Source organism: Dromiciops gliroides, chromosome 2, assembly GCF_019393635.1.
Source record: "Dromiciops gliroides isolate mDroGli1 chromosome 2, mDroGli1.pri, whole genome shotgun sequence".
NCBI lineage: Eukaryota > Metazoa > Chordata > Mammalia > Microbiotheria > Microbiotheriidae > Dromiciops > Dromiciops gliroides.
This window is the reverse complement of record NC_057862.1, coordinates 181,754,136-182,907,568: the sequence shown is the minus strand read 5'-3', so window position 1 is coordinate 182,907,568 and position 1,153,433 is coordinate 181,754,136. Positions and strand designations below refer to the sequence as shown.

At 37.4% G+C, this 1,153,433-nt stretch overlaps 6 protein-coding genes, 1 non-coding gene and 1 pseudogene across 7 annotated transcripts; 3 read left to right on the top strand and 5 right to left on the bottom strand.

Annotated features, from left to right (window-relative positions):
* Nucleotides 1-122,604: 122,604 nt before the first annotated feature.
* Nucleotides 122,605-134,704, bottom strand: LOC122744231 (transmembrane and coiled-coil domain-containing protein 5B-like). The gene is made up of 11 exons (XM_043989667.1): nt 134,670-134,704; nt 133,713-133,862; nt 133,084-133,201; nt 132,579-132,629; nt 131,292-131,366; nt 129,725-129,781; nt 128,342-128,401; nt 127,349-127,413; nt 125,550-125,592; nt 124,319-124,362; nt 122,605-122,803 (listed from the first exon to the last, which is right to left on the bottom strand). The coding sequence occupies exons 1-11, from the start codon at nt 134,702-134,704 to the stop codon at nt 122,605-122,607; spliced, it is 897 nt and encodes a 298-aa protein (XP_043845602.1).
* A 35,977-nt stretch (nt 134,705-170,681) lies between these two features.
* On the bottom strand, nt 170,682-186,832 carry LOC122738531 (annotated as a pseudogene).
* A 28,402-nt stretch (nt 186,833-215,234) lies between these two features.
* On the top strand, nt 215,235-896,407 carry RYR3 (ryanodine receptor 3). The gene is made up of 105 exons (XM_043982013.1): nt 215,235-215,532; nt 431,592-431,711; nt 475,695-475,802; nt 498,152-498,226; nt 500,319-500,397; nt 510,652-510,764; nt 511,706-511,805; nt 514,281-514,374; nt 535,791-535,865; nt 538,851-539,007; nt 546,204-546,377; nt 551,360-551,481; nt 557,654-557,822; nt 558,816-558,951; nt 560,971-561,066; nt 566,889-567,007; nt 581,706-581,839; nt 583,708-583,949; nt 598,339-598,531; nt 619,669-619,885; nt 622,962-623,066; nt 628,150-628,253; nt 633,050-633,133; nt 634,748-634,907; nt 637,969-638,116; nt 638,945-639,150; nt 639,764-639,938; nt 645,774-645,982; nt 647,404-647,579; nt 648,311-648,347; nt 650,114-650,277; nt 651,686-651,851; nt 669,449-669,535; nt 670,134-670,360; nt 671,602-672,400; nt 674,160-674,360; nt 685,965-686,067; nt 686,874-687,011; nt 699,314-699,587; nt 701,531-701,645; nt 703,974-704,103; nt 705,412-705,515; nt 707,300-707,435; nt 709,388-709,568; nt 711,698-711,809; nt 715,040-715,160; nt 717,464-717,633; nt 726,677-726,897; nt 727,757-727,847; nt 729,781-729,921; nt 731,452-731,615; nt 734,636-734,714; nt 747,307-747,396; nt 749,361-749,507; nt 750,525-750,587; nt 752,747-752,822; nt 752,938-753,061; nt 762,713-762,828; nt 763,449-763,516; nt 769,091-769,212; nt 774,535-774,584; nt 775,005-775,065; nt 775,971-776,209; nt 777,681-777,762; nt 793,708-793,838; nt 803,621-803,941; nt 805,459-805,699; nt 815,794-815,881; nt 815,989-816,081; nt 820,075-820,095; nt 822,341-822,355; nt 824,941-825,111; nt 825,567-825,626; nt 831,610-831,741; nt 834,210-834,322; nt 836,367-836,466; nt 839,166-839,272; nt 839,771-839,822; nt 848,786-848,839; nt 850,036-850,135; nt 850,360-850,439; nt 850,926-851,002; nt 852,845-852,918; nt 853,183-853,200; nt 853,624-853,704; nt 854,323-854,411; nt 855,197-855,325; nt 856,715-856,819; nt 859,349-859,430; nt 860,190-861,514; nt 862,138-862,196; nt 863,218-863,389; nt 864,689-864,775; nt 868,756-868,956; nt 870,341-870,471; nt 874,322-874,364; nt 874,900-875,027; nt 875,556-875,616; nt 876,083-876,229; nt 878,140-878,274; nt 879,424-879,580; nt 880,255-880,319; nt 882,310-882,410; nt 893,618-893,669; nt 895,454-896,407. Exons 1-105 carry the CDS (start codon nt 215,482-215,484, stop codon nt 895,547-895,549), a joined length of 14,634 nt encoding a protein of 4,877 aa, XP_043837948.1. The 5' UTR covers nt 215,235-215,481; the 3' UTR covers nt 895,550-896,407.
* LOC122740156 (small glutamine-rich tetratricopeptide repeat-containing protein alpha-like) lies at nt 371,045-372,001 on the bottom strand. The gene has a single exon (XM_043982016.1). The coding sequence runs from the start codon at nt 371,984-371,986 to the stop codon at nt 371,045-371,047; it is 942 nt and encodes a 313-aa protein (XP_043837951.1). The 5' UTR covers nt 371,987-372,001.
* A 124-nt stretch (nt 896,408-896,531) lies between the features above and the next one.
* AVEN (apoptosis and caspase activation inhibitor) lies at nt 896,532-1,062,834 on the bottom strand. Its single transcript, XM_043982015.1, has 6 exons — nt 1,062,419-1,062,834; nt 1,039,406-1,039,577; nt 905,664-905,734; nt 900,233-900,328; nt 897,922-898,267; nt 896,532-897,092 (listed from the first exon to the last, which is right to left on the bottom strand). Exons 1-6 carry the CDS (start codon nt 1,062,704-1,062,706, stop codon nt 896,974-896,976), a joined length of 1,092 nt encoding a protein of 363 aa, XP_043837950.1. The 5' UTR covers nt 1,062,707-1,062,834; the 3' UTR covers nt 896,532-896,973.
* LOC122744886 lies at nt 907,447-907,553 on the top strand. The gene has a single exon (XR_006355223.1). It is a non-coding gene; the product is annotated as a U6 spliceosomal RNA (small nuclear RNA).
* Nucleotides 1,011,419-1,085,457, top strand: CHRM5 (cholinergic receptor muscarinic 5). The gene is made up of 2 exons (XM_043982014.1): nt 1,011,419-1,011,564; nt 1,083,716-1,085,457. Exon 2 carries the CDS (start codon nt 1,083,799-1,083,801, stop codon nt 1,085,395-1,085,397), a length of 1,599 nt encoding a protein of 532 aa, XP_043837949.1. The 5' UTR covers nt 1,011,419-1,011,564; nt 1,083,716-1,083,798; the 3' UTR covers nt 1,085,398-1,085,457.
* Nucleotides 1,085,458-1,109,360: 23,903 nt separating this feature from the next.
* EMC7 (ER membrane protein complex subunit 7) lies at nt 1,109,361-1,129,218 on the bottom strand. Its single transcript, XM_043990324.1, has 5 exons — nt 1,128,871-1,129,218; nt 1,125,527-1,125,646; nt 1,120,904-1,121,042; nt 1,113,604-1,113,684; nt 1,109,361-1,109,845 (listed from the first exon to the last, which is right to left on the bottom strand). The coding sequence occupies exons 1-5, from the start codon at nt 1,129,101-1,129,103 to the stop codon at nt 1,109,693-1,109,695; spliced, it is 726 nt and encodes a 241-aa protein (XP_043846259.1). The 5' UTR covers nt 1,129,104-1,129,218; the 3' UTR covers nt 1,109,361-1,109,692.
* Nucleotides 1,129,219-1,153,433: the final 24,215 nt, after the last annotated feature.

Below are 1,153,433 nucleotides of genomic sequence, written 5' to 3'. Positions count from 1 at the left end.
TGACTTGCCCAGGGTCAAACAGCTAGTAAGTGTTTGAGGCCAGATTTGAACTTAGGTCCTCCTGAATCCAGGGCCTGTCCTTTATCCATTGTACTGCCTAGCTGCCCTCTCAAGTCTAGGATTTCAAGAACAGAGACAAAGTTATGCATTCAGCTGATCTAAGGGGTGTGTTGATAGTACAAAATTAGTTGAGTGGTTATACCGAATAATACAAAAATGATGCAAGGCCCCATGTCTTCTGCTCCACTTCCACCCACTGGGTGGAATATTATTACAAGATTCAATATTTAACTCAGAGAAATGAAGTCACATATGAAACATGTAAGTGCTCCTAGGGAGTCAGTTCTATCCAGATGACCCATGGCTGTTAAGGGCTATGTAGTTTTATATGAAGATAGACAAAGGGAGGAAGAGCTTTTTATAAATATGCCAATCTTGAGTAGATCAGAAAAAGCTAAATACCAGAGTTGGTTCAATTCATTTGGAGTCAGGGTTTGTACTCACAGTGATGCAACAGTCACCCTAGTTATCCTCCCTTTCTTCCTTGAGGGAAAGGAACCTAGATTAATCAGTCTGAATCAGGTAGTAATGACAACTTTGACTGCTGGCTATTTATACAAAGAGAGAATAGATTTAATTCCTTTCTTGGTATTGCTACTTATCTATAGTCCAAAAGATTCCTCCAGATCGGAAGAAATCTGATTATTTCTGGCAGCTTTAATCCCTTCCTTTTACTGTTAATGAGGGCTTTTGATAATCTTTGTCACACTGTTTCAATAAAATACCTAGAAATTATTTCCACAGGAAATATAGTTTCACTGACCGTAAACTCAACCTGGTTAATACCTAACACCAGAGGAGGCTTCAGAGAATGGGTTGGTGCATTGTGGGAGTCTAAGTGGATAATGTGCCTTTCCATATCTACTGGAGATCTGGACTATGAAATATTTGAACTACAGTTTCCTCTGGGATTAAGTAGAAGACAAGGATAGCCATAGATGGTTACAGTTAAATTTTCTCAGATCCATCAAATAGAGTAGGTCACCCAAGATATGAAGATCTAGAATAGTAGGGGTAGATGGCAGCACCTTGGAGATACTCTGCCCAATTGCATAATTTTACCTATAAGGAATATAAGGCAAGGGAAGGAAAGTATCTTGGTAGAATCCTTGCCCATAATAGAGCTCTTACCCATAATAGCACATCCACATCCCAATCCCCAAGTCCATTACATAACTGGCTACGGAAAAGATGAGTTGAGGCAGAGGAAGGGGGAATCCTTCATCTGAGGTCAAACTAGAAAAAAAGAAAGAATCTTATCAAGTATGTACATGGAGAATTCCTCCTTCCATCCTTTTTTGAGTTTTGAAACTATTCCTGAACTTCTGAACAAAACGATTCTGGCTCAGAGAGAAGTTGTTTCACTTGCTTCATTCCCTTGCTCTCTTTCTCTTCTTCTTGTCTCTAAAAAATCTGAAAGCACAAGAACCTATAAAGGAATTCTTATGAGTTCAGTGACTGATTTGTTACAAATGTACTATTGTACACTCACACCATTACTCAGAGTAATGATGAATGAATAATCCAGAGTATAGGTCACAGAACATGCAAGATAATAATAATCCAATGAAATGACATCTCAGTAGATCCATTTGTTAGGTTCACACAGCTAGAAAATATATGAGGTAGAATTTGAATTCAGGTCCACTTTCCCTTTACAATATAAATTGGTTGCAAAAATGGAGAGAATAGAAAAGGGAACTACTAAATTAAAAAGTAAATATTGATTTAATATTTATTACATGAAAAGCACTGTGCTAGAATAAAGTGGCACAACCATTCTGAAACTATGAGTAACCTGGAAAAAGTACTTGTCCAGAGGCTAACTAGCTGAATTTCCTGTATCCAGAAAGATCTGAACATAATCAACCACAGCTGACCTGTGGAAGTCTATTTAATTCTTCAATATCTACAGGGAGTAACACTTTATGTCCTCCCTGTGTAGTCAATTTAGTAAAGGAAAATGGTTTTACCAAATCAAGTTAACATCTTACAAAAGGAACCAAGAAAGCAATTACTATAGGGTATTTTTTTTAATAAATGTGGTCTAGGTTTCTAAATTTGCAGGAAATTGAAAATTTTTCCAAACACCATAAATTGTAAAGTCAACAAAAGCATGCCGCATTTTAGATTGCTTTTTTCTTTCTTTTTTTTTTTTTTTGGTGAGGCAATTGGAGTTAAGTGACTTGCCCAAGGTCACACAGCTAGTACATGTTAAGTGTCTGAATCCAGATTTGAACTCAGGTCCTCCTGATTCCAGGGCCAGTGCTCTATCCATTGCACCACCTAGCCGCCCCTTTAGATTGCTTTTAAATAAGAGAATATTTGCATCATTAAGTAGCAGAGTGTATAGGTATTAGGAAGACCTGAGTTAAAATTTGACCTTAGACACATGCTAGCTGTGTGATTCTGGGCAAGTCTTTTAACCTTTGTGTGCTTCAACTTCCTCATCTATAAAATGGGGTTAAGAAAAGCACCTACAGAGGGCAGCTAGGTGGCACAGTGGATAAAGCACTGGCCCTGGATTCAGGAGGACTTGAGTTCAAACCCAGCCTCAGACACTTGACACTTACTAGCTGTCTGACCCTGGGCAAGTCACTTAACCCTCATTGACCTCCCCCCCCCAAAAAAAAGAAAAGAAAAGCACCTACCTTTCAGGGTTGTTATGAGGATCAAATGAAATAATATTTGTGAAATGTTTTACAAACCTGAAAGCTCTATAAAAATGCTATTACTATCACAAAAATTAGGATGATCCCCACCCCAATTTGTGAGGGACATAGAGCCAATGCAGTAACAGACCACAATATAAAACATTATTTAGACATAGCCATTGGCCATGTGTCACAAAGGGAAGCCTGAAAGAGAAAACACTGAAGATACACCCTAAGATAGGGATGGTGAATGTTTTATCACATTAGCCTAATTAGACATTAACAGATTAGAATGACTGATGTGAGCACTATAGAAGTGACACTTTTTATACAAAACCTTATTTGGTTCTCACAGTACTTACAGCATTAGCAGAGAAGACTTGAAAGAGCCTAAGTATAACTGTCTCTTCAAATGGTGTCACCCATACTAATTATGGCCAAAATCCAATACATAATCCAAGTCAGTCATGTAAAAGGTTATGATGTTGAATCAGTAACCACAGTAACCCAAGTCAGGGTGAACAAGCTGTGCTTCTATGCCCATCACAACCAAGAGAATGACAATGGAGAAAACAACCTGAGTTAGCCTGAGCTGACTAGGTTAGCATCATATAGCAGAGCCATAAATTAACAGAATAACTGAAGACTTTTTAAAAAAAAACATTTTTAACAAATATCAAGTCAGAGAAGTAGTATAACATAGACAGAAAGCTGGCCTCAGTTGGGAAGACCTGGAGTCTCTGCCATATACTGAATGTGTGACCCTAGGCAAGTAATTTAACCTTTCAGTGCCCCCAGACAACTCTCTAAGACTTGGCTGAAGATTCCCATGTGCACTGTTGGAGGAAATCCCTCACTGAAGGCTCCCTGTACCAATTAAATCATAAATCTAGTTTAAAATACACACACACACATGCACACACACGCATACACGCATACACATTGATATACAATCAACAAGGGTGTAAGATTTTGGGTTCCCCAAGTAAACACAAAAACTATTCCATCTGTGTGGTATGCATGTGTATGCATGTATATGTATATATATTTATGTACATACATATGTGTGTATAGATACACATATGTATATATGTGTATATATATACATATATATATAAAATATGTGTGTATTTCATGCTGATTCTGGGATCAAGAGGTCAATTCTCCAATGATTAAAAGCAAAAACAAGAGGTTGCCATCCCTCTCTGACTATCTCCTCTCCGAGTCCTCCTGAAGCCAGGGCTGGGGGACAGATCCAGAGATCATAGAAAAAAGCATCTGAAAAGAATAGCTCCTAGAGTCAACTCTCTCAGGTTGACCCATCCCTTGCCCCATTCCCTGCCCTCCAACCAAGTCCCATGCTTCAGACAGGCCACATGGCTAATCCCTCAGGAGATCCTTTGGATCTCACTCCTAGCCAGGCTCTGAATGTAGAATGGGGCTTCTAGGAGAAGCACAGGAGCAGATTTAGGACATCTTAAATCAGGACTAACCTGGAGGCAGCTGGTGCGGGGGCAAAGCAGCAGCCTTCCCTCGCCCTGGCCCCTTTTCCAAATGCTCCTCAGGCACGAAGCAAGGCAGGCCTGCTCGGAGGGAAGCCAGCCCGGCTCCTTCAGTCTCTGTAACCCTGGTAGAAGGCTGCGGCACGGAGGGGTCAGCCAAGGAGAGCCCAGAGGAGAGACCTGGCTTCCTGCTGGGGCTGTCATGGAGGGTAGCTTCCCTCTCACTTGGCTGAGGAGGGAGCCTGAGGATACGGTGATGCAGCTGGGGGCTGGGAAGCCTTGAAGATAAAAGAGATGGAACAGGTGACATTTGTCTAGGCGGGTTGGATGGTGGGGATGAATTATTAAACAGAGTGGTGACAGGTGCCGGCGATGGTGGGGAAGGCCTCTTCTCCTTTGCCCTCGGCAGGGGAGAGCCAGGGTCCACTTTGTGGGACCCACTAGAAGACAAGCCTTGTGTGACTTGATGATGGCTACTTAGGGGCAGCCCGGCTTTCCTCCCGATCCTGGCCTCTGAGAGGGGGCAGACAGTTTTTCTGGTGTCGGGGAAACCCAGTCTTTTCCACTCATTGACTTCATCTAGACTCTCACTCTGCATTACCTTCAGGAGGGCTTTGTTCACAGCTCCCACCAGGCTGGATGATTCATTGGGAAGAGGGGCTTGTTCTCTGGCTAGAGGCCCGGCCCTGTCCCCTTGTGGCCTCTTCCCCTGTCTCTTGGCTGGCTGAGCTGGGACCTCTTCTCCAGCGAATGTGAGCAGATCTGCTTTGGGAAAATACTCGGACTGAATGGCAGAGGGAAGGGGCATGCCCTCCCCTATGTCTTGGCCATGGAGAGCAGTGTTCCTTTCCTCCGAATCAGGGAGGGTTTTAACAACTCTCTGCACCTGAGCAGACAGATCCTGAACTTTGGTCACCACCCTGGTGACCGGTCTCTTCTTTCGAGTCTTCTTGGTCGGTTTCTCCCCCCACCTCTCTGCTTCTAGACCTTTCTCAGGCTTCTCCCCGCTCTCTGACAAACCAGCTTGCTGACTGTCTGCCCTCCGGGGCCTGCCCTGTGGCACCTGAACACCGTGAACCGCAGACCTTGGGGAATCCCCCATGGAGTTATAGCCTGCAGGCAGCATCTCCCTTCCCACAGTAGCATTCTCATAGCCAGACACAGAGGCCCTGAGATCTGGCTCTAACTCTAGTGTCCTGGAGATTTCTGGAGAATAGCTTTCTCTCTTCTGTCGTGGGGAGGAAAATTTCCTATTCAGGGGCAAGTTTCCCCGGTCCTCCAGATGCCGATGAGGCCTCGCCCAAGAGTGAGAGGGGCAGCTGCCGGAAGAAACCCTGTCCCTCCCTGCCCCAGAAGTTGCTTCTTGGCCCCCTTGCTCTTTCCTTCTCAGCCTCTTCTGCAGGAGTTCCTCAAAGCTTTCCCTTCGCTTGCCAAACCTCTTGTTTTTTTTGTTCTTCAGAGTTGTCCTCTTGTCCAAAGAGCCTGCCAGCGGCTCCTCCTCCAAGCCCCCAGAACTCTGGAAATAGTCATCCTCAAACTCCAGGCCCCCAGACAGCTCAGGAAGCTTCCCCTCCTGGTTCCCCATCTTAATCCCCAGGATGTGGTGTGAGCTCAGCAGATTGGCCAGTAGCCGCTCCTTCTCCGCAGTGAGCTTGTAGAGCTCAATGAGAATGTCTTTTGTAGTGGTTTGTTTGAAAAAAATGTCCCCCGGATTCTCATAGGGCTGCTGCATGAGGCTGATGGTATCCGACCCCTCCCTGACTTGATAGCAGTTATGAAACCCTTTATTGGATTTGTCTAGAGTTACAGTGCCCTTATATGAAAATCCTCTGACTTTCCCCTTTGGAAGATAGAAGCTGATGTAGCAGAGTTCAGTAATGGGTTTGTGCAATTGCAGGGTGGAGTGAGTGCCTTCCATTATGCTCACCTAATTATTCATGCATCAGAGTGGTCTGTCTGTGGTTGAGATTCTCAGGCTCTAGTGGTGGACCATGTGATGGTGGGAATGCACAGAAGGCAGCTGACAGTCATCTCCGTAATAAGGGTGCCTGTAAGAAGGAATGAGGGGGAGAAAAGTAGCTTGTCTAACAGTTTGTACGAATGAGACACAGAACTCAAACAAAGCAAAATGATCTTGGGATCGAGGGCTGAGTGGGACCTTGGGAATCACCTCGAATGACCTCTTCATTTTTACCAATGAGTTACACTATTCAAACCATCTGCATCACCCAAAGTAGTAGGTAGACTTACCTTCTGGCCTATCCATGACTAGTCCCATCTTTTCTCTAGGCTGGAAGTTTGGATATTGCTACATATAGGACCTTGAGATTTTTTTTTTAAGTGGAGGGAAGGGATATGTTCTTAAAGCTAGGTGGTATAGTGGATAGAGCACAGGAATAAAATCAGTAGGACTTAAATTTGAATCCTACCTCAGACATTTATTAATTATATAACTGGGGGCAAACCACTTAACCTTTCTCAGCCTCAGTTTCTTCATCTGTAAAATGGGGGTATAAGCGCACACTTCACAGGGTTGTTGTGAGGACCAAATGAGGTAATGTACACAAAGCACTTTGAAAACCTTATGGAGGTACCTGGGCAGCAAACTGTATCTTGTGCTAGACATGGAGCCACCAAGACCTGAGTTCAGATCCTTCCTCATACAACTGCTAGTTGTGTGACTCCAGACAAATCACTTGACTTTTCTTTGGCTTTGGTTCCCTAAATACAAAGTTAAATGTGGATAATAATAGCACCTACCTTACAGAATTGTTGGATGGATAAAATGAAATAATAATAATAATGATAATATTTACATAGCACTGGTGCAGCTGGTGGTACAGTGGATAGAGTGCTGAGCTTCAAGTCAGCAAGATCTGAATTTAAATCAGGCCTCAGGCACTTACTAATTGCGGGGCCCTTGGCAAGTCTCTTCAGCTCTGTTCCTCTCAGTTTTCTCAAGTATAAAGTGAGGATAATATATAGCATCTACTTGAAGGGCTATTATAAGGCTCAAATAATATCTATGAAAAGCACGTAGCATGATGCCTAGCACCTACCTGGCACTATATATTTATTCCCTTCTCTTATTTTGTTATAGTTGTTGTTCAGTCGTGTCTGACTCTCTGTGACCCCATGGACATTGTCCATGATGTTTTATTGGCAAAGATATTAGAGTGATTTGCCATTTCCTTCTCCCGTATATCCCCATTTTACAGATGAGAAACTGACGCAAATAGAGGTTAAGTGACTTGCCCAGGGACACACAGCTAGTAAGTATCTGAGGTCAAATTTGAACTCAGATCTTCCTGACTGTAGGCCCAGTGCTCTACCCATTGCACCACCTAGCTGCCTACCTACATAGTGCTCTATAAGTTCCCTTGTCTTATAATATTATATAAATGCTAACTAGTTTTACAATTGGCCATGCCAGAAATTCAGTGGGACTACATGCAAGATTCTTATGCCTTTCATGCCTTGGTGCCTTAGTCCCCTTTCATCTTCGATACAGGGTATCCCCAAAATCTTAGTGCAGTTTTAGGTAATTAAAGCTGCATGTAATCATCAAATATCGTGTATCCTCTCTCAGAGATTTTGAGGTTAAGAAGAATAAGTGCTTTAAGATCTTGGGATAGGGGTGGAAGCTGTGGAAAAGCATTGTAAAGTATCACTGTGTTTAGTATTACTTTACAAGGATGAACCAAATCCTTTCTTCTCTAAACAGCAACTTCTGTAGTTTGAAAGCTGTTTATTTATTTATTCCATTAAAATACTGCCATGATACTTCGATGTGACATCAGCAGTGACATTGGCTTTGCCAGTGGGTTTTACTGAGCTTGAAAGGCTTCAAGCGAAGGCCAAGTGACAGGCAGTATGTCTAAGACAAGGCTAGCTGCATTTAGAGAGGCTCATCATCAGAACATCAGTCACCAGCTGATGACATTTTTTTATCACACCAATTCATAAAAATTGTTTACTAGGGTATATGGAGATTGAGATTTTTACTGGGGGAGGAAACACACATCTAGACATGCTGCCCCCAGGCCCCCCCTCCCATTTCTGATGAACCAGCTAATCAGCTAACTCCTAAATGTTTCTAATCTGGTTAACTTCCCTGTTTCTTCAAGGCTGAAGCTCCATATATTTTTATTTGCTACATGGCAGGCCTTTACACTCCAGGGGCTGCCTACTACTTCCAGAATCAAATATAAAAATTCTGTCTGGCTTTTAAAATCCATCATAATCTGACCCTTCCTACCTTTCAAATCTTTTTATACCTTCCTCCCACCACATCCCTTACACACTCTGCAGTCCAATGATATTGCCCGCCTCGCTAGAACTCCCATGGGACACTCCAACACCAGACAGCAGTTTCACTGGCTGTTCACCATGTATGCAACATCTCTCCCTCTATATCTCTGCCTCCTGGTTTACTCCAAGTCTCACCTAAAATTCCACTTTCTGCAAGAAGACTTTCCCTTGTACTCTTTAATCCTAATGCCTTCCTTCCTCTGTTTTATCTTGTATTGATCTTGTTTGCAAATAGTTGTTTGCATGTTGTCTCTCCCATTAGGTTGTGAGCTCCTTGAGAGCAAAGCCTGTTTTCTGTTTTTGTTTTTGTTTTCGATCTGTATCCCCAGAGCTTAACCCCAGGCATGCCTCAGCTATCAAGGCATGTTAATAACTTTTATTGGGGTGTGGGGGCAGGTTATGGAGAGATGGTAGTGATGGTGATTTCCTTTTTTAAATTTATGGAATAACACAAACAAACCTATTATGTACAACTTGCTATTCCCTTTAAATATATAATAAAGTACGATAGTGATTTCGAACCAGAAAAGAAGAAAAGAGAATCACTGAAACACTTAAAAATACAGAGAAGACCATTGAAGAAGTTTACAAGGGGATACAGATGACCAAGGTAGTGTTGGGATCCAATCTATCCTTTTTTTTTTAAATAAGTTACATATAAAAAAACACTCACAGCATTATACACAACCCTCTTCCATTCTTTGTATTGTTAAGGAACTGCTAATGTTTGTCAATGTGTATCAAGTTAGTAATAATATGAAATAAAAAAGAAATAAAATAATATTAACACAAATTATATATTGATAAATATAATTATAAAATTCAATAAAACAAATTAATAAAAAGAAAATAATATAAAAGAAGCACCATCATAAAGACGTTAAAAACCAAGCCAGGATATAAGTTTAAAGCAGCAGTCTAAGGCAAAGAGTGGGATTTGAGGTGACAGAACCTTGGTTGGACACACAGTTTTGCTATTTATTACCTGTATGATCTTAGGTATCTGGTCCTGGGGTCCTGGGGTCCTGATCTTTAAAATTCAGGGCCTGGACTGGATAACCTATAAGATCCCTTCTAGCTCTGAATCTATATAATCCTATAACAATCCCTTGTGATTTGAAGAGTATCAGGAAGGGCCAGACTATCTTGGTTCCTGAAATTCTACCACTAGCAATTTATTTCTCTGGATTAAGTTATTTCCAGGTCTAATAAAATTAAACCACTCCATGGAAGAGGTGATGCAATAAAACCAGTTATCAGGAATTATCACATGATTATGATTACCTTTTAAACTGAGGGCTAATATTGACTTCTCACATTTATATACAATCAATAAGGTGCTAATTTACAACAACCTATAAGGCAGGTAGTACACATATAATTATTTCCATTTGACAAATAAATTGAAATCCAGAAAAGTGAAGTGCTTTTCCAAGGTCATACGGCTTATGTGTCAGACCTAGGAGTCAAACCTAGGTCTCTTTGACTTCAAATCCAGTACTCTTTCAACTATGTGAATGTTTGACAAACAGTTGTGGGATAGTGTCTGAAACACCTAAAAATACATAGAAGATAAATGAGGGAAGTTCAGGAGGGGCAGAATATGTGCATGACCCATGTCTAAGTTTAATCTTCATTATTAACACTTTCTTCATCACTTTCTAAAGTCTAGACAATCAAGAAAATCAGGAGCTGATTTGTAGAATTTGCCAATTTCTGAAGTGTAAATGCTCATAATGCAAACTTAACAATAAGCTGGCCCCAGAACACAAACCTGGGACCCCACAAATAAAATTTTATTAGGGAAGGAATGAAAAGCAATAATTAATGGGAAGTCTTGGAGGTTGGAGTGGGGAGTTAATCAGCTGAGAAATGGCACAAAGAACCCTGGAACCTGTAGAAGAGAGTGGAAGGCTATAAAAATGAAACAGGAGGACATTAAAGATAAACCTTGCCCACGGCATAATTTTCCCTAAAGCAGAATCTGCTTAAGCAGGTTCACATTTATAAAACCGTGCTTGGCCTTTCCTAAGGATCGATACCTATACAGACTCCTAAAAACAGATGTAAAAGTACCTCTTATACAACGTAAACTTCGATCTTCTTTTCTGTTTTGACTTTCTCTGAATTGAATAAACAATAGAATAATACTACAGGCCCAACCCTTCACCAAATAAAATTATGAATGAGTTTAAGCTGTTAATACAGGATGAGTAAGAAGGAAGATCTGAGCCTTCTCAGCTGCTCTTTCTTGTTTTGTTCACCTTTTTTCCACAGGGGCAGCTTTCCTCTCTTAAGTTCTCTTGTCTTTCCAGCTTTTCTGGGCCCTAAGCAATCAGGACCAGAGAAATGCTTCATATTCAATTCTGAGGACTTCTACAAAGTTCTTCTCATGGGTTGAAATGAGACCACTAATGTGCCTCCCTTTTAAAAATCCTTCAGCAACAGTTCTAATAATCTAATTAATTCTTTATAGGCAAAAGGCATTAGTCTTAGTCTGATGGCTTCTACTGATTAACTTTACTTCCCTAAGAATTACTGAGTAATTTTATTAGGAAAAAAAGGAAACAGAGAGCAAAAAGTCAGGATGATCTAGGTTTGAATCCTGCTTCTGTGACTTGCTAGAAATCTAACCATGGGAGAAATGATTTCATCTAACCTCTCTGGGCCTCAGTTTCTTCCTCTGTAAAATGAGAATAATAATATTTTTAGTACCTAACTCACAGATTTGCTTGTGAGCCTCAAAGGACAATAAGCATCCATTCCTTTCCCCTGCAAAAATGCCTTGCAACTTTGTTGTTAAGGTTTTTTTTCAGTCATGTCTGACTTTTTGTGACCCCATTTGGGGTTTTCTTGGCAAAGATACTGGAGAGGTTTGCCATTTCCTTCTCCAGCTTATTTTACAGATAAGGAAACTGAGGCAAACCGGGTTAAGTAATTTGCTTAGGGTCATACAGCTAGTATCTGAGGCCAGATTTGAATTCAGAAAGATGAGTATTTATGATTCCAGGTCTGGCATTTTACCTACTGTGCCTAGCTGTCCAGTAAATTATCATGCCCAATTATGTTACTTCCCAATAAAGATCTAGGACTGGACCTTGAGTCAAAAGACCTGGACTTCAGTCCTGCCTCTGTGTCTGTTTGACTATGAACAAGTCACTTCATCTCACTGGGCTTCAGGGTTGGGTTGGATGATATTCCAAATTCCTTCCAAGCCTGAAGGTCTGTGATGGAGAGGTATGGCAGAATACAATAGGAGAAATAATGCCAGGTTTGGAGTGGGAGGACCAAGGTTCAAATTCTGGTCCTATAACTTTGGACAAGTCACTTGGCTTTTCTGGGCCTCAGTTCCTTCATCTGTGAAAATGAAAGCCCTGGACTCACCTAGTCCAGTGTAAGGTTCCTTCCAGCTTTAAGTCTATGATACCATAATCCTGAGATTTTATAAACCTACAGCTTCCTCTGCTTCACATACTTTACTCCCAAAAAGAGGGTTCACAGGGGCAGCTAGGTGGCGCAGTGGATAAAGCACCAGCCCTGAATTCAGGAGTTCCTGAGTTCAAATCTGGCCTCAAACACTTGACACTTACTAGCTGTGTGACCCTGGGCAAGTCACTTAACCCTCATTGCCCTGCAAAAAAAAAAAGAAGAAAAAAAAAAGAGGGTTCATAGAAAGTCAGAGAAGGAAAGTATCTTGGAAATCAATCCAATTCCCTCATATTATACATGAGGTAACTGAGGCCTAGAAAAATAAAGTGACTTCATTTCTTGTCACCTTTACCTACTCATTTGATACTTTTTTTTGCTGCTACCTGAATAAGTGAAGGTAAGATCATAGGCATACTCAGTACACACCTAGTCAGATCTTGTGTTAAGGTCTTTCAGACTGCATTGTGGGACTGGCTGTATACAGTTATTAATTAGCTGTCATTTTTAATATTTGAGCTGCTAAAGTGAGCACTTAAATTGCTGTCATGCTTCATGCCCCCAAATGGCTAAAATTTAGGACTGTTTCAACTGATTTCACTTCAAAAGTTTCAGGGGTAATGGAAACAGGATGGGATGCTGCTTTTCTGTCACTATGAAGGATTAAATATTTTCTTTCCAGTCTTTACATCCTCAGTTCCATAAATGGGCAAAGTGTAATGGTGAGAATTAGGATTATTATCATGGCCAGAGAATGATTACTGTTGAGGCTTAAGGGTTTGGGATAGTGGCCTTATGAAGACAAAGTCACAGTGCATGAAATGAAGCTCTTTTGGAAAAACAGGCCCCCCCATACTGTTAGCTCCCCAATCCAGGTGACTGAGCATCATGCACTGACTGAACTCAGCTAGTGGTAGTAGATAGAATATTACAGAAAGAAACCTTCCCACAGAAATAAGGAAGGAAGGCTGTCCTCCTTAAACATAAATGCTTCAACTCTAAAAAAATACTTCTTTCCTCCCTGTGAGTGAGTGAGAGGATCTGGGTTCTAATCCTCGCCCTGTTATTTACTAGCCATGTGGTCTAGGATTAGTCACAACCTCTCTGAGCCTCAGTTTCCTTATATGCAAAATGGAGATAATAGTATTCCACTAGTAACTTCACCAAGTTGTTGTGAGGATCAACACAGAGCTCTGTAACTATAAGGCTATATGGGGGGAAGGGGGTACCTGGAGGCAGGTCATATTGGCTCAAGAAAACCAACTATTACATTTTCATTGTGAGCATTTAAATCTCAGAAATTGTCAAATGCTATAAATAAGGGCTTGATTAATAATAACAATAATAACTATTTATATTGCCCTTACTATGTGCCAGGTACTGTGCTAAGTGTTTTGCAATTATTATTTCATTTAATCCTTGCAACAACCCTGGGAGGTAGGTGCTATTATTTTCTTCATTTTATTTTTACATATGAAGAAACTGAGACAAACAGAAGTTAAGTGATTTGCCAAGGGTCACATACCTAGTTAGTCTGAGGTCAGATCTGATTGTTTTGTTGATTGTCTAGACTTAAAATGGTGATGGAGAAAAAGTGAGTATTTGGGAAGAGAGAAGGGGAGGAGAGCCAGTTATTGGGCATTTGCCAGCTTGCTATATAGAATGGGAAATTGCTCTACTATTAGTAACTGAATTCATAGAATCTTAGAGTTGGAAGGTCCTTCAAAGGTGAACAGTTCTCCAACTATTCCTGAACAAGAATCTTATCTTACACAAATGGTCATCTGGGGGAACTCCTTTGCTCCCAAGGTAACCCGTTCCACTTTTGGGGTGTTCTTATTGTAAAACTCCCAACCAGGATAATACATTCTACTTTGCACCATTTGGTTGGTCAGAAATATTTCCTTATATTGATCCAAAATCTGTCTTTCTGAAACGTCTACACCATGTTGTTCATACTGCCATTTTGGTTCAAACAGAACCTTTCTTTTGTGACAATCCTTTGAGTACATAAAGACATTGAACATATGACTTCCTAGCAGGTCTTCCTTCTTTCTGGTTACCATTCCCAAATTCTGTCCACCTATCTTTGCTTGGCATGGCTCTGAGATCCCTCACCATTCTGGATACAATAAGAGGACTTATAACTTACCCAAGGTGACAGAAAGGCAATGTTAGTACTAGGACCAGAACCTGGATTTCTTGATTTCAAGTTCACAGGTCTGCAATGGTATGGGATAACCAAAAGAGCACTGGCTCTGGAGTCAGAGGATCTGAATTCAAATCCTGATTTATCATATACTAACTGTGTGACCTTGAGAAAAAATCTGACCTTTCTGGGCCTCTGTTTCCTCATCTGTAAAAATGATATTAGACTTTGTTTTTGTTGTTCTATCATTTCAGTCATATCCAATTCTTCATGATTCCATTTGGGGTTTTCTTGGCAAAGATACTGGAGTGGTTTGCCATTTCCTTCTCCAGCTTATTTTACAGATGAGGAAAGTGAGGCGAACAGGGTTAAGTGACTTGCCTAGGGTCACACAACTAGTAAGTGTCTGAGACTGGGTTTGAGCATAGGTCCTCCTGACTGACTAAATGGCCTAAAAGTTTCCTTCCAGCTCTAAGTCCGTGATCAATCCTATGATCCATGCTGAATTTATAAATACCCTGAGTTCTTTTCTCTCTCCTCCCTAACAATAACTGGAGATAGCCCTTGGTAACCTGTGCTATTATTTGTTGCCATCTCTAGCTTCTTAGTGTAACGATTGGAATAACGCCACCTGCTGGATACTTACTGTAGAGGAGTTCTGCCCATGAAGGGAAGGTCTTTGAGGGCAAGACCAGGAGTCAGGAAGTGACGCGGGCTAGTGGGAGGAGAAAGAGCGCGAGACTCAGCGCCAGTCTCTTCCTTCCTCCTCCCACTAGCCCGCGTCACTTCCTGACTCCTGGTCTTGCCCTCAAAGACCTTCCCTTCATGGGCAGAACTCCTCTACAGTAAGTATCCAGCAGGTGGCGTTATTCCAATCGTGACACCTGTTACCAATTATATTAGATTTTTTAATTTCTCATAATGGCATGAGGATAATTAGGCAGATGATGCAAAAAGTGATGAAACAAAGATAAAAATTATTTTAAAAAATTAATATCACAGCAATTGTCTTCTCAATTACCCTCCATAAGGGGGGACTATAGTAATATTATAATTTTAAAGAATGTTTCAATTTTTGTTTTATTATATGTTTCATGTGTAACAACTAAGATTCTGAATTCCCTTAGACATGTTTTTGAGAAATTTCATTGTTTGATTTGATTATTGACAAAGCTATTTTAAAGTTGTGTTAAGCTCAATTTTGTAGGAAATTTTCCTGGCTGATTACCAGCATCCACACATCAACCCCTGAAAAGACTTCGATTCTATGACTACACCTAGAGGACATCTGAGAAAAGACTTTCAGAGCCCTCTGAACAAAACTTTCCTCTCTTCCTTTTCTATATTGTTGTTCACATATTATTAGTTAGCAATAGTTATCATATTGTTTTTACTGTTCCGTCAAGGAAACATTTTGTTTCTTGAGGAACAACAGGGGGGACTGTAACGATTGGAATAACGCCACCTGCTGGATACTTACTGTAGAGGAGTTCTGCCCATGAAGGGAAGGTCTTTGAGGGCAAGACCAGGAGTCAGGAAGTGACGCGGGCTAGTGGGAGGAGGAAGGAAGAGACTGGCGCTGAGTCTCGCGCTCTTTCCTCTGGACTCTGGCTCTTGCTAAAGCTTATAATTTATTGGCGACCACTCATTAGATATTTTAGACAGTTTAGCTAGAATTTTAACCCTTAACATTAGTTACTGCCTTTCCTAAAATGCAGGAGAAACTAACTCCTAGGGACTGATGACATCGTCTTCTTTGTGCTTTTATTTGAGAGATTTTCCCTATCTGTGGGCTCTACAAATAGTACAATCTATGAGTACTCTATCTGTAAGAAAAGGTGAAAAGTCCACAAAACAGGGACCAAACTAAGTGTTAGTAAATGAGATCAGCAGACACAAGCTATGTATTTGGAGTGTTGCTTGCCTTAACAACAGTTTCAGAGGTTGGCAGGACATGCAGCCAATATTAGAAAACATATATTACAGAAAAAGATGAAAGCTTGAATCAGAGTTCTGACATGAATAGCCTACTTGAAGTTTGGAAGCCCAAATTCTAATCACCAAATAGAACCCAGACTCATGACATTAAGTCCTTATCTTCTGAGTTTCTTATGGCATTGTAAGAAGATAAAGAATAGCTTAACAACATTTTCTAGGTATTTTTATTTCAAGAAGACCTTCTAAGGAGAAGCCATTATTCCACGTTCTAAATGAAGGCCTAAAAGAATAAAAGTCCATCATATGACAAAAGTGAATTTGAACCAATTTATAGCCCCATTTACATGAGAGCAGAGAATGTAAAACAATGTAGTATAAACAATATTTGATCATTTGAGTTTATATGATTTTTGCCTACATTTAGAAACAATGAGAGAATCTCTGAGGGAGGCTGGGAAGGAAAATAAAAGTGTTTGTCTTGTGATCTTAAAATAGTTTTTAGAATTGGCTATGTGTGGTCCTAAGCATCTAGGATACAAACAATTTAAGTTGTGTTAACCCAGAATTCTCTGCTCAAAATGCCTTTTTTTTAAGTGCACCTACTTCCTCTCCCCCATTCCAAGCTTTAAAATGCCCACACTGTGGTGGCACTCCTTCCACCATCGTTAATGAATATGTATTGAATCCCCACTGGGTACATGGCAGTGTACCCAATGCTTTAATCCCAGTCCACAGCTTTCCCCCAGACGGCTCTCAACCAAAGAAAAGGCAATGAGGATTTGCTCAGCAGTCCAGCGTCTCTGCCAGATTTTGAGCTTGGCCAAACACAACACTTGTGTCATCAATTTTCAAATCCCTCATGAACTGAAGAAGAAAACTAAGTCATAAGTTTCCAACCTGCTAACTCAGAATAATATTTGGTCACATCTCTTGGATAGCCAAGAAACCTTACAAAGCTCTCTCTCACAAAAGCAAAAAGGCTATCTCTGTCCTAAGCAAGTGGTCTCCAACCCTTTGCCAAGGTCCTGCTGGAAGTCACATTTTTAAAAAAAAAAAGATGCTTTTAAACTGGGACCAACCCCTCTCTCTGACAACCCATTAGAAAGTCAGAGTTCTTAACTGAGTCACCACACATATTTTCCACATGGGAAACCAAAAAGGAGAAAGAAATCACAGTCCTAAGAGAAAAAGGAAAAACACAAAGAAAAGCAACTCAGAGGACAAAAAATACACAGTGGCTACAATTCCATGCTAAGCTCTTCCAACTAATTCAAGCCGCATTGCTTCACCATATTTCTACCGCAATCCAACAGCTCCATGGGAGCCACACACTAAATTATACATCTTAATTTGGTCTTCTAGGTGACCTTCTCTAGCTATGTTTAGCTTTGAAGTCCTCTGTTTTCTCTGTAGTCTCCATGCTTTCCACTCCTTTCCCTTCCACTAGCAAATCCCAGGCTGACATTTTCCCATTTTCTCACAAAACCACAATGCTGTGGTGACTTTCTTCCCTGATTCTTTTTCCAGTGAGCTAGCAAATTCTCTCATTCTACTCAAACTAGAAAATGTCTGCCAGAGTTTTGTCATTAGAGAAAATATTTTTAAGATGATGTTTCATACTCATAATCAAATCCTCAAAGAAATCTATCATATGATCTCAAGAGTTAGAAGGGACCTCAGAGGTCATGGAATCCAACATGGAATCTACCATAACCTTCACAAGTGGGCATTCAACCTTAACTTAAAAGTCTTCAGGGATAGGGTATTCACTGCCTCTGAAATTAACCCATTCTACTTTGGGACAGTTCCAATTATTCAGAAGTGTATATACACACACACACATACACATACATATATAGATACCACGTATTTATATTTATAAATTCTGTAAATAATATATAACATACATTAACTATCTTTCTTTCTTTCTATCTATCTACCTATCTACCTATCTATCTAATGCTGGACTGTGTCTTTCTGTAATTTTTATCCCCTACTCCTACAACTAAGCTTCAATTCATGTTCCATTTCCACTTGCCTAAATATAATATACAAGAACCAGCTGTATGTAATATGTCTAGGGACAACAGGTTTCTTAAGTGATTCTGGCCAGAAAACAAAAGCCTAGTTCAAATATTTCTCTACTTAATACTCAACAATGTCATGCCCTCTAGTGCCATCTAAACACTAAATCTAAGATATGTCAGTTTACAACATCCATTTAATTCTTGTGTAGGATGGTACTAGAATAGGAATTATAAGGTACTGTGTTCAAGCATTTATTTCCTCACACTTTCCCCCAGTGTGCCAATCCTTTATCTTTATGGAAGGGGGGAAAAAAAACAAGAAATCTGCTTTCCCAGAGAGTTTTCTCCTGTCTTTTTTGTACTAATTTATCAGAAAAGGCTGCTATTAGCTGACACTGCTCTAATTCCCTTATCTTTCTTTGAGGGGATAGGGAGGGGCTAGCCCTGTGATCTTATTGGTATTGGGAGCTCCAGGTAAAAACAAAACAAAACAAAACAAAATAAAAACAAAAACAAGAACAAGAACAAAAACAAAACTTCCTCTACCAAGATCAATCAATTAAAAAATATTTATTAAGCACCTACTATGTTCCAGGCACTGTGCTAAACTCTGGGGATAGAAAAAGAGGCAAAAGACAATCCTTGCCCTCAAAGGGCTTCAAATCTAATGAAGGAGACAACATGCAATTAAATATATACAAAACAAGCTATATAGAGGAAATACTTAACAGAGAGAAGAGACAAGAATTAAGAAGGGTTAGGTAAGACTTCCAGGAGAAGATGGGATTTTAGCTGGGATCTCAAGGAAGTTAGGGGGGTCAGCAGTTAGAGCAGAGGAGTTTATTGAGTATAGCTCTGCCAACAGATTTTCCCATGACTTCTCTGAAATTTATAGTCTCAGAGAGTTGTCTCTAAAAAGCTGAAAGGTCAGGTGACTTGCTCATTGTTACACAGTGTCAGCATGGAGATTTGAACTTGGGTCTTTCTTGCTATAAGGCCAGCTGTCTACCCACTACAACACTCTGCATTTCTTCTCTTTCAAAGGAAGATAAAAAGTTTAAATTAACTGAGTAGCCAAGTGTTTACTATGGGCTGAAACAAAGGGAATGAGAGTTAAACATTTGATCCTCTGAGCTAACTGCTTCTCATCCTTTTTCCTTATGCCCTCTGACATCTTCCTGTCTCTCTTTCAATAAGACTATTCATATTACCAAGCACCTCTAATCTTTTGGGAAGATATGAACAAGGAACATGGAGTTTAAAAGTTACCTTGTCCTTCTTCTGGAAACAAAATTGATTAATCCAAAAATATGAAACTTAGAAAAGGTGATAAATGTAAAAAACTATCTTGAAAATGGCATTCAAATTATGTACCTTCTTATGAAAATCACTCCCCTTTCTATGTATCTGGATAAGTGATAGCCATTTTAAATGATAATGTTGATACTTCCTTTACACATTTATGTCCACAACCATTTTTGTTTCTATGCATTAAACAACTTTAGCTGGTTGGGGGTTTTTGTTTCTGTTGTTTTTGTCTGCGCATATTTTTTTTTTATTCTGAACTTGAGAAAAGCCAAATAAAACAAACACTTCCATATACATTATAGAATAGGAAGGGCTTATGCACAAAAATGACCATCTCTATTATGTAGACTTGATTTTCTTTTTAAGTATGTTATAAATTCAAAATATAACTTTCAAAGTCATCCTGATTGAGATTCCTTGTGGCCTTTCTTCTCCTCTCTTAATTTTTCTTTTGAATATGATTCCTTTCCCACACCAGCTCTCCCCAAATCAATTTTAAATAAACAAAAGAAAACCACAATAAATATGCATAAACAAACAAAACAAATTCCTACATTGGTCATGTCCAAATACGTTTATTTCATTCTGCATCTTGAATCCATCACTACTCTGCCAGGATGTAGATAGCATGTTTCATTATTGGTCCTCTGGAATCATGGTTGGTTTTTACAAAACTTTAATTCTTTCAAAGTTGTTTTTCTTTGCATTGTTGTTATTGTATAAATTGTTATTGTATAAATAATTCTCCGGGTTATATTCACCTTCTTTTGCATCATTCCATACAAGTATTCCCTGAAACCATCCCTTTTGTCACTTTTTAACAGCACAATAATATTACATTATATTCGTATATCATAATTTATTCAGCTATTCTCTAATTAATAAGTACCATCTTATCTTTCAGTTCTTGACCACCATAAAAATAATTATTATACATATTTCTGTGTATATGTGTCCTTTCTTTTTTTGGATCTATATATATATATATATATATATATACATACCTACATATACCTACATATAGATAGATAGATAGATTTCAGGGATTAGGGGCTGAGGTGGAAAATCAGGTAAGACTTGAATGAATATAAGTATATATATATATATATATATGAATGTATGTATGTGCATGTACATACATACATTTACATATATGTGTATGTATAGTTGTACAGATGATAGAGACAGACAGACGACAGGTAGATTGATCAATCGATTGATAGATAATGCAGATAGATAGATGATATTCCCTTCTCATTTCTACCTATCAAAATCCTTCTCTTCTTTTAAGGCTTGGCTCAGATGAAAACTATTCCATGAAAACTTCCCAAATTCTCTAAGTTTATAGTGTTCTCTCCTTCAGTCTTTCCTAGGGAACTCTGTCCAAATCTCTCTTTTATCCCTATCATAGTCAATCTTGTACTATATTTAGCAGCATACATGTTTCTTCCTTTGTAAACTTTTTGTTGTTCAGTCATTTACAGTCATATATGACTCCTGGTGACCCTATTTGGGGTTTTCTTGGCAAAGATACTGGAGTGGTTTGCCATTTCCTTCTTCAGCTCATTTTACATATGAGGAAACTGAGGCAAAGAAGATTAAGTGACTTGCCCAGGATCACAGAACTAGTAAGTAAATATCTGAGGCCAGATTTGAACTCAAGAAGATGAGTCATCCTGATTCCAGGCCCAGTGTGTTATCCACTGAACCACCTACTTTGTAGACTATAAACTACTAAAGGACAGGAATATTTTTCATCTTTGCATCTCTGACACATAAGACACTTGGTCCATAGTAGGTAGCCAGTATTTTTATGAATTAGATTTGTTGTTTGCCACTGGTCCCATATTCAAAATCAACTAGATGTACCATAGTTTTGTCCTACCCTTACAGCATTAAGAAGCTTGGGTCACTTCTGCACTTGCATTTTCTATTTGGTTGGGATAGAACTTGTGATTTCATCATGTAGGGAATACCCTGAAAGCAAACTCCTTCGAACAATGCAGGTGGGCACCTGCTCTGCAAATTGAAGTCCTAACCCTAGAGACACTGAGAAGAGAGGGCAGATGGGGAGGGAAAAACACTGGGATAGCCCTCCTAAGGAGGGTCAAATTTGAGCTGAGGTTTGAAGGAAAACAGGAGGAAGAGTTGGGGAGAAAAGGCCTTCTAGGGATGGGGAGGATGCTAGCAAAAGACTTGACTCTCTTAAATTGTACAAATGTCCATTTATATTACTATTTACAGATTTTAGAATTAGTTCATTCTTTTCTCCCACATCTCCTCCTGGTATGTTTCTCTCTATATCTCACTAATCCATTTATCCTTTGATATGCTCCCATAGTCAGGAACCAGATTAAATATTCATTATAGATCTGCAAGTGATAAGTAGCTAACTGACTCTAAAAAGTATCAGAGTAAAACCTAAGCTGCCATCCTTTACTCGGTCCCTGACTTTCTAAAATGGGAGAATATTGGTATCAAAATTGGGTTTCTAGCCAACAGCCCTCCCAAGTTACTATCTCCCCTTTTTACACAGAAAAGACAGAGGCAAACAAGATGATCAGAAGCTGGACATAGAGAACAGCTTCAAAGAAATGCAGGAGTTAAGAGCCCAAGAGGAAAACAAAATAAAAAAAAAACAAAAAACTCCTTTTCTCCTCTTTCTGTTCTTACTGTTGTTTTTGTTTGTAACAGAATTCAAAGCAACAAGATGCCATACTCTCAGGATGAGGCAAATAATCTGAAAGCCTTTCTTTTATATCCCTCTCTAACCACAATATCCTCTCTCTTGGCAATCATCACTGTATTTTATTTTACAATTCAGTGTATAGTGGTGGTGGTGAAGAAATGGGTAATGGTCTCCTCTCAATAAGGATATAATAGTCACCATTCAAATTACACTTCTCCTGACCTGTTTGAGGACAAAGGTCTCAGTCCCCCTCCTTCCCCTCCAGCAAACAAGATCAAGGAGCCCTGAGCTGGTCTCAATTAGGTCCTCTCCTGGCCTCTGTCCATATAAGGGGAGATTGAAGAAGTGTCCTTGTGTCACCTCCGTCATTGGCCAAGAACCCAAAGAATAATTATGGAAATTAGAGTTAGGAATACTGCATTCTGGTTAGCTAGTTTTTGCGTGTAGATTGTAACTCTTGAGTAATCGACTGGTGATGAAAAAGGGGAGGGTCCATTCATGTTAGGGACTAGGGGTCAAAACGGGGCCTGTGAGCCTCCATTCTTTGCATCCACCAGCTGCACACTGGGTGACCATTCTTGCGAGAATGACAATAAATGAGCTTTTGACACATCACCACTGCTGAGTTCCAGAGAATTATTGAGCAGGAGTCATTTTCCTCTCAGGGTGATGTCATTACTTGCAGTGAATTGGATTTAAGTGAGGGAGATCTGTGCAAAGTCACCAACCTCACTCTGTCCTCCAGAGCCATCTGGGTGCAGTGACAAGATGTACATCAGGACTACTGAAGATGCCCCTGGAATTTTAAGGCAATTGAGGTTGTGACTTGCTCAGGGTCACACAGCTAGTAAGTGTCTGAAAGGAGATTTGAACTCAGGTCCTCTTAACTCCAGGGCCAGTGCTCTATCCATTGCAGTGGTGGTGGAGAGAATATCAGATTTTTCCTTAGAGAACCTGGGTTCAAATCATGACTCTACTGTGACCTTCAGCAAGATACTTTTCCTCACCTCACTTTCCCAGTTTGTAAAATGAGGATGTTCAATTAGATTATCTCTAAGATTCCATCTAACTCTAAGTCATATGGCCATAAATATTATTAATATTTATTCTTAATACAGTAGTTTTATTAAAGGGAAGCTGGGGGGCAGCTAGGTGACACAGTGGATAAAGCACTGTCCCTGGATTCAGGAGGACCTGAGTTCAAATCTGACTTCAGACACTTGACACTTGCTAGCTGCGTGACCCTGGTCACTTAACCCCCATAGCCCCACAAAAACAAAACAAAACAAAACAAAACCAAACAACCCACAAACAAAAAAGAAAAAAAGGGAAGCTGGGTGGCATAGTAGATAGAGTTACCTTGAATCAGGAAGACTCAACTCCTGAGTTCAAATCTGGCCTCAGACATTTACTAGCTGTGTGACCCTGGGCAAGTCACTTAAGCCTGTTTGCCTCAGTTTCCTCATCTGCAAAATGAGTTGGAGAAGAAAATGGCAAACCACTCTAGTATCTTTGCCCAGAAAATCCCAAATGGGGTCAAATAAAGAGTCAAAAATGAGTATGACTGAATAACAAGTTTATTTAAACAGGTAATTAAAAAAATTTTTAAAAAGCTTTGATCAATTCTTCAGCACGTTTGCATTATATCTTGAAGCCCAAACTTTTTCAGTAGGGAATCATATCTAACTTAATATCAGAAATAAAGAAAAAGAATTAGACTTAATTGAACAAATCTGCTTTACAAACAACTTCTATGCAGAAGTGCAATGCTTTAGTTATGTGAGTTACATGAATCTGTCCCTCAATATTTGTGAGTGTAGCATCACAGAACTAGAGGATTTCAAAATTTGAAGGAGCCTTAGGAATCATCTAGTCTACCATGTGCCTGAAAAAGAACCACTTCTACAAAATTTCTAAAACTTAGTCATCCTCTATTGCTTGAAGACCACATCGTTAGGAAACTCACTACCTCCTAAGTAATGAGTTTCACTTTTAGATAGTTCTAATTGTTAAAAAGTTCTTACTTAAGGGGGCAGCTAGGTGGCGCAGTGGATAAAGCACCAGCCCTGGATTCAGGAGGACCTGAGTTCAAATATGACTCAGACACTTGACACTTATTAGCTGTGTGACCCTGGGAAAGTCACTTAACCCTTGTTGCCCTCCCCCCACCCAAAAAAAGTTCTTACTTAAATCAAGCCTAAATTTCTCTCCCTGCAATATCGACCATTCTTCCTAATTCTGTGCTCTGGAGCCAAACAAAATGAATGCAATACCTATACCAAGAATCAGCCATTCAAATATGTGATGATTGCTACAATGCCCTCCCAAGATTTCTTTTTCCCTAGTTCCTTCAGCTGGTTCTCAGGTTCCTTCAGCATTCTCCTTACTCCCTTCTCAGTGTTCTCCAGTTTATCTAACATATGCTGAATACAATACCTTAGGTGTGGTCAGACAATGGAAGAACACAGCAGGGCTATCCATCTCCTTATTCTTGGTGCTATGTCTCTTTCAATAAACCTTAAAATTATTTTCGCTTTCTTTTTTTTTGCCATAACACACAACTGACTCATTTTGCACTTGGAGTTCAACAAAACCCCAAAAGCTTTTTTGGGGGGGAGAACTTCTGTCCAATCATGCCTTTCCCATCTTGTACTTGTGAAGTTTTGTCTTTTTTTTTTTTAATCCAAATGTAATGATTCACATTTATCCCTATTCAATTTCATCTGATTGGATTCAGCCCAGTGTTCTAGCCTGTCAAGGTCATTTTCATTACTCTGTCATTCATTGTGTTTGGCTACCTTTTTCATCTTTTTATTATTTGAAAAGTAAGCAGGCCACCTATGCTTTTATTTAAGTCACTGACAAAAATGATAAACAACAAAGGACCAAGCATAGATCCCCAGAGCACTCCATAGGAAACCTCCTGCTGAGCTGACATCCAGCTAGTAATGACTTTTGTTATAATTCATTCAATTCTGGTTCTACCTAAAGGTACTACTGCCTGGTATTGATTTTCCCATCTTTTCCTTAAGAATCATGAGATGCTTACCAAATGTTTTGCTAAAACATAGGTAAGCTTTATCTAGCATTTTCCCTTATCTACCAGTTTAGTAACCCTGCACTTTGAAAAAAAAAATAATAAGACAAGGTTAGTAGTGGCTTCATGGAGTTCCCAGTTCTTGTGTTCATTCAGTTGAGGTGTCCAACACTCTTAGAGAAAGACCTTTGAGGGGCAGCTAGATGGCACAGTGGATAAAGCACTGGCCTTGGATTCAGGAGGACCTGAGTTCAAATCCAGCATCAGACACTTTACACTTAACTAGCTGTGTGACCCTGGGCGAGTCACTTAACCCTCATTGCCCTGCAAAAAAAAAAAAAAAAAAGAGAGAGAGAGAGAGAGAGAGACCTTTGTTATCTCAATCTATTTTGTGGTCAGAAAATTCACTGTGTTTGATTGCTTATTTTAAAACATAGTTTGTAAAATATTAAGAGTGCTGTAGGGGTGCTAGCCAAACAATGGGTCTCACAAGGAAAGGATAGGATAAACTGATGAGAACAGTATTGGATTCCATTATTGGCACAACAGAATAACCTTGGGCTCATCAATCCCCCATCCCAAGAGTCAGTTTCCTTATTTGTTGTTGTTTCTTAAACAAGCAAAGGGAGCAGAAAACTGGAGGTGTTGCAGTATCCATCATTTCTAATAAAATGTTTAAATCCAGTTAAGAACTAGAATAAGATAGTGAAAGGGTAGATAAGCTATAGCTGCTCTCAATGTCTCATTTAATAATGATGATAATAATAACTTTTATATAATGCTTAAAGAATAAAATAATTTTACATATATTATCACATTTGATCCTCACAACCACCCTGTGAGGTAGGTCCTATTGTTATCCTAATTTTTCAGATGAGTAAACTGAGACAATGGTGAAGAGATTTGTCTAGAGTCACATAGCTATTTGTTTTTCTTTTGGGGGGCGGGGCAATGAGGGTTAAGTGACTTGCCCAGGGTCACACAGCTAGTAAGTGTCAAGTGTCTAAGGCTGGATTTGAACTCAGGTCCCCCTGAACCCAGGGCCAATGCTTTATCCACTGTGCCACCTAGCTGCCCCCGGTCACAAAGCAATTAAGTGTCTGGTGCCAAACTTGAACTCAGGTCTTCTTGAATCCACGTCCTGGGGCTATATCCACTGTGCCTTCTAGTTGTCCTGTTTCCATTTTACTTTAATTCAAGAAAATCCAATTCAATAAAAAGTAAGTATCTACTATATATAAGGCACTATCTTGGGTGCTAGAAATATAAAGCCATAAATGAAATAGCCCCTCCCCCCTCCCGCCAAAAAGGTTATATACTCTGCTGCTGCAAGCTAGCATTTTTATGGTGGTTTAAAGTTTGCAAAGTGTTTACGAATATTATCTCATTTAATCCCAATTGGATACAAGGCTAGTACAAGGATAAAGGGAGAAAATCCTAACAGCTAGAGAGGATCAGGGAAGGGTTCATGGAGAAGGCAGCAAATGAACAGAAGCTTGAAGGAAGACCAGGATTCTGAATGGGAGAGATGAGAAAGGAATGCTGTATAGGTTTGGGAGATAGTTTATATGAATGTAAAATAGCTGGGAGATGTAATATCAAAGAACAGCTAGTAATCTATTTGACTGGGATATAGAGTACTTTAAATGGAGTGTTATTAAACAAGTTTGGAAGGGTATGTGGGAGCCACACAACAGAGAGCCTTAATTGCCAGGTTAAGGAATTTTTATCCTATAGACTATTTGGAGGACTTCTAAAAGTTTTTGAGCAAAGGAATATTGTGATAAAAACATGTGCCTTAGGAAGATTATTTTGGACGGTCTATTAGATTAGAGATGGGAAAGAATGGAAGCAGAGAGACCAATTAGGAAACTTATTTGTGTAGTTCAGACCTGAGATGATATGAAGTAAAAATAGAAAGAAAGGGAAAAAAACTAAGAGATTACTGTGGGGATTGAAGCAACAACTCTTGGCAACCAATTAGACAGGAGATGTAAAACAGAGAAAGTCGGGAATGAGCTTGAAGTTAAAAACCTAGGTGCCTGTGAAGTCAAAAAAAGCAAGGTAATGAGTTCTCACAATAGAAGTCAGAAAGCATCAGTATTAACTGTTTTTCATTTATACAGCACTTTGAAGTTTACAAGGCACTTTGCTTGCAACAGTACAGATAGCACAGTATAGTTATTATTATCCACATTTCAGAGTTGACCAAACTAAACCTAGGAAATGAAATTTCTTTCTCACACTCACATACCTAGGAAGTATTCAATATGAAACCCCAAGCATTCAAATCTTCTGTTTCCAGATCTATAATGGTCTTTTTGCTCCATACTTTTTATTAATATACCACACTGTCTTTCATAGCACAGAGAAGCTGTAAGCATCTCATTACATTAATGAAAGCAAAAAGATTTGCAGCTGGATGGTGCAGTGGAAAGAGTGCCAGGCCTGGAGTCAGGAATACTCATCTTGCTGAGTTTAAATCTGACCACACTAGCTGTGTGACCCTGGGCAAGTCACTTAACCATGTTTGCCTCAGTTTCCTCATCTGCAAAATGAGCTGGATATGGAAGTGGCAAACCACTCCAGTATCTTTGCCAAGCAAACCCCAAATGGGGTTACAAAGAGACAGATATGACTGAAATGAATGAACAACAACAAAGCACAAATTTAGCAGAATAAACTGTCCCTTTTGAACTTACTACTTACTTGATTAAGTTTCCTAGGAATCTCCATTTTTTAGTAATAAACATTTTTATGTATAGTTTTGAGATTCAACTTTTATCCCTCCTTCCTCTCCCCACTCCTTGAGGAAGTAAGCAGTTAGATATAGATTATACATTATATAAAACATTACCATATTAGTCATTTTGTACAAGAAAACTTGAATAAAAGAAGAAATGAAAAAAATGAAAAAAGCATGTTTCAGTTTGTTCCATCAATATCAGTTCTTTCTCTGGAGGTGGATAGTATGTTTCATCAATAGTCCTTTGGAATTGTCTTGGATCATTGTATTGCTGAGAATAGTTAAGTCATTCACAGTTCTTCATCAAACAATATTGTTGTCTCTGTGCACAATGTTCTCTTGGTTCTGCTCACTTCACCATACATCAGTTCACATGTCTTTCCAGGCCTATCTGAAATCATCCTGCTTGTCATTTGTGCGCACTAATATTCCATCACCACCATATACCACAGCTTGTTTAGCCATTCCCCAATTGATGGGCATTCCTTTGATTTCCAATTCTTAGCCACCACAAAAAGAACTGCTAGAAATATTTTTTGTACAAATAGGTATTTTTACCTTTTTGAGTATGTCTTTAGGATATAAACCTAGCAGTGGTATTGCTGGATCAAAGGGTATACACAGTTCTATAGCCCTTTGGGCATAGTTCCAAATTGTTCTCCAGAATTGTTGGATCTTTTTACAACTCCACCAACAGTGAATTACCATCCCAGCTTTCCCACATCCCCTCCAACATCCAATATTTTCCATTATTGTTATATTTGCCACTCTGATAGGTATGAAGTGATACCTCAGAGTTGTTTTAATTTGCATTTCTCTGATCAATAGTGATGTAGAGCATTTGTTCATGATTATAGATAGCTTTGATTTCTTTGTCTGAGAACTGCCTGTTCATATCCTTTGGCCATTTATCAACTGGGGAATGACTTGTATGACTCGGTTCTCTATATAATTAAGAAATGAGGACTTTATTAGAGATATTTGTTTCAAAAATTCTTTCCCAGTTTTCTGCATCCCTTGTAATCTTGGTTACATTAGTTTTGTTTGTACAAAACTTTTTTGTTTTTATATAATCAAAATGATCTATTTTATTTTGTTTTACTCTCTATATCTTCTTTGGTCCTAAATTCTTCTTCTGCCCATAAATCTGACAAATAAACAATTTCATGCTATCTTATTTTGTTGCTAGTATGTAAGAATCTCCATAAGAAGATGTTACTTCACACTTCCATCATTTTTCTAAAGAGTATCACCATCAATTAAGCATTTCTGTGTATAAAACACAAGGCCATAAAGACACACAAGGTAGGTGCAAGTATACTTCAACATGTAATGAATTCAATGAGGAATTTTGAAGAACATGAGCAAATGATGTCATCAAGAAAATGTATGAGGAAGGTAGTCAATAGAGTATTGGACTTGAAGTTAGGAAAACCAGAGTTCAAATTTGGTCTCAGACACTCTCTCTGTGTGGCCCTGAGCAAGTCACTTAACCTGTTTGCCTCAGGTTCCTCATCCATTTAAATGGAGATAATAATAGCACCTGCCTCTTAGGGTTGTCATAAGGATAAAATGAAATATTTGTAAAAAATTTTGCAAACCTTAAAGTGTTGCATAAGTACTAGCTTCATCATGATGATGATGATGACGAAAATGATGACAGTGATGTAATGAAGGTAAATGATGTCAAGAGGGCAGAGTGTACCACTAATAATCCTAAGACATCAGAAGAAACAGAGGAAGGCACCCTGTTCATTAGATAGGCTCTATGCTAAACTTATGGGAAGACAAAGACAAGAGTCACACAGGATGGGAAGGCATGAATGGTTGGGAGTTACTTTATTGGGGGAAAACATCCAAAGCCATGAGATCATAAAGCCATTTGAGTATTCGAGTGGCTGGAAAGGATATGAGAAAAGTGTTTTGCAATTCATTCTCACAATTCACAAAATGTTTCAGAAGTATTACCAAATGATTCTGCAAGCTGTTAGTTGCTTCTATTAGAAAAGGGGGGGTACTTATAAAAGGATATTCCTTCCTTAAAAAAACCAAAGTGTACAGAAGAATGCAACAGTAGATTGAGAAAAATAGGGGGAAAATAAAGTGAATATATTGTGGAATTGTTGGGGAATAAGGGGTTTGAATTAAATGCTGGGCTTCCAGTTACCTTGTTCTTATTTTTGTTTTTTAGTTGTTTCAGTCACATCCGACTCTTTGTGACTCCATTTGGGGTTTTCTTGTCAGAGATACTGAAGTGGTTTGCTATTTCCTTCTCCAACTCATTTTACAGATGAAGAAATTGACTCAAACAGGGTTAAGTGACTTGCCCAAGGTCACACAGCTAGTAAGTGTCTGAGGCCAGATTTGAATTAAGGTCTTCCTGACTCCAGGTCCAGCACTCTATCCACTAAGCCACTTAACTGCCCTTTAGTTACTTAAATTTAGTAATTTCTCATTCTACCAAGAACCTATTGTGTTCTAATAATTTTAGAGGATACATGAAATCATAAGGAAGCACATTGGGCTACTTCTAGGGGGCTTCTCTGAAAAATGGAAAAGCTTTTAAAGCCAATTAAAAATAGCGAACACCCATTGCCCTGCCAAAAAAAAAAATAGCAAATGGCCACATTTAATATCATAGCATCTTTGAGACCAGTAATTACCAACCTGTGTGCTACATACAGTTTAGTGAAAGGAATTTGGGAATCTGTGTGGCTTCATAAGTAAGCAAACATAGCATCTGCACACTTGAATAAATAATATTTCACATAAATATAATTACCACTTTTCAAATGTATGAGGATGACATCGTGATTAATAAAAATATCATTTTGTGCAAAAGTGTTATTTTTGCACAACATAACAGCTATTGGTCATTACAAGTATTATCATGTGGAAGAGGCCAAGAAAGTTTTGTATGCTAAAAAAGGAGACATACTGGGGGGACAAAACAGGAAAGCAGAGGTTTAGACAAATTACATGAGAACATTTGCAAACCATGTACAAGATATCAAAACTGGACTCAGAGGCAAATGGTTTGCTGTTTCCCGAAAGTTGTAGGAACAGATTCATGACCCTCACTAACAAAACAACAAAGGATAACTTCATGCACAAGAAGGCAGGTCAAAAAAAGGGAAAGCCAAAATGATTTTGTATGGTCTGTTGCATATTTCATAGGCAATTTGAAATTTCATTACTTCTAAAATAGGTAAAACAGAAAACAGCAAAATAATTAATGGGTTTAACTAAGCAAAACAGAAGATGGGTTTGAAACTATGGTTAGATTACAGGATCACAATGGAACTAGGCCTAGACACCCATCCCACCCCCTCACTCACACACTGGTTCCTTCCTTTTATTAAAGTTGTAATTGTCACAAATCTCTCTCCAGAGGATTGCAGAGTAAGCCCTTGCAAAAGATGAAACCATCAGGGAAGAAGTCATGATGTCTTGGGTTTTGTTTTTTTATCATCAGATTAAGATAATAAAAGCTCAAAGCCAGAATGTTACTAGTGTAACAAATTGATTTTCCAGTTAATAGTGGTTCTGTTAAAAAAAAATCAGGACTGTGACATGGAAATATTACTTAGAGTGCCTTTAAGAGGGGCAGCAACTTTGGCTGGAGCTCAGGTATCAATTTTGGAGAAATTGTGAAGCTATTTGATCCAAGTCAGTCTTAGAGTATTAAAGAAAAAAAAAATTTAAATAGGCTCTTGAACACTAAAGTCTTAGATCCTAAATGAAGTATAAATAACCCCAGGGAACAGAAATTGAATTTTCCTTAAGGGCACCTAAATTCAAGTATTACTGGAAGAAAATTATATGTATACAGTATAGGAGATTTTCTGAGATATTAAAGTTAGGAGGCTAAATTCAAGCAGCATTTGTCTATTTCTGTTCTTTAGAATTAACTGTTTGATGGATTAAAACTGTAATTACTGCAAAAATCCTTATGGACCTCTCAAACTCATCTATAAAGAGTTTTCATAAATACACAGCTTGAATATCAATAAGCCATTTTCCAATCCAGATGGAAAAGTAATAACATAATATTTAAACAAGACTTCTTGGCTGGCATTCGTGATATGACATATGACTCCATTTACTGAAATATAGGGAAAAACAAATTCAAAAATAACAGATTCATGCCTGACATTTAAGTAATATAATTAAGACCAAAGAATCCTGGAATTAGAGGAAACCTCAGAGATCAACTATCTAGTTCCTGTTAATGATATTGCATATAGTGTTGGAGCAAAATATGGACTTCTGGGGATTAAGAAAACAGAGTAGGTATAGAGAATCATTGGATGTAGATAGCTTTGGTGGAGGGATATTAAGAAGAAAGGGGATATGCAGGATGGGACAACTAAACGATTTAGGTCAAAGGAAAGTTATTTCTGTTTTTTTAAAGGACCGAGAATAACTGGGAATGTTTCTAGATAGGTAGTAGTAACTAATCACTACTTACAGTATGAACCTTCTGGTGTGTTCATACCCAGCATGACAGTCATTTTCTTCCTACTTTTTTTTTTCAAGGCAATGAGGGTTAAGTGACTTGCCCAGGGTCACACAGCTAGTAAATGTCAAGTGTCTGAGGTCACATTTGAACTCAGGTCCTCCTGAATCTAGCTCTGGTGCTTTATCCACTGTGCCACCTAGCTGCCCATATTCCTAGTTTTCTAAGAAGAATGAAGCCATCATCTCATGTTAGCTTCTTATTCTCATTTCTCAAAACTTCTCAGTGTTATCACCCAGTCTTTCTTCCTTCTTCCACAGAAGAGAAAATATTCCTATTTCTAAAATTAATCCCTGTACAACAGAATTTCTTAACTTGGGTTCAGTAAACTCTCCCAAAAGGACCCACAATAGATTTCAGGAGGTCTGTAAACTTGAATGGGGGAAAAAATGCATCTTTATTTTCACTACTCAATATTGAAATTTAGCATTTCTCCCTATTATGTAGAAACATTATTCTGAGAAGGGGTCCATAGGCTTTCTCAGACTGCCATAGGGGTCTATGACACACAAAAAGGTCAAGAACCCTGATCTACACGAACCCTTGTATCAACAATTGCATACCACCCCGACTTGACTCCTTAAAGACATGACTCCTGCAGTCATTCCTTCTCTCTGAGGGTACCATCAACCTTTTCCACTGCTTCCTTTCCATATGCCTACAGACATTCTCAAGCTTCCTCGGTCCAAAATAAGAAAGAAAGAAAAAGGAGGGGGGGGGGAGTCTCCCTTTGACCTTTCTAAGTTATTCAGCTGTCTCATCCTGCTTATCCTTTTTCCTGTCAAACTTTTCCCAAAAGTTGTCCACATACAATGCCTCAATTTTCTCATTCCCTAAACTCTCCTTCAGTCCCCATCAGTTCATATTCTGTTTCAAACCTCTCCACAACTTCATTCACAAGAAACTAGTAGAGAATAGTGTGTTTTTTTCCCTTAAGAAGGTCTTTCAAATGGAAATTTTTATTTCTCACTACTTGTCCATTTTTTTTGAGCTCCACCTTATTGAATAGTCCTTGTAACCTACCCTACTCCTGCCAGGGAGGCCAGTACCAACCTACCTGCCCTCCCAGCCCCTGTGGACAAAGGACAAGAGGGGAAAGGTGCCTGGATGACTCAGCTAGAGCCAAGAAAACAAAAGAAAGGTCTTTGATCTGGGCATGCTCAAGGCAGATCCTGCCAAGGGTGACTAGGACATGGAGGAGAAAGGGGTAAAAGCTTCATAGTCCACTTTCAAACAGTGTGCCAAACTCCCTCAATCAGGAATGGATGGTCATTGACTTCAGACATTGATGAGGGTCTTATTGCACAAATGGCAGCCTAGGGATCCATGATTATAGTGCTATAAGGTCCACTCATACTAAGTAAGAGTTAAAAGGCCTTATCTCAGGCAGGGAGTTGCCCCTAAGGAAACTGAGGAATACATAGCCTAGTTCCAACCTGCCTTTCTAAGCATTATTATACATTATTTCTTCATGGTCCAGGTCAAATGGCATTCTAATTTTTCCTCACACATGATACTTCATATCCCATCTCTGCCTTTCTACATACAGCTTGTCCTCCTTGCTTCCTTACTTCTGCTTCTTAGAATCCTAGATTCCCTAGAGTCCTACAAGGCTCAGACCAAGCCTCTTCTTACATGAGGCCTCTCTAGAATCCCTCAGCTGCTAGAGTGACCCTCCCCCAAAACAATTACCTTGAAATTTACTTTGTATAGGTATAGCATATTCACATGTGTATATATGTTGTATAGCCTTGAGGTCAGGGACTGTTTCGTTTCTGTTTTTGTATCCTCCAGCACCTAGCACAATACCAGGCATTTAATAGTCACTTATTAAATGCTTGTTGTTTGATATTGATAGAGAAGATAAAACACATTCAGAGACATGAAGCAGCTTGCCCAAGAATTATGGTAGGCAGGGTTAGCTACTCAGGTGTGGTTGAAGTCTGGATAAGAACGAAGCTGAGGCTCAAACCACTATACACATATACATATAACTATATACAAACAACTATACACACACAACTAACTATATACAAACAAAATGTATACAGGACAAATTAGAAATAATCTCAGAGAGAAGGTGCTAAGATTAAGAAGGACCAAGAAAGGGTTCTTGTCCAAGGGAGGGTTTTAACTGAAATTTGAAAGAAGCAAGGGAAGCTAAGAGGTGCAAACAATAAGGGAGAGAGTTCTAGGCATGGGTTGAATAAGTGAGTAAAAATGGTGAAACCAATGGATATATCCAAAGCAGGATCATCAGAACATGCCAGATAGCAATTATTCATAGAGACTAAAGTGAGAGTCATGCCATAATAGGCTGGAAGTGTCAGTAACCAGAGAAAATGTGGACTGTGACACCAGCCTCTTAATACGGCTATTGTTTGCCATGATCATCATGGTGTTATGGAAGGTTGATATGCTTGCCAAATCCCTGGCTGCTTCTTAAAAAAGCAAGACATCAGGACCTAAGCATCCTGTTCCCAATTCACTGACATCCCTTACAAATTGCTTAGATTCAATTCAATTCACAAGATCTTTGAGTCAGGAGACTCAGACATAATCCAATGCAACCCATCCCTATATGAGACGTTTTTCTAGAGCATACCAGACAAGAGGTCATCCAGTCTGCTTCAAGACATCCAGTGTGGGCAAAGCCATTATTACCTAACAATGCAACCCATTCCACTTTTGGATGACTCTAATTATATGAGTTTTTACTTATAACAAAATTTAATTTACCTCTCTGCCTTTTCCACCTACTGCTCACATCTACCAGTTATTCTTGTCTCCATACTGGGGACAAGCAGAGTATGTCTAAACACTCTCCAAAATGACAATCTTTCAAATACTTACAGGCAAATGAGTACATAACTCAAACAGAAAGAGTGATATCATAAACAAATTAGGAGAGCATAGAAAATTTTACCTGTTAGATCTATGCATAAGAAAATAATTCATGGCCAAAGAAGAGGTAGAAAGGATCATGGAAAATAAAATGGATAGGTTTGATTACATTGAATTTAAAATTTTTTTCACAAACAAAACCAATGCAGCCAAGATTAGAAGAAAAGCAGGAAACTTAGGGGTGAGGGGGAATCATAGCAAGTTTCTCTGATAAAGGCCTTATTTCTCAAATAGAAAAGTGAGTCAAATTTATAAAAACATGAGTCATTCCCTAATCAATAAATGGTCAAAGGATAAGAACAGGCAGTTTTCAGATGAAGAAATCAAAGCTGTCTTTAGGCATATGAAAAAATTATCTAAATCATTATTCATTAGAGAAATGCAAATTAAAATAACTAAGGCACTACCTCACAGCTATCAAATTGGCTAATATGACAGAAAAAGAAAATGACAAATGTTGGAGGGAATGTGGAAAAATTGAAACACTAATGCACTATTGGTGGAGTTATAAACTAATTCAACCATTATGGAGAACAATTTTGAATTATACCCAAATGGCTCTAATATTATACATACCCTTTGACCCAGCAGTACCACTACTGGGTCTGGATCCCAAGGAGATCAAAGAAAAAGGAAAAGGTCCTGTATGCACAAAAATATTTATAGCAGCTCTTTTAGCAAATAATTGGAAATTGAGAGAATGACTATCACTTGGAGAATGGCTAAACAAGTTGTGGTACATGATTGTGATGGAATACTACTGTGCTATGAGAAAGAATAAGCAGGGGGCAGCTAGGTGGTGCAGTGGATAAAGTACTGGCTCTGGATTCAGGAGGACCTGAGTTCAAATTTGACCTCAGATACTTGACATTTAATAGCTGTGTGACCCTGGGAAAGTCACTTAACCCTCATTGCCCCGCAAAAAAAAAGATTAAAAAAAGAAAAGAAAAATTATTATCATTTGGGGCAGCTAGGAGGCGCAGTGGATAAAGCACCGGCTCTGGATTCAGGAGGACCCAAGTTCAAATCTGGCCTCAGACATTTGACATTTTCTAGCTGTGTGACCCTGGGAAAGTCACTTAACCCTCATTGCCCCACAAAAAGAAAGACAGAAAGAAAGATAGATAGAAAGATAGAAAAGAAAGAATAAGCAGAATGGTTTCAGAAAAATCTGAGAAGACTTACATGAACTGATAAAAAGAGAAATGAGCAAAACCAGGAGAATATTGTACATGGCAACAGCAATATTGTACAATGATCAACTGTGAATGACTTAGCTATTCTCAGCAATACAATAATCCAAGACAATTCAAAAGGACTTATGATGAAAAATGTTATCCCCTTCCAGAGAAAGAGCTGATGGAGTCTGAATGCAGATTGAAGCACAATTTTTTCACTTTATTTTTCTTGCTTTTTTTTTTGCAACATGACTAATATAGAAATATGTTTTGCATGAATAATTGATATCACACTTCTTGCCTTCTTAATGGATGGGGGAGGGAGTGAATTCAGAACTCAAAATTTAAAAAAAATGAATAAATAACAAATTTTAAAAAAACAAATAAAACCTTTTCCCTTCCACCCACCCATTCACAACCACCAAAGTCTTCCCTTCTTCAAGCTAAACATTTCTAGTTCTTTTAATGTGTGTAAATATCTTAATGCCTTTCACTATCCGTCTTGTTCCCTTAAAGATGTTCATAGATTTAGAGGTAGAAGGAACCTTTGAGGACATTAAGTTTAACCTCCTCATTTTCAGGAACTGAGGCTGCTAAGAGTGGTTGTGACTTCCCCAGAATCACACAGCTATTAAATATCTGAGGCAGGATTTAAATTTAAATTCTTCCTGCCTCTACATCTAGGGTTCTATTCTCTACCCAACCTCCCTTTCATAGCTGTTCTCCAGCTTATCAAAGTCCTTCCCAAAATGTGGCATCCAGAACTGAACCCAGTGCTCCATATAGGGTCTGATCACAAAGGAGTTCAGAGGGACTCACCTCCCTGTCTCTCAGTGTAAGCTAAGATTACATTGATTTTCCCTTCCAGAATAGATGAGACAATTAGATGGCTTCTCATATCCCATAGTCTAGAATTTAAGAAAAAAAAAAGACAACCTGTGGATTACATCACAGCCCCCATTTCAAAATCTGGATGCTAACCATGGGGCTGGAGAGGATGCCTAGGGCATTGAGAATGCCATTCAGATAGCTATATTTTTTTTTCTTTCTTTCTAGTTGTTCACTTTAATTAGTGCAAGTACACTGCTCCCAGAAGAAAGAATCATTGTTCTGGGGATGTGGTATCAATAGAAGAAAATGTTCTGAGCCATTCCTATGGAAGACAAGCAATGTCCTAGGAGAAGACCTCCCCTGCCCCCTTAGTTCCAGCTATCATCAGCTTCTACCGTTGGCTTGAAGGCCATCACTTCTCTTTCCCTCAAAAAAGAGTAAAAGAAGAAAGGTCTCCACCTCTCTCCAGAAATCGCCACCCCTTTTCTCTGCTTTGAAATTATGAAGTTGGTACTCCAAAGTCCTCAACCACCTCCCACTGTGCTGGCTATACAGCAGCTGGCCTGGAGACTAAATACTAGGGCTGACAAACTGGATGGGTCCCCAATGAAAGCTCAGTTTTTAGCTTTGTGTTGTCAATGGCATCAAAGCAAAGCAAGTCTGACAAGAGGTTCTCACATGCAGTGCCAACATGGATGTCAAAGGGACCCCTCTCCCCCCAAAAAGATCTTATAAGCTTGAATAAACTTTCATACTTGTGACTTTCAAAGTCATTGGTTGCTCTGTTCCATCAGGAATGGCGTTGTTGCTGTAATTTACTAATTATTTTATTAACTAAAAAAAATAGTAGACAGCATTCAGAGGGGAGGCCTTCTGTCATGAAGAATTGGGTTCAAGTCTTACTTTTAACATATACTAGCTATATGATTCTGAACATGGCACTTAGGCTGATGCCCTAGGGACCTCTTCAAGTAATACATGAGTTGACAATTTGCATTAGAGCAAGTTTTCATACCTGGAGTTCCCTGACCTTGATCAAAAATCCAGCTAGGTGGAAAACTGGATATAGTGTTTAACTTGAAGTCAGGAAGACCTGGGTTCAAATCCCATCTCTGAAACTTATGTGCTGTGGGCAAGTCAGCTACTCTCTCTCAGCCTCTGTTTGATCATCAACAAAATGGGGGCACTTCACTCCCAAGACTATTATGAGGATCCTATGTGATAATATACCTGAACAGATGTTACTTTCCCAGGGGTATTTGCATATTAAAGTCTATCTCTATGAAATTAGTTTGTTCTCTGTTGGACAAATAGTCTTCCCAGAATCCCAAAGCACATAAAATGGTCTTTGACATCTAAAGCTCTTCATACATTCTTCCACATCTCCTACAACACCCCCCCACCCCCCAAACACTGTAAGACCGACAGAGACAGAGACACACATACACATTGCAGGGAGGAGGTGGGGAGGGAGGGAGAGATCAGTGAAGTGCCTAGTGCAGATAAGTGGCACAAAGATTGTATATGGTAACAGAAAAGCATACAAAACTGATCTGAGGCTAACAGTGTCACAGTAACTCTGAGACCCTATATTTATTACTTTTTTTTTGAAACAGCTAATTGACATAGGAGATAAAGCACTGGAAGCAGTGGAAGGAACATCTGAATTCAAGTCCTACCTTAAAGACTTAGCAGTTATGCAATCCTGGGTAAGTTACTTAAGGTCTCTCAGCCTCTGTTTCCTCTTCTGTAAAATGAAGATAACAATCATACCTACTTCACAAGGTTGATGTGAGGATGAGATGAGATGATATATATAAAATGTTTTATAATCCTTAAATATATATATATATATATACACACACATTTAAGTGTATATATGTGTGTATATATTTGCATAAATGTACATACATATTTGGTATTATTACTTATCCTTATCATGAGATTAAGAGTACTTGTTCTATATCAAATCTTGCTGCAGTTGTAATTTGAACTGCTTTCATATAACACAATTTCCATTTAAATATCTATTCAATTTAAAATACCATAATTCCTCCCTACACCTACACAGCGGTGCTCAAAGACTAAATTACTTCTAGGCAGAGCAACTAAGTGGCTAGCCTGGGATTATGGATCCCCTTGGCTCTAGCAGTTGAAATGTAGCAGTACAGAAAAATAATTGGAAAAAAATATATAGAGAAAATACAGGGTGAAAATGTGAAACCATGGACTGAAGTCAAACAAAGATCTCTAATGCAAGTAATAGAGGAAGAACAAGTAGAGTATCGAGGAAATGTCAAAGACTGGCTGGAAGCTATGATCAGCAAGGATTAATTCAAGAAAGCATCATCCTGTTGCCATTTTTAACCATGAAGCCAGAAGATATAGGGTATACATTACTGGACTTAGAAAAACAACACCTGGGCTTGAGTTCTAGCTCTGTGACCATGAACAAGTGAAACCCTCTCTGAGCCCCTCTCCTCACCTTTGAAATGTAGATAATAATACGTGCACTACCTACTTCATAAGGTTGTCATAAAGGGAGTAACTGGAGTAGAGTCTCCTGGGTTTTCTCTTGAGGCAGAATATTTAGAGGTTTTCAGCAGATGCATTAGTGACAGACAGTGATTAATGAAGATCCAAATTAATGGAGACTTAAATTAAAACAAATGAAAGGTCTGAGCTTTCTTGGAACACAGCTGCAGCATATTAAAAGGAAAGAGAGGAAGCATGACCATGTACCCCCATAACAAATGAATGCTATAGCTAAGACTGAAGGTAAATTGAATTAAACCATCAGTTCTAGGGGGTAAGAGTCCATGAATCACCTATACTTATTCCTGATTGCCCAAACTAGTTAAGCTATCTTTGAATTCATATTTTTGCTAAATGGAAGACCAGGAAGACCTAAAAGTAGCTGAAAATGGTATTGTCTCTACCCCAAGATGATAAAATGGCTTTGTAGTAAAGGGGAAAGGAACAGTCAGAAGAGCAGGTTCCTGTAAAAGGTCTTTCTGGATCCACAAGGATACCCTGTCTCCCTTTAAGACCTCTCCTCTGAGATTACCCCTCATTTACACTTTATCTATTCTATATCCACATAGCTGCCCACCTTAGACTGTGAGTTCCTTGAGGGCAGGGCCTGCTTTTGCCTTTGTTCATATCTCCAGATCTTAGCACAATGCCTGGCACACAAAAAGCACTTAAGAAATTCTTGTTACTGTTGCTGATAAGGTAGAAGGCAAGTTAGGTAGACACCACCATTTCAGATAATAAATGAATGAATGGAATAATTTAAGAGTTTACTATGTGCAAAGTACTGTGCTAGGCACTGGGGATACAAATAGAAAATTAAGATACTTCCTCCTCTCATAGAGCTCATACTCTAATCAGGGAAACAACACATAAGGAAAGGTTCAGTTGTAAGTCATTTGGAAAAGCCATTCCATGGTTCTCAGGGAACAGCTGCAAAGCAGATCTTAATGTCTCTTCTTTAATGCATTTCCATGGATAAAACCACATCTATTTCTGATGTTGAACCATTTGACAGAGCCTAGTATTTTGGTGACAAGAACTTTCTTTTGGGAATCCTCAAAAGACTTGACTAACACCTGCAGGAGCACTTGCCAAAGTACATCTCCACAAGGATTATTTTCCAACTTGAAGGGTGTAGACAGTGAAAGCATTGCTATTCCAAGGTTTTGAGGTCAGAGTCCTGGAATGTCTGTCTAAGGGGAGATGGTGGTCAAGATGGTGCTGTGGTTTGACTTGCTTGACACATGCTATGCCTCTGTCTCTCTCTCTCTGTGTCTGTCTCTTTCTGTCTCTCTCTCTCTTTCTTTGTCTCTGTCTGTCTCTCTCTTGTCTCTCTCTGTCTCTGTCTCTCTGTCTCTCTCTCCCATGCTATTTTGCTGTTTCAATTAAGTTGGCTTGCCTACCCTGTGAATGACTGGTGGATGCCATTTGGTGGGGACGGCTGGCCACTTCTCGACAGGAGGCACTTTCCTAAACCAATGGCTTTAAGGGCTGGGTTGGAAGCAAGACTGGTATTCTATGGGGTGCTGCCACTTCCTGGGCTCCTGTGTTTATCTGCCTATTGGTGATGGTTGGTCAGCAGTTGGTGGTGGTGATGCAGAAGGTGGGTCCCTTCTCCACAGTGGTTTCTTCCCTCAGTGGTGGCTGCAGGCTCCAGGCCAGGCTAGAAGTAGGTCTAGTGCTGTGGGGGATACTGTTATCTCCAAGGCAATGATATAGTTTTTAAAACCAGGAGACAGGATTCTACTTTGCAGGAATCAGACCCCAAGGAGCTGAAAGTCAAGTCAAATCACAAGTGAAGATCAAGATAAGTCAGCAGTCTCTTTCCTTGTGAAGAAAGCATCAGAAACAGCCCAGGTGGTTCAACAGATCTAGAGTCAGCTACCAGTATCAGTGGTTTGACAGATTTATCTCTCACTGGGCTAATGCATCAACTTGCAGTGGGTGCCTCACTAAGACCCACTACCTTCTTTTTCTGTTTGATATGATTCTGCATCTGCTTTATGAGCCTCTTCTAGCAAAAAATAATTTAAATTGATGAAAGAACTGGAAGCAAAGCCAGAGGCAGCTACTCTGACAGATGCATCAATAGAGTGATAGGGAAGAGAGATTAGAATAAGAGAAGTACAAGAAGCCAGACTGAAAAATTAAGAGACCTAGAGGATAAATAGGTTTTTCTTTAGAAGGCAAAAACTCACTCCCAAGGGTCCCCATCAAGAGATGATAGAACTGTATGCACAATCCTATCAAAATCATATTCCAGTTAGTGTTTGCCTAGACAGAAATCCAAAAGGTTGCACTGAAAGGTCACATAAATAGTCTTCAGGATATTATGCCTTTGCCCCAGAGGAAGCCCAAGACTAGTATTTATAGTCTATATTAAAAGGACATGGTGGAGCGTGAATAGAAGAGATGAAAATAACGTTCACAGATTTTGAAAGGACTGAAAAAGATGGATTGAGGCAGTCCTGATCAAACACTGAGGAAAATGAGAAGGAAGATGATGACTACAAGGTTCCAATGCATTATTTTCTCCACCTACTCTGAACACGAATGTGGACCTCAATATTTCACTTTTAGATCCTCAATTCATGTTGCTTTTTTCCCAATAAAAGCTTTCTGTCTGCCTGTAAGTCAAATTCACATTTCCCTCTCTTTATCTCCAGAAACCTCTCTAGTTTCAACAAAACACAAAAAAGGATTTGGGTCTATTACGAGAATAATATAAAGTAGTCAATTTTAAGTTTTTTTTTTATAAAATTATTGCTAAAACTGTATTTTATAAATTAATTGCTATTACTGTGTTTTATAAATTAATTAATTGCTATTTACCAATTTGAGCAGTAAGCATTTATTATTAATTAACATTATATATCTGTAAAGTATTGACCATGTGTCTCCCTAACTTCTCATGGTCTCAGGCCTTCAGACCTACATTGTCCTAAAAGGAAGAACTCACACCAAGAGTATCCAGAGTAAAGAGATCAAGGCAAAAGAAAGGGATCCTGGCAAGGCCAAGGGTTTTATCCTCTTTTGATAGAGCCTGGTCATTATACATGGATCAAAGCTAATTGGTAATTGATTGACAGGACTTGAGGATGGTCTAAATTAAAAGGAACTCTACAGATGACCTCAGGGAAGAGTATGCAAAAGCCGGCTAAATCCAGTATCTAGGTGTGGTGCTTCATTGAGCTGGACAAAAGAGTCTATCTCCATTTCTTTTGTTCCCTTGGGCTTGCCCCAGACAAGAACTGAACTTTCTGGAGCAGGGAAAGGAGAAAACTGAAACTGATCTCTAGGCCTCCCCTAGAAATCCATTGTTAATAATTATTTTCTCACAATTTATGTATTTATAAATATACATGTTTATATGTACACTATATATGAAAATATGGACTAAAGTTTGGAGACCAAACATTGGAAGGATTTGAAGTGGGATATAATTTTGTTTTAAAAAAGGGGGGGGGAAGAAGGAAAAGGAGCAGGAGGAGGAGAAGGAGAAGGAGCAGGAGGAGGAGGAAGAAGAGGAGGAAGATTCAGGTGGATTTTTTTCAGTAGCACAAAATGCCTCAGTAATCAAAGATGATAACCTGGAATAGATAGAACCCATTTGTTGCTTATTATAGCACCTGCCATCAGATAAAAGGGCAGGTACTCCTCTATTAAAGTGAGCTTTATATGATTATCAATTCTATTGAAAAATTAATGTTTACAGAGATTGCATATCAGGTCTGTATAAGGATCCTAGTTTTGCTGCTATGGGTCAGCTACATCATCTTCTGTGGTTATATGAATTTCATGAGTTTTGGCCACTGATTCTAGATAGGGTATTGTTTGTGTTCCTTAAGAGAGTGGGATCCTATTACAAAGTCGGCTTGCATATATGTTTTCTCAGGGGCAGTCTTTTTTCTCTTAGCAAAACCTCTGGCTGTAGTATATGATGAGGCTTACAGACTGGACAAGCCTATGAACTTCATGGTGGCCTGGGGAAAAAGGAATGTGATTCAGGCTATTAGAGAGGAGTGAAGAAAGGGAGGTTAAAGACGGACATAAAATGACCAAAAGCAAACTTGGTCTACTTTGAAATTCAGCCTAGGGCACAGATGCCCTTGTGCCACTAAAATCACATCCAGGATTCACTGTAGGTTTCTGATGCCTGTCATAATTCATATCTGAACACCTGCAAGTCTATTTAAAGTCTCAAGTCAAACATGCACAATTGAAACAGTTACATTTTCTTACACATTAGTCCCTTTTATTCATTGAGACCTTGGGAAGATTCCTAAACAGAGAAATAAGTGGGAAGTGTATGCCTCTTTGGGACTGATTTAGCTCATCATATACCCCCAGTTTAGAATAAGTAATGTCTGGTTATTGCACATGATGAAGTCTTGTTGAGTGTAAGAATATTTTTAGAGAACAGGTAACACACAATGGGAAGACTTCATCAGACTTAGCAATGAAAGGGAACTTATTTTTGGTCAAAGTGAAACAGCTTTTAGCCTGTGGGAAGGGAGACTTTATTTAGAAAAGCCACTGCTAAATGCTTAAGCCTCCTGCTGGAGCTTGGCTGCATTCAGACAGCAATGACTTAAACAGCTATATATTTCCACCTCTACCCTATTCCCTCTGTCTCTCTTTTCCCTTTTTCCCTCACTTACTCTCATCTTCCTTCAATCCCAGTCCTCTCCTTCTGTCTGTTTCTCTCTCTTTTTTTCTTTAGTCTTTTGTTTCCAATCCCAGAGCACCTGCTGACAACAAAACCAAGTCTAAAAAAAAGATTTTTAAAAGAGTATGGAAGTTTTAAAAATGAGAGCTGGGGGGAGGGGGAGTAAACTAAAACCAAAAGAGAAAATGACACAAGTCCAAATGGAAGGACCTCTGTGACCCCCCCCCCCAAAAAAAAAGTTGAAACCAAGCCCTTGGTTGGCTTGGGAATCTGAATTTGTTATTCTACAATTTGTACCCAGAAAGAGCATCAATTAAATAGTTATTGAATATCTACTGTGTGCAGGACATTGTTCTAGGAACCAAGGATAGAAAGACCAAAAAAGATTTCTCCCTTCCCATTTTTAGGAAGCAAAGAGTTGTCCATATGGAAATGTCCAAGGAAGAGTAGTGAGATATCAGAGTTCATAAGAGGGCCTCACACTTGGACATAGAGATTGGGTAAACCATGTGCATATAGGCAATAATCAAACCCACAGGAGTTGTAGAGATCATGGATAGAAAAGAGAAAAAGGAAGAAGTCCAAGATAGAATCTTGAGAGATGCCCACACTTAGTGTTCCAAATGTTCTCTCCTCTCCTCAAGCCACCCACAGCACTTCCTTTCCCACTCTTACAGTTGATGCCCTTACCCCATACTGGACTGAAAAAATAGTTATCCACTGCAACCTCCCTCTTCTCCCTTTCTCCTTATCTCACATTCCCCAACTGAACCCCCCATCTCTTTCTTCAATCCAGTCTCTGATGCAGGGGTCCCTTCTCATTGCCCAGCAAAATTCTCTTTACATGTACCCTTGATACCATCTGCTCTATCTTCTTTAGCAGATTGCACCCACTATTATGCTTCCTCTCTTTCTAATCTTCCATCTCTCCCTACTTACTTGTTCCTTCCCAGATGCCCATAAATACACCCAAGTCTCCCCAGTTCTTAAAAATGCCTCACAAGATCCTACCATACTTGTTAGCTCTCATCTCCATTCCTCCTCCCCTCCTAAACTTGAAAAACCTGATCACACTCAGAACTTCCACTTTTCTCATTCACTGTCTTCTAAAGCCTCTGCAATTTAGTTTCCCATCTCCTCATTTGATAAAAATGTTCTCTCTAAAGTTTCTAATCACCTCTTAGTTGCTAAATTGAATGACCTTTTCTCAACCTGCATCCTTCTTGGCCTCTCCGAAGCATATGACTCTCTCCTCCTAAAACCTCAATCTTACCTGGGTTTTTGTGGAACTACTACTCGTCTGAACTTTCCTTATTCTCTTTTGCTTAATCATCATCAGGGTCTCATATATGAATTGTGACCATAACTGATGGCTTTATCCTGAGCCCTATTGTCTTTCTCTTTTTTTCCCCTGTACTCTCATTTGGAGACCTTGTCAACTCCAATGGGTTTGATTATTGTGAGAAAATGGGTAGTTGTCTCCTCTCAATGTGAATATAGCAGTCAGTCATACTTCTCCTGACCTGTTTGTAGGACAAAGGTCTCAGATCACCTTCTCCCCTTCAGGCTAGCAAGGTCACATGGTTCAAGGAGCCCTGGTCTCAATAAAGTCCGCTCCAGAGTTGTGTCCATATAAGGAAGTATAAGGTCCACTCTTGAGTTATGCCCATAGAAGGAAGAGGGGTGGGAATACTGCATTCCGATTAGTTAGTTTTTGCACATAATCGGACCAGTGATGAAAAAGGGGAGGGTCCATTCGTGTTAGGGACTAGGGTATAAAACAGGGCCTTCGAGCCCCTTTTCTGGGCACCCTCCTTCTCATGAGAAGAAAATAAAGAGCTTTTGCCACATTCCTGTTGAGTTCCTGAGAATTATTGAGAAGAGGATGTTCTTTTCCCTCACAATTATCATCTCCATACATATGACCCCAAATCTATATATCTAGTCTTAGTTCCTCTCCTGCAATACAGACCCACATCTATTCAGTCATTTTTTTCCAGTCATGTCTTACTCTTTGTGATCCCATTTGGGGTTTTCTTAGCAAAGATACTGGAGTGGTTTGTCATTTCATTCTCCACCTTTTTACAGATGAGGAAACTGAGGAAAACAGGGTTAAATGACTTGCCCAGGATCACAAAACTAGTAAGCATCTGAAGCCAGATTTGAATTTAGGAAGATGAGTCTTTCTGACTCTGGAACTGACACTCTATCTGTTGAGTCACCACAACACCAACTGCCAATTGGACATTTTAAACCAAATGAATGCCCCATATACACGTCCTTGACCTGTCCAAAATATAATTCATTACCATTTTCCCCAATCAAACTGCTCTTCTAAACTTACCCATTATTACTATCTTAATATTGAGGACATTGCCTTCTTTCCAGTTACCAAGGTTCACAATCTTGGTATTATCTTTGACTGCTCACTCTCTATTGGCTTCCAAATCTCATACAAATATAACTCATACATGTGTTTCCTTTTCACTCCCACTATCACCATGGTGGAGAGGAAATATAGATGCCTTGAATCACCTCTCACCTGGGAAGCAATGGCCTCCCTCTACCTTAATTGCCTCCCTATTCCAATCTATCTTCTACCTAGCTGCCAAAGTGATTTTGCTAAAATCAGATCTGATCATATTACTCTTCTACTGAATAAGCTCCAGTGGCTATTACTTTTGGGGTCAAATACAAAGTCTGTTTGGCTTTTACATCTTGGTCTCTTCATTTCTTTTCAGTATTTCACATTACCCCATTCCACACATTTTCCACTTTGGCCATAACGATCTTACTGTCCCTCACATGCAACACTACATCTCTCCTCTTGCTATACCTTTGCAATGGTTGTCATCCATTCCTGGAATGCTTCCCCTCTTCACTTCTCCCCTGGCTCCCTTTGACACTGAGCACAAATGCCATCTCCTACAAGAAGCCTTCCCCAGTTTCCCCCAGCCCTCCTTTCCATGGCTATCTTGTACTATTCTGTCTGCATCTTGATTTTCAGATGAGAAAAGTAAGAACAGAGTAAGTCCCTTGTTCTAAGACATACATATCAAGGGGCAGGATTTGAACTCAGGCCTTTCTGACTCCACATTCCATGGTCTATCCACTACATCATACTGTCTTAGATGTATATGTGTTATCTACCTCGAGAGGGTCATCAGGACAAATCACAAGCCTCTCATACATTCTTTTCTTTCTTTTTTTTTTTTTAAGTGAGGCAATTGGGGTTAAGTGACTTGCCTAGGGTCACACAGCTAGTAAGTGTTAAGTGTCTGAGGTCGGATTTGAACTCAGGTACTCCTGAATCCAGGACCGGTGCTCTATCCACTGTGCCACCTAGCTGCCCCCATACATTCTTATCAGGTATAATTCTCATCCCTTTCTTTCTACAACTCCTCAGTAGATCTAGCCTTTCACTGAAGAAGGCCTTCCTCTGGTTCTTTTCATTTTTTCAGGGGTACCAATGTAGAACTAGAGAAGCCCATCTTTTTTGTGGGGGAGGGGGAAGGTAATCAGGGTTAAGTGACTTGCCCAGGGTCACATGGCTAGTATGTATCTGAGGCCATATTTGAACTCAGATCCTCCTAACTCCAGGGCCGGTGTTCTATCCACTGCGCCACCTAGCTGCCCCCAATGCTCATCTTTTGTCTCTCATTCCTGCTCCATAACCAGTGCATGTCCTTTTCCAGACTTGTTTTTGCTTACACTGAGAGTATCAATATGAATAGTTCACATTAACATAGTATTTCAAGGTTTACAAAGCACTTTTTTCATCACCATCCTTAGAGGTGGGTAACATAGATAAAAAGCTCAGATTGAGGGAAATTAAATTATTTGCTCGTGGTCACAGAAATAGTAATGGTTTGAGGCTGATTTGAACCAACATCTCAATTCTAAGCTCGGTAGTCTTTGTAATACACCATAATGTGATTCAATTCTTCCAGTATGATGTCAACTTATTGATCATTGGACCAGGATGATACATTAACAGTCTCAAAAGTCATTATTTGAATGTGGACATGTATAATATATATATGCACACATATATATTGAAATATAATTAATCATTATGTAAGTCTCTTCCCCCTTTCTACCATTCGCCACCAACATTATTAATATGGAGTTAGAAGGGTGCTGCATAGGATTTAGGGTTTGAGCTTTTTAAAATAATTGTGACCATTTCATGTTCATAATAAGGTAGCTAGGTGGCACAGCAGATAAAAGGTTGAGCCTGGAGTCAAGAAGACCTGAGTTCAAATCAACCTCAGATGCTTGTTATCTGTGTAACCCTGGGCAAGTCACTTGACCTTTGTTTTCCTCAATTTCCTCAGCTGTTAAATGGGGATGATAACAGCAGCTACCTCACAGGGCTTCTGTGAGGATGAAAAGAATATTTCTAAAGAACTTAACATGGTACCTGGCACATAATAGACATACTATAAATGTTTATTACTTTCCTTTCCCTCTCCCTTCATCAATTGCCTAGAACCAGCCTAAGTAATTATGGAGAATTTCATCATCAGAAGGCTGACTACAATGTGATGAAATTTTATGGCAGTGGTAACCCATGAAACAAATATACTCATATTTAGTATGTGTGTGTGGAAGGGAATCAAATGTTTTCCTTATTTGTATTAGGGAATCTGTGTTCTGTTATTTATGAATATTCATTCATAGCATAATACGCATTAACTTATTCTTCTATAGGAGTCTAAATATACATTAAGCACAAAGGAAGAAACAAAAATCTAAACCTCAAGTTTGGGTCTTAAGCTTTATTCTTTTTTTTTTTTTTTTGGTGAGGCAATTGGGGTTAAGTGACTTACCCAGGGTCACACAGCTAGTAAGTGTCAAGTGTCTGAGGCCAGATTTGAACTCAGGTCCTCCTGAATCCAGGGCCGGTGCTCTATCCACTGCACCACCTAGCTGCCCCTTAAGTTTTATTCTTAATTGTCTTTACTCAAATTAGATAGGGTCTCTGATATGGTGCAAAGCATTGCCATAGTACATCAAAGAATATTATGGGACAAGATTCTGAAGGTACAGAGAACTATGTGAGAAAATTGGGTTAAAAAGCATACAGCCTCAGGGAGCTAGGTGGTACTGTGGATAGAGCACCAGCCCTGGAGTCAGGAGGACCTGAGTTCAAATCCGGCCTCAGACACTTAACACTTACTAGCTGTGTGACCCTGGGCGAGTCACTTAACCCCAATTGCCTCCCTCTCTCTCTCTCTCTCTCTCTCTCTCTCTCTCTCTCTCTCACACACACACACACACACACACACACAAAAGCATACAAAAGGTATACAAAGATGGAAAGGAAAAACAAGCAAAGGGTTGAAGGGTGGCAATCAATGCCTAGTCGAGTGGACTAACTGGGCAGTTAGGAGGTACGGTGAATAAAATACTAATTCTGGTATCAGGAAAACCTGAGTTTAAATGCTGCCTCTGATACTTATTAGCAGTGTGACTTTAGGAAAGTCAATTAAACTTTCTTTTCCTCAGTTTCCTCATCTGTATAATGGGGATAATAACAGCATGTACCTCCTAAAGTTGTAGTGATCAAATGAGATAATTGCAAAGTGCCTATACAGTGCCTGACACATAGTAGTAATTATTGTTTAGTCATATGTAACTCTTCATGACCCCATTTGAGGTTTTCTTGGCAAAGATACTAAAGTGGTTTGCCATTTCCTTCTCCAGTGGATTAAGGCAAAAAAAGGTTAAATGACTTGCCCAGAGTCACGCAGCTGCCTCTCAATTCATTCCCATGTTCTCAATGGAGTCAAAATTACAATTGCTTAGTAGCCATTTGAATAAAACAAGTACTATGTGCTAGACTCAGCTCTGACACAACTACCCTCCCCCATCAAGATATATTTAGTAAAACAGCAGAGTTGCCCTCCATGATGTCATTTGGAAACGTTTGTTGAGAGAAGTGAAGATTTAGCAGAAATGTATAATACAAGACATTGGAGGGGTAATTCAGATCTACAACTTTACTAGGATTCAAGGAAATTTCTGTGACTTCCTTCTCTTATGCACAAAGGGACTCTGGAGCATAGCCCTGGAGACTTTACAGTATTGGTATCCATCCCTGAGTTTAAATGGGCTGTTTAAAATTCAAGATCTTGTCTTACTGGGCCATCTTCCCATTGAAAAGATGAGTTGGAAATGAGAAGTGTCAAGACTATGTCTATTTAGTCCAAGAAAGCAGGGGCCATCCCAGGCCAACTGAAAAGCACCTGAAATCCTTAAGAAGCAACTCCCAATCTATTAGATCTACTGTACTAGCTGTCCTCAAGTGTTTGACTGATATGAGCTTTCTGTGATGTTTCCCAGAATAATTGTCATCAAGAGAGTGACGCACCCTCCCCCTCCCATCTCATAGGGGCAGTAAGATAGTGTACTAATCCTGACTCAAGCTAAACTTAAAAGTTTTGGTCTCTGTAATAAAAAGAAAATAAATATTGTCTGCTATACTTCCAGAATATATGAAGTGATGCTAATTTTTTCTGAATAATATAAAAAATATGTTTTCTTACATGTTCATTTCAAAGATGTTGGACAACATAATCAATGAGTATAAATATAGATGCTCCTATTAAATCTAAGAACATACAACTGAAGGAAATTATTGAGAAGAGTTTAGTACAGCCAAGCTCTAAGACAGTAAGCATGATGACTTTACCAGGACCCTATTACTTTACAGGATTTTAATCCTTAATTCTTTTTCTTTTCTCTTTTTTTTAAGGGGCAATGAGGGTTAAGTGTCTTGCCCAGGGTCACACAGCTAGTAAGTGTCAAGTATCTGAGGCCGGATTTGAACTCAGGTCCTCCTGAATCCAGGGCCAGTGCTTTATCCACTATGCCACCTAGCTGCCCCCTAATCTTTAATTTTTTGAGATATTTGATAAAGAATGATTTTCCCAGTTCACTTAAATCTTTCAGATAAAGTTGTCTGTTCATTTTTTTTCAAAGTGTTGGTTGGTATCAATAGCCCAGCACCTAGCCAATTTTGATGGATTGTAAAGCAATAAAATTTAATGAGCAAGAAGGTTCATGTTAAGTCAACTTCCCGGCTAATTCAGGAATCACTACTATCTTATCCATAAAAGGAGATCACCATGCTTCAGGGGCCTCTTCACTAGGCTTCTTCAGTCACTTTCTCCCATTGGTAAGTTCTTCTCAAAACTTCAGTTTGGGGACAGGGTCCAGAAGAACCATCCCTGATATTCTGACTGTGGCCACCATTCCATAGGAAGCCCATTACCTCTCATTTTTAGAAAGCCCTTATTATGAAAAAGTTCTTATCTATATGTAACTGAAATTTTCCTTTGACTAATATTAATTTCAATCATTCATTTAGCAAAATATTTAATGAACTCCAACTCTGAGTAAGACACAGGCCCTATAATGAAAACAAAAATAGTTATTTTATGGGCATATACTAAGTGTTTATTACATCTGAAGTTCTGCATATTTTTATCCTTAGTTACTATTATCTCTGTAATGTAATACAATTCAACAAGCATTAGTTAAACCCCTATGAACAAAGTTCTATGCTAGAAGTGGGAGATTGAAAAGACAGAAATGAAAACCAGTTCCTGCCTGAAAGCTTTTTATTGTGTGTGACAATACAGTGAGATGAATTTAGAATCCCTCCTTCCCCTGACCAAGCAGAACCAACCAATCAGAACTGTCTGGTCAATCAAAACCATTTGATCAATCCATTCACCAATCATGAATGGATTCTGAAAGTCACACAGTAGGTCTGAAACCAAGATGAAGTAAAGTAATTGCTCACCACTAAGAACCCCGAGTCCTATCTGCATATTATTCTCTAATAGAATAACAGGGCTTTATTCTTGGCCTAACTCTGTTATATATTTTGATTAGAAGCTTGCAGAAAAAGATAGAGATGAGATGCTCACCAGATTAGTGGTGGACCCAAAGGTAGAAGGGATAGTTGATATGATGCACAACAGAACTGTGAACCAAAAAGTTTCTAGTACATTGAGAAAATGGTCTAAAGCTAAGTGAAATTCCATACTTGGGTTAAAAAGTTGTGTAAGAGCAGAATGTGGGAGATATGAATAGAAAGAAGTTTTCTGTGATCTTACTTCCATTAAGGAAAAGGAATAGCAACGAAAAAAGACAAACTCACTAACCTCAGGGTATTTTTGTCAGGTGAACTAAATATGTCAACACTATCATACAACAGAGGAAAAAAGTTTGCTGAATTTTGTGCTACATTTTCAAATGTATAGAGTCCAGAACAAAGGAGATATTTCACATCTATAATACTGTGTCCAGACTTGGGTACTAGAGTTTAGAAGGTTCTTTGAAAAACTGGAATACCAGAAGAGGAAAGTGTAAGAATAGAGATGATTTCTTATACATTACTCCCCTGTATCCGCTCTACCATAACAACTTTGGCCAGATCAACTTACTAGCTATTTCTCACACACACATCACTCCATCTTCCATCTCCATGCTTTTGCACTGGTCATCTCTCTTGCCTAAAATGTACTCCTTCCGGGGCAGCTAGGTGGCACAGTGGATAAAGCACCGGCCCTGGATTCAGGAGTACCTGAGTTCAAATCCAGCTTCAGACACTTGACACGTACTAGCTGTGTGACCCTGGGCAAGTCACTTAACTCCCATTGCCCTGCAAAAAAAAAAAAATGTACTCCTTCCTCACCTCCATCTCTTGGAAACCAATTAAGTGCCACTTGTTACATGAAGCCTATCTAGATTGTCCCAAAGGCTTGTGCTTTCTATACCAAGATTACCTCATATTTATCCTTATACATATATGTTGTCTCAAAAACAATGACAATAACAACAACAATAATTATATAATGCTGTGTGACAGCACTGTGCTAAATGATTTCACATTTATTTAATTTGATTCTCATACTAGAAGGCAGTGCTCTTATTAGTTACATTTTATAGATTTCTTGAGTTAGAATGTAAACTTCTTGAGAAGAGGAACTATTTCACTTTTGTATGCACAGTACTTAGAACAAATAGGTAAGTGTGATTGTTGACAGATTAATTGAACACAAGAAACCATGCAATGCAAAAATTAGTAGAAGAAATTAGGGATATTTGGCCTAGAATAGAGAAGATGGGGGATGTGTTAGTCAGCTTCAAATATTTTAAAGAGCTGACACAAAGAAAAGGGATTAAACTTTTTTTTCTGCTTGATTCCATTCGACGAAAAACTAGAATCAGCAGTGGAAATGTATAGGGAGGCAGAATTTCATTTATTATGAAGAAAAATTTTCTCATAATTTGTGTTCTCAAAAAAGGGGAATGGACCAACTCAACAGATAGTGAGTTCCTCACCACTGGAAATATTGACATATAGGCTGGCACTTAATGAATGCCTCTTGATTTGATTTTTAGACATAGATACATAAAATCATTTAAATTGGCTGATAGTTTTCTTACTCTTTCTTGACTTATCCCAACTGCCTCTACTTCTTAGTTTATTTTATCTTTTAGTTCAAAGATCTTTTTCTTTGAGAGAGAAGACAGATGCAAAATAGCAACTGAATAGTTTTACTTTGTTTCTGTTAACTGTTAACATTATCTCATCTGCCCCAGTGGCTCTACACCTTCATTCATCTTCTTTTTCTGAACCTTTTTCCAAGTTCCATTCTCACAGGATCATGGTACTAATTTGTATGTGCTCACACTTCCATTACTTACATTTTAAACATGACCTCATCAGAGAGCTTCCTGTGTAACCACATTGGTTTATTTGCATGTCTTTGCCTTTTCCCAATCAATGAGATCATTTGCAATTATTTTAATTTTGGCCCATTGGCTCATTCCAGGTAAATGATGTTTTATTACTGCTAAATTTGGAAACTACTAACTGTCCTGATTCAAAATAGTAATATGCACAAAAATGCACAATGCACAAAAATTAATCTGATCAGTGACTATATCATGTTAATTTTTAGAGTCAATAATGTCATTGTTTCCTGAAGAGAATAAGTATGAGGTAATGGAGAGAGGAGTAGGAAAGGAGTCAGGTGACCTGGGTTCTATTCTTAGCTGTGCCACTGACCAAGTATGACCTTGATCTTACTCTCTCCTTTCTCAACTTTCTCCTCTAGGTAACTGGGACAACAGCTTGTGGCCTTACCTAGTGAATTATTTGTATACAAAGATTAGAAGACAATGAATAGGAAGCTGATGTTCAACAAAGGCTTCACATTCCACTCTCCTTTCTACTTGTGACTTGGTTTCCCTTAGCCTACCTGGCCCATCTGGATGCAATCAAACACCATGAAAATAAGAACTAACCCCTAGATCCAAAGCCTGAAAGAAATCAGGGCAGGACTAATGAAAACTCAAGCAGCGGACTTATAATACAGATACCCTTCCATCTATGTTTGTTTGTATCGTGGCAGGATGTAAGGAAATAGGAAGATAGTATATTTATCCTTTGGCAAAGATTTGTGTCCTTAGCCTAATGCTACAAGGAATAGAAATGGAAAGAGGGCCAAGGAGGAAGAAGGTCACTGATCCTGCTCATTTTTCTGACACCAACAAAAAATGAGGAGATAAATTTCCATTTCTACAGACTTAGAGATTTGCAACGCTTAAGAATTATAAACTATAGAGAGATTTTTCAAAAGGGTTTTATCCTTTTAACATAAACATATTTTATACTAAAAATGAAACTGTGAATGTGCCATTGTGTTCACATTCAGCATATTGGATCATACTTACAGTTCATCTTGTAAGTACTGTAGCATTCAAAAAAAAGGGGGGAGAGGGGATTCAGAAATTTAATAATATGGCTTAATATGACACAGATAGAAGACAGAATAGAAGCTCAGCAAATACAGTAAATACCACCAAGACAATATTCAGAGCTGTACCCTTGAGCCAATTATTCCAACCTTTCTTTGCCCTGGTTTTTCTCCTCTATAAAATAGAGATAATGTTATTTACCTACTTCAAACGTGTCCTGTGCAGATTAACAAACTGCAGGAAGGGTTGTAAACCCCCTTTTTTGTATTAAATCTAGGACTTAGCTGAATAGCTACAGACAATTCAGGCTCCCTAACTGCTCCTGGAATAAACACCAGGGAAACTTCTAGCCAGGACAGGCCATTTATAGTCAAGTCACCAGGAGCTGTGTAACACAGGTACTGACTTTGCTGAAGGGTGGCACAAAATCAGCTTTATTAGTTCTTGCTGTGGTAATACCATTGACACTTCCAGAAAAGCTGTGGAACATCAGCCAACAGATTGAAGCTACAAATACACTGCCTGAAAACAGTGTCAAGTAAACAGGTTATTTATTACTTCCTGTGGACTATGAATACACTGCAATTTGTAACTGACCCTGTGATAATTCTCAACATAATTCTATACAGGAGGAAGATCTTCCCAAGTAATATAACTTTTCACCTAAAAACCTCAAAGCATTTTAAACCTGGGAGTAATCATTGCAACTCAACAATATTCATGGAACCCTACAAAGGGTGCACAATTAGAGTAGGAAGATTGCTTACTTAAGGCTAGTATTAGAAGAAAGAATTATGTTAAAGAAGCAGCAGAAAGAGGGGATGAATAAGCATTTATATAGCACATAGTATGTACCAGTACTGTATTAAGTGCTATCCAGTTATCTCATTTGATCCTCACAACAATTCTGGGGGATAGGTTCTGATATTGTCTCCATTTTTCAGCTTAAGAAACTAAGGCAAACTCAGGTTAAGTGACTTTCTCAGAGTCACAAACCTAGTTGTGTCTGAAGCTGGGTTTGAACTCAGGTCTTCCTGCCTAGCACTCTATCCACTGTGCCAGCTAGATGGCCCTGTCACTGCACTTCATGCTTCACTTAGTGTATTTCATGACATGAAATAGATACCCTTCATTCATTCTTTCTTCCAGCCAACTTCATTTGAACACACTAGAGTCAATTTTCAAATATAGAGGCAGCAGCAGCCCATGGTTTCCCAAGGGATCCAAGTTTAATATTATATTGGAATTCATGTTTTCTGTTAAGCCACTGGCCAAGTGACTTAACTATCCTTCCTAGAATATAGGTCCTCCACAGAGACCTTCAACAGGATATAACAAACTGAAAGTGGCTGGGGCTACAGAGGTAGTAACAATCTTACTATCTTTAAAGGATAATTTAAATACATACATACACACATATAAAATATAATTGGATTTCATTATCGAGAACTGCATATCATATATTGCCTCTACTGTAAAGCATACATATATTAAATTTATTTATATAAATATGAATTCATCATCATCATTCCTTATTTCCTTACATTGGCTATTAGGATTCTACTATTCCTAAGTATATTCCTCATTTCTATTTCTAGCTTTTTATATACTTCAAAGATCAGGCATCAGATCTATGGCTCTTACTCTATCTCTCCATTACCTACTATCTCATTATGCATGCTGCCAGGAGGTTCTGCCTACCCTCAAGTATTCCTCACCTCCCCCCTACACATATACTCTCACAGAACTGGCCAATTGGCCTGCCATTCTTTGGAGTTAAAGCAATACTTCAAGAAGGATGCTATTAGAAGAAGTTACCCAAGAGACTTGATTAGGGAAAGCTATCCCTTCTATGACATATTAATATGGATTAACTTTTAAAAATTAAATCCATTAAATGACACTTCACAGAATCATAGGATTTCAGTATTGGAAAAGATCTTACATGTAAACTAGTCTAACTTGTAACTGACCAAGAATCTCTTCGACAAGCTCTCAGAACGCATGACCATTCAACCTTTGCTTGAAAACTACAAGTGAGAGGGAACCCATGACCTGAGGGAATCAGCTCCATTTCTGAATAGCCCTAGTTGTAAGGAAGTTTTTCTTTACATCAAATCCAAATTTGTCTCTTTGAAACTTTTTGCTTTGCTCTTAGTTCTGCCCTCAGGGGCCCAAGAAGATGAATCTATTTCTTCTTCCATAGGACAATCCTTTACTTTAATCATGCTCCCTATTGAGTTTTATAAGTTATATAAAAGGTTCATTTTCTGTTTAAAGGTTGGACTGCATTGAATTTCTATGAATATCTCTTTTATTTGCCCAAGAAGAGACCCCTTTGGGAAGTTCTCCATGATGTATAGTGGATCCTGGAATATCTTAACCATGGTTGAGGTAGATAGATCTAATTGGCAAGATCCTTGGGTATTACTGGAACTACTACCTAGATTTTATAACCTTCTATAATGCTTTTTCATGTCAATTATTTTAGAGTTCTTTACAGGATATGATTAAATAGTACTTTCTGGTTACAAAGTACTTTCCCATACATTTTCTACTCTGATCCTCAAAACAACCTCACAAATTACTCTTAGATTCTACTTATTTTTTTTTTTTTATTTTTTTTTATTTTTTTTTTTTAGATTCTACTTATTTTAAAGATGAAAGACAGTGTGGTTAATGGTTAGTAGTTAGAAAGACACTATCAAAACCAGGGAGAACTGTTTCCAAGTTCTTCTTGTGATACATACTAGTTGCATGACTCTTCACATCTCAGTGTTTCAGGTAACTCTTGAGGACTATATGTTTCAGAGAAAGTGTTGACCTGTATTGACAGAGGGAGTTTTCTTTTCTAGAACTTTTCTATACTATAGAAATATACTATAGATCCAGTTCATTTCTTTTAAAGATGAGTAAACTAAATAAAGCCTAGAGAAGTTAAATGACCTGAGAGTCATATAGTGAGTGTCTGAGCCAGGACTAGAATTCAGGTCTTCTGAGTCCTTAATGCTACTCTCCTGTCCCCAATTTACCATACACCATCTTTGTTAAATTATTTTTTATATATAAGACACAACTCAGAAAGAACTGGGTTCAAATCCCACCTCTGACAACGTACTATGATGCTGAGCAAATCACCTTAGGATTCAGTGCCCCAGACAACTCTCAGACTATATAAGTCAAGTGCCTATCTGCATTGATAGAAACAGTACTATCCCAAAAGAAATGTGTGTATGTTCCTGATCTTATGATCATTGTTATTAACCCTAACACCTAGCTCACACATGGAAAATCTATGATCATATAGGTATTATTCCAGTATGTCAACAATGTATATATGCATGCATGTATATCTATGTATGTAGCTACATATAATGTATGTTTATACATGCATAAGTACACATATCTCTTTATATGTGAATATGTTTGTATGTATATGCAGCTGGACCTGTGATTTTGTTGGCATAAGGACTCATTGTAAGGATAGTCCCTTTACCATTGTAGATGGGCATCTAGTTTATCACTTATAGAGTAGTTATTTGCCCAAGTTCACATATATGGTATGAGTGAGGGGAGATTCTTAAGAGTCTTTCTGACTGAGACCAGCTCTCTACACACCATAGCATACTGCCTATTACCCAGCACAAATATGACTATAAATGCTTTGTCAGCCCTTCATCACACAAGCCTAAACACAGAGAAGCTTAAATTCCCTTACAAAGCTAGTCTGTTGATGCAAGCTCATATTAGGTTCACAAGGATTCAGTTCCCATAGTGTAGCAATAGTGAAAGATCAAGCAAATCAGATTAATGACTGAAACTTTGTCAGCAGACAGGCCAGGACCTGCTGAGTATCTTATTTTTAATACTGATGTATATAACCAAGAAATAATGGATACCCTTCAGGACAAAGTACTGTGAAAGCATAGAGTAACACCAAAAAACAAATAACTTATGCTGGTCTGTTACTTCTGATCTGTGACCTTGGGCTAGACATTTTTCCCTTGCTGGGCCTCTGTTTCCTCTTCTGAAGAATGAAAATATTGGAACAGATTACCCTTAAGGTCATTTTCACATCTAATTCTATGATTTTATGATCATTATATTTTTTGTTGTTTTTTTGTGGGGCAATGGGGGTTAAGTGACTTGCCCAGGGTCACACAGCCAGTAAGTGTCAAGTGTCTGAGGCCGGATTTGAACTCAGGTACTCCTGAATCCAGGGCCGGTGCTTTATCCACTTGTAACGATTGGAATGACGCCACCTGCTGGATACTTACTGTAGAAGAGTTCTGCCCATGAAGCGAAGGTCTTTGAGGGCAAGACCAGGAGTCTTTTCTTTGGCGAGGAGGAAGTGACGCAGACTAGTGGGAGGAGGAAGGAAGAGACTGGCGCTCGGTCTGGCTCTCTTTCCTCTGGACTCTGGTGGAGAAGGGAGCTAGAAATGTGCTCTCCCTTTAATAGATAGGAATCTAGGCCTTTCTCTCTCTCTTTACCAAATTCTTATTCTCCTTAATAAATGCTTAAAAGTCTAACTCTTGCTAAAGCTTGTAATTGATTGGCGACCACTCATTAGATATTTTAGACAGACTAGCTAGAATTTTAACCCTTAACACACTGCACCACCTAGCCACCCCCATGATCATTATTATTAAACCTAACACCCAGCTCATACATGGAAGATTTATGATCCTGTGATCATAGCCCCACATGTCAACAATCTGGGTTGCTATCAGTATCATTAATGAAATTTCACAAGTTGGACAAAAAGAAAAATTAGTGAAACAATTTCTAAAGGCAAGGATGTCTAAAATTCAGTCCTGCCTGGAATAAATTTCAAGAGCCCCAAAGCTTTCAAACTGACCCCTAGGTCCAAGACTTTAGGTAAGGCCCTACAATGCATAAGAGAAATAAGTTTATAAATTCTGCTTTCCATTATGGAAAAAAACGAAGAAGTTAAATTTCTCAAGGGCAGGATTGATGATCCTCAAATTAAGTCTTTACAGACCACTTCATATTGACAATATGATTTTAGCTTTCTAGCCCTGCAGTGAAAGAGGGTACAAGTAATAGTCTCACTTCCCTAAATGAAGAAATTAAAGTATACAGACAAGAATGACTCGTGAATCTTTTATATGGTGCAAAGTATTTTCTGTGGAACAGTGTACTGTAAATATAATATCACATAAGCTTGGCATTTTTTTCTTCACTATCCCCATATACTGTCCTCTAATATATCTATCATAGCAATTTATCTTTCTCATAAGGCATTTCTTCTATTCAATTTTGTATCATGGTGTATGTATACATTTATAGTTCCCCATCAGATTATAAACTCCTTGAAGGCAGTAACTTGTCTTTAGACTCTTCAAATTGAAAGGAATTTTACAGGTGACCTAGTCCTACCTATACCTGGGCCAGCCTCCACTTGAAGATGGTCAATGATAGGAAACTCACTTTCTACTTTAGCTGCCCACTCCCATTTCTGATAGCTATAACTGTTAGTTTTTCCTTCTACTGAGATGAAATAAGCTGATCTACAACTTCCTTCCATTGTTCCTTGTTGTGTCATCTAGGTCCAGGAAGAACAAATTTAATACTTCCTTCACATAACAGCTCCTAAAATATTTGAAGGTAGCTATTAGGACCAATTAAATCTTCTCTTCTCCAGTTAACATATTCCCAGTACTTGCATCAACAGACTGGTTTTGTAAAGGAATTTAAGCTTCTCTGTATTTAGACATGTGTGATGAGTGCTGACAAAGCAGTCATAGCCATATTTATGCTTGGTAATAGGCAAAATGTCATATGGCCTTATAGTTAGAAAGACCTGAGTTTAAGAATCACTCCAGGGGCAGCTAGGTGGTGCAGTGGATAAAGCACCAGCCCTGTATTCAGGAGGACCTGAGTTCAAAACCGGCCTCAGACACTTGACAATTATTGGCTGTGTGACCCTGGGCAAGTCACTTAACCTTATTTGCCCTGAGGAAAAAAAAAGAATCACTACTGACAAATACCTATATATTTTACCTTGGGAAAATAACTGTTCAGTGACAGGCAATTCTCTAAGACTATGAGTGACAAACCAGGTACCTGTTTGCACTGATAGAAGGAGTATTCTTACTAGATATTACCAATAAAGTCAAAAGTGCAGCTGTATATGCACATCATACAACCAATCCTCAAATGAAATGGTTTTTGTATCCCCAAACCTGGCACAATGCTTTTTATATTGTGAATATTTTTTAAAAACACACAAACTTGTTGAACCAATATCCTATGACCTTTGAAGAAGGAAAAAACCAAACTTTTGATCTGCTCATATAGAAAAAAGCCATTGTATTCACCAATGTTTCTGTAAAGAACACGCTTTAATGTGGCCATGCAGAAACAGCCAGTGGGAAAGGAATAGGACAGACCCTGAGGCCCAGGACACCCTAGTTAATCTTTCCTTTAAAAAGTATCTTCAATTCACAGGCGCTGAGAATTCACTAGGTACCTAGGCATTTCTGTCACTTCCCTTAATTAATTAATACTTAATATTCAACTAATTAATTAATGAATACTAGGAGGCTAGTAAGAGAAATGACATTCCAAAAAGAGGTGATGCCCCACCCATAAGGAGACTCTAAAGTTGGTCCTGTAAATGAAACAGCTGTTCCCACCCAGTACCATCTCTAGGATCTGAAAGGACTGATTAAAGAAAAGGAGGGAGAATGTATGAATTTTTACTCTCAGTACTATGTCAGAGTACTGCCTTGTACTCATATTTCCTCAATCCTCTCAAGTATGGCAATCGTTGATTGCTTCTGTTTTCTGTCACAGATGGGCCAGAGTAATCAATGACAATTATATGGTACCTTAAGGATTGTGAACCATCTTCCTCACAACCACAATTCAAGATAGGTCATTCAAGCATTTATTATTCCTATTTTAGAGAAGAGGAAACTGGGCCCCAGAGAGGTTTACATGACTTGACTGGAGGTCAAATAATTAGTAAATGTAGGAGCTGGGATTTTAGGCCAGGCTTCTCATGACTCCTAAATCCAGTGCCCTTTCCATTCTGGTGAGGTTATCAGCTTCCCTAACAAATCAGGAAATAATTGCTTCAAACTGAGAGGAGTAAAGGATTGTCCCAGAAGCCTTAACTAGTAGGTATTAGTTTCCTAAAATGGGGGACACTGTTCCAATAGAACCCCATTTCCCACTTCCCATCCCACCAGGTACATACATGCTTTCCTCACACGTGCCCACACATATGCACCTAACTTCCTGTCATTAAGAGGAGGAGTTAGATCTCAGTTTCAGGAAAGAAGAGACACAGATACTATTTTTGAGGCCGATCTTTATGTGTCTGAACAGAGCCTTCCTCTGAGAGTTTTGCTGTGTGGGCTGAGGGAAAAGATATGATGGTCATCACCATCAAAGCATCATAGATTTACAGCTCTGAAGGAACCTTAAGAGATTTTCAGATCTAATACCCTGATTTTAGAGATAAAATACCTGAGACTCAGAGATTAAGTGACTTGCCCAAGGTCACCCAGGTAGTGAGTAACTTGATTCCATCAGGATAATAATGTTTTTGAGGAAGAATATAAAAAGAAACACAGTTTTCTAGCCTACGGCCTATATGTAATCCCTGTGCAGCTGACAGTCCCCAGATTCCTCAGCCAGCCCCACTGCAGTGCTCCTAATTGAACTGGGTAATAGCCTCAAAATAAGGCTTTGCAGCCATTCCCTCCCATCTTACTTATGCCTGCCTTGTACTAAGCAGAGCAAAAGGCATGGGACTATGGTGTGTAAGGTGGAAGGGGCTGGGAGCACTACTCTTAGGGATTTAGGGGCAGAACAAGGACAACAGCTTGGCCCAGCAGTGAGGAACCTCACTGGCAGGGTTGCCAAAGGAAGGATGCTAATAGACTTTAGGAGCTAGTAAGGGTGGACAGGAAAGGTAGAGAGAAGAGGCAGGGTGTGGGAGGGTGAAGAGGACAGTTATGGGTGGTTGAAGTAATAGGGCAAGACAGGTTTTAAAGCAAAGCTCCTTCTGGAGAGAGCAGTTGGTGGCCAAAGGCAGTGGGGTAGTGGGGGAGGGGAGGCAGGGCCAACTACAGGGCAGAACCTAGGGAGGAGTGAATAGGCAGGGCTTTCCTTTACCTGGCCAGGTGTGGCGGCCGCGGTGGCTGCAGCGAAGATGCTGCGGCAGGGTCCCGAGCTGGAGCCAGAAGCTGCCGGGACTGTTGCTGCCACCGCTGCTACCGCGGGCCCGCCCCTGGCCCTCCTCCGCCACACCCCCATCTGATAGATCCGCCCCGATTCCCGGGCCAGGACTCACATGCCCTCGGCGTTTGTTTAGGAGAGGAAGGGAGGAGGGACCCAAGGAACTGCTGACCAATCCGCACTTGTCACAGAGACGCAGAGGCTGAGGCTGGGGAAGCAAGGAGAGACTGATGGCCAAGAAAGTAGGCAAGCTACGGGTCAGTGGTCTGGTCAGGTAGGGGTACTGTAAAGGCCAGCTCCGTGGTTGTTGCCCAGACTCCTTCATTCTGGAAGACTTGGACTTGTATCTACCTGCTTCTACCTCTGAGTGAAGAAGAGTCATCTTGGCATCAAAGGGGAGCAGACATGTTACTAGCGCTCCTGCGCAGCTGAAATCAAAGGCCCAGGACTGGCTGACTTTTTGCAGGAGAGTAACGAGAAGAATAGTTGCCGCGCACACAACAAAACTATGCGAACTTGGAACACCGGCGATGTTCCAGGGGTGTCCTCAAATCGCTTAGCCCATAGACCCGCACGCATGCATATCTGTCCAGCCAGCTCTCTATTATAAGGGGTGTCTCAAAAGTCTTACTGCACTAAGACTTTTGGTACGGTTCCTGTGTATGGGGGTGGGGGGTGGGGAATAACCCAAGCAATGTAATCAAGAGCAAATCCAAAAACCTTAGACAGTAGGCGTTCAATCTCCCCTCCATTCCCCACCCCCAACACGTGGAGGCACACACACATACTCTCTCTCTCCCTCTCTCTCTCATTCTCTGTCTCTCTCCCCACTCCCACTCCCACTCCTGCTTTTACCAACGCAGTTAACAAGAAAATTACTTTTGGTTTCACCTGCCCTTTGTAGTCAATTGAAAATAGACCAAAAGTATACGCAGAACATTTGCTTACTATACATGGCTACGATAAGGACCCATTCTTCCTTTCCTGTATTATCAAAGTCCTTTGCTTCTCCTTCATCCCCTTAGATACTTGAACCCTGACCTTCCTGCCTCCAGGTCTAGTGTTCTTTAGATTTCCTTAATAGCACTTTACACAGAGTCTTTTTTTTTCTTTTATCACATTCTACCTGTTATATGTGAGAATAATTTTAATACCCTTACTCAATTTGATCAATATTTACTCAGTTTCTTTTCATTTATGGGTTTCAGTGATTGTCTAATAGGCTAAAAACTTAGCTCAGTTCCTACATAGCTTTGTTCCCACCAATGCACATACAATCAACTTCAAGGACAAAGGTGATATTGCTGTCAGATAAGTCCTTTCCCTGGGCTAGGGTTCAAAGGTCACTCCCAAATATGATTTTCTTGTTCCTCTGAACATTGATGCTGGGCTGGCTACAATCTCTTTAGTGTTCTAATTAAAGTTGAGGCAATATGTAACAGTGGAAAACATACAAGACTGGGAGTCAAGTCACCTATATATTTTAATTCTTTCATTAACTAGCTGTATGACTTTGGTCAATCACATATCCTCTCAGGGTCTCATCTATTGGATAAGAAGTTTGGACTAGATTAATTCTAAGATCTCTTATTGTTCTAGCACACTGTGGAATTAGTATGCATTTGTACAGTAGATGAAACTCCCTTAAGTGCTTTCCCGTAGAAAGGCATAGATTTATAATGGAAAGAAAAATGGATCAGAAATAAGAAGTTTGCTGGCTTTTAAAGTGATGTCTACCTTATTCAACCTCTCCTAATCGTATTTTGTTGTTATTTAGTTGTTTTCCAGTTGTGTTTGACTCTTTCTGACCTCATTTGAGGTTTTCTTAGAAAAGATACCAGCTCATTTTATGGATGAAGAAACAAAGTTAAGTGACTTTCCCCAGAGTCACATAGCTAGTGTCTGAGGCACAATTTGAACTCAGATCTTGCTGACCCCCCAGCTCAGTGCTCTATCCACTGCGCCAACTAGCTAGTTTATTCAGGTCTAAAACAATAATAACAATAACTTCCTTATCTATCTCATAGGGTTAATATGATCAGACACAATTAAATTCAACAAATATATTAAGCATTTATTATATGAAAGTCACTATGGATATAAAGATGAAAAACAAGGCAAGTCCTTGAGCTGAAGAAGCTTACAATTGAATATTATGATAAGGCAAGTACACAAATAAGTGTAGGTCAGTTTGTCTGGATCCTTGAGTGCTTGATGGGAACATAAATCTGGAGAGGTGATCTGGAGTCAAATTATAAAAGGCTTTAAATGCCAAAGAGAGGAGTTTATATTGTATTCTAGAGGCATTAGAGTTACTATAGCTTCTTAAATAGAACTTTGACATGGTGAGACATACTTCAGAAATGAAAATTTGGCACCTGTGTGGAAGATGTATTAAACAAGGGGAATAGTGGATGAGGCAGATCAATTGAGAAATTTCTATAATGTTTTAGGTTAGAAGTAACAACGGCCTACACTAGATTTGTGGGGTGTTTGTTGAGCCAGGGGATAGGTGTGGGAAATGTTAACAGGTTAGATGGATGGATGGATGGATGGGTGGATGGATAGATGGAAAACCAAATAAATACATGGAAAAGCATTTATTAGATTTTACTATATGCCAGCTACTATGCTTATCACAAGGGAGGCAAATCCAAAATTGAGTCAATCCTTATTTTTGAGGAGTTTACATTTTAGTAGGAAGAAATAAACCACTGACACCTTTCCAGAATCAAGTCAGGCTGATTCGAGTACAGAATTGAGAGAGACACAGAGACAGAGACAGAGACAAACAGACAGAGCAGAAGTCTGGTTTGGAGAGTTGAACAATAGTAGCAACAACAGGAGAGGGGATGAGGGAAAGGGAAGCATGAGATTAAATAAGATTTAGCAACTGATTGGGGGGGGCATGAAAGGAAAGGGGGAGAGCCAAGGATTTTGTTTGATTCAAGGGTATTTTAAAATATACTGACAGCAACAAGAATTATGCTTGGGAGTGCACAGTATTAATTCTGGGAAAGAAGAAAGATTTAACCCAGAGTTGCTTGGCATTGCCTCCAGAGATTTCTAAACCCTGCCTGCTTTTAATCAAATCAAATCAAATCAAATCAACAGATATGTATTGAGCTCTATGCTAGCTGTGGAGGAGAAAGAAAAGTGTATCATGAAGTCTCTGCCTCTAAAGCAATCTAGCGAACAACCAGACCCATAAAAAGTGAAGTCTATGGACCCCTTCTCAGAATAATGTTTTATTCTGTTTTAATTCTGTTTTATTCTTTATTTTTTATTTCTGTGCTTTATTCTGCTTTCATAATTGAAGGAAATGCTAAATTTCCATTAGAAGACAGGAATTTTTTTTTCTCAATACAAGTACAAGGACCCTCTGGACCTAGGTTAAAAAGTTTTTGAAGATACTCTTCGAATATACTCTTTGAGCCTCTGGTGGTACAGAAAAGAAAATTCACTTCTTACTCATACACTGATTACTGAGACAGGAGACTTCCCAGACTATCTGCTCTGTATCCTCACTGTGGATACTGGGACATTGGCAAGCATTCAGTATTACAGTGGCTTACTGCCCAATAATCTTTGGTTTCTCAGAAGTTCCAAACCAGGAGCCTGTCTTTGTCAGTATCATGCTTTTAGGTGACAGAGCCCTTTTTTGCACTCTCATAATAATCATGAGTATGAATAACACACCTCTATAGTACTTTGAGATTTCTCAAGCATCCTCATTTGATGTTCATGGATGTCTCAGAGCAATTTGAGCCAGGCTCAGGATTCCAAAGTACAGGACAAGGAAGCCCACAGCACAACAAACAAGAACACAGAATCGGCAGAGAGAAAATAAAGCAAGCCAGCTTGATTGAGGGGAAGTTGTGTGTCCTTTGTTCTCAAAGAGGACCATGACTTCAGGAGGTGATGTCATGACTTGCAGTCAATTATATTTAAGTGAGAGAGCATTGTGCAAGGTCACCAACCTCACTCTCTCCTCCAGAGCCATCTGGGTCCAGTGGCAAGATATACATCAGGATGAGTGAAAATGGCCCCAGATATTTAAGGAAATTGGGATTAAGTGACTTGCCCAAGGTCATACAGCCAGTAAGTGTCTGAGGTGAGACTTGAAGTCAGGTTCTACCAATTTAAGGGCCCCTGATCTATCCACTATACTACCTAGCTGTCTTTTGGGGAAGTATAATAAGAAAGGCAACTAGAAACAATAGAAACAGATCCATCAGAGGACCTGATGAAAGGTGGAACCACAATAGGTAAAATCAAGTGAATTTTTTTGTGGGGTTCTTATCTGGGTAAAATAGGAGCAGGCATTGGGAGGAGGGAGTGAAAAGCCTGGACCTGGTGTACAGGTCAAGGTTTGGGGATTGGTACTGATTTATGCTGGAGGTGGGGGAAAGAGATTCCCTGGTTCCTGGAGAATTTGTTGGCTAGTTGAAATGCACTTTTGGCTTTCTCAAAGAATTTGAGTCTCCCTGGTGGCTTCTTCATTTAGCAGAGTGGGGAAGCTACTGAGGTCCTTACAATGACATGCCTGAGAAATAGGTACTAAAAGTATCATTCTCACATACATTTTATAGATGAAGAACCTACAACTCAAAGAGGCTGAGTTTCCTAAGATTACACAGACTGCAAATATCCTACAAAGGGCACTACATTTGGGTTCAAAATACCTGGGTTTGGATTCAGGCTTTTCATCTTACTACTTCTCCTACCTCAGGCAAGTCCTTTTAACTCTCCAGATTTCAGTTTTATCATTTATAAAATGAGGAGGAGACGGGTGGGAGGATTGGGCTAGAATAATCTCAAAGGGCCCTCCCATCTTGAAATCTGTAATACTAAGTATCAGATGGGAATTAAAACCCATGTCTTGTAACTCTTAGTCTTAATGAATGTTCTTTCCACCTAACCCATACTGACCTCAATAATTTGCAATGTTAACAAGATGGACTGAAGTTATCACCTATCATCCTTAGGAAAAGATGATCTGCCTAATGAGACCTTTCCATTTAACTTTCAGCTGAAACCTTTTATGTGTGCTGTCTCCCTCATTAGAATGTGAGCACCTTGGCAAAATATTGGAAATTGAGAGAATGTCCATCAATAGGGGAATGACTAAACAAGTTGTGGTATATGAATGTAATGGAATACTATTGTGCTGTAAGAAATGATGAGCAGGATGAGTTCAGAGAAACCTAGAAGGACCTACATGAATTGATGCTGACTGAGAGGAGCCAGAACCAGGAGAACATTGTACACAGTAACAGCAACATTATGTGATGAACAATGGTGATAGACTTGCCTCTTCTCAGCAATGCAACAATCCAAAACAGTTTCAAAGAACTCATGATAGAAAATGTTCTCAACATACAGAAAAAAAGAACTTTGAATTATAAATGCAGATTGAACCATACTGTTTCTACTTTTGTACGGTTTTCTTTTTCCTTCTTTTTTGAGGTTTTCCCCTTGTGCTCTGATTCTTCTTTCACAAGATAACTAATGTAGAAATATGTTTAAGGTGATTGTACATATACAACCTATATCAGACTGCTTTCCATCTTGGGGAGGAGGGAGGGGAGGGAAGGTGGGAGAAAAGAAATTTGGAACTAAAAATCCTGTGAAAACAAATATTGAAAACCATCCTTATATGTAACTGGAAAATAATAAAATGCTTTAAAAAAAAAGAATGTGAGCGCCTTGAGAGCAGGGGTTGCCTTACTTTTCTACTTGTTACATCTCCAATGCACAGTGATTTTCACAAAGTGAGTTCTTAATAAATGTCTTTTCTTTCTTTCTTTTTTCTTTCTTTCTTTTTCTTTCTTTCTTTCTTTCTTTCTTTCTTTCTTTCTTTCTTTCTTTCTTTCTTTCTTTCTTTCTTTCTTTCTTTCTTTCTTTCTTTCTTTCTTTCTTTCTTCCTTCCTTCCTTCCTTCCTTCCTTTCTTTTTCTTTCTTTCCATTCCATTTCATTTCATTTCATTCATTCACTCACTCACTCACTCACTCACTCACTCACTCACTCACTCACTCACTCATTCATTCATTCATTCAGACATCCTAAAACTTTATTTCTCTCTAAAGCTCAGCATATACTGACCACAATAAGACAACACAGACAGGGAAAGGGGGAAGATTCTTCACCAATATATAAGGTATATTCATACTCCTTCAAAGATTGGTCTTAGATATTTTTGGTCCCAGTCTAGGATGAAGATCATGTATCATTAGCTTTCTCAGCCTACTTAGCAACAACTCCTCCCCTTTCTCCATCCACAAATTAACCACTGGCCAAAGAGTCATTCATAGCCAGTCCCAGTTAAAGAATCATTCTCAGGCAGTTTTTCTAGGAAGAGAAATAGCTGGAGTCCTTCTTTTAAGAAAAATACCTAATCGTGGTCTCCCAACTTTTCAGCAAAAAAGGAGAGGATAGAGGTTGGGGATCCATCTCTAAGAGTTAAGCTGAGTTATTCCTTGTGCACGGATTCTGGATAATTCAAAAAGAGTTTTATGGAAGAGGCCATAGGTCAAAGAAGAGGAGACAGTTGAGATTTTACAGTAACCATAACCCTTGAGATGGTTCTCATATTGGATCAAGGAAGAGGATGGAGTATGGACAAGGTTGTCTCCCAGAAACTTTCAAATGATTAAGCTCACTATTAATTGACCTTGAATTAAGTGTTTCTTTTGCATTGTAGCTGGAACTCTATGTGGGGTAAAGAGAATATTTGGGGAAGTGAATGGATATTAGATTCTCTTTTTTTTTTTTTTTGGTGAGGCAATTGGGGCTAAGTGACTTGCCCAGGGTAACACAGCTAGTAAGTGTCAAGTGTCTGAGGCCAGATTTGAACTCAGGTCCTTCTGAATCCAGGGCCTAGCTGCACCACCTAGCTGCCTCCTGGATATTACATTCTAAGAGGACTTGTATTAGGGAATTGGAAGGGAATATGGAAAGTATCACAAAAACGATCACTCCTGGGCACCATGAAATTATCCTTCCTGTGCAGCTCTCAACTTCAGTAAAACTGAGTAATATCCTCTCACTAGAAATGGAATGGAGCCAGACAGGATTTGAAGTCATAGTCTCTAACTCTAAATCAAGTTCATGTGTAGGCTCTGCTACTAACTGTTACATCTTAGTTAAATCAATGTGACTAATTTACCTGTTTCTATTTAGAACACAAACATTCTTTGAGTCACACAGAATCACAACGGAGGAGTCATCTTTAACTCTTCACTCTTTTTCTCATTCCTTCAGATCTCATCAATTGCCAAGTCTCATCACTTCTACTCCTCAACACTTCTTATTTCTACTGCCTTCCCTCTTTTAATTATTTCTGATTTTCCTATATGTAGATTGTTTGTAAATATTTGTTTGCTTGTTGTCTCCCCCACTGTATTATGAGCTCTTAAGAGCAGGGCCTGCCTTTTGCATCTTATTGTACCTCTAGGCTTGGTATAGGAGCAGTGAGATGGCAACAGATAGAGTGCTAGGTCAAGAGTCTAGAAGACCCGAGTTCAAATTCTGCCTTAGATACTTACTAGCCATATGACCCTGGGCAAGTCACTTAAACTCTATTTGCCTTAATCCATTGGACAAGGAAATGGCAAACCGAATGATATCTTTGCCAAGAAAACCCCATGGACAGTATTGGTGTGCTATGGTCCATAGGGTCATGAAGGCACTTAATTAATGCTTGTTGATTTATTCACCTTCCCAAGTCTCAGTTTGCTCATCTGAGGACTAACTCCTATGGATTTAACCTAAACCAGCCAAACTGGCCTTCTCTATGTTTCTCACAGAATATACCTCTCCATTTCCCTTTTCTATATCTCCTCTCTTGCACTGGTTGTCACCCATGCCTAGAATGCATTCCCTTTTCACCTCTAAATGGTAGAGTCTCAATCTTCTTTCCAAAGGGAGCTCAAGCACCACCTTCTGCATGAAGCCTGTCCTGATCCCCCCCCCCCAACTACCAAGACTTTCCCTCCTAAAACACTTTGTATTGATTTTTATTTAACTGCTAGGTATTCTGTATATACTAATATGTGTATATGTGTATGCACACATGTGTACATGCATACATATATGCATTGTACATTACAGATATGCACAGGTATACAAACATAAGTATATTTATATACATACATGCTGTGTTTCTCATTAGAATATAAACTCCTTGAGGTCAGGAATTATTTCACTCTTAGTATTTGTATCCCCAGAATGTATCATTGAGCCTGAAACATGTAGTAGGAACTTAATCAATGCTTCTTGATTGATTGGATGGATGGATGGATGGATGGATGGATGGATGGATGGATGGATGGATGGATGGATGGATGGAGAGAGCATTAAACTTGGTGCTCTCTAAGGTTTTGTGATTCTGAATGCCCAAGCAACTGGATCATGGGTGTTAATTCTCCTCATAGTCTCTCTGTTCCTGGAGACATCAAATGGATTCATTAACATCTTCCAGGACAGATTATCTGTTTCATCCTAGAGACTGACATTTTATGTGAAGGAAAGGACATCTGTGGGAGTTATTAAACAGAGACAAATGATAAAGTCCATTTGCAATGCAGGATCCGGAGAACAAACCTAATCTCTAAGATGTTTCCACCTCATTTGCACTCAGCTGCATAATCAGCTTTTCATCTCTGCTCAGGATAAATGCAAACTGCCTGCTGCTCCATTCACTCTAGTATATATAGTCTCTACTGAAAGAGGAAGGAAGCACATCCATAGACAGCCATTTGTTGCCCTAAATTCTCTGTAAGTACTTAAAGAGATATTAAAATACTGATCCCTGTAACATACTAAATTATTTAGGATACAGTTTTCAATTCAATTCAATAAATATTTATTAAGACTTACTATGCAACTAGTATTAAATTAGACAATGCCTCCAATCTGGGAGTTTATATTCCACTGGGAAGATATAGTATGTACCCAGAAAAGTATGTCTGTGTATATGTATATGAATGTGTATGTGTATGTGTATATGCATGTATGTACATATACATAAATATATATGTGTGTTTGCTTATCTTTATATCTCCTCTCTGAGCCTTTGCATTGACTATTTCCCATGCCTAGGATGCATTTCCTCTTCACCTCCAAATGGTAGAGTCCCAATCTTCCTTCCAGAGAGAGTTCAAGTACCACCTTCTGCATGAAGCCTGTCCTGATTCTTTCCAACTACCAAGACATTCCCTCCCAAAATACTTCATATTGTTTTTTATTTACCTGCTAGGTATTTTGTATATACTAATATATGCATATATGCACACTTATGTACAAGTATATATATATGTAGGCATGTACATGTGCATCACAACCATGCACAGATACATATGCACACATGTGTGTATATAAACTTATATATGTATAGATACATATATACTTATATATATCTATATCTATACATATATAAATTCTACTGAAAATAAATATAAAATAATGGGGGAGGGAAGGAAAGGAAGAGAGTCCTAACAACCAAAGGAATAGAAAATTAGAAAATTGGACCTAAGCTGAGCTCTGAGAGGTGGAGATGTGAGGAAGAAGTATATTTCAGACATGAGGGATCAACTGTACACAGAGGTAGGACATGGAATATTTTATGGGAGGAATCTCCCATAAAACAGAATATTTTATGGGAGGAATCTCCAAAACTAGGCCATTTTGATTAGAATAAAGGGTACACAAAGGAGAGTAATGTGAAATCACACTGGATAAACAGAGGGAAACCAACTGGTTGGAAACTTTAAATGCCAGGTTGAGAATGTTGTATTTTATCCCAGAGGCTATAGGGAGCCAGTAAAGATGTGAAGGGATGACATAGTCAGAGCTCTTTTAGAACTATCAGTTCAGGAACTATGGGTTGGAGAAGACAGAAACCAGAGTCCTGTTAGAGAGAGTTCAATTAGAAGACTATAGCACTAGTTGATTTAAAAAGTGATAAAGGCCTGGACTAGGGGGAAGAGGTTCTATGAGTGGAAAAAATATGAAAGACAAGAGACATAGGGTTGAAATAGAAGTAGTAGTATGATGGAGTCAGGTGAACCTGCTGCTCTTGAGAGACAATTGTTAAATTTTCAGTGTAATTATTTATACCTGGTAAATTGACAAAGGCTGTAAGTAAGTTCTCGATTTGTTTTGTTGCTTGTCTATTTTATATTTGAGAAAGTGATGGAGAAAATGTTAATAATACAAATTAAATTTAAATTTAGAGAGCTGGTTCTTAAACATTTGTCAGCACACTTCTGGGTAGAAGCCACAAGACTGATCAACTAATAAGTTATGGGGTGATGAGTTAAGGGAGGGATAATAATAAAAAATTACTCTAAGGTTGTGAACTTAGGTGACTTGGTAGAAGTGTTATAACCTCAACAAAAATAGAGAAGTCCAAAGGGAAGTTGGGCTTGAGAAAAATTGTAATGAGTTCCATTTCTGAAAGTCCTATTACGCCATAATTATCTCAGCTGGCCTCAACACTTGGCCTTATGATAATTCCTAAGTGAAAGCAGGCAGTAGACAAATAACAAATTTTATATTCATTTATTTATTCAATAAACATTTATTAAGTGCCTTTTCAGAGTGCTGTACTAGATGCTGAGGGAAAGAAAAAAAATGACATTTTTCTTGTCTTTATGGGGTTTCCATTTCAGGAGAGGGGTAAACTACAAATACTGTAATACAAAATACTATACAGTAAGTGCTTTAGAGAGATACTAGGCAAAGTATCACAGGAAGTCTAAGGGGCAATTAATTAATCAACAAACATTAAGTGGCTACTATGTGCCAGACATTGTGCTGAATACTGGTGAGACAAAAAGAAGCAAAAAAAATCAATGCAGCCTAGATTCATGTAAAATAAAACAGTTCATTTTTCAGTCATGTCTGACCCATTTGGGGATTTCTTAGCAGAGATACTATAGTGGTTTGCCATTTCCTTCTCTAACTCATTTTACAGATGAGGAAACTGAAACAAATTGGGGTAAGTAACTTGTTCAGGATCACAAAGCTAATAAGTGTCTAGGGTCAAATTTGAATCCAGGCCTAGCACTCTATCCACTTTACTACATAGCTGCCCAAAAATATAATAGAAATTACTATAGTTCTCCTACTGTTGATAAAAAAGAGTTTAGCACATTGCCTGGTACATAGTAGGTGCTTAATCAATGTTTATTGATTGAGTAAATGAAGACTAGCTCTTACCAGATACATTATAATGTTATACAGCATTGGTGATTTTGTGGGGGCTGTTAAAATGCTCACAGACACAAGATTTTAAAAAAACTTATCTATGATAATAGATAAATTATTAAGTCATCTCAGATGTCACCTGAAGCATCACATGAAAAAATTCCTTTCACTTGTCTATATGCCTTGTCCACAGATAGCAAGAACTAGAAGCTCAAAAACAGAACATAGAAGCACCCAAATGAATTCCCTGAAAACATCAATTTCAACTTAACAGCAATAGACATAGTGACTACAGTCATCATGTGCCTAACTGGAGTTGAGTGTGGGAGTTTGACTCCACTGGAAATACTCTCAGATACTGACAAATTTCTTGCACTTGAAGAAATATTACTGACTCCTAATTAAGGGCTAAAATATAAAAGGACTTGAATATGCCTGCTGAGACACAAGTTAGTGGATCCAAAATGTGTGAACAGAAGCAGTGTGGTATAGTGGATTGGCAATGAATGCTACTCTCCACTCTGCCACTAACCAGCACTGTGACCTTGAGCAAATAAATTTCTTAACCTTTCATCTTCTTTAAACTGAGGGGGTTAGACTAGATGACAGATAAGGTTCCTGTCAGCTCTCATAATCTGAATAAATGGTATTCCTAACCACCCCCTCTCTGTTAAAATGAAGTAGAATAACCAGCAAGAGGGTAGAGAGAAGAAACTGCAAGGACAGTTGGACATATTTCAAACCTGAGTCAGATTAAGAACTGGAGGGGTCCTGCAGCAACACATTCACAAAGGGCACCCTCATAAGACAAGTAAGTCATTCAGTTTGTCATAAAAATCAAATCTTTGCAGCTTCTTGAACCTGGGGAGTCTGCAGCAATGACACATTTTGACATCATATTAATCTGTTTCTGTCTGAAAGGATGCAATGATAAATTGAAGAAGCAAGAGTGACAGATGGACCTAACAAATCCAGATTGTGAGTAGCAAACTCAGTTATGGGTCGGTAGGGGGAGTTCTTTTTGAGATGCTCCCCTGACTCCAGGCATTCTCTCCATTGCCACAGAAATATTTTAAATGAAATAAATGGCTCTCCATGCTTTAAATGTTTGGCAGTGGGAGCTAATGAGTCTGTGTTTTTAAGCATTTCTTGTATAGTAGAGGAAATAAATAAATGACTGTTCTATCTGCTTTTAATATGGAATACCTTTCTAAAAGCAAAGAGAACTGAGAAGAGATGCTAGAAATAAGCTAGAGGGGCAGCTAGGTGGCACAATGGATAGAGCACTGGCCCTGGAGTCAGGAGGACCTGAGTTCAAATCTGGCCTCAGACACTTAACACTTACTAGCTGTGTGACCCCGGGCAAGTCACTTAACCCCAATTGCCTCACTAAAAAAAAAAAGAAAGAAAGAAAGAAAGAAGCTAGAACTAAGCTTTGCTCAAGAAATTGTCCCCAGAAGGAAGAAGAAAATTTGGAGCTCAAAACTTTAATTAAAAATATTTATTATTATTTAAAAAAAGAAATTGTCCTCAGAGTTTCTAGGATAGCACATAATAAACCCAAGACATTGAGAAAAAGCCCAATCCCTTTCTGTAGAGGGGTGTGTGTGTGTGTGTGTGTGTGTGTGTGTGTGTGTGTGTGTGTGTGTGTGTAGGGGGTCAGGGTTTGCAGATAAATGATTAATAATTAGCTCTCCAGAAAAAAAAATATACCTACAACACACTTTTGGGGGGGTAGGACAATGAAGGTTAAGTGACTTACCCAGGGTCACACAGCTATTAAGTGTCAAGTGTCTGAGGCCAGATTTGATATCAGATCCTCCTGAATTCAGGGCCGGTGCTGTACCTACTGTGCCACCTAGCTGCCCCTACAACACACTTTTAAATTTAATCTGCATTATTAACATTTTCTCCATCACTTTCTTACATCTAGTCAATTTAAAAACTACAATAAGTCAAGCCCTGATTTGTAGTATTTGCTGATTTCCCAGGTATAAATGCTCATATTCACACTGAAAATTTTACCAATCAGATCTCAAGGGTCTATTTAATATGGCTCTAGCCCATTCCTTGATCAGGCTCTTCCAGCACTGAACCCAGTCTGCAAGAGCCAAGGGCTATTGGAGACCCTTGAGCAAAGGGTCTTTGCCCATAGGGGAATAATACAATGAAATTTAATCATTGAAATGTAAAGTTTTGGGGCAGTTAGGTGGCACAGTAGATAAAGCCTTGGATTCAGGAGGACCTGAGTTCAAATCCGGTCTCAGACACTCAACAATTACTAGCTGCGTGACCCTAGGCAAGTCGCTTAACCCCAATTGTCTCACCAAAAAAAAAAAATGTGAAGCTTTATTTTACTTGTGTTTTTAAAAATCATATTCATAAATACAAGATAGGAGAGGCATAACTAGATCCCAGCTATGTTGAAAAATAGCTGGAATTTTCAATGGAAGAAACTTGGGTAGGTTTAGCATGGAGAAGAGGACTTGGAAAAGGGAAACATAATAGTCATTTCCAAATATTTGAAAGACTATCTGGTAGGAGAAGGGTTAAACTGAGCTCCCTGGTCTCAGAGGGTACAAGTAGGAGTGCAGGATGGATTTTGCAGAGAAAACGATTTCCCATGGATGTAAGGAAAACATAAGAAATGAGTCAGGATGTTGGAAGGGCTCAATGATTGCTTGTCAGGAACATTATAAAGGTTTGAGGGGGTTGTTCTGGTTGTTCAGGTATGGGTTGGACTCGATGATTTTGCAACTCCCTTCTAACTCTGGGCCTGTAAGTCTATGACCCTAAGAAAATTAAAATTTATAAAATTCATTTATAAAAAGAATCCCATAGGTAAGAATTCCAACAGGCAAAAAGATTAATGTATATATATATATATATATATGTGTGTGTGTGTGTGTGTGTGTGTGTGTGTGTGTGTGTGTATACATTATTAAAGTTATTTGCTTTATAAAGAGGTTCTTACATTCTAAGTATATTTTAAATATCTAATTTTGTGGTACAATCTTGAAGGGAGTCCCTTGGTAGTTATAATATCTCTTGAAGCATTGGAGAGGCAGAAGTGAAAAGCAGTGAGGCATAGCCAATTGCTGGGAGACAGAGCCATGAAAGGTGTTACAGCTATGAAACATGAAGTCATTCCTGACCTAAGAGTGTAAATATTCTGGGGAGTTTTCCATTCCTAATTGGCATGGGAGTAAGTGGGAGATTATTCCCCTTCATGTATAGGTTCAGAGAAAGTTTCAACTACTTGGTTTTCCTGTTATTATTTACTTTGTTGGGCAGCTAGGTGTCTCAGTGGATAGAGTGTAGGACTTGGAGTCAGGAAGACTCCTCTTTGTGAGTTCAAATCTGGCTTCAGACAGACACTAGCTGTGTGAACTTGGGTTAGTCACTTAACCATGTTTGCCTCAGTCTTCTCATCTGTGAAAATGAGCTGGAGAAGGAAATGGTAAACCACTTCAGTATCTTTGCCAAGAAAACCTCAAATAAGGTCAAAAAGAGTTGTACACAACTGAATAACAAATTCACTTTGTTATTGTATCCTAATTAAATGCTTTGCTACTTGATTTGTGGTTCCTGCTGGGTGTGTTCCAGCATGCAAAGGATAGGCATTGAAATAGTATTTATATACTTGGGTGATTATCCAAAACCCCTTTACAGTGAAACTAGGGTAGGAAGGGATTCCTGAGTGAGATCAGATCTACGTTGCAGTTTTAAACACAGTGCTTCAGGAAACACATCCAATGTACACATAATGAAAGTGGAAAGAAGGGAGTTTCCTTCCACCAACTAATACAGTGTTACAGGGCCCAGAATATAGTTATATAAATGATTCCTTACCACAATTTTACTCTTCAGTTTGAACTCACTCTTTCCATGGATAATACTGTATATTTATCCATTGTGCTCCAAACTTTTTTTGGTGGGGAGGGGAGGGAAAGAGGATGTTTTGTCCCAACTCTTTTTATTATACCACCTTAATAAAGGCATATGCCAAAAGCTAATTACATCAGCTTGATGACTTTTTTTTGTGGGGCAATGAGGGTTAAGTGACTTGCCCAGGGTCACACAGGTAGTAAGTGTTAAGTGTCTGAGGCTGGATTTGAACTCAGGTCCTCCTGAATCCAGGGCCAGTGCTTTATCCACTGTGCCACCTAGCTGTCTCCTACTTGATGACTTTTAATGGGACGCACACAAGTGAGAGTTATGAGTGCTAGGAACAGACATCAGCAGGGTTACCCATAAAAACTGAGGCAGCAGCCTCCCTCTGGGAACCCAACCAGAGAGTACAAGCTCACAAGTATGCAGAAGGGAGTGTCACACAAAGCAAATTTTAAGTTTCTTGAGAGCAGGGACTGCTTTTTACTTTTCTTTACATTTCCAGTACTTTGAACAGTGTCTGCTACATAATGGGCCCTTAATATATTTAATAATAATGCTTAATGGTTGACTAAACAATGTGCCTACACATGTCCTGAGACAATGTTAATCAAAGAACCAGACCTATATCTCTGACCTTAGGATTAAACATTTTTTATTCACTTTATTATAGAAAGTTGAAATTCAACAAAAATAAATAATCAAACAAAAATAAGGTATAAATTCTTATGTAAAACCTTTAGTATTTCACAAATCTTGACCTTTGCTTTGCCACTGTACTCTGACGACTCTGGAGGAATCTGCCTCACTCAAATCCAATTCATGTGCAAGTCAAGATATCACCCTTGTGATGTCATTGGTCTTTGAGAACAAAGGACCAACAGCAATGGCATTCCAAAAAATAGAAACAAATTAATAAATAGGAAAATATTTTTGTTTTATGACATTTCTAAAGTTCTTTGTTCTTTCTCCCTCCTTCCTTCGTCCCTCTCTCTATTCATCCCTCCTCTCTCTCCCTTCCTTCCTCCTTGCCTCCCTCCCTTCCTACTTTCCTTCTATCCCCCCTCTTTCCTTTCCTCATTTTCTTCCTTCCTGCCTTGTCCCTCTCGCTATTCCTCCCTCACTTCCTTCTTTCCTTCCCTTCTTTCATTCCTCCCTTCTTTTCTGTCTCTCCTTTCCTCCCTCTTTCCTTTCCTCATTTTCTTCCTTCCTTCCTTTCTTCCTTCCTGCCTCCCTCCCTCCCTCCTTTCTCCCCCCACCCTTTCCTCTATTCCTTCTTTCCTTTTTCACAGTAGTCTTAGGGTTATGGGATCACAGATTTAGAATTACAAGGAAACTTGGACAGCACCCTGCTCATTTCAGAGATAAGAAAACTGAAGCCTAGAGAATTTAAGAGACTTGCCCAAGATACCATATATAATATGTGACAGAGGTGGGATGACAGTTCTGCTTCTGATGAATTGGTTCATTAGCATGTCATGATGGAGGTGAACCTATACAATTAACCCCAACTTACTTGAAAGAAGTAACAAAATGCTGATACATTTATCAGGAGAGAATGCAACTTGAGTTTTCAGTACCTAAGAATAAGACCTAGATATCTCTCTAGGTATAACAATATCATCACCATCAACAACAACAACAACAACAACAAACATTTATATAATGTTTGTTATGTGCCTGGAACTGTTCTGAGCAGTTTAAAATTATTATCTCATTTGATCCTTAAAATAGAATAGAAAGGGGCAGCTAGGTGGCGCAGTAGATAGAGCACCAGCCCTGGATTCAGGAGTATCTGAGTTCAGGTCCGGCCTCAGACACTTAACACTTACTAGCTGTGTGACCCTGGGCAAGTCACTTAACCCCAATTGCCTTACCAAAAAACCAAAACAAAACAAACAAAAAAAAATAGAATAGAAAGTCTTTTTGGATTAGCTGAGGAACTTGGTCACTCCTTCTGAGACCTGTATAAAACTATCCAGCAATTTGAAGCCATGGAATTTAAGTGTCTAGCTGGAGAGAGCAGAGAGAACTACCCCTGTAGAGAAATCTCTTGGGAGGTACTAGGGGGAAGAGATTTCCTTAGCCTTTACCTAGGTCTCCACTCCCCTCCACCTCCAACACCTTAGATGGAGAGGCCCTTGAGAACTTTGAATGATCTGAAGGGTTTTGAATTTACCATCTTCCCAATGGTATCCTAGTAGCATCCCTCAGATAGTTAATGACAATATCTACATCAGGACCAAAGGACAGACTGGACAAGATGAGGAGAGCAGATTCAAGGATTTTTTTTTAAATCCCAGAAGAAAAACTGCATTTTATCTAAGGAGAACAGTATACTTGCAGCAACTAGGTACTTTGAGTTACCCCTTTACCACATGTACTTTCTAAGCTTGAGCTCGCTTTCCCATGTACTCTCTATATACTTGTATGAAAGTGTTACAGCCTTTTTGTTTAACCTATGCTGCCATAGAAAAATACCCCTTTTATTCTGAGTTAGGCCTCAATTCTGGACCTGACTCAGATCAATCTGTTGGGAGCAATTGTTTGGTATTGGAACTAAAGCAGATACTCATAAGTCATTCAACTGCTAAAAGAGATTTACTTAGCCATAGCATAAGAAGGATATTCAACAAGGTTATGTAACTGCAAGTTGATTGAGCTGAGCTAAACTCCTCTGGTAATGATTTGTCAGTGCTATTCTGCCAGCCAAGCATATAATAGTTCCTCATGTTTATTTTTTATTTAGGCAATGAGGAAGTGACATTAATAGTCTAAGCCTTTGATTTCCTAAGGCAATTATATTTTTTGTCTTTTTAAATTTTAGACTTTTATTTTCCAAATTACATGTAAAAGCAAATTTTGACATAATTTTTTAAACTTTGTGTTCCAACTTCTCTTCCTTCCTCCCCTCCCACCCCCACCCTAAGAACTCAAACAATTCAACATAAATTATACATGAGTAGTCATGGCAAACAATTCTACCTTATCTAGGTTGTGAGAGAAAACAGATAAAAACAAAACTTCTGATGAAGAAGTTGTCAAAAAAAATGTGTTTTAGTCTGTTTTCAGATACCAACAGTTCTTTCTCTGTAGATGTACTGCAATTTTCCTAAGTTCTTCAGAGTTATATTGGATCATTGCCTTGCTAAAAAATAACCACATGCTAGCCAATTATATATTGAAGATAGTTGCAATACCTTTTAAAGAAAAAATAGCCTAACTTGCATGGAGGGGCCCAGATCCTATCCTATCCCACCCCTTGGTGGCAAGGTCTTTAAGGTCTTCTAGAGGACCATTAACCATTTTAATGATTTAAAGACTATTATTGATCAATTCTAACAGGGGTTCAATAAACTTGATGTAATCAGCATTAAAGCAAGAAAGACAAGTCTAAAACAGAAATAATGCAAAAGCCAAAATAAAACAAACAATGTAGCAACCCCTGGAGGAAAAACTCAAGATGGGAGAAGGAAGACCCAGTATGCTAAACTTCACTTCTCAGATTTTCCTAGCTCCAGGCTTAACAGTCTATCCACTTTCATCTAAGTGTCTCCAACCAGCACACTATTGGAATAATATAGGCATGAGATAATGAAGACCTGCATCAACATGGTGACAAAGTTAGAGAGAAGGGGGGATACATAAGAGATATTGTGAAGGTAGAATTGACAGGATTTAGTAGCAGATTGGACATGGGAGGTAAGAGAGAATAAGGAGTCAAGAATGATATCTAGGTTATGAGCTAGGTGATGGGGATTATGGTGATACCTTCAACAACAATAAGGAAATTCAAGAGGTGAAAGTTTGGAGAGAAAGATGATGAGTTCAGTTTTTGACATGTTGTATATAAAATGTCTATAGGACTTCAAATTCAAGATGTATAATAGTCAGGTAGAGTTGCAAGAATAGAGGTGAGCAGAAAATTTAGGGCTGGATAAATAGTTCTGGGAGTCATCAGCATAAAGATGATAATTGAATATACGGGGGGTGATGAGTCACTAAGCCAAATAGTATATTGAGAGAAGAGAAAGGGACCCAGGACAGAGCCTTAGTAGACACCCATGGTTAGTGGGCCAGACCTGGAAAAAAATCTAGCAAAGGAGGTTCAGAAGGAGTGGTCAGATAGGTAAGAGGAAGACAAGTAGAGAGGAAGGTTATGAAAACCTAGAGAGAAGTATCAAGGAGAAGAGGTTGGCCAACAGTGTTAAAGGCAACAGAGAAGTCAAGAAGCTAGATGATTGAGAAAAGGCCTTGAAATTTGGTAAGTAAAAGAGGTCTTTGGTAAACTTGGATAAAGTAACTTCAGTTGAATGATAAGGTCATAAGCTAGAATGTAGTAAATTAAGAAGGGAGGGAGGGGAGAGGAAACAGGCATATATTACTTAGAAGTTTCAAGACTGAAAGAGAGGTGGAATGACAACACATTGCAATCAGATAAGGAAATTTCAGAGTTCCTGATTATGGAAATGACACACTTGTGTGTGATGGTAAGATCAAGGTCATGGCCATCTCTGCGGGTAGCTGAAGTGGGGTAGAATAGAAATAAATTACAAAACTGGGTTGTTAAGAGTATTTGAGGGGCAGCTAGGTGACACAGTGGATAAAGAGCCAGCCCTGGATTCAGGAGGACCTGAGTTCAAATCTGGCCTCAGACACTGGACACTTACTATCTGTGTGACCCTGGGTAAGTCACTTAACCCTCATTGCCCTGCCAAAAAAAAAAAAAAGAGTGAGGAAGTATCAGTATGTATGATGAAATCCCTGGAGCTGGAAAAGACAGAATCAGCTACTGAACTTATTGAAGAAAGAAGGAGAGTGTCCTGGGGTTTAATAGATAATAGCAAATCCATTGTGATGCAATTGGAGCATTTGTCCACATCCTGAATTCTAGAAAAGTCTCTGTGTTGCTGGGGAGAATCAAGCAATTTCAATTCAAGTGCCTCTCAAAAAATTCCACATGACACAGCTCTCAAGAGCCTCCCAAATGTCACATAAAAATACCAAGCAGTTCCTTCAGCACAGGTTTTCAAACTGTCCTTGTCTGGAGGCTGGGGGAGATGGGCTGTGGCACAGAATCAAACCTAGGCCTACCAGCTGGTGGTAGAGGAATTATACCAATTTGATTGCCAACAGTTTGTGGTGCTTTTCTTCAGGGTACAATTCTTAGTGACACAGAGAATAGTCACACCACTCTCTCCTTGCTGAATGGCCACAGACAGTTTTTCCTCTAATCTCCCAGGTGTTGAAGTCACAGTGAACAACCACCACCTCAAAAAGCATCACAGAAGGCATGCTGCGAAGCTTGGAGGACAATCCAGGATCACCTTCCTCTCCTGCTCATCTTTCACCTCAAAAATATCATTCCATCCCAATCCTTTTTGACTCTAGCAGTTGTTCTGAGCTAGGTCTCACTCAGGCCAGGCCCCTAGTATTTTGTATTATATATTAGACCAAAATGAATTACACATAGATCCCTTTCTAAAAGCTAATTAAGTCTGGCCAATGAACCCAGCAAGAGAGTGAGGGGGTGGTGGTGGTACTTTTGGGGTAGAGAGCAGATTTTACTCTGGTAGAGCTATGGGAAGGTTTGGAATAGGGTAAATTAAAGACACAAAGATCTAAGAAAGAGAAGACTGATCTTGAGAATCATTAAATCCAGACTCATTTTATAGAAGATGGAAAACCTGAGGCTAGAGAAGTAAAGAGGCTTGGCCAAGACGATATAACCAGTTAGCTCCCTGGGTTTTCTATTCACTGCTTACCTACTGTTTTGAGGGGCAAGTAGCTAGAAAGGACAAATGATGATGGTTTTCATTTGTGTTTGTTTTTGTTTTTGGTGGGGCAATGAGGGTTGAGTGATTTGCCCAAGGTCACACAGCTAGTAAGTGTCAAGTGTCTGAGGCCGGATTTGAACTCAGGTCCTCCTGAATCCAGGGCCAGTGCTTTATCCACTGTGCCACATAGCTGCCCCAATGCCTTTCATTTGTGAAGAAAAAAGAAACACATATTCTCACAACCATCTTGTGGAGTAGATAGTAAAAAACAAGACTCCCCTCATTTTACATATGCAGAATAGATCTCAGAGAAGTGAAATTACTTTCTCAGGGTCACACAACTAGGTAGAAAACTCAAGCTTTCTGAGGTATGAATTAAATAACCTTTCAACCTCCCTTTATGAAGGGTCCTCTCATCTTCCTATGTTGCAATAATATCATACACAGACCTTCAGGAAAAAGAGATTAGCAATTGGATTTTTAACTGATAATGGCCATGTTTAAGTGTGGTTTATGGAAACTCTTGTCAGTAACTTATGTTCCCCATACTATCATTTCTCTCTCACACCCCCATTAGGCTCCATTAGAACTGCCCTACTTTCTATGCCAGGTACATGAAGGTCCATTATTTTTGCTACCCTGCCTTCACATAGAATATCCCATATATGCAATTAGCTTCTTCCTCCCTCTGAATTGTAGAACCCAACCATCCTTATAAACTCAGTTCAATATCCACCTCCTTTAAGAGGCCCTTCCTAATTCTTCTAGTTCTTAGTGCTTCCCCCTATATCACTGTGTATTTATTTAATGGGGGTCTGGCCAATAAGCGCCCAGTCTTCATAGCATACATGAAATACTCCAAGTGCTGGCCAAGAGCAAGACAAAGGTCTTGTGAACCTGCTTCAGTAAATATCCAACTTACTTTATAATGATGAAAAGCCTTTTAACTGACTGATAAACCAGATTTGAGTGGCATGGGGAAGAAAGAATGTTCTCTTCTTTATGTACTTTATGGTGAGAGGGAAGTACTATGGGCCTCCCAGTGGGTAGATAGTCTTTGAACCTTTTGTATGCACACCTGATTCCGACTCAGGAGCTAGTTAGAAGGCTTTTCATCACCACACAGTAAGTTGGCAGGAATAGCTAGAGGATACCTAGCAATGCTCTGAATCCAGAGGGGATAGCCCCTTTGTTACACATTTCTAGAAGCAGACTCACCAAATCTTTACATAGATTGCCAGCAATCAGAGTATAATCCAGCATACTCTAAAGTCCAGGCCCTCATTGGCCAGTCCCCCCATTTATTTATTTTGTATATCACTTGTACTTATAGGTATCCCTCTGAGATACTGGGGGTTTGGTTCTAGACTACCACAATAAGGCAAATATCACAATAAAGCATGTCACACAAATTTTTTGGTTTCCCAGTACATATAAAAGTTATGTTTACACTAGACTGTTCTATTAAGTGTGCAATAGTATCATGTCTAAAAATGTATATACCTTAATTAAAAAATACTTTGTTGCTAAAAAGTACTAGCCACCATCTGATCCTTTAGTGAGTTGTAATATTTTTGCCTGTGGAGGGTTGATAGCTGCTGACTGATCACAGTGGTGATTGCAAAAGGCTGGAGTGGTTGTGGCAATTTCTTAAACTAAAACAGTGATGTTTGTTGCAATGATTAACTCTTCTTTACCCTTGAACACTTAGAAGTTATCATAGGGTTATGAATTGGCCTAATTTCAATATTGTCACGTCTTAGGGACTAAAGACTGAAAAAAGGGAAATAGAGGGTGGAGCAGTCAGAACACACATACATTTATTGATGAAATTTGCTGCCTTATATGTACATGGTTTGTGGTGCCCTAAAGCAATTACAATAGTAACATCAAAGATCATTGATCACAGATCACCAAAACAGATAATAATAATAATAATAATAATAATAATAATAATAATAAATTTGAAATATTGTGAGAATTACCAAAATATGACACAAAGAAACAATGTGAATACATGTTAATGGGAAAATGGTGCCAATAGACTTGCAGAATGCAGGATTACCACAAACCTATAATTTATATTAAAAAAAACCAATATGCAAAGTACAATATACAATCTGTAAAATACAGTAAGGTGAAATGCAATAAAGCAAGGTATGCCTGTATTTACCAGTAAACATTATTACCTTACTTAGTTTAATACTATGCTTCTTTAAAAAAAAACAAAGTATGTGGAATGTAGGGTCATAGTTTCATGTCTAAACCCCTTTCTTGTTCTTTGTAAACTGAAATGTTTGTTTTTTTATGACTCAGTCCATAATAAGGCAAAATATGTATTTCCCTAACCCCACCCCATTCCCCTATAAAGCTCCTTGAAGACAGGGACTGTCTTGCTTTTATTTTTGTGTCCCAGTGCTTCATGCAATTTCCTCACTATTTCTCCTCAGAATATGACTCTTCGGGGGGCAGCTAGGTAGCGCAGTGGATAAAGCACCAGCCCTGGATTCAGGAGGACCTGAGTTTAGATCTGGCCATAGACACTTGACACTCACTAGCTGTGTGGCCCTGGGCAAGTCACTTAACCCCCATTGCCCTGAAAAACAAACAAACAAACAAACAAAAAGAATATGACTTCCCTAAAGTAGAATTGTCAAGAGGCTCATTACATGGTAAACTGTTCAATCCCATTTCTTCTCATGGAATCATAGAATTCAAGGGTTGCAAGAAACCTCAAGTGGTTATCTAGTCCAATCCATACCAGGAAAGGAATTCCCTCTATGACATACCTGATACGGAATTTCTCAGCCTTTACTTCAAGATCAATGGGTTGGATGTGGAGGAATCCACTGACTATTAAGACAGTCAATTACATTTTTTCATAGCCCAAATTGTTAGGAAGATTTTGTTTTGTTTTGTTTTGTTTATATTACTATCAAGCCCCAAGGCAACTTCCACACATTACTCCCTTCTGGTTCTGCCTTCTAAGGCCAAGCAAAATAGATCTACTCTTTATCCTTGGTAATAGCTCCTGAAGTATCGTAATGCAGCTATCATGTTTGCACCACTTCCCTTTCCCCCAAGCTAGCTATTCTTCAGAATAAATATACCTAGTTCCTTCACTACTCTTCATATGGCACGAACTCAACTAAGTATGGATATTCTCTAGCTATCGCAACTAGCTTTAAACACTCCTTTACCTATTCAATATCCTTCCTAAAACGAGGAGTCCAGAGCTAAAAATGATAGTTGAGATGTGGTCTAACCAAGGCAGAATGTGGTGGAATTTCCACTTGAGCTTTCTTGATTCACCAAAAACCCATCATGATCTCATGTAATTCAGATTAATGAATCTCATGATAGAAGCTGAGACACAGACTTCAAAGGGTGAGAGGTTACATGTGAACATTCCTAGCTAACAAGAGGACAGGGACTGGGCTCGTAATTTCATGACATAAGGGACTCCTGGTAAAGAAACTCCATTTACTGAAGTGAGTTGACATCTCTTCCATAACATATAGTCTTAGTGTTATTTATGACACTGAGAGGTTAAGGGACTTGTGAAGGGTAATGCAGTCAGTATGTGTCAAAGGGGAGACTCGAACCCAGGTCTCAGGCTTCAAGACTGATTCTTTATCCTCTACTACCCTGGCTCTCCCTAACCAGCTATGGACAATAGAAAAGAGAGGCAAGACATGGAATATGTGATTAGATCTCATTCTCTTTTCCTTTTCATATTTGCTGCAGATGCCCTTGGTTCCTGTCACAAAATATCCTCCAGCTACAGCAGGAGAAAAGTGTTTTGTTCCTAGAATATTGAAAAGCCAGCTGTTTTGCTAAGTATGATCATTAACAAAAAATGCATTGGGTATGTGACAGCATCCTTCCCAACAGTGTGGTCAGGATAGGTGGGGGTGGGGAGTAGGTCTACACCTGGTGTGGAGCTAAAACTAAGGTGAACAGATGTCCCTATCAATCACTGGAGTTCACCTTATTTCCTTTGTCTGGCCATCTGGATTCCATCCTGAATCAGATGCGATGGCTCCAGCCAGACTCAACTCAACCAGTACAAAAAGGCATAGAAGATCCCAGATGATCAGGAGGTTCAAAATCAAAAGAAGAAGAAAGTGATTTTTTTTTTAGAGTGAAAGGTGGTTTTACAGTGGTAACTTCATTTTTTCAAGATTCAGTTATAAGTTTACAGCATCTTTTTTTGTGTGTGGGGGGGGCAATGAGGGTTAGGTAACTTGCCCAGGGTCACACAGCTAGTGTCAAGTGTCTGAGGCCATATTTGAACTCAGGTTCTTCTGAATCCAGGGCTGGTGCTTTATCCACTGCACCACCTAGCTGTCCCCCTAAAGCATCATTTAGTACAGGGCACCATCAGTTCAGTCTGATGCTTTGATGTCTTGACAAAATAGAATGATTTAAGGTACTACATATAAAGCCTATTTGGTAAATATTTGCACCTCATAAGGGGGGAATGAAGCTATTATTCTTTAATACTTGTTCTGTTGGACCCAAAACAAACTGTAAAATTGTTCTTCAATAAGTTAGAATTTATAAACTGTTTCCGAAAAGGATATAACCAATTTTGGCTCCAATGAAGCTCACCTACCTCCCTTCCTTGCAAAGGTTGGGAAGTATGGGTGTGGAATACTACATTTAATATTGAATTTAGTTGTGTTGTTTGGTTTTACAGAATTAAAAAAATTCCTTCTTTCTTTGTTATAAGGAATGGCTCTGGGGCAGGGAATGGTATATCAAGAAATGCAAGTGATACAATAACAAAAGTTATGGGGAAACAAAAAATAAAAAAGAACTAAGACTTCTTAAAAAGCAAAAAATGTAAATGAAGAAGTCTTAGTTCTTTTTTTAAAAGGCCTAGAAATAATTATGCAAAATTAAGTACTACCAAAATAACTTTATATAAAGTTAATAGAATTATCTAAGCTTTAAAAGCATTGTTTACAAAAGATACTTCAGTTAAATGCTAACCAAAAAGCCCTTCCAGAAGGACTTTCTTTATCCATCCTGCCTAAAGCATCCAGGAATTTAACCTAGGTTGAATTTGTTCTTCTAATCTTAGTGAATATTCCTTCTCCTTTTGTTCTCCACAATTTTTAACAAGTTTTTGTCAATTTCTATCTCCTAGCTCCTCAGTATCCTCACATATAAAGTGAAGGGGGTAGAACTAGGTGGCATCTATGATTCTATATCTCCAGTGATGGGGATATATTGGGGAATCATCAAAACAAACACCCCAGGAACTCCCTAATACAACTACTGGTCAACCCAAACACTGAGAAAACAAAATCAGTTACTCTGAATTAAATTATTATAAATAATTTCCAAATATAATCCTTGTCTTAGTTCAAATTGCCCCTCTGCTAGAGTCATCACCATGGCTATTTGATGGACTGGAGATGAATGCCTGAGGTTGGGTAGGCTATAATATCTAATATTCTCGCAGTTCTCAAAGCTTTTGACCTTGATAATACTTCTACAGAAAAACTTGTGGCTACTCAAAGAAAGGGGAAGGGATTGATGTAGGAGGCAAAAAGGGGTTAACAGAAAAACTTAAGTCCCAAACTCTAATTTAGATATGTGCTCCAAAAGGGATTCAGACCCCAGTTAATGGATAACTTAAGACTTGAGTCTTCATTAATACAAGTCAAGGCCTAGGCTCTTGTTACCCACATTAATCAGCATCCATAACAAGAACATACAGAGGCAGGTCATAGAGACCTTAACTATAACAATGATACACTGACAGGGTATAGAAATTCAAACTGATAAATGAAAATATTTTGAAACTAAACATGGGAATCAAAAGGTGACATGCACAGAAAATGCCAAATTTGTCCCCAGATTCACCTTATGACATGTAAACTCCCAAAACACACCTCCACGGAAACAGGTACCCACCTCAGGGGTTGGCTTAGGAGCCCAGGAACTCCAAATTAGAATAGGTCCTCCCCTGTACCTCCCTAAGGTGGAGATTATTATAATGAGACTGATAATCAATTTATCCATACTATAAATATAACTATCTTTTTTCCCTATTTGAGAGATACCTTTTCATTTCTTTCTGGTTCTCTCCCTGTGTTCACTCATAGTATTGCAATAAAACTTGGGAAACTGAGTCACTGAGTCTTATAACTCTTTTGGGACAACTCACGATCAATTTGACCCTAAATCCATTTCCACATCAGAATGATGTTTAGCATCCATGTTGGCTTGGACACTTCCTTACTTGCTAGGGTGCAAGGGCAGGAAGGAATTGAGGAAGTTGGACTGCATCTGAGGTGCCAGTTACTACCAGTCAAGACAGTGGAACAAGGTCATTGTAGCTCTTCTCTGTCCCTTTCTCCCAGAACCAAGTTGCTAAATTTCCCTCTTAGGGCTCCAATAGGTAATCTAGTGGGATTGTGGTCAACTGGAGCCCTCACCAGCTGTATTCCTTCTATTGTTAGAGGGGTAGTGACAAGTATCACAGATCCATTTAATCACCTAACATTGTATAACTGCTTCTACCAAGGAATATTTACTTCAAGGTAGAACTAGAACGAGAACAAATGTCCAAACATTTCTTTATACATATACCTTGCAGAACAAAATCTCTCCTATATCATCTTAGTCTCTGGAGGAGCATTCAAAACTCAAATCAGTTCCTACATATCACTGGTCCCACCAAGTTCACTGCCACATTAGTCCTTCCCTCAGCTTCCATGGCCTTGGATCCAGGAGGTTCTCCAGAAAGTTGCTCCTCAATCCTTTATACTGGCTGCAACCTCTGACCCAGACTCTGACTCTCAGATTCCTGTGGTTCACTATCTCAATCTTTTGAAACTCTCAAGATCAGAGGCTCAACTCCTTTAACATAATATGGAAAAGAACCAATGAAAAAGCCAAGGACTAAAGCCTATTTCTCTTGATCCCATGGCCTCAAAAAAGGAGAAGACCCTAAGGTCTTTCCCTTTACCACATAGTTTTCCATTTGAACACCATGAAAAGAAGAGTCTGAGATCTCACAAGATCAACTTGAGGCAAAAAAAAAAAAAAGTGCTGGTGGATGCTGACAGGTCATTTTGGATGTCTCCAAACTGAAATGGAGAGCCTCCTTTTCACCATGTGTTTAGCCAACCAGAAAGAGTTATAGAATGTCTGTCTATACATTTTCTACAGTATCCCTAAGTCATTGCTCTTCTCCTGAAAGCAAAGTCCCTAGTGTCTTCCACCTGGATAAGTTGCATCAGACAAGCAAAGTGATGGGGTCTGTGCATGTGCCAGATCCCCATTACACAGTAACCAGAAAAGGAAGTAATCAAGAGCAGATGGAAACCCCCAAACCATGAAGTCTAGTGAGACTAACAAAACTGACATAACATCTTCCTTCCCTCTCTATCCCTAGAGCACAGAAGCCAATCTTTGTTTATCTGCCCAACCCTTGACTTCCAATTTCTCTGGGAGAAAATAGAGTTTGAAGGGGAGAAAGCATTTGGTGCCCTCTCTATATATCACAAAAGCAACTGGTATTTAGAAGCTTTACTTCTTTAATATTTATTTTCATTCTTTTGCTATTTAAAGCTATTGTTGTTTTTATTAGATAACAATAGCTAACTGCTGTATAATCCTTTGGGGTAGGTAGATAATACAGTGGATAGAGTATGAGGCTGGCAGTCAGGAAAACCATAATTCAAATCTGGGCTCAGACACTTATTAGCTGTATGGCCCTAGGCAAGTCACTTAGACCTGTTTGCCTCAGTTTCCTCATCTGTAAATGAGCTGGAGAAGGAAATGGCAAACCATTCCAGTATTTCTGACAAGAAAACTCCAAAAGGGGTCATGAAGAGTCAGGCATGACCAAAAATTACTAAACAAAAACAGTATTTTAAGGTTTTGTAAAACACTACATAGATGTAAATATATAAATATATAATAGAGTATACATATGTACAGTATATATGTATATTTGTGTGTATATGTATGTATTATATATGTATATATGTGTAAATGTGTGTGTATATGCGTGTGTATATATTTCAATTCCCTTTTCATCCTTGAAATAGTCCTTTAAAGTAGGTACTCACATTAATCTCATTTTACATATGAATTAATGGAAGCTAAGAGAAGTTAGGTGACTTGCCCAGGGTCACACAGCTAGTAAATGTCTGAGACCATCTAACATAAGTTTATCTGACTATGAATGCACAGAACTTTACCAAGAAGGAAAAGGCAAAACACAAATGAGGAGATATTTTGATTTGCTTTTTTCCCCAATGCAGGCTAGATATGGATATAGCCAAGAAAGAACCTTTGTTATTCAAAATTTTTGTAGAATGTATACATATGTATTCAGAGAATACTTCTTTACTTTTTCCTTCTCAATTCAGAGAGTGAGATTGATAAGGAAAGAGCACCAAAATCAGGAGATATGGAAGTTGGTATCATTTGCTTGAGGATACCTTAGTGCCAAAGCTGTCAAGGTTGCTGTAAACACCCAAAGGTGTGGAGATTCCTTGGCAAACACATATCTTACAGGATCCCATTCTCATATACTCCACCTCACTCAAGACTCCCCATCATGGGACCTTAGAGAACAGGAGGACTTTTTCTTTCCTACCCTCTTATTCTTTCTTTGTTTTGTTTTGTTTTTAACCTTGGCCTCTATATCATTTTACCTCTTATATCCTTAGCTCTGGAAAGGTCCAGAGGCAAAGTTGTTAAGTATTTCTTTGGTGCCTTATGTACCTACTTCCCATTTCAATTCAACAATCTCCTCTCTTTCTCACCCAGTACAGGCATGGAGGGCCTGCACAGGACCAACTGTCCCTCTCCTAAGCTTTTGGATTTAGTGAAAATTAATTATACTAGAGTTTGGAAATAGATACAGGAGCATCTAGTTACTCAAAAGCCCAAGCATGTGAAGACTTTCCCTGGTAGAATGGACAGATGACTCTGGAAGAGAGAGTGAGGCTTTGCATAGCTCTACCTTACTTAAATCCAATTCACTCACAAGTCAAGACATTGCCCTGCCATGTCATTGGTCATCTTTGAAAAATGAAGGACGAACAATGGAGAGCACTGTCTCCCATGTATCCCACTTCACTTTTTTATTGCTTACTTATTTTATTTTTAAATTCTGGAATAAAACAAGCATCGCCATAACATAGCATAAGAAAAAAGATGATTGCACTTGAAACTACAAATCTATTATTTGCAACTTGCTGCTCCTTTTATTTTATTTTTTTGTTTGTTTGTTTTTTGGGGTTTTTTTGCAGGCAATGGGGGTTAAGTGACTTGCCCAGGGTCACACAGCTAGTAAGTGTCAAGTGTCTGAGGCCGGATTTGAGCTCAGGTACTCCTGAATCCAGGGCTGGTGCTTTAACCACTGTACCATCTAGCTTCCCCATTGCTGTTCCTTTTAAATAGATAATAAAGCTATCAAGTAAATTTCTTTTTTTTTTCTTCCCTCTTCCACCTCTGCCCTGGAGATGGCTACCATTAGACACAAGTAGGTGTGTGCGTATACATACACATACACATATACACACACACACACACATATATATATATATATATATAATTATTCTATACATACTTCTATTTATCATTTCTCTCAATGTAAAGTCTTCATAAGTACTTTATAGTTCATTTGGGTATTGATAAGTCAAAGTGGCTTATTCACTCAAAGTCATTCTTAAAACAATATTGCCATTACTGTATACAATATTCCATATATAATCATAACAGAGTTGATCTTTAGATCAAGCCAAAACATACCTTTCTGCAATGTAAAATTATAGCTCTCAGGGGCAGATAGGTGGCACAGTGGATAAAGGACCGACCCTGGGTTCAGGAGGACCTGAGTTCAAATTTGGTCTCAGAAACTTGATAGTTACTAGCTGTGTGACCCTGGGAAAGTCACTTAACCCTTATTATCCCACCAAAAAAAAAATTCTAGGTCTCAGATCTGTCCTCTGGGGCCAAGTATAAGATGGAATGATCACAGATCTAGAGCCAGAAGGGATCTTTATAGATAAGGAAAGAGACCAAGAGAGGTTAAATTAGAACAAAGATAACACTTTTACCAATCAAACCACCAGAATTTATTATGTTCCTACCCTGTTCCAGACACTGTTCTAGGCTGAGGATATATATGCAGACATGAGATAGTTCCTGTTGTCCAGGAACTTTCATTTTACTAGGAAGATACAACACATCCACAAATGAGTAAATATAGACTAGGAACAAAATATGCCCACTGTGATAGGAGACACAAGTAAAAAGTGGGGGAATCAAGAAATGAGGAGTCTTATTGGAGAAATATTTCCTCTCTAAGTTCATGTGATGAGTAACTAACTGATTCAGATATATATTTACCACAATGCAGAAATTGTGGAGGTAAAAATCTAGGTTTTGTTATTATGCTCAAGCATAGGTTCTGGCCTCAGAGAAACCTGATCGTGAGAATTCTTTTTAGGATCCTAATAGGAAAAATTATTTCAGAGTGATAGAGAAATAGTTCTTTTACATATTGCAATTTCAGACATTCCTCTTGGGTCATAAAAGTTCTAAAAAAGATAGATCTATAATCCCATATTACATTCAGTGTCATGAAAGTTGAACAACTAATTAAACAATCATACTTAATGCTTCCCCAAAGGAAAGAAACCTTGTCAAACAGACTCTATGGGTAAAATAAGTCAGGTTCAGATTAAACTACATTTAGAGGGCTTACTGAGGAAGAGGATTTACATGTCACCTAAGAGCCAGGGACAGTGGAGATTCTCCCTCTGGCTTCTTATCTAAGAAATGTTTCAAGTCTTAAGTAAATTTTTACATCTCATGGGACTGACTTTGATCAGGTAAGGTTAATATTAAGCACAAAATGCTGGAGGAATAGAAGGAAATTAAAAATTCCCATAAGGAGCAGTTAAACTAAATAGCTCCACTTTAGCTAAAACCTACTGGTTATGTTGATAACCTTGAAGAGCGCTCAACTGCTATCTGTTACCTTACTGGAGAGGGTATTGGCTTAGTTCTGGTTTTTCTGGGAGAAAAATAGGTATCTTTGATGATTTAAACCAAGAAGGGAAGCTTTAACTATATTTTCTTTCAGAAATGGAAATTTCACAAAGGCTAGCAGTTAGGAGGCTCCAGTGCTAGTAATTTTTTTAGCAAAGTGGGATGGTGACAAGAGTACTGTGTCTGGAATGAGAAGATTTGAGTTCAAACTCCAGCACTCTTGCTTACCACCATGTGACCTTGGAGCAGTCATTTCATCTTTGTACCATTTTCTTGACTCTAAAATAGAAAGATGAACTAGACAATGTGTAAGGTCCCTTCCAATGCTAGATCTTTGACTCTGTGACTTTGACCAGACAATTTTGCTACTTCGTGTCTCTTTTACAGCATCATTATTGGGCATGATCTAGGGAAGAATTGAGACATACATACATTAGGTCCCCAGCTACTCAGAAGCTAATTCATTTCCTTTTTTTAAAAGCTTTCTGCTTTTGTTGTTGTTATTGTTTGGTTGTTTTCAATCATATACAACTCTTTGTGACCTCATTTGGGATTTTCTTGGCAAAGATACTGGAATGGTTTGCCATTTTCTTCTCCAGCTCACTTTACAGATGAGGAAACTGAGGGTTAAGTGACTTGCTCAGGGTGATACAGGGATTAAGTATCTGAAACCAGATTTGGCCTCAGAAAGATGAGCCTTCCTGGTATCAGGCCTGGCACTCTATCCACAGCACCACCTACATCATAGTTATTTCTTGAGATTCTCCCCACTTATTCACTCTATGAGCTATGTGCATGACAAAGATAAATAGTTAAGCAAAACTGACTTATGTAGAGACTACTTTTTTTTTTTTTTTTGGTGAGGCAATTGGGGTTAAGTGACTTGCCCAGCGTCACACAGCTAGTAATTGTCTGTTAAGTGTCTGAGGCCGGATTTGAACTCAGGTCCTTCTGAATCCAGGGCCAGTGCTCTATCCACTGCATCACCTAGCTGCTCCGAGACCACTTCTGATGTGCATATACAACAATTTGCAATTAGAACATCCTGCCTTTAGAAGGAAAAGATAACATCTTTCTTCATCTCTTCTTGAGGCCAGAATTGGACCTTACAGTTGCATAATACTTAGATTCTTTTTGTTGTTTTAAAATTCACTTTATTATACTCGTGTAAATTGTTTTAATGATTATTCTTATTATATGTATATACATATGTACACATGTGTTTAAATTACATATATCCATATATAGAGACATGCACAAAGTTCTGCTATAAAACTTATTTTGAAAATCTGTACTTGTTTCAATGCAATTCCTATATGAATGAATGGTTTAAGCATAATTCAAATTGCACGTTTGCTTACCCAAGATTTCTTCTGCAAGAAAAATTGAGAATGCAGAAAACTGTACCTTTTCCCAATAACTCACAAGCTACAACCCTTTCCACACCCATTTCCATAAGCTGACTTTAGGACATTGTCATTATTGTACATTTTCTGGTGCAGCAAGAGTTCCACCCGCACCTTCACCATCACCCAGACTGCTCCTTTTGTTGCAACCACCAGATTTTGCTCTCAAGTCAGTAGTCAGCCACTTTGCCAGTCTTGCTGGCAGGAGTTAAAGACCAGGTCCAGCAGCAGCCCAAGTGTGGGGACACTATTTACAGTAGTATTTACATATTTCTTAAACTGTGATACCATTTTAATTAGATTCCTATCTTTTTTTTTTTTTAGTGAGGCAATTGGGGTTAAGTGACTTGCCCAGGGTCACACAGCTAGTAAGTGTGTGTTAAGTGTCTGAGGCTGGATTTGAACTCAGGTACTCCTGACTCCAGGGCCGGTGCTCTATCCACTGCGCCCACGTAGCTGCCCCGATTCCTATCTTTTTAAAAAAATTGTCACTGACAAAGGTTTTGAGCATTGACTTCCTAACCTACCCTGTTTTCCCATAACTTGTGGTATTTATTGCAGGATTTTGCATAGCATGGTGATTTTTAGGAAAGCTTGTGTCAGCAGAGCCGACAGAAGAAGACAGGAAGTGAGAGAAATAGATGGAAAGCAATCTCATCGGGGAAGGCACCAGCAGTGGAAGAACCAAGGAAAGCTTCCTGCAGAAGGGGAAGTTGGAGCCAAGTCTTGAAAAAACCTAGGAAACTAAAGAGGTGGTGAGGAGAGAGAGCATTCCGGGTGGGTACAGAGGATAGATAGTGATAGCAAGAGCTTGAAGATAAGATAAGAGGTGTCCTTTGTGAGGAGTCCAGTATAGTTGTATAATCCAGTGTATGGAGGGGAGTAAAATGTAAGAAACTCAAAAGGTAGGAGCAAGCCTATGTAAAGATTTAAATTTCAAAAAGGACTTTATATTTGATCATGGAAGTAATAGGGAGCCATCAGAGTTTACTGAGTAGGAGTATAGTGTGAGTGGTTGGATCTATATGCTTTAGAAAAATCATTTCAGCAAATGAGTGCTAGAACTTTGCTAGAAAAAAAGGGAAAATTTTTGACAAGTTGGTTAACTTTCATTCCAAGGAGAAAAAAGGATGGTTTCACTATAATTCTGAGTAGAAAATTATTAACTGTCCTTTGAGGGGAGAAGTAGTTAATTGATATTTCTGAGGAGAATTCTGTTGACTAAAATTCTGAGGAACCTTAAACTATTTATTGTTATTCTTAGGCGAACTGGACTATTGTTGTTTAGTCTTGTCTTACTCTTCATGACCCCATTTTAGGGGGGTTTCTTCTTTTTTTTTGCAGGACAGTGAGGGTTAAGTGACTTGCCCAGGGTCACACAGCTAGTAAGTGTCAAGTGTCTGAGTTGCATTTGAACTCAGGTCTTCCTGAATCCAGGGCCAGTTGCTTTATCCACTGTACCACCTAGCTGCCCCCTTGGGGGTTTTCTTAAGAAAGAAATTGGAGTGGTTTGCCATTTCCTTTTCAATCTCATTTTATAGATGAGGAAACTGAGACAAACAGGGTTAAGTGACTTGCCTAGGGTCACACAGCTAGTGAGTATCTGATGCTGGATTTGAATTCAGGTCTCCCTGACTCTAGGCCTGGCACACTGTGCTACCTAGCTTCCCCATGGACTATTAGTGGTTAGTGACAATTGGGGGAAACAATTACAGCAGCACCTTCTTTTTCTTTTCACAGAGGTGAGTCTGGCTATAAATCACACTATAATACATACAGTGATTAAATATTCATCTGTTTCTGTATTAATTGATATTGTTAATAAAACTCATGGAAAGTAATGGTGATCTTTGTTTAAGCTTGTAATTTCAAAATTTGAGGCTGAGAGAGAAAAGGTAACATAGAAAATAAGATTTTTTCTGATTTTATAAATATCATTGTGGGGGCTCAGGCTAATTGATTCAAGAGAGAATTTTGTAGTTTTATTAATTTCTGATAATAATCTAGGTCATACTTGCTAGCCTGGCTCCAAATCTGGAGAAATAATTATTAAGATGATAAGTTGATAGTACTGAGTGGGATATGATTTGTTGTGTAACTGAATCATATCCACACTTCCACACGTCTATATACCTCCTATACAAGTTACTGTATGTTATATATATATATAAAAGTTCAAAGTAAGTGATATGAAAGGTTGTTTTTTGGTTTGGGTTTGGGTTTGGGTTTTTAATGGAAAGATTATTATATAGCACAGATTTCACAGAGAAGGTGACTTAGGAGCTAGACCTTGAAGGAAGGGAAGAATTTCAATAAGCAAAAATGTATAAATATCATGATGTTTCCTAGAACCTCTATTCCTTTTATTTTGGAAGGGGGTTCACAAACATGGTTTTCAACCATGGCCTACTCAATGGAATAATAATATTACTTCAACAGAAAACACAGTTATCATTTTTCTTTTCATTCAATGAAAAGTAAAGCCTACCAAACTTAAATCCAGCATCAAATCCCTTATCTTTTTTAAACTTTTCATTTCTCTTGTGTAACATCATGAATGTTACTAGAGGGGGAAGCTAAGTGGTGCAGTGGATAAGGCACCAGTCATGGATTCAGGAAGACCTGAGTTCAAATCCTGCCTCAAACGCTTGACACTTACTAGCTGTGTGACCCTGAGCAAGTCACTTAACCCACATTGCCCTACAAAAAGAAAGAGAAAGGAAGGAAAGAAAGGAAGGAAGGAAGGGAAGGAAGGAAGGAAGGAAGGAAGGAAGGAAGGAAGGAAGGAAGGAAGGAAGGAAGGAAGGAAGGAAGGAAGGAAGGAAGGAAGGAAGGAAGGGAAGGAAGGAAGGAAGGAAGGAAGGAAGGAAGGAAGGAAGGAAGGAAGGAAGGAAGGAAGGAAGGAAGGAAGGAAGGAAGGAAGGAAGAATGGTACTAGAATAGTCTATGGCTTGCCTTTCTAAGTGGAACCCAGCTCTGCTTGCTGGGGTAAACCACATCATAATGGCATCTTTTGGCTTGAAGCCTCATCTCTGAGCCCCACTTATCAAGCACTACTAATCACTTCTTTCTTTTTTTGATGGAAATAAGAATGATGTAAAGTGTGGCTGACAAGCAGGTGACATCCAGTAGAACAGAAGAATGAACTGGTTTATCTCTTTATTAACACGAATGAAAAGTGAATATAAGTTTTATAGGTAGTTTGAAACCATAGAACTGCAATATTATTTTTTCTTAAGTCTAAAGTGAATGGCTATTTTGTCTAGGACTGAATGTGACCTTTTGATTTCTCTCTCTTTAATTTTATATTTAGTCATTTGACCCCTTCCTATGCCACAGACTTTTGGACGCATTGACTTGAAAATGAGGAGGCGGAAGAAGGTAGAAACAGAAGAAATTTCCCTATGGAATCTTGTCCAATTGCAAAGATAGGTGTGGGGTGTAAACTAACCTAAAATCATAGAATTATAGAATGTTAGAAATGGAATAAACCCTTCTCACCAATGCAATGGTACAGAAGAGTTCCAGGGAACTCATGATAGAAGAGGATCTCTAAATCCAGGAAAAAAATAAAAAAGAACTGTGGAGTATAGATGCTGAATGAACCATACTATTTCTTTTGCTTTTGGTGCTGATGTTTTTCTATTTTAAGGTTTTTCTTTATTGCTCTGATTTTTCTCTTATAACATGACTAATGCAGAAATAGGATTAATGTTATTATGTGTATATGTATAATATGTGTGTATATATATATGCATATGTGTATATATATATATATATATATATATATATATATAAAACCTATGTCAGATTACCTGCTGTCTAGGGGAGGGGGAAGGGAGGGAGAAAAATCTGAAATTGGAAAGCTTGTATAAACAAAAGTTGAGAACTATCTTTACATGTAACGGGAAAAAACTTTATTAATTAAAAAAAAACAAATATAGGCAAACAAACAAACAAAAAAAGAAATGGAATAAACCTAGAGAGTATGTAATGCAACGCCTTCATTTTGTAGATGAAGAAACCAAAGCCTAGAGACGTAAAGTATCTTGGCCAAAGTCACATGATATTGATGGAAGAACCAACCATTGAACTTCCTTTCTTTTCCCTATGTAGAAATAAAGAATAGAAAACCCAGAGACCTACATCTCTAGTCCTAGCTCTCCCTCTTGTGACTATGTGACTTTATTTAAATTACCTAAAGCTCTCTTTTGCTCAATTTCCTCCCACGCTCTTTTCTAGCTCTGGCATTCTAAGGTCTATAAGATTTGTCTTAAAAGGGTGAGTTGTTTACGTGCTTTAGGCAAGGGTATAGAACAAATAATCATCCAGCTAGGATGTAAGAGAGCTATAAGGAACTATATTAATGTGCAAGGAATGAAAGATCATTTATTTATGGAAGGGATGTACACAATGATGTATATATCTACATGAGTTATCTAAATCTATAGACAGGAAGCATAAAGAGAAGCAATGACAGCTATTTCAGGAATTTTGTCCACTTCTTTCCAAAACAGACTGTGATTCCTCCTTTGTGGGGAATAGGAGAAGGGGTCATGAGGCTGGCCGCTTTGTTCTGCTGAGAGAGGTATACTGGCCAAGAAATATACTAATCTTGTCCCCTCTATCTTTCGGTGTCAATAAAACAAAGGTTCAGAACAAAACTACTAGTTTCCTGGATTGCTATTCCTTAATGAGAGAGGGTAGCCCTCAGCTTACACTTGCCTGTTTGAATAAATGCTGGTTATACAAAAGACCATCACAAATACTGAGTAAACCCATTTAGCCAAGCAAATAACAAAACAAAATTGGGGGGAATTATACAGATATGCCAAAAAATGTACCAAGTGAATGAGCTGACCTGCTGGAAATCAGGTATCTCAGCTTAAACCATGTGAGAGGCCCCAGTCTGACTCAAAGGGAAATTCCCCAAAGTCTCTAGGGAAATAAACTGGAAATAAGGGATGTGTTGAGGAGCCAGCTTCTGCTAAATTCCTATAGCTCCCGAAGCCTTTTTCTCAGTTCCCAACTGTCTGAAATTGATCCTAGAGAGACTGTGGAACTACCTATGTCCTTTCTCTAAGAAAAATGCCTCCTCTCCAAAAACTTGGCTCGAGGTTCTATTCTCATGCATTCATGCTGCATTACATCAGCATTCTCTCTAATCTGTTAGAAGAGATTCATGCAAAATGCTCCAGTCTTTGTCAGAAACACTAGTTACATTCTCAACTGAGGAAAACTGGGGGAAGTGACACTAAGAAGGGAGGAGGTGGTATTTGAGCTGGGGCTTCTGGGATGAGTAGGATTTCTACTACAAACTCTTTCATTATGCTATTGCTGTCTCTAGAGTGCTTGATACCCTATTTTAAAAACCCATCTCAGTTCCAACATCTAGAAACAATACTGAAAGCCCGCAGTACAATAGCTAGTTAAGTAAATTGCTCCTCAGATATGATTCCCTTTATGCCACATTTTCTGTGCTATGAGATTTTTCTTTCAATGTTCTAGGTCAGAGGATCAGAGTCTGGTGCTGGAATTACCTCATGCAGTTTAGGTTGATCTGTTTAAAAGCCTGAGACATTTGGGCTTCTGTTATCCTTCTTTGTTCTAGGTCAAGCTGGTTAGTTATAAGAATCCTGACTAGTAGGAAGAAAAAGTCTGGAAGCCCCAGAGGAAGTCACTGGCTGACTCACTCTTGAGACTCCATCTGACAGTGAATATCCTAGACCAAAGACACTCCACTCATGGAGTTCTTTCTAAATCGGTTTTTGTTTTTGTTTTTGCAGGGCAATGAGGGTTAAGTGACTTGCCCAGGGTTACACAGCTAGTAAGTGTCGTGTGTCTGAGGTCGCATTTGAACTCAGGTCCTCCTAAATCCAGGGTTGGTGCTTTATCCACTGTGCCACCTAGCTGCCCTTTAAAAAAAATTTAATATGATTTTAAAATATATATATTTTAAATATCACCAACAAACGCAAACATTTTGATATACAGAAAAAGTACAAAAAAGGAAGATTATATATAAATTTCTGTTATGTATAACGTGAAGAAAAACAACCTTGTTATCAGACTGTGCCATTTGACTGAATTACCCTCATTCTCAAGGAGCAGCCAGGTAGTACAGAGAATAAAGTGCTGGACCTGAAGTCAAGAAGACCTGTATTCAAATCCAGCCTCAGACACTTAGTAACGGTATGACCCTAGCAAGTCACTTAACTCTGTTTGCCTCAGTTTCCTCATCCATAAAATAAGCTGGAAGAGGAAATGACAACCCACTCCAGTATCTTTGCCATGAAAAACCCAAAATGAGGTCACAAAGAATCAGATGCAACTGAACCAACTGAACAACAGCCTCGTTCTACTGCAGACAATACACAAAACTTAAACTACTTAGGATGAATACACAAAGTTTTGCTGCACATTTTAGCAGTACATGACCTTACAAATGTACCAAACACAAAATTAGTTACTTTCCAAACCTCCTTCCTTGAGCTGCTGCTCATTGGTTCATTCAGAATGCTTCTGATTGGCTGTAATCTAAGTGGCCCCCAGAAAGCTATAAAAGCCAAAATGTGTACACTGGGGAGTTAAAGCTTCCTTGACACTAATAAATTTCTTTTGCTTTTAGTTTAGCTATTCACTTGATTTGGCTTGCTGGTGGGAATGTTTCTAACTATTCTCTAGGAAACCAAGCTGAGAAATTCCCCCAACAGCTGTGTGTATTCATAGGTGACCCTTTCCACAATCCTTCAAGAAAACCTCTTTATGTTTTGCTTGATTTCACATGCATGATTGATATCATATTGCTTGTCTTCTCAATGGGTCAGGGAGGGGAGGAAGGGAGGGAGAGAACTGGGAACTCAATAAATTTTTTAAATAAATATTATAAATAGATAAAAATTTGAAAATAAAAAAGAACTCCAGTCTTGGCATTAAAATATTTTATTATGCTACCAGCAATGCAATGAAAATTACATTGAAGTTTTAATCTGAAGACCTGGATTTGAATCCTATAACTATATTTCCTTAGAAAAGTCACTTTTCTCTGAATTTCAAGTTTTCTCATGTGTACAGTGAGGGGACTTCACAGTTGGAAGGGACCTCAGAAGTCATCTAGTTCTTTTTTTTTTTCTTGCATTTTCCTTTTCTTGTTTTCCAAAATATATGTAAAAACAAATTTTTACATAAATTTTTTTAAAACTTTGTTTTCTGACTTCTGTTTTTCCCTCCCTTCCCACACCCCACCCACAAGAACTCAAGCAATTCAAAATAAGTTATACATGAGTAGTCATGGAAAACATTACCACATTAGATAGGTTGTGAGAGAAAACAGTTAAAAAACAAAACTTCAGATTAAGGAATTGTCAAAGAAAAAAATTTAATGTGTTTCCATCTGTTTTCAGATACCATCAGTTCTTTCTCTGTAGATGGGTTGCAATTTTTATAAGTTCTTCAGGGTTATATTGAATCATTGCCTTGCTGAAAATACCCACATGCTTCTCAGCAGATTATTTTACACTATTGCTGTAATTTTGTATACAGTACATTTCACTCTGCTTCAGTTCATGTAGGTCTTTCCAGGTTTTTTATGATAGTATCCTGTTCATCATAACCTGTATATAGTACCTTAAACTTGACAAAGAATTTTCTTCATAATAGCCCAGCAAAGTAGGTACCATACGTTTTACGATTATAATCAATCATCATAACTATTCCCCTCCATCCTTTTCCCTTCCCATGATGTTTACTCTATTTTCTATCTTCTTTTATCCTATTCTTCCTCAAAAGTGTTTTACTTCTGACTATTCCCTCCCCCGCTCTACACTTTCCTTTTTCACCCTTCCCTCCTTATCCTCTCCGCCCCCCCACACACTTTCCTGTAGGGTCAAATAGATTACTCTTCTCAATTGGGTATGAATGTTATTCCCTCCTTGAGCCCAGTCTGATGAGATTAAGGTCTTTGAGCTAATTCTGTGTTTTAAATTTTTCTTCCTTCCTCCCTCCTCAACCCTCCCTATTAAATCAAGCAATTCAATATGTCATACTTGTGCAGTTATGCAGAACATCTTCACCTTCCCCCAAAGTGTTTTGCTTTTTACTGCTCTCTCTCCCAATCTGCCCTTCCCTCCTTCCCCTCTTCCCCACCCCTTATTTTCCTCCCCTCCCACTTTCCCTCAGGGCAAAAATATATTACTATACCCACTTGAGTATGTATGTTATTCCCTCTTTGAGCCAATTCTGATGATATTAAGGTTCATTCACTCCCCCACTCCTTCCCCCTCTTCCCCTCCCCTCCATAAGCTTTTTTCTTGTTCCCTTCATGTGAACTGCCTCTCCCCAAACCATCTCTCCCCTTCCCCCTCCCCCAGTTTATTCCTCCTACCCCTCAACCCTATTTTAAAGATGTCATCATGGGTTAGTTAGGTGGCACAGTGGACAAAGAACCAGCCCTGGACCCAGGAGGCCCTGATTCCAAGTCCAGCCCCAGACATAAGGTACCCCACCCTGTTTGCCCCATAAAGAACAAAACATAAATGCTTTCCAGATATCATCCTTTCATGTTCAGTTCAGACCTGTGTCTTCTATGAATTCCTTACTGAGAACATTCTTATGAGTTCAAAGTATGATCATCCCATGTAGGAATGTATACAGTTTGATCTTTTAATATGCCTCATAAAGTCTTTTTCCTGTTTACTTTTTTATGCTTCTCCAGGGTCTTGTATTTGAAAGTCAAATTTTCTATTCAGTTCAGGTCTTTTCATCATAAATGCCTGAAAGTCCTCTTTTTCATTGAAATCCCATTTTTTCCTCTGAAAGATTACACGAAGTTTTGCTGAGTACATGATTCTTGGCTGTACTCGCAGTTCCTTTGCCCTCTGGAATACCATATCCCATGCCCTCCTGTCCTTTAATGTGGATGCTGCTAGATCTTGTTTTAGCCTTATTGGAGTTCTACAGAATTTGAATTCCTTTTTTTTTCTAGCTGCTTGCAATATTTTCTCCTTGACCTGGGGGCTTTGGAATTTGGCTATAATATTCCTGGAGGTTTTCCTTTTGGGATCTCTTTCAGGAGGTGATCGGTGGATTCTTAAAATTTCTATTTTGCCTTCTGCTTCTAGAATATCAGGGCAATTTTCCCTGACAATTTCTTGGAAGATGCTGTCTAAACTCTTATTTTGGTCATGATTTTCAGGTAGTCCAATGATTTTCAAATTCTCTCTCCTGGATCTATTTTCTAGGTCAGTTTTTTTTCATATTGCCCTCTATTTTTTTTTTTTTTTTACGGGGCAATGGGGTTAAGTGACTTGCCCAGGGTCACACAGCTAGTAAGTGTCAAGTGTCTGAGGCCGGATTTGAACTCAGGAACTCCTGAATCCAGGGCCGGTGCTTTATCCACTGTGCCACCTAGCCACCCCTGCCCTCTATTTTTTATTCATTTGGGTTTGATTTACTGTGTCCTGGTTTCTCATAAAGTCAGTAGCTTCTTAGGCAATAATTTTCATCAGACACTTTTTTATCTCCTTTTCCATTTGACTTTTTAAGCTGTTGACTTTTTTTTCATAGCTCTCCTTCATTGCTCTCATTTCTCTTTCCATTCTTTCCTCCACCTCTTATAAATCTTCCTTCTATCTCTCCTACTTTATCTTCAAAGTCCCTTTTGAGTGTTTCCATGGCCTGAGACAAATTCATATTTTTCTTGGAAGCTTTGGATGTAGGGGCCCCGAGTTTGCTATCCTCTTCTGAGGGTACATCTTGATCTTCCTTGTTGATAAAGAAACTTTCAATAGTTTGCAACTTTCTTTGCTTGCTCATCTTGCAGTTTTTCTTTTCTTTTTTCTTTTTACTTTTTGGTGAGGCAATTGGGGTTAAGGGACTTGCCCAGGATCACACAGCTAGTAAGTGTTAAGTGTCTGAGACCAGATTTGAATTCAGGTCCTCCTGTCTCCAAGGCTGGTGCTCTATCTACTGCGCCACCTAGCTGCCCCAATCTTGCAGTTTTTTACTTGACCTTTAGCTCCCTTTTATGGTGGGGCCCTGACTTGCAAGCTATACTTGCAAGCTTTAGAGGGTCCCAGGTGTTTCAGTTTGAGGGAGGGCAGGTTTTTTTCTCTCACCTGGCCTGTTCTCTGGTCAGAAGATAACCTCAAGCCAACTTGCTAGTTAAGCACCCAGCAGAGTGCTGTGGTGGTTTTCAGCTTTGATGAGACTGCACCCCTCCCCAACCTGGGCCTACCACTGCTCAAGATCTCTTCCTGGTTCCCTGCTGGGATGGGATATCTGAACTCCTCCTCAGGTCCCACAGATACCCCTGTGTTTCCCCCACCTCCTCTGCCTCCTCCCCCACCAGCCATTCAGCCCTCTCACCTGACGGTAAGCATAGTTAGAAGATGCTGGTACTGCAGCTGATTTGGAACCTGGGGATAAATTCCTCTTGTGCAGTGTGTTTGGGATCTGTGTTGGCCCAATCAGTCGGGGACAGGGAGGGTATTGGATTCTGTTAGCAGCCCAGTATGGCCCCCTATAATCTGGAAAACCTCAGTGTCTTTCTGTGGGTTTTTCTGCTCCAGGGCTTGTTTTATTGCTGTTTTAGGGGTAATTGTGTCAGAAGTTCTGTGTGTTTATTGTCTTTCCTCTGCCATCTTTGCTCTGTCCCCCCAGCCATCTAGTTTTGTACCTGACCAAATATGCCCCCTCTTACATCCTGAAGAAATGGTCAACTATTCTATCCTTGAAAACCTCAAGTCAGAAGAAACTCATACCCTTTCAAGGCATCCCATTCTACTTTTGGAGAGCACAAAATTATTAGTAAGTTTTGCCTTACATGAAGCCTAATGGTATGTAAGATTCGTTCCAGTTCTGTAATTTACCCTAACCAAGTCTCCACTGGGCACCTAATAGCTATAAGCTTCTTTTGATTAATAGTACTGGTTAATGTGACTTAAAACAAATAGCTATGAGTCATATTGGCCTAGAGAATTTAAAATCTCCCAGCTATACAAATGTATAAAGGAGAAATTGCAACAAAAGGAAGAATAAGTACCCAGGAAATATTTACTCCCTTCTTTCTCCTATCCCTGCTGCACAATTTAATTCCCACTGTTATTTAAATGACTGGTGTATTCTGAGACTCAAAGTCCAATTGCGTTTGATTTTCTTCACTGGTAGGGATCAATTAGTCAATGATCCACACCTGAGTGAGGGGCTGAGTTGTTGAAGGATGAGATGGTCTTTTAGCTTCTGGCTTCAATAGAGAGGACACGCAATTCTAGATTTTCTTCAAGTCCTTTAAGGGAGAGAAAGACTCTGGGGAGAAGCACACAATGAAAAGGAGTTGGCATCTTGATCATGTCCTTATTCACAGCTTATTAGACTAGAGATTTGGTGAAATTTACTTTTTCTCAGTTTACTACACTAGAGTCTTCTTGCATGAGATCTGGGGCTCTTTCTCTCACTTGAGTAAACTGAGATATCTCACTTATTTGCTACTTACTAGTTTTGTTCATTGTGGAACTGGAATTTGGTGAGAAGGGAGTTAATACTTAGAAATTTAGCTTGGAATACTACTTCCTCATTAAAGGATAGTGATTATGAACCCAGAAATTATTTACCCTAGACTAACAATATTTAGGTAGAGCATATAGATATAATTCTAGCCTAGTGCCCTTTCTCTAAGGAAAGCAAAGTGTCCAGCCTCTGGTACCAATCTTCTGTTTTTCTCTTGGTAGAACTAAGTTTCCCTTGGGTATGGGTAGGTGGAAGAGATGCTAAGGATCTATTTATTCTTCCCTGGGAGCCACTTCTAGACAAATCCATGTAGATAAACATAATGTACATGGGCATGTAATGATTGGAATGATGCCACCTACTGGAGACTTACTATAGGAAAGCTCCACCATAAGCAGAATGCCTCAGAGGGCAAGGCCATGTGGCTTTTCCTTGGCGTCAGGAAGTAACATTTGCGCATGGGTACTGTCTATCAAGGCTACCAGCCAGTCACCTTGAGGAGCCTCCCATTTTCTGGGAGGGGACAGGAAGGAGGAAGGAAGGCCTGCTCAAAGAGGTCTGTCTCTTTTTGGGTTCCTTACTTCATGGTGGTGGTGGTGGTGGCGGCAGAGGACTTCACAGGAAAATTGAGGAAAGATAGGATTGCCATGCTGTTGGAATTTTGTTCTCAATCTTTCTCTTTCTATCTTTCAAAAAACCCTTAAAAACCTAAACTCGTTTTATCAGTGATTTTAGTCAGTTTCCCCCAAAATTGGGGGAACAGATTAGAACCCACATTTAGAATCTTAAATTACACAATTTGACTGACCATGAAGAGGAAAACCAAACGTTCATCTTCTGCTCTGTCTTCTGATGGGGTAAGATTTCCCCTCCTGTCCCCTTAAATTGGAAAGTAATGCCAAGTATCAGGTGTTTTAAATTTCAAATGGATCTTTTAAACATCCTAAGTACCCCTTTTCTAGCTTTACCTTCACTAATCAGAGATGTTGGCCAGTTTGAATTTGATGAATATTTTTTTAATTTTTATTCCTCTTTTTGGTTTTGTGGGGCTTTGTCGTGTGGTATGGAGAATTTGGCATGCCCTGGATAATATTAGGATAAAGATGATTCCCTGGGATTCCCCATTAGGAAAGCTACTTATGGATTGGAATGAGGGAAAACTTAGACTAGATACAACCATGACCAGAGGAGGGCTTATCAGACTGTGTTTTATGTGGCATGAGGAATTACAGGAAGAATGGCCCAAATATGGGTCATTTGATCCCCAAACATTGAGACATTTGCAGAGAACCCTAAGTAGATGTCCACCTGAACATTCACTTTATTGGGAAATCTGGGCCAGGGCAAGCGAAAATTATCATACTAAAAATATAAGATGGGGCAGCTAGGTGGCACAGTGAATAGAGCACCGGCCCTGGAGTCAGGAGTATCTGATTTCAAATCCAGCCTCAGACACTTAACACTTAACTAGCTGTGTGACCCTGGGCAAGTCACTTAACCCTAATTGCCTCACTAAAACAAACAAACAAACAAAAACAACAATAAAAATATAAGAGGAAGAAAATCCAGCCCCCAGCTTACATCTGAGTCTGCCTCCCAACTGAAATAATAAATGATCTGACTCAATCCAGACCCCAAATTGAAAACAAGGACTCTCAAACTGAAACAATAAACTGGCAGAAATTTCTAAGTCTACTTCAGGAGACTAATGAAAGACCAAATAGATTTTATGATAGACTTTGCGAGGCCATGAGACAGTACACCAGATTGGATCCAGTAGACTTAAGAGATTCTCATATTGTTCTCAACACATTTGTTTATAATTCACTGCCAGAAATCCGTAGATACTTTTTACAATGCCCAGACTGGAGGACTCTCACAATAGACAGGATTAAAGAACTTGTGAATTATGTCTGACTCATGTGAGGAAAGTTCAGATGGCCCTAAACAAACTATCCTGGCGCCTGCACTTCCTGGTCATTATTTCAATCATTCCAAATCTAAGCTTGAAGACATGGCCTCCCAAACCAAAACGCCCAATAATACAACTCAATCCAAATCTGAGATTGAATGCAAGGTCGTTCATACTGAAATTCCAAATGACTCAACTCTTATTCCCTCTCCCTCTACTTCCTCTATGCCAAACAAACAAATAAAGAAATAAATGTAAATAAATAAATAAATGTAGATAGATAGATAGATAGATAGATAGATAGATAGAGGAGACAGAGAAAGTAAAAATTTTTCCCCTTCAAGAGATCCTCACCCATGGTCAAAAAGGTACTATACATAAGCTCAGACAATACACACCTTTTACACCCAAGGATTTGGTTTTATGGGGACAAAGTACTCCTAAATTTGATGAGGATCCCACAGCAGTTATCAGGCAGTTTAGGGCAATTTTTAGAGCATATCAGCCCACTTGGAATGATGTTACTGACCTTATGGAAACAATATTGTCCCCAGGGGAAAGAGCAGATATAGTAGCTGCAGTAAACAGCCTGGAAGCCATGGGAAAGGTTGATATTGGGTGGCCTATTCAAGACCCTGACTGGGACCCCAATAACCCTAGGCATTTTGATATGTTGAAAGATGCAAGAGAAACATTGCTGAAGGCAATGGAATCCTGTATTAGAAAGACTGATAACTGGCAAAAAATTTATAGATACAGTTCAGGGACCTGATGAGAGACCTAATAGATTCTATGACAGGCTGCATAAGCATGCCAGGCAATATGCTGGACTAGACCCATTAGATGGTAGAGATGCCCATATTATCTGCTCTCATTTTGTAAACCAGTCCTTACCAGAAATTCGGAAATATTTTTAAAAGCAATGTCCTGGCTGGAATAGTTTGAGTCCTGACAGACTTAAAGAAATAGCAATATATATTTACGAAGGAAATGAGAGAGAAGAAAGGAACAGACAGGACATTTTAGCGCCAGTACAGGAAACAACAAGGCAGTGAAACTGGACAATGGAAAATGGCTATCAACCCCCTAAACTCTGCGAGTACTGCAAAAAACAAGGACACTTCTTGAGAGAATGTAGGACTAGAAAACAAAAACTTAAGAGGGCAATGACCGAGAGCCTTGAGGAATTCTTTGGCGGAAATCTAAATAATTTTGGAAACTTTTATCAGAAAGGAAATAACCGGGGTAATTATAGGCCTTATTATCGGCAGAATCAAAATGGATATAAATCTTTTCAGGGGGATACAGAGAGACAGTATCAGAATAACCGTAGACCCTATCAGGGAGGTACAGAAGGACAGAACTAGAATCAGTGTAACCATGGACTCCCTCAAAGGGGGGCACAGGATTGACGAGATGAAGGGGAGGGATGGAAAATAGATACTGAAAGCTACATATTCCCAGATACAGATTTTTTGAATGCCCTTGTGCCAGTCCATTAACCTCCCCAGAGTAATGAACCACATGTGACCTTCAAAGTGGGAGACACTTATTATGATTGTCTGCTAGACACAGGAGCTTCTAGATCAGTATTAGTAAGCAAACCAGACCCTGGATGTAAAGCTGTAGGATCTTTGAATGTGGTAGGAATCTCGGGAAAAGCCCAAAGATTGGCAAAATTAACCCCTCGAATGATATCTATGGGGCCCTTAACAGTGGAACATTCATTCTTACTTATGCCTGATGCCCCTGTAAATTTATTAGGTCGCGATCTCCTTTGCAAGCTTAGAGCAACCATATCTTGTGCTCCAGATGGGGCTGTCTCCCTGCAATTGCCAGAGGATACTGTAAATTTACTGCCGCTTTTGATTACAGAAGCTCAAGGAATAGTAGGGGATATATCCGAAATCCCCTCTGATATTCCTGAGTCATTATGGGCGTCATCCCCCACTGAGGTGGGGCTCCTTAAATCTGCAATGCCTGTTACCTTTAAGGTTAAAGGGGGACCACTCCCCTCCATTCCACAGTATCCATTGTCTAGGGAAGCAATAGAAGGGATCACCCCTATAATTGAGGCTTTGAAAAGCCAGGGTATTAGCAACTCAGATAAACTCTCCAAATAATTTTAAAATAATATCTCAAATCAAGTGACAGAGCCAACAAAAAGTCAGGGTAAAATGGTTTTTTACATCCCAGGACAACTAAGGAGGTTGGCAGGAAAGGTCTGTGACAGTGGGGTGGGGAGTCATCCCAGAATGTGCTGCAGAAACACCAGCAGCAGTCCTTTGAGGCAGAAGCTTCAAAAGTTCAATGTCTAGAGATGATAAGGGGGTCAGACAACTGGTCAGAAAGAGATTAAAGGGGACCCTTTGCTGACGCTGGGTACAGACCATTGTTGCATTGACTTGGACCTTTTTATACTTCTCTTGAGTCTTGTATTTGAGGAGAGAATTTATAGTTCAAAAATATTTTGAATGACTGTTAAAACAAATGAATAAATCAATGAAAGAAACAAAGAGATCATACATAGTGGCTATTAGAGTAAATATAAGTTTCTGGACCTAGATAAAATTGTGAAGTAAATGAAATTTATGTAAGAATTCTCATCTCTCTTGATCAACTGTGATGGACTTAACTCTTCTCAGCATTACAATGATCCAAGACAACTCCAAAGGACTCATGATGGAAAATGTTTTCCACATCCAGAAAAAAAGAACTGTGGATTCTCAATGCAGATTGAACCATACTGTTTCTACTTTTATTTTTTGTTGGTTTTTTTGAGGTTTTCCCCTTTTGTTCTGATTCTTCTTTCACAACATGACTAATGCAGAAATATGTTTAATATGATTGTACATATATAATATATATCAGATTGCTTTCTGTCTTGGAGAGGGGGAAGGGAAGGAAGGGAGGGAGAAAAATTTGGAACTAAAAATCTTATGAAAACAAATGTCAAAAACTATCTTTACATTTAACTGGAAAATAATTAAATACTTTTATGATAAAAAAAGAATTCTCATCTCTCCATTTGACATCTCCTTTCACTCTTACCCTACCCCATGACCCCCAAGGAAGGCTTCTTTCCTTCTTTCATGTGCTCAGTGGCATCAAGCCATACCTTGATTGCCAAAGATACTCCTCTTCCTCTCACTCCCATTTGGACTCCTCCCAAGGTAGGGCCTTATGCCCCACAAATGCCCATCTTTCTCTTCCATCAAAACTTTCTATCCTGTGTTTAATTGATACTAATAGAACCTTGATTGATAACTAACTAATCTGATAAACTAATTTATATGTTTCTTTATGTTTACAAAGAACTTAACTTGTTGAATTACCTTCATTTTATGGATGAAGATCCTGAGGTTCAGAAAGATGATGTTTTCTTATTCAAAATCTAGTGCTCTTTTTACTGTGCCCATTGGCTAAAAGGTTCTAATGGGTTACTTTTTATTGGCCATTGACTTTGATAATTAGCATATGAATTTCTACCTATAGAAGTAAGAATAAATCATGGACCTAGTGTGAATTGGGTTTATTATTTTGAAATAAGCAATTGCAGCTCCTGTTTGGGGACATCCCCTTTCTTAATCTAAATGTAGTGTACTATAATACTTTTTTCTTACAAGTTATGGGCCAGTAATTTTCATCAGTAGTTTCTAACATCTTAGTTGGCCTAATAAAAATTAGAAAATTCTTTCCTCATTTGTAACTTTTTTTTTCAAAAGTCCCGCTGTAAGATAACAATAGTTGCTTCCTGGGTCAATGAGTCAATCAACAAGCATTAAGTGCTTAATCATTCTCAGGAAAATTGCAAGCATGTTCTTTAAGCAAGCTCCCTAACCTGAGTATACAACCAAAGTCCCAAGGTTATTGAATATGTATTATCCTTAGGTGAATTATAAGAAACTGAACAGCATAGCAACATACTTCCCACCCTTTCCAGATATCTTTCACCTGTATTTAAGACACTGAGAATGTTGAATATGTGCCAAAATCAAGTTGTCCAAAAGACCAATCATGAGTTCAGGAAAGACTATCAGCTACATGTACCCAGGCTAATTATCAAACAAAAAACTATCAAGGTTTTGAAGATTCTTTTCTTTTTTTTCAAAAACCCTGTAAGGTATGGCTTTGCTGATAAGTGACAGGAGAAATAAGAATTTTATCTCTTCATATAAGCAAGAGCAACTCAGCTTCATAGACTCTGATAATTATGCTTTTATGCTAAAAAGCACTCTGTTGGAGGATGTACTATTATCATGGAACCTTATTGCCAAACATTCACTACTGCCTGCCTTCTACCAACATGGAAGCTAATAAGACATCAGAGTCAATCATATTCCAGCACCCTTCTCTATTATCTTGGGATTCAGCTAGCTATGTATTATTATTATTATTATTATTATTATTATTATTGTAGGACAATGAGGGCTAAGCAACTTGCCCAAGGTAACACAGCTAGTAAGTGTCAAGTGTCTGAGGCTGGATTTGAACTCATGTCCTCCTGAATCCAGGGCCGGTGCTTTATCCACTGCACCATCTAGCTGCCCCCTATGCCATATCTTTTAATACATTTCACTTAAATATTTAGGTTATGTATTGGGCTTTGCTTTCATTTTTTGTTGTTGTGGTGGTGCAACAGTAATTCTTATCATACTATCATCTTATTTAGAGAGTATTTGTTGCTAAATTATTGGTGAAAGAATAGGGAAGACTGCTTACTTCTCCAAATTCTCAAATTGTCCTCTCTGATCTAGAACAGTTACGACTCCCCACAGAGGTTGTTTCTGGGTGGTTGTTTGTTTGTTTTTTCATTAGGCACTTTCTTAGCCTCAAATAGTGACAACCTATATTTTAAATACCACAGGAGTCTAGTGAGAGCACTTTTGTTGCTGGTGGTATTGTTGTTGATCCACAAATCATACCATTTAGCAATTATCCACTTTGTCTATATCAGTAGGATACTGAAAGGACTCTAATTTGTCAGATTGGTATAGTCTTGGGAATGAAAGGGTAGAAACTCTCATTGTGATTCTATGAGCAAAGACTTCTCAAGATGTCCTTACTGACAAGACTCTCCTCTTTGCCAACGGGCAATAGTACCTAGTGAGATAGTTGAGAAGTGACACCTCAGTACACCTGAGGAAAGTTCATTTGAGAAAAGAAAATATTAATTCTGAGTTAGAAAACCTCTCCAAATGTTTGCCATGTCAGGATACTGGCAAGCTTTGTGAAGGGAACATTCTTGTAAAAATAGTTTTCTATACATAACCAGTGAGAAAAATTTTTTCACCCAGAATAACAAGCATTTTTTTCCAATGCTGTGTGCTTTCTTCTACTCACCTTGATGCCCTCCTACTATTACTCCCTGTCATTAGGTTTAAAGAACTCAAGCATATACTTTGCAAACGCCCTCAGAGTTCTCTCACCATGAATATCAGGAATACAAAAGAATAGAATCGATTTCTTTGAAATTTGAATTTCACTAAACCTTCTACCTATATTTCTTTCATTTAACCTGCATTTAACACTTTGAAGGCTGGGTCTGGGTATATGAGTCAGAGTTGATTTTTATGATCAGACTCAGAGCCCAGATTAGGGATAACAAGAGGCAGTCAGCTACAACTCAAAATATAGGGAGTGAATGATTAAGAAGGTACCCTTTGATCTTTTGAAACATATTTAAATTTTTAAATAATATTTTCCCACAATTACAAGTTGACAATTTTTATAAGATTCTGAACTCAAAATCCCTCTTTCCCTTCCCTCCCCTCTTCCAAAAATGGTATGCAATTTGATATAGGTTGTACATGTCCTATCATGTAAAACATATTTCCATATTAGTCACAGTCATGAAAGAAGAAAGATAAAAAAGAAAAAAAACCCACACACAAAAAGAATAAAGTAGTGAAAAAAGGTTTCAATCTGCATTCAGAGTCCATCACTTCTTTATCTAAATGTGCATAGTATTTTCATTTGTGCGTCCTTTGTACTTGTCTTGAATCATTGTGTTGCTGAGAAGAGATAAGTCATTCATAGTTAATCTTTACACAGTTTTACTGTTATTGTGTACAATGTTTTATTTGTTCTGCTCATTTCACTTTGCATCAGTTCATACAAGCCTTTCCAGGTTTTTCTGAAATCTGCCTGTTCATCATTTCTTATTGTACAATAGTATTCCATTAGATTCATATGCCATGGCTTGTTCAGCCATTCCACAATTGATAGGCATGCCCTCAATTTCCAATTTTTCACCACTGTGAAAAAGGTTGCTATAAATATTTTTGCACATCTAGGTCTTTTCCTCTTTTCATAATCTCTTTGAGATACAGACCTAGTAGTGGTATTGCTAGATCAAAGGGTATGCAGAGTTTGGTTGCCCTTTGGGCATAGTTCAAAATTACTCTCCAGAATGGATTAATTCACAACTCCACCAACAGTGTATTAGTGCTCTACTTTTCCCTCATCCTCTCCAACATTTATCAGTTTCCTTTTTTGTCATATTAGCCAATCTGATAGATGCGAGGTAATATCTCAGAGTTGTTTTAATTTGAATTTCTTTAATCAAAGTGATTTAGAGAACTTCTTCATATGTCCATAGATAACTTTGATTTCTTCACCCGAAAACTACCTGCTCATATCCTTTGACTATTTATCAATTGTGGAATGGCTTGTATTCTTATTCATTTTACTTATCTATTTATATATTTGAGATATGGGGCCTTTATAAGAGACACTTCCTGTAAAAATTGTTTCCCAGCTTTGTTTTCCTTCTAATGTTGCAACTGCATTGATTTGATTGTTCAAAAGCTCTTTATTTTAATATAATCAAAATTATCTATGTTACATTTCACAATGTTCTCTGTCTCTTGCTTGGTCATGAATTCTTCCCTTCCCCATAACTTTGACAAGTGGACTATTCCTTTTTTCTAAGTTGCTAGCGGTGTCACCCTTTATGTCTAAATCATGCACCCATTTTGACTTTATCTTGGCATACAGTGCGAGATGTTAGTCTATACCTAATTTGTGTTCTATTGTTTTCCCAGTTTTCATAGCAGTTTTTGCCAAATAGTGAGTTTTTATCCCTAAGGAATGGGTAATTTTTAACATATGTTAATATACACTTTTATAAATGTATGTATTCACAATGTCCGGGAAATGGCATTAACAACTAAGAAGCATGCATTTATTTTTTGATGAAAATCCAGTGTTACTAATTTGATGGATATTACACATAGTGGTTCATAAGAACACTCTTTCCCAGCTTGTCTACGGAAATAAACCCACAAATTAATGAATACAGAGAGAAATCAAATTGGCAGAACCTCAGAGGATCTCTGATGTCAAATGGTAAGTTGGCATTTTTACAGTGTTCCAAGTGTCTTAGGGTGGTTTTAAACCTGTAGCTTAAAGATGAGAATGTCACATCACTGACTCAAATTCACTAAAACTCCCTAGTCAAATTGCCCTTTAGCTTACACACACCACAAATATGCTCACACCACACAAAACATTCACATATACCACACACATTCACATATATACCACACCCACTTAAAGTACTATATAGTCAATTAATAACAAAAAATGAGTTGTTCTTAATGATGTCTCTTTGTGTTGTATTCATTGACTACCAAAGAACTATAGTTAGAAAAGTGTATAGAACTCTGGAGTTTAAAAAGTTTACAAGTCATAATGTCTGGGTAATTTAATCATTTCATTGATAAAACCAGCATGTTGAGTAACAAAAGGATGGTCATTTGGCCATCTCTCTCTTAGAACAAAGACCCGTCATGGTGATGGGCTCACAGCTTATACACCCTTGGTGAGCAGGCGTTCCAAAGGGTGGCAATCAACATTGATTAGATTAACAATTAATGAGAGAATGAATATTATGAGAGGGTGACCTATATTACAGTGAAGGTCTTGAGGTACCCAAATCTTGGGCAAAAATATTTATCAATTTCCATATCACCTATCTGACAAAAAGGAGGATCTGAAATTTTCCAGCCCAGTCTGAACAAACACAAAGAGCAGGAATGCACCCATTAGCTTAAATTTAGAATTTCTTTTGCTGTCTAATTAAATCTTGGCTTGGATAAATCTTTAAGAGATTTCCCACACTGGTTGGTTTTGGGATGAGGAAGTAGAAAATGGGAAAAACCTTGGTTCTAATACAGTAAATACTTATTAAATACAAGGGAGAAATAATCATTTCTCATAGAACAATGGCTATTCCTTTATGTGGAGGAAAAACAACCTTATTATTGGAATGTACTGTTTGAATTATTACCACCACCATCTCCTGACCCCCATCCCCACCCCCATTCTGCCAAAGACTGACTGCACAAAGCTTAACTACCTCTATCCTACTTAGGCTGAATGTATAAATCCCTGCTGCATACAGCACTCTAGCTAGGGACTTTTCCTAGGGATCTTTCAGACTGACTTCTTTATAGAGACAGACTGTAATTGGCTCATTCAAACGCCATGGAATGCTCTGCTGATTGGATGTAGACACTAATCAGGCCTGAAAAGGTGTTAAAAGCCAAAATATGTAGCCTAGGAATCTGAAGCTGCTACCAGTAAGCAAGTTCCCTTAACAGTCTAATAATTGTTTTTTTCCCTTTTGGTGTGGCTACACATTTTATTTGAGCTCCCATTTTTGTGGACTTTCTGGTTGTCAAAATTTATGCTGGACTCCCAAGAACCACAGGCTGACAATTTTCCCTATTGTTATCTTTAGAGGGAGACTTGGATTAATCTGACACTGGGTCCTTTAGCTGAAAAGTAAGCATATGCCATTGTGTCCATAACCGAGGCATTGCTCCAGTGGAAAACATGCTGGATTTTGGAGTCAGAGGACCAGGTTCAAATTCTGGTTCTACTACTTAACTTGGGCAAGTTGTTTAAAATCTGTGGATTTCTGTTTTCTCAACTACAAAACTAGGCGGCTGGACTAGATATCCTTCTTCTTGTTACTAAGGCAACAAAGATTCTTCCATTGCAAATCAGTTCTTAATGAGCCAGGAAAATTCTTCTGAGAATAAGGCTCTAAGGGCACAGAAAGAATACCCCAGGCATAACAGGTGCTTGTGGGGGCAGCTATGTGGTGCAGTGGCTAAAGCACTGGCCCTGGATTCAGGAGGACCTGAGTTCAAATTCGGCCTCAGACACTTGACACTTACTAGTTGTGTGACCCTGGGCAAGTCACTTAACCCTCATTGCCCCCAAAAAACAAACAAAACAGGTGCTTGCATGAAGGATCATGTTCTCTCTCCCCACACAGGTAACCAGGATTCTGCTCCCTTGGTCCTCCCACTCTGATAACGGAATTTTTGTTTTATTCTGGCTTATTGACTTGCTGACTTGCCAGGGTAAAAGTCTCATGTCATGCCACCCCAGGTAGACCTTTCAAATATCCCTTTTCCCCCCATAATCCAAGAATCTTTTTATTATGTTTTTCTAGTCATTTATGCCATGAATTCATAGGGGATTAGTTCCAACAGCTCATGTTCCTTGCCATTGGTCCTCACAAAGTGTACTTCTCTGGGTTGAGCAGGCTGATGTTTCAGTTGAACCCAAGTGCCTTTTTCTTTGGCTTCCTTTTTCTTCTGGTCATTTTCTTTGACCCTCTCCAGCCAGCTGTCTCTGCTCTCAAAATGCTTAATATGCTCAATACGCACATTAATTCTCTTGACTAGAATCTTGCCCTTAAACCTGTTTGTTTACAACAATGCCTACAGCATGTTGAGTAACATTATAGACCCATCCAGTCTTGCCATGGTAACATTTGTGGGATATTCCTTGCTGAACTGTGCCCATACCCTTGAAATCTACAATATCACCTTTCTTGTACATTTGCATATACATAGCCAAAGGGACAACACCATGTTTTCTAAAGGGCCTAGAAAACATGTATTGTGTCCCTCTCCTTTTTCCTTTTGTGTTCATCATTTTGGCAACTCACTGGAATATGGCGGAGCTTGCAGAAAAACTCAAATATCCCTTTTATGTGGTGTCTTCCTCTATTTAAATGTAAGCTTCTTGAAAGCAGGGATTATCTGTTTTATTTAAGATGGTTTGTTGTTGTTGTTGTTGTTGTTGTTGTTGCTGCTGCTGCTGCAGGGTAATGAGGGTTAAATGACTTGCCAAGGGTCACACAGCTAGTAAGTGTCAAGTGTCTGAGGCCAAATTTGAACTCATGTCCTCCTGAATCCAGGGCCAGTGCTCTATCCATTGTGCCACCTAGCTGCCCCATCATTTAAGATTTATGTATTTGTATTCCCTGTTCTTGTTGTTCAGTTGTGTTCAACTCTTCATGACCCATTTTGGGGTTTTCTTGGCAAAGATACTTGAATGTTTTTTTTTTTGTTTTGTTTTGGTTTTTTTACGGGGCAATGGGGTTAAGTGACTTGCCCAGGGTCACACAGCTAGTAAGTGTCAAGTGTCTGAGGCCGGATTTGAACTCAGGAACTCCTGAATCCAGGGCCGGTGCTTTATCCACTGCGCCAACTAGCCGCCCCCTTGAATGGTTTTTCATTTCCTTCTCCAGCTCATTTGACAGATGAGGAACTGAGGCAAATAGGGTCAAGTGACTTGCCTAGGGTTACACAGCTAGTAAGTGTCTGAGGCAAGATTTGAACTCAAGAAGATCTTTTCCTGACTCCAAGCCCAGCCCCCTATATCAACTGTATCATCTGGCTGCTCCTAATTCCTTGTTCTTAGTTTTTAATAAAAATTTTACTGTCTCTGTTTCACTCTCACTCTCACTCTCACTCTCACTCTCTCTTGCTTGCTCTCACTCTCACTATCTCTTGCCCTCTCTCTTGTTCTCTCTCTCTCTCTCTCTCTCTCTCTCTCTCTCTCTCTCACTCTTGTTGTGTCTCTATCTCTCTGTCTCTGTTTCTATCTTTCTGCCTCTGATGCTGTTTTTCTTTGTCTCTGTCTTTTTCTCTCTTATGATCAGGTTCAGACTTACTGCCTTTTCCATAGCTGAATGTCTTGCTGCAATTTGAGGGAGACCAGGAAGGCACTTCATTACCTAAACATATCTCCACTGAAATCCGACCAATAGGGAACTTAGACTAAGGGACTCTTCTCTTTTAAAAGTCAAAATACTCTTGGAATATTATGATAGTCCCCACAGTATCACTTATTTTGGGCCTAGTCTTTCTCATGTAGACTATATTTGTTTTAGCACCTCTCCCCTATTATATGTCATCTCCAAGCCTCCCTTTTTCTGAAGTCCTCCATGCTAGAAATGTCTTTACCCAATGTTCCTAAGACATGATGCTTCACAGACCAATTTTTAGGACCCTTCTTCTTTGGACACATCAGATATGGAAAGCCAATCCAACACACCTGAGCAAAAACCTTACTTCTATAATAAAACCATGACTCTTTTGCATGTAGACTCAAGCTCTTTGGACTCAGAAATCTCCATATGCAACTAGATGAACTTGTTGACAAAAGTCAGGAGCAATCCCTTGCAAGCCCATCCTCTACCCTTTTCCTTCTCTTGTTGTACCTTGACTATCATCACACTCAAAATCTCTGTGATCACCCTAGCTGTGTCCCTTGCGCTCTTCCAGTTATCTAGTGTCAGACTATGTGCCTTCCCATGTGTGAGTCAAAGTGCATCTATCATAAAGCTTGTTACTTTTAGCATCCCAAGCCAGTCTGATTCAAAAGTCTCCTAGGTCCCAATTCAGTTGGAATGGCTCGTGACAGACAGTACATTGTGACAGCTATTCACACTTTGTTGCAAATTAATTTAGCTGGCAACCCTTCAAAAACCTATTAGCAGAGAACATTGGCTATTTACTTTCTTAACGAACAGATGTGGAAAGAGAAAGGGGGAGGAAAGTAAGCAATTTACTAAGGTGGGATTGTAAGCTAGGGCCTATACTCTTTGTTGAATTGAATTGAATTGGGAACACCAAGATGAAATACAAACATATATGTGGGGAGTCAGATCCAATCAATCATGGGAGGAAATACAATGTCCCTGCATTTTTACACAGGATAATATCTGTAACAACATTCAAGCCTTATACTGAAGGAAACCAAATTCCCTTATCTCATCCCTGTCCCAGGTATATGGGCCTTGGGCAATACTAAATGATAAAGCAAATACTTGACCAAAGGGCTTTTACGTGATCGTGTTCTTTATTAGAAGAGAGAAATCATAAAGGGAATCGAGAGAAAATGATGAATACAGATGACAGAGGACCAGGACACCATGAACAACTCTGACCAAGAGAACTCTTGATGTCCACCCTTGTGGCCCTTCCATTCTCACCCAAAAGCTGGGTGACTGCTTGTCACTTCCCTTTTGCATATTTGGGAGAGACTTGGGACCTTCTAGAGGGAAGGGCCTGATCTTGGACTAGTGTGGCAAAAAGTCATCGGCCTGGAGATTGAGAGATGGAAGTAGAAAGTCCCTCACCCTCCACAAGGTGTCTCTGTCCACAATCTTGGGCAGATTGTCCAGGACAAAATCTGGATTGATAAAATGAAGATACAAAAACCCGAAGCTCAGCATCCTGGTGAGGAACAGGATCATCAAGAAGACAAACTGGACAATCCTGCAAAAAGAGTGGGAAAAGTTATTATCAGCCCAGGTTAAAGAGATTCATCCTAGTGGATATAATCAAAGGCCAGCCTGGGAGGTAGTAAGACCTGGATTCAAGCCCTACCTCTGACACATGTCTGACATATGACACATGGTCTGAGTGACCATGAAAAAGTCATTTGGCCTCTCAATGACCCAGTTAATTCTCTGAGATTATATGTTATTGATAAGGCACTGATTTTCAGTGTTATAGGACAGTGATGCTTGAAATAGCATCTGGGCACTTCTAGGAGTCTCTAAGATGCAGAGAGAGTTGGCAAGGTCAAAACTATTTTAATAATAATGATAATTTTTAATTTTAATATATTATATAGCAACTGATATAGCCCACATAAACAAAAGCTTGTCCTCAATAATTTTTAAGAGTACAAAAAGGGGGCAGCTAGGTGGCGCAGTGGTAAAGCACTGGCCTTGGATTCAGGAGGACCTGAGTTCAAATCCAGCCTCAGACACTTGACACTAGCTGTGTGGCCCTGGGCAAATCACTTAACCCTCATTGCCCTGAAAAAAAAGAAAGAAAGAAAGGAAAGATCATTTACAACAACAAAAAAAGAGTACAAAAGGGTCCTGAGACCAAAAAGTTTGAGAACCATGAGTGTAGGGTATTTCCACATCGTGCTTGCCCTAGATTGATAAAAGGGTATGTCATGACACTTTAAAAAAAGTGACTGTAAGAAAACCCTCTAGACCAAGAATTGGTCCTAGTTCGTTTACCATGCAAGGTTTATAGCTAAATCACTTAAATGAATCTTTTCCTTAAAGGACCAAGACTGTGCAGTTCCTACATACAAAGCATTGTAGAATTAATGCTATTACAAACAGGAGCAGGGAGAGTTTGAGAAGTATTGCTAAAACTATCTAGTGTTTGGGCTAAAAAATAATTGTTTTGCTTCCTCTCCCAGTCATATAGATTAACACAGATACACAGACTCAGGGTCTGAACCAACGTAATGGACCTTAAAAGAAATAAGACTTAGGGAAGACCTGTGAAGTACAGTTGTGGCCTGCAACACTCCTGAGTGCCCTGGGAACCTGAATAAAATGTAACAAAATAAATATACAATAGAACATAGATAATGTAAATATGTGGTTTTCTAGGTCAGTATGTAATTCTCAGAGATGCTTATTTATGGTTTAGTGGCCCCATCTATTTGAGTTTAACACCACTGATTTAGGGCAAATAGTATAAAACTAGAACTATAATTTCATTCTGTATATATTAATTCTTTTGCAACTTCTGGCAATGATATAAATCACAACTTTACTCTGGCATTAACTCTGAGTACACAGGGCCAAGAAGAATTCCATGGATTTGACTAATGCTTTGTGACTAATGGATTACTATGTCTATGCCAAGTATTCCTCCTGATCTTCTCCATAAGAACATCATATATCTGGAGTCACTGTCTGCCTAGCACATCAAGGTGCGTGTATTCTGGGCTAGTTAAATCAAGCTCTTTCCAATTACCTGAACCAAAAATGTCTTTGCCATTTTCTAAACAAGTTGTCTTCCTGTGAAAGCAATAAATACAACAAATGAGAAGATGATCTTAGAATTCTTTTCCTTCCTTCATTCCTCCCTCCCTCCCTCCTTCCCTCTCTTTTTTCTTTTCCTTTCTTTCTTTTTTCCTTCCTCTCTCTTTCCCTTTCCCTCCCCCTTCTTCCTTCTTTTTCTTTTCCTTTTTTTCTTCCCTCCTTCCTTTTCTCCTTTCTTTCTTCCCTTCTTCCTTCCATCCCTTCTTTCTTTATTTATTCCTTTGTTTCCACAGTGCCTAGAACAGTAACCAATACAGTAGGCACTTAATAAATGCTTATTCATTGACTGATAACTATGTTCATAAGATATTGTCAGCACTATAGGAAGAAGGGAGAACTTAAGGTCACCCGGAGACTGCAAATGTCCAGTCACTTCAGGGAACAGCTTACAAAGAGTAGAAGTGAATAGCCCCAGTACTTCTGCTAGAATACTTTCAACCCTACAGATTTGGGACTACTACTGGTATACTACAGGTCAGGACTAGCAGAGTATAAAGTACAAGTGAGGTCCATGAGTCAGGCAGAGGCTGTTTAAAGCTGGTACCAACAACTGTTGTAGGGCCTGAATTTCCTCATTTAATTTTGGTTGAGGGGGGAAGGTTGGGGTGGTGATGAGGGAGGGATTGGGGTGTTACAAATGTCTGTTAGCCCAGAAGTAAGGATTGACAGTCTTTTAGGATTAGAGGAGTGATAAAAAGAGGTATGTTTCAATTGTAGCCTAAACTACTATTTGAATTGTGCTAATTTTATATCCCTTTTTAATAATTGGACAACCAACTTTAAACTCCCACTCCTGGAATTCACTCCTTCCTCATTTCAACTTTTCAGTAACTTTTAGTTCCTTTAAGGTTCTGTTGTTGTTCTATTATTCCTCAAATTACCTTGCATTTACTTCCCTGTGCAAGGGGTCTCACATTCTTCCAAGTAGAATATAGGTTCCCTGAAGGCAGGGATTTGTTCATTTGCTTGTTTTTTGTCTTTGGCACTTAATAACTGTTTGTTTAATTTAGTTGTTTAAGAAGTCACCTAGAGTTTTGTAATATTTGCTGATGATTCAGTTCAAATAACCTCTATTCTTTGCTTTCTATTTACACACTAAGAAAATATAGATAAATGAAGGGAGTAGAGCAGAGAGTGCAAAACTAAGGCAAAGGGACACTCACCAGATTCAGACCGGACTGACTGTATATGCTCTGGACTTTGATTCTAGAAGGAAAAAAAAAATAACGATATACCTAGAGATTTCTAAAAGACTTTCAGGTATTTACATTGATGCAAGTCACTGCTATAAAAATGGTTTCTAGTCTAGTCAAATATCTGTTTTCCTTTCAGATTATTAAAAGCTATGCCAAAGCCTGATTTAAGTAGAAATTCAAGGAAATATAAACAAAAATAACCTGAAATTTCATTGGCATAGGGAAATCTCAGATAAGGAAACTCCCTTTAACAATTTAGGTTAGGGACAGCTAGGTGGTGCAGTGACTAAAGCACCAACCCTGGATTCAGGAGGACCTGAGTTCAAATATGACCTCAGACACTTGACACTTCCTAGCTGTGTGAACCTGGACAAGTCACTTCACCTTCATTGCCCTGCAAAACCAAGCAAACAAGTGGATAGAGCACTGGCCCTGGAGTCAGGAGTACCTGAGTTCAAATCCGGCCTCAGACACTTGACACTTACTAGCTGTGCAACCCTGGGCAAGCCACTTAACCCCAATTGCCTCACTAAAAACAAAAACAAAAACAAAAACAAAAACAAAAACAAAAACAAAAACAAAAACAAAAACAAAAACAAAAACAAAAACAAAACAAGCAAACAAACAAACAAACAAAAAACCAATGTAGGTTAGCACCTTATAGTGTTATGATGTCCTACAGCCAGTTAGAGACAAAATTTGAACATAGGTCTTCCTGGCTTCAAGGCTAGCTTTATTCACTAAACCGTGCTATATAACAACAACAACAAACATTTCTATAATGCTTTCAGGTTTGCAAAGTATTTTACATGCATAATACTTTTTTTTTTCACACAGCAGCATTTCTATGTGAGAGGAAGTTAATGGGTGATACAAAAAAAAGAAAAAAGTGTCACTGAAATGTTAGAAATTACACAGAGAATAGAAGAGGGAAGTTCAGAAAGGGACACAGACAAACAGGGCAGTTTTGTTACTATGATATTAAATTTAATATAGAAATTTAATTTAATTTAGAAAGATTAGCCACCTTTTTTAAAGAAAAGTAACACCTTAGTTTCAAGTATGATCTTCTTTTTGTTCTTTGAATATTATAATGTTTGCGTTTGTTGATGCTCACCAAATTTGTAATTAAAAAATAGAAAATGTAAATAGGTCTATTAGAGATAGCCCATGCAATTTCCATATACTAGTCATGATAATAATAATAGATAACAAGTATATAGTAGTTTAAGTTTTATAAAACACTTTACATGGTATATCTCATTTGATTTCATCTATTTTGTAGGCATAGAGCTAGACCTCAAGAAGGCAATCTAGTCTAATGCCCCTTATCTTACAGATTAGGAAAAAGGGGTCCTGTGGCTTGTCTACTGTCACAGATGTCATAAGCATTAAAGGCAGAATTTGAACTCAGGTTGTCTGACTCCACAGCCCAGTATTCTTTCTACTATACCATCACTTATGATGTGTCATGCATTTAGTCTCATGGAGCTTCTTCTTTTCTCTTACTTAGTTCATTCCTCAAAGTAGAAAATATAATTGCCTCCTCTCCAGTGGTCAACATCATACCTAACTAAATTATCTTTAAATGCAGAAGAAGTAGACTGATGGTGCATTGGAAATTCAGTTCTGTTTGACAAATACTAAGTGCCTCCTTTGTATAAGGGCTCAGTTTAGTATTAAGATTCTTTGATGTATGAACTTTTTCTTTCATAGGCTCTTATGAGCTTCACTCTTAGAAGGCACGATCCATTGACAAAACTTACACTTCTGTTTCAAGGAGCAGCATCTCCCTATCTTCCTCCATCAACCTCAGGATTTCCTGGTATTTCTGTTCATGGAAATTTTAAAAATACACACAGAGGAAAATAGAAAAGTTTTCACAATTATTCAGTTGCAATGAAAATGAACAAATCGATAATACTCCCAAATCCTTTTCTTAGTACCCACCCCCAAGAGTTACGCTTTGCAGAAGGCTGCAGTGGGTATTTACTTGTTAAGTACCAATTAGGCAATAGAATAAAGGGGGATGTTGGTGAGAAAGTTGAAGAGCAGGAAGACAAACATCTTAAAAAATTTTTACATAGTGAGACCAATGGGAGATCAAAGATTTGACTGTTCAACCAAGAACCATTAAGAGAAATGGGGCTTTATTTAACTCTGCAGCCATATGAAATGTTTTATATTTTGACTCTCTCAGGGAAATTGTTAGGATCAATGAATATGAGAATTAGAAAAGAACTCAGAGGTCATCCAATCTAATATTCCATGAATAGGAACAAAACAATTAAGCAGCATCCATTTGAAAATTTCCATCTAGTAAAAGGGAATTCTCTACTTCCCAAGACAGCCAGTTCTACTTTCAACAGCTCCAGGTGTTAGGAAGTTTTTCTAAACTGAAAATTTGTCTCTCAACAACTTCTATCCATTGTTCCTTTATCATATTCCCTCTATAAGTCTTCTCTTTCAAAAGATAAATACTCTTCAGTATCTTCAACTGACTTTTCTATTATAAAGTCTGATTTATTTACTATCCTGCTCATCATTATATAGACATGCTCCAATTGGTCAGTATCTTTCATAAATATGGTGCCAAGGAAAAAACATAGTGTGGTCTGAGTCTAGCCTGACCAGGGTCGGAGGCACTATCATTTCTCTAGTTCAAGACATTCTTCCCCTCCATGATTTTTTGGTTGTCATGTCTAATTATTGACTCACAGTGAGTTTCCAAAGTCCACTAAAATCCCCAGATTTGATACCTTTATGTAGTAAGCCTGATCTTTACAGAGTTGGTCCATAGATTGCCATTCAGATGTTACCTAGAAAACCAGATGTTTTTTAAACAAATTAAGCTCTGAGTTAATTCAGAAATAAGAATGACATGCAATTGTTATTCAGAATGACCATTATGATTTTCTCACTGTTCTCTACACAGCTTTTAAAAAATCAATTGCATCCCAGGTGAGATTATTTCATTCACTTTTATGATTCATTCTGAGCAAACTAAGCAGTAGTAAAAAGAGCTATACTTTCATAAGAAATTAAGTGAAAACTTTAGGAACTGAGTCTGGCCAGTTGACCTATGGATACTGTGTATTGCATCAATATACTTCCCACCCCCTTTGCCCCCCCCCCCAAGGTTTTTTTGTTTGTTCGTTTTTGTTTTTAATGAGGCAATTGGGGGTTAAGTGACTTGCCCAGGGTCATACAGCTAGTAAGTGTCAAGTGTCTGAGGCCGGATTTGAACTCAGGTACTCCTGACTCCAGGGCCGGTGCTCTATCCACTGTGCCACCTAGCTGCCCCTGCCCACCCCCCTCCCCCCCAGATTTTAAAGAGAGAAAGCCAGAGCATTTGATAAAGCACCTTTCTTTTTTCATCTTAAGCATTTGATTCAGGAAGCTGGAAAGGTACCTATTAAGTATTCATTTGTTTTCCTTCAAGCCTGTGATTTCATCACAGTGGGGAAACTCCTCATATGGAAACTACTTCCACAAATTCTTTGTAACATATAGTCTAATAGAGAATTGCATGAAGGCACAGAAATTGAAGGCATACCCAGCTATTATTTCTCAGAGTTATGAACTGACCTCAGGTCTTCCTGTTTTAAGTCTGGTATAAGCCATGCTACTTTTTCATCTCCTCATTTATTTAGCAGTTAATGATTAATTGCTTATATTTATAGAGCAATTTAAGATTTACAAATGTACTTTACTCATCCTGAGAGATTGGTGTTATTTTCTTTTTTACATACATATGAAGATTGTTCTTATTTTCTCTATAGCCAAGGAAGTTGAGTCTCAAATTGGTTAAGTGATTTGCTCATGGTCATGTACTGCTTAACTCAGTTCTCTTCTCCTAATTGCAATTTCAGTTTTATTTCTACCTAGAGCTGGGAGCTACTTTTAGCAGCAGTTCCAGCTGCTGCTAGGGATTTAAAGAGATAAAGAAGGCATAGTCCCTGTCTTTTAGGAGTTTCCAATTGTGTAGTATACACTGGTCAGAGTTTCTCCCTCCACCAACCCAGGTCTTTTCTGTGGTCTTGGCTGTGAGTATCTTTTGGATCCTATCCAAATTTGTATCCCAAGCCAGAAAGTCATGAGAAGGGGGTGATTTGAAATGTCATTAAGGCCATTGCCACTACCTTAGCTAGTTCCTTTTCCTGTTCTTCACAGAAGGCAGTGGCCTTTTGTAATTTCGCCTATGGAAGAAGAAGAAGAAAAAAAGAAATAACCAAGTATTGGTGACAGAGATCAGGAGGAAAAATGGACAGTTGTAAAAATTCTCTTATTTTCATCTCAAAGAAACTGAGAGCATGTTTTGTCCTTCCCAATACCACAATGCCCTATTATTCGAATTCTACAGGGTACACCATTACATACCCTGTAGAGAACATTATTTCTCTTCTTTTGAGGTGAGATAAAGAAAATCAGAACAGTTGTACCTGATGAGTTACTTTTTCAAACTACCCTCCTAATAAAGGGGAATAACAAATTGTCCTATTTCCTGACTTTTTGGCATAGGCCTATGAGTTGTGTTATTCTAGAATTACCTCTTCAAGACTGTATATGGTTATATTTCTTTTGTGTTTATATGCCATAAGGTCATAGGTTTAGAGTTGGAAAGGACCTTAGAATTCATTTAGTTTTTACATTTTATAGTCATATGAGAAAATGCTCTATATCATTATTGATTACAGAAATGTAAATTAAAATAGCCCTGAGATATCATTTTATGCCTACCAGATTAGCTTAAATGATTTAAAGGAAAAGCAACAAAAGTTGGAGGGGATGTGGGAAAAATGGGGCACTAATTAATTGCTGGTAGAATTGTGAACTGATCCATTTTGAAGAGCAATCTGGAATTATGCTCAAAAAGTCATTAAACTGCCTATACCCTTTGACCCAGCAATAACACTACTAGGTCTATTTCCAGAGATGATCAGGGGAAAGGGAAAAGAAACTGTATGTTCTAAAATGTTTATAGCAGCTCTCTTTGTGGCAGCAAGGAATTGAAAATTGCAGGGATGGCCATCAATTGGGGAGTGGCTAAATAAGTTGTGGTATGTGATTGTGATGGAATACCACTGTGCTATAAGAAATGATGAGCTCAATGATCTTAGAAAAACATAGAAAGACTTTCATGAAATAATGAAGAGTACAATGAGCAGAATCAAGAGAACATTACATACAGTAACAGTGATATTGTCTTTAACCTCATTTTATAGATGAAAAAACTGAGGCTCTGAGTGACTTGCTCAGTGACAAAAAAGGTAATTCATATCTAATTCATGTCTCCTCCATTAGATGGAAACCTTCTTAAGGACAGGGCCTGCATCATCTTCTACCTTGATAACTTCCTATAGCATTCTTTAAAGTGTTTTTTCTCACAGTGGACATTTAGTGTTGTTGATTGATTTTGAGGACTTTAAGAAGATTTATGTCCACTGCTTTGGACATAGTTGTAGAAAGAACTGACCAGTGAAATATTGAGTATGTACTTCTGAAGCCCATGGAGATGTAGGAATATGGACATTGGTTTCAGATGAAGTGTCTCTAAATGACGGTAGGGATTAACTAGGACCCAATAGTTCAGCTGTAAAGGCACTGAAAACAACATGGCCTCAGGAGCCCAGAGAAATTGTCACTTGGGGAACTTAAAGATGTCAAAACATTTATCAGAGAATCCTTTGGTTTGTTCTTTGTAATCACCTTTGATTCCTCCAACATCTGTTTTAGGTGTTCTTTTTCATCTTCTTTCAGGTTCTCTGGTGGTTTCCTGGAAAGCTGAAATTCCAATTCAGAAACACACTGAGGCATGGGCTAACTTCACACAAGCATAAAATTCAGAAACTGACTAATTCGTTGAATTTTTAGTCAGGGACACTGGGTTTCCAGCTGATGTTGGTTAGTGTTTTCAGGTCCCCAGTAGGAGAGACAGAAGAAGATAGCTCCTTCCTAATGAAAACATCTGGCTCCCTGTAACCGTTTTTTGTTGTTGTTGTTGTTGTTGTTGTTGTTGTTGTTGTTGTTGTTGTTGTTGTTGTTGTTGTTGTTGTTGTTTTGACAGGGCAATGAGGGTTAAGTGATTTGCCCAGGATCACACAGCTAGTAAGTGTCAAGTGTCTGAGGCCGTCCCTGTAACCATTTGAAGCAATTTATTTATCTACTCTTGCTCTTGCTAGAACCTGATCCTGAGGCTTAGTTAGGGACAGTCTTGACCTTCACTATGTGTAACTGTGCTGTGCTATACATAACTCTGACCACAAGGCCTGTATTTCTCAGAGACCACAACCTGGACCCTTGAAGCCCAAGCCAGAAAGATTTCCACAAACTCTTACCTCCCATTTATATGGTTGATATGTACATAAATCTTTAAGATTTGCAAAGCACTTAACAGATAATATGTCCTTTGACCCAAAGTGCTCTGCATATGACATCCTATTATAAGTTGCTTGGATCATGGGTCACAGACCTGACTTTGCCCTCCCGTATTCATCAAAGGGAGAGAGAAGCAAGGATTAGAACTATCTGGGTGAGGAAATGGGGATCGATCATTCCTGGGGAAACTGAACAAAGCTGGTTGTCTAGTTGCCTTCTGCCACAAAACTCCCATGAACTGCTATGTCCAACACAGAAGAATGCTGAGACCTGAAATATATGAGGAGACACGCCTCTTCCTCCATTTAAAAACATTCTTTAGGGCTTCTTCCTTTTTTTCCCTTAGCCCTTCCTAATACAATCATAGGAAAATACTGGGCTTATTTTATATTCATTGATAATAAGCCTAAGGTTGGGCATAGATCACCTAAATTGTCCATCATATATTCTAAACATGCTGATGAGCAGTGTGTATTATGGTATGGGAAACAGACATGTCATCAGAATGTCATTCCATTCTGAATGGAATAACCCTTCCCACTATTCATTTCTGTCTGCATAAGGATATCTATATGGGGGACTTTGGGAAACTTAAGAGAACTCAGGGATGGGCCTTACCTTCATCCGCAGCTCATTCACATTCTTAGCCAGTATCTCATTACTCTTTTCCTACCAAAATAAAGAAACAAAAAGCATGGCAGTCCATATCTTACCATCTGTTCTTGGTCCCCTTTCCTGCCAAATTTTTTGTCAGATGACAAAACTGTGCTCTGACCTCACATAACATGAGAGTAGATCTGGGAACAGAGCCCAAACATTAGAGTTTCTAGTGCCAATAATAATAATAATAACAATAACAGTAATAAAAATGACTGATTTTTATATAGTACTTTAATCTAGTATGACTCAAAGTGCTTTCATATATATTATCTCAGTGATGCCAAGCACTCCATTTCCAGAGCCCTCCCTTCCTTCTCCCTCCATAGCTAAAAACAATTGTGATTTCATTTCTGTTAAATTGCTCTAGAAACTATGGAAGCAGGAAAGATCCCATGGAGAGGAAAGAATAGAATAGTAACAAATTAAATCCATCAGACTGTTCTTTCCCCTATTGCTTCCTTACCAATTTTGCGGTCTCAAGTTCCAGGTTTTTCAGTGCTTCCTCCCTCTCATATACTGTGTAGTTAAATTCATCTCTTTCCCCGGCTAGGTCTATTGACTTGGTGATCTCTTTTTCTAGACTGAATAACAAAATATCACACAGGTAAGTAAAACTACTCAGGATTAAGCTGCAATTAGAGGGTTCCATCCTGGGGAAAGCATGGGTCATACCTAAAGAAGCTTTGGTAATTACAAAATATGAACCTCAAATTGGAAGTAGATCAATGAAATCTGAGTTTCTGAAAGGGGAGAATAGTAAGAACCTAGCTAGTTCCCCAAATCCAACATTCATATATTCTTTGAATATGTATATGAATGGCTACTTACATCAAAAAATTATCTGTGTGTTGAGGAGGGGGGTGTTAAAATATCTTAGATCCTCTCAGAATTCTCTGAATTTTGAGGTTTCATTTATAAAGATAATTAAATTAGGGTTTGAGTTGTTAAGATAATTCATTTGAAAAGTGACCATTGATAAAGAGGAATGTCTTTTCTCTTCCTTCTATCCATTCCTCCCCATCCCCAGAAGCTCTGTCCCTAGGAACAGGCTCCTCCAGAGGAATCCTTCCCCATACCAAATCTAACTCTAACCTTTGAATCTGTAGTTCTTTCTCTCGGATTTGCACAAGAAGGGCTTGATTTGCCTCATCTAAGTTCAGCATATCCTTTTCAAGATCAAAGTTCAGGTTGTCAAGATTCTTTTTGGCCTGCTCCAATCTCAGAATTTCCTTAGTTTGGGATCTACCAGGATATATCATTATTACAATCCAAGTTAATTCAGTTAAAAGAAAGAAAAAAAACAAATAATATTTCTTAAGTGTCTACTGAAGGTAAAATGTTTTAATGGCAAGAAAATAATTGATTAAACTCAGCTATCCCAATATGAAGAATATAGTTCCAGAAAGGATCCCCGTCCAATGTCACATATACCAAAATTATCCCAGATTCTCTATTTTGCCAATACCTCCATTTATGTAATAAATAGGTTCTGAAATGTTACATGTAAACCAAATTTTTATTAGTCAAAAACTATTACAAATATGGAATCTTATAAACCTAATTCACTAGGAAATGTAGATTTTAAAAGGATTGTCTTGTTAATTGAAAAAAACAAAAAACTAAATAAAGGGACCCTGTAGAGAATCCTTTTGAGATGTGAATCATATGTTTTATAAATTCATGTTTTTGTACATTGTGATTTTTTTTAATTATATGGAATATGAAGGTGGGCAGGAAGGAGATTTCCAGAACCCTCTCTGTAAATTGTTCTAACTTTTCTGACCCAGTCAGTAAAGGATGACTTTCTCCCCAGTGTAGACTGATAGAGTACTATATTAAGAACCATCACAGACCTTCCCCTACCACTGGTTTGAAGAAGTAAGAACTGAAACCAGAGGTATTTCTGTCTAAAATCCTTTGCCCAACCTTGTGTGGAATAATCTCTTTGGTCAGCTTAAAGTACCTTCCCAGAAAGGCTTCAAAATAATTTCAAAATTCTCTCATTGAATATTTCCTTACTGAATCCTCTTTACTGCTTTCATTACTTACCTGTCATCCAGTGAGCCTTGTCCAATTTCTTCCATCATAGGTTTTCTGAAAAGAAAGAAAGAAAAGAAGCAAGGAAGAAAGAAAAAGAAAAAAAGAAAAGAAAAGAATACAAACATTTACTAATGGACAGGGGACAAAACTTGGTCATTCAGTTCCATGTTCTCCACCCAAGATAAAACCCAGGCCTAATGATTCTTGGCCCATACTACGGCCAATATAGTTTTCTGCTTTACTCTTTTCATGTCTCACTTTGTTCAAGAGTAACTAACCCTTGGAAAAACTGAAGCATCTGTCTATTAACAGACCCATTCAGAGTCTCTTACTAATATAAATCCCCATGGACTGTTACAAAAGATAATGAAGGAGATGGAAGTTATTTTTAAAAATATCAGTTGCCTAATTTATTCCTATTTAACCTGCCTTCTTTAAGGCCCTGGACAGGTAGAAATGGAAATGGTGAGCATGGCTGCCTGGAGGAAATTAACACTGTGGTTGCTGTTGCCTGAGTTGACCTGCCCTGTCTCCGTTGTCCTGGGTAACCTCAGTCACACATCATGCTTAGAGTGAAGCCACGTATCATCAGTCCTAACTTTAATGTTCCCTCTTCACTTATTTCCATTGGTTATTGCCTTTTTCTCTATTTCTATTCCTCTCTTCCTACATCTTCCATCCCCTTTCATTCTGCCCTTCTACTTCCTCATTTTCTTTTTCTTTTTTTTCCCATTCCTTTTCCTTCTCTTTCCTCTCTATCTTCCTTCCTTCCCCTTTCTGACACACCTGTGTTTTTACAGATGCTCCCCAACACACACACACACTCTCTCTCTCTCTCTCTCTCTCTCTCTCTCTCTCTCTCTCTCTCTCTCTCTCTCTCTCTCTCTCTCTCCCTCTCTCCCTCTCTCCCTCTCTCCCTCTCTCTCCCTCTCTCTCTCCTCACCTCCCTCCCTCCCTCTCCTACTCAAAGCTTGGACCATAAAACAATCAGAGCTCTCAAAAATCCTCAGAGCCTTCACAGGCATTCAGCCATCTGAAGCTTTAGGGCCCATGGAAACCTTCAGAGAATCCTCGAGAAATGTTTAGAATTTTCAGAAGCCCTCAGAGACTTTAGAGCCTTCAAAAGCTTTCTATGACTTAGGAGACTAGAGGCTTTTTCAAGTCTTTAGAGCCTAAGAAAGTCATGAGAGAACTCAGAAGTCTATGGAGCCTCTAACAGACTGGAGAGGCTTTAGAACCCTTTCAGTCCTTGGATGGTTCACAATCTTTGAAAGGAGCTGCTCAATACAGATTTATTGGCTCTGTCAGGGGCAAATGGGCCTATGAGTCATCCAAGACAAGGTGGGGCAACGTGTCATAATGGTGGCAGCTCATGCTTATCATTGTAGAAACAGTAGGGAGTGGAGTACACAGCCTCAAGATAAAGGTGCCCTGGATCACAGATGCTGAGTCTGTCCTGTAACAATGGTCACTTAGATGGGGCTGATTTCTTAGCTGTTCTGAGTACTGGTGAACAAACTGCCATGCCCAAGTCCATGAGTTTTTGTGGTCAATTAATGAATCCAAGAGTTTTCAGTGGTGGGGGAAGGGAAGTTATGGAGAGGCTATGTGTGAATGCTTGAGTCAAGGCAAATAGCCCAGGAAGGTTTCTCATAATAGTACCTGGCATATAACAGGCATTCACTAAATGATTATTGAATTGAGTTGTATGAAACAAGTAAGTCCTTTTCTAGAGTTGGCTTTCTACAGACAGTGGTTGTATCAGCACATTTATGGATGCTCCCATTCTCATTTTGCAGGCATAGCCAAGCCTCAGGAGGGTGATATCAGCACAAAAAAAAATGGGAGACAGAACAAAGGGAATGGGAATGAAACAAAAGAGTCTAAATTATATACCCAGCTTTATTGATCATCCCCCTAGAATGGCCATGTGATTTCCCCATGCCTCTTCTCAGTAGAATGATAGACCATATTCCATGGTGACCTTCCTTCTTCCCTCCCTCCTTTCCTTCCTTCCTTCCTTTACTTTCCTTTCATCCATTTATCTTTTTTCTTTCTCTTTTTATACTTATTAAATAATTACTATCTGCAAGACACCATGCTAGACACTAGTCATCTGAATAGCATAGTTCCTTCTTTTTCTGCACCACAAATGAAGAGGCCAGTAGGCATGCCTGGAGATAGATATTAATAATAGTGGATACCATGAATAATTTTTAAGAGTTGCAAAACACTTTCCATGCAAGATCTCATTTGAACTGCATAACCTTGTGAGGTAGTTAACTAGAGAGTCTATCTCCATTGTAACAATGAGAAAACAGGCTCAGAGAGGTTGCCTGACTTGCTGATGGTCACTCAGTTAATGCCTGAAGGGGGTTAAAAGTTGTGCAAAGGCAAGTATTTTAGTTTCTCAAACTCAGCTCACTCTATATCTATCTATGCTAGTGCTATTCCTCCTGACTCAGATCACTTTCCCATTTCTTACCAGCAGGCTACATAGGTCCTATTCTCTTCGAAATTTTATGCAAATTTTCTTTCTTTTTCTTTTTTTCTTTTTTTTTCTTTTTTTTTTTTTTTTTGCGGGGCAATGAGGATTAAATGACTTGCCCAGGATCACACAGCTAGTAAGTGTCCAGTGTCTAAGGCCAGATTTGAACTCATGTCCACTTGAATCCAGGGCCAGTGCTTTATCCTCTGTGCCACCTAGCTGTACCACCCCCCCCCCAATTTACTTTCTACATCCTGATCATACAGATAGCAAGGATGTAGTTCATATCAACTTAGCTACCTGTCAAAATGTGTACCCTAAGCAGTACCAAATTATAGTAAGTTTCCAAGTGTGAAGTTTTTAAGTTGGTCCAAAAAAGATCTACAAGATATAGTAGATATAGTGAAAAGAACACTGAATTTGGGAATTGGAAATCTTGTGTTCAAATTCTACCTTTTCTGTGTGAAAATCTTTCTGAGCCTCAATTTCCCTATCTGTAAAATGAAGATAATAATACTTGCACTAACTACTTTACAAGATTATTGTGAGGAAAGTGTCTTGTAAGCTAGAATTTAGTGCTTCAATGTGTCTACAATACAATTGATGTAGGACTCATTTTCCTGAGTTCAAATCTGGTCTTAGACACTTACTAAGCTCTGTGACCCTGGGCAAGTGACAACCCTGTTTGCCTCAGTTTCCCCATCTGAAAAATGAGCTGGAGAAGGAAATGTCAAACAGCTCCAGTATCTTTGCCAATAAAACCCCAAATGGGGTCACAAAGATTTGAACATAAGTGAAACATAACTGAAACAACAACAATCTCTTCACTGGTTCAGTTTAAAACCTTGATATTGCCTATGCATCTGTTATGACTTTAATCCATATCTTCCCATAAATCTTCCATTGGAGATCTACCAGGCATACTTGATAAAGGTCTTTCTCTGGTTCTTTTAATGTTTCATAGATATCAGAGCTAGACTAAGGTCTTCCATCTGTTATCATTCACTCTTGTTACATGCCTGGACCATGATCTTTTCTGGTCCCATATGGACTTCCTGCCTTAGATGCCTCTTCTCACACAAAAAATAATTGTTGGTCAATTTTTGACCAAATAAGAGATAGAGAATATTATGAAATGCAAAATGGATGATTTTGATTACATTAAATTAAAAAGGTTTTGTACAAACAGAAGCAATGCAGCCAAAATTAGTAGAGAAGCAGAAAGCTGTGGAACAATTTTTAGTGTTTCTGATAAAGGCCTCATTTCTAAAATATATAGGGAACTAAATCAAATTTATAAGAATTCAAGTCATTCCCCAATTGAAAAACAGTCAAAGGATATGAACAGGAAGTTTTCAGATGAAGAAATCAAAGCTATCTATTGACATATGAAAAATGCTCTAAATCACTATTGATTAGAGAAATGCAAATTAAAACAACTGTGAGGTACCACCTCATACCTATCAGATTGGCTAATATGGCAAAAAAGGACAATAATAAATGTTGGAGAAGCTGTGGAAAAATTGGAACAGTAATGCATTGTTGGTGGAGTTGTGAACTGATCCAACCATTCTGAAGAGCAATATGGGACTATGTCCAAAGGACTATGTCCTTTGACCCAGTGGTACCACTGCTAGGTATGTATCCTAAAGAGATCATAAAAGAGGGGAAAGGACCCACATGTACAAAAATGTTTATAGCAGTTCTCTTTGTGGTGGCAAAGAATTGGAAATCAAGGGAATGCCCATCAATTGGGGAATGGCTGAACAAGCTGTGGTATATGAATGTAATGGAATACTATTGTGCTGTAGCTAGGTGGTGCAGTGGATAAAGTACCGGCTCTGGATTCAGGAGGACCTGACTTCAAATCCGGCCTCAGAAACTTGACACTTACTAGCTGTATGACCCTGGGCAAATCACTTAACCCTCATTGCCCAGCAAAAACAAACAAACAAACAAGAAATTATGAGTAGGCAGATTTCAGAAAATCCTGGAAAGACTTAAGTGGACTGATGCTGAGTGAAACCAGCAGAAGCAGGAGAACATTGTACACAGTAACAGCAATATTGTGTGATGATTAACTGTAATAGACTTAGCTCTTCTCAGCAATGGGATGACCCAAGACAATTCCAAAGAACTCATTATGGAAAATGTTCTCCACATCCAGAAAAAAAGAACAGTGAATTCTGAATGCAGATTGAACCATACTGTTTGTACTTTGTTGTTGTTTTTTTGTTCTCTTTTTCAAGGTTTTTCAATTTTGTTCTGATTCTGCTTCACAACATGACTAATGCAGAGATGTGTTTAATGTGATTGTACATATATAGCTTAAATCAGATTGCTTTCTGTCTTGGGGAGTGGGGAGGGAAGGGAGGGTGGGAGAAAAATTTGGAACTAAAACTCTATGAAAACAAATGTTGAAAACTATTTTTACATGTAACTGGAAAATAATAAATTACTTTTATGATTAAACTAGCTAACTAACTAACTAAATCACACACACACACACAAATCATTATTGGTAATATGTTGCAGCATACCTTTACCATTGTCCTTTTGTGTTGTAATTCAGTCATTTCAGTTGTATCCGACTCTTCATGTTCCCTGGGTAGGGGGAGAAGAAGGGTTTTTCAGCAAAGATACTGGAGTGGTTTGCCATTTCCTTCTCCAGCTTATTTTACAATGTCAAAAGAAATTTGCTAAAATAAAGTCACAGAATTGGACAATTTGTAATGAAAGTTATATACACATAATGAAAGGTTTTTTTTACCACAGAGAGTGAAAAAGCTCTTTAAAGCCCCTGTGATGAAAAACTACTATTTTTAATATATTCTTAATAATTAGAATGAAACTACAGTATGAAGAACTGAGAGACTGAGAATCTGCTCCTGGTGCCAATGCTGAAAAGCAATAAGAATTTGAAAAAGAAACTTCATTTCTTTTGGTGGCTTGGTGAAATCATTACTCGTTTTATATTTAACTCATAAATATTCTATTATCATATCTGGTCAAAGGTGACTATTAGGAATAATGGGAGTAATCAAAACAAGAAATACTAACTAAAAAGGAAGCTCCAATGTACAAATGGATCTGGTATGAATATTCCCACCAATGATGCAGATAACAGTGTATCCATGCTTGTCCAGCCTGTGTCAGTCCTATCCATGGCTTCCCATAAGTTCCCTGTAGGGAAGTCATTCAACATGCCAGGATCCTGCTTTGCTTTCTTTTGACAGTGCAGTCTATAGGCTCTCAGTAATCCCTCACTCTTACCTTCTAGTCCATCATTCTTTTCTTTCATACATCTCTTTGATTACATCCTTTATTGCAATTTTTCATTATAGAACTTTAATTATAATATACTGAAACTTGCTCATACCTAACGTGTACATCATCCTCTGAGTTATTTAAGTCTTCACAAACTCTAGAGTTCCACAACTTGTAGCCATATGAGAACACTGGTAGAATATTGGCATTAGGAAAGTGGGGCCTTTATTTCAAAGAGAAAACTTATTAAATTTTATTTTTTTAATCAGAAAAATATTGCATTCTCTCCCTCCAACCCCAACCCCATTGAGGAATAAAGAAAACAAAATTTCTGATATATATAGTCAAGTAAAGCAATTAATAATTAATTGACAATAATAATAGTTAACAATAATAGTTAACTATAATAATAGTTGACAATTAATAGCCAAGTCAAACAATTTTATAAATTGTTCTCCTGGGTTTTGCTAATTGTACTCTTTATCATTTCATATAATTCTTCACAGGTTTTTTTCTGAAACCATCTCCATAATTTTTTACAGCACAATAGCAATCCATCAATTTATATACAATAACTTGTTCAGTCATCTCCTAATCTATGGGTGCCCTTTTAGTTTCCAATTCTTTGTCACTGAAAAAAAAATCTATAATTTTTTTTTTGTACAGCCTTAGTTACAATTTGTTTTGCTTAGGACTAATTTCTCCTTTTATCTATGCTCCCTCTAATTCCCCATTCTCCCTCTTTCCCTTTCCTTCCTATTTTTTCTGTTGACTGAAATATATTTTCATATCTGACTTGCTTTCTTTGCTTGATCATTCAGACTTAAATGAGGTTCAAGTGTTGCCTCTTCTCCCCACTCCTTTCTACTTGTTTGTATGGATTTCTACTTGTGTACCTTGATTATATAAGATAATATTCAATTATTATTCTCCCTTTTATCCCCTAATGTATTCCTCTTCCCCAATCCTTTCCATTCTTCTTTTTATATCATCATCATAACAAAACCACTTCTAAACCTTCTTCCTAATTAGACTTCCTCCATGACTCCTGGAGATAACAGGGTTCAGAAGGGATACATATATTATCTCCCAATATTAGAATATAAATAATTGATAGCTTGTTTAATCCCTTATGATGATTCATTCATGTTCACCTTTTTATATTTCTCTTGACTCCTGTGTTTGAAATTGTTTCTACATACTCTGGTCTTTTCATGAGGAATGCTTGGAAGTCTTCTCTTTCATTAAAGGCCTTTTTCTCCCCATAGGAATATATTCAGGTTTCCTGGGAAAGTTATTCTTGGTTGTAAACCCATATCCTTTGTCTTCTGGACATTATCTTCCAAACTGTCTGCTCCTTTACAGCAGTGACTGCGGTGGCTGCATACAATGTATGTAGGTATATGTATGTATATATACATATATGTATGTACATATGTACACACATATTTCAAGCAGGCAGAAAAATATACACACACATATATCTATACACATTTACTAGAAGCTCTGGATTTTTGTTATAATATTTCTGGGAGTTTTCATTTGGGGTTTCTTTCAGTGGATCAATGGATTCTTTCTATTTCTACTTTGTCATCTGGTTCTAAGAAATCTAGGCAGTTTTCTTTTACAATTTCTTAAAATATGACATCTAGGCCCTTTATTTGGTCATGGCTTTCAAATAGTCTGATGATCCTTAAATCTTCCCTCCTCAATCTGTTTTCCAGGTTAATTGTTTTTACTGAGAAATTTTAAATTTTCTTTTATTTTAAAACACTTGCTTCATATCCTCTAGGAATTCTAGTTGAATTTGGACCCAAGCTGTGTTTTTCTCTAAGACTCTGCTTTTGGATAGATGATTTAGAGTAATTTTCTTTTTTTGAGTTTATGTTTTGATTAGCTTTTTTGGTAGTATTCTTTTGGTTTGCTTGCTTGCTCATTCTTCTAGCCTACTTCCCAACTTCAGGATTTATGTTAGGGTCAATTTCTGCACACTTCTGGAGGGAATGTCTGGGCTGAAATTGTGATCTCTAAAGTCCTGTTTTTGGTTTTGGTTTTTCAACAAACATTTATTTTATTTTCCATTTACATGTAAGGGTAGTTTTCAACATTCATTTCAACATTCATTTCCATAAAATTTAGAGTTCCAAATTTTTCTCCCTCCCTCCCTTTCCTCCCCCCTCCACAAGATCACAATCAGGGTATATATGTGCAATCCACAAGTGTTCTTTTTATCAGTTCTTTCTATAGCAGTGCATAGTATACTTCCTCATTAGTTCCTTGGGATTGTCCTGGATCATCATACTGCTGAGAGTAGCTAAGTCATTCACAATTACTCATTGAACAATACTGCTGTCACTACACACAATGTCCTCCCAGCTCTGCTCACTTCACCATACATCAATATTCATTAGTCTTTCAAGGTTTTTCGGGGATCATCCCGTTTGTCATTTCCTGTAGCACAAGACCATTCCACTACAATCATATAACACAGCTTTTTCCATCATTCCTCAATTGATGGACATTCCCTTGATTCTCAATTCTTAGCTTCCACCAAGAGTTGCTATAAATATTTTTGTACAGTTTTCCCCCTTTTCTCTTTTTCATGATTACTATTGTTAACTGTTTCCCTTCCATCCTATTCCCTTCCCCATGATATTTATTCTATTATCTATCTTCTTTCATCCTATCAGTCTTCAAAAGGGATTTTCTTCTGTCTGTCCCCTCCCCAACTCTGCCCTTCCTTCTTTTGCCCCTCTCTCTTTATCTCCTTCCCCTCCTATTTTCCTGAGGGGTTATAGAGATTACTCCACACAATTGAGTGTGTACATTAGTCCCTCCTTGAGCCAATTCTAATGAGATTGAGGTCTTTGAGCCAATTTTAATGAGTGTTAGGCTCATTTACTGCCCAGATTAAATAGATTACTCCACCCAGTTGGGTGTGTCTATTAGTCCCTCCTTGAGGCAGCTTTGATGAGTTTAAGATCTTTGAGCCTTTTCTGATGAGTGTAAAATTCATTTACTGCCCTGCTCCTCTCCCATCACTTCCCCCACTCCATAAGCCTTTTCCTATTGCTTTCATGTAGGATTTCGTTTCTGTTCTTCCCCCTCCCCCAATGAATTCCCTTCACCCCTCAATTTAACCCTAAAGATCTTATGATCTAGCTAAGTGACACAGTGGACAAATCATCACCCCTGGACCCAGGGGGATCCCAGCCAAAACCTGGCCTCAGACACAAGACTGTACACCCACTGTATGAATCCAGGTATGTCCCCCAGCTCCAATTTTTTTTTTATGGTTCTCTAGGGTCTTGTATTTGAAAGTCAAATTTGCCATTTAATTCAGGTCTTTTCATCACAAATATTTGAAAGTCTTCTTCTTCATTGACATCACATTTTTTCCTCTGAAAGATAATGATGAGTTTTGCTGGGTAGGTGATTCTTGGTTGTAATCCCATTTCCTTTGCCCTTTGGAATATCATATTCCATGCCCTCTGGTCCTTTAATGTAGAAGCTGCTAGATCTTGGGCTATCCTGACTGCAGTTGGCAATATTTCCTCCTTGACCTGAAAGCTCTGGAATTTGGCTATAATATTCCTAGGAGTTTTCTTTTTGGGATCTCTTTCTAGAGGTGATCAGTGGATTCTTTCAATTTCTATTTTAGCTTCTTCTTCTAGAATTTCATGGCAATTTTCCCTGAGAATATCTTGGAAGATGGTGTCTAAGTTCTTTCCTTGATCATGGTTTTCAGGTAGACCAATAATTTTCAAATTGTCTCTCCTGGACCTATTTTCCAGGTCAGCAGTTTTTCCCAGAAGATATTTCACATTGCCCTCTATTTTTTTTATTCATTTGGATTTGCTTTATTGTGTGTTGGTTTCTCATAAAGTCACTGGCTTCCATTTGTTCAATCCTAATTCTTAGGCAATTATTTTCATTAGAGGTTTTGTACCTCCTTTTTCATTTGGCCAATTTGGCTTTTCAAGCTGTTGAATTTTTTCTCATGTCTTTCCTGCATCACCCTCATTTCTCTTTCCATTTTTTCCTCTACCTCTCTAATTTTATCTTCAAAGTCCTTTTTGAGTACCTCTATGGCCTGAGACCAATTCATATTTTTCTTGGAAGCTTTAGATATAGGGGCCCTGATGTTGACATCTTCCTCTGAGGGTGCCCCTTGGTCTTCCTTGTTACTGAAGAAACTTTCTATGGTCTTCACCTTTCTCTGTCAGCTCATCTTGCCTTTCTTTTACTAGATTATTAGCTCCTTAAAGTGGGGCACTGTTTCCAGGCTGCAGTATCCCAAGCTTAAGAAGTCCCAGGTGGTATGATTTAAGGAGAATCAGGTTCTTCCCTGGCCCAGCCTGTTTCCTGGTCCTAGATGACCCCAGACCAACTTGCCAATCAACTAGCTTTGTGTGTTGTGGTTGTTAGCTCCCACGAGCCTGTGCCCCTCCCCCACCTGGGCCAGTGCTACTCAAGCCTACCACCTGGTTCTCAGTAGGGGTGTAAAATCCAAGTTCTGCCTTAGCACCAGCATAGACCCCTGTAGTCTCTCCCCTGCCCAGGGCTCAGCTCTCTCACCAGACTGTGAGCTTAGTTCCAGACAACACTGGTGCTTCAGCTGATTCAGAGGCTCTTGGGGGTCTGCTTTTCTGGTGAGACCTTCCTAGGACTGGATCTGTGTCAGGGTGACTGTGGGGTTGGGCCCAACTCCTGTATCAGCACAGCAGCTCCCTCCTTCTGACCTTCCAAGCCGTTCTTGGTTAGAAGATGATTTCAGCACATTCTTCTGTGAGTTTTGCTGCTCCGGGCATTTTCCTATGACCTTATTTGGATGTTTTTTGGAGAGATCATGTCATGAGTTCGGGAGCTCACTCTAAAGTCCTGTTACTGATTTCTTGGATGTATTTAGTGTTGTGTTATTCAGGACAGGTCAGGCTGGAGACCTGAAATCTTTCAGTGTTTCCCTAAGTGTTCTGATCCTCAGCATAGACTGATCATTGTCCCTCTGGTCTGAGCTCAGTAAGTTCCTCACCTGGGTTCATGTCTCAGCAACAGACTTATTGGCTTGTCCTGTTTCAAGTTTCAATAGACTCCTGCAAGTCTAAGGCCCTATCAGTTAGCTGGAAAGCTCTGCTGGTTCAGAGTGACAGAACTATAGCCTTCCTTTTGGTCTGGGATGCTTGCCCTGGTTATTCTTCTGCAGGCTTCAGACTGCTAGAAATTGGAATTGAAGCCCTTCTCTGCTCCCGGGCTCAGAGTCACACAGTTACACCTTGCTTCTGGACTTGCTTTTAGCTCAGTATTCAGTCCAGGACCTATAACTCTCTTTACCCTGGAATGTCACATCAAAATGCCTGTTCCCTCTTCATTCCGTGCTGAATCTATTACTTGTCACTGGGTTGTGAGTGACAGAGTTACCCATTGGCATCTGTTCTTGCATTCTTCACAAATTTAGACCCTTCTATGCCTGGAATCTCTTCTTAGCCTGATGCATAACCCCTCTTGGCCCTGAAATATGTCAGTGTGCTCCAGACCAGAACCCATCCCCAAGGTCCACAAATCTCTCTGGCTGACTTCCTGTGCTGATCTGGGCTAGAAAAATATCTCACTGTGATTTTTTTTCTTGTATTTCCCAATCAGGATTCTGTCTGCATTTTCTCAATTCAGAGAGAGGGAAGAGGAGCACGCTCTATTTCTTTTTACTACTTTACCACTTGGTTCCACCTGTCCATCACCTTTCCAAAATAAGGTACAAGACTCTAGGTTGGGTTTTTTTTTGGGGGGGGGGGTGTTTGGTATCTTCCTTTCATTCAGATACCTTATGTATAGGAGAAATAATTATTAATAATGGATATCTTGGGGACAGCTAGGTAGCACAGTGGATAAAGCATGGGTCCTGGATTCAGGAGGACCTGAGTTCAAATCCAGCCTCAGACACTTGACCCATACTAGCTATGTGACCCTGGGCAAGTCACTTAACCCTCATTGACCTGCAAAAAAAAAAAGACCAAAAACAAAATAAAAAATAATTGATATCTTGGAGAGATTCAGACCCCTCCCCCCCCCACCTTCTAAGTCCTTCAGGGTTTGTTTGGGTTTTTTTTTTTTTTCTGATAAAATTTGGACTTTCTTGCACCAGACCACAAACAAGTGGCTATTGTGCTCAACTCAGCTTTAGTGGTGTCTGCATTCTTTGAATTGATGACCTTATATAGACATACTTTCCCATCCAAGTGACACCCAGTCCTTCATTCTAATACCCCCCCATCATGTCAAACAACTAGATCTGATTATTGTTTGATAGACCACCTACAATTAGAAGGGTATATAAAGCTGTGAGTCCACCACCATTTTGGTCTTTGGTCTGAGAGAGAAGGCCAATCTACTTGAAAGATGAACATCCTTTTATTAATAACCTACTGGCCTTATTAATAAAATGATTAAATTACCCAGAAACTATGTCTCTCATAATTTTAACCATCACATATATTTATCCCTTAAAGCCCTCATAATTATGGCATCTCATCCCCAACACAGATGTCTTCTATGTACATTTGGTCTAGTCCAGATGCTTTTCCCATCTCTTATTCTCTTTAGAGCTGTTTCTACCTCTTCTATGAGCACATCTGGGACTCTGATGTTAGAAAGCTCCACCAATACTGATGATGAAAAGAATGTGCTATAAAAATCTTGGCACATCTTTCCCATATTTATTTATTTCTGTTGTACTCTTTTCAGGAAACATCTGATTAATAACCCAGGTTGAGACAGACAATTCCAGTGAGATCAACTGAGTCAGTGATGACAGGGCCTTTACTAGGTCTAGGTAGGCAAGCAAATTTAACTGATAGAATCTCAAAGAATCAGAAAAATGGCATTAATAAGCAGGTCTGATGCTAGAAACCTTGTATTTGGCCTATTTTGTATAGCTTGATAGGCATGGATAATATTGGAGCAACAAGTGTTATTTATAGTATAAAAAAGGATATCAGATACATGCACAACATTTCTCATATTTATTCCCTTTTTTTTTCCTCATATGGTCACTATCCTAGTTTATGATCACATTACCTCTCACCTGGATTATTGCAATAGTCTCCTACCTCATCTCCCTATCTCCATATGGCTGTCAAATTAATATTCAAGCTGGATCTTGAAGAATTAGTAGGATTTGATAGTAGACCCAAAAAGTAAAGCATTCAGTTCATTGAGGAGCTGAGATTAGGAACCAGGTCTCAATTTCCAGTTCAGTATTCTAGAAGTACTAGACAAGCAGGCTAGTCAAGTAGAAAAGAGCTTGTTTGACTGAATAGGTTGGTGTCAAATCAACCTCCAGCTGGTGCTGATTTACTTCAGGTCTTCCAAGGACTCCCTTGGATATTCAGACTCCATTATGACCTTTTATCTTTCCCTTGTACCTGACTTTTTGACAACCTTATTCCTCCCTTTCCTTGATGCTTAATCTCTGGTGAAAAAGTCTGCTGTCTTTGATACTATAGAACCTTGAGCATTTAACCCTGAATAATCTCAAAACAACAGAGAGAAGTCATTCCAAGCCAACAAGTTAGTGATTCAACAAACCCTGAAGGATACTTATTGTAATTTTTTGTTGGAAAAAAAAAAAGCATGATATGACTCTGTCTCAGGAGATTAAATGTTAGCAAATTATCCTTGCTTTCCAAATGACTATTTAGGGCTCTTTTAAAGACTCTTTGGAGGCCCCTTGACTGTCATTGAAAAAAGTTTTTAATCCTTTAAAATGTTTATTAGCAACTTTTTTTTCCTTTTCCCAGATACAACTAGGGAATAGTTTGAAGAATTAATTGCAATTGATAATCTGTAATTGGGGACTTATGGTTTCCCTAGAGCTCTGTGGTAATAGCTGCAGAATCTTATTAGAGAATTTAATTAATGCATCTCTACCACATTTTCATTTGCTGGAGAAAAAAAATAACAAAGAGGAATAGTGATGAAAGGCTTTTCATAGAGATAAGAAAAGCTGGGTAAATTATCAGGTTTTTTTTTGTGCTTTTATTGCTAGGGACACCCCCACCCCCCACCCCCATGCAACATTGCTTGACTAAATGAAGTAAAAAAGCTCCTCTGGGAGTTAAAAAAAAAGTCTGATATTCAGCTTTCTAGAGGCAGCATGGTGTAGTGAACAGTGATGAGTTTGGAGACAAGAAGACTGGCATTAAAATACCATCTCTGAGACTAGTTACATGACCTGGGGCTAATCATTTAATCTCAATGTGCCTCAAGCTATTCCTTAGATTAACATACTAAACAATAGGTGTCTTAACTCTGTATTGGTGGAGGAAATTTTCACTTTAGGACTTCCCCACATTGTGTTAATCTCAAATCATTCCCCTGCCTAATTTTAGTGTACATAATAACACTGAAGGGAGCACTCTTTCTTAGGATCTGTTACAAAAGGTTCATGAGAATATCATTTCAGTAATCCTAGGTAAACAAAATATAGAAAACTTGAAAAAAATGGTACATACTGTATACAGTTATTGATTACATTTGAGAGGGACAGAATTAACCATAAATATGTCTACATTGTATCATTTTCCAGGTTTATTGCACATTATCCCCTTTGTACATATTCCAGGCAAATTGGCCTCTTTGCTAAGCCCTGAATTTAGTATTTCATCTCCCAACTCAATGCCTTTGCAAAGGTTGTCCTCCATACCTAAATGTCCTCCGTCTCCTTCCTTACCTCCACCTCTTACAAGCCCTGATTTCTTCTAAGCATCAAAAAAATAGGTCACTTTGTATAGAAAATCTTTCATAGTCTCCCTAGTTTTTTGTGGGTTTTTTTTTTTTTGGTGGGGCAATGAAGGTTAAATGACTTGCCCGGGGTCACACAGCTAGTGAGTGTCAAATGCCTAAATACGAATTTGAACTCAGGTCCTCCTGAATCCAGGGCTGGTGCTTTATTCACTGCATCACCTCACTGCCCTTCTCTAGTTGTTAATGTCCTTTTTCTCCTCAAATCATCCTTCACCTATTTACTTGTGTCACCAAAAGAATTCTCCTTTTCTCCTTTGTTTCTTTAGTGCCTTGCGCATGTAAGAGTTTAAAAAAAAAAGAAGCATGTTGGATTGAATTGGGAACTCTACAGCAGTGAAAGATGAGGAAAAGACAGCTTTCATTTATATAGTGGACTTTTACTAATCTGAGCACAGAGCATCTCACCAACCACTTTTCTACAGAGAAAGTGATGAGCAATTTGTACTACTCAGAGGCATTGGTCTGCCTAGATAGTCTCACTGTGTTGGTAAGATATTCATAGAATTAGATGATCATGAATGTAGATTTGGAAAGGACCTTAGGGATAATTTCATACACCCCTCCTCCTTTTATAGATAGGGGAAACTGGGTCCTCAAGAGATTAAATGAATTATACAAGGTCAAGCAGACAGTAAAAGTTAGAGACAGGATTTGAACTCCTAATTGTGTTGTATAACTGACTTCTAGTCTTCAAGATATCCATTTACAGGCATAAGTTTTACTGAACATCTGTCAAATATGTGGATTTTACACAATATCAAGAGGGTACTGATCCTAAAGAAGCTAGGGATACATATTACCTGGCCATATACAAAGAATTATCATGTACTGAAGAGGCTTCTGGGATTTGATTGACATTGTTCAAAATTTATGAAGAATTCTGCTATTGTGACAGAGTCCCTCAAAAACTACACCAGGTATAGTGTGTTGGACAGACTCAAAAGCCAATGAGTGAAAGAGAAATTCAGAAATGATGTTCATGTCAAAGGGAACAATAGAGATTTCATCTTATGGCATGCTTTGGGTCTCCATCCCTGAATTAAGAGTGAGAACAAATTCAAAGACCAGACTTCAAGCACAAGAATGGTCCTTGGTACAGAGGCAGAATGGTGCAGAGTCAAGAGCACTGTTCTAACGTCAAAGAAAATGGACTCAAACCCCAGTTCTGATCTTTATTCCCTGTATGACCTTAGGCAAGTCATGTTCCCTGGGCCTCAGTTTCCTTATCCATAAACACACACACACACACACACACACACACACACACACACACCATGGTTTTCTTCTGTCAATGCAAAGTTCTTTGTATTGGATGCAAATGACAGCCTGGTTGGCCTGGGTTTTGTTTTGTACTAGATGAGGAGTTCCTGTTACATTGTCTAGATGGAGAATCAATGGCAGTAGGACTTTCCTTATTCACAAACTAGAGTTTGGAATCTTAAAATGGACTTCTACTAGAATGTTTTGAAATTATAAAGGAGCATGATTCCATCTCTTGACAGAAAATGTTCTATTGGCTTATATCTTAAAGACTGCCAAGCTGTTTGCTTTCAGGCCAATTAGTGGTTCAGGTCAGGAAGAAGCAAAGTGGGCCCAGATGTCCTGTCCCATCCTCATTCCTCAGAGGCCATGGTGATTTCTGCAGATGGGACAACGTTGATCTATGACTCAGTGGAAGCAGTGATTCTGGCACAGGCAAATATAGCAGAGAGAATGAGATTTCTACAAAGTGTATAATCAGTGGAAGCAAATTCATTCCATAGCTCCTTGGCAACTCTTCAAATCCAGTTGCAATTGAGACAGCTCAGTTGCAGAATGTCATAAAAGTTATGCGGGCCAATGATGAGGATGATGACAACGATGATGATGATGATCAACATTTATAATGCTTTAAGGTTTTTACAAAGCACTTTATGTTAACTCATTCATCCTCACAAGAACCCTACAAGATATGTACTATTTTCATCTGCATTTTTATAGGCAACTGAGGTTGAGAGAGGTTGTCACTTGAGGAGGGTTATACAGTTAGTATGTATCTGAAGGGAGATTTGAACCCAACTCTCCTTGACTCCAAGTTCAACACCCTATTACCTTCTCCATGCTGCCTCCATAAAAATGAAGAGACTTGATCAACAGAGAATTAGGGGTAACTTGCCTGAAGTCAAATTACTCTTATAGGGGTAGCATAAGTTGGCACTTATTGATGAAGAATTCTATTCAGAAGTGAGACCTCTATGTAAAGAGTATAAAGGTAATGTTTTCTGAAATTAATCAGTAAGTAGTGATGAAATGCTCTTACCCCCTCACCATGATGATTATTTTTGATGCACAAATTGGGAAAGAAAGTGAGAGAGAGCGAGAGAGAGCTAGTAAAGAACACATTCGGGTGGTTTTAAATGGTAGCTAATAGTCATAAAAAGTCAGAGATATACTGGTTGACAATTACATAGAGAATTACATAGAGTTAGGGTTTAAGTGGGGTCCACAGATCCCCCAGGTCAATGTCTAGATTTCCAAGGCTCCACAAGCTTGGATAGGAAAAATTATGTCTTAATTTTCATTGATTTCTAACTGACTTAGCTTTTTCAATTGAAAAACATTATTCTGAGAAGGGGTCCATCAGCTTCACCAGACTGCCAAAGAAGTCTAAGAGACATGAACCCCTGGCATAAAGTATAGAATTAAATAGGAACTAGTGTGGGTCAAGCCGGGCTTTATCCAAGGAGTTGGTATTTATAGAGATACCACTTCATCTTCTAGCAGTGATATATAACAGATCACTTTTGGGGGTGCATGGAGTGTTAAAGGAGGATTAGCACCTTTGGTGTTGGGTTTGCCAAGCCCTTTTCAGGGTTGCTCATCCATCTTTGATGTCCACCTGACACCCATGTGCTGCAGCATGTGCAGTGGCCACACTGTGGTAAAACTGTTATCAACAGACAGGTTTTTAAACCAGGTTGAGGCTAACCAACAGGCCTCAAACCTATTAGTGAGTTAGGAAGATGTTTACCCTAAGCATGTGAAGACTTCCCCTGGCAGAATGGCCAGATGAGAACTATTTGTTCCAATACCCATGAAGACAGCTGAAGTAGACACTGTGGAGGGCTCAGAGCTTAGTCAGACATTGAAGATGCCAAGGTCACCCACTACATCCCAGGGCATCACTAGTCATCCTGACTTTTGTCTTGCCATTGGACTCAAAGACTTTGAAAGAGAGTGAGATTGACGAATGTGCAAATCTGCCTCAATTAAATCCAATTCACTTGCAAGTCAAGACATCATCCCATGTCACTGGTCCTCTTCAAAATGAAGGATGAATAACTATAACAGATCACTTAGCTACAATTTATAATTATATACAATTTACTTTATAAAGTCCTCTGCTTGGCATTGTAAATCCCTCACAAACTGATACCAACCTGTCTTCCAAGATTATTATACATTACTCCTCTTCACAATCCATTCTCCAGACAAATTGTCCTACATGCTGTTCCTTCAACACAAAATTCTATGACAATTTGTCCAGGCTGTCTCCTATGCACGACATGTACTGCCATCCTCTAAAAATTCCTAACTTCTTTTAAAGCTCAGCTTGTGTTATTTGCTACATGACACCTTTCCTAATTCCCCATATCCTAGTACCACCTAAAATTATTCTGAATTTACCATGAATATGCTATTTATTTATATCATTTCCCTTGATAGAAAGTAAGCTCCTTGAGAGTATGGATTTTAAAATTTTCCTTTGTATCCCTAGCAGGTTGAATAATTCCTGGTGTGCAGAAGGAGCATGACACATATTGACTATTTGATTAGCTAATAGAATTAGATGATAGTGGCCAGAGAACTGGCTGTATAGAAAGTAAGAAGGAATGGGTTCAAATCTACCTCTGACATATATTGTCTGTGTGACACTGCAAAGTCATATAACCTACCCCACCCAACAGTCTAAGGGTGTAAATTGCTAAAGAGTTGGTTATCTGCACTGGTAGACAGTTTCCTTGCTCAGAGTTGTTCATACCAATAAAATCACAGTCCAGAACAAAAGAAAATCACATGGAAAAAGCATCCAGGCCATCAAAAACATTTCCTTTATGTTTCCCAAACCACTTGTCTAAAAATAAGTGGGGGCTTCCTCCTGCTTGTCCCAATTTCTTCTGCTCTGAATACTCTTGACTATTTTCTCTCCTCTGCTCTAGCAGCACCTCTCAAACCACATCACCATCTATACCAAAATCTCATAGCAAAGATTATTGGGAAAACATCAGTAAACAAATTAAGAAGGCCGATTTAGTTAGCTACCCAAAGAAAATTTAATCTTTCACATCACGATTTGAAAAGCATTCCCATCCCTTCTCAGACAAACACTTTTCCTAATTCAAAGCTGCTTCCTTCTGATTAGGAATTCTTTACTCCTCCATCCCTTCCTGGATCATAGGAGTGTCTCTGCCAACAAAGTAGAAACACCTGTGGCCATCCTAAACACTCAGGGAACAGACACATAGCTGGATCAGACCAAGAACAATAGGCACAAAATGTGCCCCATATTGACTCATTTGAATTCTACTTCTTTACCCTTCCTATTCCTGTCTTTGATGGAGGTGCTAATTAACAGAGAAATGAAGCCATTATGCCTGAATAATTCATAATCAGTTACTGAATAATGAAGAGTTGGTTATATTTTTCTCCAGTTTTGGTAAAGATAAATATTAAAAGCATGTTACTGCTAAACACTGAATAAGCAGTTATTTCAAGGAAGAAAAGCATGAATTTGCACTTGGAATCTCAAGGCTAATCATTTTTTAAAAATAAAGTAAATGATTCTCTCTTTACTATAGGCATTGGTGATGACGAGCAAAGAAAAGCATGCTTGATTTTCCATGTGTGTTTTTGCAAACTGTCCCCTGTGGATGGAATGCACTATTTTTTTTATCTCCATCTCTTGGAATCCCTATCTTTAGCAAGGCTCAGTTCACCTGCCACCTTCCACAGGAATCCTTTAAGATATACTTAATTATTAATGTTTCTTTGTTAATATAAATCTAATCTGTACAATAGAATGTAAACCGCTGAAGACAGGATCTACTTTTTTGGGGGGGGTTTGGTTTGCATTTTCTCTTCATACATCCCCCAGACTTAGCATAGTGCTAGTATCATTTTGTTATTAAATTGTTTTTTAGTTGTATCTGAATCTAAAATTGTTTATTGTTATTCTTAGGTGAGCTACGTTATTGTTGTTGTTGTTGAATCATGTCTGACTTGTGTTGTTCAGTCATATCTGACTCTTTGTGACCCCATTTGGGATTTTATTGAGAAAAATAGTGGAGTGCTTTGCCATTTCCTTCTCCAGCTCATTTTACAGATGAGTAAACTGAGGCAAACAGGGTTAAGTGACTTGCCCAGGGACACAAAGCTAGTAAGCATCTGAGGTCTGATTTGAAATCATCTTCCTGACTCTAGGCCCCACACTCTATCCACTGCATACCACCTTGCCATCTGCTGTGAACAAAGAAGTTAAATAAAAGTTAAATAAAGAAATAAGGTTAAATAAAGATATTAATAAATGCAGGTTGGAATGGAATGGATCAACACCTCAGCCAATATTATCATGAAGTACCACCTAAAACTAAGCCATGCAGTTTTATCTAGAACAAATGACTATTCATCAATGTAGAAGTGCAAATACAATCTTTCTTTATGATTTTTTAAATTGTTCTCCCCTGGAAAAGTCATTAACTATGCTTGAGTCTTAGTTTAATAGAGTGCTTAATGATTATATGCTATAGATTAATATCATACATTACAGGAACTTAGAACTAGAAGGGATCTTAGAGGCTAAATTGTCAGAGCTGGGAAGCAAGTCACCTCCAGTGGGAATAAGGCTGTGATCTTGATTTCAAATTGAAAGGGGGCCTCAAATTCAGCAGGTAAGAAAGTATCATTATATGATTTCATTGTTCACCTGGGAGATGAGTATGGAGGTAACTTCACTATGATCAATATGAAATTTGAAGCCAGCTTTTTCTCAGTGTAGTTACATAGGAAAAAAAGGTCAGAAAATCATTTACTAAATAAAAATTGAAATGAAATCATATTTATTTTGCTTCCCTAATTTTGTCATGCATCTTTTTTTTCAAGTTAGAGACTTAAAAATTAAAAATAGCTGGGTTTCAAGACCTGAGACTGACTACCTCCAAACGTTCAGGTTTCCTATATCCTAAAAATATCCTCTTTAATGCTTCTAGTTCACTTAAATTCTTAAGGCTTTAACTCCTTAACCCTCTCCTCTCTTCTCCCCATATCCTTCCCACCATTAGACTGAAACTGCCACATCAGATGTCACCTCTTAATTTCTGTGACATATAAAAAGTTCAAGAGACATAGTTTCTGGGTAATAAATCATTTTATTTTTCATTGCTAGTGGATAATTAATAAAAGGGGTCAGTGGAACTCTCACATGACAAATAATGGCAGCCTCTCTATGCTTATATGCTTTTGGATAAGTGGGTGTTATCCACAGACAGCAGTAGGCTCTGATTGGTTAACAATTAATGGGAGAAAGAACATTACAATGAGAAGTGGGCTGCTCCAATGCGGGGCTGGGAGAGTGACATCATGTCACTCTTGGACAAAGAAACTATCTCTACACCAGACCACTACCCACTCCCTGCCTGAGCAATCTAGACAAAGGATTTACCTCCACCCAAGCCTGCCTGAGCTGAATACAATGGGCCACAATTCACTTTAGATTAGATTTTTTTTTAGGGTTTCCTAGTTGGGTGGGGTAACAATTCCAAGATTATATTTCATCATCTACCCTGCCCTTTAGAGAACTACTTTTTTACCTAATCTCTAAATGAGAAGGAAAAAATCCTGGATATCCCCAATATTAACAATTGGTCATTAAATAATAATTTCTCTTATTTCCAAATTCAATGACTACCAAATCACAGTATTTCCTAGTTGGAAAGGGACCTGGGAGCTCACCTAGATCTTCTGTTGCAAGCATATACCTGAACAAGAATTCTCTTGACAAAATATCTGAGATCAGCCTTGGTTTAAAGACCTCTAAAGAACCTACTACATCTCAAGTCAGCCCAATATACTTTTACATAGCTCTAATAATTAATAATGGGAAGCTAGGTGTCACAGTGGACAGAATCCTGGGTTTATAATCAGGAAGACTCATCTTCATGAGTTCAAACATAGCCTCAGACTCATAGTTAGTGCGACCTTGAGCAAATCACCTACCCTGTTTTCTTCAGTTCCTTATCTGTAAAAATGAGCTAGAAAAGGAAATGACAAACCACTCTAGGATCTTTGCCAAGAAAATCCCAAATAGAGTCATAAAGAATTGGATACAACTAAAATACAAAATTGTTAATAAGTTTTTCTTGATATCAAAGTTAAATTCTCCTCTTTGCAACTTCTATTCATTGCCACTTGTTCTGCCAAATAGACTAAATATAACCCCTCTTTCATTTGGTAGCCTATTGAAATTTTTTTGTAAAATGCACTGGAAAGCTTAACCCACTTAGCTTTAGAACTGCCACACTGAGTCTGGGGTATCTGGATCAGTGAATGTATAAGCACAAACTCACATGGTCCTACAATATTTATCTCTACTTCCACCTCTCACTTAACATTCATCTTTATAAAACATCATCTTATTAGATTTATGCTAATGTTCTAGCCTAGCTTTTTGGATCTTGACTGTCATCTGTTGTATTATGTAGCTCCCTGATTTGTGTTTACTGTGAATTTCACAAGCCTGCCATTTTTATCTTTAAGTCATTAATAAAAATGTTAAATAGTATAGGGCAGAGCAAAGGTCCAATTGGAGATATCCTTTCAAATCTACAGAAAATTATTCATGATTATTCTTTAGGTATGACCCTTCCATTAAGTGTGAGTCCATCTAATATATTGTTGTCCATTCAACTCTCTTCATTTGGAGGATAAATCTATAGCATTCTCCTAACATGTTGGTTTAATTACACTGTTTAAAAAAGAAAATAAGGTCACTCTGGCATGACTTGTTCTTGATAAAACTAAGTGATCTATGTGATAACCACTTCTATTTTCAGATGTTATTAACTATCACTTTAATGCTATGTTTTTATGAATTGTTGTCAAGCAGGATGATTTCAGAAAGGCATGGAAAGACTTGTATGAACTGATATATAGTGAAGTGAGCAGAACTGTGCACAGTGATAGCAATATTGTTCCATGAGGAACTGTGAATGACTTAACTATTCTTGGCAATACAATGATCCAAGACAATCCCAAAGGACTAATGATGAAGCATATTATCCACCTCCAAAGAAAGAACTGATATTGACTGAGCAAAGACTGAAGCATGCTATTTTCACTTTCTTTCATTTTTTTCCTTTATTCAAGTTTTCTTATAAAAAATGACTAATATGACAATGTTTTACATAATCGCACATGTAAAACCTACATCTGTTTGCTTACTGCCTCAGGGAGGAGGTAAGGGGAGGGAAGGAAAAAGAGATAAAATTTGGAACTCAAAACTTTAAATAAAGAGGTATTTACTGAGAGAAAAATAAAAAGAATTGATGTCAAGTTCACTGGCCAATAGCTCACGAACTCTAATCTCTTCCTTTTTTCATGAAAATTAGTATATATGTTCTTTTCCTATTAGGTTGCATCTTTTCCCCATTAGATTGTGAGCTCCTTAAGAGGTGGGACTATGTTTTGCCTTTGTTAGTATCACAATGCTTAGCACAATGCCTAGTGCATAATAGATGTTTAATAAATGTTTATCAATTGGCTGAGTTTTCCAAATCCTGTGGTATGCCTCCTGTTTTTTACAACCTTTGAAATATCATTGACTGTAACAATCACATCTATGCATTCTTTCAGTATTTAGGGCATAGTTCATCCACGTCAGGTGATAAAAGCATTAAAGACAACCTTGTACTCTCTTTTTTACATTGGATATCAATATCTTCTTATTTATATTCCATATCAATTTCATATTAGCCATCTTTGTTTTGACCTTTCCAGTCCAGAGTGTTTTCTCTTTGGCAGAGAAAACAGGAACAAAATAAGAATTAAGCTGCCCTTTCTTTGAAAGAATATTTAATCAAACAGAAACCTATATTAAGTACTTACCATGTACTATATACACTGTGCTAAGCACTGAGTATACAAGTAAAGGTACATTATCTCCTGCCCTCAAGCAGCTCATAGTTTAATGGGAAAGACAACACATAAATAATTGGCAGATACAAAATATGTACTGGGGAAATAGGAGGTAATCTCAGAGGAGAAGGCATTTGCTGGCAGCTGAGGACTGAGAAAGTCTCCAACTGAAGGTGGACTGAGTTGCAATATGAAATTAGTATGTAAGTGAGTGAGTGAGTGAGTGAGTGAATGAGTGTGTGTGTGTGTTTGTTTGTTTTAGAGACACCTTATTTGAGAATGGCCTTAAAAACTGAACCCTGTTCTATGGAGTCAAAGGCATTTTGTGTGTTTGTGATTAAAAAACTGAAGCAGATTAGGATCTTACATACTCTCTATTCCTCTCAGTCATTAAATAACTGTCAATAGGTGGTTGGCTAAAGAAAATTGCCTATGAAAGCTTATCTATTCCATTCTCACATTTTCATCATGGATATTCTAAATACTTACATCAACCCATCTCATAAATGTTTTAGAGAAATAAGAAATTAAGTATAAGGGTTGGTCGTTTCTGAGTTCTTTTCAGATTTAAAAAGAAAAATAAAGTCCATCTTTTGGGAATCTTCTGTCTCTGAGATATCTTGAAAATTGATTGTGTTGTGGCTTGAAATATCTCTTTCAGTGGAGATATCTTCAGAATATATTTGGTCATTCCAAATGCTTTTATAATATCTTCTCCAGTGATATCATCACACTTAAAATAGTACATTCAGTTAATAAAGTTCAAATGAAGGTTCTTCTATTCCTGATAAGAATAGATTTTAGATTTCAACTTGATTCAATTAAACAAATACCCTGTGCTGGGTGCTAGGTCCTGGAGATTCAAAAACAAAAACACCTCATCCCAACCTTCAAAGGGTTTATATTTTGCCTTAATTTCACATATATTTGTTATCTTTCTATTTGCTATTTAAACTGCAAATACTTTGGGGGTGATATGACATAGCTAGGTCTTGAGCCAACCTCTCTTCTCATTTAATTTGTGGGATTTTAGGATCTCTATGTAGAACTAAGTAAGAAAAGCACTCTCAAGACCGTAGTCAGACTGATATGGATTTCCCATCTGAAAACTTGTATTTATTGTTTTTTATTTGTTCAGTCACATTTGACTCATTGTGACTCCATGGACCATAGCACACCAGGCCCCTCTATCCTTCACTGTCTGTTTGAAGTCAGTCCAAGCTCATGTTCTTTGTTTCCATGATACCATCTATCCATCTTGCCTTCTGCCATCCCCTTTTACAAAATTTGTAGACTCATGGAATTTTCAGTTTATCAAAATTTTAGTTTGCTGGCTTTTCCCATAGTAGTTCATGGGACAATATCTTTTATTTTCTGTTTCTAAGAAAATGTTATGAACACTACTCCAGGGAGGGATCCCTTCTCCATTCAGCAATAATCAAAAACATGAAGCAAAAAGTGAGTGGAGCAGTATAGTACACTGAATCTTGCTTTTTAAAAACAGACACAAATAATTTCTTTGTTATATGAAATGGTTCTCTGCAATGTGTTATGGGTAGGGATACAGGGGGAAATGTAGGTGATATAAAAAACAAATGCTATACATAAGATTTATTTTTAAAAAAACATACAAAACTGCCCTCTGAATAAAGATGGCTACTGAGAACTTAAAAGCTCAATTGACTTTCAGAAAAATTTCTACTTTTTAAAAAAATATTAATCCATCAAAATTGCTTCTAAATTATTTTAACACTGATAATAATAATAGCTGACATAAGATATATTAAGGTTTACAAGGCATCTTACATGTATCATTCATCTGAGCCTAAAGGTAGACACACACATATACTGTCATATTTAAACCCTAAAATACAGAACCTTGAATTCTTATAAAAGTGATTGATTTTGCTACAAATTGATATCTTTTTTAATGGCACTAACATTGTAGATACTTGATACAAGGTCATATAGTTCAACAGCACTAAAATCCGAAGCATGAGGAAGAAAAAAGTTGGGGAGTGGCCAGGTGACTAGTAGACTCAGGAATTTTCAGAATGGCGTCACTGCAGTGAGCGAGATTTTGGAAGGCCTCCCTGAGATCTTTGGGTGATTTTCCTGAAATGATAGGGATTCCTAAAACTATACTTTTTGCAGAGGCTCAGCAGTGTTCAGTGGTTCCATTAACATGGTAAATGATAATCAGCTAGTTGAATGACTGACCATGAGTAAGGTATTTAATTTATCTCAGCCACAGTTTCTTCATCTATAAAATGAGAACAATACTGGTACCTGCTTTACAGGGTTCTAAGGACCAAATAAAATAACGTGCATATAAATGTATAAATGCTAGCTATTATTTATTTATTTATTTATTTGTATGGGATACATACTATGTGTAAGATACTTTGTTAGCTACTTCAAGGGATATACTTTTTTATATGCTTTTTAAAAAAAGATATAAACAGACATATTTACTGCTCTCAAGGAACTTACATTCTTTTAAAGGATAAGAGAGATACAAAAACTAAACATTCACACCATGATACAAGTCAACATATGGTAATTATTATATAAAAGACTTTTAATCAAATCAACAAGTATTTATTAATCAGTTACAGTACATCAGGCATTGGGTAAAGTGTTGGGGATAAAAAAAAAATTTCAAGGGCAGCTAGGTGGCACAGTGGATAAAACACCGGCCCTGGATTCAGGAAGACCTGAGTTCAAATCCGGCCTCAGACACTTGACACTTACTAGCTATGTGACCCTGGGCAAGTCACTTAACCCTCATTGTCCCACAAAAAAAAATTTCAAAAATAGTCCCTGCCCTGAAGGAGCTAACAGTCCAATGGGGGAGACAACATGCCAAAAATGATAAATATAAGATATATACAGAGTAGATAAAGGGCAATCTGAAAAGGGAAGTCATTTGTAGCCAGGGTTGACTTGAGAAAGTCCTGAAGCATAAATAAAATGGCATAAGGATTGGAAGAACAGAGTGATGAAACTCTGGTGGTGTCATCTGGCGGTGTCATGGTATGGTGGTAAAGGTTATCAGGTCCTAGAATACAATTATCCTGTAATTAATCCCTGTTATTTATAAAATCAGGGTAAAATTTTTTGGCTTTCCCTTTATACCAGAAAAGTCTGAATTATTATGGTATTAAAAGATAAAATATGTTCATATTATATATTATACATATATATTTAATGCATTTTTTAGTCTCTAAACTTTTTCTCTGTCATCTGCTGGCCTTCATATGTCATCTGTGGCTTCTACAAGACTCCCCCAAAATTCCCATCTAATTTCTTATGCTAACTGTGGTACATTGAAACCACAATGGGGAAAATCGTGATGGGGAAAGCCAGGGCGGGGAAAGGAAGTCAGGATGGGGAGAGTGGTGATATGGAAGAGATAATTGTAGTAAGTCGCCAGATCTTTAGAGGAATGAGAGGGAAAGCTTTCATTTTTACACATCCATGTAACCAGCACCAGAAAAGTGCTTTGGACTTGTAGTTCTCCTGTGCCAGTTCCTATAAATTCCATTTATCCCAGACTTTTGCCTTAGGTCACCACCATAGGACATCAGACAAGGCTTCTTGATAGACAACATTTGAGGCAGAATTTTAAGAAATGGAAGAGGGTGGCCAGAGGGAAGGAGACTGATTCTAGACAGAAGAGATGGCATAATCAAAGGCTAGGAAGTAGAAAACATATGGTTTGTTTGGAATATATCATATAGTCCAGTTTGGACAGAACATGTGTAGAGAATTTAACTAAATGACCCCCGCCCCCATTACCACTCCTATTAGAGGAGATACTCAAATCAAGATTTTAAAAGTGTGAAGGAAACATAAAAATATTGAATGAATGAACAGTACTATCATGATGAAATGGAACCCACTATTATTGCCAGTCACTCCTGCCTGAAATTCTTTTATTAAATACAACTTTTTTTCTAGTTATTGAATTTTATGTCAGGCATTTAAGCTCCAGTGGTGTTTTTATCTGTTGAATTAATTTTTGTTTTACTATGCTATATTCCTTATGAGAAATCTTTATAGTGTCATAAAACCTTTCAGTGGCATGGGGTAGACCATATTAATTACAAAAAATGGCTTCCATTATACTACCTTGAATTGAAAATGATAAATATAAGATATCTAACCTTCCCTTCCAGTCATCATCACTGTTACTAAATCGCATACTTTAAGGGTTTAAATGTGTCATTGTACAATCATTTAGATTTCCTGTGGTCTTTGATCACTAAGAGATTGCAAGCTATCACAACAAAAGGAATAAGTATTTTGAAAGTTAAAAGATATCCTCATGCTTGACTTCCCAGCCATCCCACAGATAGAGGAATTGGGTATGTGGCATAATAACCCTGTTTCTCATTTTGGCCCTTCCAAAGGTAAGGATTGGAAGACTCCTTTGAGAGAGATCATCTACTCCAATTCTTCTGCTTTACAGATAAAGAAACGGAAACTCAAGGAAGATATTAAATTTGCTCAAGGTCATACAGGACCAAGGGTTTTTTGCTTGTTTGTTTGTTTTGTTTTGGTGGGGCAATGAGGGTTAAGTGACTTGCCCAGGGTCACACAGCTAGTGTGTCAAGTGTCTGAGGCCAGATTTGAACTCAGGTCCTCCTGAATCCATGGCCAGTGCTTTATTTACTGCGCTACCTAGCTGCCCCAAGGACTAGGTTTTGAAGGAAAGTTCATAAGCTCCATTTGGTATACTCTGGTTCCTGAGGAAAAGATTGGGACTAGAAATGTAGATTTGGGGATTAAACTGTAGGATTAAATAATAACATTGCCAAGGGAGAGAATCAAGAGCAGACATGCTCAACCTTTTGTGAGTCATAGACCCCTTCTCAAAATGATGTTGTTGTTTTTAAATTCATAATTGAAGGAAAGACTAAATTTCAGCTAGAAGTTACTGAAAGTAAAGATGTTATTTTTTTCTCATCCAAGTTCACAAAGATTCTGAAATCTATCCATGGATACCTTTGGGGAGTCTGTGTATGCTAGGTTAAGAACCCCTGACATGTAGAAAGTTCTAGAGAGAACAAGGGATTTGAGATAGATATTAGGAAGCCCTCCACTTAAGTGGCTCTAAAAAATAATCTCTTCCATGTACTCCCTTCTCTCAAGAGTCACAGCCACCAACCTAGGTTAGGTCTTTATCATGTCTGGACTCAACTATTGCAATAGTCTCCTAATTTATTTTTTTCTATCCTCAAGTCTCTCCCCTCTCCAATCCATCCTTTACACAGCTGCCAAAATTATTTTCCTAAAGCATAGGTCAAACCTGATTACTCTTCTATTCTATAAATACCAATGTCTCCTTATTATTTCCAAGATCAAATATCAATTCTGTTTGTATTTAAAGCCCTTCACAGCCTGTTCCAACTTATCCTTCCACCTTTATTGCACATTGCTCCATTCCATATAGACAGTGGTCTAGCCAAACTGGCTATTCTTCACACATGGCATTCCATCTCTTGATTCCATCCCTTTACCCTAAATGCCCCCCTAATCCTGGAATGCCACTTCTCCTCACCTTCATCTCTCAAAAATCCTAGTTTCCTTTCAAGTTTTGTTTAAAGTGACACTACATGAAGCCTTTACTGATTTGCAGTGACTCATGCTTTCCCTGCAAATCACCTTTTGTCCATTTTGTATTCACCCATATAGGTATTGATTATCTGTCCTGGCTAGATTGCAAGCTCTTTGTGAGCAGGACTTATTTTATTTTATTTTATTTAGAACCTACCACATTGTCATATTGTAGGTATCTGTGGATTGATTGACCTAGAAAAGAAGACAAAGGTATAAACAAAATGAGAAGAATGTGGTATTTCTGAAGCCAAGGTGAAGAGACAATATCCAGGAGAGAAGATGGTCACCAATGTCAAGTGTTGCAATGCTGAAAGGAGGATGAGAACAAAGGAAAGCCATTTTGTCTCTGATCCTTAGGAGATGCGGTGACCTTTGAGAGAGCATTCAGCAGAATGGGGGTGTGGGCAGATATAGAAAGAAGCCAGATCACAAAGGATTGAGGAAAGAATGAGTGGGAAGGAAGTGTAGGCATTGAGTGAAGATAAATCTTGAACACATTGTTAATCAGGGTACTTATTCACCAGAACATCCCATTCCCTGAAAGTGAGAGTTGTTTACTCTATCATTTAACACCAGACTATTTTTCCCTTTACACCACCAGAGGGCGATATGACCTAATCTTTGAAGAAATTTGTCTCATGAAAGATAAATGTGAGCACCGAGTGTAAATTGGGAGTAGGAAGGGCTAGGAATCATAGGAGATACAACTGCAGTTGGAAAAAATATAAGCCCTCAGAGTCCCCCTTCCTCCCTCCCCCTGACACACATAACTGCCTCCAAATTCACCCTTGCTCTTGTATTAATGATCCAGGCTTATTCCGTGAGAGTAGATAAACAAAGCTTTACTTTTCTTATTAAGAAAAGCTGTTTTTTAATGACAACTCTTGAATCTCTGCTTTCTGAAGTAAGAACTGAAAAGTCTCTGTAGGTTTCCAGGTTACACACAAATTCAACATTGGGGATCATAGATTTAGAGATGAAGGGACCTCCAGAGATATTCTAGTCCACCTACCTCCTTTTACAGATTAGGAACAGAAGGCCCTGAGAAGTGATGACACAAGAATGAGGTTACACAGAGGTGGAATTTGAACCCAGAGTCTCTGACTCCAAGTCTAGCACATCGTTTCTCTAACAACTTTGTCTTTCTTCTCATTCCTCCCCCAACCTCAATACACACACACACATACACACACACACACGCACACGCACACGCACACGCACACACACACGCACACTTTGTCAAAATGTGGAGACAAGGTTTTCAAAAGGGAAAGGGAAATAAAGTAATTAATAGGCGAGGAAGATTTCAGAGGGAGAGAAGATGTCGTGTTGATACAGTGGAAAGTGAAACACTACCTAGAAAGGAGTATTATTTGTGACCCTTGGAAACATGAACAAAGCACATAGAGGTCTTTCATTATTCTGTTGCAAAATCCAATTCTGGGTTCTGTCCTCTGCTCCTCGAATTAGTTCTTTTCCAATGTTTTACTATCCTTCCTTGCAGACTTACTAAATGAGAAAGGACTCCTTCCTTAAAAAGGATATTTAAATCATCCCTGACAAATAAGTGTTCTATTTTTAAATGTAGCACCAGGGGCACTCCATTCCTTAATGGGACACACAGTAAGCTTACCCCAAGTACTCTGCTGGAGCTTCAGGGGAACTACATTCCCTCCCCCCAAAACCATGACTCATGATTCTCTACTGATATACTCATTTGCATTAGTTAGCCAGAGGACACTGTGTCAAACCTGAGCATTTCACAGCATAGTGTATAATAAAGTAGGGATGGAGCATCCTTTCTTCCCTCCCCTACACCCAAATCTGGAGCACAGTAACAGCATAAGCAAATATCATCAGATAAAAGAATAGACTTACACAGGAATCATGTATGGGAATCACATACATAGGGAAGATGTGGTTAACACACACATGAAAGTATATACACATGGGAATATAAGAAGCAAAAATTGTAGATGTGTGGAGGAGCAACTCATGCTTCCAAAGTGATCAGAATATTGATGTCTTCTGGTGATATCATCTCACAATTCTGCAGGACTTCTCTCCTCCTCCTCCTTCTCCTCCTCCTCCTCCTCCTCCTCCTCCTTCTCTTCTCCTTCTCCTCCTCTTCCCTCCTCCTTATTTTCTTCTATTTCCTCCCCCTTCCTCCTTCTCTTCATCCATTTCTCTTTTCCTCTTCCTTCCCTTCTCTCTTCCTCTCTCCTTCTCTATCTACCCCACCTGACCTTGGGGTGTTCTGTTTCTATCCCTTGCCGCGGTCTTCATCTGAGGAGTTACCAAAGGGGTTGACTGTCATCTCTTTATTTAGCTTATAAGCCAGAGACTAAAATTCAGCTCTTTTATGTGAGAAAGGCAGGCCCTCAGAAATCTAGTCACCAGAATAGGGGGTAAAAATTTAAGCAATGTGTAGCTTTCTGTTCATAAAGTCCTAGAATCTCCTTTTAAACTTTTTTATTTAATTTTAAATTTATGGAATAAAACAAATATTTCCATAAGAGTACAATAATAAAAGAGATGATTGCACATGAAACTGCAAATCTATTGTATACAACTTGCTATTCCTTTTAAATATATAATAAAGTTATCTTGTAAATTTCTTTTTTTTCTTTCCTCCCCCCAACTCTAGAGGTAGCCACCATTGGACACAAATATATATGTGTATGTGTGTGTGTGTGTGTATATGTATACATACATACATATATAATTCTATACATAATTCCATTTATCACTTCTTTCGATGAATGCAGATGGCATCTTTTATCATACGTGCTTTGTACTTAATTTGTGTATTTACAATAGTCAAAATAACTTATTCGGGGCAGCTAGGTGGTGCAGTGGATAGAGCACCGGCCCTGGAGTCAGGAGTACCTGAGTTCAAATCCAGCCTCAGACACTTAACACTTACTAGCTGTGTGACCCTGGGCAAGTCACTTAACCCCAATTGCCTCACTAAACAAACAAACAAAAACAAAAACAAAATAACTTATTCCCTTAAAGTTGTTCTTAAAACAAAATTGGTATTACTGTATATATTGTTCCCTTGGTTTGGCTCATTTCAATCTTTATTGTTTTGTGTATCTGTACATGCTTTTCTAAGATCATTGAGCTCATCATTTCTTATAGCACAGTAGTATTCTATCAAGATCATATACTACAACTTGTCCAGTCATTCCCCAACTGATGGGCATCCCTATAATTTCCAGTTCTTTGCCACCACAAAGAGAGCTGCTATAAATATTAGAATTTTACTACTAGAGCCAAGTTCTTTTGAAATACAGACTACTCAGTCAGATAATTAGTGTTGTGCTGATATTTAGTCTGTCTTTTTAACCAACTTCCTCCTTATTGTAGTTCTAAGTCTTACTCTAATTTAGTTAGAAAGTCCCCTCTAGTTACAGTTAACTCCTTCTTTTCCCATTTTTAAGAATTCAGAAATTAACAAACATCAACTAAAATGAGTATTTTCCATATGCATAGCAGGACAGAGAGGACTTGCATGATGCTGAATCTCATATGTACTGCTTACTTTTGTTTTTAAGTATCTAATAAATTCAGAATGTTGCTTTCAAAGTTGTTCTCCTTATCTAGATTCCTTCTTATTCCTTCTGCTCTCATTGGTGCACCTCAAAAACATGCTCAATGACCCTCTTTTCTTTGTTTTTCTTTCTTTGTTTTAGGAAACCCTGCCATTAGATCCCCTCTCCCTTCTCACTCTACCCCAAAACATAAAAAAGTAATACCAAAACTTTAAAAAAAATATGGATAATAGGGCAAAGCAAATTTCTACAATGACTATGTAGAAATATGTAGATCTCATTTTGAAACTTGAGTCCTTTGTCTCTCTATGTTAGGAAGTGGTTGGCTGCTTTATCGTAGGCCTTTATAACTGTAGCTGTTCAGTGCATCATGCAGAATTCTTGAGTCTTTCAAAGTTGTTCATCTTTACAAAATTGCATTATTGTATTGTATTGTTCTGATTCTGGTCACTTCATTATGCACAAGTTCATACAAGTCTTCCCAGGTTTCTCTTTGGTCATTTCTTAAAGTATAATAGTATTCCACTGTAATCTTATGCAATTATATGTTCAACTATTCCCCAGTTGATGCTATTCCCCAATTGATAGATACTCCTTTAGCTTATCATTCTTTCTTATGAAGCAGAGAGCTGCTATGAATATTTTTTTCTTGTTCAGTATTTTATTATTTTCCAGTTACATATAAGGATAGTTTTCAACATTTGTTTTCATAAGATTTTCAGTTCCAAATTTTTCTCCCACCCTCCCTTCTTTCCCTCCTCCCCAAGACAGAAAGCAATCTAATATAGGTTATATATGTGCAATCACATTAAACATATTTCTGCATTAGTCATATTGTGACAGAAGAGTCAGAGCACAAGGGAAAAACCTCAAAAAAGAAGGAAAATAAAATAGCCCAAAAGTAGAAACAGTATCGTTCAATCTGCATTCATAAACCACAGGTTTTTTCTGGATGTTGAGAATATTTTCTATTATGAAGTTTTTTGAAATTGTTTTGGATCTTTGCATTGCTGAGAAGAGGCAAGTCTATCACCATTGTTCATCACACAATGTCGCTGTTACTGTATACAATGTTTTCCTGGTTCTGCTCCACTCAGTCAGCATCACTTCATGTAAGTACTTTCAGGTTTCTCTGAACTCCTCCTGCTCATTATTATTTTTCACATTGATTTTTTAAAACTTTGAGTTCTAAATTTTCTTCTTCCCTTCCTCCTTATCCCTCCCTATGAAATTCAGCAATTCAATATAAGTCATACATGTGCAGTTATGCAAAACATCTTCTCATTAGTTAGGTTGTGAAAGAAAATATACAAAATACCTTTAGAAAGAGGAGCTGACAAATAAAATTATACTTCAATCTGTATTCAGATACCATCAGTTCTGTCTCTGTTGATGCTTTGCATTTTTCATACATCCTTCTGATAGCATCCTGCTCATTTCTTTCACAGTTACTATTGTTAACTGTATTAACCTCCATCTTAATCCCTCCCCTTGATATTTACTCTATTATCTATTTTTCTTAACCCTATCCCTCCTCAAAAGTATTTTGCTTTTTATTGCTCCCTCCCCCAATCTGCTCTTCCTTCCATTGCTCCCCCTCCCCTCCCTTTATCCCCTTACCCTCCTACTTTCCCACAGGGCAAGATATATTACTATGCCCTCTTGAGTGTGGATGTTATTCTCTCTTTGAGCCAATTCTGATGAGAGTTAGGCTCACTCCCCCCCTGCTCCTTCCCCATCTTCCCCTCTACTCCATAAGCTTTTATTTTTTATTTTTTGAGAACTACGTTTCCCCAATCTACCTCTCCCTTTCCCTTTCTTCCAGTGCATTACTCTTACCCCTTAACTTTATTTTGAAGATGTCATCATGGGTCAGGTAGGTGACACAGTGGACAAAGCACCAGCCCTGGACCCAGGAAGCCCCGAGTCCATATCCAACCCCAGAAATAAGCCATTCCACCCTGCCTGCTCCACAAAAAATAAGGATAAACTAAAAATTAAATGCTTTACAGATATTATCCCTTCATATTCAATTCATACCTGTGCCCTCTAAGTATATTCCTTTCAACTGCCCTAATACTGAGAAAGATCTTATGAGTTAGGAGTATTATCTTCCCATGTAGGAATATAAACAGTTTAATCTTTTAATATTCCTCATGATTTCTTTTTCCTGTTTATCTTTTTATGCTTCACTAGGCTCTTGTGTTTTATAGTCAATTTTTCTATTCAGTTCAGGTCTTTTCATCACAAATGTCTGAAAGTGCTCTTTTTCATTGAAGTCCCATTTTTCCCCCTGAAAGATTATACACAGTTTTCCTGGGTACGTGATTCTTGGCTATAGTCCCAGTTCCTTTGCCCTCTGGAATATCATATTCCTTGCCCTTTGATCCTTTAATGTAGATGCTACTAGATCTTGTTTTAGCCTTGCTGTAGCTCCATAGTATTTTGAATTCCTTTTTTCGAGCTGCTTGCAATATTTTCTCCTTGAACTGGAGGCTTTGGACTTTGGCTATAATATTCCTGGAAATTTTCCTTTTGGGATCCCTTTGAGGAGGTGATGGGTGTATTCTTTCAATTTCTATTTTATCTTCTGCTTCTAGAATATCAGGGCAATTTTCCCTGACAATCTCTTGGAGGATGGTGTCTAAGTTCTTATTTTGGTCATGGCTTTCAGGTAGTACACTGATTTTCAAATTATCTTTCCTGGATCTATTTTCCAGGTCAGCTGTTTTTCCAAGGAAATATTGCATATTGCCCTCTATTTTTTATTCAGTTGGATTTGCTTTACTGTGTCTTGGTTTCTCATAAAGTCACTAGCTTCCATTTGTTCAATCCTAATTCTTACGCAGTTCTTTTCTTTTTTTTTCTTTCATAAACTATACCTGTGGTTTATTTAGCCATGAGTGCTCCTAGAATAAAGACAATGACTTAGAACCCACAATCCCAAATCTTCAAATAGAGGAAAAAAAGATAGTTTTTAATGTAAATACAAGTGTCACATTAAGATTTCTCAATTAAGAAGTCATAAGAGAAAAAAAAAAAAAGAAGTCATAAGAGGTGTTTCACAGCATGATGTATAGAAATCTTTAAATTTCTTGTACAAGAAAGGTTGACTCTTTATCCTTGGGCAAGTCATTCTATTGTGCTCCTGTAGTCTGAAACAAGTTGCTGGAAGCATGCTTGTCTATTTGGTTCATCTGGTTTGTCAGCTATTCAGGCCTGAGACATCTTCTCATCTTGGCAAGATCTCTCTGCTTTTTCTTATATGGACCAGTTAATCTTCTTTTTATGTCCAGTCTATAGCCTCTCGATTGTTCAGCATCACCCATGTCAGTCACACATAATTGGAGAATTTCATAAACTTGCCTAACTTGTTGCTTGTTTATTTTGAGCTTCTGTTGTGCCTCCATCACCATATCTTGACCAAATCCTTACATTAATTTGTCTGCAGAAAAGCAAGGCAGATCTTGGCAAAGCTTCACAAGTACAAAATCTCTTAGTTTCACATAGTTTTCAGATGGATCTTCAGCTGTAATATCAAGAATTATAGGAGAAGAAATGTAATATCTATGAACTATTTCAAAAAGCTGGGCACCATGGCCTTCGCCTTGAAATGGAAGCAATATCAACATCTGGCTTACATGTGGCCAGGCTTTATCTGGGTACACATAGTAATTATAGACTGTCATGGTCACAAAGAGTGTAGGTAGCTCCATCCTTATTATATGTCTCAAATACTAGAAAGTAGTTCCATATTTCATCATCCATGTCAATAAAGCTAGCAGTTTCAATAAACCACATCAAAAAGGTCTGAAGCCTTTCATGATATTATTGAAAGCCTGTACAGGTCATGTCAGCCTTGTATATTTCATAGATAATGTTTTCTCCTGCTTCCTTATTGTGAACTGAGTATGTATGGAGTAATGTGCCAAAGGGTTTAAAGTCAACTTCCTTTTCCAACAATGAAATAAAATCATATGTTTGTACAAAATCCTGGAGGAATGATTTCTCTAATTTTGCTCTCAACATCATCTGCCTCTACACAATCAAAATTCTCACTAACTTTAGATGCATACTCATTTTGGGAGTGTTGACAGGTTACCAGCATCATAGTACAAAATGATCTTATGGCCCTTGTAACCAAAGACAGTTTCATCATATTTGATGGCTGTACTCAGGATTAAAAGTTGTGTTGTCATTGTCAAGATCTTCAGTAAAGTGAACTAATTTAAGTTGAATTGCTTCATTGATGTTACACTTGTACTCTGCCAGCTTCTTTTCCATAGCACTCTTGTATTCCACTAAAAATTTTTCCACTGCACCAAATCCCACAATTTCTGTGCAGCAGGCTGAAGCGGCTGAGGAGAACAAATCAACCTGCACACTCCCTGCCCAGCAATTATTTTCTTGAGAGAGCTTTTCTATCACCTTTCTCATTTGGCTTTTCACACTGTTGACTTTTTTTCTCATGACTTTCCTGCATTGCTCTCATTTCTCTTTCCATTCTTTCCTCCATCTCTCTAAATCTTCCTTCTATCTCTCCTACTTTCTCTTCAAAATTCCTTTTGAGTGCTTCCATGGCCTGAGACCAATTCATATTTTTCTTAGAAACTTTGGATGTTGGAGTTTTGACTTTGTTATTATCTTCTTCTGAGGATGTATTCTGGTCTACCTTTCCCCCAAAGAAGTTTTTGATGGTCTGCTGCTTTCTCTGCCTGCTCATCTTGGCTGCCTATTTCTTGGCTTTTAAGTCCTTCTTAAAGTGTAGTGCTGCTTCCAGGACACACTGTTCCAAGCTACAACATAACCCAGGGGGTGATTGGGCTTCTTCTCAGCCTACCGGGCCTGTGAGTAACCACAGCTACTTTCTCTTTGACCCAGAAACAGAAGTCTAATTGAAATCTCATTCTCTATGATTGGAAGCTTTTGCCCCTCCCCTACTGGGCCACCACCACTTGATGCAGCCCACTGGTTCAGAACCAGGGCATTTCACCTCAACTTCAGCAGAGACTGCAGCTACTTCACCTTGGCCTACTGCCAAACTCCTCACCAGTCCTCGATCCAAGCCTCAGAAGAAGCTGCTAGCACTGAAGCCTCTAAGGCGCTGGAAGCACTGTCTGTTGCTGGCTGGATCCGGACCGCCCAATCAGCAGGTGATTGCAATTGCCATCTTTTGCTGAAAAATAGTCTCACTCTGTTCTCATGTGCATTAGGCTGCTCTGGGTTTTTTTTATGGCATTATTTGGGAGTGATTGGACAGGTTTATCTGGAGCTTTCAGGAGTTACAGCCTCTCCTCCACCATCTTGGCTCTGCCCCCGCCCCATGAATATTTTTGTAAATATAGGTCTTCCCTTTCTTTAATCTCTTTTAGGTCTAAGGTAAGTAATAGAGTCACTGCATCATGGTTTAGTAACTTTGGGGGCATGGTACCAAATTTCTTTTTAGAATGTCTGGACCAATACACAACCCTAATAACAATTTATTAGTATGCTTGTGTTCTCACAGTCCCTCTATCAAATTGTCATTTTCTCTATCTATCCCCTTGATAATCTGATACGCATGAGACAAAATTTTAGAGATGCTTTAATTTACATTTTTCAAATTGGTAGTGATTTGGAGCAATTTTTCATATGGTATCAAGAGCTTAAATTTCTTCCTTTGATAATTTCCTTTTCATGTTCTTTGACCGTTTATTATTGGAGAATGGCTTTTAATCTTATAGATTTGTACCAATTCCTCAAATATCATACATAATGAGACATTTATCAGAGAAACATGCCTCAAACATTTTTCCCCAGTTACTTGTTTTCCCTTCTAATGTTTACTGGATGAGTTTTCTTTTTGCAAAATACTTTGAATTTTATGTATTCAACACTAAGCATTTTTTCCTTTGTGATCCTATTTCTTATAAGCTTATAAACGCTTTCCTTGTCCATTTTTATGAAAGTTATTTTTGTGTTGTTCCTCTAATTTATCATGTGACATTTTGTATCTAAGTCACCTATAGCATGGGCTTTGAAGTGACTGCATTGACTTCCACTCCCTCTTATGAACCAGGTCTCCAGAGTCTGGCAATTATGTCTCTTCAGGGACCTATGGATAACCCTAAGGGGATGGGGGTGAGGTTGTCATTCTAGTACTATAGCTTACCAGCCCCTATTGCTGTTCTTCCTTTAGTTCAATAGGCATAATTTTTAAAAGGAGTAATATATCCCCCGAAAGTCTATGACATACTCTCTAACCATTACAGATAGGTGCAAGGTAAAGTGGGGTCAGGATTAGAGAGCATGTGTGACAAAAGAGGTAACACAAGTGCCAGAACTTTTTTGATTTCTAGAGTACTCAAGATGTCCCACCTAATTATAGTAAAAATTTCTGCTATGTCCTCTACTATGTAGAGATGTGAGACTACTACATCCAGTCTGTCCTTGGCTTCCAAATGCAGACACATTGATAAGATGGTGATGACCTTCAGATCTTCAAAGTTCAAAAAGTTCTCCTCTATTTGGGATGGGGATGGGGCAGATACAAAGGAGACAAAGGCAGGAGTCAAATGGTTCTTCTTTCCACCAAGAGTACCTTTCTCAGAAGTTTAAAATGAAATACTCACTCCTCATTCTCTGCTTACTGGAATTTCCATCTCAGCTTTGCATTGCTATTTTATAGAGGATCTAAAAGACATGATCACGTTTCCTTAGGATATTAAAAATTCTGCCTGTTCAATATCACTCAAGTTCATCTAATGACTCATGTGAGACACCTAAACTGATCAAAGTCTTTTCACATTTATCTGTAATGCCTTGAATAAATGTGATTCAGTTGAGACATAATTAAGGTATCAGGTCATAGAATTGTATAATTCACTTTAGCTTAATTTGACTGACTTATTCAATTGACTCCAATCTTACATATGTATCCATTTGAAGCTTACCTTTGTATATGGTGTGAGATGTTGGTCTATATCTAAATTCTGCCATATTGCTTTCCTGTTTTCCCATAAGTTTTTTTTAAATACTGAGTCCTTGCCTAAGAATGTAGGAACTTTGAATTTATCAAATTTATGCTACTAGGTTTGTTTGCTTTTATATGTTGTATATTTATTCTATTCCACTGATTAACTTCTCTAGTTTTTTTTAATCAATTACAAATGGGGTGGTGTTTTTTTTGAGGCAACTGGGGTTAAATGACTTGCTCAGGGTCACACAGCCAATAAGTGTCAAGTATTTGAGGCCAGATTTGAACTCAGGTTCTCCTGACTCCAGGGCCAATGCTCTATCCACTGTGCCACCTAGCTGCCCAATATAGTTTAAGACCTGATACTCTTAGCCCCGCTTGTTTCCTAGTTTTTTCGTCATTCCTCAGGAGATACTTGACTTCTACTGGTAATTCAATTGATACATCAAATAAGAAAATTCATTTAGCCCTACTATATTTTATTATGTCATAGCAATGAGCAAATAATACCCATGAACAATTGGTATTTCTCCATTTACTATGTCTATCTTTATTTCTGTAAAATTTCTTGTAGTTGTATTCATATAGTTTCTGTATATATTTTAGTACGTAAACTCTCAAATATTTTATACATTATTAGTTATTTTATTTTTCCCAAACAATAGTATTTTCCAGTTACATATAAAGATAGTTTTCAACATTTGTTTTTATAAGATTTTGAGTCCCAAATTTTTCTCCCTTCCTTCCTTCACCCCCCCTCCCCAAGACAGAAAACAATCCAATATAGGTTATATATGTACAATCACATTAAATAAATTTCTGCATTAGTTATGAAATATGAAAGAAGAATCAGAACAAAAGGGGAAAACCTCAGAAAACAAAAACAGCAGCAAAAGTAGAAATAGTATGGCCCAATTTGCATTCAGATTCCATGGTTCTTTTTTCTGGATATGAAGAGCATTTTCCATAATGAGTCCTTTGGAATTGTTTTAGATCATTGTATTGCTGAGAAAACCTGTCTTTCACAGTTGATCAATGCATAAAATTGCTGTTTCTATGCATAATGTTCTCTTAGTTCTGCTCACTTCATTCAACATCAGTCTACTTAAGTCTTTCTAGGTTTTTCTGAAATCTGCCTACTCATCATTTCTTATAGTACAATAGTATTCCATTACATTAATATACCACAACTTGTTCAGCCATTCCCCAACTGATGGGCATTCCCTTGATTTCCAATTCTTTGACACAACAAAAGAGAGCTGCTATAAATATTTTTGTACAAGTGGGTCCTTTTCCTTTTTCTTTGGTCTTTTTGGGATACAGACCTAGTAGTGATGCTTAGTCAAAGGGTATGCACAGCCCCATAGCCCTTTGGCCATAGTTCCAAATTGCTCTCCAGAATGGTTGGATCAGTTCACAGCTCCACCAACAATTCATTAGTGTTCCAATTTTTCCACTCTTCTCCAACATTTATTATTATCCTTTTTTGTCATATTAGCCAATCTGATAGGTGTGAGGTGGTACCTCAGAGTTCTTTTAATTTGCTTTTCTCTAATCAATAGTGATTTAGAGCATTTTTCATATATCAATAAATAGCTTTGATTTCTTCATTTGAAAATTTTCTGTCCTTATCCTTTGAGCATTTCTCAATTGGGTAGTGACTTGTATTCTTATGAAATTCTTTATATCACATTATTCTGGGTTTTGGTGGTAATATGCAGAAATTTTTATTATTTCTGTATGCTATTTTTATGCCCTATAACTTAGATGAAATTATGCATTGTTTTGTTAACTTTTAATTGTCTCTTCTGGGTTCCCTAGATGTAGTATCATGACATCAGCAAAAAGTGATGGTTTTGTTTCCCTTTCTTTATGCTTATTTCCTCAGTTTCTTTTTCTTGTTATATTTCTATAGCTAGCATCACTAGAATTATATTAATAATAGTGATTATAAAGGACATCCTTACTTTACCCCTCATCTTATTGGAAAAGTCTCTAGCCTTTTTCCATTAAATATAATGTTGCCTCAGGTTTAGATAGATATTATTATTTTCTATTAAGGAAAAATTCATTTGAATACAAAAAATGTAGTTATTCTACTACCCTACTTGGTCAACCAAGACAATCCCTTAAGCTAAACCCTTGCACATGTGCCTGCCTGTTGACACCAAGAGAAGTAACAAGTAACAGAAGTAACTTGATCTAGTATGGGGAGTACATACTATACATACATACATACATACACACACATGCTTTTATAGGTATGTATATACATATACATGGATATATCATGTATATACATATAATCACCACTCCCAATTCCCCACACATAGCCACAAAGCAATTCATGAATTCTAAATCCATGTTGCTTTATGTTCACTCAATAAATGAGTGCCATGAAAATAGCATCTTTTCATCTGTCTCTATGCCAAACAAACCATTTCCTTCCATCAGCACATGGGTCCAATTTTCTTCTCAAATTTACCATTAAAGAGAGGAGTACTATTCCTGAACATTCCTTTGAGATTAATAATCTAGAAAAACTCATCCCCTCTTCCCTGCCTTTCCACCCCTGGATCCTGGAAGAAGGCACTTGAAGACAGATGCATTCCATACTCACAACAGTGTACACACCAGACAACATTCATCCTCTAATAATATCCCATGAAGACAATCTTTCCTCAGAGATAAATGAGGCATCCATGGTGATCTGTGTGACAAATCTCCAAAAACATGTGTCATACTGGGAATATGTGGGCATTAAGAAGTATGTTTTCCTGGATACCAGCCTGAAAACCAAGTCTGTCCCTGAGCCATGATCATTGGCACCATGACCCATAGCAAATAAACACACCACCAGGCTAGAGTGACGACCTTCATACGATAGCACAGGTTACTATTTAAGAACAAGCAGGGCTACATTACATTGAAAAGAAATTTATTTCAAGTTCACTTCAGAGTAGAACAAGGGAGCAACGCTTTGATTTCTACTCAGTTTGAGCATCTTTCTTTTCTCCACCCTGTCAATTAACAAACATTTTTTGCAGACTTGCATCAGTCACTATGCTGACACTGGGGATACAAAGACAAAAGCTAAAGAGCTCTCGCTCTCAGGGAGTTTACATTCTATAGAGGAAAGCAATATTTGCATATAAAATGCAATTTTGTGCAGAATAAAAAGAAATTCATTTAGGGAGGGAAGGCACTAGCAGTTCAGAGGATAAAGAAAGGCTTCATGTAGAAGATGAGGCTTGAGTTGAATCTCCAAGGAAGTAAAGGATTCTGAGGCATTCTACCCCCTTACTTCAATCCTTGTATCTTGAAGTTCTGATGAGAAGATAAAGAAATTAGAGACTGAATCTATTTATCTTTTCTAACATTCTTGGCAAGAGACTATGTAATTTTATAGTATAAATTAAATTTTATTGTTATAAATCAGTTAAAACCTGCCTTTTCTCCCTACCACACCCACCCAATTAAGAACACCACTCTGTTAAAAAACATGTAGAGTCAAGTAAAACATATTTCTTCATTAACCATATCTAAAAGAATGTATCTATATATGTATACATAACATATATACATACATGTATATATATGTTTACAAGTATATATCTCTTTATGAAATCAAGTCTCACCTTTCTACCAGCAGAAAAGTAGAATTTTTCATCATTAGTTAATCCTCTGTGGTTGGTCATTAACCTGGTCAGAGTTCCTAAGTCTTTCCAATTCACTTAGCTTTACAATACTGTTAATTTTATTTAAATTGTTCTCCTGGTTCTCTTCACTTCATCCTGCATTGGTTCATACAAGTCTTCCCAGGTTTCTCTGAAAACATTCCCTTCATTTATTATAGCACAATAGAATTTCATAACATTTGTATGCCATAACTTATTCAACCATTCCTTAGTTTGTGGACTCTTCCTCAAGTTCCCATTCTTTGCCACCTTGATAAGACCTATAAATATTTTTGCACTTTTAAAGTTAGAATTTATTTTTCTTATGCCAAGTCCTCCCTTAATCTACCCTCCCTCTAATCCCCGCTTCTCCCTTTAGTTTAATAGTTTATCCCCTTTCTCTCCTATTTCTGTGTTGAATGAAATGTATTTCCGTACCAAACTCTCTATGTATGTCTTCTTCCTTCTTTTGACAAATTCATATGAGAGTGAGGTTCAAGTGTCAGCCACTCCCTAACCAGGTTCTCCTTCTTTGTAGAGATGTCTACTTGTAAACCTGCATTATTTGAAATAATTTTGCCTAATATTCTTTTTACTTCTCCCCACTTCCCATAGTGTATCCCTCTTTTCCTCTCTTTCCATTTTCTTAAGATCATCAAGACATAACAGAACAAATTCAGACCTTGTCTAATGGAACTCCCTCTATGAATTCAAATTGTGATAGTATTTAGAAAGGGCGTATGTATCACCTCCCCATACTTAAATGTAAGTAGTTTTTCCTTATTCAGTTCTTTAAAATTGTTCATTCATGTTGACCTTTTAATGCTTCTCTTCAATCCTGTGTTTCTTTGTAGCTCTAGTAATTTCATTATGAATGCCTGGAAGTCTTCTATTTCACTAAATACCTATTTTCCATGTAATATAATAATCAGTTTTGCTAAATGAATTATTCTTCACTGTAAGTCCATAGTTTTTGCCTTCTGGAATATCATATTCCAAAATTTTCTTTCCTATAAAAATTATGACTTTTAAGTTGAATGTGATCTTGATTGTGGCTCCTCAATATTTGAGTTCTTTCTTTCTGGCTGCTTGTGGTATTTTTTATTGACTCAGAAGCTCAAAATTTTGGCTATTTTGTTCTTGGAAGTTTTTGTTTCAGGTTTCTTTTAGGATGTGAATGGTGGCTTCTATTTCCACTCTGCCCTCTAGTTCTAAGAGAATCTTAGAATTGATTAGGGTAGTTTTGTCTTAAAATTTCTTGAAACATGGTATGTAGGCTCTTTTTTTTTTTTTTGGCCTGACATACAGATGGTATAGGTCTTAATTTTTTTCTCTATAAGCTATATTACAGGTCAGCTTTTAGCTTACATTTTCTCATATTTTTTCAACCTTTTGACTTTAATTTAATATGCCTTGATTCCTCATGAAGTCACTAGCTTCTATTTGTCCATTCAAATTCTAAAGGGGTTTGTTATTTGGACAAGGTTTTGCTACATTTATGTCAAACTTCATTCATTCATTCTTTTTCTTAATTTTCCTTCCATAACTCTCATTTCTTTTCTATTTTTTCCCTCAAACACTCTTATTCTATTTATTTTTTAAATAACTTTTGTTTTATGTCTTCCAGAAATTTTAATTGAGTTTGTGCCCAACTGTGTTTTTCTGAGGCAGTTTTTGTAGATATTTTTGATTCATTCTTTTCTGCAATTGTGTCTTGAGTGTCTCTGCCACCATTCGTTATGGTGTGGTTATTTTTTTGTTTGTCCATTTGTCAAGCCTTCTTCCTGACTTTGGACTTGATGTTACTTCTTGAGAGAAGGTCTGCACTAGTCCTGTTGCTGAATTATTAGAGTTTTGAGTGTTTGCTGTGTTATTCCAGGATCTCAGGAACATGCTAGGGTCTTGCAAGTTTTCAGTACTCCCAAAGTGGTCTGATATGGGGAAAAACCTGATTGCTACTCCCTCAGTCTCAGTTTTAAAATTCTTGACCTGGGTTGGGGTCTGAGCAAGAGTCGACTACTGCTGGACTCCACCTCTATCAGCCAACTGGAAATCTCTGTTGGCTCAGTGGCAGAATTATGTGATCCCTTTTGGTCTAGGATTCTTGCCCTAGTTATTCCTCTGTGGGCTAGGCTAGGAATTGGAAGTGAGGCCCTACTTTTACCTGAATTCTAAGACACTGCTGCTGCTTCTGAACTTTATATGGTGTTATTCTTTCTTTGTTTACTCATTCTTTTAGCTTACTTCCTGAATTTTGACAGAGGGCCAGGTTCTGCACAGTTCTGGAAGGAATTTCTGGGCTCATACTTCTGTTTTCTTGGGGTATTGAGTAACATTTATTCTAAGCTTTCAGAAAAAGCTCAGACTGGGAACCTGCAAACTATCAGTGCTCCCTAAGTAATCTGATACAAGGCAAAGTCTGATCACCGGCACCCTAGTCTGAAGTATGAAAGTTCCTAACCTGAGTTTAGCTCCATGCTAAACTTAGCCACTATCAGCCAGCTGGGAAGCTCTTGGTTCATTAATAGAACTTCAAGTGTCTCTTTTATCCAAGATTCCTGCCCTGGTTATTTGTCTTCAAGTTTCAAACTGGGTTAGATATTGGAACTGAGACCCTGCTCTGCTCCTCAGGTCCCAGCCAAGAAGCTTCTGTTTGCCTCTGACTTTGCTCCTTTCTGGATACACAACCTAGGGTCCGTGACTACTCTAGGTGCAGCTCACCTCTGTCCACCCTGGATCTGGCCTGGAACTGACTAGTGAGTGAGATAAAAAGCTGATAGTTGGCACACAGATATTCCTTTTTCTTTCATGTGGGTTCATGCTCCAGCATGGTTTTTGGACCTCCTCTCTCCCTGAAGCATAACCTCTCCTTGTACTAGAGTATGCCACGTGATCCTGGCCAGACCTCATCCCAATGTCCTTAGAGAGCTCTATCTCCTTGTGCTGACCTGGGCTGGAAAAATGTCTCACTGATTTTTTTCTTAGATTTCCACCACAAGATTCAACCAGGTATATTTTCTAGACATTTGGAGGAGTTGGGTAGAGGAACTTGTCACACTTCTTCCTGCTACCCTGTTGTCTTGGCTTTCTGGGCCTCTTTTTTCTGTTTAATCTTCCTTATCAATGAGAGCTGTCCCAAACCATAATTGTATTCCTTGGGATATAGTTAGCATCCCATATTACCAGACTTCATCAAGCAGAGGTTTAATAACTGAACATTAATTGGGAATACATGTGGTGAGGGGATAAATGTTTACTTATAGGTTGGATTAGGTAGCCTCTGGAATCCCTTAGGACTCAAGGTTCTCTGATTCCATGATCCTATGCCATTGAACATTACTGGTTCCAAAATCAAGGTCTCTGGTTCATCAGCACAATGATCCCTCCACTTATACAATCTCTCTAACTCTCTCTTATATGGTCTTTGAGAGTTGAAACGGCCAAAAAAATGTCATCACCTTGGAGTCAAGCTGATGATGAGCTTCTCTGAACTTAGCTCTTTGGACATCAGGTATACAGTGAGTCCATCACTGAGCCAGTATTCAAAGACTTTCCAGCATAGTGGGCCCTGACAAAGGTCTCATTCTGCTGGCATAGCCTTCAAGGATCAAGAATCACCTCCATAATATAATGAAGCAAAGGAATATGACTTTTACGAAGCCTTGGCATTAATAGCAACACAATAAAAACTGTATATGCTATCCAGCCTCTAAACCTAATCATCAAGAAAAGGTATTGGATCTATCAGTAACATGGATGCTCATCCTGGGACAATCTTGTCCATGTCCTCCTGGAAATCATTAGGTAACCAACCAGCCTTTTTATTTTGTTATACATTTCTCTGGTGATGCCTTTTATGCTGTTTCTTAATAAATTTTCCTTTGTACTGTATTGCATCCTTTTCTCACAAGTGAAGCAAAGAATTCCACTAATTTTACGTAATAGAATACTTCTAGTTTCCTGAATCTTCTAAAGTAATGTAAGGCTGATGGTTTCTATTTCTCAAGGCACCCAGGATATTGGAGGAAGTTGGTTTTTGTGTTTATTCTTTTCTGGGCATGTATCTTTAGTTTCACAATGGAGGTCTATTCCCACATCATAGGAACTTTCTTAGAGGAAATGCATCTATTCTGTAAAGTGAGAGATACCTGTACCTGGAAGTGATCCAGATCCTGGCAAGAGCATGGAGAATAGGACCTCAGGGATTTAATTAATTGTTCTCAGTCCTGTGGTCAGTCAAGCACACTCTGAGAGTACATCTTGTTATATGTTTCTAGGGGGGAAAACAGATGCCTAGTGGGGTTTGGACATAAACAGGCTTGCTTAATTTAATTAATGTTATATTATGGCTAAATACTAGTGCCAATACAGAAGTATAACAGGTAAACCTGTATAGAAAAGGTTCATTGGGTAGGGTAATTGGGCAAATGCCTGTATGGTGGGATTTAAACCGCATCAAAAATTATCCTGTGCCACCAATACCTTTATTTTACATACCTGCCATGGGCTTAAAATTCCCATCATGGAGCTATTTTTCTGATGAAGACAGCAAAGGTCCTCTTCAAAAGCTAAATATATTATCTGGGAGGAAGTAAAACATTAACCTATTGACTACTTGTTGTGAATTAAGGGGCATCTTGCCAGATGACATCTACTATGGGGGAAGTGGTACAGATGAGATGAAATGCAGCCATGCTTGTTCAGTTATTTCACAAACTGTTTTATGTTCTGATGAGATTTAAGTACTAATCTCCTGGGGAGGGGTAAGTATAACTGGAGCTACATAAAACTTATCAAATCCTGTTTTAAGTCTTTGTGTTAATGTGTGCTTATGTTTTATTTTCACATTTCTTTTGAGTATAGAAAATAAATAACTGTCCCATACCTGATTCATATCACATACTGAATACCTTTCTACTTTCGCACTTTTTTGTATTCTTTAGAAATTATCCAAAACTTAAATTGTAAGTAAATTGTCCTTGAAGTTGTAGGATAGAGATGTAATTATCTGAAGAATGTAAGAAAAGGGAACTTATCCTCTCATTAGAGGTCAAGCTCCAGCAAGACTAAACTTTGACCCTGCTGACCAGAATTTTAGCTATTCCTCTAAGCTTCATTCATCTGTAAATTTCAAAAGCATGCCATCTGTACTTTCATCCAAGTCACTGAAAGAAGTGTAGAAGAGAACAGGGTCAAGGACAGAGTCCCATGACACTCCACTGAAGATTCCCATTAGAAAGTCACTATTTTTTAGTCTAGTCATTCAACCATTTCTGAATCTAACTGTACCATCAACTAATTCACGTCTTTACATTTTGTCCACCAGGATATAATAAGAAATCTTGTCAAATATCTTTCTAAAATCTAGATGTTTATGTTTATGGCATAGAACTGAACTACCAGCCCAGTATGCCTATCAAAAAAGGAAATTAAATTAGCATAGCATGAGCCCTTCTTGATGAATACTTAATGATCATTACTTTTCTTTCTAAATGCTTGTAAGCATATACTGTGAAGTTCACCATCTTACCTTTGACATGATAAGTAGCTATTTGATTGATGTTCACAAGCTTATGAGATATTGTAATCCCAATCCTTTTTTTGTGGGGCAGTGAGGGTTAAGTGACTTGCCCAGGGTTACACAGCTAGTAAGTGTCATGTGATCCCAATTCTTGATGAAATACAGTGATCACTGCAACACAAAAACTATAGTCTAATAATATCTGACCTATGGGTTGCATATTCCTACTCCTATTCTGTCTCTTTCTTGTGAAAGGTTTTTTAATTCTTTAGGGTGTGATCACAAGGAAAACTCAAAACTACTTTTCTCTCATTTAAATTTTAGGAAAGTGATTTTTCAACTGTAGGAAAGGACTGGGACATTCAAGACCAAGAAACCCCAGCCAAACACAGTCTTTGCCTAAGGCAGTGAATGAATTTTCATTTTTATTTCCCCTGGCCTCAACCCACTTTAGCCCTTCTAAACTCAGACTGCCTTGGCTGCTTAGTTAGGTGTCCCAAGGGATCCCTATGTATCATTAATCCCAGAATACACACAAAGACTTCTGAGATATCTATTAGACATACTAAGCATATATCCTTTCATGTTTGGTCCCATTTGTCATTCTGTGTCTTTACCCAAGGATTTTCAGCACATAAATCATGGGCTCAGCAACTGCAGAAATGGCTAGGGCTTCTGTCCACAGAGGCTAGATGAGCCAGCACTAAAATAAAATCTTTGGAAATGGGATGACCTTTTCCCTTTCCCTGGCAGAACTGAACTGTGTCTTTCAGTTACCCTGGGTTAGCTCTAAGGGAGCTGCAAAATGGAAGCACCACATTGAAGATGGAGTGAAAAAGAATGAAGCTAATAGCCATTTCCCCACCCCTCCTTGACTATAAATCACTGCCATCATCTCACCTTCCCATTTTCATAAGCAGTCCTTATCAGGAAGGGATGAATGGTATCTTTGTCATATCCATTAGGGTAGAGGGAAGCACCAGGTAATGAGTGGCCTTGATTAAAAAAAGGGAAAAAATAAACTGTCAAAAGGTAACAGATGGCATTTTAAGCACTAGCTAGATAGGGCATTGTAGCTTCACAGAGATGGAGCTCCACTCAGATCTCAAGCAATTAATCCACTCATAGAGGTACAAGGATGCTTTGAATGCACCATCTGTTGGCAGTACTGCAACAGTCTGTGAAGGCTGTCACCTAAGCAAATCTGAATCCAGATTATTTTCTCCAGTCTCTTTTCCCCTTCCTATTCCATCCCTCCAGTGCATTAACTACTTGTGTAGTTATATCCTTAGAAGTCATCTCTATAATGGTTGCCAAAGTAACTTAATTATCTATAGAATTTGAATCCAAACCATCTGCTTTGGTGAGATCCATTTTGATTGTCCCAAATGCAGGGTAATAATGGTGCAACATATTATTTCTCTTTTTCAGAGCTTCTGAAGTCAGTGAAAACATTTTGGATGGAGAACAATATAGAAATAGAAGGACAGAGGAGCTGAAGGCCAGGGTGATGCTCCAAAACTATGATTTTAGGACTGTAGGGCAGTGGCGGCTCAAAATCTATGGGGTTTGTTCCCTCAATACTCGCATGAGAAAGATAGAAATTTGGAACAAAGTATTGAGGTACTGGGTTATAACTTCAAATTAGCCTCTTACTATAAGGATAATAGCAATATCTAGTGATAGCATCATTTTGCTTTCCATTGGACCTGCCCCACTCTAGCATCTCAATGAATGTCTGCTTCTTGCTGCCTCCCTCTGCTGCTCTGTTGGACTCATATTATTTCCAGGCTGGGCCTGACTCAGGCCAGACCCCTGGCAATTTGGGTTTGATCCTGGAACAAAATGAGGCACTCATACATCATTCCATAGTTAACAAAAGATTTACTTAGCCCTAGTAGGAGATTATTCAACAAGGATAAGCATTGAGATCCTCTTGAATTGATTGGTCTGGACGAAGCACCCATCACAATTGACCAGCTAAGCTTCTGAGAGACCCTCTAGTTCCCTGTGGTTGCTTATATTCAGGTGATGAGGAAATGACTTCAACAGTCTGAATCCTTAGTCCACTGAGCCAACCAAGTCTTGAGGATCATCTCAAAACTTTTTTAAGGAAAAAAATTAACCTAACCTGCAGTGAATGGAAAAGTTATCTAGTTCCTACCACAGTCCACCTGTTGGTAGAAGGGGCTTAAGGTTATCTAGAGAACTTTCTACCACCTAAATGAACTTTAAGGCTATTAATAGTGAACCTTGATCTCTGATACTTGAGAAGTCTGACACAAGCAATACTAAAGGAAGAACAGAAAAACTAAAGCAGAAATACAATCAAAACCAAAACAGGGCAAGTTTTCTGAAGGATAGAATAAATATGGAGGAGTCCCAAGAAGGATCAAGTTCTATGTCTAAATGATCGGGTCCATGTAGTGCATGAAGCCAAATCTTTGCAGTTCACAGTGGGTCTCTCAATGTAAAATGGTGACCATAAACAGGAGTAGGACCAGGAACATTGGGACTGTGGCGAAAATGTTGACACTTCATGCCTAATCACTGATCCACTTAGGGCAGAGGGGATTGCCTTCTGCTGTCATTCACTGGCCCTTCAGCCACATCCACTCCCTCTCTGGCAGGCCTATGGGCATAGGGTAAGGGGTTAGGAGGTAAGAGCCTTTTGAAAAGCCTCTAGCAAACTGCTCCTTTTCTTTTGTAGGGGCTGGTTAGACACTTTGACCTTCTTGTTGACATAAAGCAAGCTCCTTCCCAACAACACAAACCCTTCTTTCTCTAAACTCTTCCTGAGCAAGAATTGTACAATGATCACTGGGTGTTATTTTAGCAGCAATGTAGAGAGGCCAATCAATTTTACATTACAATAAGGAGTGGGACTGAATGGTCTGCCTTTTGCCATTGCATATGCCAGTGCCCACTCTTTTGCCACTGGGCTAAGACTGCTGATGGAAGCTGATCTGCTGTCCATTGCCATTGGGCACTTCTCACTACTCAATATTATCTGCTCCTGCTGTTGCTGCTGAGATCTCTCTCTGCTTTTGCTGGGGCCCAGATCTCTACTAACTTGCCACTGCCTGCTACAATCTGATGCCTCTGAGCCCCACATCTGTGCCCCCCTGTCATTAGGTCATTGTCATTAGGACCCTGTATCTGTGTTTGCTGACTGCCTTACCAGTGTCTGGAAATTGCTACTTCTGGGGCCTGAGTTCTTGTGCTCTATACTGGACAGATTTTGGTGTAGACTTGAGCACTATTACAATGAAAGTTGTAGGGTCTGACTGTCCCACTATGGTGGTTTGGTATGCTACTAAAAAAAGTAAACTAATTTAGGTATTATTGTCATTTTTTTGTAATATTAAAACAGTCCAACCATGAACAATTAATACCCTTCCAGGTCTGTCTTTATGTCTGTAAAGAATGTTTTGTAGTTTTCATTCATATAATTTCTATGTATGTCTTGATAGGTAGAGTCCCAAATATTTGATACATACATTAACAGTTTTTTGTTTTTTTTGTTTTTTTTGTTTTTTTTAGGGAGGCAATTAGGGTTAAGTGACTTGCCCAGGGTCACACAGCTAGTAAGTGTTAAGTGTCTGAGGCCGGATTTGAACTCAGGTACTCCTGAATCCAGGGCCAGTGCTCTATCCCCTGCGCCACCTAGCTGCCCCTACATTACAGTTTTAAATGGAATTTCTCTTTTTCTCTCTTCCTACAGGTTTGGTTGGATTTTGGTTTTGTTTGTTTGTTTTGGGTCCTGATCTGTTATTTCTTTAGAATAGGGAATTCTTGAGAAGGAGAATGCTTCAATTAATACAATCGTGAACCCATCTCCAACTTAGGGTATTACAGAATTGTTTTGGCACTAAAAAGTTGAATAATATGTCCAGAGCATATAGACAGTATGTGTCAGGTAAGATTTGAACCCAGATCTTCCAACTCCAAGACTTCCCTTTATTCACTCTCCCCAAACTGTCTCTCCTGCTGAGTTTTGTTACTAGTATATAAAAAAGTTGATTATGTGTATGCTACTGTGTTGATTATTAAATGTTTTGATTTTTTTAGTCTCTAGGGTTCACTAAATAGACTATCATTTCATCTACAAAAAATACTTTTGTTTGATTTTCACCTATGACATCAGAAGGGGGAAGAACCTTCCAAGAAGGCAGAGAAGTAGTAGTCTGAGGTGAGAAAATTGGAAGAGAACTTGTGAAGGAAAGAAGGCAGGTGGCAGACGAGGTTTTCAAATGTTGCAGAAAGGCCAAAAAAAGGAGAAAAAAGGAAAAGAGGAAATATAATTGGATTTCACAAAATCTCTTATATCCATTCCCTTCTTTCTATTTACACTATAATCAACCTCATTTAGGCTCTTATTATCTCTTTCCAGACTATTTTAGTAGCCTTCTGCCTTGTTTCCTGACCATCAATCTATTCCATTCCCAATCTCGTATTGTACACAGATAGGTGGCACAGTAGATAGAACATTGGCCCTGAAATTTGGGAGGAACTGAGGTCAAATCTCACCACTTACTAGCTGTGTGACCCTGAGCAAGTCACTTAACCCCAATTGCCTTAAAACATCCAGGGCCATTTCCAGGCATCCTGATATATTTCTTGCCACTGAACACAGATGGCTTTTGAATAAAAGTGAGGCTGGTAACTTTGCACAACCCTTCCTTACTTAAATCCAATTCATTGTAAGTCTAAACATCAACTCCCAATGTCATGGTCCTCTTCAAGAATGAAGGACAAACAATTGCTGCCTGACACTGCTTTGATCATAAAGCTCTTAACCAAAAAACCTTCAATATCTCCCTATTGCCTACCAAATAAAGTACAAATTCCTGATCTTGACATTTAAGGCTGTGCATGATTTGATTCTCATTTATTTTTGTGGGCTTTATCTCATATCATTTCCCTTCATGAACTCTACAGTCTACCTCACTATGCCTTTCTTTATGATGCCTACATACCCCCAAATTCTTCTATTAAAATCTTTTCCTGAAAGCCCAACACAGCTATCATCTCTTTCATGAACTCTTTCCTCATACCACAGCTGTCAAACACAAAGCCTGACCAAATTGCAGCCCATTAAAATGTAATTGGTGGGGCAGCTAAGTGGTGCAGGGGATAGAGCACCGGCCCTGGAGTCAGCAGGACCTGAGTTCAAATCCAGCCTCAGACACTTAATACTTACTAGATGGGTGACCCTGGGCCAGTCATTTAACCCCAATTGCCTCACCAAAAAAAAATGTAATTGGAAAATATTGGGGGAAAAATGAAAATACAATAATTGTAATATGTGTTTTTAAGTCAATGTGCAGCTGCAAGGATCCTTATATATAGTTTTGAATACCCTCCCCCACCTTTTCCACTTAAGGTTGATACCACTGACACACTACTCTGCTCCCACCCCAACCCTCACTCCGTAGCTGAAAAGGATAGCTTCTTCCTCAAATTTCCCAGGGCAATTTGCCTCTACCTAGCCTTGGTAGTTAATCACACTCTAACTTACATCACTATCTCTTGTTTTTCTTCCCCCAAAGCTCCTAAAAGCTCAGTCTGTGTTGTATCTGTCTCAGTATCCCAAATATATTGCACATCACATTCATGTTGTTGAATTTGAACTTGGAGATCATTGGTGACCCTGAAGAGGACAGGTTCAGTAGCCTAGTTGCCAGTATCTGAGTTTCCTGTCTACCTCAAGGCTACACATTGCTGAATGGATTGAAATATAGAGGATCACCTGGGATCAAAGTTATGATTTGCTTCCTCCTAACCGCTTTGGGAGATAATTGCTATGCCTATGAACCCCTAGACCTTCTCTGCCTTCAAGAAGGACTAAAATAAAGCACATCCATTCCCAATGGAATTTTATCCTGGGACTACTAAGAAATGGAAGATTAAACCCCAGCTGGATCTTGGGCTTGAAGGATGGGGATAGGGACTGCACCTGTGATTTCTTTGGTGTGTAGAGAACTGGCATTTTGGAAAATCCCTCTACCAATACAGATCTGAAACTGCTCAGCAATTTATAGTCTTGGAAAGGTCTCTAGGGAATCCTGAGAGGTTAAATGACTTGCCCAGAGTCTCAGCTAATAATTGTCAAAGGCATTACTTGAGTAGAGGAACATAAGTGGCACAGAGGATAGAACACTGAGCAGGGAACCTGGAAGATCTGAGTTCAAATTTGGTCTTGGACACTAGCCTGTGTGACCTTGGATAAGTCACTTAATCCCTATCTACCTCAGTTTCCTCAACTATAAAATGGGGGTAATAATAAAACCTACCTCATAAGGTTGTTGTGAGAATCAGCTGATATATTTGTAAAGCACATGGTGAAGTGCCTTGAACAAAGTAAGCACTTAAAACATACTTGTTCCTTTCCCCCTCTTTTTGTCATGATCCTAGCTCTTATCTCCTATATATGTTTTAAAAGATGGTGTATGTAATCCATACCCATAATTCCTGCTATTGGGGAGGGTAAGGCAAGACAGATCCTCTGAGTTCTTAACTGTAGTATACTAAGTCTGGTACCAGTACGGTGAACCCCTGGGAGTAGCTAAGGAAGGGTGAACCTGCCCTTTCAGCCTTGGGGGTGGGATGGAGCAGGGAGAGGGATGGAAGAGGAGGACAGAGAGAGAAGGGGAAAAAACCCTAAACATAATCTTCCCTTGAGGATTCAGAAGCCACTTCAGAATTTTGTATTGCTTCAGTTTATTTACCATAGGATCAGAGGATGGAAATAAATGATCCATGTACATAGGAGGTACATAAAGAAATAGAAAAGGCATTGCATTAGGAGATAGGAGGGCTGGGTTCTTCTTTCTCTGCCACCAACTTTCTGCATGACCTTGGATATCATTTACCATCCCTGAACCTCCATTTCCTCACCTGTAAATACTAATTTAAATGTTTTTTCTCAATTATATGGCTCTGGGTATGCCCTCCAAAGGTGGACAAGAATTACACACTCACTTTTTGCACACTTGAAACTTTTGTTCATGTCCTCTCATAATTCTTCCTGAAAGAATTGACCCAGCAGACTTCTGGGGTTTTAACTATTTTGTGGATATAACTATGACAAATAAGCTGTGCATCTGTTCCTCTTGTTCTTGCTACACAACCAGGCCATGCACATCGTGTTTCTTGGATGACATATGTTATGGCATACAAGTCATCACTGAAAATATGCATCAGTTTACTTTGGTCCACATGCTGTCTCTCTCTTGTCCTTTTTGACTGCCTGTAATGATAATATTTTGAGCCGATTGTGGTAGTCTCTGATTTGAAACCTTATAGCATCACTATATGATGTAGCTTGGTCAGACTAGACCCCTTTCCCCAAATCAAGGAGAGGGGTGAGGTGAGAAAATGGAAGACTCATGGAAAGAAATAGCCAGAATAACCAAGACTAAGTCAGAGTGATATAGTGGAATAACTGATGGATTTGTAATCAGAAAGCCTGGGTTCAAATCTGACCTCTGTGTCTCATACAATACATTTTGTGTAATCTTGAGCAAATTATTTACCTTCTCTGGTTCTCAGTTTCCTCACCTGAAAATAAACAAGTTGAATTAGGCAATCTTATATAGTGCTTTAAGGTTTGCAAAGCACTTTAAATACTTTAAAAATACTATTACATTTGATCCTCATAACAATCCTAGGAAGTAGATGCTATTCTTTTTTTTTGGTGAGGCAATTGGGGTTAAGTGACTTGCCCAGGGTCACACAGCTAGTGTCAAGTATCTGAGGCCAGATTTGAACTCAGGTCCTCCTGACTCCAGGGCCGGTGCTCTATCAACTGAGCCACCTAGCTGCCCCAGTAGATGCTATTATTATCCCCATTTTACAGATGAGGAAATTGAGATTAAATTATTGCCCATGGTCAACATAGCTAGAAAGTGTCTGAGGCAAGATTAGAATTGAGATCTCCCTGACTAGAGGTCTAGTGTCCTATACACTGCACCACCTAGCTACTTCTTTTTTTTTTCTCTTATTAAATAGAATTTTATTTTCCAAAATATATGTAAAAACAAATTTTAACATCAATTTTTTAAAAAATTGCATTCCAATTTCTCTTCCTCCTCCATTCCCACCCCCCACCCACTAGAACTCAAGCATTTCAAAATAAGTTATACATGAGTAGTCATGGAAAACATTCCCACATTAGCTAGGTTGTGAGAGAAAATAGTCAAAAATCCCCCAAAACTTCTGATTGAGGAATTGTCAAAGAGAAAAAAAAATTTTTTTTAATGTGTTTCCAGGGGCAGCTAGGTGGCACAGTGGACAGAGTACTGGCCCTGGAATCAGGAGCACCCGAGCCCAAATCCGACCCCAGACACCCAACACCCACGAGTTGTGTGACCCTGGGCAAGCCACCCAACCCCAATTGCCTCACAAAAAAAAAAAAGAAAGAAAAAAAAAAAGAAAAAATGTGTTTCCCTCTATTTTCAGATACTATCACTTCTTTCTCTGTAGATGGGTTGCCATTTTCATAAGTCCTTCAGGGTTATATTGGATCATTGCCTTGCTGAAAATAACCACATGCTTCCTAGCAAATCATTCCCCACTATTGTTGTTATTTTGTATACAGTACATTTCACTCTGCTTCAGTTCATGTAGGTCTTTCCAGGTTTTTCTGATAGTATCCTGTTCATCATAACCTAAATAAAGTACCTTAAACTTGACAAAGAATTTTCTTCATATTAGCCAGCAAAGTAGGTACCATACATTTTGCCATTATATTTAATCATCATAGCTATTTCCTTCCATCCTATTCCTTTCCATGATATGTATTCTATTTTCTATCTTCTTTTAAACTATTCCTCCTCAAAAGTGTTTTACTACTGACTGTCCCCTCCCTTACTCTGCACTCCCTTTTTTTTCACCCTTCCTTCCTTATCCTCTTCCCCTCCTACTTTCCTATAGGGTTAAATAGATTACTCCTCCCAAATGGGTGTGAATGTTATTCCCTCCTTGAGCCAACTCTGATGAGTTTAAGGTCTTTGAGCTAATTCTATGTTCCAAATTTTCTTCCTCCCTCTCTCCTCAACCCTCCCTATGAAATCAAGCCATTCAATATGTCATACTTGTGCAGTTATGCAGGACATCTTTATCTTCCTTGAAAGTATTTTGCTTTTTTACTACTCTCTCCCCCAATCTGCCCTTCCCTCCCTCCCCTCCCTCAGGGCAAAAATATATTGCTATACCCACTTGAGTATGTATGCTAGTCCTTCTTTGAGTCAATTCTGATGATATTAAGGTTCACTCACTCCCCAATTCCTTCCCCATCTTCCCCTCCCCTCCCCTCCATAAGCTTTTTTGTTTCCTTCATGTGAACAACCTCTCCCCAGACCATCTCTCCCCTTCCCCCCTCCCCCAGTCTATTTCTCCTACACCTCAACCCTATTTTAAAGATGTCATTATGGGTTAGTTAGGTGAGACAGTGGAAAATGCACCAGCCCTGGACCCAGGAGGCCCCAAGCCCAAATCCGGCCCCAGACATAAGACACTCCACAAAGAACAAAACATAAATGCTTTACAGATTTCATCCCTTTGTATTCAGTTCAGACCTGTGTCTTCTGTTAATTCATTATTGAGATAGTTCTTATGAGTTTGAAGTATTATCTTCCCATGTAGGAATATAAACAGTTTGATCTTTTAATATCCCTCATGAAGTCTTTTTCCTGTTCATCTTTTTATGCTTCTCCAGGGTCTGGTATTTGAAAGTCAAATTTTCTATTCAGTTCAGGTCTTTTCATAACAAATGCCTGAAAGTCTTCTTTCTCATTGAAATTCCATGTTTTCCTCTGAAAGATGATGCTTAGTTTTGCTGGGTACATGATTTTTGGCTGTAGTCCCAGTTCCTTTGCCCTCTGGAATATCATATTCCATGCCCTCTGGTCCTTTAATGTAGAAGCTGCTAGATCTTGCTTTATCCTTATTGGAGCTCCACAGTATTTAAATTCCTTTTTTCTAGCTGCTTGCAATATTTTCTCCTTGACCTGGGAGTTCTGGAATTTGGCTATAATATTCCTGGAGGTTTTCCTTTTGGGATCTCTTTCAGGAGGTGATTGGTAGATTCTTTCTATTTTAGATTCTGCTTCTAGAATATCAGGGCAATTTTCCCTCACAATCTCTTGGAGGATGGTGTCTAAGCTCTTGTTTTGGTCATGGTTTTCAGGTAATCCAATGATTTTCAAATTATCTCTCCTAGATTTATTTTCCAGGTCAGCTGTTTTTCCAAGGAGATATTTCACATTGCCCTCTATTTTTTCATTCAATTGGATTTGCTTTACTGTGTCTTGGTTTCTCATAAGGTCACTAGCTTCCATTTGTTCAATCCTAATTCTTAGGAAATTATTTTCAGCAGACAGTTTTTTAATCTCCTTTTCCATTTGGCTTTTCAAACTGTTGACTTTTTTCTCATGACTCTCCTGCATTGCTCTCATTTCTCTTTCCATTCCTTCCCCTCTTTCTCTACATCTTCATTCTATCTCTCCTACTTTCTCTTCAAAGTCTCTTTTGAGAGCTTCCATGGCCTGAGACCAGTTCTTATTTTTCTTGGAAGCTTTGGATGTTGGAGCTTTGACCCTGTTATTATCTTCTTCTTCTTCTTCTTCTTCTTCTTCTTCTTCTTCTTCTTCTTCTTCTTCTTCTTCTTCTTCTTCTTCTTCTTCTTCTTCTTCTTCTTCTTCTTCTTCTTCTTCTTCTTCTTCTTCTTCTTCTTCTTCTTCTTCTTCTTCTTCTTCTTCTTCTTCTTCTGTATTGTGGTCTACCTTTCCCCCAAAGAAGTTTTTGATGGTCTTCTGCTTTCTCTGCCTACTCATCCTGGCTTACTATTTCTTGGCTTTTTACTCCTTCTTAAAGTGTAGCGCTGTTTCCAGGACACACTGTTCGTGCTACAGCGTGGCCCAGTGGGTGATTGGGCTTCTTCTCAGCCTGCCTGGCTTGTGAGTAATCACAGCCACTTTCTCTTTGACCTGGAAATAGAAGTCTGATTGAACTCTGATTCTCTATGGTTGGAAGCTTGGCGTGCTTTTGCTCCTCCCCCACTGGGCCACCACCACTTGATTCAGCCCACTGGTTCAGACCCAGGGCGCTTTGCCCCAACTCCAGTAGATACTGCCTCCACTTCACCCCAGTCTACCGCCGAACCCCCTCACCAGCCTGTGATCGGAGCCTCAGAAGCTGCTGGTGCTGACGACTCTGACAAGCGCTGGAAGCAGTGTCCCTGGCTGGGTCCGGACTGTGCACTGAGCTGTTCAGCCGGATCAGTAGGTGATCAGAATTGCCCTCTTTTGCAGAGAAATAGTCTCATTCTATTCTTATGTGCATTAGGCTGTTCTGGGTTTTGATTTTTTACCGCATTATTTGGGCGTGAATGGACGGGTTTATCTGGCGCTTATGGGAGTCACAGCCTCTCCTCTGCCATCATGGCTCCACCTCATCCACCTAGCTACTTCTAAAGACCTCTTTTAATTGTATTGAGTAACAAAGTAATTTTTACCAACTTAGGTTCTCATCCTATCTCCCTTTCTTATGATTTGTATATTCAAAAATGCCAGTGCTCTGCTAACCCTAGACTGATACATTTATGAAGACCTCTAGTTCCCTTTGTCTTCCTGGGTATAAAACAGTTGAAACCCCAACATTAAAAAGATGATCAGGTCATTCTGAAGGTAAGTCTTGGTAGGGATGACTAACTGTTATGTTTTGTTTTTTTCATTTTTTTTATTTAGAATTTTTTCCCTGAGTTACATGTGAAAAACAAATTTTAACATCTATTTTTAATGTGTTCCAAATTCTCTTCCTGCCTCTCTCACCACCCTCCTTAAGAACTCAATCAATTCAATATAAGTTATCCATGCACAGGGGATGACTATCTGTTGTATGAACTTCACATATGCTGTGGTACATCTCAGATAAGGATAAAAGTAATACAGACAATACATGTCACAGACTGGTACATGTCCTACTATATCCTTTATTTTCAATGAATTATAACTTAACCTCTGTTTTGGGTAAGTTACCTATAAGTCCGAGCTGTGCCTCTCTTCCTCAGATCTAAACTGAATGTTATTCCATAATAATTTTGGTGTTAAAAAGATGGAAATTTGGGGGGCAGCTAGGTGGCACAGTGGATAGAGCACTAGCCCTGGAGTCAGGAGGACCTGAGTTCAAATCTGGCCTCAGACACTTAACACTTACTAGCTGTGTGACCCTGGGCAAGTCACCTAACCCCAACTGCCTCACCAAAAAAAATTTAAATAAAATTTTTTAAAAATTAAAAAAAAAAGATGGAAATTTTTGTATCATGGACCAATTTTAGATTATTGAAAGAGATGGGCAGTTTCATACATGCAACCCAGCTAGATATCTATTTGTAGTGACTGTTCACATTACATGTACTGATGGATTCAATGAGCCTCCTACCCAACTATCTCATTGTCTAAATAATAGGCATTTTCATTTGTTTTCTCCTATGTGCATTGCTAGGCCAATCTCTTTTGATGAGCTGTAAATCTCATTGTCAAATCCTTGTAGCATTCTGGGACTTGGTGCAATTGGCACCACGGCACTTAAAAACAGGAGCACCTTGAAGACCACACTGTTTATAGGAAATTCCTCTCCTATTTGGAGTCAATGAACACTTTTGGTCATACATATCTCTATGACATACTTTAGGTTATTTGGACAATTGGAGAATTATTGAGCAATGTTAGCTCTGTGGTTGCATCTATCAAGGAATTTATGTATAAATTATGCTAAATGTAGATAATACCTGTGCTGTATACATCACTAAGCACAGAAAAGTTATTAATAAATATTTTAGAATGCTGAATAAATATGAATAATTTATTTTATTATGTGGATAGCACTATGGTAGGTGCTGGGTAGGCTATAAATGCTTACTATAGGTTCCTTCTACTTAATATGTGCTTGATAATGTTGAATAAGACCCAATCCCTTCCTTCAAGAGGCATATAGTTTTATAGGCGATTGGGATATTACACATACATAAGTCTTAGGGATTCATTTCACAGAAGCCATCAAATTCTACTTCTTCAGTTCACTACAATTCACTAATATCCACTCTAGGCCTTATATCTATAAAATGAAGGAGTTGGACTACGTAGAGTCTAAAGTCCCTTCCAGCTCTAAATCTTAAAGAAAGGCATGTTGGTACAAAATATTTAGATGGTGTATTGTATAATATTACACCTAATACAAAGTAATACATAAATTCATATGAGAGGTACAAACTTAATAGAAGGAAATGTTATTACTGAATGAGGAGTGGGAAGCAGGAAGGATCAAATAATATTTCTTGGAAGAGATGACATTTGAGTTGGGCTCTAAGAGATGGGTAGAGGAGAAAGAATGGTTAGAAATTCAACAGGAAGAGGTAAGAGAAGCATATTTCAGGCATAGGGAATAATGTGAGCAAAAGCACCAAAGCAAGAAAGTGTGGGGGCAGGTACCAGGTTTTAAGTAATACATTCAGGCTTTGGATTTTATGAATAATCATGGAAATAGCATATAATAGAGGCTTGGCTGTACTTTACTTTTATTCTGTCCTCCATTGAGATTAAGAAGGGCATTCCAGCAGCTCTACATAGCCACTCTTTTCCAAGATTAAAAAGAGTCAATGATAGCAAGTCTGAAAAAATGCTGATTTAAAAGTTGGCAGCAGAAGTGGCTGGACATATTATGAGTCTATATAAAAACTGCAGCATTGGGCATTGGAATCTCTAAGGCCGGTGAGATATGTGTGTTCCATGGTGTGTATAGAAAGGATTTCTTTGTTAAATCCTGTGAATTCTTCCATGAATCCTTTTATAAGCACTTTTTCTTCAGTGCAGGTATATTGGCAGTTAGATCTTTTCAGAAGACACAGTAGGGATGGGTCTAATAGGAGTATTTGCTCCAGCAATGGCTGCAATAGAACTGGCACATTTGGAGCTTTATTAAAGAAATTCCTTGCCTGAGTTTTTGCTTGCTGAAATTCGAGAATTACCATGGCACCTGAAATAAACGGCAGCATGGCTCCATCTATCTCCTCCCAGCTGTGCACTTGGCCATTTCAGAAGGAACTATTAAAACTGCAGCAAGTCAGAGCAAATTGTCCCTAGTAACAGCTTCAATAAATCTGCACAGCTGAGTTGGAGGAAGAATTAAAATGCAGAAATTAGAAATCAAAGGCATTGTGTTTAGTGTGAGTGGGACTTATCTGATAAAGTATAGCTTCATAAACTCCTAGATCTCAATCTCATAAAACCCAGGGGAAAACCTGAAGAAGGGGGCAGGGAAGGCAAAAAACAAAAACAAAAAAGAGCCTGACAGTTCTGCCTTCCAGAGGAAACTATAAATTTCATTATGCCTAGGCATAATGTAGACATCATACCAAGCACAAGAAAACTCCCCAGGATACCAACTCTGAGAAGTGGTATTAGTGGGTTCCCATCAAGTTTCAAAACATGAGATTTGACCAAAATGTTTTGCTTACTGAAGCAGGAAATTGTTTCCCGAAATTAGATGTGCTTGTACGTTTTGGTGTACTGGCTTCATGTAAAGTCAAATGAGCATGGAACTTTTGACCAGACAGAAACAAAGACGGAAATGAAAATCTGGTATTGAAAACCATCACAAAGCCAGAGCTGGACTGGAAAAGACATATGGGTGGGGAGATGGAGATAAGATCCATTTGGCAGCTCTCAAGCATTAATATGACAATAATTTAACATGAAGTATATCTTGAAGGTGAAGGATTTCTAAGAGTAAATCTGATATAAAAGTCGGAGATTTTTCCATTCTGCCAATATATGATATACAAAGGTATAATCTTTAGTGCTACACTAGTGTTCCTATCTTAGTTTTACTTATCTTCACAAAATATTCTAGCTAGCCTAAAAGAATAGTAGTTATGAGATTGTTACTAGACTATAAGGTGTATATGGGCAGAAAGTTCTATCTAAAGATAGCAATAAAGACTTCACCCATAATTATACTGGTATAGGGAAATCTTGGGGGCAAAAACTACTTCTACCAATGTAGGATACCACTGTCTCTGCAACTTACAGTATTAGCTGAAGAGAAGATTGAAAGATTAAAGGACTTGCCCAGGGTCAGACAATCAGTATGTATGACACCTGAACCCAGGTCTTCTTAGCTTTAAGGCCACCATTATATCCACTCTGCTATGCTTTCTCTTTCTGAAACATATCTTACCTCTTTTTTCTTCTCCAGATTCATCATATTGTATTGCATATAGTATGCATAGCTAAAAAGAATGACTAAATGGTTGGTTAGATGAATAGATAGATGGACAAGTGGATGGATAGATGAATGGATTAGGTAATTTTCTAAAACTACCTAAAAGTGAATGGTACACATTCATTGAATAATTTTCTTTCAGGAGTCTCTTACCAGAGACCTAGTGTTAATTCTGACCCAATCTTCCCTGTCTTTGAGGAGGTGGGGTGGTTAGGTAAGTGAAAGGGAGTTGGAAGATAAGGGGTGAAGAAGACATGTTCCTTTTGCATTCAGCTACATGAGGTAAAGTCACTATGTCCTTGACTATTATGTAGTTATTAAACATCTGTAATGTTTGTAGATTTAATGTGGTATAGTAGAACTAGCATGGGATTGGAGTAAGAAGATATGGGTTTGCATCTGGATTTAATTATTATCATCTGTATAGCTTTGGACAAGTTGCCTAACTTCTCTGGTTAGCTATCTCCTTCTCTACAAAATAAGGAGGTTGTGTAGACAATCTCTAAGTTCCTTCCAATTCTAAATACAAGAACTTTAACTGGGCAAATGTATTCTTTTTTTTGGTGAGGCAATTGGAGTTAAGTGACTTGCCCAGGGTCACACAGCTAGTAAGTGTCAAGTATCTGAAGCCGGATTTGAACTCAGGTACTCCTGAATCCAGGGCCAGTGCTCTATCCACTGCGCCACCTAGCTGCCCCTGGGCAAATGTATTCTTAAACAATTATATCTGGAAAAAAACCCATGACCTATACTTATCACCTCCCTGATTGAAGCAAAATTAAAAGGCTCATTTAGCTATGTTGGGGGTAAGAGGAAGACTAAAGAAGGGATAGGAGCAATGCTCAAGTATATGAAAGCATTTTATCTGCAAATAACTCATTTGGCTTTTGTTTTCTCTGCCAAAAAGAATCATTTCACACTGGCAAAACTAGATCAAAACAGTTGACAAGGAGATGAAATCCAAAGTAAATAAGGAGATTATTAGATTAAAAGACAAATGAATGACATTCAAGAATACTGAAAGAATATGCGGCTGGTATTACTGAATTGCTGTCTTTCATCCCCAAAAAGAGAAAAAGACCTATTTATACAAAAATATTTATAGCAGCTCTTTTTGTGCTGGCTAAGAATTGGAAATCAAAGGAATGCCCACAAGCTGTGGTATATGATGGTAATAGAATATTATTGTGTTATAAGAAATGACAAGCAGGATGATTTCAGAAAGGCCTGGAAAGACTTGTATGAACTGATGTATAGTGAAGTGAGCAGAACCAAGAGAACATTGTGCACAGAGACAGCCATGTTGTTTGATGATGTATTATGAATGACTTAACTATTCTCAACAATACAACGATCCAAGACAATACCAAAGGACTATTGATGAAATATACTATCTACTTCCAAAGAAAGAACTGATCATTGATGGAACACAGACTGAAGCATGCTAGTTTTCACTTTCTTCCATTTTTTTGTTTTATTCAAGTTTTCTTGTACAAAATGACTAAGATGGTAATGTTTTATATAACCATACATGTATAACCCATATCTGATTGCCTACAGCCTCAAGGAGAGGGAAGGAGAGGGAAGGAAGGAGGGATAGGAATTGGAACTCAAAACTATAAATAAAAATATTTATTACTGAATTGCTCTCTTTAATATTTGAAAAATCATGCAGAATGGGAGAAGTGCTATAGGGCCACAGATGTGGAAAGTATTATTCCATTTTTCAAGAAGAATCGATTCTATGAACTATAAGCCAGTAAGCTTGACATTGATTCCTGGAAAAATTGCATTATTAACGGGTTGAGTTGTGAGCATTTAAAATGGACTTACTGAAACCTAAGTGCTAGAATGGCTTATAATGACAGAAGTATTTTGTTTCCTTTTTTAAAGTGTTATTAAACTTGTAGATCAAGGAATGACACAGATACAGCATATCTGGAATTCAGGAAGGCATTTGAAAGTCTTTCATAATCTTCTAGTGGATGAAATGAAGAAATATGGGCTTGATGATAACACAGTTAGGTGGATTTGGAACAAGCTGAATGAGCAGACTCAAGGAATAGATGCTAATGTACATATGTCAAACTTTAGGGAGGTGTCTAGTGACATGATTAGAGAGTGCGGGGTCAGAAGATACCTGAATATGAATCCCACCTCACACTTCCTAGTTATTTAACCACAGGCAAATCATTTCATCTCCAAGCCTTATTGTCATCTGTAAAATCAAGATAGAAATGTGCAACTCATGGTCCAAAACCTTTCTCTCCTCCATCCACCAAGTTCTGAACATTCAAATCAAGTTCAGTCTCAAAACCGATCAAAAAGCATCATTTTCTTTTTGGCTCATTTCCCCACCCAGATTTTACTTTTGGAAAATACACAGATACAGTTTCTGTCTAGGTTTCCACAAAATATAGGTAACAGCTCCCATATTCAAGGTGACTAATACATATTGGGGAGTAGCCTTTATTTTATCCCATGAGAAAATGAAGAAGATGCAAAGGATTCACTGGATCCCATATATAGTTATAGAAAACAAAGCACTCATGGTATCCTATAAGTCTCACTCAGAAGAGTACAGAATTTCAGGTTTGGTTGTGAGTACAGACTCATTTAACCCACTATGTCTAGGTTGCCTCAGACCATGCTTCACACCCTTAGGAACCAGGAGGCCAATTTTCCAGAGATTGTTCCCTCCTCCCTGGAGGAATCAATCCATTAAGCTCTGAAAGTTTGCTTGGAAGCTGATTTTTCCTGATTGATGAATGAGTATAAATTGACCTAACCCACTACACCTGGCTGGCACCAGAGGATGGTTCATGAGTCCATTCACCAGGGACATCTCACCATCTCTTCTGCCGTTGTACACATACCTTCTTCTGTCTCTCACTTTCCAGCTCTTATTCTGGACCAGTAATCAAATACTACTGATCATATACTAGCATGTGGTTTCACTCACCATTCTTGTGACTTCCTAGAGTATTGTATTCCCATTTTAGAATGTAAAATCTTTGAGAGTAGGAACTGTCTCACTTTTGTCTTTGTATCCCTACCACCTAACACAGTGTCTAGCACATAGTAAGTTCTTACTAGATGTTTTTCATCTATTCAAGACCTTGGTGAAGTGATTTAATATCTCCAAATCTTACTTTCCTCATGTGTAAACTAAGGATGATGGCAATTGCAATACCTATCTTAGGGTTCTTGTGAAGAAAGTATTTCAAATACCTTAAAGCACTGTGTAAACGTGAGTTATTCTGGTTTCATTTACTGTGAAAATATTCATATCAATGTGGTTCTAATAATATGTAAATCCATTGGATAAAGAATGAAAATTTAAGACATATATAAGACAAATTATATTTATAGACAATCTGCAAATGCCACTCTATTACTGTCATAAAGGATGCAAAAGAGTAGAGCTCAGAATTGAGGCAATTAAAAAAAATTTTGTTCTCATATATTTGTTATGTTCTTTTATTTTTATAACTTTGTTTCCCAAATAATTCACCTTTATTAACATAGGTCTTTAATATAGGCTTTCTTCATAACAAAGTGCAGTTAAGTAAAACAAATTAACATATTGACATAATGATATATTCCCAATGGATGTTTCATTCTGGACTTATAATAATCTGCCACCTCTCTTTGGAGAAGAATGAAATATGTTTCTTTATCCATCCTCTGGAGTAAAAATGGGTAATTGCATTAATTTGAATTTTAATATCCTTTAGTTCTGTTTTCTTACTATTGGGTATACTGTTCACTTTTTCTGCTTACTTGGATCAGTTCATTAAGTCTTTCTAAATTTCTCTGAATTTCTTATATTTCTTGTTCCTTACAAACAATATTTTATTACATTCACATTGCATCTTGTTTTGCAATTCTGAGTTTTATTTTCTGTCATAAAAAGTGTTACTTGAATATCATGTTTCATGCTCTTTCCCTTTGTCATTGATCTCCTTGGGGCATTAGTGTGCCCACTGAAGGTATGCTTGGAGGGAAAAGATATAAACAATTTAGTCACTTTTCTACCATATTTCCAAACTGCTTTACATTATGGTTGAAGTAATTCACAGTTCAACCATGGTGTCTTAGAGTGACTACCTTCAGATAGCTCCTTCAACATTGACTATTTACCTCTTTCATTATCCTTTCCATTTTATTGGGTGAAAGCCCTTTTCATTTGAGTTTCTTTCTTTATTAGTGATTTAAAGCATTTTTTAAAACAGTTGTTGGTAGTTTCATATCTTTTAAAAACTTTATTTATATATTCTGTTTATTTTGTATCCTACTACTTTAAAGAAACATTGTTATTTATTTTGCTGAATCTTGGAGAATCTCTGAGTAAACCATACTATCAATTACCAATAGAGATAATTTTGCCTCCTCTTAGTTTATGCATATTCACCAAGGAACATTTTTATTTTTTCTTTGTTTCATGAACTGACATCAACAAAGGACTTGTTGACTACTGGAAATGATCCTTTCTCTACATAGATAGATTAGTCCTCAAACAGCCATTTTAGTCTACTGCCAGATCTGTACTTGATACTTTTCCACCATGGTGGAACATGCCAAAGTTTATACTCTGTCAAAACAGACTTTGACTGTTTTCTCTCACAACCTAGCTAATGTGGGAATGTTTTCCATGACTACTTATGTATAACTTATTTTGAAATACTTGAGTTCTAGTGGGGGGGAGGATGGAGGAGGAAGAGAAAGTTGGAACACAAAATTTTTAAAAATTGATGTTAAAATTTGTTTTTACATATATTTTGGAAAATAAAATTCTATTCAATAAAAAAAGAAATGCAAAAAACCCCCAGACTTTGAGAACCCAAAATCATCTCTATGTCATAATGTTACATTGGAATAGGATTTTTTTAGAGTGAGATGAAATGTGATAGGGATGTCTATGTATGTATATATACATATACACACATATATATGCATGTGTGGGTGTGTATATGTGTGTACAGCTCTATACATGGGCTCAGAAAATCAATTATATAAGTACAAGATGAGAGAAAGAGGGTTAGACATCAGTCTATGTGAATGAAAAACTACCACAGCAAAAGCAACATGAAAGTTTTCATAGAACACAAACTCAGTATGAGTCAACAGTTTCATACAGAAGCCAAGAAAGACTAATGTGAACTTAGTTTTATTAATAGGATCATGGTATCCATAATGAAAGTGATAATGCCACTATACTTTGCCCTGATCAAATAATATCCTGAATATTCAGTTTGAGATACCACATTTTAGAAAACTGATCAAACAATAAATATTTATTAAATACAGGCAGCTAGGTGATACAGTTGTTAGAATGTTGAGCCTGCAGTCAGGAAGAGCAGAATTCAAATCCAGCTTCACATACTGACTAGCTGTGTGACCCTGGACAAGTCACTTAATTTCTGACTACCTCAGTTTCCTCATATGCAAATGGGGATAATAATAGCACCTAACCGCCACACCCCTCCCCCCACCATTGCTATGATGATCAATTGAGATAATAATTGTAAAGCGTTTAGCACAGTACCATCATGTTAGCTGTTGCTGCTGCTGCTTCTGCAACTTTACTTCTTTCTGTTTAGTTTCCTCAACTATAAAGTATGGGTAATAATAGTGCCCCTCCTAGTGTTGTTGTAAGGACCAAAGGAGGTAATATTTGTAAAGCATTTAACACAGTGCCTAGCACAAAGTATGTACTTAATAAATGCTTGTTTCTTTCCTCCCTTCTTATGTAATATGTGCCAGGCACTGTGGTAAGTGGAGCAACTAGGTGGCACAGTGGATAGCACACTGGGCCTGGTGTCCAGAGGACTCCTTTTCCTGAGTTCAAATCTGACCTCAGACACTTACTAGCTATAGGACCCTGGGCAAGTCACTTCACCCTGATCCAGGATCTTTGCAAGAAAACCCCAAATGGGGTCACAGAGAGTTGGAGAGGACTGAAATGACTGAACAACAACACTGTGCCAGGTACTAGGGATACAAAGACAAAAGTGAGATAGTCCTCTCAAAGAGCTTACATTCAACTGGAGAATACACCAATATGGAGGAGCTATTGCGAGGGGAGGTGAGCTTTGGTTTGGGCAGTCACAGGGCAACCCCTGGTTTAACCAAAGGGCAATAGTCAAGTCCTTTCCAATAATAATGGCAATGATCATTTGATTTTTGTTTATCATTGAGGGAGGGTATGCACATGGTGGCAAGGCAGATAGACAGATATCTGCCTTAGTGAGGTCTGATGTCCTAATGGATGGCTGGATGGGACACAGACATTGGCAGCCTAGAGCATGTCCAGAGGGGGGATGAATAGGATCATGAGGGGCCTTCATTTCATTCCATATGAGGATCAGTTAAAGAAACTAGATATGATAGCTGTCTTGAAGCATTAGAAGCACTGTCATACGGAAGGGGCATTAAACTTATTTTAATTGACACCAGAAGACAGAACCAAGTGAAAAGAGGACAAATTTAGCTCAATGTAGGGAGAATCTTCTAGAGTTAGAGCTTTTGAAAGTTCAGTGAGCAGTGGTGAGTTCTCCATCACTGGAAGTCTTTGAGCAGAGGCTGAATGACTGTTTGTTGGTGATATTTTAGTTGGTCAGGTATGAAGACTAAAAGAAGTTCCTTCCAACTGTATGTATTCGAGAAAGACGGGAAAAAAGAAACACAGAGAGACACACAAAGAAAGAGACAGAGAGATTAAACAGATACACAAAGAGACAGAAACAGAGAAACAATCAAAGACAGAAGCCAAAACAGAGACAAGAGACAGAGAGAAACAGAATGACAGAGACAAAGACATTATTTTTTTTTCAGGACAATGAGGGTTAAGTGACTTGCCCAGGGTCACACAGCTAGTAAGTGTCAAGTGTCTGAGGCCGGAATTGAACTCAGGTACTCCTGAATCCAGGGCCAGTGCTTTACCACTGCGCCATCTAGCTGCCCCCGAGACAAAGACATTATTGACAGACAGAAGGACAGAGACACAGAGAAAGAGACAGAAACAGAGACAGAGACAAAGAGATGACAGGCACAGAGGCGAAAACAGATATAGAAAAACAGAGACAGAGAGACAAAGACAGAGACTCATGCTCTGGGAATTTGTGGACAGAAAGCATTGAATAAACCCAGTATATTATTTACAACATCTGGGAAAAAATATTTTTCTCTTAAATGGAAAATACAAAAGAGAACAATTTAGTACGTTTTTTTTTTTTGGCCTTCATAAAAGTGATACCACCAATGATTTTTAGTAGTAGGTATGCATGGATTTGATCTTTGTGTCTAAACTGTAGTATCCTGTTACTTCACATAATGATTGGCATACAGGAAGTGCTTAATAAGTGCTATAACTGATTATTATTATTATTATTATTCACATAGCTTCAACTTCTCCACTAAAGTTCTACTTGTGGTGTGAAGGTGATCCTAGATTCTTGAAGGCTAATATAAGTACAGTTAACCCCCAAGCAGCCAGAATGAAACCTAAAACTATAAACTAACCTATTAGCTACAATAGAAGTATCCTTCTGACTCTACTTCAATCAAGGGATATTTATGGTTATCAGATATATGTATGGTATGTGTGTGTGTATATACATACTATACATGTCTATATATATTATATGTATTTATTATACATACATGACAGAGTAACAGAAACAAAGACAGACTGAAACAGAAAGACACAAATATGTTCTGGAAATCTATAGACAGAAAACACTGAATAAACACAGTATATTGTTTATGACATCTGGAAAAAATATTTTAATTAAGTGGGAGAGACAAATATATGTATATACACACATGCCATGCATATGCACACACACATACATGTGTATATATAAAACATTAAATGACATGACATTTTTACACAATGCTTATTTCAGCTGTCTTCTAAGCACGAGTTACCTCTTTACAGAAGACTCTTTAATTATTCATATGAGTCTAGCTATGTTTACACCCATGACTTGTGCCATGCTTTTCTGAGGCTATTTGTTAGGATGAAAGGTACAGTCTGTGGCCCAGCAACTAGTCTTCCTGGACCTGAATCCACTCCCTTGACCTTACTGACACCTTTCATTAAGCAACTGACCACCAGGAATGATGGAGTGTATGTGAGAATTACTGAACTTTAATGGCTGAGTCCATTTTTCACTGGGATTTTAAAGATGCATCAATATTGCTTGTAAACTATACATAAGAAACCCTGTTATCAGAGAAAACAGTCAGATCCATCACTGATACAGCTTCACTCACAAAACTTTCAGAACAGGTAAATGGGTGTATGCCTTTGCACCAAGAGGCACTAAGATTTCAATAAGGCTTTAAAAATATACATGATTTAAAAATTTTATTTAAAGAGTCATTTACAATATTTAGCAGAGAGTAAAGGGGGATAAAACCTTGAAATTTCTTTTCATTGCTAAATCAAGTATAGAAGTTTCATGAGTGTTGCTAAAGACTTTTCAGTTGGTTACTGATGATGGCTACATGTGTCATTTGTATTCTGTGGGTGTCTTCAGGGGCTAGCTTTCAACTGTACTTGCACCTGAATCAGGTTTCACCAAGATATGGGGCCCTTGGCTGATGTTCTAATACTGACTGGTTGTTTTTCCCAGAAATTTGAGCACGGGGACAATCTTTTCAGGATTCAATAGCAGTTATATACTCCACTAGTCTTCAAACTCATCTCGGTTTGGGGTAGGGTCTCTCTGCAGCTGGGGAGAATGTAACAATAAAGCCATAACTAGACATGTTGAACCTGGGATAAGTAAGGAGCAGATTTGTCAGTAGTGTGGTGGGCCAGTATTCTTACTAGGCGAAGGACAAGTATAGAGAAGGAAGTATCCAGGCCATTGAGATTGCTGCCACAAGAGTAAGCAGAGGAGAAAACCTCTCTAGGATAAGCCTATCTGTACCTTTTACATTTGTCACCTTGGGGCAAAGCCCCATTCATCCCATTGGAGTCATGGCTTTGCCAAACAGATGAGTCTAGCAAATATCCTTCTTTTTATTTTAAACTATTATTGATATGTTTTGTTTTTACATTGCCTTCATTTCCAAATATATTCCTCCTTTCTTTCCTACCACATGACTCATCCCCATAACAAAAAATAAAAAAGAAAGAGAAAAAAAAGCACTTCAGAAAAATTAACCAATAAATCAACTGATTCAAACAGTATATGCAATGTTCAACACCCATGGTTCCCTACCTCTGCAAAGTGAAAGAGGTGCGTCTTTTTTTTCTCTCCTTCCAATCCAGCCATGGTCATTATAGGTATGTAGTATTTCTTCTTTTTTTTTTCATTCTATTTACATCATTATAATAATTTTTTTTTTTAGTGAGGCAATTGGGGTTAAGTGACTTGCCCAGGGTCACACAGCTAGTAAGTGTTAAGTGTCTGAGGCCAGATTTGAACTCAGGTACTCCTGACTCCAGGGCCGGTGCTCTATCCACTGCGCCACCTAGCTGCCCCACATCATTATAATCATTGTGAATATTAGGATCATAAATATGGATCTGGAAGGACCTCAGAAGTGATTTAATACAACCATTTCCTGTTTCAGAACAGAAAACTATGGCAACATATCATGAAGAGGGTACTGAACTTGGAGCCAGAGAGACCTGGGTTCAAATCCTACCTCAAATATCAGATGGGTGATCATAAACAAGTCAGTTAACCTCTTTGAACCTCAGTTTCCTCAAATGAAGGGATCGAACTATATGGGCTCCAAGCTCCCTTTCAGTTCTAAATCTAGATCTTGTAATGATCCTAAGAGGCCTCCTCTGAATCAGTTCTTATAACTCTTCCCCTGCTTCTCTAAATTCCTTATTTTAATTTTTTAACAGCCTAGTGATATTCCTTTTCTATTCTTCCATCACAACTTGTTCTGCCATTTTCCAATTGAAGGGCATCTCCTTTGCTTCTAGCTCTTTGTTATCACAAAATATCTAAATGTACATGAGATCTCTCTGACTCAGACCTCCCTGGAGCCACAAATAGTTTTCAAAACCATTATTCAATATTTCTATTGGATCCATGAAAATCTAGTTTGACCTTATTCACATTTCCTACTTCCCCTTTCCACCCCTTCTGTCAGCTATCCTGACCAGGTCTAGAGGACACATATCAGCTTGGAAGAAACCCACTTTGATTTTCCCCATGGACAAAATCCCATGAAAAAACTTGAAAGTAAAGATCTGAAAATCAAGGGAGTTCCCATAAAATAAGGAATAGCTGAACAAATGTAATGGAATGTCACAAGAAATTATAAAAGGATAAGTTCAGAGAAACTGGGAAAGAGTCATATGAACTGCAGAGCAAAGTGAACAGAATCAGGAGAATAATTTATGCAATAACAACATTGGTAAGACAATGCAATGGCCAAACATGATACCACAGAACTCATGATAAGCTATGCTACCCACCTCCTGACAGAGAGTTGATGGATTCAAGATGCAAAATGAGATATGAATTTTTGAACATTGACAAATTAGAGATTTGTTTTACCTGACTATATGTATTGTTACACGAGTTCTGTTACTCTTTTTCTTTTAATTTAGGAGACAGCAGGGGAGAGAAATTAAATTCATGTTAATTGAAAAACAAAATAGAGTGGAAAAAAGAAAGGGAAGAGGAAGGGAAGAAAATAGAACTGAGATATTTCATTTTTCATTAGATCCATAGCTTAGTTTTCACCTGGGCTTGCCTTGGTTCCTTTGTATGTCACCAAAATCTTTTGTCCTGACAGGCAGAAGTGATCCAGAACAAGGAAATCTGGATAACTCATCTTCTGTAAATCCCGCACTATATTTTAAAAGAAGTTACATTTAGAAAAAAACAATGAAAGTTAAGTCTGCATTTTCTAGGGAAGACTGCCTACCATCTCCTCCACTTAAGCAACCCCTGGAAAGGCTGGAAGTCTATGGAGTGTTAAATTGGGAATGCTCAGTCTTCTAATAGTCCTCTAGGGCTCTCAATTCCTGCTGAGGGGCAGATCAAACTGAATTTTAAAATGTTGTTAAGAAATATATTGTGAACATGATGGAACAGCCAGTCTAGTGTTCATCTAGGGTCAAAGAGGAGAAGTAAAAGATTGTCACTTCCATGCAGCTGCAGGAGTCATAGCCCTTATAGGGACAATCCTAACTTGCATAAATCAGGCAATCGTCAATGAGCACTTAGTAAGTGCCTACTATGTGTCAGGAATTATGCTAAGCTCTAGGGAGCATACACACACACACACACACACACACACACACACACACACACACACACACACACGGCAAAAAACACAGGACCCGTTCTTGAGGAGCTCATTCTAAAAGGAGAAATCCTCTCATTCCTTCTTCTGAGATATCATGTGTTGCTTCTTTGCTCAACTGACCTATCTGATCTCATGTTTAGCTTCTATTAAGTCTTTTTCATTCCATTTCTTCCTCTGTTGGCACATGGCCCAGTCCCACATAAGAAGCACCCTACTCCCTCTCTTTGAACCCATATATTTCTCAGTTCTCCATCACTCCCCAGTTCTCTCTCTCTCCCTTTCTCCTTGTTTTCTGTCTTTTTCTCTATCTGTTACTCTGTCTCTGTCCATTTCTGTCTCCATTTCTGTCTCTCTATCTCTGTCTTTCTGTCTGTATCTGTCCATCTTGTTTATCACCATCAGCAGCCTACAAAAATCTTTGTCACTACACAGCAGTTCTTGTGCAGAATATCATGGCGGAGGAGGGGGGAATAGTAAATGATAGTCAAAATAATCCAATGCTGACCTGGAGTCAGAGTAAGATAGTGAATAGAAAACCAGTCAGTTTGGAGTCAGTTAAGATCTAATTCAAGCCCTATCCCTGAAATTTATTATCTGTGTATACATAGACACTTCCAATGATCCCAGTCAATTCCCTAAGTCTCTAAATTACATATGAGTTGTTAATCTGCCTAAGTGGAGAATACTTCCACTCTGGGAGTTCCCTATATTCTGAATGATATCACAGGTCCTGACTAATATCCCCTCAAAATTATACAAGGTTATATGAAGAGAATGAGGCAATAGTTCTACTATAATCTACCCTGAACGTAGCTTATCTGGAGTACCATGTTCAGTAAAGAGTAACATTTTAAGAAGTACACGGACAAGCTGAAAGTTGCCTAGAAGGGAGTCACCAGAATGAATGGTTACAAGAATGGGGAATATTCCATATGAATACTGCTTAAAGAATTGATGGTGTTTTAAAAAAAGAATTGATGGTGTTTAACATGGAGAAGAGGATGCTTAGGTTCTTTTTAAAGACAAATATTTTCTAACTATTGTAGTTATTTAAAAGCAGAATGAGCTATTTTATGGAGAGTGGAAGGAATAGTAATTTCTTCTGAACTACACATCTTCAATAGAGTCAAAACTGAGGATTCCAGAATTTGGGGCAAACTCAATTGAGTTGGCTGGGGAGAGGAGATAGAGAGGCAAAAGGGAAAAATACCACTGTCCCATACTTTGAGAACTCATTATTTTCTTCCAATCCCTATGAATCAGAGTTGTTGGATGCCTAGGTATAAACACCATTTCCTGGTTCCTATTCTCTGATCTCTCATGCATATCCACCTAACCTTCTTCCTCCCTAGTAGTCCTTATCCTACTCTAGTCTTCCCTTTTATTGTGCCATCTGGAACTGAGATTATATCATTTTTTTTCTTTTTCTTTCTTTTTTTTGGTGAGGCAATTGGGGTTAAGTGACTTGCCCAGGGTCACACAGCTAGTAAGTGTTAAGTGTCTGAGGTCAGATTTGAACTCAGGTCCTCCTGAATTCAGGGCTGGTGCTCTATCCATTGCACCACCTAGCTGCCCCAATTATATCATTATTAAGCTTCCTTATGTCTTAGACTTATTCTGTTCATTATCTTTTCATCTTCTTGCACCCATGAAGACCAGTCTCTGCTCCCATATCTTGCCTCATACTCTTCTCTCCCCTTTGTCTTAAGACACTGTGTCCCTGGCCATGATCTCCAGTAGCAGGAGCATTTTCTCTTATGTCCACCCTGATATAATGGGACAGAAGGAAGGGAGCATACCTTTCTCCCTGATGACTTCCAGATCCTCTACTGTCATTACCCAGCAACCTCTCCTCTGAAATTCCAGCTATCCATACTGTTCCTAATAATAACAAAAAAAATCTGATATATGTGTGTATCTTTAAGGTTTGTGGAACATTTCACATACATTGTCTTATTTGATCCTATAGATAGTATTATGTTCTTTTAACAGATGAGGACCTTGAGGCTAAGTGAGCTGCCCAAGGCCACATAGCTGTGTCTAAAATGAGATTTGAAGCTGATCTCTCTGATTCAGAGTCTCCCTCCTTTCACATGGCTCACAATTTTCTTCTCCATCCTAAATTCTGCCCCCATAATTGGAGAATACAAGGCATGCTAATCATCCCTTTAAAGACCATGACCTCCAGCTGAAGCACCTCTCTCAGCTCACAGGGCATCAATTCATCCATATTTTCAGTCCTATTTTCTGATGATTCAGTCTGCAGGAAAGCGAGAGGCTTGGTGGTGCAAACCTTGGAGGGAAAGAAAAAGTACTCTGGACAGAGGCATTCCCAGGAAGGCTTGACCCAAGGTGCTATTTCCCTCCCTTGCCCTGCCATTCCTGTGGTATTTCTCTTAATCCCCAGGGTAGAATACGCTTTGAGAGTTCATCATGAGTAGAAAACCACTTCCCAGACTACTGCTGTCTCTAGGCTGCTGAGGAGAGTCTTTCTTTGCCTTTCAGTTCAGGCAACACCTAATGGGGACAAATCTTTTCCTCACCCTGAATTGATCAACCCCTATTTCCTGAAGTTCTGTCTCATCTCCTTCTTCCCCTGACTTTCTCTGCCAGTAAACCCCTTTCTGCCACTCTCTCCTCAGGTTACATTCCCTCCCAAGAGATATGGGATAGGGTACAGAGTAGTAACATCCCATCCCTTCTTCCTTTCCAGATCTCCCTCAACCTCTTAGGAAGCTGCCAGAGGTCACCTTTATCACTATTCCTATGGGGGCAGGGCTAGTGGATAACTGAGGCCAGGAAAAATGGTCTTTACTACAGTGAAAAAGATCCAAGTACCAGCAGATGAGAAAGCTGCTCCTTTTAGATGTCTGTGCTATGGGCAAAACTCTGGATGTTCTCCCCTAGTTGCCATTCCAGTATTCTAGTATAGTCTGGATGGCCCCTTACAGGGCTGCTGTAGGAGGAATTTTTGGCTAGGTATAGGTTGGATCAAGATGGCTGTTGAGGTCATTTTCAACTCTTTTAAGTTTTCAGATAGTTTTCTGTGATCCTTCTTTATCCATGTACTTCTACACACACACACACACACACACACACACACACACACACACACACACCTCTACACACCATCCTGGACACATACATACCTTCTACTTTATCTTTCCTATCTGATTTATCTCCAAATTGAGTAGTCTAGTACCCTCAGAGTTAGTGTTTGGCTTTACTTCAGACATTTCTTGTTCAGCTATCATCTCTGCTTCTTAATCCTTTTAGAGGACAAAACCTATTAAGCCCTACCATTCACCCAGCTGTGATATGAAGCCTAAGGCAGTGTTTTTAGAGGTGAGATCTGGGCTCTAAGTCCTGGCTTCATCATTTTCTAGTTGTGTGACCGCAGACGTCTTATTTCACCTCTCTGTTTTCTTCATCTGTAGCATAAAGAGGTTAGACTAGGTGATCTCTAAGATTCCTCCCTGTTCTAACATTCTCTAATTATGTGATTATTCATGTACCAAGTGGGTTGATTATTCATGTACCAGGCGAGGCTGCTAGGTGGCGCAGCCGATAGAATGCAGGGTCTGCAGTAGGAAAGACTCTTCGTCCTGAGTTCAAATGGGACCTCGGACACTTACTAGCGGTGTGACCCTGGGCAAGTCGTTTAACCCTGTTTGCCACAGTTTCTTCATCCGTAAAATGAGCTGGAGAAGGAAATGGCAAAGCATTTCAGTATCTTTGCCAAGAAAACCCCAAACGGGGTCACGAAGAGTCAGACAAGACTGAAAAACGATACAAGGCACCCTAGGGCTTCTTTCATGGGGATAATAATCTTGAAACCCCAAATCACAGTTTTCCATCTAACTCATCTGCCTCTTCCTCTTGAGAATAGTCAGCGTGTCATTAGCTTCATCAGTCCCCTCGTTAGCTCTAATTTTAACCCCATGCCCAAAGATCTCCTTTCTCTTTCCCACACATTATTTAGGTCTGTCCTATATTTCCTTCCTTCCCGCATCAATCCTGAGCAAGAGGAGTTCCCCTCCTATTTTGTCCAGAACATATCTCTTTCTCGGAGCGCTCCCTGGCAAACAGACAGAAGGTGGCACGCTGCATCATCTTAGCTTTAGTGTCAGGCAGCTGGGACCAAGCGAACTGTCAGCAAAGGGTGGGCTGAGGCTGGACTTTCACAGCCCTAAGACTCTTGAAGGAAAATAGGAAAACCTGCTCCAATTTACTCCATTTCTCCTCATTCCACTGAGTGGAAATTCTAATGTATTATAGAAAAGAGGAAAGAGGAAGGAGGGAAGGGGGCGGGGGTAGTAAACATCTTCCCGTAGCATCTGACTACTTTGGCTCCCGAGTTCGGGACGAGTTCTAATAGACTTTCGTTTTCCATGGGAATTCGAAGTGACATTACCTTGACACTGGAGCAAAAGGTGGTTTAGGACATATTGAAAAAAAAATTGGGTCGAACCCTAGGGTGTTCAGCTTAAGCTCCCAAAGGGACCCCGGGGAGGTAGGGGCAGACTAAAACAACAGCGGGACAGCAAGAATCTGAGTCTGAACACTAAAATGAATAAAAAGGAAAAATAAAAATGAACCCGAGTGGGTATGTTTTAGTCTCACGCGGGTGTACCGGAACTATCCATTGTTATTGACTCCGAGACTTTAAGTAGGGAGAGTCGTGAGCTCGTGTGTGTGTGTGTGTGTGTGTGTGTGTGTGTGTGTGTGTGTGTGTGTGTGCGCGCGTGTCTTTGCGCGCCCCCGTGCGCGCGTGGGTGCATATGTGTGGTGTAGGGGAGGCATTTCCCAGCTACTGACCCCCAGCTGCTCCTCCACCCGCTCCCGGCGCAGGACGCTGCGCTCTCTGTAGAGGGACCAGGGGTCGGCTGCGCAGGCAGTTGGCTTCAGAAAAGCAGAGGGGGGTTGGTGGGTGGGTTGGCTGGCTGGCGCTCTGCAGTGCAGTGGAGTGTTAGCCCAGGCTCCCTATATGGTCGAGGATTAGCTCGGTGCTGCTGAGGCTGAGCCAGGAAGAGGAGGGAGGAAGAGGAGGAGGTAAAGAAGAAAGAGAAGGAAGGAGAAGGAAGGTGGGGAGGTAGGGAAGGAGAGAGGAGCAGGAGCGCACATCGAGCTGCTGCCCGTGGAAGCAAAGGCGCTGGAGGCTGGGGCACCGTCAGCGCCTTGAGAACCATGGCCGAAGGGGGAGAAGGAGGAGAGGATGAGATCCAATTCCTGCGGACTGTGAGTAACAGAAGAACTGACTAGGGTGGGAAGAGATTGGTGGGGTCGGGGAGGGTATTTGAGGTTTGGAGAACCTCAGGAGGAGGGTCTGTGCTGTGCCTCCCTGCTCCCGCCGTGGTGCCCAGCGCTTTATCCGCACCCTCAGGCTGCAGGAAAGAACTGGCCAGCCTGACCCGGAGACACTGAGGATTGAATCTTGGGGGACATCCCTCATTTGCAACATTCCTATGAACCTCCTCTTCTTACCCCAATCCCAAACTGCCAGTTTATTCGGTCAACTTGGTACTTGGGTTAAAAACCAGACTGGCCAAACTTCCTAACAGCTTTTGCCCAGACATTGCCTTAATCTGGTAGGGGTGGAGGACCCCACCCTTGCCTTTACCACCCATCATTTCGTCCCCTGTTACACCTCCTCCCCATTTCTTTCGGCTTTGTTTCATCAGATAGGGATGCTGGGCAAACTAGGGTCCTGCCAACTGTCCCGGGGGGCAGATGGGGCAGGCTGGAGGGACTAAGGCTGAGACAGGAAGAAGAGGTACAGACACCTCTGCCCCTGGTCCTGGAAGTGAGCAGAATCTCAGGGCATTGCTCTCCTGAATCACCGTGCCTCACACTGGCGGTTGCTGTTTTAATGTTAACTTAGGTGCTGGGACCTAAAGGGAGAAGTAACATTCCTCTGCTCTCTGCCTTAAACCCAGTGTCCTGTGAGCCTGGGGTAGTCCCTGGGTTGAGCTCCATGTTACCCCACGTCATCTCCCTGGCACATGAGGGTGCTTCTGTGCACTAATTCTTAGGAGAAAGGAACAAATGACTTTGGCATCTTCATGACCCTTGTCTCTCAGAAGTTGGTGTAGGAGGAAATCCGGAGACTCCCTCTTTCAGTAATGGGGATAGGAGGGTGAGGGCTTCGATATTCTCTGACTGAATCTGGAAATTAGAATGAGCATCCCGGGTAACTAACCTCCTACTATCCAATGACCCCTTAAGACAACTGGCCAGGGTCCCTACTTTCAGCTATCCTCTCCTTTTTTTGGTCATTCACCAAGCTTCCATATGCTTTCTCTTCCCTCACCAGTGCCTCTCAGGGCTTTGTCTTGAGACGACTGGAGAATCATTTTAACGTAACATCCTGGTGGAGATTTCCTGGTTCCTTACCATTCTAAAGGTGTCAAAGCTAGACCCCCACAGCCTTATGTCTGGCACCAGATGCTCTAACATTTTCTTGCCCTCCAAACACAGAGTTGAGATTCTCAATACCTTTCAGCCCACTAAAAACACTCATAAAATCTTTTGGTTTTCTTTACCAAAGGTGTCTGTCCCCTGAGATCCTATAAAGTAGTATAGCCAGAGGTTTATGTATAACTCCCACCTAAACTGGACTAGTGACCAGGAAAAGTAGTGATTTAATAATTTTCCTGGTCACTAGTAGTATGTAAGAACTTCCATCCTTTCTTCTGGGGTCAATGCTGAATGGATGGATGGTTTTGAGTAGCCAGAGCTTTAAAGAGAGATTGATTTTGAGTGGGATCATATCTGCATTTTTGAAATCTCCACCTTTCATTTCTCACTTGGCCTCAGCCACCACCTTCAGTGACTTTCCAAAGCTATCAGGCAGTATTGCTGTACTCTATTCATCTGCAGCCAAAGCTCACTGTAGCAATTGGTGCATCTTAGTGATGGTTAAAGAGATAGTTGGTTAAAGGCTATAGAGAGGCATGTAGCATTGGTGTGATAGTTATATCTTTTTCCTTTCTGGAATTATTAGAAATGCATTGCAAATTATTAAATAATGCTCCAAAGAGATCCTTCAAGGCAGGTCTATATCTTCATCTCTGGTTCACAGAGAGAAAATTGACAGAAGAGGAAACAAACATAGAAGAGGTCAAATGACTTAGCTAGACTCATAAGGCAAAACACTGGCAGTTGTCATCACTTAATATTTATCAAGTTCTCTCTGGAGTAGGGTATCATGATAGGTACTCTGCAGAGTAATGAGAGGAGACAAATTCTTTGCTCCTTAGGAGCTTAAAGTCTTAAGAATGCCCTAGATTGAGAACTGGGGAGTGTCTAAACTTGGTCCCTTAAACCATTCTCTTTCTTTATGTATGTATTAGGCAAAGTGATTCTTAAATCTAAATAATCACAAACATTTAATCTCTGTATGTCTTTCTGACTTTCAGCTCATTGCCCATAGGAATGTTAGGGATTCTCTTGAGTATCCTGACATTGTGATTTAAGAACTTGGACTCACATCATTGGCCATGACTGGGTCAGTGAAGGTAGAACATTATTAACACTCTCATCCCCCCTTTTTTTTTACCCTGGGGTATTAATAACCTTCCCCCAAAATAATATATTTTAAAGGTATTTTGGCTGGATGTTACCTCTTTGACCTAGCAACATTCCTCATTCTTGGGACTGGATGCTGGTTACTTGATCCCAAAGGTGGAAATTGCCATTTTTCAAATGTGACTTTTAGAAGTCTCCCTCTTGAAGGGCAGAGACAGTGGCCATTTCAGTTTTGTCCTTCAGTACTGCACAGTTCCATATTCAGGAGGACCCTTTAGAAATTGGTTGCTGTTGATGCTGATGGTGATGGTGGAGAGGATTATGATCACAATGATGAAAATGATAGTGTGTAAAGCTATGCCTGGAGTGAGATGGACTAGAATCATGTTACAGCCTTACCATGTGGTGGGGGGAGGGCTGGATTTTAGAAGTGAATGGGCAGGACACAATGTGCTGGGCATTAATGTTTTGCTTGACTCTGTGCCATTAAAAAAAAAGTCTAAGCTCACCCCCTATTGAATCACAAGCAGATCCTAACACAAACTTTGGAAGCCCCAGAAGGTTTCAGTAATTATATTTTTCTAGGTATCAACCCTTAAGCTGGAAAATCACATACATGCACACGCACACTTACATGTAGAAAACACATACATGCAAACCCATCTCCCTTCTTCTGACCTTCTGAAAGTGATGCCATCCATCTAGTCCAAGAGAGAGGAAGGGCCCTTCACATTTAAAACAAAACAAAACAAAAACTACTTAATTTCCCCCCTCCTGTCACTTTTGGCCATGGTGCTCTCTCTCCCCTTCTGAATGTTCTCACTGACGTATTCAGTGTCACTGACGTAACTTGAAAGCTACTCAGAAGCAGATAGATAAGCCTAACAGCAGCCAACCTGAGAGTCAGAACTTATGGTGAGAAGAGTGGCAATTGCCCCATCTCAGACAGTTCTGTAGCTGGCGCTGCATTATATTTAGAGTGCCAGAAAGCAGAAGATGATTCTCTCCCCCCACCAGTGGCTTTTTTTCTCAGACTGCAGCATCCACACTGAACAGAATTAAATGCTTCTGTTTTGGTTTTTATCAACCAGCCTTGCTCCCCCCCCCCAAAAAAAAAAGTACAAAGACCAACAACAGAACCAATGCAGATATATTGAAATTCATTTCAATTAAAGATTAATGGGTGTCTATACTTAATATAAACCTCTTTTCATTCTATCACCTGTTCCTGATTTGCCGTTAACAGTGAAGATTGTGGACTTTGGGATACTTGTGTATTCTTCCATTATATTGTTCTTTTGCTCCCAGTGTGGCAAGAGGAATCTCAGGTATGAGTCTAGCAGTTCCAATAAGAGCACAAAACCTGTCTGCCTCATCAAAGGTAGGCGTGACGGAGGTTTTCACTTGAAAGTGCAAAGAGAAATTCTTGCTTTTCACTCAACACAGCCTATTTTAATAGCTCCTGCAATTTGCTGGCATAATGCTTTCAGCAGCTGTTCTTCCCAGAGGTAAGGGGTTGGTGAAGAAGGGAAAACATGAGTATTGAAGTCTTCAAAGCACAGAAGCACTGGGGCACTAGCAGCCCAGAATCAGTTTATCTGAGTACTAATGAGAGTTGGAATTACAATGCAGACCTCCTGATACCCAGTCCAGTTCTTGATGTAGGAGGCAGGCTGATGACTTCCTTGCTCCTCTGGATTAGATTTTAATGGTTTAAGAAAGTGTATTAAATCTGCCTGTCTTCCAAGGATCCCAAGGTCATGTCTTGCTTCTCAGTCCTATATCCCTTAACCCTATCAAATAGAATTATCTGAGCTGAGATTCGGGCCAATCAAAGCACAGTACCTAACTGGACACCCAAACCTTTATTCTTCATGATGAAATGACCTGGAGGGGTGGTCACAAGCCGATCTTAGCTAGGTATTTATTTTAAACTTAAGATGGAAAAGGCCATCTCTGCAGCACATGAGAGGGCAATAGTTCATAGTTTTGTTAAGTTGCACATCAGTAGAAGTGTGGATTTGGAAGTGGCAGAGCTTCAGGGAGAAGATGGTGGTGAAAGCCTTGGGACGTGTTTTTAGCCAACTCTGCAGGGAATTGCACCAGAAAATTGGTCTGCAGTCAAATAAGGTGTTTTTATTTTCCCCAAGCATTTTCCTTAATGCCAATATTTATTATTATTAAACGTAGATGTGATACTTAATTGCAAATGGTTTTTAATTCCTTGCAAATATTGTTATTGGACATAGTAATAATGAGTGTGTGTGCTTAACAAAGCTTTTCAGGATATTTCTGAGGTTGGAATACAGTAAGGGAAGGGAGAAGCTAACAAGCCTGAAAGTTTTTTTTCTTTGATGTATAACTTGACAGAGTTGTTCATAAACAGCTTTATTTTATTTATCTCAAATCAAATACTAGCTCACTGATCATGAGCAAGATACATTTTACCCTTCTTATTTGTAAAATGAGGATAAAATATTTGTACACTGTATTTCACAAGGTATAGAAATGTGAATTATGTTTGTATTTTCTCTATTTTGTTAGTTTGCTTCTCTTCATCGAATAATATTTCATATTATTTCACAAATTGTTTTCTCTTCTTCCAAATTTATTGTTGAATAATTGTGGGGAGGGGAGGTTGTGTTGTTTTTTTAAAAAATTTTGAAATCATTCCTTCATTCCTTTATAGTTAACTTCAAGGCCTTCTAGACTACTCAAATGGTTTCTGTTGACAGTCTTAGGTACCTTGGTTTCCAGGCTTGGTCCTTATTCTCACTCTCCCACTCACAAAAAACTGTTTAGTCTCTACACTTAAAGAATCACTAGTGCTTGCTATACCATTCCATATTTAAAAACAATCCTCTCTCTTTATCTTATACCATTGTCTTTTTAAAAGAATTGTTGTTTTACTTTATTTTTCAATTAACAAGTACTTATTTCTCTCCCACCTAGCTTCAAATTTAAAACAATCAAGAAAAAAAAACTTGCAACAAATTTGCATAGTCAAGCAAAACACATTCCCACATTGTTCATGTCCAAAAATATCTCTCATTTTGTACACTGAATCCATCACCTCTCTGTCAGACGGTGTCTACCACTGTATCTGGAGGTTCTACACCTCATTTTTTGTTCTCCTCATGTAACCTTACTTAGGACCAGAAAAATCATAAAATCTGAGATCTGTCACCAGAGGGGGGACCTTTTTTGGATTTATTTATTGGATTTCATCCAATCCTCTTGTTTTACAGATGGGGAAACTGAGGTCCAACTGGGCCTTTGTTGCTTCAGCCATAATCAGTGCTGTCTGGATAGGGGAATATGCCTGATATATCAGATCCTTTCAAACATTTCTTTCAGCAAGACCTGGATAAGGGTGATGGTGATGTGCCAGAGAAACATTTGTCAATGCTAAGACTGCAGTACAAATGCACCCACCTGTGGTATACCAGGCATCCCCAGGGAGGCAAGTGAAGTTTTCTGGGCCTTAGGTGAATGAATTCAACCTTCCTTTTGCCTAGAAACTGGGAGAGTATGTTTGAGAGAGAAATATTTCAAGTCACTGCAGTTTCCTTTGCTCCAGTGGGTTTTGCCACCACAGCACCTCTCCACCTTAGAGAGAGGAGAAAAAAAACTGCTGGCACCTTATCCTTAGTCTCACTATGGGGTTGAACTGTTTAGACAGCCAAGATCCTTTTTTTTCTCAATGTCATTTATGCTTTGGAATTGTTAGAAAATAAAGGGCAGATCAGTTTAGCTCCAGCTGATTATGCAACACTCAAAAACAAAGGAACTAACACTCCCTTTGCCAAGCCAACTCCATTCTCCATCTAGCTTGAACTACACTCCTGCATAGAAGAGATTCAGATATTGAGCTGAAAAGTGCCTGCTGCCTGGTGACTTTCAGCAATAATTATAACAGACGCAGAATAGTCCTGGCTCAGGAAGGAGATGCTAGAATGATGCGGTAGAAAGAGACCTAGTTTGGAAAGACTGGGGCTCAAACCCACCTCATCCCCATAAAGATATTTTGCTAACCTGTGTGAGTTTAGACAAGTTACTTAACCTGATTACACCCCAATGCCCTTATCTGTAAAAACAGGCAGCTAGGTGGTGCAGTGGATAGATAGAATTCTGAGGCTGGAGTCAGGAAGACATGAGTTCAAATGTGACTGTGTGACACTGGGCAAAGCACTTAATCCTGTTTGCTTCAGTTTCCTTATCTATAGAATGAACTGAAGAAAAAATGGAAAACCATTCTAGTATCTTTGCCAAGAGAACCCCAAACAGGGTCACAAAGAGTTAGACACAACTGAACAACAACAAAGATGAGGGGATCAAACTAGGTGGTTTCTGAAGACCCGTTCAGTTCTAGCTCTAGAATTCCTAAATTTACACAGAATTTTGGAGGCAAAGATCAGGGATTATGTCTCCTATTGAAGTCAGTAATGGTTAAATGGTTATTGTAGCCCCAAACTTAATGGGGGTCCTAGTGGTGGGAGGCTAGGCTGGTGAAAATCGCAAAAAAAAACCTCTAATCAATCCCTAAATATTTTTTCCACTGCTTTGGAGTTTAAGTCATCGTCTTCAGAAGTCCCATTAACAGCAGACATAAACAGATTAGTTCTCTGATCTGAAATCTTTGAGAATTTTCTTTTAAAGGAAAGATGAGGGATGTAGGGATATTTCTGAGAAAAGTAGCCCCTGGCATAGTTCACAGGGAGGAGGCATATAGTAAGTGCTTAATAAATGTTAAATGAATGAATAAATGATGTAGGCACTGCAGTGCCTACTGGGTGAGCCAGAAATAGTATAAGAACACTGAGTTATTGGCATGTATAAACAATTTCAACTTTACCATATCTGCCCTATAGCCAGAGGAGAAAAAAAATTATGAGCTAGATAGAGAAGGGAGGCAACTTCACTGAAGGCCTAATGAAGAAAATTTTACTAACTAGATCAGATATTTAGTTGTGCTTGATTTTTTTCAATTCTCAATCAGAGATAACCTTGAGGAGGAAAAAAAAGCATCTCAATCTTCCATGAGAGGCAGTTTAGCATAAAGGCAAGAACCGAAGTATTAGACTATTTTTCCTCTCCCTGAGGTAAAATTCTAAGATCACAAAACCCAATTCCTGATATCTTCATCATCTGACAGCTTCTATCAGTTCTAAGTCATAGCACTAGGACATTGAACTCTGTTGCCCAAAGCTCATCCAACAGAGACATTTCAGGGAGATTGGAGGGTTGATTCTTTCCTTAACATACAGGAAATAAAAATTAGTCTTATGAGACTATATAAGAGAATGTATAACCTCTTTGCTTCTCTATTGGTGTTACTTTGTATGTTCTGATTTATATAGAGAGAGAAATACACATATGTATATATGTGTTTTGTATATGGATGGATGGATGTACGTGTGGATGTATGTGTGGATGTATGTATGTATAACCTTTCCTAAATGTAAACTCTTCAAAGGCAAGGACTGTTTTTGCGGGGGTTTTTTTGTATCTCCAATGCCTATTCCAGAAACTGGCATATAATAAGCATTTGATACTTTTTGATGATTTCACATTTTCTAAAGGTTCAGAATGTAGAAAAACCCCAGGAAGAAAGAGAAAGTTCTCTGTCATTTGTACTTAAATATGTACAGTGTAAAAAAGTTTTGATTGAACTCATACCCTGTGCCATAGCTCTGATACAGCCTGTAATTAAGAAATTATAATTTAAAAACTCTGTGGGAATGCATACGCTGAAAACCAAAAACAAAACCCTAGAAGACAAAGAAAACCAAAATCAGCAGGTATATGTGGCTAAGTATGGCCCTTGTGTATGCCCCAGTACCTTCATTCATCTAGGATTAGGCTTAGATGTAGTTTCTGCTCTGAGTTAATAGGACATGATGATGGGGCAGCCTGTTTTCTTTGTGGTCAAGGATCTTTCACTAAAACCAAATGGGATAGCTTAAACATCTTCAAGGGACAGATCATAACCATATGTTGAATAACTCATTTCCACTGAAGACACAATTCAGGTTAAAACACTTGATAGAGAAGCATGAAATCAGAGTTTCTGCACCATACAAGTGAATGAAGTCAGAGATGTTTGATGAGTTGGGTGATATTTGCACCAGTAAAGAGCTTTGTGAGTCACCCCAACTTTCTGTGCTCAGAAGTATGGTTCCTAGAAGTACTAGATATAGAACCAGAAGGAATCCTTGAGGTCACATAAAAAGTCACTCATTTTATAGATGATAAGACCTGGGGATTTTCCTAAGCTCATAGCCGTGAGTAAATGACAGAGGCAGGATTTAAAGTGAAGTCCAATAATATGCTTTCCACTGTACTGTGTTGCCTTCCCTGCCATGGTGATGCTGATGTCAAGTGAATAAATCAACACGAACTTATAAAACCCCTACTATGTGCTAAGCACTCAGCTAAACTCTGGGGATGCCAAGAAAAGCAAAAGACAGGCCCTTCTTTCAAGGAGCTTACCTTCTAATAGTATGGATGGATGCAATCCTATTTGTGAAGATTCCTCTCCTCTGAGAGATGGAAGGACTCTTTCAGGGCCCTGAGACCATAACTGAATGCTCTGGAATTATATCTGACTAGAGTTGCCTTAAACTTACACATCATCAGCAATAGAGTCTAAATTCTTTGGGAGCAACAGTCATGTCTCATACTTTTTATATGAGATCTCTTAATAGCACCTCATATAACAGATTCATAATAAATATTTATTGAGTGAAGAAAAAAAATGAGCTCATGAATGTTTACTCCCTTTTGATAGAACCAGGCTTGTTTTCTCCCTCTCAGTCTTTGACTCCTAAACTCAGTTTCCTTTAAGATTCAGCTCAAGCACCACTGCCTCTAGTAGGCCTTTCCTAATGCCCTCAGTTGTTAGTACCATCTCCTCTGTTAACTTCTGTCTATTCTGTTTATTTGTGTTCCTATTTACATATGTTGTCTCCCCCATTAAAATATAAGATCCTTAAGGGTAAGAAGTACTTTTGCTCTTTCTTTGTATCCCCAGCATTTAGCGTAATGCCTGGCACATGGTAAGCATTTAATAAATGATCATCGATTGATTTGATATACCTTAAAAAACAAACAAATAAACAAACAACATGTAGTGCAGTGGATAGAGCAACAGCCCTGAAGTCAGGAGGACTTGAGCTCAAATCCAGCCTCAGACACTTACTAGCTTTGTGACCCTAAGCAAGTTATTTAACCCTGATAGCCTCAAATACAAAAAGAAAACAAAACCTGAGATTTCATGGAGAGAGCTCTTGGTGAAGGACTTCCTCTACCAATTGGCACCTCCTCTGAATCTTAGATTTTAGAGATCTGCATTGAGAGTTTAAGTGATTTGTCCAAGGTCATAGAGCCAGCACATAGCAGAAGCAGAACATAAAAGCAGGTCTTGCTATCTACAAGGTGAGGTCTCTATACAGCCTTTCACTAACAATAGCAGCAGCAGTTTAGGTTTATACAGTGTTGTAAGATTTTCAGACTACTTTAAATTCATTATCTCCACAAAGCCCTTGGCTAAATGTTCTGTTGTTGCAGTGTTTGAGATGACAGGCAGGGTCACTATGAGATTGGGCTTAACTATGAGATTGGGTTTAACTAATAACAAATACTTGGATATATTTGTAATGTCAGCTATACTCCTTTTCCAGGTGTGGCTCATCTATGCCTTTTTATCTTACAGGATTCTTGTATGAGCCTTTCTATAGATGTTCCATAGAGAATCTACCCAAATCTTTGGAGACCTTCTTCTGTAAGCAATAATAAATATCACCACCAAAATCTATTGAGTATGAATAACCTTTTAACACCTTTTTGGAATGGCTTATACATTTCTACATAAATACAACTGATATTTAAATTAAACAGAATTTATATCTTTGTGCTAGCAAGTAAAACAATGACTCCAGATTTACACACAGCTTGCAAAAGATAAAGGGCAGCAGTAGAACTCTAGAGCCCTCTAGTATATGGAGGTTGGGAGGTGGGAGGATAGGGTAACTGCACTGGCAGTGGAAAGGAAGATGTAGCTTTCATTGTTGTAGATATGGAGCGTGATTGTAATCATTCACATTGGTGTGACTCTTTAAGGTTTTCAAAGCACTAGACTAACACTAATCAATCTGAATTAGAGAGTAAAGTGTTGTTTTACCCATTTTTACAGATTGAAAAGCTGAGATAGCAAAAAGGTTAAATAGCTTGCACATTATTATATGGCTGTTACATACATTATTCAGGATTCAAATCCAGGTCTCCTGACTACAGTTCTAATGTACTATCCATTATCTATTCCATTGACACATCCTCAAAACCTAGAGCCAACCTTAATGGTGACATATATACTAATAACCAAATAATCAGTATAGACTTTCTAATTGCTACAGGGGCTCAGAGAAAGTTTGGGCTGAATGGTTTCAGAAAGTCTCATAGTTGAGATGGGATTTAAGTTGAACTTGAAAAATAGATAGGATTTGGATAGGGGGAGAGAAGTAGAGAGGACATCCCAGAAGTTGGCAGTGAAGTCAGGAGAAGGAATATGCAAGGCTGTTCAAGGAATAGTAAAGAGACCATCTCCTGTGGAAGAGTTGTATATGGGAGTATTACTTCCCTTGGTTTCTATGGAATATAATCAAAGAACTCTAGAATATCACATATGAAGATCATCTGGTCCATCTTCTTACTTATTAAAACTCAGAGATATGAAGTCATTTGGCCAAGGTAACAAAGCTAATTAATGGAAAATACCTATTATTGCTTGTTAAGCTTATGGTCTCAACAAGGACTAAAGTCCTCAACTTTTAGCTCAATAGTAATAATAACTGACATTTACTTGGGTAAATGCCTTTACATCATCATCTAATTTGAAACTCAAAGCAACCCTGTGAGGTAGGTATTGTGGGTATTATTGTCTCCATTTTAAAGGTGAGCTCATAGAGGAGAAATTCGTTTCCTACTGTGACATTACCACTAAATGAAAGAGGTGGTGTTTCAATCTAGACCTTCCTTATTCCAGGAACAGCCCTCTTTCCTCTATACCACAAACTATTGTTTCCTAGGTGTAGAGCAGATTCAGTTGCTTTGATAGTAGGGTGGACTTTCCAGAGTCAGGCAAACTACCAAAGGGGTACTTTTCAGAGTTAGACTTAATAACAATAAATTAATTTGTAGAAACAAAATCTAGAATAATGAGGGAAATAATAAGCAAAGATAAGAATTTGGGGGGGTGGGGGAATGAGGGTGAAGTGATTTGCCCAGGGGTCACACAGCTAGTAAGTGTCAAGTGTCTCAGGTCAGATTTGAACTCAGGTACTCCTGAATACAGGGCTGGTGCTTTATCCACTGTTCCACCTAGCTACCCCAGCAAAGATAAGAATTAAGGGAGAATGGCATTTACAGACTTCAAGATTATGTTATAAAGGAACAATAATCAAAACAATTTGGCATTCATTTAAAAAATAGAAAAGTAGATCAATCAATAGAACAGAATAGACAAGGAATAATAAGAAATAATTGAACTTAATAACCTCGATGAATTTCAAAATAAATTACCTAGGAAATAACTCCCTATTTGTTAAGAACTTGGAAAACTAGAAAGAAGTCTAACAAAGATTAGCATTAGACCAATATCTTATACCATATTTCACAATAAATTAAAATGGCTACATTACCTGAATATTAAACATTATACCACAAAGCAATTAGAAGAGAAGCAAGTCATATAACTTTTATAACAATAGGTAGGGAGTGTATTTTTTTTTGGTGAGGAAATTGGGGTTAAGTGACTTGCCCAGGGTCACACAGCTAGTAAGTGTTAAGTGTCTGAGGCTGGATTTGAACTCGGGTCCTGCTGAATCCAGGGGTGGTACTTTATCCACTGCACCATCTAGCTGCCCTGGGAGTGGATTCTTAACTAAAGAAGACATACAAGCAATCACACAACATAAAGTGGATAACCTTGATTACATTAAACCAAAAAGTTTCTGCACAAATAAAATTAATGCATCCAGAATAAGAAGGAAAATAATTGAGTAGCGGGGGGGAATCTTTTTTATCAAATGTTTAAAGATAAGGGTTTGGTATTCAAATAGAAATATAAATAACAGAAATATACAAGACCAAATACCACTTCCCAATGGATAAATGGTAAAAGGAGAGGAATAAACTATTCTTTTTTTTTAACAAACTTCTTAAAAAAAGAATTGCAAACTACTAACAACTACATGAAAAAATGCTCCAAAACACTAATAATAAGAGAAATGTAAAACAAAACATTACTGATATTTTAGCTCACCTTACAAAAAATGTCAAAAAATTACAATCTTCACAGGCAGTTTTCTGATGAAGAAACCAAAGCTATCTATTCCCATATGAAAAAATGCTCTAAATCTCTAATGATTAGAGAGATGCAAATTAAAACAACTCTGAGGAACCACCTGACACCTATCAAATTGGCTAAAATTACAAAAAAGGAAAATAATAAATGTTGGAGAAACTGTGGAAAAATTGGAACACTAATGCATTGTTGGTGGAGCTGTGAACTGATCCAACCATTCTGGAGAGCAGTTTGGAATTATGCCCAAAGGGCGATAAAGCTGTGCATACCCTTTGACCCAGCAATACCACTTTTGGGTCTTTTGCCCAAAGAAATCATGGAAAGGGGAAAGGGACACACATGTACAAAAATATTTATAGCTGCTCTTTATGTGGTGGCAAGGAATTGGAAGTTGAGGGGATGCCCATCAATTGGGGAATGGCTGGACAAGTTGTGGTATATGAATACAATGGAATACTATTGTGCTGTAAGAAACGATGAGCAGGAGGAGTTCAGAGAAACCTGGAGGATCTTGCGTGGGTTGATGATGAGTGAGATGAGCAGAACCAGAAGAGCATTGTACACAGTATCATCAACATTGAGTGTTGATCTACTGTGATGAACTATATTCTTCTCACCAATGCAATGGTACAGAAGAGTTCCAGGGAACTCATGATAGAAGAGGATCTCCAAATCCAGGAAAAAAAAAAAAGAACTGTGGAGTATAGATGCTGAATGAACCATACTATTTCTTTTGGTTTTGGTGCTGTTGTTTTTCTATTTTGAGGTTTTTCATCATTGCTCTGATTTTTCTCTAATAACATGACTAATGCAGAAATATGATTAATGTTATTATGTGTATATATATATATATATATATATATATATATATATATATATATATATATATAACCTATATCAGATTACCTGCTGTCTAGGGGAGGGGGGAGGGAGGGGAGGGAGGGAGAAAAATCTGAAATTGGAAAGCTTGTATAAACAAAAGTTGAGAACTGTCTTTACATGTAACGGGAAAAAATTAAATACTTTATTAATTTTTTTTAAAATTACAATCTTCAGTGTTGTAGAGCTGTGTATTGGAAGAATCATTCTGAAAAGCAATTTGAAATGATGTAAAAAAAATGACCTAGAGAATTAGTTACTAGATTTATAAACCCAAAGAGGTCGGTGACAGAAAGGCTCCATAGACATAAAAACATTTTTACCTGCATTTTTTTTGTGTGATAGCAACAAATTGGAATCAACATAGCGATCCATTTACTAGGGCATGACTAAACAAATTGTGGTACAATGGAACGCGAGTGTGCTATAAGAAATAATTGTAACAATTGGAATGATGCCACCTGCTGGAGACTTACTGTAGAAGAGCTCTGCCATGAAGTGAAGGTCTTTGAGGTGTAATGATTGGAATAACGCCACCTGCTGGATACTTACTGTAGAGGAGTTCTGCCCATGAAGGGAAGGTCTTTGAGGGCAAGACCAGGAGTCAGGAAGTGACGCGAGCTAGTGGGAGGAGGAAGGAAGAGACTGGCGCTCAGTCTCGCGCCTCTTTCCTGAGGACGCTGGTGGAGAGCGGAGCTAGAAATGTGCTCTCCCTTTAATAGATAGAAATCTAGGCCTTTCTCTCTCTCTTTACCAAATTCTTATTCTCCTTAATAAATGCTTAAAAATCTAACTCTTGCTAAAGCTTATAATTTATTGGCGACCACTCATTAGATATTTTAGACAGACTAGCTAGAATTTTAGCCCCTTAACAGAGGGCAAGACCATGCGTCTTTTCTTTGGCGTCAGAAAGTGATGTTTGCTTGTGGGAGGAAGAAGGGGGAGCCTGGCGCTCTGACTGGGGCTCTTTCCTGTGGACTCTGGTAGAGAGGGGAGTGAGAAATGTGCTCTCCCTTTAATAGATAGATGATTGTAGGCCTTTCTCTTTCTCTTTACCAAATTCTTATTCTCCTTAATAAATGCTTAAAAGTCTAACTCTTGCTAAAGCTTATAATTTATTGGCGACCACTCATTAGATATTTTAAACAATATAGCTAGAATTTTAGCTTTAACATAATCAATGTGGGGGCAGCTAGGTGGTACAGTAGATAAAGCAACGGGTCTGGATTCAGGAAGACCTGAGTTCAAATCCAACCTCAGAAACTTGACATGTACTAGCTGTGTGACCCTGGGCAAGTCACTTAACCCTCATTGACCCCCCCCAAAAGAAATAATCAATGTGATGAACATAGAGATGCTTGCGAAGACATGTGAACTGATGCAAAGATAAATAAGCAAAACCAGGAAAACAATATGAACAATGACTAAAATAACATATGAAAAGAGAAACTAAACAATAGGGAAATTTTAACCAAAATTGGACCCAAAATAACACTGGACTTGATTTGATTCATCTTTATTTTTCTTTTCTTCCCCTTTTAAAAGGGGGGATTTCTACTACATTGCTTGAAGGAGGGAGAAAATACAGAAATAAATATAGGCAATCTCAAAGCAAAATATATCTATATCTGTATATAAAATCCTTTATACAAAAGACCTAAGGGTTTTAGTGGACTATAAGTTCACTATGAGTTAACAGTGTGACATGATAACCAAAAACAAACAAACAAACAAACAAAAACTATTACTACTTTAGGCTGAATAGAAGTTTAGTATCCAAAAGGAAGGAAGTGATATGTGTACTTTTGTGCTTTTTTCTGAGCACCATATTTTGGAAAGGACATTGACAAGTTAGAACATGTCTAGAAGATAGAAACTAATTTGGTGAAAGGCTTAGAAAACATGCCATTATGAAAATTAGCTGAAGAAAAGAGGGTTTAGAGGGGACATTATATCTGTTTTCAGTGTCAGATATTTTTGTCTCTACAGCACTAAATATGAAATTATGTGTAGGAAGTATAGAGATTTGAGTTGCTAGGAGAAAGAAACAGACAGCAGGGACTATAGGTCAGTAGCATCATCAGTTCCATCTTGCCTCTTTTAGCCTTTCTCCTAAGTTTTTATGGTAAGTGCTTATTATGGAAGGTGAACAGAATTTCTCATCCCAGCTCATTTTCAGTTTTGCTAATTAGAGTTCCTGGTATTATTTGAAAGGTACTCAGATTAGCAAACTAAGAGCATGATTGGAGTTAAAAGGAATTTCACATCATAATTGAGCTAAAAGTTTGTACTGAGAAAGAATCAGTGACAACAGGGGAAAGAGCAGTTCAAAGGAGATTTAAAGATAATTGAAAGTTTCTTCCTCTAGCTGACTGGGTGCATTTGGCTGTGGAAAGCACCACAAAACAGCTAAAAGCCAGAGCTGCCAGAATCCTGCCACTAGGAGGAAGAAACTACATTAAAATTAAGACCAGCAGGTGACCTCAGAGAGCATGTTAGCAAAGAAGTTGTAATACATCTTAAGACCAGCAGATGGTAGCAAAGAGTAGAAGCAGTTCAGAGAAGACGCCCCAAGGGGGAGGGAGTAAGCAAGGGCAACTCAGCAGAAATGTGGGTCATCAAGAACTAGAAAGAAGCCCAAGGGCATCAGTAGAGAATATCACCACATCCATAGTGACAAGAAACATGTACTGCCCTAGCCAATCATATTCCCTGAACATTTTGTCTAGGCACACATGACCTTCCTGAGTATTCCCTAGATGAGTGCATTTCCATGAATGAATGTTCTTTGATCATGTTTGTTCTTCACATTTGACCCCTCCCACTCTTTTTTTTGTGTGCGTGTGAGGCAGTTGGGGTTAAGTGACTTTCGCAGGGTCACACAGCTAGTAATTGTTAAGTGTCTGAGGCCGGATTTGAACTCAGGTCCTCCTGAATCCAGGTCCGGTGCTCTATCCACTGCACCACCTAGCTGCCCTCTCCCACTCTAATGAATGAATGAATCTATGAAAAAGCATTTATTAAGTGCTTAATATGTGTAAAGCATTATGCTAAGCACTTTCTAAATAAATGTGAAGGTAAGATAGTCTCTCTTCCCAAGAAGTTCAAATTCTTTAATTTAATTTTAATTTTTTGGGGGGGAGGCAGGACAATGAGGGTTAAGTGACTTGCCCAGGGTCACACAGCTAGTAAGTGTCAAGTGTCTGAGGGTGGATTTGAACTCAGGTCCTCCTGAATCCAGGACTGGTGCTTTATCCACTGTGCCACCTAGCTGCCCCCAAGAAGTTCACATTCTAATGGGGGAAAGAACATATAGAAGGTTCAAGCTACAAGGCAGATGGACAGGTCCTATGGTCCTTAGAATACTGTGGCAAAGCAGATGGTAAATCATTATTTTTATGGCATTTCTATTAATACAGTCAGATCCATTTCTGATGCTGAATCATTTGAAAATGCCAAGGACTTTGGTGGCAAGAATGTTCTTTTCTGGGTCTTTGGTAGCTATGGCTGAAGCACCAGCAGAACAGTTGCCAAGTTACATCTCCATGAGGGTTGCTCCCCAGGATGATGACTGCAAGGGCTGGGCTGGAAGCAGGACAGATACATCTGCCCATCAATAACAGTTGATCAATAGTTGGCATTGGTGGTAGTAAAGAAGGACCCTTTTCCACAATGATTTCTCTCTTCGGTGATGGCTATGAAACAGAACCCATGGTCTTGGGAGCACTGTTATACCCAAGATTCTTGTGTTCAAGGGACCAGAGCTAATTTTATTTAGGTCTCGACAGAGATGGTAGTCAAAGTATTGGTTTGACTTACCTGTCATAAGTTGGCTCCTATCTCTCTTTCAGAGTACCTTATTGCTTCAACTAGGTTAGCTTTCCTGTCAGCCCTTGAAGTAGCAGTGATAACCTGTGAGAGAACTTACTCCACTGTATATAATGGAAATTTTGATATTTGTTTTGTATTCCATACTACAATTGGATGGCATCATTTCTTTAGAAATGTTTAGAAATGTTGGTTATAAGGCAGAGCTTGGGTTTTCTCAACTAATTGCTTACTTCATTTTTTTTTTGTTTATTTGTTTTAAGTTAACAAGTCCTCTAACTATGTAAATTAAATGCATCAGCGGAAGTGATTTGAATGAAAGCTGAACCACAATGCTAGGGTAGCTTTCTGGGGACTCATGTCTTAAGGGGACCTCAGATGCTATGTATGCACATATCAAAAGAAGAGCAGGTATATAAGGTAAGCACTGGAGTTTGTTTGACTAAGGAAAATGAGAGAGGAGAGGAAAAAGAAGTTCCTGAGTGAGTTAGTGCTTGTGGGTAACTGAGTGGTAAGGAAAACAAAAGGCAAATGTCAGTTGATAGCCAGTTAAACAGGCTCATGTTTAGGCACAAGTGAGTACAATGATCATTTCTTATTCCTATTTTTCAGGCATAATCAAAATAGTTATAGGAGAGTTAACTAGGAGATTCCTTTACAAAGACTATGAACATACCATCAGAGATATTCCACAGCAAAGATAACAGAATAAATTGTCAAAAAATGCCCTTGAAAAAGGCAGCTTTTTGAAAAATATGGTGTTTTTCTAAACATAAGAGCCAGTCTGAAAAAGACCACAAGAACAATCCAAATTTTCTTTCTGAATATCTCCTGGATCAACATTTATGGCTATGGTCAATTTCAAGCCTAAATGACTGGACAAATTTGAGTGGGAAACACTATTATCATCTCCATTGAGAACCTTTTTTCTATTCAATTTAATATGCTACTTTTCAGAAGATTTTAAAATCTGGTATGGTGAGTCCGCTGCAGTTACCTTCTTGTCTGGGTGTTTTTTAATTAACTTTACAGTAAAATACATTTAGACACAAGTAGCAACTTTTCAATAATTGACAGTATCTTTTAATCATTCAGATCATTTGTTCATCTATTTACACGTTTGTGTATTTTATTTGCAGTTATAACCAGGAAGTTTAACATATTTCTAGTTTCATTTTATATTATTTTCTGTAGATCTTTCCATAATTCCATAATAAGCGTTTGTATATGTTATTCTTTTTTTTCCCAGCAACAAACATTTATTTTATTTTCCATTTACATGTAAGGGTAGTTTTCAACATTCATTTTCATAAGATTTAGAGTTCCAAATTTTTCTCCCTCCCTCCCTCCCTCCCTTTCCTCCCCCCTCCATAAGATTGCAATCAGGTTATATATGTACAATCCACAAGTGTTCTTTTTATCAGTTCTTTCTATAGGGGTGTATAGTAAGCTTCCTCATTAGTTCCTTGGGGTTGTCTTAGATCATTGCACTGCTGAGAGTAGTTAAGTTATTCATAATTGCTCATTGAACAATATTACTGTCACTACGCACAATGTCCTCCCAGCTTGTATATGTTATTCTTTATGGTGAGACTGTTCCATTCAATGTAGCACCAGTGTTTTAGCTACTTTCCATCCCCAGGGCTTTAAGGCTGCTTCCTATTTTCCTTTTTTCTTTTTCTTCCTATTTTTCATGATTAAATTGTTCCTTTTATTAAATATAGCATGCTTTTCGTTAAGCTTTTGTCTTGATACACTTTTGGTGGGGGGGAGGCAGGGCAATGAGTGACTTGCCCAGGGTCACACAGCTAGTAAATGTCAAGTGTTTGAGGCTGGATTTGAATTCAGGTCCTCCTGAATCTAGGGTTGGTGCTTTATCCACTTTGTCACCTAGCTGCCCCCTGTCTTGATATATTTTTGTTTTGGGGTTTTTTAGTGAGGCATTTGGGGTTAAGTGACTTGTCCAAGGTCACATAGCTAGTGTCAAGTGCCTGAGGCTGGATTTGAACTCAGGTCCTCCTGACTACAGGGCCGGTGCTCTATCCACTGCGCCACCTAGCTGCCCCAATATTTTAAAAAGCTATTCCTATTAACAAAATAAAATAAGGAAACACCAGTCTTCTTTCCTTGCTTCCAGCATTCCATAATGACCACACCAAGCTTTCTCTACATCCTCCTCCCTCTCAAATCTATTTCTTTTGTATGAAATACTTGCATTTGAATCAATAACTGTGTCTCTTTATCTCAAGGTTTGTTAGTGGTGTGGGATATTGATGAGTTAATCACATGAATTAATCCTTTTATTTAAAAAATGTTACCCTTCCTAGCAAACTTAGTGCCTTAACCTACTTAAAGCCTGTTTCTTCTTGTGATGGTTCTTTAGAAGTGATGGCTTTCATGTAGATTCCAGGCACATGACCTATAGGCTGGGAAGGGAGATGTTTGTGGCCTAGTGAGATCATATTCTGCAGTCTCTGCCTTGTTGTTCAGAATACACAACTGAGTAGGTGAGAAAGTCACTAACAACCTACATTTATATAGTTTTTAGAGGAGGCAAAGCACTTTCCATACAATTCTGTGAAGCAAGCAGTAGAAATATTCTATATGAGAAGGCTGAGGTCCTGAAAAATCAAAAGTCTTGCTCGTGATAATATAGCTAGTAAGTTTTTAGTGCAGCACTAAGACCCATGCCTCCCAATTTCACGTCTGACCATACCACCTCTCAGTAAGAAATTAAAAGTGAGACTTGCCTAAATAAGAGAGAGTTGAAAGTTTGTTCCTTTGTCATCAAGGAAGTTGGACATTTTGACTTGTTGCTGGATTCTGAATACAACCATTTCCCCTCTATTTTTTTTTTTTTGGCATGGGACAGAGTTAAGTGACTCGCCCAAGGTCACACAGTTAGTAAGTGTCAAGTGTCTGAGGCTGGATTTGAACTCAAGTACTCCTGAGTCCAGGGCCAGTGCTTTATCCACTGTGCCCCCTAGCTTCCCCCTTCCCCTCTATTTTTTTTTTTTAGTGAGGCAATTGGGGGTTAAGTGACTTGCCCAGGGTCACACAGCTAGTAAGTGTTAAGTGTCCGAGGCTGGATTTGAACCCAGGCACTCCTGACTCCAGGGCCAGTGCTCTATCCACTCTTCCCCTCTATTTTTAAAGTTATAAGCAGAGGACCATGTTGTATGAACAAAAAATTTAAGTTCCCTGAGGCCAAGTGCCATGTTTTATTTAATCCTTATGTCTTCCTCAGTGCCTAGCACAGTGCTTATGTTTATTGAATTTAGTTGAAGACAGAAACATTTGTATTGTGCTTATTATTCTCCTCAAGACTTATAACAAGGCTAATCTTACATTTAATGACATGTAATTGGTGTTGTGTTACAGACAGTTAGGCACAAATGATAAATAGGTCAGATAAGTGACTATTATAGCAATGATCTGGATTTATTCTTCCAACCCTAATTCTTCTGTCAGATTGGGTCCCCAGAATTTAGCTACTGTTCCATCTCCCCTCATAGTTCTTGGCTTAGCCCTAAGGCTTTGTGGGTATCTTTCTAATACTATCAACTATCAAGCTCTCATTCTGGTATTTTCCTCTTATTGTCACCAGTGATTATTGCTATAATATAATTTTCCAGTGCCATTTATAATCTCCCCAGTATCATTTAATCAGTTAATATCTTGATAAGCAATAACACCAGTTAGCTTTTACAAAGGGATATTTATTGAGAAGAGATAGCAAAAACAGAAGTATAAACACATTCCCTTGAACCAGTGGACACTTTCTCTTTTATCTCCTTGGCCCCTGAGAAGGGTGGACTAAAACTTAAAGTGGTTGCTACAAAACATTGATCCAACTAAGTTCAGTTCTAGGTGTGTCACAGATGCTAGAAATGTCACACTTTTCCTGTAGGACACGCTACTGGATAGATTAATTGCTGAATTAAGTCATGTAAGACTGCACTGGCTTCTCACCCAGGTTTGCTGCAATGAACTCCCATCACTGGAATCTGGCAAGTTTTCTGACCTGTTGATGCTCAGAAGGTCACAGCCTGGTCTATTCCATTATGATATTCATTCACGTAAGAAGAAGGGAGAACAAATACATTGAGGCAAAGAAGCAGAGGTGCCATGTGATCATGGCCATGTGTCAGTCAAGGTGGGGAAGGCAGGCTGTGGGCTCCAGGAGCCATACAGTAGTTATTCCCTTGATCACTACCAGGAAAGAGAAAAAGATGGAGGTCCTCCACAGGAGCCCTTGCATACACTCTCAATTCTAGGCAGCAGCCAACAAGTAAGCTTCACTAAGCAGTAAATAAATAAGAAATAGCCACAAAATACCTGCCTCCTCATGACATAGCACCAGGCAGAGCAGAGTGTTTATGCTCAGAGGAATGCATCCTCATTGGCCAGTCATCCCATTATACTATAATTCATATTTATTTGACACTGCTATTTTGGGGTTTTTTTGTCTTCTTATTTTGTTCTCTAATATCTGGAGTCTCAATGTTAACAGTTTTCCCTGGTACCACATGTGTTTCTATTCTAAACTTAGTAACTGTCAACAAAAACAACATTCAACTATGAAAGCAAGAACAAAAATAAGTGTGTATGAAACAATAAACCTAAGTTATTTACATCATTTAACTATATACACACTTATGTATATACATGTATATATCATCATTAGCAAACATCTTGTTTGCTTCTATCTCCTTACAAACTCTTTTTTTTTCTATATGTTTGCCCATATTTTGTTGCTGTCAATATTGCTGAAGAGGGGATAGGTATTAGACTTGTAACTTTATTTATATAGAGAACTCCTAAATCAGGAAAATCCCTCTACTAATGTAATTCAACACCTCTTCTGTAACATACTCAGACAGTTGCCTATAAAAGTGAGAGGTTATAGACAGTTAAGACAGATGGATGGATTGATGAGTGGGTGGGTGGGTGGATGGATAGATAGATAGATAGATAGATAGATAGATAGATAGATAGATAGATAGATAGATAGATAGATAGATATAGAGTATTAATTAAATACTTACTAAGTGACAGGCACTATTCTAAGTGCTAATCATACAAATACAAGCAAGCATGACAAGTCCCTATATTCAAAGAGCTTACATTCTAATGAAAGAAGAGAACCCTAAACAGGACTGTAAGGTGAGTATGGAGGGTTACACATACAACAGCACAGTGTGATGTCTGGGAAGTATCTTGGATGGGAATATGAAGCAAAAAGCTCAGTTATGACAGCCTGAGGACCCAGAGGCAGTGTCTAAGGTTGTTTTGGATGGTGGGGATATAAGTTTGGTATCTAGAATGAAGGCACTATGGTGAGGAAATGAGCAATTAATAACATGTTTATACTCAGTGCCTATGTAATTGTTTTGCATTTGCTTTTCCCAAGTTCTCTTTACCCAGACAGGCAATCTCATGAGGATGGCTTTAGTTAGTTTGGGGACACTAAGTTTTTGTAGAAAACACTGTTATATTAAAAAAAATTTAAAGAAAAAAGAAAGAAAACACTGTTATAGTCGATTGCACCAATTACTTTCTCTATACAATCCAAAACCATACATTTTCAATAAATGCCAGTTTGCAATACATTTTAAAATCTGGTACAGGGAGTCCACCACAATTATCTTTTGCCCAGATGTTTCTTTACACAGCTTTAGAGTAAAAATACACTTAAAAATTTGGGCATCATTTTCCACTATAAGCCAATGAGTCACTAGAAAGGGTTTCCTCTTGCCTTTTTCCCTTATCCTCTCATAAGGAGATCTATCTACATTTTGTACCCATGTGATTATCAAATTGGTCTGGAAGAGACACGAAGACCATAACTCTGGGGGTCACTAGAACATTCCCCTCCCTCTTCATCATATCTCCTGAATCAAAAATCATTAGTGTTCTATAACTCCTGATTTCTGGAAAGATGCTCTAAACCTGTTTTGAAAAAAGAGGAGGATGGATTGGAAAAACAATAGACTGATCCTGGTTAGTGACAAGAATATGGGATTAAGTTTTAGTCCTGTCTTCTGGGTGACCTTAGGCAAATCATTTTCACAGGATCATGGGATTTATAACTGCTAGAACTCTCATACATGATCTCTATCTAATCCAGGGTTCTAAACCTGGCATCTATAAATGAAAAAATTAATAAAAGTATTTCATTATAATGATTTTCTTTGTAATCCTATGTATTTTATTTTATTTTATGTGTTAAAAATATCTTAACAAGAGAGTCCATAGGCTTTACTAGACTTCCATAAGACTGCCACAATAAAAGAAAAAAAGATTAAGAATGACTGACCTAATCCAACCTTTTTTCTGTTACACATGAAGAAGCTAAAGCCCAGAGACTTTAAGTGGTTTGTCCCCATTGCATAGGTAGTAAGTGGCAGCACAGTAACTGAAGAAAGCTCCATATACATAGTATTTCAAAGTTATTTTACTAATAACTAACTAATAATTTATTTTATTCTTGTTATCATTTTATTATTTTGGTTGATAATTTACTAATAATCAATAACATTTGTTATTTTTATTACTTTGATGATTTAATAATAACTAATACATTTTGTTATTATTGTTATTTTATTATTTTATTTGATAATCTGCTAATAATTTGTCACCATAATGATTAATAGCAAAGTTATTAATAACTTGAGCAGTTACTGGCAATGATTTCCATTGGCCTGGTTTTCTTCTCACCTGGATAAATTTTTCTCTTTATTCTTACTCTTACAGGAAACTTGGGAATAGAAACCCCAGGGAGATCAGGTTCATTGCTCTGTGCTTCAGTTCCATCATCTGTAAAATGGGAGCATGAATTCCTTTCATCCTCCTACCTACCTTGTCCTTGTGAGCATTAAAAAAAGATCACACTTTGAAGAAATAAAATTGTGACACTAAATAGTATTATTACTATCAACTTTCAAATGTGACAGGATAACATTCCTGATAAGATCATAGATTTAGAGCTAGATGAGACCTTAAATGTCATCTATTCCAATCTTTTTATCTTACAAATGAGGAAATTGAGGTCTAGGGAGGGTAAGTGATTTGTCCAAGGTCACACTGCTACTAAATAATTCCACACAAGTAGTGAGTGATAGAGCCAGTTTTCAAACCTAGGTCCTCTGATTCCAAATTGAGATTCCACAGCACTGAGATGTGGTTCCATTATTCTTTATTCCCCCTTTTAGGCCAGTTACTTGAAAAGAATCTAAATAGCTCTCCCACCTGCTCCTTATAGTCATTAGCCACATAAGAAAAACTTGGCTATTCATGTGTTCATGCTTGATTCTTTCAGCCTCATGAAATCCAGGCTGTTGTCCCAAGTCATGCTTGTAGTGAATGGTGGGAATGTGTTCATGATCTCCCTGCTGTTTGATGAGTGATGACAGATAGAGTGGCTCAGCCTGGCACTTTCCTTTAGCCCCTGACCATGTTATTGGTATGTGACTCATGTTAAAATCCTGTTAGGACTTTCACCTCCAGAATGCACATGACAGTACAAATGACCCACAAAGCCACGAGTTTACCAGCAGGCCTTGTTTAGGCTCCCTAGAGTAAACAGTAAAAGCCAACAGGCTTATTGAAATATTACTATTCTGAGATCTCTAGCATAAGTGCCTATCTTCATGGTAGATGACCCTACTGCAGAATTATACGTGCGAAGTCCAGCACCTACATTAAATTGGAGTGTGTGTGTGTGTGGGGGGGGGGGTGTATATGGGTGCATGTTGGGAAGTTTCAAGTTCAGTTGTAGGGCATTTAAAGTGAATGAACCTGAGTTTTTCTATCAATTTGCATGATAAAATCAGAGATAAGTTCTCATAAAGGTGGAGGTGAGAGGTAGGGGAGGACCACTAGAGTCATGGACTATAGTCTGTTAGTACTCTCTCCTCATGTCTCTCCAAATAATTACTGATCAAGCAACATATATTTATAAAACACTACTATGTGTCAGGCACTGAGCTAGGCACTGGAAATTCAAGTAATAAGACTAAACAATCCCAATTCACAAGCAACTTATATTCTAATAGGAGAGACAAGTATATTTACAAATAAATGCAAAAATATACAAAGTAGTTAAATACAAGGTAGTTTGGGAGGGAGGGTACCAAAAGTGGGGGGGGGGAATCAAAAAAGCTTTATGCAAAAGATGAGGCTTGAGCTGCAATTTAATGGAAGAGAGGAATTCTATGAGAAGGAGTTAAGGAGTACATTATAGGCATTTGAGTTGACTGGTATAAAGACAAGGGAGAGGAGATGGACTATTGCATGTAAGGAATAGAAAAAGAACAGTTTGGCTGGATGGGAGAAAGAATAATGTCCAATGAGACTGGAAAGATAAATTGGGACCAGATTAGTCCTTTAAAAGCAAACACAATGGGGCAACTAGGTGGCACGGTGGATAAAGCACTGGCCTTGGATTCAAGAGTATCTGAGTTCAAATCCAGCCTCAGACACTTGACACTTACTAGCTGTGTGACCCTGGGCAAGTCACTTAACCCTCATTGCCCTGCAAAAAAAAAAAAAAAAGCAAACACAAGAATTCATATTTGATCCTAGAGGGAATTGTTGTTTGTTCTTCATTCTCAAAGAGGACCATGACTCCAGGGTGATATCATGATTTGTAGTGAATTGGATTTAAGTGAGAAAGGGCTATGCAAAAGCACCAACCATTCTCTCCAGAACCATCTGAAGATGGCTGCAGATGTTTAAGGCAATTGAGATTAAGTGACTTGCCCAGGGGTCACACAGGTAGTAAGTGTCTGAGAGGTCAGATTTGAACTTAGGTCATCCCAACTTCAAGGTCAGTGCTCTATCCACTGTGCCACCTAGCTGTCCCTCCTAGAGGGAATAAGAAGTCATTGAAGTTAGTTCAAGGGAGTCACATGGTCAGAGCTGACCTTAAGGAAAATCACTTTAGCAGCAGTGTATAGGATGAACTCTAGTGATGAGAGACATGGGGCAGGGAGACCAATCCAGAAGCTGTTACAGTAATCTGGTTGAGAGGTGCTAGACCGTGATGATAGCTGTGTGAATGAAGAGAAAGGGTTGGAAAGATGTTATAAAGTTAGAAACTGAAAGGTTTGAATACTGATTACTATCTGGGGAAAGTAAGGAGTCTAGTCTACTTCTGAAACTGCAACCCTGAGAGACTGGGAACATGGCAACTCCTTCAACAGAAGAGGGAAGCTTAGAAGAGAATGGCATCTGAAGGGAAGGATTAAAAGTTCAGTTTTGAACATGATGACATCACAGCACAGGAGGTCACTGAGCCTCTGAGCTGAAGCATCATTGGGGTGCATCAACCTCCACTTCTGTCCATTACCTACTCTTTTTGTATTCCCCCAAATCAAGACCTACTTACAAGCCACAAAATATCTAATACTAGGGTTTACAAAAACTGGAGTCCATGAACTTTCAAGAAAACATTACTAGCATTTTTTCACCATCAATGAGAGACATGTGCTCATCTTTGAACTATGTGACTTCATTTCCTACACCAATAATTTTTAAAGGTCAGTAGTGTCTTTACTTCAGGATATTTTCAGAAAAAGATGATAGAATGCTTAGAAGGGCCAACCTTGTTAAATTAATACTTTTTGTTCTCAAGAAAGAGGGAAGAAGAAATTTAATAAGGACTAGCAAGCACATGGACTTTAGGCAAAGTTTCCAACTTAATAGAAATATATACATTCATTTAATGACTTCTATAAATTAAGAATATAATCTTTAACACTAGTCCTAAATATCTGAGACCCATAAATATCGCTTTAAAATTAAATGGAAGTAGATTAAAGAGTTCTGGATTTTGACTCAAATTCTTGAGTTGAACTTTGGTTATTTCACTCACTGCCTGCATGACTTTAAGCAGACCACAGAGCCTTTCTGAAACTCTATTTCTTTATCTGCCTTATTGAGGGGGCTGGATCCCCTCAAATAATTTTTGAGGTCTCTTCCAGTCCTAAGTCTATGAATAACTTGGAGCTTTGGATAACTGCTTTAGGCTCAGTAGGACCTTCCTTTTGGCCAGTAAAAAAGAGTAAAAGAACCCTGCTGATATCTGCCGCTCTGCCTTTGGGAAGAAAAAAGAAAGATGGAACTATCTTTAAGCCCTTCCCATTTTTTCTGGTCATGGATCTGCTCCTTAGCCCATCCTCCCATCCCCAATACATGGCAGTGATTATAACTGGAGGCAAGATAGGTCCTTTGATACTTCAAGCTCTATAATGGATCTAAAACTCAGTAGGGGTGTCCATTTTTTTTCTTCCTTCTTCTCTTCTCTTTTCTTTTTTTTTTTAAAGATTGGGTCTTCTTTTTTTAGATTTTAAAAGAATTTTAGTTCTTTTAAAATATTAGATCTTCGCAACTCACCTAGCCTGAAAAGACAGGGGCTACTTATATGTTCTATTCCACTACTGATCAGCATAACATCTTTGACCTGTTCCATTTCCAAAGTGGATACATTCACCCCTTCTTAGGATACCTGGTATCCCTCCACTCCAGAGGGCTCACCATAGTGATACTGAACTTAGTTCAGGGTAAACCCAACTGGCACAACCCACTGCAGCTTAGAACTCCTGAAATTAAGAGACTTGCCAATACTTAGATGCCCCATTAGCTGGGCATTTTAAGCATGCACCATCATACTTGTCAGGCTGTGCCTTTTCAAGGAGGTCCTTCCCCATTAACAATAGAAGGCTATCTTTTCAACCAAATTGCCTGACTTGTGATCCACTTTCTCGAGACCTTCAGGCTAGAAATAAGTTGAGAAAAAGAGAATTATTATTACTTCCCACACTACCTCAACCTCATTCCAAAAAGCTAGAAGGAAATTTAGTGTCATTTGTAATTACGAATATTATCAAGCTTGGCTAAACAAGACAGATTTCTTACCTGGAAATACCCTGATTCACTACCACTAATTTACTCTGTAATTTTTCTCTCTGTCTTCTCACACCAGTAATCATTCCAACCACAACACTAATTTTCCATGGACACTTTGTTCTCCATACATTTGGTGCTTCAAACCCAGGAGCCAGATTTTTACTGCCACACCAAATAATGATCACTAGCACCAAAAGAATGATGATCATAAATATAGTTTATAGCCCATGGAGGAATTACCCATTATAGGCAGCATTAAGCCCCTTTCACCTTCCATGCATGGCTGTCTGCCTTTGAGGTTAGGGATCCCCATAGTCTAGCAGCTATTTGCTTCAACTTGGATCTGAAATGAATGAGGTTCTTTATCCAGAGACAGGCTGGCCAACTCCATCCCTAGAGAAGTCCTTAAAGGTTTTTTTAGAGGTACAGAACCTTTTTGTTTGTTTGTTTTTGTCTTTTGGTGAGTCAATTGGGGTTAAGTGACTTGCCCAGGGTCAAACAGCTAGTAAGTGTTAAGTGTCTGAGGCCAGATGTGAACTCAGGTCCTCCTGACTCCAGGGCCGATGCTCTATACACTGCGCCCATACAGAACCTTTTTAAAGCAGATCTAGTTCCCCATTACAGAAACTGTCGTCATCCACCCAGGACCCATATGAGTTTGCAAGTCTGTTGATTTGAATTTCTCTGGCGATATGGCATTTAGGTTACCTTCTTCAGAAGTTCTGATTCCCCTCAATTGGAATTTTTTCTCTACAATCCTACACCCTTCTAGGGTTTGGATTGAGGATCTGTTCTCAATATTGTAAAGAGAATTGGAATCCCATGGGGTTGGAGAAAGCAGAAAGCACAGGTGGTGCTGTGAGAAGTCTCTGGAAGATTTATAGTCTCATACATGAAGAGTTTAGAATTTGAAAGAGGTTATCTTATCTCACATCCTGATTTTACATTTGAGGAAACTGAGATCTTGAGAGGTTAAATGACTTGTCCAGAGTCTGGGAGGTAATAAACTTCAGAGGCAGGATTTGAATGAACGTCCTCTGACTCCAAAGTCAGTGCTCTTTGCACTGTACCCTTCTATTTCCTACTCTACCACAGTGCTTTCTCTGAGATGTTCAGGCATGAAAGGAGAGAAAACAGATGAAGTGACTTTATCTTTGCCTTTGCATCCCAAGTGCCTAGTATAGGACCTTGAGCCTAGTGAGTGAATAATAAATGCTTGCTGCATTGAATTGAGACTGATTCACCAGGAAATGTATTAAAATTGCCAATGTACCAAGGCTCATATTTAAAGAGAGTAAAGAACAATTGTTGCCAGTGAATATAAGACTGGCTACAGTCATTTTGCCTGTGGGTGATTTAGATTCAGGAGGGCTTGCATCTATAAATATATGTACATATACATATGTGTGTGGTGGTGGTGGTTGTTGTTCAGTCATGTCTGACTCTTCATGGCCCCATGGACCATAGCACAACATACTCTTCTGTCCTCTACCTTCTAACCTGAGGAGCTCATCCTCTGATGTCATATCTTTTAACATGTTAATACTGTCCATGGGGTCTTCTTGGCAAAGATACTAGAGTGATCTGTCATTTGCTTCTCCACCTTTTGTCAGAACTCTCCATTATGACCTGTATGTCTTGGGTAACATAGCTCACAGTTTCACTGAGCTACACAAGCCCCTCTACCACTACAAGGCAGTGATTTGGAAGGGCAGATTATAGAGATAGAGATAGAGATATATAGATGGACAGATATATACATGCACACACATACGTATACACACATATATGAAGGAGGGACCTTATAAGGTAGTATATGACTGTATTTACTGGGGAGGCTAAAGCTGACCAATCTTTTGAGCTTGGGAGTTTAGCACTACAGTCATCTTTGCTGATTAGGTGTCCTCACTAAATTTAGCATTAATGTATTGGGCCCCTGGGAGCAAAGGTTGCCAAAGGAGAGGTGAACTGGTCTGGGTTGGAAACAGAGAAGATCAAAGCTCCAGTACCAATCAGCAGTAGTTGTATCAGGATCATGAGTAGTCTCAGAATTTCTAGCCTGAATACAGGGAGACCTAGTGTTGGCTGGGGCGGGGGGGGGGGGGGGAGGGCTAGATAAATGTTTGGCAAAGTTGAAAGGGGTACATTTGGGATAAGAGTGACTCAGCACTTCCCACCTGTATAAAATCACTTGTACACACTTCACCTACATTGCTAACCCAGAAGGAGTCTCTTCCCCCCATACCCCTACCCTCCATCAAGCATCTGAGATGCCTGCCCTGAGTTAGGGATTGAAACATTTGAAGGGCTGGCACAGTAATTAAAATTTCATTTAGGCCACATACCTGACAAAACAAGTAGAGATTCTGACCCCATGTAGTTCCCCATGTCCTTTTGCTTAGGTTTTTACAATATATAATATGTCTAAGCCATATTATAAATAAAATGCTAGAATTTCAGAACTTGAAGGATTCTTAGCCATCACTCAATAGCCCTTAGGTTTTTTGTTTGTTTTACTAAAAGGATGCAAAGAGATACAATTATCAAATATATGGTGTGCTTTAGTCTGAAAATTTTGTAAATTCAAAAGATATGATTATGGAAAGTTTGCCATTTTTGTCAAGTTTAATTTCTGTATAAGGAAAGCTGAGTACATCAGAATGGACACGTTCAAGTTGTGGTGCTGGAGAAGACTTTTGAGAGTCCCTTAGATAACAAGGAGATGAAATCAGTCAATACTTAAAGAAATTAATTCAGACAAATACACCAGCCACATAATGAGAAGACAGAATTCATTGGGGGAAAAAAAACCTGATAGGAAAGAATGAAGGCCAAAGCTAAATGGGGATGACAGAGGATGAAATGGATAGATGGTGTCAGGGAAACAATGAACATGAACTTGGACAGCCCTTGAGAGATACAGGACAGAAGGGCCTGGCATTCTATATTGTGTGGGGTCCTGAAGAGTTAGATATGATGGAACAACTCAACACCAAGAAAAGCAACAGAATTTAGAACAAGGAATACCTGTACCTGAGTTTTTCTACCTTGATATTAAGTATCAATAATTTTGGGGGATAATGCTTACTCATATTTGCGTACTTTAGTACTTTGAGGACAGATAGATAGCTAAAGGCAAAGGATCAGCAATTATCCACATTATTCATCTGAGAAATTGTATATGAATAATGTAAGAGAAAACTTAGAGTGGAGGTAGGACCTCTACTGAACAGGACTCTCATTGAAGCACAGGAGACTTCATATATTACACCCCAAATCTCACTTGAAAAGCCTTGACTGTCCTATAACTGCCAACTGTCACCCAGGCAGTTTGGCAACATGAGCCAAAGCAAGTGGTATTTGGTTTAATAGGACTGAAATTGAAGTTGAGACTAGAGAATGATTAGCAGTGCATGACTGCAGTCCTATTAAAGACAACTTATTTAAGAAACTGGCTGTTGAAAGTTAACATCAGCAAAGTCCCTCACACCTCTGTCCTATTAAATTTTTATTGCCTCCTATTCCCATACCAGGAGACTGTCCTTAGTCAAAGGATCCCATGACCCCTCTGAAGCATCTAGGATACAGTTGTGTATTCAGAGTGGTTTAATTACAACTAACTCTTCATTATTTAAGGACCAGTAATTCAATTCGTGGATATCAAGAGCCCCCCATTCTTGTCTTCTGCCATATGGATGCTATATTACTAGCAGCAGGGAAGAGAAATCAGCACACTTTTGTTAATTTGTTACAGCTCTTTAGAAAGGTTTGGTGGATAACATAGCTGAAAAAGACCAGTTAAAATGCAATTTGGGGATTATTTTTGTCACGACCACACAATCAAGCATTTGACAGTACTTATTCTTCTTGTTTTTTCTCCTTTGTCGAATACACAATTTGGTTGGAGGCATCTATGTTACATGGGAAAGAATCCTGACTGGCCTTGGAGTCAGGAGACCTGGAAGTATTCCTTACTGTGATCCTTCCTGATCGAGTTAGACTTTCTGCAAGTTACTTAATCTATCAATTCCTTTGTTTCCTCATCTGTAAAATGGGGATAATAATATTTTAACTAACTATCTCACAGGATTGTTGTGAAGATCACCACATTTAGCAAACCAAAAATGCTATCCGTGTCAGAAATTCTTACTGTATTTCAGGGTATTCTCTTGTTTCAATCAAGCAGGAAAGGTTAACCTCAGTAATAATCTAAGTAATGACAAGATTGCTGCTTCTTGGTAAATCATACATTCTGTTACATAAATATAATCTGTCTTTATCTTTTTCTTTAACCATACCTTTTTAGCATAAGGTCAAGAATGCATTCTCCTGTTATATCCCTTTTAGTCTAACACAATGTTGGTGCTTGATAAAGACCTGTTAATTGGTTTCTTATATGTATGCTCTTATGTAGTGGTTGGTATTGGACATGTATTCCAAAAGACATGGATTCAAATCCTGTCCCGGTAACTTACTTGCTAGGAAAATCTCTTAATTTCTCTGATCTTCAGTTTCCTATTCTGGAAAATGAGGACAATAATACCTGTAACATCGGTATTATGAGGGTTGTTGTGAAGAAAGATCAAACGAGATAACATATTCAAGTATTTTCTGCAAAACTGCTCAAAACTGCTTTAATGCTTTGGGCCACCCCATCTATAACTTTGAGTTTTACAAAAGACATTCACTACAACAACATTATGAGGTAGGTAGTTTAATTGTTATTATCCCCATTTTGCATATTAGGATACTGAGGCACAGAGTAGTTAAATGATTTGCCCCAAATTACAAAGCTAGGACTTGGCAACTAGGAAGAGCCTGGATTTGAACACAGGTCTTCAGACCCTAAATTCAACATGCTTTCTTTCATTTCATGGCTTTGTTGTGTATCACAGTAAAGACATTCATCAAATCAATCATCCCATAACAATAACAACAACTTTACCTGCCTGGAAAATTTTCCCCAGCCCTTTCTACCCTTACGCAGCCTGAGGATATCCTGAGTCATAGCTTCAATTTTTAGCCAAATCATCACATACCTCTAGCCTAATTTCTTTAAGGCCCAGTTTCTTTCTGGCCCAAGGTCTTGTGTTAATTTGCATGTCTGCAAAACGATCTCCTCTCCAGTCACTGACCCAGATGATGTCAGCAAGGAGAATGGCTAGATGATACCTCCTTGCTGCTTAGAGTAAGAGCAGTTTATTATTTCTTGCAGCATCACCACTCACAAATATCACTTTGACTTTAAGAAATCTCTTGTTTAGCCTAAAATGATGCCAGGAAAATGAAACTCACTAACTTGCTTACATTATACAGTTGGAATTCTACCTGGGACTTTGGTTTCTGGTCAAGTATTCCTATTCAGAAACCTCAATCGCTGCACCCTTTTAACCAGTGCAGACTTAACTATCAAATATGGTCAAATGTACATAGTTGTTTTCCCTTTCTCCCCTTCTCTCTAGGTTCATCCACTCCTTTAGTGACTACTGTCCGTTCTCTTCCTCTCTTTTTCATTATTTATTCTCCATTTTCTTTTTCTCCTCTCCTCTATTTCATCCTTTCTCCATTTCTCTCTCCCTCTCCCTCCCCCACCCCAGATAACAGCACACACTTGTATTGATCTTTAAGGACCATAAAATGCTTTTTTCATTCTTTCAGAAAAGTTACATTTTTAAAATATAATAGTCATTTACAGATATGCTTTCTATTTTTTCTATATTTCCCCCTGTAATAAAGAAAAACAGTTAAGCAAAACCAATCAACAAAACACAACATTCCACACCTCTGGAGCCCCACTAAATGACTGAATGTATTTCATTCTCCATTCTCTAGACAAGAGGTATCAAGCTCAAATAGAAACAGGGGCCACAAAACCATACATCTGAATCCCTGAGGGCTGCATATTGACTTAGGAAACCACACATGTTTCTATATTAATGTTTTATTAATACATCAATACATTAAAATGAGATAGGAACTACATTTTAACTTGATTCCAGCCACACTCAAGAGTGTTTAGGGCAGCATGTGGGCCATGGACTGCATATTTGACAGCTCTCCTCTAGATTCGGATCAGTTGTAATTAATTTGAGTTCAGTTCAGATTTTTAGTGTTGTTTTCATTTATAGTATTATGGTAATGATATCTATTGTTTTCTCTGTTTCCCTTTATAAACATCTCCCTATGTTTCTCTAAATTCTACACTTGTATTTATTATTTCTTAAATTGCAATAACATTATCTTATATTCACATACTACAATGGTTTTTGTTTGCTTGCTTTTGCCATTCTACAAGTCATGGGCACCTAGTTTGTTTCTAGTTCTTTTTTACTACCACAGATTATGGCAACAATGCTGATTTTGTTATATATAGGACCTTTCTTTCAGTCACTGACCTCTTTGAGTTATATGTCCAGTAAGCTGAGTCAAAGTATGCCAATAATTTATTGACTTTTCATACCTAATTTCAAATTATTTTGTAGAATGGTTGTACCAATTACAGCTCCATCAGCAATGTAATAGTGTGCTTAGCTTCCCACTGACCTTTTCTGTCTTTCATCATCTACAACATGATCTAGAATCTTTTCCATGTTTTCAGGTTCAGAAACTTTTTTTCCTATTTCTCTAGAGGTAACACAAGTAAAAACTGAATTATAAACCAAACTAGAAACATTCATTTATAAGGTTGGTTACACTCGGCCTGAAAACCAGCACTAGCTATCTGCTCATTGTTCTCCTTGACAATTAGGAACGCTAGAGAGACTAACATAGATCTAAAGGGCATTTGTTTGTCAAAAAGTCAGAAAAAGAGAACTGGAGTTTACCAAAATGGCAAACATATTAAATTAATAGAAACTAATATGCTGTATTGTTCCATTTTAGAGATATTTCTGTCTAAAATTGGTCATGTTCTCCTTCTTGGACAGAACCAGAGTTGTATTAACATTCTTCTTAATCTCCCTTTTTAATATTTCTTATCAGTCACCAAAAAGCTTCTGTCCTTATATTACCTCATATAATAATGGTCTGATAACAGTTTATTAGGTATGTTTTATGGAAAATTCATCCTGGTACCTTAATTTCATGAATTAGCTTTCTCCAAATAGGATTGGCTTCCAACAACCCCTATCCACTGTGTGTTGATTCCTGATGGCTTTATTTTCAGAGATTAATATGACCTGACCTCATCCTCAGATTCTGGAACTCTATTTTTGAACCATATATGCCTCCATCTACTGATTAGAAAGGCAGCAATGTAGAATAGTAAGAGCACTAGATGTGGAATCAAAAGATATAATTTCTATAATACCTATGGGATAAATCAAGCAAATTCAATGGAAAAAGCTGCGTACTAGAAATATAGCCATAAACCTGAAAAATAGTTTCTGTCCTTAAGGAATTTATATTCTACTAGGTATCCCTGACTTTTTTTTTTTTTTAGCGAGGCAATTGGGATTAAGTGACTTGCCCAGGGTCACACAGCTAGTAAGTGTATCCCTGACTTTTACTACCTGTGTGACCTTGGGAAAACCTCTTCATTTTCTTGATCTGTAAAATTGTGATATTAATATTTGCACTATTAAACTCACTCCCTTGTTAGAAGGATCAGACCAAGAGAAGATGTACATAATTGCTATCTGCTATTATCATTGTATTACCTTATGTGCCTTTATACTACCACTAATCCAACATTAGCTCAAGCTTTCTAGAAAGCTGAAATTTAATTTTCTTTTCTATGCCTTTGCATGATTTTCTTGGTTTACTGTTCCCTTCAGGAACCATACTGTGCCATTTAAAAATTCTCCCTGTGCAGTGGATAGAGCACCAGCCCTGGAGTCAGAAGGACCTGAGTTCAAATCCATCCTCAAACACTTGACACTAGCTGTGTGACTCTGTGCAAGTCACTTAATCCCAATTGCCTCACCCCCCAAAAAATACTCCCTCCCAAGTATAGGTGTCCTCATGCTATTCCATGACTATTCAAAGCCATCTAGGTCTATGTCATAATAATTAACTGAGATCCAAACTCATCTTCCGTCCCAATCAATACTTAACTGTCCTGTGCCTCCCACCCTCAAAGCACTAGTCTGTCTGTATCTGCTCATTTAAAATTAGGTGTTGAAGACCAACTGGAATCCCCAAATAAGAATTTCAACTTTAATAAAATCCTTTAAAATGCCAATTCAAAGGGGTGAATATTAAGGGAATTTCAGGTCTATTGCTAGGCTAGAATGTGAACTTTAAATCTCCATTATCCTGTCACATAAAAGGGAACCATTTCTATACCTCTCAACACCAAATGAATAAAGCTGGCCACATCATATCCTGCCAACTACCGATAGCCCAAGGCTCTTGTTATTATACCACAACCAGGGATATCTGCCCATTTCTGTAACACTATAGGAGTTACTTTAAACATGCAATTTTATCAGATGTTTCCTTTGGAAAACTGAATTCCTAGCTCTGCCACTTACTAGGTATGTGACCTTGGGCAAGTCTTCAACCTTACTGGGCCTCTGTTTTCTACTGAGGGAGAATGGAGAGTATGACCATATTCTAGTTCCAAGTATATGATGTTATGACTTTAGGCAATTCAGATCACCTCTTTTGTGCCCCAGTTTCATCATCTACAAAATGAGGTGATTTAGCCTAGAAAAGAGACAACTTTAGGGAGGGAACACCAAAAATTTGAAGGGTTGTCCTTTGAACCCTGGAAATTTCATTCTGAGGCTTTATTGTGCTGTGGAGGTGACTCTTAAAGTCTTTGTTGACTGAGCAAAAGTTCAGGAGGGTCTTAATAAAGCTGGAAAAGCTTCAGTTAAAGAATATATGTCAATTGTTGGAGAAGCAGCCTATGATAAATGTGTGTGTATGCATGTATATATGTGTATCTATCTATAAATATATTATATACATACATATATGTCTGTATATGTATGTGTATATGTGTGTGTGTGTATTATGAGATATGTTTATCACCAGAAGGTTTAGAGTCAGTAAATGGTGTTATCTATCAGAACTCATGAAGAAAGAAGACACAGAAGTTTGTGGGTGGAATACTCCCAGGGATGAAATCATGAAGATCTAAGTCATTTGGAGGAGCTATTCTATATTCTTTGCTTGGCCCTGGATAGCAGAACTAGGACCAATGGGTGGAAATTACAGGGGGATTACAGACAGATTTCACTTCATAATAAGCAAAAATTCCCTTTTAGAGATTTCCAAAGCCAAAAATGGGTTTCCTAAGGGAGTGGTGAGTTCCTTATTCCTGTAGGCTTTCAAATAGAGGGTGGATAACCACTTGTTGGGGATGTTGTGGATGTGATTTATGATTTGTGTATAGTTTAGACAAGATATGAACAATTAACTTTTCTGGCTTCGCTGTATATATCTTTCCCTCACTAGAATATGAGCTCCTTGAAGGCAGGGCTGTCTGCTTGTTTGTATTTGTATTCCAAGTACATAGCACAGTGCCTGGCACATAATTTCTTTCCTTCTTTCTTTCTTTCTTTCTTTCTTTCTTTCTTTCTTTCTTTCTTTCTTTCTTTCTTTCTTTCTTTCTTTCTTTCTTTCTTTCTTTCTTTCTCTCTTTCTCTCTTTCTCTCTTTCTCTCTCTCTCTCTCTCTCTCTCTCTCTCTCTCTCTCTCTCTTCCTTCCTTCCTTCCTTCCTTCCTTCCTTCCTTCCTTCCTTCCTTCCTTCCTTCCTTCCTTCCTTCCTTTCTTTCTTTCTTTCTTTCTTTCTTTCTTTCTTTCTTTCTTTCTTTCTTTCTTTCTTTCTTTCTTTCTTTCTTTCTTTCTTTCTTCCTTCCTTCCTTCCTTCCTTCCATCCTTCCATCCTTCCTTCCTTTTTTTTTCCGGGCAATGAGGGTTAAGTAACTTGCCCAGAGTCACACAGCTAGTAAAAGTGTCTGAGGCCAGATTTGAACTCAGGTCCTCTTGAATCCAGGGCCAGTGCTTTATCCACTGTGCCACCTAGCTGCCCCACATAATAAGTTCTTAATAAATGCTGTCTGTTTCTCTGTCTTTAAGCTTTATTGCAGTTCTTAACATTCAATAATTCCCTGAAAGAGAACATTTGGCAGAGCCCAGATAAATAGTATATGCAAATATGTGTTTGGGCATTCATTGTGTTTACCTATACCCTGGGGACTTTTAAATTTTACTTATGCAGATTCAAGATACCTGCCTTCTATTTAGAGAGATATGAGATTCCTGTGTAGAAGAGGAAGTTATGCATTTCAGACAACTATTTTTCTCCAAACGTACTCGTATTCAAGTGGTACTCTATAGCTTCCTAGGTTGCTAGAAATACAAATGGTTTCAAATGTATTATAGACTTAGAACTATATGATCAATCAAGCAGTAGAAATTTATTGAGCACTTTTTATGTGCCAGGCATTGTGCTAGCTGATGGGGATACAAAAACAAAAATTAAACAGTCCCTGCCCTCAAGGAGCTTACATTTTAGATAATGAGACAAAACACACATCTCTAAGTATATACAAACCACTTACAAGGTACCCTTAATAACATTTTGAAAAGTATATTTTCTTTATTTTTCACCATTTACAAGATTTGATTTTTCACACATAATGTAAATTAATTTCCCATATGTACTGTATATGATGCTATGGTATTATGACTTAAAAACAAAAAACAAAGAAGTTATTAAATATTGAAACCCCTTTGTGACTTTTGGCCCACCCTGTAGAGAAGTAAGAGAGACCAGGAAAGAACTCATGCATAAGGTAACCCTTGGGCTGAGTGTTGAAGGAAACCAGGGATTAAAGGAGGTGATAGTAAGGAGGAAGTACATTCCAGGCATGATGTAGTGCAGAAGCATGGAGATGGGAGAGTATCATGTGTGAGGAATTGCAAGAAAGCCACTTTTCTTGGACCATAGAGCGTATGTAGGAGAGTAATGTAAAAATGGCAGAGATCAAAGAGGACAAGTTTGTGAAGAGCTTTAAATGCCAAATAGAGAAACTCGTGTTTTATCCTAGAGGTAATAGGGGATCACTGAAACTTTTCAAGTGTGTGAATGGGAGGAGTAGTCATACCTGCACTTTAGGCGGGGAAAAATCCACTTTGGTGGCTATGTGGATTACATATTAGAGTAGTGGCAAATTCGAGGCAGGGAAATCAATTAGGATGCTGTTGCAATAATCCAAGTGAGTGGTGATTAGGACCTGAACTGGGGCAGATAGCAAAATGAATCAAGAGAAGGGAGGAATGTGAGAGAAATTGTAGAGGTAAAAATGACAAGATTTGTCAACTGACTGATAGATGGGATGTGAGAGAGGTAGGAGTAATTAATGACACTGAGTTTTTGAGCCTGGGTGACTGGAAGGTTGAAGATTCCCTTGATCTATGGAGGATCATGTTAATCCAACTTCCTTATTTTGCAGAGGAGGAATTTAAGGCCCAGAGAATTGAATTGAGTCACCTAAAGTCACACAGATCATACATAGGAAAGCTAGAATTTAAATCCAATAATCTAAACTGAGTGGTCTTTCAAACTCTTTTTCATGCTTGGACCAGCATGAAAAAAGGTTTCCTAGCCAAATATATTAGATAGACAGACAGACAGATAGATAGACAGACAGACAGACAGACAGACAGATAGATAGATAGACAGATAGATAGATGGTAGATAGATAATAGATAGTGTAAGGGACTAAAATTCTAACTATACTATCTTAAATCTAATGAGTGATTGCCAATAAATTATAAGCTTTAGCAAGAGTATTTAAGTGTTTAAGTATTTATTAAAGAGCATTAGGATCAGAGAGAAAAGTAAAAATCTAACCATTTCTAAGAGATCCCATCATCTGACCCGCCATGGTGAGGTCAGGAACCAAAAGAGGAAAAAGCCCTCTGCCACCGTCCATTTCCTACTTCGTGTCCTCCTCCCTCCTCAAGTTGATTGGCTGGTAGCCTTGATAGACAGTACCCACAAGCAAATATCACTTCCTGATGCCAAGGACCTTGACCACATGGCTTGCCCTCAGATGCCTTCTCCTCATGGCTGAGCTTTCCTACAGTAAATCTCCAGCAGGTGGCGTCATTCCAATCATTACAATAGATAGATAGATAGATAGATAGATAGATAGATAGATAGATAGATAGATAGATAGATAGATAGGCAGGCAGACAGACAGACAGACAGACAGACAGACAGACAGACAGACAGACAGATAGATAGATAGATAGATAGATAGATAGATAGATAGATAGATAGATAGATGGTAGATAGATATTCCTTTTTATATATAATATTCATTTCTTTAAAATATTGTTAATAAAGATATCCTTCATATTCCAAAACCATAGGGTATATTTACATAAATAAAAAGAAAAAATTACATATCCACCACCCTTTACATCTTTAATCTTAACATTTTATAGGGACCAGTTGGTTAAATCTATTAGTACCCTCTTTTGGGCAGTTCACAAATTGAGAGCTACTTCTTAGTTGAATCATTTGAAGTATAGCCTGGTGTGATAAGTAGCCTGAGTCACACAGTCTGGCAGTGATAAAAGTAGAAACTGACAGCTCCTATCTTTCACCAGAAAATGACAGTACTTCAATTTGCTGTCCTCTGAAGCATGAAAAAATATATACCCAGAGATTGGTGAAAGCTGAACTTAACGTTGGGGGTTCATTTACTCATTTATTTATGTACTCAAAAATATTTATGGAGGGCTTAATATGTTCAAGTTATAGTGTCAGGTACTAAGGATATTACAAAGATGAATAAGCTATAGTCCCTATCTCCAGCCTTTGCTTAAATACCTGGTGTGATGGGGAAATCACTACTCAATGGGGTTAGCCAGCCCACTGTACAATATTTTTTGGTCAGCTCTAATGGTTAGCAAGTTCCACCCTCCTCTTATATTAAGCTGAAATTTACCTCCCTAAAACTTTCACCATTCGGTACTATGTTTAGTACTCAGCAAAAGCAACTTTAATCCTTTCATATAACAACTATCCAAAGAGTTGAAGAAGCTGTTACTTGTCTTTTCCTTTTCCTTCCCCTATCCTTCACCCTCACCTTCACTTCTCTAGGCTAAACATCTCCAGTAACTCCAAGTAATATTTTTATGGAATGGTTTTCATTGCCTTCACCATATCATTATCTCTCCTTCCATCCAATTCTTAGTTAGGCTCCTTGTCCAATTTCAGTGTCTGCCTCAGAAAGAGTACTAATGGAAACTGAGTCTCAAGAATAGTCATTTAGAAGACTCTGCAATGTTCCAGGGATTGACACCATCACCAAAATATAGATCAACAGGAGATTCTAGAGGATCTTGCCATTGATAGGAAATTCCTTTTTAACTTGAATTTTGTGCTGGACCTCCTCCATGACAGTGACAAAAACCTTTGTCAAGCTTGCCTTTCCCTATACTTCACCTTATCGTATTGGTAAGAAGTTTGTTAAACAAATATATCTTTGTTATTCTGTCTTTCATGGTATAGTGTATGATTTTGACATCTGCATTGGGAATCACCTTGTTGGAAGAAAACCTTTGGGAGGGAGGCAATTTGCCTTTCAGTTGCAAACACTTTTTAAAAGTCAAGAAGCAATAAGCACAATGAGATATTATATTCTTTACACCTTTCAGTAAACTGTATGATCCAGTCCTACTCAAATGCCTCAGCAGGAGATGTGGAGATGACCTTTGGTTCTCAAAGGCTATGCCGGCAGATAGCAAGCTCTGGCCAAATGTTTCAGTTATGGTCACAGCAGCAGATGATAGCTGTTTTGTGGGCGCAGTGCCTGACAGTTGATAAATGCTCATTGATTGGTTTCAGTAAAGATATAGAACATTTTTATGCACATATAATTTCATATTTATTTATTGGATAGTGAAAATGTTTCTATCACCATTATAGAATCCCTAGTCACATCTCATGAAAGACCAGGGTTTCATGCAGCATAGTTTGAAAAATTCTGTTAATATGTAAATAGTCCAGCTGGTTTCTTTTCATTGACTCCTGGATCCAGGCTTCCATAGATTTCCATCTGACGGAGATTTTAGAGACGTGCTGACTTGATATATTGGATAAAATGTTCAACTTTCTTTAGAAATTAAGAATAAAATTAGATGATCAAAGTCATACCCATTTAAAAAAATCTATGACTATAGAAAGTGAGCCATTTTTATCTCCTAATAGAATGAAGCTGGAAATTTATATCTAGTTCCTTATATTAAAATAACAATCTTTTATATTATTTTTTCTAAAAATCTATATACATGATGAAGTAATATCCATTGATTTGTAGTGGGGGAAATGGGGTATGGTTTGGGTTAGGGGTTGGGGTTCTTAGGAATTCCTCTTTAAAGAATTACACCCTCTTGCACACAAAAGTAGTTAGAATAAGGTGGTAGTTTATTTAGGAGCAAGGGAAGGGAAGGGGGGGTGGGAAACATGACAGAAATCCTTGGACTTCTCATAGGGAGAGAGGTATGGAACAAAGCACGTGGCTCAGAAGTACCAATCTCTTCGAGCAGGAGGCTGGTAGGTACTTTTATAGAGGACTGATGGGGGTGGACCATCTGCCTGTGGAAAGTTCCTTTAGTGAGGGTGGACCATCCCCCACTGGTGGTAGCTGGGGGAATTGGGTGAGGAGTGGAGGACCATCCCTCACTGGTAGTGACTAGTGGAATTCGTTGAGGGGTGGCTCTCTCTTCAGGACACAAAGGCCGCAGCCACACCCAAATTTATCTCCCCAGGGGTAAGGGAGACCAGAATGAAGGGTGGGAATCAGAAGCTAGCTCAGTCTGATTTGGTTCCACTTATCTCTCTAGGCATATCTGTCCTCTGGTTTAGTTTCTCAAGGAGAAGATTCCTTGATGGGCCCCAGAGAACTTCTGGGGTGCTCTGGGACCCATGACAGATTCATTAGTGAAAATATATTAATCAGTGGAGTGTTTACACAAGCAACAGCTTGATTAAGAAAGAAGGCCAAAAAAATTAAATAAATAAAAAAGAAAGGCCACATCTTCATGTGTTAAAAAATGCATTTTATTTTTTTAAAAATCAAATAAAAAGGCAGTGCAGTGTATTGAGCAATATGTTGAGCTATGTCCCAATTCCTTCTCAAATAGTTATGTAACTCTAAACATTTAACCTCTCTGGGACTCAGTTTTCTCCTTTGTGTTATGACATTGAACTAAATTATCTAGTTACAGGGATTCTAAAATTTCAGTTCAATTCTACCAAAAGCATTGTGTGAGTAGGGTAAAAATCACATGGTAGGGTAAAAAATTCACATGTTTGATTTCTATATTGCTAACATCTGGTAGAAAGAAAATATTTGCTATAGGAATAGAGATACTTTTCCTCCCTGTTAATGTTATCTCTTTCTCCAGTTAATTAAAACATTTTATAATTTTTTTTAAGCCTTAATAATGGAAATGAGGGAAAGGAAGCAGGAGGTATGAATGTGAATTCATTCTACCTGGAGCTATACTCAATAAAATCTAGTCATTGAACTGCAAGAAGCACTCTTTGCTAATGGTTTAATATTTTACAATATCTTTGCAGTGCAAGTGAAGAGAATCTCTTTTTAGAGTTACCCTACTGGTTCTAAGCTCTTTGAGTACATGGGTGGCTCTTTTCTATTTTGTTTGCACCTTGTCTTCCATCCCCCACCCCTTTACCTGTCACTCCAATATCTTCCATATATTATATAGACATATACACACAGATGTATGCATACATTATATACATGTATATATGTATTTTATGTGAATACATATGTGAACATGTGTCCTTTAAAAATAGAAAACTTGAATTAAGCCTTCTTTGTAAAATCCTTAACCTCGTAGTAATAGTGAGCTATAATATAGTTTAGAAAGTGTTTTACATATTTTTATCTCATTAGATCCACAAAACCACCATGTAAAAAACCTATGGGTATTATTATCCCCATTTTAAAGATGAGGAAATTGAAAGTTAGGGAAGTTAAGAGGTTTTATACTAGAATGTGGCAGAGCTAAGTTTTGAACCCAGGACTTGCTAAGGAGCCAAGACTCATTCTAGACTGTGTCATAGCTTTCTGTTTTCTTACATTTTAGTAAAACATTTTCCCTTTGCATGTACATCTTCATTGCTTCCTTAATCAATTGTAATTCTTTAGTAGGTAAAGGCTCTGCTATTTTTAACTTATTTTGTTGTATGGTATAGTACAGCCCATTGTTGCCAAGTGAGTGTTTATTACAGGACTATTGTCTGGCCCCCTCAGCAGTGCTCCTTAGACCTTTGTTATGCTTTTTCTTTTCTAAGTACTATTGCCCTTTCCTTTTTTTGGAATTCTTTGTGATTACAATGTAGCTATTTTCCACTGTCTCAGGAAAAAAAAAATTGTTCCTAACAGTGGAACACATTATTCCTTAGCATTATCGTTTCTAGTAAAAAACCATTTTCTATTTTCAAAATGGTTTGCCAGACTCTGTTCATTACTGTACCATCTCCATTTTGCAAATGAACTGGCATAAGTCAGAGGCAGGTGTTTTGTCTAAAGGATGATAAAAGTCTTTTGCCTCAGTTTCTTATTTTCTGGATTATGTTTAGACCATCTGGGCCTCAGAACATTGTGTAAATAATACCATGCTTTATCTACAGTGTTATCACCAAAGCATTTAGAAATGGCAAAAGTACATGATCTCCAACCATTCTCTCTTAAAACAATGATTCATGGAACCGAGAAATGTTAAGAAGACAGCAGGTACTTACAATCTCATTTTAAATTTGAGAAAATGTTCTGCCAAAGAAAGAGTCCTGAAATGCTGTCAGAAGCTTAGATTTAGAAGACAGAAAGCATATATTCCTTTCTTGGAATCTCTAGGGAATTTTTCAAAGCAGTATTACTGAAGAATACAAAAATGTTACTTGTAGCCCAGCCAAAGGAAAGAAATATTAATACTGAAAGAACTCATTGAAGCTGTTTGAGTTTTAACTCCCTCTAAATAAACATAAAGGCAGCTAGGTGGCACAGTGAATAAAGTGGTGGACTTAAAGTCAGGAAGACTCCTCATCCTGGGTTCAAATTTGGCTTCAGACACTTACTAGCTGTGTGACCCTGGGTAAATCACTTAAATCCATTTGCCTCAGTTTCCTCATTTGTAAAATGGAAGGAAATGGTAAACCACTCCAGGATCTTTGCCAAGAAAACCCCAAAATGGGGTCACAAAGAGTTGGACACAACTAAACAACAACAAATAAACATAAATAGTAATGGGAAACTCCTCTATTGGTGCTGTGTGTGTATATGCGTACGTGCGTGCGTGCGTGTGCGTGTGTGTGTGTGTGTGTGTGTGTGTGTGTGTGTGTGTGTGTGTGTGTGTGTGTAATGGAGACCAGTAAAGACAGGGGACTTCTTTTATTTCTAAATTTTCTTATTTTTCATAACCTTAAAAATAATCAGCAAACAAACATTCCAATAGACAAGTATACAAAGAACAAAAAAGTCAAAAAGAAACCATGGACTTGCATTATATGCATTTTTTAAAAGCATATTTAGATTTAACAGAGTAGTAATGAAATTGCCCTTTTTGTGCCTCTTCTGAACTTTTTTGCTTCCTTCAGTGTATTTTTTTAAGTGAGGCAATTGGGGTTAAGTAACTTGCCCAGGGTCACGCAGCTAGTAAGTGTTAAGTGTCTGAGGCCGGATTTGAACTCAGGTACTCTTGACTCCAGGGCTGGTGCTCTATCCAGTGTGCCACCTAGCTGCCCCTCCTTCAGTGTATTTTTATATCTTATCGATGCACTTTCTTCCTCCCTACTTTTTTTTTTCTTTGCAACTCTTATTGTTTCTCACTAACACTTTCCTCCTTCCCCACCTAAATGGGTTACAAAACACTTAAGCACAGTTATCCCTTTCACATCATAGCATTCCTCATCATAGTTTCATTAGACTGTGGGTCAGTGTAAGAAATTAAATGGGAATTTGGGGGGATGTTTGTGGAAGCTGGAGATGACACATGGAAGTCAATAGATGACACAGAGCCTATAACCAAATATTTAACCCAACTTTTACAAAAAAGTACTGTAAACACCCCAAAAAAGAAAAAGAAAAAAATCAGATTTCTCAGGTATGAAGGGAGGACCAAAAATTTTCACATGTATTTTCCAAATAGTGGGGGTGCTACACCCCTAACCCCAGCAATGTAGAAGGAATAACTATGTAGTCATGCAAAACAATGTCAATATATTGGTACCATTTGAAAATGCACATCTCATTCTATACTTTGAGTCAATTACCTCTTTGCCAGGATGCAGGACACTTGCTTCATCATTGGTCTTTTGTAGTCATGATTCGTCAATGAATTCTAAATCATCACAGTTCTAAAGTCTTTCAAAGACTTCTCCTATATATGTTACTGTGGTCATTATGTAAATTACTCTTCTGGTTCCACTGACTTCACTTTGCATAAATTTATTTGTCTCCCTACAAATTTTTTTTTTGAGGGGCAGTGAGGGTTAAGTGACTTGACCAGGATCACACAGCTAGTGTCAAGTGTCTGAGGCCAGATGTGAACTCAGGTTCTCTTGAATCCAGGGCCAGTGCTTTATCCACTACACTACCTAGCTGCCCCCTCAAGTCTCCCTACATATGAATCCCTCATATTTGCCATTTTTATGGTGCAACAATATTCCATTATATTCATTATATTCACATAGCTCATTTTTGTTCAACAATTATCTGTTCGAAAGGTTGTATTGTTTCCAGTTCTTGGCAATAAGTACTACTATCCATATTTTCATACATGTGGATTCTTTCCCTCTTTTATGCAATGTCTTCCTAAATAATATTTGCAGTGACTGACCACTTTATAATTTATGGTTTAAAATGGGAAAATTAGATTTTACTATATATAGTTGTCCGTGCTGGTGTTGCCTAATAAGGACTTTTTCTTTAATCAATTATTTTATTTTATGCTATCTTAGGAACAAAACAATTAGCTTCCAAGATAAAACATTACCTTTAATGCAAACCTCTCCAAATTCCTTCATTATATGCAAATTTTACATTTCTCAGGAGCTGTTATGACTGCTTAAAAAAAGCTTTCTAAATTGTTTTCTACTCTTCAGTTTTAGTTGGAAGATTTCCTGGATGGAAGATATTTCATTATTACAAACATTTTATTTTTTAAACAGCCATGATGTGAATGTTTGTCTAGCCCTGCAACAATAGTTTAGACCCAGGTTACAAAAGGCAGTATGTTTCCAAAGACTAGGTCTAAGGGAAGAAGTTCTTAAATTCAAATTCTGCCTCTAATATGCCAAGCCCATATGTCTCCAACTGGAAAGTTTGCAACTTTCCATCCAATCAAATTCAAAAACCACCTACATTATTAAATACTTACTATGTTGAAGGCCAAGTGTGATAGGTGCTGAGATAAAGGTAGTTCAACTCTCAATCATTAGTCAATTAATGAGCAATTATTAAGTGCCTACTATATGCCAGGTGCTGTGCTAAACTCTGAGGATTCAAAAAGAAGCAAAAGACAGTCCCTGCCCTCAGAGGTTTACAATCTAATGGGGAAGACAACATGCAAAAAATATATATTCAAGCAAGCTATATACAGGATAAATAGGAGATAATTAGAGAAGGAGGGCATTGAAATTAAGAGGAACTGGGGAGGACTTCCTGTAGAAGGTAGGACTTAAAGGAAGCCAGGGAAGTCAGTAGTTGGAGTAGAGAAAGAAGAGCATTCTCCAGGCATGGGGGGATGGCTAGAGAGAATGACAGGAGCCACGAGGTGGAGTGTCTTACTTGTGGAACAGTCAGAAGGCTAGTGTCAATAGATTGAAAAGTACCAGTTAGAGAGTAAGGTGTAGAAAGACTGAAGAGGTAGGAGGGAACTAGGTTAGGAAGGTCTTTGAATGCCAAAGAGATCCTAACCATTTATAAAGCTACTAGTATGTACAACAGACTATGGACTATTCTAGGTTCTAGAAATGTAAATGTTGACACACTCCCTGCTCTCAAAGAGTTTACAATCCAAGGGAAGGAGGGAGACAGTCCTATAAATGAAGTGCAAAGGAGAGCTGTAGACAAAGTATTGTGAGAAATTTAAAAAGGGAAAGATCACTTCCACCAGTAACTGGGATGGGTGGATAGGGAAGAGGGTTTCATATAGAAGTTGGCTCTTGAATTGGTTTTTGAAGGAAGGAAGGGACTTTAACCAGTAGGCATTTATTAAACACCTATTACATGTCACTGTATACCACGGGCTCAGGAAACACTCATACAAAAGTAAAAGTCTTTGCCTGCAAGAAGCTTAAATTCTACAGACAGGAATGGGACAAGAAGTACATTCCTGGAATAAGCGAAAATACAGAAACCCCAGAGGAAAGAATGAGAATAGAGGATGAAATTAGTCAAGTTTGTGAGGAAAGACAACAATATGAGATAAAGCTGCAATGTTTGGTTGGAGCCAGATTATAGTCTGTGAATGCCAAAATCAGGAGTTTGCATTTTATTCAGTAAACAATAAGAAGGCACTGACAGCTTTTGATTAGAGGAAAGACTTGGTCTGACCAGTATAGTAGAAACATAGTTGAGAAAAGCAATTATTTTTATATTATATTAATAACCAATTATTAAATTAGGATTGAGGTTTTTCCTTTCTATTTCTTCATTAAGGTAGATCACTCAGTCAGTCTCTGAAGGACATTGCTGATAGATGAGATTGCCTAAATCCTCCTGGTACATGCTCTGGGATCTTGGGTGGGACCCCACCCATCTACAATTTATAAAAAGAATCTAATCTAGGTAAATTCTTGCCCTTAAGAAATAAGCTGGGGCGGCTAGGTGGCGCAGTGGATAAAGCACCAGCCCTGGATTCAGGAGTTCCTGAGTTCAAATCCGGCCTCAGACACTTGACACTTACTAGTTGTGTGACCTTGGGCAAGTCACTTAACCCCTATTGCCCTGCCAAAAAAAAAAAAAAGAAAGAAATAAGCTAATATCATTGTACCTCTCCATTAGAATCAAGGGGAACACAGTTTATGAAGGAGAAAACCAACCAGAGTGGTCTGGGTAGAGATGGATTCCTTTGTCCAAGTTACTAGAGGCAGCTGAGTCACATGATCAAGTCATGTTCTCAGCAGAAGGAGCTGAAGATTTTTAGCTCATCTCTTCATTAATACATCCACCCCCTCATTAATTGTTCATCAATCAGGGTTGATTTTCACCTGTCAGCAGCACCTCCTTTTCCAAAGGTATTTAAGCATTCAGTGATCTTCATGATTTTGTCTTTTGTTGCCAAGAAAAAACACTGACCATCAATTTATTATCTGCTAGCCTAATTAATAAATTGGTTATTAATTACCCAGAAACTGTCTTTCCAGCTTTTAATTCATTTCACTACATAAAGGGTGTACTGGAGAAAAGATGGACTAGAAGCAAAGGAGGCTTTTTTGTGGGGGGGCAGAGGGAGCAATCAGGGTTAAGTGACTTGCCCAGGGTCACACAGCTAGTAAGTGTCAAGTATCTGAGGCTGGATTTGAACTCAGGTCCTCCTGACCCCAGAGCCAGTACTCTATCCACCATGCCACCTAGCTTCCCCAGCAAGGAGGCTTTTGCAGTAGTCTAGGGGAGAAGTGATAAAACCCATTCTCCTCCCTCCCCCTTACCAGGAGCTCACAGTCTTGATAAAACAGGGACACAATAATCCTAATGTAAACTAAAATGGTGTAAATGCATTGGAGAATTAGAACATGCTAATCCAGAGTAAATAGAAAAACATTTTAAATATATATTTTTTTTCCATTTTGCTATTTACAAAACAAAGATAGTAATCCTATTTCCTTGGCTTTGCTCACATCCTGGGCAAGTGAACATGCATGTTTATCAGTTATACTTAAAAGAAGCTCCTTAAAGACCAAGTAAAGTTAGCTTTTATAATGGCCATCATTAACAATAAAACGTCTCTGGCTCACAGCAAATTCCCTTCCACTCCTCTCCCCAACCCCCACCCCCACCTTGCAACTGATTGTTCAAAGGTAGGAAAATCCAAAAGGATTCTTTTTATTTGTTTGGTTCCCCCCCCCCCCCGGGCAATGAGGGTTAAGTGACTTGCCCAGGGTCACATAGCTAGTAAGTGTCAAGTGTTTGAGGCCAGATTTGAACTCAGGTCCTCCTGAATCCAGGGCCAGTGCTTTATCCACTGTGCCACCTAGCTTCCCCCCAAAAGGATTCTTAAATGCTACATAATGACGTAGGTTCTACAGAAAATTTCTAAAGAATTATTTGGATTTTTTTTCTCCTAGAAAAGAATGCCAGGCACTGTGCTAAGCACTGTACAAATATTACCTCATTTAATTTTTTCCTCACTAAAAATCCTGGGAGGTAGCTACTATTTTACAGTTGAGGAAACTGAGAGAGGCAGCCAGAAAGGTTAAGTGACTTACCTGGTATCACACAGCTAGTGAGATCAAATTTGAACTCAGATCTTCCTGACTCAGGTCCTACGTTCCATCCACTGCATGACCTAGCAACCTCTAAAATAAGGGGAAGCTAAGAGATATTAACTGTTATAATTTGCAAGTGTCTTTGTATCTCCAACCCCTAGTAGTAAGTACATACAATTTAACAATTCAATAAGCATTTTAAAATACCTATAGTATATAATAAAATATATTATTCTAAGTACAAAGAAAAAAAACAAATAGTCCCTGTCCTCTAATGACCTAAAAGGGAACAGATTTTAGTGTACTACATGTACATGTATATAACATGGATATAGCTAAATAAATGAAGATATAGATACAAATCAATTAAAAGGTAATTTGGGGGGCAGCTAGGTGGCGCAGTGGATAGAGCACCAGCCCTGGAGTCAGAAGGACCTGAGTTCAAATCCGGCCTCAGACACTTAACACTTACTAGCTGTGTGACCCTGGGCAAGTCACTTAACCCCAGTTGCCTCACTAAAAAAAAAAAATATCACAAAAAAAAGGTAATTTGGGCAGAAGCACTCAGAACTAGAGTGAGGTCATATAATAGTTGCTAAACATTTATTGAATGACTGACAAAAATATTTCCTTGAAATGCCCATTATCAGATGTGATAGACAATATTTCTGGATGATTTTAGATATAACAATGAATTGGCCATAAAGAAAATAGTTGTTATCTCTTTACAGAGAACATGACTTTCCTATTATTCTTAAGTATCAACAACAGTAGTTTCAAAGCAAGGCTATGAAAATGAGTGAAGAACTACCAACTACTTCCTTGAAGGCAATGGTGTGTAGTGATTGGACTTGTAGTCAGGAGAGATATGCGTTTTAATCCCACCTCTGATACTATCTGTGTGACCATGGGCAGTTCACAACCTCAATTTACTCACTTGGAAAATGGAGATAATAATACTTCATAGGGTTGTTGCAAGGATCAAAAACCAGTAATGTTAAAACATTTTGAAAACCTAAAAACACTATATAATTTTAAGGAGTAAGGCTTGTACCACAAGTTTGAGACTTGAATTATTAAATGACTGTTTGATTGTTAGAGCTGCTAGATCTGGTTATTTCAAAGCTGGAATTTGAAACCATGGGTTGAATAACATAAACCATAAATGTATTCTAAAGGTAGGAAGGCCACACTTCTCCTGCCTTTATAGGTGTTAAAGTCAGATGTAAGCAATCACATCATTTGTGATTGCCTTAGAAGCTCATTGTTCTTTAAATTTTCCTCTTTGCTGAATTTACCTTGTCATGTATTATTAGTCAAAATTTATAACTGAAAATATAGGACACAGATCAGTCCTTTGCTCTTCCATCAAGACAAATGGAGGAGGAGGAATGAGACAGTCACCATACTCAGGTTATAACTGAAGCTACATGGAAGCCAGTATTCAATACACTTGGGCCTGGAATCAAGAAAACTATTTTCCTGAGTTCAAATCCAGCCTCAGACATTTATTAACTGTGTGACCCTGGACAAGTAACTTAATCCTGTTTGCCTCAGTTCCTCATCTGTAAAATGAGAGAAGGAAATGTCAAATAACTCCAGTATCTTTGCCAAGAAAACCCCAAATGGAGGTCACAAAGAGGAAAGGAAAGAAGGAAGGAAGGAAGGAAGGAAGGAAGGAAGGAAGGAAGGAAGGAAGGAAGGAAGGAAGGAAGGAAGGAAGGAAGGAAGGAAGGAAGGAAGGAAGGAAGGAAGGAAGGAAGGAAGGAAGGAAAAAGACTGAGCAACAATTCAGTACACTGGCCTTGATTCCCATGACATTTTTCCCTTGGTTTAATAGGAGGTGTTTGGGATATGGAAGTGAATGAGACACCAAGCTGAGGGGTGTGGAGACTGTATAGTCAGAAGCTGGTGTGCAGCCTACACTATGGAAAGGGATCAGCCCCATCTGCTAACTAACCAAGTATTTGCCCTGGAAGGATTCAATTCAGTGAGGTGATAACAATTCATTCAGCTGATAGCAGGGTCTTGGCAACCTCTTTTACAAAGAAATTCATTATTGAGAAAAAAGTAGAATTCAAGAAACATTTATCAAGCCCCTAGCTGGTGGGCATAAAAAAGAGAGAAGCAGCATTGCATCCCTGCCTTATAGGAATTTATGCTTTATTAAAGGGTTTAACCATATACACGCCCAGATCAACTCAATCTTTGGGCATAACTTCTCCACCAGAAACCTTACCATCCTAGAAAGCCTCTTCCAACAGGCCTTTTTTCCTAATTAGTGTGTCTTTATCCCATACCACTATTTCATAAAGGCATTCATAAAGATATTCACTCCCAGCTCAAATGACTCTCTGGACTTCATCTTTTTTTTTTTTTTTTTGACAGCAGCCTTACCAGAACACAGGTATTTTCTCCTTCCTCATCCCTTTACAGTTCCCCTTTATGGATTGTATTCCTTCCCAAGAACATAAGCTCTTTGAAGGTAGGGCTTTTCGTCTCTCTCTTAGCACACTCCATCTATCTATCTATCTATCTATCTATCTATCTATCTATCTATCTATCTATCTATCTATCTATCTATCATCTCTCTGTTCATCCATCCATCTGTCAATCTGTCTTTATTTTTACCTTTATCTCTACCTACAAATATGATTTTAAAAAATAAATAATTATTTAAGGAGAATAAAAAAATGCTTGAGTTTTTCCAAAACAAAATGAAATTTTCCCACAGAATAGTTTTGCAGAGGCTCTAAAGGGATGCAATCCATTAAGTTAAAATTCTAGGTTATATCTGTATTTCATTTATCCAAATTGCATATAATAATAATAATAATAATAATAATAACATTTTAAAGTTAGCACTTTCAGATTTACAAAAGGCTTTTATTCACTATTATACTCAATCAACCCTTATAATAAGCCTGAGGGCTAATGCTATTATTATAATACCCATTTTTCACATGAGGAAACTGAGCCTCAAAGAAATAAAATTCATAGATCAAAGATTTAAGCCAGAAGGGACTTTAGAGGCCATCTAACCTCTTCATTTTACAAATGAGAAAACTGAGTTCAAGAGAGGTTAAGTGACTTGTCCAAGGTCACTGAGCTAATAAGGGTCTGGGTTGATTTTCCTGATTCTAAGTCCATCCAGCACTACACCACAATGTCTCAATGTCACCATTTTTATACATACTTGAAAACTGACCATAGCTTTTATCTGTTATCGTTGAACCACTGAAAATTGTTCAAAGTAAAAGTAAGCACAGGCCCTTCCCTGATGCAGCCTATTACATCCATGTCACCGTCATTCATCCTTCTCAGTCTTTATTGAGACTGTGATGTCATGGAAAACACTTTGAATGGGAATCAGGAGATTTGAATTTCAATCTTAGCTCTGCCAACAAATATGGTTGTATGGCCTTAAACAAATGACTTAGATTCTGGGGAGGGATTGAGGTTGGGAGGGGGGATTGAGGATGAGGGGACTTGATGGTCACTAAGCTGCCTTCCCTTCTTCATATCTTATGATCCTATTTTTCTATAATTTGCTATTTCAAGAGGAATCATTTTACAGCCAAAGTACCAGGCAACAGTTGCCACACATCTTACTCAAATGTAAGTATTATATTTGGTGTTTCAAAGCAGAGTCGACCTCCTGCTATCGTCTGGCAGGGATCCTTTAGATAAGCAGTAATAGATTGAAGGGGAGGTTGGAAGGAGTGGGCTCCGTCAATCCCAGGCTCCTCAGAGGGCACAACAGGGCTTAGTCTTTTAATGGCTGTGCTGCCTTTCTGTTCTTTATTTAGTGCAGGAGGTTGAAATGTTCCTAGGACCTGCCATCAACAAACCTTTTGAAAATGTTCCCATTAAAATAGAGATGGGAGGGTATTAGTAATTTTCCATGCTAGGAGTCTACATCTGATGTTATGTCATATCAAGTAGAAATGCCTGGAAGTGTCTCAAGCACCACAAAATGTCAGGGTCTTTATCTAGAAGTGTTTCTTCCTCCCTCATTCTAAGAATCAAAGAACACAGTCACAGGCTTTAGAGGATGTGAGCTGGCCCACCCTGGAGGAGCATTCCCATAGGTTTTTCCACTTGTACTCCTCAGGGGAAGGACCAATAGGGTTTCTCCTCAAGGAGGAGGCAGGTCTGGGTACACCAAGCTCATTCTCTCTACAGGTCTATAAAGATAGTGTCAGGGTACTTTTGTTCTTTGCACACCCAACCAAACACAGAGAAGGGATTGAATTTTGCAGTAATGGCAAGTAGAGCTAGGGCCAAGTCTGAGTATAATTGTTAAAGAAGGCCAAGTTTATCCTCTGATCTCCATCATCCCTCCTTTTTGCATCCTCTTGGCATCTAGGTATCCATTGTTCTCTGACTGCTCAAAGCTCTTGAAGAGATCCATATTTATCTGACAGGGTTGGGATCAAAGAGTATAAAGCACTGAATCATCTATTCCTTTCCTTCATAAAGCCATACGGATTCTATTCTCTAGTATGTGAGGATGAGTCATAATGAACTGTGATTCCTCCAAGAGGAACTTTACTTCGATGGTAAACTGTCTTTTAGGAGTGACACCTGTGGTTATAATGACCACATTTACCCCCAGAAAGAATCAGGGAAAAAGAATAGTTTGCAAAAAAAAATAGTTCTTTTTATAAACATTTGTTAAAATAAAATGCCTTTTCTAAAATCTGTACTATCTCAAAATATTTTGGCCTGATAGTTGATGCACCTAGGACATGCTGTGGATAGAATGCTGGACCTAGAGTTGGAAAGACCTGAATTCAAATCTGATCTCATATGCTTATTAGCTGTGTGACCTTGGGTCATTTTATCAATGAGGAAACCAAGGCAAACAGAGGTTAAATGATTTCATTTAACCTCTGTTTGCCTTACTTTCCTCATTGGTAAAATAGAGATAATAATCACACCTATTTCCTGGGGTTATTATGGAGATCAAATAAAATAATAATTGCAAATAAAGCACTTAGCATAGAGCCCGGGACATAGTAAGTGCTATATAAATGTTAATTTATTATTGTTGTTATTATTATTATTATCCATGATGGACATTTTAAGCAGGGCTGGTAGGAAGCGGTTTTTTCTTTCTAATGTTTTTCACATGTGATTATATTCTTTCCTTCTTCGGCACAATAGTGCCATTGCTCTTCAATGTCTTTCTCTCTTTCTCTCCAGATAGATAGATAGATAGATAGATAGATAGATAGATAGATAGATAGATAGATAGATAGATAGATAGATAGATAGATAGATAGATAGATAGATAGATAGACAGATAGATGATGATGATAGATAGATAGATAGATAGATAGATAGATAGATAGATGATAGATCAATATAGATAGAGTTATAGATGATATAGACATAGATATATGTATAGACATATATACATGTATACATGTATATGCATTATACCTGTATATACACACATGTATATTTACATATGCAGTATGTATGTGTGCCTGCATATGTATGTGCACATGTATGAGTATGTGTATATGTATACATATGCATGCATGCATGCATGTATAAACATACATACAGTGTGTGTGAGTGTATTGTGTGTGTGTATTGATATAGTCAGGTATCATCATCATCATTAGTCCTTGTGCTGAGGGAGAAACAAAGAAAATAATATAGTTCCTGTCCTCAAGGTGCTTACAATCTGTCAGGGAACATGAATATGTCTAAAAGCGGCTAGATTACAACTAGAATAAGTGCCTAAGCTTCAATCTATGTGTTTAGAGGACAGAAGATTATCAACTTCACAAATCACATTCTCTCAGAACTTAAATTTACTACCTGGACTGCCTTCGGAAGCTGTATTTACTCTTCTTATGTCTCTATTTCAATGTACTAAATACCCTAGTGGGGTGGAAGATTTTATGCCCTTTCCACAAGTGTCTAGTATAGCACACAGGAGTACATTAATCACTATTCAGTTTCATCTTGCTAGTTTCAGCCTCCAGATATCATTCTATCTTGTCTAGATCTTTTTTGCATCACCAGCTTGTTATTTAACAGCTGCCCTCTTAGCTTCACAGTATTCACAAATTTGATAAGAATGCCATCTGTGCCTTCATCCAAACCATTGATAAAAATTTTGCATAGAATAGGACCTATTTGGCTAATGAATATTAATTTCAGGTTACATTTTCATATTTTATTCTTGAGGTCCATCAACTATTTTGAATGATAATGAATACATTTTGAAAAATATTAGCCAGAACAGTCTTTCTCTAAACTATCTTGTTACATATTACAAATTATCATTTCAACCAGAGCCAATTTATATACTTCAAGACTAGACACTATTTTTATAACATGGCTTACTTACTAGAACTCTGTTTTACAATTACAATATCAGAATGGAACCTAGAAGAGAGGTAAGGTGTGTTACTGGATAGGGTCAATGTGTAGATCTGTTTTGCGAGATTTTGCTTATTTGTTTCAAAGGAGGGGTTTTTTGTTGTTGTTTTTTAGTGGTGGGAAGATTTAGGAGACAAAGGAAGAATAGCAATGAGCATGCCAAAGAAGGAGGAAGAGAGGAGAAAGGAGAAAGGAGAAAAAGAGGGAGGTGGAGGAGGAGGGAAAGAAAGAGGAAAATAAGGAGATTGAAGAAAAAGATGAGGATGAAGAAGGAGAAGTAGAAGAAGGAAGAGAAAGGAGGAAGGAAGGAAGGAAAGAAGGAAGAAAGGAGAAAAGAGAAAGAAGGAAATAATTTGAACATTTTCAAAAAATTCACTGAAGAGAACAGAATCAAATCCAGAAGGAGACACAGTCAGTTAATAAACATTTATTAAGTGCCTACTATGTGCCAAGTATTATGGTTAGTTAAGTGCTGGAGATACAAAGAAAGGAGAAAAAGAGTAGTCCTTGTTCTCAAGGAGTTCACAGTGTAGTAAGGGAGACAACATGCAAATAACTATGTACATACATAGATATCTAGAGGATAAATTGGAAAAAGTTTCTTGTAGAAAGTGATTTTTTTGGCTAGGAACTGATGGAAGAGAAGGAATCCAGTAAATGTCGATGAGGAAGGATGGGGAATAGCCAGTGAAAATGCTCAAAGTTGGGAGCTGAAGTGTCGTGTGTGAGGGCCAAAATTTGATATACGGAGTGTTATTTGGGTAATTCACCTTAATATTGGGGTCCCGGAAATATGAGGGACCCTTTTACGTTTAACCTCCCCTCTGAACTGCCCTTTTTAGATATTTCTCCCAGGCCAATAAGAAAGGAGCCTCTAAGCTTTAGTTCACAAAAGCATCAGATTTTATTACTTGGGAATTAATTAAACAACAAAGGTGAAACTAATAAAAAATCAAAGATAAGGAAATAGTAAAATAGAAATACAGAGAAACGCTCTTAACTCTAAACTTAGCCTATTAGGGTTTTCCATAATTAAATTCACCAAACAACTGAACAGCCCACCAGTCTAAGGTTGCTCGCATGCCACCCGGACCTCAGTCACCACACCAAGAGCACGAATACACGACACCAGTTCAAGGGCCCAGCAGGAAAAGGGCCAAGTTCCAGAAGATGCCTCGTGTTCCAAAAGCAGCCTGCCTCCCTTCAGTGAGCATTCAATCTCTCCTCCCCCAAAAAGGGAGGTCCTTCAAAAGCTGCCCTTCTGAGCTTAGTAGCATACATAATCTCAGGGTGGGCCAGGTGTGGCCCCTCCCAAATGAGTTAGCTAAAAATGGGAATATTAATCTTTACCACAAATAATTTTTACCACAGGTGTTAGGAACAGCAAGGAAACCATTGTCAGTGGATCAGAGTACACAGAGGGCTATAAGGTATAATGAAAATGCAAAGGTAGGAGGTGGCCAGGTTATGAAGGGCTTTGAATATCAAACAGAGGATTTTAAATTTGATCTTAGAGGTAATAGGAAACCACTAGAGTTTATTAAATAGAGTTATGCAGAACCAAGAAGGACAGTTTTGAAAGTAACATTTTGAATTTATTATATTCCTTTAAAATGCAGTCTATGTAATAGGGATTTATGGTTTCATGTACCATTCTCATTTTTTGTTCAGTGTTTATAAATGATCATGCTTGATGTTTATTAACTAAAAACTTAAAATAAAAAATAACCATTTCAGGAATGCATTTTGCTTATTACAGATATTTCTACATGATAAACTTATGTTATATACAAGGAAGAACTTGCTGACAATTTAGTTTTCTTTTGAAGAGATGTTTGAAGAACAGGACAAATATTCACCCATCTGGAGTGATTTAGATGAAGCTTGTCCTAGGAAATGAAAGAGAAAACCTTCTGAGTTCACTTGTGTTTTTAAAATTTCCTTGTCCTAGAGTTAAGGAAATATGCAAGAGAAGTGGTCTGAAGGATGAAATGTATAAATGAAAAAGAAGATGAGCTGGTCATGTGGGAAAACACAGGATAACCAGTGATGTGCATCACTGGTATGCTCTGATTTTGAGAGAAATAAGGGAAGGCTCCTCGGTATATTGGGTGGACCCCCAAAAGTTAATTTGTAGGAGGAAAAAATAGGCAGACTTGGAAGAGTTTTAACTCCATTATCTCAAAACAATCCTAAAAGGTGGTTCCTACCACTTATCCCCTAACTTGCCCAGGGTTACACCTCCAGTGTACATCATTGGAACAGACACCCATATTAATGTGTTCATTACATCGTTTTCAGTATCATAGAGCTAGAGCTAGAAAAGGCCTCAGAAGACATCTAGTTTAATGCCTTCCTTTTACAGATGAGGAAACTGAGGCCCATGGAGATTAAGTGCTAATTAATATCAGACACGGGATTTGAATTCAGCTCTTCCAACTCCAGAATCAAAGGCTTTTTTTCCATTTTACTATGACTTTGCTATGCTGTAGTCAATGCTAATTGTGAGGCCAAAAGTCGAATAACTGCTTACTATCCCTGAAAGTCATAAAATGAACATTCAGTATCCTGCTTTACTGAAGAAATAGATGGCCAAAGACAAGGGGTAATAAAAGGCAGGGATGCTATAAAAGCAAGATGCTATCGAAACCCCTCACTTCATCCTCACATGCATCCTGTGCCTGTTAAATCTTGCAGCTTCTCAGCAACAGCTTCTTAAATCCTACAATCCCTCAGTGCTTATTCAAAGAAAGCTCCTGGTATGACTAGGTGTCTGTTCTGCCTTCCATCATTGCTGCTTTGAAGTCCCTCCCAGCCAAGACAACAGAAGGTCTTTTTCAAGTTGCTGTCCTCTTTTTGGACAGTGAGCTACAAAATTCTAAAGATATCTCCTCACCTAGAATTTTACATTTCTTTCTGCCAGTTGCATTGCATAGCCCAGTAAAAACTGGTTTAATTAATGTCACTTGCAAAGATTTGGGTACTAGAGGAGAAATATTAGAAGCCTCAATATAACTGTGCTAGTTTCATTTACTAAAAATTTCTGTTAGAAATCACTCCATAATGCTATTTTAAATTCATTATTATTCAAGCACATTGTTTCTTTTCTTTGTTTCACAAACATTCCCTGTCATCGATATGTTTAGCTCTATCTATAATTGGGAAGGAGTAGGGTACTCTCTAAGCCCACATTGGAAAGTTACCAGGAAGGTATACCATGAGAAACCTATAGAACTTTGTTCATTGGTGGAATCTCTAATTTGTTGTAGTTGTTCTTCAGTCATTTCAGTTATGTCTGACTCTGTGTGATCCCATTTGGGGTTTGCCCTTTCTTCTCCAGCTCATTTTTACAGATGAGGACTTGAGGCAAACGGAGCTAAGTGACTAGCCCAAGATCACACAGCTATTAAGTGTCTGAGGCTGGATTTGAATTCAGGAAGATGAGTCTTCCTGATTCCAAGCCTAGCACTCCATCCACTGTGCCACCCAGATGCCCTGGGATCCCCCAGACACTAGTAATTTATAAGAAAAAATAAATGTTTGCAATATATCCATGACAGGACTAGCAAACCCCTTAAGGAAGGGGTTAACCTTGAAGACATATGTAAAATGGGCTAATAGTTCACACTTGCTAGAGACTTGAAATCCAGTTGAAGAGATAAAACAAGCTTTAGGATAAAAGGAGTTAATAATAACAGCTAGCATTTACACTGAGTTTTACATATATCATTTTTTTTTAAGTGAGGCAATTGGGGTTGTGACTTGCCCAGGGTCACACAGCTAGTAAGTGTTAAGTATCTGAGGCCAGATTTGAACTCAGGTACTCCTGATTCCAGGGCCGGTGCTCTATCCACTGCGCCACCTAGTTGCCCCTACATATATCATTTAATCCTCACAATGACCCTATGAGGTAGGTGCTATTATCCCCTTTTTATAGATGATGAAACTGAGACTTAGAGAAAGTAAGTGATTTTCCCCCAGGTCATCCAAATAGTAAATATCAGAGTCAGGATTTGAATGCACTCCAAATCCAACATTCAGATGCCATTAGAAAAGGAAAGGACTCAAATTCATTTAGTACAATCCCTTCTTTTTATAGATGAGGGAAGTAAGTCACAGAGACTGGAAGGTATTTGTCTGGGGTCACATACGTTGTAACTAAAAGAGTTGGATTTTGAATTTGGGATTTCTGACTCCAAGTGAGATGATTTTCCCACTATTCCACAACTACCCTGCCAGAATGCATAAATATTAGAGCTAGAAGAGATCCTAAGGAATTATATGGTATAGTTCTCTTCCCTTGGGCAGATAAAGATATATGCTCTTCAAATCACAGAAGAGGCAACTGAAGCCCCAAAATATAAGTAGTTTACCTAAGAGCATGAAAGAGAGAGAGAGAGAAGGGGGAAAGGAAGAAGGAGGGGTGATAAGAGACAAAGACAGAAGAAGGAGGAAGAGAAGGAGAAGGAGGAGAAGGAAAAGGAGAAAGAGAAGGAGAAGAGAGCAGAGGAGAGCGAATTGTAACTAGGAATTCTGGCAACTGGATCCAAATTCAGTTGGGCAAGGGTTGGGGAGGGGAAGCCAATCGTCCCTGGTCAGGTACAAAATGCTGACAGAAGGTAGGGGAAGTGGTGAGATGAGGGTAAAATAATAGAGAGAAGGGAAACTATGACAATGGAGTTTTCATGGTTAGTAGGTTCAGCCAAGAGAACAGAGGTGATCACACCACAAGACCCATTACATGTGTGTATGTGCATATCTATGTGTGTTTGTGTGTGTGTGTGTGTGTGTGTGTGTGTGTGTGTGTGAAGCATATGCCCTATCAGCTACCGTCAATCCCCTGTACACAACCCTGATCACCTCACCTTAGTTACAGGTCTATACAAATTACAAAATCTAGGGGAGATTCTAAACAAAACAAACAAAAATACTTATCCCTTCTTTGAATGGCTCTCCCTTTCCTTGAGCTGATCATCCTACCTACAAGGCATTCAAATCTATTTTTTTGACTAGAAGTGGATACTTACAGGCTCCTCAGTAGTGAGTAAGGCAATAAGGATGTGTGGCCCATTACGGCACACTGAAGCTGGCAGAGTTCTAACCCAGCTTGAAATGAGATCTTAACACTGTCTACCCAGCAACAGTCAGCTGAATTTGTTTCACATCTGCTCCTTTTAAGCCTGGAGATGTACACTAGATAGGAATATGGGTACATTTAATTTGCTTGAAAGGATAGAACAGAAAAACAATAATATATTTGCAGGCTTATGGATTCATTAACTTCCATAAGTGCTATAGTTAGGCTGTCAACAGCAAAAGCTATTAACTCTAAAACAACAATTAGAATGATGCATTGTAATAAGTGAGTCATAGCTCATCAAAGATAATTTACAGTTGTGGCATCCATAGTAATTTAAGTTTAGGAGACTCTGTTACGACATTATATAAAAAGGCTTTGGTAGTTGTCCACATTGTGTAAGTAACAATAAGGCTGTTGTGTTTTGGGTAATCACATTCAGCAAATCTGGAAGTGAGTTTGGGGGATTGTTGGTTTTTTTCTGTCGTTCTTTGTTGTATTTTCATTAGGAAACTTCTAATTTGTCAGCCTAAGAATTAATGGTAAATACATTTAAGATCACTGACACTAATCTGTCTGAAAGAAGTAATATTTTAGGCACAGACTATCAGATAAGGATTATCCACTTTGACTTTTTTTTTTTTTTTTTTAGTGAGGCAATTGGGGTTAAGTGACTTGCCCAGGGTCACACAGCTAGTAAGTGTTTAAGTGTCTGAGGCTGGATTTGAACTCAGGTACTCCTGACTCCAAGGCCGGTGCTCTATCCACTGTGCCACCTAGCTGCCCCTGACTTATTTTTTATAGCTCATTTGGCATAGTTCCAAATTGCTCTCCAGAATGATTGGACTAGTTCGCAATTACACAAATAGTTCATTAGTATTCCAATTTTTCTACATCATCTAGAATTTGTCATCTTCCTTTTCTGTTATGTTAGAGAATCTGATAGGTGTGAAGTGGTATCTCATAATTGTTTTAATTTGCCTTTCTCTCTAATCAGTATTGATTTAAAGCATTTGTTCAAGTGACTTGATAGCTTTTATTTCTTCTGAAAACTGCATGTTCATATCCTTTGACAATTTATCAACTGGAGAAAGGTTCTTTTTTATAAATCTGCCTCAGTTACCTATGTAGTTGAGAAATTAGGTCTTTATAAGAGAAACTTGCTTAAATTTTCCTCCAGTTTTTATGTTTTCCTTCTAATTTTGGCTGCATTAGTTTTGTTTGTGCAAAAAAAAAGGTTTTAATTTTCTGTTTCTGTCTTTTGCTTGGTTATAAACTCTTATTTTATCTATAGATCTGACAAATACATTTTTCCATGCTCCTCTAATTTACTTATAATATTACCTTTTATGTCTAAATCATTAATCCATTTTGACCTTATCTTAGTTTATGGTGTGAGATGTTGGTGTATATCTTGTTTTTGTCAAACTGCTTTCCAGTTTTCCCAGAAATTTTTGTTGAATCACAACATTATTACTCCAAAAGCTTGGATCTTTGGGTTTATCAAACACTAGATTACTATGATCATTTATTATTGTATATTGGGCTCTTAATCTATTCCACTGATTCACCACTCTATTTCTTGGCCAGTACCAACTTGTTTTGATGATTATTGCTTTGTAATATAGTTTGAAATCTGGAACTGCTAGGCTGCCTTCCTTCACATTTTTCTATTGATTCCCTTGATATTCTTGACATTTTGTTCTTCTACATGAATTTTGTTATTATCTTATCTAGTTCTATAAAATAATTCTTTGGTACTTTGGTATAGCACTGAAGATGTAAAATAACAAGTAGAATTGACATATTTATTTTATTGGCTTGGCCCACTCATGAGCAAATAGTAGTTTTCCAATTGTTTAGATGTGACTTTATGTGAAAAGTATTTTGTAATTGTGTTCATATAATCCCTGGATTTGTCTTGAAAGGTAGGCTCCCAAGTATTTTATATTGTTTGTAGGTATTTTAAATGGACTTTATCTTTCTATATCTTGCTGTTGGAGTTTGTTGGTACTATATAGAAATGCGATAATTTATGTGGGTTTATTTTGTTTCCTGAAACTTTGTAAAAGTTGTTAATTGTTTCAAGTAGTTTTTTAGCTCATTCTCTAGCATTCTCTACATATACAATTATATCATCTGCAAAGAGTGATGGTTTTGCTTCCTCATAGCTTATTTTTATTCCTTCAATTTTTCTCATTGTTATAACTAGCATTTCTAGTAGAATATTGAGTAATAGTTGTGATAATGGACATCCTTCCTTCACCCCAATCTCATTGGGAAGGTTTCAAGTTTATCCCCATTATAGGTAATGCTTGCTCTTGATTTTAGATAAATACTTATCATTTTAAGAAAGATTCCTATTCATATGTTTTCTAGTGTTTTTAGTAGGACTGGGTGTTCTATTTTGTCAAAAGATTTTTCTGCATTTATTGATACAATCATATGATTTATATTGCTTTTGTTATCAAAATGGTCAATTATGCTGATAGTTTTCCTAATACTGAGCGAGCCTTGCGTTCCTGGTATAAATCCCACATGGTGATAGTATATGATCTTTGTGATATATTGCTGTAATCCCCCTGCTAGTGTTTTATTTAACTATAGTTTTCCTTCTCTGTTTGTGCTCTGACTGGTTTAGCTATCAAATTCACATTTGTGTCATAAAAGGAATTTGGTAGGACTAGTTCTTTACCTGTTTTTCTCAAATAGTTTATAGAGTGTTGAGAGTAATTGTTCCTTAAATGTTTGGTTGAATTGATTTGTGAATCCATCTAGCCCTGGGGATTTTTTTCTTAGGAAGCCCATTTATGGTTTATTCAATTTCTTTTTCTGGATAGGGTTATTTAAGTATTCTATTTCCTCTTCTATTAATCTGGACAATTTATATCTTTGTAAATACTCATCCATTTCACTTATATTGTCAGCTTTACTAGCATATCATTGGGCAAAATAGCTTCTGATAATTGCTTTAATTTCGTCTTCTTTTGTGGTGCATTCATCCTTTTCATTTTTGATACTGGTATTTCAGTTTTGATCTTTCTTTTTTTTTTAATCGAATTCACCAATAGTTTACCCATTTTACTGGTTTTATTGGGCATTCATTTAGCCTCTTAGTGCCATTAGGCATCTCTCTACCACTACAAGTTTAATGAAGTTTTAAGGTATAAAAGCTGAAAATCACACTAAGACTTTTGGGATACCCTACATCCCAATAATAGTAAATAACTAGTAAATAATAGTAAACAACTAGAAATAACTAGAAATCACAAGGATTTGTTGTTGTTGTTCAGTCATTTTTGAGTCCTGTTCAACTCTTTGTCACTACTTTGGAGTCTTTTTGGCATTTACAACCTTGTCTCCTTTTACTTTCATTCATGCACTCTCTTCTCTATCCAACCTAGACTATTTAACATTCTCCAAACACAGCCTATGATTTCCTGCCTTCATGTTGCCATCATGATGTTCTCTCTTCCTGAAATCTCTTCCCTCCTACCCCATCTCTGCTGTTCTGTCATTTCAGCCATGTCCAACTCTTTGGGACAGCATTTGGGTTTTGTTTTCTTGGCAAAAATAAATGGATTTCCATTTCCTTCACCAGCTCATTTTACAGATGAGAAAAATGAGGCAAACAGGGTTAAGTGCCTTGCCCCAGGTGACGCAGCTAGTAAATGTCTGATGACAGATTTGAACTCAGGTCTTCCTGACTCTATACCTACTGCTTTATCCAGTGAACCACCTACCTGCCCCCACCCACCTCTACCTGTTGAAATAATACCCATCCATTACCCTGACTTGGCTGAAGACATGGACTTTGAGGGAATTATTTTGGTAGTCCAGAGGTGAGTTGAAGCTCCTTCCACAGAAAGATTGTTTCTTTCTTTGTGCTTGTAACTCTAGAATTTGTAACCACAATGACTGGTACCTAGGTATTACTTAATAAATGCTTCTTGATTAAAAGTGAAATGCCAATTTAATAGTCTCACTGGTGCTCCATGTTTTAATGTTTTAACTATCAACCTCTCAGGGAAAATATATTAGGAGTTAGAGGTTTCTGTAGCATGACTTTTTGTCAACATGGACTTATGAGTCTTTTGTGTTTGAACCATTTTGTTATTTACTAGAGTAAGTAGCTGTTCTTTGCCAGAAAACAAAAGGAGAAGAGAGGGAAGTGGAGGGAAGGGGGGTGGAGAGGAGGAGAGAAGAGGGGAAAAGACGGAAAAGGAGACGAAAGGAGAGGAAGAAGAGGAGAGGAGAAGAGAAGTAAAGAGAAGAGAAGAGAAGAGAAGAGAAGAGAAGAGAAGAGAAGAGAAGAGAAGAGAAGAGAAGAGAAGAGAAGAGAAGAGAAGAGAAGAGAAGAGAAAATACTACCTATCCTTCAAGTTTGAGTTCAAATGCCACTTTCTCTACAAAGATTTTCCTGATTCCTCATAAATATAAATAATCTTTCCTCAGTCATAATAAAACTCATAGCAATTAATCACAATAACTCTGTAAAGTAAATGATAAAAGTATTATTATCCTCATTTCATAGATGAAGAGACTGAAATACTCAGTCACACAAGTATCAGGGCCAAGACTTAAATTCAGGTTTTCAACTCCAAGACCAATGCTTTTCTGCTTTTTCCCTCTCTTTCTACTGCATTATAGTTATTTGTTTCTCTTACATCATCTATTAGGTAAGTTCCCTGAGTTCTCTGTACCTCCTGCAGCCTACCAGCTTGCTTCATATTTACTATGTGCTCAATAGATGTTTCTTTTCTGTTGAACTACAATGAATTAAATTGAATTAAGCTTACATTCTAATAAAAGAATAAAATGGACAAATAAATTTAACATTTATATGGACAAGGACATTATTAATATCACATGTGATATACAAGTGCTGGAATTGCTGGAACCACTTAGAGGTATTCAAAAGTTCTGTATTGATTAAAAAAGCCTTATTGAAGGAGAAGGGCTTAGAAATGGGTCCTGGGGGCTTTAAGAAATGAATTTCAGTGACACTAGCTGCCCCCTACATGAGGAATAATCTGTATAGTATATGGAGAAGGAAGTAAAGTTCCTAGAGGTTATAGAATTTTGGCCTCAGGCAGTATTATAATTTTTTTGTTTGTTTTAGTATTATAAATTTAAATTCTAGGCCAAGCAAGCATTTCTGAAAGATTTCTTTCACCATACTAACTGCAGAATAAAAAGCTACTTAGGAAAGAAGGACTCTTTGATTTTTAAAATATATCTCAATGCACAAGCTGCTTGGACAGAATTTAAGCTCATGATCTTAGTACTTAAGAAACTAACTTAAGGAAAGTAACTTACTTCTCTGTCCAGCTGATGACTGATTGATGTTGTGTGTGATTAGCAAGAGAACTGTGTGCCTCCTAGCTAGACAGGTTTTTCTTAGACAGGTCCAACTTCTTTTGAAAGTTCTTCACAGTCTCCCACAGGGGTGAGGCAGACAGGTTAATGCTGTGTTATTTATAAACACATCACCTCTTGTATCCTGCAATGTGTTGTATCCTACTTTTTTTTTTTTTTTTTTTTTTTTGGTATCAAGTGCCCCTGTAAATCTGTATCTGGCTCCTGAAAATAAGATCTCCCCATTGGCCTGTGTTATGACATTCATTGTTTGGTATTCCTGTCTTCGATTTCCTCTTGCTCTTCTCTGTTTCAATTTGAACAGCCCTGGTTATTCTACTCTCTCCTCATATGGGTTCTTTCCATTTCAAATGCCTGATTATTTTTTGCTACCCTTCTCACCAGGCCTTTTAAGTGAGTCTTGTCCTTTACAGAGACTGGGTGACATTAACAGAACTTAACCCAGCATTCCAAGTGTAGGACATATCCTGAATAAAGATTCTGAGGTTATTCTACCCCCACCAATGGTTATACCCAGCTGTTCAGAAGTCATTTGCTTTACTAATTCTGTCACATTGCTGGTACAACTCAACCCTTAGTTGACTTGAGTTCACTCTTCACAGCACATGTGCAGATGACATGACATGGTAGAACAAATCAATATAAAATAAAAATAACTTATGGGCACAATCATTGACTTTTAGATCTGGAAGGGAATTCAGAAGTCATAGAGTCTAACTTCCTCATTTTATAGATGAGGAAAAAGCTAAACATTGCAGGTGAGTTTCATAGAATCACAGGGTTTTAGAATTGGAAAAAAACCTAACAGAATACTTAGTTGAATTGCTTGCATGTGGTATTAATCCTCTCTGTAATGACATCAAATGTCATTCACCCTTTATTCAATACTTCCAGTGACAGGCAAGGCTGGTTTAAAAAAAAAAGTGTCAAAAAGGATTGTCGATGTATTTGAAACATTTCAGTTGAATACTGAGATTACTATGTTGCATATACACATATGTACATACATATGCACACAAATACCTATATAAAGGAGAGTGACAGAGGAGATATATATATATATATATATATATATATATATATATATATATATATATATATGCTTTAAAAAAACTTAAACTACACTAAGACTTTGGGGACATCATATGTATGTATAGATACACATTATAGATTTATGTGAATTTATCTATGATATATATGTATATATATATATATATATATACACATTTTCAGAAGAAATATCCTACCAGACTTTTGTCTGTATATGTAAATACAAATACTGCATATAAATATTAACAGAATTAATGTTAACCAGTCAAAACAACTTTTTTTTTTTTTGCCTCTCCCTCTCTTTCTCTACCCCTACTGTCTCTTTCTTTTACACTCTAATCCCAGGGTAGTTAGGTGGTACAGTGATAGTATTACAGAAAACTCACCCTGGAGTCAGGAGAACCTGAGTTCAAATCCAACCTTAGACACTTGACATTTACTAGCTGTGTGACCCTGGGCAAGTCATTTAACCTGATTGCCTCAAACATCTGGGACCATCTCCAGTCATCCTGATGTATATTTTGCCACTGGACCCAGATGACTCTGGAGGAGAGAGTAAGGCCAGTGACTTTGCACAGCCCTTTTTCACTTAAATCCATATCACTGCATATCATGATATCAACCCAAACCCCATGTCATGGTCCTCTTCAATAACAAAAGACCAACAAGAACAACACTCTAATCCCAATCCTCCCCATTTCCTCCATTCTAACCTCAGTTTCTTAGTGAACATTATCACTCCTATACCCTCAGAACCTAGTTAAGAGGTCAGTTTGATAATCTTTCCAAAAACTCATTAATGCAGATGTTTCGAGAGTTTATGCTGCTCCTCTCAAGGTGACGATATATTTAATTGGGACTTGTGGAGACTCTGTACTTTAACCCAATGGCCCATACATCTTGTATTGAAAACACATTTACTGGTGGCAGACTGGTATGGGATATAATTGGGCAGGAAACTTCTTGTTGAGGTCTCTGAAATCACACTGAATGGACAGCTTATTATACCTGCATTGTATTTAATCTCTAGCCCTTGAACGTCAAAGGCCTATAGGACCTTGAACAAAATTGGTGAAGTAACATATTTTTCTCTGGTACTTCATTCCATACTAACCTAGGTGGCATAGTGGATAGAGTGCCGAGCCTAGGGTCAGGAAGACTTGTCTTCCTACGCTCAAATCTGGCCTCACTTACTAGATCACTTATTAACTGTATGATCCTGGGCAAGTCATTTAACCCTGTTTGCCTCAGTTTCCTCATCTGTAAAATGAGCCAGGGAAGGAAATGAAAAACCACTCTAGTAAAGAAAACCCCAAAAATGATCACAGAGTTGTACACAAGTAAAATGACTAAACAAAAATAAATACCTTAAGGAAAAACAAATGCAGCATAGTTGTTGTGGTTTTTTTTTTTTTAATATCCCACATTTTCCTAACGTTCTAAGGTTCCCTTAAATACTTTCCTTACATCAGCCTTAAGGGTAAGTAGTCATATATGGTTATCCCTATTTTACAAATGAAGTGATTTGTCCATGATAACACAGCTAGAAATGGCCAGAGCTGGGATTTTAATCCAGATATCCTAGTACAAAAGACAATATTCTTCTCTCTGTCTCCCTACTATCTTTCTCTAGTACTCTCCCATTTCTTTCTTTTAAGTACCTCTCTTCCTTTCTTCCTTCCATACTGTGTCCTTCTTTCCTGAAGGTGCCCCCTGTCAGTGCTATGTATATTATTTTGACATCCTGAAAATTGTTAGGTACAATAAATTTACCTGACTGGTCGACAAAGTCCATCTGAATCAATGAAAAGTCTGAATAATAGAACATTTTGGAAGAGGGTTGTTCTATTACTGTTGTAAGCCTGGGTTCCCAGGCTCTTCTCCAAGAGAGTGTTGCTATAGAGATGTCAGATTTCACATGTGCAAAATAGACTCTTCCCAGAGTTCACTAGTTCAGTCACTGCATTTTGAACTTTGCTTTGGATGTTTCTGGGAGGAGGAAGCCAGATAATTCATCTTGGGCCATGAGGGAAGAAGATATGTAGGTCAGGCCCAGTAGTACAATTGTTGTGGATGCCTGTGGCCACCCTCCCCTGTCCCCCTGTGACTTAGTAGGCTGTTGCTACAGAACAGAACAGCTGGAATTGCGAAGAGATTGCTTTGAGCTAAGTATATTTGTTATTAAATGCCTACTGTATGCAAGGCCTGGAAATACAAAAATAAAAATGACAGTCCCTGTCTTTTTTTTTTTTTGCAGGGTAATGAGGGTTAAGTGACTTGCCCAGGGTCACACAGCTAGTAAGTGTCAAGTGTCTGAGGTCACATTTGAACTCAGGTCTTCCTGAATCCGGGGCTAGTGCTTTATCCACTCTACCACCTAGCTGGTTTGCTTATATTCCACTGGATGATACAATTAGTACACAGAAGTGAAGACAAAGACAATACAAAGTAATGATCTTCTAGATTTTTTCCCCTAGTTTTCAGGCACTTTGGTGGCTACAACAGATTCTCTACAATTGTTAAATATTAAATAAGATAGGGAACGTGTCTTATTTATCTGACATAGTGTGTAGAAAGGGTAGCTAAGCAGCACAGTGGATAGATCAAGCACCAGGCCAGAGTCAGGAAGACCTGAGTTCAAATTTGGCCTCAGACACTTACTAGGTGGTTGACCCTGGGCAAGTCTCTTAACCCTGTTTACCTCAGTTTCCTCATCTATAAAAGGAACTGGAGAAGGAAATGGCAAACCACTCTAGTATCTTTGCCAAGAAAACTCCAAATGTGGTCACGAAGTCATACAAAGCTAAAATGACTAAAAAAAAAAATGTATAGAAAAAGCCTAGAAGAAGTGGATTCAAATCTCATCTCTGATGCATACTTGTCTGTATGTGTGACTATGGGTCCAGTACTCTAGGTATCTCTCTCTGAGCATAAGTTATAGAAAAGGTGCTGACTTGCTTTGATAGACATATTTCCCTCTCCTGGGCATTCCCTTTGCTGGGGAAATCATGGATCTAATGCTTATCTCTATCTCCTCCACCATGGCTAGATGGTGCAGTGGATAGAGTGCTGGCCCTAGAGTCAAGAGGACCTGAGTTCAAATCTCACCTCAGACACTTACTAGCTGTGTCACCACGGGCAAGTCACAACTCCAATTGCTTTAAAACATCCAGGGCCATTTCCAGTGGTCCTAATATCTATCTTGCCACTGGACCTAGATGGCTCTGGAGGAGAAAGTGAGGTTGGTGACCTTGCACATCCCTCCCTCGCTTAAATCCAATTCACTGCAAGTCATGACAGCACCCTGATGTCACAGTCCTCTTTGAGAATGAAGGACAAACAAAAATAAAATCTATCTCCCCCAGTGCCTAATATAATATACATAGTAAATCAGTGGCTGTTAATAAAATGATGGTGGTAGTGATGATGATGGTGATGAAATAATGACACCAACAATCTCAGTACACAAATGCTTTCTCTGATCTTTGTAAATACAACACTAAGTGGCTTTTCTGAGGGTGGGTGAGAAGAGCTATAAAAGACTTGAGATGGGCTACACATGTTCAAAGATTTTTTTTTGTTCTGTCATTAAGAAGCAGGTATCCTACTAGCTCTTCTTTTCTATTTTTAATGTATTAATTCACCCCTCAAGAAAAACCTAAGTATGCAATTTAAAACTATCATTACTAAAGATACAGGGAATAGGAGGAAAAAAGTCAATTAGGTTCTTAGGGCTTCTTTTCTATTGCTAATTAGTAGACAAGTATCTGGATTCTTTTTCAAAAGCAAAAACCAGATTTCTCTTTTCTCCAGGCCAACTTCGGTGCCCCTACCCTTTGTCCTTTCCCTCTTCTCACTCCATTCCCCCAGTTCAATCTTCCTATGAGGGATCCTTAGAATTATTACATGTTAATGATGAAAGGGACCTTAGAAATTATCTAGTCCTTTATTTTACAAAAGAGGAAACTAATGCCCCCAAAAGATAAAGAGACTTTCTTGATTTCAGAGACCTTCACAACAAAGAAGTGGGTTCCCATGCCACATTCTTGCCTTTCCAGTGTCTGGCACACAAAAGTCATTTTAAAGTGCTTGTTGGATTGTATTGAACGGATTTGAACATCAAGAGGGCATTGGTTTTTTTGGTTTTTTGTTTGTTTTGGGGGGGATTTAAATTTTTTTTTTTGCAGGGAAGGGAAATAGAGAAGGAAGCAGTGGGGTACAATGGAAAGATTACTGACTTTGGAGACACAGGACCTGGGTTCAAATCCTCTCTTTGAAACTTAATGCCTGCATGATGTTGGCATGTGTTTTAACCTTTCTAGATCTTTTTCTCCACCTATAAAATGTGAGAGGGTTGGTGCACATGGATTTTGGGGGTTTCTTCCAGTTCTGGATCTGTGATCCTGCGCGCAGCTATTTTCAGCACCCCACAAAACTCTTTTACAATGGCTTTTATAATGATGATGAAAGGATGATTCTGGGTATGGAGGTTGTTAAGGTCCATGGCAAAAGATTTAAGGTAACAACTAGCTTTTTCCCCCAGCCAGTAACTTGGTATCTTTCTTTAGTAAACAATATAATGCTTGGCTGGCTAAACACCACTGCCTAAAACAGATCATTTTATTTGAGAGTGGTGGGGGGTGGGGTGGGAATATTTAATGAGTACTTGCAAGTGTTTGGGCTTTGGGGGAATTCTCTTCTATATCAGTAAAAAATATGCAGATCTATCAAAAATGACTCCTATAAATTAAAGATATAATTCTTAACAGAAATCCTAAAGGCAAAGAAGCAAAGCATTACTGCAGAGGCAATAAAACTAGATTACCAGCCGATTCTAAACCCAGATGGGCCTCCACTGTGGTCACCATGAGAAAGGACCTAAAGGGAAAAGTGAAAGAATGCTCCTACCAACTTCTTCCAGGAAATAATAAAGGGCCTGCCAGGAAGGGAGTGAAGAGAGAGGGATTCAAAAGATCATTTCTGGCTAATCAACTAAATTGTGCCCTAGATAAGTCAGGTATAATCAGTATCTTCCACCTTGTCTCTATGACCTGTTTCTTTCCCAAAGAACTGAAGATATATCTTCCCCTACATTTTCATCTCTATACCATATCTGAGGGCCAGAAGAAGTGTCACTTGATAAGTAAATCTTGAATAGATTGAGGTGATTAACCTGCAGAAAGCCACCTCCTCAGTATGACTGGGTGGAACATGCCTCATTGCTGCCAATTCTCTAAAGACCAATTGTTCCAACTAGAACTGAGTAGGTGAAGGCCAAGTTATTACACCTCTCATTTGAAACAGCTAGAAAGCATATTAAAATACTGAAATGGATTTGTGATCTCAATTTGGAAGTTCAATAGAGTGATGCATAGGGCAGTCCCTTCATTCCTGTTCATCTGTGTGGATTTTGTTCTTTTCTAAGGAGGTATACCAAACATGCTAGAGGCTTTCCTGGATTTCTCCTGATGTTGGTAGGGTGCCTATAGAACTGTCTGGATGTCCACGTATCATTCCTTGCCCTCAAACACATGACCAGCCCAACTGTTCTTCCCATCATACATTTCTTGGTAATACATCCATTACTCCCATTCTTCATCGAAGTTATTCATTGCTTCTGTATCGCAGCCTGCTGGCATAAGCATTTAGAAGGCACAACAGTTGACAATTATGACATTGCCAAAGAAATTTTTGTAATTAAGTTCCTAACAGTTGCCATCATTCTACCATAACTGCAAGTCTCTACCACTTTACCTGGGTCATGCCAGCTTAGGTTGTCATATTATAGAAACTTCCTAACTGACCTTTCTATGTCCAGTCTCGACTTCCCAACCCGACTTCTTCTCCAAACCAATCATACATTGCTTTCAGACTAATTCTAGAACATCCTTTTCATTACTTCATTCCCATGTCAATGGCCAACCATCATTCCCTACTACTTATCCCACCAAGTTCAGAATTTTCATTTCAATGTTTAATGTCCTTCATAATTTGGTGGGGACCTTACCCAACCAAACTTCTTTCATTACTCCCCTAAATGAAAATGTTTCACTTTAGTCGTTTTCCTTACTGTTCCCCATTATCTGCTTTGCTCATACTCAGCTCTATGCTTTTGCTGAAGTTATTTTCTTTTCATGAAATGCTGCTTCTCCTCTTCTCCTCCTATCCAAACTATATCTATCTTGCAATGTTCAATTCAAATCCCAGCTTTTTCATGACTACCCCACTGGTTTCTTTGATTTACTATTCATTAAGTTGTTCATGTGATTAAGATTTGTTTCTCTAATTTGTGTAATTTAAAATTCTAAATGTGGGTTCTAATCTGTCCCCCCAGTTTTGGGGGGAAACTGACTAAAAGCACTGATAAACAAGTTTAGGTTTTTTAAGGGTTTATTGAAAGATAGTAAAAGAAAGAGAAAGATTGAGAACAGATTTCTTATAGACTGGAAATCCTCACCTTCCTAAACCTCCCACTTCTGAAGTCCTCTGCCACCACGCACCAAAAGAGGAAGAAGCCTCTCCCCAGTGTCTGCTTCCTCCTTCATGTTCCCCTCCCAGAAATGGGACGTTCTTCAAGCTGATTGGCTGGCGTTATTCAAATTCATTGGTTCACTGGACTCAAAGGTGGTCTCGATGTAAAGTTCAAAGTTTTTAGCTTCTCAGAACAATACCCTCTTAAGTACCAGCCAGATGTGCTTACAATCTAGTTAACTGGAAGTAAGCCAGTCAGCAGTCAGTCGCCTTATCCAATTCAATTAGTTTAAATCAATCTCCAGGTGGGCCCCTGAGTATCTGCTAAATCTCCTCATCTACCACATTCCATTATCCTGACACAACTAGATCATAAGGTCCTTGAGGGAAAGAATAATTCCTTCACCAATATACTATCAGCACTAGAACTGAATTGGTGACAGTTTGGATGAGACCAGGAAAGGAGAAGGCAAACAGAGCATGCCTTAGCAACAGGTAAAACATGAATGGCTAGACAATTGGCTATTAAATAGCAGAAGGTTCAACAGTGGGCAACAGGAAAATATTCTTATAACTAATGTAGAGCAATACATCAGGAGAATCTGGCTACAGCAGACATTAAGTAGAATAGACAAAACAAGGGCCTAATTATTGTTATTCTCATCTAAAGTAAAGGACTTGACCCCAAAGAACAAGGCAGGGGGGCAGCTAAGTGGCACAGTGGATAAAGCACCGACCCTGGATTCATATGGACCTGAGTTCAAATCTGACCTTAGACACTTGACACTTACTAGCTGTGTGACCTTGGGCAAGTCACTTAACTCTCATTGCCCTTCCAAAAACAAAAACAACAACAACAACAAAAACAAAGAACAAGGCAGGGACTCAATTCTAGAAATGAGATGCGTGGACAAAATAAGCAGGACCCAACAGCAAAGTTGATTTTATGCTAGGACTTATAGGACTTGGAGATATGGATTTAGGAACCCTTATATTTCCCCTATTTAGGGGCTGGATTGGTTTTGATATTGGAATTAATCTTAATGTCTGGGGAAAGGCTGATCTGCTGATATAGAGATTGAATTGCTATAGTTGTGGGAAGCTAGAGGGATTATAGGATCATAGAATCTTAGGATCTTAAGAGTTGAAAAGAACCTTACAAGTCACCTAGTCCCAACACCCTATCCAGTGTGTGAATTATCTAATCAACATTCCTGATAAGGAGTAATCTAACCCCTGCTTGAATTCATTCAGTTATGGGGAACTCACTAGCTCATCAGGCAGCCCATTCCATTTTTTGAGTTCTCTAACTACTAGAAGCAGTGTGGTAGAACCTAGAAGCTGGGGTTTGGGTTCATAACCTACCTCCAACATTTACTAGCTATATGAATGTAGGTAAAGCACCTATCTTGTCTGAGTCTCAGTTCCTCATAGAGAAAATGGGTTTAATAATCCATTGGGATGTTATGATGATGAAATCTGATAATAGATACTTTTTAATCTTAAAGTGCTATGTAAATGTCAGGTATTATGATTATACATCCCATTAAACCAAAATCTTTCTCCCTCTAATTTCTACCACTTGGTCCTAGTTCTGCCATCTAGAACAAGTCTATTATTCCATTTCAAATACTTAAATACATCTATCCTGCTACCCCTAAATCTTCTTTTTTAAATCAAGACATACTCACTTCTCTCATCATTTTCTCATATAACATGATTTCAAACCCCCTCATCATCTTGGAAACTTCCTGCTCCCATGTGTCTAGCATAGTGGTGAGAATATAGTAGATCTTCAGTGAGTACTTGTTGATTGAACAGCTGATTGATTTTCTCACAGATGTTTAGTGTTGTTGGTTGTTTTTTTCTTGGGTGGGGAGGTGTACTGGTGGCAGCTTTGTGCTTGAATCTAGCCCTCATTAGGATAAAAACCATAAAGCTTTATGGTTGGCTAGGGTTAAGAATGAAATGTGCATGAATGAATGAAAAAAGTATTTTTAAATGCTTACTGTGTGTTAAGCATTGTCCTAAGTAAATTTGCAGTAGTGGGATAGTCCTTGCCCTCAAGAAGTTTACATTTTAATAGGGAGAGATAATACATAAAGGAGAGTGGTGGAGAGGGAAGGGTATTTTGTTTGGAAAGTTATAGATATGGTATGCAATCTTGATTTGATTAAGGTTCCAGAACTAGAAGAGGAGAGGAGAGGGTGTACACATTACAGCATGCAAAAAGATAGCCTGAATATAAAGTGAAGCATGTCTAGGGCCTGTTCAATCTAGATGTTAGAAGGCACTCCTCAGAACAATGCAAGACCCAGGATGGGCATTCTAGAGCTGAAAGATAGAATCCCCACAGCATTATGTAGACAATAGAGAATTATCTTTAAAAACAGGAAGACCTGGTTTCTAGTCCTACCTCTGACACTGACTATGTGACCCTCTCAGGACTCTAGGCATCAAAACAAATGGCCCATGACATTCCTGAATGTGGCCCAAATTAGATTATAATGTAATTCCTACATGGTTTTAATGTGTTGTTGTATGCATAAAAAAAGAAATACATAAACATATATGCTTTTCTAAGTCAATATACAGTCTGCAAGTATCCTTATGTAGTTTAGGGGTCCCCATTTCCACCACTGCTCTAGGCAGCTCTTTAATGTTTTAAGTTACAGAGATGGGGCCAGCCTGCAATGGTAGAAGGTGTTTTCTCCTTATGAGTTCCCTCCACTGATGAAATCAAAGTCCAATCCCTATCCCCATCCCCTGAGGCATAATTTCTAGTCCAGAGGATAGTGGGAGGGCTATAGGCAACAAGATATCCAGGGTGTAAAAGGAGGATACATTTCGCTGAGGAGTCTTTAGATGCTTGACTTGCTGCCTAGCTTCCTTTCCACACATATATTTCAAGGAACTGGGAATATAGAAGTCAGAACAAAGGCAAGATCTTGAATGTCATACAACTTGCTCTGGAATGTGATTCTGGGAACAACCTTACAATTCCAATGAGATTTTATGTTTACTCATAGTGGTACACTAGGGCCTCTCTGCATATGTGTATAGATATTTTCAGATATCACCACTGGAAATATTTCCAGGTCTTTGCCCATGGCAATCTTCCAATACTTGTTTAAAATGCTCTAATGTGTTTTTGATTGCATATTACTTAGTAACAAGCATTACAATGCTCATTTTTGATGCAGATCTACAACAATTAGAATTTCCTGCTATCTAATAATGACTTCAAAGTAATTTAACTTAGGGCCTTTAGAAATGGTGAACACAGAGAAAACAAAAGGTAGAACCTTGAATAATGTGGTTCACAATCTGGCAATACAAAGGAAAGTGCATTGTGTTTCAGGTTTATGTGGAGCTCAGAATAGGCAGAGCTAATAAACACATAGGTTAGGATCTAAGCAAACAATCACCTGTGATTTGTTTGGTGCTAAATCAGCAGTGGTGTTATCGGTCACTTACAGGGAAAAGTACATTGTGAAGCACCCTAATGGCTTAATTTATGAGCTATTTAAATGGTATGTGGTGCTGAAAACACACTGTTTCATTAAAGAAATAGCTCATAGTTCTTGCATAACAACTTTTTAAAAGTGTAACACATATCAATAAATTCTGGCAGACAAATGTTTCCTGGCAGGTGACTTGGTCCCATACAGGGTCAATTTTAAATTCCCAAAGCCTTAATAAGTCCCTTAGTTTTCTTTTCTTTTTTTTTCCTTCTCAGTGGCTTACAACAACAAATAATAATAATAATAACTAATATTTATACAGCACTTTTTTTTCTTGGTGAGGTAATCGGGGTTAAGTGACTTGCCCAGGGCCACACAGCTAGTAAGTGTTAAGTGTCTGAGGCCGGATTTGAACTCAGGTTCTCCTGAATCCAAGGCCAGTGCTCTATCCATTGTGCCACCTAGCCACCCCTATATACCACTTTAAAGTTTGCAAAGCTGCTACAAATATTTTATAAAAAGAATGAGTCAAATAAGAAGAAGGGCCACCAATTCTAAATATTGTTTGGTAAAGAAACATAGACTACACAAGAGTAATTGCTGGCCACAGATAATACAGAACTTTAGACCCAGGTTATAATTGTCACTGATAGATTACCATCCCCTCTCTTACCAAGCTTTGTGGCAGAGATGCTGTAAGAAAGCAAAATTAATTGGTTTAAATTAGTCCCTTTTTTTGTTCCCTCGTCTAATCCATAGTAGTTGGCAAGTACACAGTAAAATTTTTTTTTTTAAAGGAGGAGCAGAAAGAGTATGGGTAACCTATGTAGAAAATCAGCCTCTGAATAATAGATAGAATTTATATAATGCTGTAAGTTTTGCAAAGCACTGTGTGTATATATATGTATACTTGTATGTATAAATATATTAATATATATGCACACACATATATACGCATGGGATTATTGTGTGGATCAACTGAGATAATATATTTGCATGATATACACATGTACTTATAATATGCACATATGTGTTATCTCTTATTTTATATGTACATATAATATGCATATATATGTATGATCTCACTTGCTCCATACAACATGTAGGAGCTATTATTATCCCTTCATTTCACAAATGAACAAACAAATTTAGACAAGGTTATCTTTTTGCCTGGGGTCACACATGCAGTAAGTATTTTAGGAAAGGTCTGAACTCAAGTCTTCCTAACTCCAGGTCCAACACTCTATCTTCTGCACAACTTAACTGATTATCAATGATTAAATGTTAACTACAGCAATCTTCCCAGCTTGATTGGCATGTAATTGCCACTGCCCTGAAATTCTAGCTCCATTAGAATGAATCATACTGGACCTTGTTCCCACATCCCCTTTAATTATGTGCCTCCACTCTATCAGTGATTGGAATGAGTCATCATGGGAATACATAAATTTATTTTGAATGATTTTTTTAGTTAAACAACTTCAACAAATATTTATCAAGTACCAACTACCTGCAAAGTATTGTGTTGGTTTTTAGAGCTAGGAAGACAAAAGTTAATCAGAACATGTCTTCAAGGATCTTATATTCTATTTGGTGGGAGCATTATTTAATCTGTCTGTCTTTCTGTCTGTCTGTCTCTCAACACACAAGAATAAGTAAATATGAAATTATTCAAATGGGAGAACACTTACAATTGGGAAGATTGGGAAGGCTTCAGGGGAAAAGTGGCCAGTGAGCCAAGTTCTGAAGCAAAATAAATACTTCTAGGGGCAGAGGTGAAGAAGCAGTGAATTGCAAATGTGTTAGTCCATTCAGCAAATGCCCAGCACTGGGAGGTTGAATGTCAAGTTCATGGAATTGATCTTGGCCCAAATTCATTGTATTATAATATGTGAAAGGAAATAATGCTAAATAAGTCTTTAAAGAGAGGTTGGGGCCATTTGGGTGAGAGGGGGAGAGAAGGTTTAAACACCAGACTGAGAAATTTCTATTTTCTTTTTAAAGCAATAGATTCCCTGAACAGGGGAATGACAGTCAATCAGATTTCTTCCTTGGGAAGATTATTTTCCCAGCTGTTTGGAGCATGGATCAGAGAGATAAGACACCAGAAGCAGGGAGACCAATTAGGGGACTATTACAATAATCTTAGTGAGAGGTGATGGGAGCCTAAACTAGGATGGTGGGCATGTGAATAGAAAGAAATGAATTTGAGAGATGCTATAAAGGCAGAATCCACAAGATTAAGCAAGTAATTGAAAATGGGTAAGTGATGAGAGGCACAAGGAAGATTCAAGAATGATTCATTAGAAACTTGAGTGACTAGAAGGATGGTGGTACTTTCAGTAGAAATAGGAAAATGTGGAGGAAAACCAGATTTAGGAGAAAAGATGATCCATTCTGCTTTGGACAGATTAAGTTTAAAATGTCAATATGCACATCCTCATGTAGCTGTCCAGCTATATGACGTTTAGATGGAGATATTTAGAAAGAGAGATTAGGGATGGATATGTAAATTTGGGGGTCATTTACAGAGAAAATAATCGAACTTGTAAGAGCTAATGAGATGACTAAGAAAGGATGGAGAGAAGAGGACCCAGGAGTGACTTGGGAGACACTCATGCTTAGGAGGCAGGAAAAGGATGATAGTCCAAAAAAATCAACTGAGAAGGAATGGCCAGAGACAGGCAAGAAGAAAACCAAGAGGGTGAAGTGTCCCAAAAACCAACCAGCAGGAGGGAGTGGAAGTGACAAATGTTCTCTGAAGCTTGGTTTCTCTAACTGTGAAATGTAAAGAACTTTCATTATGAAACAACTTAAGTGGAAACGGAAGCAGAGGGAGAAATGTTAGTGAGCTACTACTACAAGATTGTATGATCTGGGGCAGCTAGGTGGCGCAGTGGATAGAGCACCGGCCCTGGATTCAGGAAGACCTGAATTCAGATCTGGTCTCAGACACTTAACACTAGCTGTGTGACCCTGAGCAAGTCACTTAACCCCAATTGCCTCAAAAAAAAAAAAAAAGATTGTATGATCTTTGTTAAGGTTTCTTTTTAGAACAAGACTTATTCTGAACCTTAGATATTTCTGGAGCCCTCAGAATAATGTTTTTCAACCTTTTTTGGGGCGGGTGGGATGTCTATAACTAATTGACTAACTTGCTAGAATATAGCAGGACATACTAGAGAAAGTCCATCCTTCTGTCCAGTCATATTGTCTACAGCCATTCCTAGAACTGTTGTTTCCCATTAAGAAGGATATGGAGGTCACCCAGAGTCTTCCAAAGCATGACTCTTTAGGGCCCCATGCACCCTGGCTTATCATACCGCCCACTTTGGACCCTTCCTTTAACATATTAATGTTTTTTTAAGGCCTCTACTTAATACCTAAACAGCTGATCCTCTCTCTGTCTTTGAATCCTATAATTTCTTTGCTAAAATCAACTTGTGATATGGTATGCAAATCTACCACTTTCCTCAGACCTCAATCTGATGAAAATGTAGTATTTATTATCTCTACCTTGTATGGATCCATCCATTGCCCTTAGCCCTTTACAGACTTGGTATCTACTTTCTCACTGCTGCCAACTCCCTATCATTGAGTCCTTACATCTGACCTTGTGATTCACTAGCCAATCTGTCCATCCTTGAACCACAGTACCATGTTCCTTAAAGCTACAGCCAATGCCATGGAAGGCATTTTGTTTCACCATGCCTTGAACACATCCTGTGGCTAGGCTAGTTCTATCTTTCCCTCTATATCATACCCACCATATTTTATTTACACATATACACATGTAGTATCCCAAAAGTTTTCATACAGTTTTAAGTTTAATGGCTGTATGAAGACTTATGGGATACCTTATATATATATGTATATGTATATGCATATGTATATGTATATATGTGTTAGAAAGGGTAAACTGAGGCAGGACTCCCAGTCTGGTGCAAAGCAAGAAGGCCATTTTATTATGATCTTACAAGAAAGAGAACACATTTTATTTTTAATTTTTAAATTTTTTTTTATTTTTTGGTGGGGTAATGAGGGTTAAGTGACTTGCCTAGGGTTACACAGCTAGTAAGTGTCAAGTGTCTGAGGTCAGATTTGAACTCAGGTCCTCCTGAATCCGGGGCTGGTCCTTTATCTACTGTGCCACCTAGCTGCCTCAAGGGCACACACTTTAAAGGAAGTTGTGCAAAGCATGCTCATTACAGCGAGTCCTTATATTATGTCCCTCTTTAGATTCCCTCCTCCATTTTGCCATTGGCTGGCTATTCCAGATGCACATTCTTCATGAAACTCCTACTTTATATTAACTCCTAAACATGTACCCCAACCCTGATCATATGACACATGTCTAATTATAATGTTAACTCTCCACCCAGGGGTGTGTTGGATAATATGCATGAGGCTTATTAAGCAAGTGTAATACCATTTGAGGTTATTTAGGAGGCATGAAGGGACCAGTTTGTGCCAGCATCCTAATCTCCCTGATTCTGGGGAGCAATTGTCCTAATGGAACAACTTCTGATTGGACGGGGATTTTGTGGCCTTCTTGTTATCTGCCCTAGACAACTAACTGCCATCTCAGCAGACAGGGGAAAAGGGATGGGGAAGGGGCCTTGGAGGCTTGAGCAATATGGCCTGCTTACAATGAGGAGAGCTCACATCACTTACCTCTCTCATATGTATGCATGTGTGTATGTGTGTGTATGTATGTATATATATATATATATACATTCATACATACATGTGTGACATACACATGCATGTGTAAGAAATAATTATTAAAAATTAATGTCTTGGGGGACCTAGATATCTCCCTTTTTGTTTTTCTTAAGGCATACTTTCCTTGAGAGATTCCATCAAATTTCATCTGGGTCAAACCTGCCTCAACCCCAAGTTTACAAAAAAACTTGGGTGGAGTCAGATCCTTTTGTCTAGATAGCCCAAGGTTATTACTAATGAGATTAAGCCATACCTAGGCAGAAAAGTATTTTGAGTGAAGGTCTTACATCCTTTCTCTGATGTCATCCCTGACTTCATTTTAATATAACCTAACTCTAATTATGTCAACCAATTAGATTTGAATGGTTAATTAAATTTAATTGCTGTATGATGGACCTCCTACAGCTGGAAGGGTATATGAACTGAGACCTGACCCCAAGGAGGGGTCTTTGGTCTAAGAGAGATGACCATATACCTCCTTTTATTAATAACCCACCAGCCTTATTAATAAAATGATTAAATTACCCAGAAACTATATCTCTCATAATTTAACCATCACATAAGTATATATTCATGTGTATATAGTATTGCATATGCAGAAATGCGCACTCACTGTCCTATATTAGTGTAATTTTAAGCTTCATTAGTGACTCAGACTTTTGGGACACCTTGTATATATGTATAGATACATGCATGTATGTATACGTATATATATGTACAAGAGACAAGAAAGTCATTATAGCATAATGGATAGAGAATTAACCTTGGAGTAATTCCTTATAGTACTATGGTCATACACATATGTATATACATATACATTATACACATATGCACATATGCATACAAACATACATATATACAGTTTTTCTCTCCTCTCTCAATCAGTTCTCAATCTCCAACCTTTTCCTCCCCCCCCCCAGCCAAGAAATACCAAGGAACAATAAGGATGTCTGAGACCTGAGATACTCAAGATGTTTACTTAAAGAACCCAAGTGCTAGAATGTATTGAATTGAAACCAATGATGCAGAGCACCCAGGGTTTACCTATTGTTTGGGTTAGAACCAGATTATCCAGGGGAAAACTGTTTTCTGACCTGGAATCAAGGCCATAGATAGGGCTGACTATGTATGTAAATAGGGCAAACCCATCTGGTTTGATTTAAGGAATGCTGCAAGGTCACTTCTCTGCCATCAAAGTAATCTCACTGACTTGCCATGATGCTACTGTCCTTAACTGCTGGACCTGACATTATCATCATTCCCTTGGCTTAGACGACACAGGTCAGGGTTTCCAGAGGTCTCTACTAAAGTGCAAATACGAAATCCAGGAGGGGAGAAAATGTCCTAGAGATCTCCATTAGCCTTTAGCCTACAAGCCAGGAGAATTTATCAGTTTAGCTAATTTCATTCTAGAAGGTAATCTGGTCCTTAGAGGATCATATACAAGGAAGATAAATTTCACTGGAGGAGAAAAGAGAGGGAACATGGCATTGACAAGCCATGGGGCATTGACCGCATAGGGCAGGCATCAGACAACAGGGTGTCCAGGTAGTATTGATGTGGGGGAAAGACTGCCAAAAGAAAACTTTCAAAGGGAAGGATTCAAAAAAGGGGAGACTGCTGAAAGGCAGAATAATAATGCCAGCAATATAATGTTTCAAGGTCATAGAAAGGGTCAAGGGAGGGGTGCCTTGCAAAGTATAAACTTTGCCTACTTAATAATTTTTGTCTAGGACTAGCCCTGACTTAAGGAAAACTACTTTAGAGTCTCTGGAGTGAGGAGATTATATGGGTCTAGTGGATCCTACCTAGTGGTTTATTAAACTTTCACAGCTGGCCCACACCTGGAATAGCTGCCCTTTGAGGCAATTTCAGACTAGAACAGGTGGCCTGGGCTTGTTCAAAGCATTGAAAGCAAATGAACCTATTATATTTTAGAACTATTTCCTAGGGAGGGAAGGTAACCCCCATTGTTGGGGGTATTTTGTAAAAAAAACAACAACAACAACAACAAACAGAATCATTGAGTGTTTCACAATATGCCATTGGATCATATTGGAGGCGGCAGAATGAACACAAAGCTCATTTCCCTCCTGAAGATCCCACTGAAACAACAAGAAAACTCTTCCTCCCTTCCTTTTAGAACAGAGTGCTTCTTCATCCCCTCTGTGGATTAATTAGAATGGCTGTTTTTTTAAACACCTGTGTGAAGCACCTCTTCTTGAACATGTTGCTTTTCTTTCTGTCATATTTTTTTCAACCTAATTGTCGAGAATGACTTCCTCGTCATATCACAACCCACAAACTCATGATTTTTTGTTTTTGTTTTTGTTTCTTTGGTTTGAATGTGACATTTAAAAGCAATCCTAGTTTCAGGTGAACAGGGCTGGACTGAGGCACCTCCCACAGAATGGGGCATGTATTCAGGTCCCTTTCTATGGGAGATGCAGTCTGGCCCCTTGCTTAAAGTCTAAGGGAGAATTGGACTAGTGTTGCATCCACCCCTAGACAAAGCAGTGAGAAAGAGAGATGGGGTAGAGCTTTTCTATAGCTCTTATATTCATTCTATGGACGGATTAAGATTCCTCTGCATGAGTCTATCCCCCATGAGCCTTCAGTGAACAATCTTCTTTGATACAACTGCCAGGCACAAGGACACACAGGGACCAATCAGGAGTTTCTCTGTCATCTAAGTGAAATCCTCAGGAAACCAATTTTTATCCCCATGGGAGACAGAGCAGGAGTCCCATGAAATTGCTACCCTTATACAAGTTGAGGGTTTTTTTTTTAAAGAAAATTTTCTCTCCTAATTAAAAAAAATCATATTTTCTCTGCAACCCTAATCATAAGTGGCAACCATCTCCTTCTGTTACTTTGTTTCCCCTGGAACTTGCTATGGAAAGAAACCAGGCTTCCAAAAGCCACATTTAAGCATGTGCATTCCATCAATAAAAGAATCACTGGTGCTGCAAAAACCAATTTTATGAGCTCAAGAACAGGCAAAGTGAATTGTACTCAAAACATAATGAGCAGAAATCTTGTAGTAGCATCGTGCATTGGAACATTTTGGAATTGTCTCAGGGACTGACATAATGATCTAAGACCCTCTCTGAAACTTAAACATGACAACTCAGCAGGAGACATATTTTGGTTATGTTCTGTCAGCAACTACCAGGGAAGACTTCACAGGTTTGGAATATGGACTTTGTGCCCTATAGATTATCTCCCTTATCCCACACAGTTGGGATATTAAGGTATATCCCTATCTATCCTCCTTTAATTCAAATGATCATTTCATGCTTTCTGATGATACTGGACATCAGGATAGCTGTTATTGAAGGAAATCTGTTGGAATCTACTTTTTCCTTGCATCTGGTGGATAATTCAGTGACTTAAAGATAGCAAGAAGAAGTATTGGGTTAGAAGCAGATATGAGGATAATGCAGTTAAGGTCTGAAAGAGATCAGAAAGTGCCTATAGGAAGTGAGTTTACAGATAAGTAAGACTGTATTAAAAGATGATCTCCTGAGGGCAGCTAGGTGGTGCAGTGGATAAAGCACTGGACCTGGATTGAGGAGAACCTGAGTTCAAATCCAACCTCAGACACTTGACCCTTACTAGCTGTGTGACCCTGGGCAAGTCACTTAACCCTCATTGCCCCACAAAAACAAAACAAAACAAAAAAAGATGATCTCTGGCCCAGGTTTCATCCAGTCAAAGGGGTTTTACCACTACCATGCTATTCCAGAGTTCTTAGGAAGTATAGTCACTTAACCCCAATTGCCTTAAACATCCGTGCCATCTCCAGTCATCCTGATATCTATCTTGCCACTGGGTTTAGATGGCTCTGGAGGAGAGAGTGAGGTTGGTGACCTTGCAAAGCTCTCACTCACTTAATTCCAATTCACTGCAAGTCACGATATCACCCCAATGTTATGTTCCTCTTTGAAAATGAGGGCAAACAACAAGAGCAACAACAACAATTAGATTTGGCCCACTGTTCCAGCCAGAAAAGGGCTTAATGGATCATCTGTCTTCCAGTATGTTAGCCCTTCTTTGCAAGGGCATGCCATTCACAAATATGATAAACATGCTATTTGTCTCTTCATGAAGTTTGTTGATTTTAAAAATTGTTAAACAGAACAAGGCTAAGGAAAGAACATTCCTTTAGAAACTCTCCTAGTCAACATTACTCTACTGAGTTGATTCTAGTCATTCAACCTGGTGTGAATCCAGATAAATAACTATACTACTGTTGATCATTTGTCTCTCCATCAACAAATCTCAAGAAATTATGTCAAATTCCTTATTGAAGTAGATATTGCATTATTTTTTAAAATTATCATTATCTTTTGCTTTTACATAACACTTTTCCTGAATATATCCTCCATTCTCCGAGAGAGAAAGAGAGAGAGAGAGAGAGAGAGAGAGAGAGAGAGAAGAGAGAGGAAAAGGGCTATTCAGCAAAACCAATCAACACATCAACAGTATGACAATGTATGCAATATTCTGTAGACTATTTCTGCAGAATTGCTCTGATCTATCAGACTAGAAACCATGTCAAAACAGGAAATGAGGCTAATCTGTCATGACATGTCCTTGATGAATACATGTTTATCACAGGCACTTCCCTTTCTATGTGCTTATAAGCCATCCTTTTAATAATGCATTATTGAATTTTGCCAGGAATAATAGTCAAGTTCACTAGCCTTTAGATTGATGAATCTACTGTCTTTCCATTTTTTAAAACACACACACATCTCTCATAGGTTTATTTTTTAAAAGAGGAATGATTTTAAGGTGAAGAATGATGATGCATAGCAGAGGTGTCAAACATGTTGCCAGAAACAGATTAAAGTAGAATTGGGAAATACTTAACAAAATAAATAAAAATACAACAAAGCATATATAATGGTAATTTTTAGTTTTCTAAGTAAATATGTAGGCTATGGAAACCCTTATGTTTGCATCCATTTTCTATTTGAGTTTGATACCATTTATTGTTTAGAACAGAAAATAAGTGCAATTATAAGCTGTTATGCTAATTGTTTTAGATGCACAATAAACTAGAACATTGGATGCTCTATTAAAGAACAAAACAATAAAGCCTTTAATATTACAGTATTTCTAAGGATAAAAATTTCAGTATCTAATATTTGGAATTTAGGCTGCATTCCTTGTTATTGGTAAGGATTACTGGGTAGGTAGCATAGTCCATGCACTAACTAGACTTGAACAAAAGAATGACAACTTGGCCTGTGTAGGAGTGGGAGTACTTAGTCTCACATCATATAATTGCCCAAAGTTCCTCCCCATAATGCAATGCAAGGTGGGGTTTGTACTTCTTATCAAACTCATTCTTGATGTGGCCTGATATATCTTTATGTTATACTTTTGTAGGGCCTGAGCAATGTATTCCATAGGCCTAATAAATCTCCTCTGACACATTCATAGTTTTTATTATGGCCCTGTGGTCACATATGACTATTTGGGGACAGGGGTGCTGGTGGTTTCCACCTATCCTAGTAGGAAGGGGTGGAGGGGGCAGGGTTTGGGCACTCCAACCCTGCTGATCTTGCTACTGTATTGGTTTTTAATTGATAGTCATCTCTCATCCCATTTTAAAAAATCAGGTCCAAATGTGCATATTTCTAGCCCTAAAACATCTCTCTTCTTTTTCATGATTTTGCAAATCATGATTTCTTCACTGCCAGCAGCTCAAGAACCACATCTGCAATTTCATTTCAAGCTCTCGTTTGCAGTTTTCCCACAATTGGTGAATAAAACTCATTGAGGTGTTCTCTTACCGTCTTTTTATCCTTGTTTTCAATTCCCTGTTAACTATTTGGGTCCTATCTTCCCAGCCTGAAAAACATTCCCTGTATTGGAGGAAATAGAAGCAAAAAAAGGAACTGAGTACTTCTGCTTTCTTGCCTTTTGTTACTTTCCCACCTGTCCCAAACAGCAGACACCTTTAATTTTTTAAAAATTTCTCTTGCCTCCAATATAACTAAAAATTCCAGGGTTTTTTTTAATTATTCAAATTGACTGTTAGCTATTTCCAGTCTCAGTTTGTTTTGAGGTTGATATTTATATCCATCTTTTGTACATGTCTTTTTAAAATCTGAGTTGACCATTGAGTTCCTCTTGTATCAGTTTCACACCATAGGATTCTACCTATTTTTTTTCATACTCATTGAAATCTCTTCTTCCAAAGCCTAGGATAAACATCTGACCATTCCAGTATTTTCCTCCATATCTATCGTGAACCCTATAATGTTGTATTTACTTCTTTCCAAGATTCATGTCAGTTCTACTTTGACTTCTTCTTTGGACAGAATCACCTTCAACATAGCAAATTCCCTTCATTGCTTCCTCTATATATATTTTTTTTTTGGTGAGGCAATTGGGGTTAAGTGACTTGCCCAGGGTTACACAGCTAGTATGTTTCAAGGGTCTAAGGTCGGCTTTGAACTCAGGTCCTCCTAAATCCATGGCCAGTGCTCTATCCACTGCACCACCTAGCTGCCCCTCCTCTATCTATTTTTGAAAGATGGCATCGTGAGCAAAGCAAATCAAAAAATTTTAACTGTTGTAAGAGGGAAAGAGAGACAGAGACAGACAGAGAGACAGAGAGACAGAGAAAGACAGAGAAAGAGAGAATCCAAAGTACTAAGTCTTACTTGATATTGGTCCAGGGAGAAGAAGGTCAAAGGAATAAAATTTAACTCAACTCTTGCTTTACTTAGTGCCCCTTTCTAGAAGTATGAAAGGGAACAAACATTTATTAAGTACATATATGCTCCAGGACTGTTAAGTGCTTTACAAATATTATCTCATTTGATCCTCACATCAACCCTTAGAGGCAGATGCTATTACTATTGCCATTTTCTAGTTAAGGAAACTGAGGTAGACAGAGAATAGGTGACTTGCCTAGGAAGGTTCCAAGGCTAGGTGTGAGATCAGAACCTACCAAGTTCATTCCCATTGATGTATCCACTTTATCAATAAGGAACTCTTTGGGGGAAATTAGACACAGGGATAGACAATCTTACCACCACTGCTGTGTCCTTGAACTTTTCATCATTTCACAAAGTCAGTATTGCTTCTACATTCTTACTGGAGGAAGCAGTATCAAGTAGACATGAATTGATCAGTTCAATTCAATTCACCAAAAAGAGAGGAGGAAAGCTTCAGGAAACAAGTGATACCTGAATTTGACTTTAAAAGAGTGGAAAAATTACAACTGGTGTTAATGATTGTCCATTCCAGTCATGGGGACTTGCATATGCAAAAGTACAGACTAGCAAAAGACACTCAGAGAATTTAGAATAGTACAATTTGGATAGAATGAAGAATGTTTGGAGAGAAGTGGTATAGGAGAAGCATCTTAAGCTGAAACCAGAGATCCCCAGATGTCAGTTTAAGGAGTTTGGATTTTATTTGATAAGCAATGGGGAATCTGTAAAGGTTTTCAAAAGCAAGGGAGTGGCATGGCCAAACTAGTGCATTAATAAAAGTACCCTTTTACATAGTACTTTAAGATCTAGAAAGCAATTTCTTGATAACAACCTTTTGAGGATAGCATTGTGAATATGAATATGCACATCGTACAGATGAGGAAACTGAGACAGGTAAAGTGACTCAGGTTGATAGACTGATAAATGGAAGGGACCTCAAAGGTTACCTAGTCCTAAAACTTCATTTTACAGTTGAAGAAACTAAGGATTATGAATGTTCAGTAACTTGTTTAAGGGTCACATAGGTGATAAGTGTCAGAGGCAAAATTTGACTGCAAGGTCTTCTGACCACCACACCAATGCATCCAAAGGCACACTAGTAGGTGTCAGAGCTGTGTTTCAAGCTGAGTTTTCCTGACTCCAAGTTCTGTGGGGGGTTTTATTTTGTTTTGATTTGATTTGATTTTCCCCTATACTATACTGATTAGATATGGAAAAGACCAGTTAGGAGGCAATTAAAATAGTAAAGGGAAGAAATGATGAGGAGGACCTTTAGTAGAATGGTGGCAGTGAAAGGGGAAAGCAATGAATGTTAGTAGATAGCTAGGGTTGCATTCTTTATTAAGCTTCTTAGTCTTGGTTAAGAAAATCTGCCCCTTTCATGGAGTTTGCTCATCTCTCAGTCCCATTTGCCCAAAGAGGTGCTTAATTAGGATTTAGGTTCCAATTGCAATAGAAGTCATCTACAGAGTGGGAGAGAGTCCCACAGGAGCAGTAACTGTTTTGTGCAACTGTGCTGCTTTTGTCTGGAGAGCTGATCCAGAAAAATCCAGGAGGGATAGGCTTGGCTTGAGACCATATCATAAGGGACTGATATGGTCTGTGAGAGGAGTAGCAGCAAAGAAAAGTAACTATAATTGAGCAAAGAGGCAATTAATTGCACCCCACAGGAAAAGTAGCTGATGAGAGCTGTAAGAGGCCTCAATAAATAAAGAAATGTTTGAAGGAGGGTTTGAAGACAAGAATGTCTGATGGCTTCTGGGAATTCGACTAGGTCTCCATACTTGCCTGATTGTGTTATATTGGAAAGTGTAATGGATTCTACTAGGTCAGGAAAATATAAAAGTTTTTACTAAGTTGGGTTCTAAGCCTGGGGTAACTATACTTAAATATATTTGTTTTGCTTTGTAATTCTATGAATTTTATTTTATGCATTTAAAAGCATTATTCTGAGAAGGGGTCCACAGGTTTTACCAAACAGCCCAAGGAGTCTATTACACAAACTCACACACAAACAAGTTAAGAATACCTCTACTCAGAGAAGTAATGTATCATACATTTAAAGCTGGAAGGGACTTTAAAGTTCATCTAGTTCAATGTTTCTCAAACTGTGCTGTGAGGAACATCCCAATTTTATTATTTTTGTGGATCTCATATGGTGCTTGCTAATTGTTAATATAACTAAATTACATATTATTTGTTAATTAGTTCTTTAAACTAAAGTGTTTTTAGCACTGTGGAAAAGTTTAAGAACCACTGGTCTAGCCTAACTCCCTTACTTTAACCAATGAGGAAATTGAGATCCAGAGAGTTAAGTGACTTGCCATAGGTCTCACAGGTAGTAAATAGCAAAGCCTGGGATTAAATTTTAGTATTCCAGCCACTTTACATTATACTGCCCTGGGGTGTAAAGGGTCTATATTGACCTAGTGAGATAAATGGACCTGAGAAAGAGCTTTTAAATAAAAATTACTTTGTGCCCTCTTTTGAGGTATACCCTTCAGCACTGGTCCCATTATCCTCAAAGATCTGGTTTGCATGTGTTAGAACCTAAGCCTATAGTTACAAGTGATAGTTACAAGGGAGTAGACCATACCTATTTTATAAGAGTATAAATGTATATACTAAAGATGTTTTTCTTTCCAGAAGCTAATATCAATTGGATTAGAAGCATCATTTTGGTAAACAGAAATCATGACCATATAGCAACCTAGTACCTCTTCCAGTCTTCTATAAAAGCACAAAATTTCCTTTAGACTGCAAAAATCTTCTAAGGGGAAACCTTGCCTAGATTATAGTTATCATCTCTCTCCACTATGTAAGTACAGATGAGTCACTGCAGATATCTAAATCTCAGTTTCCTCCTCCTACCTACCCTACCTTGTAAAATGAGAGTGGTGGTGATAGATATTGTAAGGAATGAGTCATAGAAATACATATAGCCTTCTGGGTAGATACAAGGATGGGGACACCAAGCAGCTCTGGAAATAGGTACAATATAATACTTCAAAAAGACTATGTTGATACTACAAAATATGCTGTTTTCCATAGTGTTCAAAAGACTTGTGAAATAAGGACAATGATGATACTTTATGATTAAGTATATCTGATCACAGAAACCATCAATAACACTGCCTGGTTTGGTTGTCATGCTACAGATTCAAGTAGAGTCTCAGCGATGGTTTAGAGAAATTAGTCAGGGTAGATAATTCAACTGGATGATTAAAACTGTATAGTAGGTATTGAACTGACTTTTTATGTCTCAAATCATCATAGTTTCTGTCCTTGTTTCACTTTGGTCTGTACCCCTACAACCTCAGAGTTCTGTCAATCAGGAAATTATAGTGAATACCATTACAATCATAGATTTAGAATTGGAAGGGACCTCAGATGTCATAGAATTGAATTTTATCATTTTTCAGAGGTCATATCAGTACCTGAGGGGAAGCCAGAATTTGGATTCAGGATCTCTGACTCCAAATTTGGTACTCTTCTGATTGTTCCTCGACTAAAGAAGTCTTAACATAGTTCTGGCACTGTATTAGGTATAGTAGAGTTGAATTTGAAAGTACTACACTCCATTCTCAAACCTTCCCCTAAAACCTTTGCAATTTTTCACTGGGACTCCCCCAAAGACAATTAGAGAGATTTGGAGACTTTAATGTGAGTGTTCTATCCTCCATGATGGAAAAGGCAGAACTAATAGGACCTGTGGAACAGCTGAGCAACTTCTTCTAGGGATGATGTCAGAGTAACCTGCTAAGATGACCCAGGGAGTAGGTCTTATATCTCTTCCCCTGCTTCCTGATAATACCCAATAGAGTAAGAAAACAATAGATTTTAATAAGATTTTCTTTTTGTATTCTGAAGTTAACCACAAACAGATATTCTGTAATATAAAATCCATAAATATATGAAATGTGAACCTCTATTATGTTCAGCTTTAAGTATATATGAAATTTAACATAATAGTGGCAAGACTACTCTATATTCTCTTATTATTTTCTTCATTTTACTCCTTTCTGTTCATTTTTTTAATGTTTCATTGTTCCTTTCCATCACTATTACTGTCCACCAGGTACAAACACCCAGATATGCCATTGCCCTTAGAAACACTATTCTAATAGATATTCCAGTGGGAATACAAGTACATCAACCAAGAATGATGGACAACCAGTTTTCTAGTCTGAGGGATTTAAGCAGTTGCCACTTAGTTGCTCCAGGGAAACCTTCTTAGAGAATTCTCTCTTGAAATGTTTCCTGGTAGAAGACATTTATCTTTGAGTGAGTTTTAAAGTTCCTTAGGAGTAGGAAGGCTAAATTGAGACGGCTTAGTGATTAGCTACTATGGTGATAAGCACAGTAGAATTTTCTGTAGAGAAAGGGGCTATGGATAGCAAATTCCACATCCCACATCAAATGCTCCTGTGTCTCCTCATATTACACAGGCCTCATTCATCTTGTAAAATATAGCCCAGCATATTTTACATACATAATCAACAGTTTTGCTACATGCCCAGTACATAGAGCACACTCTTGCAGCTGGTACACAGCATATGGCATTTCTCTGGTATACAGGGCATTTCTTCTAAGGCACTTAGAAGAGCACAATGACACATGATCCTAGCCTTGCATAGAGGTTTAAAGATTCACTTAGCCTCCAATGAACTTTCCTAGTTTTCTCCACCCTATTCAGTATCATAGTGACAAAGCCTAAACAGGTGGGTGGGCATGATACAAGAAGGAACATAGTTTAATTGATGGCTCAGTAAATTATAACAATTAGAAAATTCATTGCAGTTTTTGATCGTTCATTTGGTTCACTTTAATAAGATTTTCTTTTTGTATTATGAAGTTAGCCACAAACACAAGTATTTTGGAATATAAAATCCATAAATATATGAAATGTGAACCTCTATTATGTTCAGCTTTAAGTATATATTAAATTTAATATGATAAATTTAATACAAGAGCGGTTCAAGGCACTGTTTTATCCTGATCACCTTAGTCTGGGTCCTTTCTTCTTCATGCTTGTAATCCAATCAAATCCAAAAAGCATCTATTAAGCATCTACTATGTGCAAGGCACTGGGGATATAAAGACAAAAACAAAACAAAACAAAACAGTTCTTGCCTTCAAGAAACCTAGATTTTATTTAAAGCAACAAATGATTTTAATATTGCAACAGTTTCTAAATTGTTTCCCCTGCCTCCTATTCTTCCACTCTCTTCTCCTTCCAATCCTAACAAATTTCTACCAGATTAATCTTCCTAAAGTACTGCTTTGAGCATATCATCTATTTATTCAAAACCTTCTATGGCTCACTATTGTCTGTGATATAAAGTCAAAAGTCTTTAGTCTAGCATTCAAGGCTTTCCACAATCTCCTATCCATCTTTCTCCACACTTAGCTCCCAACTCAGCTCTATAGAATGGCCAAACCCAGTTGTTCAAGCAAAGCATGCCAAACGCATTTCTGCTTCCTTATTCCTGCTCAGGATCTTCTCAAACAGTGGAATTTCTTTTCCCCTACTTCTCTTCCTCTTCTCTTATCTAAGTTTCTATTCTCAAGTCTCAGTAAAAGTCTGGGTCTTCCATAAAATCTTAGTTCCATAAAGTGTTATAGCTGAAAGGGATCTTGGATGTTATCACATTCAACCACAACATTTTGTAGATGAAGAAAATGAGACCATGAGATGTTCTGCCCCTGCCCTCTGCCCTCTGTAAGGCTGCTGAATTCCTATTATACTCATTGTCTATGCTCCTCCTTATGCTATGTTGTATTGTTATCTATTATGAATCCTTCCTTTTACTCTAATTATAGTAAGAACCATATTTTATATTTTCTGCTATGTCTAGTACTTAGTACAGAGTTCTGTTCATGGAAGGCTATCGACAATTTTTTTGTTGGTGGTGATGATAATAAAACTATATTGTCAATTTTTATTTAACTTCTTTCTCTTCATAGTACAATAGGATGAGCATTAGATTTGGAGTAAGAGAACCTAGGTTCAACTCTGTCACCCACTATGTGACCAGGTAATTCATTTAACCTCTTGGCCGCAGTTTCATCATCTATAAGATGAGGAAGTTAGACTAAATGGACTAAAGTCCCTTCCGGCTCTAAATCTATGATTCTATGAATGTCCTTTAGGACTATGCTATTTGAAATTCTTGTGTGATCCCTTTTACACTCCTTATGAGGGAACAGGTACTTGTTGATGTTGTAAGTAGGGAAGAAATAAAAGTATAGAAAATATAAAGGGCCCTTCTCACAAGTCCAGGGCTCCGAAATACAATGAAATTGGGAATCCCTAGCTTGTTCATGAACCATGCCGGAGTCTTCAGAGAGACCACAGAACTTTTGAATAACTCAGTCATCCAAGCCATATTAAATTAACAAGATTAAATTGACAGCTTTTGTTAACTGAACTGATTGTGTTCAGATTAACTAAGAAGTGTGGGAGGGTTGGAAGTACTTGGTGGAATTAAATGAAACATCTTCCAGAATGCTTACTATGCTTCATCCCATCACAGCCATGGAAGTATAATCTCCTTTTGCAGTGAAGTTAATAGACTCTCTTCCCCAAGCCACATGTTGCCATCTTAGTCTCCCATTAAGTAGTGACAAGGGGGATATGGTCATGTCAGGATCACTCTTCAACTTGATGGAAGGTAAGCTCCTTAATAGAAGAAACTGTTTCATTTTTCTTTGTATGGCATTTTCAAATGTCTGCTACATAATAGGTAATAATGCTTAAAGATTAATTGATTAATTGGGCTAAGCTGCAGTTAAAAAAATGCTTCTTGATTGTTCTGCTTATTTGGATAGAATGACCCATGGAAACATGACCTCTGTCCATCAGTAAATTTATATTTAAGTCCGGATGGACAGAGGCCATGTCTCCACAACTTAATTTCAGCAAAAGAAAGGAGTCAGGGCAGCTGGGTGGCTCAGTGGATAGAGCACTGGCCCTGGAGTCAGGAGGACCTGAGTTCAAATCTAGCCACAGACACTTGACAACTTACTAGCTGTGTGACCCTGGGAAAGTCACTTAATCCCAATTGCCTCACCAAAAGAAAAAGGAGTGAATCAATTGTAATGCCTTGCTGTAGCATGGAGGGGATTTGGGAGTTTCAAAGGATATATCAATAGAGCATAAGCTATGGTAAGCTCTACTAAGATGGAAAGATTTCAAGGACAAAAATTGATAATTCATTTGTCTGTTTTGCAAGGGCCAACTTAGATAAGTACATAGAGAATCACTGACAAAAAGTTGGTTATCAGGCAATAAATCTTCTTGGCTACTGACATAATAAAGAGCGGAGGGGTTGAAGTGTGTTTTGGTAGATAGGACCCACAAAAGTAGAATGTAAGCACCTTGAGGGCAGGAACTGATTATTGTCTTTATATATCTTGCACTTGAACTAATACTTTGAATACAATAGCAAACCATCAATCAGTCAATCCACAAACATTTATTAGGTGCCTATTTTGTACCAGGCACAGTGCAAGGCACTGGGGATACAAAGAGAAAACTGCCCTCAAGAAGCTTATATATGGAGGCTCTCCCCCATTAGACTGTGAACTCCTTGAGAGTAGGACTGTCTTGTTCTGTATCCCCAGAGCTTAGCACAATGCCTGCTATGTAGTAGGTGCATAATAAATGCTTATTGGACCAAACAAGAGATAGAGATGATCATGGGAAATAAATGGATAATTTTCATTACATTAAATTAAAAAGAATTTGTATCCAAAAAACCCCAATGCAGCCAAAATTAAAACATGAAACCAGAAAAAATTTACACCAGGTTTCTCTGATAAAAGATTCATTTTTCAACATATAGAAAATTCAGTCAAATTTATAAGAATACAAATCATTCTCCAATTAATAAATGGTGAAAGAATATGAACAATTTTCAGAAGAAAGCAAAGCTATCAATAGTCATATGAAAAATGCTCTAAATCATTATTGATCAGAGAAATGCAAATTAAAACAACTCTGAGGTATCACCTCATCCCTATCAGATTGGCTAACATAATAGAAAAGGAAAATGACAAATTCTGGAAGGGATATAGAAAAATTGGGACACTAATGCACTCTTGGTAGAGTTGTGAAGTAATCCAACCACTCTAGAGAGCAATTTGGAACTATGCCCAAAGGGCTATAAAACTGTGTATACCTTTTGACTCAGCATCACTACTAGGTATGTATCCCAAAGAGACCAAAGAAAAAGGAAAAGGACCTATATGTACAAATATATTTATAGCAGCTATTTTTGTGGTAGCAAAGAATTGGAAATTGAGAGGATGCCTATTAATTGGGGAATGGCTAAACAAGGTGTGATATATGATTGTGATGGAATACTATTGTGATATAAAAAATGATGCAAAGGATGGTTTCAGAAAAACCTGGGAAAGCTTATATGAATGTATGTAAAGTGAGGTGAGTATAACCAGGAGATCATTGTACACAGTAACAGCAATATTATGAGGATAATCAGTTGTGAATAATTTAACTATTCTGATCAATATAATAATCCAAGACAATTCTGAAGAACTTATGGTGAAAAATGTTATCCACCTCCAGAATACTGCTGGCATTTAAGTGCAGAATGAAGTAGATTTTTTTCATTTTATCTTTCTTGCTTTCTTCTTTGCAACATGGCCAATATGAAATATTTTTTTTGCATTATTTCACATGTTTAATTAATATTATGTTTCTTGCCTTCTCAATGAGTGAAGAAGGTGTGGGAGGAAAAGAGATTCAGATCTCAAAAATTTTTAGAGGGGGTGGAGCCAAGATGGAAGAGGAAAGGCAGTGACATGCCTGAGCTCTCTCCAAGTGCCATAGGAAAATTCCTGGAGCAGCAGAACCAACAAAAGAACAGGGTGAAATAATTTTCCAGCCAAAGACAAATTAGAAGGTCCACAAGAAAGGTCTATCACACTGGGGTGAGAGTGGAAAGCAGTTCAGAACAAGCTGTGTCAGTGCTGACCCAGCTCCAACAAACAACAAGAAGCGCACCTTGGAAGCCAGTGAAGCAGCAGTAGCAGCAACTGCTTCTGGAATTTAGCAACAGAGGGGTGGGGGTGGGGACAAACAATTGACCAGAAGGAGATTACAGGGATATCTTTGCTAGCACTGAGGCAAGACTCTATTGTTTTGCCCATACTCGGATCCAGGACCCAGTATGGGTGGGGAGGAGTACTAGTACACCAGACCTTGTAGCCACAGTGCAGTAAGAAGCTTCTCAAAGTTCCACAGAAGAAAAGCAGGCTTGTTGTCATTTGTAGACCAAAGCACAGGCCAGGAGAATAGTAAACATACGTCTCTTTAAATCATACCATCTTGGAAGAACTGAAAACTTACAAATCCCTAGAAGTCTCTATGAAAACAGCTGCACAAAAACCCTGAAATTGGAACAGTGCACCCTCAATTCTGGAAGCAGAGCCCAACTGAAGCAAAGAGTTAAAAACCAAGAAATAGGCTGGGGAAATGAGCAAACAACAGAAAAATTCTGACCATAGAAAGTTACTATGATAACAAAGAAGATCAAAACACATGCTCAGAAGAAGACAACAGAGTCAAAGCTCCTACATCCTAAACCTCCAAGAAAAAAAAAATGAATTTGTCTTAGGCCATGGAAGAGCTCAAAAAAGATTTTGAAAATCAAGTAAGAGAGGTAGAGGGGGAAAAATGGAAAGAGAAATAAGAGTGATACAAGAAAATCATGAAAAAAGAGTGAACAATTTGATAAGGAGACAGGAAAACAGGAGACAGAAGACAAAAAATACTTAGGAAAATAACAGCTTAAAAACATACTAGACCAAAAACAAAAAACGAAACAAAACAAAATAAGAGGCAGCTAGGTGGCACAGTAGATAAAGCACCAGCCTTGGATTCAGAAGGACCTGAGTTCAAATCTGACCTCTGACACTTGACACTTGCAAGCTGTGTGACCCTGGGCAAGTCACTTAACCCTCATTGCCCCACAAAAACAAAAACAAAACAAAACAAAAAACATACTAGGCCAAATGGTAAAAAGAGGTAGAAAAATTGAAGGAAGAATAAAATGCCTTGAAAAACAGAGTTGGCCAAATGGAAAAAGAGGCCCAAAAATTCACTGAAGGGAACAACTCCTTAAAAAGTAGGATTAGCCAAATGGAAAAGGATGTACAAAAACTCATTGAAGAAGATAATTGCTTAAAATTTAGAATTGAGCAAATCGAGTCTAATGACTAATGACTTTATAAGAAATCAAGAAACAATAAAACAAAACCAAAAGGATGAAAAAATAGAGGACAATGTGAAATATCTCCTTGGAAAAACAACTGACATGGAAAATAGAGCAGGGAGAGATAATTTTTAAAGTATTAGACCAGGGGCAGCTAGATGGCATAGTGGATAAAGCACTGGCCCTGGTTTCAGGAGAACCTGAGTTCAAATCCAGCCTCAGACACTTGACACGTACCAGCTGTGTGACCTTGGGCAAGTCACTTAACCCTCATTGCCCCACAAAAAAAGACACTAAAGTATTGGACTACCTAAAAGTCATGATAAAAAAAAATCCTAGACATCATCTTTCAAGAAATTATCAAGGAAATCTGCCTTGATATTCTAGAACCATAAGGTAAAATAGAAATTGACAGAATGCACTGATTATCTCCTGAAAGAGATTCCAAAATGAAAACTCCCAGGAGTATTATAGTGAAATTCCAAAGCTCCCAGGTCAAGGAGAAAATATTTCAAATAGCCTGAAAGAAACAATTCAAGTATCATGGGTCCCCACTCATGATAACATAAGATTTAGCAGCTTCTACATTAAATGATTGGAGGGACTGGAATATGACAAAGGAGCTGAGATTACAACCAAGAATCACCTACCCACCAAAACTGTGTATAATCCTTCAGGGACAAAAATAGACATTCATTGAAAGAGAGGACTTTCAGGCATTCTTGATGAAAAGACCAGAGCTGAATAGAAAATATGACTTTCAAATACAAGACTCAAGGGGAACATATAAAGGTAAACAGGAAAAAAGAAATCACAAGGGATATTAAAAGGTTAGGCTCTTTACATCCCTACATGGGAAGATAATACTTGTAACTCATAAGAACTTTCTCATTGTTAGGGCAGCTAGATGGAGTATATTTAGGCAGGGGGCACAGGTGTGAATTTAATAGGAAGGGATCATATCTTTAAAAAAATAAAATTAAAGGATGAGAGAATAATGCACTGGAAGAAAGGGAAAGGGAGAGGTTAAATGGAGTAAAGTATCTCACACAAAAGAAGGAAGAAAAAGCTTATACAGTGGAGGGGAAGATGGAAGAGGTACAGGGGAGTGAGTGAACTTTACTCTCATAAGAATTGGCTCAAAGAGGGAATAACATATACATTCAATTGGATATAGAATTCTATCTTGCCCTGCACAAAAGTAGAAGGAGAAGGGAATGGGGGGGGGTGATAGAAGGGAGGGCAGATCATGGGAGAGGCCATTAGAAGCAAAACACTTTTGAGGAGGTACAGGGTAAAAATAACTAGAGAATAGAGTAAATAGCATGGGAGGGAATAGGATGGAGGGAAATACAGTTCCAGTAGTAACTGTGAAAAAATGTTTGAAGCAAGTTTGTCTGATAAAGGCCTCATTTTTCAAACGTATATGGAACTGAGTCAAATTTATTAAAATATGAGTTATTCCCCAATTGATAAATGACCAAAGATATGAACAGTTTTCAGATGAAATAATCAAAGCTATCTATAACCATATGAAAAAAATGCTCTAACTCAATATTGATTAGAAAGATGCAAGTTAAAACAATTCTGGGATACTACCTCATACCTATCGGATTAGAAAATAGGATAGCAGAGGAAAGTGACAAATGTTGTAGGGGATATGAGACATTAATGTACTTTTGGTGGAGTTGTAAACTGATTTAAACATTCTGTAGAACAATTCAGAATTATGGCCAAAGAGCTATAAAACCATGCATACTCTTTGACCTATCAATATCACTACTAGGTCAGTATCCAAAAAGATATAAAAAACAAAAAGTTAAAGGACCTATATGCACAGAAATATTTATAGCAGTTCTTTTCTGGTGGCAGCGAATTGGAAATTGAAGGAATGCCCATCAATTGGGGAATGGCTGAACAAAATGTGGTATGTGATTATGATGGAACACTATTTTGATATAAGAAATGATGAGCAGGATGCGTTCAGAAAAATCTGAAAAGACACATGAACTGATGCAAAGTGAAATGTACTATGTACAAAGTAACAGCAATACTGTAAAATGATCAGCTGTGAATGATATGGATAGTCTCAGCAATACAATGATCCAAGACAACTCTGAAGGAGTTATGAAAAAAACTATCGATCTCCAGAGAAAGAAAGAACTTACGGTGTTTGAATACAGATTGAAGCATATTTTTACTTTATTTTTCTTGAGTTATTTTTTGTCTGTTTTAGTTCACAGCCTGGCTAATATGGGAATGTTTTACATGACTATACATGTATAACATACGTTGAATTGCTTGTCTTCTTAAGGGGGGATTGGGGAGGGAGGAAGGAAGAGAATTTGGAACACAAAGTTTTAAAAATGGATGCTAAAATTATTTTTACATGTAATTGAGGGAAAATAAAATTCTAAATAAACAAAACAATTCCAACAGTAAAAAATGTTTTAGAAATGAATATTAAAAATAAATTCATTTCTTAAAAAGAAAAAAATAAATACTAATTTGTTGAATGACTAAGGGGTGTGCACAATAAGCATGTATAAAAGAAATATGAAGGGGGAGGCACTAGCTGTGAGAAAAGGATCAAGAAATGTCTTTCTCATAGGACATGGTGCTTGAGTTTAGTTTTGTAGGAAAATAGAGATTCTAAGGAGTGGAAGTAAAGGGGAAGGGCACTGCAGGTATAGAGGACAATATGTACAAAGTCACGGAGATCACATCTGAAATTTCATACATGAGAAACAGCAGGAAAACCATTTGAACTCATGCTTAAATATTCATTGAACTAAATCAGTGAAGTTATGCATCTTTTACAGTATCAAAGAATGGAGGCACAATCTGAGTGTCCTTTGTATTTCTCTGCTCCTGTAATTAATTTCCTTAGTCTGGATTGTATTAATGCATGATTTCTAAGGCTCAATCACAAGCAATTGCAATTGAATGGTATCCCAACAGCTAAGGATGACTATTACTGTGATTCATTCACCTTGATTTTTTTTCTACTTCCCACTTTGTATCTACACTTGCACAGTGAAAAGGAGACCTAAGCCATTACCTAGAGGAATTTGACTGATGAAATTCTATTCTTTCAAGCAAAAAACAAAAATATAAAACTCCTGCACTTTTTGGCCTCTTCCTTTTTTCTTCCTCATTTCCCATCATTCCTTCTTTTAATATGTTGGAAATAGATGTACAGTAGTTGTTTAAAAAACATTGATTGATCACTGTGGTTTTCTTGGTAGAATTGAACCAAGGCCAAGGAAAACTTTCTTTTCCCTGCTGGTTATTCAAAAGATATCTAACAAGCATGGGGGAGAGAGGGAGGACAACTGGTCCAAGTTTATTTTTGTCAAGGAAACCACATTTGGTCAATCAGTGCTTATAAACTAATTAGAATGATTTGGATATTGGAACTAGAAGGGATCTTAATTATCACCTACACCAGCCTGATTATTTTATAGATGAGAAAACTGAGGCCCAAACAGATTATTCACAAAGAGAGTAAGCAGTGCTGGAAATCAAACCTGTGTCTTCTGACTTCCGATTTCCCTGCCCTTTTCCCTGCCAATTTCACTATACCACAATTACCTCTGTCACTGCTATTGTTGTATAGTTCTCTCCTTAGATGAAAAGAAATTATACTTACAATGAGAGTAGAACATATATCCTTTTTTTAAAAAAGTTCTAAATAGTTTTTATTTTTTAAATAATAAACATTTTTATTTATAGTTTTGAGTTCCAAATTTTATCCCTCCTTCCCTCCCTCCCCTACCCCTTCCCTGAGGCAGTAAGCAATTAGATATAGGTTATACATGTGCAATTATGTAAAACATTATCATATTAGTAATTTTGTACAAGAAAACTTGAATAAAAGAAAAAATTAAAGAAAGTAAAAAATAGCATGCTTCAGTCTGTGTTCAATCAGTATCACTTTTTCCTTTGAAGGTAGATAATATGCTTCATCATTAGTCCTTTGGGATTGTCCTATATCATTGTATTGCTGAGAATAGTTAAGTCATTCACAGTTCATCATATAATATTGCTTCTCTTGGTTCTACTCACTTCACTATTTTTCCCACATCCCTTCCAACATCCAACATTTTCCTTTTTTGTTATATTTTCCACCCTTATAGGTGTGAGTTGATAGCTCAGAGTTGTTTCAATTTGCATTTCTCTGATAAATAGTGATCTAGAGCATTTTTTCACATGTTTATAGATAGCTTTGATTTCTTTGTCTGAAAACTGCCTGTTCATATCCTTTGACCATTTATCAATTGGGGAAAAAACATATATTCTTTCTGAAATCAAATAGCATTGAAAATTTGCTTCCTTTTTCTTAAGCAATTAAGTTAGGCTGATTACTTTAGTTAGATGATGAGAGACGATTCAAACCATTTTCTGGTGTGATCTTGAGTAGATCTTTTCTCTCTGGACTGCGAATCCTAAAAGTTAAAAAGCACTGGGCTGACCAAAGGACCATAGAGCTTACAGAGAATCTAAAATTTGGATCAACAAAGTATAGTTATCATCCTATAAATTACCACAAAAAGGCAGCATGGTATAAGTTTGCCTCAGAGACAGGGATTTCTGAGTTTAATTTCAGCCTGATACATAATGGCTGTGTGATACTGGGTAGATCACTCTTAGTGGTCCAGGCTATTCTTCAAGACTAAGCATCTCTAAAAGGCAAAGGAATTTCCTATCTACATGATTAGAGTTTCCTCAGTGGAAGTTCCCATTTCTGATGACATCATAGGTCTGATCAAAGAAAAATATTATTAACTTAGGAGAGGAATGCATCATTTCTTCTTTTAGCTTTGTGGTTAACTAGCGCTGACAGCTCCAGTGTTTGCATTCACCACAATCAATTTTAGAGACCACCACATCATATGCATGCTGAGGAAAGAGAATTGATGGGTTTCAATGGACAGAAAGCTTCAGAAAATTGCAGTTTGTTCATTAGTCCCTCTCTACTGTCCCTTTGGAAAATTTGGTTTCCAGTAAGACTGAGTTGAAACACAGCCATGGATCTAAGAAGATCTAGATTCAAATCTTGCTTTGGATACATACTAGCTATGTGGCCCTGATCAAATCACTTATCCTCTCAGTGTAAAAGGTTATGTATACCTATTTTATATACCTATAAAGCTGGGGTCATGTAAAAACTTCTCTGGTAAAAAGAGGTTGCAGGTGGAAAAAGTTTAAGAAACCCTGTTCTAAGCAACTCTCTAAGGCTATACATTTCAGAAAAGATGCTGATCTGCATTGGTAGAGGGAGTTTTCTCATCTGGGAAGACCATATAAGAAATCACAGACCCAGGCCCTTTCTTTATCTTTAATATTGAGCTGACTATTGACTCTTTAAGATAAACCTTCCAAATAGATTATGAATGTCAAGAAAAATAGCGAGGATTTTCCTTCAAAAGAAATACAAGCTAGAAGTCTTGAGTTTGTTAGTTGTAATTTCCTCATAGTCATCTCCTTGATCTGGGGTAACTTACATCACATTTATCTTCTCCCCTTAAAGCTCCCCCTACCTGTGTTCTCTTCCTTTCTTATCCCTCCCTTCTCCCCAACCCACAAGCAGGTATAATTTTAAGAGATTGCCTTGTGATTTCTTTAGAGGCTTTCATGTTTATTTAGCTTCATGTACTCCACACATTATCTTATTTATTTTTACCATTCATCCTGAATAGGAAGAAGGTAGGATAGGTCTTTTTCATTTCATACAAATGGAAAAAAGGGAGAAGAAAATGAATTTAAACCAAATTTGTATCAGGGATCTCTTCATAGGAACGAATGAAATCTGATTATTCTATGTCTATCCATATGGGATAGGAAATAGATGTTCTATGTGCTCATTTTTTTTTGGCTCTTTAAAAGATAGTATATTGGATTGGAGAGTGGCAGTGGTAAAAGATTCTGATAATATAGGGAGAGTCTTAGTACTCTCTGTCTCCTGAAATCACATTGTATAGATAGTTTTGGGTTTTTTGTTTTGTTTTGGTTTTGGTTTTGGTTTTTTGTGCAGGGCAAAGGGGGTTAAGTGACTTGCCAAGGGTCACACAGCTAGTGTCAAGTGTCTGAGGCCGGATTTGAACTCAGGTACTCCTGAATCCAGGGCCAGTGCTTTATCCACTGCGCCACCTAGCTGCCCCCTATAGATAGTTTTATATTTGTCTATTTTGCATTTCTTAACCCCCAGGAGAATGTAAGCTCCTTGAAGAAAGGGAAAGTTTTGTATTTTGCTTTTGTCTGTATTTGACAACAGACAAATTAATTAATTATTTTTTAATTGTAGGATTGACTTTAAAGACAAAAGGAAAAAGAGCACAGGAAAATGGGAAATGGATGTGAACTTTATAAATTCTAGGACATGCCTCTTACCCACTTAAACACAAGTTATGCCAATAAATCTCTGGAGCAAATAGTTTGTAACTGGATAAAAATTCAGTTTACTTGAGCTAGGTCTTTAACATTTCAGTACCTCAGTTTCCCCACAAAGACTGGAATGGCTCCCAAGTGGAGCCAATATGCATTTATTATATGTGCTGCCAAAGCAAGCACATCAACATGCATTTATTAAGGGCCTACCATGTACAAGGCAAAAATAATGCCTGCTCTGAAGAAGCTAACAGTCTTTGGGAGTACAACATGTCTATGTACCAATAACATATATAGATGATAAATCAGAGATAATCTCAGGAAGAAATAATTAAGATGGAATTGGAAAAGCTTCTTGAAGAAGGTGGGTTTTTATTCAGAAATAGAAGCTTAGAGAAATGAAATGTGCTAATATTGAAATTGATCATTTTAGCTGGGTATTTATGAAATGTTTATGGAAATATAATACAATAGTGAATTATAATAGTAAGTGAACACGTTATAAATATACAGCTCTGGCAAAAAAAAAAAAAAAAGAAAGGTCACTTTGACTATAAAGTGGTTATAATGAAAAGGACCATTTGTTAAGCCTGTGCTGATCTGCTTTCAACTTCTTCCATCTCAAATATGTAAATTCTTGCTGAAAACATGGTTTATATCTGTGGTAAATGGATTTTATGTCAGTGGATGAGTCTGCTTCATTGCTAGTAAATCTGCACTTTCATTCCCAGCAAATTCATGCTGTTAGGGGAAAAATAAGAGGATGAAAGCTCAGATTCTTAATGTGTTTTCCAAATGAAAGCAATCATTAGGTATAGAACACTTGGCTTGCCTGTCATATCCTCATAAAGAGATGCTTCTTTGTTGGTCTGTTCTGTTGGATAGATTCAGACAGTACTCTAAGATTTGGTACCTGTCTGACCTTCAGTTGAATCACTGTCTACTGGGATGGGCTTTCTTATTTTCTAAACTGGCCCAGAAAGTGTACTGAAATTAACCTGCATTAAAACTCAAAACTAAACAACCTCCCTTTTACTTATTGGTCCTATGAAGCTAGAAACAGCTTTTTGGACTATTTGTTGCTCATTATGCTCGAAGTCTCTGGCTGATTGCATTGATGGGGTGGGAGTAGATGCCATCAAATCCCCTGGATCAAACAGTGAATGAGTTGGAACAGAAGTAATTTCCCTGGTTAATGGTTGAAAGCTCAACTAGGGACTGGTAGAGCTTCTGTTGAGGCTTTATTTTCCATGCAGATAGAGAATTTTAGCTCTAGGGAATTTGAAACCCTTGACTTATTTGAGAATTAGATAGGAATACCTAAACCTGCAAGAGAAGGGCAGCCTGGTTAACACCTATCTTGGTGTTAAGAAGTTAAGGGTTCAATACTGTATTTGTCTGTAGAATGACAAGTAAGTCATAGTATTTTGGTGCTCTAAGCAACTCTGGTGGAGCAAGAATAATATTTTTTAATTAATAAGTTAAAGTACATAATATTACAAAGGAAAATGATTATGCTGAAAGAGCTACTGAAATATTAAATGAGTTTTTCTACCTAGGTTAAGAACCCTTGCTTTAAGTTGCATATCAGCCTCCATGCATTCATTCTCCTAATGATGCCTAAGAGTGATAGCCCAAAACAAAACTAAAGAAATATTAGATGCTTTCTAGGTGTGCCTTCTAGGGCACCGTGATAGTGCCTAGGGAATCTATGGGAAAACAAAAGCAAAACCAAAATTGCCCCTCCTTTTAAGAAAATAAGATCTACATGTTCATAAATAAGTAAAATGCAAACTTCAGTAGGAAGAAAACTAACAACTGAGGGATTGTGTTTGAGCTGAGCTTTCAAAAGATTTTTTTTTTTTTTGGTGAGGCAATTGGGGTTGAGTGACTTGCCCAGGGTCACACAGCTAGTAAGTGTCAAGTGTCTGAGGCCGGATTTGAACTCAGGTACTCCTGAATCCAGGGCCGGTGCTTTACCACTGCACCATCTAGCTGCCCCTCAAGAGATTTTTTGATGGGAGCATATTCCAAGCATGAGGAGCAGTCTGCTCAAAGGCATAAAGATGAGATGGTATGTTAAGGAAAGAAGAAAATTAATAGAACAGCTTTTCTGAAAAATTGAGTAAATTAAATAGATAATATGGAATCTGTCCAGAAAAAATGGTGGCAATCGTGTTATGAAGGGCATTAAATATTCAAAGAGTTTACATTCTATTCTAGACCAGGAATGAAGAATGAATATTTTTTAGTAAGGGAGTGACTTGGTCAGACATCTATATTAAGAATATTAATTTGATAGCAATATAGAGGATGGGTATATTAGAGGGAAAAGGCCATTAAATAGATACAGTGAGAAGTGATTGGTAAACCTCAAATAGGATAGTGAATATGTGGGTGGATAGAAAGTGATAAACAAGAGAGGACATGTTAGTATAATCTATAAATTTTAGCTTCTGCTTTGATGTGGAGAGCAGTGAGAGAAGACAGAAGATGGCTGAGCCTGTTAACATTGTTTTTAATGGGAATCTACCACTGCTTCTGTATTGACCCAGAAGTGGACCTTAGGATGATATTAATTTTTTAAAAAATGTTTATCATTGCCATTACATCTTACCATTCCCAGAGACGACTGGGCATGACATATGAAAATAAGGAGAATCACCGAATCTCAAAATTGTAATGAACATAGAAGCCCCCTGACCTAACCCTTTTCTGACACATAATCCTCCCCTAAAAAATATCCTTGACCTAGGGTAATCCACTCTTTTTAAAGATTTGATTTGTTCCTTCTCTATATATGTATGGGGGCCAATCTTCCCCTACACATCCTCTCTCTCTCTCTCTCTCTCTCTCTCTCTCTCTCTCTCTCTCTCTCTCTTTCTCTCTCTCCTTGTATTTCCCCATGACACACTGGTCAAAGACCAAGCCTTTGTCATTCTTCTCTGTGATTTGATTGGTTGGAATCCTTCTGCATAGAAGAATAATCAATATTCATTTTTCAAGGAAGGAAACTGCTTAGGGAATTGAGTGCTTAGCTATTTCTTCAGTAGTATATAGTCAAGAACAAATATCTCTTGATTTTCTGACAAACTATATCCAAATAAGATTAATATATATTACTTTGAATCAAGAGAAAATATTTTCTTTCTCTTCTCCCCTTCTCCTTCCCAAATTAACATCTTCATTAGTTAAGGACCATTAAATCCAGTTCATTCCAACTTCTGAGTCTTTCCTGGCCTGTCATAAGGCTTGTCCTACCTCTGGGATACCATTTGCCTCTCCTCCCATTCTCCTCTGAATAGAAAAACAAGACAAAACAAAAAAAAACAGACAAGCCTACATTTCCAGATTATTTAACATGACTCCCTTTTCATTCTATATAATCCAGCAGAACTGCTCGACTCACTGTGTTTCACACTTGACATTCTATCTCATCTCTATTCATTTGTACAGACTGTGCACTTTACAGAATACATCTCCACCTCTTATGATGTTTAGTTTCTTTCAAGGTTTTGCCTGGGATCCACTTCCTACTCAAAGTCTTTCCTGATCTACCTACTCCTAGTTACTAGTACTGCTCCTTTTTGAAAATACCTTAGGGGGCAGCTAGGTGGCGCAGTGGATAGAGCACAGGCCCTGGAACCAGGAGGACCTGAGTTCAAATCTGGCCTCAGACACTTAACACTTACCAGCTGTGTGACCCTGGGGAAGTCACTTAACCCCAATTGCCTCACTAAAAAAAAAAAAGAAAAGAAAAGAAAAGAAAAAAAAAGAAAATACCTTATATTTGTTGTCCTTTTTGCTTATTTGTCAAAGTGTTACATCTCCCTGAGATATACCTTGAGGGTAAGAAGCATTTCATTTCTTTGTGCCTAGCATAACAAGTGAAATAATATGTATATAGTGCTTAGCACAGTTCCTGGCACATGATATACACCTTCCCTCTCCCTTCCATTTATGGTCAGATTTGGAACCAGATTCTGTCAACAAAAATTAAAGCTTCAACATGATGATACTTTCCTTGATTTTGTTATCTTTGTCCTCTTTTTTGTTTCTTTGTCTTCTCCATCACAAATGGAAACAAAGGCCCCTGAGGTAGCAGATCCTAGGATGGAGCCCAAATTATAAAAGCAACTAAGTTACTATTACCATATTATACTACTTGTTTCCTTACTTTTCTTGGATTCACAAAAATTGACCTTGAGTCATCTTCTTTCAGAACTTCTTTTGGCCCCTGCGTAATTGTGCCAACTGGTTTCGTACTTCAAATTCCTTCTTAGAAAATTTCTGATTTTAGGTGGAAATTAGTTAGTATCTGCTGGAAAAACAAGAGGTGAGATTTCAGGTTGGATTTGTGCAAAAGATATTATGTTTGTATAAAAACCTAAGTGTCAAACAGATCAACAGGGGAGAAGAAATCAAATGAAAAAGTGAAGAAAATGAAAGTATATTTTTATGGGATGAAAAACAGTTCACTTGAGAGTCCAGATAATAAATATGAAATACGCAGGAGAATCAATATGATATGATAGAAAGAATATTCATCTTAGAATCAGAAGATATGAGGGGCAGCCAGATGGCACAGTGGATAAAGCACCAGCCCTAGATTTAGGAGGACCTGAATTCAAATCCAGCCTCAGACACTTGACACTCACTAGCTGTTTGACCCTGGGCAAGCCACTTAACCCTCAATGCCCCACAAAAAAATATAATAGAACCAGAAGATATAAGCTTGACCCTTATTTTCAAAACTATGAGCAAGGAAGTATCATGTTATACTAGACAGAGTATTAAACTTAGAATTCTAGGACCTGAGTTCAAACTCCATTCTTGGCCTTTACCACCCATATGATTTTGGGTAAGAGATTGAATCTTTTTGGGCCTCAGTTTTCCCATGTGTAAAATGAGGTTAGACTAGATGACCACTAAATCCTCTTAAAGTTCTAGATATGGGATACTATGATCCCCTTGAGCCTCAGTCTTTTCACCTGTAAAATGAGGCTAATACTTGTACTACCTACTTCCTAGGGAATAAATTCATTATTATTCTATCACTTTTCTCATCTTTTTGGATGAAGTTCAGATAGAATAAGATAAGTCTCTATCTGACTAGTATTCTTTTTTTTTCTTTTTCTATATTTCTTTCTTTTTTTTTTTTTTTGCTGGGCAATGAAGGTTAAGTGACTTGCGCAGGGTCACATAGCTAGTAAGTGTCAAGAGTCTGAGGTTGGATTTGAACTCAGGTTCTTCTGAATCCAGGGCCGGTGCTTTATCCACTTAGCCACCTAGCTGCCCCCAAAATATTGGTTTATTCGGGGTTTTGGGGGTTTTTTGCTGGGCAATGAGGGTTGAGTGACTTGCCCAGGGTTACACATCTAGTAAGTGTCTAGTGTCTGAATATGGATTTGAACTCGGGTCCTCCAGAATCCAGGGCCATTGCTTTATCCACTGCACCATCTAGCTACCCCTAGTATTATTTTATATTTAATATTCTGAAAACTATTGAACAGCAGGATAAAATAGCTGCTTTTTGTAGTTGAATAAAAATTTTAAGATATAAGTTTATCTTTCAAAGGCTCAATGAAAGTATATTTAGTACAATTTTGGTAGAAAACCAGACAACATGCATTTCATCCTATTTCCACATGATTGTTATCTCCCCTGCTAGATTTCTGTATTTTTGTTTTGTTTAGTTTTGTTTAGTGAGGCAGTTGGGGTTAAGTGACTTGCCCAGGGTCACACAGCTAGTAAATGTTAAGTGCCTGAAGCCGGATTTGAACTCAGGTACTCCTGACTTCAGGGCCAGTGCTCTATCCACTGCACTATCTAGTTGCCCCCTAGATTTCTGTATTTTGAAGGGCTTTCCTTCCATGTAACTTTTTTTTGTTTCGTTTTCTTTTGGGGGTGGGGGGTTGTGGGGCAATGAGGGTTAAGTGACTTGCCCAGAGTCACGTAGCTAGTACAATGTCAAGTGTCTGAGGCTGGATTTGAACTCAGGACCTTCTGAATCCAGGCCTGTTGCTTTATTTACCAGGCCACCTAGCTGCCCCCTTCCATGTAACTTTAAGATTATGAGAATTTATTATGGCCACATCCATGAAAAAGTTGGGTTTTATGGATATTATTTGTTGTTGTTATTTCTTCTCTGGAACTACTAAACCTACTAAGTTGAGGATCAAGAACTTAGGGTCAGAAGGTAAGGCATTAGTGGACTGTGGTCTTGTCTCTAGACAAGATGTTACAAGGGTAAAGAGAGAGGAAATTTTGTTTAACTTCTCCACCACTGTCATAACTAGGCTAAGTATGATTTCTAAGAATAAGGGACATTTACAATAGAGGACCTTTTGGCTTCATAGCTCCATTTTGGTGAAGGGCAGCCACTTTCTACTGGCATGGTTCCAGTTTCAAAGTGAAAGGAGGAAACAGAGAAGGGAAGAAGCTCTTCTATGAAACATCCAACTCTAAAGGGAAGTTCTAAATGAGTATTTCCTTTGGAAACACCAAAGAAAACCAAGTGCCAGGATATGTATTCATCCATCTGTACCCAGCAGCTAGAGAAGCAACAAAGACAGCTTTTACACTCCCAGTTAATTAGTCACCAAGTTGGATGCTGCAATCTGTGGCATTGTCTGATTATATATCCCTCATGCAGATATTTCTGATTTTCAGTGCACCAGATTCAGAGAAGGGTGTGAGACACCTTTCTGTTCTCGAGCCACCAAAAAAGGATTTTTTTTCCATATGAAGTCACAAGTTGTCACTTTGGTTACTGGGTTGATTTTTTTCCCTTAAGAACTCAGTGTTAGCTTGTGAAGGGAAGTGTAATTTCAGAAGAACACCTTTTTTTTCCTTCCCTCTCTCTCCCTGCTCCCTCCCCTCTCCATTTCTAAGAGATGCTGGCTGAAGCAACAAACTAATTTGCTTCTGCATTGATGCTGTAAATAAAATCATCTCCTTGAATCTCTGGGGCTCTAACCTTCTAAATGTGCCTCGATTCTGTTAATCATGAGTCCAGCTAATTTCTAAATGATATAGCAACCTGTTAGGCTGATATAAAGCAGAAGGAAAATTGATTTTGAAAGGCAAGTCTTGATGGTGACTGAAAAAAAATAACTTGCAATTTATAAGATGGTGTTTGGAATTTGTGGGGATGGGAGAATTGCATTGAAGTAGGATAGAGGATGTTTTTCTTATTTCCAAGGGCTTTAATGTTAGGGGGTATTTTAGAGGACAGACAAAGCAATTCGTTCAACTGTGCACAGAAGATTTAAAGAGTCACCGAGATAAGATTCTCAGAGTGAATAATGTCCATGCTCATCACTGAACACAACAATCAGGTTTGACTTTCAGTATTACTGACAGACATGGGACCTTAGTCAAAATGGAAACCACTTATCCCCCTGTGAGACAGATAAGCTACTGCAAGGCAGGAAAACATGGCTTTTTGTTGGTTTGGTTTGGTTTGGCTTGTTTGTTTGTTTTAACTAACTGTTCATCACCCACAACTCTAAATATAGTGCTAGGTACTTAGTACTTGTTAAAAATACTTGCTAAATTGAAATTATTTTGTTGTATTTCTCCTGTTATATCATGAGATGTTCAGAAGCATCTTAAGTTTACATGGAACTTCCTTTCCTCATGCTTTGATATTCTAGACAGTTTAGCTATAATTACACACACACACACACACACACACACACACACACACACACACACATATATATATCTTCCTTTTCTTTAAATTATAAGTTCCATGAGGACAGGACCTGTCTTGTTCAGCATAGGCCAAAAGTCATGTTGTTTTAATAACTTTTTTTTTTTTTGGTGAGGCAGTTGGGGTTATGTGACTTGCCCAGGGTTACAAAGCTAGTAAATGTTAAATGTCTGAGGCCAGATTGGAACTCAGGTCCTCCTGACTCCAGGACCAGTGCTCTATCCACTGCACCACCTAGCTGCCCCTGTTTTAATAACTTTTTGAAAATTATTTTTTTCTTTATTTTTCACCATTTATAAGATTTGATTTTTCACACATGATGTAAATTCATTCTGTATATATACTGTATATTATACTATGATGTTGTAAATTAAAAACAAAAAATAAAGGAATTATTAAATATTGAAACACTTTTATGGCTTTTGACCCACCCTTTATATGTCATATATGTATATATATGTGTGTGTGTGTGTGTGTGTGTGTGTTTCTCTAGCACTTAGTGTAATATCTTACAAATATATTCCAATAGATTTGTAATCTCACTGGTGTGGGTCTTCCCTCAAGTGATAGAGATCAAAACCATTGAATGTCTGCTCATCTTCTTGACGTCCCTTTGTCATTCTTGTCCCCATTTTCCCAGTAAGTTTACCATAAGGAGGCCCAAACAATGTGCTGAACTGGAGACCTTCTTCAATTGATAGGATTTCAATGGAGTATGCAAACTATCCACTAATTATCATTCAGTCTCAATGGAATTTGCCCATCTTCTTTTTCAGTCCTGTGTTTATTTGATGACTTCCTTTCTACTCTGCTTCTCCTACCTCATTCCTTGTTTATTATTTGTTGTGACCCACTCACACCCACCATGCATCTGTCTTTTGCCCTTTGGGTGTTTCTCAACTTAAGTCTTTAACCATGCAACATCATCCTAAGAATATTGGTACTAAAAAGATGAGGATTTGTTTTCAGAGGAAATTTTGTGTCATTAAATGTCAACCTATGAAATAAAGACATGAAAATAGTAGGAACTCTTAATCAATAGTCTTTGGAAATGATTGAAATGATTAGCAGATTTACAAATTAGAGAAAAGAGTACAGCATAAGATTAGCCCAAGAGAGAGATCCTAAATGATTGGTTCCATAAATGACAGTGTACTCTGTACTAGGAATATATTTTGCCTCAATGATGATGAATGTTTTTCAGTTTAGTGTGAGTCCCATGCTTCTCAATATTTCTAGTAACCTGACTGCCATGTGAAGTGGTGAGTGTAGACATTAATTGAATCTGGGAATCTTCCTGTTCAAATCCTTGATATATAGTTATATAAATCATCTGGTTGGGCTAGAGGTCTTGAAACTGAATCTCCACTTATCCTCTAATCCCTCTTTCTTTCAGGATGCAAAGAGCATGAGTGGAGTGTAAGAAATCTCTTAATTCAGGGACACCAAAAATTTCCAATCAACATTGGTGATTTTTCCTTAGTTCCACTACTGGTTTCTACTACTGTCCCATTCCCCACATAGTCTTGGCCTAGAGCCAGAAAAATGAGCCAAAGTTACCAGTGTTGTTTATGTAGCAATTTACTGCATACCAGGCTGTAGTTGGCACCAGCCCCTACAAATGGGTTGTCCAAAGGTTTTCATGGTCACCTCCAGGGTGAAGTACTGGAATAAAGTTGCTAAAGGTGTCATCTTGGGCCTAAATTGATCATTAGTAGCCTCTAAATGACAGGTCTATATGATTCTAGTCTATAATGGTTTCCTTAGGGTTATTCTGTAGAGGCCTTCTTTGAAAAGTCCTAAATTAGGCCCCAAATGGCCTCTATCTTCAATTTCTAATGCACTGCCTGATATGACATTCTGTCTTTCTGTCCCCTGATGTTCTCCAGTCTCCTTGGTAATGCCAAAGGGCTCTAGCAACTTTGCCTCATAAAAGACTAAACAGCCCTGATACTGAACACCATCACTAAGCTATGAGTTTAGGATTATTGTTGCACAGGCTTCTCTAGCAGGGCCACAGATGAAAGTATTTAGAGGAAACCCCTGTGGCATCCTGAAGGCTGGTGGAGGTATGAGGGTAAGGAGCCTGTTTGAGGAAACTGTCCTGTCTTCTCCTTTTATAAGCCAGAAAAATAGCATTTTCTTGGCTAGATCATCTAGAAATCCTCTTAATTTCCTTTTAGGGGAAACCGAACTGGGAATGTTTTGTTTGTTTGTTTTTAATAATAATGGACATTTTTATTTAAAGTTTTGAGTTCCAAAATCTATCCCTCCTCGCCCTTCCCTTACCCCTCCCTGAGGTAATAAGCAATCAGATATAGTTTATACATGTGCAATTATGTAAAACATTACCATATTAGTCATTTCATATAAGACAAATAAAATTTTTAAAAAGGAGTGAAAAATAGCATGCTTCAGTCTGTGTTCAATCAATATTAGTTCTTTCTTTATAGGTGAATAGTATGGTTCATCATTAGTCCTTTGGGATTGTCCAGATGATTATATTGCTGAGAATAGTTAAATCATTTATAATTCTTCATTGAACAATATTGCTGTCACTGTGCACAACATTCTCCTGGTTCTGAAGCTCACTTTAGTATACATCAGTTCATATAAGTCTTTTCAGGCCTTTCTGAAATTGTCCTGTTTGTCACTTCTTATAGCATAATAATATTCCATCTGTAAGGGCCAAATTTACTATGGGAGTTAATTGGGCCCCTCACCATGATATCAGGGTTCAGAAAATAATGGAGGACCTCTAGGTCCAGAGTTTTCCCTTCTCCAAACTGCCTCTTTTTCATTTATGTCTCCCAGACTAAGAAAGGCAATTAAGAGCCACTTTTTCACAAACAAATCAGGGTTTATTAATGGTAACAAAATTTACAACAAAGTGGAGTAAATAAAGCCAGGGACCATGAGAAAGGGGATAGATATAGTTAGAATCTAACTCTCTAGGGTAAAAAGGCCCCTAGGTACCTCGAATAAGCTCTGCTTCCTCAGCTACCCTCACTGGAAGCAACACAAACTCACCACCCCCTGGAATCAGCTTTACAGTGTCTTCCTGGTTAGGTCTGAAGAACAAAACCACCAGCCCCTCTCTCTCTCCACCTTCCTCCTCTGTGTCTCTCTCACAGGAAGGGAAGGGGCAGTTTTTAGTCATGCCGAGTCTCCAATTGGCTCAGCACACCCACATGGGCTGTCCCCATTATACTCTGGCCAGACCCATGTGGGCGTGGGGAAGCTATTAGGGGAATCTTGGTTACATAGTTTCAATAAACGTTCCCTGTGGTCAGAGTTCCTCTTGTTTGTTCAATTATCTCCCAAAGTACACACCCATCTTCTCTTAGGCTTCTCAAGCTTACATTTTTTTCATAATGAGGCAAAGATAGGGTTATGAAAACCCCAAATCACAATTAATTCCTTACAATCACAATCATATACCACAGCTTATTTAGTCATTCCCCAACTGATGGACATTCCTTTGATTTCCAATTCTTAGCTGCTAGAAATATTTTTCTACAAATAGGTCTTTTCCTCTTTTGGGGGATGTCTTTGGGATATAAACCTAGCAGTATTATAGCTGAATCAAAGGCTATTCATAGTTTGATAGCCTTTTGGGTATAGTTCTAAATTGCTCTCCAGAATGGTTGTAATCCGTTCACAACTCCACCAGCAGTGGATTAGTGCAGTTTTCCCATATCCCCTCCAATGCCCAACATTTTACCTTTTTATTATAATAGATATTCTGATAGGAGTGAAGTGATACCTCAGAATTATTTTAATGCACATTTCTCTGATCAATGGTGATATAGAGCATTTTTTCATATGACTATAGCTTTGATTTCTTTGTCTGAAAACTGCCTGTTTATATCTTTTGACCATTTATCAATTGGGGAATGACTTATATTTTTTATGAATTTGACTCAATTCTCTATATATTTGAGAAATGAGGCCTTTATCAGACAGGGATATCTTGATGACAGTTTTGTAACACCAAAAGGGAAGAAGTTACATTTACAGAACATTTGAGGCATACATAACTCAGATAAGAAACATTTTCTATAGGGAGCAGAGTGATCTATTTGTCTTTTCTTATATTTCCAAGGCCAAATATATTGGCTATATGCTCTCCCCTATTGTCCCTTCAAGTTAAAATATTGTTTGGAGTTTCTTATTAGAAAGCTCTTATATAAAATTCAAGATAATATTAAATAACAGTATTTATGATGTTCATAGAATCCTCATCCAGCTTTATAGGATGAGATACTACCTATTTTCCCAATAACCTCCCTCATTCTTTCAGAGCCATGATGGTTGTGTAGAATCATTCTTTGCTAAAAGAAAAACTTGATAGAACTGCTTTTTGTCAAAGGGAACCCAAATGCTAGCCTTTTTCCTCAATGGTGTTAGAATAAATGCAGACCATATGGCTATTGACAAAGTATAGTTGTCCTTCATCTTATAGATTTTTACTTTAAGAATATATGTGGACAGGGCAGCTAGATGGTACAGTGCAGAGAGCCCTGGCCCTGGATTCAGGAGGACCTGAGTTCAAATCCGGCCTCAGACACTTAACACTTACTAGCTGTGTGACCCCGGGCAAATCACTTAACCCCAATTGCCTCACCAAATATATATATATTAAACCTCTGCTGCCTTGCGACTATACCCATATATGGGAAAGGCTTCAGGAGTTAACCCCAAGGAAAAATCAGGAGTTGGAGTCCCTTAGGCAGTTGGATGTTGGACATCACATCCCTCTGGCAACTCCTGTGGTGGCACTGGTGCCAAACTGTATTGGCTCTGCCTCTCCTTTGAATCCACCAATGTTGCAGAGAGGGAAAACCTGCTGCATGGGTAACAGCTTGTTTTCCATATTGATCCGCCCAGGCCAGCACCCTGGAGAGGACACTCCAGCTACCCCTCATGGGGTAGATACAACACAGGATGCAGCAGTTACCGGTTATAAGTCACTCAGGAGCTGTGGCTCCCATATCGGACTGCACAGCCACACTGTGGCCTGTGGCTCTTCAAGGTGCTGATCCATGGTTGTCCACGACTGATGGAGGCTGGAAATAAAAAGAATATTCATCAACTGGGAAATGGCTAAATAAGCTGTGGTATATGATTGTAATGAAATGTTACTATGCTATAAGAAATGATAAGCAGGATGATTTCAGGAAGGTCTGGAAAGACTTATATGAACTGATGTACAGCAAAGTGAGCAGAACCAGGAGAACACTGTGCACAGTGACAGCAATATTGTTCAGTAAAGAACTATGAATGACAACTATTCACAGCAATACAATGATGCAAGACAATCCCAAAGGACTATTGATGAAACATACTCTTCCACCTCCAAAGAACTGATATTGATTGAACACAGAGTGAACATGCTATTTTTCACTTTCTTTCTTTCAATTTTTTCTATTTGAGTCTTCTTATTCAAAATGACTAATATGGTATGTTTTACATAATTGCACATGTATAACCTCTATCTGATTGCTTACTGCCTCAAGAGGGAGGAGGGGAGGAAGGAAGGGAGGGAAAGACTTTGGAACTCCAAACTTTAAATAAAATTCTTTATTAAAAAATAAAATAGGAAACTCAAAAAGGAAGAGCTTAAAAAAGAATATAAGTGGCAAATTAGCTGGATAGAGTTATTTGGTTGTATTTGGTGACCTCATGGCCAAAGAAGTTTATGGTTTAATCAAAACCTTGAGAAGGAATGGGACTCAAAACTTTGAAGAAAGATGAAATAGATGGTTGGAGTGAAAAAAAAAGTATGAAAAATAAAATGATCCTGACATTTCTAATAAAGAAAAATCCTCCTACAATGAAAAGCTGATAACTACCAACATGACAGTTTGGTAAAAATCAGCACACTGTGTCCTCCTCCAGCTTCATCTGTAGTATTATATTAAATTTGGGGTGCTATTTTAAGCAAGAACTTGATAAGCCAGAAAGTTGTCCAGAGGAGGGCAGTCAGGATGTTTGGTGAAGTGCCTTGAGTACATGACATATACAGATGTATTGAAGGAACTGAGCACATTTAACCTAGAGAAAAGAAAAGTCAGAGGAATATAACGGCTATTTTCAAGTATTTGAAGAGCTGTCATTTGGAGGAAGGATTGGACTGGAGTTTTTGTTGTTGTTGCTGATGTTTTCTTTTGTTTTTGTTATTTAACCCAAGAGGACCAAAACAGGAGGAATAAGTGAAAATTGCAAAGAGGCAAAATCTAGGCTTAATGTCAGAAGAAAAAAAATTAACAACAGCAACAGCAACAACTTCCTAACACATACATGATAAACAAGTAAAATGGGAACCTCCAGAGAAGATGGATTTCTCCCTCTTTGGACATTCAAATAGTAATAGCTAGGTGGTATAGTGGATAGACTGTTGGACCTAGTGTGAAGAAGACCTGACTTCAAAACCAGCCTCGGACTCTCAATAGCTATGTGAACAAGTCACTTAACCTGAGCAAGTCACTTAACTTTTTTCAGACTCAGTGTTTTCATCTGTAAAATGGGGATAATAGTAGCGCTCACCCAACCAGGTTGTTGTAAGGATCAAATGAAATAACAGGTAAAGAGTCTTGTAAAACTTTAAGTACTATAACAATGCTAACTATTATTATTACTATTATTATCACCTCCTTCCAGTTGTTATAGTGAATATTCCTTTTTTATATGAATGGGACTAAATGGCTGCTGTAGTCCCTTATGATTCTCAATTATTTTAATTCTGTAATTTTATTGAACATGGCTTCCCCCGGCCTTCCAAAGCCTGATTAATAATCCTGGGTAAAAATGATCTGCACAGCATTTATTTGTTTTTCCTGGTCTAAGTCGCAAGAGGAAAGTCTTATTAGCTTCTCAGACCTCTCCTCTCCAGGGGTTTAACTTCATGAGGGTCTGTACTTGTTCCTCAGATCATCCACCTAGGGACAGCTCCTCATTGTCTGGGACCACATTTTGTCTGGGACCTGATTTTGGTGTATCAAACCCCTTTAACCTTGTCTGTCCCTTTGAATAAGGTAATCCCTTCTATTGTTATATTCCAATTATCAGTGACAATTCTATTATACCTATAAAATTAATTTCTCTAAAGAAATTTTCAAATATTCCTTTTTGGATCCAATATATACTCCTTAAGTTATCATTCAAGGTTCACCTTATATTTCACTATTTCCTAACCTAGTCCTTCCATTGTATTCAAATATGGTCTTCTTGCCATCCTTCATATGTGACAGGTTCATTTTCATCTCTGGGCCTTCAAACAGCAGTTTTATCTCACTTGGAATGTCATTTTCTCTAATCTCTACCAATATAAAATTTACAAGTTCTTCAGATTTCAGCTCTAGATTCCTAAGTGTCTTTCTGATCACTCCTCTGCTCAGCATCCTTCATTGGCTCTTTATTGCTTACTGACTACAATAAAAACTCCTTATTCTTGCATTTAGTGTTCTCCACAATATAACTACAATCTAACTTCTCTGCCTTACTATTACTATGCTCCTTTATCTACTTTGCTGCTGGCCCAGACTGCTCACTGCCACCAATCCACGCCTGCTTTCTTCTGCCCTTATGAATTTACTTAGGCCATCCAGAATGCTTAGAATAGATTGTTCTTCTCCCCCATCTCCACCTGTTGAAATCACTCCCTTCCTTCAAGACTCAGCTTGGCTGCCACCTACTCTCAGATTCCCTCAGTGAGGAGTAGTTACTCCCTTTCTCAGTGTTCTCTTTTTAATCTCTTCCTTATTTTTTTTCACACTTTGTCTTGTATTTTAATTATTTATGTAAATATCTTAATCCCCAAATTAAATTTTAAGCTTCTTGAGGGTAGACATTACATCTGATTTTTATCCTTTTAGATGCTTAGTAAATGATATATGCCTTTGAATTGAATTAACTCATTTTCATGAAGGCTTATCTGATTTCATCTTTTGGTATTTTTTTTATTTGAATTCCTTAATATATCATGTGCTTTTTGTCTCACTCTGTAATATATATTATTATATGTTGGGCTTAGTTTAGTGCCTGACAGATAGTATCTCTAATTCAATTGCATTTCCCATGTCATTTGTTTTAGTGTTGCCCATATAGGGCACATAAATATTTGTTAAAGTATTTTCAGATACTCATTAATGTTTTCCTCCTGAAATGATCTCCAACTTATCCTGTATATGTTTTGGTTGCACATATTCATTTGCATGTTGTCGCCCTTAAAACAGGGATTGATCTGACTTTCTTTGTATTCCCAGTTCTTAGCATAGTGCCTGGCTCATCATAGTCACTCAATAAATGCTTGTTGACTTGACTTGTTGATTAAAAGACTGAATGATTCCAAGTGACCCAGCACATAACCATGAGCAAATCACCACTTTATGTTTCCCCTTCTAAAATGAGGGAAGTCATACACGATTTCACTTATCTCTCTTTCATATTATGAATGTGAACAAAACTAGGTAGAGATACTAAAACATTTGGGGAGAATGATAGCATTTAGCACATGGACAATAGAAGCAAGGCCCTAAGAAATTGAATTGTGACAAGGGCTTGAAGAATGCCTTGCTTGCTTTTGTAAATATTTTAATAAGGGGAGAGCAGGAGTGAAGGCAGTAATTTTCAAACTTTTGTTAATTGGTTTGGATATTTTCGTGTTAAAGGCAGCCCAGTGTAAAAGAGGGAATATTGAATTTGTCATTCATTCTCTTCAGCTCACTAGTCAAGGAAGCAGTGGAGTTGGAATATTCCTTGCTCTCCACTGCCATTTCCAGGTTCTCTCCCTACCTTCATGGCCCCCCAGACTCTCTTTCCTTTGAGATTCAAACTCTAACTACCCAATCAAATTCCTGGTAGCTGTTATCTACCCTCACACACACACACACACACACACACACACACACACACACACACACACACACACACCTACCTGTCCCTACCAGGTTACTACTCTTCCTTCCTCAATGAATTTGATACCTGGCTCACAACTTTTTCTCCTCCCAAACTCTTGCCCTCATACTGGGGGACTTCAGAATATATAGTGACTCTTCCTCAAATATTCTAACCATTTAGTTCCTCAACCTACTTAATTCCCATGAGCTATTCTTACACACACACACACACACACACACACACACACCTCTCTCAGTCACACACAAAGATGGTCATACCCTTTATCTTGTCATACCTACAAATGTACCATTCTATGTTCAAAAATTCTCAAATCCCCTTATCTTACCATAATTTTGGTTTTTTACTTCTCCTTCTGCCTTTCCTTACTCTTTTCCTACACTATGACCTTTGATACTTTAATCCATTTCTTCCATTACTCTACCATTCGCTGCTCTATCCTCTTATATTTATTTTAACCCCTTCGTGAGTTAATTCAACTCTACATTTTCCTACTCTCATGAATCCTTAGCTCCCATTATCATAGCACTAATTACTCCCAGGCAAACTTCAACCTTGGATCACTCAGACCATTCACTGCCTTCACTCCTGTACACATGCTGCTGAATAAAGATGGAGAACATCATACAACTATTCTGATTGGTTCCACTACAAATCTATGTTACACAACCTCAACTGGTCCTTCACTCTTTTTTTTTTTTTTAGTGAGGCAATTGGGGTTAAGTGACTTGCCCAGGGTCACACAGCTAGTAAGTGTTAAGTGTCTGAGGCCGGATTTGAACTCAGGTCCTCCTGACTCCAGGGCTGGTGCTCTATCCACTGCACCATCTAGCTGCCCCTGGTCCTTCACTCTTGCTAGGCAATTCTACTATACCTCTCTTATGAACTCATGATCCAAACCTTTTCATCCCATGGCTCCCCCTCCCCTACTTCTCTCAGTTGAGAACTTTGCCTCATATTTTGTAGAAAAAAAATGGAGCCATTTTCCATAAGTTCCCTCTTCTCCTCTCTTCCTTACCTTCTATCACTCAGGTCCTTCTGCTACTATCCCCTCCTTCACTACTGTCTCACATGATGAAATGACCTTACTCCTTGCCAAGACTAACCCCTCTGCTGGTACAAGCAATCCCATTCCTTCTGTTTTCTTCAACAAATTGCCGCCTCTATCATCTTCATTCTGTCCCTTATTTTTAACCTCTCACTATTTTGGTATATTCCCTATTGCCTACAAACATGTCCCTATCTCCCCCATTCTGAAGAAACTCACTCTTGATCCTTCTTTCCCTCATAACTATTGACCTAGGTCTATTCTGTCTTTTGTGGCTAAACTCAAAAAAGACTGTCTTCAATAGGTACCTCCACTTCCTCTTCTCTCATTCTCTTCTTAATTCTTTGCAATCCAGCTTCCAGCCTTATCCTGTCACTAAAACTACTCTCTCCAAAGTTACTAATGTTCTCTTTGTTGCCAAATACAATGGCCTTTTCTTTTTCTTTTCTTTCTTTCTTTTTTTTTTTTTGCAGGGCAATGGGGGTTAAGTGACTTGCCCAGGGTCACACAGCTAGTAAGGATCAAGTGTCTGAGGCCGGATTTGAACTCAGGTACTCCTGAATCCAGGGCCGGTGCTTTATCCACTGTGCCACCTAGCTGCCCCCAATGGCCTTTTCTTAATTCTCATTTTCCTTGACCTTGATATGAATCACTCTCTTCCTCTTGATATTCTCTTCTCTCTAGATTTTCAGGACACCATTATCTCCTTGTTTTCCTCCTACATACCACACCACTCTTTCTCTGTGTTCTTTGTTGAATCTTCTTCCAGATCATGCCCTGTAACAACTGTAGGTGTCCCTCAGGACCCTCTTCTCTTCTCCCACTATACTACTTTACTTCGTGATCTTATCAGCTCTAACTGATTCAATTACCATCTCTATGCTGATGATTCTCAAATCTACTTCCAATCTTACATCTTTCATTTAATAATAAATTCAATCAACATTTATTAAGTATTTACTATGTGCCTGACATTATGCTAAGAGCTAGGGATACAAAAAAAAAAAAAAAGGCGAAAGACAGTCCATGGGGCAGCTAAGTGGCGCAGTGGATAAAGCACTGGCCCTGGATTCAGGAGTACCTGAGTTCAAATTCTGCCTCAGACACTTGACACGTTCTAGCTGTGTGACCCTGGGCAAGTCACCTAACCCCCATTGCCCTGCCAAAAAAAAAAAAAAAGTCCATGCCCTCAAAGGAGCTTACAATCTAATGGGGGAGAGGAGGAAGACAACATGCAAACAAATGTATACAAAGCAAGCCTTACACAGGATAAATAGGAAACAATTAATAGAGGGAAAGCACTAGAATGAAGAAGAGCTGGGGAAGGATTCCTATAGGAAGTGGGAATTTTAGTTGGAACTTAAAGGAAACCAGGGAAGTCAGCAGTCAAAATGCAGGAGGAAGAACGTTACAAGTATAGGGAACAGCCAGAGAGAAGTCAAGCTGAGAGTTGGAGTGTCTTGCTTATAGAACAGCTAGGAGACTAGTGTCACTAGATTGAAGAGTACATATCAGGGAATAATGTGTAAAAAGACTGGAAAAGTAGGAAAGAGCTAGGTTTCGAAGGACTATGAATGCCAAACAGAGCATCTGCATCTCCCTTTTAGGTATTTTGAATTGGATGTCCAGTAGACAATATGTCCAAAACGGAACTCATGGTCTTTGTTCAAAACCTTCCTCCATTCCTACCTTCTGTATTATTATAGATAACAACACCATCTTCCTGGTCCCTTAGGCTCAAAACCTAGGAATCATCCTGGATGCCTTCCTATCTTTCACTTCCATAAGCAATCCATTTCCAAGGTATATCGATTTCACCTCTGTAATATCTCTCCTATATACCCTCTTCTCTCCTCTGTCATGTCCACTACTTAATTTAATTGCACTCATCTCCTCATGCCTGGACTATTGTAAAAGCCCACTGGTGAATATGGTTGCCTCGATTTTTTCCCCACTTCAATCCATCCCCCATTCAGCCACTAAAGTGATTTCCCTAAAGTATGGATCCTACAATGTCACCCCAGCCCCTACTCAGTAAATGTCAGTAGCTCCCTATTGCTTCCACGATCAAATACAAAATATTCTGTTTAGCAACAAAGCCCTGCATAACCTAGCCCTTGCCTACCTTTCTCATTTTATATCTTATTACCCAACTTCTACTCTTTGATCCAGTGACACTGTCCTATGTATGGAACACTCTCCCTCCTCTGCTCCACCTACTGACTTCCCTGGCTTCCTTTAAATTCCAGTTACTATCCTGTCTTTTACTAGAAACCTTCCCCAACCCCTCTTAATTCTAGTGCCTTCTCTCTATTGATTTTTCCTATTTATCATATGTGTGTATGTATATATGTGTGTGTATATATGCTTGCTTTGTATGCATTTGTTTGCAGTTGTGTCCCTCATTAGATTGCAAATTCCTTGAGGGCAAAGACTGTCTGTCTCTTTTCGTATTCCCAGAACCTAGGACAGTGGCTGGTACACAGTAAGCATTTAATACTGATTGATAAAAGACTTGGATTCAATCCCTGGCTCTCTTTCTTCAAAGACTTCTCTTTTCTTCTCTTCATTAGAATCATTTGACTCTGTGTGATCAGAATTTTTTTCTTGAGACCATTCATCCTTTGGGAGCTGACTTTAAAGTCGGTTTACCCCTTTGCACCTATATTTTCTGGTCTGTAAAATGGGGACAATAATAATACTTGTTTTATCTACCTCACAGTATTGTCAAGAAAGCACTATATAATCTGTAAAACACTATATAACAGTGAATTAGTATGTTAAGATAGTACTTATCATCACAAAACCCTATAGGCAGATCTTATCTCCATTTTATAGAGGAGAAAACTGAAGTACAGAAAGATTAATTGACTCAATAGGGTTACACCATTGGGTAGTGGCAGAGCAAAAAGATTAGAACCGAGGTCTTGCAATCAGTAACAAATGATTTCTTTCACAATAGAAACATAAACAGGACCATATAATAGCTTCTAATTAGCGCTGTGCTTAGGGAAATAAATAAGCATCAATCCTATGCAACTAAGAACAATTATACAAAAGAACCTTTGTATGCATGATAGGGAAATGTGTGAAAAGACATTCTCCAGAGCTTCATGTGATTCCTGTCCCTAACATTCACAACCTATTCCCATTATTATTATTTTTAGCTTATTTAAGAAATCTTTTTATAGCTTGGTTTCCAGTGGCATCTGAGTGAAAGCTTAGAGTTAGGTCAAGCATATAGAGGGATAGCAAGAACCGCATAGTTATTTTCTGGCTGCATTTTATATATCAAACAGTCCTGCTAGATGAATACCACCAGCTTTGAACGTGATCCAGGAAACTCAAGTGTTGTACTACAACCTAATTGCACTTTTAGCCACCACTGAGCAGTTTGGCTGGGGGTTATTCAAATACCCTCAAACTCTCACTGTAGGGGTATCAAATTTGCATTTTGTCAGGTCTCAGTAGGATTCAGTGCTATTTGCTGTCATGAAATCATATGCCTGAGAGGGCTGGATGTAATTAGGTTGAACATTGGGTCAACTGAAAGGATTGGGTAGGCATGATGTACTTACTATAGATGTGAGAACACTGGACTCTCAGCCTTAGTTAAGATCTAACCAACAGAGGCAAATGTCCACTCATAAAATGACTACAGCAGGAACGATTTAAATGAGCACTTAATGGAAATTCATTTGGCCCATCATCTTAATTCATATCTTTACGAAGAATCTGCCCTGAATTTGATGAATGGATGAGATGACGGATTTGGAGATGAAAAATCTTACAGACTTTAGCTCTGAACCAGGATTATATAAAGAGGTTTGTAATGAAAGACTTCTTTATCTCTTAAATATCTGTATAGGGTATTGACTTTTGTAGCAATGCTATGTAATCATGATTAAATTTGATCAAAATAATGTTTGATGCTCTTTTTAAAGCAGGTTAGTATTTCCATTTAAACAAACCCAATAGTTGTCTGTTCAGAATTGTATGTGGTTTTGTGAAATAGGGTGAAGGGAGGATTTGGACTCTTAGACATAAAGTATATATTTAATTCATTACCCTGCAGATGCACATGACAACCATTTCAAGAAATGGTAGTGTTTGTTTTATCTTTATTGTGGGTATCAGATCTTCTTGGTAATTAGTTTAGAAATTAGCTTAAATCTCTTTGAATATAAACAATATGGGTATGCATGCTGGTCATTAGAAATATGTACCTTGAATATTTGAAACATATGCAAAATATGTTTCTTTTGCGTGTATATAACATGAAATGCAGATGAACACCTTAGTCGTTAGATTACTTGCAAGATCCTTTCTAGGTCTAAAATTATATAATTCTATGACCACCTCTGGATAGATATGATAAATTTCATTGAAGTGGTGTAGATAGAGACTGAGGATATATGAATGAACTGTATTTTTTTCTTCTCTGTCGTAAAGGAAATACCATAGGCTTGTCTCACAGTAGCTTCCTTTTTGGCTATCATTTCAGAATCCAAGCATTTGTGGCAGATATATCAATCAGTACTGTTTCTTAACTAGTTAAGTGCCAATTTTGAATAATCAAGTATATTAATTTCTGAAGCCAACCACAATCCTAGAGCACCATTTTTTTTCTTTATGTATTTGATTTGGCTGCGAGTTTCCTTTTAAAATCCTGGATAGCATTCAAATTATAAAGAAAATAAAGTAATTTTATCCAGCCATAATTTTAGAGGAGCTGTAAAAAATGCAGTTTGCCAAAAAGCATATGGAATATCTTGTCGCCTCGGAGACAAACAGTTGTTTCAGACGGATATTTCCTTCTCATAATAGTGAGCCACATGTTACTGTTCTTTCAGATGGAGTATTTTGTTTGCCTTTTTTAGTGATGGAAAGGATAGTAAAACAACTGTTAAGTGTTGTCTTGAATAGTGCCTTTTATTGGTAGTCATGATGACAATGCTATAAAATTAGAATATTGATTGCATTGTTGTTTGGGGATGGTGATGATGACAGTAAATTGTGATGCATATGGAAGAGCCTTGGGGGTGGTGAGCTGTTACTAGGTGGATGGAAGTTTACTGAACAACTAATATTACTTACTTCATTGCTCCCTGGTCACATGATATGTTTAAAGGGTGAACAGAAGTTGATTAACAAATGCATGAATCACAATTTTGTTTGTTTCTCTTGTGAAGGATAATCAATTGTTACTTGTAGTGGAATTCTATTTGTTATTATGACTCCCGTTACTAGACAGTACATGAGTACGTGAGTTCCAATATCTGTTCAGAGGGTGAAATTTAAGCCAATTATCTTTGACTGATAGGCCCAAATTATCATGATGAATATAAGAGGCCTTAATTCAAATAACAAGTGGGTAGATTCCATAACCAAAATTTAAACAGGACCCTAATTGTCTTCCCTGAAATGAATACTAGCTTTTTTTCCCCCTCTCTCTGGGGTTCTTTACCTGGGGTCTATGAATTTGTGTGTGTGTTTATTTTTTGATAACTATTTCAATAGAATTGTTTCCTTTGTAATCCTACTTATTTTCATACATTTAAAAATATTATTCTCAAAAAAGTTCTTTAGGCTTTGCCATGACACAAAAAAGGTTAATAACATATACATTCATTATAATAATTATTATATTATAACACAAATATAATTATTATATTAAAATAATAAATCTATATAGCACATTAAAATTTGCAAAGTGCAAAGTGTTATCCTCACAACAACCCAAGGAAGCATGTACTATTGTTATAACCATTTTATAGACGGGGAAGCTGAGGCAGAGAGAGGATAAGTGAGACTTTTCAGGGTCATAGCTAATAAGTATCTAAGTTAGGATTTGAACTTGTCTTTCTGGCACTAGTTCCAGCTCTGCTTCACCTAGCTATCTTTCTATATAAAAACAACTAACTAATTTGCTTAAAATCTGCTCTTCATCAGCAACTGTCAAATTAAAAATAGGAATACCTATTAGGGAATTGAACATTTAAAAGGAGGCCATGGCCTTCTCTTGGTAAGAGTTCTTAGTGCATTGAGCTTTTGATGTAGGAGTTAGTGTAGTGGTCTGAGCCAGCAGTCATGGTTGATTTTAATTCCCTCAGGCCCCAGGCCAACTCCAAGCCCTTTACTTAACTGACATATCAGAAGGGTAGTGGTTTAAAATGTATCGGGTTGGGATGTGACCTTATAAACTTCAGTTTTCCTCATCCCTCAGGAGACATTCCACTGAAGTATTTGGCCAGATTTGAAGGGCTCAGTTGAATACCCTGGGGATAGCTGGACATCTGTCTTATCCTCAGTGGGTAGTAGAGAAAAGGGCTACCCTTTTCCAGAGGATCAGGAGGCATTTGGCCGCAGCACAGTCTACAGTTTTTGCATGCTTTTTTAAGGAGGAGGGAGCAAAGGCCTGCTATCCCTAGAAAGCCTGCCTCGTGGCCTGGCATCATGTGAAACTGTCTTGTCTGCTTGATGGAAGGCATCCTTCTTTGGAAGTAAGTGTATTTAAGGATGAATATCTCACTGATAATTATAGACCTAAAAGTCCAACAGGTGCTAATGGTGGTTTCATGAAGAATAGAGACCAATAGTCACATTTCTGAAGCAAGACACCTAACTCCTCATCAGTAAACTGAGAGATAAATAATAACCACAGTGCTTACCTCACTGGATTGTTGTGAGGAATGAACTTTGTTTTATTTATTTTTGGGGGGGGTGAGGCAATGAGGGTTAAGTGACTTGCCTAGGGTCACACAGCTAGTAAGTGTCAAGTGTCTGAGGCTGGATTTGAACTCAGGTCCTCCTGACTCCAGGGCCCATGCTCTATCCACTATGCCAGCTAGCTGCCCCAAACTGTTGCTTTTATGATGTCAGCTTCACATGTTGATAAATTTATATTGAGATGTTCTCTTTTTTGTGTAAGCCTGGAATGTGAGGAAGAATCTTTTAGGTACATGGAATTAATAATAAATTCCTACCTTTTTCCCCAACATCTTGAGCAAGTGAGGTATTAGATCAACCAATTTGTCCTCCATTATAATCTCTTCATGTGTTCTCTCTCTAGAGCAGAGAGTCTTAGCCTTGTGTGTGTGTGTGTGTGTGTGTGTGTGTGTACGTGTGTGTGTGTGTGTGTGTTTGTAATGGACCCCTTCTCTGAATGTTTTGTTGCCTACAATTGTAATGAAAGGAAATGGTACATTTCAGTTAAAGTGTAATATTTCCTGTCCAGTTGCACAGACCTCCTGAAATCTAGCCACAGGGCCCTTAGTGGATCCTAGGTAAGGATCCTCTGATTTAGAAAGTAAATGAAAGTTAATATTCCTCACTACTAGCTCTCCATTGTCTTCCCTGAGTGTCTTCAAGATTATGCTATTTTAAATCAGGATATCATTTTTATACTATTGCAGGGACTCTAAAGCATATAGGGGATATTAGTGGAAGTCAATCAATGAATAAATATTTATTAAGTGCCTACCATGGTCAGGAATTGTGCCAAGGGCTGGGGATACAAAAGGATACAAAAGACAGTCCCTACCCTCAATAAGCCTCCAATCCAACTGGGGGAAAGAGCATGCAAACAAATACATATAAAGCAAACTATATACAGGATAAAAAGGAGATAACAGAGGGAAGGTACTCACTTTTAGAGAGGTTGGGGATTGCTACCTGTAGAAAGTGGAATTTTAGTTGGGACTTAAAGGAAGCAAGGAAGGCCAGTAGGGAAAGTGGAGGAGGGAAAGCATTCCAAGGATGGGAGACAGCTAGAGAGAATGCCCTGAGAGATTGTGTGTCTTATTTCTGGAAGAGCAAGGAGGCTAGTGTCACTGGATCAAAGCGTATATGTTGAAGACGAGTAGAAAAATAGGAATTATCTAGGTTATGAAGCTCTCTGGGTGTCACAGAATTTTTTAATTCGATCCTGGAGGCAATAGAAAACCACTGGAGTTTACTGAGTGGGGGTAGGGAATGACCTGATTAGAACTGTATTTTAGGAAAATCACTTTAGTGGCTGAATGGAAAATGGATTGGAGTGGGGAGAGACTTGGGACAGGCACACCAATGGCCAGACTATTGTATTAATCTAGGCATGAGGTGATGAGGGCCTGGTACTGGAGTGCTGGCAGTGTCAGAGGAGAGAAGACACATACTAGAGATATTGTAAAAGTGAAATTGATAGGCCTTGGCAAAAGCTTGGATACTGGGGTGAGAAACAGTGAGGAGTCCAGGAAGATTCCTAGGCTGAGAGTCTGAGGGACTAGGAGGAGGATGTTGCCCTTATAGTAAAAGGGAAGGTAGAAGGGGGAAGTGTTTGGGGAAAAAGATAATGAGTTATGTTTTAGACATATGGAGTTTAAGATGCTTACTAGACATCCAGATCAAGATATCCAAAGGCATTTAGAGATGTGAGATTGGTTGTCAGCAGAGAGTCTGGGGCAGAAGAGAAAGATTTGATAATCATCAGCATAAAGATATTAAATCAATGGGAGTGGATGAGATCACAAAGCGAAGTAGCATAAAGGGAGAAGAGAAGAGGGCCCAGGCCAGAATCCTAAGGGACACCTAAGGTTAAAGGTCATGATCTAGAGGAGGATCCAGCAAAGGAGACAGAGAAGAAACAGGAAGATAGGAGGAAAACCAGGAGACAGTGGTGTCCTGAAAACCTAAAGAGAAGAGAATATCAAGAGATAGAGAGTGATACACACTCAGGTGAAGGAGAATGAGGATTAAGAAAAGGCCATTGGATTTGACAACAAAGAGAACACTAGTAAACTTTGGAAAGAGCAGTTTTGTTGGAATGATAAGATCAGTCAGATTGTAAGGAGTCTCCCCAGTTACAGTTCACATACAGAATAACCAGGGCTGTTAGAAACAGTCCTGTACAATCTACTGTATACGAAATAACAGTAATATTGTGAGATGATCTGCTTTGAATGACTCGGTTATTTTCAGCAATGCAGTGATCCAAGACAACTCCGAAGGTCTTATGAAAAATGCAATCCATGTACAGGGAGAGAACTGATGGTATTTGAATACAGATTGAAACATAACTTTTTTTGTTAGTTACTTTTATCGGAAACAAACAAACAAAAAAAAATGATGAGCAGGATGCTTTCAGAAGAACCTGGAAAGACCTACATGAACTGATGCAGAGTGAAATATACTGTATACAAAATAACAGCAATAGTGTAAGATGATCTGCTGTGAATGACTTGGTTATTTTCTGCAATGTAATGATCCAAGATAACTCTAAACGACTTATGAAAATTGCAATCCATCTACAGAGAAAGAACTGATGGTATCTGAAAACAGATTGAAGCATATTTTTTTTGATAGTTCCTTAATCTGAGGTTTTGTTTTGCTTGTTTTCTTTCACAACCTGGCTAATGTGGAGATGTTTTGCATGACTACTCATGTATAACTTTAAAATAAAAAAAAGGAGAGGAAAAAAAGAAATAGTCCCACACAACAAGATTAAGGCACTTAGTCTTTATTATTAGGTTCTTTAGGCACAGAAAGAAGGGTTTAACAGAGGGAAATGGTGATGGACTGAGTTAAGTACTTGGGCTACACCAGTAGGTATTAGGAAAAACTTGTCTATAACCAAAAAAAATCCTATCTCCTCTATTAGTATTTTTCTTCCATCTCTCTTCCATTCTTTCTCTACCCACTTTTCTACATTTGGACACACACACACACACACACACCTTTCTGTGTTGTATCCAATTCCCTACAGCACCCTGATCTCATTGGGCTGTCCACCAGATGCCTGTCCTGTTAGCTGATAACCGAGGTGCTAATACCTTAAGAGAATTTCTTCCAGGGAATCTGTTCTCTTAGGAAAGTCTTGAAGACAAGCCTTTAAAATCCAAAGGAATGAAATCATAATAGTGGATTGATGATCAGAGGGATTTTTAAGGGCAAGGGAGTAAATCTGTCATTCCCTAAAATAACACCATACAGGGAGCTGATTATTCAATTTACTTTCAATATCATTATGTTACTCCCTCTTCCCAAATTCTATGACTCAGCCAAACTGGAGGCCCCAGGGAATGAACTCACCAATGAAAGAAGCGGGGCTAACATGGTGGAAGGATATTCCAAGATGAGAAGACAGGTGAGAAGTTCCATTCCATTGGGTATAGTGAACTCCTGAGTGAGGAAACTCCCTCTACCATTTCAGGTTGGCATCATGTCTGCAATTTATAGTCTTAGAGAGTTGCTTAAAATACTAGGAAGTTAAGCAACTTGTCCCAAGGTCACATGAACAGTATGTGTCAGAGGCACGACTTTAATTTAGGTCTCGTTAGCTTCAAGGTCAGCTCTGTCCTACTCCAGTCTGTCTATCTTCATGTATTTACTCTGTACGGGATTTCATATGGATGTATTGTCTCCCCTCATAGGATGTAAACTCTTGAAGAGCAGGAATTATGTAATTTTGCTTCTGTATCTACAACACCTAGCACAGCGCCTGCCACACAGTAGGTGGGTGCTTAACAAATGCTTATTGATGATTTGCTATCAGGATCCTGCATGATGATCTTAGACAAAAGGTTGATGCTTTGGTGGATTTGTCCTCTTATCCAGAACTGCCTTGTTAGTTATCAAGGGACCCTGCACATGGTAAGTGAAAGATGGGAAGTTGTATGCAAAACTACTTCCTTTAACTCTACTTTGGGTTTCTAGTAGAATAAAAGGTGGAGTCGGGCTACCATTAACCTCAAAAGCAGCAAGAGTAATGTATTCATTGGCAGTGGCCACTGCACTAGGATCCTGGGAGAATGGGAAAATTGAGAATATAGTGACACTTTCAGCAACTGTCATATTCCCAAACTTTAATTAATTCTCAGGCACCAAATGGAGGTTTTGATTTCTGATCCTTTCATATCAGTATTAGTCAGATGGGAACGCTCACCATGGTGCCAGGAAAGAAGGAGCGAGCAGAGGGGAGGAGGCATTCTAGAGAAAGAATATATACCAGCAAATACCGGACAAGAACAGGAATTGGGAAAAATGAGATTCGATTCCTAGTTTTGCTGTCGAATTTTGGATTAACTATGAATTTGGGCAATCTTCATCCCAACATCTTTTTGCAGTACTTTGGAGACTTTCAGAAAATATAATGAGAACAAAACATATATCATGAGAACATTTTAGAGGGAAGTAACAATAATGATAATAAAGATGAGGTAACATTTCCATAGTGTTTACTATGTGCCAGGCACCATGCCAAATACTTTATAGTTATTATGTCATTTGATCCTCGAAACCATCCTGAAAGGTAGGTGCTATTGTTATTATCCCCATTTGATAGATGAACAGAGGCAGACAGAGGTTCAGTGACTTGCCCAGGGTCACAAAGCTAGTAAGTGTCCTGAGGCAAACAGAGGTTAAATGAATTTCCCAGGCTTACACAGCTAGTAAGTGTCTGGGTCCTTATTTGAACTCAGGTCTTCCTCACTCCAGGCCCAGTGCTCCATCTACTGTACCACCTAGTTGTACCTTTTGAAGGTACTTTTAAGTCAAAGGTTTATTTAGAGGTTCAGAATTTCAGCATATGAGCAAAATGCATAGTGTCTCAGTTCTCCCACCCAGGAAATGGGAATAAAGATGTATTAAAATTCTTTCTCAACAGGAGGCCATATACTTTGGGGGGAAAAACCCCAAAACTAAGTTCTAAGACCAAAGCCAAAGAAGTACAGAGCTTTCAAAGACTATGAGAGATGAGTTAGCCTAAAGTCTATTTTCTATATAGTTTGTATTAAGCAGCACTGAGGGTTTAAAAAGATGGTGAAAATAAGATACTTGTTACAGAAACCTATGCTATCAACATTACTTTATGTAGGAGGAGTTCAGTTTGGCATTGTAAAGCAATGGCTAGATTCCTATGGCCCCCTTTGACTTGGTTGGTTTCGCTGCTGCTCTAATGAAAGCTGCAAGAATATCAGGAAGGGCTTTTTGGGCCTAAAGACCCTATATGAGGAATTGTCCTACCTTGCAGAGCTCCAAATGAACCTGCATAAGTGTGCTAAGATTCATGACTCTCAGTGGATCCTGATCATTTTGTGTTCTTACCAGAAGATAGACAATTGGCCCATGAGTCCTCAAGGGAGGAAAAGCCCGTTGACCTGGAGCAGCTAGGTGATGCAATGGATAGAGCACTCACCCTGAAGTTGGGAGGCCCTGAGTTCAAATCTCACCTCAGACACTTACTAGCTGTGTGACCCTGGGCAAGCCACTTAACCCCCATTGCCTCAAACATCCGGAGCCATCTCTAGTCATCCTAATCTATAATTTGTCACTAGGCCCAGATGGCTCTGGAGGAGGGAATAAGGTTGGCAACCTTGCACAGCCATCCCTCACTTAAAAATCCAGTTCTGTGCAAGTCATGATATCATCTGATTTGACCTCCTCCTTTTCCTTTCTCCCATATCCCTATGAAGATAATTCCCAAATACTCCCATATAACTGTCTAGATTGCCATTGCTAACTTGAGAGCTTTCTCAGAGGACCTATATCAAATGGTCCATGAACTTTCAGGGTCATGGATCATAGGACCATAAATTTAGATCTAGAAGAAACCTTATTGTTCATTTGTGTCCAATTCTTTGTGAGCCCATTTGGGATTTTCTTGGCAAAGATACTGGAGTGGTTTGCCATTTCCTTCTCCAGATCATTTTATTGATGAAAAACTGAGGCAAACTGGGTTAAGTGACTTGCCCAAGATCACATGGCTAGTAAGTGTCTGAGTCCAATTCAATCTCATGAAGAGTCTTCCTGATTCCAAGCCGAGTGCTATATCCACAGCACCACCTAGCTGCTCAGAATGAACCTTAGAGGCCATCAGTTCCAACCCTCTGATTTTAGAAGTGTGAAAAACTGTGAATAACTCTAGGCAGCGCCTTAAACCTTTATTTAAAAAAATAATTCTGATTATGTTTATTTAACACACACACACAAAAACCAAGTAAAAAAACACACTACACCCATTAAAAAGTTGCAGTTTCTACCAAAGAATGATTAGTATCTCACACACTTTGTATAGCCTTGCAAGTGTAACTGCAGCAACTGCTTTCTGGATTTCCATCCCCTACAAAATCTCAAGATACAAGATCAGTGAGGGAGAAAATCATGTGACAGAGTTTGGCTGGCAGAGAGGCAAGGAGGAGGTGTTCCCAAGGAGTGTGTAGCCAATACTTCTTTACTGCACTGAAAGTTTTAACAAAATTTAAATAAATTTATGTATGTATACTTATGGTACTAACTGCCAAAAGAGATTAATAATACATAGTATTTATGACATCAATTTTTTTGTTTTCTTTACATATGGACGTTGTCTGTGATTTTCCACAGTATGCTGCAAATCTTCAAAAATTTTCTTTTAATTATTGATGGCCAGCCTGTAAGAACTGTGAATGTGAAACTGACTATACATAGAGGTTAAATAAATTGCCTACAGTCACATAGTTAATAAGTGTCTGAGATAGGATTTGAACCCAAGAACTTTCCCAACTCTAAGTCTAGTACCCTATTCACTTTGCCACCACATTAGAACGATCTTGAGTATATATTCATAGGTGTGGATCTATAAAGACCAAGAAGTCAAAGAAATTCTACTTCTTGTTTTGCTTCCGTTCTGTTGGAAAAGAACATTATTGGTTGAAAAGGAATATTTAGTACCTACTTCATGGGACATTATTAGTATGAATGAGATAAAGTAACCAAGAACCATTATATGTTTGTCTTATTTTTTTCCCCTTGCTAAGGTATTTCAATAGTATCTATATTCAGTGTCACATGATAGAACAAAGATTTGGACGGGTATTTATACATGAAGTGAATGTTGCAGGACTGCATAATTTCATATTTGAGGCTGATTTCCTAGCAATTCTCTTGATGGTATCCTTCCTAATATATATTAAAAATAAACTGACTTAACATGTCCACAGCACCATATTTGGGAAGTTTTTAGATGAACTATAATATAAAAGCAGGTAGTTTACACTGTAGAAATTAATAATTCACTACGTCAGGATATTGAAAATTATTTGTTACAAGTTTAGACAAACTTTAGTCATTAAAGTTCATCCTCATTATTAAAACACAAGACGAGTCATCCATAATAGATTAAAGAAGAAAAGCCTGATGTGTGAAGAGAGCTTGTATTAGTGGAAGGGATGAGCAATCACCATGTGTTTCTACCAGCCTTATTTTTATCTAATTGTCATGCCAAACTGAAAGTGAGATGTAAACATTTCTCAGAGTAGAATTCTTTCTCCCACTGGTAAATTGTTGAACTCAGAGAGCAGGATGCATAACTCTTTGCTAGACACTAGCTCAGTAACGTTCTAGTGGGTGCCCTGCCTCCTTCTTCTTTCTATGCCAGCCTATTTCACAGATGTTCTACTATGGTTGGTTTTGGTTTGTTTAGCACTCTTCTAGAACCATTGTGACACCTAAGATGGAAGCTGAGACAGGCATGGTGGTGGTGGTGGTGGTGGTGATGATGATGATAACTAGCATAACCCGCATTCTTTAAATATTACCTTATTTGATCTTCTCAACAACTTTGGGATGTAGCTGATATTTATTAATCCTATTTTTAGATGAGGAAACTGAGGCTAGAAGCAGTCAGAAGGCTATCAGTGTCCTGCAGCTAGGAGAGGTTAAATGATGCCTAAGCTCACACAGCTGGAAAGCATCTGAGACAGCACTTGGTCTTACTGACTGCAAGTCTAGTGCTGTATAAACTATACCACCTAAGTGCCTAAGAGATGACCTGTTCCTTCAATAATGTCTTACTCTCACTGTGTATAAACATAAATATTTATCGAACACTTAATGTGTTCAGCACCTTGGGGATTACAGGTAACACTGAAAAAACAGTATCCTCTTTCAAAGAGAGATACATGACCAGGTCCAAATAAAGAATAAACCCATTTCAATGTGCTGTATAGGAATTTACTTCTATGATACTTTGATTTGTGATTCCATTGGAGAGAATGTCTATTCCTCCAACAGAGCTCAAGTCAATTCAACAAACATTTATTAAGTACATATTACATGCAAGGTCACAAAGAGTCAGATACAACTGAAATGACTGAACAATAACAAACATAAGAGATATCGTGTTAGGTGCTATAGATACAAAGATGGGAAATGGCACAGGCAGGATTTTCAAGGAACTGGTAATCTGGTAGGGTAGGATAAGACAGGTGCATAAATTACTCGGATAGAAGGGAGAGTTAGAAAAACAGAAGAGATTTAGTAAGAGTTTTTTGTTGTTGTTTTTGTTTTTCTGCTGAGCAATGAGGGTTAAGTGACTTGCCCAGGGTCACACAGCTAGTGTCAAGTGTCTGAGGTAGGCTTTGAACTCAGGTCCTTCTGAGTTCAGGGCTGGTGCTTTATCTACTGCACCACCTAGCTGCCCCCTACTGAGAGATCTGTGGAGATATCACTTTCATCTGGAGAGGGGGGAGTCAAATAAGGTTTCAAAGAGAAGATGGAACCTGATTTTGGCTTCCCATGAAGGAAAGGACTTCAGATAGCTTTGGTTGGGGAAGGAAGAAAGTGTGGGATGGGAAGGAGATAGGAGGAGAGAAGCCATTCCTGGCATAGAGAAAAATGCAAGCAAAGGCATGGACAAATATTACAATCTTTAGATGCCTTCTTATCCTCTAAGACTTTTGTCCACTATATATACATATATTTGGCAGGGCAATGAGGGTTAAGTGACTTGGCCAGGGTCACACAGCTAGTAAGTGTCAAGTGTCTGAGGCTGGATTTGAACTCTAATCCTCCTGAATCCAGGGCTGGTACTCTATCCCTTGCGCCACCTAGCTGCCCCATGATATATTTTCTGTATAATTGGGTTTTTTTCTCTTTAATTTTTTTATTCTTAAGACACCAAATAAATAAAATGAGCTTTACCATATAAGAATAGAACAAAAAAGAGGATTGATTATACACAAATCTCTATTACCTGCAGCTTGCTTTTCTTTCTTTCTTTCTTGTTTTGTTTTTGTTTTGCGGGGCAATGAGGGTTAAGTGACTTGCCCAAGGTCACACAGCTAGTAAGTGTCAAGTGTCTGAGGCCGGATTTGAACTCAGGTCCTCCTGAATCCAGGACCGGTGCTTTATCCACTGTGCCACCTAGCTGCCCCTGCTTTTCTTCTAAGAATATAATAAATTCAACATGTAACTTATAAAGCTATTCAGCATCTCTGTTTCCTTCTGGTTTTCTTTCTATTTTCTTCTGTGCAGTTTTTAATGCTTTGATTGGATTTGAAAAGAAGATCTTCTTTTCTTCTTTTTTTTTTGGAGAACCTTATTATTGATCCCCTTCTTCCTCCCATTGCTTCCATGGAAAAATTATTACAAACTATGAATATTCAAACAAAACAAATTTCCACATTGGCCAAGTCTGAAAATATATATCTTGCTCTGTCATTGCATTTATTTGATTTCAGAGTGCTTACTCTTGTTCCTTTTAATATCTTGAGGGAGCTACTGTATCATTGGAGTTGTCCACCTGTTGTCCTTCATTTCACAATGTGGTCAGCCCTCCTCTTTTTATGGTGATCTACATCCTTGGTAATATCTTTCATTCTATTTCTTGAATGCAACTTGTCAATGGTAATATACAGCAGCCTGTTTAGACACACACCATGTGTCTTTCCATTGCCCTCTGAGCTGTTTTTAATTTTAATTCTTCTGAGATCATTGTGTTCCATGATTTGTAGACATATGGCATCACTGGGAGAATATTGATGAACAAGTTTATACCCTAAACTAGAAAAATCCTTGACTCCTATGTACTTCATTTGGAGTATCTCATCATGTTCATAGGTAGAACTTTGTACTCCGTCATTCTCTATAATGGGTGTTGCAATTTAACTTGTATTAGTGGTGTGATCTTAATTCATTTAATTTCTCTCCGCTCAAATTTCTTCTTCTCTATAATGGGAATAATAAGAATATTTATCTCATAGGGTTGTTTTGATGATTGAGTGAGATTACATGTGCATGTACATGTGTATATGTATATACATGTAGTACTCTCTAAACCCTAAAGTGCTATATAAATGTGTTATTATGTGCTATATTCATAGCAGTCTACTTGCTTATCATAAACATTTCAAGGAAATATGACCAAGGGATTCATTAAATAACATTTCTTTTTATCTTTTGATGACATTTGTTCAAATATTTAAGAATAATCAGCAAGACGTTTTTACATTTACTTGTGCTTTCTTCTCATTTCAATCATAACAAAAAGGCAGATGTGGACATATGGTTCAGTTTTTCCAGTAGTGTGTTGCCTCAATGGTCATTGGACAGTGATTGCCCATGGAGAGTGTTGATTTAAAATTTGATGGTGTTGCACAAATAGTGATACCTAATACCCTTAGTCCTCTTTTTCTACCACTGAACCCCTTGTACTGAACACAGAAGGGGACTATATAGGACTATGGGGCATTATGAATTTATACTCATAGGTTAGCATGACTGAAGCATTCATCACCTGAAATCTTGTAAGCCTCTCTACATTTAGATAAGCTGATCCTTGGGTGACAAACCTATAATTCATCACTGAGCTTATACGCAAAGCCTTTCCTGCCTAAGTTGGAAAATTGTGCTTTACTAGCAGAGTCTTTGATAGGCTGAGTCGATTTTATGCCACCCATTTTCCTAAATTCCCTAATTCTGTCAAGGTCAGCACTATATTTCTCTCACCAAAGCATGTAACTATGACATCATCCTCATCTCTTCATTCTTACTCATACAATCATTTCCCAAGTGCTCTCTATCCTGTTTCCACAACATCTTTTATGTCCACTTCTTTCTCTCCACTCACATGGCTGCCATCCTTGTTGAGGTCCTTATCACATCTCACCTGGACTGTTGCTCATCATACTGGGATTCATTCAAGTCACAGCTAAAATGACACCTTTTACAAGAAGTCTTTCCCGTTCCTCCTCAATCTTAGTGCCTTCCATCTGAGATTAGTCCAAATTTATCCTGCAAAAATCTTATTTGTATATAGTTGTTTACATGTTGTTTCCCATTAGAGAGAACTGTGAGCTCTTTGATAGTAGTGATTGTTTTTTCTTTCTTTGTATTATGTTGTTGTTGAGTTGTTTCAGGTGTGTCTGACTATGACCCCATTTGGGGTTTTATTGGCAAAGATACTGGAATGGTTTGCCATTTCTTTCTCTAGCTCTTTTTACAGATGAAAAACTGAGGCAAACAGGGTTAAGTAACTTGCCCAGGGTCACAAAGCTAGTAAGTGTTCGAGTCTACATTCAATTTCACAAAGATGTCTTCCTGATTATAAGCACAGTGCTCTATTATTGACTGTGCCACCTAAATGTCCCCTCTGTCTCTGTATAACCACTGCTTAGCACAATGACACACATAGTTGGTATTTAATAATTACTTGTTGATTAACGTCTGACCCTTCATCCATTCTCTACAGCAATGGTGCCAAACAAATAGAAATGGGACCACTAAACCACTCAATTTACAGATCAGGAAACTGAGGTCCTGGGAACTAAAAATGACATGGTGAAGGTAACATATATCAAATATCAGTGATAGATTTGAACCCATAGTCTTTGACTCTAGGACCATGACATTCTTTTTTGTTTGTTTGTTTGTTTGTTTGTTTTTGTGGGGCAATGGGGGTTAAGTGACTTGCCCAGGGTCACACAGCCAGTAAGTGTCAAGTGTCTGAGGCCGGATTTGAACTCAGGTACTCCTGAATCCAGGGCCGATGCTTTATCCACTGCGCCACCTAGCTGCCCCCCATGACATTCTTTACACTGATCTATTCCACCCTGTAACCTCTATATCACAACCAAACCACAAAATAAACCTTTGCTTTCTACCTAAAACTTCACCCACAACTCTAAGGCTCTTTTCCTACTATCTACATAGAAAGGGTCCTTTTAACTTCAATTCCTTTACCAGTGTGCTGGTTTTTCATTAGAAAAAAAATCAGTGAGTATGGACCATTGTTCTTCCTTTGGTTCATAGAATGATGGTAGCCCTCATCTGTCACTAGCATTTATGACCACAAAATTCCACAGGAAGACTGAAGTGGAACAAAATTCCTTAAATTCTCTGTAAATGTCTATTGAATTAAACTGTGTCATTTAAAAATTTTTGTACCACCAGCATCTAGCACAGCACCTTGCACGTAGCTTATAACAAAAGTTTGTGTCTTTAAGGAAAAAAGAGTTTTCTACTGTTAAATTTGGGGTACATTCCATAATAACTTCGCTCTCCAAGGCAATTTTTTGCCAAAAACTACCAGGAAAGTATTTGTCACAGTAGTCTGTTAAAAAATCTACTGTGAATGTAAGGATCATATTTGCATTTCTCACAAATCTGCCTCACCTGTTGTTGCCACTTGTACATCTCCTTGCAGAGGAAAAGAGATAGTTAAACAAATGAAGGCAGATGACAAATATCACAGTTGAAATGGGCCTTCTTTTCTTCCCAGATATGGTTATGGCCTGCTTAGGTCCAGTGATGTGGGGAGGTGGAGTGTGACTTTTTATAGTATAACCCTTTCATCTGTGCCCAGGAAGGCTGTGGCGTGCCCTGATGGCTGACTTGCTGGTGACCTGTTACAAGTGCCAGAGGTATGTTCCGAAGATGGGGTGAGGCTTTGATCCAGCTCTCCCTGGGGGGAGTAAGCTGACAACGGAAACCCCAGCTCTATTTATAGGCTCTTTGGAGAGTCATCAGGTGTTGTGTGTGGATTTCCATCAAATAACTGTTATCACCAGCAGGATCACTTTGCAGCTGTATTGACAGCATTTCTTGGCAGAAGTTCTTCTGTTCCCCTGGGAAAGGAGGGCTCAGTGGTATGTCTCGGCAGGGCCAAGACTGTTTATAACCAGCAGTTGGCTTGAGTGGGTAAGCTTCAACTCCTTTCTTGCCTGCTAGGTGCCTTCTTGCCTTGGTCATTGGCTCTCCCAAAGTGGACTGTATTTCTAAACGAGTTTCTGGATGTGTTCTTGCCTTGCAAAGTTGTCCTCCAGATCGCCTATTTTCACACCCTCCCACTTCTGTGGCTTCCTGTTTGCAAACAAACTTACTTATAAAACAGGTGTGTGTGTGTGTGTGTGTGTGTGTGTGTGTGTGTTAGTAAGGAGAGTAGGATATAAAGGGAATCAATCCTACTGGGAAGGTTTAGTAAGGCAGCAGGTGTTTTTCCATGGATGGTTAAAGCAGAATTCTTTACAAAAGATGAAATAAACACTTCCGTGTTCTCACATGGATCTGCCGTTCCCCATAAATGTCCTATATGTCCAGCCTTTATCTTTTCTTTTTTGCCCCTCCCTCAATCAACACTTGCCTCTAGACTTTCTCTGTTGGCTGGTCAATCAATGAGCAATTATTAAATGATTATTATGTGCTAGGTACTGGGATATCATTTTTTTTAAAAATAGTGGCTAGCAATTAAAAATTTGCAAAGAACTTTACAAATATCTTGTTTTATCCTCACAACAACCTTGGGAGGAGGTAAGTACAATTATTATTCCAATGTTATAGATAAGAAAAATGAGGCACAGTGAGATTAAATGACTGCCCAGGGTTTTGAAGCAAGGAGTATCTGAGGTTGGATTTGAACTCAGGTCTTCATGATTTGAGATACAGAGCTATATCTGCTGTGATATTTAGCTGCTTCAGTGAAATGATCCCTACTTTTAAGTGTCTTACACTGATCAAATAAAAACAATTACAGCTAAAATATGAATGGATGATTGTTTTATATATTACAAAGGTATATCTATCCCCCAGAATATCTAGGGGTTTTCAATGTTATTGCCCCAATGATAATATGATAATATTTTCCTTTTTGCCAGTTATACTGATACCAGGTAGCTTAGTGGATAGAGTGCTGGACATAGAATCAGGAATAACTGATTTAAAATCCAGCATCCTATATCTTATATCCTTATTAGTGGTGTGATCCTAGGCAAGTCACTTTACTACTATCTGCCTCAGTTTCCTCAACTATAAAATGGGGATAATAATATCTACCTCCCAGGGTTGTTGTGATGATAAAATAAAAATATTTGTCAAGTCATTTGCAAACATTAAAGTACCATGTGAAAGCTGTTATAACAACAATAATTATTCTCATTAATAATATTATTAAGAAATTCTATGGTTGGAAGAACACTATGACATTAACAGACCTGGATTTCACTGAGGATTTTGACAGCCTCTTTTATATTCTTTTGGACAAGAACGAAGACAGTGGATTAGATACAGTTATATGAATTCAGAACTGGTTGTATAACTAGACCCAAGTAGTGATTAAAGGATTCATGCCAACCTTATGGAACATCACAGTGCAATTCTGGACTTAGCCCAATTCTCATAAACATTTTTATTAGTGAGTTGCATGAAGATATATATGATGCTAGGTGGGATAAGTAAGATATCGGGTGACAGAAGAGGGTCGATTAGCCTGGTGAAGAGATTGAAAACCATGTTATATTAAGGGTGTTTAGCCTGGAGAAGAAAAGGTTTAGGAAAAGTGTGGTAGCTATCTTAAAGTTCTGAAAAGCTATCAAGGCAAGAGGTATGAAACTTGTTTCATCTGGGCCAAGGTAAAGCTATAAAGAAGGGAGTTTGAGATTAATAAAGGAAAATCATTTCCCAACAATTAGACCTCATCAAAAGCAGAATGGGTTGCCTGGGAAAGTAGGGAATCCCTCACTAGTGGAGATTTTCAAGCAACAGGTAGAACTTGTTAGGGACAGTATATGGAAGATTCATGATTTGGAATAGATAACATTTGAGGTTTAAATTCCCAAAGTTCAAAAGAGATTGTGAAAATTTAAAACACATCTTCACAAAGGAACCTACCCATATAACTACTCTGGTCTACCTACATGCTACATTTAGGAAAGGAAGGAAGGAAACAAGCATTTATTAAGTACCTACTATTTGTTATACACTGTGCTAAATGTGTTACAAATATGATCTTATTTGTTCCTTACCATAACCCTCGGAGGTAGGTGCTATATTATCCCCATTTCACAGTTGAGGAAACAGAGGTACAGAGGTTAAATAACTACCCTAAGATCACACAGGTAGTATCTGAGGCTGGTTTTAAATATAGGTCTTCCTGAGTCAAGGCCCAATATTTTATCCACTATACCAGGACTTCTTAAACTTTTTCCACTCGAGCCCCCCCTTTTTTTTGGAGGGGGAGCTATGAGGGTTAAGTGACTTGCCCAGGGTCACAGAGCTTGTAAGTGTCAAGTGTCTGAGACTACATTTGAACTCAGGACCTGAATCCAGGACCTGAATCCAGGGTCGGTGCTTTATCCACAGCGCCACCTAGCTGTCCCCTTGTGACACATATTTGCCCAAGACATTTTTACTCTACCCTGGGTATGCAGGTATATAAAATAGGTATACATGACCTTTTACTGTTACCAAATTTTTCACAACCCCCACATTCAATTATTTGCCCCTCTATGGGGTCATGACCCACAGTTTTAAGAAGCTAGACATTATACCTCCAGAGGAAGGTCTATTTAAGGAATGTTGTTCAGAGAGCTGAGCTTATCATTTAATTTGTATATGATCATCCTCCTTCTTGTCCATTTAAATTATCAAAATTCAGTTAGTTTAGATTCCTTCCCTTGTCTTTCTTCTTGTCCACACTAAGGCTGCAATTCACAAAGCTACTTCAGAATACAATTTATCATCTTTGATTCAGAGTCATATGATAATAGAAATTTAGAGTTGGAAAAAAAATCTTAGAGGTCATCTGTTCCAAATTCTGACTTCTACAGATAAGACAGCTGAGGTTAAGATATCTTAGATGACCTTTCCATGTTCACAGTAATTCAGTGGCACTGCTAGGACTTCTTAGAACTTGGGATTTGTTTTCTTTTTCTTATTAGTTCTTGGTTGGGTGCTTTTTTCCAATAAACTGGGATTAGAGAATAATAGCTTTAGAGCTGGAAGATACACTATAGATTATTCAGTTCAATCCCTCCATGTTAGGGATGAGGAAACTTAAGCTCAGAAAGGATAATAGACTTGTCCAAGGTCACGCAGTGATTAGTGAGCCAAGATTTGACCTCACTGCCCATGAATCCGAATTTGGCACCATGATGCTAGCTCCTATACAAGCTTCTTAGCACACTACCTGGAACATAGTATAAGTGCTTAACAAATACTGTTTGATTAATTAGTTGGTTAATTAGTTGATTCTCAGGCTCTTGGGTCTAAAAACATAAGCAATCAGTAACCTGCCAATGAGGATTTACCTAATGCCTGAATGTTGTATAATATATAAAGAGTAAATATGATCCTGGGTCTTAAAGAAGTTAATCTCTTGAGAATAAAGATAACAAAAATTAATTTTTTTAATTAAAGAATTGGATTAAAGGGAGAACTGTGGGTGAGAAATTGTGTTGATGAGTAGAATATAGGCAGGGATAATTAGGAAAGGCCTACTGAGAGGGGAAAAAATGGTCAGGAGGATTCATACACTTGGGAAAAGAATTGATGATAAAAGGTATAGAATTCTCTCTAAAAGCTAAAACTGAGCCATAGAAATGTATTAAGGAAATTTGTCTTAAAACTTTAAAATGTTTGCAACCCAGAAGAATGATCTCACCCGACTCAATGGAGATAGTAATTACCATAGCCTGCTTGATACCTAGCTTTAAAGTGGTGATACTGGGAAGGCTTGACTTATAAGGAAATCATGAGAATCAAGAAACATTTTGCCTAGCCTAACCAAAATTTATTTCATTTTTTTCTGTTGCCTATACCAGACTTGCACACCCTCCATCCTCTTTTTCTGTTGTTATTTGTCCATCCCCCTTGTAGAGGGCCATGACATCGGGGTGATGTCATGACTTTCACTGAATTGGATTTAAGTGAGGGAGGGCTGTGTAAGGTCACCAACCTCACTCTAATCTCCAGAGCCATCTGGGTCCAGTGGTAAAATATAAATCAGGATGACTAGAGATAGCCCAGGATGTTTAAGGCAATTGGGGTTAAGTGCCTTGCCCAGGCTCACACAGCTAGTAAATGTCTGAGGTGAGATTTGAACTCAAGTTCTCCCAACATCAGAACCAGTGCTATACCCACCGCACCACCTAGCTGCCCTCTTTTTCTATCCCTTTTAGAATTCCATTTCAAAATATCCCCCAAAGAAGATGATGAAGTGGAAAGCCACATATTCAAATATTCACCTGGTAAAAGCTGGGGTGAGGGGCAGCTAGGTGGTGCAGTGGATAGAGCACCAGCCCTGGATTCAGGAGTACCTGAGTTCAAATTCGGCCTCAGACACTTAACACTTACTAGCTGTGTGACCCTGGGCAAGTCACTTAACCTCAATTGCCTCACTAAAATAAATAAGTAAATAAATAGATAGATAGATGAATGAATGAAAAATAAATAAATAAAAAACTGGGGTGAAATAATATCATTTATAATTAAGGCTCTAAGTAGGTAAAATTTTCAGGTATCTTGCATATGAGTGGTGTTCATCTTTAATTCTGGTTGCTGTTTAATTTCCTGGAAAGGAAAGAGGCATCAATTCAAGTAGCAAAGTTCACATTTGATATTGCAGGTGGGCACAGTTCCATGAAACAATCAGTGTAGTTCTATTATCTCTAAGCAGATACTGTTGGCTCCTCTCTTTTTATTTGCATCTTGGAGGTAGGGTTTGGGAGATAGGAGACCTGTCTTTCTGGAATGGAGTTTTTAAGACTTAAAAAGAATGGTGCTATTGTTGTGTGGCCTTGAGCTGTTCACTTTTTACTTATCTGAGAATGTTTCCTCATCTGTACAATGGAGATAATTTCTAAGGTCTCCCTTAGCTCTAAGAGTCTATGATTCCAAATTTAACCATATGAGATACAAAACAGAAAAAAAGTGGAAGAGATTATAAGTATATATGTATGTATGCATACATATATTATGTATATATTTTATACATATATGTATATCTGCAAGGCAACATGATAACAATAGAAAGAACACTGGATGAATACAATCAAAAGACTAGAGTTCAAATCAATCATTTAATCAGTCAACAAGCAACAACTAGATAGCACAGTAAGGGCAGCTCGGTGGCACAGTGGATAGAGCACTAGCCCTAGAGTCAGGAGGACCTGAGTTCAAATCTCATCTCAGACACTTACTAGCTGTGTCACCCTGGACCAGTCACTTAACCCCGATTACCTTAAACATCTGAGACCATCTCTAGTCATCCGGATGTATATCTTGCCACTGGGCCCAGATGGCTCTGGAGAGAATGAGGTTGGTGACTTTGCACAGCCCTCCCTCACTTAAATCCAATTCACTGCATATCATGCATCACTGCAATTCACTCCATATCACTGATATCATGATATCACTGATATCACCACCTCCTGATGTCATGGTCTTCTTCAAGAATGAAGGACAAACAACAAGAGATGGCACAGTGGATAGAGTTCTGGAGCTAGAGCGAAAAAGACCTGAGTACAAATGCAATCTCAGACACTTGCTAGCTGTGTCACCCTGGGAAAGTCACTTAACCCCTGCCTATCTCAGTTTCCTCACCTGTAGACTGAGGGGATAACAATAGCACCTACCTCCTTAGGCTGTTGAGATGATAAAATGAAATAATATTTATTATTTAAATATTTAAACCACTTTACAAACTTTAAAGAGCTATATAAGTGCTAGCTATCATCATATTCATTATTATTATGATTGTTGTTTTATTATTTTCCCTGATCTGCTACCATGTATCTTTATGCAAATTAATATCAGTGTTGGGCTTTAGCTTTCTTATCTATAAAACATAGGGGTGAAATGAGATATCTAATATCTAATATCTGTTCCATCTCTATATCTTGTTTCACACAAATTTATCTTTCTATTTATCTTCCTATTTATGCATATAAAATCATCATGAGATTCTTTTTTTTTAACCTCTGTAGCACTAGGAAATTTAGCTTTCATAAGCAGTCTAGGTCCTGTCCCAGAATATATGCCAAGTACACTTCAGAACTGCATCCACAGCTGAAGCACAACACAGCTGGCTCTCTAAATGATTTAAAGTCTTTCTCCCTTTCAGTGGAATTAGAAACCCAGAGATTGTTTTGGTGCCTCAATGAGACTGAGGCAGAACCCATAATTATGAAGTTATCAGACAATAGGTGACTTTCTACAGCCATCCTCAATGTGTTACCACAATAATACTTTCTACTTTAAAGTGGGGAAAAAATCTCTTCTAGAAAGCTAGTGTGCTTGGGGGAAGGAGGAATTAGGGGAGTTGTTAGGAAAGGAAGGAGAGGAATTGTATGCCTCACTCATCTAGGAAAATCTAGGAAGGAAAGCTAATTTGATTTCCCTGTTATCTGTAATTGTGCAATGGAAAACTCCTGGTATCAAGATGTTACTGTTGGAGTCTAATTCATTTCTTGGCTCAGCAACAGACCTTACACTTCTGAACTCCCATTCCAGAGTTATTTAATCTCAAAGTTGGAAGGGACCTCATAGACCACTTAGTACAATGCATATCTAATCAAGTCCCCTTTACAATATCCCCATTAAGTAATTAACTAGTTTTTGCTTGAAACCAAAATGAGAAGAGTAGTACTTTTTTTTGATAGGAAGGAGTAAGGATGGAGTATGGGGAGGAGGGTGTAGTAATAGAAAAAAAAAGAAGGAACATGCCTTTCATTGGCATAGGGAGCTCCTAGAGAAATCCTCTCTACAGGATGTTAGAGAATGTTGCAAATCTGCAATTCAGTCATAGTTTCCTGGGATATTGAGAGGTTAAATGACTTGCCCATGATTATATTGTTGGTCATTTGTGTCTGAAGTAGGGTGTGAACCAAGTTCTTCTTGACTCTGAGGATGGCACTCCATCTAATATACCATCCCGACTCTCTAAAAGAGAAGTGTGATGCACTGGAGGCAGTTAGAGGCTCCATATTCAAATTTTGTCCCCTTAGATATTAGATAAACTGGGAGTCTCTTTTGTATGAACCAGTGCAGATAGGGCCCAATTCCCAGGGGGTATTCAGGTTTAGTGGGTAACTCATCTATTGAGGAAACTGGAAAAGATTGATCTCAGTTTTAACTAGTATGTTTTAGGGTCTTGGGTAGCAATCACACTGAATCCTCTGCAAAGAAGGGTAATAGACCAATCCTTTCCCGAGATGATACCTATTCTTAGAAGTGTATACTTACCATTAAATAAATTAGATGCTTTTTTAAAAAAAGGCAACTTGTAAAGAATAATTCATTTCCAAATCACAAGATTGTAAAAGTGCTTTTCTGGGTACAGTAGGTACATGTATAGAGTCAGAAGTTTCTGAGGTTTAAAATTATTATTTTTTATTCAGGGGCTCAAAACCAGGAAGTGGGTTCAAGTAATACTTCTGAGACACACTGGCTGTGTGACTTTGGGCAAGTCAATAACCCAGTGTTCTTTGAAATCCTGTAAAACTACAAATTGAAGAAAAGGTGGTCATTTACCTTAATAGAGGAAGTTTCTTACCTATATCAATGAAAGCATGGATCTAATTGTTATTCTTAATATTTTTTACCAAAGCTTTGAGATAGTAATATTATCCCCATTCAACCCGCCACATCCATAGAGTAAACAGTTTATGCTTGTAGAGTAATTATTTTAAATCCTATGACTCAAGCCCAGAAATTTAATTTCATTATAGATTATATGGACTGGGTTTTAGCCCTCAACCTTCCCATATCTCCATTGAAGTAGGGAGCCAGTGTCTTCCTTTCCTTTTCTTTGCTTTAATTTTCCTGAAGGAATAAACCAAGGAATTATAAACAGAGGAGAAAAGAATATGGGGGGAGTAGTTATGCTAGTTGCTTAATGAACTACTAGGCAATAAATGTACTACAATGTTTTTACAGACTGGCACATACATGGTTAATTAGAAAGTGAAGGTCTTAGGTCTGTGACATACTTTATGGTTGTCATTAGTTGTCGTTTTAGGGGTATAAATGGCTTCAATATTATTATTTACAAACATAAACACCTGTTGAACACTTTCAAATTTATCTAAGGGCTTTATACTCATTAGGGTTCTTTGTTTTCTTGATGCAAAGAGTGAATGGTATATCCAAGCTCACATTAGGAAATGAACATGGAGTTAAGATCAAAATCCAGGACTTCTCACCCCTCTATCTATTAAGATGCGTAGGACATTTCTCTGCTTCTATCCATTTACAATAAGCCAACTCACATCTTTCTGAAATGTGCACTTCAAAAGCATCTGTGAGATTCCTATGAAGTATGGTGCAACCTTTAATTAAAGGTTAAGTAGTCTAGACTAAAACACTGGGGAATGACTTGGGATAGGATCAACTCTATTTCCTTCTGGAATGAGGCTAAAGGTTAAATAAGACCTTCTTTGCTGGTATCAAATGGTTATCTCATGAGTAGACCCCCAAGTACCAAACATTTACTGGTGGCTGGCAGGAAACCACTATCCCACCATCTTCCTCTGTTTTGCTATTGATAAGAACAGAAAATTTTGTGTGCGTGTGTGTGTGTGTGTGTTGTGTATATTTTTGTGTTTGATGCCATACTCTGCAAAACTTGTCATTTTAGTGGAAGCTCCTGAAAAAGAGAGTTAGACTTTTTAACAGGGTAAGGTTGGACATTTGGGCAGTTAGGTGGCCCACTGTATAGAGTACTGGGCTTGGAATCAGGAAGACCCATCTTCATCAGTCCAAATTTGGCCTCAGGCACTTACTAGCTGTGTAAACCTGGGCAAGTGATTTAACTGTTTGCCTCAGTTCCTCATCTGTAAAATAGAAGGAAATGGCAAACCATTCCAGTATCTTTGCCAACAAGAAAACTCCAAAAGGGGTAACAAAGAGTCAGACATGACTGAAAAATGACTGAAGTGAAGCTTGGGGAGTATTAGGAGGTAGGGGCAGATATGGCAATATAGGAAGGCTATAGAACAAGAAAGGAAGTAGAAATTAGGCAATCAAAGCTATATGACAAAGTGGAAAGAGCTGTGAACCTAAAAATAGGATACTAATTTCAGTATTAGTGCTTTACTTACAAATCACTTTAATCTCTGTAAACCTATTGTCTAAACTATAAAATAGGGAATACTCCCTACCTTACTGGGTTGTTGTGAGGAAAGTACTTTGTAAATCTTATAGTGTTATATAAATGTGAGTTGTCATTATTATCTCAAATATTGATTGCTATAAAGTCACCCCAGGAGCCCTAAGCTAAGTACAAAGAGGCCCCATCACAGACGATAGAACATAAGGAGTACAGCTCATTTGTGAGTTGTTTCTTCGATACTACAAACATAGTTTTCAATAGAAACTCACATTTTCTTCTAGATGGGAAAATAGAGGACCCAGGTTAACCCATAAAACTAACATCCAAGGCTACTGAAATATTGGATGCTTTTAAAATTGAAAATGCCAATTCTGTGTGTTTCTAGCTATGAACACTTAAACCATTAAATTAAATAAGAAATAGTTCTGTGGTGTTTTTATTCTTTATAAATTCTTTTCAATGGTGGGACTTGAGAAAAAGCAGGCTTCATCAAATAATGCAGATATATAAATGGAGACTTTTTTGGTCACTTCTAGAGGGTACTCCTGGGTACTTTCAAGGACTTCAGGAGTTGATGACTATTTTTTTTTAAAATCACAATGTATATTTATTCTCCACACATTGCATTCTTTACCACAGTTAAAACTGAAGAGTTAAAAATATTGTGGGTGATGATAGATTATAACTGATCATTTTGTTTCCTGCTAGCCATCCTGAATACTTAAAGCTCATTTATCTCCTGAAGAGGCTCTCTGAAAGCAACAGGAGGACATCTGCCCTTTCTAACTATGGAGCTTTCCATTCAGTCATGTGATACAAGACTGAGAAACAGTCAACGTGCCCCAAATCATAAGTTCCATGACTCATATATATGTCTTCTCTTCTTCCCCCTCACACAAACTCTATCTTATCATGGTGAAGGTGAAGTCCTCCAGTATTTTCAATCATGTATCCACACTACTGATGAGAATGGTAGATAATTCAACTGCTACATGGGCAACTGCAGCCTCCCCCTCCCCCTGCCAAGTTCCTATAAAATGTTGTTTGCCACCTTCATGAGTCTAGCAGCTGACCAATGTGGTTTACTGGCTCTGTTGCCCCTTAGTTGTCCCACTCTCTTTGCACAAGTAAGGGAGAAATTTGGCAGACAATTCTCTCCAGTAGAAACCCAAGTGTCCACTATCAACTGTGTGCAAAGGGACTATGAGGTAAGCAGTGGATGGGTTATAAGACTGATGATTGAAGTTCATGTCTCTCCACCAGGTGAACTAGTGGGTATCAGACATGAATCATGATTATGTGACTAGATGTTTGTGAGATCATTGGCAAAAAAAGGGTCAGAGGGAAAAAAAAAAAACCAAATTCCTATCAAGATTCTCAATTTGAAGAAAGTTATAGAAACTGGTCTTAAGAATGTCTACTCCCCCTAAAAGGTTCAGGTTAACAAAAGCTTCTATACATATCCACAACTGAACTTTTTCACACGTGTAAAGATAATCCAAACTGCACTGACAATATCTTTATGCCCCAGGTTGTAAATGCTGATGAGTATTATTAGAACAGGACACTCACCTGGAGGAATGCTGGGAACATCATGCAACCTGAGAATATGTGTTTAGAAACTGACTTCTAATCATGAAAGAAAATACTTTTTTCCTCTTAAAAAAATAGATGAACACAACCCCCAAAGCCTCAGGTAACCAGCGCGTGTGACTCACAAACACAAGATGGTAGAGACTTCTTAACAGAAAAATTGAAATATCTAGTAAACGGGGCTGAGAACCACCCATAGGCCCTACTATACTTCTAAAACTGACTTTCAGAGAGCTAGTAAGAGGGAGGATGCTGGTTTGTGTTTATACCTTGCTGCCTCTTTTTTGGGGGGAGGCGGGGATAGAGTCTGGGGAATGGAGGAAAGGAGAAGGAAAGAAAAGGAAAATAAGAATCCATCTTAACATGCAGGTCCAATAATTTTTTTTTTCTCTCGTGGAAATTTCAACTGGAGAAATGGCAGAACACATGGCTTCCAGTCTGTACATCAAAGGACTTGATGCTCAATGGTGCTAACCTTTGCTTTTCATTCTTGCTGGTTATCATTGCTGGGACTGGGGGTCCAATTCCTAATCTGGCTTCTGAGCTGTTCTATCAACTCTGGATTTTGTTGCTGCATCTGCTGGGCAAACTGCTGGCTTCTTTGGATGAGGTTGGGACCGGCATTTGGAGAACGACTGGCTCTAGCAGCTCCCAAAGGATTGTGGCCACCTGACATCACCTCAGCCATGATTTGTCGTATTTGAGGATTATTCATGAGATTTGATGCCACACTCCTGAAGCTTGAGTTATTCAGCAAGCCAGCTATGTTACAGCCTACAGTGCCTCTTGTAGAGCTGGGAACCTCTTTCATTTTCTGCTCAGCTATCTTGAGGTTTGATTTGTACGTCTCATTGTCTGGGTCCAATTTAAGGGCCTTCTTATAATAGAGTACAGCCTCCTTGTGCTTCTTTAAACTTGAAAGTGCTAAGCCCATTCTGCCATAGGCTTTACTGTAGTTAGAGTCTATGCTAATGGCTCTTTCACAGTCTTCCACAGCACCTGCAAAATTTCCAAGTTTGCTGTAGGCGGCAGCTCTGTTGCAAAAATACACTGCATTGGCTGGATTTAATTCAATTGCTTTTCCATAGAAAGAGACTGCTGCTTCAAAGTTTTCTATTTTCATTTGTTCATTTCCTTCTGTCTTGAGTCTCTCAGCTTCAGTTGTAGCTTCATCAGGGACGGGGATGGGCTCAGAATTCCTATGGATGGAGGTCCTCTCTTTTTTTCCTATGATAGCTTCAAATATTTCTGGCAGAGTCTGTGATATAGCCAGATTTTTGTCTTCAACAGTCACCTCAAAAGCTGCCTCAAGGCACTGGATCGAAGCTTCCAAACTCTCCTGGGCATCAGAGGAGAGGCCTCCATGCTGCAGCTGGTCATGCAGATACTGGATGATGGAATAAGCAAGGCGCTTCTTGTTCTCCATCTTTATGGGTCTGAAGATGGATCTTGTGATTTTCAAGATCTGATCAAGCTGCCGAGCCCCTCCTCGACTTTGTCGCCTACTGCGCCTGCGCTGATGCTTCTTTTCCCCTCTGCCATGGTGATGGCACGGAGGCAGCACCTGGCTCCGCCCCTACGCTGTTCTCGCGGCCGCAGAGTGACCTGAGCGCAGGCGCAGATGATGACGGGATCCTGGATCAGGCAGGTTCAAGTATGGCGGGGAGAAGTGGGATACACTGTTCTTCCGGTCCTTCGGGCCGACAGGAAATGGGTAGGCTGCCATTAGCGTCTCGGTTTTATGCTCTTGTTCTTAAGCCTAATTTCATTTCCAAATAATACTTTTTTTTCATTATACAGCCGTGTCACTAGGATTACTCCCATGCTCATCTGCCATAATTAAAGTCGCCTTTAGCTCCCTCGTGGGACAAAGAACAGGTGAGCGAGAGATGGAAGGCGAGATTCAAGAAATTTTTTCTGAAGCAAAGGAGCAAGAGTTAGAAAAGATAAAGGTCAAAATAGGTTAAAGAAGACTGTTTATACTTGTAGGAAGTGGTGTGAAGTAGAATGAACTGAGCTGAGTGGTAAAGTGCCAAGGACAGAAGTTAGGCAAACCTTGTAAATACGTGTTACTCCAGGACTAAGAATAGATTTACTACGCCCCCTGTTGTTGTTTTTAGGGAGAAGAGTATTTAGAAGTGAAATGACAAATACCTGACACACCTCCCAGAAAATATCAGGAAATGAATTTTCCAGTCCTTTTTTTGTTGGTTCACGTGGCTTTCACCTTAGTTCAGACCCTTGTTATCTGTCGCCTGGATTATTAAGGCAGCCCCTTATTTGGAATCCTGGCCTGCTTCCAGTTTACTCCCTGCCCAACTCATCTTTCACACCACGGCTACATTGACATGCCTAGAGCACCAAGTCGACAATGTCATTCTTGTATTCAGAAAGTTTCACTGGAGCGGCTAGGATAAAATGCACACTCCGATCAGCATTTTAAGCCCTTCATCATCTGGTTTCAGTTTCTCTGGACTGACTTCATATTATTCATCCTGAACATACTCTATGTTCCAGCCAAATTGCCGTACTTGCTGTTCACTACACTGGACATTAGATCTCCTGCCTCTTGTCTGTGCTTTTGCATAGATTGTCCCCCATCCTTGAATGCCCTCATTTCTCAAACCTGCTTCCTCTAACCCCAAGCTCCCTTCTAGGCTCAACCAAGTACCAGCCTGTTTTAGATGCCTTTTCTGATTTCCGCAGTTGTTACAGCTCCCCTCATCCTTCTTCCTCTAGAATTACTTTGTATTAATTTTGTATCTATTTTAACAGCTTATATAGTACTATAATGTTTACAAAATACTTTACTAATATTATCTCATTCAGTTTTCTCAACGAACATCACTGTTATGATGACTATTTTATAGATGAGTAAACTGAGTCAGAGTGGTTAATTGAATTGCTCAGAGTCAAATAGCTACTAAGTGACTGAGGCTGAATTTGAATGCAGATCTTCCTAATTCCAGGTTTAGTACTTTATCTAATGCACCCTTATCTGTGTACCTATAGTTTCTCTCTATAGTCTGTAAACTGTGTAAGGGCAAGGACTATTTCCTCTTTGACCTCATATCCCTTTGCTCATTATAGTGTCTGGAACATAGTAGGTTCTTAAACTGATGTTGATGTGAGCCTCTGACCATAGGGATAATTCCTATGAACCTTTGAAATCCATAAATGGAAGGTGATGGAAGGACAACACATTAGCTATAAGTCTGTCATTGCAGCCTATTATTAGTTTCAAGATGTCAGCTCTATTTATGATACTAGATTTAAGAGTTATACTTTGACCTGTAAGTATACACAGGCCCTCGCTTCTTGAACTTTAAAGAATTAGGCTGTGGACTGATAAGAATTTTACTACAAAATTAAATTGTAATCCTAAAACTTAAGTTGGAAGAGAATTTAGGGAGCAGCTAGTCCAAAGCTTCTTAAACTGTGGGTAGAGACCCCATATGGGCTTGTGTAACTGAATGTGAGAGTCATGAAAAATTTGACAACTGTAAAAGATTATGTTTACTGATTTTATATATCTATATACCCACGGTCACATAAAAATTTCTTGGGCAAAAAGGGTTTCCAGTGGAAAACTCTTAAGCCCTGATCTAGACCAGGGACTCTTAACCTGGACTCCATTAACTTGAGTAAAAAAATTTTTTTGATAACTGTATTTCAATATAATTGGTTTCCTTCTAATCTTATTTATTTTTACTTTATACATTTAAAAACTTCATTTTGAGAAGGGGTCCACAAGCTTTACCATACTGCCAAAGTGATCCAGTATACAAAAAAAGTTAAGAACCCCTGATCTAGTCTATTCTCCTTCTTTTACAAAGGAGAAAACTGAGGCTCAGAAAAAATTATATTAGTAAATGAACATTTATTGAATGTTTACTATGTGCAAATGACTGTGCTATGCTTATATTTAAAGTTTTGAGTTCCAAATTCTACCTCTTCCAGATCCCTAAGGCAATAAGATATAGTTTATATATGTACAATTATGTAAAGCATTACCATATTAGTAATTTTGTTAAAAAATCTGAATAAAAGAAAAAAATGAAAATGAAAAATAGCATTCATCAGTCTGTGTCCAGTCAATATCAATTCTTCCTCTGGAGGTGGATAGTATGCTTTATTATTAGTCCTTTGGTATTGTCTTGAATCTTTATGTTGCTGAGAATAGTTAAGTCATTTGCAGTTCTTCATCAAACAATATTACTGTCACTGTGCACAATAGTCTACTGGTTCTTCTCACTTCACTAGACATCAGGTCATATAAGTCTTTCTGGTTTTTTCTGAAATCATCCTGCTTGTCATTTCTTATAGCACAATAATATTCCATCACCATCATATCCACAGCTTGTTGAGCCTTTCCCCAATTGATGGGCATTCCTTTGATTTCCAATTCTTAGCCATCACAAAAAGAGCTGCTAGAAATATTTTTGTACAAAGACATGTTTTTCTCTTTTTTGGGATGTCTATGAGATATAAACCTAGCAGTGGTATTGCTGGGTCAAAGGGTACACACAGTTTTATAGCCCCTTGCTCATAGTTCCAAGTTGCTCTCTAGAATGGTTGGATCTATTCACAATTCCATCAAAAGTGTATTTAGGCTTACATTCTAATGGAAGAACTTATATTCTTAAATTGCTATAGGAATTTAATTCACCTTTCCTAATATCACTTCGTTATTAAGTAGCTGAGACCATATTCACACCCAGATTGTCAGGAGTACAGATCTAGTCATGTGTCCTGGGCCCTTTTCTTTTTCCTTAACCATCTCTTTTCTCTTAGGCACCTCAAACTCAAACTATCCAAAACAGAGCTCATTACTAACTCTGATACTACCATCTTCCCAGTCACTCATGGTCACAACCTTGGTGTAATCTACTTCTCCCCATTTGTACTTACTCTACATATCCAATTTGTTGTCACATCTTGTCTTTACCTTTACACTGCTTTTCCTAAAGCACTGATCTGACATCATGCAGCTACTCCATAACCTCCAGTGACTCTGTTATCTCCAGGATCAAATACAAAATCCTTTGACATTTAAAGCCCTTCATCACCTGGTCCCTTTGTGCCTTTCCAGTTTTCTGATACTGTACTTTCCTTCACGAAATTTGCAATCCAGCTACACATGCCTGCTTGCTGTTTCTAACACAAAATAATACTCCATTTCTTGTAGAAGATTTTTCATATTGCCTGGCCTAGAATAATCTGTCTCCTCACCTCAAACTCCTAGCTTCCTAGCTCAAATCATAACTTCTGCAGGAGGCTTCCCATATTGTAACCCCCCCCACCCAGTGCCTTTCCATGAATTTATTTTCTGTTTAAAAAGTATGTATCCTGATCATACATGTATAATCCATTTCTGCTTACCGCCCCAGGAAGGGGAGAGGGGAGGAAGGGAAGGAAGGATAAAAATTGGAACTCAAAACTACAAATAAAAATGTTTATTACTTTAAAAAAGTATGTATCTTTGAACAATGGTAATTACATATTATCTCCTTTTTAGAATGTGAGCTCCTTGAGGGTAAGAACCATGTTTTTGCCTTTATTTTAATCTGGTTGAATATTGTTCTTAGCACAGTGCCCCAGCACTTAGTAAACACTTAATGATGTTGATTGACTCTTTGCACTTCCTCCTGCTGCCTCTCCCCAGAAGTTTTACTGTGTGAATTCTGGATCTTCATTCTCACTACTTTTCCTTTGGCCATTATTAGTACAGAGTAGAGAAATCCTAGTGTTTGAGGCCAATATTTTTTTTTTTTTGAGAGGCAGTGAGGGTTAAGTGACTTGCCCAGGGTCACACAACTAGTAAGTGTTAAGTGTCTGAGGCTGAATTTGAACTCAGGTCCTCCTGAATCCAGGGCTGGTGCTTTATCCACTTTGCCACCTAGCTGCCCCTAGGCCAATATCTATAGGCTGATTAGGAGCTTGAGAAACATGAGTGTGATGTGTGGAGCTGACCAGTTCTTGTGTGTTCTAAAACGATAATAGCTTAACTCTTTGGTGTTTGCTGTCTCTGGGGTATGTCATACCCCTGTTTGGGGGGACTTGCGATCTGGATGGGGGTGGCCGGTAGCTCACCCCAAAAATTGGAGGCTCATCACAAATCTTGTAAAATAAAAAGAGGTTTATTAGGAAAGGAATATGTGGCCTGCTAGAGTAAGGGAACACTGGTTTTTTGTATCTTTCCAAAATAAAGAAAGGGAAGGGAATTACAAGGTAAGGGGAAATGCAAAGATTAGAGCTGGCTAACTAAGAGGAGATCTTTGATAACAGGGTATCAGTAGGATATGAAGCATCCAACCAAATACTACATATCTTCTTGCAGCCCTTAGTATTGCTTATCAGCATATTGGGTCATGTCCTGCCATACCTCATACCTGAGGTGGGAGAGAGATCTGGAATTCCACTGCATTCCCATAACACCCCTAGGCCCTTTTCCACACTGTTCAGCTTATCTCTGAAATCTTTTGTGAAGACCAGTTAAAACCAATTCAAATGATAATAACTGATAATTGAAAGATTTTTGGCTCATCAAGGAAAGATTTCCTGTTTTCTAAGTGTTTTATGTGTGCTTTAATTTGTGGGTAGTCTTCTCTGGAGAAACACTTTTCAGTGTGCTTTTAACCCTTTTCTTGACTATTGCTGAATTGAGTCATTGAGAGGCTATAGATTTCTGAAATGAAAGGTTTTATGTCTTTTCAAAGCTCTTCTTTAGTCTCACAGTCATGCCAATCACCATTCAAAGGCACTGTGAGGAAAGCTAAGATCTGTGTAGGGGCTGGTTTATAGTCATATGTCGAAGCTAAAGTCTGACATTAAATATCGAAGGTCATGGCTCTGGAGTATAGTGACCTCATCCTTGTTGGCCAGTCTTATTTCATACTGGAATATGGTCCTGTTTCAAATGGGTTGGGGGGGTGGTGGTGAGGGGGGTTGTCCAGAGGAGTCAGTAAGATCTGATAGATATAGATTATCATCTATCTTCATGTTTAGAATAATTTAAATTTGTAATTAGAAGGGTCCTTACACCCATAAAATGGAGCTAAAAATAGTACATACTTTATAGGGTTCTTAAGAATGTCAAAATGAGATGGCAAATACTTTGCAAACCTTCAAATGCTATGCAATTGTCAAATAACATTTTTATTACCTTCCCACTAGTCCCTGAACTGGGAAAGATTTAATCAACACTATGTATCCTACCCATATGCAATTAGAGGGGCTTCTGTCTTTCTCCTAAGGGTTGAATCTGAGATTTCTTCCTGCTGGAGCACTGCCCTTCACTTAATTTCTCATGTGCTAAACCCCAAGTTTGTCTTTGAGTCCTTTCCTGTACCCAACCTCTTAATAAATCATATTATTTTCTGTCCACATTGACTTATAATCAAACAAAATTCTCTATTTTCACTACTAAATTGCACATTCATTCTTTATTATCCTACATTGTAACTTTGGCCACTTCCTTTGCAACCTGGTGCAGGTCCTCATCATTTCACACCTGGATTACGACAATAGTCTGCTGGTTAGTCTCCCTACCTCAACTGTCTTCCCACTCCAGACCATCCTCATTAAATTATAATTCCCGAAGGACAACTCTGACCATGTCACTGTTCTATTCAGTAAACTCCAATGGCTTTCTATCATAGTACTCAAAGTTCTTCACTACCTGGCCCCCTCTTATCTTTGAAGGTTTTTTTTTTTTCTACCTTACTCCCTTCCACTTACACTACAATCCAGTGACAATGGCCTTTTTGCTGTTTCTTCAGATACAGTACTCCATCTCAAAAGCCCAGAGGTTTTCAGTTTTTGTTCACTGTGCATGGAATGCTGTCCTTTTTCATCTCCCCCTTCTTCCTTCTCTGGCTTCCTTCAAGTTTCACCTAAAATCCCTTTTTCTATAAGAAGCCTTTTCTGATTCCCCTTAATGCTAGTGCCCTTTCCCTACTGATTATCTCTGATTTATTACATATATATAAAATATGCACACTCATGTGTATGTATATGTACATGCAGAGAAGGAGAGGGAGAGAGGGAGGGAGGAAGAAAGAGACAGAGAGACAGAGACAGACACTGAGAGACTGAGAGACTGTGAGCTTGTTTAGACCAGGGACTGTCTTTTATCTTTATTTCAGGGGCAGGTAGGTGGTGCAGTCAGTGGTCACACAATTAAAAACAATTTGTAGTACAATTCAAAACTAGATCTTCTTAGTCCAAGACTGTCTACTTCAGCACATTTGTTGAATTCTAGTTCAAACATAAATTTGTTCTGGCCTTCACCTACCACTGTGGTTTGTTGTGAGGATTTCCCAGCTTGGCTTCTTTGAGAGCCCAAGGAATAGCAGTAAAAAAAAAATGATTAGTTGACTGAAAGGTAAAAGACATTTATTTATGCACTAAGAAAAACTGCTTGGACTAGTAGCAGTTTCAGTTTCTTAGGATGCTTTTATAACTTTTTAGGCTCCCAATCAGCAACATTACTTGGCAGAAAGGAAATGGAGAAGTGTTCAAATCTTGGGATCACAGGAGTTTGCTTAAGATCATATTTGTTCCTGTGGGAAATACATTATTCTATGGTTACTGTTATCAGAATTCCCTACATTGGTAGGATATCACCAGGAAGGTGGAGACCCCTTTAAAAATAAAATCATTCTTTTTCATCTTATTTCTGATAGAAAAAGAAGTTCAAACCCTAGTTCTATTTCCTTGGTCTCAGAGGTATGTTATTTTGGGAGAAATGTGTTTTCCCCCAGATAGTATTCAGGTTCATCTAACTCCTCCAGTGGTCCTTTAGTACATCTCAACTCCAATCAAGTACATCTTATTGTTCATTATTTCATTATGAAAACATTTTTTTAAGAGTCTACTGTGTGCAGAGTATTGTGCTGGGAACTCAGCCAAATGCAAAGTTGAGACAAGATATGATCCTTGCTCTCATGGAGCAAGTCTAGTATGCAATTAAAACTCAAACACAAAAGATCTGCAACTCACACTTATTTAATAAGCGTATTTAAGAGTTGCTAAATAAATCTCTAATACTTTCATTTCCATTCTTACATGCATACTTTCAACAGGTTGAGGGGATCTTATCCTGCCCATCTGTTCACCTCTTCCTCTAGCTTCCTTCAAAACCCTTTCCAAGCAATTTTGTTGATGAAATTCACCATGAGTCAGCCTGATTCAGCTCATTATGGTGACTGAAGTTGATTCAGCAGTACTGTCCATTCTTGACATCTGCTTTATGTTGATGGCCTCCTTCTGTGTATGTCTCATCTCTTATATTTTAATTATGCATGCATATGAGCACTCAGCTATTGTTAAATCTTTGGTTTGTTGTTCTTACAATGTTGTTCTTTTCTTTTATTATTTCATTAATCTCTTGTTTTTATTCTGCCTTTTCCTTTATAAAAAAATAAAATAATACAACAATAATAATCAGAAAAATGAACTTCAGCTGCCTATGAAAAGCGTCAAAATGGAAATAAATTATAGATGGTCAAGTTATGTATTTATTTATACTTTATAAAATCATAGTTCTAATTTAGTTTAAATAAAATTAAGATTTTTTTAAGAATTTAAAATATTTCAATTTAATGATAACTTGACTAAACAAAATTCTTCTGCCCAATTAATCCCACTAAGCCTATATACTAAGGTCTTCATATAACCATCAGCCATCTAAATCAAACAGAGTTGTCCATCAAAGTCACGTAAAGAAATCTTTAGTCTGAAGAGATTGCTTCAGGATTCTTCTATTCTTCAGAAAAGAACTTGAAGTAAATCACTTCTAAGGTGCCTTTCAACTGTTTTCTAATACCTAAGTTTTACAAACTAAAACAGAAAAATATGCATGTGGAATATTAAAAACAGTAATAAAAATCATAACATGAAGACATCAAATATAGTGGTTTAGGGAAAGACTATAATTATAACACAAGTAAATGATGATCAGCATATATTTATTGACCACTGTGTGCCAGGCCCTCTATTAGTTGCTACAGCTACAAGTGCAAAGCAAGGAACAATGCCTCCTCTCAATAAGCTTATATTTAAATGAAGGAGACAGGTACATATATATATATATATATATATATATATATATATATATGTGTGTGTGTGTGTGTGTATCTATATCTATCTGTCTATCTATCTAGATATCATAAATATGAAGTCAGTGAATACAAATACATACAAAGTAGTTTAAATACAAGGTGATTTGGGAGGGGGCTAACTAGCTGGTAGAGGTTCAAGAAAGGCTTCATATATCACAAGGTGCCTGACCTGCATCTTAAAAGAAGAGAGAGACTATGAGGCAGACATAAAGAGGAAGTCCATTCCAAGATTTGGGAGAGCCAGTGATAAGGCATAAAACCTGTGTGAAGAACAGAGAGAAGGCCAATTTAGCTAGATAGTATAGTAGAAGTAGGACTAATACCCAGTGAGGCTAGAAAGACATGTTGATGCCAAGTGGTAAAGGGCTTTAAAATCAAAATAAAGGATTTTATTTTTATCCTAAAAGCAGTAAGAAGCCATTGAAATTGGTTGAGTAAGGGAGTCACATGGTCAGATCTTTGCTTAAGGAAAATTCTTTTGGTAGCAGTGTGCAAGATGGAATAGAATGTTGAGAAAACTGAATCAAGAAGACCAATTAGGCTGTTGCAATAATATAGGGGAGAGGTGACCATCATGAAGATAGTTGCAGAGGCTGAGAAGGATTATAAACCTGGTCTATTAGTGCACATATCTTTGGCAGTCTTCCAAGAGGGAAAATGGCCTGAAATCAGATTTGACTAGGAGGAGAGCAGGATACATTACATTTGGGGAACTATGCAGTGGCTTTGGTAATGTCAGTTTTCTAAGTGAAACTCAGGTCCCATATTCTATGGCTATGATGCACAGAATACCAAAGAATTAAGTTTGCAGGTCACTTAAAGAATAATAAAGACACATGATGGGTGTGAGTTGGGTGCAGTATATTACCATAAAAGAACAAGAAAGGAAAACTGGCTTAAATGTGTATTTTCAGATAAAGAGTGGGTAGAAAAAAGATGTGGCCTGGACAAGTAGTGAGATTAATGGGATAACCTATGGATAACTATTGTGCCGTATTGGTACCCAGGCAGTGTCAACATATGGGACATCTCAAAAGTCTTAGTGCAGTTTTAAGCTTATTAAAACTTAGGAAGATTACTAGCATATTATGTGTAGCCCCTTTGGAGGGTTTACAAGTGTCAAATAATATGAAGGCATGAATAAGTTGAGAACTGCATCCCTATAAGAAGAAACCACATTGTGGAAGCTACAGATTTATCAAAGTATTTTTAAAAATGATAGGAATGGGATTGAGTCTCAGGGTGGGAACATTTAATGCATGTACATATTTTAAGAGTTAATATCATGATGGCTCCCAGAAAATTGCATTTCAAGAGTTATCAGCTAACATGTACATTTCTGAGAAAGCGTGGGCAAGCAGCCAAATTATCCAAATTAATGAAGAGTGGGAGTCAAGGGTGTTTATCATCTGTGTTGTGAAAATTAAAACTATATGTGATTGCCTTATTTCTGTCCCAAGTTTGGGAAAAATTAGCTGGGGTTTCTAATATATTGCTACTTATAAATTAGAAGCTTTAGCACCAGCTTGGGGGCATTAAGAATTTGTTAAAGCATATTAGATATTAGTAAAGATAGAGCACATTGCCCTGAAAGTTAGGAAAACCTTGCTAGGATCTAGAGCAAAAGGCGCCTTCACCTACAAGTCTTAGGCCCAAAAGAGGAAGTTATTCTGCCTGTGAGAGTGGAAGCTAACTCCAGGTTGGGATGAGAGGTGAACCCTCCACACCACTCCAAGCTAATTGGCCATCATCACCCAAATTCGTTGGTTCACTGGATTTGAGGGTGGTCCAGAACAGTACGTGGGGAGGTCAGAGGTTCAGAGAACACACCCTCTGATGGCCAGGCTCTCAGGTAGGTGTGGTTTCAATCAAGTCAACTTTAAGTGAGTTAATCAGCAACATCAATCCAATCAATCCCAATATTATCTTCTCAAGTAGGGCCTCTGGGCATCCCAAAACCAATTATTTTCTCACAGTGTTTACCACAGTTACTTTAATTCTTCTTTTTGTTGTTGTAATTATGTTAATGAAACTGGAGGCATATTAATAGTAGCCCTTGTGATTGATTGGTCATGAAGCTAAAAAGGAAGGCAGATTGATCTCAGACATGTTTGAAATCAGAGAAACCTTACCTACTAGAATAGTATTCCTCCCTGCTACCAGAATGCCATGTACTGAATAATATAACTGAGGCCATGCTAATTCACTAGTTAATTTTTCTATCACTATTTCTAATTTTGGGGGGGGAAATATATATATATATATATGTGTGTGTGTGTGTGTGTGTGTATATATATATATATATATATATATCTTAATCAAGATTCTGGAAAAGAGGGAAGAATTAATTTGGTTGAGGCTTAAAATATAGTTGTTCTTCCTCTTTCCCACATTTCCCTCTCCCCCCAGAAAAATATTTTTCTTATTTGTATTTGCACAGCTTTGCTTCTATATGTTTTACAAAATAAATCTTTTTTGTTGTTAAAATGTTGAAATTTACAGAAATACAACCAATAATTTAGCAAGCTATTTAAAAATGAATGTGCACAGCACTGGCAATTGTATTTTTTTAAAATAGGGTTTTATTAAATATTATGGGACTTGTTAACAAAGAAGATTTAATTTTAGAAAGTGGCTAATTAGTCTTCTTTCTTTTGAAATAAGAGGTGATCAGCAAAGGAATAAGGAATTAAGTCAATTCAAAGTATACAACAGATCAGTGATTCTCAAAGGACCTCTGGTGGTCCACAAGTGTGTCTCAGTTGGTTAAAGTATTAGTGCAAATGCAAGGATGAGAAGTGATTAATTGTGCCTGGAAGAATTTTTGAGTCAGCTTGGGGAAAAAACAGGAAAAGAGAGAAATATGTTTTGAATGACTTTATTGTTGGAAATACACCAACTAGATAGGCTTTAAATTAGCTCTGTTCCCTTTATTCCTTACCCAACCCCTTACAGAGGTCACAAACCCTCTTAGCCTTACATTCCTATCTTCTTTCACCCTATAGTAGGGAATAAGAAGGGTCATCTTTCTAAAAGTTGAATAGATAAAATAGCAGTACCTTTGGGGTTGTTGCATTTTTTGGAGGTTGGGGAAATATAGGCAGTGGGTAGGCTATGTGGTCATAGCATATTTTGTACCATTAAAGTAGCCCATGAGCTGGAAATCTTGAGGGCATTGATTTTAGATTATATTTCTAATTAAAGCAATGGAGATTTATGATTTTTCTTTAGCTTGTTCACTTTGGATTCAATCTCTTTACACATACAGTAAATGAAGTTTTAAAAATACTACCCCAACATTTGGCTTTTGTGGCCTCAATTCAGTACAGTTTGTTTGAAAAAAGTCACTACTCCAATACTTTTTTTCTGATCTACATATCAGAATTTGAAAATCTAGCCATTTATAATTCCAACTTCTGAATTTTATAACAATATAATATTTTCTCCATTTGGAAGTAGAAATGGAAATATTCTCAGATATAGACAACCATCTTTGTGATGGTTGTGATGAGAAGCTCATTTTCTTTGGGAATTAGTTCCAAGCCTTAGGGCTTTCATTATATCTGAAATCCTAAATGAAATAAAATAGAGCCATAGGTACATAGAGCACAACTGGAGGGGATCTTAAAGATCATTTAGTCCAACCTCCTTATTTTATAGATGAAAGAACTAAGACCCAGATAGGTGAGGTGAGTTCTTCCACATAATACCTATGAATCACTTAATCTCCATAGGTCTCAGTTCTTCATCAGTCACATGACCGAGCTGGTCTAAAAGGCTTCTGAGGTCTCTTCCAGTTCTAAATTCAGCCCCTTTGTATGATAGATAAGAAAACAGAATCGTCCGAGATCAATGAGTTATTTTATTTCTTGAACTAATTTGTTCATTGCCTATATCCAGGGGTGTGCTGCTAAATGTTTAACAACTGGATTTCTTTTCACGGGAGGAGGAGGAGAATATACCTGCAACACTTCTATCTGTATTAATATTTTCTCCATTACTTTCCTAAGTCTAGGCCAGTGATGTTAAACTCAAATAGAAATGGATGCCCATCAATGGCATATTGACGTAAAACTCCCACAAATTAATATTATCTGTGTTATATTTTTATTTTGTTAAGTGTTTCCCAATTCCATTTTAATATGGTTCCATCTTCACTCAGGACTTTTGCCAGGAGCAAGTTTGACATCTCTGGTCTACACAATCAATGAAACAATAAATAAAGTCATGATTTGTGGCTTTTATTGATTTCTGAGGTTTAAACTATCACACTGAAAATATAACATTTGTCTCTTAAGCTTGTTTGAGCCAGCTTTAGCACAGCTCTAGTATCTTTCCTTGTCTTTTTTCTTTTTCAATATTACATTTTAGTGGAAGCTGTGTAGAGGGCTATACCATCCATTCTGTTGTTATATGCTGTCTAGTTATTTTTTGTGTTGAATTTTCTTAAGTAAGTGCTTTTCCCGAAATTAAATCATTCATTGTGGCCTGAAGAGGACTTTGGATTTGAATTTTTAAAGGCAATGGTGGCAGAGGCCAAGTGTGGCAGGTCCGACAAAGTTGGAAGGGCCCAACATCCTGCTGTGTGAGGATGAGCCTAGTTAATCATAAAGGCTTATCACCAGAGGGTTGGTCACAAGTGATAATTTTTTAAACCAATCAATCAACAAAGATTTATTAAGCTTCCAATATATTCTAGACACTGCACTAGGTGTTAGGGTTATGAAGACAAAAAATGACAGTCCCTGCACTCAAGCTTATATTTTATAGGGGATAGAAGAGATGACACATACGTTTATAAGTATTATATACGAAATAATTAAAGGAAGTTGAACACAAGATAGTTAGGCAAGGAGGGCACTAATAGTTGAGAGAATCAGGAAAGGATTCACATAGAATGTAATGCTTTACTTGGGTTTTGAAGAAAGTCAGGGGTTCTATGATGTCAAGGTGAGGAGGGAATATTCCAGGCATGAAGGATGGCCATTGCAAAGGTATGAATATGGGAGATATCTGAGGAATAGAGAGGGCTAGTTTGGCTGGAATGTAAACTTCTGGACAAGGATGGATATATACACACTAACACACATGTATGTATACATATATATGTATATGTGTGTGTATATATATGTATACACACACATACACACATATATACACACAGAGAAACTAGGGAGAAACATTGAGACCAGATAGTGAAGGGCTATCAAAGGCAGAGGAGTTTATATCTTATCCTGGAAGGGAAAGGGAAGAGGAAATCATTGTAAAGTACCTACTATGTGCAGGGCATTGTGCTAAGCACTTTACAAATATCTCATTTGATCCTCAAAACAAACCTATAAGGTAGGTGCTACAAACCTTTATGGTAGATGCTGTTTCTATCCCCATTTTACGATTGAGAAAACTGAGGGAAATGGAAGTTAGGTAGTTTGTCTATGGTCACACAGCTAGTAAGTAAAGCAATATTTGAAATCACTTCTTCCTGATTCCAGGCCTAGTAATCTACTAACTATACCACCTAGATGCCCAGAACCAATGGTGAACTGTTAGAATTTGTTGTGTAATGGCTGATGATATATACTTAAGCAAAATAATTTTGGTAGTTAAGGATGTATTAAAGCAAGGAGATGTTTTAGTAAGGCAGGGAGACTGATTAGAAGGCCATTACAATAGGACAGGTGAGAAGTGATGTGGGCCTGAACTAAGGATCGCATTAACTGATAAAGATTGTCTTCTAAGGCACAGAGAAGTTGTGATCTGCATTTGGGGAAGGGTATACCCATAAGGGATGAAATATTCTCAAAGTATTAAGTTAGTAAATTATTTCCAATTATGTATCTATAAGATGATTAAGGGGCATTATTTTATGTTAGAATAAAAGCTCCTTGAGGGTAAGAATTATTTCTTTGTATTTATACGTCCATTGCCTAAAAAAGTGCTTGACACATGATAGGCTCTTAATAAATACTTATTGACTGATATATTGATCAAATCTATGGTATATCTATCCTAGCTTTTTGTCTCTGACAACCCCAAGTGTTACAGTGATAAGAGGACATAGTTATCTTTCTATTGATCAATTTTGAGAGTTAAGGATGTCTTCCCCTCACTCAGCATTCTACTTTCTACTATAATATCAAAACCTCAGAGTTTGAAGGAACCTCTGAGACTGTCTATTCCCCAACCTGTACATGAAAAAGAATGTCTTCCTCTATAACATCTGGCAAGTGCCTAGATAGTCTTTACTTTTAACTACCAGTCTAAAGTTATTTATTAGAAGTTAGCCCAAGAGGGGCGGGAAGCTTGCAAGAACAAAATTGTGAAGAAGAGGAAAAGAAAAAGACTAACGTGGATATACAGAGAACTCAGTGACCAACATAAATTTCGAAAAAACATCTTCAGCTCAGAACAGAAAGATAGTGACCAGGCCCCTATCCCCCAGCACAAGAAGCTTGCAGTAGTGGTCCCTGTGCTCCAGAAGCAGACTTCAATTTTAAAAGTCAAAAATAGTCTAAAATATGAGTAAGAAACAGAAAAGGACCCTTACCATTGGGGGCTTCTATGGCAACAGGGAAGACCAAAACACAAACTCAGATGAAGACAATACTGTCAAAATGCCTACATGTAAAGCCTTGGGTGGGTGGGTGGGGGGGAGATAAATTGGTCTCAAGTCCAAAAAGCCTTCTTGAAAGAGCTCAAAAAGGATTTTAATAATCAAATAAGAGAGGTAGAAGAAAAAACGAGAAAAGGAATGAGAGAAATGATAGTTACTCAAGAAAATGATGAAAAAAAAGAATCAACAGCTTGTAAAAGGAAGCACAAAAAATGACTGAAGAAAACAATTCTTTAAAAAATATAATTGGCCAAATGGGGGGAAAAAATCCACTGAAGAAATAAACTCCTTCAAAAGTAAAATTGGCCAAATGGAAAAGGAGGTACAAAAACTTACTGAAAAAAATAATACCTTATGAATTAGAATTGGGCAGATGTGGAAGTTAATGACTACATGAGACACCAGGAATCAGCCTAACAGAATCAAAAGAATGAAAAAATAGAAGAAAATGTGAAATATCTTATCAGAAAGACCTTGACCTGGAAAATAGATCCAGTAGAAATAATTTAAGAATTATTGGACTGCCTGAAAGCCATGATCCAAAAAAGTCTAGACACCACATTCTAGGTAATTATTAAGGAGAACTACCCTAATATTGTAGAATCAGAGGGGAAAAAAGCATCTTCATAGAATGGAAACACAAATAGGCAATGGAAGATGAATATAAATGTCCAGTGTATAAGAAGGTCAGAAGTGTTAATGATCAGAATGAGCTGAGGTTAAGAAAGTTAAGGATAGTGAAAAAAAAAGTTTGTCATATTATGGAAAAGATGAAGGTGAATGAATGAAAAAGCATTTATTAAGCACCTACAGTATGCCAGGTACTCAGTGCCTACCCTTGTGAAGAACTTACACACCTATAAGATCAGATCACACATATAAGTAGTGTTGGTCAGCAAAAGGAATTTTTGTCTGGGGAATTCCAGGAATAGAGAGTAGAGCCATAGGCTAGGCTATGATTGTTTATACCCTTTCCAGAAGAAATGGTAATATTAAATTTGATTATTGTTCCCAGAGCAGGAAGTGAAAAGGGCGTGCAATACTTAAGTGGCATCCATATGGATGTCAAGATGGCCCAAGAACTACAGGTTGAGTGGATGTGAAACATGGGATAGGGCCATCCTGGCAGGGAGTTCTAGTCTCAGGGTTGGAGGAGGGTGATAGTCCAGATGGGGGTAGTAGAAAGTATATGAGAGCATATAGTATGATGTCCCAAGATGTCTGGGATAGATGAATGGATGAAAATGATCAAAGAAGGTATCACACTACTATCAGGGCAAATGAGATAATGATAAGTTAAAATAGAGACCAGATAGAGCTATCTAAGCTTTATTTTCTTCTGTTTTCTCTGCCAGAGAATGATTTTTTAAACTGGAGGTGGAATGACCTGAATTTGATTCCAGTCTTAGACATTCACTAGCTGTGTGACTATGGGCAAGTCATTTAACCTCTATGTGCCTCAGTATCCTTATCTACAAAATGAGGATAATCCACCTAGCTTCTAGGGGTATTATGAGGACAAAATTATCCATATATTGTGTGTATACATATATATTTATAATATATATAAATATATATGTTTATGTATGTATGGTGCTTTGCAGACCTTAAAGTGCTATGTAAATGCTAGTTAGTAATTAGAATAGGACAAAAATGGCTAAGAGCGAGCCAATGCCAAAGATAATAAAGGAGATGGTAAGAGAATATCTAGCTACTTTTAATGGATTCAGTTCACCTGGACCAGATAAATGTGTATCTCATGGTAGTGACAACTAGCCAATGTGATTGGTAAGCCAATATCTATGTTGTTTAATAGATCTTGGAGAAGAGGACAGTTGTCATGGTACTAGAGAAGGAAGAACGTGTGAATAGAAGAGTGTTGGTTCCCCCACCAGAAGTAGGGAAGTTCAGAGGAGGAGTGGGTTTAAGGGGATTGATGATGAGTTTTGTTTTAACATACTAAATTTGAAATGTAGAACATTCAGGTACAGATGTTCAATAGTGCAAGATTAGAGCTCAGAAGAGAGGTTAGAACTAGATATGAATTTGATGTTGCCTGTATATAGATGATAATTGAAGCCATGGGAGCTGATTAGATCAACAAGGGAGAGGTATTGAATGGCCCATATTATGCCAAACCTGCTATTTTTTGAACATTGACATAATATCTCAAAATATCTACAATTTGTCCCCTTTGCATTAGATTTTTGTTTCCTCCCCAAAGCATAATTTTCAGACTTTGAGATTTTCCTCTGTGCTTCCTCTTGCCAATAATTTACAAAAAATTTCCATGATTCATCTTTTTTTTTCTTTTTATGAGATATTTTATTTTTTCCGTTACATGTAAAGATAGTTCTCAACTTTTGTTTATACATGCTTTACAATTTCAGATTTTTCTCCCTCCCTCCCCTCCCTCCCCCCTCCCCTAGACAGCAGGTAATCTGATATAGGTTATATCTATATATCTATATATATATACATATAGATATAGATATATACACACACATATATATACACACATAATAACATTAATCCTAATTCTGCATTAATCCTGTTACAAGAGAAAGAATCAGAGCAGTGATGCAAAACCTCAAAATAGAAAAAAAAAAACAACAGCACCCAAAACAAAAGAAATAATATGGTTCAATCAACATCTATACTCCACAGTTCTTTCTTTCTTTTTTTTTTCTTGGATTTGGAGATCCTCTTCTATCATGAGTTCCCTGGATCTCTTCTGTACCAGTGCATTGGTGAGAAGAATATAGTCCATCACAGTAGGTCAACACTCAATGTTGATGATACTGTGTACAATGTTCTTCTGGTTCTGCTCATCTCACTCATCACATGATTCATCTTTATATTCTAAGGGCCTATTTATCTCTTCCCTTCATCCTATCCTTAAGAGTTCCCTAGCCATTATGAGTATCCCCAATCCAATGACATTTGTCTAAAATCATATTATTCTTTAATCTTGTCAAAAACATTTTGAAAATGTAATAAATTGCATTAATTAATCTCTCTGAATCTAAAGAAATATTTAATACCACCTCTTGAAAGAATTGTAGTAAGCTAAATTTGACTTATTTTAATTAAAAAACACGAAAAGCTGCCAAAATGTGAGATATTTTGTGTATTGTGTAGTTAAAAGGAGAGATGGTTCCTAATTGGTGGAGAGAATACTGACATAACACTACAGATCCGATTAAGCGACAGGGGTGCTACAGAAATTTATGGGAGACAAACCTATGGCTCCAGACTGTCTTGAGGAGAGAACTACAGAACAACTTTAGAAACTGCAGACATATAAGGGAAGCTGGCATGTCAACATGTCCCTGCTTTTTGGCTTAATTCCCTAGAAACTTTGGAGAGACTTCCCCCTTCAGTGAGACTGGGGTCTCATACTTGCTCTGAACTGGAAACTGAATTCATTTTTGTGTATTTTCAAACATGTTTTAATCTAGAAAGCTCCCACAATTTCTTTTTGCTATTTGTGATTGTCTTTTGCATAACCAACGTTTGGTGGGGAGGACCAAGACAGTGGGTGTAAACCTGGGGCTATACTTTCCCTTAAGATCAACCAGAAAAACAATTTTTGTTTTCAGCCCCTTTAAAATTGTCCCCTATGCCAGCAATATTTGGAAAGGAGAAGACGGATATAATTCATGTCCCCTACTCCTATTGGAAATAGGTGAGAAAAGGATAAAGTACACAGTTATAGCTCTTCTGCTCCTCTCAAGTCAAAAATCAGTCTCCTTTGGAGAGGGTAAACTAAATTCCAGAGATATCTATTCATGCCTCTCGTGTCTTTAAATTTAGTCAACCAGTGTGGACATACATATCTCATATTAGCAATTGTACATCCTGTAATGACTTTTCTTAATGGTCTATTTGCTTAAATATCTGTGCTTTAATTTTTTAATCTAGAGAAAATTGATATTTTAAATGGAAAATGTGAATGTGAATAATGGAGCTTTGTGGTCAATAAGCAAACATTTATTAAGCTAGATAAGTCACTTAACCCCAGTTGCCTTAAACATCTGAGGCCATCTCCAGTGGTCCTGATATCTATATTGCCACTGGACCCAGATGATTCTGGAGGAGAGAATGAGGTTGGTGACCTTGCACAGCCCTCCCTCACTTAAATCCAGTTCAGTAAAAGTCATGACATCACCCTAATGTCATGGCCCTCTTTGAAAATTAAGGGCAAACAACAAGCACCAAAAATTCAAAAAAAAGCAAGAAAAGTGTCTCCTTTCAAGAAACTCAGTCTACCAAGGGAGATAAAATGTTAACAATCATGTACAAAAAAAGCTATATATAGGATAAATGGGAAATAATCAACAGAGGAAAGGCACTAGCATTAAGGGAGCCTAGAAAAGGCTGTGATTTTATGTGAGATTTGAATGAATCCAGGAATACCAGGAAATGGAGATGAAGAGGGACAGAATTCCAGATACAGGGAACAGGCAATGAGAATATTCAGAGCTGAGAGTTAGAACGTCTTGTGGAAAGAACAGTAAAGAGGCCAGTGTTACTGGATCCATGTGCATGGGGGGCAGAGGGAGGAAGGCATTTTGGGGAGTACAGTATAAGAAGACTAATCATAAGATCATGGATAAGGAGCAGGAAAGGACCTTAGAAAGCCAATCCTCTTATTTTACAAATGAAGAAACTGAAGCCTTGAGAGATTACATGACTTCTTAAGGTTACAGAGATAGCAAGGTTATGAACCCAAGTACTTTGACTTCAGATCCAATTCTCTTTCTACCATATCATATTAGCTTGAGAAGGATGTTTTGCTCTCATTTGATGTTTGAGTTGCCAGGATCATAAGTGTGACAATGTATTCAGAGAGCAAGACCTTGCAGGATGTCTACATCTAGTTCAGCTCCCACATTTACAGAAGAGAAAAATGAAGCCACGCAAAGTTACATGACCAGGATCACACAAATACTAGGAATAAAGCTAGTATTCAAACCCATCTTCTCTGACTTGGAATCTAGGACTCTTATCTACCTTGTATTCCAATAAAAAGATCTGTAAGCAGGCCTATAATACAATTCTCAAATTCATGATGGCAGTGTGTACATGCTGATTTAAGGGTAGGGTATCTGATGCCAAAACCTAGCCTCAACCATAAAATAAGGCCTTTTTTATGACTAGATTTGCCAAACCCAGAGTAGGTGCCAGAAAGTAAGGTGGCCTTGAGGAGTAATAGTAATGTGATTGCTCAGAGTTCTGTAACCTTGGAGTTACCTGACTCTAAAGCTATCATTTTGCTGGCTGTGACAGTGATTTCACAAGTCATTTGCCACTGTGTAGCAGCAGTCACTTGCCTCTGTCACCTACATAAAATAGCTGAATCTCCTCTATCATTACCCCAGCACCTCATGCTCAGTCACATGTTCAGGGTCACTTCTGTGGTGAGAATCTGCTATCATTCTAGTTAAACTGTAAATAGGATTGAACTCTAAGGGAAAATTTTACAGTATGATTCATAAGGATTCACTTACTTGACTCCTTTTTAAAAGTTAGGTTTCAGAATAACTAGAGGGAATGGCATGTTCTGATTTCTGTCTCCTGTCAAGTTGTTGAATAATTTAGATATTTTAGTTACAATATTAGCTAGCAGGGTTACTTTTGTGACAACAAAATACATACATAACTTCACTGCTCTTCAAATAAAATACATATATAATCAAAATGAAGAAATATGTAACTTCAATACAGCTCAATTTAAATAATAGGTGGGTTTCTGAAAATTCTGTTAATCATTATTAATTGATGTTCCTAAAGCTCAAGTGTTACTGTGTCACTTCTCAAGAAGCTTTAGTGGCTTCCTATTATCTCTAGGGTAAAAAATAAACCCCAATGTTCAGTAATTTAAAGCTCTTCATAATCTGGCTCCACCCTATCTTTCCATACTAGTGGCATATTACTGATGCTATTGCATCTTACAGCCCAGTCAAGCTACCCTACTTGCTGTTCCCCCTACATGACAGTGTACCTCCCATACTTTTTCCCAGGCTGTAGCCTATATCTTGAATATTCTTCCTCTTCACCTCCATTTCTGGGAACTGCTAGCTCCCTTAAAAACTCAGCTCAAATGCCACCTCCTAAAATTCCTTTCCTGAGTTCCCAAGTTATTATCTAGACTTGACCCCCAAATTACTTTTGTATACATTTTATGCTTATACATCTTTGTACATTTTCCCCCCATAACAGAATGTAAGTTCTTTAAGGATAGGGACTATTTTATTTTTGTCTTTATATCTCTAGTGCCTAGTTCATAATAGGTATTAAATGAATGCTTATTCAATTTAATTAAATTGGATGGAATCTTGGAATTGGAAGGAACCTCTGAGGTCTCTTGCCCCAACTTCCCACCTAATGTAGAATTCTTCTCTATAAAATCCTAGACTGATAATCCTCTACTTTCCATAAACATCAAAATGTATAAATTGAATTATACTTTAAGTGGTTGAAAGAGCTTTGCTGTTTAATGGACATGTTGAATGTCTTGGTGAAGAACATTGTCACCTTCTTGTGGTACATAGAGTCTCCATCTCTGTCCCTGAGCCTTTAGAAAACTTCCCCAGATTCAAGTTCTTTTGTGAGTCAGAATCATTCTCAAACCTTATTCTGATGATTTGTTTTCTTTTATTAGTCACCCAGAGGACAGATAAGCCAAAGAAAAACCTTTAATGAAATAACATAATAACAGAACATTCTTTTCATAAATCTGAAGCTCACTCTCCCATTAATACACATATGCTCTATAAAGAGTAAACGTGAGGGGCAGTTAGGTGGTGTAGTGGATAGAGCACTGGCCCTGGAGTCAGGAGGACCTGAGTTCAAATCCTGCCTCAGACACTTAACACTTACTAGCTGTATGACCCTGGGCAAGTCACTTAACCCCAATTGCCTCACCAAAAAAAAAGAAGAGAAAAGAGTAAACATGATTAGATATTCTATTAAGGGCATACTCACAGGAAAAATGTTTGGTCAGTGTACTTGTAATGTGGTATACACAATAAGGATCATGTGTATCAGGGAAAAGGAATGCAGGAACAATTCATAGAGCTATAGAGCTAATGTTGCTTTTTAGTGATGTCTTTGTTTTGTCCTGCTATGCCTACTTCCTACCAGGTGTCACATCCTTGTGACACTACATGTAGTTTCTACATTCTAGTTTCTCTGCTTTCCAGGTATCTACAGGGCAACCCAATACTCTATAGACCATTCACTGGGGATGCTATGGTTGATAAGCCTCTTTCCAACAGGGTAAGGATATATCTTTTTTTTCAGCCAGCTCTTTTAGTCAAGGGCTATGAACTCTTTTCCCTCAATCAGGCTGCACCAAAAGTCAGTGGATGCACAGGCAAAGATCATGTTAGTTCTTTAAACTATTTTCTCCTTTACTGGTTCCTCAGATTCCCTCAATTCATATTTCATTTGACCTACGGTCAGAAACTTGCTTCAATTTGTATTTCTTATCATATGACATCACCCCAATGTCATGGTCCTCTTCAAGAATGTAGGACAAACAACAACAACATCTCTGAATCCTCATAATCTTAGTGTTGATAAATGTAAAATCATTAGCCTTTACCTAAGTTTTTCATATTTTTACTCTACTTTGTTTTCTTTCTTTTCCCTTGTTTTTTTTTTCCTGCAGGGCAATGAGAGTTAAGTGACTTGCTCAAGGTCACACAGCTAGTAAGTGTCAAGTGTCTGAGGCCAGATTTGAACTCAGGCCCTTCTGAATCCAGGAATAGTGCTTTATCCACTACCCCACCTAGCTGCCCCCTCTACTTTGTTTTAATCAAGTACTTCTACTACAGTGGTCTGGATTATTCTCTCCTCAAAAAATGGAAATAAGGAATTATGAGTGGTTTGCTTAGAAGAGATAGTTGATTTTATAGTAAAAGAAACAGCTTAACTTTACTTCTTGGGTAATCATTTATAAAATTACCTCTTAATTATTCATATTGAGGTATTTTGCTGTATACACTGCAGTGATCTAAGATCATCACTTTCCTTAGAGTTAAACTAGGAAAGAGTCAAGACTTTTTTGTGTATGACCATATTTATGGGGTCATGTCTCTAATTGTATTCTGAAGATAAATAGAGATGATTTTGTTTCCCTCTATTTACATGGCTAATTGAGAATTGGAAATAATAATAATATAGTAATGAATGTGTTAAATTTCCCTTATTGTTGCTCTTACTATCTAAAGAGAAAAATATGTCTAAAGAATTGTTGTAATAGCAATTTTTAGTCAGATGTTTTAATTTTCCATAGTCAATCAATTAGGTTTTTATTTATTCTGCTTCATTTAAACATTTTTGGGAAAACCAGTTTAGAAAATTGATGCCACAAGTTTTCCAGGTGTTTTTTGTTTAAAATTCTCTCCTTGAATTTGTGAGCATTTTTAAACAGCTTTAAAGTTTAGTTATATGTTTTGTAGTGACCTTTTCCTTTTGCTTTCAACTTTAAAGTGAACAATTTATAAATAAGTAATTTTTCATGTGGGAATGTCTACATAATACAATCTGGCATAATGTTTTTAGGAAGCAACAAATAGAATAAAGACTGGGAGAAAACCTTACAAATATAGCAATATCAACATCACGTTATTTTTAAAATATTTTTATTCATTTCATTAAATATTTCCCAATTATATGTACATTTTTTTAACATTCATTTTTTTAGGATTTTGATTTCCAAATTCTTTCCTTCCTGCCCTCCCTTCCTTCACTCCCCGAGAAGGCAAGCAATATACATATGAAGTCATGCAAAACATTTCCATATTATCCAGGTTGCAAATGAAAGCAAATACATGTAATACAAGAAAAATAAAGTTTAAAAAGTACGCTTCAGGGGGCAGCTAGGTGGCACAGTTGATAGAGCACTGGCCCTGTATTCAGGAGGACACAAGTTCAAATTTGTCCTCAGATACTTGACACTAGCTGTGTGACCCTAGGCAAGTCACTTAACCCTCATTGCCATGCAAAAAAAAGAAAAAGAAAAAAGGTATGTCTCAGTATATACTCAGAGTTCATGAGTTATCTCTAGAGATGGATAGTATTTTTCATTATGGGTCCTTTGGAATTGTCTCGGATCATTGTCATTATCAGAATATTAGTCATTCGCAGTTAGTTGATCATCATAAAATATTGCTGTTACTGTGTACGATGTTTTCTTGGTTCTTGTCACTTTACTTTGCATGAGTTCATATAAATCTTCCCAGGTTTTTCTGAAACCATCTGGTTCATCATTTCATATAGCACAATAGTATTCCAGCACAATCATACAAAAACTTGTTCAGCCATTCTCCAATTGATGGGCATCTCCTCAGTTTCTGATTCTTTGCCACCACAAAAGAGCTGCTATAAACATTTTTGTACATATAGGTTCTTTTCTTTTTACTTTGGGATACAGACTTAATATTGGTGTTGCTGAAATAATTGTGTGCAGTGCTACACAGTTTTATACTCTTTGGACTATAAATAGTTCTCCAGAATGGCCAAACCAGTTGCAACTCCACCAGCAGTGCATTAGTGTACCTATTTTTACCACATCCCATCCAATATTTTTAATTTTCCTTTTCTGTAATGTTAGATAATCTGATAGGTATGATGTAGTATCTCAGTATTTCAGAGTGGTTTTAATTTGCATTTCTCTAATCAATAGTAATTTAGAGTATTTTTTCATGTGACTATAGATAGCTTTGATTTCTTCTTCTGAAAACTACCTGTTCATATCCTTTGACCATTTATCATTTGGGGAATGACTTATATTCTTAAAAATTTGACTCAGTTCTCTATGTTTGAGAAATGAGGCCTTTATCAAAGAAACTTACTGTAAAATTTATCCCCCAGTTTCCTATTTTCATTATCATTTTGGCTGCATTAGTTTTATATAAACAAAACTTTTTGTATAAAGCAAACCATTTTTAATTTCATGTAATCAAAATTATCAATTGTACTTCCCATGATCCTCTCTATCATAACTTTTCCATAGGCCTGAGAGATTAATTTTTCCATGCTCCCCTAACTTATTTCATTATTTATGAAATTCCCCTTGTGTCTAAGTCATGTACTCATTTTGACCTTATCTTGGTATGCTATGTGAGATGTTAGTCTGTACCTAGTTTCTTACAAACTTCTTTTCAGTTTTCCTAACAAATTTTGTCAAATAGTGAATTCTTAGCTTAAAAGCTTGGATCTTTGGGTTTATTAAACACTAGATTATTATAGCTGTTTACTGCTGTCTATTGAGTACCTAATTTATAATCCACTGATCCAACACTCTATTTCTTAGCCAGTACCAGAATGTTTTCATGATTACTACTTTGTAATATAATTTGAAATCTGGTTTTCATTGAGTCTCTTGACCTTTTTATTATATTGATTCACCATTCCAATGAAAATTTCATATTTTTCTAATTGTTTAGCTTTGTCTTTTCTTGTATGAAGAGTGTTTTGTAATTGTATTCATGTAGTCCCTGGCTTTCTCTTGGCTAGTAGACTCCCAAGTATTTTATATTGTCTATTGTTATTTTAAATGGAATGTCTCTTTCTGTCTCTTCTAGCTGGGTTTTGTTGGTAGTTTATAAAAATCCTGATGATTTATGTAGGTTTCTTTTATATCCTATAACTTTGCTAAAGTTAATTGTTTAAACTAGGTTTTTTTTTAATTGATTGTCTAGGGTTCTTTAAGTATACCATGAAATGCTTTATAAAAAGTGATAGTTTTGTTTTCTTGTTGCCTATTTTAATTCTTCCAATTTCTTTTTCTTATGTTATTTATTGCTGTAGCTAACATTTATGATACAATATTGAATAATAATGTTGATAATGGTCTATCTTGTTTTACCCCAGTCTTATTGGGAAGGCTTCAAGATTATTTCTATTACAGGTAATGCTCACTCTTGGTTATACATAAATACTTCTTATCATTTACAAAAATTCTACTTATTCCTATACTTTCTAGTGTTTTAATAAAAATAAATATTACATTTTGTCAAAATATTTTTACAGCTATTGATATAACTATATGATTTTTTGTTATTTTTGTTATTGATATGGTCAATTATACCAATAATTTTCCTAATATTGAACCAGCCATGCTTTCCCGGTATAAATCTTAGCTGGTTATAGTGTATGATCTTTGGGATATATTATTGTAATCTCCTTGTTAGTTTTCATTTCTAATTTTTGCATCAATGTTCCAAATTAAGTAACTTGGTCTATAGTTTTCTTTCTCTGTTTTTGCTTTCCCTAGTTTAGTATTCAGAACTTTATTTGTATCATAAAAGGAATTTAGTAGGACTCTTTTTTTTTTTCAAAAAGTTTATATAGTATTGGGTGTGCCTTAAATGCTTAGAAGAATTGACTTGTAAATCCAATGATGTATATACACACACACACACACACACACACACATGTATTCCTTCATTGAACCATTTAGATGAAGTGAGATTCAAGCGTTGCCCACCCCAACCCCAACATTTATCTCTCCACACTAAAAGCTCTTCCTTACATGCCTCTTTTATGTGAGATAATTTTCCTCATTCTTTCTCTTTCTTCTTCCCCTCAGGGCATCCCTTTTTCTTGTCCAACCATTTTTATTTACATTATCCCAACATAATTTACTCAATCTCGTGCCCTGTTTATGTAGAATCCTTCTAACTACCCTAATAATGTTAAAGTTTTTAAAAGTTACTTTTTGGGGCAGCTAGGTGGCGCAGTGGATAGAGCACCGGCCCTGGAGTCAGGAGTACCTGAGTTCAAATCCGGCCTCAGACACTTAACACTTACTAGCTGTGTGACCCTGGGCAAGTCACTTAACCCCAATTGCCTCACTAAAAAAAAAAAAAAAAAAAAGTTACTTTTTTATGCTTCTCTTGAGTCTTGTATTTGAAAGTTGATTTTTTTAAATTTAGCTCTCATCTTTTCATCAGTAATGCTTGAAAGCTCTCTATTTCATTAAATGCCAATTTCCCCCCTGAAGGATTATACTTATTTTTGCTGTGTAGATTATTTTTGGTTGTAATCCTACCTCTTTTGCCTTCCAGAATATTATATTCCAGGTCTTCCATTCCTTTTACTTGACAGCTATCTTTGCTGTGGCTCCACAATATTTGAATGGTTTTTTTTGGAGGGGGGGGAAATACTTAAAGTATTTTCTCTTTGACTCGAGAGCTCTGAAATTTGGCTATATTTGGAATATTCCTAGGAGTTTTCATTTTGGGAAGAGATCAGTGAATTCCTTCAATTTCTGTTTTACCCTCTGGTTCTACCAGTGCAGTTTTCCTTGATAATTTCTTGAAATATGATGTCTAAGTTCTTTCTTTGGTCATAGCTTTCTGGTAGCCCAATAATTCTTAAATTGTATCTCTTTCATCTATTTCCCAGGTCAGTTTTTCCAATGAGATATTTCACATTTTCTTCTATTTTTCATCCTTTTTTACTTTGTTTTATTGTTTCCTGATGTCTCATGGAGTCATTAGCTTCCGCTTACCAAATTCTAAATTTTAAGTAATTATTTTCTTCAGTGAATTTTTGTGCTGCTTTTTACATTTGACCAATTCTGCTTCTAAAGGAGTTATTTTTGTCATTGAAGATTGGTATCTCTTTTTCCATCCTTTTAAGATTTTTTTTCTTCAGCATCTGTGTGTGTGTGTGTGCGTGCGCGTATGTGTGTGCATGCATGTGTGCATACCTCTTTTACCAAACTGTTCATTATATTTGTTAATGCATGCATTCCCAGAGCTAGCTAAGTATTTGGGAGGATCTGAAGGACAGTGTGGGATAAAAGCAGTATTAGCCTATCCACCAAACTGAAGGTCTACATAGTCGTTGTGCTGACCTCATTGTTGTATGCTTGTGAAACTTAGACAGTATAACAGCAATGTGCCAGGAAACTGAATCACTTTCATTTGGATTGTCTTAGGAAGATTCTGAAGATCACCTAGCAAGATATGGTACTAGAAACTGAACTCTTTTCTTGAGCTAAACTGCCAAGTATTCAAATTCTATTGCAGAGGGTGCAACTACAGAGTTCTGGCTACATTGTTCAAATGCCAAATACCCATTTGCTTAAAAGACTGTGGAGAACTTTTGTAAGGCAAGTGATCATATGGAGGTCAGAAGAAGCAATACAAGGACACTCTCAAGTTCTCTCTGAAGAACTTTGGAATTGATTCTATGACATGGAAGATACTGGCAAATTACCACCCAGAAGGGCATGCCTGCATCAAAGAAGGTGCTGTGCTATGTGAGCAAAGCAAAATTTCAGTAGCTCAAAAGAAATGTAAGACTCACAACTTTAGAGACATCTCTGCTCCAAATGTTCATGTGCCCTATTTATGACTGACTTTGGTAGAGCCTTCTAAGCTTGTACTGGTCTGATCAGTCACAGTCTGACACACCATACCTTGACACCATCATAATAAATGTCATTTCTGTATTCTTTTAGAAATAACAACAACAACCAACCAATTGTATTTTCATCATTTTCTAGCACCATTTTCTTTTCTTTACCTAATTTTTCTTCTATCATTCTTAGTTGATGTTGAAAATAATTTTTATTTTTAGAAGTTCTTGTTGAGCTTGTGTTCAGTTTACTTTTTTTGAGACTTTGCTTGTAGCTGTTTTGACTTTATTTCCTTCTTCTGAATTTATTCCTTGATTTTCTCTGTCACCATAGTAGCTTTTTATGGTTAGGTTCTTTTTAGTTGTTTGCTCATTTTCTAGCCTATGTCTTAACTTTGAATTTATGTTAAAGTTGGGATCTGTTCCTGGCATGAGAAGAGGGGCACTGTCCTAAGCTTCAGGCTGTTCTCCATTGTTTGTTTCAGAGCAAGTTCTGGGTATTGTAAAGGGGTTTTTTTTTTGTGCTTCCAAGGTAGTATGATCTGGGGATGGTTATGGTCATGGCATTCCTGGTCTGCTTTCTGGTTCTTACCTTAGAAGGGCCCTTGTTCCCTTGGGACCAGAAGTAATACTGTTTCTCAGGACCCTTCCTCCCTTGGCACTAGAAGGGGTAATTTTTTCACCGTTCCTGATCCCTCGTGACAAAAATCAGCATTGTTCCTTATGGCCTCTATTCCCTCTTGACTGAAAGTGTTCCTTTCTGCTCTTAAACTGTGACTCAGAAGTCAGTATAGGCAATGGAGTTGCCAAATAGCTTCTAGTTTTGTGTCCAGGGCTAGCGCAGATATCCCATGTAATCTCTTTCTGACCAGTAACTATGTCCCTTTACCATCTCTGGCTTAAGTGCTCCCAAAACTGCCATTGTTTCTGTCTCCACCACTTAGTTCCACCACTAGTATTTTATCCATGTAGACACTCGGGCAACCTCTACTCTCTCTTAACCTCCACAGTTGTTTTGGCCTGGAAGAATGATGCACTCTGAAATTTTGTTATCTCTGCTACTCCAGAATTTGATGTGAGGTATTATTTTAAAGCTGTTTGGTGGGGAATGTTAGGAAAGGTTGGCTGAGTGCTACTCTGCCATCTTGGCTCTACCCCTGGAAGTCCTTATAACATGAAATTATTTAATGTTAACAGCCAATTCACTTTTCTGATGGCTGGTGTGATCTTATGCTAGTTCTTGAACTACCCTGGGCCTCAGTTTTCTTATCTGTAGAATGAGAGGACTGGATTGCATAGCTAAATAGGTCCCATCCAGCTCTAAATTTATGAAGTAATGATCATACTGACCTTTCCAGAAGTGGCAAATGCCACAGTCATTCATTACTTTTCTGAAACATTACTTTGAGTATCTAGAAAAGCCAAGAAGGAAGAAAAAAGGCTAATAAGGAGCTCTGCATCCAAAACCAATATTAAAATAATCTATGGACTAAATATCAAGTACTTTATTCTCAGGAAAGGCTTTCAATTCATCTTCTTTGTATTCATCTTCATTGTTATCATCTTCTCCTCTTCCTCTTCCTCTTCCTCCTCCTCTTCCTCCTCCTTCTCCTCCTCCTCCTCCTCCTCCTCCTCCTCCTCCTCCTCCTCCTCCTCCTCCTCCTCCTCCTCCTCCTCCTCCTCCTCCTCCTCCTCCTTCTTCTCCTTCTCCTTCTCCTTCTCCTTCTGCAGTTCAAACAAGCTTGGTTCTCTGGTTCCCCAGCACATTAGAAATAGAAATTAGAATCAGAGTAGTTGCTAGAGGAGGGCATGCTCACAGCAGGAAAAGATGACAATCTAACAGTATTGGAAGAGAGAGAAACAAAATAAATTTCCACCAAGGTGTAATCCTAAAAAAACATAACAATCTGGGGTTGTTTTGTGTAGAATCAAACATTTTAAACATATCTCAGTTGGTCCCAAAGTCATTGTTATATTAAAACATAGTAAAATCATTAATCTTCATAATGGTAACCCCAAATAACAGGAAAAATATTAAAATATGTTATATATGTTCTATTTAAGATGAGAAAATATCATTAAAATATTTTAATTAAAATCATTAAAATTCGGGGAGATCTGGAAATGACAAAAAATAAAGGACATCCATGTACCTTTTTTAATGATTAAAAATGCTTTGAGGCTTAAAGGGATCAGCTTCAGGCTATTTGACAGATTCATTAAATGTAATGTCATATTCTCTGAAAATTCCCCTAAATGTAGTGCTATTGTGTTAAAATTATTACTTGCTAGAAATGATGAAATCTGATGTTTAAGCATTGTTTAGACCAATGATTTTGAGAATCTATGGTTGTGAAATCCTTTTGCATTTTTTAAAAATCTGAATTCCACTGGTAATTTTGGGATGGAATCTGGAGGTGACAGGGTAGACACAGATTAAACATATTTCCTCTGATCTTTCTTCCAAAAGGCCTTCAGACATGTCTCATGGAACCCTGTTCTTTCTTTAGTCATATGAATAAAATAATTTTAAAATATCTATCATATTTTCTTCCCCTTCACATTTTCCCTCTTTGTCTTATTTTATAAGGCTTGGCAACTTATACATTGACATTGACAACTCACCTGGGGTTCTGTGGAATAGTTTAAAAACCATTGTTTTAGACAGATCCCAGAATGCACCATGTCAGTATGCCACAGAGAGTAGAAAAGACAGCACTGGAATGAAGCCTTACTGTTGGCATGGGAATCTTATTGTAGGGAATCTACTGGAATTGATAATCTCTTGTTCCCTTATGAACCTGAATAAATTCCAAGATTATATAGTTAACATCTTTTGTGATTACATTTTTTTAAAATTAGGAAAACTAAACCGGAGACCACAAATTGGAAATTTGGTGGCTTTTTTTTTGTAATTCATTGCTTTTTCATGGTCAGTGTCCAGAGCTGGAATCAGGAGAATATCATAGGCCTGTTGTCAGTTGCCGAATGACATTAATTATTCTGCTCTGAGAGCAGGAAACATATTAGAGAAAGAAACTCTCTTTGAACCATGTATTATGCCATTGCCTTTGCATTTTAATTTGCTTTCTGAGAAAAAGAAGTTTCTAAGGAGGATTTCCATTTTATAATAATAAGGAAATAAATGCCAGGAATGTGCCACTTATTCCTTGGTACTGTGAACAGTGAGTGACTTAAGTGTCAAAATATTTTGAGTCGAGTTTATAGCCAATACTCTGTAGGCCTGAGCCCTAGTTCTAGTTTTGAACATAATTTGCTCTGACTGTGCTCTGCCTCAGTTTATTTTTCTATAAAAGGGGAAATATAAATCCCTGTCCCTTCTTACCTAAACATGAAATTGAGATATTGACTGGGATGATTCTTGTTTTACTAACACAGAAGAAACTTACTATAGAAATCAAGTTCCATTTTAAATAAATAATACCTTTAGGATCATAAAGGTTAAAAATTACCTTAGATTTTATTATCGATTTGAGACCATGTAACAATGGTAAAGGAAAAACTGAAGGTAAAGCTTTTTCTCTTGAAATATAGAAGAAAATGTTCTAAATTAGAAAAGATTAAAAGAAAAAGAAAAAAAAGATTTAAGGTAGATATATGAGAGGATTTTCAGACTGAAATGATTATAATCTGGGGAATATTTTTAAAATTTGTGAATGTTCTTTTTCTGGGAATTTTTTCAGGAGAGGGTACATCCTCTTTTTGATGGTTTGCTTGGAGGCAGGGGTATAGAACCAACGACCCCTGTATCATTCCTAGGACATTGCCTTAGAAGTATGAATTTCCTCAGTAGGAGAGATCTGGAGTGGGAGAGAAAAATCTTCCATTGACTTGTTATATGTCCTGGAGGAAGTTCCTTTCATCATTAATCCTCTTACTTCCATTTGTTTTCCTTATCAAGTAATTCACATCAGCTATCTATTCCCTGAGATTGGGTTAAAAAGAACCCCCAAAAAAAGGCTGAGCTGGAGGACTTGTATTATTGAGGCTTTTCTTTTCCAGATACAGAAGTTCCAAAATAAATGCAAACCTCCTTTTCTGCACAAGCATGTGTTCTCCTGGCAAAAAGATATAGGCTAATGGGCTTCATCCATATTAAACTTTAGCAGCAAACTTGCTATAAGTAGAAGTTTTTGCATTTTTTCCTTTTAGTCTGGCACTTGTTAAATGAATCAATAAAAAGATTCCAAATTAATTCTACAGATCACACTGCCAGCTTATTTGTCCTGATGAATAGCTCTTACCATATCACTTAGCTGCTCAGAAACTTTTAATGACTTACTATTGCTTAATAAAAAAAGCAAAAAAAAAAAATTAGGTCTGACATTCAATGCTTTCCATGACCCCATCTCAAACTTCTTTTACAGTCCTGTTCTCCCAATATTCCCCATTGTGCTCAAGTCCAAAATAGCCTATTCTGATTGCTGCAGCAATGAGGATAAATTGATTCACCTACCATAGCCCCCTTCTCAACTGAAGGAAAGACAAATAACCAATTTCACTTGGATTGCAGAATCCCTCCCTATGAGGATCCATTTGAGATTTAGAAACCAATGCATACTAATAATAAAGATTTATGAAAGGAAAAAAGAAACAAAACCCCAAAGGTTAAGTTCAGAGGGAACTTAAAGGTCCCAGTTAACCACTCTTTATACAAAACAACTTTTATACAAGCTTATAGGAGGACCTGAGTTCAAATTCCAGTTCAGACACTAGCAATGTGACCCTGGGACAAATCATTGAACCCTGTTTGCCTTAATTCCTCATCTGTAAAATGAGCTGGAGAAGAAAATGTCAAACCACTCTGGCATCTTTGCCCAGAAACACAACTGAAACAACTCAACAACAATAACAATACAGTAACTGGATTTTTTATCCTGGAAGTCCCTTTTAGGTACTGATGGAAGTAGTAAGAAGGAAAGAGCTCATTTCAGGAATCTGATTCTTGGGTCCATTAGCAATTACAGTCACAGGCTACATTCTCTCTCTGATAAGGCAATTAGGCAGAATAAAAGCCTAACTATGGGTGCTTTTAAAATATCCAACAGCCACTGGAACTGGGTCAGTCTAGAGGGTAGGGATAAGGCCAACCAAGCAAGCAGGACACACTAACGGTCATATTTTTGGTACAGTATATGAAACAATATTAATATGACAATTCTGTTCTGAACCAATAAGTAACACATGCTACCCTCATGTTGTGGTTCAGAATCCTGAGGCTTTCCTGTAGTTCAATCAGATTCCTCCCCCCACCCCCATTTCTTATCACTGAGGAAATGGATATTTTGTTGGAGAAAGAGCAGAGTAATTTTAGAGAATGAGTTACTTTTGGGGAGGACAAGACAGTGGGAGCCAGGCAGCAAATGACATGGAAGTAAGAGTGAAGAGAAGTTGGGTTAAGACAGAGTACCAGCAATTGAGGACTGGGGAACAGGGAGTAGAAAAAGATGAGTTTGAGAATGTAGTAGGAAGGATTCAAAGACAAACATAACTATTTTGAAATCCAGCTTAAGATTAGCTTTTCTCCCTAGCTTTGTACAAGTGAAGGGCAGAACTCGTTAAAGAATTTTAAGAGCTTTGCCTGATGCCTACTTCCCTCAGTCTGCCTGGAATATGAGATCCAGGGAAAGAGAAAGCAGTCATATAGTGAACTGACTTGGAGGTGACCTGTAAGCAGGGAAGAGTTGTGCACTATGAATAAAAATCATATGCCGAGGTATTTTATGTTATGTCCCATATAGCTTAATGGGAACTAGGCTACCAACTTTGAGTCTAAGAGTCTGTGATTCTATGAAAGAAGCCTGGACACAGGATAAAATTGAGAACTCTGAATTCTAAAATAATCTCTCTTTTGTACCTTCTTTATTTGGGAAAAATATTTGGAGGCTCTTAAGTATTTGTTTATATTATTAATCAGTACGGGTTGGAGGGGGAAATTTGAAGGGAATCTATGTTGTAAAAGCTACAGTGGAAGAGCATTGCATAAAACAAAGGCTTTCTTCCCCATACTATGTCTTAAGTCAAGCATCCTGGTACTGCAGTTTACAGAGTATCAAGGCAGAACTGTTTACTGCAGAGGGAGGTCGTCTGTTGCTGGGCAGAGCTCCAGTACCTAGTGCTCCTTAATCTGAGTTGGAAAGATTGTGCTTGTTTTGTCAATATAATGTCAGTTTATGGAATACATATGGAAGCCTTTATTTAGACTGCAAGCCCAGCAGGATGCGTATCTTTGCACAGGCAGCATTAAGACCTGGCTTTCTGATACTTCATACTAAGTAAAGAGACAGTTATACTTATTCTAGATAGATATAAAGGATTCCAGAAAAAGAAATAAAAATCCAGAGCACTTGCATATCACCATAGGAAATGCAACAGCAGCTTTTTTATATTCTCTGCTAATTGTTCTTCAGAACTATGGCAGGTGAAAAATGAAATGACTGCGGTCAAGAAAGGTTCCGTCTTCCAAGCGTATTGACTTACTAAGCAAGGCATGCTAATTGCCCAGCAAAATGGGACTAGACCTCCTCAGCTTAGGCCTGAATCCTGAATACAGGGGGAGACAAACGTTTATACATTAGAAATAATTCATCAAATAAGGCCACTTACTTAAAGGAAACAGTACAAGATTAGGTGGTCTGATTCCTAATTGGATGAAAGATTAGTAACTTTCCAAGTTGGGAGGGGGAAAGTGAAAAGGTACAATTCACTGAATTCAGAAAGGAAAATGGCTCAACTCCCCAAGTATCTGTAAGCAATCAAGGGAACATGGGAACAACTGATTGAAGGATAGGGTTTCTGGAGATGTACAATTGTGAGAAAACTCATTGTATCAATCTTTGGATCTGGACTGGGTTTCTGGTCAGCATGACCTAGGTCTTTAGTTAAGGATCTCTAAGCCATGGAGAGGTGGTCCAGTTTCCCAGCCATGTAGGAATAAATTAAAACAAAACAATACTGTTTTTTCCCAATACCTACAATTGAATAAAATTTTCTTGTAAGACAGAAATTAGACTAGGTCCATAATTGAAAAGAAACTGTTAAGGGCTAAAATTCTAGCTAAACTGTCTAAACTATTTAATGAGTGGTCGCCAATAAATTATAAGCTTTAGCAAGAGTTAGGCTTTTAAGCATTTATTAAGGAGAATAAGAATTTGGTAAAGAGAAAGAAAGGCCTAGATTCCTATCTATTAAAGGGAGAGCACATTTCTAGCTCCGTCTCCTCCTTCCTCCTCCCACTAGTCTGCCTCACTTCCTGATACCAAAGACTCCTGGTCTTGCCCTCAAAGACCTTCGCTTCATGGGCAGAACTCTTCTACAGTTAGTATCCAGCAGGTGGCGTTATTCCAATCGTTACAAAACTAAGCTAGCTTCAGAATTGAGCCACAAGATAGAACCAGTGTGGTTCACTTGATTCTTACAATTAACTACATCATTTCCTAATCTCCTGAATTCCCTCAGAACCTTAATTGTTTTTAATGGGAGGCCTGGGTTTGGGACAGCTTTAGACATCGCATTTTACTTCCTGCTCATAGATTCTGATAATGTGAACTAGAAAGCACTGAGAGTTCATCTAAAAACCTTTGTTTTACAGATGAGGAAACAAAACAAAAAATAGAGGTTAAATAACTTGACAAAGGTCATATGGGGAGTGGGAGAGGTGGGATTTGACAATTAGATAGGTAGATAGATGGGGCAGCTAGTTTGCACAATGGATAGAGCACTGGCCCTGATGTTGGGAGGATCTGAGTTCAAATTTCACCCCAGAGACTTACTGGCTATTTGATCCTGGCCAAGTCACTTTAGCCCAATTGCCTTAAATAGCTGGGACCATCTCCAGTCATCTTAATATATATCTTGTCATTGGACCCAAATGACTCTGGAAGAGAGAGAGTGAGGTCAGTGACCTTGTACAACTCTCCCTCACTTAAATTCAATTCACTGCAAGTTGTGACATCATCCTGATGTCATGGTCCTCTTCAAAAACAAAAGACAAACAACAGCAAGGTAGATAGACATAGGAAGAAGATAGAGAATTTAAGTCAGAAAACCTGAGTTTGATCCCTAAATCTGACACCTAGTACATATAAGAAGCATGGATAAGTCACTTAATTTCTATGAGCCTTATTTTCACCATCTGTAAAATGCTTTGATCTACTTCACAGTTGTGATAATGGCACTTCATAAACTGCAAAGCATTCAATACTTGTAAGCTATGATTATTTATCACTTTCTTTAGTGTCATGCTGGGATGGGCCAGGAATGGCCAGAACTGGAAATTTGCAGGAGTGGGGCAGGTATGTGTGGTCACAGGTTGAGTTCAGAGAAGTCATCAAATGCAGGGAATTAATAGATAAGTCAATTAACAAATATGCATTAAGTGCTTATTTTATGAAGAATAGGTCTAGGTAAGCAAACCAGCTTCTCAGGAAGAACAGTTGTCAGCAATCACCCAGATTTGGAAGGAGATTGTAAGAATTTAGATGGGGGTTATGATCAGCAGATGTAGAGTACCAGTAGTGAGAATAAAACTTGACAAGAGCCAAAGATTTGGGGATGCAGGTTGGTAGTGAAGTGGGTAAGTTGCTCACTGGGGCCTGGAGTCAGGAACACGCGTTCAGATCCTGCCTCAGACACTTAATAGCTGTGTGGACAAGTTGCTTAATTTCTCTGTCTCTGGAAGTTTCTTCATCTGTAAAAAATGGAAATAATAAAAGCACCTACCTCCCAGGGCTGTGATGAGTATAAAAATAAATAATATTTGTAAAGCAAGGAAGAACAAACATTTATGAAGCACTTCGTATATGCCCAGTGTGTCATTTGAAAACATTTGGGGTGCCTGTCCCTGCCCAAAACTGTTGGAGAACTTAGCTGGGGTTTCTAATATATTGCTACTTATAAATTAGAGGCTACTGGACCAGTCTTTGGCATTAAGCATTTATTATACATTTGACCACTTGTAAGCCCAGTAGAGAATCCCAAGGAGGGGGGGGCTGGGCAGAGAGCCCTGGGGTAAGGTAAGTCAATATCCAGGAGAGGCTCAGCAAGGAGAGAAGAGATCGACCCCCCTCTCCCCAAGGATTTTTATCCTCTCTCATGTAGAGGCAGGTCACTGCACATTGATCCAAGATAATTTGCCAGTAACATTCAAGTCCATTGATTGACATGATTTGGAAGTGGCCAAAGGAAGTTAACTTCTTTTAGGTAGTCAGGAAGGTCAATCTGCATTTCTTTTGCAATTCTACTGACTCTGGGCTGGCCCTGGGAAACCAGCCAGGCCCTGAGTGGGGGGTCCCTGGGACCCCTAAAGCCCCATTATTAATAATTTTCTCATACCAGCACTGTGCTTAGTCCTGGTGATACAGAAACAAAAGTACCATAGTTCCTTCCCTCAAAGAGTTGAAGTTCTAGGAGGGGAAAACAATTCATATTGGAAAAGTTTTGGTGCAGGATAGAAGTCAAGAAGGTGGTCTAGAAGGTACAGAAATAAGTAGAAGTTGCACAAAGGAAAAAATAGGAATAATTAATATTTGCTTCCAGAAATAAAGTATTCTGGATTCTAAACTTAACCAGGGAATTTCCCTGTAGATCTTATTTATAAAGCAGGTAATACAGAATGGTTCTATAGATTTAATCCAAGGAAGGCCTGCTTGTGCAATATTGCTTGTGAAAATCATCAAATGCATTTTAACCTCTGTGATAGGCAAATCTATATGCAAATATTAACAAATATTAACAGCATGCAAAATGAGTAACTGGTATTTCAGTGTCTTTAGGTTCTGTACTATATCAAAACACTAACTTCAGTTCATGAATTTCTATCAAATGAAAAAGAAATTAGGATGCTGTTTATGAGGAAAGCTTCGACTTTAGTAGGGAAACTATATTATCAATTTACACACAAATACTTCTTAAAATGAATAATAATAATAAAAAAATCTTTGTGACCCAATTGACTGGGAACAGTAAGCCAAACCACAGAATTTCCTTGGAGAACTCATTAACTGAGTTGCCAGTACCAAGAAGATTGCATTGGGAGTTGCTGTTTTCATGAAAAGCTGAAATTTCGCAGATCCTATCTAAGTAGCCTAGGTCAGAAGGATATTATTTATACCGGAAGCAGATAATAACTCAAAATCTGAGCCACAAACACAAAGGGAAAATGATCTGTATCCAGAAGCTTACTCTGAAGTTCATTCCCTGATGCTGACCTTGTACTTCAACCAGATAACCAGAATTTTTTGAACCCATAATACATACCTATCAGAATGTTATGAATGGAGAAAGACACAGAAATATAAATCACGGCCCTTCAAAAGCACTTGTGGTCTAGTTGAAGAGATGAGATTTAGGAAAAGTTGCAAGAAATTACATTTCAGCTGGGAAGAACTATTTCTTATATGGCCTCATTTGTCAGCTATTATTTCTGCAGCTGTTGACAACTGCCATCTTTCTTCATCCTCTACCATTAGATCAGCAAGTATTTTGATATTGCTACTATTCTGTCGGCAGAGAATTCAGTTATAAGTAGTTTGAAGTGATATGCTAAGTTCTGACTTAGGCTCTTAGCCCTGAGCTTCACTATGTTGCTCTTCATTCCATAGTTTGAGAGGTGAAAACATTAACTATAAGATAGGATGTTTAACAAGTAGACTATATTTTTGATACCATTTATCTTGAGGGGGTGGGGGAGGAGGGTAGGGAGGAGAAAATAGTTCAATCATGGTAGTGTTATGATAGGACAGCCTATTAACATCTTGAATACTATTTCTCAATTTAAACTATGCCAAAGTGGTAAAACATCTAAATCTTCTATTACAGTTAACTATATCTTCTGCAACTTGTTCTCAAAGCAGTTTAGGGAAGGTGGGAACCAGGACTGGCAGAAAATTTCCAAGAAAAACATGATAGTGAGCATAGCACTGGAGCTGAATCTTGAAGGAAAAGGAAGATCCCAACAGATGGAGATGAGGAGAGTGTGTATTCCAGGCCTGAATGTCTTCTCTGGTCCTCTGTTAGAGCTTTCTCTTTTGATTTGCTTTGGCTGGTAGTCTCCTGCTGTTGTATATTGTTTCACTAGCATCAGCGTTGCTTAATTACAGAATAGATCAGAGCAACAGTTCCTTGCAGCTGGAGGAGGAAATGGGGGCTTTCTAAATCATTGATCTGTTTTCTGTAAGAGCGTATGGCAGTGTTTCATTCTAAGCTGACTCAGGGACTTCCCGTCTAAAATTATAAAAGCAAAGAATCCCGATCCCTGTGACCATAAATATTGCATTGTAACTGGAATTCTGTTTGCCTTCAACACACAAAACAGCCCACTACAGATGCAAGATGTGGTTTGGGAAGTTTGTTTGGAATACAAATCCAGTTCTGAGGGGTTTCAGTTATTCATCTTTCTCATGCTATGGGAAGGAAAGTTGATATAATTTTCTGTATTTAAAAATGATAAAGACTTTACCCTAGAAGAATATATTAGCTAAATCAAGGCTATACATTGGGATGTAGTTTAAATGTTCAGACTCCTCTTGTAACTAAGACAATGTATTGCTATGGAGAGATAATGATAGCAAGTTACTAATCAAAATTCAACCACTATCCCATCATGGCATTCTTTCTGGGCCCCAGTTTCTTATTTCAATAATGGAACTACCAATCGCTTTTTTCCCTTTGTGAGACTGGGAGGTAGATGAGGGAATCATTAATAATCACTTTGTCAGAGACTGTATGATTCATTAAAAGTATTATTATTTATTGTTTGTCAGGTCTTTATTATACAGCTATAATGTGCCAGTCAGGCAGTCAATAAACATTGATTAAGCACCTACTATGTGACAGGAACTATGCTAAGCTTTAGAGAGAGAAACAAAGGTAAAAGACAGACCTTGTCTTTTGGGAAAGATAACACACACAAAACAGCTGAATTAGGGGTAGAAAATGAAATACTCATCAAAGGGGCATGATAAAGTCCAGAAGAGTACAATTGGGTAGGAAATGATGAAATAACCCAAGGCAGGGGGTATTAAAGAGGAGTGAGTTTCAGAGTTGATGTGATCTTGTAGGATGATGAGTTTCCTGGAGACCACGATGAAGTGCAGGAATTCAGCCAGGTGGGAAATGATGATGCCAGTCATTGTCTTAAGTGCTAGAGACACAAATAAAGACCAAAAAAAGTTACCAGGGATTAAGGGCCCTCATAAGAAGATCATTTAAGTAAGCATTAAATAAGGGAAAGTTCCTATGAGGGTGAGGAAAGGAAGGCAGGGAGGATATTAATGAGATATTGGGTGTTCCTGGATAATTCAGTCCATTCAAAGCAGATATTTTCCTTTAGGAGAGGAAATCCATATGGCCCTGTTGGCACTGCTTAGAAAAAGAAACTTAGCACCTAGTCTAGAAAGAAATATTCAGTAATAAATAAGTAATAAATGTGGATGAAAACTTCTCTAGTCCATTAAAAGTTCCTCAGTGAAAAAAAATGGAAGTTCGTCAGTGGAAAACTATAAAAAATAGTGTGACCTCATGAAGAGTCTTCAGTCCCGAAATCCAGTATATGCCCCTGCCTGGAAACTTGATAAGAGTGTTTTGGGTTTATCCATATTGGTAGAGGTACTCTTGGCATTTCTTATTCTGTAGACTCTCTTTTCTAAACTGAATGTGTTCTATGAATATTTGGGGGAAAAGGCAAATGAAAGCTAGTGTAATAAAAATTGGCATTTTATTCCTATTCACCCTTTATTACATTTTAATCTTATCTGGGTTTGACACAAATACAAAAAAAAGATGCTTTTGCTTTGACCAGTCACTTGTGTTTTCTAAAGCTACGAATAGGATGAGGAGCTGGACTGATGTTATTGGTAAGGGGGTGGGAGAAATAGGCAATGTACATTTTATGAACAAGTGGAAAATGTTGCGAGTTGAAACAGTGTCCTGAATATAGCAGGTGCTTAGTGAATAGTTGCTGATTGTGATTTTCCTAAGGATAGTTTGAACCCATCTGTATCATGAACTGTATCATCACACTGTCAGGTGTGGTGAGTTGCTGCATTAAGCAGTATTTGAACCTCATCAGAATCTGCCAGGTTTGCCAAATTTCTGTCCTGCAGTGTTTGGGTTTTTTTGTAGGGAAATGAGGGGTTAAGTGATTTGCCCAGGGTCACACAGCTAGTAAGTATCAAGTGTCTGAGGCCGGATTTGAACTCAGGTACTCCTGAATCCAGGGCCAGTACTTTATCCACTGTGCCACCTAGAGGCTCCCTCCTGCAGTGGTTTTTGAAGACTAGCTTGGACCTACATGTGGAATCTAGTCACTGAGTCCCACCCCTGGCATAAGACTATAGGTTCTTTCCTGTCTGAGGCAGCTTCTGCTACATTCTCAGAATTCCTTTGTCTAGTGGGTCTCCTGATTTTGTGTGTGGCATTGATCCAATGCCTTGTTTTGACTTACAAATTCTTTCTACATCTTCCCCTTTAGTCTTTTACTTACTTATCTGAACCCTGAGTTTTCATCTTCCTTGATCATGACTGGCTATATTTTATTTTGTTTACTTTTGCTATTTTCTGGTAATATTATTTTAACTTGTCTGGCCTTCATATACTTTCTACGTAACATGGTTTTAGGTTCCAGCTTCTACCTTGGCTTTCTTGGTTTTTGATTCAAACATTATCGTTATAAATCACAGCTCTACTTTATAAGGTCCAGTGTGACAATATTTAACTGTGATAATAAGGCTATATATGTATATAGCAGACTTTTTTTTAGTTGAAGTAGGAGGGATATTTATTCTAGAGAAGAGGGGACTTGGGGTCAGGGAAGAATGTGAGAGATAGATATAACAGTTGTCTTCATATATTTGAAGAATTATATAGAAAAATTATATAAAAAGAGCATAGAGCAGAACTAGGACCAACAAGTGGAAGTCACAGGTGGGTTTCCACAAATACTAAAAGTTAGGAATATTCCAAAATGAATTGAATTGCCTCTAAACACTGGAAATACCTAAGCAGAGATTGAATTTTCCCTTTTGGGAATTCTGCAGAGGAGATACTTTGGAGAGCAATTGTGTTCATTTATCACTTAGGTTCATTTCACCTCTGTAATTGATTTCAGACCAGATCTTGAAGGATGGTCCAGGGACTAACTTGGTGAGTTATACTTCCTAAAGATGATGTTATTTTATGTCATAAAAGAACTTTAAAAAAAAAAACTACCCATATAGGCTAGACTATGACTTTAATTAATTTAATTAAATTTAATTAAAATCACCCTTTCCACCAAACTGAGCATCAAACAGGCCTTTGGAAAATATATCTCCCAACAATTTAATTATGTAAGTCAATTTCTTCCTAGTTTGTACACTCTCTCTCTCTCTCTCTCTCTCTCTCTCTCTCTCTCTCTCTCTCTCTCTTTCTCTCTCTCTTTGAATATCTGTTGGCAAAGTGGAATTATTGCCCAAGTATAGATAGCTGATTGTTAAAAATGGAAGGGACCTTAGAGATCAACTGCTCTAATCTCCTACCTTTACAGATGTAGACACTGACACCCAGGGAAGTTAAATGACTTAACCAAAGTCACACAGGTAATAAGTATCTGAGCAGGGATTCCCTATCTTTTTTTTTAAAGACATCTCAAGTGCCTCCTATTACTTTGGTTATATTTTTTATTTCCTTATTTATGTAGATGTTGCATTCCTTCCCCTCTATTCCTTCACTCATGTAAATGCCTTAAAAACCATAACTGTTTAGTTTGTTTTTATTTTTATGTCTTTAACAACTATGTGGCACACATACATTTAACAAATGTTCTTGAATGAATGAAGTCCTGTGATTCTAGCTCCACTGTCCTTTCTGCTATAACAGATTGCCACCATATCTATGCACATTATATAATAGAGACATATATCTGGCACATACCTTTCTATTTATTTTGGTTTAATTTGCACTTTATGTGAATGGGATAGCATCATATTTTCAGCAGGCTCTAGTCCTTAAAGTTGGTTATAGAAGATTTTATCTGTTGCCTCCATGCTTTTATAGGCTTGTCCTCCATCTCTGGAATGTACTCCCTCACCTCTGCCTCTAATAATCCCTAAATTCCTTCAAAATTCAGGCCAAATGCCACCTTCTACATGGGGCAGTTACTTGTGGTCCTGTTCTGGCACCTCCACCCCCCATAACAGTCAGGTGGTATAGTAGTGGATTGAGAGGTGTCTTTGGAATGAGGAAGACTTCAATTCAAATCCTGCTTCAGAAAACCTGTGTGTGACCTTGGTTAAGATTAAGCAAGGGGTTAACCTTAAGAGGTTAAACAAGTGATTTAACCCATCTCAATCTGTTTCCTCATCTGTAAAATGAGGCTAATATGAGAATTTATTTCACAGCATTATAGTAAGGATCAAATGACATGCGTAAATTGCTTTGAAAACGTTATTAAAGGCGTTATATACCCTGACATGAGATGAATATAAATGCTTTTAGAACAGGGGTATTTAATCTCGTGTCTTGTGAACTTGATAAAAAAAATTTTTTGAAAGCTATATTTCAGTATTATTTGTTTCTGTTATGGGGAAAGCATGGGGGTCATTAGGACTCCTCTGTAAAGAATTACACTCTTGCTCAAGTCCTAGTTAGGAATAAAAGAACAGTTTTATTTGATACATGAGAAACTGGGTGGGACACCTATTTCCCCATAACAGTTTCCTTTGTATTCTGATAAGCATTCTCCTGAGAAGAGATCCACAGGCTTCAATAGGCTAACAAGGGGACTCACACAGGTTTAAATCCACACAACACATGCAGCGTGGTAGGGAATCCATGCGGGACACGCCCCTCGGCCTGGGTTGAGGGCGACTTGTGGTGCGTAGTGTGGTGTGAGGGATTCTAGAGGACCTGCATTGAGTCTCCCTCCTTCCATCTTGAGGTGGGAGGACTTGAACTTGAACCTTCATTGCTAGTGGCCTCAAAGGACTGGCTCATTCAGAGATGCTACTCTACCGTCCAAACTGGGTCACTCACAACTGAAACGACTCAATTTCAATCTGCTGCCAAAGCAGGGGGAAGGAAGAGATGAGTAGCTCCAGGCAAGAACCTTTTAGAGTCAGGTGGGATGCCAGGCTTCTCCTTAAACTCTGTCATTTCCCACCTCTGAGCATCTGCAGGAGCTTCACACCCACTATGCCCCTTGAAATGCCCATCAAACAGCAGGATCTTTACTTTCTTAAGTGCTCAGGTATTTCTTATCCTTCCCTGATCCTCTTCAAATTATCTTGTATTTACTTCCCTTACCTGCATACCACTTGTATAGCTTTCCAACCCTGACGCCCAAGCACTTTGAGTGTCTCTGTGTGCCTAATGCCTGGCCCAATGTCTTCCACATAGTAAGCACTTGGTAAGTGCTTTTTTTTTTAAAGTGAATTATGTTGAATTATGAATTGTATGGTCCATGAAGATAATTTTCCAACATAGGGGATTCGGGTTGTAAGTTAAGAGTTGAGTATATCCTATAACCTTGGGATCCAAAGACCTATATTAACTTAGAAATAAGAAGCAGCACAGTGACATTTTACATTTTAAAAATGCAGTTGATTGACTTGCTCAAAACCACTTATTGGTTTGCTGGAGTATTAGTCCCAGAACCTTTGACTTGCTTATAGTGGAAATGCCACCAGATTTGGAGTTTGAAGACTAGAGTTTGACTTCTGACCCTGCTATTGAGTACCTGTGAAACACTGGGAAAGTCACTTAACCTCTTAGGTGACAATTACCTCATCAAAATGAGGAAGGTTAGTCTAGATGATATTTGAGGGCCTAGTTCTAAGTTGTAGGATCACACCTTATTGTTCAGTTAGGTCTCTTCAGGTCCTCATTACTTATTGGTAGTAGGGGTGATGGGATTGGGGCGGGGGGTGAGATTGGAAAGAATGCAACTATGTGCCTTCATAGGTATAAGTAGCAAAAACTATACCCCAAAAGATCAAGTAGTCAACATATATGAACAAATGGTTGTCAAAAGAAGAATGAAAATATATTAACCATCTAAAAGATGCTCTAAATCACTAATAATTAGTATAAATCAAAACAAATTAGAGGTTTCCCCTATGCCTAGCAAATTGGCAAAACTGACAAAAATGGGAATGATCAGTGTCTTAGAGCTTTGTAGAAAGACAGGAATGCTAATGTACTTTTGAAGCTGTGAATTGGCTCAACCATTTTGGAAAGCAGTTGAAAATTATGCCAAAAAATGACTAAAATAACTTTTGACATATAGATCCTTTAGGTAATCATATACTTTAGAGAGATCATAAAAGGATAGGCCCCATATATATATCCAAATATAGGAAATATATGTTTATATTTCCTCTTGTTTTCAATTATTAGTGTTTTTCTCCAACTGCCTTGTATTTATGTATGTAAGTTCCTAATAAATAGGGGATTGATTTATTTTTGTAATAACAAAATAGATTCTGTGATTGGGGAATGGCTACACATGTGGCAAATAACAGCTATAATGAATACAGAGAAGTACAGGAAGATATACCTAATGCAAAGTGCAGTAAGCAGAACCAGTAAAAAGAGTATGGAAATGTGTACAGCTATATAAATGGAAAAAAACAACAGCACAATTGATACTGAACTATGTGAAATTATAATGATGAACCTCAGCCTAAAAGAGGATATGAGAATGCTCCTCCCTCCTTTCTTTGCAAAGTTAGAGATTATGAATGTGGAGTACTACAAATAATGTCAGACTTGGTTGATGTAGGATCTTAGAACCGGAAGGAACAACAAAAGCTTTCTAGTCCATCCCCTTAATTCTGCTGATGAAGAACTGAGGCACAGTTAAGTGACTTGCTTAAGGTCTTAAGGTAATAAGCATCCGAGGTGGAACCCAGGTGTTGTGACTCAAAAGGTATTGCTATTTCTACTATATCACAATGTATTGATTGTTTTTGCTGAACCAAAAAAAAAGCTACAAAGAACAATTCCCTGGAAAGGCAAAGGGGAATAATATTTTAGAAAATGTAGGTGTTATTAAAAACAAAAATTTCAAATTAAAAATCATATTTATAGCTCAGACATGGAAAGGTGAAACATCCTGGCCAAATTCCCTGTTTAGATTAGATTTAGAGCAATTGTAGGAATGCACAGTCCTGAAAATCACAAATCATGGTTTCATGCAATTTCTTAAGTTAGAGCAGTGATCATTATGATGTATTTCTGCACTCTACTTTTCATTCTTTCTGACCAGCAAAATCAAGGAGGAAAGCAGCCAATAGCAAATGTGTGTTTTATGTATATACATTTTGGGGAGAGAAACTAGAAGGAATATAAGGGAAATATAATTTTTTTTTATAGTGAGGCAATTGGGGTTAAGTGACTTGCCCAGGGTCACACAGCTAGTAAGTGTTAAGTGTCTGAGGCCAGATCTGAACTTAGGTACTCCTGACTCCAGGGCCAGTGCTCTATCCACTGCACCACCCAGCTGCCCCAGGGAAATAGATTTTAATGGGGAGAACAGCATTTTAAAAGCACAAGGAGAAATATTTAAAAAATTAACCATTTGGCAAACACTAAGTGCTACTGTGTGCAAAGTATAATGTCAAGCATTGAAGCTTAGCTTTACCTGATTGTGGGACCTTCTCCCCCACTAAACTGATGTGATTATTTGTTTTTATTAGAAATTAAATTTAGGACTACAGATCCTTTTTATATGAAATAAACTGTTCCTACATGATTAAGAATTGAATAAATGATAAAAGAAGAAAGACAATTGATAATTGCACCCTATATGAAGGAGATAAGGTGGTTTTATCAGAAAACATTATTGGTAGGAAAGTGGTTACAAAAATTGTTATTCACAGTATGAGGGTAGAAGTGAAGACCTAAATTTTATCAGTTCCTTAAAATTGTTTAATTTAGTCATACAAAGCAACATGCACTTATGGATTTTTCTCTTGAAATAAAATTTGCATGTATGTGTGGAATCTTAAAAAAGTGGGTGCTCAGAAGTTACAAGGACACTGGCAAGACGTTTAATAGTATCAAGAAACATTAAGTATCAAGTCAGTCAATGGGTAAACATTTATTAAGCACCTACAATGTGCCAGTGCTAAATGCTGAGGATACCAAAAAAAAAGGAGGGGGGCAAAAGACAGTCCCTCCTCCCCAAAAGCTCAGTCTAACAGGGAAATAATGTGCAAATAATTATGTACAAATAAGATATATCTATGTGTCACTAGGTAGCAATATCTAGAGACTTAGATATCGATAACTATAGATATAGATGAACATATATGTATATATATATGTATATATATACATACATACACATAGAGGATAAGTGAGAGAGATTTGATAGACGGAAGGCACTAGCATTAATGGGGATCAGGAAAGGTTTCCTGCAGAAGGTAGGATAGGATCTTAGCTGGGAATTGAAGGAAGCCAGGGAAGCAGAGGTAAGGAGGGAGAGTATTCCAGGCACGAGGAACAGCCAGTGAAAATGCTTGGACTATCTTGTTAGAAAAACAGCCAAGAGGGGGGTAGCTAGGTGGTGCAGTGGATAAAGCACTGGCCCTGGATTCAGGAGGACTTGAGTTCAAATCCAGCCTCAGACACTTGACACTTAGTAGCTGTGTGACCCGGGGCAAGTCACTTAACCCTCATTGCCCGGCCAAAAAACAAACAAACAGCCAAGAAGCCAAGTGTCAATGGATCACAGAGTACATGGAGGGGAGTAAGATATAAGAAGACTGGAAAGTTAGGAGGGGATCAGATTGTGAAGGGCTGTGATTGACAAATGAATTTTATATTTGTTTCTGGAGGAGATAGCCACTGTGCTTTAGGAAGATTAATGGACTGGGGTGGAGGCAGACTTGTACAAGCAAGGAAATCTGCCAGGGGTTAGGGATACAGAGATAAAAAAAAAAAAATGACATAGGCCCTGCCATCAAGGAGTTTACATATTATTAGGGAGACAAGTTTCATGACTTTTGTGCCACTTCCTCTAATCTAATCCTCATATCCTATTTTGCTCAACAATCTGAAGAACCCTAGAAATGTGGCCAGCCTCTCTTTGGCAGAAGGAGCAGCAGTGGATTGTGGAGAAGCAGATTTTGGTTCACTCTGAGGAAAATTTTCTTAACAATTTCTTAACAAACTCTTCAAAAGTAGAAGTGACTGTAGTCCTTCCCCTCACTAGAAGACTTTAAGCAGAGACCAAATGACTATGGCTGCTCATTAAGGCTGTTGTCGAGAAGTACAGATTCTGGTATAAATTATACTAATTGGCCTCTGAAGTTACTTCTACCTCTGTGATTTTATGTTTGGAAAAAAAATTATATAACTGACATGAGAGCTTTGGATGAAGGAGTCTGAAGTTCAGTCCAAGTCAGCACTGAAACCCTCAAAGGAAAGCTGTTTTTTCATTACAGAAGGTAAATGAAGTGTTACATTGCCGACATGCCATGGGGTAGTTTGAGAGATGCTAGTGGCTATCTATGTTAACCATGAAATCTACTGGATCCTTATTCAGTTTATAAGCTTTGTGGTATGATCTGAGGTCATGGAATATTTTGTCTCATTGATTCTTAGCTACTGGACTGTAGCACTTGCCATTCTCTTGGTATTGGTTTTCTGTGATTGAGTTTACATAGTGCCTCCTATGTGCCATCCTCTGTGTTAATTGCTGGGGACACAAAGAAAGGCAAAAGAGAATACTGTTCTCAGGGAACTCAATCCAATCAGGGAAACAACATTTAAACATGTATACACAAACTACATACATATATCCTTAAAATGGAAAAAATTAACGGAGGGAAGGCACTAGAATTAAGTGGTATCAGTAAAGGCTTCTTGTAGATTGGATTTTTAGCTGGGATTTGAAGGAAATCAAGGAAGAAGGAAGGGTGAGATCAGTAAAGGGAGCAGGGCATCCAGGAGATGGGGCTGTTGAAGAGGTCCAGTGTCTCTGGGCTACAGAATAGATGGGGATGGTATAATGTAAGAAGACTAGTAAGGTAGTTTGGGTGTATGGCTCATTTTGTAAAGGTTATTAAGGTTATAGAAAAAGGTTTTGTAGCTAATACTTACCTTTGCAGATACCCCCAAGAGGTAGAATGATATATTACTACCATTGTATGAAATAAACTGAACCATTAAAAGGTTAGAAGGTGGGGTCCCAAGACACATCACAGATACTAAGCCTTACTAACGTTTGACTCTGATGTTGGTTCTCTTTATCAGGTTACTTAGCTCATGCTCTGCTGTTAACTATTATTCAGTCCTTTTTGTAGCATCCTGAGGCTCTTGGGCTAGAATACAGTACAGGAAAATGATTTCCTTTCTTCTGTGTGGTTCTCACACAACCACCAGTAAGTATTTGTCAATTTGCAACACATTGCAAAGTTCTTTGAGGGCTATAAAGAGTTATTAGGCAAATTCCCTATCTTCAATAAATTTGTGTTCAGTTGGAGATATAAGACTAACCTTTAGCAATTAGAACATTGTGTAAAACTATGCTTAGTACTGATCATAAATAGAAAAAAAATCAGATAAGACAAAGGCCATTGTGGGCTTAAATTTTCCTGGAAAGGTTTCGGTGGAAGAATTGCAACTTGGGATGATCTGCATTATGAAGAATGAGAAGGATAGGCAGAGGGAAAGAGAGAGGACATTCTAAGAAGCAGAACAGTATAAGTTGAAAGAATAGAGATAAGGGATGTTCATGGATTATGTCCTGACTGTGCAGAAAATGCATGCTGGGAACAGTGGGAAATCAGACGGATTTGTAGGGTATTTTCTTCTTTGGGCCTTGGTTTCCTTATCTGTAAGGTTACCTGCAGTGCACTTACTTATGTGCTTTTACTCTCTCTTTCCAGTCATATATACTTATACATATATACATATATATATGGCCACACAGAGGCAAGTATGCAGGCAGCAGCCTGGCCTTGGCTAGGAAGGGCTTTGAAACTTAAACAGAGGGGCAGCTAGGTGGTGCAGTGGATAAAGCACCAGCCCTGGATTCAGTAGGACCTGAGTTCAAATCTGGCCTCAGACACTTGACACTTACTAGCTGTGTGACCCTGGGCAAGTCACTTAACCCTCATTGCCCCACAAAAAAAGGGGGAAAAAAAGGAAACTTAAACAGAGAAGTTTAAACTTGAGACAGTAGGTTTTTGAATAGGAATGGTTTAAGATTGCTGCTACATTTTAGCAAACCCATAACCAGTTCTTTTGTTTGTTGTTAGGGCTACCAACTATACTTATAGTTCTCAACCTCACTACCTCCCATTTTGTGCTTTTTACCTTTTGTGAATGGCTAGTGTGATTTTTCATTGTCTAAATGGTAGTTGAGAGTATTTTATAAGAGAGATGCCATAATTCTTTTCAGTAAAATTAGAGTTGAAACAAGGAAAATAAATAAAATGGGAGTGAATAGGGATGGAAAATGTCTACTGAAGTTGTTAGGTACCTTTTTCTGTGCTAGCTGTTAACAAAAGGAAATGGAACATTTGTTAAGTAGCCTATTGCATTACCTGTATTTTTGTACTTTTAAAAATCATTCAGTGTTCAAGTATCTATTAAGCACCTACTATGCATTAAGCACTGTGTTTGCTAGGTGCTGGGTATACAAAGGTAGAAATGTGCCAAGAGTCTACCTAGTAGCTAATTGAGAATAAAGAAACCTGGGTTCTTGCCTTATCCTTGCCTCTAATGAATTAACTATATGATCTCATTCAGGTTGAGTTTCTGTTATTTTAACTGCAAAATGAATGCTTTGGATTTGATGTTCTTTAATGTTCTTTCAACTCTAAAATTCCAAATTTATAATGTTATGTCTGTGTGTATGTGTGTATAGATATGCATACATATATGGATTTAGTCATATTATCTCAAATACTTTATTAGCATAGATTAGTTTATCAGATTATCTGACTATTTCTTCTGGTCATAAAAGGAATGGGATCCAGGATAAAGAATTAGAAAAGGGCAAGTATGAGAGTGGTGGGATACTTTAGGGCAGGGGTACAAAAACTTTTATTGTGTCATGGGACCCTTTAGCAGTCTGGTGAAGTGTATGGACCCTTTCTTGTAATACATAAAAATTTAAATATATAAAATAAATGTAAGGACTACTAAATTATAGTTAGATGTTATTAAAAATAAAGATGTTAAAGTTCATGGACCACCTGAAATATGTCTGTATACCTCTTGGGAGTCCATGGACCCCAAGCTAAGAACCCTTGCCTTAAAGGGAAGGCAAAATAGGGACAAGATGAATGGAAACTAAAAAGGGGCCCCCTAAAAGGAGAAGGCAAACAGACTTTTATATCACAATTTTATTTAAGGTCACCCTTAGTCTTAGTCATGTTAGTAATCTTTCTTTTTTCAGCAACAAACATTTATTTTATTTTCCATTTACATGTAAGAGTAGTTTTCAACATTCATTTTCAAATTTTTCTCCCTCCCTCCCTCCCCCCTCCACAAGATTGCAATCAGGTTATATATGTACAATCCACAAGTGTTCTTTTTATCAGTTCTTTCTATAGGGGTGCATAGTAAGCTTCCTCATTAGTTCCTTGGGATTGTCTTGGATCATTGCACTGCTGAGAGTAGTTAAGTCATTCACAATTGCTCATTGAACAGTACTGCTGTCACTACCCACAATGTCCTCCCAGCTCTGCTCACTTCACTATACATCGATGTTCATTAGTCTTTCCAGGTTTTTCCCGGATCATCCTGTTTGTCATTTCCTGTAGCACAAGACCATTCCACTACAATCATATAACACAGCTTTTTCCATCATTCCTCAATTGATGGACATTCCCTTGATTCTCAATTCTTAGCCTCCACCAAGAGTTGCTATAAATATTTTTTGTACAATTTCCCCCCCTTTTCTCTTTTTCATGATTACCATTTTTAACTGTTTCCCTTCCATCCTACTCCCTTCCCCTAGGTATTTATTCTATTATCTATCTTTTTTAATCCTATCACTCTTCAAAAGGGATTTGCTTCTGTCTGTCCCCTCCCCCACTCTGCCCTTCCTTCTTTTGCCCCTCTCTCTTTATCCCCTTCCCCTCCTATTTTCCTGCAGGGTTAGAGAGATTACTCTACCCAATTGAGTGTGTAGATTATTCTCTCTTTGAGCCAATTCTAATGAGATTGAGGTCTTTGAACCAATTTTGATGAGTGTTAGGCTCATTTACTGCCCAGATTAAATAGATTACTCCACCCAGTTGGGTGTGTCTGTTAGTCCCTCCTTGAGGCAGCTCTGATGAGTTTAAGGTCTTTGAGCCTTTTCTGATGAGTGTAAAATTCATTTACTGCCCTGCTCCTTTCCCATCTGTTCCCCAACTCCATAAGCCTTTTTCCTGTTACTTTCATGTAGGATTTAACTTCTGCCCTTCCCCCTCCCCCAGTGAATTCCCTTCACCCCTCAATTTAACCCTGAAGATGTCATCACCTAGCTAAGTGACACAGTGGACAAAGCATCATCCCTGGACCCAGGGGGATCCCAGCCAAAACCCAGCCTCAGACACAAGACAGTAGCCCACTGTACAACCCCAGGTATGTCCCCCAGCTCCAATTTTTTTATGGTTCTCTAGGGTCTTGTATTTGAAAGTCAAATTTGCCATTCAGTTCAGGTCTTTTCATCACAAATATCTGAAAGTCTTCTTTTTCATTAAAGTCCCATTTTTTCCGCTGAAAGATAATGCTGCGTTTTGCTGGGTAGGTGATTCTTGGTTGTAGTCCCATTTCCTTTGCCCTTTGGAATATCATATTCCATGCCCTCCAGTCCTTTAATGTAGAAGCTGCTAGATCTTGTGCTATCCTGACTGGGGCTCCACAGTGCTTGAATTCTTTCTTTTTGGCAGCTTGCAATATTTTCTCCTTGACCTGAGAGTTCTGGAATTTGGCTATAATATGCCTAGGAGTTTTCCTTTTGGGATCTCTTTCTAGAGGTTATCAGTGGATTCTTTCAATTTCTATTTTAGCTGCTGCTTCTAGAATTTCAGGGCAATTTTCCCTGAGAATATCTTGGAAGATGGTGTCTAAGCTTTTTCCTTGATCATGGTTTTCAGGTAGACCAATAATTTTCAAATTGTCTCTCCTGGACCTATTTTCTAGGTCAGCAGTTTTTTCCAGAAGATATTTCACATTGCCCTCTATTTTTTTATTCATTTGGATTTTCTTTATTGTGTCTTGGTTTCTCATAAAGTCACTGGCTTCCATTTATTCAATCCTAATTCTTAGGCGATTATTTTCATCAGAGAGCTTTTCCATTTGGCTTTTCAAGCTGTTGACTTTTTTTCATGTCTTTCCTGCATCAACCTCATTTCTCTTTCCATTTTTTCTTCTACCTCTCTAACTTTATCTTCAAAGTCCTTTTTGAGCACCTCTGTGGCCTGAGACCAATTCATATTTTTCTTGGAAGCTTTAGATCTAGGGGCCCTGATGTTGACATCTTCCTCTGAGGGTGCCCCTTGGTCTTCCTTGTTACTGAAGAAACTTTCTGCAGTCCTCACCTTTCTCTGTCGGCTCATCTTGCCTTTCTTTTATTTGACTTTTAGCTCCTTAAAGTGGGGCAGTGTTTCCAGGCTGCAGTATCCCAAGCTTAAGAAGACCCAGGTGATATGATTTAAGGAGAATCAGGTTCTTCCCTCACCCGGCCTGTTCCCTGGTCCTAGACCCCAGACCAACTTGCTAATCAACCAGCTTTGTGTGTTGTGGTTGTTAGTTCTGACGAGTCTGTGCCCCTTCCCCACCTGGGCCACTGCTACTTGAGCCTACCTTCTGGTTCTCAGCAGGGGTCTAAAATCCAAGTTCTGCCTTAGCACCAGCATAGACCCCTGTAGTCTCCCCCCCCCCCCCCCCCCCCCCCCCCCCCCCCCCCCCCCCCCCCCCCGCCCAGGGCTCAGCCCACTCACCAGACTGTGAGCTTAGTTCCAGACAACACTGGTGCTTCAGCTGATTCAGAGGCTCTGGGGATCTGCTTTTCTGGTGAGGCCTTCCTGGTACTGGATCTGTGTCAGGGTGACTGTGGGGTTGGGCTCCACTCCTGTCCCAGCACAGCAGCTCCCTCCTTCTGACCTTCCAAGTAGGTCTTGGTTAGAAGATGATTTCAGCACATTCTTCTGTGAGTTTTGCTGCTCTGGGCATTTTCCTATGACCTTATTTGGATGTTTTTTGGAGCAATCGTGTCATGAGTTCAGGAGCTCAGTGCCTTTCCTCTGCCATCTTGGCTCTACCCCAGAAGATGTTAGTAATCTTAAATGAGGAAAACCCTAGCTTGATTTTCCCTGAAAAAATAGGTTCAGGCTGGAAGTTATATCCCATAGGCAAAGTTACTGTAATAGAGATTTCACTAACTCAATATTATAAGAGCACTAAGACATTTTTGGCTTTTTGTCTGGGTTCTAAAGAAATTCCATGCTTTCTGACTTGAATCTAAACCAAGTTCCCTGAATTTCCCTTTTTTGTGGGCTTTAATCATTGTTTCTCCATTATTTGATTCTGTGAAGAAGACTCATAATTCAATGCTGGTTAAGCTGTGAAGTGATGTTTTCTCTCACTCTCTTCATGTGCCTGTACTTTCTGCCATAGCATGTATAAGTATCACTTGATGTTCCTGCCAACTGAATATAGAATTCCATGTTTTTGTTTAGATATAAATACGGATCCTAGGAATAGATATGTGTGTATATATACAAACATATAGGTACACATATACATTTGTGCATATGTATGTATGTATATATATATATGTGTGTGTGTATGTGTGTATATATATATGAACATACCAGATAACTATAGAGTACATTCATGATAACCTTAGAAAGGATATTACTACCCACTAAAGAGACCAGGAAATGCCTCCTGGAGGAGATGGTACATGAACTAAGTGTTTAAAGGACCTAAAAAATTCTGAAAGTTAGATGTTTATGTGAGGAGCATTCCAGCCAGTGCAAAAGTATGTGAATTGAAGAAAGTATAATGTAAAAAGATGGGAAAGTTAGGAAGGGGTCAGGTTGTGAAGAGCTTTACCAAATAAAAGATTTTTTTTTAATCCTGGATAATAAAAGGAGTCACTGGGGATTGTTGAAGTGGGAGGGTTGATGTGGACAGACTTACACTTCAGGAAAACCACACTAGCAGCATGATTGGATCCATATAAGTGGAGAGGAGGGTTATATGTGAAAGATACTGAAGAGAAAAAAATGACAAGATTTTGCAACTGATTCAATGTGTGTGGTGTGATCAATACAGAAGAGTCAAAGATAACAGGTTCCAAACCTGCTTGACAGAGTTTAGAAGAGGGAAGGATATATAGAGAAATATAACGAATTATATTTTGGACATGCTTTGATTTTGAAATGCCTGCAAGATATCCAGCTTGAAGCGTCCAACATGAATTTTGTGATGTGGAACTGGAACTCAGGAGAGAGACTGGATAAACCAATATTGGAATCATTTGTATAAAGCCAATAAGTGAGCTCATGGATGCTGATGAGAATATCAAGTGAAAGAATAGAGAGGAAAAAAAAAAAGAAGCCTCAGGACAGATTTAGGGTATATGTAACAGTTAGTGGGCATGACAGTATAGATGGTTTAACATGTCCAAAACTAAATTCATTATTTTTCCCTCATAAACCCTCTCCCCCTGTACTGTAGAGAGCAACATTATCTTCTCATCCCTCAAGCTCACAACCTAGAAGTCATCCTACACTCTTCACTATCTCTTCCTCTCTTCTTCCTCCCCCCTCCTCACCCAAATCCAATCTGTTTCTAGGACCTATTTTGCCTTTGCAACATTTCTTGAATGTGCTTTATTTTATTCTCTGACACTGCCACTGATTACGTACAGGCCCTTATCACCCCATACCTAGAGTATTGCAATAGCTTGCTGGTGTATCTGCCTGCCGCAAATCTCTTCCCGCTCTAAATCTACTATCCACCAGAGTGATTTTCCTAAATCATAGGTCTGTTTATTTTTATAGCCCAAAGGACTGTAAAACTGTATATACCCTTTGACTCAGTCTGTATCTCAAAGAGTTCAAAGGAAAAAGAAAGGGCCCATATGTACAAAAACATTTATGGCAGCTCTTTTTGTGTTGGCAAAGAATTGGAAATTGAGGAGGTGCCCATTAATTGGGGGAATAACTGAACAAGTTGTGGTATATGATTGAGATGGAATATTAATGTGCTATAAGACATGATGAGCAGGATGGTTTTGGAAAAACCTGGGAAGACATGAACTGATGCAAAGTGAAATGAGCAGAAGCAGGAGAACATTGTACATAGTAATAGCACTATTGTATCATAATGTACATAGTAATAGCACTGTTGTTTGATGATTAACTGAATGACTTAGCTTCTCTGATCAGGACAGTCAGTAAGACAGTTCTGAAGGACTTATGTTGAAAAATACTATCTCCAGAAAAAGAACTGTTGAAGTCTGAGGAAAGACAAAAGCATAATTTCTTTTTCCACTTTCTTAATTTTTTGCTTTTTTTTGCAATATGGCTAATATGGAAATGTTTTGCATAATGTCACATTTCTTGCCTTCTCAATGAGTTGGGGAGGGGTGAGAGTTAAGGAGAAAATTCAAAACTGAATATTTTTAAAATGAATGTTAAAAATAAATTTGTTTTAAAAATAACAAAAAATAATAGCCTTGTACTTCCTTAAGAATTTATAGTGTCTCACTCAGTTCCCCACCTTATCATATGTGAATCTTCCCACTTGACTTTCAAGGTCTTTTCCTCTCTCTCCCTTTTCCCTACAGTCTCAGCTCTTTTGACTTTCTAAATGATTCCTTCACTTCAGCTGTGGTAATTTCGCTGTATTTTTCAGCTATCTTATTCATTTTTCTACGTCCTCTCATTCCCTTCCTCTTTTGTTCTCTGATACAGTATGTGTATCATACTTGCCCAACCTAGAAAGCCTTCCTTGTCTGATCCTACATTGCATTGATTTATTTTCTTTTCCCCTTAACACTCAAGTGATCACTTTCTGCTTTATTATCTGAACACTTAGGGTATACATATTTTATACATTTAGGTATATATAATTTAGTCTTCCACTTTCTCAAGTATTTATATTATCTTCATATCTATGTTGTAAGTTCTTTTAGGTCAGGGACCATCTCACATATTCTGGTTCTGTTCACTTCACTATACATCAGTTCATACAAGTTTTCCTAGACCTTTTTGAAATCATCCTGCTTGTCATTTCTTACAGAACAGTAATATTCCATCACCATAATATACCACAGGTTGTTTAGCCATTCCCCAATTGATGAGCATTCCTTTGATTTCCAATGCTTAGCCACCACAAAAAGAGCTGCTATAAATATTTTTGTACAAATAGGTCTTTTCCTCTTTTGGGGGGGATGTCCTTGAGATATAAACCTAGCTGTGGTATTGCTACATCAAAGGGTATGCACAGTTCTATAGCATTTAGGCATAGTTCCAAATTGCTCTCCAGAATGGATAAATCTGTTCACAACTCCACCAACAATGTATTAGCATCCCAGCTTTCCAACATCCCCTGCAACATCCAATATTTTCCTTTTTTTGTTATATTAGACACTCTGATAGGTGTGAGGTAATACCTCAGAGTTGTTTTGTTCTCTATATCTTCTTCGGTCCTAAATTCTTCCTCTGTCCATAAATCTGACATAAATTATTCTGTGCTCTCTAGATTTATTATGGTATCACTGTTTGTGTAAATCATGTATTCATTTTGAACTTATTTTAGTATACAGTATGAGATGTTGGGTCTATACCTAGTTTCTAGCCATACTGTTTTCCAGTTTTCCCAGCAGTTTTTGTCAAATAATGAGTTCTTGTTCCAAAAACTTGGATCTTTGGGTTTATCATATACTAAATTACTATAGTAATTTATATAGTGTAATTTGTATCTATTCTATTCCACTGATCCACCTCTCTGTTTCTTAGCCAGTACTAGATTGTTTTGATAATTATTGCTTTATGATATAGTTTGAGATCTGGTGCTGATCAACCACGTTCTTTTGCGTTTTTTCATTGATTCCTTTGATATCTTTGAGCTTTTGTTCTCCCAGATGAATTTTGTTATTATTTTTTCTAGATCTATAAATTTTTTATAGTTTAATTGGTATAGCACTAAATAAATTAATTAACTTAGATAGAATTGTAATTTTTATTATATTGGCTTGGCTTACCCATGAACAATTAATATTTTTCCAATTGTTTAGACCTATATGTCACATATTCTTGTTTGCCCTTTCCTTATAACACTACCGTCTCCCCCACAAAGCACCTCAATACGAGTGTAGATATTAAAAGGAAACCAGTATGGGGGCAGGTGGATGAAGCACTGGCCCTGGATTCAGGAGGACTTGAGTTCAAATTTGGCCTCAGACACTTACTAGCTGTGTTACCCTGGACAAGTCACTTAACCCTCATACCCCGCCAAAAAAAAAAAAAAGGAAACTAGTGTTTCTTAGGTACCTACTGTGTGCCAGTTATTATGCTATGTGTTGTACAAGTATTTAATCCCCACAACCACTCTGGGACTTATGTGGTATTATCATCCCCATTTTACAATTGAGGAAACTGAGGCAGATATGAACTTAAGTGACTTAACCAGGGTCACATAGCTAGTGAGGGTCTGGTGCTGGATTTGAACGTGGGTCTTCTTGACTCCAGGCCTAGTACTCTATCCATTGTGCCATCTAGCTACTTGTAAGGTTGGGAAATAAAAATGTAGTTGTTCTTATTCCCTAAAGATATCCTACAACATAGGCCCCTTTGTTGAAGCTACCAAACCATCAGAGTTGAGTGAGATAGCTTAACCTGGGGCATGATTTGGCACATCACTCATGTAGGTTCTTATGTTTTTCCTAACAGGAAGATGAAGTGGTACTCCAGTGTGTTGCTAACATCCACAAAGAGCAAAGAAAGTTCTGTTTGGCAGCTGAAGGACTTGGGAATCGCCTGTGTTTTTTGGAGCCAACTTCTGAAGCTAAAGTAAGGTTATCTTCCTTTCCCCAGCCCTTTTCCTCATTAGGTTACACATTAGGTACCAGAAAAGAACAGTTTTCTTTTTCAGTCTTGAGAATGGGATGATAGAAAATGGGTTTGTCTCCTGGTTAGTGATAGAGATGGAAATGTGGACACCGCAGTGTGGAGTATGGGAGGCATTCCTGGCCTGCCAACATTCAGTAGAATACCAGTGACTTTCTAGGAAGTTATTCATAGAATCTTGGATTTTTTGAGCTGGAAGGCATCTTAGAGATTATCTCAAATAATTCCTTTTCTAGGTGAAGAAATAATCACTCTTGGCTAAAGTGATTTGCCCCAAAAATGTCTCCACATAACTTTCCCCTCTTTTCATCCTCTGGTTAATTTGCAAATTAATATAATGTTCTCTGAGAGGCAGTGTTGCCTAGTGCATAAAGAGTTAGCTTGAAGCCAGGAAAGCCTGGTGCAAGTTCTGCCTCTGGCACATAGTTGTGTGATCTCAGGCAAGTCACTTAACTTCTAGCTATTCTAGGCAACTCTCTTAAGACTGTAAATTGTAGAGGAAGTTTTAAACTACATTGGTAGAAGGAGGTCCTTATACTAGTTATATCATAGGACCAATTCCTATCTCTACTTCCAGATGTAATTTTTTTGATGTGGTTATTTGTAAATATATCATTATGATATTTGATATGCTATTGGTGTTATAATTATCTGCCCTATATTATTACTTGATGGGAGAAAAATACAGAACTTTCTTTTATGATGACTTTTGTATTTCTTTTTTATCACTGAACTTTTTTATCGTCTATTTTTTTCTACAACTCAGCTTTTGTTATTACTGTTTGAGGTCGATATAAGCATTCTGCATTTTCATACTTCCCATTCCTGTGTACCTTGAAAGCCTGAGTGCCCATTTCCTATATAAGCACTTTGTAGGCTGTGGAGGAGGTAGAATACCTCACCATGTCTAACCTGACCAATAAACTCTTCTAATAAACTAATAAAATAAGTATATACATTAATTTATCTATATATCACTTAAGAAAGTTTGCAAAAGGGGGCAGCTAGGTGGCTCAGCTAGGTGGATAGAGGATCGGCCCGGGATTCAGGAGGACCTGAGGTCAAATGCGGCCTCAGACACTTGACGCTTACTAGCTGTGTGACGCTGGTCAAGTCACTTAACCCTCATTGCCCTGCCCCCCCCCCAAAAAAAAGGAAGTTTGCAAAAAATAGACTTCTTGCTTATGTGAATTTGTGTGACCAGTACTTCTCAATATGCTATCCCCTCCTAATAGCCTTGTTTCTTAGTTCTGCTTGATGGCTTATTATCCTATGAGCACATTAATATCTGTCTGTAGTCACAGTACTCACACACAGAGAACATATTAAATAATATTAAAGAAGAAAGAAAAAATAGACCACATTGTATCCTGTTAAAAGCCTATTGCTATTGTCTGGATCTTTTGAACTATCTTTTCTGAACTCTACTATAAACCTCTTAAGGTGGAAACCATGTTTTTGTATTCTCTGTGTATCACAATTTTTTTTTTGCCTGAAACAATATTTAATTTTTTAAAAGGGGATCCTAGTGAAGAAATCCTTCTACCAGTGCAGACCAGCAATTATACTAAAATTTGTAGTCTTGGATTGTTGTCTGGTGCACTGTTGTTTTTTTGTTTGTTTGTTTGTTTTGTTTGTTTATTTATTTATTTATTTTGGGGAGGGAATTGGGGTTAAGTGACTTGCCCAGGGTCACAGCTAGTAAGTGTTAAGTGTCTGAGGCCAGATTTGAACTCAGGTACTCCTGAATCCAGGGCCGGTGCTCTATCCACTGCGCCACCTAGCTGCCCCATTGTTTATTTTGTAATAAACATTTTATTTATAGTTTGGGGTTCCAATTTTTATCCCTCTTAACGTTTTCCAGAGAAAAGAAAATATAATGTTGCTTTTTTGTCATGTATTTCTGCTGAAGAATTAAACATACTTTTATAGCTAACATATTAAAAAAGCTAAGTTCACAAGCATGTACAAATACAGTTGGATATCACTATATATAATATAGTTATTTTGAAATGTGCTGAGATATGAGATAGCAAAAATTTTAAAAACAAATCATGTTCTAATTATTGCTATTTAAAGTTAAATATTGGAAAGAATGTTGGACTAGGAGTCAGCAAACCTGATTTCCTCATTGCTCCTAGCAAATCTTGGAGACTGTAACTAATTATAGAGAAGCGACTGGTATACATTGTTGGAGGGAATTTCCTTACCCAGAAGTTCCCTATACCTATGAAATCATTGATGTGGTTCCTAACCAATGCCCTTTAACCCTATGAAAATTAATTGCTAGAAGGAAGAGACTGAAAGAACCCCAAACAGCCTTACTTAACCAATATTTGCCTTATTTGCTAAGTGAAGATATGTAGTAACCAAAGGAAGCACAATTTTGTGGATATAGATGTGTTTGTAAAACTTTTTGAAGGATGGTGGAAGTTTATGAACAATATTATTTTATAAAGCACTGAAAAGTAGTGGAGAGAAAAACCAGTTTAAAGAGACCCTGGTGGAAGACCTTACTAAGGGAAGTTATCCCAAAGGCATTTAAGGATCTAACAGCCTCAAATAATAGCCAAAGAACCCAATACATATGATCACAAGGATGAAAGTAGAACAGGCACAAGTGAGCACAAGTATAAAAAAAAAGTGGAACAAACAGACAAATGGAAAAGATTTTCAAAGATTAATATAGAGCATTATTTCACCACTAGATGTAATAAAGCCATCTCATTTGAATTCTGACATCATAATCCCTTGGGTATGCTAATAGAAGAAGTAGAAATCACATTGAAGAAGGTTGAAATGGAAAATTAATTTAAAATGCTTATCAAGCACTTACTATGTATGGTGCTAAGCACTGGGGATGCAAGGAAAGGAAAACAGTTCCAGTCCTCAAGGAGTCTGTATTCTAAATGAGGGAACAACATGTAAATAACTAAGTACAAAAAGACCTTGGCTTTGTTAACACTATTACACCTAAGTGAACAAACTAATTTTGGGGACCAATTTTTAATAGGGGAGTGTTAGCTAAGTGGCTTGCCACAATATTGGGGCAAGGAAGGAGACCGGCAGCCTCCCTCAAAACAGAACAGGATTTATTTTAACAAGAACGAACTTAAAAAAAAAAAAACCCAACAAACAGGATCAGTAGGATCAGGGGACAGGAAATAAAATGGGGAAAGGGAAATTATACAACCTGAAAAAATACCACCGCCCAGGAATCAGCTGAGAATATGCAGCAGAACTCCTGTTGTATCCAGCTAGAATGCCCAATTCTCCTCCCCCAATCCCAGAAAAACCCCACACAGCCCCAGCCAATGGGATGGCCGCTCTGACAGTCATATGACTGCCCTCATTAGGCTTCCAATCATTATAATTTTGCCAGGCCCATGTAGGCGTTGGCGAGTGGTGATGATGTGAGGTGCCAGCACCATGGCAACAGATAGAACCAGTGGGTGGAGCACCATGCAGTTTGCAGAGCCCCAGGCCAGTGAGCACCAAGGCATAAAAACCTCAAATAACAATTAATTCTTTATATAATCATAGGCAAGTTTCCCAGATGCTACAGTAATAAATGAATTTACTTTTTCCAAAGCTCGTATGATTTTCATAGGAAGCCAAAATGTTCTTTGCTCCCCATCTTATTCAGAATGAACTTAAGAATGAATGCTGCCAAGGAGAGACTTGCTGGATTTGAAGAATTTATCTTCATGGGATCTGATGGTTGGTTCTTGCATAAGCAAAACTTCTCTGTCAATTTCTAGCTGTAAAGTGTTCATTTTAACCAGTGCTGCTGGTTCTCATGACCTTGTCCTTCAGAGATGGTCTGGTGGTACTTCGAAGAAGAAAATGCTGGGACCTTGAGACATGCAGGTTAAATGTGATAAAGAAGGTCTATATGACAAAGGTTGAAGAGGTAGAATTTGACAAATTGGATATTGGGGGTAAAGGAGAGAGAAAAGTAAAAAATGACTGAAATCTTGAGTGTAGGTAACTGGAATATGCTGCTACCTTTAGAGGTAATAGAAGATTTGAGAAGAACAAGTTTTAAGTGGAAGAACTTCAGTTCCATTATCTATATAATGAGGTTCTACTAGATGATTTTTAGGGATCTGCTTCATCTTAAGTGCTGTGAATAAATTAAGTTTAGAACATTTGTTTGAGGTGCTTATGAGAGACCCAGGTATTGATATATAGCAAGCCATTCAAATGTAGGACTGGAGCTCAGGAGTGATTAAAGCTAGATTTACAGATTTGGGAGTCATCTGCATAGAGGGGAAAATTGAAGCCATCTGAGTGTTTGAAATTACTAGGCAGCACAGGTAATAAGAAAAGAAGGCATAGGAAAGAACCTTTAAGGGATACTTATCCTAACAGAAGAGTAAGATAAACTTGAAAGTATTCAAAGGAGGGGGGTCAGGATAGTGAAAGGCCATGAGTTAATGCCATATAAAGATTGGTTAAAAGGAAATGGAGATGGGGGCCGGCTAGGTGGTGAAGTGGATAAAGCACTGGCCCTGGATTCAGGAGTTCCTGAGTTCAAATCCGGCCTTAGACACTTGAAACTTACTGGCTGTGTGACCCTGGGCAAGTCACTTAACCCCCATTGTCCCGCCAAAAAAAAAGGAAATGGAGATGTTTAGCCTGGAGAAGAGAATACTCAGGGTAGGACCTAATAGTATTCTTCAAATATCTGGTGAGTTATCATTTGAAATGTTCTGTTTGTGTTCTGTTTGTCCCCTGAGGGAAGAACCAGAAGCAATTGCTGGAAATCACAAATAGGCAGATTTAACATTGATGTTAGAGAAAACAATATATCTTAAAATGTTGTGGGCTCCTTATGATATGTGATGGAATTAGGGTCAAATTGATCATGAGTTGTCCCAAAAGAATTACAAGACTCAGTGACTCAGTTTCCCAAGTTTTATTGCAATACTGTGAGTGACCACAGGAAGAGAACCAGAAAAGTGGAAAGGTATCTCTTGAATTAGGAAAGAAAAGACAGTTATATTTATAGTATGGATAAATTGATTATCAGTCTCATGATAATAATCTCCACCTTAGGGAGGTACAGAGGAGGGCCTATCCTAATTTGGAATTCCTGGAGTCCTAAACCAACCCCTGAGGCACGTACCTTTCCCATGGAGGTGTGTTTTGGGGGTTTACAGGTCATAAGGTGAATCTGGGGACAAATTTGGCCTTTTCTGTGCATGTCTCTTTCTGATTCCCATGGCTTAGTTTCAAAACATCTTCATTTTTCATTTATTTCTAGTTTGAAATTCTATAACCTGTCAGTGTATCGTTGTTATATGACCTGCCCCTTTATGTTCTTGTTATGGGTACTGATTAATGTGGGTATGAGAGAAACTGGGCCCTGACTTATTTTAATGAAGAAGTTATCCATTAACTGGAGTCTGAATCCTTTTTAGGGCTCATATCTGAATTAGAGCTTGAGTCTTAGGTTTTTCTATTAACCCCTTTTTTGCCTGCTACATCACTTAGAGGTAAGAAGTTTCCCTCATTGAATGTTTTCAGGCAGAAACTAGATGACCATTTAATGGGTATATTGTTGTCATGATTATTTTTCTCACATAGATGTGATGAGACTGATGAAGTCTCCTTTTAACTTGAAAATTCTGTGATTCTGTGAAGATGAACGAAACAGTGAAAGTCTGAGGAGTGGTCAGACAGACAAATGTTGAAGACAAGGGAGAAGAGGGCATCAGTCAGGAAGAAGAGTTCATCAGTGTCAGAAGTGCTATAAAGAGGTGAAAATAGATGAAGATTAAAAAAAAAGACTATTGGATTTGGGGATTACATTGTCAAAGAGCAGTTTCAGTAGGGTGGTCTGGACAGAAGCTAAATTGAAAAGTAGTGAGAAGTGAGTGGGTATTTAGGAGGTTCAGGCAGCAAAGGTAGAATACTCTGAAAACATTAGCAGTGAATGGGGAGAGGTGCTATTGGTACTCCTGAAGTGGGGAGGGGTGGTTATAGCCACATCTAGGGTAGGTGAACCTAAACTGTTAACTGGCTTGTTTCAATATTTTTCCCAGTAGACAATGAATAAAATGATTCTAGCCTATGTCCCATATTCTGTATAAATCTTTATTATGCGCTAAGAATGAATCATCAGTAAGGAAGGGGATATCATGCTTGGGGATTTTGAAGTATCTCCATTATTCCATCTTGACTCATGTTTGTTTAATGGCTAAGAGGTGAGAGGGTTTACATTTTCCATTTCCACATTTGCTAGATATCTTATAACAATTCTTAATTTTCTCCATATATATATATATATATATATATATATAGAGAGAGAGAGAGAGAGAGAGAGAGAGAGAGAGAGAGAGAGAGAGAGAGAGAGAGATTAAAAGTTTTGTGATAAGCACCTTGTCATCCATGGAAGATTGAGAGATGCTATGGAAATATGTCAGTGCTGGTTAGTTAGACTCACTATGAAATATTTAGAGCTGATAGGGTACTTTGTGGGGCAGAAGGCAGGATTCTTTCTAGAAGACTGATATTCATTGCTGTTCACATCCACAAAAGCTTTCTAAATAGCAGCATTTATAAACATCTATTATCTCTGCCAAAAGTATGAAAAAATGACATCTCAGTTCATAATGATGTTTATAATCTTTTTTTCTTTTAGTAGAAGCCCAATGTTAGCTTTCTGTATTGGTATCTGAATTTCAATTGAGAATAAGAAGGAGCTATTTTAAAAACAAAGTGGGGGAACACCCAAACATTTGTTTTAAAAGCTATACACTTTATCTATTCCTTACCCTCCTTTCTGTCTGATTCACATTCTGAGCTCATAAGCTTGTACTAATTCTAAAATCTGTGCAGGACTTTTTATATTTTTGGTGTCCATAAAGGTTAAACAATGATAATGACAGTGATATCTTTTTTTTATTTTAATTTTTTAATAAACATTTTTATGTATAGTTTTGAGTTCTAATTTTTCTCTCTCCTTCCCTCCCTTTCCTTCCCCCCTCCCTGAGGTGGTAAGCAATCAGATATGGATTATACATGTACAATTATGTAAAATATTACCATATTACTAATTTTATAGAAGAAAACTTGAATAAAATGAAAAATGAAAGAAAGGGAAAAATAGCATGCTTCAGTCTGTGTTCCATCAATATCAGTTCTTTCTTTGAATCTCAGTTCTTTCTTTGGAGGTGGATAGTATGTTTCATCAGTAGTCCTTTGGGATTGTCTTAGATCATTGTATTGCTGAGAATAGTTAAGTCATTCACAGTTCTTCATTTAACAATATTGCTCTCACTGTGTACAGTGTTCTGGTTCTGCTCACTCCATTGTATATCAATTCATACAAGTCTTTCCAGGCCTTTCTGGAAGCATCCTACTTATCATTTCTTATAGCACAATAATATTCCATCACCAATATATGCCACAGCATGTGTAGCCATTCCCCATTTGATGGGCATTTCCAATGCTTAGCCACCACAAAAAAGAGCTGCTATAAATATTTTTGTAAAAATATGTCTTTTTCTCTTTTAGGGGATATCTTTGGGATATAAACCTAGCAGTGGTATTGCTGGATCAAAGGGTATGCATAGTTCTATAGCCCTTTGGGCATAGTTCCAAATTGCTCTCCACAATGGTTAGATCTTTTCAAAACTCTGCCAATAGTAGAATAGCGTCCTAGCTTTCCCACATTCCCTCTAACATCCAATATTTTCTGTTTTTTTATATTTGCTACTCTGATAGGTGTTAGGTGATACCTCAGAGTTGTTTTAATTTGCATTTCTCTGATCAATACTCATCTAGAGCATTTTTTCATATGATTATAGATAGCTTTGATTTCTTTGAGAACTGCTTGTTCATATCTTTTGACCATTTATCAATTGGGGAATGACTTGTATTTTTATAAATTTGATTCAGTTCTCTATATAATTGAGAAATGAGGTCTTTATCAGTGATAATTGTTTCAAAAATTCTTTCCCAGTTTTCTACTTCCCTTGTAATCTTGGTTTTATTAGTTTTGTTTGTGCAAAATCTTTTTTATTTTATATAATCAAAATGATCTATTTTACATTTTGTTTTACTCTATATCTTCTTTGGTCATAAACTTTTCCTCTGCCCATAAATCTGACAGAGAAAAGATTCCATGCTCTCTTAATTTGCTTATGGTATCAACCGTTTTTTTTTTTTTTGTATCATCCTTAATGTGTAAATCGTTTACCCATTTTGACCTTAGACAATGACATCTTGAAAAGAAAGGATAGCATTTTGACTTTTAGTTTGTTTATTCTCACTGTTATCCCTTAAGTTATGGATTGTGATTTCTTTGGTTCTCAAGGATGCCATATAAATGTTCTTTCTAGCTCTTTTATACCTTTTACACAAAAGACTAGGGAAGTATATGTTTTCCAGTTGTGCAGCTGCTGGCTATGTTGCATTAGTAACAATCATGTCCATGCTTTCCAATCTGTGTGCTATCAACCACATCAGCACTTGAAAAAAGGAGTCTTGGTGGAATATCAAATTATGTACTGCAGAAACAATGTTATCTTCCCCCATTCCCTTTCTCAAAAGTGTTAGTGTGATGCTGAGCTACTTTACTTGCTTTTTACCTTTGTCCTCAGCAAATCTCCATCAGCTCCACTCTTTTCTAAACTATCTATCTCCCTCTTTTCAACTCAAACTGGTTCTTGTGATCTTTCCTGTTTTATTCCCTACTTTGCCAGTGAGATCCTGGAATTCAAAGGCTCTTTCTGAATATTGTATTCCACTCTGTTATTCTCCTTTCTTTCCTTCTATTGCACTTCAAGCAAACATCCACTGTGTCCACCTATATAGCTCCATAGGTACAGGTTGCCCTTACCTGGGAACCCTCCAAACACACTAATGGCCCCTCCCCTTTGCTTTCCCAGCTAGCCGAGACAATCCCAGTGGAGGTAAAACACTTGTGAACAATGGTAACCTTCGTGAACTCATTCCTCCATGATTAACATATTCTAGTTCCTTCATACTCACCCCATCTCAGTGATTCTGAAACTCTGGTTGCCATCATTCAAACCTTGTTTTCTGTCCTTTATTGACTGCTCCCTTGTTTCCATTTTCCTGAACTTAACTTCTGTAACTTCCCACTTCAAAGCCATTCAGTCATTCCACTGTGTGCTCTGGACTGTCTTCCCAAAGATAACAAACTGGATTTCAGCTTCAACTTTTTTCTTCCTTTCTTCCTTCATCTTGCACTGACTGAGACGTGCCTACCTTATGATGACAAAGCTTCCCTGGCTTCCCTTTCCTGAACTGATTACACTTATACTCACACCCATAGGCTCACTGGTCATGGTTGGGGAGTTAGATTAATCCTTGCATCCCACTGTCACTTCCAGTCTCCCTTTATCTGTATCACTCAGTAACTTCTCCATTGAAGTTTATTGAATCCATGTATATTATCCAATCAAGATTGTGATAGCTATTATCTGCAGACCTCCAGGACATGTTCCTTATTTACTTCCTTCTTCAATGAATTCAGTGCCTGACTCACAGGTTTTTTTGTTTGCTTTTTTTTCCCTCTTTCTCAACCCCTTCCTTCATAATAGCGAACTTGAAGATACATATTGATACTTCTTCAAACACCCAGACCTCTAAATTCTTTAACTCATTTCTTATAACCCACTTCTTCACTCTACTTCAGCTACACAGCTACCCTTGATCTTGTCATCTCCCACAAATGTTCTTTAATCATGTACAAGAACTCTTAAATTCCTTCAGCTGATCATAATCTCTTGTTATTCTACTTGGTTCTCTTTCTTACAACTCCAAACCCTATTCTCACCTGGACCTCCAGTCCATCAATCTCTCATTTCCTGACCTCTGCACTGGTTTACTCTTTCACTTTCTCTATCTTTATCACCCTAATGAACCAATTCAGCTCTACATGGACCTCTTTTCTTGGGTCCCTTGCCCTTTATCCTATTGAAGATTTTGCCCTTCTAAACCCTAGCCTTGGTTTACTTCCACCACTGACTGCCTCTGTTCCTACTCACATGTTGTTGAATGAAGCCAGAGAAAATCATGAAACTGTACAGTCCACTATATGTCCATTACAAGTTTAGATCAAACAATCCCAACTGAGCCCTTACTGCTGCAAGGCCATCCTTTTACACCATATGTCAAATTGATTCACTATTCCATTCACCTGGTGACTTTTCCAAACTTTTTCATTCCTCTTCAAAGCTCCCATAACATCCCCTTGTCCTCGCAGGCGAGAACTTTGCCTCATATTCACTGAAAAAACCCCAACATCAAAGCGAGTTCATTTGCAGAAGGCTCCCCATCTCATCTCACATTACCTATATGCTTTCTGCCACTATCTCCTCCCTCATCCTTGTCTCACATGAACCTTCCTTGGCTTCCTTCAAGTCCCAGCTAAAATATTCTCTTCTACAATAAGCCTGTCTTGATTCTTCTTAATGCTAGTGCTCCCCTTTATTGATTCTCTCCAATTTGTCATATATATGTATATATGTGTATGTATACATATATACACGTGTATATACATACATATGTACATACAAACATATATATCTCTCTATATCTATATATCTTATTTGGACATAGTTGTTTTAATGTTGACTTCTCCCATCAGAGTATGAGCTTTTTGAGATCTGACTTAGCCTTTCTTTGAAAGCCTAGAACTTAACACAGTCCCTGGCACATAGCAGGGACTTAATAAATGCTTGTTGACTGACTATACTACTTGCTCCCAACCCCTTCATTCTAGTATAAGTGCTGGATTACAGTATCTTTTTTAAAGAGAATGTTTTATCTGTAGATTAAAGAAAGAAAACAAATGTAAATCAAGAAGAATTTCTAGTAAATAACATCTGGGAATGACCAAGGCCTCCATAGAGAAATGACAACCTAAATTATGATATAGCTAGGCCTTCCAAGAGACTTTGGAAGGCCTCAAGTATGTTGGTGGATCCTTCATGGGTTTCTTTCTTTTAAGTATTTTACAGATCATTTCAATCTATAATTTGCTATCTGCTTCTAGTAGTCTGAGTAATTTTCCCATATGATTTCTTAAGGTATGGTTTCCTTTTTCATGAAAGCTTATAATGTGCAAGTTTTCTTTTCTCATTATGTCATCAAGTTTACTGTTTTTGTTTTGCTAATCTTCCATGTATTCTTTCAGTCATTTGAGTTTGTTCACTTTTTTCTTCCATTTCTGCGCTTTTACTTTCTAACTTTGTCAAATATACTTTTTCTCTCTAAATTTCTAATATCTTGTCTAAAAGTTATTCCTTTCTTAAGACTATTAATTTACATATTTTTCATTGATATTCTTTTTTCAATATTACTAGTTTTTTTCTAGTTACATGTAAAGATAGTTTTCAATATTTGCTTTTATGAGATTTTGAGTTTCAAATTTTTCTCCTTCCCTCCCCTCTCCCCAAGACAGAAAGCAGTCTGATATAGGTGATTACAGTATCTTTAGAGACATTGTTGCTGAGTTGATAGTGTTGTACTTTGAGCCAAATAGTGCTAGACTAAGAGTAGGAATCCTGCTTCATACACCTATTACCCATGTGACCCTTGGCAAATCACTTAATTTCTCTCGATCCCAGTTATCTCATGTGTAAAACTGGGCATAAATAATAGCTCCATCTTTAAATGTTTTGACCTCTATTATGAGAAGAAAATTTCAAACATATATGTATATACATGTGTGCATATATACATATGTACATACATGCATGTGTACATACATAGATACATGCATGCATGCATGCATCCAGAGAAAGAGAGAGAGCTTTGCAAACCATACAAGGTTACAAATGTCAGCAATGATTATTGTTCAAATACTGTTAAATAGGTACTGTTGCCAACTCCTGAATTTCCAGAATTCTGAGATCCTTTCCCTTCCTCAGAATCTCTTTTCATTCATATTACTTTTTTTTTTTTTTTAGTGAGGCAATTGGGGTTAAGTGATTTGCCCAGGGTCACACAGCTAGTAAGTGTTAAGGGTCTGAGGCCAGATTTGAACTCAGGTCCTCCTGACTCCAGGGCCCGGTGCTCTATCCACTGTGCCACCTATCTGCCCCTTTTCATATTACTTTTGATCAAGATGTGGTACATCAATTTGATCTTTCTAGAATCACATGTCATTCTTCTTCCTCATCTGAGGTTAAAGAGACCGTGAATGCTTTGTCCAGTCAATGTGCTAAATGTATCTTTGACAACAAGTAGTAAGTGTGGAAACCTCCCATTTGCAAATCTAGATACTTATACCAGGCACTAACAGTTAAAAAAAAAATCTACTTATGGGCATCACAGTAATCATGCTGGCAACAAGCTACCAGAAGAAGTAAAACACTTGGCCCAATCTAGAACCAAATTGACAGTCCAACCTGTCAATTTTGCTTTCCCCAGCAGACAGTTTTACAAGCCATCTGTCCAACTTTATATCTCAGATTTCTTGGCTTCCCTTTTTCTCTTATTTTTACAGAATACAGACTCAGCAGCACTTATTTCTACTGGCATTCAGTAGCATTCCTGTTAACTGTGCCAGTAACAACTGATGTCTGTAGGTCAAGAATGTTTAGGGCATAGCTGCAGTGTTTGCTTCGTACTTTAACAAATAGAATAGAAGAAAAAAAAAACAATGTGGAGTTTTCAAAAGTACCAGGTCATTTTTATTGTTGCCAGTTCTAATAGGCAACCCACTGACAGGTAACCCTTGAAGCTGTTTATTTGGCGGTGTTACCTGTAACAGCCACTAGAATGATGCTGTTCAAGCATTCATTAGCATGTTTAAGAAATATCTATATATCACCAAGGAAGAAAGTTTGATAGTGTTGGTTCTACAGAATGGATGCTAGTATTATTTCTGGTTTTTGTAGATTTGTTAGTAATGTTGATTAAACACCTATAATATCACAGAGAGTTGCACCAGGCATTGAGTAATGGTGGGTGGTAGCAAAGAAATCAGGAAATAATTTTATATAGTGGTTGCTTTCATTTCATAAGTTTGGATTTATAGTTTTAGAAACTGGGTTCATTTTAAAATTTCCTTTCCTGCATTTGGAGCATACTTGCCACTAAGTGGTACTTGATTTGCCTGATCTAAATGATAATATTTAAGCAATAGGCATGTTTTACTTGAGATCTAGATAATCATCCACTTTTTAAAATATATAATTCTATTAAATATAAAGAAACATAACAAACATTATGGAAACCCAGTGTTGGAAGAGACCTCAGAAGCCATTTATTCCAGCTCATACTTGAAGAATCACTTCTAGAAAATACTCTATATGTGGTCATCCATCCATTTCTGTGAGGGGTAACTTATTTCCTCCTGAGGAGAGTCATATCATTTTTGGATAATTATAACTTAGGAAAATTTTCCTTCAAGCTTAAATTTTCCTCTTAGAAAATTCTAGTCATTGCTCCTGTACTTACTGCTTCATTCTGAGGTCAATAGACCAAATCGTTTTCTTCCATATGACAGCCTTTCAAACACCCAAGAAGGCAACTCACTTTTGCTCTTCATCTCAGTTTTCTTCTCTATACAATGAGTGGGTCGAATTAAATGATCGCCAAGGTACATTCTAATTCTAAATCCTATCATTATAGCAGCTGTAGAAGATGAGCTTTATATTGAGAATGTGACTAAAACAGTATTTCTTTTTCCTAGTTTTCAACTATTGAGGGGATTAGAAGAGCAAGTAGAAGTGGGAATTGAGTGAACCACACTGACTCCATCTTGTGACTCAATTAGTAATCTAACAAAATTCCCTTTCTATTCATTTCTGGAGCTGTTCTGGAGTCCAATTTTTGTCTTGTGAGAAAAATTTATTCAATTATGTGAATCACAAGAAAACTTTATTGCAGTGTTTGAATTAGGCTCTGTGTGACTGGGAAGCTGGAGCACCTCTACTTGCTACTTAAGAGACTGAGGACCTAGGTTATGCTGACCAGAAACAAGTAAGACTGATGTAAGGAGTTTTCTCACAATTACGCATTTCGAGCAACCCATATATATTACATGAAAACTTGTCCCATAGTCATTAATCAGTTGTTTCCATGTTCCTTCGATTGAATACAAACATCATGGGGAGGGGGGAGGAGTAGAACACCTCTTCTGGTTTCAGAGAATTGAACCTTTTCACTCTCCCCTTCTTAACTTGCAATGTCCCTAATCTTTCCTCAAGTTAGAAATCAGATTACCTAATTTTGCATTTTGGTTTATTGTTTTCTTTTAATAAATTGGTCTTACTTGATTAATTGTTTTTAATGCGTAAAAGTCTGTCTCTTCCTGTATTCAGGGTCCGTGCGAAAGATGAAGAAGGTCTGGAACTGATTTGTTATATAATTGACATTCATTACTTAATAAATTGATTTGCTCAGAAGCTCAAACCTTTGTTTCCTCATTTAATTTTTTACTTGGCATACTATCAACACTTGTCCTTTTATTGGTGATAATAATATGATAGGAAGCACTTAACTGCCTAAATAGATATGGGCAGTCTATTAGGAAGGTTAGTGCATAGACATAAGGTGCTTCTCCTTTACAAGTAAAAATACAATTCTAATAACTGCAATGTTTGGCAGTGAGGTAGTATAGTAGAGCACTGGGCCTGGAATCACAAAGATGTGAATTCAAATCCAGTCTCAAACACTGACTAGCTGTGTGACCCTGGGCAAGTCATTTAACTCTGTTTGCCTCGGTTTGCTCATATGTAAAATGAGCTGGAGAATGAAATGACAAACCACTCTAGCATCTTTGCCAAGAAAACCCCACATGAGGTCATGAAGAATCAGACATGATTGAAAAGACAGAACAACAAAATTACATGTTATTGAGGGCAGCTAGCTGGCACAGTGGATAAAACACTGGCCCTGGATTCAGGAGGATCTGAGTTCAAATCTGTTCTCAGACACTTGACACTTAATAGCTGTGTGACCTTGGGCAAGTCACTTAAACTGTCATCGCCCAGACCCCCCCAAAAAAAATCATATGCTATTATCAGTATTAGATTTATGAATGCTTATAAATCAAGGTGTGTCCAAATGAGATCATGCCTAAAAAAGGTAATATCTATGAAATTCTTATATCTCCTCAGAAGAATACTACCTGCCAACACTTGGCTAGTAGTTATAGTTCATGGAAAATGGGTCTTTTTTCAAACTGGACTACATACAATGGAATGGATCCTATGTTATATATAGAATATTCCTTTTTTTTTTTTTGGTGGGGCAGTGGGGGTTAAGTGACTTGCCCAGGGTCACTCACACAGGTAGTAAGTGTCAAGTGTCTGAGGCTGGATTTGAACTCAGGTCCTCCTGAATTCAGGGCCAGTGCTTTATCTACTGTGCCACTTAACTGCCCCCACGTATTCCTTAAAGTAGAGAAGGGATTTTATCTCAAGATACAGTAGTAGAATGGCGTGAGTATTAGTCCTTGAGGTAGGAGACTTGCCTTCTCTTCAGCTCTAAAAGTAGCTAGGTTACAGTAAGAAGTTACAATGCTATCTTTTAAAAAGCCTCAGTTTCCCTGTCTGTAAAATGGCAATAATATTTATACTATCTGCCTTATAGGAGTTGGTATTTATTGTGCTATATAAATGAGTCATTGGTGGTGGTGGTGGAGCCAAGATGGCAGAGATAAGACAGAAAATTGCCTGAGCTCTCCTGAGTTTCCCTCAGAAACAACCTTAAAACCTACAAAAAGACAGAGAAAAACAGTCTTTCAGCTTGAGATAATTTAGAAGACTTCAAGAAAGGTCTGTCTCACTTGGGCAAAAGGGGAGCACAGTGCAGTTCAGCACAGCATGGAGGGTGTCTGGGTAAGTCAGCAGGAGACTCTTAGCCACAGCACAGACCAGTAGCTGAGGTCCCTCAGTCCTTGTTCAGCAAGCTGGTGGCATAACAGGCCAGTTGTAAGACACCCTGCCCTCCCTGGCCTCCCTCCCAGTCCCAGCTAAGAGACCAAACTGCCAGCTAGAGAACAACACATGGGAGAGGTGTGACTAGGCCAGGCCATCCCAGCTTAGAGAGCAAGCCCAGAGCAGTCAGAAAGCTGGTGTCAGGCCCCTGGCTCCCAGCACAGGAAGTTTGCCACAGTGGCTCCTGTGCTGTAGGAGCAGAGCTCAACTTTAAAAGTCACAAAATAGGCTAAAATATGAGTAAGAAACAAAAAAGAACCCTTATCATAGAGAGCTTCTATGGCAACAGAGAAGACCAAAACACAAACTCAGACGGGGACAACACTGTCAAAATGCCTATAAATGGAGCTTCAAGGGGGAAGATGAATTGGTCTCAAGACAAAAAAGCCTTCTTGGAAGAGCTCTAAAAGGATTTTTAAAATCAAATAAGAGAGATAGAAGAAAGAATGGGAAAAGAAATGAGAGAACTGAGAGTTATGCCATAAAATTATGAAAAAAGAGTCAACAGCTTGGAAAAAGAAGCACAAAAATTGACTGAAGAAAACAATTGCTTAAAAAATACAATTGGCCAAATGGGAAAAAAATCTACTGAAGAAAACACTTTCTTAAAAAGTAGAATTGGCCAAATGGAAAAGGAGGTGCAAAAGCTGACTGAAGAAGATAATACCTTAAAAATTAGAATTGAACAGGTGAAAGGTAACGAACGACTCTATGAGTTACCAGGAATCAGTTAAACAGAATCATAAAATGAAAAAATAGGAGAAAATGTGAAATACCTCATTAGAAAGACAACTAACAAAAATATGTTTAATGTTATTATGTGTGTGTGTGTGTGTGTGTGTGTATATATATATATATGAAACCTATATCAGATTACCTGCTATCTAGGGGAGAGGGGAGGGAGAAAAATCTGAAACTGGAAAACTTATGTAAACAAAAGTTGAGAACTATCTTTATGGGGCAGCTAGGTGGCACAGTGGATAGCGTACCGGCCCTTGATTCAGGAGTACCTGAGTTCAAATCTGGACTCAGACACTTGACACTTACCAGCTGTGTGACCCTGGGCAAGTCACTTAACCCTCATTGCCCCATTGAAAAAAAAGAAAGACAACTAACCTGGAAAATAGATCCAAGAAAGATAATTCAAGAATTATTGGACTGAAAGCCATGATCAAAAAAAGAGTCTAGACACCATATTCCAGGAAATTATGAAGGAGAACTATCCTGATATCTTAGAACCAGAGGATAAAGTAGTCATTGAAAGAATCCACTGACCACCTCCTGAAAGAGATCCCAGAATGAAAACTCCAAGGAATGTTGTAGCCAAATTCCAGAATTATTGGGTAAGGGAGAAATTACTGTAAGCAACCAAAAGGAAACAATTAAAATATTGTGGAACCTCAGTCAGAATTACATAGGACCTGGTAGCTTCAACATTAAAGTATCAGAGGGCTTGGAATATGATAGATATTCTGGAGGGTAAAGGAGCTTAGATTGCAACCAAGAATCAACTATGCAGCAAAATTGATCATTATCTTTCAGCGGAAAAGATGGATATTCAATAAAATAGGGGACTTCCAAAGTTTCCAGAAAAAAAGACCATAACTAAATCTTCAAATACAAGAGTCAAGAGAAGTATAAAAAGGTAAAATTTGATGAAATAGGGGACTTGCAAATTTTCCTGATAAAAAGACTCAAACTGAACAGAAAATTCCATCTTCAAATACAAAACTCAAGAGAAATATAAAAAGGTAAACAGAAAACAAAAACAAGTTATTCAATAAGGTTAAACTGTTTACATCCCTACACAGGAATATAATATTTGTAACTCTTGAGACCTGTATCTCTATTTGGACAGATAGAAGGAGTATATGTAGAGGGTATAGGTATAAATAGACTTTTATGTGATGATAAAAAAAATTAAGGGGTGAAAAAAAGGAGTATGTGTGGAGAAGATGAAAGGGGAGGTGGGATGGGGTAAATTACAACACATAAGGCAGAAAAGACCTATTTAAATAGAGGGAAAGAAGAGAGGTGTGAATATTGTTTCAACCTTGCTCACTAGATTTGTATCAAAGAAGGAATAATATACATTTTCATTTGGATAAAGAATTTTATCTTACTGGATAGGGGGAAAAGGGAGGAGGGTGCTGATAGAAGGGAGGGAAGTAGCAGGAGAGGAAAGGGGAAAGAAAAGGGAGGGCAGGTTGAGGGAGGCAGTGGTCAAAAGCAAAATGCTGATGAAGAGGAACAGGGTGAAAGGAGAAAAAAATATAAACAAGGGGAAACTTGGACTATACAAATGAATGAATTCTGACCACAAAAAAAACCCTAGACTTCCTATTTCAAGAAATCTTAAAACTACCCATATCTCTTAGAAATGGAAGGCAAAGTAAGAAATAGGAAGAATCTAACGGTTACCTCCTAGAAGAAATCTCAAAATGAAGACTCTTAGGAACAGGAGAGCCAAAATCCAGAACTTTTAAGTGAAGAAAAATATTACAAGAAGCCAGAAAGAAAGAATTCAAGTACCAAGGAGCCATAGTCAGGCTCACACATGATTTAGCAGTCAGTGTTGTAAAGGAATGGAGAGCTTGGAATACAATATTCCAAAGAGAATACACACTGGGTGGGGGTGGGTTGAAGAAGGAAAAGAAGGTTAGAGGAAATTATCTCACATAATAATGGTGTGTGAGTATACTTATACATGTACACAAACACACACAAGGAGGAAGACACAGAAGGGAACACTAACATTAAAATCTCATTTGTCTGAACTGGTCAAAAGAGCAAAGGATACACACACATACACAGTGGGCACAAAAATATATTTTACTTTAGAGAAAAATAGGCAGGAAAGGGGAGAAGGGAAAAAAAGAAATTAGAAGGTAAGTTAAGGGAGGAATTAGTCCTAAACAAAACAAATCCTAAGAATATGCAAAAATATTTGGACCTCATTTTGAGAAGTAGCAAAATATGGGAATCTAAAGAGATGCCTATAACTTTGGCCCATAATGGCTGAACAAGTTATGTTTTATAAATGGAATACTGTTGTGGTATAGGAAATGATGGAAGTTGATTTCAGAGAATCCTGGGAAGTTTTATATGAATTGATGCAGTTCATATATGATAAAGTATACAAAAGGTAAAAGACAAACAACTTTGAAAGAATTAGGAACTCTGATTAGTGTAATGACCAACCATGATTCCAGAGGACTAATGATGAAACATGCTACCCAAATCTTGATAGAGAAGTGAAGGACTCAGAGAACAGAATAAGACATATCATTTTAGACATGGCCAGTGTGGAAATTTATTTTCTATGACTATACATATATGTGTTTGTAACAAGGGCTTTTCCCCCTTTTCTTTTTTTTTAATATATTTTATTTCATTGAATATTTCCCAATTACATATAAAATTTTTTAGCATTCTTTTTAAAATTTTGAGTTCCAAATTCCCTTCCTTCCATCCTCTCCTCCTCCCTGAAAAGGGAAGCAATTGGATATTAGTAATATATGTGATATCATGCAAAATACAGTTCTACATTAGCCATGTTATGCTTCCTTTTAAAAACTTTATTATTATATTTTATGATTATATTTTGGGTCTTTATTTTCTTTTGCAACATGGCTAATATGGAAATGTTTTGCGTGACTGCACATATATACTCTATATCAAATTGCTTGACTTATGGGGGAGGAGAAGAAGGGACCTGTCTGTCTCTTATTACAATGAAATAGTCTATTAAATGCCAATGTTTGCTGCAAGGGTGCATCCACAAAGTGTAATTTCATTAAAGTAAATGGAAAAAAATTTTTTAAAAATAAAGTAAATGGAAGACAGTGTTCGTGATGATAAAGTCACAAAACACTTTAGTAGAGTTTTTAGTAGAAAGTGATTGTTGCTGTTGCTTGTTTTTTATTCCATTCTTTCCAAAGACTCTCTGCCACATATGATAGTCTGTGCCTACTCTGGCATTAAAGTCACCAATAGTTACAAGCTTGTCTTCTTTTGGCACATTGATGATAAGGGTTTTCATGTCTTCATAAACTTTTTCTTTGACCTTACAGGGTTTTGTCATTGTGGGAGCATATGCACAGATGAATGTGGTATGGCACTTTGTTGCGAGTGATAATCACATTGTCATGAGCCAGTCATTCACTCCTTTGGGGAATCACATAAGTTTGTTGACTAGGTTAGATTTGATTGTGAAATCTACACCAGCTTCATGATACTCTTCATTATGGTGACCACAGAAGAAAAATGTGTATACTGATCTGACTTCAGTTAGCTAGTCTTCATTTGCCAGCCTCGTTTCACTCAGGGTTGTGATTTGGATGCATTACCTTCTGAGTTCTCTTGCAACAAGAGCTGTTTGTCTTTCAGGTTTACTGGATTTCATATTGTCCACAATCATGTGCATATTCCATGTACCAATAGTGAGTAGAATCATCTTTGCAAAAGTTTTTATACATTTTTTTCTGTTTCAACTGAAGAGTAGGATTCCCTCCTAGGTTAGGTGAAGCAAATAATCTTATGGCACCTTTTCTAGCTGCTTCCTCATGGCAGAAGGTGAACAGTGTGATTTTTTTAAAAAGCCTTTTCAGACACCCAGAGTGCTAATGAATCCCATTACTGCTTCTATCTAGTGAGAAGAGGACCCTATGCCCTGGGCTACTTGTGTGCAGGGTTGTGAATACTGCTTCCAATGTGTCTGAATTTGCTGTTTTGTCACTTGTCTGTCACAAGATTCTGAGGTGATATCATGATATTTTTTGTAGAAAACTTGGAAATAAAGCATTTCTCAATATTGAGGTTACTGCTGAGGAGGAAAGAAAGAAATCATTTCAGAATGGATGTCAACAAATCCTTGTTCTCATGTTGAAGATCATTATGCATATTTACTAGAGTTTGCTAGGCAGAAGGAATTGGGATAAAAATACCAGAGTTTAGAAATAATGAGCTGATTTCCTGGGGAGGATGCCCAGCATGGCAAGCACATTAGTTTTAATGGACAAGTGGACTTTTCTGGTTTTTAGGGACTAGGACAGAGGGGACCTGAGGCCTATTTAGAGTTTAATTAAAGATGACATTGAGGACAGTGGGTCAGATGATCATTTTCTATACTTTGACATGTTTTAGTTGCATTTGTTGTTTTTCTTTAGACTTATGTGGCCCCTTACCTTTGCCTGCTTCCTCCCTACTCTTATCTAAGATCAGCTGTGTAAGGATGATCTATGACTAGAAGGAACCCTAGAGCCTATATAATTTCGGCTTCTTAACACATGAAGAAACTGAGGCCAAGAAAGGTTAAATGACTATTGGAAGTATTAATGGCAAACTGCATATAATGCTTTTTTAAAAAAAATTAGTGGGGCTGCTAGGTGGTACAGTGGATAAAGCACCAGCCCTGGATTCAGGAGGACCTGAGTTCAAATCTGGCCTCAGACACTTGATACTTACTAGCTGTGTGACCCTGGGCAAGTCACTTAAACCTCATTGCCCCACACAAAAAAAAAGAATCAGTGAATTCATGAATTCATGGGGCAGAATCAAGATTACAGAGAGAGGGAGGAAACATTTTTTGCTTACCTCATCCAATATATATCTTTCACAACAACATAAAAAATGTCAAACCAAATTCTGATTGGAAAAGTCAGGAACACATCAGAGTGATGTAAATGTAACAAGAGAGATAGTAGTAAGTGATACTTCTTTGATGAAAGAGATGACTACTTGATATGAGAAATAATTTCAAATTCAAATCTAAAAGCAAAAGGGAGACCTGGGCAGCAGTTCAATGATTTCCCTATTAAAAAGAGATTACAACAGAGAACAAAATCAATGCCAAAAGAACAGCATGCAAACATATGAGTATATACTTAGATGAGAACTATACAGCAAAGAAATCTCTGGCAAAGGAAGTCTTGGATAAATATTCTTGACTTTGATTGGTTCTGTTTGGAGCAGGGACTTGATCGGAACTAAACAAACAAACAAAAGCAACCTAAAAAAAAAAAGAAAAAATGTCAGAGTGAGTAACTTTTTCATCCCAAAGCATCTTAGGAGGACAGAAAGACAGGCCGTGCTGGGTGCTAGGCTGGAGTGCATAGCAGCAATGCCAGCAAGGAACATTTCAGTGCCCAGGGAGAGAAAAAAGACCAAGACAGCACCAGGGCAGCTGGGGTAGAAAGAGATCCTAGGTGTTCTTTGAATTATTTTATTTTATTTTTTCAGCAACAAACATTTATTTTATTTTCCAGTTACATGTAAAGGTAGTTTTCAACATTCATTTTTGTAAGATTTAAAGTTCCAAATTTTTCTCCCTCCCTCCCTCCTTCCCTCCCTTTCCTCCCCCCTCCACAAGATTGCAATCAGGTTATATATGTACAATCCACAAGTGTTCTTTTTATCAGTTCTTTCTATAGGGGTGCATAGTAAGCTTCCTCATTAGTTCCTTGGGATTGTCTTGGATCATTGCACTGCTGAGAGTAGTTAAGTCATTCACAATTGCTCATTGAACAGTACTGCTGCCACTACCCACAGTGTCCTCCCAGCTCTGCTCACTTCACTATACATCGATGTTCATTAGTCTTTCCAGGTTTTTCCCGGATCATCCTGTTTGTCATTTCCTGTAGCACAAGACCATTCCACTACAATCATATAACACAGCTTTTTCCATCATTCCTCAATTGATGGACATTCCCTTGATTCTCAATTCTTAGCCTCCACCAAGAGTTGCTATAAATATTTTTTGTACAATTTCCCCCCCTTTTCTCTTTTTCATGATTACCATTTTTAACTGTTTCCCTTCCATCCTACTCCCTTCCCCATGATATTTATTCTATTATCTATCTTTTTTCATCCTATCACTCTTCAAAAGGGATTTGCTTCTGTCTGTCCCCTCCCCTAGATCTTGTGCTATCCTGACTGGGGCTCCACAGTGCTTGAATTCTTTCTTTTTGGCAGCTTGCGATATTTTCTCCTTGACCTGAGAGTTCTGGAATTTGGCTATAATATGCCTAGGAGTTTTCCTTTTGGGATCTCTTTCTAGAGGTGATCAGTGGATTCTTTCAATTTCTATTTTAGCTGCTGCTTCTAGAATTTCAGGGCAATTTTCCCTGAGAATATCTTGGAAGATGGTGTCTAAGCTTCTTCCTTGATCATGGTTTTCAGGTAGACCAATAATTTTCAAATTGTCTCTCCTGGACCTATTTTCTAGGTCAGCAGTTTTTTCCAGAAGATATTTCACATTGCCCTCTATTGTTTTATTCATTTGGATTTTCTTTATTGTGTCTTGGTTTCTCATAAAGTCACTGGCTTCCATTTGTTCAATCCTAACTCTTAGGCGATTATTTTCATCAGAGAGCTTTTCCATTTGGCTTTTCAAGCTGTTGACTTTTTCTCATGTCTTTCCTGCATCACCCTCATTTCTCTTTCCATTTTTTCTTCTACCTCTCTAACTTTATCTTCAACGTCCTTTTTGAGCACCTCTATGGCCTGAGACCAATTCATATTTTTCTTGGAAGCTTTAGATCTAGGGGCCCTGATGTTGACATCTTCCTCTGAGGGTGCCCCTTGGTCTTCCTTGTTACTGAAGAAACTTTCTGCAGTCCTCACCTTTCTCTGTTGGCTCATCTTGCCTTTCTTTTATTTGACTTTTAGCTCCTTAAAGTGGGGCAGTGTTTCCAGGCTGCAGTATCCCAAGCTTAAGAAGACCCAGGTGATATGATTTAAGGAGAATCAGGTTCTTCCCTCACCCGGCCTGTTCCCTGGTCCTAGACCCCAGACCAACTTGCTAATCAACCAGCTTTGTGTGTTGTGGTTGTTAGTTCTGACGAGTCTGTGCCCCTTCCCCACCTGGGCCACTGCTACTTGAGCCTACCTTCTGGTTCTCAGCAGGGGTCTAAAATCCAAGTTCTGCCTTAGCACCAGCATAGACCCCTGTAGTCGTCCCCCCCCCCCCCCCCCCCCCCCCCCCCCCGCCCAGGGCTCAGCCCACTCACCAGACTGTGAGCTTAGTTCCAGACAACACTGGTGCTTCAGCTGATTCAGAGGCTCTGGGGATCTGCTTTTCTGGTGAGGCCTTCCTGGTACTGGATCTGTGTCAGGGTGACTGTGGGGTTGGGCTCCACTCCTGTCTCAGCACAGCAACTCCCTCCTTCTGACCTTCCAAGTAGGTCTTGGTTAGAAGATGATTTCAGAACATTCTTCTGTGAGTTTTGCTGCTCTGGGCATTTTCCTATGGCGTTATTTGGATGTTTTTTTGAGCAATTGTGTCATGAGTTCCGGAGCTCACTGCCTTTCCTCCGCCATCTTGACTCCACCCTGGAATTCTTTGAATTATTATTGGGTACAAAAACAGGTACCATCTGGCAGCTCCGTTGCCCATTATCCAGTTCTGGGGCACAGATCCAGGATGGAGAGGAGACTGAGTACTGAGTAAAGAACAAGTTCTGGAAATGTAGCTATGTGGCTATGAGCTAAGGTTCAGAGTCTCGTCTTTAGTCTTGAACATTGCCTGCACTGAATGACCAGGGAAAGATTGTCCCAGATGAAAAGAAAACTGGATGTTTACTTTGTCAGAACTAGCAGAACTTCCCAGTTTAGTGACTAAATCCAGTTGTAGTCTATTTAAATTCAGTCATACAGTAAACCTAAACCTGGAACAGGAAGAATAGAGCTCAGACCAGGATGGCAGTGAACAGACTGTCCTCAACAATGTTAGAAGCATTGAAAACATTCAGGTACCCTAAATGAGCCTGTGAAAGCAAAAGAAGGACATAAGTGGACAGAGGCTCAGACCAGGGCATCCTTACTCCATCCCATTCCCCAGAAATTAGCATAAGACTATACTAATTATACAAAGTACAATATCAAGAAGTAGGCTGGAAGGATGATAAAAAAGATAAAGAAAAGAATTTGACCATAAAGAGCTACTATGGGAAGTTCAAGACTCAAACACTGAAAAAAAGACAATAACTTGAAAACATGTGCAAGTAAAACCTCAAAGAAAAATGCAGATCCAACATGATCCCAACAAGAATTCCTAGAAGAGTTAAAAAGATTTAAAAGTTCAAAAAAACTAAAAACTAAATTAGAGTGGTAGAGGAAAAAATGGAAAAAGAAATATCAGCTATGAAAAGATACAAACAATTACCAAGTTGATAAAAGAAGTACAAAATCTTACTAAAGAAAATTATCCCTTGAAAAATGGTGAAATGAAAGCTAATGACTCCATGAGACATCAAGAAATTAGACAAAGCCAAGAGACTGGAAAAAAATAAAAGAAAATGTGAACTATCTAATAAGAAAAATAACTGACCTAGAAAATACATTAGAGAGATAATTTAAGATTCCTTGGACTACCAAAAAGCCATGGATGACAATGACAGTGATGATAACAACAACAAAACAACAACAACAATGAGCCTTGGCTTCATATTTTAAGAAATCATAAAAGAAAACTTCCCAGCTATTTTAGAACTAGAAGGTAAAATAGAAATTAAAGGAATCCTTTAGATACCTCTTTTAAAAAATCCTAAAATGTAAACTCCCAGGAATATTTAGCCAAAATCCAGAGCTCCCACATCAAAGAGAAAATATTGTAAACATCTAAAAAGAAAGAAATCAAAAATCTCAGAGCCACAAGCAGAATCACACAATACTTAGTAGTTACGATTATAAAAGAACAGAGATATAAATACCATATTCCAGAGGTCAAACAACCTTGCACTACAACCAAGAATAAATTACCCAGAAAAATAGCATAATCCTTCAGGGAAAAAAAGTGGGTATTTAAGGAAATAGATTACTTTCAGGATTCCTAATAAAAATCCCAGAACTGAATAGAACATTCAACACAGGACTCTAGAGAAGCATAAAAAGGTAAACATTAGTAAGAAATCTTACGAGACTAAACAAGGCTAAACTATTTATATTCTTATATGTGAGATGATCCATGTGTAATTCCCGCTTTTAAGACATGGATAAATCTAATCATAAATAAGAAATGTTAAGGAATCTAATAGAATTTTTAGAAGTTATATATGATAGGCATCTGAAAAATGTCAAATAGAAATAGAAAGGAATATGTATATTTTCAGCTGTATATGGTACCCTTGCAAAAACTGAAGGGCATAAAAACCTCCCAAATGCAAAAAAAGCAGAAATATTAAATAAATCTTTTCCATTCCATAAAGCAGTAAAATTACATTCAACAAAGGACCTTTGAAGTAATAATTAAAACTAATTTCAAAACAAATAATGTAATCCTAAAGAACAGACATGTAAAAGAACAAATTATAGAAGCAATCAATAATTCTATTACATATAATGACAACAATGAGAAATGCACAACATTGGCCTGGTGTCGTGGAAACTTCTACACATGCACCTGGTTTAACTTAACCTGTTTTCTTTTTTCTTTCACTCAGTCTGATGGCATGGTCAGAATCCATCCACTTGGGGCCTAGCACAATTACTGGATGTCTTGAAACCACAAGATGTGGTATGGTAACCATTCCATAACATTTTCAGGTGTCATCATGGACATATTACTAAATTTGGCCTTGATCCAGACACATGGTGGTAAAAAGTGTTATAGATTGCATAACTGCCTCAAAGTTATGCAACATAACACGCATTTTTACCATCATATTGTCTTTGGTGAAATTAATATGGGATTTATGAATTATGGAAACTTATCAATTCAGAGACTAATTGCCCTTACAATGAGCTTGATGCAGGCCCTGGAGAGAATATATGTGTCTGTGGTACTGACAAAGTCAACACTAAGGAACTCCATATTTTTTTCTCTCTTCGTTAACTTATAATATATATTTTAATAAATCTTTAAAAGCCTAAACTCTTGCTGAATTTATCAGTGATTTTAGCCAGCTTCCCCCCAAGACTAGGGGGGGCAGATTAGGACCCACAATTTAGATTTTAAACAACACAGCCAAACATTTAAGGAAAGAAAATTAATTCTAATACTACAGAGACTGTTAAGGAAAAAGATAAAGTAGGGATATTCTACATTCCTTTTACAATGCAAATATGGTCTTGATACCTAAACTGAGAGTCAAAACAGAGAAAGAAAACTACAGACCATTTTCCATAATGAATATTGGACATTTTAAAATAAAATACTAGCAGAGAGATTACAGCAACATACTACAAGACTCATACACTAAGACCATGCTGGATTTATGCCTAGAATTATGGACTGGTTCAATATTAGGAAACCTATAAGCATAATGGACTATAACATTAACAAAACCAACAAAAAACACATGATTTTTTTCAATATGTGCAAAATAAATAAAATAGGACACTCATTTCTTTTATAAACACTAGAGAACATACAAATTAGTGGAGACTTCCATAAAATATGTAGTATCTATCCCAAATCAAAAGCACACATTGGGGGCAGCTAGGTGGCACAGTGGATAAAGCACTGGCCCTGGATTCAGGAGGACCTGAGTTCAAATCTGGCCTCAGACACTTGACACTAGCTGTGTGACCTTGGGCAAGTTACTTAACCCTCATTGCCGGCCAAAATAAAAACAAAAAACAAAATGAAACAAACAAAAAAGCATGCATTATCTGTAATGAAGATATGCTAGAAGGCTTTCCAATAAAGTCAGGGTGAAGCAAGGATGTCTGTTATCATCATAATTCAGTAGTTATACAAAAAATTATCACCATTAATGTATATTTACAACAAAGTCCAGCAGAAAGAGAAATTACATTTGAAATAACTGTGGACAGTACCAAATACTTGGGAATTTACCTGCCAAGACACTGTGATAACAATTACAAAACACTCTTTGCATGAATGTATACATCTCTACATAACTGGAGAAATACTCATTGTTTATGGTTAGGCCAAGCCAATATAATAGAAATGGCAATATAACCTACAAATTTAATTTACTTGTTCAATGCCATCTAATCAAACTACCAAAAACTTACTCTTCAGACCTAGAAAAAATAACAATTCATCTGGAAGAATAAAAGAATAAAAAAAACAACCACCAAAAGTATGAGAAGGAAGGAGGCCTAGCAGTACTAGGTCTCAAAATATATTACAAAGTTGTAATAAGTAAAACAATTTGTTACTTGGTAAGAAACTGAGAGATTAACCTGTGGAAAAGATTGTTATATCCAGAAGCAAATGAACATAGTAACCTAGATCCTTGATATTTGGGTAAGAATTCACTGTTTGACAAAAACTGTTGCAAAAACTAGAAGAAGTTCAGTAGAAATTTGGCATAGACCAACATCTTATGCCATATGTTATGCTAAAATTATCATGTAAAATTAGAAGGAAAGCAGATAACTGGTGGAAATAACTTTGTGGCATATTTTTTCTGATGAAGATCTCATATCTAAAATCTACAAGGAAATGAATAAAATTTTTATAAGAGCTATTCCCCAATTTCCAAACGGTCACAAGATATAAATAGGCATCTTTTAGAAGATGATATTGAAATTTCTCATAGCCATGTGAAAAATGCTCTAAATCACTAATAATTAAAGAAATACAGACTCAGGCAACTCTGATATAACACTGTACACCCATAATATTGGCTAAGGTGACAACAATGGAATGATAACTGCTAGAAGGAATATGTGAAATTATATATGCTAATGCACTATTGTTGGAGCTGTGAACTAGTCCCACCATTCTGGAAAGAATTTAGAATTATGCCTAAAATTATACTAAATTATGCATGTCCTTTGTAGGTTTTTGCCACAAAGGGATTAAAGAAAGAACAAAAAGGATTCGTATGTACAAAATATAGTAGCAATTGTTGTCTTGACAAAGATTTGGAAATTGAAGGGATATCCCTTGGTTGGTTAGTGACTGACCAAGTCATGATATATGAATGCAATGGAATTCTATTTGTGTTGTAAGAAATGATGAAGGGCTTTAGAAAAACCTGGGACTGATGTGAAGTGAAATAAGTGGAAACAGGGGAATAGTTGTTATAGTAATAGCAATATTATAAAGATAATCAATTTTGAAGGATATGGATTAACACAATAACCAATCACAATTCCAATTAACTCAGGGTGATGTATATTATCTTACCTCCAGTTAGAATGCAGATTGAAGTATATTATCTATTCTTTTTTTCTTGGATATGACTAATACAGAAATTTATTCTGTATGACTATACATATTTGTAATGTTTTATTTTTTTCTTGTTTTCTCAAAGGGTGAGGGAGTAGAACATAGTAGAGAGAGAACATGGAATAAAAAAAAATTCAATTTAAAAAAGAAGCATTGGCTTGCCTGAAAACCATAATTAAAAAAAATCTGAACATTATATTTCAAGAAATCATAAAGGAAAACTGCCCATATCTATTAGAACATGAGGAAAAAGAGAGACTCTATTAGAACCAAGGGGCCAAGATAGGAAGAATCCATCATTTACCTCGCAAAAGAAAAGTCTCAGGAATGTCATAGCTAAAATCCAGAGATTCCATGTCAAAGAAAATATACTGTAAATATCCATAAAGACTCAGCTTAAATACAAGGGAACCACAGTCTAGGTCATATAAGACCTAGAAGTTTCTTCTATAAAGGAGGGCAAAATGATATTCCAAAAGGCAAAATATATGGGTTTGTCAACAAGAATAATGTATCTCCAAAGCTAGGAAGTAATTCACCCACACCTTCCCCCCCTGTGGGGGGAAAAATGGACCTTTAAAGAGAAGAGTTTCAAGAAATTCTGATTTAAAATAAAAAAGACTAGAGCTAAGTAGCAACTTTGAAATATAAACATGAATCAAGAGAAATGGAAAAAGTTAAAGTAATCTGAACAATTGGAGAGAGTTGCATGATGATGCAGAGATAATATTCCAGTGAGGAGAGGAAGCAAGTATATCCCTTTAGGACATTTTAAAGGAGTTAAATAAGAAAAATAAAGTATGGATTGGAATGGATTGGTTGTATTCTGAGTTTGAAGAGGAAAAGGAAGGAAAGAAATTCACTAGTATAGAAAAGAGAAACTAATGGAACTTGCTATTTCTTATAATTAGGGAGCTTAAGATGAAGAGTATGCAAACAGATGAAAGGGTAGAGAGCATGGGCATCAGAAGAATCTCATTCCTATCTAAATGAGACAAAGGTAGGTAGAACACATACAAATATAAACACAAAACATGCAATTTGTTTTAGATATACATCAAACTCAATAGGGAAACATTTGGGAATAGGGAGAAGGGAGGTAGGAGGAAGGATAATACTGGAGAGGCAATAGTGATACCATAAGAAAGAGGGACACTGAAAAGAATTTAAATCCTCAGAAGAGAACAGAAGGAAGTTCAAAAGGAGGAACAGATAAGGACAGTTTTGAAAATACTATGTAAAATTTATTATATACTTTTTTTGATAGTAAGTAGTATGGAATGAAGATTCCCATTTTCATGTATATGTAAATTATCATTTTTGTTGTTTAAGTTCATAACAAAGACATGCAATTAAAAAATAAAATCTTTGGGTGATAATAAAGGCTAGACTTGGAAAAATGTAGTGTTCAGTAGTTGTATGCTTAATAATCAATTTTTTAGGGATTCATAACAAATTTAAAATGTGTCAAAATCAAGTAAACAGCACCAAATAAGTGATTATAGTGAAAGAGGACATATTGCATACTGAAACTTTGGGAGGGGATTTCTTTCTTTCTTTTTTTTAGTTAACAGTCTAATTTATTTCCCTCTCATTCCTACCCACATTGGAAAAAAGAAAATAAAAACAGTTGTAACAAAAGTATGTAATAAAGAAAAACATTTATCTTTGTGGTCATGTCCAAAACTACTTGTCTCATTTTGCATCCTGCATCTCTTGTAGCTGAAGTTGTTACTACTTTCCTCTGTTTTGAAATTTAGACCAGGGTCTCTAATCCCCTATAAGTGTCCACAAGCACTCCCCTCTGCCCTGGAATTTTGACCAGGGTCCCTGCTGCCCTTTGATCACAAGTGATATCAGTCCTGTTTGCTCTTGGACCCAGAACTACATATGGGCAGTGCAACAGGGTCCTGAACCCATTGCTAGCAAAGGGTTCCCAGATAGCTTCCAATCAGTTGTTTGCCCTCTGCCCCCTTCATTTGTGCGGTAAGAGCTCTGGAAGCCGCTGCTGCCTCCACTGTAGCTGCCTCCAAGGCCTGGTGCTGGCTTGCTGGAGTGTGGTCTGTGATATATAGTCTACTTTTTGCTCCTGGCCCACCCAATTGCCACCTAAGTGAGATAGACTTTTTCTGTCAACTTCTTAAGTTGTCTTTGGGCTGTAAGGTTGTTTTCCCTAAGGCTTTTGTTGGTTATGCTTCTCCAGAATTCAATTTGAAACATTATTTTAGAGTAATCTCTTTTGCCATCTTGGCTCTGTCTCCCTCAATTCTAATTTTTAAGGAATGATTTTCTTCAGTGAGTTTTTGTACCTCTTTTTCCATTTGGTAAATTTTGTTTAAAGTATTTCTTTAGAATTTTTTGGTGTCTCTTTTATCAAACTGTTAATTGTGTTTCCATAAATTCCTTTGAAATCAAAGGATGGCGGCAGCTAGGTGGCACATTGGATAAAGCACCGGCTGTGGATTCACGAGGACCTGAGTTCAAATCTGGTCTCAGACACTTGACACTTAACCAGCTGTGTGACCGTGGGCAAGTCACTTAATCCTCATTGCCCTGCAAAAAGAAAGAAAGAAAGAAATCAAAGGATGCCTAATGTTTCTTCTACTACTCTGATTTTGGGGAAAAAAATTAAGCTTTTTCAGGAATTTTTTTGGAACTTGTGTTCAATTCACATTTCTCCCCCTTTGAGGCTTTGCTTGTAGCTATTTCGACTTCACTATATTCTTCTTAGTTTGTCGTCTTGATTATCCCTGTCACCATAGTAGATTTTTATGTTGTTTCTTTTTTTTTGTTGTTTGCTCATTTTACCACCCTATTTCTTGATTTGGAACTTTATATTAATGTTGCACTTTGTTCCTGGAGTGGGGGCTGCAGGAACACTTTCGCAAGCTTCAAAGCTTTTTCATACTGCTGTTTTCAGAGCTAGTTCTAGGCATTTGGAAGTTTTCAGTGCTTCCAAGGTGGTATGATTTGGGGAGTGGTATGTTCACTACTCACCTGGTCTGTACTCTGTTCCTTACCAGGAAGGGGCCCTGATCCCTTGGTATTACAATCAAGACTGCTTCTCAGTGTCTCTAATCCCTTGAGACAGGAAGTGATACTGCCTCTCTGGGCTTTCACTCCCTCTTGATTGTGCTCTTTTTCTGAACTCCAAAGTGGTCTTGGGCTGGAAGAATATCTCACTCTGACCTTTTGTTGGCTCGGCCACTCCAGAATTTTATTTGAGGCATTATTTTAAAATTGTTCATAGGATAATTTTGGGAGTCATCAGCTAAACGCTTTCCCTACTCTGCCATCTTGGCTCTACTCCCAGAAGTCTTCCTTTTATTATTTCTTATGATAAAATACTATTCAGTAGCATATTATACCATAATTTCTAGAGGGATCTTCGTGTTGTTGGGAAGCCTCTTAGCTTCCAGTTTTTTGCTACCACAACAAGAGCTTCTATAAATATTTTTGTACATATATATGGTTTCTCACTTTCTTGGAAATCTTTTGGGATATAGGCCTGGGAATGGTATTGTTGGATCAAAGGATAAGCAGATTTTTATCAAATTCAGAGGTATAATTCCAAATTGTTTCCTCAAATGCCTGGATCAATTCAAAGATCCTCTTCAAGTCCATTAATGTGCCTGTTTTCCCATAGCTCCAGAAATATTTGTCATTTTTCTGTTTTATAAACTTTTCTAATCAGTTGGTTAAAGGTAGAACCTCAATTAGGTCACATTTTGGGGCAGCTAGATGGCGCAGTGGATAGAGCACTGGCCCTGGAGTCAGGAGTACCTGAGTTCAAATCCAGTCTCAGACACTTAATACTTAACTAGCTGTGTGACCCTGGGCAAGTCACTTAACCCCAATTGCCTCACTAAAAAAAAAAAAAAGAAAGAAAGAAAAATTAGGTCACATTTTTTTTTCTAATTAGTGATTTGGAGCATTTTTATAAGGCTATTGATAGCTTTTAATTCTTTCTTTGAAAACTGCCTCTTCATGTTCTTTGATAATTTGCCAATTGATGGATGTATCTTATTTTTATAAATTTAACCAGTCCTTAATATATCTTGGAAACGAAACTCTAATTAAAGATACTTGTTGCAAAGATTCCTCTCCCTACCTCTCCCCACCCCATTATTTTAGCTCCTAATCTTAGCTTCATTAGTTTTGTTTCTAAAAAATCTTCAAAATTTTTTATTGTCAAAATTGTCTATTTTTTCTGAAGTAATATAAATTTAATGGTCATGAATTCTCCTCTTCATAGACCTAAAAGGTAATCTTTGTTGGTCCTCTACCTTTTTTTTTTTAACTATATTATGTCACCTTTAGTTTCTGCCAGATTGCTATATGTTTTTCTCAGCAATTTTCATTGAATAGTGAGCCTTTATACAGTAGCTTGAGACTTTGCATTTCTCAAACACTAGCCATGTTCCTTTGCTTCTATATATTGTATACGACATCTGTTCCACTAATTAACCTCTCTATATGCTAACCAGTATCATATCATTTTGAAGATGCTAGTATAGTATAGTATCTGGTCCTATTGGGCACTTTCCTCCCCTACCCCACCCCCTTTTTTCATTATTTACCTTTGAGATTTTTGACCTTCATCCCTTCAGATGAATTTGCTTTTATTTTTTTTTCTCGCTCTATAATCTTTTGGCAGTTTGATTAATGTAGCACTGAGTAAGTAAATTATTTTAGATAGTGTCATCACTTTTATTCTACATGCTTGGCCTACTTATGTGCAGTTAATTATTTTGCAATTATTTATGTTTGTCATCATTTTTGTAAATATTTTTCTTTTAAGGTATATTCACACAGTTATTCTGTGATTCTTGGTAAATAGACTCCCAAGTTTTTTATCTACTCTATAGTTATTTTAAATGAAATCTATTTTTTATTTCTTTATATTGGATTTTGTTGGTAATATACAGAAATGCTGATTATTTAAGTGGATTAATTTTGTAATTTTCAACTCTATTATTAAGTGCTTCAATTAAGATTTTAGTTGACTAAAGGTTTCTCTAAATAAACCACTATATCATCTGTAAAACACAATGACATTCTTTCCTCTTTGCCTATACTCATTCTCCAGATTTTCTTTTCTTTCCTTATTTCTTTAGCCAGCATTACTAATAAGATATCAAATAATAGTGAGAATGGATATCCTAGCTTTACTCCTGATCTGACTGAAAAGGCCTCTATATATATATTTTGGGCTCTTAGTTTTAAACAGATCCTATTTATATTAAGTAAAGTTCTATTTATTCCAATGTTTTCCAACTTTTAAAAAAATTAGGAATGAGTGTTAAATCTAATCAAATAGTTTTTCTGCTCTTATTGATAAAGTCTTATGCATTTTTATTAGTTTTGTCTATTATGTAATTTCCAATATTGAACCAATTGTATATTTCTTTTTTTCCCAACTATATATTTCTATTACAAATCCTGTGTAGTCATGGTATATATATTTTTGTGATATGTTATAATTGATTTGCTAACATTTTATTTAAAAAAATTTGTGTGGGACTTGCAGTGGCAGAGCCAAGATTTTGGAGGAAAGACATTAAACACACAGAGTTCCTGACAAAATTACCCCCAAAACATCCGTAAAACAACTCCTGGACCAGCAAAACCCACAAAAAGATGGGCTGAGATTATTTTCCAGCCAAAGATAGTTTAGAGTGGGCCATGCTGAGCTACAAGAAGAGGCCAAGCCCGTGATCATGCCAACACAGTCCCCAGGCAGGCTGCATCAGAGAAATTTGCCCCTGAGCCACTGAATCAGCTGTAATACCAGCATCTTCTAGAAATAAGCTTATAGTCAAGTGAGAGGGCCGAAAGGCTGGCCAAGGGCAGGGTGGGAGGTGGAAAATAAAGGGGTATTTGTGGGACCTAAGGAGGAATTTGGCTATCCCACCCCAGCAGGGAACCAGGAAGAAATCTTTAGCAGCGGGAGGCCCAGGTGGGGGAGGGGCACAGGCTTGTTGAAGCTAAGAACCACAGTACACAAAGTACTGCTGGCTAGTTAATTAGCAAATTGGCTTAAGGTTATCTTCAGGACCAGAGAACAGGCCAGGAGAAAGACTTGCCCTTCCTCAAACTGAAACACTTGTGACCCTCTGAAGTTTGGGACAGTGTAGCTTGGAAGTAGGGCCCCACTGTAAGAGGGAGTTAAAAGTTTAGTAAAAGACAGAAAGATGAGCAAGCAAAGAAAGTTGAGAATTATAGAAAGTTTCTTAACAAGAAGGAAGAGAGTGGTGCACCCTCAGAAGAAGATAACAGAGTCAAAGTTCCAACATCCAAAGTTTCCAAGAAAAATATGAATTGGTCTCAGGCCATGGAAGCACTCAAAAGGGACATTGAATAGAAAGTAGGAGAGATAGAAGGAAGATTTAGAGAGATAGAAGAAGGAATGGAAAGAGAAATGAAAAAGATTCAGTAAAGCAAATCCAAATGAATAAAAACATAGAGGGCAATATGAAATATCTCCTTGGAAGAACAGCTGACCTAGAAAATAGATCCAGGAGAGATAATCTGAAAATCATTGGACTACTTGAAGACCATGACCAAAATAAGAGTTTAGACATCATCTTCCAAGAAATTGTCAGGGAAAATTGCCATGATATTCTAGAAGCAGAAGGTAAAATAGAAATGGAAAGAATCCACTCATTACCTCCTGAAAGAGATCCCAAAAGGAAAACCTCCAGGAATATTATAGACAAATTCTAGAGCTCCCAGGTCAAGGAGAAAATATTACAAGCAGCTAGCAAAAAGGAATTCAAATACTGTGGAGCCACAGTCAGGATAAGACAGGATTTAGCAGCTTCTACATTAAAGGACCAGAGGGCATAGGATATGATATTCCAGAGGGCAAAGGAACTGGGACTACAACCTAAAAATAACCTACCCAGCAAAACTGTGTATAATGTTTCAGGGGAAAAAATGGGACTTAAATGAAAAAGGGGACTTCCAGGCATTTTTGATGAAAAGACCTGAACTGGATAGAAAATTTGACTTTCAAATACAAGACCCTAGAGAAGCATAAAAAGGTAAACAGGAAATAGAAATCATGAGAGACCTTAAAAGGTTAAACTGTTTACATTCTTACTTTAAAAGATAATACTTCCAACTCAGAAGAACTCTGTATTAGGGCAGCTGAAAGGAATATACATAGACAGAGGGAATAGATCTGTTTTGAATATGAAAGGATGATATCTGTAAAACAATTGTCCATGTTTTTTGTGGGGCAGGCAGGATGGGGTGGCTTATGTCTGGGGCTGGATTTGGGCTCCAGGCCTCCTGGATCCAGGGCTGGTGCTTTGTCTACTGTATCACCAACAGACCCATGATGACATCTTTAAAATAAAGTTCAGGGGTAAGAGAAATGCACTGGAAGAAAGGGAAAGGGAGGGGTGGAAGGGTGTAAAAATGCTCACATAAAAGAAACAAGAAAAAGCTTATGGAAGGGAGGGAAAAAGGGGGAAGGAGTGGGGGAGTGAGTGAGCCTTACTTTCATCAGAATTGGTTCAAAGAGGAAATAACATAAACCTTCAAGTGGGTATAGTATATTTCGCCCTGAGGGAAAGTGGAAGGGGAAGGGGAAAAAGGCAGGGGGATGAAGGAAGGGAGGGCAGATTGGGGCAGGAGGCAGTAAAAAGCAAAACACTTTTGAGGAGGGATAGGGTGAAAGAAGATAGAAAATGGAGTAAATATCAAGGGGAGGGAATCGGATGGAGGGTAATACAGGTAGCAATAGTAACTGTGAAAGAAATGATGAGCAGGATGATATCAGAAGGACATATGAAAAATGCAAACCATCTATAGAGGAAGAACTGATGGTATTTGAATACAGATTGAAGCATAATTTTATTGCTTATTTCCTCTTTCTAAAGTTATTCTGTCTATTTTCTTTCACAACTTGAGTAATGTGAAGATGCTTGGCATAACTGCACATGTATGACTTATATTGAATTGCTTGATTCCATAGGGAGGGTTAAAGAGGGAGGGAGGAAGAAAATTTAGAACACAAAGTTTTTTAAAAATCAGTGTGAGAAAATGATGAGCAAGTGGATTTCAGAGAAATCTGGAAGGACTCACATGAACTGATGCTGAGTGAAATGATGAGAACCAGGAGAACATTGTACACAGTATCAACAACATTATATGTTGATCAACTGTGATAGACAACTCTTCTCAGCAATACAGGGGTCCAAGATAATTCCAAAGGACTCATGGTGGAAAATGCTCTCCAAATCCAAAAAAACAAAACAAAACCAAAAAAACTGTGGAATCTCAATGCAGATTGAACCATACTATTTCTACTTTTTTATTTTTCTTTTTTTGAAGTTTTTCTCTTTTGCTCTGATTCTTCTTTCACAGCATGGCTAATATGGAGATAAGTTTAGTGTGATTGTACATATATAACCTATATCAGATTGTTTGCTGTCTTGGGGAGGTGGGTGGGAGGGGAGGGAAAAGAGGGAGGGAGAAAAATTTGTAACTAAAAATCTTATAAAAACAAATGTTGAAAACTATCTCTACATATAACTAGAAAAAAAATTTTTAATTATAAAAAAATAAACATGCTCAGAATAAAAATATATTTTTAGCATCACTTTTTATGGTAGCAAAGCATTGGAAACAAAGTAAATATAGGTAAACAGATTCAAGAAAACAATATACACAAAGACAGTGTAAATGGAAAAAAAAATCATAAAAAAGTTAAAAGTGAATGTTGCAATATTACAAAAAACAAGCATGGCTCCAAAGAGGAGGTATGAGAAAATATCATCACTTCACCCCTTCTCAGAGGTGGTATGTCTACAAATGTGTTACATTACACATCTTATTGGACTTTTGATGTATTGATCAATTATGCTGATTTTTACATCCTTTTTCTTAATTTTTTTCTTTAAAATGTATTGTTTGTTACATGGAATGGCTTTCTGGGAAAGGGAGGATGTAAACTGGGGGAAATTATAATAATAAAGAACACATCTATAAAAATTTACTTTAAAAATTCAGCATGTCTAAGATTGAACTCATTATTTTTCTCCTAAACCTTTCTTCTTCTTCTTCCTCCTCCTCCTCCTCCTCCTCCTCCTCTTCCTCCTCCTCCTCCTCCTCCTTCTTCTTCTGGCAAATGAGGGTTAAGTGACTTGCCCAGGGTCACACAGCTAGTGTCAAGTGTCTGAAGCCGGATTTGAACTCAGATGCTCCTGAATCCAGGGCCAGCGCTTTATCCACTGTGTCACCTAGCTGCCCCCCTGAACCTTTCTTCTTAATTTTCCTGTTAGTGTTGAGGGCACCACCATTATTGTAGTAATCCAGTTTTATGATCCAGATGTCATCCTTTACTCTCTCACCCTTCTCTTCCCCAGATCCTTATTCAGTCAAGTTGATTCTACCATCATAACAATTCTTCTACACATACTCTTCTGTCCCCTACACTGCAGAAAGCTGGGAAACAATTTTTACAGCCAATGTTTCTGATAAAGGTCTTATTTCTAAAATATGTAGGGAACTAAATCAAATTTATAAGAATTCAAGTCATTCCCCAATTGAGAAATGGTCAAAGGATATGAACAGGCAGTTTTCTGATGAAGTCAAAGCTATCTATTGCCATATGAAAAAATGCTCTAAATCACTATTGATCAGAGAAATGCAAATTAAAACAACTCTGAGGTACCACCTCACCCCAATCAGATTGTTTAATATGACAAAAAAGGAAAATAATAAATGTTGGAAAAGCTGTTGAAAAATTGGAACACTAATGCATTGTTGGTGGAGTTGTGAACTGATCCAGCCAATCTAGAGAGCAATTTGGAACTATGCCCAAAGGGCTATGGGACTCTTCATACCCTTTGACCCAGTGGTACCACTACTAGGTCTGTATCCCAAAGAGACCATAGAAAAGGGAAAAGGACCCACTTGTACAAAAGTATTTATAGCATCTCTCTTTGTGGTGGCAAAGAATTGGAAATCGAGGGAATGCCCATCAATAGGGGAATGGCTAAACAAGTTGTGGCATGTGAATGTAATGGAATACTATTTTGCTGTAAGAAACGATGATCAGGAGGAGTTCAGAGAAACGTGGAAGGACTTACGTGACCTGATTCTGACTGAGAAGAGCAGAACCAGGAGAACATTGTACATAGTAACAGCAACATTGTGTGATGAACAATGGGGATGGACTTGGCTCTTCTCAGCAGTGCAATGATCCAAAACAGTTTCAAAGAACTCATGATAGAAAATGTTCTCAACATCCAGAAAAAAATAACTATGAATTATGAATGCAAATTGAACCATACTGTTTCTACTTTTGGACTGTTTTTTTTCTCTTTCTTTTTTGAGGTTTTTCCCTTGTGCTCTGATTCTTCTTTCATAAGAAGACTAATGTAGAAATATGTTTAATGTGATAAAACCTATATCAGACTGCTTTCTGTCTTGGGAAGGAGGGAGGGAAGGGGGGTGGGTGGGAGAAAAAAATTTGGAACTAAAAATCCTGTGAAAACAAATGTTGAAAACTATCCTTATATGTAACTGGAAAATGATAAATTACTTTAAATTTTTTTTTAAAAATCATAATCTACAAACTTAAAAATTTTTTTTTTAAAAAGTATAGTGTACAAGTGTACTGCAATTGAGACAAGTGATCTTCTTGGATGTTTCCCCATATATCATCCCTATCTTCCCTATTGTATTCTTTCTCCCCTACCCCCTTCTTTATCCTGGAAGTTGTTGATTTTGGTGATAATGTTTCTAGGATTTTTCATTTTTCAGTTTCCTTTAGAGGATGTGACCAATGGATTCTTTTCTTTCTGTTTTTGTCCTCTTGTTCTAATATATCTGAAATAATTTTCTTTCCTGATATATATTTTTAAAATATGAAGTCTAAACTTTTTTGGGGGGGGGCATGACTTTCTTGTAGTGCAGTGATTTTAAAATAATCTCTCCTTATATTTTTAAAGACAGTTGTTTTTGATATTGAGTTTCCTCATATTTCCTTCTTATTTTTTAATCTTTTCTCTTTAGAGCCATCTTTGTTTAGACCATTTTAATTTTTAAGAAGTCTGTTGCTTGGATAAGTTTCTATATGTTTTATACTAAGGCACTTCTTCTTTCTTTCTTTTTTTCTTTTTTTTGTGGGGCAATGAGGGTTAAGTGACTTGCCCTGGGTCACACAGCTAGTAAGTGTCAAGTGTCTGAGGCCGGATTTGAACTCAGGTCCTCCTGACTCCAGGGCTGGTGCTCTATCCACTGCACCACCTAGCTGCCCCACTTATTCTTCTTTCAAGTGTTACTTCCATACCTTTCATTTTTTTCCCACTTCTTTCCTCAAGGGCTCTCATCTTGTTTGTAAAATAATTTTAAACCCCTTTTTAAAAAAGTCTTTTGGCTTTATTTTTCCAGGAATTCTCATTGAAATTTGTGAAGGGATTGTAGTTGAGGAAGTAGTGAGAAAGAATATAAGTTTTCAAAGGATCATGAATCATGTTGTTTATTACACATAGGCATACAAGCCTGTGGCTCTCTCACCCTACAGTTCCATGGGCATACAACAGTGGCTCAAACATTCTGTGACATGCATATCCCAATTGAAAGCCTAGATCCCTTAATGTATTGTTAATATGAATACATGGATCACCTGGATTTGATGGAGGTACCTTATTATCCAGATGGATTTTATGAGACCCTGGATTAATAGGAGCAAAATGCCCTTTGCTCAAAAACTTCAAAGTGAAAGCAGACAGTCCCTATTTTCTTTCCTCAAGAGACTAGACAGTCTCAAATACCCCTTTGAAATTCCCATTCACTACTATCTAGACTCCCCTGTCTTTGATAATATCTTTCCTGTTTCCACATAATCTAACCATAGCATCTGCTTTAAGTTGAACTGTTAAACTGATTTGTATTGTTTAACTGATTTACATTTTTAATGGCTTGATCTATAATCATGCCAATGAAGTTATTCTGTAACCTGTGAGCAAAGGAACCTTAAAAACCCTTAGAAAGAAGGGGAGCTCTGAGCTTCCCTCTTAGGACAGGAGTCTCCACTGTGATCATGTGTTATGTATTTCTTCTTGGGACAGAATATTAAATTGATATCATGTCTTTTTGTCAGTCTCTGATCTGCTTTGTCTTGTAGGAGATATCATGTTCTCTGATATCGTTTTGGTAGGAGATAGTAGAAGATATTATAATTTCTCTGATCTGTTTATTAATTTATAGGAGAAATTAGATTATTTCTCTGATTTGTTTGTAGGAGATAGGCAGATACAAAAGCTATATTTTAATATTCAGCAGTATCTACCCATATCTGATTGTTGTGGTAGAGTAGGTTCACAGGGATAGAATGGAATAGGTACTTTATTATTTTTTTTTCCAGACCTTATGACCATCTTTATAAAAAACACAAATCAAGCAGCCCCTCCCCAGGACAATTCTAGGGAATTGGAGGTAGTGGCCCCGGAAAAGGGGAGGAGGAAGTTTCAGAGAAGGGGTGGGGGAGTATTTCTAATAGGGGTGGAAGCCTTTTCCAAGCACCTCATTTTCAGTTCAAATACCTTTTTTTTTTTTTAAGTGAGGCAATTGGGTTTAAGTGACTTGCCCAGGATCACACAGCTAATAAGTGTTAAGTGTCTGAGGCTGGATTTGAACTCAGGTACTCCTGACTCCAGGGCCAGTGCTCTATCCACTGCACCACCTAGCTGCCCTGTCAAATACCTATTATTATTCTTTGGGAGGGGAAGATTAGTCCAGAGAGAGTTAAGTGGCCTCCAGGAGGGTGGAATGTTAGTCACATGACTTGGGGAGGGGGAAAGGATGAGTGGTTTCAGTGCTCTAGGAAGTCTCTGCCCCTCCCCACAAAGGGGAAAGGGGCCCAAACCATTTTTGTACCCGCCCTAACCCTAGCAGCACACCTAGCCCCACACGTTGTTTTTGAGTTCTGGGGATCCTGGGCTGCCTCAGCCATGTGGGACAACTGAAAGGCAAGGAGACCAGGGTTGAAAGACAGGAGCAGGCCATTGCAGGGAAAGGGCCAGGTGGCCAACACAGTTTGAGTCAGGGGAAGCAGAAGTAATATCCTCCAGTCCCAGGCTGATGTCCACAGGCCAGAGTCAAAAGTCAGCAGCAGGCTTGGGGGTGCAGTGAAGATGGCCATGGCCAACAGCTTAGACAGTGCCCCCTGCCTACTCCCTGCCAGCCCCCAGCATCTGAGGCCCTCCCTCAGTGTCACTCCAGATGCCCCCTGAAGGGAATATTCAAAGTGGTTGAGTGCCCAATGTCAGACAGGTCCAAAACCGCAAATGGGGTTTGGGGTCATGTGCAGATGAGCTGCTCCTTAGGGGGAAGCTTCAGGTTGGGGAGCAGTGGAGCCTGGGTGCCCACCTGCTCTTCACTGCTGGGCTAGTAGATGCCCTCTGTCTGTTGTTTCTCTCAAAGCTTCCAACCCAGCAGGACCAGTAACACTACCAGGAGGAGGATACCCAGTACTGAGAATACAGTGACGATGGCAATAACTGCACCCTGGAAAAGGGCCCCACTAGCTGGTGATGCTGTGGAAGGGGTAGTAGTGTTGCTTTCATTCTGGGTATAGCCAGTAATATGTGCCAAGGTGGGCTGGGAGTTCAAGAGCTGCAGGCTCAGTGCCAAGCACAGGCCAAGGCCAGGGCTTCTCACCGTGGGCTCCTGGGGAACTGAACCAGGACTGTGCCTCAGCTGACCTGGCTCCCACTCCCAAACTGCAGGACTTCCAGTGGCTACTGCATCTCAGGCCACTGGCACCAGCTTTCAGCTCTGGTCCTCAGTTTGGTAGTGGATCCCTTCTGTCCCTCACTGGTCTCAGGCCCGCTCCACTCTTTCACATCCCAGTAGGTACTTTAGTGACAGTGAGTCAGGTACTTTACTCCATAAGTCAGTACTAAGAGCCTCTTTTCACCCCACAATGCACGCCATTGAATATAAGGACATTGTGATTAGTAAGGTTTGCTAACATTATATGCCTGGATTAGATGAAGTTGACTAAGTTTATGTTTGCTAATTTTGCATTCATAGTCCTAATTGTAGCTAAGCAAGCCAATTATTGGGTACATAAGAACTTCCCAGTACATAGTCAGTGATCAAATATGAGTCATATTTGTCATTTAGGGCCTAATAATAGGCCAATCCTTATAAATGTGTTCAAGATATGTTTTTCTTTTGAGGCTTTTAGATAGATAGATAGATAGATAGATAGATAGATAGATAGATAGATAGATAGATGTTTTAGAGTCTTTCTTTTCTTCTGTGTCTTGGGTATCCTTGGCACCACAATAGTTCTTCAAGGTCAGAGTCTTTTTTTTTTAAAACTTCTTCTCAAAGACTTACTTCCTGAATTGAGACTTTGTATTAGGGCCAGGCTTTGTGCACTTGTGACTCTGGGTGAGTCATTTAACCTCTGCCTCAATTTTTTAAACTTTAAAATGGGGATAAAATAAAGCATCTACCTCTCAGGGTTGTGGTGAGGCTCAAATGAGATACTCGCAAACTGCTTAGCACAGTGCCTGGCACTTAGTAAGCACTATATAAGTTCTTATTCTCTTGCCTTTCATCCCTTTTCCTCTCCTCCCCTTTATATTTAGTCCTAATCTGGGGCAATGAGGCAGCTTACAATCTTACTTTTTTTTTTTTTCAGTGGGGCAATGAGGGTTAAATGACTTGCCCAGGGTCACACACCTAGTAAGTGTCAAGTGTCTGAGGCCAGATTTGAACTCAGGTCCTCCTGAATCCAGGGCCAGTACTTTATCCACTGTGCCACCTAGCTGCCCCCACAACCTTACTTTTATAATTTTCTTTGTTTTATTTCAACAGTATGTTCCTCCAGATCTCTGCATCTGCAATTTTGTACTGGAACAGTCTCTCTCTGTAAGAGCTCTACAGGAAATGCTTGCCAACACAGGTGAAAATGCTAGTGAAGGGGTAAGTACCTGATGCATATTCTTAGAGTGAAGTAAAATGCACTGTAGCTCCCAAGCATGTGGTGTTTTTCACTCATCCTCCTGATCTTTAATTGGAAGACTTTGGAATCTTTGAGTTGATCCAAATGAGTATGATAAAATCTGGGCTCCATTTTAGGTTTCTATTTTCTTCTACTTCTCTCACTTCGGGCCTCATTCCTTCTTCCTTTGCATTGATTAGCCCATACTCTGGATAAATGAGACTAGGTATCCAGGAGACTACAAGGCAACTTCAGGATCAAATTATCATCAAAGTTATGACCATCTCTATAAGGAAACTGGTTAGAAATTAAGGGTGCTTTTCTTGATACTTTATCAGTAGAATAATCGTGGTTAGCAACTCTGTGTAGCCATTTTAATCTTCTAGTTTTGTCGCAGTCCTTGGAAAAATCTGGGAGAAAGGTAAGGTCTTTGGAATAGTTTTAGAGTAATCTCACTTCACTTCTGACAGGTAAATAAAATGGAATTTTAAGTTACTATTTTCAATGAAATTGTGCTACACCATTTAGCCAAGGAATAATACCTAGTAGTATCTCCCATGTCAGGCAATATATCAGAGCCTTAACACCAAATGTCTCTCCGTTGCAATAAAAGGGTCACTGGAAATAGGAGTCAGAAGACTCATGTTCTAGTTCTGGATCTGCCACCAAATAGCTGTATAACTCTTGTGCAAACACAATTTAACATCTTTAGGCTTCAATTTTCTTCCCTATAAAATGAAGAGATCCTTTCCAACTAACTAGTATGACCTTAGGTAAGTTTGTTCTCTAGGTCTGCAATGATGGACTTCAATCAGTTACTGAGATTATAATTTGTATTGTTCTCTGAAGGTTTGAGGGTTGTTGTTTTCTTCCTTATGCCATTTAGTTTCTAATTTAGTTTCCATTAATTATCCCTATTCACTGAACCTGATCACCCTGTAGTTCCCTTCTTTCAAAACACACAGAAAAATGGTCATATTTGGATACCAGCAATATAGTACTACAGTTTGATACGAACTGCTCAGGGACAGATTTCCTGATTATTTGCTTATCTATTCTCCAATACTAATATTTCTTAATTTCAATCTAAAGAACCCCAAAGAATGTGGTCCCTTTGTGCCTCAGTGGTAAATCTCAATTCCTTCATGTTTTTGAATGAAGGAAGATAAATTTTAAGAGGTGAAATATCTAATTTAGAGTTATGTTACTTCTGATAACAAGTAGAAAATTAAGAGATTGTTTTTCCAGGAACATTTCTTTTTGGTAATACCTTATCCTGATCTGATCAAACTATAAAACTTATTTACTACTACCTTATGTTTTGTTATCCATAGGAAAAGAATCTCCCTCTTGCTCTGCCATACCCCCATCCCATGGTGATTTTGTGTGTGTGTGTATGTGTGTGTGTGTTTATGCCAATTTACCTTAGTGTATTTTTTTAGAAAATTTTCCCATTTTATGTATGTATTAATGCCAATTTACCTTACTGTATTTTTTAAAAGAAAATTTTTCCCATTCTGTAGTTTCCTAAAGTCTCTAATAACCTTGGGGAGGGAAGAAACTGACCAGGGGATAAGGAAGAGCAGAGTGGCAAGGAAGAAGCTCCCCTTATGCTGCCATCTGGCAATATTGCCATTTTCATTAATTAGTCTTACTAACTAGATGTTAAACTCTATTATTTCTTCATTGCAAAAGGATTGAAAATTATGGCCCTGTGCCCTCTAAATTTGTCATCCATGTATAAAGGCTCAGTTGCCCTCACCTAGTACTGTTATATTAATTAGAAAAATTTGGTATACTAAGATGTTAGACCATAAACATCTAATCTGACTATCATCTTTGTTTATTGTGTGATCCTCCCATAATTTTAAAATTAGCTCTAAGCACCAACATTCAGCAAAGACTGAGGAACATTTGTATGTATGTATGTATGTGTGTTTATGTATATATGCACACATACCTACAGAAAAAAGACAGACAGATGTGGTTAGAATGAAAAACACTGGAAATGGTTGGTAATTATATTTCTCTATCTGAGTTGTATATCCTGCTGGAGAAATACACATGCTTTGGCATATGTGTGTAGTTCTCTGGGTATGCTATATGCTCCAGGGAAGGAGAGTATGAGAATTGGGCTGTTGAACCAAAACATTTCATTTACCAAACTCTCAGAAGAATTATATGAAACAAGAAACCAACCAGGAATTATCTGATGACAAATATCTAGCCCTGTAAATGGATAATGTTATATTCTCTGATATGTATTTCATACTTGGAAACCTTTTAAAATTCATTTCATTAGTTATTTTCTTTACAGCTGCTCATGAGATAGGTCAGAAAGTTTGCCTGTATTGCAATGTGAAGGATCAGAGTCACAGAAAGGTAATATAATCACGAGATACAATTAAAGTATTCATCTCTAAAAGCCTTACTCCTGATTGCTAGCTTCTTAAAGGGCAGGAACCAGAGTTTATTTTTTCAATGTATCTCCTTGAAACCTAGGATAGTGCCTTGCACATAGTAGGCTTCCAAAATATATTTATTGAATTGAGTTGAATAAGTCAAATCTGATCCTGTTCTCAAGAGATTATGCCTAAAAATCATTTGCTAAAATGTACACAGTTCACCGCTGGCAGAAGTGGAATTGGAACTCAAAAGCTCTAGAATTACTAGTGTCTTGCTTAGCCTAAGTTTACAACAGAACTTTCCATTATATAGGTCAGAAATTCTTAACCTGGACATCATGAACTTCTCTTTTTTTAAAAATACTTGGATAACCATTTTTAATATCATAGGTTTCCTTTGTGATCTTATGTATTTTATTTAAGCATTTAAAAACATTATTATGAACAGTTTATAGGCTTTATCAGGCTTGTTGTCCAAGACACACAAAAAAGGTGAAGAACCTTTCATCTAGCTGGAATATTTCCATCTCCCTTTCAAACCCTTGAACACGGGTCCAAACACAATTTCTATATTATAAAAATGATGAATACAGAGACAGTAGTATTTTCATTTTCCATACTCTGTGTGTGTCTGTGTGTCTGTCTGTGTCTGTCTGTGTCTGTGTCTGTGTGTTAGGGAATGGTGGAAGACCACTGGTGGTAATGCATAGAGCCCTATTCATAATTACTCTATAAAAGACACTTGATATTAGTGGTTATTCTTGAATGGAAGGAAAATGGGTGTTCCTTAACATTTTATTTCTATAAAATTTCAAATTTAACAAATACTTTTTAAGTCTTAAATATGTATAGATTACTATGCCAAGATTAAGAATCAGTCCCTGCTCTCATTTCTTTCCTTTCTATCACTTATCTTTTCTCATTTCCCTATTTGATTATTAAAAACTAAGCAAAGCAAAAGATTCTTTGATTGTAAAATTGCATGTATTATATTTATGGGCTTGTATAATTATTGGGGATATAACAATATTCTAGACAGAGCAGTTTCCTAAATTCAGATGTGATCTAGACTCTGTGACTTTAAGCCAAATTACTTCTTCTTAGGCCTTAGTTTATTCATTTGTAATAAGAAGGGATTAGACTAGGTAGGCTACAGGGCTTCTAAAATCACAGTTATTTTTTATTATTAATTATGATGCTAAAACAATACCAGTTATCTTTGCCTGCATAGGAGCCTTCAATACCTGTTGACTATTAACACAGTATACACAATTAAGCTGAATTTTTTTTTTTTACCATCTGTCATAAAAAGCTAAATTATTTCCAAGAGACATTGTTGTTTCTTGGCTGTAACATCAGATTGTGAATTAAGCCTTTGTTCTTTACTCATTATTTATTTTGACAAATTGAACCTGTTATCCAACTTCACTAGACTTTTAGTTCCCCTGTTTTAAAATGAAACAATAATGCTTGTTCTCTGTCTGCATTGGTCCGTACTATAAAGAACTGCATAAGAATTGGGTCTTAAAAACAAATAGTAGTAGTCCTGGTTTAAATTGAGTCACTATCCTCATTCTCTCTATTTTTTTTCTGGAATAATAGGCTGAAACTCAAGCGCCAATGATTTTGAAACCTATATTTTTTACAGCTTCCTTCAAACAGCAGATAGATTAATTATGGGAATTTTGAAACATGATAGGCCTCCAGGCCAATATTTTGAAACCTTTGTTTCTGCACAGATTATTGGTAAGCTGAAATCACTTCTCATTACCACCTCCTCTTTTCCCTATTTCAAGAACTTATGGTGGCATAACACATTTTTATGTATTATCCTATAAACTGAAGTTGATGCAAATTTTTGCAAATAATAGGACATTTAAAATACAGTATTGCATTACTCCATCAACTTTTTGTCAAAATCAGTTTAGCAGCCTTATTTCTATTGTTGCTTCTATTTTCCGTCTCTGCATGAGAAAAAAAAAGAAATATTTTTGTGTGTGTGTCAAAAATCACATCCATTATTTTCATTTTTTTCCTAGACAGGGAATTACAAATTATGTAACTGCTGTACTGACCACTTTCCTTAAGTGAACTTATTCTTGTAAATCTAATTATGAAAAAGCCCTATAGAACTATGTTGGAAATTATATTATTTTGCAACTCTATGTGGTGTCATGTTCTAATATGCACTGGAAAAATAATAAATTATACATACAATACGGTTATTTAATTTTAGTCCTGGTTACAAAATATTGGCCATTGGGTAAAACCACCTTTGCTGTTCTCATTCAATTGACTTTAATAATATATCACTGTAATTTTCTCAAATTACTCAAAAGATTTAGAATAACTTGCATAACCAAATGATCTGCATACACTGAAGTATCCATTTACCATCTTGTTTTGTTTTTTAATTTTGCTAGTCCAATGACCTCTCTGAATGGGTATGTTATTCCTTCCTTTAATTATGTATATATTTTGCATGAACAACTGACTCCAGCTGTGTTTGTAATGAACTGAGGCCTTCCACTTGTTAAGTGTCTAGGATAGTTTCCATTCTGTGTGCCTAAGTAATTTAGAAAACACTACTATACCACACTCTTCAATCTTGTAGAATTAAAAGTGCATATACACTTTTAAGCTTATCATAAAATGGCCCTTTGAACTTCTGCTCTATAATTAGGAGACTGACTTGTCTATGTGCTCATTTTTTCCCCCTTCAAGACATTGAAAATTGTTTTTAATGTATCTCTTCTGAGGATGTGGTTTGGGCAGCACATGCCCAGTGGTTTCAACTTGGCACAGATGTCAGAAGCATGCAGCCTTTTCTTAATTCAAGATATTAGTAGCATTAATGCACTTTTGATGTTATTATGCAACTGCAGTTTTACTTTTCCATAAGGCTGGAGTTCATAATATGAATGAAAAAAGCTACTATAAAATTTTACCTTTTGCTCATATGTCTTACATTCACCATTCCTAGATTAAACCAATAAATTAAGCAAACAGTAAATTTAGCAATTAAAAAATAAGCATTGTGACCAAACTAGCTTTTTATACTTTGTCATATTCTGAGTAGAGGTGTTTTCACGTGAAAGAACCTTTACAATCAGATTTTAAAACTATACCTTGCCTCTTTTGAAGCCTTTGTTTTCTTCCATGTTAGGGAAGCTGTCTTTTTACTGCAATTGGCTCACTTGAGTTTGACTCATCAAATTCAAAACTGATGTGCTTTTTTCATGCTAGTTCAATAGTGGTGGCAATTAGCATTGTTATTATTTTACATGCACTGGAGTCTTCATTCCTGCTATAGATGTGTAAAAGTACTGTTGGAGCATTTATCATACAGTAATGATTGCTCATATCTTCTCAAAATGCTACCTGAGCTTCCTCCAGTGTGCTAGACCAAAAATGGTTATTATTTGGTCTAGTTGCAAAAAGGTTCCTTTACAACGTTTTCCAGGTAGTTTAAGGCTTCTCTGACATGACTTGTAAAGGAAAAATGACATTTGGAGGTCCCATGGTGGTATTTGTTAATTTTTTAATAGAAAATCCTACAATGAATATATTATTTATGGGGGAGTTGCTTTAACTCTCACTGAATTTTTAGGGTAGGTATTCACTAACCCTGAACTTTAGTATGTCTGAATCAAGAGAATTTTTTTTTCCAAAAATGTGATTGTTTTTATTAAAAGAATGGAAAACGTTCAAAATGCATGAAATTTTAGAGTTGAGCCCCTTGAAGCTTATTTACTTGCATTTCTTGGAGGCTGTTAAACCTTTTCTTTTTTATCTTTCTTGCTACAAAAATATTGTTTTGTATAAGTCTTGAATGAACTATAGAAAGCATCAGCTTATTTATTGTTTTTCATGAAAATTTATTCCAAAACAGCAAATTTAGATATGGTAGTGGAGAGTGGTGAACCTTATGGAAATGCAACACTGAATTGATTATGGCCTCTGCTTTTGAGTCAAAAGACAACCACCAAAGGTTCAATCCTTTCCCTATACCACTGTAGGGGATTAGAATTGATGGTATATTGTACTTCAAAAGTAAGAAGATATGCAATTAAGATAAGGGGCTGGATGAATAACAAATAAGAAGCAGAAGAAACAGTTTGAAAATGTGGAGAAATGGTGTGGGAGGAAGAATGTGTGAAACTGTGGGATCCTTCCATCCATTAGAGTCATATGTTCATCTTATCCATTCCTCTCCTAATTCTGTCAAATGCCATTACATTTATCCTAAGGCTCTTTTCTGGGTCCTGAAATATTAAAGGCCAAAATGGTGTAATAGAAAGTGCTCTGGACTGGTAGTCAAGGACCCTGGGTTCCAGCCCAGGCTTTGCTACTACCTTGTGTGACCTTGGGCAAATTACTTAATCACTTGATGCCTTAGTTCCTTTATCTCTAAAACGAAGAAATTGGCCTGCCAGATTTTTAAGGTCATAGAATTTCAATCAGAAGAGACTTTAGTAGCCAACTAATTCAATCCATACCTATAAAGGAATTCCCCTTATACTGTATGTGGCAAGTGGTCATCATGTTTTTGATTGAAGATTTCTTGTCCCTTCCAGTTCTAGCATTCTATTATTCTCTATTGTGGACATTATAATCATATGATATAGTATGTTTTTGCTTTAATATTTTCACTTACTGAGACCTTACAGTTTGTGACTATATCCTCTCTGTGTCCTCTATGGCTCTCTCAGTACTCTATGAGACCACCTGGACAAGGCCTTTCTATTGTTTTAAGAGTATTAGCAGGGGGAAGTATGCCAACATCTATCTAACTTAGGAGTTAGTGTTTGTGTTTCCTGTAGTTACCATTGAGAGGATATATACATATATATATTTGCATCATTATATTAATGAGTGTCATCTGCTGCAGTTTCATTAATTAAAACAGAATTGAAGATTACAACTAACCCAACTCCATTTTTTTGCTGCTCATTCTTTGTTCTAACAGAAGACAGCATGGCATAGTGGAAAGAACACTGGATTTAGAGTCAAAGGACCTGGGTTAGAGTCCCAATTCTGCTACATATTACCTGTGTGACCTCGGGCAAGTCATTTAACCTCTCTCAACCTCAGTTTCCTAATCTGTATATTGGGGATGATAATACTTGCACTATCTACCTAATAGGATTGTTGTGAGGGATAATGCTTTGGTATATAAAATGCTTTGTGAACCTTAAAGTGTTCTAAGAAGAATATTTAATGGATGTGCTTGGAATCAGGTATTGGTATTTTCTCCTTGTGTTTGATAATGCATGTACAAGGATTATAGGATCATAGACCTGGAGCTGGAAGGGACCTTAGAGGTCATCTGGTCTAACTCCCCTCATTTTAAAGATTCAAACTTTGGTCCTCTCACTCCAGAGCCAGTGCTCTTTCTACTGTACAACAATGATAAGATATTAGACAGGTAGGTTGGTCCACTTCACCTTCTATGGTGTTTATTTGGAAGATACTTTTTATGGTTGTTAAACTCTAAGATCTGGGTTTTGAATTGAGCAGTACCCACTTAGAATTAACATACTGGAATACAACAACCTTCCTTTTTGTTACATTGACATGAATATATTGCAGAGTCTTATTGAGTTTTCTGTCTGACATTCTAGTTAATGAACACAAGTCTATAGTCTTGACTCTTAAAATCTAAGATTTTACTCTACAGTGGAGGTTGGTGTAACTCCTTATAAATGTCTAAGTTTTCATTCGTGTTCCATTTTCCATATATTTTTGTTGGGAGGACCCCAAAATTACCCCAAAAGAAATCAACTTCTATGTATGTTTTGATGTATTCTGAGCTGCTAGTTTTACATTTCTATAACTAAGTTGAAGACATGGTAGCCTAACTTTTGTTATGTGGTAAGAATCAAAGGCTTAGCCCATTATAGAAACCCAGTTCAACCAACCCAATTTCCCAAATTAAAGAAACTTACATATATAATCAGGCAGTGTGCAGGCACATAACAGACATATATAGAATCATTTTTAAAAATTTAAGTTTGAATATATAACTTTATTCTGAACTTCTGAAACACATATTTTGGTCTTTTGTCTATAGATATTGAGGAATTCATTCATTGGCATTTAGTTGTTACTAGCATGTCTATCTAGGAGGGTATAATTTATTCAGAAGAAATATGGATGAAGTATGTTGGGAAGGGGTAGAGTAACTCTGTATATTAAAAAAAAAGCTTATGTAAAAAATCTTGGAATTAAAACGTGATATTTATACAGTATGTTAAAATTTACAAAGTGTACATTATGTCTTTTGAGCCTCTTTGCAACCCTTTGAGGTAGATACTATAGGTATTACCTCATTTTACCAATGAAAAAATAAGGGTTAGGGAAGGTAAGTGACTTAACTGTTGTCATATAACTGCTGTCCTATAAGCAAATCTCAGAAGCAGGATTTGAACCCTGGTCTTCTTGACTATAAGTCTAACATTCTGTCCACCATGTCACACTGCTCCTCAATAAATAGTCGAAGGGAATTTTGGTGGAGATCATTTTGGTAAAGACAAAAGAAAGGAGAAAGGAAGCACTGTTGTCTTTAGTATACACTACAGATAACCTGGACAAAAGGAAGAAATAGAAGAGGAGTTTAGGAAAAAGAATCAAAACCAGGGACTTTGTTTATTTGGAGATCTGCTGGAGTGTACTCCTGTCCTCAGAGACTAATTTCCTATATTGGCAAAATTATCACAGTTAGGAGAATTTGCTATTCAAGACCTGGTTTTATTAACAAGGAGAAAAAACTAGCTGCTGAGAGAAATAATATGGAAGCTTTCATGGAGGGGGTGGAAATGACTGTGCATCATTGCTAAGAACAGCATCTGTTTTACAGAGGCTGGATTGATTTTCATAGGGATATGGAAATCATGACAACAGTTCAAGCCCATGTCTCTTGGACCAATGTTTACAGACTTGTGAAGATCACTCATGGTCAGACAGAGATCTCCACCATTGTAAAGAGCAGTGCTCAGCTACATTTCCTTTTTGTCCTATCATCTTATAATGTTACTGAGATAGCTGCAAAATAATTGATTTATTTTTCTAATCCTTCCAAGAAGCCAAATGTCAGCACAGATGAGATCTTAAGCTTATTTTAATACTTTTTTTCCTTTTTTAAGGCAAAAGCCAAATTCAGTGCTCACGAACTAATTTCTTTTTCCTTCCTCCTCATTCTACTTCCACAGGTTATAGATGTTGATTTCAATACATTGTTATCATTTTTGTTAAAACCTTGAGGAATATTCATATAGTGACTTAGCTCAGAGGAAGTGAAGTTTATTGTTGTCTTCTATAGGTTATCCCATTGATGTTAGCCTGATGAATTTGCTGCAGTCAAAATGGAAAGAAAATAGATTCTGATGTTGTAAGTTCCATCCAGCAGCAGGTCTCTATTCAGAGAGACCTACAGCAGGGCTTTTTTCCCCTCTTTTTCTTCATTTGCCCATTCACCAGAAGATATTGGGGTGGGTACAAAGGAGAGCTTCTGAAAGCTTAACTTTGAAAAGAACCATATGTAAAAGACACTTGATACTTTCAAATACTTTTTAAATGCACAGAACACTCAGAAAATTGTAATCTTTCAAAAGTCAAGAGAACAGAACAAAACAAGAAAATAGTGCAGGAATTTTGAATGGGTGTAAGTAGGTCATAAGGCCAGGGGCCATCAGCAAAAGTGTCAGAGACTAAAAAAAAATTAGACAACATACTAGACATAAATTCCATATGAAACCATAAATATATTATGTACTGGTTATTTTATTTTATTTTTTTAATAGAATTTTATTTTCCAAAATATAAAAACAAAATTTTAACATCAATTTTTAAAAAACTTTGTGTTCCAACTTCTCTTCCCCCCTCCATTCCCACCCCCCACCCACAAGAACTCAAGCTGTACTGATTATTTTTAAAATAGATATTAAATTTAGCAGAACACCACCAACAACATGTTCATCTATCTTCTCAATTTCTGGTTTTTTGTGTATTCTTAAGTACATGAATACCATTGATGTACTTTTCTTTCTTTTCTTATTTTTGCATATGTCACTATCACTCTGTCTCTACAGTTTTCCTCTCCCTTGTAACAAATAAGTAGAGTCAAGCATTTTCCCCCTGTAAAATTAAAGTCTCTCTTTTGACAAACAGATATACCATAGTCAAGCAATACAAATTATATGTTGTTCTCTGTGTGTATGTATGTAAAATTCATCAGCTGTTTGTCACCTCTCTTAGCTTCAACATCATTCTTTTGGAGTTGTGATTTGTCATTTCATTGTTCAGAATTCTAATGTCTTTCAACGTTTTCCTTTACATTATTGTGGCCATTGTATAAATTGTTTTCTTTATTCTGTTCACTTTATTCTGCAAAAGTTCATTTAAGTCCTCCTAGGTTTTTCTGAATCTGTCATATTAATAATTTCTTATGGGACAATAATTTTGCATCACATTCATATACCATAATTCAGACACTTTCCAGTTGAATGAAATACCTGTTTTGTTTCCAGTTCTTTGCTACAACTTAAAGTGATGCTATAAAGATTTCTGTCCATAATAGTCCTTTTCTTTTTTTTTTTTTTGCCTCTGGATTAAATGCCTAGTAGTGGTGTCAAAGGGTGTGTATAATTTAGTGACTTTTTGGATATAGTTACAAATCATTTTTCTATACAGTACACTTGCTTCATAGCTCCAAGACCAATATATTATTGTTCTTGTTCTTCCCTAAGCCCTCCAAAAATAGTCATTTCTCTCTTTTTTTGGTCATTTTTGCTAAATTAATGAGTGTGAGTAGCTTTAAAAAAAAAGCTACTAGCTACTAGCTAAAGAGTAGATTTAAAAAAATATTCAGTTGTTGTTAGCATTATTTTCTCTTTTGAAACTGCCTGTTCATATCCTTCGGCCATATATCTATTGAGGAATAGCTCTTTTTCATATAGATTTGAGTCAATCAGATATATCTTTTTCAGATAAATTTGCTACAAATATTTTTTTCTAGTTAATTGTTTCTCTTCTAATTCTAAATGCATTGGTTTTGTGCAAAATCTTTTCCATGTTACATAATACAAATAGACTATTTTATCTTTTATAATTATCTCTATGCCTTATTTAGTAAAGAATTCTTACTCTATGCACAATTGTCAAAGGTATTTCCTTCCCTTTTCTAATTCATTTATGGTCACGTATCTATCTGGATCTTATAGTGTGAATATTTGCATAGTATTTTATAATTGAATTTATGTAATTCTTGTGTGTGTGTGTGTGTGTGTGTCTTAATAGGTGGACTCCCCAATATTTTATATACATTCAACTCTGAGACTTAATGTTGACCAAGGGCAGTTCAGAGGAAAAAGAACCATGAAAATGAGTTGTTTAGAAATTTAGGAAAAATGAGAGCAATTTTTTTTTTCTACGTGGCCTTGCTTTTCCCACGTACTTTTTGTCGTTTTAGAGCCCAGGTGCTATAGTTACATTTTAGAAGGCACAAATAGGAATGAAAATCTAAGTATCATATGACTGCTGAAGCTTATGGATATTGGTAGATAGATATTAATAAGTGTAATTCAGGGGGCAGGTAGGTGACACAGTGGAAAGAACACTAGGCCTTTAGTCAGGAAGATTTATATTTGTGTGTTCAAATCTGGCTTCAGCCACTTACTAGTTGCATAACCCTGGGAAAGTCACGTAACCCTCTTTGCCTCAGTTTCTTTATCTGTAAAATGAGCTGGAGAAGGAAATGGCAAACCACTCCAATATCTTTGCCGAGGAAATCCCAAATGGGATCACAAAGAGTTGAACACAACTGAAATGATTGAACAACATTATTTAGGTGTTCTAGGATCTGCCTCTCTATTTGACTTGTTCATCTTTAGCAAGTGTCTTGCTATATCTGTGCAGTCTACATGTGTATCTGTGTTTCAAGAAAAGTGATAGAATCCCTCCAAGTTGAAGCTAATGGAATACAGTGTAGGAGTGTCCTCATAGACTGCTTATTTATTCCTGGAACATACTCTCTTTCTGTGATTTTTCTCCCTAGCTATGCCAGCTATCATCTTGTGATGTTAATGTAAGGGCAAAGTTCCACTTACAACCCCATTAATGTAATTAGAGAAGGCCCAGAGTCATCAGTTGAATCAATATTCAATCAAAACAAGGCATAGGTAAACTTTAAACATGGAAGACTGCAAGGTTTTGGCCATTGCTTGAGGCAGATGACACATATCTTATGACTGGTTGAGAAGATCAAGTTACAACTCTAGGGCAATATATAAAAATAACAAGCTAGTCTAAAGTGTTATGCTGATAACAGGAGCCTAACACATATTAGCACTTTAAGGTTTGTGAATTGTTTCCCATATATTATCTCATTGGATCCTTACAACAATTCTGTATTTTACTGTTATTAGGTACATAGATGTGCTGCTATCACCTCCACTTTACTGATGAGGAAAATGAGTCTGAAAGAAGTTCAATGATTTGCTCAAGGTCACACAGCTAGTAAGTGTCAGAGGCAGGATTCAAACTCAGGTCTTCCTAACTCCAAGTCCAGAGCTCTATCCAGTAAACTACTTAGCTGTCTGTGATTTGTCTCCTCAACTATTATGTGTTGTATGTGTATATACAGAAGAAGAACCTTGAGGCTCTGTCATCTTGTCTAAGTCTGTTCTTCATTATTCTGTGTTATTCTTGAAAAATGGTCTAGTAAAAGAAGGGTTAGATGGAGGGAGGAAGCTAAAAACAGAAAAAATATCCCCAGACTTCTTTCCCCCATCTGAATGATGTGAATTTTTTCACAGATAATCCATAGAAGAATTGGAAGGGAACTCAATAGATAACTCATATACATTAGGAATTTCTTCTGTGGCATACTATAATATTTCCTACCAGGGTCTATGTTTTCTCATCATGCCCCAGAAACTTCTTCATCCTAGAAGATCATTCCAGCCCTGGAATTCACACCTCAGTAGTATCCTCTGGCCCAAAGGCCCTTCCCTCTGATGGGAATGCCTCTCCTTAGAACCTTGGGTAGCCATTTCAGCCATATCTTCTTTTCTCACACTCCTGTGGACTTCTTCTTCATATTTCTAATGCTAAGTACCTTTTATCCCTCCTTCTCCTTACTCCCATTTTGTTTGTGCTCTTCCCCATAGAATGTCAGGTCTTTGAGAGCAGAGTTTATTTTTTTTCTCTTGTGTTTATATTCTCAGCTCTTAGCATGGTGGCTAGCACATAATAAATAATTAATAAATGTTTGTTGACTGACTCACATACTTAACAAGCAATCGTCTAGCCTCTTGTTGAAAATTTGAAAGTAGGGAGAAACTGCACCCTCCAATATGCCCCAGACAGTCCAATCCATTCAGGATACTTTTTCCTGATATTGAGCATATTTCTGTCTCATTGTAATTTTGACCCATTGCTGCCAGTTCTGTTCTCTGGGGCCAAATTGAAACATGACAGCCCATGAGATACTGAAAGACAGCTATCCTATGTTTCACAAGTCTTCTCTTCTCTAGGCTAAATATGCCCTATTCTTTCAGCCAATCATATGACATGAATTCAAGGCCATTATCTATCCTAGTTGCTGTTTTCTGAATCTATTCCATTTTTATCAATGTCCTTCTTAAAAAGTGACTGCCACAGTGCTGAGCAAAGATGGTGCAGTAGAGGAAGCACTCAGCTGACCTCTACCAAATTCCCCTGCAAAAAAACTTTAAAATAAATCCTCAAATCAAAATTTGGAGTGACAGCACCAAGAAAAAGACAGAGTAAGACATTCTTCCAACCCAATACAACTTAAGAGTTTGGAAAGAGAAATCTGTAACACAAGCGTGGAGGCTGTCCTGGAGCCCACGAGGATGATATACTGGTGGTGGGACTAGGTGGTGGCAACAGAAGCAACAGCAACTTTGGGAGTTCTTGAGTCAGAGATGGAAAGGGGACTTGAGAATTGATCAGAAAGAGATTATCGGGTAACCCTGTGCTAACACTGAAAGCAGAATATGACTCTGTTTGGCAACTCTATTGCCTATACCCACTTCTGGTTCATTGTTCAAGAGTGGAAAGGAGCACTTTCAGTCAAAAGGGAGCAGGGGCCCTAAGGAGCAGTTGTACTTTTTGTCACAAGGGATTGGGAACTTTGAGGAACAGTTTCACTTCCACAGGAACAGGGCCAATGAGGAGTAGTATTGATTGCAATCTCAAGAGATCAGGGGCCTTTCCTGGGTAAGGACTAGACCCCAGACCCAAAGAACAGTGATCACACCTCTCCCAGGATCATATGACTTTGGAAGCACTGAAAACTTCCAAATGCCCAGAACTAGCCCTGAAAACAGCAGTGGGAAAAAGGCTGAAGGTTGGGAAAGTACCCCATCCCAAACCTCACTCCCGCACCAGGAACAGAGCCCAAGTTTAATATATTTTTAAAGTCAAGAAATAGAGTGGAAAAATGAACAAAACAAAAAGAACCTGACTATAAAAAGTTACTATGGTGACAGAGACAAGGCACAAACTCAGAAGAAGACAATGAAGTCAAAACAGTTATAAGCAAAGCATCAAAGGGGGGAACATAAATTGTACATACCTTCAGAAGACTTCTTGGAAGAGCTAAAAAATTATTTTCAAAATCAGAGTGGTAGAGGAAAACTTAGGTAAAGAAATTAGAATGAGGATCAGCTAGATGGCACAGCGGATAGAGCACCGGCCCTGGAGTCAGGAGTACCTGAGTTCAAATCTGACCTCAGACACTTTACACTTACTAGCTGTGTGACCCTGGGCAAGTCACTTAACCCCAATTGCCTCACTAAAAAAAAATGAGAATGAGGGAAGAAAATTATAAAAAGGGAATAGCTTGGTAAAAGAGGTAGAACAAAAATGCTAAAGAAATAAAACATTAAAAACAGAATTGGCCAAATGGGAAAAAGAGGTAAAACACACACACACAGAAGAAAATCATTGCTTAAAAGTTAGACTTGGATGAGTGAAAAGTGATGACTCTGTGAGACATCAAGAAACAATAAAACAAATTTAAAATAATGAAAACTATAGAAGATAATGTGAAATATGTCATCAGAAAAATAGCTGACCTGGAAAAAACAGATCCCGGAGAGATAATTTAAGAATTATTGGACCAGTTGAAAATAATGTTCAAAGAAAGAGTTTAGACATCACATTTCAAGAAATTATCAAGGAAAACTGCTCTTATTCTTAAAAACAACAGGATAACAGAAATATAAAGAAGACACTGATCACTACCTGTAAGGGATCCCGAAAGGAAAATTCCCAGAAATATCATAGCCAAATTCCAGAGATACCAGGTCAAAGAGAGAAAACTTTATCTCCAGAGAGAAACTGTTAAAATCCAGTGGAGTTGCAATTTGGATCTAACAAGATTTGGCAGCTGCAATGTTAAAGGACTGGAAGGCTTGGAATATGACATTCTAGAAGGCAAAAGAGCTAAATGACAACCAAGTATAACTTACCCAGCAAAACTCAGTATAATCCTTTAAGGTGAAAAATGTCTTCTCAGAGCAAAAGAGAGCCAAAATTAGAAGGGAAATAAGGAACTGGGAAAAAATGTTTATGGCAAGTTTCTCTGATAAAGGCCTTATTATTCAAATATATAAGGAATTAAGCCAAAATTTTAAAAATATACTCAATTTCCCATTTGATACATATACCAAAACAACTCAAGAAGAGATCTTATCTAACAGAAAAATGGGGGAAAAGACAAAGATCTATTTTTTATGCTTGATTATAACAGTAACATATAGTTTCAAGACTCCAAAATAAGATAAAGATCAAAACCATATTTAACAATAAGAGCAGGTCTAAGTGTATTTAGTCATACTGCAAAGATTGTTAGTATTTCTTGGTAGCTTTGAACATATGCTCTTATCTGAAGGCAGGTAATCTTGAGCAACAACTTCTGGCTTAAAAATTAGAGGCTTTGTTAATTTTGCTGCAGTATTAATGCCTTTAAAATTTTTTAATTTACTCATAAATTTAAAACTTTAATAGTTTGCTTCTACACCACCTGTAATTTTTCATCCTGAATGACTTTTCTATTTTCTTTTCATATTCTGTACAGGGGACTTAACCAATGTTCTCAGGACTTTCCTATGGGTTTATTTTCAATTACATAGGTATCAATCGTGCAAGCTGTTCATTTGTAATCACTTTTGAGTCTACCTTGTTTTATTATTGTGGATCTTATGATTTTTTTGTGTATATGGTGTTGTGTACAAACAGAAGAAAAATGGAAAAGATCTTTCAAGATCACTATAGAAAACTATTTTCTCTTCATTAATAACAGTGGGAATACCACATTGGGCTTTAATACCACAGTATTAGATTACAACAAAAAGAAGCAAAAATGGTACTAAAGAAAACAAAAATGAGCAGCTAGTTCATATACAAACAGAGGATGTTCATACTAAAGGAAACCTAATTTTGGAGATCATAATAAATTGATTTTTATATTTTTGTGAAAGGGATAAAAATTGATTAAATTATTAAAATATTAATCAAATGATTAAAATATTAATGAAAAATACTGAGGGAATATCAGTTAGTATAGATCAATATGCCTACTTTCTTCTATTTAAAAAATATTTATTCCTTTTGCTCTTATATCCCACTCATTTCTGAATACGCCCCTACCCAGAGAGCTTTCTTGTATAACTAAAATTAAACTAAAAAGTACAGGAAAACCAGCCAACACACCAATTATATCTATTAGCAGTTTAACATTTGATACCTCCACTTTTTCAACAATGTGTCTACTTTCTCATCTCTATACATGTATTAAGAGCATTCTTAAGGAAAATATAAAGAACAAGAAGAATTTTATAAATGATATTCTGTAGTAGACTACATCCTAAGGTCACACAACTAAGTGAAAAGTGTATAGATCTTAATATAGGGAGATAAGATCTCATGATTTTCATTAAGATTTTATGGCATTTGACTTAAAGCTTTAATGTAGCATAATAATTGATCATATTTAATTGGAACTGATTAAATAAAAGGCAGAACAAAGTAGCAGTATATCAAGAAAAGGGCAGAACAAGAAGCAGTGTAACAAAAGTCGGGCGGGGGGAGGGAGGAAGCAAATTTCAATTTAATATAAGGAAAAACTTCCTAATAGAACTCTTCAGAATTGGAAAGCAGTGCCTTCACAGGGCATCTTCAAGCAGAGATTGGATGACCACTTGTTAATTATGTTAAAGTGGGAATTACTTTTAAGTATGTATTAGATTAGATGACCACTATAAAATTCTGTGAGACTATAACTGTAGAAATGCACAAACTAAGGGAAAAAAAGCATATGATTGAAAAGTAAAGGAAGAAAACAACTGTGTTATAGTGAGAATATTTGGTTATTAATTTTCCATGTGACATTGGCAAGTAACTTCATATCTCTTTGCTTCAGTTTCCTTATCTATAAAATTGGGGGTATCCTGCTTATTTTATAATATTTGGGATCAGAGTAGCTAGCAAGTGTTAAATCTATTTGAAAAATTTGAAGGTCTGATGTGAATATAAAATATTACTGTTATTAAAATCTAAATGTATTTAGCTAGCACCTAATTTGGAGAAAATTGCCTACAACCTGGTGTGGAAGGTATAGATTTCTGCTAAGGACCTTCAGTTATCCCCTGGTTGACAATGAGTGAGTAATTGTGAAAAAAATGGTGTTAGGTAATTCTGTCCTGGTCTTGGCTGAAGATCCCAGCACTTTTCCTACTCTCTTTTTCTCTCCCTGGCCCTTTGATACCCCCATTCCGGTTATGAACAGAATTTGAACGTAGAATATGAAGTTGTCCTAAAGTTACCAGTATGAAGGTATTGATTGAGAGTTTAGGGCACCTTCAGGGAGAAATATGATGTAAGTAAATCTGTAATAGAGTGGAAACACACAACTTGTAATACTTACCAACTGTGTGACCGGAGGCAGGACATTTAACTTCTGCAAGCCTTCATTCCCACATCATCTGTTTGAAAGAGTTGAACTAGAAATGCATTCCCTCCTCACTTGCACTTTTCAAAACCCCAGCTTCCTTCCAAGCTCAGCTCAAGTGCTACCTCATTCATAAAGCCTCAACTGATCTCCCTAGCTGCTAATACCTCCCCTTCTATATTTGTTTAGGTATCCCTAAAATCTATGTATAGTTTAAAATATTAATAACTTCAGTCCTATAGGTGCTAAAAGCAATCTCTAACATGTAGTAAATAAATAAAAAGTAGATAATATTCTCTCTTTAACTGAGTCTGTTACATCATTTAGAAGAAAATGTACAGCTGTTGGGAGATGTCAGAATTAAAGTGTATTCATCAAAACCTCTCATTTCAAAAGAACTTTATGCTATAATAACTGATATAATGAATTCCAATGTGGAACTACATAACTGTACTTTGCTTTGTGTATACAACAGTGGACTTTGTTGATACTTAATAATTCTAAGATTAACCAATAGAAAACTAAAGAAAAGAGAGAACAAATACCGTGTAACCCTACTTACATTTGTAGCGCACACTGCCCTCTACTCTATAATTACTTTACAATACAGATACAGCCTCTACCCACAGATATCTTGAGAAGATGAACAGACCCTCTGGACCCCCTGGGGCTCTCAACTAATCCTGTATGGATGACTTAATAGTCTTCTGAAACTAATTTCAACTTTCCATTGCAAAATATACAGGTATTATTCCCTTCCTTCACCTCTTCTCGGGGCTCTTATCATCACCACTCTGTTCTTTTTGTAGTTAAATATAAGACTTTGGGAGATGAGGTGAAGATATTAGAAAGAGATCAAAGACAGAGATTCCTCCCACTCCCACCCTGGCTCAGTGTTGAACAACATTTTTACATTAAATTGACAAAAGAAAAGGCTGACTTTCCTACTCTATGCTTTTAGCAGGAAGTGTTTTTACAAAGCAACTGCTTTAGTCTAGACACAGGATAAAAAGACAGAAATGAAATAGTCCCTGTACTCAAGTAGCTTATGTTCTGTTGGGGAAATTGACATACTTGTAAAAGAATATACAAAATGCAGGGAATCTCAAAAGTACTTACGCAGTTTAAAATAGTAATAACTTTAGTTCTACAGGAGATTAAGAGCAACCTGCAAAACAGCACAGAAGTGATTTATTTAAAAAATTAAAAGAAGTGATTTATTAAAATCTAGTATGTTTAATCTTAGAAGGATGCCCCAAAATGACTCAACTGAGACTACATTATAAACTAATGTCATAGATAAAAACAGAACTCAGGAGCTTTCACTTCGATTTTCTAATGCCCCAGGACATATTCTAGGCAAAATTGTAATAATTTAGTCCCCCTATATATACAAAAACCTTTGTCAGATATATATATATATATATATATATATATATATAGAGAGAGAGAGAGAGAGAGAGATACATATACACACATACATATATCAATTATACTTGTTAAGTCATGCAAAAACATTTCTATATTAGCCATGTTTGAAAAGAAAATACACAAAAAAGCCAAGAAAAATAAAGAAAGTTTAAAAAGTATGCTTCAGTCTTCATTCAGAGTTCATGAGTTATCTCTCTGGATGTGGATAGCATTTTTCATCATGGGTCCTTTAGAATTGTCTTGGATCATTGTCTTGATCAGAGTAGCTAAGTCTGTCACAGTTCATCATTCTCACAATATTATTGTTACTGTGTACAATGTTCTGGTTCTGCTCACATCACTTTCCATCAGTTCACATAATCCTTCCTAGGTTTTTCTGAAACCATCCTGCTTGTCATTTCTTATAGCACAATAGTACTCCATCACAATCGTATACCACACTTTGTTCCACCATTCACCAGTTAATGGGCATCCCCTTAATTTCCAATTCTTGGCCATCACAAAAAGCTACTATAAATATTTTTGTACAAATAGGTACTTTTTATTTTCTTTGATCTCTTTGGGATACAGACCTAGTAGTGGTATTGCAGGGTCAAAAGGTATGCCCGGTTTTATAAATCTCTGGGTATAGTTCCAAATTGTTGTCAAGAATGTTTGGACTACTAGACAATTTCATTTGCAGTACATTAGTATCCCCATTTTTCCATATTCCCTTGGACTCATCTTTGACTTTTTTTACTCTCCCTCAACCTCTATACCCAGTTAGTAGCTAATTCTTGATTCTACCTTATCATCACCTCTCATATCTCTCTCCTTCCCTCCCTCCACTTGCACCATAGTTCTCATTTCCTCTTGCATGGATCAGGCCCTCCTTACCTCCTGTCTGGATTATTGCAATAGATTCCTAATTGGTCTTCCTTCTTCTACCTTCTGCCCTTTCTAGTATATCCTCCAGAAAGCTTCCAAATTGGTCTTCCTAAAACACAGAGCTGACTATATTACTTTCTTGCTCAAGAAACTTTTATGGCTCCTTGTTACCTCTAGAATAAAATACGATCTCCTCTGCCTAGACTTAAGACTCTTTATATTCTAGCTCTATCCTGTCTTTCTGAGGTGACTGATTATACATTTTTTCCTTCCCTCCCCCCATCCCTATGTACTTTATGTTTTAGTCAAACTAACCTTGTGGTTCCCCATACATTCCATCTCCAATTTCCATGCCTTTGCACAGTCTGTTCTCTGTGTCTAGAATGATCATTTCAGGGAACTACTAGCTCTCTTCAGTGGTCAACTCAAGTTCCACTGTCTTAAAAATGAAGCCTTTTCTGATTCCTCTAGTTATTATTTCCTACCCTCCCTATTCTTCCCCACCACAATCGTTCTCTACAGTAATACATATGCATATATACATGCACATATACACACATATATCTTCTGTTTACATAAGTGTGTTCAGTTATCCCCACAATAGGCTAAGCAAATTGAGAGCAAGGATCTTTTCTTTTTAACTTTTACATGTTTGTCCCTGCCACCTAGCACAGTGTGTATAAGTGCTTAATATAAATATTTTTATTATTGTTTGATAAAACTAGTTGTTTCTGTTTTAGAAGTTTCCAGTAATCAAAACAAATTATCTTATTAGTGGATTGTCCAGGCCCAGGGATCTCTGCTTATCTGTCCTGGTCACAAGCTCATTACCATTAACATCTGACCAGAGGATGGGCAAGAGAAAAGAATGGACTAATCCATTTTCATGCTAGCCTATAGCTCTAACAAGAGATTTTTTTTTAATTGAAAATGCTGGTAAAAATGAGTTTGAATACTTTTCAAAGCTTTCATTTATCCATGATGTTCCATTCCCTCCTGCTTATGGGTAGTTAACTATAGTCCATGAAATACCTAGTTCAGAATCAGAATATGAGTGATGTGCAAATATTGGAAATGAGTGAGCTTGCATCTCAGTGTCCCTGACACTCTCAGTTTTCCCTCAAGTGGGACCAGATGTTAAAAGAAAGAACCCCTGCATGATTTTGTTTGATACTTGTTTTCTTCTAAGTTTATATTCAAAGCAGTCTCTTGGCTAAGAAAGTTGTGTAAACTTGAAATAATTTTAGTGAATAGGCAGAAGACACCTCTGCCTTTAAGGGAAAGAACTGGCAAGATGTTGAAAATAACCATAAGCCTTCAGAAACACATTTGTGTTTCTAGGCTTTAGTTATATCACTTCTCTTTCTTTCCCTTACCCAAAATGCTTCTGAGAAGTTTCAAAGGAAGGTAAGATGCATCTATCTCATTTCTATGAATTTGTTTTTAAAAGGCTGGATTTCAGTTCATCCTAAGGGATCACTTCTTTAAAGAAGAATTATTGCCCTCCATAGTAAGTCTCTCAAGTGTGTTGCATGGGTATGGTTAAAACAAAAAAAAACCCACCATCCTTCAACTGCTCTTAACACTCTTTAACCTACACTGATAATGTTGTAAAGGAACACTGACTTTTTCTTCTTTACTTTTACAGGTGGCACAAGGAGGTGGTCACAGGACGCTATTGTATGGACATGCAATTCTCCTTCGGCATTCATTTAGTAGAATGGTAAGTATGCCTACAGCATTCCACTGGGGATTGTATTTGGCTAATAGAAAGGATGAGGGTCGAAATACATGAGTATGAGAGAAGATGAAAGGCAACAAGAAAATGAATAATGATATGGACCTTGAACCTAGATATAGTTGTAGGAAAAAAAAAAAGTTTAATGACCATTGAGTAATATCTCTCTGGTACTGGTTTATAACCTAAATAGGAATAAGACAAGGTGGAACTGGAGTGGGATTTCTCATTCTCTGAAAATTAATTTTAGGAAGAACCCAGATACAATCAACTGACATAATTCTAATGGATGGTAAAGAGATTTTGAGGTCTTTCATTAACCCAGGAGTATTGAAGATAGTTGGCAGGATTCCTTACCAGTCAGGGACCTAGGAATAGAAAAAAAAGATACCAAACTGATGACTGGCTATTACCAGTTATCTTAAGGAGCACTATAAAATTCTGACGATTAATTTTGATTCACTCTAAAATATAGACTACGAATACTTTATTTACTAGGCTTGCTGTCTTTGAAAACAAACCAATGATGGTAATATATCACAATTTTGAAAAGTTTGTGATTTCTCCGGACAAGGCTGTGACTTTCAGTTTCCAATAGTGTTCTCACATTAGCTGAAATTCCAAGAAGTAGCCTCTTTCTGACACCATGTGGCAATGTCATGCATTTCAGTTCAGGACCTTATTTTCAAATAGAATTTATATACACTTGCAGCATGCCATGAAGTGCTTTTCAAAGCAGCATTTTAAATAATTCTGTTTGTGATGGCATTTTTCTGTAATTAAGGAGAAGCTGATCTTTGCATCCTGAATTTTCAAGGCAGAGAAGGTTGGCTAAATAGCAAATAATCAATGTGAGGGTTTGTTGGAAGTTTTAAATTTCAAGGAATACTATACTATGCTTAATCTTGGACAGAGATGTGATAATTCTCCCTTTCTAGAATATAAAACTTGCCTGTTTGTTAAATAGAGTTTCTTTCTGGAGTACTTAGAGTCAGAGTTCTTCTTCTGTTATTTAGTATCTATGTAAGCTTGAGCAAATTTCCTAGCTTCCTTGAGACTCGTAAAACAGGGATAAATAATATATGTATGATCTACCATACAAGATTGTAATCTGAATTAAATTAGGTAATGATGATGGGGGCAGCTACATGGTGCAGTAGATAGAACACTGGGCCTGAAGTCAGAAGACCAAAGTTCAAATTTGACCTCAGACACTTACTAGTTGTGTGACCCTGGGCAGGTCAATTAAGCCCTGTCTGCATAAAACTGGAGAAGAAAATAGCAAAATACTCCAGTATCTTTGCTAAGAAAACCCCACAGACAGTTGGTCCACAGGGTCATGAGGAGTCAGGCACCACTGAACAGCTCAACAACAACAACAGTTACTTACTGAAAGAGTGTTGCCCTCACCCCCATTCTATACTTCTTTTGAATAAGAATGTCCATCCCCACTGGACCTGTCTTGCCTTCAAAAGTTCATAGCAGCATCATGATGGCACTGCAAAATCTCACTTTTTTGTTCAATATATTTTTCCAGAGTTGAAATATAGAAGCCTAGGTTGTGTTTATTCATTAATCACCGTGTTATTATACCCTCCAAGACCAATTATGTAAATATAGTCATAAAAATATGATGCTACATCATGTTGTGAAGCACTGTGATAGAGTGGAAATATCAGTAGATTTGTAAACTTGAAGAGCTAAGTTCAAATTCCAAGTCCAAATTTTCCTAATCGCTTTATCTTTCTGAACCTTTTTTCCCTCTTTAAATGGGATGATGCTATGTATACTATCTGTCTTTCAGGATTGTTTTATGCTTTTGTCAATTTTAATGTGCTATGGAAACTTAGTAGTTACATGAAGTTGAAGGGATTTATTATAGGAAGCTGGATGCAAGGTCCATAATGAATGCCTCTATATATTATTCAGAGTTTGGGTTCTAAATCACTCATTATTCTTGTGCGTAATTATGCAAGACAGGAAGCAGAAACTGGTCTCTGGAAGTCAAACACTCATAAATTTCAAGAAAGGAAGGAAGATTGCCAAATCACCAGTGCTTGTTCTTTGTGTTTTGTAGTATCTTACATGTTTGACCACATCAAGATCCCAGACAGATAAACTCGCCTTTGACGTGGGACTACGGGAACATGCCACAGGTATGCCAGCATTCTCTGGTAACTGCTTAGTTGCCATAGTCTACTATCACCCATGTCATTCACGTGCAATTCTGTATCACTTCTAGTTCTTGATGATACTTTCTAATCTGGAATAGGTATTAAGGAGGAGGTGAAGGAATGCCAAAGGCAATTAAGCATGGAAAAACATGTTTTAACTCCTACCATATCAAATAGTCAAGCATATCACTAGGAAAAATAATTTACTTATCTCTGGGTCTTAGGTGCCTCAGGTAAGTAGGTAAATAATTATCCATATATGTAATCTTTGTTATGCCCAACAAAAAAAGCTAATTCAAACTATTAATAGAAATATAGTATATATTTCTTAAGAAATAGTACTTTCACAGTACTGACACTCTTCATTAATCAAATCACACTTATAGGATTGTGGTAAAATTCAACTGCCAAATATTAAAGATATTAACATAATAGAATTTACTTAGAGAAAATTATCAGAAAGATAAAATGTCTAGAAACTATGTCATATGAGGAATTGTTGAAGAAACTGAGCACATCTATTCTGACAGAAGACTAAGGGGTAATATGATAGTGATCTTAAAGTATTTTCAAAGTCCATCATGTAGAAGTGAAAATGGATTTGCTTTTCCCTACAGAAAGACCAGAACCAATGTTTGGAAGATACAAGTAGGCAGAGAACATCTCAGTATAGGGGAAAAAAATCTTTTTGACAATTAGATTTGTTCAATAGTGATTTGTTGTTGTTTTCTGATATACCATAGTGAGCTCCCTGTCATAGGAGGTATTCAAGCAATCCAATCCAGTAAGCATTTTTATCTTTACTTTAATTAATTTTTTAAAGTAACACATTTCGATTTTTCATTACCTCCATTCCCCAAAGTATAAGTCTCCTCCTCTCTCCCTTCCAGAGAGCTATCCCTTATATCAGAGTATAACAGAGGGGAAAAAATGCTTCAGCAAAATTTACAAACATCAGAAAAGTCTGACATTATATGGAGCTTTCCACACACATAGCCCCTAACTTCTGCAGAAAAAGGGTAGAGGTATCTTTTAATATCTTTTCTTTGGGGGCCAAGCTTGCTCCTTATAATTTTGCAGCATTCATTTGAATTTGTTCTGTTTTTCTTTACATTTACAATTTATTTTGTATATTGTTTTCCTCATCCTGTAAACTTCATTTTCCATTAGTGTAGATAAATCTTCTCATGCTTTTCAGTATTCATCATATCATCATATTCAACCTTTCTCATAGCACAGAAATACTATATTGTATTCATGTACCACAGTGTATGTAATAGTTGCTCACTTGATGGACATCAATTTTGCTTTTAGTTCCTTGAACTATAACCAAAAAATGTTGCTATAAATATTTCAGTGTGTAAGAGGACTTTCCTTTTTCATTTTTGACCCCCTTAGGGGTAATGTTAAGTTGCAGAATGTCTGAGTGAAAGCATATGGACATTTTAGTAATTTTCTTTGCTTAATTCCAAATTGTTTCCCAGAATGGTTGGACCAATTCATATCACCACCAGCAGTGTAGTGCCCCAGCCTCTCCAATATTATCAATTCCCATTTTTTGGGTCATCTTTGTCAGTCTTCTGCATGTGGGTGAAACCTCAGAGTTGTTTTGATTTATATTTCCCTTTTTATGATTTTCAGCATTCAAACATGGTTGTTAATAATTTAAATTTTTCTTTTTAAAAACTCTTTGTTCATATTCTTTGAGCATTTAACCACTAAGAAATGACCCTTTATCTTGTCTGTTTGTATTATTTCTGTGCATATCTTGGATAATCTTTTTTGAGATATTTGAAAATGTATTATAATCCCTACTTACAGCTTAGTATCTTATACTCTCTGCTTTACTTTTATTTGTATAAAACCCTTTCAAGTTCATATAACCAAATTAGCTATTTTAATTTCTATGATCACCTTTATTTCTTGTTTTGTTGTAATTTTTCCCTCACCATAGCTGTGAAAAGTACCTGAACTTATTTTCTACTGTTTGGGTGAAAATTAGAGGGGACCAGTGCTTTCATTATGAAGTCAACAAATAAGCATTTATTGAACATCTACTATATGCTAGATTCTGGGGATACAAAATAAAACAAAAAATTATCCTCACACTAAATGAAATTTTGTTCTCCTGTGGAATACAACATGTAAACATATATACATGATAGCTTGAGGAGGATGAGAGCCCAAATATCTTGGAACATTACAAAAGGCTTCCCATTGGAGATAGTACATAAACTTAGCCTTGAAGCAAACTAGGGATTTAAAGGTTGAGAAGAATGAGAACTGAGAATGGTCTCTTAAATTTAGAAGTTAATAGAACATTGTAAATTTCAAAATGTTTCAATAAATGGGGGACATTATAATTAAATCCATGGCACATTCAACACATATGGGGTAAGGCTAAGGGAGATCAGCCTATTAAAGGGTAAAAAAATACGTATAAATGAGAAGAATTTGTCCTGTTTGCTTCTTGATTGAAGTGGAATTCCTATTGTGCATCTCACCCTACAGCATTATAAGAAGTAGTGATCCAGGGCTGAGGAGATAGTCCTTTCTACCTTCACCATTTATCTAATGGCACAAAAGATTGTATGACAGTACAGTACCTGATCTAATTCCTCACTTTTGCAAATAAGATTTCTTTCTTATAGTGTGACATTACTCTTATGTTCACCTGAATTATTATTCATTTTCAAATACCATTTCCTCGGATAGTTTGTGATTTAGTAAATATTGACTCACAGAGCAAAATTCCGTTTTCTGAATATATTAAATCCTAACTATAAACCAGGCCTTAAACTTTGGAGGACATTAGAGAAAAAATGATATAAAGTTTTTCTTATGTCATTAAAATATAATTTAAGAAGATAAGTTTAAAAAGAAAATATTTAAAACTTATTCAAGAAAACTTATCAGAGGTCTCTGATATTTTTTTTGAGCTAGAGAATTCCGCTCTTTCCATTGAAGAGGTTTCCTCACAGCACTCCAAGCTATAAGTGACCTTAGAGGTTAGCTCATTCATTGTCAATTCCCATCTTATAGAAAGAATCTGTAACTCATTAAATTTCCCCAAGGTTATATTAGTAGTAAATAGCAGTGCTAAATTCAAGCACAGGTCCTTTGATTTCAGACCTCATGTTTTTTGCATGGCATTACTTTTCAATCTTGTGCTTGTCTGTGGCTAGGTTTGGTGTCAGAAGATTTAAATAATAACTCATAGAACATGGATTTAAAGCTGGCAGGGATCATAGGATCTTAGCATCATAGAGTTCTTTTATTCTAGCCCTGTCATTTTATAGATAAGCAAACTGAGAATCAGGAAAGTTATGACTTTTCCAAGGTCACTTAGCTAGTAGAGAACAAAGTTACTTAGGTTTTGAACCCAGATCCTCTTACTCCGAATCCAGTATTTTTTTCCACTGAACCATAGCTTTCTTGTGACCTTAGGCAAATTACATAAACTTTCTGAGCCTCAGTTTCCTCATCAGAAAATGAAAACCCTAATAATTGTTTTTCCTATCTCACAGGATTATAGAGGCTCAGAATGAGATAATATATACATAAAATACTTTAAAAACCCCAAAGCATTGTATACATCCTATCATTCTGCTTACTGAAGAGGAGAAATGTTTCAGCCTGAATTAAACTAGTCTTATGTTTGTGAGAGTGATTGAAAAATTGATGAGATGAAAACCATTCATCCAATATGGACAAGTGATAGTGTTGAACATGATTATGTATAGATTAAAAAAAAAACAGGGTAAAAGCATCTTCTTTTCAGTTCTTCAGTTTGAATACACATATAATCTCTTTCAGTTTTCTTAAGACCAATCAGTATTTATATGGGAGAAGAAAGTAAAAATGTTTATAAATTTAATACAAGACTGTTACGTGTCACTAAAAAGAGGTCCACCAAATTTGAGGTGATTGGGAGGAATTTGCTCAGAGTATTACCGTTAGAGTCCAGGAGTCCAACTCAGGTGACCCTGTGAACCAGTTTCTCCCCACAAATGGACTTAAGGCTTACCATCCAACCAGGGATAAAAGGGTTTTTTCAAAATTGTGAATGTTGAATTGGTATTTTAAGGGATAAGAGAAAGAAATATTGTTGGAAGAGAGAAGGGTTCTGCACCATTTTGTGGATTTTTTTCCTTTAAAAGCCTGGTAAGTAATAAGGTGTGTCTCAGCCCTAACTTTTATTCTATCTACCTATTATTTAATTTACTATGCATTTCTTCTTTCATCAACAATTATCTTACTGACATGAACAATTGTGCTATCATAATTTGAGTCTTATGGGCAAGAGGTAAAGAAAGGAAAATCCTTATTCAGAGTAGTCTCATCCTTGTTGAGGGTCATCTTACAGTTTTCCTTCCTTTGGCTATTCATTTTACCTCTTGAAATAGATATGAGGGAGCTACTCTTATGAGGGAGTTTCAGAGCTGTGATCAGTTTCTTTTTTTTTTTCTTTTTTTTTTTTTTTAGTGAGGCAATTGGAGTTAAGTGACTTGCCCAGGATCACACAGCTAGTAAGTGTGTGTTAAGTGTCTGAGGCTGGATTTGAACTCAGGTACTCCTGACTCCAGGGCCGGTGCTCTATCCACTGCGCCACCTAGCTACCCCTGTGATCAGTTTCTAAAAGATGCTACTTGTGCCTTTGCCTAGGATGATTCTTCATAATTCCTTTAGACTCTTTCTGAAAATCATGCAGTGTGTTGGGATGTACCAATATCTGGCTCTATTTCCCAATTAGGCTTTTTGGTCCAGGTTTATCCATTTCATTGCTAGTTTTTTTTTTTTTTTTTTTTTGCAGAGTTTTTGGCTTCACAAGATTGGATAATCTTTGCCTATAGATGAAAAGCAGAAAGTGAATCACAAATTTTTAACGAGATCCCTTTTAGAATGACCACATCTGATATCTTGCATCCTTTTCATATTTGAACTAAGAAGTCATTTACCTAACCTGTTAAACAGTACTCTTTATTTTTTAATTTTATATTCAGAATTTTATTTTCCCAAATTGCATGTATAATACAAATTATGACATCAATATTTTTTAAAACTTTGTGTTCCAAATTCTCTTTCTCCTTCCCTCCTCCCCAAGAACTCAAGAAATTCAATATAAGCTATACATGAGCAATTATGCAAAACATTTTCACATTAGCCAGGTTGTGAAAGAAACATACAAAAAAAACTTCAGATAAAGAAACTAACAAAAAATTATGCTTCAATCTGTATTCAGATAACATCAGTTCTCTCTCTGTAGATGGATTGCATTTTTCATAAGACCTCAGAGTTGTCTTGGATCATTGAATTGCTGAAAATAACCAAGTATTCACAGCAGATCATCTCACAATATTGCTATTATTTTGTATACAGTACATTTCACGTTACATCAGCTCATGCAGGTCCTTGTAGGTCTTTCTTATAGCATCCTGATCATCATTTTTTTTTATAGTAAACTACTTTATATAGTACTTTAAAGAGAGATTTCTTTACAATAAACCTTATGAGGTTGATTATTGCAACAACAGTAATAGATAACATTTAAATAGTACCTAATACCTGACAAAGAATTTTCTTCACAGTATCCCAGTAAAGTAAGTATCATATATTTTGGCATCATCATCAATTATCATCATCAATTAATCCTCCTCATCATTAATCAATCCTCATCATCCAGTCATCACCAACCCATCAATCATCATTATCATCTTACATTACTCTTGCCTCTGCTTCAAAATTTTTTTCACAGTTACTATTGTTAACTGTTTCACTTGATCCTATTCCCTCCCCATGACATTAACTCTGTTTTATATCTTTGTTTACCCTACCCCTCCTCAAAAGTGTTTTGCTTCTGGCTGCCCCCTCCCCTACTCTGCCCTCCCTTCCTTCACCCCTCCCTCCTTATCCCCTTCCCTTCCAACTTTCCTGCAAGGTTAGATAGATTACTCCACTAAATTGAGTGTATATGTTATTTCTTCCTTGAGCCAACTCTTATGAGATTAAGGTTTTTGAGCTAATTCTGATTAGTGTAAGGCTTATTCATTTCCCCACTCCTCCCCCATCTGTCCCCCCACTCTATAAGCCCTTTTCTGCTTCTTTCATGTGAGATTTCACCCTCTCCCTTTGCCCCTCCCCCAGTGTAATCCTCTCCCTCCTCAATTTTACCCTAAAGATGTCATTATGGGACAGCTAGGTGACACAGTGGACAGAGCACCCACCCTGGACCCAGGAGGACCTGAGCCCAAATCTGGCCTTAGGCACAAGACACTCACCCACCTGTGTGACCCCAGGCATACCACCCAACCCTGACCACCCCATAAAAAATCGATAAATTTTAAAAATGCTTTATAGATATCATCCCTTCATAATCAATTCCCACCTGTACCCTCTGTCTAAATTTATTACTATCATCTGCCCTAATACTGAGAAAGTTCTTATGAGTTAGACATATCATCTTCTCATGTAGGAGTGTAAACAGTTTAACCTTTTAAAATCCGCCATTATTTCTTTTTCCTGTTTACATTTTTATACTTTTCTGGTGTCTTACATTTGAAAGTCATATTTTCTATTCAGTTTCTATTCAGTTTCATCACAAATGCCTGAAATTCCCCTTTTTTATGGAAGTCCTATTTTTCCCCCTGAAAGATTATACTCAGCTGTGCTGGGTAGGTGATTCTTGGTTGTAATCCCAATTCCTTTGCCCTCCAGAATATCATATTCCATGTCCTCTGATCTTTTAATGTAGAAGCTGCTAGATCTTGTGTTATCCTGACTGTGGCTGCACAGTACTTGAATTGTTTCTTTATGGCTGGTTGCAATATTATTTTCCCCTTGACTTGGGAGCTCTGGTATTTGGCTATAATATTCCTGGAAATTTTCCTTTTGGAATCTTTCAGGAGATGATCAGTGGATTCTATTTCTATTTTACCTTCTGTTTCTAAAATCTGACAATCTCTTGGAAGATGATATCTAAGCTCCTTTTTTGATCATGGTTTTCAGGTAGTCCAATAATTTTCTTTTTCTTTTCTTTTTCTTTTTTTTTGTAGGCAGTGAAGGTTAAGTGACTTGTCCAAGGTCTCACAGCTAGTAAATGTCAAGTGTCTGAGGCTGGATTTGAACTCAGGTCTTCCTAAATCCAGGGCCGGTATTTTATCCACTGTGCCACCTAGTTTTCCTGTCCAATAATTTTCAAATGATCTCTCCTGGATCTGTTTCCCAGGTCAACTGTTTTTCCAAGAAGATGTTTCACATTGCCATCTATTTTTTATTCATTTGGATTTGCTTTATTGTGGCTGGGTTTCTCTTAAAGTCAGTAGCTTCCATTTGTTCAATTCTAATTCTAAGGCAGTTATTTTCTTCAGAAAGCTTTTCCATTTGGCTTTTCAAGCTGTTTACTTTTTTTTTCATGACTTTCCTGCACCACTCTCATTTTTTCCTCTACCTCTTCTACTTTATCTTCAAAGTCCTTTTTGAGCACTTCTATGGGTTGAGACCAATTCATATTTTTCTTGGAAGCTTTGAATGTAGGAGCCCTGACATTGCTATCCTCTTTTGAGGGTGTACCTTAATCTTCCTTGCACCAAAGAAATTTTCTATGGTCCTCACCTTTTTCTGCCTGCTCATCTTGTGAGCCTATTTCTTGACTTTTGACTCCTTAAAGTGGGGCACTGCCTCCAGGATGTACTATCCCAAGCTTCAAGTGGTTCCAGGTGGTAAGATTTTAGGAGAGGCAAGTTCTCAGCTCACCTGGCCTGTGTTTTGGTTTGTAAGTAACCACAGGCTGCTTGTTCTTTAATCTGGAAACAAATCTGGTTCACTTTGGTTGCAAGTGCTGGTGTGCATGTATCCTTCCCCTCCCTGGGACCGCCACCCAAGACTGTGTCCTGTATTCAGTGCCAACAGAAACCCCTATAATCTTCCCCCCTACCCAACTGCTTGATCCTTTCACCAGACTGTGAGCTGAGTTAGCTGCAGCTGTGAGAGGCTCCTGAAGTCTCTTTTTCTGGCACGTCCTGGGGCTGGATCTGTCAGCGTGGCTGTGGGGTTGGTACAGCAGACCCCTCCTGCTGAACTTCTAATCTGTCTTTGGCTGGAAAATTGTCTCAGCCAGTACTTTTGTTGGTTCTGCTGCTCCAGGAATTGACTTATGGCATTATTTGGAGTTTTTTGGAGTGATTGTGTCATGAGCTCTGAGTGCTTACTGCCTTTCCTCCATCATCAGGGCTCCGCCCAGTACACACTTCCAATGTTGAACCAGCATGGAGTCCCAGGAAAGAAAGATGAGATAGTGTGGCTTGTTCACTCTGGTCCCAAGAGCAAGAGAGAGAGAGAGAGAGAGAGAGAGAGAACACAAACCTGCTGTGGTCCACCCCAGGTCCTCCTTCCCAGTAGTACTCTTTAAATATTTATCATCTCATGTAATATTTTCCTTCTTTACTGAAGAATCCAGATTTTCATAGTAAGGCCACCCCAAACAAATGGTCAACTACCTTCAGCTTGAATATACCTGTTGACAAAGAACTCATTATTAATTTTCAGTAATCAATATTTTAAGAAAGTTTCTGCTTGTAAAAAAATAATCTCTCTGTAAGTTTCACCCATTAATTCTCATTCTCTCATTCTCTCTCTCTCTCTCTCTCTCTCTCTCTCTCTCTCTCTCTCTCTCTCTCTCTCTCTCTCTCTCTCTCTCTCTCTTTCTCTTTCTCCTGGAGCTACAGAGAATCCTACTTCATCTTCCTTAGCCTTCTAGATACCTGAAGACAGTGATCTTGTTTTTACTCAAGTCTTTTCTCTGCTAAACATTCTCAGTTATTACTTGTATGACATGCCCCCATCACGATCATCCTGTTCACAGAAATTTTAAGATCTGGAAGGCATCATTAAGAAGCAACTTTTTTTTCTAAACATATCTATTAACGTGCCTTAATGAACAGCTATGTGGTAGAATATTAGAATATGTAGATAGAATATTAGATCTAGAGTCAAGAAGACTTGAGTTCAAATATGACCTCATTCTTATTAGCTCTGGGATTTTGTGAAAGTCCCTTAACTTTTGTCTACCTCAGTTTCCTCAATAATATCATCCTCCCAGGATTGTTGTGAGGATAAAATGAGATAGTTGTAAAGCACTTAGCAAAGCTTTAAGTAATAAAAATTGCTAGTTATTGACATTATTATTACTATTATTGTTATAATTATTGTTATCCTAAGTCCTATTAATCTCCTTCGTTGAGAATGAGAAAAATTGATTCTGTTATTACTAACTACCCCTATAAAATTAGGCAAATGATTTTTCTTTTTTGAGACTTAATTTCCTCATCTGTAAAATGAGATCATTGTATAGTGCTTAGTATTTCCCAGCCTTTTTGAGTATGAAGATTCACTCTTTAATATTTTTATAGCTCCTCCAATATGATGTATATATTAGTAGTTTTCAAGGAATTTATATTTTATTGATGACAACAACAATGCTATGCATTTATAAATGGTAATATATAGTATACATTTAGTATGTAACATTTTGTCTCAAGAAGATAAGATTCCTTAATTATGGATTTGTGTGGATTTGCAAACTTTCTAAAATAATTCTGCAGTCTCCCACAATTTGGGAGACATAGTAGCTCTAAAGTTTAGGGATCCCTGCCTGACTACAGAGACAGAAGAATGAAGGGTATGTATCTTTGAGAGCAGAGCTGGGACAAACCATGTGATATAGCTAAGGTTTGAAAAATGTTTCCCAACCTGTTACTGTTTTTCCCTGTGTGTGTTGAGTCTTCACTGTCCTGTACAACTTGCCTTGCTACAAAGTAAATGACTATCTTCTATGAACAGTGGAATTTCTGACATCAAGACATCTGACATGCATTTGAAAAAAATAAATAAATGAGTGAATGGATAAATAAATAAATAAGAAAATAAATGGTTCCCCCTGTATGCCTGTGGTTTCCTCTATGTGCCTCATTACAGGCCCACAGGTGAAACCACCTAGATTCCTTGTCTATCCCTAGTCCCAACTCTCAAGAGTCACAGGGATTAAAGTGGGAACTGGAGGGAACTGGAGGAAAAAAGAAATGTCTTCATTAAAGGAAAGAAAAGTTGGAGGAGAGATCAGACTATTAAGAAACACAAGGTTTTTTATTTTATTGGTCAGGTATGTGCTATTTATTATTTGAGAGAGGCTCTTATTATAGGGAGGTATTGAAATTACTAACTCAAGCAGCCTCTGTGTAGGGGAAGCATGCTGGTGGACCATACACCCTGCGTCCAAACAGAGATCTGAAGGAGAGAAGGTGCGAATCGGTGATGACCTCATCCTTGTCAGCGTGTCTTCGGAAAGATATCTTGTAAGTGGTGTGTGTTTTGGGGCTGTCCCTGCTCAGCATCTTCTTTTTATGGATAAGTTGCTGAGCACTGATCTCCACAGTCAGCTGGGTGGAGCCAGCCCTGTGTGTAGATAAACTAGATGTTAGTATAGTCTTGTTTGAGAACTACCTATAAGTTTCCCTGCCTTAAAGTGTTTCCTGACAAGCTTGCATTGATGCCTGAATACCAACTTTTATAGCTGCTCTTTGAGGTCATAGCATTCTCATCAGAAATCCTTTTTAAAAATGGAAATTTCCAGATAAGATAAAGATTAATTCACTGTTATTGACATCCATTAACCCACTATCACAAATTTATCAAATTAGCTAGCTCTCTCTTGGTTGAGAGCAAAACTTTGAAAGAATAGGACACAGGAAAACTAAGTTTTTATACAATGAAGGAGTCAGAAAAAAAAAGACAAGGCATGGGGTTCTATAGAGGAAGGAAGGCCCACATGGGATTAAATTTCATTTGTGGATACTAGGATAATTGGAGAAATTAAAATAAGGATATTGAAAGAAGTAGAAATGTCAATATAAACTCAGCCTACTTCAAGGTTTGTCATAGATTTAACCCAATGCCTGAAATTATTTCTGTTTTTTATACCACTACTATAATTGAACAGACACTGTGAAATAGCTGAGGAGAGAACAGAAACACTTGCCTTCCTCTTGCTGAATACTTCCTAGAATAAAACACCCCATTTTGAAGATTTGGGGTTGATTTGCCACAGACTCTGAAGATCCAGTCCAATGGTAGCAGTACTGCTCAACTTAAACCTTAAAATTCTAGAATGGCTTTTTGGGGATATTGTGAAGCTAGAAAAAACATTTATGTAGCTCAAGGAATTGGCTGCCCCACATGAACTGCTTCCTGTGGGATAGCACTGGGGAAGAATGTCTTATTTTTGTCTCTGTTGCAGCATCTCTCCATATCGAATGGCAACATACAAGTGGATGCCTCTTTTATGCAAACACTCTGGAATGTACATCCTACATGCTCAGGAAGTAGCATCGAAGAAGGTTTGCTCTGATAACATGCATTCACTCCCTAACATGTCACAGGACACAGAAAAATATTCTTTTTACAGTGCATGCATTTTGCTTTTATAATATATAGCAGAATAACCTGGTAAAAAGGTAGCATGATTTGTTGTTACATGAATTTCTCTTCATAAAGCAAACAGGAGTTATGAAAATTTCACATAAGAACTATTCTATTTGACTTCATTTCCATGAGCATGAATTTTTGTCATATTTTAGTCATCTTCATAGTCATACAACCATTCTTCTTTTAGGATTTCAAATGTCATTCCCTTAGTGTTTATGATTATTTAGGATTGATTGCTGAATACATCGAATGTTAATTTATTTACAAACAATTTAAATTGGTAACATTTATTCCAAAAGTGCCTCTCCTTGGAGGTTAAAAGAACTCGGCTTTCTAAACTGAGACTCTCATTGGTCATTATTACTCATTTTTATGGGAGTTCATATATCAATTGCCTGATAGTATATACGAAAATGTTATGTCCCGTGGGTTATGCTTTTCTTAAAGAAATAGCCTATTTTAATCCTTGTCCAGCACTTTAATGAAAGTAGCATGGTATTACAGAAAGAATTCTGAATTTGGTGTCAGAGGACCTGGATTCAAATCCCACCTATGCTGCTTTATGCTTGTGTGGTCTTGGACAAGTTGTTTAACCCTTAGTTTCTCTTTCTAAAAAATAAAATTTTTTAATAGGTGTTTTATGTTCTCTTCCTACTCAAATATTTGGTCTTCCATTCTCTCTCAAGTTTCCTTCTTGGAATCAGGAAGTTCTATATACAAATCTCTACTATTCTAATGCAACTTTGAAGCTCTCATAGAGATCTGGGATCAATTAGACATTGTTTATCATTTCAAAGAAGTACTTAGAGAACTGCTTGATGTGTTAAGAACATGACTTAGTTAATCTGTTGCCTGATTTTTCAGCCCTGGAAAATATCTTCACAGCATTCACTGGTAACAAATCCCATTTAAGGCAATGATCCATGTCAAATCCACCCCCCCACACACACAACCCTTATTTTTCAAATATTGCCATGTTATATTAAATTAAGAAAAATTGAGATACCTTGTCTCTTGGCAATTTTCTCCATGTGAATAGATTATTGATTGAGGGACACTTAATTAATGTAAATGAGAGACTCAGAAGGAAGCATGGTTCTGCTATCATAAAATAATGGAATGCTTAATCAAGAAAATGATCGTGGAAGGTATTTAATTTTTAGACCATTATTGTTCAGATGAGATATACCATGATTATTCCTAAATGCCAAAAATGTTCTGATGCAGATGGAGGCATCAGTGCAATAAGGCAGGAAAATGTAGCTGTACTTTGTTTGGGGTGTTATTGTGTGGGGGTTTTTTTTTTGGGGGGTGTTATTGCTATTTAAATCTTCACTTGCTCTGGTGAAGAAAGGGCAGAGATAAATGGCAAGGTGTTAACAATGACTCCTGCTTTATGTGTTGAACTAAAGGTAAATCTTCCCAGGGATTGGTTACACATTATTAGATTCGACTTACTTTCAGGGATCTAGTCAAATTCCTAGAATAACTGAGGCCAGTCCCTAAAAAGGATTCAGCTGTAAGATTAAAGAAAAATCTAAGCCACACATAATTGACATTCTGAGTTTATAAGTATTATTTGGACACTCTTCTGAAGGACTTTGGAACTTTGAGGGACAACTAATGTACTATCTATAGAATTGTCTTTGTCAGTGTAAGGCTCATGCTAGGGCAACTACCCTCTTAATCCTTTTCTGAACCAACCTTTGTAGTTTGTTGGAAGAGTGAATGATGAGTATTACTTTTACATTATTTCCTGAATTATAATTGTTAAAATTCAGTTCCACGTATCAAAACCCATGAATTAGACGAATCCGAGTTCATTCATTTGAGGCATGAGTGAAATACTGCACCTTTCCTTTTCTTTGTTACATTGAATGTTCAACGTTTTACCTACAATATGTTAAAATGAGTCTATTAAAGTTAATACCTAAGAAATAGCTTGCTCTTTTCCTTCCCCATGATTCTTTCTTTTCTTATAATTGCTGATTGGTTTGCATTTTTACACCAAATAGATGTTTTGTGAATGTCTTGGTTGTTAGAAAATTGAACCATTTAAATATAATACCAACTCCCCATTGTTCTCTAGCTATAATATTGAAGTTATAATTAACCTGATTTCTTGTGATATTGTTTGTTTATTATCTTTGGTACTGTTTGACTCTCAGCTAAAGTGTCTGTTTCACATTCCTTCTATTTTCTCTGTCTCCTGAATTAGATTACCGAATCTATAGGAGTCTACATTCATACCCCTGAGTCTTATATTAGTTACTAAGTCTTGCATGCATTTGACTTCTTTACCACAGACAAAATATAGGAACTAAGCCAACAGTAATCATTCTGTCAGTGTTTCAACATTATAATGGTAAGATGTGGTTCTCCTACAGGATACCTACTTGGTGGGCATGTAGTACGTTTTTTCCATGGCCATGATGAGTGTTTGACAACCCTATCCACAGACCACAATGATTCCCAGCACAGGTAAGCCAATTACTTTCATCTCTTATTGTATGGCTGAAAGCATCAAGCATTCTGATTTGGACTTCATTTCATATCAACTTTTTAGTTTCTGGTCAAGATATTCAACTTTCTCAGGCTTTAATTTTCCAATCTGTAAAGTAAGAACAGAGGTAATATTAACTTTTCATACATGTGTTACTTAGGAGAGAACAAGCCAATGTAAATAGAAAGTAATTTTATAAAGTATCCCATATTTTCTGGGTTACTTCTCATCCCAGATTCTTTGACTAATTTTGGAATAAAAAGCATCCATTGTTCATGATAGAGACTAGAACAGGCATCCTAATTGTTCTAATGATTTACAAGACTCTAAGGGGTCGCTAAGTCCTGAATCCACTTTATGTGTGCTTAGTCATTTGGATAGAGTTCAATAATTTGCTTTTGTTTGTAAGTATATAGTGTCAGGGCTACTACATAGTAGTGTTCTGTACATCGAATAGAATGGTGGTGTGTGCCAAATATAGGTGAACCACATTTAAAGGATGCTGCCAGGGATAAGTGCTTTGTTTGAAACAAATTCATGCCATACTTACACTCTTTTTTACAGGCATCTGTGGAAAGCAGCTTGTTTAATCCATAGTCTAAAACAAAAAATTCTTTATCTGGGTTTTAGATTTGCTATGATGAATTCTTTTTTTCTTTAATCGTTATTGAGAAAGTATTCTTGGCTCTTACAAGTTTGGTTTACATTGATGCAGGAGGAGAAACAAAATGCTGCTGTGAACAGTTTTGTACATATATATTTTTTTCTTGCTGTCAGTATCCTCACTGAAGTCCAAATCGCAGTAGTGGTATTTATGGGTCAGAGGGCATAAACAATTTAGTAGCTTATCAGGCATAATTCCAGATTTCTTATGATTCCAGCTGAATCAGTTTTATTTGTACAAAAGTTTTTGCATTTTTTTGTAATCTAGGTTGTCTATTTTGTCATTTTTGTTTCTTCTTTTCTAATTATACTTTATTCACAATTATGAAAGATATAGCATAAGTACTGATTTAAACCACTTTTTTACCAGAGAGCTTTCCAGTTTCCCATTGAATCTTGTCAAATAAGAAGTTCCTTCCGTAGCAGTTTGTGCTTTGGGGTTTTATAGATACTAAACTTCTTTGTGCATTTGTTTCTAGGTTTTGCTTATCTGGTTTATTCCATTGATCTATTTTCTACTTTTTATGCAGTACCAGATAGTCAGCAAGCATTTGTTAAGTGCTTACGACGTGTGAAGTACTGTAGCAGTTTTTATAATTAGCTGCTTTATAGTATGGTTTAGGTTCTGGTAGCATGAAGCCTCTTTCTTCCTTTTTAAATCATATACTTGCCTTGTCTATGATGATGATTAGCACTTTTGGTTTCATAAATTCAACCTAGTCATAATAAATTCCATTCCAGCCCATCATTTGAAAACTCCATATATTTTTTGTGTGTTTTAAATATGTTTTTGCATGCAATAATAAATCAGCACTAGGTATTTACAGTTGTATGGCTTGAGACTATCTAATCTTGATCTCCTTTCCCCCTCTCCCTCTGTTCAAATTAAAATCAGTAGAGCTGTACTTTGTTTTCATTGAAGCCATTTTTCCCCTCATCTCAGACAACTCTCTTCCTTCCCTTTTCCCCCAGCCTAAGCCTCTTCTTACATTTCTCTACTTCTACTACTATAATCTTTCTTTTTTAAACTTTTCCTTGCTTGACCCAGATAAGAATATGGTTCATTAGATCCCTCTTCCCTCCACCAATTCGATTAATTTCACCTGTGGTGATTCAAGTTCAAGAAATACTAAGCCTTTTCTTCCTCTTCCTCTCTTTTTTCTTTGTTTCTTCAGTGATCCTAAGATAAGGTAGGCCTTCCAGGGCACAGTGGTGCTTCATTATGTCCCTCATAAACCCCTCTTCTTCTAAATACCCCTATTTCCCTTGTGGGCACTACTATCTTTCCAGTTACAAAGGCTTTCAGCTTCATTACTTTTCTCTCTCTTTCACTTCTCATAGCTTATAAGGTTGCTAAATCTCATCAGTTCTGCCTCCAAAAGGCCTTTTTTCGACTTCTTTTTTTAATTCACTTTAAAACTAGGTGAAGACTTTATCACCTCTCCACTTGATCCCCCTGAATCTAGTCATTCTCCTTAGCAATCTTGCCTTCTTACCCCTGCCAAATTGATATTCCCAAAGCACAGAGTAAACTACATTACTTTCATGGTAAAATCTCTTTAGTGGCTTGTTGTTTTCTTTAGGATCACTTATAAATTTATCTGTCATTCAAATCTTTCTACTATCTGGCTCCAACCCGTTTTTTCTAGAATCCACTTCACATTGCTTCTCTTCACAAAATTTTCATTCCATTCAAAATGGCTTATTGCTTAATCCTCATATAACATTTCTTCTCATACTTTTGTCATTGTATAAATTATACTTTTTTTTTTTTTTTTTTGCGGGGCAACAGGGGTTAAGTGACTTGCCCAGGGTCACACAGCTAGTAAGTGTCAAGTGTCTGAGGCCAGATTTGAACTCAGGTCCTCCTGAATCCAGGGCCGGTGCTTTATCCACTGCGCCACCTACCTGCTCCCGACCACCTAGCTGCCCCTGACCACCTAGCTGCCCCCTACTTTCTTCCTAGAATATTCTTCTGTCCCTCTCCCTTCCTCTTGGACTTTCTAGCTTCCTTTAAGGCTCAACTACAGTATAATTTCCTTTATAAGCACTCTTTTGATTTCCCCTTCCCCTGTCCCCTGGTATTACTGAGTCCACTCCCACTGGAAAAAAAATTTACTTTGTATTTGTTCATATGTATTTTATATTTCCATAATAAATAATTTGGAGAAGACAGTACTAACAACAGGGAGGAAGCTGGAGAAAGGGTTAGTATTGGAGCCTACACTTAAGTTGAACCTCAAAATGAACTAGGTAGCTTCTTAGAAATATTTTAGCTATTACTTAACTCCTCAGTGTCCCAACTCTTTAAGTCTATAAGTTTCTTTTCTTTTCTTTTCTTTTTGGGCGGGGCAGTGAGGGTTAAGTGACTTGCCCAAAGTCAAACAGATAGTAAGTGTCAAGTGTCTGAGGCTGGATTTGAACTCAGGTCCTCCTGAATCCAGGGCTGGTGCTTTATCCACTGCACCACCTAGCTGCCCCCAAGTCTATAAGTTTCAAAGAAGGTCTAGTAGAAATTTTACAGGAGTTCTGTATACACATCAGGTCAAAAAGAATTTTTTTTTGGACTGACCTTTGTATTGTTTTCCGACAGTAGAATGTAAATTCCTGGAGGTTTGAAATGGTTTTATTTTTATATTGTTCATTTAATCTACCAGTAAGCATTTATTTAGTACCTACTTTCTGGTGGACACTGTTCTTGGTGCTAGAAATACAAAGACAAAAGCAGAACATCTTTTTTGTTGGGGTAATTAATAATTTTATTAATAATGCTAGTATTTTATTAATAAAATGGTCAGTAACAGTCTCACATATCAAAGACCTTCATGGTGGAAGATGCACAACTTATATGCCCCTGAAAAAGTGGATATTTCTGAGGATGGCAGTTACTTTTTATTTTCCAGTTTTTTAGAATTTTATTTTTCCCCCAAATTACATGTAAAAACAATTTTAACACCGATTTTTAAAACTTTGTGTTCCAAATTCTCCTCCTCCCTCCCTCCCCACCCCACCTCTTAAGAAGGCAAGCAATTCAATATAATTTATACATGTGCAGTCATGTAAAACATTTCCACATTAGGTAGTGAAAGAAAACAGACCCCCCCCCAAAAAAAAAAACTTTAGAAAAAGGAACTAAAAAAAAATGTTTTTTCAATCTGTATTCAGACACCATCAGTTCTTTCTCTGGAGATGGATTGCATTTTTCATAAGTCCTTCAGAGTTGTTGTGGATCACTGTATTGCTGAAAATAGCTAAGTCATTCACAGCTGATCATTTTACAATATTGCTGTTAGTTTGTAGACAGTGCATTTCACTGCTTCAGCTCATGTACGACTTTCCAGGTTTTTCTGATAGCATCTTACTCATCATTTCCCATAACACAATAGTGTTCCATCACAATCTCATCCCACAATTTATTCAGCCATTCCCAAATTGATGGACATCTCCTCAATTTTGAATTCAGCAGAACATCTCCTGGCCTCAAAGAGCTTACATTCCAATAGGAGAGATGATATGTGCACATATAGGATGCAAAGCAAACATCAGGTTATAACACTACAAACTGAGAGACTAGGAAAGATCTCATGTAGAAGGTGATTTATAAACTGAGTCTTGAAGGAAAGCAGGAATTCTAAGAGATAATGTCAGGAAGGGAGAGCATTCTAGATATGGGGGAACAACTATTATAAAGTCATGTTGATAAGAGATGGATTGTTACATGTAAGGGACAGAATTAAGGTCAGTTAGACTGAATTATAGAGTGCATAGAAGAAAATAATGTGTAAAAAAAGGCTGGAAAAGTAGAATGGAGTGAGTTTGAAAAGAACTTTCTATGCTAAAGAGAGAAGTTACTTGGTTCTAGAAGTAATTGGGAGCCACTAAAATTTAATTAAAGGACTAATATGGTCACGCTTAGGAAAATTGCCTTGCCAGGTATATGGAAATTAAAAATGAGTGGTGAAAAACTTGAGGCAGGGGAATAAATTAGGAAGCTGTTTCAATAACAATCTGGGTAACTAGTGATGAAGGACTAAATTAGGGTGGTGACTGTGTTAGTGGAAAGAAGGGGACAGATGTAATAAATGTTATAGAGGTAGAAAAGACAAGATTTGGTAACTGATTTGATCCATGGAGAGAGATAGAGATAGATAAAGGATAAAGCCCTAATTGAAAATTTTGTCTGATTAGAAGAACAATTAGACTCTTAATAGGCACTTGGTAAATTCTGGTTGAATTAAATTGATTGAATTATGACCAACAATAAGGAAAATCTTGTCAAAAACTCCTAATAATTCTAATATAATTCCAGTAATTCCTTGATACTAATTCATTTAGGTTGTGAAATTCTCTTCAAGTGCTCTAAGGAAACATGTGAAAAGTTTTGAATTGATTTAAAAATTATCTCCCTTCTCTTTGATTTGGTAAGGCAAATGGATGTACCTCATCTTTACCTCTGAAAATCCTTGCCTTCCTTCAAGGCTCAACTCAATTGTTAACTTCATATATGAAGTCTTTCCTGATTTCTATAACTGTTAGTCCCCTTTCCTCACATTGTACTTACTTATCTGTATAAACAATATTTCTATCACCCCAGCATAATGTAAGCTCCTTGAAGAAAGAAATTATTTTTTGTCTTTATATTTCTAGCACTTAGCAAAGGGCTCTTTATATAGTAGATGCCCAATAGTGTAATGAAGGCCCATAGAAGAGAGAGTATCTAAGTTTGACTTGTAGTATGTTAAATGAGTTGGAAATTTAATGTTTATTAAAGTTAGTAACTAAAAAATAGCCTGCTCTTTTCCTTTCCCATGATTCTTATAATTTCTTGTTGGTTTGCATTTTTCTACCAAATATACATTCTGTGAATGTCTTGGCTTATGAAAGTGTCTACTTACATATGATGTACTACCTCCTGCCTTTGTGCCTTTGCACTGGTTGTTACACATGCCTGGGATTCACTCCTTCCTCACCTTTGCTACATAGAATCCTTCCTCTAAAACACAGTTCGACCAGTACCTTCTGAATGAAGCTTTTCCCTATCCCCTAAACTGCTAGTGCTCTCCCTCTCAAACTACATATCTACTGAGCTCCTTCTTCCTTTTCTCCTCTCACTCTCTCTACAACCCTTTATAGTTTGACTTCCAACCATTTCACTAAAATAAAAATGTTCTATCTAAAGTTGCTAATGAATGGTTGATTAAGAGATGTTTGATGGATGGCTCTTAAATAGCCTTGTCTCCCTCTTTCAGTAAGTAAGCTGAGACATTGACCTAGCTCTATTCAAACTTTTTTGTTTTACTTAAATTTATTTTGCCACTGAAATTACATTTCAAAACTCTACCTAACCCTTCCCTCTTCTAAGTTCTTAGTTCTTCTCAAAGTCCAATTTTTCCTCCTGTAGGATTGTGATTAATTTTGTGGCATAAGTTGCCTAAGGGTGCAGGGAATTGTTCCTTTGCTTTTCAGTTAATCAATAAACATTTATTAAGGGACTACTATATTCTAGGAAGCACTGAGGATCCAAAGAAAAGCAAAAGGCTTTTTTTAAAAGATAAAATTATTTTATTATTTTCCAGTTACATGTAGAAATAATTTTCAACATTTGTTTATATAAGATTTCCAATTTCAAATTTTTCTCCTTCCCCCCCTCCCCTAGACAGCAGTCAATCTGATATAGGTTATATATACATAATAACATTAAACATATTTTTGCATTAGTCATATTATATGAGAAGGATCAGAGCACAAAGGAAAAACCTCAAATCAGAAAATCAACAGCACCAAAAACAAAAGAAATAGTGTGGTCCAATCAGCATCCATATTCCACAGTTCCTTTTTTTTTCTGGATTTGGAGAGCCTTTTCCAGCATGAGATCTTTGGAACTTTCTTGTTCTGTTGGATTGGTGAGAAGAATCTAGTCTATCACAGTTGATCAACACATAATGTTGATACTGTATATAATGTTCTTCTGATTCTGCTCATCTCACTCATCATCAGTTCATGCAAGTCCTTCCTGGTTTCTCTGAACTCCACCTGCCCATCGTTTCTAACAGCACAATAGAATTCCATTACATTCATATACCACAACTTGTTCAGCCATTCCCCAATTGATGGACATCCCCTCAATTTCCAATTCCTTGCCACCACAAAAAGAGCAGCTATAAATATTTTTGTATATGTGGGTCCTTTTCCCTTTTTTATGATCTCTTTGGGAAAAAGACCCAAGAGTGGCATTGCTGGGTCAAAGGGTATGTACAGCTTTATAGCCCTTTGGGCATAATTCCAAATTGCTCTCCAGAATGGTTGGATCAGTTCACAGCTCCACCAACAATGCATTAGTGTTATAATTTTCCCACAGTTTCTCCAACATTTATTATTTTCCTTTTTTGTCATATTAGCCAATCTGATAGGTGTCAGGTGGTACCTCAGAGTTGTTTTAATTTGCATCTCTCTAATCAATAGTGATTTAGAGCATTTTTTCATATGGCAATAGATAGCTTTGATTTCTTCATCAGAAAACTGCCTGTTCATATTCTTTGATCATTTCTCAATTGGGGAATGACTTGGATTCATATAAATTTGATTTAGTTCCCTATATATTTTAGAAATGGAGGCCTTTATCAGAGGTACTGGCCATAAAAATTGTTTCCCAGCTTTCTGCATCCCTTCTAATTTTGGATGTATTGCTTCTGTTTGTAGAAAAACTTTTTTATTTAATGTAATCAAAGTCATCCATTTTGCATTTCATAATATTCTCTATCTCTTGTTTGGTCATAAACTTCTCTCCTTTCCAAAGATCTGAGAGGTAGACTATTCCTTTTTCTCCTAATTTACCAATGGTATCGCCTCTTATATCTAAATCATGTACCCATTTTGACCTTATTTTAGTATAAGGTGTCAGATGTTGGTCTATGCCTAATTTCTGCCATTCTGTCTTCCAGTTTTCCCAGCAATTTTTGTCAAATACTGAATTCCTATCCCAGAAGCTGGGGTCTTTGTGTTTATCAAACAGTACATTAGTAATGTCATTTACTACTGTGTCTCCTGTGCCTAGCCTATTCCATTGGTCCTCCATTCTATTTCTTAGCCAGTACCAGATAGTTTTGATGACTGCCACTTTATAGTAGAGCTCCAGATTTGGTACAGCTAACCCGCCTTCCTGCGCGTTTTTTTTTTTTCATTATTTCCCTTGACATTCTTGACATTTTGTTTTTCCAGATGAATTTTGTTATTATTTTTTCTAGCTCTATAAAATAATTTTTAGGTAGTCTGATTGGTATGGCACTGAATAAGTACATTAATTTAGGTAGAATTGTCATTTTTATTATATTAGCTCGGCCTATCCATGAGCAATTGATATCTTTCCAATTATTTAGATCTGATTTGATTTGTGTGAAAGGTGTTTGGTAATTGTGTTCATAGAGTTCCTGGGTTTGTCTTGGCAAGTAGACTCTCAAGTATTTTATATTATCTATTGTTACTTTAAATGGAATTTCTCTTTCTATCTCTTGCTGCTGGACTTTGTTGGTCATGTATAGAAATGCTGATGATTTATGTGGATTTATTTTGTATCCCGCTACTTTGCTAAAGTTGTTAATTGTTTCAAGTAATTTTTGTGTTGTTTCTCTAGGATTCTCTAAGTATACCTTCATATCATCTGCAAAGAGTGATAGTTTTGTTTCCTCCCTGCCTATTTTAATTCCTTTAATTCCTTTTTCTTCTCTGATTGCTAACTCTAACATTTCTAGTATAATATTGAATAATAGAGGTGATAATGGTCATCCCTGTTTCACCCCTGATCTTATTGGGAAGGCCTCTAACTTATCTCCAATACATATAATGATTCCTGATGGTTTTAGGTAGATACTGCTTATTATTTTAAGGAAAGCTGCACCTATTCCTATCTCTCTGGTGTTTTTATTAGGAATGGATGCTGTATTTTGTCAAAAGCTTTCTGTGCATCTATTGAGATAATCATATGATTTTGGTTAGTTTTCTTATTGATGTGGTTGATTATGTTAATAGTTTAATAATGTTGAACCAGCCCTGCATTCCAGGTATAAATCCCACCTGGTCATAGTGTATTATCCTGGTGATCACTTGCTGGATTCTCCTTGCTAATATCTTGTTTAAGATTTTAGTATCTATATTCATTAGAGAAATTGTTCTATAATTTTCTTTCTCTTTTTTTGCTCTGCCTGGTTTTGGTATCACCACCATATTTGTGTCTAAAACGAATTTGGTAGAACTCCTTCTTCACCTATTATTCTAAATAATTTGTATAATATTGGAATTAATTGTTCTTTAAATGTTTGGTAAAATTCACCTGTAAGCCCATCTGGCCCTGGGGATTTTTTTCTTAGGGAGTTCATTGATGGCTTGTTCAATTTCTTTGTTTAATATGGGCTTATTTAAGGATTTTATTTCCTCTTCAGTTAACCTAGGCAGTTTGTGTTTTTGTAAATATTTATCCATTTAATTTAGATTGTTAAATTTATTGGCATACAGCTGGGCAAAATAGCTCCTAATTATTGCTATAATTTCCACTTCATTGATGGTAAGATCACCCTTTTCATTTTTTATACTGGTAATTTGGTTTTCTTCTTTCTTTTTTTAATCAAATTAACCAATATTTTATCTATTTTACTATTTTTTTATAAAACCAGCTCTTAGTTTTATTGATTAATTCTATAGTTTTTTTGCTTTCAATCTTATTAATTTCTCCTTTAGTTTTCAGGATCTCTAGTTTAGTATCTATTTGGGGATTTCTACTTTGTTCTTTTTCTAGCTTTTTAAGTTGCATGCCCAATTCATTGATCTCCTCTTTCTCTTTTTTATTCATGTAAGCAGTTAGAGCTATAAATTTTCCCCTAAGCACTGCTTTAGCTGCATCCCATAGATTTTGATATGTTGTCTCATTATTGTCATTCTCGTGGATAAAGTTATTGATTGTTTCTATGATTTTTTGTTTGACCCACTCATTTTTTAGAATGAAATTATTTAGTTTCCAATTGATTTTCAGTCTACCTTTCCATGACTCTTTATTACATGCAATTTTTATTGCATCATGATCTGAGAAGGATGCATTTACTATTTCTGCCTTTCTACATTTGACTATGATGTTTTTGTGCCCTAATACATGGTCAGTTTTTTAATATGTGCCATGTACTGCAGAGAAAAAGGTATATCCCTTTCTATCCCCATTCAATTTTCTCCAGACATCTATCATGTCTAACTTTTCTAGTATTCTATTCACCTCTTTCACTTCTTTCTTATTTATTTTTTGGCTAGATTTATCTAATTCTGAGAGGGGAAGATTCAGATCCCCCACTAGTGTAATATTACTGTCTATTTCCTCTCATAACTCATTTAACTTCTCCTCTAAGAATTTGGATGCCATACCACTTGGTGCATACATGTGTAATATTGATATTACTTCATTATCTATAGTACCTTTTAGCAAGATGTAGTTTCTTTCCATATCTCTTTTAATGAGATCCATTTTTGCCTTTGCTTTATCTGAGATAAGGATTGCTACCCCTGCTTTATTGACTATAGCTGATGCATAATATATTGTGCTCCAGCCTTATCCCTTTACTCTGTGTGTATCTCTCTGCTTCAGATGTGTTTCTTGGTGTTTTTTGGGTTTTGTTTTTTGTTTTTTGCAGGGCAATGAGGGTTAAGTGACTTGCCCAAGGTCACACAGCTAGTAAGTGTCAAGTGTCTGAGGCCGGATCCGAACTCAGGTACTCCTGAATCCAGGGCCGGTGCTTTACCATTGCACCATCTAGCTGCCCCCTCAGATGTGTTCTTGTAAACAGCATATTGTAGGATTCTGGTTTTTAATCCACTCTGCAATTTGTTTCCGTTTTATGGGAGAGTTCATCCCATTCACATTCACAGTTAAAATTATTAACTTTATTTCCCTCCATCTTCTTTTCCCCTTCTTTCTTTCTTTCACTTGATCAGTGTTTTGCTTCTCACCACTGCCTCCCTCAATCTGCCCTCCCTTTTATCAGCTGCCCTTTTTCTTGCTCCATTTTCCCCCACTTGTGCCCTCCCTTCTATCAATATCACCCTTTTTCCCCTTCTCTTTTTGTTTCCTTACAGAGTAAGCTAAGTTTCTTTATACAAATGGGAGTGTATTTTATTTTCTCCCTGAACCAAGTCTGATGAGAGTAAGGTTGCAACAATGCCCACCCCTCTCTTCTTTCACTGTTTTAATAGGTTCCTTTTTGTGCCTCTTCCTATGATATAATTAACCCCATTCCACCTCTCCCTTCCTCTCCTCCCCCTAGTCTTCTTTTATTCTGTCCCTTAAGTTTCTTTATATCATCACATCAAAGTTGATTTAATAACAATACCTTTACAGAGATACAGATTTCAAGAGTTAAAAGTATTATCCTCACTTATATGTACTCAAGCAGTTTAACATCATTAAACAACCCTTTTCAACCCCTTGTTTACCTCTTTATATTTCTCTAGAGTCTTGTATTTGGAGATCATATTTTCTGTTCCTTTTTGGTCTTTTTCTCAGGAAGTCTTGAAAGTCCCCTAATTCATTGTATGCCCATCTTTTCCTCTGAAAGAGAATGATCAGTTTTGCTCAGTAGTTGATCCTGGGTTGCAATCCAAGCTCTTTTGCCTTCCTGTATATCATATTCCAAGCCCTGCAATCCTTTAATGTTGAAGCTGCCAGGTCCTGAGCAATCCTGACTATGGCTCCATGGTATTTAAATGGTTTCTTTATGGCTACTTGGAGTATTTTCTCCTTCACCTGATAATTCTGGAGTTTGGCTCCGATGTTCCTTGAAGTGTTCCTTTTGGGGTTTCTTTCAGGAGGTGTTCAGTGGATTCTTTCAATGATGATTTTATCCTTTGATTCTACAATATCAGGGCAGTTCTTCATAATAATTTCCTGGAATATGGTGTCTAGACTCTTTTCTTCATCATGGCTTTCAGGCAGTCCAATAATTCTCAGATTCTCTCTCCTGGACCTATTTTCTAGGTCAGTTGTTTTTCCAATGAGGTATTTCACATTTTCTTCTATTTTTTCAAGTCGTTTGATTCTGCTCGTCAGATTCTTGTTGTCTCATGGAGTTATCTGCTTCCATCTGCTTGATTTTAATTTTTAAGGCCTTATTTTCCAAAGTAAGCTTTTGCAATTCTTTTTCTGTTTTGCTAATTTTTTTCTCTCATTTGGCCAATTGTATTTTTTAAGGAATTGCTTTCCTCAGTTATTTTTTGTGGTTCTTTTTGCAGTGTAGCTCTCATTTCTCTGATTTCTTTTTCCATTTTTTCTTCTACCTCTCTTATTTGGTTTTTTAAAGCCTTTTTGAACTCTTCAAAAAGAGCTTTTTGGTCTTGAGATAAGATCATCTTCCCTCTTGAGTCTTCACTTGTGGATGTTTTGACTAACTCATCTGTGTTTGAATTTTGGTCTTCCCTTTCACCATAGAAGTTGTCAATGGTAAGGGTCCTTTTTTGTTTCTTGCTCATATGGTAGGCTATTTTTAAACTTATCAAGTTGAAGTCTGCTCCTGGGGCACAGGGTTCAGAGTCGTGAGCTTCTTACTGCTCTCAGCTGCCCCACTCTCAGCTGTGTGGAGTTGTAACAGTGTTGAGCCGCCCACTGGGCTGAGCTTTGCTGAGGTCAGCTGCCAGCTGGGACCCTGAGTTGCCCTCCCCTTTTACCCCAGGTGAGACAGACCTTTTCTGAAGTCCTCTAAATTATTTCACGTAGCAGGATTTTGTCTCTCTTTTTGTAGTTTCTGTAGTTCCAGAATCTGTTTAGAGGCTTGATTTAATGTTGTTTTTGAGGGAAATATGGGAAAGCTCAGGAAAGTTCTTAGCTTTTCTCCGCCATCTTGGCTCTGCCCCATGAAGTCCTTTTTCACCTAATTCTCAAAAAGCTTTTAAAATATATTATTTTTTCTCTTTTTTCTTGTTATTAGTGTGTGGACCAAGTTGTTCTGAGTGGAGTTCCTTGGCATGTAATTTTCTCATTCTAATTCTTTTCTCTTTGACCTAGGATTTTGCAAGCCACATTTCTTGGCATGTTAAATCTTGGGTTCTTCACTTTTAATATCTTATGGATTATTTTACTCAGCACTTTGCTACTAGTTCCAGTAATTCTGGGAAATTTTCTTTTTATGATTTCTTAAAATATCGTATTATAGCTTTTTATTTAATCATATGTTTCTTGAGGTTAATGATTCTTAGATCTTTAATTCTGAAATTTTTAATTCCTATTTCCATGTTAATTTTTTAAATTATTTTTGAGCATGCATGTATTCCCCCAAACCTGCTATCTTTGTACTTTCCTCTTATAATCTTTATTTTATAATTGCAGTCTTCTGGATACTTCTGGTATTCCTTTGCTTTATATTGTTTCTTTATTCTTTTCAGAGCTTTTCTTTGCTAGCTTATTTCTTTTTATCTCTCTACTGATAGTGCTATGAAAATTTCCTTCCTTTCCTTCTCTTTGTTTTCATTGCTCCTTTACTTTATCTGGTATATTCTTATCTCTTTTTAGTTGGTCACTCTGGAAACATTTATTAAGTATCTACTGTGTGCCAAACACTGTGCTAAGCACTAAAGAAAGACACACACAAAAAAGGCAAAAGACAGTCCTCCTCTCAAGGAGCTCATAGCCTAAGGGGGGGACAGCATACAAACAACTATATACAAACAATCTATTAAGACCATAAATTATAAATAATTAATAAAGAGAAAACACTAGAATTAAGGGAGATTTGGGGAGCCTTCTTGTAGGTGCGATTTTAGTTGGGACTTGAAGGAAGCCAGGGAAGCCAGGAGGTAGGGATAAGAGGAAGAGAATTCCATGCCTGGGGGGCAGCCAGGGAAAATATTTGGGGTTGAGAAATGGAGTATCTTGTTCCAGAAATAGCAAGGAGGTCATTGTCACTGAATCACAGAGTATGTGGCAGAAAATAAATGTAAGAAACTGACATGGGGTGGGGGAGCAGTTTATGAAGGGAATAAAGAGTTTTTATATTTAATTCTGGAGCTAATGAGGAGCCATTGGAATTAATTGAATAGGAAATGACCTGGTCAGACTTGTGCTTTAGGAATGTCATTTTGACAGCATAGTGGAGGATGACTATATGAGGAGTAGCTTGTGGCAAGGAGACCAAACAGCCAACTATTGCAATAGTCCAGGTGTGAAGTGATAAGGGCCTGCATGAGGCTGAGGGCATATACAAGAGTTGTTATGAAGGTAAAATCTATAGGATTTGCTGATAAATTCATTGAGGTGGTGATAGAAAATGAGGTGTTGAGGATGACACTTAGGTTGTGAACCTAGATGAATAAGAGGAAGAGGGGGAACAGAGGTTATAAACAATAACAACAAAAAAACCAAACAGCAGCAACAAAACTCAACTATTTTAACATGTTTTCTCTCACTTCCTTTTCTCATACCTATTGGTTCCTTACTTACATTTACCTTTTTTATTTAAGCAGTTAGCAGAGTTAAAGGGTTCAGTGTCATGTATAATCCATAGGGTCAAATATATAAATAAACTGTCTCTCTGTCTCTTTCTCTGTCTCTGTCTCTGTCTATGTCTCTCTCTCTCTAAATACACACACATATATCCATGTATGATATGCGTACCACACATGACTAAATGTCTACATATGTTTGCATATCTACATATATAATTATACATACATATGTACTACATGTGTATGTTTATAGGCATATACATCAGAATCTTCATTGGGTGATTAATTCCCTGTTGTGAGACTAGGAAGTTGACAGCAGTAGTGAGTAGGCTTGGTGGTATTCTACATCAGAGACCTTCAGAAGATGTTGATTCTCAGGGTTCTCTGAAAAGGTATGTCCTAGGGTATCTGGAAACTTAGTGAGAGACAGATACTATGATTATGGTCATGGACAGCTTAACATAAACTTTTATTTAGTAATTCCCCAATTGACTGGCTTTATTTTCAGTTCTTTGCTATCACAAAAAGTAGTACTATGAATATTTGATGTATATGAGACCTTTCCATCTGTCTTTAATATCCTCGAGTTATATGTCTAGCTTTGGTTCAAATAGTGTATTTACTCACTTTCTTAGCATAATTTCAAATTGTTTTTCAAAATGGCTTGACTAATTCACAGTGCCATAGACAGTTTGCTAGTGTTCCAGTCTGTACAAATGCTACAACAGTTACTATTCCAATCTTTTTCTTATCTTTGCTAATTTGCTGGTTGTGAAATGTTGCTAAATCATGGTTAATTTATTTTTTAGCTATCCACATATATGCAAATTTGTAAAGGAAGTGAAGTTTTTTGAGTAAATTTGCAGACTTTTCTTTCTCTAAGTGTGCACATCCTAAAGAACTTCTAGGGTTTTTTTGTCTTTTTTTTTTTCCTTTACTGCTCCAGAAGTGGTAGCCATGGTAGTACTTTCCTTCACCAAGGTAGCAAAGAATTTGTCAGAGTTGAAATTATATTTTATGACTTCATTTGGTATTCAATGGACATTCCTTGTGAGCGGCTTCATCTTCATAAGGAATGGAAAAGCAGATATTACCATACTTGGAGTGAGTGCACCAAATGTTGGGGCATATTCCCCAAATGATCAAGATGAGGCAGACCTGAATACTTCCTTAGAAACTGTATGGATGAGGTGATCTTTCCCAAGTTCTTATAGATAAAAGTCCAATTAAGTTTAAATAAGAGGCATATGGCACATTGAACATGAGGAAGTTTGGCTTGCCAAGCCAAGCTTAAGTTCCTATGAACCAAAGGTATGTGCAGTATTCTTCAAGTTTTTTGAATGGCATCTCTGCTAGTCACTTCAACTCTCCACATGGATGTTTTAGAAAGCAAGAAAAATGCCCCTACAAACTTTTAAGATTGAACAGGAGTCCTTGGCAACTTACAGCTAGAATTCCCCAGTTTGTATAAACTAAGATGCAAAAATACCATATATCTCATTCATGCCAACAGTAGGGTGTTTTATAATCATTACAAGGAGAAGTGTAATTTGGTTCTATCTCTACCTTATCTGGTAAATTAAGCAAAGCCACTCCTATTTTTCAGTTTCCTTTACATGCCCCACATGTTCCTTCCATGTCTCACAGAAATTCAGCATACATATTTGAGAAAGTTCCAGTAAATATATCCCGGTACCTCAGAGATAAATGTCATACAAGCCTTTAACATAATTACTGTTCTTGGTTTGAAACAGAAAAATCTTGAACACCAGATCCCTTAAACAACCAAGCATGTTATTTCCTTTTCTAATTGCATGATATAATGGGAGAGGAAAAAACCCACAACTCACATGATTTAGAATGAATTTTAAAACTGTATTAACTGCATTTTATACTATATTATTTAAGGTCCCTTCAGGTACTATGAGTATTTAAATGTTAAATAAATATATTTATTCTAAATTATGTATATCCTTCCCATTTTCCATTGAGCTGAGATAAGAAAATATGGAGTTGGGAAGGTCTTTGGAAGTCATCTAGTGCAGCCCCTCATTTTATAGATGGGGAAACTGAGGTTCAAAGCCATAGTCATAGTAAAGAACAAAGCTGGGACTCAAACTAGTGTTTTTACTCTGTAAATACCATGCTCTTTCCACTATGGTATGTTGGATATCCACCTTCCTGTGTGTGTTTTTTTTAAAAGACATTTCCCTCTGCTCAAAAAAAAGTTTTCCTGAATAAATTAGAACTTTAATCAATATTATGTCTCTTTGGTTCATACCTGTGCTTTTCTTGGTACTCACAGAAGTTTGAAAAAAAGATAAGACATTTCTTTCTGCTCTGGATACTCATATGGCAATAGAAATAATATTATTGATTTTGAAATTATTATTATTACATAATGATTAGTAATGATCTATGGTGTCATGAGGGAAATAGGTGGTAGGGGTCATTAGGTATTCCTCTGTAAAAATTATACTCTCCCACACAGTGCAATTAGCATTAAAACGGCTTAGAAAAGGGACTTCCTTCCTGGGTGGAGCCAAGATGGTGGAGGACAGGCAGTGACTCCTTGGAGCTCTCCCCCAAATCCCTCCAAATCCTTTCAAATAATGCCATAAGACAATTCTTGGAACAGCAGAACTCACAAAAGGACAGGATAAGATTATTTTCCAGCCAGAGATGGCTTAGAAGGTCGGCAGGAGGGGAGGGTCTATTATGCCAGGGTGGGAGTGGAACCCAACTCTGAAGTTCTGCTGACAAAGATCAAGCCCCAGAAAGGCTGCACCAGAAAAAGACCTCCAGAGCTTCTGAATCAGCTGCAGAGCCAGCATATTCTAGTAACTAAGCTCACGGTCTAGTGAGAAGGCTGAGTGGTTGGCCAAGGGGAGATTACAGGGGTCTCTGCTGGCACTGAGGCAGAACTTGGTTGGTTTACTCCTGCTGGGAATCAGGAAGCAGCCTTGAGTGGCAGTGGCCCAGGTGGGGGAGGGTCACAGGTTCACCAGAGCTCTCAACCCAGCAAAACAAAAATTTTGTTTCCTGGTTGAAGAGCAAGTAGGCCTGGGGTTATTTACAGACCAAAGAACAGTGATGAACCTGTTTCTCCTTAAATTGATCCACCTGGAACCTCCTGAAGCTTGGGACAGTGTATATAGCCTGTAAGCAGTGCCCCACTTTAAGAAGGAGTTAAAAGTCAAGAAATAGCCTGGTAAAATGAGAAGACAGAGAAAGATGCAGACCATAGAAAGTTTCTTTGGTGACAAGGAAGATCAAGTTATGCCCTCAGAAGAGAGTAGCAACATCAGGGCTCCTACATCCAAAGCTTCCAAGAAAAATGTTAATTGCTCTCAGGCCATAGAAGTGTTCAAAAAGGACTTTGAAGATAAAGTAAGAGTGGTAGAGGAAAAAATGAGAGTGATGCAGGAAAGTCATGAAAAAAAATCAGCATCTTGAAAAGCCAAATGTAAAAGCTCTTTGAGGAAAATAATTGACTGAGAATTAGGATTGAACAAATGTCATCTAGTGGCTTTATGAGAAACCCAGCCACAACAAAGCAAATCCAAATGAATAAAAAAATAGAGGGCAATGTGAAATATCTTCTTGGATATTTCAGTTGACCTGGAAAATAGATCCAGGAGAAATAATTTGAAAATTATTGGAGTATCTGAAAACCACGATCAAAATAAAAGCTTAGATATCATCTTCTAAGAAATTGTCAGGGAAAATTGCCCTGATACTCTAGAAGCAGAAGGTAAAATAGAAATGGAAAGAATCCACTCATTACCTCCTGAAAGAGATCCCAAAAGGAAAACCTCCAGGAATATTATAGCCAAATTCCAGAGCTCCCAGGTCAAGGGGAAAATATTGCAAGCAGCCAGAAAGAAACAATTCAAGTACTGTGGAGCTACAGCCAGAATAGCACAAGATCTATCAGCTTCTACATTAAAAGATCAGAGGACATGGAATATGATATCCTGGAGGGCAAAAGAATTGGGATTACAACCAAGAATCACCTACCCAGCACAACTGAGTATAATCTTTCATGGGGAAAAATGGGATTATCATGAAAAAGAGGACTTTCAGGCATTTGTGATGAAAAGACCTAAACTGAATAGAAAATTTGACTTTCAAATTAAAGACACCAGAGAACCATAAAAAGATAAACAGGAAATAAGAAATCATGAGGGATGTTAAAAGGTTAAGCTGTTTACATTCCTACGTGGGAAGATGATATGTCTAACTCATAAGAACTTTCTCAGTATTAGGGCAGATGATAGGAATAAATTTATACTAAGGGCACAGGTGGGAATTGATTATGAAGGAATGATATCTATAAAGCATTTTTTAAATTTATCATTTTTTGTGGGGTGGTCAGGGTTAGGTAGCATGCCTGGGGTCACACAGTGGGTGAGTATCTTGTCCCTGAAGCCAGATTTGGGCTCAGGTCCTCCTGAGTCCAGGGTGGGTACTTTGTCCACTGTGTCACCTAGCTGTCCCATGATGACATCTTTAGGGTAAAATCGAGGGGTGAGAGGATTGTACTGGGGGAGAGGGGAGGGGACAGCTAGAATGGGGTGAAATCTCACATGAAAGAAGCAGGAAAGGGCTTATGGAGTGGGGGGGGTGGGAACACAGGGGAGTAGTGGGGCAGTGAATGAGCCTTATTTTTATTGATCAGAATTGGTTCAAAGACCTTAATCTCATCAGAGTTGGCTCAAGGAGGGAATAACATACATACTCAGTTGGTTGGAGTAATCTATCTGACTCTGCAGGAAAGTTGGAAGGGAAGGGGATAAGGAGGGAGGAGTGATAGAAGGGAGGGCAGATTGGGGGAGGGGCAGTCAGAAGCAAAACCCTTTTGAGGAGGGATAGGGTGAAAGAAGTTAGAAAATAAAGTAAATATGCTAGAAGGAATAGGATGGAGGGAAATAGTTAACAATAGTAACTGTGAAAAAAAATTTGAAGCAGAGTCAAGAGTAAGCATGATGATGATGATGATGATGATTTGATCAAGATGAGGATTGATGAGGACTGATGATGATGATGATTAATTAATGAAGATGAGGATGGATTGATGAGGAAGAGGATTGAGTAATGATGATTGATGATTATATGTATGATACTTATTTTGCTGGGCTATTGTGAAGAAAATTCTTTGTCAGGTATAGGGTATTATTTAAATGTTATCTATTACTTGTGAGAATCAGAGCTCCACCCTGAGGAGAAAGCATGTAGCTTGGCATCCAGAAGTTACTTCTATAGAGCTTCCTGTAGTCATGTCAGTCAAATCTACCAGCCAATTACCTTGGAGCTGTGTGTGGACGGCCCTGCTTCCTGTTTCACAGAGAGCTTCTGGGAGAAGCAGCAGTAGATCACTTTCTTTTTTGTCCTGAACTGGCTTGGTGGTGGCAAATGGAGAAAAGGAGGGGTCCTCCTTTTTGCCTAGGACTTTGGCGTGGTAGGGGACTTCACATGGACTGCTAGGAAAAGCAAGGGTTTCTCTCTGGCTATACCGAATAGATCTAAACTAGGGTTTTCCATTCTCTCTCTTCACTAACTTCTAATACACTTTAATAAATCCTTAAAAGCCTAAACTCTTGCTGAATTTATCAGTAAATCTTAGCCAGTTTCCCCCAAAAAAACTGGGGGTAGGGTGGGGCAGTTTAAGACCCACATTAGATTTTAGTGAGGCAATTGGGGTTACGTGACTTGCCCAGGGTCACACAGCTAGTAAGTGTTAAGTGTCTGGGGCCGGATTTGAACTCAGGTACTCCTGACTCCAGGGCCTGTGCTTTATCCACTGCACCACCTAGCTGCCCCCCCCCACATTAGATTTTAGACACCACATACTATTGTTGCAATAATCAATCTCATGGGTTTATTGTAAGGAAATCTCTCTTTTATGTACTATATAAATGTAGTTTACTATTTTTTTTAAATGATGAGCAGGATGCTATCAAGAAAAACCTAGGAAGACCTACATGAGTTGATGCAATGTGAAATGTATTGTATACAAAATAACAGCAATACTGTAAGACGATCTGCTGTGAATGACTTGCTTATTTTCAGCAATGCAGTGATACAAAACAACTCTGAAGGTCTTATGAAAAACGTGGTCCATCAACAGAGAAAACTTATGTTGTCTGAATATAGATTGAAGCATAAAAAAAAGCTTAGAAATATCTTTAGAAATATCTTCCTCAGAGAAGAGAAGGAAGGCAAAAGCTTTTACAGAAGATAGATGGGGTGACCACCTGACAATGGAAAGTCCCTTATTGGGGGTGGGGTGGGAAATGCTTGAATGAGGGGTGGTGTTCCTGACTTCTGGAGTTATCTCTGTGGAGTGGGGTTGGGTGGGGGGATCTTCTCAAGTAGTAGGCATACCTAATGGACTTCTCTCCCCTTACTTCTTAGGTGTGTCAGTCCGTCAGTTTTGCTTCTCAGGGAGAAAACTTCTGTGTTATCATAATGTCCTAATTTATCCTAATATCCTGATTTAACCCCATGTCAATGATTTGCTCCACTTTCTACAGAATTCTCCCCTATCCTTCTCTCCTCTCTTTGTCACCCACTCCGTCACATACAAAAGCATACTTTATTGTCTTCCTTTTGGGAGTTCCTGCTATTTTTTTAAAAGAAAATGATGGCTTTTAAAAATGCATGTTGACTTTTCTTTTATGGAAAGCTATAGTGAATAGAGTGCTAAGTTTGAAGTCAGGAAGAAGACCTGGGTTTAAATTTTATTTCTGATTCTTATTGTGTAGTCACAGGTAAATCATTTTACTTAAGCCTCAGTTTCAGCTATAAAAAAGGATTAATAATACCTATTGTTGGGGCAGCTAGGTGGTGCAGTGGATAGAGCACCGGCCCTGGATTCAGAAGGACCTGAGTTCAAATCCAGCCTCAGACACTTAACACTTACTAGCTGTGTGACCCTGGGCAAATCACTTAACCCCAATTGCCTCACTAAAAAAAAATAATAATAACAATACCTATTGTTGTAGGATTGTTAGGAGGCTCAAATGAGATAATTTATGTAAAAGTTTGTAAACTTGAAAACCTTATGCAATGATTGCTATTGTTGTTATTAAACCTTGAATTTTAGAAACAGCTTAAATAGACTAAATAGATTCTTTATTGGGAGCCATTTCCTTTAGGTTTTAGTCACTGTTCAATGTTGGGAAAGCATTTCTTGGATTCTGTTCTGTTCATCATATTTTTGATGAGTCAAAGGTATCATCCATTTAATTCTTCTTTACAGGAGGATATTTTATGAAACTGGTGGAGCTGGGAGCCGAGCCAGGTCACTGTGGAGAGTGGAACCCCTTCGGATAAGGTAATTGAAGTGTCTAAGTACTACACACTCTCAAATTTGAGTTCCTTTCCTCTTATTTGTGTGGCCCTTATCTTACTTATTCCCTTATTCATTGTTATATACTACTTACCATTCTGTGGTTAGAGTGTTTTCCCTTTCTCTAACTTTCAGGACAGTTTTGGTACCTTAAGCTCAGCCACAGCACTTCTAGATGACATCCTATTGAGTTAAAACCCAGGGTTATCTCAGAGCATTGCCAGAAAGTGCTTTGGTCTTCCAAATTTTTTTCTCAAAAAAAAATTTATTTTTTTTGCTGATTCTTAGGAAATAGTTTCCTGTCTTCCCTAAGTCACTTATATAATGCTGTGGGAAGTTAACCCTAGGATTCTGTAGCAACTTACTTTTACTCTTAGATTGTTAGGCCTTGGTAGAATTTTTTTCCTTTAAAAATTTTTCTTTAAATATAATTTTTATTTGTGTACTTTTATCTGTAATACTTCCATTTTGGTTGCTTCCAGTGATCTTTCAGATGTGCTATTATATTATCTTGTTCAGTTGTTTTTCAGTCGTGTCTGACATTTTGTGACCCCATTTGGGGTTTTCTTGGCAAAGAGACTGGAGTGGTCGGCCCTTTCCTTCTCCAGCTCATTTTATAGATGAGGAATTGAGACAAACAGAGTTAAGTGACTTGCCCAGGGTCACAAAGCTAGGAAATATCAGGCTGGATTGGAACTCAGAAAGATGAGTCTTGGGGGCAGCTAGGTGGTACAGTGGATAAAGCACCAACCGTGGATTCAGGAGAACCTGAGTTCAAATCCAGCCTTAAACACTTGACAATTACTAGCTATGTGACCCTGGGCAAGTCGTTTAACCCTCATTGCCCTGCAAAACAAAAACAAAAACAAAAACCACCCCCCCAAAAAAAAAACCCCAAAACCCCAAACAGAAAGATGAGTCTTCCTGACTTAAAGCCCTGCACTCTATGTGTCCACCATGCCACCTAGCTTCCCATTCTATGTATTCGTAATTTTAAAATATCTGCTTTTTTTTTTCCTCCTATGATTTTTTTTTTAACACAGGGCCAATGGGGGTTAAGTGACTTGCCCAGGGTCACACAGCTAGTAAGTGTCAAGTGTCTGAGGCCAGATTTGAACTCAGGTATTCCTGAATCCAGGGCCAGTGCTTTATCCACTGTGCCACCTAGCCATCCCTTCCTCCTATGCTTTTTAAAAAAAGATTCTATTTCTACTTTTATTTCTTCTTATAGTTTTACAACCTGTGTTAATTCTTTCTTACATTCTTTAAGTCTATCATATACCCTTATGAGAATAGCTCAAGAATAGCTTATGTATTTCTGCTTCCATCAGCACTATTTCTGGTACTTTGGATATTTAGTTTGTTTTGCTTTGTTCGTTTTCTTTTTGGTAAATTTAACTGTCTTTCCTAGTTTTAAACCGTTTTTCTCCTTTTTTGCTCTCATATTGAATGAGAAGGGGATGACTCAAATTTCCTCAAAACCTCTACCATCTTGACTATTAATAAAGCAATCAAGAAACATTTATTAAGTGCCTACACTATTCTAGGAATCATGCACATATGAGAAGTAGAAGTCTGAATGTTTCTTTGTCCATTTGCCCTTAAGACTCACTGGGATTATTACAATGGACTCTAGAGGAAGAAATGCATAAAAAGGAATTATTCTTCTTCTAAAATCTGTTTGAATAAAGGCCTACCCTGGATACCCTTTGAATTATAGTCAGTTATATTTGCCTAGTGCCTCCACATCTCCAACTTAGGTTTCAAGTGAAGTACCTTGATAGTTACCTTTATTTTGTTCCAGGTCCTTCAAGTAGAAATACTTTCCATGAATCCCAAGATTTAGTACTTATCATAAACTAAGCTACTAAAAGCTTGCTATTTCTCATCTAGATCCCAAAGTCTTTCCTTAAGACTTTTCATTAAACTACTTTCTCAGTTAAAAATCATCTAAAAGTATATGAGCTAAGTTTTCCTCCAAGCCTGACTTGCATTATACTTTTCATGGAAAGAACCGTATTTGCGCTTGCCTTACAATACAATTTATAGTGCTCCTAGAAGGGCATTCCTTTCAGGAATTCTTTAAGATAGTTTCATATGGAGGTAGCTAGATGGCACAGTGGATAGAGCACTGGCCCTGGAGTCAGGAGTACCTGAGTTCAAATTCGGCCTCAGACATTTAACACTTACTAGATGTGTGACCATGGTAAAGTCACTTAACCCCAATTGCCTCACTAAAAAATAAATAAATAAATAAAAATAAAATGTAAAAAAAAAAAGATAGTTTCATATGTGGTTATGTTTTAAGTACCACATGTGTGGTCATTTTTTCTCTGACGTAAGGCATTACATACGAAGCCTCCATAAGTTTATCAATGGCCTAATTTATTTCTCTATGCTGTTCATTTTCTTTCAATAATAACCAAATTAAAGAACACTTTATTGTTAATTTTGAAGCTAGAAATATCATTGAAATGCTCTCCATGACATTAAAATGTTAGAGTCCAAATTCATGCTCTGAATGCTTTTATTGTCAGAAATAAGTTTGCCTTTAAAAGAACCCATTTCTATTATTTTCTCTTCTTCTGGTCAGTGAAACCATTTGCATGAAAGGATGAGCTGAATCACAGAAGACCATGCAGTTTCTCTAAAGTGGAGCCTGGGGGCTTCTAGTGATCTTTAAATAGCAGAATTAACTTGACTCTTAAAAACCCTATTTCCTAGTTTTTGCCCCTAAATTTTGATCAAAAGGGAGAAATTAGATATTCATCCATTGCACAGACTTTCCTCCTAATAAAATCATTAGCATTGGAAAAGTAAAAGGATTACAGTTTTATAAATTGTCCCTCAGAGAGATAATGAGAAAACTCCTAAAATACTAAATTAATAAAGTTTTTTAAAAGTACTAATTAAGTATTTAGTGCTCTTTGTTAGTATATAACCACAAATGTTTCCTGCTGATTCATCTAGCTGGAGTGGCAGTAACATCAGGTGGGGCCAAGCCTTCCGACTAAGACATATTACCACTGGCCAGTACCTGGCTCTGACAGAAGATCAAGGCCTTATCTTGCAAGATAGGGGGAAATCAGACACCAAGTCCACAGCCTTTTGTTTCCGGGCATCAAAGGTAAATATTGGTAAGGGAAGGCTCGGGGCTTCTTCCCATATTGAAAGTTTTGAAATATGCATAACAAATAAATATAGAAGACATATACCCAATGTGATTCGAGATCAGCCTGGCATTAAGTGAAATCAGGCAATCAGGAAATCGGATCCTAAACCAAAGATAATGGAGGGAAAGGCAAAAACCACAGTATTTCTTTAATAGTGTGAAATACTGCAGTTTTTGCCTTTCCCTCCATTATCTTTGGTTTAGGGCTAAATGGAAACCTGGACCTTGTTTAGGGGTAGAAGTTGAGTATTTTAACTAAAATAGTACTTTTAAAAATGTGATTTTTTATGACAACTTTCTTTTTAAAAATTTTTTTTTATTCTAAGTATTTTATTTTTTCAATTACATGTAAAAACTTAACATTCTTTTTTAAATTTCATGTTCCAGATTCTCTCCCTTCCTCTCTCCCCTCCCCCTCAGTGAGAAGACAAACAATTTTATATAGGTTATACATGTATAGTCATGCAAAACATATTTCTATGTCAGTCATTTGTCAAGGAAAAACAGACAAAAAACCCCCAAGAAAAATAAAGTTTAAAAAAAGTATGTAAAGCAACTTTCAAGACTGCTTTAGAGCAAAATTAATTGAAAAGGAACCAGTTTGTAAATAACACAATACCTGGATATAGGATGGCAAAAATGACTGACTTGAGACCAGGACAGAGAAATGGAGTCAGGACATATTTTTGACTCCAGACATGGCATAATCCTAAGGCTAGAATAGAAGAGATCGCACATAATCTGGTGTTTTGACATTCCTGTTTCCCTAAGGAATAATATCAAGGTTTTTCCTACTTTTTAAAAACAAAGATGTGATATTTTGTATTGGACGGAGATTTTTTTCCTCCTCCAGAACTTATAGCTTGCAGCAATGAAGAAACTGCTATCTGCAAGGATGTACCTCCTTAGCACCCAGAAAAGTAACTTTTTCCAAGTCTTTCTGTAGCATTTTCCTTTGTTTTGTGAGGTCCTTTCTTACCTCTCCAGAGATTGCTTTCCCTTTCTGCTCTGAGATTGGAATCATTCCTAGAAGGAGGAATTGTAAGAAACCTTAGAGATCACAGATAAGGAAGTAAAAGTCTATAGAGGTGTTTGTGACTTGCCCAAGCTAAATCAGAGGGTGATCCACAGAGCCAGGATAATTTGTGGGATTTAAAATTCAAATTCATTCTCTCCTGGATGGGTATTAAATATTATTCACTTTACAAAAGAGATGAAGAGCAGTATACCTTCTAAAGAAGTGAATGAAGCAAAATCAAAGAAGAGCAAACAGAAGGATAAATAATAGGGAGAATCACATTTTCTCCCCTATAAATCACTTGGACCAGGATAAAAATAACCTATGAAAAACTTATGAAGAGAGAAATTTTCTTTTTTACTGCCCTACTTCCCTCTTTCCCTCCCTATTCTGTGCCATCAATCCCTCTCACTCTCTTCTCCAATCCAAATGTTGCATTGCTATACTAAGAAAGGATTGTGGTATCAAGAACCCTATATTTTCAGGAAGGGGATTCTCTAAAGGCCAGAGAGTAATCAGTTTCTAGATAGGCAGAATACTGTTTTGAGATGGGATGCATCCATTTCAACATAATTCTTGGCTTTTAGTCACTCTTTTGGAGTGCTTAGCTTCTAGGGGCAAGGAGAAGGAGGAAGCCAGAAGCTCATAGCACTATAAAGATATTCCAGTCTTCCTACTCACTCGTCTCCACTCTTGGGTTATTATTATTTCCCCATCCCCATCCCCAGCAAACAGAAAAGGGCAAGGACAAAATGGTTGAAAAGCTAGGATTCAGCACTAATAAGACTGTCAGCATGCCATAGGTTGTTTTAAAAGTCACTAGTGAATCATATATCATATCCCCATACTTGGTATTGTGGCTGTATTGCAACTGAAATGATTATTTTAGAGGTTTAAGATGATCTAAAGATCCCAGTTTTTTATAAGGCTTATTTTATTTTGATTTGAAAGGAATATGGATTGAAATGGCTGAGATTCTTTGATAGGCCTTTGACCAAGGCTGTTGATGTTCCCAAAAGGAATTAAAAAGTCTTCCTGAAAGACTCTTTTTGGGGAAATGTAGTATAGGTATAAGTGGGTATAGGTGAATTTTAATACCTTATATTTTAAGTACATATAATAGACAATTCATTAAAGGAATCTGAAAACTCAAGACCCAAACAGGTATAACAAAAGAATGACAGAGTTTCTCCCTTTCAGAATCTTGTAATTTAGTCTTGCAAGTTTCAAAATGTTTTACTTGAAACATAAACAAGTTCATTGAGTATCAACTAAGTGGACTTTGGTGATGTGCCCAGGAGTAGAAGCGTCAAACAGTCCATGGGCCATGAGTACTGCCTGAACAAAGTTAAAATATAATTGGAAAATACTTAAGAAAATTAAAATATATATAATAACATATACATAATATTACATTTTAAAACTAAATCAGTATCTTTGGGATATTAAATCTTTATGTATGGATTGGTAGCCCCTGTGTGATATCAACTGAGTCTGATATCACTGCCCAAGAGAATCTCTGGGTTAAGCTAGATTACATTTATCCTTTTATAATTCTGGACTTCTTATTCTGTATTTTCTCTGAAGTCGTGTTTGCCTCTTTGGCAGCCAAGATTTTTTTCTTTGTTTGTTCTTTAAATAATTAATTAATTAATTTGATTTGTGGAATCAGGAAGATCTGGGTTCATGTGTTGCTTCAAACAGTAAATCAATCAGTAGATACTTATTAAGTGCTTCCCAATGGCTAGGCACTATGCTAAGTGTTTCAAACACTTATTAGTTACATGACCCTGAGTAAATCACTTATAAAATCAAGGGGGTTGGATTTGATTACCTCTAAGATTCCTTCTAGTCCTATATCTATGAAAATATAAGTGAAGGTAGTCCAACTCTCAATAAAAACTTCACATCATTTTTTATTCTTTCCTTTGTCTCACCTCTCTCCTTATATCCATCAGCTGCCATCCATGATCACTTCTCCATTCTAGGGCAATGATCTTAGTTCAGGCCCTCACTATCTCTAACCTGTATAATAATAGCCTCCTAATTGGGCTTCCTGCCTCCAGTTTCTCTCCTCTCCAATCATTCTTTCACACAGCTGCAAAAATAACATTTTTAATGGATGGGTCTGATCATGCCACTATGTTGTTTAAAAAGGTTCAAGAGAGATAATTTCTGGGTAATTTAATCATTGTATTAATAATGCCAGAATTTTAATAAAAGGATGGTTATGTGGCTCTTTCTAAGCCAAAAACAATCAGGGCAGCAGGCTTATGGCTTATATGCCCTTTTGGAAGGGGCCTGTTACCCAGGGTGGCAGTCTTCTCTGATCAGCTAACAGTTAATGGGAGAATGAATATTACAGTGCACCTGAACTCTGATTATGTCATTTACTTCTAAGTTAGCCCCAGGCTTGGGCAATCTGTTCAAAGAATTTATCCCTACCCAAACCTGAGTAGAACACAATAGCTGCCCCATTTGGGAAGAATCTGGATTGAAGAGAAGGTTAGTTCAACCTTTAGAGATTGAGATCTTGAAATGAGGATAATAGAAAAAGGGGGAAATGTGAATCTTCCCAAATCATTGGTTATTAATAATCATTTTTCTCACCACTCTCCTGCTCAAACATATTTAGAGTGTCCCTATTGTCCTTACACAGGATGCCAGGCATTCAAGGCCCTCTGACTGCAATTTCTCTTTAATCCTGGTTTCCTCTGACAACAGCATACTAGCCAAACTGGATTTTCAGCTGCTTATTACTTGCTCCCTCCCACCTCCTTTCCCTCCATTGGGAATGCTCTTAATCTCCTAAATTTTTTTCTTTCGCCAAGGCTTGGGTGCTCCCTGCTCTCTGCATAGCATCCCTTCATTGTCCCTGGCTCTGAAGGGTTCTCTCTTCTCAGATATTCTGAGAACCTCTGGGTCTTTCTTTCCTTTGGCCCCATCCAGACAACAAGCATTTATTAAGCATCTACTATGTGTAAAGCAGTGTTATCTTGTATTTCTTACTTCCATATATAGCTGTACATGATACATCCCTCCTTCCCCCACCAATAGAATACAAGCCCTTGGAGGGCAGCAACTATGTCATTTTTCATCTTTGTATTTATGGTTTCTAGAGTAGTTTCTACATTGTCACTTACAGTTGTCACTGAATAAGCATTTGTTCAGTTGAGTTAATGAGTGTTTTACTGATGAAGATGATACCTTACCACCATCACCAATAAGCACCTGAATGGGGTTAACTCAGTTAACTTTTTAGGTGAGGTAGTATAAATATAATAGTATGTATTCCCATTTTATGGATTAGAAGACTGAGGTCCAAACTTGCCCCAAGGTCACATAGAAAGTCAGTGACAAAGCTCAGCATCAGAAACCCAGGCCTCTTGGACCTAGATTCAACACCTAGAGTACCTTTACCACAAGTTCAGAATCCTGACTGACACATAGTAGCTTGCTAACCTTGGGAGCACAACTGCTCTAAGCCTCAGACAACTCTCAAAAACTTATCTGCCAAGTCATAGGTTGATCTGTATTGGTGGAGTTCCCACATGAATAGTTTCCTATGCTATAAGATTATGGATTCTTTGGTATTAACTTACAGGGTGTCCCAAAAGTCCTAGTTCAGTTTTAAATAGCTTAAAATTATTTCCAGTTTTATCTGTATCCATTTTCAATCTATTTTCAACTGCTCTAAGACTTCTGGGACATCTATATGTTTCCATTGTAATGCTCATTGAACTAATTCATTCAGTAATTAATTTACCAAAATATTGTCATTTGGGGTGAATTTTGATGCTCTCTGGAAACAATGGGATAGAAATCTATAAAATGAGAAGGTTGGACTAAATTAGATGATATCTAGGGTCTCTTCTAGTGCTAAATGCAGTGATCCTTTGAATATTTGAAGTCAGGACTGTCCCAGAAAAATCCCTGACATATGGTGACCGTATCCATATGACGCTAGTTCCTTTTTTCTGAAATATGAAATAGCAGCCACAATTGCTTTACCTTTAAAAGCAGCTGGTACTGTGTGTTTCTCTGGACTGGTTTTAAGAGGTAAGCATCCAGGGAGGGTTCATGGTTCAACTAGTACTGATATTCCTTTTTTAAAAAACAAAAGAAAAGTGAAAAGGGAGAGAAAGGAAGAGAGTCATAGACAAATAGGAATAGAACAGACCCTTGGCAACTGTATAGGAGCTTTTGGCTTTACCAGTTTTGATCATTTAATCATTCTGTTCTCCAATGTTTTGAATGGGGGTTGTGGAGGAAATAAGGTAGAAGTAGGATGGCTACTTCGATTGGAGACCTGAGGAGGCAGTGGCAGCCAAGATTTCTAAATCAAGGAGACTTGGAGCACCTACAAGTAACATGTTAGTGAACACTTCTAAATAGGGGCGACCTAATAAGTAATGGCTTAGTGCTAATTGCTAAGACTGATAGTCATTTCTAGGAGTGTATATGTCTAAGGGGCAGTAAGTCAGGCAGATAAGAACATGTTGGAAGATGGTCAAAACCATGTGCTAGGGGGAATATTTGCCTGGGGAGTATTTTTGAATGTATGGTTTTCATAGAATATCTGTGTCAATCTGTTGCATGAAATTTTAGACTAAATGCTGATTTTGGTCACTTTCTTTTTTTTCATCATATTAATGTTATTTGACTAGAGAACCACAGTATATTCCCTTGACATTAGAAATGTGATAACTTTGTCATAACCATATTTTTAATCTTATACTAAAATACTAGTTCATTTAAATCTCACTTTTCTTCATAGTCTATCATCATTTTGCTACCATTAGGTCATCCCCATAAATTTAAAAAGAGATAATTTCAGGTGGATATCACATGGATGTGTTGGTCCAATTTCTATAAACTTGATTTTACATTATTTTTCTATGATCCTGACAATGAAATGCTATTTCCAAGGATAATTCAATTTTGCTTTTGATTTGGCATTGTAATACTGTCTATTTGAAATTGAAATGTGACAACAGTAAATTCCTCTCAAGAAAGGGAGAATGAACGTTATGGCAAGCCTTATTAAATTTAACATTCAGTATGTCTGATAGTTATTTTTAAAGATTGTACATCATGACCCAATTCAATTAGAATCTCAAAATATGCCTAATCCTTTGCTGCAAGACATAGGCATGTCACTGCATGGAGCTTTAAGACACTTTCTGCAACACTTGACAATGTCAAAGTGAATGTAATTGAATAGAACTCAAGGTTTATGGTTGAAGATTCCATGATATCCCAAAAGTCTTAATGAAGTTTTATTTTAATAATGTCAGAAATATAAATAATAAACTTACAAAAATATCATTTGGAAGTTTGCATACTTTGCATATAGTTATATTTATGTATTTTGAATATGTTTTCATTTTCATTTTTAAAAAGAGAGGATACACTGTCATGCATTGTATGTACAACAGTTTCTGGATGAGAATGAGACAGGTCAGTAAAAGAGGTCCTTTTGCTTAGAAATCTTGGTCACTGATTGAACCTCATTAGATTTTTTTCTTATGGGATCATGCCAAAACTATAATGTATGCATCAAAACCTCATTTTTTGGATGATAAGGCTAGAACTGCAAATACAGTCTTTTCAGTCATTGAGCAGCAGCTAATGAAAAAGTTTTACAAAGTACAAAAAATCAATTAGTGTATATGTAGCATAAGTTATAAGTTATATTGAAAATAATAAGAAATGTATCAATATTTAAAATTTCTAAACAGTGAAACTTTAGAATGCTCATATTTTGAAGTCTGTAGCATTTATAGTTCTGGGATTATTAAAGATTTAGACTGCACTAAGATTTTTGGGATGCCCTGTAGTACGGACAGAGCTCTTCTTTTCCACATTCCACATGTGTGTGTGTGTGTGTATAAATAAATAAAATAAATTTGGGAGCTACCTTGATTGCTTAGGTAGTAACAAGGACTTTCAAAGACTGAGAAGTTAAATGATAAAGTAGTTGTTTCTGACATTTTTTTGCTTTAGGGTTTATTATTTCTAGCTAATCACAATCTAGTAAATTTCTAGGTTTATAAATTATCTAATAATAATATTTCATACTTATTTTACTATATAATGAAAAATAACTATGCTTTTGGGGTGGTGTTAATAGGAGATCAAGGAAAAATTGGATTCAAGTCACAAGCGGGATGTTGAAGGCATGGGAATTGCAGAAATAAAGTATGGAGATTCAATATGCTTTATCCAGCATGTAGCTAGTGGTCTCTGGATGACATACAAAGCACAAGATGCCAAAACATCACGCCTTGGACCACTTAAAAGAAAGGTGAGTAGTTTCAACATCTGTACATATGTTACTTTGGCTAAGAAATATTTGAGGAATTGAAATGAATTGGTGTCAGGGGACTCTTGAATTATGAACTGCACAGTGCTTTAAAGAATGTTTGCCTAATTTTCTGAGCTACTTACCCTATCATTAGTTGGTATTTCCTAAAGGAATTCAAAATTATTTTATTTTCAACTTAAAACACCTTTTAGAATATAAAACATCGATCCCTACCCCTAACTCCACTACCAAAAATCATATAATTCTTTCAAAAACCTAGTGTAAAGTATTTAAAAGCTAACTACTATTTTAGAATCATACACTGCATTACTTTTGTGAGTTGACTTTTTTATTTAAAGAAAAATAGAGGTTAAATAGTACTCACATATAGAAAACAGATTCTCTAATAACATAAATCCATAGGCATACATTTTCTTTTAAAATATTTTTGTTTTATTTTGAGTTCCAAATTCTCTCTCCCCCTAACCATTGAGGAGGCAAGAAAAATAAAATCCATTATGAATAAGGTATAGACCTTCAAAGAAGTGGGGTAGTGATATATTACAAAATTCTCTCTCCAGGCTGGAATACTTTGCTTTAGTCTGCCAAAAGCAGGGAAAGTGGCCTAGATACAAGTGTCAACATCTTCTGTGAGCAGTTGTTTTTTATTTTAGACCGTCTTTTGATTTGCAAGAGGCAACAAACACTTAAGAATTTGAGATTTCATCTTTGGAACACCAGTTGGGAACCAAAGGAAGGTTGCAAATACATGCTCTAATACATACAAAATATATACATATGCATATATATATGTGTTATGTATGCAAAATCATATGTAAAAGAATTGTATGCTTGTATTTCTAAAGCTGTCTGAAGTACTGGTCCCTACATTTCAAGAAAGACATAATGAAGCTGTGAAGATGCAGAGAATTATTAAGATGATGAAGGCTTAAGGAACCTCTTTGCAGAGAAGAAACCAAAAATCCCCCCAAAAGCCTAAAAAGAAAGACCTAAAAGTAGATGAAACTATAAAATTATAGAATTATAATAATAGATCATCTTTATATTCTCTTTGTCTTTTTATAAATTCTTCTAAATGGTGGGGTATGTCTGTATGTATTTGAAGTGTTTTTGAGGAAGGCCAGGAAAACTGAATAGGCAGAACCAAACATTCAATTAATCCCATATAGTCAGAAGATGACTGAGCTAAAACTGAGGGACTGATCTCTAACTGATGTAAGAGTTCATCTTGGCCCTTTCTCTCTAATGATTAGATTTAAACTTAAATCATTATAGTGATCTAGTATATGATAAACCCCCAAATCCAAGCTTTTGTAACAAAAACTTATTTGAGCAAAACTGCTGGAAGAACTGGAAAACAGTATGGCAAAAATTAGGTATAGACCAACAGCTCACACCATATATTAAAGTAAGGTCAAAATGGGTACATAATTTATACATAAAGAGTGATACCATAAGCAAATTAAGAGAGCATGGAATAGTTTCTCTGTCAGATTTATGGACAGAGGAAGAATTTAGGACCAAAGAAGAAATAGCAATAGAAAATGTAAAATAGATAATTTTGATTATATAAAATTAAAAAGTTTTCACACAAACAAAATTAATGCAGCTATGGGGGCAGCTAGGTGGCGCAGTGGATAAAGCACCGGCCCTGGAGTCAGGAGTACCTGAGTTCAAATCCGGCCTCAGACACTTAACACTTAATAGCTGTGTGACCCTGGGCAAGTCACTTAACTCCAATTGCCTCACTTAAAAAAAAAAAAATTAATGCAGCTAAGATTCTAAGGAAAGCAGAAAATGGGGAAAGAATTTTTGAAACAAGTATTTCTGATAAATGCCTCATTTTTCAAATATATAGAGAACCGAGACAAATTTATAAAAATACAAGTCATTCCCCAGGTTTCAGACAAAGCAATCAAAGCTATTTATAGTCATGAAAAACTGTTCTATTGATTAGAGGAATGCAAATTAAAAGAACTCTTAGGTATCACCTCACACCTATCAGAGTAGCAAATATAATAAAAACAGAAAATAAAAGATAGCAGAGAGGATGTGGGAAAGCTGGGATGGTAATCCACTGTTGGTGGAGTTGTGAAAAGATCCATCCATTCTGGAGAGCAATTTGGAACTGTACCCAAAGGGCTATAAAACTGTGCATGCCCTTTGATCGAGCAATATCACTGCTAGGTTTGTATCCCAAAGACATTCCCCCCAAAAAGAAAAAGACATATTTGTACAAAAAAGTATTTATAGCAGCTCTTTTTGTAGTGGTTAAGAATTGGAAATAAAAAGAATGCCCATCAATTGGGGAATGGCTAAACAAGTTGTGGTATTTGATTGTGATGGAATATTATTGTGCTATAAGAAACAACAAACAGGACTATTTCAGAAAGACCTGGAAAGACTTATATGAAATGATGTCTAGTAAAGTGAGCAGAACCAGGTGAATGTTGTGCACTGTGACAGCAATATTGTTTGATGAAGAACTGTGAGTGACTTAACTGTTCTCAACAATACAGTGATCCAAGACAATCCCAAAGAACTAATGATAAAGCCTCTAAAGAAGACATTTATATTGATTGAACACAGACTGAAGCATGCTCTTTTTTACTTTTTAAAATTATTTTATTCAAGTTTTCTTATACAAAATGACTAATATGGTAGTTTTACATAGGGAGGGATAGAATTTAGAACTCAAAACCTTGTGAGAACATAATTATTAATAATGGATTTCTTGGGAGGACCCACACCTAGGTAATGGACTTTGTCTTAAGCAACTTGAGTGAGGGTCTTTTCCCTGTTGCCATCTGTAGAGTTCATTGTAATGTGGACCACCTTCAAATCATATCAGCAGAGGAAATTGAATGATGCTAACCAATTAGCTTTGACCAATGTATAATGACCTGTCTCTATCTAAAGAGGATAAAAATCCAGGAAAGAGGAGCTCTCCTGGCTTGCTTTGGCTCTCTGGCTTCTAGGTTTTCTGGGTCTTTGAGTGCTTTTCCCCTGCTTGTGCTCACTGGCATGCTGAAGTTCTCTCCCTGCCTTCTCTACCATGCCTGAGACCGTGAGAAGTTAGGAAGATACATGGCCAATTCTTTACTGGTATATAGTATTACTAATATATAATAATAATATTATAATTGACAGTATTAATAATATAATATTAATTATACAATATGTAATGTTAATGATATAATGTAATTAAATATGCTTGCCTCAAACTGATAGCAATAGTAATTTTTTTCAAAAATACAACTTTAAATTAAAATGTTTATTATTATTTTAAAAAGATAAGTTGTCATAGCGCCTTCTAGAGAGCAATGTACACATATGCGTATGTGTGTATGTATATACAAGTATCTACATACAAATATACACACATGTGTACACATACATGTAAACTTTGCTTCAGAGATCAATAGAATGTTTTATAGTTCAAAGAACTATAAAAATGCTTATTGTATTCTTGTTTTGCTACTTGGTTTGAATGCATTAACTGAATAAGCAAAACTTAAAAACCTCTGGTCTTTAGGGACCAGAGGGGACAGAAGCCAAAAGAAATCCACTAGTGTACATACACTAGCAATGTATTTCAAATTCTAAATGCAACATCATTAAACAGTTGCTGGGAGGTGCTAAGCAGAATAATGTTTTGTGGCAGTTAGTGAATCAAATGATAGAGGCACATCCCTACCTGAACCTTCAAAGCAAGAAAGGCCATAGGCTCTTAGGTTAAGTAAGAGGCACAAGACTTTGAAAATTCTCCTTACTTGGGTTTATCATAGTAGGTCATGACTTTGAGAAAATAAATAGGTGGAATTTTACAAGATCTGATCTATTATGTTGCTAAGACGAGAGGGCAAAGACCCTTCTTTAAGTGAAGTTTTATTTGTAAGGCAACTCTCTTCTTTACAGATTAGCACATGTATTTACCTTTGAGATCTATACTAGTTTAATTTTTCCCCTTGTTACTATTGAAAAAAATTCAGTGCCAAGAAGCATCAGTGGGTCTGTTGATTGAACAGCCTTACAAAGGATATGTGATTAGCCTGTTTTTTCCCCAGGGAAAGCAGAGGTGCTGCTCTTCACCTTATATCTAGCACCACAAAAAGGTAAAAATATTACATAAAAGCTCTTTGTTTTTGGTAATAAAAATTTGACCTGTAAGACTTCATTTTTGTGCCCTCTTTCATTACCATTAAGAAATGGGTATTCTCAGGGCAGCTAGGTGGCACAGTGAATAGAGCACTGGCCCTGGAGTCAGGAGGACCTGAGTTCAAATCCAGCCTCAGACACTTAACACTCACTTGCTGTATGACCCTGCACAAGTCACTTAACTCCAATTGCCTCACCAAAAAAAGAAAAGAAAAGAAATGGGTATTCTCATGTCTGTCTTCTGCTGCTACTTAGATTATCTGACTCGGTCTGATTATATCAAAGATTTACAACCTCTCTTTAGTCAGAGTAGTCCATGTCTATGATCCTAGTTGACAGTTTTGTTTTAAATTTTCATTCTGATTCTAATGATATATTTCAGGGGGGGGGGCAGTAAAGGTCTGATATTCCTATTTTCCAGGAGAAGTCACAATGATAATGGAAGTTTTTATAGTGCTTTAAGGTCTGCAGAGATTTTATATCCAGTTTAAGAGAAAAATATATGGATTTGTGAGATATATATATTTTCCCTTTCCAATTTACCTAATAAGTCCAAGAACTCTACTCTAATTAAACCTTCCCATTATATTTCATTTGCAATCAGAGCAGTGAGGCTTAGGAGTGAGTAAGTGGGCAAATAGACTCAAACCAACTGTGTTAATGATTTAGGTTTGAAAATTGTCCCTAAAGTTTGGTAGGAGATGATAAAGGAGAGAGAGAGTTATGCAAATAACATTTGCTAGTCAGTTTAGGAGATGGTATATGACCCAGAGGATTTGGCTTTCATTTACCTCTCTTTGCAGGTTATACTCCATCAAGAAGGCCACATGGATGATGGTTTAACACTTCAGAGATGTCAGCATGAGGAGTCCCAGGCTGCTCGGATCATCCGGAACACAACATCCTTATTTAGCCAGTTTATAAGGTAAATGAATAGTTTTTGTATGTCTCCCTGTTAATCCCATTGCCATAGGTCCAGTGACATTCTTTTGACAATAGCTTTTCTTTTCTTTTATAAATAAAGCATGACAGGAAACAACTGAGTGCCTATAGAGCTAACCTACAACAGAAAGCTGAATATACTTCTCACATTTGGGACCTCCCCCTTGGCACCACTCTTTCCCCTCACAACTGCCTGTTTTTAATATGCAGGGTCAGTCAAGATGTGAGATATTCTGCTGACTAATGTGTTTTCACTTGCAAACAAAACTAAGTGAACTATGGCTGCAGTCTGACTTGCTCCAAGTCTCACTAAACTCATTTTGTTTGATGTCACAGAGAAGAAAGTTCTAATATGCTATAGCTGGTGGGTTTGCAGAGAGCTGCCGTACTGTTCAATATTATTGCTAGATTTGGATTAGATTAGATTAGATTAGCATTGTAAATCTTATGTTGCCAAAGTAATGTGGAGATTTTATGGAGTCATTAATTGAATTGTCTACTCTTATCCCCTATACTAGGAGATGCTGCCAAAGAATATAACTACATTATTTCCTTGACTTATGTTAAATTCATCTTCTTTGAAACCAATAATTTTTGGTTCCTATAAATTCCAACCATTATTCTGTTATAGCAAAATGTTTTTCCTGCAGGAAATTTTAGGTGGAAACTGTGTCCATGTGAGTGTACTCACATATGTGGAGTGAAAAGTTCTTTTCATTTCTTTAATCTTCTCCCTAGTGAACTAGTATAATCAGAGGAATGGAACTAAAAGCTGAGATTTAGAATGCCTTACTTCACTTTTGGTTTGCCACTCTCTCCGTTGATGGACATGGGCAAGGGTCAACTCTCCCTATACCTTAGTATCTCTCTTGGCAAGAGTTTTAAGTCTAATTTCCTCCCCTTTCTAAGTAGGGGACAAAGAGGACAAGAACAGTGTTATGAAGTTTGTCTTATAGATATCTTTTTGAGATATAGGTATTTCCTACAAATATTAGGAATTATTATTAATAGTCACATTTGATGGGAGCCGGTGTCAGCCTCAGGGACGAGAGTGATCTGTGTCTTTAGCCTTCTGGACTGCTCTTAGCCTCTCTTCATAAAGGTTCTTCTGAAGACTTTAGAAACTCTCTATTTGACATTGGGGCAGCTTCTTAATTTTTCTAGCTATAGTATAATGCTTTAGTAGAAAGAATGAAAACAGTGACTTGGCTGTTATTCCTTCACCACCCCTGAGGCCACCACATACATAATAGTATTTAGTGGGGACTAAATGAGATGGATGATAAGAGATTCTTAGATTTAAAGTTAGGAACTCTAAATTCAAATCCAATTGTAACTCTTTAGGGATGAGAGAGATGTTAGAGATTATAGAATCATAGATTTAAAACTAGGAGGGGACTCAGAGGCCATTTACCCCTTTTTTTTACAGATGATGACATGAACCCCAGAAAAGTTAAGTGACTTGTCCATGGTCTTACAGTTAGTAAATACCTTTTATCTTTTTCCTTAAATAATCTATACACCCTAGGTATATTACTATTACTATTCTGAAAAGTAGTCAGAATTGTTTATTTTGCTGTTTGTAACCAGCTCCATATTAAAAACAAAACAAAAAAAGTTCTGCTCTTCTCCACCCCAACCCCGCCATTGACATATAGCATTCACCCCTTCCATGTCTTTGTAGAGGGATTAAGGACTTTCTCAGGTCTAAAAAATCCATCACTTCATCATTAAGTTTCCCTGCATTTAGATAGGCTGTGTTTCAGATTGCACTTGAAGTATTTCTAGCTTGGAAAGAAGATCTAGAGTTTGTGCTTCATTGTTAAAACTTCTAAAACCTCAAGATCATCTTCACATTACAATGAAGTTTGGAAAGAAAGAGAAGGAATGAACAGAACAAGATCTTTACACTTCATGCTGAGGAGAAGACAGTGTAATTTGAAAATATCATAGGGAATGGGGCCAGGATGGCATAGTAGACAAAATACTCAGCTAAACTCACCTAACATTCCCCTCCAAACAATAATGCCTGAAATTTACTTTAAAGTAATCCCTGAAATCAACTTCTGGAGTGGCAGAGCCAACAGAAGGTCAGATTGAGATATTCTTCCAACTAAAAACAACATAGGAGATTAAAAGGAGAAATCTGTGACCCGGGAGAGGAAGCTGGCCTGCAGCCTATGTGGATGAAACACCAGTGGTGGGAATAAGTACAGATGACAGAAGCGGCATTAGCTTTGGTAGCTCTCAAAACAGAGAAGGCAAGGAGACCTGGCAACTGGACAAAAAGAGATTAGAGGGTATCCAGGGTCTAGCACTGGATGCTAGACCAGAATCTATTTGGTAACTCCATTGCCTATATCCATTTCTAGGTCATAGATCAAGATCAGAAAGGAGTACTTTCAGTCAAGAGGGTGTGGAAGTCCTGAGGGACAGTATCACTTCCAGCCCTAAAGGATTAGAGACCCTGAGGAACAATATCATTACCTGTTCCAAAGGAGGAGGGACCATTAGGAGCAGTATCTGTTGCCATCCCAAGGGATCAGGGCCCTTCCTGAGTAAGGAACAGAGTACATACCAAGAGAGAAGTGACCACCCCTACCCCTATATCACACCATCTTTGAAGAAGCACTAAAAACTTTCGAATCCCCAGAACTAGCTCTGCAAACAGCTGTGTGGAAAAGCCTAAAGCTTGAGATAGAGCCCCTGCTCCCTCACACTGGGAAGAGAACCCTACATTAACATAAAATTCCAAATCAAGAAATGAGGGGAGGGGTAGGGAGGAAGAAATGAACAAACAAACAAAAAAAGAACCTAACTATAAAAACATATTATGGTGGCAGAGAAGATCAAGACACAAAACTAGAAGAAGACAATGAAGCCAAAACAGATACAAGGTCTCTAAGGAAAAAAAAAATGTGAATTGGACACAAGCCTAAGAAAAATTCCTAGAAGAGAATTTTTTTTCAAAATTGCAAAAATGATAGAAGGAAAATTAGGTAAAGAAATTACAGTAAAGGAAGAAAATTATGAAAATACAATTAATAGCTTCATAAAAGAGACACCAAAAATACTGAAAAAAATAATATCTTAAAAAATATAATTGACGAAATGGAAAAAGAGATAAAAACTTCCTTGATCAAAATAACTCCTTGAAAAGCAGAATTGGCCAAATGAATAAAGAGGTACAAAAGCTCACTGAAGAAAATCGTTCCTTAAAAATTAGAATTGAAAAAGTGGGAGTTAATGACTCCATGAGACATCAAGAAACAATAAAACAAAGTAAAAAAAAAATGAACAAATAGAAGAAAATGTGAAATACCCCATTGGAAAAATAACCAACCTGGAAAATAGATCAAGGAAAGATAATTTAGTAATTACTAGAATTACCCGAAAGCTATTATCAGAGAAAGAGCCTTTATATCATATTTCAAAAAGTTATCAAAGACAACTGCCCCAAATTCCTGAAAAGAGAGGTTAAAATAGAAATTAAAAGAATCCATTGACCACCACCTGAATGAGATCAGCCCAAAATAAATATTATAGCCAAATTCCAGAGCTCCCGGGTCATAGAGAAAATACTTCAAGAAGCAAGAAAGAAACCATTCAAATATAGAATCACAGTCAGGATCACACAAGATTTAGCAGCTACCACATTAAAGGAGATGAGGGCTTGGAGTATGATATTCCATAGGGCAAAAGATCTGGGATTACAACCAAGAATAACTTACCCCACAAAACTGAATATAATCAGGGGAAACTAGGTAGCACAGTGGATAAAGCACCAGCTTTGGATTCAGGAGGACCTGAGTCAAAACCGGCCTCAGATACTTGACACTTATTAGCTGTGTGATCCTGGGCAAGTCATTTAACCCTCATTTCCCTGCCCCCCCCAAAAAAAAGAAAACCTGAATATAATCACTCAAGGGGAAAAAATATACATTAATGAAATAGAGGTTTTTCAGTTATTCCTCATAAAAAACAATGCCGAATAGATAATTTTGCTTTCTGATATAAGAATCAAAAGAATAAAAAGGTAAACAGAAATCATAATGCCCTCAGTAAGCTTAAATTGTTTACCTTTCTATATGGGAAGATGATCCATGTATTTTCTAAGAACTTTATCATTATTAGGGCAGTTAAAAAGAATGTACAGGGGGCAGCTAGGTGGCGCAGTGGATAAAGCACTGGCCTTGGATTCAGGAGGACCTGAGTTCAAATCCGACCTCAGACACTTGCCACTTACTAGCTGTGTGACCCTGGGCAAGTCACTTAACCCTTATTGCCCCACAAAAAACCCAAACAAATAAACAAAAAGAATGTGCAGAAATGATTTGATTATTTTGGGAAGATGTAAAAAAAAAAACAATAGATGAGAAAGAGGGATGCTCTGCAGGGAGGAATGGAAAAGAAGAATAGGGGAAATTATCTAATATAAAAGAGACCTGCCAGGAAAGGATTTTACAGTGGAGGGGGAAATGGTGAGAGGTTGGGGATCAGGCAATGTCTGAACCTCATTCGCATCTAATTGGTTCAAACATACTCAATTAGTAATAGAAATCTATCTTACTAGACAGGAAAGTAGAAGGGGCAGGGAAGAAGAGATAAGTAGAGTAATAAAAGGGAAGTGAGATAAAAGAAAGCTGTGGTCAGAAGCAAAATAGACTTGAAAGAAGAAGGGCAGGATGAAAAGAGAAAGAGAAGGATAAATAGAAGAAAATAGGATGGAGGGAAATGCACAGTTAGTAATCTTAACTGTGAATGTAAGTTCAGTGAGCTCACCCATAAGACTGAAGTAGAGAACAAAATTAATTAGAAACTAGAATCTATATTGCTTACAAGAAACACACTTGCAACAGAGATACACAGGTAAAATAAGGGGCTAGAGCAGAATCTATTATGCTTCAGTTGAAGTTAAAAAGGCAAGGGATAGCAATCATAATCTCAGACAAAGCAAAAACAAAAATAGACCTAATTAAAAAGTATAAGCAGGAGAACTACATCTTGCTGAAAGGAACCATAGAGAATGAAGTAATATCAAACTAAACATATATAGATTAAATGGCATAGCAACCAAATTATTAAAACAAAAGTTAAGTAAAATACAGATAAAAATTGATAGTAGAACTATAATGGTGGGAGACCTCTACAGAGGTAGATAAAATAAAAAAATAAAATAAAAAATAAGGGGGGAAAAGTCAAAGAGATGAATAAAATCCTAGAAAAGTTAGATACAATAGACCTTTGGAGAAATCCAAGTGGGAATAGAAAAGATTATACCTTTTTTTCTCAGCTGTACATGACACCTTCACAGGGATTCACCATGTATTAGGGCATAAAAACCTCATAACCAAGTGTGGAAAATCAGAAATATTAAATGCACTCTTTTCAGACCATAATTCAATTAAAATTACATTTAATAAGGGGCTGTGGAAGCATAGGTTAAAAGCTAATTGGAAACTAATCTAATCCTAAAGAATGAGTAGGTCAGAGAACAAATCATAAAACAATAATTTCTTTAAAGAAAATGGCAACAATGATACAACATTCCAAAATTCCAAAGCAGTACTTAGTGGAAAATTTGTATCTCCAAATGTGCACCTCATTAAAAGAGGAAAAGAGCAGATCATGAATTGGGCATGCAACTAAAAAAATTAGAAAAAGAAAAAATTATAAGTTTATTCTTTGAAAGGAAAAAAATCTTAGTTTTAATTCTGTAAAAATTATAGGACTTCAAGGTAAAATGTAATGGTTTCTGAAAACTTGAGTTTTACTTTAATCCTTTAGTTGAATGTCACTTTCTTGTGATGTACTACAGTAATCATCTTTCAAATCTTTTTGAGTAATTATTGTATACACAAGACTGAAAAATCACAGCTGTGTTATTGAGTATATTGATTATAGTTTATACAAGTTGGATAAAATATCTTATAAACCAAATGTGAATATTTATTTCTGATTAAATTTTGGTTCTCAAATTGAATTGTTTTGATTAGTCAGGGTACTACTAATAATCCTGAGACAAATGATCATCTTTGCCCTGTGAAAAGTAGGGCACAGAAAAGTTAAATGATTTTTCCAGGTTACTGAAGATATTGGTTAGCTCCATTGTTTCATGACTAGCCCTGAACCAGGCTGAATTCATGTTTTATTAGTGGAAACAATCGAACTACTGCACCCATTACTCTGCCTATAGAAGAAGTCCTTCAGACTTTGCAAGATTTGATCACCTATTTTCAGCCTCCAGAGGAAGAGATGCAACATGAAGATAAGCAAAACAAGCTTCGGTCACTCAAAAATAGACAGAATCTGTTCAAAGAAGAGGTGAGTTTTAATAGTAAAATTTTAGATTCTCTTTGTGCTTTTTATTTAGACCAAAATATGCTAATTGAATTACCATTCAGCTTTTTATTTCTAAACAAGCATTGTATAAGAAGAGTTGAGAATAGCTGGAGAGAAAGGGTGAAATGAGATCACAGAAGTTCTCAAGATCCAAGTTACTTGGTATTTTCAATTGCACCAACCCTTTTCTTTAACCGAGATGGTACATGCAAATAATACTGTATTTAATGCTTTAGTACTATGTATGCTATTCAGAGCTCATTTAAAATGGACCACCCTTTTCAAAATAACTAGTAGCTGAGTACTACTTCTGTAGCACCGATTTGTGTTGTGCTTCCTTATCACCTTCTTGCTCCCAAAGTTAGTGCCAAGGTGAGGGCCAAAGAGGAATTTTGTATGTCATACTGACTGCTGCAGCATACATTTAGTGTTTCTATCCAATGTTCAGGAATAAATGTAGAATGTCTCTATTTTATGTAGTAGCATGTAGTTGAAAACTTATTTTTTTGGTTTTCATTTCACTAACCAGCTCCCTTATTTACGGGAATCTTGGCTGTCCTCTTCTGTATTTGAATGGAATTACTTCAGTCTGTTCATTTTTTTTTAAATTGCAGAGTACTGTGTCTAACACTGTTTTTTAAGTGAGTCAGATCCATTTCAAGCCAAATGGAAAACGGGCTTTTGTGAGATTCATTCACACTTTCCTCTTCAGTATGTCCTTGGATTGAGTTAAACACATGGGGACAAACAAATCAAGAGAGATTGCTGACTCATCCCTAAAATGTATGCTATTTAAGTCTCTGACGCATAGAAATGCATATATTTTTAAGAAAAAAAAACACACACAATGGAAACATTTGCATATTAGCAGTATCAGCTTTAAATTTTGAAGTGTTTAGGGGAAAGCTGTGAAAAAGAAATAAGGATACAGATTTTCTAAACAGGAACTTTCCTTTCCTCATCTTCTTTTTTTAGGGAATGTTGGCCCTTGTGTTAAATTGCATTGACCGTTTAAATATCTATAACAGTGTAGCACATTTTACTGGTTTTGCAAGGGAAGAAAGTGGTACAGCTTGGAAAGAAATTCTGAACCTCCTCTACCAATTGCTAGGTGAGTACATAGGAAATTTCTTCAATTGGAAGGGATTCAAAGTGGATTAAAGGATCAATACTACCTTCCCAGTTCAAAACTAATGTGACAAAGGCTACCTAGCAAGCCTGAGTATTCAACCCATTCTTTTCATACCCAGTAATGAATTATGTTGACCAATTACAATTCCAGTGCTTTGTCATCAGCAAACTAAAGCAGTGTAGTATAATAGAGCCCTGGACTGAGATTCTAGATATCTGTTATGGTCTTATCTCTGCAACTAACTTGATGTGTCCTAGAATGAGGCCTTTAATCAGTTTTTCAAGTTGTTTGACAAGATCTGCAAATTTCCTTTCAAATTGTAACACTATGATTCCTTGAACTATACTCATTCCAAAGAAGTTTAGTGTTTTAAAATCTGAAACTGGATCTTTTCATTTTCTACTCTGTGGTCATTTTCTGCTGACTTGCCAATGTGAATGTTTTATTAGTGGAAAGAACACTGAAGTAGGGATGAAATGGCGTGAATAAAAAAGTGGTTCTGTTTACTGGGCATACGGCCATGAATAATTTACTTTGTCTCTTTGAGAAATAGTTTGTTCATCTCTAAAATGGGAATAATAGTATCTGCCTTAAATATTTCCTAGGTCTGATGTAAAGTTTTATATATGTGAAAAAATTTGTAAACTGTAAGCACAGTACAAACATAGAGGATTTGTGATAGTGAGGGTTAATCACAGACATGGACTTCAGCATGTGTAGTTGTTAAAGTCACAATTTGAATTTGTGGTATGGAATTTGTTTCTGTGTTTGTGGTGTGGAATTTATTCTATTCTACACAACAATAAATATTCAGGGGTTTCTGAGAGTCAAATTTTGGAGGATAAAAGATTTGAGGAAAATGATTAAGCCAGTTGGCATATTGCACCTTCTTAAGCAAAATCCATTGGTAGTACTCTGAAACAGGGTAGTTTCTTTTAGTGAAAGACAACTGACTAGCTCCCATCAGGTTACTCTGAGAGGCATTGTGCTATTTGTATGAGTTGGAGCACAAAGAAATAGGCTTGTTTTTTCTTCATGGATGGCCTGGATAAAATGGGTCTTGGATTCAATAAAATACCTATTAAGTTCCCTGACTTAGAAATGCATGAAATCTTAATTGGATCCTGCCCTTTTTTGGCTTCTGAAGTAGGAAGCATAGGTCTGAAAGGAGACTTTAAAGCACAGATTTTTCACCTTATGTGCTTATCATTCTTCCATAAGTCCATGTTGTCTATTACCAGGCAGAATAAAGTTCTAAGTTACCCCAGGCTGATAACTTTGCCATCCTTGGATTGTCTTTCTTCATAGCTATTCTATAGTGGCAATAGTTATAGTCCTTCTGTATATGGATGTCTTCTCTTTAACTTAACATATAGGAATAGAAAACAAGTACTTCTACAGATATCACAGCCAGTTTAAAAAGAAACAAGGAGAAGAACTGAACTCACAAGTTTGTAATAATATGAAAGACAAGGTATAAACTTTTCTCAATATTAGCTTTGTAAAATAATATAATAATGTAGCTAAGGTTTATCAAACACTTTCCTTGAGAATATTCTGTGAAGTAGATAGTATAGATAGTACAGGTGAATAAACAAACTTAGACATGGGAAGTTACTTGCCCCTAATCACACACTAAGTTTTTGAGCCAGGACTTCAATCTAAGTCTTTAAAATCAAAGTCCAGGGCCTTCCTGATCCACATTGCTCCCTCTTTTGGAAACCAGTTGAATGTTTTCATTTCTAATACAAAATTTAATCTCATCAAAGAAATGAAGTGCAAAGGATTGTTTTCTCCAGTATAAATATCAAGGAGTCTTCTTAAAGATGTTTATTCAGGAGGTTCACAGGTCTGCTGCCATCAGTATTCCCATATGTGTGTGTGTGTGTGTGTGTGTGTGTATGTATATGTATGTGTATGTGTATAAATATATATATATATACATACATACATTATATATATATATATGTGAATGATTAAATTTTGTCTTGTTTTCAGCTGCCCTCATTCGTGGTAACAGAAATAATTGTGCTCAGTTCTCCAATAACCTTGATTGGCTGATTAGTAAATTGGACAGGCTGGAATCTTCCTCAGGTAAGAAATAGACTATGATAGGAAACCTGTAATTGGGTAAAACAAAATGTTTTCTCTTCTTTTTTCTTGTGGAAGATATCATGATGGATTCCTGCAGCTGTTCACTTTGTAATGAATTACAAAATACTAAAAATTTTAATAGGCAGAAAAAAGGTTCTGAATTTCCCACAGACAAGGTTGCATTTCACAAAACTATTTTCATTTGTTGGTCTCAAATTTTCATTTTTCATTTATCAGCTTGTACGTTCTATGAATTTTTCCATCTTCTTTTTAAACTTTTAATTATTTTTAATTAACAATAATTTACTTTTTATTCCTCCCCATTGCCCTCACCTCCACTGGGAAGAATGAAAAAAATACTTGTAATAAATAGTAAAGGAAATATATATATACCTGAATTGGCCATGGACAAAAATGTATATCTCTTTCAGTATCTTGAATCCATCACTACTCCATTAGGTCAATATCTGGGGGATTTGGGGGTCTTCTTAAACTGTGTTTGGCCAATTCATTGATCATAATTCTTAAGTTTTAAAAGTTCTTTAACTTTAAATTGCTGTTACTGTTTTATAAATTCTCTTACTGGTTCTGCTCACCTCATATTGAAAGAAACAAATCTTCCCAAGTTTCTCTGAAATCATCCTTTTCTTACAAAGCTATAATATTCCATCATATTAACATAGCATGATTTGTTAAGCTATTTTTAGTCTTCAATTTCATGGCAGTACAAAAAGAGTTACTATAAATATTTTTTGTAGTATGAATCTCTTTGCTCTTCCTTGATTTCTCTGGGGATTATAGTTGATCTACTAGTGGCATTGCTGAGTCAGAGTATGTGGACAGTTGAGCAACGTTCTGGAAATTGCTTTCTAGAATGTCCATACTAATTCACAATGGCAACAGCAAGACCCATAAGAATAAAAGTCAAGGCAAAACAAAGCCCAGATATTTCCACCAGAAGTGTACCAAATCTGACCCAAACACAGACTCCCACTCCAAGAAGTATGGATGGAAGCATGAGTATACCACAACAATAATGACCCCAGCATAAAGGGCCTTTGTGATGACAAATATGCCAAGACAAAAATCCAGAAGAAAATAACTCCATTATGTTTTCAAGGAAAACATCAAATAAAAATACAGTTTGGGCATGGGATGAAGTCAAATGGAATTCCTGGAAGAAGTAAAGCAAAAGTTACAGAAAGAAGTTTAAGTAATTTTGTAAATTAAATGAAAGCACCAGAGTAAAGAACTAGAAACGAAATGAGAGACATGAAGGAAAGACTTGAAAAGAGAATTTACAACTTAGCATAAGTGGTATAAAACTTTACCAAAACATCAGACTCCTTGAAAATTAGAATTAACCAAGTAGAAGTTAGTGACTCCATGAGACAAAATTGCAATATAAAAAGAAAAGAGACTAAAAAAAATAGAAGACTGTTAAGTTATTTAATAACAAAACAAATGATAAACAACACATATCGAGGAGAGAGAATTTAATAATCATTGGACTTCCTAAAAGCTATTACTAAAACCAGAGCCTAGATATTAAGGTCTTTTATAACCAGAGGAAAAGATTAAATAGAATCTACTGGTCACCTCTTGAAAGAAACCCCAAAATTAAAATTTCCAAGAACCTCATTGCCAAAACCTAGAGCTTCCAAGTAAAAGAAAAAAATACTGCAGATAGCCAGAAAAAAGAATTTAAGTGCAGTTTTGCTGTATGTCTCCCCTCACAAAAAAGACAGTTTGTTCTAACACAATTCATAATTCATGTCTTAGCATTTTGAGCATAATGTGAATTTTGAGTTTGCTTCTGCAAGAGTTCCATAAGAAATAGCAAGAGAATTCGGGAAAACTGCAGCACTTCACAGTTAATTGTGTTGTTTAAAATCTAATTGTTATGACTAAAATCTAATGTGTGGTTGCCTTAAATTAGAAGCCTATAGCACCAGTCTTTGGGCATTAAGCATTTATTAAAATATATGAGAAGTTAGGAAAAGAGAGAGGAAGAACACATGGAGTTCAGAAAGAAAAAGCCTAGCTACCCTGGCCCCGCAGCTGCCCCTGCTGAGGCCTCCAACTGAAAGAAAGATTCTCCATTCTCCTGGAGCGGAAGCTCCTTGCGGGACTGCCAGAGGGGCAGTCCCCACACACAGCTCCAAGCTAATTGGCTGGTAGCATTTATTGACATGACTTACAGGTGGTTCTCTGAATAGATGTAACTTCTAGAAGCTAGTCACATGCTTTCTCCTGGGGGTGGGGCACTGCCCTGCTTCTCACAATGTCTTCCTTAGCAGCAGGGTGGCACCCTGATTCTCACACTCCCCCCCCCCCGCCCCGCGCTTCATGAAGAAACATCATTTCCTTACATGAAACAATAACATTACAGATACTTAAGACTAACAAAGTAAAGGGAATGAAAAGAGAGAAAAAAATTGGGTGACACAGTAACAAAGGCTAAAGGAGGCACTCCCCTTTTAGCAGGTGGAAATTACAAACAGAGAAAAACTAAAGGGGGTGGTATCCTGATTCTCACATAATCATAAGCCATAACCCTTTCCTCAATATCTACTTCCCCAAGAAAATTTCAGGTGTCAGGGTAAAGTACCATATTTCTGGCATATCTTTTGGTACAGTAGGAGCTGTGAGTAGAATATGTGTAGGCGGTCTGCACCACTCCCACAAACACTTCCTTTTCACCATGACCTCTATCCCAGAGGCCTGGGTTGTGGCCTGCTCAACTTACTCATTCTACACTATGACCAGTTTAGAGTTGAAATGCAGGATTGGTTCAATATTAGGTAAATGCTAAATGACCACATCAGTTGCAAGAACAGTAAAAAATCATGTGATTGTTATCTATTGATAGAGAAAATGCTTTTGACAAGAGGCAATACCCATTCCTGTCTAACAAAATCCCAATAATTCAACTGCTAGAAAACATGAATAAATATATCTTTCCCTAATATAATGAGAAGTATCTAGCTAAATATCACATTATATGTGATAGAGAAAAACTAGAGGCCTTTCCAGTAAGATTGAGGACTAAACAAAGATTCCACCACCATTACTATTTGATATAGCACCAGAAATGTTAGATAGCAATAAGAAAATGAAATTGATGGGATAACCATAGCCTAAGAATAAGCAAAATTACTGCTTTTTGTAGATCATATGATATTTTGCTTAAAGAATACTACACAGTCAAATAAAATAATTAAAAATAACTTCAGCTAAGTTGTAAGACATGAAACATATCCATACAGTTCACCAATGATTTCTCTATATTGCCAAAAACACAAAGAAAGAAGAAATAGAAATTTCAAAGTAACTTTAGAGTAAATAAAATACTTGGGTTTTTACCTACCAGAATATACATATGATTATGAATGTGAGAAAACACTTTTTGCACGAATACAGACCTAAATAGTTGGAGAAATATTAACTGCTCATGGTAGGCTAAAAAATATCACCTAAAGTCATTTGCATATACAGTACCACCCCAATTATTTACTTTTTTTTTGTGAGGCAATGAGAGTTAAGTAACTTGCCCAGAGTCACACAACTAGGATGTGTCAAGTGTCTGAGGCTGGATTTGAATTCAGGTCCTCCTGAATCGAGGGCCAGTGCTTTATCCACTGCATCACCTAGCTGCCCCAAAACTTTTTATTTAATTCCATACCGATTAACCTATTAATGGATAAATTTAAATTTGGAAAACATAATAAAAGAATTTCTCTGGAAGCACAAAAGGTCAAGAATTTCAAGGGAAATAAATAATGGAAAAAGGAGGAAGGAAAGTAGTATTGCAGTACCAAATCTCAAACATACTACAAAATGGTAATGATCAAAATTGTTTGTTATAGGTTAAGAAATAGAGAAATAATTAGAATGGAGCAGGTACACAATATGTAAAAGGAAACAAGCACAATAATTTAGTGTTTGATAAATCCAGTAACCATCTGGGTTACAAATATACTATTTTTTTTCTTTTTTCTTTTCTTTTCTTTTTTTTTGGTGAGGCAATTGGGGTTAAGTGACTTGTCCAGGGTCACACAGCTAGTAAGTATCAAGTGTCTGAAGTTGAATTTGAACTCAGGTCCTCCTTACTCCAGGGACGATGCTCTATCCACTGTGCCACCTAGCTGCCCCACAAATATACTATTTGATAAAAATTGCTGGGAAAACTATAAATCAGCCTGAAAGAAACTAGGTAATGACCAACATCTGATACCATATACCAGCATAAGCTCCAAATAAGTGATAGGCATAAAGAGTTGTATTCTAAACAAATTAGAGAACCAACAAAGAAATTTCTATTCAGATCTATGGATGGGGAAAAAATTCATGATCAGAACAAAGGATAGAGAAAATCAATCATAAAAATCCAATACAACCAAAATTAAAGGAAGCAAATAGATAACTGGGGGAAATATTATGCAGCAATGTTCTTGGATAAGTCTCATTTGTCAAATAGAGAATTAACACAAATTTATAAGAATAAGAGCCAATTAAATAGTCAAGAGATAAGAACAGGCAGTTTTCAGAGAAAAAATCAAAGCTATCAATAGTAACATGAGAAAATGCTTGAAATCACTAATAATTAGAAAAATCCAAATTAAAACAAGTCTGAGGTTCCATCTCATACCCATAAGTTTTGACAAAGTTGACAAAAAAAGGAAAATGACAAATATTGGAGCAACTGTAAATGATGCTTGGTTAATATACTGTTAGATGTTTTATAGTCTATTCCAATTATTTTACTTTGAAGCCCTAGATTTATTACAATGTACCTGAGGGTTTTCACTTTGAGGGTTTCTTTTATTATGTTATGAGGGGATTCTTTCTAATTTCACTTTGCCCTGTGGTTCTAATATATCTGGGCAATTTTCATTCAAACTTCTCAAAACATCATATACAGTGTCTTTTTTATGGTCTTTGTTTCAGGTAGATCAACAATTTTTACATTTCCTCTCACCCCAATCTCTTTTCCAGGCTAATTTTTTTGAAATTATAAATTTTATTTTTAGGCCTTTCTTTAGTATTTTTTTGTTTCTCATGAAGTTAATCATTTCTGTTTGATCCATTTTACTTTTCATAGGGTCTGTTACATTATTAAGGTTTTGTACCTCTTTGTGTCAAGCTGTTACTTTTCCAATCCTTTCATCTAGAATCTACATATTTATATTATCATTTTTTAACTCTTGCTTCATTTCTTCCAGGAATTTTAGTTGACCTTATGGTTAAGCTGTGTTTCACTTTGGGCCTTTACTTTTAAAGGTTGTGGACTTACTCTCTTCTTCTTGGTTTGTGTCTTTGGCATCCCTTGTTCCATAATAATTCTTGATCATGAATGACTTTTTAAGCAATTCTTCCTACCTGGCATTTATAAAGTTGATAACAAAAGGTCTCAATCCAGGTTCTTTCCAGAAAAAATTATCTCTATAACTTGAATATTCTGTAGCACTTATAACAAGATGTAGAACTATTCACTCACTATGCTTACTTTTAATCAAGAATTGTCTTAGTTTAAACAAATAAGAATTATACCCTCCAGCTGCCTTTTTGTGTTTTAATGTAGTGATTGATTTTTATTAAGTGATTAATTACACTTACCTATACATCACAGGCTGGTTTGCCCCAGGAGATTTAGAGTCCATCACAGATAACTTCACTCTCCATCTTGAGACTTTAAGTAGATTTGATACGTTGATGATATTTATTTTCTATCAGGATGCCATTTCATTCTTTGCTTTCTAAATTTTATTAAGGACTGCAGATTATTAAATGCCCAAATGATTTTTATAACTTTCATCTAGGTATTTTAGAGGTATTGCACTGCATCTTGATTGAAAGCCCAGAAGCCTTAAATTTGATATCAGAGGGACACATAAAGTCCATCATTTCTCTTCTGGATAAGCATGGCCGAAATCACAAGGTAGGTGTGGGAAGAACAACAGCAATTTGAGTTGATATGGCACCTTCCTTCTGGGGATTCAGAACCCTTTGTAAGAAATGTCTCTTTGTTCCACAGAAAGATAAGTTGGCAGAATTCTTTCTTAGTTTCACAAGCTATGCAGTAAGACTGATGCACAAGATCAGCAAAACAGCCAATCTTTATTTGAGATCATGGTTCCTAATTTCTTCTCCATACCTAAGGTTTTCTCATTAGTGTGATACAGTAGATAGTTATAGATGTAAAGTCTGAAAGCCTGGGGTTCACATTCAACCTACTGTTCTGTTTAACTCTGTGACTGTAGGCAAGACATTTAACCTCTCTTAGCTTCAGTCTCTTCACCTATAAAACTAAGATAACAGTATTTATACCAGTTTCTTCATAAGACTGTTTTGGGGTTCATAGAAACTATAGAAAATGCTTGGCAAACCTTAAACTGTTCTATGTCAATTATTAGCATAATTATCAAATCCTTAATAAAGCTCTAGGTATCATATGAGACCAAATACATTGATTCAGTACTTTTTCCTATACTCTGGGTGCTTGTTGACAGAAAGATAATACTTATACACATATAGAAAAATATAGAGCAGAAAATTATTAGAATAGAACCTCGTTATAAAACTAGCTTGTCAGTATACAAATACAATCCAACAATGGATGAGATCCCATTACAACCCTGGAAGGTAAGAGATTTTGTAGATGTTAGTCTGTACCACTAGTGAGTTTACCACTAAGTAACGTACAGACTAACAAGGCAAATTACTTTAACTCTCTGGGCCTCATTTATCTCCCCTGTAAGTGGACATATTATCTCATCTACCTGAAAGCAGGGAACTAGATCAGATGATTTCCAGCAATTATTTCTAGTTATAAGACTTTGTTTCCCAATCACAAAGACAGGCAAAACATTGGCTTTGGTCTAATTCTATGACACTTCCCTACTCTTCTACAGTTTACTCAAATATACATATGTATAGGATCATAAGCATTATATGGGAAATAAAATCAGGAACTGATGACCAGAATGATACTTGTAGATGAGAGTTAATTCATTGTTAAGATCTAGGATACACAGGGAGCTAAAGTTGATTTGTGCTTGCAGGCCCACATTTTCTAATCTTGCATCAGCCTTTGATGCCGTAAATCACAAATGCATCTTTGGAAAAAAGGGAAAGGAGGTTCTCTCTACAGTATTGTTTAGATGATACACAGCATTCTTAGAAAGTATGCAAGTTGTGGACTTGAACACATGCAACATTATTTGGCAAAGACTAGAAAGTAATATGTATGATCTCAAATTACTTTCTCAAATATAATAAATCAAAAATAGCCATGAGGTTTAGTTTTTAGAACCAGTTTTTTTTCTGCATGCTAACATGTTCCTTCCTTCCTGCTAAGTGTAATAGAAATAATTGATACGTATTCAGGTAACAAGGAAGCATAAGCTGATAGCTACATACAAACATTGTTGAAGTTCTAAAGTTGCTATCTGGCTATACTGTCTAAAATTATCTAATGAGTGGTTGCCAATAAATTATAAGTTTTAGCAAGAGTTTAGACTTTTAAGCATTTATTAAGGAGAATAAGAATTTGGTGAAGAGAGAGAGAAAGAGGCCTAGATTCAGCTATCTGTCTCAGGAGCCAGCATCTCCTGCTCCGCTCCCCACTGAGGTCCTCACAAAAAGAGAGTGAGAGAGCGAGCCTCACCCCTTCTTCGTCCCATAAGCCTCCTGTGAAGCTGGGAACATCCCATACACACACACACACACACACACACACACACACACCTCCAAGCTAATTGGCTGGTAGCTTTGATAGACAGTACCCACGAGCAAACATTACTTCCTGATACCAAGGAACTGATCTTCTAAGCCACATGGCTTGCCCTCAGATGCCTTCTCCTCATGGCAGAGCTTTCCTACAGTAGTTCTCCAGCAGATGGCATCACTCCAATTATTGCAAAGTCTATTGATAGAGTGCTTACTCTAATCAATGTTTCTCCACAGGGACTTTTTAATTATACTGTATAATCTGTATTATAGGTTCTTTCAACCAAAAGTCACAAAACATTTAATAGATATTATTTAGAAGCAAGTTTATGATTCTCATTTTATAAAAAAAAGAATATCACCAATAGCATAAGTCAAAGTACTAAAATGTACTTAGTGATTTGGTACTTAGTGTGATTTGCAGCTTTTAACCTTACAGATCCCAATTTCTCTTTGAAAATTTCTGGATACTTAGTGAAACCTCAGCCAAATTTATCTCTGTATTACAAATTATATTTATGAATGTTAAGAGTATAATTTAATTTTTTTCTTAGAAGATTTGCAGCAGGAAGTATGGTTGTCTAGAATTAAGGTCCTTTTAAAAGAAAAAATATGACATAATGTAATTTAAGTTTCAAGGTAAAATGTAATCCCAGGTTGTCATAGTGGCATTGTGGTAGCTGTCTTAGAACCCTAGGTGGTAGAGATTGGTGTTAAAAGTCTAGAAATAGTCTGGAAAAGGAGCAAACAACAGAAAAAGAATGTGACCAAAGAAAGTTACTGTGATGAAAGGGAAGCTCAAAACACAAAACTCAGAAGACAACAGTAAAAGCAAAACTACTACATCCAAAGCCTCATAGAAGAATGTAACTACACTAGGCCAAATAATTTTAACAGCTTTTTAATCTAACATGTAACACGTAAGAAGGATTATTTTTACCATACTATCTCTGCATAAATGTGAGAACATACATTCATATACAGATCTCATTTTTTAAAGAATAACACAGGATTGACCAGACGTGACTCAAAGCTTGGGCATCTATTGTATTCTTTTTCCCCTTTCAGGCTCCCAAGAGTCTCTGTGACTTAAGTCTTAAATTTTCACTGATAGCATTTTGTGGTTCAGTAGCAAAAATATTTAGATGTACAGATATCAAACCATAGTGGTCTTTTGGAACAGCATTTTCCCCTCTTCCCATAGAAACCACTGTTGGTTCCTCCAAATCATGATTAAATTTGAAAATACATAGTTGAGGGTAAAGGGACAATTAAGACTGAAAGACTTTGAGGTAAAGAAACAATGTTCTGTTGGACCATTAGGGAGCCAGAAGCCATACACTAATGTCACATTGTTATACTTTAGCATTTTCAAATTTGTAGATGGATAAGTATTGCAGAGTGGTGAAAGAGGTTCTTTCATAGTGAAGGGTTTAGAATTAGAGTATTTAGGTTTAAGCTCTAGTTCTACGGATAACTTTCTCCATAAACTTAAGCAAGTCATTTCACTTTTCTGTGCTTCATCTTCATATGTTAAATGGGAATGATAACAGAATTTCCTACTTATCCCATTTCTTCATGTATATGACAAATACTTAAGTGCCTGTTATTCACAGAACCATGTGCTAAACATAATACAGTTGGCAGTGATGTGGTACCTACCTTTATAGAGTTTTTCATGTATGAAATTATATAGAGAGCACAGAGCCAAGATTATGGAGAAAATGCAGGAATTCCTGAACTCTCCCAAATTCCCCTCCAAACAACTTTAAAATGATCCCTTAAAACAAATTATGGAGCAATAGAACCCACAAAAGGATGGGGCAAAACAATTTTCTGGCCCAAAATAACTTCAAAAATCACTAAGAAAAGTCTGTCAAATCAGAGTGTAAGTAGAACAGTCTAGAACAGGCAGTGCCCTGGAAAGAGAGCAGCAGGCCTTGGAGGCAACTGAATTGGCAACAGGGGCTTCTAGAGCTCTCAACACAGACAGTAATAGGATTGGACAATTGGTCAAAAGGAGCTTATAGGGGTCCCTTTGCTGAAACTGGGTGCAGAACTACATTGCATTGTCCATACACAGATCTGGGTTGTAGCCCTGGGTCACAGTACCAGAGTGAGGAGAAGTACTAGCACATCAAAGCTTGTGGATGCAGGGAAGCAGGGACTCTCATATTTCCAGAGTAGAAAAGTGCTTTTAGACACTCATAGACTAGAGCACAGACCAGGAGAGTAGTAAACACACTTCTCCTTAGATCACACCACTTTGGAATAACTGAAAACGTACAGACCCCCAAAATTAATTCTGAAAACAGCTGTACAAAAAACCTGAAGCTTGGGGCAATGACCCCTTAGCCCCAGAAGAAGAACCTAAGGTTAACATAAAGTTAAAAGTCTAGAAATAGTCTGGAAAAGGAGCAAACAACAGAAAAAGAATGTGACCAAAGAAAGTTACTGTGATGAAAGGGAAGCTCAAAACACAAAACTCAGAAGACAACAGTAAAAACAAAACTACTACATCCAAAGCCCCATAGAAGTATGTAACTTGTTCTCAGGCCCAAAATAACTCCTGGAAGAACTCAAAAAGGGATTTTAAAAATCAGAGATATAAAGAAAAAACTGGGAAAAGAATTGAGATTGATGCAAGAAACTCATGAAAAAAATTTCAATAGCTTGGTAAAGGAGGCACAAAAAATACTAAAGAAAATAGCACTTTAAAAAACAGAATAAGGGGCAGCTAGGTGGCACAGTGGATAAAGCACCGGCCCTGGAGTCAGGAGTACCTGAGTTCAAGTCCGGCCTCAGACACTTAACACTTACTAGCTATGTGACCCTGGGCAAGTCACTTAACCCCAGTTGCCTCACTAAAAAAAAAAAATATAAATATAAATAAATAAATAAATAAAAAACAAAATAGGCCAAATGGTTAAAGAGGCACAAAAATCCACTGAAGAGAAAAACTTAAAAGGCAGAATTGGTCACATGGAGAAAGATGTACAAAAACTCACTGAAGAAAAGAACTCTATAAAAAGCAGAAGTGGCCAAGTGGAAAAGGAGGGACAGAAGTCCACTGAATAAAATAATTCCTTAAAAATTAGAATTAGGTGAGGGAAGCTAATGACTCCATGAGATATCAAGATACAATAAAATAAAGTCAAAAGAATGAATAAATAGAAGAAAATTTGAAGTAATTCATGGAAAAACAATTGACCTGAAAAACAGATTGAGGAGAAATAACTTAAGAATTATTGGCAGTTAGGTGGTGCAGTGGATAGAGCACTGACCCTGGATTCAGGAGGACCTGAGTTCAAATCGGGCCTCAGACACTTGACACTTACTAGCTGTGTGACCCTGGGCAAGTCACTTAACCCCAATCGCATCACTGAAAAAAAAAAAAAAAAGAATTATTGGACTACCTGAAATCTGATCAAAGAAAAAGTCTAAAGTCTTTCAAGAATTTATCAAGGAAAACTGCTTTGATATTCTATGGCTCTCAGGTCAAGGAGAAAATATTGAAAGTAGCCAGATAGAAATAATTTAAATGTCATGGAGCCACAATCAGGATAACACCTCATTGAGCAGTTTCTACATTAAAGGATCTAAGAGCTTGGAATAGGATATTCCAAAGGGCTAAGGAACTAGGATTACAATGAAAAATTACCTAACCAGCAAAACTGATTATAATCCTTCAGGGAGAAAATGACTATTTATTGAAATAGAGGATTTTCAAAAATTCTTGATGAAAACATCAGAGCTGAATAGAAAATTTGCCTTTCAGATATGACTACAGAGAAGCACACATAAAAAAGGTAAATAGAAGTATAAATTATAAGGGATTTAATAAGTTTAAACTGTTTACATTCCTACATGGGAAGATAATTCTAGTAACTCCTAAGAGTTTTATCATTATTAGGGCAGTTAGAAGGAGTATACATAGACAGAGAGCACAGATATAAATTGAGTATGATGGGATGATATCTAAAAAAATTAAGGGTGAGAAAGAGGAATGCACTGGGAGAAGGGGAGATATGTAGAATGAGATAAATTATCTCATAAAAGAATTTAAAAAGAGCTTTTACATTGGAGGGAAAGATGGGAGATTTGGGGGGATAGCACTTGAATCACACTCTCATTGGAATTGACTCAAAGCGGGTGATAACATACACACTCACTTGAGTATATAAATTTATATTATCATACAAGAAAGTAGAAGGAGAAGAAAAAAAGGGGGAGGCTGATAGAAGGGACTTTTGAGAAGGGACAGGGTGAAAGGAAAGAGAGAATAGGTTAAATAATCGTAACTATGAGAAAAAAAATTACAGCAAGTTTCTCTGGTAAAGGTCTCATTTCTCAAATATATAGAGAACAGAGTCAAATTTATAAGATTACAAGTCATTCCCCAATTGATAAATAGTCAAAAGATATGAATAGTAAGTTTTCAGAAGAAGAAATCAAAGCTATCTATAAGCATATGAAAAAATGCTCTAAATAACTGTAGATTAGAGAAATTAAAATTAAAACAACTCAAAGGTACCGCCCCATTCCTATCAGATTAGCTAACATGAAAGAAAAGGAAAATGACAAGTTTGGGAGGGGAAAATTAGGACACTAATGCACTGTTGGTGGAGTTTAACTGATCAAACAATTCTGGAGAACAATTTGGAACCATACCCAAAGAGCTATAAAACTGTGCATACCCTTTGACCTAGCAATACCTTGACTAGTTCTGGATCCCCAAAAGATAAAAAACCAAAAGTAACAGAACTTAAATGTACAAAAATATTTATCACAGCTCTTTTTTATGATGGCAAAGACCTGGAAATTGAAGGTATGCCAATCAATTGGGGAATGGCTGAACAAGTTGTGGTATATGATTTTGATGGAATACTATTATTCTAAAAGGAATGACAAGCAGGATGTTCTCAGAAAAACCTGAGAAGACTTGTGTGAACTGATTAAAAGTGAAATTAACAGAACCAGGAAAACATTGTACACAGTAACAACAATATTTTATGATGACCAACTGTGAATGACAGCTATTCTCATCAATACAATGATCTAAGACAATACCCAAGGACTTATGATGAAAAATGCTATCCATCTCCAGAGAAAAAACTGATGGAGTCTGAATGCAAATCAAAGCATACTGTTTTCAACTTTCTTTGAGGGGGGGGTGTATGGGGGTCTGTGTTTTCTTTTGCAACATGACTAATATGGGAGTAAGTTTTGAATGATTGCACATATATAACTTATCAAATTGCCTGCCTTCTCAATAAAGGGGAAGGGAGGGAGGAAAGGAGGGAGTCAATTTCTATTCAAAAGTTTAAAAAAGTGAATGTTAAAAACTTTTTACATGTAATTAGGAAAAACAGAATATTGCACTAAATAGGTACTTACATAATGTACTTTATAATTAAGTTTATCAAAGAGTTGCAAAACAAAGTTCTATGAAAGGGGGAAAGGAGGGAATAAGTATTTATACAGTGCCTGCTATATGCCAGGCATTGTGCTAAGCACCTTTAAAAATATTATCTCTTTGATCCTCACAACAACCCTGTAAGGTAGGTACAATTATTATCCCCGTTTCACAGTTGAGGAATCTGAGGCAAAAAAAGGTTAAGTGACTTGCCCAAGGTTATACAACTAGGAAGTGTCTGAGGCCATATTTGAACTCAGGTCTTCCTCATTTCAGACCCAGTGCTCTGTCCACTGTGCTACCAGGTGAGTTGTAGGAGAGAAAGACTGTTACTATCACAGTACTAATTAAGTGTTAATTAAGGGATCAAGGAAAGCTTTTTTCAGGAGATAGCCAGTGACATGTGTAGCCTGCAAGGCTCCATATCATGAAGTAGAGAGGAGGGATCCCCTGAGAAAACCCTAGGTTAGTCAGAAACCCATATTGGGGTCATTGAATGTAATAAAAAATGGAACTGACCAGTCTGACATGTCAGCATTGAGAGGAAGACACTGCAGGATCTCTTGCTATGTCCTGAGACACCATAGGAGGCTCTGAAGATGCATTATTCTGAACTTCAGATATCTAGGGTGTGGGCTAACAAAAGCTTAGTGCTGGAATCCAGGTGACCCTAAGAAAAACCAACTAGGGATGATCATTCCACTTAAATGTTCTGTAGGAGATATAGGCTGGCCCTAGTATAGAATTCCAATTCAAAACTAAGGTTTTAGAGATGAGTAAAGCTTTAGATAGTGAGCATTATAAAGAATTATTCATCCAAATATACCCCAAAATACAATCTGGAATGGTAGAATAACTACAACTGCAAGCAGACTCCAAAGAAAGCAGGAATTTTCTAGGACCACATAAATATTTAAAAGGAATAAAACAAAAGATAAACAAATTGAAATAAAAGCTCTGGAGAAAAGAATTGGAAGAATAAATAGCTTAGGACAGAAAGTGAAAAACTCTTCCCTAATTAGCAGACTTCCTGAAAACTAGAATAATCAAAGAAAAATCAATAACTTCATGATAATAACCATAAATATTAGAATAAAAATTGATAATATACATAAAATATAAATAAGTATAAGTATAAAAAACAACTAACCTAAAGAAAAAGTCAAGGAGGGGCAATATAATCATCTTTAGACTACCTAAAATTATGATTAGAAAAAAAGTCTAGACTCTGTTTCAAGAAATCATAAATGAAAGCTACCCAGACTTCTTAGAACCAGAGAGAAAAGTGAAATGAAAACATGAGAGTCAAGAGAAACCTGGCAAGGCAGTGTTATTTGGGAGGCTGAGCTGGCAAAAGAGGGTTGAACACATTGCATGTATACATGTAAATACACACATGCATACACATACAGATTTGGGTGTGAAAATACATTATACAACTGGGGAATGGTCATGAATAGGGAGAGTGATTATTAAAATGGAAGCTGATACTGGAGAGGGTATAGTCACAAGCAAAACAAACTTCATGATCCTAAAGAAGGGATAAGGTGGGGCAGGGCAATCAAAAACTGGAAACTGTGGGGGAGGGGGATCACTTATGAAATGGCTGAGGAGCCAAGATGGCAGAGGAAAGGCAGTAACTTCCCTGAGCTCTGCCTAAGACCCCTCCAAATACTTTCAAATAATGCCATAAGACAATTCCTGGAGAAGCAGAACCACAAAGGACAGGGTGAAATCATTTTTCAGCCAAAGAAATCTTAGAAGGTCATCAGGAAAGTTCTTTTGTGCCTGGGGTAAGGGGGAAATGGAGCGCAGCCCAGCTGGAGATCCAACCCTAGCATAGTTTGCACCAGGGAACCGGGCCTTGGGAGCTTTGGAATCAGAAGCAGCAGCAGCTGCTTCTAGAACTCAGCCCATGGACAGTGAGAGGGTTAAGTGGCTAGCCACAGGGAGATTACAGGGGTCTCTTTGCTGGTGTTCAGGCAGGACTCTGTTCTTTTGCCCGTGCTCAGATCCAGATCCCAGTCTTGGGTGGCAGCCAAGGTGGGAGAGGGGCACAAGCACACAAGCTTAAAGCCACAGCAGAGCAGGGCTTTGTTCTGGGTCCCAGGGCACCAAAGCAGGCCTGTGCAGGCCAGGACACGGGCTGGAGGAGTGGTGAACGTGCCTCTGCTTAAATTGTACCACCTTGGAGGAAGTATCTCAGAGAACAGCTGCTCAAACCTCCTGAAGCTTGGGACAGTACACCTTCCACCCTGGAAGCAGTGCCCCACTTTAAGAAGGAGTTAAAATTCAAGTAATAGGTGGGGAAAATGAGCAAACAGAAAAAAAAATGCTGACCCTAGAAAGTTTCTATGGTGACAATGAAGATCAAAATATACCCTCAAAAGATAACAAAGTCAAAGCTCCAAATCCAAAACTTGCAAGAAAAAATATGAATTCGTCTCAGGCCATAGAAGCTCTCAAAAAGCACTATTCATGATGAAAAGTCCTGAGCTGAATAGAAAATTTGATTTTCAAATACAAGACTCTAGAGAAGCATAAAAAGATAAACAGGAAAAAGAAATCATAAGAGATATTGAAAGGTTAAACTGTTTATATTCCTACATGGGAAGATGATACCTGTAACTCTTAAGAACTTTCTCATTATTAGGACAGCTGAATGGAGTATATTTAGACAGAAGGCATAAGTGTGAGTTGAATATGAAGGGATGATAGCTATAAAAAATAAAATTAATGGGTGAGAAGAATGCCCTGGGAGAAAGGGAAGGGGAGAAGTGGAATGGGGTAAAGTATCACATAAAAGAAGCAAGAAAAAGCTTGTGGAGGGGAGGGGAGGTACAGGAGAGTGAGTGAGCTTTATTCTAATCAGAATTGGCTCAAAGAGGGAATAACATACACATTCAATTGGGTATAGTAATCACTCTTACCCTTCAGGGAAGTAGGAGGGGAAGAGGATAAGGTGGGTGAGGGTGAATGAAGGGAGGGCAGATTGGGGGAGGGGGCAATCAGAAGCAAAACATTTGAGGAGGGATAGGGTGAAAGAAGATAGAAAATAAAGAAAATGTCATGGGGAAGGAATAGGATGGAGAGAAATATAGTTAGTAATAGTAGCTATGAAAAAAAAATGTGAAGCAAGTTTGTTTGATGGGCCTCAGTTCTCAAACACATAAAGAACAGAGTCAAATGTGTAAAAATAAGAGCCATTCCCCAATTGATAGATGATCAAAAGATATGAAGTTTTCAGATGAAATAATCAAAGCTACCTATAGCCATATGAGAAAAAATGCTCTAACTCAACTATTGATTGGAGAGATTCAGGTCAAAACAATTCTGGGTACTACCTCATACCTATTGGATTGGATAAAAGGACAGCAGAGGAAAATGGCAAATGTAGGGGAAAATGAGAAATTAATATACTCTTGGTAAAGTTGTAAACTGATTCAAACATTCTGAAGAGCAATTTGGAACTATGGCCAAAGGGCTATAAAACCATGCGTACTCTTTGACCTAGTAATACCATTTCTAGGTTGGTATCTAAAAAGTGATTTAAAAAAAAGTTGAATTTGAAATTGGGGAGATATCCATCAATTGGGGAATGGCTGAACAAATTGTGGGATGAGATTATGATGGAACACTATTGAGCTCTAAGAAATGATGAGCAGAATACTATCAGAAAAACCTGGAAAGACTTACACGAGCTGATGCAAAGTGAAATGTACTGTATACAAAATAACAGCAATATTTTAAGATGATCTGCTGTGAATGACTTAGTTATTTTCAACAATATAGTGATCCAAGACAACTCTGAAGGACTTAGGAAACATGCAATCCATCTACAGAGAAAGAACCGATGGTATTTGAATACAGATTGAAGCATAATTTTTTTGTTAGTTCCTTTTTCTAAAGTTTTTTGTTTGGTCTGTTTTCCTTCACAACTTTACTAATGTGGAAATGTTTTGCATGACTATACATGTATAACTTATATTGAATTGCTTTCCTTCTTAAGGGGTGGGGTGGAGAGAGAAGGAGGAAGAGAATTTGGAACACAGTGTTTTAAAAATCAATGTTAAAAAAGAAATGGCTGGAAAGATTGTACTGGAACGGAATATTATTGTACCTTAATGCAGATTATAAAATGATTTACATAGAGAAAACTAGAGGGTCAAAAATGTCTAAACTAAAAAAAGAAAAACTAATTGAAACTATTAACAGCTTCAACAAAGTTGCAGGATAACAAAACCAAAAAATCATCAACATTTCTACATATTAACAAAAAATTAATCTAGAAGAGACAAAAAGAGAAATTCCCTTTTAAAAACTGCAGATAGTACAAAATGCTTCCTAGTCTACCTTCCAAGACACATGGGAAATATGTAAACACAATTACAAAACACTCTTCACACAAATAAAGACATTTGAATAATTAGAGAAATAATAGGGGGCAGCTAGGTGGCACATCGGATAAAGCACCAGCCCTGGATTCAGGAGGACCTGAGTTCAAATCTAGAATCAGACACTTGACACTTACTAGTTGTGTGACCAACCCTGAGCAAGTCACTTAACCCTCACTGCCTCGCAAAAAAAAAAAAAAAAGAGAGAGAGAAATAATAATTGCTCATGGGTAGACTGAACCAATATAATAAAAATGAAAATGTTGTTTTGCCCATGCTCAGATCTGGATTGCAGTCTTGGGTGGTGGCTGAGGCAGGGGAAGAGCACAGGCACACAAGTGCTTACAGCCACACAGCAGTCTTCTTCAGGAAAAACATACTCATTTCCTTCAGTTCTCATTAGCATTATCTCAAGGCCCTTTGCCATCTTGGTCTTCCTCCTCTTTAAATGATTCATGTTCTGCCTAAATTCTTTGTCTATAACTCAACACAATACTCCAGATGTAGTCTGCAGATTATCAACTCCCTTTTCTAGAACATTATACCTCTTAGTGCAACCTAAGATGAGGTTAGCTTTTCTGGGTGTGTCATACTCATTCAATTCATTCAACAAACATTCATTGAGAGACACTCATAACCAAAGTATCATGCTTTGGTATAAGGTATACAAAGGTGATAGAGATACAAAGATAAAGATGAAACAATCCTTACCCTCAAGGAAAGTTAGTTTTATTGATAGGAAACAACATTTGCATACATGGCAATACAAAAACATATTTTGGGGGGTTTTTTAAGTAATTTGAAAAGGAAAGCACTAACAGTTATCGACAGAGGCTTCAGAAAGACCTTGTCTGTGAAGTGTCAACAACAATATTTTAGGTTTAGGTTATCATCTTGTTGTTTGTCCTTCATTCTGGAAGAGGACCAGTGATATCAGGAAGGTGATGTCTTGACTTGCAAGTGAATTAGATTTAAGTGAGGCAAGGCTGTGCAGTCATCTGCCTTCCTCCCTCCTCCAGAGTTATTAGAGTCCAGTGTCAGGACGTAGGTCAGGATGACTTGTGATGGCTCAGAATGCAGTGGAAAACCTTGGCCTTTTAAAACTAAGCTCTTTCTTAGGTCTCTTTGTCTGAGGCAACACCCATTCAATAGTTAAAGCCTAGGTAAGAATTGAAGTAAAATGTGGCCTACTTTGTCTTCACAAAAGAATTAATCTTGGGGAGGGGAAGACACTCAGAGTTTTGGCCAGAAAAATAAAATTGCTATTTACACTCACTCTAAACCATCAAAACTGAAACAGTGAGTGAGTTTGAGCTAGGGCCTGTTATTAAACCCATATTACTGGCTCTCATAATCCCTAGGAATTCAGTCTCAAGATAGTTTTCCTAGGGAGTCAGCAGTGTTAGCTGTAAGGCTGGAGGTAGAGGAGAGGAAGTAGGCTCAGGTGAGGAGAGTTCTAGGAGCCTGAGTAGGGTGGCCAAAAGGGGTATGATGGAATGGCTGGCCAGAGGGTTAGAGATTAGGATGCTCTGCCTCTTTTTTGGTAGGCTCACACCCAGAATCAAATCAATTCCACAGAACAACCCAGGCAAATTGATATGATATTAGGCTATTAGAGTTCCAAGGGATACTATCCTTTCTCTTAGTATCCTCCTCTCCAGTAAATCTCCCATTTTCTTTTTAAGATAGAATGACTTTGTCTTCTAAAGATCAACAATTTTTATTTGTTTGGGTTTTGTTGTTGTTGTTGTTGGTTGTTTTTTTTTATTGGGGGAATGGGGCGAATTTGTTCTCATTCTCTAGTTATATTCAAGGAAAATGCCTTCCAGCAAAGCTTAGGTTTACAAGTCATGATAAAAGATTATGTATGCCAGAAGTGCAGACCCACTAGGCAGTAAATTTCTTATTGAGGGGGTGGGGGGTGGGGGGCTAAACTTGGCTTTTACTAAAACTATTAGAGCAAAGTTTCTGTCCTTATCTTCCTCCCAGGCAAAACACAGAAAACTACTTGATAAACTAGATGAAGGCTACATTTAATATCCTGACCATTTGGGGCCCTTTCTTAAAATGAGAAATTACCCTTTGGATTTCTGATTTCCATAGTTGATCCATTTCACAGAGTTGTTATAGTAAGATCTCAGTGTAAAACTAGCTTTGCCATTCTTTTCTACTACCTCATAGATGTTCTTTTTACTTGTCTGTCATGCAATTGAAATTCAGCAAGTCATGCAGAAAATTAGTTTGTAAGAATTAACAGATACAAATGCTATCAATAACATATACCTACTTAACTTCATTAAGTATGGAGTTTTGAATGGCCATTATGAACATTTAAAATATAGATCTTCTTTTTTCTGTATTGGTGGAAAGTGTTTTACTCTTACCATTATTTATCACGGGATTGGTACATTTGCAACTGAAGGAAAGCAAAGGGAGAATTATCTCTAATCCAGCATAACTTCTTCTTTTGAGACTGAAGAACAAAGTCTGAGTGAAAGAATATGAGAATGAATGAAATAATGCAATCTACTATAGACAGTTAGTATAAACTTCAAGGACTTATCCCAGTGTGGCCTTTTAACTAGAAGGGACAGTTTGGTGTCTCTATCAATAAAATAGAGAGGTAGTAACAATATGGTTGCCATTTTTTGCGCAGTTTAAACTGTACAGCTGTACAGCTGAAGGGAACTTTAAGAGGCTACCTAGTCTTATATCATTTTACAAATGAGGAATAATCCTAGAATTAAAGTGACTTGCCTAGTGTCACAGATTTTAAGGAAATGGTGTAAAAGTCAAATTAGAAACAGATCCTTACAGACTGCGAACTGATATAGAAAACCACAAATTAACATTATATTGTATTGCATTTTAATTTTAAAAAAAACATTTCCCAGTTATATTTTCTTCCTATTGAACTGCACTAGGGAGTTTTGTAGGATCAATTTTGACACCTCTCTTTTAAAGTTTGGGACTTCTTAACACATCCTCTTACCTGGTAGTAAAGTACTGTAGTGATTCATTTTTGGAACTTATGGTTTTTAGGTTTCTTCTCTATGTATACTGCTTGGTGATTTTTTACTGTGTCTATATCATTGCAGGTTCTTGATGTACTTTGCTCTCTCTGTCTCTGTAATGGGGTCGCAGTAAGAGCCAATCAGAATCTTATCTGTGACAACCTGCTGCCCAGAAGAGACTTGCTTCTACAGACCCGGCTCATTAATGATGTGACAAGGTAGGGTTATTATTGTGTTGCTGAGCACCATACTTGACCTTGTCTGGACCACGAAGAGAGGAAAAACAAACAAACCTTGTCACCTGCTTTCATGAAATTTATCTACAATGGCAGGGCATTCTCAGTGTTCTGTGCTCTAACTGCAGATCACAAAAGGTGATAAGTACAACATCCTCTAGTGTTTCTGAGCATGTTTCTGGCTTCTCCTAGCTTGACTATTTTATAGTAACTATTTATAAAGCCTATTTGGGATGAAAACTTTGAGAATTAGCCTAGTTATGTAATGATTGGAATGATGCCACCTGCTGGAGACTTACTGTAGGAAAGCTCCACCATGAGGAGGAGGTCTCTGAGGGCAAGACCATGTGTCTTGTCTTTGGCGTCAGGAATTGATGTATGCTTGTGGGAGGAAGAAGGGGGAGGCTGGCGCTCTGACTCTCTCTCTTTCGTGTGGACTCTGGTGGAGAGTGGAACTAGGAATGCTCTCTCCCTTTAATAGATAGATGAATCTAGGCCTTTATCTTTCTCTTTACCAGATTCTTATTCTCCTTGATAAATGCTTAAAATTCTAACTCTTGCTAAAGCTTATAATTTATTGGTGACCACTCATTAGTTATTTTAGACAGTATAGCTAGAATTTTAGCCCCCCCCTTACAGTTAAGACCCTGTGTGTTTAGGAAACTTGATGTGAGTATAAAAATGTATTCTTTAGAGTGGTTAAGAATTGAAAACTGCACAACCACAAAGCAATTTCATTTTGCAAATCATTTATATAAGCAAGCTATATGAAAATCTATAAAACTAGTTACTGCAACAATTTACAAAGATTAATTTCCTCTAAATAATAACAGTAGTTTTAAATGCTTGACAAAATTATGAACTCAAGCAGTAGACTGCTTGATAATCAGTGATTCTATATTCAATGTTCTAGGGTCCCTTCATAGTTTGAACCCAGGCCCTATCTATACCTGATTACTCCTGACTAAATTTCCATCATTTTTTAGACAAGGACCAGAAAAAAAATTTCCAACTTTATAGTACTTAAAGGACAAAGTTACAGAGTTACATGTAGAAGACAAACCAAACAAATTGACTTAAGAATGAAGGAATATTATGTAGATTCAATTCAGACATCTTCAGCTAAAGAAAATTATTACTTAGACACATTATTATTTTCCCTTAAAATGAAAAAAATTTAAAACGTTTCTTCTGCCCTTATTCCACCTTCACATTCTAGGAGCAACATATAAAACATTTTCAAATAAGAGAAGACAATACTGTGATTTTACTTGGCTCAAGTTTTCAAAAACAGATTTTTCCATTATCATCAGCCAGTTATACAATTTTCCAGAAAAAACCTGAAACATGCAGAAGATTTGACTGTCCTTGGTAAAAGGAACTGGAAATCTTTACACAAATTGACAAATTATAATACACAAAGTATTATAATAACCTCAAAATTGTAAAGTCCCAAGAACCTTCTTCAGTTACAAATGATTTCTAGGGGCTACTCTGAATTATCCTAAAATAATCTCCATTTAAGAATTAGGATTCCAAACCAATTTAGGTGTAGAGATAAACTATAACTTTCTTTTTATGACAGAAGTAAGGAAGTTTGTGGTGGTGTAGAGAGTCAACATAAATCTTAATTTTATATTCCAATTAGAGGAGGTATTGTTAACTGCTAAATCCCAAGGTAACTACAACTTTTACTTTTCAGTAATAATAACATTACACACACACACACACATATGTTCCTTTTATAAGAATAAGATGACCAGCTCCTCCCTTCTTCTTCCCTAACCCATCTGCACTTTTTTGTCCTTCAGGGTCTGTGGGTGTTACCTGATTTTTATATTTCATTTCAGCATCCGGCCAAATATTTTCCTGGGAGTTGCTGAAGGCTCAGCTCAGTACAGGAAATGGTACTTTGAGCTTATAATAGATCAGGTGGATCCTTTCATAACAGCAGAACCCACACACCTCCGGGTAGGCTGGGCTTCTTCACCAGGCTATGCACCTTACCCTGGTGGTGGAGAAGGTTGGGGAGGCAACGGTGTTGGTGATGACCTTTACTCCTATGGCTTTGATGGGCTTCATCTGTGGTCTGGTAAGTATAATTTCCAAAGCTGTATTCAGTTATTTTTCCTCATATTAAGTTTGGAAAGGAATCTCTCCCATAGCTTTCATGCCTTTTCTGAAGGTCATTGTTCTAACCAGCAAGGAGTCATGAAAGAAGGATTTCCTTTTCAACTTTACCACCAGGTCACTGAGACTGAACAAGTTATTTTTTCATGACTTTTTCTGTCCAAATGCAGAAATGTACCTCTATTTCTCATAACTCCTAAGGATATGGCCAAGACAGTTAATAGTTAAAATTTGTGCTTAAAATTTTCAGGCCTAAATCAACTCTTCCATGTTATATGCCAGTACATGAGTTAAAAAATATGTAAAAATATGTAAAATCAATATTTTAAGAGGAGGAGCTAAAGATAAAGTAACATTTAATCCTAGAGTCATTAGGGGGCCACTGAGGTTTGAATACAGGAAAGACATGGTCAGACCTGTTCTTTAGGGAAATTAATTTGGAACTTCTGTGGAATATGGATTTGGGAGAGGAGAAACTTGAGTCTGGAAGACCAAACTAGGGTAGTGGCTATGATGTATGTAAAGAGAAGGGATAGATAATATAGATGTTGTGGAGAGATGACAAGGTTTGACAACTGCCTAGATATAATGGATGGGAGAGAATGAGTATTTGAAAATGACATTTAGGTCCTCAACATAGGAGACTGGAAGGTTGGTGGTACCCTGGACAGTAGCAGGAATGTTTGGAGAAGAGTTGGGTTTTGGGGGAGAGATAATATAGATCTCTGATGATCATACCCCACCCATATTTGTTCATCCTTTATGATTCAGTCCATCCTATCCACAATAAAAAGGGGAAAGAGTTGGGCTTTCACCCATAAATTACTCTTTGGAGGGCAGAACATACTCTCAGAGGTTACTTCCTTAGCCACAAGATGATCTGCGGGACATGAAGTTTACAGGCTTGGGGGAGGAGGGAAATTTTCCTATTGGAACTGATGCAGCTGCTCTGTGAATGTCTGGATAGCAATTAGGTTAGGTTATAACTCCTTTTCAGGACCAATGCTTAGCTCAGAAATAGGGAGATTGGGAGCTTTCACAGTGGAGAGAAGGAGGCTCATAGGGGAGGATGAGTTAATGTAATGAAAATGTTTGCCTATGTGAATTAACTTGTGTATATTTCATATAATTAGATGAGAACCATATAACACCCTTTTTGCCTTAGCTGACAGGAAATTCAGAGTTAAATTAAATGTCTTACATTTTGTATAATTATGTATAATCAAGCTACTTGATATCCTTTTTGAAAGTAGACAGAGTATAAGGACTAATTAAGTAAAAAGAGGAGACATCATAGTATAATGAAAAGAATATTGAACTAAGAATCAATTCTAATCTTTGCTACTTATTCTGCCACTTAGTAGTTCTTATCAACTTTTTACTATAATTTCAATTCTCTAAACCTCAGTTCCCTCTTTTTTTTTTTTTTTTTTTTTTTTTTTTTTTTTGCAGGGCAGTGAGGGTTAATTGACTTGCCCAGGGTCACACAGCTAGTATGTGTCAAGTGTCTGAGGCCAGATTTAAACTCAGGTCCTCCTGAATCTAGGGCTGGTGCTTTATCCACTGTACTACCTAGCTGCCCCAGTTCCCTCATCTTTAAAACCAAGGGCTAGGACTAGATAATTTCTAACATTCCTCAGGATTCTAATGTTCTCGTGAGGGTGTTTGGGCTATAAATGAGATGTTTCTTTAGTGTTCCAAGCTTCCTAAAGAATAGTTGAATATATAAATAAGGTAGTATTCTAATACTCAAATGATTCTGTCTGCTTATCAATGTGGAAATTCCTTCTAATAATGCAAATAACCACCCATCCATGTCTTCCCATCTGGTATGACTCTCATCTATGTCTTCCTATAAATTTACCACAGAGATTCCACTGAATTTATTATGGGCCTTTTTCACCTTTTTTGCATTGCAAGGATACCAAATGAGCACGTATACCTTTCTATCTGTTGTCCCTCACTCTCATATACCTAGCCTATCCTTTTTATCCTATCCTACCTTTCAGTAGAGTTATCTATTACATTTTCTTCATAATTTTTCATTTGTAATATGCTTTACTCTGACTCCCATTACACTTTGGGAAATCTTGAATGCTCATAGAATTATATAACTTACAGCTATACAACATAAGTAGAAGTATGGGATTAAAAGAAATATGCAGTTGCCCAAAGGCAATCTCATTTACATCCTTTTTCCTATTCAACTTTGAGCCAGTGTCATTATTCATTATTCATTCATTTGAGACAAATACATCTATTAATGGATGCATTCTTTAAATTGTCTACCTAGCTACATATCATTGATGTAATTGGTTAAACTTCTATATCATAAAATAAACTTTTATATGGTAAAATCTGTGTCAAAGTCTTTTATCCATTCCTTTTCATTTTTAAAAAATTATCTATAACTTATTAGGTCAGGATAGAGATGTTTTAACTATATGAAATGTTTTTCTCATTTTTATTTTCTCTTCTGTCATTGTAACTTATTTTAATCTTTGCCTTCACAAGTCAGTGATCTAGCTATTTACGGATTGCTGATTCAAAAATGATTTACACATGAGTAATGTGACGAGTAAAATCTAATGTTTGTGTCCTTACCTGCCCCTCCTCCCCAAGTATGGTGTGGAAACTAGCTAGGATTTACTTATAAATTAGAAACTTCAACAACAGTGTTTGGGCCTTAAGCATTTATTAGAGTATATTAGGAGTTAGTAAAGATAGAACACATGGAGTACAGAAAGTACAGAAAGAAAATCCTATCTCCCTTAGGGTTCAGAATTGACACCTTCTTCTCCTTTCCGTTTTGCCATCAACCCGAGGTACAGGAACAAAAAGGCCCGAGCTAGGGAGTCAGCTTCCCTTCCTACTTCCTGTCTCCCTCCCCGGAAGGGGATGTTGTTCAAGCTGATTGGTTGAGGGTGGTCTCATGTTGATGTCTAGTCCATAGCCTCTGAGAACAATACCCCACTCAGGGCCAGCCAGGTGTGGTCTCAATTTAAGCAACCTTAAGTAGGTTCTTAGTCACCCAATTCAATCAATTCCAAATAAATCTTCAGATGGGCCCCCTGGGTGTTTGCCAAATCCCATTATTTTCTCACAGTAAGGAGTCATTTCCTATTCATTACATATAGTCAATAGAATTTTTTCCATTATATTTGCTGCTTGCCATATTTACCAGCTCCTTATTCTTTGCTTGAAGAAAAAATCTATTGTATAAAGCAGTGAGTTTTCAATATACAAGTATAGAAGCCATTGGCCTCCTTGATTCTTTAATCCTTAGCCACATTTTTCAACAAAATTTTCATCATCTTCTCTGTGTCTATCTTTCCATTGAAATCATTGATTATGAAAGCACATGTTGATTTAATTTGGAGGGTCTTGTGAAATTCTTCATAAAATTTTTCTTTGTTATCCTCTGAAACCAGTGTTGATATATAAGCTGAAATTATTTTCATGACTGTCTCTTAGAAAATATTTATTTATTTCTTCAATATGAGCTGGTCAAATGACCCATGAAAATTTTCTCATAATTTCTGAATGTATTAGAACACCAATTCTATCAGATCCTTAATTTACCTCTACATACTTGTGTTATCCTTCCCTTTAAAGATAACTTCCTTTTGTCTTCTGGCTTCATTTGTATTAAGAATTTCAAGACTGTTATAATTTAACACCTCCAGTAATATGTTAACTTATTGTTATGGAATACCTACCATTTAGGGTACCAAGAATGAAGTTTAAGTTTATAGAGCATCTAAAAACTTTACTTCTTAACAATTCTCAGCCATCATTACAGCAGAAGTAGGCCACAGAGGACTAAGTAGCATTTTGTCTTTTTTTATAATGAATTCTCTTGATCAAAGAATTCTTCACCAAATTACTAGCCTATTGATGATGTTCCTTTCTATACTTAGCTAAGTAGGTCTTTGGAAAAGACATTCACTCATTTGCCAGGGCCATACTAGAAGTCTTTTCATCAAGGCAGATCCAGGCAGAGCTTGCATTTAATGCCATAAACTCTAGAGTTCAGTGTTCTCTCCCAAAATAAAATATCAGAGTATGACTTTGTAAAGGGGAAAAAGATTAATAAAAATTAAAATATAAGTGAAAAATACAAGCTAAAGTTTAATTTTTCTCTCCTTATTCTCCCAACTTCTTGTTCCAAAATCCAGTTTTAGAATCATCTTCATTGAGGTTGATTTTCCTTTTCTCTGTTCCTAAAAGTCTTTCCCAAGATTCTATTCTATTCTATTCTGTCCTCCATAGTATAGTATATACTCTGTAGCATATAGTATAGTATATACTCTAGCATAGTAAACTCCAGTTTACTTCAGTAAACTCAGGCATCTAGACAAGTTAAAACCTTTGCCAAATACTATGCCATATGTTACATGACCCTCAGAAAACTATACCTTGAGAAGTGATTCAAGAAGAAAAAACTAGAGGGGTAGAGCCAAGATGGCAGACGAAAGTTAGTAACCTTTCAGAGCTCCCTGCATGATCAAGCCAAAAATTTCCAAGTAATGCCATAGGACAATTCCTGGAGCAGCAGAACCCACAAAGGGATGAATCAAAATTGTTTTCCAGCCAAAAACAGCTTAGAGGTTTGGTAGGAGGGGGCTGCTGTGCCAGGGCATGAGTGGAGCCTAACCCTGTGGTCATGCCAACACAGATCCAGACCCAGGCAGCGCTGCACGAATGCAGCCCCAGGAAGGCCACCCGGACTCAGGCCCGCACCAGCACATATCCAGACCCAGACTGCACCCCAGGCAGGCCATGCCAGAGAAAGATTCCCAGAGCCTCTGAATTAGGTGTAGCTTCAGTGTTTTCTGGAACTAAGCTCACAGTCTGGTGAGAAGGCTAAGTGGTTGGCCGAGGAAAGATTGCAGGGCAATCTCTCCTGGCACTGACCCATGCAGGGAAACAGGAAGCAATCTTGAGTGGTGGTAGTGGCCCAGGTTGGGGAGAGGTGAAGGCTCACCAGAGCTCTCAACCTTAGCAAAACAAAATTTTGTTTCCTGGTTGAAGAGTAAGTAGGCCTGGGGTAATTTACAGACCAGAGAACAGGCCAGGCTAGTGAAGAACCTGCCTCTCCTTAAATCAATACACCTGGGACCCCCTGAAGCTTGGGACAGTGCATCCTGGAAGCAGTGCCTCACTTTAAGAAAGAATTGAAAGTTAAGAAATAGCCTGGCAAGATGAGCAGGCAGAAATAGAGTTGGACCATAGAACATTTTTTTGGTGACAAGGAAGATCGAGGTACACCCTCAGAAGAGGATAGCAATGTCAGGGCTCCTACATCAAAAGCTTCCAGGAAAAATATGACTTGGTCTTAGGCCATAGAAGTGCTCAAAAAGGTCTTTCAAGGTAAAGTAAAAGAGGTAGAGGAAAAAATGTAAAGAGAAATGAGAGTGGGGCAGCTAGGTGGCGCAGTGGATAGAGCACTGGCCCTGGAGTCAGGAGTACCTGAGTTCAAATCCGGTCTCAGACACTTAACACTTACTAGCTGTGTGACCCCGGGCAAGTCACTTAACCCCAATTGCCTCACTAAAAAAAACAAACAAACAAACAAACAAAAAAAGAGAAATGAGAGTGATGTAAGAAAGTCATGAAAAAGAAGTCAGCAGCTTGAAAAGTCAAATGGAAAAGCTCTCTGGAAAAAAAAAAATTGCCTAAAAATTAGGATCCAGAAAATGGAAGGTAATGACTTTAAGAGAAACCAAGACACAATAAAGCAAATCCAAATGAATGAAAAAATAGAGGACAATATGAAATATCTTCTTGGAAAAACAACTGACCTGGAAAATAGATCCAGGAGAGATAATTTGAAAATTATTGGACTGCCTGAAAACCATGATCAAAATAAGAGCTTAGACATTATTTTCCAAGAGATTGTCAGGGAAAATTGCCCTGATATTCTAGAAACAGAAGGTAAAATAGAAACTGAAAAAAAATCCAGCAATAACCTCCTGAAAGATAATCCAAAATGAACACTTCCAGGAATATTATAGCCAAATTTCAGAGCTCCCAGTTCAAGGAGAAAATATTGCAAGCATCCAGAAAGAAACAATTGAAGTACTGTGGAGCCACAGTCAGGATAGCACAAGATCTATCAGCTTCTACATTAAAAGATCAGAGGGCATGGAATAGGATATTCTGGAGGGCAGAGGAATTGGGATTACAACCAAGAATCACCTACCCAGCACAACTGTGTATAATCTTTCAGGGGGGAAAATGGGACTTCAATGAAAAAGAGGACTTTCAGGCATTTGTAATGAAAAGACCTGAACTGAATAGAAAAACTGACTTTCAAACACAAGACCCTAGAGAAGCATAAAAGGTAAACAGGAAAAAGAAATCATGAGAAATGCTAAAAGGTTAAACTGTTTACATTTCTAAATGGAAAGATGAATACATCTAATACATAGTAACTTTCTCAGTATTAGGGCAGATGATACAGTTGGGAATTGATTATGAAGGGATGATAGATGTAAAGCATTTATCTTTTGTATATTGTTTTTCCTGTGGGGCAGTCAGAACTGAATGGCATGCCCAGGGTTGCTCAGCTGGTGAGTGTCTTGTGTCTGAGGCCAGATTTGGGCTCAGTTTCTCCTGGGTCCAGGGAGGATGCTTTATCCGCTGTGTCACCTTGCCACCCCATGATAACATCTTTAAAATAAAATTAAGGGATGAGAGTATTGCACTGGGAGAGAGGTGAAATGGGGTAAAATATCTCACATAAAAGAAGCAATAAAAAGGTTACGGAGTGGAGGGAAATGTGGGAGAGGAGTAGGGGAGTGAATGAGCCTTACACTCATCAGAATTGGCTCAAAGAGGGAATAACATACACACTCAATTGGGTATAGCAAAGTATCTTGCCCTGCAGGAAAGTGGGAGAGGGAAGGGAATGATGGGGGAGGGGTAAAGGAAGAGAGGGAAGATTGGGGGAGGGACAATCGGAAGCAAAACACTTGAGGAGGGATAGGGTAATAAGAAGATAAAAAATGGAGTGAATATCATGGGGAGCTGATAGGATTGAGGGAAACACAGCAATAGTCATTGGGAAAAAATTTGAAGCAGAGGCAAGAACAATGTAAGATGAGGAAAAGGAGGAGAAGGATGGCACTTATTTTGCTAGGCTATTGTGAAGAAAATTCTTTGTCAGGTATAAGGTACTATATAGATGTTGGCTATAATTGTTAGAATAATCAACCTTATGGGCATTTTGTAAGGACATTTGCCTTTAAAGTACTATATAAATGTAGTCTACTATTAAAAAAAAAATAAGATGAGCAGGATGCTATGAGAAAAAAACATGGAAAGATTTACATGAACTGAAGCAAAGTAAAATGTACTGTATACAAAATAACAGCAATATTATAGGATGATCTGCTGCAAATGACTTAGTTATTCTCAGTATTGCTGTGATCCAACTTTGAAGGACTTATGAAAAAAAATGCAATTCATCTACAGAGAAAGAACGGATGGTATCTAAATACAGATGGAAGTATATTTTGTTGTTGTTGTTATTTCCTATTTCTAAAGGGGATTTTTTGTCTGATATGTTTCGCATGACTGCACATGTATAGCTTATGTTAAATTGCTTGAAGTCTTAAGTGGGGTAGGGAGGGAGGAGAGGAATTTGGAACACAAAGTTATAAAAATTGATGTTACAATTTGTTTTTACACGTAAGGTGGGGTAAATTATAAATAAATAGATAGATAGATAGATTTAATGACTTGAACAGCAACGAGAGAGAAAGAGAGAGACTTAATATGTAAGTTTCTTCATAGATACCTTGAATCTCTAGGGACATAAGTGAAATTGAAAAAAGAATGTGTAATCTTCACTCCCATTGCATGTCTGCTTATCTTCTCTCCTCCCCAAATCATAAAGCAAGCACATTTTTTTGTATCCTATCTCTTAATTACTTGGGGTTACTATTTATTTTGTCCCTCAATAGATAAGAAAAACTAAAGATACCTAAAGATCATCCTGGAAATGCCTAAAGGGATAAAAATCTTTTGACCTCTCCTTATGCCAAGCTCCCCAAAAGACCTACTTTTATTTTATTTTTTTAAGACCTGTTTTTAATGGCTCCAGAAAAGTCTCCTGCATATGCCTGCCAATGCTTTTCTTCATTCTGGTTAACAGTGAAAACTGGTAGTGTACCATCTCCCTCAACATTTATCCTCTGAAACACAATTTTTGGAGTCATGCCATTTTGTTTCAAGAAGATGTATAATCTTTGACTTTAATTAGCTTATCCTTCCCATTGGCTGTATGACTTAGTTTTTAAGGACTTAATTGTTAGTCTCTGAAATTTGCTTTGGACTTGCTTTACCTCAGTGAAATATGTTGAGGAAAGTCTTCATTGTTTCAAAACTAAAAAAGAAGTATACATAAAATCATATGTAAGATTTATACATTTTCCTCCTATCAAAACCCAAATGTTTTCTTCTTTGCAGACTATCTTTTTGAATTAGCATATAAGACAGGCAATAAATGTACATCTTGCTAATAGGAGTAAATATGTCTGAATTGCTCCATCTAAAGAAAATTCATTATCAATGGCTCCCATGAGAACCTGAATGCATTTCACAATATTTTAGAGTTCAGAACTTTAGTATATAATGAATGAATATATATATATATATATATATATAATGGCAAAATGAGTTTAAAATAACACACACAATACTTAATGGGAAATTGTTGGATACTCCAGAGATAGCATAATTTCTCTATCCTCTCCAATTGATGCATAAGCAGTAATTTTTAGAGTAGCCTTTTTTCAGATATTAAGTGGTACGATATGACAAAATATCTCTTGAAATGATGTTTCTCCTTGATTTTGTACACATGATAAAATGAACTCTGCCATTTCCTTTTAATTATGTATTGAATAAACAAGCTCATATAAAGCCTGTGAACTAGCCTTCCATTTTGTTGCAACTTCATTCTTCTGTTTTGTTTTGTTTTGATCTTTTTTTATTTTTTTAACGTGAGAATATCAAGATTTACCCAATTTAATTTCTCTAGTATAGAAATTCTTAACCTAGGGATCCATTAATTTGTTTTTTAAAAAATAATGGTAAGGGCAGCTAGATGGCGCAGTGGATAGAGCACCGGCCCTGGACTCAGTAGTACCTGAGTTCAAATCCAGCCTTAGACACTTAACACTTACTAGCTGTGTGACCCTGGGCAAGTCACTTAACCCCAACTGCCTCACTAAAAAATAAAAAATAAATAATAATGGTAAGAGGGCAGCTAGGTGGTACAGTGGATAAAGCGCTGGCCCTGTATTCAGGAGGACCTGAGTTCAAATCTGGCCTCAGACACTTGACACTTAATAGCTGTGTGACCCTGGGCAAGGCATTTAACCCTCATTGCCCTACAAAAAAAGAAAAAAAAGTTAAAACTGCAATTTATTTCCATTATATGTATTTTTTATTATATATTTTTATTCTTTTTTATATGTATGTTTATTCTTTTAAAACATTACTTTGAAAATAGGCCCATAGTCTTCACTAGATTTCCAAGGGTCCATAATATAAAAAATATAAAAAAGCCTTGCTCTAGTGGTATGTCTGCTCATTCGTCATTAGATAAGCATGTCACATTAACAACAACAATAATGATAATAATAATTAACATTTATATAGCACTTACTATGTGCCAAGCACTGTACTAATAACAATTTTACAATTTATTTCCATTATATGTATTTTTTATTATGTATTTTTATTCTTTTTTATATGTATGTTTATTCTTTTAAAACATTACTTTGAAAATAGGCCCATAGTCTTCACTAGATTTCCAAGGGTCCATAATATAAAAAATATAAAAAAGCCTTGCTCTAGTGGTATGTCTGCTCATTCGTCATTAGATAAGCATGTCACATTAACAACAACAATAATGATAATAATAATTAACATTTATATAGCACTTACTATGTGCCAAGCACTGTACTAATAACAATTTTACAATTTTACAACAACAGTTTTACAATTTTTAACTCATTTTATCCTCACAACAACCTTGGGAGATAGGTATTATTATTCCCATTTTACAAATGAGGAACCTGAGGCAAACTGAGGTTGTGACTTGCCTCAGGTCACAGAAAAAGGAAGTGTCTGTAGCTGGATTTGACCTCCCCTCATCCTAATTTCATTTCTCCATTTACTTTGCCACCTAGGAGGAGATTAATGTATAAGGAACTGAAAGTAGGTCATAGCTGTAAAGCAGTGTGAGGATCAAATGAGATAATCTTTGTAAAATACTCAGCATATTTTGTGGCATATAGTAGATGATATATAAATGCCAGCTATTATTATTATCACCATCACCACCACCACCACCACCCCCCCACCATCATCAGTACCACCCTCATTATCTCCGGCCTCTTTGCCTTTAAACTTGCTGTCACCCATGCCTGGAATTGCCTTGCAAAAAAAAAGAAAATCTCTATGCAGATTATTCACAGATGTAATTTCCACTTTCCTTTTTTGTTTGTTTTTTTGCTTTTTTTGTTTTTGTTTTTTGAGAGGCAATGGGGGTTAAGTGACTTGCCCAGGATCACACAGCTAGTAAGTGTTAAGTGTCTGAGGCCGGATTTGAACTCAGGTATTCCTGACTCCAGGGCCAGTGCTTGCTTTATCCACTGCACCACCTAGCTGCTCCCCACAAATATAATCTCTCCAGAACTAATATCTGTCCTGAGCTCCAGTCCTGTATTACTAACTGCCTTTCAGACATCTTGAACTGGATGTTCCATAGACATCTTAAACACAGTATATTCAAAACAAAGCATTATCTTTACCTTCAGATCCTCTCCTCTCCCACAAACTTTCCTTTTACTGTCAAGGAAACCAATATTCTTCCAGTTTACCCAAACTTATGAGCTCCTTGTTATCCTTGACTCAGTCCCATCTAAATTACAGAGCCCATCTGTTGCCAAATATTTCTGTTCCTACAGCACCTCTTATATATGTCCCTTTCTCTTCACCCACCCAGCCCCACCCTAGTGCTTATAACCTCTTGACTACCGCCAGGACTGTTGCAGTAGCCTGATAGTTGGTCTTCCTGCCTCAAGTATCTCCCTACACCAATCCATTCTTCATTCAGTTTCCAAAGTGATTTTCCTAAAGCACAAATCTGACCAAATCATCCCCTTACTCAATTAATTCCAGTGGTTCAGTATTATCTCTGTGATCAAAAGCCAGTCTCTGTGTTGTAAAGCCTTTCACAGCCTGGCTTATTTCTGTATTACTGGTTTTCATAAAACTTTACTTCCTTCCACATACTCTGTGATACAATAACACTGATCTACTTGAATTTCTTCACATACAACATTTTATGTCCCATTGTGTTGGATGTCCTCTATACTTTGAATACTCTCTCCTCTCCTCACCTCAACTTCTTAGTTTCCCTGACTTCCAAACTCAGCCTAACTCCCACCTTCTATAGTAGGCCTTCTCTAGTTCCCTTGCTGCTTATGCCTTCCCCTATAAGATTATCTTACATCTACTTTCTCCATATTTTATATTTCTCTGTATGTACTTAGTTATTTATATATTGTTTCCCCTGTTAGAGTATGAGCCCTGTGAGGTCAGAGATAGTTTTTTGCCTTTCTTTATATCTCATAGTGCCTGGCACATAATACACACTTTTAAAATGTTTGTTGATTGATTAATTCTGAGAACATATACACACATACATGCATGTATTAATGGTACTAAGCAATTCCAGAACTTGATTCCTTCTTCTCCTCTTTCCTACCTCCCTACTTTATTCTATAAATGCATATATGAAATTATTTTAATAAGTGTACATTCTTAAATGAATCACTTTAAGCCATATTACATGAAATTGGTCATTTTACATTAAGATATAATTTATATCATTGATATAGGAAGTTAATGAGCACATATAGTACCTCAGATGACCATCAACATTTAATTTGTTTCATATTACCTGTCATCCCCCTTCCTTACTGCTATTATTCTGACCATAGAGTCAGGGTCTTAGGGTTCATTCCCTTTATGACAACATAAGGAAATATATTGAAGCAGAATATTTAAACATAAAGCCTAAGAATATTTATCTTTATAACTGTATACTCATAGATGCATACATATATAAGATTTCTGGCTAGGTGGGTGGGACTAGCTTGTTCTTTCCCTCACTAAAGCTCTCTTGACCAAACTTGGCACAATTTTCTTCAAACTTCCAGCACATACTTTAACATATTGCTTTTCTCTGTGGCCCCAAAGGAAAATAGCATCTTGGTTCAGACAGTACTTTTTACTAATATAGATTCAGCCCACATGGATATTCTAGACCAAGCTTATTTGTCAGGTCCTACATTTTTCTACCCAAGTCAATCTGGCAATAAGTTGTATTATAGGAACCTCTGAGGTATCTAGGGCTAAGAAAATTTGACCATTAATGTTTTATTGTACTCTAGAAATACTCCTTAGAGAAGAGGAAAATTTATCTTTGGAGTCTATTGAAGATATTCTATGTATGTGGCATACACACACACACACACACACACACACACACTCTCACATCCTGAGAATATCCTGAGAATAGCTGCTCCAGGTTTAAGGTATTGTATGGGTCCACATCCATTCAAAATGATTATTCATAAACCCCTTCTTATCATTGCCATTATATCTTGGTGCTTGCTTCTAACACCCACTCTCCCTTTCCATTCTTCTCACTAATGCCATCATCCCTACCAAGTCATAAATATAAGATTTCTAGGGCTTACTTACAAAGGAAAAAGAGTACTACAAATTAATATTAAGAGTATATTTACATACTTATTTATATTGAGAAGGTATGAAAAATGCTTATAAAGTTTATAACAATCCTAAAAGGTGTCAGGTTCTACATTGTGGGACCAGTTAAGTGGTGAAGTGGATAGAGTGCTAAGCCTGAAGTCAGGAAGACATGAATTCAAATCAGGCTTCAGGTACTTACTACCTATATGACCCTGGACAAGTCACTTTACCTCTATCTCCCTCCATTTCCTCACCTATGAAAATAACACTTACCTAAAGCCCTTAGCATAGTTCCTGGCACATAGTAGGCATGTAATGAATGCTTTTCCTGTCCCTCCCTTCTCCTCTAGCTTGCTTGCTATTTTCTAGTCAAAGTTCTCATCGTCTACCTGGCCCATAATTCTGCCATTCTGGATTCTACTGTACTCCCAACATCCAGGTGTTGTTTTTCTATGGCCCCTAAGTGAGAATTACATATTCAGTCCCAGAACACTTTCCACCATTTTGGAATTAGGCTACCTGACTACTCAGCACATAGTTTATTTATCAGTTTATAATCCCAATTCTCAACAAGTCACAAAGCCTTCAGTTCACTCATGGCTTTTTGATATTCCACACACATCTGTATGTAATCACTTAGCTAATAGATATCTCTCCTTCTTCTACCCAAAGGGGAGAGAGAATAACAAATAATTACCAGATACTATTATAGTTCTTGATATGTAGAAAGCAAAGTAATTTATTTCAATAACCAGATGATGACCAAGATTTTCATTATAGGTGGGGATTGTTTTGATTTACTTTAGTTTCTAGAGTGAAATGGGATATATGTGTAGATATAAAATAGAGTTGATTTTCTTACTCAGTCAAGTTTATAAAACTCAGGATAGAAAATTAATTCCATTCTTTATACAGATAATGATATGGAAAGTTGCAGAAATAGAGATAGGTTTCCCTACCTTTCTGTAGCACTATAACACTTTTTGTTATTATCACACTAGATCATCTGATAACTGGTTGGTCTTTCATTTTGATTTTTTCCAGGAAGAAGTGGTCTTTGTTCATAATTCTATAATAGGCATTTCTCTAAAAAGTAATTATGGCAAATATGGGTTCCTACATATTAGCTCTTCACACTTCTTTCTTACTTCAGATTCCCTGAGCACAGAAAAGGCCAAAGTTTGTCTAGTATATTGGGTACTGGCTAGAATCTGAAAACATGCTGTGCAATTTGAAAACTTGCTCATTCTTATTCATGGCAACTTCCTTCATCTCAGGCACTGTCTACCCACTTACAGCTTGAAGACTTATGTCTCACATCATTTATTTCATAGCAAAATAAGTTTGTGCCTCAAAGACAGACTTGAGTTAGAAAATGCTCACATAAGATTGGTTTGTCACTGTCTATCCATTTACTCATCATCAGGTTGGTCTCAGAGCCTTTCCATATTCTCTTATGACCCTATATTCTACTTGTAAATCTGTCTTTCATGATGAGATTTTAAAGAATCAACCACTAATTCTCATTGTCTTTGCCTGCTTTTTCCAACCAGGCCGAATTCCAAGAGCAGTGGCCTCTGTCAACCAGCATTTGTTAAAGTCTGATGATGTGGTGAGCTGCTGCCTTGACCTTGGTGTGCCCAGCATCTCATTCCGAATCAATGGGCAGCCTGTTCAGGGAATGTTTGAGAACTTCAGCACTGATGGACTCTTCTTCCCTGTGGTGAGCTTTTCAGCAGGCATCAAGTAAGTTAATATTGTCTGTTCCTGGAGATTATCATGGCCAGTCCTTCTTTCCCTGCCTCCATCCCTGTGAGCTAAAGTCCATGTTGTTCACATTTTTCAGATTTCTTCAGTCCTTTTGACAATTTCTGATATGAATTATTCAGAAAATGTGAATAGGAAATGGAGCATAATCCAGTGGAAAAAATGTGGAAATAGCAACTATATTAACTAAAAATTTCTCAAGAGTGGCTAAATGCAGTATTGTATTTGAAATAAAAGGATCTGGGTTTGATTCCTGAATTCTGCTTATTGACTATGTAATCTGCATTTTTATGTTCTCTCTGTGTGCTCAGCAATAAAATTACCTTAGATGACTTCTAAGGTACCCTTTAGGTCTAAATCCAATGATCCTCTAGGGTCTATTGACAGTAGCAGAGCCATTAGGTAGAATTTTATCCCTCCCTTGGAGGGACTTAGGGAGAGATATTAAATGTTATAAGAGTCCAAGAGGGAATATGATCCTGTAGCTTAAAAATCCAAAGAAAGATTCTTCTCAGAATGGGGAGAAATTAATTTAGTTCCATATCATTAGGCCTATGCACATGAGACTGAGACAAGCAGGCTTACCATGGAATGGGGAATTTAACCTGAGGTAAGTGATAGTTTGACTTTAGGCATTACTGTATCATATCAATCTTTAAAATGAGAACATCCCAACCCTCACTCTGTCCCCCTTTCTGAAAAGCGTGGTTTGATGGTGTGTGTTTTTTCCTTCCATTGAAAGTAAAATTACTCTTATTCTGTTCTGTGACTTAAAATATTGATAACTTTTGTGATTAAAAATAATTTATTTCCTATAAAATCTTCTTTTGTGTTCTTTTTTGCATATGGAAATGTTCATGTTTGTTGATGTTTGTCAAGTTCATAATTTTTAAAAAGGCAAAAACATAGCTCCTTGCCTCAAGAAGCACACATTCTAATGAGGGAGATATACAAAAATTACACGTGTGTTTGTGTGTATGTGTATGTGTGTGTGAAATAAATTCTAGTTAATCCCAGAAGGAAGTACTAGGGGAGGGAAAACATATGGACTAGGAAAGGATTCTTACAGAAGGCTAGAAGGCAAGATTTGAGCTATCTTGAAAGAAGCTAAAAGGAGGTAAAGAGGAAGAACATGCCAGGCATGAGGGAAAGCTGAAAAAGAATAGAATGAAGAAATGAAGTAACATGTGGGAGGGGCAGAAAGAAAGCCAGTGTGTCTCAATTGTAGAATGCATGGAAGAGAAAAAAGTGTAGGAAGATTGGAATAAAATCTAGTGGAAGCTGATGAGATCAACAAGTGAGATAGTATAGAGGGAAAAAAAAGGAAAACACCCATAATAAAGCATTGGGGGACACCTAGGGCATGACTTGAATGAAGAATCAGCAAAGGAGATTGAGGAGTGGTCTGGAAGGTAGAAGAAGAACCAGTAAGGAGTCCTGTTATTAGAAACCTAGAGAGCAGACAAAATTTTCAAATGCTGCTGGGAAGCAAAGTAGGGTGAGAATAAAGAAAAGGACATTAAATGTGGTGCTGAAGATATTATTGGTAGCAGTTCAGTTGACTGATTAGTTCAGAATCCAGATTATAGGGAGTTATTAAAGGAATGAAAACAGAGGAAGTAGAAGCATTGAGTGTAGAAGGCTTTCTCAATAGTTTAGCCATGCAGAGGAGGACATATTTAGGATGATAATTAGCTGGGAAGGTCAGGTCAAGTGAGAGTTTTTAAGGATTGAGGACATTTAGGTATGTTTATAGAAAGCAAAAAAGCACCTTCCTTTTCTATTGGTAAATGTATGTTTTATGGATATAATTTTCCCTCGAGGACTTCTATCGATGCATGCCAGAAATATTAGTATGCTGTCTCATGACTATCATTTTTTCATTATTCATTGTTTTGATGATTTATTCTTTGATCCACTCATTATTTAGGATTTCGTTGTTAAGTCTCCATTCAGATCTCTTTTGTTCCTACTCTCTGAACTGATTGCTATTTTATCGTGTTATATAATCTGTAAAGGATATGTTTATTATTTCTGCCATTTACAATTATTTGTAATGTCTCTGTGCTGAAAAAGCTGTTTAGCATTGAGTAATCCAATATAGAAAAGACTATTCGTTTTTAAATTCTAGTTTCTCCAGAAATCTATTAAATTCTATGTTTTTCTTTAGGTTTATGATCTCGTTAGATTTCTCTAAAACTAGAAGGACATTGTGTTCTTTTACCACCATTGTATTTATCTCTATGTCTTCTTGTAATACAGATAATTTTTCCTTTATCAATTTAGATGCTATGGCATGTACATTTAATATTTATATTTGTTTTTTTTTCTATGATTTCTTTCAGTATAAGGTAGTTTCCTTATTTATCTCTTTTTAAGTTATAGATTTTTAAAATTTTACTTTGTATGAGAGCATAATTGTAAGTCCTGCCTTTTAGGGTTCACTTAATACATAGTGAATTTTGTTATAGCTCCTAATTTTTAGTCTATGCATGTCTTTGTTTTTTAAATATATTTCTTGTAAGCAACATATTGTGAGATTTTGTTTTCTGATACAACCTGACATATTTTAAAAATTGTTTTTAGATTGTTTAATCCATTCATATATGAAGTTATGAGAGTCAATTTTACATTTTCCTTCATTTGTCTCTAGTACTATTTTTATTAGGCTTTTTTGGGGGGGAGAGTGTTATTCTAATTACATTTCCTCTATTATTTTTGCTTAATCTACTTTAAGGAAACTATATCCTAAATAGTTCTGTTTCTTTACTCTCAAATCCCCTTACTCTGTCACCCTTTCCCCTAGTTTCAGTTTACATCTTTACATCTTTACAAATTAATTTTTTTCTCTTCTAATTCTTTCCCTTCTTTCAATTTTGTACCTTTTTTTCTCAAAAGGATTTTTCTTGTTCTATTCATTATAAATTTTACATCTATTCTTACTGTTTTTCTTTGATTCATGTCCCATGTAGTAGTGTGTTCCTTCTTTATAAAGGCTCCTTATTATCCATGGAATTAAAACTTATAAAATAGTTTGACTTCCCTCTTAAAAGTTTTTGTGTTATTACCTTGGAGATATTGTTGCTTCATCACCTTTGTTTTGCTGTATCTCACTCTCAGAATTTTTAATTCCTGCAGTAGGAAAAAAGAATAGAAATATTATCACTTGGCAGAAATATTCCTATGTTCTTGATTGTGTAGTCATTATTTTATTCATGCCCTCCTCATGATCTTTCTTCCCCTTTTACCATGAAATATTCTCTCTAGGTTCATGTCTTCCCACTTTTCTGGATGTCAATTGCTCTAATGTGCTTTACTTCCTCTTCTCTTGAAGTATTTTGCTCTATCTCAGATGCAGTAGTCTCTCTAACTACTGAATACCTGCATATTATATCCACTGTAATGTTCCCTTCTCTCACTATAGAATCTCTTTCTCCCATTATGGCTGCCTTCTTCAGTGGGATACCCTCTCACCACTGAACCAATAATTCCTACTTTCAGACTGGAGCAGAATTTATTATGTTATAGCTGAGGTTAAAGAAAAGGCAGGGGTCTCAATCATAATCTCAGACAAAAAAAGAGTTAAACATTTTTCCTAAAAAGTATCATCGACAATGAAGTAGCATAAAAAAATTTTACAGCAAGTCTCTCTGATAGAGGCCTCATTTCTCAAATATATAGGGAAATGAGTTAGACTTATAAAAATAGGAGCCATTCTCCTATTGATAAATGGTCATAGGATAGGAACAGGCAATTTTCAGAAGAAGAAATAAAAGCCATCCATAGTTTTATGAAAAAATGCTCTTTATATCTTTAAACCACCCTGTACATTTTCATAATTTTTATAAGTGATAGCCAAAAGTTTTCAAATGAAAACTCACTCTTTATTATAGTAAACATTATTATCTGTTTTAAATAAAAATATCTCCCATGAAATATTTAAGTTTTCAAATATCTATTTTATTACCTTGTTTTGAAAACTCAATTTATAATCTAACAGCATCCAGATTTTTTAAATGTTATCTTTTTAAAACTTTCTAACAGTATTTCTTTTAAAATGATTTCCTAAATTTCAGTTTAGGAAAAATTAGACCAAAACACAAACAGAAAATGACAACACTGTCAACATACATACATATGAAGCTTCAAAGGGGAAGATGAATTGTTCTCAAAACCAAAAAGCCTTCTTGAAAAAAGTGCAAAAAAGGAATTTTAAAATGATAGAGATAGAAGAAAAATTGGAAAAATAGATAAGTTATATAAGAGAATTATGGGGGGGAAGGCAGTGGCTTAGAAAACGAAGGACAAAAATTGATTGAAGAAAACAGTTCCGTAAAAAATACAATTGGCTAAATGGGGGCAGGGGGATCCACTAAAGAAAACAACTCCTTGGGGCAGCTAGGTGGCACAGTAAATAGAGCACTGGCCCTGGAGTCAGGAGGACCTAAATTCAAATCCGGCCTTAGATGGACACTTACTAGCTGTGTGACCTTGGGCAAGTCATTTAACCCCAATTGCCTCACAAAAAAAAAAAGAAAAGAAAACAACTCCTTAAAAACTAGAATTGGCCAAATGACAAAGGAGGTATAAAAGCTAACTGAAGAAAATAATTCCTTAAAAATTTTGAATTGGCCAAGTGGAAGCTAATGATTCTATGAGATAACAATAATCAGTTAAACAAAATCAAAAGAATGAAAAATTAGAAAAAAAATGTAAAATACTTCATTGGAAAAACAACTGGCTCAGAAAATAGATCCAGGAGAGATAATTTAAGAATTATTTTCCTACCTGAAAATCATGATCAAATACAGAGTCTGAATAGCATCTTTCAAGAAATTATCAAGAAAAATTCACCTGATATCCTAGAACCAAAGGATATAATAGTCATTGAAAGAATCTATTAATCACCTCTTGAAAGAGATCCAAAAATGAAAATTCCAAGAAATATTGTAGTCAAATTCCAGAATTATCAGGTGACTTTTATGCATTAAAAACTATCAAATAAAACTAATTAATTAAAAGGAAATAATACAATATTAGGTAATCTGATTTATATAACTGAGTAAAAGATTACAGACCTTCCAAATTGGTAGGGGGAGCTGAATGAACCGTTCCCTGAATTCAGAAAAAGAGGTATCCTGTTTTCCAAAAGTGACTGTGGACAATCAATGTGTAACACACAAACAATAACTGATTGATCAGTATGTGACCAATTTTCAGATAAGACAGATGGGTTTCTTGAGATGTATGATTGTGAGAAAACTCTTTGCATCAGTTTTGGATCTGACCGAGCTTCTGGTCATCAAAAGTGGGTCCTTAATTAAGGGTCTCTGCACAGCAGGTAGAGGTGGTCCAGCTTCTTAGTCATACAGGGATAGGTTCAAACAATGCAATAAGGTTTTCTCTCAATTCCCACAATTGAATAAAGTTTTCTCACAAGATACAAGTTAGACTAGACACATAATTGAATAGAAAGGGAACTGAGCTAACTCCAACATTGAGTCACAAGATGGTGTTACTGTGGCTCACTCAATGCCCACAATTAACCACTTGCTGTCCTAATCCCCTCAGTTTCCTCATTTGTGAATCAAATAATATGCTCATATATTTTTTATTTATGGGAATGCTTCACATGCCTCTTTTTTTTTCTTTTACTACCATTATTTTTTCATCAATCATTAGGCTCAGGTTTGTAGAGTATGTCACATTGGGTTGCATCTTAAGTTCCTTTGCTTTTTGGAATAGATTCCGTTCCCTTCTTGCTTTTCTGGTGATTGTGGAATAGTGTTATATTACTTGGATTTCCTTTCTTTTAAACTTGCAAGTCTTTCTCTTGGTTGTAAGCAGCATTTCCCATTTGTAATTATTAAATTTAACAACTCTGTGCTTAGTATTTGTAGCAAATTTGCCCTGTCCTACAACCCCAGAGAAGATCTATAGATTCTTTTGATTCATACTCTGTATTCTATGTTCAGAATTCCTAAATAGTTTTCTTATAATATTTTTTTCTTTAAGATTTTCTTTTATTTAGGACTTTCTTTTTGGAGTCCTACAATCCTTAAGTTTTCTCTTTGTACCTATCTTTGAGACCAATGTTTTACTTGTATAGAAGTTATTGGATCTTTTAACATTATTGTTTCTCTTTTATCATATTGTCCTTCATGTATGTGTATTGGCATTCCCAGTTAATTTTTCTTCCTTTTGTTTCTTTGGTGAGAATTGCCACTGTGGATTCAAGTTTTTCCATTCTGCCTATTATTTCTGCTGTAAAGGTCACAAATTCTTTCACGGTTTCTCTCTCTCGGTAATGAAGGTTAAGTAACTTGCCCAGGTTCACACAGCTAGTAAGTGTCAAGTGTCTGAGGCCAGATTTGAACTCAGGTCCTCCTGAATCCAGGGCCTGTGCTTTATCCACTGAGCCACCTAGCTGTCCCCCTACAGTTTTTCTTTCTTGAACCATTCTGGAACATCCTTCTATGGTATAATGAATGCTCTTTTTTTTTTCTTTTTGGGGGGGCAATGAGGGTTAAGTGACTTGCCCAGGGTCACACAGCTAGTAAGTGTCAAGTGTCTGAGGCTGGATTTGAACTCAGGTCCTCCTGGATCCAGGGCCAGTTCTTTACCCACTGTGCCACCAGATGCCTGTGATGCTATTTTTTGAAATTTATAGGGTCAGGGGCAGATAGGTGGTGCAGTGGGTAAAGAACTGGCCCTGGATCCAGGAGGACCTGAGTTCAAATCCAGCCTCAGACACTTGACACTTACTAGCTGTGTGACCCTGGGCAAGTCACTTAACCCCAACTGCTTCACAAACAAACAAACAAAAAAGAAATTGATAGGGTCCTGTCATCAAATTTTGATTTGTGGGGCAGCTAGGTGGCAAGTGGATAGAGCACCAGCCCTGGAGTCAGGAGGACCTGAGTTCAAATCCGGCCTCAGACACTTAATACTAGCTGTGTGACCCTAGGCAAGTCACTTAACCCCAATTGCCTCACCAAAAAAAAAAAATTTGATTTGTTTCCTTTATTTTGCATTCTTCAAAGCTATTTAGACCAATTTATATGATCTGAGGGCCACATCCTCTTCTGTCATTAATACTTTCCCCATTGGTTTATGTGCTTATGTTCAAATTTTTAAATTCATCTTCCCCTTTCTGATATTTGTGAAAATTCCATTCTTTTTTTCTTCTTTCTTATATTTCTTTTTCTGACTCCTTTCTCTATGATGTTAATTCCCCAAAGGTCTAGACCTCAAAAATATCTTGGCTTACTCTCATGCTTGGGAATTCACTTTTAACTGGCCTAAAGCTTTTCCCAAAGAGATTGTTAAGATTGGTTGTTATCTTCTTGGAGGTCTTTATAGCTCAGGCTGTGGAGATAGCTGCAGTTACTTTATTTCTTGTGCATAATTCTTATTTTGCTGAGTTTTGAGAAGTAGTGATGTCAGAGAATTACATAGTTTTACATCTTGACATGACTAATACATCCCACAATTAGTTCTTTAAAAAAGTGTAACACTAAAGAAAAAAATAGCTTTCCAATATTAACCATTTTAAAAGCGCAGTTGCTAAGATAATTCAAGAATATGAAGGGGGTCAGATATGTTAGATGAAGAGTCAGCAGGTTAGATATGAGTGCTTCTTACTTTATGGTTAAGCAATAATCCCATAGGACATACTGTTTCTCAGGCCTTCTCCCTATCACACAGAAATTTTCTTTGAAATATTCTTGTCTCTGATGTTTGGAAAATAATGGATATAGCTGAGATCACAATTGTCTCAGTAGCTGTTTTATTAAAAGTCTCTCTAGTTTGGTACCAAAATAAGTTCTGTTAGATTCAGTTCTGATCCCATGCTGAAGATTTCTCATTGGTTCAAGTTTAGCTTATTGAACAAACAAATACATTAATAAACAAACTTGTTTTTAAATCAGCCATTAAAATATGATGGATTGCTAAGTCTCAGAAGGTCCCCTCAATCTGAGTATGGACTAGTTTAGTGATTTAAAAGTCCAAAAGGCAACTAGTACAATAATTTCAAGTTAATTAAAATATGTCTTACTTTAAAGGAAAAATATATAATTGTAGACAATCAAAAAAGTTTTAGGAACGACCCATCTAATTGACTAGTTTTGTTTTGTTTTTACCATCCTCAAAGGTGGGAGAATATATCTAAGTAAATGTTATCCCCTCAAACAAGATTTTCAATTGCTTCTCTTTATACTTTTTTTTAAATAAAAAGATATCATTCTTATGTAGTTCCAAATAAGGTTTCTGTCTCATAGTTCCTATTTAGTCATCTTTCTGAAAATTCTCAGAGCTCAACTTGAGACCTTGAATTCATTTTCATAAATAAGGACTTTGATGATATAATCTTTGATCTTATTGCCAGCAATTAAATCAATCAACAAACATTTATTAAATGTCTACTCTTTGATAGATACTATGCTAGGCAGTGGCGATATAAAGACAGAAGTTTTCCTTGAATTTTTAATCTAGCAAGGAAAGACAGCAGGAACATATGTAGAGTTATGCAAAATACATAAAAGATAATATTAAGGAGAAGGCACTAGAATCCAAAAGACTAAGATAGAGTTGTTGTAGAAAAGAAAGCTAGGGATTCTAAGAGGAGGAGCTGAGAAGGGAGCATATTCCAGGAATGGGAATAGTCCCTACAAAGACATGGAATGGGATATAGAATGCTGTGAGTTTTTTTGTTTGTCCTTGGTTCTCAAAGAGGACCATGACATCAGGAGGTGATGTTAGGACTTGAAGTGGGTTGTATTTAAGTGAGGGAAGGCTGTACAAAGTCATCAGCTTCACTTTCTCCTCCATAACCATCTGGGTCCAGTGGCAAGATATATATCAGGATGACTGGAGATAGCCCCAGATGCAGCAGGGGACTTTGACTTTTTAAAGCTAGGATCTTTCCTAGGTCTTAGTTTGCTTGAGGCAAAGCCCTCTCAGTGATTAAGGCTACATAAGAAATGAGGCAAAGAATGGCCTCCTTTATATAGTTAAAAGGAAGGGAGGGAGGGAGGCAGGGAAGGAAGGAGGGAGAGAGGGAAGCAAGGAGGGAGAGAGGGAAGCAAGGAAGGAAAGAAGGAAAGAAAGAAGGAAGGAAGGAAGGAAAGAAACAAAAAGAAAGAAAGAAATAGCAAGCAAACTTGGGAGGGGAAAGCCCTCAGGGTTTCTGACTAAAACAAAAACAATTGCTATTTACCCTCACTCTAAGCCATCTTTTCCTTGTCTTTTTTATTTTATTTTGGTTTTTTGGTGAGGCAGTTGGGGTTAAGTGACTTGCCCAGGGTCACATAGCTAGTAAATGTTAAGTGTCTGAGGCCAGATTTGAACTCAGGTCCTCCTGAATCCAAGGCCAGTGCTCTACTGTGCCACCTAGCTGCCCCAACTCTAAGCTATCTAGAGGCCAAACAGTGGCCAATAAGGCTTGGGCTGGGATTTATTGTTGGTCAGTCTGTGAGAGTCAAAGTGATTTGGGGTTAAGGCATAGTCCTTTAAAAAAAATCCAGGCCCTAAACCCCTAAATATCTTGTGAGGTTTAAGCAGGTTGTGTGCAAATAGTGTGGAAGGACCATCTAATACATGAAAGGGAGTGGTAATGTGTAATTATGCTAGAAAGGTATGATGAGGTGAGAAAAGCCAGTTCTTAGAGCAGAACTTGGGGGCAAATTATATTTCTCAATTAAAATTAACCATAGGGGAAGCTAGGTGGTGCAGTGGATAGAGCACCAGCCCTGGAGTCAGGAGGACCTGAGTTCAAATATGGCCTCAGACAATTAACACTTACTAGCTGTGTGACCCTGGGCAAGTCACTTAACCCCAATCGCCTCACCCCCCCAAAAAAATAATAAAATAACCATAGTAAAGTCAGAAATAGGTTAAATATTAAAATCTATAAATCAATATTTTTTCTAGGTAGTATGAAAGTTCCTTCTTTTTGTTCTAAATAGGACTTGTTTCTAGATTGCATCATATTTTAGATTAGAATGAACTAGACCGTCATTATAAAAATCACAGAACCTGCACATCTCTGATAGCAATAATTTTGGGGAGAATTTGTTAGGTTTCAAGTCAACATTACATAGCCATTATGGCAAGGCAATAAATTTGTAACTAGTGTTTTCAAAGTACTAGCAATACAGTGATTATACAAGTACTGTTTTTATATTTATGTATTATTTAGGATTTACAAACTCTTGTATATATTTTATTCCCATTTGAGAATCATAATTTTATGACTTCATTATGATTACTATTTTACAACCAAGGAAAATGAGGTTCAGAAAGGTTGCATAAGGCAATCACAGCTACATGGCTATTATCCATGTAGTGCTTTTGTCACTACACAATGGTGCTTCCTGTCAAGGAGTTCACATGGTAGTAGGAATAATAAGATTTGCAAAGATAGCTCTAGTATGAATTGTAATGGAATCAATGCAAGAAAGACTTCCAAAGTTCTGATATATTTGAAGATTTATAGATCTTTGCCAGCTTCAGGAAATCAAGATAGACTTAATGAAAGAAGTGATGCTTGATTTGAGTCTTGAAGGAAAAGTAGGGTTTCAACAGTTAGAGATAAAAAGATAGCAGGAGAGGCTATTCTATGTAACGATTGGAATAACGCCACCTGCTGGAGACTTACTGTAGAAGAGTTCCGCCCATGAAGCGAAGGTCTTTGAGGGCAAGACTAGGAGTCTTTTCTTTGGTGTCAGGAAGTGACGCAGGCTAGTGGGAGGAGGAAGGAAGAGACTGAGGCTCTTTTCCTGAGGACGCTGGTGGAGAGGGGAGCTGGAAATGTGCTCTCCCTTTAATAGATAGGAATCTAGGCCTTTTCTTCTCTCTTTACCAAACTCTTATTCTCCTTGCCTTTTAAGCTCGCACCCCAGAAGTCGAGTGCTCAGCAGGCAATCTGGCGTGCGTCACAGGCGGACTGGTGTGCATAGCTCATGCTGTTGGTCTCCTCCCCAAAAGGGTGGTCCTAAAAAAAAACTGGCGTCTCTCCATTATCTAACAGACTGTTAAAACTTTTTTCCACATCTAGAATAAGGGATGATAAGACAAAGAATAGAGGAAAATGAGTGTACACATTAGCTGAAAGACAGACTGTGTGAAAGGTAGCAATGTTGAATATGAATTATAAAGGTAAACTAAAGTCACATTATAGAGGTCTTTGAATGCCAGGTTGAATTTATACTTTATTGGTAGCAATCAGGGAACCACAGTCAGTTTTAGCATAAGAGATTAAAGAAAGCCTCCCCCACAAAAAAATGTTACCTTGCATTTATATAGAGATATAGTTATAGTGTGGCAGTTATGTGGTGCAGTGGATAGAACTCTGAGGCCAGAGTCAGGAAGACTTCCTGACTTCAATTCTGGCCTTAGACACTTACTAGCTATGTGACCCTGGACAAAGAAAATCACCCTTTTGCCTTAGTTTGCTCATCTGCAAAATGAGCTGGAGAAGGAAATGGCAAACCACTCTGATACCTTTGCCAAGAAAACCTCAAATGGTATTACAGAGTTGGATACAGCTGAAATGACTGAACAATAATAGATTTATAGATATATGTAAACACTTAGTAAATGCCAGCAAATTTAATAAAAAGAATATATGGATAGCAATAAATTAACTTTTATATAGTCCTTTAAGTTTACAGAGCATTTTACACACAGTATCTCTTTTGAATAGAACTACAAACCTTTGAAATAGACACTCTGGCTTTATTATATCCCCATTTTATAGAAGAAGAAACTATTAGAAAAATCACACAAGTAGGAAATTCTCTTAGCAGCATTTTTTGTGTTAGCCAAAGTAGGAAACACAGGTGCCCATAGGTTTTGGACTGCCTGAAAAAAAAATTGTGGTATATAAATATATGGAACATTATTGTGTCATAAGATTAATATAAAGAATTCAGAGAAACATAGGAAACACATATAAACTGATGAAGAGTAAAGTAAGTGAATTAGAAAAATTATTTCAATAATTAAATTTAAACAACACTAAAAGTATACAATAAGGTGTTAACTTGTAAATTAATAAAAAAATCAATATAGGAGATAATAAGGTCTTTAATTGGGGCAGAGGAACTATAGCTCATGGTATGGCAAAGCAAGGAATACCCAAAAATGGGAACTGAGGACAGGGTTTTTATGGGGTAACTGAACAAAAGGGAACCAAAAGACTGTTCTGGAGTCACTACAGAAACTACTTAACTACTTAATGTAAATGAACCTTTAACAAAAGAAACTATAGGACTGCTCCTCAGTTGTTATAGATACTACTTAACTAATAGAAACCACTTAATGTAGGTGGACCCTTTTACATAATAACATGAAGTCCAGGAAGTAAGGTGGGGAATCATTTGGAGGGGATAGTTTTCTTAGGGGAGATCCATAAGTCAATCTAGAGCCTGGAATTGACAAAGATTGGTTAGCTCCAGGCAATTCATTGGCCTGGTGAAGAGAGAGTAGGTGGGGATCAGTCAGTTCTCAGCAAATTTGTGGTTATCAAATGATATGATGATTAATCTTGGTCCTATAAAACAGAAAATAAAAGTTTCTTTTAACAGAGAGGTAGGGAACTGAAAGTATAGAAGGTGAAAGAAAGTATAGAGTAGAGGGGATATGCTTTTATATAATGCCTACTGTATTCCAGGCACTGTGCTTAGAGCTTTTTTTCCTTCTTTGATTTGCCCAACAAACATGATTAGGTATTATTATCATCTCCTTTTTTTTTTTTTTTTAGTGAGGCAATTGGGGTTAAGTGACTTGCCCAGGGTCACACAGCTAGTAAGTGTTAAGTGTCTGAGGCCGGATTTGAACTCAGGTCCTCCTGACTTCAGGGCCGGTGCTCTATCCACTGTGCCACCTAGCTGCCCCTATCATCTCCTTTTTATGGTTTAGAAAACTGAGGCATAAAGAAATTAAGTTCCTTGCCCAGGGTCATCCAACTAGTTTATGTCTGAGGCCACCTTTGAACTCAGGTCTTCCTAACTTCAGTCCCAGCACTCTATCCATTGTACCACCAGCTACCCCATGTTACATATGCTATCAGATTTGATTGATTTATTGGTCCATTCTGCTCACATGGGAGGGTTCAGTGTGCCACAGGAGAGGCATATTTCAGAAAATATACTATTATCAGGAGAGATATAAAGAATAAATTAAAGAGAGGAGAAGCTGGAGGCAGAGATGATTATTAGAAGGATCCAGGCATATGCAATCTATCTAAGAATTTATCTGAAAAGTTGTTTAAGTGCCACTTGTTACCAAATGATCTTGCCTATGAGTTGGTCTTTTATCATAGAAGGGTAGGCTCCAGAATATTATAAAATTCTGATATCACTTTTTTGGATTTTTATGAAATTGATGAGTAGGTCCCTAAACTCTCATTTATTACTTAGTTATACTTCAATTCCCAGAGTAATTATATATCTAATTCATCATTTAGAAAACAAATTCTAATAGTCCATTTGTCAGAATAACCACATCCTCCAATTGACTGATATTTGTGGTTGTTGTTAGTATTCCATTTTTGTCCACTAGACTTGGCTAGAATTCAAGTAGCCAAAAGATTAGTTATTTCCAGCTTACTATATTCACTGTCATGAAAATTACCGTTCAGATAAATATAGTTCTATAGAGAATATGATGAGTATTGGCTAGATTATATTGGGCTTTCAACAAACCTTGACTAGAAAGAAATATAACTTTGGTAATAGACAAATCCAGAAAGCTTTAGTCATATTCTTTGGACCAAAGATACAGTTATAAATCAGGCATTTAAAATGAAAGCTATGTTCAGAACAAGAAAAGCTTTTTAATTCTGTAGTCATTGAACCAAAGACTGCATTTTCTTGTATCTCTCTTCGCCCAAAGGAAAAGTTTTGATGGCATATAAGAGTAATGAGACTTCTAAGAAAAAAGAACAAAAATGATTTCACATGCTAATGGACTATGAATAATAATAATACAATTTAATTTAAAATAGAACATTTTATTGAAATAGCAAGCACAATATGATTTTGGTTTTTATTTGTTTTGTTAACTTTTCTGTTATGGTGCTGTATGCAATATTCTGCATATGTAATCCTCCACCTCTCTATTCTAGGAGGAAAGTATATCTTAGAGACTAGACTGGATCATTATGATTTAGCAGAGTTCAGCTGCCTTTTATTATTGTTTTCATTTACATTATTGTAGACCTTGTATACAATTATTTTGACTGCTTATTTGGCCTTGCAATAATTTATACAAATTGTGAGGGAAAAATCCATCCATTTCTTAATAATTCTCAGGAACTCAGCAGCGAGGTGACAAAGGCTTTATTTTCTTCTCATGAGAAAGAGGCACCCTAGTTTGCAGCTAGTGGGTGCCCAGAAAGGGGGCTCGCAGACCCTGTTTTATACCCTAGTCCCTAACGCGAATGGACCTTCCCCTTTTTCATCACTGGTCGGGGTTACAATCTACCTGCAAAAACTAGCTAATCAGAATGCAGTATTCCCACCCCTCTTCCTTGTATGGGCATAACTCAGGAGTGGACCTTAATATACTTCCTTATATGGACAGAACTCTGGAGAGGACCTAATTGAGACCAGAACTCCTTGAACCATGTGACCTTACTAACCTAAGGGGGAGGAGGGGATCTGAGACCTTTGTCCTACAAACAGGTCAGGAGGAGTATGACTGACTGTTATATCCACATTGAGAGGAGACAACTACCCATTTCTCACACAAATCATCCTACTTTTTTCTGAATTCTTCAGTTGTTTCTTATGCATAATGATATACCATATCGTGTGTGTATGTGTGTGTGTGTGTGTGTAAAGATTTCAGATTAATCAGCAAAAATTTGAAATTGAATCCATGTGGACAAAGAACCTGGGAGGCTTACTCTTTCATAGTCAAGTTTCATTGATTTCATTCATGTAGAACCTTTTAATTTAATGTATCTGGTTGTCATGCCATTCTTCCTCTGTTTTCAAAGCATTCAGTACTTAGCTCACAGTATTCTTTTCTACTGAATCACTGCCATTATACCAAGGGATTTCAATATACACAGTGATATTCCCTTAAATGCACTGGCCTCCTAATTCCTCATTTTCCTTTACTCTATCTCAGCCATACACAGGAATAGTTATAACCTTGATCTTTCCATAATCCACAGATGTTCAATTTCCATGATGAAGAATTTTGAATTTCCTTGACCTACCTGTCCTTTAGAGTTGTCTTGTATCATTGTATTCCTGAAAATATCTGAGTCATTCATAGGTTATCATCTTAAAATATTGCTGTTACTTTGTACATAAGACATTTTGCTTTGCATCAGCTCATATAAGTCTTTGCCAGTTTTTCTGAGAGCTTCCTGCTCATCATTTCTTATAGAACAATAGTATTCCATCATAATCACATACCACAGTTTGTTTGATGGGCACCCACTCAGTTTTCAATTCTTCAACAGAAAAAATCTGCTAGAAATATTAATAAATATGCTATAGATACAAATAAATAAACATATAGGTCCTTTTCCTTTTAACTCTCTTTTTGGATACAGACCTAGTAGTGCTATTGCTAGGTCAAAGGGTTTTATAGCTTTTTGGGCATAATTCCAAATTGCTCTAAAGAATGGTTGAATTAGTTCCCAACTCCACCAACAGTGCATTAATGTCTCATTTTCTCTATATCCCCTCCAGTATTTGTCATTTTCCTCTTTGGACCTACTAGCCAATCTATATAAAGTAGTACCCTATAATGGCTTTTATTTGCATCTCTCCAATCAGTAATGAGAGCATTTTTTTCATGTGGCTAGAAAGTTCTGATACTTCATCTGAAAACTGTTGATATCTTTTGGGGAATGGCTCTTATTTTTATAAATTTGACTCAGTTTGAGAAATGAAGTCTTTATCAGATGAACTTGCTTCAATTTTTTTTTCACAGTTTGTATTGCTAACTGTATTCCATCCATCCTATTCCCCACCCCTTTATCCTATTTTCTCTCTCTTTTCACCCTGTCCCTCCTCAGAAGTGTTTTGCTTCTGAATATCCCCTCCCCTAATATGCCCTCCCTTTTATCATCCCCTCCCTTTATCTTATCCCTTTACTTTCCTACTTTCCTGCAGAGTAAGATAGATTTCAATACCAAATTGAATGTGCACGTTATTTCCTTTTTGAGCCAATTCTAATGAAAGTTATCTTACTTCTCCTTACTTACCCTATCTTCCCCTCCACTGTAAAAGCTTTCTTTTGCCTCTTTTATGTGAAATAATTTACACCATTCTATCTCTCCCTTTCCCTTTCTCCCAGTGCATTACTCTCTCACCCCTTAATTTTAATTTTTAGATATTATCCCTACATATTCAACTCACACTTGTGCCCTCTGTCTATATATATTCCTTCCAGCTGCCCTAATGATGAAAAAGTTCTTGTGAATTACAAGTATCATCTTCCCATATAGGAATGTAAATAGTTTACCATTATTAAATCCCTTATAAGTTCCTTTTCCTCTTTACCTTTTTATGCTTTTCTTTAGTCTTGTATTTGAAAGTCAGATTTTCTATTCAGCTCAGGTCTTTTCATCAAAACTGCCTGAAAGGCCTCTCCTTCATTGAATGTCCATTTTTGTCCCTGAAGGATTATACTCAGTTTTGGTGTGGAGGTGATTCTTGGTTGTAATCCCAGTTCCTTTGGCCTTCATTTCTTTAATGTAGAAGCTGCTAAATATTTTGTTATCCTGACTGTGGCTCCATGATACTTTATTTGCTTCTTTTTGGCTGCTTATTATTTTCCCCTTAACCTGGGAGCTCTGGAATTTGGTTACAATACTCCCAGGAGTTTTCATTTTGGAATCTCTTTCAGGAGGTGATCAGTGTATTCTGTCAATTTCTGTTTACCCTCTGATTCTAGAATATCAGGACAGTTTTCCCTAATAATTTCTTGAAAGATGATGTCTAGGCTCTTTTTTTGATCATGGCTTTCAGGTAGTCTAATACTTTTAAAATTGTCTCTCCTGGCTTTATTTTCCAGGTCAGTTGTTTTTCCGAGGAGATATTTCACATTGTCTTCAATTTTTTAATTCTTTTTGTTTTTATTGTTTCTTAATTTCTCATATAGTCACTAGTTATTAGCTTCCATTTGTTCAATTCTAAATTTGAAGAAATTATTTTCTTCAGTGAGCTTTTTGTACTTTCTTTTCCATTTGGCCAATTCTGCTTTTTAAGGAGTTTTTTTTTCTTTCAGTGAATTTTTGTGCCTCTTTTTCCATTTGTCCAATTATACTTTTCAAAGCATTTTTCTTTTCATTATATTTTTCTACTTCATTTACCTTTTAGCCTAGCATGTTTTTAAGGTGTTATTTTCTTTAGTATTTTTTCTATTTCCTTTATCAAGCTGTTGATTCTTTTTTCATGATTATCTTACATTACTTTCATTTCTCTTCCTATTTTTTTCTTCTCTCTTACTTCATTTTCAACATCCTTTTTGAGCTCTTCTATGGCCTAAGACCAATTCATATTTTTCTTGGAGTCTTAAGATGTAGGAGCTTTGACTTTGTTCTTCTGAGCATGTACTTTGATCTTCCTTGTCTTCATAGTAACTTTCTATGGTCAGAATTTTTTCTCTTATTTGCTTATTTTCCTAGGCTATTTTGCTTTTAACTCTTTGCTTCAATTGGGTTTGCTTCCAAGGTGCACCATCTCAATGTTCAGGGGTTTTTTGCAGCTGTTTTTAGAGATACTTCTAGTGACTTGTAAGTTTTCAGTTCTTCCAAGTTGGTATGATCTAAGAGAAGTGTGTTTACTACTCTCCTGTCCTGTGCTCTGGTCTGTGAATGACCACAAGCAGTTTTCTGCCCTGGAACTGTGATGAAGGTCCATGCATCACTGCAGCTAGCCACAGTCTCTGGTGTGCTAGTGCTCCTCCTTACCATGGTACCCCCCCCACTAGGACTGCAGCCTGGATTCAAGTATGGGCGAACCAACAGTCTTGCCTCAATGTTAGCAGTGAGACCTCTTTAATCCCCTTCTAACTGGTTATTCAACCCCCTTATGATCTGTGGTCTGAGAACTCTGGAAACAGCTGCACAGCTGCTGATTCAATGGTTCCTAAGGCATACTCCTGGTTTGCTGGGGTCTGGTCTACGCTGGTACAGCCTGTACTGGACTACTTTCCACTCACACTCTGACGCAGCAGATCTTTCCTGCTCACCTTCTAAGTTGTCTTTGGCTGGAAAATTATTTCATCCTTTCCTTTTCTCCATTCTGCTACTCCAGGAATTATTTTGTAGCATTATTTAACGGTATTTAGAGAGGTTTGAGGGAGAACTCAGGTAAATCATTGCTTTTTCTCAGGTATCTTGGTTTCATCTTCCTGGAACTGCTTTGATAATCTTCCTTTCCCCCAGTTTAGGTTTAAAAAAAAAAAAAAGCTGAAGCCAAAATTGATTACACATATTAGATTCTGTGCTTGAAAATTTATTTTACTCTTGTTATGATATCATGTTATTCTTTTTTATTTATACTCAATATACCAATTTCATTTTTGTGTGTCTTATGTAAGTCTTAACTGGCCAGTGAGTTCAAATGTCAGTGTCTCTAGACCATTTTTCCTTTTTTCTTCATTGAAACATTATGTTTTGGGGCAGCTAGGTGGCGCAGTGGATAGAGCACCGGCCCTGGAGTCAGGAGTACCTGAGTTCAAATGTGGCCTCAGACACTTAACACTACTTACTAGCTGTGTGACCCTGGGCAAGTCACTTAACCCCAATTGCCTCACTTAAAAAAAAATATGTTTTCATATTGGAACTTCATTCTGGAGAGCATCTGAGCTAATTTGAACTATCTTCCCCTGTATAATCTTAGTACAAAGAAAACATCTAAAAGTTTATGAGGAATTTATGCAGAAAAATATCATTTTCAGCTAGGAATAAAATAGCCAAACTTGTGGTATATTGACAACCAGTCCATCTGGAACAGTACTTTGTTAATGTATTTACCAACTCACATTTGTAGTATTTTAGTTGCTGTTGTGTAATATTAGCAATATATTATGCCTTTTGCTATAATACACAGCAGTCAGTATATTGTGTTCTATAGCCATTCATCAGTTACTTAACTAGTCAAATCACCCACTGGTCAAAGGTACAATACTTAAAGTATACAACTGCACCTACTAACAATAATGCTGTAGATTCTAAATTCTTATATAGCACTTGCTTACCTCTAATGAACCAAATTCCCCTCCCTCCTCAATACCTAACCATACCCACACCCTACCCCTAGATTAATAGAGAGATGATAAGTGGATAGGAAGGAAGGAAGGGAGGGTAGAAAGAAAGAAGGGAGAGAGGAAATTTTATTAAATGCTGTATTACAAGCACTATGTTAAGTGATAAAGATATAAATATAGACAAGTCAGAAACAACTTATTCATTCATGGAGCTTACTTTCCAATAGAGACCCAACACATAAAGCAGAATTTGAAGGAATGGGGCGGGGGAGAGGGGGAATGTTGTCAAGATAAGACAGAACTCATCTATTTGAGCAAAGGGACTCAGAGATGGAGTCCAGACTGTTGGTGAGGAACAGATGAAGGCTATAGTCCCGTAGAGAAGCTATGGCTTAGGGCCACAGAGAAGTGCCAAGGAGGCCTGGGCCCTTGAATCAGAACTGAAGGACCTAAGGTGGAATCTACATTACCAAAGGGGAAGTGGTGGAGTTGTTGGTCTGAAAAAAGTGAGCCAAGAAATGGCAAGCAGGCCTAGGTCCCCAGCACCTATCACAGTGCCTTTTATATAGGTACTTAATAAATGCTTTCTTGATTTTCAGATTTTTAGAACCATGTTATTTATTGATGCTCATTAGTTTGATTCCAACTTCTTTGAGAGATAGAGAGGTCTTTTCAATTGCAACATTCAGAATAATGCATATAAGCATTTTGACTTTAATACTTACATTACTTGCTGATAACTTTGTTTGAACTATTTTAATCAAATGAGTATATTAAAAAATGCTATCCAAACAAGTTTTTTCTACCTTATTGTTATTGCCTATAATCTTAGAATGTTTCTAAAATTTTCTCCAGACATATTTCCATTAATTTCTATGTGATTATACCTCTCTATTGTAGGAGACCTATACTAGAGTTTCAATAATTCCATGTTGTTGAGAATAAGTCCCTCATTATAATTATTGTCAATGATGTAATAATTTCTGTACAACTTTTGTATGCTAGAAAGTTTTGTAAAAATCTGATGAATCTTTGTTAACTTCTTTTCTATTAAATTGACAATCATTAATTAATATTAACTATATATCATATTTAGGGTCATATGATTTGTAAAATCCTATATTTACAAACTCCTCATTTCATTTGTTTTTAAAATTTGCTTCGATTCCTTATGTCATTTTTGTTTCTAAATATACTTTCTCTTTTCCAATATTCCATGAGCCAAGCAGGAAAACAATTCAGTGAACCAAACTGAGCCAGCACATCAACATGTCTGAGGGCATATATCTGATATACTTCATCTGTGTCTCTACCTACTACTAAGAGACAGATGAATTTTCTCAACTTTTCTCTGGGTTCAAAATTGATGATTGTAATTTCACAGCCAAACTTTTCATTTGAAAAATGGGCAAACTTAAGCCCAGAGAGTTTAAATGATTTGCCCAAGGTATAAACCAAAACCTACATCCTTTGTCTCTAAATCCATGACTCCTTCCACTCCTCTGTGTTGCCTAGTTCTATTCTCTTTCAGATAAATGAGGTTGCATTTCTCTAGTATTTTATTGTACATTCTGCAATGTTGGTCACTTGAAATTTATGGCCTTAGTAACTTTCTTTTCTTTTTTCTTTTTATTTTGGTGAGGCAATTGGGGTTAAGTGACTTGCCCAGGGTCACACAGCTAGTAAGTTTTAAGTGTCTGAGGCCGGATTTGAACTCACGTCCTCCTGAATCCAGGGCCGGTGCTCTATCCACTGTGCCACCTAGCTGCCCTGCCTTAGTAACTTTCAATCAGATTTATTTGCCGATTTTTTTTTCTTTCATATATCCTTGGCGCTTTTCACTATTTTCTGTCTGATCTTTCTAAATAATACAGGGTACGTTTCCTTCTGGGTGGACGTCATGGGGAGTTTAAGTTTTTGCCTCCATCTGGTTATGCCCCCTGCTACGAAGCTTTGCTTCCAAAAGAGAAGATGATATTGGAGCCTGTCAAAGAATATAAGCGTGATTCTGAAGGAATTAGGGATTTGTTGGGCACTACACGGTTCCTCTCTCAAGCTTCCTTCATACCCTGCCCTATAGACACCAGTCAGGTAGGTTAAAATTATTTGCTAGCAATCTACATATCTAGGCAAGATCTTTATTCTAGTCCTGGTTATGTTTTGGAATTGTCTCAGGTATTTCAACTTCTCTACTCATTGTTATCATGTGATGTATTATCATTAATTAGTGTTGTTTGTGTTTCCACTATATACACCTGCTATAGTTTTGGGAAAAGGAGATAGATAGCATGGTCATGGAAGTGATCAGAAGTAGGAAAAATCAAGGTATGTTTGAGTGGAGGGAGGAATAGACCAATTTAGTTGGAGTGTAGTTTCCTGTGCCAGTTAATAGAGTAGGAAATATAACTTGAAAGTGTTGTCTGAACCTTGGAAGTGTATATAGGATGATGGAACTTAGAAATTAAAAAATATCTTAGGGATCATAGAGTTCAACTCTCTCATTCTTCAAAGACTGCTGAAACCCAAAGAAAGCAAACGCTTTTTATATGGTCACATAGCTAGAAAGTAATAGAGCCAGGATTGAAGCATGAGTCCTCTGGCTCCAAATTCAGTGCCCTTTTCACCATGCCTTTCATTATTCTCACCTGAAAAATTATCATTAAACCTTTTCCATTTATCATCTGAATGATTGTTGGCATAAATTTTAAAAAGAAATACTAAATGTAAAAATAAGTTTAAGTAGCTTTTATAAATGACAGGTTATTTAAATGAGAAGACTTTAAAATAAAACTTCAATCAATTAGAACCCTTAAGTCAAGATGATAAAAATATTAAGAGCAAAGGTCAAATTGACCAAGTGCCAATCCTGAAAATCTGAGCCTACCCATTAATGAAGAAAGATAAACATTTGATTAAAAAAAGCGAGAGATTGTGGAACAGTTCTAGAAATACAATAAGTTCTGAAGAAATTCTTTGTTTTTAAATACTTCAGACCACAGAAATGCAAAAAGGGCAAAATAATGTATAGCAGCCAGATATTAAGTGGTAATGCCAGGACTTAAATCATATTCTGTTGCAACTTTACCTATTCCTTCCTCTGGAAGTCCCATTTCATAGTGAACAAATTTCCCTTCATTCTGGAGTCCTTTCTGTCATCACTTTTTACCTAACAGCCTTCACTGAGACCTGGCTTCCTCCTGATAACAACACATCCCCAGCCATACTCTCTAGAACTGGATGTACCTTTTCTTTCACACACACCCCCCCCCAACAGACTGGTCCTACTTGTAGAGTCTAAATGTTCTTTGTTTTCCACTACCATTTCCAGGATTTCTCTTCACCAGAGCCCGGCTAATGTCCTGGGAAAGTACTGAAGGTGGCGGGGGCAGGGGGGTGGGGGGGGGTGGTCTCTGCTCATGATGAGGACAAAGAGGTTTAAGAGGAGTGAGGCTTAGGAAGAGATGGGATGATTTTAACTCCCACTTCTCTTATTCTCTTTAGCTTAAAACCCCTTGACATCATTCATTTCTCCTGTCCTCTTTTGCCCAATATTAGACAATGAGGTAGCTCTTTTCCTTACCAAAACCAACTCTTCTGCATGGGTCCTTAATTCTTTTTCATTCAACAGATTACAACTTCAGTCATCTCTCCATCTCCCTTAAACCTACAACTTTTATCTACCAGTTCCTTCCCTATTATTTTCAGATATATTCAAGATTTTATCCTAACAACAACAAAAGCAAAAACAGAAAACTTCACTCTCCCATCTCCTCAAGCTATTTTCCTGTATCTTTCTTCCCATTCTCACTGACTTCAATTTCCTTCCTCTCACTCATTCTTTGGCCCTTTGTAAACTGGTGTCCAACTTTGTCACTCAAAATTACTTTTTCTACAATTTCCAACTGTCTCTTAATTGCCAAATATAATAGCTATTCTCCATTCTCAATCTCTCTTTTTCATTTGACATCATGGACCACCCTCTGATCCTGGATACACTTTCCTCTCTGCTTTTTCAAGACTAATTTCTTTTGGTTATTTTCTTACCTATATAAGATTTCTCTTTCCCTCTTAGATGGTTCAGCGTCCATATAATACTTCCTAACTATGGGCATAGAACCTTAAGGTTCTATCCTAGTCCCCTGGGGTTCTATCCTAGTCCCCTTTCTCCCTTGTTCACTAGGCTTCTTATCTAATAACCCCACTCTGCCACCATCAAAAATGTCCTTCCTCTTTGACTTTTAGAAACCCCAGTTTTTCATTTAAAAGTCAAGTTACAGCATTAACCATTCAGTTTTCATATGTTTAGCACAATGCTGAATAGATATTAATGTCTAAAAATGCCTTTCATTCATTCATGTAGCAAAGTAGCCATTTTTAATTAAGAGTACATTAGAGTCACAGAGTCACGGTGAAACCACTTTACATTGTTGCTATACTTGTTTGACAAAATACTGTACGGTTTAGATTAGCCTGGGTAATTAACACTTTTGGGAGGGTGGGGCATCATACTTGTGATTTCAGTGGTGCAGAGAGCTCCTGAGTAGGAGGAACTTCCTCTACCAAAGCAGGTTGTCAGCAATTTACAAGTTTTTTTGTTTTTTGGTTTTTTTGCGGGGCAATGGGGGTTAAGTGACTTGCCCAGGGTCACACAGCCGGTAAGTGTCAAGTGTCTGAGGCCAGATTTGAACTCAGGAACTCCTGAATCCAAGGCTGGTGCTTTATCCACTGCGCCACCTAGCCAACCCCAATTTACAAGTTTTGAATAAGGAAATAATCGTTTCACATTACTCTTCTTCACATACTATTACAAACAAACTGAACTACTATATATTCCCCAAACTTGACATTTCATCTCCTGCCTTCTTCTGTGCTTCCTCCCAAAACATTCCTTATTCCTGGTATGTACTCCTTCCTAATCTCTTCTGCCTTTTAATTTCAAAGCAGTTTCACATATATTCATTCATTTGATAGTCATTATAAACTGTTTCCTCTGTTCTATCTTAAGACCTACATTCTCTCTTATATGGTCTCTTGGGATGGGAATTTGGCTTAAATAAGGAAGGTGTGATGGTGGATATAGTAAATTCTAGGACTTGAAATTTCTTACACTTAATTTATGGTAATCAACTCTCACTTTTTTTTTTTTACTTCTTTCCTTTCCCTATAGATTGTTTTGCCTCCCCATCTAGAAAAGATCCGAGATAGACTGGCTGAAAATATTCATGAGCTATGGGGAATGAATAAAATAGAACTAGGATGGACCTTTGGCAAGGTATGTAATGACTATGATTAGCCTACAGATGGTTGAGATGCTTTATCTGCATAAAGGAGAAATTCTAAGAATGATAGGATGAGGAGGAAGAGAAATGTGGTTATTCTTTCTCGCCACTAGCCTTGTTTCTGTTCAGTAGGAGCCTTCATTTTTTTCTGCACACTCATAATTTTACTAAGTATTAATTACATCTTTATTCTTTTAGAGGCTTGAAAGATTATTTCACCCCATATTTAATTTTTCCTTGAACAAAATGTTTTCATGTTTAATACATGAATATTTCAAGTTTCCATGATTTGATCTGGCTTGAGACTTACAGCAGTCTTTCTCAAATTGCACTGCAAAGAACCCAGAAAGCGCCACCCACCATCTCTCAAGTGTTTGGTTTTTTAATGAGCCTTGTATTATTTGTTAATATGCACTAAAATAGTGATTTTGGATAATTTTACTCTGAGTGTTCTGCCAAAGTTTTATTTTAACTGAAGGACTCTACCACTGTGAAAAAGTTTGGGAATCACTGAGGAATTGTTCATTTTAGAGGGCTGCCTTCTATATAATAAGGAGAGCATTTTGCTGACCTACTTCTCAGATTTTGTTTTGGATTTATGTGAGACTGATATTTTTTTAATTGTAGATTGTTATTTCTCTTTATAAATACCCTTTATATATGAACATCTTTATATGTAGGTATAGTGAATAGAGCATTGAACTTTGAGTCAGTGAGATGTAGTTTCACATTCAGTCTCTGAGAATTCCTAGATGTGTGAGCCATTTAACTTCTCTGAGCCTCAATTTCAAAATTTGTAAAATGTGGAGAATAATAGCACCTATCTACATGGAAAGCACTTTGCAAACCTTAAAGCAGTATATGAATGTGAGTTGTTACTATTATTAAAAACTAAAGAGAAGGGAATTACACTTTTTAGAAGTTTAGTTGTTTTCTGATAATCCAGTGAGATAAGTAGATGACTAAAGTAGTCTATAGGATCTCCTTCTCTAGAAAACTTTTTAAAGAAGATTCAAAACTAAAAAGTTAATAAAGAGATTGATTTGGAGGGAAGTTTGTTATAGGTCTTGTCTGAAAGATTAGATAAGTTCTGAAGCTCACTAATAGCTCATATTGGTCTCATCAGCTACAGTCAAATATACTGTACCTTAACTCCAACATAGTGATGTCATTTTGATCCTCTTTGACAACAAAAGACAACCTCCATCCTATGTTTTTCCCATTTATCCTTCTCTCTTTCTCCTTTCATGCTGTCCCTCCTCAAACGTGATTTGCTTCTGACCACTGCCTCCTGCAGTCTGTCCTCCTTCTATCAGCACTCCCTCACCTTCTTTTTTTCCCCTCTTCCCTGTAGGGTAAGATAGATTTTTACCCAACTGAATATGTATGTTATTATCTCTTTGAGCTAATTCCAGTGAAAGTAAGGTTCAAGCATTGCTTGCCACCCTGACTAATCTTTCCCTTCACTGTAAAAGCTCTTTCAAACCTCTTTTATGCTAGATAACTTATCTTATTCTACCTCTCCCTTCTCCTTTCTCCTTTCTCCCAGAGCATATCTCTTTCTGACCCCTTAATTTAGTTTTTTTGGATATCCCTTCATAGTCAACTCACATCCCTGTGCTCTGTCTATGTATATACTGCTAACTGCCATAATGATAAAGTTCTTATGAGTTACCATATAAACTTCCCATGTAGGAATGTAAAGAATTTAACCTTATTTAATCCCTTATGATGTCTCTTTCTGTTTACTTTTTTATTCTTCTCTTGAGTCTTATATTTAAAAGTCAGATTTTCTATTCAGCTATGGCCTTTTCATTAGGAATGCTTGAAAGTCCTCTATTTCATTAAATATCCAATTTTTTTACCTGAAGGATTACACTCAGTTTTGCGGAGTAGGTGATTCTTGGTTATAATCCTAGCTTCTTTGCCTTCTGTAATATCACATTCCAGACCCTCTGCTGCTTTAATGTGGAGGCTGCTAAATTTTCTGTGATCCTAACTGTGGCTCTATGATATTTGAATTGTTTCTTTCTGGCTGTTTGCAAAATTTTGTCCTTGACCTGGGTGCCTGGAATTTGGCAATAGCATTCCTGGGAGTTTTCATTCTGGAGAAGTTTATTGCTGGATTCTTTCAATTTCTATTTTACCCTCTGGATCTAAGATATTATGAAAGTTTTCCTTGACAATTTCTTGAAATATGATGTGCAGGCTCTTTTTAATTTTTTATTTTTTTATCATGGCTTCCAGGTAGTCCAATAATTTTTCAATTATCTATCCTGGATCTATTTTTGGGTCAGTTTTTTTTTTCCAGTGAGCTATTCCACATTTTCTATTTTTTCTTCTTTTTATTTTGTTTCTTGATGTCTCATGGAGTCATTAGCTTCTACCTGCCCAATTCTAGTTTTTAAGGAATTGATTCCTTAAGTGTGTTTTTGTACCCCCTCTTCCATTTGTCCAATTTTATTTTTTAAGGAGTTCTCTTAAATGGATTTTCATATCTTTTACCTTTTGGCCTATTCTGTTTTTTTAAGGTGTTGTTTTCTTCAGTATTTTTTGTGCCTCCTTTCCCAACCTGTTGACTCTTTTTTCATGGTTTTCTTACATTACTCTCATTTCTTCCCCCAATTTTCCCTCTACCTTTCTTATTTGATGTTTAAAATTCTTTTGGAGCTCTTTCAGGATTTCTTTTGGGGCCTGAGACCAATGCACATTTTTCTTTGAAGCTTTTGCATGTAGCTGCTTTAATTTTCTTTTCTTCTGATTTCGTGTTTTGATTTTCCCTGTCAACATAGTAATAACTTTCTTTGGTAAGATTCCTTTTGTTTTGTTTGCTCATTTTTCCAGTCTATTTCTTGACTTTTAACTTCATATTAAAGTTGGGCTTTGCTCCTGGGTTGGAGAGCTTCAGGTTTTTTGTGCTACTGTTTTAGAGTTAGTTTTGAGGGTCTGTAGGGTTTTTTGTTCTTCCTAGGTGGTATGATCTAAGGAGAGGTGATCATTGCTCTCCTAATCTGTGCTCTTATCTGTCAGTACCTCTTCCTGATAGTGCCCCTCCTCATCCTAGGATTTTGACCTGGATCTGTATATGGTTAATGTTCCTAGGGCCAGCAAAGAGTCTCTTATAATCTCCTTCTGACCAGTTGTTTGACCCCTTTACTGTCCTGTGAGCTAAGAAGGCCTGCTCCTGGCTTGCTGGGATCCTGTGCTGATCTGTGCTTCACTCTCACCCCAGTGAGACAGTCCTTTTTTCCCCCCAACCTTCTAAATTTTCCTGAGCTATAGAATTGTTTTACCTCATCCTTTAGTTTATTCTTTTGCTTCCAAATTCATTTTGATGGTTATTTTAATCTTATTTGGAAAGGAATTTGGGAGAGCTCAGGCAGGTTCCACCCTTTACTCCATGATCTTGGCATCTTAGTACATGATCCTTAGAAGTACTTCTGACCAAACAAAAAATCAGCCAGAGGCTACTTTTTGTTGATGATAAGCCAGCCTCTCCATACTTTACTAGGTTGGTCATTGGATGACAGACATAGTCTATTATCATTTCTATGCTCAGAGTATTGAACATGTTATCATCGTGTTAGGCATCAGAGTAGAATTTGGTGGAGTATATTTTAAGTATATTATAGGTTAAATAATATTAATAATTAACATTTACATAACATTTTAAGGTTTACAAAACATTTTATATACATAATTGTTTAAGCCTCACCACAATCAGGTGAACTATCTACTATAGGATTATTTTCCCATTTGTACAAATGAGAAAACTGAGGCTGAGGGAGGTTCAATGACTTTTCCTTGGACAGCAGGTCTTGGTGGAGGGATTTGAACTTAGTTCTACTTAACTTTAAATCTAGTTGGACCATCATCAATGCCATATGGCCCCTTCAAAGTAAGATTTCTTTAGCTGGCTTTAGAGACTGGTTTTTTTTTGTTTGTTTTTTGTTTTTTTTTGTGGGGCAATGAGGGTTAAGTGACTTGCCCAGGGTCACACAGCTAGTAAGTGTCAAGTCTCTTTGGCCGGATTTGAACTCAGGTACTCCTGAATCCAGGGCCAGTGCTTTATCCATTGCACCACCTAGCTGCCCCCTTGAGAGCCTATTTTATGGAAAATAAAATTCATTCTGAATTCCAAACAAGCAGTTTAAAGATGAATATTTTGAACACAGTCTATTGATTAGTTAGTGACTATTTATTCTTCAATTCCACAAATATAAAGGACCTACTTGTTAAAGTCATTGTAGATTAAAATATAAAATGACACAAGCCCCCTTCCTTTATAGTCTGGGGGGATATGTGTGTGTAATATAGGGTATAATGGAGTGGGAGGTTCCCTCCTCCCCAGGAGAAATCCACTGAAATATTATTGCAAAATTTGACGAAAAAAAAGCACACTCCCCTGAAGCAATTAGGAGAGTACTTCACAGAGAAGGTATTACCTGAACTGAGACTGGAGAAAATGCATTGAAAAAAAAGCAGAAAATATAGCAATGTAAAAGCTAACACATAAAGTTCAGGATACTCTATTTTGGGTGAAACATAGTGTATTTGAAGGGGAGTAATGTGAAATAAGTCTGGAAAGGTAAGTTTCATCCAGATTGTGAAGAACCTTAAATTCAGGCCAAGGAGTTTGCATTTTATCCTAGAAACAATACAAAGTAAATAAAGTGGTTTTTTGTTTATTTGTTTGTTTGTTCTTTAATTAAGGTCAGATCTTTGTCTTACATAATTGCCAAAGTAATATGCCTAAGGATGAATTGCAGAAACTAGTGAGACTATTACAGTAGATAAGAGGTGATATAGTCCTGAAATAGCATGTTAAAAAAGTAAAATGATAGAAGGGGACAGCTGTGAAAGATGTTGGGAGGGCATATTCAACAGAACACAATAACTGATTTGATCTGTGTGGTGATGGAAAGGAGTCAAAAATGACTAGAGAGAGTATCACGTAGCTTTTCCCAAATAACCTCGCTCAAGATTTCTGATATGTATTTTACCTTTTATCTTTTTTTAAACTTTTGGCCAAGTTGTAATTGATTCGTATTGTTATTTTTTAATGGTGTCATATAGATGCGGGATGACAACAAAAGGCAACACCCCTGTCTTGTAGAATTTTCAAAGCTACCTGAAACTGAGAAGAATTATAACCTGCAAATGTCAACAGAAACTTTAAAGTGAGCTTTAAACTAAATTGAATTAAGATTTCACAAGTGTGAATAATTTAGTGACATGTAGTCAAGTATTATAGGTATGTATGTACCAATCTAAGAAAACAAATATTGAGGAATTGGGGGTGGGGGAAAGGTAAAGATGATAATTTATAATATAATACATTATATTTTAGGCCCTTTAAACTAGAATTTTCTCCAGTTCCAATGAAGAAAGTCCTTTTGAGTACATCTGTTACATCCAACCCCTCCTTTCCTCACCTACTGTTGATCTTCCTACTCTAGTCCAACTTCTCTCTCATATCCTTCAGACCACTGCCAAATGTTTCTAATAAGGTTATTTTCCTTCTTAAAGACTTTCAGTGCTTCCCCATGAACTACAGAATTTTTTTAAAAGCTCCTTATATTAGCAATTAAGGCACCTGACAATCAAATTTCCACTTCTCTTATTTTAGCATTATTTCACACTGCTGCCTTTCACTCAGTATTCCAGAGAAACTGCACTCACCTGACTTATTTGGGCCACCCACTCCCACTCCCACTGCCATATATTTTCCATTACCTATATCTGAAATTTCTCCTCCTCCCTACAACCACCCACCAACCTCATCTCTTAAAAATTCTCAAGATTCGACTCATGGCACTTCTCATGAAACCTTTCCTGATTCCCTTCCTTGATTAGAAGAGAACTATCCCTGTTCAGTCTTATTTCTCCATTTGGCATTTTCTAGTGTATTTTTCACATTCTAATATCTATTTGTATATCTTTTTATCATAGTCTCTCTGCTGATTATCTCCAATTTATCCTATATACATCTTGTTTCTACATAGTTTACTTATTTGTTGTCTCCCTCTTTAAACAGTAGACTCCTCAAGAGCAAACACTGGTTGAGTTTTATAGGATTTGGGGGATTTTTGGGGGGTGGTTGCCTTACTTTTTATCCCCCAGCACTTTGGTGCTTGGCACATGGCCAGTGCATAAAAAATGCTTATTACTTACTGACTCTTATCCCCTTACTAAATGGCAAATTCCTTGAGGACAGAGAATGTCAATATATCGTTTTTGTATGCCCAGAACATAATGAATATTTCTTCAGTTAGATTGTTTATGGGGAAAGTTAGAAGGCAGCAGGAAAAGTATTAGGAAACACCCACTTGTTTCCAGAGATCAATCAAAAATATAAATTAAACATTTACAAATTTAACAGTCCATAGAAAATACTGTGCACTTTACAAAAATCTCACAAACACAAAGATTATATTCTTTTGGGGGGGGGGGCTGAGGCAATTAGGGTTAAGTGACTTGCCCAGGGTCACACGGCTATTAAGTGTCAAGTGTCTAAGGCCAGATTTGAAATCAGGTCCTCCCGTATCCAGGGCTGGTGCTTTATCCACTGTGCCACCTTGCTGCCTCCATTATATTCTTTAATCTCCTTTACCTATTTATATTTTTCTTACCTTTCACAGTGCAGCTTAAGTCCTACTTCAAAGTGGCATCTTTCCTAATCACTTCAGCACAGGCTTAGCTCTCTCTTCTCTAACTCCTTTTGTACTTGTACCCTAACTTTTGTATTTTGTGCCTCTCCTATCCAACAAGTACTTCACTATGTATTCTCCTGATTTCCACTTCTCTGGAATGTATAATTTGGTGCTTAATTTTTTTCACTATATATAAATGATCATATGTTACAATGACTTTTGTAATACTTGATTCATGATTACAAACTTCTTCAGGGTAGTTCTTTTATAGATCAAAGAGACTGACACAGTCCTGACAGGTAGTAAATACTCACTACGTACTTGGTATTTGAGTCATCAGGAGCATAAATGCTCCAAAAAATAAGCTATACTGTTATTTTGATAATGATTGTCATGTGCAGCTAATCAGCCATCATTGATTAAGTGCCAATTATGTATAAAACAATGTGTGTAGGAGACATGGAGTCTTGATAGGACAAGCTCATTGTCTTTGAGCTAACAGCCTTGGTATCAAAACAGATAATACACAATATTATCTAACAAGTAAATTCAAGAATTTTTTTAAGCTCTTATGTGAGTTGAAGGGAAAGATTGTTGCCAGTTGAGGATTAGAAAACAATTCCCCAAGGACATGGCATTTTAGTTAGGCTTTAAAAGACAAGTAAAGGGGGCAGCTAGGTGGTGCAGTGGATAAAGCACCGGCCCTGGATTCAGGAGTACCTGAGTTCAAATCTGGCCTCAGACACTTGACACTTACTAGCTGTGTGACCCTGGGCAAGTCACTTAACCCCCATTGCCCCGCAAAAAAGAAAAGAAAAGAAAAGACAAGTAAAGCATTTGACAAGTAAAAGAAAAGAGTGGGAGGCAGTGCCAGTATATTAGCACACACAAAGACAGAAAGGTATAAGAATTCATTGTAAATTTAGGAACAATAGAGTTGGCTCATATGGCTAATATGTAGATCACATACAAAAGAGAAATATAAGATTGGAAAGCTGATTTGATGTCAGGTTACAAATTGCCTTGAATGTCATACAACATAACTCAAATTCCTCCATATCTTTCACAGTTCAGCTCAAGTCCTATCTCTGTGAAATCTTCTCTAGTGACTCCAGTCTAGACTTTGCTCTCTTTTCTAAAACTCCTTTTGTTAATAATGTTCCTGCTACACAATAAGTACCTCGTGGTGGCAATAGGGAGTCTCTGAAAATATTTGAGAAGAGAAATAACCAGATCTATGCAAAAAAAACCCAAAACAAAACATTGTTCTGGCAAAAATGTAAAGTGTTTGAAGAAGAAAAAAAGTAGAGGTAGGAAAACTATTAAGGAGGCTACTATAGTAAACTAGGCAGCTAGTCATAAGAATATGAACAGGACTAGATGTAAGAATCTGTATAGGTGGAATTGACAAGAGCTGGTGGTTGATTGAATTACTTATTAAAGGCAAAGGAAAGAGAAAATTCAAAGGTATCCCTAGTATTATAGGAACATAAGTCAGTGGTGATCCTAGAGAAAGAAATAGTGAACTTAGTTTGTTACATGTTGAGGTACCAATGTGACATGCAGTTGGAGAGACCAGAATGGTGGTCAGAACAAAAATCTGGAAGTTATCTGTGTAGAAATGGTAATTGTGGCCAAGATTTACAAAAACGTGTAGTGAGAGAAGAGAAGAGGGCCAAGGGCAGATCTTTGATTAGCATCTAAGGGGTTTAAAGTGAGAAGCAAATGTATCTGTTTTAGCTGTGGTTCCAGAGAAGAGGGAAATGAAACTAAAATTAGAGGAACATTAGGACCTAGAACTATTGATATTATTATTAAGAACTTTTAACATAGTTTTCTTTAATGGTGAGTAGAGTGATATTCTCAGTTCAGCAAACATTAGTTAAATGTCTATATTTCCCAAGTAGTATGCTAGATGCTGGGTAATCAGTAACAAAAATTAAATAGTTCTACCCTTAAGGAGGTTACATTCTTCTGGGGAGTGAGGAACAACATGCACACAGATAAGTAAATACAACAATGTATGCAAACTGAACCAAAGTAATTTTTCTGGGGTGACATAAAGGAAAGTACTAATATTTTTATATAATCAGGAAATGAATGCTATAGGAGGTGGCACTTGAGCTGAGATTTGAAAGGGAGCTAAAAGATTTAAGAGTTGGAGGCAAAAAGGGACAGTGTTTCAGGAATCAGGGATAACCCGTGCAAAGTTATAGAGGCAAGAGATGGAATATCTTATACAGGGAATATAAAGTAGGCTAGTTTGGCTAGAATATAGATTATATTGGTTAAGAGTATTTTAGTGCTTACTGTATACCAAAAAAGCAATGTGAAAGCATTCTAAAGATAATGAAGCCATATTGTGAATAGTTTGCCCAAAAAATGAGTTTGGATTTTATCCTAGAGGTAATAGGAAGCTTCTCGAGCTGACATGGTCAAACCTAGATTTTAGAATTATGAATTTGGAGTCTGTTTGGAGGATATATTAGGGAAGGGATTGACTAGAAGCAGAGAGACCAATTAGAAAGGTTTTTAATAGCAGAAAAAAATAATGAGGACCTGAACTGAAGATACTGAATATGTGAAAGAAGAGAATAGGGCAAATGTAAGAGAAGATGTGGAAGTAGACTTGCCCACTGATTATATATTGGGGATGAGAGCAAATGAAGATTGAGTATCACTCTGAGAATGCAATCCTTGGTAACTGGAAGGATACTGATTCCCTTGACAGAAATAAGCAAATTAGCAGTTTTTTGGCTTTTCTGGGGAGGTACGATAGGGGACAAATAATGAGTTCAATTTTGGACATGTTGAGTTTTAGATACCTACAGGATATCCAGGTGGTGGACATGTCAGTTGATAATATAGAAGTAGGGCTAAAGAGAGAGATATGGAGGGTGGGGAGACATTATTCATGTGTGTATGTGTGTACATGTGTGTAAATGTATACGTATGTTTATGTTATATGCATGTACTCATATATACATATGTGGGATATTCTTATATACATATATTATACATACCCATTATACATATGAACATTTGGAACATAACCCATTGATAAGTTAGGGATCATGCATATATGTGCATGCATATATGTATACTTGGAAATCACCTACCTGTAGATGATATTTGAACTCATGGTAGTTGATGAGATTCCCCAAGAGAGAGAATGTAAAGAGTTAAGAAGAAGATGTCCAGTGAAATTATACAAACACTGAGCAGGCAGGCAATTTATCCAATATATAAGTAGGAGTAAATCCAAGATATTATCGTTTCTTTTATTTATTTCTATTCATTGTATGTGTTTTTGAATGTCACAGAACCCTTCTAGCCCTGGGATGCCACATTGTTCATGTTAATCTGGCTGCTGAGGAAGATCTCAAGAAAGTAAAACTTCCCAAAAAGTAGGTAGTTTTTAATTACTTCAATGCTTTGGTTGTAACCTGCATTTTAAGGCCAGTGACATGGGAAGAATACATTACGGAAGCTGATAATGCAGATAGATATCAGGCATAGTAGTAGGTCCAGTAGATTATTGGGTTGACTTCAATGAATTTGGCCATGTTATAACTCTAAGTAAGGTATTTTCTAACAAGTGCTCTAAGACTTTCCTTTCTTCCCATTCCTCCCTCACATCAGCATATTTTCCATTGTCCTTGACTTTTAACCAGGAGGAACAGGCATTCTAGATCAGGATGTTTGGTTTGGCTTGTAAGAATTACATCTATGAAGTGGTGCCTTGAAAATGGTTGCTAGCCGTGCTAAGTTATCAATTTTCTGGGTACTAGTCCAGCTTCACAAATATTTTCTGGATATATTTAAGCTTACCAACATTCAATTTGACTCCATGAATTTACGTATTCACTGTTCATGTCCTCTACTCAGAGAGATTAACATTCCTAAACACTTAGACACACATAAAATACATACCTGGGGATCATCTTTAGTTATAGGCTGAGAGCATTAGCAATTTCATTCCTGTGCCCAATTCTATGAAATTCTTCTTATACTCTCCCTTATCATATCACTTCAGAGCTTTCACACCGTCCTGATCCCCTTACCTCTGTGGTAGATTGGAATTGGGATTGGAAGTGAGGAATTGGAAATGAAGTTTCACTCAGGGCCTAATTTCTAATATCCAAAGACTGATATCAGTTCTTTCCAATGTTACGTTCATTATGACTCAGGATTGGCCTCAAATCACAATTCATGTCTCCAGCAGTCTCCTCATGGCTTCCTATCCAAAAGTTGCCATGTAAATAGAGCATTGGACAAGGTATGAGGAGAATTAAATTCTTAACCCTCTGAGGCTCTACCATGAACTACCTTTTTTGTTCATCTTTGTACTCCCAGTAGCTTGTATAGTACTTTGCCCACAGGAGCACCTAATTTTTTTTAATTGGTTTGAACTTCACTTCAGCTTCTTCATCTATGAAATTAAGAGGTTGAACTAAATGATCTTTAATTCCCCTTTAGTCCAAAAATTCTTTGATTCTATCAGTTTTAGTTACTGGAGTAATAAGATAACTGACAAAGGAAACAGTAGGAGTTTGAAATCATATGACCATTCTGTGCTCATTAATACTGTCTTATAAGAACCCAATTGGTCCTTTGACAATTTTTCTGAAATTTGTTATTTTTTGACATTGGATAAAAAATTTTGAATAATAATACCACCTGTAGTATGTATAGATGATACCCTTGGCTTACCATCTTTAAAGCTTAAACTTTTGAATGGTTGATTTTTTCCCAATAGTAGGAATGTGTTTAGCCTAATTCATTCATATTCCTTATATTCCCTTTGTGACAAATTTATGATATGACTGGCAATTAGGTGAAAGCTTATGCCCTCAGTATATATGTATCAAAACTACTTATCCTGAACTAAAATGGAGCCTGTGATTTTGGCCTTACTAGCACAGTGCTCTAACCATGAGCTAGATTGGATTTGGAGAGCCATGTGAGTCCACTAAAAATATTCTTAATTGTGCTGTTTTTGCATTTACCTTGACTTTTAGCTATATGATGTCAAATGGCTATAAGCCTGCCCCTTTGGATCTGTCTGATGTGAAGCTATTGCCTCCTCAAGAAATTTTAGTTGATAAACTTGCAGAGAATGCACACAATGTTTGGGCAAAGGACAGAATAAAGCAAGGATGGACCTATGGCATTCAACAGGTGAGAAGTCAGTAGTCAGTAAATTTTAAGGACCTGTTTGCCAGGCACTGTTGCTAAATGTTGGGGATAAAAATGGGATAAAAGATAATTCCTGATCTCATGTAGCATAATCTAATGAGGGAGATAACAAGCAAATAAACATAAACAAACAAGATATATAGATATAGGATAAATAGGAAATAACTAAAAGAAAAAAGCACTAGAATTAAGAGGGGTTAGGAAAGGTGTGAAGATTAAAAATTTGAGAGACAATTTCTGGGTAATTTAATCATTTTATTAATAAGGCTGCTGGTTATTAATAAAAGTATGGTCATTTGGCATTCTCTCTCAGACCAAAGTCATGGTAGCAGGGCTCACAGATTATATACCCTTGAAACTATAGGTGATTCATCAAACAGCAATAAAATCTAATTGGTTAATGTAATTGGAGATAATCTATATTGCAGTGAAGGGCTATACCAGACCACCCCCAGCCTTGGACTATCAATTCAAAGAATGTATACCCTTTTCAATGGCTGGACTAAGTGACCCCTTCCTAGACAAAGAGGCCTTCCTATCTAGACAAATGGATCTGTCTCCATCCAAGCTTGAGGAGAACACAATGAGTTACCCCATCCTAGATACCTTGCAAGCTTGGGATGGGTCTGACCAAAATGAAGAGATTCAATGCAATCCTATAATCAAGAAGACAGAGCATCTCTAAAAGTAAGGGCTTTGGAGGAAGGGAAGCTCTAAATCTCCCCAAGATATCAGTTATTAATGATCATTTCTCACAAAAGCTTTCCATAGAAGATAAAATTCTAGTTGGGACTTGATGCAAGCCAGGGAAGTCAGTAGGTGGAGATAAAAAAAGCAGAGCATTCCTGGCGTGGGGGACAGCCAGAGAAAATGAAGGAAGCTAGGTTAAGAAGGGCTTTAGGAGGCAGCTAAGTGGTGCAGTGGATAAAGCACCAGCCCTGGATTCAGGAGGACCTGAGTTCAAATCCAGCCCCAAACACTTGACACTTACTAGCTGTGTGATCCTGGGCAAGTCACTTAAACCCCATTGCCCAGTCCTCTCCCCCATAAAAAAGAAGGGTTTTGAATGTCAAACAGAGAATTTTGCATTCCATCGTGTAAGTGATAGGGAACTACTAAAGTTTATAGAGTGGGGGGAGGGGCAGGACATATGGTTGATATAGTCAGACCTGTGCATTAGGAAAATCACTTTGTTGGCTCAATGAAAGATAGGTAAGAGTAGGGAGAAACTTGAGATAAGCAGGTCTATCGGCAGGATATTTCAGTAGTCTAGATGTGAGCAGTTGAGGGCCTGAATTGAAGTGATGACATTGTTAGAGGAGAAACAGGTATATTCAAGAGATGTTGCAAGGGCAAAATCTTGCCAACTAATTAGATATGGAAGGGTTTGGGGGTGGGAGCAGTAGTAAAGAGTCACATAGGTTGGGAGCCTGAGGGACTGGAATGATGTTGCCTTCAACAGTAATAGGGAAGTAAAATGAGAAATAGGATGTGGCGGAAAGATAAGTTCCATTTTGGACATTGAGGTTAAGATGTCTACTGGACATCCAGTTTAACATATTTGAAAGGTAGGTGTACATGTGAAATTGGAGATAAGCAAAAAGGTTAGGACAGGATATGTACCATTGAGAATCATTAGTACAGAGATGGTCATTAAATCTATGGTATCTGATGAGATCACCAAATGAAGTAGTATAGAGGTAGGTGAGATGAGGGCCCAGAACAGAACCCTGAGGGACACCTATGTTAGAATGCATGATCTGTATGAGATTCTAGCAAAGGGAATGAAGAACCAGCTGTTTGAAAAATGTGAATATCTATCAAAATGTCATAGCTGAATTAATTCATTATTCATAGGTTGAAGAGAACCTTTGATGGTCATCTTGTCATTTCTTCCAGGCACAATTCTAACGTGACTTTCCTAAAAAAGATAGTGGGGGGGTTTTTGTCTTAGTTATGTCTGATTTATTTTAAGTGTGTTTTGCCTTGACAGCATGTTATCATTCCACATGTTTTGTTGCACCATGGAATAAGTTAGCTTAGTTAGTTGTTTAAATCAACCAAAGGCACAGAGCTACAGTATTTCTGGGGCTGACTGATATGGCTTGTTGTGCCCCATAAGAACACAGAGGATAGAGAGACTGATTCAACTGAATAAGACACCACCCTGAAGAAAAGCAGCTAACTCCAGGGCACTAGTTCATCCCCTCTCTGTTCTTTCCTTCCTCAATCCCTTGACCCTCCATGCATGAGTCTCTTAGCAGATGGATAGACAAACAGGTAAATTTACCTGCTTCCCTAAAGGTCGATACACCTTCCTTGAATCTTCTTCCCAATCTGTTCTCATTATTGAAATGAATGAATTCTCACCTATGCCCCTAACATCCTGCAAATATGTAGAGGACAAGAAACACAGCCATGGGTTCTGTGACAGTTCAATACATAATAGAGCACATGTCATTCTGTTGTGGTTTGACACTGCACAGTAGTTGTCACCATTTTTCCACATCATCACTTCTACAGAATTGGAGGAAAACATAGTTAATGTATGTACTCACTGCACTGAAGTGTACCCCTTGTGGCCACTTTACTGATATATCTCTTTGTTGAACTGGGTATGTGTTAAGGAGCTGTTGTAAACAAGCTATTACAATTTAAGGGAGGGAATGAGTTTTTATTCTAAAATGAAAGTTAATTGAAACTACATCTACCCTGCTTTGTACATAGAAGGATGCAGATAATTTTGTGCCATTTCATTTTGTTGCCTGACTCTAGTAAATGTAGCTTCACTAATGAAAATTTTTGCATATCAGTTATCCTGAAGTAAATTTTCAAATAAATACTTTCTTTGAAAACCTAAGAAATTCTGCCAACAACCACTTGAAAAGTGATAGCTTTACATGAGCCTTCTGGAAGGCCAGAGCTATAGCTAGGAGGGTATATGTGTGTGTGTGCACGTGTGCACATGCATGCATGCAAGTAATGTCCTATGTATAAAAGTTAACTGGATTTTCTGCATTTCTTTCTTTATGGCTTCACTTAGGATCTGAAGAATAAAAGGAATCCTCGCTTGGTACCATATGCATTACTAGACGAACGGACAAAGAAATCAAACAGAGACAGTCTCCGTGAAGCAGTTCGAACATTTATTGGTTATGGATATAATGTTGAGCCATCAGACCAAGAATTAGGTATTGAGATCAAAGTATTCATCCTAGCTCCAATATGAGGAAGTCCTTTTTAAAGAAAATAAATGTCAAATCATAGGCCTAACATATAAGTTAATGTGGTTAGTGTACTCTTCAGAATGCCATATAAATGTATGTGTGCATGTATGTGTGTATGTATATATGTACATATGTATGTTTAAGCTCCTTCATATGCCCAACCCAGCATATGTCTCTGGCAAGTATTATGTGTTTAATAAAAATTTGTTGAGTTGACATTAAAAAACAAAGCAAAAAGGACCAAGAATAGATTTATAGTAGCTAAATATATTGCTATAGAAAATTTTTATTGTATTAAAACAGAATTAGAAAGAATAATATTAAGTAGATTACTCTTTGAGAGGTGCTTATAATACATGTCACAATGTATTATTCTCTTATGACTGGATCCTCTCAGGGAATTGAAATGAATGAAAAAACATTAATTAAGCACTTATTATATGCTAGACACTGTTTTGGGAGCAATTAGGGAAGAAGCCTTAGTAATAAGTCCAGCCTAACTTTATTTTTCTTAGGCCCCATTCATTTGGACTTAAGCTTATTTGGTGACTGGGTACTCTAATCCACAAATAAAATTCTAGGAATATTTAAAAATCTGTAACAATGATAATGAGTACCACTATGCTATGGTCATCCCCGTATTATAGATAAATTAATTTTGAATTGTTTTGGGAGGTGGGAGAGCTAGATTCTGTGGTTGTGTCACTGATAATTTATGTTGTTTGAGGGAATACTACCTAATGATTAAGGGCCTTTGTGCCTTGCCCTGTTTCTTTCCTTGCTTTTCCATAGCTGACCAAACTATGGAAAAAGTCAGTGTGGACAAGATACGATTTTTCCGAGTGGAACAGTCTTATGCAGTGAAATCTGGAAAGTGGTATTTTGAATTTGAGGTGGTGACAGGAGGAGATATGCGTGTTGGCTGGGCCAGGCCAGGTTGTCGGCCTGATATTGAACTAGGGGCAGATGATCAAGCTTTTGTATTTGAAGGTAGCAAGGTGAGTCAATTTACTGACACTCTGCATTTACTGATTTTAGGTGGCCTTCCTCAGAAATATATAACTACTTCATAGCAACTTAAATGATTGAAGAGTTGGTTATCTGTGGCTTAAGAACTAGATACTGTGATTTAAGAACTAAATGTTTCCTAGTACTGACTATGTTATACAATTACACGAGAGACCAAAGAGGGTATGTTTCCTTTGTTGGATATTTTGAATGTGTGAGAGCCCCACATTGAATATAGCATCAGCTTTAATACTGTAGCTTTGCTTTCTTCTCCATCCTAGTCCCAGCTTTGGTGAAGGTACATATTATGGAAACATCATAAATATCCATAAAAGGGAAATGTAGTCTTTTCATTATTATAGCAGGCTTAGAGTCAGGGGAACTGGGTTCCTCCTCCCTATCCAGATGTCATTATACCTGTTGGCTATCATTCAGCTCATTATTCCCTCAGTTTCTCTTTTGCAGAAAAGTGAGTGCCCAGTGGAAGTCATGTACCACTACTAATCAAGAATAGATATTATTGGTCTGGGCATCTCACCAACTATAGGAGTAGTGCTGAGAAACCTGTTTTTCTCATATCTATTCATTAATATTTTTCCTTAGGGCCAGCGCTGGCATCAAGGGAGTGGATATTTTGGGCGCAACTGGCAACCAGGAGATGTGGTTGGCTGTATGATTAACTTAGATGATGCATCAATGATCTTCACTCTGAATGGGGAACTATTGATCACCAATAAAGGTTCAGAACTTGCCTTTGCTGATTATGAAATTGAGAATGGTATGTCCCTTTAACCTATCCCTATATAGTAGTAGATGAAATGTAATAATGAGTAAGTGTTATTTAGAGTTGGACTGAGCATTTGCTTTCTCATTTTTAAGAGCCTCTTACCCTGCTGTTCTTCCAAGGATGTTATAATCCCAAAGGACTATTTCTTTTCTGGAAACCAAAATATCTCAAATTTCTAGGACTACTCTTTTCTGGCCATTTCTCTTTGTCATCTGTTTCTGAGGCTTCTTCTGGCCATTCCTTTTTTTTTAGGATAGATATTCTAAGGGCAAAGACTAGACTTTATGTTGTGTTTATGAAGAACCAAGAACACTGTTAGAACTCAGTAGATAGTTATTTTTATTATTTATAAAAATTGCCATTTATATTAGTAAATAATAGCAGTAATATGTGATGTATCCATTGACATAAATATTTTAAGTTATGAGTTTCGTGAAAAGTCCCTGATTTGTACTCTTCCTTTGGCTTATCAGAGCTTCAAAAGATGTTTTGCCAAAACTTTTTCTATACATATTAATCAAATTCAGGATAATGACAGTAATAGGGGTGATACTGTCAATTCCATAATTATTCTCCTGTTTACTATTTGCTTATAAAAAGTTCATTGTCTTAACAATATCTATGCTTTGATCATAAGTTGATCAGAGGCAATAATATATGAAAGTTTGATTGAAGTTGGTTTCCTGGCAAGAAATAGAATTTATTTCTACATTTGTGAAATCCAAACACCACTTACTTAGTAATTTTGACTTGAATATACTTTATGGAATTCTTAAATAAACAAAGAATAATTAGCTTATACTAATTGACTATATCTCATTAGTCAGGTCAGTTAATATTATTCTAACAGCCAAAAGACATGTCACTGCTTCTTAGTAATGTGACTTTTGGCAACATACTTAATCTCTCTGGGCTTTATTGATTAAAAAAAGAATAAATGAATTGGAATGTCTATGTCACTACCTTTCCAGCTCTAAATGTGTATAATTTAATAATGATTAACTGGATGTCCACTATATATAGTTCTATCCCTAGTATTGAAGGAAAGTATAAAGGATCATGAATATAAAAAAGTTAGCTTGGTACAATGGAAAGAGCATAGACTGGAGTCAGAGGAGATGAGTTCAAGTTTTGTCTCTGAGGGTTAATAACTGTGAAACCTTTTGCAAGTCACTTCAGTTCCCTAAGCCTCTACTTTCTCAACTATAAAAAGAAGGGGTGGATGCATTTTGGGAAGATGGAGGAGATGAAAAATATCTAGGCTCTCCAGGTTCCCTCCACAAACAGAAAATCACCATGAAAATGAATGAAGAGCATCAGAAATAAAGGAATAGAAATGCAGAAATATGTTCAATGTGATTGTACATATATAACCTATATCAGATTGCTTTCTGTCTTGGGGAGGAGGGAGGGAAGCAAGGGAGTGAGAAAAATTCGGAACTAGAAATCTTATAAAAAAAATGTTGAAAACTATCTTTACATGTAATCGGAAAATGAAATCCATTAATGATTTACAAAATAAAGTATTCTAAAAAATTTTAAGAAGGAGTAAAACAAATGTACTGGTTTGGGGGAAAAAAGAGAACGATAATGTAGTTTTCAAGCTATTGGATCTTGGCAGAATTCTCAAAGGAATATCACTAGAAGACTTCTGTATAATTTAGATCACTTGGGCAGAAAAAAAGGAAATGAATATGAGAAGGAAGTTTAAGAAAGGCCTGGCACTGAGACATGATATAGTAATGATGAGAGACTTCATTTGTCTCAATATTTGTTGGATCTCCTTATGTGGAGAAAGCAGAACAGCTAATAACTTCAAGACTTGTCTTAATGATAACTTCATCTTTCAAAAGGTAGAAGAATCAAAAAAAGTGCAAAAAAAGGTGGAGGAACCAAAAAAGTGCTCTGATGAACTTTTTCTCCTTAATAGGGAGGAACTAGTTCCTGGTTTATAATCAATCAGTCAAGCAACAAACATTTTTTTCAGCATCTATGTGCTGGGTACAGGAATTGGGGAGGGGGAGAAACCTACTAATAAAGAGCTCATATTCTATTGGGGAAGACAATAAGATATACAGAAAAAAGAGAAAATAAATACAAACAAATACAAAGTAGTTATATAAAAGGTATTTTGGGAGAAGAGAGTGCTATAGTAGTTGGAGGAGTCAGAAAAGGTTTTGTGTAGTAGTTGGTGTTTAAGGGGTAACTTGAAGAAGGTGGGGAAGGTATGAAGTAGAGATAAAGGAGTTCATTTCAGACTGGGGGACAGCCAATGCAAATGCATAGAGACAGCAGTACTGGAAAGGAGTGTCATGGGTGAAGAACAGAGAGCAAGCTGGAGATGTAGAAACATGAATGAAGAACAGAGATAAGGCTGGAGATAGGTTGTTCTGGTTATGGAGCAGAGAGAAAGCTGGAGATGAAGAGCCATGGCTGAAGAACAGAGAGAAAATTGGAGATAGGGTGCTATGGGTGAAGAATCAGAGAGAAGGCTATGGAAATTGGGTGAAGAACAAAGAGAAAGCCAGCTTGTCTTGAGCACAGGTAGGGGTGAGAGGGGTGGGAAGAGAAGAAGAATGTTCACTGAAGCTGGAAAAATAGGTTGAGTTCAGGTTGCAAAGGACTTTAAAAGCTAAACAGGTATGGAAACCTTGTGGAGGGTGACCATGCCTCTTTAACATGTGTGATTAAGGAGAAGTTACAATGAGGAGGAGCAATGGGAACTGTCCATTGAAGCTTATATGTATGCATAAACATAGATTTTATAAAGTTATGTACAGAAGATGGAAGAACTGGCGACATGATGAATGTAAAATCATAACATAGTCCTATAGAACAGTGAGCAATCCTCAATCTCAGGATGAGATGAGACTGATGAGGGAAGCCAGGGATAATAAGAAATATTGTTGGGGCAGCTAGGTGGCGCAGTGGATAGAGCACCGGCCCTGGAGTCAGGAGGACCTGAGTTCAAATCCGGCCTCAGACACTTAACACTTACTAGCTGTGTGACCCTGGGCAAGTCACTTAACCCCAATTGCCTCACTAAAAAAATAAAGAAATATTGTTAAAGCTCTATTTGGATAAAAAAGAGGATCAAAGAAGAGATAGGACCATGACTTAGAATGCATGAGATACTGATAACTGAAAACAGAGAAAGCTGAGGTACTCAACTCTTATTTTGTTTCCTTTTTTCCCTGCTAAGGGAAATGACTTTTGGATTAGAAAGGATAAAAGTAAGGAGATAATAACCAATATGGCATTTTAAAGTTTACATATACTTTCTCATTTGATCCTCACAATGACATTCTGAAGTGTAGGTGCTATTTTTATCCCTATTTTCCATATAAGTATATTTTGGCTAAATAAAAGGGGGTAAAACTCCTAACAATTAGAATTTTCCAAAAGTGTAATGGATTGTATCCTTGTACAGTAGTGAATTCCTATCAGTGATATTCTTCAAGTGGAAACTGGATGACTGCTTATCAGAGATATTGAAGAGGATAACTTTTCATACTAATTGTACTAGATGGCCTCCAAGAGCTCTCCTAGCCATTAGATTCTATGATCTTGGATTGGCATTATTGCTTTCTCTTCCTGCCTCTTGTAATACTCATCTGGGCTTGTCTTTTTTTTCTGGAGCCCATTCTACTTTATCTCTTCTTTGAATCAGATATCTGGTTTGGCTTATCTTCTTCTTGCACTTATGCCTCCATCCAGTGAGATGTCCCACAAGCTATTTTCTTTCTCTTTATTTTCTAATGTAACATTTTGTCATGTCTTACCTCTCTACTGCCATCATTGAGAATTACACTATTTTGCTTTGTAATGTTCCTTTTCTTCACTTCCAGAGACACAATTGTTAAAATTGGGAAAAGGTTATTTCATCCAAAAATAATTCATGAATGAATAAATTAATTAATTGACTGATTAATTAATATAGAATTCACATAATCTCTTGAAGACTTATTGTCATATTGTTTATGTCAGAAAATCCAATATTTCTCACCATCTTTGTTAGGAATCCATATAATGACATTACTTAAGTACTTTTGTCTCTTTACATACCAATTTTCTCTTTAATAAAATGTAATTCTCCACTTAATTTTCAGTCATGCTGAGATAAGAATCTGAGAAAAGCTCAATTTTCTTAAAAAAAGAAATTACATGTAAGATCATGCTCTCGGTTCACCCAGTAAGCTATACAAAAATTAGAAATATTTTACTATACTAATAGTTGTAATTGGTGAGTCTTTAAGAAAAACTTCTTTACTTTTGACACCTGCTGCCTTTAACCCATATTCATATCAGTGAACAATAAAGGAAAGGATTGTTTTTGGTCCTAATTTCTCCTTATACTGTAACTATATTCTGTGAGAAGCCATTGGGTTTGCTTTTTTTCTTTTTTTGAGTTGGATTGTCCACAGCTAACAGAAACTTGTAGTTTTGATTTGGTTGTGGTGACTGCTTCTGTCAAAATATCTGTATGTGTCCTAGTCCAGTATTAACTCATTGGTATACAGTTATATATGGATAGGGTTTTGTTTTGAGTATAGCCAATAATTTCACCTGAAATTTTCAACGGAAATTTTCTTCTGCTCATACAGATGTGCAATTCATCTATAATTTGTAACTTTAGAGTGTTGCTAGGTAGCTCTGGAGGGGTTAAGTGACCTGCCTACACAACTAGTGTGGGTCAGAGGCAGAACCCAGGCCCTCCTGACAATGTAGAGTGCTTATGAAATTTATGGGAATACTCTTCCCCACACACCCACTTAATCTACTGACACTGGCCATTTCTAAATGGTCCTGTTGTCTAGAAAGAATACATGCATGCATCTCTGAAAGTATCCAACTTACCCTATGGGGTGTTTTGTTTGTCTATATCTGACTCAATTTTGAACTCTAGGTTGCATGCGTTGGGGAGAATATGCTGTATGAATTATTCCAGAAAAACTATATTTTGGTTTTTAATCTAAATGAAAGTCTTTATTATTAAATGTAACCTTTTTTCAAGTTACCTTTAAGTATTCCTAGAATAAATTTTCTTTTAACCATCAGACCAAGAAAACCACATCTTTCTCTGCTTCATTCCTTCTCTTTCTCCCTGTTCCATAACCTTTCATCTAGATTGTTCAAGTGCAGTGCTCAGATAATTATTTCTTTCCCTTCATGGCCTATTTATTTGGCCACAATTATGATTTATAGATTGAACACAAGTGAGAGCTAAACAGACTGGATTTCTTTGGTCTTTTGTTAATGGTAATTTTCAGTATGGGTAAAGATTCAAAAGCTAACTTTGTGAGACAGATAGCTATAGGAAGGAAAAGGAAGATTTTTAAGATTTTTCCCATACCTTCCCTTAACTCCTTTTTTTCCTATACAGCCAGATAAAGAAGTAGATTGGTGATGATGTCATCATTTATATCACCAGTACTTTAGGGGAAAAGGACCCTATTCCCCTAACTTTTTTTTGTCTTCTCCCATAATTTAGTACTTCGTGCTTTTAAAAAATTTTACTTAACTAAGCCCTTATATAATTTTTCCCCTAAGAAATAGCAGAAACCCATTTTTCTTCTGTATTGTTTCATCTTTTTACCTTTTCTTTGTTTTCATTGCTAAGAAACTCATATAATTAAATGTTCTTTCCAAATAATTTTGGTCTCAACCACTGGTTGTGTGTTATGGAAAAAATGTTAAGTTGCTAAAACACCAGCTTCCTCCTGGGTTCCATTGTTGTTAAGTATGTAGAAAGGTTATATTCTCTCATCAGCCTCAAGAGAATAATGTGTGGTGGCTAAATTGGGCCTTCTTTCTACTGTTCCATAGGTTTTGTCCCCATATGCTCACTGGGTTTGTCTCAAATTGGCCGTATGAACCTTGGGATGGATGCCAGTACCTTCAAGTATTACACTATGTGTGGCCTCCAGGAGGGCTTTGAACCTTTTGCTGTCAACATGAACCGAGATGTTGCTATGTGGTTCAGCAAACGCCTTCCGACATTTGTCAATGTGCCAAAGGATCACACTCATATAGAGGTAGGATTACATATTGAAGGGAAGCCCTAGTGGAGCCTGATATGGCAAGACCATAATCCCTGTCATCAGCTAGCATCTTGCATAAAACCATGTAATATTACCATAATTCTTCCTCATCATTTTCCTTTTTTACCCTTTGTAACAATAATAAGCATTCTGTGTGGGGCTATAAAGCTATATCTTAAACACTCAGTGGTATGTGGTTTTTTTTTAGTTGGCAACTGCACAATCTTGAAAAGATTCCCCATATCTATGAAACTTTTCCTTCGAAGTCTGCTCTAGCGTGGTGATGTATTCAATAACCAAGAGCATTGATCACCCACAGGAATACCAGGATTGAGTGTTCTAGTTCTATGGTTATAGTTATATACTTAAAACCCAAGTTCACATGTTCTTGCAGCTCTCCCTATTTAGAAAATGTAGAACTTCCAAAAATTCCAAAACTCCCTGCTTAGTACTAAAAATGGTACCTTGAACAGAGTAGGCTTTTCAGTGAATATTTGTTGATTTAAATTAAAATGAGGGAAATTCAGTCTAACTGTCCAGTATAACTATACCCTTAAGTTGTACCCATCTGGCCCAAGTTGGTCACAGTTTTGTAATGTGAAGGGAATTAAGTCAGTTCTACTGTGCTATCGATTATAAGTGTTCCATATGAAACTGCATTTGATGTGCACACATAAGTAGCGGTGTGCATAAGATTTCTGAAGCTATCTGTTCATCTCTATAAAAAGTCATAAGATCTCTATAAGATCTTCTCTATAAGATAATCTCTATGAGATCTAAAGGAGCAGCTAGGTGGTGCAGTGGATAGAGCACTGGCCCTGAAGTTCGGAGGACCTGAATTCAAATGTCACCTCAGACACTTACTAGTTGTGTGCCCCTGGGCAAGTCGCTTTAACCCAATTGCCTTAAACATCTGGGACCATTTCCAGTTGTCTAGTGTTATCTTGCCACTGGACCCAAATGGTTCTGGAGGAGAGATTAAGTGAGGCACAGCCCTTCCTCACTTAAATCCAATTCATTGTAATTCACGACATCTGTCATGGTCCTCTTTGAGAAGGATAGACAAACAACAACAAGAAGCCAAATGAAAGAGTAATAAAAAATAAAAATTTTTCCTACTATGTCTGCCTGCTCCAACTTAAAATGCCAGTGTCATTTAGTCTTTTATGTAACATAATCTAGAATGCTTCTAGTTTGAAGATAACTACTCCTTCTTAGTTGGCTCTGTAGAAAATAAACTTTGCATCAGACATTCATAAAATAGTGAAAAGTCACAGTGACTTTAATAATTATATTTGGAGAATCACCATTTCTTTTTAATTATAAGCAAACAAGAAAAATTCAGAATGAGTAAGGGAGAGAAAAAATAAATCCCAGGACCCCAACATGCTCCATTATAAAGATTATGTTTTCAGGTCACAAGGATTGATGGTACAATGGATACCCCACCGTGCCTTAAGGTCACCCACAAGACATTTGGCACACAGAATAGCAGTGCTGACATGATTTATTGTCGCCTAAGCATGCCTGTGGAATGCTATTCCTCCTTCCACCACAACACTGGCTTGGAAAGTGATATTTTTCAGAAAAGGTAAGATGTATCCTTTGCTTCACTCCAGTAGCTGAGAAAAGAAAAAAAATATGTGTGCATTTATATGTATGGTTATATGTTGAAATGGAGGGAGTAAAATGCATGCATATATTTGTCAAGTTCTAGAGACTTTTTTAGGTGTCTAATTAAAAAGATCAATCAAAAACTATATAAAGATATATCTCTGACAGTGAGATTTCTACCTTCTTGATCTCACTTATTTCCCAGACCTCTACCATCCCATTTATCTTTTTAGAGAAAAATATTAAGTAAGTCTTTCATTTCTTTTGCCCTTTTGTGATACTGTGAACTCATGGAGGGCAGCAGAGACTATATTTTTTTAGCTAAACTAAGAAACAATTCCTAGTGCAAACACACATGAACAGAAAACATCAATATTAAACTAAGCTTAACTTTGGTTTGCTGTATTGGAAATACTGCCCCCACCTGGTACAGATTTTTAATAACCACACATATTTTTCTGATAGAACTGCTGCTAATTGACTTATTGACTCATTATACACTGGATATTATGAAACCATAGGTAGTTGAGAGAGGGAAGATGGGAAGTGACATGTTTAGGACAAAGTACAAGGACAAACCAGTATTATCAACAGTTACGTTCCAGTTTTCTAAATTTTAACAAAATATTAAAGTAAGATCAACTGGCTGTCAATCAACTAGAATCTCTAAACCGGTAAATAACTAAAACATGATTATTTCCCCCTCAGGAAACAGATTCAAGAAATAGTTGCTCATACAACAACAGTAAGTAATATTTGCTCAGTTAAGGTTTACATTATTTGATTCTTTGTCTTAATATTACCTTTTTGATTGAATCACACATTATATTAGGATTTCATGTAACCCTTCTGTTTATTCTTGTATGTATAGTTTCCCAGAACTCCCCCCCCCATATCAGGTAAGATGATGAAAGTGATTAAGTGGGGAGAAGCAATAAGAAGCCAATCCAAAGAAAAGGCGTTGCTTCAGCATATATAAAATAATCTATAAAAATTAATGACTCTATTATATATAATTTTATTATAAATTATATTATAACTATATAATATAAAAAAGGAAAGTAATGCCTCTTAATTCCTTAACTCCACCATGGGCATTTATCAGTGTTTTATAAAATCATTTGAAAGGAATTAAATACCTCCCTGCATTTTAGGACTATAGATCCCCCAAAGTTTCATAAGAATCCATTTATGCAGAGAGGAGTCTAACATCAGTAAAGTTTAGTGACTACTGATAGAACATATATAGGCAAATATTGATGATTGACTATGAAGTTTGCTTATTTTTCTTGCAGTAACTTTGTGGTTAACCTAACACACTAGGGTAAAAGCTGTATCAGTCATTAAAACTTTCAGCCATTGTGAATGTTAAAATTCTTTTTAGCATTTTATAACATACTTTGTCACTCTTTTTTTCTCTGTGTAACACCATTCTGAATGACTATTCCTGGCCTTCAGTCTGTCTTTATTATTTTATAGCAAAAGAAAGAGAATACTGGTACCTTCACCAGCTGTTAAAGGATGGACAAGACATCAACTAGGAAGCCAGACTCTTTGATCAACCCTTATTTCACATATATAGTCACCTAGTGCATTTTGTGTGAGAAATGATTATTTCTCTCTTGTATTAATAACTAATTATTGAATCAGAACCAAGGTTTTTTACCTTTTTTACATCCAGAAATCCACCTATATGGGAAATCTTTCTAAAAGACATAACCAGCCAGGATGGATGAGATTTAATCAAAGATGGTAAAAGAAATCTGTAGTTTGGGCCAATGGGTGCATTCCTGCTCATTGTGTTTGCTCAGATGGGTCTGGGGAAGTGTTGATTCTCTCTTTTGTCAGACTAGTAATATGAAAACTGATGTTTCTTTCACCAAAATTTGGGTGATCCAAGTCACATACCCCAAGGTCCATATTGTAATATAGCCCAGCCTCTCATTGTAATATTCATTCTCTCATTAATTGTTAACCAGTCAGAGTTGATTGCCACCCTCGGGAACAACTACTCTTCCAAGGGCATATAAACTCTGAGCCCACCGCCATGAATGGTCTTTGGTTTGAGTGAGTAACAGCCAAATGACCATCCTTTTATTAATAAATGTGTTGTCCTTATTAATAAAATGATTAAATTACCTAGAAATTATGTGTCTCAAACTTTTTAAAAGTCACAGTGGGGTGGGGGGGAGCAGCTAGGTGGCACAGTGGATAAAGCACCGGCCCTGGATTCAGGAGTACCTGAGTTCAAATCTGGCCTCAGACACTTGACGCTTACTAGCTGTGTGACCCTGGGCAAATCACTTAACCCCCATTGCCCCACCAAAAAAAAAGTCACATTGGGAACGTAGTATGGCCACTTATGGAGAATGACCTGTAATAAAAATCTACAGAGAAAGCCCCAAATGCTTTGCCATCTTATTGCTGTTGTTTCCAACCAAGATTGGTGCTCTAGAATTTATACTGCAATGGTTTAGATTTTTTCATTAACGTTTCATATTTTCTCTGCAGCAATGCTTTTATTCTGTGCGCATATTTGCTGGCCAGGACCCTTCCTATACCTGGGTTGGGTGGGTGACACCAGACTACCACTTATACAGTGAGAAGTTTGACTTGAATAAAAACTGCACAGTGACTGTGACTCTGGGAGATGAAAAAGGCCGGGTCCATGAAAGGTAATTGGGGCTCCCCTCAGAAGTCATGTGTCCATCACAGGCTTCTTCACAGTTCTCTTATCTTTTTGTTACTTATTCCCAGAAACTTTTTAGTTTATACCTTCTACTAAATTGAAACTGCTGATTTCAAGAGTTCAAGATATCCCTTCTCTGGGTGGTTTCTCTCTCAAAACCTTTCATTGAAACTTATGTACCCCAGTGGACCCACTGGCAGTCCCCTTTGAATGGAAGAATAAGATAAAGAATTGACATGCTCTTTCCAGAAGCAATTTGCTGATATTATTACAATTCCCCCAAAAAGACATGGAAATCAGCAGGCAGTAGAGTTATGAGTTCAGTAACTGGACAGGAGGTGATAGATTACAGATGCGTGATTGACCCTGAGTCTGGCTAGATATAATTGGCCCTTAACAATTAGAATAAAATAGCCTAGGTTAAGAATTCCCTTTTAAAGGATGCAGCAATAACTTGGCTAGGGTGAAGAACATGGTCTGGAGTGACCTACATATAATGGATCCTCAGCCATCAGAATAACACTACTTCAAGATGAATTTACCACTTAGTGCCTTTCTTAACTGGTGATGGTCCTCTACTGATAAAAATGAGGCTGGTCCTCAAGTAGCAGATGTAGTCTGTTACCAAGACCATGCTTAAAGCCTTTCCAGTGCTATAGATTCCACTGGCATAGCCTTCAAAAACTTGTCACAACAATCTTTAGGCCTTGAAATTGTCTCATTGGAGATTCAATTCTTTGGATACTAAAAGAGTTTTGGTCTTCAAGAGTTTCTTATTAAAATCTAAATATTTCTGAGAGGAATAGCGTCACACTGTTTACACTTTTTTGCTTAGCACTACTTCACAGCATTATGGAGGGAGAGAATACCAGCAAAAGAATTGGGAGAGTCTCCAAAGACAAATTATGTGTGCTATAGTTTTGCTTATTAAGGATAGATCTTAGAAAAATGTAGGTATGATTACTGGAATGTTCCATGCTTTATTAGCCTGAATACTAAAATGTTAGCCTGAACTCTTGTTTTTATATCATTATAACTCTGAGCATGTCCATAAACCTTGGTGTTTCACTTTTTTTATTTGTAAAATGTGAATGTCACCATCTACCCTATCTCATGGGCTTCTTGTGATGATAAATTGAATATCTAAAAATGGTTTCTTCAGGTAATGGTTGGTGAACCAACTTGTAAATTTCCACTTGTCTATACTTGTCTTATGTTTAGTGAACTGTGGTAAAGGATTGTTTTATTTAGAAAAATTCATTCAAGTTGATCAATTTTGGATATACATCTAAGATAATGTTACCTAAGGAATTATAATTTTTCATATTTGATTATTAGCTCCCAGAAGCTAGCCTTATAATTGTCTTTTTTTTCTTTTAAATTTTGGTTCCTAGTGTGAAACGCAGCAACTGCTACATGGTTTGGGGTGGAGACATAATTGCCAGTTCCCAGAGATCAAGTAGAAGTAATGTGGACCTAGAAATTGGCTGCCTCATTGACTTGGCCACAGGCATGATATCCTTCTCAGCCAATGGGAAAGAACTGGACACCTGCTACCAGGTATTGAAAGCTGAACAAAGTGGTAGGAAATAGTAGCCATATACATATGCTTTGTAAAGCATCTATGTTCTAGCTACATATCTCTTTTATATGACTGAAAATATTTTTAGTTGTAGTTGCTTCTTTATGGCACTGGAAGAAAGGCTTCTAGACTATTATCACTAGTGTTTGTCATATCTTGGAAAGCCTTGGTCTTTCCTAGAGTGTAGTTATACTTGAGAAGGAGGATGAAGTTGAAGTGATACAGTATATTACTATATACTCATTTTCTGTTTCTACTTAAATCTCAGTTCTTACTTTTCTGTCATCTGATTTCCATGTTAAAATTATTCTTTTCTATTTTCAGTAAGTACAGTTTCTAAAAGTAAGTAAAGAGTTAGGTAGCCTACAGATCAATTAAACAAAAGGAAAAAGACTGGGACTGAGCCATATTATCTCTAGTAGGAATTTAATCTTGCGACTGATGGGTGACAAGCTCTATTAAGACCTGCTGACTTTTTCTCAGTTTTATTCAGTCAGTGAATTTCACATCTTATGGGTATCAGTAAAGAAATTTGCAACATGTCAGGAAAGAAACGGAGAGATAAACATCTAAGAGACCCAGACATGGGACTGAACTATGATAAACTCTTGAAACTAGAATTGTACTTCAGTTCTCTTTCTAATTAGGGAGTGCCTTACATTGTTTGTTCCCTTGTTTCGGGCCTCAGTTTCCCCCTCCATAAAATAGAAAGATGTCCTCATTAACCACTTTAGTAATGCAAATCAACAACTAATGATATTGAATAGAAAGTTTATTACAGATTTTATGTTAAATAAATAAATCTTTCTTTGCGCCAGAAGTTTCAACTTGGAATCCTTTAATACTCAAGCCAAAAGAAATAAAACCCTCATTTTACAGAGAAGGAAACTGAAGCCCAGAGAGGGAAAGTGACTTTCCAGTGTTGGTATAACTAGTTATTTTCTAAGCCAGACTTTAACCTGGATTTTCTATCTCCCAATCCAGTTTTCCTTATGCTATTCTACTCTGCCTACCTTGTCTTCCATTATGGAAAAGGACTGTTAAAACAAAGAAACCTCTCTCTACTATCTATTGGTTTGGGTGATTAATTTACACTACTATACAGTAGTAGTTTAATGAAAGAGGAAATAGATTGCATATTAATGGACAGGCAATGAAAACCTTCTTGTAGTTGTGAATACATTGTCCTCTAGTAGTTAAACATAAAGGTTGCAAATCACTAATACTACTGACCAACCGAAACAAAGGTGAATAAATTTATTGAACACCTACTGCATACAGGACACCATAATAAACATAATACAGCATACCAAAAAAAAATCTAAGACAGAAGCTTTTCCCATAAGAAATTTGTCATTTAGTTGGGAAGAAAAAAATACACACACACACACACAAAGTAGACTTTGAAATGAGTCTTGAAGGATAAGTAGGATAAATAGATTATTATGGGAGAAAACTAAGAATAAAACCATTGTCTGAAAATATATTATTCTCCTTCTAGTTACCTAGAATTAAAGCTATAATATTTACTGGGAATTTTTGTTGGGGTTTTGTCCAGCCTGTATTTTCCTTTGGGGCTTTGCTTGTAGATGTTTTCAAGCTTCCCTGTCACCATAGTAGCTTTTTATGATCAGGCTCTTGCTCGTTGTTTGCTCATTTTTTCAGACAACTTATTGACTTTGGACTTTATGTTATGTTGAGTTCTGCTCATCTTGGGTGAGCAGGTGGGAATTTCTGACCTGATCATCTGTCTTTTATGTCCTTCTGCTGCTATCACAGCTCACGTGAGGGACCTTTAAGATTTTAGTGCTTCCAAAGTGATGTGGTACAGTGAGAGGTCTGTTCATTGCTCTCCTGGTTTTCACTCCACAAATTCTTGACCTGATTTGGGTCTGTTGGCTTGTATGTGATTGAGTTTCGATAGATTGCTGCCTGACTCAGTCAAAGTTAGCTTGCTGAGAGATTGGTCAGGTTCAGAGTAGCTTCCCCCTTGGTTTTGGTCTCCTGCGATGCTTTATTCCACTGCAGACTTACATGTGGAACTAAGGATGAGAAACAAGTCCTTATTCTGTTCTTTAGCTTAGAGCCACACAGCTATGTTTCCAAAACTTGTTTCTTGATCCTTATATAACTAGGATCCCTGTTCCCACTCCTCTCTAATCTGGAACGAGGACCCAGAACTGGGTAATGGGTGACAGAGCTGCCAGATGGCACCCATTCCTGTTCCCAAGTACTAGTACACTTTCTAACCAAGTGTTCAGTCCTCTTACTGTCCTAGGGCACTGGGCTACCCACCACTGCTGTTTCTACCATGGCCCCTTGCTGCTGCATTCTTCCAAGGTACAACTATTGCTGCTGCGCTGTACTCCTGGACAGCCCCTACCCTGGTGTCCAAAAAACTTTCCCTCTGACTTCCTATGCTACTCTAGGCTGAAAAAAATTACTAACTGTGACTTATTCTTGGCTTTCCCAATTAGAATTTGGTTTGGCACATTTTCTATGTTGACATCAGGGGTGTGGGCATATTGGGAGAGCTAGGCAAAAATGCCAGTTCTTATTCACTCATCTGGACACCACTCCAATCAAAAGCATTTTCTTTGACTCATTTCTTTACCTTGTCTCCATCATCTAGCCATTTTCTAGTTCATTTTCTAAGTTGATATTATATTTCTCTAATTTTGTATTTTCTAATGTTGTAATTCTGTAACTAATCCCCCATTTCTATTCCTTCTGCCATCGCCTAATTAGAATCTTCATTACCTCTGACCTATATTATTTCAAATATTTCTTTTCTTTTTCTTTTTTTTAGAGTTTATTTTTTATTCATTAATGCCTGAGTGACACATTGATTTATTATAACAACGTTAAATTTTAGATTTTCTTTTAGAAAAAAAATATGATCTTGAAGCTATCATATCAATTTCTTTTTTTCTGATAAAAGTATTTTATTTTTTTCCAGTTACATGTAAAAATAGTTCTCAACATTTGTTTATACAAGCTTTCCAATTTTGGATTTTTCTCCTTTCTCCCTCCCCCCTCCCCTAGACAGAAGGTAATCAGATATAGGTTTTATATATATACATAATAATATTAAACATATTTCTGCATTAGTCATGTTATAAAAGAAAAAGCAGAGCAATGAGGAAAAACCTCAAAATAGAAAAACAACAGCACCAAAAGCAAAAGAAATAGTATGGTTCAATCAGCATCTCTACTCTACAGTTCTTTTTTTTTCTGGATTTGGAGATCCCCTTCCATCATGGATCCCCTGGAAGTCTTCTGTACCATTTCATTGGTGAGAAGAATCTAGTCCATCACAGTAGATCAACATACAATGTTGATGATACTGTGTACAGTGTTCTTCTGGTTCTGCTCATCTCACTCATCATCAGTTCATGCAAGTCCATCCAGGTTTCTCTGAACTCCTCCTGCTCATTGTTTCTTACAGCACAATAGAATTCCATTACATTCATATACAACAACTTGTTCAGCCATTCCCCAATTGATGGGCAACCCTTCAACTTCCAATTCCTTGCCACCACAAAAAGAGCAGCTATAAATATTTTTGTACATGTGGGTCCTTTTCCCTTTTTTATGATCTCTCTGGGGAAAAGACCCAAAAGTGGTATTGCTGGGTCAAAGGGTATGCACAGCTTTATCGCCCTTTGGGCATAATTCCAGATTGCTCTCCAGAATGACTGGATCAGTTCACAGCTCCACCAATAATCCATTAGTGTTACAATTTTCCCACAGCTTCTCCAACATTCATTATTTTCCTTTTTTGTCATATTAGCCAATCTGATAGGTGTCAGGTGGTACCTCAGAGTTGTTTTAATTTGCATCTCTCTAATCATTAGAGATTTAGAGCATTTTTTCATATGGGAATAGATAGCTTTGGTTTCTTCATCAGAAAACTGCCTGTTCATATCCTTTGACCATTTCTCAATTGGGGAATGACTTGGATTCTTATAAATTTGATTTAATTCCCTATATATTTTAGAGATGAGGCCTTTATCAGAAGCACTGGCCTCAAAAATTGTTTCCCAGCTTTCTGCATCCCTTCTAATTTTGTATGTATTGCTTCTGTTTGTATAAAAACTTTTTAATTTAATGTAATCAGAATCATCCATTTTGCATTTCCTAATATTCTCTATCACTTGTTTGGTCATAAACTGTTCTCCTTTCCAAAGATCTGAAAGGTAGACTATTCCTTCCTCTCCTAATTTACCTACAGTATCACCTCTTATGTCTAAATCATGTACCGATTTTGACCTTATTTTAGTATAAGGTGTAAGATGTTGACGTCTATGCCTAATTTCTGCCATACTATCTTCCAGTTTTCCCAGCAGTTTTTCTCAAATACCAGATTCCTATCCCAGAAGCTGGAGTCTTTGGGTTTATCAAACACTGCATTACTAATGTCATTTGCTACTGTGTCTCCTGTGCCTAGCCTATTCCATTGATCCTCCACTCTGTTTCTTAGCCAGTACCAGATAGTTTTGATGACTGCTGCTTTATAGTAAAGCTCCAGATTTAGTACAGCTAACCCACCTTCCTGTGCATTTTTTTGCATTATTTCCCTTGATATTCTTGAATTTTTGTTTTTCCAGATGAATTTTGTTATTATTTTTTCTAGCTCTATAAAATAATTTTTAGGTAGTCTGATTGGTATGGCACTGAATAGGGAAATTAATTTAGGTAGAATTGTCATTTTTACTATATTAGCTCTGCCTATCCATGAGCAATTGATATCTTTCCAATTGTTTAGATCTGATTTGATTTGTGTGAAAAGTGTTTGGTTATTGTGTTCATAGAGTTCCTGGGTTTGTCTTGGCAAGTAGACTCCTAAGTATTTTATATTATCTACTGTTGCTTTAAATGGAATTTCTCTTTCTATCTCTTGCTGCTGGACTTTGTTGGTCATATATAGAAATGCTGACAATTTATGTGGATTTATTTTATATCCTGCTACTTTGCTAAAGTTGTTAATTGTTTGAAGTAATTTTTGAGTTGATTCTCTAGGATTCTCTAGGTATACCTTCATATCATCTGCAAAGAGTGATAGTTTTGTTTCCTCCTTGCCTTTTCTGATTCCTTTAGTTCCTTTTTCTTCTCTGATTGCTAATGCTAACATTTCTAGTACAATTTTGAATAATAGAGGTGATAATGGACATCCCTGTTTCACCCCTGATCTTATTGGGAAGGCCTCTAACTTAATCTCCATTACATATAATGCTTGCAGATTGTTTTAGGTAGATACTGTTTTAAGGAAAAGCTCCACCCATTCCTAAGCTCTCTAGTGTTTTTATTAGAAATGGGTGCTGTATTTTGTCAAAAGCTTTCTCTGCAACTGTTGAGATAATCATATGATTTTGATAAGTTTTCTTATTGATGTGGGTGATTATGTTGATAGTTTTCCTAATGTTGAACTAGCCCTGCATTCCTGGTATAAATCCCACCTCGTCATTGTGTATTATCCTGGTGATCACTTGCTGTAATCTACTTACTAATATCTTGTTTAAGATTTTAGCATCAATATTTATTAGGGAAATTGGTCTATAATTTTCTTTCTCTGTTTTTGTTCTGCCTGGTTTTGGTATCACCACCATATTTGTGTCATAAAACGAATTTGGTAGAACTCCTTCTTCACCTATTTTTCCAAATAATTTGTATAATATTGGAATTAATTGTTCTTTAAATGTTTGGTAGAATTCACCCGTATACCCATCTGGCCCTAGGGATTTTTTCTTAGAGAGTTCAATTTGTTTTTCTAATATGGGATTATTTAAGGATTTTATTTCCTCTTCAGTTAACCAGGGCAGTTTGAATTTTTGTAAATATTTATCCATTTCATTTAGATTGTCAAATTTATTGGCATACAGTTGGGCAAAATAATTCCTAATTATTGATTTAATTTCCACTTTATTGGTGGTAACATCACCCCTTTCATTTTTGATACTGGTAATTTGGTTTTCTTCTTTCTTTTTTTAAATCAAATTAACCAATGTTTTATCTATTTTATTGGTTTTTTCATAAAACCAGCTCTTAGTTTTATTGATTAATTCTATAGTTTTCTTGCTTTCAATTTTATTAATTTCTCCTTTAATTTTCAGGATGTCTAGTTTAGTATCTAATTGGGGATTTCTACTTTGTTCTTTTTCTAGCTTTTTAAGTTGCATGCCCAATTCATTGATCTCCTCTTTCTCCTTTTTATTCATGTAAGCAGTTAGAGCTATAAATTTTCCCCTAAGCACTGTTTTGGCTGCATCCCATAGATTTTGGTATGTTGTCTCATTATTGTCATTCTCGTGGATAAAATTATAGATTATTTCTATGATTTGTTGTTTGACCCATTCATTCTTTAGAATGAAATTATTTAGTTTCCAATTGATTTTCAGTCTACTTTTCCATGGCTCTTTGTTACATGCAATTTTATTTCATCATGATCTGAGAAGGATGCATTTACTATTTCTGCCTTTCTACATTTGACTATGATGTTTTTGTGCCCTAATACATGATCAGTTTTTGAAAATGTGCCATGTACTGCTGAGAAGAAGGTATATTCCTTTCTATCCCCATTCAGTTTTCTCTAGACATCTATCATGTTTAACTTTTCTAGTATTCTATTCACCTCTTTCACTTCTTTCTTATTTATTTTTTGGCTAGATTTATCTAATTCTGAGAGGGGGAGATTCAGATCCCCCACTAGTATAGTATTACTGTCTAATTCCTCTTGTAACTCATTTAACTTCTCTAAGAATTTGGATGCTATACCACTTGGCACATACATATTTAATATTGATATTGCTTCCTTATCTATAGTGCCTTTTAGCAAGATGTAGTTTCCTTCCTTATCTCTTTTAATGAGATCTATTTTTCGCCTGTGTTTTATCTGAGATAAGGATTGCGACCCCTGCTTTTTTTACTTTAACTGAGGCATAATATATTCTGCTCTAGCCTTTTACCTTTACTCTGTGTGTATCTCTCTGCTTCGAATGTGTTTCTTGTAAACAGCATATTGTAGGATTCTGGTTTTTAATCCACTCTGCAATTCACTTCCATTTTATAGCAGAGTTCATTCCATTCACATTCACAGTTATTATTACTGTCTATTCCCCTTCATTCTATTTACCCCCTTTGTACTTCCCCTGCTTCTTTCACCCTATTTCTCCTCACCAACGTTTTGCTTCTTATCCCTGCCTCCCCCAATCTGCCCTCCCTTTTTATCACCCTGTCCTGTTTCTTTGCCCTTTTCTCCCTTGCTTTTTCCTTCCCTTCTATCAGTCCCCTCCACTTCCCCTTCCCCTTTTATTTCCCTAAAGAATAAACTGGGTGAGGCTAGGTGGAGCAGTGGATAAAGCACCGGCCCTGGATTCAGGAGTACCTGAGTTCAAATCCGGCCTCAGACACTTGACACTTACTAGCTGTGTGACCCTGGGCAAGTCACTTAACCCCCATTGCCCTGCACAAAAAAAAAAAAAAAAGAATAAACTAAGTTTCTTTATCCAAATGAACGTATATGTTATTCCCTCTGAATCAAATCTTATGAGAGTATGCTTGAAACAATGTTTACCCCTCCCTTCTTTCCCTCTATTGTAATAGGGTTTTTTTTCACCTCTTCATATGATGTAATTCACCCCATTCCACCTCCCCTTTCCTCTTCTCCATATAAGCTCCCTTTTTATCCCCTTAATTTCCTTTATGTCGTCACATCAAAGACAATTTATATTTATACCCTCTGTGTATAATCGCTCTGTCTGCCTAAATACATTTACAAATCTCAAGAGTTATGAGTATTATCTTCCCATGTAGAGATGTAAACAGTTTAACCTAATTTAGTAACTTTTTTTTCCCTCTGTTTACCTTTTTAAAACTTCTCTTGAGTCTTGTATGTTAAGATTGAATTTTCTATTCACTTCTGGTCTTTTCCTCAGGAAACCTTGAAAGTCCCCAGTGTCATTGAATGTCCATCTTTTTCCCTGAAAGAGAATGCCCAGTTTTGCTGGGTAATAGATTCTTGACTGCAATCCAAGCTCCTTTGCCTTCCAGAATATCATATTCCAAGCCTTGCGATCTTTTAATGCTGAAGCTGCTAGGTCCTGAGCAATCCTGACCGTGGCTCCATGATATTTAAATTTTAATTGCTTCTTTCTGGCTGCTTGGAGTATTTTCTCCTTCACCTGATAATTCTGGAATTTGGCTACAATATTCCTTGGAGTTTTCCTTTTGGGCTCTCTTTCAGGAGGTGTTTGGTGGATTCTTTCAATGACAATTTTATCCTCTGATTCTATAGTATCAGGGCAGTTCTCCTTAATAATTTCCTGGAATATATTGTCTAGACTCTTTTTTTTTGATCATGGCTTTCAGGCAGCCCAATGCTTTTCAAATTGTCTCTCCTGGATCTGCCCTTACCACTTACTGGCTTTGGGAAAATAACCTCACCTATCTACACCTAAGTTTCCTCACTTATAAAATGAAAGGGTTGGACTAAATGTCGTCTAAAAGCTATTCCAACTCTAAAATTATGCAGTCCTTTGAGTATGACCAAAACTGTCCCAGAGATTCAGAGATTTCTAATAAACTGCCTTAACAGGTTGAATAGGAGCAAATTGGGCAAAAGGCCCAAATGAAAAGGTTTTTATGCCTCTAAAGATTATAGCTGCTTCAAGGAATAGCTGTGGATGTCAAAATGGACATTTTTTAAAATTTTCCTTTTCTTTTAGTCTCTGGCACTAATTCCTTTGTGACATATAAGTGTTAATTTTCCTTCTCTCTATATTTCCCTTTTTTCCTCTATGGTGATTGTTGGTACTAACCTTCCAAGGCAGTCACATCCATTTCTTTCTTTCTTTCTTTCTTTCTTTCTTTATTTCTTTCTTTCTTTCTTTTTTTTTGGTGAGGTAATTGGGGTTAATTGATTTGCCCAGGGTCACACAGCTAGTAAGTGTCAAGTGTCTGAGGTCAAATTTGAACTCAGGTCCTCCTGAATCCAGGGCCGGTGCTCTATCCACTATGCCACCTAGCTGCCCCCACATCCATTTCTAATATTAAGTCTTATTAGTTCTTTTCATTTGTCTCATTCATGACCTTACCTCTGAAGAGTAATTCTGTAATGGTGGAAAAATCTGGGCCTTTGTGCTATTTTGAAATAAAAGATAAGGGCTCTCCCATCCTGTGTGCAGTGGGATCGTGACAGTAGGATGATTGTTATTCCAACTCTGTAACCATTTTCATTTTTCAATTATCTAAGGAGAAGAGGGGGAACAATATTTATACACTTTTTTTTATTCTCAAAGAGCTCATGTCCAAAATAATGAGGGAATGATTCTTTCTCATCATAACTCTAGACCTCCCCATTAAACACTGCCATTCAATTTGCAAACCTTTTTTTCTCAATTTAATAATGTAATCATCTGAAAAATGAAAAATAAAAGATCTTTTCAATAAAGATATTAATTGCCACCACCACTACACAGAGAAGAGAGCTACAACGAAAAATAGAGATTTATGAGGGCAGTTAATTTCAGTCTAGTCTCGCCTCTGTGTTCTGACCTTCACATCAGATTAGAAATAAAATGTCAATTATTAGTTCAAGGGAAAAACATCAGCCATCAGTGAGACATCTTAACAATTGAAGACAGAAGGAATTGTGGGAAGATGGTAGGTATCCTATTAGGACGCATAGGAGTCCAGATCTCCTATAAAACCCCCATGCAGCTCTAAAAATGGACCAAAACAAACAAAGGAAAAACAAACAGAAAGAGCCAGCTATAAACTCCTTCGAATCCCATTACTGCAGAAAAAGCCAGAATCCTGAAAAAGCATGAAGAGACAAGATAGAGTAGGGTAGAAGACACAGTGAAACAACTTGGTCTTACAGTAGGAGAGAGGGTAAATGCAACTATACCAAGTCGGGTGTAGGGTGATCCAGGGATCCCATAAATGGCAGGATACAAGGACAGACAAGTTCCTAACTTTAGGTAAAACAAGCCCTAAGCAACACTCACCACAAAGTAACCCAAAGACTCCATCTGTGGCAGGAGATAGGGCCAGACTACCATCCCAGGGAGCCTACACCTGACTAAGAATCCAGCCATCTGTGACTGAACTATAGCACCAAAAACAAACGAACAAACAAAAATAAAACAAAACCAAAACAAATAAGCAAAAAAAACCAAAACAGATGATTCCTTCAGAAGGTATGGTCTCATCTTAGCTATGGAGCTCAATATCAAGTAGGATCTCTCAACACCACCCAGGAATACTGGAATAATTAATGTTTGACTTAAATACAAATCCAAGATCCAGAAACTAAGGCTGGAAATTTGAATAAAAAGAAGAAAACACCAAGTTCCCAAGTCAGTAAGCATTTATGAAGTACCTACTATGTACTAGACACTGTGTTAACTGCTAGGGATACAAAGAAAGACAGAAAATAGCTCATAGTATAATGGAGGAAGGGGACAATATGTAAACATCTATGTGTGAACAAGATATATTCAGAATCAATTGGAGATAATCTTAGAGAGAGCAACACCATGAAGAAATATCTTGGACAAGTATAATCCTAAGGGATAAAACCAGGAAAAAAGAGTAATTCTACCAAAAAAAAATCTAAGTAAAGACTCTGAGAAAATAATGTTCTGGCCACAAGAATTATAAGAGTACTTAGAATAAAAAGAAAAGAGATACAAAATTGAATACCTAAGTAGTAAACAGTGGTAAACCTTGCTAGAATGTGTCATTCAGAAAATAATGAATCCATGAAACTGCAAGAAATATAAAAATGAAATTTAAAATTGAAGAAAAAAAGAAAATTCAAACTATATGTTATAAAAAATAATGAACCTGGAACAGATCAGAGAAAGACAAAATAACACTCATCAGATCACTTGATAATCATGAACAAAGCAGGGAAAGGCTTGGATACCATAATTCAAGAAATCACTTTTCTTCATTACCAAGATATCTTAGAACCTCTGGCCATCTTGCCCAAAAAAATGAAAACTCCCAAGAAAATCATAGCCAAAATCTAGAATTTCAAGTTCAGAGAAAAAATATTTGTAGTAGAGAAGGAAAAGAAGGAGAATTATTATCATTATTATTAAAGTGCTAAGGAGCCACACTCAGAATCATACAAGAATTGGCAGCTGGAATTGCAAAGAAGAGGAAGGCTCAGGAAAATTATATTCTAAAAAGCAAAAGAGAAATTCTTACAACCAAGAACAACGTATCTGGAAAAAGTGAGTATATAATCTTATAGGAGAAAAAAATGAACCTTTAACGAAATAAATGGTTTCCAAGAATTCTTGTTGGAAAGGTCAGAACTGAGTAGATATTTTGAAATGGACATACAGGAATCAAGAGAAACAGAAAAGTATTCATATTTTATTAGTAGAAATGGACTATATGGAGGTAAATTGTTTACAGGCAAATGAGGAGGAAGAAAAAAGCGTCCTCTCAGAAGATTAATACATACATACACACACACATAGTGTATATGTGTGTATATATGTATATATTTATGTATATATGCATAGATATATATACACGTGTGTATGTATATATGTGTGTATACATAAACTGTCAGAAAGTTAAATAAGAAAAGTAGAGAGCCAAGGGTTAGGTTTATTTTTTTATGTTCTATTTAAAGAAGGAAGGGTGAGGTAAAGAAGGAAGGGTCAGGGAAAGGAATTAGTTTCAATCTTGTGTAATAGGGATCCTTGAGCTAAAAAGTGTATGAACATGGAAGAATTGAAAGGATTGAAGGTTGGAAAAAATGAGCATCCTGTGAATCTCACTTTATTCTGATACAAAGGAGAGTTAAACACAGTAAACACTACCATCATCACCATCACCATCACAGCCACCACCAGCAGCACATCCACTAACATTTATCTAGAGCACTTAAAAATTTTATCTCATTTTTATCTACAACAACCCTGGGATCTAGAGGCTATTGTTATCACTATTTTATATATGAAGAAAGGGGCTAGGAGAGATTAAATTACTTGCCCAGGTTACATAGGGAAGGGGAAAGGGAATAAACATTTATATAGCACTTACCACGTGCCAGGTACTGTGCTAAGCACTTTTAGAAATATTGTCTCATTTGATACTTACAACAAACCTTTAGGGTAGGTGCTATTTACAGTTGAGGAAACCGAGGCAAGTAAGTGTCTTGCCCAGGATCACACAACTAGTAACACAAATAGTAAGAGTCTAATGCTGGATTTGAATCCAAGTCTTCCTGATTCCAGGCTTAGTGCACTATTCAGTGAAATACCATCTGACTACCATGGTATAGAAACACATTAAAGCCAATAAGAAAATAGGCAAGGCTAGGTAGAAGTAAAAGAGGAGTTTAAGAGACAGACATTAGAAGTGAGAGGTATAGTCATAAAATAAAACACAGTCTGGAGTTGGGTAGGAAGAATAAGAATTGAAGATTAAAAGTACAAAAGAGTAATAATCTATGATCAGCACAGGGCAATGAAATGGAAACATTGCATGATATCTAGATTACAAGTATTATACAAACTCCTATTTGTATGTCTTTTTTGCAAAGAGGGAATTGAGGAAAAGAGAAGAAAATCTAAGAGGACAGAGAAGAAGAGGGAAATACCATGAATGTCAATGGGTAGAACTCTCCCATTAAAAGGAAGAGACTAGCAGAAGTCAGAATCCAACAATATGTTGTTACAAGAAAGATTTGAATCATAAAGTCACATCACATTTTGTATATGTTTTCATTACGTTTATATAGCACATAGATAACAAATTGGCATCAATACATATGTGTACCAAACAGAATACTATGTAATTACTTACACAAAACTATAAAATATTTAAATTAACAAAAGAAAAACAGAATATTTATATAAACTCCTTTTTAAAAATAGAAATGAACTAGAAATTAAAGGATTCCCACTTCTTCATGAATGCATAAGCAAATTATGGTATATGAATATTATTTCCCCATAAACACTGACAGAGATAAACCTGGAAAAACTTGTATATACTGATGTAGTGTGAGATGAATAGAACCAGGAGAATAATTTGGCAGCATCATTAAAGAGAAAAATAACTTTGAAATACTTAAGAAGTCTCATGAATGCAATGACCAATTTCAGTTCCTGAAAAATAGTTATGAAATATATCATCCAGGCCTTGACAGAAAGTTTATGCACTCAAGATGTAGAATAAGACATCACTTTTCAAATACAGGCAATGTGGGAATTCATTTTGCTTGACTATACATATCTGTCACAAGACTTGTTTTCTTTTCTTTTCTCCAATAGAGGTGGGTGTGTGGCAAAGGTTGAGGCAGGATTAGGCTAGGGTAGTAGAAAGAAAATAGAGAAAAGAGGGTTCTTGAGGCATCTTTTTTTAATTAAAAAAAAAAACAAATAGAAGCCCAGAAAAAAGACTGAACAGTTTTGAAAACCACAGGTCAAACATACCCTTAAAAAGAAAAGCAAACTATATATAATAGAGATCTTCAGTTTCACATGTAATCTTTTTTGTTGTTGTTCTGGTATGCATATAGTAATGCCCATTTTATTTTTTGTTAATCAAATTCAGAAAAAATATATTTTTAAAAATTCAAGGCAAAATCAACTCATAGATTATTAAAAGAAGCCAATTTAATTTCCCCCCTCTTCATTGAACAGTGCCTCTTAATGAGTACATACTTTATGTTTCCAATATTGTTTTAGTTATTGAGGGAAATCAATGTATCATTGTATCATTCAACCTGCTGGGATATACCCTGAAGTATGAAAGCAGAACTATTTTAGAAACCTATTCTATAAGTTTAAAGAACATTGATTCCCTTTGAGTGGATTTGTGAGAAGTTGTACAGTTTGGTCAGATTGCTATGGGTTTCCTTGCTGTGATGCTAATGAATTTACAAGTGACAGCTCTTCAATATACGTGAAAAACAAGCTCTAGGTAAATTTTTATATAATGAAACAGGCATATAAGTAGATTTGGTAGAGCTGTGAATTGGTATAGCAATTCCTGAAAACAACTTGGAATTATGCCGCCAAAGTTACTGAATTGTCCATACCCTAGGACTCAGCAATGTCACTGTTACTTATATTTCTTCCTCAAAGAAATCAAAGAAAAGAAGAAAATTACCCATATATAATATTTTAGCAACTCTTTTTGTGGTGGCAAAGAATTGGAGACCAAGGGGGGTTGCTGATCAGTTGAATAAAAACTGAACAAATTAGGGGCAGCTAGGTGGCGCAGTGGGTAGAGCACCGACCCTGGAGTCAGGAGTACCTGAGTTCAAATCCAGCCTCAGACACTTAACACTTACTGGCTGTGTGACCCTGGGCAAGTCACTTAACCCCAATTGCCTCACTTAAAAAAAAAAACTGAACAAATTATCATATACAAATACATTGGAATGCTATTGTACCTTAAATAATTAAATGGATGAATTGAGAGAAACTTGGGAAGACATATGAACTGATGCAAAGTAAAGTGAGCAAAAACAGAAGTAAATTTTTGCAATATCAACATTGTTTAAAGTGAGCACCTTTGAAAGACTTGAGAATTCTGATCAACATAATAACCACTCACAAATTTGGAGAACTTACAATAAAGACCACTACCTACCACCTAAAAGAAAAGTGATCAACACAGAGTGCAAAATGGTATAGTTTTCAACATGGTCAGTCTCAGAATCTGTTTTGCTTGACTAGATCTATTTGTTACAAAAATTTGGGTTTTTTTCTCTACTGGGGGAGGAGAAGGTAAGAGAGAAAGAAAATAGAGGCTTATTAATTTCAAAAGTCTAATTTTAAAAATATATAAAGCCTAGCCGTTAGATGTATGTATCTATCATTCCCTTTTAGATTGACATCAGAATCTGCCATACCTGCTATTGATTTTGGTAATCTTGCAAAGCTCATTCTTCTTAAGCCTCAGGCTAACCAGAAGCCCAAATGAAAAAAAAAATTTTCAGAATTGGAAACAACCTGAAATACATCTAGTCCAAAAGGAATTGCCTCTACAATATCCCCAATAAAAGGTCATCCAGTCTCTGCCTAAAGGTCTTCCAACACAGTTCATCCCAGTTTCAACAGTTCTTATTCTCTGGAAGCTTTTCCTTATAGCAAGGTAAAATCTGCCTACCTGTACTTTCCATATATTGCTCCTAGTTTTACAAAAATATTTCTTATTCCACTTGGATAATTTGAACCTCTTCAAATAATTGTTTTCAATTAAGTTTAATTGAACAAACATTTAATTAATATTTACTGTGTATGAGGCAATGTGCTAGGTATTAGAATTATAAGGGTAAAATTGAAAATAACATTTGCCTTCAAAGAGCTTACATTCTACTTGAAGACATCTATAGTATCCCCCAAATCTTCCTTTTGCCAAGCTAAGAATATCCAATACTTTCCTTCAACTATTCCTCCTTTTGCATGATTTCCAATCACCTCAAAAATCTTGGATCTTCTTCTCAGTACTTGTTCTACCTTGTTAATATCATTCTTGAAAAGTGTTATACAGAGTTGAATAAAAGACTCCAGATGTGATGTTGAACTTGCAGCCAACTAAAAGCCCCATGTCTTTTTCATACATTTTGTCTATCCACATCTTTTAATATGCATTAATTTTAGCCCAGATTTTATAGTTATTGTATTTAATATCATCTTTTAAATTTGGCCCATCATTTGCACCTGTTAAGATTCTTTTAAATTCCAATTTTGTCATCTACTATAATAGCTAGCTTCACCAACTTCATCTTATTTAATTTTTTTGTTTTTTTTTTTTAATGAGGCAATTGAGGTTAATTGACTTGCCCAGGGTCACACAGCTAGTAAGTGTTAAGTGTCTGAGGCCGGATTTGAACTCAGGTACTCCTGACTCCAGGGCTGGTGCTCTATCCACTGCGCCACCTAGCTGCCCCACTTCATGTTATCTAAAAAATCTGATAACTGTCATCTGTGCCTTTATTCAGTTATTGATCAAAGTGTTTAATGAGCCTCAGGGCAGCTAGCTGGAGTCTCCTACAGACTTTTCTCCATACTGACATCAATCTATTAAAGATTCTCAGAGTTGGAAGGACTCTCAGGAGCCATCTAGACCAATCTTCAAATAAATAGGAATCTCTATGTTTAGTACATTGGATGTTTTCTAATAAGTATTAGAGTAAGTTTTTTTGTTTTTGTTTTTGTTTTTTTGGTGAGGCAATTTGGTGACACAGCTAGTAAGTGTCAAGTGTCTGAGGCCAGATTTGAACTCAGGTCCTCCTGAATCCAGGGCCAGTGCTCTATCCACTGCGCCACCTAGCTGCCCATAAAATAAGTTTTAATAAGAGTAATAGGACCCCCAAAAAGAGTAATAGGATAATAATAATGGAATAACAATAGTTTTAGAATATATTGGAAAAATAGCAAGTTCATTTGCCTACAGTTTTAAGACTTAATATATTCTTCCTGATTATCAAAATGGTCCTCTTTCCCATCCCAATTTCACATTATGGATGATGCTAAAGTCTAGCAAAAGAAATATTGCTAGTAGGAGAACTAGACTAGGAAAGGGTTGTATTCCTTAGTATAACACCAGAAATAATTTTTCCACCCATTCTGTACTCTCCAAATTAATTTAGTTACCCCAAATATTCTGTTTTTTATACAGTTGCCTCACTTTTTATGGTAGTTATATGCCTAAGAAGTTATAAATCAAATGGGAAATGTGACAAAATAACTGGCCTGTGTTCTAGCCCAGGTCTGCTAGTGACTAACCATGTTACTATAAGCAAGTTACTTAACTCGTATTTTACTTAAAGGGATAGTAATAGTGTGTGAACCTTAGCAATTAGTCCCACCCCCTTATTTTACAGAGGAATGAAGGAACTAAGAGAAGTTGGACGTCTTTGGCTCACTGGCCCATTTGTTGTTCCTCACTCTGAACATTTAATCTTCCATCTCTGTGCTGAGCACTCTGCAAAAAAGAGGAAAAAGAAAAATAGTCTATGATTTCAAGGAACTTCATTCTCCTGGGATGGATTTTAGGGGTACAGTATTTACACAGATAATTTGAGGAGGACAGAGTGCTTATATGTAGGTGAATTTTAGACGTGGGAAAGTCTGCCAGTGGCAGAGAGGCAAGAGATGGAATTCTGAGTAAGGAAGTGTGACTGCAATCTAGATTGTAAGAAAGAGAATAATGTGAGTTAAAATTCTAAAAAACTAAGCTGGAGCCAGAATGTAAAATGGCTTTTGGCATAATTTTGTTTCTAGATAATAGCCACTGAAGATTTTTATAGCTGTTTGTTGGATAGTTTAAAGGGGGGGGGGAACACCCTAGAAGTTGATGAAGAGGCTGTTATAATTGTCTGAAGAAGAGATGATGAAGGCCTACACTAGGGTAGTGATTCTAGGAGTAAAGAAAAAGATAGTTGTGAGAATTGATAAGACAGCAAGCAGTTGTTAGGCATGGTCCAGCTTCAAGCCAAGGAAAAAGCTGAAATGACATATCAGGAACTCTTCTAACCCTTAGTCTTCCATTATTCTCTAACTGCTGTCAAAATTTTAATTTTCCCCCCTAGGTTGAGCCCAACACCAAAGTGTTTCCAGCTGTTTTCCTGCAGCCCACAAGCACTTCTTTGATTCAGTTTGAACTTGGCAAGTTGAAGGTATTTATTTATCTCTTCCTTCCTAGGAATTAAAAGTGAACTTATGGGGGCAGCTAGATGGCACAGTGGATAGAGCATTGGCCCTGGATTCAGGAGTTCCTGAGTTCAAATCCAGCCTCAGACACTTGACACTTACTAGCTGTGTGACCCTGGGCAAGTCACTTAACCCCAATTGTCTCACAAAAAAACAAAACAAAAGTGAACCTATGGTTAACAGGAAGGAACATTGGTCATATAGTGAGAAGTCAGATGTCACCTTGGGGACTCAGAAACCTCCAGCACCACCCTCTTTATTCTCTCTTTTGACTTCAAAGTGGCCCTTATAAATCAGTTTTGAAACTTTTCTTATGACTTTCTCCTCCTGTGGTCCTGTAGGATATTCTGAGGATTAATTAATACTCTTATAATCCCTTTTGAAAGGTCTTAAGTAAATTGAAGTTGGGAAACTCCTCAGAGGTCCTTTCAGTATTATCCAATTTTTCATTTAGTTTATAAAAATCATATTGCCTACCTTTGGGCTGGGCTCACTGTCTAATAATTGAGAAGTTCCCCAAGGCATATGTGTTCTTTTTTCTTATTTTTCTCTATCTTGTTCCAGAATGCAATGCCCCTATCAGCAGCAATATTTAAGAGTGAAGAGAAGAATCTTGTTCCCCAGTGTCCCCCTCGACTGGATGTCCAGACCATACAGCCTGTACTCTGGAGCCGTATGCCTAACAGCTTCCTGAAGATAGAAATGGAAAGGGTGAGCGAACGCCATGGCTGGATGGTGCAGTGCCTGGAGCCACTGCAGATGATGGCCCTCTACATCCCTGAGGAGAACAGGTATTGGGTAAAAGAGAAGAGGGGTAGGCCTAGGAAGCTAAAGTGAGGAAACTCTAGGACACTCTCATATCTCTTCCTCTAGGTTTCATACCTGGATGGTGGTCAGCATTGGGACAGGCCAGGCCAGAAGACCTCAGGACTGAATTTGGTTAGGTAGGAGCAAGCTGACAGATAATATGAGAGCTAGTCAAGCATTTTCTTCATTTGTAAAATGTAGGGGTTGAACTTCTAAGGTCCTTTCCAGTTCTAGAGCTATGATATTATGAATTGAAGCCAGAAGGCTTCTTAATATTAGGGTGAAAGTAAGTTTTCAAGATTCAGACGTATTGGAATTCTACAGGTTGTATAAAGATAGGGATCCTGTAGAAAATGCCTATTATGAGTACAGGTAGGCAAGCAGAGACCAAAGTCTAACAAGTTCCACAGAAAACAAAAAGGAACGATTAAATTATTAGTAATAATACTAATGAATAGGGTGGTGGCCTTTGATCAAAGACTGCTCCATTATCTGGTTTTATGTTCCCTGAAGTGCATGGGTATATTCATATTTGAACAGACAGAGCCCTGCAAGTATCAGTAGATCCTGATGCTAGCAGAAATGGAGTGCTATGTCTTCCCAAATAGTTCATACAACAAAGATAAAGAGCTAGTATTAGTCGGATATTTAAAATGTAAGGAGCAATTTAGAGCCATGTAATTTTCATTCTTTATTTGAATGTTTCAGAATATTCTTGTTTTGATAGAGTAGAATCTAACACTTTACCACACGGCACAATAAATATAGTGTTATACTTAAAATAAAGAAAAATCTAGATTCAGATCCTCACTCAGACTTGCCAATTGTGTAACCTTGAATAAGTTAATCATTCTCTGAACTTGTTTCCACGGCTTTAAAATGAGAGTAATACTTAGGCTATTTTTTAAAAATATGTATTTTTTACCAAAGTACTTTTATAATCTTAAAGCACCTTATAAATGGTAGTTGTTCAGATCTACCTTTTCAGTCACACATTTACCAAAAGTGTGCTAAAGATGTGAAGTGGTAAAGACTGGGAATGGGGCAAGGGGAGGAAATAAGGGGAGAATCTCCCTCTCTAAAAGAGAAAGCAGTGCTCTGGAAGTAAAGGGAAGAACCCCACTTCATCACACATATTCCCACCCATTCTTAGGTATATATCTTTTGGAATCAGAGAGGATTGTTTTCTTTTAGCCCATAGGTTGATTATTTGTTACGTTCCCAGGTGTGTGGATATCTTAGAACTCTGTGAACAGGAAGATTTGATGTGGTTCCACTATCACACACTAAAGCTTTATAGTGCAGTCTGTGCCTTAGGAAACAACAGGGTGGCCTATGCCCTCTGTAGCCATGTAGACCTGTCTCAGCTCCTCTACACGATTGATAACCAGTATCTCCCTGGTCTTCTGCGCTGTGGCTTCTATGATCTACTCATCAGTATCCACCTGGCACATGCAAAGGAGGGAAAACTGATGATGAAAAATGAATTCATCATCCCCATTACCAATACTACCCGGAAAATTAGACTGTACCCAGATGAATCCAAGCGGCATGGGCTGCCAGGGGTGGGCCTGAACACATGCCTTAAACCAGGATTCAATTTCTCCACCCCTTGCTTCATTGTAACCAGTGAAGAGCGCCAAAAACTAAGCCCTGAGATTCCTTTGGAGATTCTCAAGACCAAGGCCCTGAGTATGCTGACAGAGGCTGTGCAGTGCAGTGGGGCACACATCCGTGACCCTGTTGGAGGATCTGTGGAGTTCCAATTTGTACCAGTCTTGAAACTTATTGGGACCTTGCTGGTCATGGGTGTATTTGACGATGATGATGTTCGGCAAATCCTACTCCTCATTGATCCCACTGTGTTTGGGGAACATACAGAAGAAGCACAAGAAAGCATGGAAAAGGAAGTGATACAGGTGGAAGAGAAAGCAGTGGAGGCTGGAGAAAAGGCCAGCAAGAATACCCAAGCCCCTGTTCGAGGTTTGCTTCAGACTCGATTACCAGAATCTGTAAAGCTGCAGGTAAAGGCCAAGTAACAATGGAAGGATTGATACAATGGCCATGGAGAGAGAGAGAGAGAGAGAGAGAGAGAGAGAGAGAGAGAGAAACTGACTCTGTATGTGTGTGTGTGTGTGTGTGTGTGTGTGTGTGTGTGTGTGTGTGTGTGTGTGTTGGTTAGTTGCCTGAGGCTTTGGCTAGGATTGCAGTAGCTACTTACTTTGAGATTGACCTATCCTTTCTCTCTGGATCTCAGTTCTGTCACCACTGTTATACAGACCCAATGAATAACCCAGAGAAGTTTTATATATTTATGCCTAAATATCCACATATACATATATGTAAGTGTGTATGTATATATATATATATATATATACACACAAATCTGTGTGCATTTATTTATTTATGTGCTTGTTTATGTATGTGTACTCTTTTACACACACATGGCTCTAAAGCACTGCTTCTTAGGTTAATTTTTACATAGAATATTTCTTATAATATACTACATGTATCTCATTTTCAGGAATACCCATTTTTTTACTATAGCATGCATGTCACAGATATAAGCTGACTGACTGCTTGTATACTGTAGTATACAAGCTGGGGTCTTATATTCCTTGGGCACTCAGGAGCTGTGATTTAAAATTAATAAAGCACACACCTCAAAATAAGGGTACCAATGAACTGAAGCAATTAGAAAGGAGAAAGAGAAGAAACCAATGTACTTTTAGTCTATAGAACTGGAACATGCTAGGAGGAGAAGCATACATCAAGATTGTTTTGTTATTGCTATTGTAGAAAGCCTAGAACTCAGGTAGAAATTTTCTTAGGACCAGTGTCCTCTCTCTTTGGTGGATTCTTCTTAATGTCAGTAAGCTCCACTCCCAGTTACTTCTCAGTTAATAATCAGACAGCTTTGATTAAGTGTAGCCACTGTACCAGGCCCTGTGCAAAACCCTGGAGATTCAAGTTCAAAGACAGAGGAGTTCCTACTTGCAAGGACCATGCAAGGACCCTACATTCTAGTGGAGGAGAAAACATGCACATATATGACTATATGTGTCATAAATAAAGTGTGTAAAGTAAATAAAAGTAATAATAAAGTGAATAAATACAAATATATACAAAGTAATTGAATATAAAGTAGCTTGACAGGCAGGGCACTGGTATGGGGAAGGGCTTCAGGAAAGAACTCATGTAGAAGATAGTATTTGAGTTATATCTTAGACATTTTTGGGGGGGTGAGGGAATTGGGGTTAAGTGACTTGCCCAAGGTCACACAGCTAGTTAAGTGTCAAGTGTCTTAGGCCGGATTTGAACTCAGATCCTCCTGAATCCAGGGCTGGTGCTCTATCCACTGTGCCACCTAGCTGCCCCCTGAGTTATATCTTAAAGGAAAATAGGTAAAGTAAAAGGCACAGGTTAAAAAGGAGTATATCCTAGGAATGTGAGACAGCAAATGCAAAGACATGGAGATAGGAGATGGAGTGTTGTATGTGAGGAAAAGAGAAAAGCCTAGCTTGGCCAAAATGTCCAGTGGAACTGTTGGGAGTAGCTTATACAGGGTTTTAAAAGTTATTATGAGGGGCAGCTAGGTGGCACAGTGGATAGAGCACCGGCCCTGGAGTCAGGAGTACCTGAGTTCAAATCCGGCCTCAGACATTTAACACTTACTAGCTGTGTGACCCTGGGCAAGTCACTTTAACCCCAATTGCCTCACTAAAAAAAAAAAAAAGTTATGATGATCCTTATGTTTCCACTAGTATGTGTCTTTTTTCCCAGATGTGTGAGCTTCTCAACTATTTCTGTGATTGTGAACTGCAGCACCGAGTAGAAGCCATTGTTGCATTTGGTGACATTTATGTGTCCAAGCTACAGGCAAACCAGAAATTCCGCTACAATGAGCTTATGCAGGCCCTGAACATGTCAGCAGCCCTGACCGCCAAAAAGACCAGGGAGTTCCGATCTCCTCCACAAGAACAGGTAAGAGCTAACATGTAAGAGGCCCTTTGCCAAGGACCTGTAATATGAGAGGCTGTGGGAGTAAATTGACAGGGTTCTCAACTTAGGGTCAGGAAAGCTTTAGCTTAGAAAACTCCTTGGGGAGACAGCTAGGTGGCATAGTGGATAAAGCACCAGCCCTGGATTTAGGAGGACCTGAGTTCAAAGCTGGCCTCAGACACTTGACACTTACTAGCTGTGTGACCCTGGGCAAGTCACTTATCCCTTATTGCCGCTCAAAAAAAAACCACAAAACCTCCTTGGAAATTTTCAAACTTCATGATTCCAGAAAATCACCTTTCTGTAGCTCAGTTTCCTCATCTGTAAAAATGGGAATGATAAGTATAGGGTTATTGTGAGGATCACATATTTTTTAAGTACCCTACAAATGTTGAAATACAATGTTAGCTCTTAGTATCCAATTTCTATTGTACTGTACAATCTTGAGGAGGAAGAGTGGCTGGCTTTTATATAACACTTTTAATGTCTGCAGGACACTGCAGATGTTGTCTTATTTGGTCTTCAAAAGAACCTTGGAGCATAGAGACTATTGTCATCTCTATTTTACAAATGAAGAAACTGAAACCTAGAAAGGCTTAGTGAGTTGCCTGGGTCATGCACACAGTCAGTGTTTTCAGTAAGATTAAAACTTAAGTCTTACTGATTCCAAGTCCATCACTCTATGGATGATCTGTGCAACCTCGATGCCATAAGTGGCATGAAACAGTGCCAGGACAACCTTGAGGGTGAGGGCAGGCTAACATTCTTACTGGCACATCAGGAAATATGGTTCTTTTTAAATGAGTGGGTGTCACAATGTCAGTGTCATCTAGGATATATAAGCCATATATGAGGAGGGGGAGGCAGTTTATAGGAAAGTGACTTGTCCTTATCCGTATGCCCTATTTTATTCCTAAGCTAGTATGTCTATTTATGCCCCTTTCACATACTTCATTGTCAAAAACTAGTTCAAAGCTTGTAGCAAAATGTGTGCCTTTCTGCTTTGCACAGCTTCTTCTCTTATGACTGAGATTCTGATGTAGGAACCGGTTGATTTCATAAAGTATCTACCACTGCCAGGGTTTCATAGTAATATTTATCATCTGAGATTTTCAGAAGGACACTTTCACTAGATGTTCTCCAGTTTTTGACACATGGAGATTTTTTAATAGTTCATAGGATTATGTAGAAGATGAATGGCATAATAGATGCAGAGCCTGCCTTAGGCCTGGAATACTTAGTTCAAGGCCCACCTTGAATATATACTGGCTATGAAACCCTGGGCAAATTGCTTAATCTCTAGAGCATGTAGGAAATGCTTCCTTACTTTTAAATTACAAAGACGCCAGCTTGCACAGGTAGGAGGAGTTCTCTTTACTGAAATCACAATCCCTGCCTTTATCATAGGATTGTAGATTTAGGACTGAGAGGATTATTAGAGGTCATTTAGTGCAAGTTCCTCATTTTGGAGAAAACCAGTAAAAGAAATGGTTAGAAAATAGGGCTTATTAAGAAATTATTAAAGGAACTAGAATTCTCTAAATGAAACATTTACTTTATATTTAAAAGTTAGATTAAAAAACATATTCTACCCAAGACAAAAGTGGCTCTTTTTTTAATCATAAAAGTATTTTACTATTTTCTAGTTACACGTAGAGATAGTTTTCAACATTTGTTTTTATAAGATTTCTAGTTTCAAATTTTTCTCCCTCCCCAAAATAGCAAGCAATCCGATATAGGTTATATGTACAACCACATTAAACATATTTCTGCATTAGTCATGCTGTGAAAGAAGAATCAGAACACAGAGGAAAAACCTCAAAAAAGAAAAACAAAAAAAGTAGAAATAGTATGGTTCAACCTGCATCTAGATTCCACAGTTCTTTTTTTCTGGATTTGGAGAGCTTTTTCCATCACGAGTCTTTTGGAACTATCTTGGACCATTGTATTGCTGAGAAGAGTCAAGTCTATCACAGTTGATCAACACACAATGTTGTTGATATTGTGCAGAATGTTCTCCTGGTTCTGCTCATCCCACCCAGCATCAGTTCATATAAGTCCTTCCAGGTTTCTTTGAAATTTGCCTGCTCATCTTTTCTTACAGCACAATAGTATTCCATTACATTCATATGCCACAACTTGTTCAGCCATTCCCCAATTGATGGGCATTCCCTCGATTTCCAATTCCTTGCCACCACAAAAAGAGCAGCTATAAGTATTTTTGTACATGTGGGGCCTTTTCCCTTTTTTATGATCTCTTTGGGAAAAAGACCTAATAGTGGTATTGCTGGGTCAAAGGGTATGCACAGCTTTATAGCCCTTTGGGCATAGTTCCAAATTGTTCTCCAGAATGGTTGGATCAGTTCACAGCTCCAACAACAATGCATTAGTGTTCCAGTTTTTCCACAGCTTCTCTAACATTTATTATTTTCCATTTTTGTCATATTAGCCAATCTGATAGGTGTGAGATGGTACCTCAGAGTTGCTTTAATTTGCATTTCTCAAAAGTGGCTCTTATAAAGTTATTCATAGAGTCCTTTAATTTAAAGCTTTAAGGAACCTTTGAGATCATCAAGATCAATCCCCTCTTTTTGCTTCTAAGGAAACTAAGACCCATGGGGGTAAAGCATCTTACCCAGGATACAAAGGTAAATAAAAAATGGCAGAGGTATGATTCAGACCCAGTTCTTTTGACTCTAAATCTAGTGCTTTTTCCATTATTGCACTTAGCACTATAATCTTCCAGCCAGAAAGCCAAAGCTGTTATTTATCATCCCTAGTCCAACTTTTGTCCTGATACCTCTAGTTATATTTGACCTAAAGCAGTCAGACTAAACCTCACTGTCAGCCTTGGGCTGAACAGGAGGAAGGAGGAGGGAACAAAACATTTATTATGTGCCTACTATATGCTGGGTACTACAGTAAGTGCTTTTAGAAGTATTATCTTATTTCCTCCCAGTAACCCTAGCATGTAGGTGCTTTTATCAGTCCCCATTTTGTAGATGAGGAAACTGAGGCAGGTAGTGGTTAAGTCATAAGGCTAGTAAGTAAGTGTCTGAAGCAGGATTTAAACTCAGAGCTTCCTAACTCCAGGTCCAGCATACTGACAAGGATCTATCACAATACAAATATGACTCAGAGTACCTTAAGTTTCATAGTCATCAGGGAAAATTGAAATAAGGCAAGGGAAACAACTGTACTCTTCATTATCATATGGTTTCATACTTTTCATATTGTGGGAGCCCTGTCTGAATCTTCCTCTAGCAGGCCCCGCCCCAAAATATCACCCTGTTTAGCCCTCATACTAAATGTCATCAACATCTTCCCACCAAGGCTGTCTATTAAGAGTGTGCTCCCGGCCAAGTTGGCGGAGAGGAAGCAGCAAACTGCCTGAGCTCTCCTTCTGTTCCCTCAAAAAGAACATTAAATCAAGCCTCTGGACAGATTCTGAAACTACAGAACCTGCAAAGGGACAGAGAGACACAGTCCTCCAACCAGAGATAATTTAGAAGACTTCAGGAAAAGGTCGGTCTGACTCGGGCAGAAGGGAGGCCCAGCGCAGGGCAGCAACCCAGCGCCGAGGGGGTCAGGGCAAGTCAGCAGGAGCTGCGGGCCACAGCAGAACAACTGAGGCCCCTGGAACCTGGTTCAAAAATCTGGTGGCCAAGAAGGACAGTGGAAAAACCTAGCTGCACCAGCCGGGAGGGCGACGAACAGGTCAGGCGGGAAGGGACGCCAGGAGCGGGCGCCTGGCTGACCGAGCGCACCCAGACAGGAAGTGCAGGGCAGGGGATCTCCACACACCATAAAGGCCTCAGAGTAAAAAGCCCATCACACAGCACCTATACCCCTGCACAAGAAGCCCAAAACAGGGACTCTGGTGCCCCGAGACTAGACCTCAACTTAAAAAATAAATAAATAAGCTGCAGTAATGAGTAAGAAGCAAAAAAGAGCCCTCTCCATTGAGAGCTACTGTATCAATAGGGAAGAAGCCAACGCAAACTCAGATGAGGACAATACCCTCAAATTGCCTACATGTGAAGCCTCACGAGGGAAGGTGAATTGGTCTCAGGAACAAAAAGCCTTCCTGGAAGAGCTCAAAAAGGATTTTAAAAATCAATTGAGAGAGGTAGAAGAAAAAATGGGGAGAGAAATGAAAGCAAAACAAGAAAACTATGAAAAAAAAAATCAGCAGCTTGGAAAAGGAAGCACAAAGATTGACTGGCCAAATGGGAAAAAAAGTGCATAATTTCACTGAAGAAAATAATTCCTTAAAAAATTCACTTGGCCAAATGGAAAAAAGGTGCATAATCTTACTGAAGAAAACAATGCTTTAAAAATTAAAATTGAACAGTTGGAAGATAAGGAATCCATGAGACACCAGGAATCAGTCAAGCAGAATCAAAAGAATGAAAAAATAGAAGAAAATGTGAAATACCTCATTGGAAAGACAACTGATCTGGAAAACAGATCGAGGAGAGACAATTTGAGAATCATTGGACTGCCTGAAAGCCATGACCAGAAAAAGAATCTAGACACCATATTCCAGGAAATTATTAAGGAGAACTGCCCTGATATCATAGAATCAGAGGATAAAATCATCATTGAAAGAATCCACCGATCACCTCTTGAAAGAGACCCCAAAAAGAAAACTCCAAGGAATATTGTAGCCAAATTCCAGAATTATCAGGTGAAGGAGAAAATACTCCAAGCAGCCAGAAAGAAGCAATTTAAATACCATGGAGCCACAGTCAGGATTGCTCAGGACCTGGCAGCTTCAACATTAAAGGACTGCAAGGCTTGGAATATGATATTCTGGAAGGCAAAGGAGCTTGGATTGCAGCCAAGAATCTATTACCCGGCAAAACTGGGCATTTTCTTTCAGGGGAAAAGATGGACATTTAATGACATTGGGGACTTTCAGTCTTTCCTGGTGAAAAGACCAGAACTGAATAGAAAATTTAAAAAGGTAAACAGAGGGGGAGAGAAAAAAAAAAGGTTACCCTATTAGGTTAAACTGTTTATATCCCTACATGGGAAGATAATACTCATAACTCTTAAGAACTGTAAATGTATTTGGGCAGAGAGAAGGACTTTACACAGAGGGTATAAATATAAATTGTCTTTGATGTGATGATACAAAAAAAAATTTTAAGGGGTTAAAAAGGGAGTCTATGGGGAGGAGAGGAAAGGGGAGGTGGAAGGGGATGAATTATATCATATGAAGAGGTGGAAAAAAACACCTATTACAATAGAGGGAAAGAAAGGAGGGGTGAACATTGTTTCAACCCTATTCTCATTAGATTTGATTCAAAGAGGGAATAACATACATTCATTGGGATAAAGAAACTTAACTCATTCTTTAGGGAATCAAAAGGGGAAGGGAAAGTGGGGGACTGATAGAATGGAGGACAAAAGCAAGGGAGAAAAGGATAAAGAAAAGAGAGGGGGTGATAAAAAGGGAGGGCAGATTGGGGGAGGCAGGGGTAAGAAGTAAAACGTCAGTGAGGAGGATTAGGGTGAAAGAAGAGGGGGAAAGTACAAAGGGGGTAAATAGAATGGAGGAGAATAGACAGTCAGTAATAATAACTGTGAATGTGAATGGGATGAACTCTGCTATAAAACGGAAGCGAATTGCAGAGTGGATTAAAAACCAGAATCCTACAATATGCTGTTTACAAGAAACACATTTGAAGCAGAGAGATACACACAGAGTAAAGGTAAAAGGCTGGAGTAGAATATATTATGCTTCAGCCAAAGTAAAAAAGGCAGGGGTAGCAATCCTTATCTCAGACAAAGTGCAGGCAAAAATAGATCTCATTAAAAGAGATAAGGAAGGAAATTGCATCTTAAAGGTACTATAGATAATGAAGTAATATCAATATTGAATATGTATGCGCCAAGTGGTATAGTATCCAAGTTCTTAAAGGAGAAGTTAAATGAGTTACAAAAGGAATTAGACAGTAATACTATACTAGTGGGGGACCTGAATCTCCCCCTCTCAGAATTAGATAAGTCTAGCCAAAAAATAAATAAGAAAGAAGTGAAAGAGGTGAATAGATTACTAGAAAAGTTAGACATGATAGATGTCTGGAGAAAATTGAATGGGGATATAAAGGAATATACCTTTTTCTCAGCAGTACATGGCACATTTTCAAAACTTGACCATGTATTAGGGCACAAAAACATCATAGTTAAATGTAGAAAGGCAGAAATAGTAAATGCATCCTTTTCAGATCATGATACAATAAAAATTACATGTAAGAACGAGCCAGGGAAAAGTAGAATGAAAATCAATTGGAAACTAAATAATTTCATTCTAAAGAATGAATGGGCCAAGCAAGAAATCATAGAAACAATCAATAACTATATCCAAGAAAATGACAATAATGAGACAACATACCAAAATCTATGGGATGCAGCCAAAGCAGTGCTTAGGGGAAAATTTATAGCTCTAGATGCTTACATGAATAAAAAAGAGAAAGAGGAGATTAATGAATTGGGCATGCAACTTAAAAAGCTAGAAAAAGAACAAAGTAGAAATCCCCAATTAGATTCTAAATTAGAGATCCTGAAAATCAAAGGAGAAATTAATAAGATTGAAAGCAAAAAAAAAACTATAGAATTAATCAATAAAACTAAGAGCTGATTTTATGCAAAAAACAATAAAATAGATAAAGTATTGGTTAATTTGATTAAAAAAAGAAAGAAAACCAAATTACCAGTATCAAAAACGAAAAAGGGGATGTTACCACCAATGAAGTGGAAATCAAATCAATAATTAGGAATTATTTCGCCCAACTGTATGCCAATAAATTTGACAATCTAAATGAAATGGATGAATATTTACAAAAATATAAACTGCCCAGGTTAACTGAAGAAGAAATAAAATCCTTAAATAAACCCATATTAGAAAAAGAAATTGAACAAGCCATTAGTGAACTCCCTAAGAAAAAATCCCCAGGGCCAGATGGGTTTATGGGTGAATTTTACCAAACATTTAAAGAACAATTAATTCCAATATTATACAAATTATTTGGAAAAATAGGTGAAGAAGGAGTTCTACCAAATTCATTTTATGACACAAATATGGTGGTGATACCAAAACCAGGCAGAGCAAAAAACAGAGAAAGAAAGTTATAGACCAATTTCCCTAATGAATATTGATGCTAAAATCTTAAATAAGATATTAGCAAGGAGATTACAGCAAGTGATCACCAGGATAATACACTATGACCAGGTGGGATTTATACCAGGAATGCAGGACTGGTTCAACATTAGGAAAACTATTAACATAATCAACCACATCAATAAGAAAACCAACCAAAATCATATGATTATCTCAATAGATGCAGAGAAAGCTTTTGACAAAATACAACACCCATTCCTAATAAAAACACTGGAGAGTTTAGGAATAGGGGGAGCTTTCCTTAAAATAATAAACAGTATCTACCTAAAGCCATCAGCAAGTATTATATGCAATGGAGATAAATTAGAGTCCTTCCCAATAAGATCAGGGGTGAAACAGGGATGTCTGTTATCACCCCTATTATTTAATTGCTTTAGCAATCAGAGAAGAGAAAGGAATTAAAGGAATTAGAATAGGCAAGGAGGAAACAAAACTATCACTCTTTGCAGATGATATGATGGTATACTTAAGGAATCCTCGAGAATTAAGTCAAAAATTACTTGAAACAATTAACAACTTTAGCAAAGTAGCAGGATATAAAATAAATCCACATAAATCATCAGCATTTCTATACATGACCAACAAAGTCCAGCAGCAAGAGATAGAAAGAGAAATTCCATTTAAAGCAACAGTAGATAATATAAAATACTTGGGAGTCTACTTGCCAAGACAAACCCAGGAACTCTATGAACACAATTACCAAACACTCTTCACACAAATCAAATCAGATCTAAATAATTGGAAAGATATCAATTGCTCATGGATAGGCAGAGCTAATATAGTAAAAATGACAATACTGCCTAAATTAATTTACTTATTCAGTGCCATACCAATCAGACTACCTAAAAATTATTTTATAGAGCTAGAAAGAATAATAACAAAATTCATCTGGAAAAACAAAAAATCAAGAATATCCAGGGAAATAATGAAAAAAATTCACAGGAAGGTGGTTAGTGGTACCAAACCTGGAGCTCTACTATAAAGCAGCAGTCATCAAAACTATCTGGTACTGGCCAAAAAATAGAGTGGTAGATCAATGGAATAGGCTAGGCTCAGGAAATGCAGTAGTAAATGACACTAGTAATGTAGTGTTTGATAAACCGAAAGACTCCAGCTTCTGGGATAGGAACTCAGTATTTGACAAAAACTGCTGGGAAAACTGGAAGATAGAATGGCAGAAATTAGGCATAGACCAACATCTTACACCTTATACTAAAATAAGGTCAAAATGGATACATGATTTAGACATAAGAGGTGATACCATAGGTAAATTAGGAGAGAAAGGAATAGAATACCTATCAGATTTTTGGAAAGGAAAACAGTTTATGACCAAACAAGAGATAGAGTATATTATAAAATGCAAAGTGGATGATTTTAATTACATTAAATTAAAAAATTTTTGTACAAACAGAAGCAATGCATCCAAAATTAGAAGGGAGGCAGAAAGCTGGGAAACAATTTTTGAGGCCAGTACTTCTGATAAAAGCCTCATCTCTAAAATATATAGGGAACTAAATCAAATTTATAAGAATCCAAGTCATTCCCCAATTGAGAAATGGTCAAAGGATATGAACAGGCAGTTTTCTGATGAAGAAACCAAAGCTATCTATTCCCATATGAAAAAATGCTCTAAATCTCTAATGATTAGAGAGATGCAAATAAAAACAACTCTGAGGTACCACCTGACACCTATCAGATTGGCTAAAATGACAAAAAAGGAAAATAATAAATGTTGGAGAAGCTGTGGGAAAATTGGAACACTAATCTATTGTTGGTGGAGCTGTGAACTGATCCAACCATTCTGGAGAGCAATTTGGAATTATGCCCAAAGGGCGATAAAGCTGTGCATACCCTTTGACCCAGCAATACCACTTTTGGGTCTTTTTCCCAAAGAGATCATGGAAGGGGGAAAGGGACCCACATGTACAAAAATATTTATAGCTGCTCTTAATGTGGTGGCAAAGAATTGGAAGTTGAGGGGGTGCCCATCAATTGGGGAATGGCTGGACAAGTTGTGGTATATGAATACAATGGAATACTATTGTGCTATAAGAAATGATGAGCAGGAGGAGTTCAGAGAAACCTGGAGAGTCTTGCGTGGGCTGATGATGAGTGAGATGAGCAGAACTAGAAGAACATTGTACACAGTAACATCAACATTGAGTGTTGATCTACTGTGATGGACTATATTCTTCTCACCAATACAGTGGCACAGAAGAGTTCCAGGGAACTCGTGATAGAAGAGGATCTCCAAATCCAGGAAAAAAAAAAAGAACTACGGAGTATAGATGCTAAATGAACCATACTATTTCTTTTGTTTTTGATGCTGTTGTTTTTTTTTCTATTTTGAAGTTTTCCATCATTGCTCTGATTTTTTTTCTCTTATAACATGACTAATGTAGAAATAGGATTAATGTTATTATGTGTGTATATATACATATATATATGTATATATAACCTATATCAGATTACCTGCTGTCTGGGGGAGGGGGGAGGGAAGGGAGGGAGGGAGAAAAATCTGAAATTGTAAAGCTTGTATGAACAAAGGTTGAGAACTATCTTTACATGTAACGGAAAAAAAATAAAATACTTTATTAATTAAAAAAAAAAGAGTGTGCTCCCAAGAAGGATCATAGATTTAGAGATGGAAGGGACTTTAGGGGTCATGTAGTCCAACCTTCTCATCTTGCAGATGAAAAACTAAGGCCTAGAGAATTGAATTGACATGCTGAAGGTCAAGTATAAACATCACAGCAAGGATTTGAACACAGGTCCTCTTACTCTAAATCTGACCAAATTTCCCCATTTCTATTCCGGAAGAGCACAGAGTAATAAAGAAACCACAACTAGAAATATTTTCTAGTGAAGATTCCTAAGCCCTCCCCACTGCACAGAGATAAGAGGGAACAAATCATTGGAGAGGGGACTATGAAGTTGGTGAAAGATGATGAAAATTTATTTCTAACATCATGGATTTTTGTCTTCACAACTTTCTAACTCTTTGTTCCTTTCAAGAGTTCTCTTTATTTTTCTATGATGTCAGAATTCAGCACAGACACATTTTCACTACTAAATTCCCTTACTCACTACTTGAGAGAGTTACTGCTACAGTCATTTTTCATTCTGTTCTTTACAATTCACTAATGGCTATACTTTCCTTCTTAAACAAATCTATATCATCATCTCTAAAATAACTTTCTCTTCTGGCCTGCTAAATTATTCTCTAGAGTTCTTTCCACTACACCATGTTGTATAGGAATGGCTAAAAGAATTAATAGTCTCTAAAAGTGATATGAGTACTTCATCATGGTGAGCTGAAGAAGAGGGAGAAGTTTGGAAGCACTGTTCCCAGTGAATACTTAGTGTTTAATGAAAAGATCAGTGGAAGAGACATAAGACCTCAGTTTTAGTCTCAGTTGACCCTGACTTCTTCTTGTTGTTTGTCCTTCATTCTTGAAGAGACTGGGGGAGGCGATGTCATGACTTGCAACGAATTGGATTTAAGTGAGGCAGGGCTGTGCAATCACCAACCTCTCTCCTCCAGAATCATCTGGGTCCAGTGGCAAGACATAGATCAGGAAGCCTGGAGATGTCCCTAGATACAGTGGAAGATCTTGGCCTTATAAGCTAAGGCCTTTCACAGGTCTGTTTGCCTGAGGCAAACCTAGTTTGCCCATTCCGTGATTAAGGTTAGGTCAGAAAGGAGGCAAAGAATGGTCTCTTCTACCTAACCTAGTCAAAAGAAAATAGATAAAGAAGGGAGGTGGGGTCTCCTTCCAGATTTCTGACCAAAAAGAGATACAGTTGCTATTTAGGCCTACTGAGAGCTATCAGGAAGCTAAATAATGACAAAATAAGACCTGGCCTGGGACCTGTTGTTGGCCAATCAGTGGGGGCCAGAGTTATATGACCTTAGGCAAGCTATTTCTCAAATTCTTCTAAAAGGAAGATGGATTGAACTTGATGGTCCCATGGTCCCTTCCGCTCTAACATCTTATGGCTCTGGATGGTTCTTTCCCTCATATCTGGGTTTCTTCAAAATAAAGAGAAAAGATAGCCAGGAGTATTGAGGTAAATGGCTTTGTCAGGCAGAAGTAACCAGCTGTTTATTTTAAAAAGAAACAACAGAAAGGAAAATTAGCTCAACCTGCAATATGAAGAATATGATATATTTCTAAGATTCTTCTCAATGCTGTTAAATGATAAGATAGTTTCTAGGGATCTGTCCCAGAGCAAACATCCATTTGTTTGGGGTTCTTTAGGTGTTGTACTGAGGTGGTAAAGATGATTTCTGTGTATCCCAGTTGCTTCAAATTTTAGCTGTTTCTCTTACTGGAGCAATGGTTTGTGTAAATATTGAGAAATAACTAGTCAGTTTTAACTTTTTCTTTTCAAAGATTAATATGCTACTAAACTTTCAACTGGGAGAGAATTGCCCCTGTCCAGAGGAGATTAGAGAAGAACTATATGACTTCCATGATGATCTTCTTATTCATTGTGGTAAGCTGCCAGGAGAAACCTGTTCCTCACTTTCCCCAATACTGCTCCTAAATTCTTTATAGAGAATTTTAAGGAATCTTTAGATTATGTAAAAGCATTACCTTTACTTTAAAGTTATTAGTCTTCACCAAGTTTTTTAATAGGGAGAAGACAAAGTTAATGCCCCTAGAATTACACTGGCTAGAAAGTCTTTCATCCCGAAGAGGCTTTACTTATGCATGGATGACCATATAGTAAGAACCATACCCACTATTTATAAAGTTTAGAATTTGAAATCAAAACATTGCACCTGGCATTTTAAAACTTAGGATAAGACAAGTCAATGAAATCCTTATTTTATATATTTGGGCCTTATTGCTTAAATGTTCTAATCCCCTGTGATTTTCAAATGATTATAATATCCTCTAATTTGCAAGTCATCATTGGCTCTTCTAGCCAATTGACTTCCGTCCAATTAATGATATGTTTTCACTGATTCTGTATCATGAATCGGTTCTTTCAGTAGGGCACTAAGATTTTTGACATGAGAGCTCTGGTCCACACGAATGTATATTAGAGGAAGAGCCTTGTTGAGGTTTCTAGATGTTTTTATGCTTCAGAAAATCTTCTAAAATAAATCCAGAAAGACCACAGGAAGATTAAATTTTATTTGTGGTTGACCATCAGGTGCCTCTAAAGTCAAATATTTACTGATGGGAACAGAATATACTTTATATGTTTTTCTGCTAAGTGGCAGTTCATTACTAATAACTGTTAAGTAAAGATAATAATAGTGACACTTTCAATAAATTTTTATCATTTGGTAGGTATTCCATTGGAAGAAGAAGAGGAGGAGGAGGAGGACACTTCATGGACTGGCAAACTAAGGGCACTGGTATATAAAATCAAAGGACCACCAAAGCCAGAGAAGGAACAGCCAATGGAGGAGGAAGAGCAGTGCCCAAGTAAGTGTCTATACAAGGTGATCCAACCTTCAGATTTCTGAGGAGAAAGCTAACGTACTTTCTAATAAAGGTTGGAAGTGAATGTGGGCTGCTCAGCCTTAGAAAAAATACTGGATATTATTGAAACAGTTACTGGTGGTATTATTGGCTTATATTTTGAGTTAAGCTTTTCTTTCAAAATTATAAATTCCATTCAGATAGAGTCTTTGGAAACTCAGAAAAACATGCTTGGTCTGATTACTTTGTGGTCCATTTACTGTGAGAAGCAATATCGTATTATGGAAAGAGTGCTAGACTTTAAGTATGGAAAGATGTGTGTTTGATTCCTGCCTAAGCACTTACTCACTATGTGACTGAAATCAAGTCCCTCTTGCATCTTCTATAAAATAAGGATGATTATAATACTTATAATGCTTATTTCATGGGGTTGTAGGGAAGGTCTACTTACATCGTAAACTTCAAAGTACTAGGTAAATATCAGTTATTGTTTCTATTACTCCATAACAGCCCTCAACCTTGTATTTTGCCTTCTTAAATGTTCCGATTATTTTTTTTCTTTTTAAGTATTACAGATTTTAGGCCCTATGCATTTTAGCTTCTTGACATGATACGAAAAACTGCCTTGGTGAGGAACTCAAATAATAGGTCAAAGGATATAGTAAAGAAAGAATATGATTTCCTTTGAATCAGCTTCTGGTGGTATAGGACATGGGGCCTGGAAGGCAGATCTAATAATAAATAGTATGAAAAGGAGTATCTTGTAACGATTGGAATGACACAACCTGCTGGAGACTTACTGTAGAAGAGTTCCACCCATGAAGCGAAGGTCTTTGAGGGCAAGACCAGGAGTCTTTTCTTTGGCGTCAGGAAGTGACGTGGGCTAGTGGGAGGAGGAAGGAAGAGACTGGTGCTCGGTCTTGCGCTCTTTCCTTTGGACTGTGGTGGAGAGCGGAGCTAGAAATGTGCTCTCCCTTTAATAGATAGGAATCTAGGCCTTTCTCTCTCTCTTTACCAAATTCTTGTTTTCCTTAATAAATGCTTAAAAGCCTAACTCTTGCTAAAGTTTATAATTTATTGGCGACCACTCATTAGATATTTTAGACAGTTTAGCTAGAATTTTAGCCCTTAACAATCTGAAGCCACAGAGGGAAATGATAATTCACATTTATATAACATTTTAAGGTTTGCAAAACAGTTTCTTCAAAATACTCTTAAGTTGTATCTACATTTAACAGATGAGAATACTGGAGCTTAGAGAAGCAGTATTTTGCCAAAGGTCTTGCAGTCAGTGGCAGAACTGGAGTTTGCACCCAGATCCAAGTGTTCCTTCATATATACCATATTGTTTCCTCATAGGATGTTGAAAATATGGATACACACATATCTCATGGGGCTTCCTATATCAGGAGAAAATTAAGATAATTTCCTCTAAGACAAATTTCTTTAAGTTAAAGGATTTTCTTTTTAAATCTATGCTATTATTTTCAGCTTTAACTTTGCCTCTCCAGTGAGGAGGGCCTTGATTCCAAAAGCTACATGTGACAACTTTGATAAATAGTACATTACATTTACCACGAGCTGTTTTTTTAAGCATTGTCAACCCTTGTCCTCATTCATTTCCCAAGGCATTATTTTATAGATGACTTCTGCCTTACTTATACCATGTTGAAACAAGATCATAACTTGTTCAGTACAGTAGAAGACTGTCTTTAAACCTATCTCTTAACCATTAAAACATCAAGTGTAAGATTGTTTGAACGTTACATATAATCATTGCCCAGCTTTGTACAGATTTTTCACATTTGTCCTTGGCCTGAAATGGAAGAAAGTTCATGGATTTTATATAGTTGTATTTTATCTTATTTTCTGTTCCAATCAATCTTAGTACATGCCTTCAAAATCATCAAGTAGAGAGGAATACTGTCAAGATATTGGTTTGGTTTGTCTGAAATATTTCTGAGGTTCATAAGTCTTTTTCCCCTTTAGTGACCTTTCCACTTTATCAAAAATGCCCACAAAGAAAGAATTTATCAGTAAAAGCACTAAAACCCGTATAAGAAAACAGGGAAGTTTTAGAAGTAGCTACTTTAGCATCACTTTGCCATTTGGATCCTTGACATCATTCAATCAATCATGGTCAATAAACCTGAATTTATTAGGCCTCTGCTATGTGTGAGAAATTGTGCTAGGTGCTGAAGATATGAAGACAAATGGAAAGGGCAAGGAATAAGAATACACTAGGAGACAAAGGAGAGGAGAGAAAAAAATGGTGAAAATCATCTCGCATAATTGAGATATACAAGTAGAAGTCTGCAGAATAAGAAAAGAATAGGGAGAAGCTGGCGATATTTAAACCTCACTCTCATCTGAATTTGTCAAAGGAAGGAAGTGTGTGTATGCACATACACACACACTCACACACAAAGTTAAGTACAGAAATACATTTCCCCAAGAGGAAAATAGGAGGAAAAAGGCTAAGGGAAATAGAGGGTATATGAGGGAGGGTAGATGAAAGGAGATATTAGAAGCAAAACAGTCTCTTAAAGATAAGGTGGGGATAAAGAGAAGGAAAAGTATAGCAATCACAACTGTAAATGTGAATGGAAAATGGAATGGAATAGCAGAATGTGTTAGAAAAAAGAATACAATAATGCATTATTTTAAAAAAACACTTGAAATAAAAAGTTAAACACAGTGTTAAAATGAAAGGATGGAACAGGATCTATTATGCTTCAACTGTAGTAAAGAGGCCAACAGTAGCCAACATTATCTCAGTCTGTCAGTCAATGATATATATTTTTGGTAGGTACCCACTATGTGCCAGGCATTGTTCTAAGTGCTGATCTTAAACAAAGTAACAGCAAAAATAAACCTGATTGAAAGAGTGAAACAGGGAAACTACATTTTGCGAAAAGGTGTAATAGACAATGAATTAATATCAATATTAAACATGGATCATGTGTTTAATCCCATATTATTATAGCCTGCTAACTTGATTTACCAGCATCTTTGAAGAATGGGTTAAAGAAAAGATCATTTAAAAACTCTTTCTTAGGGGGCAACTAGATGGCGCAGTGGATAGAGCACTGGCCCTGGAGTCAGGAGTACCTGAGTTCAAGTCTGACCTCAGACACTTAACACTTACTAGCTGTGTGACCCAGGGCAAATCACTTGGCCCCAGTTGCCTCACTTAAAAAAACAACAACAACAACAAAAAACTCGTATTTCTTAGCTTTTTATCAGGATGTCTTTCATGTTATTAGTGATTTGTCTCAGAACAAATGAAGCTCTCTTAAATGTTTTCTCTAAGTCTTGAATGTAATTTGATGCAATGATAAAAACATGTTGGGGTTGTATTGGAAATTCTAGGAGGTCTAGGGGGATATTTGGAATTGTTTTATTTTCCTTTTTGTTGTCTGATGTCATCTGAGGCATAATCCTTTCTCTTCTGGTGAAATAGGTCAGGGTTAACCAATTGTATGACAAGATTTGCACTTGTATTTCATGCAACTTCTCATTAAATACATTATTACTAAGAAAAATAACAAAAACAAACAAAAAATGAAATGAAGGACCTGAAAACTATTTTAGAAAAGTTACTTATGATAGATCTTTAGAAAATATTCATTGAGAACAAAAAGGAGTACACTTATTTCTTAGTTGTGCATTGCACCTTCACAAAAATTAACCATATATTAATACACAATCTAGGAGGCAAGGATATTATTTTAAACTTAGATACAGTTTAAACTAGGTTTCTTTTTTGTCATTATATTAACATTTTTTTCCATCAAGGGAAGAAAGGAATGTCAAATGCACTCTTGTTTATAATATTAAAGCACATTTTCCTAAACATATGTCGATCCCTAAAAAGCTAATTTCATTTTCAATGAACAAATGTCATTGTACCTTTATTAATGCTTCTGAAGCATTTTCAGAGATAATTATTATGCTTTAAGCTGAATTTTAGTCACCCAAACTGTATAAAGAAGATTATATAATTTAAATATAAATAAGTATTTCCTTTCCCAAATCAACTGTGTACACTTTAAGTTGCCTACTAGCATTAACATAAATCCCATGTAATTCTCAAGACTGAATAATAAAGTCTAAATATATGAACTCAAATGGGAACATAACATTAGAACAGAGGCACCAGGAGTTTATTCCTTCCAATAGCCACCAAGATCTATTTCTTATTTTTTTTTAATGGTAGGCATTTTATTGGGTGACTTCTAGATGTATGTTATGATCAAAATAAGGAGGTAGGAATCATTTCTGGTCTCCTGCAGCACAAAAATTTAAACCCAACCTTTCTGCTATCTCATCCTCTAGTAGCAGTATACCACAATTTCTCCTTGTAAGCCTGATGGACTAAAAAGGAATACTTTAAAAGTGAAGCAAGTAAACATTTCACAGTAAAGGAAGGTGAATAGCTTTATAGAATATGTGATCGATCTCATTTCCCAAAAAGAATTCAAAGAGAATATATATAAATTTAAGTAGCCTTCTTATTTTCTTCCTATGTATTAAAAATTGTAATGATACAAAAAATTAGATACAGAAGTAGCTGTTCTTCTAACAGTTCCTCCTAAGAAATGCAGTGCTTTGGAGACATTTCCCTTCTGTCTTAGTCTTAGTAGTCATTTAAGATGCTATTTATAGAGCATTTTTACAATAATCTATATGTAATTATAATTATAATAATTGGCTTTTTAAATCAGTAAATCAAGATTTTAGTAATAACCCCATAGATAAATCTATAATCATCTAAGGAAACCACATTCACATGACCACTTTCCCCAAAACATTCTATTGCATTTAAAGATATGTCTCATTTTCCATTCTTGAAAAGAACACCCCCTATTTATCAAATTCCCTGACCTGGACTATCTATCAAACCTTTTTGACAGGGCCTTCTGGAAATTCAGATGAATCTTTTATCAGGTGGGAAATGCTATGCCTAAGGTGTTCTGAGTCATATTTTTCTGGAAATTATAAACATAGCATTAGAACATTATTCAGAATAAAAATATATTAGAGCAATGTTTCCATTTGACTTTTTCCCCCTCACCTTTCCATCACTCTCAAATATATCATAAAAAAGTGTGACCCTCACTTTCTTCCAAAGACAGTAATTGGATGAGCCAATCACTGCAAATGGTTTAATTCATTTTAAAGACATCTCTTTAATTTCTGACAGCTTTTATTAATCTATCCTTTGGCAGCATTCCTCCTAACTTTATCATGAAGATCTTTCTTCTTTCACCTTACTTGACTGGTCTGTATGTCCATCTCTTTCTTTTTTACTGGGTCTGTATTTTTAACATCATCTTATCCTTACAGCACTTATAGGCTTGGTTGAAAGGTTATTATACCCAAGTATAGTTCAGTCCTCAGGGAAAACCTGAACCATCATTAAGATTAAAACACAGTTTTTTTGTTTTTGTTTTTTATTTTTTGCAGGGCAATGAGGGTTAAGTGACTTGCCCAAGGTCACACAGCTAGTAAGTGTCAAGTGTCTGAGGCCGGATTTGAACTCAGGTACTCCTGAATCCAGGTCCTGTGCCTTATCCACTGCACCACCTAGCTGCCCCAAAACACAGTTTCTTAAAGGAAAAATTACATCATGGTGACAGAGAAATAATTTACATACATATTGCCATCTTGTCCATTCCTCTTGGGTCATAAAAGTTAAAGAGCAGATAGATCCATAATCACGTTTTCTTCATTGTCATAAAAATTGAACAACTAAATAAAGTCATAATCTCATACATCCCCTAATGAAACAAACCTCATCAAAAAAGTTCTATAGGTAAACCAAATCAGGTTACAAATTACACTACATTTTGAGGATTCACAAATAGACTTATTGAGGAGGAGGATTTACATATTGCCAGGAATCAAGGACAATTGGGATTCTTCCTCTAGCTTCTTATCTAAGGAATGCTTAAGGCTCTTAAGTAAATTTTCACATCCCATGGGACAACTCTTGTTCAGGTGAGGCTAATATATAGACTTTTAATTAACTAAAAAATTATAGGAGGGGGGCAGCTAGGTGGCGCAGTAGATAAAGTACTGGCCCTGGATTCAGGAAGACCTGAGTTCAAATCCAGCCTCAGACACTTGACACTTACTAGCTGTGTGACCCTGGGCAAGTCACTTAACCCTCATTGCCCAGCCAGAAAAACAAACAAACAAAATTATAGGAGGAATGATCTCGAATCCTGAATAATAAAATAAAAATTCTATTATAATAGCTAGCTAGATGGATAGACAGGGCATGACCAGTGAAAAAATTTATTTGCTTGGCAATACATATTTGTGACAGAGGTTTAGTTTTTCATTCTCAGTTGTGGGATACAGAGGGTGGGACAAAAAGAAGTCTGATTTTTGCTGATTAAAAAAAGCTTAACTTTTTTAAAAAGGAGATATGTTTCCATATCTCCTTCCATCCTTGAGATTTGATTGGCCTAAGGACCTGAAAATTCAGGCTTGTTGACCTTACTTCCTGCCTGATTAATATTGTTTGTCCTTCATTCTCAAAGAGAACCATGACATTAGGAGGTAATGTCATGACTAGCAAAGAAAAGGACTGAAGTGAGGAAGGGCTGTGCAAGGTCACCAACCTTACTCTCTCCTCTAGAGCCATCTGGGTCCAGTGGCAAGATATAGATCAGGATGACTGGAGATGGCCCCAGATGTTTAAGGCAGTTGGGGTAAAGTAAATTGCCCAGTGTCACACAGCTATTAATTGTCTGCGTCTAAGGTGAGAGCTGAACTCAGATCCTCCCAACTTCAGGGCCAGTGCTTTATCCACTGTGCTACCTAGCTGCTGCTAGTTGCCTGATTAAGAAACAGATACGAGGAGTTCCAGGGGCTCTCTGATCAAGGTGATAAATGTGCTACCTGAGACACATGTGACCTACAGCAGTCCTGAGTGTGACCCAGAACCAGATTATTATGTAACTGGGAAATAGTTAACAAAATAAATAAAATACAATAAAACAGATAATTTTAGTATGTGGTTTTCTAGGTCAGTGTCACCCACAGGGATCCTTATGTATGGCTTAGGGGTCCCCATTTCTATTTGAGTTTGGAACCACTGCTCTATGAGGCTTAGCTGGTAGAAAACAGTGAGCATCTGTGGTAATAAAGCTTTACTCAGCTGAATCAACTTGAGGGATCCTCAGTGCTTATCCTTGTTGAATATCCTCTTGCTATGAATAAGTAAATATCTTTTTATTAACTGTTTTAAAAGAAAGAAATATAGAAATGATCCTTAAAAGCCTATGATGTCATATAATCCCTATCTGATCGCTTGCTGCCTCAGGGAGGGGGAGTGGAGGAAGAGAAGGAGGGATAAAAACTGGAACTCCAAACTATAAATAAAAATGTTTATAACATTAATAAAAGCCTATGACTTAATCATTGAAAAGCTCCCAGCATTAAACTAGTTGTAAAAGACCCTTTTAAGAGGTCTGAATTAGTCTTTTGTATGAATCAGGAAGTAGTAGTAATACCAGAATGAAGAATATTACATCATACCTCATGGTAGTCTTTGGGACAGCTAGGTGTCACAGTGGATAAAGCACCGGCCCTGGATTCAGGAGTATCTGAGTTCAAATCTGGCCCCAGGCACTTGATACTTACTAGCTGTGTGACCCTGGGCAAGTCACTTAACCCCAACTGCCTCACTAAAAAAAAAAAAAAGTCAGTTCACTTAGTCCAGGAGATCTTAAAGAACTCGACTTATAAAATAAAAAATAAATAAAGAACTCAACTCATGATGGGAGCAGTAGAACCCTAGGCTGTAAGAAGTCACAAGGATCTGAGAGCTGGAAACCTAGACAGAGGTAACCACCACAAGGAAAGCAGTCAGTGGGGGCAGCTGGTTGGAACAGTGGATAGAGCACTGGCCCTGGAGTCAGGAGTACCTGAGTTCAAATCCAGCCTCAGACACTTAACACTTACTAGCTGTGTGACCCTGGGCAAGTCACTTAACCCCAATTGCCTCACTTAAAAAAAATTTTTTTTTTAATTAAAAGAAAGCAGTCAGTACTCGGAGCAAGGCAAGGCAAAGCAATAGGCATTTATTCAGTACTTACTATGTACCAGGCACTATCCGAAGCCCAGAAGAAACAGATACAAGTTAAAACAAAGACAGTCCCTGCCTTTATAGTCCAATATTCTCATGGTCTAATGAGGGAAGACAGTGCATAAAAGGGAGCTTGGAAAGAGAGGTGAGGAAGGGAGGTTTCCAAGGGAGCCATGGTGTCAACGTCCAGAAAGAACCAAAACCAGGAAGAGAATGAAGGGTTAGCTGGATTGGATCCCCTCCCAAAATGGAGACCCCAGGAGCTCACCAATGGGATATGAGAGCCAGAATGGTGGACAGATGTTCCAGGGTGAGAAACTTGGAGTGAGGGAAATTGATGTTGGAGAGTAAGGAGGCTCCAGATGTTCAAGGAAGTTCCAGGGTGAAAGTGCAACTGAAACATGACATAGAATCCATGAAAGTCAGAGCCAATCAGGAGGGGAAATACATCAAGAGTTTCACACACAAGTACAATGCTGTGCATCTGTAGTCAGCAGCTCCTGGGCCCAGCCTAGTGGCAGTCATAACCTAATTAGGCTGAGGCAGCTGAAGCAGGCATGGGTGATGTCCAGGCTTCCCGGTGGCAGCATCCCCTGCAGGTTCTTGAAATCATAGAGGTAGCACACTTCCTTCCTCTTGATTCTGTTTAAGTTTCCTGATAGATTTCCCTAGGACAGTGAAAGATACAATCTCTTTATTTAATTCAGTTCAACTCACCAAACATTTATTAAGAAGGTACTATGTGATGGATGTTGGTGATATAAAAGTGGAAGTACCTGGTGGTCCCTTCCCTAGCCTTTACTAGCTGATCTTAAATTAAATATCCCTCATGGAGTTTATATTCTATTGGAGGCTTATATTCTCATGGATACACAGTGACAAAGTAGGGATGTGAACTTAGGTTCTGTATGACTGCTCTCCTTTTTCCACATCACAATGCCTAGAGAACTCTGAGATGATCTAGTTCAACTTTCTACGCCATTCCTTTGAATGTGCAGCCCTGTAATAATGCACCACTGCCATGCATTAAGATCTCTTATTTGAGAGCTGCAATTTTTCTTTCAGGTCATGGTATAGGCTTCAGAAGAAAAATGTATAGCCTTTGCAACTAAACATAATTCTTATGGAGTACAACATTCCTATTTCCAACCTCCCCCTCACCTTTGGGAAAAATCATAGGTCATAAATTATTGTTCTTTTGAACTGATAAAGAACTTGCTTTAACTAATGTTTTGGCTTTGAAGCAGGACCTTGTTATATTTGACTCTTTGGTAAAAGTCTTCCAGAGAAGAATCCATTCTGGCCCCTTAATAACTTCCCAGAAAGCTCAGATATTATCAAACTTGACAGACAGTCAGTAATCCCTCCTCCTTATTCCCATGCTTTGGTGGTTGTATTATTTTTAAGTCAATCCTTTTTTTGTAAACTGTTTTCCTTTAATTTGGTTGTACTTTTGCTAGTTTGTCAACTCCTGTCCTTAATCTGAACCCTAAAACACCTACCATATTGATATACACAGCAAGAGATTAAACCAATCCTTTTGCATCTAAATGTCTTTCAAAACTCTGGTAGCAGAGTTCTATTTTTATGTTCTTGTGATGAGCTAAGACATATCTGGAGCAGACATCTGCTACATATAGTATTATGTAGGTAGAAAAATAGGCCATTATATAGAGCACGTAATATAGACACCCTAGATCCGTACTCATTTCTAGGTTTGTTGCTATTCACTGTGTGACTTTAATGAAGTCACCTTTAGCACTCTGTGTCCTGTGACCCTAAATTTAAATTAGGAACCTCAACCTTTTCTTCACTTCATGAAAATGTTTAGGCAAAATAGTGAAGATATTTGTTTTGGGATTTCTTCCATTTCCCCTTGTCACTCTCTTCTTTTTACTTCCTTTCATTCCAAGGGCCCAGTTCCCTCATCCTGCCTCTTGACTTTTCTCAGTAGAACTGTGTAATGTAACCTTGGTATTCCAATCAAAACTTAACTGCTCATTGTCACATTCTTTTTAGCATACAGTTAGCTGTGGTGGGAAGTAATCTCATAAATTAATTTGTACCATAAGATATTAAAGACTGATGGTAGTTTAGTTATCTGAAATATTAGCATTTTAACTAGAGACTCCTAGAGAAACATGCTGTAACCTGAAAAAATGATCCTAATAGTGGGTGTTCAGGGACTGTGACTGGCTGCTAAGTGAGTTATTTAATGATTTGTAGGCCTTTACTAGCTCATCTTAAATTAAATATCCCTCAGGAACCAAAGCTTCCCATGACCACTTGTTTATGCATGTTAGAAAAGTGAAAGCCTATTCTAATAACATTTCTTCAACTAGGAAAAAAGTTCTTGTAATTTATAATTCTACAGTGAGTGAACTAATGAATGAATAAGTATTTATTCATGATTTACTCTGTGCCAAGCATTTGTACTGAACACTGTAGGATTGAAGAAACTCTCTGCATTCAAGAAACTTAATGGGAAAGAAAAGTGATGGCCAGGAAAGCATGTTTTGGTCTCTGAGAAGTCATCAAATGAAGGAAATTGTAGGGTAATCCACTGACACACCATATCCAAAGGTAATGGTAGTGGTGATTTGAGTACAGCCCTGAAAACAAGAGATATAAACAAGGAGGGGATGGTTTGGGCAAGGCTGAAGGGCAGAAAATGTGTGGGATAAAGGGGCTTGGTTCCAGGGAGTCCAGAGCTGAGTGACTCTAGAGTTCTGGTTTAACACAGCATCTGCAATGTTAATAGAATTATAGAAAAAAAAATAGAATTATAGAACTTCAGAGTTGAGAAGGATTTCTAAGAATTTCCTCTACAGTTATCCAAACAGGTGGTTGTCTAGCCTCTGCCTTTAAAATCTCCAGGGACAAGAAATTTGTTACCCTCTGAGGCAGCCCATTTTGTACTTTAGAAAGTTGTTCCTTGTCCATCTGTAGCTTGTTTCACTACAAGTTAAATCCTTTTCTCTTAGTTGTGTGAAATTTTCTTGCTCAATCACAGTCATTTGTATGCTGAAGGGTCAGATTAAATCATTCAAAAGCCATGTCCCTAAGTGTGCACCTATCCACAAAAACATAGTGTATTGAAGTTTATTTGAATGAATGTGATTAAATCTTTACAATGGAATACAAGGCCTTTGTTTTCTCATTTCACCTGGCACCTCACTATTGCAAGGATATCCTTTTATTCTTCTCTATCTGATTTTCAGTTGCATTTCCAACAGCAGAAACTCTAGAATTTCTTTTCTTTCTTCAACACTCTTTCGCCATCCCTTAGCAAAAGACCTTGCTTCATACTTTAATAAGACAACAAAGGTCATTTGCCATGAGGTCCTTCTCCCTTACTCTTCTCTCAGAATACAGCTGACCTCACCCCCTCCATTCTCTCCTCATTTATTCTAATTTCTAATAAAGAGGTGGCCTTTCTCCCCAACCAGGCCAACCCTTCCATTCCATCCCCTCCCCTGCTCCAAAACTTCACCATTACCTCTAGAATCTAATATACGCACTTTTGCCTTTTAAAAATATTCACGATATAGCTCCAGCATACCATTCCAAGCATGTTACACATTATTCCCCTTTATACAATTTTTGGTCAATTCACACCTGCCTTCTTGTTATTCTTTACAAATGACTTTCCATGTCCCATCTCATTAACTTTTCACCATCTGCCTCCAATCCAAGAATGCATTCCTACTTCACCTCTACCTTTTAAAATTCCTAGCTTCTTTCAAAGCTGAGCTCAAGCACCACCACCTATATTAGCCCTTTCCTGGGTCTCTCGTGTGTGTATACACACACATGCACACACACACACACACACACACACAGATGCATATGCTCATATGCTTGTATAATCTAAATTATTTGAAGACAGGGACTACTTTATCTTTGAGTTCCTACTTGCCTAAGATAGTGGCTGGTACATAGTAGATGGTTAATAAATTTTTTATTCTTGACTAGAAGCAACCTTATTTAATATTTTCTATTAAGAATTATCAATCTCTTTGATGCTTAACTATATCCTTAAGCCTTTACTTCTCTATGCCTCACTTATCTTACTTGTAAAATGGAGCTTGTAAGTGGCTATAGCTAACCAATGATATATGTTGGAGTTCACACTGAAAGAAGCAGATGGCAAGCTTATTCTGAACTTACACAATCACTGTGTCCATTCTTGTTGCTTTTTCAGCAACCCTGAAAGAACTTATCTCTCAGACCATGGTGCGCTGGGCTCAAGAAGATCAAATCCAGGACCCAGAGCTTGTTCGGATAATGTTCAATCTTCTCCGTCGGCAGTATGACAGCATTGGAGAGCTTCTGCAAGCCATGAGGAAGACTTATACAATTAGCCATGCTTCTATAGAGGATACTATCAACCTGCTAGCTGCCTTGGGCCAGATTCGCTCCCTCCTCAGTGTAAGGATGGGGAAGGAAGAAGAGCTGCTTATGATTAATGGACTAGGGTAGGTAATAGCCAGCTAAATATTTTTGATATTCCTAAAGAACATGTTGAGGCAAAAATGTGTAATTGGCTATGGGGTGCATAATTCCATTCCTATTCAGGGGCATTAAAATGGATAAAGAAGCATCTAATCAGTTCCTATTTAGGGTACACCATTTGCAGCTGTCATATTAAGATGCTCTTCATTAAGACCATTGGAAGAGTTTGTTAATTGTTCCATATTTCATTCTCACTTGGAATGAATATATGCAGCATAATTGAATATGTGGTAACTCAAGTAAAGAGACGCACAGCACAGTGACCAAAGAAAGATACTCCTTCTCTGGAAAAAACAAAGAACGCTCATAGTAGAGCCAAGAGAAGCCAGGCGATGCAATGGTGTTGGAGTCAAAACCACCTGAGTTCCAATCCTGTGTCAGACACTAGCTGTGTGGCCCTCAGCAAGTCACTTAACCTCTCTCTACCTCCATTTCCTCATCTGTAAAATGGCCATAATAGTAGCACCTACCTCACACGGTTGTTTTTGAGGATCAAATGAGATAACATATGTAAAATGCTTTGCAAAGCTTTTAAAATGCTAGCTATTATTATTATTAAGTTTGATTTCAATAAAAATAGCCTTTGGAAATCTGGTAGAATTTTGGAGGATAGAGAGATACTCCAAGTAAGTGAGGAGTGAGATTTTAGCATCTATGTTTTTTTTTATTATTGAGAGAAGTCTTTTAAGAAACTTGACTTATTTGGATAATTTGTCAGTTAAAATAACCCCTCTGTGTTTCCAAAAACATCCTTTGAATCATCGGGATCAGTTCCAAGGACACTGCCACTGCCAGCAGCAAATACTATTTGCTGTTCAGTCATTTCAGTCATGTCTGACTCTTCCTGATCCCATTTGAAGTTTTCTTATCAAGGACTCTAAAGTGGTTTGCCTTTTCCTTCTCCAGCTCATTTTACAGATGAGGAACCGAGGCAAATAGGGTTAAGTGACTTGCCCAACATCACACAGCTAATGAGTCACATGGGTAGTAAATGTCTGAGGCCAGATTTTAACTCATGAAGACAAATCTTTCTGATTCCAAACCAGTGTTCTATCCACTGTACCACCTAGCTGCCCAGAAAATACTAATTGCCCATGTATTTCATAGAGATTCATAAAATATTAGTAATTAAAAGGACTTTAGAAATAATCCCATCTTATTTTACAAATGAGGATACTAAAATTGTAAGAGCAGAAATTTTTTCCCCACATTCACACAGCTAATTAATGGAACAATCAGAGTCAAAACCCAATTCAAACCCTTGCTCATTGTACTTCAATCACTGTTCCCAGGGGCATCCCATAACACTCCAAGTCAGAATCTACAGGAAGGTTTCAGAGGAACCTTAGAAAAAAAAACGTTTCCTAATATCCTAGCCAAACATGACATGGGAATAAGGGTCAGGGACAACTATTGATGTGTAGGGGATAGACTAGGAGAAGAGATCAAATCCAAAAGCAGCCCTTCCCCCCAGTGCAGTGTTTCCCACATAATTCACCTGCTCCACCACTGTCATCATCATTCTTCTGGTTTAAAAAAGAGGGTAGGAGGGAAGAAAAACAACAACCTGGTACTGTGCCATGAATATCTAAATGGCAAAGGTCTATGATTCACCTGTGCCTCTTCTTTTGTGAATTTTGGTTTTAATGTCAAATTATGCCAGAGGCAGGATTCCATTTCTGACTCTTACTATGTGACCTCTGGTAAATTACATTACTGAACCTCAGTTTCATTTGTAAAATCAGAATAATACTTTCGCTATCCCAGGTAGCTCAGTAGAATGAAGGTGGTTCACAATCTTTTGTACCTACAGGTCTTTCAATGCACACATATGCCTGGTATATTATAGCACAGTAGTATTCATGGCAAAATGAGAAAGTAAAGCTTTTTCTACTCTTTACCCTAGGGATATAATGAATAACAAAGTTTTTTACCAGCATCCCAACCTTATGAGAGTCCTGGGCATGCATGAGACTGTAATGGAGGTGATGGTGAATGTTCTTGGAGGAGAGAAATCTCAGGTATTGTTACAAGGAGGGTTTTGTCATCATTTGCCTCATAATAGAGAACAGTGAAATGACGTTCCAAGAATTAACACAATGTCAGGTCCCCCAGTCTCTGACAAAGGCATCCCTGAGAGAATAAAGAAAATCTCAGAAAGTGTTGTCAAGAACTCAATTTCCACTAATATTGTGTACAGATGGGTTACTACAAAACTTTCATTGTTATTTGAACTTGTGCAACTTGTAGCCTGTCTGCTTTAGCATGCTAAGATTCCCTAAGGACACACAACATGGAAAAACATAGATACACACAGGGAAAATACCCAGAAGTAACAGGTCCTCAAAGCTGTACTGCTCTATCAGGAGAAGATTCACCAGCTTTAAAAAGGATCATTGCTACCATGGAATGGGCCAGCATTACCCACAGCAACCAACCAGAAAACAGTTTTTCTTTTATATATTTATATGTTGCTTCCAGTTAGGCTTTGAGTAGAGAAGAGAAAGCTCTACTTCTCAAGATTGTTGTGCTCAGGTGTTGCTTGCCCCTTTCTCCTACCCCCAGTTATACTGCCATAGTTTCTTTAGTGTGGTGAAAGCCTTTTAGTTATCATCTCAGTTATTCTAACTGTACAAAATGTGGGTACTTACAGTGGCAGGTAGAGAATGGAATGATGCCTGTCTAAAGCAGAGGCCATGATGTAATCATGCAGAACTGCTACTAGCCTAGCTGAGTATTTAATTCAATTCCACTTCAACAAAAACTTACTAAGTTTATACCATATAGAAAACACTGATGTGGTATTGAAAGGTCTAGAAAATCTATGACCAACAATACTATCAAAAGCCCAAAGAATTTCCTTACCCATACCACTGTACTGGATTAGTTTGCTAATGTTTGCTTCTCCCCCTTGTAGACTGGTTTTTATCAACCTTTAATTCTTCCTATTTTAGTAATTCTTGACTGTTTAAAAAGACATCTTGATGATTCCAGGTCCCATTTCCCCTGAATTGTGTCCATCTCCTATATGTCTAGCATTTCTAATGAAATCAGACTTTATGGCCCACTGCCTGGTGAGTGTCCTGCAATTAAAAGGAGCTTCTATTAGCAAGGAAATCTGTTTCACTTTTGTAGAAGGAAATAAGTAGGGTAACTCAATACTACTCAGCCTGGATTCTTAGTGGGGTTAGACAGTCTCTACCTAGTAGACCAAGCAAATTTCCAAGAATGGTATTCAGGGATGTTAGGCTTCCAGAAATTAGTAATATCCTATACAAAATCTCTAAGGAATGAGGAATTTAAAAAAAAAAAAAACAGACGCTAAGCTTAGTACTCCATTTTATCTGGTCTTGTTCCATCTCTAAGAAGTTGATTTTTCTAGGAAGCCCCTTAGAAAATACCTTATTGTTCTCTGAGCAGTTTGTCTCTATATGAGCCTATTGGGTTAGTAACTTAATTTATTCTCAAAGTACTTCATCTTTAATTTTAAAAGAGGAAATCAAGAGCCAATCAGCCATTCTGGTCTTCCCAGAGACCTCCGAGGAGTACTGGTGAAGGGAACTCAGACCTGAAACCCACAATCAATAAGCATCTATTGACTGCCTACTCTTTACAAAAGTTTCTGGTTAAAACAATATAAAAGTATGGTACACAGAAGTATAAGTGTTCAAGTCAATCTCTTTGAAAATATGAGATTAACATACATAAAGCAAAAGCAAACAGTGTAGGACCAGTTATAGTCAATTCCTGAATTGCATAGTATAGATTCTACATGTCATAATTATTTAACGGAAGGATATATTTCATTATTGGTTGCAATAATTGAAAAAGCCACAAATGAGTAAAAAGCATGGTGCTCAGTAAACAGCTTGTTAATTTTCACAGCCTTTACTCTGATGTCTTATCTTCTTGCCTATGGGTACAAGTACTTACCCCTTCTTTTCCTACTTTCCCTAAAATTTCCTTTAGAATGCATTCTTACTTCACTTCCAGCTAGGAAAAAACACTTTGTCTATACCATATCATATCATATTTGGGAAATAAGAGGGCAGCTGGGCTAGACAAAGAATATTTGGTTTGGATTTGCTTTGGAGAGAAGATACTTCTGAAACTGCATTTAGCTCTCAGCTCTCATAGCCTTCATCTGGATAAACAACTTGCCAGATTCTCCCTGGGATATATGTAAACCAAAGGGAAGGGCTGAGACTATAGGGATACATCTCTGAGCTACTTTCTGCTTGTAATAGTTTTTTCTTATATTATTTACGGTCAGTGTTTTATGAGAAGATTTGGTGACAACATCTAACAGACACCAATTAATTCCTTTCTTTGATTCACTTTTCCCTCAGATTGCTTTTCCAAAGATGGTTGCTAGCTGTTGCCGATTCCTTTGCTATTTTTGTCGAATCAGCAGACAAAATCAAAAAGCCATGTTTGAGCATCTAAGCTACCTACTTGAAAATAGCAGTGTTGGCCTAGGTATGTAATGTTAGAATTCAGGTCTCATTGTAGAAGCAATAAAGTAACTATAGGTCTTGTAATTTTTAAAAAAGAGATTATTTATGATCCAAAAGAAAATATGAATGTATCCTTTCTTTTTCTGTTCATATGTGCACTTGTCCCTTCTTATTCAAAGATGATGTTACTGATGCTACATAATATTTTTTGCTAGAATTAAGGGAGATTTTCATCAATCAATTCTACTAATTTCAACCCATCTCTCTTGGGAGCAATGACACATGTCTTATGAGTTTTCCAGTCAGGGCAGTACATGTGTGGCATGTTCTACTCAATTGATTGAAGCATGATGATAATACTGACAGTGTGAAGAGTTCCATCTGTTGACAAGATAGCCTTTTCTCAGTTCCATGACTGTGGACTACATTCCTATCCCAATCTTGTCAGCTTCCAAATGCATGTTATTCATTTTTAATCACACTGGAATAGAGAGAGTGTGATTGGACCTCAGTATATCCATTGCTTCTGTTGGAAAGTGGCATCCTAATTTTCATATATAAATGATAGCATATTTTTATTTATTTTGTATACTTTAGTATTTCAAACCAAAAATAAATCAAGGCAATGAAAAGATTTGGAGAGATTGTTAAACAACATTACAAGCTCCAAAATTAAGTGGGACTTTTGTGTCAAGTGATGTATTAGAATACAGGATACTTGATTGCTAACATTCTCCAACTTACACTGAGTGACATCTCTATTCCTTAGTTTCCGTATCTGTAACATGGGAACAATAATGATGGTCACTGAAAGGACTTTCTATGAAATTTCCTGCTAGAGGAAAAAAATTTTAAACAATGAGGACTCTTCATATCAGTAGAAGCACACTTATTTACAATGATTGAATCATATACTTCCTCCATATTCAGGTTAAGATGATGAAAATAAAGATTACCAACTGAAACAGCCCCTAATTTTGGCTTATTTCAACCTCCAAAATCCTATTCAAATTGCCATTCTCAGACAAATGGAGGACGACTCTCTTTGGTATGAAATAGACCATTAACCTAGATTCCAGTATAACTGTTATTCTCTCCCACCTACAGAAGCCTTAGGCTGGCATTGTGTAGCTTCACTTTCTCTGTTTTTTTTTTTTTTTTTTGGCAAGGCCATGAAGGTTAAGTGACTTGCCCAGTGTCACACAGCTAGTAAGTGCTAAGTGTCTGAGGCTGGATTTGAACTCAGGTCCTCCTGAATTCAGGGCCAATGCTTTATCCACTGCACCACCTAGCTGCCCCTCTTTCTCTGTTCTTTCCTATCTTTCTGCAGCCTCTCCAGCAATGAGGGGTTCTACCCCACTTGATGTGGCAGCTTCATCAGTCATGGACAACAATGAACTAGCACTAGGCTTGGAGGAGCCAGACCTTGAAAAGGTAACCACTCTTATTGAGTAATATGATTTATGCAGCAAAAGCAAAGGAAAATAGAACTTAAAATCCTTAAGCGTGGAGATTTTCCATTTTTGCCTATGTATTCTAAGCACTTAGCACATAGTAAGCACTTATTAAATGTTCAGTATCTATGAATTAATGAAAAGTCAACCCAACAGAAAGATATATATCTAAGTAGCCTCAAAATAAAAGGATGATAGTAATGCTATAATAAGAGTAGGATAATTCTAACTCTATATTATGCTTCTATCATAAATATTTGTTTGTGTATTTGTATGAATTAATCCAATCAGCAATCATTTATTGCATACCTATTTGGGTAAATAACACTGACCTGTCAACTAAGAAGTGATAAGAAGTTACCTGCTCTCAAATAATTTATTGATTGATATAGGCAAGATTAGACAGATACTTTTATTCAGAATAAGTATATGAAGAGTATATAGCTAAATAGATGCATAGAAACATGGCAGTGACATTCATATATTTTAAGTTATTTTTATCTTCTGTAAAGAATATTGCAGACATAGTCATATCCTATTGCTCTTGTTACTCATAAGGATAAAAATTAGAGCAGTTGAGCATGAGACTCCTTGAAAGAATGACTCGATAATTTAGTACTACCATCTAGAGTTAACTTACACTTTATTTTTTCATGGTGTTGAGAAGAGATCAGAAGAGCCCTGGGAAATGCCTAGAAAACTGGCAAATTTTATGAAGATTTTTTATCTCCTATTTTAGTAGGAATCTTGACAGGAAAAAAAAAAAAGTTGGGAGGGGGAGTTAAAAAGTCCTCCCTATAATGTTATACCATGTTTTTTTGTTGTTGTCGTTCTTGCAATAAAGGCTATTATTTTGTTCCTGTCCCCCATAAAGAATTCAGTAAGAATTATTATAATGTCATTATGGCAAGCAAAGGTATAGTGTCTTAAATATCCACAACAACAAATCTGAGATTCTATTGATATGTTCCAAGTAGCTTTGAAGATTTTATTAAGTCTATTAAGAGAACACACAGGCTGACATGTTCTACAACCTACTTGGTCTGCTCATTATATTTCTTTTCATTTTTGTTTTGTTTTTTGGGGTAATGTGGGTCAAGTGACTTGCCCAGGGTCACACAGCTAGTAAGTGTCAAGTGTCTGAGGCCAGATTTGAACTCAGGTCCTCCTGAATCCAGGGCTGGTGCTTTATCCACTGCGCCACCTAGCTGCCCCCTGTTCATTATATTTCAAACTGAGAATGGGTTATTGATGTTAATGCAGAAAGAGTGGGTATGGTTTTGAATCAACTACAGTGTCATCATGACATAAATAGCTAGTCACAGAATCTCTTGTAGAGCCCCTCAAAGCCAGCTCTTTTAGATTCCATTAAGAGGTCATTGAGCTTCCACATATTACTGTACAGAATTCCTCTTCTTACCTTGCCCTGTTACCTTAGAACCAGAGGGAGAATTGGACATTCATTACTGAATAAAGAACTATCTATTTTATTTCCTGGTTAGAACTGAATACCAATTACATTTTGATGCAAGGTAGCTGAAAGTATCTATTCCTTGATTAGTAACAGTTCTTCTTGGAAACAAAAATAGATGTGGTATTTTTATGAAAATACATTGAATTTCAAATCTAGAATGCTTGGGTTCTCCTTAGCCTATGGAAAGGAGACATTTCTCTGGTTCCTGTATTTTCTAAAGGTATTTATAGCACTTTCTAAAAACAAATATTCATCTACATATCTGTTTACCATTCTATCACACTTTACAGGTGGTGACATACTTGGCAGGCTGTGGTCTACAGAGCTGCCCTATGCTCTTGACCAAGGGATATCCTGACATTGGCTGGAATCCTATTGAAGGGGAGCGTTATTTGTCCTTCCTACGTTTTGCTGTCTTTGTGAACAGTGAGTCAATCAACAAGTATTTATTGGGAGACAACTGTGCCAGGCTAAATGTTGGCAATACAAAAAAAAAAGAGGGGGGAGGGAAGAAAAAAAGAAATTTACATGATAACTTTATTATGTATTTAAAAGGAATAGCAAATTGTGCATAATAGATTTGCAGTTTCATGTACAATCCTCTTTTTTATTATACTGTGTTATGTAAATGCTTGCTTAATTCCATTAATTAAAAATAAAATAAATAAATGTGAAACAATCGAAACCTTTCAGGAGGACTGAGGCCAAAGTAATCTCCAGTATCAGACTGCTTCGTCTTAGGGCCACAACTCAAGACAGAACCTACTCCTGTTTACAGATTGTATAAAGAGAAAGTAAACCAGGCCAGCATGAGGCATAAACCTTGCACTGAAGCACAGGTCATGATATGATATCAGCCACCCCTCTGGAAATTCAGTAGCATCAAAAGCTTTAAAACGTTAGAGAGGAGATGACCAAACAATGTCTGCCTACTAAGAGTGTGGGGGAGGACAGAACATGGCCATCACAAATTCCCAATCCAGTAACTGAGATGAGAACAAACAGAAGAAAACACTGAATACAATGAAGGAACTAAAAAATTTAGAGCATAAAACCTAGAAGAGAATAATTCTACAGCAAGTACAGGTAGAACCCCAGAGGAAAACAAATGCCTTGATCTCAAAGACTCCAATAGTAGCTGGAATAGATGAAGCAAAAGTTTCTTTCAAATAAAATTAGAATGGAAATTAGATTTTGGTGGGGTAGGAAATTGGAAAGAGAATAGTAGTGTAGAAGAATAGATAGAAAACCTTACCCGGGGAATTAGGCAAAAATGATCACTTAACCTTTTTGCCTCAGTTTCCTCAACTGAAAAATGAAGAAAATAATAGAGGATCGAAGGATGTAATATTTGTAAAAGAGCTTAACAATATCTGGCACATAAGTACTATGTAAATGCCCATTCCTTTTCCTTACCTGACCCCCATGTCATGAGGGTCAGTCACAAATATATCCTTGTCTTTCACATAGTCAGTGCTTAATAAATGTTTCTTGAATTGAGGGAAAAGAAACCTTATTCAAATAGTGGACTCCCTGAAAAAATGAAATCAATAGAATTCAATAATTCTCTGAGACAAGAAATAATAGGAAAAAATGTCAAAAGACTAAGAGTTAGACCAGCAAAATATGTCAAGGAGAGTTCATTTTTAAATCATTTCTTTCCCCAAGTATAAAGACCAAACAAAAACCTCAACACCATATTTCACTAAAACTACCCAGTTATTGAAACCAAATAGCAAAGTGAAAATAGAAAGAAAGCACCATTCAACATCCTGAAAGAAATTTTATATTATTGTGGCCAAAATCTAGTGTATCCAGGTCAGAGGGGAAAAAATATTGAAAGTAGCCACAGAGTTTAAGTACCAAGAAATTAAAGTCCAGATCATATAAACCTTTAAAATGAGAGACAATCTTGGATAAATATTTTAATGAAATTTGAAGAATCGGATTGCTAAGCATGGCATGTTGATTTTTTTGCCACCAATTTGAGCTGCAACTCTCTGCTTCCAAAGAAGAAAACAACTGCCTTTCAGCAAACCCTCACTGAGTTGAAAAAAATAAATAAATAAACAAAAACAATCTTAGTGTCCTTTTGGTTTCAGTAAGTATATTAAACTATTTCTTGCCTTTGGAGAGATAAAACTTGGTCAAATTCAGAGCAAGGTAATGGAGCTCTGTCACTGAATTGAATCTGATAACTTCATGTAAACAGACTATATTGCTTTATACAAAAACCAAATTTCCCTCTATCTTTACAACTTCTTAATACAATGAGTTATAGATTTAATGAAATTTTATATCCCCAAACCAAATAATTAGAAGTTAATTCCTCTGTCATTCTTTTATATGAGGTAGAGACTAGTGCTTATTTTCCTTAGGTGAAAGTGTGGAAGAAAATGCTAGTGTTGTTGTCAAACTTCTTATAAGACGACCAGAGTGCTTTGGACCAGCTCTGAGGGGTGAAGGAGGAAATGGTCTGTTGGCAGCCATGCAAGGAGCTATTAAAATCTCTGAGAACCCAGCCCTCGACCTTCCTTCTCAGGGATATAAGAGAGAAATGTAAGTAAATGGAATTGCTTTTTGGCATGTGCTTAAAACTTGTGAACTGATACAGTGATTCCCTATATACTGTGAATAACATTGATGAATTGTGAGGTATCAATTGTATCCTAATTAGGAAATTTTTGGTCTATAAGTTGTTGTTGTTTTCGTTGTTTTTGTTGTTTGTCCTTTGTTCTCAAAGAGGACCATGACATTGCAGTGATGTCATGACTTGCAGTGAATTGGATTTAAGTGAGGAAGGGCTGTTCAAAGTTACCAGCCTCACTCTCTTCCAAAACCATCTGGGTCCAGTGGCAAGAGATACAACAGGATGACTGCAGATGGGCCTGGATGTTTAAGACAATTGGAGTTAAGTGGTCCCAGGGTCACATAGCTAGTAAGTGTCTGAGGTGAAATTTGAACTCAGGTCCTCTCAACTTCAGGGCCTGTGCTCTGTCCATTGCGCCCCCTAGCTGTCCCTTAGTCCTTCAGTAATATAATGAAAACACTTTAAAACCACTTTATCTTATTCATTAATTCTGTCCTAGGAGATGACCCAGGTAATAGATCTTACAAATAAGACTAACACTCTTCTCCTTCCATAACCACTCTTCATTACACCTACTATTCCACTTGCTTGGAGTGAGTTACATGACTTAGAGTTGAGAGGGTTGCTTAGATAACTACAGAGTCATTCACAATGTTTCAGTTAGAGGTCACTCTTCCTAATTTATAGTATCTGCTTTCAAGATGATCTAGCCCAAAGTTGGTCCATTTAATCATTTGTATGACCTAAGGCAGTTTTGTTAATCATACTGTGTTAGTGGGCTTCATTCTATACTCATAACCTACAAAAATATGTAGCTATTACTAATTCCTGTGTCAAAAGTGTGAGAATTAATCAGATATGTGTGTTGAGCCCCATTTGAGGAGAAAGATGTTGAAAACCATAAAGTATTGTTAATATAAATTCTTGATTTTCAGAGGCTGATTATGTAGGTACTGAATTAGCCCCTTTTTTTTCTTCTGTTTCTTTACTTGCTTTTTTACTGTTGGTCAAAATCTACTCCAGGCTATGGGAATACCACTTCTCTCCCTTGCCAATTCCCCAAAAAGTAGTGAAACTCTTCTTTTTTTCCTTCTCCTTTTTCAAAGACAATTTTGAAAATCACAGAATTTTAAAGTTAAGAAAAACCTTAAAAATCATCTTGATCTGGGTAGCTGGGTGGCTCAGTGGATAAAGTACTGACCCTGGATTCAGGAGGACCTGAGTTCAAATTTGACCTCAGATACTTGACACTTACCTTGGGCAAGTCATTTAACCCTCATTGCCCTACAAAAACCAAAAACAAAAATCATCTTGATCTACCCCTTCATTTTAGAGATGAGAAATGTCCACTAGGAAAATGAAGTGAATTAGGCCAAAGGTCACACAATTAATTAGTACTAGAGCTAGGACTGGAATCCAAGTCTCCTGACTCTTACACCAGGGCTTTTTTTCTTTTTGCTACACAAATCTTTTTTTTTTGGGGGGGGGGGTGGCGGGTAAGGCAGTTGGGGTTAATTGACTTGCTCAAGGTCACACAGCTAGTAAGTATCAAGTGTCTGAGGCCAGATTTGAACTCAGGTCCTCCTGAATCCAGGGCTGGTGCTTTATCCACTATGCTGCCTAGCTGCCCCTACACAAATCTTTAAAAGGGAAAAAATAACTGATATTCCCAGCTAATGTGAGATTTGGTGATAATCTATGTTATACTACTTAGGTAGCCAGAATTTTCAACAGGTAATTTTGACATAGTTCAAATTTATTGTGACTTAATATCCTTGAGAACCTAGAATGATAGACCTGATTCTCCCCAAAACCCTCATATGTTCATATATAGCATAAACAAATATTTAGATTTCTCAAACTTTATGAAAAATAATTACTGTACCTACATTACTGATATTTGGAAATGTGTCTGTTTGGATAAGAGTGTTATTGAAAATTTAGCTCATCTTTGCATGGGCTCCTGCTTGAGTGTAACATGGTAAATGTTTTTTATAGAAAACAATCATCCAAACTTCTTCTTTCCTTTGACTTAGAAGATATGGCCCATTGCTTCCCATTCTGCCTCACACCTCCATTGTATTTGGTTTTCTCTCAGCAGTCCAGAAGAAGATGACAATGAGGAAGAGATTGTACACATGGGAAATTCGATCATGTCATTTTATTCAGCTCTCATAGACCTGCTGGGCCGCTGTGCACCTGAAATGCATGTAAGTAGTGGGGGTTCCATCAGATTAACTGCAAGAGGCCTGAATGAGAAGCACTGTACTTTTTCTAAATGTAAGTTTATGCATTTTGCTAACATGTTTTCCTCATTGTTCTTGGCTAAAGAACCGCAGCTAAAATCAAGTACAGTTTTCATTCCTAGGGCCTGCTTTAGTTACTTTATGGGAAGATTTCTATATGTAAGATATCTCTATATTTTATGTGGTTTCTCAATAGAATCCATTCAGTATCTCTTCTACATTTTTCCCTTTGGAAAGCATCATTGAATTATGCTTCATCTGTCTTCTGTTTTGGCAAATTGGAACAAACCCTGTCTATTAAGACAATCTCATCATGGAAAGCAATTTTACTACCAAGTTAGGCACCATGAAATAATTTCTCATTGTAAATTGATTTAGTTATTTCTAAGTAGGAGATTCTCTGGAGTATCTCAAACAAGGATGTCTTGTTTGGGGGATTGAAGCTTTGGGACATGAATTGGTTTTTTCTTTGTTTTGTTTTTGTTGGATTTTCTTTGGGATGTATTCTTGGATGACACAATTTCAAATATCTACCACAATAATCTGAAATAATGCTGGAAGCCACTGAATATTGCCCAGTGTGAAATCTTTCAGGGTAAAACGACAATAAGTCTTGGTTTCATAAGTACTTATTTTACTTAATATTGAAAAAGATAGAAATAAATTTCAGTAACTTGGAATACATAGAGGGAATTCACTTTCCATATTGTGTGTATTTTACTTCAGTTTCACTGTTGAGAGTTATATAAATTATAGATTTAATTTATTGGGCTGAGAATGAGAAAGCACCATTTATATATGCATTCTTGCTTTTCAGCTTAGGAAGTTGAGAAGTTCTCCTTACCATCAGTAAAATGGGAAGTCTGAAAAACTCCCCTGAGTTATTTCTGAAAGATTGGAAACAGCCTCTAACTAATCCCCCATTCTTTTTTTTTAGTTTGGGAGAGTATAAAGCAATATGAAATAAAAACATTTAACATAATATTAGAGCAGAAGGGAGAAAAATAAATGTTTTAAATGAGAAAAACTGCTTGGTAATTCTCTAGAAAAATTATTTCCTTTGCTCATTGTGGGCAAAGGTGCCTACTTGCCTGTCTGGTTTTTGTTGTTGTTGTTTTGTTTTGTTTTTGTGGGTCATTGAGGGTTAAGTGACTTGCCCAGGGTCACATAGCTAGTAAATGTCAAGTGCCTGAGGTCGGATTTGAACTCAGGTCCTCCAGAATCCAGGGCCGGTGCTTTATCCACTGGGTCACTTAGCTGCCCCCCTTTTCCTGTCTCTTTTACCCCTGTGCATTCTAATTATTGTAGAGGAGCTTCCAAAGGGACTTAGAATTCTGGACTGGGGATTGTATACATTTTAAGTAAGAATAAGGTAATATACCTCTTCATCACCAATGTAAAGTAGAATGTGCTTTATACAACTCAATATCCATGAGAAGCAGACCCCATTAATCAATAAAAGATCATTTATTAGGCACCTACTACATGCCAGGCACTGTGCTAAGTGCTGGAGACACAAGAAGAGGTAAAAGACAGCTCTTGTCTTCAAGGAGTTTGCAATATAATGGGGGAGGCAACATGTAAACAAATATATACAAAGCCAGATGTATAGAGGATAAATAGGAAATAATCAACAGAGGGAAGACACTAGAATTAAGAGGGGGTAAGAGGCTTCCAGTTAAAGATGGAATTTTAATTGGAACTTGAAGAAAGTCAAGGGGCTCAGTAGGCAGAGTTGAGAAGGGAAAGCGTTGGGAGGACAGCCAGAGAAAATTCCTGGAACCAAGAGATGGTGTTTTTTTATTCTTGGAAAATCTGGAGGCCAAGAGTATGAAGCAGAAATAAAGGTATAAGACGACTGGAAAAGTAGGAGAGGCCCACTGGCAAGATACCAATGTCAGGACAGCTAGATATATAATATCCACCTTCTGCCAACATATCCCATGTTTTCTGATTTTCTGGATAGATGGTGTATATGCCTATATACACCTTTCAAATGAGAGACATTGTTGCAAAGGATGGAGTGCATTAAATGTTGACTGAGAAATATTTATGTTCAGATGTCACCACAATTACTAGTTGTATGATAAGGGATAAATAAATTTAACCTCTCAGAGCTCAGTTTCCTCATCTGCAAAATGGGAATAATAATAGAACTTACTTCACAAAAATTTGATGTTAAGATGAGATAACATAGGTAAAGGGTTTTAAAAGTGCTATATAAATTGAGCTGTTGTTATCATTCTTATGAAGTGATATGCTATAGATGTAAGAAAGACAACACTGTACTAAGCAGCAAAATTCATGTTCTGTACTCCTAATTCTTTCCCTACATGAATTGGGACAAATTATTCACTCATCTCCATTTCATAATGTCTGTATTTCTTTTATTTTTCTTTCTTTTAAACAATAAAAATGAAAAACAGCACAAAGTTCTTTGAAGTCTTTTAGTGGCAAAGATTAAATATCACTCAATTATTTTCAGCATTTATACATCATTCCTTACTGCTGTCATTTGAGCAAACTACATTTTTCTCCACAAAGTTTCAGGCTTATCCTGAAGTATTAAAAAGTTAATGTCTCAGGGCATATTCAAGTCACCTCTGTGGATTCAAGCCTAAAGAGATCCCACTTTCATCTTCATTTTTCTCCCTCATTAGAGTCTCATCCTAGATCTCACTTGGCTTTGGGAGGTTGCTATTTTCATGAGAAGCTGCTTCTCTTCACTGATCCTCAAGTTCCATGAAAGTTATAATACCAGGAGGTAGACAATGATGGTGTAGTAGCCAGTGTATTGTTAGTATTCATTGTATGATTTCTGAGAAATCTCTATATCTTAGGTAAAAAAGGGGACATCTACCTCATATTCTAAACCATAAAATATTCAAATATTAATTCAGTTCCCTCATTATAGCCCATACTTGTAGATGAAATTTGGTGCATTAATTCTGTTTTCTAATTTTTATTTATAATCACTCTTAAGTAAATCAAGTTATTTCCTTAGTCATTCAAACTTTTTTGCCTGTGATCATGTTAGGTTATAATTGTATAGCATGAAGATATATGCCTTAAAGAAGCTGATTTGATCCCTTGATTTAGTCCTATGTAGAAAAGAGGAAATAGAGGCAAAATTATAGGGGTTGTGGTAGGGAATATGTTTATGTAAACTTATTGTCAAGTTTCTGTTTTGACAGCTTATCCAAACAGGAAAAGGAGAAGCCATCCGAATCAGGTCAATCCTTCGCTCCCTGGTCCCCACAGAAGACTTGGTTGGGATTATCAGTATACCTTTGAAACTTCCCACACTTAACAAAGGTAATGGTATCAGGATGACTTTTTAAAATCTGAAAGTGGCAATTAAATTCTTCTTCAAGGCTTTCCCTTGAGAAATTTGCTTGGTTGGCATTAAGTACAAAATGGAAAAATTTGGGGTGGGGGCGATATATAATTCTCACACTTTCTTTAGGTGCTTCACACAAATTTGCATCCAATCCTTTTATGACGTCTCCAGTTTTCCTTATTTCCTCCCAAATCAAAAGCTACTAGTTCTTTCATTAAGATAGAGGTTTCATAGCCCACTGAATACCAGGTTATCTTTTAGAAGGCTAATGGGTTAAGAGAGACAGAAAGTGTCCTCTAGCATCATTCCCAGTGCCCATGTATTCTAGGAAAAAAGCTGCAAACATCTCAGAGCAGACAGACAGATCACCTGTCAGGTCTTCCTTCTTGTCTATGCTATAGTCCCATGTCCTTCCCTATCAAAAAAAATCATACAAAAATAAGTTGTGTCCTCATGCCTAATGCCTCATGTGACTTTTATGGTTTAATTTACAGTACATCTCCCTCAAAGTTCCTTGACCCTTCTCAGATACTATGTCTACAATTTGGGTAGCTTTTTTAATGTTCAGCTCATGTTTTCTCCTTCTAGAGCCATGATGATGTCAAACTCAAATAGAAATGAGGACCATTAAACCATACCAGCTGCATATTGACTTTGAAAATCACATATTATCATTATTGGGTTTTGATTTTATTTTCATTTATTTTGTTAAATATTCCCCAATTATACTTTAATCTGGTTATGGCTGAACCTAGTGCTTCAGTACTGTGTTTGACCATTCTCTTCTAGAGGATGTTCCTGATGTTCTCAGTAGTTAGGGCTCTCCTCCCATCCTATAAATTACTTTGTATTCATTTTATAAGTAGATTATATGTTGTTGCTACCTATCTAATATAAATATAATACTGTTCTACATGTAGCAAGGATAGCTATCAAGAATCTGCTCCACCCTGTCCAAAGGAGACTATGATTACCACCTTTGCGAGGAGCAAGAGGAGGACAGTGGTTGGGTGCTCACTCTTCCACTTGCCCACCTCCAAGAGAGGTATCAGGCTAGAAATCTATGTGTCTATCTAACACATATTAAATACCTGTAATCTGATATAAAAATAAAAAGGAAATGGAGGAAAATAAATTAATAAATTTTTTAAAAGAGTAAAAACTTCCATCCCTAGTCACTCTTAAGAGGAGAGCAACACCTAGTTTACTCTTGATAGCTTAGCTCCCTCTCAACCTTCATCAAATACTGGTTATATAAAAGATAATCACAGATAGCTAGTAAATCTCATCAAAATAAGTAACAAACAGGGGCAGCTAGGTGGCGCAGTGGATAAGGCACTGGCCCTGGATTCAGGAGGACCTGAGTTCAAATTCAGCCTCAGACATGACACTTACTAGCTGTGTGACCCTGGGTAAGTCACTTAATCCCAATTGCCTCACCAAAAAAAAAGAATTAGAAATTTTAGTCGTATGATAGAATATATATTTGAAGGTAAGACCAAATTTCAGCCCAACCAAAAAAAGAAAGAATTATGTAGAAGTGAGTATCTCTTAGTAGTTTTGAGGTATGCAGGTACTAGGAATCAAAGGACATGTTGGAGGAGTAACTCTGGTCCATCTTTCAAAAGTTTTTGTTTGCCCCTCTTAATTACTTTTCTCAGATTCTCTCATAATTGAGAGGCATCTCTCAGACAAACAGAAGCCACATCTCCCTCTATGTACATAGTTCTCAGCATCATGATACTGGCCTTTAGGGAACCACCCATCAAATAAATAATGTATTAGGGGTTTTGATCTAGCATTCACCTCTCTGATCATTACTTGAGTTCTTTCTCACAAGTTAGGTACTATCTTCTGTGGATCAAACAGCAGCTGTTTTAGCAGCAAGAGCCAAATAATGAATTTTCATAGGGAGAAGCTGCCAGAATCAAATGGACTCTGGCCAGGAAATCAATAGACCTGGACTTTGCTGTGTGACAATCTGCTAAACAGTAGTGATTTTAAAATCATCGTCTCTTCCCCTCTGTTCTTCACTAATCCTGGCCAAACTTTTTACCTTCTGTCCCAAACACTTTATAAGGGATAATTAGAGAACTTGTTTTGAAGCCTGACTTTTTGGCAATAAAGATTTAAGGTGAAGAAGCAGTATCATTGTAAAATCCTCCCATTACTTTATTTAGAGAGGGGTGGAGGAAAGCCACAGGTCAGCTTTGACTTCTGACATCCAGAGATGTGGTATTTTTAAAGAGGTAATGACATTTCTCTCCTTGTTTCTCAGATGGGTCAGTGAACGAACCAGACATGGCTGCCAACTTTTGTCCTGACCACAAAGCACCCATGGTGCTGTTCTTGGACCGTGTGTATGGTATTGAGGACCAAACATTCCTCCTTCATCTTTTGGAGGTTGGATTTTTGCCTGACTTAAGAGCATCAGCCTCTCTGGACACAGTAAGTTACTGAAATAAGAACTGTGTTTTTCTACCATGATTATATTTGGTAGCTGAGTTAAATTCAATATTTGCTATTTTTCATGGGCATTGTGTCTCTGTTCACATAATAGTTTTGTCACATTCCTGCATATATTGGTTCCCTTTTACCCATGCAAAAACTAAGATACTGAGAAATGGAAAGGTTACAGTATGCCATACCCAAAAGAATTAGAAAATCAGGAATCCAAATCCCACAAGTTCTTATTCAAGACCTTGACCAGTAGTAGCCTTTGGCCTTAAAACATTCATCTCCTCTTGTTTTCAAACCCAAATAGAAAAGAGGTTGTACTTTGTAGTAGAGTAGCTAACCTGTGCTAAAGCTCAAGGAATTTAATTCCTCATACTGAGAAAAAGCGACCCAGCCTTTAGAATATATTATTTTTTAGTTGGTGACCCAGAAATAGGAAGTTCATGTCATTCCCAGCCTAAGAACAAGGGAAAATTCTGACAGTTGTCTGTGACATAGGAATAATATGTATTTTAACTAAGTTTTTATTGATATTTTCCATTTCTTGCATCACTATCATTATCTCGAGATTCTTTCCCCCTCACAAAGAACCATCCCATTGATGAATAGTTTTAGACAGTGGGGAAAAGAAGTCAGCACAACTAATTGATACATTGAAAAAGTTTGAAAATGTACAATGTATATAACATCTGTGAACCTCCTACTTCCATGAAGGGATTATTAGTTCAGGTTTTACACTCATAATTTTTTTCATTTGAATCCTGTTTGATCTTTATAATTTTGTTACATTTACTTTGGATTTTTAGTGTGTAGTTGTTCTGTCCACTTACATGTTTGTAATCACTGTGTTTATTGTTTTCTTGACTGCTTATTTCACCTTGCATCAGTTCATGTAGTTCTTTGTGTGTTTTTCTGTATTTATCTTACAAATGATTTCTTATAGCACAGTAATATTCCAGTATATTTCTGTACCACACGTTGTTTAGTCATACCCCAATTGATGGGTGTCTACTTTGTTTCCAATTCTTGGTTATCACAAAAAGTGCTGCTATAACTATTTTGGAAAATATGAAAACTTTTTTCTTATTCATAGCTTCCTTGGGTAATCCTGGTACTGTAACCTCTTGTTCAAGGGGTATGAACATTTTAATCACTTTATTTGCATAATTCTAAATTGCTTTCTAAAATGGTTATACTATTTCACAGTTCCACCAACAGTATATTAGTATGCCTATCCTTTTACAACCCCTCCAACAATGACTTGCCATTTTTGTCATTTTTGCCAATTTGCAGGATGTGGGGTGAGACTTTAGGGTTGTTTTGATTTGCATTTCTCCCGTTATTGATGATTTGGAGGGTTTTTTATGTTGTCATGAATACTTTGCAAGTCTTCTTTTAAGAACAGTTTGTTCATATCTTTTGACTATGTATCTATTGGGGAATGGTTATAAGTTGAGATATACATACATGTGCATATATATACATGTGTGTATATACATATATATATATATGCATGTATATTTATTTATTATTTTATTGCTTAGATACTAAATCTTTATCAGAGAAATTTAATAAAGATCTTTTCCCATATCATCACTTTCCTTTTTATCCTGGATGCATCAGTGTTGTCTGTGCAGAAACTTTTCAGTTTCAAGTAAAGTTATATATTTTATCTTTTATACTTACATTTCCTACCAAATCTGTGAAAAATGTATGATCTGTTTCTTGCAGTATGATCTCTAATATTAAGGTCATATATCCATGTAGAATATATTGTGGAATATGGTGTAAGGTGTTGGTCTAAGAGAATAGGAATTTTGTAAAGATGTGTTTAGAGAACCCCAAAGAATGCACAATGCAACTTATTGTGCTGTGGAGCTGAAACCATACTTCAGGCTGGCAAATTCTATTGATAATTTAAATGCTTCATATAAAACTACTTATGTTTTGAACATTTTAAAGAATTCCCTGTCTTAAAAAATATTTTGTAAATACTCCCTAAGGCCCCCAATGAAAGCATACAGTTTGTAATAGTTCAGACAAATAGCACATGCTTTTCTAGTATTTGTTGTTCAAATGCTCTGCTTATCCAAACACAGCAGTACTACATGGAAATGTGATATATTCTCAGTCAACAGACTATTGTATTTCATTTCTGATGATAAAGAAAATTTCAAGAAACTAAACATAAAAGCCCTGTCCTATCTCATTTTAATAATCCTATTAAAATGACAAGTTTGAAGAGTTTGATTATTTTTTTCTAATGACAATCGTCTAGAGCCAAAAATTTTACTAATTATAGGTGTCCCAAGTAATGTCTATGCATTAAAAGACAGTGGTTTCTAAAACCATACTTAAGTGGATACACAGTCTCATTGATGGGACTACTTTCTATATTGATACAGATCACAATCCAATTGCACATTTCCATCCCATGGGATCCTTATATATGTCCTTCCATAGAATCCCCAAAGAGCAACTGCTTAATGGACTGGAGGCCTTCCTTTCAATCTATTTAAGCTAACAGTCTTTTTTGTCTTATTCTTACCACTTGGCTCACCTGCTTTCATCAATTGCCTGCATCATATCTTTTATACCACTTCCTGTGATCATAAAGATATTGAATTTATATTAAATAATTATATTTTACCATATTAGTTGTGATAATCTGAAGCATAGGAGAAGGCAGTAAGGAAACAAGTATTTCTTTTTTTAAAATAATAAACATTTTTATTTATAGTTTTGGGTTCCAATTTTTATCCCTTTTTCCCTCCCTCTCCTTCCGCCTCTCTGAGGCAGCAAACAATCATATATGAGTTATAAATGTAAGATTATGTAAAACATTACCATATTTGTCATTCTGTAAAAGAATACTTGATTATAAGAAAAAAGTGAAAGCGTGAAAAATAGCAAGCTTCAGTCTGTTCCATCGATATCAGTTCTTTCTTTGGAGGTGGATGGTATGTTTCTTCAATAGTCCTTTGGGATTTTCTTGGATCATTGTATTTTTTGTTTTGTTTTGAGGTTTTTTTGCAGGGCAGTGAGGGTTAAGTGACTTGCCCAGGGTCACACAGCTAGTAAGTGTCAAATGTCTGAGGCCAGATTTGAACTCAGGTCCTCCTGAATCCAGGTCTGGTGCTTTATCCACGGTGCTACCTAGCTGCCCCCAAATCATTGTATTGTTGAGAATCGTCAAGTCATTCACAGTTCTTCATCAAACAATATCGCTCTCTCTGTGTACCATATTCTCTTGGTTCTGCTCACTTCACAATACATCGTTTCATACATGTCTTTTCAGGCCTTTCTGAAGTCATCCTGCTTGTCATTTCTTACAGCACAATAATATTCTATCACCATCATATACCAGTTTGTTTAGCCATTTCCCAATTGATGGGCATTCCTTTGATTTCCAATTCTTAGCCAACACAAAAAGAGCTGCTATAAATATTTTCGAACAAATAGGTCTTTTTCTCTTTTAGGGGATGTCTTTGGGATATAAACCTAGCAGTGGTATTGCAGGATCAAATGGTATGCACATTTCTGTAGCCCCGTGGGCATAGGGAAACAAGTATTTCTTAAGCATCTTCTGTGTTCCAGGCACTTTGCTAAGCACTTTACAAATGCTGATCCTCAAAACAACCATGAGAAGTAGGTGCTATTATTTTTATCATTTGATAAAAGTGAGGCAAAAAGAGGTTAAGTGACTTGCCCAGGATGACATAGCTAGTAAATATCTGAGACCAGGTTTTAACTAAAGTCTGACACTCTATTCACCATACCACATAGCTACCTTTCAAAGGGGACACCTTAGAGGCTGTCTTACACAATTTCCTCATTTTATAAATGAGAAAACAGGCCCAGGAAAGTTAAGTGACTCGTTCAAATAAACACAGATATTTGATATGAACCCAAGTCCTTTGACGCCACAACCAGAAAATTTCCCACTGTACTATGAAAAGCAGTTGGATATACTAGAAAAACTGTTACATATAGTGGCAGAAGAGAACTGGATTCAAATCTTATAAGATTATAGGTTTATAATTAGAATGGACTATAAAGACCATGAAATCCAACCTCCCTGATTTTATAGATGAGGAAACTGTTGTTCATAATAGTTAGTTTTACCCAGAATCACGCAGTTAGTATCTGAAGCAAGATTTGAACCCAAGTCTTCCTGGTTCCAAGTCCAATATCCTACCCACTGTTCCATGTTGCCTTTTTCTGACAGTTCCTAGGCATACATGTAATCCTGGGCAAATAATTTATCCTCTCAGAACCTTAATTTTCTTGTCTGTAAATAGCGATGCTTATACTACCTGCCTCACAGGACTGTGAAGACTGAAGTGCTTTGCAAACCTTAAATCAGTACATAAACATGAATTATTATTAGTTGTTCACTTAATACCTCAATAATCCAAGTTCTTTAAACATGTCCTCTGAAATTTACCTCCTTGCCTAGCAACAAAATATCATGTATAAGAATTTAAACACAGTTTGAGACATTAGTAGTTTTCAACACCTTTAACACTTTTCTTTATTCAGAGTCAGGCTCTTTTCAGCAGTGTGTACCTTTAAGTCATTTATCCTCCTTGTAAATTGCTTTCAACACTTGTAAATTTAACCAGCAGGGTACAGTCCTGCTTCCTATTTGCATCACTATCTGAAGAGCTGGTTTGATCGATTGATTGATAGTTTGATTGTCTCTTATAATTATGAAAATTGCTAATTATATCTTCAGCAGTGCTTTGGGGAAAAGATTATCAAGTTGAGATCTCCCCAGTAAGTCAGAAAAGAGTTGAAGCCACATTAGAAAATTAATAGACTTGCAGCTGGAAGTCTTTTAAAATGCTGAAGTTATTGTGTTAGACTGATTAGTGCACCAAATGGCATAGGTGCCAAGGACTTGGGAATGCAAAGATTTACTATCTGAGATTCCTTATAAATGTATACAATACTGAGTCCATCTAGGGCTCAGTGACCTTACATTCTTAGGTGCTTTGCCACTAATTGCCTCAGGAAAGTCACTTTCCTGCTTTGCCTCAATTTCTCTATCTGAAAAATGATGTGAGTGAAGATCAGTTACATCACAAGATTTCCAGAAGGAAGGACTAAGGAGCAATTGGCAAGCCCCTTCAGTACTTAGTAAGTCTGTCAGAGGTGAAGTAAAAAGTAAGACTGAAAATAAAGTGAAAAGGATTTTGATAAGAGAAATAATATAGAATAGATATCCATTCATGGTTCTCTTCCTCAAGGAGTCTTATGTATGTATGTGTATGTGTTTGTATATATTGTATGTATATATTTATGTGTGCATGTATGTATGTGTATATATACACACATACATATATATATATATGTGTGTGTGTGTGTGTGTGTATGTATACACCAGTATTCATTGTTGTAGGGAGATCCCTATGAGAAATTTCATCTCATAACTCAGATAGGGAGTTACACCCTTAACACATAATCTTAGAGAGTTTCTTAAAGCACTAGGACTAAGTGACTGACCCAAGGTCACAAAGCCATTATATCAAAGGGGGAAGGTCTTCCTGACTGAGTGCTTTGCATTTGTTGCCCTGTCTTGTTTCAACTCCACAGGACAAGATGTACCTGCCAAGATAAGCTCATCAATTCTAAACTCCCCACCATTTGGCAAATTCATCTTTTTTAGTAAATATTTTCAGATTACATTGAGTCTAGCTTTCCAACCACTATGCCTTGTTGTCACACACTTTTCTCCATATTAGGTATTAAATAAACATTTGTTGTATTGAATTCTTTTTCCTATGCACGAAATAAGAACAAAAGTTTTCTGCAAAAATCCTGTTACTTATTTATAAACTATGAGGATCAGCTCATTACTAGGGAGTTGGTTATCAAGGTGAATCTTTTGGACAGGTTAAACTAAATGGGCAAATGTGGAAAAGAGCCTTTTGGCACTTCTGTACTAAATGACAGGGAAGAGGGCTGATAATGACAGCTTTTACTCCACAAGAATTCATTTATCCATTGGCTTTCTTAATGTTCATTGTTTGTTTAAAAACTGAGTTGACATATCCATATGGATATCCTTACTACACATAAAAACCAAAAGACATAGAAATTTTAACTGAATGGAAGAATAGCTCACAAGTTCTCTTTAGGTCAATAAAGATGGTGGCAGAATTTGTTTCATTGTTCAGCTAAGAGACAAAAAAATCCATTTCATGTATGATTTGGTCATCTCATCTTATAGTGTACAAAGTAGTATACATGACCATATTGTTATGAAGATGATTTCAGCTTAGGTATCAACATGCGTTGTAGAGAATAAAGAAGAGAAATTATTTGGAAAAGCTTGATATTTTCCTTCAAAATAAATCACTGTGGGGGCAGCTAGGTGGCGCAGTGGACAGAGCACTGGCCCTGGAGTCAGGAGTACCTGAGTTCAAATCCGGCCTGACACACTTAACACTTACTAGCTCTGTGACCCTGGGCAAGTTGCTTAACCCCAATTGCCTCACTAAAAAAAATAAAATAAAATAAATCACTGTGTATCTTGAAATTTACTAATTTAAATTTTAAAAGTGAGCTCTAGGGAAGAGAATGAAAAACGTATTTTAGAAAATATTATTCCAGACAAAGAAATTGAAAAAGCCAGCCCTTGAATCCATTGTCCCCAACTTGAATAATGGGAATTTATCCTGGTTGTGGGAATTCTTTTCTGACTTATGTTATCGTTGTTCTGTCTATATAAGTATTATTTTGCCTTGTTGACAGGGAGAGCTTGGATACCCGTTAGCATCCTATTGTGTAGTGCAAGCTAAAGATTAGGTTTGACTTTAGACTATATAGAAATAAGTATAGGGATTTCTGTTCCCTATACTTGGTACTTACTTGTGGTAGGACCATCAGTTATACCCATATATCTTGCATGTCATACAACCCTGCATGTTCTAGAATGATCAATGTATGTCACTTATATTGTAATATGGCTACTTTTTCTGAAATGATCAGGGATGGTAAATGTATTTTAAAATAACTTATCCATATATATCTGAGGATCTGTCTGTGATGTCAGATGGAGATAAATTAGTCCATGGTAAAAAGAGGAAGCCATCTTGACTGTGTGAGGCACTTGAAAGGGTAAACCTTTTTCTGCCAACATTGTAGCCTGTGTATCCCCAGCACAGGAATGGAGCCCTTGAGAAGGACTACACATTGTTTACTTAGGTTATGAGGGCAGGGACTGACTTTTACCTCTTTTTGTATTCCCAGCACTTAGCACAGTGCCTGGCCCATAGTAGGTACTTAATAACTGTTTATTGACTGAGACCTACAACTCCTTCCCTTTTACCATTTGCGGTTTGAATACTGCTAAGTAAGTAAATACAATTTCGTTATATCTTGTGTTTCATGGACCTTTCTTTGTCAGGAGTAATCTAGCAATATCATGTCAAAGGATTCCTAAAATAAGTTTATAATTTAACCACCCATACTAGTAAAACAAAGTGAATGAAAAATGTATATTTCCTAGTTTATAACATGTTCCTCCTTGGAGAACCCATTTATTTAGTTCCTCAGTGTAGCTGTTTTGGATAGATAAGTGATAAATTAACCAAATTCAAAGGACTTTTGGTGATCTAAATCAATCCTTGAGGACAAAGTCATTATCTTTAACACTAATGTTCATTTGGTGATGTCATTGAGCCATAAATAATGGTACATTATGATATAAGAAGAATCAAAAAATCAAAATTACAAGTGATCTAAGGGGCAGTGCCTATGTGTATAGTTGAGTGTCAGATTGTGGCAAGTTACCAATGATAGGTTGTTGTTTGTCCTTCATTCTTGAAGAGGATCATGACATCAGAGTGATGAACCACGTAGGATAGGACATGTAAAAATAGCAGTTTGTACTAGTGAAAGGAATACTCACACCAATGAAATCATAGATTATCCAAGTATGTAGGTGAAGTCATACTTACATGTTTTATTCAGGCAAGTTCCTGCATATCCTTCCAAGCTACAAAGGTTTTGAATATGGGCCCAATAATGAATTGTGTGTTTGTCATCTGATAATCAGTAGAGGCTCACCAGAAGGTTGGCCAACAAGTGATACCATTCATTGTTCCAAAGGATTTATTATGATTGATTGATAGATAGATAGACAGACAGAGAATCCATTATAGAGAAATTACAAATTTAGGGTGCAGAATGAGGCATATTTATATTTTTTATAATTATTGAAGGAATTTGTTTTGCTTGACTGCATATTTGTTACAAGGAATTTATTTTTCTTTTTTTTCAGTTGTGTAGGGGGTGGGAGGGAGAAAAAATAGATTTCTGTTCATTAAAAAAAGGTGAGGAAATGCTACAGATGTGAAATATTGCTTGCATTTTCAGATAAAATCACTGTTATTAGTTGTACTTAACTGCTTTCCTTTGTCACAAGAAACCTCTTACAAAGTGGGAATAATCTATGAATATATGTAATGTAAAGACAAAACATATCGATAAATCTTTTTTAAAATTTATGAAGAACAGAGAGGTTGTGATATGGATTTGTGTAGGACATACCCACACTGATGAAATCAAGGATCTCTCAAACTATCAAAGTTTTACATATATACATATACATACACACATACATATAAAGAGAGAGACATATATTGAATAAAGTATCCACATTCTCTCATTGATTTCAATAAGGTGGTTATGGTTCATCTTGTAATACAGTATATGTTTTTAGTATAACTAAGAGTGAAGAAGGCAGCCTGTCAGTTTTGCTGCACTAACAGCCTTTTGTTTGGTTGGCTTTTTGTTTTTATTTTTTGTTTGTTGTTTTACTTTTTACTTAATTTGTTTCATTTTACATGCACAATAGTAACTCTAGTGACAAAGTGAGCAGTCCTACTCTGTTGCTTTATGTTCTGTGAAGCACTAAAATATGTAAGACATACTGATTTTTTCATAGGATCATATGGTGAGTGTATTATGCTTTGCTGAGCATTTCCAAATAGGACTAATCATTGTCTCTTTCTCTTTACCCTAGGTTTCTCTGAGTACCACAGAGGCAGCACTTGCACTGAATAGATATCTGTGTTCTGCTGTGCTCCCTCTCCTCATGAGACATGCTCCTTTGTTTGCTGGAACAGAGCATTATACCTCTCTGATTGATTCCACACTTCAGACCATATATAGACTCTCCAAGGGACGCTCCCTCACCAAAGCACAGAGGGACACCATAGAAGAATGCCTGCTTGCTATCTGCAAGTAAGTACTATCTTTACATGTTTCTCATTCGTATTTATTCATTTGAATTCAATTATACCTAAGTGTATATATGAACAAAATTTTATATATGAGAACATGAAGTCTGGTATACACTACCTTCCTATAAATTTGACCTTCAACTGTATACTTTCTCCAAAAACCCTCTTTACCTCATCCCTTATTCATTTTGCCTCTCCATTCAGTTGCACACCATCACCTCATTCTTCTGACTGTTATCTGACTGCCACAGAATGGCAACCAGTGTTGACTAGAGTACTGAGGATAAGAGCCCACATTATATATAATGAACAGTCAGACTAGCACCTCCTCAGCCAACACAAGATTTCATTGTTTGGAGTAGTTTGGATGTTACTAAGACTAATACTCTCTGAGGCACTGAAAGATCCTAAGCTATGGTAGCCTTTAAAATAATGGTTTCAGTAGAGTGTCAGGTTAGAAAGCCAACTGATTAAATGGATGGGGAGCAAGTAGAGGCAGGAAGTATGGAATACTCTTCTAAAAGTTTAGCACCAAAAAACAAATTCCCTTCACTTTCTTAAAGTCTATACTTTTTTTTTTTGGTGGAGCAGTGAGGGTTAAGTGACTTGCCCAGGGTCACAAAGTTAGTGAGTATCAAGTGTCTAAGGCTGAATTTGAACTCAGGTCCTCCTGAATTCAGGGCCAGTGCTTTATCCACCGCACCACCTAGCTGACCCCTAAAAGTCTATACTTTTTAAAGGTCATTTAGTATTTCCTAATGAACTAGTATACATTGAAGAACTTTTATTTTTGTATCTAATTTCTTTGCGACTTCTCATTATGTACTGATAATGTATTTTTCCTCTTTTCCACACTCTAGCCACTTACGGCCTTCCATGTTACAACAACTCCTTCGCCGTCTTGTTTTTGACGTACCACTCCTCAATGAGTACTGTAAAATGCCACTTAAGGTAAATATCCTTTCTATCAAATAAATTCCAGCTGGTGCTACAGAAAATATACAGCAAAACAAGCTGCTTTCACTATTTTTAGAAGAAAGGCAAGCATCTATAATATTGATTTCATTCCTTTAAATTGCTAGTTAATGACCAGGATATAGCTAGCAAGAATGAACTTCCATTCTTAATGGTGAAGATGGCAAATGCTAGATTCAATTCACTTGTTTGATTTTCTTTAAATAGTTTTATTAGTTGCTCATTCCAATTCCATTAATAATTTCCTTTATGAGATTATATAAGGTGCTTCTGACTATCTTCAAACTTCACTTTTAACACCTAAACTACAGTACATTGTTTATTTTTTTTTATTTGATTTTTTTCTCCCTTGTTTCTGGAGTTTAAGCTTTGTGTTCTTACACTTTATTTCTAGATCTTTGAGAGAAAAGTAACAACTCCTATTTCAAAATCACTTTTGTTGTTTTTCTTTAGTAAGCATTGAGGACAAGAGGGTCATATATTTTACTTTAATTGCATTTCTCCCCTTATTAGGCAAATCACTAAACATCTCTGAGTCTCAATTACCTAATCTGTAAAATGAAAGTGTTGGACTAGATAATGATCTCTAAGAGTATAAGGTCCCCCTAAGATCTAAATCCAAGATCCCTTTGTTTTTCCTATGATAATAATCCTTTTATTTGTTATTGTAGCAGCAGCTAACGTTTATATAGCTCTTTAATGTTTGCAAAGTAACTTATATACATTATCTTATTTGATCTTTACCGATGAAGAAACTGAGTCTCATAGGGGTAAAGTGACTTGCTCATGATCGTACAATTAGTGCCTTTATTTGAACCTACTTCTTAAGTCTAACATTTATCCACTGTGCCAACTTGCTCCTCACTTAAATAATTTTTTAAAAATGAATTGATATGAAATCAGTTTTTATCCAGTGTTAACATACATGATAAAACTGAGGCCCAAAGACATTCTTTAACTTTCTGTCATTCATCAAGTTCTTAGGAAAAGAAGAGGTAACAATTATAGCCCATGGATTCCCTGTTGTTCATTCAAATCACCCATTGGCTTCCCTTTTTCCAGAGTGTGGGATAGGATGTGGTAGAGGCAGTATTAAAGCCCCAGTCCTCTGATGCTAAGCTCAAAACATTTTCTGCTGCAACATGAAATGGTGGGTTTCTCATGCCTGCAGAAAGTCAAACTGAAGGCAGCATCCTAGAGTTCCCAGTACTTCAAACCTCCCCCTGCTGTCTGATACAGGCACAGGTCCTATGTCAGTCAACTCTTTTCTTATAACACATTCCTAAGACATTTGTAATATCCTGCTGCCCTCTCCTGGGCAGGAGGTGTCAGGACTACTCAGCCCTGGATCTTCTAACAGGTCATCCCATGACTTAGGCAAAAGCAAGTTGAACAAGGTCAGTAATGGAGGGAGGCAAGAGGAAGACCTAGACTCTTCCAAACCCCCATTATGAGAATTACATAGAAACAAACACATTTATGGGGTCACAAAAATCTGGACATATCTGAAATGACTGAACAACAAAACATTTAGTCAGAGCTTTCAGGACACATCACTCCCACTTCTGATGGGTCAATAGTTTCAAGCAGTAGATATTTTTCTACTGTTTGGAGAAAAATGGAGAAATTCACCCCACTTTTTTCCACTTATACCTTGGACAAAAGTATGGGAGGAAGGTCCTAAGTTAAGCAAATTCAACTAAGTCCATAGCTGGTAAAAATATGAAAGACATCTTTTTCTGACACTGTTTGAACATCTTTCTGCTGTTCCTTTTACTACATATCTTTAGTTCTGTTCTTGTCATCCTGACTTGCTATTTTCACCAAACAATAATTGTGTGTGTATTACAAGGCATTGGTGGATTTTCTGTGCTTCATCCTGACAATACTCTTTTGTCCAACATCCTAGCTTTTGACAAATCACTATGAACAGTGCTGGAAGTATTACTGCCTGCCTTCAGGATGGGGGGGCTATGGCTTGGCTGTGGAAGAAGAGTTACATTTGACAGAGAAGCTCTTCTGGGGGATTTTTGACTCTCTCTCTCATAAGGTAATGACTATGTTGTTAAAGGAGGTGAGGAACACAGTGATCCAAGGGATTTGTGAGGACGAGGATAGACCAGAGTTCCTAAACTTTGTCTTTGTTTTGACCAAGTATATATTCATTTTTTTTGCTGAGGCTATAACTCTTCACTGGTAAATGATTTTTCCCCTCATGTACAAAATACACATTGGAAGTTGTCAGAGTGATATTAACCCAACTGGCTGCTATTGCTTCCTTTGGCCCCTACTTCCTTTTGTTGGACTATGTATGCCCTAGCTCAGCTACCCCACAAGAATAACAACTTGCATTTTTATAGTGTTTTAATGTTTGCAAACCCCCTTGTTCACAACAAAGTTTGTGAGGTAGGCATCACTGTGTTCTCATCCCAGTTTTACAAATAAAAAACTATTTCCCTGAGAAGTTAAATGTTTTTCCTGTAGTCATATAACTAGTAAATGTCTGAGGTGAGATTTGAGCCAAGGTCTCCTGACTCCCAAGTCCAGTATCTCTCAAAATTGATATTTGAGAAACTATTTCACAATCTCTAACTACTCAGTTCTACTCCTTTTTGTATTCCTTGTTAATAAACCCTTATTTTATTCAAAGCAAAAATGAAAACTGTTCTTTACTAATCTCCTTTCTGCTTACTCAGAATTTTAGGTTTGAAGATATTACCAATGATTTATCTAATTTCTCAGTCAAGCTAATTGAGACAGACCTCTACTTTATAAACTGCTCTGTTTCCCTCTGCCCCTTTTCTTTATGGATTTTTAAATCACCATCCTCAAGAGAATAAAAGGGGATATTCCTAGTTTTCCGTGATAGAACATAGAGGTTGACTACAGTTTTTCTACTACCTCCCCTCCTGTTAGCATTTGTTGTTGGCCTTTTGAGCTTCACATCTTTATTGTAACTAGCTCCCTACTCATGTTAGCTTGCCATTCATTACTCTAAGATAAAACCAATGGAACACAAATGTACAACTGGGAAGTTTGCAAGTAAGTTAACTATAAGACTCGCATAATTCTTCCTATTCCTGTTACTAATGGTAGCAATATTTTACATTTATATAGTGCTTTAAAATTTTCAAAACTTTTTTTCAAAAAACTAACCATAGCTTGTGTATTGCGTCAGTTTCAATAAGTACCTAAAACACATAGAGACACTCATGACTTGGGTGAGATGACAGGCGCAAGGGAAAAGAAAGAGTTGTTACAATCCATCACTGCTTGAAACTTAGCCATTAACAAAATTTTGACTGTCAGCTTACTGTGTTTTATCCATATAGATAAGGATACAATAGTTTTACTTCTCATGTCACTTCAGTCTCCAATGATATCCCCACAGTACCTACCACAAATTATTAAGGAGTAAATGGCCACTCCTTTTTATATCTGGAAAATAAGTGAACTTTGGTTACCTTTTTTATTTCTTCTTATTCTTCTGTATTATGGCTGTGATTCACTTACTAAGATGTTATGTGGTTTGTAAAAATTAATTTTAATTAATTCCAACTAATTCCTATCTTTCCCACAGAAATATGACACAGATCTCTTCCGAATGGCCTTACCTTGTCTCAGTGCTATAGCTGGAGCCTTGCCACCTGATTATTTAGACACCAGAATTACAGCCACATTGGAAAAGCAGACCTCAGTGGATGCAGAAGGAAACTTTGACCCCAAACCTATCAATACCATCAAGTGAGTCCAAAACACTTCGTCATATGGCTATTTTTTTCCAAAGGCACTAGCTTGTCAAGATTTGGTTTTACGCCTCTATTACCTCTCCTTGCAATAGTCTAAGTCATTTTTCCAGGACACTATATTTTTTATGTTATTTTAAAGTACAATGAATTTATATCTGATCATAGTCTACATTATCACTCTTTGGTTTTCTTCATGATAAATTAAAGAGATGAATTGTTTCCACTGAGTTAATATAGCTTAAAGCCCTAAGTCAATTTCCCTGATAAATGATGCAATTAGTTTATTAATGGTTTTTGACAAAACCGCCATTTAGTTTGTAAATTAGTATTGTAAATTCCAATAACATAATAAATCAAAATAAATCCATTAGCATTCGATTCAATTTCCATTCAACAATCATATATTAAACATTTGTTGTGTGTAGTATTCTGTGTGCTAGGTCCTAGATGTGTAAACAAATCTCATTGAAGCTTCAGAAGGATATAACAAGGTTAGTTTAGCCTTCCTCTTTAAGAAGCTGTTTTTCCTTTAATGTTATATTAAGCACCTTTCAGCTGCTCTTAGACAACAAAATATCATGTCCTTCGAACCTGAAGTGCATTTTCCTTCTCTTCCAAGCATCTCAGTATTCCTTATTAGTGCTAATTTCATCATCAAGGCTTTTGTTTTATCTGAACAACATAATTAAATCTCTATAAAATTACTCCTCCCTCCATTCAGTTCCTGCTGATCTAGTTAAGAATGTGTCTTACTAAAATGGTAATTTTTACATAATCATACATATATAACCCATATCTGATTATGTACCATCTTAGAGAGGGAAGGAGGAATAAAAATTGGAACTCAAAACTATAAAAAAAATATTTGTTACATAAAAAATGTTTTAAGGTGTAATTTCCTCCCATGTAATTGGGGGGAAATAAAATATTTTTAAAAGGGTGTGTCTCGGGGCAGCTAGATGGTGCAGTGGTTAAAGCACCGACCCTGGATTCAGGAATACCTGAGTTCAAATCCGGCCTCAGACACTTGACACTTACTAGCTCTGTGACCGTGGGCAAGTCACTTAACCCCCATTGCCTAAAAAAAAAAAAAAAAAAAGGGTGTGTCTTACACAGTCTATACCACTTACTTCTTGTTCCCAAATATATTTTGTTTTTTTGGTTTTTTTGGTTTGGTTTGGGTTTGGGTTTTTTTGCGGGGCAATGGGGGTTAAGTGACTTGCCCAGGGTCACACAGTTAGTAAGTGTCAAGTGTCTGAGGCCGGATTTGAACTCAGGTACTCCTGAATCCAGGGTCGGTGCTTTAACCACTGTGCCATCTAGCTGCCCCTCCCAAATATATTTTAAGGTGAAGAACTCTAAACCTCCTAAATGGTTTGAAGCCTGTTGATTAGAAGTCAGGTTGAGGTCCATCTAGTCTAATTCAAACAGTTAAACATGTAGTGAGCACTCCATTCTCTGGAACTATAAATTGCTGATTGGCGTTGATATAGGAAGTTTGCTTCCTATACTAATGAAATCACAGGTCCAAATAATAATAATGATAACTACAACAATAATAGTTATACATAATAATCAATTGTTCAGGGATCTGTGGTGGACATTGAGAATGACAAAGGCAAAAACAAAATAGTTCCTATACTCAAAGAGTTTGCATTCTACTTGGGAAATGGCCTGGGGCGGCGGTAAGGGAGGGGTAAAGGCACATAATGAGGATAGCATTTATACAGATAAGTAAAATCTAAATGTGTAAAATAATGCAAAATAATCTCATTGGGGATCATATGCTGGCAACTGAGTTGGGAGGTAGGAATGTGGTCAGAAGAGGCCTAGGTGAGGATGTGGCACCTAACTTGCGCTTTGACAGAAGCTATGACTTCTACAAGATAGAAAGGAGGGAGTTTATTTAAGATATGGCAGTCTACTTATATAAAGGTAGGAAATGGAATAAGGTTAACAGAAAAATAGCTAGCAGACCAATTTCAATGGAACAGAGTATATATAAAGAATTCACTTCACATCTGTTGCACCTATAATACTAGAACCTTAGAAAGGACTTCTTTATTTTAGCATCCTTGAATACTTGAGATGTGTTGAAATTTATGACAATGCAAATTGGAGCCATGGGGAAGACAGATGGGGTGCTTTGGGTCAAGAGGCTTCATCTCATAACCCATATCTAGACATGCCTAAAGGTCTTTTTTTTTCTGATTAGGCCTGTGCTGATATATGATTTACATTACCTAGTCTAGTCATTCATTTATGCTAGTTAGTAAAATATTTAGGACATAGGACACTAAGGAGCAAAGGAATATAACGACATATGGTCCTGTCCTCAAGGTACTTACAGTAGAATAGTGAAAATAAGAGGAACAGAAATGGAGCCAAAGTCAGTGAAAACCGAAAGGTAAGATGTCATCAGGTACCATTAAACAGATTTAAAATGAGCATGTTGTGAGTATATATTTAAAAAACTGGAATCAGGTGGGATTAGTACAGAGTTAGCCTACTAAGCCCAGTGTGTTATTAGAAATTCTGTTATAGACACAAACATAAATATATTGGCACATCATAGGCATATTACCCATGAAGACACAAATTTTACCCAAAAAGAAAAAAATCTCTAATGAATTTTCCCCAAGATAGAAATTGAACATTACTTCTGAACACCACCTTTACAAAACAACACTCCTAATTAAAACTAAATAGATTTCACCAAGCACAGCTCTTTTATCAACAAGCCCAGTGAAAAGAAATAAAGGTACATTAGTATCTAATTCTTTGGCATTCCCGTTTTACCCTGTACCCATACCTTGGTATGTGGGAAGCCACTGGAAAATGTTGCTAATTGTCCTTATGTTTGGGAATTGTGCTAAATTATAGGAATGGTTACAGTGTTACTAACCCCAGCTCCCCATTTCCATCTAAAGAGAAAGCATTCTGATAGTTCAGAATCATTCCCACTGCCTTCACTTGTGCCTGTTGATGTGATGGTGCATTTTTTTTCTTTCTCAGCTTTTCTCTTCCTGAAAAATTGGAATATATGGTCACCAAGTATGCTGAGCATTCACATGACAAATGGGCCTGTGACAAGGTAGGGATTATCATCCAACTAACAATTGTCAGGAAAAGAAGAGCCAAAGAACATTAAAGGGTTGAAACTTGGAAATCTGCCCAATTTATCTAAGTGACAGACTTACCATTCCAAGAGCATTCATTATTTGAGAGCAGCAATTTCCTGAGGTTTGTGGAGGTCAGTAGAAGAGGCGGCCGCAGCTGCTGCTACTGCTGTTTTTTATACCAGTCAAGGCAATGCTCACTTCTAGAAATGTTAACTTTTTTCTTAACATCAGAGAGTATGAAATTTGCATATGCATGCTTGCTATGGATTTAGGGTAAGAGAGAAGGGAAGTAGAAGTGAAATTTATTGCCTTTTGGTTTAGGTTAAATCCATCGACCAACAAGTATTTATTAATTGCCTGTTTTCTATCAGACATTGTGCTGAGTGTGGGGCACAAGACAGAAATGAAAGAATCACTTCTATCAAGGAAACTCTCTGTCTCCCTCTCTCTCCCTCTCTCCCCCTTTTAACAAAATATGTACAATGTAAATAAGGTAATTTTAGGAGGAGGCACTAGTACCTGAGTAAATTAGGAAAGATTTCATAGAAGTGATACTTAAACTGAGTTTTGAAGGAAGTTAGGCATTTTAAGAGGCAGAGAAGGAAGATATTTCAGGCATGGAGGACAGACTCTGCAAAGACACAGAGACAATAAATAAAATGTCATATATTAGGAACAGCAAGAAGCCATTTTGTCTGAAACATAAAGTTAACAAAGCGGGGAGTAACATGTAATAAGCCTTGGAGCCAGGTTATAAAAGTTTTACTTATAAACAGAGCAGGTTATATTTAATGCTAGAGACAACCCAAGATTATTGAGGTGAATCGCACGGTCATAACAGTGCTTAAGTAATTTTGTCAGCTCTATGGAGAATGGTTTGTGGAAGGAAAAAAATTGCAGCAGAGAGATAATATAGAAGGATGTTGCTAATGCAGAAGGTTTTATTCTGGCCAATAATACTGATCCAACCATAATGGTTGTTATGTCATAGTCCCTGATAGCACATCTAGACTTTTTTTTTTTTGTTGTTAGGCAATTGGGGTTAAGCGACTTGCCCAGGGTCACACAGCTAGTAAGTGTCAAGGGTCTGAGGCCAGATTTGAACTCAGGTCCTCCTGATTCCAGGGCCAGTACTCTATCCACTGTGCCACCTAGCTGCCCCTAGACTCCTCTTTAAAAACTGAGTCATTGAAGAGAAGCTGAGTTGGCTGAGTGTTTGGAAGCATTGTGGTGAGCATCACTCCACAAATTTCTTCAAACATCTAAAAATTGCACCAGACTGAACCCTTATTGGAAAGTCCAGGAAAAGTTACTGTGAGTCATTTGTCTAGACAGGCTTGATAAAAAGAAACAGAAAAGGAGACCTGTAGACATAGGGAAGGAACTCATTTCACATTTAAGGGCCCAATGAGAGGCTATGTATGAGTACAGAAAGAGCTTCAAAATTCTTACAGTGTACCCCTAGTCCCATACCAGGGCTCTGTAATGGATACCAACTGAGGGACTTGCTGATAGTACCCAGTTCTGAGCCACAGATCCAAGGTGAACTCAAAAAAAGGACTTGAGTGGAAGAGTGGTTTGTATTACTGGGTAGGAAGGCCCTGGGCTATGTACTGAGAAAGGAGAAATTCAGAAACGAGTACCAGCCGTGGTGTAACTTAGACTCCAACTCAGAGCAGGGTCCCATTTCAAGCATCTAGTCCAGCATGCAAAGGAATAAAGAAAGCAGGAGTCCAGACCAAAGGGAAGCCTACAATTTTGCCAAGAGATTCTGAACAGAGAGCTTTCCAGCTTGTTGATGGGGCAGAGTCAAGTCCAGCAGCAGTCTACTCTTGCTCAGACCCAAACCCAGATCAGGAATTTGTGGCGCTTGAACCAGTGTAGGGGCAGGAGAGAGAATTGCAATCAAAATTTGCACTGGATCAGACTACTCTGGCAACACTGAAAGTTTAAAGGTCTCTAGTATATCCATGAGATCCTCAAATAAAACAACATTCAGTATCCCAAGAAATCAGCATTAGAACCAGCCTAGACCTTCTTTTCAAAAGTGTGGCAAGGCTCAATAGTAATATAAATTCTAGAGTCAGAAAGTAGCCTGGAAGGAAGGAAAAACAAAAGATAACCCCATCATAATGCAGAAGAGAATGATTCCAAAAATCTACAAGCAGTGCTTCAGAGAAGAATACAATTTGGACACAAACTTAGACTTCCTGGAATAGATGAAGAAGGAATTTTAAAAAGAGTTTAAAATATTCTATAAATGAGAGTATTTGAGAAAAACAATGAGAAAAAATGAGAGTTATGTAAGAAAGAATTGGACAGGAATTTGACACAAGGGGTACCAAACCTTGCCTAAGCAACAAATTCCCTGAAGATGTAAATAAATAAAGTAGAAGCCAATGACTTCATGAGGCAGCAAGAGATATTAAAAAAAAGGTAAAAAGGAAAAGAAGAAGAAGAAACAAATTATCTCTTATCAAGAACAGCTGACTTGGAAGACAGATCAAGGAGAAAAAATTTCAGGATCATTGAACTATCTGAACCCCATAATAAAAAAAAAGAGCCTACTTCATATTTCAAGAAAACTTCATAAAAAACTACTTAGAAATCTTAGAACCAGAGGGCAAAGTAGAAATAGAAAGAATCCACTGGTTTCTTCCTGAAATAACACCCAAAATGAAAACTCCAAGGAACATTATAGCCAAATTCTAGAGTTTCCAGATCAAAGAAAAAAAATGTTGCAAGCAACCAGAAAGAAAGAATTCAAGTACTAAGGAGATATAGTCAAGATCACACTTAATTTAGCAGCCACCAATGTAAAATAGCTGAGAATTGGGGATGTTATATTTGAGAAGATAAAGGATATGAGCTTACAGATAAGAATAACTTACCCAGCAAAACTGAGTATTATGCTATTAAGTGGGGGAGGGGAGGAAATGGACTTCTAATGAAATTGAGGATTTCCAAGTATTCCTGATGAAAAGACCAGAGCTACAGAGAAACTTTGAAGTTCAAAAACAGAAGTAAAGAGAATTTTTTTAAAGGTAAACATGGGGGCAGCTAGGTGACTCAGTAGATAAAGCATAGGCCCTAAATTCAGGAGGACCAGAGTTCAAATCCGGCCTCAGACACTTGACACTTACTAGCTATGTAACTCTGGGCAAGTCTCTCATTGCCCCCAAAAAAAGTAAATATGAATGAACAGTGATAAAGGATTAAACAACTATAAGCTGTTTACATTCAAATATGGGGAGATGATACTTATGTCTTCTCAGAATCCTACATTATTATCAGGGAAATTCAAATAGACAAAGCCTAGATTCTGTCTTGATGATCTTAAGAATGGAAAGAAAGGATAAGAGGAATATACTGCATAGAAAGGGAAAGAAAGTAAGATTAGGGAAAATTATCTCATATAATCAGGGAGCACAAGGAGACATTTATACAGACAAGAGGAGGGGATAAAGCAAGGTTATTGACACTTTAACTTCAATCTCATTGGGAATTAATCAAAAGAAGGAAGAATATACTTGTGCAGTTGAGTACAGAAAAATACATTTTTCTTAACAGGGAAATAGGAGGAAATATAGAGAAGCAGGGAGGGGCAATTAGAAGGAGTATATGTTGAAGGAGGGATTAGTTCTGAGCAAATTAAACTCTGAAGATGTACAAAAATATTTATAACTTTTTGAGTTGGCAAAAGATGAGATTCTTAGGAAGTGCCCATAAATTGGGGAATATATTAACAAAATATGGTACATCAATGTGATAGAATACGATTGTGTAATGACTAACCAGGATGCCACAGGACTAATGATGAAACATGTTATGCACCTCTAGATAGAGAAGTGAAGGACTAAAATGAGAAAAAAAATTTTGGAAATTTGTTTTGATTGACTATATATGTTCATAATGGATTTTTTCTTGTATTCTCAATTGGACAGAATGGGAGGGCAAGGAGGTGGATACTGACTGATTAAAACAAATAAAATATTTTTCATTCAGTTATTCCATCTAGCACTTAAAATCTCTTAACTGACTGAATGCTTAGTAAGCTTAACTGCTTTATCAGCTGTTAAAAAATGGAATTTGTATCAGATGAGTTGAGCCAAAGGAATCCAGGATTCTCATGGACCATCCATTTGAAAATGTGGGCTACATTTCCCAGAACAATTACTTTATTTTCACTTGAAAACAATGGAAGGCTAACTGGATATAATTTGGAGCTGAAATCACTTTTAAGTCTTAACTATTCTAAAGTACTCTCAGTTCTGTTCATCCCTTTATGTACATCTCCTCTTTACTTTCCTATTTGGGGATAATGTTGGCAATAAGAAAACTAGTAATTACAGACTAACACTTCGTTATTTCTAGGGCATCTTTATTTCCTAAATGCCTTCACGTGTGCCCATTTGACAATTTTGCAAACTCAGGAGGCATCAAAAATATTATCCCCACTTTTAGATGGAAGAAACTAGGTCACAAAGAGGGAAAACAAGTCCTGAAAAGTTCTACATTATTCAAGGCAAAAACAACCTATCCTTGCTCTTTTCCAATGTAGCAGCACTTTCTATTGGGCTCTGCTACTTCTTGTAGTTATCATGACTAAGAGATGTTGTGGTATTGTAGACAAAGTACTGTGCTCTCTGATCAAGAAGGCCTAGGTTTGAATCCCACTTCATACATGAGTTGTCGTAAGCCTGAACAAATTACTTGCCCTCTATCAACTTATTTCCTTATCTCTAAAAAAAGAGGATAATAAGATATATGGTACTTATCTCAGAGGGTGAGTGTGATGATGTAATGAAATTATATCTGTAAATCATTTTAAATATATGTATGCATACAAACATACATGTCTATTTTTCCCTTAACTATGATGTCATTGCATGCAAATATGTGTGTCTAATTTTTTTTCCTGAACTGTGTTTTCATTGGTTAGGAAACTCCTGGTGAGAAACTTCCTCTAACAATGCAGATAAACATATTCTCTATAATTTTTTATAACTTAGAGAGTTTTCTTGAGCATTGAGAAATTAGGTGACTTTTCTTAAATCATACAGATGGAAGAATATACTGGAACTCAGATCTTCCTGACTCTAGTTCCAGTTCTCTATTAGCTACTCCATGTTGAATGTACTATATAAATGTCAGTTGTTATTGGTTTTTATTATTATCTCAATAATTATAACAATTTTCTATAGCTAATTCTAGTCAGTTGGTCATGTTTTACTCTAGGTATTGAAGAGGTGCTAAATTTGCAGTTGAGTGATGAATTGTATAGTCTTCACCAGTTCCTTGCAAAATCTATATTGTTCACTAAATCCAGGATCTCTAAGAATGGCCCTTCTGTGTATTCTGGTGGAACAGACCTGGTCCTGTTTTTCCATCATAACTCCCTCATTCTACAAACAAAGCAATATGAGTTACCAGTTGTTATCATCATATTCTCTTACCTCTTTCAATGGAATTTAGATAGAAAAAATACTGAGAAAAGTTGTTATCCATTATTCTTTTATATTATACTAAAGTCTATCGCACAGGTAGATAAAATAACTTGTGTTTTCAAAAATCAAGTAATAGTATGAGGATATAGGCTCATCTTCTTTAGGCTCATTTAAAAACATCCTTGATACTAATGCAGGAACAGACAGGACAACAGAATTATGTATCTTATCCTGTTTGTATATGATTTTTATCTTCTCTGATAGGTCTCTATAAACTTTTCTTTCCATGTGGCTTGGAGAGTATGAGTATTTGGTATAATGACATCTATTAAAAATGTTGTTCTTAAGTTTTTATCAATGAATGTTATATCCAAGTGATCACAGATAACAGTTCAGTCTATGATAATGGTCAAGTTTCACTTTATTCTGTTGGTTGAATAGCCACCCATTGAGGAAAAAAAACAGCTTAGACCAGGTTTAAGTATATGTACCAGACAAGGAGGAGGAAGAGAAAAAAGTAAGTGCATGACTATGACCCTCGAGTGAGGTTGTAGATTCAGCCCCTGTCCTCTCTGAGACATGCAACCAAATGGCCAGGCCAGACCTTCTGACCACAGGGGAGCCTACAGTTTTGTTTCTCTGAACCTGCAGAGTATTCTAGCTAGTAGACAAGGGGTAGGGTGGTCAGCAGTTTTTTGTAGCTTCAAGTAGGAACAATTTTGCAATTGCATTGCTCAGACACAAACCAATTTTGGGAACTTGCAAAGCTCAACCCTGGGAAGGTAATGATCAGACTCTCCCTAGCCAGACCAATTAGGGGCCAGATCACTTCCCTAAGATATCTCCTGAGATCCTTGAAGAATATGGCACTAAGTACCTAAAAAAAAGCAACAAGTGGACCTTAGGGAATACAGTACAGAACCAACAAAGGCCTAGAAGTATGCAAAACCTGGTCCTAAAACAAAATCCCAATTTGGGAAGTAAGATAAAAGAATAAGTAAAGAAAAAAACAAACAAAAAAAGACTCCTACAATAAAGAATAGTTACAGTGATAGGGATGTCTAAGAAGCAAACTCTGAAGAAGAAAATAACTTCAAAACACGTACAAAGAAAGTATCAAAGAAAAACAGAGTTTGGCCATAGTGTCAACTAGAATATTTAGAAGAAATCAAGAATTCTCTAAGAAGTTAAATTGATATTACAAATGAAATGAGAATCCTGGTTAAAAGAAGAGAAAAAGAAATGAAATATTTGAAGGAAAGTTTTGAACAGAGAGTGAATAACTTAGTACAATGGAGTATAAACTTTATCTAAGTTATAGATTGCTTGAAAATTAGAATAAACCAAGCAAAAGTTAATGATTCTATGAAACAACCAGAAATGTTAAAAGTAATTCAAAAGACTAAAAAAATTAATTTCTAGAACAACAGTCCTGGAAAACAGATCAAGAGATATAATTTAAGAATAACTGGACTACCTAAGAACAATATGGTTTTTAAAATAATAATCTATATATCATATTTTTCTGCATATCATTTTTCAAGGAATTGTGAAGGAAAACTGCCATGATCTATTAGAATTGAGTGAGGATGGAAGCAAAGAGAGAAAAAAATATAAGAGAAAAGAATAGAGGGTAAAATTCAATTAATGGTCATTATTATAAATGTCAGTGGATAAGCACACCCATAAAAAGGAAGAGAGTAACAGAATGGACCAGAAGCAGAATTCAACATTATATGGTTTGGCAGAAACAGAATTGAAGGATAAAGATTCACACAAAATTAAAGAAGGGGGCTAGAGTAAAATCTATTATGCGACAGCTTAATTTAAAAAGTACGGTTTAGCAGTCACTTGACAAGGCAGCAGCAAAAACAGACATGATAAAAGGAAATAAAAGGCATCTATATTCCGCTGAAAGGTACCAAAGTTCTGGTATCTATGTTGAAAGGCTCACAGGGTTGTTGTAAGGATTAAATATTTGTAAAAGTGCTTAGCACCAAGTCTGGCACATGATGGAGAAATTATGAAAAAAGTACCAAATGTCAAACTATACTACAAAGCTAGAATCACCAAAATTATTAAATATTCGTTGAAAAATAGAGAGTTCAATCAGTGGAACAGATTAGGTATATAACATCTAGAAGCAAACAAACCCGGCAGTCTAGTGTTTTATAATCCCCAAGTCCTCATTTACTGGGATAACTACTAGGGTCTCGGTTTAAAAAAAAAAAAGAAGCTAGAAAGTAGTTTGGAAGAAGTTAGGTTTAGACAAACACTTCACATCACTCAACAAGATTAGCTCCAAAGGGTTATATGACTTATATGTAAAAGATCATATCGTAAACAAATTAGAGGAACAAAAAAGAAATTTCCTTCCAGATCTGTGCACAAGAGAAGATTTTATTAAGAGAAAAGAATAGAGAGATCCAGGGAAGATAAAATGGACAATTTTGATGATATGAGATTAATTTTTTTCACAAAAAAAGCCAATGCAACTAAAATTAGAAGTGAAAGTTAGAGGGGAAAAGCAAGAGAAAAAAGTCTTTGCAGCAAATTTCTCTTATAAAGATCTAATTTTCAAGATATATAAGCAATTGGTTAAAATTTTGAAGAATAAGACATTTCCTGGTTGATGAATCTTCAAAGATTATGCATTTCTCAAAGGAAATTGTCTAAACAGTTTATAAACAGTTTATGTCTAAACAGCCATATGAAAAAATACTCCAAAACACTAATAATTAAAGAAAGGCATATTGGGGCAGCTAGGTGGCACAGTGGATAGAGCACTGGCTCTGGAGTCAGGAGTACCTGAGTTCAAATCCAGCCTCAGGCACTTGACACTTACTAGCTGTGTGACCTTGGGCAAGTCACTTAATCCCAATTGCCTCACCAAAAAAAAAAAAAAAAAAGGACAAAGAAATGCATATTAAAGAAACTCTGAAGTGCTTCTTCATATCCAAAAAATAATGATAATTAGTGGATGGGCTGTCAGGGAAACTAAGAAGTGGGGGTGAGGAATTAGATCATTTATAGGCATGAAAAAGCATTAACATGTAAGACACTCTATTATATTTAAGGAATTGCAAGATGGTCACTGCTACTAGATTATAGAGTATTTAGACAAGAGTGAAAAGTAAGAAGAATGGAATGGTAGGAAATGATCAGGTTATATAGAACTTCAAATAGGACTTCAGAAATTCAATGGAGTTTATTATATTTGATCCTGGTGATAACAGGGAGCTAGTGAAATTCATGGGAGGTGGGAGAACGGGGTAAAACCATCAGATGTGTGCTTTAAGAAAACTATGTTTTCAGCTGAGTAGAGCATAGTTTGAAACAGGGAAAGACTAGAATCAAGGAAGGAAAACAACCAGAAGGCTGTTTCATTTAGGTTAGAGACAATGAAGGCCTGAACTAGAGTTCAATTGTGTAACTGAAGAAAATAGGGCACATAAAAGAGATGTTGTAAAGGTAGACACAGCAAGATTTGGCAATGTGTGGTAAGTGAGAGTCAAGGGTGACATTGGGGTTGTGAGCCTCAGGGACTGAGAAGCTGGCGGTGCCCTTGACAGTATTAGGGAAGTTCACGGAAGGTTTGAGGGGAGAGATGAGTTGTGATTTAGATGTGTTGAGTTTGAGAAACACCCAGTTTGAGATGTTAAAAAAAGACAATTATTGATACAAGAATAGATCTCAGGAAAGAGGTAGTTCTGGGTATCATCTGCATAAAGATCATAAATTAATCCATGGGTGTTGATGCAATCACCAAATAAGATAGTATAGAGAAGAGAAAATGGTCCAGAACACAGCATTTGGGAACACCAAGTTAATGGGGATGACACAGTTGAAGAAACAAAAAAGGATACTTAGACCAGTCAAACAGGAGAGTAGCCAGAAGAGTGTCACAAAAACATTGAGAAAATATCTAGAAGGAGAAGGTGATTTTTCTATGTTATCTGCTGCAGAAAGACCAAGAAATATCAGGATTGCAAAAAGGTCATTAGTGTGTGAAGTTTAGAAATTACCGGAAACTTTGGAAAGGGGCAAGTTGTAGTTCAAGATCATAGTGAGCAGGTTTGAAAGACAATTTGTGGAGGATTTGGATGAGAATTAGAGTAGAGGAAATAAAAGTACCTGGTACTTTCTCAAGGAATTTAGTGACCATGGGGAAAAAAGATACAGGATAATAGCTAACAGGAATGGTAGGATCAAATTATGTTTTTTTAAGGATGACAAAGACAAGAAAATGTGGCAAAGAATTGGAAATCAAGGGAATGCCCGCCAATAGGGGAATGGCTAAACAGGTTGTGGTGTATGAATGTAATAGAATACTATTGTGCTGTAAGAACCGATGAGCAGGAGTTCTGAGAAACCTGGAAGGACTTATATGATCTGATGCTGACTGAGAGGAGCAGAACCAGGATAACATTGTACACAGTAACAGCAACATTGTGTGATGAACAATGGTTGCTAGACTTGGCTCTTCTTAGCAGTGCAATGATCCAAAACAGTTTCAAAGAACTCATGATAGAAAATGTTCTCAACATCCAGGAAAAAGAACTGTGAATTATGAATACAGATTGAACCATACTGTTTCTACTTTTGGACTGTTTATTTTTTCCCTTCTTCTTTGAGGTTTTCCCCTTGTGCTCTGATTCTTCTTTTACAAGATGACTAATGTAGAAATATGTTTAATGTGATTGTACATATACAACCTATATTTCCATCTTGGGGAGGAGGGAGGAAAGGGAGGGTGGGAGAAAAATGTTCAACTAAAAATCATGTGAAAACAAATGTTGAAAACTATCCTTATATGTAACTGGAAAATAAAGAAATACTTTTAAAAGACAAGCAAATGGTAGAAGGAATGAAAAAGAAATAGATTTAAGATGAAAGGAAGTGTGTTCATTATTGAGCAGGCATCCCAAAGGACACAGGGGCGGGGGGGGGGGCCTACCAGATATGGAATGGGACCTTATAGGCATAGGGTAGAGGAGAATAGGCATGAGGGAGCAGGAAGTTGAAAGTAAACAACAAAGTTTGTACATCATCAGCCTGGGATTCAGAATCTTTGAAATGGAACAAGTATAAGTTAATGGGAATTCACTATTCATTGAGAATTAAGTATAGTAAGAGTGTAAGTGGTTGGAAAAGGATCCATTGAGGAAGACTTGAGATGAGACTGTGCTGCAGATCTTCCCTTAAAGTTCACAACATGATTGCAAATAGTGAGACTTTGTCCCATGAAGCCCCACAAGACTTTCCTCATGTAGGGAGGAACAAGCAGTGGGATGGAAGCATACATAGTCAGATCAGAATGCCTTGCTCTCCCTGGAGAAAAGCCCTAAGGTATAGGAGATAAAATAGATCTTATCCCCAGAGGATATTGAGGCACTAGAAATAGTTCTAAGTTAAGTCCCCACTGAAACAAGAAATGGACAACAAATACTTATTTTGTTTTTCCTTGGTGTGTGGCCCTGTGCTAGAGAAAGAATCATTTTCCATATTGGTGCTGTTTATAATCCATTTCAGGGGGCAGCTAAGTGGCACAGTGGATCAAGCACTGGCTCTGAATTCAGGAGGACCTGAGTTCAAATCTGGTCTCAGACACTTGACACTTACAAGCTGTGTGACCCTGGGCAAGTCACTTAACCCTTTTTGCCCCACCAAAAAAAAGAAAAAAGAAAAAAATAGCAACTCTAATCAATTTCAGTATTGGGTATAATTTCTGAACTTTGCATTTGGTGAAGATTTTTAACTCTCAAAGTCTCCCTCTTTAGATTTTAATCCCTCCTCATTTTCATTGCTTATTTTATCTATTCTGGGTTTAGGAATGAAGGGTTGTTTATTGTTGTTTTTTTTGCCATGTGCTAGTCAGCAATAAGTTAAGTTGGAGTTAAAGGTGTCAATGACAAAAACAGTATGAAGCCCTTACTTAAAATTAATGTAATCTGTTTCCATGTCATGATATAGCAATGATACATAGTGAAAGCAATCCAGTCTCCACTCCATTTTATCTTAATTCGTTTGCCTGTTTTAGTAGTTAGCACCATCTATATAAGACTATTTCTGATTCGAAGATAGATTTTACCTTCTTATTGTACCAGAATAAAAAGAAATACCACTTGTTCTGCTGTCTTCAGTGTTCAGAGTTGTTTAATGTAGGGCCTGCCTATAAGCCTTTGCTGTCCCATCTGTTTCTTAGGTTTATAGGGGAAATTTCATCCTATTTGCTAGTGTGTTAACCCAAACAGAACCCAATTGATCAGTGTTTCAAGATTCCTGACAAGCCTTCAAAACTATCATAGCAGTCTCAGGGTACAAGAATTACTTGCTGTATCTCATCCTGGTTAACATTCTCTTACTTTTCTCTTGATTTTCACCCTGTCCCCCTCTAAGTGGAGTTATTTTATTATCATTATTTATCTAATTGGTCACTAGAGCTATTGTTGACCATACAGATAGTTCTCACACTAGTTAGTGGTTAGCTGTCCCTGAATGGTGAGTCAGTACAAAGTTAAAATGACTAGTAAATGTTTGGACTTTGGAGTTGGGTAGTGTGCTTCATTGGGGTACTAAGGACTGAAAATCCAGTTCTTAATCTTAGAATGCTACCTTACATGTTGGTGGGAACAAAATAGTTAATTATCTGCATATTCAGCTTTTTCTAAGAGAGTAATAATCAGCAGGAGAATTTGAGTGGAGCATACTGCTATGTAGCAGTATATTTCAGTAAAAGGGCTGGAATTATCTTAAACCCAGATCATTCCAGTTTTGCTGAAGTAGCAAATTAATCATCGCATGTGACCTTTGAGAAACTGCTCAAATATTATCTTTCAAACCTTTGGGAAACACTGTGCAGTGGTCCTTTGTTCCTGGTTTACATTGACCTGGAATACAAGTATGTATCTAAAGAGGACAACCAGATAAAACAGGAATTAAAGGAAACAGAGTTTATAATTTAGAAGGCCATCTAAAGGTTGCAGGATTGAGGAGAGAATTTCCAAGGGATTTTCAGGCACATTTGGTATAGTCCTTTCTTTGCAGTTGGGTCACACAGTTGGGATATTTAATGCCCAGAAAATGCTATTTAAACTGAAACCTTTTCCCCTGACAGAGTCAGAATGGCTGGAAATACGGTATCTCTCTGGATGAAAATGTGAAAACACATCCATTAATAAGGCCTTTTAAAACATTAACTGAAAAGGTAAGAAAGAGTGGAAGTTAAAAAAAACAAAGATATCTCACTCTGTACACAGTGTTTTTTTCATCCTTGAGAAGTTTCATTACTCAGTCACAGGGGGACCAACAGAGGATTCACACAAAATTTAGAGACTTTTTGTAACAAAATAAATTCTTCTTGTTTCCTGTCTGTAAACATTTTCTCCTCTGCCCCACACCCAGGAATTAATTCCCAGAATGCTATCTCATGTTGTACTCTCTGGCTTCTTAAAATCTATAGAAATATATTATTTAACATATAGGAACCAGAGAAAAGTTTATTGTCTTTTGCAAAAACTTTGGAAATAAACTATGAGTGATTCTCATTAGAATTCTAATTAGGGGAATGGGGTAAGCCCAGAGGGAAATCAGGAAGCTACTCAATACTGCTCAAGTAAAAATTATTTCTGAGAATACAAAGGACAAGAGGGAAAACAAGAAAAGGTTCCAAGAAGTATGAACAAGGATGATGTTTCCAAGTATATTCATGTAAGAATTGTGTGGATAGGGAACAGCTAGGTGGTGCAGTGGATAAAGCACCAGCCCTGGATTCAGGAGGACCTGAGTTCAAATCCAACCTCAGACACTTTACACTTACTAGCTGCATGACCCTGGGCAAGTCACTTAACTCCCATTGCCCCACAAAACAAACAAACAAAAAAGAATTGTGTGGATAAACGTGTTACATAATTCCTTTCTGAATCTGATTCTGCATCATCATCTCAATAAACATTCTTGTTCCATTCATAGGGTGCATGGCCCCGCCTTCATGCTTAGTGTGTTTCATGTTTTTGAATTTTGAGCCAAATACCATGGAGGTCCAAGATTAATTGTGAGGTCAGGATAATCTGATAACTGCCTAAACTGGAACCATCCTCCCAAGGAATATGCATATTACCCCTACTTCCACTACAGTTAAAACACCAGTCATTTTCTTACCTTTGTCCTTGCCTCTGCCCTTCTCCTTCACAAAACTCCAAATACTTTTGAATGGCATGACACACTTAAATTGAAAGCAACACACTTTCTTGAGGGTCTTGAATATTAAAATTGTTTTACCTAGTGCTTTGCTATAGCCCCTAAAATAGCCAGCTCATCCACTAATAATTCATACCATAATTTAAATTAATAGGCACCACACAATATCCCTTTGGGATTCAGAGATTTATGAAAATAACTATATTTTATTTATATCAGCTCTTTTTACAGTGATTTAGAATTGGAAATCAAAGGATTATCCATCAATTGGGGAATGGCAAAATAAACTGTGGAATATGATTGTGATGGCATATTATTGTGCTATAAGAAATTACAGCTGTCTAGGGGAGGGGGGGAGGGAGGGGAGGGAGGGAGAAAAATCTGAAATTGTAAAGCATGTATAAACAAAAGTTGAGAACTATCTTTACATGTAACGGAAAAAATAAAATCTCATTAAAAAAAAAAAAGAAATTACAAACCACACAATTTCAGAAAGGTCTGGAAAGACTTATATGAACTGATGTTTAGTGAAGTGAGCAGAACCAGGAGAATGTTGTGCACAGTTATAGCAATATTGTTCAATGAAGAACTGTGAATGAATTAACTATTCTCAGCAATACATTGATCCAAGACAATCCCAATGGACTAATGATCAAGCATACTATCCACCTCCAAAGAAAAAACTAATATTGATTGAACACAGACTGAAGCATGCTATTTTTTGCTTTCATCTATTTTTTTCTTTTATACAAGGTTTCTTTTACAAAATGACTAATATGATAATGTTCTACATAATTGCACATGTATAATCCATATCTGATTGCTTACCCCCTCAGGGAGGGGAGAGGGAACAGAGGGAAGGAAGGATACAATTTGGAACTCAGAACTTTAAATAAAAATGTTTATTATTATTTTTAAGCTGTATAAAAATATCTATACTTTGCAAGCCAATTTTACCTGAATTTTTTCTAGGAGAAGGAAATTTATCGCTGGCCTGCCAGAGAGTCTCTGAAAACCATGCTAGCTGTGGGCTGGACAGTTGAAAGAACCAAAGAAAGTGAAGCGATCGTACAACAGCGGGAGAATGAGAAGCTTCGCACTATTTCCCAAGCCAGCCAAGTAAGACAGAACTGCTTAGAAACAGACTCTTTAAACCTAAAAGGAAATAAGTACTCTGGGACAGTGTCCATGAAATTTCATGGGATGAGATTTTTTTTTTAGGAGTAGCACTGGGTGGATCAGTCTGGTTTGTCCCACAAGTAAACAAAAATATTTATGTAATCTTTTTTTTTTTTTTTTGGTGGGGCAATGAGGGTTAAGTGACTTGCCCAGGATCACACAGCTAGTAAGTGTCAAGTGTCTGAGGCCAGATTTGAACTCAGGTCCTCCTGAATCCAGAGCCGGTGCTCTATCCACTGCGCCACCTAGCTGCCCCTCTTACATAATCTTTATGTCAGAAATGTCCTTACTCTCTTAGCTCATCAGGAAATCTGAGATAACATGCATCATAATCCTGAGTATTCTAAAACAGATACCTTGTTTATAGGCAATACTCACAATATCAGTTCATAATATTATAGAATGGAGTTTTATTTTTAAGGGGGTAAGAAAAATAAAAAATTGACAGCTATTAGTCTCAAAGTACATGTAAATCCCATGGGGCACTTGCAGTCCTGAAGGCTCCTATGATAAGGTACAATCTCCCCTGTTAGTACTACCTCCCCTCCTCATTTTAGAAGGAACATAGTTAACCTCTCTGACTCTACTTCTTACTCTCACTCTCCTTCTCCTGTCTGTCCTACAACTTTTCATGATTCTTATAACCCAACTATTGGATTTCCCAATTTCTTAAGACATCCAGGGAAGTTCCCTATAAAGTCCTCAAGTCTTGTTCGAGTTGAAAGCAAATACTCTTTGGTCATTCTTACCACCTTCTTCTCCTTCATTTGGTCTCCTTGCTATGGGCCCCACTCAGTCTGCCCTTAGGTCAGACATTCTTCATTTTTCCCCAGTTACTGAAAATAGGAAAGAGAATATACTTGCTGCTGTGCTGGCTAAAAATAGCAGAAGCCAGAAATACTAATAAAAATGAGGGAGATCATGTCAGATCAAATAATTTTACTTTGCTTTTTCTAGGGCAACAGCTACAATCCTGTTCCACTTGACCTCTCAAATGTTGTGCTTTCTAGGGAAGTCCAGGTCAGTGCTATTTTCACTATATGCATTCTTCAGAACAGTATAACTTATCTTGGACAATGAATCATAGAATTAAAATTATATCACAAACAGAAAATATTAGCACTAGAAAGGACCTTTAAAATCATCCTGTCCAGCTCCCTCATTTTACGGGTGATAAAATTGAGGCCTAGGAAGGCAAATTGATTTTTCCAATATTATAAAGATGGTCAATGGTAGAGTCAAGACTAGAACTACTGCAGAATATATAATCAAGGTGTCCTACCCCTGTGGGTTGAAGAAAACATTGGATGTTACCGCAAATGAAAAGGTGTGTCAGTGTTTATATTTCATTGATATTTACCTTATCAGAAATTGAAACTAATGAGTGTTTAAAATATTTATTCATTTAAAAATAACAATATACCCCTTTATATTTTATATAAATAGCATAATTGATGAAAATTATATTTTTCCAAATCAAAAAATTAGTGAGAAAATTGGTGGTGTTCTACATATTTTTCAGATCTCTTTAATGTCTTGTTTAATAGAAAATAGCTGTATTCTGATATGTTTCTGGATTCAATCTGTTGTGTGGTTCAGGTATATAAAGAAAACCTAGTTCATATAGATATGTAGTTGGAAAAGGGAGGAGTACTTTAATAGGCACATAATGTCTTAATATTATTTTTAAAAGATTTTTGACCTCACAGACCTGAAAAGATCTCAGGGACCCCAGGGCTCCAGGGGCCACACTTTAAGAACTGACAAACTAAAATGTCAAAACTAGAGTGTTGGAAATGTATCACATTGAGTAGAGACAAGGGGAAAATGTTTGCAAATAGTTCAAAGCTTAGAGTTTCTCTTGAAATTTTTAATACTGTATGACAAATCATTACAGCAAAGGCTTGTGGGTTCAGTGCAACTTAATGCAGCATGGTAAAGAAAGAGTGATGATCAGAAAAGTATAGTGCTAAAATGAAAAACAAAAACAAATGGTGATTAGTCCAAGAAGCCCCACTACTTGTACATTGTCTATTCAATTATCTATGTATATGAACTTCATTCACATGCTTGCTATTGCTTCGGTAACAAGTGTACCCAAAGCCCACCTCTTTAGACTCGTTGAATCATTGCTCTAGAGCTGAAAGAGATCTCAGAGAACATCTAATCAACTCCCCCATTTTGCAGATGAGGAAACTGAGGCACACAGTAATTCATCTGAGGTCATATAGATAATTATAAATACTATGTCCTCAGAATCCAAATTAAGCATATTTTCCACTGTACCAGCCCTCTTTTAGTTTTGCAGAACCCATTGTTTACTGATTAGGTCTTTACCATGGCACCTCACAAATGCCCATCGTGTTTCGATTCATCATAGAGGACACAGAGGAATGGCAAATGCAGTGGGAGAAAATGAAACAGCTTGGATCTGGGATACCTCTGATAACTCCTATTTCTCCACCCCATTTCTATGTCAACTTCTGCCTTTCACTCCCTTGACATTTTCAGACTGTGGCAACAAGGCCAGTGAAACTCCATTTCAGTTTATTCATTTGTTTTTCAGATTAGAAATCTGTAAGTGGTGCAACATCCAATTTCCCTTTATAATGATATGGCCCTTATGTGAATGAATTTTATTTGTAAAGTTTTATGTATGCCAATCTCTCACCAATATAGGTGTCATTAATTTCCTTACAATGGTGACTAAAAAGCCATGGTTTGTTTTCCTAATAATGGGGCCAATGTAAATTCATATTCCTCTTACCCTCATAACCTAAAAAGCAGCAAAACCCCCAGAATACAAAAGACTAAATTCTTCATTCCAAGTATGATTACCATATGAATTAGTAATACACATAATGACCTTTTCAACGATTTTGCCAGTCCTAAGATTCTGAAATCCTACCATAAATGACATATTGCTGATTTGTAGTTTCATGTTGAAATGTTTATTTTTTGGATATCTCCTTTACAGACTAATAAGTTGAAAAACAGGATTAGATTTTTTATAACTAATGAGGTGGATAAGCAGAGACTAAGCAATGAATAAAAAGCTTTTGGTGACATTCCTTTCCTAAGCCATCCCAAAATAGCCTGTCACTGATGGGCTCATTTTTCTTTCTGCCACTGTTCAAAACCTATTCACATTCACATTCTCAATGGCTTTCTCTTGGCAGGGGATGGTGGAAGTTGTGGCTGAGAACTATCACAATATCTGGGCCAAAAAGAAAAAGATGGAACTGGAAAACAAAGGTAAAGCTAGTTTACACAGTATACAAAGGAACTGATACTGGGCATCAGGTGTGTTACTTCCTTGAAATGAAAGGGAAACTCCAAAGTGCATTATAGTTCTCTTAATTTATCATAGGTGGAGGCAGTCACCCTCTCTTAGTGCCATATGACACCTTGACAGCCAAGGAGAAGTTCAGGGATAGAGAGAAAGCCCAGGAGCTATTTAAATTCCTCCAAGTGAATGGTATTGTTGTATCTAGGTAAGTAATTCTTCCCAAATACTCCCTTTGTTACTATTTCCTATATTCAATTACCTTGGCTTGTCACCCCCCCCCCCATAATCTGGCTAATATTGATAAGAGAAAGAACAACAGTTAAGTCTTTTGGAATTGAAAACTATTTATTTGGAAAAAAAGGGAGTTAATTAATAGGTTTAACTTAAGATAGGAAATGGAACCTACTAGAAGGAATCACACAATCTCAAAATTAAGCAGGAGCCTCAAATGTTACCTTGTCCAACTGACATCTGAAAAAAGAATCCCCACTATAGTCTGCTAACTGTTCCTCCAGCCTTTACTTGAAAACCTCAGTAAAAGAGAACCTAACATCTTCCAAACCATCCAGTTACATTTTTTGATAGCTCTCGTGACTAGGAAGTGATATGGGGAGAAAGCATGTGGGTCCTTAGGATTCCTCTGTAAAGTATTACACTCTTGCACAAGACCTAATTAGGAATAAAAGAACAGGTTTATTGAGGTACAAGAGAAACTGGCCAGGAGGAAGGTTTTGCAGAAACAAAACGCTTTCCTCCCCGACTAGCTTGGGGAGCGCCCTTTTATAGGGTTTAGATGGGGTGGATAAGAGTCTCTTATTGGTTGAAGGGCTGGGGGTCCTCCCACCTTGCGCTGGGGTAGGAGAAATCCCTCGTGAGCAATCTGGTGGTGGGCGTCAACTTTGTCCAGATGGGTCTAAACAGTCTGCTGGTGAGTGGTTCCAGGTGGTCTTCTCCTGGATTACCTCATCCAGGTGCTCAGGAGGACTGGAATGTAGGGTGGTGGTCCTGGAGCATGCTCAGTTTGATCTGGTGCCACTTATGCTTATCTCTTTTGGATGTGTATGTCCTTGATTGAATTCAGGAGGACTGGAATGCAGAGTGATGGTCCTGGAGCATGTTTGCCTCTTATCTCTTTTGTGTGTGTGCGTGTCCATGACATTCCCCCCTTCTTATATCTAGGGAAAAAGGGCTGCGGTCTCATCTTCTGTAACTGCTTCCTCCTGATTATGGATGTAGAGATGTCCCTGAATCATTGGGTAGAAGTTGTTTTTCTTATACCATTCCTAATTACATCATTGCAACTTCTACCCATTGTTCCCATTTCTGCAGGGACTGCAGAAGCCCAGTTTTTCTTGACTACAAGTCCACTGCTCTATCCACTACATCAGTCGGCCTTGATTTAGATATTGTGGTTGATTTAGAATAAGTGGATTCAGATCCGAGATTTGTTACCACATCTGTGTGACCTGGGGGCAGTCATGAAAAATGAGGCAGTTAGATTAGATGACCTGTTTTATCCTTTCTAGCTCTAAATCTATGATTCTGTAATCCCCAAACCCTTCATCATCCTGGATACACTCCAGCTTATCAGTGTCCTTCCTAAAATGCGATGCCCAGAACTGAGTACTATATTCCAAATGTGTTCTGATCAAAGCCAAATATAGTGGAACTGTTCTCTTTTGATTGTGGCCTCCTAATGTAACCTAAAATCATATTATCATTTTTTGTCTGCTATATCATGATGTTATCACATATTGAGCTAACAGTATTTCCAAACCCACCTCAATCTCTTTCAAAAACTACTGCCTATGATCTATCTCATATCTCATATCTACTCTCTTTTTCATATGAAGTTGATTTTTTAACCCTATAAGATGGGTCCTTAACTCGTAAAATCCATGTCAGATTTCATCTTTTAGGTTAAGCCCAATATTGTAGCTTTTCAGTATTGTTTTTGGATGCTCATTCTGTCATGCAGTGTGTTAGCTTTCCTTCCCACTTTTGTTCCATTTACAAATTTAATAAACATACTTTGTATGCCTTTATACAGCTGCTGATTAAATAGCACCAGGAACAAGCACAGATCTCTAGAGTATTCCCTCTAAGCTACTTCTGTCTTTTCCATAAGAACAATGTGAGAGATATTGTCAAATGCTTCCCTAAAATATAGGTAAACTAAGAGATGCTATGATATCTAAAAAAAGATCTAAAGAAATCTTGAGGAAAGTGGTATCACCTTTTCTGGAGCATTTTGTAGGAAACTCACTTTCTAAGCCTGAGGAAAGTACTATTCACCTTATTTTGTATAACCAAAATTGGCTTTATTCAGCTCAATAAGGCATTGACTGTCCTGGAGATTGCTCTCTGTGAAGTCTTTTTGCCATTTTTAATAAACTACCCTTTCAAAGTACTCAGCTGTTTCTAAATATTATAATTCCAATCTTCCTTTTATCTCACCAGCTGGAACTGTTTTCATATCTGTATAACCAATATCCACTGATGAAATTTCATTCTTATGCCTAGGTGTGTGGGAGAAAAATTAATCTGTTAAAGATATATGGACTAATTCCCATTCATATGCTTCCCTGTTTTCTATCCCTATCTTGACCTGTTTCCTTCCCCCCAGGATTTTGAGAAAGCATTCAGTAACTCCTGAAATGCTAGTTTCAGGTTTTCAACTTAGAGGCCACTCCTCATTTAAAAACTAATGAGAGGCACAGTGGATAGAGTACTGGCCTTGGATTCAGGAGGACCCAAGTTCAAATCCGGCCTCAGACACTTAACACTTACTAGCTATGTGACCCTGGGCAAGTCACTTAACCCCAATTGCCTCACTAAAACAAAAACAACAAAAAACAACAACAAAAAAAAAACTAATGAGAGGGGCAGCTAGATGGCGCAGTGGATAGAGCACTGGCCCTGGATTCAGGAGGACCTGAGTTCAAATCCAGCCTCAGACACTTAATACTTACTAGCTATGTGAGCCTGGGCAAGTCACTTAACCCTCATTGACCTGAAAAACAAACAAACAAAATACAAATGAGAAAAATAATTCTTAAGCTTTCTAATTATTTCATATTTCTCTTAGACTATAGCTGTCCTTATACCTCTGTTTTACCCCCAGTTTTTTGTTTTGTTTTGGTTTTTTTTGTTTAGTGAGGCAATTGGGGTTAAGTGACTTGCCCAGGGTCACATAGCTAGTAAGTGTTAAGTGTCTGAGGCCGGATTTGAACTCAGGTCCTCCTGACTCCAGGGCTGGTGCTCTATCCACTGCACCACCTAGCTGCCCCTTGCCCCCAGTTTTTTAATTTGCTATTTTATATGTACATGCTTCTTAAGAAACAGAATAATTCACTGAAAAGTGTGATAGCTATGGAGTAGAGAAATCTGGGTCCAAATCCTACTTCTGAAATTTTTTTTTCCTATGTGACAATAAACAAATCACTTGAAGTCTCTGATCCTTAGTTTCCTCGTGTGTAAAATGGGGATTTTAATTATAATACCTATCCCATAGGCTTGTTGTGAGGATAACATTACAATATATATAAAGTATTTGTAAACCTTAAAGCATCATATAAATACCAGATATTATTGTTGAAAATGTGGGTTTTACCTATAAGGTGTGATCCTTTGGGGTGTGGTGTATAGGTCCTTATATGTAACAAAAACCTCATCCTTTGTTTCAGTATTTGTATATCTACTCCCGTAAAAGGAATTTCTTTCCTGTGTAAGATGTTCTATGCTTTTAATTTCTTACAGTATTTTCCCCAGCTATAGATGTAACTATGAGTCTTTTTCTAGAAGATTCAAAGACAAACTTTGAATTCATAATCTAATATTTTACTTTTTCTGGGGCAATGAGGGTTAAGTGCCTTGCCCAGGGTCACACAGCTAGTAAATGTCAAGTGTCAAGTGTCTGAGGCTGGATTTGAACTCAGGTCCCCCTGAATCCAGGGCCAGTGCTTTATCCACTGCACCACCTAGCTGTCCCCCTAAAACTTATTCTTTATACTAGAATACTATATACTAGAAAGCATGCTATGCTTTGCAGCTTGTTGTCTTTTAGATAACTATCACCACCCACTGATTTCTTCTCTTCCCTCCCCTTTTGCCAGAAGAACCCTCTCTTATAAGAACAGTCAAGCAATGATTTGTTGTTAAACAATTTGGTGAAACATAAATTAAAGAAAAATTATCTGTCAGCATTATAAGGAAAAAAGCAACAATAAACTAAGAGGAAGAAAGGTATAATTATTATTTAACATTGATTAAGTGTAATACTAAAGAAGAATAGAGCCAAAATAGAAGATATAAGGGAAAATGTAGGAGAATGCAAAAGAACACACGACTTTAGTAGTCCATAACCCACTCTAGTAGCACATAAGGATAAGAAAATAGTATGAAAGGCTCTTTTCAGAAAACACAAGTAATAACCAAAGAGAGAAATGTTAGACTTTTCTTCCTACAGAAGGATCCACAGACCTCAGAATTTGAGAGCATCTACAATTCTATTCTAGGCCATCCATTTAGGGGGAAATTTGTATTTGCCTACATTTCTGGTGACTCAGTTAAACAATTCAGCAAGTGTACCTACTATATTATAGGTACTAGGGCACCATGAAAAAAGGAGATAGTCTCTGCTCTCAAGGACCTTACTTTTTATACTAGGTTATATAAATTGTTATGGTGTCAGCAGATATATGAATAACTCTCCATTGCTTTGGCTATGTGAATCTCATGATAGAATGGTGAATTACTCATATGATCAATCCATTTTAATCTAAAGCCTCTTAAGAAAAATTGTTTAAATTTAAGATGCAGGAATGAAGGTTTGACATTTTACATCCCACAACAATGGGATTGATAGAAATATTTAGATTTATGGTAGTATTTCTTTTGCTCTGTTTACAGATTAGATTAACCATTGTGGAAAACAATTAGAATTTTGCAAATAATATGGCTAAAATGACCATAACCTTTGACCCAGAGACCTCACTACCAGGTATAACCCAAAGAAGTCATTAATATCAAACAGGCTGGGGCAGCTAGGTGGCACAGTGGATAGAGCACTGGCCCCGGATTCAGGAGGACCTCAGTTCAAATCCAGCCTCAGACAAAACACTTACTAGCTGTGTGACCCTGGGCAAGTCACTTAACACTCATTGCCCTGCCCCCCAAAAAAATATCAAACAGGCTCCATATATAGAAAAATTTTTATAGCTACAATTCTGGTTTCAGCAAAGAAATGGAAAAAAGTAAATAACACAGATTAGGAAACAGCCACACAGATTGTGATATATGAATGTAATAGAATATTACAAAGAAACATAGAGTTAAATGAACTGAGTCAGTATGATGTAAATAGAACCAGAAAAAATATACTCAAGAACTACATCATTGTAAATAGGAAGAAAAACAACCATAAAATAGTGCACCTCCTCTTCTCCCTTACATAGATGGGGAGGTCCTTGGTCATGGAACATTGCATATAATATCTTTTTTTTTCAATTTATTGATTGGTTTTGCTGATTTTCCCCTCTTTTTCTTTTTTAATTCTTTGTAATTAAGAAGTGTTTTTGGAAGAAGGGAGAGTACAGAATTAAATACCATAAAAGCAAATGATAGGAATTCCAAACCAAGATGGCCAAGTGAGGAAGCAGCTCTCCCAGATTTCCCCTCTAAACTGACATAAAACTGCCTCTGTTCCTTGGGAAACACAATCTACCAGCCCAGCAGGAAAGGTCTGTCTTACCTGGGTGGGAGAGAAGTGAGGTCCAAGAGCAGCAGCAACAGAAACAACTTCTGGGCTCAGAGCAGAAGCCTACAACAGACCTCTGAGCCTGCTGAACGGTAGTGAAGCCCTGCCCAGCTAGTTCAGCAACAGATTCTCACCCCTGTGACCTCCCAGAAGAGACATATTTCCAGATCAAAACCAGCCCCAGGAATTTAGCAGATTGCAACAAAATTACTATTCAAGGGCTTATTAACAGAGTAACAGATTACCTTAACAACCCAGCTGCAAGTTGCCACCACAGGGCCTGAAAATCAAAGAGATCACTCCCCGGGGCCTGACTAACACAAAATGAATAAAACAACAATGAAAAAAGTTTGACTATTGAAAGCTACTTCAATAAAAGGAAATCTCAAGACACAAATATAGAAGCGGACTGTAATAAAATGACTACAGGTGAACCTTCAAAGAGAAGTACAAATTGGTCTCAGGCCCAAAATAAAATCCTGGAAGAGCTTAAAAAGGACTTTGAAAATTGAATTAGAGAGGTTGAGGAAAGATTAGAAGTGATGCAGCAGAACCATGAAAAAGAATTACAAAATAATAATATAAAAAATTACTGAGGAAAATAATTCCCTAAGGAACAAATTTGGCCAAATGGAAAAGGAATTACAAAAAGTAAATGAAGAAAATTATTCTTTAAAAATTAAAATTGAACAGATGGAAACTAGTGACTCTATAAGATACCAAGATGCAGTAACACAAAATCAGAAAAGCAAAAAAAAGAAGAAAATGTAAGATTTCTCATTGAAAAAACAACTGACCTAGAGAATAGATCCAGGAAAGATAATATAAGAATTATTGGAATACCTGAAAGATATGACCAAAAAAAAAAATCCTGGACAATATGTTTCAATAAATTATCAAGGAAAATTACCCTGAAATATTAGAACAAGATGGCAAAATATATATTGAAAGAATCCATGGATCACCACCTGAAAGAGATCCCAAAATGAAAACTCCCAGGAACATCATAGCCAAATTTCAAATCTCAGAGATCAAAGAAAAGGTATTGTAAGCAACCAAAAAAGAAACAATTCATATACTGTGGAGCTATGGTCAAAATTACACAGGATTTGGCAGCTCCCACATTAAAGAATCACAGTGGGGCAGCTAGGTGGCGCAGTGGATAGAGCACCGGCCCTGGAGTCAGGAGGACCTGAGTTCAAATCTGGCCTCAGACACTTAACACTTACTAGCTGTGTGACCTTGGGCAAGTCACTTAACCCCGATTGCCTCACTAAAAAGAAAAAAAAAAAAGAATCACAGGGCTTGGAATATAATATACCAGAAGGCAAAGAAGTTAGGTTTACAACCGAGAATTACATACCGAGCAAAATTGAATGTAATCTTTCAGGGGGGGAAATGGATATTTAATGAAATAGGGGAATTTAAAGCATTTTTGATTAAAAGTCAGAGTTGAATGAGAAATTTGACTTCCAAATACAAGGTTCAAGTAAAACATAAGCATATGGTACAAGTGAAACATGAAAAAGTAAAAAAGAAACAAGAAAGAAAAACTGTAAGACATTTAATAAGGTTACACTATTTCTAGTTCAATATGATAAAATAATATTTGTAATTCTCAATAACTTTATTGTAAAAGTAATTTTAATGCAATTAGTAGTATATAAAGAGCTTGTAGTCAAGGTAATATTTAAGGTATGATAATATTTGTAAGTCTAAAAAATGTAATATAATAATGATTACAAAGAGTATATGTAGACAGAGGGTGTGATCATAAGGTGACATTGATGATATAACACCAAAGAAAATTAAATAAAGGGCTAAAAAGAAATTGCATAGAAGAAGTAGGAAGGGAAAAACTGAATGGGGTGAATACACACACATACACAAAGAGGCACAAAAACAAAACAAACAAATAAATAAATGAATTAACAAGTAAATAAATAGATGAATAAATGAATGAATTATCATAACGGAGGGGAAGATAACGGATTTGGGCAAAGTTTAAACCTTACTCTCATCAAAGTTGGCACAAAGAGGGAACAACAAATACACTCAGTTTAATATAGAAATCTGTCCCTATAGGGAAGTTCAGATCGGGACAGTGATAATGGAGGGGGAAGGGGCAACTGATATGGGGGAGGGGATATTGGGGAAGGCGGTTGTGGGAAAAGAGAGGGTAGGGTCAGAATGGGAAGGATGAGCAGATGAAAAATAGCATGGAGAGATATAGACAGTCATCATAAGTATAAATCTGAACACATTTAAGGCAGAGTGATACATGCAGGGTGAATGTAGAGTTCGGGTGGGATCTATTATACTTCGGCTGAAGCAAGAAAAACAGGGGTAGCAATTATGATTTCAGAAAGAACAGAGGCAAAAATAGATCTAGTTGGGGGAGATGGGGAGGTAAGCTATATTTTTCTGAGGGGTACCATGGACGATGAAATCATATCAATAATTAACATGTATACGCCAAGTGGTATAGCATCTGGGTTTTTGAAGAAGTTGAATGAGTTGAAAAATCTATAGGACCAGATGGATTCACAAGTGAATTTCTACAAAACTTTTAAAGAACAATTAATCCCACTATTATATAAATTATTTGAAAAAATTTAAAAAATTTTTAAAAGCTTGCTTGGAAAGACATGTATGAAATAATGTATTGGGAAGTGAGCAGAACCGAGAGAATATTCTACACAGAGACAGAAATATTGTTTGATGAAGAACTGTGAATGACTTGACTATTATCATCAATGCAATGATCCAAATCAATCCCAAAGGAATATTGATGAAGTATACTATCCACCTCCAGGAAAATAACTGATACTGATGGAACATTGGGGCATGCTATTTTTCACATTATTTCATTAAGTGACAAATATTATGATTTTTCTATGATCATATATGTTTAACCCGTACTGGATTATTTACCACCTTGGGGAGGGTTAAAGGGAGGGGGAAAGGGAGGGATAGAGATTAGAATAGAAAAATATAAATAAAAATGGTTAATCTGGAAAAATGGAGGAGGGTGTGCTGGGAAGGGTACAGGAAGTATGTATGTGTTTATACACACACATATATTTTGTGCATTTATGAGTTTTTTAGGTATTTATATAGTAATTATATTTAAACAAATTTGTCATATAAATTATTTATATAAATTGATATGTATTTGTTATTTATAAAAAAATTATTTAAGGAATTAAAATATTAAGTTATATATTAGAATATATCTAGGTATATCTAAATGTAATGTAGAAAATTTACATTATGTCATGTTTTGTGTATATTGTATCTATGTTTGATATATGCAGAAAATATAATTATATATCACAATTAAAATTTAAAAATTTTTAATATATAAAATAAATTTTAAAAAATCAAATGATACCAATAAAAAACTTTTAAAAAGATTATTCAAGGGTAGGCATGTACTTTTCTATGGATTAAAAAAAATAATAAATGTAATGTTTTTGATTCTCTTTCGTACTGGTGAAGAAACATAATTTCTAAGCTTTCTTCTACCTCTGCTTTTTCTAACAATCTGGTTCCAGCCAACCTTTACAAGAGTCTCCATTTATTTTCTCCTCACAACTGCCCTGTAGGATCCTAGACTTCTTTAAATCTGAGGTCAAATGCCACATCCTCTATGAGGCCTTTCTTCATCTCTCCTGATGTTAGTGCCTTCCTTTAAAATTACTTCATATATGTGTGTATACATATATGTATGTGTTGTATATGTATATCTAAACACATGTATGTATATGTATCTAAATATATGTGCATATATTAAATGTGTATATGCACACATATTTATATGTGTACTATTTATGTATATATATTTCCCCAATAGAATGGGATCTCCTTAAGGGTAGAGACTGTTTAGTTTTATCTTTGTATCCTGTTCCTATTGTCTAGTCCAGTGACTGATATGTAATAAATGGTTTTTGGCCACTGATGAATCAATATTAAGTTAATATTTCAGAAGAATCATCTTCCTTTAAGGAAATAATTTTGACAAAAACAATATTGCTTTTCACTTGTATCATAATATCTCTGTTACGTTCTAATGTTTTTGCCCCATTTCCCAACTAGAGATCTGAAGGATATGGAATTGGATGCTTCCTCAATGGAAAAGAGGTTTGCCTATAAATTTCTAAAGAAGATTCTAAAATACGTTGACTCTGCTCAAGAGTTTATTGCCCATTTGGGTAAGTTTCATCCTGAAACACTGGCAAAAGTGCTGCTATTTCTTTTTGTACTATTTAAATAATGGTAGTTTTGTGTTACAATTTTCCAGTTATTTAGACATTTGACAATTTGTTGTAGGGAAAATCTTTTGTGTTGTTTTATTTTTTCTCTACTAGAATGGTACTTCAAACATTGATTCCACTGCTAGGTCTGACTCATTTGTTACCACTCATTCTAAGTTTATCTCTTTTACATTTGCTGCTGTATGACCAAGCAGGGATAAAATGAAACTCTCTGTGCCTATTTTCTTGCTTGACAAAGAGAGATAACGGTAATGACAGTTAAGAGTACTAAGATCACAACAATAATTCTGTTAGCTTTTCTATTTGCCATGACATATCATACTGCTAATTCTTGCTAAGCTTGAATGACACTAAAACTTTCAGATATTTTAATATAAACTGTTATTGATATACAGATATAGAATAGATATATAGTGGTTAATAAATATATTTGCAAAACAAAGTTTTTTGTGGACTGCAGATTTTCTCATAAAAGGCCTTCAAACAAGGTAGTTTTTCTTTAATGCTACATCTGTGTCTTATGCTGCCTCACGTGTGTATCAATTATGTCTTTGTAGAAGCCATTGTCAGCAGTGGGAAAACAGAAAAGTCTCCCCATGACCAAGAGATTAAATTCTTTGCCAAAGTAAGTAACATCCTGCATCCATAAAATTAATAATTGTTCTCCATTTCTAACATTATAATAAATATCACTGGATCAGAGCTAGATTCAGAGATCATCTGATCCAACAGATGAAAAAACAGATGTCAAGGGGTTGTGACCCTCATAAGATCACAGGTAAAGTAGGTAGATGTCAAGGCAGACCCTCTGATTGTAAATCACTTCTAACTCTTTCCAGTGTACCACCAATTATTGACAATTTATTGGCATTGGGATAATTTGGCCATTAAGAATTGCCAGCTAAATTAGTAAATAATGGTACCTTTACAAAACCATAGGTGCCATTTCTCTTCCTCCTATCTGCCTCCCTCAAAGAGCTAACTAGGAGTATAGCTAACTTTTGTATAATAAAGTATTTCCCCTTCCATATGCATGTTTCCTCATCCTGTAGCCGTCTGTTCATATACATTCTGGTTGTGGTGAGTGTCCTCATTCCCTTTGTTGACAAGTTTACTAGACCAGTATATAAGAGGAACACCTATAAACTGAGTATATTTGACATCCTTATGACTAGCATGGAGAGATCTGGACAAAATGCTAGTACAGGAAGTGGATTTAGAAATGACTGAAGGGTGTCAGACTTGAAAATCCTAAAGTCCTAAGGTCCACCAGAGCCTGTTAACCAGGGTTAATTCTTTCAGTAGCAGGGAACAATGGGATTGTACTCTTGTCCCTGTCATGGTGAATATTTTTATAATTTACTGGGATAAATATGCAGATGGCATACTTATCAAATTTACAGGTGGCAAAAAACTAGAAAAGTTCATAGATGGAAGAATCTTGTGCCTTTAAAATCTCAACAGGCAGGGGCAGCTAGGTGGTACAGTGGATAGAGCACTGGCCCTGGAGTCAGGAGGACCTGAGTTCAAATCTGGCCTCAGACACTTGACACCTACTAGCTGTGTGACCCTGGGAAAGTCACTTAACCCTAATTGCCTCACAAAAAAAAAAAATCTCAACAGGCTAACTGTGGGCCAATTATAAGATGAAATTTAGTGAGAATAAATGGAAACTCCAACATCTGTATTTGAAAGATAAACTACACAAGCCCAAAATGGGGGAGAAATGATTAGACAACAGATTTTTATGTTTAAAAGACCTAGAAAATGTGAAGGAAGACCATCTAGCAGTTCTAGATTGCAAATTATATAAAAAAGTGGTAATCATCAAAATAATCTGGTACTGGCTGAGAAATAGAATGGTAGATCAGTGGAATCAATTAGGAGTAAATGACCATAGCAATTGAGTGTCTTAAAAATTCAAAGATCCAAACTTTGGGGACAAAAATTTACTATTTGGTAAAAACTGTTGGGAAAACTGTAAAGCAGTTTGACAGAAACTGGGTATAACCAATATCTTACACTATATATCAAAATAAGATCAAAATGGGCACATGATTTAAACATATAGAGGAGCATGGAATATTTTACCTGTCATAGCTATGGAAGAAGGAAGAATTTATGACCAAACAATAGATAGAGATCATCATGGGATGTAAAATGGATAATTTTGATTATATTAGATTAAAAAGGGTTTGCATAAATAAAACCAGTGCAGCCATAATTAAAAGGAAAGCAGGAAACTGGGGGGGGGGAGGGGAATTACAGCAAGTATCAGATAAGCACCTCATTTCTCAAACAAATAGAGAACTGAGTCAAATTTATAAGAACATGAATCATTCCTCAATTGATAAATGGTTAAAGGATATAAACGGATAGTTTTCAGACAAAGAAATCAAAGCTATCTATAGTCATATTAAAAATCTTCTAAATTACCATTGATTTTTTTGTTGTTTAGTCATGTCAGTCGTGTCTGACTCTTCATGACCCTTTTTAGGGTTTTCTTGGTAATAATACTAAAATAGTTTGCCATTTCCTTCTGCAGCTCATTTTACAGATGAGGAAATTGAGGTAAACAGGATTTAAATGACTTGTCCCAGGGTCAAGCAGTTAGCAGGTATCTAAGGCCGGTTTTGAACTTAGTCTTCCTGACTCCAGGCCTGATGCTGTATCCACTGTGCCACATAGTTGCCTACTATTGATTAGAGAAATGCAAATTAAAACAACTCTGAGGTACCACCTCACACCTGTCATATTGGCTAATAAGAAATAAAAGGAAAATGACAAATGTTAGAGGTGATGTGGGAAAATTGGGATACTGATGCACTGGTGGGATTATGAATTGATCCAACCACTTTGGAACCAATTTAGAATGATGCCCAAAGGGCTCTAACTCTAAAACTGTAGATACCTTTGTCCCAACAGTACCACTACTAGATCTATATCCCAAAGAGAACAAAGAAAAAGTAAAAGTATCTATATGAATAAAAATATTTATAGCAGCTTTTTGTGGGAGCAAAGAGTTGGAAACTGAAGGGATGCCTATCAATTGGAGAATAGCTGAACAAGTTGTGGTATATGACTATGATGGAATACTGTTGTGCTATAAGAAATGACAAGCAGGATGGTTTCAGAAAAACCTGAGAAGACTTATATGAACTGATGCAAAATGAAGTGAGCAGAACCAGAACCGTGTACACAGTAATAGTGATATTGTGTGACAGTCAACTGTGAATGATTTAGCTATTCTCAGAAATACATTAATCTAAGACAATTCTCAAGGACTTACGATGAAAAATGCTATTCATCTCCAGAGAAAGAATGGATGGAGTCTGAACACAGATTGAAGCATACTTTTTTTACTTTATTTTTCTTGGTGGGGAGGGGTGGAGTGGGTCGGTCTGCGTTTTCTTTTGCTACATGGCTAATATGGGAATATGTTTTACATAACTTCACATGCATAATTTATATCAAATTGCTTGCCTTTTCAAGGAGGGGGAGGAAGGAGGGAGGGAACTCAACTCAAAATTTTTTTTAAATGTTGAAAATTGTTTTTACATGTAAGTGAGAAAATAAAATAATGATTTTAAAAGAAAATAGCCAAAGGAATAAAGGATTATTAACTTTAGAAATACATGTTTCTATCAAGTAATAAGGTCAGAATCTGGATTGCAAAGAGTAAGAAGAAAGGAAGTGGAGGAACCAAGTGCAGATAGCTTATTGGTTTTTTTTTTAAGTTTGCAGAGAAAAGGAGCAAATACTATAGGATGAAAGCTTGAGGGACTAGTAGGCTCTAGGGAAGTTTTTTAAGGATTGGGGAGACTTGGGCATATTTAAAGGAAGTAAGGAAGGAACCAGTGGATAGGGAAAGATTAAAGATTTGAGAGAGGGGGGAACCGAGGTTGTAATCTGCTACCAAAGATGAGAAGGTATGAGATCAATGTAATATATAGAGTATTTGATAGAAGGGAGAAGGGCTGCCTCATTGGTCAGGAACTGAGGGAAAGACTAGAGAATAAAGGATGATATTAAGGGGCTTTGAGATTTAAAAAGGAGAGAATTGGCTTCAGTAAAGTAAGAAGCTGGGTCTCAGTTACGGGGGCAAAATGGGAGACTTGAGAAAAGAAGAGATTTGAAGCAGCTTTTGTCAGGAGTAAAATAGGAAATCAATTTAGGATAAATAAGAAAAGTCCCTTTCTGAAATTGAACCCATTATCCTAGTATCCTATAAACCCAATAACATAAACTACTGAGGAATGGACTCCTTCAACAAGGACTCCTGGGAAAACTGGAAAAGTTTGTCAAAAATAGGTCTAAATCAGTCTTACATCATATGCCACAGTAAGTTCCAATTGGATTCTAAGCCTACACATAAAAAGTTACATTATAAAAAAATTAGACGAAAATATATTAAAGTACCTATCACAACTGACTAAGGGAAGAATTCTTAATCAAACAATGAATAGAAGAAAACACAAAAGATGAAAGAAAATTTTGATTATATGAAATTGAAAGCCTTTTGCATAATCAAAATCAGTTCAGCTAGGCTAAAAAGGGAATCTAGACTGAGGGAAAATATCTTTTAGATATCTCTGATAAAAACCGGATAGTCATATAGGACCATCAGCTATTTCCTAATAGATAAGTGATCAAAAAAAAGGAACAACTAATTTTCAAAAGAAGAATTGTATATTATTAATATATGAAGAATTATACCAAATCAGTAATGATAATCATATTAGAAATGTAAAGTAAAACAACATTAAGGTTCTACCTCATACCCAGAAAATTACCAAAGATAAAAGACAAAAATAGTCAGTGCTGATGGACCTACACAATGACAGGCAAGCTAATACGGTGTTATTGAAGGTGTGAATTGTTTTACTCCTGAATTCTGGAAAACTGATTGGAATGTTGCAAAAACATGACTATAATCCATGCCTTTTGACAGTAAGATCCCTCTGTTAAGTATATACCCCAAGAAATTCAGAAAGAACGGTTGAAAATATGCCAATCAGTTAGTCACAAAACTTTTATTAAGTGCCTACTGTGTTCCAGACGCTGACATTCATTCAACCAAGAAGCATTTACTAAGGGGCTACTATGTTCAAGGCAAAGACAAAAATGAGAGAACTTTTAATAAGTTTAACTTCAATGGAGGAGAAAAGATATACATAAACAAGTATATAACAAATAAATACATGGTAATTTCTGGGGGGAGAATTCTGGAAAGATACTAGGAGTTGAAAGAATAGTCAGGAAGAGCCTCATATGTTATATGAGATGAAATTTGAAGGAAACAGTGATACTAAGAAGCAGAGGTGAGGAAGAGAGTATATTTCAGACATGGCAGATCATTCTTTACAAAGATAAGGAGACAAGATATGGAGTATTGTGTGTGAGGAGCAGCAAAAAGCCAATTTACCCTGGAATGCAGAATGCATGAAGACAGTGATGTGAAATAAGCCTGGGAATGCAGAATGTAAAGATTTTAAATGTCAAACAGAGGAATTTATATCGGGTTCTACCAAAGCTTAATGAAAGAAATGGAATGATATTGTTAGACCTGTGATTTAGAAGATGGATTTAAGAGAGATGAGACCTAAGGCAGAGAAACCAAAATGTTAATAACAGCTTTTTTCATGATAACAAAGTGGGTATTCATCAGTAAAGGAATGGCTAAACAAATGGTGGTGCATGGATGTAACAATATTATTATACCACAAAAAATTACAAATATAAGGAATTCAGAGAAACCAGAAGACTAGAATTGTTGCAGAATGAATTCACGAGAACCAGACAAAAGTATATATGACAGTAGTATAAATGGAAGAAACAATAAAACAAAAGTGAATTCAGTGTAATTATAAGGATCTATTGTGGCCCTAGACAGGATGACGACTTGTTATTAATGTATAGGAAGAATTCAGTTAAAGGCTGGACTAGATGGCCTCAAAGGACCAACTCTGAGAGTAGGATTCTGAAATATCTTCGAGCTCTGCATGGATAGATGAGTGAGCACCTGGACTCAACAGTGCGTCTTCTAAGTGTCATCTCAGAAGCTTCCTAGAAATGCAACTCATAGAGTGCTCTAAAGGAGCCTCCCCTTAAATTGAGTTGAAGAACAAATTACTTTTAAAAATAAAGTGAAAATAGTGATTGCTCACTCCCAGAAGTTAACCTGTAACTGATTTTCCAGGTTCTCCTTCCCTTGGTTGACCAGTACTTCACCAATCACTGCCTCTACTTCCTTTCATCCCCACTAAAGCCACTCAGTAGCAGTGGGTATGCCTCTAATAAAGAGAAAGAAATGGTGGCCAGGTGAGTCAGTGTGTAAGGGAAAGTTCACCATGCTCATGTATGTGTGTTTTATTTTAAGACTCAGTTTCTTAAAAACTGAAGAGTAAATCCTTTAGAGAATTTAAGAATAGATTGCTGATTTGATAGTTTGTTGCTAAACTGCACTTTTGGTCTTGTCTTCCTTCTTTTTTCGAAAAAGGCATATGTTAATGTATTCTGTTGGCTATTAAAAAGAAATGCACAGGGGGCAGCTAGGTGGTGCAGTAAATAGAGCACTGGCCCTGGATTCAGGAGTACCTGAGTTCAAATCTGGCCTCAGACACTTAACACTTACTAGCTGTGTGACCCTGGGCAAGTCACTTAACCCCAATTGCCTCACTTAAAAAAAAAAAAAGGAAAGGAAGAAATGCACAGAAGCAAAAGGGATTAGTTTTATGTACTCATCAGTCTTCTTCAAATAATATTTAGCAAAAGCCTGAGATTACTTTGTAACTTTTGTAAATTGTAGCATTTTCAGACTTGCAAAGGGGGAATCTAGTTTTGAGAAAGACTAGGTTTCCATAGGCAAGTGCATTTTTATTAATCCCATTCGTACGATGTCTTTAAAAGCGAAAAGGAAAAATCATCCCTTACTCTTTGGAGTAATCAGTCTCATTCTATTTCCCACAGTCAAGATATTTCATCTGAGAGCCAAGAAGACCTAAGCTGATTTAAGCCTCTGATAGGAAGAAAAATGTTCCTCAAAGCTATATTTTGATATTAGGTCTCAGTGTACACACCTGATTGGTGGCTAACAAAGAAATGAGATGGCACAAATCTAATAGGCAAATTCAGCCATCTACTACATTTTTCTACATTTGTATGGTATAGGAGAAAGTAAAACCTGGGCTTTTCAGCAACAAAGCCTCTAATATAGTAGCACATGAATCCACCCAAAGCACTTATGAATATGTACTGAGTGTAGAGTACTCAGGCCACAAGGCCATCAAGCACCATTAATCATGTAGAGGGAAAAGAGCTTTACAAAAATAATTATTTAAGTTCAATAACAGGTAGGGGAGGAGAATATCCTAATCTAAAGCAAGAGAATCTTAAAATCTATGAATACTTTTCAAATTTGCTAAACATCTTAAGGAGTCTAAATTTCATTAAATATTGAAAATATAAGGGATAAAGTAGAAATTAGAAAGTGAAATAGTTACATAAATCCAAAAAAGAGCAGTTGTGTACATTTATAGAGTTTTCTTATTCCTAAAATATCTCATCTTTTAATTATTTTTTTAATTCAAGGAAATAGATTTTTCAGAGAGCCGCCATTTTCCCCTTTACTGAAATTCTACCTCAAGTCTATTATTTCAGTACATCAAAAAAATTGTGATTTCATCCATGTAGGTACTCCCTCATACATATCTCAAACTTTCCATTCTTAGTAAACAGTCTTCAATGAATCAACAAGTATTTATTAAATGCCTGCTATACATCGAGTGCTGTCCTAGATACTGGAAATCACATACAAAGCATGAAATAATCCTTCTTTGAAGTGAGTTTGCATTCTAATGGAAACAAGTACATATCAAAATATATACATATATGTAGTTAAAATATAAATTTATATACAAATAAAGATAATTGCCAACCTCCTGGGTTTCCCAAACCTAACTAAACTAGACATAAAAAAAAAGACAAAGCATACATCACCCTATGTTCAAAGCCTTTCTAGCTTCCCCTTTCTCCATCGTACCCCAGCTTGTGCTCTGCTACCATAGCCTTTGAGAACCCAGGTTCACATCCCCTATATTGAGACATCAGAGTAGGACTTTACTGGAAATTGTCATACATACATTATCTCCTTTAAGTATCACAACAACTTTAGAAGGTGATTAATATAGGCATTATCCTCATTTTTACGGGTAAGGAAACTAAAGTTGGAGGAGGTTGAACAACTTGCCCATTGTCGTGCAATATCTGAGGTAGATTTGAACTCAGGTATCTCCTGGCTCCTCTAGCACTTTTTCCATTAAAACACACTTGTTTTTCTCCTACTGATTACCCAAATGGGATATCGAAATGCATATATTGAATAAATCCATATTTGCAAACACTTGTTATTCTCACCTCATGCTTCTTTCTGCTCTTTAGGCTAGTAGTTCCTAAATGTTTCTCTTGGTTCCCATTCATTCTTCAGTTTACTTTTGAAGTTGGAAAAACAACCAGGAATTCTTTTAAATTGTGATCTTCAAAACTTTAAGTATTATGAAATTAACCACGAGTAAACAGTAAAATGGAGAGACTCTGGAGCCTGGCAACTCAAGGCTTACAGCAACAGTCCTGTTTAAATCATTCTCCACATAAATAGGAAAAGACTTCAGAGTTTTAGGTCCAAGCTTTGCCTCTTCATTGAGAATGCTTATGGGGCAGCTAGCTGGTACAGTGGATAAAGCACCAGCCTTGAATTCAGGAGGACCTGAGTTCAAAACCGGCCTCAGACCCTTGACACTTACTAGCTGTGTGACCCTTGGCAAGTCACTTAACCCTCACTGCCCCGTGCAAAAAAAAAAAGAGAGAGAGAGAGAGAGAGAGAGAGAATGCTTACAACCCTTAGGATGCCACGAAAGCATTAGAGCCAGGCAACTCAGCCATCTGTGGCCCCAAAACATTATTCTTGTAAGAATTATCTTTAAATACTATTATTGTATTTTGAAATTTAGTTTTTGCACAATTCAGACTCCTATGACCTGTATCCTCAAAGGCAGCCTGCAGTGGTAAATGGAGACCTGAGCTTTCAGTACTAGGAAGTACAAGTCATATTTCAGATACAAAATGTCTGGACAAGTCACTTAACTTCTTGGTGCCTCATGCAGCTCTCTAAAACTATAAGTTAATGAAGAGTTGCTGATAGGCATCAGTAGATAGTTTCTTCTTTGTAGAGTTCCCTACAACAAGGAAATAACAGGTCCAGACCAAAAAAAAACAAAACCTGTAAGCTACTTTATAGAGGAGGAAACCAGAGCTTATTATACTTAAAATGCCACTATTAGTTTGTGGAGAACAAGAACTCTATAGTCAGGTCTTTTTTTTTTTTTTTTTTTTTTTTTTTTGCAGGGCAATGGGGGTTAAGTGACTTGCCCGGGGTCACACAGCTAGTGTCAAGTGTCCGAGGCCGAATTTGAACTCAGGTACTCCTGAATCCAGGGCCAGTGCTTTATCCATTGCGCCACCTAGTTGCCCCCTATAGTCAGGTCTTTTGACCAACCAACCACCCCACCCCTACAACCAAGACTGTTGCTTTAATCATCAAGAATTCTCTTCAGACAGTTTCTCTCAAAAACCAAATACAAAGGAGAAAGAAGCAGAGAATATTTATTTTCTAATTGATATAATACCTGATTTATTTTGATTTATTCTTAATACTTTTAGGTTTATAGCTGTTACTTATTTTCATGGCTAGAATAAATGACTTAAGATGAGATGTTCTGGGCGGAATTTTCCATTAAATATTCGAAGCTAGTAAATGAGACGGAATAAATTTTAAATCTTCTAAACTAAAAAAAAAAATGTTAGGTCTCCAACAACCCTCATTGTTCACACATCTTCATCCAACAAACATGTCTTATGCACCAATTTTAAGAGATGCAATTCTAAATAAGGCAGTCTCTGCAAAGAACTCACAGTCTACTAAGAGAGATAAACCATATGCACAAATAACTGTGAGACAAAATAGAATGTATTAAGTACACAAAAGAAGTACAAACAAAATGCTACTTAAGTTGAGATAGTCCATATAGTAGAAAGATAAATGAATTTGGAGTTGGCAGATTTGTTTTCAATTCTCTGTTTGGCTATTCCTAGCTATATGTCTTTAGGCACGTACTTTTATGTGTTGGAGCCTCAGTTTCCTCATCTATAAAAGGGAATAATGATACTTGCCTTAAATATCTCATGATATTATTGTGAGGCAAATAAAATAATTGTCATAAGGTACTATTTTGTACATCATAAAGTACCATATACATGTGAGCTATTATCAGTGTTTTCATTATCACTTTTATGAAGATGGGAAGTTATTTTTCCAACTGGAAAATCAGGGAAGGCTTTATGTAGGAGATAACATTTAATCAGGGCCTTGAAGGGTGGGTACAATTTCAGCAAATAGAGATGAGATAAATGTACTGAGAAAGCAAAAGCAATAAATAACTGTCCTTCCTTCATAGAGATCTTTCTTGGGAGGAATAGCAGTCATCCCAAGGAGAGAGGGAAGACACCATGAGCATGGCCATGCAGTCTGCCAGTAATTTAATGAGCATCACAAAGCCAGAAAGTAATTTATTTTAAATCTTGTTCTGTCGCACAAAACTTCCCCATCTTTGAATAATAATTCTCATGTATGACCTACCTTTATAATGGTTTATTTTGTGGAGTGATACATAACATATATGTATGCATATGATCTCATTTGATCCTTACAACAACTCTTGCAAAGGAGATGCTATTATCCCCATTTTACAGATAAACAAACTGAGGCTTAGAAAGGTTAAGTGACTTGCCCAGGATCATGCTGCTATTTCAAAGGTGGAAATACAATCCAGATCTTCCTAACTCCAAGTCCAGCACTCTTTTCATAACACCATAAAGCCTTCTAACATAATATTTTTCATTTAAAATGTGTTTTCTTTCACAACTTCATAAAATAAGTAGTGCAAATATTATTAGCCCCAATTTACAGATGAGAGAACTGGTTCAGAAACAAGAAGTGACTTGTCCTTACTCCTTTAATCATTACTCCCCTTGTATTTCATTAAATTCCCACACCCTCTCCCAACTTCACAGTACCAATATGCAAAATTTAAAATGATTTCCCATCTATTACTCCTTAAACTCTTTTAACTTATTCAAGGACCATAATATACCATTACATTTGAATATGTTATAAGAAACACACTGTAGCAAGATGTGATTTAAAATGCTTCAAGATACAGCAATTGTCATCTATATGTTACTTTCTTTTTAAAAAAAATTCATTTCTGTATTCTCTCTCTCCCACCCCCTTCTTCTCCACTGAGAAAGCATTTAAAAACAAAACTTGTTTAAAATACATGTACTCAAGAAAACAAATCCCCACATTGCCTAGATATATTATTTTCAATAAGGTTCGAATTATCCTTTAAATAGCCATTACAGGATAGAAAGAAAATGTCTTTCTGTATATGATACAGAGTATCCTTTGAGGGAGCCACAGAACTCCTTCTCTTCACTCTGTTCTCTCTCTATTGTTGAATGTTGAATTATGAACAATTGTTTAATCTCTCTACCTTTCCTACTCTTTTGCATTCTTCTCTGCTTTAGCCTATTCTGCAAACTTGCTGCTCTTGTTAGACATAGGATTTCCCTCTTTGGTAAGTTCAGTCAAGTATTGATCAAGATGACCCTGCCCTTGTCCCTATAATTATCCTAAACATGCATTTTTCCCCTCTATTTGGTGGCTTTGTTAAATAAACCTGAGGCTTTGAACTGAAATGTCACACATATTTATCATAAGTCTAAAGCATGGATAAATTATTTTTGTCCCCTTAACAACTCCTGTTTTCCACATCAATGAATGTTTTCAGATTTGCTTCTAACACCAATCATAGGAATGGAGACTGAGACTAATAGAATAAATACATCATTTTAAAGCAGAGCCACAGAATTGTATGTATTGGTGCTTAATTACAACAGATTTACAGTGTGCAGACCTTGATTACAGCAAATTGCATTTTAAAGAAAAGCAGAACAATCTATAAAGTCACAGGTGACCCTTTACATTTTCATTCTAGGAAGTGATTCCACTACAATGGTGAGCTGCCTACACATCCTAGCTCAGACACTTGACACAAGGTAAATTTGCCCAATTTTTCCTTTACAGCTTATTAAAGATTGCTTTTCTGCCCTTCTCATTTCATTTACTACCTATGGAGCAAAAGAGATGCCACTGCCTACCTGGGGAAGTCTAAGGAAGGGAAGTGACAGAGGACACATCAAATCATTGAGTGAAAAGACTTCGGAATGCTTTAATTAGTCGTTATGGCCTCAAACCATTTCTGACATTCTTATGCCTTTTTCCTCGTGTAGCCAGGCAAGAGATTGTCTTTTTAAAAATCTAGTTTGTCACATTTTTTCTTCTAATAATCCAATACATCAAAACCCTAAAGCCTCATCAAAATCTGAATTTTAAGGTTGCTTGAAATTGTTATCACTTTCCCAGTTTTTTCCATAAAAACCTACTGTATATACTATATGCAGTATATACCTACTGTGTATACTACTCTATAGTTTCTGATTAATATTTTTGCTGGTCAGTCCAAAGGGCTCTTACTATGACAATTAGGGTATTTCATGATGAGTTTCAGGGAGGCCTTTTCTTAAGCCCTTGCTTATAGAAGCATGCAAATAAATATAACTTTCCCTTAAGCTAGTAAATATATAATCAAAGCTAATTTCCTGCTCATCCTGTTCATTTGGGGAGATCTCAACATTTATTCTTATCACCTAGCCATTGTGCTATGACTAGGTAAGCAGTTAATAAATATATATTGAGTTGAATTGCTTAATTTGAAGGTATAGTTATCACTCTTAATATTTAACTATTCTCACCAAACCCAATATACCATATCCTGGGGACTGGAAAATCAAATGTCTGCCAAAAACGCATTCCAACCCACCGTTTGAAACACCAGTTATCAGTGTACAGTTGAATAAAAGTTCATATTAAAATTCTAATTATGACCATTTTATATTTACAGAACAGTAATGAAATCAGGATCAGAGCTTGTAAAGGCTGGGTTACGTGCATTCTTTGAAAATGCTGCAGAAGATTTGGAGAAGACGTCAGAAAACTTAAAACTTGGGAAGTTCACCCATTCCCGAACACAGATTAAAGGTGTCTCTCAAAATATCAATTATACCACAGTGGCTCTTTTACCTATATTGACCTCCATCTATGAGCATGTTGCTCAGCATCAGTTTGGAGTGGATTTACTCTGTAAGTTAATTTTTTTTTAATTGTCATTGATTTGAAAGGACTTCGCAGAGTTATAGCTTCACATATGGCCACAGGAAACAAATGTTCCTTTCATTCACTCTAGGACCCCAAAGACTCAGATCCGATTAAGAAGAATTCCTATCTTTAAAAAATAAAAATTTACTTAAAGATTAAAATGTATACAGAATAGAGAAAATACTTAACATATCCCACAGCTTCCTGATCATTTTCTCTTGTCCAAAATATTAGTCATTCCTTAAATAGTCTCTCCCAAGTATCGAGTTATTTAATTTCAAAAGTTATTTTATGGGCCTAGGAGATATGAGCACCCCAAAACTTTATATAATTAGTTGCCTGATGTTCATAACTCTGGTTTTTCTGTTTATATCCCTGATGAACATTTTGAAAACCAGATATAAGAAAAGTTGCAAAAGTGTCTAGATACTTTAGCTTTTTTTATTGAGACAAAGCTCTCTGGTGAAAAAATGTGGTAGGTGTTACTTGATTATTTTTTACAAGCTACCATGTGTAGATACTATGTTGCAACCATTTTTTAAAGTTTTACTAAGAAAATCATGTCTGTGTTTTAACCAACTAGTTGTAGATATCTAAGATCTACTTGACCCCGGAACAACTAAAATTTTTTGTTTGGTAAAAAAAAAAAATTCAGATAGGTCATGTACCCTGAATAAATTAATTTTTCATTTTTTATGAGCTTTGTTGAAATTATATTGACATACTGTTAGAGGCAAGCAGTAATTTTAAAAATATAGCAGTATATTGATACAATAAGTTTGTTTATAATTTTTTAAAAATGCAATCTCTAAAAAATACACTATCAGAAATCAGATTTCCCCCTTTGGAAATACTGTGTGATCAATATAAGAGTAAGTGAATCATAGATTTGACTCACTTTCAAGAATCACAAATTTAGGTTAACAAGGGTTGTATGTAGAACATGAAGAAGAATTGTCTATGTATGAAGAAAATAGAGAAGGATGAAGGTAACATAGCTGTTCTGTGTGAATTAGGAAGCTAATTTTTCAGGCTCCATTGTACTAATAGCCTCATTGTGTTAGAACCTCAGAAAGAGGAAATTTCAATATGGCATCTCACTCTAGTATGAAGGTTTTACAAATTAAGAAGGCTTCAGATTAGATGTAACTCTTCTCAGCGTATCAGTGCTGCCACATATAGAGTATGTAGAGTCATGGCCCCATAAAGTAACCCTGGCCCTAAATTGAAGTGGCCAAAATCTCAGCTCAGACTTTCTCTAATGCCTTCTCTTGTGACTTTAGTAACTGATGTGTGAAAAAATGAAAAGGATCTGTAAAATATCTATTAAATACCTTTTGCTTTTAGTTGAATCCCTCAATATAAAACAACTTTTATTCATTCAAGGACTTCATTCGATGTGCAGGTGGTGACACCAACATTGATGCAAACAAGTGACAGCTGTTCTTTGTTTCAGTGAGTGATGTGCAGATTTCATGCTACCATATTCTATGCAGCCTCTACTCCCTTGGGACAGGAAAAAACATCTATGTTGAAAGGTAATTAATGAGCAGAAGCAGAAAATTAATCACATTGGGAAAATGTTATTTTTTTTTGGCTGTACACAAAAATATGTTTTATTCTATACTTTATTATTATTTTTTTTACATATAAGGTATTTTATTTTTTCCATTACATGTAAAGATAGTTCTAAACTTTTGTTTATACAAGCTTTACAATTTCAGATTTTTCTCCCTCCCTCCCCCCTCCCCTGACAGCAGGTAATCTGATATAGGTTATATCTATATATCTACATACATATACATATATATAGATATAGATATAGATATACACATAATAACATTAATCCTATTTCTGCATTAGTCCTGTTATAAGAGAAAAAAATCAGAGCAATGATGAAAAACCTCAAAAATAGAAAAAAAAAACAACAGCACCAAAAACAAAAGAGATAGTATGGTTCATTCAGCATCTATACTCCACAGTACTTTTTTTTTTTTCTTGGATTTGGAGATCCTCTTCTATCATGAGTTCCCTGGAACTCTTCTGTACCATTGCATTGGTGGGAAGAATATAGTCCATCACAGTAGATCAATACTCAATGTTGATGATACTGTGTACAGTGTTCTGGTTCTGCTCATCTCACTCATCATCAGCTCATGCAAGACCCTCCAGGTTTCTCTGAACTCCTCCTACTCATCATTTCTTACAGCACAATAGTATTCCATTGTATTCATATACCACAACTTGTCCAGCCATTCCCCAATTGATGGGCATCCCCTCAACTTCCAATTCCTTGCCACCACATAAAGAGCAGCTATAAATATTTTTGTACATGTGGGTCCCTTTCCCCTTTCCATGATTTCTTTGGGAAAAAGACCTAAAAGTGGTATTGCTGGGTCAAAGGGTATGCACAGCTTTATCGCCCTTTGGGCATAATTCCAAATTGCTCTCCAGAATGGTTGAATCAGTTTACAGCTCCACCAACAATGAATTAGTGTTCCAAGAAAATGTTATTTTTTAATGAGAGAAAAACTTTTCCTTTTAGGAAAATATAAATAGTCACCAAAATGGAACAGTGACTTTGAATCTAAGTTCCCTAGAATATTAGTCATATTATCTACAAAACAGATGAAATTAGTATGATTTATGACTTTTAGACTTTTAAGGATAGACTTCTCTAGAGGAACTCTGTGGCATAGCTTAATCATATTTTCAACTAAAATGACTTGAAAATTTTCCAGCTCCTCATCAGTCATAACTTTCAAATAGTTTTTGGGCTTCTTGTTAGATAAATTTGCTGAAAAAATGCCAGGGTTATGGGGCAGCTAGGTGGCGCAGTGGATAGAGCACTGGCCCTGGAGTCAGGAGTACCTGAGTTCAAATCCGGCCTCAGACACTTAACACTTACTAGCTGTGTGAACCTGGGCAAGTCACTTAACCCCAATTGCCTCACTAAAAAAAAAAAAAATGCCAGGGTTATAAGGCAGTTGTTCTCACATTTAATGAGTTTCAATATGACATAGCCCTGGACTTCCTACTTTCAGCTCTCAACCTATTTGGGATTTCTAGCAGTTTCATGTTTCATTTTATTAGTGAACAGTTTTGGATCCAAACAAGCCTTTTTACAGAAGTGTCTGAGTTCCAGATTTCTCTTTCTAACCTTCATATACTTAGTGACAGCCCTTTTGTCATGAAATATTTTTTTTGACAATAAATTCCACATGATCTGATAGTCTTAAAATCTTAGGTGGTGCAGTGGATAAAGCACCAGCCCTGGATCCAGGAGGACCTAAGTTCAAATCCAGCCTCAGACACTTGACTCTTACTAGCCATGTGACCCTGGGCAAGTCACTTAACCCTCATTGCCTGGCCAAAAAACAAACCAAAAAAATCTTGTAGAGAATGTGAAATGACATAAACTCAAAGTCTGAGCTAGAAGATTTATTTGCATTTCCTCTGTTTCTGATATTTTTTCCTGTTTCATTTCTTCAAAAGAAACAATCAAGAGCTTGTTTTGTGCTCTAGGATGACTTTATCCTAACAATCTCTTAATTTTTTTCCTCCTCTAATATCTTGTTTCTTTTAACTGTATTATATAAAAATAGGTAAATGAGCAAATCTCTCTTTATCTGAAGCTGTATAAATCTTAGGCCTGGTATTTCAGTCAAAGCAGTAGTACCATCTAAGTCATGACTGTTCAATTCACCAAACATTTTAAGCACCTATATGTGCAAGTTGCCTGGAAAAAGTAAACTTGATAAAGGATCTAGTCTCAGGGGGAGCTAGGTGGCACAATGGTTAAAGCACTGGCCCTGGATTCAGGAGGACCTGAGTTCAAATCCGGCCTCAGACACTTGACACTTCCTAGCTGTATGACCCTGGGCAAGTCACTTAACCCTCATTGCCCCACAAATTTTTTTTAATTTAAAAAAATTAAAAGGATCTAGTCTCAAAGAGCTTATAAGCTAATGGAGGGCAGGACAAATATACCAATAATTATTATACAATAAAGACAATTAAGAAGAGATATGGGTAATGTGTTATGGAAATTTTGTCCTTAAATGACAACTGTCTTTCAAACATTTTGCATCAAAGCAACAGAGAATATCTGAAAACATATATAGTAATTGTGATGAGCTAAAGTCATATATTGCTCTTGAAGTCATATCTTCTTGAAGTTGAACTGTAGTTAGAAAATGTTTGTTTCATTCTTCTTTTCAACCAATTATTACTTAATATTTTCTCAACCTTTTCTTTCTGGTGATGAACTGTTTGTCATTAAAGAACCAGCCAAGCTAAACCCAACAAAGTTCATCACCAGGTTGGCCTGGAGGGTGATAAATTTTGAGGCCACAGAAAATTATGACCACCTTCAAAGTTATTGAGGGATTATAGTCTGGCTTGGTAAAGGGACTAACTACACTTGGGAAATCATAAGCTCTTGAATTATTACAGGTGTGTTGTATTTCTATTCCCAGAAATTATACATATGTGTGTATGAGTGTTATGATAGCTACATAGATAGACATACGGATGAATGGATGGAAGGATGGATAGAATCATTTGTTTTTCACAAAGGAATGAAGTATGTTCCTTTTCTTGGAAGGTATATTTTTAAGGTATGTTTTAAAATGTCAGACTAGAAAGGATCTGCTCTCTGTGGGACATTTCATATTCTACTAGGACTGTTAACACCAATGAATTCTACTTCATGGTATTTGATTTCAAGCCCTGAAGACCCTTATTTCCCCAACAAAGCTGTTGTTTCATTAGTCTAGTTTTTATTGTAGTCTCTCAGAGATAATGACAACTAAGCAATGGAGGATTTTGAATCCTGGGTTACAATCTAATTCTACCAACAATTGACTCAAAAGCAGTAAGCAAACCACTTAATGTTTTAAACTCCAGTGAGAAGTCAGGTGGACTTTGAATTTTATAAAGATTCCAGACACCACAGTATTGGCTGAAAAGAAAGGGGAAAAAAGGGGCAGCTAGGTGGCGCAGTGGATAAAGCACCGGCCCTGGATTCAGGAGAACCTGAGTTCAAATATGACCTCAGACACTTGACACTTAATAGCTATGTGACCCTGGGCAAGTCACTTAACCCTCATTGCCCCCACCAAAAAAAAGGGGGGAAAAGTCACTGAAATTTCCTGAGTAAGAAATATCCTATAAAGGTACAGTGGGAATCCCAGAGTCTATCATGAAACTCATAAACTAAGGTTTCAGAGAAGAATGCAGATTTTTGTGTTGGGAATTAAGAAGATTTATAATTGTTCCTGCTCAGCTCTGCATTTTATTGCCCTAGTTCCCTTCAAAACTCAGGCAACGTGCTATTTCCTTCAATAGGCCTTTCCCAATCCCAGCAGTTGTGAGGGCTCCCCCCAAAAATACTTTCTCTTTACTTTGTGAGAGATTAAGATCTGTAGGTGTATGTATGTATACACACATACACACACACACACACACACATATATATATATATATATATATATATATACATACATACACACACATTCAGTTCCCTCCCCCGTTACAATGTGAGCTTCCTGAGAGTTGGGACTGATTGGTTTTTGTGTTTCTCTTCCCAGTGCCTAATACTATGCCAAGTACATGTATAACTGTTGCAATAAAATTTTTCTGAATTTAATTGTTCTATGATTTGTAGACACGTAGCATCATTGAGAGAGTCTTAGTGTTTACAGGGTGATGTTATTAATTTGGATTTTTTTCTTCACTTTTAAAATTATTAAAATGGGGATCTTATAGGAAAATCCCCTTGAGAGAGAGTGATAACGGTTTTTCTATAAGTTTTATCACTCTCAACACAAGGGGAAAGAGTGAAGAGAGAAATGCATGGGAGTGGGGAAAGATAACAAAGTGCAGTATAAGAGCAAATTATTAAAATAGAATATCAGTGCATGAAATATAAACCTGAACTGAAAGACAGAGGCAGTCATGACAGGGAAGAGAAGTGACAGAATTGGAGCAATAGGCAGGGACGTTTTCACACACTTATTTTTTTAAAGACTAGATTTGGAAGTAGAGAAATTAATGAAGAGGGCATGCCACTTGTCAAGGCAAGAGACAACTGAAGTAGAAATTAAAAGTTCTTCCATCAATCCACATTGATTAATTAGCTACAGTGGACAAAATGCTGCACTAGATACTATGTGAGTTATAAAGAAAGGTGAAAACAAACTCCCTATTGTAGAAAATGTTATAAATCTATTGATAAACTTCAACCTAGTAATATAAATGAATCTGTTTATACATTTCATGGCTTTGATCCTCAACCTGGCTAGCACCTATAGTTACATCTAATGAAAAAAGAAAAAATATAACTTAAGGCTTTATATGTAGCCTAGAAATTTGTGCCACCATCTCCCAATACCCTCTTGCAAAATAAACATTATCGTTTACCTATAGTTCAAAATATTTAGGTAGCAGGGTGCATTCAGATTGGTATTTTAAGGAAAGAAACACTCACTGGCAGGCATCTGTGTTTTATTTTAATAAAAAATGTAATAAATAGGTCAAAAGTACAATTATTTATCTCCCTTTCCCTACCAACTAATTAGCATCACCTTTTGTGTCCTCTAGAAAATTCCCTTGTTGAGGATGGTAAGCCTTAGGATATTGTCAGTAATGAATGCCAGAGATTCCAAGGTCCATTACCCTTAAGATCAATACATTAGTTAAGCTCTTTAATTTAAAAGTTCATTCTTTCCTCCTATTTTTTCTGTATCCTTTTGCTTTCACTTCCCCACAAATGGTGTTGATGGTATAAGATTCTGTTTCTAGAACCACAATTTTTATTTTCATCATGATCTTAATGGCAAAATGTATTTTACATTGTAATAATTTCATGCAGATGCTTAACTAATATGTCAGTTGCTCTGACAAGGAGAACAAAAAAAAAAACTTAAAAACACTTCCGAATCTGTAAATAATTCAGTTACTTGCCAAATGGCAAGATATGATATCCAAAGACATCACAGGTTTGGAAGGTAAACTCATTTCAAAAATCATATAGAGGAGAATGGAAGATTATGAGCAGCATCATGTCATCAAATGGAGAAGTAGTAGATGGTAAAAACCAGTTTGAAGAAAGTTGGGTAAGAGTTATAACTGCACAGAGTCATCTTTAGGGCCTTTGAGGATGAAAATAGACGAAAAAAAAACAAAAAATGGGAAATATCTACAGAAATGTTTATAATAGATTCTTTTGACAGTCAAGAATGTAGAGTCATCATAGTTGAACCTTAATATCACAATCCCAGAAGTACTTATAGTATAAGTAGAAATGGCATTAAAGAGAACAAAATGGAAAAAACAGCTGAATTTGACATATATTGAGATCAGTACTGGAGGTTAGGCTTTGGAGGGATTGATTCACAAAGTATCTAAAGAGTAAGGTAAGATACCAAGAGCAAGGTAAAAATCTCAGACCTCAATAATACTTTCCCCCAATCCCACCAAAAAAAGATGACCAAGAGAACCTCAACAGATTCCAACATATACACACATGCTTTCTGATGTGAATAAACATTTTATGAGAATAACCTACACGTGTATTGAGGGTATTCTTTATTGGGAGTACTAATACTGAAGAACCAGGCTTTTAAAAATGAAGTTCCACAGTAGACCACAACTTTACCATCATGAAATTGACTGAAAGATGAGGGGAATATAATATCCCATTGTGCTTATTATTGATCGATAGATTAATTTTAAAAAAGCATTTGACTCAGAGCCATCTTCAAGGCTCTCTTCTAGTGAAGTGTCTCCCATGCATATATCAGAATTGAGTAAGATTCAATGAAAGATAATGGTATAAACTTGTTTGACAGCTCTTTGATTATTAGCATCAGGTGAGGCTTAAAACAGGTAGGAAAGGCCCCACAGTTTTAATATTTTTCTCAATTGTATCCAGTGTATTGTTGTGGTATGAGGATTGCCCTTTTATAAGTCTTTTGGCTCAAAAGCTATCACTCCTCTCCCTAAGGTTCCTTTTGATGAGGTTGTAGGGTTTTGTTGTTGTTGTTGTTGTTGTTGTTGTTGTTGGGAGGTTTTTTTGCTATTTTTAAAGATCGTCTCTCTGTCTCTTTCTCTCTGCCCCACACTTTGTTTCTCTCCCCTTCTGTTTATCAGAGACACTTGCTGTAAAAATTTTTCCACAGCTTTCTTCTTTCATTCTAATCTTGGCTTAGTTGGTTTTGTTTGTGCAAAACCTGCTTGATTTAATATAATCCAAATTCTCCATTTTATATTTTCATAATGTCCTATCCCTTCTTTGGTCATAAATTCTTTCCTTATCCATAGATGTGACAAGTAAACTATTCCATGCTCACCTAATTTGCAAATGGTATCACCCTTTATGTCTCAGTTATGTACCCATTTTGACCTTATCATGGTATACGGTGTGAGATGTTGGTCTATACCTAATTTCTGCCTAACTGCTTTACAGTTTTCCCAGAAGTTTTTGTCAAATAATGAGTTCTTCTCCTAAAAGCGTGGATCTTTGGGTTTATCACTAGATTACTGTGATCATTTACTACTGTGTATTTTGTACCTAATCTCATCCACCACTCTATTTCTTAGCCAATACTAAATTGTTTTGATGATTGCAATGTTGTAATACAGTTTGAGTTCTAGTACAACTAGATCACCTTGCTTCACTTTTTTCCCATTAATTCTTTTGATATTCTTGACTTTTTGTTCTTCCAGAATTTTATTACTTTTTTCTACCTCTATAAAATAATCTTTGGGTAGTTTTCTCCGTATTGCACTGAAAAAGTAAATTAATTTAGGGAGAATTGTCATTTTTCTAGTTTTTTAGATCTGACTCTATTTGTGTGAAAAGTGTTTTGTAATTGTGTTTATATAGTTCCTAGGTTTGTCTTGGCAGGTAGACTCCTACATATTTTATATTGTCTAATATTCTTTTAAGTGGCATTTCACTTTCTATCTCTTGCTGTTGGACTTTGTTGGTAATATATGGAAATTCTGGTGTTTTATGTGGGTTTATTTCATATCCTGCAACTTTGTTAAAATTGCTATTTATGTCAACTAGTTTTTTAGTTGATTATGTGGGATTGTCTAAGTATACCATCATATCATCTGCAAAGAGTGATAGTTTTGTTTCCTCATCACTTATTCTAATTCCTTAGATTATTTTTCTTCTCTTTTTGCCATAGCTACCATTTCTAATACAATATTGAATAAAAGTGATGGTAATAGGCATCCTTGCTTCACCCCTTATCTTATTGGGAAGGCTTCTACATTATCCTCATGATAGAAAATGCTTGTTGGTGGCTTTAGAAAGATATTTCTTATTAAAGGAAAGCTCTGTTTATTCCTGTGCTCTCTAGTGTGTTTAATAAGAAAGGGTGTTGTATTTTGGCAAAAAATTTTTCTGCATCTATTGAGATAATCATATGATTTCTATTGGTTTTGTTACTGATATGGTCAATTGTGCTGATAGTTTTCCTAATACTGAACCAGCCCTACATTCCTGGTATAAATCCTGCTTGGTCATAGTATATGATCCTTGTGATATATTGCTGCAATCTCCTTGTTACTGTTTTTTGCATCAATATTCATTAGAGAAATTGGTCTATAATTTTCTTCCTCTGTTTATACTCTTCCCAGTTTAGGTGTCAGCATATTTGTGTCATAAAAGGAATTTGGTAGAATTCCTTTGCCAATTTTTCTAAATACTTTATTTAGTGTTGGAATTAATTGTTTTTAAAACATTTGGTATTCCAAAAAAAATATTTGGTATAATTCACTTGTGAATACATCTGATCCAGGGGATTTTTCTTAGGTAGTTCATTGATGGCCTGTTTAAGATGGAATTATTTAAGCGTTCTATTTCATCTTTTGTTAATCTTATATTTATGTAAATATTTATCCATTTCACTTAGATTATCAGATTTATTGACATATAATTGGGCAAAATAGCTCCTAATAATTGCTTTAATTACTTATTTTGTGGTGAATTTACCCTTTTCATTTTTGATATTCATAGTTTGATTTTCTTCTTTTTTAATCAAATTAACCAATGGTTTATCTTTTTTATTAGTTTTTTTCATAAAACCAGCCTCTAGATTTATTTATTAATTCAATGGGTTTTTTTACTTTCACTTTTATTAATCTTTCCTTTGATTTTCTGGATTTCCAATTTGGTATTATAATTAGAAATGCGTAATTTGTTCTTTATATAGTTTTTTTAAGTTTCATGCCCAATTCATTGATCTGCTCTTTTTCTGTTTTATTGATATAAGTGTTTAGAGATATAAATTTTCCCCTAAGTACTGCTTTGGCTACATCGCATAAATTTTGGTATGTTGTCATTGTTAGTCTTTTTAAGGGAATTACTGATTGTTGCTGTGAATTTATTCTTTAGGATTAGTTATTTAGTTCCCAATTAATTTTTAATCTATGTTTCTACAATTTTTATTTAATGTAATATTTATTGCATTATGATCTGAAAAGGATGCATTTCAAATTTCTGCTTTTCTACATTTGGTTGTGAGGTTTTTATGTTCTAATATGTAATCAATTTTTGTGTAGGTACCATGTACCTCTATGAAAAGTATATTCCTTTCGATTCCATTCAGTTTTTTCCAAAAATATATTTACTTTTTCTAAAATTCTATTCACCTCCTTAACTTCTTGTTTATTTTTTGCTTATATTTATCTAGTTCTGAGAAGGGAAAGTTGAGGTTGCTACCTACCCTTGTATAGTTTTACTGTCTTTTTATTCCTGTAACTCATTTGACTTCTACTTTAAAATTTTAGATACTATACCATTTGGTGCATATATGTTAAGTGTTGATATGCCTTCATTGTCTATAACATCTTTTAGCAAGTTATAGTTTTCTGATTTATCTCTTTTAATTAGATCTATTTTTGTTTTTGCTATGTCTCAGATCCTAATTGCTACACATGCTTTTTCACTTTAGCTGAAGCATCATAGATTTTGCTCCAGCCCCTTACCTTTATTCTGTGTGTGTCTCTCTGCTTCAAGTGTGTTTTTTTTTGTGATTCTAGGATTCTGGTTTTTAATCCACTCTGCTCTCCACTTCTGCTTTATGAGTGGGTTCATCTCATTTCACATTCACAGTTATGATTACTTAACAGTGTATATCCCTCCATCCTATTTTTCCGATATTTATCCTCTCTCTCTCCTTTCACCCTGTCCCTCCTCAAAAGTATTTTAATTCTCACTATTACCTCCCCCAGTCTTCAGTCCCTTTTATCAGTATCCCCCCTCACTTTTTCCCCCTCCCCACCTAATTCTCTATAGGGTAAAATAGATTTCTATACCCAACTGAGTAGTGTATGTGTTATTTCCTTTTTGAGACAATTCCAATGAGAGTAAGAATCAAGCATTGTCCACCATCTCACCCTCCCATTTTCACTTCCATTGGTAAAAACTCTCTTTGTTAGAAATTCTCCTCTACATCCAGAAAAAGAACTATGGAGTCTGAATGTATTTTGAAGTATACTATTTTTACTTTATTGTTGTTATTTTTCTTTCTTGTGGTTTTTCTCTTTTGTTCTGATTTGTCTTTTACATGACTAATATAGAAATATGTATAGCGTGATTATACATGTATAACCTATATCTGATTGCTTGCCGTCTTGGGAAAGCAGTAGGGAAAAGAGTGAGGGAGAAAAATTTGGAACTTAAAATCTTACAAAAATCAATGTTAAAAACAATCTTTACATGTAATTGAAAAATAAAACAAAATACTAAAGCTTCAAAAAATTTTCTTAATTTAAAAAGTAAAAAGAAATTATCTCCATTCTACTTCTCCCTTCTCCCAGTACATCCTGCTTTCTCAACCCTTAATTTTATTTGTTTGTTTTTATATTATCCCATCATACTTAATTCACATCCATGCCCTCTGTCTATGTATATTTCTTCTAGCTGCCCTAATAGTGATAAAGTTCTTAAGAATTACAAGTATCATCTTCCTGTTTAGGAATGTGAATAATTTAACCTTATTGATTCCTTATGTTTTCTATTTCCTGTTTATTTTTTTATTCTTCTTTTGAGTGTTATATTTGAAAATAAAATTTTCTATTCAATTCTGGTCTTTTCATCAAGAATGCTTGAAACTCCTCTATTTCATTAAATATCCATTTTCCTCTCAAGATCAGACTCAGGTTTGTTTTTTGGTTTTGGTTTTGGTTTTTGGTGAGGTAGTTGGGGTTAAGTGACTTGCCCAGGGTCACACAGCTAGTAAGTGTTAAGTGTCTGAGGCCAGATTTGAACTCAGGTTCTCCTGAATCCAGGGCCGGTACTCTATCCACTGCACCACCTAGCTGCTCCAGATCAGACTCAGTTTTGCAGGGTAGATGATTCTTGATTGTAATCCTACCTCCCTTGTCTTCTAGAATATCATATTCCAAGCCATCTGATCCTTTCATGTAGAAGCTGTTAAATCCTATATAATCCTGACTATGGCTCCATAATATTTGAATTGTTTCTTTCTGCTGCTTGCAGTATTTTCTGCTTGGCCTAGGAGCTCTGGGACTTGACTATAATATTTCTGGTAGTTTTTGTTTGGGGATCTTTTTCAAGAAGCTCTTTGTAGATTTTTTTCAATTCTATTTTACCTCTCTGGTTCTAGGATATCAGAGCAGTTTTTCTTGATAATTTCTTGAAAGATGATGTCTAGGCTCTTTCTTTGATTATGTCTTTCAGGTAATTATCTCTTCTGGATCTATTTTCTAGGTCGATTGTTTTTCCAATGAGTTATTCCACATTTTCTTCTATTTTTTCATTCTTTTGATTTTTTATTGTATCTTTATGTCTCTTATAGCCATTAGATTCCACTTGTTCACTTCTTTTTTTTTTTTTTTCAGTGAGGCAATTGGGGTTAAGTGACTTAGCCGGGGTCACACAGCTAGTAAGTATTAAGTGTCTGAGGCCAGACCTGAACTCAGGTACTCCTGACTCCAGGGCCAGTGCTCTATCTACTGTGCCACCTAGCTGCCCGCTGTGCATTTCTTTCTTCTTCTTCTTTTTTTTTTTTTTTTGCAGGGCAATGAGGGTTAAGTGACTTGCCCAGGGTCACACAGCTAGTTAAGTGTCAAGTGTCTGAGGCCAGATTTGAACTCAGGGAGTCCTGAATCCAGAGCCAGTGCTTTATCCACTGCGCCACCTAGCTGCCCCTTGTGCATTTCTTTTTAATAGCCAACAGAATACATTAATTTTTAAAAAAAATATTTTCTTCATTGAGCTTTTATACCTCCTCTTCCATTTGGTCAGTTCCACTTTTTGAGGAGTTTTTTCTTCAGTGAATTTTTTGGAGATATCTTCCATTTTCTGTGTTTCCTTTACCAAGCTGTTGTCTCTTTTTAGTGATTCTCTTTTATCACTCTCATTTGTTTTCCAATTTTTCTTCTACCTCTATGACTTTGTGTGGTTTTTTTTTAATGAACTCTTCTAGGAGTTCTTTTTCAGCCTGACACTAATTCACATTTTTCTTTGAGGCTTCATGTGTAGCCATTTTGACATTGTTGTCCTCTTCTGAGTTTATGTTTTGATCTTTCCTATCATCATAGTAACTTTCTACAAGCAGGTTCTTTTTTTTTCTCATTTTCCTAATTTATTTCCTGACTTTTTTTGCGGGGCAATGGGGGTTAAGTGATTTGCCCAGGGTCACACAGCTAGTAAGTGTCAAGGGTCTGAGGCCGGATTTGAACTCAGGTCCTCCTGAATCCAGGGCCAATGTTTTATCCACTGTGCCATCTAGCTGCCCCCATTTCCTGACTTTTAATTTTATGTTAAAGTTGAGCTCTGCTCTTGAAATAGAGGAGGCACTCTCACAAGCTTCAGGTTTTTCAAGCTGCTATTTTCAGAGCTAATTCTGGGGGGTCCATAATCTTTTAGTTCTTCCAAGGTGGTATGATATAGGAAGAAGTATGATCACTACTTTCCTGAACTATGCTCTGTTCTGTGAATGATCACAAGTACCATTTTCTACCCTGGACCTATGACCATGATTCCCATTTCCCTTCAGCAACACACTCTAGTGTACTAATACTTTTCACCCCAAGACTGTAACCCAGATCCCTCTTTGGGTAGTGCAACAGAGTCCTGCTCTTAGTGCCTACAAAGAATCCCCTGTAATCTCTTTCTGACCAGTTGCTGGCCCCCTTACCATCTGTTGGCTGAGAATCACTACTGCTGATTCAGTTGCCCCCAGAGTCTGCTGCTGGCTTGCCTGATCTGCCTGCACTAGACTGTGTTCTACCCTCACCTCAGTGTGACAGATCTTTCTTGTAGACCTTCTAAGTTGTCTTGGGCTGAAAAATTATTTAACCCTGTCCTATTTTTGGTTCTTCCACTTCAGAATTAATTTTGAAGTACTATTTTAAAGTTGTTTAGAGGAGGAGGGATAGGATGAAAGAAGATAGATAATAGAGTAAATACCATGGGGAAGGGAATATGATGGAGGGAAACAATTAACAATAGTAATTGTGAAAAAGAGTAAAGGGGGAAAAGTGTACAAAAATATTTATAGCAACTCTTTGTGGTGGCTAAGAATTGGAAATCAAAGGAATGTCCATCAGTTGGGGAATGACTGAAGAAGCTTTGATATATGGTTGTAATGGAATATTATTGTGCTATAAGAAATGGTAAGCAGGATGATTTCAGAAAAACCTGGAAAGAGTCATATGAACTGATGTATAGTTAAGTGAGCAGAACCAGAAGGACATTGTGCACAGTGACAGCAGTATTGTTCTATGAGCAATTGTGGATGACTTAACTACTCTCAGCAATACAATGATCCAAGACAATCCCAAAAGACTAATGATGAAGCATACTATCTACCTCCTGAGAAAGAACTGATATTGATTGAACACAGAGTTAAAAAAATAAGAGTACTTGTGGAGTGTACATATATAACCTATACTGGATTGGTTGCTGTCCTGTGGAGGGGAGAGGAAAGGGAAGGAAGGAGAAAAGTTTTGAACTCTAAATCTTATAAAAATGAATGTTGAAAATTACCTTTACATGTAACTGGAAAAAATAAATTTTTTTAAAAAGTTGTTTAGAGAGGAACTTGGCAGAGCTCAAGTGAGTTCCTGCCTTATTCCACCATCTTGGCCCCAAAACTCCCCACAACAGACTTTTAAGTTTAATCTGCATGATGAGGATTTTCTCTACGTTTTCTTAAGTCTAGGCAATCAACAAAACAACAAATCAAACTCTTATTTATTTAATTTGTTTATTTTCCTAACACTTGAAAATTTAATGATCTACTCTTGCATTTCAAGCATTCATCAGTACATCCATGAATGGTCTAGTCTCACTTTGGCATGGGAGCTTTGACCTTCTCTATTTCTGACCTTAGTCAGTTTGCCCCTTCATAGGCAGTTTGGTGCCTTTTGCTCCTAATGTAACACCATATTAATGCTGAACTTAGGACACCCAATCAGCTTACTCTTAGGCAGTCAACCCCTAGCCTCAGTGTCTTCTACTATAAAATGGGGGTAATAATAACACCTATCTCTCAGGTTAAAGATAAAATGAGTTAATATTTGTAAAGTGTTTTGTAAACTTTAGAGCACTACCTAAGTGCTATATATAATAAGTTTATCATTATTATTGTTACCCCACAATAGATCAGAACTCATGAGCTCAAGCAGTCAACCAGCTTCAGCCTCCCCAGTAGTAGGGATGTTTAGCATGACATTTTCTAGTTTTTATTGCAGCTCCAGTTCCCAAGGATTCAGGTCACATGCTTTAAGAACATAAGAACACCTTTCTTTCCAAACTGATCACAAAGGGAAACAGAAATAATTTGGTGCTGTTTAGTGAGTGAAAACAACACCCATTTCCTAATTTTACATCTAGTTTTTCTATATTTTTATCATGGGCTAAGAAAGAGTTCATGCTTGGTTGATTATAAGGTATATTGTCCCCTGACTGGGGATTCAAAAAATATGCATAGAACATTAGAAGTACATGATCCATCTGTGAATGGATGCCAGTGAATTGCTTAGACAATATTATCAATTAATAGGAAACAGATGGTACTGTTTCCTTGTGTTCATCATTGGTCAGCAGATGTCAGATCCTGACAGTGTCCTGCTTCCCCCTCCCCACAACAATCAGGGAATATCTTGTGTTCTCAGTAATATTCTCTGATTTCTTTGACAATAAGAAATTGTTGAGAAATAACATAGAGTCTCAGTGACTGTTCACAAACTGGAGAGTGAAGGGAAAATTCCTCAGCCCTATACTCAGTTTATACAGTTGAGCTATGTTTAAAGTATGAAGTGGGCAATTATGAGGGAAGTGGAACATGTTGAGTCAAATTGGGAATTCATACCCTTTATGACTCTGTAAACATTTGAGAATGAGATATCTCTAAATTTGGACACGTCACATATCTTTTGAGCTACTTCAGTTCTGCTTTGTTCATAGAACATAGCGCCTTTTTTGATGTGGGCATGTCATGTTGGACAGTCATGCCAGTGTATCCCCTTTTTCACAATTGATTCCAGAGTTCTTCAAAGAGACCTCTCTTCTTCAAAGAGAGTGTCCTTACATCGCTTCTTCTGACCTCCATATGAATACCTGCCTTGTGTGAGCTTTCCATAAAATAGTATTTTAGGCAAACATACATTTAGCATTCGAACAACGTGGCTGGCCCATAAGAGTTGCACTCTCTACAGTGGAGTTTAAATGCTTGGCAGTTCAGCTTGAGAATGGCCCTCAGTGTCCATTACCTCATCTTGCCAGGTTATCTTCAGAATCTTCTTAAGACAATTCAAATGGAAGCAATTCCATTTTCTGGTATATTATCTAGGTCATAAAGATATAACCATGAGGTCAGCACTGTGGCTTTGTATACTTTCAATTTGGTGAGCAGCCTAATACCTGTTCTCTCCCATACTTTCCTGTGGAGATCTATAAAAACAAACAAAAAAGACCTTAAAGGTATTGTGATGGGTCAGACTGATCATTATTCTGTGAAATGTGTTAATTCCTCTTGGAGGGAAGCCCATGTAATTTGAGTCTTGTTAACATCATTTGCCTGATTCTAAGCTATTTCCCTTTTTTCCTCATTCTCTTCCTCTTCCCTACTAACAAAGACTCTTAATCCAACAAAAAGCACTCCATGGCAGCAAGATATAAATTGATCATCATTCTGTGCACACAAGTGGAGTCAGTTGCAACTATGATGCCATCAGGACTAACTCAGATATATGTAGAGAATGCAAAACCACTTACCCATAACTGGAAAAGATGATAGCAATAATAGTTTCCATGTTGTGGGACCAGGCAGTGGGAATTTCTAAAAGTGTCAAATCACTGATCTAAGTGTCTCAGAAAAGGAGTGGGGAGGAATGTAGCACATATTTGGCCTTGGTAAGTCCAGGGCATAGAAATACCCCATTCAGTAACCCATAGAGATGAGTTTATTTTAAATTGATTTTTTTGTTTTTAGGCAACGTCCAGCACTTGGAGAATGTCTCGCTGCACTGGCAGCTGCTATGCCAGTGGCATTCTTGGAGCCCTCCCTCAACTGCTACAACTCGCTCTCTGTCTTCAACACCAAAACCCCCAGGGAGAGGTCTAGTAAGTGCCCTATCATAGAGGTCAGTCAGTCTGCATACTCATCAGCTGTAAGCAAGAATGTTATAGAATTCTGCTTCATGGAAAATGAGGGCTAAGTGCTGTTTTATCATTTCCTCTTGTCTCCACCTGGTTTGGGGCCACATATTCTAATGGGGGGAAAAAAACCTGAAGATATGTCAGAAGACTTGAGTTCTAGTACCTTCTCTGCTATTAACTATCTGTGTGACCTTGGTTAGACATATTATTTAATGGCTGTAAACTTATGTTTTTGCTCATCTCTGAAAAATGGTCTTAGATTAGAAGATGATCGCTAAGATTCCCCCCACCTCTAAAATTCTGTTTCTGTTACCACTTTAACACTTTAGGCCTCTTTTTCCATTCCTGCTTTGTACATAGGGATATTATGAAGCCTCCTTCTCCTGGGAATCACAAGTAATACATTAACACTTCAAATGCCATAATATTTTCTTCAAGTACATAAAGAACCATCATAGAGAATATAGTAACTGGATGTTCTCTTTATTTGTGTAAACTTAAAAAAACACAACAGGTGGGCTTATGATTATTCATGAAGAGTAATTTACTAAAAGTCAGGATTATGAGACATTGGAGCAACTAAGGCAGTTTAAAGGAGACCTCCTAGAAAGACCTTTTATATTTCTTATTTTTCAAAGGACATATCTTTTATTTCTGGGATGATAAAGTATGAGAGGCAGCTAAGCATAATGGATAGATAGTTGCTGGGTTTGGAGTAAGGAAGACCTGAATTCAAGTCCCACTTCTGATACATACTACATGAGTGACCCTGGGTGACTCACTCAACATCCTGGTGCCCCCAGGCAACTATTATATTCTAAGCAAATTTTCTGACTTGGGAGTTCCCTCTACCAATTAAATCACAGGTTCTGTCCCTACTATGTGCCAAGCACCGTGTTAAGTGCTTAGGAAACAAAGGTAGAAGATAGTCCTGACACAACATGCAAACATCTACAGATAAGATCTGCACAGGATAAACTGGAGATAATCAACAGAAGATGCTAACATCATGAGAGACTGGGAAAGACTTCTGTTAGGTGGGGTTTTAGCTGGAACTTGAAGGAAGCCAGAGAAGTCAAGAGACAGAGATGAGGAGAAAGAACATTCCAGACATAGGAGACAACCAATGAAGATGTATAGATGATGGATCATGTTGTGTGAGAAACAGCAAGGAAGCCAGAGTCGCTGGGTTGTGAAATATTTGGGAACAGAGGGTGTAAGGTGTAAGAAGATTGTAAAGAGAGAAGAGGACCAGATAATTAAGGTCTTTAAAAGCCAAATGTAGTATTTTTAAAATCTGATCCTAAAGGTAATAAGGAACAATTAGAGCTTACTTGCTGGCACCAGTTACAGGACTGTTGATCTGGGTCACAATCCCAGGAAAAGAAGGAATACTAGCACAACAGAGCTTGAAGCTGCAAGGAAGTGGGGACCCTGGTCACAATTCCAGGGTGGGAAAGAGTGCTTGTAGTGGCAGACCAAAGAACAGGACAGGAGAGTGATAAACACACTTCTCCTTAGATCATTCCACCTTTGAAGACCCCCGGAACTAGCCCTGAAAACAGCTTCAGCAGAGCCCAACTTTAATATAAAGCTAAAAGTCAAGAAATAGGTTGGGAAAAGGATCCTGACCAAGTTGCTATGATGAAAGGGAAAATCAAAATACAAACTCAGAAGACAATAGCAGAGTCAAACTGTTACATCTAAAACCTCAAAGAAGGATGTGACTTGGTCTTAGGCCCAAAAAGAATTTCTGGAGGAGCCCAAAAAGTATTTAAAAAATTAAATAAGAGGGGGCAGTTAGGTGGTGCAGTGGATAAACACTGGCCCTGGATTCAGGAGGACCTGAGTTCAAATATGGCCTCAGACACTTGACACTTACTAGCTGTGTGACCCTGGGCAAGTCACTTAACCCTCATTGCCCCGCCAAAAAAACAAAACAACTTTAAAAATTAAATAAGAGAAGTAGAGAAAAATTAGGAATAGAAATTAGAGTGATGGAACAAAATCATGAAAAAAGAGTCAACAACTTGGTAAAGGAGGCACACAGAAAAAAAAATACTGAAAAAAATAACACTTTAAAAATAGAATAGTGGTTAAAAAGGCACAAAAATCCACTGAAAAGAACAAAACCTAAAAAAGTAGAATTGGCCTAATGGAAAAGGAGGTACAAAAGCTGAATGAAGAAAATAATTCCTTAAAAATAAGAAGTAGGCAAATGGAATCTAATGACTACAAGCTATATCAACAAATAATAGAACAAAAAAAGAATGAAAAATAGAAAAAATATGGAATATATCATTGGAAAAACAACTCACCTTGAAAATAGATCCAGGAGAGATAATTTAAGAATTATTGAACTACCTGACAGCCATGACCAAAAAAAAAAGAGCCTAGACATCATCTTTCAAGAAATTATCAAAGAAAACTGCCCTGGTAACCTTGATTCAGAAGGTAAAATAGAAATATAAAGAATCTACTAATCATCTCCTGAAAGAGATTCCAAAATGAAAACTCTCAGGGATGTTATAGTTAGATTCCAGAGCTTCCAGGCTAAGGAGAAAATACTGCTAACAGCCAAAAAGAGCCGCAGTGAAGATAACACAAGATTTAATAGTTTCTATATGAAAGGATTAGAGGATTTGGAATATGATACTCTCAAAGACAAAGGAATTAGGATTATAACCAAGAATCACCCACCAAGCAAAACTCCTTGGATGGGGTGATGAATATTCAGTGAAACAGAGTAGTTTCAAGCATTCCTGATGAAAAGACATTTGACTTTCAAATACAAGGCTCAAAAGAAATATAAAAAGATAAACAGGAAAGAAAAAGCATAATGAATTCAATAAGGTTAAACTGTTTACATTGCTACATGAGAAGATGATACTTGTAACTCCTAAGAACTTTATCATTATTAGGGTAGGTAGAAGGAGTATACATAGACACAAGGCATAGGTGTGAGTTGAATATGATGGGATGATACCTAAAAAAAAATAAAATTAAGGGATGAGAAAGAAGAAGGCACTGGAAGTAGAGGAGAGAGAGGTAGAATTGGGTAGCTTATCTCACATAAGAGAGGCACAGAAGAGCTTTTATAGTGGAGGGGAAGATGGGAGATATGGGTGGGAGCACTTGAGCCTTACTCTCATTGGAATTGGCTTAAAGTCGGAATGACATACACTCAGTTGGGCATAGAAATTTATCTTGTTGTATAGGAAAGTAGGAGGAGAAAAGATGAGCAAAAGAGGTAGGGAGGTTTGTAAAAAGAAGGGCAGATTGCAGCCAGCAATAATCAAAAGCAAAACACTTTTTAGGATAGAAAGGGGGAAAGGAGGGGCAGCTAGATGGCGCAGTGGATAGAGCACCAGCCCTGGAGTCAGGAGTACCTGAGTTCAAATCCGGCCTCAGACACTTAACACTTACTAGCTGTGTGACCCTGGGCAAGTCACTTAACCCCAATTGCCTCACTAAAAAAAATTAAAAAAGAAAAAAGAAAGGGGGAAAGGAGAGAGTAGGATAAACAGGGAGGAAATAGGATGGAGAGAAATACACAGTAATCATAACTCTGAATAAATATTTTGCAGCAAATACCTCTGATAAAGGCCTCATTTCTCAAATGCATAGAAAACAGTCAAATTTACATTTATTTATTTATTTAAAGATTTGAGTTCCAAATTCTATCCCTCTCTCATTCCCTCTCTCCCTACCCTCCCTCCTCCCCAAGGTTGCAAGCAACCAGTATAGGTTATACATGTGCAATTATGTAAAACATTACCTTATATTTTACATTTATTTATTTAAAGTTATCAAATATATACAAAATAAGAGCCATTCTTCAATTGATAAATGGTCAGTGGATACAAATAGGCAATTTTCAGACAAAGTAATCAAACCTATCAATGGTCATATATTTTTAAAACTCTCTAAATCACTATTGATTAGAAAAATGAAAATTAAAACAATAGAATGTTCTCAGAAAAACTTGGAAAGTCTTACATGAACTGATAAGACACAAGACATAAGTAAAGTGAGAAGAACCAGGAGAACAGTGTACATAGTAACAGCAATATTGTACAATGATCAACTGTGAATGATTTAGCTATTTTCGGCAATACAGTGATCTAAGAAAATTCCCAAGGACTTATGATGAAAAACACTATCCATCTTCAGAGAAATAACTGATGGAGTCTGAATGCAGATCAAAGCATACTTTTTTTACTTCTTTATTTTTCTTGGGGTTTTTTTTTGGGGGGGGTGTTTTCTTTCACATCATGAAATATAGAAATATGTTTTGCATGACTACATATGTATAACCTATGTCAAATTGCTTGCCTTCTCAATAAAGAGGGAGGGTAAAAAGGGACAGAGAGAATTTGGAACTCAGAGTTTTAAGAAATGAATTTTTAAAAATATTTTTATTAGGAGGCAGCTAGATGGCGCAGTAGATAAAGCACTAGCCCTGGATTCAGGAGGACCTGAGTTCAAATCTAGCCTCAGACAGTTAACACTAGCTCTGGGCAAGTCACTTAACCCTCATTGCCCCCACCAAAAAAAATTTTATATCTATATATTTATTTATTTACGAGTAATTTGGGGACAAAATATAATATTAAATTTAAAATGCATAATTTTTAAAAAGAAAAGGCCTTTTGATTTGACAATTGACAGATTGCTAGTATCTTTGGAGAGAATAGTTTTGGTTGAATGATGAAATCAGAAGCAAGTGAAATGAAGTGCAGGCATCTATTGTGGACAACCCTCTTAAGGACAAAAAGGAGGAAAGATGTGGGAGATGACTAGCAACAAAGGACAGATGGAGTGAAGGTTTTATAAGGATTAGAGATGTTTGTAGGCATCAAGGAAGCAGTCAGGAAGCAAGAAGCAATTGAAAAGTGAGAGTAGGGATGAGAGAAGAGGCAGTATGCCAGAAAAGACAGGATGAAATGGGATCACTTGTGCATATAGAGGAATTTCCCTTGGCAAGAAGGGCCACTTTGTGGGAGATGAGCTGAAGGAGGAAATAATAGCAGAAGGCATCTAACTGATGTGAGATGAGCAAAGTTCTCAGCAAATGGTTTTAAGTTTTTTAGATTTCTCAACTGAGAGGGTGGAGGGAAAGCCATGAGAATTATATGGAGGGATGAAAAGGCTTTGAAAAGCTAATGTAGTAAGATAATGAGCTAGTTAGGGAGGTATAAAAGGATTGTTTTGCCTCAGTGAGGGCCAGATCAAGATTATTTAACATAAATTTGTAGTGGACTCAATCAGCATAGTTTCATGATTTTCACCAACTTCATTCAACAGCAGGTTCAAAGGCAACAGATGTTGGGAGTAATCAAAACCTGGGAGTTGGTAAAGCAAAACTGGCAATAGGTTAAGGGAACAAAGGACTTGAGAGAAGAGGACAATGTAAAATTGAACTGGTTCACCAAGGAGTCAAAATGAGAAAAGGAGGAAAATAACAGACTGGGAAAGAATTGAGAGGATGAGGAATTGGAGTTTACACAGTAAAGGCCAAAAACAGTTTGGGATTTCAGGCCAGAGGGAGAGGCTAAATGACAACAAATTGTGATCAAATTAAAGGGAATTTCAGTTAGTGAACATGGAAGTAGTGCATTTGTAGGTTATCAAGGATATAACCTGAGTTAATCAGTTCCTCAGGAACCCAATCTATCAATTCAATTTGAGTGGGTAACCCAAAGGGAATACTACATATTATTATCTCCGTATTATAATCTGATTTGGAGTCTATAGAAATGGTTCTGGAACAAGCAACTACCTTGTGGGCAAACTGGATGACAGGGAGATATACACATACATACATACACACACACACACACATACATACAACATATATACATATGCATACTCATCTACACACACACACACATATATATATATATATATATATATATATATATATACCATATGTGTGTGTGCACACCATATATACCGCATCTTATTCCCACAATTTTGATTTCTTATACTAGGTCTCTATATCTTGAAAGCTTTAAATTATACATAACTTGAAGGTAATGAGTACCTTACATGGTGACATCTATTAAAAACACTATTTTCAAGGTTTTTTTGGATTATTGTTCCATCTGGGCAATTAAGGGCACCATTTCAGTCTATGATAATGTTCTGGTCCCAACAGAGTGTGCTGATTGAGTTTTCAAAGATATTTTGAGATCTATATTTATAGTGTAGGGATTTATTATCTAACAGTCTATAAAATATAGCCAGCTTCTGATATATTATTCTAGCTACCAAGTGATGTCTTGCTAAGTATTTGGTAGGTGCTAAATTTTTATAGCCTGAAAGGGGAAAAAAAACTATTTTGCACAGTTTCTACCATTTCCTTACATAATCTGCATTGATCAATTAGAGATAGCTCTTCTGGTTGCAGTGACCTAGTCCTGAATTCCCATCATAAACTTATGTATTAACCTTTTTCTAAATAAATTGTTATCTGTAGTATTTTAAAACACATCTGACCCTCTGACTATGTAATATTGATCAAGGATTTCAAATTCAATTTCCTCTGTAATGTTTGGTCAGCATTTTATTTCTTTTTCCTCTAAGAAGTAGGCTTTTAAGATCATATGGTATAGGAATTTCTAGGTCTTAGTTTCTGGAAGTTTAATGGATATCTCTAAAGGACAGGCTTTGTTTCTTTCTGATCTTCTGCTCTGGTTTTTTACTTTATCTGGAATGCTATTTTCACTTTTCAGTTGTTGAAAAAAGGACCCAATGGGCAGCTAGGTAGCGCAGTGGATAAAGCACTGGCCCTGGATTCAGGACAACCTGAGTTCAAATCCGACCTCAGACACTTGAGACTTACTGGTTGTGTGACCCTGGGCAAGTCACTTAACCCCCATTGCCCCTCAGAAAAAAAAAAAAGAAAAAAAGAAAAAGAAAAGAAAAAAGGACCCAAGTCTCTTTGCCTTTTCTAACTCTTCTCTCTTAACTTGAATTGTGTGCATTTTTAATCCTTATAATTCCTGCATCCTCATCCAAAGATAGAGCCCTACTACCGTTAGCCTGCTAATCTACAAAATAATAATAGTGGCATTGGAAAAACAATGAGGTGCTTCTTGGACCTCAAGGGATTCTACCTTTGCTGCATTTCAAGGTAATCTTGCAGTGTGACTATTTGCTAAGTCTATATGTAGCTTTACAACTACAGATGTCCTAGGTTGTTTGTTTGTTTGTTTTTAAGAATCCTTTTCTCAGCTGAACATTAACCTAGAATTAATATCAGAACAAATGCTTCTCATTTACTGCCTCAGGCAGTCAAAATTAAATATGAGAAGTTACATCATTGTTTTTGCCTTGGTCAATATGCTAAATTTGCCCATCTAAAGGACATCCTAGGATATTGATACAGCCATCAACAATCTCCCTGACATTATTCTTAGGACCTACAACTTTGTTTCTTTACATATGCTGCTGAGAGTGACTTGGAGAAATGTATGTACCTACAAAATGAACATAGTTCTGTATAGTCAACAAAATCAAGAAGCTCATATCTTCTCAGGATATCTTTTGATATCTCCCCTTTTTGATCATCTAGCTTCTTCTTTTTTTTTTTTTTTAGTGAGGCAATTGGGGTTAAGTGACTTGCCCAGGATCACACAGCTAGTAAGTGTTAAGTGTCTGAGGCCGGATTTGAACTCAGGTCCTCCTGACTCCAGGGCTGGTGCTCTATCCACTGTGCCACCTAGCTGCTCCAATCATCTAGCTTCTTAAAGAAGGATGATAGAATTCTCTGGCTAAAAGGGATTTCAAAATCTATCTGGTTCTTAGCCTTGACCATTCCTAATCTATTCATAGTCTGATATGGATCTATCCTTAAAGATTTCCAGGAAAAGAGATTCCACTGCCTCCCTCAGTCTCTTGTCCTAATGTTTGACAATTATACTTGATCCTGTGCCTAAATGAAATATCATTTATTTTCCATCTCCCCTTGATCAGTGCTCTGGATAAAGTGAAATCTTTCTTTCTTAAATAATATTTCTTTAGGGGATTATTGAAAGAAAATTTTAACACAGGCCAGCGCAACCCATAGATAATAACAGAATATACAAATACTTAGTTTGCTTATGCATTCATTTCATGTATTGATTTATTTTACTATGCTGTCTACTTTGAAATTAAAATTCTGTAAATTATTTCTAAAATTCAGTAGTACTGGAAATCTTACCATTTATAGTACAAAGTAAAACTGAGAGACAAAAGGAATGTCAATAACACTAATGGAGAAATAGGTTCATAGTATTTAAAGCTAGAAAGAACGTTAGAAAATGTACAGCCCAATCCTTCTCCTCTATTTTCCCTCCCTACACACACACACACACACACACACACACACACACACACAGAGAAACTGAGGATCATAAAAATGAAATCATTTATGGTCAGTGCAGAAATCTCTCAGTGGTTTTGATACCAGATCCATGGCAACAAACTACAACTATTGACTTCAATTTTTTCCCTTCATTTTTCTCCTATCTTTCTTGAAGTAAGGATGCTAAGGAGTAATGAGATAGAAAAATGAGAAAAACAAGAGCCTTGGTTAATATTGAAAGATGACTGTAGTGTAAAGTTACCCACAGAAATATTTCTTCTTCACCCTCAAATTGTTAACTCCTTTAACAATACACTTAATCCATTTGATTTTAAATTATAGTATAAAAAGATATGCCTAACAGACCATAAACCAGATTGCTATAGTTTTTTCTTCTACTTTTTATTAGGTTTTAAAGCTATAATGTTAATAAAGGGAATGGTAGGGCAGAAACTACATGAAGTATCCTACAGATAGAAATATCTTTAATGGAGAAACGGAAAAAAATGTACAAAAAATCTTTATAGCAACTCTTTGTGGTGGCTAAGAATTGGAAATTGAAAGAATGACCATCAAATGGGGAATGACTAATCTGCTGTAGTATATGATTGTAATGGAATATTATTGTGCTATAAGAAATGACAAGCAGGATGATTTCAGAAAAACCTGGAATGATTCATATGAACTAATGTATAGTGAAGTGAGCAGAACCAGGAGAACCTTGTACACTGTGATAGCATTGTTGTTCTATAAGCAATTGTGAATGACTTAATTATTCTCAGCAATACAGTGATCCAAGACAATCCCAAAGGACTAATGATAATGCATACAATCTAATTCCAGAGAAAGAACTGATATTGATTGAACACATGCTATTTTAAATTTTATTTCTTTTTACTTGAGTCTTTTTATATAAAATTACTTACATGGTAATGTTTTACATAATTGCACATATATAAACTACATCTGATTGCTTACCACCTCAGGGAAGGGGGAGGGGAGGGAGGGAATGAGAGAGGGATAGAATTTGTAACTCAAAACTTTAAATAAATAAATAAATAGAGAAATGTATTTAATGATTCTGTCATTTAACTCCTACTCCCACCCTCATTTTTACATTTGTGAAACCAAGCCCAGAGATAATAAGACTTGCCCAAAGTCACACAACTAGTAAGTGGCAGAACTAGGACTTGTACCACCAGGTCTTTTTACTCCAGATATAGTGGTTGTTTTCAGGGAGTCTTTTTTGGTTGTTGTTTTTTTAAAACTATACTGCTCTTTGGAGACATTGGTGTTTAATAAGAAAAAGTGGTTAGGTAGTGGGAAAGATATTTCCAACCAATCATCTTTCCTAAATCCCATTCCTTTATTCGTCCTCTACTTTCTTGGTCAGTTCTAGGAATGCCTGATACAGTACAAGAGATGTGCCTGGATATTCCTCAGCTGGAGGGACTGATGAAGGAAATCAACGATCTGGCTGAGTCAGGAGCCAGATATACAGAGATGCCCCATGTTATTGAAGTGATCTTACCCATGCTTTGTAATTATCTGTCTTACTGGTGGGAACGAGGGCCTGAGAATCTACCCCTAAGTGCAGGACCCTGCTGCACCCTAGTTACCTCTGAACACCTCAGCATCATTCTTGGAAATATCCTGAAAATCATCAATAACAACCTAGGCATCGATGAGGCCTCCTGGATGAAGCGCATTGCAGGTACCTAAGGCACTAGATGTTTTAAACAACCTAGAGTTTGGGAAACCTGGGCTCAGTTTCTCTCTCTTCTGCTAACTGCCTGAATGGTGTAAAGAAAGCTTCTTTCCCATATATTAAACAGTAAACAGAGAAACATGAAGCCAGGTGAGAGGGAATAAAAAATATTTAAGAAAAAATATTTAAGGGTTTACACTATGTGTGAGACATTGTATTATGTACCATAGAGCTACAAGTAAATGAAATGAACAGTTCTTTTTTACCCACCCAAACTAAAGTGATATTTACCCTGAGGCAGTTGGATAATGTGCTGTTATAAAAGCAGTTGCCTCTAAATAAACCTAGTCCTTTTTCCTTCTAAGGGAGCATATCCTTCTAATTCACTGCAAGTGTACAAAGGTCAAGTAAAATAACATGAATATACATAGATATGATATTACCAAAAGTATATAGACAATTTTAGTCCTAAGGTAAGAGGTCCATCAAAGTTGTAACATAAAATCACCCACATTAGGCATAATTGTTCTAATCTTAAGCCCAAAATTGATCTGGTTTTTTCTATGATAAGAAGCAATTGAAATCTGGGTCAGTCACATCCTTAGGAAGAGATTTATACTTTGACATATTTCACTAACCAGTTCCTTTAACCTTCCTTTTCTGAGAATGACTTTTGGATGAATGACAGAAATGGGGAAAAGAGAGAATTACTCTTGTGAAATAAATGATGCTTCCTTTTAAATGGTCTGAATCTAAGTATACTCTAAATCAAGACTTAAAAATGAAGAATCAGTTGTTAGAGTCTTCATAGTTTTTTTTTCCTCTATTCTAATTCCAGTATTTACAGTGGATTTGAATCACTGAGATATCTTCCATTACAGAGGTGGACAGGGAGTATTGAACTGATTATCTTTGAAGTAACCTAAAAAAAAATATGAGGTCAGTCCTGATTTTTGATTGCCTTAAGCACTCACAGTGAAATACTTTTCTGCTACACTATCCTGGCCTCTCTTTCCATTGTAGCCTTTACTCCCACTCTAGTTTATCTCCCATCCTCTAAATATCTCATGAACAATAGCCTCCTCCATTCACTGTGCACCCATGTCTCGGGTTCCCAGAGATGTGTGGGTTTTTTAAGGATAACTTTTGTAACAAACAACTAGAAAGTGATGGATACAGAAGTTTAATATGTGGTTCCCTGCCCTCAAGGAGTTTACAGGATAATTGAAAAGATGTGATAACATAGATAAAACCTTAGCCAGTACTTCCCAACGGTATGTAAGAATTCATTGATGTGCTTCATATAGTAAATAGAATAATTCAGAAAAGAGAAAGACCATTGAATCCTGAAGTACCAAAGATATAAAAATAGAATATTTCTCATATACTGACACACTGTATACTAGCACATGAATGGGGGCTACAAAAGGCTAAAAAAAAGAATATTGTTTTATGGTTATTACTTTCAATATAAATGTAGTTATAATAATAAATTGAGGCAAGCCTTGTGTTTCCAATTGCAGTATATGCCCAGCCAATCATAAGTAAAGCCAGATCGGACCTACTCAAAAGTCATTTCATACCAACTCTGGAAAAACTGAAGAAGAAGGCAGTGAAGATTGTATTGGAAGAGGAACAGCTTAAATCAGACAGCAAAGGTGATACCCAAGAAGCTGAACTCCTCATTCTGGATGAGTTTGCTGTCCTCTGCAGGGACCTCTATGCATTCTACCCTATGTTAATCCGTTATGTTGATAATAACAGGTGAGAGAGCAGAAAACTCTTCATCTACTTTGGGCAAAGGGCTGGTGCAGTGGTTATGTTGGGTGTCAGTCATGTCATTGACAAAGTCAAGAGCAGAGTTTTAATGAAGATGAAGGAGGCACAAATGACCATTACCATTTGCAATCCATGTACAACATCTGAATGGAGGCACCACCTTCTCAGAAGGATTTAGAGTAATTGATTCCAACAGTGCCACCCATGTTCTTCTGACAACTTGGTAGTAATAGAAAATTTCCCATAACTTGAAGTGTTTAAGAAGGGATTCTTATGTTGTGTGGCAGGATGGTTTAAGGTCCCCTGTAATTCTAGATTTGTAAGTCATAAGCAGTGTCTAAATTGAGCTCCCTTCTCTCATGCAAAAAGCCTTCAAACATTCTTAAACTTAACCATTAGAAAAATTTAGATGGAGATTCCATAATAAGCTATTAAGGGAATATAGAAATATATGGATTATATCTCTAATTGTGTAAAGTCAACCATCACTCCATAAACTATATATTTGTGACATTGTCAGTCTAAATAAATCTCATTGGCATTTCTTATCTTAAGCAAATTGTATAAAATAGTCTAAATAATAATGAATAAAATTCATAATGCATTTAGGATTTAAAAGGGGACAGCTATAATTTTTAAAACAGTACAAATACCTAATTAAATGATTAATGCCTAAACACAGAGGAATAGAATCTTTTTCTCCAAAAAAATACATCAAGTGTAATAATTTCAATAATTTCAATTACATAATTGTATTACAAGTTTAGCAAAGACTTTTGTCAGACTTGAGATAAAACAAACATAAGATAAGGTATTATTGCTCTCAGAATAGCTCTGTAATTGAATCGTGTCATTATTAATGATCAAGAACCAGAACAGAGTATGTCCTACTTATGGGACATTTGACAGTAGCTAAAAATGGCAATGTCAGAGAGTCTTTGATATCATCATAATTAATTCATTCATCACTATGTAATTCATCCAGTCTTTCCCTGCACATTCTAGGAAACACCAGTTATCACTATAAAAGTGTTGATCTTAGTTTCACTCAGTACACATGTGCTTCTCCCCACAAATACCTGATTTGCATGGAGGCATCTGTGCAAGAATTCCTAAGCTCCTTTGATGGAAATCCACTCCCTCAACTTCAAGTATCACATCTATAAAAATGACTCCCAAATATTTATTTATAGCCCCAATCATTCTGTCTCATTTCCACATTTCTAATTCCCTACTTCACATTTCCATCTAGCTGTCCCACTGATAATTAAAACAAATAATATCTAAACTTCATTCATCATCATCCTTTAACCAGAAATTTTATTTCTTCAAATCAGTTCCCACAGAGCAATTTCTCTCTTTCTCTTAGCAGTACAACCAATCACCAATGCTTAAAACCTCTAAAAAGCCCTTGCCTCCTCACTCTCTATCATCCTTATTATCTTTTTGGTTATGAATCTGGGATGTCAAGAACAATACATAAATTATTTTTCCCCAAACAACCTTTTGTGACTAATCCAAGAGTTTTACCAGCTAACCAGTCAAGATACCTGAGCAAGTTTTACTTAACAAAGAAATAGGAATATTCCGGAGGGGGAAATCAAGCAGAAAGAATATTTATCTCTTTTTCATACTAAGTAGTGGCTTGGTGATATTCTAAGTAAAATTTGAAATATCTCACTTAATTTATAAAGCACTTCCTAGATTTCTTTGCTTTGGGTGACATTTTTAGTTTTGCTTCATTTCATCTCTAACTTATAGGATCTTGATAAATTCATACCTAATAAAGACCAGAAAACAAAAGACTCTTCATGACACTGATGAAAAGAACATTTCCCTTCTAGGGCCTGATGTAAATTTAATAATACCTGTTATCTACACTTTCATTTTGTGTTTTTTACTTGCGTTTTTTACTATTAGGTTTAGAGAGAGACAAGTTAGAGGAAGGAGAGATAGTCTAATAATAATAATAATATTTAAAGTAGCATATTTATATAACACTATAAGATTTGCAAAGGGCCTTCCTCACAACAGCTCTGTGAGAAAAGCAATGTAAATACTATCATCACTCTTTTCTAGATGTTCTCATATTCATCTTCTATTACATGGCCTTGCTTCTAGCTTCTGTACAAAAGTCTGGCACAGAGGTATGATACAGTGAGGATAGGGGACTCCAATTATCTAGACATCTGCTGGAGCTCTCTCCTTGTCAAAAGCAGAACAGCTAATCGCTTTTTTTTTTTTCAGCTAATCACTTCCTAACTTTACTTAGTGATAACTTCATCCTTAAAATGATGGAGGAGGGGCAGCTAGGTGGTGCAGTGGATAGAGCACCAGCCCTGGAGTCAGGAGGACCTGAGTTCAAATCCAGCCTCAGACACTTGACAGTTACTAGCTGTGTGACCCTGGGCAAGTCACTTGACCCCAACTGCCTCACCAAAAAAAAAAAAATGATGGAGGAATCAATAAGGAGGATTCTATTCTAGATCTGATTCACATTAACAGGAAGGAATAAGTTACCAGTATGGAAATTATAGGAGCCTTGGGAGAAGTAACAGCTTCTCCTAGAGCTTATGATAGAAAAGAGGAAATCTGGGCTTACTATGGCATGTGCCCTAGATTTTGGGAAGGTAGATTGCAAGGAGTTTGAAGGAACAATAGGTAGGATCCTTTAGAGTAAAATGTTTTTTAAAAAAACATTCAGGGGAAATCAGCTCTGGAGGGATTAAAGATATTTAAAAATTTAATTATAAAAACACAGAAGGAAACAATTCAATGAGAAAAGTATTAATTTGTTTGAAGAGACTAATGGGGATACGCAGAAAACTTATTAATGTATTTAGATTTTAAAAATAAATGCAGATGCAAGAAACAAAACCAAGACAAATATAACAACATGACATGATCCTATAAAAATATTGTGAGCAATGACAAAACTCAAAATTGCTGAGGTTGGTGAGGAAAATAAAAGACAACAAAAAGGTTTGTTTAAAGTTAGAATGCGAGAACAAAGAGAATCAAAGAAGTAATAGATTGGAGCTGTGCTTGGAATGTCTAGGTTGATGATAACTGACAACAAAGAAGTGGCAGAGCTGTTTAAATTTAATTTGGTTTGTTTTCTCTGCAAACGAGGCTCACTTTGACACTAAAAATAAATGACCAAAAAACAAAAACAAATAAAAGGGGGGGGAGCAGCTAGGTGGTGCAGTGGATAGAGCACTGGCACTGAATTCAGGAGGGCCTGAGTTCAAATCCAGCCTCAGACACTTAACACTTACTAGCTGTGTGACCCTGAGCAAGTCACTTAACCCCAATTTGCCTCACCCAAAAAACAAATAAAACAAAACAAAAATAAAATAAAATAAAAAATAAATGAGAAAACACAGGTGATCAGCAGATAAGACAGAAGACCATGAAAAGGTACCTAATTCCTAATTGAATCCAAGTGACCTGGCCCAAATGAACTGCATCCTTAGGTAATAAAAGAACAGGCAAATGTAGTTGCTGAACCAAAAGCAGTGATATCTGAAAGAGTATGGAAAACAGAAGAGGTGCCACAAGAATGAAGACAAAAGTTACCCCAATTTTTTAATAGAAGAAAATTCAATCTGAAAATTCTAGCCCAGTAAATTTGACTTTGATTCCTAGCAATATTCTAGAATGGATTATTTAAAAGATGGTTGAAAAAGATCTAGAAAGGGAAGCAGTGATTACAAAGAGCAGCACAACTTCATCAAGAGCAGATCTTGCTAGACTAATTATATTTCCTTGTTTTTTTGTGGAAGTTTTTTGGTTTTTTTTTTTTTTTGGACAGGATTTCTAAAGTAGTAGATAGGGAGTAGATATGTGAGTATAGTTTAACTAGATTTTATCAAAGCTTTTGATAAAATACCCCATGCTCTTCTAATGGAAAATTTCACAACATATGGATTAGACAATAATAAAATCAAAGGGATTCAGGATGGGTTAAATGGCTGGATTCAAAAGAGTAGTTAATAATTCATTGTTAATGTGGCAGGAAGTTTCTAGTGGAGTACCCCAGGAACCTGTATTGTCCCTTTGCTATGTAACTTTTTTATCAGTTACTTGAATAAAAATATAGATGGTATGTTCATCAAATTTACAGATGATAACTAGCTGGAAGAGACAGCTAATATACTCAATAACAGAGTCAGAATCCAAAAGGATCTTGACAAGCTAGAACAATGAACTAAATTCAAGAAGACAATTTAAAATGGATAAATATAAATTCTTGCATTATGGTACAAAAATAAACTTTAACAGCTGGAGCAGTAGTGTCAAACTCAAATAGAAATTGAGGGCCACTAATTTACAAATTGATTTCATTTTAAAATGTGATACTTTATATGTTTGATTGTATTTTTATTTATTTTACTAAATACTTCCTAATTACATTTTAATCTGGTTAGGCACACTCACAAGTATTGCAGGCTGCATTTTTCTAACAGCTCTGGACTAGAGCACAGGGCTAAATGCAAAAAGACAAAATTCAAGAGGAAATACTACAAAGTCTTACAATAGGGTACCAAAATCAACTTCACAAATATAAGATGAGGAAAGCATGAATAGGCAGCAGTTGTTCTGAAAAAGAGCTGGGGATTTTCATGAACTGAAAAATCAGTCTGTGTCAGCAGTCTAATGTGGTAGCCAAAAAACAAACAAACAAACAAACAAAAACTGATATGGTCTTGGATTGCATTGAGATAGTTTCCAGAATAAGGAGGCAATAATCCCACTGTACTCTTCCTTGTCATACACTATTTGGAGTTTTATGTGGAGTTCTGGCTTCCATGATTTAATAAGGCCATTGATAAGCTGGAGATTATCCAGAGGAAGAAAAATCAAGATGATTAAAGGCCATTAGTCCATGTCATATGAGGATTGGTTGAAGAGACTGAGTCTGTTCAGCCTAAAGAGAAGACTCATGAAAGACATCATAGCTGACTTCAGGTATTGGAAGGGATATCATGTGTAGGAAGGATTAGCTGGGTTCACTTTGGCTCTAGAGCCTGGGTTAAAGTTGAAAAGTTGAAAACTATAAACTTGTTGTCAGGAAAAACTTCATAGCATGTCCAAAAATGTAATGGACTGCCTATAGAGGTAATAGTTATACTAGCAATGTATGTTATATTCCTCAGATTTAAAAAAAAATAGTTCCATGGTTCTAGAAGAATTACAGAATCACTGACAAACCAAACAACTAACTTAAATACAATTCTCTCAATATTTTTACATGGAAATATGAAAGTACCCCCAAAATATTGCCTTACATAAATGAATTAGAAAATGAAAATTGATGTGAAAGTGAGTTATGTCATCCAATATCGTCCCCATTGTTAAAAACTTAATTAATTACCAACCCTCTGCTCCAGTGTCTCTTCATAGCCTGTTGATGAGCCCTGTGGGCTCTTAAAGGCTATGCCAGTTGAACACAAGCAAATCTTTGGATAGACTTTAAGTTCAGTACTGGTAAAGGACTGTGTGTCATCTAACAACAAGCCTAAGTTTAGAGAGCATCATTAAATTTAAAAAGACAGAATACAAAGGCATGCATCAGTGGAAGGGAGTATCCATGCCCCAGAAACCATGTCACCATTCCCTGTGTAAGTTAATCAATCTCAGTTATGGAACTCCCACCCTGGGGCTATGGGCCTAAATATTCCTACCTGTTTGTTGAATGAATGTCCAAACTTATTTATCCCATTATAGCTAGCCAGCCTCGTGCCAGATCTTCTTGTATATTCCATCTAGCTGTCCAGCTGGACTATCTTGGCATCTGGCCAACCACCTTGCATGTATTCACTCTCCTAGCCTTTCAGTACCCCTTATTCACAGCTTTCACCCCTACTTCTGGGCACAGGAATCAAATTAATATTTTCATTGCTTTTCTAAAGGATGTTTCAATCACATGCTCTATATAGATCAACTTGGCATCTCTGTGACTACTGAAGTCCATTCCCTGAAGACCTGAATTTCTTTCCTTAGTACCTGACCTACCCATTCATATATTTGCCCTCATTAGAATGTTAGCTCCTTGAGAGCAGGGAGTGTTGCACTTTTGTATTTGCCCAGTGTTCAGCATGGTGCTTTGCACTAGTGAATACTTGCAGAATGTTTTTTGATTCCTTTATTTGAGGTTCTGCCAAAGTTTGGTTTAACAGGATGGATTCTTCTGCTACGAAAAGCTTGAAAATCACTTGGTTAGATTATTAAACTACCAACATGACCCAATTAGTCCCTTACTCTTATTCCTAGCCACTAATCTTCTCCCACTCTGGAAGAGGTCCCCTAGAGTGGCCACTTCTGTTTTGTTTCTTTTGTGTTCGGGAGAGGCCCTCCTTGTCCAACCCCATTCAAGGTCACAATGAGGATTGGCAAAACAAATCTTAACTAAACTTTGAAAGAGTGAGTAGATGAATATTCTGTTAAGTGTTTGACACCTGACCTCTAACAAAAATCAATAGGAAGGAAACCAAATCTCATCACCAGCCTTGAACCTTACTAAATATAGGGAGGTTGAGAAAACAGAAGAGTGAGATTGAAGGTGACTCACAGGAACCAAAATTCAGGAGGTATGGGAGATGGGAATTAATAAAAGACACCTTCATTTAATGGTTATATTATCTTAGTGATACCAAGGTTTCATTAAAACAGGGCACATTCTACAGCATGTGTAAAAGGTACAGGCTGTTTAATGATTTTAGTCTGATAACCCAAATAGCTCAGTTGCTTGGGGATTTAGCTTTGAGTCTCAGAGCTGAGGGACCCAAAAGTATATGACACCTGTTTTGATGACCAAGAAATGGTAAAAGGCAAAATAATCCTTCTGAGAAAAGAAACTCAGTAAGAAAGGAATGATGGAACCTTAGAATTGAAAACTACTAAAGAAGTTATCTAGTCAGGGGCAGCTAGGTATCTCAGTGGATAAAGTACCGGCCCTGGATTCAGGAGGACCTGCGTTCAAATTCAGCCTCAGACACTTAACGCTAGCTGTGTGACCCTGGGCAAGTCACTTAACCCTCATTGCCCCGCAAAACAAAACAAAAAAGAAGAACAAGAACAAGAAGAAGTAGTAGTAGTGGTGGTGGTGGTAGTAGTGGTAGTAGTAGTTATCATCTAGTCCAACCCATAGCTAAGCAAAAATTCCCTCAGCATCCTCTGGGTGGAAGTGGTTATCCATCCTCTGATGGATTAGAAACTCACTACCTCCCAAATCAGCTAATTGGACTTATGAATAGCTGGAATAGTGAGAATTTTTGTACTTATATTGAGCCAAAAATGTGCCTCTCTGCATCAGCATCTATACTTCCTACTTCTGACCTCTGGGACCAAGCAAGAACCTCCTCTAAAATGTCTTTAGCATTATCTAAGCTTCACTTGAAGATTTCTAGCGATGGAGAGTTCACTACCTGTTGAGATATACCATTTCACTTTTGTTCTAATTGAACTGAAATATGTCTCTTAATAACTTCCAACTATGAAAAGCTAGGGGGCACAGTGGATAAAGTCCATTGGGCAGAACTTGGAGTTAGAAAGACCTGAGTTCAAATTCTGCCTTGAGACCTTTACTAGCTGTGTACTGGGCAAGTCACTTAACCTCTCTATGTCTCCATTTCCTCATGTTTAAAATGGTGATCATATAGCACTACCTGACAGGATTATGAGGATTGAATGGAATAACATATTAAAGCACTTTGCAAACCTCAAAATGCTAAGTAAATATTAGTTATTATTACTCCTAGTTTTGCCCACTGGGTCAAGCAAAATAAATCTAATCTCTCTTCCACAAGACAAAACTTCACACACTCAAAGGTAGCTACCAAGTCCCCTCAGATTTAATCTTCTCCAAGCTTTTTTACCAAGAGTCTCCTGAGTAATTCATGGGGTTTTTTTTTGTTTGTTTGTTTATTGAATCCTGGGTTATTGAGTACCATTGATTCTTATTCTGCCATTTCTGGTCTGTTCCGTTGATCTTCCTCTCTTATTTTCTAAACAATGCCAGATGGTTTTGATGGTTGCCGCTTTATAATATTGTTTGAAATAGACTTTCTAAGCCATATTGCTATAGCCTAAGAAACTGACACTGAAAATTCAAATTTCACATTATGTCATTTCTTACTTATATACCTGATATATAAAAAAATTAATACTTCCTGAACCTTTCTCATGAATTTCTTTTCTGTTGCTTCCATAATAATTAGAACATTATTAAAGTATGGTACCATGTCCACATTTATACAGGAGAGTCTCTGTTACACTAGTATTCCCCAAGAACAAATAAAATATTGAATTGAAGGGGCTTCCATCTGTGAATAATGAGTGATGATGTTGGTAAAACGTGTGTTTTCAATAATCTCACAAATTTAGAAATGTCTTCTTTGAAACACAGATTGTAAATTACCTTATAGTGGTTCAAAGATCTAGGTTTTGGGGGCGGCTAGGTGTTGCAGTGGATAAAGCACCGGCCCTGGATTCAGGAGTACCTGAGTTCAAATCCGGCCTCAGACACTTAACACTTACAAACTGTGTGACCCTGGGCAAGTCACTTAACCCCACCTTGCCCTGCAAAACAAACAAACAAACAAACAAACAAAAAAAAAGATCTATGTTTTGTAGATTCTTAGAAATATAGCATGCTTCTCTTCAGAATTTGCCTCAAAAGAGGATTAGAGTGAGATGATTTATATAAGCTGGTACAAAGCAGAGTGAGCAGAATAAGAAAACGAACATATTTAGTTACCACAGTAATTAAACAAAGATGATACAAAGGAGCAAATGAACTTAAATTAAAAGCAATTATTGGGGAAGCTAGGTAGCTCAGTGGATAGAGCAGTGGCCCTGGAGTCAGGAGGACCTGAGTTTAAATCCGGCCTCAGACACTTGACACTTACTAGCTGTGTGACCTTGGGCAAGTCACTTAACCCTCATTGCCCAGCCCCCCCCCCAAAAACAATGATTAATAAATTGATCCTAGAGAACAGAGGATGAAATACCACTCCTCTCAGAGGAGTTATTAGTACAAAATACTGTACACAACTTCAGTTTACCAATTGGTTTCAATAAATTGTTTAATTTAACTAAGATAGGGTTCAGTGTAGGTATTAGGATGTAAACTAAATGTAAAATTTACCAAAGAAGGAGAAGAAGAAAGAGAAGAAGAAGATGATGATTGATTGATTGATTGATGATTTAAGCCTCTGCACAGGAATCAGAATTTCGTGCTTGGAGGGAGATTTATAAATCATCCAGGTCTACACCTGCCTAAAACATAAGTGCCCTTGAACAGAACAACTGATATCAAACTGTTCACCAAGTCTCCAAATCAGTTAGTTCCAAGGTAGAATTACCAATTCTAAGGTAGAAGCTCTATTCATTTGCTTACCAGTTCTAGTCAGCAGTAGATTTGCACTTCCTACTATGTATATTTGTAAATATGTGTGTGTGTGTTGCCACCCCCAAAATATTCTTCAAGGCAGTATCATATGTATGGTGGATTCAGTTTAGGTATTTCTAAAATATATTGCCCTAAATGTGTGCATATTCCTAAACACATAAATTATATGTTACAACTTAGTAGGGATAAATTTGATTAGATTCTTCTTAATGTAGAATATACTGATATAAAGGGATCTTACAGCTAAGTTAGTTTAACCCTCCAATTTTACAGATGGGGAAGCTGAGGCCTAGAATGTGAAGTTACTTGCTCAACATCACCCAACTACTTTACCTAGTGGTAAAGCCAAGATCTCCTGAGCTGGGTCCAAAGCTCATTCCTCTATACCTCCCTTCTTATTATCATCATTAGCATTAAGATTCACTGAGGCCCCAAATGTAAAGCAGTGTCATGACAAATAGAGTATTTAAATCTTTGTCCTTTGAACAAAGTAAAGAATATTAGTTTCTTCTCTTCCTAATAGTGTTAATTTCATTTTTTAGCTTTGATATTTGCAGAGATTATTGGTTTTAAATGGTGGGAATAGTGGTTCATAATTTAGCTGTCTCAAAAGGGAATCGTTTTTTTTATTTACATAATGTAATTTGCTTATTCTTTGCCCTAGATCTAACTGGCTAAAAAACCCAGATGCTAATTCTGATGAGCTCTTCCGAATGGTGGCTGAGGTTTTTATCCTTTGGTGTAAATCACATGTAAGCTACTTCCTCATCCCCTGTGTTCAAGACCCTTGTCAAAAAAGGTGTGTTTTCTAGAAACTTTGGGGTAATGTTTGTTTTATTTTTGCCTTGTTTAACCCCAGAATTTCAAGCGAGAAGAGCAAAATTTTGTGATTCAAAATGAAATTAACAATCTGGCATTTTTAACTGGAGACAGCAAGAGCAAGATGTCAAAAGTAAGTCAGTAGGTGTCATTCTAACGGGATATTCTACCTCGGGGCTCATTCATGATTTAAATGTATGAATTTTTCTGGGATTAATTCTGCATTCTGGCAATTTTTCTTCATATAGGCCAAGCAACAACCAAAAAATATCCATTGTTATTTCCTGAAATTTTTCAGAATAAAATGTCTGTGCCTAAATACACACAATCATCCTATTTTATGAGTAAAGTGTTGCTGTAAATACTGAAAAAGAGACATGAAGTTTTAGGACTTGCCTAAGATATCTTAAAGATTTCTTGCTTAAAAGGTTTATCTCAAAAGACATAACATAGGCTTTTAAAATAGAGCTACCAAGTGAAAAATAGAGCTCCAAGTGAAAAATCTTGATTTAGAGATTATTGACAGTACATGTTCTACTTACCTACTTGCTTAACTGACACCTAGGACATTTTCTGTTGTCAGTGCACAGTTTTTCGGGCATCTCAGAACCCTCAGTTTTTCATGCAAAGAAGCCCTCAGAAACTCAAATGCTTCCACTTCTCCTTGGAAGGTTTGAAAAGGGACAGCCTTATGATTCTGAGAGAGGATGACCTCTTCCCAGCAGGAGGGAATGTTAAGAAAGAATTAAGCAGAAGGTACATGAAGAGAAAATAAGCTTTCTAGCTCTTCCTGAGTCAGGTCTTCAGACTGTAGTTTCATTTTGTTTGATATTAATTCCTAAATTAATACATATGCTTATATCCAAATGTAAGTACTAAATGAAAGGCAAATCTAAATGACTTCACTGCTATGCATTAAAGTATGTGTAATATATAATACATGGTAGTGCATGTATCTGGCTACATAACACCCAATGTAGATAAAGGTGCTGTATATTGAAGAATATGCTGGTGAATTGTGCATGAGGATCCCCTAGTAAGTTAAAAGCACTCCTGCAAAGAGTCAAGACTTTGGCTCATAAGTGAGTCATGATAGTGCCTTTGTTCTATTTAAGATTGTAAGCAAGTGCTATTACAAGTGCAAAACCAAAAGTTTCACTCAAGAATACAAAACTAAAATATATAGCTAATTTTGGATTTGAACTTAGTGTAGGAAGCAACAGATTCAGTATAACATTCATGAGTTTTCCTCTTCCTTTGGTTTCAAAGCACATAATGTTTCAAGTTTGCTGTGCTGTGATTGCTGCTTTAGGGAACCAGAAATGACTATGTGATTTTTGTATCTGCTTTAGTAAAAAGGGTTATGTACAAGTCAAAATTTACAGAGTATATAAATTGGGGGGAGGTGAGTTACATTACAACAGGATTCTTTATGACAAAATAATTCTATGTGTATAAGTGTTCTTAGTGAATTTTAAAAAATTATTTCATCTTGCTGTCTTGGGGAAGGGGGAGGGAGGGAGAAAAAATTGAAACTAGAAATCTTATAAAAACAAATGTTGCAAACTAAAAATAAAATTTTAATAATTTTTAAAAATTATGTTATCTTGTTACTGGCACAGTTGTTCCTAAGGTGAGGCACAGGTACAATAAGGATTTTCAGGTTATAGATCCTATCCTGGGTCCCTACTACTGAGTTCTGACCTGATGTCAGCTATTGGTCTCACCCTTAGGGTATTGCTTTGGGCTCTGGTTCCCAATGGGAAAATTCTATTTTAAATTGAAATCATAGTCCCCAACTCACTGAACAACTTCTCTTCCTTCTTATAATCACTTCAACCTGCCCAGCCAATTAGTCTTTCCTTGGACATTTGGCTGTCTTTCCTACTTTTTCCTAACTAGACCAACACTCATGGTTAGAAACAGAAAAAGTTCAATACAGATGACCCTGGGTTTCATCTTTCTGATGAGGGGTAGCCTAAGTTCCTTGGGTTTGTGATTAGTGACCAAATCAGGTAAAAGCAAATGATGACATTTCAAAACTAATCTCCTAGCCCAACATGATTCCTTAGTGAGACCACTTATTTAAGAAGAGGAAGTATATATAATATTAAATAGAGAATAAACATATTCATTTCAACAAATATTTATCAATCCCCTGTTCTATTCAAGACACTATGGTAGGGACCAGAGATAAAAAGACAGAATCTTTGTGGACATTTTCCTATTGTTATTTTTAATTCCTTTATAACACATCATTTAGATACTTCCTTATGAATGCATGCTTTCAAAAAAATGCCAAAAACCAATGAAAGTACTGTGTTCCCTTTTGAGAAATCTCTAGTTGTAATGTAAGACTACAGGGCCAAATCATTGCATTTTCATTTACATAATTTGCAAATCTTTTCTATGTGGATCAGGCAACTGTGGTACCACATCTTTGTATGTTACAGTGTCACTACAAAGCATTTCTTGGATGTTAACTAATACTCACCATATTCCTCAAGATGAAATTATTCATATCGCTCCTTTGCCCCATTTGAGAGGCAATGTGATTTCAGAAATGAGGCAAAAGACTGAGAGTCATAGGCAGCTAGGTGGCAAATTAGGTAGAGTGCTGATTCTAGAGTCAGGAAAACCTGAGTTCAAATCTGGCCTCAGACATTTGCTAGCTGTGTGATTCTGGACAAACCACTTAACCTGTCTACCTCAGTTTATTCATCTATAAAATGGGGATAATAATAGCACCTATCTCCCAGGGTGGTTGTGAGGATAAAATAAGATTACATTTGTAAAGTGCTTTGCAAAACTTAAAATGCTTTGTAAATGCTAACTATTACTATTAGTCAGAAGGCCCCATTTCTCTCCATAGTTGAGTTTTTTTATTCACTTGCTTTGTGATCAGGGATCAGTCATTAAATTCTTCCATATCTTAATTTTCTGGTAATTGTCTGGTAAAATGGAAATTGGTCTACTAATTTGTTCTCTCTATAAAGTTCATTAAAATGTTGTGCTACAAATTCAGTCTGGTAGTTAGGTTTTTGAGGACAGGTAGACATTGTATATATACAAAAGATTTTTATAATGGGGGAAATTTAACTAACCAGAGGTTAAATATTTATATCTATCCTATATCTATATTATATCTACAACATATAATGCTGATCACTAGAGATTGATGAGGAATGTAATTCTTTTATAATATGATGTCTCAATTAGGGCTTAGCTAGTTTTAGCTAAGAATAACCCAATTTAGAGGACTTATTAGTTTCCCACACCCAGATTAAATCAAAGGGTCACACTCGGTTTCTGCAACAAGTACCTTCTGTAAGTTGCCTTCCTCTTAATAAGGATACTTCACTAGACATACTGTGATAAAGTACATAGGCATAGATTTATATACTTCCTATGAGACTAAACAGCTGTGTGACTATAGGAAATTATCTATCTTATACAAGCCTCAGTTTTCTCATCTGTAAAAAGGGTGATAATACATAGTTTCTTCTCACAGAGTTCTTGTGAGACTCAAATGAGTGCTTTTCAAACTATCAAAGTACTATGCAAATGTCAATTGTTGTTGTTATTACTTTCAGGCTTTTAATGCAGATTTCTAATCTGAGAAAGCAGTTAGGGGTTAGGAAATGGTATTATTATTTAACATCAGTTGATTCCCCTATATGTCCTCATCTGCCTGTGATAAGATTTCCCTCTCTACTTGGTGAACAAGGTTCATGGCCTCTCTTCCTACGCTTGCTTTTACTTCACTCTTCATTGAATACTGGTGCAGTATAAATTATAAGTATTTCTACACATTCTGGTCTGTGTCGAGGTATGTGTACATGAATGTTGCATGCTCATTTCAACCCCATATGTTATTACATAAACATAAAGAAAGTTGAGATAAAGAAAATATACCGTGAGCAAGACTATTCAATTGAGATTCACTTACACTTGGTTCCAAGGCTGTATTTTTTTCCTGGAAATTAAAAGATCATTTTGTAGAATGCTCATTGTATATTTTGTTTACATGACATTAGTGTGCTAATATATGTTAAGCTAAATATACCTAAAGCTGAGCAAGTGTTTCTTTGTTTTTAATTTATTTTTTTTTCTGGAAAAATGGCAGCAGCTTCCTCGGAGGGGAATGGTAAGTTAGAAAATGTTCAGCTCAAGATGTACTAGTTTCTTCACAAGGTTTAAAAGAGCAGGTTAGTTATGCAAAACATGTAGGGAGTATCATTGTTTCACCTTGGAACATTAATAAAGTTATTGGAAAAGCTCGAAAATGTTTTTGATGCAGGTCTCCATTAATGTTTTTAAGAAGCAAACACACAATTGCATTTACTGTTTCTCATTCATATGTGCATATACATAAGATGCCCATGAACACACAGTATTTAGCATGTCCCATAGCAGCTAATATTCTGTTAGTTTTCCTCTAATTTTGCTTTTCCCTCACCAAATGAAAATATAGACAGTCACCAATTTGTGAGCAGATTGTATTAGAGAAGTTTTGCTTATAAGTCAGTTGTATAGATTTCAGCATGCACTTTACCATAGAATGACTTTATAATATGCCTGTTAAGTTTGCAGAGAGTCACAGACACATATTTAATCCCTAATGTAACTGAAATATAGTACTGTCCTACTTGTTAAGAATGAAGCTTCATGGAATAGTGGATAGGACTTCTCTATTAAGTCTTGGTTGATGGAGTTCCATACACTAATGAAATAATGAATACTGCATATATATATATATATGTATATATGCTTAAAACATTATAGAACATGCTCACCATGGGTAATAAATTTGTGGGGAAAGCTTCCAAATTTCACTGCAATGCTTCCTGTGGTGCAATTATTAATTCACTGTCTTTGTATCTTCCCATCTACATGGCAGTGAAAACAAGGACTCCTTTGGTTCCAAGACACTCGGGTTTTCATAGTTTAGGGCAGGAGCTTACATAGGGTAGAAGATGGAGATGAAGGGATATGGGAAATGAGAAGCAGGGACTTGGAGGACAAGAGAAAAGAGTTGTAAGAGGTTGGTGTGTAGCACACTATTCATATGTGAAGAATGCATATAAGTCAGGGTCTGCCCATAGACCATATTTATGCAGAGAAAGGGTGTAATTGAATAAAAACTGTGCCATACCTAGACTTTTAGCATGATATCTACTTTAATAATTACTGTTACATGTTCCCTGAGAAGCCACCCTAGTCTCTGAAAACACAAGATTATTGCCCTTTGAATCATGGAAATATTCAATGTGGGAGTTAAATGATATAGTAGTTATTTTGGAAATAATATTTTTTCTTATTAGACAACAGAGGTTTCTAGTGAACTTTTATTTAAATTTTAACATTAGTAGATTCAATTCAATGAGTATGATCTAGGTCTACTGTGCTTGGTGATCAGGAAGATTCAAAGAAAAGTAAGGCATGTTCTAAATGATCTTATAGTCTCATTGAGAAGATAAAACTGAAATAACTATATTATAAAGTAGAATGTTATAAATGCACGGAAGTAGGGCAGCTAGGTGATGCAGTGGATAGAGCACTGGCCCTGTATTCAGGAGGACCTGAGTTCAAATCCGTCCTCAGACACTTAACACTTACTAGCTGTGTGACCCTGGGCAAGTCACTTAGCCCCAATTGCCTCACCAAAATAAATAAATAAATGCACAGAAGAGGAACAAGATGACATTTAAAGTTTATTAAGGATATTATTTTTTTTAATCCCACCCAGTTCTTAAGAACTGATAATAATAAAATCTATCATTGAGTTAGTTAACAGTAGGAAAAAGGAAATACTGAATGTTGTCCCTTCACTCAATATAGGCTTAAAAGTCTAGGAGAGAATATTGTTTGAAAATGAGAATGATATTCCAAGATGCTATAGAGTGTACCTTAGTTCCCTCTATTGAAAATGGTGTGGCAAAAAGAGGAGACTGAAGTAAGGGTTACTCATCTGAGGATATCTAGTCTGAAAGACAGGCTTGAAGGGGAGAGAAAGAAAAGTGAAGCAGTTCTCTTCCTTACTTAGTTGAGGGAAAGATTTTAAATTTCATGGAAGCTAATGAACCAGTTGCTAAGCAGACCCAGAAAAGTAGACACTATGGAATGGTGACCACTGAAATGAGCTCACTTTATTGGTAGGTTGTTTGGTTTGAATTGTTTTTTCTACTCAATGACAAAAGTCAACCTCATTAATTCTGCATCCTAACTGTCCATCTGGTTATCACATGATGTACCACTTACTTTCAAGTACCATTGATTTTCCATTCTATTGATCAAGAAACTGTGATTACTGTGTACTACATTGTAGCTTGGGCCCCGCCTGCTGTTAACTGACTCTTCTCCTATTGTTTCTTTTTTTTCTTTTCACACAGGCCATGCAAGTAAAGGTACAGGTCAAATGCATGCATGATGTGTCTTTTCTGTCCTAGTAATAGAAGTGTCAGACTCTGGCTACCCTTTTCATTGCTACTGCCATGAGGGTGGTATAGAGTGGATCTTCCCCACCTGGAATTCTCCACCGTGGATTAGTGAATATGGTTGCTCTTCCAAAGAATTAATGAATTTAGGTTCTTGGATGGGAGATGCCATCTCAACCTCACTCCAGTCTAATCAGAAGAGGTGTCCAGGATATTCCTCAACAGTGCCTTTTAGGAACAACTCTGGCAAAGATGGGGATATGCAGGCTTGTTAGCCTAGGTCATCACTTAGTTTTATCACCCTCATGTTGAAAATGCCACTGTTTTCCATAGGTAGTCCTTGGCTTTTCATAACCACCAGAAAAGTCCTAATTATTGTCTTTGTTCTAAGAAACTATAAGATGATTCTTATGAAAACCAGTGTTCTCTATTAGCATTTTCCCCAGGGTCCAATTGGGCATTTGAAATAGGAAGGCCAACAGAGTTGGGTTTTCGTGGTGGTTGGTGGTGGTGGTTATGTAAGTTATAAAGTCTTTCTTGAGCAATTTTTAGGTTACTCCTAAAAGTGGTTTCTTTTTTTCTTTCTATATATTCTTTCTAGCCTACAGACCATTCCACATAGTGCCTATGTCAGAAAAGAGAAAGACATTTTAAGCTGGGGCCAGGTTTATAGTAACCCTAGACAAATTAAATATGGCCCATTGGAGGACAATGGTTTTTACTTTTTGAACTCAGCATATGGTTACCCTCCTTCTCTGCCTTCCCTCTTTATACCCCTCCCACTTAGCCCTTGTTTCTTAGGAACCTTTAGTACTGAGTGCCCTCAATGGCACTGAAAATACTAGCAGAATGTGTCCACTCAGGCCCCAGTGACCTCTCTGGTGATTTTTCTACATGTAACCACCTTTAGGTGCATCAGACCACAGAAAGCACTTCTTGCAACTTCATTGTCCTATTACTAGGTATCACCTGCCCCAGGAATATGTATTCTCTGGTCTATGGTCTAAAACAACTTGCAACAGATTAGGAGGTTGGGAGTGTGAGGGTTTTACCCAAGGTCAGAGGTAAAATGGGAATTGTCTAACCTTCCTAATAAAAGCTTTTAAAAAATGAGAAGATCTGCATTCCTAAGAGTATCTCCTTCTACCAAAATTAAATTGAACTGAACACTTTAGAGGAAGGAATAAGGTCAGCTACAAAGCTCTCTTATAGCTATTTGCATCCTCATAAAGCCTACCTCCTGTTAAAAAAAAAAAAAGCCTGCCTTACCCTAGGACTTAGGTTGTGTATCAGTGCCATAAAAACTAGAAAAACCATCTTGTCTGTCAGCAGTCAACATGGCAGTATTTGGGCCTTTGTTGGTGTTTCATTGTAAACCATAGTGCTGTTATCATTTCATTGCCCTCAACATTTCCATGGGCATTTCTGAAAGCAAAGCTGTGGTGGACATAAATTTCTTCTCCCTCACCATCCCTAAATCATCCTACCCTTTCTTCATCACCTTCTTTCATCCTACCTACCAATCCCCCCTACCTGAGGTGGGGCGGGGGGCAGGAGAGAAGGAAGAAGAGAGAGGGACAGAGAGAGAGATCCACATCTAGGGTTTTGTTCTTCCTGAAGTGCATGCCCTGGAACCTTGGTCATCCCAGCTCCTTATTTTCTCATCCAGAGTCTCAAAGGAAAATAAGTCCCATTTGTACCCAGTTAGTATCTTATAGAATGAGTTCTCTATTGGCCAAGTGGCCAGCTACATGCCTCTCAGAACATTAGACATTTATCTTAAACCCACTACTTCGAAACATTTTTAATGAACTATCTCTGAAAGGAACAAGAACGAAGGAAGAGGATCAGTTGAACTACAGAAGTAGAGACATCTTTTTTTTTTTTGCTTTTTTTTTTGGGTTCTTCCCTCCATTAGCATCTCCCTTAACAGAACTCCACCAAGGATTTTCCTTTTTTCTAGTTTTCACATTGCCTCAATGTGAAGATGGTTAAATTGGCTGCTGCTACTGACTTCCACATATAGGAATGATAGTTAAGTTGAACCATAGCAACTCTAGTTCCCACTGTGTATAACATCTTCATTTTTGCTAAGGGAATTGAAATAGCCCTTTAAATTTTTTCTGCAAGCATAAAGAATACTATTTCGAACATAATTTTGATCAGCAAACCAACTCATTTTAAGTTACCAACTCCTTTTACTGCCCATCTGATCCAGAAATATATGAGATTGAGAAGGTATCAGAATGTATGTGAGAAATATACCTACATAAAGATAGGCCTCAGATCAGTATAATTAAAACTTTCATTCTATATAAGTCTTATTTTTTAATAATGAACAAAATTATTTTATTGCTTACACAATTACATTTTATTTAGTCCACCAATTTTTATTGTCCTTTGAAATGTTATTGGGCTCTATTTGTGATCTCAAAAAGCCATTATCCACAAGGAAGCAGGCTACTTTCTAGGAAAGTAGATCTCTTTAAAAAAAAATCACTGAGATGGTCTTTTGTTCTTTCTTTTTTTCTTCTTTTTTTGGCATCAATTTCTAGTCTGGAGGACAAGACCAAGAGCGGAAGAAGACAAAGCGGAGAGGCGATTTGTACTCTGTCCAGACATCTCTAATTGTGGCTGCACTGAAGAAAATGCTGCCCATTGGCTTAAATATGTGTACTCCAGGTGATCAGGAGCTGATCTCCCTGGCAAAAATAAGATACAGTTATGTAAGTCATGATTCTCTGCTATTTGAAATGTACTTGGCTGATCTGCTGCAGGTGCTAATTACAACAGGTCTCTCCTTTGAATATTGCCTAAATGTTAATGCTATAATAATAATAATGCTCTTACCTTCAGCTTTCAAAAACATATTTATGTCTTTGAAACATCATCCTTCTCAACCCTCATTATAGGAAATTTGGCAATAACTGCTATTATGTTTCACTTTTGCAAGTGGTAAAACCAAGAATCATAGAAGAGAAAAAGCTTAGTTATTAAAACTACTCCAAGACCAGATGCTTCGTTCAAAATAAATCCATTATTTCTGTGCTTGTTTGGGGTTTTATTTTTCATCTTTAGTTATACAATGTACCAGCAATCCCAGTTTATCACTTACTTATCTCCCTCACCCCAATAGGTGGCAGAGACCACAAGTAATAAAATTCAAAATCTCTTTCCACAGAGGGACACAGATGAAGAAGTCAAAGATCATCTGAGGAATAACTTGCACTTGCAGGAAAAGGTAATATCACAAGAAGACACTGAGTATGTATAAGTCCATTCTTTCTAAAGAACAGTTAGAACTGTTGATTGTTGAAGTATTTTACTGTTGCCTTTGGAGTAAATACACAGTTTTTAAAAATATTCTCAAAACAATCTCAATAAGTTTTTGTTTAACCAAATTCTCTTGCTGTATTTAAAAAAAACTCATTCTTTTGTATTTCTACAATAAATCTAGGGAATGTTTGACATTTTAGTGACATTCCAGGATATAGAGAGAAAAGACTAAGGATGGATCACTCATAGAATGGTGACTCCATCAAATCTGAGAAGGAGTCATGAAAAAAGTAGTTGAAATGCAATGTGAAGGATTGGGTTAAATTTGTAAATTCCCTAACAATGAGGCTGATTAAACATTGACCTTGTTAACAGAGAGAAGTTATCTTCTCCAAAGAGATTTTGAAACTAAGTGTATTCACATCTGAAATGGTGCAAATAACTCTGCCTGAGAGTAATAAGACAGATGAAAAGATTATGAGAGCTTTTCCAGTCTTGTGCTTCTGTTCCTCAGGAGGTTCTCACTTTTTCTATATGTCCCAACAATAAAATAAACTTAGTTTCATAGTAGAGAGGGGGAAAGAAAAAGGAAGAGAGGACAATCTCATAAAATGCTCACCCATATGAGGAAGAGAAGTAGAAATGAGCCTAGAAGGGTGGGGAGAAAAAAAGATGTGGATAGAACAGAAAATATCAATAAACTATGCTTTTAATTATCTTTTTTTTTAAGTCTTAGCACTTAAGAATAGAGACTGATTTATAACTTGCAATGTTGTTCAATTCAGAGGATGGGGCAAAGGTGACAATATATGATTTGTAAAGGTTATATTCCCATGTTGTCATTATGCTAGCCTATTGCTCTTCCATGTTAGAATACTGAGAATGCCTTTCTTAAGGTTATTAAACAGAAGTTATCCTTGGCATTCAGAAAAACTTGTCTATTTGTACAGCACAGTAGCTCCCTTTCTAACATTCACAACTCAGCAACCAAATAATATAGCCCAACAAATAAATGAAAGGAAAGCCTCCTATGACATACTGGACAGGTGGTTGTCCAACCTCTGTTTTAAATGTGTCAAAGAAGGGGAAACCCACCACCTCTTCAAGCAGTCCTTTACTCAAAAGAGTGAAGCTATAATTGTTGATAAGTTGGGGTTTTTTTCCCCTAGAATAAAGCTTAAATTGGCCTCTTTGTAAATTGCACCTATTACTTCAGGTTCTATTACCTAGGACCAAGTGGAACAAGTCGAGTCCCTTTTACACATGACAGCCCTTCACACACTTAAGGACAGCTATCATGTCCCTCCTCCAGACTAAACATGCCCAGTTCCTTCAGTTCATCCTCATAAAACATGAGTTCAAGTCCTTCCTGATTGCCTTCCTCTACATACTCTCCACCTTCCATGGAACTTGAAACTGAACACAGTATTCCAAATAAGGCAAGGCCAGCATGATGTGTGATTATCTTCTCCCTATTCTGGAAGCTACACCTCTCAATGCAGCCCAAGATTACATTAGCCTTTTGGCTGCCACATTAGACTGCTGGCACAATTTGAGTTTGCTGTCCACTAAGACACCTAGATCCTCTTCAGAACAACTGTTGTCTATTAATATCTCTCCTGTTTTACATTTGTGAAGTTGATTTTTGTACCCTAATGAAAGGCTTTATGTTTATCCCTTTTGAGTTTTGTCTTCTTTTTGTTTAACCCATCCTAGCCTGGCAAGATCCTTTTGGATTCTAACTTTGTTATCCAGTATATTGGCTAGCTGTCCCTCCCAGCTGATTATCATGTTCATATTTGATGAGCATACCATCTATGCCCTTTTTCAGGTCATTGATTAAAAAGTTAAATAGCAATTGACTACCACAGATTCCTGGGGTACTCCACTGGAAACTTCCTACCACATTGACAATGAACCATTAACAACTATTCTTTGAGGACAGCCATCTATATCCAGTCCTGACTCCATCCAATTGTCTAATGTATACCTCTAAATATTTTCTAGATGAATAGCATAAGATCCTTTATCAGAAGCTTTGACAAAATCCAGTTAAGCCATACCTATAGTATTCCCCTTATCTACTAGTTTAAAAATACTGACAAAAAAGGAAATGTGGTCTGTCTTAATACAATCAGTTCTTGAGGAAGCTAGGCTGGCTTTTTGTAATCACTGCTTTTCTTTCTAGATCTCCGACTCTCTTTTTCATAATTCATTCTAGAATTTTCACAGGAATCAAAGTCAAACTTGCTGTCCTCTAATTTGCAGCTTGCTTTCTTTTTTATGAAAAATAGGAACATTTTTCTTCCAATCTTATGGCGCCGCTTTTGTTTTCCATAGTTTTCTGGTGGTTCAGGAATCGCATCTGCCATTTTTTTCAGTACCTAAGGATGTAGTTCATTTGAGCCAAGTCACTTGAATTCATCCAAAGCAGCGAGGTACCTGTCTCCTGAATTTCTATCTTGAATACATAAACTCCCTGTTAAATGAGATAATATTTGTAAAGTGCTTAGTACAGTGTCTAGCACATAGTAGGCACTTATAAATGCTTGTTTCTTTGACTCCACCCCACCATTAATCATCCATGTTGTGTCTTTCATTTCCAATGTAATGGTCATTCTCCTCTGCAGAGAAAATAGAAACTAATTAAGACTTAAGAAGCTTTATCTTCTGATAACAGTTATCGTTGTCCCAGACATCCAAAGCAAAGTTCCATCTATTCCTTCTTCAGTCTTCCTTGTTCTCCCAACATAGCTTCAAAAAAACATTTTTGTTGTCCTTTATTTCCCTTATCAACCTCAGTTCATTTTAAGTTTTATCATAGCTCATAACATTTTTATAGGACCATGGCATGTTTTCATAATTTTCATCTTGGTCTTGCTTCCAGTTTTTTATGTCTGCATATTTTTAAATCTAAATTGATTGGTGATTTCCATATATATATATATATATATATATATATATATATATATATATATATCAGTACTGTTCAGACAAATCCCAATTTTCCTTCTCACTGAAATTGTTTCCCATCTGTGTTTTCAGAATTTCTATTTTCAACACTACCTCTCCCTTCTGAGCTGAAGCTTTTTACTCATAAGAACCTACTGATTTTTCCTCTAAAGTCTTTGAAATCTATTTTCTAAAATCTAAAAACTCAAGGATGGAGCAGTCACTTTCCCCAAGGTTTCTAACATTTTCACACCAACAGCTAGTTCCTCTCTGTTAATTAGAATCAGATCAGAATAGAATTTCCCCTTGTTGGTTCCTCTATCTTTTGAAGGATGAAATTAAAGCCAAACCAAGTCAAGAAATTAATACCTGTTCTGTATTTTTCCAGGGGGTGGTGAGTGAATGAGAATGAATTGAAGGACTTCATCCCCACTATGCCATGACTCTTATGCCACATTTATGATCTGTTTTGCAAATTCTCATCTGTTTTCGCTCTCTCTTTCCAGTACACTGCATTATACTCTATTGACACAATTACTTTTTCTTCCTTTCATTGACCTTCATCCAAATACCACAATCTTGCTTTCCCCCACCTCTAGTTCCTTAATTTCCCATAAATATACCTTTTTAATATATAACACTATATACCTCAGTCCTGTTCCCTAGTTTATTTTTTATTTGACAGCCATAGTCCCATTATTGGTTTCTTTCTACGAGTTCTGTGATACCTGTGAGTAGCATTGGACCCATTGCATTAGGAGCTCTTTTTATCTAAACTTTCAGAATTTGTCGATAGACACTTGAGGCTATGAACTTTACTGGCTTTGTTCTTGGATTTTGGCTCCTGTTATTCTTCTTCATGGATACTATGTGTTTATATAAATTGGGGTTATACACAGGCAGTCTTCTCTCTCCCCTATCATTTTTACTCTAAACTCCTTTTTATTAGATTTGGAAAATATATTCTTACTGAGAGGAAAATGACCCCTGCTCAATAATTCTCTGGAACTTGGCGGCAGCAATGTGACAAAGGCTTGTTTATTCTCCTTCTCATGAGAAAGGGCACCCCAGTGTGCAGCTGGTGGGTGCAAAGAAGGGGGGCTTGCAGGACCCATTTTAACCCCTAGTCCCTAACACAAATGGACCCTCCCCTTTTTCATTACTGGTCGATTACTCAAGGGTTACAATCTACACACAAAAACTAGCTAACTGGAATGCAGTATTCTTAACCCTAATTTCCATAATTATTCTTTGGGTTCTTAGCCAATGGGGGAGGTGACACAGGGACATTTCTTCAATCTTCCCTTATATGGACACAGTGCAGAAGAGGACCTAATCAAGACCAGCTCAGTGCTACCATGTGATCTGTTTGCTGGAGGGGGACTGAGACCTTTGTCCTCAAACAGGTCGGGAGGAGTGTAATTTGAATGGTGACTGTTATATGGAGAGGAGACCATGACCCATTTTCTCACACTTACCAAACTTTGCTAGGTGTCCTCCATTTCTATCCAAAAATTTTCTAACCCAGTATTGTAAGCCATCATCCAGAAATTCAAATCCGTTTCTATATGCCATCTTCATAGCCAGTTATTTACTTTCCAAATTAGTTTTTCTCCTCTGCATCTTCTGCCTCCTAGAGTCAGTCAATAAATATTTATTAAATGCCTACTACATGCATAGGCACTGTGCTAAACACTGGGGATATAAAGAAAGGCAAAAGACAGTCCCTGCCCTCAAGGAACTCACAGAGAGATTGCCCCACTAGGGGCAATGATGAGTCTGCAAAGATTATAAAGTCCTCTAAAGGGCAAAAGTAAGGAAAACATAACCTCTGCCTCTATGGTCTATCTTCCCAAGTTTCATAATATTTGACAGTATTTTTACATTCTTTCTGAAAGAGTTGTTTATGCCCAAGGAGTAAGTAGTTTTCATCAGTTTTTATTGGCCTTGAGAGATTCCTTACCATGTCTTAGATGTATGATCCACGAAGACAACAAAATTCTCTTTTGTTATTAACAGGTTGACAAATAGCTGCCACAAGACCCCTAAATATTGAGTTACCAACTACTTCTGCTACTCCTTTTTTCTTTTCTGCCCCTTACTGAATGATCTCTCTCACCCAGTCTGTGACTCTGTCATTCTTAGGACAATGAACAGCATCTTCTTCCTCAGGACATTCGCTGCTCTTCTCTTTAGAAAGTCTCAAATCTGGGTTTGTTTCAGTTTTTTGGCTTTAATTGTTCAAGTCCTCATTTCCTTCCCTTTCTTCTCTATTTAACTCTTCCATTTTTCCCTCAGCCTAACTGTGGTCAAATTTCTCTTCCTTCACCTCAGAACCCATTTTTCCCATTGAAGCTTTTTCTTTTAGGAACCCTTCATTCTCCCTGTAGATTTCTGTCTAATGAAATTTTTCAGCCTGTAGATTTTTCAGTCTAGATTTCAGTCTGGAGTATAAAGAGGCATTTTTCTACCTTCTCCTCTAGGAGGGAAATCAGCCTACACTTGAAACACAAATAAGAGTCTTTGAACTCTAGCAGAAATACATCACATATTTGATGTAAATCATTGTACAATTCCCCCTACTCTCCATTTGTTTAAAATCATTGTACAGTTTCTCCCATTCTCCATAATGGTTGAGATTTTCTAGGCAATTGTTTCTAATTTTGTATTAGCTTTTAGTCCTGTTTCAACCTGTCAATTCATTATTCCCAGATGGTGATCAATAGAAACATAATCAGTCTGCCTTAATGTATTCATGGAAACAGACCAGGAATGTCTCAGGGAAGATGAGAGAAACAGGAATTCTTGTCTCTTTGAACACAAAAATGTTCCCAAAAAAAACCCCTTTAAAGTTGGTGTTCTGCAGGCCAGAGAGGAAAATCATTTTATAAGTCTCTTTTATCTTGGGAATCCAATACTACTTGTTTCTTTTTATAAACCCAGTGGCAAGGGTAAACATGGTTGGGTCACATCTCAGAACATGCATTGGTTTTCAGTCTGATGATCCCGCTGTAAAGTGGCAACTTAACCTCTACAAGGATGTTCTAAAGAATGAGGAGCCCTCTGATCCAGAAAAGACAGTAGAGCGAGTTCAAAGGATCTCAGCAGCCGTCTTCCACTTGGAGCAGGTGAGAAATACCTCCAGACCTGTATAGTCAGTCAGGAATCATGTCTACACTTTGGTGGGGGGGGGGGGGACCTCTCATCTCTATTATTTTTACTCTTGTGCCACAAGAAAAACACAGAGAAATGAATTTTATTTTGTTGTCCAAAACAGTATCAGAGGATTTAGTGATGAAATGAAATGATCATCTAATAAAACCTACTATTTTATAGATGAAACTGAGGTTAAGTGATCAAAGTAGTTAAGTAGCAGAGCCAGGACTTGAACCTAGTTCTCCTGAGTTAGAATTTAGTCCTCCTTCCACTCTTTCTCCTGCTTCATATCCACTGAGATGCCCAAAATTATTGCAGTAGTCCAAGTGGACATGATGAGGACTTGAACTAGGATGATGATTCTGTGAGTGAAGAGAAGGAAATGGATGTGAGAGATATTTTGGAGATGGTATTGACAGGACCAGGCGACTGATTGGATATGGGGTTAATGGGGCAAAAGAGAGAGAAGACATAAGATTGACTTTGAAACTCTGAAGCTGAGAGAATGGTTGTACCCTGTTTCTGTTTGGAGGTGGTATAGATTTAGGAGGAAAGATAATGAGTTCCATTTTGGACATATTGAATTTGAGATCTATAATAAATCCAGGAAGATGTATCAAATTCAGGAGAGCAAGATTAGAGCTGAATCAATTTAGGAGTCATCTGTGTAGAGATAAGAGATCATGTTTGAACCTAAGAAAACAAATGAAATCAAGAAGACAGAGAATAAAGAGGGGTTCGGAAAGAGCACAAGGTGACACCCATGATAAGAGGGTAGGAGACAGATAATGATATAACAGCAAGTACTGGGAAGGAACAGCCAGGCAAGCAAAAGAATAATCAGGAAAGATTAGTGTTATTCACAAAAGCCAAAGAATGAGAAATTGTCCAGGTGGAGGGGGCATCTTTCAGCAGTCTCAAAAGGTGCAAAAGTGTGATTAAGAATAAGAAAAGACCAAATCAAATTTTGCCTTTGAAATCATTGGCAGTCTTAGAGAAAGGGGGATCACTAAAGTGAAAGCCAGAGTGAAGGAAATAAGTGGCTGGTACGGAAATGGAAACAGAAAATATGAGCAACTTTTTATGAGAGTGAAGAGGAGAGATATATAGGGGAATGACTTGAGGGAATGACAGGGTCAAATGAAGGTTTTTTTAAATCATGAGTAGACCTGAGAATGCTGGTAAGTAGCAAGAAAGGAAACAGTAGATAGGAAAAGAATGAAAATGAAAGAAAAAGGGTGACTGATGGAGCAAGTTCCTAAAGGAGAAATTGGAGGCACAAGCAGGAAAGTTGACTTTGGAAAGGCAAAGGACAGACTCTTCTTCAGAGACAGGTATTAAGTAGGAGAAGGTAGATAAAGATATTCTAGAGTAGAGGTAGCTAGGAAAAGGATTGGGAAGTGGTAAAGTTGAGCTGAATGGGATGAAAGAATAGAGAGAGGAAGCAGGAAAAAGGAACTCTTTACCTCTAGGAGTAAAAATTCTGAATCACATTGAAATTAGAAGAGGAGGAGGTACAAATTTGCTAGCCAAAATACTAGAGAAGTACTGGCTGATCAGGGCCTGTATCATAAAGGACATTAAACCATCAGAAGGAGAAACCAAGAACCAGGATAATACATTCTTTTTAACATTCTTTTTTTTTTTTTTTTTTGATGAGGCAATTGGGGTTAAGTGACTTGCCCAGGGTCACACAGCTAGTAATTGTTAAGTGTCTGAGGCCGAATTTGAACTCAGCTCTTCCTGAATACAGGGCTGGTGCTCTATCCACTGTGCCACCTAGCTGCCCCACATTCATTTTATGCCCCGCATAATGTATTTTATTAGACATTTTAAGCTCCTCTGTGCAAAAGGACTATTTGGCCCTATGTTTACTGAAATTAAAAGCTAACAAAGGGAATACAATTTGTTCATAAATATGCCTCATTATGTCAGAAACACACAAGTATACAGTAGTTTAAAGTATGATAGAATAAGAGCATTAGTAAGGGGCTATATAAAAAGTCAAAGGAAGGATAAATGATTTTCACCTGGGCGGGGGGGGGGATCAAGAAGAGTTTTGTAAAGGAGGGAGAATTTAGTCTGGGCTTTGAAGAATGGGTAGGATTTCAAAAGTTTGATCATAAATATCTAGATATTCTGCCAACCATAGATGACAAGCCAAAATTCTTAAAAGTTTGAAAATCTCAATTTTAAAGGCTTATTTGTAAAGTAATCTTAGAGCATAGGAACTACAAGGACTTTGGAGATTGTCTAATTCAGCTTTTTACTTTATAGATCAAGACACTGCAGCCCAGAGAAGTTATGTGATTTACCCAGTCACCTAACTAGTTAGTAGCAGATCTTAGACAAGAATCTCTATCACTTAATTCCTAGTCCAGTATTCTATTTGCTACACTCTCTAGCTGACATGAACCCACTATGGATAACTTCTCCATAGGTGGAACAACCACTTAGATCCAAAAAGGCTGTCTGGCACAAGCTCTTATCCAAGCAACGTAAACGGGCAGTTGTAGCCTGCTTCAGGATGGCTCCTCTGTATAATCTCCCCAGGTATGTACCTTGGTTTATTGGTTTTGTTTTTTCTGCCACATGAGTGAGTAATAAAGAATTCAAGTCCTCTCCCACAACTGAAATCTCTTCCTTCTGCTTATGGAAAAAGTAATAGGTGTACATGACCTATGAAATGATTATTGTTGTTGTAGTCTACCCATATAAAGATTTACTGTCATTTTTACCTAGGTTCATACAATAAAAAATAACATAAAGATTATAATACTCCTTGACCTCCTCTTAGCTCACTTGGCTCTTTAAATGAAATTACTCCAGTAAAGACTTTTCTCTCTGCCCAGGTGCAAGTCTTGAGAAGAATATTGGAGTTTCTTTGTGGTCAGAGAAGGAAGATGTTTTCTAAGATCTTTACCATTTATTTTCCAATCAGGTCACATCACTTTCTTCTGCCTAGGCATAATGGGAATGGTGCTTCTGTAGTGTTTAAGTCACACTGTCTCCTTCACAGATAGCAAGTAAAGCTGGAGAAACCTTTTAGTGCTATGTATGTAGCTCTTAGTTTGGTCCAAGATGTGCAGCTAATTTTAACACCTAATGTCTGAAGGTGTCTTGAAGGACCAGTGATAGAGGATGATATTATTCCTAGACATTTCATCCTTCCCTAGCAATGCACAGACAAGAGTGCAAAGTTTTCTGGAATATGTTTAGCTAGATTTTCTCAACAAAGGAAATAATAAAGCGCCAAACTTGAACCTTCTCAATTTATTGCTGAGACTAATTTAATATCTTTGGCCATGGAGCTAAGCATTCCGTCTTCATATTGATTATATGATGAAGACCTAAGTTCTGACTAAAATGAAACTGTTGACTAAATATTGACCTTACCAGATTTCTAATCTGGGGAAGAGCTAATCATAATAACCAATTAATTATATTTTTAGACTTTGTAAAGAATAATTTCTTTGCTTAGAATTTCGCTTTTATCGGGCTATGATTCTCAAAATAGTCCCCAGCCATTATTTTTCTTCAGTGCACTGTAATACTGGTCAAAATTTCTTCTGGAGAAAATAAACTGCTTGACAAATTGAGATTTTCATTTGGCTTAGTGGATTTGTGGAGTGAACAGTACTCAAAAATTATGGCCTCTGCGAAGTTTTTTTACTTTTCTAGAACTCCCAAGAAAATCAGCTTGGATCTCTGGAGATGAATGAAACTGTAAAACCCAAACAGCATTCCTGACAAAGATTGGATGCAGGACAATCAGTGTGTATATACGAACACTCAGACTTTGGTAGAGAAAAAAGTATTTATAGCCAAACATGAAAAGCAGAAGTGGTGGCACTTCTTTTTCTTAGAAATAGTGAAATGTCAGAAGACATTAATTTATCTCTAGCTTTGAGATCCATGTGCCTTACTAATGGCCTCTTGGAGGGCTCAACTGGCATTGATCACAAAATTTTTCTCATGGCATCAAAAAATTTTCCTTAAGATAAATATTTCGGGGCAGCTAGGTGGCGCAGTGGATAGAGCACCAGCCCTGGAGTCAGGAGGACCTGAGTTCAAATCCGACCTCAGACACTTAACACTTACTAGCTGTGTGACCCTGGGCAAGTCACTTAACCCCAATTGCCTCACTAAAAAAAAAAAAAAAAAGATAAATATTTCACAGGTTGAATCAGCCATATAAAACTCACATAATTGTTCCAAAGATATTAATTTCCTTCAGTTTACTTAAATAGTTGTTATGGTACTTACATTTTGATAACTGTTTGATCATCTCATACTTGATTATGATGCTAATGATTGAACAGTGTGTCAGGTGAAACACTTGACCCTTATTTGTCTTTTCCTCCTTAGTTACTTATCCACACATATAGGGATGGGATATTTGTAAGATGGATATTTGTCCTGACAGCAAAGAATGATCCAGTTACTTAGCATGGGGGAGAATACCCACTTACTAATTTTCTCAGTGTTAAGCTTTTGGGCATCTTCAAAAGTACAAGACTGAAGATAGACTTTGTTGTTTGAAAATTGCTTCTCTGATCTTAGTTCTCAAGTGAAAACCTTATATGCTTTTCCCCAGACACAAAATTAATAATTTCTTCCTGAGCACCTTCCAACGGGTTTGGCTGGAAAATGTTTATGAAAAAACTCAGTATGACAGGCTTATACTCATGTTAACGGTAATGTAACCTGCGGAGAGATCTGCCCAATTTTGTGCACACTCTTCCTTTCCTGACCATGATTTCATGTTATCATGAAACACAGATTTGTACAATTTATGGGAAAATTCTGATTGGTCAGTCTGGAAAATAAGGTGCTGAGAGACTGGACCAACTGAGAAAAACACAAATTAACTCTCAATATTGTGTTTCCCCTTTCTACTCTTTCCTCTCCTTTGTTCCCCAACCTACTTCAATCAGCCTTCTCACCTCATATGGCTCATATTCTCCAAAGGAATCTCAAAAAAAGCAGCTACTGGTTAGCTATTTGATGTTCTTATTCTAGATGACTTGTGACTTATCATAAAAGAATCCAAGTTTCTTTTCATGCATTTATAAAAGGATAACTAGATATAGTTGTAGCTAGAAATCATGACGTCTTCAGAGACAGACTAATAAACATACCTTCCTTTATGGAAACTCAAAAACTTTATCTAAGTTTTGTTCTATTAGGGACACTGGGGTATACAAAGGCCCATTTGAAAATATCAAATCCAGTGGTTAACATCTGGGAATGACTGGGGGGAAAAGATGAAACTGTCTTTGTAGCCCTTCATGTCAGCCACGTCATAAAAATAATTTAAAATGGGTTTCCAAGATATGTCAGTCAAAAAGGCATAACCAGACTCTATTTGAATCTATTTGTCATACTAGAAAAATGTCTCAAATATGCCACATGGCCATCTATTATGAGCTGTTCCCCATTACAGAGGCATCATGCTGAATACTGGGAGAGATGAGGAGTAGGGATAAAGTGGTGGCAAGTGAATGCTTCATCCTCAGAGGTTGCTACAGATAGATGAAGAGAGAACTGGGGACTTAGAGGCTCTGCTAGATTAGTATATAAATTTGCTGTTGCTGCCCCTGACCAATCAGAAGATCAGAATTGTACAAAACACAGCCTGCTTACTAATCATTAACCGCCAAAGCTATAATATAGTGTTCCATTTACCCCTCTTGATCTCACTTTCACCCCCTCGCTCAGGCACCGCTCTATTAACCTCTTCCTCCATGGTTATCAGAGATTTTGGATAGAAACAGAGGAGTATTCCTTTGAAGAAAAACTAGTACAGGATTTGGCTGTAAGTATTAACTAAACTAGGAGCAGATATCAATGTGAGTGAAAATAATTTTTATATCTGTATGTGTGTGCATTATAGAACCTGAATAATATTTCTCAAGTGCACAGATATGGTATATTAGCTATGTAACAAGAACTTCATTACCCTATTATCATGGGAATTTCATACTAAATCAAGAAACTTTGCATGCCTTTGGCAATAGGATGTCAGCCTCTTCCCAGATAAACCTCAAACTCTTGTTCAGTGATACCTCTCTTGTAAATGTTGCTCTAGATTGCCTTACCAGAACATTTAAACCCATTCTCACTTTCATGATTGAGCTTTTGGAGGGAATGTTTAAGTGTCCTCTTCCTAAAAGACTCTGCTGTGATGCCATTTATGACCACCACAAAACAAAATAAACCTCCTTGCCAGACTCAAAGTCTTATATTGTTTCAGGGGAAAAAAGCTCTCTTTTTAAGTTACTATGTCTCTATGTCATCATCCTTCCCCCCCCCCTCTCTCTCTCTCTCTCTCTCTCTCTCTCTTTCTCTCCCCTCCCCCTGCCCCCACATTCTACCTCTTGGGCTCTTTGTCTTTTTCTCTTTCTTACTTTCTCCGTCAGTCTTTTTCACCATTCTTTTTTTCTTCCTCTGTCTTTTTTTCTGTCTTTTTTCCCATTTTTTTTCTTCTTCCCTTCTTTCTCTCTTCTTCTTCTCTCCTTTTCTACTTACTCCTCTCTGGAAAAGGTAGCTGTTTAATTTGTCCACATTCCTTCTTTAGTGAAAAAATGAAGTTAACAGAAAATTTTGCCACCCTTAGCTTTTTCTGAACCATTCATGATAGCACAGATGATGGATGCTCAATAAAACACTCATTTACTGATTAGTGCCTCTTCACTTGTGCTTTTACTGATTTATTCTGGGGCCTAATAAAAAATCACTTTATGTTAAGTAACAGTTCTTATATCCCTTTTCAAAAAGGAAATAGAGCCTGGTTTGAGTTTGAGGATAAATTATCAGGTTTATGGTTCCAAGGTGGCATCCCAGAAGAATACCAGGTGTCTGAAAGAGAAAGAATAGTTTAAAAATACAATATTTTTGTTGGTCTGAACCAGGCTCAGTATTTCACCTCCAAATGGCTCATTTGGGTTATCACTTCCCCACCTAATCCATAGCCTAGCTCTCCAAGGGAATTATCCTCTGACACTGGCCAGTGGGGTTCTCTCCCTCTGCTGAATTCCAGTGGAGCCCATCTTGGAGTCTGGTGCCAAAACCTGCAAGGGGGTTCTGCTAAATAGGGTCTGTAGGACTTTACCTTTGTTGAGCTTTCTTTTCTCTGCTTTTCTTTATAATTACTTTCTTTTTGACCTAAAATTTAAAATATTTCTGTTGAGGGCTTTAAAATATTTCCCAAATTTTGCATCCCAAGAAATTGCAGTTTGAAAGAAATAAATGTTTTAGCAGGTTTTTTCTGCTCTCAGTATAATTTGCTTTGTGTCTTGTGCTTCTCTGTCTTTCCAAATGCATGTGGTGGGGAGGGGAAGAAAGTATGGCCTCATGCTAATATATTCCCCTAAATCTTAACTGTGTTGATTAGAAACCTCCAAAGGTAGAAGAGGAAGAAGAGGAGGAAGCTGAAAAGCAGCCAGACCCACTTCATCAGATCATCCTCCATTTTAGTCGGAATGCTCTCACAGAGAGAAGGTAGTACTACCCCATACTTTCCGTAACTCTCCTCCCAACTCCATAACTCTCACCTTCTCTTTGGATCTGGAACAGTAGTCACATGAGCTATAGCATCCCAAGCCTTACTTCCTACAAAAGGAAGCATTCTACTCAAAGCATCCCTTCCTGCTTCCCTTTCATCTTGAAGGAGAGGTCTTAGAGGCCTATGTTAGGCAACTGTCACTTCCTTCTCCATGTTGATAAGAGCTTTTCCTGACTGAGTGCCTGAGTAGAAACAAACTGATTTTGAAAATCACATAGAATCTGTCAGTCATTATCAGTGCATCATCCCCAGGTCATCCCTGGGCCTTAAGCTTCCCTGTATCTCACCAAGATGGTTTCTATAGTTCATCAGGGCATTTCTTAGTAATTTGGTAATGCACATAATCTAATCATTCTATTAGAATGACTTATGACAAACAAGAAACTAAAAGTACTCTAGTGCTGACTCTAATGACTTTTCTCCCTTCTTTCTAGCCATTTGGAGGATGACCCTCTTTATACTGCCTATTCAGGCATGATGGCCAAGGTAGGTTTAATTTTTTCTTATTCTAAGCCCTCAATCCCTCACATTTTCTTTTGGGGTTTTTAGTATACTTGGGGATTTTTTTTTCATAGAATCTCAGAATTGAAATGGACTTCATTAGTCATCTTTTCAGGAATTCCACCTACAAGCTTCCTGGCCAAGTGGTCAGTCAGCCTCCATTTGAAGATACTGAGAAAAAGAGTATCTATTCCTTCCTCAGGAAGCCCATTCTACTTTTTAGATAACTCAAAAATACTGTGAAGTTTTTTCCTGATATCAATCAAAAATGTTCTTCTTACATCTCCTACCCATTCATCCTAGTTAGCACTATAAATTCAATGAAAGCAGAATTCATTTGTCTTCCTCATGCAAATACTTGAATAAAGAGCCATCTATTGCTATCTCTAAAGAGATACCCCTCTGCCAGGTCTTCTGCAGGCTAAAAATCCCCAGCTTCTCTTAGTGATGCTACTATGACATTGTCTCAAGTCTCTTCACTGGAAGTCACCATGGCTAGGTATATGCCATCTATCAATGGCCTTCCTCAAATGTGATTCCCAAAACTACACAGTATTCCAGATTGATTGTGACCATGACAGAGTACAGTGGAGCAATAACTTCCTTCATTCTGGGCACTTCTTCAGTTTAAAAAATTTTTAGCTTGACAAACATCCTCCAAAAAAGAACATTTTCATAGATAAACAATATTGTATCTGAAACTGTAAAACTCTCTTTCATGCCACTTGCTTTTAAAAAATTATATGATAAATTTAACATGTAACATTTGAAACTATTCTGCTAGTCTGTTCTCCCTGAACTTGTTCAGTTCTTTTTGTATATTTAAAAAATTCACTGAACCTTTTCTTTCTTTTCATCTTTAATCATTATTGCTATACCTTTTCACCCTTTTTACTGTCTCTATCAGGATCAGGAAGTTTGTTTTCCTTGCAGCTATTCCCTCTCTGGGATTAGTGTATTATTTCCCCTCTGCCATCTCCCCTTCTCTATACCAACTTTTTCTCTGTTGAGTTTGATGTATATTTAAATAACATTTTATTTCCCCAAATTATATTTTAAAATAATTTTTAACCTTTGTTTTTAAAAGTTTTGAATTCTAATTTATTTTTTCTATTCAGAATTTTTTATTTTCCCAAATTACATGTAAAAACAAATTTTACATCAATTTTTTAAAACTTCATGTTCCAAATTCTCTTCCTCCCTCCTCACCCCATCACCCAAGAACTCAAGCAATTCAATATAAGTTATACATTAGTAGTCATGCAAAACATTTCCACATTAGCCAGGTTGTGAAAGGAAACAGACAAAAACAAAATGTCAGATAAAGGAACTAACAAAAAAAATTATGCTTCAATCTGTATTCAGATACCATAAGTTCTTTCTCTGTAGATGGACTGCATTTTTCATTAGTCCTTCAGAGTTGTCTTGGATCATTGCATTGCTGAAAATAACCAATTCATTCACAGCAAATCATCTTACATTATTGCTGGTATTTTGTATACAGTACATTTCACTGTGCTTCAGTTCATGTAGGCCTTTCCAGGTTTTTCTGATAGCATCCTGCTCATCAATTTTTATAGTAAACTAAATTTATTTAGTACTTTAAAGAGAGATTTCCTTACAAAAAACCCATGAGGTTGATAATTGCAACAACAGTAATAGACAACATTTATATAGTACCTTATACCTGACAAAGAGTTTTCTTCACAATAGCCCAGCAAAGTAAGTACCATATGTTTTATCATGATCATCATCAATCAGTCCTCATCTTCATCCAATCATCATCATCACCATCATCTTACATTGCTCTTGACTCTGCTTCAGATTTTTTCAGTTACTGTTGCTGTTTCCCTCCATCCTATTCACTCCCCATGTTATTTACTCTATTTTCTACCTTCTTTCACCCTATCCCTCCTCAAAAGGGATTTGCTTGTGACTGCCCCCTGCCCCCGTCTGCCCTCCCTTCTTTCGCCCCTCCCCTTTTATCCCCTTCCCCTCCTATTTTCCTGCAGGGTTAGATAGATTACTCTACCCAATTGAGTGTGTATGTTATTCCCTCTTTGAGCCAATTCTGATGAGAGTAAGGCTCACTTACTCCCCCACACCTCCCCCCATCTTCCTCTCCACTCCATAAGCTTTTTCTTGCTTCTTTTATGTGAGATACTTTACCTCATTCATCCTCTCCTTTTCCCTTTCTCTCAATGCATTCCTCTCTCACTCCTTAATTTTATTATTTTAAAGATATCGTTCCTTCATTTGAATTCCAGTTTCTATCCCACTCTTCTTCCTTCCCTTCCCTCCTCCCTGAGATGGTAAGCAATCTGATATAGGTTACACATGTATAGTCATGTAAAACATTTCCATATTAGTCATTTTATACAAGAAGATGAGAGAGAGAAAAAGAGAGAGTATACTTCAGTCTATATTAGACAACAAGTTCCTTCTCTGGAGGTGGATAACATTTTTCATCATCATTGTATAATCCCTTCCAATTGCTTACATAAATTTACTTTTCTAGATTTCTCTTGACTAGTTTTCATATTTTCATCAGGAATGATTGACAGTCCTCTGTTTCATTAAAGGTCCTGGCTAGGTGTCTCTGACTGGTCTCTTATCATACTGGGAGACTTCACTGGTATTAGCTTTTCTGGCAGCCTCCTTTCTTATTGTCCATGAATATTTGGCCGACTTTTTGTGCAGTTCTAAGGAGAATTAAATTACTTCCTGTAGTTTCTTACTAGATTTTTAAATCTATATTTAGTTTGTACTATTTTTAGGTCTTTACAGGAATAGGAGTGGAAACCGGACGTCCTACCTCCATTCAGACAGCTATCTTGGCTGGAAATTTGACGAAATTTAGCCTAAGATCACATCACATTGGGGGAAATCTAGAAAAGTAAACTTATGTAAGCAATTGGACCATCGCCAGCCATCCCCCCCCAGCACAAACCACCAGGGAGGCCTTGACCCAACTGTTGACCAGTAGTAAAACCCCACCTGAGGCTGGCCAATAGCAAGATCCCACCCCTGGGGCATGCTAGCAGAGTGTCTCTTTTTCCATAGCAACCCAGGAGCAGGGTCCCAACCCTTAGTCAGATTTTCAACAAAATTACTCTACCAAGGCCTGTTAACAGAGAAGGCCTGTTAATGAAGCAACCCAGCAGCAGAGAACCACCCCTGGGGCAGACCAGCAACAAGATTCCTCTTACAGGGCCAGTCACCAGAAAGGCTTCTGTTAACTATAGCAACCCAGCCTCAGGGCAACACCCCTGGAGAAGGCCAGCCCACATCCAGGGAAGGCCAAAAGGGAGGACCAATCCACCAATACCCATTAGAAGGAAGCTTACCCTACAGAGAAATCAAGCAGCTAAGCCCTGAAGCTGGGTGAAATCCACCAGTAAGACCCAGAGACTCAGCCCAAAAACTTGGAACAGTACAAGACTAGAGCCCTACTTTCATAAAACAAGTCGCAAAAATGGCATAAAAATGAGCAAAACAAACAAACAAAAAAGCTTGACTACAGAAAGTAACTATGGTGATAAGGAAGATCAAGACAAAAACTTAGAGGAGGACAATAGTAACAAAATTCTACAGATGAAGCTTCAAAAAAAAATGTAAATTGGTCTCAAGCCCAAAAAGAATTCCTAGAAGAACTTTAAAAGGAAAAAAAGGAATTCAATAAAGTTAAACTGTTTATTTTTCTATATGACAAGACAATATTTGTAAGTGTTAACTTTATTATGAGAGTAATTAGAAGGAGTATATGTAGACAGAGGGCATGGTTATAAGGTGACATTGATAGTACGACACCACAAAAAAAACCAAAAAGGGTAAAGAAGAAATTACATGGAAGAAAAAGGAGGGGTAAATTGTCCCACAAAAAAGAAGTGTGAAAGAACTATTATAATGGAGTAAAAGATGGGGCAGAGGAGAGCAAAGATTAAACCTTACTTTCATCAAATTTATCTCAAAAAGGGAATAGCATGCATACTCAGTTGGATATAGAAGTTTATCTTGCCCTATAAGGATATAAAAAAGGGACAGGGATAATAGGAGAGGGCAGACTGATACAAAGGAGGGAATATTGAGGAAAGAGGTGATGAGAAGTAAAACACTTGTGAAGAGGGAAAGGGTGGGTGGTAAAAGTGGGGAGAAATAAACAGGCAAAAAATAGCATGGAAGGAAATAAGCAGTTAGTTATCATGACTATAAATGTGAATGGAATAAACTAACCCATTAACTGTAAGCAAACAGCAGAATGGATTATAAGACAAAATCCTACATGTTGTTTACAAGAAACATATTTGAAGAAGAGAGATACACACAGGGTAAAGATAAAGGGCTGGAACAGAAATTATTATGCTTCAGCCGAAGCAAAGAAAGATCTAATTAAAAGAGATAAAGAAGGAAACTATCTTGCTGAAAAGTACCACAGACAATGAAATCATATCAACATTAACATATATGCACCAAATGGTATAGCACCTAAATTTTTGAAGAAGTTGAATGAGTTACAGAAGGAAATAGATAATAAAAGTATACTAGTAGAGGATCTTAACCTTCACCTCAGAACTGGATAAATGTAACCAAAAATAAATTAATCAATCAATCAATAAACAATCAAGAAAGAAGTTAAGAAAATGAATAAAATCCTGGAAAGGTTAGATATGATAGATCTCTAGAGAAAATTAAATGGGAATAGAAAAGAGTATATCTTCTCAGCAGTACGTGGGAAATACACAAAAATTGACCATTTATTAGGGCATAAAAACCTCACAACCAGATCCAATAAAGCAGAAATCGTAAAACACATTCTTTTCAAATCATAATACAGTAAAATTATATTCAATAATGCACAATTGAAAGAGATTAAAATCAATCTGAAATTAAATAATCTGATCCTAAAAAACAATTGGGTGAAAGAACAAATTTAGAAATAATGATGAGACAACATATGAAAATTTATGGGATGCAGCCAAAGCAGTGCTTAGGCAAAAATATATATCCCTAACTGCTTACATCAGTGAAATAGAGGGGGAAAACAGATCAATGAATCAGGCATCCAATTGAAAAAAACTAGAAAATGAACAAAATTTAAAATCCCCAGTTAAACACCAAATTGGAAATCCTAAAAATCAAAGGAGAGATTAATAAAATTGAAAGTAAAAAAACCATTGAACTAATAAATAATTAAACTAGAAGCAGGTTTTATGGAGAGGGGAACAATAAAATAGATGATAAACCAATAGTTAATTTGATTTTAAAAAGGAAAGAATAAAACCAAATTACTAATATCAAAAATGAAAGGGATGAACTCACCACCAATCAAGAGAAAATTAAGACAATTGTGAGTAACTATTTTGCCCAAGTATATACCAATAAATTTGACAATCTAAATGAAACGGATGAATATCTACAAAAATATAAATTACCCAGATTAATAGAAGAAGAAATAAAATACTTAACCCAATTTTAGAAAAAGAAAGTGAAGAAAACATCAATGTACTTCCTAAGTAAAGAATCCCCAGGATTAGATGGATTCACAAGTGAATTCTACCAAATATTTAAAGAACAAATAATAACAATACTAAATAAAATATTTGGGAAAATAAGTAAAGGAGTCCTACCAAATTCCTTTTATGAAACAAATATGGTGCTGATACCCAAACAAGGAAGAGCCAAAACAGAAAAAGAAAATTATAGACCAATCTCCCTAATGAATATTAATGCAAAATTTTTAAATGAAATACTAGAAAAAAATTACAGCAATATATCACAATAATTATACAATATGACCAAGTGGGATTTATACCAGGAATGCAGGGCTGGTTCAATATTAGGAAAACTATCAGCATAACTGACCATATCAATTTAAAAAAAACAACAGAAATCATATTATTATCTGAATAGATGCAAAAAAATTGACAAACTACAACATCCATTCCTATTAAAAATACTAGAAAGCATAGAGATAAATGAGCTTACCTTAAAATGATAAGGAATATTTATCTAAAACCATTAGCAAGCATTATCTGTAATGGGGATAAGCTAGAAGTCTTCCCAGTATAGTCAGGGATGAAGCAAGGATGCCCATTATTATTATCACTATTATTTAATATTGTACTAGAAATGTTATCTATATCAATAAGAAAAGAAAAAGAAATTAAAGAAATTAGAGTAGGTAATGAGGAAACAAAACTATCACTCTTTGTAGATGATATACTTAGAAAATCCTAGAGAAAAAACTAAATAACTACTTGAATTTATGAACAACTTTAGCAAAGTTGTAGGATACAAAATAAACCCACATAAATTATAAGAATTTCTATATATTACCAACAAAGTCCAGCAACAGCAGATAGAAATTCCATTTAAAATAACTGTAGGTAATATAAAATACTTGGGAGTCTACCTGTCAAGACAAACCCAGGAACTTTATGACCAGAACTATAAAACACTTTCCACGCAAATAAAGTCAGATCTAAATAATTGGAAAAATATTAATTGCTCATGGATAGTGTGAGCTAATATAGTAAAAATGACAATCCTACCTAAGTTAATTTATTTAGTACCATACCTATCAAACTATCCAAAAAAATTTTAAAGATCTAGAAAAAATATCAAAATTCACCTGTTCATCTGGAAGACCAAAAGCTCAAGGATATCAAGGGAATCAAGGAAAAGAAATGTGAAAGAAGGTAGTCTAGCAGTACCAGATTTCAAACTGTATTATAAAGCAGTAATTATCAAAACAATACTGGTTAAGAAATAGAGAGGTGGATCAGAGAGATAGAATAGGCAGAACACCATAGTAAATGGCTATAGTAATCTAGTATATGATAAACCCAAAGAACCTAGCTTTTGGAACAAAAACTTACTATTTGACAGAAACTTCTGGGAAAACTGAAAAACAGTATGGCAAAAACTAGGTATATACCAGTATCTCACACTGTATACTAAAATAAGGTCAAGATGGGTACAGGATTTACACATAAAGGGTGATTCCATGCTCTCTTAATTTACTTATGGTATCACTCGGATTTATGGACAGAGGAAGAATTTAGGACGAAAGAACATATGCAGACAACAGCAATAATATAAAATGTAAAATAGATCATTTTGATTACATAAAATTTAAAAGATTTTGCACAAACAAAACTAATGTAACCAAGATTATAAGGAAAGCAGAAAATTGGGAGACAATCTTCAGATCCAGTGTTTCTGTTAAAAGCCTCAAATCTAAAATATATAAAGAACTGAGTCAAATTTATAAAAAATATAAGTCATTCCCCCATTGAGAAATGGTCAAAGGATATGAACAGGCAGTTTTCAGACAAAGAAATCAAAGCTATCTATAGCCATATGAAAAAATCCTCTAAATCACTATTGATCAGAGAAATGCAGATTAAAACAACTTTGAGGTATCACCTCACAACTATCAGAGTGGCAAATATGACAAAAAAGGAAAATATTGGATGTGGGGGCAGATGTGGGAAAACTGGGACACTAATCCATTGTTGGTGGAGTTGTGAACAGATCCAACCATTTTGGAGAGCAATTAGGAACTATGCGCAAAGGGCTATCAAACTGTTCATACCCTATGATCCAGTAATGCCACTGCTAGGTTTATATCCCAAAGATATCCATTAGAGGAGAAAAAAGACCTCTTTACACAAAAATATTTATAGCATCTCTTTTTTGTGACAGCTAAGAATTGTAAATCAAAGGAATGGCCATCAATTGGAGAATGGCTAGAGAAGCTGTGGTGTATGATTGTGATGGAATATTATTGTACTATAATAAATGACAGGGGCAGCTAGGTGGTGAAGTGGATAGAACACCAGCCCTAGAGTCAGGAGGAACTCAGTTCAAATCTGGCCTCAAAAATTTGACACTTACTAGCTGTGTGACCCTGGGCAAGTCATTTAACCACAATTGCCTCACCAAAAAAAGAAAAAGAAAGAAAGAAAGAAAGAAAAGAAATCACAGGCAGGATGATTTCAGAAAGGCCTGGATAGACTTATATGAACTGATGTATAGTGAAGTGAGCAGAACCAGGAGAACGTTGTGCACAGTGACAGCAATATTATTTGACGAAGAACTGTGAATGACTTAACTATTCTCAGCAATACACCGATCCAAGACTATCCCAAAGGACTAATGATGAAACATACTATCCACCTCCAAAAAAAGAACTGATGTTGATTGAACAGAGACTGAAGCATGCTATTTTTTCACTTTATTTCTTTCATTCTTTCCTTTAATCAAGTTTTCTTATTCAAAATTACTAATATGGTAATGTTTTGAATAATTGCACATGTACAACCTATACGTGATTGCTTACCACTTCAGGGATTGGGAAGGGGAGCAATAAAAGGAGGGATAAAATTTGGAACTCAAAACTTTTTTTTTTTTTTGTGGGGCAGTTGGGGTTAAGTGACTTGCCCAGGGTCACACAGCTAGTAAGTGTCAAGTGTCTGAGGCCGAATTTGAACTCAGGTCCTTCTGTATCCAAGGCCAGTGCTTTATCCACTGTGCCACCTAGCTGCCCCGGAACTCAAAACTTTAAATGAAAATGTTTATTTCCCCCCCAAAATGTAAGATAATTATGCATGTATAACCTATATCTGATTGCTTATCACCTCAGGAAGGGAAGAGGAGAGGGAGGGAAAGAGGGATAAAAATTGGAACCCAAAGCTAAATAAAAATGTTTATGACAATAAAATTAAATTTCAAAAAATGTAAAGACAAAAAGAATGCAATACAGCTATAAATATTTTTTTAAAAGACTAGAGGCCATGAAGTTCCTGTGAATGATCTTCTCTTCCCTGCTCTCAGACAACAGGACAGAGAATTAGTGCTTTCACCAGATTGCTTGCCTTCTAATTTGATTATTTTTTTTCTTCCCCTTCCCCTTCCCCACCCAATATCTATCCAATGTAATCTAGAGTTGTCAGAGTGGTGAAGAGGAAGAAGAAGAAGAAAAGGAAAAGACATTTGAAGTGAGTCTTCTTCAGAATTTGAACACTGGTAACCCCTTTCAAGCCAGCATATCAGGAACCCAGGATGGCTGCCTGGGATGAAAAGATGGATGGGAACATTGAATCCTTGCTAATCATTCTACAAACACTATCTACAAAGTGCCTTGTACCCCTGAGCTCTAGGTACATGCAACAGCAGATAGGAATGGAAAATTGTAAAAAACTAACTGTGCTTTGGGTTAGCTATGCTACTTTGGAATGGTCCCTATATAGATCAACAGAGTTTTTGTTTTTTTAATGTATCAGTTCCTCCATCTACTGAAGTTTTAAGGAATTTGTTTATCAAAGTGGTCTCTGCTCTTGTCTCTTTCTTGTTCTCTCTCTCTCTCTCTCTCTCTCTCTCTCTCTCACACACACACACACACACACACACCATTGTGCATTCATATGCACATACACAACAATACAAGAATATGGCTGAACTGAACATATTAATCCATTATCATTCTTTTTTTCTTTCACCTGTTATTTATTATTCTTCATGGTGCAATCAAAAGATCACTGGATTTGGAATCAGGGAACTCTGTTCAAATCCCATTTCTGACCTATGAAACCATAAGCAAACCACTTCACCTCCCTAGTTCTCAGTTGTTGTTTTTCATCTGTAAAAGGAAAAAGTTGGACAAGATGACCTTCCAACTCTAAATATATACTCCTTTGAGTACATATGCCCCAAGGCATTCTGGATGAAAAATAGTTTTCCCAAATATACAGGCAAATATATATGGCTGTTTTATACCATACCTCTCTAGAGAAAGCCCACTCTATGCCCCCAAGCATGGAAAAGAATTAGAAAACAATCTGTGGGCTAAATTTTCCTTTTGTAGGAATCAAAGTAGGAGAAAACTCTTATACTCAGAGGTTCATGGGATGGAATTTGACCTTCACAATATGAATGGAGTAAAGGTGAACAGTTTTGAAACAAGGGAAATATCAGAAAATTAATTCCAGAGATTTTTTTCATTGTGATTATTATGTGTCTTTATCACCTTCTCCTATGAACTCTATTCTCATTCTCTCTCTCTCTCTCTCTCTCTCTCTCTCTCTCTCTCTCTCTCTCTCTCTCTTTCTCTCTCTCTTTCTCTCTCTCACACACACAAATATGCACCTTTTATTTTTCTGGCTAGTAAGGTTTTCTTGTACTTTTTCTCATTCAGGAAAAAGAAATGGAAAAGCAGAAAACTCTTTATCAGCAAGCTCGTTTGCATGACCGTGGTGCTGCAGAGATGGTCCTCCAGATGATTAGTGCTAGTAAAGGTAATATTGTATGAAGAGTCAGTATTTTGTTAAACCTGGATACAATTATATTTATGAAATTTCTTACTGGAAACTGTCTAAAGCTGGGTGCTGATTATATAATAAGTGGCAATTAAATACTCATTATGAAGCACATTCACCAAAGTTCATGCACTATTTTCCTAATGGTTAATCAATTACTTGAATGGAGATGTAACGATTCTGTCTTCTCTTCGGTATGATAGGTGAGATGGGACCCATGGTTGTAGAGACTCTGAAGCTCGGCATTGCCATTCTGAATGGGGGCAACCCTGGAGTGCAGCAGGTAATAGTGCTCCACATCTAGGTAGCATCTCCAGAACGTTCCCAAACCTCAGGTCTTTAGGGAATGAGAGGCTCTTTAGGCTGTTGCCAAGAGAAGGAATATAGGCATCAGGAATCATTAGTATTCATTCTTGTTATTGATGACCCCTGAACTTCTTGTTCACATCAGAATATCTGTGGTTAATACTGGATAAGTAGCAGGACTGGGAGTCCCACATATGCCTTGTTTCTCTGGCTACTAACAGAACAGAATATTTATTTTATCAACATTTGGGTAAGAAATATTGCACAGAAATATTGGTGAATTGATTCTATCATTGACTACAGAACAAGGTAAGATCTTACTATTCAGGGTGCTATATGAACAAGAAATACTCTCCGCCTATGTGGCTGGGAGTTTATTTCTTCAAAAAAATATGAGACAGCCAATAATATGTGATATAAAAATGTTTATTGCTTTTCTCTTTAAAATGTATCTCCCATGCAGAAAATGCTAGACTATCTGAAGGAGAAAAAGGATGCTGGCTTTTTTCAAAGCCTCTCTGGCCTTATGCAGTCTTGCAGGTAAATGTGGGAAGTATAATTATGACATTTCCCCTAACTCTAGTCTACTCAAGGAACCAAGACCACAAAAGGGGCAACTTACTAGGAGATTGCTGTGAGAGAGGCATTTTAGAGCATTTTGGAGAGATTAGAAGTGATTCCAGATATCTATAGCATTCTAATCAACTTTCAAACATTTAATTTCTATATTTGTCTTTATTAAGCTCACCCACATTTCCCCATCCTCCAAATTTCATCTCTCTTTTTTTAGGTCAAGGAGGCATGTGAAGATACACTAAGTTTCTCCCTAGACAGATTCCATTGAGAGCCAAATCTAAAGTAAACAGAAAAGTCAGAAAATTAAATTAAATATCCCATTAAGATGCATGGCCAGCTCTCCACTGGACTTTGCATAGCTACAACGTGGGCTGATGCTGTTTTTTAAAAGTTGTATAAATATTTGGCAGCATTTACCCCTGAAAGAGAACTAGATTATAGTATTTGTAATATTAAAGAAGCACATGACAGTAGTTTTATTCACCCAATGGAAAAAAGGAAGATGAGTTGTACCCAAGGTATGGTCAGTGTGACCTCTGCTGCAAAGCATATCTCTTAAGGGTCTGTATGCTTAGTAAAGAGACCATTCATACTTGGAAATAAATTTGAATTATTGAGTGAGACTAAGTTGAAATTATTGCCAGAAAATTCTCTTGGCCTCATGTGTGATAAGTCTATACTAGATATCATTGCCAAAGTAAGGATAAATGATAACAAGTGTTGGGCCTGGAGAATCAGCAGAAGAAGAAGGAAATAAAGAAGATAATTGTCTTGGCCCAGTCTCAGCAGTCTGTGGTCAAGTTGTGGTCATAGCAGTATCACTCACTCCATAGAGGAGTTCAATAATCATGAAATATTTGCCATGTCTGGCAAATATGCCCTCGTGAGGGGAAAACCCAGAGAGAAAGTAAGCCTCCTACTCAATTATCTGCAGCACTCCTATCTGCGCCAACTCTGGTTTTTCTTTGAATTTGAGATGAGATAGCCTCTGCCTCTTCTGAATACAGTTTTTCTATCTATTGCAAAAATCAGCCACAGTTAAAATGTATTTCTCGCCTACTTTAGTGCCCCAAGTGAATTCAGCAACAAGAGCAGAGGGTCATTCTGTTAAAGCCCCATGACTTAGAATACTAGGGCCTCCAATATTTCCCAAAGTAAAATTGTGCCCATTCCACAATTTCTTATATTTCACAAAACACAATCTATGGCAGCTCTCAAAGAGAAATTTTTGAAAACTTTCATCCATCAGAAATAAAGTGAATACAAATTAGAATAAGAATTAATTCATGGAACTGTGTTAATGTTCTCCAAACGGAAATTCCAGCAATTGTCTCATAAGTACACTACTTGTGATTGGTGCTGGGGGGGATATAACATTAGATAAAACTGTCTACGCAGAGAACTAGCTTATACTAATCCAAATGTGTCCTGAGACAATATCCTTAGGCACAACACTGAGATTCCTCCCAACTCAGTAGTTCCGAGTCACAGTTTAGTATGTTAAACTGTTTGTACACCGTGAAGGGCAGCATGGGACAGTGGAAAATGCTGAAGTTCGAGTCAGAGGATCTGGATTCAGTAATATCTTCACTGGTGATCTTGGGCACATTTCTCAGAGCAAGATTTCCTCATCTGTAAAATGAATGGCTTGGGCTAGATAACCTCTAAGGGTGCTTCCAGCTCTGACTTGATGAGAATATAATGCCATAATAGGATGTGCTTAGTTGAGAGATATGTGATGTAAAGGAATGCTTTTCCCTGACGCTGTTCTTCTCCCGCACCCTTTTCTTTTTTTTCTCTTAAAAGTGTCCTTGACCTGAATGCATTTGAGAGGCAGAACAAAGCTGAAGGCCTTGGAATGGTTACTGAAGAAGGAACACGTATGTAATGATGAAAACCACCTGTTTCAGGATTCAAACCTTAATCCTGTCTGATTAAAGCTCCCTCTTACCATTTGTTTGTTTGTTTTCACAAGAAAAGGCCGAGTCTGTTTCAAGATAGCATTCTATAGATAATCTTGTTAAAATGTGCACCTGGAGCAGACTTTCTAAATTCCATTTTAAGTATAGGAAATTTCACCATAATGATTATGTTGCTTTTGGTTTGCTTATCTTGTGTTCTTTTTTGTTTTTTCTCATCCCCAGTCATCGTTCGGGAGCGCGGTAAGTTTGAGTTTTTGGCTTGAGTAGCTACCATATGCTATGAATGCAGAAAGAGATCATCTTTAATTACATTGGTCCAGATTCAGTTTAGTCGCCATGGTTGGAAGGGAAGATTTGCTCAGCAGTTTAATAAATATATTCTATCCATGAGACATGGGAGAAACATTTACTGCCACTTTCCTAGTTGTTTTTATTATAAAACACATGCATCATGGTACTAATTATTTTGGATTTGCTGGGGGGCAGCTTTTTGTTCTGTGGTCCCAACTTCATTTTAATTTAATTGGATTTACCCTAATATCAGAGCTTTTGAGGGGTCACATTTTTTGTAGGTCCCTATTTTTTCTTATAAATATTTGCATTGGAGGATCCTCTTTACTGGCTACCAAACAGTGTTCATAGATAATCTCCTTTATTTTCAAGGTGAAAAGGTACTCCAGAATCATGAGTTTACCTGTGATCTCTTCAGATTCCTACAGCTGCTTTGTGAAGGTCATAACAGTGGTAAGTCAGTAAACTAAATCCTCATGGGAAAAACAAAGAACGGGGAAATACCTAATACAGTATACTTTATTTAAAACTTCCATTATGAATATGAAATCTCATATAGATCTGCTCCTCAGTGAGCAATCCTATAAAGAAAGGGAAAGCAAGTATAAATGGTCCATAGCTAAAGGGAATTGATTCAACACCTGTCAGGATAGGAAACTGTTTCCAGAATTCAAACTAATCCAATCAACTGTCTCTCCTTAGTGCTCTTTAAGAAAGGAAAAAGAAAAATAAAGAGCAGGGTAAGGTGGGCACTCAAATGACACTTGTAAACTTTTCATTGTCTTTAAAAAACATAGTCAGTGCCTTTAAGATTATGTAGATAGGGGCAGCTAGCTGATGTAGTGGATAAAGCACCGGCCCTGGATTCAGGAGTACCTGAGTTCAAATCCAGCCTCAGACACTTGACACTTACTAGCTGTGTGACTCTGGGCAAGTCATTTAACCCTCATTGCCCCGCAAAAAAAAAAAAAAAAAGATTATGTAGGTAATATATTTACACTTAGCCCAACTAGGAAAGGATGACATAAACCAGACTGGGACAATACTCATTCCCAGGGGTGGTTCTTTCAGACTTTCAGAACTTCCTTCGTACCCAAATGGGCAACACTACCACTGTGAATATCATTATCAGTACTGTTGACTACCTTCTACGCCTTCAGGTAAGCAAAAAGATTCTTGGCCAGAGATTTAGAGTTTGTAACCATTTTCTCCAGGCTGAAACATCAAGGAATGAAAGATGGGATAGGGTTTATTAGAAACACGAAAAAGGCAATGTTCAATCTATAGTTATACAGGTATAGTGAATACAAAGGCTGAGGCAATATCCCACCTGCTTCAGACTCCTGAAGCATATCCTTTAGGAGGAAGCCAAAATCTGAATTACCCATTATGCATACAAATTTCCAGTTCTTTTCTGTTCACTTCTCTTCACCCCTATTAATCTCTCTTTGATGAGCAGCAGTTGTAAAATAAGTGGGTCAGAGAAGGTTTAAGGGATAGTGAAAGGGAAGGATTTTTAGTAGAGGACAGATAGGTGGGTGGAGTTTTGAGAGTAAAATGAATGTAAAGAATTTTAGTGAAGAAAGTCATGGAATATATACCATGTCTAACGAAAATCCCATAAATTAAGAACAGACCAAAAAAAACTTACTAGGGAAAATGAAAAAGCAAACCTTTCTGATCATTACTTTGCATTTTTTATTATGACTAAATGGTTTCTAAGAAGAGCCACTCATAGCCAGTCAGTTCTGGCTGGGTCCTTTGCTGAAGGGCATTTAAGTTTTGGAGATGTTAGCTATCTATAGTCTACACCTTTTCATGGAGTCCCAGGGTAATGTCAGAGCCGAACAGGAATAGGAAGACAGGAAACTCCATTCCACCAGTCTGTAACGCTTAGTTTGGCTATAAGGGCTGAAAAAAATTAATTTATCTTGTTTGTTCTTAGGAATCAATCAGTGACTTCTATTGGTACTATTCAGGGAAGGATATCATTGATGAATCTGGACAGCGAAACTTCTCCAAAGCTTTGGCTGTGACCAAACAAATTTTCAATTCCCTTACAGAATACATCCAGGTAACATATGACTGACCATGCTTATAAACATACATAAATGATGGGCATATACATTTTTATGGTGTACAAAATAAAACACTAAGTAATTCAAGGTATGGACCATTTTACTTACCCACTCTGTGTCTTAGAGCAAGACATTGAGCCACTCTGGGCCTTCTAGTTTTCATTAATGGAAAAAATAACTCCCTCACAATCCTCTCCTTAAATCTTAATATTGTTGCCCAGAATCATCAGATTAAAACTAAAATGCTTAAGACCCTTTGAATTTATAAATGATGGGCTTTAGATAGTTCTTTTGAAACACATAAATTGTATGTAGAATAAATTGAAACTACATGTAGGTTTCAGATTTAGTGACTAGATCCTGCACAAAGAGTCATGCTATATGTAGAGACGCTGACATTTCCTGAAGAAGCCTTGTCAAAATGTGCAAAGACAGAGTAGCTTCGGTCTGGCACTATTTGGTATTTAGGGGTTTTTAAGTAGGTTTTTAATATATATGTATTATATATCAAGTGAGCTCTTCCTAAAAACAAAATTGAGTCTTCACACCCCTAATTATCACTACCAGGTGATGTCTTAGAGTAAGACTTATCAGTGTCACTCATTCAACAAATAATTAATTACAGAGCACAAACCATGTATATAGCATTTTGTTAGGCTTTGTGAGGGGTGTAAGTCAATATAATATCCCTGCCCTCAAGTCTAGTAAAGGAGATATGTGAAAAGATGAATAACAGCAACAAGATAAGAGGTATTACAAAGTAGTCTATAATCAAGTTCTAAATCAATGTCATAAATAACAAACCGTTGGGACAGCTAGGTGGAGCAGTGGATAAAGCACTGGCCCTGGATTCAGGAGGACCTGAGTTCAAATCCGGCCTCAGACACTTGACACTTACTAGCTGTGTGACCTTGGGCAAGTCACTTAACCCCCATTGCCCTGCAAAAAACAAACGCATAAACAAACAAATAAATAAATAATAGTTGTTTGTTTTAATTGAGAGAAGAAAGAGGTCACTGTAAACCAAAATAGACAGGGAAGGCTTTATCAAGGAGGGAGAACTTGAGTTGAATTTTAAATTACGAAGCACAGGATCAGGATAAGGAAAGAGGGCATTCTAGGCAGTGAGAACAATCTAGGGGAAAAGTATCAAGGTGTGTTATATAGCATATCCAAAAGAAAGGGGATGGGTTAGGTTACTTTTGTGATTTCTTCTAAACAAACAATTCTACATTCAGAAAATATCATGACATACTTGAGGAAAAATTTTCTAAGCTATGAAAAATAATTTTAAATTTCCCTTCTTTGAGAGATTTGTATAGGCAGAGAATTAGGAGTCAAAATGTAACTTGACTTTTATGTGATGGTTGTTTTTGCTTCCACAGGGCCCTTGCATTGGAAACCAGCAGAGCCTGGCTCACAGCAGATTGTGGGATGCAGTTGTTGGCTTCCTTCACGTGTTTGCTAACATGCAGATGAAACTGTCACAGGTACCGGCACCAATAACCCCACTGTATCTTAGTGTATGAAATCATGTCACATGCAGGTCTTACACAGAAACTTATTTCTACTGTACATGAGAATAGATAGGCAGATGGGCAGGGTGGCTCTGTGGAACATTCTTGAATCTCATCCTGAAACTAAGGGCTAAAGTAGGAATGCTCAGTAAAAATCATTAGTGTCATTTAACCCTTTTTGCACAGGATAATGCTTTTCAGTTCCTGTAAGCACTCAACACATCCATGATTCCTAATTGCCTTGGTGTTTTATTTTCCCAGCCTCAGTCCTTACTTCTAACTAACTCCTCATTTTGACTTTTATAAGTACTTTAAATCGGTTCCATCCAGTGTCAGGTCTTTCTGATTTTCCATATCTCATTTAATCTCTCACCATTCCCTTCCTCTTCTGTGCATCTTGATTGATATTCACCTCTCTGACAAAATGAATCAAAATCGCTCAAAACATTTATTGTTTTAAAATAAATATAGCCTATGTAGTATATATAGTAGTAGACTTCTTCTTTCCATGGCAACATATAACAAAGAACCTAAGCTTGTTTCAAGATGATTAGAGGATCATTTGCAGAATTATGTTAAATAATGTTTATCCAAAACATGCAGGTCTGATACATCTGCCTTTAGCCTCCTGGAATGTCTTCTTTTACCCCCTTACTTTTTCCTTTTTGACTTTGGAGTTGTGGAAGAAAAGAATGACTAGGAGGGCACTGAATTGGCCGGGCTGTATCAATTACTGTGTTCTCTATTTGCATCTATCTTAGAGAACAATCAGGAAGTGTGTACAGAAAAGGGATTAAAGATTAAAGGGAGGGGAAGATCATGATGGGATTATCTATCTGTTATAGGAGGGATGGGATCAAGGGGTTGGTGTTAAATGGCCAACTCTTCAGAGACTGGAATAAAGGAGAGAATGAGATGTTAAAGGATTTTGAGGTATAGAGAAATGGGAAGAAGAGGGAGTTTATGGCAAGAGTGAGGAGGAAATAGCATGGTAAACTAAGGAAAGAAGAGGCTTAGAATAGCCTCTGTGGAAAATGGGATAGAGAGTCATTTAGTGATGAATAAAAGGATTGTCTTACGAAGTTGAGTACCTAGTTGAAATGGGATAACATAAATGTGTAGTGGACCCAGTCAGTTCTGTGAATGATGCAGAGTTGAACCAATAACTATAGAATTAAAATTGAGAAGAAAGTAGAGGTAGATTAGTGGCTTAGTAATGAAGGATAGAGGGCTTACTGAGGACAAAGAATACTCTTAGAAGGGTTGAGGTATGTAGAGAGCAATATAAGTTTATAATATAAAAGGATTTTAGCTTTTGCTTCTTGAAAGGAAATAAATTGTGGATGCTGGCAAGATCAAGGGTATGACCATCCCTATGTGTAGCTGAAGTAGGATAAAGGAATAAATCATGGGAATTCAAGAGATTGAGAAACTGGAAGATTGTAGTCCCCTAGAATAAAAGCAGGACAGCTAGATGGGACAGTGGATGAAGCACAAGGCCTGGAGTCAGGAAGACCTGAGTACAAATGTGGCCTCAGGTACTTACTAGCTGTGAGACTCCATTAGAAGAGTCACACACAACTAAACAAAAACAAATAGACAAAAAGATTAAGGTCAGGAGTTGAAATGGAGAAGACTATGAGCCCAGATACTAATCTCCTTAAGGAAGGAGAAAGAATTCCCTCCTTTGAGGCCTAATAAATAACTTCTCTTCTAATTGAGATAGATAAATTTGAATGGAGTAAACCTCAAAGGATCAAAGGGTTTCTAAGTAGCAATGAGGAATAAGGAGTATTCTAACACCCTGCCTAGGAACAATATTGGGAGTTGGTACCTCTGGAAATGAGAATTAGACTTCTGGAAAGACTGCCTTATCATTGGGCTGGGGGGAGGGGGGGAGGCAAATTTCTGAGTTCAGGTTGATAAAAGGAAGAGATCTGTAAGGAAGGGGAGTTTGTGAACTGTGTAATAAGAGTCCCAAATGGTACAGTGGGAAGGGCAGGTAGAGCTGGAGTGAGGCATGAGAGGGAAGGATTTGAAGTGAATGGGAATGAGACATTGGGAAGTTGTGGTTAAGGAAGGACATGATTTATATTTGTGCAACTGGCAACACATCATTTCATGGACTTGAAGTAGAAGAATTGGGGAGAATTTGTAACTCCTCAGGGTTGAGTATGTGCAAAAGAATACCAGTGGTCTTCCTTAAACTTAACTCAGGTGTCGGAATGTTCTTTTAGGTTGGCTTCATATTTTACATGAACTTTGCTATCTCTGAAAGGGGAAGGAAGCCATTTATATGAAGTCAGTATTCTGATATGTTTAAATATACCATGCTCCAGTGGGTTTCACCATACTGTGTCAAGTGATGCTTTATACTCCCTAATGCTAGTTTGTTCTTGGGGGCCTGGGTAGCCTTCAGCCAATTTCCCCAAAGCAGTGGTATGCCTGCTCATTGCTCTCTGTGTTTTGTTAACTCATGGGTATCTCCTATTGTTGTTCTAGGATTCCAGTCAGATCGAGTTGCTGAAAGAACTCTTAGATCTCTTACAGGACATGGTGGTGATGCTACTATCCCTCTTGGAAGGTGAGGTTGTTTGGTGTCATTATAAATTCAGAGCTTCTAGTTTTCTTGGTTGAGCCATTACATTAGTCTCATTGATCTTTCAGATTTTCCTTCCAGCAGGTCTTTCAAATAAAGCTTAATAATAAATACTGGAGAAGTATAATCTCAGGAAAATGAGTGGGAGTAGATGAATGGGGGTTGGGAGGGAAGGGAGAAGAATAAAGCCAACTGATTTGTGCCAATAGAAAATACAGAATCATCTATGGCGGGGAACCCACCAATTTTTGTTCTCTCCCCTTTCTCATTTGTTTTCAACAGGACTTCTATAAACTTTGTATCTATGCCATCTAATAGGGAACTGTCTTTGGCTTCAAGGGAATGGTAATAGTACCACTTGTCCTTCTTTACTTCTCTGGTACAGTCACTCAGGCACTATGCCAAAGGAGGAGTGGCATAGATACTATGCTACTCCAATTCATTTATTCTTTCCTTTATTGCTCTGTCTCCCTTGTTTCTCAGTGGATCATATTTTCTGGCTTTTGATTTACTCCCATATATTTCCTTATCTTACTTTCAGCATACAGTTTAGTTTCCTGAAAATATATAGCCCCCAAGAGGGGCAATGTAGTATGTTCGAAAGAAGCTTTTATTGGAGCTGACTTAGAGTTGATTTTTAAATTTCAGAGTAAGGAAGAAATGTATCACACCATGTGGCCAGCTATATCATGATTCAAGTTCAGTAATACATTTGCACGTGTATCTGCTTATCTTATCTTACAGGAAATGTTGTGAATGGAACTATTGGCAAGCAGATGGTTGACACCCTTGTGGAGTCATCTACCAATGTAGAAATGATCTTGAAGTTCTTTGATATGTTCCTGAAACTGAAAGACTTGACCAATTCAGATGCCTTCAAAGAATATGACCCAGATGGGAAAGGAATTATATCCAAGAAAGAATTCCAAAAAGCAATGGAAGGGCAGAAACAGTATCCCCAGTCAGAGATTGAGTTCCTCCTCTCCTGTGCAGAAGCTGATGAGAATGACATGTTTAATTATGTTGATTTTGTGGACAGGTTCCATGAGCCAGCCAAGGACATTGGGTTTAATGTAGCTGTGTTACTAACCAATCTTTCAGAACATATGCCCAATGATTCCCGCCTGCAGTGTTTGCTGGATCCAGCCGAAAGTGTCCTGAATTACTTTGAACCATATCTGGGGCGCATTGAGATAATGGGTGGAGCCAAGAAAATTGAACGTGTTTATTTTGAGATTAGTGAGTCTAGCCGGACACAGTGGGAGAAACCCCAGGTTAAAGAGTCCAAACGGCAGTTTATCTTTGATGTCGTCAATGAAGGTGGAGAACAGGAAAAGATGGAATTATTTGTAAACTTTTGTGAAGACACAATCTTTGAAATGCAGCTGGCATCCCAAATCTCTGAATCTGACTCAGCTGAAAGGCCTGAGGAGGAAGAGGAGGAAGAGTTTTCCTGTGTAGCAGACGCTGAGGAGGATGAAGAAGAAAACAAATCACTGGAGCCTGCTTCTGCATTTGCCACAGCCTGTGTCTCGGTGAAGAAAAATGTGACCAGTTTTCTGAAAATGACCAGCCTGAGAAACCTCAAGAAGCAGTATAGGAAGGTGAAGAAAATGACTGTCAAAGAAATGGTTAAAGTGTTTTTCTCTTTCTTCTGGATGTTTTTTGTGGGATTGTTCCAAATGTTTTTCACCATTGTGTGGGGAATCTTTCAGATCCTCTGGAACACAGTGTTTGGGGGTGGCTTGGTAGAAGGAGCAAAGAACATCAGAGTAACCAAGATCCTTGGTGACATGCCTGACCCTACACAGTTTGGCATCCATGATGATGTTATAGAAGCAGAAAGGGCAGAAGTGACTGAGCAGAGCATCACAGCTGAACTAGTGCACTTTGTAAAGGGTGAAAAGGGAGAGGGAGATATCATGTCTGATCTCTTCGGACTCCACCCAAAGAAAGAGGGTGGCACAAAGCATGGTCCTGACCCTGGCCTTGGGGATCTCTCTGAGATCATTGGAAATGATGGGCCCCCCACATTAGAGAGCACAGTTAGGAAGAAAAGGAAAGCACAGGTAAGCACAATCTATTTCTCTCACCTTTCTTCATCCCCATAAGTGCTAATATATTTTCTAGTAGCTGTTGCAGACTGTCCCCACTAAAGGCAGTAGCTAAAGAAATCAACTATATTTTAGGTTACACTGATCTTGGGATACTATAATCCTGGGAAGCTGAAGCATAAGGAGTTCCCACTGACAAGAGAGCTCTCATTTTGTATGGTCCATGGTGCATACTTTGTATGGTAGGAAACCACATTTAGTTCTTATCAAATTCTAAAGTTTAAACAGAGTGAATTTTGAAACAAAACAAGACACAAAAGGAGACTTGTTGTCATAAGATAGTACATCTGCAGTGACTTAGAAGATGCCTCCCTTTAAAAAGGCTATGGTTACTATAGCTGACTTAGGCTCTCAAGATATGTTAATACAGAGGATGATTCATTTTTCACCTTTGTGGTGCTACTGATATCTTTCAGGTGAGATAACATAGGTTAAATGCTTCATAGATCATATATACTTCACTTATATGTGAACAATTATTATTATTAATATAACATTCCTACTTGTATGGAAAACCAGTGAGCCAGAGAAAAAAGGAGAGAGTAAGGTATCCTATCTGTCTGTTACTTTTTCTCCAGGCAGCAGAAATGAAAACCGAAAGTGAAAGAGAAAGAAAAATTGAATCTGAGAAGGCAGAGTAAGTTCTGGTTGATATCTTGATGTTTCCTATTCCAGTTGCCTTGGCTAATAACCAAGAAATTCATCTCACATCCAAACTTCAGTGGTGAAAAATCAACTTAGTATTTTTGCTAGGATTGAGTGAGGACCTCTCTGGCTTTGATCTCTTCTTGATCATTTCTTCCTGTTCCACAACTTCCTCTTTTATCTTGCTAGTTGGTTTAACACATATACACCCCTCCCACTTCTGCAATTCCTTCTTACCTTTCTCTCCCTTAATACTTTGATAACTTCCTCCCCCTCCTTCCATGTAAGTGCTATGAAAATCAGTCTCAGGAAGCTCCTAATACACCTAAAGTAGCATCACTGTGGCTATTGGTGCTGTTATGATGCCTCAGAAAAGTAGATATTGAAACCTGGGACACATTTTCCTTGGTATCACCTGTAATCATCATATTGCATGGAGTGTAAAGGCCTTAACTTCTCTTTACATTTCTTAACTTTCTCATCCCCCGTGGTTTGGCCAAAAAATGCACTTTGCACACAGCACTTAAAAACTTCAGAAAAATGTTTGAAAAAAACAAATTAAATTAAGTGCAAAGTAAATGAGAGAAGAGGTTGGTTTTAAAAAAAGGGTGAAGAAAGTATATGAGGAAATGACAACTTGAAATAAAAGAAAATAGTTATTTTTGAGCCAGTATTCCTGAGAACAGGCTGTAAAAACTTATGTATAACTGCACAAATGAAGCATCTAAAATTAAGAGAGCAAATAATAAGCTGTATGTACCAAAGTATCACCACACCATTCACTCATCATTCATTCAATAAATATTTATTGAACACCTACTATGGATGGTGCTTTGTGGGATAAAAAGATGTATAAAACAGGGTTTCTGTCCTTAAGGACCTTACCTGTGTGTCTCCTTCCTACCTAATCTAAATTCCCTTTCTGTACAATCTTTCTCTCATTTTATGATCTTTCTGGGCCTGACATTCCTGGCTAATCTGAGCTAAGTAGGTTTCTTATTATCCCTTTTTAGTATGGAAGATGGAGAAAAGCAGGACAAAGTCAAGGAGGAGGAGCAACAAGAAGAAAACCTGGGTGGGGAGAGGACTAGGAAGAAGCGTCGTCATGGCCAAAAGGAGGAGAAGCCTGAAGCATTCATGGCCAATTTCTTCAAAGGCCTAGAAATCTATCAGACCAAAATGTTGGTAAGCACTTAACCCAACAGACATAGTTTACATATGATTCAAAACCCATTTCCAGTTGGATTCCTCATTCCTCTGGGAGGGAAGTGTGCAATGGAACACAGAGTGCTTACCCTCTCTTTCATTTTCTCCATTTGGTTACCCTTTCCTCCTTCTATCCCCATTCATTCTCTTTTGATTCCTTCCATTTTATCTCTTTCCCTTTTTTGCATTGGGGAAAGACAAAAGAGAGGCAAGAAAAGGGGAAAATAGCAAACAACTATCTTCCATGTCTGGCACATAATACTCATTTAATAAATGCTTATTGGTGATTGATTTTGTCTTTGGCTTGATTTCTCTACAGGAGGATTGGAGGTCCTCACATATATAATGATTTCCTACAGATTTGGGAAAACTTAATAGATAAAAAGAAATCCCCTGTATGCTGTGTTCCATTTGGAAACTGACACTCAGAATGATGCATTTTGCTGTACAAAAGTGTTATGAAGGTTATGACTAGTCTATTTAAACACCAGTTTAGCTAATAATATAGCTGATCTAGAAAGTTCTCTATGGCTAACCTTCAGAATATTATAATGATAGGACAGTCCTTTTGAGCTGTGACTGGAGGTTCTAGGGAACACATTGTCTATGCCTATGCTTCCAGTAACATTGTCTGTTACCCTAAAGGAATCAGGCATTTCTTTGGCTCTGTGCTACTACCATTGCACACTTCGGCCGTGACAGCTCCTCACAGGGAGTGCTGCCAGGCTTTAAGCTGGGGAAGAAAATGAAGATAGGAAGAGGAGAGGTGGGGACTCTGTCAACCATAGCTTCCATTGGGAAAGGAGCTGGGTCTTGGGAAACAGTTTCCCTGGGTAACAGCTCCAGCCTTCATCTCATGAGGAAGAATTATTCGTTTGCAAGCAAAGTATTGTTCCCAACTTTTTGTATTTAACCATCATTAACAATGACCACTTTATAGCAAAATGTTTACCCACTGTCTGCCAGCAGTCTCGGACACTTGGCTCCCCTGTAAAAGGGCAAATTCAAAGCAGGGTTTTGTCAAACAACATGTCTACAATCAGTGTCTGGCTACTCCAAAGTGAGACATATCTGGAGTAGGAAGGCCAGTATAACTCTTGAAGAGTGATTACCAATGCAGGTGTGACTAGACAAGTTTAGTTTTTAACCTAGTGAGATTTTTAAAATGACTTTATGAAAGAAAAAGGATGTATAGAAGAGATGAGAAGGGAATAAAATGTTTCCTTACCTTCCCTTTTCCTTCCACTTCTGTTCTCATATATTATCTTTTCTTTCTAGCATTATCTGGCCAGGAATTTCTACAACCTGAGATTCCTTGCTCTGTTCGTGGCCTTTGCCATCAACTTCATCCTGCTTTTCTACAAGGTAAAGCTTCCTTTGTTCATTCAGGTGTTATTTACTATATGTCCATGCAGGTACATGAAGCCATGCCAGGGGCCTTCCTCCAAGCACTGTACCACTTAGAAAGCTTCCAGATCTAAAAAAAAATAAGTGTCATTTGCCAAAGGGCCTGATCCTTGGTTCTAAAGAACCATAAACTTTGGAAGTAGAAAGCCTTACTAGTCATCACATCCAACAAATCCCTATAAAAGTATCCCTTCTATATTAAGTATGACCAATTGGCACCCAGTCTTCAGAGCCCACTACTTCTTAATTACCTAAATAATGGGATTTTTTTTCTTCACATTAAACCTAAATGTGCCTCTTTCCAGCTTCTGTCCATTGCCCTGAGTTCAGCCTTCTGTGGCCAAGAAGAATAAGTCTAGTTATTCCATGTGATAGCCCTTCACACGCAGGAGACAGATATAATATCTCCCTACATGTTCTCTTCTCCAAGCTATACATCCCCAGCTCCATCAATTGATCTTCATTCCTCCACTTGGGATTTTCTTGGCAAAGGTACCAGAAAATGGTTTGCCATTTTCTTCTCCAGCTCATTTTACAGATGAGGAAACTGAGGCAAACAGGGTGAAGTGATACCCAAGGTCATACACTACTAAGTGTCTGAGACCAAATTGGAATTTACAAAGATGAGTCTTCCTGACGCCAGGCTCAGCACTCTCTCTGCTGCACCATCTAGCTGCCCAAATGCTCTTACCATCTTAATTAGCTTGGGGATTAACTCCTTGTTACTCATATTTATTTTGCTTTCCATTTCAAAGATCATTCTCCTTGGTGGAGAAAGCAAAGGCAAAATATATTTATCGCATCCACCTAACTTAGTAGTTCTATTCTTTTTGACCTTCTTTTCCCCCAAATAGAAAAAATAAAGCCCCTTTTTATTGGCCTTAGCTTTCCCCACCCCCACCCATAGCTCACTCCGAGTTTAGCATTCTTTTATATTATTCTTACAGGATTGTGCCATGCTTTTGTATCCATCCTCTCTCACCTGCTCTTGGTTTCTCTGGCTAATCTTTCCTATTAGTCATACTTTGTGTATTTGTGTATAGACATTTTGAGTTTTATTGCTGGTTCCTTTTATAAATTATGTCTGCTGTACATTTCTAGGTTTCTCAATTGCTATTCTTCCTCTGTTTTAATAATTCTCTATGGTAGCTCATTTGGAGAATATACATAGGCAATTTATTCCCTTCCCCTTCAGTTTATTTTAATTTTATTGATGCCTTTTGTTTTTATGCCACACATTCATTTCCTGATACACATCTTTATCAGAACCCTTCCCTGAAATAAGTAAAACCAATGGACACAAAAATTGTGTTGGACAATATATACAACATTCTGTAACTGCAGTCTCCCACCTCTCTTCCAACAGTAAGGAGGTATTTCTTCATCTGTTTTTTATGACCAAGATTGGTCATTACAGTTAAAAGTTTGAGGGGCAGCTAGGTGGCGCAGTGGATAGAGCACTGGCCCTGGAGTCAGGAGTACCTGAGTTCAAACCCAGCCTCAGACACTTAACACTAGCTGTGTGACCCTGGGCAAGTCACTTAACCTCAATTGCCTCACTTAAAAAAAAAATATTTCAGCACAAAAGTTCATTTTCTTTTCTGTGTTGATTTTATTGATATGAATATAGTCATTGTGTGTATTATTCTTCTGCCTTTACTTTGTTCTGCATTAGTCTCCCACATTTCTCTGAATTCTTCATTTCTAATGGCAAAACAATATTTCATTATATCCACATATCACAATTTATTCATCTATTCCTTAATCAGTGGTCCCAACTTCAATTATAATAGTCTCCTTTTTTTGCTACCACAAAAAGTGCTGCAATGAATATTGTGGCATACATGGAATCTGGGTTTTTTTTCATCTCTTTGGGTATATGCCCAGTGGTAATTTAATTTGACCAAAGAGTGTGAATAGTTTAATGACTTTTCTCATATAATTCTAAGTTGTTTTCCATAATGATTGGGCCAATTCTTAGCTCTACTACTTAGCTCCCATAGTATTGAGGTTTTCTGTTCTTTTTATCATCTTTGCCACTTTTAGGAATACAAGATGAAAGCTTGGAGTTGTTTTTTATTTGTGTCAGTTTTTAAATTCAATATCCTTTGAATATTTATCTATATTAAAGTAATTCTTGATCTTATATATTTTGTCAATTGCTTACATCAGACTTTTATCAGAGATGTGTGATGCAAAGATTTTTTCCCCCAGTTAACTGTTTCTCTTCTTACACTATCCACATTGCATAAAATGAAAAGGCTTCTTGTAGAGAGCAATCAAAATTATTCATTTTATCTTTTGGGATCACCTCTTTCCTTTTTCTTTTCTTTCTTTCTTTCTTTTTTTTTTGTATTGGGAATGTTCACCCTAAAATTTTGTGAAAGCTTCATCCTTTTTTCCTTTAATTTTACAAAAAAAGTTTTAATATAGGTCCCATATCTATTTGGAAACTATTGTAATTTATCATGTTAGATGGTGGTCTAAACCTAATTTCTTCCCAAACTTTCTAATTTTCATAGTTGTCTTATCAAATAGTCACCCTTCTTTTATATTTGTTCTTAGAATTACTGAACTTTGTGCTCAGTTATGCTGATTCCTGCTTAAGTTATCTCATCTGTTCCATTTATTTTCTTTTTCTTTTTAATGAGTATCAAATAGTTGCAGTGATTAATGCTTCATTCTTTTCTTTTCATTCCAGCTTTTTCAAAAAATTCCCTTTATATTCTAGATATTTTGTTCCTCCAAAAACAGTTTGTTATTCATTTATATGGTTTTATAAGGAAATCCTTTAGTATTTTGACCATCATGGCATTAAAATGTAAATTAATTTAGATAGCATTTTTAATAATGCAGCCTAACCCAACCATGACTGATAAATCACTCTTGTCTTCCTTTTTTTCTACAGTGTTCCATAATTGTATTTATACAAACCCTGTGTAGTTATCTTGAATAGAATTTTTCTTTCCATTACTTTCTCTTGGTTTTTTGTTGGTGTTTTTTAGAAATGCTGATTTTTATATATTTATTTTGTAACTTGCTACTTTACAGAAGCTATTAATGATCTTGGTCACTTTCATAGTTGATTCTCCAGAGTTTTCTAAGTAAACCATTTTATCATCTGCAAAGATAATTTTACCTCCTTTTGGCCAATATTTATGTATCTAATTTCTCTCTCATCCTTTTTTCATCTTTTCTAGAACTATGCCAAATAATATGGGGATGGGGGAAGCAGGGCATTCCTTATATATTGTTCCTTGGCTTACATTCTTATCTCAGTCTATATCAGTGAGCATGCCAATGACAAGGGGGTGGAAGGGAGGGAGCTAATACTTGGTTAGGCACATGTTCCTCTGGTGTGAGGCTCATTGCCCTATATCTTTTATAGAGTGGGGCCTATATAGTCTCTCCAAAGTAAAAATTATTTCTTTGTTGATTTTTTGGAGCCAGTGTACCTGATACATCTGCATTTGGCTTAGCTCCATGAGTCTGCCTTGTATGTCAACCCAGGACTCTTTGATGTCATGGCCTCAATAGAATGCACTCTCTTAACGATCCTGATTGTTCAGCCTAGCCCCAGCAAAAGGCATTCACAATTTTCAACCTATGTTCTTGGGTAACAAGCATAGTTGTCATATAAACTGACAATCATAAACAAAATACACAATTCACAGAGTCTGCTATATTTATGTTTATTTAAGTAGAATGTAACCAGATTTTAACCTGTTCTTACCTGTTAATATAAAATCAACTTTAATTCATTATTACAACCATGTCCTCAAATTAGTTGGCAAAAGGAAGAATCAATTGGGAAGACTAATGACCACAGACTCCTTACACCTTTCAAAAGTGTGTGTGTGTGTGTGTGTGTGTGTGTGTGCGCGCGCGCGCACGCGTGTGCGTGCATGTGTTTGTGTGGCGGGGGTATCTTGTACTAGGTAACTGAGGAGCCCTTTGAGGATGATGCAGAAGCCTCCAACCTGTGGACTCCCTTCAAGGAAGAGGAGGAAGAAGAAGAAGGGATGGTGTTCTTTGTCCTGCAGGAGAGCACTGGGTACATGGCACCAACACTGAGAGCTCTGGCCATCATCCACACCATCATCTCCTTTGTGTGTGTTGTGGGCTATTACTGCTTAAAGGTGAGTACGTTCCCACTTTTTCTTTGACCTCTTCTTTTTTGTATGGCAGAGGGTGGTCATACCTAAACTCTTTGCCTGTAAAGGAGCTAACAGATCTTCTCACTCTCTGTACAGTCTCTGTTACTTTCCTTCTACCCTTAAAAGTGCTCTGTCCTCAAAATCGTCCATTCTTTTAGGTAAAATCTAAGGAAAACAAAATTTAACCCCTGTGGATCAAACATCTGACAAGGTTCAAGTAATTAATCATCAGGCAATTTATTAATTGACTAGTATGTGCCAGGCATGGTGCTAAGCACAGTGGTCTAAGACAAAAGTGAAACTGCCCCTGAGGTTGTAATCTACTGGGGGAGATGATATGCTTAAACAAACAAGCCTACAAAATAGATATAGCATGATTGGGAGTACAGAGGGAATTAACTGAGGTGGTGGGGAAAATCAAGAAAGGTTTCATGAAGTTGCCACTTGACTGAGTCTTGAAGGAAACTATGGAATCTAAGAGGCGGGGTGGGAGGGCAAATACTAGGCATGGAAGACAGATAAATGGAATGGTGGAAATGACAAACAATAAACAAGCTCACTGTGACTGACAGAGTGTTTGAAAAAAAAGTGTAACGTTGTAACAAGTGTGTAAAGGTAGGTTGGGTCTTGAAGGGATTTAAATGCTAAACCAAGGAGTTTATATTTACTTCTAGACATAATAAAAAGTTATTGGAGTTAGGGACAGCTAAGTGGTGCAGTGGATAGAGCGCTGGCCTGGGATTCAGGAGGACCTGAGTTCAAATTCAGCCTCAGCCACTTGACGCTTACTAGCTGTGTAACCCTGGGCAAGTCACTTAACCCCAATTGCCTCACCAGAAAAAAAAAAAAGCTATTGGAGTTTACTGAATAAGAGAGTACACAATCAGACCTGAACTATAAAAAAAAATACTTGGCAAGTGTGTAAAGGAAGAGTAAGAATTCAGGACATGAAGCCATTTGGTAGGCTATTGCAGTAGTCCAGGTAATGGGGCTAACAGGTCCAATTTGGTCTGAGATTTATGTTTCACCTTTATATTTTTGTCCCTAACAAGTAATAGGTACTTAAGAAATGCTTGTTGATTGGCAGACCATTGGAACTAATGTAAACTTCCCAGGAATAGACCAGAGCCAGATAAATATCTTGAGAGAAGTATGGAAGAAAAGTTGATAAAGAATATTTACTGGGCCATAATGACACATAGATGGCTTATTTCCAAAATAAGCAGATCATAAATTCCCATCCAAATGGATATTCCAAAAGAAGAAATTTTATCCCAGATGTTTGATGGGTTATTATGGAAATAACTGAAGGGAGAAGTCACTTTGATCAGGAATTCCCTGACTCCTATCTTCTTTCATTTCTCAGGTCCCTTTGGTGGTGTTCAAAAGGGAAAAAGAAATAGCCAGGAAGTTGGAGTTTGATGGTTTATATATCACTGAGCAGCCTTCAGAAGATGACATCAAGGGGCAATGGGATCGCCTAGTCATCAATACACCGTGAGTATCTTATCTATAAAAGGGAAAAAAGAGAAAAAAATAGGTTTTTGTCTCTACTTTTTCTCAGGCTTTGGAACATAAATGTTTGTTCACTTATTTCGGTACCATTTATTAAGCACCTACTATGTGCCAGAAACTGTGCTAGGGATAGAAAGGAAAACAAAGAAAGCTTCTGCTGTTAAAAAGTTCACAATCCAATGAAGAAAACAACATGATAACTATGTACAAATAAGATATGTGTGGAATAAATTCAGTTAAATCTCAGGTGAAGGTACTAAAGTTAAGGAGAACTTAAGAAAGACTTCTTGCAGAAGGTGGACTTTAGATGAGACTTGAAGGAAGTCAGAGGGTGGAAATAAGGAGGGAGAAACTTTTATATTTGATCTTAGAAGAAAGGAAGTGTCACAGGAATTTATTGAATAGGAGGTTGATATGGGCAGACCTATACTTTAAGATCAGTTTGACAGGTGATTGGAGGATGGACTGGAATGGGGAGGAACTTGAAACAAAGAGACCCACCACGCAGGCTGTTGCAATAATCTAGGCACGAAGTGATGAGGGCCTGCTCTAGGCTGGCAACAATGTCGGAAGAAGAGGTATAAATTACAAGACTTAGCAACTAATTGGTTGTAGGGATAAGGAGAGTGAGAAGTTGAAGATAATAACTGAAAGACTTGGAAAGGGGTGGGAACCTTCAATAGGAAAAAACAAGGGTTTGGAGGGGAAAGATTTTGTACTCATTTTGAGATATGCTAGTTTAAGAAACCTATGAGATTTCCAGTTTGACATATCTAATAGGCAGTTGGAGATGAGTCTGAGGTCAAAAGAGAGGTTGAGGTGGACAAATAGATGAGTCATCTGCATAAAGATGATTATTCAATCCATGAGTGCTGATAGATCAACAAGTGAAATAGCATAGAGGGAGAAGAAAAAAGGATCCAGGATAGAGCCTTGGGGGACAATAGAGAATAAGCGGGCCTCCCCAAAAATGTTTTTGCAAATGTCGTGATGAGGATAATAATCTCTTAACTGATTCTTTATTGCTTAGCAATACCTTTTCTGTGTGGGAATAAGACTATCTGTTTCATACTTAATTCATTTTTGTACAATTAAGTAACTTTTAGGGGCAGGGCGCACTACAAAAGAATCTAAAGAGAAGTTTAATGTCAAGCCTCTCTTGACTCCAAGTCTAGTATTATGTACACCATATTAATCTTTCTCCAGTACATACAAACCATACATCTTAATTATTTATAGCTATTATTCTGATTCTGATTTGTTATAGTTTATTGAGTTCTGAAAGGCATGCGGACCACACTGTGTATTGGGAAGATGATATTTTTCAGACATTTGGTATTTGCACCTATAAATGGCTGGAGAAAGCCTTCCAACTTCATATTTTATGAATTGTAGTATCATCTATTTCATTTAGACTTCCCTCTTCCCCTTCCCTTGGGCGATGTGCATGGTTAGGGGGTAAGACTTGGAAGAATACCCAGCAAAGGAGACTGAGAATGGATGATCAAACAGATAGAAGAACCAGAGAAGAGGAGTGTAAACAAAACCTAGAGAAAAGAGAGTATCAAGAAGAGAGTAATAAACAGTGTCAAAGACTTCAAGAGAAGATGAGGAAAATGAGGATTAAGAAAAGGCCACTGGATTTGTCGATCAAGATATGTCATTGGTAACTTTAAAAAGAGCAATTTCAATTGAATAATGAGGTTGGAAATCAGACTTTAGAATTAAGAAAAGAGGAAAAGAAATTATTAAGACTGCTCCTCTCCTTAGAGACACAAACAATAGGGATAAGGAGAGTGAGAAGTTGAAGATAATAACAGACAACTAAGAAATGTAGTCCCTGACAAAACCATTCATTAGCATCTAAGATCTAACTTTGGTGTATGTAGCATTATATTGTACCTCCCTTTGGCTTCTGGGACTAACTCCCACTTCAACTTCTTTAACAAAGCAGCTGGAACCAAAGGTAACCTGTATGAATAATTGGAAGGAATAGTATCATGGAGTGACTGAGCAAATCTAAATCCATGGGACCAAGTCCAGTAGCAGCTTTTCCCTGATTCTCAGTGTATGGATTAGATGGTCTTCAACCTAATTCAGAGGCCCATGAAGAGGGACTAAATTTAACAGTGTGCCCTGGGCCTGCAACTGTGTGTTTGCCTTGTCCCTTCAGCTGGACTGTCCATCCCTAAAAGGTATAGACATGCCTTTACTTCCATTGTTGTGTTCCATATAGCATATGTATTCAGTAAATACTTGTTCACTGATCCTAATTCTTTTGGAGAAGTGAAATCCCAATGAGCCCTAAATTGTGTAACTCTCCTCTCCTTCTTGTGGTAAGGGGATAATAATAATATGAGGCAGCTAGATGATACAGTAGATAGAGCACAGGCCCTGGAGTCAGGAGAACCTGAATTCAAATCTGGCCTCAGACACCTACCAGCTGTGTGACCCTGGAAAAGTCACTTAACCCTGATTGCTTCAAACATCTGGGGCCATCTCCAGTCATCCTGATGTATATCTTGCCACTGGACCCAGATGACTCTGGAGGAGAGAGGGAGGCTGGTGACTTTGCACACAGCCTCCCTTACTTAAATCCAATTCACTGCAAGTCATGACATCACTTCTCAATGTCATGGTCCTCTTTGAGAATGAAAGACAAACAACAAGAAGATAATAAGCCTCCTTGAGTTATCTATAGTAAGCTAAGTGACCAGTGAGTTTTCCTATACCTTTTTTTTGGGGGGGGGCCAATGAGGGTTAAGTGACTTGCCCAGAGTCACACAGCTGGTAAGTGTCAAGTGTCTGAGGCCGGATTTGAAGTAAGGTCCTCCTGAATTCAGGAAGCCACCTAGCTGCCCCCTCCTATCCTTTTGAAGTCCTTTTTAATATTTTATGACTACAGTATACTTTTCAGCTGAGGAATCAGGGTTTTCCATAACACATTCCTAAATTGTTAGGGTAGAATGGAGATGCAGTGTATAGTATGCTGGACTTGGTGTCAGAGACATGAGTTAAAATTGTACATAATCTACTTACTAGTTCTGTGGTCCTGGGCAAGTCACTCAACCTTCCAGTCTCAGTTTCCTCACCTGCAAAATGGTGTTGCTAACAGCAAAACCAAGTATAAGATCTTTCAAAAAAAATTTGCTTTTTTCTATTGAGGGTTACCACCATCCTCCCAGTCACCTTATTAGCTATTACCTTACAGGGTTGCTATTATAATTAAAGGAGATATTTTTAAATCACGTATCTTAAAGCACTATATAAATGCTAGCTATTATTATAAAATGAATCCTGTCCTCATCTTCAAGAACAGTAGTTAGGTAGATACATAATCTCAATATCACTCACTCCATTAGCAATGAAGCCAGTCTTCAAAAAGTCAGGGACAGAATAAAAAATAGGCATAATTTAATAGAGACAATGAATTTTTCTTCTGGTTTAGGATTTACTTCTGTTGGGATTAACTTGTAGATTTAATTACTCTCTAATGCTGTTGTGATGTCTTTGATTAATATAATTACTATTTAATAATTAGAAGCAAAGAGAGATAAGCTTTTCAGGGTGTGCAATTCTAACTTCTTAACCAATGAATTAATGGAGGAAAATAACCCAGCAGCCACTTACCAGAGCAGAAATGCACAGAACCTTAAAAACTCAGTCAAATCATGCAACTTTCACAAACCAAACCTCTGTTCTCCAAGGCAGAAGGCTCCAGAATGGAAAAGCCAAGATCAAGATCCCTGAAAGGTCATTAAGGTCACTTCATCAATCTATATGCTTTCCCTAATATTGAGAACTTCCCTTTCTCTTTCTCTCTCTGCTACAGGTCTTTTCCTAGCAACTACTGGGACAAGTTTGTAAAGAGAAAGGTATGCTCTATTAACAGGGATGGATTGTCTTGCCATAATGGAAATCTAAGACAATATTTTTAATGTGCTAGTATTTGATGTGATCTTATTATTCCTGAGAAAAGTAATCCGTGAAAAGAACTGTGTTCATGTGTCTGCATATGCAAAATGACAGTTTTATTCCTAGATAACCACATTCTGAAAAGCTTGGTGCCTACACTTGATTGTGAGATCTTAATTTACAGTCATTGTCATCTTTTGCAAAACAACTTCTTATCTCTTTCCAAAAAAGGGAAAATACCAGCTTGAATATATATGGCAGTTTTTAATCTAATAGTTGTAGAAGCTTGATTTTCCATCATGGGTTTTTTCCACCTTCATCCCTTTTCATTTTGAGTCCCTTCCTAACTGATTCTACAGAAAATTCTTCCATGTTTTATCAAATCCCAAGAGATACTGGAACGCAATCATCCAGTCCCACTGCCTCATTTTAAAGTAGAAAGTGGGTGGTAAATGTGTGACTGTCAGGCTTATTTTGTCTTCCTTTCTTTTTCAGGTGATCAACAAGTATGGTGACCTCTATGGAGCAGAGCGTATCGCTGAACTTCTGGGTTTGGATAAAAATGCCCTTGACTTTAGCCCAGTTGAACAGACAGAACCAGAGGAGGCTTCCCTTGTGTCATGGTACTTAGATGACCATCTGTAACTAAAGAAGTTTGGTTAAAACCGAACCATTTTTTCCTCTCAATCCAACAAAGTTGAGTGGTATTTTCTTTAGTGTGTAGCCATTAATTATTTTCACACAAAAGCTAGCCAAGGGGAAAAATGGTTAACAAGTAATTTAATACCCATCTGTTTCATGTGCCCTTCCACTCCCCTTCCTGATATCAGGTGTCCCATCTAGGCTTTGGTTAATTATATGTGTAAGATACAGAAAAGCTGGAAGTGGGGAATCCATAATAAAAACAGTTTTGAAAAGGTTAAAGATCCCGGGTTCTTTGTGTTCAGGGTTACAACTTTTAAAAGTCCAATTCAAAAGCCAAGATTTCTAACTAAACCATTCAGCACCTCCAGAGGAAAATATACAACTTCATCAAGCTCCAAGTTGTATTTCACTTGTTAAACATGGGAGAAAGAGGTTAATTTCCTCCTTATTAAACACTTAACTAACTCTCGACATTTATGAGTTTGAAATTATTTGGTCCTCTTTAGGCTGAGCTCCATCGATATGAAGTACCATATCTGGAAGCTGGGAGTTGTTTTTACCGACAATGTAAGTTATAACTGCTTAAGGAAAAATAAGATTCTGCTCATTATTACTCCAATGGGTGCAGATATAGAAATCATCCTTTTAGAAAGTCTGAGTCAGAAATTCAGGAAGGCTTGTAGGGTAATGGGCATCCAAATAGTGGAATAAAATGAATTTATTATCAGAGGATGTGGACCCAAAAGCCACCCAAGGATGCTCCCCACTCAATTTAGAGAATAGGACAAGGCTGAGTGGTCCCCCAAACTTTGCCTTATTTAGCTCAGAGAACCCCAGACCTAATGCTACAGCCCCCACATCTGGGCCCATGCAGTTCTTTAGCTTAATGATGAGACAACTACCATCACTTCTCCACAGTGTAGATATGATGATATTCAAATATCTTTGTCCAGTAGGTAATCACAGGACATGGAAAATTATGACAGGGTTTGAGGAAATGCTTAACTTTTCTCCAATTGGACACTTTTCACAGTCCTTCTTATACCTGGCCTGGTACACGACCATGTCTATCCTTGGTCACTACAACAACTTCTTCTTTGCTGCTCACTTACTGGACATTGCAATGGGTTTCAAGACACTGAGGACAATTTTATCTTCTGTAACTCACAACGGCAAACAGGTAGGAACTACTAAGGAATAAAGTTTATAATGATGTGGAACAGAAAGAAAAGTGAAGGACCAGAGGTTGGGGTGCAGAGAAAAGGATGTGTTATCTTCAAATGAGAGGAGTAGGTGACGGGATAATGTAATAAGCAATCTAACAAACAAAATAGTTGTATCACTCATAATTATCTAAAAAAAATATGAAATAATTTGTGCAAAGTGTTTAAGTAACCAGAAAATACTATTTAAATGTTGGCAATTATAATCATTCAGAGCAGGATCTTATTGTATATCATTTTGGGGGAGGCAAGTCAGGGTTAACTGATTTGCCCAGGGTCACACAGCTGAGTAAGTGTTTGAAGTCAGATTTGAACTCAGATGGTCCTAACACTCCAGAGCTAGGGCTCTATCCACAGTATCACTTAGCTGCCCCTTTCCTTTCCCGCCCCCCTTCATATAACATTCTTGAGGTAATTGATTTTAGACTGTATCCACTTTCTACTAACAAAGCTCCTTAAAAACTTTGAAATAATTGGACATTTCCCCATAACCTCAAGGATAGCTTTTATTTTTGAAATCTAAAAAGGGCCAATTTGGAGAATTTATCATTCCAACTGCCCACCTAACTTCTTTCCTTTCATCAACTCCACATCTGTTGACTGAGTATTCAACTCACTAATCCTCCAAGGGTTGTGGGCTTCTCTGGAAGGGATGAAGAGTGTGAGGCAGAACCACACTAAGGCTGAGCAGACTTTACATTTGTTTAAGGTGAAAGAGATATGGAATATAAGGAAACAACATGATACAGTGGGACAATAATAAAAAATAGAATATAGCACTTGAAGATTTTCCAAGTTCTTTGTAAATATTATCTCATTCTTTCCCCATAACAGCCATGGGAGGTTTTGTTGTTATTGTTCAGTTGTTTCAGTCGTAACCCCATTTGGGGTTTTCTTGGCAGAGATACTGGAGTGGTTTGTCATTTCCTTCTCAAGCTGATTTTACAGATGAGGAAACTGAGGCAAACAGGGTTAAGTGACTTGCCCAGGATCACACAGCCAGATATGAACTCAGGAAGATGAGTCTTCCTGACTTCAGGCCCAGCACTTTTATCCACTCCATCACCTATCTGCCCTAGCCATGGGAGGTACTTGTTATTATTATCCCCTTTTTACAAATGAGGAAACTAAGACAGAAGTCAAGTGACTTTTCCAGCATCACACAACCATAAAGTGTCTGAAGCAGAATTTTAACTCAAGTCTTCCTGATTCCTTGTCTGGTGCTCTATATAACACACCATCTAGTTGCCTCTAAGAGTCAGAACACAAGGGTTCAAGTCTCAGTTTTGTTGTCTCTTATAAATTGCCCAAGGACACAGAGGTCATCATCTTTTAGATCCTCAGACAGTTCATCTGTAAAATGGGGGTGGTGGGATTGGTTAACTTGATGATCTATACAATTCCTTACAGTTCTAATAATCTATGAAACCCTCTCACTATCCACAGAATGGAAGTTCAGTGCTGACTCCAGGAATTTTGACTATTCCATGAAAATTGCTAAGTCTTGCCAGAAATTGTTTTCAATTTTATTCATTTATTCAGTAAATATTAAGTACCTACTATGGGCATTCATACAGATTCTTTTTCCTCATCTGCCTCTCTACTTTATTGCCCCATTTGGGAGGTCTTTCCTCTTTTCTTGCCCCCTAAACTCTCTGATTCTCCTTAGAGCCAAGCACCTAAATTATTCATAAATATATTTTCATTTCTTCTTCCTCTTTTTGGACCTTCCTTGCTATCTCTTTCAAGGACAGAAACAATTATTTGTCTTTGAACTCTGTCTGAATAAGTCAGAGACGACATAAGAAAAGCCATTAAAACAGAAGAGATTCTAGTTCCTTTTCCTCCTTTTTCCTCCCATGCCCAGCTGGTACTGACTGTGGGACTCCTGGCTGTTGTTGTCTATCTCTACACTGTGGTGGCTTTCAACTTCTTCCGAAAGTTCTACAACAAGAGTGAAGATGAAGATGAACCAGATATGAAATGTGATGACATGATGACGGTAACAAACCTGCCTTAGGCTCTGCCTTGTGACACCATATCCCTGGGAGATAAGAGCCTGTGGGCAGGTGTCTTGGAGAAGTCAACTTGGGGACCTAGAACTTACACTACAAGTCTTACCAATAGACTTAAGAAATTTTGGTAACAAGTTTTGTAGATAACTTTCTTTGACCACTAATCAAATTCTTACTGACACTGAGAAGCCCATTGCAGATTGATGAGTCATTAGTCCAAATGTATCTACAAAAATAAAGCAACTTTGGAAATGGAACATTTTAACCAATTAGTCCATTTTGTCAGTTGTTAGTCCTTGGTCTGCAAGGGCTGGGGGCACAGCCTTTTGACTTTAGCATTTTTTGCAGACTGAAATATTCTAAACTACTTTCATATGTCTTCTGCATGCCAAAAGCAAAGTTCATGAAAGGCTGGGAGGATTTCAGGGTACATTCCACATGGAGAGAAAAACTAAAAAAGTAAAAAGGCAGAGTCCTGGTTCAGCCAGGAAAGTAGTAAATCATTGGAGTCCTCAGGTCAAATGCAAAGAAGAGAAATCTACCCATTATGGGGAAGTGTCATATGATTCAAAGCAGGATCTTATCGTATAACTTTTTTTTGGAGGCAAGTCAGAGTTAACTGACTTGCCCAAGGCTGCATAGCTAGTAGGTTTCTAAAGCCATATTTGAACCCAGGTCCTCCTGACTCCAGGGTTGGTATTCTAACCACTGCACCACTTAACTGCCCCTTTCTATTTTCACCTTCATATAATATTCTTGAGGTAACTGATTTCAGACTATATCCACTTTCAATTAACAAAGCTCCTCAAAAGCTTTGAAGTGAGTGGACATTTCCCCATAACCTCAAGGATAGCTTTTATTTTTGAAATCTAAAAAATGCCATTTTGAAGGATTTATCATTCTATAACTGCCCACCTAACTTCTTTTCTTTCATCAACTCCACAGCTGTGACTAAGTAGCCGACTCACTAATAAGTAAATAATTAAGTACTAAAAACTAAATGATAAATTTTGTCTGAAAGCTCTCATCCTTTATGTTGCTTTCTTCTAGTCTAATCATGCATATCACCTATTTTGATTTTTTAAAATACTATTTTTTATCATAGCTTATACTGTCAAACCATCTTCTTTTTCTAGTGTTACCTATTCCATATGTATGTTGGAGTAAGAGCTGGGGGTGGCATTGGAGATGAAATTGAAGACCCTGCTGGTGATCCTTATGAAATGTATCGGATTGTCTTTGATATCACATTCTTCTTCTTTGTTATTGTTATCCTACTAGCCATCATTCAAGGTATTTTGAACATAGAAATGGTCTAATAAAACCCATTCTTGATTAAACATACAAAGATATGGTCTAAATTGTTAGAACTTGGCTTATGAATGCATTATAATTTGCTGTTAAATTATTTAAGGCCTATTCATACTTTCCTTGGCACACAGATGCTGTTATAGACTTATAAACATCCCTACTACAGCTCAATGCTGGTACTTACTGATTATTACAACTTAACCAGTGAGGCAGCTGAGGCCAAGAAAAGTCAAAAATGTCAAACTCTTTGTCAAGACATTAATAATGATGAACTCAGGCTTCATAACCCCCTTTTTCTACTCTAGTATAGTAACTCCTGTCATCTCTTTCCTCTGGCCTGATTTGTATGCCAGTATTTCCAAGAAGCTGCTGAACAGGAAGACAGTTTTCCAGATATAGATTCATATTGCATGATAAGTACAAGTGAATGAGAATCATACCCAGAATTCACCGATAAAGCATCAAGGTTTTGGTTTTTTAAACATGGACAAGTATTTTGTTTTTGTTTTAAATCTTCATGCTAATCCATCTATGATAGTAATCCTGAGATCTTAGATGAAAAGGAAATAGAACTTTGCCATTTCCCCAGCTATGGTACAACTTTATCCATGTGCATCATTTGGATAACTTAATTATCTTCATATTTAAAATCCTAGGTCTGATCATTGATGCCTTTGGAGAACTGAGAGACCAGCAAGAACAAGTGAGAGAAGATATGGAGGTATGCTTTGTATACACAGTCTTAGAGTATAGAGTACAGAGCTTTAAAAAAATAAGCTAGTCATACATATATCTGTGTGTGTGTATGTATGTATGTGTATATATATATATATAAACCTATATTGGATTGCCTGCTGTCGGGGGGGGGTGGTGGTGGAGAAAACATTTGACATTGGAAATCTTATGTAAACAAATGCTGAAAGCTATCTCTACATGTAACTGGAAAATAATAAAATACTTTTATTTAAAATTAAAAAAAAAATAAGCTAGTCACAGAGGGCTTAAATGACTAGCCCAGAGTTCCACAGGTGAACAGAATAGGACGAAAAGCCTAGTATCTGACTTCAAGGCTCATAAACTTCCCACTTCCACATGCTATCTCCCTCAAGTCCAGCCATGATTTTTTGTCAATCCAGAGTCAACCTACACACAATTATAAAGTAGATAAAACTTATTTTAGTGGTCTCAGTGGTCCTCTCCTACTATCCTCCAGTACCCTCATAGGTTCATTTAGAGCAGAGAGGAACTTTAGAGGACATATAGTCCAACCCTTCTCATTTTACAGATGAGGAAACAGGCCTAGAGGCCTTATGTGACTCACCCAAAATTACACAGGAATAAAGTAATAAAGATCAGTACCTAGGTCTCCTGACTCCAAGTCTTCATGTTACTCTGTGAATGACTGCATTGTTCCATCTGGGTCTGCCTACCCTAATAGCTTCCTGGTACTCCAAAGAACCTTTTCCTCCCAACTACATTAAAATTCTCCAGGAAGTATTTATATTTGAAGAGCAGCTTATTAACCCCAGTGTAATAAAGCTCTAATGGTTAAAATTTGTAAGAGATATTTTAGGGAAGAATGCAAGTCATTCCCCAGTTGAGAAATGATCAAAGGATATGAACAGGCAGTTTTCAGATGAAGAAATCAAAGCTATCTATTGCCATATGAAAAAATGCTTTAAATCACTAATGATTAGAGAAATGCACATTAAAACAACTCTGAGGTACCATCTCACACCTATCAGATTGGCTAATATGCCAAAAAAGGAAAATAATAAATGTTGGAGAAGCTGTGGAAAAATTGGAACACTAATGCATTGTTAGTGGAGTTGTGAAGTAATTCAACCATTCTGGAGAGCAATTTGGAACTATGCCTAAAAGGCTATGCATACCCTTTGACCCAGTAGTACCACTACTAGGTCTGTATCCCAAAGAGATTATAGAAAAGGGAAAAGGACCCACATGTACAAAAATATTTATAGCAACTCTCTCTGTGGTGGCAAAGAATTGGAAATTGAGGGGATGCCCATCAATTGGGGAATGGCTGAACAAGTTGTGGTATATGAATGTAATGGAATACTATTGTGCTGTAAGAAATTATGAGCAGTCAGATTTCAGAAAAACCTGGAAAGACTTAAGTGGACTGATACTGAATTAAGTGAGCAGAACCAGGAGAACATTGTACACAGTGACAGCAACATTTTGTTATGATTAACTGTGATAGACTTGGCTCTTCTCAGCAGTGCAATGATCCAAGACAATTCCAAAGAATTCATGATGGAAAATGTTCTCTACATCCAGAAAAAATAACTCTGGATTCTGAATGCAGATTGAACCATACTGTTTGTACTTTTTGGTTGCTTTTTTTTTCTTTTTTGAGGTTTTTCCTTTTTGTTCTGATTCTCCTTTCACAACATGACTAATTCAGAAATATGTTGAATGCAATTGTACATATATAACCTATATCAGATTGCTTTCTGTTTTGGGGACGGGAGAGAGGGAGGGAGAAAAATTTGGAACTAAAAATCTTATGAAACAAAAAAGCCAAACCAAACCAAACCAAACACACACACACAAATACAAGGACCCTTTGTTGAGAATCTCTGTTCTAATGTATTTGAAAATATAAGTAAATGGATATTTTAGGGACTCCTTGAAATTTATCAGTAGTACCATCGTTGGTAATATTTCTGTGTCCTCTTTTTTTCTAGACTAAATGTTTTATCTGTGGGATTGGTAATGACTACTTTGATACGACTCCCCATGGTTTTGAAACACATACATTACAAGAGCACAACCTAGCCAACTACTTGTGAGTACTTTTTTTAGATGTGGCATTTCTATACAGGGTAACTTGGACAAGAAGAGTAGTAAATGTTATTAAGCACCTATGTAGTAGGCTCTGGGGATACAAGTACAAAGAATCAAACAATTAGGTTACCTTCTAATGGGGTGTTCTGGTATCAAGTATCATGAAAAAGAATTGATTATAAAATTTCAAATTTTTAAAACTAGTAAATCAGAGAAGGAAAATGTTGTTGCCTAAAGATTCTGTTTCCCACATGTTCATTTCTGATGAAAAGATTAGCTGTCTTAAAACCAGCCACAAGCATACCAAGTTTGTTTGTTTGTTTGTTTTTCCCATGAAGATAGGGTATTGGTATGGGATTTGTTTGCTCAGACTGGATGGCCTCAACTTCCGTCTCATATAGGGATGGAGATACATGAATAACAGAACTAAGAAAGATGTGATTGTTATTAACGAGAGAAGAGTAGAGCAGATATTTCCATATAAACTGTCATTTCTCTGGAACATGGTTTCTTAAAATTTTTTGTAACACGGACCAACTGTTAGTTTGACAAAGCCTATGGGCCCCCTTTCAAAATAAAGTTTTAAATACATAAAATAAAATACATAGGATTATTAAGAAAATCAATAATATCAAAATACAGTTACTAATTTAAAAAAAACTGAATGAAGAACATCTGGTGCCAAGATGGCAGAGATAGGAACAAACCCTCTGAAGCCCTCCCAAATTTCCCCTCCAAACCAGTAGAAAAATGCCTCAAAATCATTCCAGGAGCAGGGAATCAGCTTACCAACCCAGAAGGAAAAGTCTGTCTTAGCTGGGTGGGAGGGTATTGAGGTCCAAGAGGAACAGCAGCAGCAGTAGCTTGGCTCACAGCAGAGGGCCTGAAGCAGGTCTCTAAGCCTGGGGCAATCCACCAGTAGTCCCCTAGGCAAGTCTGCAGTCTGGGCAGCAAGGACCCTCACTAGCCACCCCACCTCCAGTACAAACCACCAAGGGAGGCCTTTACACCACTGCTGACCAATAATGAAGCACTACCTGAAGCTGGCCAATAAGGAAGATCCTGCCCCTGGGGCCTACCAGCAGAGAAACTTTTTCTATAGCAACCCAGCAGCAGGACCCCAACCCTTGGGCAGACTTGCAACAAAATAGAGGCTCTCTTAACATAGCAATCTCGAAGCAGGGCAGCACCCCTGGGGCAGACCAGCAAGAAGATCACCCCTTCAAAGCCAGCCGCCAGAAAGACTTTGTTAATTATAGCAACCCAGCAGCACAACCCCACCCCTGAAGGCCAGCAGCTAAACCCCACACCCAGGAGAGGCCAAAAGGGAAGACCAACAGCCCCCAATACCAGTCAGAAGGGAAGCTTACCCTACAAAGAAAGCAAGCTGCTAAGCCCTGAAGCCCAATGAAAGCCACCAGAGCCTCAGCACAAAAACTTGGGACAGTAGAGGACTAGAGCCCAACTCTCTCATAAAAATGAGCAGAAAATGGAAGAAGAAAAAAAAGCTTGACTACAGAAAGTTACAATGGTGATAGGGAAGATCAAGGCATAAACTTAGAGGACAACATTGCCAAAATGGCTACAGGTGAAACGTCAGAGAAAAATGTAATTTGGTCTCAGGCCCCAAAAGGATTACTGGAAGAGCTTAAAACAGACTTTAAAAAGCAAATTAGAGAAGAAGAAAAACTGGGAAAAGAAATGGGAGTAATGTAAGAGAATCTTGAAAAAAGAGTTAATGGTATGGGAAAAGATATACAAAAATTTACTAAGGAAAATAATTCCCTAAAAATAGAATTAGCCAAATGAAAAGAAAGTACAAAACATCACTAAAGAAAATAATACCTTAAAAATTGGAATCAAATAGATGGAAACTAATGACTCTGTAAGATACCAAGATATGATGATAAACAAAATCAAAAAAGTAAAAATAATGGGGAAAAAGGTGAAATTTCTCATTGAAAAAAAAAACTGACCTAGAAAATATTCAGGAGTGATTATATAAAAATTATTGGACTACCTGAAAGCCATGATCAAAAAAAAAAAAGGCTGGGCAATTTTTTTCAAGAAATTATCATAGAAAACTGCCCTGATATATTAGAACCAGAGGGCAAAATAGAAATTGAAATAATCCACGGATAACTGCCTGAAAGAGATCCCAAAATGAAAACTCCCAGTAACATGATAGCCAAATTTCAGAGCTCACAGATCAAGAAGAAAGTATTGCAAACAGCCAAAACGGAACAATCCAAATATTGTGGAGCTACAGTCAGGACTACACAGGATTTAGCAATTTTCATATTAAAGAACTGCAGAGCTTGGAATATTATATACCAGAAGACAAAGGAATTAGGTTTATGACCAAGAATCGTCTACCCAGAAAAACTGAATATAATCTTTTGTGGAAAATGAAAAATTTTCAATCATTTCTGATTAAAAGGCCAGAGCTGAATAAAAAAATTTGACCTTTAAATACAAGACTGAAGGGGAACATAAAAAAGAAACAAAAAAGAAAAAATGTAAGAAATTCAATAAGGTTAAACTGTTTATATTTCTATTTGACAAAATAATATTTGTAAGTCTTAACAACTTTAATACTTATAAGAGCAATTAGAAGAAGTATATGTAGACAGAAGGTGTAACTATAAGGTAACATTGATGAGATGATACCAAAAAACCAAAATAAAATAAAATAAAGGGGTGAGAAAGAAATTGCAATGAAAGAGGAAAGAGATTGAATATGGTAAATTGTCACACATAAAAGAGGCATGAAAGAACTATTATAATGGAGGGGAAGATGGGAGGGTAGCAGGCAAAGTTTAAACTTTACTCTCATCAAAACTGGCTCAAAGATAGAATAATAACACTCAATTGGATATAGAAATCTATCTTACCCTTTAAAGAAGCCAAAAAGAGGCAGGGATAATAAAAGGGAGAGGGGACTGATTAAAAGGAGCATATATTGGGGAAGGCCATGATCAGAAGTAAAACACTTGTGAGGAGGGAAAGGGGGTGGGGGGTAGAGGGGAGGAGAAACAAGTGAAAAATAGCATGGAGGGAAATAACACTTAGCTATCATAACTATAAACGTGAATGAGGTGAACTCACCTATTAAATGGAAACATTTAACATATATGCACCAAATGGTATAGCATCTAAATTTTTGAAACAGCAGAATTTATGAAAAGCCAAAATCCTACAATATGTTATTTACAAGAAACACATTTGAAGCAGAGAGATAAACATAAGGGTAAAGATAAGGGGCTGGAACAGAAACTATTATGCTTCAGCTGAAGCAAAGAAAGATCTAATTAATTGGGCATACAACTAAAAAAATAGAAAATGAACAAATTAAAAATCCCTAATTAAATACCAAATTGGAAATGCTGAAAATTGAAAGTAAAAAAAAAACCACTATTGAACTAATAAATAAAACTAGAAGCTGGTTTTATGGAAAAAATAATAAAATCGATGATAAACCAATAGTTAATTTGATTTTTAAAAAGAAAGAAAACCAAATTACTAGTATCAAAAATGAAAGAGGTGAACTCACCGCCAAAGAAGAGGAAATTAAGACAATTGTTAAGAACTATTTTGCCCAATTATATGACAATCTAAATGAAATGGATGAATATCTACAAAAATATAAATTATCTAGATTGACAGAAGAAGAAATAAAATACTTAACCCAATTTTAGAAAAATAAATTGAAGAAACCATCAATGAACTTCCTAAGAAATATCCCCAGGACCAGATGAATTTAAAAGTGAATTCTGCCAAATATGTAAAGAACAATCCCAATACTATATAAACTATTTGAGAAAATAGGTGAAGAAGGAGTCCTACTAAATTCCCTTTAAGGGACAAATACGGTGCTTATACCCAAACCAGAAAGAGCCAAAACAGAAAAAGAAAATTATAGACCAAGCTCCTTAATGAATATTAATGCAAAAATTTTAAATAAAGTACCAGCAGAGAGATTACAGCAACATGTCACAAGGATCATACACTATAACCAGGTGGGATTTATACCAGGAATGCAGGGATGGTTCAATATTAGGAAAACTGTCAGTATAATTGATCATTATCAATACAATCCCAACAGAAATCATATGATTATCTCAATAGGTGCAGAAAAAGCCTTTGACAAAATACAGCACCCATTCCTATTAAAAACACTAGAAAGCATAGGAATAAATGGAGCTTACCTTAAAATGATAAGGAATATTTATCTAAAACCATCAGCAAGCATTATCTGTAATGGGAATAAGCTAGAAGCCTTCCCAGTATAGTCAGGGGTGAAGGAAGGATGCCCACTCTCACCACTATCATTTAATATTGTACTAGAAATGTTAGCTATAGCAATAAGAGAAGAAAAAGAAATTAAAGGAATTAGAATAGGTAATGAGGAAACAAAACTATCACTCTTTGTAGATGATATACTTAGAAAATCCTAGAGAAAAAACTAAATAACTACTTGAATTTATGAACAACTTTAGCAAAGTTGTAGGATACAAAATAAACCCACATAAATCATCAGCATTTCTATATATTACCAACAAAGTCCAGCAACAATAGATAGAAAGAGAAATTCCATTAAAATAACTTTAGACAATATAAAATACTTGGGAGTCTACCTGCCGAGACAAACACAGGAATTAAATGAACACAGGTATAAAATACTTTTCACACAAATGAAGTCAGATCTAAATAATTGGAAAAATATTAAATATTTATGGATAGGGCGAGCCAATATAATAAAAATGACAACCCTACCTAAGTTTATTTATTTAGTGCCATACACATCAAACTATCCAAAAATATTTTATAGATCTAGAAAAAAATAACAAAGTTCATCTGGAAGACCAAAAGCTCAAGGATATCAAGGGAATCAATGAAAAGAAATGTGAAAGAAAGTGGTCTAGCAGTACCAGACCTCAAACTGTAGTATAAAGCAGTAATTATCAAAACAATCTGGTACTGGCTAAGAAATAGAGAGGTAGATCAGTGGAATAGAATTGGTAGAAATTACACTATAGTAAATGGTTAAGGTAATCTAGTATATGATAAATCCACAAATCCAAGCTTTTGGAACAAAAACTCATTATTTAACAAAAACTGCTGGGAAAACTGGAAAATGGTATGGCAGAAACTAGGTATAGACCAATATCTCATACTGTATACTAAAATAAGGTCAAATGGGCACATGATTTGCACATAAAAGGTGATATCATAAGCAAATGAAGAGAGCATGGAATAGTTTATCTGTCAGATTTATGGACAGAAGAAGAATTTAGGGTTAAAGAAGATATAGAGAGCAATACAAAATGTAAAATAGATAATCTTGATTATATAAAATAAAAAAGCTTTTGTATAAACAAAACTAATTCAACCAAGGTTATAAGGAAAGTTGTAAGCTGGGAAACGATTTTCACAGCCAGTGTTTCTGATAAAGGCCTCAATACCTAAAATATATAGAGAAATGATAAAATTTATAAAAATATAAGTCATTCCCCAATTGATAAATGGTCAAAGAAAACAGGCAGTTTTCAGACAAAGAAATCAAAGCTTTCTATAGTTATATGAAAAATTGCTCTAAATCACTTTTGATCAGAGAAATTCAAATTAAAACAACTTTGAGGTATCACCTCACACCTATCAGAGTGGCAAATATAACAAAAAAGTAAAATGTTGAATGTTGGAGGGGTGTGGAAAAACTTGGGTGCTAATCCACTGTTCATGGAGTTGTGAACACAAAAGGCTATCAAACAGTGCATTCCCTTTGATACAGCAATATCATTGCTAGGTTTATATCTCAAAGACATTCTGAAAAACATCTATTTGTACAAAAATATTTATAGCAGCTCTTTTTGTGGTAACTAAGGAAATCAAAGGAATGCCTATGAATTGGGGAATGGCTGAATAAACTGTGGTATGTAATTGTGATGGAATATGCTATAAGAAATAACAAACAGGACAATTTTAGAAAGGCCTGGAAAGACTTATATGAGCTGATGTATAGTGAAATGAGCAGAACCAGGAGAACGTTGTGCACAGTGACAGCAATATTGTTTGTTGAAGAATTGTGAATAAACTTAACTACTGTAAGCACTGCAATGATCCAAGACAATCCCAAAGGACTAATGATGAAGCATACTACCTGCCTCCAAAGAAAGAAGTGGCATTGATTGAACACAGACTGAAGCATGCTATATTTCACTTTCTTTCATTTTTTTTCTTTTATTTGAGTTTTCTTGTACAAAATGACTAATATTACCTATATCTGATTGCTTACTGCCTCAGGAAGGAGGAAGGGAAGGGAGAGAAGAAGGGACAGAATTTGAAACCCAAAACTTTAAACAAAAATGTTTATTATCCAAAAAAACCCGAACAAACCCCAATGGGGAGGGGGCAGCTAGGTGGCGCAGTAGATAGAGCACTAGCCCTGAATTCAGGAGGACCTGAGTTCAAATCCAGCCTCAGACACTTAACACTTACTAGCTGTGTGACCCTGGGCAAGTCACTTAACTCCAGTTGCCTCACCAAAACAAACAAAACAAAAAAACAATGGGAAGATATCATGAGCTCTGTGAAATTGTCTTGGATCATTGCTTTGCTGAGAAGAGCCAAGTCTTTCACAGTTGATCATCATACAGTGTTGTGTACAACGTTCTCCAGGTTCTGCTCATTTCACTATACATCAGTTCATATAAGTCTTTCCAGGCCTTTCTAAAATTGTCCTGTTTGTTATTTCTCATCTCACTCAGCATCAGCTCATGTAAATCCTTCCAGGTTTCTCTGAAATTCTCCTGTGCTCTTACAGCACAATAGTATTTCATTACATTCATATACCACAACTTGTTTAGCCATTCCCCAGTCGATGGGCATTCTGTTAGAAAGTGTTCTGGCATAAACTAGGAAAAGACCAACATCTCACACCATATACCTAGATAAGCTCAAAATGGATTTATGTATTCGACACATAGGGTGGTATCATAAGCAAATTAGGGAAGCACAGAAAACATTACCTGTCAGACCTTTGGATGGGGAAAGAGTTCGTGATCAAACAAAAGATTAGAGAGGAACACATGAGGTAAAATGGATAATTTTGATTACATAAAATTAAAAAGCTTTTGCACAAACAAAATCAATGCAGTCAAAATTAGAAGGAAAGCAGGAAACGGGGGGGGGGTAATATCAAGTTTCTCTGATAAAGATCTCATTTCATATATGTGTGTATATAGAACTGAGCCAAATTTATAAAAATAAAGGCCACTCCCCAATTAATAAATAATTCCCCAATTGATAAATCCCCAAAGGATATGGACAGGCAGTTCTTAGAAGAAATCAAAGCTATCAACAGTCTTATAAAAGTGCTCTAAATCAGAGAAATGCAGATTAAAACAATTCTGAGGTACCACCTCACAGCTATCAACTTGGCTAAGATTGCAGAAGAGGAAAATGACAAATGCTGGCAGGGATGCAGGAAAACAGGTAAACTAATGCACTGTTGGTGGAGCTGTCCAGCCATTCTGGAGAACAATTTGTAACTATACTCAAAGGACTATAAAACTATGCACATCCTTTTTAATTCAGCAATACTGATACTAGGTCAGTACCACAAGGGGATCAAAGAAGAAAGACCCACATCTACAAAAATATTGATAACAGTTCTTTCTGGTGACAAAGACTTAGAAACTGAGGGGATGCCCATCAATTGAGGAGTACCTGAATAATTATAATTATGATAGAATATTATTGTGCTGTAATCAATGATAAAGGGGATGGTTTCAGAAAAACCTGGGAAAACTGAGAAGAACCAAGAAACGATGTACATAGTAATAGCAATTGAAAATATAAGCAACTGTGAAAGATTTAGCTACTCTGATCAAATACAGTGATGCCTGACAATTCCAAAGGACTTATAATGAAAAATGCTATCTACCTCTCTAGGAAGAGAACTGATGAGCTCTAAGTACAGATTGAAGCATATTTTTTTCCTCAACAAGGCTAATGAGGAAATGTTTTTCATGATTTCACATGTAAAATGGTTATTGTATTTTTTGCCTTCTCAATGGGTGGGAGAAGACGAAGAGAATTTGTAACTGGAAACAAAGAAAAAGAAAAGAAAATCCACAGGCCCCAGGTTAAGAATCTCTGTTCTAGGATGTGATCTTATCCAGGGCAGTTTAATTCAATAAACATATTTATAAAACTGCTCTTACATGAAATGAATGTGTACTAGGTGCTAGGGATAGAAAGGCAGAAACAAAATAATCCTGAGCACAAAGAGCAACTTGTGCTCAGATTAAGTAAATAGAAAATAATTTCAGGAGGAATAATAGCTACCATTTATTTAATATCTGCAAAGTGCTTTTTTACATTATCTTGTTGATCTTCACAACTGACAACTGTGTGAGGTAGTTGCTATTATTTATCCTCATTTCACAATATGAGGAAACTGAGGTTGATAGAGTTGACGTGACCTGTCCAGGATTACACAGCAAATAAGTGTCTAAGCCAAGATTTGAACTCAGATCTTCCTTACTCAATTCTTTCAGTTGGAAAACACTGAACAAGTTGGATAGATGTGGGAATTCAGGAAGGTTAGGAGGTACCCCTTGAGCTGAGACTTGAAAGAAGTGAGTGTGTGGCAGGAGTACATTTCCAGGCATGGGGGGATACCCTAGGTGGAGTCATGAAGAGGTGAGATAGGTAGTACAGATAACAATTAGTAGACCAGTTTGGCTGGCATGTAAAATAAGTGAATAGTAAAATACAGCCAGATTATGAAAAGTTTTAATTTATGAGTTTGCTTCTTATCCTAGAGGTAAATGGGAGCCACTGAAGTCCTTGAGCAGAGGAATGGCACAATTGAAACTTTCATTTTAGCAAGAACATTTGGGTAGCTGTATAAAGGATATACTAGAGAGAAGAGAGACTGGAAATAAAAAGACCAGTTAGGAAGCTATTGCAGTAGTCCAGGCAAGAACTGATGAACATTTAAACTAGATATAAGGCAAAGAGAGATAGACTAGCAAGACCTAGTAACTGAGTGAATAATGTCGGGGAGGAGGGTGCAGTGGAAAGGAGGGGTAGTAAGTGAGTATGAAGAACCAGGGATGATTCTGAAGTTGCAAACCCAGTTGACTGGGAGAATGATGGTGCTCCCAAAAGTATTGAGGAAGTTTAGGGTAAGGAGACAGTGAATTTGAGATTCCAGTTAGACATCTGACAGTCAGCAATATAAAACTAAAACTTAGGAAAGAAATTAGGACATCATACTTGAATTTATGTGAATGGGGCCCTTGATCTCATCATCTCTCTCCTCTGAGAGTTTGCCTCCTTGATCATTCTCTCAACTTTCATATTCAATCTCTCCTTATCCACTGACTTCTTCCCTGTACCTACCTAGGGACATCATTAACTATAGGGAAAGAAGGAAAGAGAGCCTAGGACTTTCTATGAGGGATCTATACTTCATGGGAGATGGATGATGATCCAACAAAAGAGAGTGAAAAGAAACATTCAGACCATTAAGAGGAGAACCAGGAAAGAGCAATATCATGAAAGCCCAAAGAGGAGATAAAGTAGTATCAGCAGAGAGGTAGGGTCAGAAGCCAAATTTTAAAGCATTAGAAAGTAAGTGGGAGATAAGGCAACAGAGAAAACAAATGTAAATTCTTCTAGGAGTTTGAATGTAAAAATGAAGAATATAGAATGATAATTTGAGGGAATGGTAAGGCCATGTCTAAGTTTTATGTATAGGGAGACCTGAGAAAATCTGCAAGTAGCTGAAAAACATTCAATACCTAAGAATAAAGGAAATGATAAAAGGGCAAGATCCCAGAGGAAATAAGGAGAGGAGGAGATCAATGAACAAACAGAAGAGTTGACTTTGGCAAAGACAAGGACCGTTTGAAGGAAAGCAAATTGGGTCAATATAGATGTTGTTTTGAGGCAGAGTATGGAAGGAGGAACTAATGGCAAATGGCCTGTATGTTCTTAACAAAGTACAAGGTGATATGCTGAGATTGAGCTGGAAGAACAAAAAGGGGTTGGAAAAATAATGGAAAGAGCAGCCAGCATTGGGGGTGGCCAGATATGCAGGGTTTTCCTAAAAAAGTAATTTCCTTCAGGGCCAAAAAATGGGACAGAGTATGAGATAAAGAGATCTAGGATCTAGAGGTGCTAGGGGGCACAATGGAACTAGAAAATAGAAGAGGATATGAACTGGGGAGCAGTTTTGGTAGATCTTTGGGAAGACAGTGAGTGGAAATGAACTCCAAAGTTAGAGATAAGTGGGAGCAGGAGCTGGGACTATGCCTACCCTAGGAATACAGCGATGATGGCCTCAGTTTCCAAGATCTGGTACTCACAAGCAGGTGATAGTGGCAGGTAGTTTTAAGCATCTGGGTCAGTAAATAACTGATGTTCGGGTATTCCAAACTGGACTCATACTTGGTGCCAGCTTTATTCCAAGATGGTGGATAATGAGACAACCAGAAGCCATTTCCCACTTCCAATTGCTGAGTTCCCCAAAGTATAAGCCTTTGTGTCTCTGGGATTTGGGAGCTCTGATTGTTCTTCTAAGGCCTTCAAATGGAAATGGGTTCCTAAAACAGACCTTCTGAGAGCTAGACTAAACATATTCAGTTTTAATTCTGTAGCTGCATCATGGGATGGAGGGGATTGGAGGATACTCAAATGATATCCTATATATGGAGCAAGCATAAGCTCCTGCCCTCCTTATCTTTGGTGCCTTCAAGCCTGAAATCTTAGGATAATGGAGTCCTCCTTTTAACAAGGTTTTGTGAAAGAAATATCTTTCTAGTATCCTGATGTTTGGTTGATATAGTCATTCATTATATCCTTCCCTACCTTATCCTGAGCTTCAATCTCCCACTTCACATATTGTCTTTAACTTTTAGTTGAGTACTCTGATTTTTGAGGTTTGATAATATTTTTTATTTGGAAAAAAAACTGTCTTCAGGCCTTGTGGCTTCTTTCCTTCCCTTCCCTTAGTTGTAAAAGGGATGGAGATATGGTAATGAAGAGTTTGGGTTGATGCTGACATCTCTCTCTCTCTCTCTCTCTCTCTTTCTCTCTCTCTCTCATGTTTTAAGCTTACTTTGATTTCTTGGCAACATGAATTTCTACTAATATTTATTTCCCTTTGTTTTTCTACTTCTTTCATCCTTATTTCAGGTTCTTTCTGATGTATCTGATTAATAAAGATGAAACAGAGCACACAGGTCAGGTAAGAGAAACTATGTTTTAAAAAAATATATCAATCACATTGTCTGCTTAGGCTAATGAAAGTACACACACACACACCCACACACACACATCTTCCCTAAGAACGGGAAAAGACTGGCCAGTTCCCTTAAAGCACAAATGAAAGTTGGTCATTCATTTATCATTCATCTCTCAGGCTAAGCTCATCTTTGAATCATGAACTCTTTGTGAATGTTTCTCTGTTGATTTTTATCTTTAAGTGACTAGGTCTGTGAAGATCTTAAGATAACAAGTGTCACGCATATTTAACTTGCTGATCCCCACTATCCTAATTCCTCATCTTGTCCCTATGCTTTCTTCTAGCAAGAAACAAAAAATTCATTTCAGTATTCAATAGCTCCATCAGCTTCCTCCATGCTTTACCTTAAGAGGAAGTAGCGGAACTAGCATTGGGTAGAATTGTCTCCTACAGTTTACAGTGAGAAGAGTAAACAGGAAGTAGATCACATAATAAAAAATCAGAGCAAAACTGTATGAGAGAGTATAAGAGACAGATTTAGATACTGAATGAATGAGAAAATACTTATAAAAGTGCTTCTTATATGCAAATCACTGCGCTAAACTTTAGGATACAAAAATACAAGAGTGAAGACAATACCCTCAACAAGCTTACATTCTAATGGGGGAAGCAATCTGTACAGAAGAATTTTGGTTTGGAGAGTTACCTGTTTGGGGGACAATTTATGCAGTAACAGCAAATATTATAAGGACAATCAGCTTTGAAAGATTTGTAACCCTGATCAGCATAACGAAGAACCACAATTCCAAAGGACTCATGATGAAACTGATCTGATTATGGTTCCACCACTAAAAAAGTAGAGAAGTATGGATCCAAAGGCAAGGTGTTTGCCATAACCAGGAATAGAATAAAACATGGCTAGGCCTTACTTGAAATAGTGGACCTGTATCAAATCAACAATAACCACAGAGGGCTCCCAGTTAAGAAAACAAGAACATATGAAGAATTGAAGCATGAGAGGGGAAAAGATGTGGATGTGTGAATATAACAAAAATATATCTAGGAAAAGAATTCCATGTTTGACAGAATCCTGTGTGATTGAGTGTGAGAAAAGGTAAAGAAGAATCATGAGAAGAAAGATGAAAGGAAGAAACTGAAACATACCCACATCTGAAAACATGGGAAGCTAGCATGTATACAAACAAGGAGCTAGGTGGTTCTCACGTGTAAGGGCTAAAACCCCAGCATAAGATGAAGTGGTTGTTTGGCAGGTTTCCATGTGATACCCTCCCATCAGCACAGGGTGCCATTACATAAGATCAAACCCCACTGCCTTAGTAAGAGAGCTGGAATGCTTTAGATTGTAGACGGAATAGGAATGATTCTTAATGGTTAGTGTAGGCACAAAAAGTGAAACCTGACTTCACATGCCTGAATTTTTTTGCTCTTTTCCAACCTACATATAGGCATGAAGGGTAGAGGCATCTGAGACAAATTAAGGATATGGCAGTCATCGAAGTGGACATGTGATAGGGATAGAGTGTGAGGGGGTCATTGTAGCTTAACACCTCTCTTTGTATCATGGAAATGGACTGATGAGAACTGAGTTATAGGAAGAAGGGACTCCATTTGACCATTATGAATGTCAGGTTCTCGCAAAATTCCTTAATGTCCAAGTCTAACCCACAGTAAAAAGAAAATAAAGCTGAAGGAAAAATGAAGCTAATGCAGTGCATGTATGTGGAACAAGAAGGTAAAACCAGTATCTTTTGTTCAAATTATTTCAGGAATCTTATGTCTGGAAGATGTACCAAGAAAGATGTTGGGATTTCTTTCCAGCTGGTGACTGTTTTCGTAAACAATATGAAGATCAGCTTGGGTAATTCAGTGATAAGATAAAAGGAGTTCCTACATAACCAGCCAACACTCTACAAAAAGAATTTTGTACCACGCCCATGCATAGAACTTCAGTAGTCACGTTTGAGAAGTACTTCTTTATCAAGAACCTGCCATAAATCTGTGACTTCTGAAATGGATTAGGCTTTTTGTGCCTAACAGACCCATGCTGTGGGACTTGCATCATCTTTATTTTAAGAGAAAAAGCTGTGTCATGTTCCAATGTAAACAGTGAGGTTATTGGCATGGTTTTGAATCCCATCACTCTTTATGAGTTTGGTAACAGTCAAAAGGGCTAAAGAAGTTTTTTGGTCTTAAATGCATAATATCTGAAACTTTAAAAGAACTTAAATATCAAGTGATGATGTCTCCAGTCGTTACTCATGGTCTGAACTTAATATTTTAACTACAGTCAATTTTTCCCATGGTACTTGCTAGTGAATGTATCCAGATACAGCTTGAAAAGCTTTAAGCAGTAAAAGAAATAGAGAAAACTCAACACTTTATCGACACTGAAATATCGATTAAGTGCCTTAAAACTTCTGTAGACATAGCTATGCAAGTTTTTTTATGTTAGTGTTTTAGATGGAAAGTTTCATTAATTAGTTGTGCTGCTCTTCTATTTTAATGTATGAAACTGCACTTGACAGTTATCCATTCTATATGATTCTGTCAATAGCAGCTAGCCAGTAGCTGTTATTAGAAGAAATGTACTGTATCAGAAACTGGAAATCCAAATCTTATGCCAAAATCAAGTAATGCTTCATGGTCCTTTGTAAGTAGTGAATCTGCTATATTTAGGCGTTTCTCCTGAAATAAAAATGAAGTGCCCCTGAAATAAAACATTACAAACCAAAGCCCAGTATGGCCTCATCTAATTTACCACATACACTGCCTGTGCCATAACATGAAAATTGAAAGAAATGACACAAGACAGAAAAGATCCAACACCCAGAAAGAGGGGGAGAAAACAGTTTTACCAGCATTTATAATTTATTTTTCCCAAATGCATATAGGCACCAATCACACCTTGTTCTTATCACATCCTGTTATTCAGCAGCACCTAATTCACTGTAAACAAATACTGGGGGCTAGGTGCAACCTGGATTTTACTATTAGCAGATGGGAAGCCTATGGTATGGGGGACAGCATTCCACTTGCTTAAGGAAGTCGGGTTATTAGAATTTTATGCCAGAAAGAATGACTGTAATGAGCCTCTTTAATTTATTATGCTAACTGTTGTCTGAAATATAGAGGGAGGCATACTACCATAACCATGATGGAATGCTGATTTGGGGTGTGCTAAAAATATCTCTTCCTGAAGGACTGCCTCATTCATATCTCCCTTTAATCCATCCATAAGTTACCCATAAGCAACAGGGCAGCTCCAGTTCTGCAGGCATTTTTTTCTTTATGAAATCATGCTGTCTAACCAATCTTCAAGCTCTTCCTCAGTAACATTTTTGGATGTACATGGTGGTTGCTCAGATTCCAAACTCTTTTCTTCTGTCACAGAGGGTTTTTCTGGAACTGGGGAAAGAAAAAAAATAGAACATTTCACCAGTCTCTATTAGAGGATTGGTAAGGTTTTCCGAGAGTTTGTTCCATGATACAAGTGTGCGTGCGTGTGTGTGTGTGTGTGTGTGTGTGTGTGTGTGTGATACACACACACACATAGTAAATTTGATTCTTTACTGATGGAAATCATTCCTGTCCTCCCCAAACAGATGCAAGAACATCTAAGGAAATGATCACTAAGTAGGCTAAAGTTATGTAATTCTGAAATTGAGGTTCACAAATTCCTCATATTATTCAATCGACGACCAGATGATCATTCCTTTCCTTTGCAGCAACCCTGAAAATTAATGAGGTGTCCAATGGGAATAAGAGAAACTGCTCCAGGCGTCTGTCCCTTTTATTTCCATTACAGCCAAAACAAATTATTTTCTTATCTGCTATATGCACACAAAAAAAGTACAACTCCACAAAAAGGTCTGATGCTGAAAAAGACTAGATACCAAAGGAATAGGCTTGGGGCTACATGTATCCTACTACACTTAAAAGCATAGAAAGGTTTAATTTTAAAGCCTTAGATTGAAGATCATAATTAAGTATGCAACAGTATATGAGCTATCTCTATAGTGAGAGGGATGCTCTCAGAAAGGTCAACTCAGGGTGAAGCAGAGGTATAATAAGCACAAAGACAGATGTCAGTATACAACCCTGGATCAATGTCAGATGCCATTAGAAATATGTATGCAAGATGGAATTAGGACAAGTCTGCCTATTTTCAGTAATAAACCAAAATATAGGAATCAGAAGAGACATGGGGAAGGAACAAACAAAATCAAAGGCGTACCATTTTCCTCTTGGACCACCTTTCCAGCTTTCTTGGCTTCAGGATCTTGAAATGTCTGAGCTATTAGAATGTTAACTTCCTCTTTTACTGGAGCATCTAAATTTAGCAGCAGATCAAGTTCTTCATCCAGGTGGTCAACAGTTTGCTGCAGTGGTGGAGTGATTTTCTGAAAAGCTTCTGAAGAGCACGGCCTAGGTCCATCTTTACCCACGGGCACTGGACGGTTGGCAGCATCAGTGATCATATCAGAGCCTGGCCCCAAGGACCATCTCATCTGCATACCCAGTCCCTTGCCATCTTCCATTTTCTTTGGTTTCATCTGGGGTAGCTCAAGAGGAGCTGTAGCCTTAAGAACCAAGCACAAAACCGAGTTGACTGGAAGAACTCATAATACCACCTAGAACCAGTATATACTTGCATAACTGGGAACACAACAAGAGGGGCTGCCTGCTGCCTTACTCTCCTGACTAAACAGTATAGTAAAAAAGCAACTGAGGAGAGTCATATTTTCTCTAGTTCTGTTAATCCCCATCATCCTTTTTAAATTAGCTAAGACTATTTAAATATAAAAACTGGTTTGAGAAATCAAATGCAAATCCATATGCAAAAATGCTTCAGTATTTATTAAATACCTATGGTATCGTTTTAGAAAGTGTGAGCTCTAAAAACTTATCTAGCAAAATTCTACCTAATACAAAAGTTTTCCTCCCCAACTCATGGTGAGACAACCATTACCTGAGTTCCCAGGTAAGTGCTCACTATCTCAGAAAACAACTTACTACATTTTTAGACAGCTTTCAGACAGTTAGCACTTGTAGACAATTAGAAAATTCTTCCTTAAATTGAGCTACATCTGCCCTCTGAATCTGCAGGAATAAAAACTAATAATGCCCTCTCCCCACCTCCACCTCCCCACCTCCCCTTCAGGCACTTGAAAACAACTATAATGCCCCACCTAAATTGTGTCATATAAGGAAACAGATAATCATTCCTACTCACCCTTCTCAGAGGGAGCTCCAGTATATTCCTCAGACTTGGTACCCAGAACTGAATACAATATTCCACAAGACTTACTCTTTCCTTTTTCAAGGATTTTACACTTTAATTAATGTAGCCGAAGATAGCATCAGGGTGTTTTTTTTTTTTTAGCAGCCACTTCATAATTCTGGCTCATATATTGGGTTTCCAATAAAACAAAATATCCTAAATCTTTTTCATGTGAACTGAACATTCCCTTCAAGAGAAGGCTTTCCACATTAACCTGCATATATCCATAAGACATTCCTCACACCTCAGCTATTAAATCATGTTGACTGGGGTTCTATAAAGAACTTAACAGAAAAAAGGGAAAGGTATTATAGCTTGTACTCTACAAGATTTCCATAAGAAGAGCCATATTTACCTTTGGTAGTACAACGAATCTCTTAAGTTTGTGTTTACTCAATGATGTCTTTATGCATAAATCTTCATGTCATTAAGAAAATGAATGTCACCCCGAATAAGTCATTGGAAAAATGAATACAGGACATCCATTGAGTAAAACAAAAATGAGTTGGCCGGTGTTCCAAAGAGAAACCATAATCAGCCTCTGGTCTCCTTGTTTTGATTCTTCACATATAGTAACTATTCCTACACTGATCACTATGATCACAGTGATCACTATTCAAATGCTCCTTCAAGGTCATGGGATTTATTTTGAGAGCTTTTTTCACCAATTTCTAAAGTTCTGTTCTCTTAGCTGTACATCTCATGGTTAAAACTGCCTGTTTTCAAAGAACACAAACAACTTCCTCTGTCTCAGGTACGTCTCTGCCATCTAGTTGTACTTCAATGACTAACAAATGTGGTCCCTTGTAAATGAAAGCAGATTGGCTATAGCACAGCCCTGCAAGTCTTTTCATCCTGTCCTTTGCCCAACCCCCAATTACTATCAGCTCTGGCTTCTGCCTTCCCAGCTGGTAATGGCTTCCCTTTGGACTAAAGTGACATCTAAGGCCTTTTTAGCTCTAATATTCTGTGACTCTCTCCCTTCCTAACCCTATGGTCACTCCCCCATCATTCTCAAAACCCCACTGTAAGTGGCAATGATGATTTCCTTGCAGAATCTCAAATGATAAAGAAAGAAAAGAGTAGTGCAGCCTCCGGATAATATGTTATGATGCAATGCAGCAACTTGTTGATGAAACATTAAACATCACAGATGGCAAAAGAGGATTCAAAACAACTGTCACAAGACATAGAGTTGGGAAGATGAGCCTCCTTTCTCTTGTTCTTTGGTCCCCAAACCTAAATATGTTTGAAGGAGTGTTACCTGGACTAACTCAGCAGCCACATTCAGCCGGAGTGACAGAGGCAATTCTTGAAGGGCTCGGACCAGTGACTCACAGTCCACATAAAGGGCTGAGATCTGTAGCACAAAATGGCATAATGAATATGAGGATTAATAATAACCTTCTGAAAATAAAAGGAAAGCAGATAACAAGAAACAACTACATAAATTAATCACTCATGAGTGATTTTGTTTTGTATTCTTCCTTATTTTCTACCATACCCAAAGATTCAGGGTTGTCACCTTGGAGGACCTGGGTTCAAATTATAACAGGACCAAGATAATGACTAACACAAAATGGTAGCCAAAAAAGAAACATTTTTATTAAAGGTAATGGGGGGAAAATACTAAAAAGAGGTCAGTTTCTAGCAGCAGGGGAAATCCTGGCAAAAGTCCCAGGCTGCCTGGATTCAGGAGGACCTGAGTTCAAATCCAGCCTCAGACACTTGACACTAGCTATGTGACCCTGGGCAAGTCACTTAACCCTCATTGCCCCACAAACCAAAAACCACACACACACACACACACACACAGTCCCAGGCTTTACAGGAACCTCCTGGCATTACTGGCTCAATCACAATCCAGATGACAACTTCATCAAGTCAACTGGACATTCCCTTTTATCTAGACTACCTTTCAACATGCAAGCCTCAAAATCACATGGGTCACAGAGGCAATTGTTATATATAAAGATGTACTGGGAAGCAGAGCCAAGATGTGGGAGGAAGGACATTAAACCCACAGAGCTCCTGACACAATTACCCTAAAAAATCCATAAAACAATCCCTGGAGCAGCAAAACCCACAAAAAGGCGGGCTGAGATTGTTTTCCAGCTAAAGACAGCTTAGAGGGGGCTGTGCTGGGCTGTGAGAAGGGTCAAACCCTACAATCGCCTCAACACAATCCCCAGGCAGGCTGTGCCATAGAAACTTACCCCCAAGCCTCCAAATCAGCTGCAGCACCAGCATCCTTCTGGAACTAAGCTTATGGTTGGGTGAGAGGCTGAATGACTGGCCGGGGCGGGTGGAAAATACAGGGATGTCTATGGGACCTAAGGAGGAATTCAGCTACCCCACCCCAGCAGGGAACCAGCAAGAAATCTTGAGCAGTGGGAGTCCCAGGTCGGGGAAGGGCTTAGGCTCATTGGAAGCACAGCATACAAAGTTTTGCTGGCTAGTTAATTAGCAAGTTGGCTTGAGATTATTTTAGGACCAGAGAACAGGCCAGGTGAGAGAAAAACCTGCCCTTCCTCAAACTGAAACACCTGGAACCCTCTGAAGCTTGGGAAAATATAGCTTGGAAGTAGAGCCCCACTGTAAGAGGGAGTTAAAAGTCAAGGAAAAGACAAGATGAGCAAGCAAAGAAAGTTGAGAACTATAGAAAGTTTCTTTAGCGACAAGGAAGATCAAGGTGCACCCTCAGAAGAGGATAGTAACCTCAGGGCCCCTACATCCAAAGCTTCCAAGAAAAATAAGAATTGGTCTCAGGACATGGTAGTGTTCAAAAGGGACTTTGAGGGGCGGCTAGGTGGCGCAGTGGATAAAGCACCGGCCCTGGATTCAGGAGTTCCTGAGTTCAAATCCAGCCTCAGACACTTGACACTTACTAGCCGTGTGACCTTGGGCAAGTCACTTAACCCCCACTGCCCGGCAAAAAAAAAAAAGGGGGGGGGACTTTGAAGAGCAAGTAGGACAGACAAAAGGAAGATTTAGAGAGGTGGAGGCAAGAATGGAAAGAGAAATGAGAGAGATGCAGGAGTCATGAGAAAAAAGTCAACAGCTTGAAAAGCCCAATGGGACAGGAGATACAAAAGCTCTCTGAAGAAAATAATTGCCTAAAAATTAGGATTGAACAAATGGAAGCTAGCGACTTTAAGAGAAACCAAGACACAGTAAAGCAAATCCAAATGAATAAAAACTAGAGGGCAATATGAAATATCTCCTTGGAAAACAGCTGACCTGGAATATAGATGCAGGAGAGGTAATTTGAAAATCATTGGACTACCTGAAAACCATGACCAAAATAAGAGTTCAGACATTATCTACCAAGAAATTGTCAGGGAAAATTACCATGATATTCTAGAAGCAGAAGGTAAAATAGAAATTGAAAGATCACCTCCTAAAAGAGATCCCAAAAGGAAAATTCCCAGGAATATTATAGCCAAATTCCAGAGATTCCCAGGTCAAGGAGAAAATATTGCAAGCAGCCAGAAAGAAACAATTCAAGTACTGTGGAGTCATGTCAGGATAGCACAGGATCTAGCAGCTTCTACATTAAAGGATCAGAGGGCATGGAATATGATATTCTGGAGGGCAAAGGAACTGGGACTACAGCCCATTAAACATCAGCTTCTCAGGGAGGTAGGCCCGGGCAAAGTCACCCCATGGAGATATAAGTGGCTGAAGAGGGTACCTGGAGTATGATGTTTAAGGTGGCCAGTTTACATATGAAACATATTCCTCCAAGTTTTTGTGAGATGTACTCAATCTCTTGCCAAGAGGTCATCATTATTGATATTATACATCAAGACCTAAAAAAATCTAATCTTGTTTTTCAACCATATAATGTATGTATGTATGTACAAAAGTGTGTGTGATTATGTATATATATATGTAATTTTATATATGTATATAAATAACCATATAGCATATAGTCAATTGTATACTTCCCATATCTCCTTTTCTCTTTCAGAGTCATAATGTTTTACTACGTCCAAAATCCTTCAGTTTCATACTTGGTACTTATGAGTCACTGGAGATATAGTCCAGATTTTTTCTGGAATTATTGTTCACATTTATTCCACAAATGCTTAATAAGTGCCTATTAAGTGCAGGTACTATGTTAAGTGATAGAGAAATTGGTTTGAAGTTTAAATAAGACAGTTGTATCTTCATGACACTTACACACTAATGTGGGAATGACAGACAATAGTAACTATAATACACAACATTATAGTACAAATGCATCAAAAATTGCATTACAAAGTCTATGCATTACAAAGACCTGAGAGGTCTTTGCCAACCAAGAAAATCAGGAAAGACTTCATGGAAGTGATGGTATCAGAGCTGGACTTCAAAAGAAGCATAAGAATGAAAGGGAAGAAGGATAGGGAGGGTATTCTAAGCATAGTGAATAGTATGAGCAAAGGTCCAGAGGTACTCAGGTTCGGGATGCAAATGAAAAAACAGACCAGTACAAGCAGACTCCAGATACATGAGGAAATTAAGGACAAAAAGGTCAAGTAGTAAAGTGAATATATATCATCATTTACACCTGCTTATTAATTGATACTCTTATTAATTTATCTAAATCAGCTTAACAAATGGAAAGTATAATTTTCTTAAAGAATATACAGCCAGGGGCAGCTAGGTGGTGCAGTGGATAGAGCACCGGCCCTGGAGTCAGGAGTACCTGAGTTCAAATCCGGCCTCAGACACTTAACACTTACTAGATGTGTCACCCTGGCAAGTCACTTAACCCCAATTGCCTCACTAAAAAAAAAAAAAAAAAAAAAAGAATATATAGCCATTCTTGATAGCCTCAGCCAATGTCTATCAATTCTTACAGCTAATCTCGCCATTTTTTTAGCTCCTTTGTAACAGGTGATAGTAGTAAGTCCTCAGTGAAACACAGTTGAAAACCACCCAAGATCCAGAGGGTTTTGGTGCTTGATAAAAATGACTTGCACATTGGTGACCAGCCTTTTTTATATCTGCTTAAATATAATCAGTTTCATTTGGTGCTTTTCAGTTTACAAATGATCCAAAAACTGAATTTTAGCAGCTTCCACCCTTTATTATGTTCCTCTGTCTCAATAACTGGAGAAGCACATTTTTAAATGGATATTTTTCTTTGTTTCATTTCCCCCCCTACACCAAATATGTTATTTTCTTTTTTAAATAATAAACATTATTAAAGTTTTGAGTTCTAAATTTTGTCCTTCCTTCCCTTCCTCCTCTCCTCACTCCCTGAGCAAGTAAGTAATCAGATATAGGTTATACATGTGCAATCATATAAAACAGTACCATGTTAGTCATTTTGTATAAGAAAACTTGAATAAAAGAAAAAAATGAAAGTGAAAAATAGCATACTTCAGTCTGCGTTCCTTCAATATCAGTTCTTTCTTTGGAGGTGGATAGTATGCTTCATCATTAATCCTTTGGGACTGTCTTGGGTCATTGTATTGTTAAGAATAGTTAAATCATTCACAGTTCTTCATCAAACAATATTGCTGTCACTATGCACAATGTTCTCCTGGTTCTACTCACTTCACTATACATCAGTTCATACAAGTCTTTCCAGGCCTTTCTGAAATCATCCTGCTTGTCATTTTTTATAGCACAATTCCATCACAACTTCCATTCTGCAGTGCTGTGTAATCATTTCCATGATTGATTTCTCCTGGCTAGTATGGCAGGTCAGCATTGCAGCACGGTAGAACTGGAATTTGGGGCCCTCAACCCTTCTGCTCAGTCTGTTGAGTGAACCAGTGCATTCCTTCTGATGCGTTTAGAAAATTCTATGGCTAATTATCAGATAATTATATTCTAGGCAGGTGATCAGCAGCTCCTGATAATTTTCCATATAGTCATTATTGAGATACCATCCTTTTTTAGTGTCTTCATTTGTAAGAAAGGAGAATACCTGTTAACAACCTTTATGGTTGAGTTCAGTAAAATCCTATTTGACAAATTATCAGAGCTCTTTGAAAGAAAATTTCTATATAGAAAAAAGTACAACACTATATAACACATTAGGTATTGGGGCCATTCATTGAAGAACATTGATACCATTTTGTTGCTAATGTTATTTCATAAGTCGCTTTATAGACCATAGGCAAAAGAAGAGATGGAGTGCATTTTAAGCTACTGAATTGTTTTATTCAGTTATCACTTTAAAATATCACAAGAAAAAAGACATTAAAGCATTTGGGAGGTGAGTCACTCATATGCATCAACCCAAACTTCTTTGAGATCAGATCTACCCTCTCAAATTTTTCAAATGATGGGGGTCTTTTGCCTTAGTAGTCCAAATAATTCAAGTACCTTTAAAAGGTATACTTTTGCCTGAAGTAGCAGGGTTAATGAAGTAATCTGTACTTTTCCATTACTTGGGAAACAACATACAGTAAAAAGAATACTAGAGATGGAATTAGGAGACCTGGGTTTGAATCCAAGCTCTGCTATTTATTAACTGTGTCCTTGGGCAAGTCACAATCAATCTGAGCCTCAGTTTTCTCATCTATACAACTGATATAATACTTATATTGCCTGTTGTTGTGAAGAAAGTGGGTTGTATACCTTAAAGCATTAAATCAATGTGAATAATTATTTCCACATGAAGAGTCAGGTTGAGCAACTTGTACCCTTGGGTACATTAACATTGATTGCATGAAGAGAAAATTCCAACCTACTTGTTTAGGAGATGATGCTTCAGTATCCCATTCTTTTTCCTCTGCAAAACGAAACTGTGAGAAGGAGTCACCTGCAGACAAAACAAAGAATACAATTCCAATTAAGAAAGCCAAATAAACACCTCTAGTTCAACAAGTTGCTTTTTTATCTCTTTTCTCTCTAAAGCAAAATTCACATTCCCAAAAAGCCAAACTATGTAGAATTCAATTCAATTCAATTCAAATATGGGGCTCATTACCAAAATTCAAATTCCCTAGCACTTGTTTGAGCTTTTGGAGAAAAATCTGTGAGCATATAAAATGAAAATAAACAATACAAGCACATCACTAAAATAACTGAGCTAACTTGGGTAATGGATACAAATAACGAAAGAACAGAAATGGTGAACTAGAAGGGGTCAAGGAACAACAGGTCTTTGATAAGAGGGAGGAGTATGTTCAATAAGAATTAGAGTTGGAAAGATCATGAACAAAGAAAAAAATTGCAGAGTTCAAGATGTTGGAAGTAGTCATTTCAAAGGACAGTGATTTTTAAGGTGTAGCCTGGTGGTAGCTTGAGTAGGATACAGTCAAAGATTTATAGTGACTGAGAAACCATAAGGTAAGAATGCTGGAATAATCAACAAAAATAATTTTAAAGTCACTGAATGGCAGGGGACATGGTAGAAAGGAAGACTGTGAGCCAGGTGCGAAAGTCATTAGAAAGGTGTGGTAAAAAACGGAAAGTTTTAACTGAATCATTTGAGAGTTGAGCGCATGCTACTGAAGGACTGCCCTTTTTGGGGAGGAGACCGTGATGAACAGCAGTTCGCCTGCTGCTGCCTGGAGAGCGTGGCCAAGCACACCTTACTTCCAGGACGCCAACTTAAAACTGAGAGTGAGAACGGAAGTTCGCTCTATGTCTCACTCACTCTGGCTTCTCAGTTTAGCGGTGACGGCGCACTTTGGTGATCGGCTCTGGTTCTTAGCCTGGCAGGCAGTTTGGGGATTCAGTGAGTTTTATAAAAGAATATAGACTAATCTTAGATTTAGGATTATTCATTTGTATTTCTACTTTCCTATTTCCCTAATCGGTATCACCTGTTTGTTGTCTAAACAATAAAAGCTAATCCCTCACTGATTAAAGCTCGGAGGCTTCTTTTTCTTAGTGGTCTGGGAGATATAAAAGGGAAAAGTTAAAGGGAGAGTTTAATGCTCTTATATCCAATTTTAAATCTCACAAAGGATATCCTAAAAGTCAGTAAATGACTGACAAGAATGGGAAGCAATGTGGCATAATCACTCTGAAGTTTATTTGAAGAATGGTGACAGAAAAATAGTCTAGTAATAGAAAGCAAGAAATATTCTGCCTCATCCTCTTGGCCATGTGAAGTAGGAGAACAAAGCATGACCACTGGAAACTGGTGTGTTATCACCAGGAGGGAAGGCAGGTTTTAGTTCATTTGAGGACAAAAAAATCCAACATATACATATCTATTTACAGTGGAATGGGGATAGCTAAAGGGAACCCCAGGCCCAACTCACAGTTTTCTGCTATTTTCAATACATCATGTTGTCCCTCGACCAGCACAGTGTCTCTACCCAGCAGAGAGCTAAACACACTCTAAGTACTCAATAACAATGCATTGAATGATTCACCACAAAAGTTCTACTCCAAAACCTTATCACGGAAGTGACCATGGATTCTTTTTTTTTTTAATTTTTTTTTTTCATTTAGAATTATATTTTTCCAAATTACATGTAAAAACAAATTTTGACATCAATTTTAAAAAAATGTGTTTCAGTGTTCACTTTAGCAACACATATACTAAAATTGGAACAATACAGAAAAGGTTAGCATGGTCCCTGTGCAAGGATGACATGCAAATTCATGAAGCTTTCCATGTTTGGGTTTTTTTTTTTTGCTGGGCAATTGGGGTTAAGTGACTTGCCCAAGGTCACACAGCTAGTAAGTGTCAAGGGTCTGAGGACGGATTTGCACTCAGGTCCTCCTGAATCCAGGGCCAGTGCTCTATCCACTGAGCCACCTAGTTGCCCCTCCATATATTTTTTTTAAATAAAAGGGGCAGCTAGATGGTGCAGTGGGTAAAGCACCGGCCCTGGATTCAGGAGGACCTGAGTGCAAATCCGTCCTCAGATCCTTGACACTTATTAGCTGTGTGACTCTGGGCAAGTCACTTAGCCCTCATTGCCCCGCAAAAACAAAAACAAAAACTTTGTGTTCCAACTTCTCTTCCTCCCTCCCTCTACATCCCCAAGAACTCAAGCAATTCAATATAAGTTATACATGAGTAGTCATGCAAAATATCTCCACATTAGCCAGGTTGTGAAAGAAAACAGACAAAAACAAAACTTCAGATTAAGGAACTATCAAAAAATTTATGCTTCAATCTGTTTTCAGATACCATCAGTTCTTTCTCTGTAGATGGACTGCAATTTTCATAAGTCCTTCAGAGTTATCTTGGATCACTGCATTGCTGAAAATAACCAAGTCATTCACAGCAGATCATCTTACACTATTGCTGTTATTTTGTATACAGTACATTTCACTTTGCTTCAGTTCGTGTAGGTCTTTCCAGGTTTTTCTGATAGCATCCTGCTGAACATTTTTGTTTGTTTCTGATAAAGTAACTAACAAAAGAAATTATGTTTCAATCTGTATTCAAATGCCCTCAGTTCTCTCTCTGTAGATAGGTTGCATTTTTCATAAGATCTTCAGAATTGTCTTGTATCACTGCATTGCTGAAAATAACCGAGTCATTCACCACAGATCATCTCACAGTATTACTATTATTTTGTATACAGCAGATTTCACTTTGCATGCAGGTCCCTCCAGGTCTTTCTGGTAGTATCCTGCTCATCATTTTTTTAAAATAGTAAACTACATTTATATAGTACTTTAAAGAGAGATTTCCTTACAATAAACCCATGAAGTTGATTATTGCAACAACAGTAATAGACAACTTTCATATAGTATCTTAAACTTCACAAAGAATTTTCTTCACAATAGTCTAGCAAAGTAAGTACCATACATTTTGCCATTATCATCAATCAATCCTCATCTTCTTCATTCAGTCCTCATCATCAATCAATCCTCATTTTACTCCAATCATCATCAATCAATCATCCTCAATCAACCCTCCCCCACTCTGCCCTTATTTCTTTCACTCCTTCCTCTTTATCCCCATCCCCTCCTACTTTCCTACAGGGTTAGATAGATTACTCCACCCAATTGAGTGTGTATGTTATTCCCTCCTTGAGCCAACTCTGGTGAGATTAAGATTTTTGAGCTAATTCTGATTAGTGTAAGCCTCATTCACTTCCCCACTCCTCCCCTATCTTTCCCCCTATTCCATAAGCACTTTCCTGCTTCTTTCATGTTAGATTTCTCCCCATTCTACCACTTCCCTTTCCCCTCCCCCAATGCATTCCTCTCCGTCCTCTCCCCCCTCAACCATGGATTCTTGAAAGCTATGCTAATGAACTGCAAAAGATCTCTATGAGTTTTGTGATAATGGAAAAGTCCTTGAGTCACTTTTGGCAAAGACTGGTCCTATCATCCAAGGACAAGCTTAGCTAAATACAGAAAGATTCACCACCAACATGCTAGCCACTAAATGATAAATTTCAAAATACTCTCAATCTTGTGCAAACCACAGTAATTAAAGTAGAGTAGTGGGGAAAGGGACAAGATGCTAAGAATCACAGGTTCTGGAATGTCTATACTGTTAAATACTTATGCTTTAAATGTTAAATGCTTCTCTGAGTGAACACATTTCTAAATGAGCTGAATTATATCAATACTGAAAAGGGGCAGCTAGATGGCGCCGTGGTTAAGGCACCAACCCTGGATTCAGGAGTACCTGAGTTCAAATCGGGCCTCAGACACTTGACACTTACTAGCTATGTGACCCTGGGCAAGTCACTTAACCCCCATTGCCTGCAAAAAAACAAAAAAAAAACAAAAAAAAAACCCCAAAATATCAATACTGAAACACCAAAAGATATAAAAAGTTGCAGGTAAATGGAAGAATGACTTATAGGTGCTTATAGGTTGTTTACTATTTTTTAAAAAATGTATTGATTAAGTAAAGAAAATGCAGTTTTAAAATCCTTCTTCAACAAGGTGTATCCCATACATATGTTAAAATTCTTGCAAGCCCTGTTCCTCATTCTCAGGTTTCAAAACCAGGTCTCATTCTGGAATTTCCCTCAGCACCTGAGGCCTCTTTACCCAGGCCTTCTCAACCTGGTATATCCATCTACAAGGTCTGCCCCCTTTCTCCCATTGGTAAATTATTCCTGGCATCTTCATTTTGTGGAGAGATGCAAGCCAGCCTTCATTCCCCTTCTGACCTGGACTTCAAAACCAGGGCCCTTCCCCCACCCATATCTTTGTCTCTCTTTCCTTCTTCAGCTCCCCTTTCTGTGTTTTCTTCCTCCATTAAAATTTAAGCTCCTTGAGGTCAGAAGACTGTTGTGTTTTTTTCTGTTATTTATTTGTATTCCCAGGATTTGGCATAGTGTCCTGCACACAGTAAGTACTTAATAAATACTCATGTCCTACCTTCACAACCAAAGAAATTACTTTGCTCAATGAGCAAATGAAGAATAAAAATAGGAAATGAACATGTGCCAGAGGTTTTTGTATTAGTGGAATCCTAATGGAAGAGGGAAACTCTACAGATAAAGAGGTATTTCAAATGTTTCTGTTTTCATATAACAATCTGTAGCAATCTTGGAAACATCACAGTCTTCTAAATGAAATGGACCATTCAAGAAAGTTTGGCACAACAATACTCAAAAGAAAACTACTCACATGAAGAAAGGGGAAAAAAGTTGATTTCCTCACCTATAAAATTGAAATAATAGACTTCTATTTCAGTTTTTTTCTGAGGCAAATAAGATGCATGTAAAATATTTGGCAAACATGAAGATACCATGTAAGCATCAGTTGTCATTATTATTGTCAATATGATACCTATTGTCTGGAATATGATATGGAATTGAATGGACAATCTATAAACCTGGTACTTCTGTTCAAATGTCTTAGATAGATAAATGAGTCCAAACTAGAATAGGAGGATAAAGCACACCAAATTGAACTGAAAAAAAAATCATACACATAATTTTCAATGACTCAGCTTCTCGGTGAAACGAAAATTTGCCTTTTTAATATTGATGTTCTTCTGGTAGTACTTTATGGGTACAAATTGAATGCCACAGCCTCCAAGGAAACAAATTCAAGATTCAATGGAAGGGCAAATGAGCTGAAGTGAAAATGGCTGCAGCATATTACCAAGAAACTACACGCAAAAGCATAAAAGATATCAAAGATATATGACTAAAAAAAGAGGGGAGCCAGTCATATAGAAAGAGCAATCCACAAAACAGCCTACAGGTTATACTGGTACCCAAGTCATATTAAAAAACCTAGAAGAAAGTCCCCAACATATTGGATGGACCTCTTGTGGAGTAATTCTAGTCAGACATGCACGGGAATTATACCAGATGAAAAGGCATGCGTGGGCTGTGATCAGCATCACTGGTGGGAGGACCCATTTCCATGAGATTATAGATCCATGGAATTTTGGACTGAGATGAAAATTCAAACTTGCAAATTGGATAAATTAGAAAAGTATTATTTGGAACTAAAGTATTCTTTCTGATTAAAAAAAAGTTCAGTAAGGTGTTCCATTAAATAGCCTGCTCCAATAAAACAATTCCATTTATACACATTTTAAGAATACATATATAAGTACTTCATAAAGTGAGATATGCAGTCATCAATCTTAAGTATGAGCCAGGATTCCTATTCCACTATTCTCAGAAAAGATATTCATAACAGCCTTCACATACATACTCTGTGGTTAAAATCTATGGCCCCACCCTGCCAGATCCTTTTTACACAGCAACTCTACTTCCAGGAGGGAAACATGAAAATAAGTCACAGATCTAGAACAGGAATGAAAATTTATACTTATTCTTGCATACCAGCAAGAAAAATAGAATTGCCACTTTTGTGAGTGAATGAACTAACAAGGGACAGTTTTCAATGAAGGAACCATAGAAATAGCATTAAGGAAGAAACAATTTTCATTTTTTGCAGAAGGGTTGTTGTGGAATCATTTCATTCAACTTTAACCCTAAATGCACCTGTACAACAGAAGAGAAAAGTTAAGTTCAGGATGCCTGGTTCATCTACTCATTTTGAACTTAGCACTGGACACTGCCAGCAGGTTTGACATGGTCATGCCTGGTTGTCTCAAGCTATTCTTCAGAGGATAAGTTCTAGCTCCTTATTCTGACTCCCACTGCAAAAAGACCACCATAAGAATAAGAACAAAAATCCTCATTAGGCTTCAAGTTGATCACTCAGTTTAATCACAGTTGTGATTAGTCATTTATAAGATCCATTTTTACAGTTCACCTTTATTATGGTCAGTAGCCATCTTCTTCAAAGTCTCTGAAATATGCCCTTGACCATGAAGGTTCAATGCTTGAGAAATCACAACAGAACTCTGCTTGCACTGGAGGCCAAACAAAGATAGGGCTGGGCTTTGATGGAGTTCTCTACTGTCTCTATGGGACAGAGAGGGGTATGTGGCACTGCTGTTCCAACTGTCACCACAATGGCTACAGGATAAAAAGAATTTCTCCATCTCTCTCTCAACTCTTCTGTACCCATTCATAATGGATGCCACGATTTAAGGTGAGGAAAGTCAAGATAGATGGAAAATCCACTTGTCTTGCACAAGGTCAAGGTTGATCCAGAGGGTATCCATAGTTCACTCTACTAGATGCTGAAGTTTCTCCCTCCCCCCTTCAAAACTTTTTTAAGTTTTGCAAAGAGAGTACTTGTGGAATCAAGGACAAAAACGGGACTCTTTTCCTTTTTAGATAAACAGCACCTGGTTTGACATTTATCCTAAAACAAAGCATTGCCAACATCCACTCATGCTTTGGCACCTTTTTGGTTGTGCATAGGGCTGTATAGCTCACTAACTTGACAAAATAAGACTTGACTGAACCCAGAGATGATGTAAACAAAAAAGAGGAAAACCAATCTTCCTGCTCAGTAAGAATCCCACCAGTTGTGATGCCTCAAAATTTCCAAAACATCAGATTTCCACATCAATCACAGCATAATAGCAGGTACCCATCTTCTCAAAGCACCACATGGATTTAGATGAGAGAAATCAATGAATTATACCCATCAACTTTGGCTACTGAACTAAGAATGGTATTCACAAGAAATTTCTGTGCTTTGTGAGAGAATAATAACACTACCATTCCAGAATTTAGAACTTCATCTATTCCTCCCAAAGCTGTTGGTGAAAACTGAAGTGTTAAACCTGGCAATACAGTCAATTATTTCAGTCCACTTGTTCTCAGGATAAGACTAGTACCAAATCTAGAGAGTTCTAAAGTGAAAGCAAAGTGGTTGGGCAAAGGAGATGGCCAAATTTGCATGTGAATATAGCAGGGCAGTCCAAGGATGGAGACAGAAGCAGTCAGTAAAGACTCTGATCTGATGAGCACATCAGGAAGTTACTAGAAGATCCTGAGGAAAGGGCTGGCATCCATGTAAATTAATGGAGCAACCATATGCAGTTAGTTGATAGGTTAACAAACATTTAATAAACACACAGTACAGTGATTATCCATCCCCACTGTAGCTCAGGTTATTGCAAATTATTTCAAAGGCCTATCACCAAATTATTTTAAAATTCTCAACGTAAAATTGATTTTAATTCTTTTTTAAAACATGCCATTCAGCAATAAACAGAGAGCAGAAGGAGGGAAAGTAGTAAGTCAAACCATCAGAGCCAAGACAGGATTAGGGAAAGCCACCCAGCTGAACTCTCCTAACATTCCCCTCCAAAGAACTTTAAAATAGCACCTCAAATCAAATTTTGGAGTAGCAGAGCTAACAAAAAGTTGAGAAGAGACATTTTTCCAGCCTAAGAAAACAAAGAGGTCAGAAGAAAAAGTCTATGGCACCATGGTGATGGCCTGTTTGGAGGCCACACACAAACCAATAGCAGCAACCCTATTGTCGCTTCGGAAGCTCTCAGCCCAGAGATAGTAAGAGAGTCGGTCAACCAGTCAAAAAGAGATTACAGGGGACCCTTTGATGGCCCTGAGAAGGGCTGGTAATGACTGGCAACTCTATGACCATATGCAGTTGTGGATTACAATTCCAGGGCAGAGAAGAGTGCTGGTGGTCAGTCATAAATGCAGGGGCCCTGGTCACAGTATGATGAGCACTAGAGCTTGCAGCTACAGGAAACCAGGGCCCCTTTCTAGGTAAAGACCATAGCACAGACCAGAATAGCAGTGACCATACCTCTCTCAGGTTCACATCACCTTGGAAGCACCAAAAATTTGCAGATACCAAGAACTAACTGAAAATAGCAGCACAGGTAAGAAAAGACCAACTTTAACACAAAGTTCAAAGTTTTAAAAAAATAGGCAAGAAAAATGAGCAAAAAGGCTATTGTGGTACCAGGGAAGACCAAGACATAAACTCAGAAGACAATAATGTGAAAACAGCTACAAGCAAAGCCTCAAAGAAAAATGCTAATTGGACCCAAGGCCTATAAGAATTCCCAGAGACATTAAAGAAAGAGATAAGAGTGGTAGAGGACAAATTGGGGAAAGAAATGAGAGTGGTGAAAGAAAATTATGAAAAGAGAATTAACAGGGGCAGCTAGGTGGCACAGTGGATAAAGCACTGGCCCTGGAGTCAGGAGTACCTGAGTTCAAATCCGGGCCTCAGACACTTGACACTTACTAGCTGTGTGACCTTGGGCAAGTCACTTAACCCCAATTGCCTCACTAAAAAAAGAGAGAGAGAGAGAATTAACAGCTTAATAAATGAGGCACAAAAAAAAAATTGAAGAAAATATCTCAAAAAATAGAACTGACCAAATGGTAAAAGAAGAAAAAAAATCCACTGAAAAGAAGAACTTCTTGAAAAGCAGAATTGGCCAAATTGAAAAGGAGATACAAAATCTCATGAAGAAAATAATTCCTTAAAAATTGGAATTGGGACCATTGCTAGGTTTATATCCCAAAGACATCCCCCCCCCAAAAAAAAGACTTATTTGTACAAAAAATATTTATAGCAGCTCTTTTTGTGGTGGCAAGAATTGGAAATCAAAGGAATGCTCATCAATTGGGGAGTGGCTAAATAAACTTGGTATATGATTTGTGATGGAATATTAGTTTTATAAAATGACAAACAAGACTTTTAGCAAAATGTAAGTTTTCCTGATTATCTCTTCTTGTTAATTCTGTTTTTGCTTTTGCTCTGAGATCATGATTGCTAACCACAGCCATTTTTATTTCATCTAAAGTGTATTAGATTCTACTCCAGCCCTTTATTTTAATTCTGTATGTCTCTTTCTGTTTCAAGTGTGTCTCTTGTAAACAGCATATTATTGGATTCTGATTTCTAATCTATTCTGCTAACTACTTTTTGATTTATGGATGAGCTCATTGCATTCACATTCATTGTTATGATTACTGTGCATGTCCCTCCATCTCATTTTCTTTTTTTTTTTCTTTTTTTGTTTGTTTTGTTTTTTCAACAAACATTTATTTTATTTTTTCTAGTTACATGTAAGGGTAGTTTTCAACATTTATTTTCATAAGATTTAGAGTTCCAAATTTTTCTCCCTCCCTCCCTCCCTTTCTTCCCCCTCCACAAGACAGCAACCAATCTGATATAGGTTATATATGTACAATCCACAAGTGCTCTTCTTATCAGTTCTTTCTATGGGAGTAGATAGCATGCTTCATCATTAGTCCCTTGGCATTGTCTTGGATCATTTTATTGCTGAGAATAGTTAAGTCATGCAAAATTGCTCATCAAACAATACTGCTGTCACTGTGCACAATGTCCTCCCAGTTATGCTCACTTCACTATATATCAGTTCATATGAGTCTTTCCAGGTTTTTCTGGGATCATCCTGTTTGTCATTTCCTATAGCACAATACCATTCCACTACAATCATATTCGACCACAGCTTCTTCAGTCATTCCTCAATTGATGGACATTCCCTGGATTCCCAATTCTTAGCCACCACAAAGAGTTGCTATAAATATTTTTTGTACAATTTCCCCCCCTTTTCTCTTTTTCATGATTACTATTGTTAACTGTTTCCCTCCATCCTATTCCCTTCCCCATGAAAATTACTCTATTATCTATCTCCTTTCACCCTACTCCTCTTCAAAAAGGATTTGCTTCTATCTGTCCCCTCCCCCAATCTGCCCTCCCTTCTTTTGCCCCTCTCTCTTAATCCCCTTCCCCTCCTATTTTCCTGCATGGTTAGATAGATTACTCCACCCAATTGAGTGTGTATGTTATTCCCTCCTTGAGCCAATTCTGATGAGAATAAAATTCATTTACTGCCCTGCTCCTCCCTCATGTCTTCCCCCACTCCATAAGCCCTTTTTTGTTTCTTTCATGTGGAATTTCACCCCATGCTACCTCTGCCCTTCCCCCTCCTCCCAGTGCATTCCTCTCACCCCTCAATTTTACCCTAAAGATGTCATCATGGGGCAGCTAGGTGACACAGTGGACAAATCATCCACCCCGGACCCAGGGGGACCCCAACCAAAACCCAGCCTCAGACACAAGATAGTCACCCACTACACAACCCCAGGTATGTCCCCCAACTCCAATTTTTTATGGTTCTCTAGGGTCTTGTGTTTGAAAGTCAAATTTGACATTCAGTTCAGGTCTTTTCATCACAAATACCTGAAAGTCCTCTTTTTCATTGAAGTCCCATTTTTTCTTCTGAAAGATCATACTTAGTTTTGCTGAATACATAATTCTTGGTTGTAATCCCAATTCCTTTGCCCTCTGGAATATCATATTCCATGTCCTCTGGGCCTTTAATGTACAAGCTTCTAGATCTTATGCTATCCTGACTGGGGCTCCACAGTACTTGAATTCTTTCTTTTTGGCAGCTTGAGATATTTTCTCCTTGACCTGGGAGCTCTGGAATTTGGCTATAATATTCCTGGGAGATTTCGTTTTGGGATCTCTTTCAGGAGGTGATCAGTGGATTCTTTCAATTTCTATTTTACCTTCTGCTTCTAGAATATCAGGGCAATTTTCCCTGACAATTTCTTGGAAGATGATGTCTAAGCTCTTGCCTTGATCATGGTTTTCAGGTAGAACAATAATTTTCAAATTGTCTCTCTTGGACCTATTTTCCAGGTCAGCAATTTTTCCAAGAAGATATTTCACATTGCCCTCTTTTTTTTTATTCATTTGGATTTGCTTTATTGTGTCTTGGTTTCTCATAAAGTCACTAGCTTCCATTTGTTCAGTCCTAATTCTTAGGCAATTATTTTCGTCAGAGAGCTTTTGTACCTCCTTTTCCATTTGGCCAATTTGGCTTTTCAACCTTTTGACTTTTTTCTCATGTCTTTCCTACATCCCCCTCATTTCTCTTTCCATTTTTTCCTCTACCTTTCTAACTTTATCTTCAAAGTCCTTTTTGAGCACCTCTATAGCCTGAGACCAATTCATATTTTTCTTGGAAGCTTTAGATATAGGGGCCCTGATGTTGACATCTTCCTCTGAGGGTGCACCTCGATCTCTCTTGTCACTAAAGAAACTTTCTATGGTCCTCACCTTTCTGTCTGTTCATCTTGCCTTTCTTTTACTTGACTTTTAGCTCCTTAAAGTGGGGCACTGTTTCTAGGCTGCAGTATCCCAAGCTTCATGAGGTCCCAGGTGGTATGATTTAAAGAGGATCAGGTTCTTCACTTGCCTGGCCTGTTCCCTGGTCCTAGATGACCCCAGGCCAACTTGCTAATCAACCAGCTTTGTGTGTTGTGGTTGTCAGCTCCAACGAGCCTGTCCCCCTCCAAACCTGTCCCCTACCTGGGCCACTGGTATTCAAACCTACCTCCTGGTTCCCAGCAGGGGTGAAAAACTCAAGTTCTGCCTCAGCAACAGCACAGACCCCTGTAATCTCCCCCCTGCCAAAGGCTCAGCTCTCTCACCAGATTGTGAGCTTAGTTCCAGATGACACTGGCATTGCAGCTGATTCAGAGGTTCTGCGGGTCTCTTTCTCTGGCGAGGCCTTCCTAATACTGGATCTGTGTCAGCATGGCTGTGGGCTTGGGCTCCATTCCTCCATCTCATTTTCTTCTGTTTCTTCCTTTCTTCTTCTTTTTATCCTGTCCCTTTTTTTTTTTTTTTTTGGTGAGGCAATTGGGATTAAGTGACTTGCCCAGGGTCACACAGCTAGTAAGTATTAAGTGTCTGAGGCCGGATTTGAACTCAGGTACTCCTGAATCCAGGGCCAGTGCTTTATCCACTGCGCCATCTAGCTGCCCTATCCTGTCCCTTTTCAAAAGTTTATTTTGCTTCTAATCACAGCCTCTATTAATCTTCCCTTTTACTATCCCCGTTCTATTTTCCCCTTTCCTTCTTATTTCCCTATTGCATAAGTTACATTTCTATATACAAATAACTGAGTGTGCGTGTGCGTGTGCGTGTGTGTGTGCGTGTGCGTGTGCGTGTGTGTGTGTGTGTGGACACATACATAAATATGTATATTTTTTCCTCTTTGAACCAATTTTAATGAGAGTAAAGTTCAAGCATTGCCCACCCCCTCTTATTTTCCATTGTAAAAGGTCTTCATTGTATACCTTTTTTATGTTAGAATATTTTCCCCATTTATCCCCTCTATTTCCCTTCTCCCTTCCAGAGCATTCTTTTTTCCAGTCCTTTTTTTTTCTTTTGGACATCATTCCAACATAATTGATTCACTCGCATGTGCTCTATGTAAATTCCTTTCAACTGCCCTAATAATGATAAAGTTCTTAGGAGTTACATATATAATCTTCCCATACAGGAATGTAAACAGTTTAACTTTAATGAATCCCTTGTGATTACACTTTGTGTTTGTCAGATTTTCTATTCAACTCTGGTCTTTTCATCAGGAATGCTTGAAAGTCATCTATTTGATGAAATACTCCTACCTCCAAGTACTAGAAGAACTCAGTGACCTTATTTAATCCCTGGTTACTGAGGGTTTCTTCAGAACTAGATGAACAACAACCACCACCTTAGCAGACTAGTTCTAGAGCTGTCTTCTTTGTCCCCTACATGGTCAAAAATAACCCACTGTGCCCTGGTTAACTTACATTAAGACCAAAGAAAAACAATATGCTAATATGACCATAGATTACAGTAAACTAATGTGTCTCACCTCCCAGAAAACACCCTGCATACCAACAGTTCTACCTGGAGAGAGCCCATGACAGTGATTCTCTTGGTGGAAAACAGAGGCACTGATGGAGGATGGACTAAAGAGGGAATCAGAGTGTGGAAGATAAAACACTGGATGTGAACTCTGGCTCTGCCAAAAGATGAACTCCTAGGGGGCAGGGACGGTGTTCTTGCTTTTCTTTGTATCCCCTGCATTTGGCACCATGCCCAGAAGGTGGTAAAAGCTTAATAACTGCTTGCTGATTTATTATGTTACCTTGGACAAATCACTTAAATTCTTTAATTCTCAGTTTTCAAAGTCTATGAGTTTGATATAATAAGCTTAAACTGCCAGGGACTACCTTCCCCATGTAAAGGTTAAACATGGTAACATTTATCAACATGTGACCATCACTTAGGTTTATATGACACTTATGTGAGTTGTCTTGATCCTCACCCCCTTTCTGCTCTTGAATTGTCACAAAAACTGATCCAACCATTATGGAGAGCAATTTGGAATTATGCCCAAAGGGCTATAAAGCTGTGCATACCCTTTGACCCAGCAATACCACTTTTGGGTCTTTTAAGAGATCATAAAAAAGAGAAAAGGACCCTCATGTACAAAAATATCTATAGCTGTTCTTTTTGTAGTGGCAAGGAATTGGAAGTTGAAGGGCTACCCATCAATTGAGGAATGGCTGAACAAGTTTTGGTATATGAATGTAATGGAATTCTATTGTGCTGTAAGAAACAATGAGCAGGAGGAGTTCAAAGAAACCTGGAAGGACTTACATGAATTGATGATGAGTGAGATGAGCAGAACCAGGAGAACACTGTACACAGTATCATCAACATTGTATGTTGATCTACTGTGATGGACTAGATTCTTCTCACCAATGCAATGGTACAGAAGACTTCCAGGGGACCCATGATGGAAGGGGATCTCCAAATCCAGAAAAAAAAAAAAAAGAACTGTGGAGTATAGATGCTGATTGAACCATACTATTTCTTTTGTTTTTGGTGCTGTTGTTTTTCTATTTTGATGTTTTTTGTCATTGCTCTGATTCTTCTCTTATAACATGACTAATGCAGAAATATATTTAATGTTATTATATAACCTATATCAGATTACCTGCTGTCTAGAGGAGGGGGAAGGGAAGGGAGGGAGGGAAAAAAATTTGAAACTGGAAATCTCATATAAATAAATGTTGAAAACTATCTCTAGGGGTCAGCTAGGTGGCACAGTGGATAAAGCACTGGCCCCGGATTCAGCAGGACCTGAGTTTAAATCCAACCTCAGACACTTGACACTTACTAGCTGTGTGACCCTGGGCAAGTCGCTTAACCCTCATTACCCTGAAAAATTTTTTTTAAAAATTAAAAAAAAGAAAATTATCTCTATATGTAACTGGAAAATAATAAAATACTTTTATCAGGAAAAAAAGAATTGTCACATAACCAGCATACACTTTGTGTGTGTGTGTGTGTATTCTTTTTCACCACAAAAATTCTATGTCATGTGGCACAGAAGTTAGAGATCGCATTAGCCTACCTTCTCTCCTCAGTATGCCCAGGAAAATTATGGCTCTGAAGAGTCTCTCATAATTTATGTAAGGCACAAGGAACAAGTGTGGTTGTGTCTACCCAAAGCAAACCAAAAAACTAATTACCAAAGGAAAAGGAAAATCATGAAGGGAGCAACTAGGAATTCTGGTACCTGAGGCAATGATCAGAAAAGTGAGGGGACTACCTAAGATTGATGACCATGATCATGTATGTAATTATGGTGGATTGGTGACAAAGATCATGGAAGTTGAAAAGAATGAGGAACTGAAATATCAAGGTGTTCGGTAAAGGTAAAGACTACACTGTATGGTAGGTACTAATCTATGTGGGAGGAGAGAGAATGATCTAGAGGTCCATAAATGACAATTAGGATCTGGACAGAAGAGAGGGAAATTTAATGGAGAAGTGGCTATTGAACAACTTTAAAGTGGCAGTAAAGTGCAAAGACTACAGCAGTTCCTTCTCCTTGCCTTGTGCACAAGGGAGAAGGATGTAAGAGGACTAGCAGTCCTGAAAAGAGTGCTAAGAGAGGTAGCATCTTCAAGAGAAAGTTAAGTTTAAGTAAGCATCAGATGATGGAAAGAATATGACAGTAAGAGGTCTAGGAGGAAGAGGAGTTTGACTTGAAGAGGGCAGTGTGGAAAGGTAGGGCCAAGGAGAATGGGGCAGCAATGCTATGGCTGAGGAGATGGGAGGACAGGCACTGACTGCAAACATAATAATCCTCATTTTATATATGGGGAAACAGGTTCAGAGAAGCTAAGTGACTTAAAATAACTGAAAGGGACATTAAAGAAATTCAATCCAACCCCTTTGTTTTACTAATAAGAAAGCTAAGGCCCTGAGAGAACTGACTTGGAGTCAAGATTTGAATCTGAGATCGTAGATCATAGGTTTAGAGGTAAAAAATATATATATTATTCAGAGATTATTTAGTCCAATGCCCTCATTTTACAACTGACAAAAATGAGGCCCAAAGAAGGGAACTAACCCAACTGGAGCCTGACTCCCAATCCACCCCTCTTTCCACCGCACCACACTGTCTCTAGTTCCTTTCACTTCCAGTCAATAGTGTCTATGTAAATTCCCAAGCTGGGATTAAAACTCCTCACAAAAGGACAAATTCTACTTTTTCAGATGGGTTTCTCTTTGTTACAATTAAAAATATGAGAGAGATCGTTTCTGGGTAATTTAACCATTTTATTAACAGACCAGCAGGTTATTAATAAAAGGAGGCCTAGTGGCCATCTCTCTCAGACCAAAGACCCTTCATGGTGGTGGTGCCTCAGTTCATATACCCTTCTAACTGTAGGAGGTCCATCACAGAGCAACCAAATCCAATTGGTTAACATCAAACCTAATTTACTGACATGACTGGAGATAGGTTATATTAAAATGAAGTCCAGGGATATGTGACTGTTCACTTAGCATGACATCAGAGAAGGAATGTGGACTCCTCACCCAAAATAGTTTCCATCTAGTGTGGTTGTGTAAGCCAAAGTCCTTCAACTATCTAGAAAAAAGGATCTGTCTCCACTCAAGGCTCCTTTGTAACCTTGGCTTGGGTTTGACCCAGATGAAGAGATTTGATGGAATCTCTCAAGGAGAAATTGCCTTTGTTGGGGTGGGTGTGGGGCTGGGAGGTCTTAGAGGAAGAAAGGACTAAGAAAAAAGGGCAGATCACTAGATCCCCCAAGATATGTTATTAATTATTTCTCACATCTTTTTTTTTATCCTAGGGATGTTTGAAAAACTAGATTCTGGGAGAAAAATCTGAAATTGGAAAGCTTGTATAAACAAAAGTTGAGAACTATCTTTACATGTAACAGGAAAAAAATAAAACGCTTTATTTAAAAAAAGAAAGAAAAAAGAAAAACTAGATTCTGTTTCACTGATTTGTCAGTGTCTAAGTCAGTACCTCTATTTGCTGTCTGGAACCTAATAGTCCAGGTAAGAAAACTATGGACCACCTAGAAGGAAGTGGTGGTGGCAGCAGTAAGGGCAAAAGTAAAAACAACAACAATAATAAAAGTTAGTTGTTATATATCACTTTAAGGTTTACAAAGTACTTTACAAATATTATCTCATATGATTTTTATAAGAACCCTATAAAGTAAATGCTATTATATGTCAATTTAACAAATCAGAAAACTGAGATACAAAGAGATTAAATGACTTGCCCAGAGCCATGCAGTGTCTAAAGCAGAATTTGAACTCAGGTCTTCAAGATTCCAAGTCCAGTGTTCTAACCACTCTACCACCTCAGCTTACATTTTTATAGCAATTTATGGTTATAAAAAGGTTTCATGGACATCACTGCAATTCTTTATAACAACCCTCTGAGGTATATAGTGAAAAGCTGGGATTCAAAGCCTATTTTATGAAGAAAAAACTAAGGCACAAGGAGGTGAAAAGGATTTCCTACATCCAGTGTTTTTCAATATTATCATGACCTAGTCCTAACCCAGGATCATTTCTTTGTATGGAATAAAGAGAGAAAAAAGAGAGGATTGTCTATCTCAGGAGATGTGAGGTTCTAGAAAGAAAAAATAGAAACTGTCATTCAGGAATGGATTGAGTTCACCAGTGAGTTCTGCTTTTCTACTTGGGATTCTTTTTTTCGAGATGGTTTCAGTTGTTTCTGTATTGTATACTCAGCCTGAATGTCAATGGTTTGGCATATGATCTCTTCCAAAAGTTGATAAATTTTCCTATTTTGGTTATTCAACAAATTCTACAACATTTCTGTCAGGCCTCAATACCATTCTCTTACCATATCCTGAAATAAACACATCTCTATAGTTTAACAACAAGTCATTTGCTTTATTTCTCACTGTGAGATTATGAGAATTAAAGCCTGAACCTATGCTTGTGCACAATAATAAAACCTAGGTTTTTAGTTCCATTTTACTATTCAAAGTCATGGTTAAAACTTGTAAATTTTGTTGTTTTTTGTCTGGTCCTGCTATTTTCTAGTTATTGGGCATTCCCAGTATGGAAATGGCCTCTATCATTGCTGATCTGTAACTTGTAGCCAGAGAGAATTATATGGGGCAGACAGAGGTTGAGTTACATAGTTACATAGTTACATAGTCTGTGCCAACCGCAAGGCTCAAACCCAGGTCTTACTATTCTCAAGACTTCTTAAGCCATTGTGCCTTACAGGATTTGTAAATCTGTCTTACTTTAGGATCACTTTTCTGATCATTTCCTTCACTGCACATCTTGGCTATTCTTTCAGATCTTTCAGTGATAGCTGTTCACTACTGACAGCTCAGCTTTTAGCTTTTATTCATTGTGTTCCATAAAGCCTTTTTTAAAATGACAGAGTTTTTAATAGAATCCTCTGCTTGTAAATAGAATGATCTTTATTACACCTCCCACTGGGTAGCTTTGGCTCTCATAATAACTAAGCTGAGAAGAACTAATCCATTAGTCAATAAGCTCTTATTAGAGTGAACTCCAGAAGACATCACAAAGCCTGTGGAAATTAGTTTTGATTTATGTTTTTCTTAGAGCCTCAGTCTTTAAACTCTCAGCTATATTTTACCTTACACGATATGACCAGAGATTTCCTGATACAGCTTCCCTGACACTAATTCCTCCCTATACCCAATACCCTATACCCAAGCTGATTGACCTCAGTTTCCCTGATGCAACTTTCTGGTCTAGAAGCATAAAAGGTCCTTGCTTTCATGGGTGCCTGGGGGGTGGGGGGTTGGAGTGAGGTGGGGAGGGAAGGTGGTAGGGAGCTGCTGTATACAGAGAAGAATCTAAGTGTCACTGTATCCTGTTTCATATTCTTGCTGTTTTGAGACAAAGTAAATCTCCTTTGTTAAACATTCAGTGACTTGAGAGTGCCTAATTTTGTCCTGATACTGAACCCCAAATAAGAGAGTCACTGGCTTTACAACCGTGCCCACAACAGTAATCCTAAGGATATAAGAAACAAGTACTCCTGAAAAGAGAATGGAAGAGGATTACCAACATGAAGCAATTAGAAGAAAGCAGAAGTGTCAAAGAATTTGCTTTCCCCATCAAGAAGGAAAAAGAGAAGCAATAAGAGCCCTCAGAAAGAAGCCCATCCCACTACTTCTCCAGTAAACAGGTCACAAGCTTCTAATATATTCCTTCCTGTTATGTTTAATCTTCAGCTCCTCCCTCACAAAGTTTGGGAGCAAGACCTTAATGTCTTCACAAGAACAAAGAGCCAGATGTGGAAGGAACCTAAGAGGCCATCTAGACGAACCCACTCATTTTATAGATGAAGAAACTGGGGGTTAAATAATTTTCCCAAGGTTTATATCAGACCTCAAAATCCCTGTCTCTCCTCTTAACAATCTCCACTTCACCCAGCCATCCTAAAAACCATTGCCAGATTAATCATGTCTTCAAATCTCTAAAAACATACTTCCTTTGTGACATTTAAGGCTCTTTACTATACAGTGGCAATCTAACTTTCTCAGTCATCTATCACTACTCTAACCTACTCCTATGCTCCAATCAAACCCTATTAATCACTCTTCCTGAAACAGGCCTATTTCCTCCTCCTGCAGACTGCCTCATGCTATTTTCTTTTTTTTAATAAAGTATTTTATTTTTTCCAGTTACGTGTAAAGATGATTCTCAACTTTTGTTTATACAAGCTTTACAATTTCAGATTTTTCTCCCTCCCTCCCCTCCCTCCCCCCTCCCCTAGACAGCAGGTAATCTGATATAGGTATTATATATACATAATAACATTAAACATATTTCTGCATTAGTTATAAGAGAAAAATCAGAGCAATGACAAAAAACCTCAAAATAGAAAAACAACAGCACCAAAAGCAAAAGAAATAGTATGGTTCATTCAGCATCTATACTCCACAGTTCTTTTTTTTTTCCCCCTGGATTTGGAGATCCCCTTCCATCATGGGTCCCCTGGAAGTCTTCTGTACCATTGCATTGGTGAGAAGAATCTAGTCCATCACAGTAGATCAACATACAATGTTGATGATACTGTGTACAGTGTTCTCCTGGTTCTGCTCATCTCACTCATCATCAGTTCATGCAAGTCCTTCCAGGTTTCTTTGAACTCCTCCTGCTCATCGTTTCTTACAGCACAATAGTCTTCCATTACATTCATATACCACAACTTGTCCAGCCATTCCCCAGTTGATGGGCATCCCCTCAACTTCCAATTCCTTGCCACCATGTAAAGCTCATGCTATTTTCTTGACCTGCAACATTGCCCCCTTTATATCTCCACCTATTAGAATCATATTGATTATTCACGGCCCAGTTCAAATGTCACCCCCTTTATGAAGCCTTCCCAACTCATCCTAAATATGTGATCTTTCTTTACTCCCCAATAACAATATTTCCTGTTCCATATTTTATGTGAATGACCCTAAAACACCTCAAAATCAAAACAACAAAAACCATAATGTGACATCTTTTGCAAATAATTAATTCTTCCTTCTGACTTCCCTAGTTCAGTCTAGACACTTAAGTAGTTGCATCCTACTCAAATGCAAAAAACTTATGCTTTGAAGTCTGAACACCAAGTTCAAACCCTAGTTCTGTGCTTTACTATCACAGTGGAACCTTGAGCAAGCTATAATTTCTGTCTCATTTTCTTCATCTGTAAAATGGGAGGCAGAGAAGTTGGACTAGATGACCTCTACGAGACTTTCTAGCTCTAAAACGTTGGAGCATGATTCAAAGTTTTCACTATGTATTTCACATGATTATTGCAAAAAATAAAATAATATATGTGAAAAACATTTCATAATGGTGAGATACTATGCAAACATAAGTTATTAAGTTAAGTACTATAGTTAAAAGACCAATAAACAAAGTCACAAAACCTGAATTCTTGCTGTCACTTATTAGCTATGTGAACCTGGGCACATAATTATACCTATTTGAATTTGTTTCCTTCTCTATAAAATGGGGTGATAATATCTTACACTTACTTCCCAGGGTTACTATAAACTGTAAAGTATCATACAAATGCTAATTTAAATTATTCAAATTTATGATCAAAATATGATTTACAAGTACTATATTCTATGACAAATTCAAAAGGTAAGTAATACAGGCTTTTCCCTATATCAAATGGGGCAGTTAACATAGTGTGGGTACATAAACACTGTGAATATTCTGAATTTTTCTAGCAACTTCAGTTTAACCATGATATTCTCAGAATTTTAACAGCATGGGAGTTCCATGCATTTGGGATCAGAAATTTGCACCTGGAAAGAAGCTTCAAAGCTATTTAGTCCAACCTCCTTTTACAGATAAGGAAACTGAAGCCCAAAGGGATTAAATTCACACAGGAAATAAGCAATCAAGGGAAGATGATGTTCTGACTTCCCATCCAATGCTTCTCCTTCTCCCATGCTGTCTCTTCAATTATTTACAAGTAAAATCCCTGGGGATTTACCTTGGGAGAGAATCTTTTTCTTTTTGTATTCCACCTCTAAATCAGAGCTCCACTCTTTGAGGAAAAACAATAAGGGTCGAAGCCTCTCAAATATTCTATTTTTTCTTCTCTGAACTTAAACAGGAGGTCCAATATGGATATGCATGAATGCAGTTATTACACATTTTCACCTACATGGATATACTCACATTCATTTAAAGCAATGTGTATTACCAATGAACATCCATGGATTTATAACTAGTGATGCTTGAAGGCTACAAGCAGGGTCTCTGTATTGTTATCAATCTAAGTCTCTTTCAGCTACTTCCCCATTCAAAAATCAGTCAGTCAATAAGCATGTTTAAAAGCACATTTTTAAGTGCTAGGAATTGTGTTAAATGTTGGGAATACAAAGAAAGGCAAAAGAGTCCCTGCCCAAGAAAACCTCAATCAAATGGAGGAGGGAACATATAAACAACTATGTACAAAAAGCTATACATGGAACAGATAAGGATAAACAGAGGGAAGGTACTAGAATTATGAGAGATTGAGAAAGGCTTCCTGTAGAAAGTGGACTTTTAGCTGGAACTTAAAAGGAAGCCAGGGAAGCTAGAAAGGAGAAAAAGAGATCATTTCATGCATATGGGACAGCTGGTGAAAACACCTGGAGTTGGGACACAATGATGGTAAATGAACCAATTCAACTCTACAATGTCCTCCTCTCTTTAATCCCAGTCCCTTATCATTTTGCAGATTATGTTCTGCCAAGCTTCATTCAGCCTTGGATCACTCTCACCATTCACCTCCTTCACTCCTGAATGAAGAAATCATGCTGAATCGAGAAAAATCACATAATCATTCTGAGTCCACTACAAATTTATGTTACACAACCACAACTGGGCCCTCACTGCTGCTAGGCAAGCCTTCTATACTGTGCACTATGCCTGGAGTCAGGAAAATAATAATAATAAATAGCATTTGTATAGTGCCCACTGTGTGCCTTTCACAACAGACCTAATCAGTGAATGACATTCACATTCTTCGCAAAATTGAATGTTCTTTAGCCTTGGGACTAAATGGCTTCAACACCCAAGGTCCTTAACACATAGATTTGACATAAGACTCAAATGAGATAATGTCTATAAAATGTTTTGCATACTATTGTATGAGATGATTATGGATTTGAGTCAGATTAAACTCTGAGGATGGGGTCTGGAAGGTACTCAGCCCTGCCCCAGTATAGTTCGTTTAGAAGTTTATTGCTTGTCAAATTCTCACTGTCTCCTTTATGTTTTATTGCCAATTAACAGTATTTTTACTTCTGCTCAGTCTCCCCACCTGTCAGATACATATTAGTTTTGTCTGCAATCCATCATGTGTCAGAACCCCAGTCCCTGTTGAGTGGGTCAGGGAGTTTGCCCACCAATTCAATATTCGGGACTCAAGAAGAAAGGACAGGGCTTGGCACAGGATGCAGCAATTAAGTTGAGACCAGATGTTAAGTGACATGTCTCTTTTTCTCAGAGCGGAATCCCCTTGGCCCTGGGGTCCCAACAACGGATTATTCTTTTCTTCCCAACGTAGCCGAAGATAAATTTTAACCCTGTTGTCCTTCTAGAATTAACACGACTACAGAACAATGCTAAAGCACCTGAGTGTCTCTTCCTGTTATTCAGGTTGGATATCTTTAGAGACAGGGGCCGGGAGAGGGGAGTCAGTGGGAACTGTGAGATCTGAAACATCTGACTGTCACTCCCCCGTTTCCTCTTCCTTTGGTTTGACCTTGTTCCCCCTCCCCTTTTCCCCCTTGTTCCTGGAACATGCATGTCTCCATACATTGATCACGAGACAGGATTGGATGTTAGATTGTGAGCTCGCCCTAGTGTGCTTGGGGACTTCCCCTATAAAAGGTCAAGGCATGTATTAGCTAGCGAGGTGCAGGCATTGAGTTTGCCCATTCCCATGGGAATGTAATAAATCTGTCTCTGCTTGACTTGGTGGTCTCCTCGAGTTATTTGGGTAAACTGAGGCAGTTTGCCCTATACACTATCAAGTAATTTACCAATGCCAGTTATAATAATCATGACCTCTCATTTTAGGTCATTGACAAGTTCCTAAAAGCTATGAGGAAATCAAACTTTTGGAAAGAGGGACAATTTTAAATGTCATAATGAACCTCCATATAAAAGGTTTATGTATAATATGTAAAAAATATGTAAATATTTAATGTGTGTTTTATTTTGTAATATATAAGTGGGGCTAAATATAAGAACTCTTTAGTGAATCCTTTAGTAAGGCAAATGAAGCATCCTTTAAATTATGTTTTGTAAAATTTATTTTATCTCTGTTAGCACTATATATGTATATGTGTATATATATATGTGTATGTGTGTATATATATATATGTGTGTGTATATATATATATATGTATGTATGTATATGAGAGATCCCAGATTTAATTAGAAAGAAAACTTATAAGTTCAAGCACCTATTAAGCAGATTGCAAAGATGAAGAGGGGAGGGAGATTGTTGTTGCTGCTGACAGTCCCACCCAGCTCCCCTAAATTAACAGATACTTTTTTGCCTTTCCTCTAATAGCAGCACATTATATTTTCATAGAAAATATAGTGCCAATAAGAGTCACAGTTAAAGCATGTTCATGAATAATAAATAAATCTCTAGGTCTAAAAATATCTGAATAGCTGTGTCTTCTGGACAAAAAGCTTCTATGTGACTCAATTGGAAAAATGCAGTCAAATAGATAAAAAGATAAAGAGAACAAGACTATATAAGGAACTATCAGGTTAGAAGGAAAGTCATGAAAATAGGTGTCTCAAATCCAAGGTCACCAAACTTTTCAAAACAACTTCATTTCTTATCAATGACTCCCTCAAATCTTAGGAACTTTCCTTTCAAATTTAAAAGGAGATCCCAGAATCCACTCCATCACTGTGTCCATCTTCTTCCTGACATACCCACATTTTGAAGATTCAGAGGTATTAGAGAAGGTCTAAAAGATCTTTGTAGCAAGAAAATTTTTCATTAGTATTGTCACCATTTCTTAATTGCATGCCAAATCTTTGGATGCCAGAGCCAAACTAAAATGGGACAGTATACTTTTCTGACTTTGGGGATTTGAGAGGGAATAAAATATAATGTTTCTTGAGGATAAGGATATGTATGTATTAAGTACTTAAGGTTTGTTGAAACAAATTAAAAGAGCTCTAGGCTTTCACAAAGAATAACAAATTCTGTTATGACCATTCTGGCTTATAGTATCAATATGCTGAAGAACATTTGTTTTCAAAGAATAAAAATGTAAAAAAAAAAAAAAGGAAAGAAAAGAAGTGAGGCCTGGGTAGAGAGCTGGAAGTTGGGAGTGGCATTTAGCACAATTCAAATTTTAAATAAGCCACTATAAAGCTGCCTTCCGTTAGGGTTAAATCCAATGGTACTCAGGTTCCAGAACAATCTTTTCCTGATAAGCACTGCCAAGCCATGCTTAGAGTTCACAGTAATTATTGCCAGTCTAGTGCACAACTCCAAGACATTCTACTGATACTAGAAATAATGCAGATTAAAGAAAGTGAACCTATGTCACAGGACATAAGGAGTACAAATGGTGAAAAGGGCAAAATGGCAAAGGAGACTACTATAGTATACAAAGGGAACAAGACTAGTTTTTATGATTCACATTTGTTTTGGAAAAATTATCAAATGTCATTTTTAATAAAGGCAAAGGTCAATACTGAGAATCTCACCAAAGCACTCATTATATCACATGATCCATAATAATTTTAAGGAGTTTATACCTTAGAACTAAGAGGAGTGATGGGAGACTCAGCACACTATTGAATTTTAAAGCTTGAAGAATTTCAACAAGAGTTTGATGCTAAATGTTAAAATAATTTCCTTCAGAGAAACTAATATTTTCTCTTTATCTTAGATACAAAGAAAAATATCTCAATGCTAAACATTGTGTCTATTTTATTTCTCCAATTAAAATAAGCTAATTATTAAGTCTAAATTGAACTATGCAACTATTTAACATCCCAGTGAGGCTGTTCTGAATCACAAAATCAAATAGTAAGCACTTAATAATTGTGCTTCATTCATTTATTCTTCCATTCATTCAAAAAAAAATCTTAGAATAAAAAGGAACCTCAGAGAGTTATCAAGTACAACTTCCTACCCAATAGAAAAACCTTATAATCTTTCTTGTATTGAATGGAAATCTACTTCCCTGTAATGTCCATCCACTTCTCCTAGCTTTGTAGCCCAGTAAAATAAAAATTCATCCTTCAGTAAAAAGTATGCTTCAATAATCCAATCAATTTCATTTCCACACTGATCGTTCTTTTATCTCATTGTTTCAGTTAAGCCTTATTAATATTAAAATTCACTTGCTACCATCTTTCAAAAAATAATCTACATTCATTTGAATCAGTCCTGAAAAAATATATTTAATATAATTACCAAAAAGGAATAAAATATTAAAATGCTATATTTCACACCCAGGTCATTTTTACAAATTTAGACAACCAAATTGAATGCTAAATGTCACCATCCAATCTTCTCCTAACGGGAGACAAGTTTTCTTTACTAGAGAGTATTTTTTACCTTTTGTGAAAAGTTGTCATTTTCAAATAGCTGTTCTTGAATATGATATGAGTATCAACCTAATGCCAAGAAAAAGCATTCAGTGTAATCTCTATCTTTATAGATTTTTTTTTAATGAGGAAACTAGGGTTAAGTGACTTGTCCAGTGTCATACAGCAAGTAAGTGTCAAGCTTCTGAGGCCACATTTGAACTCAGGTCCTCCTGACTCTGGGGCCAGTGTTCTATCCACGGCACCACTGCACCTAGCTGCCCCTATAGATATTATTAAAAAGAAAAGAAAGAAAAGCTACAAAAACTATTCCAACCTTCCTTTGTTCTCAGTCCTAATGATCATCAGGGAAACCAGTTTCACATTTGACTTCCAAAATTTCATTTGAATTTTCAAGCTAAAAGCTGACCACATTTGATTAATGTCTGAGAGACTTAGATTTGGTTGGCAAAAAAAAGTCTAGGTTTAAAATAAAAAGGCTTCTAGCTTCATGGAAGACTGAAAAGCCATCTGTTGCAATAGTTTTTGTTTTTATATCTACAATTCTGCTCTAGTTTTTTATGTTTTTTTTAACATCACACAGGCAGATTTGTATAAGCCTTATTAGCATTATATAAGTAGAGTAATATCTTTGAGGTAAACTATAGTAATACCTTTATTATTACCTAAGTGAAAGTATAGTAATTTAGATACTTGTGTACCTACAGAATTTAATATGTAAAAATGAACTCTGTTTAGATGAGATGGGACAAGACACATAGAACTCTGCATATTTACATTCCATAGTCTAAAATAATTCTCTTTCACTTACAAATATGATTGGAGATGTCAAATGTACTAAATACATTACTTTGCTAATTAGAATTTGGTGGCTTGTAGTGCTTCCCTTTCCCCTAGGGACACTATTAATTAAGTCTTTATAGTAAATAGAAATCAGGGGAAATTAGAACAAGAATGTTTCACTTTAAAAACAATTACTGGGGGGCAGCTAGATGGCGCAGTGGATAGAGCACTGGCCCTGGATTCAGGAGTACCTGAGTTCAAATCCGGCCTCAGACACTTAACACTTACTAGCTGTGTGACCCTGGGCAAGTCACTTAACCCCAATTGCCTTACTAAAAAAAAAAAAAAAACAAAAACCAATTACTGGGGCAGTTAGGTGGCACGGTGGATAAAGTGCTGGCCCTGGATTCAGGAGTACCTGAGTCCAAATCCAGCCTCAGACACTTGACACTGTGTGACCCTGGGCAAGTCACTTAACCCTCATTACCCTGCAAAAATAAACAAACAAATAAATAAATAAAAACAATTACTTTTAGAAATATTTATCTTTCCCAATTCTGATAAAAGCCCAGTTATAATTTTTACAAATTAATCCAAGCAAAAAGACATTTTCTGCACATTTTTAACATTACAGTTGGTTTATTCAAAGGAAGTCTATCGACCCTTTCTGATGACATTTATTTTGTACTACTTTGAATTATCTTCTGCACCTGTTCTCAAAGCCTCTAAGTAATGAAAACATTTTTTCAAAACCTATTCTATTTACCCAAACATAAAAATAGGCATTTCATGGCCACTGTTATTCTTTAGCTACAATGACTTCAAATGATCCATGCATATTTTTACAATTAACTATGAGAACAAATTAACCAAATCATAACAGGCTTTTCATCTTATTCAACATTCATTTGATAAACATTTCCTGCTTATTATATGCAATGTGCTAAAAGAGGGGAAATGCAAAAATAAATACAACTGCCTTGCCACCCCCAAAATGGGTAGGTTTAAATCAATATCATTAAATCTATCTATCAAAGGACACTGTTGACATCATATTGTTTTCTTTATTAGGAGTTCTTAGTGCTTTATTCTTTAGAATTCCTCTAGTTAATTAAATGCTGAAGTGATTTATAGTTCCAGGTGAATTCAAAGCACTCTTCAAAACAGCAAATAACTCATGTGAAAATCTATTTGTCTGTTCCTTTCTTAACTGATATAATATAACATCTTTCCTGCCCATGCATGAGAGTCTGTTAAAGAACAAATGCACTCCCTTTAAGCAACTGCATCCTCCCCTAAAACCTGACCAGATGTGATCAAAATGGAGAGTCAATATGACAGCCAGCTTCCTGGACTTCAACCTGCAAAGCTACTTTTCTTCTTTCTCGAAGAAAACAAAATACAAAAACAAACCACACCAAAATTAAAAATTTAAAAAGCTGCAAAGAGAGAAAGTATACCCTAAGACATTTGGCTTAACCAGTTAAAAGAATATACTTTTTTTTTTTGGATGGGGCAATGAGGGTTAAGTGACTTGCCCAGGGTCACAGTTAGTCTGAGGTCGGCTTTGAACTCAGGTCCTCCTGAATACAGGTCCAATGCTTTATCCACTGTGCCACCTACCTGCCCCGAAGAATATACTTTTTTATGGTAAGTGAATCTATATTGATTCTGCAGGACCATTCCAGGGAAAGAAGTTCATGAACATAACAGACTTTTCAAAATGGCTTTATATTAAGCTTCTTCTTAAACTAAGTTCAACAAACATTTATTAAATACAATATATGCAAAGGACTGCGTTGGTGCTAAGGAAGATACAAAGATGAATTAAACACCATTCCCATCCTCAGAAAGCTTACTGGGTTTTTTGCAGTTAATAGTATTTTTTTCCAATTGCATGTGAAGATAGTTTTCCACATTCCCTTTTGTCATGGGAGGATTATGGGCCCCGTCACCCCAACAATTCTCTGGGGGGTTCAAGGAACTTTTTCCTTGAAACCTCAGGGGTTTTCCCTTGAAATCAAGTAGGCCACTCCTTGAACACAATCAAGGACACCCACATACTCATCTAACGGAGATAAGCGGCACAGATCAAACTGAGCATGCTCCAGGATCATCACCCTACATTCCAGTCATCCTAAGCATCTGAATGAGGTAATCCAGGAGACCACCTGGAACTGCCCATCAGCAGACTGCTAAGACCCATCAGGACAAAGTTGACACCCACCACCAGATCTCTCAGGAGGGATTCTTCCTACCTCAGCGCAACGCGGGAAGACCACCAGCCCCTCACCCAATAAGAGACTATTACCCACCCCCATCTAAACCCTATAAAATGACACTTTTATAAGATTTTGAATTCCATTTTTTTTCTTCTTCCCCTTCCCCCTCACCAAGACATTATAGCTTATTATTTTTAGGGCAGATAATATAGAAATAACTACTACAAAGGAGAATACCATTTCATTAAAGAACTAAAAAATGGCTCTGCAAAGTTGAAGAAAAGAGATCATTTCTAAGTAGGAATAATAAGTAACAATGGAAAAAGTAGCATTTGAATATTAAGATTTCAAAAGTTTGGGGGGCGGGGAAGCATGGCAGAGAAAATTCCAAAGCATAGAGAAAGCATGAACAAAAGCAAGAAGGTGAGAAATCAGACCCTGTGCAAGTCACTTAACCCTTATTACCTCCCCCAAAAAAGTATAGAGATATTTCAGCCACTTGACTTGCATAATTCCAAACAGCTTTAGAATCACAGTTCCACTATTTTAAAATGTTTTTTATCATAAAAGTATTTTATTTTTTTCTAGTTACATGTAGAGATAGTTTTCAACATTTTTTTTCCTAAGATTTCTAGTTTCAAATTTTTCTCCCTCCCCTGACCCAAGACAGGAAGCAATCTGATATGTTATATATGTAAAATCACATTAAATATATTTCTGCATTAGTCATGCTGTGAAAGAAAAATCAGAGCAAAAGGGAAAAACAAAAAAAAAAATAGAAACAGTATGGTTCAGTCTGCATCTAGACAATCCCAAAGGACTAATGAAGCATACTATCCACCTCCAAAGATAGAACTGATATTGATTGAATACAGACTGAAGCATACTATTTTCTCTCTTCCTTTCTTTTTCTTTTATTCAAGTTTTCTTATACAAAATTACTAATATGGTAATATTTTACATAATTCCATATGTAGAAGCTATATCTGATTGCTTACTGCCCAAGGGAGGGGGGAAAGGAGGGATAGAATTTGGAACTCAAAACTTTTAATAAAAATGTTAATTATCCAAAAAATTAATTAAGAAAAAAATTTGCTACTATATATTTAATCTTGACTGGTCTAGTAGTTGTCCAGATCAATTCCATACTATCTTCTACTCTTGATGCCCATGTTCCTTTATCTTCTTTATGTTGATCCTAGGCAGTTCCTAACCCTGGATATTTGCTACAATCCACACTTCTACTTATATGCTGCTGAAAGGTGCTCGAGGAAATTACACAATCTAGTGGACTGGGTACACCACACATTTGTGATATCTAACTTCAAGTGGGCCCTCATTGCAGCAAGGCAATTCTTTTATCCCTCTCTTATTGATTCCCTCTTAGACTCTCCATAACCCAAATAAAAATAAAAATAGATTATTTACTTTTAATAGCTCTGGGTAAGATTTGGTAACATGAATTTATCATGGATTCAATACAGTTTTGTGACTTTGGGTGACAGGGAACCAGAGTTGGGAAAGAGGACAACAATAGTATTTTTTAAAAAAAGAATAAAGAAGTAAAGAGCAGTACTTTGTTGAAGCGATTCTCTATAAAATCAAAACTATTAAGGGTGAGAAATGTAAAGTTAGAACAAAAATAATTAACTAAGAGAAAGTAAGAGTGAAAGAAAAGCAAGTAGAGTCAATGAGTGCAGATTGCCTTTCTAATGAGTTTGTCTGAAAAATGGAGGTGAAATTATAAGACAATAAATTGCAGGAATAATAAGTTTTTTAATTATTATTAAATAACATTTTTTCCCCAATTACATGTTAAAACCATTTTTTTAACATTTGGGCTTTTTTTTAAAGTTCCAAATTCTATCCTTCCCTCCCTCTCTGCCCCCTTCCTGAGATGGTAAGCAATGGGATACAGGTTATACATGTGCAATCATGTAAAACAGATAATAAGTTTAAAAAGAAAAGGAGGGACATGGGAATGTTTGTAGGCAGGAAAGAAGGAAAAAGAAACCTTCTGAATTTCATGACAAAAATGTTGAATAAAGCATAATCCCTGATCTCTATGTGGAAGGAGAAAGGAAAATAGAAAAGGGGTGAGGGGGAAGAGAAGAGAGAGAAGATTGAGATGAAGGGAGTGGGGGAAAGATAAAGGGCAGGGAGGAGACAAGAGAAAAGGGGAAAGACAGAGAGAGAGTGAAAAACAAACCAACTTGTTAACAAGTTGCTGAAAAATCCTTCCCTGGAGGAGCTTTAATTTATGGGCAGAAATTCATACAAACATTGACCTTGCCTGTATTATAGAGGTAATATTTTCCCAAGGATTAACTGTTCTTGAACTACTTTTTAACAGTGCATTATGATCAGATATAAATTCTCAACAAATTCACATTTTCTGTTTCTTTTGTATCCCACATCTTCTTTCCTGAATACAAATTGTGGTTACTGCTGCCAAGAAAAATGGAAAACTACCCAACACAATCTCAGAATAAATTACTAGAAGCTAGCACAAGGGGTACAACTACATAGGATAGCATATTGACATGGGGGTTGGAACTATTAAAGTTTAAACTGACCAACTAGCTAAGAAGTAAGGTAGATAAGCCCATTAGGCATGGCTGTTGGCTGATCAGTGCCTAGGGACAAGAGATAACTCCTGAGGTCAGGACCACCACGCCTCACCCAAACTTTCCCCACCCCTAAAGAGAACTTTCCATAGTCAGATGGTCACCCCATCTGTCCCCCCACCAGCTGTCCTCTATAAAAGCTTTTGCCTTTCTTCTGTAGAATGAGCACAATATCTCTAAGATATCTCCTCCGATCAGGGGAAGTCTTTGACTTCCCTCTTGGTCACTTTCTCTAAGTGCCCAAATAAAAGACTATTTTATTCTAATTGAATTGTGTGAGGGGTGTAATTCTTTAAAGAGGAATACCTAAGAACACCCCCAGCACCTATTTCCCCGTGACATATTTCTAGCACCCAATGTGGGGCACAGGAAATTCCTCTTTCCTCTTGCCACAAAACCAAGAAGTAAGAACTTTTTGTTTATTCTCTCTCTCCCACCTGACCCTACACTTGTTGCCTCACAGAGCGGTAGTGTCAGTCAGTTTTTGCACATGGGCAGCTTGGCATCTTCCTCACAAAAAACTCAACCAGCGGTCCAAACCGTGTTCGGACTCTCCCCTGGGGCAGAGAGAGAATATTCTGAGGGATACCCCTTTGGGTGCATGCTGAACAACTGAGCTAAAATTGACCTTGTAACTTGGAAACTGGAAAAAAAAAACAACCAATTGGACTTATTTTGTGCTAGAAAAGGCCCTCATAGCCTTAAACCAAATAAGTCCCTACCACACTGGCAGTAGGCTCCAGTTCACTTTGCTTGTGTACAGGAGGCTAGAATCAAATGGAAGAATACCACATGTCCTAAAGCTCCCCTCTTAACACGTGGCAGCTTCTACTATAGGGCAGTTTCTGCTATGGGAGAGAGGGAGTGATCTGACAGCATCTAGTGCCTATGGATTTAGTATGGTTGAAATCTGTTATACACAGCCACTTTTAAAATCTTTTGTAGTAGAAGAGTTTAAAATCAGGAATTATTTGCAATGTGTAAAAGTTGCAAAGGAAAAAAAAATTTTTTTAAAGTCTCTAACCATTGAACCACACTGCCCTAAGTACAGCTTTTGGCTTTGATTTAATTACTTAACTCTGGTAAAGTGAGCTATGCTCTGTCTGCATTAAGGTTTTCACCCACAAAAGCCTTGACAAAAAAAAAGGTGCTAAAGAAAAGGAGGGGAAATGGCTACACTTTTAACTCCACACTTTATCTGAGAAATTTCTAAGGACTTCTCAGTTCTTTGGACAAAAGGAGTAAAGAAAATTTAAACATGGCTGGGAAATTCACCACTGTTATCAAATATACTGTGTGAATTTATGGATAATTGTCTTTTTCTTTTAAAGTGCTAAAAGTATTAGGCCTTAGAAAATTAAATGTTCCATTTACTGCCTCTTAAGGCATAGCATAGTGTCAGACTTGTGGTCTGGTTCTCAAACGCCTTAACTGTATCCTCTTCCTCCCCCCTCCCCCCCACCTAGATGCTCTTTCACACTCTGATGACTATGTTGCTTCTGTTTTATGCTTCTATTTAACTTCATACAAACACCCTCCACTCTGATTATCCTGGATTTCCCCACTTTAGATTGTGAGCTCCTTGAGGGCAGGTTTTTGTCCTTCTTTGTATTGCTAGCTAGCACTTAGCACAGTGTCTGGCACATAGAAGACACTTAATGAAAGCTTGTTGATTTGTTGATGTGAGTGTATCTTTTAAATATATAAGGCTGTTCCACCACCTCTTTTAACTATTCTGTTCCTTTGAATTAGGTATGTACCCTTTCAGAGCATATAATACAATGGGGGGAACCATGTAAATGCAAATGTAAACATGTAAATATGTAGGTACATACAAAATATAGAATATACAAAGAATCAGAAAGGAAATGAGATTGGCAGCTGGAAATCCTGGTAAAACCTCCCACTGAAGGTGGAATTTGAGCTGAGTCTTAAAGGAAGCCAGAGAAACTAAGAGAATATATGAAAGGACAGAGCATTCCAGGCCTGGGGGACAGTCACTGGAAAAACCTTGATATGGCATATGTAATGTCAAGTTTAAGGAAATGCAAATAGACCAGTATTATTGTACAATAGACTGCATAAAAGGGAATAAGATCTAAGAAGACTGTAAAGGCTGGAAGAAGCTAAGTTATGAAGAGCTTTAAATGCCAGTTTATATTCAAACTTGGAAGTTAGTTCTTATGTATGTCTTGGCAGGTAGGTTCCCCTTTTTTATATATATTCTGTAGTTATTTTAAATAGAATTTTTTTCCAACTTCATTTTATAAGGATATACATAAATGCTGATTTATTTGAGTTTGTTTGATGTGCTGCAATTTTGATGAAGTTAAGTGCTTCAAATAATTTTTAGTTCAATGGTGTCAAACTCAAATATAATGACTTAGGAAACCACAAATTAACATTATCTATGTTGTATTGCTCCAACCTCAGAGGATGAAATAACTCTCCTTGACATCAACCCCTACTTGTACCCTTGATCTCACCCTATACTGTCTCTTCCACCAACTTGCTCCTTTGATCACACCCTCTTTCTCCCCAATTTTCAACCTCTCCTTATCCCTTCGTTCCTTCTCTCCTGCCTACAAACATGTCCAGATCAACTCCCCCGCAAAAAAATCACTTTTCCTTAACAATACCATCCCATTAACTTTTCACAGCCAAGCACATTGAAAAAGCAGTTTAGACCTTTTCCCCTCCATTTTCTCACTTTCTACTTCTCAACCTCTTGAAATCTGGCTTCTATCTATACTAAGTGACTGAACTCTTTGTCACTAAATCCAACTGCCTTTAATTAGTCCTCCTTTTTCTTTATTTCTCTGTAGTATTTGATACTGTTGATTACTCCACCTACTGGTAGACATTTTTAACTGGGTTTTGCTAGAATGCTTTGTTGTAATTCTCTTCCAACCTGTCCGACTGACTCTTCTCAGTCTGCTTTCTAGGATCATCATCTGTATTCCATTCATTATCTGCAAGTGAACCATACTGCTGTCCTATGCCCTTTCCTCTATCTATAACTTTTCTCTTATGGATCAAATCAGCTCACATGGATTTAATTATCACCTCTATGAGATGGCTTCCAGACCTACCTACTCACCTGCCATCCCTCTCCTCAGACCTAGTCCTACTTCTCTAACTACCGCTAGGTAACTTAATTCAACATATCTAAAACCTAACTCAGAATCCTAACTTGTCTACTTCTGTGAGGAGCATGATGATTCTTCCAGGCACCCAGTTTCACAACCTAGGAGTCGAGCTCAACTCCATTCTCACTTAGCTGTAAGACCCAATCAATTGTCTAGTCTTGTCAATGTTACCTCCTCCATTAACTCTTACATCTATCCTTTTTTTCTCCACTAACAACACAGCCACTCTAATTCAAGGTCACATGGTCTTGCACTTGAACTATTGCAATAGCCTTGGTGTCCCTGAAAACACTACGCAACCCCTTCTCATTAATCCTATATATAGTTATCAAAATAATAGTCTTAAATACAAGTCTAACTTTGCCCGTTCCCTCCTCAAGAAGTTTCAGTGTCTCCCCTTTGCTTCTAGGAAAAATATCAACTCCTCTCATTGGTATTTAAAATCCTTCACACTTTGGTTCCAGCCTGTCTTTCCAAAAACACATCACTCTTACTCATGTACTCCAGACAAATTTGATTTTCTTGATACATTCATTCTATTCCATTTCTCACCTCCTCTTCTGCATAGGTTATTCCCACTACCTGGAATGCTCTACCTCACCTTTGCTCTTATAATGACCAAGTCCCTTCAAAGTAGCTGCTACTGATTCTTTGAAATATTTGTATAACACAACCCCTATCACTGTCTATATGTGTATCCTGAATTTCCTTATCTATAAGCATGTTGTCTCTCACTAATGGAATGCAGATTCCTTGAAGGCAAGACTATCTCATTTTTCTATCTGTAATCTCGATACCAACCACAATGCCTGACACTTAGTAGAAATTTAATAAATACTCATTGAATGATTTGCCATAGTAGTAAGTGAAGAAAAGCACAACTACATAATGAAAAGAAGAAGCAAAGCCTAAACTGAAAGCTCATTCATGAAATTTTAAATCAGGAAAAAAAAGAGCTCTACAGTAGGGGAAAGGAGGTAATTTAAAGCAGGAAGAGATACTGTGATGCTCCAATGAATGTGGGTAAACATTCTATATTTTTACTGTATTAATAAAGCTTATTTATGCTTGATGTTCCAGACAAAGTGGTCCTCTCTGTTCCCTGCTCATGTTGACATTTGATATATTTACTCTGAGCCTCTCGACCCAGAGCTGGAATGCACACCTTTCTCCCACCACATATGATATATACATGCAATCCCTAGCTTCTTTCAAGCTCAGCTCATATGCCACCTCCTACATGAAGTCTATCCTATACCCCATAGTTGTGTTTTTTCTTGGTTACTTCTGTGTTTACCAAGGTTCTGAAGAAGAAAACCGCTTGAATCTTATAATTACTTCCAGTCTCTTCTTTAATAATGCCTTGATCTGGAAGCTACACTTCTGATCTGCCTTTCCTCTGTTGTCCATACTTCTAAATACACCCTGTGTAATCAATAACTATTTGTGAATGGGAATGATTAATAAGAGAAAGTCGGGGGGAAAAATCTAGACCCAGAGAATCTATGATGGAAGGGACTTCAGAGATCACCTAGTCCATTCTATACACAGCAGGACTACCTTAAATAACATTCTCAATATGTGATCATACAGCCTCCCCTTGAGGATCTTGTGAGAAGGAACTCACTAGCTGCTGATGCAGCCTGGTCCCAAATCTTAAAAAATGAACCATTACTGTTTGATATAGAAGTGTCAGATATGTGTCTATATTAACATAGGAATCATCTGAAATGATCTGCTCCAAACCAGAAGAGAGGGAGACAAAACTAGAATATACTAATGCATCGAATGTCTCTACACCTGTAGTGTAGGCTATATAGAAATATTTTGCTTGTGCAAAAACTTTTCAATTTCAAGTAAAAGAACTGTCCATTTTATCTTTCATGAACATCTCTACTCCTTCTTTGATTAAGAAATAATCCTCTGTCCATAAGTGCACATCAAATTTGAGAGTTGGAAGGTACCTTAGCAGCCATTTAATACAGTTCATACATGAAAGGAATATGCACCACAATATATGTGACAAGTGGTTATCCAGCCTCTGTTTTAAGATCTCCAAGAGTGGGGAACAAACTACCCACCATGACATCCCATTCCACTTCTGAACAGTTCTAATTGTTAGGAAAAACTTCCTGACATCAAGCCTAAATTTGCCTATTTGCAACTACCACCCAATGCTCCTGGTTCGGAGTTTGGGGCCCTTCAAATACTTAAAGACAGTAAGTAATAAGTGAGTCAAAGGACAAATCTCAGAAATAATTAATAATTATGTTAAAGTCAATGATGTTGATAAAGCAATATACCAACATTTCAGTGATGCAGCTGAACCAGTCCTCAAGAGTAAAATTATATCCCCCAAAACATATAGTAACAAAATAAAAAAGATAAAATTACTTTATTTTTAAAAATGAAAAATGGGGGCAGCTAGGTGGTGCAGTAGATAGAGCACCGGCCTTGGAGTCAGGAGTACCTGAGTTCAAATCCGGCTTCAGACACTTAACACTTACTAGCTGTGTGACCCTGGGCAAGTCACTTAACCCCAATTGTCTCACTAAAAAAAAAAAATGAAAAATGAAAAATGTTCCAAATACTGAAAAGGATTACCTGATGAATATACACATCTGAATTACTGATGAAGGGTAAAGAGGGAGAATACTTGTCACTTCATTAGAGTTCAGTGGAGTTCCCAGTAAAGAAACACGTACCACCAACAAATATTCTACAACCTGATGGTTTAAGAAGTTGTTTGGAACACTCAGAAAAATAAGAGGTTTGTCAAGGGTCACAAAACCAATGTGTCAGGACTTAAACACCAGTCTTCCTTATTCAAAGGCCATTTTTCTATCGGTCATAATGGAAAGAACAGTATGCCATAGCATACTGTTTTCTTTATTGATATTCTAGTATTAACGATTCCAATATTATAGTAGGTTTTTAAAATTAACAGTATTATATTCATAGCAATCTCTGGTATATTAGATCTTTTTTTTCTGCCACAATGTGTTCTTGTCAGTTTTCCTCCATTTTCTATCTATAGTATGACATTTGTTCTTACCTTTTGTGACTTCAACCTACAATATCCCTTTGCAAAGCCCACCCCTTCTCCCACTGTTGAGTTCCCCCCAAAGCCTCCATTTTGTGGAGGGCACCAAGCCAGTCTTCATTCCTCTCATGTCCGTATTATGTACCTTCATGACCACACTCCACCCCCTTTCAGCTCACTTTTGCTTATATGTGGTTATCCCTCATTAGAATATAAATACTTGAGGGCAAGAGCTTTCTTTCTATTTGTTGATATTTGTAAACACAGTGTCTAGCACATAGTAAACATTTAACAAATGCTTATTTCCTTCTTTCCTTAAGGGTAGTGACTTACACTAGTCTTTACAAATTTCATCTTGTTTTTGATAGTTGTCTCAAATTCAAAAATCACTCTAAATTTTATTCCTATATTTAATGGGTTTACTTCTCAACCAAAATTTTATTCGAACCCTTCAGCATATAGGAATACTTCGTTTTATTGTACTTTACTTCATAATGCAGATACTGTTGTTGTTGTTGTTTTACATTGAAGGTTTGTGGCAACCCTGCATCCAGCAATTCTATCAGTTCCATTTTTCTAACACCATGTGCTCACATCATATCTGTGTCACATTTTGGCAATTCTCACAATATTTCAAATTTTTTCATTATTACTGTTTCTATTATGGTTATCTATAATCAGTTATCTTTGATGCTGTTGTTATAATTGTTTTAGGGGCACCACAAACCTCACCCACATAAGATGGCTAACAATAAATGTGTAGTATGTTCTGACTCTTCCACCGACTATTTCCTAAAGACACAACAATATTGAAATTAAGTTAATTAATAACCCTACAATAGCCTCTAAATGTTCAAGTGAAAGGAAGAGTCAATCAATGTGGCAAACTTCAATGCTGTCTCATTTTAAGGAATTGCCACAGCCGCCCCAACCTTCAGCAACCACCACCTTGATCAGTCTGCAGCCTTCAACATAAAGGCAAGACCCTCCACCAGCAAAAAGATTACAACTCACTGAAGGCTCAGATGATGGTTAGCATTATTTAGCAATAAAATATTTCTTAGTTAAGGTACGTACACTGTTTTTTTTTTTAAACATAAAACTATTGTACACTAAATAGACTACAATATAATGTAAATAGAACTTTTATAGCACTGGGAAACCAAAAAATTCATGTGACTTGCTTTATTTTGGTATCCTGCAACTGAACCCACAGTATCTCTGGAGTATAGCTGTAGTGTGAATTGTGAATGTAATTTTCTTGAAGGCTATGCCAATGAATGCAAACTCTGCTAGGTCCTCCTACCCAAACTGAAACAAACTGAAAGTAGAAATTGTTTCGTTCTTTGTATATCCCCAGAACCCAGCACAGTGCCTGGTATATAACAGGTGCTTAATAAATGCGTGTTGGTTGATTTAATGATTGAAGGAAATTGAACAGGTACTATGAAATTTCCTCTTAACATCTGAGAGTCAGTACCTCCTGGTCTTTTAGATTGTTATAAACATAGATTGTTTTGTTACTTCTAATAGTATGTTCTCCAATATCAAAATTAAGTGCATAATGTTCAAAATATTTCTTTCACTTTTTCATATCAACGTATGGTAAAAGATTAAATACACAAATTTAGAAATAGGCTCCTAGCACAGCTTATAAAAATTTTACAAAAGGGGGACCTTTGTGAGTCATGGAATGGGAGTCTGGGAAACCTTACCTAGAATAATCCCTATAGTTGGAAAGGCATATAGCCTATCAATCAATAAACACCTACTATATACCAGACATTGCTAGATTCTGGAGATACGACAAAAATGAAATAGTACTTGCTCTCAAGAAGTAAACTTTGTATTCAACATGTACATATATAACCATATCAAGAACAAATACAAAATGAATACAATGTAGTTAAATATGAGGTAGTTAGGGAGAGTGAGCACTATTAGCTGAGGAGATCAGAAAAAGCATTGCATAGGACCCAATTGTCAAACTCATAACCCAGGTAATAGCTCTGCAAAACCCCACAGGTGTAGCCTAAACCAGATAAAAATGTAACTGATAAATGTTTAACAAAATTTAAAAATATATAATAAAATGTAGATAATGTTAATTTGTGCTTTTCTAAATTAATATGTAGCCTGTAGGGATCTGATTTTATTTGAGTTTGACATTACAGAATTTATACATTCACAAAGATTCTACAGTATTAAGTTGCTGAACTTAGAACCCAAAGCATGTGATCTCTTTTAACAATGCAAAATTAGAATCTATTTTAACTACTAACTGAAAATTTGCACACATGGGAAAAGGCCATTAGCACAACTAATTACACTTTACTAACCTTTTCAAATCTAACCTCAATAAACATTACTAAAATTTATGCTGTCAATCTGAGTGACCCCATTGTTTCCATTTCCAATCCTGCTTGTCTCTCCAGTTACATGCCAGGTAGTCTGTAGAGAAAGGTGGAATGTACTTCCCATCCCCTTGTCCTTTGTAGTACCTACTATATGGCACGTAGCTGCTTGAGCTCTCATCCAATCTCCTTATCTCTCATCTCAGTTGCCCATGATGGGGCTTGTAAGGGAAGAGCTGAGAGACTATCCCATACCCTTCAGAATGGTGTTACCTATCAGAACTGTCCTTCCCTTATTATAAAATTCATCTATAAAGACAGCTTGAGGTTTTAATTTGGTATCCTGCTGCTCTCAATGCCTTATGGACTTGGAGTGCTTAATAAACCCCTTTTAACTTTCTCTACCTGAATTTACTTCGCTATTAAGAACAAGACCCAAAGATTTTCTTTTAACAATTCAATTTTACTGCTAAAGATTAAGCAGCAGGTGATAAATGGGAAACACAGTGTCCCTAAATACACAATGAAGCTCATCATTTTAATCTTCACATTTGGGAGAAAATAAAATATGACCCAACAAAAATTACAAAAGGCATTAAACTACACTGGGTCTAAATCATTAGTATCTAATAACAGAGTCTGACAACAATCCGAGTGTGAATTATAATCTTCAACTACTGCTAAAAATAAGCAACAAAAAGTCTACAGTCTTTCCTTTTATTTTCTGTGGGGATTATCAGTGCTTTTCAGTCACCATTTTGAAACATTTTCATTCATGAGTTATCATAAACAGCCATTTATGCATTTACTGCATTTGTGCACTATGCACCATTAAAACTATTCACTTCCCTGCTGCCCCCAAACCACACCTAACTATATTGTGCAGATACTATAGTTGAAACTTAAATGCCGTTTCTTACTTGCTCTTATGTGGGCTTCATATGGAGGTACAGGGAAGCCCTTCATAGACTAATACAAAAATAGGAGACTGAACTCTTGCTTCCTGACAGGAAGAGCCAATTAAAAAGGTTCTCCCCAATACACAAGAATTAGGTAGGTACCTTTGTTGTGCCCTGTGAAGATTAATAGAGAGAAAGAAAATGGATCATTAACTTTATGGTATAGATACTATCAGGGGCAGCTAGGTGACAAAGTAGATAAAGTGCCAGGCCTAGGGTTGGGAAGACTCATCTTCCTGAGTTCAAACATGTACTCAGTCACTTACTAGCTACGTGACCCTGGACAAGTCACTTCGCTCTGTTTACCTCAGCTTCCTCATCAGTAAAATGAGCTGGAGGAGGAAAGGGCAAACCACTCCAGTATCTTTGCCAACAAAACCCCAAAAGGGGTCATGAAGAGTTGGGCACAACTGAAAACAACTGAGCAATAACACAGATACTACCAAAGAGCCACATAAAATTATTATCCCATACCTTGAAGAAAAAGGAAGTGAAAAAGATAAAAGTTTTCAAAATACATTTAAAACAATTTCAGAAAATTCACTAAGTTTCATAAACATATGTCAATAAGGAATAAGAGCATATTATTCTTAGCAGCAGAATTAGTGGTAATATCCTTCAAAAACTGCTTAAATAAAAATTTTGATAGCTCTAAAAATCTTATATGATCAAATGTGTCATTATTGGTGCTAAACAAAATTAATTATATAGTCCACACTACAATTTCCTTATTCTCCATCACAGATACATTTATTAATAGCAGAAAGTACTAGAGTAGCAACTATCATGCTAAAAGTATGTTATATAGAATCTTAAATTTATTGAAGTTTTCCTTTGGACTCATCATCACATCTGTCAAATTTTCCAACTTTTAACTATTACATTCAGGGAAGTAGCACTGGACAAAGCAAAGATTACCTTCCATGTCAAAATGTGTGGTGAGTTTTTAATACTGAAGTAGGGGAGGAATAGAATAGGAGATGGAAAAGATTCAAGAAAGAAGAAATTTATCCCCTGAGGCCATCACACTATTCACCTGTAAGGTTCTTATCAAGTCATAGTGTATGGAAGGTCTAAGTTCTGAAGGAATGAGTAGCTGCACCAGTGGAGAGGGGAGAGGAAAAGGGAAAAATGAGTAAGAAAGGAACAAAGCAAGCATTTATTAAGTGCCTATTATGAGTCAGGGACTGTGTGAAGAGCTTTACAGATTTATCAATTTGATCCTTACAAAACTCTGGGAGACAGAGCTCATCGTTATACCCATCTTACAGTCAAGGTAACCGGCAACTAGTGGTTAAGTGACTCACCTAGGGTCACACAGCCTCAATATATGGCTGAATTGGAAATTAGTTCTTATTGGTCCTAGGCCTAGCTCTTTATCCACTGAGCAACATAGCTGCCTAAAGGGTAGAAAGGGCAGCTTTGAGTAGCCTTGCTAGGTTGCAGTGACCAAAAGCATCAGAATATAATGTAATCACAGATTCAGCCAAAATAGCAGTGTGGCCAGTGTTGACTAAGAAGAATCTTATTAAATCCAGTTTTGTTTTGTTTTTAATCTCTTTAAAGTGCATCTCCAAATTAAAAGGCATGTCACTATAAAAACAGACAATGTTATTCTATATAATTTCTATTCTATATAATATTCTATATAATTTCTGTATAATTAAATTATCCTACCTATTTATTCATGCTGGAAAGAAATGCAGCATAGTGAGAAAAGTCCTAAACTTGGAATCATAGGCCAAAGTCTGTATCTTGGTTTTGTCACTTGCTTGCTGCCTCAGTGACCCTGGTCAAGAGACTTCACATCTCTTAGCCTCAGTTTACTTATCTATAAAATGAGAAGGTTAGAGATCCCTACCAGCCACATACAAATGCTCTAACATACCTGAATAAAACTTGGAAATTTGGTATGTTTTTATTTATGTTCCTATACTACTTCTACTATAAATTCCTTGAAAACAAGATCTCTCATGTCTTCACTTAGCATTTCTTATACTCCCCCAATAACTATTAGTACCTGCCTGTTTTGGAAAGTTTTAGTAGAAAACTTGAGAACCCTAAATAAAAATTAATAGTACAAGGCTAACAGGTTTCAATAATTAAGCTTAGGGGACAGCCAGGTGGCATAGTGGATAAAGCACCAGCCCTGGATTCAGGAGGACCTCAGTTCAAATCCAGCCTCAGACACTTGACACTTACTAGCTGTGTGACCCTGGGCAAATCACTTAACCCTCACTGCCCTGCAAAAATAAATAAATAAATAAATAATAAAGCTTAAATATATTAAACTACTTTTCAAAACATATCAGAATTAGAATGCACCAAAATATCTCTAAGAACTGATTGGAAAATTGCCCTGGCTCTAAGGTACTTCATTTCCCAAATGCAAAACTCAATAGGAAACAAACATCTGTATATAAACCTTTCCAACATCTTTAAAAAAAGGATCATCTTCCTCTCCTTTCCTTCTTATTTCTGTAGCATATTCCTGATCCTCTAAGAAGGAAAAGGAGTACTTTATGTCCTAAAGTTAAGATAACACGGTCAGAATCCACAAAGACTTGACTCAGGATATATAATGGGGATCACATCTAGTCACTCAGGTCAACAAGAGAAAATTTGGGACCCACCTGGTAATAGGGTATTATCCTGGTGAGAAACGTGAAAAATTTTGAGAATAATACCTAAATCCATTAAAGTTTTTCTCCCTGCTTTTCAGTTTAAAAAAATGAAAAGTTTAGACACAACAAAGAGAAAGGTACAACAAAAACAACACTAAATTTTCAAAATAGGAGGCTAAGATTCTACTCCCTGTTCTGTCATTAACTAGCTTTTTGACCTTGAAAAAGTTGATTAACTTCTCTTGGCTTCAGAAAGGTAAAATGAAAGGGAATAGCTTAAATGATTTCTAAAATACCTTCCAGTACAACGAATCTCTAATTACCATTACTAAATCTAAATTTGCTTTGTAATTTCTCTTTTAAAATGCTACAGGAGTGGTCTTTATGTCCTGGGAAATAGTATTCTATGTTATGAAGTGCCATTTGAAAAATAACTTAAATATCATTTTCATAAATACTAGAAACCTTATATAAAATTTTCATAAATACTGAAGTCTGACAGTGATCACCACAGCTTTTTTCCCCAATCCCCTTTCTTCTCTAGAATTGTTTAGGATGCATTTACATCTGCCTCCCACTCCTTAAGAAGAAGGAGTGTTCCTACTTTCCTGGGAATACTATCCTTCCAAAAAGCCTGTCAACAAGATTGACACAAATAATACATAATGAGTAAATCAGTAGCTGTAATCTGAATCAGACCATGAATTCTGAATCACTTAGATGCAGCTCAAAAACTAAAAATTTAAAGATTTAATTTCATTTGTAGGCCTATTAATACAGATTTGTCAAATATTATTTTACTTAATGATTTACATAAACAAATTAGGTACTAATTTTTTCTTAGAGGCTGGTAGGAAGCTAGGCTAATTATTTCCATTATTAACCTTATTACAAAACAAACATGGATACAGGAAAACCAAATATTTAATTTGTAAAATATTTTTCTTCATTAATTTCCCCCAAAACAAAAAGGTTAGTCTGTGGAAGATCTGGAGTAGAAAGCTGCAGACTCTGCAGATCTAACTGGTAACACTCAATCTGCAACAGAGGAACCGGCTCCTTCAAGTCAGAATAATCCTCCTACAAAGGAGAATGACAATGGGCAGAGAAAGAGTACCACTCAGGGGATTGCTATCCTCATACTCTATAGACAAGTCAGAGGACCAAAGTGATCACTATTTATATAGTAACACCAATATTCTATTCAGTGAAATTAGGCAAACAAAATATGTCCAGGTGTAAAAATCTAAGACTGGGGGAAAGGGCAGGGAAGCATATGAGGTAATGCAAGGTAATTAGTAAATAGTGATTGTGGATACAACTCAGAAAACAAGCTCTAATTTATCTCTAGGATAAGTTGCCTGACCCTTTCTGTGTAAGAACCAATTAAGAACTTATATCTTGGGGCAGCTAGGTGGTGCAGTGGATAGAGTACCAGCCCTGGAGTCAGGAGGACCTGAGGTCAAATCTAGCCTCAGACACTTAACACTTACTAGCTGCACAACCCTGGGCAAGTCACTTAACCCCAATTGCCTCACCAAAAAAACAAAAAACAAAAAAACCCAAACAAACAAGAACTTATATCTGATTTATTTAAAATATAGCTACAATACCCAACGGTATTGCCCAGGGGCAGTTAGGTGGTACATTAAATAGAGTGCCGGGCTTGGAGTCAGGAAGACCTGAGTTCAAATTCAAACTCAGATACTTTCTAGCTGAATGACTCTGGGCAAGTCACTTAACCTCTGCCTCCATTTCCTCAAGTGTAAAACTGGGATAACAGCATCTACCTCATTGGTTTGTAATGAGAATCAAATGGTAAAATATTTGTAAAGTGCTTGATAATATCTGTAAAGTGCCTGGCACAGAGTAGGGTTTAAAATATTTGTCCCCTTTCCCAAAAAAGTTAGGTAACACACCAATTGGATTCTGCATTTCCACCAAGAGAAAAATATAAGGAATGGACTTCAAGTCAAATATGTGTGTTCTTACTTACACTTGTATATACAAGAAGCTTCATCATAAGGAACCATTTTAATTATACAGTGTTAAGGCTAAAATTCTAGCTAGTCTGCCTAAAATATCTAATGAGTGGTCGCCAATAAATTACAAGCTTTAGCAAAAGTTAGACTTTTAAGCATTTATTAAAGAGAATAAGAATTTGGTAAAGAGAGAAGAAAAGGCCTACATTCATCTATCTATTAAAGGGAGAGTGCATTTCTAGCTCCCCTCTCCGCCAGTGTCCACAGGAAGGAGAGGGAGTCAGAGCACCCGGCTCCCCCTTCTTCCTCCCACAAGCAAACGTCACTTCCTGATGCCAAAGAAAAGATGCATGGTCTTGCCCTGAAAGACCTTCACCTCATGGGTGGAGCTCTTCTACAGTAAGTCTCCAGCAGGTGGCATCATTCCAATCATTACAGTCCCTGCTTTGTGTCTTCAAGAAATGGGGCATTTCCTTGGTGAAATATTAAAAAATATCAGAATATAATAACCTATGCTAACTAACAATATGTTAATAACAATATAGAAAAGGGAGAGAGGAAAGTTTTGTCCAGAGGGGTGGTTTTTTGTCCTCATGAACTGGCGCTTTGACATTAGTCTTGCAAAGGGAGGGGCTCTGCAGAGAGTACATGTAACAAATGGTGTATATTATAACAGAAAGAGAAAAAGAAAACAACAACAACAACAACAACAACAACAAAACTGTTCATTTAAAGTCTCTGAAAGTCTTTTCTCAGATGTCCTCTAGGTGTAGTCGTGGAATCGAAGTCTTTTCAGGGGTTGATATGTGGATGCTGGTAATCAGCCAGGAAAATTTCCTACAAAATTGAGCTTAACACAACTTTAAAATAGCTTTGTCAATAATCAAATAAAACAATGAAAGTTCTCAAAAACATGTCTAAGGGAATTCAGAATCTTAGTTGTTACACATGAAACATATAATAAAACAAAAATTGAAACATTCTTTAAAATTAATATTACTATAGTCCCCCCTTATGGAGGGTAAATTGAGAAGACAATTGCTGCGATATTAATTTCTAAAAATAATTTTTATCTTTGTTTCATTACTTTTTGCATCATCTGCCTAATTATCCTCATGCCATTATGAGAAATTTTAAAATATAATATAAGTGGTAACAGGTGTCAAGGCCAAATTCAACACTATATTTATCATGACACCTGAGAAAATTATGGGGGTTACCATAAAAGAACAGAGAAATAATGGGATATGAGCATTCCCACACTTGAGCAATATGTACTGCCCATGCAGTATGCCAGGCTTAAAATAGGTGGAAGGAATATATGTCCATGCCACTGAACATATTGGAGGAAACTGAGTCAGACTTAATCAGATGCATGGGATTGAGATGTCCATGGCATCAGGCATATAGGAGGGGGCATAGAAGCCAGGTGAAGAATGAGATGGGTGGGATCAAAACTTCCAGCCATCTGTACAGTATTGTGGGGAAAAAGAAAATAAAATATTAAACCAAGAGAATCCTGCCTCAACATTTGTCAAAAGCCGTTCCCTCAGCCATACCTTGACTTCATGCATGTCTCCCCTCATGTGACAGTTCAATGTCTGCTCTTGCATATATTCCTCTTGTGACTGGATGGCATCTTGGCCAATTGGCATCTGATAACTCAGAATAAAGGCAATTAATGTCTTAAATGATAAGTTCCCATAATCCAAGTCTCATATGGATTTAAAAATTGAGGATAATAAATGATCACAAAAAATGTGAATACATCTTGACTCAGAATATAATATATAATTATGCAACAATTTCAAATAATGCCTTTTTTTACTAAGTATACAATTACTTTTGTGAAAATCGTAACATTTAAATACAAGTTAAAGCACAACACAATCTCAAAGAAAACTTTTTTTTGAAAAAAGAAAACTTTTACAAATGTTCCCCTCTTTTTTTTTTGAATATGCTTATCAAAAATAATACTTCTAGAATAAATTTACACTTGCCAGGGCAACCAATTTGCCAGGGAAATGCTTTAAAGAGTTTGATCAAATAATCAGTTGAGAGAAAAAAATAACAAAAACAAACAACTCAGAATATGGAAGCACAATACTCCTAGAATTAACACTGTATTATAAAATCAAAACCATCTTGCAATGTTTCAAAATTAGATAGATGAATGAATAGAAGAAAATACACATGGAACAATGAAAGACAATGAAATTCAAACTAGGGAAATCTAAATGAATATGAACTTAATATTAATAAGAGTATTATAAAATATAAACTTGATTACATGACTACAAAAGCTTTTACCAATATCCTCTTTTTTTTAAACTAAGTATAAAACACAATCTCAAAAGCATGAAAATCTCTGAAAATAAACCCATACCATTAATTTCAAAACATAGATGTAATAGCATAGAAATCCTACGTAACCTCTGAACTAATACTATTACTCTGAGTGAATTTAGAACACTTTTGATTCTGATATCTAAAATCCCCAGTACTCATATCAATACCTTGCTGCTTACTTCTACATTTCTGTAAAATATATACCCTTCCATGGCCAAAGAAGTGGAGTCTTGAACTATTCAGCTTAAGTTTTTCTTCTTTAACCCCTCTATATTGTCTGCCAGTCCTTTCATAATACAAATGCTTTAGAAGGTTACTAATTAAAGACAAAAGCAGATTAGCAAAATTATGAACAAAATGAGCATATCTGGAATTTAAAGGGCTTTCTAAGGTTGAGTCAGAAGCACAGCCAGGCTGGGGAAGGGTTGAGCCTGAAACTGCAAATGCAGGTAGAGAAAGCTGCACATGCGTATCAGATCTCTGGACTTCCCAGGCAGGGGAAGCAATGGGCTTGGCCATGGGAGGAGTAGAAGGTGGAGTCTGGAGAGGAGGGGAGGGACCAGGGCAATTTGAATCAGACTTCATTTTGAACTCAGGCCTGGGTTCCTCTTCCCCCATTTCCTCCACTGGTAGGGGATTAAAGGCTTCTAGAGGTTGGGTCCTAGCCTCCAGGCATGCAAAATTAGAGAATCTCTTAGCATTAGAATTTGAAAAAAATGCAGGAGTGCCAGGTTTCTCTGAAAAAGCATGGCTGGGAGAGGGGGAGATATTCCCTTGTGTGAGCACCTTGCTGGCTCTTCTAACAAAAATAAAAATAAAAAATCCACAAAAACAAAGCATTAACATGATCTTATCCCCCATTTGTCTGGTTAAACAGACTAAAATAAAAAATAGGGTAATTAGGGAGTTTAAAAGGTCCATTTGAAAAAATTTAAAGTGAAAACAGCTGGTACTTAGCAGTTTAAAGGGACAGGGTAGGAGAAATTTCTTACCCAACCTGAAGATTAGAAGATGGAGGTTTCAGCTTTCCTCTTTGTGGTCAGCCATCATGTTAAAGGCTAAAATTCTAGCTAGTCTGCCTAAAATATCTAATGAGTGGTTGCCAATAAATTATAAGCTTTAGCAAAAGTTAGACTTTTAAGCATTTATTAAAGAGAATAAGAATTTGGTAAAGAGAGAAGAAAAGGCCTACATTCATCTATCTAATAAAGGAAGAATGCATTTCTAGCTCCCCTCTCCACCAGTGTCCATAGGAAAGAGAGGGAGTCAGAGCACCTGGCTCCCCCTTCTTCCTCCCACAAGCAAACGTCACTTCCTGATACCAAAGAAAAGACGCATGGTCTTGCCCTCAAAGACCTTCACCTCATGGGTGGAGCTCTTCTACAGTAAGTCTCCAGCAGGTGGCATCATTCCAATCATTACAACAGGAAAATATGTATTTTTACATACAATAATATCCTTTTAGGTAACTATAAAGAAATTACTTAAGTTTAAGAGGACGGGTTAAATTATAGACTACCTCTTGGTATCCATATTAAAATCCATATTAAAAATCATAAGTCAAACAGTTCATATCAAAGGAAATAAAGATTCCCTTAAGCATCTTCCTGTATCATCAATTAGTGCTTACTATAGTAGGAAACAGGAAAACAGAGTTCTGATTCTGATTCAAGCAGCTCTAACCCCATTCTGGTTCCTCATAGGGGTCTAATATTGGTTTCACCCATACCACAGTATTACAAAAACTTGTCACCTACTCCACTGCCAGACAGAAAGTTCTAGTACCCAGAGAGGTCTGGAGAAGCTTGATGTGATCAGAGGTCCTACCCAGCTTCAATGAAGATACAGTTGATTCCTGTTGTTCTCAGTAGTTATATTCAATAAAGTCACCACAATCTCTGAGTTAGTGAATATTGAGTCATTGCTCCTAAGGTTAGGTTTTGGCAAGCCTCTGGTCACATTTACTTTAGCACTTTCCAGAGTGGCTTCAGGAACAGACTGGCAAATTTCCTCTTCCTTTTTCTAGCTGTACCATATTGTTGATTCTTTAAGACTGACCTCATGGCCAATAGTAACAACTCATGCATGAACAAAGCTTACCTAACACACAAATTTTCACTGTAAGACTCATTACAACCTTCTTGTGCTTAGGAACATTAGATGGCACTTCAACACTGTACTTGGGGGCTATTTTAAACAGCAAAATAATCAACAAAAAGCACAGAAATGAGGAAAATATGGTACTAAATAGGCGGAAAAAAAAGGTCCCAAGAAGACTTGTTCAACCTCAGCTGGAAACATGCAACTCAAATATTTTTGCTGCTCTCTGCATGTCTGCCAATGACCATGGAAGTGTTATAAGTATTGCTTTGGGGGTTACAAATATATTTTAATAAGTAGGCAAATTCACATATATGAAATCCATAAATAAGCATCAACTGTATAGGGGCAGCTAGGTGGCGCAGTGGATAAAGCGCCGGCCCTAGATTCAGGAGGCTCTGAGTTCAAATCCAGCCTCAGACACTTGACACTTACTAGCTGTGTGACCCTGGGCAAGTCACTTAACCCTCATTGCCCCACAAAAAAAAAAAAAAGAAAAGAAAAAGAATCAACTGTATATAGATCTTAAACTGAGTGTCTAACATGATACAGTATAAGACTCTGTAATATGTTGAGGTCAGTAATATTTTTGCCATTTCTGAGAGCCTAAAGAATATATGTTTATACGTATGTATTGTTAGAAACGTGGCTAATAGCTCAAATAGCGTTACACAGCTCGACTGTTAGTAGCTCGAGTGTTAGTAGCTCGAGTGTTGCTAGCAGGTCACCACTCAAAGAATCCAAACAGGCAGCAATCAGTGGGTAAAGGCTTCTTCACAAAGATGGGCATTCTTCTGAATGTGCCAGAGAGTGCACTGAAGTGAGGTCCTTCACCTCTATTTATACCCCTCAAAGGACCCTCTGGACCAATCACATTACAGTTCTCATTTACATACAGCATTACAAAAACAACCAATCACAGCATATAGTACCAACCTCCCATATATGGTAACTGTAAGGATCAATCAGATTTCATCAGTCAGCCAATCAGACTGCCCCATTAACAACCAATCGGTGGATTCAGGAGGACCTGAGTTCAAATCTGGCCTCTGATACTTAACACTTACTAGCTGTGTGACCCTGGGCAAGTCATTTAACCCCAACTGCCCTGCAAAAAAAAAAAAAAACACACACACAAAAAAAATCTGTATGTAATAGGTTTTCCCTGGGTAAGTCACTTAACCCCAAATGCCTCACTAAAAAAAAAAAGGGGGGGGGGAGCTAGGTGGCGCAGTAGATAGAGCACCGGCCCTGGAGTCAGGACTACCTGAGCTCAAATCCGGCCTCAGACACTTGACACTTACGAGCTGTGTGACCCTGGGCAAGTCACTTAACCCCAATTGCCTCACTAAAAAAAAAAAAAAAGAAAGAAAAAGAAAAAAACAACCAATCCGATTGCACTGGTTGACCACTCAGATTGTGGCACTATGCCTTAACCTTATTCTGGGCAAGAATGTCCCTATTCCTCACTAGAATAGTTAACACACATAACCATACATAACTTGTCAAGAAACAAAACTTAAGTCAGAATTTGAACATTGGGGTCACATGGGGATCACCTTGGGTACCTCAAGGTGAACTCCCAATTTAGCTTGGTTCCCACAAAACAAAGAACTTGTTCCAGGTCCTACTTGAGCCTAAGGCCCAGGAGCCTTGGCTCCCCAGAGCCTTGTGTGCCAGTCGGCCCCCTCCTAGGAGGTTTGGGCAACAAAACGGTAGGGCCTGAAACCAGACTCACTCTCTGCCTTTAGGGCTCTGAGAAGAGTCCAAATATAGTATTTTCTCTCAGTATGCATATATGTATATAGATATATAGACATATGTAGTTAATGCTGTTCATATAGCATTTTATCAACTTTAAAGTGCTTTCACTTTATAATTTATCATATCACTTGAGTCTCAACAACCGTCTGAGATAGGATGGGAAGGTATTGTTATTCTTACTATACAGATAAGGAACTGAAGCTCTGAGAGATGAAGTGACTGGTCATAATCATAGACTAGTTGAACAACTAAGACAGGAGTATATAATTCCAAGTATTCTTGACTCAATGGAAGTCCATCATTCATCACTCAGTGTTTTTTTTTCTTCGTTTTTTTTTTCTGCCTCTCCAAATCCCAGAGTTCTTCCCACTACACTTTGAATGCTGTTCATGTACATATACAACACTACTGGAGACACTATAGATAACAAGTGAGAATAAAATAACAAGTCCAGTTCAAAATTATATTTCAGGGAAAAAAACACTTTAAAGAACTACAGAGGCTGTTAATAAGTAATTTGAAACTGCAACTGATGATCTGGTCACAAGGTATTCTGACAAAATGTACCAGAGAAAACCAATGCTATAAGAACATAGATTCAGTCTATCATTTTCAGAAAGAAATATCAATGCCAATCAAATGATACTTAGTAAAAGGAAGAAGGGGAAAAAAATCTTCATTTTTAGTCCTTCTTTACTTAGATCCAAAGACCAGTATAATAAAATACTCAGAAGAGTTGCATAAATAAAGGCAGCTATTTATTTCTACATAATAATAAAAATAACAGTTTTTACTCATCTCTCTGAAACAACATTTCACCTGTGAATCTTCCTTATGATTTACACATAAAGGGTGATATGAGAGCATGGAATAGTTTATTTGTCAGATCTATAGATAAGGAAAGGATTTAGGATAAAAGAAAATATAGAGAACATTACAAAATGTAAAATAGATAATTCTGATTATATAAAATTTAACAGCTTTTGCACAAACAAAACCAGTGCAACCAAAATTATAAGGAAAGCAGAAAACCAGGGGATAGGAGAGGGAGGAATTTTTCAATCATCTCTGATAAAGGTCTTATTTCTCAAATATATAGAGAACTGAGTCAAATTTATGAAAATGCAAGTCATTCCCCAATTGATGAAGTCATAAGATATGAACAGGCAGTTTTCAAACAAAGAAATCAAAGCTATCTGTAGTCATATGAAAAAAATGTCCTAAATCACTATTAATTAGAGAAATGCAAACTAAACAACTCTGAGGTACCACCTCACACCTATCAAAGTGATTTTTCCTTGCATCAACACTATATTAGTCTTAGTAACTTCTACACTTGTCTTCTAGTTCTGTCCTCAAAAGTCAAACAAAAAAAAATCTAATTACTTTTTTATATAAAAGACTTTCAAATACTGGAAAACCACTACCTTGTCTTCCTTAAGTCTTCTCTTTTCCAGGCTTACCACCCCTACTTTCTTCAACCAGTTCTCACAATTAATTCACTTAATTACTTCTATTATAGGATAAGAGGTTTATGAGATGGGAAGATGTGTGAAAAGGAACAATTTCATTTCCTACTAGCTCTATAAAATTACACAGTAGTCCTCTTCAACGCACAATTCCTTTAAAATAATTGTTTATGTATACAAATCTTTATTCCTGTTATATTTTAGTTGATCTATAATGGTTTATTGTTCAGTTATGTCTGACTCTACATGACCCCATAAACTTTGTTCATGGGGTTTTCTTGGCAGAGATACTGAATTGGTTTGCCATTTTCTTCTCCAATTTATCCCCATTTTACAGATGAGGAACTGAGACAAACAGGAGTTAAGTGACTTGCCCAGAATGTTGAAGGCAAGGTTTGCAATCAGATCTTTCCAGCTCCAGTCCCTGTGCTTGGTGCTACACACCACCCAGTTACCTATTATAACAGCTTATAATACTATGAAAATAGGGCTGGTATTTATAAATATCTTTTTTTTCCTTTTTAAATCTTGCTTCAATACAGTTTATTAATATACTTATGTTCATGCATTTTTTCATGAAAAGGAATTTTAGCTGCATCTCTTTGTAATGAATATTTGACAATCAATCAACCTTTATTAAGTAACTACTAAGTGCCAGGCATTGTGCTAAGCATATGTGATACAAAAGAGACAAAATACAAGAATTTTGCAATCTAATGGAGAAGACAGCATGCAGACAATTATATATAATAATTGTTTGCATATGGTCTCCATTATATACAATAATTGTTGTATGTTGTCTCTTCCATTAGCCTATAAGCTTTGTATAAGTAAGCTATATGCAGATTACATAGGAAGTAATTAACAGAGGGAAGACACTAGAATTAAGAGAGGTAGAGAAGGGCTTCTAGGAAAAAGAAGGGATTTTTATTGGACTAAAAGAAAGCCAGAGAGATCAGTAGGACTGCAAAGGAGGGAGAGCATTTCAGACATGGGGACAGCCAAAGAAAATACCAGGGAAAAAGAAATGGAGTATTTTGTTCATGGAATGGCTAAGAAGCCAGTGTTACTGGATGGAAGAATACTGGTCAGGAAATAAGGTATAAAGAGAATTAAAAGGTAGTAGAGCGTTGGGTAATGAAAGGCTTTGAATGTCCAAATAGATTATTTTGTATTTGATCATGAAGGTAATAGGGAGCCAATAGAGTTTACTCTGTGTGTGTTGGGGGGGTGGGGGAGGGGGAAAGGTGGTTGAGCACTTTAGGAAAATCACTTTGGTGCTAAACTGTTCTTTGTCTTATCTTGCTTAACCACTACTTACTTAATTATTCTTATCTTGCTTCTCAACTTCTCTATCAAAAAGAATGATTTCCAAACTGAAAAAGGGTAGGAAAAAGATATGGTTAAGAGGGAATTAAAGTTCAAGATAAATGAAGAGATTAATAGTCTATTTTACTAGAGTGCAGGTTTCCAGGTTCAGATGAACCACAGATATGGAAAGAATTTAGCAATGTAATTGTCAACAATCATTAGAAAATTACATGAAGAAAATGATGGAGATATATCTTTGGAATATATGGTCATCTGATAACTGATATACCGGGCAGGGAAGGGAGAGGTGTCCAGACAGCATGGTAATGTTTTTCAGTTGTTTCATGTATGGATTGGTTCTTCCCATATTCTCAGTGTCTTGATGAACTACATCTTTCTTCTATTGACATAGAGAGTGAATCTGTGATTTCATCAGTATACAGAACTCCCATAGGAAACCCCGTGAGGTTAAGTGCTATTATTATCTATTATTTCACGCTTAAGGAAAGTGAGGCAGACAAAGGCTAAGTGAGTTGCCTAGGGTCACAAAGCTAGTAAATACCTGAGTTTGGATTTGAATACAAGTCATTTCCTGATATCAGGCTTAGCCCTCCCACTGTACTAACTACCTGCCTTAAAATTGTTCATTCATATTTACCTTATTATATTTCTCTTAATTCCTGTGTTTGACCTTCACAGTTTCTACACAAGCTCTAGTCTTTTTATCAGGAATATTTGGAAGTCCTCTGTTTACTTAAAGATCCATTATTTTTCCTCTGTTTTTTCTAGTTTTTCTAGTTTCTGGTTTTTCAGTTTTTCTAGATAATGTGTTCTTGACTATAAACCTTTATCCTTTGCCTTCTGGAATATCATATTCCAAGCTTTCTCTTTATTTATAGTGAAGGCTGCAAAACTGTGTGTGATCCTGACTGTGGCTCCATAGTAAGTGAATTCTTTCTTTCTGGCTTCTTGCAGTATTTTTTCTTTGACCTGGATTGTGGATTTCACGTTCATAGGAGGTTCCAATTGGGGGTTTCTTTCAGGATGTTAACAATGGATTATTTCTATTTGGTTCTAAGAGATCCAGGCAGTTTTAAGATTTCTTGAAATAGGATGTGCAAACACTTATTTTTGTCATAGCTTCCTGGCAATTTGATAATTCTTAACTCCTTGGACAAGGTTTTGTACCTCTTACATCAACCTGTTAATTCCTTTTCCCATTCATTCTTCCATTGTTCTAATTTCTTTTCCAATTTTTTCCTCTAGTACTCTCATTTCAATAAAAACTTTTTAACTCTTTTTTAAAAACTCTTCCTTCATCTTTTCCCAGAGTTCCAGTTGAATTTTTGCTCAAGTTGTGTTTTTCTTAGGCTTTACTTGTAGACATTTTGGAGTAATTCTCTTCTGAGTTTCTGTCTTAAACATCTTTGGAATCATAATAACTTCCCCCCCCCCCCCCCACGGCAATGAGGGTTAAGCGACTTGCCCAGGGTCACACAGCTAGTAAGTGTCAAGTGTCTGAGGCCAGATTTGAACTCAGGTCCTCCTGAATCCAGGGCCAGTGCTTTATCCACTGTGCCACCTAGCTGCCCCCCATAATAACTCTTAATGGTGGGATTCTCTTTTATTCATTTGATGTTAGGGTTAGACTCTGTAACACTTTTGGAAGAAAAGTCTAGGTTGATACTGTTGTTGCTTTCTTGAGGGTACTAAGCATATCTCAGGGACAGTGTCTTAGGGACAGCTCAGACAGGGAACTTTCAAGATTTCAGTGCTCTCAAAATGGACTGATCAAAGGCAAATAATGATCACTGCCCCCATGGTCTGAACTCTGCAAGTTTTAGACATGGGTCAGAGCAACAATACACTGCTACTGGGAAGCTCTGCTGGTTTCTGGGGTATAGAACTACAGGCTCCACTTTGGTTTTTGATTCTTGCCCTGATTATTCTTCTGTAGGCTTTATACGGGACAATAAATTGGAATTGAGACCCACACTCTGCTCTAAGAGTAAGAGCTACACTGCTGCTGCTTGATTCTGAACAGGTTCCTCTCTCAAAATACAGGCTAAGGGGGGCAGCTAGGTGGCACAGTGGATAAAGCACTGGCCCTGGATTCAGGAGTACCTGAGTTCAAATCCGGCCTCAGACACTTGACACTTACTAGCTGTGTGACCCTGGGCAATTGCCTCACTAAAAAAAAAAAAAAAAAAAAAAACTACAGGCTAAGGCCCATGACTGATCCTCAACCAGGAATGCCACCCTGCATGCAGGTTTCCTTCCTCACCCCATCCCATCCCACCCCCAGTCCACCCTGAACCTCTGATCTTGAACCATTTAGTGACTGACAAAGCTGTCAGTTGGCACCAGTTTCTTCCCATAGCACAAAGTACTGGGACTTCATCCAGCCCTGGTGTTCAGTCTCTCCTTGCACTAGAATGATCTGAACAACTGGCTGGCTCCTCTGTCCCCAGTATCCACAAACTTCTCTGTCTCCCTATGCCAATCTGGACTAGAAAAGTGACTCACTGTGACTTTCTCTTGAATTTCCTAATCAGGATTCAGTCTAGTGTATTTTCTACATCTATATAGAAGAGTATGTGTTTTTTTCCTTTGGGAGGGGCAGGGAGACCAGGGCAGAGCTTCCTTGTATTTCTCAGTACTCCACCATCTTGGCTCCCAACCCCTAGTTCAAACTTTAAAAATATGTATACTGTTTGTGTTTTGTCAGCTCAAATGGCTACAGCACTTGCTAAGGAAACTAAAATAATAATTTTAGTGCCTTGTGGGCTGGTTATCTTTGCAGTTTAATTGCTGAAGATCTCACACCTAACCATGTTCAACCATTCTACAAAAGCATGGTAAAGAAGAAACAGTGGATAAAAGTACATGATTCAGTGTAAATCTATCACCAATAGAAAAATAATTCCGAATGCTTTATCTTCCTCATAACGTATCATCTCAGTAGTATCATCTTTATATACAAAAGATAGATATTTAACATACTTCCAAAAAGTGTCAAAGCAATGATCATGTTAGCCTTTCAACTGCTAAGTCTACTCATCTTTCTGTTGAATAATAAGATCTAGTTCCTGAGACTGAATACCTCAGGATCAGCTTTAGTCTACAGTTATTTATAAGATGAAACTATTATCACTCCATAAGGCCAAATTGTATAGCCAGCCAGGATCCTTCCTAAATGTCTTAATTCCAATGCTGATTACAAATAGTACAAAGGCAATAACAAAAATATGATCATCTATGTAAATAAATTATATCTTATGGTATCTGAGTTTATGGTATATTTTACTGTATAGAGAAAATAGGAATTGTTGGAGTCCCACACAATACTGCATTCTAGGTCTCAGCATTGTGCATTCACACGTGGGAACAAACAATATTAAAAGACCTAGAAAAAGAACTCATAAACAATTTACCAGAGAACATGGAAAATAGTTTCACCGAATGAAAGGCACTGGATGGATTATAATCTGTAGCCAGTTAACAGAAATAATGAATTGCCAAAGTATTATAGTATATCATTTAAAGATCACTTTCAGGATAATACTTAGTGAATATAAATATAAGTACTCTCTTTTAATATCTGTAATCACATACCAAGTATGTACTAGAGTAATGGTTTATGGACTTCCATTGTACTTTAAATATTAATTCTATAGTGTATTGCTACAACAAATGAGGGAGTAGACTTTTGAAAGCCAATTACAAATTTAGCCACCTTCCTTAAGAGGGAAAAAAAAATTTCTATCATCATAAAATGATGCTTCTCTGAGACATTTTCATTATATAAAAGGCACCTCCAAATTTTTTAAGTCTAGCATTCAGAGGCAGCATAGTATAATAAAAAGTAAACTAGACTTACAACACTTGGGTTTGAAGCTTAGTCCCATCACTTATTAAGTTGTAATACCTGTGCAAGCAAACCATTTAAGCATAAAATGAATTCCATAGATAATACTGGATCTCTCTCATAAGACCATTGCAATGTTCAAATGATGTCACATTATGAGAATATTATTTGTAATCTGTAAAGCAATAAGTATGTTGCTATTTTCTCCAAGAACAAGTGTGCATATCCTGCTTTTTGTGTATTGAAAAGTTGTTATGTAAATGTAATTTTTCTCAATAAATTGTAATGAACTGTGGAATTTGGGAGGAAAGAGTTTAAACCTGGAAATTTTTTGACCATTTCTCACTAGGCTTCAAGCCAAAATTCCCCGTCATGCCCCAGGGTGAGTGCCTCCCCTCCTCAACTCTTTTCAGTTTCTTTTGATGTGCAGTCTTCCTCCATTAGAACATAAGCTCCCACAGGACAGGGCCTGATTCTTTTTGCTTGTATTTCTATTCCTAATGCTCAGCAAAGTGCCAACAACATAATAAGGAGTGGATATATGCTATGTTCATTTTAATGAACATATAATTCCTCATCTCCAAAACTAATTGCTCTTTCCAATTAAAGTAGACATGGAATAAGCAAAAGGGAGATACTAGTAATATACACTTTAAAAAGGAGCATTCTGGGGCAGCTAGGTGGTGCAGTGGATAGAGCACTGGCCCTGGAGTCAGGAGGACCTGAGTTCAAATCCGGCCTCATACACTTAACACTCACTAGCTGTGTGACCCTGGGCAAGTCACTTAACCCCAATTGCCTCACTAAAAAAAAAAAAAAAAAGGAGCATTCTGTACATATTTTTTCTAATAGTCTCCCAATTTCAATTGTATTTCACAAGTTCTACTTGCAAAAAAAGAAGCTTTAAGTGACTAGAAGATTAAGTACAAGAGCATCAAGGTAGAAATATGCTACTAGGAAGCATAACAATGGTTGCCAAGCAACTATCAGGAAAGCATTTCTGAGATTCGAAAGTCACAGAAAGCACAAAGATGGGTGAACCAGGAAAAATAGAATTTGTTTTTTGTATGCTAACCTTTTATAACTTTTTTTTAATCCTAAGGAAACTAAATATCTGCCTTCACAAAAGTTCTACAATAGCCCAGTATTTTATCTGAAGAGGCAACTATTTGTTAAAATGCATTAAAATTGAGGCATAAAGCAAAAAGAAGGCACTTGACAAGAAGTATTTGATCTTCAGGAATGGAGGAGTAACATAATATTCTCTGAAGTAAATAGTTCCCTTGTAGAGTTTATGATATATTTACTCTGGGGGACGGAAAGCATTCTACTCACAGTTCACCTTATTCCCTAAAAGAATTCAATAAAATTAAAACTGCCATCATTTCATAGAATCACAAAACCTCAGAGCCAATTCCTACTTCAGCAAGGAGTGTCAGACACTGTGCTAACTGCTGGGAATATAAAGCAAGGTAAAAACAGTTCTTGCTGTCAAAGGGTTCACAGTATAGTGGAGGAAGTAATATGCAAAGACTCATGTACAAACAAGATAAGTACTGACGCCTTCTACCATATTTGGTGATCTTAGCTTTCATGGATTTAATTATCATCTTTGTGCTGATGATTCTAAAATCTATCCAACCCTAAATTCTCTACTGATCTCTAGTCTCATCTCCAACAACCTAATAGACAGATCAAACTGATGTCCTATAGATATCTTAAATTTAATACGCTCAAAACTGAACTCATTATCTTTCTCCCCAAATATTCTCCCCTTCCAAACCTCTCTACCGTCAAAGACACTACCATCCTCTCTCAGTCCTCCAAGCTGTCAACCAAGGCAGCTAGGTGGTGTAGTGGATAGGGTGTTGAGCCTGGGCTCAGGAAGATTTGAATTCAAATCTAGTCTCAGACACTTACTAGCTGTGTGACCCCTGTTGACCACTTAACCTGTTCATTTCCTTATCTGTAAAATGGGGATAATAATAGCACCTGCCTCCCAGGGTTGTTGTGAAGATCAAATGAGATGATAATTGTCTAAAAGCATTTAGAACAGAGTCACATAGTAAGTGATATAAAAGAGGTGCTGCTGTTGCTGTTGTTGTTATTTATTATTTACTCTTCTCCTCAGTTCCTTACTATCTCTCATCCCAGATATCCAATTTTTTCCAAGTTCTGTATATTTTACCTTGCAATATCTCTCAAATATGCTCCTTTCTTTCCTCTGTTACTGAAACTACCCTGCTACAGGTTCCCATCCCCTTATGCCTGGACCATTGCAATAGCCTGCCAATGAGTTTGCCTACCTCAAGTGTCTCCCCACTCCAGTTTATCCTCCATTCAGCTACCAAAGTGATCTTCCTAAAAGGCAGATCTGCATGTCATCACACTACTAAATAAACGCCAGACATTGCCTCTCATCATCTCCAGAATCAAATACAAATCCCTTTGACCTGTAAAACCTTTTCCTAACTACCCTAACCCAACTCCTTTCCAATCTTCTTCCACCTTATACTGTTCAATCCAATGACACTGGCCTCTTTACTGTTCCTTAAACAAGACACTCCATTTCTTATTCCAGGCATTTTCACTGGCTGTCCCCGAGCACTAGAGTGTTCCTCCTGGCTTCTTCCTTCAAGTACCAGCTAAAAGTCCACCTTCTACGGGAAACCCTTCCCATTTCCTCTTAATCTGATTGCTTCCCTCTGTTAATTATTTCCAATTTACCTGGCACATAGCTTGTTTTATATAGCTGTTTGCAAGTTTTATCCCTCATTAGATTGTAAGTTCTTCAATGGCTCGGTCTTTTGCCTTTTGTATCTAATTTTTTGATAAGAGATAATGTGGCACTATGTTAAGTAATCTTCTAAAAAACTATAAAAGAAAACATGTTTTGAAGTAATTCTGGTTTCCAGTAGCAGAGGCTGGAATCAGTCAATAAACATTTATTAAGTACCTATTACCTAATAAGCATTGTGCTAAGTACTGGAGATACAAAGAAAAGTAAAAGATAGTCCCTGATCTTAAGGAGCTCATAGTCTAATGGATAAATTAATTCCAGGTCATTTAATTTAATGATTTAATGATATAAATAATACCTGAAAGATCACAGAAGTACATTTCCTCACATTTTCATCAGTGCAATTAAGTAAATTCAAACATATGAATAAGCCCAACAAAAAAATCCTTTTGCTAAAATACACATGCTCATACACATATGACAAAAAAATCAGCATCGCTCATCAATTAGGGAATGTCTGAACAAATTAAGGCACATCAACATCATAAAATACTACAGTGCATAAGAAATGAAAGGATGATTTCAGAGACATCTGAGAGAACTTCTATCACTTGATACAAGACAAAACAAAGAGATATGGGGCAATTTATACAGTAACAACATAATAAATACAAACAACTTTGAAATACTTAAGAACCTTCATCAATGCAATAACTTAGTATGATTCTAGGTAACTGCTGAAATGTGTCATCTACTTCCAGCTGCAGTAGACTCAGAAAACAGTATGAGATTCACATTTTTGGACATAGTATATGTCCTGGGCATATCTGTTACAAGGACTTTGTTTTTCCATTTTTGTTTTCAATGGAAAGGAGAAGAAATACTTGTTACTTGAAAAATAGATTTTGGGAGGGGGAAGGGCAATGAGGGTTAAGTGACTTGCCCACAGTCACACAGCTAGTGAGTATAAAGATCAGTATTACATAGGAACCTAGAATGTAAGATCTATGAACCAAAGTAAACTGGATGTGGTCAAATAGGAGACAGAAAGACTAAACATCAATATCTTGGGTGTCAGTGAACTCAAATGGATGCGAATAGTTGAATTTAAATCAGTTGACTTAAATTCTACTGTGCACAAGAATCCCTAAGAAATGGAGTAGTCCTCATAGTCAATAAATGGGTGAAAAAAAAGCAATACTGGAATATAATCTCAAAAATGACAGAATGATAGATGTTCGAATCCAAGGCAAATCGTTCCACATCACAGTAATACAAGTCTATGTTCCAACCACTGAAGACAAAGAGGGCAAAGTTGATCAATTCTATGAAGAACTACAACATATTCTAGAAATAACACCAAAAAAATTTTTTGTCACATTCATCATTGGGGATTGGAATGCTAAAGGAGAGAATTTAAAGATAATTAGAATAACAGACAAGGTAGGCATTGGAGTACACAAAATGAAGCAGGACAGGGGCAGCTAGGTGGAGCAGTGGATAGAGTACCTCCTGGAGTCAGGAGGACCTGAGTTCAAATCCAGCCTCAGACACTTAACACTTACTAGCTGTGTGACCCTGGGCAAGTCACTTAACCCTAATTGCCTCACCCCCCACCAAAAAAAAAAAAATAAGCAGGACAGAAGCTAATAGAGTTTTTTTCAAGATAACTGTCTGGTCATAGCAAACACTCTGTTTCTTTTTTTTAGTGAGGCAATTGGGGCCAAGTGACCCACCCAGGGTCACATAGCCAGCAAGTGTTAAGTGTCTGAGGCCGGATCGGAACTCAGGTACTCCCGACTTCAGGGCCAGTGCTCCATCCACTGCACCACCCAGTTGCCCCACAGTCTTTTTCAATAACCCAAAAGGCAACTCTACACATGAACATCACCAGATGATCAATACTGAAATCAGACTGAGTATAAACTTTGCAGCCAAAGGTGGAGAAGTCCTATGCAGTCAGTTAAAATGATAACTGGAGCTGACTGTAGCTCAGTTCATGAGGTTCTTAATGCAAAATTCAGATTTAAATTAAAGAAAGTAGGGGAAACCATCAGACCCTATAGATATGACCTAAATAACACCCTTTATGAATATGAAGTGGAAGTGACAAGTAGATTTGGGGAATTTGATTTGGTAACTAGAGTACCTGAAGAACCACGGACAGAGGTTTGTGATACTGTACAGGAAGCAGCAGCAGCAGCAGCAACAAAAACAAAAACAAAAACAAACAAAGAAAAAGAAGAGCAAAAAAGTAAAATGGATGTCTGATGAGGCTTTACAAATAGCTGAGGAAAGAAAGAAGGCATTGCATAAAACTTTTGTACAAACTGACCACATACTAGGGCACAGAAATATTCAAACAAACGTTAAAAGGCAGAAATAGTCAAAACATGGTTTAACAGACCATAACATAATAAAAATAGACATTGATTTAGGGGCTATAAACAAAATACATAGATCCAAATAAAGACTTAACAATGAAATCTTAAGTAAGGAATAGGTCAAAGGACAAATCAGAAAAATTATTAGTAACTAAGTAAAAGAAAATTATAAAGATAAAACAATACATCAAAATTTCTGGCAAATAGCTAAAGCAGTCCCCATGGGGAAAAAATAATATCCCTAAAACATACACCGACAAAATAGAAATAGAACGAATTACTGAACTGAAAATACATTTTTTTAAAATGAGAAAGTCAACACAAACACAAACCTAAAATAAGCCAAAAGAGGAAATTTCATATTTATAAATTAGAATATATATTCTATATAATATAAATTAATATTTATAAATCAGAGGGGAAGTAAATAAATTGAAAAAATACACCCATAGAAAAGATAAAAAACTAAAAGCTGTTTTTTTAAAAAAAACGCTAATAAAATTGATAAATCCTTAGCTAATCTGATCAAAAAGAAGAAAGTAGGAAATTAAATCAACAAAATAGCAAATGGATAAGGTAAAATCACAACAAAACTAGAAGAAACTAAAAGAATAACCAGAACATATGCACAGTTAGTCACATGCTAACCTAACTAATAACACACATAAAGAGAGGAACTCCTTCAAAAATATAAAAAAAACTAAACCATTAGAAGACCAAATAGAGACTCAAATTGTCTGATCTCAAAAAAAGAAAATTGATCTAGCTGGAAAGGAACTAATGAAGAAAAAAAATCCTGGTCCTAATGGATTCAGGAGAATTCTATCAAATTTAAAAGAATAATTACTACCCATACTTCACAAATTGTCCTCAAAAATTAAGGAAAAAAACACCCGGTCAGAATTCTTTTATGAGACAAATATAATCCTAATATTTAAACTAGGCAAAGATAAAACAAGAGAAAGAAAACTATAGGCCATTATAATTAACGAATATTGACTCAAGAAAATGACTAAAATATTCATATTATTTGAGCCAGACTCCATTACTGGGCTTTTACCCCAAGGAAACCATTGATATGAAGAAAGTCACACATATCAAGATATTTATATTAACACTTTTTATGATTGCAAAGAACTAGAAATAAAGTAGATGCTTTATTGGTGAATAGCTAAACAAAATTCAGTATGTGACCATAATGGAATTTTACTGTGCTGTAAGGAATGATGTGTGTGACAAATAAAGAGAAGCATGAAAAGATATATAGGAATTGACGGCAGAGTCAAGAAAACAATATACACAGTAATTACAAATGTGTAAATGGAAAGAACTACACACCAAAAAAACACGAGATAACAAAATTATAAAGATCAAGCAGGACTCAAATGAGGAAGATACCCTCAATCCACCCTTTCATGGAGGTGTGAAGTTCACAGGTGTTGCACATTGCACGTTTTCAGATTTTTCCAATGCATCAATCAGTTGTGCTGACTTTTTTTTCTTCTCTAAAAAATAGTTATTTGTTATATGGGATGGCACTTTGGGAGCGGAAAGTATACTTGGGATAACTATGAAGTTTTAAGAAACAAAAGACATCAATAAAACCTTATTTAAAACAAAATTTTTAAAAGGCAAATACAAATGAGATAAAAAGCAAAGCATATGCCTCTAATATAATTGCAGCAGAAAATATATTCATTTATTTAACACTGAGTACCTATAAAATACAAAGCACTATGGTAAATAATATTTGCCCATGGCATTTAAAGTTCTTCCTATCTCAAAAAAAGAAGATAAATAGGTATATGATTTTTCTAAACTAGACAGGATGGGGGGAACACAATTGTTTTCTATGGATGAAAGAACTACAAATATTATAATTTGCTGAAATTTTTTTTGGTGCAGCTTTAATTAAAACATTAGAAAAAGTAGAAACATAAAGGATGAAAGAAAACAAAAAGGACAAAAATGCAATACGGATCCATAACTAAGGAAGTAGGCAATGACCTGGGAACATTAAGATCATGATCTCCATTGATTGAAACACTAAGCTCCCCTTGAACTAATGTTTTCTATTCATATATATGACAGGTATTGATAATATTTGATGCCCAAAGCACTGCTGTAGTGCAAGTAGCCCAAATCAGTTCATGAATTTTTTTAAGTACATTGGAAGGGTGGGGTGTCATTTTACCAATAATCCAAAGAAGCAATGCAATATCTGAGCTGTTCACCAAGTGGCACTATTACTCAAGCCACCAGACAAGTCATCCCAATTAGGGTTACTTTGGTGCCAGTAGGATGAACAGGCCTTCCTAAAGCAACTGCAGTATCTTCACTGGCCACCAGAGGGTACTCAGACTACAAAGGTTCAAACTATTCTCCATATCTTCTTTCCTCACTCTGCCACTCCCACTCCCCACATTTGAAATCTCCTTTAACAGAACAAATAACCCTCTTCTGATCCAGATGGCTCTGGAAGAGTCAGGCTGGTGACTTTGCACAGCCCTGCCTCACTTAAATCCAGTTCACTTGCAAGTCAAGACATCACCTTCCTGATGTCACTGGTCCTCTTTGAGAATGAAGGACAAACAATAATATAAAGTAAATGTTATTTAATAGTGAATAAGGGGGCAGCTAGGTGGTACAGTGGATAGAGCACCAGCCCTGGATTCAGGAGGACCTGAGTTCAAATCTGGCCTCAGACACTTGACACTAACTAGCTGTGTGACCTAGGCAAGTCACTTAACCCTCATTGCCCTGCAAAAAAAAAAAAAAAAAATAGTGAATAAGCAAGAAAAAAATGTTTCATGTGTACCTACATGAAACACTGTCTCCAGCCATAGCTCCCAAACATTCTGGCTTTTCATGAAGCTGACATTCTTCCGCCTTTCTCCCTTAGGCTGGGGGAAAGTTCAAGAGGAAAAGATACATTCTGAGGAACAATTTCAGGGTCATGACTATAAGCAAAGCAAAAAACAAAGGGAGAGGCAGTGAGGTGGATCTGTCTCTGAGCCTCCTCACTAGCCTGGAATAACAACATTAATGGCAGATCTAATCCACCTGATTCCAATGGCTGCTTGAGCCTCCAGACTAGTCTGAAGTCAACTCCACAGAACTAGACACAGGCATTTCTTTTTGCCAGCAATTAGCTGAATCTGGCACCACAGATTCCATAAAAGGCCCACAGCTGTCCACTCCTTGTCTCTATGGCTGATGGGAAATATCTCTAGCATGGAAAGAGTCTAATTTCCACAATCAATGGCTACTCAAGTTGCACACTAGGCAGAAAGTCTTAGTCTACCCACATCAATTCTCCATTCTCTGCTACTATATCAATGGCAGGAAGTCTTTCCTCAAGAGAATATAAAGAAGAAATAAGGGAAGCAATTCTAGACACTTTCGTGCGTGCACTCAACTCTAGACATATTCCAGTGTCCCACCAATCTATCTGCTTCTATCAGAACTGTCAAGATACCCTGACCTTCAGGTAACAGATGAGACACATTGCAGGCACACACTCCCTCCTTCACAAAGAGGGTCATATGCCTTATAAAAAGTTGGAGCAATGGAATTCCTGTTTCCTTAAAACCAACACCATTTAAAAAGTTTCTTTGCCTTCATAACTAATCTAAAAGTCAGAGGCAGCTAATACATTTTAATGATTCTCTCAAGCTATAAGCCAAAAGAAACTATTTAAGTGCATAGTCATATGTTTCAAAATAACACGGATTTTCAGATCACTATCTTTTGTCTTTGAAAATAATGTTTTGCTTTTTAAGGAAGTCTATTCTTTGAACTGTTGGTGTTTTATTTACATTTCAGCTTCTTTATTCTCATTTTTGTACAAATATCTTGTGGAATATAAAGGAAATAGGAGAACGCACCGGGACTACAGAAGACCAAAAATGAAAGAAGCTTCCCACTTCTTAACAAAGAGGAGATGGACTAGAGAGGAAGAACAAGCCACATATTTTGGGGCATCAAGAGTATGTGGATTTGTTTTACTTAACTATACTAATAAAGAGCTTTTGAGCAGTAAAGAATTGGGGGAATAATTATAATGGAGCAAGAAAATGAATATGATATGAGCATCAATAAAACATTTTTATAAAGCATACAGAAAAAAGCAGGAGATTCATGGTTTCGTGTACAATTATCTTTTTCTGTTCTTAAAACAGAAGTATATACGTGGAAATGCTCACATTTTTGGTGTCTGTGAAGTTAATAATGACAAAATATTTTTAAATGTTTAATTTTTTTTAACAAGTGCTCACTTCAGGGTAAGAGAATCTGAGTTCAAGTCTGAGCTCTGCCACTTAGTATTTGTTTGACCTTAGGCAAATTATTTGACCTCTACTGTCTCAGTTTTGTCATCTGTAAGACAGGGATAATAATACTTATTGTAAATAGCATGGTCTATAACAATTCATTAGGGGTAGTGGTGTAATAGTAAACATTTATCGACCAACTCTCCAAAATAAACTTTAATTTGCATTGTTAATATTTTCTACATCAGTTTTCAAAATCTATGCAATCAGCAAAGCAATAAACTAAGTCCTGATCTGATATGGATTTCTAAGTTATATTGAAAATTTAACAGAGTCAGTATGAGCTCATTTCAGCACACATCTAGTTGTGAGCCACTATTAGTTGCTAATTAAATTAAAGAATTTCTTTAATACCTTGAGAGGACTATATGGTTTTAGGCATTGGAGAAAGGGTGTGTAACTTTGGGCAAGTCACTTAACCCGGTTTGCTTCAGTTCCTCCTCTGTAAAATGAGGTTTGAAAAGGAAATGCCAAGCAGACCCCAAACGGGGTCACAAAAGTCAGACACAACAAATCACTGAACAACAAAAATGAAATACTGTAACACAAAGAACTTTTAGTGATTGGCTGGGCAGCCCAATCATGTCTTTTGTGACCTATATAAAAGGAGTAAATTGGTCCTACTTTGCAAACAAGAAGAAAGCAAAATAAGCAGGAAGAACTTTGCCTCTTGAGTCTGCGCTTCTCCTTTCTTTCTTAACAATCCTTAAGAGTTCAGCTAGGGAGGAAGCAGAGATTTCTCTTTCCTTCCTCCTCCTCTCAGCAAATGGTGTTCTGTAGCAAAAGCACATGTTAGTATCCAGTAGAGCAGGGAGTCCAGCTGCATAGTCCAGTGGGACTGGCAGGAATCAAAAGTCTAGCACCTGAAGCTGAGAACCATGAAGAGATGAAGGAGTCCAGAGGCAAGACTCTGGTTGGTCCTTAGGTGTGAAATATTGTTTTTTCCCCAAAGTGCGTTGACGTTAGCTGAGCCCAAAGCTAGACATGATTATGCACCAGAAGCACATACTCAGGTTAGAAACAGAACCAGGAGAGCCAGCAGAGACAATATAGACTACAAAGAGATACATGAAGACATCACAAGAAGACACTAAAGAGGCCCTATGTCACTAATAGTATAGGTTGCCGTGGCTGCATGTATTTCCCTACATGTGTGACTGCACTTGGGAACTCTATGTATTCATGTCATTGACACTGTGGTTTTGAGACAGTGAGCCCCAGGTTGATGAGGAAAATGTTTTGTTGCTACTGTTCTTACTATGCTATTGCAGGAAATGTCTTTGCTTTGACCTGTGTTCTCTAAATGATTGGTGAAAAGGTAAAAATATACTGGTAACAGCTCATTAGGTACTACAATTAGCCCTTACTTCAGAGGATTACTGTGAGGACCAAGTGAGATCATCTATGTAAAGTGCTGCAAATCTTAAAACACTATATAAATACCAGTGATTATTTTGGCTATCTTCTGTGTTTCTACCTACTCCAACACATTATTTACATTAACATTTCATTTTGTTTTCTGGGTTGTTTTGTTTGTTTTGTTTTGGGGGAACAGGACAATGAGGGTTAAGTGACTTGCCCAGGATCACACAGGTAGTAAGTGTAAAGTGTCCGAGGCTGGATTTGAACTCAGGTCCTCCTGAATCTAGGGCCAGTACTTTATCCACTGTGCTACCTAGCTCCCCCTATATTAACATTTCAAATCATTTTCTGACTGCTACTTTGACCATGTTGTTCCACTATTCATAGTCCAAGGATCCTACTATCTACCAAAAAAATTTTAACACCAGGGCCTTGAAAGTTCTCAAGCATATAGATAAAACTTCTATCATTTCCTATATGTTACCTATGTAGCAAGTTTTAGTCCTTTGTACCTCCAATCAAATCAAGTTGCCCTTAAGAGACAACATTGTAGTTCAAGGGATCAGGATCATTATAAAAACCAAATAGTTCTCTGAACAGACTATACAAAAGCATATTGCTATAACTCCCTGTCATTTTGTTTCAAGATGGTTTCCTTCCTTCTACCTACCCCACCTCCATAATCTATTCTCCACACAGGTGGCAAAGTGATCTTCCCCAAAGTTTAGGTCTGATCATGTCGCTCCCTAGTCCCTCTAAGATCAAATATAAACTCCTTTATTTGACATTTAAAGCCTTTTACAACCTGACTCCAATATACCTTCCCAACTTTATTCCACAATACACAAGACTGCATATATATACTGTGAGAATTGGAATGACACCCCCTGCTGGGAGGGACATTGTGAGCTCTGGCCATGAAAAGAAGGCATGTGACTTCAGCATCTGGAAGTTACCTTTTCTGGGGTTTCTCGGTGTCAGGAAGTGATGTTTGCTGCCCTGTGGGTCCTGTCAATCAGAGGTACCAACCATTTAGCTTAGAGCTCTGTGTGTGTGTGGATGGCCCTGTTTCCTGTTTCACAGGAGGTTTCTGGGAGGAGCGAGGGCTTGGTGGCAGAGACAGGCAGGATAGGGAGAGCAGGCAAATCTCATACTTTATCCACGTTTTTCTCTTTACTAACCCCTAATATACTTTAATAAATACTTAAAAGTCTAAACTCTTGCTAAAGCTTCTAATTTAAGGTGACCACTCATTAGATTTTAGACATCATAGCTAGAATTTTAGGCCTTACAATACTATGGGCCAGGGGGAAAGGTAGACCACAATACAACCTCAGAAGAAGAAGATAACAGGGTCAAAGCTCCAACATCCAAAGCTTCTAAGAAAAATATGAATTGGTCTCAGGCCATGGAAGCTCTCAAAAGGGACAATACTATGGGCCAACTAAACCAGATTCATTATTATTCTTCATAAACAATACTCTATTTCCACTTCCATCCCTTTGCACTGGCTGCCCCTCATACCCAGAATGCACTCTCCCCTCACTTCCATCTCTTAGAATCTTTGATTGCCTTCAAAGCTCAACTCAAGCACCATCTTCTACGTGGAACTTCTCCTGATTTCCTGTTACTAGGGTCTTTTCCCCAAAATCAACTTGTACTTATTTTAGAAATATCCAAATACATGTTGTCTCCCTTTGGCTAGTCCATAAATAGCTCGAGTGAAAAAGATTTCACTTTTGTTTTTATATTCCCAGTGCCTAAGAGGGGGAGGGAAGGGTGAGAGGTTAGGTGAGAGAAAGGGAAGGTGAGGGCAAAGGAAAGAGTGAGAGAGAGAAAGGGAGAATATGAGAAGTAAAGGGAGAGAGAGAGAAGAGAAGGGGGCAAGGGCTCTTAATGCTTATCAATTGTCTCTTTCATTTGTATCCTACACAACTGGAAGAATTCCTTACATATAGTAGAAAGTTTAATAAATATTTATTTACTGAGACCTCCTTCAATCTCTAAGCATTTACCTAAACTGTTCCACATGTGCATGAAGGAACCTTTCATCTACTTACCTCCTATTCATACAAACTATCTTTTAAGTAACTGCTAAATGCCCAATATGTTCCGTAAGTTTTCCTTGGTTAACCAACTCTCTGGTTAACCCATCCATTTTTTATCTATCCAACAGAGCTCCAGACCTTTTCCTAGTCTTCAACTCATTTAATTATTGTACAGGTATCAGTTTCTTGTGTGTGTGTGTGTGTGTGTGTGTGTGTGTGTGTGTATATACACATGCACGTGTATGTATATATGTATGCAGATACACATATATATGTGTACATATACACAAAGATATACACAAGATCCCAATACCTAATACAATATATACACATATGATATAGTCATGCATTTCTGCATATACTCACATTATTAAATATGCATATTTACTGTATCCCCAACAAATTAAGTTCCACGAGAGTAAATATGCTTTATCATTATACTTCCCTCAGTGCTTAGAAACATTTTGCACAGACTACGCACTTTGACACCTGTCTACAATTATTGACTAAAAAAACTCAAGAAATAATTTATCTGTACTGTTAAAAATGTATACCTACATGTATGTACACAGTATTTCTTTCCAAAAATCTTACAGTGCTATTTTTTTCAAATGTCTTACAAAAATAATATGGGGCAGCTGGGTAGCACATTGGATAAAGCACTAGCCTTGGATTCAGGAGGACCTGAGTTCAAATCTGGCCTCAGACACTTGACACTTACTAGCTGTGTGACTGTGAGGGCCAAAATTTGATATACAGAGCATTATTTGGGTGACTTGCCTTAATATTGGGGTCCCGGAAATATGAGGGACCCTTTTAGGTTTAACCTCCCCTCTGAACAGCCCTTTTTAGATATTTCTCCCAGGCCAATAAGAAAGGAGCCTCTAAGCTTTAGTTCACAAAAGGATCAGATTTTATTACTTGGGAATTAATTAAACAACAGAGGTGAAACTAATAAAAATCAAAGATAAGGAAATAGGAAAATAGAAACACAGATAGATATTCTTACCTCTAAGCTTAACCCAGACCCTTTCCAATTTAGCTAGTTCAAAGAAATTTAGGGTTTTCGGTCAGTAACTCACTGAACCTGAAAGTTTACAGTTGCTGACCAGAGACAGCAGTCACCTCAGAGCATGAACATGCGTGCCGCACACCACCACCCCAAGGGCCCATCAGAAAGAACGTTCAAGCTCCCCTTCCCCCAAAAGGGGTGGTCCTTCAAAAAGCTACCTTCATAACCTCAGGGTAGGCCAGGTATGGCCCCTCCCAAATGAGTTAGCTAAAAATGGGAATATTAATCTTTACCACAAATAATTTTTACCACAGTGACACTGGGCAAGTCACTTAACCCACATTGCCCCGCCCCCTCAAAAAAAGTTTATTTGGGGGCAGCTAGGTGGCACAGTGGATAAAGCATGGGACCTGGATTCAGGAGGACGTGAGTTGAAATCTGGCCTCAGACACTTGACACTTACTAGCTGTGTGACCCTGGGCAAGTCACTTGAAATAATTTTTTAAATATTTAACAAAATGATAAAAATTTCTCAATTGGCCTAAACATTCCTAACTGTAGGAGGAAGAAGGGAAGAAACACCACCACCCCCCCAAAGAAAAGGATATAATTCCATAATCCAATCAATCGAATTGGGTAGAATCTTCAGCACCATTAGAACTGCAACTCTCTGTTCTTTATTAAGTACCCCCAGATAGTTAATACAATGTCATGCATGCATGGGCACTAAAAGAGACTAATTCACTGAACAATTTCAAGAAATGTTTTGAATGCAAATTTGAATGGTATCAGGGGAGCACAAGGTAGACAAACTTTTTTTTTTGCAGGGCAGTTGGGGTTAAGTGACTTGCTCAGGGTCACACAGCTAGTAAGTGATAAGTGTCTGAGGCCAGATTTGAACTCAGGTCCTCCTAAATCCAGGGCTGGTGCTCTATCCACTGTGCCACCTAGCTGCCCCCTAGACAAACTTTTAAAGTAGAAATACATTTCACCTGAAAACTTATGTCTGGTTGCAGCTCAGCAGAAACTTGGTATAGAACAACATCTCACACTGTATACCAAGATAAACTCCAAATGGATATATGACAAACATAAAAAATGGCAAACTAGAAAAGCAAAGGAGATCTACAGATAGAATTTGTGACCAAACAAGAAATAGGAAGGATCACAGAAGATAAAAGAGACAGTTTTTATTATATTAAAAAGTTTTTTGCAGGAGGACCTGAGTTCAAATCCAGCCTCAGACACTTGACACTTACTAGCTATGTGACCCTGGGCAAGTCACTTAACCCTCATTGCCCCACAAAGCAACAACAAGTTTTTTGTGGAAATGAATGTAATTAAAATTAGACAGAAAATAAGCAACTAGGAAAAAATCTTTACAGCAACTTTTTATAATAAAGATCCCATACCTAAGATATACAAGGACTTGATTCAAATTTATAAAAATAAGAGCCATGTACCAATAGATAAATGGTCTAAGCATATAAATGGTCCAAATCATTAATGAGAGAAAGTAAAATTAAAGCAATTCTGAGATACTACCTTACACCCATCAAATTGGTTAAGACAAAACCAGAAAATGATAAATGTTAGAGAAGCTGTAGGAAGACAAGCACATTGATGTACCCTTGCTAGAGCTATGAATTGGTTCAGCCACTCTGGAAAGCAACTTGAAACTATGCCCAACAAATCATTAAACTATGTATACTTTTGACCCACTGCTAGGCCCATATCCCAAAGAGATCAGAGGAAAGGGACTTGTGCATACAAAAATATTTATTGCAGCTTTTTGTGGTAGCCCCAAACTGGAAACTAAGGAGGTGCTCACACACTGGAGAATGGCTAAACAAATAATGGTATACGAATGTAATGGAATATGATTATGCCATAAGAAGTGATGAAATGAACAGTTTCAAAGGAAACTGGGAAGACTTTTACGAAATGATGCAAAGTGAAGTAAACTGAGGCAGTATAGAAAAAAATTATAAAATTACAAGGCTATAAAGAAAATGGCTCTGAAAAAACATAAAATTCTAATCAATGCTATGATAAACCATGTCCACAGTACTGAAGATGAAATATGCTACTCTTTCTAGAGAAGTGATGGAACCAGAAGCAGAATGAGACATACATTTTTGAACATGGCCAGTGTGGCCAATGGGTTTTGCCAAACTTTTTTTTTAATTTTTAAAAAATCATTGTTCAAGTGAGGAAAGAGCAGTGGGAGAGATAACTAATGCATATAAAAAGAAATAATTACTTTTTTAAAAGGAGGAAAAAATTCAAAAGTTCATGTCTGAAACTCAAAGTCATCACTGTCAGACAGTGGTGGCAAAGGATAAAGTCAAACACCAAATACTAATTTACTAAAATCTCTGCCATGCAAAAAAACACAACTGAAAGGGGCTATACAACACAGTACCTCTAGATCAGTCTGAGTTTATGTGGCAAGAAATACAATGGGTATAGTTTTAGTACTGAGTTCTTCCTGTCTAACCCAGCTTCAGAAACAAGAGTTTGTGCCAAGGTGGCTGGGCAGATAACAAATGTTCATAGACAGTGGTAGGAAATTAATGTTATCTTCAATTAGTAAAGTAAGTCAGTTTGGTTTTTCCTCAGATGAAAAAGTACTCTAGGCTCCAGGGCTAAAGGTGAAGGAAGTAGGTAAAAGCAGACAGGAAAACATAGAAACCTATCTTATAACCAGTTTACCTTCACTTTTCAAAAATGACTTCCAAATCAGAGTTTATACACATAGGTATTTATATAACTGACAATTCCCCCTAATTTTCTATAGTCTATTTGAACTAGAAAAGGGGAAAAAGAATGCATTGAGGTTCAATTTAGATGAAATGGAAGAAATGCTACCCAGGTACAAAAAAAGCACTTAAAATAGGGATTTTTTAAAATCATTTTTTGGTCAAAAGAAGAAAATGTGGTTTGGCTTTTAACAATGCAATTTACTGTAAAAATAACCAAAGAGCATTTGTAAAGTGTCTATTTACAAAGGACTGAGTTAAATTCTTCAGTATAAGACATGATCCCAGCCCAGAGAGAGCTTATTATATAGTTAAAGGCAACTATATTCCCCAAGTAATAGCACTGCCCCAAAACAAGGTTTGCTATCTGCTCCCTGCCTAAAAGCTACAACCCTTTGTCTCAGGAGCAACCTTAATATCAATGACTCCATCTTGGAATTTCAAAACACCTGCACACACAGAAGCTTAAGAATATAACCAATAGGCTTATGCACACTGTGATAACTAGACAGTGGTCAGGACAGGCTGATGTAAGAGTTAAGGATTATTTACCAGATATTAGATAACCATATGTAGGAAACAGATGTAGTCTTTTCAAACCTGTAGTGATAATGTCAATGTATTAACATGTTGGCACAAATAGCCTTGGTACAGCATATTGGACTGGTGGTGCAGTACTGATCGAGGACACTAGCACTGTAGTGGTAACTGAATATCACTGAGAGAGAGAGAGACAAAGAGACACAGACAGATAGACAGATAGACAGAAGAATGAATATACACACTAGGAATTTCTTGGTTTTCAAAAACCAAGAGGTGACCAACTACAGCTTCACAATCCAGACCAGGTGGGGACTGGCTCCAAGCCACCACTACCCACAACTCCAGCCCTAACTGTGCAGTCTATTTCCTCTTTTTTTTTAAAATCCCTGGAGCTTAGCACAATAAATATTTACTAACAGAACCAGTTCTTAAGTTCCTGCACCACCAACCTTCAATCATTTTAAGATCTTAAGATAGTGAGGTGGCACAGTGGATAGAGCACCAGCCCTGGAGTCAAGAGGACCTGAGTTCAAATCCAGCCAAGATAGAAACACAGCCCAGAGGGGCTATGTGATCCTGGGCAAGTCACTTCACCCCAACTGCCTCAACAAGAAAATAAATAAAATTTTAAAATAAAAGATTTGATACTTGACTGGGAATTTTCATTTATCAACTCCAGAACTAATTAAATGGTATGAGATGATAATTACTTGTGAGTAGCAATAATTTTGCCATACTAGGCTAACTCAAAATACTTGGCTTTGACCAAGTGAAACAGAATGATTGAGCTGGTTTCCCCCACCTTTAATCTGTTACCAGCCATTTCATTGTTGGATTGCATTCTGATGTGGGATGGAATTAGGGTCAAATTGCTCATGAGTTGTCCCAAAAGAATTACAAGACTCAGTGACTCAGTTTCCCAAGTTTTATTGCAATATTGTGAGTGACCACAGGGAGAGAACCAGAAAAATGGAAAGGTATCTCTTGAATAGGGAAAGAAAAGACAGTTATATTTATAGTATGGATAAATTAATTATCAGTCTCATTATAATAATCTCCACATTAGGGAGGTACAGGGGAGGGTTTATCCTAATTTGGAGTTCCTGGAATCCTAAATCAACCCCTGAGGAGGGTACCTTTTTCCATGGAGGTGCATTTTGGGTGTTTACATGTCATAAGGTGAATCTGGGGACAAATTTGGCCTTTTCTATACATGTCTCTTTTTGATTCCATTGTCTAGTTTCAAAATATTTTATCATTTGAATTTCTATGCCCTCTCTATGTGTCATTGTTATAGTTAAGGTCTCTATGACCTGCCTCTTTATGTTCTTCTTATGGGTGCTGATTAATGTGGGTAACAAGAACCCAGGCCCTGACTTGTATTAATGAAGACTCAAGTCTTAAGTTATCCATTTATTGGGGTCTGAATTCCTTTTAGAGCTCATATCTAAATTGGGGCTTGGGTCTTAGGTTATTCTGTTAACCCCTTTTTTTCCTCCTACATCAATTCCAGACATCACAGCTTCGTTTCTGTCTTTTGCTGTGTGATTTATTATGTTGGTTTTTTTCTCATTCTACAACATTTATTTTATTTTTTCCAGTTACATGTAAGGATAGTTTTCAACATTGATTTTCATAAGATTTAGAGTTCCAAATTTTTCTCCTTCCCTCCCTTTCCTCCCCCCTCCACAAGACAGCAACCAATCTGGTATAGGTTATATATGTTCAATCCACAAGTGCTCTTTTTATCAGTTCTTTCTATGGGAGTGGATAGTATGCTTCATCATTAGTCCCTTGGGATTATCTTGGATCACTGTATTGCTGAGAGTAGTTAAGTCATTCACAATTGCTCATCAAACAATACTGCTGTCACTATAAACAATGTCTTCCCAGTTCTGCTCACTTCACTATACATCAGTTCATGTGAGTCTTTCCAGGTTTTTCTGGGATCATCCTGTTTGTCATTTCCTATAGCACAATACCATTCCATTACAATCATATTCGACCACAGCTTCTTCAGTCATTCCTCAATTGATGGACATTCCCTTGATTCCCAATTTTTAGCTACCACAAAGAGTTTGTTTTCAGAAAACAAAGAATTTCAGGAGAAACTGGCACCTGGAGGGGCTATTGACTTTTTTACAGTGGAGTATGTAGGCTTCTCAAAATTGGAAGAATGGCAAGAAGACCATTTTTTTAAAAAACTGCTAAAATGGCTATGAAGAAAAACACGTGAAAACCAAGACAATAAATACAAAGCCTGGAGTACTAAAGATTGGGAAATGATTCATTTTTACTTCTGAAACTCTCTTTTTCATTCAATGTGTAATGATTGGAATGATGCCATCTGCTGGAGACTTACTGTAGGAAAACTCCAACATGAGGAGAGGGCCTCTGAGGGCAATACCATGTGGTTTTTCTTGGGCGTCAGGAAGTGACATTGGCTGGTTGGAGGAAGAAGGGGGAGGCTGGCGCGCTGGCTCGCTCTCTTTTTGTGTGGACTCTGGCGGAGAGCGGAGCTAGGAATGCTCTCTCCCTTTAATAGATAGATGAATCTAGGCCTTTCTCTCTCTCTTTACCAAATTCTTATTCACCTTAATAAATGCTTAAAAGCCTAACTCTTGCTAAAGCTTATAATTTATTGGCAACCACTCATTAGATATTTTAGATAGTATAGAGCTAGCATTTTAGCCCTTACAAAGGCTATACCTAAAATTGGTGTTAGATTATATGGTAAGCCTATATGATTATAGTATCTTGATCAAACTGTAAACATCCATACAAAAAAAGTTTTGAGGAAGTTTTACTTATGGTAGATCCATATTTGGCAGTAGTCAATGTAGGAGGGGTTGTGAAATGATAAGTACTCTAATGCACTGTTGGTGGAGCTATGAAATGGTATAAACATTTTGGAAAGCAATTTCTAATTTTGCAAATAAAATTACTATAACATCCTTACCCTTTGAACCAGAAACTCCATTACTGAACTTATACACAAAGGAAACCATCAATAAGAAGAAAGTCACATATACTATAATATTTATGGTAACACTTTTTATGATTACAAAGAACTATAAACAAATTAGATGCCCTTCAATTGGGGAATAGCTAAACAAATTGTGCTACATGAACATAATGAAATTTGGTTGTATGTAAAGAATAATGTGGGTAAGGAACAGAGAAGCATGGAAAGATCTATAGAAATTGATCCAGGATGAAGTAAGCCAAGCACACACAATGACAACAACAATATAAATAGAAAAAACAACTACACACCAAAAAAAACCAAAAACAACAAAAAAAGAATTAACAAAATTATAATGCTCAAGCAGGTCTCAAATGAAGAGATTTGAAAGAATACGCCCAACCCACCCCTATATGGGGGTGGAAAGTCCACAGATATGACACACTGAACATGTTTTCAGACTTTTTCTAATGTATGATCAGGTGTACTGATTTTTTTTCTCTATAAAAAATACTTTTATATAGGATGGCTCTCTGGTTGGGGGAAGGAAACTTACAATAACTGAAGATTTAAGAAGCAGAAGACACCAATAAAACTTATTTTAAAAAGAGAAAACCTATGGCATGTAATCAATGCTAGACTTAGAAAAACGGACTGTTCAAATGTACATTTAATAGTCAATGGATAAAAATTTTCTTATGATGAATTAAAAATATGTCATGACCAATGCAGGAATTTGTTTTGATTGATTATGCATATTTATTACAGGGCTTTGGAGTTGTTTTTCCCCCAAGAAAAAGTAGGTTTTTGCTCAATGACAAAAATAAAAATAAAAGAATATATAAAAATCTTGTGAATTCATTGCCTAGCTATGTGAAACAAGTGGGTGCAGTGAAAGGAAGTCATATTTCATGTTGTTTTTTAAAGATATAAAAAATTATAAGGCTTATCATATAATTAAAATTAGTTATTTCATATTGCCAATTTGCAAATCAATATGTATGTGATTTCCACTGCATAGTACAGATACCCAAGAAGGGACTTTTGTCTTCTCAGTAACTGAGTGATTTATTATTTGACTAATACAGTACATGGATTAAACTAGCCCAGAGTGAACAAAACATATTAATTAACCTACATTACCACTTGCCATTCTTTCTTTAGTGGTGTAAAAGTATTTTAGCTAACTAGGGTCCTAATCTGACTGCAGGGCATAATCTGTGGATGTTTGACTGTCTGGCTATCTGACTGCTATTAATTTCCTAAGTCAATCTGTTAGGGCCTTTTAAAAATTTCTCCACATTGCTCTGCTCCCAAATTGATAAGCAAATGATTAAGAAGCCTCTTAAGTAAATAATCAAAGCAGGGTTTATTTATAAAAATAAATGTAAGAGATAAGAAATGCAAAGTTACAAGAGACCTGACTGCTTTCCCTGTGTCTCCCTCCTGTGGCTGTGTCTTAGTGTCCTCCTGCATACCAACGGACCTTCTTCTAGCATTCCCCCTTTCCATCTAGTGTTCCCCTCACTGAAAAGCCCCCTGCTTCACTTCTCTCACCGACCTCCTTCCATTCTCCTAGTCCTCCAGTGTCCTCTCTCTGTCCATCCTCCCTTGCTTTCTCCATCCTTCACTGTCTGACTCCCCAGTATATCTTCCTTCTCTCCCCTCAAACCTCGGACTCCCTGCGCCCCCACACATGCCAAGCTAATCCGCCTGCCACGCTAGGGCTGGGGGTGGGGGGGGCTCGAGTATGCCATGCACACCATACCCAGGGCTCGAGGGGCATGCCTCCTGTTGCACACCTGGGGCCTCTGCATGGGCCATGCCCAGGGCCTGGCAGGACAAGCCTGGGATCCCAGGACAGCTCCCCTCAGGGTGGAGGGAGCTGGGGCTTTCCCCAGCAGCCAGCCAGTGTTCTCTAAGGCCCACAGGCTTCTCAACTTGGCTGAAGTGGAGGGGGAGGGGCACCATCCCCTCTTACACAGAGAAAACCCTGAGGGCCTAAGGCTTTTTAATCTCAGCCCAAAGGCAGGGTCCCCAAATCACAATAAATTCCCACAGTGGGTATGAATTAAGTCTGGCCACTTATATAACTTCTTGGGGACTTATGTTCAAGAAATAAATAAAAGAATCTGAGATAGATAATATTACAGATATTCATAACATGGAATGACTTCCCATTTGTAAAAGATAATTGTCAAAGTGCCACAACACCAGAGGTTCTTAATCTGGGATCTGTGACTCTGTGTGTGTGTTTTTTATAACTGTTTATCAATCTAATTAGTTTCCTTGGTAATCCTACATATGTTATTTTATGCATTTAAAAATATTATTCTGAGAAGAGATCCATAGGCTTCACTAAATTGCCAAAAGGGTGCGTGACATAAAGAAGGTTAAGAACCCTTCTACTAAAAGGATCAAGGAAGACTTCCTGAGAACTGCACAATGTAAAAAAATGTAAGAGCAATAAACATTCTAGAAAATTTGGATAGAAAACAAATGGTTGAAAGGAGATAACATTCTGTAATGGGGAAAAAAAATCTTGATTTGGTGTCAAAGGAGCAGGATTCAAATCTTGAATTTCCTTAATTTGTTAATGAAGGACCAGACTAGACTATCTCTAAGATCCCCACCATTCTATAAATATCATGTAAGATATTATATGTTCACTAAACCATATTGTATCATACTAAATGAAACAGCATTGCAGGAAACTATTACATCATAAATCTAAAAGCGATAGCAAAAGATCTATTTGATCTAGCCTTTGTCTCTGGAATGACCATTTAAGATAGTCACTAATTCTATTTTTAAAGATCTTCCTAGAGTTTCAGTTCTCTTTTCATTGTTAATTCTACTTTTTCCAGATAAAAGTAAATAACAAAGAGGGGCAGTGAAGGGAGAGAAAAAGAATGAAAATTAAACTTAGAACATCATTCCTTTTAAATATTTAAGACACAGTGGTTTAAAAGATTGTGGGCTCACCTTTCTATATACTGATTTACTCTGCCTTTTTTGTTATGTGAAGGTTTGGGATAGTCTTTCTCTAATTCTATTGTATTAAGCCCCAGTTCCATTGTGTTGTCTTCACTGTTAGCTGTGGGTGATTAATAAACCAATTTCATTTAACCAAATCACATCAATTAGCTTTTACAGAGGGAGGCTATAGTAAGAACAGGAGTACAAACATTTTTTTCCTTCTCAATATTTTGGGATCACATTCTCCCCTGTTACATTGATCCCTGAGTAGAATGGATTCAAACTCAATGTCATTTCTAAATAGCAATGGTCCTTGCCAAGTTCATATCCAAAAGTAGCATCTTCATTAGAAGAACCTTTATCTCAACTACCACTGGCCAAGGTCCTGAAGGTCACTCCTTGCTCCTCAGAGTCTGAAAACTAGCTCCAAACACTAACATGAACTCCACTCCCAGACCTCCTGTTGGCTAGCTTTCTTGACCTTTTGACACTGAAAAGGTAATAATTTTCAATCTTCACCCAAAACAAAAAACAAATACCATGGCAAAAACTCCAGGTCTGTATTTATGGGTCACATATCAGCCTTTCTCTTTATATCATTGTCTCTCTTCTCTCACTGAAATGCTTTGTGAATGTTTCCTCAGTTACACCTATGAAGACAATCAAAGAGTCTTCTCTTCATCACACAGCATGCTCCAAATCTCTCAAAGACATTTACATGATATATCATCATAACTGTACAGAAGCAGGCTCCCACATCTGCTTACCAACCCCTTTCCTCCTTTACAATAGTAAAGAACTAAATGAATAAATGAGGAATGAATTGTTCTAAATAACTTAATTTTTTCTAGATAACTCAAACTTAACCCCACCCCCTTTAAAGGGCTAATATTTTAAAGTTTAACCATTTTTCATGGAAATATTTCTAAAAAAAATTCATGTTAAATTGATTGCAAGGTCTGGGTTGAATGGGGTAGACAGAGACAAAAACTGGCTCAGGTCCATATAAGCATTCTTTAGAGAAGTCAATAGCTCCTACTTGTAGCCTTGAAATTCAGTTACCAGAATAGGACTGGAGGAAGGAAGGATAGGAGACCAGGCCAGTTGCCAAGGTGATCTCCCTTAAAGAATTTTTTTTAATTACCATGAGATTTACAATGAAGGGAGAGAACCACAGTGTAACCAAAGGTGGCATATGCTGATGTATTCATTTTAACATGTAACCATGAGCATCTCTATAGGGTAGAGCTGAGGGAAGAAATAAGTTGGTATTATTAAAATATCAATATGCTAATCTCAAGAGGCAATCACAAGTGGAATGATTTTGCTAAGGTAGGTACCTGATCCACAGAGAACTTCCCCAATTAATTAAAAAAAAAAACCTTCAGAACAACTCAGTTGGTCTGGTTATTGACAAAGTATTCTAAACTTTCCACAACTGGGCAGTGGAGGTAAAAAATAAACATATCATAATACCTTCTTACATAGAGGGCACTAAACACAATCCAAACTTATTTTTTGATAACAGGATGAATAAGCAACTGGACTTGAAGTGCAATGACACATGTTTGAAATAGCTCTGTCACTTGTGTAATTTTCATCAAATTATTTAGTCTACACTCCAGTTTCTTCATCTGAGAAACAATGGGGATAGACAAGTTAATTTCTGAGTTCTCTTCCGGCTTTAAATCTATGGCTGTAAAGTTTTGATCCTTATCAACATTACTTATCTTACTTTGTGGTAATACGTGTCCAAAACAGAGCTCATTACCTATTTCCCCAAAACAATCCCTCTTTCAAAATTATTTCTATTGTACATATCAACATCCTTTTGGTTAGCCCTTGTGTCATCCTTGATTCTTCACTTTCACTACCCTCACATAGCCTATCAGTTGTCAAATATCATTTCTACTTCCACAACATATTTCACAGCTGTCCACTTGATTCCACTCACACAATGACCACCCTAGTTTAGGCTCATCTAGATTATTGTAAAACCCTCCTAATTGGTCTCCCTACCTTATGTGTCTCTTCTCTCCAATCCATCTTCCATTCAGTTGCCAAAGTGATTTTCCAAAAGCACAAGTCTGACCATGTCACTGCTCTATTCAATAAACTCCAGTGGCTCTCTATTGACTCTCTAGGATCAACTATTCTTCCTTATTTCATGGTGTCTTTTTAAAATTTCCTTTTTGTTCAAGTTTTACAATGTATATAACTTTTAGTAGTAGAGTATTACATGTAGATAAGGTATAAATAAATACATATTGAGGATGCATGCACAAAAGTTTTCACAGATAGGAGTACATAATCAAAAAATTTGGAGACCACTGATCTAGGGCAGCGAAATGTTGTGACTTTTCCAGGAACACAGCACAAATATGTATCAGAGATAGAATCTGAACACAGGCCAATCAACTATGTCTCTTAGCTGAGGTTGCTGGGCAGGTAGTGATAATTTACCATAGTTGTTATGTGGCTGAGATGTATTCCAAGTACAACATGGATAAAAGTCTGCTAAATCTAGATGAATGAAAGTCCTTTAGTCTACTTGGTATTTAGCAAACCTATTAAGAACAATGAAAATTTAATCACATATTGGAGAATTATGTTACAATCTAACCAGAATTCCAATCATTAGATATCACTATAATCAGTCATCTACTTACACAAATTTCCTCCCTCTCCATAACACAAATGAATATGCACCCACTGAAATAAAAGCAACAAATCAGATAACTCCACATGTTTAAAAGTGCATTGTTATTTTATTCCTTCCTAAGCCTAACTACAGGAATTGTGCACCTTTTCAACTGGGTAAGATTGAGGATCTAAAGGGCACACCTCAGAGGAAAGCAGCTTTGTTTGCTTTAAGATAGGGTCTTTCCCTTGACTCTCCTTAGAAATAAATCCAAATAGCCTCATATCTTGAAAAAGGCATTTCAGAAAGTGAAAAGTGTTGTTTTAAATATGGAGCTAAGAAAGGTAACTCTTAATGGGAAAGAAATTAAATCTACAGAAAGCAAGGCCATAGAAACTAATACTGTTTGAAATCAGACAGGCTCCAAATCCAAGTACTATTAAGTTTAACCAAGAAAGCAACAACATTTACAATTAAATGAAATTCAAAGACCCACCAAGAGAGAAGAAAAGCCATTTTATGTTCTCTAGAAATATCACTTCAACATCATCAGCTATTACAAGGATTGTATTTCAAAAAGACAATGCCCAGTGTTTACCACCCAGAAATATGATCATTCACATAGTAAAAAGCAATTTTCACTACCCACAAACTGTGAAATCAAAACATTTTTCTTTACATATGAAAATTAGCATATTATCTTACTCAGGAGATGGCAGATTCCTTGTGAAAATTCTTATTAAGATGATACCCTAAGACCCTAAGAGCAAAGACTGAAATGGCTTCCAACTAGTTTCATTGCTAGATTAAGAAGAAAACTTCAGTGCTCAACATTTTACAACCTGTTAATTTTAAGTCATAGGCCCCCTAATATGTATTTTAATTAAAGAAATAAAAGAGAACTAACTCAACAAATGAAATATAATGCTTAAAAATAATAAAATTTTCTAATTAGGAGGGACCTTAAAAATCATCTAAACTAACCCTTTAAGTTCACAGATGAGAAAATTGAAGTCTAGGGAGAGAACATTTAAGTAATATGTTCAAACAGTGAATAAAAAATCCAGAAAGGAAGTGGAATAGCACTCACAGCTGAACCCGATATCACTCTTTGGAGTTTGTCATTTTAATAGACCTGCATCCCTCTAGGATATTTTGTACGCCCTGGATCTCTTGACCTAAGCATCAAGGGAGATGGGGTAGTGGGAAGGGGAATCTTCATTTCTCCTAAAACAAAAGTTGGTCTTTAAAAAAAAAAAAGAATTTTAATAGCAAATAAGGAGGGTAAGTAAAATAAAACAAAATATAGAATATAAAACTGATGTGGTTACTTGGGAATAAAAATCTTATCCTAAAATATCTATAATATATCCAGAGATGACTGGTATACCTTTGCAGTGGGCTAACTAGCCCTTATCCCTATCTAACTTTGCCAACTCAACACCTCATCATTTCATTAAGGCTATTAATCTTAGAGGAAGCACAGCAACTTTTTTTGTTTGTTTGTTTGTTTATTTGTTTGTTTGTTTGCGGGGCAATGGGGGTTAAGTGACTTGCCCAGGGTCACACAGCTAGTAAGTGTCAAGTGTCTGAGGCCGGATTTGAACTCGGGTACTCCTGAATCCAGGGCTGGTGCTTTATCCACTGCGCCACCTAGCTGCCCCCCTGTCCAGCAACTTTTACTTCATGCTCTAATTAGCTTTTAGGTCTTACTAAAACAATAAAGACTTTTTAGCAACCTAGAACAATTGTAATCTGTATATAAAGGGAAAACAAGTCTAGGTCCCCTTTTCTCCACTCACATAGCCTCACATAACTGCTTCAACCCTCACCACTTCGGGCCTGGACTATCACAGTGGGTTTCTAAGTAGTTTCCATGGGTCACTTCTTTCCCCCATTCCAATCTATCACAAAGGCTGCCATTCAATGAGCTCCAATAATTCCCTATTACCTCCAGGATCAAATATCTAGTCCTCTGTCATTATGAAGATAACCTGGATTTTTCATACCTTCCCAGACTTCCTATACCTAACTTCCCTCCATGCACACTACAATCCAAGTACACTGGTTTTCTCACAGATCCTTGAACATAACACTGCCATCTCCCAACTCTGTACCTTTGCATAGCTGTGCCCCATGGTTAAGAATGCTCTGTCCTCTCACCTCTGCCTCTTAGTTTCCATGGCCTCTTTCAAGACAGCTCAAAGCTCACATTCTACAAGATGACTTTCTTGGTCCCCCAACTACCCTTTCAGATTATCTTCCATATACTCAACATGTGTGTGTGTATGCCTAGTTATTAAAATATTATCATTCATTACAATGTTATCATACATTAGAATGAATCCTCCTTGAAGACAGGGACTGGTAAAAGTTTTTTCATTCTTTGTTTTGACTTTCTTGGTATTCCTAGGGCTTAGCACAGTCATTTGAACATAGTAATAAGCACTTGATAAGTGCTTGCTGACTAACAAAGAGTAGTGAACTTGAGACAAAGACACACAAATAACTATATCACAATGGAAGTGATAACTGCCATATCAGAAATATAAGCAAAGTGCTAAGGAAACACAGAAGAGGAGAAGGTAAGGGTAGAGTTTAGTTAAGAGGTAGCATTTGCTAGAGACAAATCTTTTCAAAAGAAGGTGATAAAAGGAAGGAATTGTAGGCAGAGGAAACAGTTTGAGAAAAGGCATCCACACACCTTTGACCACAAATAAAAATCACAACTCTTTTGTTCTTTGGAAATTTGGGTGGAAGAGAAAAAATAATTCATTAGATGGATGTGATTTTTATGTCACTTGTGTGAGTATGTAGATGAATTTTAAACCTGTGAAAATTGCAGCTTATAATGGAACTACTGAAACAACCTTAACTACAGCAGCAAATGTTCTACCATAATCAAGTTGTTATGGCAACTAGGATACTCAGACCAAAGAGATGATAATGACAATATGTGTGTGTGTGTGTGTGTGTGTGTGTGTGTGTAACTTACTTGCCACTCCTATTAGAAATATTACAAAAATGTCTCATTTATAACCTAAGAACTATCCTCATCTTCTAGGGCACTTATCAATTCTTTCTAGAGATAAAAACAAATCAAATAGAATTGTTAAAATTGGTCACTAAAACTAAAAAACAGCACAAAACACAAAGTAAATGAAGTCTAAGGTGACATTGTTTTTCACTGATAATTACATGCGTTTTCTATAGGAATAACATAGCAGAAATTTCTGCTATGATCTTTGTGTTAAAAAAAAAAAACCAACCTCTTACTACTTATCACATATTTCCCTTAATACTAAGTGGTACTGTATAATAATTTAGTTGAAGGTCAGTCAACAATAATTTATTAAGCAGTCCCTGTATGCAAAGCACTATGCTAAGTCCTGAGAACATAAAGAAAGGCAGAAACAGTCCTTACCTTTTAGGAGATAACACTGTCATGAGGGAGCCAACATGCAAACAACTGTGTATGTACTATGTACAAGGTAAATTGGACATAATCTCAAAGGGAAAGTACTTGTAGTGGAAAGTAAGTAGACCTGAAATCCCGGTTCTACAACTTACCAGCCATGTATCTATACAAATAATTTGTCATTTCTAAGCATCCAGTTTATTAATCTACAAAGATGAAGAGATTCACCTTGGTTATCTATGAGGTCACTCATAGCATTGTAATGCTCTAATCTATGATGGACAATGAATAAAAAATAAGAAATTCAAAGTGTTAATTATCTTGTATGTAATACAAATTCTGAAAAGTTCTTAAAACAAAATTTTAATCACTGCAATTCAATGCTATAAATTTTTCTTTTGGATTTCTCAAGTATTTGAGAACATAAGAATTATTCTGGCATCCCAAATGTCTATTACCAACAGAATTGAAATTCCTGAAAGCTAGAGATTCTGTCATATTCACCTTTGTTATTCCCCACAGTATCTAGTATGGTACCTTTTAAATGTTAAGTATTCTAAAAATGGTTGAAAGGATGAATGAGAATGAATCAGTCAGATATATATCCCAACTACCCCAGTATTCTGTCTCTGAAAAATGACACCAAGAGAGATGAAAAGGTCCTTCATGGTGGTAAGGGATATATCACCAAAATTCTTAGTTTCATTTAATTAACCATTATGAATGTTGTTTATTAATACATTTCTTTTTAAGTTATTTATATTTTCTTCTTATTCTACCACTTACAGTTATTCTCTAAGTTTCTTATCTATAGCATAATATAACAATTCCTTGTATTTATGCTAAATTTAACTAGGTCAATCCAATTCAAGGGTTATCCCTTAATAAAAAAATTTGTGAACAAATTCATGTTCACCTTGTTTCACATCCTTCCTGATTTCACTGTCTAATGATAACCCTTTTCTCAATTTTTATCTTTAGATGTTTTTAAGTATAACCCAAATGGAAGTCTTCTCAAACCCTTGGTTATTTTAATTGCATGTCTCTGGACCTTTTCTAGTTTCACTGGAGAAGCCACATGGTACAGAAGAAAATATGCATAATTGAGTCAGAGGATTCAGGCTCAAACAAGAAAAAGATAAATATAATGTAATTTTGGAGATAATGCCCATTATCTAAGAGGTTTGGGAAAGGCTTCTAATAGGAGGTGAAAATTCAGTTCAGTATGGTACTAAGTGTTAGCTATATGCTACATGGGGAGCTAGATACTGGAGATACAAAGAAAAATCAAACAGCCCCTACTCTCTCAAAGCATTATGTTTTACCAGGGGAAAACAATATGTAACCAGGTAAATATATACAGAATAAATACAAAGTCGGAGCAGCTAGGTAGCACAGTGGATAAAGAACCGGCCCTGGATTCAGGAGGACCTGAGTTCAAATCCAGCCTTAGCCACTTGACACTTACTAGCTGTGTGACCCTGGGCAAGTCACTTAACCCTCATTGCCCTGCAAAAATAAAATTAAAAAAAAAATACAAAGCCATTTGGGGCGTGATAAAATAATGGAATTTGGCAGACACCCAGGAGCCCCACCTGATTGATTAAGTATTGTTTGAATTGGGTGAGAATGAGAAATGACTAAGTACCTACTTGGGGATGATTGGGTGGAGGCCACACCTGGCCAGCCCTGAGTGACCTGTTGGTGTACTACTGACGTCAGCAGGGGACCACTCTCAGCCAACCAGCTTGAACAACCTCCCCTTTGGGGGAGAGAGAGAGAAAGTAGGAAGGGGAATGCTGGCTCTTAGAAACCCGCTTTTTTTTTTTTTTTTGGTGAGCTGCAGATCAGAGAGGGACTGAAAAACTGTGGACCCCCAGGTGGTGAGTTTGTGGAAGCGAGCAGGGGGAAGGTCAATAAAGACCTTCTGTAGGAAATGTACCCTCAGCAGTGCTTTAAAGTAAGCTAGGTTTATGATGAGAGAGGTGAAGAGCGAGAGCATGCCAGGCATTGGTGACAGAGAGGCCAAAAAGTCACACGCATTACTTTAGAGAATGTCACTAAACTTCAATCACAGAAAGACAAAAAAACTATTAAGGCAGCTAGCCAAATGTTCCCAATTTTAAGAGAGCTTGCAGCTGAACAGAAATAATTAAAATATTTAACATGTAGAACAAACAGATTTCTTGATAAAGACGAGGTAAAATTATGTCACATTAATCACTGCATTTTGTGACCAAAATGGCCCCATTTGATAGGTTTGCATTTAGTCTATGGGTATGTCTTGAATCACTTCTGATTTGTTGATTAAAATCTCCTTTTTAAAAAATACTTATAGGCAAGCAAAGGGGGAGGATTCTGGGAAGATAGCAGAACAATTCAGAAAATTCCAGGCTCTCCAAATTTCCTCCACAAACAAGACGGAGCATTGCCTCAAAGTGAACACAGAGTTGCAAAAATAAAGCACTTGTCTCCCTAAGACAACTTGAGAGGAATTCAAGAAAGACTCACCTCCAGGGGTGGAGATTTGGCCAGAGTGAAGTGCAACCACCTCCAGGCCTACTCCACTAAACCAACAAATAACAAGCCTTGGAGGCATCTTGGTCTGGAAGCAGCCGCTGCCTCAGGAGCTTTCACATCAGGGTCAGCCAGCTAAGTAGGGGAAGACTGAAGGACTCTCCACTGTCTCAAGATGCCAGGCAAAGCTGTGCTGACCAGACTGACTGCTGTAAGAAGGAGCAAGTGCAAGGACGGAGCCAAGATGGCGGAGGAAAGACATTAAATGCACAGAGCTCCTGATACAATCATCCCCAAAATAGCAATAAAAGTACCGTTGGAGCAGAAAAACACACAAAAATTCGAGCTGAGAGTTTTCGCTAGCTATAGATAGATTTCAGGGGACCGTGCAATCAGGCCAACACACCAGACACTAGCCCAAGGAAATTGCCCCAGTGCCTCTGAATCGGCTACAGTACTGGTGTCTTCTGGAACCAAGTGCGTGGTTGGGCTGAACGTATGGCCTGTGGGGGTAAGTGCAAGGGTCCCAGTGGACTGGGGGGAAGGATTCAACTGTCCCACCCCAGAGGGGAACCAGGAAGAAATCCTGAGCTGTGGGAGGCCCAGGTCGGGGAGGGGAGCAGGCAGGCTCATCGAAGCTAAAAACCACACCACAGAAAGCTTTGCTGGTTGGTTGCTTAGTAAGTAGGCTTGAAGTTATCTCTGGACCAGAGAACAGGCCAGGTAAGATTAAAACCTGCCCTCCCCCCCCCAACCAAAACAGCTGGGATCCTCTAAAGCTGGGAACAGGAGCAGAGCTAGAACCAAGAAGCAGCCCCACTCCCCCACCCCCCAGTGGAGAGTTTAAAATCAAATAAAAGCGAGGCCAGCCAGGCTGAGAAGAAGCCCAATCATCCCCCGGGCCACACTGTAGCTCAGACATTGTGTCCTGGAAACAGCGCCACACTTTAAGAAGGAGTTAAAAGCCAAGAAATAGTAAGCCAGAATAAGGAGGCAGAGAAAGCAGAAGACCATCGAAAACTTTGGGGGTAAGGTAGACCACAATACAACTTCAGAAGAAGAAGGTAATAACAGGGTCAAAGCTCCAAAATCCGAAGCTTCCAAGAAAAATATGAACTGGTCTCAGGCCATGGAAGCTCTTAAAAGGGACTTTGAAGAGAAAGTAGGAGAAATAGAAAGAAGATGTAGAGAAAGGGAGGAAGGATTGGAAAGACAAATGAGAATGATGTAGGAGAGTCATGAGAAAAAAGTCAACAGCTTGAAAAGCCAAATGGAAAAGGAGATTAAAAAAATGTCTGATGAAAATAACTGCCTAAGAATTAGGACTGAACAAATAGAAGCTAGTGACCTTATGAGAAACCAAGACACAGTAAAGTAAATCCAATTGAATGAAAAAATAGAGGGCAATGTGAAATATCTCCTTGGAAAAATAGCTGACCTAGAAAATAAATCTAGGAGAGATAATTTGAAAATCATTAGACTACCTGAAAACCATGACCAAAACAAAAGCTTAGACACCATCCTCCAAGAGATTGTGAGGGGAAATTGCCCTGATATTCTAGAAACAGAAGCTAAAATAGAAATTGAAAGAATCCACTGATCACCTCCTGAAAGAGATCCCAAAAGGAAAACCTCCAGGAATATTATAGCCAAATTTCAGAATTCGCAGGTCAAGGAGAAAATACTGCAAAAGCAGCTAGAAAAAAGGAATTCAAATACTGTGGAGCTCCAATAAGGATAAAGCAAGATCTAGCAGCTTCTACGTTAAAGGACCGAAGGGCATGGAATATAATATTCCAGAGGGCAAAGGAACTGGGACTACAGCCAAAAATCACGTATCCAGCAAAACTGAGTATAATCTTTCAAAGGCAAAAATGGAATTTCAATGAGAAAGAGGTCTTTCAGGCATTTGTGATGAAAAGACCTGAACTGAATAGAAAATTTGACTTTCAAATACAAGACCCTGGAGAAGCATAAAAAGGTAAACAGGAAAAAGACTTGATGGGGGATATTAAAAGATCAAACTGTTTACATTCCTACATGGGAAGATAATACTTCGAACTTGTAAGAACTATCTCAGTAAGGAATTCATCGAAGACACAGGTCTAAACTGAATATGAAGGGATGATATCTGTGAAGCATTTATATTTTGTTCTTTGTGGGGCAGACAGGGTGGGGTGTCTTATGTCTGGGGCCAGATTTGGGCTTGGGGCCTCCTGGGTCCAGGGCTGGTGCTTTGTCCACTGTGCCACCTAACTAACCCATAATGACATCATTAAAATAGGGTTGAGGTGGGGCAGCTAGATGGCGAAGTGGATAAAGCACCAGCCCTGGATTCAGGAGTACTTGATTTCAAATCCAGCCTGAGACACTTGACACTTACTAGCTTTGTGACCTTGGGCAAGTCATATGAAGGAAACAAGAAAAAAGTTTATGGAGGGGAGGAGAAGAGGGGGAAGGAGTTGGGGAGTGACTGAACCTTAATATCATCAGAATTAGCTCAAATAAGGACTAACGTACATACTCAAGTAGGTATAGTAATATATTTTTGCCCTGAGGGAGGGGAGGGAGATAAAGGGAGGGGGGAAGAAGGGAAGGAGGGAAGGGCAGATTGGGGGAGTGAGCAGTAAAAAGCAAAACACTTTTGGGGGGCAGCTAGGTGGCACAGTGGATAAAGCACCGGCCCTGGATTCAGGAATACCTGAGTTCAAACACTTGACACTTACTAGCTGTGTGACCCTGGGCAACTCACTTATCCCTCATTGCCCCAGCCAAAAAAAAAAAAAAGAAAAGAAAAGAAAAGAAAAACACTTTCAAGGAAGATGAAGATGTTCTGCATTACTGCACAAGTATGACATATTGAATTGCTTGATTTCATAAGGAGGGTTGAGGAGAGAGGGAGGAAGAAAAAATTAGAACACAGAATTAGCTCAGGGACCTTGATCTCATCAAAGTGGGCTCATGGAGGGAATAGCATTCATACCCAATTGAGAGGAGTAAACTATTTAACCCTGCAGGAAAGTAAGAGGGGAGGAGGATAAGGAAGGAAGGGTGAAAAAAGGGAGTGCAGAGCAGGGGAGAGGATAGTCAGAAGTAAAACACTTTTGATGAGGAATAGGTAAAAAGAAGATAGAGTAAATGTCATGGGAAAGGAGTGGGATGGAGGAAAATAGTTATGATGATCGATTATAATAGCAAAACGTATGGTACCTACTTTGCTGGGCTTTTATGAAGAAAATTCTCTGTCAAGCTTAAGGTACTATATACAGGTTATGATGAACAGGATACTATCAGAAAAACCTGGAAAGACCTACATGAACTGAAGCAGAGTGAAATGTACTGTATACAAAATAACAGCAGTAGTGGGGGATGATCTGCTGGTAAGCATGTGGTTGTTTTCAGCAAGGCAATGATCCAATATAACCCTGAAGGACTTATGAAGATTGCAACCCATCTGCAGAGAAAGAACTGATAGTATCTGAAAACAGATAGAAACACATTTTTTAAAAAAAATTTTCTTTTCCTCTTTGACAATTCCTTAATCTGAAGTTTTGGGGTTTTTTGACTGTTTTGTCTCACAACTAGCTAATATGGGAATTTTTCCATGACTACTCATGTATAACTTATTTCGAATTGCTTGAGTTCTTGTGGGTAGGGGGTGGGAATGGAGGGAGGAAGAGAAGTTGGAACACAAAGTTTTAAAAAATGGATGTTAAAATTTGTTTTCACATATATTTTGGAAAATAAAATTCTATTCAAAGCAAAAAAAGAAGAAGGAGCAAGTGCATACAAGGTTAGTGCAGAGGGGCAGGGACCTTGCTAGCTGTGGGCATTTGCAGGAGAATGGAGTCCCTGGTTTTGGATCTAGGGCAGATAGATGGGATAGCTGAAGCTTGCAGACTGCAGAGAGTAAGAGCATTTGTGGGGCAATATGGCTGGAGAAGTAATAGCCATGGCTTAGGGATGGAGAGGAGAGAGAATATAAAAATTGTTAGACTGCCTGAAAGTTACAATTTAAAAAAAAAAAAAACCTTGGGGCAGCTAGGTGGCACAGTGGATAAAGCACTGGCCCTGGATTCAGGAGTACCTGAGTTCAAATTCGGCCTCAGACACTTGACACTTACTAGCTGTGTAACCCTGGGCAAGTCACTTAACCCTCACTGCCCTGCAAAAAAAAAAAAAAAAAAAAAAAAAAAAAAAAAAAAAAAAAAACCTTGATACTATAGTACAATAAATTATTTAGGAAAATTGCCCTAAAGTTCTAGAATGAAAGGGTTAAGTGGAAATAGAAAAAATCCACCAATCACCACCTGAAAGAGATCCCAAAATGAAAACTTAAAGGAATATCATATTCAAGCCTCATAGCTCCCAGCTTAAGGAAAAAATATTAGAAGCAACAAAAACAACAAAAATTAAATGCTGTAAAACTACAATGAGGATTATATAAGATCTAGGAGCTTCTACACTAAGAGACCATAGGTCTGGGAACATTATATATTTAAAGCAAAAGAACAGGGACTGTTATCAAGAATAATTTACCCAGCAAAGCTGAATATAATCCTGAATGGAAAAAAGGACATTTAACGAACTGAAAGACTTTCAAGTAGTGACAAAAAGACCAGAATTCAATCAAAAATTCAACATGTAAGATCCAGGAGAAATATAAGATAGACATTAATGACCAACTATATATATAAGGGACTCATATGCTCAAACTGTTTAGTTCTTATATATAAAAATGTTATCAGTGTTCTTAAGACTCATTATTACTTGGTAGTTTGAAAGAAAGGTTGGGGCTGACCTGAGGATGATGAGGTGATCCTAAAAGACAAAAGTGGGTAGGAAAATGTTAAAAAAAAAAAAAAAGTAATTATCTCATATAAATGAGGAATGAAAGGAAGAACCAATACAGAAGAAGAAGATGGGAGTGAAAGGCTGGTAGTGATGGAACCTTACTTTCACTGGATATGGGTGAAAGAGAACAACATATATAAATAGAAGAGTATAAAAGTCTTCTAAATTTATAAAGACATAAGAAGGCAAGGGAACAGGATAAGAGAGGGCCTTTTAGAAGAGTGCGTAAATTAAGATTTAGGAGGATGGGGGTGTAACGATTGGAATAACGCCACCTGCTGGATACTTACTGTAGAGGAGTTCTGCCCATGAAGGGAAGGTCTTTGAGGGCAAGACCAGGAGTCAGGAAGTGACGCGGGCTAGTGGGAGGAGGAAGGAAGAGACTGGCGCTGAGTCTCGCTCGCTCTTTTTAAGGGTTAAAATTCTAGCTAAACTGTCTAAAATATCTAATGAGTGGTCGCCAATAAATTATAAGCTTTAGCAAGAGTTAGACTTTTAAGCATTTATTAAGGAGAATAAGAATTTGATAAAGAGAGAGAGAAAGGCCTAGATTCCTATCTATTAAAGGGAGAGCGCATTTCTAGCTCCCTTCTCCGCCAGAGTCCAGAGGAAAGAGCGAGCGAGACTCAGCGCCAGTCTCTTCCTTCCTCCTCCCACTAGCCCGCGTCACTTCCTGACTCCTGGTCTTGCCCTCAAAGACCTTCCCTTCATGGGCAGAACTCCTCTACAGTAAGTATCCAGCAGGTGGCGTTATTCCAATCGTTACAGTCCCCCCTGTTGTTCCTCAAGAAACAAAATGTTTCCTTGACGGAACAGTAAAAACAATATGATAACTATTGCTAACTAATAATATGTGAACAACAATATAGAAAAGGAAGAGAGGAAAGTTTTGTCCAGAGGGGCGATTTTTTTTGTCCTCATGAACCGACGCTTTGACATTAGTCTTGCAAAGGGAGGGCCTCTGCAGAGAATACATGTTACAGATGGTGCATATTATAACAGAAAGAGAAAAAAACCAACAAAAAGAACAAATCAAAACTGTTCATTTAAAGTCTCTGAAAGTCTTTTCTCAGATGTCCTCTAGGTGTAGTCGTGGAATGGAAGTCTTTTCAGGGGTTGATGTGTGGATGCTGGTAATCAGCCAGGAAAATTTCCTACAAAATTGAGCTTAACAGAACTTTAAAATAGCTTTGTCAATAATCAAATCAAACAATGAAAGTTCTCAAAAACATGTCTAAGGGAATTCAGAATCTTAGTTGTTACACATGAAACATATAATAAAACAAAAATTGAACCATTCTTTAAAATTATAATATTACTATAGTCCCCCCCTTATGGAGGGTAATTGAGAAGACAATTGCTGCGATATTAATTATTAAAAATAATTTTTTATCTTTGTTTCATCACTTTTTGCATCATCTGCCTAATTATCCTCATGCCATTATGAGAAATTAAAAAATCTAATATAATTGGTAACAGGTGTCAAGGCCAAATTCAACACTGTATTTATCATGACACCTGAGATAATTATGGGGGTTACCATAAAAGAACAGAGAAATGATGGGATATGAGCATTCCCACACTTGAGCAATATGTACTGCCCATACAGTATGCCAGGCTTAAAATAGGTGGATGGAATATATGTCCATGCCACTGAACATATTGGAAGAAACTGAGTCAGACTTAATCAGATGCATGGGACTGAGATGTCCATGGCATCAGGCATATAGGAGGGAGCATGGAAGCCAGGTGTAGAAGTGAGATGGGTGGGATGAATACTTCCAGCCATCTGTACAATATTGTGGGGAAAAATAAAATAAAATATTAAACCAAGAGAATCCAACCTCAACATTTGTCAAAAGCCGTTCCCTCAGCCATACCTTGACTTCATGCATGTCTCCCCTCATGTGACAGTTCAGTGTCTGCTCTTGCATGTATTCCTCTTGTGATTGGATGGCATCTTGGCCAACTGGCATCTGATAACTCAGAATAAAGGCAATTAATGTCTTAAATGATAAGTTCCCATAATCCAAGTCTCATATGGATTTAAAAATTGAGGATAATAAATGATTGCAAAAAATGTGAATACATCTTGACTCAGAACACAATATATAATTATGCAACAATTTCAAATAATACCCCTTTTTTTTTTACTTAGTATACAATTACTTTTGTGAAAAATCAGAACATACTTAAATACAAGTTAAAGCACAACAGAATCTCAAAGAACTTTTTTTTTTGAAAAAAGAAAACTTTTACAAATGTTCCCCTCTTTTTTTTTTTTTGGGGGAATATGCTTATCAAAAATAATACTTCTAGAATCAATTTACACTTGCCATGGCAACCAATTTGCCAGGGAAATGCTTTAAAGAGTTTGATCAAATAATCAGTTGAGGAAAAAAAAATAACAAAAACAAACAACTCAGAATATGGGAGCACAATACTCCTAGAATTAACATTGTATTATGAAATCAAAACCATGTTTCAAAATTAGATAGATGAATGAATAGAAGAAAATACACGTGGAATAATAAAAGACAATGAAATTCAAACTAGGGAAATCTAAATGAATATGAACTTAATATCAATAAGAGTATTATAAAATATAAACTGGACCACATGACTATAAAAAGCTTTTACAAATATTCTCTTTGTTTTAGAAACTAAGTATAAAACACAATCTCAAATGCATGAAAATCTCTACGAAAATAAACCCATACCATTAATTTCAAAATGTATATATAATAGCATAGAAATCCTATGTAACCTCTGAACTGATACTATTACTCTGAGTGAATTCAGAACACTTTTGATTCCGATATCTAAAATCCCCAATACTCATATCAATACCTTGCTGCTTACTTCTACATTTCTGTAAAATATATACCCTTCCATGGCAAAAGAATCGGAGTCTTGAACTATGTTGATGATTGTCATTCTTATTCGGCTTAAGTTTTTCTTCTTTAACCCCTCTATATTGTCTGTCAGCCTTTTCACCATACAAATGCTTTATAAGATTACTAATTAAAGACAAAAGCAGGTTAGCAAAATTAAGAACAAAACGAGCATATCTGGAATTTAAAGGGTTTTCTAAGGTTGTTTCAGAAGCACAGCCAGGCTGGGGAAGGGTTGAGCCTGAAGGGGCAAATGTAGTTAGAGAAAGTTGAGCATGCGCATTAGATCTTTGGACTTCCCGGGCCGGGGAAGCAATGGGCTTGGCCATGGGAGGAGTAGAGGGTGGGGTCTGGAGAGGAGGGGAGGGACCAGCGAAATTTGAATCAGACTTGATTTTGAACTCAGGCCTGGATTCCTCTTCCCCCACTTTGCCTCCAGGTGCTAGGGGATTAAAAGCTTCTAGAGGGTGGGTCATTGCCTCCAGGCATGCAAAATTAGAGCAACAATTAGTGTTAGAACTGGGGAAAGCTGCAGGAATCTCTTCAGGTTTCTCTGAAAAAGCATGGTTGGGAGAGGGAGAGATATTTCCTTGTGTGAGTAAGTTGCTGGCTCTTTTAACAAAAATAAAAAGAAAAATAGAAAATCCACAAAAACAAAGCATTAACATGATCTTATCTCCCATTTGTCTGGTTAAACAGACTAAAATCAAAAATAGGGTAATTAGGGAGTTTAAAAGGTCCATTCGAAAAAATTTAAAGGGAAAACACAGCCAGTGCGCCAGTACTTAGCAGTTTAAAGGGTAGGAGAAATTTCTTACCCAACCGGAAGATCAGAAGTGAGGTTCAGCTTTCCTCTTCGTGGTCAGCCATCTGTTAAGGGTTAAAATTCTAGCTAAACTGTCTAAAATATCTAATGAGTGGTCGCCAATAAATTATAAGCTTTAGCAAGAGTTAGACTTTTAAGCATTTATTAAGGAGAATAAGAATTTGATAAAGAGAGAGAGAAAGGCCTAGATTCCTATCTATTAAAGGGAGAGCGCATTTCTAGCTCCCTTCTCCGCCAGAGTCCAGAGGAAAGAGCGAGCGAGACTCAGCGCCAGTCTCTTCCTTCCTCCTCCCACTAGCCCGCGTCACTTCCTGACTCCTGGTCTTGCCCTCAAAGACCTTCCCTTCATGGGCAGAACTCCTCTACAGTAAGTATCCAGCAGGTGGCGTTATTCCAATCGTTACAGGGGAAATGATAATAAAGGGACTCTCAGAAGGATGGGTAGAATAAGGAATAAAAGGTAAGGGGAGCGGCAGCTAGGTGGCGCAGTAGAAAAAACACAGGCCCTGGATTCAGGAAAACCTGAGTTCAATTCCGGCCTCAGACACTTGACACCTACTAGCTGTGTGACCCTGGGCAAGTCACTTAACCCTCATTGCCCCACCAAAAGAAGAGAAAAGAAAAGTAATGGGAGAGGATACAGAAGGGTATATTAGAGCAGAAATAATCAGTAATTTCATTAAAGAGAATGGCAATAATGAGACAACATATCAAAATCTATGGGATAAAGCAATTATCTATAAATTATGAAAAAAACAAGAAAATAGATAAACCATTGGTTGATATAATTTAAAAAGAGAGAGAAAAACCAAATCACTAGTATTAAAAATGAAAAGTGGAACTATATAACTAACAAAAATGAAATTAAAGCAATTATAAGGAGTTATTTTGCCCAATTTATATGCCAATAAATAAATAAATGGTGGGGAGAAACTAAAAGCCTTCCCAGTAAGATCAGGTGATAAACAAGGATACCCACTATCGTCAATATTATTCAATATTGTATTAGAAATCTTAGCAATAGCAATAAGAAAAAAGAAAAAGAAATAGAAGGAATCAGTTTAGGGAGTTAAGTAATAAAACAATCTCTTTTTGCAGATGATATGATGATATATTTGGAAAATCCTAAAGATTCAACTAAAAAGTTAGTTGAAACAATAATTTTAGCAAAGTAAGAGAATATAAAGCAAACCCACATAAATCATCAGCACTGCTATAATCACCAAGAATACCCTGCAAAAAGAGACAGTAAGAGATACCCCATTTAAAATAACTCTAGACAGTATAAAATACCTGGAAAGACACCTGCCAAAATAAACCAAGGAACTAAATGAACAGAATTATAAAAAGTTTTTTGTGCAAATAAAATCAGTTTTAAATAATTGGAGAAATGGAAATTGTACAGGGCCAATATAATAAAAATTACAATTTTACCTAAATTAATATATATAATTCAATACCATCCCAATTACATTACCAAAAAAAATTATTTTACTGAGTTAGAAAAAATACTAACAAAGTTCATTTGGAAGAACAAAAGGTCAAGCATAGCAAAGGAACTGATGAAAAAAATGCCAAGGAAGGAGGCTTAGCAGTACCAGATCTTAAACTATATTGTAAGGCAGAAATTATCAAAACTATCTGATACTGGCTAATAAATAGAAAAGTAGATCAGTTGAACAAAGTAGACATACAATTTACAGCATCCAGTTACTATAGTAACTTTGTGTTTGAGAAATGTAAAGACTTAAGTTTTAGACATAAGAATTCATTATTTGGTAAAAAAAAAAAATGCTCAGCAACTGGAAAGCAGTACGACAGAAATTGGGCATAGACCATTATCTTACTCCATTTACCAAGATAAGGTCAAAATGGATATATGGCCTAGATATAAAGGGAAATATTACAAGAAAATCTGAAGAATATGGAACATATTACTTATCAAACTTATGGATAGGTGAACAATTTATTAATTAAAAAGAAAGCATTGAGAAGTGTAAAATGGATAATTTTATTACATTAAATTAAAAGGTTTTTGTACAAATAAAACCAAGGTAGCCAAGAACAGAAAGAAAGCAGAAAATTGGGGGAGGAGGGGATTTTATAGATGTTTCTCAGTTTAAAACCTCATATCTCAAATATATAAAAAACTTTGTTAAATCTACAAGAATACAAGTCATTCCCCACTTGATAACTGATCAAAGGATATTAGCAGGCAGTTTTCTGATAAAGAAATCAAAACAATTTAATCACATGAAAAAATTCTCTAAGTCATCATTGATTAGAGAAATGCAAATTAAAACAAATTTGAGATATAATTTTACGCCTATCAGATTGGCTAAAATGATAGAAGGGGAAAGTAACAAATGTGTGATGAGATGTGAAAAAATTAGGACACTAATTCACTGCTGATAGTACTGTGAATTCATTTAACCGTTTTGGAGTAATCTGGAATTATGCCCAAAGAGTAATTAAACTGCCTGTATCCTTTGACCCAGCAATACCACTATTAAGTATGTTTCCTAAGATAATTAAGGAAAAAGGAAAAGAACCTATATGTTCTAAAATATTTATAGCAGCTCTCTTTGTGGTGGCAAAGAACTGGAAATTGCAGGGATGCTCATTAATTAGAGAATGGCTAAACAAATTGTGGTAAATGATCATGTTGGAATACTACTGTGCAACACTATAAGAAATGATGAGCTCTATGATTTTAGAAAAACATAGAAATACTTGCATGAAATAATGAAGAGTAAAATGAGCAGAACGAAGAGAGCATTATATACAGTAACAGCAATATTACTTTAAGAACAATTTTGAGTAACTAAATCATTTACCAAATTAACCACAAAGGACCTCCAAAGGAAGATGCTGTCTGCATCCAGAAAACTGATAAATAGAAGTATGTATAGTATGGTTTTACACACACATACACACAAACACACACACTTGTGTCTAATGGTAGCCATCTCTAGGGCAAATGGGGAAAGGAGAGAGGGGGAAAAAGAGAACGTTACTTGATTACTTTATCATATATTTAAAAGGAAAGGCAAGTTGAATATAATAGCTGTAGTTTCATATGCAGTCCTCTTTTTTCTATTCCGCTTTGTTATGGAAATGCTTGTTTTATTTCTTAAGTTCAGAATAAAAAAATAATAATAATAATAAAGTAAATAACAGTTATGAACTCAATATCAAGGCCCCCAACCCAGATGAACCTCCTCACACTGAGCATCACTGCCCCATAAGGAAGCAGATCAAAACTGAGCTAAGTCACCATCCCAAGAGGCTGGTAAAAGCCTATGGGTTTTCCTCTCTTAGCCAAAACCTCCAGTTGGGTTAGCATCCAAACTCTTGATGTGGTATACAAAGCACTATAGGCTCTGCAGGCAGACTACATCTGACACTATGGTCTTGCTCCAACAGTGGCCATCTAAGTTTTTCACTCCCTAGAATTTATCAGATGTGCCATACAGTTATGTCTTGGCCCCTCCTAGTTTGAAAAATGTGAGAATTCCAAGTAGTAAATGTTCAGCTAAGATCAATCATAAATGATAAATTCACAACAGTAGAGGTAACTGCTGGAGCTCAGTCACCATTATGTGCCTTCTCCTTTTCGCCTTCAAAACTCTATGACACAATTCAAGTCCCACAGTCAACATTGAGACACACTCCCTTATAAATGTCCCAGGTGAGCAAATCATACTGACACTGTCCCATCCCAGGTGAGGATGTCAATGCCAGCCAAGACATGTCTGTTATCTATAAACGCTGCATAAACATTCATGACTACAATGCAGTAACTGCTTATGCCATTTTTACACAAATAGGAAGAAAAAAAGGAGGTTACTGACAGAGGTTATCTACTTTGCTACAAATGCTTTAAAATTTTTTATTGAAGTTCTTTTCAATATTGATGCTATTTCCCCAATGACTACACTATTGCTTCATCTCCTCCTCTACCCATCCATAGAACTCTTCCATGTAACAACAAAATTACCATATCTTCACAGTTTCTTAACTCATAGTCAAACATAGAATGTAGTCTAATCACCAAAAAACAGTACAACTAGGTAACATTTTGTGGGACCAATTTTTAATTGGGGAGTGCTAGCTAAGCGGCTCACCGCAATATTGAGGCAAGGAAGGAGACCAGCAGCCTCCCTCAAAACAGAACAAGATTTATTTTAACAAGAAGGAACTTAAAAAACACACACACACACAAACAGAATCAGTAGGATCAAGGGAAAGGAAGTAAAATAGGGAAAGGGAAATTATAATACCTGAAAAAATACCACCACCCAGGAATCAACTGAAAATACGCAGCAGAACACCTGTCACTTTCTAGCTTCCACCTAGAATGCCCAATTCTCCTCCCCCAAACCTAGAAACCCCCATACACAGCCCCAGCCAATGGGATGGCTGCTCTGACAGTCACATGACTGCCCTCACTAGGCTTCCAATCATTTTGCCAGGCCCATGTAGGCATCGGGAAGTGGTGATGACATGAAGTGCCAGAGCCCTGGCAATGGCTACAACCAGTGGGTGGAGCACCGTGTGGTTTGTGGAGCCCCAGGCCAGTGCACACCAAGACATAAAAACCTCAAATAACAATTAATTCTTTACAATTTCCATCTAGGTTTGACCTAGTAACCATGCAACAAGGCTCCTACAATAATGTGGCATGAGAACTATACAATGCATTTTATCACATTTGACTAGATCAAGAACCAGTACTCCTATGACTTGGAGTAGCACCCTATGGGCTACGTATGCCTCTAGCCACTAATATACTTCGCATCTACAAATGTGAATTCTGGGCTGAAATGTTTGACATTCTTCATATTCCATATCATGAAATGCTTTTAATTCATACCTTTCAGCAAAAACAAAATGTATATGTAAATATACATACACACACGTGTATGTATGTGTATCTACAGTTTTTAAAGCATTTAAAAAATATAATAGCAGCATTAAAGTATTTGAAAGGCTATCATGTGAAAGAAAGATTGAACCCAGAAGTAATGGATGAAATATGCAGGACACATTTAGGCTTGGAGTAAGGAAATTTTTCCCAATGATAGAAGGTACTGAATTCTCCCTCATTTGAGGTCTTCAAGCAACACTTGAATTAACATTAGTCAGGTATGTTGTAGATTGGAAATACTTATTCAGATATAAGTTGGTCTAGATAATCTCTTAAGTCTCTTCCAACTCTGAGATTCTATAGTTATGGAAACCCTAAATGGAAATGTAGGCAAGCAATTATAGGGAATGCTCAAGCCTAACTATAAGATGGTCTCTTTGTCTTAAGTCCTAGTGAGATGTCACTGAAACTGGTATCAGAGAAAAAATATTAATAACCTACAAAATGAGCTATCCTTCAAAAACCAAAGTTAATATTATTCCCAAAGAAGCAACTTTTAGCCCTCCAAAAGCATATTCCTTTATTGTAATACATGCTAAAAGAAGCACATGTGAAATATTTTATTAAACACCCATCTAGAAGAAAATACACAAAATTGCCATTAAGAAATGTCATAAAACAAAAAAAATTTAATTTAATCCATTAGCGAGTTTTACTACCTCTCTAAGGCAATATTTACATCCTTAGACTCATCTTATATACATGTACATATAGAGAGTCAAAATAACTCTATATGACATACTATTGTATATGTATAGGCAGGGGGAAAAATAGTCCATATACATGTAAGATCTATAATGGTACTTAAGTATGAGGAAGATAGACAGAGCTATATATATAAACATATGTATATGTATTATGCATTTATATATGTATACATATGCACATGCATATACACAGAGAGCAAACAACTCATTCAAGAGATCATTAAAACGAAAACTCTGTTAAAAATGTATAGCAAAAAAAAAAATACCAACTTACTGTATTGGTCTAAAAGAAATGAACTCAACATGTTTGGAATGTGGTATCTTTTTTCATAGAAAAGTAGCTGTCACCAGGAAAGAAAGGGATTATGGATTTTTTTTAAAACCTAGAGGCTGTTTACTTTTCCAGGGAAAAGACATGAAAAACAAATGGCAAAATACATGCTAAAAATACATATCAAGCCAAATCTCTGGGAATGGCCAATTTTAAAGTCCAAGAACAGAAATCTATCAACCAAAAGATATGATGTAAGAAAAATAATTTTTAAGAATATTTTGAACCTTTTTTAATTCCAGCTACTTCTGAACGGAGCTTTCGTTCCTCCTCCAAATACGTCACTTACTATGTGTCAAAACAACTCCTGTCCATTCTACCTGATCATATCCTAAAGCTGCAGTCTTTTTCTTCATTCATTCTTGATGACAAGCTGTTCAAACAGAGAGCACCTATCAAACCTAATATTATCATTTTCTCTTTTTCCCTCCTTTCAGCAGACACTGCTGTCCATCAGGAGAAGTAATTAATGGGTTTATTATGTAGGAAGCGTCATCCTGTCAGTTTGCTGCTTGGTTTGAATAGCTCATATCAGCTCGTCATTGATGCCATGCATGTTCAGTGTCCTGAGCTATGACAAAATACTACACCCTTTGGGATTTTCACCCAACCATTAAAAAACACTGTTTCATATCTATGAATAACAGAAGCAACTGAAGGACAGAGGAACAGATACCTTCATCTTCTATTTTTAAAAGGCTGCTGGATTGAAAGTTGAGACAGAAAGCAAAAGAAGAGGGGGGAAAGGAGAATGACTGAATGGGAAAATACACAGGATTTGTTTGGGTTTTTTAATTTTGAGAAAAAGAACATTCTGGTAGAACTTTTCTGGAGTAACATAATTCATTTATAGAATCAGCTAAGAATTTCTCCTTGCTGAAGCATTCAATGAATTTTTAATAAGTTCTGAACACTCAAATCATTGGGGTCAAACGAACTGCTCTAATCAGATGAAGAAATTCAAAGTTCATCTTTCAGTTGCTCTCATTTTATCATAACTGAATATCATGACTGTTGCTAATCACCAATTGCTGATTCAAAGGAATAGCTGGGAATACACTGGAATGAAAAAAAGATATGAAGAAGCTGCAAAAAATGAGGTACTGTGGGAAAAGAAAGCACAAAACTAATGTGCAGAAGGCATTTCAAACAGAGAAGCTTCCTACCTGGTGAGACTCTTCCTACTATATTCATACAGAACCCCAGCAAATGAGCTTCAAACAGTTTCCAGGTAAGTTTTAAGTTTTTTAATATTCATTTCTATTTTGGCTCATAAAACTGTATCTACTAATTTAATTTAATAGATTTAAGGCAACAGATTTAAATTTCAAGAAAACCTTTCCCAAACAGTATGCAGGTTTTAGCTTAAAAGGGTAAACACTTCTGTCATTTTCTATGCTGCACAAACCATGATTCTTATAGCAGACATCTTTTCTGAAAATGCATCCTTTTCATTACTTTTTGCTATATTTACCTGGTCTCTGTTGCTTCATATTAAATTTTTTGTTGTATTCAATGGCCAAAAAAAAAATGTGAAATTAGTACCAATGTGCACAAAAGCCATGACACCTTTGCTATTTTTCAAATGCATTCAATGAACTTTGTTTTCAATTGCATCCACTAAAGCAAAGAACATTTAATAATGGTGTAATTAAAATTCTTTTATGTCTCTGTTAATACAAGGAAGGCAAATCCCAGATTATTTGATGGCTTAAGTACTAACAAAAGGAGGATATGAAAAAAAAATCCAAGATCTGATATTCCAATAGAATTGAATATACACTAATGGACAAACAGAACAATTTTATTATGAATACTAAACCAGCAGACATGCAAAACAACAACAACAAAAAAAAAGGTTTGGTACGTTAATGCTTCAATAGCTCTTAGACCAAATGTTTACATCTGAAGATGAGTAAAGTGACTGAAAATGGCAAAGCATCTTAACACTGTGAGTCTTAGAAATACCCTACAAATGATGTTATAGGGCAGCTATCATATAGAATATCTTTATGCTTTGTGTTAAAAAAAAGGGGGGATATGTAGCTAAAAGTATTTCCTTAAATCAAAGGTGGAAAAGATGAGAGGTACCCTGTAGTCTTTTTCCAAAATTTAGAACCCCATACTTTTTACAACTGAATCTATCAAAGTATCAAAAAAATCCCCCAAAACTAACCTTTTCATAAAGAACCCTCTGAATACTCACATTTCTAAGCGGTTTCTATTATCTTACAAAACACAGGGGTGAGTAAAAAAATGGAAATCAAATGTCTTACCTACAGAAACCTTTTAGATGATACAAGCAGAAATTTCAGAAATCATTCATCAGTACATTTTTGAAAAGCAACCATATTTGAAATAACTGAACAGGAGCCATTCTTCCATTTCATTGGATTATTACCCTCTTTCAAATCTTAATTAAGGCACTGAATTACAAGAGCCTTTCACTTTTCTGAGGGAAAAAAAAGCTAGAAATATATCACAAAACTAATAGTTTTTAATTCTGAGCTCTAATCAATATGTTTTCCATTACATTAAGAGCATGGCCATTTTAAGATGTAACTTTTCATTATATACATTTATTTCATAGAAATATTTTTAAAAGATTACTCATTTCTATGTAAACTGACTGAAGTAGAGTTTCTTTTAACCCACATTGGTATTTACCAAGGCAACTTCTGTATTCATCTCTTTACCTACCTTTCTTTTCCACTATTTTCTCTCTGTTATTGCTATCTAGTCAGAAAAAAAATGTTACACACGTACAAAGTTCACTTTGAAAATCTATAAATAGAGCCACTGACAAATAATACTAAACAATAACCCTAATCACAATTTTAAGAGGTTTCAACTTCTCTGGGAGACAAATGAGATTTCAAAAACATTATTGCCTATCTGAATTCAATAATTAGACCTCACTAGGAGAAAAAAGAAATTATTCTTTATACTATGAAAACTATATCTTTTAATAATTATCTTACCAATTTTATGTAAATGAAACATTCATCTTCCACTATCACTTCTGGGTGACATTTCCTCCATGACTTATCTGTTAGTGGCAATGTGTAAATAAACTGATATCATTAACTGCCTTTATTATTTAATCCACCTTAACTTCACCCTGAATGAATCTCATGCTTCCTTTTATGATTAAACCAATCTCTTTTTCCATTTTATGATATTTTGCTTCAAAAAACAATTATTCATGGCTCAATAACACACTTTCCACACAAACAAAAAAATACTGTGTTCTTTCCTTTCTTCATTCATTTTAATGGAAGAGAAATATTTGTCACTATTTTTTGGACATATAACTTCTTAGTTTAAAGTGAACATCTTGAAGACTGAAAATGACCATAACAGCAGCAGCTCACAGGAATCTAATAGGAAGTGAGTTCTATATAAGTACCTAAAAGACTTGAATTTATTCATCAGAACATTCTTCTTCTTAGATGATCTTAATGATTAATAGATGCTCGAAATACAATCATAAATGATAACATTTTCTTATAAAATAGTATGTATTTTAAATACCTGTATAGTCTTGAGGCTATCACTTGGGTTTAAAAGTATAAATGTCTTGCATTTTTATTTCCTTTCAGAAATGTAGTTAATATCTCATGCTTATCAATAACATATGAAGAATAAATGATACTTAAGACTTTTATATGATGCTGTTTATTGTCAAATCCCTAAAACATTAATTGGTAATTACCTATATACTATAATTTTTTTCAACTTTAAATAGAGTAGTACATTTGGAATGGCTGAATTACTTAGAGAATCTAAGAAATGTCCATCCAAAAATGTACTTTTTACATAAAATAAAAGGTTGAGTGCTCAATGTATGAGAATCAATGTAAGTATACTCTTAATTTTATATATTCATGACATTATGCTGAGGATCACTGAGCCTATACTTGATATCATTTAGCATGAAATTAAATATTATAAAAACACTATTTGCTTATCTTTTGTGGTTATGAAATATTTAACTAGAAATATCATGAAAACTAATTTTTATGAATTTGCCTAATGACAAAAATTTCAAAGTTTAATATTTTAAGGTATTTCATAAGGCAATTACTCTCTAATTATAATTAATTTTTTCCGAAGTAACTAAATAGGAAAAAAAAGGAAGCATGTTCTTCCCTAAAGCTCCATCTTTTCCCTATCTTATTTCTACTGAGAAAGAAAAATTTTTGGTCTGTGACATCAAAATCTGTTGCCGGGGAAGTAGCTGTGGTATCAAATAGATGATTATATCCTTTCAGTGTGAAGAAGCAGCAGCAAAGATGTGAACACTATCATTTCCAGTCATATCATAGACACTAAACAGATGCATGACAGCAACTAAATTAGAGTAAGATGCTTTCATTACATTTGTCACTTTTTTCAGCATCAAAGATTAAAGAATGAAAACTACCATTTCACAGTTTACTTCATTAATAATCTAGAGGGAGAATAAACTGCAATGTTAATTAAAGTCATAGCTGATGGTAAAAACAAAAGTGTTGAAAAAGTCACTAGAAGCAGGAGAAAAAATGTGAAACTGAAAAATGGGTAAAAGATATTTTTTCTTCTTGATACAAATAAAAGAAAAATTAACAAATTTCAGGAATCAAGAAAGTCACCAAGCTATCCATATCACTAATCACTAATGGATAAAGATTTCTACAAAGAGATCAATGTTAAAGGCAAAGTAGCTTATGGAAGTATACAACTTGCAAGCTGGAGGTGCAACATGGCATCAAAAACCTACAACCTGAAAAGAAAAGAAATAGAAATAGATACATAATAGGAGGCACTACTTTCTCTTAAAATCACTGTGCAAAACTAGAGAGATAACTAAAATAACTAAAGATATGTAGAATTCAGAGAGAGCAGAAAAGACAGAATTCCTTTCATATATAAACACTTCATATAAAATGGTATTTTAATGACACTATTTAATAAATTGCAACCTATATACATAGGTGAGGTTGAAAAAACCAAAAAATTTAAAAATTTAAAACCCACTATTGTTTTCTTCATAATGAGCATGTATAGAGCTTCTTCCTAGATTACCAACTATAGTTTCTATCTAATTAAACTGCCCTTTCCCCTTTTTGTTACTTACTCCTAGATTCACAATTGGTATGAAAACCCAAGCTTAAAAAAGAGCAGCTCTGTTCCTCAGAGCCTCATATTTTCCAGCCACTCAGTTATGTCACATGTCTTGAGGCTGTGTTTCAGGGAATCCTTAAAGCTTTTTTTTTTTTCATTCCCCATGCTCATAATTATTCCCATGTCAGTTCAGTATATGACAGCTGCTTGGGTATATTGCTAGTCTCCATTCTTTGCATATATGTTCCTCCAACCAGAGTTGTATTGTTAGTATTCCCCTTTAATTATGGTAGACTAACCTCATTAAATAGTTTCTTTATTGATGATTTTATTGTATCACATACTATTTGGTAAGAGTTATTGGTAACACTGATGAAACTGTTTAAAAGTCCAGATTTCAAACTGATTAGTCATAGCTTAGGAAGTACTGCCAGGTTAAAGGTCTGAAATTTGATGTAGTGTTTTCTGCCATACTCTGAATCCTTCTAAATAATATGTTGGATTTCTTTTTCCTTTTTTCCTAATTTCTTATTGATCAATTTAGTATTGAATAATGTGTTGCATAAGTACCATCAGTGACGGTTTCCTTGTTTATTATCACAAGCAAAAAAAATTGGGCTTTGTGTAGATTATCACTAGTGCAAACTTATATGTGACTAGTGTTTTCTCAGGCTCCATTAAAAGCATTCTGATACTTCAATAAACCATCAGTCATCTTTCCAACATCAACTGCACATCTCACAATATAAAGACTTCAAAAATATCATCTGCCCACAGAAATTCCAGCATAATATTTAATGACACTTCTGGTTACATGTTTTGCAATAATGCCTAATTTAGCACAATGTCTAACACATAGTAGGTACTTAACAAATGCTTGTTGGATGACTGATATGCAAAGCAGCTCTTCCATGATGATCAGTTCCTCAGATTTGAATAAATATGTGGTGAATTTGCCCAGATCTTGGTTCTTTTTATTCCTCTTTATCCTTGTTCAACATAGTAGACAAGCATGAATTACAGTGAAAGAAACAGTGCTTTTAGCTTTTGGTACGCAGGACAATCCAGTCACTCCAGGCAAATTTGGGAGCTTCAATAAAAGTGACTGTTGAGTCTAATGAGGCAAGGCCCCTCCAAAAAAGAGATGTATGTTGTTCTCTTTTAGCTGTCAATCAAGAAGAGTGATTTTGCTAGGTGTTTTTATCCAGACAGTTCATCTGAAATTAGCACTATTCTTTTAATCCAGACAATTAGGATTGTGATCATTTCATAATATCCTGAAGTTGCATGATACATTGGTCTTTGGTATGATCTTCATAAACTTCCTTATTTTATGATTTTACCACATAAATTGGATCCAAGAGATTCAGTAATCCATTAAACCCAGTTTGGGTAAAGATGACAATATGCAGGATATCTTTTCTAGTTCTTTCTCCATCTGAGGTGAGCAATATATTCTAACACAATACTTCTGCTCTGAAGTCCAAATTACTGTTGACTCGAACTCATCAATGAATATCAAACAATATCCTAGGACTTTTAATGGATGGGGGGAAACTAGAATATGGATGAATAGAAACATTAACTATGCAAAGGTCTCAGACACTTAGGGAGGTCTCAGAGAAGAGTTTAATTGAATGAAGGAATAATTTATAGAAAAGAAATGCTAAAAATTTTGTCATAACAAGAAGAGAAGTTGGTATAAAAAAGAAATAAATCTTGAACTCCATCCAAATGGTTTGATTGTTAGAAGTACCAGAAAAATCTTGCCTAACAGTTTCACTTACAGCCTAACAATAATATACTGATACACAAGACTAAAGGTTATATAATGTAATTATTAAATTTTGGTATATAAGATGAAAGAAACCTCCATTGCTCCAAGTATTAAAATTAGCCTAGAAATATAACTAGCAAGTATCCAAAAAATAATTTTACATTAGCACAATAAATAGATTAATGGTGTTATATGTTAAATTAAAGTTCTGAAAAAGGTGCAAAATGTTTTTTATTTAAATTTCCACTATGGAAAAAGTATTTTACTTTGGTTAATATGAATATATATATATTAATAATGCAATCATTTATCCCCTTTTGTTTACTGATTACCCTCTAAGATTTAATCTTCCTTTACTAGGAAATTCGAAGAGTGTAGTGTGAACAGCACCACTCCCTTCACTCCCTAATTTTAGGTCACAGTGCTAATAAGTAGGCTGAGTAGGTCTTTACAGTTAATTTTAAACTTCAGTTAATCACAAAGACCATCAGTTACACCCCCTTTTTTAGCAGATTGTGAAAAGAGAAGATATGTCAAAGGACATTCTGCCAATATGTCAAAATAAGCATACAAAATAGGTACACAGAATAGGTATACAACTAAAATCCCTATAAGAAAATAAAATCATTTTTCATACTGAAAAGAGACACCAATCTTATGTAAATGGTCATATTTCCTCACAACAAAGGAATGTCATAGTAAAAGTTAATATAAAAAATGAGGCAATTATATAGTGTCCTTATTTCAATAGGCTCAAAACATTTGAGCATTCTTATTGATTTGTTTAATAAACCTATGACATACATGGTTCTTACATGTTTATGTCCAAAGAAGAGAATTACAGAAAACTAGACAGTACAATGTCCAACACATGTTTGCTAAATTTGAGTTCACAATTAATAAACCATGGGGAAAAGAGTGTGCTAAACAAAAAATTAGGTATAGTCTCACTCCACTAAAACAATGTCTAATAAGCATGAAGGGATCATGAAGAAAAGGAGGAGGAATAGACAGAGATTCAAGAGAAGATTGATCATGCTTCAGGGCACAAAGCTAAAATGTCCAAACAGTTTGATGTTTCCCCAGAAAAGGGCTCTGAAAGTGGGCAAGAGACCAAAGGCAACCAAAAATATGTATTAGGATATGTAAGATGCCCATAGCTAGAGTTCCAGAATTATCAATCAATTCAAAACAAAAAGCAAAAAAAACCCACTTCCTCCAATTGAAAACATTTTAATCTTGGGGACAGTTATCTTCTGCAGTTGGAGGAGAAAAAGCTAACCATCATCTAATGTTTAAGCATTTGGGTCTCACCCCATGCAGGCCATCCACATCAAGATAATTTAATCATCAGGTAACAGTACAACTGCTACAGTCGCCACACAATTTTTTTGTTTGTTTGTTTGTTTTGTTTTTTTGGTGAGGCAACTGGGTTAAGTGACTTGCCCAGGGTCACACAGCTAGTAAGTGTCAGGTGTTGGAGGCCGGATTTGAACTCAGATCCTCCTGTATCCAGGGCCAGTGCTCTGTCCACTGCGCCACCTAGCTGCCCCTTGCCACATAAATTTTAAAGCTACTTCAACAGAATGCATTACAACAAAGACATTTTTTCCATAGAGAATGGACTAAATGAGGGGTTAGGAAACTTTTACAATTAGTATGCCTATGTTCTGATCCCTTTACTTCTTCCTGGGATATGGGAGGTGTCCATCAGGAAATAGAGGAGTTATTGGTTTACAATCGGGGAAGAAACATACAAGACAGCAGAGAATAGCATATTCGCTACTCTCAGATGACTGTAGCAAGTGGTAGAGGTAAAGAATAATGTCAACAACTCCACAGGAAAAAATGATTATAATCTTTACTCCATAGCAAAGAAATCTATACAAGCATCACGGGTTACCCTCATTTAAGGCTTTAGTTCAGGTCCTCATCACCTCTCACCTAGATCATTGAAAGTTTCCTAATTGTTCTCTCTTCCTCAAGTCTCTCTTCAATCCATGCTCTAAACTGCTGCCAAAGTAATTTTCCTTAAGCACAAATCTGACCATAGCACTATCCTACTCAGTAAATTCCAGTGGTTACCTATTGCCCCAAGGATAAAATATGATCTCTTTTTAGCCATTAAAGCCCCACACAACAAAGTCCCAACCTCTCTTTCCAGCTTTATAGAATTCTTACACACACACACACACACACACACACACACACACACACACACACCCTTCACTCTGTAATCAGGTCAAACTGGATTTCACTTCTCATAAACTATACTCTATCTCCCATCTCTATGCTTGTGCACTGATAGTATCCCAAGCCTGAAATGAACTCTTTACTTCCGCAAAACAGAAATTGTCTCTTTATTCAAGACATAATTAAAGCACCACATTGTATACTGCATATGAAGCTTTTCCTGATCCCCTCAACTGTTAAGAACTTCCTTCTCAAACTACCTTTATTTAACTACTTTGTACTTGGCATTACATTTCATTTGTATGTCCTTATATCTGTCAGTGTGGTCTCCTCCATGGGAATGTCAGCTCTTTCTGACTCAGAATTGTGATTTCTATTCTTCACATTCTTATCCACAATGCCTAGCACAGTGACTGCTACATGAAAGGCACTTAATAAATATTGCTGATTGAATATCGATTGAAATGTTGAAGGAAGGGGAAGCTAGGTGGTGCAGTGGATAAAGCACCAGCCCTGGATTCAGGAGGACCTGAGTTCAAATCTGACCTCAGACACTTGATATTTACTAGCTGTGTGACTCTGAGCAAGTAACCTGCAAAGGAAGGAAGGAAGGAAAAAAGGAAAAAGATATAGGAACAGGGGCAGCTAGATGGTGCAGTGGATAGAGCACTGGCCCTGGAGTCAGGAATATCTGAGTTCAAATCCGACCTCAGACACTTAACACTTACTAGCTGTGTGACCCTGGGCAAGTCACTTAACCCCAATTGCCTCACTAAAAAAAAAAAAGAAGAAAAAAAGATATAGGAACATGAAGGGAAAATGTGTCTGGAATACAGTAACCAACTGACAGAAGAAGCAAATTGTGTGTGTGTGTGTGTGTGTGTGTGTGTTTCTATAAGGTCAATTAAACGTTTGGTTGGGGGTAGGCAGGAGGAGAAATCTCAAAAGGAAAAAAAATGCATAGGAGTAATGGAAGAAATATACCAGAGACCTCAAGAGTCTGCAATTGAATTAATGTCTGCCCCCTCAGACATGAATTATTGGGGCAAGATATAAAGTAGAAATACTAGTAGTCACAGAGAAAACTTCAGCCTCCCAGACTCTAGAAATGCCATAGAGAAACAGTGAAAACAATGACGAAAAACATTTTATCAGCATTTCCAACATTTGTCCTAGTCAAAAGAAACTAGCTTCTTTTTCCCCATCCTTTCTCCTCACTTTGGGATCTCCTGTTGCTTCATAGTGACATCTTAACTCTTAACTCCTTAATATACTTAGAGGTAAAAGTGCCAAAACTGTCCCTTGTCTTTAGAGGGAAACTAACTTCCAATAGTAATTTTCCCAGAGTATTCTACAGATACCTAAACTTAAAATCCCCAAGACATGAATAAATTAGATCCATATTAAGAAAAAGAAAAGGAGGGGCAGCTAGGTGGCGCAGTGGATAGAGCACCAGCCCTGGAGTCAGGAGTACCTGAGTTCAAATCCAGCCTCAGACACTTAACACTTACTAGCTGTGTGACCCTGGGCAAGTCACTTAACCCTAATTGCCTCACTAAAAAAAAAAAATGTTGGGGGCAGCTAGGTGGGGTAGTGGATAAAGCACTGGCCCTGGATTCAGGAGTACCCGAGTTCAAATCCAGCCTCAGACACTTGACACTTACTAGCTGTGTGACCCTGGGCAAGTCACTTAACCCTCATTGCCCTGCAAAAAACAAACAAAACAAAAAAAAAAAAAAAAGAAAAAGAGTAAATGGAAAAAAACCTGCTTTCCCTGTATAATTTACCAAGAATAGCTTCTTTTTCACCTGAAAATAAGGATCTAGGAAATGTTTTTATGTGACATTACAAAGACAGGAACAAAAATGCATAAAGATAAGATCATAGATCTTGAGTAATTTTATAGGTCATTCACATGATAAAAATTTTAATTACACTCCTACTACTAAATGTAACACTCTCCAGACTTTTAGTCTCTGGATTTCAATGGAAGGAAAACTCTAAAGGGGAAACCCTCCATTTTCAGATGATTTACCAATAAGAATATACTTAAGAAGGAGCATCAAATAAATGTTATAAAAGCAACTCTTGCTACTTTTTATGAAATGTTAAAATAAAGAAGATTGGGAGACAAAGAAACACAATTAAGAGAAAGGGAAGTAGCTAAAAGCTGCCTCAGAATTAATGAAAAAACTATTCCATATTTAGTGTGTTTCCTACCAATCATGCCCAGTGGTGACTAAGTCTAAGGATATCAAATATGTATGTGGAACTGAACATAAAATATTTTAATGCCATACTAAGAAAGCAGAATTCTTAAAAAAGAAAAGCTCTCATAACATAACTGACCATAGACACTAAATAAGTTTAATATCTTTTTTGTTAATAACATGCCTTTCACATTATTGTATTAGAACTTCTCAATGTGACAAAACCCAGTAAGTACCTCACTGAGAAAGTCCTGATTTAAAGTGGTTAGTTTTATGTTATTACATTTAAGTAACAATGTTCCAACACAGCCCTAGAAACAAGCAGTACTAATGTAATTCACAACCAATGTTCTCCCTTCATTTTTAAGTTATAAAAAATGGACAATAAACTGGGGCAGAATCAAATATGAGGTTACATTTGGGAAATTGTGAGGATACTTTCAGTGATACAAGGCTGTTCCCTGGTTTCAAAAGCCCATATTTTTAACACCAATATTCTGGTACTAATGCTATGAAACGCAATCTTAAAAAAGTAAAAACTACAGGTGACCCAAAGGGCAATAGAAAAATGCATGGTGGGTATAAGTAAATATTGGCATCTGGAGACAGATTTACAAATTACAAATGGTGAAAAAGACACTGTATAAAAGTGGGATAATCATGTAGCAAGACTATATAAGGTAACAATGGACAACCTAAATTTTCATCGGTGCCAGTGAAATATTAAAGTAACATGCATTGGAGAGATCCTCTACTATGGAAATACATGAACAAGACTTGCAAAAAACTGCTAATGATCTACATGGCTAAGGAGGAACTCTCATCAATAAGACTGTGGATGCACTAATTATGCTACAACAAACTTTGAAGCTGAGAATACATACAGAGTTTGTTTTACTGATTAGTCCAAATTTACACATTTGGTGATTTCTGGTTTTGGTTCAGATCTGTGATTCCAACAGTATGGCAAACATTTCATCTGGAAAAGCCTTTCATGAACAAAGATATTATATATGTAATTATTATTATGTTGAATGTTAATTAGGCATAAATAAATGGCAAGCAGCTCATATAAATTATAAAGCCAAGTAAACTTTTCATTTTCTTTTTGTTGTTACTAGTTCTCCAGTGCCTATAACTGGCATGTATAGGCATGTGTACTGTGTGTATTTGTATATCTGCATATATACATACATATATATGTTTAAGAATTAAACAAGGCAACACTTATATGTGTTTTTAAAAAAAGATCTTAGACCTTACTTTCAAAGAGCCCTGTGCTCCATGTATTCCCATATCCCTTATTCCCGACTGTTGTCTCTCTCACTCTCCTTTTCTGCTCTCTGGTTCAGAATAGTATCTAGGGGATAAGAGATGCTGAGTCAGGTATCCTAGGTATTAAAATACTCTGCCACAGGCTATGGATTTGTCTTCCCAAGGGACAATGGCATAATCACCAATACTAGAAGGCGTAGGGGAAAAGCAGGCCAAGGATGGCAGGACAGAGAGAAAAGTGAAGTCTTTCAGAATCCCTTGTATTTAAGAATCTTAAAGCAGAAGAATGAGAGTGAAAGGGTTATTTTGGAAGAGAGAAAAAAGATAAAGCCTAGATTCCCTAATATCCATTCTGACCCAATACCCTCAGGTTTCCTAAAATAGTTTAAAAGCAAGTACTTTATGGTAAATCTATTATGACTTCAGGGGAAAGAATAAACCTCTCATTCTAGCCCCTCAATTCATTTCTATTGCCTAAAAATATGTTTATAGGGGACAAAGCTTTTTACTTCACAATTATAGCTAAAAGGCCTAAAAATACATAAATCAGAGTAGAAATCAAATAGGATCCTTTTTTTGTTGGTGGTAGTATAGAGAAGCAGGAAGATGATGAAACTCTGAAAGAGGAAGGGGAAGGGAAGGGAATGTTACAAAAAAGAAATGGGAGTTTGGGACTTCGTTTTCTTAATTTTCCTTTCCTGTGCCTAAAATGGTAGCATTATGTATTGGATAGAAGCACAATTGTGCACTTTAATAGAAACAAACATACCCATAACCCTCTTCCCTCCCCCACAAACAGTTGCTCAAGTAGCATAAGACCAGTACACATAGTAATTAAGTGATTTTGTTATTTGTCAACTTCCACATAACTATCCAAAGGAAAATAAAAAGCTAGTTATAATTTGCTTATATCCACACCAATGAATCTTCAACAATAATTTCTTTTTAAAATAGCATTTTTCTTTTTCTTTTTTTGGTGGGAAGGGGGGCAATGAGGATCCAATCTGAGATCAAATTTGAACTCAGGTCCTCCTGAATCCAGGGTCAGTGCTTTATCCACTGCACCACCTAGCTGCTCCCTAAAATAGTATTTTTCACTAATAATCAGCATCTACTCTTGTCCTAGCATCCAGAACCATTTTGGAAATAAGTATTCCCTTCATTTTGTAACTAGTGACAAAAAGGCCCAGAAAGATGAGCAATGTATAGAGAATCAATGCTGAGTTCACACTAAATCATCATCAATCAATACCTTTGGCTCCTGGACTTCTCTATACACCAGACTGCAAACTTTCTTCATGTCACTCTTGGCAACAAATGTCACTTGAAAGAGTAAGAACAGGTACCAGTGGAAACTATCAAAGAATTGAGTGAAAATTAGCAATCATCAGCAGTATTTGAAGAATTTCCCTAGAGAATTTGGAGCAGATGAATTATTTAGTATACAAATTATCTCTTAAAACTCTAAAAAAATGCTTCTAACTTGGGCAGAAGGAGTGCTAGCAAATACAAAATCCTCTGTTTGGCATTCAAAATACTTCAGCACCTATAGCCCCCACCCCCACCCCAACACATGCCTTTCCAGTCTTCTTACACTCTATATCTCCCCACATACTCTTCTGGGTTCTTTTTGAGGGGAGGGAGGGAAAATGAGGGCTAAATGACTTGCCCAGGGTCATACAGCTAGTAATTTGAAGTGTCTGAGGCCAAATTTGAACTCAGGTCCTCCTGAATCCAGGGCTGGTGCTTTATCCACTGCACCACCTAGCTGCCCCCGCCACATACTCTTTATTTATTTATTTGTTTGTTTATTTATTTATTTTTGGTGAGGCAATTGGGGTTAAGTGATTTGCCCGGGTCACACAGCTAATAAGTGTAAAGCGTCTGAGGCTGGATTTGAACTTAGGTACTCCTGATTCCAGGGCTGGTGCTCTATCAACTGCGCCACCTAGCTGCCCCCCCACATACTCTTTAATCCAAAGACACTAGCTTCCTTCTCTTGTTCCACATAAAAGATGCTCCATCTCTTCTTTCTATCCCTTTTTCTCCCTCTTTCCCTATAGGGAATCATACCCTTACCTGTGGTGCTCTGCTCAAAGGAATACAATTTGTCTGAAAAAATCTCACAAGATTTCTTGGAGTTGACCTGCAAGATATCTTCTAAGGACCACTCACACTCCTCAACTGACATAACTCTGGCCCTCACTGATTGGTAAACAATAGGTCCCAGTACAGGCCTCATTTTGCATTAGTTTAACCTCTTGATGGCTCAGGGTGGGCCTAAATAGCATTGTATCTCTTTATGTCAGAAATCCTGGGAGTTTCCACCACCACCCCAACCCTTTTATCTATTTTTAAAAATAGGTAAATGAGGCCTTTCTTGGTCTCTCACTGCATCCGGGGCCATCTCCAGTCGTCCTGATAACACATCTTGCCACTGGACCCAGATGGCTCTGGAGGAAAGAGTGAGTTTGGTGACCATGTACAGCCCTTCCTCACTTAAATACAATTCATTACAAGTCATGACATCTGTCATGGCCTTCTTCGAGAACTAAGGACAAACAACAACAAGCTCCATATCTAGGCTCTGGGCATATTCTTGGGCTGCCCTTCATGCCTAGAATCCCTTCCCTCTTCATCTCCACCTCCTGGTTTCCCTGGCTTCCTTTAAGTCCCAACTAAAATCCCACCTTCTACAGGAAGCCTTTCCCAATCCCTATTAATACTAGTGCCCTCCTGGATAGAGTCTGCTTGTATATAGTTGTTTCCCAAAAAATGATAGTGATTTAACAGGGAGGAGCTAGGTGGCACAATAGATAGAGCACTGGCCCTGAAGTTGGGAGGACCTGAGGTCAAATCTCATCTCACATTTACTAGCTGTGTGACCTTAACCCTAATTGCCTTAAAAATCCAGGGTCGGGGCAGCTAGGTGGCGCAGTGGATAAAGCACCAGCCCTGGAGTCAGGAGGACCTGAGTTCAAATCTGACATCAGACACTTAACACTTACTAGCTGTGTGACCCTGGGCAAGTCACTTAACCCCAATTGCCTCACCAAAAAAAAAAAAAAAATCCAGGGTCATCTCCAGTCATCCTGAAATGGCTCTAGAGGGGCCTCTGGAGGAGAGAGTGAGTTTAGTGACTTTGCACAGCCCTCCTTCACTTAAATCCAATTCACTGCAAGTTATGACATTACCCTGATGTCATGTCCCTTTTCAAGAACAAAAGACAAACAATAACAAGTGATTTAACAGAAGCAAAAGAGATTAAGAAGATGGGGCAATGGGGCAGCTAGGTGGCACAGTGGATAGAGCACTGGCCCTGGAGTCAGGAGGACCTTAGTTCAAATGTGGTCTCAGACACTTAACACTTACTAGCTGTGTGACCCTGGGCAAATCACTTAACCCCAAATGCCTCACCCAAAAAAAGAAGATGGGGCAAGAATACACAAAAGAACTATATAATAAAGATCTTAACATCAACCACATTGGTGTAGTTACTGATCTAAAGCCAGACATCCTGGAGAATGATGGAATCCAAGCTGAGCTATTTAAAACCCTAAATGATGATGCTGTTAAAGTACTACACTCAATATGTCAGCACATTTGAAAAACATAACAATAACCACTGGATAATTCTAAAGAAGGGCAATGCTAAGGAATGTTGCATTCATTTCACAAACCAGCAAGGTTATGCTTAAGATTCTGCAAGCTAGGCTTCAGCAATATATGAACCAAGAATTACCAGAAGTGTAGGATGATTTTCAAAGCTAGAGAGGAACTAGAGACCAAACTGCCAACATTTGCCAGATTAAGGAGAAAGCAGGGGAGTTCCAGAAAAACATATATTTCTGCTTCACTCATGATACTAAAGCCTTTAACTGTATGGATCCGAAAAAAACGTGACAAGTCTTCAAAGCGATGGGATAGAGATGTGAGAACGAGATTGTCTTACTTGTCTTCTGAGGAACATTTATGTAGCAACAAGTTAGAACTGAACATGGAACAACTGATTGGTTTAACATTGGAAAAGGAGTATGACAAGGCCATATATTGTCACTTTAACTTATATAGAGAAGAAATTATGTGAAATGCCAGGCTGGATGAATCAAAAGCTGGAATTAAGGTTGCCAGGAGAAATATCAACAATCTCAGATATGTAGATGATACCACTCTGGTGGCAGAAAATGAAGAGAAATTAATAAGTCTCTTGATGAAGGTGAAAGAGGAGAGTGTAAAAGTTGGCCTGAAGCTTAACATAAAAAAAAACTGAGATCTTGGCAACTGGCCCAATCACTTCCTGGCAAATAGAGGGAGAAGAAATGGAAGTACTGTCAGATTTTATATTCTTGAGCTCAAGGATCAATGCAAATGGCAACTGCAGCCATGAAATTAAAAGATGATTGCTCCTTGAAAGGAAAGCTATGGCAAATCTGGACAGCAAACTAAAAAAGGAGAGACATCACCTTGCTGACAAAGGTCTATATAGACAAAGCTATATTTTTTCCAGTAGCAATGTATGGCTGTGAGAGTTGGACTATAAGGAAAGCTGAGTGCCGCAGAATTGATGCTTTTGAATTGTGGTGCTGGAGAAGACTTTTGAGAGTTCCTTGGACAGCAAGAAAATCAAATTAGTCAATACTTAAAGAAATTAATTCAGACTATACACTGGAAGATCAAATACTGAAGATGAAGCTTAAATACTTTGGCCATAAAATGAGAAGATGGACCTCATTGGAAAAGACCCTGATGTTGGGAAAGACTGAAGGAAAAAGAAAAGGGGATAGCAGAAGATGAGATGGATAGATAGTATCATAGAAACAAGGAACATGAACTTGAACAGACTTCAAGAGGGGCCTGGTGAGCTATGGTCTATGGAATCACAAAGAGTCAGACATGACTGAACAACAGAGTTATTTGTATGTTGTCTCTCCTTTAGACTATGAGCTCCTCAAAGAAAAGAGACTTTCTTTTGTCTTTCTTTGTACCTCCAGCACTTACCAAAGCCTGCTATGTTTCAGGCACTTATTAAATGTATACTGACTAAATTAAACAAATCTTGTTCTCTTTTTCAGAGTTTCAAGATTTTTCTTTTATAGTATTATTAGGGAGAGAATAATATATAGGTGGCTATAATAATGTTATATGTACTTTTAAAGAAAATTTCCATTCAAATAGCCAAGAAAATTAAACTGGGGTTAAGATTAAGAACTAACATTCTTTCTCACTGTCATGCATAGATCAAACCAACAAATCTTTTCATGAGGGACCAACACAAGCAAGTAGCCAAAAAAAAATTATAGGTACTTGAAGAGAAAATCTGAAGAGGAAAGAAATACCGCAAACCCATCATCATCAAAGAATGAAGTAAACCACTTAAAAAAGTACAATGTAGCAAAGAATTGGAAATTGAACAGATGGACATCAATTGGGGAATGACTGAACAAACTGTGGTATATTAATGTAATGGAATACTATTGTGCTATAACAAATGATGAGCAGGCAAATTTCAGAAAAGCCTAGAAAGACTTACATGAACTGATACTGAGTGAAGTGAGCAGAACCAGGAGAACATTGTACACAGTCACAGGAACATTATGCAATAATCAACTGCGATAGACAGCTCTTCTCAGCAATACAATGATCCAAGACAATTCCAAAAGACTCAAGATGTAAAATGCTTTCCACATCCAGAAAAAGAACTATGGAGTTTGAATGCATATCAAAGCATCCTATTTTCATTTTTTGGTTGTGTTTTTGGTTTTTCCCTTTTGTTCCAATTCTTCTTTTACAACATGACTAATGTGGAAATATGTTTAACATGATTATAACATATATCAGATTGCTTGCTGTCTTGGGGAAGGAAGAGGAAAGGGAAGAAGGGAAAAAATTTGGAACTCAAAATCTTACAAAAATGAATGTTGAAAACTATCTTTACATGTAATTGGGGGAAAATATGATTTTTTTAAAAAGTACAATGTCACATATTCAAACCAATTCAGCTATCTTCTATGCATTTACCCAAAAATGGTAGAATTCCTTCATCCTCCAAAGTTAGTTAGATTATATAATAGGTTTGGAGATTATTTTTTTTGCATTTTTTTTCTCTTCATGGCTCTGTTAGTTGCAATGATGTGCCTGATAAACCTAGAAGAGAAACAGGACCTCTAAGACCCTCATTACAAATGTGGTCCTTTCTAAAAGCAAGACAACTACATACCAGTCAAATATACCTTCTCAAATTCAGCTGGCTTAAATTAACACTTGCCATATTTTGATCATTATAAGATTTCACCTTGTTTCGAATTATTAAAATTTTACTTTGTCCACTAAGCATTACATTATCTGATTAATTCAGTAGTAATATTACTCAAAATTAACAAAATTCCTTTCAGTTATAGGATTTTGAGGGATAGCATTTTTTTTTTTGCGGGGCAATGGGGGTAAAGCAACTTGCCCAGGGTCACACAGCTAGTAAGTGTCAAGTGTCTGAGGCCGGATTTGAACTCAGGTACTCACCTAGCTGCCCCCAAGGGGGATAGCATTTTTAAGTCACTGAATTACATGTCAAAAAGGAAGTATACCCAAAAAAAAAAAAAGGAAGTATACTCATCTATCTAGACTTTTCATAGAAAAAAAATTGCATATGTGCAAAAAAGAATGGGAAAATAAATCAATGGGACTATAATTATTTATAGTTTATAATTATTCACATTTAGCATAAAAACAATGGATTGACATGGCTATTAAGCTGAGAGCATCAAAAGAGAAAATTAAGTGTTCTGAAGCTCTGACTGATAAAACAAAGATGAAAATCAACAATTCACTGAAGCTTTACTTTGCTTTCAAATGTAAGCTCATTAAACCTAATGCAAGCTAATATCCAATGCCTCTACTCCTCTTAGAAACTGCTAACTAAAGAGGAAATTACACAGGAACAATCCTGAAATCTAATGTGTACTGCAATAAACAGTAAACAAATAATGTCAAAGTATGTTTAGTCATTATACAATATACTTTACCTCTTACAAAACATGGCAGTTACTGGCTCCCACATAGTAAAAAGTTACTTTCCTTCCAACTCTATATTCATTCTTTCCCCCTCCCAGTTCTACCAGTTCATTTTATGGCATTTTTAATTGAACCCATTATACTTCTGAAAAATATAAAATAGGGGCAACTAGGTGGCACAGTGGATAAAGCACCAGCCTTGGATTCAGGAGGACCTGAGTTCAAAACCAGCCTCAGACACTTGACACTTACTAGCTGTGACCCTGGGCAAGTTACTTAACCCTCATTGCTCCACCAAAAAAGAAAAAATAATAAAATAAAATAATCAGAGATCAATGAGAAACCTCAGTCAAAATGATCAATAGCAGAAAAAATGAGGTAATCTTATTTTACAGTAGGCTGCTATGAAAAACGAGAACACAAAATGTCTTCTCCATGAAACTCAAAGCACACACAAAAAATAAATATCAGAAATGTCATAATGAATTATATCTAAGAAATGGGGTATAGTGGGCAGCTAGGTGGTACAGTGGATAAAGCACCGGCCCTGGATTCAGGAGGACCTCAGTTAAAATCGGGCCTCAGAAACTTGACACTTACAAGCTGTGTAACCCTGGGCAAGTCACTTAACCCTCATTGCCCCCCTCCAAAAAAAAAAGAAATGGGGCATTTAGCATCATTAAGCTACTCTGTATTCTAGGTATATAAGTACCTCTATATATTGGAATTTTAGAAAACTTGACTATAAAGTGAATTTTTCTTAAGTGAATACTATTTTCCCTTTGCCTTTAAACACTCCTAGTCTAAGAAGGCTGGGCCCTATGTCTGGAGCTCTTAGGGTGCCTTTAGGATCCTCTTGCCTCAGAAAGAATGATGTTTGCAGAAGCACACCCCTCTCCAAGGAGCAGTTCAGCTGCTTGGAGTTCTCAAATGGTTTAGACATTTAAATACCCTCTCTTTTTAAGACAACACCTAGTCTTAAGAAGCCCTTTCCCTCCTAAGAGTACCCCGGTTCCTGTTTGTAAAAGACCACCACACCACACACACACACATGTTGTTCTCTCCCTAGGTTTAAAAGAAAAGGGGGATAAGAGAAGGTGTTCAACTGTTTTTGCCCTAGGTTAAAAAATTCCTACTTCTCTGTACAATAAGGAAAGCTGGATGACAAAAGTAACTAAAGCAGGAAAGATAAAACTGCAATACAATACCTTCAAACTCTTTAAATATGGATGGTGCCATCCCTTAAGGTAAATTTGGGATTTAATTAATTCCTTGAATTTCTAGCTTGAAATTCTACTAAATGAATTCAGATGCATAGCTCATTAGAACTAGAAGAACTTGATAGATTATCACATCTAACTCCAAGGACCAGGCAGTTAAAGGATTTATCCACAATTCTATAGCTACGTGGCAGAGCTAAAATAGTAAGATAGTCTATTGAATTCTAGTATGGTGCTTTTTTCAAGGGAACTCACTTCAACAAAAAATCTGAGCAAGAAATTCATGATGACCCCACCTTCAACCACCCTGGCTCCACTATGTGACTACTTTGAAAAAAATCACAACCTCTAGCTATCAGTTTCCTCATCTATAAAATGAGGGGATTGGACAAGATAATTGGTGTCAAACTTAAATAAAATAAAAACAGATCCCCCTGCCATCTATGTTTTGTTGAATTTCTATTTCTTTTGTTAAACTCTTTCCAATTAAATTTCAATCTCGTTGGATTTTTGCAGATCCCATATAGCTCACAGGTTATGAATTTGACACCTCTAGACCAGGGGGCCAGAGGTACTAGATACCTCACAGGACCCTTCCAGTTCTCAGTTTATGAACCCACAATGAAATTTTATGAAGAACTGAGACAATGAAAACATATGGCAAAATATACCTTACTTTAGTTACCCATGTGGTACAAGCACACAAAAAGAGTAAAAAACATTATGAACCTGACTCAAATAATAATCATATTCACTACACTCTCATCATAAAAGATAACAAACTGCTATGTCCCATGAACCACACACTCTTTAAGGAATTAAAGATAGGGGCAAATAGGCCTAATAAAAAGTGACTTCTGAAAGCTTTAAGCAAACACATAGAACCCAGAGCTGTGATTTAATTTCCTGAAAGGAACAACAACAGATCATAAAAAGCATTAAACTGACTACAGAATTGGATAAACATTAACACCTAGACTACTCTAACAAAAATGCTCACCATAAACACTTTTGATTTTTAAGCCATATACCTCCAACATTTGATTAACATAAATATCATTTTAAGGTAGTCCAAATATCTAAGGTCAGATTCTGGAAACTTTCCAAAGTTTTTATATCAATAATAAATCTTAGTTCTAAAGAATTTATTCTTTCAAGATTTCTCATGAATTGACTTCACCTAAGAATTCCAAATAAGAATAGGATCCCAGGATGGGTTGTAATGGGTTGAACATTCTCCTCTCTCAAATGGAATAGTCATATCCATTTTTTATCTAAAATAACATTAAGTCAATCATAGTCATTTGACTTTGTAAAATTAAACTTCATAGGAATAACTCAAATGAATGTGAGCAAGATACATAACAGCTGCAAATATACTAAACAGTAACAAGTTTATTAGCTTGAGGCTATTTAGCAAGACCCCTAAAAATGGTCATATTACCCTAGTATTATCTTAGTTTTAAAAAATCATACCTAACACTTCTTAGAACACTGGAATAATATCTCAGTATCAAGAATAGTTGGTAAAATTATGAGATGGGAGATTAGGGAATTATAGGGTGACAATAGGAATTATAGAACTTTGAGGGCTCATCTACGCCATCCTTTAGGCCTTTAGGCAGAACCTTGAAATACATATTTTAGAAAAACCAAATGTTAATAGGAAATACCCCCCGGGAAAGGGGGGGAAGGGTCCAAGGTATAAAGTACAAGATGAGAAAATTGAAGTCAAATATTTCCATCCCCCCAAATTACTACATATAAGTATTTTTGTCCACATATCTGCATTGGTGGGAGATTTTCCTACTAGAAATTCCCTGTGCCAATGAAATCATCGGTCTTGTCTAAAAAATCCATCTAACACTATCATCAAAATTCTATCACAGAACTACAATTTACATTCTGCAGAACATCAGGGTTTTGAAAAACACCATTTGGAAAATGTTGGAAGAGAAAATAAGAACTATTAAGGTTCACAGGAGAAAACGTGGTAGAGTATGCAGTGAAAGACCTTTCTTTGACCTGGAGGGATGAAATGCCAGCCTAAGGAATCTGATGTAATATAGTTTCTTTCCTAAGATCATATCCCACTACGTTTATAGACACAAAGCTCAAAGGATCTTTAAAAAAAAAAAGCCATATAGTCTGATTCTCTTACTGTACAGGTGAGGAGAATGAAGCCTGGAAATGCTAAGTGACTTGCCAAAGCTCACATAGGGGACCTGGATTTGAACCCTTCCCATTGTACCAAAATGCCTCCTACATTTTAACAAAGCATTTATTAAAGTTTCTTGTGCTATTTTGTAGACTTCATGACAGCCCAATTAGATGGATTAATAACCGGTTGAATGCCTGGACCTAAAAAGTAGTAATTAATGATTTGATATCAACTTGGAAGGAGTTCTCCAATGGAGTATCCCAAAGATCTGTGCTTCGCCCTGTGGTATTTTAACATATTTATCCATGATTACCAAATTTTCAAATGACGCAAAGCTGGGTAGGCTGTCCAATAACACAAAACTAGACGTCAGTGTTAGGATATAAAAAGATCTTGACAAACCAGAATATTGGGCCAAATTAATCTTACATCTGGGTACCAAAAAAAAAAACCTTTAAAAGTACAAGATAGGAAAAGCAGAGTGAAAAAAATAGTTTGTTTCAAAAAGATCTAGCTGTTGTAGTAGAGTACAAATGCAATATAAGTTAACAATATATCACAGCAAAAAAGGCTAACATCATTTTGAGCTGCATGAAGAGGCAAAACTTCCAGGAATAAGGTCCCATTTTAATCTGCCCTGGTCAGACCAAATGTAGAATATCTGGTAGAAAATGTGGTTCTGGGGCAGCTAGATGGGCAAATCACTTAACCCTCACTGCCCTTCCCCCGCCCCCAAAAAAAGAGTTATTGAGGCATCTTCTGGGGCAGCTAGGTGGTGCAATGGATAAAGCACTAGCCCTTGATTCAGGAGAACCTGAGTTCAAATACTGCCTCAGACACTTGACATTGATTACCTGTGTGACCCTGGACAAGTCACTTAACCTTCATTGCCCCACAAAATAATAATTATTATTATTGGGGCAGCTAGGTGACGCAGTAGATAAAGCACCAGCCCTGGATTCAGAAAGACCTGAGTTCAAATCCTGCCTCAGACACTTGACACTTACTAGCTATAGGACCCTAGGCAAGTCACTTAACTCTCATTGCCCTGCCCCCCCCCCAAAAAAAAAAAAGAAAGAAAGAAAATGTGGTTCCGGACACCACATTTTTTTTTAAATGTCAGTCTTTATTCAGGCAAGACCCCAAGAGACAATCATATTCGGCATGCTTTCTCTTTTTTATAATAAATGTTTTTATTTAAAGTTTTAAGTCCCAAATTCTATTCCTTCCTCCTCTTCCTTCCCCTCTCCCTAAGGCTATAAGCAATCAGATATAGGTTATAGATGTCCAATTATGTAAAACATTACCTTATTAGTCATTTTGTAAGAGAAAACTCAAATAAAAGGAAAAAATTAAAGAAAGAGAGTGAAAAATAACATGCTTCAGTCTGTGTTCAGTCAATATCAGTTCATTCTTTGGAGACAGGTAGTATGCTTCATCATTAGTCCTTCAGGATTGTCTTGCTGAAAATAGTCAAGTTCATTCACAATTTTTCATCAAATAATATTGCTGTCACTGTGTACAATATTCTCCTGGTTCTACTCACTTCACTCAACATCAGTTCATGTAAGTCTTTCCAGGCCTTTCTGAAATCATCCTGCTTGTCATTTCTTACAGCACAATAATATTCCATTATAATCATATACCACAGCTTGTTTAGGCATTTCCCAATTGATGGGCATTCCTTTGATTTCCAATTCTTAGCCACTATAAAAAAAAAAAGCTGCTACAAATATTTTTTGTACAAATAGGTCTTTTTCTTTTATTGGGGATGTCTGGGATATAAACTTGGAAGTGGTACTACTGGATCAAAGGGTATGACACATTGCCTCTCACATGTGTCTTGGTCATATTAGGCCTTTAATAAAATGTTTATTGAACTAAGAAAACTCTCAGCTAAAAACCTATACTATTTTTAGGATTTAGACTTTAAATACTAAAAGAAAAAGAAAAAGACAGTTACTGCCCTCAAAGAATTCACAATCCAGTGGGGAGATAACATGAAAACAACTACATACAACTACAAACAAGATAAATTGGAACTAATCAACAGAAAAAGTGTTAGCAGTAAGACATTCTGGGAAAGGTTTCTTGTAGGATTTTAGCGGTGACTTCAAGGAAGCCAGGAGGCAGAGATGAGGAGGTACAGTAAGGGAAAATGCCCATAGCCAAGAATCAGTTTCTTATTCAAGGAACAGCAGGAATTCCAGTGTCACTAAACTGAAGTGTACTTAGGGGTGGGGAAAGGAAAATGGTACAAAAAGACTGAAAAGGAAGGGGGAGGGCAGATCATAATGGATTTTAAAGATCAATCTGATCCTGGATGTGATGGCAAGTCTTTGGAGTTTATTGAGTGGGGAGACAACACGGTAAAATCTGTGCTTTTGGAAGATTAATTTGATAGCGGAGTAGAAGATAGACTGGATGAGGAAAGACTTGATGTAGCGACACTAACAAACAGGCTATTGCAAGAATCTTGGCTTGAGGTTATGAGCCCATACCAGAATGGCAGTGGGGTCAGAGAAGAGAAGGGGGTATAGAGAAAAGAGAATTTCAAATTAAATCTACAGGACTTGGCAACAGATCGGATAATGGAAAGTATGAGAGACTGAAGAGTATCAGATGACACCTAGGCAGCCATCCTCCTATCAATCATGACCATGCCAGCCCCTTGTCTTGTCACAGTCATGTGTTCCCAAGTCTCAGTCTTGGCTTGCCCCCACCATCCACTGCCTTCACTCCTACAAACATGCTGCTGAACAAAACTTGCTGACTGGGCTCACCATAAATTCATACTATATAACTTTAACAGGGCCCTCTTTTACACCTTCCCAATTAACTCACTCTCCTACTTACCACAGTGGCTCTTTCAAATCTTTTCATCCTTCCTCAAAGCTCCCACAGTTCCCACCACCATCACTCTCTCAGCTAAGGCTCATATTATGCCTCATATTTTACTAGAAAAGTTTGAGGCCATTCACCAAGAGCTCCCTCTTCTCCCCTTTTTTCTCATCCCATATCACCCAGATCCCTTTAACCACTCTCTCCTCCTTCACCCTTGTCTCACATGAAGTGGTCTTTCTCTTTACCAAGGAAAACCCCTCTATAAGAACAAGTGATCTCATTCCATTCCATCTTCTCCAATAGACTTCCCCCTACACCATCCCCACCCACACATTTATCTTTAATTTCTCCTTGTCTACTTGCACAGCAACCAAATCAGGTTCATTCATTAATAATTCTCACTACCCAAAATATTCAAAATGAAATATAAATTTGCCAATAGCAAATAAATCTCAATAGCATAATCCCCCAGAGACAGCTTTGTGCACTGAAACTATTATCAGGTTTCACAAACATGTTCGTTCTAGGTTTATTATTTCTAACGCCTCAAAGGATTAAAAAAGGAAAATCAATATTTCGAGTACAGCCTAGTCTGCCTGCAAGGCAACACTAGACAGAGTAACCTAATCAGTGAATAGAAGGTTTTCAAGGATAACTATAAAAAACAACCATGATTCCAGGCCTTTGTGTATTCCCATGGGGGGGACTGCGGGAGGGGTGGGGATGTATTTCAGCCCAGTTGAGCAGAGAGCTGATTAAAGACATTCTCTCTATGATGCCTGTTACACGTGAAGAAACAGTGGGATTCTATCACCACAACAGACCTCCTATCTCTGCTCTCTTCTCACACAGCCACCATAATTCAGGTCTTCTCAACCTCTTGCCTGTCCTACAGTAATAGCCTCCTATTTGGTCTCCCTATTTCTAGTCTCTTCTTTCTCCAATATTTCCCCAACACAGCTGTCAAAATAATATTTCTAAGGCAAAAGTTCTGGCCAGTCACTCCCTAAAGCATTCAGTTCCTTCTTGCCTACAAGTTAAAACTACAAACTGGCATTAGCCCGGCATTTAGAGGCCCTCATAAATCAGACTCTCAGCTACCTTTACAATCTAATTTCACATTATTCCTTTTCACAAACTCTATGTTCCTGTCAAAATGCCCTCCTCACTATGCCCAGAATTCATGCCCTCCTCATCTCTACCTCTGGAATTCTTCTTGTTCTATTCAATATTCGGTTCAATTACCAATCCCCTGCCCACAGTGCCTTCCCTGAAATTGTTTTGTATTAATTTTGTGTACCTCTTGTATTTACTTATCTAGGTATACTTTTCTTTCTCCATAACAAGTTCCTTGAAAACAGAAACTGTCTGGATTAGGGGTGGGGGGAAGAGGTATTTTTTGTATTCCTAATACTTGACACAATGCCTTGTACATAATAAGTATTTAATAAATCTGTGCTGAATTGTTGAACTGAATATACTCCCGAAGGGATACACTGAGCCTCTGCAAGATGCCTCCGAAACATTTCTCAGGTCTCAGTCCTATAGTAACTCCCAGTGTGATCTCTTAATCTTCTTCCAGAGGCAAGAGAGGTCAGTCTCCCTGCTCTTCCTACTACAACCTTCCATTCATGCACCCAAGCCTTAAGCTCTTGGGTTTTCTCCTCCTAAGGTCACAGCAGAATAGAAGGCTATTTTCCCAGCTTCTCCCCTTTTCTGGAATTCTGAAGCAAGCACACATTCCTTTTTTAAAATCTGTTGGTGTTTTATGGGCAAATATTGCTAGAAACATACAGGGAATTCAGCTCCTGACAAGGAAAAAGGGATAAAGTTGAAGCTTAACTCTATGTTATGTCTAGTGACAACAGGACGAATCCTGATCATCTGAATTCTAGTCTTATCTTCTCCCTACTACAATGTGGTGCCTTCTTATTCATATCTTCCTACTAGTGTTTCCTGTAGAGGACCTAGGTCACCCTATTATATTATGGGGGGAATCAATTGCTTATTATTTTAATCTGTTATGAGTAATCAGAAATCTGAGAGGTAAGCAGGGGTAAGGTAAAAATAACAGAGAAAAAAGTTCATTTCAAATTTGACTTCTAGCAGCTCATTACTACATTCAGGCTCCTTCATCCCATCCCCAAACCCCAGACTTTCTGTTCTACCTCTTCTATCCCAGGATCTCTACTTTGGCTCTTTCTCCTCAAACTCTACATACTTTTCCCTCAAGATCAGGAGTACGAAATGGGAAAGCGGGGGAAGTAGTCTGAAAAAGAATAAGTCCATATAAGAAAGTCTGTCTATGCCCCACAAATGATCAACTTTGATTCTTCTGCTCTGTCAAGATACACACTACTGAGAAGTGGCACAGCATAGAGACACATTCACTATGCTTAAGGGAACTTCAGTAAAGCACAAATTCAAGAAAAGTATTTACAGAAACCAAGATCTGTTATACCTTTGACACACGTGTTCCCTAAGGTTGAGCCTTCTTCCCCTGAAAATATTATGTACTTGTGGGAGAGAGTGTCACACACTTTGGGAGAGGGGGAAGAGAGTATTTTGTACTCTTAATGTACCACCTTATTAAATACCCCACCTCTCCTAAAGGCTATTTAATCTAGCTAAAATGATTCTCAATTGATAATGGTACTACAGAATGACCTCCAACTCCTCATTGGTATCCCTAAAGCAAAAGCACCCTTAGTTCAAGAACAAAGACTTGTTTGAGACAATGAGATCCTCAGACCTCACATGGGCTCTATATAGGGCTTTACAAAACATAAAGCACCATTTAATGTTAATCATCACCATCACTATCATCATTATTATTGTTATAACATATAGGCTAGCTGCTTCCTTGTGAGAATAGTTCTATATAAATATTTTTAATTATGTCTCCCAAAATGCAGGAAGATGCCTTTTTTGAAGCTTCAGAAAACATTTCTTTTTATTTCTCAGGCTCATATCATATACTGTGTTTGTGTTCAGTCTTTTCTATTTATGTAAAGCTTTTCTTCCATCTCTGAGTGACTTTAATCCTACCATATTAGTCCATGAAAACCCTAACTTTCACAGAAAAAGAAAAATAAATCAGATATTTCATAGCACTATGATGATCAACCTCCACTGGGATTTGAAACCTAGTCACAACTCAATAAGAACAAAAAAAAAAATCTATAGAATGCTGGTTACTAAGAACACTTTAAAAAGACAATAAATATCTGGCCAACCTTCAGAAAACGCAATAATAAGTACATAGATGGCATTCCTACCTGCAGAACTAAGCAGGACACTGAAATCGGTCCCTCTTTGTGATTCTCCACTTTCATTTTCTGTCTCTTTCTCAAAATCTTGATATCGATCCCAGTTAGAGACAATCTTTCTTCTGGAATAATTTCCCCATTCGTTGTTCTCTTCATAGGTTTCAGCATCATCACCTTCCACCTGCAATCATTACAGAAAATTAAGTAAGCCCTAGGAAGTTTAAAAAAAACCTTGATTTTTTTTCTTTTGACATTTACTGTATAAGTAATGCTAAAAATACTAAGGAATTAACAAATTTATACACTAAGCTGTTTGATATGGTGGGGCATTTCAACATTAAGGCATTATAGAAGTTTCTTTGACCAATATTTTCACTTATTGAAAAGGACATTCAGAATGTTGTTCCCAACAAGATATGTGTTCCCAAATATCCATCTGACATATCTGAGGCTCTAAAAACTATGTTATTAAAACTTATAATAACTGTTGCATCTCAAATGAAAACAACACAACTGCAGTTGTTTTAAATTCAAGGAACTGAAGTAGAAATAAACTATCATTTAAACATCTTACCTTTCGGACATACATACTCTACAACATACTTTATCAACACTGAAGATGGACAAAGTATAGTAGATGGGATCCCTAGCATGGTTCTTTCACTATCCTTAACCCTGTTTGGGCCCTTTCTAGAATGCCATGTCCACATTTGGGCTCCCATAACATTAAGAGAGAAGTGGACGATTTAGAAGAAATTTGGAGGAGAGTCTTAAAGATTCTTAAAGACATTATTGTCAATATGGGGGTTTTATACACTAGGATGGATTGCCAAGAGATTTTACATGGTATGTCTGGAAGTTGATTAAGAAAGAAGAGATACTAATATATCTAAGAAGAGCTAATATGGAGACAAGGGATGAAGTAGAGGACCTTATATGGTCCTCTTCATATCCTATCCTAGAATATTCTCCTTTCTCCCATCATTTTAAAAAAGAGAAGAAAAGTTGTATAAAGTATCTTGAAGAATGTGATGATCTATAAAAACCTGAAAGTCTACTGTGATTCAAGAAAAGATACTCTGAGCCAAAAGATGCTACCAAAAATTAGGTACAAAGGAGTGTGATATAAATAGTGAATGGCAGAAATATTCTAAAAGGAAGGACACCAGGACTGGTGTTTATAGGTGGAAATTACGTAGGGTACATAAAAGAGTCTAAAGGAAAATACCAGCAAGGTGTATTATCAGGGAATTAAATATCCTTTACTTATACATAAATAAAAATGCCACATTAGTTAGTATCAAAGCCTCAAACATAGCTAAGGGGGATCAGAGGAACAAAAACTTTTGTAAAATTGTTAACTCAAAGCCAAAAGGATTCACCAGCTGAAAAGGATAAGAAATTATTGAATACTGAAAATCAGAGCACTGAGATGGAAAGCAGGAGATCTGAATTCAATTAATGGCCCCTGCCATCATTATCATTTAATATTTACCAAGTGCTTATAATAGCTGAATGACTCACTGTTCAACCTTAGGAATCACTTAACAGGTGTCTCATTTCCTGCTCCCTCCCCCTTCAACTACAAAGACAACTAGAATTGTCATTAACCTCCTCCTCGAGTGTAAAGAGAAATAATGAATAAAAGTTCTGAAGACATTTGCAGTAACTTAGGGGAGGGGTGCTTCTTAAATGCCACTTCACATTTTTAAAGTTTTGCTCATTTCCCAAAGATCTAGGGCAAAATAAGAAATGTAAAAGCCTTGAGCTGGTGGGTGGAAAGAGATCAAATGAGATAATAAATGTAAAGCACTTTGAAGACCATAAAGGGTTATACAAATACAAGGTATTATTATGTTCAGATAATAATTATAAAATCAGTCTGGCCATTTTAATTGTAACATTTCATACCTGGATGTTGGCTGTAGCACTTAAAAGGAACAGCAGCCAATTAAATTAAACAAGCTAGACACTAATATGTTCAATCTGCTACCAAGCTGTTATCTTATCCAATGGCACAAAAAGGGCCACTTAAAACAAATTGGGCTTCGTGACTAAGCAAGGCATAGTAATGAATACAAGTATGTTTTCCAACTCTCTAAAGGCTTCCAATAACCAAAATGTAAGGGGAAGGGGGCAAAACAGGGGCAGTGTGATGAAGGCAGGCTAGAGAAAGATGTAATAAACAGATGCCTATCGCTGAGCCCTGGGTTTTAGCCAATTCACATGGTGATTTCCATTTTGCCCTGAATCAATTTCTCTCAAAGAATGAAAATGAAAAGTACTGTTCTCTAACAGATGACTGTTCAGAGATGACACCAATTTAAATTCAACCGAGAAATTAGACTAGAAACAAAAGTAGTAGGCCAGAGAATCTATATCCATTCTGCCACTTGCAAACACCCTGGTCTGACAGGATTTTTCCAGCTATAAAACAGAGCATCACTATCTTATTTTAACTATTTACCACAGATGCCAAAAGCATAAAATGAAAATCCTCCTGTTCAAGGCACTAAATATCCAATTCAATGAAATTCCAATATGCTTTTTTATGGGAAAGGAAAACATGCCAGTCACTGAAGAGTCAGATTCTGTAACTTTTTCAACTTCAACTGCTTTTTTAGTCCTCTTTACGAAACCTGTCCTGACTCCCTTTTCATATCTTTACAAAGCTAAAAAAAAATGACACAGCCCCTATCCCAGTGGCCCAGTAGAGAAGATAATTGTTGTTGTTGTTCAGTTCATCTGACTCACCATGACCCCATTTGGGGTTTTCTTGGCAAAGATACTGGACTGGATTGCCATTTCCTTCTCTAACTTATCTTACAGATTAGGAACTGAGGCAAACAGGGTTAAGTGACTTGCCCAGAGTCACACAGCTAGTAGGTGCCTGACACCAGATTTGAACTCAGGATAATGAGTCTTCCTGACTCCAGGCCTGACATGCTATCCATTTCACTGACTAGCCCAGGGGAGATAATAGATGTATGCAATTCAACTCAACAAACATTTATCAATGTGCAAAGCACTGTGTCATGCCTAATTATAATAAAAGCTAATAATAAATAACATTTATGTGGTACTTTACTATGAGCCAGACACTGCACTAAGCACCTTGCAATTATTATATAATTTGATCCCCATAACAACCCCACAAATTAAATAGTATTATCCCATTTTACGGATCAGGAAACTGAGCCAAATAGAGGTCAAGTGACTTTCCCAGTGTCAAGTTAGAATATAAATCAGTGCTGAATAAGAAATTCTAAGAGCAGAATGTCACATCTAGGCTGAGAATCAAGGAGAGCTTCATTGATGAAGAAGCACCAAAAGAAGATGAATTGCTGTGCTCCCTCCGACACCCATACACACACACACACACACACACACACACACACACACACACAAAATCAACACCTTGTGGCCAAACTTCTGGTAACGAATCACTCTGCATCTAGCTAGGTTAACCCTATTCAATCTTGTAGGACTGTTCATAGCTGGTACTCTATTAGATGAGACTTTTGAGAATCTAAGATCACCTCTACACTACAAAGAGGTATCAGCATAAGTCTTTAAGGTAGGTTATAAACTGGATAACCAGTCCCTAAAAACAAAGTGTTAATCATTTGCTGAAAGCCCTGAATCTTCTTCAGAAACACACATGTACATCTAGCAAGTGAAATCTGAGAGAATTATACCACTGATAAGTATTTCGACATAACTGCTACGATATCAATGTTATTTGAAGATTTTCTAAGAGGAGGAGGAGAGAAACAAATTACTTAAATGTTGGAAAATATAAATTACTACCAAACCAGGATATTGTCAGTAAATTACCAAAAGAAAATCCTCCACCTATTCTTACATTTTATCAGACTTCTCTAGAGAAAAAGATGAAGCAAATACTTACTTGAAACCCAAATTACAACAATCATGACAATACCAACATTTATCACACTTTCAAAAGCTAAGCCAGTCCTACTAAAAGAGGTTTAGAATGTCACAATAAAGGTGAAGAAAAAAATTAATGTATTTCTTTAAATAACCATGTTGCTATAGGGGGTAGTATTGGAATTCCTTTACATTAAAAAATAATGGAAAAGGATGTGAGAATCAAGTTGGGATAAAATTGGGGGCAACTAGATGGCTCAGTGGATAAAGTACCAGTCCTGGATTTAGGAGGAACTGAGTTCAAATCTGACATCAGGCACTTGACATGTACTAGCTGTGTGACCCTGGGCAAGTCACTTAACCCTCACTGTCCCGCGGGGAAAAGAAAAAAAGATGGGATAAAAATTTTTGGAAAACATTAATTTCAGTAGGAATTAAGGTTGAAAATGTGATAGCATCAAGCTATTGTAACACTATTCACTAAGGAGATTTTAGGATTAAATGCATTTCTCTCACACCATTTTCAAGGTTTTATTAGCGAAACAAACAAAAAAACGGACACCCTTCTAAGGAGTCTAACCTATAAGATAGTTCTGACACATATCCTTCCTCCCTTTAAGGACATTATAACAAAAATCAGTGTGTTTGATATTTTTTTCTTTCTGCCTTCTCATTAAATATTAAAAGGCTATTTCCTCTTATTACTCTCATGCTTTTGGTCAAATGAGTTTTTCAACTAAGACTCAGAAGCTTGGCTTGGATTCCTTTTTCTAGGCTTTGTCAACAATGTCCCCAAAACCAGTACTGTCAGGTAGCAGTTCCAAGTCAGAGAAAAGAATTTTTTGATCCCTGTTTTGTACTAGAAGCACTCATTCAATTTTCTTGGAAAAATACAAGCTTCTTAGAAAAACCTCAGAATAATTTCCTGAATTCAAAATTGAAGACTTTGTCCTTTAGATATCCTCTCCCTTTAAATTTCACCTTAGCACTTGCCTTCTGCCAGTGAGTTCCCTTTTTAAAGATTCAGTCTTCTTAAAAAAAACATCTTACATCAACTATTTACTTTAGTATTGTGGACACACTTCAAATGAGAACATCCTTGAGACACTTTGCCATCTTGAAATTTTGTCTTCTAAGTTACTATGAGTCTGTAAACACTTAATTTCCAATGAAATTATTCATCCATAAAAATGGGTGCAGCACATAAAAATTAGATGAGTTGCACAGTGGAACCAATGAAAAGACTTACTGAAATCTCAAATCTATTTTAACTGTCACAGAAATAACCTGTTTCATTGTAATAAGGCAGCCTAAGAATGGCATGTAGACAATGTTATTCATTAATTTTCTTCCATTTATTTAAAAAAACAGTCTCTCGAGGAATTTTTAAATGATTATCATTCAGGTCAGCTACTTCATGTTATTAATACACAGCAAAAGAAAGGATCATTTTGGCCATTTATATATAGCCTTTATCTCTTTAAGTTTTATGTTCTTTATTTTAGTGGTGTTAAGATGTGAGAAAAGGGACTGTCCTATATTTAACACAAGAAGGAAATTGGGCTCAATCATTCATATATGTCAAACAACTTCCCACCATTCCTCACAAAATGTGAATTATATCAAAGAGGAAACAACGGAAAAAGAAATTAAATGAAATGTATTCTAGGACTACTGGAATAGCTATGATCAGACAATCCTCTAAAAAAAAGTAACCAATCAGCTGCTAAGTTTGTAATTGGATTTTTTTTAACCACATTTGTAATTTTATTGGTATACGGAATTGCCAATGAGGAAACTTCCTATACCAATGAAAATCATCACTTATTCTACAATTTATAGCCTCCTGAGCCACTAAGCTTCCTTCCTCCTTTAAATCTATGATCCTATTATCAAGACCAGAATAATGGATTTTGATGGTTGGAAATACAAGTGTAGTAAGCCTGAAATTGGAAACTAAAAAAATCACCTGCTTTCTTCTCTTCTGGTCTCTGCAATACTGTCAACCAAAAGTCCCTTAAGGAAAGGGATTATTTTCATTTTCAGTCTTTGTATCCTCAAGCCAAAATCTTGTACAAATCAAACAAAAATGTTTGTGAACTCAATTGTTGGATAGTATCACATTTTAAATGTAATACCTTACTTCTCTATAGTACTTCAGTTTTTCAGAACTCTTCCACATACATCATAACTAGGTCCTCCTTTTAGATATATGTACATCATCCCTAGAACAAAATAGGTAAAACAGGTGGGTCCCTACATTCCACACAGAACTCTACTCCTACCCTCCCCCTCCCCCCAAAAAATAAGACAAACATTAATCCATCGGGAAGGCACAACTCCACTGCTAGGGAAAATGGAACCTGAAACCACAAAGAGAATTGTAGACTCACAATTATAACTCCTACAGCTTGTATAGCTGTATTTAATTATTTAGTTAAAACCCCACAAATAAATGACTGCATAAAATATTATATTAAATCCACTACCAAAATACTAAAACTAATACATTTATAGTACTAAAACTACTACCAAAGTAAAACATTATAAAATTATCAGAAATATGATCATAACTATTGGAAAAACTTTTAATTTCATTTATAATTTTTAGAGGAAGCTATGTGGTACACTGCATACAGTATCTGGCCTGGAATAAGGAGGACCTAAGCTCAAATCTGACCTCAGATACTTACTAGCTATTTGACCCTAGATATGTCACTTAACTGTTGTCTGCTTCAGATTCTTTAACTACAAAATGGGATTATTGTGTAATCAAATGAGATATTATTTGTAAGGAGCAGTGCCTGGTCCATTGTAGGCACTTAGTAAATGTTTATTCCCTCCCTCCCTCCCTGATCATAGGATCACAGTTTTAAAGCAGGAAGGGACTAATATTAGAAGCCATCTACTTACGTGCCCAATATAATATATGACAAGTAGTATCTGAATCCTGATCCTCTGACCCCAAACCCAGTGTTCTTCCCAGTATACAACATGATGAGGGCATTTACAGTTACAACATACTTACATATGGAAAAAGAAAAGTTTAAAAATGAAAACACTTAACTGGTGAAATTGAAGGGAAAAAACAATTCCACAAATATGGATGAACAACTTTTTTTAAAATACCAAAAGAGATTTAACAGCTAAACTGAAGTAGAACAGCTCATTCAGATGAGATCAGCTGGGAAGAGACAATATGAGATCAAAGGAAATAATACAGAGAGGAGATAGTCCAAGTCATGCTCAAACTATTCTGAAACTAATGAAGGTGTTAATATTGCCATCTGGCAAAATATCCCTTTCCCCTCGAACAACCTCACAATAACTGCATCAATCTGACATGAGAATCTGTACTTCCATTTCTGCCACATCAATACATGGTCTAAATTATACAGATACAGATTTGAAAACTTTGCATGTATTCACTTTTATAGACAAAAGGAACCTAAAATCACAAAAAGGAGTATAGTTTTAATTCCTGTAGCTAGCATAATTGTGTTTAATTATTCAGTTAAAATCTCACAAATAAATAGAGGCATAAAATATTATACACCACCACAACTACCACAAAAGTGAAAAGATGATAATAAGGTCAGAAACCTGATCATAGCTATTGGAAAAGCTTTCAATTTCATTTGCTATTTTTATACTGATGAATGAGTATGTCTGTCACAATTTCTCCCCTTTCAAGATACTGCCTGAAGGTGGAAGAGTTCATACACTCACCAAGTAATCATTAGTTATTCATTGGAAACTAGGCATTTCTAAAAGCCTTCCCACTGCAACTTTCATCATATACTTCTGAGACAATTTAATGTGTATTCTTCCACCTCCTCATACTTTTCAGATTTTTAATCTATTCTTTTCTGATGAAGCTGAATAGAACTTGTACACAAAACATGACTTTTCTATTTTGTAGGCTGGCTGAATTTTTTATCATTAAAGAAAAAAATCTCTCTGCCTTTGAGCATTTACATATGACAACATCTACATGAAGATAAAAGAAATCAGAGTAAGATGGCACCTTTAAAACCTAGAGAAACTGAATGACACAATTACTGAGAAAACATTATTTGGGGATCTCAAGTGAAAATATATTAATAAATAGAAGAAAAAAGTATTGTTTGCAGACAAGGCAAGAATTCACTTTAAAGAACTTTGACTGAAGCTCCCTATTTTGCTATAAGTATCATATTTTCTAATTTCTAATTCATCCATATAATGACATCACTGTTTCTTTCTGGCAAAATCCATTGTCTTTCCACTACCATGGCTGACTTGATCAATAACAAGGAATTGAGAAATAATACGCACTTTTCAGAGATAGATTGTCAAGAGATAACCTCATTCAAAAATGGAAACATACCCTGCAAAGACTAGCATATATACCACATTTTCCCTTCTGTGTCTCTTTTTATCTGTGACCTTTAGAAAGTTACTATAACCTTAGAGGGGAAAAAAGTGTAATTAGTGGAAAAGAAAGAAAAGAGAACTGGACAAGATTGAAAGTTTTTAGCATCTATCAAAAAGGATGAATTTTCTCAAAGCTCTGTATTCACTTTAAGTTATTGTTGTTCAGTCATTCAGTTCACTTTTCATTACTCCATGAATCATACAGGCCTTTCTATTCTCCACTATCTCCTGAATTAATTTCTTTATATATTGACTGATTTGATCTCCTTGCTGTCCAAGGGACTATCCAAAGTTTTCTCTGACACCACAATTCAAAAGCATCAATTCTGTGGCACTCAGCTTTCCTTATAGTCTAATTCTCACAGCCATACATTGCTACTTGAAAAAGCATAGCTTTGACTACACAGACCTTTGTCAGCAAGGTGATACCTCTGCTTTTTAGTATGTTGTCCTCAGAAAACAAGATGATCTAGTACTCCCATTTCTTTGAGGACTTGAGACATTTTATTGTGATCCACACAGTCACAAGCTTTAGTGTGGTGAATGAAGCAGTAGTAGATGTTTTTCTGGAACTTCATTGCCTTCTCCAAAATCCAGCAAGTCTTAGCAATCTAGTCTCTAGTTCCTTTGCCTCTTCAAAAACCATCCTGCTCCTCCGCTAATTCTTGGTTCACATACTGCTGAAGCCTTGCATGTAAATCCCAATATCTGGACTAGGAAGATTACTTTTCAGGAAAAAAAAAAAAACAGGGCAAGAAACCCTTGTCCTAAGACTCTAAACATCTTCACATCTGAGTAAATGTCACATGGCTGACATTTATTATGCTTTTCTTTAAAATGCCATAAATTGTGAGGCCTGGAACTTCTTTTTTCTCCTTTATAGATATTAAAATGACACATTTTTTCCTCCACAGGAAAAAACCTGGAATTTTTAATTTATAAGCAGAATTAGTACTCTTCAAATCCACTTTTCACTTTTGAAGGAGCACAAAATTAAAATCTATGCCACTTTAATAGAACTCTAAAGTCAAATGTACATAAATTCATAACTTTCTTAAAGAACTACTACATCTAGAGGAACCGAAATCAATGACAACAGACTCCAGTCAAGGCAATTTGGAGTTGTACAAAGAGCCTTGAACAGCAAGTCAGAAGACTTCAGTTCTGCCCAGTCCCATCTCTGCCACTAACTTACAATATGATATTGTAAAGATCTATTTGAGCCTCGGTTTTATCACATGTAAATTAAAGAAGGTAAATAACATGACAGCTAGCCAAATTTCCTTCTAGCTCCAAAATTCAACCTATCTCTATTATAAAGAGAATAAGATTGTCACATATTTGTATGATTTTCAGAGCCATCTACTAAAAAAAATCTAGACCACCCTATGATGATGACTTACATTCTTACTCTTAGATTCATTCTTCTGGTATCTGTCTTCCCACTAAAGTGTAAATATCTTACCTGGAAATAAAACACTAAAAACTCATCACCGACTATCAAAGAATAACACCGGATAGATAAATTTAAATTAGAAGAGAAAGGGAAAGTCTAGAACATTGAGAAAAGCCCAAGGAAGCACCAAAGTAAAGTGCAACAGAAAGTCATAAGCAATTAGATAGGGGCAGCCAGGTGGCACAGTGGATAAAGCACCGGCCCTGGAGTCAGGAGTACCTGAGTTCAAATCCAGCCTCAGACACTTAATACTTACTAGCTGTGTGACCCTGGGCAAGTCACTTAACCCCAATTACCTCACTTAAAAAAAAAAAAAGACAATAACAATAGCAATTAGATAGCAAAAAGAGAAACCTCAGAAGGAAAAGATATCTGAAAGGGAGATCATGATCAAAAAAAGACAAACATCCCAATTTGTAGTTTTGCATAGTGCTAATAATGCAAAAGTCCAGCCTTCTTCCATTATTTGCAATATTTAGTCTAATTTGGTATATGAATGGACAAAAAAGAAATGGAAATGTTTTGTCCATTTCTTCCCAGGGCACAAGTAACATTTTTCCCAACAGCAACATAAGAATTTTTAAAATTTAATCTTGTGATTCCCTGACTGATCAGAGCTCTGCATCTGGTTCCAGCTTAGAGAAAAAAATCACACCAGTATGAAATAGCCTTAGGGACGCCAACACTACCATTTCCTAGGTTACACCTTTCCAGGAGACAAATTTCAAAAACTGTTAATTTAACACCTATCTGAAGTACACAGTTCACTTTAAAAAGAAAAAGGAAAGCTATTTGGAATAGACAAGCAATTCCACTTAAACATTTGGAAAAGATTAGTGGTCTAAGCATAAATGCCAAAGTATTTCATATGGCAAGGATAATTTTGCCAAAGTCTTCAAAAATACATTTTTGAATCAGATAAAAATAATATATTGCTCTCCAACAATTTTAAATTTGCCTGATATAAATGGGTTTCTTTTATCAAATGAAATGCACCACAACTGCCTCCTATAATTGCAACTTTAAGACAAGTGAACTGGGTGGCCAAAACCTTTGTTACTGCAACCTACAACTAGAAAAAAAATGCTTCATTTCTCATTCTTATAAAGCCATATATACATTTACTTTTATTCTCCTCTTCTGAGTCACTTGTCACTGAATACTTCCTTCTGTGAAAGCAAGAAATCTAAATTCTCCCTCTCTGCTGGGCAGAAGAAAAAGAAAGAAAGGAAAAAACATCTCTTTTGTGATTTTTTTTTGGTTTCTGAAATGGTATGTTTTTGTTTTTATCTTCTTTACTAAATATATATCTTTTTTATGTATAAGGTATTTTATTTTTTCTGTTACCTGTAAAGATAAATATATATCTTTTTAAAGGGGATTAAAAACCTGTAATTAATCTTTAAGTAAATAAGCTGTGTATCAGGTATGATCTATGAACCCAAGACTACTTGACATGATTAAGTTGACATGGCCAAAGATAGAAATTTGTGTTGAGGTTCCAACAAATATATACACTTAAAGTTAGCCAGGTGGTGATTTCATTTTTCCCCATCAAGCGTATATAACATAATTATACCAAACACAAAGGAATCTGAATACATGACTGCATTGTTTTTAGTAGTACCACTATCACAGGAAGCACATTAAACCTCCCCACCTTCCAATATCTCTCACTGTATTTATAAAAGGATAACACACCTGCTGCCCAGAGAATGTAATGCTTGAAAGGAATGCTCTACTTACATGCATTTCATTGTGAAAACCACCCAAAGAAACGACTATAATGCCAAGCCCCATCTCTCTCACCTTCCCAATTACCCCATCCCTGCCAAGAAGATTATTATCAAATTAAGAGCTCATCTTGTGCTCAGTAAAATAGAGGAGAGGACAAAAGGAAAAGAAAAACTAACAAGTCAAGCCACCATTTAAAGGATAAGTAACTGATAGCATGCTCTCTCTCTCTCCCTCTCTCCCCCTCCTCTCTCTCATCCCTCCTCTCCCTCCCTCCTTCCCTCCTTCTCACACTCATACACAGGCAAGATGTAGATGCTATAGGTCTAATATTTGCTTTTCCCACAGAAAAAACCCAAATGTTAAATTATAGTTTTCTATTTTAAAGAAAAGTAATTGAAAGAACAATTTTGCTCTAAGGCCCTTCTATTACACACACATAGGTATACATACACACACATACAAACTATTCCTTCACAAAAGCAGCAGGTTAGTGCCAAGTTTAAGATATGCAGTAGAAGAAACTATATATATATATATAAAATGTTTTCTATGATAAATAAAATGTTTTCTATGATGTCTCCTGCCAATGTGACAGAGGATCCAGCACACAATACAGCCCCCCTACAGCAGGAACTTTCACATTTACAATATTGCATAGCAACTGGAAGCAATCACCTGTTGTTATGCGTTCCTGTTGCTAGGAGTCTCTTTGGCGTTGACACCAAAAATGACAAATCCTGGGTTCTGGTCTTGGTTCTGTTATTAATAGCTAACATTTATGTAGTGCTTACTAAGTGCCAGGCAACTTGCTAAGTGCTTTACAATTATTATTATCTCATTTAATCCTTACAATAGCCCTATAAGGTAGGTGCTATTATCCTCATTTTACAAATAAGGAAACTGAGACAAACATAAGTTAAGTGACTTGCCCAGGGTCACACTGCTAGTAAGCATCTAAGGCTGGATTTGAATTCAAGTCTTCCTGGCTCCAGGCCCAATGGTCTAGCCACTTAGCCATGTAGCTGCCCATTGAGCCTTTTAGTCTTTTGGTGCCATAGGTGGGAAAAAGTAGTACTAGCCATTACCTACCTGCTAACCTACCAAGGTTCAGGCATTGTTTGAAACCATTCTTTAAAGAAATGTACAAATGTAATACAAAAGGTGGGGAGAGATGGAAGGGGTAATTACAATGCAAAGTATCTTACTATGAAAGAATATGAGAGACAATTAACAGTAGACACATAAGAACAGCTATGTCCTGAAGACTTAAGAGAAAAAATACACGCTATGTGTGAACCAAGTGATGCAAACCTTATAACACCCATACATCCTCTGGGAAAAGGCAGAAACCAAAGAACTACAGTAACCTTGTAGCCCATTTCCTGCCCACTCCACTGAACATGCCAATTTCTCCCACTGAGGGTAGAGAGAAGCTGACAGGGTAGCCTTTCATCTTCAAGCCAAGTGGAGTTTTTTATAGTTAAAAATAGAAGAAAGCTACCACTCCATGGGAAGAATGAAATAAACATGGGGAAGTGAGGAAAGCTACGGAGTGAAAGAATTACGTACTTAATTAAATCTGTGATTACACAAAGTAGGGACCCTCTCCACAAATACATATTCACAATACATACAATGTAAATGGATGTAGATATATGTGGAGAGAAACAAGAAAAGAACCAAAAAGACAAGCAGAAACAGCTGAGTGCAATAAAGAGACAGTCACAGAGTCAGAAAGGCTTGTATTCATGTTCCTTCTCTAATGCGAACTGGCTCTATAACCCTGTCAATTCACTTCATTTCTCAGAAAACTTTCTAAGTCTATGAATTTCAGAGAAGGTGCCAGATCCACAGAAGCTCCCTAACTCACATATCTACAGGTCTTGTCCAAATACATATACACACATAAATAAAGACAAAACAGTCTAGCTCACCTCTCAGAAATGACAAATCTAAAAGCTGATTATATCCCATCATCATTGATGCTTTCCTCTCTCAGGTTTTTTAATACCGCCCCCCCCTTTCTTATCTTTTTCCCATTAGGAAGATTAGTGGCATTAAAGCAACAAAGGAAGAGGTAGAATGATGTAATGGAAAGCCCACTAGAGTCAGGAGACATGAGATCTAATACCAGCTTAGATCAATTTGTGTCATCTTTAAAAATTCCTTTAACTCTCTGGGCTTCAGTTTCTTCATATTTAAGATAAGGCCATTCATTAAGATAGTCTTTGCATTCTTTGATTTCATAAGTGGAGTAGAAGTACAAAAGAGAGTTATGGTGAAATAGTCGCAAACTTCAACAATCCAGGGAATTGACTAAATTAATATCCTAAGCTAAGAGATAGAAAGAATTGTTCATTTATATCAAGGCAGTATAAGACTGTTAGATGTGATTTAAACTATGCAGCCTTGCAATATTTCCACAGTTCAAATCAATTTCTGTAGTATGAATCAAAGTCAAATGCCAGAGTAGAATGAAGAAAGAGATTAGTCAAACTACCCCACCTACTGTTCATTTTTAAGACTGTGCTTTCAGTGGCTGATTTTGTTTCAGTTACCAACCCAAAAAGCACTAGGAGTATGTTGTCTACAAATGTCTCCAAACTTGATTTTATTACACTCTTTTATTTTATTATACTAACTCATATTTGGTAGAGCTAGGTAACACAGTGGATAGAGGAAATGCCGGGCATAGCATCAGGAAGAGTCATCTTCCTGAGTTCAAATCTGGCCTCAGACACTTGGTAGCTATGTGACCCTGGGCAAGTTACTTAACCCTGTTTGCCTCTGTTTCATCAACAGTAAAATAAGCTGGAGAAGGAAATGGCAAATCACTTCAGTGTCTTTGCCAAGAAAACCCCAAATAGAGTCACTTAGTCAGATACAACTGAAAAACAAAAACTCATATTCACTATATTATTCCCAGTTGTGGCAACCTTACAAAAATTCTTTAATCTGAATTTTTCTTACTGAAAAATCCATTGTTGGGGGCAGCTAGATGGCGAAGTAGATAGAGCACCGGCCCTGGAGTCAGGAGTACCTGAGTTCAAATCCAGCCTCAAACACTTAACACTTACTAGCTGTGTGACCCTGGGCAAGTCACTTAACCCCAATTGCCTCACTAAAAGAAAAGAAAGAAAGAAAAATCCATTGTTTCCTATGGATTTTTTAAAAAGACATTTAAAATGTGTACCTTTTCTACAAGGCTTTTGAATGTAATTATGCTCATAAATGAACAAAAAAATCATAAGAATCCTACGATAGCAGCAATTAGTTAGCTCAGATCCAAGGAAAAGAATGGGAAATCAGAGGTAAAGACTTTCCAGTTCTACTCTCCTCTAGTAACATACCACCACAGCCCATCCAGACACCTTGACTCCCAACAAGGTATAAGTTTAGGGGCAAAAATGGTTGGTGGAGTCTGAAGAAAACAGTAAAAGGTAGATACTTTAATATATTTTCAGAACACTGCACAGAGATCCCAATTTCTAAGTTGTTTGGTAGGTCAAAAATTCCATCTCCTTACTTCAGTACTAGTTTATTAAGACAAAATATTGATTAAAATTTAAAATCTTTAAACAAATAACAAAATAGAAATAAAATTTGCTACATTTTAATCATCTTGGCTCTTTGGAAAGTGTAGAACTATTACAATCAAATTACAATCTTGCCCAGAAAAACGTTATAAATGAGCCACCATGGAAGGAGGGAAAAAGCAAACCTCTAAAGATGTTTTCATCATCCATAACAACTGAACAACCCTTACCCTGCCCCTTTGAAAATTAGGAGAACCTACAGGTATGAACATTCATTAGAGTGTGTAGCAATGAATTTTATTTTTATCTTTTTCTTAAAAGATGAACATTTATTGTATACTCCTCCCATAAATGGCATTAGTTTATTCCCACAAGAAACTAAAATTTATATCTATTTTATGTTAATGAAATTTTACTTTAAAACTAAAAATTTCACAAAGGGCCCCTTTTCATCTTTTTTTAACTGTAAATAAAAATTTTAAAACTTTTTAGCTTTATCATTTGGGCTAAAAAAGTATCTTTGCAATGGAACTCTTTTCATAGCCTCACATTTTGCCATGAAGGTCTGAGAGTACAGTTTAAGGACAAAGAAGGAAAGTGATTTGTCCTAAATCACACCATGGATCTTAGACTAAATTCAGATATAGTCCCTAAATTCACTAAATGATACTACTTAGAAAGCTCATGTTTTCATCTTTTCCTACTAACAATGAAAAAAAATGCTTTATTTAGGTCCAATGTTTTCAACAAAAGTCAGAGTAAATATGAAGCTACAGTATAACTTAGGTTTGACAAATAAGCAATGGATTAGGAAGTAGGTTAATAAATTGGGTTAGTAAAGAAATAATAAGCGGATTAATGAGGAAGAGTAGAAAGAAAAACCCTAAGACTCCTCTGAGAAGTCAATCTAAACACCTTAGTAAGAAAACTGGGAAGTAATAACGATTAACCACAGTAAAAAGGGCTTTTCTGTTTGATGACTGACATAATAATGACAAAGACAAAAGTATGAAGATATTTCAAGAAGGGCACAAAATAGAACCTGAGTAAGCTAGTGTGTTACATTAGATAAAAGCATCCAACTGTATAAGAAGGTAGCCAAATGATGCAAAGGGAAATTAGTACCCAGAATACTGCCATATACAAGTTTTTCACAATCTATAAAAAACAACTGGGAATGTTTTCAATGTATTGTTGACATTCAATTAGACAGCTTGAAGAACTTGAAGAAAGGAACAGAGAAACTGCAAATTGATTTAGATTCTTCCTATAATCTGGCATTTGGGAAAGCAATTGATCTAGATCTTGGATATTCCAATAATCAAAAGAAAAGGTTACTTAAGATAAAATGTAACAAAGACAAAAGAAAACCAAAAGTTTACTTACATTTGCCCACTCTGATGCTTCCTGCTACCCTTCCCTTCCCCCTAAAAGTCATTCTACCTAAGGGAACACTATCTCCAACTTGAAACATTTGTTCCTAAATTAGGCACCAGTCCATTTCCATTGTCTATTAAAGATATTCCTAATTTAAAATGATAGAACAAAAAATCCTTAACATACAATATTAAGATTCCAAACTAATAATCTAAAATGTAATATAGTTGTATAGTAAGGTTGTATAGTAAGGCAATATCTTTGTAGTGAATTTCTCTGAAAAAGATCTCATTTCTAACATATATAAGGAAATGATTCAAATTTATAAGAACGAAGAACATTTCCCATTTGATAAATGGTCAAAGGATATTAAAATGCAGTTTTCTTTTTTTTCTTTTTTTAAGTAATACTTTTATTTATAGTTTTGAGTTCCAATTTTTATCCCTTCTTGCTTTCCTCCCCTCCCCCTTCTCTGAGGCAGCAAGAAATCAGATATGGGTTATAGATATATGATTATGCAAAACACCACCATATTAGTTATCTTGTACAAGAAAACCCAAACAAAAGGAAAAAAATGAAAGAAAGTGAAAATCAGCATGCTTCAGTCTCATCAATATCAGTTCTTTCTTTGGAGGTGGGTAGTATGTTTCATCAGTAGTCCTTTGGAATTGTCTTGGATCACTGTATTGTTGAAAATAGTTAAGTCAAGGGGCAGCTAGGTGGTGCAGTGGATAAAGCACCGGCCCTGGATTCTGGAGGACCTGAGTTCAAATCCGGCCTCAGATACATGACACTTACTAGCTGTGTGACCGTGGGTAAGTCAATTAACCCTCACTGCCCCACAAACAAAAGAAAAAAAAAAGAAAAATAGACAAAGGAGGGTTGAATGCACAGATGTAGTTTGGTGTAGCAATACATCAAACTCAACAAGAAAATAAACAAACATGGGGAGCAGGGAGAATTAAAGGGGGAGATGATATTGGGGAAGAAATAGTCTCATGCAAAATAAAAAATGTAAAGCAATTTAAGTAAAATTTTGGAATGACATGATATTTTTGGTAGGTATGTTGAAAAACGTTCAAGTCTATATTTGTAGTATACCTACAACTTAAATAAGACAGAATAGATATCAAATCACTATTTATTTGACTGTATAGATATATGTATCTATAGTCATATTTATATATTGTATAGAGCAAGTACACAATTAAGATAACTCCATAACTTATTCATACTCCCCTGTCCATTTACTTTCAAACTAAAGTCAACTTTCAAGTACCTACACAAATGGAAGGGAGAGGCAGTATAGGCAAACAAAACTGCAAATAATCCAGCTATCATTAATACTTGGTTTCAGAATATAAGACATATCATTATATAGCAGAGAGGCACCTTTGGAGTCAGAAACACCTGAGTTCAAGTCCAGCCTCTGACAAACATTGACTGTGCCAACTTCACCTTTCAGTACCCTAATCAACTCTCTAAGACTACTGTAAATTTCAGAGAAGCTGTCAACTTGCATTGGTAAATATGTATGTGTGTGTGTATTATGGAAAACACTGCCTCTATGAAATATATGAATGCCTCTATACAATATATGAATTTCTGCAGCAAGTTCACATTTCTGTTTATGTTTTACTTAGCTAATATTCAGATTAGTTTGCAGAGTTTAAATGATATGAAAGTGAAGTGCTTCAGACACAGGTTATATAGAAGAAGGAAGCCAAAGTGAAATTAAAACTTTGTTACAGATAATTCACAAAGGATAAAATTAAACTGAGATTAAAAATACTCTGAAGGGACCACATTCAACTTCGATAATCTGCTCACTCAACCAAAACTGTCTGCTCTGAGCAAAACTACAGTGTCAACTATTTAGCAAGATTTAGATGACAGACAAGGAATACCTAATAGAGTTTGTGAACAAGCAACTCATAGACAGGCAATTTGAGGCTAGAGATGTGCAAGACAGGCCAACTCCAACCTATTGAGAGAAAAAGAAAGCTCAGCCAAAACTATGAAAGGTCAGCATCTTTGATGTATGTTACTATTTTCAATATACCTCTGCCAAAATTGACTTAAAAATAAAATTTTGTTTTATATCAAAGTATGTTGTTCCCTGAAATGCCATTATAGAAATGGCTCAAAATGAGTAGTAGGTAGCAAGTATTTCCTTTAAAAGGAAAAAAGATCAAAGTCGCTGTAGCATTTAATTTCCATTTAAAAAAATAAAAAACACAGCAGATTTTGCTAACAGAAAGTAGAACATTAAACAAAGAATATCTCCAGAACTTCTGTCTACATCCTTGACCTAACATGGGTCACCAAGGCTTTTATAAAAAACTAGAAACTGCTATTGCATGTGTTTCATCTTTCATTTTTTTCCAACTCTGATTTTTTGTTTGTTTGTTTTGGTGAGGCAATTGGGGTTAAGTGACTTGCCCAGGGTCACACAGCTAGTAAATGTTAAGTGTATAAGGCTGGATTTGAACTCAGGTCCTCCTGACTCCAGGGCCAGTGCTCTATCCACTGCACCACCTAGCTGCCCCAAAGCCAAGTCTGATTTTTAAAGGTACATGTGTAACTGGAAGACTCTTTTATAAAAACCACAACAAATTCAGCTGACAATGTTGAAAGAATTAATATTTGGATGTGGTCAGTGTCAAAAGAGTCCCTAGAAAACAACTGGGATCCTAATATCCTGTAGAGAGTAACCTGAACTTTTTCAGTAGGAAACAGGAATGGGTCTGCTCCCAGAATCTACTAGAAACTCTCCTAATACCTTAAAGTAGGCTGAAGTTACAGGAATTTCCCAGACTCCTGTGCAGAAGTAGTTCACTCTAGAAATAATTTAAAACAAACGAAATTTACCTTAACCTATGTTTTGTTTTGTTTTATCATAACTGTCATTTTATCTCCATAGGGAGATCCCTCCCTACCAATGCAGAGAGGAAGGTACCTGCAATGTAGCTTCTAGTCTTACAGACCTATTGGGGAGCCTGAGAAGTTAATGACTTACCCAAGATGGAAGATTCATATATCAGAGGCAGAACTTGAACCCAAACCACCTTCCTGACTCTGGAGCTAGCTCTCTATTTGTACTGCCTCTCATGGTGACTTTACAATTGTGTGTGTGTGTGTGTGTGTGTGTGTGTGTATGGGGGGGGGTGAGGCAAAGTCATCTATGCTGTAGGAAAGAAAAAAAAAAGCACAAGACAGAGTCAAGAGACCAGAGTTATTTTCTCAGTTGTGGCACAAACTAGCAGTACAACCATGAGTAAGCCACTTATTCTTATGGGGTTTTGGCTTCCTCATCTGTAAAAGGGAAAAAATCCTTGAGGCAGCTAAGATAGAGCAATAGGCTAGAATTAGGAAGACATGAATTCAAACCTAGCCTCAAGTGGTGTGACCCTGGGCAAGCCACTTAACTTCTGACTAACTCAGTTTCCTTGATTGTAAAATGGGAATAATAATATCACCTACCTCCCAAGATTGTTGTGAGGATCAAATGAGATAATATGTGTAAAGTGCTTAGCCCAGTGCTTGGCTTATAACAGGTGCTTAATAAATGCTTGTTTTCTCCCCCTTCCCCTGCCCCACCTCTATGGATCCACCTGATATTTACTTGAAGGTTTGTACCCATTCTATTTCAAAAAAATCTGAGCCAGTCACTTACTACATATCTTTGCCAGAAACTTGACTTCAGAAATATTGTTCAAACAGCTTAACATCATTTTCTTAACTTTACCATAAGGTACCAACATTATTAATTACTAAGCTAAGCTAAAACAAATTTCTTCTACTGTATTTAGACTTATTCTTTTACCCTGTAACTATGCCACGAAACTTTCTATAAGCCTTAAAAGGAGAGTAAAATGAAAAGCTTTAGTTTTCTGTGACTATCTTTTAATAGCACATCCATTTCTATTTGGCTGCAATGATGAAGAAATTTCTTCTTAGCAAAAAGGAAGAAATTAGGTCCTTAGTAAGCAGAAAACTTGTAGCTTTTAACTTTGATTAAATCTACAGTGAATAACTATCACTTGGAGCAGGCAAAGAAAAAGAACAAGAACCACCGTCTGGGCCTTCCTGTGTAAAAAACAAAGTACAAGGTTTAATTTGAAAAAACATTCACAAAGCTGGAAATTGCAGAACTGAGCTGGGAGAGTTTTGTTGTTTTGTTTTGTTTTTTTAACTGAACCTGATATTTCACTGTGACAGCTTCTACCAATGCAGATCAGTAGCTATTCTGCTACCTGTTGTCTTGAGAGTTGCCTAGTGTTACGAGGAAGTAACTTGCTCAGATTCATATAGCCAACAGACCTCAGATGCAGAACATGAAATCATATCTTTCTGACTCTGAAAACAGATCTTTATTTACTTTACCACATTGTCTTTCCTTGTTATGAAACTTTAATAAAAATACTTGAAGCATTTTCATTCATAATATATTTTAACAGGTGGTGTTTCTTTTCATCTCCAAAATGAAACTAATCAACAAGAAAAGGAAAAACTCATAGGCAATTTGTATTCTCTAGGTACAAGATAAATGTCTAATAATGTACTAGCAACTAGCTCAGTAAAAATTTCTAGATTTTCATGCATTTCCCATATTCCAATAGTCCATCAGACTGAAGCATTACAAATAAAGTGGCAGAAAGATCCAGGACACAATGCCCATGGGTTCTTAGATTTAACTCCAAAACACTACAGAGCCATCTAGTTAGTCCAATCCCTTCATTTCAAAAATGAAAGGTAGGGGCAGCTAGGTGGTGCAGTGGATAGAGTACAGGCCCTGGAGTCAGGAGGACCTGAGTTCAAATCTGGCCTCAGACACTTAACACTTACTAGCTGTGTGACCCTGGGCAAGTCACTTAACCCCAATTGCCTCACCAAAAAAAGAAAGAAAAGAAAGGTAAGAGGCTAGTTATGTGAGTTGCCCAAGGTCACATGGTGACCAACGAGGTAAGATTTGAATTCTCCACAGAATCTCTTGTTTCATCTCCCTTTTAACTATTAACAGTCTTTATCCTACTCCAGGAACTCATCACTTTTCCCCTAAAATTGAAAGACTTCTTGTTGACCTCCCTGCTTCCAGTCTTTCTCCTCTCCAATTCATCCTCTACACAACTGTGAAATTGATATTCCTAAAACTCACATCTAACCATATTGTTTCTGTACTCAAAGATCATCAATATCTTCATAATGTCTTCCAACTAACTTCAAGTTTTATTTAATATTACTACTCCTCACACAGGCTGAAGTCCAGTAAAACTGGCCTACTAACTGTTCCCTATTTAGGGCATTCCATCTCTCACTTCCTTACCTTTTCCCTGCATCTGGAAAGCACTAACTCACTTCTACAGCTTAGAATCTCTAGCTTTCCAGAGCATAGATCAGATGTCACTTTCTACAAAAGACATTTTCTTATCCCATTCCCCCACCTTTGAGTGTTCTTTCTCTTGAAATTATTTCGTATTATGTTGTATATACTTTGTATTTATTAATATCTGTACATGTATCCCCCCAAAATGTAAGCTTTATGAATGGAGGATTGTTGTTTTGTAATCACAGCACTTAGCACAGGCCTTGCACACCGTAGATATTTAACAATGTTTGTTGAATTGAATCTATGCAGAATGATTTCGATTCCAAAGGCATGCAGAAAAATGTATCTCTCTAGGCACCTTCCCACTCTTATGTATCAGCAATTTGTGCCACCATGTTTCCCTATTGGTCTAAAGAAGAAGAAAAGAGAGAGAAATGCAGCTGCTACAATTTTAAACGGTGATTTATCCACAGTGAGGCAAGAGATCTATTCAGTGTGGAATGGTGATTAAATGATATAAAGGCAACTTGGCACAGTAGGTAGAAAGCTGGTCACCTGAGTTCAAGACTCACTTCTGTCACATACTGGCAGGGTGACCCCATACAAGTCATCTAATCTATCAGTGCCAGCGGACAACTCTCTAATAAATTCCATAACGGGTGGCTGCCCTATGGAAGTTTACTCACCAGGGAGCTCCCGCTACCAAAGCAGAGGTCCAACCCCCATCCCCTAAGGCTAAGAACAAACTAGTCTGTCCTCAAAGGGCCAGCCTAGCTAGATTTTCAACAAGCCCATCATTCGCCCTCTCTGATATACATTCCTTATGAAGGATGTCCACAGTGCACACATACCCAGCTCCCAGAAGCGCCCGAACACATCCCTACCCCCACCCACTCTGTCTCATCTCTGACAGGACGGCGTATATTGCTGCTTGCTGCCCATCTCGAGATCCGCAGCTGTTCCGTCACCCCACGAATCCAATCCACCCCATCCCTCTCTCGGAGAGACCAGAATACACGTGCTCTCACACACCCCCAATTCTACCAGACGTCGCGTACACACACACACACACACACACACACACACACACACACACACTATTGCACGTGCAAACTCCCAAACTATCCGATCCAGCGGGTCCACGGGTATATCCGCCAGAGCACTACTCCGACGGCAATCGGGCACGCGCGCACGCACGCACGCACACACACACACACACACACACACACACACACACACACACACACGCACGCACACGCACATACTCGCTCCTCCCTCACCAGCTCACTGGGCCTAGAGCCACGGCCTCGCTGCTCCCGGCGGCCTCCCCGGTGTGCCCCGTGTGTGGCACCGCCGCCACCACCTCCCCGGCCTCCGCGGCTCCCGCGGCCGCCTCGGCCTCGGCCTCGGCTTCGGTCCCAGCCTCCTCGGCCGCCACCGCCGCCTCCGTCGCCGCCACCTCTCGCTGCCGCTCCGGGCCCTGGCTCAGGCCCCTGACCCGACCGGTCTCGGTCCCGCTCTGGCCGCCGCCGCCCCCGGCCTCCCCGGGCCCCGCGTTCCGCCTGCATCTTCCCCCGCCGCCGCCGCAGCCCAGCAGCCCGGGGTTAGGGAGAAAGGGAGGTGGGGAGGGAGAGAGGAACCGGCGGGCCGGGCCCGCCCCGCTCCTGGAGCCGCAGCCCTGTGAGAGCGCGGCCTCTGCCGGAAGCCAACCGACCGCGTGCGGAGCAGGGAGTGGAGTGGAGCGGACGGGCCCGGGGTCCGCCCACCCAGGACTGGGGAGCTGGCAGGGGGAGGGAGGTGAAGCAGTAGGGTTGGAGGTCAGATCTGGGGGTGGGGGAGGGAAGGAGAGGAGCAGCACTGCAAGGGTCCTTCTCAAGGGAGAGGGGATATTGGCACTTTGGGGTAGAGGTCAGTACTCCGGGGGTAGGGGTGAAGTTGGACCCACACACCTGCCACTGGGCCCACCTCCAACCCTTCCCCTTCCTTCAGATTGGGACCGGGAGTAACTGGTGGATAGAGAGGGACACAGGAAATGGTCCCGAGGGCATGTAATTGGACGGAGGAAAGTAGGAAACAGGGGAGGAGGACAAGGAGGGTGGAAAGCTGGGCACAGAAGTACCAATAGTTGGGGAGGTGAGGGGTGAAAAGATCAGGAATGTGAGGGAGTTTTGAAGAAGAGCACTGAGGCAGGGCAAAGCAATTCGTGATATGGTTGCTTTGGAGATGCACCAGTTGTTAACCCGGTATTATCCTATCTTTTCTTTATCCTTTCACTTTCCAAAATGGTTCTGTTCAAAGCTCTGAAAGTACAATTTTTCCTCTGCTCTTCCCTTTCTTTCTATTCATTGCCTCATAGATTCAGGCACTTCCTTCTCAACTCCTCTAGAGCTGAGACCCTAGAGACTATTTTAGTATGTTGCTGAGTCTTGTTGGACTGTTTGTGGCTCCATTTATGGGTTTTCTTGGCAAAGATACTGGAGTGGTTTGCCATTTCCTCCTTCAGCTCATTTTACAGATGAGGAAACTGAGGCAAACCGGGTTAAGTGACTTGCTTGTGTGACCAGGGTCACACAGCTAGTAAGTATCTGAGGCGTAATTTGAACTCAGATCTTCCTGACTCCAGGCCCAGCACTATCCAGTATGCCATCTAGCTGCCCCATTTAGTACCAACCTCCAAATTTTACAGATAAGAAACTTCAGACCCAGGAAGTTTAAAATGACTTGGAGGGGAAAAGGTACACAGCAGAGGCAGAATTTGAAGCCATTGTTTCTGCCTTTAACTCCAGGCAGTGAATGAATGAAATATAATATATTAAGTACTTAGGTGCAGAAAAGTTCTCTGATAACTGCTTTGGAATGCAAAAAGAAAATCAATATGGTTGCCTGCTCTTAACTGTTAACACTGTTCAAAGCTGTCTCCCTTTTCCCTTCTTCCCTGTCCATATATTAGACCTGTCACTGGCACTTAGGAATAAGTTGTTTTTCCCTAAGTTAGGCTCTCAGGTTCCAAATCCATAGGACTTTTGTATATTTCACCAAAACTCATATAAAGGGACCACCAGAAATGAGAGACATTCACTAGAGCTAGTGTTTCCTAGAATTTTTGCTTTAGAATTGTACCCTTAAGGACTAAGGAGTTTAAAATCACTTCCATCTGTGAGAATTAGAAGCTTTATGATGTAGTAGGCCAAAACTTTTCTAGAGATGTCAACAATAATTCTTTCCCATTTTCCTTTTATTATATTTCAGCCTCCAAGATAAGGCTTTTTCCATGCTTTCAGTTCTTTCTATCTACAAAATTAGGGCAACATGGTGGTGCAATGGATAGTACTGGGCCTGGAGTCAGGAAGATTCCTCTTTCTAAACTCAAATCTGGCCTTGGACATTTACTAGCTATATGACCGTAAACAAGTCATTTAACTCTGCCTCAGTTTCCTCATCTGCAAAACAAGCTGGAGGGGAAAAAATGGCAAACCACTCCAGTATCTTTGCCAAGAAAATCCCAAATGAGTTCATGAATAGTCAGACATGACTGAAAAACAGCAGCATCCTCAGAACTGCAATAACTTCTTTTTAGTGGCTTCAAGACTTTCACCTCCACTCACTTAAACTGTTACTCCCAAAAGCTACTGACATTTTAAATTAATTTTAAGGGATTCTGCTTAATGTTTTCTTGGTTTTATCTCTTTATTGACTGCTTTTCCTGTTGGTCAATTCTAGATTGCTGCCTCTTTTCCAGATATTTTTGTAGCATTCTATCATCACAGTTGCTAGGATTTATCAAGTCCAGCTTCCTCTTTCTATCAATCTTGTTATCAAGATTTATATCAAGCTTTATATTTATCTCTTTCAATTTCATGACACTTGGGGGAGTTATTGTAATTTGACTTGGTGGGGAAAATAAATGGGTATTTGACCTAATGTCCAGAAAATTATATTTCTGAACACAAAAGCAAGACTTGGAAAAGACAAAGGGGGCATCATCATGGCAGCTCATAAACACAAAAGTTAATATCCATATGGAGAGGGAGGTTTATACAACCTTGAGGTATCAATCAGCAACCTGAACAGCTGCTGCCTTTTGCCTAGCCAATGTGTCAGCTGTTGCTGGTTTTATCTAAGAAACCCTTTTTTTACTGATTGCAGGGCCTTGTAGAAGAATTAGGGTTCATTAGAATTAGGTTATTATGAAGGGAGGTTCCTTTGGTGAACTGAATTTGCTCACCAGATACTCAAAGCATTTATTAAGCACCAAATTATTCAAAAAACATTTTTGTGCCAGGAACTAACAAGGCAAGGGACTCTGATAAATTCTGAAGTTACAAAGAGAAAAGTAAACTACTGCCAACTCAGTTCTCTTTGGAAGAAACTACGAATACATATTTGGGTATATACAAAGTAGGTACAAAGTTATTTGGAGGGAAAACACAATCTGAATGGAGGGTGAGGATTAAGAAAGGTTACATATGGTCGACGCAGCTAGATGGCGCAGTGGATAGAGCACTGCCCTGGATTCAGGAGTACCTGAGGTCAAATCCAGCCTCAGACATTTACCACTTACTAGCTGTGTGATCCTGGGCAAGTCACTTAACCCCAATTGCCTCACCAAAAAAAAAAAAAAAGAAAGTAAGGTGTCCTCTGTGATATGACTTGAAACATTTTGGGGCGGCTAGGTGACGCAGTGGATAGAGCACTGGCCCTGGAGTCAGGAGTACCTGAGTTCAAATCCAGCCTCAGACACTTAACACTTACTAGCTGTGTGACCCTGAGCAAGTCACTTAACCCCAATTGCCTCACTAAAAAAAAAAAAAAAAAAAAGGTTACATATAGAAGACTGCCACATGAATTAAAAGTCTTAAAAGGATTCTAAAGGCAGCTAGGTGGCGAAGTAGATATAGCACTAGGCATGGGGTCAGAAGAACCTGAGTTCCAATCCTGCCTCAGACACTTACTAGCTGTGTAACCCTGGGCAAGCCCTGTTTACCTTGGTTTCCTTATCTGTAAAGTTCATTTTATTAGAGAAGGAAATGGCACAACACTCTAGTATCTTTGCCAAGAAAACCTCAAATAGGGTCATAGAGTTGGGCATGACTGAACAGATAAGGGGAATCAGGAAAGGCTTCTCATAGAAAATGGGATTTTAGCTGGGTCCTGATGGAAGCCAAGAATCAGATATAAGGACGGAGAGCATTTTAGGCATGAGGTGGGGCGGTGGGCCATCAATGAAAAATGCCTAGAGTCAGTTAATAGAGGTTTTTGTGTAAGTAATAGCAAGGAAGTATCACTAGATTGAAAAGTTGATGGGGCAGCTAGGTGGTGCAGTGGATAAAGCACTGGCCCTGGATTCAGGAGGACTTGAGTTAAAATCTGGCCTCAGACACTTGACACTGTGTTACCCTGGGCAAGTCACTTAACCCTCATTGCCCTGCCCCCCCAAAAAAAAGTTAGTTTTGGGGCAGCTAGGTGGTGCAGTGGATAGAGCACTGGCCCTGAAATCAGGAGGACCTGAGTTCAAATCCGGCCTAAGACACAGGCTGTATGACCCTGGGCAAGTCACTTAACCCCAATTGCCTCACCAAAAAAAGGAGGAAAAAGAAAAACTTCATGGGGGGAGTTGAGGAGAAAGCATAATGTGTAGAAACATTGAAAAGTTTGGGGGAGGAGCAGGTTCTGAAGGGCTTCAAATGCCAAACTAGATTTCATATTTGATCCTGGTGGTAATAGGCAACCACAACAGTTTATTGAGTTGGGAACAGGGAGAGGTGACATGGTGGTAGTTGTATTTTACAAAGATCACTTTAACAGCTCAATAAAAGATGACATGGAATGGGAAGAGAATAACCAGCAGGCTATGGCAATAATCCAGGCATGAGGTGATGAGAGCCTTGTGTTGAAAGTGTCAGGTTGGGGGCAGCTAGGTGGCGCAGTGGATAAAGCACTGGCCCTGGATTCAGGAGTACCTGAGTTCAAATCCGGCCTCAGACACTTGACACTTACTAGCTGTGTGACCCTGGGCAAGTCACTTACCCCCCATTGTCCCCCCCCCAAAAAAAGAAAGTGTCAGGTGATAGAAGGGCACATATTCAAGACATATTATGATGGTAAAATCAACAGGCCTTTGCAACAAATTGGTTATGGAGAGGTGGGGAGAGTCAAGGATGAGACTTAGGTTGCAAGCCTGGATGACCAGAAAGATGATGGTACTCTCAACAGCAATAGGGAAGTTAGGAAAAGTGGAAGGTTAGAGGGTAAGGAAACAATAATAATAATAATGCTTGCCATGTTCAGTAAGTCCCAACTCTTTTCTAAAAAGTTATTCATGATACATAGGGATGAGGCTTATGAGTGGTCTACCAGTCTTTGGCCTCCATTTCTTAATTCTAAACTATATTTACCAACATAGACGTTTTCCCCATTCTCCCCCTGTGCCAACTAAGACATCTACAGCACCAAGTATTAAGATATAAATTAATTTGGTTTAAAGAATCTTGTCAAGTTCATAGAATTTCTTTACTTCATCCTCTGCAATATGTGTTACTACACAAGCTTTCAATTATCTTCACAGTGGCCTCTTAAGGTCATCATGAATACTATCAGGTAAAAATCACTAAATATCCCATGAAATTATATTTGTTTGCCTTTGGCTAAAATAGGAAATCAAGTCTGTGAATTCTTTCATTTGTTTCCTAAGGAGAATCCATGATCCTTCCATCTCACTGCAGCTGTTCAGGGTACTATAGTAAGCTATGCAAGGCAGCAACTGGCATGTTGACTTTAAGCCAGGCCATCTTGTTAAACCAGGCATATATATAATATACTTAGCCATCTCCCAGCCTTTAGCTACCAACTCACTACCAAATGAGTATGTAGAGTCTAGGGACAAATAAATTCCAGAAATGTCATCATTAACTTGACTTATGCCTCTACCTGGACTGTTGAGTGGCTTGGATAGTCGGTCTCACTTCCATTTTCAGCATATACCTAAAGAACTCAGCAAATAAGCTAAAATGCAAATGTAGAAAAGTAAAGCATAAACAACACCCACATCTGAGTAACATGAATAGTTCCAGCTGTTTCTGGAAAAATATAAATTTCCAACTTTCCCCACTTTTATTATGAGTCTTTGCTCTCACAAGACAAGGGTACTCAAAGGCCTTTGTAGAGAAGCATTAGCAATACTTCTTAATATCAAAGTTAAAAAGGAAAGGGGAACTTTCTCACCTAGCTCCAGTTCACCATCCCTCTTTTTGTGACTGGTGGCAGTCATTGACTATACTTCAGGCCAATAGCCAGACCAAACCTGCTCTCCAACACTACAGCCACTAGTCTACTCCTTTCTTACCTGAGTCTCTCCCAATGTATTGCTGGCTCTTGGGCCACTCATTTGCCCAAGAATAAATCAACCACTTGATAAACCCATGAGCTAGCCCTGAGAATTTTCCCACTTCTTCCAACTACCCACATGGCCACATACAGAGCTACTACCATGACACAGCAAAACTCTGAGATTATTCCATCTCTCTTTGGTGTCTAAATACTGGGAGAGATGCCAGAAAAAGACAATCATCTGCTGCTCAGCAAGAGTCTATATAACAGTTAATTTAGGTTAACAGTTAAAATGAGGGAAACTGACCTATAAGGTCACTTTCAAGACTAAGGTGAAAATATGACATCTCTCTAAAACTCAATAAATTTCTAATTCCCAGAAGACATGAAGTTACTGGAGAAAAAGATGATATCATAAAGAATGTAAAACTCTTAAAGGTAGAAACAGTTTTGTTTTCCCTGACCCCTAGCACAATGTCATGTACGCTGCTAGTGGGTGCTTAATAAATTACAAGTTTAAGTGGATTGGAGGTTTCTAAAAAGAGGAAGATGTGCTACTAGCTGGACTTTGTTTCCCACTAAAAATCCCTGAAAACCAGAGAGAAGGAAGTGTAACAAAATGAAAGACAGGACATCAGGAATTAGCTTGGGTATACTAGGTAAAGCTTTAAGATCTGCCAGATGAACTCAATCTACTGTCTAGGGATCCCAATAGTAAACCCTGTAGCTCCTAGTACAGTGCCATGCATTCTGTGGGCTGTCTGTGTTTGATGAAAAAGAACTAATAAAACCAAGGGCAATATACTGCCCCCTAGCAAATGCATTTCCAAGGGGCAAAGCTATGCAGGAATGATTTTGATCCTTTCTTTTCCTAAAGCTTTCAGGTAGAGTTTTCAAGCTGATTTCTGATAACTATAAACCAGTATCAGAATTTTAATGTTTCTTGGTATTTGAAGAGGGTAAGAATGAAAATTATTGGCAATTTTTCTCCTTTTTTTCTCTTTAAAAATGTTTTTTTAATTTTTTCTCCTAGAACTATCTTTACAATATTGTTATTGTATAAGCCATTCTCCTGGTTCTGCTCACTTTACCCTGCATGAGTTCATACAAGTCTTCCCAGGTTTCTCTGAAACTACCCCCTTTATCACTTCCTAAAGCACAGTAGTAATCTTTCACATTCATAATAGACCATAACTTGTTCAGCCATTCTTTAATTGATAGGCACGCTCTCACCCTTTCTGTACTGTCATTATTCAGTCACTTCTGTCACGCTCAATAGAGCCTTCTCTTATGGTTGCAGATAAGCAAAACAAACTGATATATTGGTTGTCTAGCAATGTATATTTCACTTCACAGCCAGAATCTGCCACTTCTCAGCCTAGAAGAGAAAGACATGCTTCATAGGCAATTCCTCTGGAGTCAAGATTAGCCATTGTAATAATCAATTCTGATATCTTTCTTTTTCTAATATTTTATTGAAGCTTTTTTACATTGTTATCACTTACCCAGTGAAACTCTCTGCCCCATAGAACACTCTTTGTAACAAAGTCTAGTTAAGTTAACCCCCCAAATAGTAAAATCATACTATATGTGCTTCATTGAACACCTATAATCTACCATATTTTGGCAAGTGGTGAGAATCATGTTTCTGAAGTCTATATTAGACATGGAATTGATCAGAATTCTGATGTTTCAATGTTGTTTTCTTTTCTATTATTACAGCCATCATGTAAATGTTTTCTTAGTTCTACTTATTTTGTTTTCCATTAGTTCATACAAGGCTTCCCAAGTTCCTCTGAAATCCTCATCTTTGTATTTTCTTATTGTGCAAAAATATTGCTACATTGAGAAAACTCAGTTGGTTTGGTGATTCCTCAATAAATGGGTACCCACTTTGTTTTTGGTTCTTTGCTACCACAAACAAGATTGACATAAATATTTTTGAATAGATGGGAGCTTTCCCCTAATTTTTAACTCCTTGGGATATATACCAATTGTTTTATTTTTATTTTTAAATCCCTCTATTCCTCCATTGAGCAAATCTATAAATAAATGAATAACTTCATTCATAGTCTGGCAAGACAAACTGCTAAATTAGCCAGGTCAAAAGATGTTTCTATCTGCATTTTAAGTTCGTTTTCTCTCTCTCTCTCTCTCTCTCTCTCTCTCTCTCTCTCTCTCTCTCTCTCTCTCTCTCTCTCTGTGAGATTTAAGTGACTTGCCCAGGGTCACGCAGCTAGTGTCAAGTGTCTAAGGCCAGATTTGAACTAAGGTCCTCCTGAATCCAGGGCCTGTGCTTTATCCACTATGCCACCTAGCTGCCCTAAGTTCTTTACTTCTCAATAAGAAAGTGAGTGGAGTTTTTCACCTTCATTCTTTTGAACTTTTGGCTTATCTTTGTTTTGATCAGCATTCTAAAATGCTTCAAAGCTGGTTTTCTCTGATGTTGTTATTATTGTACAGATTGTTCACCCAGTTCTGCTTACTTCACCAGTTCATAAAGTTCATACTTCATAAAGGTTTTTCCAGTTTCCTCTGAAATTGTCTACTTCATCATCTCTTGTGTCACAATAATATTCCATTATATTCTTATACCATAATTCATTTAGTCATTTCCCAATAGAAGGATACCACATAGACACACAGTTCCAATTGTTGGCTATCATGAAAATAGTGGCTAAAAATACATTTGTACAAATAAATCCTTTTCCTTATTCTTTGATTTCTTTAGGATATAAATGCTTAATAGTGGTATAAACTAGGTCAAAGGGTATAGACAGTTTCATAACTTTCTGGGCATAGTTCCAAATTGTTTTCCAGAATGGCTGAACCAATTCATAGTTCCACCAACAAGGTACCAGTGTATCTATTTTCCTATAGCCACTCCAATATTTATAATTTACCTCTTTTTTTATCTTTGCCAGTCTGATAGATGTGAGACCTTTGAGTAATTTCAAAGTTGCTTTAGTTCACATATCTCTAGTTATTGATTTAGAGCATTTTTTCATAACAGTTGATAGCTTGGATTTCTCCCTTTGAAAACTGCCTATTAATATTCCTTGATCAGTTATCCATTGGGAAGTAGGTCTTAGTCATAAATTTGAATCAGCTCCTTATATATCTTGGAAATTATGACTTAATCAGATAAAATTGTTGCAAATATTTTTCTTTTTTTTGTTTTTTTTTTTGTTTTGGTTTTTTTGGTGGGACAATGGGGGTTAAGTGACTTGCCCAAGGTCACACAGCTAGTAAGTGTCAAGTGTCTGAGGTCGGATTTGAACTCAGGTACTCCTGAATCCAGGGCCAGTGCTTTATCCACTGTGCCACCTAGCACATATTTTTCCATTACCTGTTTTCCTTTTCACTTTTACTACATTAGATTTGTGCAAAAACATTTTAATTTTATATAATCAAAATTGTTCATTATATCTGGTTTTTATCTTATCCTTTATATTTATCTTTGCTGTCGGTCATGAATGCTTCTATCCATAGACATGAAAGATAATCTTTCTTGCTCCTATAATTTGTTTATGATGTGACTTTGTATATCTAGATCACATATTCACTTAGAATTTATCTTGGTATATGGTATAAGGTAGTAGTCTAAACCTAATTTTCTGCTAGACTGCTTCCCAGTTTTCCTAGCACTTTTGTCAAATAATGAGCCCTTCCTTCCCCCATTGGGCATCTTGAATAGTATTCTACTGTGCTTGTTTGCTTCTATATGTTGCAAATCTAATTTATTCCACCCAATCAACTTTACTTTTTTTTTAACCAGTACCAAATTGCTTTAATGTATACTGCTCTATAGTACTATGTGATGACTACTGCTGTGTAGTATTATCTGTTACTGATAGATCCCCTTCCTTCCCACTTAATTCACTATTACCCTTAAGATTCTTGACATTCTGTTCCTCCAGATGGATTTCATTTTTTTTCTAGTTCTATAAAATATTCATTTGGTATGGCATTGAATAAGTAAATTAATTTAGGTAGTATTGTCACTTTTATTATATTGGCTCAACTGACCCATGTTCAATTTTGCTCTTACCTTCCTCTTTAAAAATAAGCAGGTAAGGGGCAGCTAGGTGGTGCAGTGGATAGAGCACCGGCCCTGGATTCAGGAGTACCTGAGTTCAAATCCGGCCTCAGACACTTAACATTTACTAGCTGTGTGACCCTGGGCAAGACACTTAACCCCAATTGCCTCACTTAAAAAAAAAATAAGCAGGTAGTAGGGAGGCAGCTAGGTGGCACAGTGAATAAAGCACTGGCCCTGGATTCAGGAGGACCTGAGTTCATATCTGACCTCAGACACTTGACACTTACTAGCTGTGTGACCCTGGGTAAGTCACTTAACCCCCATTACCCCACAAGAAAAAAAGTTTTTTTAAATAAGCAGGTAGTAGAAAAGGAGTTCACCTGACATATGATTTTATCAGTGAAACATTTTCCTCTCTGATACTGCTCTTCTCCTTAAACCACCCCAAATCTCAGGTTTTTACTTGTTTCCTTATCCCAATCCCCTTCTATTTTCTGGTTGTGTTTAATGTATTTCTTTACCAAAATTTGTGTGTATGTTCAATTTACATTTATCTGAATTAGAATGGAAGTGAGGTTCATAGGATGCCCATGCTGTATCCCTTTTTCTATAACTATATACTTTTCATTTTATATACATTTATGGTACAAGTCATATCCCTGTCCTCCCCAATATAGTCCCTGTTTCTACCATTGTTATCTTTTTCTAAGACCATTAGAACATGACTCTCATTTTAATTTTTTTCTATGACACTAAACATATTAAGGTTACAAAAACAACATTTGTTAATTACCCCTAACATGTACACAATATATTCACGAAAAGGACATATTCTCTTTCAGTTAAACTTTCTGATCATGATTTCCTGATAGTTCAATAATTTTAAGTTTGTTTATCTGACATATTTCTTAGATTTTCTTCTGGCTTTGTTTTCAGTCTTTGGGCTTTGTTTTGAGATTTCTTGTTGTCAATTGTTGAGTCACTTTAAATATGGCCTATACTAATTTTCAAGGCCTTAAGTCTTTGGATGAGGTTTTTGGCTGTTTTATTTTGTCAGTTTTCCTTGCCCTTCTTTCCTCCTTAACTTTTCCATTCTATATTTCTCATTTCCTCCAGGTATTCTTGCAGTACCTTTGAATGGGACATTTTTTTTTTCTCCGAAGCTTTACTTGGACTTGTTGTAAGGTTACTATTCTTTTTGGAACCTCTTCTGTTATACATTCTGCCTAGGGTCCTTCCCCCATATTGCTGGAATCAAGAGCTAATCCTGTATTGGACTCCCACTACAGGTTTCAGGATCTGCTTAGACCAGATTTTGCCCTTGGGCCTTTCTCCTAAAGGTTGGCTGAGGCCACTGGTGCCCCTCTGAACTCTGCTTGAAAAGCCCCAGGGCTACTTTCTCTGCTAAATGAGTGTTGGGTTTGAGAGCTGTGAGAATTTGGTCAGCTTCAGGCTCTATGTCCCGTCAAGATTGAGGAAGACGGGCTGAGGTTCGGTGTTCTTTGGCTCAGAAAGGGAATATCATGCTAGATTGACTACACAGACACTCCAGTGCCATTCTTTTGCAGTCATTGTTTCCAGGAAGTCTCAGAGTGGGCTGAGTTCAGACTCTACTCAGCTTAGGCAGGGAATTCTGAAACTACCTCAAAGGTTTCAGGGCCCCCCTTCACCCCCAGCCTTCTGTGTTTTGCTCTCAACCTGCCCCACTTTGTCTCTCTCTCCTGAATCTCTCTATGGATTCCTGAGTTGGTTGGAAAGTCTATCAATGATTTCTTTTTTTTTTTCTTTATTCCTTAGTGGAGTGGTACATTTCTTAAATCTTAATGGAACCTTTCTGGGGAATCTGGGATCTTTTGCGTTTTAGTACTCAACTATCTTCTCACAATATGCCTACTAATGAGTTAAGGAGTATGATTTAGTGAATTTTCTAATCTAATTCTATATTGTTTTCTAGAATAGAAAGACCAATTCAGAGTTCTATCAACAGTGCCTGAGTATACCTATCTTTCCAGAGTCCCTATAACATATGCTATTTTTATCTTCCATAATCTTTGCCAGTCTAATGGGAGTAAGGTGAAACCGCTCATTTGAAGCATTCTTTCATATGGAAATTGATAGTTTGAATTTCTTTCTTTATATATTGTTCATATCTTTTGACACTTGTCTATTGGGAAATGAAAGAACCACATTTCTCTGTTTTAATATTATACTGATGATCCACAGCTTTTATCCTGGTGGAAATGAGGGGAAATCTACAGCTAGTTAGTCCCTAAGAAGGACCAATCTTGTCTTCCTAGGAAGGAAAGGATTTAATAAATTCCACCAAATGGTTTGGACAAACTTCCATAATCCCAGGTCATTAAGCATTTTGAGGAGAAGATAGTCAAAAGTGGAGGCCATTAGGCTACCCACTTATTTTCTAAGGTAATCCAACATTACAAAAGAATCAAACACGATATCCATATAGTCAGAAGCAACCAGGAGAAATAACTGTGGAAAACAGAAAATTTATAGTAACCAAGAAGGATTTACCTTATGAGATTGAACTTTACAAAGTATATTTCATGGTATTATCAGCAGTAAGAATTTCTTCCAGTGACCATATGTTTTATTTGTATTATTCTTTTTCAAAGCATTTTCATATTGCACATACTTCTTTCATTTGAGACTTGCAACCATTCCATGAAATAGATATGAAATATCCCCACTATAAAATGGTGAATGAGAAACCCAAGGCCTACAGATGAACTTGTCCAAGATCATAGAGCTAATCAGTGGCAGCAGAGATAGATACTGAGATGCAGAAACATTATTGTCACTTGGTCTATATTGGGTTCAATACAATAAAATTCAACAATTGTTTAATAACTACCTACTATATGCAAGATACTATGTTGGTCATGGAGGATATAAAGACAAAACAAAATATACTTACGGCCCTCAATTAAATGCAAAAGTTCTTGGGTGTGTGTGTGTGGGGGGGTAATCAATGAACATTTGTTACTCATTAGAAATATCATGCTGCTTTCTAACACATTAGAAATATGTTCTTGACCTTGAGATCATGGCTCTAGAGCTGGGAGATGCATCAGAGTTCATCTAGGCAAACCCCGTTCTTTTACGGGGTAAGGAAATTGTTGCCTAGAGAAGTGATTTGCCTAAGGTCACAGGTAATAAATAGCAGAGTAAAGATCTGAACTTTAGTTCTTCTGACTCGAAATCCAGCTTGAATCTAAATCCATTCTTTACACTATACTATGCTTTTTCCATATATTTCAGACAAGTCTTTTGATTCAAATGATATCAACAAAGAGTTTTGCTTCCAGATGTGATTAAGATACAATCCAGTTTTCTTTCATTCTAGAATTCATTTTATAATCTGAGAACACCAGGGATGATAAAATTGGTATTGAGTCTATAAATATATGGCAGTAGATAAGATTTCACAAGAATATATAAAGGGGAAAAATATTTGTCACACCCTGAATCAGGGGTTCTCAAACTTTTTTTGTCATAGACACCTTTAGCAGTCTGTTGAATCTACAGACCCCTTCTCAGAATAATGTTTTTAGATTCATAAAATAAAGTACAGAGGCCTACAAAGGAATTTAATTATATTGAAGTAGGGTTTTCAAAATATTTTTAAAACAAAGGTAATAACTATTAGTTTATTTGAAAATGTGGTTTTACATTTGGGCTTCTAGCCCACTGGTTGCTAGTCTGGTGGTAGAGAACACCTGCAGAGTTGTCCAATATAAATATTTCTATTTCTACGCACAGCCAGAAATGAATATCCAAAGGAGACTTTGATTCTTGCTAGGAAGGGAGTAGAAGGTTGGGGCCACAAGGCTGACCTCTCTGCTTTCCTCAGAGAAGGGGTACTAAGCTAGAGTTTTTTGTCTGTCCCTCTAAATATTGCTAATCTAGGAGGAATAATTTTTAGGTTGAAGCTGTGCTCCCAGTTATTATCCTTTTAAGTAGGAAGGAGTGCTACAAGCTATATATCCAAAGGCTTGACTCCTCACCAAATGCCAGTTACACAAAAACCATTCACACATAGATAGAAAATAAACCCATTTATTCAAACTGATAGCCATTAAAATTCAGAAAAGTAATATAAATTCTAAATTATACCAGACAATAAGCAGAGTGAATGAGCTCTCCAACTGAGAGTAAGCTATCTCAGCTCAACAGAAACAGACAAATAGAAATATAGACAGAGAGAGAAACAGAAGGAGCCTTCATCTCACCCATGGAGAAATTCTCCAGTCTTTAGTGTCATTACATAAGAATGGGGATATGATTGAAGCACCAGCTCTTCTACATGTCGGCTTTTTCCAAAGTCTATCTCCCTGTAGGAACTGTTCCATGAAGATGACCTGGAATACATGTATCATTTCTTGAAGCTGGAAGCCATAAAATCAGAAATCTCCCCTCTCCCAAACTCTCACCAACTCCACCCTTCACATAGGCACAAAACATCAAGTTATAATTCTCTACTGACTAAAGGAGACTTGTGAAAATGGTCTTGAGTCCCACATTACATTCCAAAATCCCAGAAAACCTAATGTAGCATTTGTTTGTTGTTGTTTGTCCTTCATTTTCGAAGAACACCATGATAGATGTCATGACTTGCAAGGAATTGGATTAAAGTGAGAAAAGGCTGTGCAAAGTCACCAGTCTCACTTTCTCCTCCAGAGCCATCTGGGTCCAGTGGCAAGATATGTTATCAGAACTACTGGAGATGCTCAGACAGCTAGGAAGTGTCTAAGGTGAGATTTGAACTCAGGTCCTCCCAACTTCAGGGTCAGTGCTTTATCCACTATACCATCTAGCTGCCCTTCTAATGTGGCATAATTGTTAGAGAGTTGGCTTCAATTAGGAAGATACCACCTCTCTCTCTATCTCTCCCTCCCTCCCTCTCTCTCTTATGGGACAGTAAGGGTTAAGTGACTTGCCCAGGGTTAAACAGCTAGTAAGTGTCAAGTGTCTGAGGCCAGATTTGAACTCAGGTCCTCCTGAATCCAGGACCAGTGCTTTATCCATTGCACCACCTAGCTGCCCCCCCTCTTTCTCTCCCTCTCTCTCTCTCTCACACACACACACACACACACACACATGTGCACATGTATGCACCAAGCACGCTTTATGACCTTGGGCAAATCACTTTGCCTTATAGTGTCCAAAAAAAACACTAAAACCATAAACGGAAAAGATGTATGGGTCTGCATTGGTAAGAAGAATCTTCTTACTGTATTCTTCTTATACTGATAAAATCACAGATCTAGTAAGAAAAAAATGTTTTATTTTTAAAAATCAATGAAGAGGGGGCAGCTAGGTGGCGCAGTGGATAAAGCACCAGCCCTGGATTCAGGAGGACCTGAGTTCAAATCTGGCCTCAGACACTTGACACTTACTAGCTGTGTGACCCTGGGCAAGTCACTTAAGCCCCATTGCTCAGCAAAAAACAAAACAAAACAAAAAAAACAAACAAAATCAATGAAGAGGGGCGGCAGCAGTGGCTGCCACCGAGGGGGTATGGGGGGAGGCAGGGATGGGGGTGGGGGAGAAGAAAAAAAATCAATGAAGGGACAGCTAGGTGGAGCAGATGATAAAGCACCGGCTCTGCATTCAGGAGGACCTGAGTTCAAATCCGGCCTCAGACACTTCACACTTACTAGCTATGTGACCCTGAGCAAGTCACTTAACCCTCATTGCCCCACAAAAAAAAAAAAATCAATGAAATTCCCATGGAAAAATAATAAACATACTTCCTCCTTCATTATAGAAAGGTGGGAAACTGCCAGGACTGAATGTTGTATATATTGTCAGACAAGGTTTCTGTACCAACTATTTTTGTTTAATTTTTTGTTTCATCACAAGATAGAGATCTAGCTGGGAGTTGAGTGTGAAATGACTGTGACATAAAAATGAAAAAAGTCAATAAAATTATTTTTAAAGCTCTATTGCCATTTTAGTACCCCTTCTCTGACCACATTCTTTATTGCATGTCCCTAATGTGGATATGAATAGAATGCTGACAATTTATAAAGCAAGATCTAGAAAATACAGTACTAAAATTTTGGAAGTTCTTTCCAAATTGTCCTGCTCCACAACTGCATGAAAGCACTTGTTGATAAAGCACCGGCCCTGGATTCAGGAGTTCCTGAATTCAAATCCGTCCTCAGACACTTGACACTTACTAGCTGTGTGACCCTGGGCAAGTCACTTAACCCCCATTGCCCTGCAAACCCCCCCCCCCAAAATGAAAGCACTTGTTGTTATTCAGTTGTTTTCACTCATGTCCAACTCTTTGTGACTCTATTTAGGTTTTCTTGGCAGATACTAGAATAGTTTGCCATTTCCTTCTCCAACTTATTTTACAGATGAGGAACTGAGGCAAACAGGGTTGGTTAAGTGACTTGCCCAGGGTCACAGAGCTAGTAAGTGTCTGAGGCCAGATTTGAACTCAAGAAGATAAATCTTCCTGACTCCAATACCAGTGCTCTATCCACCACGCCACCTAGCTGCCCCACATGAAAGCACAGTACCCTACATTAATAGGTACTTGATAAATATTTGTTAACTAGAACTTAACTGAATTGAATTTGGGAAGAGAACACTCCTCATTGTCATTAAGAACAATAGATACTTTCTAACATGGGAGTTAGGACTGAAGTCCCAGTTTTGTTTTTATGTCCTTCCTGCCTAAAACTCTAGAAAGATTACATACTTCTTATAGTCAGGAACGATACCATATCCCTAATAGTACCTAAACATAGCACTGTATAGAAAATAAACATTTAATAAATACTGGTTGAATTTTATTTAATTGAAAACTATGACATACAGGAACCCTCAAAACTCTCTCTCTCCCTCCCTCCCTCCATTGTACCATGTATTTTAAAGATTTCATGGGAAGGCAATAATAGTCTACTTCACTAACATTTCCCCTCAATTCTTCTGAATCCCTGATGTAAGTCCTACAAATGAACTTTAGTATTCTTTTTTTTTTTAGTCTGTCCTTCAGTGGAGAACACTTTATCAGCATCCTCTACTTAACATCATAAAGTGATTCTGATGAAAATGTCCTCATGTCCCTTGGCTGAGGGAGATACTAAAGTTTCCTTCAACACAGAAAGTAGTGAAAAGGAGAGATTCAAAATCAGAAAAACATTAAAGCTCCTTCAAAACACAGAAGGTCACAACATATTTTTATGAACAACCCAAGTAGTCACATGTTTCCTTTTGCTAAGCAACAAAAGAAGGAATTAATTTGGTGCATAGCAATTTCATGACAAGAAACAATCAGCCAAGGTTGGAGGCAAAGAAAAGATCACCTCTGCAAGGTCTTTTCATGGCAGATCAATGGTGGAAAAAAAAATGAGATCGTTATTACTTTTCTGCTAATGCAGGCAAACTAGAAATGAATTTGTAGCCATCAATTATAATGTGAGCTTTCAAAAGATTAATCATCAGCTAGGAAGGAAGTGCACCAAGCGAGACTAGAAGAAACTCAATGTAATTCTATTCAATTTGATAAACACTTATTAAGCTCCTGCTCTGTGCAGAGTCCTGTGCTATGTGGTGGAGAAAACACACAGTTCACATAAGTAAACAGGATCATAGATCTAGACCTGAAAGGATCTCTAGGGTCATCTACTGCAACCCCCTCATTTGACAGATGAGGAAACTGATGTGAAGGAAGGGTAAGTGACTTACCCAAAGTCACACAGAGATAGTAAGTGTAAATAGTTTTGTGACATGTATTGTCCTGTAGATGTGGGTACAGGTCCTGCCAACATCATTTTATGACACTGGGCAAATCACATCACCACTTGGTACTTTGTTTCCTGATTGGAATACTAGCTGTGAATATTAGAACCAGAAAGAACCTTGGAAATCAATTTGTCCAATTTGCTGGACTGTTTTGTTTCCAAGGTCCCTTTCAGATCTGATGTTCTATAATTATGATTTCATAAGCGTAAAGGGATTCTCCTACCATGGAAAGTACCATATACTTTAGATAATAACAATAATAACAATAGCAAAAGAGGTAGTTTGGCATAATAGATATAGAGCTGGTCGTGAATTCAGTAATATCTAAGTTCAAGTCTTGCTTCAGATACACACTGACTGTGTGACCCTGAGAATAATACTTAACCTCTCAAAGATTTAAGACTGTTTCAGAGAAGGTACTACCCTGCACTAGTAGATGGAATTTCCTTACCCTGGAGTTTCCAATGAATTACAGGTCCAATCCCTATCCCTAATAACAGCTGACATTTATATAGCATTTTAAGCTTGAAAAGCATTTTGTACAAATGATTTTATTTAAGTCTCACAACAACCCTATGAGATAAGAATTAAAGGTATTGTTATCATTTTATAGTTGAATGAACTAAGACTCACAGAGATTAAATGGCTTGATCATGGTCTCACAGAAAATGTAGGAGTGGGAATTTGAACTCATCTTCCTGACTAATCTTGAGAGGGGAAGTTCAGTTGTTTTGCCATCATGTCTGACTCTCCATGACCTCATTTGGGGTTTTGTTGACAAAGATATTGAGAGTGGTTTGCCATTTCTTATTCCAGCTCATTTTATAGATGAGGAACAGAGGCAAACATAGTTGGTTAAGTGACTTGCCCAGGGTCACACATATAGTAAGTGTCTGAGGCCAGATTTGAACTCAGAAAGATGGGTCTTCCTGACTCCAGGCCTGGCACTCTATCCACTGCACCACCTATACCAAAAATCAGGAGACCTGGATTCCAGTCCCATCTCCGCTACTGACTATATAAAACTATATAAACTGAGGAAAGTAATTTTATTTCTCTGGGCCTCACTTTCTTTATGTGTAAAATGAGAGAGTTGGTCTCACACCAAAACATTTTTACCAGCATTTATTATAACACAAAAACGGGTGCCCAATGATGGGAGAACAGCTGAATAAATTGTGGTATATGAATGTCATAGTTTGTTGGCAGCAACAAATAATGAAATCAGAGAAAAGGGAGATTAGTAAAGGCTGGAATTATCAAGGAAGACTTTGTAGAAGGGATAAGATTATATTTGGCCTTCCAAGTTAGCATGAGAGTAAAGGTAGAAGGGCAGACTTCCCAATAATTAACTGTGCCAAAGTGGAAGGGGCTGCCTCCTGAGGTAGGGAATTCCTTCCTTGGAGGTCTTCAAGCAGGGCCTGGATGACCACTTGTCAGTGTGGCGACCAATTTTTAATTGGGGAGTGCTAGCTAAGGGGCCTGCCGCAATATTGGAGCAAGGAAGGAGACCAGCAGCCTCCCTCAAAACAGAACAAGATTTATTTTAACAAGAACGAACTTAAAAAAAACAACACAAACAGGGTCTATAGGATCAAGGGAAAGGAAATAAAATGGGGAAAGGGAAATTATAATACCTGAAAAAATACCACCGCTGAAAATACGCAGCAGAATGCCTGTCGCTTTCCAGCTTCCACCTAGAATGCCCAATTCTCCTCCCCCAAACCTAGAAACACCCCACACAGCTCCAGCCAACGGGATGGCCGCTCTGACAGTCACATGACTGCCCTCACTAGGCTTCCAATCATTATCATTTTGCCAGGCCCACATAGGTGGGTGATGACATGAGGTGCCGGAGCCCTGGCAATGACTACAACCAGTGAGTGGAGCACCGTGCAGTTTGCGGAGCCCCAGGCCAGTGCGCACCAAGGCATAAAAACTTCAAATAACAATTAATTCTTTACATCAGCTAGTGGGGACTGCTTTCCCATATGAGTTGGACTAGATGGTTGCTGACTTCTTTTTAAATCTCAAATTCAGTAATTCTGTGAAATAATTGAATGGGGGTGGGGGTTGGATAGATAGGGAGGTTAGATAGGAAGCCTTATAATATAGGAGAGTAAAAAACATAAGAAGGGGGCAGCAAGGTGGTGCAGTGGATAAAGCACCAGCCGTGGATTCAGGAGGACCTGAGTTCAAATCTGACCTCAGGTACTTTACACTTACTAGCTGTATGACCTTGGGCAAGTCACTTAACCCTCATTGCCCCACAAAATAAAAAATAAAAAAACATAACAAGTAAAGATTAAATTTCATACCGTAAGTAACAAAGAACCAACTCCTGAATATTTTTGAGTAAGATTATGACATGAAGAAAGTGGTGTTTTAGGGATTTTGAGCTGACAACTATAAGTAGAATAGGTTCAGGGAAGGAGAACCAAAAATCAGAGGGAACAGATAGGAATCTATTCCAGAAATCTAGATGTGCGGTGATGGAGGCTTGTGTTAGAGTGGTGGCAATAGGAATGGCAAGGAAGGGGCTGGCATAAGAAACATTTTGAGGGGAATTGATTAGGAAGCAACAGGCAGAAAGAGATAACACAGTCAAGAATAACTCAAAGGTTTCCCAACTCTCTGGCTTTAACCACGGTTTTCCATTAGACTAGTTTGCACAGTAGAAAGCAACAAGGAACAATAGAAAGAATCCTAGATTTTGAGTCAGAGGACCTGGGTTCCAATCCTGCCACTGTTACTTATATTTATATGACCTTAGGCAAGAGACTTCACCTTTTGGGAGCTCAGTTTTCTCATTTACAAAATGAGAGGTTAGACTAGATGACCTCTGAGATTCCTTCCATCTCTAAAACTGTGTTCCTATGCTTTTTTTTTTGCAGGGTAATGAGGGTTAAGTGACTTGCCCCAGGGTCATACAGCTAGTACGTGTCAAGTGTCTTAGGCCAAATTTGAACTTAGGTCCTTCTGAATCCAGGGCTGGTGCTTTATCCACTGCACCACCTCACTGCCCCAGATCCTGTGCTCTTAAACCTGGATGTCTAGGAAGAAAGTAGTACCATTAAAGAGAGTATAAAGTCGAGAAGAAGGGCTGGTTAGTTGCAAAGATATTGAGCATGAGTGACTATAGTGCTTAAGCACCACCAGCCCTAGGAAGAATAAGGGCATGAAATTTTTAACAACCAGGCTTCTGATATTTCAGAAACTTGGCCACAGTAAAAAACAGTTGAGAATGGCAAAAATTTGGTGTTGAGGAGTGAATGAAACTAATTCATTCTCTCTCTGTCTCTCTGTCTCTCTCTCTCTCTCTCTCTCTCCCTCCCTCCCTCCTCCTCTCCCTTTGTATCCCCCCCTTTCCCTCCTTTTCTTTCTCTCTCCCTCCCTCTCTCTCCCTCCTCTTCCTTTACTCCCTCCCAAGGTCACGTCTGAGAAACTGAGAATGAGTGATACATGGAAGTCACCTATCAAGAACCTAAGAACCTGACATAAATTCCAATAAGAATGGAAAAGGATCCTTACCCCAATGAAACCATTGCCAATGGCACTCCAGTAAATCACCAGCCTCTATCAAGACATAGTTTGTGGGAAGTCATCACTATAGCAACAGTGACAGCCATCGTAAGCCTGGGCACCATTGTAGGCAACATCTTAGTCATGCTGTCTTTCAAAGTCAATAGCCAACTCAAGACGGTCAACAACTATTACCTACTGAGCTTGGCCTTTGCTGACCTAATCATTGGGATCTTCTCTATGAACCTTTATACTACTTATATCCTCATGGGGCACTGGGCTCTGGGAAGCCTGGCCTGTGACCTGTGGCTTGCCCTGGACTATGTGGCAAGTAATGCTTCTGTCATGAACCTTCTGGTGATCAGCTTTGACCGTTACTTCTCTATTACTAGGCCTCTGACCTACAGGGCCAAGCGTACTCCAAAGCGGGCAGGGATCATGATTGGTCTGGCCTGGTTAATCTCTTTTATCCTATGGGCTCCAGCTATTCTCTGCTGGCAGTATTTGGTTGGGGAGAGAACAGTCCCACCTGGTGAGTGCCAGATCCAGTTTCTCTCAGAGCCCACCATCACCTTTGGCACTGCCATAGCTGCCTTCTACATCCCAGTGTCTGTCATGACTATCCTGTACTGCCGTATCTACCGGGAAACTGAGAGGCGCACCAAGGACCTGGCTGAGCTCCAGGGCTCTGTTTCTGTGGCTGAGTTTGAGACAAACAAGTCTACACGGAAAACCCTGCTTAAGTCTTGCTTTGGCTGCCAACAGCCAACCCTAACCAAGAGGGAAAGATGCCAGGCTTCCTGGTCATCCTCAAGCAGGAGCACCTCTGCCACTGGAAAGCCTTCCCAACCCACTGGTGCAAGCAGTGACTGGGCCAAAGAAGAACAGCTCACCACTTGTAGCAGTTACGCCTCCTCAGAGGATGAGGACAAGCCCACCACTGACCCGGTCTCCCCAGTGGCCTACAAGAGCCAGGCAAAGGAAAGTCCAAAGGAGGAATTGAGTGCTGAAGAGACAAAGAAAGCTTTTGTGAAAGAAAATCCCGTGAATGATAACCATGAGACACATAAATACTTCCTGTCCCCAAACACCATCCGTGGGCCCAAGAGTCAGAAATGTGTGGCATACAAATTCCGGTTGGTAGTAAAGGCCGATGGGACCCAGGAGACTAGCAATGGCTGTCATAAGGTGAAAATCATGCCTTGCTCAGTCCCTGTATCCAAGGAACCTTCCACAAAAGGCATGGATTCCAACCTCAGCAACCAAATGACAAAGAGGAAGAGAATGGTCCTGGTGAAGGAGAGGAAAGCAGCCCAGACTCTGAGTGCCATCCTGCTGGCTTTCATCATCACATGGACCCCCTATAACATCATGGTGCTGGTGTCTACCTTCTGTAGCAAGTGCATCCCTGTCACTCTGTGGCACCTGGGCTACTGGCTATGTTATGTGAACAGCACTGTCAACCCCATCTGCTATGCCCTCTGCAATAAAACTTTCAGGAAAACCTTCAAGATGTTGCTCCTCTGCCGGTGGAAGAAAAAAAAGGTGGATGAGAAGCTGTATTGGCAAGGGAACAGCAAGCTGCCGTGAACTGGCAGCTCCCCTCCTGGCAGCCATTGCAGACAGGGCCTTCTGGAGTGGGTGGGCCTACAGCATTTGCTTTCTTTCACTTCACAAACAAAACTATCGCTTTACGTACCTGAGAACTAACTCAAAGGAAAGAAAGGCCCCAATGGCATCTGCCTTGACATTGGAAGGAATGTCAGCAGCTGCAGGTACTCTTTATGGATTACTCTTGGCTATAATGAAGGCTGGCCGAGGCATTTATGCCACTGTAAGATAGTCCATTGATGGGAATGCCCATTTGGAAGAGAAGGAACCCCTTATGATATGTACCATTGATTTGAGGGGTAGCCATCAAGCCAAGATGACTATCTGCTGCAGACAAAAGGAACCAGATGGAAACTATCCACCTTTAGGTCATTCCATAGGGTTATGTGCAATGTGTATAAATCATGAGTACCTCATACCAGTGAAACCTGATGAAGTAGAAGTCAGTGTCCCTTGTAAACAGGAGTGGGGTTTAACTTGCTGATAAGAATGTATTTCTTCATTTATGAATCAATCAATAAGTATTCACCGAGCACCTACAATGTGCCTGGCACTGTGCTATTTCTTCATGTTCTTATCTTCCAAATGAAACTTTACATCTCAGTTCCGTGAAACACACTAATTTCTTTGGGCCCACCTAACAGGTCCTCAATTCCTTAGAACTGGTTTTTTTTTAAAAATCAGAATTCTACATCTGACAGGAGCCTCCAACTTGGTCATTACCATACCAAGAGAAGGACCTCTTCTTTGGTATTAAAAAGTCACCTCATTACCCATCCCACTTTTGTTTGGTTTTGCTTGATGAAGAAACATGGTGTAGTGGATGGCCTTGGAGCCAGGAAGACCTGAGTTTGAATCCTACCCCTCATACTTACTAGCTGTACCTATGGTCAAGTCACTAGACCTCCCCAAGCCTCAGTTTCCTGTCTACAAAATAGGAATAATAATACTAATTATTATTACCCACCTCACAGAGGTTTTGTCAGGCTCAAAAGAGATTATATGTGTAAAGTGCTTTGCAAATTTTAAAGAGCTGTACAAATGTCATCTATTATTATTTTTAACCACCCTTTGCCCTTAGAAATTTGTTTCATTTTTTTCCCTAAACTGGTATCTTTTGCTACATTTTAAGACCTTTTATTCTTATTCTTCTCTTAGTGAAGATGCAGACTAGCTGTACAACATCCCTTTGCTGAGTACAGGCCACTCCTAGCCCCTCTCTCAACTTTCTCTTCTTCAGGCTAAAGAATCACAATTCTTTTTGTTTTTCTTCATATGGCTTGTTTTTCATCTTCCCCACAGATCTAGGCCTAGACAAAATTATGAAGTAAAAATTTATTTTCAGTGCTTCTATTAGTGGATCCTTTTGGGTTCTGTTTTATAAGGGGAGTGCACCTTTTCTCTGAAAGCAGTGATAAACTAAATCATATCAAAATACTGTCAGTCAGTCAGTAAACATTTGTTAAATGCCTACTATGCACTAGAAATACTGCTAAATTCTGGAGATAATCCTCACCCTACCCCACCCCACCCCCAAAAAAGGGTAAAAACCAGTCTCTAGTCTCAAAGTGCAGATGACTTCAAGTGTTAGCTTTCCTTTAAGCGTGTATTTGCAGGAAGAGGACAAATCTCTCTAAAAGAAAAAGGTTCCAATGTTAGACTCTCAGTCCATGTGATACTTGAAGAGGCAGATAGTTGTTGGTGAACAAGAATCTTCCTGCTGTCCCTCAAATTACACTATACAAGTGACCACTGAATCTCACTTAGGCATAATATTGGCCTTCCCTGCCCAAGTTCATGTCTTAAATTAAGGAATCCAGAGGCAGATAGAGATGAGGACCCATTTAATCTATCTTTAGTATTTAAAGGTCAGAAATTCACCTTTTCAATGAAATTCCACCTCTTAATGTGATGACCTATACTAACAAAGAGAAAGAAAAAAGGAACAGGTACATTTCAATTAAAAGATTGGGAGGTTATTAAAATCGAACCAAAACCATTTCTAAATCATCTCCAGCTTAACACCAGGAACAATAGCTCTCATTTCTAGAGTGATTTAAAGTTTGCAAAGTGCTTTCCTCACAATAATCCTGTGAGGCAGTGCAAGTATCACTATTCCCATTTAACTATGAAGAAGCTAAGACTCAAAAAGGTTAAATGCCAAGTCCCTTAACTAGAAAATCATAAGAGCTACCTGCTGCTACTTATAATACTAAGTGTTAAAAGTGAGATTCAAACCCAGGCCTCCTTCTTGCCAACCAAAATTCTTCCCATTATACTCTACTAGCCTTTCTTACGTCAATTCTGTTGGCAATTCTACAAAGAACAATATTAAAGAAAAAAGGTGACTGAGGTGGTAAGGATGAAAGACCAAATGTCAAAAGAATATTAAAGTAACAAAGAGTTCACAAAGTTAACGAAGGAATAAAGGACCATAAAGCAAATAATGTTGATCCACAGCTCTCACAAGTTTAGCTAGTGTTTGATGGCTTTGGGTGCCTGAAGGAAGGAGAGTGGACCTACCAGGGAAACCTAGTACTAAGAGGCTGAAGGCATAAAGACTTACTTCACAAATTTTACCTGACTGAGGCACTTCTTTTGTATGTGTTTCATGAGATTAAGGAGCTGATTCATAGCAAGAGTCCCACACTATCCCCTTAGGCTTTCTATGATATACAAAGCTTTCTCTGTGCCTCAGTGAATTTCTCAGTGACTCTTATGAAAGGGCAGCAAGCCTACACTTGCTGACTTAAATGAACAAAATAAAGAACAAAAAAGTAACCAACAAGGGGAAACCTGACTTTTTTTGATGCAGGTGCCCTGATACAATCATTAGAACAAGTAATCTTCCTTCACCACATTAAAGCAACATCAGGGAATGGGGAAGGGATTGCATTCAGAGCTTAAGTGTTGCAAACCCCAAACTCCCAATCTGTATGTATTTGTTGCAAAAGATGTACCACCTCCTTCAGTCCCTTGCTAGAAGTTATTTCATTGCTCATATCTTGGCTTCTGTTTTTATGTGCGTTGCAGGTTTGGTAGTTTATTGCTTGGGGTAGCTTTTTTTAGGGGGGGGATCATTTTGGTCAGTATTTGATTAACAAGTACTTTGTAAACATCCTTGGCCTCTGTGCTCTATCCCTCATTGTGATTTTCTTGTAAAGGACATGCTGATGTTTGGCTCAGTGTAACTATGAAGTCTGTATTTAAATCTCTGCTGCTAAGGATCTGGAATTTAGTTCACCAGATCTCAGGGATATACTGTAAATAACTGAAATTATAGCAAAGGAATGTGAATTGTTTGGATTTTTAATTGCTTTCTTATACTATATAATTATGTTTGCTCTGGAGAGAGAAAAAAAGAGAAATTCAAGCAAATACATAATAGTTGATTGCACTCAAAAAAACAAAAGAAGTGTCCATGAGCTTGCTTGAGAGGTTATTTACTAGTGATCCAACCTATTCATTTGTAAGGCAGGAAGTTTTGAAGGCAAGGTTAACTTGAAAGCTAATCTTTACCCTGAGATGTATGATGTACCCTCTCCTTCACTACAAGAATCCCTTCCACCCACCATCACTGGCAGAGTAGTAATTAGCAATTTTTGTGCCTGAAGCAACTATCATGAAATGGAACTATGGGTTTATGGTATCTTGGAAGGTGGACATGAGGTTTGAGGGAAGAGGCTAGGTTGAGGAGGATCCTACCTATAGTGTAGCCACCAGATGGAGGAAGAGAACTTAAGTGTGCCATAAGTTTCCTGTACTGCTGAACACCTGCAAATGTTTTCAGCACCCTCTAAATGCTGATACCCTGGGATAAAGCCCTCATTATCCTACCTTAGTCATTTGACCACTTATTGCAGAACCAGTATAATGAATTTGTGCACCCTAAGGAAAGTCTGAGAATTATATCCCCATTGTATTATGGACCACAAAAGTCTTTGAGCCTTTATTTGAATTCATACAGTTTATCACTAAATGCTGACTTGTATTAGAAAATATAATTTTCTGATAGTATAAGTAATATGTGTTTATAAAATGTCAGATGAAAACACACCCCTTGTTTCACACTCTTTCATGTAACAGTCTAGGCAGCTGTCTACCTTAAAGGATGATAAATTTAGAGCTAAAAGGGCCACTGATTCTAACTCTTTTATTTTACATATGAGAAAAAATGTGGCACAGAGAGCCAAAGTCACAGAGCTGGCAAGTGTCTGAGGAAGGATTTAAAACTATGACTTCCTGACTAAAGCCTACATTCTACCCACCACTCTACACAGCCCGTTCCCCCAATCCCAGTGTTGCTATCTACTGAACAATTTGGCCTTTATTGAGAGGAGAGAGATGGAGCTGGCCAACCTTTGTACTGACCAGCATATACACAGAGCCTACCCCATTCTTATAAAATTCTTCATTTCCTCCTGTTCTGCAAAGTTAAAAATCAGAAGGAGGATGTAGGTACTCCATTTTCTCAGACATATTTAATTCAATCCAGTACACATTTATTAGGCACCTACTGTGTACCAGGTCTCAGGCAAACTGCTAAGGATACATAAAAATGAAACCATGTAATGTTTTTTGTTTTGTTTTGTTTTGTTTTGGTGTAATGTTTTAATAGGGAAACCTAAAACATCTGGTTGACATTGCTTGGGAAGCTAAAAAAAACAAAAACAAAAACAAAAACTGACTGGCCTAGCCTTGTATTCCTCCTTTTGTGCTTCAAACACTTAATGTCAAAATAAGAAAAGCAACTAACTTCCTTTCCCATATGTCCACAGACCAGCTGCATCTACCCATTTCTCATCCTTGGACTATCAAATAAATTATCCAGAACTCCCCACGTCCCCCCCCAAAATCTGAACAACACATGCTCTGAGGTTTGGGCCCAGCATCAATTAATCAATCAATAAGTATTTATTAAATGCCTGCCATGTGCTAGGCACAGTGCTAAGTGCTGGAAATACAAAAAGAAGCAAAAGACAGTCCCTGCCCTCAAGGATTTTATAGGTAGTTGTTGTTCATCCCATAGTATGATGTGATATTGTGACTAGAAGTTGTTCTAGAGCGTGACCACTGACTGAAAATGGCACTGAAAGGTTATCAGGAGGATGATATCTTGACTTAGTGTACAAATTTGTACAAATATACAAATAGATCCTTGACCTACTAAGCTCATATTCTGAGATGGATGTGTGCATAAGGAAATATACACAAAGCTGACCTGCCAGGAGTGGTTGAACTTTTCCAGAAGAATGTCAGTGGGAAAAAAGACCTGTCCTTCCCAACATTCCCATCAAAACCAAAAAGGATGAAACCATGCTAGAAATGGAATGGCCTATATTCTAGAAGTAGAACTCCTTCCCAGTGCTGTCCTTACTGGAGGCTTGAGCCTTTGATTGTGGCTGAAGACACAACATCAGCCAAACATGCTTGTACTGGTGAGCCCTGTAGCACTATATCATCCCCCAAAACGACATTTTTGTAGATCCAGTTTGCGAGGCAATTGGGGTTAAGTGACTTGCCCAGGGTCACACAGCTTGTAAGTGTCAAGTGTCTGAGGCCTCCTGAATCCAGGGCTGGTGCTCTATTCACTTCGCCACCCTGATCCAGTTTGCTTCTGAGGAAATCATCAGACCACCAAATCATACCACCAACCATCTTAGGAAATGCCCTTCTATGATAGTGTGGTGAGATTCTACATGGAAAGGTCATTTTGCTCTTAGTGGTGAATTTTTGACAGTCATATATAAACTATAAGATTATAAGGCAGTAGATAGAATGCTAGACTTGGAGTGAGGAAGACCTGAATTTAAATCCTGCCTCAGAGACTTGTGAACTGTGTGATGCTGGCCAAGTCTTTTAACCTTTCTCATTCTCAATTTCCTCATCCACAAAAAGGGCATGATAATTTCACCTACCTCACAGGGTTGTTCTGAGGATCAAGCAAGATAATAAGTAAATCATTTTGCAAACCTTAAATCAATATAACTAGCTTTTATCATAATATCATGACATCCAGTGGGCAGAACACTGACCCTGGAGTCAGGAAGACCTGAGTTCAAATCCGACCTCAGACACTTACTAGCTGTGTGACCCTGGGCAAGTCACTTAACCCCAATTGCCTCCCCTTAGCTGCTCCCCCCACCCATAAAAAAAAAATCACGAAATCACAGATTTAGAACTAAAAGGAACCTTAGGTGCCATTGAGTCCAACTCTCTCCTTTTACACACGAAGAAACTGAGTCCCATAGAGGTTAAGTGACTTGCTCAGAGTCACATAACTAGTAAGTATATGAGGCAGGATATGAATTCAGGTCTTCTTTACTCCAAATCCACTAATTTATCTACTATGCTATGCTGCCTCTCATGATCTATAACCATATCCTAATGCAAGGAGATTTGGAGCCAGTGCTAGGTCCTTATCTTCAGTAAAATAGGCCTCATGCCTATGCCATTTTTTTTATTGGCATTACAATCACTGAATTCAACTCAAAAGTTTATAGTTGCTTGGGTGGCCAGGTTGGTGGGGCAGGGATAGGAGAAGAATCAAGTAGAGAATGAGGAAGCTGGTGAGGTGGTGCATGTACTGATGGTATACCCGAGGTAAGATCCTCCCCAACAAAGTCAAAGTCAAGGTTAACCTTTCAGTGCCATATTCAGTCAGTAGTCACGCTCTAGACCCACTTCTAGTCACAATATCACATCATACTGTGGGATGCCAAACTGTTTGGATCAGATACACACCACCTCAGAGGATGCCTTCAGCCCACTGGAAGAGCTCATAGCAACCTCGGAGATATTCAGAATATGGAGAGAAATGGATTTCCTGGGACTCCACAATAGAATTCTCCCTTCCCAAAAATTAGACCGCTGGGGTTGAAAGAGACCTTAAAAGGTCCTCTAGGCCATACTGCTCCTTCAGGCAGGAGAACCACTAATATATCCCTGATATTACACCCAGGGAGGGTCAAAGTAAAGGAGAAGAGAGTGTCCTGGGGTGACATAACCACAAGGGCTCCAGCTGCTTGAAGATCTCTAGCCTCATAGGGAATGCTGCCCTCACTGTAGGGAGAACCTATCTCCTATCTTCTAGACTCTGGCACATAGAGAGAGTCCACCTAAAAAAATGGCAGCTTCCCTTCCTCTGGAGTTCCCTTTTTGTCATGTACAACTCCCTTTCACCACATGTATGAAGAACATGCTTAAATTTTGATCTCACCAAAATGTGATTATCAACCACATTAAAAGACATATATGATCCAAAATGAGGCAATAGTACCAACTATTTTCTGCACCAGTCAGACCATATCTTGAACATTACATTCAGTAATATGGACCACACTTTAAGAATATCAACAGATCAGAGCATTTCCAGAAGGCAACTAATAGATGGAGAAAATCTGAAACCATGTCACGTGAGGAACAATTGAAGGAACTAGCAATGTTTAGCCTAGACAAAACTTAGCAGGGAGACAACAGCTATCTCCAAATATCTGACAGTCAGTGGAAGAGGGATAAGACTTATTTGATCTGGCACTTAATAGCAGAATTAGTCCCAATGGGTGGTAGTTATAGGGAAGAAAATTTTGATTCAATAAAAATAACTTTCTAACTTGAGTTGTCCAAAAAATGAAATGGCCTGCTTTGGTAAAAAATGAGTTCTTGGGGCAGCTAGGTGGCGCAGAAGATTAAAGCACTGGCCCTGGATTCAGGAGGACCTGAGTTCAAATCCAGTCTAAGACATTTGACACTTACTAGCTGTGTGACCCTGGACAAGTCACTTAACCCCAATTGCCCCACAAAAAAAAAAAATGAGTTGTCCACCAGTGAACAGCTTGAATAGAGGTGGAATGACTCTACCCGTCAGAAACTTTATAGAGGCGATTTCTAAATAGGATAAGTATAAATGACCTCTAAGGTCTCTTCTAGCTGAAGATTCTATGATAATAATAACTGGTACTTTAAGGCTTACAAAGCACTTTACATACATTATCTCATTTGGTCCTCACAACAACCTTATAAGAGAGATACTAGAAATATTACTATGCGCATTTTATAGACATGTTCATGCTGCTAGTAAGTGTTGGAGGTGAGATTAAAATGCAAGTCTTCTGACTCTGGATCTAATGCTCTTTTTACTATATCATGTTGCTTTTTTGCCTCAAAACTTTTGCAAAATCTAGACTTTCAGTCTGTACAAAGAGTAAACAAACCCACTCCAAATCTGTCTGCCTTAATGGAACAGGCAAGAGAGCCTCATGAATTTCTGCCCCACCACCACCACCAGAAGCAGCTCCAGAAATTCATGCATCACATTCAGGCAGGAGATCATAAGCCTAGTAGTAGGAGGCCTCCACCAGTCGTGGACAACCATGGATCAGAGCCTTGAAGAGCCACAGGCCACAGTGTGGCTGTGCAGTCCTATACGGGAGCCGCAGCTCCTGAGTGACTTATAACCAACCGGTAACTGCCATATCCCATGTGGTATCTACCCCATAAGGAGTAGCTAGAGTGTCCTCTCCAGGGTGCTGGCCTGGGCAGTTCAATATGGAAAACAAGCTGTTGCCCATGCAGCAGGTTTTCCCACCCATGGCATTGGTGGATCCAAAGGAGAGGCAGAGCCAATACAGTTTGGCACCAGTGCCGCCACAGGAGTTACCAGAGGGATGTGATGTCCAACATCAAACTGCCTAAGGGACTCCAACTCCTGATTTTTCCTCAGGGTTAACTCCTGAAGCCTTTCCCGTATATGGGTATAGCCACAAGGCAGCGGAAGTTTAAAATCAGGGTTTCCTTCTCCTAGGCAGGTTGCCTGCCAAGGCTAACAAACCCCACCTGCCTGAAGCAACTGGTTTTAAGGTGCCAGTGACTCGCCTTCGCCCCTTCTCCTGTTAGTGGAAACAGTTCTGCCACGAGAAGGCCAGGAGTTGGGCTTCGGTTGTCAGAGGCTATTTGAGATGCATACTATTGGAGCATTTTATAGAGTGGGAGCTTATCCCCACTCCCACCCCGTTATGACAAACCTTTGGAATCATGAGCCTACAAACATACAAAACATCAATTAAACAGAGGTTTCCAATCATAACTAGACAAGTGGCAAAGAATGATGAAGCCACTCCTATAACAATTTGCCTCTGACACCACCTGAAAAACACAGATTACCCCACTGGTTCAAATTAATTAGGGGGAGATCTGAAAATAAATGTTAATTAGCTGAATAAACAGAAAGAAAATTACAAGAGTTATATTTCTGACTCAAGCATATTTCAACATACATCAACATTTCACTAATGGAACCAAAGCAATGAGTCTGAAACAAAAAGAAAAACTAAAAACCATACCTATTATATTCATTCATTCTTTTTTTTTTTTTTTGGTGAGGCAATTGGGGTTATGTGACTTGCCCAAGGTCACACAGCTAGTAAGTGTTAAGTGTCTGAGGCTAGATTTGAACTCAGGTCCTCCTGACTCCAGGGCTGGTGCTCTATCCACTGCATCACCTAGCTGCCCCCCATTCATTCTTTCAGAAAATATTTAGCTGTCTGTATGTCCAACAGTGAACAGAATTTCTACTCCTCCATACATTTAATAGGATCATGAATTTAGAGCTAGCCAGGATTTTAGTTCAATAAACAGTCAATAAATATTTATTAAGTGCCTACCATGCAGCAGGCATTGTGCTAAGCACTGGGGATACAAATATGAAAAAGACAGTCCCTGACCTCAAGAAGCTTATAATCTAGTGAGAGAAGACAGCACACAAGGGGAATTTGAAGGGCAGTGAGGGAAGGTACCCAATGTGGAAGCATGATGTAGTCCAGTCCAAAGTGGGGGAATACAGAGATGGCTAGCCTCTAAGCCTTCTTTAAATAGAGTTTCTAGCAGGAGTTCTTTATTCCACCCTTCAGCCCTCTACTCAGAGGATCAGAGGGTACTGATGCTGAAACAACTTCACAAGGTGATGAATTTCTTGGTTAAGCAGTTTCCTAGGGCCATGATAGAATCCAGTCAAATTAGTGCAGCTGGTATTATCTAGTCCAACTTCCTCATTTTATACATGAGGAAACTGAGACCCAGAGAGATTGTGTCTTGTCAAGGTCACACAGGTTGTAAGCATCACAGGTGGGGTTTTAATCCAGGTTCTTTGACTCCAGGGCTTTTCATTACTGAAATACTGATAACAACAAAAAGATTTTTTTAGGCTTTCTTGACACTGACCAAGTACAGCCTGAATACAGGGTCAAAGTTAAAGGCACTTTATCCCTCTCCTGAGAGCTTTTGGCAGCTTCTAGAGGGACAAAGTAGGAAGTGGGGATCTTTATGGTACTGCCCAAGGTAAGGAAAAGGCCAGAAAGAAGACACTGAAGGTGTCCACATACACTCTGGCCATTGGGTTTTTCTGAGTTTTGAACATAGAAAAACTGATAGCCTAAGAGAAAGAAGTGGGAGATCTCAGAATGTCTCTAGTCCCTCTCTCCCTCCCCAATCCAGTTTTCTGACATGATTTTGGGCCAGACACTTAGCTTCAAGGGGGAAAAAAACCCTGCTACCCAGTACACATCTCACTCCAGTACTCAGCTATTTTTTATAGCAGGCCTCAGTGAGGACTCCAGATGATGAAGGAGGCCAAGAATAAGTGATAACAAATCAGAAGGGGTATCTACTCATACTCCCTATCCTAACTGTGGCCAAGCATTTAATCACAAAATTTGTCAGTTTGAATGAGGTTTTTTGGTTTTGTTTTTTGAAATCCCAGACAGTTTGCCTAACTCAGAATAAATAGCTCAGCAATGGGTATTAGTTCATACAAATTGGTACCTTTTCCTCCCCACCATTCTTGCTCTGCTAAAAGAGGTCTTATAAACAAGGACAGAATACTAGCCTGCACACTCTCACAGAAAGAACCCAGTAGGGGGCAGCTAGGTGGCACAGTGGATAAAGTACCAGACCTGGATTCAGGAGGACCTTAGTTTAAATCCGACCTCAGACACTTGACACTTACTAGCTGTGTGATCCTGGGCAAGTCATTTAACCCAGGAAAGGAAAGAAAGCAGCTTTCCCGGCTCCTGACTCATCAGGCATTTGCTTAAGCTCAATGGATGCACAGATCTACAACAGATTTAAGGATACCTTGCACATCTCCAGGACAAGCTGGGGATATCTCCCTCTGAAGACATACATTGAAAATCACCAAGTAGGAATTTTTCTGATAGGATCTTTATTTTAACCTGTCTCTTTGTTTGAAATTCTTAGAACTTAAATCCATTGCAATCACTTCTGATCTCAGACCTGGAAGTTCTGAGGCCCCCTATTCAGAGGATGGGGACCTCAGCCATTTTTTTCACCCACCAACTAGGACAAGCCATTAACTTGGTCCAGGAGAATAAATGCTCATCTATGAATATGAACAAAGGCAGCAGTGACTGAGATAGGTCTGGACACACAGAAGACTTGTTTGATCAAAATGAGCATCCAAATAAACCCCTTCCTTGTACCTGTCTCCACAGAGATAGTATGGTCTGTGCCCCATGGTCTGTTTTATGCGTTCCCCAGGATTCTGCCCACTTTACCTTGGTCACTTCCTTCAAAGTCTATCTTTAACTACAAAATCCATCTTTGACTACTACTGTATGGCTTCATATACATAATAACACCTCATATTTATGACTGTTTGCTCCATTTCCATCTAGGGAATCTTCCCTCCTGACTAGGACTACCCATTTTCCTCTGAAAAGGCAATTAGATGATAGGATTGCAGAATTGAGAGTTAAAAGGGGGGCAGCTGGATAGAGCACTGGCCCTGGTGTCAAGAGGACCTGAGTTCAAATCCAGCCTCAGACACTTGACACTTATTAGCTGTGTGACCCTGGGCAAGTCACTTAACCCCAATTGCCTCACCAAACAAACAAACAAAAAAAGGGGGGGCAACTGGGTGGCACAGTGGATAAAGCACTGGGCCTTGATTTGGAAGGACCTGAGTTCAAATCCGGCCTCAGACACTTGATACATACTAGCTGTGTGACCCTGTGCAAGTCACTTAACCCTCATTGTCTGCCCCCCAAAAAAGATAGAGTTAAAAGAACCCTAAGAGGTCTTCTAGTCCAAACTCCTGTGTACCCCTTTCACTTTAGAAGTTCTATCACTTCCCCTAAACATAGCCATTTGGTGAACCCCACTAACCCACGTACTCCCTTCCTATGCTCTTCCTCACCCCATAAACCAATAGCCAGGCTTCAGGATGGTTCCCAAGTCATTACATTCTATGATATACCTGATTATTGGACTCCCACTTTTTCCAGCAAGTTTCAAGCCACATCTGAGGCCCACATACCTAATGATCTCCGATTTGCTCTCTTTGGAGTAAAGGGCAGTACATGTGGCTTTCAGAAGGTCAAGGAGAGTTACAGGAGTTGAAGCAGAGAGGGAAATAGGTAGGGAAATGGTTGACTACCACCATATTTGCATGAATTTCTACATCCCCATCCAAAAAAAATTTAATCACTGAAGGCCAATCCCTTGTAATTAATCTCTCTCCACACTAAGTTATTCTGGTCCTAAGATGGTAGACATAGGCCATCATTGAGGCCATACTTGAAGCCTCCTGGTGTGATGGGATTTGTCAAAGTTCATAGGCATAGCCTATGAGTGTTAAAATAGCAAAAATAAATTAAAATGAGCAAGCCCAATGTCATGGATATGAGGAAAAAATATACACTTATGCATTGCTGGTGGCTGTAAATATCTTGAGTCATTCTGGAGAATAATCTAGTGACTTTTTTTTTTGGGCGAGGCAACTGGGATTAAGTGACTTGCCCAGGGTCACACAGCTAGTAAGTGTCAAGGGTCTGATACCATATTTGAACTCAGGTCCTCCTGACTCCAGGGCCAGTGCTCTATCCACTGCGCCACCTAGCTGCCCCACGACATTTTACAAGAGATTTTTTAAACTATTTATATTTATACCTGATGAGTCTACTTCTGAGGGTATACCCCCAAGAAAATAACTAAAAAGAGAAAAAACTAATTTGTGCAAAGACATTGAAAGAAATGTTGTTTATGATAATGAGGAATTGCAAAAACACCAAGTGTCTGACAATAGGACCCAAACAAATTACACTATACACTGTCTTCCACTTTCAAATCCATTGCTCCCTTGTCCTATTTCCATTCATGCCTTGTCAAACTCCAAACCCAAGTTACCATTATCATCTTCTTTTTATTCCTACTTGTGTGTTGCTGAAGGCCAATTAAGAAAGTCCCATAAGTATGCTGACTAGATCCACTATAAAGTTATGTTATCTAATTTCAACTGGACCCCCACTGCTGTATCTTTTATTCTTCCCCAATTAATTACAATATTCTACAGCAACTATTCTCAACCTTCCCTTTTCTTACCAGTCCTTCCCCTCTCCTTTCATGAGGTCCTTGCATCATATTACTAATAAAAAAGAGAGTCCACAGAGTCCATCTATCATAAGCTTCCTTCTTTTGCCTTAGACTATGCCTCAAAATATGTCTACATTACTCTTTTAGTAGGAGAAATATTTGCAATGTAGTCTAAGTTACTTGGGGTTTTTTGTTTGTTTTTTTTCTGAAAATGCATTGAAACTATCCATAATGTTTAATCAGCTCAGGGGACTAAGGTTCAGTGATGGGGAAGAAAAAACACCAGCTTACTCTCCTAATGTCAACTAATGGCATATTTGTTTTCTCCTGGTTAGGTTCCTACTGATTATTCAATATGAGTCTTACATACTAGATTAGCTTTATTTCACCCCTTAACTAAAGACATCCCATCTCTTTTCTCACTATATATATATATGCACATATATACATATATATAACACATATATCACATACACATATTGTAAGGGGCTAAAATTCTAGCTATACTGTCTAAAATATCTAATGAGTGGTCGCCAATAAATTATAAGCTTTAGCAAGAGTTAGACTTTTAAGCATTTATTAAGGAGAATAAGAATTTGGTAAAGAGAAAGAGAAAGGCCTAGATTCATGTATCTATTAAAGGGAGAGAGCATTCCTAGCTCCGCTCTCTGCCAGAGTCCACACGAAAGAGAGTGAGCCAGCACGCCAGCCTCCCCCTTCTTCCTCCCACCAGCAAACGCCACTTCCTGATGCCAAAGAAAAGACACATAGTCCTGCCCTCAGAAGCCCTCTCCTCATGTTGGAGCTTTCCTACAGTAAGTCTTCAGCAGGTGGCTTCATTTCAATTGTTACAATATCATATACACATATATCTATATACATACCTATAGCTATACATGTATATTATATATGTGTGGATAGACCAACAAAAGGACAAATAGACAGATATAGAGAGATATTTCTATTCCTAATCTCTCCTAAACTCCAATCTCACATAACCTGCTTTATGCTATACATCTCCCCTTGCACGTCTCAAAAGAATCTCAAATTCAACCTGTCATTATCCATTCTCTTCTACTTCCTCAACACCCTCAGGGGCAGCTAGGTGGCAGTGGATAGAGCACCAGCTCTGGAGTCAGGAGTACCTGAGTTCAAATTTGGCCTCAGACACTTAACACTTACTAGCTATGTGACCATGGGCAAGTCACTTAACCCCAATTGCCTCACTAAAAACAAACAAACAAAAAAATACCCTCTCCTCCCAATTTCCCACTTCTGCTGAGGGTGATACCATCCTTCCAGTGACTCAAGTTCAAAAGTGCAGAGCTATATTCAACTCTCACTTTCCACAGCCAATCAGTTAGTTGCCCAGTCTTGATGATTTACTTCTACATCTCTTACATGTCTCCTTTGTTCCACTCATGTAACTACCACTCTAGTTCAAACTTTCATCATCTTTTCTTTGGATTATTTAATAGCTTTCTAACTAATCTCTCCACTTCTAGTCTCTTCCCCTCTTGAGCCTATAGCCCGCACAGATGCCAAAATAATCTTCTTAAAGCACAAATGTGACCAATGTCACTACCTTACTCAAGAATCTTCAGTGGCTTCCTATTGGCCTCAGGGATCAAATATGAACTCAGCAAGCATGTAAAACCCTTCATGGTCAGGTTCTAGACTTTATTTATTTATTTAAAGTTTTGAGTTCCAAATTCTATCCCTCTCTCATTCCCTCCCTCCCTCCCCTCCCCCCTCCTTGAGGTGGCAAGCAATGAGATATAGGTTATAGATGTGTGTTTTTATTTATTTGTTTGTTTGTTTGTTTGTTTAAAGTTTGGGTTCTAGACTTTTTTTAAAAAACACTACTTTTGTATGACTCTCCTCCATGTGCTATGTTCCAGCTAAGCTGCTATATTTATTCTTCCCCAAACCTGGGCTTCCACCTCATGTTTCTATCCTTGTGTGATGGCAGTTAGTGGACTAGTATGTGGTCTGTTTCAATGACCTCAAAATGTAACAAGACAAGTGTGTTACTGAAGGTATAGCTGACACTCACCCTGTGTAAGACTTGAGGCTCATCCCTCTCATCTATGGGTGACACCTAATTTTCTCTCCGGTTTTGCCTCAGTTCTCTAACTTGCTCTCATAGAAGCAAATCTTAGTTCCTAGAAACAGACTACCACCACAAAGTCACATTCAAACTCTCTCAAGGTCCGAGGGGTAACTTATTTTGAATAAAAATATACTTGTCCTGCTCATCACTCTATACTTTCAGCCCCCAGTATGTTTTCTGTTTACACAACCAGCTACTCACAAAGAATGACACTTTGGGATCTTAAATATAACCATTTACATAATAAGGAAAAAGAAATAATGATATTATAGAGATTAATGCATTAGGACAAATAGATAAATAATAAAATGCATCACTATAGATGTGTGCATGCACACACATATCACACTTTTCCACCAATGCTTTAATAGCTATGGTAAAAAATGATCACAAACTTATAGGAACCTAGAACAGAAACACATGAGAGGGTAAAACTCATGTGTTTAGGGCAACTCACACCTCTAGATTGAAGACATCAATGTTATTGATCCATTCAGGAACAATTTGTGCCACACAAAACTGCTTCTCTGCTCACTTCTTGACTTAATTTTAACCACGCTCTTCAGCTGAAAGAAATCTCTTCTCTTCTCTTCTCTTCTCTTCTCTTCTCTTCTCTTCTCTTCTCTTCTCTTCTCTTCTCTTCTCTTCTCTTCTCTTCTCTTCTCTTCTCTACTAGAACCTAGCCTTTAACACTCTTTCAAAGAAGCAAGCGGGTGGTTCAGTGCATAGAATGCTACACCTGAAGTGAAGAACACCTGATTTTAAAAATCTGTCATGATATACTTAGTAGCTGGTGCTGGGCAAGTCATTTAGCCTTTACCTAACTCAGCTTCCAAGTCAGTAAAATGGGGATAATAGCATCTGCCTCTCTGGGTTTTTGAGGATACAATGAGATAATGTTTATAAAGTACTAGAGAAATACTATGTATTGCCATTATTTGATTAATCATCAATCAAACAATAAACAATATTATGCACCAACTATGTGCCAAGCATTCTGCTAAACACGGGAGGAGGGGAGGATACAAAAAGAGGTAAAAGACAGTCCCTGCCCATGAGGAGCTTACAGTTTAATGGAAGAGCTTATAAGAGCATTTAGAAAATGTTAGCTCTTAGTATGAATAGCAATTCGTCAAACTTGGCAATAGAGACCAGACCATGCAGTTGTTCACTCTCCCCGGGATGCTTCGGAATGGAGCTCACAGTCACAGAACTCCTCTCTCCAGGTTAGGAAAGCAGTGGGAAATCCCCTCTGCTTTTCCTTCTCAAATCAGAGAGAGCAGCAGAGAGCAACAAACCTTTTTTTTTTTTAAGTGAGGCAATTGGGGTTAAGTGACCTGCTTAAGGTCACACAGCTAGTAAGTGTTAAGTGTCTGAGGTCAGATTTGAACTCAGGTCCTCCTGACTCCAGGACTGGTGCTCTATCCACCGCACCACCTAACTTCCCCCAAACCCTTCCTTTTGAAAAGTTTCTCCTTTCTGAAGCTTTAGCCATTTTAAGCTGAAGAGTAGTAATAGTAATAGCTGTCCCTGGGAGCTCTTGGCCAAAGGAGAGAATTCTCTCCAACTAGTTGGGAGTCACTAAGCAGAAGCCTTCCCTCCACTGACTCCCTCTGTTACAGTTCCAATGGAGCAGTTTTTCACATTGCTGCGGTGCCTTCAATTCTCAGGTTCCTCTTCTGTGGCTGGGTCTTCTCTTGCCCATTTCCTGAAGTAATTGTGGTTCAAGGGCTTAAATAAGAGCCTATGGTCACTCAGCTAATAAATATCTGAGGCAGGATTTTCTCTCTCTCTCTCTTTTTTTTTTTTGCAGGGCAGTGGGGGTTAAGTGACTTGCCCAGGGTCACACAGCTAGTAAGTGTTAAGTGTCTGAGGCCAGATTTGAACTCAGGTACTCCTGAATCCAGAGCCAGTGCTTTATCCACTACACCACCTAGCTGCCCCCTGAGGCAGGATTTTAATTACAGGTCTTCCTGACTCTGAATCTACTGCTCTAGTCTTTGTGCCACCCAACTACCTGGGATAAATTAGAAATAATCAAGAGATGAAAGGCTCTAGAATTGTCATTATGACATATAATACTTTTCTATTTCATCCTGACTTTCAAGAATATATTTAATTTTATTAGATGTCCCAAATTATGAAAATTGTTTTACTTAATCGAGGGTGGTACAAGTCTTTCTCCCAAGGCATGGATTGCCTTTGAACTACTGCTTTCATTCAATTAGTCAATGATTATAAAACAAAGATCCATTGGACTCCAGACTTACATGGCCTGACTAGGCAGCAAGAAGCAGTGATTAAAAACAGTAGAGTGTTGGGGCAGCTAGGTGGCGCAGTGGATAGAGCACCAGCCCTGGAATCAGGAATACCTGAGTTCAAATCTGGCCTCAGACACTTAACATTTACTAGCTGTGTGACCCTGGGCAAGTCACTTAACTCCAATTGCCTCACAAAAAAACAAAAACAACAACAACAACAACAACAAAACCCCAAACAAACAGTAGAGTGTTATTATTGTGCTATAAGAAATGATGAGCAAGATGTCTTCAGAAAAACCTGGAAAGACTTACATGAGCTGATGCAAAGTGAAATGTACTGTATATTGTAAAATGATCAGCTGTGAATGACTTAGCTATTCTTAGCAATACAATGATCCAAGACAATTCTGAAGGACTTGTGATGAAAAACGGTGATCCATCTCCAGAGAAAGAACTGATGGTATCTGAATACAGATTGAAGCATACTGTTTTTAGTTTATTTTTCTTGAGGTTTTGTGTATGTGTTTTCTTTCACAACCTGACTGATATGGAACTGTTTTGCATGACTACACGTGTATAACTTATATTGAATTGCTTTTATTCTTGAGGAGATAAGTGGGGAGGGAGGGAGAGAATGTGGAGCAAAAAGTTTTAAAAATGTTAAAATTTGTTTTTACATGTAATTGGGGAAAAGTAAAAATCTAAATAAATGGGGGGGAAGGAAAAACAAAAACATTAGAGCATTATGGAAACTAAAAGAATACTCTTCCCTAGGGTTATGTCTTTAAAAGTGTAATGAGGAACTAGACAATGAGCACTCAGTCCTTAGAACATGTGTGGATTCACCCTTGCTAGTACAGGTTACACTGAACATGTAAAATATTCCCCACTGGGTTTCAACCCAAAACATGTAACTTTAGGGAAGCCTACTTCCAGCTATAAATAACTGCATGGGGTGGGGGTTGGGGTGGGGAGTGGGAAGGGGAGAGGAGCTATATTTTGTGACAAGAAAGTCTTATGATCGGATGAAGACTCAGAAGTACTGATATTACAGGAGATATTACAGAGTATTCAGACAAAAGGTTCAAGGGGGCAATCTTATGTTCACTTTTCTGTAACTCTGATGCCGGTGAGGGTGGGGTAGAAGAGTGAGCCCGTGGCTATGGCAAGGCAGCACAGTGGATAGAGCAGGAAGTCTGCTGGACTTGGAGTCAGGAAGAGGGGAGGTTGGATCTTCCATTAGACTCTTACTAGCTGTGTGACTTGGAGCAAGCTGCTTATCATCTCAGCTTCAGTTCCCTCATCTATAAAGTGGAGATATAATTGCATCTACCTCATAATGTATGTTTCGAGTCTCAAATGAGATAATAAATGTAAAGCATCTCGCAAATCTTAAAGCACTATATAAATGCTAGCTGTTATTATTATCATTCCCACCACGCCACCATATGCCCTTGAACATATGATGCCTGTTTTATGTTTATTTTTTTCCTGATCTTAGGCAAATGAGTATTCAGAGATGAATGGACCAAGGTACAAACAACCTTGTGAACTTGGAAAAGTTGGACAAGTCGTCAGAAATCCCCTCAGCAACTGGGTCCAGTAGCAGAAGCCACCAGAGCTGGTAACGGCATGTAAAGTTGCTATCTAGCTATACTGTCTAAGAATCTAATGAGTGGTCGCCAATAAATTAGAAGCTTTGGCAAGAGTTTAGACTTTTAAACATTTATTAAGGAGAATAAGAATTTGGTGAAGAGAAAGAGGCCTAGATTCAGCCATCTATCTCAGGGAGCCAGCGTCTCCTGCTCCACTCTCCCCTGAGGTCCTCGTGAAAGAGCATGAGAGCAAACTTCGCCCCTTCTTCATCCCACAAGCCTCCTGTGAAACTTGGAACACCCCATCCACACGCACACACAGCTCCAAGCTAATTGGCCGGAAGCTTTGATAGACAGTACCCACGAGCAAAGGTCACTTCCTGACAAGGAAATGACCTTCCAAACCACATGGCTTGCCCTCAGATACCTTCTCCTCATGGCAGAGCTTTCCTAGAGTAACTCTCCAGCATGTGGCATCACTCCAATTGTTACAGGCACTAGCTGAGTCCCGGGAGGAGCCAACCCTAAGGAGCAACCTGGTTGACCCACATAGGCAGTAGAGATATTATGTCTGGCAAGGAGTTAGCACCAAGGAGCATAGGAGTAATTTGTTCATCAGCTACACTACACAAGAAGTGAGCCTGTTTGGGACTTTGAAAAGAGGGAGGGGAAAAAATAACTCCTAGGGCCAGTCATATTTGTTCTCTACATAGGCACCTCCACTTCCTCTTTGACAGATGTAAGCCCATTCTCCCCAGGAACTGATGGTGTGCAGAATGAAGATCACACCCTGGTTTGGGAGAATATGTAGCTTCTGTTCATGCTATATCTTCTCAGTAAATATTCTTTTGTAAAAGCTAATTGATATCAACTGATTAATCACCAGATGGGGGTTCATAATAGGGTTAGAAGCAACACAACCTTTTAAGGTTACCTCTAAAACCAAGAGGAGCAATAGCATCTCTCCCTCTGGGGACCCAGTCTTCCAGTAAAGAGAAGGGAGTTAGGAAGATGAGCCTGGACGGGGAGCTACATAAGAAACCTTGGGTACCCTGTTTCAAAACAGTGCTCATCCTTTTACAAACCTCAATACTTCAAGTATTGGCATTCTCTGGGTTTATCTCTTGGGCTTTGTGTGTGTGTGCGTGTGTGTGTGTGTGTGTGTGTGTGTGTGTGTGTGAGAGAGAGAGAGAGAGAGAGAGAGAGAGAGAGAGAGAGAGAGAGAGAGAGAGAGAGAGACTGAGAGACTGAGACTGGAGGAAAGTATTTATTTGCGGGGGAGAGGTTGGGTTCCCAGCATCCAATCTCACCTCCCTCTCTCCAATCCATCACCCAGATAGCTACCAAATTAATATGTTTAAAGTGTGTTTCTGATCACATCTCTGCTTGCTCAATAAAGTCCAATGGCTCCTCATTGTATCAAGGATAAACAAAAATGCCTCTGTTTGATTACTTTATGTCTGTTTTCTTTTTTAAGTGAGGCAATTAGGGTTAAGTGACTTGCCCAGGGTCACACAGCTAGTAAGTGTTAAGTGTCTGAGGCCGGATTTGAACTCAGGTACTCCTGACTCCAGGGCCGGTACTCTATCTACTGTGCCACCTAGCTGCCCCCCTCTGTTTGGCATTTGAAGTCCTTTGCACTCTGGCACCAGCCTCTTTCTAGCCTGATGACGTTACTCCTCACTCAGCGTTCCAGCCAAACTGGACTACTTGCTATATAACGGATACACCACACTCCATCTTCCATTTCCATGCCTTTAGACAGGCTGTCTACCCCCCCCCCCAACCCCAGAGCTTGGAATACTTTCCTTCCATACGGCCTCTTGAAATTTCCTAAATCCTTCAAATCAGTTCAAATGCCACCTTCAAGGCCTTTCCAGATTTTACCATGTCCCATTTACCCCCTCTCAATTATTTATATTTGTCCATGAGCATATTGTGTCCCCCACAGTAGAATGTAAGTTCTTTGAGGATAGACTCAGTTTTGTCTCTATCCCAATGCACAGGATAATGCCTAGCATATAGAAGGCTCTTAAATATTTGTTGATTTAGACAAATAGTGTAGATATAGAACTGCAATCTTACTTACTGACTTATACCCCTTTCCTGTCTCTTGTTTGAAGGCAAGGACTGTCTTTTTATTAATTGTATTCCTAGTGCTTAGCACAGTGCCTGGCATACAGTAGGTGCTTAATAAATGTTTATTGGATGGGACACCCAAGTAAACTAGATGAGAGGCATACAGCACAACAGAAAATAGGTTCTTGCCCTTATCAAATTTTGAGGAAATGTAGCACTTTTATATGGCCTCAGATTTTAAAGGATTTAAGATATGCATTTACCCTAAACATATATAGTTAAAGCACAAAAGGAACGTGAATAGTAAAAGGAAAAAGCAGAAAGTCCTTTTTAACTAATATTAAAACAGGGTATATGAGATATTCATGAATTGATAAACACAAATTAAAAGATTATCATATCATTGGAAATTAGTGAACACTCAGGCAGCTGAATATACTGTTAGTGGAGCTGTGAAATTATCCAACAATTCTGGGAAACAATTTGGAAATATATTTTAAGTCACTAAATTGTATATAGCCTTTTGATCTAGTAACAACCCTATTCCACTATCTATTCCACTATGGTCAAAAACTGAAAGGTCTCAAATATATATAAAATATTTTTATAGTAGCAGTTTGTATAGTAATGACCTAGAAGGAAAAGAGGTGCCCATCTACTTCTTGTTGTTGTCATCCTTCATTCTCTAAGACCATGACAGATGTCATGACTTGCACAGAATTGGATTTAAAATGAGGAAGCGTTGTGCAAAGTCATCAGCCTCACTTTTCTCTCCAGTCATCTGGGTCTAGTGGCAATATATGTTATCAGGACGACTGGACATGACCCCGGATGTTTAAGGCGATTGGGGATAAGTGACTTGCCCAGGGTTACACAGCTATTAAGTGTGAGATGAGATTTGAACCCGGGTTCTCCCATTTTCAGGAATATCACTGCATCACCTTGCTGCCCTGCCCATCTACTATAGTATTAGAATGGATGTGGAAAGCTATTTGGAACTATGCCCTGAAAGTTACTAAACTGTGCATACCCTCTGACCCAGCTATACCATTACTAGGCTTAATAGCCCAAAGAGAGCAAAGAAGGAAAATACTGATATACACAAAAACATCTATAGCAGCTCTTTCCTTAGAAGCCAAAAGCTGGAAATTAAATTAAGGGGCTGTACTGTTGAGGAATGGCTATTCACAAATATAATGGATTATTATTATGCTCAAAGAAATGACAAAATGGACAGTTTCAGAAGGAACCAGAAAGACTTCTATGAACTGATGCAGAGCAAAGTGAGCTGAACTTGAAACAATTTATACAATTACATTATAGAGAAAAACAACTTTTAAAGACTTTAGAACTCTGATCACTGTAATGTACTGTACTGGTTCAGGGGACTGAAGATGAAACATGCTACCCACCTCCTGTCAGAGAGATGATGAACTTGCAATTCAGAGAAATATACATTTTTGGGTCATGTCCAATATGGGAATCTGTCTTGCAGGACAACTGGGCATGTTTATGATGAGGGTTTTATTTTTTGGTTTTGTTCATGGGGTGGAGGGAGATATGTGTGTGAAATGGGGCTGTGGGAAGGATTAATGGTGGTATTACTAGATCAAAGGTTATATTTAGTGACTTTTAAAATATAATTCAAAATTGCTTTCCAGAATTTTGATTATAAATGCATGCAAATAAATGTATATAAACATACACACACACACACACACACACACACATTTAAGAAGAAAATAATGGAATAGTATTGTACAAAAAAATAAGAAGAACTGAAACTAAGGAAAACTGTATGAACTAATGCAAAAAACAAAAAAAAACTAGGATAATTTACAGACTGACCATAACAAAGGAAAATAACTTTGTGATCTGAAAGGACTTCTGGTGAAACATGCCTCTTGTCTCTTGGAGAGAGACAGTTAACTTAAGGCACAGAATGAGGTATTACATTTTCAAACATGGCCAGTGTTTTTGTTTTGCTTGACTATATATGTAGTTGTTCTACTGGGGAGGCAATGGAGGAAATCATCAGGAAGTGACTGTAAAAAAAGAAAAGAGCATCAACAAAACTTTTCCTTTTAAAGTGAGCAGTAGGTAATTATCAGATTTAAACTTTTGATATACTTGTACCCTGACACCTACATTCATATTTCAAAATGGCACTAAAGAGACTGCATTTAAACTACATAAGTAGCACTGTTATTAATACTAACCCAAATTATGGAGGCCTTGTCATATTTTAACAGTTGCATAGATAATTCAGTATCCCTAAGGGATTTTGAAAAATATGGATACACAAAAATCTATTCTCATACTCAAGACCACTATATATCCTATCCTAAAACTTCACTAAAAATTGAACAAATCACTTTCTTCCTCCAGTACCATCACTTTTCAAAAGAATGAAGCTTCATGCCTAAAATATATGCACAGCAAAGAAAATTGCATTAGCAAAAATATGGGAACTTGAACAAAAGAACACAAAAGATAACATACTATATCTCTGGATTAAGACTTATTTTATTATACATAATGTATAGCACTTCATATAATTTAGTTTATTTATGTCATTCTCTACAGGGCACTGTAATTAATTCAGTGACATCAATGTTGACCTCATATGGTAAAGGATGGGATCTGGGTTATCTTCAGCGTACCAAGTGCCAAACAGTTTAAATGAGTTAAAAAGTTACATCACATACAACAGTTGCAAGAGATCAACTTTCAGGTTGGTTCAAGTTTACAGTAGTTGCTTTGTGAAGTTCTCCCTCAAGACTTGGATGCCACCCAGTGTTGTCGAGTGTTTGTGCAAATGCCAGCTTTAGACCACCTGACTACCTCCTTTTACCAGCCCCGCTTTTGCCTGTCTTACTGCTGCCACTGCTGGACTTGCCCGAGGATTTTGAAGAGAAGAGTCTTGTCATAAACTCTGAAACATCAGGTAGTTCATGGTTGGAATTCAACATGTTCATTGACTGCTCCATCTCCTGAAGGAAAACACAGCACAAAGATGTGAGACATACCACAAACTTTTAGGTTTGCTCATTTTTGACATCTTCTACTAAGGCATGAGTACTTAACTTTTTTATATGTGTGGACCCCTTATGGGAGTCTACAGACTCCTCAGAACAATGTTTTTAAATACCTAAGATAAAAGACACAGAATGACAAAGGGAACCAATTATAATGGACATAAAGTTATCAAAAAAAATTTTTTTAACCTAATTCATGAATTTGGTGAAGAGCACTGAAACTAAACTGACAGATGAAGACAATGGTATTTCATAGAAAAAGGAGGCTAGAAGATTAAATATCACTTTCACATGGAGAATCAGAGCTCCACCCTGAGGAGAAAGCATGTGACTTGGCGTCCTGAAATTATGTCTATAGACATAGTCATGTCAATCAAAGCTACCAGCCAATTAGCTTGGAGCTGTGTGTGTGGGATGGCCCTGCTTCCTGTTTCACAGAAGGCTTCTGGGAGAAGCCGCTGAGGATCGGCTCTTTTCGTTCAGGAACCAGCATGTGGCGGTAGGGGCAGAACAGAGTAGAAAGATCTACTCCACATGTTCTCTATAAAAGCGTGGATAGCTAAATAAAGGTGGCTTTCTCAACTTCTCTCTCTTTACTAACTTCTAATACACTTTAACAAATACTTAAAAGCCTAAACTCTTGCTGAATTTATCGGTAATCTTAGTCAGTTTCCCCCTGCAAAAACTGGAGGGGGGCGGGGCAGGTAAGGACCAATATTTAGATTTTAAACATCACACACAGAAAACCAATATTCAGATAAACTAATAATTTTTCAAATCAGCCAAAACCAAGATACAATGATTCACTCCAAGTCACTAGTAATCCTATTTTATGCTTCTTTTATGTCCTCTAATATTAAGCATATAGTTAGTAGGTACACAATAAATATTTGCTGATTTTATTCAACTAGTATTTTTAACTATATGTTCTCTGGATGCATATAATTATTTTTAATATATTAACATGTCAATCTGATGCTTAAAAGGTAGCTGGTATTTGGGAAGTTATCTCTTTACAAATTTCACAAAAGGAAATCTATGACTAAATGGAGTCTCTCTGGACCTCAAGCTTTTTCATTGTTATAATGAAAGCAATGTACTAGGGGATCTCTAAAGTTCCTTCCAACTTTAAATCCTAACATCCTATGTTCTGAGCAATCTCACATTGGTAATTTGAAACAAGAGGCACCAATAAGTCTGTGACAGAAACAAGTCAGGATAAGGGAGTATAGGAGATAGTTATCCTTTACTCATCCTTCCTTCCCCTATACAGTGTCAGTAATCTAGAAAGTATTAAGTCATAACACTACCCTAAAGTACTGCTTACTAAAGGTCACTTTTTCTTCATCTAAATTTTACATAGTCTTTTGGGAAGGTATGTTAAAAAAAAAAAAGATTCTAATCAACAGTGCAAATTTAGAATAGCCTTGCTCATCTTAAAATTATGACAGCACAGAACAATGACATATCATTAAATATCTTCCATAACTCTTACCAAGGTCTAACAAAGTGGCCAGGAAAGTAACAGATATTCAGAAGTATTAAGCATATCTGTGAAAATTACCTTAATTGCTGCCTGAGAAATAAATGAGATTATGATCCAACCAACTCTAAAATCTTCTTGTTACGATAGTATTTCCTTTTAAAGTGGATCAACTAGGTGGCACAGTGGATAAAGCACTGACTCCGGATTCAGGAGGACCTGAGTTCAAATTCGGCCTCAGACACTTAACACTTACTGGCTGTGTGACCCTGGGCAAGTCACTTAACCCCAAATGCCTCACCAAAAAAAAATGAAAGAAAGAAAAAAAAAAGGGGGGGCAGCTAGGTGGCACAGTGGATAAAGCACCAGCCCTGGATTCAGGAGTACCTGAGTTCAAATCCAGCCTCAGACACTTGATACTAGTTGAGTGACCCTGGACAAGTCACTTAACCCCCATTGCCCCGCAAAAAACAAACAAAAAAAAAGTGGATCAAAATGTTTTAAGTAACAAATCTTAGCTCTTTGAAAGTCTCTCTTCACTGAGAAAATAAACAAGGTTAATTCAAACAATAACAAAAAAACCCCAAACCTTAACTTCATAGGAAGAACACTCTCACTGCTCAATGTCAGACTTTCTGCCCCCAAAGCAAAGGGTACTTCAAAAGGAAAGCTCTGAAGTATTTCCCAGACCATAGAGGTGACTGCTTTCATGCTGCATCTCCAGTTAAATAGCTTGAGTTGAGTCATTACAAATGAAACTTGAGAAATAATTAGAAGCTCTTCCTTTCCTTTTAAGCATCATACAGATTAGGGGAGAGAAACCTTACTGAAAACTGAAAAACAAGGCTATGTGAATATAAAAGAAGACAGAAAAAACAGCTCTTAAAATATCAGGAAACAAATGGATGCTTGCCTTTTCCACCTGTCTGCCCCTGGAGCCTCACCTGGAATAACAACTCACATTAACACAACAGCTACCATTTATATAGTTCTTTAAGGTTTACAGAGTACTCCTATTTGTTCCTCTCATCATTGCAGAGTTAGTGCTATTATTATCTTCACTTTTATACAAGAGGAAACTAAGATTGATAGAGGCCTGATGGCTCGCCCAAGGTCAAGGAAGTATATGGGGGAGGATATGAGCTCAGCTCTTCCCTATCCAGGGTGGCCTCTTAGGTGGATAACACTTTAATGTTCCCACAACCCTGTGGGTTGGCATCATTACCACATCCCCACTTTTCTATCACTCTATCCCAACCTCAGTCTTATATTCCACCTCTAATACTGTACTGAAAATGCCCATTTAATCAAGTCAATGAACATGGGGCAGCTAGGTGGCACAGTGGATAAAGCACCAGCCCTGGATTCAGGAGGACCTGAGTTCAAATTCAGCCTCAGACACTTGACACTTACCAGCTGTGTGAGCCTGGGCAAGTCACTTAACCCTCTTTGCCCCCCTCCCCCCCAAAAAAGCCAATGAACATGTTCTCAGTCCTCAACTTCCCTGACCTCTCTACAGCATCTGACATGGATGACCACCCTTCCCTCCTCCTGGTTTTTATGATTTGAATATAACTATACTTTCTTTGGCTTTTAAAGTCGTTTACAACCTGGTCCTCAACCCATCTTTCCAGGCTAATTATACAATTATTTCTCTTCCTGCACTCTAAAGGTCTGGCCAAACCGACCTGCTCTTTGACCCTCCCACATGGCACCCTATTTCCCCTCTCCACACCTTTGCACTATCTCCCAGGCCTGGAATGCACGTCTGACTCACAGAACCCCCTTTTAATCTTCAAGACACAGCACAAATACCACCTTCTACATGAAGCCTTTCCTGTTTCTCCAATTACTACTGACATTCCTCACCTTGACTACCTTGAATTTAAGTACTATGTACATGTTCCTACCTGACAGAATGTAAGCTACTTGAGATTAAGGAATGTTTTCTTTTCTGTATCTGTTTCCCCAGTCCCTGGCACATAGAAGGCACTTAAAATTTGCTCACTGATCAATCAGTTTCCTGGTTTTCCTTCTATCTCTATAACTCTCCTTTTCTGGTTCCCCTCCTCCTGCCCACCAAGAACACAATGATGTATTAGCCCAGTCTACAGGTCAGGCTAATTTGTGAATAGGCTAAAAATTGAGTAAAAATCCAACATCTTTTATGGCAGCCTAAATCTGAACAAGTGAGCATGGTCAAAGAGCTTCAACTGAGCAATTTTCTTACCCGTCTCATGTCAGGATCACTTGTGTTGACAACTTTGGGCAGAAGCACAAATATCAGTAATGGAAGTACCATCATCATAACCTGGAGAAGATAAAACAAAAATTCAGAAAATTCTTCTGTCTAACTGAAACAACTTAACAATTGTACACATAAATTAATACAGGAATCAAAACAGCAAACACAAGTGTACAAAATAAAACCAGCGGCCCACAACTTCTCAAAAGATTATTTTCAGGACAAAAACAAACTGGCTTGGAAAATTAGTAAATTTCTCTCCAAGGCATCTTTCCAAATACCTCTGATGACATAACAAAGTGTATACCTTGAGATTTGTTAACTGGCATATGTGGGTGCCTCATGCTCTAGAGTGGTGACTACAATCTTTTAGTCAATAACTTATATTCAAATTGTTGGGGACACCTTGTCTCCTAATAATATGTTAGTGAGAACACGGTGAAGCAAAACATCATTAGCCTTGGGAGTCAGAAAACTTGGGTTCAAATCTTACCCCTCAGATATACTACATATAAAACTGACCATCACCAAGTCACTTAAACCTCTGTGAGCACCACGTTTCTCATTTGCAAAATGGAGATTTACCTTATGGAGCTACGTCACAATCAAATGAGAAAATACATGTATAGTGCTTTAAAGTTTAAAACATAATTTGTACCTCAGCAATTACTCAATTATTCAAAATAATTTTGCTTTAAGAATTTTATGACATTTCTTGAAAGAATGTAAAAAAACAGAATTAGAAATCATTATTGATTTAAAAAAAAAATATCTCATTGCTAGCGGCTTTCTGAGCAAAAGAACATCCATCAGAGCTTGGCTTTGGCTCTGTCCATAACATTAAAAGTAGAGAAAGTAATGGGGGAAGAAAGTGAGACACTGGTAGGTACACACCTTCTCCCTAATGGACCCTTCTAACTTTTTCTTTTTGGCCTCTGATCACTGTACTTATTGCTGTACTCCTACTTGACTAGTTTATATTATTTGTTTGGCATCTGAAGCAGTGCTCTCCAATGCAAAGGCATACCTTCTCCATGGAGCTCTCAATAATGCCTCAAGGGGGAAGTGATTTCTCTCTTCCCTCATCTTAATCACTTATAAAATTTTAATTAATATCATATTTATTTGTCTTCCTATGGTACATGTATACCTTGCAGGGTTGTTGCAAGGGTCAAATGAGTTAATGTGAAGGACAGTATTTCATAAAATCGAAAGGGCTATATTGATGTCAGCTATTCTGCTGCTGTTGCTGCTGCTGCTGCTGTCCCTACTACTACAACTATGACTATAATGCTGACAACAACAAGGACTACTGCTACTTCTACTACTGCGAAGATAGGAACAATGTTTTTATTTTTGGAGACTGGGTCTCCCCATCTCACCCAGGTTAGATCCCAATACACAATGGCACAGAAGCTCTAACCTGTTTCATTTTCCCCACTCTCCTCTGGCAGCCTTGTGACCCTCCAATACTAAGAACTCACTATATTGTTGACAGACTTGAGGATCTACTTTAGTCCTACTGAAGCTCGAAACTCCCAAACTCAAGTGACCCACCAGTCTAGCATCCCCCAAGAGCAGAACACATGGGCACCACCATGATCACCAAGAACTGTTTTATTCATCTCTGTGTACCTAACATAGTATTCTTTAAAGTGACTGGCAAAAAGTATTTAATCAATCAAATTCCCTATTTTGAATAAAGGTGAGCTGGGTTGCTGAGAGCAGTATTAGACTTAAAGAAAGTAATCTATTTACTAAAATAAAGGCTATTTCAATTTATTATGGTATATGCTGCTGAATGTGGACTAATTAATCAAGGTGCCTCAGATGACTGTATTTTCCCTAGAGAAGAAAAAGCTACAATATATTTATCTCCTGAAATCTGTTAATGGGTATGAAGGGGCAAGAAAAGAGAGGATGGAACAGTGGAAAGAGTAAACATGTGGACTATAAAATTGACAGAAGAGTAGTGTCCATTTTACCTATGTTATTTGGGAACTAATTCAATGTCGGAGACTCTTAGAAATCAATTAATTATCCAAACCTGAACTTACTGCTTTAATATCCTGTTACTGTGTTCCAAGTTAACAAATGGCACTTAGGATTTATTTGGTCATTCCTCTGAAAACCTTACAACACTCTACATACACAAACACTCTAAGAAGGTTACTTAAATGAATGCCTTATGAAATAACCCTTCATCATTAGCACTATCTGCTATCTCTACCTCAGATTTAATCTCTCAGCTCAGTGAACACAGAAAGCTCCTGACCATAAAGTTGTTCCGAAGAGAGGTAATAAGTCAGACGGGATGTGTTTGAATGGCCCCAAAACAGAAAGTTAACTACAGCAAACTGTCTGTTTAAATGACTGCTTTTATACCATATAATTCAAAGTTCATACTATTCCATAACTCAACAGTTTGTAAATGTGCTTTTTTCCTATGAAAATTAAAAGATCAAAAAGCTTTATATAAATATTTTAAAATTGAATTGCTGTGTTTTGAAATGTACTAAGATGGTTCTCCAAAAATCACCATCATTGAATTTGTTTTTGTGTTTAATGACACTTAGAGAATGGGAAATATATACAACCTGATAAAATTAAAGACACTTGGTATATAAATTAAAAGAAAAGCAAAACCAGTGCAATGACAATCTATTTGTGATGAGGACCTTTCACAACTGGTTTCAGACTGCTTAGAAAAAAGTGGTTGTTGGCAGCGGGTGTCATATAAACAATCAGGAGACATAGATTCTAATCTGGGATGTATCATTAACTTGCTATGTGACCATGGTCAACCCATAGGGCTTCAGCTTCTCCATCTGTAAAATGAGATGATTGCACTCTATGATCATTTAGTTACCTTTTCAGGTCTAAAATTTTATGTAAAAACTCTTAACTTGCTATAAATCCCAATTTACAAAATGGAGAAAGCATTAAGAAATTTTTACTCAGGATTTAATTCTGCACAATTGGGGGGGGGGGGGTGAGGGCAATACAGGTTAAGTGACTTGTCCAGGGTCACACAGCTAGTAAGTGTGAAGTGTCTGAGGCCGGATTTGAACTCAGGTCCTCCTGACTCCAGAACAGGTGCTTTATCGTCTGTGCATAGCGATGACATGGAAATTAAAGGAACTCTGGGGAAAAGTTGCCATACCCGATACTTAAAATATTAAAGAAATGAAATGTTAAGTACAGCTGGACATGACCCCTAAACTTCTCAACAAGTTCAGAGGAGGAAAAAAAAGAGTTGCGATCCCATGGCTTGAAACACTAAAGAGGGACAGAAGATTCTAACTATACCTTCTGACCAAACCTTTGCAAATGATCCCAAGGAGAAATAACCACTGGGGGCACCCAAAGAACTAAGTGTGGCTAAATAAGGAAGTTATCTAATGAACTCAGACTAAAAAAGCACAATGAGAAAAAATAAACTTTTCTAGCAATATCACTTCCAAAAACATGGAAAAGCAACTATGGGGAGAATAAACCTATGGAGGAAGAAACAAAGGGAACTGCCATTCTGGGGCTGATTCTAACAAGAAGGAACTAGTTACTGAAGCAGAAATGCTGGGTACTTCAGGAAGGGAAACACTTCATTGTATAGTAGATAATAAAGGAGAGGAAAGCCAGATATGGATTGATGTGCATTCTAGATTTCAGAGGAGTAGATTCAAAGAGTTCAAAGAAATGATAGGCAGAATTCAGGGGCCTAATATTTCATAGGAACAACTGGCTGACCCAAGAGGGGCAGGAAACTCAAGAATGAAATCCTGAGCATGTAAGACAAAATCATTTGGAAACAAAAAGGAACAATTGCTTAAACAAACAAACAAAAACCTGTTGTGGCTGCACAGGTGTTGCACCACCATATGCACAGAAGGCAGAAGCAAAGACAGGTAACTAATATTGAATACAAAGAGTAGCATGTTGCTATAAGAACAGCTGTTAGAAGTTACTCTTTAAAGCCCAGAAAGAACTTTGAGTGGCAATGAATGCAATGTCAAGAACAATAAAAGGGTTTGTTCATTATTTGAGGAGCAAAAAAAAAAAAAATTAAAAGAATGGATGGTTCAGGTGGTGATAATCATTCCACAGAGAAAAGGCAAATTCATTTTCCTTCTGTTTTCTCTTTCAGGATGATCTTTAGACTGGAAAGAACAAAACAAAACTGTTTAACAGGGAGCAGAAATCCAAGATAAATAAGGAGTTAGAGAGCAACTAGCTGCCTTTGATGAATTCAAATCACCAGGTTTAAGAAAACTACATCAGAGGATGCTGAAAGAACTAACAAGTATGATCACCCCTGTCAGTGAGATGTGCTATAGGACTGGGAAAGGGCAATGTTGTACTATTTGTCCTATTTTCCCAAAAAGAGAAGAGTGAGGAGAAAGCAAACCACAGGCCTTAATTTAAATTCCTAGCAAAATTCTAGAAGGTATTATTATAAGAGAACATTAAGACATATATAGGAAAGTAAGCAGATGGTTTTAGCAAGAACAGGACATGATGCTTTTTGACCAAGTAATTCACCATAAGGTATATATGCCCAAAGAGCTTACAAAAACAGAAAAGTCCAGTATATGCATAAATATTCATAGTAAATACTTTTTATGATAACAAAGAACTGGAAAGAAAATGTGTCCATTGATTAAGGAAAGGCTGCATAAGCCATGGTACATGAATATGGTAAGGAAATATTGTTGTGGAATAAGAAATGGCAAATATAAGGAATTCAGAGAAACATGGGGAAATTTGCATGAACCAATACAGATTAAGTAAAATAAGCAGAATAGAACAATATACACAAAGGCTAAAGCAAAGTAAATGAAAAAATTATTAGAGGAAACAAAGCTGAGTAATTAATACAGCAATAAAAATTCTGGAGAACAAAACATGCATCTTTCCTCTCAGGAGACAGAGGACTACAAAACATTGCATACGCTATCAGATGCAGTCAACGTGCAGTTTTTTTGTTTAACTATTTTTCATTGTTAGGAGAGAGTTCAATTTGGTAGGGGTGGGAAGGACAATGTAGAAATTACTATAACGTAAAAACGAAAGACATCAATAAAACTTTTCTCTCTATATATATATATGTATGTATGTTATGTCACATTAACTTATTTCCTTTGCAGGGCAATCACTAAGAGAGCACTATACTTATAGATTTTAACACTGCATTTGACTAAGATACTTATGCTATCACTGTGCAGAAGACAGAAAAATGTAGGCTAGTTTACACATTTAGACCTGTAAATTGAATGGCCAGGCCAAAAGAGTGAACATTAATGGCTTGATGGCAATTTCAAGTGCCACAGAGATTCTGTGTTTTGCCCTATGCAAAACTTCTATCACTTATTTTCAATCTCTCCCTCTTTATTGACTCATTCCCTATTGCCTACAAATACACCTATGTCTCCCTCATTCTGAAAAACAACTCACTTGAATCTATCATCCTACAGTACCCAGAATAAGGTAAGTAATGGTTATGCTCTATTTTGCCCTGGACTCCACACCACATCTGGACTATCATGCTCAGTGTTCAATGCCACATTTAAAGAAGGGCACAGACAAGCTGGAGTTCATCCTCTTCAACAGATTCTCTAGTCCTCTCATTGCCCAATCACTCTTTTTTTTTTCTTTTTTGGTGAGGCAGTTGGGGTTAAGTGACTTGCCCAGGGTCACACAGCTAGTAAGTGTCAAGTGTCTGAGGCCGGATTTGAACTCTGGTCCTCCTGACTCCAGGGCCGGTGTCCTATCCACTGAGCCATCTATCCCTGTCCCACCAATCACTCTTTTACAAATGAACTCCAGCTTGTCTCTGCCCTTCTTTAAATGTGGCATTGAACACTGAGCCAAGAGAAAGAGGTGTGGGGGGATGCCAGAGATGATAGTAGTCTTCAAGTACGTGAAAGGCTGTTAGACAAAAGAGCCATCAGATTTATTCTGTCTGGTCCCAAGTATGGAACAGGTGTCCAAAAGCAGAATAGGTTCTTAGTGGGTTACCTCTTATTAGAAGGTCTTTTTAAAAAGGCTTATTAAGGGCAGCTAGGTGGCGCAGTGGATAGAGCACAGGCCCTGGAGTCAGGAGTACGTGAGTTCAAATCCGGCCTCAGACACTTAACACTTACTAGCTGTGTGACCCTGGGCAAGTCACTTAACCCCAATTGCCTCATTTAAAAAAAAAAAAAAGGCTTATTAAGTCTGCAAGTGATACAAATTTGAGAGGGATACCTCAAACTATAGATGAGAGAATCACTAATCAAAACTATCTTGAATCCTGAACTGATGAATTTTTTAAAAAATCAGTAAGATTCCAGGCAAGTCATTTACCCTCTCTGGATTTCTGTGCTTCATCTATAAAATGAGATGGTTAGTTTAGATGTCTCTAAATCTATGATTCTATGTACAGGATGAGGAACACTCAATTTGGCAACAGTTTATGTAAAAAAGACACAAAGAGTCTGGTTGACTACAAGGTCAATATAAGCCAACAGTACAATGCAGCTGCTAAAAAAGCTAAGGTGCAAATTTGGCTAAATTAATAAAAGTACACTATCCCATCACAGAATAATTGCAATTTTACTGTATGCTAATCAGACAACATAGTCTTTGTGTCTTATTTTAATTACTACACTTTAAGAAGGACACTGACAAAAACTGAAGAGGAAGGTGCTCAGGATACAAAAGGATCAGGGAACTGTGCTATATAAAAATAACTGAAGACATCACTAAGGAAGTTTGGCTTGAAAAAGAGCTCTCTTCAAATTGTGAACTGCTGTCATGTGAAAAAGCAGAACTACAGGAGTAATTAGAAGGTAGTAGATTTCTACTGAACAAAATGAAAAGCAATCAGAGCCTTCTTACAATGAAACAGACTGCCTTATGAAGCAATGCTCCCACCATCACTGGGAGTATTCAATCAGAGGCTGGATGATCATCTGCCAGGAATGATGTAGAAGGGATTCCTGAACTGGGTAGAAGGTTGGCCTAGATCATCCCTAAGGTCCCTTCCAAGTCTAAGGTTCTACAAAAAGCAAGCACATTTCCAACCACTATGCCACTTTTCAATGCAAAGTAATTCTCAATATAATCTTTTCACTTCTTATCCCCAAGTAACTGTTTTCCTTCCGTCAACACTCCTTGAAATTATTTCTCACTACCAAAAAAATTGACTTTGTTGTTTGATTGCTGAGAAACATTCACTTATGAAAACTGTAACCTAAAAACTAGCTCAGATTTAATAAAGATGTGTCAGTTTTGTCATAATACATACCATTGGATTCATCAGAAAATCCGTCCAACCCCAGGACTCCCTTTTTATAAAGTAGGAAGGTGGACCAGAAGATTTCATCTGAAGAGGATAGGGTAACCTGACCACTTCTGATGTCTTAATGTAATTAACATATCTTGCTCTGGTGAAACAACAACAATAAGAAACAACTGAATAATTCTACAAAAATATCACTAGTTCAAAAAATACTAATATTAATGATGTCTTACATTTATATGGTAAACACTTTGCAAGTGCTTTCACACGTGCACTTTTAACTTAAAAAATGCATTAAAAACAACCTTTTTTAAAAGTACCAAATCATTCAGCATGTCATATAGAACACTGTAACAAGTCAGGAGACATAGATTTTTATCTCAGTTGTAATGAATTAGCTTTGTGATTTTAGTTCAGTTATTGCATATTAGGTGTTCAAATTCTTCATCTTAAAATGTAGGTTATTCTCTCCATGAACTTTAAAGTCTCTTCTAGTGCTGACAATCTACAATGTAAGTAGTTGTGTAACCCTGGCAAGTCATTTAAACTTTCTGGACTTTTTTATTATACATAAAATGTAGAAATTGAACTAAATCTCTAGGGTTCCTTCCAGTTCTAAAGTTTTATAATTCCACATTTATATTTTTTACCAGGCATTTTAAAAATTATTTTATTTAGGGGTGGCTAGGTGGTGCAGTGGATAAAGCACTGGCCCTGGATTCAGGAGGACCTGAGTTCAAATCCGGTCTCAGACACTTAACACTTACTAGCTGTGTGACCCTGGGCAAGTCACTTAACCCCAACTGCCTCACTAAAAAAAAAAAAATTATTTCACTTTAAACAAAAATGTTTATTATTTTTAAAATATGTATTTCCCTTGAATCTTACATGTATAGCCCATTATCCGATTGTTTGCTGCCTAAGAGAGGGGGGAGAGAGGGAAAGAGGGATAAAAATTGGAACCCAAAACTATAAAAACATTTTTAATTACATATATATATATATATATATATATATGTATGTATTTCCCTTGCTAAAAAAAAACAAAAGAAAAAAAAAGTATTTTATTTCCTCATCCTGTGGATTTTAGATGTACCTGATCTTCAAAAAAGCTTTAAAATCCAAGAAAGAACATTAAGAAATAGGAAAATTAAGCTGTATTCATTTCTACCCAGATACCATCATTTGTAAACAAAATTTCAAGCATATGTTAACATTTACTCTAATGCAAATCACCATGATATATAATCATTTCTACCTGCTTAACTCCTCATATTTATCACAGTGATGAAACTATAAAATACAGGCTGAGATTGACATGGTAAAATACTGTTAACATGGGTACTAGTATGGACACGCAAAAAAAATCTAATAAAAAGATTTCTAAACCTCAACCAATAAGCCTTCATTTTAGTCAACATTTGATAAAATAATCAGTAGCCACAAAATCCATACTCTAAAACGAACAAGCCATACAAAGGTTGCTTTGCCGATGAGGATATAATTAACTTTGCTAATCAAAAAATCTCATAGAATGGTGTAACAGTAAGATTATTTTTAAAAGATGTCCTTGCTATAGATCAACTATGGTTGAAAAAATTTTAATTTGATTTATCACACAAAAGGTGTGATAATCAGTATCTGAAAGGAGTTTATAAATTGGGATTTTTTTGGTTATGAGTATTTCCAGGTTGCTAGCGTACAGGTTGACCTTGAAGGAGCTGTTTTCCTCAGACTTGATTCCCATGATGTATCATAGTTCTTGCTCCAAGAGGAAAAAGTACCAGGAGATACCAACCCCGGGGTGGTAATCTTTTGGTTTCAAATCCTTTTCTGGGCAACTCGAAATACTAGGAAATGTTACAAGCTAGAGGCAAACTGAAGTAGCAGTTTCAATAAATGATTTTCAATATGGAAATTAAAAAAAACAACTAATACATAACTTAGTTTTTCTATAGCTACATGTAGTACCTTTTAGAGTCCACCGAAACCATTTATAAGAACTGTTTCTTCCTGATGCAGGCCACCAAGAATCTGAACATTTGGTCAGCTTTTCCAAATGTCTTTTTTCTGACTGCCCTTGCTTACCTCTCCTTTCCCTCCATTTTAAATTTAAACTTGACATCTCTCCCTTTATCCCCAAAGTTTCCAGATACCTCTGGAAACTACTAAAATAAACATATTTTTTAGTTCCAACATTTCCTAACCTGTTGCCAGAAAAGAGTCAAAAATTCTACCTTGAAATGGCTGGAGTAGATATCTATCATCTTACAGGAATTTTCCTCTTATTATCAAGAACTAAAATTTTATTAAAATTAAAGGTCTTTGTTAAGGTACTTAAACACCAGAAAGGAGTCCAAAGACAGAAATGTCAATGAAACTACCATCCTAAGAATTAACCATCAGGAAGCACTTGTCACCTTAATAAATAAAACCCCTTAAATTCATCAATGTAGTATTTTGAAAAACATGGTATTAAGAATATCTTCTGGGGCAGCTAGGTGGCGCAGTGGATAGAGCACCGGCCCTGGAGTCAGGAGTACCTGAGTTCAAATCCAGCCTCAGACACTTAACACACACTTACTAGCTGTGTGACCCTGGGCAAGTCACTTAACCCCAATTCCCTCACTAAAAAAAAAAAAAAAAAGAATCTTCCATCATGTTAAAATATTCAGCCAAATATAGTAGCAGTGCATAAAGTTTTTCTTCAGCCTCTATATTACTTAAAGAAAAGGTAATTTTGTCTATCTGTGATACTAAAAAGCTGGAAACAAATTATGTGCTCAACAACTGGAAAGTAACTGTAACTAACATATTGAAAACATACATATATATGAGATACATTGTGCTGTAAAGAACAAGGAATATGAATTCAGAGAACCATGGTAAGATTTGAACAAACTGAAGCAGAACAAGGAAATCAGAACCAAAAGAATATACACAATGACTACATTATGTAATAATGAAAAAAGTAAATTAAGACAAAAGTAATTAAACTATGGTCAAATATAATGGACAATGTTGGTTCCAAATTACTAAAGTTGCATTTCCCACTAGAAACAGTGGGACTTTGCCAGTGCTCGTTAACTATTTAATACTTTAAATTGGAGAATAGGTGCCAGTCTACATTGGTAGAGGAAATTCCTCCACTCAGAGCCCCCTATGCTGATGAAATCACAGGTCTGGCATAAAAATAAAATAAAATTATTAAAAAGAAACAGTAAAGTGTAAAATGGAAGTTATGTGTACTATCAGCAACAATAACAATATCAGATTATTTTGCTTAGCTGTTGTTTTTAATGGGAAGGTACTGAAGGGTATTTATTGGGAAGTAATTTGCCCAAAAATACATCAATAAAAAACTAATGCAGCATGGCAGCTCAAACACAGTTAAGACTTTTTTGCTTTGGCCCAGACTTATATTTAATTAGGGTAAAGAACTTCCAGTAAGGATACTTACTTTACTAATGCAAATATTTAACTATTTTGAAACTTATGGTCTTAGAAAGTTGCCTGAGATAGACAGGTCAGATGATATTTCAGACAGAAAACAGACTTTTGCCCAAGGTCACATAGTCAGTAGGTGCCAAAGGCAGGACTCGAACCAAAGTCTTCCTTAATCTAAGGCAGGTTTTCTATCCAAAATACTATGCTGTTTCTCAGATAATTTGTCCCTAGGTTTAGTGGTCAAAAAATAGTCAATCAGGGGGCAGCCAGGTAATGCAGTGGATAAATCACCAGCCCTGGGTTCAGGAGGACTTGAGTTCAAATCCAGTCTCAGACACTTGACACTGGCTGTGTAACCCTGGGCAAGTCACTTAACTCTCACTGACCCACCAAAAACAAACAAACAAACAAAAAACCCACCACTAAAAAATAGCCAATCAGCTAGTCAGAGAACTAAAATAGAAGAAAACCAAAAGCCTAGATGTACAAACAAGGTCCAATACCTAGGAATACTGTATTCCTCACCTCAGACATCACACTTTTCTTTCTTCTATTCTTGTTCCCTAATTAGGATCAATTTTCAAAATGTTGGGTAAATGTGAGGGCTTCCACCTTATCCCAGAAAGTTTCAATTTCTGTCATTGATGAAAAAATCTAAATTAAATAAAGGGCTGGAGAAATCTCTAAGGCAACAAAACATTAAATAATTACTGGGGCATTGGTAGTATTTGCCCCTGGCAAACAGTTGATAGCTATTTTCAAAGTACAAATAAGTTTTAACTTTTATTTTCAATTTTAGCAAATGACATTTCAACAATAAGGGGTAAATTAACATATAATAAAAAGGAAAGGTGCTTATGAAAGGTGTAAAGGAAATGATGGCATCCTAATTAAAAGTTCAACAAACAAGTCTTGAGTAACCTCAGATCTTCGCTGCTTTTTAACCTGATATATGACACTTGAACATATAAAAGTAAATTGAGTTTAAAACAGAAGGGAAGATAGTTCAACTTTAGAACTTCAACGATGTGCAACACTGGAAATACAAGGTTCTTTTAAGGTTTTTGTTTTCAAAAACCTAGAATCCAAATGAGACATATTGCCTAGATCTTATTAAAAACCTAAAGGGATATAATGAAATGTTCAAAAGCCCTTAGAAGAAATAATACCAGGAAATCTCACCTCATTTTTCCTTTTGAAGTGATATCCACCCGGACAGGGTCAAACCTGTAAGCTGGGGATATAACTTCTACAACATAAGAACCAGAAGGTATATCATGAACCACAAAACTTCCATCTGTCCTGGAAAAATAAAAAATCATCTTCAGTCACTTTTATTCAATAAATTATTCTCTACTTGAATTTAAATACAATGTAAAAAAATTATATCTCAAAGCTATTTCAAAAATCAACTTACAAGAACAAGTAATATAACCACTCAACCTTGAATTCAAGTTTCTTCAGACACAAAATTAGAATAAATAATATCATCTACTTCTTAGGAGGATAAATATCAGTAAGGACTTTGCGAATTCTTACCACGTGAAAGAGATTATGGTTATCTGTCCTAATAGGTAAATGAAAACCAGAAATAATTCTAATGATTTAGGCCACTGTGGCAGCTGGGAATCTTGTCAGAGAGGAGGGCTGTGGCCCCAAAATAAGTATAATTCCCTAACGTACAGCCACCAATACAGAGAGTGGAAAAACAGTCCTGTTTCTTCTGGCAGCTGGGAAATGAGGGGATCTACCAAAGGAGCAATAATCCTGTTCTGTGAAACAAGGGACACCAAGAGACTCTTGTTGTCACATACTAGTCTTCACATTTTCAAAACCCTAACATCCAGAAGACTAGACATGTGGGTTGTTTAGCATGCTAGAATAAAATGAACACTAGATTAGAAAGGAATTTTAAATTTTGAGTTCTAGTCTCAGCACTATGTCCTTGCTAAGTGACCTTGAGCAAATCACTTAACTACTCCAAACCTCAGTTCTTTCATTTGTAAAATGGAGACAAAATATATATTCTGCTTTTTCATAGAGTTGTTTCAAGGTTCAAATGATATGGTGAAAAATATTTAGAAAACTATAAAAGCACTGTAAAAATATAAAATTCAAATAATCAATGGACATATTCAGGGATTAACTATATAAAATCAGATATGAATTAATTATAAAAAGATGTCCTGAACACATCTTAAAGTAACAAAAAATGATTTAAAAAAAACTGTATTTGAAAAGAAAGCTATTTTGGAGAAAAAGGTTTTATAAACTGAAAAAATAAATACTGCCTATTTTATTGACTACCAGTATTAGGATATGACTAATCATTACATATTAAATTTGACATTTTCACAATTTGAATATACTATAATATTAACTATTTCCAAAGTATCCATTGATAAGTGGCAGGACAAGTATTCTCCTTGCTACTTCAAACTAAAGATCAAAAAAGAAATACTAGTAGTTTCACCCATTCTTAAACATTTCTCTCAGGTTTAAACTATCTAGCAGAAGGCTGAGGAATAACTGCAAAATAATACAAGAGAAGGAGAATTAGAACTGTCAAGTACTATAGGAAACAAATATTTCTGCCAAACGTGATTCTGCTAAAAAAGGGAAAACGTAATGATGAGCTGATTTACCAAAAAAAACAAACAAAAAAACAACCCTCCAATAGTAGTAGCACCTACATTTATAAGTACAGAGTAAAGAAGAGAAATGTGTCAAGAAAAAATGTAAGGATGGAGTAATCAGCTTCCACAGATGTGTGACAGCTTATAAAAAGCACTGGCAGTTGGCACTTGGATGGTGGCTCACCTGGGCCGTGTCAGAATCCCCATTAGGGGGCAGCTAGGTGGGGCAGTGGATAGAGCACCAGCCCTGGAGTCAGGAGTACCTGAGTTCAAATCCGGCCTCAGACACTTAACACTTACTAGCTGTGTGACCCTGGGCAAGTCACTTAACCCCCATTGCCTGGCCCCCCCCCAAAAAATGCAGAATCCCCCTTACACCAGAACCTGACCTAATAATTATTAATTATTATTAATTCTGAAAGAAATGTTACTTTCAGACTTCTGTCAGACAGATGAGTTGTCAAATCCACTGGGGAAAAAGTAGCAAAAATTGGGAATTAAAATTAGATATTTTGAAATTTAGTTAAAGGTTCGTAGAACCATAGATATGGAGCTGGAGGGCAACAGCAGCCTTCTAGTCCAATGTCCTAATTTTTTCCTTTTGGAAACTAAGGCCCAGAGAGGTTAAGTGATTTACACTAAGTCATACAGTCAGAAAAGTTCAAAGGAGGGATATAAAGCCAGGTGCTGACTCCAGAGCCAGTCTTTCCACTGTACAAGTTCATATTGTTATATTATTTTTTGTTCATATTATACTATATGCCTATTTTTTAAAAAGGCAATTCTAAATTTAGAACTTAAAATCTTACAAAAATTAATGTTGAAAACTAATTTTAAATGTAATTGGGAGAAAAGAAAATACTATTCAGTGAAGGAAAAAAAAGGTAATCCAAAAGATTTTGTTTTCCATTTTTTTATCTTATATTTTCATTTTTTAATAGGAGACATAAACATGTCATATTTTTTTTTACATTCTTGTATCACAGGTTGTCTGAGAAGCAAGATACTGAAGCACCAGAGCACTAAGAAATCTGACAGGAGTGCTCAGGCCATTCATTTACCACTATCTTTGGCAGCCTCCTGATTTGACCTCATACCCCAAATGCTACAAAAGAAAAACCATGAAATGAAAATGAAGAAACCCAAAAGCTCAGAATCAATGCGACAGGTTTTGCTGTAAATTCCCCCTGTGGATTCAAAAGTGGAAAAAAGAACAACTCATTCGCACCCCAGCCCCAGCTTCTAGTAAAAGATGTTTTGATTTCAGGTTTCAGATCTCATTAATTTTAGCTGCAGTGTACTTAGCCAACCTAGCTAGGTAGTCAACAAATGCCTCTTGGGAACAGCTTTATAATTCCCACTTGCTTTGTAACTCTCAGCAGAGAAACTGGAAAAGTTGCAATGAGGGCTGAAGTCAAATCCCGAATAGGAGGCAAAACCTCCATTTTAAAAAGCCTAAGAAAAATAAAGTACAGGTGGCTTCTCAGGTTGACCTGTCTGTACAGACTAATCCAACAGGGTGTCAGTTTTACCTGGAGAAGGAAAGGAAGGTGGACCGAAAAAATGGACTAATCCGTTATTTGGCTGAGCCAAGGGCGAGTATCTACCGTTACCACCTAAGGGACAAGACCAACAAAGGCCCTAGGTGTGCCTTATCTCGGGGTGCTTACGTCAGGCTCTCCCCAAAGGCCTGCTTCACTCGCTCCCTCCAGGAGGCTTCCCCTACCAGTGACACAGGGCTCTGCTCCGCTCGTGGAGACCCTCACCCCGCTTAGCGCAGCGCCTGGCACGGCGCAGGCGCTTAGTAAGGGCTGCAGGCCGGGGCTCGGCCATGACACAGCTCGGGGCCCGGCCCCCCACTACCCCACCGCCCACCGCCGTGACACTCACTTGAGAAAGCCGACATGCTCCTCACCGTCCACCAACACCCGGGCCCCGGCGATCCAGTCCTGCGGCTTCACTCCCGGCACCACCGCCCGGCCCTCGATCTTAAAGCGCTCCCCAACACCGCCCCCGCTCCCGCCCGGCCCCTCGGATGCTGCCCCCGCCCCTTCCGAACCCTGAGAAGAGGCGGGCAGCAACAGCAGCAGGACCGAGACGAGACCCCACTGCACGGCAGCCATGACAACCGTCCTGGGGGCGGGGGGGAAGGCTGACCGGAAACACCGACTTCTCTCCCTCCTATCGGTGTCCCGGCAGCCTCAGCCAGCCGGCTTGTGACGTCATCACCCTGCACCGGAACTTGTTCGGCGACTAAAAGAAACGCCGAGGGGAAAGAATAGATTGAGCTGGGGTTGACCTGGCGGAAGTAGAAGCGGGAAAAGAAACAAGAGAGCTCTTTTCCTTTTTCCCCTTTCATCGCACCGGAAGACTAGCGGCGGGAGCTAGTCACGTGGAGCAGCAGGACCTATGGGTGGAGTGGGAGGCGGGCCAGAGCGGAGTTCGACTTTATCCTTCGGCGCCTCGGGCACGGTAGTGCTTGTTAGAGTTTAAGTAGAGATGGTGTTCTGGCGCCCCCGAAGTCGCAAAGGGAGGCAGTCGTTGGACAACGACCAGGATGGTGGCCTCCCCAGCACAGACCTCCTGGCTCTCACAGTATAGCGTACTTTACAAACACACACAAACCTATAAGGTTCACGGAGTGCTTTACATCTGGTAATAGAGGGGCTACTACCCTTTTTGTGTCTTGGCCTCCTTTGCCAGACTGCTGAAGCCTACGGATCCCTTCTCAGAATAATCTTTACCATTGCATAAGATAAAATCCACAGGATTACAGCGGAAACCAATTGTATTGGAACAATGGTTCTCATTATGTTTAATTTCTTTTTAAACAAAAGCAAGTCCAAGGCCTATCTTTCCTAGCTTCTTTTATTAATCTTACCCCTTTCCAGATTCTCAGCGGAACAGTGACACTTGCCTTTTCCCTCCAGACGCGCCATCTCCCGACTCTGGGCATTTTCACAGGCTGTTCCAAACGCCTGTAATGCTTCCTTTTTCCCCACCCCTTTTATTCCACCCCCTCCCACCAACCCCGCTCTCCACCCCCTACCCCCCACCCCACCCCCATCCCGCATTCTCATCCCTGCCTCCTAGCTTCCCTGGCTGAATTGATGTCCCAGCTAAAATCTTCTAGAAGTCTCCCTTAATGCTAGTGCCTTCCCTCTGTTGATTAGCCATGAGAGAGGGACTGGGAGGCGTGCTTGGTTTGTACACAGATGACAGCTAGGTGTGTGTACAGACTAGCTTTTGTCCCTAGGCGAGTTGCTTAACCTGTTTGCCTCAGTTTCCTCAACTGTAAAATGGGGTAATAATAGCACCTCTTTCCCAGAGTTATGAGGATCAAATTATATATTTGTAAAGCACCTAGCTATTTGAATGCTATTATTATTGACCGACTAGACAAGGACTCCAGGTTATGAATCCCTATGATAAAAGAACAATCCTCTTCTTGAGGCTGGTCTCTCATCTGTTGAGGGGATGTTGGAGCTGGTACCAGGAAAGAACGCCTGGAATCACAGGATCGTATCAATAGATATGGAAGAAAGCTTGAAGGTTATCTAACACTCCTTCCCTCCTTTTAGAAGTGAGAAAATTAGGACCCAGAGAAGTTCAACTGGAAGAAAGGATAAGAGAAATTGAGTTGGCCCTGGAAAAGGCAATAACTAATTCCTTGTTCTCTTCTTCCTATATTTGCTCCGCCCCAAATACGAACATAAACTCACATTAGAGTCACTCAGGTCACCAGTATTCCGGTTTGAAATTGGAAGTGCCCATTGAATTATATTGAGAAATTATAAAAACCAACTAGACCAAAGACATTTCCCTACCACCTCCCCACTCCTTTACCTAAAGTGAGGAATTTGAGGTGTAGAACACTACATATGTCAGAATTTTCTGACCCTTTGGTGGCTTTTGCTGAACTGTTATTTTTTTCTTTTTTGTTTTTTGTTATAAAAGGGATAACTTTCTGGGAGCATTAGGAGGGATACATTGTGAAATACAGGTGTTGTAAGAACAAAAAAAAAATCAAAGAAAATGCATATGTCCTAGTGGAAAGGTCATTTGTATCCTAGCATGGAGTTAATGAAATCCAAACACTTTTCCCTCAGAACAATGAAAGGAAGTTTTGAAGAAGGACAAAGGCAAAGGAAAAACTTGTCTCCTTCATCCTCCAGATATTCCTGGGTCACACAACAGAAATTCCCTTTCCTATACCTACCTCACTTGTTATATAGGAAGTGACTATTTGGCAAATGACCAGGAGCATAAATTAAACTCCATAGATAACTCAGATTACCTGTGCAAGGCAAGCAAGATATGGATTGTTTAAAATTCTATAAGTACTAAATATACAGTTTAATGAGAATGCTGGTCTTCATACAGACCTCTGATCCTGGGCAATAGGGGGCCATATTATATACGTTGAGGAACAGTGAGAGAATTGAAGGGCAAAGATTTACTGCTAAGATTATATTTGGAGAGAGTAGAGTTTGGAAAGGAGGATGGGAATACAAAGGTTTTATGGAAAGAAAATTAGATTTAAGATTAGGAGAATTGTTGAGTCTTTTTTTTTGGCAAATATATCAGAGTGGTTTGCCATTTCCTTCTCCAACCCATTTTACAAATTAAGAACTGAGGCAAACAGGGTTAAGTGACTTGCTTAGGGTTGCACAGCTAGTATCTTAGGCCAGATTTGAACTCAGGAAGATGAGTCTTCCGAATTCCAAGTCCACTACTCTATTCACTTTCACCACCCAATTACTCTGGTTAGGAGGTTAGGAGAAACCTAAGTTTAAATTCTAGCTCTGAAACAAACTGGTTATGTGATGTTGGGTAAGTCACAACTTCTGTGAGTTTCAGCCTCCTCATCTATAGAATGGGGATACTACTACTTGCAATCTCCGCTTCACAGAGTCATTGTGAGTAAAGCACTCTGATAGCATTATATAATTGCAGCTAGCATTTATATACCCCTTTTGTAGTGAGAATGCTTGTTGCCTTGGCAATAAATTATTCCATCTTTTTGGCCACCATCCATCTTTGATTTTCATAACTTGTTTTTCAATACTTTTAGTTGTTTTTCAATATTAAGATAAGTGTGTGGTATAGGTTGCTAAACAATATGTTTGTATTCATAAACCAATAGTAAACATATGAGACCCCCAGATAACAGACCACCAATGGACAAATTGGGTAAATAATTGACATTAATTTATGTCATCAAGAATCAATCAAACTAATTGATAAACAAATTCGGTCATTGGCTTACCAATCAAAATAGCTAGAATTGTAAGAAACTCATTCGAGAGCCCCAGCCTCCAGTTTGTCCTTGGGTCTCCACCAAGGGAACTCCTTGCATTCCCCTCCCCTTAAACACTCCTACCTTCACCCTACTCAGACATGCTGATAATCATCAACCCTGTTAGTATTCCCTTGACCACAATGCTGATCAATCACCAGATTTGCTGACTTTCCAGGCAATCACCTCAGAAGGAAGCAACCCAACATCTGGCTGGGAGGACAGGAAACCTTGTCTCATAGAGTACCAGTATAAGACATGCTTACTGATTAACTCTAGGAAAATCAGATTGACAGTTTGTTCCTGGTAGGCTTAATATTTGTATTGCTTAATAGAAAATATGAACTGTTGTTTGCATGCATTTGATTAATAAAGTTTGATTGCTGGCACTGAGAAGTATAAATCAAATTAGTGATTACATTGCACTAGTTAACATAAGAAATAGTAAATTGGTTTTGCATGTGCACTGTATGTCACATCTTTAAGGTTTATAAAACATAATATGTGAGGGCAGCTAGGTGGCGTAGTGGATAAAGCACAGGCCCTGGATTCAGGAGGATCTGAGTTCAAATCTGGCCTCAGACACTTGACACTTACTAGCTGTGTGATCCTGGGCAGGTCACTTAACCCTCATCGCCCCACCAAAACAAAAAAACAAACAAAAAACATAATATGCTATCTCATTTGATCCTCACAACAACTCTAGAAGGTAGGTACTATTAGTATGCCCATTTTACAAATGAGGAAATTGAGGCAGAGAGAAGTCAAGGGACTCGCCCAGGGTTAAGTAGCTAATAAGAGTCTAAGGCAGGATTCAAACTCAGATCTTTCTGACTCCAGATCCAGCACTCCACATTGTGCCACCTAACTGCTTATGTACTTGTGGGTGAAGATGGAGATCAAAGAAATAATTCCATTTATCTCACAACGGCTCTTTTAAGTAAGTACTATGCACATTACCCCCATTTTAAACATGAGAAAACAGACTCAGAGGTTAAATGATTCACACACAGTCACATAGCTAGGATATGTCAGAAGTGGTGGTCAAACCCAGGTCTTCTTGGCTTTAAGTCCATTCTTTTCATTATGCCTCATCACCTCTTCCTCTAGTTTGAAGCTTTGTCATGTTTTCTTTATGGCTATTTAGTGTGGCATAGGATCTTTCATCCAATGAGCAGTCAACACTGCCTCCTCTGTCACAGCTCTGTCATCAACGAGCCGTGTGATTTACAGAAAGACCTATAACCTCTCTGAGCTTCAGATGATCTCTAAGATCCTTCCTAATACAAATGATTCATGATTCCACAGACTATATACTTACTGGGTTCTGAGGAAGACAAAGTAAGGCAGTTCCTTCCATCAAGAGCTTATATTCTAGTAGGTATTACAAATAACTAATAAAACATAAATGTAAGGGTGGGGGGCCACACTGAGACTTCAGTAAAAGCTGAAGGTTTGCAGAGGCTAGAAGACAGACATTAAAAGGCAATAGCGGGGGCGCAGCTAGGTGGCACAGTGGATAAAGCACCAGCCCTGGATTCAGGAGGACCTGAGTTCAAATTGGGCCTCAGACACTTGACACTTAATAGCTGTGTGACCCTGGGCAAGTCACTTAACCCTCATTGCCCCGTGCCCTCCCCCCCCCCCCAAAAAAGGCAATAGGAGAAAGCTTTGAACACAAAATAAACATTCCCTATCCTGGAAAGGGTGGGAAGGCTTGACTACTTCATCTAAATCTGAAAAGATCAGCATGGTAGTGAATATACCAGAAGGCCACAGACTGCACTCCCAACTTTGCCCCTAGCCACTCATGTACATAAGATATCCCAAGTTGGTTAGGAGGTGAATATGACCAAACTAAAACTAATCACCTAAGGCTACAAGGAGGGAAGTGGTTGGAGAACCAGGGAGAACTGGTCCCTAGAAGAGGGAAACTTCCCATTTGTGTGGAAGTGGCAGCCTCAGAGCTCTAATATTCTACAGATCCTAAGCTGGAGGTCATTTCCCTAGTGGGAAGACCTTTGTAGTATTATAGCTATAAAGAACTCAGAAGCTGTACCACACAGCCCAGACAGTGGCTAAAAGTGGAAGGAGATGACAGCTGCCCATTGAACTGAGGCCAAAAGACTAATAGATCTTACAGTTCAGCAGAGATGCTGCACCCCTAGAAGGGTCCAGCCCACCTGGCCTAGCACGAGAGCAGCTGCCTAGTGGCAGAACAGCTTCCCAGGCTTCAATAGCAGCTGCTGCCCAGAAGCAGAGCAACCAGCCCTGCCCCATCCAACATCAGGGGAACCTCATGAGAAGGCAGCAGAAGCACTGAGACTTGACTCAGCTCAGCAGCAAAGAAAGCCCATCCAGCAGAGATATCACACTTCCAGAGGGGAAAACCCAGAAGGGTGAGTTTTATAAGGACCTTCTGGAGACAGAGAAAGAACAGCTGAATCTGGCAGTTCAGGGATTAGGAGTGGCTTTGGCCATGTGTGTGCCCTACACCCGCTGTGCCTACTCTGGGTGTATTTTGGGGAGACTAGACTACCAGGGGATTCTGAGTGTTTTGTGGTACAGTGTATGTGATCCCCAGTATTGGGGAAAATTCTGTGTAACTGCGGTTTTTGTTACGACATTTAAATAAATGCCTTTGCTAAAGATAAATGGGTCTACCAGGGAGGGGAAGAGAAAGGAATAAGCATTTATATGTGCCAGGCATTGTAATTAGTGCTTTACAAATATCTCATTTGATCCTCACAACAACCCCATGAGGTAGGTACTGTTATTATCCCTCTTTTATGGTTGAGGAAACAGAGCCAAACAAAAGTTAAGTGACTTGAACAGGGTCAAAAAGCTAGTAAGCATTGAAGGCTGGCTTTGAACTCAGGTCTTCCTGACCCAGGCTCAGTACTCTATCCACTTCACTGATTAGCTGCCTACTAGTTGACTATTAATGGGCAGTACAACCACTGAGACCTCATGAGCAAGCATTTAGGACAACAGCCACAGATAGGTTACCCCTTAGAGCCCTGGGGGTTGTAAATCACCTCACCTGTGGGGATCCAACCAGCCAATGGAGATGTGAAGAGGCCAAGTGAAACCTTAAGGGTTACATAAACCTAAGTGCCTAAGATAGGTACAAAGTGTATGTCTGTTAAGAGGAGCAGCTACTGCACAAAAGATGTTACAAATAATTGATAGCAAGAAAAATATGTTCATTAGAGAGTTAAAGAGGACTGTGGCATGTTTATTTATAGGAGGTAGCATCAGGAGCAGCAATGAGGCAGAAAAGAGAAGACTAAGTTTTATGAAGACTCCAAGAAGGAATTTTCCTTCAGGAGGATCTGAGTTCAAATCCGACCTCAGACACTTGATACTTACTAGCTATGTGACCCTGGGCAAGTCACTTGCCCTGCACGAAAAAAAAAAAGGGAAAAAAAAGGAATTGTCTTTAAGCTTTCTATCTTCCCCACATCCTAGCACAGTACCCAGTGAATGTTTAATAAATGTCTATTTAATGCTTTACATAATTGCACATGTATAATCTATATCTCTTTGCTTACTGCCTGGGGTGGGGGGACAGGAGAGGGAGAGGGAAATTTGGAACTCAAAACTTTAAATAAAAATATTTATTAAAAATTTAAAAAATAGGGGGCAGCTAGGTGGCACAGTGAATAGAGCACCGGCCCTGGAGTCAGGAGTACCTGAGTTCAAATCCGGCCTCAGACACTTGACACTTACTAGCTGTGTGACCTTGGGCAAGTCACTTAAGCCCAATTGCCTCACTAAAAAAAAATAAATAAATAAAAAATAAATGTCTATTTAATTGAATGGAATGGAATGACTTCCTTAGAATGGAAAAAGCAGCATTTATTCCATGCAGACTAGGCTAGTTTTCCCCTTAGAGTCAATGTAACCATATTCAAAACTTAATTGATTAACTTTCTGATTGTGTAAAAGCAATCATGAGCTGATCAGCCTTGACACATCCTGCTGATTGGGCACAGCACTGTAGCAAATATAAGTCAGGAGAGTTTCCCACAACTGACTCAAAACTGTATTCTTACTGAATATTTTTCTATGCTATTATTGTTAAGTAATTTTCTGTTGTTAAATGGTCTCATTGTATTCCAATCCCAAGCCTGAATCACTAAACTGGCCTGACTCAGGCCTGGCCCAGAACTAACAGAGTAGAAGTTTTTAAAAATGTTAAAATGATAATATCAGAGAATGAGATTTAAATTTCAAGGCCTCAAGACAGCACACATAGAGGGTTGGACTTGATCTCTGAAGTTTCTTTTAATTATAAATCCAATGATCCTATAATAAGGATAAATATATATAATACCCAAGGATCCTATAATAAGGGCTCTGGATTAGTGGACTGCAGGCTCAATACAAGTCTACAGTATGACATGGCAGACAAAAAAAAACTAATGAAAATCTAGACTGAATACATTAATAGTATTCAGAACAAAGAAGGACATATTCTTGCTATACCGTGTCTGTACCTAGATTATTGTGAACAATTCTAGGTGCCTTATTTTAGGAAAGACTAACAAATTGGAATATGACAAGAGATGTGAATCCAAAATGGTAGAGGGACTCTAAAAGAATGTCATTGAAGGAACTAGGGAAATTTAACCTAAAGAAAAGAAGACTAAGAGAAGGAACATGTGATCAGTGTAGAATTGACAGCCTCTGGAGGTAGTGAGCTGGTATCCACTGGGAGTCATCAAGAAAAAGCTGCATAAGCACTTTTTAGTGATATTGTAAAGGGAGATTGAGGTAGATGACTCCTAAAATCCCTTTGAACTCTGAGATTTGATGGCTCTTGGAATAAGTGAGAACCTTGTTTTGTTTTGTTTTGGACCTAACTTATTTTTATTGGAATTTAGAACTCCCCATGAGGAAACTTCCTCTATTAATGGAGACCAACATTTGCTGTGCAATTTTTCTTCTTAGAGAGTTGTCTCAGGGCATTGAGAGTTTATGTGATTTGTTCAGAGTCACATAAGCAGGGGCAGCTAGGTGGCACAGTGGATAAAGCACCGGCCCTGGATTCAGGAGGACCTGAGTTCAAATCCGGCCTCAGACACTTACTAGCTGTGTGACCCTGGGCAAGTCACTTAACCCTCATTGCCTGCCAATAAAGCAAAAACAAAACCAAAAAAGCAGAGTCACATAAGCAGTGTGTCAGAGCCAGCACTTGAATCCAGATCTTCCTGACTCCTTATATAATCAATTAATAATGAAAACAGAGGACTTAGTTAAAAGAAATAGCTCTAGGGGCAGCTAGATGGCACAGTGGATAGAGCTCCGGCCCTGGAATCAGGAGTACCTGAGTTCAAATCCGGCCTCAGACACTTAACACTTACTAGCTGTGTGACCCTAGGCAAGTCACTTAACCCCAATTGCCTCACTAAAAAAAAAAAAAAAGAAATAGCTCTACTTCCGGAGGAAAGACAGTGAGCTCTCGAACTCATGACACAATCGCTCCAAAAAACATCCAAATAATGCCATAGGAAAATGCCTGGAGCAGCAAAATTCACAGAAGAATGTGCTGAAATCATCTTCTAACCAAGAACGGCTTGGAAGGTCAGAAGGAGGGAGCTGCTGTGCTAATGCAGGAGTTGAGCCCAACCCCACAGTCACCCTGATACAGATCCAGTCTCAGGAAGGCCACACCAGAGAAGGAGACCCCCAGAGCCTCTGAATCAGCTGAAGCACCAGTGTCGTCTAGAACTAAGCTCACAGTCTGGTGAGTGGGCTGAGCCCTGGGTAGCGGGGAGATTACAGGGGTCTATGCTGGTGCTAAGGCAGAACTTAGATTTTACACCCCTGCTGAGAACCAGGAGGTAGGCTCGAGTAGTAGTGGCCCAGGTGGGGGAGGGGCACAGGCTTGTAGGAGCTAACAACCACAACACACAAAGCTGGTTGATTAGCAAGTTGGTCTGGGGTCCTCTAAGGACCAGGGAACAGGGCTAGCGAGTGATGAACCTGATTCTCCTTAAATCATACCACCTGGGACTTCTTAAGCTTGGGATACTGCAGCCTGGAAACAGTGCCCCACTTTAAGGATCTAAAAGTCAAGTAAAAGAAAGGCAAGATGAGCAGACAGAGAAAGGTGAAGACTATAGAAAGTTTCTTCAGTAACAAGGAAGACTGAGGGGCACCCTCAGAGGAAGATGTCAACATCAGGGCCCCTATATCTAAAGCTTCCAAGAAAAATATGAATTGGTCTCAGGCCATAGAGGTGCTCAAAAAGGACTTTGAAGATAAAGTTAGAGAGGTAGAGGAAAAAAATAGAAAGAGAAATGAGGGTGATGCAGGAAAGACATGAGAAAAAAGTCAACAGCTTGAAAAGCCAAATGGAAAAGCTCTCTGATGAAAATAATTGCCTAAGAATTAGGATTGAACAAATGAAAAAAAAAATGAAAACAGAATAATTTAACAGAACAAGCTCTGGGATAGGTGGTAGGATAACTGGATTCTAATCTCAGCTCTTTACAATCATGAAAACTTCTCAATAACTCATCTCTTTGAATGTGTAGCACTTGTAGATTCCAGAATTACTTTTCCAGCCTACTTGTACTCTAGGAGGTTGGTTCCCCAAGATGGCAGCTAGCTATATCTCCCTCAGGAGCCTATAGGGTAACCCCTTGGAGTTGAACTGTCTTTCTATTGCCATCTATTCTGTTGTGTTCTCTCCAGTAGCAATTGCCAGTTACAGTTAGTACCTCCCCTATATAACTGACTAACCCAGTAATTAATGCTCCAATATCATTTAACCAATTCATATTAATTAGCTTTTTACAAAGGAATATTTACTGAGAGAAATATATCCACATATATATACATGCTGAACTTGGGGTACACTCTCTCCTCTACCTATTTGGTCCTTGTGGATAGTGGGTTCAGATTTAAAGAGACTGCAACAAAGCATTTGCCCCAACAAGTTCACTTTAGAATGCTGAAGAGCTTCTGGATGAGTTACTCTCTTGATGTAGGACATGACTTCTTGGCTGCTGGTGATCTACTGCTAGGCTGAGTCTCACAGGTTGGTCCTTGGGGTTATATTCCTCACTAGGCTCAGATCCTGGCTGACTCTGGTATAGATTGCAGGTCCTGAGCTTCTCATGCTCTTTTGATCTGTGAGCATTCTCTAGTCTGACCCAAACCTGGCATGCTGTTCTCTGACCATTTTCATGCCATGCCACTGTGCACGAATACACACCTATGTTCCCTGTTCCCTATTCCCTTAGCCTTGGCTTTTCACCTCTAGTTATGGTAAACAAATCAACACAACCATTATGGGAAAGGATATGCCAATGAGTTGCTCTTTGTTTCCACTCCCCATCTCTATGACTTCCAAGACTCCTCCCCAGACTCCTCCCTAGCCACTACTCCTATATATGCTATATGTGTTGTCTTCCTATATTAAAATGTAAGTTTCTTTAGGGCAGGAATTGTCTTGCTTTTTAAAAATTTATATCCCCAGTGCTTAGCGCAGTGCCTGACACATAGAAAGCACTTAATAAATGCTTTTTTCATTAATTCATGAGAGATTTCCTATAGATGGCATCATCCTCTAGTCCAGGGCTTCTTAAACTTTTTCTACGCATGATCCTCTTTCACCTGAGAAATTTTTACACAACCTCGGGTATATAAGCATATAGAATAGGTATACATAACATTTACTGTTGCCAAATTTTTCACGACCCCCCACATTCAGTTACACAACCCCATATGGATTGTGTTTAAGAAGCTAGGCTTTAGGGGGGCAGCTAGGTGGTGCAGTGGTTAGAGCACCGGCCCTGGATTCAGGAGGACCTGAGTTCAAATCTGGCCTCAGACACTTAACAATTACTAGCTGTGTGACCCTGGGCAAGTCACTTAACCCCAACTGCCTCACCAAAAAAACAAAAACAAAAACAAAAATTAAAATTAAAATTAAAAAAAAGAAGCTAGGCTTTAGATGTTCCTTTTTGAGCCTGACATTGTGTTGATTGCATCAAGTACCAGAATATTGCAAAGCCCACTGAAGAAGATAATATCCATTTGAAAGTTTGGCCTAACACAGGAAAAAACAAGTGATCAATAGATTAACCATAAAAGGATATATACTACAAATGGACAAGTTAAAACTGAAGGTCTCCCTGAAATAAAGATTCATCTTTTTCATACCAATATTCTACCAGTGTTGTGATATGCCTAAGAGACTTGTGACACTAATCTCCAAAGAATTAAAAATGGGTGTCAGAGGGCAATGAAGCAACACATGATGGATATGAATAAGTGCTAATATATTATAAATCAGTAACTATAAAGAACTAGAAAAAAAGGATGTTGTCAAAGAAATGAAAAAAAAAAAGATAGTTGGTCATATAATAGAAGGAAGGGACCACATGGTAAAGCCCATGTTTTTAACTGGTATCCTTTCAATGTCAAGAAAAATTGAGAAAGGTCCCTGGCAACCTCTATAAGAGTTGCACAGACTCAGCAAACATGGATGGGTTCTAACTTGCATAATTAGAGGGATCATCCAAATAGATGAGATCACTGATCCATTGGAGTATCGGGTATGACTAAAGTGCTCATTCTCCATTCAAAACTCAAAAGTTATTTCTCACTATTAGCTCAAATTTACATGTGGAAAAGCTTTTTAATAATTAGAGCTGTGGAGTAATGGAATGGGCTCCCTTAGTAGGTAATGAATTTCCCATCCATGGAGGTCTTTAAACATAGTCTGGATGATCCTTGCTGGGCATATTGTAAAAAGGGGATTTATGCTTCAAGTATGGGTTAGACTTAATGACCTTTAAGATTGCTTCCAATTCCAATATTCTATAATACTATGTAGGGTTATTTTCTTGTTTATGTTTTTGTTTTGAAAGTGAAAGTCTAGAATCGTGATTTGACCCATGTGGGAGAACTCCCTAGAGGAGTATAGAAATTTCCTCCACTGAAGATCAGCAACTCACCTGTAACTGACTTCTTAAGAGTTATGAGAAATCATTCAATCAGGAGCTAAAGACACAAAGACAAAAAATGAAACAGTCCTTCGCTTTAAAGTCATGTATATTCAAAAGAGGGGAGGGGAGGGAAGGGGAAATATTTGCATATATAAGTATATATAAAATATGTGCAAGATGATTTAGTAGGATGGCCTAGCAAGCTAAGGGAATCAGGAATTTGAACTGAGCTTTAAAGGAAGAGAAGTAGGAATTCAAAGAGGCAGAAGTTAGACATGGGTACATTCCAAGGCACAGGGGATCGATAGTTTGTGCAAAGGAAAGGAAAGGGAGATGGAGTGTTGTGTGTGAGGAATAGCAAGAAGACCAGATTGACTGGATCAGAGGGTACATGAAAAGAAGTAATTTATAATAAAAGCTTATACAAGTAGTTTGGAAGCTAGGTTGTGAAGAGTTTTAAATGTCAAACAAAGGAACTTATATTTGGTCCTATAGGTAATAGGGAGCCACTAGGGTTTTTTGAGCTAAGTAGTGACATGGTAAGATCTGTTTGGCAATTTGTCTGTGATTTTACAGTTTTCCTTACAACAACCCTATGAGTTAATGTAATGCAAATATTGTCTCTACTACTGTACAAATAAGGAAACTGAAGTGGCTTGTCTCAATTCTAGGACTTTTGACTCAAGGTCCATTTCTTTTTCCACTATTTCACACCACCCATCCTTTTTCACATGAATCATAGTACTGCATTTCTTATACAGTAGTTAGTATATCATTTCCATAGTTTCTCTGACACTAGAATTCAAGTAGATCAGTTTTATTTAGTTCCCTGGTAATAGGATTAAACCAGATAAAGCTTCCAAGAAAGTTTTTGTGCTTCTGCTCAACCAGGAGAGTTCAATATGAAAGGTCCTTTAATTTCTAGTCTGATACCTATCATCACTACTTTTCTTTATCTCAAGTGGGAAAAGGTATATACTTCAGAATATATGATTTGATTCAGAAAGATCCTCCCCATGTAGGTACAGACAGCTACCCATCTTACCCCTTTTGTTCCACAAATCTTCCTTAAAGCAAGTAGCCACCATATTAGAGGACTTCCTCAAGCTATATCTTGAAATATTTCATGGGTACCAGGGTCAGCAGGGTCATTGGAGACCCCCATCACCACCACCACAAACCTAAAAGGTCTATCTCATAATTGGGGGTCATAATGAAAAGGACAGTTATGTTTAGAGGTATAATGGTTACAGGAGTTCTTGGATGAAAGAATGAACCCTTTCCCATGAACATAGATTAGAGAGGAATGGAAAATTTTCCTCTGTTCCCTGCCACCCACACGTCTGACTCCTAGGCATTTGTAGAGACCTGTTCCCTCTTTCCCACAGGAATATACACAAAGGAGTTGCTCTTAGTTTGAGGCTAGACACTTACCTGGACTACAAAGAATACTTATTTTGGTAAATTCTTGTCACCATACTTCCACAATTCCCCAGCTCTGTTATGGAGGCAGGTGCTTTTAAAGGGCTTTCCTTCCTCTTTAGTAATTTTTGTGTGTGAGTATACATAGGACAACTTAGAACATGTTCCTCCTTAAATCCTCATAGAATTTCCAGGTGATGGGTAGAAAATACCACTCCCCTGATGAAATTATTTGGTTGTAGTCACACAGGAGATAGGGAACAGAGTTATTACTAGTTTCCAAGTCTCCAAATGCCAAGGGTCTCTTTGATATAGGGTATACCTGTCTTTCAAAGAAAGCAGAATACCAACCAATGCTGAAAAAAATTCCCAAAGGACAAGAAGACCACAAAGGATATTACTGAGATTAATTGTCAGTTAGTAAATATATCAAGCACATACTATGTACCAGGTACTATATTAAGCTCCAAGGATACAAAGAAACAGTAAAACGCATTTATTAAGCAGCTCCTACGTGCCAGTCGTGGTGCTAAGTGCTGGATTTAGAAATATGCAATCCCTACTTTAAGAATTATGCGGCCATCTGGAACTCCCTCCTGTCAAGATGCCAGAGGACTTGTTTTAAAACACCTTAAATCCTGAGTTTTTATGAGCTAAGGTGGTTTTTGTTTGTTTGTTTGTTTTTAGTTTTCTGTTTCTGATTATTTGCCTCTAAAGATGAAAGCTATTCTCTGATTAGAGTTCATGTTGGCCTTAAATGAACCAGTAAATAGGCTTAAAAGTGAGGGGTAATCGGAGAGGTTCTACACTAGTTAGCCAGAGAAGGGTGTAACAGAAATATAATCCTTTTGGCAAAGGCAGCATTTGAACCCTACAAGAAAGGTCTCTACACAGAGAAAGGCTTACTAGACAGGTCTAGTAGGATCTCTCCTTTAAGTTCAGAATGGTCCAAACCAGTAAGTATCGTCTTAGAGCAATGAAGTAAAAGCACTTATGGAAGTAAATATAGTATGTCAAAGCTAGAAGAATACTTAGAGATGGTATAGTCTGACATCCTTATTTTACAAATGACAATCTTGAGGCCCAGAGATGTTAGGTGACTCATCCAAAGCCCCATACTTGGTTCATGGTAGGACTGGAACTAGAACCCAGAGCTCACTTAGCACAGTGTCTTGCACATAACTCAGAACTACTTATATTAAATGGAAATGTAGGTATGTTTACTACTCCACTGAAACAAATATGCCATTACAGGGAAACTATTATTCTAGAGAGATATTTCTTAGAATAGAGGCAGAAATATTTAGTAAGCCCCTTGAGAATAGGGACTCTTACAAAAAAAAAATCTCTATATCAGGGGTAGCCAGAAGATATAGTGAATAGAGCACCAGCCCTGGAATCAGGAGGACCTGAGTTCAAATCTGACCTCAGACATACTTACTACCTATGTGACCCTGGGCAAGGTACTTAACCCTGACTGCCTCTTTAAAAAAAAAAAAAGACCAAAAAAATCTTTTTATACTTAGCATCTAGCACAGTGCATTGAACATAGTAGACAATTAATACTTATTGAATTTGAAGAGCTTTGAACTTCAGAGTCAAGAGAACAGGGTTCATAGCATCACAGTGCTAGAGCTGATTGGGACTTTAGAGGGTTATCTGGTCCAACCTCCTTGTTTTAATAAAGAAAGTAATTGAGGCAGCTAGGTGGCGCAGTGGATAGAGCACCGGCCCTGGAGTCAGGAGGACCTGAGTTCAAATCCAACAGCAGACACCTGACAACTTACTAGCTGTGTGACCCTGGGCAAGTCACTTAACCCCAATTGCCTCACCAAAAAAAAAAAAAAAGTAATTGAGACTTGGATAGATTCAGTTATTTGTCTAAGAGCATAGCAAAGGAAGGTAACAGAGCCATGATTTGAACCTACATCTTGTGCCATATTCTCTCAAGGCTTGATAGACTCTTATTAGCCATGTGATTCTGTATACAACATTCAGTCTGGGTCTCTGCTTCCTTATTTTTAAAACGGAGACAATACTAGCGCTTTCCACCTCATGAGAAAAATGCTTTGTAAATCCTCCAGTACTGTAGGGATAGGAGTAAAGAAGAAAAATAGGAGCCCTAGATTTTAGACATCTCATTCTACAATGACTGTGGTCCTCAATAGCTTTTCCAAAATGAAACAAGTGCCTTTCAGATTCTTTCTGTTACCAAAGAAACAGGTATGCTCGCCTCTCTTAGGAATATTTGGGCCCAGGCATATTTAAGGACAGCATTCATGGAAGCTGAACAACTTATTGGTATGCATAACCTGTGGATTCTTCTAAATGGCCTGTTCATTGCAAAAGGCAAGTGAAAAAAAAATTAAGATTCTCTCTTAATCAGTAAGCCAGGCTGTGAATGCTGCTTTTCTCCTAATGGACGGCAGGGGGAGCAGTGGAAACACCAGTAGCTATTGCATTATATTTTATTTACTGTTGAAGTTGGGAGGCACTCATAGCAAGAACAAATATCTCTTAAAACTTTAAACATGATTGGATTGCCTTCCTACCATCTTATGCTTCAGCTATTATGAGAACATGTGAACGACATGGCCATGGATATAATTGGAGCACTTAGTTATAAATGCCCTGATAGAACTTAAGATTCTAATTCTCTTTTCATCTTGCTTCTATGATTACACATCCCATTACAAATCTATATATAACACACGTTTCACCATGACATCTGGTTTCTAACAACTGTAATTGCATGTACATTATTTCAGGAAATAGTTCACTTAGGTGACCTGCACATGAAACAGCCTCAACCACTTCAAAAATGAGAAGCTTCTGGAATGCAGCAGTAGTAAGCAGACCAATCTGAGGTGTTGTGGTCATGTTATTGAGCAAAGGCTTCAGGCAAAATGAGTAAGAAACAGAGCCCAAGAAGAAAATTAATAATTTTGCTCATTCTTTTAAAAAACTATATTTATATAACACATTTTGTTTTTGACACAATAGACACAATAAACAAAACATCCAAAAAATGCCCATACAAAGTACATTCCCCACAACACAGATTATGGAGTGGTTGTTTTATTTTTGTTTGGTTTTGTTTTTAGTAAATTTCAACAAAACTAACCAAAATATTGAAAAAAAGTTTAATGTTATAGGCAATATTCCATACTCACTAACCCCCATATCTACAAAGAAGGTTGAGAGAGATGTATCCTCATATCCCTTCTTTGCAGAGATTGTGCATTGCTAATAAGAAGGGATGAGTTCTTGATTTTGGCACTATGATATGAACATTAGGGCAGCTAGGTGGCGCAGTGAATAGAGCACCGGCCCTGGAGTCAAGAGGACCTGAGTTCAAATCCGGCCTCAGACACATAACACTTACTAGCTGTGTGACCCTGGACAAGTCACTTAACACCAATTGCCTCACCAAAAAAAAAACAATAAAAAAACCCCCGAAACTATGATATGAACATTGACCAGTCGATCAATAAGCATTTATTATGTATCAAGCACTAGAGATATAAATACAAAAATAAAAGTTTCTTCTTTCAAAGAACTTACATTCTGCCTTAGGGATACAATATGTTCATAGACAAGTAAATACAAGATTTACACAAAATAAATACATGAAAATCAGCTGGGAGACTGGGGTAGGGTGAGTACAGCACTAAGAACTGGGAGACTCAGGAAATGATTCTTGAAGGAGATAGCCTTTGAGAGATCCCTAAAGGAAGCTTGGAGTTTCATGAGACAATTATTATTGACCATTGTATTTGACCCAAATTTTGTTGTCTCTCCATATTGGTTTTATTTACATGATCATTATTATGTTACTCTTTTGAAACTTTTTTTTTTTTTTTTACTATTTCATTGAGTCCTTCATCTTTGTCCTTTTGGGGTGGTAATAATACTCTATTACATTGGTAAAACAGAATTCATTCTGTTATCTGCTTGTTTATTGGGCACATCTTTTGTCTCTGGCTTTTTGTTATCACATATGGAGTCCCTGGTTTAGAACTAGAAGAGACTTTAGAAGCCATCTAGTCTAAATGCTATTATAAACATTTTTGTACATGTGGATCTTTTTTTTTTTACTGTCAATAACCTCAAGATTCAGTCCCACTAGCAAAATCTCTAGATCAAATGCTATGAACAATTTAGTAAATTTTCATTACTCTGCTCATTCTTCAAACATTTGATTGAAGACCTATTGATGGAGGAGGCAGAACCAAGAAGGCTGAATGAACAACTTTACTGAGCTCTCCTAGCCTATCCCTCTAAATCAGAGCTTCTTAAACTTTCAACTCACAACCTCTTTTTGCCAGAGAAATTTTTATGAAACCCTAGGTATATAGACATATAAAATAGCTATATATAACCTTTTATTGTTGCCAAATTTTTCATGACCCCCACATTCAGTTTCATGATCCCATATGGAGTGGCAACCCACAGTGTAAGAAGCTTTGCTCTAAATAACTTTTAAAAGCATGTCAAACTGAATTCAGAGGAGGATAACCAACAAAAAGTAATACTGAGTTATTTTTTTTTCCAGGTCAGTGTAACTTAGGAGAACAGGAACAAAGGTTTGTAAACACTGGGGCAGGGGCTAGCCTAGAGCACAGCAAGGCAGGAGTGGCAACACCTATGGGACCTGGGAGGTGGCAACATAGCAACTAATGCCCAGGGTCAATAAGGAGAATGAACATCACATCAGAAAGAGATTCCAGGCAGACTAGCAGTGCACACAGGCCTGGGTACCATTTGGCAGCTTCACTGCCTAGTACTCAGTTAACAGTTGCAGTTTCAGGGTGGAGAGTAGCAGTTCCAGTTACACGGGAACAAAGGACCTACCATGATAGAGCTAGAGCATAGACCAGGAAGACAATGCCCAGACCAAACCCTGGATCATACCACTTTGGAAGTATTAGAAAACTTATAGGCCCCTAGACCTAGCCATGAGAACATTAGGACATAAAAGCTTGAAGCTCAGGCCAGTTACCCTCTCTCAGAGGTGAGGAAAGCCCAACTCTAACATAAAATCCAAAGTGGAAAAAAGGCTGGAAAAATGAGCAAACTACAACAAAAAAGAACCTGACCATAATAAGCTACTAGGTGACAGGGAAGTTCAATGACTTGAAAATATCTATTAAATGTCAATTAGGTATTAGGCCCTACAGGGGACACATAGAACAAACATCCTTGCCCTGAAGGAGTTTACAATCTACTGAACAATAGGAGGTTGAAACCAGAAAGAAAGAAATCTTTATTCAGGTGCAATGTGAAAAGATCACTGCATTTTGTATAAGTTTTTCCCAGTGAATATAAAAGGAAAACTTGCATATACTTCTGAATATAATTAAAAGTTAATCAGTCTCAATTCCAAAATACTCATTATGGAAAATGCTTTTCACATCCAGAAAAAGAACTATAGAACCTGAATGCAGATTGAAGCATACTATTTTCAATTTTGTTGCTTTTTTGTTCCTTCTTTCTTGTGTTTTTTCCCTTTTGTTCTGACTCTTTTCTTACAACATTACTGAGGTGAAAATTGTTGTTGTTATTTGTCCTTCATTCTCCAAGAGAACCATGACATTGGGAGGTGATGCCATGGCTTACAGTGAATTGAATTTAAATGAGGTAGGGATGAGCAAAGTCACCAGCCTCACCCTCTCCAGAGCCATCTGGGTCCAATGGCAAGATATACATCAGGATGACTGGAGTTGGCCTCAGATGTTTGAGCCAATTGGGGTTAAGTGGCTGCCCAGGATCAAACAGCTAGTAAGTGTCAAGTGCCCACAGTTGGATTTGAACTCAGGTCTTCCTGACTCCAAGTCCAGTGATATATCCACTGTGCCACCTAGCTTTCCCGTAAGGTAGAAATATGTTCATCATGATTGTACTGTATCAGATTGCTTGTTCTCTTGGGAATGGGAAGGGGAAAGGAGAGAGGGAGAAAAATTTGGAACTCAAAATCTTACAAAGATGAATATTTAAAATGATCTTTACATGTAATTGGAAAAAATAAAATACTATTAACCCCCCACCCCCCAAAAAAGTGAATCCACCTCCTTATTTTATAGATTCCCCTTGGAGGCAGCAAGATGTGGCAGAGACTGTTGGATCTGGAGTCAAAGGCCATCGGTTCTACTTCTCACCACATTTCACAGACATAACTGGAGAGTGCACAGGCACATTCTACCATGAATTACCACTGGTCCTTCTCTTTTCCTCTGGGGAAGTAAATGATCCCAAATGCAAGATGTTATGGGAACAACTTCTGAGTGTGCTCCTGCTGACTCTGTAATCATGAGGAAGTCGCTTAAATTCTTTGGGCCGCAGCATTCTCATCTGTAAAATCAGAGGGTTGGAATTCAAAGATTCTTGTATCTCTGAATGTATGTATACAAATGACAGTCATGTCATTTCTTTACCACTTGAGCAAAGGGAAATGAGTCAAGATTTTTGAGCTCTAACCCTACCAAGTCTCATACTTCTGAGACCACAAGCCTCTCCTCTTCCTAAGGGCAGTCAGTGTTCCTACTATTCATCTCTTTCCTATGAGTAACCTGTAAATGAAACAATTAGGGATTCTAATAAAGCTCTTGAGCTTTATTATTGAACTTAATGCTTCCTGGATGACAATCAGTCATTAATGTCTTTCTAGGAACACAAACTAAAATATCCATATGTGGACATTACAGAAAACAAGAATTTTTCTGTAGTTTAAGTTCAATGGTTTTCTTTGGTCTGGATCTGTAATTTCATCAATATTGGCAACTTGTAGTCCTATAGATGTACTGGTAGACATGAAAAAATTAAATAACTTGCCCAGAATTGCATAGTAAGTACTCACAGGAAGGACTAAAACACAGGTCTTCTTGATTCCAATACTAGCCTTCTATGCATTTTCCATGATGCTTCTAAGTTTTAGTATCAACTCATGTTTATATAACCACCCTAGGATCCTATAAACACTTGTTCCATGAGGTAAATAGGTCAAGATAGGGCTTGGACCTGTGCTTTCACTGGTTTAGGTCACTCCCACATGAGGAAACTCCCTCCACCAAATATGTTAGCCCCTTCTCTGAAACTTGTCTCCGAGCTGATCAGCATTACCCATGGTCACATAGCCAATATGTGTCAGAAGCAGGACTTAAACCCTGGTGCTCCTGGCTTTCAGACTCTCCATCCACTATCCCATTCTGCTTCATCAAGTATTATAATTCTTGTTTTTCAAAGGATGAAACAAACTTAGAGAGATAAAGTGGGTTGCCCATGATCACAAAAGGATTGAGAAAGCTTAGACTTCAATACAGATTGTTTGACTTTTCTAGTATGCCTTCCTCTCCACACAAGAAAGATGGCAACCACAAGATAGCCCTGATGTGACCTTTTCTGTTATTTTCACTGTAGGATTATGAAATGGAATTTATCTAAATCTAGCTCTCCCATTACAGCACATTTGTTTCAGTGGAGAAAAAAAACAGCTGCACCTCCATTAAACACAGTTGATTTGTTTTGCTCATTTAGTTTCCACTAGAGTCTTCTGGTGGCTCATTGTGGCATACACATGACCCCAGGCACTGAAAGACTCTGTCACCTGAGTGCAAGTTTTAGAAATGCTTCAAGTACAGATCCTGAAAAGGACTATCTGGAGTCCCAATGATCCCCCTCTCCCCCCTTCCCCCCTCCCCATACCCCCCTCCACCCGAAGCAAAACTAGAGAAGTTTATTACCAGGATGACCGTAGTGGGATATATTTTTTGATCACTGCAACTCTTAAAGAGCACCTGCCATTGTATGATGATCAGCTGTGATAGATTTGGCTCTTTTCAGCAATACAATGGTCCAAGATAATTCCAAAGGACTCATGATGGAAAATGCTCTCCACATCCAGAAAAAAAGAACTGTGGAATCATGATGCAGATTAAACCATACTGTTTCTACTTTTTTGGTGTTTTTTTGTTTTTTGAGGTTTTCCCCTTTTGTTCTGATTCTTCTTTCATAATATGACTAATGCAGAAATGTTTAATGTAATTATACATATATAACCTATATCAGATTGCTTTCTGTCTTGGGGAAAGGGGAGGGAAGGAAGGGAGGGAGAAAAATTTGGAACTAGAAATCTTATAAAAACCAATGGGGGCAGCTAGGTGGTGCAGTGGATAAAGAACTAGCTCTGGATTCAGGAGGACCTGAGTTCAAAGCCAGCCTCAGACACTTGACATTTACTAGCTGTGTGACCCTGGGCAAGTCACTTAACCCTCATTGCCCTGAAAAAAACAAACAAACAAACAAACAAACAAAAAACCAATGGTGAAAACTATCTTTACATGTAACTAGAAAATAATAAAATACTTTTATGATAAAAAAAGAAAGGAAAAAAAGAGCACCTGCCAAGTCACAGTGCTTTCTGGCAGAGACAAGAATACCCATACCAACAGTAATAGGGCCTCAAAGTATAGCTTCTTTTTTTTCTCTAGCTGTAGGTCTCAAAGGTGAAGCACTCATTGGGCCTGACTGCATTACTGGTCAGTACTGGAGCTTGGATGGGCTTAGTTTTCAGCCTGAGCCAGTTTGTCCCACTTTAGGCAGCCTGGTAGCTAAGGAAATCACTAGTTGTTTTCAAGTAGGGGATTAATATAGTCAGTATTATACTTCAGAAAGAATACTCTTATTCTTATTAGAATATTAGAAAATTAGAAACTAAATGCAGGGAGACAAAGTAGGAGTCTGAAAATTAATGGAACCAAACTTTAGGATTGGTAACCATTGAAGTAAAGGGAAGAAGTAAGGCACCGAAGAAACAGAATGACATGATTTGATGTGACAACTGGGAATGAGAGAGAGAGAATGTCAAAGATGACTCCAAGGTTCTTAGCTTGAATAAATGTAAAGATAGTGTAAAAATTATTGAGAATAAGGGAAATAAGGAAGTGCAAATTTTGGGAGGAATATTGGACACAATGACTTTGAGTTGTTTACCCAATAACTAGGTGGAAGTGTCCAACAAGCAGTTGGAAGAGGAGTGATTGGGAAAGATTAGGGCTGGAGATAATAAAGTTGGAATTATTCACACACTGATATTTGAAGCCATGAAGGGCTAGCTAGCCATAGGAGAAACAATAGAGGTTGAAGGAAAGAATCTTGGGGGAACACCCCAATTTAGGGGATAGGCTTTTATCGAAGACTGCTAGAGGGGGCAGCTAGGTGGTGCAGTGGATAGAGCACAGGCCCCGGAGTCAGGAGTACCTGACTTCAAATCTGGCCTCAGACACTTAACACTTACTAGCTGTATGACCCTGGGCAAGTCACTTAACCCCAATTGCCTCACTTTAAAAAAAATTAAATTAAATGTAAAAAAGACTGCTAGAGAGAAAAGAACAGAGGTAGTAGAAGAGAAAGAAGTACAGTGTTACAAAAGCCAAGAGAAGGGAGATTCAAGAAGAATGGGGAATTCAAATGCTGCAGAGTTTGAAGAAGAAAGAAAAGGACATTGGAACTGTCAGCAAAAGCTTTGGTAACTTTAAGAAAGCAGTTTCAGTGTAATGGTGATGGCTAGAATAAGACTTGAAAGGGGCTAAGTTTTTGGATAACTATTTCTAGAACATGGATGGTGAAAGAGAGAGATGGGATGGTAGTTTAATTTGTAACGTAAGAGATCTGTTTGCCTTTTAAGAATAAAGTAAGAGAAAAGGTAGGATGGTATATTGGGAAGACACTATATTTGGAGTCAGGGGAATTAGGGTACACTTGTGCATAAAATAGAGGCAGTCTGAGCATATTTGTAGGCCCAAGGGAAGCAGCCAGTAATGAGAGAGAAATTAAACATTTAAGAGCGAGAAACTGATGAAGCAATTGAACATTGGCTGGACTAATAAATCAGGAACGGGATGGAGAACATAGGTGAAATAAAAGGTGTTTGGTGTTAGTCTTTCCTTCTCAAAGAAGACCATGACATATAATTTACAGTGAATAGGATTTGGATGCAGAAAAAAATACAGAACCTATTAGTTTGTCTTTTCATATAATCTAAAGAGGACTTCTCTATCTTCCCAAACCTCATCCTACCTTGCCAGAAAACTAATTATAGTTGTTTATCACAGTTTGGGTGTGTTTGTAACTTCTAGAAGGCTGTGCAGGCCAGGAGTGTGTGTAGTTGTCAGTCATACATCATCCTGGGCTGTGGTCCTTTTGACAGAAGCACTCAATGAAATATCAGCATTTCTTCTGCTGTGTGAAGATCAGAGTAAAAAGACCTTGTCATTCAATCTAAACTACTGCAAAATGTATTTATTACTACTTTTGGAGATTAGTTTTACAAGCACAGGTCATTATAAAAGTAAACATTTTGGTGAAAAAACTAATCTAAGCTGCTTACCTTCTATATATACCTGCTACAGCACTCTGTGTGTAGTAAATGAGTGCTCAATAAAAGTGGGTTAATGGTGGAAATACAGGTCGAACAAGGTCAGGGATTGAAACTGGGTGCTGCAGTCACACAGCTTTCCAGGGTTTGCTGGGATTCCTATTGGGGAAGAGAGCAAAGCACTCATAGACTTTACTGTTAACACCTCTAATCCCCTGACCCCACATCATCACCTTTGGTGGTTTCATGGCACTGGGGAAATGAAAAATAATTTCTCCAAAAGTTGATAGCTTTAATATGTATAAAGTATTTTACATACTTTTTTGATCTTCACTTTGATCCAAGTCTCAACTGACTGATTTCAGATCCTATTCTTAACATTCAAATCAAAGTC

Bases quoted from the DNA above. Each gene is read 5' to 3' on its own strand.
- LOC122740156 (XM_043982016.1), bottom strand. From the start codon at position 371,986: ATGGAGAACAAGAAGCGCCTTGCTTATTCCATCATCCAGTATCTGCAT.
- AVEN (XM_043982015.1), bottom strand. From the start codon at position 1,062,706: ATGCAGGCGGAACGCGGGGCCCGGGGAGGCCGGGGGCGGCGGCGGCCA. The intron at 898,268-900,232 runs GTAACACTCCTT...TTGGTTCTTAAG, and splicing joins TGGCTGCTGAGTTAGTCCAG to GCTACAGCTCCTCTTGAGCT. The intron at 897,093-897,921 runs GTACGCCTTTGA...TTCTTTCCCCAG, and splicing joins GGTGGTCCAAGAGGAAAATG to TTCCAGAAAAACCCTCTGTG.
- RYR3 (XM_043982013.1), top strand. From the start codon at position 215,482: ATGGCCGAAGGGGGAGAAGGAGGAGAGGATGAGATCCAATTCCTGCGG. The intron at 701,646-703,973 runs GTATTGTTACAA...CTTTTCCCTCAG, and splicing joins TTGGAGGAGAGAAATCTCAG to ATTGCTTTTCCAAAGATGGT. The intron at 711,810-715,039 runs GTAAGTAGTGGG...CTGTTTTGACAG, and splicing joins GCTGTGCACCTGAAATGCAT to CTTATCCAAACAGGAAAAGG.
- EMC7 (XM_043990324.1), bottom strand. From the start codon at position 1,129,103: ATGGCTGCCGTGCAGTGGGGTCTCGTCTCGGTCCTGCTGCTGTTGCTG. The intron at 1,121,043-1,125,526 runs GTGAGATTTCCT...TTGTTTCACCAG, and splicing joins ACTTCAAAAGGAAAAATGAG to AGCAAGATATGTTAATTACA. The intron at 1,113,685-1,120,903 runs GTATGTATTATG...TATCTTCTCCAG, and splicing joins ATTTTCTGATGAATCCAATG to GTTATGATGATGGTACTTCC.
- CHRM5 (XM_043982014.1), top strand. From the start codon at position 1,083,799: ATGGAAAAGGATCCTTACCCCAATGAAACCATTGCCAATGGCACTCCA.
- LOC122744231 (XM_043989667.1), bottom strand. From the start codon at position 134,704: ATGGAAGAAATTGGACAAGGCTCACTGGATGACAG. The intron at 131,367-132,578 runs GTAAGGCCCATC...TTGGAATTTCAG, and splicing joins TGAATGAGCTGCGGATGAAG to CTTTCCAGGAAACCACCAGA. The intron at 122,804-124,318 runs GTAATTGGAAAG...CTCTTTTTGCAG, and splicing joins CAAAGACATTTTTGGTTCAG to GATTGTCCAGTTTGTCTTCT.